Source organism: Papio anubis, chromosome 10 (assembly GCF_008728515.1).
Source record: "Papio anubis isolate 15944 chromosome 10, Panubis1.0, whole genome shotgun sequence".
In the NCBI taxonomy this organism is placed as follows: domain Eukaryota; kingdom Metazoa; phylum Chordata; class Mammalia; order Primates; family Cercopithecidae; genus Papio; species Papio anubis.
The window spans coordinates 21,112,372-22,053,108 of NC_044985.1; the positions used below are offsets into that span (position 1 = coordinate 21,112,372).

At 38.1% G+C, this 940,737-nt stretch overlaps 1 protein-coding gene across 4 annotated transcripts; it reads left to right on the top strand.

The window, feature by feature from the left end:
* Nucleotides 1-150,377: 150,377 nt before the first annotated feature.
* Nucleotides 150,378-931,009, top strand: THSD7B (thrombospondin type 1 domain containing 7B). 4 transcript variants are annotated; one of them, XM_031651193.1, is made up of 17 exons: nucleotides 150,378-150,520; nucleotides 259,377-259,550; nucleotides 429,566-430,376; nucleotides 469,898-470,146; nucleotides 490,026-490,195; nucleotides 537,299-537,454; nucleotides 547,045-547,242; nucleotides 604,110-604,301; nucleotides 605,998-606,232; nucleotides 615,275-615,390; nucleotides 646,205-646,334; nucleotides 649,574-649,677; nucleotides 773,015-773,209; nucleotides 779,037-779,300; nucleotides 811,602-811,780; nucleotides 915,380-915,513; nucleotides 930,707-931,009. In XM_031651193.1, exons 2-17 carry the CDS (start codon nucleotides 259,412-259,414, stop codon nucleotides 930,885-930,887), a joined length of 3,453 nt encoding a protein of 1,150 aa, XP_031507053.1. In that variant the 5' UTR covers nucleotides 150,378-150,520; nucleotides 259,377-259,411; the 3' UTR covers nucleotides 930,888-931,009. The 4 variants fall into 4 exon arrangements, with proteins under 4 accessions (XP_031507053.1, XP_031507055.1, XP_031507056.1 ...); XM_031651194.1 differs by lacking the exon at nucleotides 150,378-150,520 and adding an exon at nucleotides 208,450-210,046; XM_031651195.1 differs by lacking the exons at nucleotides 915,380-915,513; nucleotides 930,707-931,009 and adding an exon at nucleotides 817,182-820,093.
* Nucleotides 931,010-940,737: the final 9,728 nt, after the last annotated feature.

Genomic DNA, 940,737 nt, shown 5'->3' on the forward strand with positions numbered 1-940,737 from the left:
TTGTGTCCTCTTTTATTTCACTGAGCAGTGGTTTGTAGTTCTCCTTGAAGAGGTCCTTTACGTCCCTTGTAAGTTGGATTCCTAGGTATTTTATTCTCTTTGAAGCAACTGTGAATGGAAGTTCATTCATGATTTGGCTCTCTTTCTGTTTGTTACTGGTGTATAAGAATGCTTGTGATTTTTGCACATTAATTTTGTATCCTGAGACTTTGCTGAAGTTGCTTATCAGCTTAAGGAGATTTTGGGCTGAGACAATGGGGTTTTTTAAATATACAATCATGTCATCTGAAAAGAGGGACAATTTGACTTCTTCTTTTCCTAACAGAATACCTTGATTTCTTTCTCTTGCCTGATTGCCCTAGCCAGAACTTCCAACACTATGTTGAATAGGAGTGGTGAGAGAGGGCATCCCTGTCTTGTGCCAGTTTTCAAAGGGAATTTTTCCAGTTTTTGCCCATTCAGTATGATATTGGCTGTGAGTTTGTCATAAATAGCTCTTATTATTTTGAGATACGTTCCATCAATACCGAATTCATTGAGGGTTTTTAGCATGAAGGGCTGTTGAATTTTGTCAGAGGCCTCTTCGGCATCTATTGAGATAATCATGTGGTTTTTGTCTTTGGTTCTGTTTATATGCTGGATTACATTTATTGATTTGCATATGTTGAACTAGCCTTGCATCCCAGGGATGAAGCCCACTTGATCATGGTGGATAAGCTTTTTGATGTGCTGCTGGATCCGGTTTGCCAGTATTTTATTGAGGATTTTTGCATCGATGTTCATCAGGGATATTGGTCTAAAATTCTCTTTTTTTGTTGTGTCTCTGCCAGGCTTTGGTATCAGGATGATGTTGACCTCATAAAATGAGTTAGGGAGGATTCCCTCTTTTTCTATTGATTGGAATAGTTTCAGAAGGAATGGTACCAGCTCCTCCTTGTACCTCTGGTAGAATTCAGCTGTGAATCCATCTGGTCCTGGACTTGTTTTGGTTGGTAGGCTATTAATTATTGCCTCAATTTCAGAGCCTGCTCTTGGTCTATTCAGGGATTCAGCTTCTTCCTGGTTTAGTCTTGGGAGAGTGTAAGTGTCCAGGAAATTATCCATTTCTTCTAGGTTTTCTAGTTTATTTGCGTAGAGATGTTTATAGTATTCTCTGATGGTAATTTGTATTTCTGTGGGGTCGGTGGTGATATTCCCTTTATCATTTTTTTATTGCATCTGATTCTTCTCTCTTTTCTTATTAGTCTTGCTAGCGGTCTATCAATTTTGTTGATCTTTTCAAAAAACCAACTCCTGGATTCATTGATTTTTTGGAGGGTTTTTTGTGTCTCTATCTCCTTCATTTCTGCTCTGATCTTAGTTATTTCTTGCCTTCTGCTAGCTTTGGAATGTGTTTGCTCTTGCTTCTCTAGTTCTTTCAATTATGATGTTAGAGTGTCAATTTTAGATCTTTCCAGCTTTCTCTTGTGGGCATTTAGTGCTGTAAGTTTCCCTCTACACCCTGCTTTAAATGTGTCCCAGAGATTCTGGTATGTTGTGCCTTTGTTCTCATTGGTTTCAAAGAACATCTTTGTTTCTACCTTCAGTTCATTATGTACCAACTATTCATTCAGGAGCAGGTTGTTCAGCTTCCATGTAGTTGAGTGGTTTTGATTGAGTTTCTTAGTCCTGAGTTCTAGTTTGATTGCACTGTGGTCTGAGAGACAGTTTGTTATAATTTCTGTTCTTGTACATTTGCTGAGGAGTGCTTTATTTCGAATTATGTGGTCTATTTTGGAGTAAGTGTGATGTGGTGCTGAGAAGAATGTATATTCTGTTGATTTGGGGTGGAGAGTTCTGTAGATGTCTATTAGGTCTGCTTGCTGCAGAGATGAGTTCAATTCCTGGATATCCTTGTTAACCTTCTGTCTCGTTGATCTGTCTAATGTTGACAGTGGGGTGTTGAAGTCTCCCTTTATTATTGTATGGGAGTCTAAGTCTCTTTGTAAGTCTCTAAGGACTTGCTTTATGAATCTGGGTGCTCCTGTATTGGGTGCATATATATTTAGGATAGTTAGCTCTTCCTGTTGAATTGATCCCTTTACCATTATGTAATGGCCTTCTTTGTCTCTTTTGATCTTTGATGGTTTAAAGTCTGTTTTATCAGAGACTAGGATTGCAACCCCTGCTTTTTTTGGTTCTCCATTTGCTTGGTAGATCTTCCTCCATCCCTTTATTTTGAGCCTATGTATGTCTCTGTATGTGAGATGGGTCTCCTGAATACAGCAGACTGATGGGTCTTGACTCTTTATCCAGTTTGCCAGTCTGTGTCTTTTAATTGGAGCATTTAGTCCGTTTACATTTAAGGTTAATATTGTTATGTGTGAACTTGATCCTGCCATTATGATATTAACTGGTTATTTTGCTCGTTAGTTGATGCAGTTTCTTCCTAGCCTCGATGGTCTTTACATTTTGGTATGTTTTTGCAATGGCTGGTACCAGTTGTTCCTTTCCATGTTTAGTGCTTCCTTCAGGGCCTCTTGTAAGGCAGGCCTGGTGGTGACAAAATCTCTAAGCATTTGCTTATCTGTAAAGGATTTTATTTCTCCTTCACTTATGAAACTTAGTTTGGCTGGATATGAAATTCTGGGTTTAAAATTCTTTTCTTTAAGAATGTTGAATATTGGCCCCCACTCTCTTCTGGCTTGGAGAGTTTCTGCCGAGAGATCTGCTGTGAGTCTGATGGGCTTCCCTTTGTGGGTAACCCGACCTTTCTCTCTGGCTGCCCTTAAGATTTTTTCCTTCATTTCAACTTTGGTGAATCTGGCAATTATGTGTCTTGGAGTTGCTCTTCTCGAGGAGTATCTTTGTGGCGTTCTCTGTATTTCCTGGATTTGAATGTTGGCCTGCCCTACTAGGTTGGGGAAGTTCTCCTGGATGATATCCTGAAGAGTGTTTTCCAACTTGGTTCCATTTTCCCCCTCACTTTCAGGCACCCCAATCAGACGTAGATTTGGTCTTTTTACATAATCCCATACTTCTTGCAGGCTTTGTTCATTTCTTTTTCTTCTTTTTTCTTTTGGTTTCTCTTCTCGCTTCATTTCATTCATTTGATCCTCAATCGCTGATACTCTTTCTTCCAGTTGATCGAGTCAGTTACTGAAGCTTGTGCATTTGTCACGTATTTCTCGTGTCATGGTTTTCATCTCTTTCATTTCATTTATGACCTTCTCTGCATTAATTACTCTAGCCGTCAATTCTTCCACTTTTTTTTCAAGATTTTTAGTTTCTTTGCGCTGGGTACGTAATTCCTCCTTTAGCTCTGAGAAATTTGATGGACTGAAGCCTTCTTCTCTCATCTCGTTAAAGTCATTCTCCGTCCAGCTTTGATCCGTTGCGCTCCTTTGCTGGGGGAGATGTGCTCTTATTTTTTGAATTTCCAGCTTTTCTGCCCTGCTTTTTCCCCATCTTTGTGGTTTTATCTGCCTCTGGTCTTTGATGATGGTGATGTACTGATGGGGTTTTGGTGTAGGTGTCCTTCCTGTTTGATAGTTTTCCTTCTAACAGTCAGAACCCTCAGCTGTAGGTCTGTTGGAGATTGCTTGAGGTCCACTCCAGACCCTGTTTACCTGGGTATCAGCAGCAGAGGCTGCAGAAGATAGAATATTTCTGAACAGCGAGTGTACCTGTCTGATTCTTGCTTTGGAAGCTTCCTCTCAGGGGTGTACTCCACCCTGTGAGGTGTGGGGTGTCAGACTGCCCCTAGTGGGGGATGTCTCCCAGTTAGGCTACTCAGGGGTCAGGGACCCACTTGAGCAGGCAGTCTGTCCCTTCTCAGATCTCAACCTCCGTGTTGGGAGATCCACTGCTCTCTTCAAAGCTGTCAGACAGAGTCGTTTGCGTCTGCAGAGGTTTCTGCTGCTTTTTTTGTTGTTGTTGTTGTTGTTGTTGTTGTGTAGCTGTGCCCTGTCCCCAGAGGTGGAGTCTACAGAGACAGGCAGGTTTCCTTGAGCTGCTGTGAGCTCCACTCAGTTGGAGCTTCCCAGCAGCTTTGTTTACCTACTTAAGCCTCAGCAATGGCGGGCGCCCCTCCCCCAGCCTTGCTGCTGCCTTGCCGGTAGATCACAGACTGCTGTGCTAGCAATGAGGGAGGCTCCGTGGGCGTGGGACCCTCCCGGCCAGGTGTGGGATATGATCTCCTGGTGTGCCTGTTTGCTTAAAGCGCAATATTGGGGTGGGAGTTACCCGATTTTCCAGTTGTTGTGTGTCTCAGTTCCCCTGGCTAGGAAAAGGGATTCCCTTCCCCCTTGCGCTTCCCAGGTGAGGCGATGCCTCGCCCTGCTTCAGCTCTCGCTGGTCGGGCTGCAGCAGCTGACCAGCACCGATCGTCCGGCACTCCCCAGTGAGATGAACCCAGTACCTCAGTTGAAAATGCAGAAATCACCGGTCTTCTGTGTCGCTGGCGCTGGGAGTTGGAGACTGGAGCTGTTCCTATTCGGCCATCTTGCTCCGCCCCCTGATTGTATAGTTGCTTTATAGAGTCAGTGGTCTAGGTACTTAAGTGTGTTTTTGTGGTGGCTGATTACAGTCTTTCCTTTCCATATTAAGCATTCCCTTAAGGACTTCTTCGAAGGCAAATCTGATAGTAACAAATTTCCTTAGTATTTGCTTGTCTGAAAGGAATCTTATTTCTCCTTCGCTTGTGAAGCTTAGTTTGGCTGGATATGAAATTCTGCATTGGAATTTCTTTTCTTTAAGAATGCTGAATATAGGCCTCCAATCTCTTCTGGCTTATAGGGTTTCTGCTGAAAGTTCCACTGTTAGCCTTATAGGGTTCCCTTTGCAGGTGACTTGCTTCTTCTCTCTAGCTGCCTTTAACATTTTTTTCTTTCATTTGACCTTGAAGAATCTGATGATTTTGTGTCTTGTGGACTACTATCTTGTGTAATGTCTCATAAGGGTTCTCTGCATTTCCTGAATTTAAATGTTGGACTCTCTAGCAAGGTTGAGGAAATATTAGTGGATGATATCCTCAAATATGTTTTCCAAGTTGCTTGCTTTTTCTCCCTCTCTTTTAGGAATGCCAATGAGTCATAGACTTGGTCTCTTTACATAATCCCGTAGTTCTCAGAGGTTTTGTTTATTCATCTCTATTGTTTTTTCTTTATTTTTGCCTGACTATTTTGGAGAACTGGTCTTTGAGCTCTGAGTTTATTTCCTCAGCTTGGTTGATTCTTCTGTTGATACTTGTGATTGTATTATGAAAGTCCTGAAGTGAGTTTTTCAGCTCTGTTAGACAAATTTGGTTCTTTCTTAAATTTACCATTTCATCTTTTATCTCCTGTGTCATTTTGTTGTATTCTTTAGATTCTGTGGATTGGTTTTTGGCTTTTTCCTGAATGTCAATGATCTTTGTTTTTATACATATTCTGAATTCTATTTCTCCATTTCAGACATTTCAGCCTGGTTAGGAACCATTGCCAGGGAACTAGTGTGGTCACTGTGAGGTAAGAAGACACTCTGGGTTTTGCATTGCCAGAGTTCTTGTGCTGGTTCTTTTCTCATCTGTTTAGGTTGATGTTCCTTCAGTCTTTTATGTTGCTATCCTTTGGATGGATTTTTTGCTTTTATCTTCTTTGATGTCCTTGGGGCTTGGGGTATAAGGTGGGTTCCGTCGATGGGGCTCTTTTCTAGGAGGCTGTAGCTCAGCTCAGCACTTCTGATCTACATGCTGTAACTTGTGGGGGCTGGTACTGGACCCCAGACTTTGTTCTCTGACCCCTCAAGGTAAGGGATCCGCTGAGCTAGAGGGGCCAAGGTGTTTCTGGTCTGTTGATCACAACACTCTAACAGGTGGTGCCAGCCAAAGCACTTTGTCCAGGCTGTGGCAGTGGGATTCAAGTTTGCTTATATGTTCTAGCAGCTGTGGCAGCATGGCAGGGTACACATGCATTGGCTAGAACTGGGTGCTGGTGAAAGAGGGGTACTGACAAGAGCCGGGCTGCAGTGTTCCTGTATGCACTTGTGCTGGGGCATGGCACAAGTGGGGTTGGGGTTGCTGTGGTGTTCGTGTTTGCACTCATGCTGGCAGTGATGGGGGCAGAGAGCTGGCGCATACAAGACTGCTGGCCTCCATGCATAGGTTTGCACCAGCGGCTGTAGTGGAGTGGCAGTGGATGGTGTTGCCAGTGGTTGTGTATGCATTTATGCCAGAAGTACCCACCATTGTTTTATCCAATTGTCCATCTAAGCTCTTCAAAAACACTTACCATTATCTGAAATGATAAATATAAATTTCTATTCATTTATTTATTTGTTCATTGTACATACATGGCTGTCTTCCCCACTAGAGGGTAAGTTCTATCAGGGTGTAAATCTTGCCTGTCTTGTTTGTCACCATATTCCCAGCTCTTGGAAAACTACCAGGCATGTAGAAGACACTCAACAAACACCTATTTTAAATTGAAAATTAAATTTTAGAAGGCTCCACAAAGATTTAGAATGACAGCATAAGTTCCCAATATGATATTACTTTTTTATCTGAAGGAAAGATTTGCTTCTATAGTCTTGTCTTACAAATAAGGAGGGAGTAGAAAGGCCAGTTCTAGGAAAAGAAGTGGAAATTCTATGACTTTAAGGCATTGAATATCTGGCTTCTTACCATTAGACCTTTACGTGGCAGCCAAAAAGTATTTATGCTGAGTCCCACCTTTCCTCTTTTGAGTACATTTTCACTACTGAGCCATACAGTTATGATGTCAGGCACCTGGTTCAACACAATGCAGATGAATAGAAGGAAGAAAGGAGAAAATGAAGAAATAGAAACCATTGGGGAAAAAGGTCTCTAACTCCAACTCAATCTCTATGTCTAGCCCAGTAGAAGGTAATCTCCTTGCTTTTCCTGAACCATAGCAATAGGCTCCAAATGTTACACTGGTCCCATTCCCTGACTTTTTTCCTATTCAAACAGCCAGGAAAATGTTTCCAAAGCCCAAATCTGGTTAGAACATTTCAGTGACTTCTTATTGTTCAAGGCCTTATGTGGTCCACTCAGGTCTACCTCTTTAATTTATTTCTGCTATACTTCCACATCTAGCCACCTCTCTTGGTGGGACTCACTAGAATCCATGAGGTCAGGGACTGTGTTCATTTTTACTCACTATTCTGTCTTTAGTGCCAAGCACAGTACCAACAAATAATTATGTTCAATAAGTATCTGTTTGATAAATGGTTGAGTAATAGAATAAATGATGTTCAGGTCATGTCTCAACTGATAGTAAGGGAAAGGCTAAGGCTCTTAGAGACATGAAAGTCAGAACAAGTAAATGGATTCTATTGCACAAGTGAAATAGAAATTTCAGTCATCACGTTAGCTGAGATCAGTGAGTAGGGGTGGGAGGCAGTAACCTAGATATTCAGGTCCCTGCTGTGAAGGTATTCAACCTCTTGCTTGCAAACTGCTTGTAGTCATTAAAGCCCATAGGTAGTGTAATTGTCTCGGGGCCAGGGATACTTACTCACAGGAGATTCCTGGAAACCTTAATGACCAAACCGAATCACCTGCATTACAGCCTCTGGCCGCCATGGTACAGGCCAACCGGGTGATCATCAACACTGACTGATTTTTTAATCTACATCTTTTGTACCAGTTTTTCAAGCCACCGCTTCCTGCTTGTCACATTCACATAATAACATTTATGTTCTGTAGGGGGAAAAACAGTAGAAGAGGTTCTTATACTGGGAGTATTGTTTTGTAACAGACATCAATTGACAAACATGAAAGATAACAGGTTGAAGATAATAATGTATAAGGAGACCATACACATTGATATGTAAAACAATATGTCCAATACAAAAGTGGAAAACCCATTCATTAAAGAGGAAATCAAACTAATACATATAAAAACATGTTCAACCTCTTTAAGAATCAAAGACAACAGAAAATTAAGAAAAGAAACTATTGACAATAATGTTTAAAGAATTAAAAATATGTTGTCAGCAAGACTGCATGTAAGACACACTTTGATAGAGTGCTTATGAAGGGGTGAATTGCTTAAACTCTTTTTTAATGGCAAAGCATCTTGGTAATATATAACAGGGCACAGATAATATTTTATACCCTTTGTAAATCATCATCTGAAAATCAATCCAAAAGATGTTTGACATAGTGTTATTTACATTAAAAACTAAAACCCCGTGAAAATATACCTTAAATATCTAATAACAGAGGAGAAGTTTTACAAATATGGTGCAGTCATAAAATACTTATGAAGGATTTTAATACAGAAAATGCTCATAAGAATATTTAGTAAACCAAACATAGTTCAAAGCTGTATGAAAGTTAGATGTCAAGTATAAAAGAATATTTGCATACAATAAAAAACTATATAAAATGTCTTTATGTCTAGATATAAAGAAGAAAATAAAAACCAGCCTCTCACAATTATGGGTACACATATAAGACAGCACAGTATGGTTCTTTATATTGATTATGTATTTCCAAGGTATCTACACAAATCATACATGTTTGGAATATTATGAAAAAAAGTTATTGAAAACACAGTGGTTTTGAGGTCAGCTGGAGCTGGATTCTGATCGTGATTCTTCCACTTCTTACCGTGATATTGACTAAAATGATCAGAATCTGTGGGTTTCAGTTTTCACATTGGCACAGTGGATAGAATAATGTACATTACAGAAGAAGCCTTGTAAGATTAAATGACTTGAAAGTCATAAAGTGCTTAGTATAGTACATGATAGAGTAGGCTTTAATGAATTTTAGTTTCTTATCTTAGAATCACAGAATTTGAGGACTCCGAAATGCTTGAGCACATTTTATCCCACGTTTATGTGAGTCAGATAGGAGAGCTGTTAATGGTGAGAGAGGCTTATCTCAACTGCATAGCTCCTGAGCAGCAAACCTGTACTTGAACCCAAACCTCTTGATTGTGCATCCCTGTTCTGTGTTCTTTTTGCTAAGCCTCCTTGCTTCCCAGAGGAACAGAGTTCAGCTTTGAATTACTCCCATTTTTTGTTTGTTTTGTTTTGATGTTTTTTATGCCATTTATCTTTGCAAAGTGGAGCAAATTTTCTAGAGTGATTGTTGATGGTGAAGCCAAGGAAATTACATTCTGAGAGAAGAATTTAAATGACAAATACTGCTGGATATCAGTTGAGGGTCACTGAGTGCAGGAAAAGTGACAGGACGAATCAAAGGAAGTTGGGTTAACCTATCTGGAAAGTTAAGCTTTACCTTGTAGCAAAACAAAAAGGGCTATGCTTGGGAAAGAGGGTGTTAACATAGTCACCACTACGCAGCCTTCTAACTGGCATCTTCTTCTTGCATCCCTTCTGGCGGGTCCAGATTTCACACCCTAAGCAGAATAAGCTTTATAAAATCTGTCTCTGCTGGGCGCGGTGGCTCAAGCCTGTAATCCCAGCACTTTGGGAGGCCGAGACGGGCGGATCACGAGGTCAGGAGATCAAGACCATCCTGGCTAACACGGTGAAACCCCATCTCTACTAAAAAATACAAAAAACTAGTCAGGCGAGGTGGCGGGAGCCTGTAATCCCATCTACTCGGGAGGCTGAGGCAGGAGAATGGCGTGAACCCGGGAGGCAGAGCTTGCAGTGAGCTGAGATCTGGCCACTGCACTCCAGCCTGGGCGACAGAGCGAGACTCCGTCTCACACACACACACAAAAATCTGTCTCTGCTTAAAGCCCCTCTAGACCTCTTGAGATTGCACCTAATTAAATGGGCTCTGTAAAATCCCTTGACCTTCTGTAAAGTCCTTCAATACTCTGTCCTATGTGTCTCCACAGTCTATGATTTAAGTTTCTGTTATTATATCATAATTACCCATCGACTTGTCTGTCTCCTATATGGAAGTGCAAACTTCTTGAGGACAAGAGCCATCTTTATTTTTAGTTTTTAATTATGTATTTATTTTTGAGACAGGATCTTTCTCTGTTGCCCAGGCAGGAATGCAGTGGCATGATCATAGCTCACTGTAACCTCAAACTTCTGGGCTCAAGCAATGCTCTCAAGGTAGCCTCTTGAGACTACAGGCATGTGCCACCACACCCAGCTAATTTTTTATTTTTGTAGATACAGGAATCTTGCAATGTTGTCCAGGCCAGTATTGAACTCTTGACCTCAAGACCTACCACCTCAGCCTCCCAAAGTGCTGCCATTATAGGTGTGGCCCACTATGCGTAACAGTAGTCATCTTTTTTTGTTTTGAGACAGAGTCTCGCTCTGTCGCCCAGACTGTAGTGCAGTGGTGTGATCTCGGCTCACTACAAGCTCCGCCTCCCGGGTGCATGCCGTTCTGCTGCCTCAGCCTCCCAAGTAGCTGGGACTAGAGGCACCCACCACCATGCCTGGCTAATTTTATTTTATTTTATTTTGAATTTTTAGTAGAGACAGGGTTTCACTATGTTAGCCAGGATGGTCTTGATCTCCTGACCTTGTGATCTGCCTGCCTCGGCCTCCCAAAGTGCTGGGATTACAGGCATGAGCTACCGTGCCTGGCCTCAGGAGCCATCTTTTATATAGGTTGGAAGGTCCAACATTCAGGGTACATAGCTTCTCAGTACATGTTTGTTGATTGATTATCTGTACAAATATTGTCAAATCTAATCTTTTTCTTTTATTTTCTCTTTCTTTCTCTACTCCCAACCTCTCTTTTAATGTCCTGTCTTCATTAAGGCCATTAGTAATGTTGTTAGTGCTTGAATTTCCATGTGTTTGAATTTCACACGTCTCAGGTCACACTTTGAAATGCAGTTCTGGTATCTGTAAGGAAGCCTGGACCCCTGCTAAAAATGACAATAGTTATATAAGTAGATTTTGATTGAAATTTTTATTAATATATTTTTTCTTTGGGAGATAAAAGCATGCATTTGGACTTTATCAAAGACAATATAAATGAAAATTGAAAAGTTCAAGTCTTTTGCATGAAAAATAGGCTTCATGCAACCAAAACCTAAACAAATAAAAAAGTTAATCCAGCTTTTTTGAAAATGACAGCCTCAGTCAAGCTGATTTATAGAGCTTCCAAAGGGTTTTTGTGGCTCTTTCTCTCTCCTTCCCTCTCCTCCATACTATTCATTTATGAGAGAAAATATATGCTGAGAAAATATAACTGTCTACAGTGGAATGAATGAGGGGCTGTCATTCTCTAACTGATCATGTCTCAGAACCTGTGAAAGAAAGTCCATGACATAGTTTGTGCAGTATGCATCTGTGCATGTGAGTGAGAAAAATTGCTGTAAATTAATGTGGCATTAATAAATATCTCACATTTTTTTCTTCTTCTGAAAAACTTTTCCTGACCTTCCCATCTAGGTTAGGAAATCTTCCTCTTAGTTCCTTTAACATCTTCCTTACTCTGTAATTATCTAACTGAGCACAGCGAACATGCCAAGAAATGTTGCTGAATAAATGAGATTGTACAGTGGAGATTTCTGTGTGTATATATATGTTTATGTGTGTGTTCTGTATCTACGCAATTGTTTATTTAGCAAACATGTATAAAGCACTTACTGTATGCAAGACATGTTTCTAAATGCTTTACATATCTGTGCATTCAAAACTTTACAATTTACCAAAGCACCTTTGACACACTGGATCATTGCTTCCTTATTTTAACTTTAGTGAGCAGATGGATAGAAACGATCTCCATATCACAGCTAAGAGAACACATGCAGAGAGGTTCATCTATTTACCCACAATTACACAGGGGGGGTGTCCAAATAAGGTTTCTAAATTTAGCAAATAAATAAAAATACAGGGTACCAAATTAAATTTGAATTTCAGATAAACATCAGATGTGTGTTAGTATATGTATACCCCAAATATGGCATGAAACATACTATAAAATATTTATTGGTTCTCTGAGATTCAATTTAACTGGGTGTCCTGTAGTTTATCTGGCAATCCTAGTTTTAGATGAATCACTTGCTCTTCACAAGGTTAGATTAATTGTAAGACTATATAATTGACCAGATTGTGCAAAAAACATGCCCACATTGATTTCTCCAATAACCACAGTCTGCCAGTATTGGTCTTGCTCTCGAGAAGAGGCATTAGTTTTCCCTGAAAATATCACTAATTATTTTAAGGGGCAAGACAAATGAAGCCCTCAAGGCTAGTTAGCCACTGGCCTTCTTGCTAAACTGTCAATGAAGGAGGCGGCAGAAGATGCTAGAGATTTTGTAATTTTAAATGATGTCAGGGAGCAAATCTGAGCAGGCTGTCTCTGAAATCACTCCCTGCAGTAGAATTCCAGGCTTGTAACTGTATAATCTGAGAGTAAATAGAAGTGTTTGTCTTTATCATGGTTTTTGCCTCTTCCACGCTCAGTAGGCTGAAAAAATATTGGTGTCCTTAGCACCAGGTGAAGAATGGGATGTCCACTCACTGGCCACCAAGGCCAAAGCAGATTCATTTTCATTTGGTGGCCACTGGTGTTGAAGTGGTATGAAATCTTTATTTGGAATGACTCCTCCCTTTATCTCTCTTTCCTCATTCACCCTCAAATAATTATTTATGGCCTACATACCTCTGCCACTGCTATTAAAATGGAAGGACAGAGGACACACCTGTGAATTGCTCCAGCAAGCCATTTGAAAGGGATGCACTGGAGCAAATTACTTTGTTCAGTGTTTGATTGCTGTGGTGCCAGTTGTTTTTTGAACCAGTACAAAGGGTCTTAAATTGCCGTGTGTATCTGTTTTTAAAGGCTGAGGAGGAGGTGCAGAGATAAATAGCATGTGAGAAGTTTGGGATTCTTTTCTTCATGCCTTGCTTTTCGTCCAGAAATATTAATATTCAAATGTGAGGCCTGGTTTTCGTAGATGAATGCCAACATCATAAACTCGGGATGTTAATTTTCATTTCTGCAGGGATTGGAAATGATTCATAGTTTGCAGGAGTTAGAGACACCAAAGCATTTTCTATTAACACCTGGAGCTGACTGCCGAGGTGAAAGGCAGGTCTCGTAGAAAGAAAGATGTTCTCCAGGGAAAAGAAAATGTCACTTTTGTAGGTTTTTTTCTTTCTTTTGTTTGTTTGTGAAGATAAGAATTTTTTTTTCCTTGAGAAATAATTCTTACCTTATTGAAAAATGTCACTGCAAAAATCTGTTTGAAGAAAATAGTGAATCATCCTTGTTTCTTTTTTTTTCTGTGTTCATGAAAAATATCACTTAAACATGTGATGAAAATTAAGGGAAAATGAGCCATTTCACCTGCTTTTGTAAATGATAGGATTCTTTATACTCCTCAATTCGGTGAGAGTAACAAAGGAAAATTTCCCTTGACTAGCTGATTAAATAAATGTCTATTTATTTTCAAAGAGAAGTCAAGAGACAAATAGGAGAGGGGTGGGAAATGTGGCAAAATAAACAGGCGCTTAAAGTCTAATCATTTCTCTGGGTAGCAATTGTGTCTTGGTAGCTGGGAGGCTCAAGAGGATCAAGAGGGCAAAATTTCTTCTTTGAGTGGCGCAGGTCTTGGTTTTCTAGCTTTTGTCTCCTTTGACTGGTAACTCGAAACACTTTCAGAGAGCTCTGATAATTATTAACTGCCTAATAATAATGTTGAATATATTGGAAAAGTAATAATACTAGTAATAATAGCTATCTTTAATTAATCACTAACTATGGTGAAGACACTATACTAAGTGCTTTTTATACTTTGTCTCATTTTTAATTCTCTAAAATCCTATCATGGGGATGATATTATGGTCACATTTCACAGTTGAGGAAGTGAGGTGTAAAGAAGTTAAGTAACTCATGTGGCATTCCACAGTTATGTAGCACAGCTATCATTTGAACCCAGACACTCTGACTTCAAAATACATCCCCCGCCCAAATTTTTTGGAGATGGGAGCTCACTGTATTATCCAGGCTGGAACGCAGTGGCTATTCACAGGTGCACACTACATATATCATAGTGCCCTACAGTCTCAAACTCCTGGGCTCGAGCAATCCTCCTGCCTCAGCCTCCTGAGCAGCTGGGACCACAGGCACTCACCACTGCACTTGGCTAAGGCTGAAATTTTTAATGTCTAAATTCGGTAACAGGTGTTTGTATTGGTGTAACGTGAGAGACATTCTAGGATCTAACTCTGCCTTGCCTATTAGATTCTTCCTCTGTTTGATGTTCCACTTTTTCAAGATTATATTTGGAGCCCTGGTTTTAGATCTTGGCAAGTCAAGAGAGATGTTAATTAAGGAACGAATGCTGGGAACATTTTCCAGACCCAGGAAGTGAGAAGTAAGCTGGTCCCACAGAGCTACCAAAGGCTGGTGGAAGAAGAGCCTAGCACACCATCAAGTGTCAAGGGCCAAAAGTGTGGCAATGTGAGACATAATGAGAAAAGGGAGAAGGAAGATCCTTAGTGTTTGCCAAGTACAGCTCCATTCTCCTTTCTAGGGAGGGTATCGGGTGCCCTGGGTTCCCTGGGTGCTGGGATTAGCCCTGCTAAGAAGCAGGTTAAGACAAAGGTCAACAAAGTTTACATGATCCTCTTAGATGCTGGTTTTGATTTTTCCAAGCTCCATGATCATTACTCTTTGTGCATGTGTGTGTATGACAGGAGGTGAAGGTGGCTATAAAAATGGGAGGCTTTGCTGATGGGGATTCATTACTTTTAGTTCAAAACTTTCTTTCCCTTTGGAGAAGTATATTGAGTTAGGAGTTTGCATTTCAGTAATATTTAAGTAAACTCTAGATCTCATGGGATAATGTATTTACCCATTTTCACATTAGCATGTATTACTCAGACACATAGATAAATTTTGATGATGGAAAAGGTCAAGACAGAAAAACAGGTACAATAATCTTTTGAGTGCATCCAGACCAGGCCCTGCAGAGGTGAGATCCAGGTTTATAAGAGAGCATTTCTTGGGTACTAAGTGAGGTCTGGAAGACAAACTTTCCACTTCACAATCTCCCACAGCCCATCTCTGCCAGAAGCTATGCTGCCTTGGCCTGTCAGCTTTATGGGTAGGTCAGTAGAAGGCTGAGGGCATCTACGGCACCCCTACTGGAAAATCACCCCAACCTTCCTTTCAAAGCTCAGGCACTAACAGCATGGGGGCAGGAGATAGAGAACTTTCCGTCCCTACGTGCTACCTGTGACATGTCTTCCCATGTGTGTCTTTTCAGGCATGTTGCATGCATGCAGAAGATCTAGCCCTTAATTGAGATTTCCATACGGAGGGCAGTGTGGTCAGTGAGTTGGTGACATTCCTGCAGGAGCACTTGGTGGCTGGCTGTGGCTCTTGAGTACGGCTGGACTTGCTTCCTTTTTCATAGTGCCCAGTTTTTATCGCACCAACCAGCACGGGAGAGGGCAGCATTCTGTTGCTGAGAGCTGTGGTGCCTACCTTACCCAGGGGCATGTGCTCTGAAACCAGTGCTGGCAGAGGCCCAGAAATCCTGGCTCTAGGGATCATGCTGCTATCCAGACGGGCCTGGACTCCTAGTTGGATAGAAAGCTACAGGAAGAAAAATTCCTGGCTATCTGTTTAATGGACACAGCCTTAGAGAATTCAAGACATGACATCTCCCTGCCACCATAACCTTATCTTTCTTGGCATCAGGCTATAATACACTTGAATAACAATATTGTCCAAGCAAACCTTTTGTGATGATAGAAATGTTCTATATCTGTGCCATCTGGTGATGCAGTAGCTGCTAGCTTCATGTGGCTATTGAGCACATGAGATGTGGTTAGTGTGATTAAGGAATTGAAATTTTAATTCTATTTAATTTTATTTCATAAAAATGTACATAGCCGTTTGTGGCTAGTGGTTACTATATTGTATAAACCTACTTTGGAATAATTTTCTTATGGCTTGGAGATGACTTGTTAGAAAGAATGCACACACACACACACACAAAACATTTGTGTAGTTTCTATTTACCAACTCTACACATATCCATCACTTTATTACCATGTCCATTATCTCTCAATGTCCTGAGAGGATGATGCTCCTGTTTTTCACATTTTATAGATGAGAAAACTGAATCACAGAGAAATTAATATGTTTTGTCTAAGGTTACTTAGTAGGCAAGCAGTGGAACCAGGGCTCCAACCCAGGCCTCTTCCTAAATTCTGCAGGCTGTAGGTGGTGATTATGAATCTCTCTGGAAAGATTCCACCACAGCCTGTCGTTAATCCACTGACATTGTGACTAAGATGGTCTTAACCCCAGGGTGTCAGCTTATACCTGTGTGCAGCTGTGCTGGGTGCTACAGCAACAGCAGGAGCTAAAACAGTGTGCTGAGAGGATGTGGGATAAGGCATAAAAGATGTTCACAGAAGGAAAGGAGCTAAATAGTCGAGCTGCGTTAACCCCAGGTCTTAACAGAGCCTGAGGCGAGGGCTTGGTTCCTATCATTTGTTTTGGGAAGAGACTCTAAGGAACAGAATTGAAGGTCTGGGAAGTGAAATAGGAAAGGAGACAAAGCCAACCCAAGGGTATGTTATTGAGGGCATCGCTGCAGGCAACCAGAGCTCAATTGGCCAGTTCTAGTAGAACCAGGTACCAGGCTCCTAAGAGGTGTCCACCAGACGCACTGAAGAGGGGAGTGTTTGTCTACCAGCCACGGCCCCCCATTGGTCTAAGAACACTAACGGGGTGTTAGGTCCCTCACAGTTCCAGGTTTGGACATATGCCAGTGTAGCTGATGGGGCTTCCACATGCCACCTCCATGGTGACGCATAGCAGCCCTGGGCAGAAATCAAGAGCCATGGGGTGTAACTGAGGCAGGGTGTCAGCTTATTCCTGTGTGCAGCTGTGCTGGGTGCTACAGCAACAGCAGGAGCTAAAACAGTGGGCTGAGAGGATGTGGGATAAGGCATAAAAGATGTTCACAGAAGGAAAGGAACTAAATAGTCGAGCTGGGGTAAAGTCAGAAATGAGAATTAGAAGATCCTCTGAGCCTCTGCAAATGGATTCTTCTATTAAAATTGAAAACAAATGGGCCTAACCTTTGACACTGTCAGTGGTTGCTAGCACAATGATATTGCTTTTACGCATCACGCATGGTCCTGTTTTAATGAAAGGCTTGATTCCTCACATTGCCCCATCTCTTCCTGGTTGACTTCGTTATTCCTCCTAGATGGAGAGAGCTCAGGTAAAGCAAATGCATTTAAAATCAGATAGGGCAGAATAAAATTTTGAACTCAAACAATAATTCAGTGTGTTCCAAAGCCACATACAAAGTTTTAAAATAATTACAAGTATCTCATTCACTCATTTGGGAGCAGCACGGCATACAGGTTAAGAGCATTGGCTCTGAAGCCAGATCATTGGGTCTATATCCTTGCTCTACTGCATTCTAGCAATGAACCTCTCTGGGCCTCAGTTCGTTCATCTGGAAATAGGAATTACAGTTCCTGCCTTATAGAGTTATGGTGAGGATTAACTGAGCTAATTTATGTAAACAACTTGTAACAGTGTCTGGCACATAGAAAACACAACATGGATGTTTGCTGTTTTTTGTCATCCATTAATTGGTAAGAATTAGTGTTTGATACATAAAAACACTGTCCTTGATCAGTGTGCATGCTCAGGTCTAATGATATCTCCACTGATTGCTCTACACTTTTGAAATTCTGTATGGTCTAAATTCTCATGCCACCACCCTCTCCTTTTATCCTTTCTACTTTCACTTGATGAAGCCTTTTTACTTTCCTTTTGTGGTTCCTCTCCTTTCTACAACCTTTGTAGAATGTAAAATGTTGGAGCATTTCACAGTTTTCTCAGTCTGTAGTGCAGTGGCACAATATCAGCTCACTGCAACCTCCACCTCCAGGGCTCAAGCATTTCTCCTGCCTCAGCCTCCCAAGCAGCTGAGACTACAGGTACATGCCACCACTTTGTACTTTTAGTAGAGATGGGGTTTCAGAATGTTGGCTAGGCTGGCCTCGAACTCCTGACCTCTAGTGATCCACCCGCCTCAGCCTCCTCCCAAAGTGCTGGGATTACAGCCAATGTGCCTGACCAGATTTGTATTTTTGTAATACAAAAATTCCAGCAGATGGTCTAAATGTTTTCTCTTCTGAAAAATCCAGAATATCATAATAGTCTTCTAACATATATTAAAATGCCTCGAAGACTAGGTGCCTCCTTCTAATTTTCACAGTTGTGCTGTAAGAATTAGTAGTGACCCTAACCATTACAAACCAATAATCTGTGCCACCATAATCTCTTGCTCAGATTCTGACAATAGCTTCCTTATCAGAATTCAGTCTCCCCTGTAGTCTATTTTCCACACAGCAGCCAGAAAGACCCTAAGGTATAAATAGCATGAAATCACACTTGTTCTGAAATTATCTGTATTCGTTATCTAGTGTTGTGTAATAAATTTTTCACAAAATTGCTTAAAACAACAGGAATTTATCATCTAACAATTGGTGGGGGTCAGGCATTCAGGAGAGGCTCAGCTGGGAGGTGCTGGCTCAGGGTATCTCATGGGATTACAGTCAAGATGTTGGCTGGGGTTGCAGTCATCTGAAGGCTTGACTGGGGCTGAAGGATCTGCTTCCAAGGTGGTTCACTCCCATGGTTGTTAATAAGAGGCTTCAGTTCTTTGCCACGTGGGCCTCTCAATGAGGCTACTTCAGTGTTGTCCCAACATGGTATCTGGCTTCCCCCAGCCTGAGTGATTGGAGAGAAAACAAGGCAGTAGCCACCATGACTTTCATGATCTAACGCAACAATTCCCAACCAGGGGGCATTTTCCTCCATACCCTGTGGCAGCATATGACCTGGCTTAAGGATATATTTTTGGTTATCACAACTGCTGGGAGGAGTACATACTCCCCTCTAACTGGTAGAGGCCAAAGATACTGCTAAATATGCTATAATGTGGAAGACAGTGCAGTGCTGAGGCTCAGAAAATAGTACCCCAAAGTGAAGGCTGCCAAAGCAGTCTCAGAGGCAAAAGGTTTTCTCTGAGCTTCTCTTACCCCTCTGTTGCTGGCCTCTCATTCTCTGCCAAGGCGAGCCATAGAAATTAGAATCTTTCTTTCCCAAGGCAGGTCATAGAAACCAGAAGCCCTTTTCCTCAAAGCCATCCATAGAAGCTAAAAATATACTCCACCTTTCCTCCCACATTTCTGTGTAAAATCTGGCCACAAAGAAATGATCTGACCTACCTTGTTTGACTGTAGGTCATAGACCCCCATTCCAGAGACAGTCCTGCCCCATACCCAGAAGAAAGGAATGTTTCACAGTCAGGCCAAGAGTCTAGACAGACTGACCTTGCTGCGTTTCCCCACTCAGTCTATTAGCATTATCTTGTACTCTTTTTGTCCAATTATATTTCTATATGACTGTCCATAATTTGTTGAAACTAAGCATAAAAATGAACAATTTCCTGTGTATTTGGGTCTTTATTCTGAAGGATTCCATGTCATTTAAAACTATGATTAAATAAATTTGCATACCTTTTCTCCCATTAATCTACCTCTTCAGTGATTTTCAATGAACCTTCATTGAGTGTGAAGGGGACATTTTTCCTTGGCCCCTACAACAGCCTCCCATAACAAAGAATTATCTGGTCCAAAATGTCAATGGTGTTGTGGTTGAGAAATTGTGATCTAGATATCACATATGATCACTTCTTCCATATGCTGTTGTTCCTGCAGACAAATTCTGATCTGATGTGTAAAGGGCTAGTACAAGGGTGTGAATACCAGGAGGCAGGATCATTGGCAGTCATCACTGGCTACCACCACTCTCCAGTGGTTTCACCTTGCAATTGGAATAGAAGGCAGACTCCTTGCCATGGTATTAAGGTCCTACCTGATTTAGCCTCAGCCTTCTTCTCCTACCTTATGTCCCACCATGTTCCTCTTCTTCCACTAGGCTCCAGCCATGCTGGCTTTATGTCTCCTGAACACACGAACTTGACCCTGTTTCAGGTCTTTGTCTCTACTTTGAATTATGTGCCATGAGCTTTGGGGGATACTTGCTTCTCGTGGTCTAGGTCTAGCTAACATTCCCTCCTCAGAGCTCTGCCCTCACCCCCAAAGCTAAAGTTGAGACACTTTCCTTAACTGACACCAGTTACTCTCTATCCCGTAGTCTTATTTTATTGTTTGTACTTTTCACTATGTGAAGTTATTTATGGATGTGTTTACACATATCTTCCCAGTAGAATGAAAGCTTCCTGAGGGCATCTCTGAATTTCATGTTCATCTCTGTGTTTCCAGAGCCTAGGGTAGTGCTTAGAACATAGCAGATGATCAATAAATATTTGTTGAATGAATGAATGAGTGTGTTCTCACTTTTAAAGTGTTCCATATAAGCTTCTGGTGGATTGTGTACATGAATTTCTTAAATATATGGGAAAAGAGAGAGACAAGGTGTAAAGAAGTAACATCCTTTTGAAGTAAGCCTCTTTACAGCAATGTCAGAGGAGACTTCTGCATATGCTTTGAGTTGTTTATCCTGTTATCTCTCATAAGCTTACTGCTTCAAATCCCCTTCTTTTTCCTTCCTGTATCCATCCTCCCTTGTGGCCTTGGCGTGTACTTGCAGGAAAGTTAAAAGGCATCATCGTTGAACATGGAATAGGACAAGGGAATTGATCACCTGACCTGGCCTCATTAATCTAGTACTACAGCCTCTGTCACTAACTCACCAAGGAGTCCCTGAAATCAAGTCCAGCTACATAAACCATGTTAGGATTTTTTGACTAAAGAGCTATTTTTACACAGTAGCAGAATGTACTGCAAACAAAGAATCAATCTTTTATTGGAATAATTAAAAGCCAGGCTCACTGCATCATACTGCAATGTTAGTAGAGTCAGGTCTGCAGAGTTCTGCCCGTCCCTTGGGTGTTTTGAATTTATAGACACTCTTTATCCTGAGTTTACTTTGGGACTTGGCTGTCTCTGGAGCAGTGATTCATGTAACTCCAGTATAAGAATCACCTTCAGACAGATCCTAGCTGAATTCCTAAGCCCCCAAATCTTTACTCAATCTGACAGTCCCTGACACCTCCAAGAAGAGGAAGATGTCTGCTCAGAATAAGTTGTCTCTTATGACAGGAGTTGCTAAGCACAGTGAAGAAAGAAACAATCCCCTCAGTAAAGGGGGGCGGGGTGCTTTCTGAGCAGAGACTATTGGTCAACCCTGTCTCACATTATTCCAGGTAGGCCCAAATCATTCCCCTGGCTGTTTCACACTTTAAGATTTCAATTAGAAGGTAGAGCAAATGCTGGTGGAATTTCCAGTTATTGGATGAAAACTAGAACTGGACTACTCTGTGAGCAGACTTGAGAGAGATCATTACTAGCATTTGGAACCAAAGTCTAAAAATTCTTAGTTGCTGGGCATCAGTGTGTCACTGAGATGACCCCTCCATGGTGTGCTGGGAAGCAAACTAGCTGTGCTTGAAATAACATAATTATAGCAATTGGCAAAAAGTAGAGGACAACAGGAGTGAGATTCAAGAATTCAAGCACATCAGCCAGACAGAAAGGCACAAAATCTCAATGTAGACATCCTGGGGGAATATGAGGTGATGAGGTCTGAGGTGCACACAAGCAGTTGTGCTATAAATGGCAGCTGCCTCAAGCAGAAACTTTTATTACAGGACTAAAAGAGAGATTCAGTGGCACATTCTTGTAGGTGAATGAGTCAGTGCAAGTTTCCTTCCAGATTCCCGGGTCATAGGCTCCAGAGAGGCTTTGAAAATGGGAAGACGTGAAATCAGAATATAAATTCCTTCAGTTTGAGAGGAAGGTGATATGAAAGTAGGAATCTGGCTTAGGTGTTCTTATCTCTGCTACTAACTAGGAGCTGTCTCTACTACTAACTAGCGGTGTTGACAAATCATTTAACCTTTCATGATCTGTTGAGAACTTCAAGTATCTTTGATAGAAAAGTCTCATGGCCTGGAATTCTGAGGGTCTTTCCTGGCAGAACTGTAAATACTCTCTTTGTTTTGCTGTCCTATGGGCATTACCTGTTAGGAACTACTGGTGGCAAACGAGAAACAACAACATACGTTGATAAAAGACTACACACTGGGTACATTGTGTACATTGTACGTTGTTCAGGCGATGGGTGCACCAAAATCTTCGAAATCACCACTGAATAACTTTTCCATGCAACAAAACACTACCTGTTACCCCAAAATTATTGAAATAAAAATAAAAATAAGTTTGATGTGATGCACCAGTAAAACAGCCACCACTAACATACTAAAAAACCACCAAATTCAGTTTACACAATCATCCCTGTAGCCTTCCATTTTCTCCTCTGTGAATTGAGAGGCTAGAAAGAGAACTTTTATGGACTCTTACAGATACAACTTATGAAGATGTCCCAAATTAAGTGAAAAATAAAATCATTGAAGTGAGAATTTTTGTCTGTGTCATTTAGTCAAAAACGTTTATTGAGCTCCAACTCTGAGCCAGGAGCTATATTGAGATCTAGGAATTTAGAGTTAAACATACATGGCATCTTCTCTCACTTAAAAAGATATTCAGGCCAACAACCCCTTATATACAGTATGGTGACTGCTGTAGAAAAGACAGCATAGTGGAATGCGCTTCGTCCTAAAACAGAGGTTTGAATGAGGGATCTTGTTTATTTCGTTGCTGAGTTTGCTACCAGACTCAACCTCTGATATTAAAAATCATCATAATAATAAAACTGTTAAATGCTAACATCATAGCACACCTATCCTGTTCCAGGGAGGGGGAAGGGAAGGGATGAGTTGAGTAGAAGTCACAAGGTGAGAAGCGTTCCTAAGCAAAGGTGAGTGTTTTTCTTTTTCTTTTATTTGAGACTGAGTTTCGCTCTTGTTGCCCAGGCTGGAGTGCAATAGGCTATCTGGGTTCACTGCAACCTCCGCCTCCCAGGTACAAGCGATTCTCCTCTCTCAGCTTCCCAAGTAGCTCAGATTACAGGCATGCGCCACCACGCCCGGGTAATTTTTTTTTTTTTTTTTTTTTTTGAGACGGAATTTTGCTCTGTGCCCAAGCTGAAGTGCTGTGTCGCAAGCTCGGCTCACTGCAAGCTCCGCCTCCCACGTTCACGCCTCAGCCTCCCGAGTAGCTGGGACTAGAGGCACCTGCCACCACACCCGGCTAATTTTTTGTATTTTTAGTAGAGACAGGGTTTCACCATGTTAGTCAGGCTGGTCGCGAACTCCTGACCTAAGGTGATCCACCCGCCTCGGCTTCCCAAAGTGCTGGGATTACAGGCGTGCGCCACCGCGCCTGGCCAGGTGAGTGCTTTTCATCGGCCTGAGAAAGAAGGCCCTGTCCTTAGCATGCCATGCAGTGGAGAGGTGCGGAACAGGAAGCTGCCAATGTTCCAGCTTCTTAATTAGGCTCCGTAATTATTTGTGAACTCCTAGATGCCAATGCAAATTTGTGGGTCCAGATCTTTCCCAAAGCCAAACAAAAGTGATTCTTCATTTACCACTATTTTGGTGCCAACATATCTGCCCCTCCCCTCTGTCTGGGCATGCAAACTAGAATTGAGCATTCTGAAATACCTAGTAAATACCTGTAAAGCCCCAAAGGTAGATTGAATGGACAGGTCAGCTTCTTCCTTAATCTAGTATTTCTTATTTATTCTGTCTGTATTTCAGCCATTATAATAGTCCATAATTTTTTTTTTTTTTTCCGAGAGGGAATCTCACTCTGTCACCCAGGCTGGAGTGCAGTGGTGCAACCTCGGCTCGCTGCAACCTCCGCCTCTGGGGTTCAAGCAATTCTTCTGCCTCAGCCTCCCTAGCAGCTGGGATTACAGGCATGCACTACCAGGCCCAGCTAATTTTTGGATTTTTAGTAGAGACGGGGTTTCACCATGTTGGTCAGGCTGATCTCGAACTCCATACCTCAGGTGATCCACCCGCCTGAAGTGCTGGGATTACAGACGTGAGCCACCACACCTGGCCATAATATTCCAGGACTTTTGCGTCTCAATAAAACACTTTTGTTTTTCTCTGCTTATCGGGAGCTCAGCAAGCCTGATTTGCTTTGCTCTGTTGCTGGTGTCACCACAATGAATTATGGCACTGCTATGAATTTTTTGCCAAAGAGTTACTCCTATCCTTTCAGATTCATTTGTGTATTTCCTCTCATCTGACAATAATGACAGGAGTCAGTCACATAGGCCTGAGCCAGTGAAGGAAGCTGATGAACACCACTGCTGCAACCTGCAAGCTAATACTGATTTAAAATGCCATTAACAATACTTCTGGCAAAGAAAATTTTAATAACAGGAATTCAGTTAACTTTCTCTCTGTGCTAATGGAGGGGACAGTGGTGCAAATAATCCAAATGTCAGTTGTATTTAATTTTTCTCTGCTTGCCCTGGGCTCAAGGCACATGGGGTGGTACAGGATCCCACACGTGGCTTAGAAGCCTGAGGATTTACCCAGCAGAGGCCATTGTGACGTCCCTGAATGAGGTCGAGAATTCTCTTCTTTTGAAGGTGGAGCTGTTTCCATTCTCTGTGTGTTTATAGTATAGTTCAGCATACATTCAACAAGAAGTGCCTGTATGCCAAGCACTGCATTAGGTACTGAGGATTCAGGAATGATTATGGGACTATGAGCGTAATGTGTGTGTGACAGTGACTGCATGGAGTTGGGGACAGCCATGCACCATCAAAGTACCAGTGTAGTTCATTCCTGGGGTTAAACAATAGGGTCAATAGCTGTCAAATGCCCCCTATGCTCAGCTGAGCAGTCCCTCAGGAGGTGGGAAGGCTTCTTAGAACTTTTTCCCTGTAGTTTTTGAGTTTCTGAATTTTTCTCCTACCTCAGTAGTTACTCTTTTTTAATTCTTTTCCCAAGAATATTCTTCTCTACCTTGCCATTAAATGTAGAATTCCTTAGTCCTGGGCTTTCTCTGTTTTTGTTTGTTTGTTTGTTTTGTTTTTTTGTTTCATTTCCTCTGGTTTCAGAGTAAAAAAAAACATTTTACTCTATTAACATTTTCTTGATGGTAACTCATACATGTCATATATGTGCATCTTTAGCCAAGACTTATCCTCTACTTGCAGCTTATTAGACAGCACATTGTGGATGTTGCTGAGGTCGCTCATACTCGGCATGTCCAAAATCTAATTCATAATCTTCCTCCCCAGGAGTGATCCCAACCAGGACTTTTTTTCTCATTGAGTGACATCATCATTTATCTATCTAGAAACATGCTGTCAACCTAGACACCTCCCATACCCCAACTCTCAGATCTAATCTATCACCAAGTCCTGTTGGTTTTTCCTTATAAATGTTTCTGGGACTCACCCAGTTATCTCCATCACTGGTATCACTATCAATGTCCAAGTTAACCTCTCCTCTAGCCTAAATGAACAAATTTACCCACATCTACTTTGGATCCTGTCCCATCCTTTCTTCGGAGTTGTATTAGTCTGTTTTCATGTTGCTGGTAAAGACATACCTAAGACTGGACAATTTACAAAATAAAGAGGTTTTTTGGACTTACAGTTCCATGTGGCTGGGGAGGCCTCACAATTTGGCAGAAGGTGAAAGGTACGTCTCACATGGCAGCAGCAAGAGAGAGAATGAGAGCCACGTGAAACAGGTTTCCCCTTATCAAACCATCAGATCTCTAGAGACTTATTCACTGCCACGAGAACAGTGTGGGGGAACCACCCCCATGATTTGGTTATCTCCCACAACATGTGTGAATTATGGGAATACAATTCAAGATGAGATTTGAGTGGGGACACAGAGCCAAACCATATAAAGAGTGTAGCCAGGGTGATTATCTCAAAATACAAATCTGAAAGAAAATGTCTTTATCAGTTGGATATGCATACTGAAACATTTCTAGATGAAATATTGTGATGTTTTGGATTGACTTTAACATATTCCAGATAATGGACAGAAGAAAGATCAAACAAGATGGGCAAATACTGATTACCATTGAAGCTGGGTGATGAGTACAAAGGGGGTTCACATCACTATTCTTTCTCCTTTGTATGTTTAAAATTTTCAACTGTCCGATTAAAAATTAAGACTGGATAATTGAAATGCACCATTCAAATGTAATGCTCATGTTGAAAGTTTAATTTATTTACGAATAAAAAGGAAAAGTTAGCTATAAAAAATTCTATAACAAAAAGTCAACACATGCACACACATAAATGTAGACATGCTACCTCTTTGCTGAAAACACTCACTGGCTTCCTATTGCTTATACTATGATGATAAAATTTCTCAATGAGAACTCAAGTTTCTGTGCAGTCTGATCTCTGCTGATCTTTCCAGACCTCTCTTGCACCACATTCTCTCTCTTTCTCAGTCCTCTAGTTCCACCTCCCAGGTGTTATACCCTTATGCATGCTACATTCTCCCAGCTGCAAGCTGAGCACCATCTCCCCTTACCTGACTACGTCAGATCCTTCTAATACAGACACTCAAAATACTGAATACCTCCCTTTCATAGTACATGACACCACTGCAGTTTTTGTGTGATTGTGTAAGCCATTCAATCAGTGTCTGTTTATTCCACTAGACCATAAAACCATTTTATCCCCAAGCATAGTGCATAGCACATGTTATCACGATCAATACTTATTTATTGGATGAATGAATGAATGAGAAGGAATGGAGAGTACTTAGACGTGGCAATCACTTTGTCCTTTGACTATAGAAGCTCCAAAATCTATTGGAAGTGAATTAAGGTGGGCCCACTGGGAGCACTGATTTGTTCATCTGCAATGCCTATGGGGCTATGAGGTGCTGTCTCCTGGCTCTGCCTCATATTCCTTGAGATGGTACATAGCAGAGCAGACTCATGCCCATGATCAGAATATTCTCCTTTCCAGCCTCAGGACTCAGGGGCTCTTTGACTATTGTAACTAAGTCTCCTTTTTGCCAGTTGGTCCTGAGACTCAGTGCTCCTAGGAATGACCTTTTTCCCATCATCTGATGGGCTAGGCCTGGGCTTTATCCTTGGTCTTTTTCATGATCCGAATCTCTGAGTTCTGATCAGTTATTCTGTCTAATTCTCCTTGTTTCTCTAGGATAAGCCTGACCCAAACTCCCTCCTGGTGGAGCTTGCTCTACCCATTTCAGCCCTCCTATCTAGGTGCCTCACCTGCCACCCCAGCTTAGTGGCAGAGACCTCTGTGAGTAGACAGATTGGCTGACAATCACCTGCCAGCCAGTCTGCTGAGTATTGCCTGCTACCTGGATTCATCACTACTGTCCCCTGTCCACCTTCTTGGGTCTTTAGGGACAATTTATGAAGGTATGTCTGAGGCTATGTTGTTTCTTCTAGCCCTCTGTCTCAGGCAATACTCCCAAGCCTCTAAGCTGCCATCATTCTGCCTAGAGAACTCCTCTGCTAGAGTCAGCTTCATAGCCTGGCAGGTCCCCTAGGCCATGGCCTTCGGTGATGAGAAGGCCCTGAATCAGCTTAATGTCACCTCTTGTCTGTTGTATAAGTCACTAGTTAACATCATTAGGATAAGATTGAAAGAACTCAGGATCAGCAGTCAGGAGATAGCTCCAGGAAGGAAGGAAGGGAGAAAGGGAGGGGATGTAGGGAGGGAGTGAAGAAGGGAGGGAGAGAGTGTAGAAGGGAGGGAGGGATGGATTATCTGGTCTAAAATGTCAGGAAGCCAACAACTATTTTGTAGTGTCTTCTACAAACCCAGAACTATGCAAGGAAGGGAGGAAGGGAGAGGGCTTTCTGCTTTACTCATGTTTCCCAAACATTTATACCAATAAAAATGGTGGACAATTCTATTTGGAGAATACTTAGACTAAACAGACTTCAACAGCTTTCATTTTAGCAGAACTTCTTAGAGCCTTTAATGTGCTAATATGCACTGTGACTCTCCATGAAAGATATATAGAATAAAGAGTTAGCCACACTTACATGAATGCTTATGGAAGTCAGTCAGGGAAATACCGGACAACATTATTTCTCATTCTAAAAGTCTAGTCTCATAATTTAAAATGTTGGCTGTCTTATCCATATGTTGAAGTGTGATATCTAAGTATAATATGGTCTGAGTCTTTGAAAGGAGGCTGTTAAACTGGTTTAGGTCAGGACTTCTGAGTACACAACACAGTCTCAGAAGGAGACCGTCCACTTTCCATCTGGTACTTTCCCAATCAAAAAGTGCCAGTATGCACCATGGAAGATCATTAACCTGAGAAGACCAAGTCACTCATTTCAGAAGGGGAGAGGCATGAAGTCTTAGTTGCCCAGATCAGGATCTGTTTTAGAGGATGGCATCCTAACCCAAAGCCAGCCCGTCAGTAGGTCTTCTCCAACCTGTGCATGTTGGGTTCTTCACAACATGGTAAGTAGTTCTACCCCATATTACTCTCTTATGCCAGATCATAAGCTTGATCTTTCAAGCCAAAGTCAAGACCTTTCAGTAGAAAAACCTAGTGTTTCAGTAAAGCTGAGGGTCTATCCTGGTGACTCTGGTGTCAAAAGACGAGTTTTATAAACATGGGCTATTTCACCTGCTACAACTTTGCAAGGTCTGCTCCTTGGTCAAGGTCCACAAAAGGGGAGCATTTCACCTGCTTCCCAGAGCTCACAACCTCTCCCTGAGTTCTCTCCTATGAGGTTGGTGCAAAAGTAATTGTGGTTTTTGCCATTGAAAGTCATGACAAAATCTGCAATTACTTTTGTACCAACCTAATGCCAGGTTTCTTTAGCTCTTCGTCTCTGCTTTCATGTAGACTTACTTCTGTTATCCAGTTTAGCAACTCACATCTCTCAACTCTTCACCCTATCCTCAGAGCTCCCTGATTTCTATTTTCCTCTTGTCTAGCATGCTTGCTGCTAAATCCTTTTTTAAAACTCCCCTACTTGGTAGCCCTCTTAACCCACTCCCTTCTGTGGAAGGCAGTCCTTCCCTCCCCACTGTGGGTTTTTCCCAGTCTTTTTCTACACTCTCCAAATCCCCAAATTGGACACAGAGTTCCATCTGGGTAAAACTCTTGGAAGCTATATCTGGCAATTTTTTTTATTCCTAAATAAAATAAAAAGATGGGGAGAAATAACAACACATATTAATGGACCGTGACAAACACAGGCTACTTCCTAACAACCCTTGGTATTTGTCTTTATTTTTAGAATGGCCTCCTGCTGCTTTTACTATCACTCTCTATTTGTTCTTGACAAGGTTCATAGAACAGGAGCGAAAGGAAAGAGGCAGGAGGGAGTGTAGAGAAACAGTTCATTAAAAAAAAAAAAAAAAGAATAATGAAGAAAAAAAAGACAAGCTGCTACTACCACAGCTTCAGCTGATAGGAGCCTAGTGATGCTCTGGTTTCTCTGGTTAATGTTACGCAGCACCTGTTGTGACCTTGATTCTTTGTCTCTTTGTCTGCTGGTCTGCTGAGTCCTAAATGGGATACACCATTGTCCTTTTATCATCAGTGACTTCTTGAACTGAGGAGTGACACACAAATCCTGGTATGGTTGGAACAAAGGGAAAAGAAGGCAGGATTACTCAATGTTGAGGTGTTATAAAGAAGGATTTTTGTTTTCTTTTCTCTTCCTCTCAATAATGAAAATGATGGAGGCTCTTTGGATGTCTTTGGGAAGATCAAAGTGTCAGAAATGGGATTGCCCTTCTGAACACAGGAGACTTGTTGCTTTTCTGGAAGTGTTTTCCTAATTAATTCATCACTAGCACCCTGGGTTTCCAGCTCTTCAACAGGAAGCTAACAACTATTTTGTAGTGTCTTCTACAAACCCAGAACTATGCTAGGAACTACTATCAATCAGCAGTTCTAGTAGTCATCTGGTTATAAATACAAAACATATATAAAAGAAAATATTAGAGAACAATGTCACATGGTATGAATTGCAAAACTTTGTCCTCTTATGTAGAATCATGTTAGAATACAAGGTTAAAGGGTTGAATAAATTTCCCCTTCTCTCTTACCTCTTCCCTCAACATGACTCTTAAACCACATCCCGCTCCCTGCAGGCAACAACCACTGACACTCACACATTTGCCACCCAGTGATGTAAACACCAACTTACCACTCCATTCAAGTCAACTCTCCGATACCTCTGGATTCCAGTCCCTTAGAATTGACGACTTACACCTCTGTGCCCTGCTCTACTTGGTGCAAGTAGTTTTGTTAAGAGACCTATGGCCCTTTATTGTACATATTTATATAGGGGTGTGTTTTCCTGCAGTAGATTGCCAGGATCTGGACAGAGCTCGTTCTTACCCACCATGAATCCTGGAGCTGATCTAGTTGACCTTAGGCAAGCAATATAACCTCTCTGGGTTCCAGACTCCGCATATATTAATTGAGAGTTAATACCATCCTCACTGCATTAAGTTGTTGCTGAGGTTTCAATTAGATAATAAAAATAATGCATGTAACCTAGTGCCTCACATACGGTAGTGCTCAAGAAGGGATATATGAAACCCAAAAGAGAACATCTGTATTCTCAATGCTGGTGCAACCTGGGCTTATTCACAAAGCTTCTTATTAATATCAAGTGAATGACTGAAGCAAGTGCTTTATCCAAGGGAGTTTTCCTGAAGATGAACAGTTTCTAAATTGTTCTCAAGCTGGAGATAAATCATGATATCTATTTTTAAAAATTAAATAAAAATCATATCTTTTTCTGATTCCTTCTTGCCTTTTTGTAATTCCTTGTAAGAAAGAAATGTAAACTTTGTTAAAGAGGGAGTACAGACCCACTGAATAAAACTTCAGAAGGAATTGCTGAGCTGGCAAAGAAAAGCACTGGTGTGGGTTGATCTGAAATTTTGGGGAATGCACCACTGGGCAGAGGTTTAAAGGTGGTCTCGCTCTGAGCTATCCCTGCCTGCATGGTGCCTTGTTCCAGCCCCTTGGGCTGTGTGAGATAGTCACAAAAGACCACTGGACCTTATTATTTGCTAGATTTCTGACAGCACTATCAGCCTCACATAAAAGGAGGCGAGTTGGGGTCCAGCATCTACACTATACCAACAATAAATGGGCAGCAAACAGCTTTTATGGCCCATGACCAATAAACTCTGACTGAATAGGAAATTAGAAGGCAAGTAAAGTATGAAGGTGGGAGAGGTCAGTGGGAAAATGAAAAAGTAGGTGGAATGTGTTGGGCGCTACCTTTCTGTGTCTGCCTCTTCCCTCTTGGTACTCTCCTTTCTGCTAATTCCCAAGTCTCTGTGCCTTGTAAACTCTTGGTCTGGTTCTGCCATTTCCAGCTTTCTCAGCTGAGGTCAGGGAGGTGTGGTATCTAGAGGAGTATCCCTAGTAATTTGTGGCTGTACCTCAACCAAGACAGGAAAAGAAGCTGTATTGGTCGGGACCCTAGACTTGCAGGGACCCTGACATTCTGCTTCATCCTTGTCCTCTGGTGACATGTGCTATATGCAGTAGGCTGGCATTCTCTTCCAAGCTGTGTGGACAACTACTGCTTTTTTCTGACTCCGCATGACCTACCACAGGAAGATTCCCATTGTTGTGCCTCACCTCATAGATCAGATCCTTGTTGGTGTGGGCACACGCCTTGTTCAAGTCCAGTTTATTATTCCTCTTGGACAATGAGATCTGAACTGCTATCTTCTCCCTACTTCCAGGACAGAGACCCACAGTTGGGTAGCCTCCTTTATTTCATATTCTGCAGATTTTTGAATTCCTTCATTTCCCACTACTTGAAACAAAATACACCTTTAGTTAACCACCCATTTCCCCTTGATTTTGTGTAACCTGCTCTCCACAGAAGGGGAGTTAGAGAAAGATAGATAAACTAGAGAGAGAGCGAGAGAGAGAAAGAGAAAGAGAAGGAAAGAGAGAGAGGCTTCATCCAAAATAATGGTGGAATTTTATGTACTAATGACTGGTTACTTACTGGGAGGATTAGCAAGAGGGAATACAGACCCTCCTGTCCTCTTTCAAGTCACCTCATATAAATGGCTGGCTACTCTATTGCCAACCCAAACTGACCTGATAAAAACCTATTTAGTAAATTCACATTTATAAATGCCTTGCTCTAGGTTTCCTCCCATATCACAGGGTTTTTGCTAATTTTAAATGACATTGACTTTCACTGGAGATTAACAAGATATGAAGCAATTCCAATATTTTAATCAGGGAGGGGATGATTCCTGCTGAATAGCAGAAAAGGGGGTTCTTCTGGAAATCCATTTTTCATTTGTTTTCTCATTTGCACCCCTAGTTTAAAGAAAATTGACTTTTTAGAAGAGAGTGATAATTAATCTTTGAAAATACTACAATTGGTTGGCTTTACTGCTGTTTTGGAATACCAAGCACATACCCCAGCCAAGCGGAGCTCTGCCAGGGGAGGGGTTGGCATGACGGGGAGGAGCAGCAGTGTCATGCAGACACATTGGCATTAGAGTGCCAGCCCAGTTGGTGGGGAGGGGCCGAGAGGCATGAGACCAGCTCTCTACAGCTCTTTTAAGTACTCTGGGAAAAGGTTGTACTCCTTTGAGACACTTCACAGTCTTTCTGCAAATGGAGAAATGGCCTGCTCAATTCAAATGAACTGCAAGGGCAGACTGATGGATGGTACGGAAATGCGTTATAAAACTTAGATTATAAAGAAATGGATTTCATCTCTAGCAATATGATACTAGATGGGCAGATAAACCCCTCTAGGTATAGAACAGATAAAAATGGTGGATAAAATACTTCAATATATATTTGTAAAGCATAGTTGAGCTCACAGTGAAGTAAGGGAAACAATTAAAGTCTAAATGACAAGAACACATTATTCTACAAGGGTAAGTAAGCATTACAGCTGATGATTGTCCTGAGGGCATGTGCTTCAAGGAAAACATCACATCTTCAAAGGCACCTACATGCAGACTACACTTCACCATGCATATTAAGTAAAAGCTCCAAGCTCTAGTATCCAAGATCCTGGGTTTTCAGACACTGTGAGGATGCACAGTGTGCAGGTGATAAAGCTTGGAGCCTTAACAGGCTGGGAAGTTGGATTAGAAACTCTTGCATGAAGCTATAGTCCTCAAAGGACAACATGTTTGGTAGGTGAACTAGAACATAATCTGCCTTACAGAAGGAGAATTACCTGTCTCTGCCTTGTTTCAGCATGGAGTAAAAAGAAAAAGAAAGCAAGCTCCACTAAGAATTCCTATCTCATGTGCCTGCCTTTCAGCTTTGAGGGCAGAATTCATACCAACTGTGGTATTAAAATGAAAAGCAAGATACAAAGCACACAAACTCATCAGACATAATGAGCCTCTGGCTTGACAGTGGCCACATAAGCTTGGCAGAAGCAAAGGCAAACCTCTATGAAAAAACACACAATTCAGGTTCCAAAATTTCTGTAAATAAAGTTTAAAGGAATTAGAACTTTTAGTTAAACATCACCAAATATACAAGAAAAAAAATCCATCATGAGTAAGAGTCAATAGAAACACCAAGCTATAGAGTCAGACCCACAAAGAATGCAAATATTGTAATAATCTGATACCAACATATGTTCTATGTATTTAAAGAAAGCTGAGAAGGATGAAAAAGTGTCAAAACATATGACCAGGAAGATTGGGGAAAAAGTAAACAAACAGAATACTTAGAAATTTAAAGAATAAAAATGAAATTAAAAAACTATATGTGCAGACTAAATAGCAGATTGGACACAAATGAAGAGAAAATTAATCTCCCAGAAAATAGATCTGAAGCAATTAGCCTGAATGAAGTTTAGAGAGGCAAAGGGATAGAAAATATGAAAGGGGTTAAGAGACATAGAAGACAATATTTAAAGATTCTGCATCTGTCTAACTGAAGTTCCAAAATGAGAGACTAGAAAGAATGGTGGAGGGGCAATATTCAAAGTAATAGCAGATGAAAAAATTTCCAGAATTGGTAGAAAAACTGTACACCTTGAATCGAACACCAAACTAGGACAGTACAAATAAGAAAATTGCAAGCTAATCTCATTCATGAACATATATATGAAATTCTTCACCAAAAAGTTCCAAAATAAATCCATCAATGTGCAAAGAAGATCATACGTTATGACTGACGCTGCGCCATTTTTTTCTCTCCTAGCTCATTTTATCAGCTGGTGTGCATTTAAGTACCATATTTATGCTGATGATTTCAGCATAATGCTGCTTTGAGTTTGCACTCAAGTTCCAGAAAAAGAGAGTAGAAGGAATGGTGGAGAGGCTGTATTAAAGTCCCAATTACCTAAGTATCACAGACATCCCAACCAAAATAAGTCCAAAGCAAAGCCCTTCATTTTTCCTCCCAAGACTGTTTCATTAGCCCTGGTTTTCTTCTGCTTTCACCCCTAGGTCTTTTTCTTGGTTGTTTCAAGTTCTTTTCCATTCCTTTTATCTAAACCATTCACATATGTTCTTCTCATCTTGAGTTCCTGCACCAAGAAATTTTTCCTAACTTACCTCTTCCCCCCTCACAAAATCTGGGCTAGTTGGCCCTCCTATTCCTTCCATAGCTTTCTGAAGTTTTCAGCATAGGACTTATCAAGGGGTGTTGCAATGGTTGTGTACTTGCCTGTCTCTCTCACTAGAAGCATCTTGAGACAGGGATTCTTGTTCATTGAGAGAACTTGTGCCTTGAGTACAGAGTCTAGCCCTTAGTTGTCACTTGCTCAGTAAATGTTAGTTGACTAACTGAATAAACAGAGTAGCATAAATGTTTTAGTCAAAGTATGCACAAGGCAATAAGGAACTAAGGAGAGAGATACAGGAATGTCTCCTATCCAGTCTGAAAGATGCAGCCCAGGAAATGTTTGAACTGAGTTTGCTAAGATATGTATAAGCTTTGACCATCTTGAGAGGAAGGACACAAGGGAAAAAGAACATTTTAGTTAAAGAAAACACCATGAGCAAAAACTAGTGGAAAAATGTAAGCAAATTACTTGGAGCTAAGAGTATTTGGAAAGCACAGAAAATGTCTCTGGAGAGGTGAGATTCTGAGATTCTCTGGAGCTTTGGAGGTCAAATCCCAAAGTTTGGCAATCCTCCTTGAAACAGGGGAGCCTCTGAAGGAAGTATAATGGGAAACTTACATGGCCAGACTTTCGCTTCAGAAAGATAATTCTAGACGTAGCTAGGAGAATGACCCAGAGGTGTGGAATCGGACACAGGAAAACACGTTTTGTAGGACTTGAAGCCATCTAGTTGATAAATGGCAAGGGCTGAGTAATAACAGTGATGGTTATTAGCAAGGAGGGAGCCAATTGTTCTCAGAGTGCTGGGGGAAGGTGCTAGTATCGAACCAAAATATTCTGTAAGAACTGTCGTTTGGGGGATTATCCAGCTGTCAGCATGGTCACAGGCCTGGCTGGGGCTAAGCTGACCCTGTTTGTGTCTCTCTGGAGCCACTGCTGGAGTCAGCGGAGACATCTCCCCCTACTTCAGGAACCACTGGAGAAGGTCAGTCTGACTGGTGGGATTCATATTCATTAAAAAGTTTACAAAAGCACAAGTCCTTGCTCAGAAAGGGAGAGATTACATCAACCTTCATCCTTTCTGTCGCTCATTGTTTTCTGCTGTTTGTATTACTGTTTTGGCATCAACCTTGGCTTTGAAGCTGAAAACAGACAGTGGCTACGTGTCAATATTCATTAAATATGAGAAGATAGATTAATCCTCAGGAATCTAATTTTGATGTTAAAACTGAAACTCATGCAGGCTTTTCTTGCCTTTTTGTGGAAACTGGTGACTATTAAAGATAGGTTATGCCTGATAGGTTGATTAAACAGCATTCCCTTTCATAATCTTCCTTTTTCATAATGTTTTAGAAAATACTAATTTATTAAGCAAACATAGTAATCTTCACAGACTGTTATCTAAATATTTAGTTTGCATATCAAATCATACATCTGATAGGGCAGGATAAATGTGATTAAATTCATTAATATAGATATTCCAAGGTGAGTGTTTTCCTTGCTGTGATGTTTTTTGATTCAGATTTGAATTAGAGCACATTGGCTTTTCATGTCACACATTACAATTTCTTCTGTCCTTTATGGCAATGTTATCAATATAGCTAAACAGTCACACACTGGCCACGGAGTGGTGTGTACCTTCCAGTTCTCAGGAGGAGGCCAAGTGAGTGTTGGGGATTTAGACAAATGGATTCCAGGGGCTTCACCACAGGAGTAGTTTTGCATAGCACAGTTTTGTGCGCTTTCCTGTACCTAGCTTTCCCGCACCTAGCTTTCCCAACAGGATGGGTCAGCCCTGGAGGCCTGTTAGGAGACCAGGCCACCAGATGGACTCCAGAGGAAAATAATCCTTTGACTAAATGAGTGTTCAGGAGTCCAGAAGAAGACTAAGACTACTATATTACATCATGTCACCAGCTATAGAAAAAGGTTGACTACAAGAGAAAAATGTATGGGTGGACATTTGCTAAAGGAGTGTACTTTACAAATGAAGTGGTTTTTACTGAGAACAGCAAGCCATAGAGGTTAAAGGGATGGACTTTGGATGCAGACTTCCTAGTTCCAAATCTATGCCTCAATTTTCTCCTTTGTAAATGGAAATCTTAATATTATCTCTTGTGTAGGCTTGCCATGAGGGTAAAATGAGTGAATGTATATAGAGTGCGTAGAAATTGACTGTCACAACATAACCAGGTTTTCTCCTTTACCCATTGGTGTCTTGTCCTCTAGCACAGGGTCCAGCCAATTGTAAGCACTCAATGTGCCTAAATTCAACTCACTGTACACACTCCCTGGACATTTATTAAGTGCCAGACCTGGGCCAGGCACTATGATAATGATGAATAAGACATATGGTCTGCCTCAAGAAAGGCAAAGTCTAGTAGAGAAGACAGACACATAAATGATAGATTCTATTCTGTGTGATGAAAGCAATAACGGGGGCAGATACGGTGACAAATTCCAGAGGTGGTTAGTGGGGAGACGCAGTTCTGATTTAGGAGGTTTATAAAGGAAATGGTTTACATGGTTTCTAACTACTATGTTGGGTTTCGAGGTGTGATTAGGAGTTGGATTATCAGGAGTGTAAGTGATAAGGGAGAGTAAAAGGGTTAAAGATCTCGGGTATAACACAAACAGAAAACCAAACACCGCACGTTCTCACTCATAAATGGGAGTTAAACAATGAGAACACATGGACACAGGGAGGGGAATAACACATACCGGGGCCTGTCAGTGTGTGGTGGGGCCACACTGGGGTGATGAGGGGAGGGAGAGCATCAGAAAAAATAGTTAATGCATGTGGGGCTTAAAACCTAGGTGAGGGTTGATAGAGGCAGCAAACCACCATGGCACATGTATACCTATGCAACAAACCTGCACATGTATCCTGGAACTTAAAGTAAAAAAATTTAATAAATCATTTCGCATTCCAAAAAAACAAAACAAAACAAAACAAAAAAACCCAACTCAGGTGTAGAATAATGAATATGGGATGAAAATATGCCAATTCTTTCATCCCTTTTGTTGTTTCTTTGCTTTGGCCATGAAATTTATGGTTTGGAGTCTCCCCAGTTCCTAATCTAAGTTTGGAAAGAATCACATGCCTAGTGAAAGCATCAAACTGGAGAATCCCCTCCTATTCTGGGAACTGGCGAGCTGGTGTTCAGCTGCGTGCACTGCTGTTTATAGACCACTGGCTTGTCTCCAACAGTCGAGTCTAGACTTGGTCCATTACTTTGCTTCTGAGACAACTTTCTGGCCAAACCTAATCAAGAAATTGCATATCAATTCCAAACCCTGAACTATTCAGAGCTTTGTTCTTCTGGAAGAAATGGGATGGAAAATATTTGAGAATTTATGGATTTCCAAATATAACCACTTCCTTTGCTGGAGGGGGCTAGAGAATGGGAGTAACAATTTTCACAATCACCTTCTTCATTTCTTCTGCCCTTTAGTCACTTGCCTGTCTCATAACATACTATCATACTGAGAAATGGATTAAAAATACACTTCGATTCCCAATTCATTAAAATTAAATGTGTCACATCTTACAAGTGAAAGTACAATTTTCCGATGGAAAATGAAAACATTTTTCCCTCATATTTTGCTATTACTGTCCCCACAGTCTCACAGTTGACAGTCTTTATTTTAAAAGGCTGCTTCACACAGATATGCACAGAATTCATATTGGAAGCACCAGGAACAGAGAGGAAATGCACGGGGGTACTTTCAGAGGAGCGAGGTTGTGTAAAGGACCACTGAGCTGACCATAAGAACCACATTTCTTTTCTGATGGTCTTGCCTGGCTGAAGGATGGATCACTTCCTTAAGCTGAATCGGCATAACCAAAGCATGCTCTTAAATTTTAAATGATGTGTATTGTTTCTAGGCTGGTCGTATTTTATGTCCTTGCTTCTATCTACTGGCCAAAGGAGAACACAGAACTATCCATTTTCTTCCTTAGATCTCTTCCTGCTCTTAGATCCTCAGTCTTAATGATACCATCATCTTCCCTAGTGAGAAATCTGGGAGCTAGCACACATTTATAGTTGTCTTTAATCTCTTGACCTAATTTTCACTGTTATTTCCACCTCCTTAACTTTTTTTTTGTTTGATATCTCTCTCTTTCATGTTCCTCTTAGTGAACTGTGTATATAGATGAAGACCCTTAATTGAGAAAAAAAAACCCAATTTCTACAGCATATTTCAAAACATTCCTCATCTGAACTTTTGTAGGACCCTGTAGGATTTCCTGCTTTTGTTCTCATACTTCCATCCCAGATTTGTAACACTGATCGTGCTTTGCACTTTAGTGGCTATAGGACCAAGTTAAAATTTTTTAGCATGAAATAGAAGGCCATTAGTCATCTGGCTCCACCCTTCTTTCTAATGCCTCCTAGTTTCTCTTCATGCCTTTGCTTATGTTCTTCCTGCAACTTGATGTCCCTTTCTCCTCTAATATCTTTGTTAAACCCCTTCAACTCATCTATGAATTTTCTTAAATTACATGTCGAGCTATGTCAAAGGCAGGACATAGCTTACTCAAAGTGGGTAACTTGAGAGTTTAATAAAGAGATTATCTATAAAGACGTAGACAGGATGTGGGGAAATCACAAACGGTAGGGTAGTAAGTACCTGAGGCTCAAACAAGGGGCTGCCATCTGCCCCCTCCCTGGGCAAGGGAGCTGTTACCTGAACCCAGAGACACTAACAACACACCTTTCTGCTCACTGCTGCCTTCGCCCCCATGTTCTTCGTTCCTGTCTTCACTTCCTCCCCCTAGTTTGTCAGTCACTTCCTCAAAGGACACTGATGTCCAGAATCCCAAAGTTTCAAACCATTATCCAGCTCCCTTGAAGTATTAAAAAAGACACAAGAGAAACCACTTTGTATGAATAACTCATTTCTCTCTGGTTTCTACACCAGGTCCTAGCTACACCTCTGCTCTGGTTAGGTGAACAGAACCATTTGTGAACTTTGAGTTTCTTCCCCTGTGATCCTTCACACCTAAAACCTAGAGCAGAATCATCCCTTCAGTGGCCTCCTAGCTGTTTCCTTTGTGGGTTCTACCACAGTTTCCTACTTGGCCCTCATAGGCTGAAGGCATTCCAAGAAGAGTTCTCCCTCGCCTAAAATGGATCATCTGCAAACAAATGAAGAGAGGATTCCCTCCTCATTTCAATCATCCAAGGTCCATGTCCAATGTGTCCTATATGGGGACTTGAGTTGGTCTCCCCGGTGTGCTAGATGCACATCTGAACTCTACCAAGTTTAGGTTGTAAAGGGGGAGGCTGAGGGCTTGGAACAAAATTTTGATGAATGGAGAAAAGAGGGTCTTGATAAGAAAAAGTAAAACAAACTTCCTTGCATAGTTTAATTTGTGGGTGGAGCACCTTAGCATGACTCTGGATGTGAGTTTCCCAGTTTTGGTGAGAACTAAAGCTCCCTGAGAATGTCACTGAATTTTCATATACTTTAGATTCTTTTTTAATTTTTATTATTTATTTATTTATTTTATGACTTCCATCATTAAAGTCAACAATATTAATTAGGCCCTTATTTTCAAAAATCCTTTTCCTATGGGCTGTCTTCAGCACACAAAAGGCATATGTCAGCAGTGTCTACAGTGATGAAACTCAAGTCTTTTTTCCACGAAATAGGATACTGGTATGGAGGTGGAAGAGTCAGTGTGGTTGACCACAGAGAGAGAAAAGGTGCAATAAACCCCTGGTGCAGGTATTCTAATCCTGGGATGTGGGCTGTGAACTTCCAGTTCCTTCCCTATAATAGCTCTTAATATACTTTATTGTAATTGCCTTTTTAATGTCTGTCTCTCTTACTAGATTATATGCCCATGAGGGCAGGGAATTTGTCCTATTCATCATTGGCACCCTAGTATTTAGCACAGTGCCTAATGAAGAGCAGATACCTGACAATTATTTGTGGGAAAAAATGGCTTCCTGTTGTTTGAAGAACATCTCTGTGCAAACAGGAGGCCCTCACTCTATTCAGTAAATGGGACCAAGTCTAGAGTGTCCCAGGTGTGGCCATGGGAAGGAAGATTCTTTGATTTCTTCTGACTGTCATGGAGTGGGTAAGGCATGTAAGTTATTTTCATATACCCATGTAATAAGACCTAGGCAGATGCCACCTATTTATTTTGATTTGAAGACTCTTGCAGTCTTAAAATACCACCTCTTACCACTTGTGTTTGTTAGTAATTATCAGCCTCTGTCAGAATAAAACTGTGTTATGCAGTAGAAACACAATGATTCAGCCTAAGGTATGGACTTCCCTGGACTTGTTAACTCTTAACAGTTTGTTAGATCAGCTGGAATCAGATATGGACCTGGAACACAGAGTGGCTAAGTTTTGATAAAAGTGAGGGAAAATGGAGAACTCTTATATTACTCCTCAGTGGAGAGTGAGCGTAAAGGAAGGCAGTTCTGTGGGGACTGGAACCCTTTATTGAGCTGGTCCTCTGACCAAGCTGGAGTGTGCTGTCACAGCATAACTGATCTGGAAAAAAACACCTCAGGTGGGGGTAACTTGAGAGTCAGGAGGAAGAAGGATGAGGGGAGGAGTCTGCAAATATTTCAAATCTTCCCAGGCATTATTCTGGGAAATGTATAAGATGAGGCAAGTTAGAATATGTGGCTGTGCTTCAGACATTAATGGCCCTCAAAACACACATCGAGCACTTCATAAGCCCAGGAGGGAAACTGATGGCTGAAATGGGTCCAGTACAGATCAAAGTGAGTGTGAAGACCTCCTCAATATCTTCAAGACACTGGTTTGGATGATTGCAGGATATGCATGGGCATGTAAGACACCATCCTTCCCCCGCAGGAATCTTACAGTATAGTTTTGAAGACTTCATAACAAAATATCAAACCAACCACTTCTTTGCCTTGTACATAAAACGTATCAATCTTTGCTCAACCAATAACATAGACCATCTGCCTTCCAGACACTTGTCAGAGAGAATAACCTCAAATCGTCAACTCTCTAACCCCTATCAGAATTCAATCTGAGAGAAGAGATACTTAGGGAAGATGGTCTCTAAGGAATGGTTTTCAAATTATTATTATTTTTTGCAACAGGTTTTTTCTTCTAATGATATCTTACCTGGAAAGGCAGAACAGGAAATAGAGAAAAGTGGAGGTGTGCTAATTGAAGGGGGCAAAAGACCCCTAAAGTCCCTCAGCCCCTCGTTGGTCCCTGAAGCACCTGTATGTGACTCCACTGTCCCTGAAGGGTGCACTTTGGAAACCACAAGTCTAAAGGAAATACAAGATCATTACTCCTCCACATGTTCTGTCTTTGTAAGCATTCAGTGGAAAGCTACAACCAGGACTCATTTAGCTTGGAATGTGCAAATTTGCCTTCTTGAGTTATGCTCTTAGCTTACCCTGAGGGTGAGAGTAAGATCAGTCTTACGGAATTTTTTTGTCTTTATATATTTTTGAATTGACAGAAAATATTATGAAAAGTATGTGACTTTTATAGTTCAAAAAAAGTAGAAATGGATGATGTAATAAAGGTAGAAATGGATGATGTAATTAAAGCAGGATTTTAGAAAAAATGGGCATAATCTAAGGTAGAAATATTAGAGACTGAAAGCAGAGAGAAGTTTGGAAGTTGGTGTTGTCAGCCCAGAGTGACACTATAGACACCTAGACCAGAGTGGTGACAGGTACAAGATGGAAATCATTTAGCATGAGGATAAATGAACAGGGAAATATCAGAGGCAGCAGAAAGACAGAAGAACAGAGGGGCCATGGTAAAATGGCAGAGGGTATCTATGGGGAAATCCTGAGGGATTTGATCAGTGGGGTTTGTATAAAAAGAAGATAATCACCGTCCTTTAGAAGTCAGAATCAGAGGGAGCCGTAGCTGGTAAGAAGAGCTTGCTTCCTTGTGTCAGGAGGGACATGGAGGTCAAGGGGATGAGAATGCTTGTACACTTGGAAGTGGTAACCACACATGCTCACTGGGGATTCTGGTCCTACACATAAGATGCTTCCCTCCAAAACTCCTCCCAAATGAGAGAGCTGCCCATATCCCCAGACCCTCCCTGAATAATGCATTCTGACCTGATTCTAATGATTCAGTAAAAACAGTAATCATTTACATCTGTATACAGAGTGGATGATACGTTTCTCCAAAGGGTTTTCACATCTATTCTCTTGTTTCACTCTTCCAATCATGCTGTGAGGGAAGAATTGCTGGTTGTGCCTTGATTTCCTGAAAAAAGATACAGACAAAAAGTTACATAACACACTTCCTAGGTAGTGGTTGACTTGTGTCTGGGACCTGGGTCTTTTTTTTTTTTAGATGGAGTCTTGCTTTGTTGCCCAGGCTGGAGTGTAGTGGCGTGATTTTTGCTCACTGCAACCTCCACCTCCCGGGTTCAAGCAGTTCTCCTGCCTCAGCCTCCCAAGTAGCTGAGATTACAGGCACCCACCACCATGCCTGGCCAATTGTTTTGTGTTTTTAGTAGAGACAGGGTCTTGCCATGTTGGTCAGGCTGGTTTCAAACTCCTGACCTCAAGTGATCTGCCCACCTTGGCCTCCCAAAGTGCTGGGATTACAGACGTGAGGCACCGCGCCCAGCTGGGACTTGGGTCTTTTGCCTGCAGCCTCGCACTCAGTCTACCCTTCCCACTGGCAGGCTCTCCAGCAGGGCTCTGCATCCTTGTCTGTCTACAGGTGCACAGGAAGTATGACTCTTGAAATCATTCAGAGTTTCTGCTCTGTTTGGTAGTCTGTACATCACCTTTCCAGACTTGTCTGAATTGGATATTGATGTTGGCCACTTGGCTCGAAGGGCTGTGTTTCATTTTTCCAATGTCTCAATTTTATTCATTTAGCTGGTATCTTGTCTCTTCTTATCCATATTTTATCCACATTAGCACCACCTTGTGTGTCTGAGCTCTCACTTGTTATGCACCGGCAGGTGTGGTCTGCATGCTGATGCCTTTGAGGATGTCTTCTTTGAAGTTTCCTGTCCTCCCATTCTGGATATTTTTTGCTTGTTCTGTGGCCTGACTTTGGTTCTTGTCAATGGACTTATGGTGATGTCCTATATATTTTGTGTAAATGTGACCTTTGTAATGTTTTAAAATTGGCCTCTTTTACTAATGAGTGATTCCTCTTGTTTGTGAAGTAGTATGTGATTAGGTAGTTAAAAATACACACACACATATAGTGTATATATAGAATATTTAGTATCTATTATATAGTATATGTAATATGTGTGTTCATATTTATAAGTGTATCTATGTGACTATCCAAGTATCCAAACTATTTATCTGTCTGTACACATACACACACGTACATATATTATATTCAGGATTAGGTCCTGAAACCTAGATCTAAAAGGTCGCTAAAAGTAACCTTAACCTTAACTATGAAGTGTCTGGGAGACAGGGGTCCATTTGGCCTATCCAGGCTGCTGAGGGGGTTAGTTTTGCAAAGGAGAATTGTTTACTTAGAAGCACTGTTTTAGACATAATAGTGATCTTAGAGATCATTGAATCTAAACTCTCATTTTGTAGCTAAGAATGCAAAAGTTATGGGTTTTGCTTGAAGACACCCAGCTCACTATGAATTATAACTCAGCTGGGATTAGAGCCTGGGAGCCTCCTAATTCCCACTCTGGTTCCCTTCCTTATATCCCTTTGTCTCTTCCTTGCATATATCTTTGTTTTCAGGAAATATAATAGTTCACAAGAGAAATTAAAGTTGGAGCTTGGCGTCATCATCCCATAGCATTTTATTGTGGGAATTGTTATAAATGATCATGTTTGACCCTGAATTCTCCTGAGACCACAAAGTGTCCAGGGACATAAAAAAGAGAGGCAGAAAATTAAAAGCCTTGTAGGTAAAAAGGCACGTTTTCAACATTGTAGCAGAAAACAGGGGCTTGGGGTCTACATCTAGTCTGAGGCATCCCTTCCCTAACCTTCCGTTTATGAAGGACCCAGCACCACCTTCTCCTTTCACCTTTCTATTTCCCCACCAACCCCTGGGTATTGGGGCCAACCAGGAGTTGTGCAAGTATAAGTCACTTTGCTTCACAAAAGGGATACAATTACCAAACCGTCTTCTGTTTCCACTGTCCTGGGGATGTCTTTTTGCAGTCATCCTGGGCCAAGAGGAGATTATGGCATTGGATAGTTAGATTTGCTCTATGTTGAGACAACACTTGATTTATGTAATTGGGCCAGACACCTGGTAAAATCACTGAATAGAAACCAAGTTGTTTGAACTGATTGGTGTGTAGAGCAACTGGTCATTTGAATCAGAACTCTCAGCCTAGCAGTTCGGTGCTATTATAATACTGCAAATGTAATACTACAGAACAGCAAACTGAGCCTTGCCTTCATACAATTTTAAAGAAATAGTAAAGCATATGCCCATAAACTTGCATAGAAAGTTTGCAAGGGAATTCTTTCTAAATGAGCTTGTTGGTGGGGATTTTTTACTCTGGAGAGAGAAAGTCAAGATGGGAAACCTGTGACTGACACAGTGCTAACTATGTGCCTGAACAGGGATGAAGTGGGTAAAAGGCAGGCAGCTGGTGCTTTCCCATAGCCATGAGGATTCTGACCATTTAGACCATTTCTTTATTTATTTATTGCTTGGAGACAGGGTCTTGCTCTGTCACCCAGGCTGTAGTGCAGTGGTGAAATCATAGCTCACTGCAGCCTTGAACTCCTGGGCTCAAGAGAGCTTCCTGCCTCAGCCTCCTGAAGTGGCTGGGACTACAGGCACATGCCATCATGCCGGGCTAGTTTTTTTAAAAAAAATTTTATAGAGATGGGACTCTCTTTGTGCCCAGGCTGGTCTCTAACTCCTGGGTTCAAGCTGTCTTCTTGCCTTGGCCTCTGAAAGTGCTGGGATTATAGGCATGAGCTACCATGCCTTTCGACTGGATGTCCTGGTCACCAACCAACTTGTAACTGTGAAGTGACCCTTTGGTCCAGCTAAATGAGATGGACTGGTGATACACACAAGCATTGTCAAGGCCTCCTATTTTTGAAGTTTTGTGGATAGAGCGGGTCTGAACTTTGTTCCTGCCTTGTGGTCTTAGAACAAAAACACCTAAGCAGTCTCTGTGTGAATTACCTAAACGCAGTCGAGTTGTCTCCATGACCAACTAGCCATAAGACCATTACTCTCTGTACTTGTTAAGAACATTTGTCTTTAATTTATTAATTCACCTACTAAACTCTAAACTTTGAAATAATTTTAAACTTACAGAAGAGTTACATATTCTCTCTCCCTCCCTCCTTCAAATACTCTGGTATGTATTTCCTAAAAAGAGCATTCTCTAATATAACCACTGTACACTGTGTAAATATCCCGTTTCTCACTAAAGTTTCACCCACTAGATTTGCATCTATTGATGATTCATCTACTGATGCCTTATTTATCTTTGGACGATCAATTTAGTAAATACTATGTTTCTATTATTGGATTAGACACATATGTGAATACAACTCACTCTCTAACCTCAGTCTATTAGAAAAAACAGACACGTAAACAGATACATTACAGAGTAACAAGTGCAACCGAGACAACCAAAATATAGTTCAGAAGAGGTCGGGATGAAACCTCTCTGGGCAGAGAGGTCAGGGAGAACCTCACAGATGAGGTGATTTCTGGAACAAATATCTCCAATTAGAGCTGGGGACATGTTCTGGGTCCTATACATTATTATGGTGATAAGAAGTTCTAGCTATTCTAAATTTAAGACATCTATACTTCCTGCATTTTTAGTCTCTACATTTCTAAGTGTTTTTAAACTTTTTGACCTCTATCCACAGGAAGAAATACATTCCACATTACACAGTCTCCAGTAAGCAACTACAAATTCTCTTGAAACAAAGGGACAAACTAGAAAATCTCAGCAAAGAAATGTAACTTATAAAAAGGAATTAAATGGAAATCATAGAATTGAAAAAGTACAATAACTGAAATAAAAGCCTTGCTGAACGAACTGCATAGTAGAGTGGAGATGACAGAGGAGAAACTCCACAAACTTGAGGAAAGATAAATAGAATTTACCAAATATAAACAATAGAGAGAAAATAGCCTGAAAATAAAGATGAACAGTCTCAGGGACACATGGGACAAAACCAAAAGAGTAACATTTGTCTCATCAGCATTCCAGAAAAAAAGGAGAGAGACAATGGAACTGAAAAGGCATTCAAAGAAATGATGGCTGAAAACTCTAAAATATGGCAAAAAGATATAAACCTATATATTCAACAAGCTGAATGAATCCCAAGTAGGATAAACACAAAAAAATCCCTGTTAAGGCAGTGTAATTATACTTCTGAAAACTAACACATCTTGAGGGCAGCCAGTGAGAAATGATACACTGCTTATACCACCTATTTCAGTAGATAGTGTGTTTCTACTCTAAAAGCATGAAGGCCGAGAAGGAAGCGGTATAACATTTTTCAGGTATGAAAAGGAAAGAATTGTCAGCTCTGAATTCTCTATCTGGTGAAAATGTCCTCCTCAAATAAAGGGAAAATAAAGACATTTGCAAAAGAAGCAAAACTAAGAGAACTTCTTGCTAGCACACCTAACCTAAGGTGTAACTAAAGAAAACCAATAATATAATCCATAAAAGGAAAACTGATAAATCAGACCTTATCAAAATTTAAAACTTTTGCTCTATGAAAGACCTTTTTAAGAGGATGAAAAGGTAGTCTACAAACGGAGAGAAAAAAATTATAAACCATGTATATGACAAAGGCCTAGCCTCTGGAATATATATATAATGTTTATATATTTTATGAATAGATACATACATATACGTATGTATAAAATACCCTCTAAGTCAACATTAAGAAACGATATGATCCAAATAGAAAATGGGTAAAGCACTGAAGAGGATGTGCAGATGGCAAATAAGCACAGGAAAATATGTCCGACATCATTAGCCATCAGGTAAATGCAAATTTAAACTACAATGAGAAATACAGAATATCTAAAACAAAATCAGTGACAGCAACAAATGCTGAGAAGGATGCAGAGAAACTGGATCATTCCTACATTGCTAATGGGAATGTAAAATGGTATGGCCATTCTGAGAAACAATTTTGCAGTTTCTTATTAAATATGCAACTATCTTATGACTGGGCAAATGTACACTTGGGAATTTATCTCAAAGAAATCACACTGATTTTCACACACAAACCTATGCACAAATGTTCACAGTCATTTTATTAAAATAGCCTAAAATAGGAAACAACACATCCTTTAACAAGTGGACAGTTAAACTCTGGAACACTACTCAGCCATAAAAAGGAACAAAATATTGATAAACACAACCATACGGTTGGATCTCAGGGGTATTAGGCTGAGTGAAGAAAAAAAGCTAATCCCTAAGATCACATACTGTATGGTTCGATTTATATCCTGTTCTCAAAGTGACAAAATTGTAAAAATGGAGAAGAGGTTAGTGTTTACCAGGGGTTACTAAGGAGGTGGCAGTGGAAAGCAGGTGCGTGTGGTTAAGAGTAACATGAGGGACTGTTGTGATCAGACTGCTCGGTATTTTATGGTATCAATGTTGGTATTCTGTTGTGATATTGTACTATCCTTTTGCAAGATGTTCCCATCAGGAGAAATCATGCAAAGCGTACGCAGGATCTCTCTGTATCATTTTGCGCAGATGCATGTGAATCTGTATCTCAAAATAAAAATTTAATTAAAAAGTGTACAAGAACCTTTAAAAATCCCGGATGCCTGGATCCCCTAACATATCCTTCCTTTCAGACTGATACAGTTGACCAGGGGTAGGGGTTTGTATAACCCGATTTTTAAAAGTAGTGAGGATAGAGAACCACTGGCCTGAATTATGAATTGGCTCAGGTCACATGTCTGGGAGACAGCCACATCTAGTCACGAGTTAATGTTCTTTCTTCCTCCAGCTGTGTCTCTGGACTGCGGTAAGCTTCCCAAGTGCATGGCCCGCGCCTGTGATCACCAGTACAGCGCCTCGCTCTGTGCAGAGGCTGCAGATCTTTTCAAAGTGCTGCTGCTGCTGAAGATGACGGGACGCTGCTGGTGGTGGGTATGGTGGGAACGTAGCATCTTCGATCCAATTCCATTCCTATTTCACTCTTCGGGTTCATCTGAAGAATGAAATAATGAAATTTCCATGACTATTTTCATATTGGCTCTGCAGGGAATCTGAGAACGGAATAGGATAGACATGCATGCTGCCTTCTCTTCTTGCATAAATCACAGCTTCTGGCTTATCCATTCTGAGCATATGTTTGGTAACAGTTATGAGTTGAACATATGTTGTTTTAGGAGATTATTTAAATCTTACTCTAAATCCAAAAGAATCTTGTCTGAATATAAAGAGGCCTACAAAGCACTCTGAGTAACCAGAAGTGGTGTCATGAATTCTATCCCAATTGTATGGAACCATGTTCAGGCCTTCTGAATGTAATGCTTGTCAGTTTCGTTGGTCCAGGGCCTTTAGGAGAAAGTATTTTACTGATGTGGTTGGCTATTACTTTTAATTGTTAGTAATTAGAATTAATTAGAATATTTGTTTCATTATAATCCAAATGTATAGCTGTTAGGAACAGATAAAGATGTTCTAGAGGTGTTGACTGGGCCCAGGAATCATACAGCAGCTTTTTTCTTTTAGTGCCTGTCATGGATCAGGCACTCTCCTGGGCACAGGGTTGTAAAGATAGATACCTAACAGCTTACTGGGATGCAATAGAGTTCTCCTATTTTGGGAACAAATATATCTTTATAAAAATGAAAATTATCCTCAGGCAAAATGAGTTTTCTGGCATGTTGTATTGATTGGTTTTTAGCTTCTCTTTAAATACTATAGCTTTTTCTTTTTCGTTTTCCTCTTCTCATTTAAACCCAAGGAGCAAATTCCATGCTGGCTTGTGCAGTCCTCCATCTCCAAAACCCCTCACAGTGCTTGCCACACACGCACCCTGCCGCTCCCGCTTTCCAGTCCTCCGTCCCACGTCCAGACAAAATCTCCGTCGTGCACTCCCTCCCCACACGAGCAGGGGAAGAGGCCTTTCATCTCCTGTCCACAGCTCATTCTATCACCCTGAATGTACCACATCCTGTCCTGTCTCCTCTGTGGCTTTGCTTCATCAGTTTTCTCCTCTCTCTCTTATAACTTCAACCTTTCCTGCTCCTTCTTCAAAAAAAAAAAAAAAAAAAATTGACTCTCTCTTTTTCTGAATGGAATTTTTGGATCTCTTTAATGCTCCCTCTAGCTACTGACCTATTTCTTTTCTTTGTCCTTTCTCCTCAAAATTTCACAAAACAGTTGTCTTAAACTCACTGCCCTTGCTTCCTAATCTTCCATTCACTCCTCAACCCATTGCAGTTTGGCTTCTAACTCCCTGAATTTGCTGCAACTGACTTCTGTCCATGGGGATGCTTCTACTTAGAGTGCAGTTTCTCTTAAGGCCTCCACCACAAAACTTTCTCTCAACCTCCCAGTTGGGTTGGGTGCGCCTCTGTGGCCTCCATGGGCATATCTTTTTCAGGGTGATTACTACTCCAGTCCTTTCATGAAACTCTAAGACTTTTAAAAGCATCTTTGTTTGTCTAACCCCTAGGCAAGTGTCTAATGAGGTAAACATTCAGTACATGTTTGTTTATTGAATGAATCAATAAATGAAATGAATAGAAGACTCCCAAATCTACATCTATAGCCCAGTTCTTTTGCACATGCTCTTGAAACATACAGACAACCATGTATCAAATATGTTTTATCAAAATGTCAAACTCAAGATAGACAGCACTGAAAGCATCATCTTCTCCTGAAAACTGATTTGACTACTGATGTTAATAGCACCATCATCAATTTCATCAGCCAAGAAAAAAAATCAGAGTCTTAGACTCTTCTCTTTCTCCCACCCACTTACTTAAATCGTTCACTAACTCACACCAGTTTATCCTTCTAAATCGATTTCAAAACCATCCTCTCTTCTATTCTTACTGCCATTGCCTTAACTTAAAGATACATCATCTCACACCTGAACAATTTTAATAGCTTCCTAACAGGTCACTCGGCAGCCATTATCTTCTCTTCTAATTCATTATCCCCACTTCCTTGTCAATTCTGATTTAAAACTCAGATTTGACTCTTTTATTCAAAAACTATTTACTCAATACCTACATAACTCTGGATACTTTTTAAGGCACTAAGGATACAGAAGTAACCCAAACCAACCAAGCCTTTGTCCTCAAGGAGTTTATCCCTACTAAGATATAATCATATTTCTGCCCTCTAAATTAGCTTTCACCAGACAATTGACTGCATAAGAAAATAAAGAAATCTCAAAATGATACACAAGGTCCGTCACCATCCAGCTAGGTAGTTCTCAACTTACAGTGTGCATTTGAATCACTTAGGTTCTTGTTAAAAATGTATCTTTATGATTTCCTTCTTAAGAGGGTCTGTCAGCCAGGGGTGGAGTCTCTGAATTTTTAATTAGACTCCCAAATGATTCTGATACAGGCAGCTCATGAGTCACACCTTGAGAAACACTTCTCTATTTTGTCTACCTTTTCAACCTCTCCTCCTGCCACTTCTCTCTGTTCATCGTATGTTTCAATAGTATCAAACTATTTTAGCTTCCTCACCATAGTGTGATATTTTTTACCTCTCTGCACCCACCTATGCTGGTTGTATTAGGCTAATTCACACCAGCTGCTGTAACAACAACAACAACAACAACAAAATCACAGGGACTTAAGTTGATGGAGATTATTTCTCATTATCCAGTGTGGGTATTCCTGAATATATTTTCTAGGTGGCCTTCCTTGAAGTGGTTACTCTGGGATCTAGGCTCTTTCTATCTTGTTCTGTTGTATTAGTCCATTTTCACACTGCTATAAAAAATACCTGAGACTGGGTAATTTGTAAAGGAAAGAGGTTTAATTGACTTCCAGTTCCACATGGCTGAGAGGCCTCAGAAAACTTACAATCATGGTGGAAGGTGAAGGGGAAGCAAGCTTGGACCTTCTCACATGGTGGCAGGAGAGAGAAGAGTGAAGAACAACTTTCAAACTCTTATAAAACCATCATATCTTGTGAGAACTCACTATCATGAGAACAGCATGGGGGAACTGCCCCCATAATCCAATCACTTCCCACCAGGTTTCTCCCTCGACACCTGGAAATTACAATTCAAGATGAAATCTGGGTGGGAACACAAAGCTTAATGGTATCACTTGCCAATTCCTGGACTCCAAGGTGCCCATATGATGGGAAAAGAATATGAGGAAGGAAGGTCCACGGGGTACTTAACGATCACAAACTGGAAGGGACACACATTACCTCTGTTCACATGTCATTGGCCAGAACAAGTCACATGGTCTCACTCAACTGCAAGGAGGCTGGGAAATGTGGTCCTGGCTGGGAAGCTTCTTCCCAACAAAACTCCACCCACAAACGTGTAGTGATCAGAAAGATATCCCTGCTACCATCTGCCCCTCTGGTCACTAAACATCCATATGCTCCCTTATTCCCACACACAATACAATTCATTCCCCTCCCAACAAAGATCTGACCCAAAGTATCCAGTCAGTGTATCTAGCTCAAAGTCCACAATTTCTGAGTGATGTGTAGTCTCTCCATGAGTTGTGAATATTCCCTCTCTTGGCTTAGCAACTTGTATACTAAAAGGACAAGTTCTCCTTCCCACCCCACATCCAATATTTAGTGATAGAGCACAGATGGGATAACTTCAGGACAGGATCCTGAAAAGGAAGGATGCCAGACACAACTCAGTTACTGGTCCTTAGCAGTTATGGAATGACAAGCATTTTGAAGGCCCCCTACCTTGACAATGAGTGAATTTTCTTATTTGGGTCCTGATAGTGCTCTCTGGGGTAGCTCCCTAGTTGTTATTCTTCTTTGCCCCTGGCTCTGTCCTTGGAGAGATTTTTCTTCCTTTTGCATGTCTTCCTTGGCCACCTCTGAAGAGGCTGCTGGAGAGCATGCCCTCCCTGGGGAATGCATAACATTTTCATCCTTCTTCCTGCTTACAAACTAGAGGATCCAAAGGGTATTGTACCATTGAAATAGTCAAAGCTTTTGTTTAGCAATGAAATTTCTTTGAAACTTGGTAGTCTTCTGATTGATTTTCTTCTAGTCAATTCCAGATGCATGTGAGTACACTAGAGGATTAGACTAACACTCAACACTGATTTATTTCATTGCATTTTCTCCTCCATGCCTCTTTCTATTTCAACCTAATGACGAAACTTAGCCACGTTAAGACTGTTTGAAACTATGGATGGAATAGGTAGTATCTTAATATAATCTTTGCATTGAGTCACTTTAATCAACTGAAAGGTTTTACATGTCACTCAGAACTCTTTTAATTTTTAAAATTCTAATTTCTTAGCTTTGGCGTCTTGAAATAGTCAAATTTTCAAACATGTGAAGTCTCATATATTTGCTGTCTCTCTATCATTTCATTTTTGCTTGCAGGTCAGACAATTCCAAATCAACCAACACAACTCACTAATGCTGTTTTTCAACCTCTTCTCTTAGAGCTGTAGACTAAGTAGTAATACCTGCCTCCTAGTTCACCATATGAAAAAGTTTAACCAGATGTTTCGTTTCTATATTACATGAACTACCATTTTTCCAATCTCTGATATCAATTTTCTTGCTACCCAAGAGCCAAGCTCATGTCACGTTGCTCAATTTTATTCTTTAATAAATATAAAACTCCAATCACCCTAGTCTTCACTAGCCTGAAGATCCCAGTCAGAGCCATTGATGATGTCTCTAATACCACTGGATCATGTTCACAATCATTCATGAAGAATCTGTAGAGCCCTAGAAGGCCTTAATCATACCTTGAAGTTACAGTGAATTGCCAAGCAGGTTTACTTTGCACCATACTGCTTCTGCTCTTCTGTCAGTATCCTCTGGGCACTACATGTTGGCCTAGCTTCCACTGTTTCCTGCTAGGCATCTGCTGGGTATTTCCATGTCTACTGGGAATCTGCCATCTCCTGCTGAACATCTCAGTCTCTACGAGTGCTCTTCTAGCTGCCCTTTTCATAATGAACTAAGTTTCTCGATGCCAAAGGGGTGCCGTGTTTTGCAGAGATTTTTTTCCTCTGTTCGGTGTCACTATTTGATGTCATTCATAGTGCTTATGCACCATGCTTCAAAACTCATATACTTGGTCCCGCAACCTACTTCTGTAGCACTCTCTCTTCACGAAGCTTAGACCATACAATCAGGCCAAGTCTTAGCCCAGATGCCACTTCCTATGTGTGCTGACTTTCTCTAGGTACAGTCACAAAACTTTCTCTTGCTTATCCTCTTCTCCTGGCTAAATCAGCTTATTCAGCTGACCTCTTAGGATCCCTTGGCTCTCACCCTTAGGCATTTTTCCAATCTAAGTGTACATTTTCCTATGATCGCTCCTACAAATACATTGTGTCATTTGAGTAAATAAATGTTGTTTTCCTAGATTATCCCTTCCATCTTGTTTAACCAAAAACTCCCCTTCAGTCTTCCAAACTCTACTTTAAGGATGTCCTTCTTGGTGAATCATCTAAACCATCTCTACCCCTTACCTGAGAATCTCATTTTCTGTTGTTTGTGTGCAAACTCAGCATATAGCTTATGAGACTGAATAGTGAATATTAGCTTGCGTTAGTAAGATCCTTACGTGTATTCTGTGTCTGCCATGTAGAAGGTATTTGGTCAATGTTAATTGAGTTTAATTTCACCAAATTCCCTTTCTTAGAACACATTTTGTCTTCACATGTTGTGCAGCCTTTTCCACTTGGTCCCCACACCCCCCCCCCACCGTGTCATATCCATGTGGATTAACTGTCTGCCTCAGCCAGCTCATGAAGGGCTGTGAAGTGGATGGAACACCCATGAAGCACTATGTGATTCTGAGCGTCATTTAGCACATAAAGATGTGCCTCCCCCATCGCCATTGCTTGTTATCTGAGTAGCTGACTATCCTTGATGTATTAACGTTTTATCTGCTTCCAGTATTTCAAAAGTTTAAGAAGATCAGCTTACAGAGCTGCATGTGGCAGGGAATGACATCTTGTCTTACAACATTATTTGAGTTGTGACACAAGGCTCCTTGACCTAATTCATGAGAAAACATGATACCATTTTGATCTGAAACTGCTCTGGAAAGTAATTGTCCTCTGAAACACATCTCAGACAATGTGGGTACCAACGTAATTTTTCTCCTTCACTACTGTTATTTATGAGGTAGAGGCAAGGAGAAGAGAGATGTTTTTAGATGAAAGGTGAAATATTCTATTGTAGAGTTTGTTTTATGAGGAAGAAAAAGAGATATATAATTTCTGACTCTGGGTTTACATGGGCTCTAGATATCTTTTAAGTTACCATCTCAACACATTATTTAAGGCTCTGTTCTCTGGGATTTTGAAATCCTAGTTTATTTTTTGATATAAAGTCATACCATTCACAGGGTAAATTCTCCCCTAACAAGCGCCAAGCGAAGGGCATTGTTTTTCCACATGTCTTCAAGGTTAAAAGGTTTCATTTACTCAGAATGTATGTAATAAATATAGCATCGTAAAATATACTCTCAGTGACACGTGGCTCATCATGTGTTATTTTCCACTAATTTATTTAACAATACTATCCTTCTCTGCTATTGTTTGGATCCTGAAGTTAGGACCGTGAGTGAAATGAGAGATTTAAAAACAACTCTGATGCCTTACATGAAGGAAGTGTTTTTAGGAAGTTCTCCAAATAGAACTGGTTCCTGCAATTAATTCTCATGGGCCCTGGTTCCAATCCGTGTCCCAAACCCAACATTGCACAGATCAAATGATTGCTGTGGGGACAGTGGCATGAGAATGTGTCATTCAGGCATTTGAGAGGTTCTGTGACTGAAGAAGGTCCTTTTCTCACTGCCTCTCTTCCTAAGTATGGTAAGTCCTAAAGTGACCATGAAGGGAGCAGAGGGTGTGATCTGGCACATGCTGGAAAGGAAGTGTGATGGAAGACAAAGGCAGAAGCATGGGCCAGAGAGTTTTGAACAGTCTGTTGAGCACAGAATGAAGGGAAGTCGTGGGACATGGAGAAGGGAGGGGGAAGTTGGGAGTAGCAGAAATGACAGAAGAGGGCTTTAGATTCTAAGGTCACATGTTCTGTAGAACCCCAATGGGAAACATCAGATGTCAGGCATGATCTTGAAATCCCAGGAATGGCCCTATAAGAGACACTGCCCTACCCCAATCCTCAAGGCTGCACAGGTGCCAGGGAAGGCCTGGATGCCTCCCCTTCACTTGAATGCTCAGACCCTGAAACACTTGTTGAGGGAGGAACCCAGTGGGAAGTGGTTGAATCATGGAGGCAGGTATTTCCCATGCTGTTCTCGTGATAGTGAATGAGTCTCATGAGATCTAATGGTTTTACAAATGGGAATTGCCCTGCACAAGCTCTCTGCCTGCCACCATGGACATAAGATGTGACTTGCTCCTCCTCCTTGCCTTCTGCCATGATTTTGAGACCTCCCCAGCCATGTGGAACTGTAAGTCCATTACACCTCTTTCTTTTGTAAATTCCCCAGTCTCTGATATGTCTTTATCAACAGCATGAAAACAGACTAATACACCATCCAATGAAGGAAGAAGGCCATGGCCCTTTCAATGTCCAGAGTTCCAACCACAGGGGTGGTAGGGGCTGCCTCCAAGCAGGAGTGTTAAAACTTCCTTCCCTTTAAAAGGCCAGGGTTTCTCAACTTGGCACTACTGAGGATTTGAGCTGAATAATCCTTTGTTGGAAAGGGGGTTGTCCTGTGCTTTGCTTTATAGGATGTTTAGCAGCATCCCTGGCTTCTACCTACTGCATGCCCCTAGAAATAGCCCTTTCCTCAGCGTGACAACAAAAATGTCCCCAGACATTTCCAAGTGTCACCAAGGGGCAAAAGTGTCCCCAGTTGAGAACTACTGCTCCTGGCCAATGTGGAGGCAAAATTTACACATCCCTAAGCTGTAGCTTCACTCAGAATATTCTAGAATTTTCACTAGTTTCTTGACCTGTTTTTCTAGATCTCAATCTCTCAGCCTCTCCAAACAACAAACCTCATCTGAATGATAATTCTTGTACAGCATGAGGCTTTTGCTGCTGGCTGAGTCCACCACTTGGAATCCCATTGACAGGACTTTTCTTTTTTTTTTTTTTTGTAAATTGGAAACTCTTTGAGTGTTGTGCATAGAGCAGGAAGGTATAGGGTATTTGAGAAGACTTGGTGTAAGGAGTTCTACCGGAAAGCATACAGGTTTTGAGTCCCAGCAATCTGATTTTGAATTATCTTTCTGCCATATAATATCTGTGTGACCATCAACAACTTATTTAATCTCTGTGGACCTGTGTTAGTGTTGGTAAATTGTGAATTAAAAAGATAATTCTCTCTCCATCTCAATGAGATGTTACGAGGAGAGTATTATTGTATGTACAGGGATTTACACATAGCAGATACTCAATGGACAAATAGCAGTGATGAGTAGAGTCATACTACTGAGCGAGAAGATATATTGGGAGCAGTATTTGAGATTGATAAAAGCCCAGACAGACTGCAGACAGGAGCCAAGGAGGAAAAGATTATAGCTATGTATCTGCTCCAGGTTATCATAAAAATATTGTAAGTCCAACTGCTTATTAACATCTTGTGTTCCTATGTGCAAGAGGCAACATATGAAGAAACATAAGACCTGGCCATGCTGTCCAGAAGCAGCAGAAAACTGAGTGGATATGTGCAGTGAGTGGGGCAGGTATTATGTATGTGGGGTTTTTGAGAATGAGATTTGAGTTCTGCCTTTGACTCATTTAAAATAAACACAGAAGGGTCTGGAAAGACACACTTCTCTACCCTTTCTGTTTCCCCTGAGGGAGGACAAAAGCTGAGAAGCACTTGTGAAGATCACAACCCAGGGGCACAGACTGACTAACAGATTGTGAGCTAATCATAGGTTTACAGAATGCTTCGCCTCTCCCACGCCCAACCACCACATCAGCAGGGCTGCTGTGTTATGATGGATTACAACAGAAAGACCTCTAAGGCCCAGATTCTATTTCAGAAGGATTCTCTAGGGAATCCCAAATGAAAGGTGGGTAGACAAAAATAAGCAAACTGCAGAAAATTCTATCCTCTGGCACTTACACCTACGGAAACAGTAAATATGTCCTAACTCCATGCAAGAATAAATATAAGCACAACATAAAAACCTCACACTAAAGGCCTATTTGCCTCAGATCCTTTTACCCAATATATTCCATCTGGCTTTAAACAAAATATTACAGGGTGTAATAAAAGGCAATGGAGCTCCAGTAGATGGAGTGCCCCTGGAGGGCATCTCTAAGGAGCGGACCCTGAGCTGAGGCTGAGTGATGAGTGACCCAGTCACAGTCAGAGGAAGAGTGAACAGTAAACGTAAGGCCCTGGAGTGGGGATGAGCATGGTTCAATCCAGAGACAGAAAATATGGCTGGTGAAGGTGAGGAAAGTAGAAACTGGCATGAAATGAAATTAAAGAGAGTCATATAGGATCTTTTAGACCATTGTTAGAAGTTGTGATTTTATTTGACTTTAATACAAGTGTCTCCAAACCTTCCTTTGCCATTAAGGCATCAACCTGAATGCTCAGTGATGACATGACCATTGCCTTGGCAGGACCAGACTCTGTTGTACTTCCCTTTCCCATTCCACAGGAGACCAGTCTCCTTTAGGATGAACACAGACTTCCCTTGAGAAGCTCTGCCAAGCGAAACCCTGACCAGCCCCATAATAGGCAGCCTTTGGCAGCAAACTTCCATTGGCCTAACTTCCCTGGCAGCCTGTTGCATCTTTAGCCCCCCATGTCCCTTTCTGTAACTTGATGAGCAAGCACTTGCCTTTCCTGCCCTTAGCATAAGCTTGGCTCCTAGTGTAGGAGTCCCTGGCCATAGTCTTGCTCCTGCCAACCTAATAGAGCCCCAGTCTGGCCCCTCATTCCTGATGATTTTGTTTTGACTCATTTCTTAATAAGGAAGGTCTAGATCTACCATGGAGGGATTGGTTCTGTTCTGGGTTTTGTCCCTTGCCCCAAACTAGCTGCTATGGCCATGTGAGGCAGAAAGGAAGAAGAAGCATGAATCTAACCCTGCATCATTCAGAGTGACCTGCAGTCATCTGTATGTGCTGCTCCATAGTGCCTGAGGCTGGCCTGGTTCTTCCACCCATAAGCCCTGACTGTCCTGCAGCTGAGTAAAGGCCCTGGAGCCTACCCTCAGGTTTAGCTCTGACAGATGGCATAGAGATGAATAGATAAACAGATCAAATAAAGCAATCATCAGGCTGCTGTCATTTCTGGATTCTTTGTTTTATTGATTGATTTCCATAGAATAGTCCTGCTTTCTAATACAGTTTGTTTATCTGAATATCCCGGCTGACAGGGATAATCATGGACCTCATAAACCAAGAGGAGGCACATTTATGCTTTTAACTATAACAGATATTCAGCTATTTGTTCTGGTTTGCATTTATTCTTTATGAGCTTATCTTTCCCCTTCCCTTCATGGTAAGTTAAAGACAACTCTCAAGTTTTTATCATCCTCCATGGCCATTATTAATAATAACCAGCATCATAACAACGACCATTTGTTGAGCTCCTTTTATATGCTAGCATAGTAGCAAGACACATTCCTCTCACCCCCACCCCAACTACTACACACATGTAGTAGTTTTATTCCCATTGTTCAGATTGAAGAACTGAGGTTCCTAGACATCAGGCAATTTGCCCACCAAGAAAGTAGCTGAATTCGAATTCAAACTTTGGCTTTTCTGATTACAAATTGAGGCCCTCTTAAGTGTTCTCGGATTTAGGCTCCTGAAACCATCTGCAGAGCTTCAGGCCACTGTGGGTGTTATCAGTGTTTTTTTCTTGCCAACCAGTGAAATATTTTGGCAAAAAACAAACAAACAAACAAAAAATCTTTACCTGCAGCATAGAAATAGGAATTTATTTTGCAGCAAATAAACATAGTGGTGGGTTTAGCTACTCAAATGAGAGCACATAACCCTACATTCATGCCTGTTATGCCACCCATCATGTTGCATTTTATTTTCTACATTTGAGCCTCTCAATCCTCTACTTGTCTGTGAACTTTTCTAGGACATTCATCATGCCTCACTCATTGCTGGCGAGTAAGGTGCTTCTGCTATTTCTCATATATCTCATGTTTCCATGTTTCTCATGTGTCCTTACAGAGATAGTCTATGCATATATAAGGAAATGTGTGCAGGGATGTATATGTATATGTTTATATAGATGCAGTTTAAATTATCCATTCTGAGAATTATGTGTGCAATGTACTATCATATGTTAAACATGTATACATATACTTTAGATCATTTCTTATGCCAAAGTATCTAATACAGTTACTAAAAATTACGTTGTATTATTTGATACAATGTCATAAAACTAACCATATAATCTCTACTTTGGCTGGACTGGATATAAAGTCATATACAGTGGGATTACTGAATGCCTTCCTGGAGACCCAAAATGACTGTTGCAGCTGATAAATGTGCCTTCACAGGATAAGTCCAAATATGACTCTTCCACGATGCTGCTGATACAGACAGAGAAATTTAGGTGGCCTTAGGCAGCCTCTGATCTCTGGTTAATAAGTCTTTTCTAATGCCTTTGCTACTGAAAGAACTACTGAACCAATTAGGAAGACACAGAAAAGCTATGGCAGAATGTTTACCTCCTTAGCAAGTGTCAGCCTTGCTGAAAGGTTTAACTTTCATGAATGGAAACATAATAAAGAAAAATATGGAGAAAAGTTTTATTTACAGAGTCCATTTTAAGGCTTTTGTAAAAAAGAAACATATTTCTCATGTTTTATCTTGGCTTACAACAGTGCCCTAAAGTATGAAGATGTTTCTAAAGTAGTTTGTTCTAAAACGTTTTTCTATTGGAATCCTGAGGGCCAGGTTCACAAAGAGAATAAAATAAAAGGAAACTCAGCCAAGAAAAATAGGAAAAGAGTGATTTTATTTTTCTTTTTGTCAGGCTCCCTAACTGCATAAGGGATCTCACTAAACACTCTCTCCAGATTGTCCGTAACTATGAGTCTGTTTTTGGTGAAAAGTCAATGTCATGCCCTGCCTCTGCTCCGGATTCTGGAAGAACCTGCTGTTCATCAGTTCCCTTGGGAGAGTCCAAGGATCTGTCTCCATGGGGTGGTGAAGGTCTGCATCTTGGCCATATTATAGCAGAATTGCCCATATTATCTACTTGATTTTTTTCCCTCTTTATACTGCAGTTGAGCCATTTTTTATTTGTAGTCTCTCCTTCTATAGTAGGAGGACTGATCTTTCAGTGTTATGGGAAAGAAAATGGCTCTAGCTCACCTTTGTCTCTAGAGCAGTATGGTAACCTGGGGCAACGGCAGAGCACAGCACTCTGCCTAGCTATTTCAATCAGTGTTTCCTCCCTCAGAGGCAGGAGAGATTTCCACAAAAACCATCCCGATGAGCCCCTTTTCTTTTTTTCCACATAAGGGAATTTGGTAGCTTGGTGCTAGGTGAAGCCTGAAGAAAGCAATTACGTTTGGTCAGAGGGAAAGGAAGGTATTAACCAACATAATGGAGCCAGATGAACCTTAAACCAGATTGGACTAATGGCTGATGAATTTCTGGCAGGCCCTCTAAGGATTGCGTACAGCAGGATTATTTGTTGGTTGATTTGACTACATTCGAAGTTTCTAGGTACTATCTGAGGAGGGAGGACTAGGAGAGAGGAGGCACTTGATACATACTAGTTGTTTTCTTCCTTGCCCTTTCCCTATGCATCAACTTTCTTCTTGCTACTTACATTTCTCTTGAATAGCTTCACTTAAGTCTCCTGTATATAGATATTTCCCCCTAAGCCAGACACCAGTTTTATTCCATGAGAGAAACTGAGTCTATGGAGCTCAATCTAAAGCAGCTCTCTCCAGGGGATTGAATTGCCCTCTGAAGAAGAGGATGCAGAAGGATGCAGCTGTGTAAGTAGGTGGAAGAAAGAACCAGAGAAATGAGGCAGTTTGTTTTTAATGTGACTTTATTTGCATGTCCTGTGGGGTGAGTTGTGGTAAAGTCAGGACAAGCAATCCATAGCAAATTCTGCAGCGTTTTGTTCCCTATCCAAGTGCTCTTGAATAAAGACATAAAATTAAACATCTGGGCCGGGCGCGGTGGCTCAAGCCTGTAATCCCAGCACTCTGGGAAGCCGAGACGGGCGGATCACGAGGTCAGGAGATCGAGACCATCCTGGCTAACACTGTGAAACCCCGTCTCTACTAAAAAATACAAAAAACTAGTCAGGCGAGGTGGCGGGAGCCTGTAATCCCATCTACTCGGGAGGCTGAGGCAGGAGAATGGCGTAAACCTGGGAGGCGGAGCTTGCAGTGAACTGAGATCCGGCCACTGCACTACAGCCCGAGCGACAGAGCGAGACTCCGTCTCAAAAAAATAAAAATAAAATAAAATTAAAAAAATAAAATAATAAAATAAAATTAAACATCTGTGGAATATGATGTTATACCGAGAGCATGCCCATTGAAAAGCAGTAGGAAATAAACATATAAACTCTACTCTGATATGTAACATTAATTGCATGTGCAAAATATACTCCCTATTCCAAGCATTCCACATAACTTAGCTCCTCAATCCTCCCAACAACCCAGTAAGGTAGTACTGTTATGCTTTACTTTACGTATGAGGAAATGGAGGTTTAGAGATACGAAGTGACTTTTCCAAAGCAACATAATCAGTAATGTGTAGATCTGGCATGTGAACACAACTGGGTCTGCTCCAAAGACTCTGATTTTTTAATGTTTAATTTTTATTTTTAAAAGTTTATTTTTAATTGACTACAAATAGAATTGCCATGTAGATATAGCAATCCCACTTCTATATATATATAATATATAAAAAGAATATATATAGAAAAATATATAATTTATATATAATCTATATTATATAATATATATAATAAAGAAATATATATATATATAAATAAATTGACATCAGTATCCTGAAAAGACATATGCCCTGTCATGTTCATTGCAGTATCATTCACAATATCCAACATATGGAATCAACCTAAGTGTCCATCAGTTGATGAATGTATTTTAAAATGTGGTATATATACATAGTAGAATACTATTCAGCCTTAAAAAAAGAAAATTATTCTGTTATTTGCAACAACCTGAATAAACCTAGAGGGTATTATACTAAGTAAAATAAGCCAGGCACACAAAGACTATGTTTTTAGCCACTAGGCTAAGTTGCCTCCCCTGTTATTTACATAAATTGCATAATTCCCTAAACTGAATTGGAAAGCATACACTAATTGCACATTCTCCAGGCAGTACCTCTGTTGGAGAATATTCAACATTCTTCACTCTCTCATTGCACTTGATAGGCGTATGCTATGCAGTGAAAATAACCGTAGATCCTATAATTTTTGCTTCTATATCTAAGAGAAGTGCAGAGATTGACAGATGTTTTCTCTCTTTTTTTTCTTTTTTATTATACTTTAAGTTCTAGGGTACATGTACACAATGTGCAGGTTTGTTACATATGTATACATGAGCCATGTTGGTGTGCTGCTCCCATTAACTTGTCATTTACATTAGGTATATCTCCTAATGCTATCCCTCCCCCCTTCCCCCACCCCACAACAGGCCCCAGTGTGTGATGTTCCCCTTCCTGTGTCCAAGTGTTCTCATAGTTCAATTCCCACCTATGAGTGAGAACATGTGGTGTTTGGTTTTCTGTTCTTGTGAAAATTTGCTGAGAATGATGGTTTCCAGCTGCGTCCATGTCCCTACAAAGGACACGAACTCATCCTTTTTTATGGCTGCATAGTATTCCATGGTGTATATGTGCCACATTTTCTTAATCCAGTCTGTCATTGATGGACATTTGGATTGGTTCCAAGTCTTTGCTATTGTGAATAGTGCCGCAATAAACATACGTGTGCATGTGTCTCTTTATAGCAGCTGCACTTATAATCCTTTTGGGTATACTCAGAAAATGATGGCTGGGTCAAAACGCTAGCTGTAAACATACGTGTGCATGTGTCTTTATAGCAGCGTGAATTTATAATCCTTTGGGTATATACTCAGAAATGGGATGGCTAATAAAATGGTATTTAGTTCTAGATTCTTGACTTAATTGCCACACTGTCTTCCACAATGGTTGAACTAGTTTACAGTCCCACCAACAGTGTAAGTGTTCCCTATTTCTCCACATCCTTCCAGCACCCAAGGTTTCCTGACTTTTTAATGATTGCCATTCTAACTGGTGTGAGATGGTATCTCATTGTGGTTTTGATTTGCATTTCTCTGATGGCTAGTGATGATAAGCATTTTTTCATGTGTCTGTTGTCTACATAAATGTCTTCTTTTGAGAAGTATCTGTTCATATCCTTTGCCCACTTTTTGATGGGGTTGTTTGTTTGTTTTTTCTTGTAAATTTGATTGAGTTCTTTGTAGGTTCTGGATATTAGCCCTTTGTCAGATGAGTAGATTGCAAAAATTTTCTCCCATTCTGTAGGTTGCTGGTTCACTCTGACGGTAGTTTCTTTTGCTGTGCAGAAGCTCTGTAGTTTAATTAGATCCCGTTTGTCAATTTTGACTTTTGTTGCCATTGCTTTTGGTGTTTTAGACATGAAGTCCTTGCCCATGCCTATGTCCTGAATGGTATTGCCTAGGTTTTCCTCTAGGGTTTTTATGGTTTTAGGTCTAACATTTAAGTTTCTAAACCATCTTGAATCAATTTTTGTATAAGATGTAAGGAAGGGATCCAGTTTCAGCTTTCTACTTGTGGCTAGGGAATCCTTTCCCCATTTCTTGTTTTTGTCAGGTTTATCAAAGATCAGATGGTTGTAGATGTGTGGTATTCTTTCTGAGGGCTCTGTTCTGTTTCATTGGTCTATATCTCTGTTTTGGTACCCATACCATACTGTTTTGGTTACTGTAGCCTTGTAGTATAGTTTGAAGTCAGGTAGCATGATGCCTCCAGCTTTGTTCTTTTGGTTTAGGACTGTCTTGGCAATGCGGGCTCTTTTTTGGTTCCATATGAACTTTAAAGCAGTTTTTTCCAATACTGTGAAGAAAGTAATTGGTAGCTTAATGGGGATGGCATTGAATCTATAAATTACCTTGGACAGTATGGCCGTTTTCACAATATTGATTCTTCCTATCCATGAGCATGGAATGTTCTTCCATTTGTTTGTGTCCTCTTTTATTTCATTGAGCAGTGGTTTGTAGTTCTCCTTGAAGAGGTCCTTCACATCCCTTGTAAGTTGAATTCCTAGGTATTTTATTCTTTTTGAAGTAATTGTGAATGGGAGTTTACTCATGATTTGGCTCTCTGTCTGTTATTGGTGTATAAGAATGCTAGTGACTTTTGCACATTGATTTTGTATCCTGAGACTTTGCTGAAGTTGCTTATCAGCTTAAGGAGATTTTGGGCTGAGATGATGGGGTTTTCTAAATATACAATCATGTCATCTGCAAACAGGGACAATTTGACTTCCTCTTTTCCTAATTGCATACCCTTTATTTCTTTCTCTTGCCTAATTGCCCTAGCCAGAACTTCCAACACTATGTTGAATAGGAGTGGTGAGAGAGGGCATCCCTGTCTTGTGCCAGTTTTCAAGGGGAATGCTTCCAGTTTTTGCCCATTCAGTATGATATTGGCTGTGGGTTTGTCATAAATAACTCTTATTATTTTGAGATATGTTTCATCAGTACCAAATTTATTGAGAGTTTTTGTCATGAAGGGCTGTTGAATTTTGTCAAAGGCCTTTTCTGCATCTATTGAGATAATCATGTGGTTTTTGTCTTTTGTTCTGTTTATATGCTGGGTTATGTTTATTGATTTGCGTATGTTGATCCAGCCTTGCATCCCAGGGATGAAGCCCACTTGATCATGGTGGATAAGCTTTTTGATATGCTGCTGGATTCAGTTTGCCAGTATTTTATTGAGGATTTTTGCATCGATGTTCATCAGGGATATTGGTCTAAAATTCTCTTTTTTTGTTGTGTCTCTGCCAGGCTTTGGTATCAGGATGATGTTGGCCTCATAAAATGAGTTAGGGAGGATTCCCTTTTTGTCTATTGATTGGAATAATTTCTTTTTTTTTTTTTTTTTTTTTTTTGAGACGGAGTCTCGCTTTGTCACCCAGGCTGGACTGCAGTGGCCGGATCTCAGCTCACTGCAAGCTCCGCCTCCCGGGTTTACGCCATTCTCCTGCCTCAGCCTCCCGAGTAGCTGGGACTACAGGCGCCCGCCACCTCGCCCGGCTAGTTTTTTGTATTTCTTAATAGAGACGGGGTTTCACCGTGTTAGCCAGGATGGTCTCGATCTCCTGACCTCGTGATCTGCCCGTCTCGGCCTCCCAAAGTGCTGGGATTACAGGCTTGAGCCACCGCGCCCGGCCTGGAATAATTTCAGAAGGAATGGTACCAGCTCCTCCTTGTACCTCTGGTAGAATTCGGCTGTGAATCCATCTGGTCCTGGATTTTTTTGGTTGGTAGGCTATTAATTATTGCCTCAATTTCAGAGCCTGCTATTGGTCTATTCAGGGATTCAAATTCTTCCTGGTTTAGTCTTGGGAGAGTGTATGTGACCAGGAATTTATCCATTTCTTCTAGGTTTTCTAGTTTATTTGTGTAGACGTGTTTAGAGTATTATCTGATGGTAGTTTGTATTTCTGTGGAGTTGGTGGTGATATCCCCTTTATCATTTTTTATTGTGTCTATTTGATTCTTCTCTCTTTTCTTCTTTATTAGTCTTGCTAGCGATCTATCAATTTTGTTGATCTTTTCAAAAAACCAGCTCCTGGATTCATTGATTTTTTGGAGGGTTTTTTGTGTCTCTATCTCCTTCAGTTCTGCTCTGATCTTAGTTATTTCTTGCCTTCTGCTAGCTTTTGAATGTGTGTGCTCTTGCTTCTCTAGTTCTTTTAATTGTGATGTTAGGGTGTCAATTTTAGATCTTTCCTTCTTTCTCTTGTGGGCATTTAGTGCTGTAAGTTTCCCTCTACACCCTGCTTTAAATGTGTCCCAGAGATTCTGGTATGTTGTGTCTTTGTTCTCATTGGTTTCAAAGAACATCTTTATTTCTACCTTCAGTTCGTTATGTACCAACTATTCATTCAGGAGCAGGTTGTTCAGCTTCCATGTAGTTGAGTGGTTTTGAGTGAGTTTCTTAATCCTGAGTTCTAGTTTGATTGCACTGTGGTCTGATAAGTGCGATGTGGTGCTGAGAAGAATGTATATTCTGTTGATTTGGGGTGGAGAGTTCTGTAGATGTCTATTAGGTCTGCTTGGTGCAGAGTTGAGTTCAACTCCTGGATATCCTTTATAACTTTCTGTCTCGTTGATCTGTCTAATGTTGACAGTGGGGTATTGAAGTCTCCCATTATTACTGTGTGGGAGTCTAAGTCTCTTTGTAAGTCTCTAAGGACTTGCTTTATGAATCTAGGTGCTCCTGTATTGAGTGCATATCTATTTAGGATAGTTAGCTCTTCTTGTTGAATTGATCCCTTTACCATTATGTAATGGCCTTCTTTGTCTCTTTAGATTTTTGTTGGTTTAAAGTCTGTTTTATCAGAGACTAGGATTGCAACCACTGCCTTTTTTTGTTTTCCATTTGCTTGGTAGATCTTCCTCCATCCCTTTATTTTGAGCCTATGTTTGTCTCTGCACGTGAGATGGGTCTCCTGGATGCAGCAAATTGATGGTTCTTGACTCTTTATCCAATTTTCCAGCCTGTGTCTTTTAATTGGAGCATTTAGCCCATTTACATTTAAGGTTATTATTTTTATGTGTGAACTTGATCCTGTTATTATGGTGTTAGCTGGTTATTTTACTCATTAGTTGAGGCAGTTTCTTCCTAGCATTGATTGTCTTTACATTTTGGCATGTTTTTGCAGTGACTGGTACCAGTTGTTCCTTTCCATGTTTAGCGCTTCCTTCAGGAGCTCTTGTAGGGCAGGCCTGGTGGTGACAAAATCTCTCAGCATTTGCTTGTCTGTAAAGGATTTTATTTCTCCATCACTTATGAAGCTTAGTTTGGCTGGATATGAAATTCTGGGTTGAAAATTATTTTCTTTAAGAATGTTGAATATTGGCCCCCACTCTCTTCTGGCTTGTAGAGTTTCTGCTGAAAGACCTGCTGTTAGTCTGGTGGGTTTCCCTTTGTGAATAACCCGACCTTTCTCGTGGCTCTTCTCGAGGAGTATCTTTATGGCATTCTCTGTATTTCCTGAATTTGAATGTTGGCCTGCCTTGCTAGGTTGGGGAAGTTCTCCTGGATAATATCCTGCAGAGTGTTTTCCAACTTTGTTCCATTCTCCCCATCGCTTTCAAGCACACCAATCAGACGTAGATTTGGTCTTTTCACATAGTCCCATATTTCTTGGAGGCTTTGTTCATTTCTTTTTACTCTTTTTTTCTAAACTTCTCTTCTTGCTTCATTTCATTCATTTGATCCTCAATCACTGATATCTTTTCTTCCAGTTGATCAAGTCAGTTACTGAAGCTTGGGCATTTGTCACGTAGTTCTCATGTCATGGTTCTCATCTCTATCAGTTCGTTTATGGACTTCTCTGCATTGGTTATTCTAGTTAGCCATTTATCAAATCGTTTTCTCAAGGTTTTTAGTTTCCTTGTGCTGGATTCGTAATTCCTCCTTTAGCTCAGAGAAGTTTGATTGTCTGAAGTCTTCTTCTCTCAGCTCATCAAAGTCATTCTCCATCCAGCTTTCTTCCGTTGCTGACGAGGAGCTGCATTCCTTTGGAGGGGGAGAGGTACTCTGAGTTTTAGAATTTCCAGCTTTTCTGTACTGCTTTTTCCCCATCTTTGTGGTTTTATCTACTTTTGGTCTTTGATGATGGTGATGTACAGATGGGTTTTGGTGTGGATGTCCTTTCTGTTTGTCGTTTTTCCTTCTAACAGTCAGGACCCTCAGCTGTAGGTCTGTTGGAGTTTGCTCAAGGTCCACTCCGGACCCTATTTGCCTGGGTATCAGCAGCAGAGGCTGCAGAAGAGTCAATATTGCTGAACAGCAAATATTGCTGTCTGATCGTTCCTCTGGAAGCTTCATCTCAGAGGTGTACCCAGCCATGTGAGGTGTCAGTCTGCCCCTATTGGGGATGTCTCCCAGTTAGGCTACTAGGGGGTCAGGGACTCACTTGAGCAGACAATCTGTCAGTTCTCAGATCTCAACCTCCGTGCTGGGAAAACCACTACTCTCTTCAAAGCTGTCAGATGGGGACATTTACATCTGCAAAGGTTTCTGCTGCCTTTTATTTGGCTGTGCCCTGTCCCCTGAGGTGGAGTCTACAGAGGCAGGCAGGCAGGCCTCCTTGAGCTTCAGTGGGCTCCACCCAGTTCAAGCTTCCTGGCTGCTTTGTTTACCTACTTAAGCCTCAGCAATGGCGGGCGCCCCTCCCTCAGCCTCACTGCCACCTTGCAGTTAGACCTCAGACTGCTGTGCTAGGAATGAGGGAGGCTCTGTGGGCATGGGAACCCTCCGAGCCAGACGAGGGACATAATTTCCTGGTGTGCCGTTTGCTAACACCCTTGGTAAAGCGCAGTATTTGTGGGAGTGACCCGATTTTCCAGGTGTTGTGTGTCACAGTTTCCCTTGGTTAGGAAAGGGAATTCCCTTCCCCCTTGTGCTTCCCAGGTGAGGCAATGCCTCGCCCTGCTTTGTTTTCGCTTGTTGGGCTGCACCCACTGTCCTACCCCCACTGTCTGACATGCCCCAGTGAGATGAACCCAGTACCTCAGTTGGAAATGTAGAAATCACCTGTCCTCTGTGTCACTCACTCTGGGAGCTAGAGGCTGGAGCTGTTCCTATTCAGCCATCTTGGCATGGCGATGTTTTCTCCCTTAAGAAAGGAAATGGATGGGGAACTATTATTGGCTGAATAGGTACTATGGAGAGGCACTATGTTAGACACTGCTTATATTGAATGACTTCTGTCTTTCAGGTAAATAAGTGTAACAAGTGAGTCTACTTCTATATTTCTTTTGGCTCTCCAGGTTTCCCACCAATGAATATAAGGGAATGTAAGTGCTAGATTCTGGGCTCTTGGAGTGTTTAGAGGTGTGCTGGGATATCAACTTATACTTCTATAGATTATATAATTATAATAATAGATATCATTTACTACCTACATGTATATAGGTTTATTATATTACATATTATAGTAACATAATTCTACATATATAATATGATTCAGTATAATTCTGTTAATAGACTAGTGAGGCAAATTTAAAAAGAATGGAACTGTATACTAAAATACATGAAGAATAACTAAAAATGCCATTAATGTTCATAGAGTGAAACTCTGTTTACTTTAGGGACCAGAGTAAACAGAGAAGACTTTTGGAGTAGATAAGACTTGAGCTTGACTTTTTGTGTGTAGAAATGAGTTGTTTCAGCTCTGCCAGGCTACCTGGCATCAGAACAACTCTCCCACCAACAATGCTAGAAAAGTGGATTTAAGAACCATTGTTTAAAGGCATTGGAGAGCTCCTAAGCAACAAGGACTTTAGGGTTCTGTATGAAAGGAAAGCTCAGAGATGCAAGTGTAACATTTGACACTGCCTCATCAACCAAGATATTAGCCACTTCTCAATAAATAGCCTACCAATCAACAACAACAACAACAAACCCCGGGCCCAGACTGATTTACAGCTGAATTCTACCAGAGGTATGAAGAGGAGCTGGTACCATTCCTTCTGAAACTATTCCAAACAATTGAAAAGGAGGGACTCCTCCCTATCTCGTATTATGAGGCCAGAATCATCTGGATACCAAAACCTGGCAGTGATACAACAAAAAAAGAAAACTTCAGGGCAATATTCCTTATGAACATTGATCCAAAAATCCTCAATAAAATACTGGCAAACGGAATTCAGCAGCACATCAAAAAGTTTATCCATCACAATCAAGTTGGCTTCATCCCCAGGATGTAAGGTTGGTTCAACATACGCAAATCGACTAATGTAATTCATCACATAAACAGAACGAAAGACAAAAACCACGTGATAAACTGATAGATGGAGAAAAGGGCCTTCAATATAATTCAACATCCCTTCATGTTAAAAACTCTTAATGAACTAGGTATTGAAGGAACATACCTCAAAATAATAAGAGCCATTTATGACAAACCCACAGCAAATATCATACTGAATGGGCAAAAGCTGGAAGCATATCTCTTGAAAACCGGCACAAGACAAGGATGCATTCTCCATCACTCCTATTCAACATAGTATTAGAAGTTCTGGCCAGGGCAATCAGGCAAGTGAAAGAAATAAAGGGTACTCAAATAAGAAGAGAAGAAGTCAAATCATCTTTATTTGCAGATGACATGATCTTCTTATATCTAGAAAACCCCATCATCTCAGCCCAAAAGCTTCATAAGCTGATAAATAACTTATCATCTCAGGATACAAAACCAATGTGCAAAAATCACAAGCACTCCTATACACAACAGACAAGCAGAGAGCCAAATCACAAATGTACTCTTATTTGTAATTGCTACAAAAAGAATAAAATACCTAGAAATACAGCTAACAAGGGAAGTGAAGGACCTACTCAAGGAGAACTACAGACCACTACTCCAGGAACTCAAAGAGAACACAAACAAATGGAAAAATATTCCATGCTCATGGATAGGACGAATGAATATTGTGAAAATGGCCATACTGCCCAAGTAATTTATAGATTCAATGCTATTCCCATTAAACTACCATTGACATTCTTCACAGAATTAGAAAAAAAAAACTTTTAAAAAATTCATATGGAACCAAAAAAGAGCCCGTATAGACAAGACAATACTAAGCAAAAAGAACAAAGCTGTAGGCATCATGCTACACGAATTCAAACTATACTATAAGACTACAGTAACCGAAACAGCATGAACTGGTACAAAAACAGACACACAGATGAATAGAACAAAATAGAGAACTCAGAAATAAGGCTGCACATCAACAACCATCTGATCTTTGACAAACCTGACAAAAACAAGCAATGGGGAAAGGATTCCCTATGCAATAAATAGTGCTGGGAGAACTGCCTATCCATATGCAAAAAATTGAAACTGGACCCCTTTCTTACACGTTATACAAAAATTAACTCAAGATGGATTAAAGACTTACATATAATACTCAAAACTATAAAAATCCTGTAAGAAAATCTGGGCAATACTATTCAGAACATAGGCACGGGCAAAGATTTCATGATGAAGATGCCAAAAGCAATTACAACAAAAGTAAAAATTGACAAATGGGATCTAATTAAACTAAAGAGCTTCTGCACAGCAAAAGAAACTACTATCAGAGTGAACAGACAACCTACAGGATGGGAGAAAATGTTTGCAATCTATCCATCTGACAAAGGTCTAATATCCAGAGTCTGCAAGGAACTTAAACAAATTTACGAGAAAGAAAAAAAAATCTTATTAAAAAGCGGGTAAAGAACATGAACAGACACTTCTCAGAAGAAAACATTTATGCAGCCAACAAATGTATGAAAATAAGCTCCACATCACTGATCATTAGAGAAATGCAAATCAAAACCACAATGAGATACCATCCCATAACAATCAGAATGGCGATTATTAAAAAGTCAAGAAACAACAGATGCAGATAAGGTTGCAGAAAATTAGGAATGCTTTTACACTCTTGATGGGAAGGTAAATCAGTTCAACCATTGTGGGAAAGCAGTGTGGCTACTCCTCAAATATCTAGAACCAGAAATACTATTTGACCCAGCAATCTCATTACTGGGTGTATACACAAAGGAATATAAATCCTTCTGTTATAAAGATACACCCATGTGTATGTTCATTGCAGCACTATTCACAATAGCAAAGACATGGAATCAACTGAAATGCCCATCAATGATAGGCTGGATAAAGAAAATGTGGTAGTGGTACATATACACCATAGAATACTATGCAGCCCTTAAAAGGAATGAGATCATGTTCTCTGCAGAGACTTGAATGGAACTGGAATCTGTTATCTTCAGCAAACTAATGCAGGAACAGAAAAACAAACTCCACATGTTCTTACCTAAAAGTGGGAGCTGAACAATGAGAACACATGGACACAGGGAGGGGAACAACACACACTGCAGCCTATTGGGCAGAAAGAGGGACAGCATAAGGAAAAATAGCTAATGCATGCTGGGCTGAATATCTAGGTGATGGGTTGATAGGTGCGGCAAACCACCATGACACACATTTACCTCTTTAACAAACCTGCACATCCTACACGTGTACCCTGGAACTTAAAATTAAAAAAAAACAACAACAAATAAACATTTTTAAATGCAAAATATCTGATGTTTCTCCAATTTCATTCACAAGATAACCAATTTTAGTACCTTTAAGTTTTTTTTTCTGATAATTCTCACCATAATGAATTGTGTGCTTACTTTAGTTTTAACTCTATAAATGTCATTGAGATATAATTTTTATACAGCAAAATGCATAAATGTTAAGAGTTCAGCTTGATGAATCTTTGACAGATCTGTACCTCCATGTAGCCTCTATCTTAATCAAGATACATCTCCCAGAGGCAAGACTTAGGACTAGCTTGCAGCTTCTGCTCAGACAGAGAAATGTGTGAAAACCACATCTTGAACTTTTGCTCCAAGAACTACCACAGGAATGTATCAGGAAAGCCGAGAGAACCTTCAGACCCTTTGAAGGAACTGGATCATGACTGCAGGCTCTCTGAGATGCTGAAAAACCATGTCTGCTTACTTTCTCAGTGGGGAGGCTTGTGGTCTGGGGCAAGTTCTCAGCCCTGGTCACCAGCTGCTTGGAAATAGAATTGGTGCTATTGGAGGGGCACAGTGAGAGTAAGACCAGCCTTTAGGACTGTAGGCTGCATGGGATCAGGGGTGAGGCCTGCGATGGCCAGCTTTCCCCCACTTCCCTAGTGACCTGTATGACTCAACAGAGGCAGCCATAATCCCCCTGGGAATATAACTCCATTGTACTGGGAACCACACCTCCATTCCCCACAGCAGCCGTAGCAAGCCCAGCTCAAGGAAAGGCTGAGCTTGGACACTCCTATCCTTGCCCTGACCTGGTGGTCTTTCTCTACCCACCCTGGAAGCCAAAGACAAAGATTATAATGTCTTGGGAGCTCTATGGCCCTGCCTGCTGCTGAGAAACCTGAATACTGAATCAGATGTCCCTAGGGCAAGTTTGCATCCTCCCTATAGAATCACTATTGAAAGCACCACCTCCTGGCTGGAGGCCAACCAACACAAAACCAGCATACTAAACAAAAACACAACCAAGGACCCTCAGAGAGTCCACTTCACTCCAATGCTACCTCCACCAAAGCAGATGCTGGTATCCACAGCTGCAAGACCTGAAGACAGATCACATCACAAGACTCTTTGCAGAGACTCCCCAGTACCAGCCCAGAGCCTGGTAGCTTCATTAGGTGGCTAGACCCAGAAGAGCAAAAACAATTGCTACAGTTTGGCTCTCAGGAAGCCCCATTCCTAGGGGAAAGGGGAGAACACCACATCAAAGTAGCACTCCGTGGGACAAAAGACTGAACAGCAGCAGCCCTTGAGTCCCAAATCTTCCTTCTGATATAGTCTACCCAAATGAGAAGGAACTAGAAAAACGATTTTCATAATATTACAAACCAAGGTTCTTTAACACCCCCAAAATATCATAGCAGCTCACCAGCAATGAATCCAAACCAAGACGAAATCTCTGAATTGCCAGAAAGAGTTCAAAAGTTTGATTTTGAAAAGGTTGATTATTAAGCTAATCAAGGAGGCACCAGAGAAAGGTGAAGTCCAACTTAAAGAAATAAGAAACATGATACAGGATATGAAAGGAAGATTCTTCAGTGAAATAGCATAAATAAAAAACAATCACAACTTCTGGAAATCAAGGACATACTTAGAGAAATGCAAAATGCACTGGAAAGTCTGAGCAATAGAATCAAAGAAGCCGAAGAAAGAACTTCAGAGCTGAAGACAAGGCTTTTGACTTACCCAATCTGTCAAAGACAAAGAAAAAAGAATTTTAACAAATGAACAAAGCCTCCATGAAGTTTGGAACTATGTTAAATGTTCAAACCTAAGATTAATTGGTGTTTGTGAGAAAGAAGAGAATCTAAAAGTTTGTAAAAATATATTTGAGAAAATAATCAAGGAAAACTTCCTGAGCTTGCTAGAGATCTAGACATCCAAACACAAGAAACTCAAAGAACACCTGGGAAATTCATTGCAAAAAGATCATTGCCTAGGCATATAATCATCAGGTTATGTAAAGTCAAGATGAAGGAAAGAATCTTAAGAGTTATGAGGCGAAAGCGTCAGGTAACCTATAAATGAAAACTTATCAGATTAACAGCAGGTTTCTCAGAAGAATCCCTACAAGTTAGAAGGGATTGGGATCTTATTTTTAGCCTCCTTTAACAAAACAATTATCAGCCAGGAATTTCATATCCAGCAAAACTAAGCTTCATAAATAAAGGAAAGATACAGTTTTTTTCCAGACAAATGTGGAGAGAATTCACCACCAGGACTACAAGAACTGCTAAAAGAAGCTCTAAATCTTGAAATATATTCTTGAAATACATCAAAATAGAATATCCTTAAAGCATAAATCTCACAGGACCTATATAGTGATAACACAATGCAAAACAAAACAAACAAACAAACAAAAACAAACAAACAAACAAACAAAATCCCACACAAGATACTCAGGCAACAGATAGCATGATGAATAGAATAGTGTCTTATGTCTCCATAGTAACATTGAGTGTAAGTAGTCTAAATGCTCTGCTTAAAAGATACAGAATGGACCAGGTGCAGTGGCTCGCGTCTGTAATCCCAGCACTTTGGGAGGCCGGAGTGGATGGATCACCTGAGATCAGGAGTTCAAGGCCAGCCTCACCAACATGGTGAAACCCCATCTGTACTAAAATACAAAAATTAGCTGGGCATGGTGGCGGGTGCCTGTAATCTCAGCTCCTTGGGAGGCTGAGGCAGGAGAATCACTTGAACCCAGGAGATGGAGGTTGCAGTAAACAGAGATCGTGGCATTGCACTCCAGCCTTGGCAACAAGAGTGAAACTCTGTCTCAATTAAAAAAAAAAAAAAAGATACAGAATGGCAGAATGGATAAGAAATTCACCAACCAAATTTCTGCTATCCTCAGGAGATTCACCTAACGCATAAGGACTGGGTTGGAAAAAGATATTCCATGCAAATGGACACCAAAAGTCAACAGGAGTAGCTATTCTTACATCAGACAAAGAAACTTTAAAGCAACAGCATTAAAAAGACTAACAGGGACAGTATATAGTGATAAAAGGACTAGTCCAACAGGAAAATATCACAGTTCTAAATATATAGGCACCAAACACTGGAACTCTCAAACTTATAAAACAATTACTACCAGACCTAAGAAATGAGATAGCAACACAATAATAGAGGGGGACTTTGATACTTCACTGATAGTGCTAGACAGGTCATCAAGACAGAACGTCAACAAAGAAATAATGGACTTAAGCTATATATTACACCAAATGGACTTAACAGATAAGTATAGAACATTCTACCCAACAACTGCAGAATATACATTTTATTCATCAGCACATGGAACATTCTTCAAGATAGATCGTATGATAGGCCACAACACAAATCTCAGTAAAATTAAGAAAATCAAAATTATATCAAGTACTTTTCAGACTACAGTGGAATAAAATTGGAAATCAACTCCACAAGGAACCCTCAAAACCATGCAAATACATGGAAATTAAATAACTTGCTCCTGAGTGATCACTGGCTCAACAATGAAATCAAGATGGAAATTAAAAATTTCTTTGAACTGAACAATAATAGTGACATAACCTATCAAAACCTCTGGGATACAGCAAAAGCAATGCTAAGAGGAAAGTTCATAGCATTAAATGCCTACATCAAAAAGTCTGAAAGAGCACAAATAGACAATCTGAAGTCACACATTACAGAACTGGAGAAACAAGAACAATTTAAACCTGAACCCAGCAGAAAAATAAATAAATAACAAAGATCAGAGCGGAACTAAATGAAATTGAAACAAACAACGCAAAAGATAAATAAACCCAAAAGCTCGTTCTTTGAAAAGCTAAATACAATTGATAGACTATTAGAGAGATTAACCAAGAAAAGAAGAGAGAAGATCCAAATAAGCTCAATTAGAAACAAAATGGGAGATATTACAACTGATACCACAGAAATACAAAAGATTATTCAGGTCTACTGTGAACACCTTTACACGCATAAACTAGAAAGCCTAGAGGAGATGGACAAATTCTTGGAAATATATAAGCCTCCTAGATTAAACCAGACAGATATATAATCTCTGAACAGGCAAATAACAAGGATTGAGATTGAAATGATAATTTTAAAAAATTGCCAAAGAAAAAAAATCCAGGACCAGATGGATTCACAGCTGAATTCTATCAGACATTCAAAGAATAATTGGTACCAATTCTACTGACAATATTTCAAAAGATAGAGAAAGAGGGAATCCTCCCTAAATCATTCTGTGAAGCCAGTATCACCCTAATACCAAAACCAGGGAAGGACATAACAAAAAAAGAAAACTACAGACCATATCCCTGATGAGCATAGATGCAAAAATGCTTAAAAAAATACTAGTGAACTGAATCCAAAAGTATATCAAAAAGATAATCCACCATGATCAAGTGGGTTTCATACCAGGGATGCAGGGATGGTTTAACATCCATTAGTCAATAAATGTGAGATACCACGTAAACAGAATTAAAAACAAAAATCACATGATCATCTCAATAGATGCAGAAAAAGCATTTGACAAAATCCAGCATTGCTTTATGATTAAAACCCTCAGCAAAATCGGCATAGAAGGGACATACCTTAAGATAATAAAAGGCATCTACAACAAGCCCACAGCCAACTTATATTGAATGGGGAAAAGTCGAAAGCATTCCCCCTGAGAACAGGAGTGAGACAAGGATGCCCACTTTTGAAACTTCTACTCAACACAGTACTGGAATTCCTAGCCAGAGCAATCAGACAAGAGAAAGAAATAAAGGGCATCCAAATTGGTAAAGAGGAAGTCAAACTGTCACTGTTTGCTGATAATATGATTGTATGGCTAGAGAACCCTAAAGACTCATCCAGAAAGCCCCTGGAACTGGTAAATGAATTCAGCAAAGTTTTAGGATACAAAATTAATGTAAACAAATCAGTAGCTCTGCTAAACACCAACAGCAACCAAGCTGAGAATTAAATCAAGAACTCAACCCCTTTCACAAGAGCTGCAAAAATAAAGTAAAACGCTTAGTAATATACCTAACCAAGGATGTGAAAGATCTCTACAATAAAAACTACAAAACACTGCTGAAAGAAATATAGATGACACAAACTAATGGAAACACATCCCATGCTCATGGATGGATAGAATCAATATTGTGAAAATGACCATACTGGCCAGAAGCAATCTACATATTCAAAGGAATTCCCATGAAAATACCACCACCATTCTTCACAGAACTAGAAAAAAAAAATCCTAAAATTCACATAGAATCAAAAAAGAGCCTGCATAGCCAAAGTAAGACTAAGCAAAAAGAACAAATCTGGAGGCATCACATTGCCCAACTTCAAACTATACTATAAAGCCATAGTCCCCAAAACAGCATGGTACTGGTATAAGAATAGGCACATAAATCAATGGACAGAATAGAGAACCCAGAAATAAAACCAAATACAGCCAACTTGTCTTTGACAAAGCAAACAAAAACATAAAGTGGAGAAAGGACACCCTATTCAACAAATGTTTCTGGGATAATTGGCAAGCCACATGTAGAAGAATGAAACTGGCTCCTCATCTCTCACCTTATACAAAAATCAACTCAGGCTGGAACAAAGACTTAAATTTAAGACCTGAAACCATAAAGATTCTAGAAGATAACATCAGAAAAATTCTTCTAGACATTGGCTTAAACAAAGACTTCAAGACCAAGAACCCAAAAGCAAATGCAACAGAAACAAAGATAAATAGATAGGACTTAACCAAACTAAAAAGCTTCTGCACAGCAAAAGAAATAATCAGCAGAGTTAACACACAACCCATAGAGTGGGAGAAAATCTTCACAATCTATATATCTGACAAAGGACTAATATCTGGAATCTACAATGAACATAAATAAATCATCAAGGACAAAATAATTTATCAAAAAGTGGGCTAAGGACATACATAGGCAATTCTCAAAAGAAGATATACAAATGGCAGACAAGCATATGGAAAAATGCTCTACATCGCTAATTATCAGGGAAATGCAAATCAAAACTACAATGCAATACCACCTCACTCCTGCAAGAATGGCCATAATAAAAAAATCAAAAAATAATAGATGTTGCTATGGATGCAGTGAAAAGGGAAGAACGCTTTTACACTGTTGGTGGGAATGTAAGCTAGTACAACCATTATGGAAAACAGTGTGGAGATTCCTCAAAGAACTCAAAGTAGATCGACTGTTTGATCCAGCAATCCCACTACTAGGTACGTGCACAGAGGGAAATAAGTCATTATTACAAAAAAGATGCTTGCACACACATGTTTACAGGAACACAATTTGCAATTGCAAAAATATGGAACCAGCCCAAATGCCCATCAATCAAAGAGTGGATAAAGAAATACCATGGAATACTACTCAGTCATAAGAAGGAATGAATTAATGGCATTCACAGCAACCTGGGTGGGACTGAAGACTATTACTCTAGGTGAAGTAACTCGGGAATGGAAAGCCAAACATTGTACGTTCTCACTCATATGTGAGAGCTAAGCTATGAAGATGCAAAGGTATAACAATGATACATTGGACTCTGGGGACTTCGTGGAAAGAGTGGGGATGGCAAGGGATAAAAAACTACACATTGGGTACAGGGTACACTGCTTGGGTGATGGGTGCACCAAAATCTCAGAAATCACCACTAAGGAACTTACTCATGTAACCAAACACCACCGGTTCCCCAAAAACCTAGTGAAATAAAAAAAAAATTAAAACTTATGAGTAAAAAATAAAAAATAAAAATAAAAAATAAAGAGGATAGAACAGAAAAAAAAGATACATCTCCCAAAAAGTTTTCTCATGCCATTCCCAGTGAAAACCCTGCCTGCCAAGCAGCTACTGATATAGTTTCTATCACCATAGTTTAGTTTTTCTGTTCTAGAACTTTAGATAAATGGAATCATTCAGGATTTATTCTTTTGTGTCAGGTTTCTTTGGTATACATGGTATTTATGGGATTTCTCGAAGTTGTTGTGTGTATTGGTAGTTCTTCCATGTTTATTGTGGACTTGTATTTCATTGTATGAATATACCACATTCTCTTGTTGATAAACTTTGAATTGTTTCTACATTGTGGCTGTCATGAATACAGATGTTATGAGCATTCTTTAAAAAAAAAAAAAAGATATTAGCCAATTGTAATGTAGCAGCTGAGAGGGGTTTTGGTGATCATGGGGCTGAGGGAACAATGAAGTCCAGCATCTGCCAAGGGAGGAAGTCCCTCATAAGTACTTGAGGCTTTTAGCTGAGACCCTTGAAAGCTACATTCAAGGAGTGAGAACACACTAGAAATAGACCAACTCTCACAGAGATTAAAACTCCATTTAAATCATCTCAATTTCAGGTTAGAGAAAGATCTGTTCCTACTCTAATTGTCTGCCACAAGCAAAAGGGAATTCACTCTGGAGGAATATAAAATTGTTCACAGCCTTAAGGTGATGGTTGGTATTTAATTTAAATAAACAGAACAAAAACAAAACTAGGCAAACAAAATATACAGAAACTAACCAAGAGGACAAGAGTTTATAGAAATTCACACATAAAAACACCTCATATTCTAGCTATCAAACACAAGTTACTGTGATTACTGTATTTAAGAAATTAATAAAATGGAGAATTTTAGCACAGTGTGAAAATGATGAAAGTGTCACGTGGAAATTTCAAAACTGAAAAATATTGTACCTAATTTTAAGAAATTAGCAGATGGGTTTATCAGCAGATTAGGCACAATTTAAATGTTTAGAAAGAGTAGACTGGGTCGGGTGTGATGCTTCACACCTGTAATTCCAGCTATTTAGAAGGCTGAGGTGAGAGGATTGTTTCAGCCTGTGATTGCACCACTGCACTCCAGAACCTGGGAAACAGAGCAAGAAAAAAAAAAACTAGACTGAAACATAGAAATAAAATATAGAAAAGAGCATAAAAGATTTATGGGGTATTTTGTAAAGGCCTAATATTTATGTCATTGAAGTTCGTAAGGCTAGGAGAGAGAGAATGGGTGAAAAGCAATATTTGATGAGCCATTGCTAAGATTTTTCCAATACTTGTAAGACATCAAGCTACAAGATCTAAGAACTGCTTCAAGCCCAAAGCAGGATAAATACAAGACTCCCAAGCCTAAGCGCATTTACAACAGTAAAACTGTTGAAAGCGAACACGAGATCTTAAAAGCAATAGAAAAAAATGAGCTTCAGAAGAAGTAAGAATATCATACCGAAACAAAGGAAGCCAGAAGACTATAATTGACAGCTTTAACATGCTGGGGGGGAAAAAAATCACTGCCAACTTAGAGTTCTATACCCAGTGCAAATATTCTCAAAAAGCAACTAAAGTCAACATAATTTCAGACAAACCAAAACAGAGAATTTTTTTACCAGTAGACTTACACTGAGATAGATAAAGAATGACAAATATTTTTCAAATAAAAGGAACACGATCCCAGATAAGAGCATGGAAATGCAGGAAGAAGTAAAGAACAATGGAAAGAGTAAATATGTGGGCAAATATAAGTGAATATGTCCTGTATGAAACAGGTGAAACAATATTTTGTTGGGCTTAAATTATATTTAAAGTATGTCAATAAAAGTGCAAAAGGAGGAATGGGTAGATGGAACCAAAATGTCTTCAAGTTGTCTGAGATATTGTACATCTATTAATTTATGTTGAACTTTAATAAGTTAAATATGTCATAATCTGTAGGGTAAACATTTAAAGAGCACTGAATAGAGGAGAAAATTGTTGTTTTTGCTTTGGGTTTGCCCAGAAGCAGGCCCTGAGACAAGGGTTTAAATGCAAGTAGTTTATCTGAGAGATGACCCCAGTAAGTATCAGTAGAGGGATGGGGTAGCAAGACGTGGGTAGGAGGGAAGACAATGAAGAGCATCTTATCAGGAAACATACCTATGGGAGCAACAAGAGCTTTCCAATAGGGAACATTGGAAGCACATTAGACTCCTCTCATCCAAGGGGCAATCCTATCATTAATTATTCCGGAGTTGAAAATTTCCTGGCACTTCTGTCCTGCTTAGTGTATAAGCACAGAGGACTTCAGTGGTGAAAGATCCTACAAGTATAGAATCATAAATGTGGGTAGTTGGAAGTTGGGCTACAGTACAAGGAAACTACAAACTCCAAGAGGATATGGATGGAACAGACTCCAAGAGGATATGAATATAACAGATTCTGCAATACCCAGCAAATGTGTACATGTATGTGTCAAAGACGTATGGAAGAATACACATGAGTACAATGGCCCCAAACTAGAAACAGTCCAGATTTCCCAATAGTAGAACGAATAAGTGTTAATGCATTCATACAGTGGCATATTATATAGCAATGAAAGCAACCTATAGCTATAAACAAGAATATGCATGTATTTCACAAACGTAATGGTGAATGAAAGAAGCCATATGTTACAGAATGAATACTGAAGAGTCCATATATAAATAAACTCCAGAAATCTACAGGATATGTGGGGAATCGGGAAGAAGCTGGTCTATGGGAACTGGAAGACCCATGCTAGATATTATTGGGAATATCAAGCTCAATTAGTGGATTGAAACTAGCCTCATGGAAAGCTGAGGAATTTGTCCTTGACATTACAGGTAACAAAAATTCATGTTTATATGTGAAACTCCAGGCTCTGTTCCAATTGCCATCTCTCGCTCTTCACATATAACCCTATACTTTAGACAGTAGAGATCACATATACTTTACTAACTTGATAAAATATGTGTATTAGGGTTCTTTAGCGGGACAGAACTAATAGGATAAATGTATATATGTAGGGGCATTTATTAAGGAGTATTGACTGACAGGATCACAAGGTGAAGTCCCACAATAGGCTGTCTGCAAGCGGAGGAGCAAGGAAGCCAGTCCGAGTCCCAAAACCTCAAAAGTAGGGAAGCTGACAGTGCAACCTTCAGTCTGTAGCCAAAGGCCCAAGAGACCCTGGCAAACCACTGGTGTAAGTCCAAGAGTCCAAAAACTGAGGAACTTGGAGTCTGATGTTCAAGGGCAGGAAGCATCCAGCACGAGAGACAGATGAAGAGTAGAAGACAGCAAGTCTGCTCATTCAACTTTCTTTTGCCTGCTTTATTCTAGCTGCGCTGGCAGCTGACGGAGGGTCTGCCTCTTCCAGTCCACTGACTCAAATGTTAATCTCCTTTGGCAACACCCTCACAGACATGCCCAGGAAAAATACTTTGCATCCTTCAATCCAATCAAGTTGACACTCAGTATTAACCATCACAATGTATAACACAGGAAGAAACTAATTGGGTTGTGATGAAATTAAAGCCAACAATGATGGGGAACTTTACTTAAAATGTGGACAATATCACATACATACATATGGCCATTGTGAAAATCATGTATTTGGAAATTTCCAACTTCTGTATTAAAGGTACTAAACTGTGCACCAGGAACACAATGATGACTTAAGCTATGTGAGCATGTCTGACCCAAAGTAGAAACTCAGTATCTGTGGTTGATTATAAGAGGCAGTGAGCAGAGAGGCAGGTTTAAAGTAACTTAGTCTAATTTTTGGAGGCAAATGTTTTGAATACAAATATGAACAAATTTTAATAACATTGTATGTTTGGGGGGCAAGGCAACAGATATTTAAGGAGGTGCCATTGTGGCAGACAGCAGCTTTTCATGAAGAGAGTGTTACTCTGATCCGTCTGTCACTTCATCTTTTTTTTTCTGTCTAACACAAAAGGCAAGTGAAAATTAAAATGGAAACCTCTGGAGGGGGCAAGTAATGAGTATTCTAATTATTAAAGATGCTTTTCAAGACTTCAGATAACACATAGGGTTGAAACTGTCTCTCTTCAAATCCCATTAACAACAAAACAGCTATGCCTGAGAATGTTATGAGTGTGTTTCATGCCCAGCCTTCTCTGTCAGCCACAACCCAAAGAAAAGAGAAAGTGAAGTGTCTCTTTGGTTAGATTGTGACTTGTTTTTGGAAATTAAGTTTCTTACTGTTAAGGTGAGACAATAGATATCCTCTTAGCAATGGAAATTTTCCTGTGAGGCACTGTCTAGCCAATGATTACCTGAAGGCAAACTTCTTCCTTTATACATGGAAGGCAGGACAGATGGTGTGACTGATGCAACCAGATATAAGCTGGAGTTGGGCAAGTGAAAGATTTCTCCAATTTCCAAAGGGTCATGCAGTGGAGATGTGATTGTTTTTTCATAATAATAGAAATCCGTATAAATTTAATGGTGATTACTTGTTTATTGACTGTTCTTGTTGCAAGAACAGTTTACCTCCTCATGAACAAAATACTGCTTTCAAATTCCAATCACTTCAGCTAACAGTGTCAGCAGAAAGGACTAGACTCAATGGACTGTGACAGCTAGCTCCATGTTTTAGAACGTTGCTTTAAAACCTAACGCCGGGTCTGCCTAGCATTTGATTTTGCAAAAGCCAGTGCCCACAGGTGGTGGCAGTCAGCAGCTAGCGGCGGGAGGGCTACCAATCCCTACTGCCTGGTTTCCTGAGCTGCCCAACCCTTGCCTTCCTGGCTGGATACCACATTCACCCCTTGGGGCTTCTGATAATGTCTGTGCTGACATGCAGACAAGCTCTGTTAGGGAACACAAGACAAACACATGGGCAGTGCTAGAAAGCTGCCTGTTAGGTGTAACAAAGGAGCCCTCAGCACAGTACCAGCATATGGAAAGCAAGCATGAAATTATTCCATGCTCGGGCTTAAGAACTGTGCAGACGGCTGGGCGCGGTGGCTCAAGCCTGTAATCCCAGCACTTTGGGAGGCCGAGACGGGCGGATCACGAGGTCAAGAGATGGAGACCATCCTGGCTAACACGGTGAAACCCCGTCTCTACTGAAAAATACAAAAAAACCAGCCGGGCGAGGTGGCGGGCGCCTGTAGTCCCAGCTACTCGGGAGACTGAGGCAGGAGAATGGCGGGAACCCGGGAGGCGGAGCTTGCCGTGAGCCCAGATCGCGCCACTGCACTCCAGCCTGGGCGACAGAGCGAGACTCTGTCTCAAAAAAAAAAAAAAAAAAAAAAAAAGAACTGTGCAGACTTTTTATATGGAGCTGCAAGTGCTGGATGGTGACAAGCTCCTCTTTTCCTCTTTGCTCCAGCGGTGAAAATACTAGCTAGCTTATCTTCCTTGGACAAAACATGACTAATGTTGAACAAAATTTTTTTATTTTCCTTCTTACTCTTCTATTTTGCTTTGGCCCTTAAGTGGTAGCCTACTGTCTGGGTTCCCAAGCAACATGACTTTGCAGTATGTGAGTGTATACAAAAAATAAATGGATAAATTTTAAAAGCTCCTTCTTGAACTTCTCTGCATTGATTAATTGATTTTCTTTCTTTAAGAAAGTTGTATTCTCCATTATGGCCCTACCATGCAATGCCATTGCTCCAGGAAAAAACAACTCTAATTTGAGGAGTTACACTTGTGTCATTAGGAACCTCTGAGGATCTTCCCTGGATGCTGGTACCTTGGTAGCACTCAGAGCAGTGGAGAGTTGCTGGAGGATCCTCTCTTGTGGCTTCACTTGTTTTCTCTGGAAGCAGACAAGGCGTGATGGAGAGAGGAACTCTTCTTTCTCAGTCCCGTTGGAGCATTGATTGTATGGTAATTATAGAACTTAAAGGGAGCCTGTGAAAGCTGGATCAGCACTTCCAAGTTTTCTGTTTCCAGATTTTTATAACTCAACCATAAATACTCACTAGCAGGAAGAAATGAAACACATAATATCTAAAAGGAAATGATTTTATTTTTTTTGAATTTTCTTTCTGTAGGAAAGGAGAGTTGTGTTGGTTGTTGCTCTTTTACGAGCCTTTCCAGTAATAATGACAATGATGATCATGATAAATTCTTCTCTTCCTAAGAGTTTTAAGTTGAATATTTTTGCTTTCTTGAATCCATAACATTAATATAAATAATCTCAAATTTAATTATTTGAATATTCTTTTGTTCCTTTAATTCAGTTTGTGGCTTAGCTGAGATGAAAATCCAGTAAACATTCTACATAATTGAAATTTTAAAATTCTGTTTCGATTCTCCTATCTAATCATTTCTCTATCCAGTTGCCAAACACTTATACAGTGGTTTCTTCCCATTTGCCAATCACTTTGCTAGACAGTAAGGACCAGCATGGATAGGCAGCATCTTGTCCCTTGAGAGTCACAGATAATCATAATACACCGTGGTTCAAACAATGATAGAGGTGGTGACTTAGCAACATGGCATTATGGAGAACAGAGGCTTAGACTAGAGTGGAAAGTAGACTGGTCTCAGGGAAGACCTGCTATAGGAAGTGACCCCTTAGCTAAGTTTTAAAGACTAGAACTGAGCAATGTAGAATGGTGTCAGGCATTCCAGATGGAGAGGATTCAAGGCATGGAATAATTGTAAACAGGTTAGTTAGTAGTGCTGAGAGGCAGAGGTAGGTGAAAGGTAAGAGTGAAGTGGCTGTTGGAAGATAGATCCTGGAGGATCTTTTAAACTAGACTAGAGATTGGGCTACTGTTGGGAAGCTATTACTGACATCCATGTTAAGGTTAACAAAGGACTGAGCTAGGGCAGTGTTAATTATATTGACAAGCAAGGAAGATGAGAATTTGAAACACTGAAGAGTTGGGAAAAGTTTAGGATGCCTCTGAGGTTTCTATCCTGGACTTTGGCACGGATGCTGGTGTACACAGTTTGGGCCTGGCTGGTTTGAGGTGCCTGTGGATATCCAGGTCAGCGTATCCCACAGAGAGGTGGATTTGTGTCTGAGGCTTATGAGAGAAGGTTTGACCTGAAGATAAGAAGTTGGAAGTCATGAATATCTAGGTGGTGGTTAAACCCACAAATGCGGGCATATTAGATTATCCAGGGGAGAGAGACAAGAGGAGGACAGCAGTATACTGCACATAGAACCATGAGGAAGACCATCTTTCAAAGGGAGGATGGAGAAAAAGAATGAGTAAAGAAGACAGAGTAGGAATCATCAAGGAATTATGAAGAGAAACAGGTAAGAACATTGTCATGGAAGCCAAAAGAGCAGATTACATATAATGAGGGAGCAATCAATAAATGCTGCAGAGAGGCCTGAGATAATAAAACCTGAAATGTGTCCAATAGAATTGACCCATCTTAGCATTCTAAGCCCCAACCTACCCTTCTCCTAAAGCCAGTTGATCTTTATTGAAAATGTTATTAAAAGAGAGAAAACAGTGGGAACCAGATGCATGCACATGGTGTGTTAACTGTTATCTGCTGCACTCTCAGTGGCTGAGATTAAGCTCTCCACAAGGTTGCAGCACTAGCTGGTGTGTGTGCCTGTTTCTCTACATGGTTCCCCATTAGATTAGTGTTGACAGTGCTCTATGCAGGTGGTATAATAATTCAAGGTATCACAATTAAAAACATACCATTCCATCAGCCATGTAGCATCTCCCTTATCCTACACCAAGATGATCCAGAATTAGAGGTTCTCAGTATTTTATGAACACTTAAAGATTACTCTTATCAAGCTTTCATGATTTAGGGTCATCTTTACTATCCATGCAGAGTTTCTGTGTTAGGTGGGGATGTCTAACCCTACCCCAGGTTGCTCCAAACTGCGGTCTCATTTTAAAATAGCTAAACTGGCCTTCTTTTTTAAAACTGTAGTTTTATGGTTTCCCATCACTAGTTTGGTGGGGGCTGCCCAAGGTCTGCCGCAGCTTCCAATCTGCTCCTGACTTCAAGGCTCCACATATATGATGGGCATAAAAGGCATGGCAGAAATATCCCTTTTAAGTGGCCATTTTCTCATTTTAAAAATGACTTAACAAGACAGAGATAATCTGAAAAAAGCAGGTAGTTCCCTAAGAGATGAGTTACTCATATATGCAATGTTTGGGGTTTCATATTTATTAATTTTGAGAATATACTGTTAAGATGGCTCATTTGTGTTGCCAAATGCCCACTGAATTGCTGCCTCTCCACATTGTTTGCATGCAGATATTGATAATGCATCACAGATTGATGACTATGCCCCAATCCAGTCTCAGAGTCTGTTTACAGAGCAGTTCTGTCATCACTGTGAATTAACCAGACATCATGTGAGATAAAAGCTATTTGCTGATTAGAAACTATAGATATTATATAAAGGCAAAGACATTTATTTTCTAGGCTGTTTGTAATTAAACTGAAGAAACAAAATATATCTGAGTAATTGAAAGGCATTATTCAAATGTGTCCTCTCTGCAGGAGAAGGAGAATCAGTCATTGCACTTCTTTCTTTAACCTGATAGTCAAGTATTGTCTGAAGCATTGGGGTTTGCATTATTCAAGGTTGTCTAGAGAAATAAAACCAAACCAATCGGTTATCTGGAGAAAAAGAACACACACACGCATACACACATTTATTCTGAGAAATTGGTTTATTGGCTTACACAATTATGGAGGCTGCGAGGTTACACAATCTGTTATCAGCAAGCCGGAGACCCTGGGAAGCCGGTGGGGTAGTGAGGTTCACATCGAAAAGGCTGAGAATTCAAAAAGGTGATAATGTGAATCATTAAAGAGGTGATAATGTGAATAGGATCAAGGAAGTTGAAATGAGATATTCCAGCTCAAGCAGCAAGGCAGGATAAAAGAGACAAATCCCTACTTCCTCTGCCTTTTGTTCTGTTTAGGCCCTCAACAGATTAGATGATGCCCAACCAAACTGGAGAGGACAATCTACTTCACTGAGTTTACCAAATTCAAATGCTAGCCTCCTCCAGGAATATGCTCATAGAGGCAACCAAAAACAATGTTTAATCAGGGCACCAAATGAACCATCCATATTGACACATGCAATTAATTACCTCCCGTAGTTAATTGAAGAGCTCTTGAAGAGCTCTCGTAACCTTGGGAGATTTGTTGTATCAGGGACCGAGCAGCCTCTAAAGCAGTGGCTATCAATGTTGAAATGTATAAGGATTACCTGAAGAACTTATTAAAAATGCATGCTCCTTGGGCCTTATACCAAGATTCCCATTAAATATGGATTTGAGCTCAGGAATACAGGTTTTTATAATAAACCTGTTGATTCTGGTATAGATGATCTGAGGACCCTACTTCAAAAAAATACCCCGGTGAGTGGTCTTCGAAGTAGGGCATGTATCCTTTTGGAACAATCCTTTATAGTATGGGAAAATTTTAGAACTTTTATTTTATTTTAACAAATGAAAGTTCTTAAGCTTTGTTGTTGATTGGAACTGGTGCACACACTGAAGCTGTATGGTAATGTTCTGGACAAATCCTGCAGAATCCCAAGGAGTTGAGTGGGAGTGGGAGCTGACTTGAGTTTAACTTACTGTGAAGTGGTGAGGTGTGTGTTGCCTGGGTAAATAGATTTAAGGGCCAGTGATCTTGTTTAACTGAACTACCTCTCACAAAATGGGTAAGAATCTTAAATTATTCCCAAGAAGATGTGATAATGCCATGATAATGCCAAAAGAACATCCACAAAAGAGCGAAAGAAAATGGCCATGCTGGCAATTGTCCTACTCATTCAAAGCTCCTGATAACCTTCATTAAGTGGTAGGAAACAATGACAGTCTAATCAGATATGATTAGTAAGAAGACTATTTGAAATATGGATTTACCAGCCACTATCATTAATGATTAACCTCTCCCAAAGTGTACATCATGCTTTGAAAAATTAGCAATTATAGAGGCAGAAGACTGTACTGCAGAGTTAGGACTTAGGTGCTACAGCCAGACTACTGGGTTTGAATCCAAGCTCTGGTGCTACCAGCTGTGTGACCTTGCGTGAGTTACTTATTTGTACTGTCTTCGTCTGTTCCTGCTGCCATTTCACAGTTACCATAAGACTGGGTAATCTATAACAACAGAAATTTATTAAGTTACAGTTCTAGAGGCTTGAAAGTCCAGGACCAAGCAGAACCCTCATGACCTAATCACCTCCTAAAGGCCACACCTCTTAATACTATTACATTGGGGTTTAAGTTTCAAATGAATTTTGGAGGGACACAAACATGAAAGTCATAAAATTCTTCTCCTGTATCCCTAACATTGATGTCCTTACCAGTTACAAAATATAATCATTCTATCCCAATAACCCCCCAAAGTCCTAATTCATTCCAGCATCAACTTTAATGTGTAAGTCCAGAGTCTCATCTAAATCAGATATGAATGGGACTCAAAGCACAGTTCATTCTAAGGCAAATTGTTACTCCATCTGTGAGCCTTTGAAAGGAAACAAATTATGTGCTTTCAAAACTTAGCAAACCAACATGGCATATGTATACCTATGTAACAAACCTGCACGTTGTGCCCCAGGTTGTGCACATGTACTCTAGAACTTAAAGTATATAAAAAAAAGAACTTAAATTTACAAAAAAAAAACAACCCCATCAAAAATGGGCAAAGGAGATGAACAGACAATTCTCAAAAGAAGACATTTATGCAGCCAACAGACATATGAAAAAATGCTCATCATCACTGGTTATTAGAGAAATGCAAATCAAAACCACAATGAGATACCATCTCACGCCAGTTAGAATGGCAATCATTAAAAAGTCAGGAAACAACAGATGCTGGAGAGGTTGTGGAGAAATAGGAACACTTTTACACTGTTGGTGGGAGTGTAAATTAGTTCAACCATTGTGGAAGACAGTGTGGCGATTCCTCAAGGATCTTGAACTGGAAATACCATTTGACCCAGCAATCCCATTACTGGGCATATACACAAAGGATTATAAATCATTCTATGATAAAGACACATGCACACGTATGTTTATTGCGGCACTATTCACAATAGCAAAGACTTGGAATCAACCCAAATGTCCATCAATGATAGACTGGATTAAGAAAATGTGGCATGTATACGCCATGGAATATTATGCAGCCATAAAAAGGATGACTTCATGTCCTTTGCAGGGACATGGAAAATGAAGCTAGAAACCATCATTCTCAGCAAACTATCACAAGATCAGAAAACCAAACACCACATGTTCTCACTCATAAGTGGAAGTTGAACAATGAGAACACATAGACAAAGGGAGGGGAACATCACACTCGGGGGCCTGTTGGGGGATGGGGGGCTAAGGGAGGGATAACATTAGGAGAAATACCTAATGTAGGTGATGGGTTGATGGGTGCAGCAAACCACTAGGGCACGTGTATACCTATGCAACAAAACTGCACATTCTGCACATGTAACCCATAACTTAAAGTATAATTTAAAAAAATACAATAGTGAAATAGGCATAAGATAGACCTTTCCATTCCAAAAAGAAGAAAGAATATAGGAAGAAAGAAAGGGATAAGTTGTCCCAAGTAACTCCAAAATCCAAATGGGAAAACATTACATCTTAAGGCTCCAGAATAAGCTCCTTTGACTCTCTATTCCACCTGCCAGAGACACAGGGCTAAAGGTTGGGCCCCCAAAGTCTTGGGAAGCCCTGCCCTTATGACTTTTCTGGGCACAGCCCACACAGCAGCTCTCACAAGTTGGAGTCTCCTGCTTGCAGCTCTCTCAGATGAAGTTGCACATTGGTAGCTCTACAGCTCTGAAGTCTTTGGAGTGGCTCTGCTTCCATGACTTACTGGGCATTGCTCTAGTCGGGGCTCTCTATGGTTGCCCTGAACCTGTTGTGCTAAAGCTCTTTGGAACATTCTTTGAAATCTAGATGGAAGCAGCCATGCCCCCACAACTCATGCAGTCTGCTCCTTGGCGGAGATGGCGCCATATGAACATCACTAAGGTTTACCACCTATGCTTACTGGAGGGCTGGCCACTGTAGCCTGCACCATACCTGAGCCCACTGGAGTCAACTTGGGATGGCTGAGAAGAGCTGCACCAGAATTTGTGAAGCAGAGACTTGAGGCAGCCCATGCCAATGAGTACTGAGGTCATATGGGTACCTAAATCCCCTCTTTTGACAACATTCTGCTCTCAAAGCCCTGGCACTCTGAGTCTGAGATGGAATTGGCAGTACCTGACAAGTTTTGAAATGGCTTTGGAGTCATTCTTTCATTGTCCTGATGAATAGCACCTAGCTTCCTTCTGTCCATATTAATCTTTTCAAACAGTCTCTTGGGCACATTCTTGATATTCTGTCCTGAATACACTTTCTCATTTTTTTTTTAATGACTCAGAATTTTCCAACTGTTTAAGTTCTGCTTTCCTTTTGAGTATAAATTCAGTCTTTAACTTGTTTCTCTCTTCTTGCATTTTACTGTAAGCAGTCAAGGAAGCCATGCTGCACCCTCAACACCTGACTTAGAGATTTCTTCTGCCAAATATCCTAATTCATTGCTCTTCAGCTCTGCCTTCCACAAAACACTAGGACACAAACACAATTCAGGCAAGCTCTTTTCCTCTTTGTAGCAAGAATGTCCTTTCCTCCAATTTCCAATAACATGTCTCTTATTTTCATCTAAGACCACATCAGAATGGTCTTTCCCTGTCCACATTTCTACCCACATTCTGATCACAACCATTTAAGTAATTACTAAGAAGATTGAGGCCCTCCCTACATCTCTCCTCTTCTTCTGAGCCCTTTAAAGTCCAGTCTCTACCTATTGCCCAGTTGCAAAGACACTTCCATATTTTTAGGTATTTGCTATAGAAACACCACTTCTTGCTACCAATTTCTGCCTTAGTCCATTCATGCATCTGTAACAAAATACCTTAAAGTGGATAATTTACAAATAATGGACATTTGTTTCTCACAATCCTGGAGGATGAGTAGTCCAAGATCAAGGTGTTAGCAGATTTGGTGTCTGGTAAAGGCATGCTCTCTGCTTTTCAGATGGCCTCTTGCCACTTCCTCATAAGGCAGAAGGGATGTAAAAGGGATAAACACTGTGTCCTCATATGGCAGGAGGAGCAGAAGGGTCAGACAGCTCTCTGAAGCCCATTCAAAAGGGCAGAACTATCATGAGTTAATCACCTCCCCATAGGCCCTACTCTTTTTTTTTTTTTTTTGAGACGGAGTCTTGCTCTGTCGCCCAGACTGGAGTGCGGTGGCGCAATCTCTGCTCTCTGCATGCTCCGCCTCCCAGGTTCATGCAATTCTCCTGCCTCAGCCTGCCGAGTAGCTGGGACTACAGGCGCCCGCCACCACGCCGGGTAATTTTTTGTATTTTTAGTAGAGACGGGGTTTCACCGTCTTAACCAGGATGGTCTCGATCTGCTGACCTCGTGATCTGCCCACCTCGGCCTCCCAAAGTGCTGGGATTACAGGCGTGAGCCACCGCACCCTGCCCCTCTTTATTCCACCACAATTGAGATTAAATTTCAACATGAATTTTGGAGAAACACAAACATCAAAACTATAGCATATACTATGCCTCAGTTTCCTCGTCTGTAAAATGGGTCCTTAATAATAGTACCACCTTTGAGGGCTGACATGAGCATTATGTGGTTAATACGTGTAATGCGTTTAGACCAAGGCACGTACACTGTACACAATAGAAATGTTAGTTTGGAAGTATAATTTATCCTATTATATGATATACTTTAAAGATTTCTATGTTTTATAATTTATATTGGTATGTTTTATTATAACTTGTAAATATATGTTCAAACATTGATATATATTTTTATACCAATATAAACATGGGGCATATGTTCAACATGGTTGCTCATAGTAATGAGCAAATAAAATATCTATAGCCCGCCTTCCAGCAGATGCTGGTACTCCTGGAAGAGTCCCAGGTCCCTGGAAGCATAATAGTTACTGACATTACTCTCGAATGGGACTGTGGTCAGAACCAATGATGGGGACTGGGTATAAAAGCTGAAACATGTTATCTTTTGACAATCCTCCTTTCTACACAGCTCTTCTCTATATTAAACATTCTGATCTGATTGTCACTTTATTCTGTTTCCTTTCATAGCTTTTTATCCTATTTCTCAGTACTGTCATACCAAGATATTACCTGAAAAAGTGTTTGGAAATATAATAGTTTGAAAATGAGTCTCTGGGGAACTCCTTTTCTTATTTTATCCCATCCACCTGGCCCCTCATCCTCTGCCCCAGGGCCTCTGTTCATGGGCATGAATGTTCACCTGGACCAGCACGCCCAGGCCATGTGTATAAAAATGTGTATGCAAACACAATTAGTCTCTTTTTCCACTCAGTCTAGGTAGGTGACACGATTTTTTTCAAAGCAACATTTCTGAGCAGAACATAAAAGGAAATAAGCAAAAGAAATGACAAACCATTGAAGTAAATGGCCATGTCCAATATTTTTTCTAGTCATCATTTGCTGAACACACAGTGCTCTCTCTTCTCAATCTGCTTTAGCAAACTCCTGCCCAAGGTGGCTTCAGGTTATATCCTCTGTTCCCATCCAGTGCCTGTTTTCCAGTTGTCATTGCCTGCAGATCAGAGTCCAGACTCCACAAACTTTCATTTAGTTTCCTGACTATTCTGACTCTAACTGTCTGTGTCTGTCCCTGCTGCCATTTCACAATTACCGTAAGACTGGGTAATCTTTAACAACAGAAATTTGTTAAGTTACAGTTCTAGAGGCTTGAAAGTCCAGGATCAAGCAGAACCCTCATGACCTAATCACCTCCTAAAGGCCACACCTTTAGGTGTGGATTCATGCACAGGGTTAACCTGGAAGACCTTCACCGTCCCCTCCGAAGTTCTCTGCTTATTTCTCCAGACTCTTCCTCCAAGGTTGTTTTACCATTTCTAAGCTTATCATGCTAATTTGCCCATGGCCTTTTCTTTGAGTCTTCCCCTCCTACTCTCAGCTGAGACAAATCCTCTCTGGCTTCCTAGGATGCCTCAAACCCCTACTTTCCTGAGGGATCACACCCCAGAACTGTTCACTTTGTATATAGAACTGTACATTATGTCTCCATGCAGGTCTACTTGATCTGGAGCAGAGCCTCCAAGTGACATTTCTAGGGTGTCTTTCCTTCTAGTGCAGGTCAACCATATCTAGAACCATTTTAACCATTACAAACTTATACATGATTAAATCTCATATCTCAGGTTTGGAAAATAAGCTACCTTCTCCTTCCACTCAATGTGTGACTCCCCTCTTAGCACCCTAGTACACAATTATCCATATGCCAAAACAACTCACATGATGGTAATTTCATTATATCTCTAGACATCGCATTTCTCAAAGCAGAGTGTCTTCCATTTATCATAAAACACAGCCTCCATTTCAAGACAACAAAGCAAAATTTTTTAATTGGAAAATGTGGCACATATACACCATGGAATACTATGCAGCCATAAAAAAGGATGAGTTCATGTCCTTTGCAGGGACATGGAAAATGAAGCTGGAAACCATCATTCTCAGCAAACTAACCCAGGAACAGAAAACGAAACACCGCATGTTCTCACTCATAAGTGGGAGTTGATCAATGAGGGCACATGGACACAGGGAGGGGAACATCACACACTAGGGCCTGTCGGGGGGTGGGGACCTAGGCGAGGGATAGCGGTAGGAGAAATACCTAATGTAGATGATGGGTTGATGGGTGCAGCAAACCACTATGGCATATGTATACCTATGTAACAAACCTGCAGATTCTGCATGTGTATCCCAGAACTTAAAGTATTAAAAACAAAATTAAGGTTGAACTAATGATGAATTTCAAATATGATCAGACTCATTGAGTGCTTTGGAATCATATATTGAATATAGTCAGGTTATCAAGGCTTAACATTTGATTAATATATGTGCTAGGCTACTTTCTCCAAAAAATGAATGTTGAAAAGGCAATGTCCTGTGAAGCAGGTGAACTTGTATTGGAAAATATGGAGCATTCTAAAACAATAAAAGGCCAGAGAGGACAGAGGACTCTGGGTCTTTGTATGAAATCTAAACTTCTTTCCAGGTACTGGAAGACTTACTAATCTTAAACTATTACAATGTATTGGTTTGGTATAGACAATAGGCTAGTTGCTTTGTAAAATACAAACATGCATTAACTTTGCATCTGCTCATGACCTTTCTAAAATGCTCACTGGACAGCACTCCTCATCTTAAACTCCTTCAGTTGCTCTACTTTTCCTTCAATAAAATCCAAGCTGCTTGGCATGCTCTACAAGACCCTTCAAGAAATAGCCTCCGCCTACTTTTTCAACTTTCCTTTTCACCACTTCTTAGGCTCTAGACATATCGTTGTTTGCCATTCTCTGAAAGCATCACACTCTTTCTGACCTTCAGGCTGCGCAAGCCTCCTTCTTCCCTTGGCTTGCTGTTTGTTCATGACTCAACTCAGAGAGTATTTTCTGCATGGAGACTTTCTTGTTGCTCTCCAACCCCTCATACCCTTCGATCTTTTGTATTACCTTATAACACTCACCTTAACCTCCATATGAGCACTTATAATTCTGTATTATGATGCATTACTTGCCTATATTTTATGTGCTCCTTATAAATCATAAGAACACCTTTCATTTCTAAATTTGATGACTACTACGCACCTGGTATCTGGGAGGTACTCATTATCCAGATGTGCACAATTTAACCACGCAAGTGTTTAAAAGTGGAGAACCTTTCCCGGCTGTGGTCAGAGAGGGATGTTACTATGGAATACGGGTAGGAGAAGGGCTCCACTTGCTGAATGAAAGAGTGCATCATATACTCATTGTCTTTGAAAACTCTGCAGCCTCAATTAGGAATCAAGAGTTAGGTTCAGGTATTTAGAAGTTACAGGTTTTGGGTTTTTTTAAATTTTTTTTTTTTTTTTTTTTTTTTTTTTTTTTTTGTCATTTTAAAGGTTGCCCAAGAGTTCCTGATTCCTTTTTTTTTTTTTTTTTTTTTTGCAAAATCATGAGATATTTATCCTACCCTGACCAATGCAGGACACACAGGGAAAAGAAGCAAATTTTGGAGCAAGAAGTTTTAACCTGGAGCCCAAGTATTCCCTAGGAATTCCATGAATGGGCTTCGTGGGATTCTGTGGACCACCTGAAATGTATACATTACTTGTCTACATGTCTGTTTCTGGGAGAGACTCAGGAGGTTGCATCATATTACCACACAAATGTGGTCCAGAAATGCTGTTCTAATAAAGGATAGTAGAATGGTGGAGAAATACACTCAAAGAAACCTTTCCTTGACTTTAGGTAGCTCCAGTTGAATTTCAAGCTTCACTCTTTTGGGAGATTCTTGTCACCACACCACACACAAAGGAAGAAATTATTTCTTTTCTTGCTTAATAGGCAGTTTGAGGAGGTAACCTCTCTGGGATGGCGGTGCAGTGGAGGGTGACATTGTGGCACACTTGTGATAAACAAATAAGGATATCAGGATCAGGGTGGCCTAAGCACATTCATTTACATGAGTTTTATATTTTCTTAGGACTGACAGGAAACTTCAGAGTGTCACCTGGCTTCATCGCCTGCTTTGAAAAAATATTTTCAGATAAACCATATAAATTGGACTAAACCACATCCCATTTGTAAGCATACTTTTCCCATCCCCGAGAAGGTGGTTGCCGAACCTTAACCGTGGCATTCCACACTTAAAAGGCCACTTGACAAACAAAAAGCCAGAGGCCAGTTGCTTGGAAAATATCCTGTGCTTTCTCTTTTCCATCAAGTGTAATGAAGTGGAGAGAGATAAACATATGACCACGGATTTAAATCCTTTGGTTAAACGGTGTGCGGTCTTCCGAAGCAGGGCTCATGGCGTGTTCTCTGGACAGGCAGTATGCCTGCATGCAGAAGCTCTTCTGCAAATAAACCATGAAGTTGCAAACTTGGGCACAGCATTTGAATAACAGCAAGTAGAAAAAGATATCCCTTCCTTAAGGTCAACATCTATTTCTTTGTGAACTCATTTGGGGGACCTGAAGAGACTTTCTTGATAATTGGGAAATTTTTCCTTGGAGAAGAACAATTTTCTGACTGTGACATCCTAAATACATCCACGATTATCAAAACTGTGAGGCCAGGGCAGAGAGAAGCTGGCCACTCTGCCTCAATTAATATCTAACTGCGCTTAATGCTGCATTAGTGATTTGGGGGTTTATGAGAATCAGGATGAAAGAATCAATCCTGCCATTTGAATCCACTGCATTCATTTGTTCATTGAAATGTCAGTTATTTAGAGAATCTACTGTGAAGCAAGCATTGTACTAAGTTCTGAGATTCTCCTGGATAGTTTTGTTGCAGGGGGCCAGTTATTTAGTTTTTTTAGCAGAAAATGCCAGTGATTGCATCTTAGCTTTGTTTATTCTGCTGAATATTAATTAATCCATCTGTATTCGTTAAATGTGTATTACTCCTACTTCTACCATGGGCAGAGCTATGAGTAAGGTGTGTCAGAGAAATAGAGAAGACAGAGCACCAGTACCTTACAGATTTTACTATCTACTTTTAAATTACCCCTCAGCTCCCTTTTTAGAAACAAGGAAGATATACACTATGAATGGAAGTGTTTTACTGTCCCCTACTACCTCTTTCCGGAAACTCTGGAGGAAGAGCTTTAGTATTAGAGTTCTGTTTCTAGAGTCTGCTTAAGAGTCCAGGAAGGGCTGGGTGTGGTGACTCATGCCTGTAATCCCAGCACTTTGGGAGGCTGAGGCAGGCGGATCATGAGGTCAGGAGGTTGAGACCATCCTGGCCAACATGGTAAAACCCTGTCTCTACTAAAATACAAAAAATTAACCAGGTGTGGTGCCATGTGCCTATAGTCCCAGCTACTCAGGAGGCTGAGACAGGGGAATCACTTGAATCCGGGAGGCAGAGGTTGCAGTGAGCTGATATCATGCCATTGCACTCCAGTCTGGTGACAGAGAGAGACTCCGTTTAAAAAAAAAAAAAAAATCCAGGAAAACTTTAGGCTGTAAGAGGTTGGCACTACTCTTTTGCATCAATTAGGGGTGGCTTTGCTTAAATTCACATTCACCAAAAGTCTTCAGTCTTCATAAAATCATGTAAATTAGCAAAAAGAAAATGACCTTAGGCCAGGTGCAATGGCTCATGTCTGTAATTCCCGTTCTTTGGGAGGTCAAGGCAGGAAAATTGCCAGGAGTTTGAGACCAGCCTGGGTAACATAGCAAGATCCTCTCTCACTCTAAAAAAGGTAGCCAAACATGAGGGCACACACCTGTAGTTCTAGCTACTTAGGAGGCTGGTGTGAGAGGATTGCTTGAGCCCAGGAGTTTGAGGCTACAGCGAGGTATGACTGTGCCACTGAACTCCAGCTTGGGCAGCAGAGAGAGATTCTATCTCTCAAAAGATTTTTTTGTAATTAAAACAAAGAAACAAATCTTAGGAAGTTGTTTTCTTTCTTCTTTTCTCTTCATAGCAGCATATTTCATCTAGTCTATGGAATAGAACTCAATTTATTCTGTGGTTTTTGCTCAAATTGTACAGTCTGAATTACCCATGTATTTCTGAAATTCACCCTCTTTCTACCTGCTAGCATCCTTTACTGCTTGTGACAAATGAGCTCCACCAATTGTCTTGTATTTTCTTGGAGCTGGGACTTTTACCTTTCTTTGAATTATGTTGATGCCTATATAATCTTGCTATTCCTTCTCTTCGAAAATCCTATAAAATTTGCCTTTTTTTTTTCTGCCATTGGCTAATATTGGCCCTGACTTGGAGTCAACCTAACTTTATCAGGACATTACTGTGGTTAACATAACACATACATGATAAACTATATACGAAAGTTGTCTCCTTTCAAGTTCTTCTTTCCTCCTTTTGCACCACCCCGTCCTTAAGTAAACCCTCATGACTTAAAACAAATCCTAACAATTTTTAGTGAATATTTCTGACTTCAGAAGATCTCTAAAGCTAAGAACATCGTTGAATTGGGCATTTTCTATTTAACTAGAGAATAAAGAATCTTGGGAGGTATAAATAGTGCTTTTTGATGTTGAGTTTGAAGAAGTTTCTTTAGCCAAGAACAGTCTTACTTAAAATTCCTTGTAATTGTAACTTCATTAATAAATCAGGAAAATCAAGGAAGATATGTATAAATCTTTTTGGTGGTTTCTGTATACATTCGTTATGTTTATTTGCTATGTATTTAGAAGATAGGCTACACTGATTGATTCAAACCTTTATTTCTATCTATAATAGAGGAAAAAGATTAGAGAAGATAAATCCCTACTGATAGATTTCAGTGGTGGAAGTTTGCATCATAACTCTAGGTAAGGAATAAGGTGGTGCTTTTCTGTACTAGGCTAGTGTGTTGTGCCTGCATTTAGTACGGAATTTATCACTCTCCATTATTATTATGACTATTATTGTTTGACTAACTATAAGCTTCTTAATGACAGTGTATATTTTTTATTCTGTATTATTGTTTTACTGGTTAGAATAATTTTTGACTCTACAAAAAAAAAAAAAAGAACCCTGCTCAGACCTCTTTAATCATAAAAGGAAATTTATTGGTTTGAATATCAAAAAAGTCCAGGCTCCAGGGAATCAAATGCTTTGGAGGAACACTTTCTCTTTTGCTCACTGCCTCTCATGTAGATTGCAAATTAACTGCATTTTCTCTCTCAAACAAGAGTCCCTACATATAGCCAGAGATGATGACCACATGCAGGTGCAACATACTTGTGACACTGTATTTAATATGTTTTGGATAGAATACTTCCAGAGGTAAATCATTTTGCTTTCCTCCACCTCAAACTACTGAATCTTATCTCCCTCCAGAATCCAGCTTGAATTCCTTTCCTAGATACCCTCTCAGTTCATTGCAACCATAATCTAGTTTTCCATTGGATTTGTAGTTGCTTTCTATCTTTCTTTTTTCTTTTGGACATTTATTTGAGAATGGGGCATTGCCTTGAAGTTTGTTGTCTTGCTTTGACATTTGATATCTGGCTCTGGAATTGCCATTTAACTTTTAATGCACTTGGAAGACCATCTCTAAATACTTGTTGATTTGATTTTCTAGAAATAGCTATATGGCATGACAAGTTTGCATAATGTCTCCCTTTGATCTCAACATTTAAGATTTGGGGGTGAATGTACTCTGTGTGTGTTGGCTTTCTTTTCCATAGGGGTAAAAGCCCTGTGGATTGGTGATGTGAATTAAGCTAATGAAACTTCGTACTTGGTAGTAAGAAAATGATTTATCTTATTTGCCCTCCATTTCTCCGTGTATAAAATATGGGTAAGAGAACTTTCTACTTCAGGTTTTTGTGATAATAAATTAAATCACATTTATTTGATTGCCATCATTATTTTCACAGCTGTATTTTGTCGATACTGAAAAGTGGCTGCTGTCCAGTGTGCTGCACAAAGCCCCGTTATTGTAGGAACAAGGTGTGCAGGTCTGAAGTGGGGCTAGGGCATATTAATTTCTAACACGCACGGCAGGCAGGTCTGATACAAAACTACATGGATCATAAGACATAAAATAGAAAACATATAAGGCATAAAAGTAACCTTTGATACTTATTTGCCTTATATTTCAAATAATTTCTATTATTTAATGATTCACTCATTCGTTTACTCAACAAATGTTTCTTTGTTGCTGAAAACAAGTAAGACAGTTGCCTTGTTTTCCTCTCTCCAACAGTGGTTTGAGGATTGCAGGCAATACTTCTGAAATTTAAGTATGTATAAAATTCACATAGAGAATTTGTTAAAATTCAAAGTTTATGATCCCATTCCCAGACAGTCTGGCTCAGTAGGTCTGTTGTGAGATCTCCTAAACCTCCATTTTCTCATACTGTGGGTGGCCTTTTGCTCAATCTTTAAAAACCAGTGACCTATTCTATGTGAAAATTATCTGAAGTGTAATCATTATTCTGAAGAGCTAATGGGAATAGTCTATTTGATTTCACTAAAGGCATGGATTAGTCGACTTAGGGAAGACAAATGCCACCCAACAATACCTAAGCCACTCCATCATGGGTAAGAAAAATGCCCAAATATGCCTTGGAGGAATCCAATGCCCTAGAATAAAGGTGCACAGACCAAAATTATGAGACTGGGCTGACATCAGCAGTTTTATTGTAAAATAGAAGTAATAGTGAGGGAAACTCTGAATCATTTCTACTGAGTTTCCTAATGTAGAATTCAGCCTTGTGAAACTTTCAGGTGAATTGAACCTTGTGTCCTTCCAGTTGCTGGGAGATCAAAGGTCTAACCGGAGATTTTTCTGACTCTCAATATTGATTCTGCCAAAGCCCTTAATGTTTACAGCTGCAGTTTGAGAGGCCTTTAATTACCGTGTTGCTCTCCAGTATATCTACAGGTTCTAGCAGTTTTACAAGCTATATTTTGAAAGAAATGGCTAATAAACATTCTACATTTTAATGGTTATTTCAAATGCGTATGTCATTGCCCAAGTATAGATCATCCCAACCATTTCCTAGGTCACTAAGCCTGTCTCTGCAGCCTTCTTTTTTGAGAGCATCCCTGTTGATGGCTGCTTGACTTCTAAGCCCTAAGTAATTGCAGCATATTCTTCTTTCTGTCCATCAGGAAATAAAACTGAAAATGGCCATACTGCTCAAAGAAATCTATAGATTTGACACTATTCCTATCAAACTACCAACATTACTTTTCACAGAATTGGAAAATCTATTCTAAAATTTATATGAAAACAAAAAAGAGCCCGAATTGCCAAAGTCATCCTAAGCAAAAAGAGCGAAGCTAGAGGCATCACATTACCCAAGTTCAAATTATACTTTAAGGCTACAGTAACCAAAATAGCATGGTCCTGGTACAAAAACAGACACGTAGACAAATGGAACACAAAAAAGAGCCAGAAATAAATTTACACACCTGTAACTATCTGATCTTTGACAAAGATGACAAAAACAAGTAATGGGGAAAAGACCCCCTATTCAATAAATAGTGTTGGGATAGCTGGTTAGCCATATGCAGAAGAATAAAACTGGACCCCCTACCTTTTACCATATACAGAATTAACTCAAATTAATCCAAGACAGATTAAATATTTAAATGTAAGACCTCCAATTATAGGAATCCTAGAAGGAAACCTAGGAATCATGATTCTGGACATGGGCCTTGGGAAAAAATTTATGACAAAGTACTCAAAAGCAATAGTAACAAAGACAAAAATTGACAAGTGGGACCTAATTAAACTAAAGAACTTGCGCTCAGCAGAAAAAAAAACTCAAAAAACAAAAAAACAAAAACTATCGACAGGGTAAACAGACAATCTACAGAATGGGAGAAAATATTTGCAGATTATGCATCCAATAAAGGTCTAATATCCGAATCTATAAGGAACTTAAACAATTTACCAAGAAAAAAACAAATAACCTCGTTAAAAAAATGGGCAAAATACATGAATAGACTCTTCTCAAAAGAAGACGTACAAGCAGCCAACAAATATGTAAAGAAATGCTCAACATCACTAATCATCAGAGAAATGCAAATCAAAACCACAATGAGACACCATCTCACACCAGTGAAAATGGAAATTATTAAAAAGTCAAAAAACCACGCATGTAGGTGAGGCTGCAAAGAAAAGGGAATGCTTACACACTGTTGGTGAGAAGGTGAAATATTTCAACCACTGTGGAAAGCAGTTTGAAGTTTTCTCAAAAAACTTACAACAGAACTACCATTCAACCTAGCAATCCAATTATTGGATATATATGTAAAAGAAAACAAATCATTCTGCCAAAAAGACACATGCACACGTATGTTCATTGCAACAGTATTCATAATAGCAAAGACATGGAATCAACCTAGCTGTCCATCAACAGCGGATTGGATAAAGACTATGGTACATGTACATCATGGAATACTACATGGCCATAAAAATGAATGAAATCATGTTGTTTGCAGCAACATAGATGCAGCCAGAGGCCATTATCCTAAGCAAATTAACGCAAGAACAGAAAACCAAATACCTCATGTTCTCACCTATAAGTGGGAGCTAAACATCTGGTACTCATGGACATAAAAGTGGCAGCAACAGACACTGGTGACTACTAGAGGAGGAGGACGAGGAGGGAGGATTAAAACACTGTTAGGTATTATGTCCAATACCTGGGCGATGGGATCATTTGTACCCCAGACCTCAGCATCACGTAACATACCTAGGTAACAAACCTGCACATGTGCTCCTGAATCTAAAAATAAACGTTGAAAAAGGAAAATAAAAAAGAGATACAACTCCTCATCAGAAATATTCTAAGGGTTCCTACATTGAAAATACACTTCCTAAAACAGAAACATTAAAATTAGTACTGCGTTTTTCCTTTTGTAAGACAAAGAGCATCAAGTTACACTTCAGTTGTAGAAATAACCTAGTAACAGTATTTTCTAAACATGTCCAAAACACTATAGAAACACATCTCCCAGCAACAGCACTCTTTCTTTTAAAACCTGCATATTTACTGCTTATACCCCCCAAGCTCAGTAGTTTAGTAGATTCCACAAGACGAATATTTAAATGTTTAGCAATTTGTATGGTTTACCTCCTTGTCTGCATTATCCTCCTCTTAATATGCCAAGTAGTAATATAAAAGCATATAAGCTATAAATTAGACTCTAGTCACAAATGAAATCTGATTTATCACCTTTCTAGGCCCTAAAAACCTAATTTTCATGTAATCCCAGGCTCTAATGTCATAATAGCTACCAATTAAACAAATCAACATTTTCATGGGGGCATTGCTTACAGAGATACTATTTATTAACTTGTGTATTGCTGAAGACAACTGGATTATGGACTTTTAAAAAAAAATTAAAACGTACAATATTATGGAGTAGGGATTTTTAAAAGAATCTTAACACAGATATCTTGGAAAGTATAAAATTTGTTTTGAGGGATCCTAGATTCCGGGAAAAAGCTTTATAATATCCATGATTTCTAATAACCCTCTGAATCAGATCATGACTCCTTTAGTGAGGGTTTAGCCAGGTCTTCCCTCTCCTCTCTTCATTGTGGTTAAATAAGAAAATATCCACCCAGATAAGGACAAAGAGAGGCTATTTACCCAGTGCTTGCTATAGCAAGGGAGTCAGCCACCATCATGCATTCTTGGCAGAGACTCAAAGGCAAGAAGAAGGATGGAAGAGCCTCATGGTGGGAAAGAGCGATGATCTCAATATGCTTTGATTAGAAGTTGTTGGCATAGGGAAGCTAGAGATGAGCAAGAGAGAAGTGGGGAGTCTTTTGTAATAGGTTTGGGGAACATATGTGACTCTCTGGTTGGTTTTATATTGGAAGAAGGAGCAAGAAGTAAAGAAACCAGCAGTCAATGACCAAGTCCTGACCAGTATGGGCTGATTGCTGCACAGGTGTGGTTTGACTTTCTAAACTGATTGCTACAAAAGTTGTGGGTCAGAAGTATACCGTCATATATAGTCTGGCCATCATCTGTTGGAATATTCAGTCTATTCATTGCCTCTGTGCTTGTTTTCTCTCTTGTGAAAGGTTGAACAATTCATGGAAAACTAAAGATTCAGATTTTCAGCTCTTGAGGATTGTTTAAATGTTTCCATGGTCAATAGTATCATGAGGTTTTTTTGCCTTTTTGTTGTTATTGTACCATGGCAGTTATCTTATGAGAGGGCAGCTGTGCAAAAGCATTTAAGATTCTGGATAGAATGCAATGGCACAGCATCATAATCACTCTGACAAAAACAAGAAAATCAATAATCTCTTTAAGATGTTTTGGAATCAGGAAGTCCACCTGCCCAACCCAGGCCAAGAGAACAAATCCAATAGGCTATAAAGTGTGGTCTGTTTTACCTAGTCTGTTTCATCAATCCAAATACAGCAAGAGACACTGTCTAGATAAGAAATCTAGAGCAATGCAATTGCCCATCACTGATTCTGCCAATGAGTTTAGACTAATCTCTATACATCTAAGGCAGAGGTGGTATTATTAGTGCTTTCTGCCAGTAATATGTTGGCATATTGGATATGTGTTTCCACCCAAATCTCGTATTGAATTGTGATCCCCAAGGTTTGAGGTAGGGACTGGAGGAAGGTGATTGGATCACAGGGGCAGTTTCTCATGGTTTAACACCATCTTCCTTGGTGCTGTCATTGCAATAGTGAGTTATTATGAAATCTGGTTGTTTAAAAGTGTGTACCACTTCCTCAATCTCTCTCTTGCTCCTGCTCCAGCCATGTAGGACATGCCTGCTTTCCCTTCACTTTTTCACCATGACTCTAAGTTTCCTGAGACTTCCCCAGAAGCAGAAGCTGCTATGCTTCCTGCACAGCCTGCAGAACCATGAGTCAATTAAACATCTTTTCTTTATAAATCACACGATCTTAGGCATTTCTTTATAGCAGTGCAAGAATGGACTAATGCAGTCGGAGTTAATGATATGTTTATTGTAGCCTGTGTTATTTGCATAGGGACCACTAATGGAGACATTGCTGTGATTGTTTGCCAGAAGAATAATACAGTAGAGAACCCAGAAATAAAGACAAATACTTACAACCAAATGATCTTTGACAAAGCATACAAAAACATAAATGGGGGAAAGGAAACCCTATTAAATAAATGGTGCTGGAAAAACCAGCTAGCAACATGTGGAAGGATAAAACTGGATCTCCATCTCTTACCTTCTACAAAAATCAACTCAAGATGGATCAAAGACTTTAAGACCTGAAACCATAACAATTCTAGAGGATAACCTTGGAAAATCTCTTGTGGACATTGGCCTAGGCAAAGAATTCATGACTAAAACTCCCAAAACAAACACAACAAAAACAAAAATAAATGGAGCCTAAGTAAACTAAAAGTCTTTTGTGCAACAAAAGAAATTATTATGAGAGTAAACAGACAACCCGCAGAATAGGAGAAAATATCAGCAAACTACACATCTGACAAAGGACTAATATCCAGAATCTACAAGGGACTCACATCAGTAAGAAAAAAACAAATAATCCAATCAAAAAGTGGGTCAATGACATGAATAGATGTTCTCAATGCTGAATGTCAACAAACGTATGAAAAATGAAAAATGCTCAACATCATTAATCATCAGGGACATGCAAATTAAAACCACAAGGAGATACCACATTATTCCTGCAAGAATGGTCATTATTAAAACACCAAAAAAAAAAAAAAAAAAGAAAAAGAAAGAAAGAAAGAAAAAACAAACAAAAAAAATAGATGTTGGTGTGGATGCAAGGAAAAGGAAACATTTATACACTGCTAGTAGGAATGTAAATTAGTACAACCTCTATGGAAAATAGTACGGAGATTCATTAAAGAATTAAAAGTAGATCTACCATTCAATCCAGCAATCCCACTACTGCTATCTACCAGTAGATAAAGGAAAAGAAGTCATTAGGTGAAAAAGACACACACACACATATGTTTATTGCAGTACAATTGACAATTGCAAAGATATGGAACTAATCTAAGTGCCCATTGACCAATGAGTGGACAAATAAAATGTGGTAGATATACACCATGAAATACTATTCAGCCATAAAAAAGAATGAAATAATGTCTTTTGCAACAACTTGGGTGGAGCTGGAGGCCATTATTTTAAGTGAGATAACTCAGAAATAGAAAACCAGATACCATTATGTTCTCACGTATAAGTGGAAGCTAAGTTATGAGGATGCAAAGACATACAGAGTAATAAAATGGGGTTTAGCCACTCAGAAGGTGGAAGATCAGAGGTGAGTGTGGGATAAATAAAACTACATATCGGGTACAATGTATACTACTCAGGTGATGAGTGTACTAAAATGTCATAATTCAGCACTTTATAATTCATCCATGTAAGCAAAAACCATTTGTGGCCCCAAAGCTATTGATTTTTTTTTTTTTTTTTGAGACGGAGTCTTACTCTTGGCCCAGGCTGGAGTGCAGTGGCGCGATCTCTGCTCACTACAAGCTCCGCCTCCCGGGTTTATGCCATTCTCCTGCCTCAGCCTCCAGAGTATCTGGGACTACAGGTGCCGCCACTGTGCCTGGCTAATTTTTTTGTATTTTCGTTAGAAACGGGGTTTCACTGTGCTAGCCAGGATGGTCTCGATCTCCTGACCTTGTGATCTGCCCGCCTCGGCCTCCCAAAGTGCTGGGATTACAGGCGTGAGCCACCGCGCCCGGCCTGAAAATTTTTAAAAAATGAGATAGTAATTTTCGTAGATAGAGTGCCTAAATAATCAAGGATGTACCTCATTTTGAAGCTCTGATCTATGTTGGAATTTCCAGCCATGCAGATTTATAGAATTGGGATCTCTATGTTCAGATAAGTGTCAGAATACTCTTCCTAAAGTACATGAGTTGTTAGTCTGAGGTACACAAGACAAAGCAATCTGGCCCCAAAGGAAGTAGTATCCTGTAGGGCCACCAGGAATAAACGAGTTGTTCATGAAACAAAGATAGAACCAACTTACATTAGTTGGGTTATGCAATTAGATCTCTACTGGGCTCTTACGAGTGGCAATTATTTGGCCCATCACCCTAGAAAGGTTGCTGAATTCAAATTTAGAATTACCTGGAGTCTGATCAGTAGATTGTAGTAATTGGTTATGCTTTTCTGGAAGAGGGGACACTAGTGAAGCCACAGGTTGATTTGTTTAAGGTCATTTATCCATGTCGGTGCAAGTGGAAATGTCATGAGCTGTAATTCCCTATGGTCTCCTTTGGTGAGACTGGAATTTCCCAGAGGTTTCTATCATGGGGATCTGGTGATCATTGACACATCCAGCAGCCAGTAAGATGGAAGGCAGAGGCTACAATCTGGGATAAGTGAAGAATGGCTTAGAATCAGACAGTGGCAAAACACTTTGGGATTCCTAGGTGAGAGGATTGCTTGAGGCCATGAGTTTGAGATCAGCCTGGGCAACACATAGGGAGACCCCATCTCTACAAAAAAAATTTTAGAAAGTAAAAATTTCAAAATGCATGAACCTTCCAGCTAGCCAGTTCATAAGGTGACAATTGATTCATCCTCGGGGAGTGGATTGTATGGCCATAAGGGCTAGTGGGAGTATCTTGGGTCAAGGAAGCTCTAATATTTCTGAAAGTTTTATGAATTTTAATTTAAGGATGTTATTGGTTCTTCCAAACATTTCATAAGATTTTGGGTGGTAAGAACAGTGTAATTTTTGATTAAGAGGTAGTGCATTACAGAATTCTTTCATAATTACCATGAAGTGTAATCCTCAGCCACGTGGTAGCAAAGTTGATCGGCTCCAGGTTGGAATCACAAAATTGAGCTGCTTTTTAGTGACTGTAAACTGTAGTTTTTTGGCAAGGAAATATCTGAAAGTAAACATACATCCTGAAAGTAAACATACAATAGCTAAAATATATTCAAATCTCCTAGAGGGTAATCCATCTATGAGGGTTCAAAAGGCCTTTGAAGCTTTGGTTTCTGGCCATGCCCCATTTTTATACTTTTTCCAGGTTTCTATAGTTGACAAGTAATACATGACCTGAAAATAACCTTTTTAAAGTTTCCCTAGCAATACTTATTTGAGATGCTAAGCATTTTTTTCTGTACCATGATGAGTAGCTTCGTGGAGAAATTTAGTTAGTTACTATTGGAAATCATCCAGTGCCACCAAGCAGCCGTCTTGCAAGAGATTATTTGAGTGAAGGGTACAACCAGATTACCAGCTTCTTTTCCATTCTTTTATTTTTATTTTATTTTAAATTGTATTTATTTATTTATTTATTTTGAGACGTAATCTCACTCTGTCACCCAGGCTGGGGTGCAGTGGCGTGATCTTGGCTCCTGCAAGCTCTGCCCCCCAGGTTCAAGCGATTCTCCTGCCTCAGACTCCTTAGTAGCTGGGATTACAGGCACCTGCCACCATGCCCAGCTACCATTCTTTTTAAAATCAAAGGGTAAACACTGATATTTATAAGAACTTCTTTGAATCATTTCAGAGACTTATCCTTTGATGGCTTGGAAATACAATCACCTAGGTTAAGGCTGCTTGTTTGTCATAATAATCTACTAGAATATTTTCATTTTGTTTTGTTTTTTTAAAAATTTCAACCTTTAGTATAGATTAAAGGATACATGTGCAGATTTGTTACATGAGTACATTGCGTGATGCTGAGGTTTGTTGTACAAATGTTCCCACCACCAAGACAGTCAGCATAGAACCCAAGGAGTGGTTTTTCAGCCCATGCCTCTTTCCTTCCTTTTATTCCTATTAGTCCCTACTAGCCATTTTTCCTATTTTTATTTCTATGTGTATTCAATATTTAGCTCCCACTTATAAGTTAGAATATGAGTGTTTGGTTTTCTGTTCCTGTGTTAATTCTCTTAGGATGATGGCCTCCAGCTCTATCCAAGTTGCTGTAAATGACATCATTTCATTCCTTATGATAGCTGCATAGTATTCCATGGTGTACATGTACCATGTTTTCTTTATTCAGTCCACTATTGATGGACACCTAGATTGATTCTGTGTCTTTGCTATTGTGAGTAGTGCTGTGACAAACATGTGAATGCCTATGTCGTTTTTGGTAGAATTATTTGTTTCCTTTGGATATATACCTAGTAATTGGATTGCTGGGTCAAATAGTAGTTCTGTTTTAAGTTCTTTGAGAAAACTCCAAACTGCTTTCTACAGTGACTGAACTAGTTTTCATTTCTACCAATAGTGTATAAGCATTTCCTTTTCTCTGCAGTGGTGCCAGCATTTGTTATTTTTTGACTTTTTAATAATCACCATTCTGACTGGTGTGAGATGATATCTCATTGTGGTTTTGATTTGCATTTCTCTGATAATTAGTGAGGTTGAGCATTTTTTTTCTCATGACATTTTGGGAAGTGTCTGTTCATGTCCTTTGCCCATTTTTAAAATTGCATTATTTCTTTTTTGCTTGTCAATTTAAGTTCTTTGTTGGTTCTGGATATTAGATTTCTGTCAGATGCATAATTTGCAAATATTTATCCCATTCTCTAGGCTGTTTATTCTGTTGGTAGTTTCTTTTACTGTGAAGAAGCTCTTTAGTTTAATTAAATTCACTTGTCAATTTTTGTTTTTGCTGCTATTGCTTTTGGGACTTAGCCATAAATCCTTTAACAAAGTCAATAATGAGAAGGGTATTTCCTAGGATTTCTTCTAGAATTTTGTAAACGTTGAGGTCTTATGCTTAAATTTTTAATCTACCTTGAGATAATTTTTGTATATTATGATAGGTAAAGGTCAAGTTTCATTTTTCTGCATCTGGCTAACCAGCGATCTCAACATCATTTATTGAATTTCCCCCACTGCTTATTTTTTGTCAGTTTTGCTAAAGATCACATGGTTGTAGGTGTGCAGTTTTATTTCTAGGTTCTCCATTCCGTTCCTTTGGTCTATGTGTCTGTTTTGAACCAGGACCATGCTATTTTGGTTACTATTCCCTTATAGTATAGTTTGAAGACAGTCAATATGATACCTCTGGCTTTGTTCTTTTTGGGTAGGATTGCTTTGACTATTTGGGCTTTTTGGTTCCAAATGAATTTTAGAATAGATTTTTCTATTCTGTTAAAAATGATGTTGGTATTTTAATAGGGATAGCATTGATTCTGTAAATTGTGCAGTATAGTCATTTCAACAATATTGATTCTTCCAATCTATGAGCATGGAATATATTCCCATGACTTTGTGTCATCTCTGATTTTTTGGCAGTGTTTTGTAATTCCCCTTGCAGAAATCTCTCACCTCCTTACTTAGATGAATTCCTAGGTATTATTTTATGGCTATTGAAAATGTGATTGTGTTCTTGATTTGGTTTTCAGCTGAATGGTATTGGGATATAACAATGCTATTGATTTTTGTACATTGATGTTGTATCCTGAAACATTTCTAAATTTTATCAGTTCCAGGAGTCTTTCAGTGGAGTCTTTAGGGTTATGCATAGAATCATATCATCAACAAAGAGAGATAGTTTGACTTCTTTTCCTATTTGGATGCCTTTTATTTCCTTCTCTTGCCTGATTGCTTTGGTCAGGAGTTCCAGTGCAATTTTGAAGGAGTAGTGAAAAGTGGGCATCCCTGTCTTGTTCCAGTTCTCAAGGGGAATGGTTCCAGATTTTGCCCATTCAGTATAACATTGACTGTGGGTTTGTCATTGATGGCTGTTGCTATTTTGAGGTGTTTAACTTCAATGCCTAATTTCTTGAGGGTTTTTATCATAAATGGATGTTGGATTTTATCAAAGGCTTTTTCTGTGTCTGTTGAGATGATCATATACTCTCTGATTTTTATTCTGTTTATCTGGTAAATCACATGTATTGATTTGTGTATGTTGAATCAACCTTACACTCTAGAAATAAAGCCTACTTGACCATGGTGAATTAACTTTTTGTGAATCAACTTTTGTGCTGCTGGATTTGGTTTGCTAGTATTTTGTTGAGGATTTTTACATCTATGTTCACTAGGAATATTGGCCTGAAGTTTGTGTGTGGGGAGAGGGGTGAGTGCACATGCACACCAGATTTTGGTATCAGGATGATATTGGCTTCATATAATTAGTTAGGAAGAAGCCACTCCTCCTCAATTTTTTAAAGCAGTTTCACTGGGATTGGTATCAGTTCTTCTTTGTGCATCTGGTAGAACTCAGCTGTGACTCCATCTGATCTGGGCCTTTTATGTTGGTAGGTTTTTTAAATTACTGATTCAACTTTTGAACTTGTTATTGGTCTGCTCAGCTTTTCACTTTTCCTGGTTCAATCTTGGGAGGTTTTGTTTCCAAAATAGTATCCGTTTTCTCTAGATTTTAAAATTTGTGTGCGTAGAGGTGTTCATAATAGTCTCTCAGGAGCTTTGGTATTTCTGTGGGACCAGTTGTAATGTCATCTTTGTCATTTCTGATTACACTTATTTGGATTTTTTCTTTTTTTCTTTAATTAATCTAGCTAGAAGTGTAAGTGTATCACTCTTGTTTATTATTTCAAAGAAAAAGCTCTTGGTTTCATTGATCTTTCATAAGGACTTTTGGGTCTCAATTTTGTTCAGTTCTTCTCTGATTTTAGTTATTTCTTTTCTTCTACTAGCCTTGAGGCTGGATTGTTCTTTTTTTCTAGTTCCACTTGTGTGATGTTACATCATTAATTTGAGATGTTTCTAACCCCTTGATGAAAATATTTAATACTATAAACTTTCCTCTTAACACTGCTTTACCTGTATCCCAAAGATTTAGGTAAGTTGTGTCTCTATTTCACTTATTTCAAAGATGTTTTTGATTTCTGCCTTAATTTTATTGTTCACCCAAGACTTATTCAGAAGCAAGTTGTTTAACTTCCATATTTTATGTAATTTTGAGAGATTATCTTCATATTGACTTTTATTTTTATTACATTGTGGTTGTATAATTTAGATTTTTAAAAAAATTTATTGAGACTTGTGTCATGGCTGAGCATGTAGTTGATCTTAGAATGTGTTCTGTCTGCAGATGAGAAGAACATGTATTTTGTGGTTATTGGTGGAATATTCTGTAGATGTCTATTAGGTCCAGTTGGTTAAGTGTTGAGTTTAAGTCCAGAATTTCTTTGTTAGTTTTCTGCCTCAATGATCTTCCTAACCTGTCATGGGGGTGTTGAAGCCCCCACTACAATTGTATGGCTGTCTAAATCTTTTTGTAGGTCAATAACTTGTTTTATGGATCTAGGGGCTCCAGTATTGGATGCATATATATTTGTGTATATATATATATGCTGTTAAATCATCTTTTTGAATTGAACCTTTATTATTATGTAATGCCCTTTTTTGTCCTTCCTTATTGTTATTTGCTTAATGTTTGTTTTATTTTATATAAGAATAGTGACTCCTGGGTTGGGCTGGGCGGGGTGGCTCACGCCTGTGATCCCAACACTTTGGGAGGCTGAGGCAGTTGTATCACCTGAGGTCAGGAGTTCAAGACCAGCCTGTCCAACGGGGTGAAACCTGTCTTGGGGTGTTTAGACCAGTTACATCTGAGGTTAGTATTAATATGTGGGATTTTGATTCTGTCATCAAACTGTTGGCTATTTGTTTTGTAGATGTGATTGCGTAATTGCTTTATATTTTCTATGGGCAATGTGCTTGAGTGTATTTTTATGGTAGCAGGTTTCGATCTTTTGTTTCCATCTTTAGCACTCCCTTAAGGACCTCTTATAAGACTGATCTGGTGGTAACAAATTTCTTTACTGCTTGCTTCTCTGAGAAGGATTTTATTTCACCCCTGCTTATAAAGTTTAGTTTGGCAGGACATGAGATTCTTGGTCAGAATTTCTTTTTTGTAAAGAATGCTGACAAAAACCTTACAATCCCCCCATCTCTCTGACTTGTAAGGTTTCTACTGAGAGGTCTGCTTCTAGTTTCCCTTTTTAGGTGACCTGACCTTTCTAGCTATCTTTGTGATTTTTTTTTTTTTAATTTTCATTCACCTTAGTGAATTTGACTATGTGCCTTGGGGATGGTCACCTTTTGTAGTATCTAACAGGGGTTCTCTGTAATTCTTGAATTTGTATGTTCTCCTCTCTAGCAAGATTGGGGAAATTTTCATGGACTAGGTCCTCAAATATGTTTTCCAGGTTGCTTACTCTCTCTTTCTCTTTTAGGAATGCCAATGAATTGTAGATTTGGTCTCTACATAATCCCATATTTCTTGGAGGTTTTATTTATTTATTTTTTATTTTTGTCTGACTGTGTTGATTCAAATAACCAGAGTTCAGGCTCTGAGATTCTTTTCTCAGCCTGATCTATTCTGCTGTTAATGCTTTTGAGTGGATTATAAAATTCTTGAAGTGAATTCTACAGTTCCAGAAATTCAGTTTGGTTCTTTCTTAAAATGGCTATTTCATATTTCAGCTTCCGGGTCATTTGACTGGATTCCTTGGATTGGGTTTCAACTTTGTCTTGGATCTCAATGAGCTTCATGGTCATACAGACTCAGTCATCTCAATCCAGTTAAGAACCATTTCTGGGGGACTGATGTGCTCATTTGGAGGTAAGGGGACACACTGGCTTTTTGAGTTGCCAGAGTTCTTGTGCTGATTCTTTCTCATGCGTGAGGGCTGGTATTTCTTTAACTGTGATATAAGTTGAGTATAGTAAGTTGGCTTTGTTTTCAGAGGGCCAAGACTCTGTACAGAATCTTTATTTGTGGCTGAATTTTTGTGTTAGGTTTCATAGGCACTATATATTGGAAAAAATTTTTGGTGTTATATTTTTGGGGTACAATTCAGTAGTTGGTGCTGAAGAGTGGTGGCGGGCAAATAGGCTATTACTCAGTCACACAGCTCTTTTGTATTTTGGCACAGTTGGCAGTTGTGTTCTGTGGTGGGGGAAGAAAGATGACCTCCTCTCCTGTCTGCTCCTGGGCCTTAGAGGAGACCTCTCTGATCATTGGCTCCATACCCGCATTTCCTCTGTTAGGTGTGCTGGTCCACAGTGCTCCCTCAGGCAGAGTTCATGGATGACAGACAAGCTGTACCCTTCTCAGGTCTGCTCTGTGGAGGAATGCATGTTCTGCTCTCATGCAGGCCTGTGAACCCAAGGGTCTCAACCTTTTCAGTGTTCTGAGAGTGAGGACTCCCCTTTGTTTGGGTGCTGCCCAAGCTGGTGAGTCTCAACTGGCTAGGAGTAGTAGGGATGTGCAAAGTCACCAGTGTGCCTCTCAGTGCTTCCCAGGGGTCCATGGAACTGTGTTTGCCCCCAGATTTCAGGCAGAAGTGGATCTGCTGTGCTGGAAGCCCCAGCAGATGTGTCTCATACAGCCAGGAGCATTTGGGGTGGGTTGAGTTGCCTGCTCTGCTGTTCAGGAACTTCCTGGGGGAACATGGAGTAGTGCCTGTGCCACAGAGTTCCAGCTGAAGCAGTGGACCAATATGACTGTTCCCCAGCACTATGACTGCAGCCTATCAGGGCACAGCAGTTGGTGCTGGGCTGCTCCAAGGTTCAAAGCCTGTGGAATTCTCTATGGACTTGCGTGTTGCTTCTGCAAAAAATCTAGGCAGCTCTCTGTATCATTCTGGAAGCCTGGGGGATCAGGAGGTTCTCTCATTCCCAGAATTGCGCAGTTCCCTGTAGGAAATGTGGATTCCCTAGGGGATCTCCCTCACTCACCCTTTCCCTGTGTTGGGGAGCTTTCCCTGGCTCCATGCCTGTCCCAGGTGGGTACCTGTCCAGCTTCACTCTGTTCTTTGTCTGCTCTCACTCCTTTAATGGATCTTGACATGATTTCTTAGATGACTGTCTTGCAGGGTCAGTGTTTACTCACCAGTTTGTTTCCCCTCCCTGAGAGTGTTGCACACGAGCTGCTTCTATTCCACCATCTTCACCCCTATGCTGCTTTTAAAAACAATGTTGTATAAATACAAGTATAGGTAAAAGATTGGGAAAAGGTACATCATGCTAACACCAATCAAAAGAAAGCTGGAATGACCTAGAGCATCTTCTTTAGCTTCTGCGTGATCTCTTTTTGCATAAGTTGCAATCATTATGATAGTCACTTCTTCAGAAAGTGGAGTGCATCTAAAAATGCTTAAATTGCTCATTTTTAATGGAAGTTCCAATGGAGGTGAGAAACAACCTTTATTTCCAAAGTGTCCTAAAGCCATGTACTACTCCAAAAGCATACCTGCTGTTTATATACATGCTGACTCTCTGGTCTTAGGCTAATTGATTAGCTCTTAGTAAGTGTAAAAAGTTCTGTCACCTGGGATTATTATTATCTTAGGTAGAGGACCATATTCTAAAGGAGAGCTTAAGTTAATAATGCCATATCTCGCTTGATAAACTCCACTTCAGTTTTCTGTCAGCAAATAATATTTGCTTAAGATTCTCAATGGAATTCTGTAATAAATCTGAGGACAGAAAACTTCTCTGTGACGTAAGATCGTCATAAGATTCAGGGTGTGACTGAAGTGAATAATAATGTGAGAAGGAAAGAATAATGGCATCTAAGAAGTTAATTGGCTGGCTGAAAAATGTTGTGTGTTCTCCATCAGTTGAAATGTCTGTACTGTATGAGGAGCCATAATCTTCCATTGCCCTAAGACAAGGGTGGTGAACCTTGGCAACAGGGTCAAGGATGAGTTTATAGTAATCGGTGGGTTTTTAATGGTTCCTATGATGTTAGGTTTCAAACCCAAGGGTTTGTTCCAGAGCACTTATGTTCAAAGAGAAAGGAGCTTTCTGTGGTTAGGGTTGCTGAGGGAAGGAGGCTGTTGAAGAACATGTTCTGGGTTCCTGAAGGTGTATATATCCTTGGGCTTCCAGAGAAGGGAGTCTCTTTCTGAGGACTGGGTCAATTCATATAGAGATGCCACAATCTCAGAAAATTTTCGCACTCATTATCTGCAATATCCACTTAAACCGAGAAATTTGATTGTCATTTTGTAAGGGGTCTGGGATAAGTTAAGATACTTTTTAGTCTATTAGAAGAGGATGTTTTTCCCTCCTAGGACAGGTCATACCCTAAATAATGGACTGTGATTTGGAAAAAACGTTATGGCCCTTTTTTTTTCTAAGGCTGGGAGCAAGAAAATTGAATGTGAAGTCTTCCTTGTTTACTCGGCAAAGATGAACAAAGATCATTCACATATTGTTTCATAACTGAATGACAAGGGAAACAGATCTTTAAGTCTTCACTGAAAAGTTTGGGAGAATAAGAGGGGGCTTCAGAGAACCTCTGAGCATGCCTGTGCAGATGTATTGTTGTCTTCTCAAGGTGAAGGCAAAAAGATTATTAAGTGTTCTGGTTTAGAAGCACACGAGAAAAGCAGTGAGTCACTACATTGAAGCTAGGCTCTTTCTATTAAATTTGGAAGGGTGAGTATCATAGAGCAGAAAGGATTTGTTTCAGATAAGAATCCAAGGGTTACTATTAAGGACTACAATATAGGAAAATCCATGGGCTATTTGAAATTCTAACCAACTATGTGATATATTTACTCTTAGGAAGAAGCTGAGAAAAAGTGACAAGGTTTAATGTAGAAAGAGTAACCATCATATCTACCAGCAATTCATGAGGCTGACCATCTATATTTATAGTTAATTTATCTTGAGTGTTTAAGGGTAAGGCAAGACATTGGGCACTTTTGTCTTCCTCAGAGTACCCGAAACATCAGAACATTCACTGATATGACTTTTCTGACTTTTCATCATCTTGGTTTTTATTTTGCAGATGGGACCTTCTTTTTTATGATTGTCCCCTCTGTTTACAATATATACAAATGTCTTTGTCAATAGGTGATCAGTTTGAAGTTCGATCTATTATTTGATCTGAAGGGCCATAAATTTATTTGGAATTCATCTGGTTTTTGTTCTAAAACTTTCTAAATGTACTGCCTGGAGCTGTAATTCTGGTAAAAGGGCCATTTCCTATTCTACTTTCTATTTTTTAATTAGGTCTCCAATATCAGGTGTAACACCAATGACAAAGTGAGATAAAAAGGCTGCTGTTACATCATAACCCTTTTTAATTTCCAAGTGTTGTTGGAGAGTATTTTCTAGTGTATCTTAAAATATTCTATAGTTTCATCTTTTCTTTCTTTGCATGACTGAATTATGGTCCAATCAATTTTTGTTGGAAGCATTTTAGGTGTGGCATTTAGTTAGGACACTTCAATCCATTTTTGTGGCCCTTTCTTTTTTTTACCCTAAAGTTTTTTTTATTATTATTATACTTTAAGTTCTAGGGTACATGTGCACAGCGTGCAGGTTTGTTACATATGTATACATGTGCCATGTTGTTGTGCTTCACCCATTAACTCGTCATTTACATTAGGTATATCTCCTAATGCTGTCCCTCCCCTCTCCCCTCACCCCACGATAGGCCCTGGTGTGTGATGTTCTCCTTCCTGTATCCAAGTGTTCTTATTGTTCAATTCCCTCCTATGAGTGAGAACATACAGCATTTGGTTTTCTGTCCTCACAATAGTTTGCTGAGAATGATGGTTTCCAGCTTCATCCGTGTCCCTACAAAGGACATGAACTCATCTTTTTTTATGGCTGCATAGTATTCCATGGTGTATATGTGCCACATTTTCTTAATACTGTGAAAAGAGAGATCCTATAGGCCCCTTTCTGTGTCAATGCAACTAGCTTTTGCATTCATGATTTAGTCTCTGAGGTTCCAACCAATGTGTGTATAATTTGAAATAGATTAGATGACCTTGAGTCATATGCATTCCAAATAATTCTAAATTATTATATGAATAGTTTCTGATCTTCTGTGGGTTTAGAGACATCCTTAGTTATTGCCCTTAATTCAGATTGGGTCAGTTTAAGTTCATTGCCTGCATATTTGGCTCATGGAAAGATGGAACTTTGGAGGCAAAATGGCATTTTGGGTCTTAGGAGAGTCACTGGGAAAAAGCTGCATGTCTGGACAAGGAGAAAAGACAGTAGAAGTGTTGATGGAAGTGTGGAAGGAAAAAGAATAAAAGGGCCAGGAAGAGAAATAGCTGGACATAGGGAGGAAACTGAAGAATGAGGAGGAGATATTACTAGGAAAATGAGTCTAATTTGTTGCTACCTAAGTTGGTCAAATTGCTCATTAGTTCTAACCAAAGCATCTTTTAGTGAAGCAATTTTTGAATCAGAATTTCATTTGGCGGCCTCTCCATCCTGCACAAAAAATATTGCTGCCAATTGGGACTAAATAATCTCATTCAATTTTTTTCTAAATAATTCCCAAATAAACAATTTTGTCCAACTCAAATGTTTCCCAGAGTGGCAGATCATCCATAGTCAAGTCACGCCATTTAGAAAGGTAGGTGCAAGAATTAGAAATATAATGAGAGTGCATTTACGAAGGAGGACTTTCTTTCCTCAACCCCATGAGAGCTGGCAGCAGTTGGAAGGAAAGTAGTGCTGTGTGCTCAATGTCTCAGGCACCTAATGTGATGGTTGCCTTCATTCTGATGTGGATCAAACAATCCATGCCCTAGCAAGCAGAGAATTAAAAATAACACTCCTTCTTGATTAAAGCTGGCATCTCAAGACCAAAATACAATCTGAAGAAAGGAAAATCTCACCTGGTTTTATTGGTGACACACAGCAAAATTTGTCCGTATTGACACCACTCACTAGTCTGTGAGGCCAGCTCAAACAACAGACTTATGAAACCTATGTCTGCATTTTATACGGTAATTCTTCTCTTTATAAAAAGTGATGCTTATAGACAGTACAAGAAAATATGGAAGCACAAAGGAGATTAAAAGAGTGGAAAGGGAATATATTGAGTCCATCAATGATACCAAACAAATAGAAACCAGTAACAAAACTTTAGTACCAAAGTGAGAATGAATGGCTGCAGAATATTGTTTAAAGCACAATGTTAGGTCATCTGCCCTGTTTACATAAAGGGCTAAACACAGTACATTCTTTAGCTAGTGGATAGTATGGAAACTTTATTCTGGATCATCCATTTTTTCTGCTGTACTGGATCGTTCCAACCAGAACATTAAAGTGATAATATTTTCCATATTTAAAAAATCCTCCTTGACTGCATATTATGCAACATACACACACACACACACACACACACAGAGACAGAATAATTCTATTTTTCTGTTATTCGCAAAAAAAGTTTACTAAAACATACTAATTTCCCAACCTTTTCTTCTGCTTGTCTTCAATCCTGCTCCTCCCTTTATCTCTTGAATCCATTTTAACCAGGCTTCTTTCCTCAGAACTCCAGGAAATTTACCTTTGTCAAGGTCACCAATGACCTCCATGTTGCTAGATCCAATGATAAATTCTCTTCTTGCCCCATCTATCAGCAGGATATGACCCAGCTGATCACTTTTTCCCTCTTTAAACACTTTATTTGATAAGCTTTCAATAAAGCCATTTTCCTTAGCTTTTCTCCCTCCCTTCCTAGTCTCCCTTGTTTTTTTTTCTAATCTCTCTCTGACATTTAGATAAATTTGCCCCAAAGCTCAGTCTTTTCTCATCTCTTGTCTAGCTACACTTACTCCCTAAATGATCTCATCCAGTCTTCAAGACTTAAAATAGCATTGTATACTACTGTCTCTTATGTTTGTATTTATTGCCTGGACCTCTGTATTGAATAACAGTTGGATACCTAATAACTCTTATGTTTAATTGACCTGGAAAATGAAACATGAACAAAATTTCAGTAGTGGTTTCCTTCCATGAACCTAACTCCTTCCACAATTTTCCCCAGATTAGCAAAAGGCAATTCTAACCTTTTAGTCACTCAAACCTAAAACTCAGCATCTCCCTTGACTCCTTGTTTGTCTCCTCCACTCCATGTTTGATTCATAAGCAAATCCAGCTTCAAAATGTGTCCAGAATCCAGACACCTCTCACCATCTTCACTGTTACTACCTACACAATGGCAGTAACCTCCAAACTGGTCTTTCTACTAGTAATCTTGCCTCCCTACAATCTAATCTTGATATTCTTTGGATGTGCTAACCATCACCTAGACTCCAGGCCTTTGCATTTGGTCTCTCAAGCCAGAATACTCTTCTAGCAGATATCTGCATGCTTTACATCTCTGCTTCCTTCAGGTCTCTACAACTATCATCTTGTCAACAAGGCCTTTCCTGTCCAATCTGCTTAAAATAGTGACTATTCCCAATCCCACTGCTCTGAATCAGTTTTTAATTATATATATAATTTATATATGTTATAAATTATATGTAATTTATTACATATAACATAAATATATATACTATATAAATATTGTATATACTATATAATATATTATATAATATAAATAATATATAATACAGTAAATATATAATATAAATAATATATTATATAACAAATTATATATTAAATTATATATAATATATAAATAATTTATAATAAATTATATTATAAATTATATAGTATATAAATAAAATAAATAAAACATATAAATATATATATGGCTATATACGTCTCTGCTTAATTTCCCCTGTAACACTTCTCACCATTTGTCATACTAGCCTTATTTGTTGATGACTGTCTCCCACCACTAGAATGTAAGCTCCATGAAGGCAAATGACTTTATATTGTTTCCTGCTGTATCTCTATACTCATAACAGGCTCTGGCACAGATTCAGTGTTTGACAATATTTATTGAATGAACTAGTAAAACCATTATCTATAAAAATATTTGACAAGTGCCCATTATGTGACTCTGCTTCTATGCCAAATACTCTGACTGATCCAAACGAAATAGAAAATTGTCTACAACAGTCCCTAAAGTCTCATTGTCTTGACCGAGATGAGAATATAAAAAAAAATTTTTTTTCAAAGGGTTGGGGAATGATTGAGTGCTAACTGAATTACAAATAAGTAAAAATTCAGAGGAAGGAAAGATCATAAAGTTCAGGCAAGAAGGGCTTTATAAAGTGGGAGAATGGCCTAACAGGTATTTTGAGGTTGAGGGAGAGGAGCCCAACAGAGATAAAAGATGTCAGCCGTGATCAGCCATTCCTAATTCATATTATGAAACTGATCAAGGCCCGAAATTGGATAGGCAGGGATGCAGCCTCAATGTGGAGACACATTTCTTAACTTTCCAAAGCCCTAGATTTAGTGTTCTCAGGGTAAATTGTAAAAACTTCTTCTCTAATGAGTCACTCTCTGTTCATTCATTCATTCGTTCATTATCTCAAGTAATTCATTGAACATTTATTGTTTATTCAGTATTGTGCATATATCATTTATATGGCATGACTTTTTGAAGCTTTTACAAGCTAATTGGAGAGAGAAAAAAAATTAGACACATACAAAGCAGCCAAGTAAAAGCACAAGGAGGCTTATAATTACCTGCCTAATGAATAGCTCAGCCATTGTCTATTTGTTTTTGGTTAAAGTGTCATACAGTTTAGTGTTCAACAGAGATAACATTGCCTGCATCACAGGACTCCTGTGCCTTTAGTGAGCTATCATACAACAAAGTACTTCGTATACCGTAAAATGCTACTCAGACATTCATTATTGCTATCTACAAGTATGGGGGCGGATAAATGACTCTGCAGAATTTATCTGTGCTTCCAAAAAGAACTTGAGAAGAATTAATATGAAGATCTTTAGAGTTAACCAATTTAAAACTGTGGAGAAAAGTGGTGGAAAATATAGAATTCATACGTCTCAGAGAAGGCAACGAATTAAACTTGCCCAAACTTCTAACACAAATAGAACATTTCAAACCCAGAAGTCAATAAGAATCTACCCTTTTCTTGAATTATTTTGGAGCACAAATGTCATTATTGTACCTTAAGTACTCTTCCATGAAATCAGAAGTCCAATCAGGTTGCACATTTTAAAAAAAGCCTGTTAAGCAAAATTCCTGTTAGTGCAGCACTTCTTAGTTATTTTCTCTCTTCTATGCTAGAAAGAAGTTTAGTTGCTAATGTGATCCTCCTGGCTGAACTTGGACTTCCCCTAAGCTGCTCCCTTGCAGATGGTACCTTCCTGCAAAACGCATATATTTGCAAGAATTACCCCTTGGGATATTGTCATTACCCAAGAGAACCAGCTATGAGAACCCATTTTTTCTCTCCTTTATCAACAAAGTTAGATTGAATTTTTTTTTTTTTTTCATTTTCAAGAACCGATGAGATAGGAAAAAAGAAGCACTTAAATTTTAGAAACAAGAAATCTGTTAATATAAACTTTTATTAACAAGCTTGAGAAAGTTTCATACAGTGGAAACGAGGTAGGGGCTTATCTCTTGACACATACTCTTTTATGGTTAAAATGTGCTGGAGAGCTGGACAATTTATCTAAGCATGTGGGTGACTAAGGTACATGACACTTTTAATAATTAGGCTCCGTCTATCTCTATTTTCACTGATGGAAAAATGTTGCACTTAATTTTCTTATTTTCATAGCTGTATCAGAGTTCAGCGAAAACAAATCAAACATAGTAATATGATAATAGAGCTGAATTATAGAGAATCTTCACTGTAAGTGGATTTTTACTGCATTCTGTGTACACCGTGTTTTTGAAACAATTACTAAGACACGAGGAATAAATTAAGTTGTTCTTTGCTATTTTTCAGAATACTAAATTTTATTTAAGGCGCATCTGCATGTTTGTAAATGTTTGCTCCCTTGCCACTTTGTCTATTTTTTAAAGAATCAATTGCATACCTACCATGTACTGGATACTGTGTAAAGAACTTCCACTTTATTCTTCTACTTAGCTGGATTTACTGGTGGTGCAGGGATGCTAGTGGAGGTGAGTGTGTGTGTGTGTGTGTGTGTGTGTGTGTGTGTGTGTGTGCTGCCCTCTACTGGACTTGGTTTCTAAATAATGTAAGTACTTAGGAATTTTTTTTAATTTTTGTCTTTTTTTTTTTTTTTTTTAAGAGAAAAGAGGAAGGTGAAGGAAAATCTAGGGAGGGTTATATCACTTTATGTTGCCTATAAATTCTTTGGGCATTTTATATAGCTCAGGAGTTCCAGAGTCTAGTCTACTTCCTAGGTGCTCAATACTTATTTGTTAACTAAATAAAAGAGCTTACCAGAATTTCTCTTTTCACTGACAGAATCTGCATGTATTTAACCCAAGGAACATTGCCTCAATCTTAGAGTCTATAATTGACTTAGGGGAAAAAGCCACAAAGCTTATTAGAGACAGGATAGGTTTATATATAAAACCCCACATTTGCATAACCAACTTTATTTGTCAAATGCCAATATTAATAATTTGGTATATTATAGATAGGGATCCAGAAGCAGGAAAATGAGTAGCCATTTAGATACCTACTAAAGATGTTACACAAGTAGATAAGAACTTGAGATGTAAATTTGGCTAAGAATAAAGTAAGTTTATAAAGGGGAGCAATTAGTCTTTCATCAAATATCTTGCACTTCAGCCATATAGCAAATTTCACCTACGAAACCCCAGCCAACAGACAAGTAGAAGGAAAGGCTTTTTAAGGGTGTGCTCTACAAGGAAAAGGAACAATGTAGGAGAGTTGTCTAACTGCTTACTGAAATCCATTTGCAGCATCCACATTGTGGAATTTTAGCTGGAAAATGGGTCCAGTAAAGGACTGAATTTCCCAATCCTCCTTGCATCTAAGTCTGGCCCTCTGGCTGTGCCAGTCACAACCTGGAATGAGAATGAAAGTGACGAATACCACTTCTGACTCAGGGCTTTATGAAGCTGAACTGCTGCATCTCTTCTCCCTTCTCTTTCCCTTTCCTAGGGGAGCTGACAGCAGCACGGCACAAGACAGAAGTCTAGCAACTTACCTGTACTGGAGCAGTAGATGAGACATCAGTGACAAAGAAACCTTTTGTAGTAAGTCTCTGGGATTTGTTTGTTATAGCAGCTAGTATTGCTTACCTAACTAACACACATATATATATTCCATATATTCTTCCAGATTAACAAGGCAGAAACACATATCTTTTAGGAAGAGGATCAAATAAAATATGTAAAACAATAACTTTGCTTAGTTATCGTGAAGACACATACCCTAGGGGTTTCCGATAGCCAGGACAGCCCTGCAGCCTGTTCCTACCTGTACTGGGAATTAATTTGGTCTGTCGTTCAAGTAGGAATGGCTGCAAACAGAAAGGGCAGAGACTATGGACACAAAAAATATATGGCATGGACACACTGGTACTGTGGTCTTAGCAACAGGGAGGCGGCCTTGGGAGTGCCAGTGGGACACAGGCATAAGGGACAAGGAGGAAATTAATGCTCTATGTTTATGCTAATTCATTGTCAAAAAGCTAATTTCTACTACCATTAGATAGCTGGCTCTCCACAAAAGTCAGCTTCTTCATCTTCAAAGGACAATACAGCAGTTGTTTTGAGGATAGCTTTAATTAATTCATTATTTAGCTAATTAATAGTGTTCTTTTGTTGTTTTCATTCATTTGTAGTAAATGAAGATATTTGACTACTGTTGTAATAAACCTGATACTGTGAGAAAACATGATACTGTGCTTTGCTGAATATAGTTGAGATGTCTCAGAGGAGATGCCTTGACCTATGCTGTATGCAAAAAAACATCTAATAATGAGCTAGATTATAATTGAGTTCGGATGCATGCTCTTTAGGACCTGCTGTTATCATTTTATTTTCATAAATGATCTTCGCATTTTTAATGGAAAAAAGTGTGCATAAAAACCCACTTGTTGGGTTGGAAGGTGCTCAGAGATATTTTCCTTCTCTTCCTCTTCTTGTTCACGTTTTATTATACATTTGCCCAAGGGCTATTGAACAAGATCATGTTTATTAATCCAATAAAGAAGTGCGTGTAATGATGATCGTTTACTCCTGACCTATATGAAATAGGTACTTACTTTATTAGTGTAATGAAGTTTTATACTTTCCGAATGTCTTTGCTCTCTAGTTCCTCTTAGGGTTCTGGGTTTTCAGTTTCAAAAAATAGAAAGAGCACATTGATGCAAATCCACTCTCCAAGCCTTTGGCCTTTACATAGCTTTTTGAAATTCTCTTCTTGTTTGAGTTTGCATTTTCTGGCCCACTGAAATGTTTCTTGTTGGAATTTTGCCTTATCAAACATTGCTTGAAATAAACTGGCCAGTTGCTGGATCAGAGGGATCGTTTTATCATTTGGAGATCCGAATTGTCATGGGTTATAATAAGATTTGACCTGTAGATGCAGGCAGAAATGTGTTCATGATAGCTTTGTTGTAGTTCTGCCTGGAGGCAAAGTTATAAAGCAGATAACCTCCCGAGGTTCCCTACACCTCCATAATTCCACAATACTAATCTCCTTGAGTGAATGCGGCATTTTTATTCCTCCTTTGAAGATACTACTATCCTTGCTTTGAAAATATGTTTCTCTTTGTTCTTTTGAGGCTTTAGAATATGTTACCAAAGAACAAAGTGGAAATTTTCAGGAAATTTGTGAGTATGAAGCCTCCTTCAATTTTTTTTTTTTTTCCTGAAAGGAAGGAGGAAGATGGAGCAGATCCATGGTTTCCAAAATTTATTTCAATTTAATTTAATTCAGTAAACAAATACTGAGCTGTTCATTTGGCAGACACTGTGGTAGGATGAGTTACATCACCCACAAAACTGGGGAAATAGGGTCTGGCTTATCGCACAGGTTTGTTGAAAAGATGAAATGAGATCACACATACAGCCAGAACCTGGCACATAAGAAGCCTTTAATAAATAGTAGCTATTCTTGTCAGTATTAAGAAGTAACCTAGACAACCTGAAAGCACTTTGAAATGGAATGCCTTGTTGATGTCAAGTTTGCGATGCCTACAGTTCTGAACACTACTGCATGGAAGGCAATGCTGATGTTTCGAGTAGATCTGGGTTCGAATCCTAGTTACATCATTAGCACATCACTCAGTGTTGATTTTCTTATTTAGGAAGGTCTGTTTTCTGAATAAAGTAACTAGCCTATGGCAGGCTTACATCCAGAGGTAACCATGGTTATGATTATTATATTCTAAATGTCTTGGGCCAGGTCCTTGTCAAAGTGGAGCTGGAGTCGGAATGCAGAGTTCCGGGTGATTTGAGAAATGACCTCAGAGAGTAGGAGTAGGGGCTGAGAAAATGGAAGAGGGAAGCAGGGTAAACAAAGTTTACTGAGTTGGCCACGGCTACAGGTGACGTGTTCACTCCTGTCAGAGACTTCTGGAGACTCATATGAAATATGTCTCAAAATTGTCTTAAAAGAGAAGTACTTATTCAGTGACTCCCAGGCAGTGATGGGCAAGAAGAAAGAGGCACGTGGCTGGGACTTGGGCTTGAGTTTGGGGCATGGCATTGGCGTTGTTAGGTTGCAACCAAATGAAGCAAATTGATCACAGGACTAGTTGTCACAGTGGCTCAAGCAAGGGGTGGGGTCAAGAGAATATGCAGTGTTGCACAGAGGTGTCAAATAGGCTGGAGGACATCGAAGAGAAAAAAAAACTGAGGCAGTCACATTGCTCACTAACTTGAGAAGATGACAAACACACTTAAAATATCAAATGCATTGATAACTAAATTTCAAGTGAGAATTCAAGGATCTGCTGGTGATAGTAGGCCTGTTTCAATTGTTTCTGCTGCACATTCTTTGAACTCTGTTCTCATATCACATCAGCTGTTGGGGTTTGGGGAAATAAAAAGAACACAGAAACTTCCCAACCTTGAAATGTAATAAAAATCATAGGAGTAGATCATTTTTGCTGTCTCTTCCTACTCTCTAATATTGTGTAAACCATTCTCCTAAAGCAGAACTCCAAGAACAGAATGTTTTGGATTTAGATTGGTCAGCAGATCTTTAACTAGAGAAGGACAATGAAATATAGATGTCTTGAATTGCAGTTGTCTTCAGAATAGAGCACTCCTTACACATTTTTTGAACCAAAAGATTGTTTAAGTGTTATGAACTGGTGGAAAATGATTTTAGAGAGAGAGAGAGACACCTTCCATTCTCTTACCCCCGTAGCTATTAGAATTCACATTTATAACAACTTTTTGTCCTCTCCAGAAGAAAACCCTTATTCACCTGTAAGAATAGCCAGTGTAATATTAGCTTTTACAGGTTTACTGGTAAGCTGCTATAAAGAACATCTATATTTCTATAAATACTGTGAGTGTGCTGGCAGAAGCTTTGGGCATTGAAAGCAACATTCACAATGAGGAAAAATTTGAACTCACTCAACTGTCATTCAGCTCTGTTTTAAACATCTTCTAAAACGAGTAAGAGTCACTTGAATAAGTATGCTCAACATTAAAAAAAATATTCAAACGTGTAATTATAGACCATCCCTGACTCATATGATGGCTCACTTAATGATTTTTTGATTTTACCATGGTGCAAAAGTGAGACACAGTTGGTACAAACTGTCTACTTTCGAATCTTGGTCTTTTTCTGGGCTAGTTATACGTGGTACAATATTCTCCTGCGATGCTGGGCACTGTTAGTGAGACATTCTGCTTTTCACTTTCAGTACAGTATTCAATAAATTACATGAGATATTTAACACTTGATTGTAAAATAGGCCTTGCGTTAGATGATTTTGCCCAACTGTAGGCTAATGTAAATGTTCTGAGCATGTATGCTAGGCTAAGCTATGTTTGTCAGATTAGGAGTATTAAATGTACTTGACTTGCAATGTTTTCAACTTAAAATATTTTCAGCTTCTGATGGGTTCATTGGGATGTAACCTCATCCTAAGTAGAGGAACATATGTACACACCACTGAGCAGGCAGTATATGTAATCTAAATAATGAAAAATTTATGGTCCTTTATTACTTAGTGAAGTATTTTAAAGGGACAGGCTTTTATTATTTAGTGAGAATTTAAGAGCTCATTGACTGAAAATAGTGAGTGAAAATTTTCATCTCTTTTTCCAAGGTCATGTCATAATTTAAGGTGTTTTTTTTTAAATGATATAAACTGTACAAAACAAAAGGGAACTGGGATTTCAGATATTCAGATATCTAATTCTTGAATTATTTCATATTTTATATATCATTAATTAAGGAATTAACTAATTAATTAATTTTTATTAGTACAGCTTTATGGAGTACATGTGAAATTTTGTTACATGTATATAGCATATAGTGATCATGCTAGGATATTTAAAGTGTCCATCATCTGAGTACAATATATTTTTGTTAACTATAGCTATCCTACTGTGCTGTCCAACACTGAATGTATTCCTCCTGTTTATATCCTTTAACCCACTTCTCTTTATCCTCCCTTTCCCTGACTCACCTTTTCCATTGTTTTAGTCTTAATGTCTTAATCAAAATATGTGTATGTGGGTGTTAAATATAACATGTCTCACTTTTAATGGCATTTGTTTATGCCTAATTTAAAAATAAAATTTTATATGTTCATTTTAATCAAAATGTCTATCAGTATTTTTTCAGTATATTAATTATTAAGTTGCTTTTCTTTTCTAAACTGATTATAGGTTCAGGATTCTAATTTTCCCTAAATGTCTATAGTTTTTAAAATCTTCCATGATAAAATTACTTGATATTTTGGAGATTCTTTTCCAAAAATATATAAAATTCATCAATCATATCATGGTATAGGTTTTCGTTGACTAATATGAGGGATTGAGCTATCAAAAAAGATGGGTTTAAATTAACTCTTAATTAGGAAGAGAAAAAATTTGAATTCTATGATTGTGTTAATGGCAAACTGGTAGAACATGTTTAACTTTAGCAATTAGGCTTTGTCTATTCTCAGACATCTTTTGTCTTCCTCCTAATTACTAGAATGCCAGTGCAGAACTCAGAAATTAAAGCAGGAGATGAAATACTGAAATAAGTCTTTTGTTGTTGTTCTATTGGCTTGAGAATGAGAAACAGTTTCTGATTCTCACAATAATGAGTCAGAGTCCTTGTTTGAAGATGATAAACTGGAATATTTTGGATAAAATGCTGAGTGAATTAATGCCATTTCCGGAGTTAATCAGCAGTGCCTGTGTCTGCACAGAATTATGAGTTCAATTCTTTCAACTGAAATAATTGGTCACTTCCAACAATAGATTTGAGAGATTTTTAAGGTCAAAATGAAAAAAGACAGACTGTTTACATGCATTACATAATCATTGGGACTGAATTTTCCACTGTATTGACTAAATGACCTAATTAGCAGCTAGGTTTAGCATTCTGTCTACATGGGTGACCTTCCAAGCATAGCTCACACAAGGAGAGTGCAAGACCAATGTGCAGAGATATTTTGTTTGTGTGAGAACATGGCCCTATTTTGGTGGAAAGCCAGCTTCTTCTTGCCTTTAATATTGCTAATTGTGTCTAAGCTCATGTTCTCCTTTATTTCAGAAGCATTGCTGCTTGTTATGTATCTATAAACACCTGGGAAATGACATTTCTAAGAATAAGAATTACACTCCCTTGGGAGATAAAGATTGGTCAAAAAACCTTTAATCTCCTATAATTTTGGAGTCCAGCCTGAGCAAACTGTTGGCCTCATTTCAAGGGCTGTGTCTCTACCAGTCCATCACGTGGGAATGGCAAATAAAATATTTAAGTAGTGTTTTTGGAAACTTCCACGTATTTTAATATTTTTTTAATCTCCTCTTTCAGACAAAACATCTGAACAAATGAATGTAGATGCTGTTTTAAATTGGGCAAATTTTAAAGCTGAGCTACGTACTTTCAAAGTGAACTTGTAGATGAAAAGAAGTACAGTATTATGCTTTCCTCTGACACTACTTTTAGAGGCTTCATCTCCCTTCAGATCCATGTGTACGTGTCAGGAATTGGCTACTGGTTCACTGTTATCAACTCTCTTAGAAAGATTCATTAATTTTATAACACAACATCTCTTAACAATGAATAGTTCTGCAAACAGGAGCTTCGTTATTTTATTCATCTCAAGCCTGCTTGGCATGCTGCAGGATTCTTTGGGAATAGAGTTTTGCAGGATGAGACTCTTCCCATTTTCAATAACTCACACATCTGTTCATGCAGTGTCATCAGTAAAGCAAATAATAAACCACCCTCAAGAAAGCCTATAAAAAGGCTCTCCTCCCTATTCTGAGCTAGAGCATAATCCTCCCAAAGACCACTCTTATCAGGCTAAATGAAACAGTGTAAGCAAATTCTTGTGGCTACTAACCAGTCAAATCATGGAAGGAGAATGAAAAAAGATGTCTGTGCTGTCACAATGGGGAGACCTTGCTTTAAGTACTAAATCTTGGATATGTTACTCGATCTCTCTGAACTATAGTTTCTACATCAGTAAAATGGGGACAACAGTGGCTTCCTCATAGAAGTGACATAATAATTGCATGAGATGATAAATGTAAATGTGAATACACACCATCAATTATTGGCTGATATTTCAGCCAACAGTTTTATTAGTTAATAGACTTCCTGCTTTAAGTGTTGAAAATCCAACTCACATCGCTTAATACGATGATTTATATGCCATATAGCAAGAAGTCTGGAGGTAAAGCAGGCCCAAGTTGGGCAATTTCAATGGTGCAGTCATGCCCAAAGAGGTCCAGGTCTTTCCAACTTTCCACTAGAAAGTTCTGAATATGCTTCCTGGGCTAACTTCCTTCACAAGTCACAAGATGGTTTGTTTAGTTTTAGGGGTTGTATCTTCATCACTAAATGTCCATAGTCAGAAAATGGGGTTTTGTAGCCCAATATCTCTTGTAATTGTTCAGAAGCCCTTCCCAGGAGTCACCTGTCTCCCTCATTGGTAACTTGGTTGGACTTGTGTCCATGCTTATATCCGTGCTCCTCAGTCACACTGGGAAGACAAGTGGCATCACCATGATTAGCACTGATCAGTCCTGACTTGTCCCCTGGGTTAGATGGGGCTGGAGATGGGGTAGGCACCTGGACATACCTACTTGATTCAAACCTATGCAGTGACTATTAACAAGATATAAAGAGAAATAGTTGGGGGACAGGTAACCAACAGTTTCTTACACAATTACCCTCTTAAACTCCACTCTAGACTTCCCATAATACCAAATGCTGAGAGAACACAAAAGTTGCTCCTTGTAAGGTGTAAGAATTGAATTGGAGGAGACAAAAGGTTTGAAGCCAACTCTAATGAATGTTATATGGTATACAGCAGTGCTTCTCAGGCTTTAATGTGCATATAAATCCCTTGGGAATCTTACTACAATGTAAATTCTAACACAGTAGTCTGGAGTGGTGCTGAGACTCTGCATTTCTAAAAGCTTCCAGGTGATGCTGCTGCTTCTAGTATGAGGACCGCACTTTAAGGAGCTGAGACACAGACCACATGTGATGCTAGATGTGTAGGAAGAGTGGAGTCTGGATCATTCTGAAGTGTTTCTCAGAGGTGGCAGGATACTGTGTGAGCCCTGAAGCTGATATGAGTTTGATAGATAGAGAAGACAAAATATAATATGATTTGGGATCTTTTAGGGAAACACATTTGCTAACTCGATAATACCAAGGACAGTAATGTGGTTATTAAGACATCAAAACAGAGTATATATTTCCTGGATTAAACAGCAGGCACAGCATGCCAGAAAGCCATGGCTGTTAGGATTGCCTGCTCTTATATATTTATTTTTTGTCCTAATGCCTAAAAAGAAATAGACAAGGTAACAGTACATTTGTACCTCAGAGCAGAACAGCAAGTTAAAATAACTCAGCCAGGATTTGGATATATTTTCATGAATGGGAATGGGCCTTTGCCTAAAGATAAATTAATCTCTCTGAGATTTTTTGGTATCTTTTATCTCTCAAAACAAGTCAAACCAAACTTTACCACTGTCTTAATGGTTACATTTTTTTCTTTCTTAATGCTATGTGTTTTCTGAATAAATTAGTCACATGAGTTCTTAGAAAATCAAGAAAAAGGGAAACCGAAGCAAAGAGTAGATACGTTCTTAAAATCAACTTCCTTTTAAAAAGTATGAACATATGTGGGTAAAAAGGTCATTACACCAGTTGACATTGGTTGACCAGCCAATAGCACTGCTGAGGCAGCACATCCGTGTCTCTGATTTATAATGATGTCATTTTTCTTTTGGGGATGTAACTGGAGACTACTTGAGAGGTCAAGAACAACAAAGCTATAAAAGATTAAAAGGAAAAAAATATAATTATGGAATGTCATTGCTGACATGTTGCTTGAGAAGCTTTCCTGTCCTCCCCTGTGAAAGCCAGGAGACTGGTGGTTAGGAACATCAGGGAGACGATTGCATTTTTACGTGGGATAGAATGAACAGCAATGGGGAGTGGAGAAAATAAAAGAGATACTAGTCCTGAATTTTGGATTATTATGCATTTGGTGGCTTGTACTCTGGAATACTATATTCTACTATTACACATTATATGGTATTGTTGATCAAATGAAAAAATGATAAGATTGAGTAATCAAAATAAATTAAGCGTGGAGGTCAGGATGCTAGCTTTGGCAGTCCTATGAATTACCTATCTGGTTCTCAGGTTCCTCACCTGTAAAATGAGAAAGTTGAACTTGACAGTATTCCCCAAACCTGCCAAACATCAGGATAATCCAAGGGGTTTATTAAAAGCACAGATTGGCCGGGCACGGTGGCTCACGCCTGTAATCCCAGCACTTTGGGAGGCCGAGACGGGCGGATCACGAGGTCAGGAGATCGAGACCATCCTGGCTAACACGGTGAAACCCCATCTCTACTAAAAGTGCAAAAATTAGCCAGGCATGGTGGTGGGCACCTGTAGTCCCAGCTACATGGGAGGCTGAGGCAGGAGAATGGCGGGAACCCGGGAGGCAGAGCTTGCAGTGAGTGGAGATCGCGCCACTGCACTCCAGCCTGGGCGACAGAGCGAGACTCCGCTTCAAAAAAAAAAAAAAAAAAAAAAAGGCACAGATTCCTTGGACTCACCAAACACCTGCTGAATTAAGACTCCTGGAGTGGGATGGGCTCAGGATAGGGCCCAAGCAACCTGCACTTTTAAAGGGCTCCTTGGCTGATTCTCTTGTACCTCCTCTTCCCATGTTGTAGGACTCTAAGATCCAATTCAGCTCCCAAATCCTATAATATTAATGTGACAGTTTGGGTGGTAATTTAGAAATAGAGAATAAAGGAAAATTATCTGGATAGCCACAACAATGGTATTCTTAAATTATTAGTTTACTGTGAAATGGTTTTCACAGGGGTTGGGCTCCAGGATTTGCCTCAATCTTGCCACATGTCACCTTTGCCTTTGGGAATGGCCACCTATCAGTGCAAAACTGATTTGGAGGCAGAGAGGAGAGACAAACCACTTTATTTGTACCCAGAGATCCTGGTCTGCATTTATTCAAGCACAATTAAAAACAGTAGGGTTTCCCAGTTAACATTTGGTAAAGCTCACAAAAGATTGCTATTTCGCTTGTTGTTTTGAAAGCCTGTCGGGGAGGAGGCATGTTTTGATGAAAGTATTGTCTTAAATCTGCAAACGCAAAATTGTGTGATGGCTTATGCATCAGAGGGTTGGTTCTAAAGCACTTTGTGGTCAACTCCAAGGGCCAGTTGAGAGTAGGAACTGTTTTTCTATCCCTTTTTCATAAGCTGCTGAATGTGTGTTTCTTAAAAAGGACGGGCTGCTTTTTCTTAAAAGCTATTGTTGGAGTTTTGTAATTTTGGGGGTGCTTCTACTGCCTTATTGACTGTTAAAATGGCATCCTAGAAGTTTCATTTCGGGGAAATACACGCACATATCATAGGGTGGGTGGACTTTCTCTGTATCTGTGCCTTTAAACCAGGCCAGTGGCTACTGCACACTGCTGGCACTCAGATCCAAGGAGCTTTGCTGTTCTGACTAATTTCTATGTTTGTGACAATTACCGTCCCTCACCACCTCCAGCCCTGCTCTCACAGCCCAGCTGTGTTCGTTCCTTTCCCCTTTATTCCATGTCTGTACTTACCTGGCCTCTGGCCTTCTGCCCATGTCTTCTACTCTTAGTTCTGAGGACAGAGTTAGAATTTGAGTGTTGTTTTTGTCCCTGTTTCTTAGACCAGGTAGTGACTGCCTTCTGACTGTATCTGCTACTTCAGGTGACTGTCCGCTGAAGAAAATTCCAGTCCCTATTTTTACATCATGGATGGATCTTTCCCCCTCCCTCCCTAATTCGTACCCCACTAAAACATCTTCCTGACATTCCCTCTCTGTGCCTGTGCATGGTTACTAGACTGATGTATGAGATTTGTCTTATTGGAGACCTATCACAAGATGGTAGAATTAATAGTCTAACTCACTGCCTATCCAAACTTAATGGGCGGATGAATCATCTAGGGATCTTATTAAAATGCAGAGTCTAATTCAGTAGGTCTGGGTGGACCTTTCTGAGAAGCTCCTAGGTGATGCAATGCTGCTGGTATACATACCACATTTTTTGTGGCTAGGGTATAACTGATCCCAGAGGCAGTACAACATAGAGCAGAGGTTTTGAACCTCTGCACTGGAATTCTTTCATGTATGGGGCGGTTCTATGTATTATAGTGTGTTTAGAAATACCCCAGCTTCTACCTGCTAGGTGCCAGTAGTATTCTCCTCTCCAAGTTATGACAATCAGAACTGTGTTCAGACATTACCAAATGTCTTTTGGGGAGTAAAACCACTCTTGGTTGAGAACCACTGGCATGGAGGTTATTACTAAGGGCTCTGGATTGGAACGCCTGGATTCAAATTGTAGCTCACCAACTTACTAGGTGCGTAGCCTTGAGCAATTTACTTTTCTGTGCCTCAATTTCCTTCTATATAAAATGGGAATAATAATATCTACATTGGATATTCATAGGGTTACTGGGAGGATTAAATGATTAAATGTCCATGAAGTGCTTACAACTATATGCATGTGAGCACCTGGAAATCAATAAATGTTAGCAAATATTATCAACATTTCACTCTGTACTAGCCTTTTCATTAAAGGATACTAACTTACTGTCTGCAAACATACTTTGATCAATCAAAAGAGAATAAATATTACATATTCTTGGATTAATACAATGTAGTTTGTTTACTTATCCGCATTAAGAAGAGAAAAACAGCTCATTAAAAATACATTTTGGCATTTTGTATTGATTTGATTTAGTTAATTACTATCCAGTATCCGACACCTAATTAATTCCACTTGAACCTCATATGACAGTAGGGGGATGTGGGGGAGGAAGATAAAGCATGCCTATGTATGCAATTCCTAACAAAACAACAACTCATCTAATCTTTATCAAATCTAAGTTCTGAGACTTGGATAATAGTCCTGCAGTCCCCAAACCTTCTTCTAAGATTGGGCATTAGTAATTTCTATGACGTGCCAGGGTTTAATGTTTTGTTATGTACTTAATTAATTTTTGCTTTTTCAATGGAAGAAATAGGTGTAAAGATATACCGTGAATTCCTGCTACATTGAGACTGAAGTCACTCAGTGAAGGCCCAGGGAGACTCAGACTAGTGACTAGAAGATAAGGGTGAAACTAACTTGATAGATGTGGAGTTTCAAACTTGGGCGTCTGGCCTGTAGGTTGATCTGGTATACAAAGACCTCATGGAGGAAGCATGGCAGTGTTAATAGAAACATGCCTTCAAGTTGGCTGGATTTTAGTCTCAGATATGCCTCTAACAAATTTGTGACCTCTACACCAGTCTGTGACAAGTCACCAAATCTCTCTGGGCCAGCTCATGCCTGCTTTGGTAGTGATTAGCCCTTCCAGTAACCCAGAACCTGGCAGGCTCAAATACTCCCTTCCCAAGACATAACTGAATAAATCCTGCTGAGTGCTAACTCACCACTTGGCACTTCTCTCAAAGCACAATGCCGATGTCCATTCTGGTTGCAATAAATAGAATCATATTTTCTAGGCTCATAGGGATATGACTTGATTTAGTTAATCATGATCCTATCTTTAGTTATCCCATATTCAATGATCCTAATTAATGCCACCTATCTGCTTAGTGAAATTTTTAGGAAGAATCTTTCCTTTCATTGTCAACACTTTTGCGAGGATAGCAAAGAGTTTACTTTGAAGAACCCTATCATTATAATACTTGAATTATTTTTCCATAATCATATACTGCCACTGACCTTGCATGGAACTTTAGGAATAAGGGCTCTTTAGAGTTTACAGGTGTCTGTGAGACAGCTTAGCTTATGGAAAAAGAAAGCAAAGTGTTGTTACTGTATTTGCGCTTAGAGCATTTTTACATGGTGATAGAATAGCTGGTCATTCAGTGGAGAAAAGTCCACTGGTATTTGGTTTTATGTAAATCAAAAACAAAGGATGAATAAATAAAATGTGAGCTGTTGATTGAATTTTTCATCAGATGTCCAAGCAAAAATGAAATGAGAGCCACAGCAGTCTTGCTTGTTGTCTAACCATATTCATGTGCAGCCAATAGTTGTTGAGTGCTTACTGTGTGCTGGGCACGATGTTAGACACGTGTTGTACATTATGGTTCACTTGATCCTCATTCCAAAACAATATGTTCATATTTACCACCCCACCCTGCCTCATTTTATGGTTGAGTAAATGGAAGTCCAGAAAGATTTAGTATCTTGTTCAAGGTCACAAGGCTAGTAAGTGAGAAAGCAGACATTAGGTCTAAGGATTTAGACTTCAGAGCTCTTACCCATGATGCCAGCTCCATCAAACTTTATGCAGTAATTTTATTTTAAAATGTTTTCAATATTCACACTCTCAGTGACACTAATAACATTCTAAATGTGTTAAATGGAAATTCCCTGGTACTTCAGGTTGAAAAATTATGCAATTCGCATAAGAAACAAATAAACATGGTCTTCTTGGATATCATTGGCACATTACCCAATCTCATTACCTATTGACATTTTGGAGATATCTCCAGCAACAATATCTAGAGTTCTTTGAGCACTTATTTTTGTTTAATAGAATACTATGTTTGCTCTCTGTTTTCATTGTCGCAGCAAGGGAAGACCAATCTGCTATTCTACTACTTTTTTTTCCCACTTATTATAATCACTGTAAATTCAGAGCTGGTAAAAATGTCAGATTGATAGCACTGCTCTAGGAAGCCACAGAAAGGAAGTGTAAATCATTTCCTCACTTCCTGCCAATAATCTCAAACCAAAACGTGAAAGGTGCATTTTTAGAAAAGAGAGACTAATTCATGGTCTGAGGCAGTTACTATAAAATTTCCTTGAAAGCCCCAATTAGGAAGTGAAAGGATACACTAAAGTAAAAAGGAGTTGACTCCTTTAGAATTGTAATGACTAAAAGAGGAAACAACTTCAGAAAAAAAGGACTTTGTATTTACTAATCACCATTAAACTGTTAGGAAGGAGAAGTACATTTTTTATCTTCAAGTCTTGTGGTAAAGTCATAATTAGTTTCTTAAGGGTCCAGAGGAGGTAACCAGGATGGAGAGCCATTCTCAAATCAATATGATTTTCATTGTAAGAAGTAGGGTGGGCTGGGCGCCGTGGCTCAAGCTTTGCAATCACAGCACTTTGAGAGACTGAGGCAGGTGGATTACTTGAGCTCAAAAGTTCAAGACCAGCGTGAGCATGATGGTGAAATCCTGTCTCTACAAAAAAGTACAAAAATTGGCCAAGTGTGGTGGCGAACGCCTCTGGTCCCAGTTACTTGGGAGGCTGAGGTGGGAGGATCACTTGAGCCCAGGAGGCAGAGGTTGCAGTGAGCCAAGATTGCACCACTACACTGCAGACTCCAGCCTGGGTGACAGAGCGAGACCCAGACCCTATCTAAAAAAAAAAAAAAAATACTGAAGAAGAGAGTAATAGGGACCTATCATAATTATTCTAAAATATTCTAAAGAACTGTCACATTAACAATAATGATATTAATAAAAATAATATCTACTCTTTGTTGGTACTTCTAGATGTTAGGCTTACTGTACACCATCTCATGTAATTCCTACCACATCCTGAAGCTTTATGTACTGTTTTCACCCCCATTTTACAGATAAGAAAATAAGTGTCCTAGAGGTTGAGAACCTTGTTGCAGGTTCAGGATAGTAGTTTGTGGTGGAGTTAGGACCTAAACAAGCTCTGTCTGCTTTTGGAACCCTTTTTCTCCACCACAATACACACTCCTCTTTGTGAACGAAGGCTTAGGTTGATTCTTATTCCGTTCAGATCTTCGCAGCAGACCCATGACTAATGGGTAAAAGTTACAGGATGGCATATTTAGGCTCACTGTATCTAACTGTAAAGTAAGTACATTTAAAGTCATCTATTTTCCACGTTAAATAATTTTGAATTTATTCTTTAGGCAGTAATAAGCTACAGATGGGCTTTTAAGCAAGAGTATATTGGATTTGGAGAAGGTAAGGAAAACAAGATGAAATTATTGCCTTAGAACATTGTTGTAATAGTCTTGGCAAGAGGTGATGGAATCTGGACTTTGGGCAGACGATGGTGGGATACTGTATAGAAAACATATTCCAGAGGCAGCTAAGAGATAGGCAGGAGGGACTATTGATCAGCTGAGTCTGGTGAATGAGGTAGAAAGAGGAGTCAGCGATGCTTCTGAGACTTCAGCTTAGACAACGGAGTGAGTGCCTGATGACCCTATTAACCTCGATATGTTATAGAGACTGATTTGGGGTTGGAGAATGGGTCATGAATTTAGTTACAGGCTTGCTGAGTTTGAAGTGCCTGTGCCACATCAACACAGAGATATACCTTGGGCAGTTAGAAATGTGTCTCAAGTTTGGGTCCTTCACATTGGAGGATGGACACACCCAAGGAGCATACAGAGTGGGAAGACTGGAAGGCCAAGAGCCATTCACAGAGTGGTCATGTCTGTTCTGGCCATTGAGCAGGTGGTTGCTGGTAAAGGAAAGCTACAAAGAGAAAATTTGATCATCGATCCTCAAATCACAAGAGAACATGTGTGCAGCTTTTCATTTCCAGTTTTGTCTTACAAAAGGCTCCCAATAGACTAGAGTCAGTAGAAACTGGTTCCAGGGTCTATGATTCAGGTTGATATTCTTAAGACCTTGCCTCCTCTCCTCCTACTGCCCCCTTCACCCCAGTCATCTGAGAATTATACCCTCTTTTCAAAATTGTGGTTTGCCAACATTCTTATGTTCTGATGAATTTTTCTGCATTAACAACATATCTATACTTGAAGTGTGATAAAATACATTGAAAAGGCATCAGGTTTTGGTTTTTTTTTTTTTTAATAAGAGCCTGAAATCATTTCTATTCCTTTTTAATCTTTTTAAACATTTTTCTTCAACTACAGATGGAATGATAAGAAGGCCATCTCACATGTTTTCTTCTCTTCATTTCTTGACAGTTTGTGTGACCTTGTACAAGACACCTCAGCTAGCTGGTGCTGAACTTTCCTTATCTTTTAAATACAGGAATTGGACTATATTTTTTGAAGTCCCTTTCAGGACAAAAGTTTTGTGATTCCATAATTCAAGTTTTGCACATAAATGCCATTTAAATGTCATTGGTTAGATCACCAAAAGGCTAATAATTGTATAATCAGGAATAGATCAAATGCCATTGCAGTAAGGTTCCTCAGAGATTGAAAAAGTCCTCTTTACAGGATTGAAATCAAAAGAATTTTTTTTTCATGAGGTCAAAATCTCCATTTTGGTGTGAGCTCTAATTAAATTAAAGCCTGAGAAATTTAAACAGGAACTATAGAAGAGCCCCTCCTGCCCCTGACTGACTCTAAAGGTTACAAGATAATAGAACATGTTCTTTGGGAAATGTACAGACTTTTAAGAAAGGTGAATAACTAACTTGTTGAGGAAGCTGTAGCTCTAAGCTACAACTCAAAGTGGGTGAACTTACCAAGAAAGCCTGCTTTGACAAAAAGGGACACAGAGATCAGTCTAGATTGGGTATGGTGTTGTCCTCAAAGAGCTGACAGCAGTATCCCCTGAGAGATGGACCAAATCATGGCTGACATGGAAAGCCAATTGTCTAAGTAGGGGAAGCATGCTGAGTGCCACTCCTGGTAGGAAAGATAAAAGAAGTCCATAAATAGGAAGCCGAATGAAAGAGTCAATGACAGAGAGCATCAGGAGTAAGTTGAGAAGCAAGGTGTGAGAACATTTGCAGGGAGAGCAGTGCTGGATAAAGGTCATTGCACCATGAAAGTCTTCCTTTATATGTCTCCAGCTACCTGTCCTGAGAGTTTTGAGAAGCCATGTGGAACCAGACACTGGGAGGTAAACTGCCTTTTGTGCTCTGAGCATCCTCGATCTAGGCAGAGCAGACTGCTAAGGAATGGAAGTCTTTCTTTTCTTGAGAACTCTAGAAATTGGGCCAATGGTGCATACAAGTGATCTAATGTTGTGGTATCAAGATGTGACTGTGTATCATGGTACCTGCACTTTCTATTTATTTCAGTGGACTTGGAGATGAACCCTTAGGTCAGTCCCGTCTCCCATCCTGTCACTGCTTCCCCTCCACCTTGGGTGAATCACTCCTTCCAGAGCAGTGACAGCCATCACCAAAACTGAGAACTCTCCGTGACAAAAGGGCCGTTTTCACAGTTCTCTGGCAACATAATATAAAAGTTCACCACATCAGGCACATCATCTTAATCACCAGGGTCAAAAGAACCTTTAGATGTGACAAGTTGCTGCCTTCTTAGTTAACTTTTTCCCTCTGACTGGCAAGGAGAAGACTGCAAATCACCAGCACCAGGATGATCATTTCTCTGTTTCATTTCTTTAGATTTGTCTCCATCAGTTGCAAATATGGATTTCAGCAAGAGTCTTTTGTATTGAAAGGATATGTGAAAGGAACCCAAAACTCACACTTAAAGGTGAGAATGAACAAGGGCACCAGAATTCGTAAGGAAACCAGTGAATGCATTTCTTCAGTCCGTGTTTTTTAAAGACCTGCTCTGTGCTTGGCACTGTTTCTTTAGGCACTGGTGGCTGCAAGAGTAAACAGGCTGACAAAGTTCAGCTCTAATTGAGCTTACATTCTAGTGGATAAACAAACACACAATAGCAAAATGTTACACAATGACAAGTACTCTGCAAAGAAACAAGTAGGGGGATGTGATACAGAATGACAGTGGCTACTTTATTTAGGTGTTTGGAAAGGCCTCTCTAAGGTACTGACATCAACACTGAGGTCTGAATGATAAGAGAGAGGCAGCTGCATGCAGATCTTGGGGTGAGTGTTCAAAGCACAGCACAGAGTTGATACAAAGTCCCTGAGGCAGAACTGAAATTGGCATAGAAGACTACAGTCAACAGTGACAGAGTAGAGAAGTAGAAGATGAATTCTTAGAGAAAAATAGGGGTCAGATTGAATAAAGAATTTGGAGTTTATTCTAAGTGTACTGGGAAATCATTGGGGGGTTTTAAGCAGAAAAATGATTTTATCCAGTATACGCTTTGAAAAGATCACTGTGGCTGCTATATGGAAAATGGATTGTATGAAGACAGGCATGTAAGAACAGGAATCCATTAGGAAGTTACTGCTATTACCCACTAGGAAAGATCATGGTGGCTTTGACCAGAGTGGTGGGAGGAGAAAAGAAGAGAAGTGGATGCCTGTGGGATTTATTTTGGGAGTAGATATAACAGAACTGGTTATTTCCATGTAGGTGGGATGACAGAAAGCATGAAGGATAATTCCTGGAGTTTGCAGGTGAACAGAATCAATGTTCAATTTGAAGTACATGTGTGATGTCAAAAAAGATGTCAAGGAAGTACTTGGATATGGAATTGGAGCATGGAGGAATGCACAATGCTAGTGTGGAAGAGACAGGTACTGCGCACTGCATATTCCTGTGCTTTCCTATAGTTTTTGATCCTCTCTGCATTTTGGTAGGGTCACATGACTGGTTCTGGACAATGGGCTATGTCACCTTGGGCTGAAACATAGAAGAGGGAATTTGAATTCTGCAGTGATCCCTCCTGCTGCTGCCACAGAGAACAGCAATGTCCCAGATGGCAGAGCCCTTTTCGACCTCGGTCCCTGAGTGGGTTATGTGAAGCAGAGTCACCCTTTCCTCTCATAACCTGTATTAGTCATACAGGATGAGACACACATAAATCTGCATTAAGCCAGTGAGGTTTGGAGGCGAATTATTATTATTATTATTACTTTATTTTTGTTTTTTTTTTTTTTACTGTAGCACAACTAAGGCTGTACTGACTACTACAGCCAGAGAAATGGATTAAGGCATTACCAGTAAAAGGATACTTTCTAAAATGATGGGAATGGGCATATTCATTTAAGGAGAAAGTCTAGACGGAGAGAAAAGGGGAGACCAGTCTAGAGCCCTAATATGCTCCAGCATGCAGGAGTTGAACAGAAGAGGAAAGCAAGTGTTGTGTGAAACGTAGAAAGTTAAGAGAAGAGTCCTAAGAACAGGATTGTTGGTGTTGAAGTGCTGAGTATTGATGCAAAAGGGATTTTGCAGCATGCATAGACACTGCAATGGCAATTGAGTTTTCCTTAGACACACGGATGTGAGAGAGAGCCTGTGCTGTGATTTCGTAGAATTAAGTCATGACTGGAGCTAAAGTCCATGACTGGACACTAAAAATGTCACACTGATAAAGAAACTATTTCAAGCCAGCAGATCACGAAAACTGAGGATTTTTTAAAGCTGGTTCACAGTTGGGCAGAGGCATATGTATTCAACACATCAAGCTTTTCTGACCTCACCCCAGACTAGGTTAGATGCTCCTCCTCAGGGTTTCCACTGCATCTGCTGGATGCCTCTAAGGGCTGGTATATGGCAATTTCAGTGTCTGTTTCCTCAGATAATATCTTCTCCAAGACACTCTCCAGTGCTTACAGTGGTGCTGCCACAAAGTGAATTCTCAGTCAGTGTTTGTTCAATGAATAAACAGTCTTCCTTGGCACCTGCAAGAGCACCTCCCACAAATATAAGGTGATAAGGGTTCTGGTTGTTAGAAACATAAGGTGATAATAATTCTATTAACATCACGTGACTAAGAGAAGTCTAACCCTCTGGTTCAGATTCCTCACACATCATAGTCCATCAACAAGTATTTAACTGAGTGCCTGCTGTGTACCAAAAGTTGTGCCATTGGGAAAAAAAGAAAATATCTATCTTAGCCTCTATCCTCAAGGAACTAGCAATGCAGTTGAAAGGACTAGCTAATGACTATGAAACCATTAGAGAACAGTAGGAAATAGTACACAGTTAATTGAAAAACTGAATGGCAGAGACAATGAGCATTACAGGAGTATGATAATGGGAAGACACAGATAAATGTAGAATGAAATAAGATCCAGGAAAATTTCATAGAAGAAGTGGGACTTTGAGGGAAGGTAAGATTTGCAAGACTGAGGAGGGAGAGATGGAGAGGACCTGAATCAGAATGGGTGGGAAGGTAAGGTGGGGCCAGATTAGGAAGGATCCCAAAAGTCAGTGAGGTGCTAACTTATGTCATTCATTCAACATTTAGTGAGGCCCTGCCATTTGCCAGGCACTGTTGTAAGTATGATATGTGTGTGTGTGTAGTTCCTGACCTCATGGGGCTTACATTCTTAATAAGAGGATAGATAATAATCATTGAAAAAAACTATGTAGCAAAATTTCAGATTGTGATAAAGGCTGCAAAGGAAATGAAGACCAGATAAGAGATACAGAGAGATGGAGGAAGATATTTTCTGTAGGGGAAGGTAAGGGAAAGCTTTTCTGTGGAGCTGATGTTTTTAAAGGGACTCACATAAAGTGACAAGATGAAGATAATAGTGGGTTCCTGGGAATCAAAGTGATATGACAGAGTATATCAGGAAGATGGTGCATAATTTAGAGACGTGGAGAGTCAATGAGATAGCAGCAATGAAAATGGCATAATTCGGAATCAAAGAAGAATATACTAGAAAGCTTTAGTTACGGGATTTCTTTTATATGCTTTCTTTTAAACATCAGCAGTATTGGGGGTTTTCCCTATAGATATTTAGGTCCTAAAGTTTAAATGACTAAGACATGAAAAAATGATGCTCTTTTATCTGTTTCACCCCTTATACCTCACTCATGAGCACTGTAGCTTGCAATCTGTTGACAACAGTCATTTTCCAATATTATCTATTCTTCCTATCCTATAAAGGGACCTACTGTCCATCAGACAGGTTGGTGTCCTTAGAAGACAGAGAAATAGAAGACACGGGCCCCCTTGCCCATCTCATCAAAGTTAGGCTTATGAGTATCGTGTGGCTTTCTGCCCAGCAGAAGAGGATTAAGGTTGCCAAATCTTTGGATAATAACAAGCTCCAATCTACATAATACCTGGTCTTTACAAACCAAGTCATTATGAATGTGATCCAAGTTGTCACTCCAGGGGTTTTATTATTTCCACATTAGTCACTGTTGTGTCTTAGATATATGGAGGTTGCCAGCTTCTTTAGTGAGGATTGAATGACTGCCTCTCCTTTCTTTGCTCTAGTTTGGTAATGTTAGAGAGCAATGGGGAAGAAGGGATCATTGTACTATAGATCTCTTGGTCAGCAAATATTATTAGAGGATGAGCACCAAAACACTGAACCCAGATAATGCTGGGCATTAGGGTGGGTACTAGGGGCTTCTAGGGCAGAGATCAGAAGCAAGGGTCCCAGAACTGACTGGATGGGGCTGATCACTATCCGGCGTCTCCACAATACTGCTATATGACAAGAATACAGAGCCAAGATCCTTCCAAATATTAATCAAACCATCTGGTTCTCTCTCTTTCCATTAAGCCACTGCCATCTCTTGCCTGGACACTGGCATCCCTGTTACACTCTTGCCATTTTCTTGGTTTCTGCGCAGCATCAAGGTGATCTTTTTAAAGTCTAAATTAGATCATATTGTTCAAAGAGATAAAACCACCCATTGGTCACAAGCACCTGCTCCTCTGCCCCTGCCTGCCTTTCCTATCCCACCGCACTGCAGTTTTTCCAGGCTCACTCTTCTCTGGCTACCTTGGCCCCCGATGGGTTCTTCATGTGCCAGCCTCTTCCAGCCACAGGCTCTTTGGCCATGTATCCTTCTTCTTCCCCTTTCTTGGCTGCTGCCTACTTATATGAGATGCAGTGTATCTCGGTGATTAAAAATGCACACACTAGTGCCAGACTGCCTGGCCAAATCCTAGCTTTTCTTCTCATCAGCTGTGTGACTTTGAATAAGTTGCTTAAACTCTCTATACCTCCACTGTAAAATGGAGTTGAATATAGTGTCCATATCTTGGGGTAGTTATGAGGATTAAATTTGATATATATATATATAAATAAAGGATTTAGCCTGATGCCTGATATCTAGAAAAATCGTCATAAATGTTACCTCTTTCACGATTGGTTCTCAGCCTAAATATCATTTCCTCTGAGAGCTCTTGCATGGTTCTGACCTTCCTTTCTACCCCCACTAACTGCATTCCTTTTTTATTGCAGTACTCTTTTCTTTTTCTGTCATATTATGTATTTAGGATCATTTGCATACCTGTTTATTGTCACTGCATTAGACTATGAATGCCATGAGGGCAGGAACTCTGTATCACTGAATAACCAATACCTAGTGCAGTGCCAGGCACATAGTAGACACTAACTAAATATGTTGCTGAGTGAATGACTGGGGCTGATGGTTCAGGACTTAGTTTGTGAGTGTTGAGCATCTGCTGGGAAAGCATTGGCACCTCAGAGGGACTGAACTGGGCCAGAAGCCAGTGGAGTTCCACTACACTACTTTTCAAGACATTATCTTTACCTTGTATTTTAAGATGTTGACACATCAAAATCAAATTACTGGACCAAGCTCAAAACTTACATTTATATGCCAGGATTAAATGCTCTTTTTTGGCAGAAAAAATGTTCAGATTTGCCACAGAATCTCATCCAACGTGGAACTGGCCTGAATGAATTGTGTAAATGAGACAATCATGGTTCTTTTTCTCTTTCCCCTTTCCTCCTATTTTGTTCCCCAGAGTGACTGAATATTTGACTCAATTCACTACTTCAGTGGATGGGCCATTGTAGACCTGGGCAGCAACTCCCTGGGGGGCAAGTCCAAGATACTGGCTCATGTTTGCATTTATCACTTGTGTTTTAGATTGGGCTTCTTTATCTATGTGCCTTCTTTAGCTCTTCCTTGTTTAATGCCACTGCTTGTTTATTTCATTTCCATAGCACTTTCCCATCCAAGCTTGTTAGACTATATGGAGAACATCATGTTCAGAAAAAGCAGTGGCAAACACACACGACAACTACAAAAATGTAAATTACACTCTGCCTGTACTTGGCTAGCACAGGGTTACTTTTCTCCATGATTCCTCTTTGGTTCCCAATGGAGACCTAATCTCAACAGGCTTTCTCCTCCCACCCCCTCTCTTCCGCCATTGTACTTTTGTTTTGTTCATTCTCATTGGAAGCCTGGTGGTGACTGGGGTCTTTTGCATCTGTGTGTGCAGGGTTATGGGAATTTCTAATCTCAAGCTTATTTTCTAACCCTGGCACATTCAACTATTTCTTACGCATAATGATGCCACCTTTTGTTTTTTTTAAATTAAGCCTACCTTATTCCAAATCCTTTCTTTGTTCACTTATGTTTAAAAATTTCTGTTCCCACTCTTACAGTCTTCATTACTGACATCCCTTTCCCTGCCTGGGTTATTCTTTTAATGTTTCTAACCTAATCTAGATTTTGAGAGTAGTGTTTTTATTAAGAACCAAAGCTGACTATGTTGGCAAGTAACTCACATTATGAGTAAAATATGCATTTAAAATATAAATTGGGAATTTGAGCTAGAAATGGAAAGAAAAAGAGTCTTGTGCTTGCATTCTCCTTCTACAAAGTTTGTATGTAATCACACAGTTAGATAAAGTTCAGACATCTTATACTCTTTGACTATATTGAAATATATGTTGTCGGCAGTGCCTTAATGAAAAGTGATTGTCCTCTCAAAGAATCAAATGTAACAATGTTTAACATTCATGGTTCTTTATTTTTCAAAAATAATTTAGATGTCATTCTCCTTTTTTATTTTAAGAAGCCCAACAGAATGACCATATAACTATTATCTCATATCCTAGATTATAAAACCAGGAGACCAAACACAAACAATGCCTCAGAGGAGAAAAGTTGTGTCTTAAGAATCAAAGTATTCTTGGGTATCGTAAGTGATTGCTGACGTAGAGCAAAGGGTTAATGAGAATGGGCTGGCATATTAAATCAGAATGCACGTTGAAAGCAAATTGCCAACCTAAAGGAAAATATACATATCATTGTCTCTGGTGAGGGAGGGGCATAAATAACTACTAAGATGTCCATACATGACATACTCAGAAGTCATCCTTGATATCTTTTTTCCCAGACAGATTGCAAACACAAGTCTTTCTCCCATATGGATGTGTGTGCAGGGGGTGTGGCCTGAAAATGCAGCATTGATTCTGGGAAAACTGAAACCTGGGAAGCCTGGGTGTAATAGTTCAAGAAAACAGAAATGTTTTTCTTTGGCTGTTGTTCCTGAAGTTACTTAAATGAGACTCATTGGCTATTGATCTGTATATATTGAGATTACAATAAAACGTAATGGACCAGTTTCTCTCTCTCCTGGCTCACAGGATTGGCCTTTTATCTCTTGAGGGTAATAAATCATGGTCTTGGATTTAAGAAAATATTCTGGGATCTGGATGGCAGCTGATTTATTTTTAAGACAGTGATGTCAGAAAAAAAAAAAAAAAAAAAAAAAAAGCATAACCCAGGATGTGACGGTAGTGCTTACTGGGAGAATAGCGATTGCTGTTCAAAATATTAAGTAAGGCTTCCCTACTTTCAGAACCTATCATCCCACAGCAAGCTGAGTTGAAGCCCCACATCTTTCTTTACAGTGGCACTTATATTTTTTTGATTTCCTTTTTTTTTTGGTGACAGATCCTAGCTGCTCTATTTATCTCTTGAATCTAATTTGCTCTATGACATCAAGCTTTAATGTTATCATTATTATTTTGCTTCTTTTTAAACACCCATGGTGTGCCAGGCATTGGATAAAATAGAAAAGATAAAATCCCTGCTGTCGCTGGGCTCACACATTTAAAGAGATTTGACGGGCAAAATATCCTGTAATTGGCAATAGGTAGTCCTCATGCTTTCCCCCGCCCCTTCTCCCTTTTGAAGCAACTTCATCTCTCTGAACAAGCTTAAGAAGTTCCCTAGATCAAAGGTGTCAAAACCCAGAAGGGTTTGGAACAAGTGTCAGAGAGTAAGCAAACGACTTTCTAAGCTGTGACTCTGCTCCTCGCCTGCCCACGTGCTCTCCGCTGTCTGCACTCCTGTCTCACCTGGGCTGACTCGGACTCTCCACCTCCTTCGCTGCCTCTGGCATCAGCTACCCAGGAGCCTAAGGCGCTCCTTCCCGCAACTCCGGTCCCCGCGCCCCAGGACTGCAAACCCTTTAAACAGAGGCCCCAGAGCTAGGGGTTTTCCCAGGCTCTGGTAGGCGTGGGCTGACAGCCGCTGGGAGCCCCGCAACAGGGGGATGTCCAGGCAGGTATGCACCCAGCTCCTGGCGTTTCCCGGAGTCACCAAAATGTTTCCCTTTCTCTCTCCCCCAAGTATGCTGCTAGGGGTACTCCCCAGCTAGGATTTTCTTTGTCTTTTCTCCTAGTAACACCGAAGCCCTCTCGTGCCCGGGGACTGCAAAGGAACGCCAGACCATCCGGACCGTGCGGGATGGCTCGGTGTGTGTGTTTTACGGTGTGTCTGAGTGTCGCGCATGTGTGCGTGTTGGGGCGCGTTATCAACAGGGGCCTAGGGCACCCCCACTCTCTCTTGCTCTTTTCCCCCATCACTTCATGGATCTCCGAGGCTGCAAAGCGCTCGACCCTCTCCTGGGCTCAGTGGCTTGGGTACTCCGGCTCAGCTCAGCTGGGGAGTCCCCTTACCCAGCCCGCACAGGCACCCCGAAGCTAAAGTTGCGGCAAACAGTTGCGGGAAGCAGAGGAGCTGAGGTCGAGGCCAGCGCGCCCGCGGCCGCTAGCCCTGGGGAGCCGGCTGAGCCGAGGGTCGTGCGGGTGCGCGGCAGAGGCGGGAGAAGGCGGAGGAGAGGGGGAGAAGGAGGGGCCGGAGGGGAGCAGCTGCCGGGGGAGGCGAGGCGCAAGGTGGCTCCCCGCGGCCCCGCGCCCCGCGGCTCCCGGACGCACCAGGCAGCCAATGGCTGTGCAGAGGTGTACAGCAGATGGCGTCCGACTGCGCCGTTCCTTCCTCCTCCTCCTCCTCCTCCTCTTTTTCTTCCTCCTCCTCCTCCTCCTTCAGTGCTGAGGAGCCAGAGTCGCCGCCGGGTTGCCAGACGCTGGAATGGGTGGTCTCCCGAAACACACCACCATCTTTCTTGCGCTCGGGAAGCTTGGGGCTCGGCGCCTCCCAGAGGCTACGGCGGCGGCTCTGGCGAGACGGGTGAGTGCGAGCGCGCGGAGCCCCGAGCCGGGTATTCCGGGCCCCCTGGCCGGCCGGCTGGGGCGCGGGGTGGCAGCGCCGGGGATGGGGGCGCGCCGCCGGCGCATACTTTGCTCTTTCCTCCCTGGGCAACCTTCGTCGCCCCTTCTCCCAGCCAGATGCGTGAACTTGGAAGAGGATCTTCTCGGACGCCTCTGGCTTGGGGCTGCGGGAAGCATGGGCTGCCCGGGGCGCAGTGTGCGGAGACCCTCTAGGCGGGCGGGGACGCCCCACGCGGCGACCTGAGCACCGACCTCATGCAACGGGACGGAGCCGTGGGACCGGGGCAGCAGGAGCTCTGTTCCATTCACCTCCAGCTTGCTTTGGGGGATACTGGTGAGGGAAACCGGTGGTCTCCCATCCTGCGCGGAGAGCCTCGGGGCCCAAGATCGAAGGGCCGGGAGTTGCCCTGCAGGCTTTGCAAACAGGTTGACTGAGGGTTCCCTTTCCCGTAGCGCTGACTGCGAAATCTGCGCGTGGGCGTTCAGTGCCAGTGGAGGATAGCTGAGCAAGCCAAGAAGTTTCGCAGCTTCCTCTGATTTATCAGTGGAGTGTCAGGAGGCTGCAGCAACAGTTTACATTTCCTCTGTCCCTGCGGGGGCTAGGGGCAAGCTGGGGTCGGACGTGATATCCTGCAGTTTGTGGAGAGGAAACTGGGAAGGGGGCGTGAGAGTGAGGGGCAGGGAGGAGGACACGCATATTTTCTACTGCATCGCCCATCTGCACCTGTCCCATTTACTCTCTTACACATCCCTCAGTATTAAAGTTATTTGCATATGCAAATGAACCCTGCTCTTTGTTGACCGCGTATTTTGAATTTGAAGTTGGAAAGCTTGACTGGGGACGAGGGAATGTTGAGGAGGGGGCGTTAAGCTCTCTCACTCTCTTTTTAAAGACAAGAAAAAAACTTTCGTTGGCTAAGGTGGTACTTTTTTCTTTTGGAATGTCTGAGCTCTGAGCTTCCCTTAAGAGGTACTGTGATATTTTCAATACTGTATAGTCAAGATGAAGTTCGACTAAGATTATGGGACCGTGGCATATTCTACGGAAGATACCAGGGTTCCTTGGTGCTCTGTTCATTGCCAGGGTGGTCTGCTGGAAGCCGGCAGTTTCCCACCCTCAGACTCCTTGGTGCTCTTTAAATGACAGTCTGCCTGGTGTTTCTCAGCGGTACACCTGTGGGTGCTCTGTTATCGTGGAAATGGTAACCCATGCAGGTAGGGCTCATGCCAACCAGACTGTGGTGGTGGTGGTGGTGTGTGTGTGTGTGTGTGTAAATATATATATGCGCGTGCGTGTGGACGTGTGTGTTTGAAGTTTCCTTTTGACAGGTAATCTTTGGATGTCAAAGGGATACAGTTATTTGTCTGGCAGTGTCAGGGCAATCTGAGTTTGTCGAGTAACTAAGAGGAGATAATCTCCAGGGAAGCCTTTTTGTGCTCTTGACTCTACTCAGCAGTTGGTAAAGGCTTCCTGAAAGCCTCTTAGGGTGTTACTAACCAAATCAAGAAGTCTTACTCAGTGCTGAGTGAAAGCTTCTGTCTTTGTGGGTTAAAAGCTATTTATAAAGTTTCTGTCTTGAGGCTTCACTTTGATACACTGCTGTTTTTAAACCTTAGTGCCATTAATAATAGGAGCCTTCTTTTGAAACGTAATGTGGCCAGTTCTCTGTTTTCTGAGGGTAGTTGATCTAATCTGGTCGATTCCCTGGAATTGTTTTATTTTCTGTCACTGGTGTGTGTGTGTGTGTGTGTATGTATGTATGTATTTGTGTGTGTGTGTTTTCTTCATCTACCTGCTGAGAGCTGAGGGTTAGAAACTCTTTTTCATGCAAATTTAAGTGAAAAAAAATTATGAAGAAAATTCTCCTGACCCTGTAACAATATACACAGATACTTATGAAAAAATTGTGGGTGTCATTGTTGACTTTATAAAGGTGGAATAGTCTTGTATGTATCAGCACAGACAGATCCAGCAGCCTGGAACACCTACAAACCATTCAGGGTTTTTGAGATTCTAGATTAATCTGTGATAAGGGCTTGGACATATGTGCTCCAGGAAAGGGCTGCCTACTGCTGGTGGACTTTGATTGTCTGTTTGGAGGGTTCATAATACGATGAGCTCACTTTATGTCAACCTTAATTTTTAAATCAATACTTGAAAAATGATCTTACAATATTTCTTAATCTCCCAGCCCATTGTTTTCCATCAAAGTTGTTGATTGTTAGAGAGTTGAAAGACTAAGAAACAGGAACACTGTTAGACAGGTAGAAAATAATTACCGATCATATAAACAATGTAAACACAGACTCTACTGTTTGAAGACTGACATTAACAAATTGGTAAGGAGAGGTACCTTTCTGTTCTCTACTGAGTGTGCCTTATGAGAGAAAGTAGGGAAGGAATTAAAGGAAAATGCTACTAAATTGTACTTCGTCAGAAAGGCTGTGAAGGACCTTGTCTGCTTGCTACAGATCCTATTTCTGAAGGAATAACTCTTTTATTAATATCAGTCAAAAGAATTTTATCCTTAAACAATAGACCGAAAAAGCAGAATAAAAAGATAGGCACTAAGTTAAAGGAGGGGGAATGTCCAAACAAGAAAAATTCTAAAGCATGTCAACTCACTTTAATTATACTTCACAAATTGAAACTGGAGTCATATGATTCCTTTAAAGAAAAAAAGTCTTGCCAAAACTTCAATTCTGCTGTTCTGCACACTTTACAAAGATTAGGCATTAAAGTAAAAACATCATGTCAAAAGTTTGAATAGAATGATGACGAATATTTGACTGGTCCTATTTAGTTAACTGTGAAAATGACAAATGATACAATATATTAAATACACGATTAAGATAAACAGATTAAAGAATTCTAAGTAGTGACAACTATACTACTTGATGGGAAAAAAGAATACCACTATTAAGGCTTCAGAGATGCTCTACAGACAAAGCATAAAGGCTGGGTCTTTGAATAACTATTGGGTATTGTAGTATCAAAAACGACATGAGTTACTTAGATATGCTGTTGGATTTTTGAATACGGATTGCACATAAGTGCTTTATATTTTCAAAAGAAGACATTTCCCAGTATATACCTATAAAAGAAGCTGCTGCATTCACTGTAATACCAGGTAGCTTCCTAAATATAACACAGGTCCTTAATTTAGAGCTGTTAACAGGATTAATATCTAAGTGATAATTAGCACGTTAAACCTGTGAAAGTAGTGGGATTTTTAACTCCACTTCTAGTCTAGAAATGTACTATTGTGAATTTTAGTGGGGTCTGTAGTTTAACAGATCTAAAATCACAGGCACCTTTGCTCCAAGATGATCAACATTCTATTCCCACCGTTTAAAACTTCTCCATCTACTGAGATTATTTTGTTAATGTTTTTAGTAGGATGTTCATGGGTGGTTATTCTTAATAGCTAACAGTGGCTATTTCTGAAATGAAGCCAAGGAGGATTAGGTAGTTTTTTGGTCATCTTGTAAGTATCTCTTGACAGAAGGAAATAGGAATCCCAGTCACTGAATTCCTACAATTATGCTTTCATTCTAAGCCATGAATCCTGGTATGGGCTAGTTATACAAAATAGAGAGACGTAGTTATTTTGCCAGGTTATAGTCCACCGGTGACTTAGTATGATCGTTTTGTTGCTACCACATCAAGCATTTCATTTGAAAGGGAAAATCAAATATTAGTGGAACCCAATTACTCTGTACGTTTTGGTAAAACTTTTAAACTAACTCTAGAGATGCTGTAGAATAATTTCACTGCTGGTAGGGACTCATGCTTTTGGTAATGGGAGTTCAATCTAAGCGTGGTTTCTAAGCTGAACAATGAAATCATCTGGCAGCTAGAGAACTACTTTATTTTAAGTGTGTATATACTGTTGTGATGACTAAAACACAGTATGTATAAAAGCTTCGCTAATTTTATATTAATTTTTGGTTACTAGGTATTTTTGCAATTTATGGATTCTAAAACTACAACTCTTTGCTGTGATGTGGAAATCAGTAGAATTTTTTGGATGTTAAAAAGAAGAGGTCCATATACTAGAAAAGGTTAGACATTGACCTAGACGCGATCTGTGAAAGTGTGAAAATGTTTCCTGCATGAATAAAAAAGGCTATCGTTGTTGAACTTAGGTGTTTTGCAGCAAGAGACATGACGCTCGCTTTTGATTTTGCCTCTCTAGGCGTATTTTAATTATGAGCCTCTTGTAATTAAATATGCCGTAGCTAAAAACAGAATCCTAAGTAACTAATGCACAAACGATTTTTCAATGCCTTGACTTGGAAGAAACTCATGGCCGTGTTCCACTTGCCTGCATGAGGGCTGGCTGCTGATTTGTGTCCTAGTGTTATGTTAGCGAACAGCTCATTACTTCTGGAAGAATCACAATGTTGAGTAAAGCTCTGAACTTCGTGGCAGTTAGGCACGATTGCCTTAGTCTTAGACTGCAGCTTTGTAGCAATGCATATTTTAATTTTGGGTGCTTTCAGATGGTTATTTTTAAAAGCATACCATGTAGTATGCATACATGAAAGATTTTAATTATAATAAGACTAAGGCTTGCAGTAATCTCTTCTTGCAGAGTTTGCTTCTGGGCTCTCCTCTATTGATTTCTGCCTTTTGTGCTTACGTTAAACATATTCAGGGCAAGTTAGACAGTGCACATTGATACATTCTTACTGGCAAAAATATTGAACTACTTGTAAAATAGTGAAATACTTGTAAAAATATTGAAAGACTTGTGCACCAGTAGGTCAATGAGTATTGCTCTGAGCCCTCTAAAATTCCTACTATCATCCTGGTCCTACAGACCACTCCCCTTAGATCACTTCTTGAGAGAGCCACTGGGTGTCACCCACCTGGTATGGCAAGGGGACCTTGGGACACACTCCAGTGATATTTCCTAAAGCTGTTCTGATTGGCTTATGTCCCAGACCTACCAATTGGTAAATATTTTAAATATTATCCCTTGATATTTGTACTCGTAACAAGAATAAATGCAACCATTGGCATGATCAAGTAGTTGATCATCAATCTGTTTACATTTACATTTTAATTTTCTCTGTGTCTAACATTTCTAGCTGTTAAAACACTTGAATATTGTTATATTTATATGATCTAAGAGCCCAAAGGTATCAAAACCCCTTTCATCTGAGTTATCAATTCATATAAAGCCACTCTACCTTCAAATTAATTTGTTTTCTTAGGAAATATAAAATAAGAATATTAAGTTCTTTTCTTCCTGTTAAGAGGAAGAGCCAAATTTCTCACCGAGGTCATCTGCCAGAACTGTAAATTCTTCTACCCCACAGCTGTCTCAGACCACTTAATTAAAATGTATGTAAGTGGGAGTAGTTCAACAAGGCTTTTTTCTTTTGGGGAAAAAGTAATTATTTTTTTCAATCTCTGTTTCTAGTCTTCAGAATTAACTCAATTTATTTCATATTGACTTCCATTCATTTTCGTGATTAAATATTGTTAGTAGGCCTTTCATTTCATCTGACTTGACCCATTCTATGAACTGTAATATCTTCTGGCCAGTCACAGAGAGGCAAGGGATGTTAGTGACTTTGAGGAAAATTTTTTGGTGCTTTCTTCTGGATCACTTCTAGCTAAAACCAAACTCCAGCACTGCTAGATGGTCCCTGAAAAGCATAACCTAAATTATGCTGCTTTCTTGAACAGAAAACATAGGATTCCAGATACTACATCAATTTAACACTTGCCTGTCGTTAATTTCCTATTATCCACTTTCTTCTTCTTTGAGACCTATCTCTTTAAAGTCACCCACAAACTCACACTTATTTAAAGTGGCCGAAAATATTGCTTTCCCTGTCCCTGTAGTCCCAGTTATCCAAATTGTATCTATTAGTCAAAATTCACTTCCAATTATACTTCCACTGAGCTTTCACTGATGATGCCAATTCACAAAGCCCTCTCTCGGTCCGAACAACTCAGGTGGTAAATTCTAATTTTCATGTTTGATTAAATCTATTTTCTTATTAGCATCTATGTGTGGAGTTCTGATGGTAAAGGATTTAAATGGAGAAGGGCACCACTCTCTACTGAGAATTCTGGAAAATTTTGAAGAGGAGAATGTGATGGAGAATAGGGGCCTGGGTAATAACAGCCATTTGAGGATCTGTAAGGTAAGGCTTACCAATATCCATGTAGGCAACAAGTATGACTAGTAATTATTACTATTAATTAATTACCTATGAATTGCTGCATACCTAGCTAGGTACATTAGAATTTGTTTGTCTAATCCGCATAATAATGTTGCAAAGTAGGTACTGTTATTTAGTCCCATTTTTTTTTGTAGTAGGAAACAGAATCCGAGGGACCTCTAGCACCTTGTCTAAGGTGAATGCAACTGGTAAACCACAGAGCCTAGATGTGCATCTAGATTGTTGGATTGCAAGGCCCATTCTGCTTCTGATAAACCAGACTACCCTAAGCCTGAGGTTTTACTCAGCGGGTTCAGTCTTTTCTGCTGCTGAAATTTATCCAAAATGCAAGAACACACATACTTACCTACTGCCAAGGCCTCTATAGTCAATGGAGATGACTGACAGGAAGAATATTGCTGAATTACTTCTGCTTGGGGGTAGAAGCATCATTTGGAAATACGGAAAAAGGCTGCATTTTGATTTTGCACAGACCTTGTGCATGAAGATTATATCATCTTAAAATTGTAAAGAACTAGATATATTCACTTATAAAAGTGTTGGCTTCCTGAGGAACCATTGGGAAATTCAGAAAAGACAGACATATTTAGGAAATCCACACCATATTCCTTTGTATTAATGGCTTATCATTAGGACAGAACTGTCCTGCCAACTATGCAAAGCATTAGCTTTTGAAATTAGCATAAAGAATATAAAAAAGGGAAAATGAGTTGTTTGATGTAAGGGGTGGTTGCTGGTGGGTGCCTGGGTCACTCCTGTGATCTGGTCAGGTGAGTGCCCTTGTCTGTCCTCTTTGCTCTAAGTATATCCCAACTGGAAACTGTTCTCGGTCAAAGAGGACGGCTTACTGAGAAGAGGAGACCAGTTCTTTAGTTGAGCATGTGTAAGAAGTCACAGTTCTGAAGATCTGTTTCTTGGAAGTATTTTGATGGCTCAGTATGAGTTTTCTTGACATGAACTTTCATGAAAGTGTATAATAAACTCATTTCCAATACTAATTATTTCTAAACAAATATACTGTTGGAATCTGACCAGTTTCTCTCTTTGCCTCTGGCAGAATCATATAGGAAGAAGCTCAGAAAAGTCGAAGTTGTAAAGAGATTTTTACTCATTCCAGGAATGAGCTTTTTCACATTCAGGGCTGTCTAGAAGTGTGATAGGCTGTCTCATGGAAATGTGAGTTACCCATCTTTGGGAGTATTCAAGCAGAGTATGAGCAACTACACGTCAGGGTGCTTTGCAAAGAGGATGTGCACACTGAATATTAGTAGTTGAGATTTATTGAACATATACTGTGTGCCAGACGCTACTCTACATGGATTAACTTATGAAATCCTCTCAAAAAAATTATGAGGTTGATTGTATTATTATTATTTTTATTTTACAAATATAGAAATAGTGAGTGATTTGCGTCAAGTCGGGAGTTGCACACAGGCAGTCTCCTTCTAGAGCAGTACAGGTCCTTAGAAATTGAACATGAACCACAAATACAATTCATGTATGCAATCTTATATTTTTTAGTAGCCACATTAAAGAAGAAAACATTGAAATTAATTTTAATAATATGTCTTATTAACCCAATATATCTAAAGTATTGTCATTTCAGTATGTATTGATTATGAAAGTTATTAATGTGATGCTTTAGATCTTTGCTGTATTACATCTTTAAAACTCAGCCTGTATTTTACACTTACAAGCACATCGATTTTAGTTCAGACCAGCCATGTTTCAAGTGCTCAATAGCCACATGTGGCTGGTGGCCACCATGTTGAACATGCCTAGAATCTGTGCTATTAACAGTTCTACCCTACCACCTGCCTATTGACAGAAGAGGGTTTCCTTTTCACGGTAGACACCAGACTACATAGTAGAGGGTTTCCTTTTAACTCTACACACAGAGACTACGTGGTAGTCTTTGTAGTCATAGTGGTTTGACAGCTATATTTTAATTCACAGGTGTAAATTAAATTAATATAGTAGTCATAGTAGTCTACTGTGTAGCCTTTGTGTGTGAGAGACCATTCATTTGTTTATTAATGTTTTCTTTAGATACCAGCATGGATAATCTATTTAAAAAAGAGAAAAAAAAAACACTTCCATGACTGCTTTCAAGAGTACAAATTCAAAACCCATCAGATAGGAAGACTTCTCTCTATCTCATTACTCTCATCTACTAAAAACTGAATCCCACATACCTTTCATTTTGGAAGAGGGGACATGTCTAGCTTGCTTCCACTTTTCTTCATACACATTATGAAATCATCTCACCCTTCTTGTTTCCAGCCTAATAATCCCAGTTTCTTTTTTTTATTTTGAGTAGTTTGCTAGTGTGTATGTGTAGCCTAATCCATATGAAATGGGCATAGCCTAAAAATAACCTTTAACTAAGATTTTAAGTAACCAGGTTTTCTGATTTACATTTAATGCACATTTCTCAGCCCTCTTTTACTGTATCTTTATTATAATGACTGCAGTTGGAGATGACATGCAGCCCACCAAAGTGATATTTCTGATCAAATGGTAGTAATTTTTTGGTAGATTTGATTCATTTCCTGGCAGGTAGCATTCTTCTCAGTGATCTGAAGGGCTTTTCTCAAGTTGAATTTCTGACAGTAACAGACCCTCTGGGCTGTGACTTGCTTCAATTGAAAAAACAGAATGTGACATGCCTTTCATTGTGTGCAACATGTAAAAAAAGTCCTGTGTTTCCTTTGTGAGTGCAACCTCTATTCAGCTGTACATGACAATGTGAAACATTTTAATAATTCCAAGTCTCTTTTGGTGGGGGGATGCATATTTCACAGGTAGCTTAAATCTGACTTTAGTTACTTTTTAAAAGAATATTAAGAACAAGACATCTGTTAGAAAAATTCTAAACTTCATAAAGAAGAACTACCTTGTGGAGATGGACTCTAAGACTATGTCATGTAATAGTATGTGCATGATTATTAGATATTTCATTTGGATTACGGAGTTGGTGGAGGAAAAACATAATGCTTGTGGACATAATATATTTCCAGTGAAGCACTTCTTTTATTTTTATTTTTTATAACTAAGCAGTTTTCACATAGCAAGACAAACGAATGTAAAGTCCAAGATGCATTTGTTTGTAAGCTATATGAATAAATTCAAAGAGTATTTATCAGGCACCTGCTGTATCCGTGACATAGAGTGGATCCACGCAAGAGTAAGATGCCAGTTCCAGTTTCTAGGAATTTACAGTCTACCTACGGAGATGTGACATGAACATTCTCTGTCCTTGGCAAAGCCAAATCACTTTATTTATATATGTCTATCTCTCTTAGTAAATATGAGCTCCACAAAAGCACAGAATGCATCTTACTCATATTTGGATCGTTGCCACCTTGCAGGGTATGTACACAACAGGTGTGTATTGAATTAAATGAAAGGGGTACATTAATTTAATTTACACCTGTGAATTAAAATATAGCTGTCAGGCCATATTTACAGTGGGACCATCTATATAAGATTTGCAATTCAAATAATGTAGACAAAGTCTGGTCTCAGTCCTTTTCTACTCCTGTGACTGGATCAGCTCTGCTCACTCCATTGGTGACTTGTAACAAGTCAGGACACTAGAAAAAGATTTTCATCTGAAAGGAGTAAAGGAATATGGACCTCTTTGTTCAACACTCCAGGATTCTATTCAGATGTATGCTTAATCATACAGTCATTCAATATAAAAGATTATTTTGTTCGGGGGATAAAGAACCTTATCATTCAGTCACACTAAGTGATCTTTGGAAGTATGCATATGGGAGGTGGGAAGTGGAGCAGGATAAAAGTGTATTCACGTATGCCTGCATAGGGCTCCCAATGTCTCTTGAAGAATATAGTGCTGAGCAATACCAGGAGGACCATTTAATATTTGTGAGCAAAAGGAATCAGTTAAAAAGTAGAAATGCCATATAAGCTGCAGAGGTGAAGCCCTTTAAGTATCCCATTAAGTGCATAGAATATGCTGCATTGCTAGTTTAACTATTTGAGCCAGTTACAGAACAGTGGCGGTTACCCGTGGGGGCATCAGATCATCAAGAAGACATTTCTTTAGCAATTTCCAGGCAAGGAGTTTATTATACTTTGATAGATTAACATAATTCTTCTCAGCCTACTGGGTTCCTCAAGGCAAATTCAGCCGATCTTTATGTACTGGTTGCCTGTAGTGTGAAATATATGTACTATGGTTGGCCCAGTCAGGGTGCACAGTGATACCCAAGAATTGGCCATGCTCTTAAGGAATTTTCACAGAGTTTTTATGGAGTTAGGAGAACAAAGAAGGATGCTTCAAGGGTAATTATTGAATCTGTGGGGTTTTATAGGTGAGTAGATTCAGCATGGGAAGAAAGGAATTGGGCTCCCTCTTTACCTATTTGTTTTTGTCACAATTTTCCCAGCGTTGTTTGGATTCTGGGTTATATATGCTAGTCTTAAACATGAAGTATTTATACTTTCTTTAATCTTTAATATAACATCTTATTTCATGGTGTTTTGAAGTCTAGGGGTTAAGAAACCTCTTCAAGATTCAACAAAAACAAAAAACAGCAATAACAGCGCTCTCCTATGGCCTCACAATGTAGGCAGAAGGTTTATCTCTGGTTTACTGGTCCACCTAGAACTTGATAACATTCTTAAACTCTGTGTTTTGAAAACCTGTGATGCTCACAGCATAGTCTAAATAAAGAGAGACCCAAATCCTTATAATCTAAGATAAACAGTTTTGTCCTGGCATATGTCAGTGTGTGGCAGAAAAATGTACATAGGGACAGAATTATCCATTGATTTGGAAACAAGGTTGGCAAGCATTGATGTTCAGCAAATGCCTACAAGATAAAGGCACCTGAAATAGCAAAGCAGTTATTCAGCCCCAACAACTGAAAGCCAAGAGAGGCTCAAAATAGTATGAAATAATTTGTGCTCTGAAGGCTAAGGAAGGGGACCTAGGCAGATGGAAATATGGTAGAGCATTCATGTGTGCATGCAAACCCATGCACACACTTGTGCGCTCACACACATATGCACCAGATTAATTTGCTTTCTTCACCTTGCTTTCCTGCTTAAATTCTGTCATTAGATCCACATGGTCTAGACTGGCATTCAAAAGCGTACACTCTGAGGTCTCATACTTAGTTTTCCACCATTTGCTTCTATAGTCTCCTTCAATAGATCAGTGGCAGCTACACTTGTCCCTAAAATAAATCCTGTACATGTCTCCCTCCCGTGACTCAGTTCAAGCTTTGGTGTCTCTTCTGCCCCTCTCTGTATCATATTCATCCAGTCATAGCTGAATGAAGTGGATGTCTACCCTCACACTCTCCACCCCATGGTAGAACCTGCCTTCCACAGCGTTTAACCATGAGTCCATCAATGTCCTACCCAGGAATTCACACAAAAGACAACCCAGGGGCTACGAAGTTCTATGAGAAATACTTTGATGCATCTTTTAAAAACTCCTCTGTTACTTATCTAATAATTGCTCCTGAGATTTCTCAATTAAATTCTTAGATATCTCTTTACACACTGTAGGTTTATTCCATATTTACTTTTTCCTCATTAAAAAAATCTGGTCAGAAACTGTCACCTTAAGGAAATTCAAGAGATAGAAGAGAATGAAATGAAGAAATGCTAGGTCAGTCTTTTTAAAGAGAAGAAATGCACTGCTACCTCTATAAGCATTAGGAAGAGACATTTACTAAGTTCCTTCCCTGGGCCTATAAGTCAACTCTAAGGTAAGGGAGGAATTTGGACACTGCAGAGAGATTTATCTGTAGAAAAAGAATGTATCAGCTCATTTTTAAAAGAGACTCAGGCCATCAAAATCATCCCAAAAGTACACTTGAAAATCCAACAAGTCAAGCAAAACTATGGTTAATGATATACTTGTGTTTATCACAGCTGGCATTAAGTTTATAATATATTACAGTTTACATTAGAGTTTTATGAAGTGTATAAACTTGAGTACATTGGATCTTGTTGTATGATTTCTCCATAATTATCCCTTTTTGGGGACACATGTGAAAAGGCTATATATATATGTGTATGTGTGTGTGTGTGTGTGTATTCTTTTTTAATGCCAAGTCCTTGATCAGGAAAACAACTTCTAATCATAATTTATAATGTTTTTCCTTTGGGAAATATGTCCAATTTATGACCCAGTTTTTCAGGACAGATTAGAGTAGAAAGAAAAGTGTCTTTTTTGGTGTGTGGCATTAGTCTAAATATTGTTATATTGTAGCTTAATTTATGTTGTAGCCTTTCTTTTGAGTATTGTCACTGCTTTAAGATCCCACATCTTGTATTATATTTGGAATTGTCTCCATTATGCTGAGCACATTGCTGCATATACATTAGGAGCTAATTTAAGTGTTTCTTAAATGAATCATATTAGAATAAGAAAAAAAATATTGGAAATTTCATTGAACATAGGTTAATCTTGCTTTGATGATTTAAAGTTCCTTAGGGAACTTGGAGTATTCCCCAAAACACTAAGAAAATCAATTACCATTGAATGGCACTATAAATTCTGTTTATTTAAATTTTCTGGGGTTTTTGACATGTAATATATGGGATTTTGCTCTAAATAGGAATAGATATGCATGTGCACAGACCCATTTGGTCTACAATAAGCCTATGAAAAAATGCAAACAAACTGGTTATTGATGCAGATAGGGTTAGTCCTATGGAGGAGTTGAGGTCCACCCTGCTGAGAAAGGTCGTGTATTCAGAATACCATGGACAGAACTTGTGGAAGAGAAAGAGTCTGGTCTGAGTCAGTAAAATTTAAAGGCCAGAGTTGAAGGGATGTATTAACTAAGGCTGTAGACTGGCTGTCCAACACAGATGAGGTGATTTTTTGAGGGGTGTGTATATGCGTCTATGTGTATTTGTATCTGTCCATCTTAGTCTGTTTTGTGCTGCTGTAACAGAATAATTTATAATTTATGAATTATGGGTAATTCATAAATAATTCACTCTCTCAAAGTTCTGATGACTGGGAAGTGCAAGATCAAGGCATTGGCAAGTTCCTTTGGTTCTAAGATGGTGCCTCATTGCTGTGTCCTCTAGGGAGGAGGAACATTGTGTCCTCATATGGCAGAAGAGCAGAAGAGAGAATCCACTCTTACAGCTGTTTTATAGCAGCATCCATCCATTCATGAGTGCATGTGCCCTCATAGCCTAAGCACCTCCAAAAAGTCCTAACTCCAAATACTGTTACCTTGGAGGTTAGGAGTTCAACATATGAATGTTGGTGAGACACAGACATTCAGATAACTCTCTGTGTGTGTGTGTGCATGTATTTGTATTTTCTCTTTCTATCTCTGTCCCCCCAACTCATTGAATTTGATTTCCTTTATGCAAGGAGAGCAGATTCAAGTTTTCCCTAATGATCACCTCTCTTTAGTATCTAATGTTCACTTGTTTTTCATTTTCACTGTATGTACGGAACTTCCCCCTCCCTAAATTATTCTATAGAGTAGTGAGAATCACCTGACGAAGTCTTTCATATATAGGGCTCTCTTTCAAAAACTTCATTTTTTGAACAGTGTTTAAACAGAACTTTTAGTTTCTTTATCCAAAATCTGATCTCTTTATATGTGCATTTAAATCTAAAGGCATTTATTGTTTTTTATGCTCGTCACTGAAAAATCCAGGCAGCAGTTTGTTACTGCTCCTCAACGTTCCAGAGAGGTGTAAAACAGGCCCACACTTCCACCCATAATTAAAGAGTAAAATAATTAGAAGAGGGTGGATAGCCATAGTGAAGGCCAACATTGATGCCTCCAATGCCTGTGAAGAATGTGAAGAAGCATATAAAGACTTGTGTAAAATGCTTCATGCAATGTGTGAAAGCAGTTTCAAAATCACAATATGATTTCTTATAATGTGATTTTCAATATGCATGTATAACAGGGTTAATAACAAATTTTAATATGCAGATGTTTTTAATTTAATAAACATTATCAAAAATTAAGTATGTGTGGGGAGTAGGGTGGGGGGTCGTTTTGCAAGCTGGCCCGACACGAATTAATTTGTATTTTATAATTGGGAAAATGGCGCCTTGTATTTTGACTATTTACCAGTTCTATTTTTTTTTCTTTTTTTGAGATGGAGTCTTGCTCTGTCACACAGGCTGGAATGCAGTGTCATGATCTTGGCTCACTGTAACCTCCACCTCCTGAGCTCAAGCAATTCTCCTGCCTCAGCCTTCTGAGTAGCTGGGACTATAGGTGTGCACCACCATGCTTGGCTAATTTTTTTTTTTTTTTTTTTTTTTTTTGTATTTTTGTACTTTTTATAGAGACATGGTTTTACCATGTGGCCAGGCTGGTCTTGAACTCCTGACCTCAGGTAATCTGTCCTTCTTGGCCTCCCAAAGTGCTGGGATTACAGGTGTGAGCCACCGTATCCGGCCACCTACTTACCAGCTCTATTGGATACTTGTCTATGTGTCCATCTCCCTCCTGCTACTCTAATATGGCCCCTCCCCTCTTCCTGTGCCTGGCAGGCCCTCCATGCAGCCCCTGTGTACCACTTCAGCTCGCTGGGCTTTTCCCCCACCACACTCCTGTCTCTCCCTCTGTCCTCCTGCTGCTTCACCCTGGTTTCCTCTGATTCCTTCTGCCTATGCCCTGCTTCCTGTCTCCGTGGCCATGGCTTTTGCTACTCCTTGCTATTCTGCTCTTCTAGAATGTGGTGAAATAGCACCATTGCCCTTTCCTTCAAAGTATAGTCTGTTTGATTAACATGTGACATATACATATTTGAAAGTCATCATGCTATGCAAAAATCACAGAATGAAAATCCACAGGGCTTATGGGAAAAGGAGGTAGGGCACAACATTAAAAAACTCCCATAGTGACACGTAAAATAAAAGATAGGAAACTAATACAAAATACTGGTATGTTTTTGCATGTGTAAAGGGGTTAAGAAATGCCTAAATACTTCAGTAAATGTATTTTACCTTGGAAAAGATCTGAAATGTACTTGTGGAAGTAGGCTTTGGAAAATCTGCGTGTGAGTTGCAACATGGTAGAAGGGGTTTACCTGCGATGTGTGTGGAAGTTGTAACGCCAGAAGAGGTGTGTGCTTCTGCTGAATTTGTGTGTTACTACCTCGCTGTGACTCCTTCAGGGTTCCAGGTCTCTCTTGGTGGCTCCACTTTTGGGTTCTGCTAATTCCACCTCCTTCATTGGTCTCTCCTTCCTCCTTCTTAGCTGTAACTAAGCTCTGAATTGTTTCACCATCTCCTGTTTGTATTTCAATTGTCAAAAACACTCTTTGAATGAGTACCCATCTTAAATTCCCTTCATTGAACCACTTGGCTGTGTTCAGCTAGGTGCAGATTTTTGCTTGTTTACCTGGTGTTTCTGCCAGATGAAATTGCTGCGTAGCAAACATGAAATTATGTTATTCTGTAGAAGTAGAGAATATAATGGTGGTTACCTGAGGCTGGGGTAATTGGGGGGATGGGGAGATGTTGGTCAAAGGATACATAATTAAAGTTAGATAGGAATAATTTTCAAGTGATCTATTATGCAGCAAGGTGACTATAGTTAGTGTCGATATATTGTATTCTTGAAAAACTTAGAGTGTGCATGTTACATGCTCTTACTACAAAAATGATAACTATGTGAGGTAATGCATGTGTTGATTCGCCAGATATAACCATTCCACAGTGCGTATATATACTTCAAAGCATCATGTACATGATAAAAACATGCAATATTATCTGTCAATTAAAAAAAAGAAAAACAAAATAGAGGAATGACAGCATTCAACAGAGGAAGATCACATTATGCTCCAATTGTTCCCTAATATATGAATTTCACATTTCAGAGCAAACATCCAGGCAGAACTGACTGTACACTGTTGCAAACTTACCCTGAGTAGTGTGATTTTCCCTGCACGCTCATCTTCATTATGTTAGACACTGTGAAGACGGTGTTTGCTTTTGCTCGTGTTTGTAACCTCATCATCCAGCGCATTGCCTGGCATTTGAAATATGAATGAATGAGTCTTTTTGTCCATTCTTTCCTTGTCTTGTTTTCTCAGGACCCTTGTACCTGCCATATACCTTGTGAGTGAAAGGGTTAAAGGCTGATTATGGCTTAGTGTGTTGTTCTACCTAGCTAAGAAAATTTTGGGATGGTTGCTTCATGAATTATCTATGTGGTTCTCATATCAGGCAGAATTGAGCTGGGAAAACAGAGTACATGCCAAGTGGTTCTCATTGAACCAAAGGGAATTTAAGATAGGTACTCATTCAAAAGGTCTTTCTGACAATTGAAATACAAACAGAAGATGGTGAAACAATTCAGAGCTTAGCTACAGCAGGAAGGAGAGACCAATGAAGGTGGTGGAATTAACAGAGCCCAGAAATGGAGACACCAAGAGACACCTGGAACCCTGAATGAGTCACAGCACTGCTGAAAATGCTGCCCTAAGGGAGGTGGAGAGGCTGTAAAAGCTAAGAGCTTCTCCTGGCCTCCCAATCTCAGTCTCCTGCCAGGACCTCCAATTGGAAGACCATCATCAGAAGTTAGTAGGAAGGGGAGTGTGGGAATTGTAATTTGCAGGATTCAGCCCCCCTCCTCACAGAGGAGAGCAAGAGTAAGGTAGAGAGCCCTGAGGCAAATGACTGGTGGGGACCCACTGTTCCATCACCTCCTTTTCAACAAGTTAGTTAATCAATGGTGTCAGTGCTGCCTGTGAATCAGTTTGTGAGAGTCTTCTTCATCAATTTCGTAAGAGAAATGCATGGCAGTTAGGACTTTAATTAGAGTTTCCTTGAGAGAACTTCCTGGTGAATAGATTATTTATGTTAAAAGTGTGAAGCGTAGGCCACATAGATCCAGTGAACCTGAGGGTTTGTTCTAAGAATGTGTGTTGTAAGGAAACTTCTGTTTCTCATTATGACTCATTAGTCATCATGTGAAATACTTTTTTAAAAAGTGGTCTCTCTTTAGTTTCAAGTCACACTGGCAATATGGTACGACTCACCTTTACCCTGTCTTAGTTTTCTTGCAGTTTGTAGGCAATATTGTCATCCATAAATTATATTTCTAGCTGAATATTAAAGTATTCTTTAGGGCAAAGCAAAAGGAATCAAAATGGAGCTTTTACAAATAACAATTTTGAGCACAGACTCTGCAAGACGGAAAACATTCTTTCTACTTGGGCTGCCTTTTATTTGGTTCATTCCTTCTACCATTGAAAACAACAGTGCTTTCTGCTAGAGAAATGGCTAGGCACAGATTCTTTTTTTGTAAGACATTAAAGGGCTTAGGTTATTGCTTAGGTTATTTATTTTGTGGGCTCCATTCTTTGTTTTGTTTTTTGTAAAATATGTTAAAGAAAATTTAAAATGCACAAATAGAAGGCTGTTAAATTATTGATGAATTTATTTCTTCAAGAAGGAAGTATTATAAAATAAAGCACAATTCAATTTTAATAAATGTGTCTTAAATTTCCAAAACCCTGAATTTTTTTCTATCTGATAATACTTAGTTCTGAGCTTCAAAGGTGTTATATGCAAGATACTTTTTATCCTTAGTCTATAAAATTGTCATCATGATGAAATATTTGTTAACTTTTCCTCTGTTAGTAGCACTGTGAAGTACAATTTTCAAGGCAAGTTAGTGACATCCACTGGCTCTGTAAACAGGGATAAATTATTATACTAGCTACGACCAATATTTTTAAGCCATGTACTTATGCATGCAAATAAGGAAATTTCTTAGTTGTTTTTCCTCTGGCATAACAATCTCTATTTTCATAATGCCATTCAGCCTAATGGCAGAAAATGTAATCTGAGCTAATTGTAGGTTAACTTCACCGTGTCTATTATTTTTTATCATTCAATTCTGGACATTACTCCCACCTTTCTCCCCTGGTGGCACTTGTGGGAGGGGCTTCTGGCCTGCAGGAGTCTGCCCTGATCTGAGCTGGCATCCTCTGAGGTGTTAAACCATTGCTGCTCCTGGATGTTGTCAAGCCTTCCTCACACTGGCCTCTGCAGCATATCCTAGTGCCCACGTGCTCTTGTTCTCCAGTCCACACCGCCCTCCACACTGCATCCTTCAGCACTGGGGATCCATCAGGTCTGCTGCTTGCTCTGTCAAAACCTTGCCCTTCTTGTCACCAGGGTGATGTTTGGCTGTTGCCCCTGCCCCCTCAGGTGAGAGCTGGTGAGGCAATGTAGCCGCTCTGCCTGGCCCCTGGCTGCTGTCACTACCCTGCACCTGGGCCACAGCAGTGTGGGGACAGTGAGATGTGGGGGCAGGGGCCACTTTCCCTTTCGGAAGGCCCCAGGAGGAAAGCAGGATAGGGCTCCCGGGTTCTGAGTGCTCTCCACCACTCCCTTTCATAGAAACCCAAACTGCATCCAACTCTTGTTTTCCATTAAACGTGTCTGCTCTGTTTCAAACACACAAACAAGACCAATCTGTAAACCCCAAAATAAAGATTTTGAGATTTATGTTTTCTGATTCTCTTATAGACTTCGCCTTGAGGCAACGAGCACCTTATTAGGTGGAAGTCCTTGGGATTGCCGGGAAAGCCTTAGAGCCCCAGTTCAGAAATTCAGTAAAGCTGGATGAGAATGCCTCGCTTGATACCCAATACATGGTCTTAAACCACGTTGTGTAACTCCTGGGAGCCTGTTTTATAACATGTAAAACGAGATGATAATATCCAGTTTGTATGGCTGTTATGAAGATTAAATGTAGTAGATTAAGTCAAGGACCAAGCCCAGTGACCAAACAAATGAGTTCTTTCCCCTGCACGTCTCCCCTCGCTGCTATAGTTTAGAGACAGAAAAAAGTTTAACTGACACATAAGGATCAAATAAAATCAGAAAACAAACTCAAGTCCGTAATTCAAAGTATTGCCCATATATTCATGTTGAGGCTAACCCCTTAAAACACAGTCTTGTGTTATTACAGAAGCAGTGCACATGCAGTGTAGAAAATTAGACAATACAAGCAACAATAAGGAAAAAAGTCATCATGTTTCATCATGTAGAGAGAACTATTTTAACACTTTGGTGTATATTCACTTTGATCTGTCTTTCTGTCTGTATACATATATGTATGTATGAATTTATAAATACATTTTCATCTCCTGTAGTACCAAAGAATATTCACATTTTTCCAGTTGTCACCAAAGTGTCTTTCACTGCGGCTTTTCCTGTCCAGCATCCTAAAGAGGACCACGTATTGCTTCTGCTTGTTATGGTTCTTAACGTTTCTTTTACCTAACAGCTGCCTATTTTTTAATGATGTTGGCTTGTTGAAGAGACCCGTTCAGTTTTCCTGTGAAATATATCACCTCCTGGATTTGTCTGATTGCTTCTTCAATGTGTTGCTTGGCTTGTTTCTCTTGTATTTATTTAGTTAATCGGACGTTTCATTTAAAATGTTCATCAGCAAACATTTTGGGCTTCACTGGCCTTCTGTATAATTCAGATTGCACCGTATCAGAATGCACACGGTCTCTGTGATGCTAAATATAATGGCTGGATTAAAACAATGACACTGATATTTCCATTGTGCAATTACGTGTTTCCCCTTCTGTCAAGAAATTACTTCCTTGTGTGTGTAGGCTTGTTTTGGCATTTCATAAATGTCGATGATTTCTTATCAGTCATTCACCTAATAATTTTAACACCATTTAAAACGCATAAAGATATTTTGAATCAAAAGAAATGTTTAAGTATGTTGTAGGGATGGAGATTGGCATAGTATATTTAAAAACCGGGGTACCTCAGCTTTCTCTGTTCAGGTTAATGGGGTGGCAGATTTTAGCAGTCTTTGAGTGAGGTGTGTCTTGGTGGCCAAGACATACAGGGTTGCCAGAAATATCAAGAACTGGACCTAAAATTAAGAAGAAAGCATAGGGTAATTTTAACAAGAGACTTTGAGTTTGTAGCCAGAATGAGTGTAAGGAGGAGAGTCAAAATTTAGAAAATGATAGAATTCAGAATCCAATGTTATTCAGAAAATTTAGAGCACCTTAAAAATGAAATCTAAGAAGCTTCAAAAATTGAAGTTGGATGATTGTTTTTTTCAGGGAAAGTTTTGAGTTGGAATTTTTTTTCTTTATATCTATATAGTATACTGTTGATTAAGTACCTGAATTTTATGAGCTCTGACAATTTTTTCATAAGCCCTCTCTTTTTAGCTCTCTAGGTGTAAATTATTCTTTTCTGTTTGCCAAGAGTAAGTTACCCTGTGCTCTGGCACAGTGAGTATTTCTCAGGCTGCTGAAAGGATTAGATGGTACTGGATTCCTATAGAATTTCAAGGACTGAGTTTTAGGAATAGGTTGCCTTATAAAATGTGCCTACAATGTAAGTTTACAAAAGTAACCAACATTTCCATTAAACGTGTCTGCTCTGTGTCACTGGACTTGGTCCTTGACTTAATCTACTACATTTAATCTTCATAATAGCCCTACAAACTGGATATTATCATCTCGTTTTACATGTTATAAAACAGGCTCCCAGGAGTTACTTCCCTGGTCTTTTGTCCCTTTGGATGTTAAGATTCAAAATCTCTTGGAGATTTGGAGCGGAATCTGAAGTTTTTCTTGGCGAATATAAATATTTATGGTTGTACTGGGTATGGTAGATTGTATTAACCTTATTATTCACTATGTTATTAGAAATATACTGCTATCCAATGTTCCAGGAGCCTCCTGTACGTAGCTTGGCCATGTGATTTGCTTTATCCAATGAAATATGAGAGGATATTATGAGTGATTTTTCCAAGCAGAACTTTTAAGAGCCGTTGTGTAGTTGCCCTAATGCTATTTTCTCCTTCTGTTCTAAGGCTGCCAGATAGAGGCTTTTTCAACCTGGCTCTCAGATCTGTGATTAGTGTAGTCTGTGTGAGACACAAACCTATGGTTGAAAGTCTGTAAGATTTTCCTTTGTTTCTTAATGCAGCACAGCTTAACCGAAACTGACTGATGCAGAGGAGAAATGAGATATGTGAGTATAAGGCAGGATTGTGCTGAAGCCAACTGGAGGGTAAGGTTAAGAAATTTGAAGCCTGTGTTCAGCTACACATAGTTGACTTGAAGGCATCCGGATTTTCCTTTCAGTTTTGTGATTCAATGAAGTAAACTACTAAACCAGAATGGGGTTAAGGTGCCTGTTGGGAGAGACCTTAAGCTACTAGAGTTATGCATACACTACAAATCACAATTGATTGAAGGAATGAGAAAGGACTTCTTCCAATTGGAGTATGGTTCTGCTCTGAGGTTAATACTAGTGGTCTGTTGGAACAATTAACTGAAAGTGTGCTGGGACTTTTAAGTTATTATTTTTTCCAGATATGCTATTTGAGGTAGTTATTCGAATTGCAGTGCCCCATTGTGAAAGAACACAATCTGTTTGTTTTATAGTCATGCAAATTAATTTTCAACTGAAGTATAAATGTCAGATGATGTATGTCTTACTCAGCTTAGGAAAAAAATATTCTTTTATATTTGATTTTTTTTTTTTCCCTTGGGAGAATACATGCTTAGAATAAACTGTGAGCACTCTGAATTGAGAGGAGAAACCATTCTCTCTTCAATTCAAATTAATTTCTTAGAACTAAGGCAGGATAAATACTCCTGCTGAAGTGTGTGCCTTAATTACAAACCTTAAGTTTTATGGCTCATTTTAAGCATCTAAAACCTGTGCAACATGCCTTAAGTAAGCCAAGTTATCAACTAGGTGGTCATAAATCATTGTTTTGCATAAGGAGTGTTATATAAAAATTAAGAATTAGAGGCATGTCTCTTTTCTCCTTACCTGGTTGGATGAAGTTGATCTACAAAAAGATGTTATTTTCAGCAGATCATGTTGTTATGTGTTGGAAATTTCCAGATATAGGTTCTTCGGGCAATCAAGGAACAGAGATGAGGGTCTATAATTCATAACTGAAATTTAGCCTTTAGATTAATTTCATTAGTATGCAGTTGATTAGGAGGTATGTGTTTATTAAATGAAATGACCTCTAGATTTCCATATTCAGTACAAAATTAGGTTCTTGGAGAGGTAAGGATGTTTAAAATCACTAATTAAAGGGATACTATTGCCAAGATTGAATAATTAAAATTATAACAGTTTGGTTTTTTAAGTTTTTATAGTTTTTGAAACTGCTTCCAGGCCATTTCTTTCTATGCTTCTGCCCTCAGCAAAAAGTAATCTTTTTAATATAAAAAAGGTGAATGTGAGTTTCCCAATCCTAAAGCACTGAAGCACTACTTAGTTTTATTTTTTTATTTTTAATTTTTTAGCTTTTATTGATATATAATAAATGTCCATGTTTTCAGGGTACCTGTGATAATATGATACATTCACATAATATGTAAAGATCAAATCAGGGTAATTGGCATATCTACCACCTTAAATATTTATCTGTTGTGCATGCTAGGAATATTCGAATTACTCTTTTCTAGCTATTTTGAAATGTACAGTAAGTAATTTCAGTCTAGTTCACTAAGGAACTCCTGTGTGTCAGATACTATACCAAGTCGATGATACTAAGATAGAAAGATTTGCTCTGTGCTCTCAAGATGCTTACAACCTGATCAAGGAAATAGATACTTTAAGAATAAGTAATGTACAACTTGGTATGTGACGTTTATGGGAGTATTACAGAGGAGAGAGTAATGAATTTTCTTGTGGGGAATTAGGGACAGATGAATAAATGTCACAAAAACTGCTTTTGTTTCCAAGATTGGTTTTTGTATCTAAACAACATCATAGTTAAAATGGATACTACAAACACTTTCTTAGTTTAGAAACTGAAGAATATGTTACTTTATACCACGCTCATTGCATGAGCAAAGAACCTTTCAATTTTAATTGATAGAAAGGATGGAGCCCTCTGTAGAGAGATTTTATCTTTTTTTCTTTCTTAAACCTATTAGGGATCTTTAATGGCCTGGGAAGGGAAGGAGCTTTGTTCTCAGGGCCTTACCAAATTGTAAGCTCACCCTCTCTGTCTAACTCTCTGGTCTCCTAGTGCTTGGGAATCTTTCCTGGTTTGGGGTGTGTGTGTGTGTGTGTGTGTGTTTATTATACATTCTACTTGCCCTGGGTTTCCTTAGATAATAGATTTCAAAACTCAATCAGCCTTCACCAGTCCTCACTTTTGATGAATTATGTTTCACCACAGGTAACAAACCCCAATGAGTTAATGGGGAAAAGAGTGGAAAATAGAAGAAAAAAGCCACCTTAGTTAGTATCTCAAAATATTCAAATAGTGCCCTGCTACTTTTATTGAACTAGATATTATTACAAATCTAGATTTCAATTCTATAAAAAAGCACATTTGTTCATCAAAGTTGAAGTAAAATCCTGCCTTCTTTATGAATGTTTTATCAATAGTTTAGGTCACAGTGATCTCTACTTTTATTGCAAATTTCTGTAACATTTACAATTTCTGTAGGTAATATAGCTTTCAATTATATACTGCCTTGTATCTTGTTTTCTGTTGTCTGTGTTAAAATATTTTCTCCATAAAAAAGATGAAAGTTTTTGGAGATTCAAAGACTGTAATTTATACTTATCTCTGCCATGATAGTTAGCATATTGGGGGTAGTAAAAATGCTACTTAGGATGTCTAATCCAAACGTATCCAGGTTTTCCAGAGAAAAAAATACAGATCAACAAAAAGAGCAAATAAAACCACAACATAACCTAGAGACCAAGGACACTACAAACTGCGGATTACCTCTGAATAGAGAAACACCCAAGTCTAGCAGAGGAAACTCAGAAAAGAGGAGAGGGGAAGCAGTGGGAGTTGATGGAAACAGAAAATATTCACTCAACAGAGGGAAAGTACCACCGAAATTGGAGGCCTTAGGAGGAGGTCTAAGACTTTGTAGACCAGTGTGCCAGCTACTGGGGCACTGGAAGGAAATAACTGGAATGTTTGTGGGACCTGACATGGCTATCTCAAGAAGACATTGCATCTGATGGAGAAGGGTGACTTGACATGGGGAGCATCCATTGGAGAGTTGGTGATAATGGGAAAGAAAGAAGAAAGGGGGAATAATTGAGGATCCCACAGAAATAAATGAATAGCATAAAATCAGAAGATATAGCAACTTCTAGGTTCTCTCCCCTCCAAAAATACAAAACTACACTTTTTGATGCCAGTAGACAGTGCTTTCCTTGGGCAAGGAAACCTGGCAAGGAAAAGTTATGCAACCATCTCCACAACCCAGTAATTTTATTTTAATGACATTAAAAAAACCAGGGTTTTAAAAAGATATTACAACTTTATTGAGATGTAATTCACATACCAAAGAGTTTACCTATTTAAAACGTACAATACAATGGTGTTTAGTATATATATGAAGTGGTGCAACCATCACTACAATAAATTTTAAACTATTTTCATCATCCAAAAGGAAACCCCATGCCCATGCACAATCACTCTCCGTTCCTCTCAACCCCACTCCCTCCCCCACCCCCCTCCCATCCGAGGCAACCCTAATCTACTTTCTGTTCCTATAGATCCTATAGGACATTTAATATAAATAGAATTATACAGTGCGTGATCTTTTGTGACTGACTCATTTCACTTAGCATGTTTTCAGTGTACACCTATGTTCATGAATATGTACCAGTACTTTATTTCTTTTTATTGTCTACTAATTTTCCATTTTTTGGATACACCACATTTTATTTGTCAGTTGGTGAACATTTATATGTTTCTGCTCTTATGGCTGTTACAAATAATGCTGCTACGAATATTTATGTAGTCTTTGTGTGTACATGTTTTCCTTTCCCTTGGGTATATACTTAGGATTGGAATTCTGGATCATATAGTAATCTATGTTTAACCTTTTGATGAATTATCAGAACTGTTTTCCAAAGCATCATTTTACATTCCGACCAGCAGTGTATGAGGGTTTCAATTTCTCCACCTCCTTGCTAACCTTTGTTATTATCTGTCTGTTTTATCCTACTGGGTATGAAATGGCATCTCATTGTGCTTTTAATTGTACTTTCCTGATAGCTAATGATGCTGAGCATTTTTGCATGTCACAATCTAGGATTGAAATTCCTGGATTCAATCCAAGGGTTAGAACACTTCCATCACCCCCTAAAATTTCCTCTGTGAGGAAACTTAAATGCAAATTGTAAGTGAAAGGGGCCAATCTGAAAAGGCAACATAATGAATGATTCCAACTATATAACACCCTAGAAAACTCAGGGGTTCTGGGGGAGGGAGAGAGAGATCAATAGATAGGGCACAGAATATTCTTAGGGCAGTGAGACTATTGTGTATGAAACAATAATGGTGGATACCTGCCATCGTACATTTGTCAAAACTCGTAAAATGTACAACTCCGAGAGTGAACCCTGGTGTGAACGATGGACTTCTGGGTGATGGTGACGTGACAGTGCAAGTTTATATATTATAACAAATGTACCATTGTGGCTGGAATGTTGGGTAGGCTGTGCTAATGGGGAGATGGGGAGGTGTGAGCACTCTGTAGTTTCCTCTCAATTCTACTGTGAACCTAAAACTGCTCTAAAAAATAAAGTCCATTAAACCAAAGTTCCTCTGGGATTATTTTCCCCATTAATCAGCCTCTGTGATTATAAATCCCCATTTCAAACCCAACCATTGATCTTTTTCCTGTCTCCTATATTCCTATCTCCTACTGCCTATCCTGAAAGTTTTATAGAAATGGAGTCATACAAACACAATGTTTTCTGTCAGAGTTCTTTCTCTTACCAGGATGTTTTCAAAATTCATCCACGTCATTGCATTTATCAGTAGTTAATTCCTTTGTATTGCTGAGTAGTACTGCTGTATCTCAATAGGTCATGTTTTTGATTTTTTCACCATTTGAAAGTGATTTGAATTGTTCCCAGTTTTTGGTTGCTATGAATAGTACTGCTATAAACATTTGGCTACAGGTCTTTCTGTGTGGGCATATATTTTCTTTTTTTTGAGTCAACAATATATGAGTGGAATTGCTGTGTTTTAATATATGTTTAACTTTTAAGAAACTGCTGAATTCTTTACCAAAATAGCAGTAGCATTTTGCATTCTTACCAGTAATGAATGGGGTTTTCTGTTTCCTTACAAACTTGCCAATACTTGGTAATGTCCCTCATTTTGATTGTAGCCATTCCTGTGTGTATGTAAGGTATCTCATTTTGGTTTTAATTTGCATTGCCTACACGACTAATGAAGTTGAGCATATTTTCATGGCGTATTTTGCATCAGTGTATCTCCCATTGTAAAGTGTTTATTCACAACTTTTGCCCATTCTAAAAATTGGGTTGGAAGTCTTTTATCATATACGTAGTTCACAAATATTTTTCCTGTGTGTGGGTTTATCTTTTGCTTTAACGGTATCTTTGAAGAGTAAGTTACTTAATTTTGATACACCAAAACTCACAGATACTGTCTTATTCATGCCATATTGATTGACTTTTTTGGGTGTTAAACCTATCTTGCATTGCTGGAATAAAAACCTCTTGATCATGTTGTGTCATCTCTTTATATATTGCTGCATTTGATTTACTAATATTTTGGTTAGAATTTTTGTATCTTTGTTTATGAGGGATAATGATGTGTAATTTCTTTTCTTGTAATATCCTTCTTAGGTTTCAGTATCAGGATTATCCTAGCCTCATAACATAAATTGGAAAGTATTTTCCCTTTTTTTTGTATTCCATAAGGGAATATGTTTAAGCCTGGTATTGTTTCTTCCTTAAATGTTGGAAGGCATTCATTTGTAAAGCCTTCTGGGCTTCTGTGGAAAGGTTTTAAATTATGGATTCAAATTTTCATTGTTTTTCATACATTTTCATAATTTGTATTTTTTTGTGAATGTATCCCTTTCATCTAGTTTGACAGAGTTATTGCCATAAATTTTTTCATAATATTCTCTCATTATCTTTTCCTGTGTGGTGATGCCCCTCATTAATTCCTGATATGTGTGCTTTGTGTTTTCTTTTTTTCTTGTTCAGCTTTGCTATGTGAGAGTAGAAAAAATTTTTGCAAATCTTTTCAAAGAAAGTCTGACTCTATTGAATTCTGTATATCTGCTTTCTGTGTCATTAATTTTTATCTTACCTTTCTTATTTCCTTTCTATGCTTTCTTAAATTTCAAATTTCTTTTATTTTTCCTTTAGGCAGAAGCTTAGATAATTGATCTTCTACCTTTATACTTTTCTAATATATACATGTAAAGCCAAAATTTCCATTAAGCATTGCCTTGGTTGTATTCCATAAGTTTTAATATATTATACTTTTTATCTTCATTCACTTCAAACATTTTGTAATTTCATTTTTTTCGTATTTTCCTGTTTAGAGGTATATTACTCAATTTTCACAAAGTTGGTGGATTTTTCTGGTTATCTTTCTGCTTTTTATTTCTAAATCAATTCCGCTGGGGGCAGAGCACATAATCTGTATGATTCAGTACCTTGAGATTCGTTGTTTTGCTTTATGACCAAATGCATGCTTTATTTTGAATTTTTTTTTTTTTTTGCCCTTGAGAGGAATGTGGATTCTGCAGTTATTGAGTATTGTTTTATATATATTTGATTAGGACAGTTTAGCTAATTGTGTTCTTCACAACTTCTACATCCTTAGATATTTTTTGTCTGCCATTCTTTCAGTTCTTGAGAGAAGACTGTTAAGACCTCCAATGACGATAGTGGATTTGTCTAGGTCTCTATTTTTTTCCCTCAGATTAAAAAAGAATTAGAACGTCCATGTCTTTCAGTTAAGTTGATACTGGTATACTTATAAAATATTCCTATTTATGTGTAGTAAAACTTCTGGTCCAAGAGTCTGTTTTGTGTAGCATTACTATAACCATACCTGCTTTCTTGTGGTTAATATCTGCTTGATATACCTTTACCATCCTTTACCCTTAATTTATCTATATACTTATATTTAAGATATTTCTCTTACAGCCAACTGTATTAATTTCCTATTGCTGATGTGACAAACTATCACACCTTGTTGACTTACAATAGCATAAATGAATTTTCTTACAGTTCTGGAGGTTAGGAGTCCAAAATGGTCCTCACTGGGCTAAAACAAAGGTGTCAGCAGGGCTGTATTCCTTTTGGAGTCTCAAGAGGAGAATGCATGTTCTTGCTTTTCATCTTCTAGAGGCTCTCCACATTCCTTGGCTCATGGCTGCTTCCATCTTAAAAGGGGCTGTTCGAGGTTTCCTTACGTTGCATCCACCTGATGCTGACTCTCTTGCATTCCTGTTTCACTCATAAGGACTCCTGTGATTACATTGGACCCATCTGGATAATCCAGAATAATCTTTCTGTCTCCAGCTGCATCTATGTCCCTACAAAGGACACAAACTTATCCTTTTTTATGGCTGCATAGTATTCCATGGTATATAAAGCACATTTTTCTAATCTAGTATGTCACTGATGGACATTTGCTGATTCCCAAGTTCGTTATTGTGAATAGTGCCGCGAATAAACACATACAATGCATGTGTGTCTTAGCAGCATGATTTATAATCCTTGGATATATAAATTGCAATCGGATGGCTGGGTCACATGGTACTGAATTTGTGATCCTTGAGGAATCGCCATACTGCTTTTCCATAATGGTTGAATCCATTTACAATCCCACCAACAGTGTAAAAGTGTTCCTATTTCTCCACATCCTCTCCAGCACCTGTTGTTTCGGACTTTTAATGATCGCCATTCTAACTGGTGTGATGATGGCATTCATTGTGGTTTTGATTTGCATTTGATGGCCAGTGGATGATGAGCATTTTTCATGTGTCTGTTGGCTGTATGCATGTCTTCTTTTTGGAGAAATGTCTGTTCATATTCTTTCACCACTTTTTGATGGGGTTATTTATTTTTCGTAAATTTGTTTGAGTTCTAGATGCAGATAGAAACCATCATTCTAGCAAACTATCACAAGAACAGAAAACTGGTGAGACACCTGTGAGAGATGTTCTCACTATAGGTGGGAACTGAACAATGAGACATCACTTGACTCCAGGAAGGGGACATCACACACCGGGGCCTATCATGGGGAGGGAGGGGGAGGGATTGCATTGGGAGTTATACCGATGTAAATGAACAGCTGGATAGGTGCTGACGAAGAAGGGTGCAGTAATAACAACATGGCACAAGTATAATATGTAACAACCTGCACGTTATGTACATGTACCAGAACTTAAAGCATAATAATAATAAAAACTAAATAAAAAAAAAATCTTTCCGTCTTAAGATCTTTAGCTTAATCACATCTGCAAAGTACCTTTTGCCATGTGAGGTATCATATCCACAGGTCTTGAGAATGACGACATAGACATCTTTGTGAGGGCCATTATCCTGCCTGTCACACCAGCAAATATGTATTGTCATTTTATTATTCTGACACTTTTTGTCTTTTAATTTAACTGTTTGTCCATTTGTATGTAATACAATTAATGGCACAGATGAGTTCAGGTCTACCATCTTGCCTTTATTTTCTATTTGTTGCATTTTTACCTCTCACCCCTAACTCCTCTCTCTTGCCTTTTTGAGAATTAAATGAGTATTTTATTATTCTATTTTTTATTTTCTAATCTTATTAGTTATGCATTATTTTATGATTTTAGTGGTTACTGGAGAGATTTCAGCATGCATACTTATTATAGTTTATCTTTAATTAGTTTTATCATATACATTTTTTAAGTCCTTGGATGTTAACTCTAATACATGGATCATATGTGAGCCTGCTTTTGTTTTTTTCCCCTTTGGTTATCAGCCTCATTTGCACATTACATACACACATAATCATATCTTACTCTCATTTACCCTCATCTCACCTAAAAAGTGTTCTCTCCTGTCTGAAATGTTAGTTCATGTAGACTTTATTGCTCTTACCGCTTTTTGATGTTTTTTTAGGTATGAATTTTGAAATGTATGCCTTTTTAAAAGTAGTTTCTGTAGGACCTCTACAGGTTGCCATGACCTCAACAGCTATCCTAAGAGCACAAGACAGGAAATATTATTTATGAGGGTTAGAAAAGTTAAAGAAACTGGCATAGAGGATGGCAGGCTGATTGTCAGGGACACTGGCCTGAGCAGGGAGATGGCATCCACTGGTCTTTGAGGACACTTTCACTCATTTTCCTATGATCTGGTAATTTCTTCGTGGGACAGTTTGTAAATTTTGACCTCACGTGGAAACCTGCTGGCGACCGTGGAACTTTAACAGTAGCCTCTGCAGTCATCTAATTCACACAGGTCTGAGGAGTTTTCTTTCAAAACTAGCCTGACTCTACGAAGGCTCCACTTAAAATCTTTTCAGAGGGGATTATGAGTGTTGGGTGCTACCTGTAGGTGGCAGTAGAGAGTCATTCAGTTGTGATAAAATCTAATTCAAGATTTTCAGAGATTAATTTCTAAATTATAAAACTGAAGTATTCCCCAGTGTTTTAACCTTTGTGCTTCTTATCAATTCTGGGAGTTCTGAGTTCCTCTAAAGTCAGTATTTGTTTAGGTTTGGAAAAAAATCCATTATGAAGTTATAAGCATGTTATAGTATGATTTCTATGAAGACTGAAGTCATGAATTTATCTTTCTCCTTAAAAAGCTTCCATTTTAAAGACTTGAGTTTTTTTAGTAGTAATTTAAAATTATAAACATAACTTTCTCTGCTTCTATATCTGGGACATTTATGAAGAAACCATAAATAAGGTTTGGAAGAGCTTAGGAGTGTATAACTATCAATTTTACTGGCCAAGATAGTGATATCATATTTGATCACACACACACACACACACACACACCCTAAAAAAAACTGAAGACTCATTTGTTTTTGTCATGAAAAGAAACAATAATTAGGAATAAGTGAAATGTCTGGGACTTTTTTTTAATAGAAACCAAATTTTGTTCATTTGGGGTCCTTTCAAGGACAATAGAGAGACACTCCTGTAAACCACAGACCTTCAAATGTTGGAACAAGGTATTGAGAGTGGGTGAGAAATTATTGAAATTATTCAAGTTTCTGCTGGTTGGTTTAGATAACCGTCATCCCCTTCTTCCCTCAAGTCAAGGGAAAGATGTTAATAAACACTTTCTGTCACTCTCTGAAGGCCATGAGTCACTAAACCACACAAATTAAATAACCTTTCCACGTTTTGAATGAATGGACTTAAAAACAATTGGAGAAGGCATAAGTCCTTCCATAGGCAACTCCATCTGAGTGAATAAACTCAGAGAAGATATCTGCCTAGTGAAGTCTTACTAGTGCAGATGGAACTTCACAGAAAGACCATAGAGTAGAGCTTAGTTAAAACGAGCTTGTTCATGTGTTGCAGATGGATAGGCCATTGATTAGACATAATGTTGTTCATGATCTTTTTGAGATTGGTGAAATGGAAAGCAATACAATTTCATTCTCATTTCAATCATTTTTATTGAGTGTTGGCACTTGCATTTTTCTGAACCATTGGGGGACATGTCATGGTTTTCTTTTTATGCTTCTTTTTCCTTCAGTCTTATGATTCAAACAAGGCATGTAAGCATGATGCCAAGTGATGCTCGTTTCAGAGCATTAGCACCTTATAAGGAAAATGACATTGCCAAGTACTCTCTGCCATATGCAAATACTTACAGTTATTTAAAATCAAAACTTTTATATGAGAATTGTTGCAAACCTGTACTAAGTGGCCTGGTGAATTTTCTGTCCTGCTGTTTGTTATGTCTGACTTTTATTTGGAGGTGATTTATATATGAGACAAGTCACTTTCTCACTACTATAATTCTAGACAAGTATCTAGCAAAATTATGCATTCCAATAGACTTATTCTTTCTCTCCCATGCTCTCTCTTATGACCATTTCCTACTTGGATGATCATTTCTTGGACCCTTACAATCAAGGATGCCTGTTGGTTTCCATACTATGCTGAGCTCTAAAATTATACCCTTTATTCAAACCTGATTCTTTCAGTTTGACTATTTTTCCACTCTCATTAGAATAACAGGGTTCAGAGTCTGAATACCTCAAATCTTGCATGTTAGCAACCCCTATTTTATACTTTAGAATATGCCTGACTTTACTTTAATGATAGACTTGGGTTGACTGGTTCGTAGCCACTTCAGAACAGTTCCTTGAAAACTTTGTTTTCAGTTCTTTGGTTTCTTTGCAGGATCACAGAGTTACAGGATTGCTTTAGACGTCATAGATTGGATTTTGAAGGGGGCGATTATGATGGGTAGGGAAAGATCTCAGTGTTCCTTAAAGGAGTCACTAAAGCAAGTTGAGTGGGACAGTTCTTCACCTGTCAGACTATTCTGCATATTCCAGAATGGTTAGTACCCCTGTCTGCTTCCCTGTCTTCTAAATGGTAGTTTCTACTTTTAGTTAACGACTTCCTCCAGCGGTGGTACTCTCTCAGATTGGGGATCACTGACCTGATCTCAACACTGCACTAAACAAAACAAAGCAACCGTCTCCAAACTGGCCAGTAAACATTTTTACTCTCTTGCAAAATCAGCACTGGCCAAAGCCACACTGATTGTGACCTTTCTCTGTGCAACTTAGTTAAAACAAAGTAACCATTTGACTGCAGTTTACCCAGCCAGTTTCCTTTGAAAATTCCCTTAAACTCAAATTCCCATAAACATTGACCAAAGGACAATAGAAGTAGTTAGCAATGCTTTCTTTTTGGTTTTGTAGTCTACACACATTTCCTAACTTCCTTTAGGCCTTGCCCAGAGATTCCCTTGCCAATTTTTGACATCTTGCCCTACTAGCCTTTCATATAGCTGCTTTCAAAGTGAATCCATAGATTTTCTAGGGTCATCAAAAGTCTCCCTTTGCAGGATTAATGCTGTCTTTCCTGATGAAAGAACTTCTTTTTCTATTCTCCTTTACTAACCAGCAACAGTATCTTTCAACTAGATTTGCTGTGTAACACTTCTTTGTTAGTTGAATAAGAAAAATGATTTATTTCATATAGCAAAAAAGATGTTGGCTGGCCATGGGATTTTACTGCAATGTCATTATTGCCCTCCACTATAATAATCCAATTTCTTAGATGCTTACAAAATGTATTTTGTAAATGTTTTGGGAGATTGGAAAAAAATGATTTTAACATTTAAGTTTCACAAATTAACAAAATTTTTTTGAACAGCTAGAACCATTAATTAGAGCCTATATATTTTATTTTGGTGACAAAAAATGCTGACGTATTCATCAGTAGTTTTCACAGATTCCATTTTTTGTAATCCAACTTTACCATCAAATCCATCCTAAGCATGTCTATACTTTAATTCAGGTCAGTTCAGGTCAGCTATATTGCAAATCATTGCTTCCTTTCTAGCTAATTAACTTTTGATTTTTTGAAGTTAATTTATAATTGCAAAGAATGTTTGACTACACACACACACACACACACACCCAAAAACATAGTTATGTATATTTTACACTTTTTTTTTTTTAAATCACTGTGAAGTGCTTCTCCTGGACCTGAGTTAATTTGAAAGATATAGAACTTTCAGAGATTTGAATATCACTTTTTCAATGGGATCAACATGAATTCTATAACCTCATATAAATTATTCTTAAATGCCATTCTTATTTAATATAGCTTATATATTCAAGGGCATCTCTATTGTTCTAGATCCCAAGATGGGTCACTTTGGTTTTACTTCTGCCCTCAGTAACATGACATGATTTAATCATTGTGCCTGTGAAATAACTATGTCAATATCCCTGTACCAAAGTAATTGAAAGAAGAAAACCTTTAAAAATATATAGAGCTCCCTTTGAGCTATGTGTTCACTCTGGGGAAATAAGAAATATTCTTATATGTGGTGCTTTATAGAAAATTAATTTCATTAAAAAACAATTGTATATATTATAATTTAAGGACACCCTAATTGGTTAGTATCTGAACTCTCAATTTTTCACGTTAATTAGAGTCTATAATCATTTACATAGTATGTACTTCAAATAGTTTTCAACTCCCAGACTACCAAATGTTGTACAGTCATTACATTTGCATCAGTTTCTGCTATTTTTTTCAATAATTATTTTTTGCAATTACCTCCTCCGTTAGGGAGGTGATTAAGCATCATATGAAGTAGCATGGTTTCTTGGCTTTGGCTATCTGAATTTGAAACTGTATCTCCATCATCTCATGGCTTATTTCACCTCTCTGTGGCTTACAATAAGTATCCATCAATAGGCGAATATTTCATAGTATCTTCCCCACAAAGAGAGTTGTAGCATAGTCCAACTTGTGGCTTCCAAATGTCAATAGAAAACTTAAAACTGGTAACCAATAGAGAATGGGTGTTTTTATCTGGTAATCACACAGTTAGTTGACACTGTTTAACGTATTGTTCAACTTGTATCAAACCTACTAAAATTGTTGTATTTAGATATAAAATGTTTGCAAGATGAGCCGTTTTCCAGGTAACTGCAGATTTGTATAGGCTTCCATAATTTTTCTTGTTTTCCACGTTAACATTTGGAATGATGGATAAAGCCTCTATAGAAATTGTGAGATAAAGTGGTAAGACAGACAGACAGAGAGAAAGAGAGAGAGAGAGAGATTAACTTCTCAAATTGTTTTCTCCTAAATTTTCTTGCATCTTAGATAACACAGCACTTTTGTAGATCTTAGAGACTTTCTCTCTTTTTTTATTGCCTATGCAGTTCCCTGGAATGAGCTCATCAAGTAAACTCTTAACTCTTAACTTCTTTTGCAACACACCCAGAGTCACCTTATTCATGAAGACTTTCGTGACTTTGCCAGATAGACCTGAAGTTGTTTTTTTCTCCTTTGTCCCTCTTTACCCATCGTGTGTATGTCCATTGTAGGAATAGTCCTAAGTCTTGATGGTTTGCATATCTCTGCCTTCACAAATAATTGATCACCTGGAAGACAGAGATATTTGCTCTGACAAATGATGTAACTTGCAGCACAATTGGCCGTGAACACTGGGGAATGAGGGACAAAAATAATTTTAGACTAAAATAAATCTTGAAATTTTTTTTTGTTAAAATTTCTCACTTTACAGATGAGGAAAACAGAGGACCACCAAAGTTCAATTTCCGTTTTGTAGACTTTACTATATCCAGAATCATTTGAGGTAGCTTTGGGTAGGTACGTTCTGGAATAGACCTCCAAAGTTCAACTTCCATTTTGTAGACTTGGTTGTATCTAGAATCATTTGAGATAGCATTGGGTAGGGTTCCAGAATACAACCTTATGTCAAGAAAGCAAAATGGTAGAGCTAGGCTGCTTTATCCCAAAGCTTCTCAGAAAGGCTGATTTTGGCCTCAGTCTGATGTAGTCATGACTGCCTTTTTCAATAAGGTTCAAACAGTTCGTTCTTCCTCTTCTGCTGTTTCAGTATTCTCTGGTTAGCATCTGTATTAGAAGAAAAGTGGCGGTAGAGCAAAGAGGCTGTAACAAGTATAAGACGACATTTTGAAAGCGAGGAGGATGGTTTGAATACTATTGTAATGCAATTGGCAAGCCAGTGGAATTGTGTCTGAGGCCAGGGTGTAATTGTGCAGCTGTGAATGGCTAAAACGAAGGCAGTAATTTTCAGCACATGCTGTGATCTGGAGTGCTAGAACTAAGAGGAGACTTCAGGGAAGGAAATGATAGCATCTTAAACCAGAGCATTATTTCATTCTGATTGCATAATATAGACGTGGTGGTTAAACTGTTATTGTGGAGAAATGGCTTATGCATATTTAGTGAGCTGCTTGTATCGAAATGAGTGGCTGTTACAATAACACAAATGCATGTGTGGTTTCCGAACAGTTAATAATTGTTTAATAAGCAATTCCTTGTAAACCTCCCTGAATCATTGTAACTTGGATAGAGATGGATTATTCTTCCCCATTATTAGGGACAGAATAAGAAATAGCTGGTAATGAGGAAAACACTTTAAATATAAGGGGAACGTTAATGGAGTAAACTGCCAATTACCATCAGGAGAAATTTTCAAGCTGGCAGAAATGTACCATGAGGGAAAGAAAGTGAGAATAGCAGAGGCTATATAATCCCGTGGATCCTTGGAGAGAATTCACTTCCTTTTATTTCCAAATAGATTTTTGCAATATGTGTACAGTGAAGGTAAAGAGGAAAGCTACACTGTAGAGAGGGAGCCAGCATATTTTGGCCAAAGAACTGAATTCCTTTGTAACATGAACAAGGAAGATAGCTTCCTTTGATTTCAGAAATGTACAGAGCAGGAATAGAAAGTGTGTGCTTCTCCCCAGGTTGGCCTTCCTGAGAGCTTAACAAAATGTTCAGCAATTTAAATGCTGTGCAGCTTTGTGATAACCTGGTGTTACAGTCCTTCAGGTAACCCTACACGCGTACTATTGATTATAATGCCTTTAAAAATAATTTATGAATTAAGTTTGTATGTATGTAGTATTTGATCACTGCTTTTGCACCCATGAGTGGGCAAAGCTTACTATGATTTATCTACAATGAAATATTAAGCAACCCACTGAATATTTAATTCACCTGCTGAACTGCAACAGAATGGTTTAGAAATGTGAGACCTCCCTCTTCACTTACAGAGACACTTACTATATAACCAAATGAATTATTAACACCATTATTTAGATCTGTATTATCACCTCATGATGGGTATGCTAGGAAACATTTTGCCTACATCAGAGCTAATATCTAACAACAGAGTCAACATTATTATTTTTCAAAGAGTGAATCTAAGCTCATAAAAATTATAAGCCATGGTGCAGATCAAGCAAAAGATGTTTGCTCATAAAATCATTTCATAAACTACCTAGTAACATCCTTGATGTTACAGATTCCTATTTCATGAATTTAGATGTATTATGGATCAAGTCATATTTCCTGGAATATAAATACACACACATCCACACACACATATGCACATATATATAAAATATATATATATATAAAAAACTGTTTATTTGTTCTATCCTAATGTTCAATAAGAAAACAGAAAATTAATGTAATGAACACTAAACATCATGAAAAGATGAAAGAAGTGAATGCACTACCAGAACCCCAATATAGCTATTGTGATTGAATCTTAAATTTGATACTGACTTTCCTGGCAGTCAAGTCCAGGAGGCATATTATGATTGGTGCAAAATTCTTATTATCAGGAAAGAGGGAACGTGTCAATTTTTAAAGGTAAATGTCTGTCTGCACTAAAATAAATTTTTATGTTGAACTATGTGTAGAGGACTTTAGGGATTATGAAAGTTAAATGTCTACTGTGGCTGTTTTGTAGAATATGCAGAGAAAGTTTTTACCTGGCAGTTTAATAGAGAATTTTAAAATTAGATTATTTATTTGTATTAATCAAGGTTCTTCAGAAAAACAGAACCAATAGGTTATATATAGAGCAAGATAGATATGTAAGAAGAGATTTACTATAGGAATTGACTCACGTGATTATGGAGCTGAGAAGTCTGACAATTTGCTGCCTTCACGCTGAGGAACATAGAAAGCCAATGGTGAAATGCACTTCAAGTCCAAAGGTCTGAGCATCAGTAGACAATGATTGTGTAAGGCCCAGTCTGAGCTCAAACACCCAAGAACCAGGAGTGCCAGTGTGGGAGGACAAGAGAAGATGGATGTCTCAGCTCAAGGTGTGAGGAAATTCGCCCTTCCTCTGCCTTTTTGTTCTATCGAGGCCCTCAGTGGACTGGATGGGGCCCACTGACAATGGTGAAGCCCATCTACTTTACTTAGTTCATCAATTCAAATGGTAATGTCTTTGGGAATCACCATCACAGATACCACCCAGAAATAATGTCTTACCAGGTATCTGGCATCTCTTAGTCCAGTCACGTTGACATGTAAAATTCACATGAAAATACTTCTGTACAAAGCTGGATATGATATGGCCTCTGAAGGTAATGAGGTGCATTGGAAAGTGCATGCTCTGTGAATATTGCTTTGGTCATATATAGATGTGTGATCTTCAGCAATGTAATTACCTTTCTATGTTCAGCTTCCTCATTTGCAAAGATCTTCCATATAGAATTATTGTGAAGGTATAATGAATTAATGTGTATATGTATAGGTTGAAACTTAATGTTGGTTCGTGGCTTCATTCGTTAGCACCAATGCATTAAATGAATGTACTGTATCTCACATACACACACACAACACACACATACCCTCACCCTTGTGTGTTTTACATTTGAGGTTTATTCTTAAAGATGTTAATGCTGGAGAAAATAGAGTGATTTCTTTATTCAATTTAAGGCCCTAAAGACAAATATGAATATCAAAGTTTAGCTTGGGTGTTTCCGTAATATTATGGTGTTTTGTAAGGGAGTCAGCTGGAGTGTTTGGATCCTGTGAATTGTTTGAGAGCTTTAGGTTGTATTGAAGAGGAGAGTATGGATCCTCCTTCTTAGAGATCACCTGGACCTCCTCAGATATTTGCATTTCTTTTCTTGGAGTCACTTTTTCCATTTGGGTACTTCAAAAATCTCCTTAAGTGAAAAAGCTTGTTTAATTATTAAGAATGAGGTGTCATGCTGCTGCCAGAGAGTGATAAATGCAACTTTCTTCAGGCCTTGGGGTCAGGGCCAGCAGGTCAGCTCATTCTCTATTCAGTTTTTGTTCTAGGGAAATGGTGTCCCCTACAGTCATTCAGTGGAAATGATCTTGGAGTTGGGCAACATAGGTCCCTTTCTGGGGCGATTGCGAAACAAATTTAAGTTAGAATTGAATGATGTTCACATAGCAGACTGTTATACTGAGCTAAAAACCTTCAAAGACCCAGGACATAGCTACTGTTTCTTTCTTCACCCTAGAAAAAATGCTGAAAGTTTAAGTGATTCCATACAGTTCTTATTTTTATTGCAGAACCATACAGACTACATCTTAAGGCTCCTTTACATATTTGCTTCTGATTGGGTTTGATCAGGAACTGAACAATTAACAGGCATTGTCTCTTTTCAGCCCCCTTCAACTGATAAAACCTCTGTTGGAGTAGCCTCCTGTATTTGTGGCAGTTAGATAAATTAGTGTCCAGAGTTCAGTCTGTCTGTGTTCATGTGAATTAGAATTAGAGGGAAATGTATAGCACATTTAAACAGCATTTTTGCATACCCACCAATGAGAGGGGAGAGGTGATCTGTTTCATGAGTCTAAATGGATACAGCCTAAAATTCCAAAGTGGTGGCCATGAGAATGGACCTTCTAAGCCCAGCACAGTGAGAGTCAGTGTTAGCTATGTGTAGGTGGGACAGCTAGCTATTTTCTCTTGTGTGTTGAAGAGCTGTTGTTTGCCCATCCGGTTTGGTTCCCTCTATCCTGCTGTGAGCTCCAGGAAGCAGAACCATATTGGCTGCATCTTCAGGCTCCTTTGCCCATTGGCTGCTGATTGGGTTTGGCTGGTAGGGAAGGAGCTGGGAGAAAAGTAAAAGTTGGAGCCTTTAATTCCCATGGTTTTGTCCTTGCAGAGTCTGTAGCTTCCAGCCAACACCTTTGTAAATAAATTCTTTACTGAACTGTCTTCATATTACCCAGTTAGAGTATGCCCTGTGTTTCTGCAGTGACCTTACACTGCTGTTGTCGCTCAGTGCTGGTACCCACTTAGAGGTGGGAGTCCTTCAGGGAGATTCAGGCTACTAATAAATGTGTCTAAATATAACTTGGCCACAGCTTTGTCAAAGTTGACTCTTGTTCTCTTGGAGATCACAGTGCTAAGGCTACTACTTTTTCAGGATTGTGGATAAAAAATTTTGGTCTTTTTCAGCCCATGGCATTTTAGACATTTTAGGAATTATATCCTGGGAGTCAGAAAGGTGTATTGGACAACGTGGGCTCTGGAGTCGGCAAACACAGGTTTGAATTCCACCTCCCCAACTCCTAGCTGCATGGCCCCAGGCCCTTTATATAATCTATATTTCTCCGTCTGTAAAATGTGAGAAAACACTCAGCTCCTCAGGCTGTTCTGACACTAAGTACGATAATCCATGAACACTACCAAGGAGAGTATGTGTATGTTTAGGAGACTTAATAAATGATAATGGGATGTGGCACAACTTAGCAAGAAGAGTGAAAAACATGTTATATTCAGCCATGTTTTCTTTTTTTAAATAAACTTTTAATTTTAGAATAGTTTTACAGTCACAGGAAAGATGCGAAGATAGTACAAAGAGTTCTCATATACCCTGTGCCCTGTTTCCCCTATTGTAACATCTTACATCAACTCTGGTGCATTTGGCAGAAGATGAGTCTGCTAACTATTGAACAAATAGTGACCTATTATTATTAACTACCTTCTGCACTTTATTTTTATTTCATTATTTGTTTTCTAATGTCCTTTCTCTGTTCCAGGGTCCCACCCTGGATGCCACATTACATTTAGTCTTCATGGCTCCTTAGGCTTCTCTGGATGGTGGTAGTTTCTCAGATTGTTTTTGAGGACCTTGGCAGTTTTGAAGAGTTCCTAGTCAGGGATTTTGTAGAATGCTCTTTATCTTGAGCTTGCCTCCATTTTTTCTCATGATTAGACTGGGGTTTTTGGGAGCAGGACCACGGAGGTGAAGTGCTTTTCCCAACACAACATATCAAGGGCATTTACTGTCAGTTTGAGTCATCACTGTTGATGTTAACCGTTTACACTTGACAGCTGGCTAGGGTAGCACTGGAAGGCTTCTCCATTGCACAGTTACTTTTTTATTTCCCCTTCTTCTATATGGTGCCTTTTGGACAAGTCACTAAGTAGAGCCCAAACTTAAGAGGTGAAAAGTTACACTCCATCTCCTTAAGGAGAGGAATGTTTACATAACTCATTCAGAATTTTTTCTGTGCCGGAGACATTTTCTTCCCTTTATTTATTTATTTATTCAAGTATTTATTCATATCAGCATTGACTCATGAATATCTTATACTTTGGGTTATTATCCAATAGTATGTTATTTATTTTTTGCACACATTATTTCATCTTTAGCCATTGGGTGTTCTTTCAGTTGGCTTCTGTGTTCCTTTGACATACCCCCATCATTTTGTTTTTGAGCATTTCCTTACTTCCTAGCACTACAAAATATTTCTAGCTCATTTTGTATATCTCCTATCCTAGAACCAGCCATTTCTCCAAGAAACTCTGGTTCCTTTTGTTGAGCAGTAGTAAAAAACTGCAGTATGGGAACTGGATATGCTCTCTGTTACTGTGGTTTCATCACTTCTGGACCGTCTCAGTGGACAGAGCTAGGATATACATGTGTGTGTACACTGTCTATATTAAGCTAACTTGGACTTCCTACTGATAGCTCCAAATCTGATCTGTCACCTCGTGTTCTATTCTTCTCCTTTTGCCTTGCAGCCATCTCCAACTCCAATAGTGAGAAGCCTTCCATTTACTTACTTGTTCAATCCAGATGCTCAAGCATAACACTTTCTGGAAATTGTCAGTGTGCACCCCCATGAGGAACAACTTCACTAATGTGATATAGTGCTTATGTGCAAATCTTTTTGTTTTTAAGTCTTCCCGTTTCCAGTCATTTCCAAAGTTACTTAGGTTAACATCTCTTTTTCCTTACTCCCTCCAGTGAAGTTATGTCATACATTTGTAATAGAGTTAGATTCCTTTGCCTATTCCATCCTGGTTTATATGCCTTCCTGTTGCACTGATTAATAGCTTGTTCCTTTTCATGGTTCTCTGGCATCATCTGTTGAATAGATGCATTACAGTGTGTTTATTGAAGGTTTATGTCCGTCACATATTGAAGGACATCTTGGTTGCTTCTAGGTTTTGGTGATTATTTATAAAGGCACTATAAATTTGATGTGCAGATTTTTGTGGGACATATGTTTTCAATCAGTTGGCTAAATGCTTAGATGTGTGACTTTCAAAGTGACTATACCATTTTGCATTCCCACTGGCAATGAGAGTTCTTGTTATTCCACATCCTCATTAGCGCTTGCTATTGCTGATTCCTTTCATCCTTAGGAATGCCTAGATTTAAACACATGTAATTTTTAGGTTTAAACTATTCTATATCTTCTGGCCAAAGTTAAAGCTACCTAGGGTCGTCTGGTCTTTTACCGATCTGTCCGCTTATGCTGGAGTTTTGCCAGGTTACTTGCCAACTATGACTAATTTTCTTTTAGGAGTCAGAAGTGCCTAAGTTATCTTTTCAAGGTCTGTAAAAACAAGTTTGGATACTTGCTTAAGCCACTGTTTATTAGAAGCACTAGTTTCAAATACTCACTTGTTCATCAAATATTTATTGAATACCTTCTATGTGCTGGGCCTTGGGGATAGAGCAGTGAAATAAATAAATGACAAAGTCCTTGCAGTTATAGAACTTCTATTTGTAAGGGAGAGGAATTTTTCATATAAACATATAATATAATGTAATGAACTTCATAAAGTAATGATAAATGTCATGATCAAATCAAAGCAGGGTCTAGGAATCTGGAGAACACGAGTTGGCAGGGGAGAGTGGGGATCGTCAGGGCTCCCTTAGAAGACAGTGGGCAGGAATCTGGAAGTGGTGAAGGGATGAGCCAGTCAGATGTCCTAAGAGATGAACATTGGAGGCAAACAGAAGAGTCAGAGCAGATGCTTGACAGCACAATGCTTGCCACATTTGAGGAGGAGCGAGGAGCCCAGAGGCTAGAGCTAAGTGAAGATGGTAGGACATGGGGCTGTAGACAGGATAGGAGCTTGGTCTTGTTGAAGTTGGTAGACTTCAACCAAATCTAATGTGCTATGCCATCATCTTGGAATCTTGTTACAATGTAGACTCTGATTCACTAGGTCTGGTCAGGACCTGAGATCCTGCCTTTCTAATAAGCTCCTGGGTGATAGTGCCACTGCTGGTCCATGGATCACAAGACGAACAGCAAAGTTAGAAACTCTGGCCGATTTTTATTCTGAATGAGACAAAAAGTCTTACGAGGATTCTTAGCATGGGAATGGCATGATTTGTCTCAAAATTTTTAAGGCTCTTGCATAGAGAATTCTCTGTGGAAGCAAGGGGGAGAGCACACAGACCAGCTTGGTGCCTACTGCTGCAATCTGGGTGAAAGATTCTGGAGCTTGGACTTGGGTGGTGGAGACAATAATGAAAAAAGTGCCATCCAACACCATTGCATAGTTTGTGCACTGCCGAAGGTACTCACAGTGTAGGCATGATGGGCTGGCAATCTAGCCACCTACCACTTGCTAAGCCATTCATTTTGTGATTCATCAGCCCAGAGCAGGCAGCACCCTTTTTGCAATTCCTACTCTCAAAAGGTAAGGGGTGCCTTTTTATAATTCATGCAAAGGTAGGGGGTATGCTGGCTGTGCTCTGGGTGAGAAGTGGTAGGAGACTCCGGGTCTTTAACGCGTAGAGAGGGCAAGCGTGACAAAAGCCTTTCCCTTTCAGTTTTCACTTGTGCTGTCATGTGCTGCTGCCTGAGTTCATGGCCCATGAAAGCTTTTCCTGGAAAGTAGTGCAGCCACAGAGGAGCTAAGCTGAACTTTGCATTTTCCAGAGAGTAGTCTTTCAAAGAAATTGCTCTTGCCAGAGGAGATGGAAAACAGACCTAGGTCATTTGTTTTAGGCTCCTCTCCATGAGCAGATAGAAGTGAAACGTCCTTTAAAATGTCTCTATACGACAATAAAAGTGGTCACTAAGTGTAAAAAGAGAGTCATAGCTCCCTGTGCCAGTCCCCAAACTGCATGTGGTAGTTCATCTCCCTCTCCCCACTGCAAAAGTGGTCTGAAGATAATGTCTTGCCAAAAAGTGAAACTATAAAAGATATATCATACATTCTGTAGCTGCTGAAATGGTGTGCTTTCTCTGAGAATGCCTTAATCAAGCTGCTTGTTGGTTGGTGCCAACGACGGGTTTCTTTACTAAACGTTGCTTCACTCTCATGGATTTTCTGCTCGTGCAATGGGCTCTGCACATGAATGTTCAGGTGTTACATCCTTCGTAATTATATAGTACAATTCGTTTGTATGCCTTTTTACTTCATGTCAACATAGTCTGCTCCCTGAAGCATGCTCCTTGTGGACCTGGCATTGGCACAGTACCCAACTTGTTTGAAAGGTAAAGAAATAAAATATGATAATATTGTTGTAACCCTTGGGCCAGTGCTGCTGTGGCATGGATTCTTTGAGTTCCTTCATGGGGGTATCATGCTTGACCTGTTCCCTTGCACTGAATGTGGGGTGGTAGATCCTCCTGAGAGCTGCGCCACATTGACCAGCTCTCAAAACATGGTTTTAAATACAAGTTGCGTGAATGGAACCCAGTTTGACAGAGGTTGGCAACACAGGGAGCCCTTGATGGTGGAGAGTCCTGGAAAGTCTCATTCACAACTCAGGTCCCCTGGGAAGGATTAGTCCAGGCTCTACGCAGGAACGGGGGCTCTAGTGTCCTCTTCTACTGCGTTCCCCACTGCTGAATCTCCCAGATCTGGCCTGGACACTTGGATTTCCCCCTGCTGGACTAGATGTCTGTCTTGTTTGTAGTCAAGAGTTTGGATTTTATTTTATTTTTTACAAACTCACTAGATAGATGTAGGGAGTAGCACTTTTCTCATATTTCAACCCTCATGCCTTAGAATAAATATTCACAGCACATGGGAGGTAAGTAATTGTCACGTGAAATAGTAGAGAAATGAGGGTGAGGACTCATGCCCTTCTTGCTTTGGCGCTCTGCCCTCCACCTTCTTGGAATGGTTTATTATCAAGATCACAGACCATTGGGTTACTTCTTTAGATTATATAAATTAATTCCATAGTCTATAAGAATTGTTTATTTATCATGAAAATTTCTTTTCCTCAGCTCTCTTTTGGCTCATTAGCTTATCATTATGATTAACACATTTTATTTTGGAAAAAACATGATGGTCATACACTAGGATTGGACTTGGGGAAAACATTTCAGTAGTTGAACCTAAACTTTAGATATAATTTGCTTGATCTGAATCTTTTTGAATTATTTTCCATTATTTCACCATCAGGAAATTTTACACAAGACTTATGATTTCTGTTCTGCTGAAATGTTTCTACATGGCAGCACAGGGGCCTCTTTTGCACATGGTAACTATCGGCATGTGCTCAGTTGTGGTTGTCCTCTTTGGAAGGGTGTCGGCTCTTCAAATTCCCACCATCCTCCGTACTCACTGATGTTACTTGCCTGATCTCAGTAGGTATTGGATTTTGGGTTCTCTGATCTGAAGAACAAATTCCTCTGAGACTGTGCTTTGCAGTCAAGAGTTTAATTCCAGCTCCAATCTAAGCTAACGTAAAATGAATTATTAAGTGCAATAGACAGCAAATTACTTGATTAGAGCAATATTTCTCAAACTTCTTAGGATCTTGTGAATTATGCTTAAGTGATTAATTCATTCTAAATAATGTACAGCTTTGTTTTTAAAATATCAATAATTTGAAAGCTCATTCTGGTTGCTCGAGCACACTCTGAACACACTTAGTGATTTCTGCCTAGAAATGGTGATTGTATTCTTCTTGTTTAATTGGCCACACCTTACCATGTTGTTTGCACAGTAATTGTCATGAAAAATTTTAATGGCATAGCCACTGAATTATCTAGCAGGAATATAAAAAATTCACAGTACTTTAGTTGACCCGAAGCTTGCTAATTGACAATAAGATATTGTGTTTGGTTCTTTGTAATATAAAAACACATTTTTATTCTCTAGCTTACATGATTCTGATAAGACTATGTTGAGGTAGTTGTAAGCTAAAATTCAGAAGCTGAGCAAAATAGTTATAAAATAGTAATAATAAGAACTACTATTTATTGAGAAGTCTGTATGTGCCATCACAATGCTAAATACTTTATATACAATATCCTATTTACTCATTAAAGCAATTCACAGAAGTAGGCATCACAGTATGTTCATTTCCTAGATGAAGAGACTGAAGTTGAGAAACTTTAAGCAATTTGCAGTAGGTCACACACAAGTAGACAGCAGAGCGGAATTTGGCCTCAGGCTTGCCTCACTTTGTTGTTACCACTATGAACATTCTAGGCTGCTAGAAATAACAATTTATTACTACTAATAAATAACGGTATTAGGATTCACATGCAAATCTAATTCAGGATATCATTGTTTTTCAGATTAGGTAGTAATCTTTGCTCTGAAAATGCATTATTTTTGCAAGTTTATATAAGTAGTCATTACTGGGAAAATACAAATCTGTTTACATATATCTGGTGATACAAATGAGCAATACCAGTTGACATTTGGCTGGCAATTAAATGAAATTCTTCCAACTATTACTGAATCAGTTGATTCAGAAGATAAAATAAGGATTGGATAAAAGTAAGCATGTCTTATTTACCACCTTTTTCTTCTGTTTAATTACTTTTCTTCTGTTTAATTAATATCCTTTCTGAGTCCTCATACTTTTTGCTTCTTTTTGATGAATATGCAATGATTTTTTCCCAGTATGGTTACATCGGTTTGAAGGAAAATTATTGACCTATGTGTCAAACAGTCTTTCTTTTTTCTTATTATTCTTAATTAAAGCCATTTAACCTGACCTCAGCCCTGCTGTGACTTACCAGACACTGCTGTGCATTTAAACCCTTTGGATTAGCCCCACAGTGTGACTACAAAGCTCCTGTTGGCTGGAAAGTTAATGATAGATACTTCCCATTTCCCAAGAGAAGGAAAAATGGAGCGCCTGCTCTTTGAGATGACTTAAACATTTACACACAGAATTGACAAATGGCTCGCCTGTATTTACACTGATGTTAGTTTGGAGACAGCTGAAGGTTTTTAACTCCTAATTTCAAGTTTGAACTCATACAACTTTGAACTTCAACTACAGAATTACAAATAATATTTATGAAAATGCCATGATTCAATTCACGTGCTATTCTATCATTTTTTTTCCAGTGAACTCTACGAGTCAATACAATTTCTAAGAGTGATTTTTTTGTTGCTTCCAGAAGCACAGCGTGAAATGATAACTATGTTCTTCAAAGTGAGGTTGCTTGTTATATTACTTAATGGAGATGATCAAGTTATTTCTCTGCTTGTGACGCTACAAAATTTCTCTTTTAGAGTACATTAATTTTTGTGTTATTTTCCTGTTTACAGAGGGCTTTTCTACTTTTATTCTCATAAGAGTTTTGTGAGTTAAGTGATGCCTATTTTATATGAAGAACTGTGCCTCAGCAAAGTAGCACAGTGGCTTGCTCTTTTGGCTTCTTAGTGGCTATGCAGGGACTGATGACCTCAGGTTTTCTGACTCAGGCTTTCCTGATTTCCAGTATCCCGCTGTGTTCTGTTGCATGCGCTTTCCAGAACCACCAGTTGGGAACTTCGACTTCTATTTTGCCTTGATCTTTGAACTCAGCTGGAATTCCTTTAGAGTAATTATTGAATAATCATTACATGAACTGCATAAATTGCTTTGTTCCTAGATGAAGATATCTAAATTCCCATGTAAAATGAAAATAGGTTTTAATAGGAAGAAGTGGAAAAGTAAAAGCTCTGTTATTAATGTACACTCACTTATATTAGCCTCGGAATAGACTTGCTGGTAATTATGTATATGTAATTAAATGACACCAATTACGATTCTTTTTAAAACCCTTTAAAAACATTGTTTTGGGGTAAGATTTGGTTTTATTGCCTTAGTATTTTTTTTTGTATATGCAAAGAAATATTTAGGGAAGAATATTATTGTCTTCGAACAGCTTATATGGCAGCTCTAAAATTGCCAACCCTAGTGGTCTAAAACAGGGTTTGGCAAACTATAACCAGTTATGGCTCACTGCCTGTTTTTGTATGGCTCTCAAGATGAGAATATTTTTTATACTTCTAGATAGTTGGATATAAATTAAAAGAATAATATTTCTTGACATGCGAAATAACATCATATTCAAATTTTAGTGTTCATGATCAAGTTTTATTGGAATGCAGCCATGCTCATTAATTTATCCATTCATTCGTTTATCTATCTATGGCTACTATTGAGCTATAATGACAGAGCTGAGTGGTTGTGACAGATAGTATGCTCCATGAACTCGAAAATATTTACTATCTGGCTCTTTACGATAAGTTTACCGCCTCTTGTTCTAAAGGAAACTTAAAAGGGAAGTGTATCTGTGTTGTTTTAAATGCACATTTTATTATCTAAATAAATAGCTGTTGCTAGCTGTATTTTGGAGAGAAGAAGCACAGAAGTCCCTGATCTAGAAAGAGAATTGACTTGAGTAGGTCAGTCAGGCAAAAGGATGGTCAATTTTGGGTCAGTTCCAAAAGATCCCTCTCATCCAGCCTTCCATGGTTGTTGGTGCTATAGAATATTCAGATTAAGATGTTGTTTCTCCTGATAGACTCTGTTAAACTGTACCCAGATCACCTATCAGCATCCATTAAGCTGGCATTCCCATGTGTTTCCTATTGGAATCAATAACAATGGTGGAATTGCAGGAGATAGCTTATTAGATGGTTTTCCCCCTTGATAGGTATTCATTTTAACATATATTAGAAAAAATAATTAGAACATTACACTCATGATTTCATGAATGAGACTAAAATATTTAAATAAAAGCATAAGCTCGTATAAGAAATAAATAGAGTAACAGACAACATGAATGTTGGTAAATGTCATGAACTTAGTAAGCAAATGGCCAAAGTTTGGAAAACAAATTAAGTTATAAGTTGAGTTGGAAGATCCAAGATATGTCGGAAACACACAGAGAGGTTAAATTTTGACCAAAGTAATGAGATGAGGCCCAGCTGAAAGTGAGGTTCTTCTTCCACTCAGGAGAAAGCATCAGGCGAGGGATGTTAGAATTTTTTATTTTTTCTGAGACAGAATCTCGCTCTGTTGCCCAGGCTGGAGCGCAGTGGTGTGATCTCAGCTCACTGCAATCTCTGCCTCCTGGGCTCAAGTGATCCTCCTGCCTCAGCCTCCTAAGTAAATGGGATCACAGGTGTGAATCATCAAGCCTGGCTAATTTTTGTATTTTTTTGTAGAGATGAGGTTTTACCATGTTGCCCAGGCTAGTCTCGAACTCCTGAGCTCAGACAATCTGCACACCTTGGCCTCCAAGGCTGGGATTACAGGTATGAGCCACTGCGTTTAGCAGACATCAGAATTTGGTTTGGTATTATTGGAACGTGAAGAAAGTGTTCATTTGCCCCATTCTTCTTAGAGTTTATTCAGTCAGGTATTACATAAAGGAGTCCTTACATTCTGGGGATTTGAGAGGCCTGGAAGGTATCCTTTGATATTGTTAAATGTCCACTACATGCACACATTTTATGAAGTGGAGAATATTCTGCTTCTTCAATTTGGTATCCTGCTTTAGGAGTATATTGTTTAATGCTATTTTAAGGATTTTTTATATTTTTGAAAACTATGATTTTAATAGCTGCATAGGGTTCAATTACATGATGAGACAGGTTGTTTACCCAAATTCTCTATTCTTGAAGTTTTTGAGTTTTTGTTTTATTTGCTATTATGAATAACACTGAGACAAACAAACTTTATTCTTGGTTACATTTCTGGTAATTTCTTTAGGATAGATTTTTACACAGGATTTCTTGAGTTAAAGAGTATACATATTTATAAGAAAATATGTAATGCCAATGGTCCTCCATAAAGGCTGCACACAACACTGGGAATGCACTTGAATGCCCTGTTTATTTGTTTGTTTTTATATCTATATCCTTATGGCTGAAAAAGGTTTTATAATCTTTTGAATATTATACACGAAGATTTAATTATCTGTTTGCATGGTGAATAAGAATCTTTATCCCATTATTTTCTATGGGGTATTGCTGATGTGTTAAGAAAACAGTCATTTTTGGTAAATTTTATATACGGATATATTACTGAATTTTCTTATTGATTCTAAAAGTATTGCACTTGATTCTCTTCATTTGCATTTAGGCAACAGAGAGGTTAGAGTAGATTCTAGGAGTGAAGATCTTCAACTTGCCTCAATGTAGAGAAGCCTCTATTGTTGGCCCATTCTTACCTGAGCCGAAAAACAATGCTAGCAGTAACATGCTGACAGGATGTAATTTACATGAATAAAACTGCATTAATCTACCAGTTTGACTGCTTCCCTTTAAGAGTAGAACTTACAGAAATATTACAGTTTTGTTCGCTGTCACTTGTCAAATTTGTTTAAAAAATAAGAGAATATGATTTTTCTTAGAAAAGAATGCTGAATTATGTTCAGCATTATGAAGAACCTGGAATGGGTTAGGAATTGACTATAGTCCCTTGCTTCTTTTAGCTTAAAACAGAATTTATGTTTTAATTTAGTTCTTCAGCCTCTATGTGAAATTGTTTAACATGAGTGTTAAGGCCAATGGTATAATAAAATGCCACTGATTCCTCATTTCTAATTTTTTTTTCATTTAGCAATGTCCATTGGCTTTCAAGTAAGTTGATTTTTAGGGGACTGGATTTGGCGGCTTATAGCTCCAATAAAATTATGCTGTTATAAAGGAGAATTGTCATTTTAGGTGCTATCAGACTTTTATGTTCTCAATATCCTGACATCTCAGTGGAGAATTAGGTGTTTATGCTCGGGTGAAAGCAGATTTAATGAACATGAAAACCACTGCCTTTACTCTTTCAAAGTGTTCTCCATATTTGTCATGTAAAACCCACTGAGCAACTCTGTGCTTAGTACTTTGTTTTGATTATTTCATCTCGATCCTCCATGTCAACAGTGGGAACAGAAGGATCCAAGCTAGCGTCCTTGAAAAAATATATAATAGGCAAAAAAAAAAAAAAAAAAAAAAAGCCCTCAGTCAAATGGTCATTTATCAGGGTCTTTAAAAGTCAAGATCATTATTATTTCTTTATGGAGACAAAGTATAATTATGTAAACGCACTAATAGTGCACATCTGTTGTTTTTTCCTGCTCATTACATCTTCCTTTCTTTAGAATTGGGACCTTTGGAGAATTGCCCCCATCCCTGACTCTATTAGTGTGTCCTGGGGTGGGACTGGGTTTGTCCAGGTGGATTTGTGACCTAGACTTTATCAATCCAAACACCCTCCTCCTTCTTTTTCCCTCAGTCCTTATCCCTTAGGGATTTATTCAGGAATACGACTGGAGCCAGGTAATGTCCAGAACCTTGTTCTCTGGACTTGTCCTCAATGTACTGGGGAAAAGGCACTCACTCTCCCTGGGAAGACTAAGTGAGTACCATGAAACATGGAACTTGAGATGGCCATCTGAGCCACCACCTGGAGGAAGGAATTGGGGGCAAGAGCTAGAGAGGCTCCTGAGGACCTTACTTATGCCCCCCTAGTCCAGCTGAGGCTGAAATGAGCTCTGCTATTGATGTCAAAATTATATTGGCCAATGCATTTCCTCTACCTCCCTTCTTTCTTCATTTTAGAAGTATAGGGAATTTTCTTCTAAGGAAAGAATCCCAAGAAGCCTGCTACTCTCCTCTTTGCTTAGATCACTCTGCTTTTCAGCTAAGTTGGCTCTTTGGTATTTCTTAAACATAATGGGCACCTCAGGCCATTTGCATTTGCTAGGCCTTCTGTCTGGAAAGCTCTCCCCTTCCCCACTGTTCTGGTCCTCACCCCTTCAAGTCTTTGCTCTATTTCCTCCTCAAGCAGGCCTTCCCTGACCACTCTACTTAAAATAGAAGCACACACATTCCTCCATAAACTCTCTTCAGCTGTCTTCTGGCATACTAAATACCTTATTATTTGTTTACGGCCAGTATTTCTCCACCTTTTCTGGATCCTAGAAGGAAGACATTTTTGTTTCTTATTTTCTGTGATATCCTTAGCACCTCAAATGGTGCTGGATAGGGTGGATGCTCAATTAGTGTTGGTCGAGCTACAAATAAAAATGGTAGCTAATTCCTCCAGAGATTACTTGCTAATTCTAAGTGGAAAATAATAACTTACACAGTGGAATAACCTGGAGGATACCCTGAACCTAGTGATCGTATTCAGCATCCCCAAGAGTGAAACAAAGCCACATCACCTGCCTCCTGATGCAAGGCACTGAGGACATAGCATCACTTCTGTGTTATTTTGTCACAAATGCAAGGAAACATAAGAAAACATCAGATAAATTCAACATGAGGTTTAGTCAACAAAATAACTGGCTTGTATCCTTCAAGAACACTGATACTACAAATGAAAAAGAAAGGCTGAGGAAGTTTCTGGAGTAAAGGAAACAAAAGAGTGAGTAAACAAATGAAATGTATGGTTCTAGATTAGAAAACAATGCTATGAAGATCATTAGTGGGATAACTGGAAGACTTAGAATATGGACTGTATATTAGATAACAGTAGCATATCAATGTCACATTCCTGAGTTTAATAATTATACTATGATTACATAAGGTAATTTCCTTATTCTTACAAATACACATGAAGTATTTGAAAGTAAAACATTATAATGTTGCAACTTTCAAAATTTTCAGCACTAAATATACCAATATTTGTATCTATTTGAGAGACAGACAGAGAGAGAAAGAACCAAAAAGCAAATGCTACAAAATTTTACCAATTAGAGAATTTAGGTGAAGGATAAATGAGAATCCATTGTTTTAAAAAACAAACTTACAGATAATTGCAAGAATAATATTAGGTAGAACCATATAAAATGACTAATATTTGGACTTTTTGATGTATAAAAATGACAATCGCATTGAATTTTCTTGCAACCTTTCTGTGAGTTTGATGTTTTTAATGAAAATTAGAAAAAAAGAAAGCAAGTGTGGTAGGTATGACTGGCCAGTCTTTACAGAGTTATGTATTTACATGGACTATTTTTTTTTCCCAGTAATTTATATCAGCTCGACTTGTTAAGCTTCCATATCCAATGTACTTGCTGAGGGAAAGAAGGAAAGAAAATGTAAAGTTGCCAATTAGTGGCTTCTCAGTCCCTCCTGATAATTTTGTCATACTTGATATTCATTTATAATTAGTTTGAAACTGGAAACTCCATCCTGTGTGATAGTTCAGAACTCCCTGGGCCTGACTCCTCTGGAGTGTGTCTGCAGGGACTGGCTAGCATGAACTGCTTTCTCCCCCTTCCGTCTGTCTCCTCCCTGCTCCAGTTTCCTAAACAACTGTTGGCTGGGTTGGAATAGAGCATGGTAGTAGCTGATGGGGTGAAGAAAAAGTCCTTTTTTGTGATTGACAAGCACAGCAGCTGGACTTGGTGGAGCAGGTCCCTTTCTTGGATATTACTTGCTTATCTGGCTGGTGCTGGAGTCAGATGACCATGAGCTCTGCAAGGTCTCCTTCCTCGGTTTGGCTGGTGTTCACTGTGAGCTTCTCCTGCCTTGGAATTCTTAGTATAGGCAATGCGTGTGCTCTGTTCCAGCTCCAAACTCAGTGGCTTCTATGGGAACTTTCACATCATTTTAAAACCTTCTACCAGTGATGCGTGCTGCAGCTCAACTTTCACTGTGGATCTCCTTGCGCTGTTGCAAACTTTAGAAAGGCAGCCCTTGCAGTATGCATAGGAGCTAGTAAGACTTCAATAAATGTATGCTGTCTACAGAGAACACAACAAATTACATCAGGACGTGAATAACTAGGAACATAATAAGATAGCGGGGCTCCTGGATCATGGCTCAAGGATCACCACCCTTATTTCAAGCGCCCCTGAAGAGGGAGAGTGAACCATATTCACACTAGAAAGGACAAAGTAACTAGGGCATAATTGGAGAACAACTTGGGAGTTATAAAGAGGAAGTTCAGTCTTCTTGCCTTTTACGTTCTCTGAATGATGTAGAGACTAGTGCTTTTGGTCTCTTGGTGAATTGATTGCCCAGAGTTACAAGGACTATGGCTCTGAGACCCCACCCAGACCGGCCTCCACCATACCCACTGTAGATGATTTAATTTCCGCAAAGAATCCTTTCGGCTGTTTGTGTATTGACATACAAAAGCCAAGGGGCATCTTTTCCTTCTAGATGTTATTGTGGTTCTGTTTTGAGACTGACTCCTGCTGCTGCTGGTGGTGTGATCACCTTGGCAACAACTAATTGTCCTCTGAAGGAGAAATCACTGTCAAGCACCTTAAACACTTAGGGTCATTTAGTCCTTAGATTAACAGAGCAGACTTCTGAAACAGGCATTATTTCCCCCATTTTACAGATGAAGAAAGGAGACTTAGAGAGGTCATTCAGTTATTACATTATACAGCAGGGTTTTGACTCTTTCTATAATTCATTCCAAAATTTTGCTTTTATACCCTGTTTAACATATGCACAAGTTAATCTAATAAAATGAGGAAGGGAGTGTCCCATGGAAGGAGCTAGTGGAAGATGGCCCAGGGCACACGCTTTCCTTTGCCTGGCATCACCACGGAGCGTGTTTGAAAGGGAGAGTCCTACCTGCAGTCATCTTGACTCTGTGGATGGAGCAGAGAATCTAGTATTTTTAAAAACTCCCCAGGATAATTCTGATATCCCAACTTCCCTAGAAAGTAGACTAGATTTAGCCGTATACATTAATGGAATTGTTTATTCTAAGTAAATGTGTGATTCTAATTTATTTTGTGGCGTACTGATGGGGAGCTTTCCTTGAAGAAGTTTGGGGGTTAATTACAAGACAATATTATCAATAAGCACCTGTTTTATACTTCTTTCATGACTCAAGTAATATCTAGAACAATGATAGGCATAGCACAGGCTTTTTAGTTAGTTGGTTGGTTATTTAATGTGGAAGAGATGTGTGTCATTGGAGGATGAGCGTTATCTTGTAGGATATCCTTGTATAAGGTGATTTCTCAAAGATAAAGGCAAAGAGATAATGAATAACCAAGGAGAATGGAGCTCTTAGTACTAACGTCCAGAAATTCCTCAACTATTCTACAATGTGGGCCATTAAAGTTCTGATTTGAAGACATCCAGCTGCTAAAGAACAATTTAGTATTTCATCTCTCAATGTCAGTTTCATTTTGTTTTCTCTTGTGACAGACGGTACTTGCTTTGGTTAGCAGAAAGCAGATGATACTTGTTTTTATAGACATTTTGACGACGCAAGACGGCCTCCTTAACATGATCGGTTAACCTTTTCTCCCCATGTCTCTCTTTTTGCTTCATCAGGTATTTCTGTGTCTTTTGCTAGTAACACCCTTTAACTTCGTTTTTCGTTGTTTAAACTTCTATCGCTATACATTTACTTCTTTATATTTAAAACTTTTACTTTTCATGATATTCCCATTTGCTCTGAATTCTGCAGAAATATCTCATTTTAGCCAATTTATTACTTGGGCAGCACTTTCTTTTCTAAAGTTCATTTTTATTATCTTCCTGATTTTTCTTCTCATTTTCTTGGGATTTAGATTGTATTATCGTGTAGTTGCTTGTAACAGTATATACCAAAGAAATTTCTCTGTCATTCTTAACTACATTAACAAAGAAGGTCTGGATAAGTGTCTTCCTTTGAATTGTCCCTGTTGGTATTAGGAAATTGATCAGGATGTAGCAAAGATAGATATGATGAGCTGTGGTCCATGGACTGGATTCCTACCCTGAGCATTTGATCATAATTGATGGAAATAATTACTAATATGTGTTGAGTATCTGCTGTGGCTCAGAATTGTACTAAACATTTTGCATCCATTATCTCCTTATTAATCCTCACAACAATGTACTAAGCTTAATATTCATTTATCACCATTTTACACCAGGAAACTGAAGTACAAAAAAGAAACTTTTCCAAAGGTATAAAGGCAGTACATGGTGTGGCCAAGATTTGAATGTAGATAGTTGCTTTAGACCTATGCTTTGTCACTTCTCTGCTTTTAAAAACATTTTCTAAATATTATTTTTGAAATTTGTACTCATTCATTACATATATAAAAATATATTATTATATAAAGAACTGTTTAGTACTTTGTACTAAGTACTTATATGTGCTTTTTATAAGTACATATATATGTACTTTGTACTGTGTGTGTGTGTGTGTATGTATATGTGTGTGTGTGTATATATATACACACACACACACACACATGCTCCCTTTGATTATTTAATATTATCTGAGGTTACAGTCTTTTTTTCTAATATGTTAGCTAGGAAGCTCAGTTTTGGACCCATCTAATATATAAACCCCAAAGTTATCTTTTTAAAGGGCTGTTCCTGGAATGTTGACAAATCATTTTGTGTGGCTGAGCTTCAGTATTTTGAGTGTACCAAATATAATCAGTGTTTGACTGATTAAATATGTTACTTGCAAAATATTTTATTAGGTTTGCAAACTCTAATACATGGCCTGCTGTCCTGTTTCTGATAGCTAAGGGTGGATGTGGAAACTTTTAATACATGGAGTGTCTTCTCTTTGCTGATAGATGTTTCTGTAAAAAATGGATAAGGTGATGAGATCAGAATCAACTGTGTTTCTTATGCAGAACTAGTGCTCGAGATGCATGCTAACTCCCTAGCTATGCATCTCATTAACTTGCCTAGCAGTTGGAGATCTGCATACTGACTTTGAGAATATTTCATTAGTGTTTTTTTCCAAGGGAGGCTTTACATTTGCCAAAGAACTGACAAGATATGTGTCTCTATAACTCAACTAGTTTTGTATTATGATCAATATGAAAGATTGCCTCTGATTACCTGGGGATGCCATGAAACTGTTAAGATATATTAGGTTTCTGGTTTATTTTCTAATTGACTGACTCTTGTCAAATTTAGTAAAAGGAGGTGCATTGAAGAAAATTTTAAAATGTGATTTCTTTTTACTATTTTCCTTTAAGAATCTTTAATATTTGTCTTTTAATGTTTGCAACAATTTAAGAGAAAAATGAAAAGAAAATTATCCTTATTTTACAGTTGACAAAATAGAAAGGGAAACAAGATAGTCTTTTATTGCTGCTATAACAAATTACCACAAATTTAATGGCTTACAACAAATTTATTATCTTATAGGTCTGCAGATTAAAAGTCCAGCATGGTCTCACTCACTGGATTAAAGTCAAGGTATTGGCAGGACACCTGTGTTCCTTTCTGGAGCTTTTAAGGAGCTCTGAATGCTGTACTGATTACCCTTTTGATATTCTAGGGACAGCTTGAATTCCTTGGCTCATGATCTCTTCCACACCTTCAAAGCCTGCAGCAACAGTGTAGTCCCTCCTATGCTTCCAATTTTTCTTTTCCTCTCATCTTTTAACCTAGCCAGGAGAGATTCCTCTCTTTCTATTTTTTTTTTTTTAAACAGAGTCTCGCTCTGTCGCCCAGGCTGGAGTGCAGTGGTGCAATATCAGCTCACTGCAAACCACTCCTCCGGGTTCACGCATTCTCCTGCCTCAAGCCTCCGGCACCTGGGACTACAGGTGCCCACCATCATGCCTGGCTATGTTTTTTTTTTTTTTTGTAGACCCGGGGTTTCACCATGTTGGCCAGACTGGTCTCGAACTCCTGACCTCAAATGATCGACACACCTTGGCCTCCCAAAGTGCTGTGATTACAGGTGTGAGCCATCACGTCTGGCTAGATTCTTCTAAGTACTCATATGACTAGATTGGGCCCACCTTAATAATTATTGAATCAAAATCATCTCTCCATCTCCAAGTCCTTTTCCTTTGCAGCACCTGCAGTGTCCTTTTTGCAATGTAAGATAACATATTCACAGGCTCTGGGGATTTGGTTGTATTTCCTTATGGGGTGCAAAATTACGTTTCATCGTGTTTATCCCCACCAAGGACAGATTGAAAAAGGACTCATTATGCATAAGTTAGTTTCATCCTTTTAGCTATGAAATTACATACTCTGAAGTGGACCTTCCAAAGTATAAAATAGCTTATAATGATTGAATTGGACTCTAATGACATAAATTTCAGGAAATGGCAGATATGAAATAAGGAGTCTCTGTTTAATAAGAAACCAGGTTCCCAGAATTAGCATTGAGAGGATTTATTATCATCTGCAGTTTTTATCTGTTTTGTACATTTGTACAAAATAAACTGTAAGCACCTTGAAGGAGGTAAATCGGATTCATCCTCTTTTCCCTGAAGGATGCTGCTCCGTGCTGAGCCTCTGATTTCTTGTTCATTTGTTGATTGTTGTTACAGAGCTCTTTGATTACTAAGTAACTGCAACAGGACTGGCCCAAGGAACACTGGGAAAAGGATCAGACTGGGTTTTCTGGCTTCAGGCTCTTTTTTCTCTCTCCTTCTCCAAGTCACATTGTCCCATCTCTCCTCCTCTGGAAGGCATGGGGAGCCTCTTGTCCTAGCAAGAGCTAATGTTAAATTCTTCATTCACGATGCTTGGCAAAATGTGCTTTTTTGCATTCTAATAATCATTAAAACCGCCAAAAAGAGAGGCAATGGAATTTCAGATGCAGTAAGAAAATAAAAGGAATTTCTTCACAATAAGAGCTTCCCTGTTGTCCCCAAATCACAATCAGCTACTCTTCCCAACACTAGAAGATGTCTCCATCTCTGTGTGATCAGTGATGGAGAAGGAGTGATCTGACATGGTTTAGCAATAGCATTGAGCATAATAATCTCTATGTCTGGGTAGACTTAGGGATTAGCTGGTTAATTTATATACTTATATCTCCATCTCTTTGAGACAGAGTTTCTGACTTCCCTTACCTAAGAGCGCAGTGCTGATAAATAGAAACCTAGGATTAGAAAACCAGAACAAACACCGGAAAAGAAAACATGCTACAGATTAACATAGTTACTATAGTTTCTGTGATTAGTGGTCAGATTTGACCTGATGGTAACCATAGCAAAAAGACACTCATGAAAATCATTGGTTTCTCTGGCAGTGTTAGGTCAGCTCCAGACCCTTGCAGGATTTCTGACCCAGTTTTTCTGGGGATCTTTCTTTGACTTGGAGTACGCAGCGTAATATAGAGTAGTACATGCAATATCCACAATACTTAGAAAACTCACATTTATGGTATTCTCCTGTCCAGACCTATTGGGATCAGTATCTGAAAGGATGAATAGCTGGTCCTGAGCTATTAGGACATACAGAAAACAAGAAGTTTGTATGGCCTTAAGCATCAAGGAGAAAGAAATTTAAGTTTAGTTCTCTAGGCCAGGGCAACAATTCATCTATACACCAGAGGATGAAAGCAGTGTCTTATTTGAGGAAAGAATAACCCAGTGTCTCTCAGATGGCCTGCCTCTGCTGCCACAGTGTTGCTGCAGTTTAGTGGAGGTTGAAAATGGGGTGATGAGGGCCAGAAAGAACCTCCCAGCTTCAGACACTGGATTGAAAACCAAGGCAGAAGCTCTTCAGTGGTTTGGGTGTGTCCTCGTGGTCAACTTTCTTTAGAGGAAGATACAGGTAAATTTCTTGAGTTGATGCTTACAAAGATGTAGCCATTGGTTATCAGTAGAAAGGTATGAGATATTTAGAGAGTTACACTGAAATGAGAGAGAGTGAGAGAGAGAGAGAGAGATTGAGAGAGACCGAGAGAGAGAAATATTAAGGAGGATAAAATAAGCAACATATTTTGTGCTTTGAACCATTTCAGACTATAAAAATTGAATTCAGCCTATTTCTTACCTATTTGATCATTTAGGGACAATTTCTAATAAGTGATTTGAGGGGTGTGTGTGTGTGTGTGTGTGTGTGTGTGTATCTTGTTTGTGTCTTTATATCAGCATGGGATATAAACTATGGGCTCTTGTGTTGATAACATAGGAGCCATGAAGATGCTGACAGGTGAGTGAAGACTGGGGTACACTTTATTCTTAATTTTTGATCTCCAGCCCTTCATTCCTCTCTTATCTGTCACCTGACCCCACATGCCACCTGAAATTACTGTCTTGAATAATCTTCATGTTTCTAAACTCAAAAGCACCATCTTAACCTCTCCAGAGCATTTCATCATCCTCTCTTTCTCTGAGTAGCCTTTTCTATGTTTCTTTCTCAGTTAATGGCACTATCATTCCTTCTGTTATGCAAATCAGAAGCCCAGGAACTATCATTGACAACTATCTCTTTTCTACACCCATATCCATTACATCCGCAAATTTGGTCATCTTGACCCCCTCCCCACAACCACCATCCTAGTCCAACATGTCATCATTTCTTATCTGGTCTGTGAAGTAGTTTCTTAAATATCTCCCCATATCTGCTCCTGTCTTGCTCTATTCCCTTCCCCAAACAGTTACAAGACATGTACATCTGGCAATAATGTTTCAAAATGAAATTTGCTACCATGGCCTACAAGGCCTGGTATGCTTAGTCTTGCTTTCCTCTTAAGCATCATCTTGTGCTCCTTGCTTTTTGCATTCTTGCCACATGTGCTTCTTCCAGTTCCTCAGACCTGCCAAGCACGTAATTGGCACAGGGCCTTTGCACATGCTACAGACTCAGAATGCAATATTCTTGCCTCGTTTGTTTCACGTGGCTGGTGCTGTTTTGTTTTTAGATTTTAGTATGAGAGTTACTTCCTCAGAGAAGCTCCCTCTGAGCTTTCTTACTAGGGTTTCTCCTTTTATCTCTCACATAGCAGCATGGTCTTCTGTCAACGCCTATCTTCTGCTAAGCTGTAAGCTTCATGAGAGCGAGAATTATGTTTGTTTTTGCACCTGACACAGAGCATGCACTCAGTAACTAGTTGCTGAATTAGCAAAATCCTGTTTCTTCCATGAACTCTTTGTTAGTTATTTACATCTGCACAAAACTGTCCCTTTCCAAGGCCACTCTATTACGTATGAGTCTTCCTTTCTTCTCTTTCTTACTGTATTTCTGAGGTTTCTTCTAACTACATGGTAAGTTCTATAAGGAAATATTGTAATTTCTATGAGGAGAAGGAACATATCTCATTCTTTTAAAAAAGAAAGTCCTCCAGAGTGCCGAGAATGCTCTTGAGCACATAGTAGGTTTTGAACCACGACTTGAAGATCAGTATACCTTTGTTCCTATATATGTGGAAGTTCAGCCACAATATTTTGCATATAGCACCTCTTTTCTTGGCTTTCTCCTCCAGCCACCTCAGATACGGGACAGGTTGGGGGTAGATGAGAGGTGGGAGTAGAAACATTGGTTTGCATCCTCTTCTCTGTGGGAGCTTTCTGGAACCTTGCAGAGGACAGGCTTAAACTCTTCACCTTTCAGATCAGGAAGCTGAGACCCAGATGGGAGAAACTCTTGCGTTGCATGGGGCAGGTGTGCAGTAAATTGTACCAGGTTGTGTAACTAATTAGAAGAAAATCTGTGGCCATAACTTGGGTCCCCTGACTCCAGGCCCATTGTTCTTTGCTAGGTTGTCTCATTTAAATTGGGAGAAGAAAGATTAAGCACTCATTAATAAGAGGAGGAGCACATACTGGGAATCAAAATTAATAGGGACAGGGAAAGCCATGAAGATCCTGAGGGAAAATATGGGTCTGTGGGTGAAGCCAGGTAGAGCAGGCATGGGTTATATATTTGGCTAAAATCATTGTCTAGAATTTATTTTTCTTTGAAGCATATGCATTCCATCTATTTTTCTTATGCCTTACTATTTTAATCTTTATTTATAGAATAATTATACATTAAAACATGCCTTTAAAAATATCCTTTTCCCTCTTGCCTCTTTTTGTCTTTTTAATATTTTTATTATACAAGCTCTAAGTTGTGGCCCCACTGGATATTATAGTCTGTAACTGTGAATGCAGTGTGTGTGGCTTAGTTTATGATCAGACACAAATCTGGTTGTGTTGTTTTCCCAGCCCATCTATGCCTTTCCTTTTCCTGGGTACCAGATGTCATTTTCTTTGTGTGCCTGTGCGCACACACACACACATACCTGAGTGTGCATAAACAAAGATTAAATTGAAGTGAAATACGGTGACATATGGTACCTGAAAAACCAGAGTCTCAATAGCAGATCCGTAATCAAGGGTGCAGATGTTTGGCATTTGACAAATGAAATTTTTTATGTAAAACTGTTTTAGTACATTAAGTCAAAAGATGGAAAATTAGCTGCATACCATAATGAACATTTTCTTCCATTGAAAAGGAATAAAATGAGAAAATTAACCAAACAAATAAGTTAGGCCCCCAGTGATCCTCTGAATATGTTTTTCCAAGTACTCGGATTTCATTTTTATTGCCTCTTGGGGGTTCTGTTCTTCTGCCTTCATTATTCAGCTTACTACACAGGTAGTGTGTTAAGATATTCTAAGTTTTGTTAACCTTAAAGTATTTGGAAATAGATTTTCATGAGGATACTGTAATGTTTTCTTTCTCCAATGTTGAATTTTATTGTAAATGTATTTTTTTCTTCTCTCTATCCTTTCAGACTTTTGTTTCCCATTTTATCTTAGTTTCTAAAACCTCTTGTCTCTTCTAAACACCTTTACTTAGCTATTTCAAATGGATACCAGCCTATTTTTCAAATGTTTCATTGTCTGTATCATTGTCATTAAATTCACTTCCGTATACAATTTGGCATTTAGTTATGCCCTGTCCAGAATTGCTTTTGGCTTAATGCATGCTATTATTTTACTCTACCTTGATTGTAAATTCCTTAAAATTAGGAGTTTGATCTTGGGATAAGTGATCCATAAATCCCCCTTGATTCCTTTTGGATTGTTTTTAGAAAAGGAAGCAGTCACACTACTTAGCAGAAAATGACATATGTGGATCAATTATAAATACATAAAATGATAATCAACTGGTAATTGCTGTCAATAAAATGATTTGGCGTTTCTTCTCAATCTTTTGGAACTGCGCCACCTGTTTCCTAGTTTGCCTTATTTGTTTGGTGGTCTGGAGGTCTCGGCCTGTAGAATCTTTTTTTTTTTTTTTTTTTAAAGCCATATTCAATTTTTCAATGGGATTTTCATCCTCTTTTCATCAGAAACAACTCAAAATGATATTTCCTAACAGTATTTTTACATTAAAGAGAAATACGGATCTCAGTTAAAGATTAAAAATAACATACATATTTGTACTTAATATTTGTATAATATTCTCCTTCATCTCTTTATTTGACCCTTATAACATAATCCTATAAGTAGGCAGGCATTTATAGTCTCAGTTTATGAGTGAGGAAACAGATACATGATCAGGCAAAGTCCGTATAGCTGTTGAATAGCAGAGCTTGAGTTCCAACCTAATCATCTGGCTTCAGATTTTTTGGGCCTCCCAGAGGCATTGTGTCTTTGGTAGAATAGCTAACCTTTAAGTACACACTATTGTGTTTGATGCACTGTGTAAAGAGATATTCTCCAAAATACACGACAAAGCCATTTCTCTATGGCAAAGACATAGCTGTTATAATATTTTGCCTAGTGACATAGACTTGTGCAGAAAGACATGGACATCAGCTGTTGGTGGATTTACCAAAGGCTGGTGTCCCAAAATAAAAATGCCCAGTGTTAGAGATGAATGGTTTTAGGTGCTTTAGAAAGAAACGCAAGGCCCTACCAAATATCATCCTTTGAGGATATACTCCTTGGTCTTGGCAAATGAACCTAGGTAGACAATCTTCCTTTTCTTTCATAGCCTACTTATGTAAGGCTTATCCTTCCTTTAAGCCCAGCACAGTTCTTCAGTATGGGCTTTTCTATGTTGCTCAGGACACTGAAATATCTTGCTTTTAGGAAACTCTGTAATAATTGTCTGTCCTGCTCATTTAGCACCTAGCAAATGTGTTAACTTAATTTCATTATAAATGTTCTGCTTCCTCAACTGGATTTAAAGGCTATGCTTATGCATTTTGTATTACCAATTTGACCATAGTACCTTAGACACAGTAGGCTGTAATACGTACTGGTTGAGATGTTTATTAGGGCTTTCCAGCAATAAGAGAACCAATAGGATATATACACATATACAATTGGGTGATATATATATCACACACAATTATGGAGGATGAGAAGTCCCATGATATGCCATCTGTAAGCTGGAGAGCGGGGAAAGCTGGTGGTGTAGTTCCAACTGAGTTTGAAGGCCTGAGAACCAGGGGAGTGGATGGTGTAAGTCTCAGTCTGAGGACAGGAGAAGACTGATGTCCAAGCTCATGCATTCAGTCAGAAGGGTCAAATTCCTTCTTCTGCCTTTTGTTCTATTCAAGACCTCAGTGGTTAGGTTGATGCCCACCCACATTGCAGAAGCCTATCTACTTTACTAAATTCACTGATGTAAATGCTAATCTTATCCAGACACACTCAGAAATCATGTCTACACTGGGCACCCCATCTCCCAGTGAAATTGACACATAAAATTAATCATCACAACATGGACCTGTCCCCAATGGTCCTCATCACTTTGCCACTGGCTATCCCAGTCTCCAGGCATTCATACAACTTAAAAGAATACAGAGATCATTTGTTTTGCATATAGCCTGTAATAAGAACTGTGCTGATGCAGATGGTGTCAATATCCCCATTTTATAGTTAAGACACTGAATCTCAGAAAGTAAAGTAACTTGCCTGAAGTTACCAAGTAGGTAGCCGACTTGGGATGCATTCTTTCTTCTACCACTCTTGAAGGTTGGCCAGTATTTATCCTCTAGATATACTTTATCTCACTCTTATGTTTGCTTTTCACCTGAGAATATTGGTAGCTAGACAACAATTTGTGGATTTTCCAGATAAAACCATCACTCTTCTACTGATCTCTTAATAATAGACTTTGTTTGTGTTGGGTGATTATCATACTGGTAGAAATTCATACTCTAGTAAGTTTGAAAGGAGAGGGCAATTGGCCGGGCGCAGTGGCTCGCGTCTGTAACCCCAGCACTTTGGATCATGAGGTCAGGAGATCGAGACCATCCTGGCTAACATGGTGAAACCGCATCTCTACTAAAAAATACAAAAAATGAGCCGGGTGTGGTGGTGGGCACCTGTAGTCCCAGCTACTTGGGAGGTTGAGGCAGGAGAATGGTGTGAACCTAGGAGGTGGAGCTTGCAGTGAGTCAGAATTGTGCCACTGCACTACAGCCTGGGCAACCCAGCCTGGGCAATAGAGCGAGACTCTTTCTCAAAAAAACACAAAAAAACAAAAACAAAACTAAAAACAAAAAAAAGGAGAGGGCAATTATAGGCATAGATCTTGATTATTTTCTAGGAATTTTTTTTTTTTTTTTTTTTTTTTTTTTTTTTACAATTAACTGTTTGGTACTTTTAATGACGTATCTCTTTCCTTTTTAGATTTAAGGCAATAATTAGAGCTAATCTCAGCTGGGTGAACTACGAAGGGTCAATTGTGGGTCATATGATTCAAAGAAGTTTGTAATGCATATAGTTAGAAATATCCTACTTCGTGATTTTACTTTTGTGTATTCAAAGTCACATTTCTGAAAACTGCTGATTTAGAGCCTAGTTTATAGAAGGGGGTGTTTTTCACTCAGGCAAAGTGCAAAAGGTCAAGTAGAATAATTTAGACCATCATTAAGCGTCTTTCTTTCTCATATGCCATAGGTCCTTGCTCAACCTTTGATGAGGGGCAGAAGATGAAAAAGGTTTGATCAGATGGGGGAAGTTTTTTGAGATGTAGATAATCACTTCATAAAAATTGTAAAATTCACTAATATTAATAAAAATATTCACTAAAAGTTTCACTCCTCTAAAATGCATGGCATGGCCTCCAAATCCCCATAGAGTTTTTTGATATTCATTCCTGGAATTTTAGAGTTTAATAGTTTAGCTAGAACTCTTATCAGAACCTTTTCCTGCTAGAGAAGTTGTTTCTGTGACTAATATGTAGCTAGTACCCGGCAGTATGATGATACATCATGTCAAAATATTGAAATATTTCCATGTTGTTAGGTAAATGACACTGCCTTACTTGCTGAAACTTCTCACAGTCAAAGAGCTAAAAGGTTAATGTCTAGTACACTAGAGGCCAGAGAGGACCCAGCCCCTGGTCAGCATCCATCCTATTGGTGGTGAAGTGTTTTAAATCCACCCTTGGTTGTTCTTGCACAGTCTTTCTGCATTGAACACGCTCACAGCCACAGTGGCTGTGGTCCTTTGCTGCTCTTTGTCAACCTGAGAGTTGACTTTTGAACGCTGACACACGTTGCTCTAATATAAAATTAGTGGTAGAGTCTTCTTAGTTGTAAATACAGTACTTTAAAAATGTGCCATATATCTAGGTAAAAGTGAATGGACAAATCTAAGTTTTGCTTCCTTATTTTGTTACTACTGTTGTTTTTCAAGGAAATGCATGTAGGTTGACTGTGACCCTGTGACATATTTGAGGAGTTCTTAGCATCTCGGTGTCAGAGTTTTATTCTGGAAATGCCTAACTAGGGGTATAGTTTTAGTATCTGTGATTGTAGATGGAAATACATTCTATAAATTGTGAAATGCTTTGACTCCAGGGTTTTTTAAAAGAAGATGATTTTATGAGGTTTATGATACAACTCCAATAGTAGTAACTGCAGTAGAACACAATGGTCAGCACTGCTTGGACAGCTGCTACTTACCACTCAGTTTTATATGGACAATTGACCTCTAGAAAATGCCAAATTGATACTAATAAATCTACTAATAAATCTGTTATCTTCTATATTTTAGGTAACAATAAAATGTTTTAAATAATTAGTGAAATAAGGTTGGATATAAATGTTCCAGTGTACCCATTGTCTAATTTTTCCCTCATAAAACAATGAGAGAGGTCCTACTGTGTATTTTACAAAGACTAATTGACTTGATAGCAGCCATATTATTTTGAATGGTGGAGCCAAAGCTGAGACTTACATTTGCCTCCAGAGCCAACATGCAACTCTCATCACACCTACTCTGATACTGGGGCATCTCCTGATTATCAGAACTCTATTTCTATACAAAGCTTAATATTTTAAGTAAGGGACTTTTAAAGTTATAGAAAACTAATAGGTCATGAAACAAAACTTAACAAGAAGACCTCTTTAAATTGAAAAAAGAAGACTAAATTTGTTGTGTTTTCATATCATTCATAAAGTGAGCAAAAAGTAGGATGATATTTGAGCTCTTTAATTGACTCCAGATGTAACTCTCTGGTGACTGCTAAGCCATTTTTTCTTAGTTATCGAAATAAAGTTATTAACATTAGCTTGCCTCATAGGAGATGTTATGGAGTGTTGAGAAACTTTTAAATTAGCAATATTGATGATGTAAAGTATTATGATATAGAATGTGAATTCATTAAATTTTTCAGTTGTGAGGAGGCTCTGATTGTAAAATCTTTTGCCTCATGCGTGTCAGGAGTAGATTAGGCTCTTCAGCAAGCTGACTTTTATACCCATTCTCCCTCTACACTCTGTGGGAAACCTTCTGAAGTATATATTTGGTCTTTGTGGGGAGTAACCCTTTGTTTTAGCATCTTCATTCTATATTGTAAAAAATATCTACAATAACTCTTATACTTCAGTTTCCTCACAAAGTGGAGAAATAAAAGATTAATATATATTAGTCCTTTCTGAAAATATGCCATACTTCCTAAATTCCATGGTCCAAGAAGAGAAACTGGTACTCATTTGAGTTGTTAGATAAAGTACTGAATCTATCCCTGATAAGGATGAAGGAACACAGGGGTTTGAGTTGCATAAAGACAGAGAAAATGACTGAGAATTAATGCCTGTTTATTTTTGCTCTCGGGGAAGAAATTAAACTAATCTCATCAAAGTTATTTAGGAAGTTTGCGACTACTCTTTAATCTTTGTTTCCGAAAACAGCAGACTGCATTATTAGAAAGGAGATCATTGCGTGTGGGAAGAACATGCAGCTGTTGTCTGTTTTCAAATATGAAATTAAAGAATTTGAAGTTAATTTCAGAGCTAAAGAAAACTGCTAGTCAAAACAGTGTAGGCCATTTTGGAAATGTTGTTGTATTATTTAACACATATTTATTCAAAAAGTATGTATGTGAACTGCAATGCAAACATCTTATGGATGTAATCACACATGAAAATGTCACTAATGCTGAGCTCCAACTACAAATTGAACAACTGGACCTGAGGGTATTAATTTGGTCTCTGTGTTTCAGTTGGTTCATACTCTACTGTTTCCATACTCGAGAAGAGAGAGCCTGTTTTCATCTTCACTGTCAGGAGGTCCATATACATGCAGTATTTTAATTTCATATTGTCTAGTCCTGTTGCTAGCAGGGATGAGATTTATTAGTGTGTGTGCATTCACTTTCTGTATATATTGTATTAATTGGTAAAACCACCTTGCGACCTAACATCCTCCCAGGGAGCTTAGCACCTCACTGGCTGTCCTTTCTCCATCACCGCTCTAGATCCCCATGCTATGTTGACCTTTGACTTTTAGAGTGCTCCGGGGCTCAATTCTTGGACTACTCCACTTATCTAACTATATTCACCCCTTAGGTGATTGCATCTAGTTCTGTGGCTTTAAATGCCATCTACATGCTAAAGATGTTTATATTTTTCTTTCTAGTCTCAATAACTCCTGAGCTGCAGGTTTTTGTGTCTGCCATCTAGTGTATATCTCTCCTTGGATGTCTAAACTCATCTCAAAACTAACACACCTAAAATGATGGGTATTAATTTCTGTTGCTCACACCCCTCCATGATCTAGCTCCTCTCTTGTCTTCTCCATCTTCCCCATGGTCCTACCATTTACCCAGTTGCCAGGCCAAAAACCTGAGAATTATTCTTGAACTTTCTCTTTCTCATTCATTTCACATTTAGCCCATTAGCAAATCCTTTCAGCTATACTTTCAAAATATATTCCACATATATCTCCAAATTAATCCCAGCAGGTCACAGCTATCTTCCTAGGTTGGATTGGCTTCATCTTTCCCAGAGATCTCTCTGTGTCCACTCTTAACCTGGTGGGTCTGTATTTGATCCTCCATATTCGTCATGAATCATCAAAAATATAAAGCTGTTCTTGTCATCCCCTGTCTTCCAAGGGCTTTTCTTCCTACTTGGAATTAAATCTCAAGACCTTACTATGACCTGTAAGATCTGCCAGGGTCTGGCCATTGCCTGTGGCTGTTTATTTATTTTCTACCACTCTACTTCTGCACTTACCTCATTTACTCTGCTCTAGCCATAGCCTCCCTTCTAGCCAAGTAACTTTCCATCTCAGGGCCTCTGTTCCCTCTGTATAATTCTCCTCACCCAGATATATGCATGACGTATTCCCTCCCGTCGTTCACAAATCTGTGCTCTTCCTTCGGATAGCTGCAAGGCTTCCTTCCTCATGTCATTCAGAGTGACTGCTCTATCTAAAATAGCAACTCTGCCACTCTCTATTCCTGCTTAATATTTTATAGCACTTCTCATTACCTGAAGTAATATTGGTTATTTCACTTGTTTATTCATTGTCTGTCTCCTTGGCAAGTGTGGAAGCTCCATTTGGATGTGGCATTGTGTGTGTTATTCATCACTGTCTCTAGAAATGGCATCTAGAATATGGTGATGAATGAATGAATCAATGATGGAATTACATTCTCTTTTTTTTGCTTGATATCCTTACCCATCCTCTAATTTTCATCTTTGATGGTTTAAGTCATTTCTTTATATATCCTCCTACCTTGCAATTAATATTCAACAATATCCTGCTCCTTTTAGAATAGAGGAGCATCTCATTTAAGAGGCAGTCAAAGAGCATAATGGGTTCAGGCATAGGACCTGGAAAGAGACAGACCTGAGTTACATCCTGGCTGTCTAGTTACCAACTTTGTGATTTTTGGACAGTTTGCTTCATTTCTCTTGACTTTATTTTCCTATGCTATTATCACACCCGTATGCTTTTTATAAAGAATAAGTAAAATCATACATGTGAGCTCTTGGTTTAGAGTTAATGCTCAAGTATGGTACCTGTTATTATTGCCTTTGGTCCTAAAGAGTTGTGTAAACTAATTTTTTTGTGATTAAATCATCAATTAACAAGTAACCACATTTGTTTGTCTTTTTTGTTTGATGCTCTGGATGTGATCCCTGTTTTTCTTAAGATCTGCTTCCTTGGGTTGGAATTGTAAGTTGGGTATAGAGGGAAGGAGGAGGGGACAGTTTGCTTGGCTATTCTTAAATGAGATGAGTCATGTTTTGGGCTTAGGGATACTAAGGGCAGAGTTCCCCTTTTATCATTTAAATGTGTAGTAAGGTCAGTATTTAAACCACGCCAAATGAAGCTGTACAATAAATGTAGCTTCTGTACTTTCTATAACTGATTTTGTCTTAATTGAAAGCCTCACTCTACTGGGTACTAGAGCTTGGGGGAACATAACCCTTCAAATTAAGGGTATGCCAGTCTTTCTTGGTTAAACAAGTCATATTTTGGTCATCTAATTTTTTGCGTATACATATTCAGCTTTGCTGTGTTCCTCTGCCTTGCCCATACTCCTTCTCAAGATTAGGTTATTGAGTCAAGAGGAACCTATGGGGCTGATACACTGACTTCTGGGTCTTTCTTGGCATCTGACTGAGGGTGGCCATTTTGGTCCGACCCTGAGTGTCTGGCACTGTACCCGCAGAGGTGTTCAGACCTGATTTGCATGTGTTTTGGGCACCATACTAGCACTCAGTGATAAAATCTGCTTTTTACCCGATTATAAAATCTTCATTTCCTGCCTGAAGTCTCTGCTTGTGCAGCTGCCTTGCTCTGTAAGTATGGGGTTTCCTTAGTTTTCTTCATTCTCTCAGCTCCTGGAAAGCCGTGGATGGTGAAGGAGGATATTAGGACCTCTCAGGTGCTTTAGCTTCACCATGCTGGACATTTATAGCTCAAGTGAGAGAATGCTTTAGTCCACTAACCTAGAAATGTTTGTAATTTATGTATAAACTACCCTTGAGACACTGTCATGTTGTTCTCATGCCATATAGGACAAAGGAATTGACAAGGGAGCTTGCAGATTTTCCTAGACTATGCTTTGAGGACAAAGATCAAGCACGCCTCACACTAGAGTTTCTTCATACATTTGAGGGTATGCGCCACACCTACCTCCTTTCTACTGCCTGAGGATCAACCCTGGCTGGGAGTATACTCCTTCCACCTAGTGTTTCTCCCGTTCTCTCTCTAGTCTCTGCTAATGAGAAATGGAAGAACTGTCTTTCCTGGCTGGTAGGAGCTTCTTATCCTCCATCCTCAATACACTATGTCTTATAGTAAAACTCTGTGATCAGAGTTCAACAGGGTTAGTTTTGATATAGAAATAGGGAATTTATAGTAATAATAATAAAATCTCAGAACCTTTTTCTTTAGTTAAAAACTCTGACCTTTAGTATTATTGTTTCACTATGTACTCATTAATTTTAGTCTTTGAGACTCAGAGTCTGGCATTGACCTTCTTCCTTTAGGCAGAGCCCCTCCTCCCCATCCTAGAAGACACTTGACATGCGCAATGGAGGGTGTAAAGGGAAACATTTTCAAAAAAAAAAAAATTGCCTGTCTTTAACCTATTGATCATATTATTGTCTTGACATATTTTATTTTTTCTTCTTCCTCTTTTTCTGCTGGTTTGGTGCTGCCTGATGGTCATTTCAATCTTGTTGTTTATGTTGGTCTTGCTAATTCATGATTTTTTAATCAAAGAAATTAGTCGTAGACAAAGGCATGTACTTAAGTTGAGTCAATGAGCTTCAAAATGGTATCTTTTACATATAATTTCAAGTTTATGCATTCAGTAAGCATTTATTGAGTACCAACTATGTGCCTGACATTGTGTCATTGTCTGGGGGTATTAAGTTGGAATGACATGGATTTTTGCCTTAAAACCCAGTTTAGTAAGGAAATAGACAGAAAAATAAGTACAAGGCAGATTGATAGCATATAACTGAGTATGCAAAAGAATATCAAGAAAGAGGCTGAGCGTGGTGGCTCATACCTGTAATCCCAGCACTTTGGGAGGCTGAGACGGGCAGATCACCTGAGGTCAGGAGTTCAAGACTAGCCTGGCCAACATGGTGAAATCCCCTCTCTATTAAAAATACAAAAATTAGCCAGGAGTGGTGATACATGCCTGTAGTCCCAGCTACTCAGGAGGCTGAGGCAGGAGAATCATTTGAACCCTGGAGGTGGAGGTTGCAGTGAGCTGAGATTGTGCCATTGCACTCCAGCCTGGGTGACAAGAGCAAAACTCTGTCTCAAAAATAAATAAATAAAAAGGAATATTGAGAAAGAAATCACCAGTTCTCTTGGGTAGTTGCAGAGCGTGTCAGGGTTCCCACTGAGTTGGAAGTTGGAAAACAGCTTGCTAGGCAGGCAGAAGAGGAGCAGCACAAGCAAAGGCACTGAAGCAAACCTGGTGTGTTATCTAAAATCACCTCTGTGTTTGCGGCATTGGAAGTTCGAAGGATTGGCAGAATATAAGACTCTCAAAGTAAACAGGTCCAGATCAACAAAGGCTTTGAATGTCTTGATAAAGAGCTTGAACTTTATCCTAAAGATGGGGGTCACTGGAGAATTTGAAACACAGGAGGGGTATGATTCAAGTTATATTCCAGGGAACTTGCTCTGGATGGTATATGGAGAAGTGATTGGAAGGGAATAAGCCTGCTGGAAACCAGATGGCAAAAGATGATAAGGGAGAAAGAAAAAAATAAGTCAAGGGGCATGCAGTAAGTAGAGTGACAGAACAATAAATTAGGGCTGTGGGCAATGAGAGGGAAAATATGGAACGATTCCAGATTTTTTGGTGTGATTGGATAGTTGGTGGTGCTACCAAAGAAGAGGGAATATATTTAATATCAAGAAGAACTTCCCATACTATCATCAGTGAGGTTAGCATTTATTGTTCCCTTGCTATGTGCTAAGCCCTTTGTATTCATTACTCCTAGGCAATTCTTCTAACAGCCCGATAAGGTAAGGATTTTAAACCCCATTTTACATACCAGGAACTGGAGCTCCAAGGGGATATAGATACCTTGGCCAAAGTTTTACAATGGGAAATACTGGAAGTAAGACTTGAACCCATCTGTCTGACTCCATAGTCTGCTTAAAAGTATATTTTACATTTTTACATTTAATGTTTAATATATTCAATTTTAAAGGTAACACACATTTGTTATGGAAATGAAAAAAGGCCCGGCACGGTGGCTGCCTCACGCCGGTAATCCCAACACTTCGGGAGGCTGAGGCGGGCAGATCACAAGGTCAAGAAATAGAGACCATCCTGGCCAACATGGTGAAACCTCATCTCTACTAAAAATACAAAAAAATTAGCTGGGCTTGGTGGAGTGCGCCTGTAGTCCCAGCTACTCGGGAGGCTGAGGCAGGAGAGTCACTTGAACCTGGGGGGCGGAGGTTGCAGTGAGCCAAGATTGTGCCACTGCACTCCAGCCTGGCAACAGAGTGAGACTCCATCTCAGAAACAAAACAAAACAAAACAAAACCTAAAATTTTTTAGGAATAGGAGAAATTATTGTTCAGGGTATTACAACACGAAAAGCTGGTATTTGGCTTTATTTTGCTGGGTGAACTTCCTCGTGGGGATGCAGGAGTTTGAGACACCTACAAAGATACACAGCTGGGTATATCTTCTTGATGGTTGCTTATGAATCTGGATCTCAGACTAGCAGTCAGAGCTAGAGAAACATATTTGGGAAAAGTCAGTAGATAGGTGGTAGGTAAACTGTAAAATTAAAGAAAAGAAAAACCAAACTTTTCTTAATTATTGCAGCTGTATGTGTCCTGATTTTCTGCAAAGAAAATAAAAATACACATTTTTTTTCTGAAGAAATGAAGGAATGGAATGTCATACCTACTGTCATGATAGCAAACTTCGTCTCCATGACACCCTGAGGCAGCTACGTCTGTGGAAGCATGAATTTGTCAAATGAAAGGATTTAAGGACAATTATGTTTAAAAACATCTTGCACTCTTTCATTATCATTTCCTTTTTCATCTGAATGATTTCTGTGTTTTTGGGAAAATACTAGCATTTATCATTGTTAACTTGGAAAAAAAGAACTGCGCTGGATTACTTTATAGGTGTCAAAAGCTACACAGGAAGTAGAGAGCACCACGAAGTACTAACAGCATGAAACAGTTTGTGTTCTTTGTTCCTTGTCCAAAAATAATTGACTCATTAATCTCAACCATATCAATCTGGCCCCATTATGAGGGTCAAAGACAGGTTAATTCTAATAAGTTGATGAGTATCAGTTCACAGATAAGGCATGCATTTAACAGATAATATCTTGGCAAGAAAGCAATAATTAGAAAAATTATTTAGTGAGATGATTTCAGGGAAAATGGGATAATAAAACCCCTAGTTTCAATCTCAGGGTTATTAGGAGAATAAAAACTCAGTTATGTTCCTCAAATTGACATTTGGAAGTAAAGCACAAGGTAAACTTCTCTCCTCTTTGGGAGGAACCGTTTTTTGAAAATAATAAAACACTTTCACTAAGGGAGCAATAATTTCACCCAAATCACAGAACAGTTGGGGTGAAGAATTATGGGAATTTGACATTAGATTGCTTTGGCCCTGATTCCTGAACCCATTACTTCATTATCTGACTTTGAGCAAATAATTTAATCTTTATAGATCCCTGTTTCTTTCTCTATTAAGTGGGATGAAAATCTATTTCTCAGATTTGTTTTAGGAATTGAACAAGAAAACGCATGTGAAAACATCAAGCACAATCTTTCACGTACTTTAATTCAATAAATATTCTTTCCTCTCCCCTTCTGAGTAATGTACTCTAATCAGGTACTGACTGGCATGGTGTCCCTTTCCAGAAGAATGTTATTGTAATTTTGAATTTGAACAAAATAACCAAAATAACTGTTCACTCATATCGAGCGGTTTCCTTTTATTTTTGATTTTTTTGCTTCCTTCCTTTGCTTCCAACTAAGGTATTGCTTTCTTTTCTTTCATGTAACTTAACAGATTTAAGAGCACTGTTTATACTTCTATTGTCAAGGGTAATCATTCATTGGAAGTAAGGCAATGTCCCATTGTTACAGTTATTGGTGTCTATTGGGGGAAAAGTTAGAATTTTATTAACTCTGTTCAAACATTACATTTCTTACATTTCCCAAGAGGCATCCTGGCTTATGTAAATTTCTCTCTGATGATACTTATATTAACATGCTTATCCCTCATGATGAAATCGTATTCATGAATGCCCATTGTTCTTTTCTCCTGCATCATAACCATACCACATGCATAAGGAAGCCATTAAAATGGAGAAAAAAAATTAAATAAAGCTTTTTTTTTGCCATTCAAGAGAAAAGTACAGGAATGAGAATCTAGTTTATATCTTGTACTTTCTTGGGGTGGAATCTGATAAATAACACAGAGATACTGCCACACTCCGGTGGAAGACACAGGCATGTGAAGAACCAACAGTGAGCTCAGGGTGGTACTGGAGGCTTGCGTCTACTTTTACTGACATCTACAGCTGATCAGTGTGCAGTCACTTGTTACCTGATTTGCAGATAAAAGGTGCTTATTTTAGTTAGGATGTTTCTCTGTACTGAGTAGGCGAGGAAGGGTCCTAAATATAGTGCCCTGACAGTTTTGGGGTGGCTTCTTCTCTGATGCGTTGTCATATGGTGGGGTTCTAGGGGTGCTCCTTGTTGTTCTCCTAGGGATGCAGAACCCTTTGAACACTAGGGATTTATTCCAGTTTACATAATTCCTTGATCCAACAGCTATCCACTGTGCCCAGCTGTGGGGGCAGTGTATACCATCACACTTAAGGATCATCCACAGGGATTTCAAACTGTACTCTGAGGGACCAGAGGCCTGAGACTGAAAGCAATGTTCTTCCAACCCCCGTTAGGCAGAGCTTTGTGATTTTGATCTTTTTTAGATGTTGGGCTTGTGCATGTGGTTTTGATTCTGAGAAAGTTTTATTGGTCAGGGTCCAGTCAGGTAAACCAAAATTATTCTAGAGATCTCAAATAGAATATAACACAGGGATTAATATAGGTGTTGGAAGAGGGGAGAAGCCAATCAGTGGACAATGTGGTAACTATGAGGCAACAGCTGAAAGCTACCAGCATTCCTAAATCTAGAGGAACAAGACAGGGAGAAGTGCTGCAAAAGCTTAGAAACTGGGGTCACTTGGTGGAAGCTGGAATTACAGTTGTCCTGCATATTGGATGCTGTATCTGTATCTACCTAGGGCAGGATTTTTCAGCAAAAGCTGGCACCAGAGAGGAGAGGCCACCCAAAACAGAGAGAGAGAGAGAGAGAGAGAGAGCGCGCGATTGGTTTTCTCATTTCTCCTTTTCTTTTGTTGTCCAGCCTCCTTTCAGTGTCTCCTGATGGCCAAGCCTAGCAAGGGAATTGGAAACTCATGAAAGGTAATTTGGAGAAGGGCTAAGATTGGATTTGAGAACACATAGGTGATGACTATTGAGGCACACGTGGAGATGGAGATGAGCTCTCCTTCAGGGAGGAAGCAGCAGGAAAGTGTTGTTAGACAGCCTCCAACTGTCAGCTCTTCCAATCTGTCTTAGCTACAGAGAGCTCGCTTGCCTGAGGTCATGCCCAGTTCAGGGTAGCCCCCAGCTGGAGAGGTAGGAGAACATGTAAAGGCGTAGCCATCAGAGTGCAAGGTGGTATAGCTCTTAATAAGCAATATTCTCTCCAAAGCTCTAAGCTAGGTTTGCCAACACTTTGACAAGCCTGAACTGCAGTTCACTTTGTTTTTCTGCTCACTTCACCCTTCTTCCTTTCATGTGTGTTGTTACCTAGTAAACGTCTTGCACTCCAAACTCCATTTGCATCTGCTTCTGGATAACTGGAAGTTGGAGAGAGACATACTTACTGACTCAAACCTTGGACATGATCCAGGGCAGAGGGAGGAAAGAACATGCTTTGGATCTGGGAGGGCCAACAGGATTGTAATTCTCTACAGATTTGTGAAGCCTCAGAAAAGGGAGAGACTGTTGTGCATTGGAGCATCTGGGCACATTCCTATGGAGGAGGTGAAAGGATTGGAAGATGTCAATAGGGTAGCAGGAAAGGGAGGCTTTTGGAAGAGATGAAGAGCTCAATCAAAGGGTAACGGTGGGCATTATTATGCTTAGTGCAAAAGGCAGTGCAAGAATGTAGGACCTGGCCTTGATACTAAATTCTGCTTCAGAGAAGGATGAGAAGCTGTGATAAGCAAAAGAAGTTTTTCTTTTTAACTTTGCAGCATCTGGGGAAACATATTTCACAGTGTAGCAGAAAGAGGTGTGCAGATTTTAAATAAGCTTTCTAACAAGATTTTGTACCCTGGTTTATTTATTTATTTATTTTTGCCCCATAAAACATTTAGTCATGAGAGCATAACTGAGCCAGGTACAAGTCATTGTTAAGATATAAATTCTTTTCATTTTGGGGGTTTCATATGAGAAACTAAGAATAGCAGAAAGGCACCAGAAAGGCACTGTTATGTAAGCAATTACAGGCTGGAATATTGTGCTAACCTATTATGAACTTTGGTTTAGGAGAGGAGTGGCGGCAATGCACTAAGGCAAGATGTGCTTGTTTGTTTCTTCTAGATTAGATTTAAATAGTCTGTGAGCATGAGCTTAAAGAGAGAGGTTATTCCTCATTCCTCAACACAAGTTATTCTTGAACATTTGGAAACTTAAATTAGAAGCTTCCACTGATTTCTTGAGATATGATATAGCTCCCACAGTATGTTATTTATACAAAAGGGGTATCGGGACCATTCCTGTGTCTGGCCATGGTGTGGATGGCTTGATGAGGGGCTCTGGTGAGCACAGGGGGTAGTCAAGTCATCTTTCTGTCACTGTCCCTTATCTTGACTGAGGGATGACTCCTTAGACTTCCTGAGACCAGCAAGGGATTTTCTATTTGTATTAATGATGGATGCTTAACACCAGGGGTTGAATCAAGAGTGGGGTGGGGAGTCTTCCAGATAAAATGAGGCCTTCGCTGCATTTTCCGTGGCAACATCCACAGCAATTTGGCTTGAGAGACTGGGGTTCTGGAGTCATTGTCTCTTCTGTCTCCTTAGTTATCACACTCATACCCTGGATTATCATACCCTGGGTTGGGTAACTAAGGAGACACTAGGTTCTGAGAAGATGTCTTGAAGCCACTCTTAAGATTACCTTTCATGCTTAGTGTCATGTGGGAAAGGAGTCATAACTAGGGAATGTGATCATTTTGTTCATTAAAGAAATGAAAACACTTTCTGCTAAAGTAATTTGATAATAAAATTTATATATTATGAGAAGCAGGAGCAACACCCCAGTACCTGCCTGATTTTCTTTAGGTATGAAGCTCATGCTAAATAATTAACATGAGAATCGTTTATGGATGCCCTAATTTTATTGAAAAGCATTCTGTGATTCCATTTCAACCTTACTTAGTAATTCATAGAGTGCAGGCAACATGGGCATTATCATAATTATACATTGAAAATTACCCTACTAGGATGTAAGTTTTTTCTTGTATAATGTAGAATTCAGCAGGAATATGACCAGAGCTTGGTAGGTGCAGAAGAAATTCACCCACTCAAACACTTTTTAGTGTGTGTAATCATATGGGTTATTTAGAGTTTATGTAAAGCTTAGCTCTGGCCATGGGAGACACATTTGAAAAATCTTTCGTTGAATATAATTTTTCTATTTTTTTCCAATCTAAGACTTTTACAGCTGAATTAAAGGTGGGAATGAAGATGCCTTGTGAACACATCTTCATTTGGATGGAAATAATAAATGGAATTGCTTTGATCTGGAATAAACGTCTGTCAAGGAAGCCTTCTGTACCATTTAGAGAAGACTCTGTTACTGGCCAGGGTGCCAGTATTGCTTATAAAGTCAGGGAGATGTGGGAATAAATGCAGAATGAGAAAATCAAATTTGGTCAATAGGATCTCAGAGTGGTGGACCTTCCATGATGGAGGTGAATATGCATTAAGGACTACTTGATTTTAGTTTTATCTAGAACCCCCCGGAAAACAGTTCTTAGAATTCAGGAATCCTCTTTCTATTCGGAAAGGATTACAGGCTCAGAGGGGAAAGGATATTTTGAGAAGTTTGGGGTGATTTCTATCTCATGGAGCAAAGATTATGGGTATTCCTCGGAGGAGCACCATGACTTTCTGATAAAGTCCATAGTGCCCAGTTTAGAAAAAGGTGACTATATATCTGGATTTAGTGTGAATGTAAAATTGGTAAAATATATATTTCAATGTTTTTGCATACACAGAATCTATTTCTTTTAGATATTTCTTTGTAGTAACCTTGAATAAGAGATATATGACTGTATATAATAGCTGGCTGATTCTCTGTGGGGACACAGAATCCCTGTGCTTGAGAGGGTCTTTCTGTCAGTGCCCACTAAGGCAGTCTACCTATGTCCCGCCCTTCAAAAGCAGGTCAAAAAGCATGTAAGTGAAAGTTTGGCTTTTGAGATTCTTGCATATGCCTTTAATGTTTACCTATTTACCTTACACATTGGCAGGATACTTTCTCTACTTCAGGCTTCTATTTAGTTTGAATGAATGTATCAGAAGCACAAGGTGTGGAATTCTAAAATCATGCAGCCCAGCTTAGCCTTATTTCTCCCTTCTTAGGAGAAAACATTTGCTAAGATTCCAGTGTGCGTTTAAAGGTTCCCCTCACACCATACCGGGTTGTCTCTCGCGTTGGGGGTGGAAGGGACTTAAAAGATCATCATGTGGAATCTCCTATGTGTTTTGAAGCACTTTCTGCAAATACAGAGACCGTTATTTGCAGCATCAAAGAGTAAGAGATCTTAGAGGTCTTCTAATCCAGGTTTCCTGTACAGTGTACAATTCCTGACAATTCATTTACAGTGCTTCTCTGTCAGATGTGGTGAGAGCACTACAGATAACACTGCGCTAGTCTCCTCAAGATTTGGAAGCTGTGAATTTACTATTAGGCGGCCCAGTGCTTCTTTTTTTTTTTTTTTTTTTTTTTTGAGACGGAGTCTCGCTCTGTCGCCCAGGCTGGAGTGCAGTGGCCGGATCTCGGCTCACTGCAAGCTCCGCCTCCCGGGTTCACGCCATTCTCCTGCCTCAGCCTCCCGAGTAGCTGGGACTACAGGCGCCCGCCACCACGCCCGGCTAGTTTTTTTTTTTTTGTATCTTTTAGTAGAGACGGGGTTTCATCGCGTTAGCCAGGATGGTCTCGATCTCCTGACCTCGTGATCCGCCCGTCTCGGCCTCCCAAAGTGCTGGGATTACAGGCTTGAGCCACCGCGCCCGGCCGGCCCAGTGCTTCTTAAAACCCCAGCATGCGTCGGAATCACCTGGAAGGCTTGTGAAACATTGCTGGGCTTCATTCTTGGGGTTTGGTAATTAGTAGGGCTGGGATCTGGCCCTATAATTTGCATTTCTAACAAGTTTCCAGGTGCTGTTGATGCTGCAGGTCCAGAAACCACATTTTGACAGTCAGTGATATAACATATAGTTTTGGAGATTTGAAAACTAGTAAAAGAACATAGGATAAAAAGACAGATGCTAAATTAAGTGTATAATATAAATTCTAATAACTTTTTCAAGAAATGGCTCTAATTTGAAAATCATAATTTTAGATTGTATTATGATTTCCCGAATATATTTTTGAGGGACAATGAAGACTTAAAACCTAAGTATTTATTGTGTCTTTTAATCCAATTTTTGCCTAGAAATAAATCTGTCAATCATTTTGAGAAAGCTGTAGGGGTTTTTAGTTATGCAAAGTTTTATTGAGAATGAAATGTTCTTATTCTCTTGAAAGTTTGTTTAGAGACATGTTAGATTGAACAAGACTTTTGGTGTTTTAAAAATTCATAATTAATTTCTCACTCTGTGATCACAAATTCCCAATTTCTTTTCCTCTTTTACTCTCTTCTGTCTGTTTTTAGAGGATACTAATTTTGACAGTAACAATAGCAGCGACTGCTTATTGAATGTCTTTTTAACCCTAGCACTTTAATCTATGGCATCTCTGAGTATTCTAATAACCCTGCAAGTTAAATTTTTTAATTCCCATTTCCAAGATGAGGAGATGGATACTGAGAAATGTCACCTAACTTATTCAAAGACATATGCAATCTGATATCGTACATTGTAAAATCAGTGACAAAGGATCTAACCACAGGGAAAGATGAAGAATTGAGGCCAACAATTCAATACACAGCTATGTATATATATTTATATATTTATAGTAACAGAATAAGGACCCTGAAAAGACACCGATATCTTACTCCCTGTTGATAAGTTATATGGCAAAAGAGACTTTGAAGATTTAATTAAGGTTATGTATGGTCCTTAAAATCGATGATCCTGGATTGTCTAAATGGGCCCAATCTAATCAGATGAGCCCTTAAAGGCAGAGAACTGTTCTCTGGCTCAGAGTAGAGAGATGTGACAGAAGAGTAATGCAGAAGAGATACAACAAAGTGAGGAAGTCAGAGAGATTCTGAATAGGAAAAGGATTCTGAGTTATAAGGGTACATGTGGAAGAAATAGAGTTGTTTCTAGAAGCTAAGGCGGTCCTGGGCTGACAGCTGGCAGGAAAACAAAACAAAACAAAACAAAACAAAACAAAACAAAACAAAACGGCGGGGGAGGATTTCAGTCCTTCTACAAGGAACTGAATTCTGTCAACAACCTGAATGAGCTTGGAAGTAGATTCTTCTGCAGAGCCCTCAGAGAGGAACACAGCCTTGCTAACACCATGCCTTAGGGTCTGGTGAGGCTCAGAGAAGAGGCACTGGTTGAGCCACACCAAACTGAGACTTGACCTACAAAAATTGTTAGACGATGAGTGTTGTTTTAAGCTGCTAAGTTTGTGATTGTTTGTTATGGTAGCAATATAAAACTAATACAATTGCTGTGGTTTTGATTTTGTTCTTTAATATATTTTCTTTTAATATAATTTATGCCTGTCTTTGCTTTATGATTTATCTTTTTATTTAAAACTATTTTCATTTTATAACTAAAAGAGCACCCTAAATATTTTGATTTTTACAGTGTCACACAAAATTAATTTTATTTTTCATGATTTCAAGTTCTGTTTGTCTAGAAGAGAACTTGCTGTCTTTCATACCATTAAATTTCTTCATGTGTTTTGGCATTTTGATTTAAAAAATTGTATATGGTTTTAAAAATGTTGAAACTGCTTCAAATCTACAGAAAGGTTGAAAGTACTTCTGCCTTCCTATCACTCAGTTTCCCTAATTGTTAACATTTTATATGTTTCCCCACCCCCCTTCTTTGCATGTGTGTGTGTGCATGTGTGTGTGTGCGTGTGCATGTGCATGTGTGTGTATGTGCACATGTACATGTGTGTGTGAATACTCTACTGTTTCCCTCCCAGAAACAAAGACACTCTCTTATATTCCACTGTACAGCCCTCTGTTCAGGAAATCAACCCTGGTATACTGTTTTCCATTCTGCTGACCTCACTCAAATTTCCCCATCTGTCCCATCCATGTCTTTTATTCCTTTGTGGTCCATAGGGAATCCAGGATCATGAGTTTCATTTAGTCGTCAGGTCTCAATAGTCTCTCTCAAATTGGAACAGTTCCTCCATATTTCTCTTATCTCTCATGTCCTAAAGAGTTCTAGAGTACAGGCCTTTATTTTGTAGGATAAACCTTAATATGGGTCTGTCTGGTGTCTCCCCATGACCAGACTCCAGCCATCCATTCTTGGCAGGATACCATAGAAATGATTCTATGCTATTCTTGTTGCTTAATATTAGGAGGCACACAATGCTGACCCATCCAGTGCTGGTGATGCTCCCCTTGATAACCTGGTCAAGATGGTGCCTCTACATACTTTACCTTTAAAATGACCTCTTTACCTTTGTGTTTGAGTAACATTTTGTGGGGAGATACTGCCGTATTATGCCAAACCTTTACTTATCAGACTTGGCATTCATTGATGACTCTTTCTTGTATTAACTACCACTATTCTAATTGCCAAATGGTGATTACCTAGTTCTATCATTCTTTTTACATTTGCAGATTAGCATTCTATTGTGAAAAATAATTTTCCCTTCCATCTAATCATTAATTTAATTATATGGACTCATGGATCCCTATTTATTCAACAGGGTGTAATTATGTACTCTCATTAGTTTTGTGTTTGTGTGTATGTGTGTGATGCCCAAATTGTCCTAGATTTGGCCAGAGGCACCTCCTCAAGCTGACTTGTGTTCTTTTAACATATCTCCATCCCACCCAATCTTTGAGTATTTTCTTACTTTCTGGCACAACAGGATGCTCTAGGCTCATCTTATCATTTTGTATATTTATTAACTCAGCATAGAATTAGCTATTTTTTTCCTGGAGGGTGGCATTTCAATACCAGATCAGGTTACTCAGTTTGCACATTGGTACTGAAATGTCATTGCTTCTAGGCCCTCCTAGGAAACAGCTTTGGGTGGGGGGGATAAAATACCCCCACCCACACACACATACTTACACACATACACTCTCACACACTTACATATGTGCATACATCTGTATCTGTTTCTATATGCATGTATTTTTTATGTTCTATGAATTTATACCAGCATTCTCAATTCCAGTTGAAAATTTTGAGATTCATTTTCATCTTCCTTTTATTCATGTTTATAAATTTTTTCTTAGATAGTGAGAAATGGCTCTTACTATCTTTCATAGATTTACTTCTTTGCTTCGTAAGTGGGCACTTTTCCTTAACCACACAACTCTCTAACCACACTGCCTCCTTCCCCATCAGGCCTGTCTCTATTGATGTCCTCCCATGGCCCCCAGCTCTGCTCCATCCCTTTCTCAAGTGCACAGCACCATGGCCTCGGCACAGCACTAACTGTCCTCCATTGCCCTGCTTCTATGCACATGCTTTTTGCTAAGGATGGAAAGAGATAAGAAGGAAAGATAAGCTGGGAAGGGAAAGTGTGAAAGGAAAGGCAACTAGATCACTTTTAATGAGAAGTAGTTCAACAGTGTTTTTCCTCTCTCTTTACTTAGCTCTCTCTCTGTAGGGTTTTATGATGACGTTTTATGCTCCCAGTTCATGGTGATACTTGGGATGTGGAAGATCCAACCAAGGAATCATTAGGCACCATGTTTCAGGTCTTGATTGCTACTATCTGTAGCGTCTCTCTCCCCCATGTTTTTCTATAAGCCATTGCCCCAGGTGATGGCATCAAGGGGTTTTATTCTTTTTAAATTTCTCTTTAAAATATGAGAAGCCCTTTCCTGGGCACTGGCTTCAAATAATTAGTCTCAATGTGGTCTGCTGTGTTATATAAGTATGGTTAGTTTTCTTTCTGCTTCTGATGGATTTGTGGTTCCTTCTGCCTGTTTCCAGTCATGGAACGGAGAATGCTTATGGCTTTAGCCTTATTTGTGTCTCCTTTATAGAGATATGTCTCTTTGGTTTTCTGTATATTTATGTATGCATTTTTTTGACTTGAATTTTATTTACATGTATGAAGTGAAGAGTGGGTTCATCTTGACTAAAATTTGAGTGTATATATGTGTATTTTCCGGTATACATCAGATCATATCACCTTTCCACCCTACCCACACACCACCCTACTTTCACCACTTAAAATCTTAAAATCTCTTTCTTTACCTTAGAATATCCAAACTACTTAACATGACTTTACAGGACCTCTATTACCTGGCACCTGCCTGTTTCCCTTGTTCTTCTCTCTCTTTTTTTTTTGAGACAGAGTCTCACTCTGTGGCCCAGGTTATAGTACAGTGGCACAGTCTTGGCTCACTGCAACCTCCACCTCCCAGGTTCAAGTGATTCTCCAGCCTTAGCCTCCTGAGTAGCTGGGATTACAGGTATGTGCCACCGCATCCAGCTCCTTTCTCTTCTCTTCTTTTCTCTTTTTTCTTTCCTTTCCCCTTTCTTTCTTTCTCTCTCTCCTCTTTCTTTCTTTCTTTCTTTCTTTCTTTCTTTCTTTCTTTCTTTCTTTCTTTCAACTCTCTCTCTCTCTCTCTTTCTTTTCTTTCTTTCTTTCTTTCTCTCTTTCTTTCTCTGTGTCTCTGTCCTCTCTCTTTTTCTCCCTCCTCCCTCCTCTCCCTCCTCCACTCCTCCTTCCTCCATCCAGCCTTCCTTTCTTTTTTGTATTTTTAGTAGAGATGGAGTTTTGCCATGTTGGCCAGGCTGGTCTCGAACTCCTGACCTCAGGTGATCCGCCCACCTAGGCCTCCCAAAGTGCTGGGATTACAGGCGTGAGCCACCATGCCCAGGCTTCCCTTGTTCTTCTCTTATCACTCTCTCCCTCACTGATTATGATCCAACCCCAAGGATCACCATTTTGCTCTCAAAGACACCAAGTGCATCCTCTCCTGTGGCCTTTGCAAACTCTTTCCTCTGCCTGGTTACCCCCCTCCCCTTCCTTAGATCTTCACATGGCTGGCTCCTTCTTATCATTTAAGTCTCAACTTAAATGTCAGCTTCTCAAGGAAGTTTTTCCTATACACCACCTACGTTCATACTCCCATAAGCACTTTCTATTACACCACACTCTTTCATTTCCTTAGTGGTATTTATCACTTTCAGGAAGAATTTTGTGTAATTATTTGTTTAGTTCTTAATTTCCTGTATGTTAGTGAAGAGCAGGGAACTTCTGTTCTTGGACAGTCACTGGCATGTGGTAGACTCTGGCTTGTTGAATCAGTTGATGAATGGATGATTCCCACATTAGCAAGAGGGAATCAGATAAACTTGGACATTTAGAGAGTTGGGAGGACTGGAATGTAAGGAAAGGTCGAGGGGTCTTCCAAAACACATCTCAGCCACCTTTTTAACAGTCTGAGGCCAGTGCTTGTTTGTTATGTTTCATCAAAAGGCTCTTAGTATTGCATTCAGTGTCATGCTTCTTTCCAAATTTTCTTTAAAATGACTTTTAATGTCAGTACTAAATCCTCTCTTAACTTAGGTCGATTTACTTAGCTCTTGAAGAGACAGATCACTCCATTATAATGGGCTGGATTTTTTTTTTTTTTTTTGAGACAGAGTCACTCTGTCACCCAGGCTGGAGTGTAGTAGTGAGATCTCAGCTCACTGCAACCTCTGCCTCCTGGGTTCAAACAATTCTCCGTGTCTCAGCCTCCTGAGTAGTTGAGATTACAGGATTCCACCACCATCCTGGCTAATTTTTGTATATTTTAGTAGAGACGGGGTTTCACCATGTTGGCCAGGCTGGTCTTGAACTCCTGACCTCAGGTGATCTGCCCACCTTAGCCTCACAAAGTGCTGGGATTACAGATGTGAACCACCACACCCAGCCATGACCTGGATATTTGACTGGTGTTCAGACTTCCTGTTAATCGTTTTCCTTGAATCTTCAGTTTTCTCCCAGTCAAAGAGAGAGAGAAAGAGAATGAGAGAGAAAGTGATCTAAGATTTCATAAACAACTTTTCTGAAGTTTGCTGAATTTTACTTTTCTTATTTTTTATTCTTTTAGAATAGAGACCTAGATTGGTTTCTTGATGTGATGTAATTCTGTTTTGAAAGTTTCATTTTAATTCATTGGTTTTCATTTTGGCTGTTTTCATTTCCACAATCTCAGGAACGTGACTTACGTTTGATAAATATGATTTGATGTATAAGCATTAGATTAAAACTTAAATTGGCTATATTGATTTGAAATTGCCACCAATTTGGAAATATGAATTCATGAAGTTATATGATCAAGTTTACATGTTTAACAACAAACAAAATGATCTGTCCTTGGGTCGCCAGGGTCAGGGTCTCCATGTGACACTGGGCATGGCCACCCCGGGCTGAGGCTCGAGCTGGAATCACTCTGATCCCACTGGGGCTGTGCACTCATGGCGACCGTGTGCCTGTGTTCCCACCAGATGCAGCAGTAAATGGCTGAAAGTGGCAGCAACTTGTGCTTCTTTGTTCCCTAACCCCAAAAGTGTTAAAGCAGATGTTCTTTTACCAAGTCCTAGGTATCCCGTATTTTCTCTCCCTTGTTTAATTTTACATTTGGATCTATCCTATTCAATGTTTATAATGTGTTTCTATAGTTATGTAAAATTTGCTAATTTATATAATTCATTATATATAACACAGCACATGCACACACACACATACACACACACACATGAATGAATTTAAGTTTATTTAAATCCAGGTCTGTCAAATAGAGACAGAATTATGTATATCTGAAGTAGTGATTTGAAGGTTCAGATCTGGGTTGCTAAATTCACACATGACTATTGCAACAAAATCTCACACAATAATTGCATTTTAAAATAATTTGATGAACAAAGAGTGTTCATGTCACTATTGAACATCGATTTTTCATTTTTCCTCTGTTTAAACTAAATTCTGGTTCTTACATCAGCAGTTTAACCCCATTCCTTGCTGTTCTAGCATCTGCAGAGAATAGTTGTTTTTCTCCTCTGTCTACTACTCATTGTAGTGCTGGAAGGTGATTATATTTCTTTTTTTATTCGAAATATTTGTAGAGTCTGTAGCCTTTCTTCCTATTATTTTGGATGGTAATAGCATTACAAACAGATGTCTGAAAAACATAATTGAGCACAGCATTCGAGAAAAATAATTAACAATGCAAGTGAACAGAGATTAGTTATTTAGATATGTTAATTAAAAACAAATTTAAAGTGATGATTATTAAATAAATAGCATTCTAGTCTTGGGAAGCATATTTTCACTGTTTTTGGAGTCTTTTCTTTTGGGGATTGAAAATGCCTACTTTGAAAAAAATCAACAAACAAGGCCCATTGCAAAAATAATCTGTAGTTCTATGCAATGTGGGAATCGCAGACATGCTGACATGTGGTTTATTCTCGGCTCTCTTAAGTTGTTATTGCCATTGTCTATTCATGCCACACATTATAAGGCTAATGGGCCTTCGCATTTTTGTTCATTTCCAGATCATCCTTGGGTATCCTGTGAAATGCTTAGGTAATACATCAGAAATGTCTTCTTTTACACAGTATACACTATTTAGATAGTGATACTTTACTTGACAGTAGCTTCTGCCAATACCGTATTTTATTTATATGATCTAAAATAGTGATGCCACTGTGAACATGTAGCTTCATAAGTCCAAGCCATTTGTTATTATTTTTATATTCCTTCCAAATATGTGTCGGAATGCTACGCTGGGAAATTGACCTAATATTTCCAGGTGATCAGCTACTCTTTTCCCTCCCATTATCTGAATTGCTTTTACCACCCAGGGTGAAAATGGAAAAAAACTTAGCCTGACGTCCCATAATATCTTCCCATGGTGCGCCCTTATTGAATTATTTCCAGGTGGATGCGACAGATGTTCATCAAGTCGCTCCTGGCTTCCACTGTTAATTGAACCATAATGGGAGTGACAGCAGGGAAGGACAAATTACGGGAATAGAGAGACAGTTTGAACTCTGGGTTCTTATGACCTTCCTGGAAATGCTGGTTGGGCTGACAGTTCCTGTTTCTTTCCCATGTGTGAGAAGGAATATGAGATTGTTTCAGCTGCAAAGATCAATGAACTAATGTCCTCTAGAATTAGTAGTGTCTTACCGTTGGCACCTGCTACCAATCAACTTATTATTTCTTCACTTGTGAGATAAACCAGGAGTCATAAGTCTTCACTATGAACATCTTCATTTAGGACAAATCACTTAATTTCAGTGAACCATCATTTTATCATTTTAAAAAGGTGAACCATCAGTTTACCACTTTTAAAGTGTCTGAAATGAGGCCTTTACACATCTGTGAATATTTTTATAAAGGAGGTAAATGTTATGCATGTATCTGTTTTAAAAGCCTCTTAACTAGAATTAAACATTCTCTACTCAAATAATTGAATCTGGTGGAGAGAAGATAGACTCACAGTTGACCAAATTTAACAAGCACTGTGCTGATGTGCTAATAGATCATAACTATAGTAATCAGGAGTTAAGGAACAGACTACTTAGAGAATAGAAGAATTTATGAAGTTCCTGGAGATGAGTTCCAAGGAAGAGTGAGTGGCAGTCATCAAATAAGATGAGATATGAAGGGAGTGACTAGAAGGTTGGTGTGGCTGATGTGTGGAAGGTATGCCCCTTCTCTGTGTGTCCAAGAAAGAAGTTTGAATGGTCAAGCCTACTTGGCCACAGTGCATATTTATGTTCATCAGAAACAGCATTACTGTAAGTTCTTTGACATTTTTTTTTAAAGAGAAGTAGTATAGCCCCAAAAGAGAAGCCCAGCACCGAAAGTGTCAGGAATGAAGGGAAGGAAGACCTGAGACACATTAGTTGAACTACAATGGAGTGAGCGCAGGACTGACCATCCCTTCTCCTTTTGTGTATCAGTGGATGATGAAAGAGCAGTAAGAGAAACGAAATCATTCCAGAAACTGGTGTTGGAGGAATTAAGTGTGGATCCCAATTTTACATTGCAGTGGATTGGAGAAAACAATTCATGATTTTTTTTTTTTTCTTTTTTTTGAAACGGAGTCTCGCTCTGTCACCCAGGCTGGAGTGCAGTGTTGCAATCTCGGCTCACTGCAAGCTCTGCCTCCCGGGTTCACGCCATTCTCCTGCCTCAGCCTCCCGAGTAGCTGAATTCATGATTTTTTTTGAGGAGGTGAGGATGGTATCTTAGGAGGCCAGGGCAGTAGAATGAGAGAGAACTCAAAGGAGACAGCGATGCGAGTAGAGGGAATGCATTGACAGTGGTGCAGCCCTTGGTCTTCTCTATCCATTCTCACACTAACTTGTCCTCATCCAATATCAGACTATTTGTAGCTAATGTCTCCCAAATTTATATCACCATCTCAAGGCTCTCCTCCAAACTCCAGGCTTGTGTACACAATTTCGTATGTGCTGTTTCTACTTGGATAAATAATAAGCATTTCTGTCTCAGTATCCAGAACTGAACTCCTGATATTCTTCCTATTCTAAATCTGTTCCTCTTACCACGCAGCCTTCCCCTATCTGTTAGTAGCAATTTTATTCTTTCAATTGCTTTTGTCTAAAATGCTGGAGTCATCCTTGATTCTTCTTTCTTACTGACATTGAATCCATCAACAAATCTTGCTGTCACTACCTTCAAAATATTTCTAGAGCTTGAATAGTGATTTCCACTGCCACTCATAATTGCATCACATCTAGTCTCCTGGTTTTCCAAGTCTGTTCTTAACACAGCAGCTCAAGAGATCCCGCTAAAATGTAAGTCACGTGTCGTCACTCTTCGGTTCAAAATACTCCAGAGGCTCCCCAAATTACTCATAGTAAAAGCCAAAGTTATTACAGTGGACTGTAAGGGCCCTGGGCCTACTCTGATGCTTTCCTGGAATCATTTTATTTCTCCTCTTTTTCTCTCCACTACAACCTTACTGGCTTCAGTGCCTCAGGACCTCAGCACTTACTGTTCTTTTTGCCTGGGATACTGTTTCACAGAAAACTGCGTAGCTCACTTCTAATTGTTTCATTTTGTTTACTGCTGCATTCTTAGCACAAGGACAGTACTTGGTATGTAGTAGGAACTCACTGAAGTGTATTGGAAAAATTAATTTACCTTGAATGAGGATATGGGCCAGAAGGCTGGCAATTTGGGTAGCATGAGTGAGATTTGCTGAATAAGTGATATGAACCTATTTTGTTACATATAGAAATATTAAGTGTGAGACATAGAAATATTAAGTGTGAGGCAAAAGTCTCATTTTAGGGTCTCATTATTTTGTGGTTTGCCTTCTATAATGATTTCTCCCACTTATTTCTTAGCCTTTTAAAATCTGGTTTCTCTTTGAAAAGCCTTTAGATTCTTATTCCATTCATATTTATTGAGCACCTACTAGGTGTGAGATTCTGTGTTGGGTGCTTAAGACATTTTGTCTCATTTAAGACAATTCCACAATAAACATGTAATTAGGTATTATATTCTCACCCTATATCGGAGGTAATAGTGTTTCACAAGAATGCAAGGACTTGCCCTGAGTCACAGAGTATGCCAGGACTGGGTGAAGACTTGAGTTTTGTTCTCCCAGTTTTGAATCTGGTTTGCTCTACTTTGCAGTCTTTAATCCACCAGCAGAATAATCAAATGTCTACTCTGTAAGAGTTGCTATTACTGACTCTCCCTTTTTATCTTCTTCCTTTTGGGGAGGAGGTCTAGAGAAATTGAAAGAACCTAAATGTATTGGTCATTTATTGTTGTATAACAAATTACTTCAAAATTTAGTAGCTTAAAACGATACACATTTAACATCTCACACAGTCACTGTAGGTCAGGAACCTGAGAGCTGCTTAGCTGAGTGGTTCGGGCTCAGGGTCTTTCTTGAGGTTGCAGCTTGGGCTTCAGCTGGGACTGCAGTCATCTGATGGCTTGACTGAGTCTGGAGGATCTGCTTCCAAGGGGACTCACCCACAAGCCTGGAATGTTAATGCTGGTTATTGGTAGAAGACCTCAGTTCCTTGCCATGTGGGCTCTTAATAGAGTTGCTGGAATATCCTCATGACATGGAAGCTGGTGTTCCCCATGGAGAGTGATCGAGACAGTGTGAGTCAGAAGCTGCAATATATTTTATGTAGTAGTCTAGGACGTCACACACCATCACTTTCACAATTTCCTATCCCATTGTGGGTGGGACTGTACAAGGTGTGGATACCAGGAGGTGAGGATCAGTAGAGTTCATCTTGGAGCTGGCTGCCACAGTCTGCCCTGTGGCCTCCCAGGACCCCATCTTTCCCACTTGCAAAGTATAGTAATTTCTCCTCCAGGCCCCGAGAGTTGCTGCTCATAATAGCATCAGCTCTGTGTCCAGGATCCTATCATCTAAATCAGTTCCAGGTATTATTAACTTTTACTTCACAAAATCTTGCCGTTTTAGGTCCCCTTCTACCTGCCAGGTTACTTTTTCTCTTCTTTGCTAAACATTGAACACCTGATTAGCATTGATTAAGTGTGCTTCTGTGTCAGGCACTAAGGTAGGAATATGAAAAAAATAATAAGGCAGGATGTTGACCACTGGGGAGCTCACAGTCGAGTGGGTGAAAGAAATGTATAAATGATTATTGTACAACATAATTTAGGATCATCAACTGGGGAGTGAATAACTGTCCAGATGAGCTAGAGAAGACCTCCCGATGAAGCATCCTTTATGCTAGGCCTTGAGTGTTGTGAAGAAGTTCATAAAGCAGTTAAGTAGAAAAAAGCATTTTATTCAGAAGAGATGGAATGAGCAATGTCTGCTTCTTCCCCGGAATATGAGCAGACTACAAAACTTAGCCCTTAGCTTCCTCCTCTCTCTGTATCACATTCTCTCACTTGGAGAGCTTCCCTGTTTTCTACTTTCAGGGACTTAACTGCTAACTGAATGGGTCTGATTTTCCAAATCCATTGCTTACAGAGAGAAATCGGAAGTTTTCACATTTCAGATCCTTTACCATGGGGACTCAATCTATCTCTTATGCTTTCTCTCCAATCTCAGTACTTGAGTTCACAACATTCCCTTGTTTGATATTCTGTGTGTTTCCTCATGCTCCAACCTTGCCTAAAATCACCTCACATTTCAAAGTCTTCTTGAAGTCATTCTAGTAGTGCCTAGAATACCTGTGGTCTGTCATGGGAAATTGGCACTTACAAAGGTTACTTTGTTAATTAAATACTCATTGTATGTCCAGCCTTTGGCGATTAGCTGGTAAGCATCCTGAAAGATGGTCCTGTGCGCAAGTCCTCCTTGTTTTCACCTGAACCCAGCACTCCACTTGGTCTCTGCATTCTGCATTTGTCACTATTTGATGTTGGCAAGTTTTGATATGAAATGAAGTGCTAGAGGAGGAGCAGAACCATGAGATTCTGTTCACCGTGATGCTGAGATATAATATCATGAAGTTAGGTGTGTGTCAGCTTTTCACAGCACCCAAGAGGCCATCCAGATCCTTTTGCACTGGAGTCTACGGCTATACCACCCGGAAGGCACCTGATCTCATTAGTTCCTTTTGCACTAGAAATCAATCCACTACTGAATGAAATCAGCCAAAAGATGGCTGTGGCAGTGACTATCATTGTGATGAAATTTGGTCTCAGTTCTCTGAATAGAAAGCCAATTGGAGCTGAGAATATTGAGAGAAGGAGATATTGCAATGGATTTTGGTTGGCTTAGGGTCTTAGGAAGAGGGTTCCCGGCCACAACTATTAGAGGTGGAAAAGCTGTGCAGAGAGGAGTAGACCGATCTGTGTTTGACTTTAAGCTTTCATTATTGAGCTTCAACAAAAACAAACCGATACTAAGCTCTTATAAGGGGCAAATCATTTAGGTTTATTTTAATTTTCGTGATAAAAAATGTAAAAGTTATCCAGCAATGAGCTTTGGTGATTTACAGGACCGTGAAACCCAAGGGTCTGCTTCCTGCTTGGCTCCAGGCATTTCCATTAAAAGTTGATGGTGACTCTGTGTTTACATGAGCTTTGTGCCGCATGAAGGAGGGAGAGGCCTGTCCTGTCTTTGCTACTTAGAGAGGAATGGCTACATAGGGAAACAACACTATTTTTAAAGTAGTCATTACAGTTTATTTTGCAGCAGATTATTTTCCTTCCTGGGAAAAACATCGTTTCGCTGACAAATTGCCAAAATCCACACAGTGCAGTGAAGTGGCCTTGCTGAGTTGGCTTCCTCGAGCAGGCAGCAGATGCTTATTAAGCCCTCAATATATGCTCCAAATTGTGCCACATTTGGTGTTGGGTACACACAGTGTGTTCCCTCGATTTTCTTTTTTTAAAAAAAATCTGCAAAATTCAGGTAGTCTGAATTACACATCTTGAATAAATGTTCTTGTTGAAGCTTGGAAAAGTAAGAGGACAAAGAAGAATAAAATCTCTCATATTTCTACCATGCAAATAAAATGAACATTTTTAGTATATTTCCTCCAAAAATTTAATGTGCATACTTTTGCTCATAATTTTCATCAGCTATAATATTGAGTTACTTTTTAAACATATTTCTTTTTTATCATTTTCTATATTTTTATACTCTTGATAGCTGAGTAATATGGCTACATAATACTCCATGGAGAAGACATGACAAAATTATTTCACTATAATAGACAGTTAGGTTGCTGCCTTTCTAATCAATATTACCATGTGTCTAATTAAAATTAATAAGTTCTGATAGGAATCCTTTTGTACACAGTTTGGATTATTTCTGTACTGGATTATTACAGTACTGGATTATTTCTGGAGCAGTTGTTGCCCTGTCCAAATCCCCTTTACCTGGCCAGGTACTGTGAATGCTGGTTGCTAATGGATCACAGCCCTCTCCTTCCTAGAGAACTGCTCTTTGCCTCTTGGAGGCATGTCTGGAGAAAGGGGCCATTTTGGCTAAGGCTGTGGGAAATCATGCTTCATGGAGGATAGTAGAGAGAGCTGGACACGTTTGGCTGAGAAGAGACAAGCCTTGGAGCTTCATTGCAGGGGGAAAGATAAGACGTACTTTAGCAACAACTACCAACAGAGGAGTTAAGATCAAAGGCTTTAGATTAAAAAAGGAGAGCACCTATTTCAATTTGAGATCCATGTCCTAATATTTGGACTGGGCTGCTTGATGGGGCATTGGATTAATTTTCTGTCATTGGAAATATTCAATTACTGCACAGGGTATTAGAGAAACTTTGAGTTGTGGAGATCTCTTCCAACATTCTTCTGATTCCTTGATCCTTCAAATGTTTGTCTCGGTACTGTGAATATGCTCGTCTATGTTTTAACATTAACTTCAACATTCATTTCTTCTTGTCCATGTGAGTTAGAAGATGCAGGAAAAGCTTCTCTGGAGAAAGAGAAAGGTTTAGAAAAACAATAGCATGTGTTGAAAATTGTTGAGGGTAGATAGCACCATCAGTTAGGAAGATGTCATCCCTGGAAGCTGGCTTTACCAGTTAAAAGCTGTATTCTTCTCATAAGTTCATTGATCATCTATGAGAATCTCTCTGTTATATGTTTTTAAATAGTGGCAACGATGTGTTGGAGTGCATCATCCCACCTAAGTTTATTCAGGACTTCCACCCTGCAACCAATGACAAGCATTTTTAAAACAGGTAGAGGGTTAAGGTGCAGCTGTGGCCACAGAACGGAGTGAGAAATGACCTGTAAGGTGACATATTGTGTTACCTATTGTCTCATACATATACAATTCCATGAGAGGAGGATTTGATCAGCTTGGATGGTGAGCGTTGCCTCTGGTTCCCCAAAAGTATTGTCAACACCTATGGAGTGGGTGTGACTGTCACTTTTTCAGTGATGTTCCTGACACAGGAAGAAGTGAGATTTCTTTTTTTAACCACTTGTGAGAGTGCCTGTTTCATTCTTCTTATTTACCTAGTTCTTCATAAGCTCACTTTGTGTTTGTCCTAATGCATTTAGATTGTCATTTTTGTTTTAATGCTTTTAAAAAGTTTGTGATTTTTTTCTCTCCCTCAGGCCTCGTTCCCACAGACATCTTCTCCTGTTCTTTGAATTTCTGCATATTACTTCTCTTTCCCTAGCTGACAGAGGTCATGTCTGTATTACTGTTAATGAAATATCAGGTCTGTAGGAAGCTATATTTTGAACTTTAATAAAAAATCACTATATTAAACTATGTTATTTTTAATGGCTAAGGTCCTTTAAAAACTTCCTGAAATTCACTCTTAACTCTGAAAAAAGGTGGGGGGCAGATTATTTGAAGAAACTATAGGGCATCTGACATTCCAAGACTATTAGTTTAGGAAATATGACTCATTTATTTTCTTTAAGAATTGTACCTAATTATTCAGTAAGGCTTACTTATGAATACGATTGTTTGGCATTTTATTTTTAATGTATGGTTTCATGCAGAAAAGCATTCCTACCTAAAGCCTTAGGGATTTTCCAACACTCTACCTGTTGGTCCTCACTTCAGTTTTGGAATTGGCAACAGTCTATTTGTTATAAAAGGTGTAATGTTGATGGGATGAATAGAAGAAAGCTAGGTTTCTAGCAGAGTCTGTGAGAAATGGAACTTTGCAACGTTTTGGAAGGAGCCTAATTGGTAATCAGTTTTCCATATGTGTTTGAGGTTGCTGGCTTTTCTAGCCCAGTTCTCTTTTGTTCATTAATTGTATTATATCATAATCTACTAGTATAATAGAATGAACCTTGCTTTACCTATTCACTTCATTCATTCAACAACTACTGTCACCCAGTGGGTCTAGACTACAAACTAGGAATACAAGAGGAAGAAAATCATGTCCCCTAACATTCAGGAACAAACTTTTGTTTGGATACTGCAGAGTCCACAGGAGTATTGTTGAGGCTTTTGAAAATACATGTCTTTAACATGCTAGTGTCTCAAGTAAATAATTTAATGTATGCCAAGAATAAAATCACTGACAGGGTATAACCTTGGCTGTCCCTAACGGACCACTGTTAATTCAGTGGACATTTTGATGGACATTTTTGGGCTCATTTGCCTTCTTTTGAAGCCCGTGGGTTTCCATGCAGTGCAGAGGTACCTCAGGTGCAGTTCACCAAGGACAAGCATGCAAACAAGAAATGCTTTTCCATTCCCACATGTCTTTAATGGACCTTCCCCTTTTTCTTACTCACACATTTCTGCCCTTATAACTAAGAATGAAAGGTTTAAACATACTTTCCATAATGAAATAGTTTCAAAGAATATGTTATATAGTAAATAGAGTTAATGAACTGAGGGCAACAGTAATATCATTTCACAGAAGAGATCTATCCTATTGCTGTTTAATTAAAATCTTTCTGCTGATGGAAAGTTCCCTCTCTGGTGTTTTCTTTAATGCATTCATGATGCATCTGTCTGGGCTCCCTTGCTAGAGATATCTTTCATTATAATCCACTTATCTAAGTTTATAATTAAACTTCTAAATGTAAAATTTCCAGTGGTAAATTGCTAGGATACCCAGTGAACTTTACTTCTTTCTCTGTGAGAAATTGCTCCTTGAAAATTTTGATTTTGTGTTTTGGCCACTTTATTGTTTAAAAAGTATTTGTGTGTACACACACACATATGTGTGATATAGCAATAAAGATGAAGAGTGGCTTTTTATTTAGTATCACTAATTTCTTTCTATTTCTGTGAAATTGGAGATAGATAATATTGATTGAATGAATGAATGGCTGTTTTTAAGATAGGAAAATGGTAAATGAAATATACTTCAAGACAATTGCCTTCAGACTCTATTGGTCTGTTTAAAACATCTAGAAACACACCACACACACACACACACACACACACACACACATCCTTGAAGATGCAAGTTGAAATAATATAATTTGTTTTCCATTGGTCAAGCATGTTCTTGCAAATTTTCTTGGAATTTATACAATGAAAAAAGAATTTTAAAATGCCTTTTGCGTTTCAACTTAATTTAGGATGTTTTCTTTCAGATAACACTCCATTCTTGTGCAAGGAGGGATGACACAGGATGAAAGTAAATTCTATCAAATCTCCGAATCGAATGGCAAATTACTAATGGTCAATGCCTAGACATAATAAATGAAAACTTATAAAGATAATGGAAGAGACTGCTCAAAATTTTTATAGGCTTATAAACTTATTATTTTCATGTCAACTGTAGATACATTTTTCAATAAATTCCTTTGCAACAGTAGATGCATAATTAATCAAGAGAATGCAAAGCTATATTTACAGTTTAACTGGATAATTCTTTTGACATTAAATATTTAGAATCTTACATTGAAGGAAATGTTAATGGGTAATTAAGTAGTTTTTTAATCTCAAAGTTCAGCAGCATTTGAGAAGAGGATGTTTTCTTGTTCACACATTCCAGTTGTCTTGAATTTTTATAAAGCTCCTTAGAGTAACTGGTAAATGTCATCCAACATAAAATCTCTCTTTCTCGACATCATCCACATATATATGTGTATGTGTGTGTGTAAATTTGGTGGAAAGAGACTATCAAATTCTTTTGTGTACCTTCAAGCAGAATGGACTATAGACTGACTCCCTCAGGTATCTATTTTATGTCTTAAAATATCGACAGAAGGTAATCGTATCAATTTTATTACACTTTCTAGAAGGCAAGGTTTTCGAATGGAACACATTTTCTTTTTATAATTAACCTAAACTCCTCCAAACAACAGATTATATAGATTTTATTTTTTCTCTAGTGACTAGGTTATGTGTTTTGATATTATTTCTATTAAATGATTTAACTTCCTTTTTTTTTTTCTAATTTGTAAAAAAGGTTCTCCACTTGAGGATTTAAAGTATAGGCCATTTAGAACTTCTTCTGTTCTGATCTTCTAGGGGTGGTGGAGTGGGATATTCGTAATGTATTTATAAAGTAGGAGGAATTTTAAAGCTATTTACCATAGGGTTGTGTAACTGCTGAATTAACTTTACTAATCACAAAACGATAATTCAGAGACTCAAACCGAGACATTCCTAAAGTTATATAATTTACCTTTCACCTGTGCAAAACTTAATTTAAATGCTATTTAAGAGATAACCTACTGCTGTTCTCAAGTTATTTCCATTTGTCTGTAAACTAAATAAATTTTAGTAGCCATTAAAGTAAAAATGCCAAATACACATTTTAATCAATGATTTTCCATCTTAAATACAAGGATTTGGAATCTGACAACATCTTTTATTGAAGCACAGCAGTATTAATTAGCAATAACAGTTGTTGTTGAATAATAATGTAAAGACAGTCCTACCATAAGAAGTAAAAAAAATCATACCCTCTAGAAACCATTCTCTTTAAGCGAAGTTTGTTTTCTTTTATTCCATAATTTCATTCCTTTCCCACAAGAGTCATAATGCTTTGTGTTTGGGAGCCATTTTGTGCTTCAAAAATGTAAACAATAATTTGTTCATAGAAGATACTTGGAAATGTGATTCTTTTAAAAATGAGTGTCAGCAGCTGGGCGCAGTGGCTCACACCTGTAATCCCAGCACTTTGGGAGGCCAAGGTGGGCGGATCACGAGGTCAGGAGTTTAAGCGTGGCATGGCCAATATGGTGAAACCACATCTCTACTAAAAATACAAAAATTAGCTGGGCATGGTGGCACGCGCCTGTAATCCCAGCTACTCAGGAGGCTGAGGCAGGAGAACCACTTGAAACTGGAAGGCAGAGGTTGTAGTGAGCTGAGATTGTGCCATTGCACTCCGGGCTGGATGAAAGAGCGAAACTCCATCTCAAAAATAAAAAAATAAAAATAAAAATAAATAAAAAAAGAAAAATAAAAAAAGTGTCAGCATTTGTGCTTATATCTTAGGTGGCAGCAGATAGTTCTGTGTGTTGGGTAAGATCGCATTACCTGCGTGTTTGTATGTATGCATACCTTCCAAATGTTGGCATTTTATGAATAATTACTTAAAGTCTTTTAAAATAGCCTAATTTTTCAGTAGGTGAATTTTTCTAACCATATTTCTCCCATCGTATGCTAAAGTTTCTTCACTGAAGTTATGGTCCAAGATTAAGACAACTTACCTCGAAAAAATTATTTAAAAGTTGACTCAATAGTCCATGGATCCATTGAGCAAATCTTTGTTGAACATCTGTTTCCCAGGCAATATACTAGGAACTGGACGTACAACACTGAACCAGATACAGTACTTAGATACCACTAGAGGACATGAACATAAACCAATATGCCAATCTTAAGTACACTAAATTATCAGTTATTGAGCTGTTGTAAGTGTTACAAGCAAACAACAAACAAACTAAACATCTAGGGGCAGAGTCATTTCAGTTGTGCTGAGGAGACAGTGGTCTGGGAAGGCCTTTGCTGCACAGTGAAGTGAGGAAGCAGGTCACGTGAATAGGAAGAAATGGCAGCGCAAGGACCTTAAGAAGGTGCATGCTTGAGGAACAAGAAAGAGCCCAGTGTGTCTGGGGCACAGGAGTGAATGGAAACTGGTGAGAAAGGAGGAAGGAAAAGAGGTAAAGTTCAACTGGCAGAGTCTTTAGATTTTATCCTGTGATTGAAAGCCACTAGAGGATTTTGCAGAGGAAAGTATATTTTTTCCTTCCTAAAGCTTACTCTGGATTTTCTGTGAGGAATGCATAGAAGGAAACCAAGAGTGGAAGCAGAAAAGCCAGGTAGGAAGCTGTTAGTAGCTCTGGGGAGAATTGGTGTCTTGCACTAGGAGGGGAGTTGCTTGATACTGGATAGATTGTGAAGGTGCTGTCAACCAGATTTGCCAATGGATTGATTTTTCGATGCGACAAAGAAAGATTTCAGGATGACTCCTGGGCTTCTGGTCTGGTGAAGTGTGATGCTGTCGGGGAGATCTGGGCTGTGGGCTCTGTAGGGGAATCAAGCTCCATCTGTTTTGTATGTTACATGTGTGTGCCCCTCCAAATGCAGATGTTCAGCGGTAAGATGTGTGAGTTCAGGGGCGAAGTCAGGTTGAAGATAGGGGAGTGGATAGAGACAAATAGAAATAATGAAGTATGGAATTTAAAACCATGGGACTAAGTGAGGTCACCTGGAGAGTGAGCAAAGCTAGAGAAGAGGAGTCTGAGGACAGAGTCACAGCCACACCAATCTAGAGGTTAAAATGAGAAAGACATACCAGAAATGGAGGTTGAAAATAAATAGCCCGGGAGAAATAAGACAAATTGAGGAGAGTTTGATGTCTCTGTCCCAAGGGTAGAAAGTGATGAAGAAAGAGGGAGTAGGGGAAAATTTGGGCAACAACCAGAAGTGTTAGGGGGTGAGAAAGAGATGATCCCATGAGGTAATCAGAGATGATTTTCCATGAAATGATGACGAGGTGGTTGTGAAATTATAAGAATGTATCCATGATACCTTCAGAATCAGGTAGGGCTTGGCAACTGCATAGAAAGAAGCCACATAAATAAGTTCTTACTTTGGACTCTGTATGAACAGATTCATTCTCATTGGTGAATCTGAGGCAGCTTACCAGAGTAATTGCTATTTTTCTTGGTATAAGCTGCGTCAGAGCCCCCAGTGAGAACAAAACCACTTGCAGAACTTCCTTCTATGCAATTGCCAACATAAATGAAGCACCCCTTTCTTCACTGGGATGACACATGAAAAATGACAACAGATGCAGTTACTCTACTTCTCATATATTAATCCTGTTTCTATAAAGGTGAGTTTGGTTTATTCCCCATATTGGCTTCTTATAGGTTCACGTTCAGCAGGATGTTAGAGGCACATTCATACAACATACATCAACATACATAGATGTTTATAAATAGACCTACTGTATTTAGTGACATGGATACACCGGGACTTACAGCTCATGTAGCAGAAGGCACACAAAAACATGGCTTAAAAACAAAGTGGTTTATTTGCTCACAAAACAGAAAGTTCAGAAGTTGACAATTCAGACAGTGGCTGCAGCTTCGTGATGGTTTCTGAGTCTCAGGTTTCCTCTGTTCCCCACTCTGTCTTCCTTAGCAGGTGGCATTTATCCCCATGACTTCGAGCAGGCTCTGGCACCTCTGGGTGTTGCATCTGTGTTCTGTGGGAAAGAGATAAATGGCGAAAGACCATACTTTTTTCGGGGGGACTTTATATTTTTATTGGATACGGGAAATCTCCACACACTTGATACTTCTGCCTCCTAATCATTGTCCAGAACTGAGTCACATGGTTGCCCTAGCTACATGGGAATCTGGGAATGTGATCTTTTCTTTTCTTCTTTTCTCTTCTCTTCTTTTCTTCCTTTTCTTTTTCTTTTTTTTTCTCTCTCTCTTCTTTCTTTCTTTTCTGTCTCTCTCTCCTCTCTCTTCTCTCTCCCTTTCTTCCTTGACAAGTGGACATCTTAGAGGAATAGTAGTTCTAGAAGAAAGGGAGATTGGGGAGGCCAAGGCAGATGGATCATGAGGTAGGGGTTCAAGACCAGCCTGGCCAAGATGATGAAACCCTGTCTCTACTAAAAATACAAAAAAAAAAAAAAAAAAAAAAAAAGCCAGGCATGGTGGTCAGCACCTGTAATCCCAGCTACTCAGATTTATAAAGTAAGAGGAATTTTTTAAGCTATTTACCATAGGGTTGCATAATTGCTAAATTACTTGAACCTGGGAGGCAGAGGTTGCAGTGAGCTGAGATCGCGCCACTGCACTCCTGCCTGGGTGACAGAGCAAGACTCCGTCTCAAAAAAAGAGAAGAAGAAGAAGAAGAAAGGGAGAATGTAGCAATGTCTGTCACAGATACCAAGTTCTGTTTTTGAAGGTTTTAGAAAACTTATTTCCACCCCTGTTTTTATCTGTTATATCCTGTGGCAAAAGTTTGTTAAGAAGTAGGAAAAATATTTGTGAGGACTTTTTGCAAAATTTTCTGTGGCTTCATTACATGACACCAAGCTATTGCAATTACTAATATAGCAAACCAAAATACATGTGATTGTATACTTTTATGGTATGCATTCCCATGTCACATTCTTACATTTCACACCATTTAGGATTCTTCAGTTACCCGCAGAGTGTCATGCTGAGGTCTGCAGAGTGAGGTGCAGAGAGGAAGAGGCTGGTGGTTCAAAGGCCTGAACAAGTTACTAAACATTGTGTCATTGCAAGGCTGGAGGTTATTCTCTCATAAAATAGAGATGATAATACCTGTTTTCTCCTTCACAGGGTCAGTGTGAATCTTTGATGGAGTTCTTGGTACAGAGTGCTTTTAGCTCTTCAGAAATATGACACGAAGTCACAAGATTGGAAGGTTGAAAAAGCATCTTCCACTATTTTGCTGCAGGGCAGGACTGCATTCAAACTGTTCCTTAAATATTGCTGGAGTGGAGTTTTTCTGACTTTTGAGAAAACAATGGCAATAGTAATAATGACAACCCTTTAGTGAGCTCTCAGTGTACACTGTCAGGCACTCATCAATACACTTTCCATCCCTGCTTCTGAAACATCCTTCACTCCTAAGGGTTATCATGGATGACTGTCCTCCTCATTTTGTGAATGAGGAACCTCAGGCTCCAAGGTCGTGCGCTGCCAGGGTTCACATGGCATGATATAAACAGAATGGGTTGCGGTAAACAGAACGAGTTGTAGCATCAGGACTGTTTTGTGACCCAGTTTTGACACTTGTTTGCTGAGATGGCCTTGGAATATTGATGTAACATCCTTAGGGATCAATCTCTTTTGCATCTAAAATTAGGAATAATTGCTCATTGTGATGATTAAGTGAAATTATTTGATATAGATGGCCTTGTATAAGATGCTGAGAGAACCTACATAGGGCTATAAAGGATCTATATTATCGGGGACATGAAAAAATGCTTGTGTTGATATTGAGTTACAATGCTAGTCTCTCTTGCTTCAGTGGGAGATCATTGAGGTCACTTGGAAACAACTGACTCTCTGTGATTTCAGGTTGTTGCTTGATGCACCATGCCTCAGTTTCCTTATCTCTAAAGTGGGGCATAATATGAATAACTACTTTGCAGGGCTGTGGTGAGCATTAAATGAAGTGTTTAGGTCATTGTCTTGTATACAGCAACGTATGGTAAAGCCATTATGGAAGGTAAAGTGGGATGCAGAATATTGCGATCAGACAATAGCCCCATTGATGGGCCATCTTTATTGAGCCATCCTCCCTGCGCAGTTACCATGAGATGGCGCTATGGAGACGTACATAATCACAGTTTCCTTTTCTCCCACTCATTGCTGTTTCTTCAGGCCGAAAGCAAATTGGAACTATTTTTACTTTATTTTATTTTTTAAATTTTGTGCCTTTTAAATATTTAAGGACTTCAGCAATAAGAATACATTTAAGGGAAAATGAAATGCGTATGAAGTGTGAGGTACATTTTTTATAGTTTCAATGGCCTTTCAATGATCAGAAAACTGAGGCTAAAAGGAGAAACTGTGTTTTTTATTTCTCTTAATATTCATCAGGTTAGAGCTAGCCTTGCAAATACATTTTGGATGCTAAGATATATAGTAAATAAGAAGATTTGGAAACTCAACGACCTTCATGATATAAATTATTCAAGCCATCGTGAGTAGCACATGCCTCCCGCATAATATGTTTTTGTAATCATAGTCGTAGCATTTTTTTTTCATTTGTGTTTTACAAACGGAGGAGTAGAATCTCTAATTGTTTCTTGTCCTCTCATTTTGTTTGTGATGAACTCTTGTGTCACTTTCCAAGTTACAGATGCAAAAATGACTTCCAATATTTTCCAAGGAATAATTTAATGGGAATTCCAGGCATTTTGGGAAGAGAGACAACATGGTTCAGTGGAGTAGGACACACCTGTATTCAAATTCCATTCTGGGCCGGGCCCAGTGGCTCATGTCTGTAATCCCAGCACATTGGGAGGCCATGGCTGGCTGATCACCTGAGGCCAGGAGTTTGAGACCAGTCTGGCCAAAATGGTGAAACCCTGTCTCTACTAAAAATACAAAAATTAGCGGGGCATGGTGGCGGGCGCCTGTAGACCCAGCTACTCGGGAGGCCGAGACACAAGAAATGCTTGAACCTGGAAGGAGGAAGCCCTAGTGAGCCGAGATCGCGCCAGTGCACTCCAGCCTGAGTGACAGAGTAAGACTGTCAAAAAAAAAAAAATCCATCCTGCGCTTTCCATCAGCGCAGTAGAAAGCATGCAGCACACATTTTTAGGAGTAAAAGTCCAAAATTGAGATTCTTTTAATCATTCTGTAAGATCTGTATTCCATATTGTTTTGGTCAAGATAAGTTTTTGGTTTCCTATTGGCACTATGCCTTGTTAGTGATAACCAGGAGAGTATGGGGACTACAGGAGCCTGGTAGGTTCTCCAAGCCACTTGTCTGGATCTTCTCCTGATGGGTCCTGGCTTGGGTAATCACAGAAGGAACCTTAAAGGAATTAGGTCACTTTGCAGAGTCAATACAGGGTTCTAGACTGGTGAGGAAGCCTAAGAGAAAACCAAGGCTCATAGCAAACTGTGCTAAGACAATATTAATGTGGCCTTCTTTGCAATTAAAATTCAAAGATTGATGCAAAATTCAACATATTTCCATATGACTCCTTGGCCAATCATTCTGGCTCATGTGCTGTCTCATTGTAACTCATAATCCTTTCATTCTCTTTTTAGGTTCCCACCTACAGCCATTTGGAGTAGAGAAGATGTGTTTTTGGCCCTCCTTCTCTTTAGTTTACATTGTAGTGATCTGAATATGTTTTTAGATATGCTGAATGGCCATTAGTGAGAACAGACAAAGTCATCTTGTATACCCTAGTGACTTTGTGTCATGAAAAAAAGTAACCTCTGCATAGAACTGGTCCTGCTAGCTATTACTTTATTAACGTTGGAAATAATAGCTTAGGAACAACTACCACCAAACACAGTCATCATCTTTATCAAAAGCTCTCTGACATGGCATTGACTTTGATCTATCATTATATATAGAAGGCCACTCATTTGTTTTCCCAGGGTTGTATTTTTAAACTAATTTGTTTTGTAGGATTCACCAGGAAATTGTATTTTCTTATGAGGGCAATATTTAGGTTTTTATCAACTGCCTCAATGGCATATATAACTGGCAATGTTGTCTTCTGAAAAATGTCTGGATTAAAATGTTTGTATCAAATCTGTATTATGCAGAATTAACCACCCATTTGTGTAGTGTGGTGTGTACGTGTCTGGAGAATATAATAGCCTGGCTTCAGTCCACCATTCCATAGAAGTGGAGTGAACGTCTATTGAGACAAAAGACTTAGGCAGACTTTAAATATCATGATATAATTTCCAGTCCATTCTTAGTTGTGTTGCTTCTTAAAGCATGTGAACTTATCATTATAAGTGTGAAATATCCATGATCTAGTGTATGTGTGTATGTGTATAAAAATGTCTCATCTATTGGACCACAATTCTTACCATAGACAGATGCCAGCTTACCTGGGAGCATCAGGGCAGGAGCTGAGATTTCAGGGCTTCTAGCTGGAATGGGGAGCTCCTTCCTGCATGAACCCACACCTGAAACTTGTACACTAAGGAGAGCAGGTACTGAGGGGTAAACACATGTATCTGTGGCTGCAGTCTGTCGCCTAACATGCTCTGGGGTCTCTGAGGCTCTTCTCCAGCTCTGCTGTAGCTGCAGTTCTGACTGTGGCACTATCTCCTCTTCTGGAGAGGGGGAGGGAGGGAGGGTGCAGAGTATGCTCCCCAGTGGTGATGTGTGTGTCTATGAATCTTCACATGTGCACAGAGCCTGGGCTGCTGTCCGTTTGGATTCCAGAAAAGGACTCTTGGCCAGAACAATTCAGGTTTTGTAATAGGATACTAACTTAAAAATATTTTTACTTGAGGAGAGGGACTACCTTTTTCAGCTTCACACAAAAATACCATATAATCTAGTAATTGCCTTAGAATAAACTATAATTTCGTAGCCATGTTGCCTAATTTTTAGCAAAAGCTCAGTTGTGACAAATCATATTCTCGGATGTTTGCTCTAAGGAAATGTGGCCAATTCAGTTCTCTAGGCCAGAAGTTTTAGAATTGTGCCTAGTAGTGCCACAGAAGTTTCATGAAATCATCTAACAGGCCACTCTTGGAGAAAAAAACCACTCAAACCACTGAGCTTTACCATCTTTCAGCTGGAGCACTCCACTTTGCTCTTCTCAATATTGGTATGCAGTGTAGACATTTGAAGAAAAGTTTTGGTTGCTTTTTACTCTTCATCCCTGGATTGAGGCAGGCTGTCAGAGAGCTGTGTACTGGAACTTCATTGCTTGACTCCTTGTAGAATAATTTTTACTGATTTGTACTTTGCCACTGTACCCTTGGAGTGTTCCAGGAGTGCCACGAGACTCCACCACAGACAACTTGCTGTTTTATTTGATGAAGTAATGTGTTCAGCACATGGTCCAGCACACCACCTGTATTTATGAGGACTCCTGGTATAAATCCCAACAGTGCTTGGGAACAGGCAGTGTCTTTCCCTGCGAGGGGAAAAAAGAAGGCAAAAACTGTGGGCAGGGTGGTATAATTTAATCCTATGCATATGAGGACCATAGACTGCAATAGCTGTTTCTTTGGCCACTAGGAAGCTCATAGTCAGCTTTGCCACCCACCTATAGTAATTGTGTGGCTATATATTTAGGGGCAATAACTTCTACCCTTCAGATCCTTTTTACTGTTCATTCCTTTTACCCTCCTGTACCTATATCTTTTTATTTTTCATAATACATGTATTATGGCAAGTTATTTTAGATCTCCTTCACTCCAGTACCATTTTCTTATTATGTTTTGGAAAACTGTACCTGGATGTCTGGTAGCCTCATCAGACTTAATCTATTCTATTCTAAAGTAAAGCACGTTCTCAGATATGCCCCCTTCCTGTTTCCTGTTTTTGTTAAAGGGATCCCATTGGTTCAGGCTTTTAAGTTTGCCCTTCTATCCCTTTTCATATCTTCCTCTTATATAGCACATCCAGTTGTTAACCAGATCCTTTAAATCCAGAAGCAATTTGTATGACTTCTCAAGTCTCTCCTGATCCTTGATCTTTTCGTTTACCAATACCTGCCTGGACTACTGTTTCACTAATTTTCTAACTGCCCTCAATTTCTCTACCATCGTCTACTAGTAATCCGTTATGCACACTGATCCTAGTTATTTAAAAATAATTTACTCTTCTATGATTCTTGCTACTGTTTACAGCATGAAGCCCAAATACCTCATATGCCACTCACAACTCTTTACAATTTGGCTCCCAACCTATGTTTTAAATCTCATCTTAGTCCATTCCTCCCTCTTTGTGTCCTTCACAGCAGCCAGCAGCCTAATCACCAGTCCCCAAACACAAAACGCATTTCAACGCCTTGTTGTTTTCTCTGCCTGAGATGCCCGTCCTGACTCCTTCAAGTCCTTATGTTTCCCTAGACTCTTCTCAAGTATTATCTTGTGTGAGGCTCTCCTCTCTTTTTCGCATAGCACAGAGGAACTAATTGCCTTGTCCTCAATCTTTCCATCCCACTTTCTTAATACTACTGTTAGCACATCCCTTGCCCTGCTTTGGACTTGTTGTGTATGTGTATCCCTTTCTCCGAATCATGAGCTCCTCATGGAATTTGTCTGAGCAGAAGGGAGGGAATAAACAACATATCTGCCAACCTGCTTTTAAGAATAAAATACACTGACACAGGGACTGTAGAGTCCATAGAATTGATGATGCCTTCAATGGGTGAGGATTGAAAACCTGGCTAATTAACTGCTGACCTTCAAATGTTAATACTATAAGGACTATCTTCATGGCAATAGAAAATTTGTAATACCATCATAATAAACGTTCTAGCAGTCAAAGTAAGTTTTTATCATTTCTGTACGGAAGAAACTTACCTGATTTTTCTGTACAGAAGAAACTTACCTGATTTTATTTCAGAGAAATAAAAGGTGTACATTTAACATTTAACATAGCTTATATTTACTACTTTCTTTTAATAATATGCACTGTTAAAGCTTATTTTCTTACCAAAAGTATAAATATGAATTAACCACCTCAGGCTTTTGTTTCTTTTCTTTTTAGAGTTTCTAAGGGAATAAAGTAACTACTTTGGATCCTGTAGAGAATCCATGATAATATTATCACGTTACATTGATCTTTTTTTTTAACCAAAAGAATAAAATAAAAAGCAATTGGGGAAATAAGCAGTTTTATCATCCAGTGGTAGATTTCATACATGAATACACTTCACTACAAAAAATAATACAAAACATGGTAAAAACAGAATATGGATTTGCTTTTTGTAGCTTTTCCCACAGGGTTATTATATGTACTATCTTCATGGTAATGAAAAATTTGCAATACCGTCATAATAAAGGTTCTAGCAGTCAAAATGAGTTTTTATCATTTCTTTACAGAAGAAACTTACCTGATTTTTCTTTTTCTCTTTTAGGAATAGGCAAGTCAAGAGGCTGAAAAATCTGAAGCATGTTTCCAAAGAGCAACCTGACAGTCACTTGCTGGGTATGGAGCGGCATGAGGAATCTCTTTCTATTGCTTTCTCTCTTGCTGTCCCATGCAGCTCATTTGGAAGGCAAAAAGGATAACCAGTTCATCTGGAAACCAGGTAGGAATGTCCTGGCTGTTCCTTTGTCCTGTTTCCATCAACAAGAAGTATATTCTTTCCACCCTTCTTCTTCTTCTTTCTAAAGTAGTGAGAAATATCCAGAGAGGAAAAATAGACTTTTTTAAAATTCTGCAGCTTATGTTTGATTTTCACTCCTGCATAATTGTCTTCTCCATCCATGATGCTTGTTATCCTTCTGAATTTTCATGTTGTTGTCAATTAAAGTTATGATTTCCATAGTTACATCTACTTCTCCTTTGTCAAATATTTCACCAGTATGGAGCATATTTGTAGCAAAAATGACGTCTGAATTTAGCTGATGTTCTCAGCTAAGAACGCTTGGCCCAGTTCTGCATGTCTCTTTCAGGGTTTAAACTAGTTAGCTATCTATTATTAAATACTTTCCAGCGTAGATCTTCTATGTCTAGGTTTGAGAGCATGAAAAATTATCCTAACAACTTTGCTCATTAGTTGTGACTGTAAAGTCATCTTAATATATTTTGAGATTCTTAGCTACCTCATGCATGATCCTTTATGTATATGAATAATTTTAGTTGAAGTTTGGAGGCTGGAATATAACTTATGTTCATCTCTAAATATTTCCTTAATTTGGCTGTGAAAAAGATCTGTTAAATTTAATTTTAAAGCCTAATAATTTATTAACTTAAATTATGAACCCTAAACATCTTAGCTCTTCATATTACTGGTGCTTTTCCTTGCTCTGGATTTTAATTTTCTTTAAGTTTCACAATCAGATCATTTAAAATATTTATTGCTTTCTGAAGACTCTATTCTGTCAAATACAGATAACTTATATACTTAATATCTTGGAACTGGAAAATGTGATGTTTTAAAAGATCTATGGTCCTCAAAGAGTTTTCATTTTGACCTCATCATCTGTAAATTAAATAGACTTCAAATGTATTGTGTCACCATGGAAATATGTATAAAAGTGATATTTGTAATATTTAAATAATTTTGCAAAAATGGAAGTGAATTATGCTTTAAAGTCAATGAAGTAAACAAACAAACAAACAAACAAAAAAACACCACCATTAGAGATACAGTCTGGATGAAATGTAATTGCATTAAAGCCCCTATAAATTAATTTAATTGTGGGCTCCAATACTTCCTTACTGATTTGCATTTTTTTCCCTCAGTAGTTTTAGGAAGCTTTAGAAATAGTCCTGAAAGTCAGTATTTCCTTTCTGGGCATGGGGTTATTTTGTTTTAATCACAAAAGACAAACATTTGATCAAATCAAAATATGCACATTTTTATGATGACTGTCAAAAGTTTTTTAAAAAAATATGATTAAAATGGAAAGTGACAAATTTGAAACACGAATGAGATGTGTTAAGAAAATGGGGTTATTTTGAAGCAAGTTTTAAAATAAGGATGCTTTTCTAAAAGTAGGTCATTGGAACAAGATGGTAAAAACAAACTCTATAGTGGATGGATTTTTTTGGTAACTGTCAAACTTAAGTTTCAGAAGTGAGGATCCTTTTCATCATACATAACACATTGTTTAAAATGAACATATGAGTCACTACTGTCACTTCTTCTGGTATTCATTACTTCTTTCCCTTCTTACAGTGCCATCAAAAAGGTAGCAATATAATTTTTTCCTATTTGGTTTTGCTTTCAAAGCAAATTACTTGTATATGACTGACATAGTAAAAGTGAAAGAAATCTAAAAGGTGCAAAATTAAGAACAAAAGCTCAAATGTATCCCTTTCCAATCTCTTTTGTATCCTTCAGAAAATTTCGTTGTATATGTAAGTACACATTTATGCATATTTAAGTGTATGAATCACACACAAGATACGCATATAATTATACTTATAGTTATTAATTAGGTTCTGTTAAGAAAGAAACAGCACATGCAAAGTTGGCAGTTGAGAAGAGTTTCATAGAAGGACATTTACAAAAGTAGGCAAGTGTGAGCAGTGTGTAAGGACAGCAACAAGGGATTGTGCAGTGACCCTGAACTCTATCAGTTGGGAGCCTCTACAACTTCTGGGTCTGTAGGGGCCACGAGAAAGAGTGGTTCCCAGAATCTGGAGAGGAATGTTTATAGAGCAGGTGTTTGACAAATGCTGTGGGTTTTAAAGGGATACAACCAACCTGCAGCAAATAGGAAGGAGGCCGGGGGAATGAAGGGCCCCACCTCACTTTCCTCCAGCTTTCAGATCTGCCAGGCCTCCTATTGGATGAATTCAACCAAAAACCACAAGGCAGGGGAGCCCATGGTTGTATCCATTCGGGTAAATCTCTTTAGCAGGAAGCAGGATGGAGAATGGTGCACCTGAAAATATTTAATTCATCCATATATGCGTATATGTATACACACACATTTCATATAAGTGGAATCATACTCTGCACTGCTTCTTGCAGCTATCTTTGATCATACAATGATATATTGATGAATATTACATATTACTGCACATAGGCCAACCTCATCTTTTAATGATTGCATAGTATTCTTTAGCATTTTTATTTAATAAATTTATCTAGTTTTCCTGCTGCTTTATCTTCTCTTCCTCTATTGCTTAGCATTTCGGTGGCTTCTAGTTTTTTGCTATTATAAATAATGCTGACATGAATGCAGTATTATTTTAAAGGTAAGCAATAATAAATTGATTTGAGGAGTTATATCCCTGGAAAAATTCTAGTTTATAACCTTCAAAGACAACATCAACATCTTAGAATCTGTTACCTATTTACGGATGTGTTTAGTATATTTCATTTTGATTTTTAACACTGTATTGCAGCTGAAATTAGCTGTATTTTTAGGGTATGTTATCAAATCCAAGAACTCAGGTCCAATGTAATTTGGAATTTGAGCAGATTTCCATGGAGACCCAGATAACTATACTTTATTTTAGAAACCTAGAAACCATTCTCTGGGTTTTGATTGCCATGTCAACCACTTTACTCTTTTGCTGGTGTCTATTGCTCCCCACCCCCACACTCCAAATCAGTAGGTCAGATGTTAGTCAACCTCATCCAAATTACAGGCATTTCTAAGTGAGTCCTGGCTTTGGAGAAACAATGGGTTGATGAATAATAAGTGAGTGCTTTATGTTTTTTAGGATTTCCATACTGAGGGAGAGTCTGGTGAGCTGTAGGCTGCAAGGTCATTGATCTGGCAAGGCTGTTGAATGCCTGTCATTATTGTGATGAGATCCTATAATCTATATTAGTGTCAGGCACTCTGTTAGCTGTGTCAAGAAAGAAGGATCACATCAGCAACAGTATCAGATAAGGGACAATGTTGCTGGCTGTTTTAAGTTTCAATATAAAACTATTCATGCCTGCCTGCTTTGTATAGATGAACAGATTATGGTCTCTGATCCCACAGTACAATCTTGCTCTTTTAAAAAATTCCTCAGTTTTGGTTCTAAGAGGTTCACTTATTTCTAGTAATACTTATTGAGTCCTTACTGTGTGTCAGACGTTGTTACAAGTACATGAGATAGATTGATTGAGAATAAAATAGACAAATCCCCGGTCCTCATAAAGAGGGTAATAAACATGATCAGTAGTTAAATAGAATATGTTAGATGAGGGCGAGTGCTAAGAAGGAAAGATGAGGCCAGGAGGAAGGATATGCAGTGGGAGAGAGGAGACTAAAAGCTTAAGGAGGTTGTCCATGAGCCTGAGGAAGTGAATCTGAGTAAAGACCTGAGGGAAGTGAGGGAGCCAGCCATGGATATATCAAGGTGAAGAAGAATATTCCAGATGGTGGGAACAAGAAGGACAAAGGACCTGAGGCAGGAGTGTGGGGAGCATGCTTGAGGACATGTGGGGAGGGAGGCCAGCGTGCAGGAGCAGAGTGAACATGGGGAGGGTGATGGGAGCTCAGGTCAGATGGGTGACGGGGTCCACATGGGGTATGTCCTCATAGGTCAGAATAAGATTTTGTTTTTTACTCTATGTGAGATAGAAAGACACGGGAGGGTTCTGAGAGGGTGATGACATAAGCTGACTTTCTTATTGACGTTCTTTTCAATAAGATTTGAAGAGGATCCTTGTGGGTGGCTGACTGAGAAGAGCAGGGCAAGGAGACGAGGTAGGAGGCTACTGCGGAATTAAAGGGAAGAGCCATGGTGATAGCTTGAACCAAGGCCATGGCAGTGGAGGTGCGGACAAGGAGTTGAATCTTGGCTATATTATATTTAAGGCCACAATTATCAACCAAGGGCGATTTTGCCCTGCTGGAGACATTTGGCAATGCCTGGAGACATTTCTGATTATTACAACTGGGGGTGCTACTGACGTGTTGACTAGAAGCCAGGGATGCTGATAAACATTCTGAAATGTACAGAGCAGTCTCCTACAACAAAGAATTATCAGGTTTCAAAATCTCAACAGTGCCCAGGTTGAGAAACCCTGATTTAAGATAAAGCCATCAGGATTTATTGATGTGGGATGGGTGATACTGACTTTGACCTGAGCAACTGGAAGAGTGGAGTTGCTGTCATTTAACATGGACTAAGAAGGAGCTGGTATACAGGGAATAGTAAGCACTCAGTATTGGGCATGCTAAACTTTTGATTCTGTTAGAAATTCATGTGGAGGTGTTCACTAGGAAGTTATGGGGTCTGAATTCAGGAGAGAGGTTTCTGCTGGAGATACGAATTTGAGAGCTACTACCAAAGAGGTAGGATTTAAATATGTAGTCCTAGAAATGAAGGGATGGGCTTGAAATTTGTAATCTGGCATAGGTAGAGGATAAAATTCGAATGTATTTCCTTTTAGGACTGACATGACATTAAAGCAAATTGTTGTGGCAAAATACACACAATATAAACTTTACCATTTTAACCACTTCAAAGTATACAATTCAGTGATATAAGTACGTCACAGTGTGGTGGAATCATCACCTCTATCTAATTTCAGAACATTTTCATCACCTCAAATTATATTTTGCAAGTGACCTTATACAAAGTCTGGAAAACAAATTATGTTTTGAATAATAAGTTCTGAAATAGAAGAAAACTCCATATTTGTTATGTGTGTGTGTGTGACAGGCTTTTAAAATAGCCTTCAGTCATCCTAAGAGATTACTCTTGATATAGTTTGGAAGTTTGTCCCATCTAAGTCTTACATTACAATGTAATCCCCAATGATGGAGGTGGGGCCAGGTGGCAGGTGTTTGGATCATAGTGGGGATCCCTCAAGAATGGCTTGGTGTCATCCTGGCAGTAGTGAGTGAGTTCTTGCTCTATTAGTTCATGAGAGATCTGGTTGTTTAAAAGAGCATGGCTCCTACCCCCGATCTTGCTCCATCTCACCGTGTGACACACTGGCTCTCCCTTTACCTTCCTCCCTGATTGTAAGCTTCCTGAGGCCTCACCAGAAGCAGAACCTAGCACTGTGCTTCCTGTACAATCTGTAGAACGATGAGCCAAATTAAACATTTTCTTTATAAATTACCTAGTCTCTAGTACTCCTTTAGAGAAATGAAAACAGACTAATACAGGTATAATACTAACACTAATATAGACTAATACTAATACAGGTAAACCAATGTTCAAATCCTGGTTGTCTAAGGGAAAAAAGTTGTTTAACCTCTCTGAGTCATATTTATCCTTCTGAAAATGGATATTGATAATAAATACTTCACAGGACTCTTTGAGAATTAAGTAAGACACGATTTGAAATACCTAATATATAGCAGCTATTCAATAACTGTTAGCTACTATTTCTATCATTATTATATAATAATTTCAGGTTTAAAATATTTAATTGTGCTTTTATGTTATACAGTTTCTGTATACTTCTATTTCTTAGACATACAAAAAAGAGGGGATTATTTGACAGGTATGTGCACTTTATTAATTAATGGTCAAAATTGTTTCACTTTTTTAGTTCTAAAACTTTCTTTATATATGCCAAATTCTAGGAAAGTTTTAATTTCAGTAGCTCATGCTCAATGAATAAAATCTGTGAAGATAATGACCTATTTCTAAGAACTAAGTGTATAAATTGGAATTAATATTTTGGGAAAAAAGAGACTATGAAAATTACATTGCTTAAGGAATAAAGTATCTTACATATATTAATATTTAATTATAGCTTAAATAGTAGTGTTTTCAGTATTGAATGTACTTTAAGGAAAAAATTGCATTATGTTTATTACCTATTTATATATTAAAGGTTAGGAATTTTAGAGAAAATAAAATGTTCTTAGGAGAGAGCTATTTTTTAAAATATGTGCTAGAAGTTCATGAAATTTATTTTCTGGAAATTTTACTTATGTTGACATCATTTTAATTACTTCCATGGATATTGGTTTATCTAAGAGGCATGAGTGTTAAATCAGCAGTATCCAAAAGTGTAGACATATGGCCTGGGGTTCACCACTAAACATTCTAATTTTTTTGTAGACTACAATCCCTAATTTTCCAATGTTTCCAGTAGATCAGAAAAACATCCATCTTACCCAAATTGCATAAAGTAAATTACTCTGCTATATTTTTTCTAAGTAGTATTAAAATGTAGGCTCCCGGAGGACAGGGCGTTTTGCTGATTTTATTCAACAATATACTCCAGGTATCAAGAATATAAATAACTTATATAATAAGAATATAATATAGAAAATAGCCCTAGCACATTAAGCCAAATAAGGGGCACTGTTTTTTGGGGTGTGTGTGTGTGTGCTTGTGTGTGTGCCTGTATTTAGGGGAGTTGAGAAGAGATGAAAGTATGACCCATGTTATTCTAGAGCTTGTAGTATATATTGAGGAGAGGATATAAAACGTCTGTAAATTAAAGTCAAACTTATAAATATAAATCAGTAAATGTGAAAATATATTTCCATGTCACTTTATTCCAGTACCATTTCTGATTGTCTCTGGAAAAGACGTTGAACTCAATCTTTAAAAAACAGGCTCACATAGTTAAAGATGTAAATATTATTCTAAATCTTATAATGAGATGTAGTTATATCTTACCTTCCAGTTCAATTCCATAAAGAGACAGTTTCAACTCTTTTTGCTGTTTATTCTGATATTCACCTTTATATTTCTAGGTAATATGCTCATGAGTGATATTTCTTAGTTGATAGGTATTAGATAGTTCCTATTGACTCTCTCTTATGTTAGTTAAGCATTTATCTCTCCTAGATCTACTCCTCTCCTCCTTAGTACAGTTATTCAAAATAGTTATATCAAAATACTTAAATCAACGAACAGTGCTCATACTCTATGTAGTGTCCCCTGCTGAGCCAAGCAGTGTGCTGTGCACCTGCATCCTTTCTTGTTCAGCTTTTTCTTTTACATAGAAATGAAAAATTTCCTCCTTTTTTGTTTTGCTTGGTTTTCTTTGAAGCTACTGCTGCTTTTCCCCAAAGCTCCATTTGCTGTGTCACATGCCCATCATTAATTTGTTCAAAGATTCAAGCGCAGTTCTAAGTGCTCGATTACATTTTTTCTTTGGGAGATTTTCCCACAGTCCTGTCTCCCTGCACAGCCTGCACAGTCATCATCTGTGGAACATCCTTTTGCTCTCGCTCATCTTGAATCCCTTGTTTCCTGTTCTGTTTCTCTTCTTTGCCTTTATTGCTGTGTTTTCCAGACGCATCCTCTAGTACTGCTGAAGTAGGGTGTACTGGAAGTAATTTTTCAAATCCTTTGATGTCTGAAAGGGTCTTTATGCTTGTCATATACTTGATTGATAGCTTGGGTGTGACATTCAAGGTTAAAAAGCATTTTTTTCCTTCAGAATTTTGAGAGTCTTGCCTTATTGTATTATAGTCCCCAATGCCATTACTGAGAAGTTTGATGCCATTCTGATCTCGCCTTTTTGCACCTTGGTACCTGTTTTCTTGTTATTCTTTCTCTGGAATCTTTTTTATCCATAAAGTTCTGAAATTTCATGATTATATGCTTTGAGGTTAGCCTTTTTTCCTTATTGTGCTAGATGTTTGTAGGATATTTCCATTGGTGTACTCATTACTCATTCATGTCCATGTCATCTTCTTCTCCTTCTTCAAGACGGAGTCTTTCTCCGTCACCCAGGCTGGAGTGCAATAGTGTGGTCTCAGCTCACTGCAGCCTCCACCTCCTGGGTTCAAGCAATTCTTCTGCCTCAGCCTCCTGAGTAGCTGGGACTACAGGTGCCCACCAACATGCCCGGCTAGGTTTTTCTATTTTTAGTAGAGACGGGGTTTCATCATGTTGGCCAGGCTGGTCTCGAACTCCTGACCTCAGGTGATCCACTCGCCTCGGCCTCCCAAAGTGTTGGGATTATAGGTGTGAGCTACCATGACTGGCCATATTCTATACTTCTGAGACTTTTTTTTATGCAATTTCTTCTCTGTTGTATCAGTTCCTTCTGAAACTCTTTAGACAAAGGTTTGACCTCTCTGACTGATCTTCAATTTTTAGATAGTTTCCTTATTTGCCTTTTGTTTGTGGATTTATTTTAATTTCTAAAGTTTTTTCTACTTCATCTTTTAACTATTATTTTGAACATATTTTTATTTCTACAATCCTGTCTTTAATTTGTAAGGTCTTTTGCTTGTTCTGTGATTTTTTTTAATTGCATCTTGTTTCATAGATGTAGTGGCTTTTCATTCAGAGGATATTAAGGGTAGTTTAATCTTTTTCCTTTCATTCTCTGCACCATTTATGCTTCCTCTGAGTCATTTTTTCCTGTTTCCTTCATTTATGTGTTTGACCGTGGCCTCTGACATAGTGAGCTTTCTTCTAATGTCTATTTATTATTGGCTATCTCTTTAGTGTTTCACAGTATTAAAAGAAAGACAGTAAAACAGATTCAACATTCTGTGTATGTGACTCAGCTGTTGGGCTTCATTGTCAAAATAGTTTTGTGTGGAGAGCTGGCTTTTTAGTTGGAGCATGGGTCCCTCAAAAAATCTGTATTTATCAATACCCAAAGGTTTTTCTCTGGAGCTGTATTCTTGAAGGTGGAGGCTACGCAGCTATAACAAAGCTCCAAAATACAGTGGCTTAAAAAAATAGAAGCTCAGATCTCTTATGTGAAATCGTGTAGTTAGTGGTCCAGACTGGAGGCTCTGCTCCATGTGTCCATTCAGCCAGGCACTTTTCCTTCATATTCGGGGAAGACATCATTCTCTACCCATTCAAGCTGGGTCACAGGCATTTCCATGTTCTAGCTGATGAAAAGAGGGAAGAGCTGAAGTCCAGAACAACAGATTTCAAACAAGTGACACAGCAGTTCCGTCCTTGTTCCAATTCTCTATTGCTGTGTAATAGCTCACCCCAAAATAGTGATTTAAAACAATAACAGTCACCAATTTTGTTCACACATCAGTGGGTCATTAGGCCCTGCTAAGTGTTCTTACCTGGGCTCGTTCTCGTGTGCCATTGTGATCAGGTGGTTCAGGGGCTGGGGTCAGCTGGAGGGCTTCACCACTCACATAGCTGGCACCTGGACTTAACTAGCTGGGGTTGGAACAGCTGAAATTCTTCAGGTATCCCTTTCTCTCTGTGTGGTCTTGCCATATGGAAGCTTCAGGGCAGCCAGGATCCTTACACAGGTGACTGAAGACTCTTAGAGTAAGCTTCCACAGACAAACAAGGAGGAGTTGCTTGGCTGCTTCTTAACTAGCCTGAGGGCCATACATGGTCACTTTTTCTGCATTCTGTTGGTTACAATTAAGTCTCCAAAGAGAGAGCTTCCAGATCATCCCTTGATGGGAGGAGTGGCAAATAATTTACAGATGTGTTTTAAAACCACCATGACCCATCACTTCTGTTCACAAATTTCACTGGTGAGAAGATAGTTACCTGGCCTCTCCTAGCCACAAGGGAAGGTAAGGCTGTAAATGGGCTGTTATGTAAGAAGGGAAAATGGATTTAGTCATGATAAATGCATAATTTTTAGTACAGGAGCTATTCAACATCTCCTCAAATAGGAACATTTTTTCTACTGCCTACGCTGTATTAATGAGAAAAGGGCAAGAGAGTGGGTCTTGGTGCAGGTGGCTCAACATCCAGTCCCCAGTATTTCACTTATATCCTCTGTTTTGAATGATATACCTCAAATTGCCTTCCATGTTGGCTACTCTTCTCAACAATGTCCTCTTGAGAAGTTGAATTTTGCTGTCTGTTTTCCTGCAGAGATTAAGGAAGAGACAGAGGAGCTCATTAGTTCCCTTTATGGATTTTTAAGTATTCTTCCTTTCAAGCCACAAGCCTTGCCCCTTCTTAGAGTGCCTAGGTCCCAAGCCTTCCCAGAGTTTTGCAAGTATAAATTGCCTCTTTGTTGTTGGTTCATACTCTTCTGTAGGCCCCTAATATTCAGCTTCTTTTACATTGCAAAGCTGCTCAGAGCTCCTACATTTATCTGCCTCTTCATGTTGCAGAAATCGTTGCTATATCTTCTTGACCTTTCTCTCTTTTTGACCTTTACTGAGTTATATCTTTTAATGCTTTTACTGTCATTTCAGTGGAGTATTAGCAAGGAGTGAAAATTATACCTATGTCATGTCTCCCACATTAACGGGAAGTCTTCTCATTTACTTTTTACCACTTCTACCACAGTCTGTTTGTTCTGGAATATAATAGCATGTTGAACTGGGTTAATTTGACAGTAATTGACCCAGGTATTCTCTTTGCACATGCGCTAGAAAATCTGTCTATAATAAACTTAACTGGCCACCAAAGTTTTTTCAGATTAAAACTTTAAAAAACCTAATTCAAATGTTAATTGGTTTTAGATGATCGGAGATTGAATTGAAATACTGGATTGACAATTGATATGGGAAATATTCTGCCTGGTGGTGAAATTATTGGTGGAGAAATTTCTTTTTGACACCTAGATATATCTCCCTGCACCTTCTTCTGCCATGGCAGAGTTCTGATATTTTACTTAAGTTTGAATTATTATTAACTGGGAAATACAGGTCACCATATAAATACAAACAAAGGTCAGAGTTCAAAACAAGTCAGACATATCAGAGTGGAATTGAAGCATAAACTAAAGACTGAACAACAGTGCTTTGGAGTCATAAAGGAACCTTAAAAGCTTACCTTGTAAACACCTTTATGGTCATGACCTTAGATGCTATAAACCACAGTCAATTTTTATTGGAATCAAAGTTTTTTAAAAGGCCACCTTCTTTTGTGTACTTTATGGATTTACCCTATTTGTGCAGTTATTTTGATATTTCACCAAAGTTCCCAACACTATAGCCATAGATGACATATATGCTAAAGACATTAGTGCCACAGATGTTATCTGAGACTCAGAGAAATAAGTCAAAAGATGTACATTTAACGTCACTTATTACCTTATTCTAATATGTACTATTAAAGCTTATTTTCTTAGCAAAAGTAGAAATACGAATTAACCATCTCAGGTTTTTGTTTCTTTTTAGAGTTACTATGGGAAGCAAGTAACTATTACAGATCATGTGGAGAATCCATGATATTATTACTCTCTTACATTGATCATCTTCTCCCAAAAGTGTAAAATAAAAAGCTATTGTGGAAATAAGTAGTTCTATCATCCAGTGGTGGATTTCATTCATGAATACACTTCACTACAAAAAGAATAAAATGTGGATTTGCCCTTTGTAGCTTTTCCCTCAGGGTTAATAATTTTCTAATTGAATGCAGCTGCTCAAAGATTTCTATTGCTAAATATATGTACTATGTTGAAAAAGAGTGCTGCCCTTTTAATCTTTTTAGAAAACTGTTTTCAGCTTAATTACTTGGCTTTATTTGTACAACTTTATACCATTTTCAAATACTGATGACTGTACATGATAAAGGAGCTGACACTACATACAAGGCAGGTTGGTGGAGTGGTTCAGAGCCCGGAGCATGGATACTGGAATCAGGCTGTCTAGGTTCTAAGCCAAGCTGTGTGTGACCTTGAGCAAGTTCCTTAACCTTATGCCTCTACTGTCTCATCAGTAAACTGGGAATAAATGAGAAGCATAATGTAAAACCTAGTTGACATTCTATATTACATACTGAAACTAAATTTTCTATACTCAAAAAGTACATATTACATGCTTAAGTCATATAAAGCATGTAATTAATGCTACTTTTTAAAATTGTTTCTTTGTCCCTCCACCTTCTGACATTATTATTATTAATATATTATTATTTTTTATTCTTTGGTCCTCCACCTTCTGACATGTAGAACGTAATCTAGTTTGGATATATACACATGCATCTAATGATAAATATTATTTTTCTAAAGTGGCCATTAGGTATTCCTTTTCTGCACTTTAAAGTTTATTTTCTAAAATAAATATTTAATTTTTTTATGTTATTGCACATCCCTAGTGACATTCTTAATGTACTTTAGCTGTTTCAAATATTGGACCTCCAATATTTTCCTCTGACATTTCCATTCATAAAACTCTATTGTTTTCAAAGCAAGAGCTCTGGGATTCTATCCAAAGCAATTACCACGCAGAATGTAGTCTCAAAGCTTTCTTAGAACTGACAATGTGTGGCATGTTTGAACAAACCTGGGTTTAAGCTTAGATGGGTCCATATGATTGACTTCTTCCATTTTCAGACTTAACATGAGGAAAAGCAAGAGTGTAGGTGGGAATAAGTGACACCTTTATATTTGTAATGAGTTCAAAAAATACTATGGCACTTTCTCTTTTATTTCTCTTATATAGGCCTCACAATAGCCCTGGGACGCTGTAGGCAGGACAAGAATCCCAATTTATTTTACAATGGAAGAAACTGAGTTTGAATAGTGTAGATATGTGATAGAACTGACACTTGCCAGTGCCCTTTTACTACTTGAATTTTCTTTATGAAAAGGTCTTAGGTTTTCCTCTTTTGAAACTTTAACTTAGTACTGCTTATGATGTTGCCATTTTCCATAGAGAATCTCATTAATAAAAAAAATACAACTTTTTAATACCATGTAAATTGGTTTCCATGTTGGGTGGTTGATGATCCAATGAACAAATGTTTTATGCCAAGTGGAGACTTTTTTTTTTTTAAAAAAAACAGAATTCAATGCTGTTAAAATACTAGTAATTGTTAGCCTGAAAGATTGGCTATTTATTTAAGCAACTTTATTGAAGCATAATTTATATTACATAAAATTTACCAATTTAAAATGTATAATTCAAACTTTTTAGCACATTTATTAAGTTGACAAACATCACCACAATCTAATTTTAGATTATTTTATCACCCTAATAAAATTCTTCATGCCCATTTACAGTTAGCCTCTGTCCTGCCTCTAGCCCAGGCAACCACTAATCTACTTTCTGTCTCCATAATTGACTTCTCTGGATATTTCATATGAGTAGAATGATACAATATTGGGCTTTTTAAACCAGCTTCTTTCATATCACCTAATGTTTTTGTGGTTCCTCTATACTATAGCATATATCAGTATTACATTCTTTTGTATTGCTGAATAGTATTCCATTGTATGGATAGAGCACATTTAAAAATATTCACATTTATGTTGTTTCTACTTTTTGGCTGCTATGGATAATGCCATTATGAGCATAACATGCAAATTTTGGCACAGACACATGCTTTCATTTCTCTTGGGAACAGAGTTGTTGTGTTGTATGGAATATACATGCTTAACTTTTTAAGAAAAATAAACTATTTTCCAACCTGACTATACCATTTCACATTGCTACCAGCGATATATGAGAGTCCCTGTTTCCCCACATTCTTGCTAATATTTCATATTGTCATTTTGATTGTAGTTATTTTAGTGGGTGTGAAATAGTTCTTCATTGTGGTTTTAGTTTGCATTTCACTGTATCTTTGAAAGTATTTGTTAGCCACTTGTATATTTTCTTTGGTGAAATATTTGTGTACATATTTTTTGCATTTTTTAAACTGTTTTCCTATTAGTTTCAAGAGTTCTTTGTACGTTCTGGATGCAAATCCTTTATTGGCTGTGAGTTTTGCAAATATCATCTCCCAGTTTGTGGCTTGTCTTTCCAGTTTTTAATGGTGTATTTTGAAGTGCAAAAGTTTTGTATTCTTATAAAGTCCAGTTTTCCCATTTTTAAAAACGTATGGATTATACTTTGGTCTTATATCTAAGACATCTTTGCCCTGTTCAGAGTCCCAAGATTTTCTCCTATGTTTTCTTCTAAAATTTTTATCATTTTAACTTTTACATTTAAGTTTGTGACTCATTTCAAATTAATTTATTTGGTATGAATAAAAGTCTAAGTTCATTTTTTTACATGTGGCTATTCAATTGTGCTAGCCTAATTTGTTGTAAAAACTATGGAAATTCCTCCTTGAATTGCCTTGGCATCTTTGTTGAAAATCAGTTAAATGTAAATATTGGAGTTTATTTCTGGAATGTCTGTTCTGTTCCATTGATCTATAGTCTATACATAATCCTTATACCAGTACTATATATATGTGTGTGTGTATGTATATGTGTGTGTGTATATATATATATTTTCTTTTACAACAGAGTCTCACTATGTCACCTACTCTAGAGTGCCAGTGCAATTACTGGTCACTGCAACCTCAACCTCCTATGCTCAAGCAATCCTTCTACCTCAGGCTCCCAAGTAGCTAGAACTACAGGCATGCACCACCCTGCCTGGCTAATTATTTTTAATTAAAAAAAAATATGTAGAGACGAGGTCTCACTGTGTTGCCTAGACTGATCTCAATCTCTTGGACTCAAGCAATCCTTCTGCCTCAGCCTCCCAAAGTGCTGGGATTCTGGGATTATAGGTGTGAGCCACCATACCTGGCCTATGCTGTCTTGATAACTGTAGCTTTATAATGAGTTTGAAATTGGAAAGTGAAAGTCCTCCAACTTTGTCCTTTTTTTCAATATTGTTTTTGCTATTCTGTCTTTTTCATTTCCATTTCCATTGTAGGATCAGTTTAACAATTTCTGTTCTAAAGACCTGATAAAATTTTGATAAGGATTGTGTTGAATCTATAATATAGAAAGAATCATTCTCTTAATGTGTCTGGAATTTGTTCCTTCCACTGGGTTCTTGGTCTCGCTGACTTCAAGAATGAAGCCGCAGACCCTCGTGGTGAGTGTTACAGTTCTTAAAGATGTGTCCGGAGTTTGTTCCTTTGGATGTTCAGATGTGTCCGGAATTTCTTCCTTCCAGTGGGTTTGTGGTCTCACTGACTTCAGGAGTGAAGCTGCAGACCTTCACAGTGAGTGTTACAGCTCTTAAAGGTGGCATGTCCGGAGTTGTTTGTTCTTTCTAGTGGTTTCATGGTCTTGCTGACTTCAGGAGTGAAGCTGCAGACCCTTGTGGTGAGTGTTACAGCTCATAAAGGTAGTGCAGACCCAAAGAGTGAGCAGCAGCAAGATTTATTGTGAAGAGCGAAAGAACAAAGCTTTCACGGCATAGAAGGGGACCCAAGCAGGTTGCCGCTGCTGGCTCTGGTGGCCAGCTTTTATTCCCTTTTTTGGCCCTGCTGGTTGGTCTATTTTACAGAGCACTGATTAGTCCACTTTACAGAGTGCTGATTGGTGCATTTTTACAGAGTGCTGATTGGTGTGTTTACAAACCTTTAGCTAGATACAGAGTGCTGATTGGTGTGTTTTTAGAGTGCTGATTGGTGTGTTTCTTTAGCTAGACACAGAGCGCTGATTGGTGCGTTTTTACAGAGTGCTGATTGGTGCATTTACAATGCTTTAGACACAGAGCACTGATTGGTGTGTTTTTACAGAGTGCTGATTCGTGCTTTTACAATCCTTTAGCTAGACATAGAGCGCTGATTGGTGCATTTTTAGAGTGCTGATTGGTGTGTTTACAATCCTTTAGCTAGACACAGAGCGCTGATTGGTGTGTTTACAATCCTCTAGCTAGACAGAAAACTTATCCAAGTCCCCACTTGACCCAGGAAGTCCAGCTGGCTTCACCTCTCATTAACAGTATTGAATTTCCAATCCATGAACATAGAATGTCTCTTTTATTTCCTTCAGTGATGTTTTATAAATTTTAGTGTATAAGCCTTGCCCTCCTTTTGTTAAGTTTATTCATAAATATTTTTTATTTAGTTTGAATAGAGATTTTCTTTAAATTCTGCTTTTAGAGTTTTGACTTCTAAGACAAAGGAATGCAATCGATTGTTTAAAAATATAGAGAACTCCTGACCTCAGGTTATCTGCTTGCCTTGGCCTTCCAAAGTGCTGGGATTACAGGCATGAGCCACAGTGCCCAGCCCCATACTGTGAGCTTCTACTAGGCAGAGAGTACAGCAAGTAAGTTTTACTCTCACATTTACTATCCAGAAAGTCTAGAAAATTCTGTTTAGCTCTTCCTGCCCCCTTCCCCGCCCCAAAAAAGCTCACAGTATGTTAAAACTCACTTGGGATATAACAGTGCGGAACTGAGACTTTTTTTTGTTTGTTTTTTAAACTCCTTCTGTCACCAGGCTGGAGTGCAGTACTGCAATCTCGGCTCATTGCAACCTCCACCTCCTGGGTTCAAGCAATTCTCCTGCCTCAGCCTCTGGAGTAGCTGAGACCACAGGAGTGCGCCACCATGCCCAGCTAGTTTTTGTATTTTTAGTAGAGACGGGGTTGCACTATGTTGGCCGGGTTGTTCTTGATCTCCTGACCTCGTGATCCGCCTGCTTCAGCCTCCCAAAGTGCTAGGATTACAGGTGTGAGTCACCGCACCTGACCGGAAACAGACTTTTAATTATCATTGTTACCACTTATGTCCAGAGGCCACTCCTAGATTTTTACCATGGAAAAAGCCATTTTTGCAGCAAAAAGAAAAATAAATATAGCAAATACCCTTTAAAGTACCAAGGAATCTTAAAAAATACCCTCAGTTAAATGAATAGACTATTAAGTGATATCAGGAACTGGCCAGTGTCTTTTAGCTTATATTGTTGAGAGGACCTGGTTCAAATCGTAAAGAGTTACTACTTTTCTGTTTCTTAAAAACTCTGTTTTAAATTCAACCCTGTAGGCTATGTCGAGTGCTCTAAAATCCTAACCCCCTGGGGGTTAAATATCGTGTTTTCATTTTCATATTTATTTGTATTGTATATTATTATATACCTTAAGTAACTACCATTTATTCAGCTATAAGGTGCATGATAAATATTTATTGCATTCTTAAATGTGATTTTAAAATTGTGTTTTCACACTGTAACTTTTCTTCTGGGAACATACGTCCAATTTTATAAGGCAAGCCAATTGGACAGTATGTTTCAGTTAACACACAAATCGGTTTTGTACTTCAGTTTCCAGTGAAGCACAGCTATATTTAGCTCCCGCAATGGTGTGAGGTTTCATAAAGTTCACAAGAAAGTTACAAGTAGGTAAAAATCTTGTTCATTACAATTTAATGGGTTTATGTTACAATTGTTGTAAGTGGCGTTCCTAAAATCACTGGTGGAAGAATTTCAGAATTATACATAACTAGGCATTCATGTGTTGGATGCTTGAGTTCAGAGAATCAAATAGATTCTCATACTGCGACCCAGAATACTTATGTAGAGTATTGAGTATTATAAGCTGATTTTAAAAATCAATCATTGCATAATTTAAACAAAGTATAAGTTCTAAAGTTCTTAACATGTTGCTAATATGCCAGCGGATGCTTAGCTGGCAGGTTTGATAGTGCAGCCTCTTGCTCATAGCATGTCTTGTTTAGCTGGTCATGAAAAATCACTTTTCAAATTAGAACTTAATAAAAACTTTCCTGCTCTGAACACTAAGCTCTACTCCCTGTGCGATTAGTGGGTTCATTTCTTTCTCAGCAGTTGGGTAATGATTATGGCTCCAGATGCAGTGAGAGTGATAAAGAGATTGATTAATTTCACTTGAAAGAGCGTATGTTCAAAGAGAATACGATCTGAACACCATGAATGATCTGACGTGTTTGCAGCTGAGAATTGTGTATACCCTTATTTGGTGTCCCACTAATGCTGAGACCAGGATCTCTAAACCAATGTTACTAACCCACTTGGTCCGTAAAATATTGGGCCTTGCCGATACCTGTTGTGCACGTGTGTGCATATGTGTTTGTTCTTACTGCCTTTCTCTGTAGTAAGTTACTTGTGATAGCTAAAACGGTTCCTTTGGCTCCTTTACCCTTGAGATGGCTTTTAGTTATGTATTGTTATCAATTAATAGAGCCAAAGTAATCTCTGAACCGTGGCTTAATTTAGATCACACTGCACACACATACACACACACGCACAGCATACATACACACACCACACAACAAAATCTCTTTGTATTTTTGTTTGAAAAAATCAGTTTCAACATTGCAGCCATGTGGCCATAGAGAAGGGCCTTTTATTACATTTTATAAAAGACCAAAAAGGGATCTGCTTCCTATACCTAATGCTTTTTCAGCTTATGTTTATTTGGTGATTTTTATTTCCAGGGAGCACTATTTTGTACAAATGTCTTTACATACCACTGACTTTCATTTTCATACATTATGTAACCTTTACAATAAATATTTCGTGACAATTTTAAAGTGATTCAAAACTCACATTTCAAGAGAAAAATGTTAATATCTGTAAAAATCATGGGCTCAAATTTTGACGAAAGAAAGATAAGCGTGCACAGCTGATTTTAGCACGGAGCTTGAACTCCATGAGTTTTGCTAATGAGTGTGCAAATGAGTAGGTGAGTATATGTTTTTGGATAAATGAAATATATGTACCCCCCATGCAGAAAGTGTCTCTTATATACAAATCTCTATTGTAGAAGATTAGAAAAAAGTGTGATACTTAGAAAACTATCTTCATAATCTTTTACTTAGTGCTTCTGTAAAACAGAAAAGGTTTCTTATTCCTTGGATTTTTTTTTTATTGTTTTAATAGAAAAACAAAAGTTTTGATCTGAAATGTCTTAGGTTATTTTTCCTGCCTTTATCCTTGAATCTTAAGATTCTAATCATGCAGTAAGTAGTGCTTGGGCACTTCTTGTGTGTCAGATGCTGTGCTGTGAGAGTTATAAAGCAGAGCAAGACACAGCTACTGTCTCCAAGTCGGAGGGCTGCCATTTAATGATCCGAATATGGAACCAGTAGACCATGGCCTATGAAGGCCCACGCTGAAGGAGCACCAAGAAGAATTGCCCTCTCCATTATATTGATGTAAAACTTTTCACCTTTTACAAATATATTATTTCCTCACTACTTCCAATTTTTTTAAAAGCTCTAGAGAATTATCTGAGAAAGCCCTTGTGCTTCCTAATTGTTAAATTCTGAAGTAGACAATAAGGCCACTAGAGGATCCTAATGAGATGAATGGAAATGGGAAATTTGAGAAGAATTTTATACCTATTTAAACACTCCTCACTGCTTAGGTTAAATTTTAAAAAATTATTGGAGAAGTGACTTTAGCTCTTTAAGTTCTTTTGATATTATGAAGACATTTCCATTAGAATGAACTTTGACAAGCAGAAGTTCCCCCCAGGGAGTTTTATTTATAGCACGTGAGAAAGAAACTCTGTGTTCTCACCAGGGTTTTTACAAATCAAGGATACTTTTTAAAAACTTTTCTTTGAAAAGCATCTTGTATTCAGCATAAAAGCCAGTGATGCATTAAAAGGTAGGTTTCACCATCTCTTACTTATCTTTGTTAGACTCAGAGTTGTTTGCCCTTGATTGATTTTGAAATAGACAAGCCAGCTTTCAGACCAGAGAATGATTTAATTATTACAGAACCCAAGGCCCAAAATCAGATTTGAAGGTATGTTGAAGCAGTGTTCAGAATGAATTAGTGGACAGATGTAGAGTATATGTCACTGATATTCGATACCCTGGGCTGGCCCAGAAATAGTGCATTTCCCTGAAGGTCTTCACCTCTAAACGTCAGATGCTTGAATTTAATGCTGCCACTTAATCTAGGATGAGTACACTTAAGTCACATAATGGAAATTCTAGAATCATTAAAGGGTTTAAAGCTGAGAAAACAGAGGGAAGGACGCATGAAGTATATACTGAATTTATTGGATGTATAGGCGCCTTGTTTAGGATGATTTAATTAGCAGTCTGAACTTTGATGTTGGAACTGACACCAGAGGTTAGCTAAAAGTAAAATTTGTTTTTTAATAGTTTCAGAGGTCATTGTCATTGTTTGGATTGTTATGAAACATAACATAGGCCAGTGTTTTTATAGTTTTCAAGCTGGAAGAGATCTTCAGCTCAGCGAACCTGGTCTTTTCATTAACAAGTGAGAAAAATGTCGACCAGGAGGACAGGCTGGAGCAGCAGATATAGAACTGGGCCATGTACCCTCTGAGTCCATCCTCCCCTTAGTATTCTAAGCATGGTTCACTTTCTTCTTCCACATGCACTGAGGATGGGGGTCCAGAGCCTGCCATAAGGGAGTGGAGGGTGGACCTTCACGTATACAGTCCACATTTTACAATCTAAATAGTAGAAGGTCATTAAAAAAATAGGAGGTAAAGTCAGAAATTCAGAAGAGGGCCCTCAGTCACAGGAGAAAGGACAGATGAAAAAAATACTGTGGCAATGTCCGCAGTGATGTATTGGAAGGCCAGGATTCCTGAACCGTCATTGGATACAGAAGAAGCACCTGGGAGACTGGCCCAGCATCAGCGGCTCTGGAACCTGCGAAAAGAAGCAGCCACTGCATTATATGCACATGGGAGAAAACTTTATTTTAAAATCAGTGCTAAGAATGACCAGTGTTACAAGCTGGTCCAGCATAGAGGCATTTTGAGATTGGATAAAATTGGCTTGTGTCCAGCTCTGTTCTTACTAGTGTGTGACTGTAGCTCAGTTGTGCCTCCCTGCTGTGCCTCAGTGTTCTACTGAGTTCTCTATTCCATCATTTACTTGGTGAACATTAATGTAGCTTTTACAATGGCCCTTGCCAGATTATGTAAAATAAGGTTATTGACAGCTACCCCAAAAAGATTTTTTTTTAAAAAAAGTATGAAATTAGATAATGTATTAAAACACTTTACACAGTTACCTGGCATATAAATGCTCCACAGGAGATAGAATCATCGCTAGTGTTGAACTGCTAGCATAGGAAGACCAAGTTTCTATCTGGGGAAAAGGAGTAAGGTGATCAAGGATCTGATGTAAATGGGCAAAAAAGAGGTTATAAAGAAATAACATGGTTTTGAAGGCAATCTTTCCCTGACACTGACAGGTAATTTTGAGGATTCTGTTTTGTTGTTGCTATTGTTTGCTTGCTTGCTTGCTTTCAGAATATTTTTTTAATTAAGGAAGAGAATAAAGCATTGTTACATGTGTTTTTCTCATGTCCACCTCAAAGGTGATGCTGCCACAGAGCAGGGGTATGGACAAGATGGAGGTCTTTCACCCTACTTCACCCCAGCCCTTTATCCTGGGTGACAGAGGCACATGGTGGGCCAGCACCACAGCTCACCCCTTGACCCAAAGGATCAGTGATTCTAAGTTGCACAGATGGAAGGATGCCAGCCTCTGGCTCATATCACAGGGCCAGAGAGCTAGGCTAGTGCCTCCAGGGAGGTTGGGTATACTTGTTAAGAAAACCCTTTGCCAAGTAGAAATAAATAAGACATGAGGTTTTCCCTGGAGTCCCAGCACAGTGGCCATGGCCACCACCTTACATGAGGCTCTCAGGATAGGTGGTAGAAAGAATAGAACTTTCAAAGGAGTTCTCAGTACCTAGAAGAATCTTCCTGTGAGGTAGGGGTGTGTGTGTGTGTGTGTGTGTGTGTGTCTGAGCTGGGCCAGCAGCATGATTTTTGGAAACCTTAAAGCCAGTGACAAAACCCATAGTCCCAGTTGTGTCCCCAAATGTTCCTCAAGGAGGAGGGAAGAATAAGAGGAGGCCTTTTATGGGCAAGAAAATATGTTTCTCCTTCCTCTAATTCAATACTATTCAGTGTGTAGGGAGAATATCAGGCAACTCCAGCAAATGTGGAGATGGGGGAGGTGGTGACATTGACTGGTGGTACATGCCTGAGTCATCCTGGTGGTGGCAGAGGTAACCCACCCTGGGACAAGCCTGGGCAGTGTGGGAAGGTGTCTGAGTGAAAGAGTCATCCTGATCCTAGAGATGGAGGCAGATGCAGAGAAGGAGAGGCAGTGGCTGAGCTCAATGGGTTAGGGTAATGTGCAGTGATAGGGGTCACTTACCACCCCAACCACTGGAAGGGTTTCTACTCAGAAATCCTTCTAGGGCTGGTGCTGCAGGAGACAGGGACATGTTCTGGTATGGCTGCTGAAAAGTTCCCTCTTCTGTTATGGGCTAAGGATCAATGAAAATAACTCCATGTTCACCAGGATTGGAAACAAGGTGCTTGGAGCCAGGCTGAGGTTCCCTGCCCTGTGGCGGGGGTCATCATCTTCCATGTTGGGACACTCAGGGGTGGGACAGCTGGTGCTGAGCTAATGACAGTCCATCCCAGGTGAGGAGAAGCAATGAGCGATCTGGAGATCCCAAGGAACATTTAGTGATTGGCCCTGGGGTCTTACTGGGAGATAATTCTGAAGGACATGAAATAAGTTGGATAAAGAAGACAGAGAAAGCTGAGAATCAAAAAAGAGAGAGGAAAAAAATTATTTGCTTCTAGCAAATGCATGTTCCATTTGATGTGATTCTTTTGTTTTTATTCTTCTGAGAACTTTAGTGTCCTTTGGCATAGAGATTCCACAGACTCATACAATGTTGGAGCTGGTACAGCCTCTTGTTTTTCAACTGGCAACTGTGGGAGGGGAAGTGACTCCTTCATTCGCTGCTTCCTTGGCCTTCACCTTCACACTTACTGTGTAATGCAATCCTCATGAGAACTCTATGAACTATGTAGGTGTATTTTACTTTCCTTCTGCATGGGTTTGCTAAGACAATGCGGGAAATCACTGGTAGAGGTGAAATCAGAATCCAGTTTTCCAAATAATATATTGAACACTCTTATGATCATTCTACTTAGTTCAGTAGTGAAATCTTACACAACTCTACCTCTGCTCCTTTAGTTGGCTGTCAGGCATTTATGAGGCATCTTCCGTGGTATTTATTGTGTTTAGGCCTTGAGGATACAGTGATGATTCCCTCTCTCCACTCTTGAGTTTACCATCTAGTTGGTGAGGCAGCACAGAAATAGACAATTATTGAAAGAAAAGCTAATAGACATATATCAAAAGCATTATGAGAAGACGAAGACAAAGATTATATGAGAAATATTGTTTTGAACAATGGCAAAGAGCTATAATAGCTGTGTATACTAAATACTATGGTAAGTGCTTTGCATGAATTATTCCATTAATGTATTAGCAAGAACATGTCATTGATCCTAAATTAATAGCCAGGTTTATAGTCATCCTGCCTAATTATGATGGCGCTGTTCTCTTCACTAAGCTTCGTAGACTGTTCTGGTATCTAATACAATATTGTCTATCAGGAATAGTGTATCACTTTTGGTTGCAGGCAAACATGCCAATGATAACCAGCCATTTGAGACAAGTACATCATTAGGCATTGAGACAAATGATCATTATGGATAATGTAAAACTGAGGGAGCATGTGGTCTCCTGCGAAAACAGAACTCCAGGGACAGTCAGATCGAAAAAGACAGTTGGGGCTAACATTGTAGCCTCTTATTTTGGGGAGGGGAGGGAGGCATGCATGTGCCTCTGAATCTTGAACACCAGGTGGGGAGAACTCACAGCTAAAGGCAGAATCAAGCTGTGACATTTTGTTTGCCTAGGCACCTCTGTGAGTGCAGACAGGTTCCCCTCAATGGTAAGAAACACAGTCTCAACATTCCAATGCGTTAAACCTGGCCTTCTCTGCCTTTCACAGCTTCTGCCATGCTCACTATGATCCCTTTTCTCATTTTCTTCCATTTCTTAATAGGGGCCTTTAAAAATATTTTTTTATTCATTCTTTTATTCAATTTCCCTTGTGTGGAGTGAAGTTTTAAGAGAATCTGATGCTTCCAGATAACTCTCAGTGTTCAGCAGCAGGCAGATACACTTTATGAGAACTTCCTAACTTTAAATACCCAAAGCAAGTTCTGAATATTGGCTAAAAAGAAAAAGCATATGCATGTGTGTTTGTGTATAATATATACATGTGTGTTTATAGATCATCTATACATCTATATCCATTTATTGAGAAAGAATGAGAACAGGGTAAGGTGCAGTGCACAGCTGAGTTTATTATTTTTGTACTTGCAGGACTTGCCAATGAGAAGAAAGCACTTATTGGAGAGGGGGAGTAGAGTCAAGCAAATAAATCTGAGATTTTTAGGATCATTTTTATATGTCTTGAATTCATCGATGATGTTAACAAAAAAGTCAGAGTATGGATTCATCAAAATAGTAATTTAGTATATTGATATATTTGACTAGGAAGTTGTACTGTAACTTTTCCAGAATCCTTCACTGTTTTCTGTTTAGGAAATAAAGAATTGACAGGTGACTCTGCATGAAGAATAGAAGAGAAGAAGTATGACAAATAATAATGATCTTTCTTTTTAGTGGTTCTTTGAGTTTTTCTATCAAATTTTCACTCAAGTAATTATGGCAATATTAGTTTGTTTTAAAATGAAAATAAAAGAAATAAAAATAATGTGAAAATTATTCTTAAACTTCATAGAAAGTATCAAGCTATGCAAACTTTCATTTAAAATAGTCATATATTCATAGATTCCTTAAATTTCAAGGTTTTTTTTTTTCTTTTTTCTTTTTTTTAAGAGAGGGTCTCCCTTTGTCACCCAAGCTGGAGTGCAGTGGTGTGATCTTGGCTCACTGCAACCTCCATGTCCTGGGTTCAGGCATTTCTCCTACCTCAGTCTCCTGAGCAGCTGAGATTACAGGCACCCACCACCATGCCGGGCTAATTTTTGTATATGTAGTAGAAACAGGGTTTTGCATTGTTTGCCAGGCTGGCCTCGAACCCCTGACCACAGGTGATCCACCTACGTTGGCCTCCCAAAGTGCTGGGGTTACAGGTATGAGCTACCATGCCCGGGTTCAAGGTATCATTTTCATACAAGTTTTCTCAATAAGAACTGTCAAAAATATTTGAATATATTTTTTATTAAAATGGGCAAAAAGAGAAACATAATTTAATTCTGTACAGAAGTAGCCGCCAATATTTATTTTCTAAATCAGTTACAAAGGTAGAAATACTGTTTTAAAAATTGAAGTGAAAGTTTAAATTTTTTACTTATTTTATCAGATCCTGTGAAAGTGGATATACTTCATTCTACCTATATTGGATCACAGGAATTGATAGCCAAGAGACAAAATACAAAGTAAATTAATAAAATGATAAATAAGAACCATGAAGGAAGTAATTTATTTAATACCTAAGCAATTAAACTGTTATTATCTTAATATTATTTATGCCTAGAAGTGAACATCCATTCAGTTCCATTAACTATTTTAGTAAATTACTAAAAATCTACAAAATCTACAAAGTCTGAGAATTTTTATTTTGTGTTAAGAGAAGCTGAATAATTATGGTTTCAGATACTGACAAATTGGCTTTTTCTCCTTTTGCAAAGGTAACTGCTGTATGTTGCTGACCTACAAAGATTTCAATTTAGAGGTTTGTGTTTTTTCTTCTGAAGCTGGAAAATAAATGCCACCAACATTAAGCAGTAGGATGTTTCTTTCAGTGCAGTATTTTAGGTGATAGTGATGACACTAATAGAGGAAATTTGGCATAGGCGGCTATAATAGATGAAAAAACATTTATCTGAAGTTTTTTTATTTGCCTACAAATTTCGTATCTTACAGTTCTCAAAATTGAGTGATTTACTTTTCATTTAATCTTTTCACAGAATTTGACAGCCTTGCTTTAAAACACTTCATGTTTTTTTTAATAGTTTTAATATTTTTTGTAGACAAATGTTGCATATGGTTGCCAAAATTTACTTCCTGGAGCTCATTTTAAATCTCTAGAACTATATTAAGTTATTGTGCCATGTACAAAATTAATAATAGATAAGTCAAATTATATTAAAAATTTTCACATAATGTGGTAGAAATAACAACAGCAATAATAATATTTATGTTGATTGGCCCGTTAGATTTCTGATTGCTTTTACATGCTTTATTTCATTGACTCTTCATGCACAAGAAAATTACGAGATTATTATCCTTATATTACATCTGAGGAAACTAAGTCACATAGTGAAATGAGTAGCAAAGCTGGAATTCAAACTGGAATATAATTGATAATAGTCTTGTGCTTCTAAGCAACTGCTTTAAAAATTGGGACTGAGTTTCCACGTGGGATTTGATATGACTGAAATCCATCAGGTAATCTGGAGTCTAATTTGGAGATGATCTTCCCTGGGAAGCCGTATGTCTATACATCAGCCATCTAGGATTGAGTTTGCACACATTTGCCAATAATACATACTTACTGAATGAACACAGAAAAGTGGGCGTGATTTTGAATGAATGACATAATACCTTAGGTAATTGGATTGAGTCATAGCAACCCAGCTAGCTTCAGAGGCCGAGTGAATTCCCGTTTTCTTTATAGGGAGGAAGTAAGACATTTTGAGGCATGGCTACTGAGGATTATATTTTCTGCATAAATAAGAGTAGAACATCATTTAAAAAGTAAACTTACGGGAACAACAGGAAAGATTAATTAAAAGTGGACCTATCCTAGGCTGGATGTGGTGGCTCACACCTGTAATCCCAGCATTTTGGGAGACCAAGGTGGGAGAATCACTTTAGGTCAGGAGTTCAAGACCAGCCTGACCAACATCGCAAGACCCCATCTCTGCTAAAAATACAAAAAAGTTAGGCATGATGGTACATGCCTGTAGTCCCAGCTACTAGGGAGGCTAAGGTACGAGAATTACTTGGACCTGGGAGGTGGAGGTTGCAGTGAGTCAAGATTGCCCCACTGCACTCCAGCCCGGGTAACAGAGCAAGACCTTGTCTCAAAAAAAAAAAAAAAAAAAAAAAGTGGGTCTGCCCTAGAAAATGCACCAGAATCATCACTTCAAGCTTGTGACACCCAAGGCAAGGACTGAAATGAGATGTTCAGTTCTAAATGCTTGAAAATGGCAAGATGGCACAGGAAGATGTTGAAAAAATGAGGGTTGGAGGTTGGGTAATGAGACAAAAACAAGGAGGAATAGCAAGATAACTTTCCTTTATCCAAAAATGAAATACTGATACTCTACTGTTGGTGCTCCTGGAACAGAACCCCTTTGAAGGCAAGGCCATTTCTTACACATCTTTGTGAAATAGTTTCTTCCAGCAAAGTTGTGATTCCAGAGTCTTACTGAGTTCTGAGCTCAATAAATGCGTAGTGAGCAGGGAGGAATGAATGCATGATGAAATACACAAATGAGTTTGGAAAATCCATTTGAGCTTATGTTTATCTAAGAAACCCAGAATGTTCATCAGGCAGTATCTAAAATGTAGTCCAAAACCATATTGGAAATAAGGGGAAAAGTGGATGAAGTTGTTAATCGAGGGCTTGTGAGCATGTCCTAAACAGTGTTTGAAATTACTAAATCAGTAGAATCCACATGATGCTTCCGTATTTGTAATATGGCCAGGCTACTTACATTCTTTCCTGTTGTTGTTATTGATTGTTTTGTTCTGGTTTTGTTATTGTTACTGTTTGGTTTTCTTTACTATTTCCTTGGGGGTGAGCACAGATTACTGGCATAATGGGAAGGCATGCTGAGAACCCCGAGAGTGTAATAGCCTAGGAATGTGGTTGGCAAACAGAACAGGATCAGGTCTTTAGATATATATTGACTTTGAGGCCCCTCTGTAGCCTGTGGGGAAATAGCTCTGCTGGCTTGAGCACCTTTCAAGAATAGCAATCTGGGAGCAGTTTCATGGAGAAAGAGGAGTCCAATAGTGTGTCCTCAGTCTATGGAGTAACTCTGCCAGCGGGGAGGAAGCAAGGTGAACTACAGACAGCTAGAATGGAGTATAGACAGAACATGCTCTTGAGCAAAAGGTGCCAAGCAGGAGCAGAGCCAAGAGGGAATGAAGAGAGTTCAGAGAGGAAGGGCTAAGAACCATCACTGGATGTATGGTTCCAGAATGAGTCTTGGCCATGGTAGTGGCATTCTGGGTAGTGGAGCTTTTAGGAATGGAGGCTTGTGTTCACTCGTATTTGGGATTAGTCACTCACATGTGGGATTTAATGATATCCATATATAGTCAAGATTATAAGTAAGTTGAACCTCAAGAATGTTTTTATATTTTAAAAAATCTTGTTTTCTAACAGGCACATGGGTTTTGAGATTATCGACTTTGTACAGATATAACTTAATTAGCTGAAAAATTTATGGTCCTGAGGTGTTAGTGAATGTTATGAAAATATGTCTTTATTCAAAGGCTTTTCAGTACATGGAGAAGAATCAAACTGCTTTGCATACATGAACAGTTCAGGAGTTATGAATGTGGATTCTGGAAACACATAAACATGAGTTTGAATGCTGGTTTTGCTATATTGTAAAATCACCCTAAATTATACCATTTTGTAAATGATATTTTTATAAATGATATCATTTTGTAAATGGTATTTTGATATTCTGTATCAATTCTCTAAGCCTTTATGTATAAAATCAGACTTTAAGGTGCCTTAATTATAGAATTATGAAGATCAAATGAGATTGATAAAGATATTATGAAGATCATGCTTTGTTCAGTAGCTAATACATACTAAAGGATGATTCTGAAATAACTTGGCAAATATTAATTTTGGTCAGCAAAGTCAACTTTAAGGTTGGCTTTTGGCCAAGGCACATGCTACTGTTTTCTGTAAGGGCAGGAAAATTCATGTTTTGCTCTTAGAAATCTTTAATGTTTGTAACCACTGAGAACGTTTGGAGTGATGATTATGTTGATATGACCCATATTCATGTTGAAATTGCTCTTTAAATGCCATTCATTAATAATTCTTTGATCATCTGTGTGTTTAACAAAATTGATAAAATTGCTTTCGCAGTTTCTTTCTAACAAAAACCTTTTGGCGTTCCTCTGGAGATTTTATTGATAAACTCTCCCTTAAGCATACATCCAAATTAAATGTGAGAACCTGCAGCTAAAAGAAATTGCTTCAAGGCAATGATTCACTAGCATGAAAAATCAATAGCAGTTTCATTAAGGAAGGAAAGATACTTTAGACATACTCCTACCTAGCTTTCTTCATACTAAAAAATGGAAACAATTGTTGATAATGTCTTTCCTTATAGATGTAATGTTCATATCTTGGTGACATGACTGCTGTATAGCAAGATTGTATGTGTACCTTCTACTCTGCTGGGACTCTTGAATAGAGCTAGTCTCTGCATTTTGAAAAATTGACACTCATTCAAATCAGTTTCTTTAATAATGCATGCCATGCTGCGACTACTACAAGAGAGCACTTTACAGCCACCAAATCCTACGGATATATTTGAATTAGTTAAATTCCAAATTTCTAAACATATGCTTTAATTCCTTCTTCCTTTCCATCCACTTCTTGGTTCATAGCTAGATGAAGGGAGGGACAGATGGATAAATGTATGGATGGATGGATGGATAGCAGGTCCATGCGTCACTGATGGATTGATGGACTGTTGGATAGTGGAATGCAGGAAGAGAGAGAGGGAGGAAGAAAGGAGGGACCAGGTGCAGTGGCTCATGTAATCCCAGCACTTTGGGAGGCCGAGGTGGGCAGATCACCTGAGGTCAGGAGTTCAAGACCAGCCTGGGCAACGTGGCACACGTGGCAAAACCCTGTCTCTACTAACAATACAAAAATTAGCCAGGCGTACTGGTGGATGCCCATAATCCCAGCTACTCATGAGGTTGAGGCAGGGAAAATTGCTTGAACCTGGGAGGCGGAGGTTGCAGTGAGTTGAGATAGCACCACTGCACTCCAGCCTGGGCAACAGAATGAGACTCCATCTCAAAAAAAAAAAAAAAAAAAAAAAAGGAGGAACTAAAGGGGAGGAACTAAAGGGTTTAACACAGTGGTATGTGTGCTTTCCAGCTGTATTACTCTGGGCAGTCAATTCAAGCTCTATTTGCTTTGGTTTTATCACCTGTAAATAGGTCATAATAATATTATTAACCGATATAGTTTGGCTGTGCCCTCAGCCAAATCTCAACTTGAATTGTGTCTCCCAAAATTCCCACGTGTTGTAGGAGGGACCCAGTGGGAGGTAATTGAATCATGGGGACTGGTTTTCCCCCTGCTATTCTTGTGATAATGAATAAGTCTCACAAGGTCAGATGGGTTTATCAGGGGTTTCTGCTTTTGCTTCTTCCTCATTTTCTCTTGGTGCTGCCATGTAAGAAATACCTTTCACTTTCTGCCATGATTCTGAGGCCTCCTCAGTCATGTGGAACTGTAAGTCCAATTAAACCTCTTTTTCTTCCCAGTCTCGGGTATGTCTTTATCAGCAGCATGAAAATGAACTAATACAGTAAATTGGTACCAGTAGAGTGGTGCATTGCTGAAAAGATACCCAAAAATGTGGAAGCGACTTTGGAACTGAGTAACAGAGATTGGAAGAGTTTGAAGGGCTCAGAAGAAGACAGGAAAATGTGGGAAAGTTTGGAGTTTCCTAGAGACTTGTTGAATGGCTTTGCCCCAAATGCTGATAGCAATATGGACAATAAAAATGATGGCTGAGGTGATCTTAGATGGAAATGAGGAACTTTTTGGGAATTGGAGCAAAGGTGACTCTTATTATGTTTTAGCAAAGAGACTGTCGGCATTTTACCCCTGCCCTAGAGATTTTTGGAACTTTGAACTTGAGAGAGACGATTTAGGGCCTCTGGTGGAAGAAATTTCTAAGCAGCAAAGCATTCAAGAAGTGACTTGGGTACTGTTAAAGACATTCGGTTTTAAAAGGGAAATATAGCATAAAAGTTCAGAAAATTTGCAACCTGACTATGCAATAGAAAAGAAAAACCCATTTTCTGGGGAGAAATTCAAGTCAGCTGCAGAAATTTACATAAGTAGCAAGGAGCCTAATGCTAATCCCCAAGACCATGGGGAAAATGTCTCCAGGCCATGTCAGAGGCCTTCATGGCAGCCCCTCCCATCGCAGGCCTGGAGGCCCAGGAGGAAAAAGTGGTTTCATGGGCCAGGCCTATGATCCCCATGCTGTGTGCAGCCTGGGGACTTGGTGCCCTGTTTCCCAGCCTCTCGAGCCATGGCTAAACGGGGCCAATGTATAGCTCAGGCTGGGGCTTCAGAGGGTGGAAGCCCTAAGCTTTGGCAGCTTCCATGTGGTATTGAGCCTGTGGGTACACAGAAGTCAAGAATTAAGGTTTGGGAACCTCTGCCTAGATTTCAGGAGATGTGTGGAAATGCCTGGATGCCCAGGCAACAGTTTACTGCAAGGGTGGGGCCCTCATGGAGAACCTCTGCTAGGGCAGTACAGAAGGGAAATGTGGGGGTTGGAGCCCCCACACAGAGTCCCTAGTGGAGTGCTGCCTAGGGAACCTGTGAGAAGAGAGCCACCATCCTCCAGACCCTCGAATGATAGATCTACTGACAGCTCGAACCATGCATCTGGAAAAGCCACAGACACTCAACACCAACCCATGAAAGCAGTCGGGAGGGAGGCTGTACCCTTTAAAGCCACTGGGGTGGAGCTGCCCAAGACCATGGGAACCCACCTTTTGCATCAGTGTAACCTGGATGTGAGACTTGGAGTCAAAGCAGATCATTTTGGAGCCTTAAAATTTGACTGCCCCACTGGATTTTGGACTTACATAGGCCCTGTAATCCCTTTGTTTTGGCCAATTTCTCCCATTTGGAATAGCTGTATTTACCCAATACCTGTACCCCCATTGTATCTAGGATGTAACTAGCTTTTGATTTTACAGGCTCATAGGCAGAAGTGACTTGTCTCAGATGAGATGTTAGACTATGGACTTTTGAGTTAATGCTGAAATGAGTTTATACTTTAGGAGACTGTTGGGAAGGCATGATTGGTTTTAAAATATGAGGACATGAGATTTGGGAGGGACCAGGGGTGGAATGACATGATTTGACTGTGCCCCCCCCAACAAATTGCAACTTGAATTTTATCTCCCAGAATTCCCACATTTTGTGGGAGAGACCTATTGGGAGGTAATTGAATCATGGGAGCCCATCTTTCCCCTGCTATTTTCGTGATAGTGAGTAAGTCTCATGAGATCTGATGGGTTTATCAGGGGTTTCTGCTTTTGCTTCTTCCTCATTGTCTCCTGCCACCACAATGTGAAAAGTGCCTTTCACCCCCCCCCCACCATAATTCTGAGGCCTTCCCAGCCATGTGGAACTGTAAATCCAATTAAACCTATTTTTTTTTTTTTTTTTTTGCCGGTCTTGGGTATATCTTTATCAGCAGCATGAAAACAGACTAATATACTGCATCGTAAGACAGAATTAAAATGAATTATGTGAAATGTTGTGATCAGTGTCTATTACATGATAGGCACCATACAACTGTTTAATGTTGAGCTATGTTACCAGAAACATGATTGAAAACAATAAAGAGATAGGCAAGATAAATACAATGAAATTTTGAAGATGGCATTTTAGACTAGAAAAATTCAAGATAAAAATAATTGCATTTTAGCCTGAAAAAACACAAACATGGCTTCTGGGTGATCTTTGATGGGAGTTGGACTGTTAGGGGGATGAAACATCACAAACAGAAGACGGTTTTATCTCTAGGGGAGAATCTTAAGTGGAGTGGAACCACATCCATGCAATGAAGTGAGATACTAGCCTTTTTCAAGACATTTTAGTATTCACATTTGCTCTGAAACGAGTTAAGGGACTTACAAAAAATCCTTTCCAAAGCAGAGGGAAACAGTTAGTTTTTCACAGCGTAGAAATAATCAGAGTATTCAGTCCGAGATGGAGACAGGACTTTATCATAAATTGCTGCACCTCCTTTATCAGGTGTAAATATGTTTATATGATGCTTTTCCTGTGATAGTGGCAGGCAAGTAAGTATCACAGAGTTTTTAGGAACTTTATTAAAAAATGCTATTTCAAATTCTACAGTTTACTCTGAACAGCTTATTACATTTCTTTCTAGACCTGTGAGATTCACTCAGTAATACTAAGCATAATTGCTAACACTTGCTACTTTTTCTTAATGGTCAGGTAGTATTGCAAATACTTCTTATCAATTGTTTTATATTATTTTGCCTCACATGGATTGTTAAGAGATTGGTGCTGTTAGCATTTCCATTTTCTAGGCTGAAGCAGAGGTAAAGTACCTGGCCCATGGTTACACAGCAAGTGAGTGGCAGAACCAAGGTGCCAAGGTTCAAACCCACTCTGATTCCAGAGCCTGAGTCCTAAATTAGTTCCTTGTACAGTAAGTGCTTAATAGTTTTTGGATGGTTATAATAAGATCTGGTATTAAATACAACAACAACAACAAAAGGAGATTTCTTCTAACCTGACAGTACATTTTCAGGTCTGTGAGTGTATGTTAAGTGCCTATACTTGAAGTGCATTTTAAAACAATTGTAAAGATAATCAGTCATCACTTTCCACTCACCTTCTGGCATAAAAGGAGATAAAGAACTATACTAGCTTTCCCTAACAATTGCTTTCTTTCCCTAGTAATTGGTCTAAATTTTGCTAGAGGGAAGAAGTACAGGTACAGGTGATGATGGATGTTTTTTGTTTTTGTTTCTTGTTTTTATTTTTTTTAATCCAGTACCAGCTACCACACACACACAAATGCTGAAAGTTTTCCAGTGCATTTATTAGTCATGAGAATGTGCTGGTTATCTGTGGTCTGTGGGGAATCGGGTTGTAAGAGCACATACTAACCTCTGCCATGTTGGGCAGTGAGAATATTCCAGTCTACGGGTTCAGGTTGCTCCTTGTGGACTCGAAAGGACTTGGTGGCTTCATGCAGCAGACCTGGTAAAAATAATGCCATTCCTGGAGTGCCTACCAGGCCAGGCAGACGGTTAGTATGCATCCACTCATTTCCTTCCACCAGCAATGCAAAGGAGGCTTAGTTGGGCTTGTATCACAAGTGCAAGAGCCAAGCATTAAGTTTAGAAATTCACTCAAAGTCACAAAGCTTGTGAGCAGTAGAACTCAGTTTTGAAGTTGTTTAGGATCTCCAGGACTTGTACCCATTCCATAGAGCGTTTTATTGTGGTCCAAGTGCATGATATAGAAAATGTATTTTCCCCATGCTTCTCCCTGTGTCTGAAGTTCAGCTTCCAGATCGTTTAGTTTTCTGGAGTCTCTTACCTTCCCTTGCCTCCTTTTTGATCCAGATAGTTCATCAGTGTGAAGACTAAGTTGCCATAGCACCTGTCTTTACCTCCACACTCATAGGTAGCGATGGAGGAGGCAGATAATGCTTGGTAGTTTACAGTGGAGAAGGACTCACATCCTGATACTGTTTGCCACGAATCAATGGCTTCATTCTTTAGTCTTGGCATTGAGCTTCTTTGAATAGACCTCTGGATCCCATTTCTAAAATACGCAATTAGAGCCACTGAGCCTATGTTAAAGACAGCATTATTATGAGGCTGTAAAAAGAAGGTTTATCGGCCGGGCGCGGTGGCTCAAGCCTGTAATCCCAGCACTTTGGGAGGCCGAGACGGGCGGATCACTAGGTCAGGAGATCGAGACCATCCTGGCTAACACGGTGAAACCCCGTCTCTACTAAAAAATACAAAAAACTAGCCGGGCGAGGTGGCGGGCGCCTGTAGTCCCAGCTACTCGGGAGGCTGAGGCAGGAGAATGGCGTAAATCCGGGAGGCGGAGCTTGCAGTGAGCTGAGATCCGGCCACTGCACTCCAGCCTGGGCGACAGAGCGAGACTCCGTCTCAACAAAAAAAAAAAAAAAAAAAAAAAAAAAAAAAAAAAAAGAAGGTTTATCGAAATACCTAGAAAAATAGCATTCAAATTCATATTGGTTTATCAGTCTCCTATAGGAGCCTGTTTGGATAAATCATCAATAGCTTTCATCAGAAACATTTTTGACTATGATATGATGGTTACAAATTATGAAGTTTTCCAATCTCAAACTTTTCAGTTTGAGTTATCCTCCCCCCGCCTCACCCCAGCTTATTAAATTAGCATGAAATCTTCAGTTTAAGATAGTGGTATTACTATTTCTCACTTGGTTCCTAGTCCCCTAGTTCCTGTTAGTAGATGGAAATATATTCACACTGTAACAGTATCTGTAGATATATTATTTAGCTTACAAAATAGCATATTTTATTGGTTTGTTTCAGCAGGAATGGATGGGGCTGATCAGTGCATGGTTTAGTCTGTGGACTCACAAAGCCAGCTCTTGCCTAATTGAGACAGTGAGTCAGCTTATGTGTATTGAGCTCTCAGCTGGGGGTGGGGTGGAACTTTTAACCAGAATTGAGCATCTGCTCAGTGCTTAAGTAGCATGAGCCTCCAGACTCTGGCTGGCCTAATGGACTCTCCACCGCATCTCTGTTATTGAGTAGTGATTAGTATACAGATTGGGACATATTTGGTTTCATTTCAGTCTGTTCCCACAGATGAGGCCTGTGTATGATCACATCATATAAATTATTTAAGGTGCAGAGTCTATGTAACCTGAGCCATAAGTAAAAGTTGGCCTACCGTCTGTTCTGTCACCCTGGAGGACTCTTTATTTTCCAAAGGAAATAGTCCATCTTGTGAACTGACATCATTAGAGTCATAAAAATTCAAATGCGCCTTGAGCGATTTTTTACTTTGGCACAAAGTCTCAAATACAGTATCCAAAAGCTTAACATCCTTTAGCTGAAATATACTGGCTTAGGGTTAGGGGAAGACAATTCTAGAACATTAATTGCAGTTCTGGAACAGTGGTAACTAGTTGTAATCTGAAGAAAATTTGAATTTGTAAATTGCATTAATTTTCACTGACTCTGAAAAGTTTGTTCTATTTATTTTTTTCATTTGTAAATTTAGTTTGATTGTAAATACAGTTGGTTGTGGATTTTGGGGTGGGGGGGGCATGGCATGAAATGGACTACAGAGATTATTCTTGTACAGACATTTTAGTTTGTACCTGAAAAGCACTGGTTCTGGAAACAAAATTGACATGTTGAAGGCTACAGTGTTAGAACTAGAACTTAGGTTATCTGACTTCTGATGGAGGAACCTTTCATTATATTATCTCCTATCACATAATCCTATTTTAGTAAGGAATGAAAGCCAGGTCTCTTTCATTTTTATTTCTGGTTTCAGTGAGCTGGAAATGGAAAACTAGTGGAGAACTCAATCCGTCTCCCTTTCCTCTTGTTGAATCACCATGCCAAATACAGTTGCTACATTATATCTATTCTTACCTTTGTCTGGATAAGACCTGCTCCCTGAGCCTGTCCTTCTTATTTTTCCTGTTGCATGTAATGAAGATGTTGGTGTAGGCTGTGGCAAGTGACAGATTCCTGAAGGTAAAGGTCTGATAGTTATAGGCTCACTACTAAAAGGGTTTGTAACTCTTACTCCTTGGAGGTAAGGATGACAACAGAAGGGACCCAGAACTTTGTTATTCTTCTCTGTGACAGAAGATCTAAATTGGAGTTGCCAGGACCAGACTGACTTTTCCTATGTCAGGAAGCAATCTGACCTTTTCAGTGATTTTCCAGAAGTACAACTTTAAGCTGGCAACTTCATCTAAGAAAAATACCTAGACTCAATTAATGGAGTTAAAAGGGGTGTTCGTTTCTTCAATTTGACATGTTTCCTTTCTCTATATATATCGTACCATTCTCCTGACCCGAGTTAATAAAACAAACAGCTTCTCTGCACTGGGAAGCCCTGGGCATGTGTGAATAATGGGTCTGGGATGACTTTGCATTCTCTTCATGAAGATGTTTGTACCTCAGATCCTCCTTGTCTTGCACTCAATTTAGAACTCCTTTAACAAGTAGTCTTGGTTCTAGTTCCTTAAATTGGTGTTTCCCAAACCTCAGAGTGAAACAATTTCCCAAATGACGAATTCCTTAAAAATGCATGCAGTTTAAGAGAGCAGTAGTAAATAATTGGCAACTCAATAGCTTTAGACCGTTTTACTCTCTCAAAGCTCTTGACTACAGCTGGCAATCTCATAAAACAACCACAGAATAAATAGTTGCCTAAAACAGTAGGACTAGCCTCAGGCAATACACAAGCAGGCAATATTTTTGTAGTGTTTCCCTCACTTTCTTATCTATACCTCACCTTCCAGCAGTCTTCTTTTTGGGAGACCAGCTTGCTTCATTCTGATGACCAAGATCAGACCATGGTAATGGCTGTTTATAATGCCAGTTGCTTCTTACAAGAATGTTTATCTTCTAACAGGTTTATTCTAAATGTGCAGCATCTTTTCCCAAAGTACTTACATCTAGGATTGTGGCAGGCAGGATTATTCAAATTGAAGTTCAGGGGACTTTTCTCTCTGTCACAGGATGTTTAGAATGTCACTTCCAGCCAGAAACCTCTGTGGCCAGTGGCACCTTTTTCCAAGTTTTGCTCAGGCCTGCTGGGCTTGCTCCACCCGCTTGGCCCAGCAGGCTGCATATGGCTCACACTACTGGTCTGGATCCTACACCTGCCAAGGGTGAGCCAGGAGCAGAGGGGCAAGGCGTGTGCAAGCAAGTGAGTGTGGGGTCCAGCCACTGTGCACAGCTGGGCATGCCATCTGTGGCAGGGCGGGCACCTCTAGGCACTGGCATAGGCACCGGCTCTGCAAGGCTGCAACTGGACCACACATATCATAAGCTACGTTCACTGTGGGCAGCAGGGAACATGGTGGTGCCTGGAAGCTTGGAGATGTCAGGAATTGCAGAACCCCAAAGAGGATGTCACAACCCTGGCTCAGGGAACCCCTAGGTCTGGGCTTCCTAAAGGGCTGCAGCTCTTTTCTCCTTCTTGTCACCCACCACGTGGGAAGTCAGTGGGGGTGTGTTTCAGCCCTGTTTGTGTTACAGCTCTTTCGCTCCTGCCATTCAGCAGGTTCCAAGTTCTTGTCCCATGTTCAGGAAGAATGAGGTGTGTGGACAACTGGAGGGTAAGTAAGGTGGAGAGGAACTTTGAGTGGCAGAACAGCTCTCAGGAGACCCAACGTGGCTAGTTCCCTTCCACAGGCAGGTCATCCTGATGAGTGTCCAGCTCTCGGCAGAGAGGAGACCTGTAGTCAGTAATTCCTTTACACAGGTAAGTCATCCCAGTGAGTGTCCGGCTCTTGGCAGAGAAGAGACCTGTAGTGGGTAGCTCCTTTCTGCAGGCAGGTCATCTCAATGAGTGAATGTGGTTGAGTCTGGGGTTTTTATTGTTCAGAATGAAGGAAGTGGGTGCTGATTGGTCCATGGGTGGCCATGGGCAGACCTGGAAAAAGCACTGTCCAATTGGCCAAAAGGCTTCAGTGAAGTTCTGTCTCCAGGCCATGGACTTCACCTGGAACTGGCAGCCTGGCCCCCAAACCTCAAGCTGCTTCTGGCTTGAAGGAGGGGTTTCACCAGTAAGCTTCCCCTTCCACCCTGTCTGCCTTTAACTTGCCATCCACAGTGCCCAGGCTGTCTGCACCCAGAGGCACCTGCATGCCTGCACCAAGTTGCCCTCAGCTCCCCCAGCCTCCCTCCTGCACTTGTGGGCACCCAAAGTCCAGAGGGAGCCAAAGTGACAGGGGGCTCATGCGTCAGTGCTGCCCTGGCTGGGTTATGACAGTACCTGGGCTCAGCCACAACTTTGCTCTGCCCCAGAGTGGTTGCCAGGAGGAGGGAGAGGCTAGGGAGTGGGAGCAGGCCCTTTGAAGCCTGCAGGGGTGGGGGGCTTCCTGGGCCCCTGAGAGCCCAGGGATGCGAGGGTCTGGAGCTGAACTGGGCATCTGCTGCTGCAGCACCTGGGAGTGCGGCCTTCTGCACTGCCAACTTGGTAAAGGATGGGGCTCTTGCCTGCTCCTGGCTCCCACACCAGCTCTGCGTAGTGTGTGGGCCTGGCGGCGCCTCCCCTGCTGCAGCTGGTGTCCTTAGAGCAGCCGCTTCAGATGGGCCATCACCACCATCATCTGGACACTCAAAAACAAACAAACAAACCACTTAGGCGGGCCCCTTACTCTGCTTATATGCAAGCCTACTTCTGCTTATTTATATCTATATATCTCTAGATATAAATGGCCTTCTGCTGTGTTGCCCATACTGTCCCTAACTCCTGTGCTCAAGCCATCCTCCTGCCTCACAATCCTGAGTAGCTGGGACTACAGGCACGCCCCATTGCAACCCACCATACTAGCCTACGTCTATAAATATCATATGCTGTTTTTTTTTTTTTTTCTAAAATAAGATGAAGGCATAGGCTGTGTAAGATGTGCTAAACTAAGGAAGGTGGAAGATGCAGTTTGATGATGAAGAAGGTAGAATGTTTCGGATTCATTTCACGTGTCACTAACTATTGACAGTACTGCCTTAAGGATGGGTGGCAACTTTAATTTTGCATTTTCTTGATTTTCAAGGTGTTTTAGATTGTTAACATTTTCTTTAATTATATAATCAATTAGCATGTTAATGGAAAAATCATTAAGTGGTAGAATTCATAAAGGCCTGTTTTTCACAACTATTTGTGAAACAGAGTACTGTTGTTTTCATTACAGTCAAAAGAACAATTAGGCCAACTTCACTCTTTCTCTAGATTGTGGGAGCTCAAATGAACCCTATCTTTCTAACTGGTTATCATTTTGCACAAAGGTGGCTGATTTCCTTAGAAACTTTCTAGGCTGTAAAGAAAGTTTGGAGAAGATAGAGCCTGGGATGCCTTCAGTGCTTTTAGTATTTATTTCTCCTTAGTTTTTACTATCTTAATCTCAGGTATGCTTTTGTAAACATTTTCAAAGGAATAAAAACCCCTAATGGTCTCTGCATTGTTATCTTATTTCCCCTTTACTGTCTGGCCTCTTAGTTCTCTGCTACCTGCCCTTCTCTGGTGGATATGAGCAAACAAGTTCAGAGTGACTGTGCCTAGCATCAGCTTTAACTGAATTCCCAGTTGGCTGCCTGGGCCACATGGGAACTCAGTATGGATGGCCACTGTTACTACATTCTCCAGCCAGAGGGCATTTATGCCACACGGTCATATGATTATATATTATATATTATATATTATAATGTCACACCATATGATTATATATTATAATTTAGGACCCTTCTTTCTGCACCTGATTCTAATGAGAACATGTCTTGCATATCCTTCCCTTGATCAGTTTCTCTTGGCTTGAAAGCTTGCCATTTCCATTTTTCTGAAGGTGGTGGAGAGAGAAAAGGAGGTGTGTTTAATAAAACCACATTATTTTGGAGGTAGCATGTAATTAGTTGGCCATGATGTAATTTTCAGTTGGTAATCTTTTCAGTCTATCAACCAGAAATTGTACTTAGAAAATACAATAAGCTTCTCTGTCTCTGTATGTTTCCATTTTCAGTTTCTCCAAGGAGCTGGGAATATAGATATGAGACATACATTTCTATTTGTTGTACTTGATTGATGAACTCTTGTTTGCTACATTTAACTTTTAAAGTATATAACCTAGACAGAATAATATATTTCTCTAAAATAAAACCCCATAAAATAAAAACCTCTTTTCCATGACTAATCTCTATTGCAGTCAAGCTAACTATACCACTTTTCTATCAAAACAGGAAAGCGAAACATTTTAACCCTCCTATTCTCGTGTCAGAGACCACTGATGTCTTTTAACTCTTTCTTGATCCCCAAGAGCCATTTCTCTATTTGTTCATGGAGTTTATGTGAATTTGGATATGTAGTTACGTGAATTGTAATTTTTTACTGGTGTCTTTTTTTATTGTGGCAAAAGGTATCATTAATTTACTATCTTAACTATTTTTAAGTGTACAGTTCAGTAGTGTTAAGTACATACACATTGTGCAACAGATCTCCAGAACAGTTTCATCTTGTAACTCTGAAATATTATACCCGTTAAATACTAGGTTCCCCTCCTACCTTGCCACCTCGCCCTTGGTAACCAACTATCTGCTTTCTGTTTCTGTGATTTTGACCACTGTAGCTACTTCATATGAGTGAAATCATACAAGATATGCCCTTTTAGGACTGCTTTATTTCTCTGTAAGGTTCATCTATGTAGTAGGAGGTAACAGAATTTCCTTCTTTTTAAAGGCTGCATAATATTCCATTTTATGTATATATTACTTTTTTAAAATCCATTCATCTATTGATAGACATCTGGGTTGCGTCCAGCTCTTGACTATTGTGAATAATGCTGTAATGTGCACGAGTGTGCAGATATCTTTTCAAGATCCGTTTTCTTCAATTCTTGTGGATATATTTCCAGAATATATCTGGGGTTGATGGACCATATGGTAATTCTGTTTTTAATTTTTTGAGGGTCCTGCATACTGTTTTCCTTAATGCCTGCCCTATTTTACATCTCAATCAAAAGCACACAAGGGTTCCAATTTCTCTCCATCTTTATTAATACTTGTTATTTCTCTTTGTTTTTTAGAAGTCATTCTAATGGGGGTGAGGTGTTATCTCTTTGGTTTTGGTTTATGTGACTCTTATGATTAGTGACCTTGAGTATGTTTTCCTGTGTTTGTTGGCCATTCGTATGTCTCCTTTGGAGAATAGTAAAATCAGGTTCTTTACCTATTTCTGCAATTGAGTTTTTTGTTACTGTTGTTGTGTTGTAGAAGTTCCTTATATGTTCTGGATACTAACTCCTTATCAGATATATGATTGGCACATATTTTCTCTCACTCTGCAGGTTACTTTTTCACTTTGTTGATTGCGTCCTTTGAAACATGGAAGTCTTTAAGTTTAATGTAATCCCATTTGTCTGTTCTTGCTTTTGTTGCCTGTGCTTTAGGTGTTATATCCAAGAAATCATTGCCAAATCCAATGTGATGAAGCTTTCCCCTATGTTTTCTTCTAGGAGTTTTATAGTTTTAACTCTTCTGTTTAGGTGTTTTTTTTTTTTTTTTTTTAGATGGAGTCCCGCTCTGTCACCCAGGGTGCAACCTCCACCTCATGGGTTCAGGTGATTCTCCTGCCTCAGACTTCCGAGTAGCTGGGATTATAGGTGCCTGCCACTGTGCCCAGCTAATTTTTGTATTTTAGTAGAGATGGTGTTTCATCATGTTGGCCAGGATGGTCTTGAACTCCTGACCTCAAGTGATCCACCTGCCTTGCTGTTTAGGTTTTAAATCTACTTATTCTTACTTTTTGGTATATGGTGTAATGTAAGAATCCAACTTCGTTCTTTTGCATGTGGATATCCAGTTTTCCCAGACCTGTTTGTTGAAGGGACTATCCTTTCTTCATTAGGTAGTCTTGGCAACTTTGTAAAAATCATTTGGCCATTATTTCTTGGTTCTCTGTTCCATTGGGCTATATATGTATGTGTGTGTGTGTGTGTGTGTGTGTGTGTCTTTATGCTAATGCTATGCTATTTTAATTACTGTACCTTTGTAGTATGTTTTGGAATCAGGAAGTTTGAGGCCTTGTCCTTCTTTTTTTTTCAAGATTATTTTGGCTTATCATGGTCTCATGAAATTCTATATGAATTTTAGGATTTGTTTTCTATTTCTACACAAAGTGTCATTGAAGTTTTCATAAGGATTACATTGAACAGATAAATCACTTTGGAAAGCGTGATCATTTTAACAATCTTAACTATTTCAATCTGTGAGCATGGCATGCCTTTCCATTTATGTCTCTTCTTGATTTCTTTTAGCAATGGTTTGTAGTTTTTGGTGTACAAGTCTTTCACTTCCTTCATTGTTTATTCCTAACTCTTTTTTCCTTTTTGATGCCATAGTATTTGGGATTATTTTCTTAATTTCATTTTTGAATTGACCATTATTACTAAATAGAAATGCAACTGAGTTTTGCACGTTGATTTTGTATCCTGCAACTTTGTTAAAATTGTTTATTAGCTGTAAGAGGTATTTTTTTTGTGCGTGTGGAATCTTTAGGGTTTTCCACACATGCAATGAGGTCATCCACAAACAGAAATAATTTTACTTCCTCTTTTACAATTTACATGTCTTCTGTTCATTTTTCTTGTCCTTGCCCTGGCTAGGACTTCCAGTACTATGTTGGATAGTAGTGGTGAGAGTGGACATTCTGGTCTTGTTCCTTACCTTAGAAGAAAAGCTTTTAGTTTTTGACCATTGAGTATGTTACAGGGATGGACTTTTTGTATGTGACTTTTATTATGTTGAGACATTTACACTCTATTCCTAGTTTGTTGAATGTTTTAATCATGAAAAGGTGTTAAATTTTTTCAAATGCTGTTTCTGCATGAATTGACATCATAATTTTTTTGTCCTTCATTTTGTTAACATGGTCTATTACATTGATTGATTTTCATACACTGAGCTATCCTTGAATTCTTAGTATAAATCCTACTTTGTCATGGTGTATAATTCTTTTAATGTGCTGTTGAATTTGGTTTACTAATATTATGTACCAAAATTTTACATCAATATTCATTAAGGATATTGGTCTGTAGTTTTCTTTTCTTGCTGTGCCTTTGTGTGATTTTGAGATCAGAGTAATACTGGCTTCATAGGATGAGTTTGGAAGTATTTCCTCCTCTTCAATCTTTGGAAGAGTTTGAAGGGGATTGGTGTTAATTTTCTTTAAGTGTTTGGGAGAATTCTCTAGGGAAGCCATTTAATTCTGGGCTTTTCTTTTTTGAACTGTTTTTGATTGCTATTTTAGTCTCCTTACTAGTTAGGTGATTTTTAAAATTAATTTAATGACATAATTTCTATGTTTCTCTTTCCTCCTAAACATATTTTACTGATATTGTTGGTAAAGGAAATTATATGATGATATTCCTCTAAAAGTACACAACTGTATAATAATATAGAAATGTTGGGCAGAATATTGAATGTTTCTTCCAGTACTCTCACTCTCATTCCTCTCTGCAAAAAGCTTCTTGATCAACTTCACCAAGAAAACAAACAACAATAATTTAGCCCCAAATCCCACCACCTTCATGGACTCCTACATACATTTGTCTATATATGCTTTCGTCCCTACTTTCTCCCTTGCCTGGGGCAGATGGATTCCTCCTACGATTGTGGTCTCATCCTTTCCCCTGGATTCTCCATCCTGTGCTATCCCTTCTTGATTAACTGAAGTTGTTCTACTTTTTTCTTACATTGACTCTGTCTCCCTGCCTTTTCTGCCCTTGCTCTTATCTAAACCCCCTTGACGCAAGTTTGCCTATGTAACGAACCTGCAGTTGTATCCCTGAACTTAAAAAATAATTGGCTGGTACAGTAGCTTCTGCCTGTAATCCCAGCACTTTGGGAGGGTGAGGCAGGCAGATTGCTTGAGTCCAGGATTTTGACAGTCTGGGCAATGTGGCAAAACCCTGTCTCTACAAAAATTACAAAAAATTATCCAGGCATGGTGGTGCTTGCATATGGTCCCAGCTGCTCAGGAGGCTAAAGTGGGGGGATGGCCTGGGCCTGAGAGGTCAAGGCTTCAGTGAGCCATGATCATGCCACTGCACTCTAGCCTGGATGACAGAGCGAGACCTTGTCTGAAAAAGGAAAAGAAAAAAAAAAAAAAACCCACAAAAAACAGTGCTCATGACAAGTTCTGAGAACCTCTTTTGTCTACTTTACTCAATATTTCTGTGAATTGCTGTGGAATCTCCTCAGCCAAGCTGGCTGTATTAATGGACAGTTCATCATCCCAGCCCATCACTCACTAAGTCCTTTTCCCTTAAGTGTTTCTATAATTTCTCCTTTTTCAAATGCATTTCTATTCTATTGTTCTTAAATGGGCTCATCTCCAATTTTTGAATTGGTTCAGTTATCTTATAAAATACAAACTTGTTTCTAACACTTCTGTGCTTAACATCCTTTAGTAATTCTCTACCAGTTTTAGGATAAAATATGAATTTTTTTGTACACCAAAAAGACTTTATGATTTCTCTTATGCCTCAGCTGTATATTCTGTCTTCTATCACGTACAATTTTGAGCAATATGGAACTATTTATCCTTTTAGGAAAGTGCATTTCTCTTCTTGCCAGTTTTCTTTTTCTTTTTTTTTTTTGCTTCTCCCTGCCATCCTTTTCTGCTTCTGTATCTCTCCCTCCCCCTTTTCCCTTATCTCTACATAATTAACTTGTTTTAGTCTTTTAAAAACAGTTAAAACATTAGCTGCTGAGTGAGCTGGGCCTGCCTCAGGTGGGCACCAGTTATGCTGACTTCCAGGGCAGTTGTCTTTTCATTATTATGCAAGAATATTAAGAAATGGTTTGAGTTCCAGACAAATTGACTTCTGGAATACTAACGAGGATTTTCCTCTGCTGCCACTCCAGTAGAACCTGCATCTTTTGACATTTAGATAATGTTGTGGAATCCTTATGAAATAATTGGCTTCAGGGATGAGCCGTTGTTCAATGTTGAACAGATAAGGTCACCTATGTACCTAGCAAAAGGCTTAATTTTGTCAAACTGCAGGGCATTGAGTTAGCATTTCTGAGGAACAGGTGTTTCCTTCTGAGAACAGTTGGCTTGAACCAAAGTGAATGTTGCCTCTGGGGAATGAAGTCTACTTTGGTTCAAACATGTAGACTGTAGATAGTGAGGACTGACTGATGACAGATATTGATAGGGCACAACTAGTGCTTAGGAGTGCAGGAAGTTTGCAAGGAGTGAACTTTTTGTCCACAGCTCAATTTTTGACATTAGTTACTTCACAACAGTTGTTTCTGCTTCCTAACAGAGGATCAGCAAGTTAAAGCCCTTTGATTGCCTTATAAAGACACTTTCCATTCTCATCATGAATGTCATCTCCAGGTTTGGAAGTCAGGAGGGAGAGAAGTGGGAGAGGGAGATAGGAGTTTCTACCTCTGAGAGTCAGCCTCAATCTGATATTTTTACAACTTAACTTACAGTTGTGAAGTTTTTAATACAGAGGCTCCTTGACTTACAATGGAGTTACATTCTGAAAAACCCATCTTGAAAATATCTTAAGTAGAAAATGCATATAACACACCTAACCTACCAAACGTCATAGCTTAGCCTAGCCTTGCATATGTTTAGAATGTTTACATTAGCCTACTTTTGGGCAAAATCATCTAACACAAAGTGTATCTTATAACAAAGTGTTGAATATCTCATATAATTCATTGAATGCTGTACTCAAAAGGAAAAACAGAATGGTTGTATGGTTACTTGAAGTGTGGTTTCTACTGATTACATATGGCTTTTGTGCCATCGTAAAGGTGAAAAATTGTAAGTCAAACCATTCTAAGTTGGGAACCATCTGTATTTTGAAAGCATTTGTATAGCATTTGTTTTTAGCCTAACCCACTGCATCCTGTGTTTGACATTATTGTAATCCAATGTATAATTTTATGTTAATAAGATGATATGACTGTATCCTGGTATACCTGAAAGGATACATATCTAATGATCTAGGTTGGAAGGTGAATTCCTGGCATAAAAGGCAATTGTTGCTTTTGGTTAATGATTCATATAAAAAGTAACTTATTTTATGTATAAATTTAAATACCCATAATTCATAATTGAATGATATGCTTCTTATTTTAATTTGAGGAAGTCTAACATTAAAAGATTTATACAGAAAAAATGCAACAAATATTTGACAGAAGAAAATGATAATTACAGAGTTTTAGGAGCTCATCTTAAATATATCTGCAGAGTGGGTTGATAGAAGAGTCATAAAACATAATACATGCAAAAAGGAAAAAAGCTATTGAAAAATCACTTCCCTTTTTCCCCTTTATTTTAATCATAAAAATCATGAAAATAGTTCTATAAACATGAGTGAGCTAAAAAATATTACCAGAGTATTAGTTACTAGAGAAACAGATATGAAATTTGAAGATGAGATTTATCATCTTCTCACTTTAATTTATACTCCTTCTGTACTGTAAATGTAATAGCCATCAACATGAAAAATGTAACAGATTGATAATACCATTGAGTTTTAATTAAACTACTGAAATGAAAAGGACCCAGATGGATAACTGGAAAATGTAGTTATCCTTTATGAAATGTGCGGGATTGCCCGTTTGTTCTGTTTCTTGTAAATTAATACTCTGCCAAAAATAGTGCACCATCAGAAGATTTACTAACAATTAATCATTTAAGTTTGTAAAACAGATGGTTGCTTTAGTTTATTCAATTTAGTTTTGAGACGCTTATCACTCTAAATCAGAGATTGTTTCCTTCCTGTCCCCACCTGCTACGACTTCCCATTTCTGCAGCTTTCTACATAAATCAATCAATAGCACTGAAGTACGTACATCTTGTTTTTCTATATAGTCATTGGTCTGATGTATTTACTTCAAAATGTCAGGTTTTTTATGTCATTTTAGTAGGTTTTAGGTTCTGTGCATTCATAAGTTATAACAAAAATGCAATAACACCTTTTAGAAGCTACTCAGGAAATTTTCATCACTCCTCAAAGTAACCACTGATGTCAGCTCAGTTAAGGCATGAGGAAGTGGTATTTTTTCTTACCGGCTTGATGTAAGGCTAAACTAGCTACTTAAGATTTAGGAGTAAGGTTTTTGGATGTTTTAGGAGGTAGGAGCTGGTGTCCACAACTGCAGACTGCTGACCTATTTGTGACTCAGAGCACCAGGTGTTCCCTGTGGGATAGTTGCTTGCAATGAAGCTGTTGAAAACGTGCGAGTTTCCAGTTTCTGACTCCTGTGTCACATAACTAGATGAAGATGACCTTTATGCAGTAGCAGAACTGGACATAAATGTTGAATTAGAAACATAACATTTTCATGACAGCTACAGAGAAATGAGACAGATGAGCCTAATCACAGAGAAATTCTATTTGTTTTTATTGTAAGATTAACTCTTTAGGGTATGGAAGAAGGTGGTTGTTGGCCTGCAAAGGGCATGAAAATCAAGTTTGTGGTTATGTGTGTTTTATGCCCTGCACTGTGAGGAAGACACAAAAGCACGTCTCTGCTCTCCAGTTCTTATAACCAAAATGGAGAAATGGCAGAACATAGGAAATAATCAATTATTATGTAATTCATTCCACATGAATGCTGTAAGAATTCAAGGAAGGAAGAGATCAGTATGAGTCGCATATAAAAATAGGACAAAATTGGAGCATTAGGCTATAATGAATTATTGGGATTTGGAACAGAGAGAGTAGAACATTTTAGGCAGTAAAATTAGCACAATCAGAGGCCTAGAGGAGAATGACTGTGGCATGATGAGAGACTATTAAGTATCCCAGAATAATGGTTCATGAGAAGGAATAGTAGCAGATAAAGTTGGCTGGGTAAGGGAGGGCCAGCCACTGAAGAAGCTTTAAGACTAAATGGCAGAGGTTTGATCTCTACGACAGGCCATACAACACCATGATTGGTTCTTGAGTCTAGAAGTAAGGTGAAAGGATAGTGGTGGGAAGATGAATCTGAAAGTGGTACCCAGCTAGAAAATGACTACCGGCATCTAGGCTGATGCATGTAGCTGAAGAATGAATAACGATTTGTGACTTTAGAGAGATGTTAGCGTATGTCAGCTCCAAAGAGTAAAGAGTCCAAGATGGTGACATGGTCTTTGTGTAAGCCAGGCTTTGTGTTTGCTTAGAGAGAAAAAATACCACAAATATTTTAAAGGATCAGTCTGAGCCAGGACTGAAGGGGTACAGGTCTCAGCTTAAGAGGACAGATAGGAAATGATCAATTATTATATAATTGATTATATATTTATAGTCAATATAACACAGGCCTAAGAGACCTGTGCCCCTTTAGTCCTAACTCAGGCTGGTTCAATATAGTATTACATTCCCCAGAGCAGGGTAATTTGTCTAATAATGACTATTTATCTCAGTCTGGGCCAATAATAGTGCTTTCCCAGAACTTTTTTTCCTGATTGTTCTGGTTAGAAAAAGCCATTTTTCTTCTAGTCATGAGGTCATAAATATATAAGACTGGGTATGCCTGCCACAATTGTTACAACCTCATGGGACTGCAAGCCTGAGAGAATGAAGCCCCAAAGTAGAAGGTTGTAAAGATCAGATCAATGACAAGTAAGTCAGAGGGAAATATGTGTATACATGTGTGTATGTGCATCTACATATACATGCACACATACTTGCATGTGTTAGTATAGCCCTAGAATGCAAACCTCACTAGCTGAATTTTACAGATGAGGAAATTATTGCTCAGGGAATATAGTAATCAGGTCAAGGTTAAATCGCTACTTACATGGTGGATTAAGAATCAAAGTTTAAGTTTGTTTGGTTCCAAACCAGTGCTCTTTGCTCTTCATGAGACTGCCTCTTGTCACGGTGATGGTGGGAGGGTCATGCTCCATGTGTGGGCTAATGCTAATTGTATTAATTGTGTTTTCCTGATCTTTCCCTCATGCTGGGAGGGTATATTCTCAGCAAACACAGCTGCTGTTGGTCTGCTTGGTGCTGTGAGAAGTTGACTTTTTGCTCCCCATGTCCCTGTGATTCTCAGTTGTATGAAATATGCAGAGCTTTACCTCCTAATAGATGTTATGAAAAGTGTTTAGTCAAACACTAGCCAATAAAGATCCATATAATCCATATTAATAGTCCATCATATATTCCACATTAACAATGAAAATAGTAGACTGTATTGTGCAAACCAAGAGGCAGTAGAAGTAAACCAGGACTAGCTTTTAATGTATAACACTTACAGTATATCGACACATTTAGTTTAAAGGTTTTAATAGATGGGGGAAACAATTTTAGATATTTCAAATAACATTTTAGGTATTTTGCAAATCATTTAATGTAGAAAGTAATAGTTCTGATATTATTTAAATTACCTTTAATGCAGATTTACCGGACCTAACATTTAAAAAATTATATTCAATATAGATAGGACTGGTTCTGATATTTACTTCAATTACATTGGTGGCTTTCCTTTTTCTTGATGTTATTGTATCTTTCTTTAAGTCTCTTTGGTATAATTTTCCAAAGTCTTGTTTCTCAAGGTAACACACTAATTGTGTAATTTACCTGAAATTGAACTCTAAACTCAACAGTCAATTTTTAGCTCATTGCAGAAATCGAAGAGAGAGAGAAAGAGGAAAGGTAAGAAGTAGAAAATTATTTTCGTAAAGAAATTTACTAAACATTGAAAGAGATATAAAAGAATGAAAAAAGGATAGATGTGCAAACTAATCTGAAAATTAATCCCTGAGTTGAAATTATTTGAGTCACGGCAGGAAGGTGTGGAAACAGTGAAAATACAGTTAACCCTTGAACACTGCGGGGGTTTGGGGCACTGGCCCCTGCGAAGTCGAAAATCTGCTTACACCTTTTGACTCTTTTGAGACTTAACTAATAGCCTACGGTTGACAGGAAGCTCTACCGATAATGTAAACAGTTGATTAACCTATGTTGTATATTATATGTATTATATACCATATTCTTACAATTAAGTAAGCTAGAGAAAAGAAAACATTGTTGAGAAAATCACAAGGAAGAGAAAATATATTTGCTATACATTAAGTGGAAGTGGATCATCTTAAAGGTCTTCATCCTCATCCTCTTCACATTAAGTAGGCTGAGGAGGAGGAAGAGGAGGGGCCGGCCTTGCTGTCTCAGGGGTGGCAGACAAAGAAGAAAATCCACATATAAGCAGACCTGTGCAGTTAAACCTGTGGTGTTCAAGGGTCAGCTGTTCAGTGTGAATTTGTAGAGTTGGGGGAGAAATCAGGTGGTAAGGAAGGATGAAAGGGTCTCAGTAGCTTCCCTTTCAGGCCACCAGGAGGAGGTAATGTTCCAGAAAAGCTTGGAAGGCACCAGAGGCAGTAGGGTCCACTTGGTGCCAGATAAAAGCATGAGTGGCTTTCACAGTGGTTAAAAGAAAGGCGATATTTGTAAATCCAGCTTCTGCTACTGGAGGAATGTCTTAATATCAGACTTGATTCAGGGAGTGATTTCTGCATTTATAGATTATCTATTTTGCCCTCCCTCCCTCCTTTGCTTCCTTCCCCCCTTCCTTCCCCTCTTCCTTTCCTCCTTCCTTCATCCCTTCCTTCCTTCCCCCTCCCCTCTCCTCCCCTCCCCTCCCCTCCCTTTCCCTTCCCTCCCAGTTCAACATTCACCATTTCATTCTTCTGTAATACATTTTCAAGTTATTTGGACTTGTAAAATAAAAGTTAGCTTCAGCTCTGTTATGATTACTATCTAGTGACTGTCAGAAAATTCTTAGTTTGGCCAGGCGCGGTGGCTCACGCCTGTAATCCTAACACTTTGGGAGGCCGAGGTGGGCAGATCACCTGACATCAGGAGTTCAAGAGCAACCTGGCCACATGGTGAAACCCTGCCTCTACTAAAAGAGAATACAAAAATTAGCTGGGTGTGGTATCTGGCATCTGTAGTCCCAGCTACTCAGGAGCCTGAGGCAGGAGAATGGCTTGAACCCAGGAGGTGGAGGTTGCAGTGAGCTGAAATCACACCACTGAACTCCAACCTGGGTGACAGAGCGAGACTCTGTCTCAAAAACAAAAAAACAACAACAAGAAAAGAAAATTCTTAGTTTGTGAAGAGACTCCAACTGGATATTTTATTATTGATAGATTTTAATTGCATCACTATCTTTTTAATAATCAGTCTCTTTCTCCTTTTCTTTCCCTTTCTCTCTGCTCCCTGTCCCGCTGTCCTTCAGCATTATTGCAGATATTAAGTCTACTATATTCTCTTTTCGTAATCTAATGCTTAATTGTATTAATCTAATTGCTACTGAATCTAACTGAAAATTTTATTCAGTTCCTAATGTATTCTACTGACCCAGAGTGGCAGATTACTAAGAAATAAGTGTAAAACCACATAGGTCCTCCAAATTCATAGCTATTTAGGTTGTGCTATTAACTGAGGTTCCCAAGCTAAAAGTGTTTTATCTCTCTTTGGAGATATATCAATTGAGAAATTCAGACAGTTTGTCAGGCAGCCTTTCTCTACAAGCCTCATTCACACAAAAAGGCATTAGTCTAATTTTATTAGGGGCTATTAAATCCACAAATTAGCATACAAAGTTAGAAAAATCAATATCTTATTAGTTTCAAAACCTTTTATCTAACTCCTCTTGAGTTTTTTTTTCAGAAACTTTTTATAGTAAATGACATGAAAATTGATTTAAAGCTTTCCAAAAATCGGTAATCAATAATTGTTTTCTAGTCACAGAAATTCATTAACTTCTATACTTATTGCATTGCCACATATTTTTATTGAACTATTTTCTAATCACATTATTTTTGGCTGAAAACACGTTAGCTATAAAAAGTCATGAAATGAGAAACATAACAATATAAAGACTTTGTTTAGGTGTGGTAGTTAATGGATTGTGCAGAACAGTGGAACACTCATTTCCAGTAAAAATAAATTTATGTCTTTCATTGTTTTACACTTAAACATGGATAACTTCACTGCTTTATCATTATGTAAACAAAGTATTGGCAAATGAATTCGTAAAACTGCAGAAGTTATATATGTTTTGTTTAGCAAGATATAAGAAGCTCAGTATCTTCCGTAGATGAAGATAGACAACAGTCATGTATGCACTAGAGAAAAATTATTATGAAGATAGACAAAAATAATATATGCATTAGGGAAACTTCATTACAAATAAAAAGAAATTATTGGCCATTATCAACTTTAGAAAGTAAGTGTAGTGTAGCAACAATAGATTAGGCATACTCAAGTCATTTTAGAATTTTAGCATATAATTCACCTTTTCTTTTGAGTGCATTTAAAACTTTAATTATTTTGACCTATCTTAAAATTTCTACCAGTTTATTTTATAAAAGTGCTAAATCACTTGTATTAAGATTTTTATCTCATAAATCATTTAAGAATTTCAGTGAATAGATTAATAGTAATTTATAATTCATTATTTGTGGAGAATTTAAGAAACTTTTGAAATTAAGGTGAATGTAAAAGATACTTACGTTCTTCCGAGGCAAAACTGTGATATTTATGAGGAATATGATTATGAGAATAGGATCATGGATTGAAAGGCAATTAGAGGTTCATATTCAGACTTAATAGCATCCAAACACTTTCAAGAAATGATTCAGATATAAAACTACATTTTTTTCTGTGTTCTAACTTCATTTAATATTTGTATTTATGCAGAATTCTACATTTTCTCTCTTTTGAGCCTTTGTTATTGGCATTTGAGTCAGATAGACCCTTTTGAACATTAATTTTACTACCTCCCAGTGGTGGTGAAAATTACTACACTTTTCTGAGCCTCAGTTTTTTCATCTACATGATGGGGTCATTAAACCTTCATCATGGTATTGTGGTGAGGATTCAATGAGGAGACTACAGAAAGTGTTTAGCACTTGCCAATAACAGTAGTTATTATTATTTGTCATTTTTATTCTCCATAATGTAGGGAATAAAACTGGATGGAAAATTTGAATATGTTTTGAGATTCACCAATCACTAGCTACTTTAAGCCATTGATGTACCAACACAATGGATGAGTTTAGGGGCAAATATTTTTAACTTGATGAAACAAATCCATGGATTAAAAAGACATTAGTATATTGAGATTCAGATGGTGAACCCAGTGTCATTTCTCCATGAAGATATTGTATGTGACTAGAATAATTTACTGTTCACAAAGCCATGAGGACTGCTGACAAAGTCTGTCATGCTCTGGGGGTTGGTGAGAACCTGGGGAAAGAGAAGAAAAGAGTGTGCTCTGTGAAGTGGGGACAGTCAGGACAATTATGGCCAGGTATGCTTGGGCATATACCAAGTTGTTTATTACATTCTATAATAATTATATATTCTATTATATAATTACATATAATATAATTATAACATGTAATATATAATCTTATGTAATTATAATATTGTAAAATTTTCTAAATAGAGAATATTCTAAATATATTATCTATATATTCTAAATTTAGAAATATATTTCTATATTATATATAGAAATATACATAGTTGAGGCCCTCCTGTTTTTTTAACAGCTTTATTGATATAAAATTCATATAAAATTTACCCATTTAATACAAATCAAAATCACAGTGCAATACCACCTTACTCCCACAAAAGTGGCCATAAACAAAAAATCAAAAAATAATAGATGTTGGTGTGGATGTGGTGAAAAGTGAACATTTCTACATTACCAGTGGGAATATAAACTAGCACAACCACTATGGAAAACGGTGTGGAGATTCCTTAAATAACTAAAAGTAGAACTACCATTTGATCTAGCAGTCTCACTACTGGGTACCCATCCAGAGGAAAATAAGTCATTATACGGAAAAGATAATTGCACACACATGTTTATAGCAGCACAATTCACAATTGCAAAAATGTGGAACCAACCCAAATGCCCATCAATCAATGATTGGATAAAGAAACTGTGGTATAGATGTATGATGGAATCCTACTCAGCCATAAAAAGGAATGAATTACTGGCATTTGCCGCAACCTGGATAGGATTGGAGACTATTATTCTAAGAGAATTAACTCAGAAATGGAAAACCAAACATTGTATGTTCTCACTCATAAGTGGGAACTAAGCTATGAGGATGCAAAGGAAAAAAAATGAAACAATGGACTTTGGGGACTCAGGAGAAAGGGTGGGAAGAGGGTGAGGGATAAAAGACTACAAATAGGGTACAGTGTGTACTGCATGGATGATGGATGCACCAAAAATCTTACAGATCACCACTAAAGAGCTTACTCATGTTACCAAATACCACCTGTTCCTTAAAAGCCTATGAAAATAATATTTTTTTAAAAAAGAAATGATAATATTTCTCCTTTCCCTCCACTACATCTTCCAAAATGCCAATAGACATACCTTCCTAAAACTGAAATCTCACCAAACCGTCATGTCTCTTCCCCTTTTTAATAACTGAATGTAAAAATAAAAAAGATATAGTGATAAAAAATTTTACTCATTTAAAATGTTCAGTACAATGGTTTTTGTAAAATTGACAAAGTTGTGCAACCATATTCCGAACTGAGGATTTTCAGCCCCCTAGTAAGAAACCTCATTTATTAACACTCTCCCCATTCTCCTGCACCCCCAGCCATAGGCAACCCACATATCGACTTTCGATATCCTCCTTCAGTTGTGAGCCTTACTCTTGCATTTACTCAGATTGGAATTCCTATTCTAGCCACTCTGGTTTACTCAAGATCTCTGGTACTTTGGTTTCTGCTTGGTCATCTCTGCGTTTTTTGCCATATCACCACCTTCCCTCACCTCTTACTTGCTAACTATGCCCCACCCCTCGTTCTACCTAGACAGTTCTCATCAATCTGATATTAAACCCCATCTTTTATGTAAAACCTTTGCTGACATCTCGAGGTGAATTGGTGTGTCTTCTCTGAACTTGGATTGTCCGAGTTGACAGGCATACTTTATGCTGCCCTGAGTCAAGCCTTCTACTGTTTTAAATGGAAATGTTATTAATTATTCATGCATTGATATTATTCTCCAGATTAATTTCAGGATGCTTGACCAACACGTATCCTGCAGAGTATTTAGTGGTGCCTTGTATAGAGTTACTATTTAATAAAATATTACTTGTTGATTTTTATCACAAAGCATTAATATTAACTGTTATTCCTCTTCACTTATCTGCTTCATACAATTGCCTGAATTTGGCTGGAAGTCATCTTCACTTTCTTGTAATGGAAGAGATCTGCTTCTTAGATGTAGTGTGGGTACTTTGTGTTCAGAAAAAGCTACATCTTCCTTTGCAGTTGAAGAGATCTTGAATGGAATTGTTGAAGAAATAGTTGAGTAGAGCAGTTGCTTGATTTTGTCATTGAGTAAATAAAATGCTTGTCATTATCAAGCATATAGTCTTAGGTAGGTTCGTCCTACATGAGTAGGGCTTGTATTGAGACACGCTCTGCTTCAATCCTATTTTTGTATAGGTTCACTTAGGATAAAGGAAAAATAAGCATACTTTAAGAGGTGAAAGAAGTCCAACAAAGAGTGAGGTGCAGGAAGTGGGTGAGAAGTCCAACTCACTTGACTTGGACTGTGCTTTGGAATTTGCATCTTTACTGACACTGAGATGGGTACTGATGTGGTTTGTAGCACCTGGACAAACAGTGCTTAGAGAAAACAAAGTACCCATCCTTTCTAAACAGCTGATTGTGAGATTTTAAGGGGAGTCAGGTATGAAAGGGCGGAAAATGAGCCTTGGTCACTGAACAGCTGAGAATGCTAAGGCAGTAGGGGAAAAGGAATGGAAAGAGGTAGAACCCAGAGACTGAGGAGCTGAAGATAAACAATGAAATTTAGTTTATCTTGCAGTGGGGAAGGGTGATCAAGCATATTTTTTTTCGTGCTTTGAAAACACTAAAATCTTAACAGTGAGTCATTTCTGTTTCCCATTTCTCCCCAAATATAACATTTTTATTTATTTCCCTATAGACTGTGTATATTTTTTCATTTGCTTGGCTTTTATTCAGATGCTTGTAGTACATAGTATCTGAAAGAAACCAAAAACATTCTTTTCCTTTAGTTTGGAGCCAAAGATAATGTAATGTTCTCTGCTTTTGCTGCAGCACAGATTAGACTTTGTATTGAGGCACATTTTCCGTTTTTGTACCACAGTACATCACTGGGAAGGTTGCGTTTGATGCTGTAATGTGTGGACAGAGCTTTTGAAAGGAAAAATAAGATGAGGACCCAATGGATGATGCCCCCATTGTGTCCAAGTCTGTAATAGAGTAATTTGATGAATAAACCAATCTGACTTAGTGTGGTGTCACAGAGGCGACTGCCAAAATAGGATATTTATTCTCCAGTAGGCGCTAATCACTGCAGAATTAATGGGAAAAAAGGAAAATAATGCAAACCCACACTGCTATAGAAATTAAGACATATCTGTGTGACTTGAAATCAGTAATGGGAAGGATCTTACATGACTCCTTTGCTGTTCGTTCAGTCTCTATTGTCCATTAGCCTACCTGGCCATGCAAAACAAGATTTCATGGCATCTTTCCTAAAAATCTTTTTTTCAAGCAGATTTTATTAGGAATGACTTTGCCATCCATTTGGTTGGCTGCAGCACTTGCCTGTTTTCTGCATTCCTCTAGCTGGCCTTGACTTGCTTCACTGACTCATTCCTCGAGTGTAGCCAATCATCATGTGAATTTCTTCAAAGCACCATTGTACTCCTATTGCTGCCACCCACCACCCTAGCAACAACCTCCTAATTATTCTCTGCTCTCTTGATGTATCCTTCTCCAGTCAATGGGAGATACTGGATTAACCATCCCCAAAACACACGTGCTAACATGTTTCATGCTACTGGAATTTAACTTTTTTTCTCCATTACCAGTAGTAAATAGTTCCTTTCACTTTTACGTAACATACAGGCATGTACAAGTTTATCACCTTATGCCCCATGATTTTATAGTAGAATTCCTGTCAGGTTGGATCTTTCCTTTCACCAGGCATATGCTGTGTGGACTTCCAATCAGGAACTATCCCCTGAGCCTCAGCTCTTTCCTGTCTCCTCCAAGAAGCCTTCTTTTCTCTCTGACCAATGGCAGTAGATTTTGCTCTTTTCTGAACCATGGTATGCACATTTTTCCTCTATTATAACCCTTAATAAGTGCTGTTGTATATGCATCTTACCTGTAAACACGTTGTTCTCTTCTCTGTTTCACAGGCACAAATTATACCCTTAACTCTGTCATCTGTCTTGCCAGTGTGCACCGTCTATCACTGGAAATCTCTAGGCAAGAAAGGTTTGATTATTTAGCACATCCTCAACCTCCCTACTACCACTCCCGCAAACACCACCACCAGGACCATCGTTTCATTCTCAAGTACCCAGTGGTGACACAGAGCTTTCATTCTGTGTACAGAGTGCAGCACTTTTTAACATGTGTAATCACTATCCTTGCCAGTAAGTCCTTCCTTCTGTATGATAAATAGGGTCTGTGAAACTAACTCCCAACTAAGTTTGGTTTTTTATCTTTTTAAAAATTTGTATAATGGTGAAGACTGAGCTTTTAGTGTAACCATCACCCGAACAGTACACATTGTACCCATTAAATAATTTCTCATCCCTCACCCCTCAACCTACCCTCCAACCCTTCCTAATCTCCAGTGTCTATTATTCCTCACCCCAAGCCCGTGTGTACGCATTATTTAGCTCCTACTTATAAGTGAGAACATGTGGTATTTGACTTTCTAATTCTGAGTTGTTTCACTTAAGATAATGGCCTCCACTTCCAACCATGTTGCTACAAAAGACACAATTTCATTCTTTTTTTATGGCTGAATAGTATTCCAAGGTATATGTATACCACATTTTAAAAATCCCATCATCTGTTGATGGACGCTAAGCTCTATTTTTGACAAAGTCTTAATATTTTATCAAACATTAAGTCTTAAGTTTGATAAATTTTTTTTCCCAATCCTCCCACCTCAGCCTCCTGAGTTGCTGGGACTACAGATGTGCACAACCACACCCGGCTAATTTTTGTATTTTCAGTAGAGACAGGGTTTCACAATGTTGCCCAGGCTAGGTTTGAACTCTTGAGCTCAAGTGATCCACCCGCCTTGGCCTCCCGAAGTGCTGCGATTCCAGGAGTGAGCCACCGTGTCTGGCCGAGATATACATACATACATATATGTATGTACGTATATACATATATGTATATATAATTTTTCTTATTCCCATTCTTAGGAGGAAAATATTATTTCACTATTAACTATTTTGTTAAGGGTCATTTTTTTGTAGGTGTTCTTTACCAAATTGAGAAAATTTCCTTCTATTCCTAGTTTTTTTTTTTTTATCCTTTAAGTTCTAGGGTACATGTGCACACTGTGCAGGCTCGTTACATAGGTATATATGTGCCATGTTGGTTTGTTGCACTCATTAACTCGTCATTTACATTGGGTATTTCTCCTAATGCTATCTTTCCCCCAGGCCCCCGCCCCACGACGGGCCCCATGACAGGTGTGTGATGTTCCCTTTCCTGTGTTCAAGTGCGCTCATTGTTCAATTCCCACCTATGAGTGAGAACATGTGGTGTTTGGTTTTCTGTCCTTGAGATAGTTTGCTCAGAATGATAGTTTCCAGCTTCATCCATGTCCCTGCAAAGGACATGAACTCATCCTTTTTTATGGCTGCGTGGTATTCCATGGTGTCTATGTGCCACATTTTCTTAATCCAGTCTATCACTGATGGACATTTGGGTTGGTTCCAAGTCTTTGCTATTGTGAATGGTGCCATAATAAACATATGTGTGCATGTTTCTTTGTAGTAGCATGATTTATAATCCTTTGGGTATATACCCAGTAATGGTATCACTGGGTCAAATGGTATTTCTAGTTCTAGATCCTTGAGGAATTGCCACACTGTCTTCCACAGTGGTTGAACTAATTTACGCTCCCACCAACAGTGTAAAAGCATTCCTGTTTCTGCACATTCTCTCCAGCATCTGTTGTTTCCTGACTTTTTAATGATCACTATTCTAACTGGTGTGAGATGGTATCTCATTGTGATTTTGATTTGCATTTCTCTGATGACCAGTGATGATGAGCATTTTTTCATGTGTCTGTTGGCTGCATAAATGTCTTCTTTCGAGAATTATCTGTCCATATCCTTTGTCCACTTTTTGATATTTTTTCTTGAAAATTTGTTTAAGTTCTTTGTAGATTCTAGATATTAGCCCTTTGTCAAATGGGTAGATTGCAAAAATTTTCTCCCATTCTGTAGGTTGCCTGTTCACTCTAATGGTAGTTTCTTTTGCTGTGCAGAAACTCGTTGATTTAATTAGATCCCATTTGTCTATTTTAGCTTCTGTTGCCATTGCTTTTGGTGTTTTAGTCATGAGGTCCTTGCCCATGCCTATGGCCTGAGTGGTATTGCCTAGGTTTTCTTCTAGGGTTTTTATGGTTTTAAGTCTAACATTTAAGTCTTTAATCCATTTTGAATTAATTTTTGTATAAAGTGTAAGGAATGAATTCAGTTTCAGCTTTCTACATATAGTTAGCCAGTTTTCCCAGCACCATTTATTAAATAGGGAATCCTTTTCCCATTTCTTGTTTGTGTCAGGTTTGTCAAAGATCAGATGGCTGTAGATGTGTGGTGTTATTTCTGAGGTCTCTGTTCTGTTCCATTGATCTATATCTCTGTTCTGGTACCAGTACCATGCTGTTTTGGTTACTGTAGCCTTGTAGTGTAGTTTGAAGTCAGGTAGCATGATGCCTCCAGCTTTGTTCTTTTTGCTTAGGATTGTCTTGGCAATGAGGGCTCATTTTTGCTTCCATATGAACTTTAAAGTAGTTTTTCCAATTCTGTGAAGAAAGTCATTGGTAGCTTGATGGGGATGGCATTGAATCTATAAATTACCTTGGGCAGTATGGCCATTTTCATTATATTGATTCTTCCTATCCATGAGCATGGAACGTTCTTCCATTTGTTTGTGTCCTCTTTTATTTCGTTGAGCAGTGGTTTGTAGTTCTCCTTGAAGAGGTCCTTCACATCCCTTGTAAGTTGAATTCCTAGGTATTTTATTCTGTTTGTAGCAATTGTGAATGGGAGTTCCTCATGATTTGGCTCTCGGTTTGTCTGTTAATGGTGTATAGGAATGCTTGTGATTTTTGCACATTGATTTTGTATCCTGAGACTTTGCTGAAGTTGCTTATCAGCTTAAGGAGATTTGGGGCTGTGATGATGGGGTTTTGTAAATACACAATCATGTCATCTGTAAACAGGGACAGTTAGTTTTCCTCTTTTCCTAATTGAATACCCTTTATTTCTTTCTTCTGCCTGATTGCCCTGGCCAGAACTTCCAACACTATGTTGAATAGGAGTGGTGAGAGAGGGCATCCCTGTCTTGTGCCAGATTTCAAAGGGAATGATGCTTCCAGTTTTTGCCCATTCAGTATGATATTGGCTGTGGGTTTGTCATAAACAGCTTTTATTATTTTGAGATATGTCTCATCTATATCTAGTTTATTAAGAGTTTTTAGCATGAAGGGCTGTTGAATTTTGTTGAAGGCCTTTTCTACATCTACTGAGATAATCATGTGGTTTTTGTCATTGGTTCTGTTTATGTGATGGATTACGTTTATTGATTTCTGTATGTTGAACCAGCCTTGCATCCCAGGGATGAAGCTGACCTGATTGTGGTGGATAAGGTTTTTGATGTGCTGCTGGGTTCAGTTTGCCAGTATTTTATTGAGGATTTTCACATCGCTGTTCATCGGCGATACTGGTCTAAAATTATCTTGTTTTGTTTTGTCTCTGCCAGGTTTTTGTATCAGGATGATGGCTGACCTCAAAAATGAGTTAGGGAGGATTCCCTCCTTTTCTATTGATTAGAATAGTTTCAGAAGGAATGATACCAGCTCCTCTTTGTACCTCTGGTAGAATTTGGCTGTGAATCCATCTGTTCCTGGACTTTTTTTGGTTGGTAGGCTATTAATTATTGCTTTAATTTCAGAACCTGTTATTGGCTATTCAGAGATTCCACTTCTTCCTGGTTTAGTCTTGGGAGGGTGTATGTGTCCAGGAATTTATGCATTTCTTCTAGATTTTCTAGTTTATTTGCTTAGAGGTGTTTACAGTATTCTCTGATCATAGTTTGTATTTCTGTGGGATAGGTGGTGATATCCCCTTTATCATTCTTTATTGCTTCTCTTTGATTCTTCTCTCTTTTCTTCTTTATTAGTCTTGCACTTGGTCTATCAATTTTGCTGATCTTTTCAAAAAACCAGCTCCTGAATTCATTGATTTTTTGAAGGGTTTTTGTGTTTCTATCTCCTTCAGTTCTGCTCTGATCTTAGTTATTTCTTGCCTTCTGCTAGCTTTATTTCATTAATTTGATCTTCAATCACTGATACCCTTTCTTCCACTTGATTGAATTGGCTACTGAAGCTTGTGCATGTATCTTGTAGTTCTCGTGCCATGGTTTTCAGCTCCATCAGGTCATTTAAGGTCTTCTCTACACTGGTTATTCTAGTTAGCCATTTGTCTAATCTTTTTTCAAGGTTTTTAGCTTCCTTGCAGTGGATTCAAACATCCTCCTTTAGTTCAGAGAAGTTTATTACTGATCTTCTAAAGTCTACATCTGTCAACTAGTCAAGGTTATTCTCCATCCAGCTTTGTTCCGTTGCTGGTGAGGGGCTGCATTCCTTTGGAGGAGAAGGGGCGCTCTGTTTTTTAGTATTTTCATCTTTTCTGCTCTGGTTTCTTCCCTTCTTTGTGGTTTTATCTACCTTTGGTCTTTGATGTTGGTGACCTACAGATGGGGTTTTGGTGTGAATGTCCTTTTTGTTGATGTTGATACTATTCCTTTCTCTTTGTTAGTTTTCCTTCTAACAGGTCCCTCAGCTGCAGGTCTGTTGGAGTTTGCTGGAGGTCCACTCCAGACCCCATTTGCCTGGGTATCACCAGCGGAGGCTGCCAAACTACAAATATTGCAGAATAGCAAATATTGCTGCCTGATCCTTCCTCTGGAAGCTTCATCCCAGAGGGGCTCCTGTCTGTATGAGGTGTCAGTCGGCCCCTACTGAGAGGTGTCTTCCAGTTAGGCTACACAGGGGTCAGGGACCCACTTGAGGAGGCAGTCTGTCCATTCTCCGAGCTCACACACTGTCCTGGGAGAACCACTGCTCTCTTCAGAGCTGTCAGACAGGGGCATTTAAGTCTGCAGAAGTTTCTGCTGCCTTTTGTTCAGCTATGCCCTGCCCCCACAGGTGGAGTCTATAGAGGGAGCAAGCCTTGTTGTACTGTGGTGGGCTCTGCCCAGTTTGAGCTTCCTGGCCACTTTGTTTATCTACTCAAGCCTCAGCAGTGGTGGACACCCCTCCCCATGCTGGGCTGCTGCCTCGCAGGTTAATCTCAGTCTACTGCGCTAGCAATGAGCAAGGCTCCGTGAGCGTGGGACCCTCCGAGCCTTGCATGGGATATAATCTCCTGATGTGCTATTTGCTAAGATGCTTAGAAAAGTGCAGTATTTGAGCAGGAGTGTCCCGTTTTTTCAGGTACTATCTGTCATGGCTTCTCTTGGCTAGGACAGGGAAATCCCCTGACCCCTTGTACTTCCCAGGTGAGATGATGCCCTGTCGTGCTTTGGCTCACCCTCCATTGGCTGTACCCACTGTCCAACAGGTCCCAATGAGATGAATTAGGTACCTCAGTTGGAAATGCAGAAATCACCCATCTTCTGTGTCAGTCACGCTGGTAGCTGCAGACTGGAGCTGTTCCTATTTGGCCATCTTGGAATGGTGACCCTTGATAAAATCTTAATGTGATTGTATGTCACTAAGAGAAGGTCTTTCTTCTACCAGGGAAGGTATTTGAAGCTTTGTTGCTCCCCGTTTATTCTTGTGTTTTCGCTATTCCACATTGAAAAGCAAAAAGGAAGAGATGAGAGGTGGAATGGTAATGATAGGCAGTTTGAAGTATTTGGTTAATTGAGATATTTTAATAATTATTCAGATTATTTTTCTACTTAAGCATATAGTTTAAGGAATTACATTTCAAGTAATTGTCCTAAGTTGTCAGAGTGCTTTCATGAATTATGTTACCTTTAATAACAACATAAAAATCTGTCAAATGCCAGTCAGGGGTTGAGTTACCATTTAAATTACTGTGTTATCCATATGATTCCCTGGAGGAAAGATAGCTTAAATCTGAACATTTCTGGTGATAGATGACCCTGACCAGAGATTATTCTATTTGAAGATTATTTTGGTTTATCTCTCTCTTCCTCTGTCTTGCCCCTGGTCACTTCCCTGCAAAAAAGTTCTACGATCTGCCACAGGTGACGGCACATGGGAGGATAAATCCTACATTGGTTTTTGATTCTAAGGTGCGTATAAAGTAGGTATCAGATTAATTCCTTTAGATTATGTAGGATTTCCATAGATTATGTTTACATGTTTTTTGCCTCTGCATTTAATGATCGATGCATTTTTCTCTGGTCTCTATAGATCTGGAAACTTAACACTTCAATGTGGATCATTCCAAGTATGTCTCTCCCTGCCAGGTCCAACTTGCAGGGAAGTGTCTGCTGGTCAACTGCCTGGAGGTGTCCTGCAGACACTAAACATTGACAAGTCTACCATGGTTGTCACCTTTACTCACGCCTGATGACCCATCAGTGATGGCACCATCAGCTCTCTGAGTTTACATGACTATTTTCATCTTCCTTGTAAACTAAGCCTTATCACTTAACAGGTTTTGTCCTTTCTCTCTCCATAACTGTATGCATGTTTTTTAAAATGACTAAACCTAGCCTGGAGTGGGTGACAGATTATTGACTGAATGCATGAAAACCATCATTACTGCCTACTTGTCACACATTGACTTTGTTGAAAATTTAAGTTGCACATGCCATGCCCCTGCTCACAAACCTTCAGTGACTCCTGTTGTCTATGGAAAAATTGAGATTCTTTGACCTGTCAGGCAAGGCCCTTATAATTTAGAACCGACTTAATGCAGTATTCTTATGTCCTTTTACTCTCCTAGTATACAAACTTGACTCTCATGGTTGACTGAATGGCACCCCGTCCCCCATACCTTTCTCTTTTTTCATGCCTCATATATATCATATAAAAGAATACACACACAAACACACATACACACACACGCACACACACCCCTCTTTAAAAATTGGGAGAAATTCAGGTGTGGGAAAGATTATTTCCTGCTGGCTGGCATCTGGGAAGTTTACTAATGATATTCGCGTATGATATGTATAAAGAATGTATATTTATATACATATGTAAGATATGTGTATATATACTTACACGCATATGTGTATAATAAAAGCATTTGAAAAATAGCTAAAATTAATTGAGCACTTACTCTATGTCATGCACAGTGCTAAAAACTTTACAGACATTTTTCTCATTTAATTCTCACCACAATTCTAAAATATAAGCAACATGTAGGTCACATCTTATGTGAGAGATATATTCCTGATCTATGGAGAAAAGATGCAGAATTTAAAACTATTTCTATAAAACATTGGCATTGTTGTTCTTACGTGGTAATAATAATAATGGAGATATATCTTAGAATTCACTGAGTCTGTTGATTTTGACATTATTGGTTTTTAAAAAAATTGTTGGTTTTTGGAGTTGGGGGTCTCTGTTTCCCAGGTTGCTTGGGAGGGGATTTGGCCTGTGTACATTTCTAAGGGGCTTCCTAAACCTTACCTTGTCTCAGTTTGAATGGCCTTTTGGAAAGCTGGGGGCCATTGTGGTTATCATTGGTACTGATTACCAAAGATTTTGGCCTTTGACTACTCTGCCTTTTATTGTGTGGTGTAATCGTGCTTCCTTGTTTCTTTGGAAACAAATGGGGCTCTGAGCCTTACTTTCACCACAAAATGTTAAGTCTCAGCTTGGGAAAGCTTTAAGAGCGACTGTGTGATTCTCTACATTAACTTTTTTTTCTGCTTCAGCCTTTGTGTGAGAAAGGACTTGGAAGCCCTCTCAGCTTGGTTCCCTCACTCAGAATGATGTAAAAGAAAACCCCAGATGAAATGCATTTGAAGCCAGCTAGACTTGTTTGAAGTCACTGAGATTCTGGAGGGTTGTTTATTGCCCCTGCATATTCTAGCTGATTCTGACTGATAAGACTAGGGTCTGCAGTTCACTGTTTCCCAGCGTGGTTGCTGCGGTGCTCTGTGTAATGCACACCCGCTTCTGTTGAAATCTCAACATAGTGAGGAAAGCCAAGGAGGTACATGCAGTAACTACAGACCAGGAGTTCTCAATGTTGGCTCATGTTAGAATCGCCAGTGAGATTTAAAAATACCATACAAGGGGCAGCAGCCCCCAGAGTTTCTGATTAAATTGGTCTGTGATGAGGCCTGAGAATATGCATATTTAAAAGTGCCAGGTGTGGTGATTCTTTAAGGATTTAGAACCAGAAATACCATTTGACCTAGCAATTCCATTACTAGATATATACCCAAAGGAATATAAATCATTGTACTGTAAAAACACATGCACATACATGTTTATTGCAGCACTATTTGTAATAGCAAAGACTTGGAACCAACCCAAATGCCCATCAATGATAGACTGGATAAAGAAAATGTGGCGGCCAGGCATGGTGGCTCACGCCTGTAATCCCAGCACTTTGGGAGGCCGAGGTGGGTGGATCACAAGGTCAGGAGTTGGAGACCAGACTGGCCAATATGGTGAAACCCAACCTCTACTAAAAATACAAAAATTAGCTGGACGTGGTGGCACATGGCTGTAGTCCCAGCTACTTGGGAGACTGAGGCAGGAGAATTGCTTGAACCTGGAAGGCAGAGGTTGTAGTGAGCCGAGATCGTGCCATTGCACTCTAGCCTGGGCGACAGAGCAAGACTCCATCTCAGAAAATAAATAAATACATAAAACATGAAAAACCTAGATGACAGGTTGATAGGTGCAGCAAACCACCATGGCACATGTATATATATATGTAGCAAACCTGCATGTTCTGCATATGTATCCCAAAACTGAAAGTAAAATAAAATTTAAAAAAAGGTGCCCCAACATGGTGGTAATAATCTGCCAAAGTTGAGATTCACTGGTCCAGAAGTAGGCTGTTAGCTCTCAGACTTTCTTTTTTACTGCCTGTCCTTGTCATAAAAGTGACTTTAGGTCTGATTCTTAATATTATGATTAAGCTCAGATGGGGTAAATTTACGCTTAATAATGTTTGAATTATTCAATTAATTGGTAAAAATTACTCATGGAATATCTCATCCCCTTCTGCAATATCGCCATTAAAAAAAGATTATTGAGTTGCTAGGATAAAGTAGATGGAGAAGATGAAATTTTCTAAGCACCGATGTGGTGTTCACTACTATTTTGCATGATCCCATCAATAATTTTTACATTTCCTTTCAGGGATACTGAAGAAAGACTGTTGACCCATGGTTGTGCATGGCATTCTCTCAATGTGGAAGAAAGGACTAAACCAAAGAAAGGACCTCCTTTGCTTCAACTCAGATTCTTTTGTGTTTTAGGCAGGTGGTGCGGAGAGATACACATAGGTTATAATTGTGATAAAGGCTCCCACGTTTGGTGGCTAGATACTGAAAGTACTTTTAAACAACTGCCTGTTTAGGTGATTGAAAGGCTTCTACCATTGACTTGGTTCTCTGTGGTAGCATCCCCAGAACTTGGGTGGGCTAGGAGAGGATGAAGGGCAGGAGGGAGGCCTCACAGCATCACTAATTGTAGCAGGTGCCATGGGACCCTACTGAGAATCAGTTTACTTTGGGATGAAGCATGCATTTGAGAGCCAGCCTTTGAGAGAGAGCTTTATTGAGTAATTTAAGGCTTAGACACATCACAAAATATTCTTTTCCTGTCTCGCCCTTCCTCATTTTCTTAATATCTTCCCTACTCTCTTTCTCTCTCTGCATTTAACTAGTTAAATGATTAATATGTCCTGTAAATTTGTTTAGGTAAAAATATAACTATAATTCGAATGTAGCAAACTCTATTGAATCATCTAATTTTTTAAATCAGGAAATGCTATTAGAATTCATTTATGTACCTAAACTCTATTCCTGGCCCATAGGTCTGGGGGAAAATAGCAAATGTCTAGCTTATTCTGTAGTGAATAAACTAGAGAGAAAATATGGCATGTCTCCAAAAGGAGAGGAGAATAGTGATTTAAAAATTTTCTCACTCCAGCTTTCTCTCTGACTTCTGTCCTTTATCTTTTGCCATTCTACCAGACGTAAAGGATAGTGTTCTGTGAGGGAAGATGGTTTAATGGTTTTGATGGGCTTTTTAATTCAAATATTTCAGATAGATTATCTATCAACATTATAATCGCTAGTTGGTGGTTGGGAAAAAAGAACTGTCAAAATATAAAACCTAAATCATAATTCAACCTTTCTTTGCCATATACAATGCAGATAATGCATCAAGTTTTTTTTTAAATTTATTTTTGTTTGTTGGTTTTTGTTTGTTTGAGATGGAGTCTCGCTTTGTCGCCCAGGCTCGAGTGCAGTGGTGCGATCTCAGCTCACTGCAACCTCCGCCTCCTGGGCTCAAGCAATTCTTCTGCCTCATCCTCCCAAGTAGCTGGACTATAGGCATGCACCACCACACCTAATTTTTGTATTTTTAGTAGAGATGGGGTTTTACCATATTGGCCAGGCTGGTCTTGAACTGCTGTCCTCGTGATCCGCCCGCCTTGGCCTCCCAAAGTGCTGGAATTACAGGCATGAGCCACCACGCCCAGCCAGTATTTTGTATTAAATGTGTTTTAAATGAAGCCAACCTCCACCCACTACCCCCCAACCCCCCAAAAAAGCACATATATTGAACTCACTGAAATTACATTAACAAAACATATTTTACTGGGTCATGATACAGAAATAACTTAAATTGTTATTTGTCAAAGTAATTGTTTCAATGGGATTCTTCTTGCCCTTGAATATGAGTAATGTACTATAGATTGCATTTCTCAGTTTCCATCAAAAATATAAATTCAGTGAGAGACATAGTTTGGACTGAAAACTTTTTTTTTTTTTAGTGTAGGTTACTGAATCTCTTTTCCTGGAAATATCTGAGATGATTTAATCTCAAGTTTGCTCAGTGGCAGAGGACTTATCTTTGGATGATTCTTTTTTATCTGAGTTATTACAGTAAATCATCTAAGAGACCCAAACCTACTTTAATAGTTTTACTCTTTGAGAATTGGTATGTAACTTGCATGCTATACCAACACTTCTAAAGAGGTTCTCAAAGAACCTACAATTTCTATTGTGTTTTATGTTGAGTATGTTAGCAAAGAGGTATTGTTTTATTTTTTTGATTGTGTTTTCTAGAGTCAAGTACATAGGCCTTGAGCTTATTTCACCTTTGACCTTGTACGACCTTTGAAGTTTGGCTCTCTAGAGATACTCTGGAAGAATATTGAGATAGTGGTTTACCTTCTCCCTTGTGGATATCTGATATTTGCCATTAATGGGAATAAAAAATTCATAAACCAGTTAGAATTACAGTTTCGTATGGATTATTCCAGAGCAAATTTTTATGGTTATTTATAACTTCACTCAAGTGACATGTAATCTGTGTGATAATTTCTCAGGAAAAAAATGAAGGTTAGGGTAGAAAATATGTGAAATTATGTTGGTAACAGGGCAAGATACTTCATTTGTTATTGATCCAAAAAAAGTAACAGAATATTTAAAAATAATAGAAAAGTATGGAGAGAAAAAAACTAAAACAAACATAGTCACAACCTTCACTTATTTTTAACTTGTATTTTGAGAACAAAGGGATAGACAGCAGAGGGCCTCTCTGGAAGGAAAAAAATCACTCTTAGACAAATTTTGTAGGAAAGACAAACTTGTTTATTGGATTTCAAGGCTAGCTAATTCCTTCAAAGACACTGCTGCTTAATCTGATTATTGGCTTTAAAGAACACATTAAGCTATTTTAAAGAACAACTATTTTCAGCCTGAGGAGTTCTTCTCATATGAGGCTATAATATTTACTACCCAAGTAATATGGGACTCAAGCAGAGAAATGGTAAGGAAGAATTGTATATCCTTATACTTAAGCTTTTCTTGTACATGTAGAGATTATTTCTAGGTTTATTTCCTGATTATGCCACTTATGTACAAATGTATGAAAATCATTAATAAGGGTTAACATGAGTCAGACTTAAATGAAGCATCACAAAGAGAAGAGAAATGACCCCTAGGACCACTCCACCATCTTCATGCATTAACGGAATCTTATCTCCCTCATAAAATAATCTCATCAATCTTAAAACCCATGTAAACCCAAAGCCTGCAAATAAACATCTATTGGTAAAACACCTATAATTCCTAATCCTTAAATAGCTTTTCAGTTGTCCACTTAGGGTCTCATGGACACTCTCTAGTTTACTGTGCTCTTTCCTCTCAACGTACTGAGAGTCATTAAAATCACCCACATTTCTGGGGTTCAAATTAAAGAGATGTAAGGGATTTGCTTAATTACAAATGTGTCAGAAATACAGCCTAACCCAGTCATGTGAAGGGTAATTTGCCCCAAGATTTTATTTGAGAGTCACATTCTAGGTCATGAGAGCTAGATGGTTCATTCAGTTATTCACTCAAAAATTACTTACTGGATTATTTGTTGACATTGCTAGGAGCTGAGAACATGGGCAGGATCCCTGTAGTCACTGAGATTGCAGTAATCAGTTGTTTTAAAAAATCATTAAACAATTCATGATGGAGTCTTAATTGTGAAATGTGCACTGAAAGAGAAAAATGAGCTGCTGTGGAGTTTAATGGGTTTGGGGGCTAATCTGGTTTGAGAGTCAGGAAGGCTCCCTAAGGAGGTGATATTTAAACTGAGAGTTGAAGAAACCCATCAAAGAGTAGCCAGGTGAGAAAAGGTAAAAGTGTTTTGCAAATCTTCCTTGGCCAACTCATCTCATAGTGATTTTCCTCCTCGTTGGATGTATTGACCAGTTAGTGCCTCTGCCTTGTTTTTAAGAAATTACGTAAGAGCTTTTATACTATTTATCATATTGTTTCTTTTGACTTTTATGCTAGACTGTAAAAAAGTGCATTTCTAGATCCTCAGGATTCAGTCTTCATCGTCTCATATAAGTATTTTATTTTTCCATAAAATATATATAGATACATTTGTTTCTATTTTTTTTTTTTTTTTTTTACTGAGCATTTGCTTATGGTTGCATGTAGTAATTCTTTGAATACTTCAACAGGCTCTTGAATTAAACTATTTTACTTTTTATCAATAGATAGTAATCTTTCTTTCTTGTTTTTATGCCTAAAGTGGACATGTTTGGGTTGACTTTATCAGAGGGATCCCGGAAGACTAGAATGGAGGATGAGGAAAAGACCAGTTACGCTAGCAATACAGAAACGAGTATCATGGTTGACCCTAACCGAGTTACAGTTTGGGGAACTCTGCTTTTGTTTGAACCCAAAGACAGCAATATAGTTGTGTGCAATTTGAGGTGATTTTTAGATAGCTGGAATATATTTGGTCACCTTGGTGGAGCTAATGTATATATGGAAATTTAGAGAACTATTGTTTGCCCAGATTTTTAGCTGAGCAAGTTTCAGCCCGTAACATCAAATTGTAACTTAATTTACAAAATCACCTAGCTAAATTAGCCTCACTCCAGAAGGGAATTGGATTTGATATGACTAACATAATCTACTCTGTATAGATTATTTCTATGTGTTAATAATAGCTTCTCATGCTCTTTAAAAAAGAAGCTCTGAGAGTAACAGATATGCCACCTCAGGAAAATTAGTCACAGAACCAGCCCTCAGAGTTCTTTTAAATTTGTAGTTTCCTTTAGAAAAATGTTAATATCAATTAAGTTTAGGATATGAGTGTTCTTATATTTTAGTCTGATTTCTCAGATTCTAAATCGGTGTAGCAATTTCTTAGAACGTTGCATCTGAAGGATGTGAATGTTAAAGCAGGGCAATCATGAGGACATTTCATTCATAGGAAGCAGCAGAAGAGAGAAATGTAGAAACTATGTTTTCTCCTGCCTCAGCCTCCCGAGTAGCTGGGACTGTAGGCACCCGCCCACCAGGCCTGGCTAAGTTTTTGTATTTTTAGTGGAGACGGTGTTTCACCATGTTAGCCGGATGGTCTCGATCTCCTGACCTCGTGATCCGCCCACCTCAGCCTCCCAAAGTTCTGGGATTACAGATATGAGCCATGGCGGAGCTTGCAGTGAGCCGAGATCGTGCCACTGCACTCCAGCCTGGGTGACAGAGCTAGGCCCCATCTCAAAAGAACAAAAAAAAAAAAGAAGAAACGGGCTTGACCATGTTGACCAGGCTAGTCTCGAACTCCTGACCTCATGATCTGCCTGCCTCAGCCTCCCAAAGGGCTGGTATTACAGACGTGAGCCACCATGTCCAGCCCCTGTAAGAATTTTATTAGGCTTCTTTAGTGGCCATTTGAGATCTGGCCTACCCAGCATTCATTGACCCTTCTACTGGTGACAGTGGCTCAAATTCCCACTGCCTTTTTCAGATTGTGTTCCAGAAGAGCTCATCTCCTGGTCTCAGAGGGGAGCATATGACTTGGCCTGGCCAATCGGTGTCATTTAGTTCCTTTGTTAGTTCATTTACTTACTCTGAGGCCTTGGGCTGGTGTAACCAGAAAGAGATTCATTTCTTCCACCAAGGATTGATTCTGAGAGAAGGTAGGACTGTAGCTGGTGGCAGCCGTCTTGCTACCATGTGCATGCTGAGAATGAGCCAACATGGAGGACAGCGGAGCTGACACAGGGGAGGGAGGGCAGGTCCTGAGGGATTGTATGAGCCCAGAGTCCTGCTGCAACTATTTTAGCCTTTTCAGTTACATGGGTCAATACAACTTTTTTTGTTCTTGCTTTGATCAATTCAATTATTATTATTAATATTTTTTTTCCTGAAACTAGTAGCAGAAAGAGCCCTGACAAATTTAGTTTCATTTGTGTGACTAAAGCATTTCCTTTTTTGTTGTTATTGCAATAAAACCTCCTGAGTTTGTGTATTGTATCTGGATTAAAGCACTCTACACAATGTGGTAGAAATAATCTGATTATGTACGTTTAATATTTCATATTTCATCACTTTGTGGATAAATGTGTGAAAAGTTTGAGGCAAATGAAAACAGAGAAACTCTTGGCTAATTAAAAGATTATGCTCAAATTGTGTGGATTAAATTTACGACATTAACCTGATAATAGTTGCAAACAGTGTTTTAGCCTAAATATGGTCCATATTTTTCTTAGCATCTTTAAGTTAGCACAAATGGATACAAAGCTGAAAGTGATGATTAATAGTGATGATTAATAGTGATGATTAATATGTTGCCTATCTAAATCAGGATATATAAAGATCTACAATAACCAGAATAGTTATTTGTATGTAGCAAGATTAATTTAACAGAGTTCTCCATTTTTATAATGGTATACACTGGTAAGATTTGTCAAACCTATTTTTTTAAAATTACATCATGTTTAATTCATTTACCAAAACAAATTAATATCCTCATCTTAATTAACTTGTTTTATGGAGATAAGTTCAAATGTAGAAGTAACAAATGAGGATATAAGGAGAGATAGGAAGGACTTTTTGAAGCTTATCAAAATGCAACTATTGGAAACACATTTATTTAAAAAAGCAAAAGTGACACTAAAGATTTCTATGAGCGAGGAGTCATAGTTGTGTCCTGCAAATAATCTTCAGCCTGCATGAGCACAGGATGACTGTCCTGTGTGGTTTATCAGCAACACTGGGAAAATAACTTGGTAGTTTTAGTTGATCGCAAGCAAATATGATTTAACAACCTGCTTTACTAACCTAAATGGTTAATTTGAACTCATTGCTTCAGATGTAGACTAGTTTAATCCAGATATAAAACCTCCAACTTGGGAGGCAATAGTTACCTTTTATTCTGGGATGATGGAGTCACATCTGAAGACTCAGATTGCTTTCGGCATTTCACTTAAGTGATATTGACCAAAGGGTAGAGTTCAGAGGAAAGGGAGAACATTCATTGTTGGTGAGCAAACCCAGCCTGATTTACAGGAGAGAGGTTTCAGTTGATTAGATCAAGCTTATTAGATCTCTCCCACCATTGGACAGCTCATCAGAACTGCCCCCAAAGTGAGCTGAATTTCATCTAGAGCGGGTACTTCCAGACCTTTAAGTTCCCTGTTCACTCTTATGTGGGAAACCACTTCTTGGACATAGAAGGGAGGGGATTCAGACAGACACACCTCAGAGGGTGTGGTCATGGTGATGGAGGTGCTGGTGGGGCTAGGGAGGGAGAGTGTACCTAACTATTCAGATTCTCTCCAAGCAGAGATTCTGGGAAATTCTTACTCTCCGAGTAGGGATTCTGGAAAATTCTTTCAGCAGTGTAATTGATTACAAGTGTATCACAAAGTCCCAAGGAAACTTTAGAGGTTAGACACTACCTAGGGATCATGAACACATCCTAGGGCCAGCAGCTATTTTGATATAACAGTTTTAGCTAATTGACTTCAGTCATTATAACTTGCTTAATAATTTTCTGCTTCTTTGATGGTGCAGCATTGTGTCAAGGCTTCCTTGAATTGTGTTGGCTAAAAGCAGTGGAGATGGAAACAGGTAAGCTGTCCCTCTCGCCTCTCGATCAGTAGCTTAGCAGTCAGTCATTCACTCCCATTTATAGCATATGTCAAAGTCAATTATGAAACTACACTCATGTCCTTCCTACTACTACTTGTCATAGAACTTCCCATTCTCTGAATTTACTATTTCACTTTTGCCCCTAAAAACAGGTTCTGGTGAAACTTACTACCTTCTATATCCTCTTAAGATTACTTGGCTGTCAGAGCACTCATTTCATAAACTTTTTCAAATAAAACATTTGGTTTGAAATAAATCATCTTGAATTTCCTTGTTGATGTTTTTTAGAAGGTTGGCTGAACTTGAAACTAATTAAAGCCATTATTCCTTCTTGGCCAAATGTTTTTCAGCCTAAATTCCAGGTGACTAGAGATAGAATAGATTGCAAAGGGACCGATATTCATGCCTCACTACTTATCTCCATAAATTTATCATAAACATAGGAGTGTTTCTGTGCTTATTTGGTTAAAATAATTGTGATATTTATCCTTGACAAGATTTGAGAACTCTCAGGAAAATCTCTGGAGGGGGATTTCAGAGACAGAAATTAGAGATTAAGTTGAGGAAAAGGACCAGGATACTCGACTGGAGGAAGACATGCTTAAATCAGACTCAGAATCCACACCTGGATTCAGAATTAAGAGCTGAATTGCTAACCATTTGGAGTTCATGAGTTCTGGGTTGTTTGTGTTTGAAGTCATTTTTCAGCAAGCAAATGACTCATTTGTGTATTCATTCAGGAAGGTTCTTGTAATGGACTCAGCTGGACTGAAATGGTCTCTATATTTTTATTTTTTCTTTTTATTAGGATTGTTTGAAACAAGGTCTCTGTCACTCAAGCTGGAGTGCAATGGCATGATCATGGCTCACTGTGGGCTCCACCTCCCAGGCTCAAGTGATCCCCCAACCTCAACCTCCTGAGTAGCTGGGACTATAGGCGTGCACCACCATGTCCAGCCAGTAGTTATTATTGTTTGGTATTTTTTACAGAGATGGGGTTTTGCCATGTTGTCTAGGCTGGTCTCAAATTTCTGGGCTTAAGCAATCTTCCTGCCTTGGCTGCTTGAAGTGCTGGGATTACAGGCATGAGCCACTGTGCTTGCCCTGGAATAGTCTCTAAAGTCTTCCCCATGTAAAGTTTCCATGGTTTTGTCTATCATTGGTAGTAAATACGGGGTAACTGTGGGAGGGAAATGCATTGAACTTTCCCGTGGGCTTCTTTAGCTTCACTTCATTTTTTGATATGGATCACTTCAAAACTGTTTCTGAGAAGTGCCTTTCAAACAACAGCTTTAACATGTGACCTCTAGTGTCAGGCCTTCCCTATCCAACAAGATTTCCTTCTCGAATCTCCTTCCATAGACTCATTCTGGAGCTGCCACAGTTGCTTATATCCTTACAAAAAGAACAGAGGATGGAATGTGGGCTCATAGGGAAGAAAAACAATGACATGTTTGAAAATGTGAGAATGGGCAGATTTTAGAAAGTTGTAGGTAAAGATGAAGATTTCTGTTTCTGATGCAAAGCTGTTAACTTATAGATATTATTGACACATATTTTTCTTTTCCTATTTTTTTTTTTTTTTTTTTTTGAGACAGAGTATCACACTGTCACCTGGGCTGGAGTGCAGTGGCGCGATCTTGGCTCACTGCAAGCTCCGCCTCCCGGGTTCACGCCATTCTCCTGCCTCAGTCTCCCAAGTAGCTGGGACTACAGGTGCCTGCCACCATGCCTGGCTAATTTTTTGTATTTCTTAGTAGAGATGGGGTTTCACCGTGTTAGCTAGGATGGTCTTGATCTCCTAACCTAGTGATCTGCCCGCCTCAGCCTCCCAGAGTGCTGGGATTACAGGTGTGAGCCACCGCCCTTGGCCTGTATTTTTCAATATAAATAGTAAACCTATAAGGAGATGCCCAAAATGGATCATTCCTGGCTGAGCTCAGTACCCCTTACGATGGAGGTCTTCATACATATGCATGTCCAACTGGAAACAAGGACTTATTATAGATTTATTGCTTCTTTAGCTTTATGTTTGAAGAAGATGAACTATCATGGAGAAGGGGAGTCACGTGGCCTTTGCATGAATGGAGGCATGTGGTGGTCTCTGGAATGTGGAAGCAAGTAGAAGCCTTATACAACCTTCAGTTACTAATCACATCAGCAAGGGAATGGGAAACTAAAGACAGTAACTTTAAGAATATAAAATGATTTCTTAGATTTTGTAACATTTCATTGGTGGTAGGAAGACTAGTGCCCTCTGTCATCACCAAAGATGCCCATGTCCTAATGCCCAGGATGGATGAGTATGCTAGTTTCCATGGCCAAGTGAATTAAGGTTGCTAATCAGCTGACCCTGAGATGGGGAGATTATCCTACATTTTCTGGATGGACCCAGTGTTATAATCAATGTCCTTATGAGTGCAAGAGGGAGGCAGAACAAGAATGAGTGTCATATTTGCATCTGGAGAAAGACTGTATAAGCCATTGCTGGCTTTGAATATGAGAAGGAGTCTTAAGCCAAGGAAGGCAAGAGACTTCTAGAAACTGGAAAAAACAAGGACACAGACTTTCCCCTCAAGCTTTCAGAAGGAACCAGCCCTGCTGACAGCTTGGTTTTCAGCCCAGTGAGATTTATTTCAGACTTCTGACCTTCAAAACTGTAAGATAATAAATTTGTGTGAAGTTGCTACATTCGTGGTAATTGGTTTACAGAGGCAATAGGAAATTAATACACTATACATAAATCTGTTATCTTTTTTTATAATATATAGCAATAAATATTCTAAAAATGGGAGAAGATGTTGCATGGGAATGGACAGAGTCGTGCAGAGTTGGGATGGCGATGTCCTACTCCACAGTCTATTGCAGGTGGAAAGGAGGAGCAGAGTGTCTTCAAAGTAGCCGGTGTCACGCCCTCCCCTGTAAGAGAAGAAAATAGTCTCTGAGGGCAGGTGGATGAGAAGAAAGGAATGATGTCAGAGTTGGCCTGGCCTTGAGAAACTACTCCTGGGCTTTAGTTTAGAAAGAGGCACACAAAAGACATCTGAGGAAAACATGTCACAAAAATGATTGAAAGCACTCCAGAAAATAATAAACGTTTTTCTGCGAAATACAACTTCATCAAGATAAGTGATCTGTTTTCTTATAGGAATTAGAAGTTTGTGGGGTCTTTAAAATTCCTTTTGCCAGTTATAAAACAGACACAGTTTGAAAGAAGAAAAATGAAAACTAATATTTCACTTCTGATTTTACAATACTTGTGTTTTGAAATCAGAGATTTTGTGGTTTGTGTAGACAAGAGGATCAAAGGAGAAGTCTAAATGAAATGGCGAATGGAGATTACATTACTGCTTCTATATATCATATCTCAGAGATGGGTGAAATAAGTCAAAATAATTGTTTTTTGTGTGGTAAAAATTACAAAATTAAAACAATGTAACGAGGTCAGATGTATGTGTATTCATCTCTTTCCTAGCCCAACTATGGAAAATTTGGGTTGGCCTGTTTGACACTGCATGCTGTCTCCCTCCCCACCCCCCGTCCTTCCATCTTATTTCGCAGATGAGAGCAATTAGTATGAAAGACTAGGAGGATAAATGATGGGTAATTGGCCTTGGAAAGGCTCACTTTTTACTCATGAGAAGTGAAAAAGAATATAGGCAGCAGAAAAGGGAAATTAAAAGGAAAGAACAGGACTGAATACCCTGGGTGCCAGGGCTTGGGGACGCTGAGGGTGGGGAATTCCTTGAGGCCAGCAGTTCAAGAGTAACCTGGGCAACATAGAGAGACTCCATCTCTAAAATAAAAAAAAAAAAAATTATTCTGGCATGATGGCACATGCCTGAAGTCTTAGCTACTCAGGAGGCTGAGTCAGGAGGATTGCCTGAGCCCAGAAGTTCAAGGTTGTCCAGCCTGGACAACACAGTGAGGCCCTGTCTCTAAAAAATAAGTAAATGAAAGCAGAGCTTATGCCAACCCTGTGTCACAAACGAGTTTTGATTGGGAGAGTTTTGAGTAAACGGTGTTGAGGAGTTTCAAGGGTGTCTCCGGGTTGAGAGAGTTACTGAGAAGAAAGAGAATGTGGTATTTGTGTGTTATGAACTGGATCTTCTTGAATATTTTTGAGCAGTAAATTATTCCTTTTGATAATTAGACTGTGTTTGTTAATGTGCTAAAATGGTGAGATTAGGCCACATGAAACTCATCTATTTGGGTTACAACTATATGCCACAGTGTGCTATCATAGATAGAAAATATTGCTAGCTAGTCATGTTGGTTAAGCCCAGCTCTTCATCTGTCCTCTAGTTGCACCCTTGCAACTGAACGTAGCTGGAGAAGAGTACATGATTTTGTTGCTGAATATTTTCTCTTTGAATTTGATACCACAGAATTCCCATAGGAACTCAGTAGTAAAGATTTTACCACGCCTGCTTAGTAAATTCTGTTTTTCATGCCCAAGACAATTGTTTAACTTTTAATTTTTTCTTAAATCTTCAGCAGACTCACTTCTCCTTTCACTAAGGGAGGACTCAGAAGAGAATTTTTCCTAATCCTTTTAGGATTAGGAAATAGGCCTGGGGATTGACTCAGGCATGGTGAAGTCTTAGCTACTCGAGGCTGAGGCAGGAGGATTGCCTGAGTCCAGAAGTTCAAGGTTACAGTGAGCCATGATTGCACCATTGCACTCCAGCCTGGACAACATAGTGAGACCCTGTCTCTAAATGATAAATAAAAAAAAAAGGAAAGAGCGGAGCTTAACTTAACTCTTAACTTTTGTCTAGGGGCAACTCTCAACCTTCTGCTTCAGAATTTGTCCCCCTTGACTAATCAAGGTAATCACTTTCTTAACCACCCTCTTCTTTTGCATTATCAACACATTTTCTCTCTACTTAAACATTCTCATCGCTATGAAAATATTCTGTAATATCTTCCATTTCAAAACAAAACAATAACAAAAGCATCTCTTCAGCTGTCATCTCATTTCTCTTCTTCTGTATATAGCAAACCTGCTTAGCCAAGCGCAGTGGCTCACGTCTGTAATCCTAGCACTTTGGGAGGCTGAGGCAGGCGGATTACAAGGTCACGAGTTCGAGACCAACCTGGCCAATATGGTGCCACCCTGTCTCTACTAAAAATACAAAACTTAACTGGGCATGGTGGCGCATGCCGGTAGTCCCAGCTACTCAGGAAGCTGAGGCAGAAGACTCGCCCCAACCCGGGAGTCGGAGGTTGCAGTGAGCCGAGTTCATGCCACTGCACTCCATCCTGCTGCACTCCATCCTGGGTGACAGAGTGAGACCCTGTCTCAAAAAAAAAAAAAAAAAAAAAAAAAGGTTTTTTATATTAGCTATCTATACTCTCTAATTACCCATTAATACTTTTAGCTGCTCCGGTTTTTTTTCCTACAGTGCTTATTGGAAATTGCTGTTGCTAAGGTCTCTTCCAAAATCTGATCATCCGTTCTTTGTCTTCATATTACCTGCCTCTCATGTGGCATAGTTAACATGGCTTCCTCACTTGGTTTTCAGAACATTCTCTGAATAGGCCCTATTCTAGTCACTGGAGCTCAGAACAAAGAGAACTAATTTGCCTCTCTTGTGCAGTTTACTTTTACACAGATAGTAAACATAAATAACACATATGGTGAAGAGTGCTGGGGTGAAAAATAGAATATGGGGATGGGAAGAATGTACTGGCATCACAGTTCTAAATAGAGGATCAGAGAAGTCCTCACATAGAAAATGGCATTTGAGCAAAGACCTGGAGGAGAGGAAGGAGCAAGCTACAAGGAAAGTGCTGTGGGTAGTGGGGACAAGTAGTACATAACTCCTGCCTCCTAACATGACTTCTGCACACTTTGCTTAATGAAACCGCTTTCCTGAACGTCACCAATGACTTTTTATTTGTCAATGGCATTTCTAAGGCCCCTTTCTTTGTTCATTTCTCCTTGACATCTCTTCCCTATTTGACTCTGATAGTCTCTCTTCTACCATTTATCTTATTGTCCAGTTGAGATAATGGTTTTCCTTTATTTTCTAATTTTTATTTCTTTATTTTTAATAGTTTCTTTTCTCCCACCTCTAAACTTGTAAACTTTCCCTTTATGTTTTTATTTTATTTTATTTTCAGTTTCCTTAAGTTGAAGTGCCTGTTATGGTATTTCCCATGTGGTAGGTGCTTAATATATGATTTTTTTACAAAAAAATTCATTAGAAATCTTTTCCACTTTCCTAGATTGAGCTCTCACTTCTCTGCACATACATCCTAGTTCTTCTGCTGACCTAATATTTTTCTTGAGTAAATGCTCTAATTTTTCAAGACCATCTTGGGCTTTTTTGCTTGATTAATCAACTTCTGTCTCATTATGCTCCCAGTGCTTAAAATTGAACTGATGCCCTTCCCCCAAATCTTCCCCTCCTGGCAGCCTTCTTTCTCACAGTGGTCTCAAGGATCTTGCTTCTAGACCTCAAACCTCAGAGCTGGTTTTAGCTTTTCCCCCTCCCTCAAATTTATTTCATATTAATTCTTCCTAAACATTGTTTTTTTTTTTTTTTTTTTTTGGAGACAGGGTTTCACTCTGTTGCCCAGGCTGGAGTACAGTGGCATGATTTTGGCTCATTGCAGCCTCGGCCCACTGGCCTTAAGTGATCCTCCCACCTCAGCCTCCAGAATAGCTAGGACTACACGTGCACACCACCACATCAGGCTAGTTTTTGTGTTTTTGTAGAGACGGAGTTTTACTGTGTCGCCCAGGGTGGTCTCAAACTCCTGGGTTCAAGCGATATGTCCAGTTCAGCCTCCAAAAGTGCTGGAATTATAGGTGTGAGCTGCTGTGCCCAGCCAACAACATGTCTTGAATCAGTTTTTTTATTTTTATTTGAAAAAACATTTAGAATAGGTCACATTTTAGATCAGGTCTTTATCTTTTTGTTTTAAGTTTTGGCGCTATAGTTGTCTGGTCTCTGCATTGTGTTCTTTATCTTTTGTTTATTTTCTTAGCGCCTATTCAGCTGATTACAAAAATCTGGCTCCATCCTATGTTTTCTGTGTCATCTTTGCTGTTTGTCTTATTCTGCCCAGAGTACCCTCTTTACTGTCCCCTGAATATACTATGAAGCACCTTCCCTGCCTAGAAAAACATTTTTTTCCTTCTTTCTAAGTCCTATACATGTTCCAAGATATAGATAGAAAGACTAACAGGAAATGACTTTCTTTCATGTAGAAAGCCTATTCTATTCTCTTTCTTTCTTTCTTCCTTCCCCTTCCCTACTAAACCCTGTATCATTTATCATCTCTGCAGTTGACCTAGCCTTGTCTTTTGTTTAACTGCCATTCCATTTTGATATGCCCTCTATCTTCAGCTGAATTGTAAACTTCCTGGGGAAGAGAATGCTGTTTATATTTTACTGTGTACTCTACAGTACTCAGCATGGTACCCTGCAGTTGGGAGGTACTGAGAAAAGCATTTCTTAGTTGGCTATTGGAAATAAATAATTGCCACAAAATTAAATACTGAAGATGTTGTTTCAGGCCCATGGGATATCCTTACATGGATGCCACACAAAGGTGTTAAACTCAAAGTGTGTTGTCTTCCTCACCTTTCTCCCTGGGAACTTGCTCATATTCCTGGGTTGCCCCACTCTTTTCAATGGTGTATTTATCCTACCAATCACCTGAATAAAATCTTGAAGACATTCATTTCTCCTAGTTCTATTTGTTATTATATTCAGTCATTTGCCAAATTCTATTCTGTCTCATTTCTGATAACTCTGTCTCATTCTCTCCCTGTCCTCTGCCATTTTTCCAGACTTCATGTCCTTTCTCCTCACTTGTTGCAATGGCTTTTCCTTCTGTTCTTGAGATATTTTCTTTCTCCCAATCTTTTGCCTTATTCATATTTCAAAATATGTATTTATTTGATACTGTTAAATATACCTTGAAAAAATACAAGTAAATGCAAGTTTGAAGAATAATTGTAAAATGAGCCCTGATCCAACAACTCAGGTTTAGAAGTAGAATATTGCCTGTATTCCCAATGTGTCTCTTCCTTATCACAATCAGCTCCCTCTTACCCAGAGGAAAGCACTTTCCTTGATGTTTGTAATAATGTTTTCATTTCTTTTCTTTGGAATTACTGCTGATGGATGCTTCCCTAAAGAAAATAGCTTAGTTTTGAACTTTATGTAAATGAAATTATACTGTATATGGATCTTCCATGATTTGCTTCTTTCACTCCACATTGTGCTTCTGAGATTCATCCATATAGTATCATGTCGCTGTATGTTTTTATTGCTGTATAGCCCTTTATTGAATGAATATTTCACAATTTACTTATCCATTCTATTATTAATGGACATTTGGATTGTTTTCATTTTTATTATTACAAACAATGCTGCTCTGAATTTTTTTTGACTGTATCATGATATGGATATGCATGAGACTGTGTGGGATTTGGATTTTAGAGTGCACTGACTGGGCATGTTTATCTTCAATCTGCTATGAAAGGCCCGTTTCCAATGTGATGAAACCAATTTACTTTCCTATTAGCATTATTGGGATGTCTACAGCATTCCATATGTTAGCAATTTGTGCTGTCTTCTGGCTTTTTAAATTTTTTAATTTTGATTTTGTTTATTTATGTGTGTGTGGATTTAAAGGTATCTTTGGAATTTTAATCTGTTTTTGTAAATAGTGGTGAAGATGAGAATCTTTTCATATGTTTGTTGGCCTTTTGGATTTCCTTTGTTGAATGTCTATTTAAGTCTTTGTACCCATTTGTGTATTTAGCTTTTTCTTTATTTCTTATAGGTTTATAGTGATCATTGTATATTCTTGGGATGACTGCTGCACTGGTTATGTATGATGCAAATGTATTTTTCTGCTATGTCTGTATTTTCGCTTTCCTTGTGATATCTTTTAAAGGGAGAAGTTCTCAATTTTAATGTAGACATGCTTATCAATAATTTATGAGTAGTACTCTTAGAATCTTGCTTAAGAAATCCTTTCCTACCCTGAAGTTATGCAGATATTTCCTATATTATTTTCTAAAAGATTTTAATATTTAAGTCTTCAGTCCATTTTTGATATTTGTTTACGCTGCTAGGTAGAAAGCAACAGCCTTTAAGCTTTTTTGGTTTTCCCTCTAGTTTTTCTCTTCTCCCATCTGTCTAATACTTTGCAACCAGACTCACATCCCTAAAACACAACTTGAATAGTTTGCATATACTAATTATGCAGCATGTTTCCCAGTACACAGTAAAAATTATATAACTAAATAAACAATATTAATATAATTCAGTTGCCCAGAGAAAACATCCGAACATCTTTATCCTAAACTTTGAGATGTTTGTTCAGTGACCCCAGTCTACATTTGCAAATTTTTACTCACCTCTTGAGTTCATAAAATATGTCAGCTATAGGTCTGCTTGCCATTGTAGTAAAGACTCTTGCTTTGATTCTCTTATCTCTGTGTCTTAGACATCTTGAACTTTTCTTTCAAGCTCTTTTTGACCTCTTTGTCTATCCAGTTTTGAATGTTTAATGCCTTCACATCTTATAAAATCTAGCTTATCTTCAAGTCCTTCCCAAGTCCTTTTAGTGAGAAATGTCCGCCCTACTCTAATAGTACTTCATTTTGTCTCTCAGCACATGGCTATGGCAGACTTGTATGTCTAGACCTGACTCTCTGTAATACCACAAAATATTTTACATTAAAGTTAGTTGCTCCAATGTCTTTCTTTCCAGTAGTTTGTGAACTGCCTTGGAGCGAATGTTTAATCTTAATAATTTTTGAATTTCACAAAGCATCAAACATGTTGTAGAATCTCGAAAATATTTTTTGAATCACTTAATTCATCAATTCGTCCTATGTATTTTCCTTTTCAAAGATTGGTTTAAGGCTATTTAATTATGAAGTTTTCTTGTGAAAATAGTGAAACTATAAATAAAGGCATGAATGGAGACTCTGAGCCCTCATTTGCTGCCCTGTTCCCAGAGCACATTAGGCAGGAGATAGAAGATTTTCTTTATAGAAACAGTAATCTCAGAAGAAAGACCAAGGAATACTAGTATTTGGGGATGCCAAGTCTCCCTAAAGTGTTACCACTTAATCATTCTAAGTGAAGCCCACTTGTTAACAAGCTTCCAATGAGCTTTTCAGTATTCAATGTGTAATATAATTGGACAGATGAGAATCTTTCCAATTGAGGGAAGCTTCCAATATGAAAGTCATAAACCAGCAAAAACATAAACAAACCCAACCACATACCTACAAAAAGAACCTGAAGGAAGCAGAGGCAATGTGGGGAAAAAAGAAAATATTGTTTAAAAATCTTGAGAGAAATAGGAGAAAATATTTTATCCAGAAGGTAAGATCAGGATGCTTTAAAAATATAAACTCTCAGAGGATATTAAAGTGTTCTAGAGAATTAAAAATAACATAGAATGAACAAAAAATATTGAATAAAATTTTGGAAGGTAAAGTAGAGGAATGGCCAGGCACAGTGGCTCATACCTGTAATCACAGCACTTTGAGAGGCTAAAGCAGGTAGATCAGTTAATCTCAGAAGTTCAGGACCAGCCTGGGCAACATGGAGAAACCCTGTCTCTACAAAAAATACAAAAATTTGCCAGGAATGGTGGCACGAGCCTGTGGTCTTCCTGCTCCTTGGGAGGTTGAGGCATGAGAATCACTTGAACCTGGAAGGCAGAGGTTGTGGTGAGCTGAGATTGTACCACTGTACTCAGCCAGGGAGACAGAGTGAGACTTTGTCTCAAAAATAAACTAAACTAAAACAAATAAATAGAAAAGGAAAAAGAAGACTATAAGAAAGTATACAAATAAAAGGAAACATAAGAACATTGAACTATCAATCTGAGAAGTCCAAAATTTGATAGGTAATAATTTCAGAACCACAGAACTGAGAAACTAAAGGAGAGAAATAAATAATACAAAATATTCTCAGAATTGCCACACATCAGTAACTAGATTGAAAAATCCTGCCAAGGTCCAGTTCAGTAAATGAAAAGAAACAAATTTACTCTGAAGTGTAAATCTTGATTTACAGAATACCAGACATGAGGAGAACATCTTCAAATCTTTCAAAAAGAAAGAGAGAGAGAGAAAAATGCACATTATTTACAAAGCAATGGGAATAAAGATGGCATTGGATTTCTGGATAGCAAGTTTGGAAGCTATATAGTATTATATCAAAGCTTTACAATTTTAGCCAGATGGTTAATTAATCTTAAACATACAATAAAGCCACTATTACATGTCAATATTTCAAGGATTAACTTTTTCTGGGAAACTACTAAATGATGTGTTGCAACTAAACAGTGGAATAAACTAAGAAAACAAAAACTACCTGAAAGTGTTTTGCACCTAAATAAAGAGAAAGACATGAAATCCAGACACAAAATATCTCAAATAGGTAGGAATAAGACAAAGTTTCCAGGAAGTCTGTGATGGGCGGTTATAAAACTGTAAATGTGCAACGGGCCCCCAAAAGCTACTAGTTCCAAAAAAGAGTACCCATGAAAGGTACTGTTAATTTAAAAATGCATTGATAGGTCATTAGATGTATTTATGGAGATGGTATGTAATGGCATTCTGAGTACAGCCCTGATTTATACATATGGTTCTGGCATAATCATTGATAACACATACTTTTACTCTCAGAAGCGACACGGTAGAATATTAAATTACACAGTCACTCAAGACATGTTGTACTATGTGAAAAATTGCATTGAAATGTTGCATTGAAAGTTTCCTGTGGTGTAGGAAGAAATAACTATAGGCAAAAAGCAATCTAAGCAAATAAAAAAGCATATTTTTAATGCCAAGGAGCACTAAATATTGTATAGAAAAGAAAATGTAATTATTGCTTATCACTGAAAAAAAACTTGCATAGATGCAGAACACAAATACCAAGTCACTGGTTTAACAACAACAAATACACACACACAATATGTATATACATACATATGTATATTATACATATAATAAAATTATATTGGACAATGGAAAAAAGGAACTGAAGGCTATTAAAGATACATTCAACTATAACAGAAAATGCCGACTCAGCTTAAATTTAAATTTTATATCTCTCATAATATAAGTTTTGAGATAGGGAAGCTACTGCCGTGGTACTGGCAGGGATTGGGCTCCACTTCCCTATGAATGTTAATTCTTATCGCTGCTCTTTTGGCTTTATGCTCAGGCAGATAGCAAGATAGCTGCAGAAGTTCCAATGATTGCATCCAATTATGATACAGTCCAGACACAGAAAGCCAAATCTACTCTTCTGATACCTCTTATAATCTAGGAAACCTTTCCCAGTAGCTCCCCAGCTACCTTCCCTGAAGTCTCTATGACAATGTTTAGTTGCATGTCTACACCTACAACCAATCACTGTCAAGGAGAATGGACTACCACGATGACAGAGTCTTCGACCCAGGGTAGACGTTGGGTAGGCATCCAACATTATCTGCTGAATTTGGGATAGGGAGTGCTGAGGGGTAGTGACAGCTATGTTCTCATCAAGTTAGTAGATAATTTCCTAATATGAATTAAGATATTAAAATATAAATATATTATTTAGAAAAGTGGTGGTCAATAACAGCAGAAATAAAAGCAAAAGCAGTTGCTCTAGCGAATAGGCAGTAAGTAAAGAAACAAGGATTCTGTTTTTTTTTTTTAAACTTTTATATGGTCTTTTAATGTTATTTGATGTTTTAAACAATATGCATGTATATATTTGATAAAAATGTTATGTACAAAATAAAATCACAAATATTAAGCCTGTTTTAAGTAACAGCATTACATTCCATTACAATTTTTCATTACCTTTAGTCAACTTTTTGTTGAAATGTATTTAGGTTGTTGAAAATTTTTACTATTGCACATCAGGAAGGGTTCATTTAATATACTTTAGACACGCTTATAAACATTAAACAAACTAGGGTTTAAGACAAGTTATTAGGAAGACAGTACTAAAGGATTAAAATGGTGCTTCTCAATGTTTCTTCACATATGAATCACATGGAGAGATTTTATAAAATCTCAGTGCTTGGACTGTACCCCAAACCAACAAAATAAAAATGTTTTTGGGGGTGTAGGGGCAACTACACAGACATGGGTTGTTTTATGTAGAAATCTCTTCTGGTGATCTAGTGAATACCAAAGTTTGAGATTCGGATAAATTCTTTTCTCTTCCTCCTCACTCCCCCCAAATTAAATAATGATTTTAAAAATTTGGTATGTCTGTGGTGTAAGCTGAATCAAGATGAGAATTGTATCATTTCTCATACTCATTACCGTCTTCTTTGTATCTTCTCTTATCTCCAGTCCACTCCCACACTCCTACCACTGTCCCTTAAGGCAAGGAATCTTAGGAAGCACAAAGATTATAGTTGGAGAATATTGTTCTTTCTTCATTCCTTACTTTATATGATAACCAGTCTTCTCTTTCCTCTAGAGGAACGAAAGATGTCCCATCTGTACTGTCCATTCTGAATGTTATGCTTCCTTAGCTGACCTTGCTTTCCTTTCAAGTATATAATTAATATCTTGTCCATTCTTGTATTGCTCACATTTGGGGTTCTTTTTGCACTTTTTCGCATGGAAAATTTTCTTTCTACTTTTATATTCTATTTTGGCAAATAAGTTAAATGTAGAGACCAAATATCTGTATTTTTCTTTTTTCTGCACTTTTTTCCTTATAATGGGGTTGTATTTTGTATCAGTGTTTGTCATTATAGGAGAAGCAAAATTTATCATTCTCAAAAATTATTTGTGAAAAATGGATTTCTGAGTCTTTAATATTTCTGTTATTTTACCAATAGAAAAGTGCATTCAATTTACTTTTTTGATCAAAACCAAACTTGACAAATACATTGTACTGTTATGCCATCTGTAGCAAGCTGTTGTAATTACCCATCTGTTTCAAATTGCTGTTTTGCTAGTACATTCTTGCATTTGGTGTTTTGCATAATTAAGTTCATTAAAGCAGCACCCTTGAGTTTTAATATTTAGGATAATATTTTTGAACTCTGCTGTTCGGGAGAGTATAAGTCAGTATGTGGAGTTTTGATGAATAGATATTTCATTCCTCACTGATTTGTGTTAATTTGAGATACAGTCTTTTAAAACTAAACTATCATGAGATAATGCATTGTGTAACCTCTTATCTTGAAAGATTTTATACTGAAATGAAAGTTAGGCTAAGTGGAATTGACAAGTAATGATTTCGATTATGCTCTTTTCCTCATTGTGCTTTATATAAGCATTTAATGAATGTTCATCTGAACTTGATATTTATTTTCATCTTGCCATTGATAATTGTTTTCTCCTTGCATCGTATATTGTTACCTCTATAATACTGTAGTATTCTTATGATTCAAAAATGCTTTATATATAGTTTGTATCAAAATATACTCTTTTACTTAAAAGAAAAAAAAGAAAAACTTTAAGTTCCAGGTTACATGTGCAGCAGGTTTGTTACACATGTTAATGTGTGCCAGGGTGGTTTGCTGCAGCTATCAATCCATCACCTAGGTATTAAGCCCAGCATGTATTAGCTACTTTTCCTAATGCTCTCCCTCCCCTGACCTGACCCCCTCTCACAGGCCCCAGATTGTGGTGTTCTCCTCCCTGTGTCCATGTGTTCTCATTGTTCAGCTCCCATTTATAAGTGAGAAAATGTGGGATTTGGTTTTCTGTTCCTGCATTAGTTTGCTGAGGATGATGGCTTCCAACTCCATCCATGTCCCTACAAAGGACATGATCTCGTTCCTTTTTATGGCTGCATAGTATTCCGTGGTGTATATGTACCACATTTTCATTATCCAGTCTATCATTGGTGGGCATTTGGGGTGATTCCATGTCTTTGCTATTGTGAATAGTGTTGTAGTGAACATACATGTGCATGTAACTTTATAGGAGAATGATTTGTATTCCTTCGGTTATATATCCAGTAATGAGATTGCTGGGTCAAATGGATTTGTGATTCTAGGTCTTTGAGGAATCGCCATGCTGTCCTCCACAATGTTTAAACTAATTTACATTCCCACCAACAGTGTAAAAGCGTTCCTATCTCTCTGCAGCTTTATCAGTATCTGTTGTTTCTTCACTTTTTAATAATTACCATTCTGACTGGCATGACATGATATTTTATTGTGATTTTGATTTACACTTCTCTAAGGTCAGCGATGTTGAGCTTTTTTCATATGTTTGTTGGCCACATAAATGTCTTATTTTGAGAAGTGTCTTTTCATGTCCTTTGCCCACTTTTTAATGGGGTGGTTGTTTTTATCTTGTAAATTCATTTAAGTTCCAGGTAGACTCTGGATATTAGACATTTGTCAGATGGATAACTTGCAAAATTTTTCTCCCATCCTGTAGGTTGTCTTTTCACTCTGATCATAGTTTCTTTTGCTGTGCAGCAGCTCTTTAGTTTAATTAGATCCCATTTGTCAATTTTTGCTTTTATTGCAATTGCTTTTGATGTTTTCATCATAAAATCTTTGCCCGTGCCTATGTCCTGGATGGTATTGCCTAGACTTTCTCCTAGGGTTTTATAGTTTTGGGTTTTACATTTGAGTCTTTAGTTAATTTTTGTATAAGGTGTAAGGAAGGGGTCTGGTTTCAATCTTCTGCATATGGTTAGCCAGTTCTCCCAGTACTATGTATTGAATAGGGAATGCTTTTCCCATTGCTTGTTTTTGTCTGGTTTGTCAAAGATTAGATGGTTGTAGATGCGTGGTCTTATTTTTGAGGTCTCTATTCTGTTCCATTGGTCTATGGGTCTGTTTTGGTATCAGTACCACGCTGTTTTGGTTACTATAGCCTTGGAATATAGTTGAAGTCAGGTAGTTTGATGCCTCTGGCTTTGTTCTCTTTTCTTAAGATTGTCTTGGATGTACAGGCTCTTTTTGGTACTACATGAATTTTAAAATACTTTCTTCTATTTCCATGAAGAATGTCAATGGTAGTTTGATGGATATAGCATTGAATCTGTAAATTGCTTTGGGCAGTATGGCCATTTTTATGATATTGATTCTTCCTATCCATGGGCATAAAATGCTTTTTCATTTGTTTGTGTCCTCTCTGATTTCCTGGAGCAGTGGTTTCCAGTTCTCCTTGAAGAGGTCCTTCATTTCCCTTGTTAGCTGTATTCCTACATATTTTATTCTCCTTCTAGCAATTGTGAGTGGGAGTTCATTCATGATTTCGCTCTCTCCTTGTCTGTTGTTGATGTATAGGAATGCTTGTGATTTTAGCACATTGATTTTGTATCCTAAGACTTTGCTGAAGTTCTCATCAGCTTAAGGAACTGAGATGATGGGGTTTTCTAGATATAAGATCATGTCATCTGCAAACAAAGACAATTTGACTTTCTCTCATCCTATTTTATTTCTTTCTCTTGCCTGATTTCCCTGTCCAGAACTTACATTCCTATGTTGAATAGGAGTGGTGAGAGAGGGCAGCCTTGCTTTGTGTCAGTTTTCAAGGTGAATGCTTTCAGCTTTTGCCCATTCAGATGATACTGTCTGTGGGTTTGTCATAGATGGTTCTTATTATGTAGAGGTATGTTTCTTCAATACTTAGTTTATTAAGAGTTTTTAACATGAAGGGATGTTGAATTCTATTGAAGTCCTTTTCTGGATCTATTGAGATAATCCAGTGTTTTGTTATCTTTGTTTCTGTTTATGTGATGAGTTACGTTTATTGCTTTGCATACGTTGAACCAGCCTTGCATCCTGGGTATGAAGCCGACTTTACTGTGGTGGATAAGCTTTTTGATATGCTGCTGGATTCCGTTTGCCAGTATTTTATTGAAGATTTTAGTATCAGTGTTCATCAGGGATACTGGCCTGAAGTTTTCTTTTTTCTTTTCTTTTCTTTTCTTTTCTTTTTTTTTTTTTTTTGGTGTCTCTGCTAGGCTTTGGTATCAGGATGATGCTGGTCTCATAAAATGATTTAGGGAGGAGTCCCTCCTTTTAAATTGTTTGAAATAGTTTCAGAAGAAATAGTACCAGCTCCTCTTTGTACCTCTTGTAGAATTTAGCTATAAATCTGTCTAGTCCTGAGCTTTTTTTTGGTTAGTAGGCTATTACTGCCTCAATTTCAGGACGTGTTATTTGTCTATTCAACTTATTCCTGGTTCAATCTTGGGAATGTGTGTGTGTCCAGGAATTTATTCACTTCTTCTAGATTTTCTAGTTTATTTGCATAGAGGTGTTCGTAGTATTCTCTGATGGTTATTTATATTTCTGTGGGGTCAGTGGTGATACATCGCTTATCATTTTTTATTGTGTCTGTTTGATTCTTCTCTTTCTTGTTCTTAGTCTAGCTAGCATTCTGTTCTTTATTAGCTTAGCTAGCAGTCTATTAATTTTTTCAAAAATCCAGCTTCTGGGTTTGTTGATTTGTTTGAAGACTTTTCTGTGTGTCTGTCTCCTTCACCTCTACTCTGATCTTGGTTGTTTGTCTTCTGCTAGCTTTAGAATTTGTTTGCTCTTGGTTCTCTAGTTCTTTTAGTTGTGATGTTGGAAGGTTGATTTGAGATCTTTCTAGCTTTTTGATGTGGGCATTTTAGTGCTGTAAATTTCCCTCTTAACACTGCTTTGGCTGTGTCTCAGAGAGTCGAGTTTGTTGTCTCTTTGTTCCCATTAGTTTCAAGGAACTTCTTGATTTCTGCCTTAATTTCGTTATTTACCCAGGAGTTATTCAGGAGCAGGTTTTTCAGTTTCCATGAATTGTGTGGTTTTGAATGAGTTTCTTTTTTGTTTGTTTGTTTGTTTTTGAGATGGAGTCTTGCTCTGTCACCCAGGCTGGAGTGCAATGGCGTGATCTCAGCTCACTGTAACCTCTGCCTCCCAGGTTCAAGCAATTCTCCTGCCTCACCCTCCTGAGTGGCTGGGATTACAGGTGCATGCCACCATGCCCAGCTAATTTTTGTATTTTTAGTAGAGGTACGGTTTCACTATGTTTGCCAGGCTGGTCTTGAACTCCTTACCTCAGGTGATCCACCTGCCTTGGCCTCCCAAGGTGCTGGGATTACAGGGGTGAGCCACCTTGCCCAGCCTTGTATGAGTTTCTTAACCTTGATTTCTAATTTAATTGTGCTATGGTCTAACAAACTGTTTGTTATGATTTCAGTTCCTTTGCATTTGCTGAGGAGTGTTTTACTTCTGATTATGTGATCAATTTTAGAGTAAGTGCCATGTCGTGCCAAGAAGAATGTACATTCTGTTGTTTTGGGGTAGAGAATTTTGTAGATATCTATCAGTTCCATGTAATCCAGAGCTGAGTTCAAGTCCTGAATATCTTTGTTAATTTTCTGTGTCAATGATCTGTCTAATATTGACAGTGGGGTGTTTAAATCTCCCACTATTATTTTGTGAGAGTCTCAGTCTCTTTGTAGGTCTCCAAGAACTTGTTTTATGAATCTGGGTCCTCCTGTATTGGGTGCATATAGATTTAGGATATTTAGCTCTCCTTGTTGAATTGACCCCTTTACCATTATGCAGTGCCCTTCTTTGTCTTTTTTTTTTTTTAATCTTTGTTGATTTAAAGTCTGTTTTTTTCAGAAACTAGGATTGCAACTCCTGCTTGTTTCTGCTTTCCATTTGCTTGGTATATTTTCCTCCATCCCTTTATTTTGAGTCTGGATTTGTCTTTGCATGTGAGATGGGTTTCTTGAATGTAGCACACCAATGGGTCTTGACCCTTTATCCAGCTTGCCATTCTTTGTCTTTTGATTGGGGCATTTACCTCACTTACTTTTAAGGCTAATATTGTTATATGTGAATTTGATCCTGTCACCCATGATGCTGGCTGGTTATTTTGCAGACTTGTTAATGTAGTTGCTTTATAGTGTCACTGGTCTGTGTCCTTCGGTGGTTTTTTTGTTTTTTTGTTTTTGTTTTTGTTTTTGTAGTGGCTGGCAATGGTTTTTCCTTTCCATATTCAGTGCTTTCTTCAGGAGCTCTTGCAATGCAGGCCTGGTGGTGATGAATTCCCTCAGCATTTGGTGTCTGAAAAGGATTTTTATTTCTCCTTCAATTATGAAACTTAGTTTGGCCAGATATGACATTCTGGGTTGGAAATACTTTTCTTTAAGAATATTGACTATTGGCCCCCAGTCTCTTCTGGCTTGTAGGGTTTCCACTCAGAGGTCTGCTGTTAGTCTGATGGTCTTCTCTTTGTAAGTGACCTGACCTTTCTTTCTTGCTGCCCTTAAAATTTTTTTTTTTTTTTTAATTTCAACCTTGGAAAATATGATGATTATGTGTCTTGGGGTTGATCTTCTCATGGAATATCTTACTGTGGTTCTCTGAATTTCCTGAATGTGAATGTTGGCCTGTCTTGCTAGGTTTGGGAAGTGGTCCTGGATGAGATCCTGAAGTACATTTTTCAATTTGGTTTTGTTCTCCCTGTCTCTTTCAGGTACCTCAGTCAGTCATAGGTTCTATCTTTTTACTTCATCTCATAGTTGTTGGAGTTTTGTTCATTTCTTTTTATTATTTTTCTCGAATTTTTTCTGCCTGTCTTATTTCAGCAAGATAGTTTTCAAGCTCTGAGATTTTCCCCTCCACTTGGTCTATTTGGCTACTGATACTTGTGGTCACATTGTGAAGTTCTTGTGTTGTATTTTTCAGTTCCATCAGATCATTTATGTTTCTCTCTAGACTACTTATTCTGGTTAACACTTCCTGTAATGTTTTATCATGATTCTTGGTTTCTTTGCACTGGGTTAAAACATACTCCTTTATTTAGCTCAGTGAAGTTTGTTACTACCCTTCTCTTTCAATTCATCTATCTGAGCCTCAGTCCAGTTCTGTGCCTTCCTGGAGAGGTGTTGTGATCATTTGGAGAAGAGACACTCTGGCTTTTTAATTTTTCAGCATGTTTGCGTTGATTTTTTTTCTCATCTTCATGGGTTTGTCTGCTTTCAATCTTTGAGGCTACTGACGTTTGGCTGGCATTTTTGTGGGGTTTTTGTTCATGTTGTTTTTGCTGTCTGTCATTTTTAAATTTTTTTAAACAGTCAGGTTCCTTTTCCTCAGGGTCGTTGTGTTTTGCGGGGGGTTCACTCCATACCCTATTCACCGGGGTCCCTCCTGCACCTGGAGGTATCACCAGTGGAGGCTGCAGACAGCAAGGATGGCTGACTACTCCCTTCTCTGGAAACTCTGTCCCTGAGGGGCACTGGCCTGATGGTGACTGGAAGGCCAGAACTCTCCCATTCAACTTAGTTCAACTTAGTGAACCCCAGTTGAGTGCCTTCTGTTTATTTCTTCAAGTTTCCTCTCTATCATCAACTTCTCTGGAAAACCTTGTCTGACCCCTCCAGGCTGAGTAGGAACCCTTTGCCCACTGAAGATTGCACACCACACCTACGATTAGCACTTGCTGCAGCATCTCATAGTCTTTGGCTCACCCACCCCTTTCTTATCTGCCTGTGAGCTCTATGTCAGGGAGAACGTTGTGTTGCTCATTTGTTGTCCAGCGCATGCCCAGTGTCAGTTGCACTGCTGGCTCTGAGAGAGCACTTGGGAACCACTATGCAGGAGGCTCTGGGTGAATTTCTAGGGAGACCGACATAAATGTGATACCATTGTACTCTCAAGGAACTTACAACCTAGTTAGGGAGATAGACACACAAGCCACTAACTGTAACATGGTATGATGTGTTTGTTTAAAAGCCATGGCAGACAGACTGATTTTGAACTCCTGAATTCAAATGATCCACCTGCCTCAGCCTTCCAAAGGGCTGGGATTACAGGTGTGAGACACCACACCTGGCCCCAAATTTTAGATATTCTTAAACCTTCTGATCCTTAGTTTCTCTCTCCAAAATACTCTTTCTAGGTAAAATAAAATAAAGTAAGGCTCTTATATTTGGTGCTATGTAAGTAAAAATGTAATTTTTTTTTTTTAAGTTTTCTTAACAATGGAGACAGAGTCTCCTTATGTTGCCCAGGCTGGTCTTGAACCCTGGACTCAAGGGATCCTCCTGTCTCAGCCTCCAGAAGTGCTAGTTTCAGGATTATAGGCATGAACCATCACACCAGCTGTAAAAATGTACTTCTTATTCTCCAGCCTCTTTTGTATAAACTGTAGTAAGGGATGGGAGTAATGATGTTATCAGTGAAACTGGCCACCATTTACCCATAAGACAAAACGTTTCAAACCTTCATGAGTAAAATGTGGAATTGTCTTGGGAGTCTAACCTAGTATATCAGGCCCTTTTTCACACACACACACACACAAATCCTTTTCAGGATTTAGTGGAATCTGTTGTTTCCCCTAAGTTGAAAAATAACTCTAAGACACTTTAAAGTACCTTCTTGGGCTGGGTTACATGGTTTCAGACTTTTGCTTACGGCCAGTTTTGGAAAACTATGAATTCAGGAAGGTTGATTTAGAAATTTGATAAACAGAATTGTTCATTTAAAAACAAACTGGAAAGATTGTAAGTTCTTTCTGAATAATCAAAAAATTATGCATTATTTTCCTTCAAGAATGATAGGATCAGAATATGGACTTCCAAGATACCTCTTGACTCCTTCTCAAGCTCCATGTTTGGTCAGTAGAGGCCCATGCGAGCTCAACATGTGTACTAAGTGTTAGTTTCTTTGTGGGCCCGTCTACCCTGGATCAGTTTAAAATTTTAAAAATCATTTCTAATGTAAAAACTGTCTCTCAAACTGGGTAGATTAACTTCTTGATTTATACTTAAATATGAATCTTAAGCAAAATAGTGAAAATAGCCATCTTGATTTAGTGTTTTTCTCCCATATGTGAATTGTATATACTTAGATGAGAACAGTAAAATCAACTGTAACTGTAAGCTTAAAATAGGTCCCAGGGATAATTTTGCATAGCAGCTTTACTAATGGTACATTGTTACATTGTTGCTTCAACACACACACTCACTCTCTCTCTCTCTCTCTCTCTCTCTGACTTAGGAAGCAAATGGCCAAAGGGGTTAGTACTTTCCCTTTGGAGGTCCTCAAAGCATTATTTGGAGTCGATAATAATTCAGCTAGAACCAAATAGAATCTGTTTTATTTCTGAGGAGTATCTGTAGCATAAATGTGATTATAAACAAAGTACACTTAAGATACATGTATGCAATGACTGCTATTTATACACAATTTAAATCTGTAAATGTAATCAACATGTTTATGGGTCATTAAAATTGTCTAAATTCTTAGCTTCTGTAGAGTACACGTGTATTGATTTACAAATAAATGATTTATTAAGTGATTTAAAAAAAAGCTGTGGCAGAGAAATGTGCCACATTGGAGTGAATAGGCAGCATGGTATATACATGATGTGCAGGGTGGAATTTGGTAAATCCCTCCTTTCAGGAATCCTCAGTTTGCTAACCTGGAGTTCATGAGAGTGTTTAGTATATATCATAGCCATGTGGAATGGGAATTTTCTGGACAATCCAAATACTTCAATCAATGACATCAGTAAAGATTCACTGAGCACCAGTGTATAGGTTAAAACGTTTTACAAGAAGCAAAGTGTAAGCATAGCTTTTGCTTTTAAGATAGTAACCCTCAAGTGAGAAAATATGCCATGAAGGCCTAGAAAGTAATATTTTAAAAAAAAAGAGAGCAAGAAAGAAAATATTGGATAAGCACCAACAAGGAAGTCTGTGATGAATTGTCAACCCAAGGTCATATCTATTGAAATGGAAGAGCATGGACCTCATAGCACTTTTCTTTCCCTCCCATCCTACAGAATGGTGAAGCTGTACAAGATGTGGAATGGACAGGCTTGTTGATACGGTTTGGCTGTTTGTCCTCTCCAAATCTCATGTTGAAATGTGATTCCAAAGGTCAGAGGTGGGGCCTGGTGGGAGGTAATTGGATCATGGGGGCAGATTCCTCATGAATGGTTTAGCACCATCCTCTTGATAATAAGGAGTTCTTGCTCAGTTATTTCGTGTGAGATCTGATTGTTTAAAAGTCTGGGATCTCCTTGCTCCTTCTCTTGCTCCTGCTCTTGCTCCTGCTCTCACCATGTGGTTTCCTGGCTTTGCCGTTTATTTCTACCATGATTGTAAGCCTCCTGGGTCCTCACTAGAAGTCCAGCAGATGTTGGTGCCATGCATGTACAGCCTGTAGAACCATGATCTAATTAAACTTATTTTTTAAATAAATTGCCTAGCATCAGATATTTCATTGTAGTGACACGAAGAATGGCCTAATACAGAAAATTAGTACCAAGAATGGGGTGTTATGTGGAAGCAGCTTTGGAACTGGGTAATGGGCAGAGGTTGGAAGAGTTTGGAGGACTTAGAAGACAAGTAGAAGATAAGGGAAAGTTTGGAGTTTCTTAAGGACTGTTAAATAGTTGTGACCAAAATGCTGATAGAAAAATGGACAGTGAAGGCCAGGCTGAAGAGGCCTCAGATGAAAATGAGGAAGTTATTGGGAACTGGAGTGAAGATCGCCCATGTATACCTTAGCAGAGAACTTGGCTGCCTTGTGTTTGTGCCCTAGGGATCTGTGGAAGTTTGAACTTAAGAGTGATGACTTAGGGTATGTGATTGAGGAAGCTTCTAAGCAGCAAAGCATTCAAGAGGTGACATGCCTGCATCTAACAACCTACCATCAGATGTGGGAGCAAAATAAAGACTTAAAGTTGAACTTAAAAGGGAAGCAGAGTGTAAAAGTTTGGAAATTTTGCAGCCTGGGCCTGTGGTAGGGAAGGAATCCAAGCAGCCAGTGGAGCAACTACTTAGCTAGTGAGATTAGCAGGACTGGAAGCGAGCCAGGTGTTAATAGCCAAGACAATGAGGAAAAGGCCTGGAAGGCATTTGAGAAATCTTTAAGTCAGCCCCTCTCATCACAGCCCCAGAGGCCTCGGAGGAAAGAATAATTTCACGATCCAGGCCCAGGGCTCTTGCTGCCTTGTACAGCCTTGGGATACGGCTCCCTTCATCTGGCTGCTCTGGCTCCTGCCACAGCTGAAAGGGCCCCAGATACTACCTAGGCCACTGCTTTGGAGAGTCAAAGCCACTGTAAGCCTTGGTGGCTTCCACATGGTGTTAATTCTGGCATGCAGAATGCAGGAGAGAAGCGGGGCTTGGCAGCTTCCCCCTAGATTTCAGAGAATGTATGAGAAAGCCTGGTGCCCAGGCAGAAACCTGCCACGGGGGTGGAACCCTCATAGAGAACTTGCACTAGGGCAGTACAGAAGGAAAATGTGAGTTTGGAGCCCCTACACAGAGTCCCCAACAGGGTATTGCCTAGTGCAGCTGTGGGAAAGAGGCCATCGCTCTCCGTACCTGAGAACTGTGTAGTCACCAGCAGCCTACATCCTGTGCCTGGAAAAGCCACAGAGTTGGAAAACTGTAGCCTGTGAGAGCAGCCACAGGGACTGCACCTTGCGAAGCCACAGGGCAGAACTGCCCCAGGCTTTGGGAGCTCACTCCTTCCACCAGTGTGCCCTGAATGTGGTACGTCGAGTCAAAGGAGATTATTTTGGAGCTTTAAGATTTAATGGCTGCCCTGCTGTGTTTCGTATTTGTGTGGGTCTTGTAGCCCCTTTCTTTTGACCAATTTCTCCTTTTTGAAATGGAAATGGATACCTAATGCATGTACCACAATTGTATTTTGGGAATAAATAACTTGTTTTTGATCTCACAGGCTCATAGGTGGTAGGAACCCATTTCCAGATGAGACTTTGGACTTGGAACTTGGGACTTTTGAGTTAATACTGGAACAAATTAAGATGTGGGGGGACTATTATGAAGGCATGATTGTATTTTGAAATGTGAGAAGGACATGAGATTTGGGCAGCCAGGGATGGAATGATATGATTTGGACGTTTATACCCTCCAAATCTCATGTTGAAGTTTCCTTTGATGATGAGTGAGTTATTTCATGCGAAATCTAATTTAAAAGCCTAGGACCACCCCCTCCTCACTCTCTTGCTTCTGCTCTCGCCATATGACTGCCCATTCTCCCTTTGCCTTCCACCATGATTTTAAGTATCATGAGGCCCTCAACAGAAGCAGATGCTGGAGCCATGCTTGTACAACCTGCAGAACCATGAACCAATTAAACCTCTTTTCTTTATAAATGACGCAGCCTCAGGTATTCCTTTATAGTAATGCACATGGAGTAACACATATAAGGAAGCAAATAACAAGCTTCTAAAGGTAGAGATAGTTGTAATGTTTCTCCTGCATTTCTTAAGAAAATGTCAAACAGCACTGGTGTTCCCATGATTTTTTTTTTTTTTTGAAAGTCAGATTAGTGTTCATTATCTGAGAACATGAATTGACAGATAACCATTCCTGCCAACAGTATCAAGTGTACCTTGGTAAACTGCCATCATAAAAAGTTTATTTCTGTCACTCTGTCAGCTCCCACTGGTAAGAAACTATGACTGTAAGCACAGCTTATAATTTTGCAAACAGGATCAATGCTGTTTTGATGCCTTAACCATTTGTCTAGTGAGTTTTGGGAATAACTTGGTGCTGTCCCAGAGTCCAGAGATGTTAGTGACAGCCAAAGTGTTGATTGAGAGTTATTTAGCCACCTGAAATTAGACACCTACTTTGTGACAGAACATGCATGGTGTTATTTCATTATCTTTCAGCATTACTGAAAGGTAGTTATCAGTACCTCCATTTCACAGATGAGAACTCTTAGACTCACAGTGGTTCAAGCAACATTTCAATATGTGACATATCTCGATCTGTCTCAGCTGTCACATATAAACTAGAGAGCAAATAAAAGAGTTTCCTTCTTTTGATTTTGTAAGGCTGTTTAGCCAGGGTAGAGGACTGACTCCTACTCAGTGAAATACTGATATGCCTTATATGGGAAAGTATGCCACATCTGTAGCAATTCCGTGGTGGAGAGGCACTGGGGCCATTCATATTTTTACTGCCTTGATGAATGGAATACTTTAAAAAATATAGAGAAGAGAGTGAAAATTGACTAAAAAGTTATCTGTAAATGGAAAGAAAAACCACATAGAGAAGTCAGACATGTGAGGATAGGTTAAAGGTGAGAAATAATGGGCATGTTTTTATTACAAGAAGAGAGGGATGAGGCAGCCGTGAAAGTGGAAAACATGGAGTTAGGAAGGGAGAGACAGAGAAGGGCCAGAATACTGTACTCATGGAAGCTCATTCTTCTCCCCAGCCTTCCCGCCACTCAACTCAGGCTTCTGACTTTTGCTCCAAGACTGGTGTCATAGCGTGGCTTGGATTATTCCCTTGATATTTCATGTCATCTGATAATTGTATCCTTTTGCCTTTGGTCAGGTGCCAAAGATTGTGCCGAATATTTTATATCTAGTCACTTTCCATTTGACGAAAAGGATGAAAGAAGTAATAACAGATTTTTGGAATGGAAATGATCTCTTCTGGGAACCTCCGGCAATGTTATTAAGCTAAGACTTCCCCACATCTTTAGATTAATATGAACAAAGAAAAGAAGAAATGTATTTGTATAGAAAATTTCCCCTTGAAACTGAAGGTCAGGGAAAATCAGCTGATGAAGTCCAAATGTTTATTTAAAAAAAAGAAACCTTTATTGAGATATAATATGCATTCCATAAAGAAATAATACCTAATTTGAATTTGCTTCCAAATCTGCCAGAGAGAGTTGATAAACGTGTTTAGAAAGTAGTTTGAGATTTCCGAACCTTTTCTCTGCCCAGCATGTGATCTTGGGTGATGTTCCTGGGAAGACTGGCCTCCACTGAGGTGTGAGTAAACTGGCTCTGTGTGTGGAGCCTGGAGCTTCCAGCAGAGACTATCCCTGTGGCTGTAAGCTGGGGAACTTTGTCTTCACCCTCTGAAAATTTATATTTTTCACAGAAACTTGTTTATCACTTGAGAAGCCTCTCATGGATTTCCAATTTGGGGCATGTAAATTTTTCCTACCAATGATACTTTATATTTCTGTTTTCCATTCAAAATCCGCTCCATTCCTGCTTAACCGAAAAATCAAGTCTCTCATTTAAAATGTCCAAGAAGTCTTCACTGCCCAAGTAACTTCTGTCATTCCTCCATTTACCAAGCATTTGTCATTTTGAGCACCATCCTAGGTGATAAGGATACAGGAGTGAATCAGAAAAACAATGTCCCTGTTCCCCAAAAGTTTACATTTTACCAGGGCTAGAGAAAAAATGAGTAGATAAATAGGGTAAATTCAGACAGCGGTCAATGATACAAAGAAATGAAAGCAGGGTATTGGTGTAAGGATGGTTGGTGGGGTTAATATAAATGGATGGTCAGGAGAAAATCTCTAGGAGCAGATGGTCATTCTCATTGAGACTGGAGTCCCACAGGGGAGTCAATCTTGTGAGAATTTGTTAGATGGGTATTCCAAGTAGAAGGCACAGCAAATGCCAAGCCAGAAGGAGAGACGTAGGAGCTTGGTGTACAATATGGTTTGGATATTTTGTTCCCTTCAAATCTCATGTTGAAATGTGATCCCCAGTGTTGACAGAGGACCTAGTGGGAAGCATTTGGGTCATGGGAGCAGATCCCTCATGAATGGCTTGGTGCTGTCCTTGCAGTAATGAGTGAATTCTCACTCTGAGTTCACGTGAGATCTGGTTGTTTAAAAGAGCCTGGTGCCTTCTCCTCTCTCGCTTGTTTTCTCTCTCTTACTATGTGATACACTGGCTCCCCCTTTGCCTTTTACCCTGACTGTAAGCTTCCTGAGGCCTCGGCAGAAGTTGAGCAGATGCTGGCACCAGGCTTGTATAGCCTGCAGAAGCATGAGCCAAAGAAAGAAACCTAATTTCTTTATAAATTATCCAGCCTCAGGTATTCCTTCATAGCAACACAAAACTAACAGTATGTTCCAAAAACTAAAGCCCTGTTGGTGGGGCTGTACTTCAGGAAGAGAGAGAGTGACCCGAGATGAGGTCAGAGAGGCTGGAACCCGTGGAAGGGAATTTGAATTTATTCCACGTGCAGTGGGCAGCCAGCTGGGAGAGAGGTAGGGATATGATGTATTTATATTTAATTCATTTTATTCTAAGTGCTGGGTTTAAAATCTAGGTCTCATGGGAGGAAGCTAGGAGATCATTTGGAGGTGATAATGATAGTGGCTAGTACTGGGATCATACAGCATTCTAATGGTTTCACACATATTAATTCTTAACTTGATGCTTTCTTTATTCTGTGTATCTGTCCTGTCTTCTGCTTTTTCTTTTTTTAAAAGTAGTCCTCATTGAATTGGCTAACCTAAAGTGATGATGGCTTTAAATCATTGAGTTAGAAATGTTCTTAGAGAAAATATAATGCAGTCTTCTCATTTAAGAACTGAGGCAACCAAGGTCAAGAGGGAAATCAGCAACATTTCTGAGTTTATACATGTAGTTAATGGCAGAGCCCAGAGCAGAACTTAGAACTCTCATTGATTGCATTTTCCACTAATGTACTGCCTGGTTTGTATTCTCATACATTATACTCATTTTTGTGTTCAGTAATGTGAGGGGCAGATATCCTTCAGATAGATTGGTCTTTGGGCAGAGATGCCTGAGCTAATAGAACAAGCTGGTGGAGTAGATCATTGTGTCAGTCCAAGGTGATCAAATTGCCTGAGCAAGAGTGGCCGAGAGTCAGGAAATCAACAGGACTTTAAAAGGTCAGAGTGATGAAGACAGCAGATGGACAGAACTGTAGGGGGTGGGGGGCATGCCAGGCAGGGAGCAGATGAACCTGAGACTGTCTGAGGGCATTGCAGGACATGCAGCAGATGGGCTGCGCTGGAATGTGGGGCGAGAAACACCGTCATTGACACTAATTACTCGTGATGGAGGTGCTTTGCAAAACATGGGGGAAAATGGCCTTATTTCATAGGACATTTACTGTAATGGCAGACAAGTTCACAACAGCTTTCTACATTAAATACACTAGATTGAGGGACCAGGGAAATATTTGCAGTTTGCTCTTCCCCTTTTCTAATACCTTGTTTGAGATGGAGATACTGATTAGGACACGCCACAGTGCCCGGCCAATGGTATTTCTTCTGAGTACTGAGCATTTTCACAAATTAAAATTCCCTTTAAGAAGTAAAATATTCAGAGGTGAAACGATGTATAACAAAGCAGATGAGGTGGTTTTGTATCACAGATTAGCAGGTAAATCAGAAGAATGAGATGCGGGAAAGACATCAAAACTGTCACATCATCTCTGCTGGCACAGGTGAATACCTGTCCTTCCCAGAACAGAAGAAAGAAAGATGGTTATGTGTTAAATAAAAAGGACCTGGACAAATGAGTTTCAATAGAAAGGCTGTACATTTTGCCTCATCATAAAGTGCTAGGCATATAATTTAGCATTTTAAAACTCAAGAGATTTTTCAGCAGTAATTATGTGTCATACACAGTGCTGGGTTTTGGTGACACAAAACAGAGGAAGTCAGGATCCCAAAGCTCAAAGAGCTCACCATTTAGTCAGACCACATGCAAGATGATTCTAACATAACTGCTATTGTGGAGGGAGGTAAAATGTGTTTTGGTCCCATGACGGATACACTTCTATGATAGTAGAGTAAGAAATTAAATAAAAATATTAAAGTCAACCATGTTCTACAGAAAGGTATACTGGCTAAGTGATATATTTGGAATAAAAGAGAGCGAGAAAGAGAGTTTCTCTTTTGATTACCTTTTTTTTTTTTTTTTGGTCATGAATATACCTGGGTATGCAGTGGAGAGGGGGACATCTTCTCTCCTGGTTTCTGAAGCTGTATCACTTGGGTTCCAGAGTAGCAGAATACTAAATGCCAGCTGAGTGGTTTCCAGTGCATCTGAGTAGCTGGAGAGTTGGGTAAATTGAGTGTAGCGCATCATTTGTTTGTACACTTTTTCATATGCTGTATATTTATAAGGCAGCAGGAATTACGGATTCTTGTTAGCCTTATTGTTTGCATTCTGTCCTCATAGCCAGTTCTTTCATCCCATTAATTTTTCTTCTGCTTCACTTCTTTTCTTCAAATTCTGCTATTTCCTTGCCACTGCCCCAAGGCCAAATTAAATTTGTCAAGAGTATTTTGTCATTCAGGTTCATAAACTTTGAATGCCAAACTGCAACTGTTTGGTTTTCACAATTTTCAGAAGCTTGTCTGGCTCTAAATTGGGATTTCTTATTTGGCTTCTGCCTTCTCCATTAGTCACTTTACCGTAATAAAAATTACAGAGTCCCCTTCAGCAGTCACATAAGCTACAATGTCACGTTCGTGAAAACAAATTAAAATTTTATCCTCATTGTCTCTCTTGCCCAACACACCAATATATAATTTTATTCCAGACTTGGAAAAAATAATTTAGTTGATTGATACAGCAATAAAGAGGCATTTCAGATCGACCAAGATAAAAAGCCTGACTAAACTGTCTTTGTTTCACGATAATCTTTCTTCTGAAGTTACCAAGACCTTAATTAAATGACTCAAGTATGGTACATAAAATTTGTTCTCTTAGCAGAACTTGTACTGATTGAAGGCTGTAACTGATTTGATAGAGCTTCTGTCTTAAAGTGTCATTTTGGTTTTGTGGAAACCGTGGGAACCAATTTAGATGATTGTTTCTTGGTAGCTCTTGCTATTCCAGAGCTATATATGTCTTCTTGTGGATTCTCCCGGCAGCTGACCTGAGGACCACACTTGAGTTCAAGGAGTCTACTTGGAAAGCTCAGGGAAAGCCTATAGGAAATGGAGAAGTGACATAGGAAAAAAAAAACAGCCAATAAACGGAGAACTATTAAGGCAGCACTACAGTGAGTGCCTAGAGCTGGGTTCTGAGGGCAGACACGGGGAAGCAAGGCAACACTCACACTTGAGGCATGAAGGAGGTAGGACAATTGCACACCTAGTCATAAGACATTGGTTGAAAACTGCCCTATCCCTGGGGATGTTAATACCTTGGAACTTCTGGCTTGCCACACAGTAGCACATCTTGGCAACTCACCTATTTATCATTCTAGGAAAAAATGACAGCTACCAGCAATTGTAAGTCAGCCTGATACCAGCACACAGAATGGACCCAACACTATGCATGGGTCATCTGCAATGTGTGTTGAAACGTTTGCCCAACTTTAGATTAATCTTAAGAACTGAAGAATAGAGAAAACAAAGTTAAACACTAAAAGCTTTACTCTCTTTTATAGTTCCACCTGTTCCTCTCATCAGTAGTCTAATCAAGAGATGTTAGTTCCTTCATCTTTCTACTCATGCTCTCTTGCACTGGAGCAAATCCTCAGTCAAGTGGTGAGCAAAACGAAGGAAACAAAGCTACCTGAATGATTCATAAACTGGAGAAACAGACCATGAAAAACCAAGGATTGTCAGTACTGGCCTTTGCAACCAAGAAGGTGCTTTAGATGTTTCCGATGTATATGAGAACAAATCATTGAGTGCTTGTATCATGGTCATCGTTAATGTCACGCATTTCTTAGGCATCTCCATTTGGATATGACACTTTCAGACAGTATATAAAGCAAGGCAAACCAGTGTGCTCCTTTCCTCCTGGAATCTAAAATCAGAAACAGGTACCGAAATGGATAGCGTAGTCCACAGTGCACAAAGTGAAATACCCATAAGGCCTATGAAGGTAAAGTGAATGAGGAAGGAAGCCAGGTGTAATAAGACAAATAGTAAGTGGCATTTAGCCTTGTAGTCAAGAATCTGATAGCAAGTGGTAGAGCCTTCAGTATAACGGAGAGCTTGAGCTTTGTCTAAAGTGAAAACATAACCATATAGGGATGCGCACCCAGTACACAGTACACACATAGATGTTCACGTGACATTGCCAAAAGCTTTAAATGAGAAGATAATTTGTACACATTTAAAATACTCTGTGGCCCAGATCTGTTCAGGTGAAAAACAACAACAAAAACACATTTGCCAACCAGCTACAACATATAGGTCAATTTGGCTGGAGGCCTCTGAGACAGGGAAATGTATGAATACCAGATGACCCATGGCCAAAGGTGGGGTCATGTATGTCTGTGTCTGTGTGCATGTGTGTGCATGAAAGACAGAAGGGGAGACAAAGAATCACCTGATGTGCTCACGATGAACATAAATATATACGTGCATTTATATTTGTGTCTATATGTTTATACAGACATGTTATGGAAAACAATGAGCTAAGTATAGTTTCTGAGGTTATGGTTGGGAAGAACAGCAGAGATAACTCTTTGATACACTTTTGCTATTTTAATCATATTCTCACTTCAAGGTCACTCAGCCATTGCCACATCACAGATGACTTGCCTTTGTAAGACGAGATTGTTGCAGGAGGGATTTGCTTGGTGGATGGGTGAATTTGGAAAGAAATACATAATTGACTAGGGCTGGCATAAAATATATTTAAACTGCTCAGTTTGTAAGACAGAGAAAAGCATGAAGAGGTTTGTAAGGTCTTTGAATTGTAGCTTGAAAATGTAAGAAAGCCTGTATTGAGAATTCCTGGGTGCTGAGTCCTGAGATAGGTAGTGTATGTTATCTTATTTGATCCTTATAACAATCTTTTATGGTGTTAAGAAACCATTTTAGAGAAGGGAAAACACACTCCTTTACACATATTTGTACAGGTTTAAACAACTTGTTCCACATTATATGAATATGAAGAATCAATACTAACATTCAGATACAGATTACCCTCCTAAAAGTATGTATACAATCTAGACATAAACTTTTCTAAACAGTGAAAATGATCTACGTTTTTCTAAAAGTAGGAAAATCGGCATTAATTTGCATTGCTATGTGGTAATCCTGTTTGAAATGCAGGTTGAAAGAGTTGCTGGATGCTGGGATCTTCACCTGGAGCATGTGCTTTCATGATGCCTGAGCTAGCCTGAGTCTGCAGTAGTCCTATCCCATGTGTCTTATGTAGTCTTTCTAAAAGTGGAGCTCAATTTCAGAGTAAGATGTTAATCCATCAACAAACATCTCTTGTGATTCGAAGCTGGCATCCGGAGTAGAGTAGAGTAGAAGGATCAATCCTACCCAACCCAGGACTCTATGATTAAGAATGACTGTCTCAGAGCAAACTCTGGTGGGGGCTGTGACCAGAAGGTGGGAGTTGATGTATGCCAGTGGATGGTAAATATGATCTACACCCAAAGCAGGGAAAGCTGGGATGGTGTGGAGGGAGCTGGGATAAGGAGATGGGAAGATTGGCAGAAGGGAAGCCTACAATCACAGAGACTCATAGTCCGGCAAACCTGCATCTCTGGAATACAGAGGCAGTAACAACACTCCTCACTTCTTGCTTCTCCAAGATCAAGCTCTTCTTCCTGCTTATATTTCTATTCTGTTGTCGTAATTTTCCTAATAAATGCCTAGTTTTAACTTGAACTAGTCTGAGTAGTAAAAAGAACTAAATTGTTCTTTTCCTTGAAATAGAATGACCCCATCTAAGGGGACATTTTTTGGGGAAGTGTGATGTGAATCGATATCAAAGGCATAATGATTCCCTTACTTGGACAAAGAAGAATAAGATGGGTCAATAATTACTTCTCATGACTTCATCAACTTCAGGAGACAAAAATCTCACCGAGACCTCAACCTAACAAGGAGGTGGTTGTTACCTGCCTTTGTTCTTGTCATTTTAGAATTAAATGAGAAAAGCTTGTTGAAGGTAGAATTTTAATGCTATATGGAAGCGTATTTCTCTGGGTTATTCATTTTTAATGCTAGGCCTTATTTATAGATGGGTGTAATGAGGACAGGGTATATGTCATTACTGAGGTCAGAGTTAATAACAGTGTATTCTGCAGTAGATTCTGTCAGCTCTCACTTCTTGATCCACTTGATTTTTCTTCCAAAGATTTTAAAGAATCATCTTTACTTTTTGCTTCATGTCACATAACATTTTGTGTCTTTGAAGAGCAACATATAATTTAAAGATGTAATAGTGTTATTTGCAGTTATGCTGATTTTTATGTCTTAATCCTGTGTGTGTTAACACCTCTGCAGAGATGCTGCTGTAGCAGTGATTTCTATTTTCCTTCATCTGTCTGTGTGCACTAAGCTAGTAGATTGGATGAAGGTACTCCACGACTTAATAACTAATTGGAAAAGACATGGAAACCTATTTTAATTTACCAACAAATAAGTCAGACTGTTTTTTCCTCTCTCTGTCCATTCTTCCCTCTTTCCTTCCTTCCTTCTTCGTTTTTTCTTTTTTCTTTTTTTTTTTTTTTTCAGACAAGGTGCTGCTCTGTCACCTTGGCTGGAGTGCCATGATGCAATTACAGCTCACGATGCCTGAAACCCCTAGGCTCAGGCAATCCTACCTTCTCAGCCTCTGGAGTAGATGGCACTACAGGCATGCACCACTGTGCCTGGCTAATTAAAAGAAAATTATTTGTAGAGATGCTGTCTTTCTTATGTTGTCCAGGCTAGTCTTGAACTCCTGGGCTCAAGCAATCCACCTGCCTAGGCCTCCCAAAGTGCTGGGATTACAGGCTTGAGTCAGTACATCCAGCCAGACTTTGTTTTTAACGTATGATTTAGAAACACACTAGAAACAGAAATTGGTGCTTTTAATAAAATAATTTAATTATTATTCAATCAATATTCATTGGGTACCCTTGGAAACAGCATGTTGGATGCCAAAACAAATATTTCTAGCAAATGCATAGAAGTATAAATAAATGATTGAGAGAGCTGCCATTTAATTTTACTGATGAAATATTGCACTCTCTCTGATGTTGGACTAAATGGAAAACACTTAAAAACTGCTGTGGAGTACAGTGATTGGAGAGTGGATTATCTTTATTGAATGCATTTTCGAAGCAGTAATGGATATTTTTTTCTTAAATACATATTGCCAAAAATCTAGAACACTATTTTGTCTACCCTTTATCCTTGGATAAAGTGTAGATAATGTAATTGATACCTCTTTGCATCCTGGATTTTCTTACATTACCACCAAATTAGTCCCAATAACATGAAGGATTATTATAAAGCTGAGGAATAAAATACATTGTGCTGACTCTGTATCAAGCTGAAAATATTCCCTGGTGTAGGAAACCACTCCTCTTTTCTTTGCCCCCTTTCTTTCCTTTAATCTACTCCTTGCCCTCCTTTTTCTTTCCTTTCATCTTTAGTTGAAATCCTACTTAAAATGAACTTGTTTCACTGACATTTACTTTATTCTTCTAAAATTAGGGTGCAAATATAAGACAACATCTATGTGCTGCGGAGATTAGTTTCATTGGGGATTAAAGAATAAAATATTTTAAACAGGTTTTGTGCTTGATTTTGTATGGATACTGTCATATCCTAGAAAGGATGGAGATAGTATTTTTAAACTAGTACACCAAATGGGTGTGTTTCTTTTTAGATTATCTTCCTCTATTGATGTTCAACTTCATTCATATTGGAAAGTTGAAAGCAGGAGCGTAAGTGCCGCCAGAAGTGGGAAGAGGATGTGGATAAAGCCCTTAGGCTTCTGATAGCAGAAGCAGAGAGGTGGAGGAAACTCAGGTGGTAAAAGCAAGCTGTCTGATTCTTGTGTCCTAGTTTCCTCCCTCCAGTTATTGCAAAGTGAAAACAAATGCCTAGTCATAGAGAGGGAATGAGTTAATGACTCCTTGCCTAGTCTGGTTGATTTATGTCATGGAAGTGATTCAGAGGGCATCTTGTGACCTTCTGGAGGTACAGAAGGAAACTGAGCTCAAAGCTTGGGACCCTACACACCGGCCTTAGGGAGCTCAGCTTAAGCCAGTCAAGTGGGAGGACATGGCTAAGACACAAAGGGTTCCTCATGCTACCAAGGGCAAAGGCAAGGCAGAGTGAGCAAGGGAAGATAACCTGGCCTAGACTAAGAGAAAAAGCCCAGAATTCAGTAGTCACACTGTAGCAGACAACTGAGCAAGGTGCTTGGGACAGGATTAGACCAGCTGGAGACACTGACCACAGACCCACTGAAAAAATCTGAGACCTCACTCAACGCTATGACCCCATCCAAGCTTTTTGCTACTCTTAGGATGCCATTCCGGGGAGAGGAAGCACTGGGGACCTTGAAAGCCTATAATTTATCCTTAAAAGGAAGAGGTTACCTCTTAAAGTATTCCTATGAATGGAAAGAGACTAAATTAAGGCCAAAGAAAAAAGAAAAGACTCCTTTATTAGCAAATTAAAATTTTTTTTCCCCTTGGTTTTCACTAGGTAGAAATATGCTTTTCTGGCCATTTTAGTGCAACATGTACAAATTTCAACCCACTACTCACACTTAAATGGGTAAGGATGGCTGCTGTTTTGCTCCTTATCTCATCTGTGGGAGGAAGGGGGAGGGCACTCCTAATGGCAGAGGCTGGACGATCTTTATAAAGTTTTACTGAGGAATTAGACTTTTAGTATGAAGCTTCACAGTATCAAGTTATGTGGCATATTGGACTTCACAAGCACCCTTTTGAAAATGACAGACAGTATTTGCTAGCTGTAGAATGGAGAATGTCCTCTTAGATGTGCATAGTTGTTTTCTTTCATATCATACTTAGATCACACAAGAATGCTGCTGCTGGTGGTTTCTTTCTGGATAATAGTAACTTCAGATATCAGGTTCTCAAGTTTGGAGTCTAAAGTTGTTTCAAGAGGCAGAAACATAAGCTTGAGAAGTTTAAAAACATACTTGGTGATTGGGGAGATAAATAATTAGTGGCATGCTTTTTATCATCTGCTGTTTTATGCTCCTTGAATACCCAACACACACACACACACACACCCCAGCTTTCTTTTTATCCAAGTCTTAAGCATGAGCGAAGATCTTGTTCAAGTTTCACCTCCTTGTTGAAGTCTTAGCCGTTCAGTCCCATCTCTTCCTTCCTTTCAACATCTATTTTATGTATTCCTTATTTAAGGACCTAATTGTATTTTGCCTACAGAGTTCTCAACAGTTTTATGCGAGAGTAATGTTTCCTCAGAAAAGATTATAAACCCCAAGTAGATAGTAACCATGGTTTTTGATCTTACCCTACTTTTCTGGCACAAAAGAGATAAGTAATACTTGCTAACTGCAATGAAAGCCATACAGCTACCCCTAATAAACAGCAAATACTTTTAGAAATTCCTGGTGAATCCTTTTATCTACCTTTGCTAGGTCATGGATTCTTTCATGTTTAGTAAAAGGCAGAATGTGATGAACCTGTGTGTTGACTGAAAAAGAAGGAAAGCTAGGAAGGTTTTAGGTAAAAGTAATGTAGGGTGATAGATTTAAATTAGAGATCTTGTTATTTTTTTTCAAGCATGATATTGATTTTAACTTATCCCTTTTGTGTATCAATATGAACTTGGCTGAACTGACCCTCGAAATTTTTAAAAATTATGGCAGCAGGTAAGGGATTAATAATTTACCGCTTCTAAAAGTCTGTTTGCCTATCCTCCTAGCATATGATTTTGGCATCTGTCTCACCAGCAAACTGCTATGAATCTGCAGCATTGTGAGGAGAAACTCACAATATTTAAGAAATATGAACATACTGTTTAGATTACATTTTTCAAATATTGTACCTCCCCGTTAATGTCTGACTAAAGCCCAGCTGGAAAGTAATTTTGGTATAGTAGAAGTTGTAAGCCAATTTATATTTTTCAAGTTTTTGCTTCAAGGCTCAGTTAAGAGAATCCCTGCTGTGCTAACGTGTTCAATTTGGCGCGTTTTGGAAATGGATGGAGAGCAGTTAGGGTTCCAAATTTAATTGTTTGAAATATTCCAGGCATTTTAGGGTAGATTCCAATTCCAATGGAAGAATTTCATTAGACAGTTCTACCTTAAGACAAATTACACTTCCTATCTTTTCACAAATTCCAGCAGGAATGTATAATGGAAGAGACTGGCTATCAGTTTGTCTCTGGCATGGGGAGGAGGGTTCATCATTTCATGAGGCTGAACAAACAAACACAGAGTTAGGATATAATTGACAAGAGAAGTTCAGTTGCTCTTATGCTCTGAAACTTACAGAGCAGCAATGTTTACTGAGTCCCTCCTCCTTCACTATTTTTCCCCTAGGTTGAGGAAACCCTGCTTAACTTTTCAGAATTTAAGGGGACTGAATTTTATGTAATCTAGAAATTGTAGATTTCCTATCACTCAGAATTTAACTGGGAAGCTGTGTTGACATCATAGAACCTACAGTGTCTTAAAGTCTTTTAATGCTTAATCTCATTAAAAGGTGACATAATTTAATATGCATCATAATTGTGATTGCATAAATATCTTTAGCATTAAGAAGGAAGACGGATACTATGGGGTTGATTATCAACACTGTTATTACGTTCTTAGTGTAGTCTTGAAACCATTTGGTAATGCACCCATAATTTATTTTTATTATATATTTTGGAAGCATTGTTATAGGTTAATTGGCTCTATATTTTACAAGTTTGCATCACTAATACTAATAAAAATCTGTTTATATTGTTCTTTTGGGAATCTGATTGCATTAAGGAATGATTAGTCTTAATTAAGTTCTGTAGTCTATACTAATTACAATCAAATAAGACTTCACATGAAAGTGTGAAATTAAGCCAAAGTAAATGCATTTTTGATCATTAATTAGACAGCTACCAGGCATACCTTTGCAGATGTTTTTATTATATTTTTTATTTTTAGTAACTAGAAGGAAACCTCACCTATAAGCCATTGCATTTCAAAAGGATGCCTCTCATAGTTGTAACAGAAGCCATTTGGTTAATTATAAATTTGGGTAATGTTTGCTTGTTTTACTCTCATGAGAACTAAAGTGTCCTTAGCTGTTACTTATCCACCCTCCAGGTAGCAATATTATGTTTACATTGCAGAATAAACATAGGAGGCTGAAGGTTTTAAGAGCATGTGTTCTTTTATATTGCCTCATTTAACTTTTATGCATTGCAGTTTTTTTCATGTTTTACACTTCCCTGATTTCTTTTTAATGCTATAGATTCATTGGGACCATCCTGCGTGAGACGATAATGATACTTCTATCTGTACTTCCCCGGTGTGGTGGTGACTGATGAGGAGTTTTCTTTGCCCTTAACATCTGAGTTTTAATACTCTTGCATACAAGAAGCACTGAATTCTGTGTATAATGAAGAAACTATAAACAGAATAAAATCACAATTTCTGGCCACGCACATCTTTTTGTGTCCTCTCATAGGAAGCACTAAATGATATTGTGCCTTCACAATATAACACAGCCTGGTTCTTGATGTAAGGAAGGGTTCAATAAGTGTTTGCTGAGATGATAATTATTATTAGGATTGCCTTGCATTTGGTACTTCTGGAAGTCCAATTTTAGACCAATTAATTGGTTTTGAGCTTAGGAGGAAAAAAGTTTTACATCAGAATTCTCCAACAGTTTTATTTCCTGTTCTGCATTTATCCTGCTTGGAGATGCTTCAAGTGTGGCAACTAAAACACTTACAGAAGCCAAACTTTCTGGTCTGATGCAATGACCATGAAATGCCCATTTTGATGCAGTGCTAAAAGCTCCAATTCAGAAATATGTTCAAATCTTTGACCATTTATCTATGTTTAGCTTCAACCCACTTTTTCTAAACCACCTACTCATTCATTTTCTCACAACCGGTCACTTTTCTCCTCTATTTATCAACCCAAGAGCTGTTTTACTACTTTTCTGACTTTTAATTGCATTTTACTTTCTTTGTTCTTTTTTGTTCAAAATTTTTTCTTTTTTCTTGTAAAAATACTTTTGCTTACTCTTCAGAAAGTGTATTCATCATTTTATTCCTGTGTATTTTCCTTTTTTCAGCTGAGCTATTGATCTCCAAGACCCTATTCTCTTTTCTATCTCATTACTCTTATTTCTCTCTGAGTCCATATTCCAGCAAGAAGGTGTGACTTTTACCTTCCACGTATGACTGTTTTCTTTCTAGCTCTGGGGTTTGTACGTGATTTTTGCATTGCCTAATATTCCTCTTTGACAGTTTGTCAATAATCTATTCATCTCCCCTCCTTGAAGTTCCACCTCAGAATTATTTTCTTTCAAGAATCTTTTACATCTAGAGTATGGGGTATATCTCCTCATCGGTGCTCCTCTAAAATCATAGACTACTCTAAGTACCACTGGGATCATATAGTAAACCTCCTCATGTTACAGATGAGAAAATAGATCCAGACTGGGTCACCTGAGCTGCCCAAGATTACGGGATCCTTCAGGAGCAGAATAGGGGACTGGGAACTGGGTGATTCCAAACCCCATGCTGTTTCCCTTGTACCTGCTGTATCCTAGCATTCCAAAGTGGATTTCCCCTTTGGTATCTTATAAGGTTTTAAAAACTTCCTTCATGTAAGAGGCTCTTTTCCCCCCCCAGTTATTTTATGAAATCTTAGAAGACAGAGGTCACAGCTCTTTGCTTTTATTCTCTGTTTTCTATCATCCTCCATAACATCTAACACAAATTGGATTCTTAACAGGGGCTCACTAACTTGTTAAATATCCTTGTCTATATTCCTCTAGCATTTGAATTTTCTGTGTCTTGTCTTAACCTGTAAGTATATCACTGTTTCCCTTTTTCCCCTTTTTTTGGCCTTATCTTTCCCTACTTCTCATTACTTTAAAAATTATATTTCCCCATATCATATTAATTCTCCATTTGATGCAGATTTTTTTCTTATACTTCTCATACCAACTAGATTTCGGTTAAAGATAGATGATAAAATGAGATAAATTGGTGGGAAGCTAAAACCAATACCAGGAGGGTCAGTGATTGTCGGAGTCACTGAGCATTTTATGGTGTCTGAATAAATTAACCCTGCATACACTAATTCAAGTCTTTTATCCAGTTGACTGCAGTTACATCATGAATTTTTCAAATGTTTGACACGTCTCTGGGGAGTCTCTTTATTTGGTTTGTAAGTCAGGTAATAAGAGTATGATGACCTACCTCATGAGAAGAGTTGAACGAGAGGCTGTGTTCTTGTGCTGATGGAATGGGAAGGCCACACATGGCTTTTAAAAAATGTGTGGCATACAAAAACTCAGAGGCATATTTTGATTGTTTCAGAGACCTGCTCCTTTACAACAGTCTTGAAAGGAGGTTGAAAGCTTTGCTAAGAAAAATAGAAAGAGCATTCTAAGAACGAAAAAAGGTGTGATTAACTGCTCAGAGGGAGAGAGGAAGCAGGTTACTGTATTTTTTCTGCCTTCAACAGAAAGTAGAGATAGGATTATAGAGATAAGAGGAGTGTAGGAGTGTAACAATAGAAGAGTTGCTCAAATATTTGAAGTCAGTGACCAGAAATCTCTCATTTGAAATAAAGAGGAAATACATGGCATGGCAGTATTGTGAAATATAATGTAAGATTATTACATTTCATGTAATGATCCCGAGATGCAAAATCATTGCATGAGATGCAAAATCATTCAGAGAAGTGGTCTCTTCTGTTGTAGCACTGGAAAGATTCTGACTTCATTTGGATCTCTTTACAGCAGCTTCTCCAGAAGTCATTCTCCTAGCCAAGACTTCTTATAAGCATCTATTTACTGTGTACCTATCTGTGTTAGGCCTCTCCATGCATTTGCCAGCTCTTCAGTCATCACAGCTAATCCTTAGGTGAAAGGTATCAGTTCCAACTTACAGGTAAAGGAAAAAGAGTCATAAAGCATTGAAGTAAGTAATGAGCCCATAATTAAGCAATAAATGTGGTATATCCAGGATTCAAACCTGACATTTATCAGACTTTACAGCCTTTTGTTTTTTCTGTACTATGTTACTCTTTGGTGCTAAAAATATTATATAGATTTTGTGGATTTTAATCACAAAACCCAAACCTATCTTTTCTCTTCCATGGGTACCTAAGAAGTGCCCTCCACCCTCCCGTTGCTTCCTAAAGGAAATGAGCCTTAAGCTGCAATTCTAATGTTGCCTTAGTGTCTTATTGTGAAAAGATAGAAAAAGTATCTGGGAAAATCAACATTAATTGATACTTGTCTATGAAATTATTTTCTTCGTCAGTCAAAAGAAAAAGTGGCATTATATAAGGGTATAAATATGGCATTCTGTAAAATGAGAAGTCTATGCATTTATACATTATAGATAGGGCTACTGACCTTCATCCACCTTCATCCTCCTTCCCATGACCCAGTATGTGTGCACATGTACACACACACACAAACACAAACTTATTCCAGGGGACCTGTTATAAGGTTACATGACTACAGCTATTCTTTTTACAAAATCACATTAGTTCTTCTTATGGAAACAAATTTTTATTACTTATGGGTTCATGGTTACCAATGTCTTTCAATGTGCCTCCTATGATGGATTTTTTAAAAGGCAGTGAAATACAAAAATACAAATATATCTCACTGGGAAAACTGCTTATCGGACTCAGGTAATTTGTCTTTCAAGAAAATTATGGTCCGATACCGGACCTTCAAGAGATCTAGTTTTAAACTCCCAGTGACAGTCTGTGTGTGTTTGGATAAATGTTATGATGTTGATGCCATCTCAAATTCTGGTAAAATAATCAGATAGCTATTGGACATTTTATTGGACCCAAATATTTGACTAAAATATCTTGTTTCCTTGTGAATATTTACTCTTAACACTCTGTGGTCTTCATTTTGTTAGATTTGTAGTGATTTGAAATATACTCATTAATTCACTGCGTTTTTATTATAAAATATATTTTACTTTCCTTAGATCGCTTCTGTTCTAAATAGCTGTGAAGAGGCAAACTATTGTATTGCACTACTATTTATTTTGAAGTTGAATATCATATAAAAGTAACATTTACTCATGCATGAGTACATTTTGTAACTTTTCTTACATTTTGAAAAATAATTTTATAAAATAAACATAGTCTTATTAAATAAATGCTACTGCTCTGAAAATCCTAATGAAATATGTATATGCACTATGTAGCAGAAGAGAGTCTATTCTGCCAGTCCTTTAAAGCATTATTCGATATAAACCAGAAGAACTAAAATGTTGTCAGACTTTTTCAATGAAAATATGATTTCAGTGCTCAGCCAACTTTTTTTACCCATAATTTTCTTCTTGAGCCACCAAATGTTTACGAACAAGTCAGCTGGAGGAGTTGAAAGGTTCTGAAATGTGCCAAAGCATGTCAGTTGTTTTATGTTTAAATTCCCTAAAGAAAAGAAATGTAGGGTATAATACAGAAAATATCATCTGCTACCTTTTCTCCCCAGGGCAATAGCTCTGCTTTGCCGTCAGTGAAACGGCCCATCCTTTACTTTGTTTGACTGGCACCTTGTGACTTTCACGTCAGTGGAGTTGTGAGATCTTTAATGTGTATAGCTCAGACTGTGTATGTTGGCATTACTGCAGGAAGAAATTGAGATATCTTAACAGAAGTGATTGTATACCTGTATTGTTAGCTACTCTGTCATAATTACTTCTGCAGTTGCCAAGTTTCGTGAATTTAAAGTTAGCCTATTAATTTGGCTTCTATTGTAGAGAAAAATCTAGGCTTTTCAATTATGCAAAGAAAAGGAAGAAAAGCTTATTTTTTCTAAATTCTTTTGTGTGTATTACAAATAGCAGAATCGTGTTGTACTGTTAGCTGAAATTTCACCTTCTAAAGATTTCATTTCTGTCTCTGCCTTAAAATGAAATGAAAAATAATAAGTCATTGACTTAAATTACATAGTTTTGGGTGTTACTGGATTGGAGGGAAAACTCATTTAACATTTTAGGTGTATGTGTGCATATACGTATGTGTCTGTGTATCCCATATTTATATAAATTATGCTTATTATATCTTTTCAAATTATTAAGAGGAATACCCTCAACTAATGACAAGGCTGAATGGAAAACCATTTTCTCACCTTTAAATACTAAAGCAATAAGAACTACCTCAAAAAATTTGTGACCGGAAATTCCATCTGAGCTGCTTTAATAAATACATATAGGTTGTATATGAAAAGCATATACATTTGACTGTGACATGGCCTGGAATTTATGTACAGGAGGTTAAAGGACTTATCTGATAATCCTCATTCTACTGGTTTGCTTGACAAGTCTGTTCTATACTGCCTGTTCACACTCCATTATCAATGCAGAAAATAAATGCCACCAACTCTCCCAGTTTCTTTTAGAAATAAGCAAGATATAGCTAAATAACTAAATATTTAGCTCAGCCCAAGTTAACACTGCAACACATTTGAATTAATTGAATATCGTATATCTCATTTCCTATTTGTTAAACGTTTTACACTTGATGAAGTACTTTCATATGAAAATGCTCTCCATGCTAAGGGGCACATTTTACATTTTCTTGATATTTTCTATAGCCATACAGTTTTGAAAGTCTTCTCATTATTTCATGGATTTGAATATTTTTGAACCAGGACTCATGTTGGACACTACGAAACTGTGAGGTCAAAAACTGACATATAAAAAATTTAAAGAGAATTTTTAATGATAACAATGTGCGTTTTACTGAAATCAGTATTGCTCAACACATTTCTTCCTAGCTGTGTAGAAGACAAGCAAATTAATATTAGAGTCATCTTAGTTTTGAAGGTATTGCATTTAAATATACTAGGGTCATTAAAAACTTTTCCATGTGACATCATTGCGTATGACTAATAGAGGGGTTTGAATGCAAACAGACATTCCTGAGTGTAAATGTGTAGGCTGTCTCAGACCTAAGATAGGAAATATTCGTGTTGTAAAAGTGGACACTAGTGAATAGAACTAGAGTTAAACCAGACATTTGTCACTTTAAAGGAGAGGTTTTGTGGGCAGCTTAAATTATGCCTGTGAATATTTAGATGGCTAAATGTACACTAATTATCCACAGGGATGTTTAAATTACACCCTGAAGCATTTTAGCAATTAAAAGTTTCCTGCAGATTTGAATCACATTAACGCTAATAGAGATAGATGACCATCTAATGGACAAATAAAGGCAGAAGCTATATGGAAAAGACTAGAGGTGCCCAGTTTAATGTATTTTCATATCAGAAAGTAAACAACTCGTGGAAAAAGTACAAGCTGATGGAAGATGGCTTGTAAAATTTGAATTGGTGAGTGACAAATGAAGTTTCTGGCCTTGTCAGATCTTGAATTCTGTAGTTGGACCATTGACTGTTGCAAAGGCACAACACAACGAGCTAAGAATTGCAGAGAGACACTTGTATCATTTTGATAGCATAAAAAAGAGATTAAGGCATACACAGAAATTAAGGTATGCAACAGTAATGTTTCTATAGAGACTATATTGCCAATGGAAAACTCAGAGAAGTCTGTATGATGAATTCACTAGACCAGCAGTCTTTTTATTTAACCATGAGTCACCTAAATACCACTTTAATTCCAGGTCAATTGATGTTGTCATTAGTTCTTTTAATATCTATAAAGCAAATATCCATTATAAAACATGGAAAAATATGTGGACCACCTTTATGAACATGATTGATACTAGTTGGCTTGGTTTCAGCAGTGGTTAGTTGAGGGAGTCAGCTATCCAGATAAATTTGATATGATGTCAAAGCTATAAGATTTCACAGTTTCATATCTAATCTATTATCTACTAGCAAAGGCATGAAAAGTGTTGTATAATCAAACAAAGACTATATCCTAGGTTGGACTGGATCAGAAAAATACCCTCTGGCCAAAATTTCCATTTGCAACAGAAAGTGAAAAGCCCTTCTACATTCTACACTCTTTGCAGTGCATTGTTAAATGGTATAATGATAGAGGAGTGGGTGGAAATGCATCTTAATGAGCATGTCCTCTGGCAGACAGTCAGTTGAACATGTGGAAACAAATTGAAAAAGCCCCTTTTGAAAAAATTAAATAAAAATAAGAAGGAAATCACTTTTAACTAAAGGGGAACTATAAAACAAGTCATTCAACCCTAAGGGTACATTGTGTCTTTAGATGTCATCCAGGAAAGTGTCTTCATTACCTGTTAGGAAAATTGAATTTATGACCTATTGGGCAACCTGAAGTGGTTGGTATAGTACTTTAGTTAACCAGTTAGAAGTAAGCTCTCTTATCATAAGATTAATTTTGACTATACTGTTTTGTTTTATGTGGCTGATTTCTCTGGGATTTGTGTGTGTGTGTTTCAATGTAAGCAGATAAAACTCCTATTTTCTATAAGAGCTTATCTTATAGATACCCTTATATTTGCATGGGCATCGCAATTTGTGGAACATTTTTATTTTACATAAATGTGGAGAGTATAATAAAAAAAATCACTTGCTTATGAAGGAGATACTGCCAGTTCATAAATTGTGCCTGTTGTAATCCACTAGAGATTAAGTGACCTTAAAGTGTTTTCTTTTTATTTTTTCATTTTTGAATGAAGTCCCCACATACATATATAAACTACATGTAATTTCTATTATTTGAAACATTAGCTTGGTCGGTTCTGTAAAGGTTGACATACGAATGCTTTGACAGTCTCTAAACCTAACCTGCCACGTGGGGCTCTTTTGCTCTTCTGCAGACAGAACAGAACAGAATAAATTAAAAATCACTGGGAGTAAATTCACTAACTCTTTGAGGCTTTGTGATATCTGGCAGCAACACTTAAAATATAGATTAATTTTGACATAAGATTGATATTGAGTGTCAGAGAGTGAGGGTGGGAAAGCATAGTTTGCCTCTGGTGACTCTCAGGAGTTGCTTCCCGTGTGTTACTAAGATATCTTAGACACTGTCCACAGTAGGGCTTATCATATACTACTGTCATTATTTGCCAGGCTTGAGTCATTGAAGGCAGGAATTCTTTCTTTGTGGTTTTAGGTCTACAGCAGTGTTTCTCAATCTTGGGATCATTGATTCTTTGAACCAGATAATTCTTTGTGGTGGAAAGCTGTTTCATGCTTATAGTATGTTTAACAGCATATCTGGTCTCTACCCAATAGAAGCCAGAAAAACCTCCTCCCGCATTCATGTTGTATTAGTCTGTTTTCATGCTGCTAATAAAGACATACCCAACACTGGGTAATTTATAAAGAAGTAGACATTTAATGGACTCACAGTTCCACATGGCTGGGGAGGCCTCACAATCATGGTGGAAGGGGAAAGGCACGTCTTACATCGTGGCAGACAAGAGAGAATGAAAACCAAGCAAAAAGGGAAACCCTTGTAAAACTATCAGGTCTCGTGAGACTTACAAGTTACCATGAGAATGGTATGGGGGAAACCACTCCCATAATTCAATTATATTCCACTGGGTCCCTCCCACAACATGTAGGAATTATGGGGGGCTACAATTCAAGATGAGATTTGGGTGGGGACACAGCCAAACCATATCACATGTCAATCAAAAATGTCTCCAGACACTGCCAAATGTTCCCTGAGGGAAGAGCTGTATGTCTGCCACACAATTGACAATTCATAAACATTTCCTTAAGATACACATGCAGCTATTGCTGCAGCATAAAACAATAACACCTTTATCAGAGAATCTAGAAGGTTGTTCTTACCTAATTCTGAATTAAATGCGGGTGATTTTTCCTTCTTCTTCCACCCTCACCCTCTCCCATCCTTCCCAGACCTAAGCTTGAGGTCTTGTAACTATGCAATTCTGGCCTAGCACTGACAAAAGGTCATCTTGCTGTGTAGACATCTTCAATTCGTTTTGATTTGAGGACATGTGTTGTCCATTATGATGAGATACAGAATCATGCACAGAAACCCTCACAATCAGCAACAGTGGAAGAAACTAGATGTTGGCACAGTGAAGATAAGGCTGCTACTTCAGTTATGTGTGTCTTTCTAAAATAATAACACTATATTCTTCATATCTAAGCAGTCAGTATGGTTGTAAAAGAATCTCACCTCTACCTCTCAACTAGATGACTTGGAACAATTCTGTTAAGTTCCATGACTTGCTCTTTTCTTACTAATAAAATAACAGTAATATCTACCTCCCCTGACACTGTTATGGGTCTCTGCTATGTTCCACCATCTTTTCTATATTGGAAGACTTATCACACTTGGTTGTAATTATTGTTTCCATTGCCTGCCACTCGGGCTGGCCTGTAAGGTGTGTAAGGGGCAGGCTCATATTGTCTGTTACCATAGTCTCTGCTGTAGTGGCCACACACGTTATTTCTCAGAGAAATGCAAGTGTTTTCTACTAGTGTACACTATACAAATGTGATCATCATCTATTTGTTCTGTAAATATTACTGAATGCCTACTTTTCAAAGCCCAGCTGAGGAGCTCTCTAGATCCAGGAATACAGTAGGTAATAGATGAGACAAAGTTCCTGCCCTCATGGAGCTTGTATTCTAGTGGGCCAGGCCTTCAATAAGAATTAAAATATCAATCAGTCTCTCTCACTATCTAATTTCAGGTAGTGGTAAGTGACTAAGTGCTATGAAAAAATATATAGCACAGTGGGATGAGAGTGATGAAGAGTGGCAGGGAGAGGCCCCTGAGGAGGTAATTAACATAATTTTTATCATTATCATGATTAACATTATCAAGGTGATGTTATTAGCCTTTCATTAGTAGAACTTGTTATTTGATTTATCTTCCTAATAGTGATTCTGAACTATTTACATTATCTGACCTACTTCCCCTTCATACCAACAGGAGTAAGTATATGACTTTCCAGAGCTGAGGGTAGATCATTTTGCTTTGTAATAGAGATTTTGACAATGCAGTGGATCAAACCTGTGGGCTTAATTCAGCCATTCTGCACTTGAGGCCATCTGTAAGGAGGTTTTACCCCTGAAACTTTATATTCCATTTGTTTCCTAAACAGCTCCCTCTTTCCTTTTTATGTTTTTCAGGTAGTATAAAGAAAGCCAATTTGGTGAGTTATTTCAAATCCTGTTTTAAGCTCTTCTTATAGGAGGGTTTCTGAAACTTAGCTGTTTTGACATTTTGACCTTGATAATTCTAAGTTTTGGGGACTGTTCTGTGCATTGTAAGATGTTTAGTGGCATCTCTGACCTGCACCCACTAGATGCTCATTTCCAGTTGTAACAATAAAAAATGTCCCCCGACATTGCCAAATGTCTCTTGGGGGCAAAATAGGCCCTGGCTGAAAAGCACTGCCTCACGGGAAGCTTCTCCATCTTTCCAACTCTGGTGCACTGTGTCTCCGGCAGGTGCTTCTTCTGGACTCACTGGTGTTTGCTTGTGCAGCATCACAAGCTCCTTTTCCCTGTCCAATGATCTGAATCCCATCCATCCTTCATGACCCAGCTAGGGCCACATCTACTGCATACAGTCTCCTCTAAGCACTAGAGTCTGTTCCATCTCTTCTATTTCTGAATTCTTATTGTGTTTCTTTTGTTTGGTCACTACCATCTTCATCTATTAGCTGAACCCATCACTATTTGTTAAAATGATTGCATTTTATTATCTCTACTAGATTATAAATTCTTTGAAAGGAGAAACCATGCTTTAGCCACCTCTGCATCTTCATAGACCACATAAAAAGTACTTGGAATAAGGACACTCATTAAGTAATGGGTTGAATTTAGCATCAGCAATCCTATTCACAAAAAATCCACCAACAACCCCATCCTCAATCAGGTGAAGTGGTAACACAAACAGTATAATCTTCATAACAATCATTTTGGAAAATTATATTTTTATAAACATCTTCTACAATTGAATTGTAACTAATACCATAGAGGTTCAGTACTGATGGAACTGATTATTGGTGGACCTGAGTTTATAGAACTAATTTTTCTGAAAGAAATTTTCAATCTAGGGCGATCCAGAGTTTGGGGAGTCTGACCACTTTAAAAATATGGTCTTCTACTTCATCAACAATACTCCACCTGATTGCTAGCTCCTTATGCGAAAGATGGTACATAACCACTTAAAATCCTGAGCTTCATCTTTTTTGGTAGCAAGCTCTTTTGAGGACAATGCATGGAAAGATGCATCCAATCACATAAATCTAAAGTGTTTCATTCCAGAAGTGAATGGTTTGGTTTAACTCTTGCAGGGAAGTTTAAAAGCTTCATGGAGAAGAGTACACATTCAATTCTTTTTTTGTCCAAATACAACTTATTATTCAGATTGTATCTAGTTGTTCAGCAAGTTCAGTGCTCATGTGACATTCAGGCAATTATTGAATGTCTGAGAACCAAACTCGAGGTCCTTTTAATGACATTTGAGAAATGTAGGACAATTCAAACTCGAGGTCCTTTTAATGACATTTGAGAAATGTAGGACAATCACAGCTTTCACATCACATGTGGGCAGCTCCGGTTTTCCAGTGTGTTCACTCCACTTCGCATGGAGAGTCATCCTACTTTTATTTGTGCTTTTAACAGAGTGCTTAAGAATTTTTGAAACATGAACTTATACTCTGTCAAAAATAAACTTTCTAAATTAGTAAAGCTAATTTTATTTTTTCCGAATATGTCTCTGGACAACTGGACGGAAACTACCTGGGGTATAGACTTACCTGAGAAATGCCCGTATGTTAAGAAATTCATGCATCAAACTCCATACCTACTGAAATACTTTCATCTTAGCCACTCAAGACAACTCAATGAAATGAATGTTTATTTTTTTTCAGGTTAACGAAACTATGGATTTATTTGAAAAATACGTAAATCAATTACTTTTAATTCTGTAAAATGTATGAATAACTTTTAGAATAAATACATGTGTTAAAGTTTAAATACAGACTTCCACTTCTGGCCTAGATTGAGTAACAGGGACTGGCTTACTCTCTTAGCTGAAACAATCAAACAAATTGACAAAATATATGAAACAATAGGTTTGAAAGACACTGGATATCAGGCAAAGAAGGATGGTGATCCCTGAGAGATGTAATGAGGTGAGTGCTACAGCTGCCCCAGTTTGGAGAGTTTCCAACTCACAGCACAAAGAAAGGGGAACCCAGGCAGACCCAGGCCAACTTCACGAGTTCAGAATAAAGAGCCGAGAGTCTGGGGAGATCAAGGTTGCTAGAGTTCATAGGATAGGATACGAGAAAGGAGAGAACTGCACAGAGAGAGGAAGTTCCAGAGGTGGGCAGAGCGTTCCCAGTTGAGTGAAATAAACACTTATTAAATTATTTGTGAGGGTCTGAAGGCTATAACATGTTGAGTATTTTCTGTACTAGCTATTCTACATGTAGCAAATGAATCCTGAACACCACCTTTAGTGAGATTTCACTGCACAGAATTCCCTTTTGGGGTGCCTACCAATCTCCTGATCCTTCTTTAAAACCCATTCTCCACTCCCTACACTCTTCCCTGCCTCAAGGAGGGTTCTCAGAGCCAGGACGGTGTGTGTGACCTGCCTCCTCTGGGGCAGAACTGGGCCCACCAGGTGACTTCCTAGGAATTAGAAATTAAGATTTATAGAGTAAGTGCTGAAATATAAGCCTGGGGTTTAAGGGGAGCCACAGCAGTCCATTACATTCATGTTGGGGAAGCAGAGGATGTGGAGGCAGATATAAAACAGGTGGAGAGATGCAGCCAGTGGGAGAGCAGTTGCTTCCCACAGCTTTCTAGTTTCTGCTTCCATTCCCTTTGGAGACTCGACTGCATGCCCTGCCATCGAGTGGTGTGTCATCATGCTCATCCTTAATGTCATTCTCTTTTGCTTGTGCTCGTTGACTGGATTTCTGCCATCAGTACAGCTTTGACAAACTGATTTCCTGTTTTCCTAGTGAGAAAAGTGAAGTTCAAAGATGCCAGCAACTCCTTCAGGGTGGGGAAGCTAGGACATGGTCGAGGAAGGCTTCAGGCCCCAGGCTCAACATTCACATGTCTCTGCAACTACTCACATGGTTGTGGTTTTCATCAGCCCAGTGTAATGGGGCCAAAAATAATGTTGCAGAAGTTGCAGAATAAAGGTATTGCGAATGGTCTAGTGCTCAGGCACCTGCATGATGGTGGCCATTTCCTAGGTGCTGCTGAGTGTGGTCAGAGTGAGGCTCGTCGCTTAAGACACACTTTTTTCACCTGTAGGCCAAGATCAGCTGTCCTTTGCTGCTTTTGCACAACTCAGAGCCATGTCTGTTTTCTTAAAGGCATTCCTGTGTCTTGGAGTTTTCAATATTGTCAGCCTGGGACTTCTTTCATTTGATCTATTAAAGTTCAAATACATGTCTTAGTCAGGAGCCCCAATTCAGGCTGCCCAGTGTTGGCCTGTTGGGGTTGGTCTGTTCTTTATGGCCATGGCAGCCAGCTTCCCTGACTCAAACAGGAGCTGCTCTCTCAGTTTTCCTGGATCATTCAGATTTTCCCTCCACAATCAGACCTCCGCTTTCCTCACACCTCATCTCGGTCATTTCCCCTCTTGCTTTCTGTGCTCTCATCCAACTAGACATCTTCAGTTTCCTTCACTGCATCAGCCAGCTGTCTCTTCTGGTCTCCGGAGCTCTGAGCACACTGCTCACCCAGCCTGGAACCCCTCCCCTGTGTCCTTCCCTGCCTGCCTCTGTCTCCGTCTCCGTCTCATACCTCTGGTCTCAGCTTTCTCCTCACTCCCTCTGAGAGGTCTTCTCTCGCCCCTTGGCTTGGTTCTGTTTCTTTAAATTAATTTTTGTCTCATATCCCCTGCATCATAATACTTATCACCACTTACTTATATGGCTTTTCAAGTGTCTGTTTTCTTTATTAAACTATAGACTCCCGGGGGCAATGGCCATATCTCTTGCTCACTGTTTTATATGCAGAGTCTAGCACAAATGCTAGTACAAATAGTAATAATGATAACTAGAGGACACGTGTCTCATTCTAAATGCCAATTATCCAAGAAATATGGCCTTTATTTATTTCTGTGTGTCAACATTATTTTTGACTCTGAATTACTCTGATGGACTGCTAGGAAATTCAGTATTCTTAGCCTTGAGGGCTCCCCTCTCACTGCAATCATGCCACAATACTGGGGCCTTTTTAGTAATCTCTTACGTGTCCTCAGGAGTTATTGCTGAGGGGGCATATTGCACTAGTACCTCCGTTGTCCCAGCAGCCCAGAGCCACACATGGAATTGAGCATCGTCGGTATGGCTAGGTACCTCCAGGCTTCTGGGCTGATTTCCCTGGACACATCATATTTCATATGAAATTCCGTTTGAATTTCATTCTCCCTCGACATACCTATTGCATTCCTTGAAGGTAATTTCTGCCTCCCTGGTGCAACTGGTGTTAAAAGAGCAGAGTCCTCACTATTTCAGAACCAAAACCCTCTCCTGCACCATTACCCTCTACTTTAAAGAGTCTCTTTCTAATCTTGGGAAACCCCTCTCTACTGCCTGCTTTTCTAGCTACTTATCTGTTTTGTAAACATCAACCACTCTATTTCTGTCTCAGAAGTGGACTTTGATGTCTTATAAATTTCAGAACCTGAACCGGTGGCACACAGAGCTCCATTCCCCTTTCCTCGAGAGGAGGGAGGGCTTAATGAGCAAAACCTTCTAGGAGATGAAATGAAATGGAAATACTTGTGCTCTTCTAGGACAGCAGTGAATGGTAAAACAGACTAATTCAATCTGCATAATAAGAGTCTGCATGTTCATCTTTTGCTACACTAACATTTGTTCGGTGCTTACTGTATGTCAGCCACTGTGCTAAATGCTTTACAGGGGGAAATTGCATTTCATCCTCACAAGAACCTTGTAAGGTAGGTAACGTGTTCCTCGTCTATGAGGGAATTGAGGCTCAGGGGATGAGATGGCATTGTAAAGTGACATATGAGGATTCTAGCCTGGCCAGCCTGATGTCAGAGTCTGCAATCTCACCTCCTTTGCTGTTTCTCTCCCAAAAACTGATGGAGGTTTTTGGATGAATAATTGCATAAAAGAGACTCTTGAGAGCTTTCCTAACCTGATGAATAATAAGAGTTAATTTGGGGAGATATTTTTGACAAAGTCAACTGTCACCATTTCTCTCAAGCTCCATCTTTTAGAGGACTGTAATTTTGATTGGTGGTGTATATATTCTTACTTCCTTAGTAAGTTGGACAAACGCCGCCATCTTACTGTGAAACCTACTTGCCACCGCACGCATCTTTCTAGGAAAACTGCTCTGCAGAGCCCCTAGCAGGGAAAGAGGCACATTGTAGGTATTTTCTCATTATATGTGTTATTTAATTTTCATGGGTATTACCATGGTTTATTTCCTTAACACTACTTTCCACACTTGGGCCAGGATATATTCTCAGAGAATATTAAATAGTATGTGAAGAGTGTCTAGACATGTTAATGCACCTTAATGTTGTACTGTAGCATGAATTAGACCACAGTTCTTTAGATGAACTTAAGTAGGAAACCACTGGTGTTTCATATCAACCTCTGTATTAATCAAACATTTAATGTAAATCCTTTTGCAAGTGTTCCTATCAAGATTGGTGTGAAAGATAGTGCAAGTTTACAATTCCTTACCCCAGATCCTTGGGGCCAGATGCTTTTCAAAATACAGATACTTTACAGTTTTCCAAATATAATACAGTACATATATACTTTATGTTACATAGCACCCCCATTATGTTGTAAATAGGAATTACCCTGAAGAATAAACACTATTCAGTCCAAGTGTGAGTTTCCATGAGGTTTGGCTACCAGATGAGCAGATCAGGTTTTGCCCCCAAATGAGTTGCAAACTTTTTGTGTTTTTATTTTTAGAGCTTCTTGCATTTTAGCACTGTGGATGGGGGATTGTGGACCTATGGTATGTATCTGCTATTCTTAACAAAAAAGGAAACAACAAACATGGAATAGTTAGTTGAGGCGAAATTGGAGTTGAACGAAGGGGCTTCCATGTTTTTTTCTCTCTCTCTCTCTTTTTTATAAGAGAAAGTTAATTTTGGTGGTTAGGGGATGGAACCAATTTGGGGAAGACATTGAAAAAGAGACATGTACCATTTGTGAGAAAAGGAGACAAAGGAATGCCAATATTAATCACAACAGGCAGAGGAGAAGATGGCTTAAGTGAGGTTAAAAGAGGGCAGAGCTTGGGAGTTTGGGTCTGATGACCTGGTTGATAAGGTATCATAGAAGCCAATATCATCTGCTCTGTGTTGCAGGGATGATATTTGGCTTGGAAATGGCAAATACAGATGTAGACACCGACTGTCAAGCCAAACTGAGAATGTTACTGAAGCATAGATTCCTGACTCACGCTTTCCAGTGTCAGGACATCCCTTATGGTCTGTCACTCATACAGGCTTCATTCCCTCAGGAATCTCCCGTCGGTGCCATGTGATGCCTTATTCTGTGTAAGATGCTTTTGTGGCTTTTTCAGTTCTAATTTAAAGAGTTGCAGAAAACCATTTTTAACTTTTAAAGATCACATTAAAAAAAAAAGAATATCCAGTCTGTTGTTCTTTAAATTCCAAGCAACTGGATTCAAAATTAATGCTGTGCTTCAGCTTGCACTGTTGTAATATTGCCAAAGGTTCTGTTATATAAAATGTGGTAAGAGCATCTGTGAGGCCGAGGGAAAGACACCTTTGTCTTGCCTTTTTTTTTTTTTTTTTAAGCTTCTTTGGAGTTGGTCCTTCTCTTTTATGAGTCAAAAACTCTGATCTTTTTTTAGCATCTTTAGATGTATATTGCTATTGCTGTGTGTTGAAAATGTACGTCTTCAGTTTTCTCTTTTTAAAGTCAACAATCCTTAAATATAAGAAAAATATCATGCAAATGCATTTGATTTTATTTTAGAATAAAATATTATTAAATCCGAAAATGACTTCAAGATAAAATTTTAAACTTCAGAAAATGTTCTCATTTAAAAATTTGCAAAATAAGAAAAAGTGTACTTATTTCTTATTGTGGTTTTTTTTTTGTTTTTTTGTATTTTTGTTTTTTTGTTGAGATGGAGTCTCGCTCTGTCGTCCAGGCTGGAGTGCAGTGGCCGGATTGCAGCAGTGCAGTGGCCGGATCTCAGCTTACTGCAAGCTCCGCCTCCCGAGTTTGCGCCATTCTCCTGCCTCAGCCTCCCGAGTAGCTGGGACTACAGGAGCCTGCCACCTCGCCCGGCTAGTTTTTTTTTTTGTATCTTTTTAGTAGAGATGGGGTTTCACCGTGTTAGCCAGGATGGTCTCGATCTCCTGACCTCGTGATCCGCCCGTTTCAGCCTCCCAAAGTGCTGGGATTACAGGCTTGAGCCACCGTGCCCGGCCCTTCTTATTGTGTTTTCACATAGGCATAAGGACATGTTTAAGGTTTCACAAGCATGATTTATTTGTTGTTAATAAGATAACAAAGATGTTAGCAGGTGCAACCAAAGAAACCTAGTAGGAATACAGAAGTACTGAGAATAAACTGAGATAATCTCTGGAAAGGTACACATCTATACCCTAAACATTGGAAAATTTTGGAAAAGCACAAGGATTCACCAGCACATATTTCATTCATTCTTACAGTGATGCTGCCAACAAATAAAATACAGCTTCTGGAAAATTCCATCGTATATTTACAAATACAGAGTATAAACCTGTAGGGCATTCAGTTTGCACAGTATAAGACATCTGAGGAAGAAAAAGCAAATAAAATAGTATTTATTATTGTAGTAAGCTCAAACATGTATTATTTTGGTAAGTGAGATGGCATGGTATTGACCATTATTAGCCAAGTAATCTAATCATTAATATTTTAAAACTAATAAAAGTATGATGTTATCGTGATTGGTCAGATGTTACCCCATTTCCAGTTTTCTTTTGATTCAATTGTCTTTTTGTTTGGGAATTATTGGCAGTTTCTTCTTGTTGTTTATAAAACTCTACACAGACTCTTTCCTCTGCAAATTTACTATTTTGTTTGTTTGTTTTTACTCTTTCTAATATCTTGGCATTGTCATAAACTCAGTTGGCCAAAGATTTTAATCTCAGCCTCAAGTCCTCTCTCTACTTCTTTCTTGTCCCTGCCCCCATCCCAATAAGTCACTAAATATTTTAATCATTTCTAAGGAATGATTCTCAAATATATTTGCATCGCAGTTGCCATGTCCTCACCCCTTCCATTGCATCCTTCAGGCACCTCCATGTGACATCTCCACAAGGGACACTCCAATCCCCTCCATTCCAATCCATGCCTCATCCTTCTTGCTTCTTAACACCCTGCTAAGGAGTTACTATATTTTTCAGTAATTATTGGTTTATTTGAATGTCTCTACCATTCTACTGAAAACTTGTATTTATGTCTCCAGTTTCAACACAATGCTTGGTACTCAATATTTATGTGAATAAATAAAAGAAGTGACCACATGGAGTGATCATCTGCCTAAAAATCCTTTTGTGGCTGTCAGTTACCATGGAATAACTTCCAACTCCTGTGTGTAACGAAGCAAACCCTTATAACCTGTCTTTTACTGTGTTTCTAGCATGCTGCTGAACTATTTTGAACACTCTGTGGACTTTTATAATTCTTTGCCTTTGTCTGTCTAGAATATATCATCTCACATTTCCATATCGCCAGCCTATCCTTTGCCAGGCTCTTTGCACCTGATACCTTTCAAACATCTTGCAAACCCACTACAAATGTAACATCTTTGTGAAGCCTTATGATTATTTGTATATATTTTTACCTAATGCACTTATATAATTGTGAGCACCTATAATTTATTATTTAGTCTCCTTAGAGACTAGCTCAGTGCCTGGCACCTATTAGATTCTCTATAAATGTGATTTGATTAAATGACCATGCAGTTAATAGTGTAGTGCAGGGATAAAAGCACAGGTTGTAGAGACAGAAATACATATTTAATTTGACTGCTTGCTCTGATAGTTACCCGCGGTGTAATTTTAGTCTAGCTACTCAGTAGCTCTGATCCTCTGTTTACTTGTCTGTAAATAGGGATAATAATTCTTACCCAAGGTTTGTGAGGATTAAATTAGGGATCAGGAAAATGCCAGGCACAGCACTGGAAACATACACTTGCCCAGTCACTTGCAGGTGTTATTACTATTACTAGCTGTGGAAGTCCCGCGGAAGGCAAGGTCATTAACAGCTGGGTTGGATTTCCAGGCCGTGTGGTTCTAACTGCACGTTAAAGTGCTATCAAGATCCTACTAAAAGTAGATGAAACAAGTGTCATTCCAGGCAGCAGGAATAGCTTGAACAAAAACAGAGGGGGTAAGCCAAGCTGTGTTCTGAGGAAAGCAAGTGGACCTGTGTGAATGGAGCATGGTGGCACATAAAGCCTGGAGGCACAAAGGCCCAGATGGTCAAGAGCGCTGAATGCTAGACTGAGAGACTGTTGACTTCTTTCCAGACCTGCTAAATGCCTGCAGTCGCTTTAGAAAATTGTTTGTGCTTATTTTCTCCTAACCTGATCTGATTGCGGTTCGTTTAAAAGGAACATCCCTCGCTCGAGCCCCACCAGTGGGAACACGCAGGTAGATAACACAGCAAGTTCCTCTGTGCCAGGACCCCCCCGTTATTTCATTGAGGAGCTAATCATAGCAGGTATGGCAGAGAGGAGAAATCCCGGTACCCTGCGCATCCCTCCCCAGAGCTCCACTGACAGAAAGCATCTCCATCAGCCTCCAGTAACCCTTTCGCATTGGCAGGCAGCCGGATTGTGGCGAAGCCGCAAGCACTCCTTTGCTTTGCCCTGGGATTGTCTGCTTGTTTTCCAGTTTCGTCTGTTAACTTGTCAAAGGGAAGGACCTTTTCAGCAGGGCATCAACTTTTTGTATTGTGAATGGGGGCCACCCCACTGCTCATTGTCATAGTAAACTCCATTGTTCACATGGACATAAAGGTTGGTGGGAAAAGCTGCAATCTAAAATAAATCACACTTACTATTTTATTTTAAAAGTTGGGAGTTTAAGGAGGAAATGTACATCTTATCCAGGAGACAGCATCAGGTTAATTGGCTGAGGAGCTATCTAGAGAACAATGCTTCTCTATAAGCAGTTTGTCACAACTGGTTAGTTCTTACTACCATGGAGGGTTCATTACCACTTTCGGAACTGCAGAGTTTTTCGAGTAGAAATGTGTATTTCTTTGTAGGAAGCATGCTTTCTGGGAGTAGTTTTGTGTGTCAATTTTCCTGTCTAATGGCTCAAATTTGGCTACATTTTTAGCCATTCTGGCCCCAAAAGAGGGTCTGGAGCCACTCTGTCCATTGTTTTCGCCACTAGCTACATGCGCCTACTGAGCATTTGGAATGTTACGAATATGAGAAAGGATTGGATGTTTCTTTATTTTTATCTTTTTATTTGTATAAATGTAAGGAGTACAAGTGCAGTTTTGTTACACAGATATATTGCATAGTATTGATGCCTGGGCTTTTCATGTAACCATTACCTGAACAGTGTGCATTGAGTTTTTAATTTTATTTATGTTTATTTAATTTATACTTAAAAACTGATATTTGATTTGGTTACTGAAAAACTTCCAGTTATTGGAGAAAGTTGGTTATATGAATCTACTTAAAAAAATAAACTATTTATTTTGTAGGTTCACATACATTTGTAAGAAATAGCACAGATTTCCCATGTGTGTTTTACTCAGTTTCTCCAGTGTTTACATCCTGTAACACGATAGTACAATTGCACAAACATGATATTGACATTGATGTAGTCAGATCCAGAGCATTTGCATCACTACGTGATCCCTCATGTGCCCGTTTATAGTCACACCCGTACTTACCATCCCTGACTCCTGGCAACCACTAATCTGTTCTCTATTTCTGTAATTTTGTCATTTCAAGAATGCTATGTAAGTGGAATCATTCAGTGAGCATCACTGTGAGTCTAGTGTGTTTCACTGAATGGACACTTTCTTGGACGGTACTGGTCTTGATTGTAATTATCAGAGATCAGCAGGGCCCAGGATGGAGGGCCTTGTTTTATTTAGTGCATGAGTCATTTGAATTGCATTAAAATTGTTCAGATTTCTCCATGCTGTTACATGTATCAATAGTTTGTCCTTTTTTATTGCTGAGCAATTAGCCATGGTAGAGCTGCACCATTGTTTAACCGTTTACCTGTTGAAAGACATCTGTGTTTTTTTCCAGTTTGGGGCTATGATGAATAAAACTATAGCGAACATGTGTACACATTTTTGCATGAAATAAGTATTTAACCGGGATAAATGCCCAAGGGTACAATTAGTGCATCATATGATAGCTGCATGTTTAGTTTTGTAAGAAACTACCTGTTTTTAAACTGGTTGTACCATTTTGCATTCCCACTAGTAATGTACGAATGAGTCAGTTTCTCTGCATCTTTGCAAGCATTTAGTATTGTCATTACTTTTTTGTTTCATCATTCAGATAGACAAATAATGTGCATCTCCTTTTTCAAATGTGAATTTTATGATTTTATGAAAGCCACACAGAAGTCAAGTATTTGTAATGAAAATTAAGCATCCAAAATGAGATATGCCATAAGTGTAAATATACACTGGGTTTTGAAGACGTACCACAAAAAATCTTAGTTTTTTTTTTATATGAATAATGCATTGGAAGGATTATAAGATACACGGGGTTAAATAAAATATATCATAGCAATTAATTTTACCTGTTCCTTTTAACTTTTTTTGATATGACTACTGGAAAATGTAAGATTGCCTGGTAGCTCACACTATTTCTGTTGGACAGTACTGGTCTAGGTTGTAATTATCACAGAGATCAGCAGGGCTCAGGATAGAGGGCCTTGTTTTATTTAGTGCATGGGTCAGCAAACATATGCTGTGGAAGGCCAGCACCTAGTAAATATTTTAGATTTGGGGGCCATAAAGTTTCTGTTGCAACTCCTTAATTCTGCTGTTGTAGCACCAAACCAACTATAGATAATGCAATATTTAAATGAATAAGCATGGCTGTGTTCCAAGAAAAGTATTTACAAAAATAGACAGTGGGCCCAAGGTTCATAGTTTGCCAATCCCTGATAATGAATACAAACAAACACACAAGAAGACAATTAGCTTTATAAGAATGGCTCTATCAAATATGCTCCAGTTAATAAACAAGAAAACAGCATAGGTACTTTAACAAAAGAAATGTAATAGGGAATTGTTTATATAGAAGATGGAAAAGCTGAGAAGCTGGGCAGAGGGTGGCAAACGATCTCTCAAGTTAGCAACCACTGGAAGCTGCTACCAATTCCTGGACTTGGAGGGACAATGAGAAGGAGCAGAGGTGTTTTTCGAGTTCATCTGGAGAGTCATGTTGGAGACTGTCAGTCAGGGTCTAGGACTGCAGAATGAATGGCTGTCCAGTGGCACCAGACACTGGGGGAGGTCTAGTAGCTTCCAGGGTTCCTCTTTGCTTCCACCAGTCAGTCTTCTGTCAGTGCCCTGTAACAGATAACCTGTACTAGGAAGGGACTCTGGGAAATGTAGTTCCCTGCAATTCAAAGCAGAGCCTGGGAAGCATGGGGAAAGGATCTGAGAGCGATGCCATTTTAGTCAACAGATTAAAGCTAAAATTAAAGGTAAGTAAGGAGCTTTGAACTAGGCTGGTGGCCAAGAACAGAAGCATTTTGTGCAGGTATCTCTTTCCTTTGTGCGGACTCTTTTTCAGTAGTTTTACTATTAAATCCCTCAGGGAAAATGGTTAGTTAAGAAAGAATAAGATAAAAGGCCTGAGGACAAGAGTCCTCAGATAGAGTTATCAGTCCTGTCAGTAAATCCTCAGGAGCATGGGAGATGTGATGGCAGTAATGGAATGCTAGCTGGCAGTTTGTAGCTGGAGGAACTGTGACATTTTTTCCCTCTGAGTATAAGCCACCTACATCATAAGAGATTGGAAATAGGAAAACAGGATTTCACTTCAAATCCAGCAAACAAACAAGACATTTCTTTTCTTCCTTCTAGTTTTTTTCCCTTCTTCTTTTACTATCTGAAATAAGGTAAAATTTCAATTTTTCTTCCATCCATTCCTGAGTTCCAAAAGCTGGGTTGGAAGATGTTACAGAAAAGGCCATTGATTACACATTCTTATCTTTGAAATGACATCCATTTGTTGAGAAGTCCCTCCTTAGGTCCTCACTTTTACAGATGTTGTTAACACTCACTTATTTGCATTTGTTTTATGGGAGAAACTATTTTGCCTTTTCTATTTCTCTGGACATGATCTGTCACCTCATTCTCTCTTCAGGAGAATGGGGGAGACCAAACTGATTGGTGGTGGATTTGGGAGAAGAATCTTTGCATATGTGGCTTTCCGGGCTCTTTCTCAGAAAGTGTGCACTGGAATTTGCTCTCCTTTGTGGGTTAGAGACCTCACTGCAGTGTAGCCATGCTTTTGTTCACCCTGAGGCTGGGTGGGAGGTGGGGTTTAGTATCATTAGCAAGGTTGCTTCGCTGAGGATAGTACGTTTCTATCATAATCAGCATTACCAATTATAAGTCATATTTAAATCTCTCTGCAACTGATTTCTGGATTTTTTTCTGTTGATTTCAAATTGAAGAGGAGAAGCAGAGTGTGATATATTTCTTAGGTTCCTCAAAAACCTCCAAAATTAGCACCTTATTTCATTATAATAAGGCCTAGCCACATATATTAGCACACCTGTATTAAAAATTGATATTTAATACATAGATCATGCCAGTTACCCTGATAAAAGTGTGTGCGTGCATGCACACACACACACACACACACTTCCTGTTCTTCCCACACATAGTCAACTTAATATTCTCGCAGTTTTCTTCATCTCATCAAATAATACCTCTCTCTACTCTCTACTGAAATGCTTTCAGGCCAAATATATAATTATCATTGGCTTCTCATTTTTGCCTTGCTGACAATGTCTTATCCATATGCAAACCCTTTCAGCTCTAACTCCAAGATATATTCCATCTAACCACATATCAACATCAGCACCACTATCTTTCTAGGCCAGAAGGGCCCACCACTATCTCATTCCCGGAGTCCTGTCTGAACTCATTCTTCCATTTTGCTTATCCTAAATCATTGTCCATGTGGCAGCCACAAGGATGAAGTAGCCCAGCCGTGCCAGTCTTCTGCTCAGAAACTCTTCTTCTGAGAGTTCCCCGTTAAAGTCTACCCAGTCTTTTCATGAAGCTGGGAAGATCCAAATACCAGATGGCCCTGCCTCTCTCTTTTTTCTCACTATGTCTCCCTTCACACTGCCTTTTTGCTATTCCTTAAAAGCATAAAATTGGTCTATATCTAAAGAGTTTTGTGTGTGCCATGATTTTTGCCCCAAATGCTTGTTCCACGGATTTTGCCAGATGTTTTTCTCAACTGAAACATAACCTCTTCAGAGAAGCCTTCTCTCATCTTCCTGTTGCAGTGCATTGTCCCAGCTCGTGGGACATGGCTCTGTCCATTACTCTGTTTTATTTTCTTCCTATTCACTGTTTGGAATCTTATGTATGGATGTGGATTATTTCAGGTAGGCTGAGTCTTGGTAACAAACAGATCTCCAAATAGTATACTAATACTACTTCTGTGGAGTTTTTCTTATTTGCACTCACTCAAAGTTGGTTGGCAGACAGCTCTATTCTGTGTGAGGATTCAGGCTCCCAGATGCTGTTCATCTTGTGGCTCTGCTATTCCCTAGAGTCTGAAGTCAACAGAAGGAGAAAATGAGCGTGTGGGAAGCATTCTCACTTCTTAAAATATTTAGCCCAGAACTGATTCATATCACTTCTGTTCATATTCTTTTGGTGATAACTCATCACATGGCTTCATCTACTTGCAAGGAGGTTGGGGGTAATAGGGAATAGAGTTCCTGACTGTCAGGTTGCACACTACCAATTATAATATATTATTAAAGGAGAAAAATAGATGTAGTTAGGTATCAGCTGTCTCTGCCACATCTACTCCTCTGGACACAAATTTCTGTGCATAACATTTTTGTCACATAAAGAATACACTCAACCTCTCCCCAGGTGAGACAGATATGGCTTCCATCTCAAAGTCTTGCATCAGGTCCACATGTTTGTTCTTGTGTTCTGATCATTCAATTAAAAGATGAACTCTCCTTCTTCTAGCACTAATATAAAATGATAGAACAGGGATGGCAGATGTACATGACAATTCCTATTCAGAGAAGGGAAGATTGAGAATCACACACTCAGCAGTCCAGGACAGCGGTGGAGCCTTTGGGACAGGGAATATGAAGATTCTCTGCTTTTCCAGTGGAGGAAGTTCTTATTTAGAACCTAGATCCCATTTTGGAGGAGTTCTCTTCTACATTGTTCCCTATAGTTCCTTGCTTTGCCCTCTGAGAAGCTCTGTCTTGTCCACTTTCTTCCATAGCTGCATCTGAAGTGAGTTTGGGAAGGATCTCTGCTTTAGCTGTGCAGTTTCTGCACATGGCTTCTTGCTCATAAAACTTTGGGAAAAGGATTACCTTAAAAATTTGAGAGCCCACTTTTTTTTTTTTTTTTTTTTAATAGTAGTAGGCTTATGGATTCTTTGGCAATAAATTTCTCTCCAAATGTACTAGCCTTTTGATCTGCTTGCTTCCATTCAGTGTTGTGTGTCTATCCCCCCTAACCCCAAGTATTTCTTATGTACTCTTCTTGAGTCTGCTTTGCTTCTTTGCTTCCTCAAACCCACTCTTCTCACCCTTAGCCTTATTAAGGCCACCTCATGGCCATCTGAAACAATATATTTGCATTGATAAGCAACACTCATACTCTTATTTTTGTTTCAGCCAAGTCTACTTGTTTAAATTATAATTTTCTGATAAGGATTTGTCCTCCTTTTTCATTCTCATCTCTTGATATTTTGGTTCATTGATCATTTGTCCTTTTCCTCTTGGCAATTTACTTAGTGTTTGTCAATTTTCCCCTGAGGTTTTCAGTTTTTCATAATGCATTGGAAAAGGCAGCAACCATAATCCAACATATTCCAATCTGCAAAGTCAAGCTTCTTGAGCTATGGATTCAGTTTGGTGTTTTGTCAGCCTTTCCCATTATTGCAGGCAGCAGTGTTCACAGCTATTTTGTAACTGTATAATATGGATTTTTATATTCCTAGCCTGTGATATCTGTTCCATGCCATTCACTGCATGGTTATTAGATTAATTCCACATATTTTGGTTACATTAATGGTAGAACCAAAATCAAGCACTCATTTCTGTATTTTTAAGTATAGTGCTAGCTGCTGTAACAAACAGACCTCATAATATAATGGCTAAGCCCACAGATGGCTCTTTCTCACTTAGAGAGCAGTCCAGGGAAGGTCTTTCTGGTTGGCATGTGTCTTTCCTCCAAGCAGTGATTTTGAGACTCAATAATCTTCCATGTGGCAGCTCCTCTATTCCTTAGGACTTTATCATTGTCTGCATCTAGCTCAAAGAAGGAGAAAAAGGAGAAAAAGAAGAGCGAATTACACCCCACACCTGACTTCTTGAAGCCTTTGCCCAAAAGGAATGCAGATTTTTTTACTCACATTCTGTTGGCAAAAGGTTGTCACATAGTCATATCTATATGCATGAGGAGTTGAAAAGAAATGTAATCCTCACTGAAGAACTACTTCCCAGTAACTAACCTATGCTATGAAAGAGGAAATACAGGTTTTGTTGGACATTCAGCCACCTTTGCCGCAGTATGTGTGCATGCATGTGCTGCAGTTTCTGTCTATCTTGATTAAAATGTATGCTCTAGGAGGGACTTTTATATCAGTGATTGTTCACTGGTGTATTCTCAGGGCACAGAACAGTGTGTTGCTGAGGGTAGGCACTTAATACATATTTGTAGAATGAATGACGATAAGATTATTAAGGGAGATGCTGGGGTTTATAGCCCTGACTCTGGCACTCATTGATCTTGTAAACTCAAGATACTTGCTTCAATTTCCTCATCATCAGAGAGGAAAGTCATATTATCCACCTCATGAAGTAAGGACTAAATTAGTTAATGTACATATATTGCGTATCATAGTTCCCTGCACATAATAAGCATTCAATAAATGTTAGCTAATCTTGTTATTATTATTCCTACATGTATATATCTGCACATATGCTTCATATCATGAATTTTAGGGTAATTAAATAGAGCTTCATCTCTAGAATCCAAATAGATTTCATTATTAAAATGGTTGTTTTCAGACCTAGTTAGGAGTTTGGTGTCAAAGCAATGCTGTGGTCTGGATTCATAAGCTTAGAGAATTGTCTTCCAACCTGAAGCAAACAGAAAGACTCAAGTATGAGCATATGGAACTTTATACACTGCATTGGTTAGACAGTCATGCTGATAAAATTATATAACAAATGGCAGGAATCCCTGTTACAGTTAAAACTGGGTGTGAAGAAAATTGCTTGTAGATAAAATTTCATAGGAAATATAAATTATTGACAGGCTTACCAACAATATCAACTGTCTTAATAAGATATGTCACTTAAAGGGAAATCTCATTGTTGCTCCAGAATGTAGATATTACATTATCTTTGCCATACTATGCACAACACATTTAGGAAATGAGAAAACATCCAAACTTTCAGTTATTTAGTAAATGTTTATTTAATACCAACCATGTTCCAGTTATTGTGCGAGGCACTGGGATTACAGGAATAAACTGGACAGAGATAGGTAATAGTCTAGAAGGTATACAAGCAAGTAAATGAGGCAGTGCAATGCCAGGAAATAAGTCCATCGTAAGAAAGAGCCCAGCATGCTGTGGATGCTCAAGATGGGCAACCTACTGCAGTGATGGGATGCTTGGAGGTTTCCCAGAGGCAATCGTTTCTAAGCTCAACCTAAAAAATAGGTAAGAACTAGCCAGGTAAATGATGCTTTGATTCTTTCTGATGACTTAGAATTGATATTTTGTTTGTTTTGTATTCAGTTATTTTAGAAGATATGGAAAAATATATAGATGTGCCTATAAATGTTTCATATCCCTCCAAGCAAAGAAAACCCCTGTTAATATTCTAGTTTATTTGATCTCTGTAAATTTTATATAATTAAAATATATAAAATATGCATATACAATATTCACCTATTTTGTTACTTAGATGTTACAAGCATTTTCTGATGTCTTTGTAAGCATTTTTTTTTTTTTTTTTTTTTTTGAGAACGAGTCTTGCTCTGTTGCCCAGGCTAGAGTTCAGTGGCATGATCTCGGCTCACTGCAACCTCTGCCTCCTGGGTTCAAGCAGTTCTCTTGCCTCAGCCTCCCGAGTAGCTGGAACTACAGGCACCTGCCACCATGCCAGGCTAATTTTTGTATTTTTAGTAGAGACCGGGTTTCAGCATGTTGGCCATGCTGGTCTTGAACTGCTGACCTCAAGTGATTTGGCCACCTCAGTCTCCCAAAGTGCCGAGATTACAGGCACTGTGCCCAGCCTGTAAGCATTGTTCTAATGGGTAAAAAAATATTGCATTTTAAACATAGATCCCACCTTTACCCTATTGTTTTATATTTAGATTATTTCCATTTTTTCACATTTTAAAAATCCGTGGGAATTAATATTCTATCTTAAAACATTCAAAGATATGCAAACATACTTGTCATAATATAGCAAAGTCTGCATCTCTGGAGGATAACTTGAAAAATAAAATTAAGGAAGAATTAATTCTCTTTTCCCACTGTAACTGCAGAAGTAGAATATCCCATTATGTATTACCTCTCTAGATCCAAGGAGTCCTTCAAGTTGCTGGTCAGTATTGACATAGTTCATTGTGGGATTTCTCAGAGCTGCCAGTGCGTTAGGGTGCATTGTTTATCTACAAGAGAGGAGGTATATCATTTGCCATGATTTCCTAAGTTAGTTGATAATGGTACCCTGTTTTTATAGTGCATCTGATAGCACTAGTGTTCCACGGAGCATAGCCTTGGAAGTAATTAATTTATTATAACTTTGAGGAGCTGGTTGCCTGTTGAATGATTATAGGAGCTAATAAGGAAGAGGTATGTCTTCATTCAACTTATATTGGTCATATATTTGTGATCTGTATAAGAGTTGCTACACTCCATGGGGCACATGCTATTATATGAGAAGCAGCTCCTGCCCACAAGGATTTTCTAGTGCATCAAATATATCAAGATAATGTATGTGTGGGTTTTGCGTGTATGGGTGCATGCATGAGTGTATGTAGAGAAGGTTGGGTAGTATAAACACAAATACAAACATGGTTTACATTGTATACAGACAACAAGAGATACTCCAGGAAGGTGAAGTGCATGATGCTTAGAGAAAGGAAATCTCACAGCTCACTGAAAGGCTTAGGAAAACATATTTGAATATACACATAGATTTAAAGATGGTTTCTTTGATGCTTTTCATTTTTAAGGATATGGAGTATGAGATTAAGTTTATCCAGAATATAGTCAGACATATTGGTAAGAAGTAAGAAGAGTGTGGCCCAGTAGGCAAGAGTTTAGGCTGTGCATCAGAAAGTTTTGAGTGTGAATCTGAGCTCTGAATTTCGGAAGCTGTGAGATCCTGAACAGACACTTTAACGTTGCGAGGTACCAGCTGCCCACAAGGAGAGGGTCAATATGTTGGGAGGATTTAGTGATAATGTATTTTAAGCACTAATACTCAATAAAAACTAGGCTGTAGTTCTTACAAAATGGTCTCTTATAGCAACTTGGATGGAACTGGAGGCCATTACTCCAAAGTTACTCAAGGATCAAAAACCAAGTGAGAGCTGTATGTTCTCACTTGGAAGTGGGAGCTATGCTATGGGTACTCAAAGGTATACAGAGTGGTGTAATGGACATTGGAGACTCAGAAATGGGGAGGATGGAAGGGAATGAGGGATGAAAAACTACCTATTTGGGTATAGTGTACACTGTTTGGGTGATGGGTGTAGTAAAATCCTAGACTTCAATTCACCACTATACAGTTATCCATGTAATCAAAAATTACTTGTATCCCTAAAGCTATTGAAATAAAATAATTCAAAATAAATAAGTAAATTTTTAAAACCACTAGGTTGTAGTTCTTGTCACTATTGTTATTGTATTAATTATATTTATTCACCCACCACCTTCATAACATGAAAAACTACAGCGCAATTAGCAGAGGCCAGGCACGGTGGCTCATGCCTATAATCCCAGAACTTTGGGAGGCCAAGGTGGGTGGATCACTTGAGATCAGGAGCTTGAGATCAGCCTGGTCAACATGGTGAAACCCCGTCTCTACTAAAAATACAAAAATTAGCTGGGCATGGTGGCGGGTGCCTGTAATCCCAGCTACTCAGGAGGCTGAGGCAGGAGAATCACTTGAACCTGGGAGGTGGGCATTGCAATAAGCTGAGATTATGCCACTGCACTCTAGCCTGGGCAACAGAGTGAGACTGTGTCTCTAAATAAATAAAGTAGCAGAAAATATAGACATATTGTCTTCTGAGAGTAGTCTCTCATTTTTTGCTAGAGCCAGTGGATTTTGTCACACTTTGCCTCAGAGACAGTGTGACAGGGATGGAACCAGACTGTAATCTCCATGTGGACAAGCATATGAAAGTTAGGTACCAGCACAGTACCTAGCTCATAATAGGAGTTCATGTAATATATTCAAAAAGAAGCGTAACAAAATGTATTTATTTGTTAAATATATTTGCTTTTAAATTATCCATGTTGCCTCATCACATTCCCTTACCCATGTCTTAAATCATTGGCCAACCATGACATGCTTTTCTTTCCTTTGTTTTTTTTTTTTTCAGCCGGGGTAGGGGGTAAGGATTTGCTCTGTCACCCAGCCTGGCATGCAGTGACATGCTCACTGCTCACTACAACCTTAACCTCCTGGGTTTAAGCAATCCTCTTACCTCAACTTCGACTAGCTGGGACCACAGGCATGCTCCAACACGCCCAGCTAATTTTTGTATTTTTTTGTGGAGACGAGATTTTGCCATGTTACCCAGACTGGTCTCAAACTCCTAGGCTCAAGAGATCCGCCTACCTCGGGCTCCCAAAATGCTGAGATTACAGGCGTGAGCCACCACACCCAACCCATGGCATGCTTTTCAATGAACTGGGATAGAATCTGAGGTCTCAACACAGCCCTCCAAGAGTGAAGTTGGGACATGAAGTTAAAAACAAATGTGCCATTTAGTGTTGATATTTGACCTCAGGTCTTTTGTCTGACACATAGATGCTTCACTTCAACTTGCCTGTCTCCCTACTTAAATGGCATCTCCTAAAAAACAGGGACCCTACCCTGTCTTAGTTATCTCTGTATATACTTGCAACCAGTACTGTACCAGACACATAACTGGTTCACATCTGGTGACTTAACCCATAACATTTTGGGTCTATCCCAGGTCTTCCCAAAAAAGGAACAGGCATCTCCAGCAGATGTTCACCAACAAACCAGGGATAGCTTATTCTCTCCCTGCTCTCTCTTACAATAGCCTCTTGACTGCCTTAGAATGTGTTAGGACACTTAGTAAACTTGACTTTTTCACACAATTTAGTATAAAAGTTCTTGTAGGCAGGCCCTAGTTGGCTTCAAATCCTGATAATGATAAACCTGAGGTGCTCTTCTATCACATAACTGATATTTCTGAAAAATTCCTTGGAAGGTAGATTTTAGAAAGCAGATTATAGTTTAAATGTATATTGGAGTCATTTAATAGATTATTTACAGTCCATCAAAGTATCATGTAATATGTCTAGTATCTTTTAATTTATCATTGTTAGAATTCTGATTTTCATGTCTAGTAAAATTAAGATTATGTGCCATCCTTGGGAATGAACCATACTGGATAACTGGACTTTTCAAGGTTTTCAGATTATTTTCTTTATGTATTTTTAATGGCCACTTCAGATGGAAATATCTCTAAAACATCTTTATGTTTATCTGCCTTATTAAACAGAGGATACTGGGCAGAATTTAATTTTTCCAGTGATTCAAGTTCATTGTTATGTGGAACAGCTAATATTTGCTGAAATTAAATTACATCAGTTATTACTTGATGACAAGTACTCTAAAACTCAGTGGCCTAAAACAGTAAAATATTATTGTGTATGTGTCTACATGCCAGCCAGTGGTTCTGCTGATACTGGCTAGACCTAGCTGATCTAGGCCGAACTTGCTCTGGCATCTCCAGTCAGTTAGAGAGTCTTCTAGCAGCTGGCTAATCTAAGATGGTTGTAAGTGGTGTGACTCCTCTCTGCTCCAAGTGGTCCCCCATCTTCCAGCAGGCTAGCTCAGGCCTGTTCAGGTGGCAGTGGCAAGGTTCTAACACAGTGAGCAGAAGTGCATAAGTGTCTTGAATCCTCTCTTAGAACTGACAGTCACCTCCACCACTTCCTTTGGCCAAGGTAAGTAAAGAGATTGTCAGCCCAGTTTCAGGGAATGGAAAAGTAGACTCCACTTCTTGATGGAATTGTTGCAGTCATATTGCAAAGGGAGTAGATACAGGGAGGATTGACTATTTGGAGTTTTTTTCTTAGATATTATTTTTATTTATTTATTTTTTGAGTCGGAGTCTCACTCTGTCCCCAGAGCTGGAGCGCGGTGGCACAATCTTGGCTCACTGTAACCTCTGCCTCCTGGGTTCAAGCGATTCTCCTGCCTCAGCCTCCCAAGCAGCTGGGATTACAGGTGCACACCACCACACCCAGCTAATTTTTTTTTTAACACATTGTTTTGTATTATTATACATTGAGTTCTAGGGTACATGTGCATAACGTGCAGACTCCTTACATAGGTATACGTGTGCCATGCAGGGCTGCTGCACCCATCAACCGGTCATTGACATTAGGTATTTCTCCCAATGCTATCCTTCCCCCACCCCACCCATGACAGGCCCCAGTTTATGATGTTCCCTGCCCTGTGTCCAAGTGTTATCATTGTTCAATTCCCACCTATGAGTGAGAACATGAGGTGTTTGGTTTTCTGTACTTGTGATAGTTTGCTGAGAATGATGGTTTCCAACTTCATCCATATCCCTGCAAAGGACATGAACTCATCCTTTTTTATAGCTACATAGTATTCCATGGTGTATATGTACCACATTTTCTTAATCCAGTCTATCATTAATGGTACTGGGAAAACTGACTAGTTACAGGTAGAAAGCTGAAACTGGATCCCTTCCTTACACCTTATGCTAATTTTTTTATTTTTAGTAGAGACAGGATTTCACCATGTTGGCCAGGATGGTCTCGATCTCTTGACCTCGTGATCTGCCCACCTCAGCCTCCCAAATTGCTGGGATTATAAGCGTGAGCCACCGCACCCGGCCAAATATTCTTTTTATTTATTTTTAAATTTTTACTTTAGGTTTTGGGATACATGTGCTGAACCCACAGGTTTTTTTACGTAGGTATACATGGGCCATAGTGGTTTGCTGCACCTATTAACTCGTCATCTAGGTTTTAAGCCCCGCATGCATTAGGTGTTTGTCTTAATGCTCTCCCTTCCCTTGCCCCCCACCCTGCCGACAGGCCCCTATGTGTGATGTTCACCTCCCTGCGTGTCCATGTGTTCTCATTTTTCAACTCCCACTTATGAGTGAGAACATGCAGTGTTTGGTTTTCTGTTCCTGTGTTCGTTTGCTGAGGATAATGGTTTCCAGCTTCAACCATGTCCCTGCAAAGGACATGAACTCTTTTTTATGGCTGTATAGTATTCCATGGTGTATATGTGCCACATTTTCTTTATCCAGTCTATAATTGATGGGCGTTTGGGTTGGTTCCAAGTCTTTGCTATTGTAAATAGTGCTGCAATGAACATCATGTGCATGTGTCTTTATAGTAGAATGATTTCTAACCTTTGGGTACATACTCAGTAATGGGATTACTGGGTCAAATGGTATTTCTGGTTCTAGATCCTTGAGGAATCACCACACTGTCTTCCACAATGGTTCTTTCTTAAAAGAGCTCTACAGTGTGCTACAATGTTGTGTAGGAAGAATGAGCTCCAGAACTCACAGTCCCTGATGCTAGTTGGTCTCAGAAGTCTGTGAACTTTGAGCTCTATCATTTGCCTTTTTTGGAAGTTTGTGTGTCTCTTATTGTTAAGCTATCTTTGTTATCTTTGCTGTTGATGTACCTACTTCTAACAGCCATTTAACTGTATCCATCTCTTTTCTCATTTTACTTGACTAGAAACCAGTTGACCTACATCTGTTAGGGATGTATGTAAAGTAATTCTCAGTAATTTCTATGGCATGGGGAGCTCTTTTTGCCATGCATTTTTGTTGCCTAGAATCTTAATTTTTTTTTTGCTAGTAGAAGATATTGTAGAGAGGCATGTTTCTAGATGTCCAGGGTGAGGTTCTAGCTAAGATATATGTCATAATTTTTTTTATTCCTCATAAATGAAAACATCTTACACATTACACTTCAAGTTTCAAGGGAGTGGAAAGAGATAGTGCTTCTGTTTTTCTAAAACCATTCTATCCTCAGGTCCTACCAACTTGTCTAGGGCTCATCATAGGTGGTAGAATGAAGGAATAAATGCACCGATGATTTGTACCAGCTCTAAACCCAGCTAGGCTGGTGAAAATCCCCAGTGCTTTCTGTGTTCTTAAAAAGTATCCGAGGCAATACTTCCTTGCCTCTGAGGGGTATTAGAAGGATTAACTAATGTCAGGAGAGGGCTTTGATATGCATCAATGAAGGGCATCCCATAACTATAATGTTTTATTGTTACAACACTATAAAATGCTTTTTGGGACATATAGCTTACATATTTTCCATAAAATTAATCCATAAATCATGTACAAAATGTATCAAATCCAAAAGCAATAGCTTTGACCTTAGAATTGCTGCAGCAGTAGTTTGATGATATACTACCTACCACATCAGCAGTACTCTAAAGTACATAAAATGTGCTTTCATATATTCAAAATGTGCAAACACTTAAATGACTAGGTGCTTTAAAAAAATTAAGTGATTCAGAGTTTTTCATATGTAATGCCGGTATTTTAAATACATTATCATGAATGCTGCAATTCTTAGTTATTTTCACTAATGCACATGAAATACTCACTATTTATATGAAAACATTCCATAGAACTACCTTACAATTTCGTTCTTTGAAAGGTAATCTTCATTTCCTTATGCTTCCTGCTTAATAGCCATATACAAATGTCCACAGAGCTTTTAATGAAATGTCAACATGTAAAATCTTTCTGGTACGTCTTTGTTTTATGTCACCAACATGGCAAATAGAATATTGCAAATTTTTTAATGGAAATATTCATTTCTCCTTCTCAGTTACACTATCAAATTTATGAGTAACTATATGAGAATGAAGGAAATATATTGTCATTACTAATGTTGTCAAATACTGGTTTTTCATTTCAGTATACTTGAAGGAACTATTATGGCTTATAGATATAATTTCCAGAAATGTAAAAAGACACACCTGTTTCAAGTAGACTCTTGCTTAAATAAGGCTGTTTTCCAATACCTCTATTACTGTACAGTGCCTGTAAAAGAACATTATTCTGCAAATTTAAATCAAAATGGTGTGCACATTCTTTTCCCAGAGGGACTTAGCCAAATAGGGGAATATTACTGAAAGGGTATCTGTGGCAGATGCAAGGTAATGTTTAAATATTTGCATAGTGTAATACCAGACAGCAGGTTTGGAAGTACAATTACTCATTTCTACTGGATTTCTTGTCTGTCCTCACAGTGGCTGGGCTGAACCTTTCTCTGTCCACTTTTGTCTCATTTTGAGAATGTCGAGAGCATTTGGTATAAATTACTTTCACTACTTTCTTCTGACACCTTGCTCACATCACCCCCTTTCTCTCTTCCTTCTCTGAGAAGAAGGTATAGTTACAAAACTCTGCTGTTCGTGAAACATTGTTTTCTGATTCAGTAATTTTCTGACTCAGTGTTCCTAAAGCTTTTGTACGTTGGTTAGCATAGCTACTCTAAAATATTTTGCGTTAACATTATTTTTGACTAAGTCTTTTTTTCCTAAGGGATTCCAAGCAATCCGAGGGCAGAGATGATATGTTAAATATCTATTTCTGGCATTTCTGATATAATTCTGACATCTACATTTTGTACATAGCAGTTACATAACCCTGAATTGAATTAAGTTTACATATGTGAGTACTGCAAATAGTACTGTTCCAACTCTGAATATTTTTTGTTTACGTATTAAGAGGATCTAAATATAAATGGACAGTAGATTCTTAGCTTAGACTCATGAAGAGCTGTATGAAAATGAAGGTCATGTTTTTGAACTGATTTTATATATGTATGTATACATATATATACACACACACAGATATAGAGAAAGCATGTTGCGAATACTGTACTTTTGTTCAAAAAGGACAGGGCTTTATGAATCTAGTTTAGTTTTCCATGTAAATACAGTCTGCTGTTATCGTTTTTTACACTTCTGTGTCTGAAAAGAGGTCTTATTTTTATTTCCCAACAGGTCTTGATCTGACAGGTGGGGGAATTGCAGGGGTGGAAATCACAGTTCTGCTTTTTTGCCTCTTTTTCTTTGTCTTTTAAGAAGATAAATATGGATTTATTTGGCTAAAGTACTTTCTGCATGAACAAACTGTATCTTAAGATTGTTTTTTTCTCACATTTTCAACTGTGTGATAAAGTGACATCAACAGTGTAGTTTATATTAGCTGGATGTCCTATAGAGAGTATGGAAAAAGGATATTAAGAAGACATTAAAAATACCTTTTATGGACATTAAGGAGGATGTTTTAAGTCATGGATGATGGATTAATGGAATCCGTGTTAGTCATGTCACTTATGAGAAGGATAATCCCAAACATTTTATGTGTGAAGATTTTCATCTAATGTTTAGCAAAATTAAAAAAAAAATGTTCTGTTGATTGCTTCCTTTGGAGAATCAGACAATTGTTATTACTATTTACCTTGTAAAATGTTAACATAAGATAGAACTCTAGTCCATAATATTTCCTTACTATGCATTTTGGGCCCAAATTGGGCCTATAGTGGTAGTTATCACTTGGGAATTTAAGGGGTCATATGTCCCTGAAAATGTCCTTTTACAAGAATGTTTCATGTTTTTTGACATTCTAGGAGTGGAAAGAGATTGAAATATTTGACATTTTCTTGAAGAGATTTTTTAAAGCATCTTATTAAAACTTCTTCATTCAGAATCACCACAGAGATGGGGTTGAAAGCTACATGGTCACGTTTAAACCTATCTGATGAAGAAGAGCCATTTCTCTGTGATGGGCAGCAGGTCTTCACTGGCCTTTCATGGAAAATCCACACTGCTGATGAGCCTGGCACCGTTTTGGAAAAGAGCTGCCACTGCCCTTGGCCACTCACAGTCATCAATGCCGGGACCTTTTCCAAAGTCCCTTAGTCTTAGACTAGACGGAACAGCTGGATTATGTTTAACTTGTATTAATTGGGGGAAGTTGGATCATTTTTAAGTTGTGTTTCTGTCAGGAAGATAAGACTAATCATTTTTTAAGGATGTGGATAGGCAAGGCAGATAAAGTGGGGGAGGAAAGAATCCTACTACTTCTAGAGAGGGCCCTGCAGAAAAGGGTCAAGGAGGCAGGGTCGCACTCTACAGCTACAATCTGTACCATTCACCTTGGCTCTGCATAGCAGGCTATAGTGGAGAGCTGGCTGTCAACACCACTATGAAGTTGGCACATTCCAGTTTGCTTTTCTGTAGGATATAAAGTAAGTTATATGCTGAGAGTCACCCAGCTAGAAAGTGGAGCAGCCACCGTTCAAATGCAGGCTGATTCCAAAGTCTAGAGATTATTTCTAGAAAAGGGAATGAGGAAGGTAAAGTGGAATTTTATGAATTAGCACTGAAATTTATGGAGAGGGATAGTTCTGAAAATTTCTTTATTTGAAGATGAATAAAAACAGAGGATGGGTAAAGCACACAATTATGTAAACCTTACTCTGTGCAACCAGAAGTTGAACTTGGCCTGCTGAATATACATCAGTGACACTTCTTTCATTCTTCTTTAAAATACACATTTTAAAGATGTGGGGAATAGGGATGGGTTTCAAGCTCTTGGCTCACTGTTCTGGATCTTCCCTTTATTACTGCTGAGATCCTGGATAGGTATTGTGGCTTCTCTGTAGGATGAAAAAGTTACCCATTTCCAGGGATTTTTGATAGAATTAAATGATATATTAATAGTCTATATCAGTGGTTCTCAGCTATGGTGATTTTGCTCCCCAACAGGAATTTGGCAATGTCTGAAGACATTTCTGATTGCCATAAGTAGAGAGGGGGTTGGTGATACTGCCATTTTAAGGGTTGAGGCCAAGGTTGTTGCTAAACATCCTGCAATGCATAGGACAACGCTTTACAATAATTATCTGGCCCCAAATGTTTAAAGTGCCAAACTGAGAACTTTTGTACAGCAAAAACCTGGTAAGAGACAGTTCCTCCCACATGGACTTGTTATTCATTCAGGTCTCTCCATGTGTTAGGAGCTTCCATACTTGTTTCTGTCTTTAGATGCCTACAAGATGAGATCATTGAAGATGAAAGCACACAGTGTCCTGCTGAAGGTCTCACAGTGCTGAATGGCAAAATCAAGATTTGGACTAAAGCCTGTACAGCTCCAAAGTACTTTCTACAAACTTGCTTCCCCATGTTTAAACTGTTTACTGCCATTGACTCTTTGCTTTGGATATTTGGAAGAACAAATGAATGTAAGCTTTTAAGGCTGATTTATCAGACACTCTGAGCAGAGCCTGCCTACTCTATTGTGTTTCTGTCCACATACTGTGCCCAGCTAGTCAGAGGGTGTTGGTTTTCTGGCTGTAGCTGATTGCTGCTATGGAACCTTTGCTCCTTCCCCACTGCCTGCTCAGGCCAGGCTTTCAGATCACTGACAAATGTTCACTTCTGTAATAATCATCCCCATAGTACAGCAAAAGGTTTGGCAACACTGTGAGCAACGCCCTGCATGGTTTATTGAAATTGCCTCAAGAAAGAAGCAGGGTCATAGAGGAATAATGGAGTGTTTGATTCTCAAAGGAACTCTTTGATGAGAGCTACAAGGGCTGGACAATGCTTACAAATGTGTTCCAGTAGAAAGGTAGATAGGAGCTGTGGGATGGCCATGTCTCCTAGACTAAATATGAAAGCTTATTTTGATTCTTCTCTTCCTCTAGGTGGAAGCTAGAGGAAGCTAGCCCAAGAGGTAGCTATATTTATTTTTCTTCTCTTCTCCTTCTTTTTCTTTTTTTTCTTCTTCTTCTTTTATTTTTATTTTTATTTTTGAGATGGAGTCTCACTCTGTTGGCCAGGCTGGAGTGCAATGGCACAATCTTGGCTCACTGCAGCCTCTGTCTCCCAGTTTCAAGTGATTCTCCTGCCTCAGCCTCCCAAGTAGCTGGGATTACAGGCTCACACCACCACGCCTGGCTAATTTTTGAATTTTTCGCAGAGATGGAGTTTCCCCACGTTGGCCAAACTGGTCTCGAACTCTTGATCTCATGATCTGCCTGCCTCGGCCTTCCAAAATGCTGAGATTACAGGCATGAGCCACTGTGCCAGGCCGAGGTAGCTATATTTCTTTCTGAGACCTGTAGATCTCACACTTAGTGTACCCCATGGCTTATGTGGTCGGCTAGAAAAAAGTAAAAGGGAACTTACGAGCCTACATCTGTCTTGAACAGAAAAAAAGAAAAGCTCAAGTAAATCTTCATGTAGATTATGAAGTGTAGACTTCAATTACCCCAAAGTGGTATAAGCTTTGATAATGTGTTTCATGGGGACAGGAATTATGAGGTACTCAGACTAATTCTGCGAAATCACAAGGGGAATAAAGAGTTCTAATGGCATGTTACAGTAAGTTGGTGCCAAGGGAATAGAATGTTATGGTCAGCATTAAATTTCCATATCTAGTCCATGATTTAAGTATTGATTTATGGAGAACAAGGATATACCAGGGTACAACTCACTCTAAAATGAATGTAAATTCATATTTTGTGGATGATTCAGAAATATTGTGTGTTGGGCGGGCGCAGTGGCTCACGCCTGTAATCCCAGCACTTTGGGAGGCCGAGATGGGCAGATCACGAGGTCAGGAGATCGAGACCATCCTGGCTAACACGGTGAAACCCCGTCTCTACTAAAAAACACAAAAAACTAGCCGGGCGAGGTGGCGGGCGCCTGTAGTCCCAGCTACTGGGGAGGCTGAGACAGGAGAATGGCGTGAACCCGGGAGGCGGAGCTTGCAGTGAGCCGAGATCCGGCCACTGCACTCCAGCCCGGGTGACAGAGCGAGACTCCGTCTCAAAAAATAAAAAAATTCAATTAAAAAAAAAAAGAAATATTGTGTGTTTAATCCATTTTTATGTCATCTCTGTATGGAGAAAAAACTAAAATTCTTTGACTGTTGGATATCAGTACTTTCTTGTTTGTATTCAGGGGGATAGTCACACATTTGTTTGTATAGAAGGAAAAGAAGCAGAAGTCTCCTTAAGGTTGTTGATGATGGGATGAGCATAAGGGGTGCAGATAAGCAGTAATTTTGGTCATTGAAGTAATACATATTCGATGTGGCTATTAAAGTATACTAACAAAATATACTAAGAAAATAGCATCAATTGGCAACATACATATATTAATATGAATATATGTGCACACGCAGAAATGTATACATGCATTTATATTATATCTAACATAGTTTATAATAGAATATCATATTGTCATATCACACATATATTTATATATAAAATACATAATAGATATATAATAAAAACATACATAAGAAACAGAATTGGCTTAAATATATGTAACATTATGTAATATCATAATATATATTTAATATAACAATATGTTATGATTATATATTAATATATAAGCCAATTCTGTTTCTTCTGTATTGTTATATTAATATAATACTGGATTCATGCAATGTTCTTGGCATAGCACTCAGAGTCAATAATGCTGTGTTCTAAAATTGGAAGCAATGATTATATTGCTATAATTCGCTAATGTGTGGCCAATAAAGTACATCATGTCATATCCTGAAGTAAAACCCCAGCACAGCACAAGGTATGTTTGAAAGGATGTAGGAAATGTGAACTTAGAGAGCATGTCCTTTAGGTAGGGCCTCTTCATGGTCTGCAAATTAGGCACATGTTCAATGATTGTTCTGAATTAGTTTGTGCCTTTACAACATTAAGCCTTGTCACTCTTCTGTGGGATCTGATCTCACGTCTCAGGGCTTTGACAATTGCTCTGCTAACACCCTGAAACATGCTGATCTCTGCCCTGCATTTTACCTCCACGCTTACTCCTTGTGAACATGTGGCAGATCTCAGACTTTTACTGATGTGTTCGTTGTTTTGTGGTTTTGTGTGTTCACATCCTGTAAAGGATGTAAGTGCTAGGCTTTGGATGGGAAATTGGATTTTAACCTGAACTTATGAGATGTGAATCCTAAAACTGAATTATAAAAATGTTTCCATGTTATCTATAATCATTGAGGTTAAAAAAAAAAAAAAGATCAACTACCTCATCTAACCCAACAATAAGAAAGTATCATGCATGCAAAATATTTCTGTCTCTCTCTTTTTTTTTCCTCCAGGAAACAGTTACACGGGGAAAGAAGTTTGTGACCCTTTGCACACTAGGGATAAATTCTTGAGGATTCACATTACATATTAAAAGCTTGGAGGAGTCCTTTAAAAATGAAAACTTTTAATTTTGTTTAACCCTGCATCATTCCCAAATTTATTTAATAACAGGGATCCTCCTTTCTTCCTAAACTCAGAGGGTACAGTGGTTCCACTTAAAGCATTTTGGAAAATCCTAAGTAATAATATGTTATCTTCAGTTAGAATCAGATGAGATGATTAATCCAGGAAAGGCAGGGGACAGCATAGTACTCCCTTGTCCCCAGGAACTTTTAAAACTCAGCATTTTCTTTTCAATAGCCTGAGCTAACATTGATTCTAACAAGTGATTAATGAGTCCTTATAATTATTATTTTCATTATGTGATTGTAAAGTACCTCCATAATTCAAACGACATTTCTTCAATTCACTTTCTTTGTAAGCTGAATTCTCACAAAGCACTCTGGGAAATTCCAATAATGCAGGGGCTAAAAAGAGTTGACACAGGCTGCAGGCCATTGCTGTGTGCTCGCCCAGCTCGGAAAGGGTAATGAGGATAGATTTTCTCAGTGCACTATTGAGCGAAGGTTTGCATGTCCCATGGGGCTGTCAGTCTCTGGGCTGGTTGGGGATGCATTTATTATTGCAGTACATCTCTGATTTTCTTTAATTATTATATGTGGTGGTGACTATTATAGTGGATATCCCTCTCAGCCAAATAAATTAGATGTGCAAGGAATATAATTTTCTTTAACTTACTTTGGTTATTTACTTTGAGTCCTTCCTACCACCAGGATCCCTAATTATTTCCTTTGAGATGTTCGCCATTCTTCAGCTGTCAATCAGTTGAAACTGGTCACTGTTTAGAGGGCTCTTCTTCCTGATAGGCTGGCTGGAGACTCTCTCTAGAACTTCTGCACCATGCTTGGTTCTTATCAGTTTTGTTCTGAGGAGGAGAAGAGCAGAGAGGAAGCTTTTATTTTAATCATATGTACTTTTTGAGACAGGAGGTGTGTGGCAGGGGAAGAGACTCCTTACCTCAGAAATACCCAATGTAACTTACCTAGAAGGTTCCTACCTAGGAAACTGCACACAAATCCCAGAGGCTTGTTGGACTGGGTTGACGTTTTGCTCTATTACATCTCTTCTCTGAGAACAGGAGCATGGGCCACTGATGACCTGTTTAAAAGGAGAAAGGGGGAAAAGAGAAATATTAGGTGGAAGGAAACAATTATATAGGTTGATATTTCAAAAATGTCTTCCACCATCTTCTCCTAATACATCTTTCTGTTTCTATAAACAAAACCTACTTCTTACACACATCTCTCCCATCCTTTAACCCCACACTGAAGGTGAGCACTAGGTTTCTGACCCAGACTGTACTCTTCAGAACAATGACCTCAATCCAAGCTCCTCTAGGGTGTGAGCATGAAGACATTATCTGGAGAATCTTCCAGGTTTTAGTTGGGAACCTGCATCCTGACAGCTTTCTCACTGCTTCTGAGGTTTCTCTCAGCTTCTCCTGCTTCCTCTTCAGGCAGAGGAGTGGTCCACATTAACAGCCTTGAAGCACACCTGTTTCCGGCTCACTCCTTCTTAGACATTTTCCTGGATATCTGAGAATGTAGTCATATCAACAATCTCCAAAAAGATTACATTCTCCCCCTTTTCATTTATTCTGTCAATTTTTCTGAAAATATCCAGGGAATTTAAGGCATTCAGGAATTCTTTTTAAAATTAGTCTGCTTTGTAAGGCTGCTTTGAGGACTGCATGACATGTTGGCTGTAAGTGTCCAGGATAATACTGGGTGTACTGATGCTGCTGCTACTATGATGAACCTGTGACCACTATGATAATTTCATCTCCCAGCACTTTTTAGTTTTTCTTGTACAAAAGTCCGCCTTTGTTCCTGGGGGATATGTTCCAGGACCTCCAGTAGACTCTTGAAACTGTGACTAGTACAGAGCCCTGTACATATTATGTTTTTTCCTATATACATACCTATGATAAAGTTTAATTTCTAAATTAGGCACAATAAGATTAATAACCATAATACAACAGAATAATTATAGTTATAATATTATAGTAAAATCTGTGTGAAAGTGGTCTCTCTTTTTCTCTCTCTCAGAATATCTCATACTGTACTCATCTTTCTTCTTGTGATATGGATCCTAAAATTAACAAGGATAAAATGACTGTGTGACGATATGAAGGGAGGTGAATGACGTAGGCATTGTGACATAGTGTTAGGCTACCACTGATTTCTGAATTCCTGAATCCATGTCACTATCCTGTACTTGCAGCAAGTGGCTTGATGTCACTTGTTTCAAGGGATCCTTTGCTGAAGTCTTCCTTATGGGCTTAATGCTTTCTGGTGCAACTCATTGCCATCAATTGCAACATGTTTCTCTTCCTGTCTTCCACCTAAAAATGTAACACCTTTTCCAACTCAGTACTTATCATGCACTGTGGCTGTAACTTTTGTAGTTTGAGGTGCAACAGCAAAACCAGCATGAATTTCTTTTTCCTTCTTCATAATTTCACAGGTAGAAGATTCATTCTGATGGTAGATCTTAATAGACTTTTTTTTTTTTTTTTTTTTTTTTTTAAGTCTAGAACTTTCACCTTTTCGCTTAAAGCTAACACTTTATGACTCCTCTTTGGTGTATCTGAATTGCCAGCATCACTACTCTTGCACTTTGAGGCCATTATGAGTAAAATAAGGATTACTTGTACACAAGCACTGCCATACTTCAACGTTCAATCTTAGAACCCAGATGGCTACTAAGTGACTGGTGAGGAGGCAGCATCTGCAGTGTGGATACACCTGACAAAGGAAGGATTCACATCCCCAAGCAGAAACAGAAGCAGGACAAAGTGAGACCTCATCATATTATTCAAACTTATGAATTATCTCTGGAATTTTCCATTTTGTATTTGGGAACTGCAGTTGACCACAGGTAACTAAAACCACAAAAAGTGAAGCCGCAGATAAGTAGGAACTACTGTAGTAAGCCGGTATAATAGAATCTGAAATGCAATTCTCATTTATTTACATTCTTCAAGAAAAATGATAATAGTATTTTACTTGTTGAGTGAGATTCCTGCATCATTCTCATTAGGTCTATACTTAAGATCAAAGGTATTTCTGTAGTCTTGGGCACTTTAGTACATTACCGTGCTAGCCTTGAGAAGACTGGGCACCCCATCACTGAATTCCATGGGCTTTATGGAGACTGGAAAGAAGGGGTATATAGAGTTGTAATAAAGAATAACAGGCATTGCAAAAGGACTTGTGAAAAAACAGTATTTAAAAATTCTATTGGGCATCATTATTAGGTGCCCAATAGAATATAGGTTTCTACCTATAATCATAAACTAAGGAAACACAGAGAAGAGGCTTTTTCTCTTCAACTCTTTTTTTTTCATTTTGGAAAAATCATCAACCCATTGTGTTGTGTGTTGTGAGTTTCCAGTGTTGACATTACACCTAACTACACTTGACATGATTCTGCTTCCTGCTTCCTATGATGCTATTAGTTCTAGCTTCAGTAATGTGCAATATTAATTAGACCCTAACTGTATGCCTAGTGCTGGGCTAGTACAGGTTATAGAGTAGTTAATAGGATGAAAATGTTTCTACCTTCATGGAGTCTAGAGTCAAGTGAGAGAGACAAGTATTAAACAGTGAATTCTACAATTAAATTTGTAATTTCAAGAGTGAATGCTTTGTAGGAGAATAGAGTACTATCAGAGCAGAGGGAAGAGTTCTCTACAGGTATGCCTTGAGATCTAAAGGGTGAGTGGGAATGAACGTTACTGGGCTGTAGCAGGCAGTGCATGTAATTTGGTTTAAGAGACCCAGCCAGGTATGGTGGCTCACGACTATAATCCCAGCATTTTGGGAAGGCAAGGCAGGCAGATCACCTGAGGTCGAGAGTTTGAGACCAGCCTGGCCAACATGGCGAAACCCCATCTCTAATAAAAATACAAAAATTAGCTGGGCATGGTGGGGGGGCACTTGTAATTTCAACTACACGGGAAGCTGAGGCAGGAGAATCATTTGAACCTGGGAGGCAGAGGTTTCAGTTAGCCAAAATTATGCCACTGTACTGCAGCCTGGGTGACAAGAGTGAAACTCCATCTCAAAAAATAAAATAAAAAAAAATAAAAAAAGACAGTCCATATGACTGCCCAGGTATTGGAAGGAGCTTGGCTTATTGGGGGAACCAAATGGTGGCCAATGTGATGAGAGAGAAGTGAGTGGAGGTGGCTGGGCCAGGAAATCAGGACACTAAGGAGTATGATGGCCCTGATCAAGCAGGCACTTTTATGTTATGTTAATAATATTGTTTTTCTTTATTTTGAAAGGAACAGGAAGCTGTTGATGAGTTTTCACATGAAAATGACATACAGAATGACATGCTACACCCAAAGGAGTACAAATTTGAATTATTAAAAGATATAGGACCACAATAGGGAAAAGGAATTGATAGCAGGGATGGAGTAGGGTGGAGTAGTGGATTCTTGAAGGCAGAATGGGAGGACGCTCCTTTCATCCATGCAAGAGAAAGCAATGGTCTGCACCAAGGTTGCAGCTGGCGGTGGAATGGGATGAAGAAACTGGAGCAGATTGAAATAATGTTTAGGAGACAGAGCTGGTGGGTGATTGAATCTGGTCTTTGTAAATCTTCCTGAAAGTCTTCAGGCATACCCATTTGACTCTACTGGGTATATAGGTGTTTTAGTTGATTCTCAATAGAAAACAATATTGTGATTATGCCATGTTGTAACCGAGCACAGGCTCAGGTGTTCACTGTTTGAAAAGCCAATAACGAAGATGCAGCACAGTGAAGGGAAAGTGACTTTATTTCTAAAGCTAGCTGTGGAGAAGTGACTGGCTTATGCCTCCAGAAACTGCTTCTAATTTTAAACTAGGAAGAGGAGCTAAAAAAGAGAATTTGGAATGGGAGCCATGCGGGAGGGGTGCTGAATACAAGGTCCATGTGTCTTGTTCCAGTGGCCATCTCAAGCCGTGGTCCACCAGGAGCATGGCTGGCATCATCTCAACAATGCCAGCTTGTTGCTTTGAGGTAATCTCTGGAATTTTGCAGCTAAGTCTCCAGGCTTGGTCTGTCTCAAGATTAGTCCCTGGAACTTCTAAGTAAACACATAATTGGATAACAAGCATACAGCTAGATAAATGTACATGGGGCAAAGGAGTACATGGTGGGAAAGGGAAGGGAGTGGAGTTTTGGAGTGTCTCAAGACTGTATTTTAAGACTAAGGAAGAAGGTCTCTACAGTTATTTATTTATTTTTTATTATACTTTAAGTTCTGGGATACATGTGCAGAATGTGCATGTTTATTACATAGGCATACACATGACATGGTAGTTTGCTGCACTCATGAACCCGTCATCTACATTAGGTATTTCTCCTAATGCTATCCCTCCCTTTGCCCCCAACCCCGCAACAGGCCCTGGTGTGTGATGTTCCCCTCTCTGTATCCATGTGTTCTCGTTGTTCAGTTCGCACTTATGAGTGAGAATAGTTTGTTTCAAGGTTATATGTTCACTGGGAAGAAAGGAGAAAAGAAAAGTTTTATAATGCATTTTGAAGGTAAACTACTCAGTTACAATGTTACTGCTATTCTCAGACTTTTTAAAAAAAATATGCTACCTTGAAAATTATTTTACAGACAAGAGTAGAGTCTCACATAGTCTTAAAATTGCTGTTTCAAAACAAAAAATTATTCTTTTGAAAAAGAAGCACTAAATGTTCTGTCCACCAAATGCAGCCAGTACTTTGTTTGCTCTCACTTGTATATCGTATGAATATCTGCTACTAGAAAGAGATATGGGTTCAGGTACAGATTCACTCCATGTATCTCTTACAGTGGTTGGTTCTTGAAGTTAGGGAAAATATTATCTTGGGTATGCTCTTGTGCAATTTTTATCTCAGGCAATATTAATTCTTGAGTTGCTTAATGGTAAATGAAATATTTGCATGCTCTCTGCCCTTTTGTTTTATGTATTTTTAAACTCGTGTGCATAGTCCCAACGTTACTACCTTGCCTTGACCTCTAGTAGACAACATAAAAGAAAGCCTCCTTTATCAAGCTCAACATGTATTGATCATTCACTGGGTAAACAGAACTTTATTCTCATTTTTTTGATTAGGGACACAGCTTAAAGTTTTCAGCCTCCTGAGCACATCTTCTAGTTTGCTTTCTGTGTAGTATAAAGCAAACAGATATCTGGTCCTCTTGAGTGAAGTCAATGCCTGGGCTGTCTCTAAGCTCAAGGAGAAAGTCCTTCAGGAGAACGTTGTGTGGGATTCAGCTGGTCTGTGTTTCTGACTTACTCTTTATTGCCATTTCCACTTAACGGATGCAAAACAGCCAAGTAAATTGTTTTCTTCCACCTCTCCAGGGAATCCAAAGGGCTTAGTTGAAGCATTTATTGTAAGTAAAGTCAAAGTTGAGTGAAGCCATATTTATGGGATGAAAACACCTCATAAATATCTTTTGACAGGTAGCAGAGCCCCAAGAGTTTCGAGGCCATCGCTCAAACCAGGCCATTGAACTGGACAGAGACGGAGGCAGGGGCTTTTGGCAGAAGACGGGTGGTAGGGCCTTCGGCCCCTCATACCGGCTGCACTCAAAACAGACTCCCTTCTAAATACGTTTTACCCAATGGCTTTGCAAGCCCCATTTGCTCAAGGGATATCATTGCTAAAAATAATTAAATTGCAATTGTTGTGAAAAAGATTTAGAATAAGATAGAACTGGAGAGGGCACCTGAGCTGTTTACCTTGTGCAGATTCTTTGATCTCATGCATTGGTGTCCTCAATTGCAGAGCAGAACAATGTCAATAAGGTACATATAGTATTGGGAAGATGATAGTACGTGTTCAAAAAAACAAAAACAAAAATAATAAACATTGCCTGTTACTATTATTGTAATTGTTATTCTAGGGACACATCATTTCTGATTGGTGTCTAAGGGTTTGTTCCTGTGCTAAACCCCTGAATCTTGCTAGATGTACTTGAGCAGTAGGTTGGCTGGTGTTTAAATTATTATTATACTCTTTAAGTTCTAGGGTACATGTGCATAACATGCAGGTTTGTTACATATGTATAATTTGTGCCATGTTGCGTGCTGCAGCCATCAACTTGTCAGCACCCATCAACTCGTCATTTATATCAGGTATAACTCCCAGCAATCCTCCCCTCCCCGTTCCCCCTCCTACGATAGTCCTGCGTGTGGATGTTCCCCTTCCCGAAGTCCAAGGATCTCATTGTTCAGTTCCCACCCAGTGAGAATACGCGGTGTTTGGTTTTCTGTTCTTGGCGATAGTTTGCTGAGAATGGTTTTGTTGCATCCATGTCCCTACAAAGGACTCAACCATCCTTTTTATGGCTGCATAGTATTCCATGGTGTATATGTGCCACGTTTTCTTAATCCAGTCTGTCACTGATGGACATTTGGGTTGATTCCAAGTCTTCTTTGTTATTGTTAACAGTGCCGCAATAAACATACGTGGTGCATGTGTGTCTTTATAGCAGCACATTTATAACTTTGGGTATATACCCAGTAATGGGATGGTTGGGTCATATGGTACTTCTAGTTCTGATCCTTGAGGAATTGCCACTGTTTTCCATAATGGTTGAACTAGTTTGATAATCCCACCAACAGTGTAAAAGTGTTCCTATTTCTCCACATCCTCTACAGCACCTGTTGCCCTGACTTTTTAATGATTGCCATTCTAACTGGTGTGAGATGGTATCTCATTGTGGTTTCGATTTGCATTTCTCTGATGGCCAGTGATGATGAGGCTGGTGTTCTTAAGCAAACAAAGGCAGGAAGGATCTCATTTCACGTAACAAATAGTGAAGGGACCCTGGGAGCAGCTGTCTGCTCCAGGTGACAGTCTAGGAGGGGGAAAAATCTCAGCATTAACAAGCAATTTGTTGTTTGTGTTATACAGGTTTATAATGTAATTTCCACTTGTTTATTCTGGTTTTTGGCCTCTCTTTCCTCACCTACCCCTTAGATTGCAACGTTTATGGAGCCCTTATTCTTCCCTTGCAGTCTTAGAACTGTTCTGATAGAAACCAGCGTGATACAGTGTTACAAATCACTGGATGGTGTGTGTGTAAATAAAATTGCCAGCCCCATTTTTGCTCCAAATGATTGTGTGACCTTGGGCAAGTCACTGAATTTGTCTAGGCTTTACTTTTTCCTGCAAAACTCTGGGCTGTGAGATTCCCTTGCCACTCCTACATTCTAGGAGGTTAGAAGGAGGTAGGTTTTAGTGATCCTAAAAGACCTACTTGTGTCAGATTGCTGTGAAATATATAAAGTTTGAGAGTCTTTTTTAGGCTTTAGAATTTTTAGAAAGTAGAATTCAAACCAGAAATATTGATAAACAATTTTTAAAAGGTGGTTTTCTGTCTCCGTGATGTTTGCATTAGCTGATGAGTGGTTCAAATACATGTCTAATCTGCTTTGCTGTCGAGCTACTTCTAATGGATGTTCTAGACACTGGCGACTAATAATTTGTAATCAAAAGTAAGTAACAGAGGCATTTTGCTTTTCAGTCAGAGGCATCTGTCCACAAAGATGAAATGTGCTATTAGTGCCAAACAAAAACAGAATCATACGGAAAGAGCTGGGAACATTAGCAACAAAGCTTATGCTTACTTGAGATATAAATAGTCCATCCAAATGCTCTGAGGTAGTCTGCTATGGAATCATGAACTGCCTTTGCAAGTAAATATTTGTGTGGAAATGAAGTTGTATATGTTAGCTTTCAACTTTTGCTGTTGAATTTTTCTAATGAGATTTATGGGAATACTTCAGCACACATATTCAGGCCATGAATGTACCATGAATTTTTTTTTTTTTTTTATGATTTTGGTATAACTGAATTTTTTTTTGTTGTTGCAAAAAGTGCAATGGAATTTTTTTTAATGAAATGCAATAGAGCTTAAGTTTCCTCTCATTTAAATTCTCATATGTTTGTGTGTGTGTGTGTGTGTGTATATATATATATATATTTTAGTATTATCTGATGCGTGACTCAGTAATGGATATATCTGATGAGCAGGTTTTCGTTGCTAGTCTAGAAAGTATTGAGTGGCTTTGTGCATCCTCTGCTAGTGGAAGTTATTGATGATCATGATTGATTTAGAAATATAGACTTGGAAACTCTCATCCCTTCCTGTTTCCATCAGTGAGCCTGCCTCCAGGGCTGACTCTCAACTTCAGGCTTGCTGCTATAGATCTAGTGAGATCTGGAAACAAAAGCATGAGATTGTTAATACTGTGTATAAAGTAAGTGTAAATAGGCCTAAAGGAAGGACCAAACATCCGCTTCAGGAGTAAATTGGCATTACACTTAGTGTACAGCATTAACAGATATCTAATGCCTTATTTATTTTTGTATTCCCAGAATCTAATACACTACTTGTCAAGTAGTAGAGAATGAATAATTGCTGTTATAATGAATGAATGTTCAGTTGCCACTTTTTCCCATTGCTTGAGTTCTTAGATGTATTTTAGAAAGTGAACTTTCTTAGATAAATGTCCGCTATATAAGATAGGTATTATTTTAATTATTCCGTAGTTGATGCGGTAGCTTTTTGAGAAGTAAAAGTCACTACATTGACCTATTGGAAGTGAAGCATCTTATAGGTAAGTCAATGTTGTTTTAAATCCGATTTTGTAATTCTGAGGTTTATGAGTGCTTTGATTTAGTAATTATTCACAAATAGTTTGCTTAAGTTGCTAAAACTCTGCATCATTATTCATGTCATCTCCCCACACCCCTTGCCCAAGTTAAAAATAAAGCAACATCAGGATAATAAAAGCTTTGACAGGGAAAAATGAAAAATAAAACAAACATCTCTTCCTATTGCATGCATAGTATTAAATTAGGGTTGCCATTTCAAATCGTGGCCAGTACTGTGCAAGAGCTATGGAGAGTGTTTATTTTCTCTGTCCTCTAGAACCTCCTTTCTCGTTTGTTTCAGGCATTTTATTGAACACCACACCTAAAATTCAGGTATCCAACATGCTTTCTTAAATGTGATGATTTAGGTTGAGTGAAGCATGCTTCTAAACTAATCCAGTTAAGGGTAACTTATTTAAGATGATAAAATTTGCCAACGCTTTTCTGATTCTAGAGGAATATTACATTACAGCATTCACATATTTGCATTTCCTGCAAAAGCACAGGCAGAAAAAAAGAGAAATCACAGAGCCTTAAATTTGAAAGTGATCTGAGAGTTCATCAATGCTACCCTTCCAAGTCCAAAGAATTCACTTCTAGGCCAAAATGTTAATGTGTTAATGTGGGATGTGGCTTAAAATACTTAGATTATTCAACAGCAACTATATTCCTCTCACAAAAAGAGTGGTAAGTTGCAGATACATGACTCTTTACATAATGTTTGTCTAGGTAAACAGATACAGAACTACTGTCCCATTACATCATTGAAATATTTTCTGATAAAGTAACCAGCATGAGTTTTATTAATAGTTTAGAGCTACATCAGTAGTCAAACTTTTAATATTCAAATTGTTCTAAATTTTGTTTTATTTTTATTACTTGGTGTCTGTTTTTGTTCACTAGGCATATAAAATTCTTTTTTTTTTTTTTTTGAGATGGAGTCTCGCTTGTCACCCAGGCTGGAGTGCAGTGGCCGGATCTCAGCTCACTGCAAGCTCCACCTCCCGGTTCACTTTATCTTCCTGCCTCAGCCTCCCGAGTAGCTGGGAGACAGGCGCTCACACCTCACTCGCTAGTTTTTATTTTTTAGTAGAGACGGGTTTCACCGTATAGCTGGTGGGATGGTCTCATCTCCTGACCTCGTGATCCGCCCGTCTCGGCCTCCCAAAGTGCTGGGATTACAGGCGTGAGCCACCACGTCTGGCCAGCATATAAAATTCTTGATATTTAAAAACATGGTATCTTATATATTTCTTTAGATTATTTGTGAATACTGTTAATATGTAATACGTAAATGTTTTGTAATAAAAGCAGGGTTATTTTGTATGTGGTAAATTTAAAGGTAATATTCTTCTTCATGCAACTGCTTACATTTTTAATTACTTCTTCTATTTGTGAACTTGGACAGGGGATGTAAGATTTCTCAAACTGCCAGTCACATTTTACTTCAATATGCATGTTTTTGAAATGGCAAAACCACTCAGGGCTGTGTGATTTTCACTTATGTATGTATTGAAAGTTCATAGCCAAATACAACGGAATAAAATCATAGAGCACATTTCCTCTCCATGCCTGAGGAATGCAAATGGCTATAGGTCAATTGCGGAAAGGTCTTGTCTTCATCTCATGTATCTTGTTCATAATTTGATTTTCATTTATTCCATGTGTACACAATTCAGTTTGCACTTGCTTGTTATTTAGATGTATTTTTGGCTGTCCTCAAAGTTTGTTTTAATATACGGAGGAACTATTCTAGCTTGACCTTTCTTTCTTTGCTTGCTTTTTGAGACGGAGTTCGCTTCTGTCGCCCCAGGCTGGAGTGCAGGGTCGGATCTCAGCTCACTGCAAGCTCCACTGGTTCACGCCATCTTCGCCTTCAGCCTCCGAAAGAAGTTAAATTACAGGTATTTCGCCACCTCGCCTCGCTAGTTTTGTATTTTTAGTAGGAGACGGGTTTCACCCTGTTAGCCAGGATGGTCTCGGATCTCCTGACCTCGCGGATCCACCTCAGTCTCCTCCCAAAGTGTTGATTACAGGCTTGAGCCATCATACCGCCTTTTTTGAGACGGTGTCTCGCTTCTGCTCAGGCTGGAGTGCAGTGGCTGGATTCAGCTCACTGGGCAAGCTCAGCCCCAGGCCTATTCGGGCCTCAGCCTCCCCGCAGTAGCTGGGACTACAGGCTTCGCCACCTCGGCCAAGGCTTTTTTGTATTTTTTAGTAGAGACGGGTTTCACCGTGTTAGCCAGGATGGTCTCATCACTCCCCGGTTCACGCTTCATTCTCCCGCCTCAGCCTCCCCGAGTAGCTGGGGACTACAGGCGCCTGCCACCTTGACCGGGCTAGGTTTTTGTATTTTTTAGTAGAGATGGGGTTTCACCGTAGTTAGCCAGGATGGTCTCAATCTCCTGACCTCGGATCCAATCTGCCTCGCCTCCCAAAGTGCTGAGATTACAGGCTTGAGCTGATCACACCGCCTTGACTCTGCCTTCTAAATGTCCTCCTGGGCTGCTTATTAACATGCATGTGTCTCACCTTACAAGAGCCACTATCCTAAATTTCCAGGCCAAGGAGTGGGGAGTAATTGTTTACATACTGCCTTTATTAACTGTTCTACTCATACTCAAAGGAATATTGACATATATAACATAATATTGAATTAACTCATATCCAAAATTAATATAGCTTAATATTCCTTTGGTTAACTTTTAGAGTTAATATTGGATATGAGTTAATTCAATGAGTTAATCCAATATTAACTCATATCCAAATAGGAGATCCTGGCTAAGCTAAGAAACATCTTCAATGATAGCAATTTTAATTACTTAATAGTTATACGTTGTTCTCCAATGATGTAGAAAAAATTTTGCTGTTTGATAAAATTCTGCATTTGATCTTAGCCAAAAGGCTAAGCAATTATTTGGTAAAATTCTGTAAAGAAAGAGGAGATGAAATCTAAGGGGGGAAGAATAATTTCTAAAGTTTAAAATAGTAATAATTGCAAATAACCAAAAAAGTGTTAGCTTATTTTAAAAGTGGAAAATTTACAATAAAAAAATAATAAGAGAATGTCATAGTCAAATGCTTTGAAAGTAAAGACGAGTCATTTGGCAAGATATTCTAAATGAATTAAGTGTAATATTAACTTTTGAAGATTGATCAGAAATAGCTCAAGTTTTCTGATCTTACTTTCATTAATCCATGCAAAAAAAAATCCTGAGTGGAAAATTGTGTGTGCTTAACACCTAAACAAACAGAGATGAACTGACAGTCATTATTTAAAAATCCACAGTGCTGTACAAAAACAAAAACAAAAACAAATTCCTTTAACTTTATCCAATAACTGTTTTATATCATTGAAGACTAACTTTAGATTTTAAAGTTTGCCGTGTTTGTATATATTTTGAAATATTCCCTTATTGAGTAACTGTGGGAATTTGGGGGCAACAATAAAAATTTTTATGAATAGTCTGACATGATAGACAATGAATAGAATACTTAAACTGAAACGTCTCTAGAACGTTAGGACAGAGAAAGCCTCCCAGTCACTTTCAAGTAACACGAAACATCTCAATTTGCAAAGTAAAAAATTGTGAGTAATCTAAGAACACATCACCAGAATTGCCAGTGGCTGATTAAGTCAGCCTGTGCTAAGATCACCATTTTCAATGCATGTTCTCTATACTGTGAGCAGTCTGTGCTGGGACAACAGGCTGGAGGAAGGTAGTGGGCAAACTCAGGGGCATTTTGGTAATGAAAGCTGACCTGCTCCAGTGAAACCTGTCCTGTTTCAGCAAGAGAAGTCTCTAGTATGTTTTCTATGTTTTCTCTCATGAAGTGGCGGAAGACATTGACACTGTAACCTAACACACTATTGCCAAGAATGCCAGGTGTATATGGCTAGAACAGGGATGTGAGGGAGAACTAAGATGACCAGGTGCATTAGAAGCACACCCTTTTGTCCTACTACAGTGACAGATCCTCATTTTAGTGTGTGGCCCCAAATGCAGATAACTTGCTTCTCTGGGGATGTATATGTTTCTTCCTAAATGCATGTGACTACGTACATGTCTACTATTTGTACAAATGTAGTGGATGCTAATGAAAATATTTTTCATGGAGTAATTAAACATCATTTGGGGCAGCTGGTCAGATTCAGGGAAAGAGAGAGAGCTTGTGTATATTAATATGCCTCTTAGGGTCTGAAATGCCTTATGATCATCACAATCCTGATACAGGGACGAACTTACCTAGTTAAGCTGATAAAACTTTTTTTAAAAAAAATTTTAAGTTATGGGATACATGTGCTGAACATGCAAGTTTGTTACATAGGTATACATGTGCCATGGTGGTTTGCTGCACCTATCAACCTGTCATCTAGGTTTTAAGCCCTGCATGCATTAGGCATTTGTCTTAATGCTCTCCCCACCCTTGCCCCCCACAACCCAACAGGCCCTGGTGTGTGATATTCCCCTCCCTGTGTCCATGTGTTCTCGTTGTTCAACTCCCACTTATGAGTGAGAACATGTGATGTGTGATTTTATATTCCTGTGTTTGTTTGCTGAAGGATGATGGTTTCCAGCTTCATCCATGTCCCTGCGAAGGACATGAACTCATTCTTTTTTATGGCTGCATAATATTCCATGGTGTGTATGTGCCACATTTTCTTTATCCAGCCTATAATTGATGGGCATTTGGGGGGGTTCTAAGTCTTTGCTATTGTAAATAGTGCTGCAATAAACATACGTGTGCATGTGTCTTTATAGTAGAATGATTTATAATCCTTTGGGTATATACCCAGTAATGGGATTGCTGGGTTGAATGGTATTTCTGGTTCTAGATCCTTGAGGAATCACCACACTGTCTTTCACAATGGTTTGAACTAATTTACACTCCCACCAACAGGTTCAGATTACATATTTAAACAAATGAAAGGGAGGAAACTATTTTTTCATTGCTGTTGACACAAAATGTGATTACTTACTGTCCTTGTGAAAAGAGATATGATCAACTTTCTGGATAAGGCCTGCTGGTATGTCTGTAGATCAGATGCAAAAAATATAATAAACATGAATGGGCAGCTCCCTCATATGTCCATTTCTTGGACTCTTTCCTACACAAATGAATTAGTTAATTACAAGATCTGGCATGTTACAAGCTAATGTTGGAAACTTTACCTGGAGTCAGTACCTATCAGAAATCAAAATGGGTACACTTCAAGGATTCTAGGGGCAGAATTTCATCAGACAATTCAGTGCTGCTGCCTCTCTTACTACCTCATCTTTCCCCTGCACCCCATTGTTATTTTCATGCAATTCACTCTGCAAGTACTAACCAAAACTGAGGGCGATTATTTTGAAAATGAAAATAGGATACTTTGGCAACTTACAATGTTAAACATATCTCTTTTCTGAGCTTCTTAGAGTATGAGCTGAAGGACTGGAAATATGAAAAATTCTACTTTATTAAAATCCTGGCTTTAGGGCTTTTCTTTTAGCTGAAACACCACCTCAGTGGAAAGTATTAATATTGAGTTAGATGTATAGGCTTTGGAACATAGTAGTTATAATGGTACAAATCATTTGTTAAATTTGTATTGTCTGCTTGACACATTATATCATTTATCTTCAGAACATTTCTACAAGTCAGTGCTTTTATTATCTTCTACCTTATATAGGTGAGGAACTTTCTAAGGCTTAGAAAGTTGAAATAATTCATCCAAGTTTACGTTACTGATGGAATGCTTATTTCAACAAGAGTGTCCACATTCTTCACCACTAAATTATATTGTCTCTGTTCCACCAAAATTCATAATTTTATACTAGTTGTGTTGGAAAGTGTGTTAACTGACTTCTACTTCTCTGTGAATTGCTGAATGTAATCTCTGAGTAATTAACATCCTTGGTTTTCTGCCTGTAGGTCCCTGGGGAAGGTGTACAGGAGACTGTGGTCCCGGAGGAGTCCAGAGTCGGGCAGTGTGGTGTTTTCATGTTGAAGGGTGGACAAGTCACCTGTCTAACTGTGGTGAGAGCAACAGGCCTCCAAAGGAAAGAAGTTGTTTCCGAGTCTGTGACTGGCACAGTGACCTCTTTCAGTGGGAGGTTTCTGACTGGCACCACTGTGTCCTCGTTCCTTACGCTCACGGCGAAGTCAAGCCTCGGACTGCAGAGTGTGTGACAGCTCAGCATGGACTGCAGCACCGGACGGTGCGCTGCATTCAGAAGTTGAACCGAACTATGGTTGCAAATGAAATATGCGAACACTTTGCCCCTCAGCCTCCTACAGAACAAGCTTGCCTCATTCCTTGTCCCCGGGATTGTGTGGTATCTGAGTTCCTACCATGGTCCAACTGTAGCGAGGGATGTGGGAAGAAATTGCAGCATAGAACTCGCGCGGTCATAGCTCCTCCTCTCTTTGGCGGTTTGCAGTGTCCAAATTTGACTGAGTCAAGAGCCTGTGAAGCTCCCACTTCCTGTCCTCTTGGGGAAGAGGAATATACATTTAGCCTTAAGGTTGGACCATGGAGTAAATGCAGACTGCCTCATCTTAAAGAAATTAATCCAAGTGGAAGAACTGTTCTGGATTTTAACTCTGATTCAAATGAGCGAGCCACCTTTAAACATCAAAGTTACAAAGCACATCATCATTCGAAGTCTTGGGCAATAGAGATAGGTTATCAAACCCGGCAGGTTTGGTGTACAAGAAGTGATGGACAAAATGCTATGTTAAGGTAGGAGACCTTTGATGCTTGTATTTGCTTCACCTAAAATATTTTATTTTATACAATTTTATAAAGCTTCTTAGGGAAAATGGCAATCAGCTTTATAATTTGGGTTTTTAGAAGTTTCGTGTAAGAAATTTTTAATTTCACTGGGAAGTTTTCGAAATTGTATAGTTTAGACCAAGCTGTATTCTAGCATTCTTGTGTGATTAGTAGTGCAATTATATGTATAGGGTAAGTCACATATTTCTACATTTTATCCAGACAGTAACCGGTATGAAAATAGATCTGCCATTATTACAGTAATAGAAGACTGAGGGGCTTCTCATAATGATAAAAAATCAAGTTCAGTTTCAAATTTGGGAAATGAATTATGTACATATTTTTGTTTTTCAAAAAATTTGTGCTTTAAAATTTTATTTTTGTTTTTGTTTACTTTTGTTTTCACTATTATCAACATTCTTTGACATCTGTGTTGTACATTTTTTATACTAGCAATAATACCAAAAAGTTATTCCAAGAGTGCTTTCTTTGACATTATTTTGATAAACATGTTAACTTGTGCAAGCCGTAATTAGAATGACCTACTGTGGAAGACATAAACTATTAAAAGCAATAGCTTAGTTGCAAATTTATGCTTGTTTTATTTTAAATTGTAGTCTAAAACATCATGACATAAACTCACAGAAATATATTGAAAGTAATATTTGCTTAATTTCCCCCCAGAGACTCTTAAATGAAGCACTGGTGTATTACTAAGTTTCTTTCAAATTAAGATACCTTTCAATAGTACTTAAATTACCAAACAACATAATGCTTGTCTTTAGAATTAATCATTCTCATCAGTTGCTGCCTTCTTGGGATCTACAGCCAGCCCGGAGATACCCCGAAGACTACCACTGTTGTTTATGAACAAAGTAATGTGATTTTTTTTTTTGTCTATTTGACTTCCCAAATGAGTGTATTTTATCCTTAATGCTTCATTCTGATTTATGCCATATGAAATTGGCAAGTCCATTGAAGAATGATTTGCAGCTTTTTATTGCCTACTTCTTTGAAGCCCAGATTAAGCAAATGATTCGTGCAATTTGTTTGAATGTGTGTGGGATTGTGTAAATACATTGTTTTCTTAATACTCCATACTGTATTGCTGAAGTGAGCATTACATAGAATCTTTTCATTTTGTTTGCACATCTTTGCAATGTTTTTCTTTTTTAATAGACTATTTTCAGATCAATTTTTACATTTTCAAAAAAAATGAAAGTATTGAGAGTTCCTGTATACTCCCTCACGGTCTCCAATATATAGTTTTTACCTGTTATTAACATCTTGCATTTGTGTGATAGTTTTGTAAACAAGCATTTTATAGTTACATACACAAACATTGAGTGCATAACACAGTTCAAATTGTGTTCCCCTCCCCACATTTATGTATTGAAATTCTAACCTTGAGTGTAATGTTTTTAGGAGGCATGGGGCCTTTGGGAGTTAATTATGTCGTGATGATGCAGTTCTCATAGAAGGGATTAGTGTGCCATGAGAGCTTCCTCTCACTCTCTTTCTGCTATTTGAGGGTACCATGTGAAGTCAGCAGTCTGCAAGCCAGAAGAGAGACCCCACCAGAATGTGACTATGCTGGTGCCCTGGTCTCAGACTTCCAGCCTCTAGAACTATGAGAAATAGATTTCGGTTGTTTTTTAAGTCATCCAGCCTCTGGTACTTTGTTATAGCAGCTGAATTGACTAAGACTAACTGTTATAAAAATAAATACCATAATTTGGGAATTTAAATGAGAAATTTATTTCCACAGTTCTGGAGGCTGGAAAGTCCAAATTCAAGGTGTGTCTTCATTTAGTTCTTGATGAAGGTTGTCTTCTTGGCTTAAAGATGGCCATCTTCTTGCTGTGTCCTCACATGGTCGGAGAGAGAGAAAAAGGAGAGCACTCTGTGTCTCTTATTATAAGGGCACTAATCCCATCACAAGGGTTCCACTCTAATGACGTGATTACATTAGAAAGTTCCCATGTTCAAAATGCAGGTTAGAGTTTCAACATTTGAATTTTGGAGGAACACAATTCAGTGTGCAGCAGGTACATTTGTTACAATTGATGATCTAATATTGATACATTACTATTAAAAACTATAGTTTACATTGGGATTCACCCTTTGTATTGTACATTCTATAGGTTTGACAAATGAATAATGACATGGATCCACCATTACAGTACTATACAGAATAGTTTTACTCCCCTAAATATCCCTTGTGCTCTATTTACTGATCCTTCCCTCTCTCCCTGAGAACCCCTGGCAACTACTGATCATTTTACTGACTGTCTCCTTAGTTTTGCCTTTTTAAAAAATGTTGTACAGTTAGAATTATATATGTAGCTTTTTCTGGTTGACTTATTTCACTTTGCAATATGCGTTTAAGTTTGCTCCATGTCCGTTTGTGACTTGGTAGCTTATTTCTTTTTATCACTGAATAATATTCCATTTTGTGGTACTATAGTTTGTTCATTCACCTATTGAAGTACATCTTGGTTGCTATCAAGTTTTGGCAATTTTGAGTAAAGCTTCTGTAAAAGTTTATGTGTGTATTTTTTTTTGTGTGTGAACACAGGTTTTCAAATCACTTGGGTTAATATAAAGTAGTGCAATTACTGTATGGTATAGCAAGAGTATGTTTAGTTTTGTAAGAAACTACCTAGCTGTCTTCCAGAATGGTTGTGCCACTTTTCATTGCCACCAGCAATTAGTGGAAGTTTTGTTGTGTCACATCACCAGCATTTATTGTCAGCATTTTGGAGTTTTGCCATTCGAATAGGTGTGTAATGGTATCTCGTTGTTTTAAATTGCAATTCCTTAATGACATGTGATGCTGAACATCTTTTCATACACTTGCTTGCCATCTGTATGTATTCTTTGATAAGGTGTCTATTCAGATGTTTTGTGTATTTTTTAATTTAGGGTTTTTTTTTTTTTTAGCAAACGTTCTCTTATTGTTGAATTTTAAAAGTTATTTGCATATTTTGGATACCAGTCCTTTATCAGACATGTGTTTTGAAAATATTGTTGACAGTCTATGATTTGTGTTTTCATTTTCTTGACAGTATTGTTCACAGAGAAAATATTTTTAATTTTAATGAAGTCCAACTTCTCAATATTTTTTCAAGGATCATTTTTTTGGTGTTGTGTTTAAAAATATCACTAAACCCAAAGTCAACTAAGTTTTTCTCTTATACTTTCTTCTATGAGTTGCATAATTTTATTTATTATATTTAGGTCTGTGATTCATTTTGAGGTTTTTTGCTGAAAAGTATAGGGCCTATGTCTGCATTCTTTTTTAAAAAGGTTATTATATGTTCAGTTGTTCCAGCACCATTTATTGTAAAGAATATCTTTTCTCTATTGAGTTTCCTATGCTTTTTTGACAAAGATCAGTTGACTATGTTGGTATGAGTCTGTGCCTTCAATTTTTATTCTATTTTACTATCTATTATTTGTTAGTAACACAGTGTTATGAGTAATGTAGTTTTATAGTAAATCGTAAAGCAGAGAGGTGTCAGTCTTCCTAATTTTTTCTTCTTATATGTTGGCTTCTCTGAATCTTTTGCTTTTTCATATAAACTTTGGAACTACTTTTTGATATCCACAAAATAACTTTCCAAGATTTTGACTGGGATTGCATATAATGTAAGATCAATTTGGGAAGAACTAATATCTTGATAATACTGAGTCATCCTATTCTGGTACATAGGTTATCTCTCCATTTATTTAAATCTTGTTTATTTTGTCAGGGTCTTGGAGGGTTTTAAAAAAAATATAACTTGTACATACTGTGTCAGATTTATATTAATTTAACTTTTTTGATGCTAACATAAAGGGTATTGTGTTTTTAATTTCATATTCCAATTGCGTATTGCTGGTATAACAAGAAAGCAGTTAACTTTTTATATTAACCTTGTATCCTACAACTTTGTTATACTCACTTATTATTCAGAAATTTTCATTGCTGTAGTTGTTGACTTTTTGGGATTACCTACATGAATAAGCATGTCATCTGCAAAAAAAAAAAAAAAATTTATATATATATATATATATAGCTTTCTTTCCAATTTGAGTATGTTTTGTTTATTTTACTTTCTTATCTTCATTAGCCAAGACTTCCACTGCAATGTTGTACAGGAGTGATGAGAAAGGATACTCTTTTTTTGTACTGTGAAAGAAATCTATGCTCTGTTAAGTGTTTTGTTAACTATAGGTTTGTTTGTAGGTGTTTTTGATCAAGTCAAGGAAGCTCCCCTTCATTCTTAGTTTTCTGAGAATTTTCCTTATAAATAAGCATTAGATTTTGTTAAATACTTTTTCTGCATCTACTGATATGATTATATGATTTTGTTCATTAGCCTATTTATGTTATGGATTACATTAACTGATTTTCAAATGTTTAACCAGCTTTGTATATGTGGGATAAATCCCACTTAGTTGCAATGTAAATTCCTTTTATATAGTGTTGGATTTGACTTGCTAGTATTTTATTGAGAATTATTTCATGTATGTTTATGAGAAATGTTGATCTTTATTGTCCTTACTTGTAATGTCTTTGTTGTGGTGTTAGGGTAATGCTGCCCTCATCGAATGAATTGGAAAGTATTTTTGAAAATGTTTTCATTTTCTGAAAGAAATTGTTGAGATTTGGTATAATTTTTTCTTGAATGTTTGGTAGTGAACCCTCTGGAACTCTGGCTTTCTGATTTGGAAAGTTACTAAATACGGGTTTAATTTCTTTAACAGCATGATTTATAATCCTTTGGGTATATACCCAGTAATGGGATGGCTGGGTCATATGGTACATCTAGTTCTAGATCCTTGAGGAATCGCCATACTGTTTTCCATAACGGTTGAACTAGTTTACAATCCCACCAACAGTGTAAAAGTGTTCCTATTTCTCCACATCCTCTCCAGCACCTGTTGTTTCCTGACTTTTTAATGATTGCCATTCTAACTGGTGTGAGATGGTATCTCATTGTGGTTTTGATTTGCATTTCTCTGATGGCCAGCGATGATGAGCATTTTTTCATGTGTCTGTTGGCTGTATGAATGTCTTCTTTTCAACCCATATGTCCATCAGTGGCAGACTGGATTAAGAAAATGTGGCACATATACACCATGGAATACTATGCAGCCATAAAAAAGGATGAGTTTGTGTCCTTTGTAGGGACACGGATGCAGCTGGAAACCAGCATTCTTAGCAGACTATCACAAGAACAGAAAACCAAACACCGCATGTTCTCACTCATAGGTGGGAACTGAACAATGAGATCACTTGGACTCGGGAAGGGGAATGTCACACACCGGGGCCTATCATGGGGAGGGGGGAGGGGGGAAGGATTGCACTGGGAGTTATACCTGATGTAAATGACGAGTTGTTGAGTGCTGACGAGTTGATGGGTGCAGCACACCAACATGGCACAAGTATACATATGTAACAAATCTGCACGTTATGCACATGTACCCTAGAACTTAAAGTATAATTAAAAAAAAAATTTCTTTAACAGATTTAGGACTATTCATATCATTGATTTCTCTTTGTGGGTTTTGCTAGATTTTGTCTTTCAAGGAATTGGCTCATTTCATCTAGGTTATCAAATTTAGGGACAGAGAGTTGTTCATAATATCCATTTTTCCTTTTAATAACTATGGGATTGTTAATATTACCCTTCTTATGTTTCCAGTATTAATAATTTGTGTCCTCTCTGTTTTTTTCCTAACCTGGCTAGAGGTTTATTAATTTTATCAGTGCTTTCAAAAAACCAACTTTTGGTTTTGTTGATTTTTTTCTATTGATTTTTTTTCTAATTTTGTTGATTTTGATTCTGATTTTATTATTTCTTCTTCTGCTTACTTTAGATTTAATTGCTCTTCTTTTTCTAGTTTCCTAAGGTGGAAACTTAGGTTACTCATTTGAGATTTCTCTTCTTTACTATTAGATGCATTCAGTTTCCTCAAGCCCTTTCTCTTTGTTCCACAAATTTTGATAATTTGCATTATTTTCATGTAGTTCTAAATATTTTTACATTTCTCTTGAGATTTTCTTGATCCATGTGTTATTTAAGAGTGTCTTGTTTAATCTCCATATATTTTGGGGTTCTCTATTTTGTTATTAATTTTAGTTTAATTCCATTGTGTCCTGGGAGCATATGTTTTATGATTTCTAATCTTTTAGATTTGTTAAGGTGTGTTTCATGGCCCAGAAATATGGCCTATCTTGAATATTTTATGTGAACTCAAGAAAAATGTGTGTACTCTGCTGTAGTTGGATAAAATATTCTATAAATGTCAATTATATCCAGTTGATTGATGGTGCTGTTCAGTTCAACTATGTTCTTACTGATGTTATTCCTGATGGATCTGTCGATTACTAGAGAGGAGTGTTGAAGTCTCCAAAAACAATACAAAATTTGTCTATTTGCAGTTATAGCAGACTTTGCCTTATAGATTTTGACACTCTATTGTTAGATAATACATATTAATGATTGCTATACCTTATTGGAGGAATAATCTCTTTATTATTATGTAATGCCCACACCCCCTTAATCCCTGACAATTTTCTTTGATGTAAATTCTCCATTGTCCAGAATTATGATACATACTCCAACTTTTTTTGATTAATGCTAGCACGGTATATCTATGCTTACTGACAAAAAATGTATTCATCTGTCTTGTAGATGACATATAATTGGATGCTGTTTATTATCCAGTCTGAGAGTCTTTTAATTAGTGTATTTAGATCATTTATGCTTAAGTAAGCATTAATACAATTGTATTAATATTTACTGAGGTCATTATTTTTCATTTATTGTCCTTGTTCTTTGCTCCTTTTTAATTTTAATTTATTATTTTTATTTAATTTTTAGCTTTTGTAGGTGCATAGTAGGTATATATATATTTATGGGTTACATGAGATTTTGATACTAGCATGCAGTGCATTGTAATCATATCAGGGTAAATGGAGTATTTATCACTGCAAGCATTTATCCTTTGTGTTATAAACAGTTCAATTATACTCTTTTAGCTATTTTAAAATGTACAATTAAATTATTTTTTACTATATCACTCTGTTTTGCTAGCAAATACTAGGTTGTATTCATTCTTTCTAACTGTTACTGTGTACCCATTAATCATCTTCATTTCCCGCAGTCACCACTACTCTTCCCAGCCTCTGGAAACCAGCCTCTACTCTCTAGCTCCATGAGTTCAATTGTTTTAATTTTTAGTTGTCACAGATAAGTGAGAACATGCAGAGCTTGTCTTTCTGTGCCTGGCCATTTAACTTAACGACTTCCAGTTCCATCCATGTTGGTGCAAATGACAGGATCTCATTGTTTTTTATAACTGACTAGTATTCCATTGTGTATATGTACTACATTTTCTTTATTCATTCATTTGTTGATGGACACTTGGGTTGCTTCTAAATCTTGACTTTTGTGGACAGTGCTACAGTAAATATGGGAGTGCAGCTATCTCTTTTATGTACTGATTTCCTTTCTTTTCTGTCTGTACATAGCAGTGGGATTGCTAGATAGTATGGTAGCTCTATTTTTAGTTTTTCGAGGAGCCTCTAAACTGTTCTCCATAGTGGTTGTACTATGTTCCAACCAACAGTGTACAGTGATTCCCTTTTCTCCACATCCTCGCCAGCATTTGTTATTGCTTGTCATTTGTATAAAACTCATTTTAACTGGGATGAGATGATATCTTATTTTAATTTTGATTTACTTTTCTCTGATGATCAGCGATGCTGAGTACCTTTTCATATGCCTGTTTGTCATTTCTGTGTATTCTTTTGAGAAATGTCTATTAAGATCTTTTGCTTATTTTTAAATCGTATTATTATATTTTTTTCCTGTTGAGTTGTTTGAGCTTCTTATGTAATCTGGTTATTAATCCCTTGTTAGACGGGTAGTTTGCAAAAATTTTCTCTTATCCTGTGGATTTTCTCATCAGTTTGTTGATTGTTTCCTTTGCTATACAGAGGCTGTTTAACTTGATGTGATATAATTTGTCCATTTTCTCTTTGATTACCTGTGTTTGTAGGGCATTACTCAAGAATCTTTGCCCATTTCAATGTGTTGAAGAGTTTCCTCAGTGATTTTTTGCAATCATTTCATAGTTTGAGGTCTTGGGTTTAATTCTTTAATCCATTTTTATTTGTTTTTTTGTATGGTGAGACATAGGGGTCTAGTTTCATTCTTCTGCCTAGGGATATCCAGTTTTCCCAGCACAATTTATTGAAGAGACCGTCCTTTCCTCAGTGTATGTTCTTGATACCTTTGTCAAAAATGAAATCATTGTAGATGTTTGGGTTTATTTCTGGGTTTTCTATTCTGTTCTAATGGCGTATATGTCTGCTTTTATGGCAGTATCATACTGTTTTGTTTACTATAGTTATGTAGTGTAATTTGAAGTCAGGTAATGTGATTCCTCCAGTTTTTGTTGTTGTTGTTGTTGTTTTTTCAGGATAGCTTTGCCTATTCTGGGTCTTTTATCGTTCGATATGAGTTTTAGGATTGTTTTTGCTATTTCTGTGAAAAATGTCATTGGTATTTTCATAGGGATTGCACTAAATCTATAGATTACTTTGGGTAATAGAGACATTTTAACAATATTGACTCTTCCAATCCATGAACAAGGATTATTTTTCCATTTTTTGTGCCCTCTTCAATTTTCTGCTTTGGTGTTTTATAATTTTCGTTGTGGAGATCTTTCACTTATTTCGTTAAGTTTATTCCTATGTATTTTATTTTATTTGTAGCAATTGTAAGTGGGATTACTTTTGTATTTCTTTTTAAGATTGTTAGCTATTGTCATATAAAATGCTACTGATTTTTTTTTTTTTTTTTTTTTTTTTGAGACGGAGTCTCGCTCTGTCACCCAGGCTGGAGTGCAGTGGCCGGATCTCAGCTCACTGCAAGCTCCGCCTCCCGGGTTCACACCATTCTCCTGGCTCAGCCTCCCGAGTAGCTGGGACTACAGGCGCCCGCCACCTTGCCCGGCTAGTTTTTTGTATTTTTTAGTAGAGACGGGGTTTCACCGTGTTAGCCAGGATGGTCTCGATCTCCTGACCTCGTGATCCGCCCGTCTTGGCCTCCCAAAAAAATGCTACTGATTTTTATATGTTGATTTTGTATCCTGTAACTTTACTGAATTTTTTTTATCAGTTTTAATAATTTTTGTGGACTGTTTTGGTTTTTCCAAATATAAGATTATGTTATCTGCAAACACGGATAATTTGACTTCTTCCTTTCCAATTCGGTTGTCCTTTATTTTTTCTCTTGTCTGATTGCTCTAGGACTTTCAGTACTATGTGAAATAGCAGTTGTGGCAGTGGGCATCCTTGTTGTTTTCAAGATCTTAGAGGAAAGGCTTCCAGTTTTCGTTGTGTTTATTTCCTCTCTTCCTCTGTCCTCTCTGATTTTAATGGAACATTTTATGTTGTTTGATTTTTTTTCTTCTTTCTTAGCATATCAGTTATACATATCTTAAACATTTTTTAGTGATTTTCTTAGAATTTTGCAATATACATTTACAACTAACCAAAGCCCACTTTTAAATAACACTATATACACTTTACGGGCAGCATAAGTATCCTATAACAGAGTATTCTGAATTGCTGTCTCCCGTCCCTTACATCATAGCTGTAATTTATTTCACACATTTATAAACTATAATCACCAAATACATTGTTGCTATTATTTGAACAGATTATTATATTTGTTAGATCAATTTGCATATGAAAAATAAATGACATTTTATTCCTTAATTCCTTTTCCAATTGTCAGTTTTTGTTTTTCTAGATCTGAGTTTCTAACCTATATAATTTTCCTTCTCTCTGAAGCTTTTTTTAAAACTTTTTTTTTCAAGCAAGTCTATTCCTCAATTTTTATATGAGAAAATCTTTATTTCTCCTTCATTTTTGAAGTATAATTTCATTGGATATAGATTTAGGTTGGTGAGTTTTTACTTTTTTTTTTTTTTTAGATGGAGTTTGGCTCTGTCTCCCAGGCTGGAGTGCAGTGGCATGATCTCGGCTCACTGCAACTTCTGTCTCCCAGGTTCAAGGAATTCTCCTGCCTCAGCCTTCTGAGTAACTGGGACTATAGGAATGGGCCACCACGCCTGGCTAATTTTTTTGTATTTTTAATAGAGACGGGGTTTCACCATGTTGGTCAGGCTGGCCTCAAGCTCCTGACCTCAAATAATCTGCCTGCCTCGGCCTCCCAAAGTGCTGGGATTACAGGCGTGAGCCACTGCACCTGGCCCGGTTTTTACTTTCGATAGTACATAATCTTCTTGCTTGCATAGTTTGTGAGCAGAAGTCTAATGTAATTCTGTCCTTCCTTCTCTATAGGTAAGGTGTGTCTTTCCCCCTCTGACTTCTTGAAAGAATTTTTTCCTTTGTCTTTGATGTTCTTCAGTTCAAATATTGTATGCTTGGATGTAGATATTTTTGGCATTTACCTTGCTTAATTTTCCCTCAGCTACTGGGTTCTATGATTTGGTGTCTGCCATAAATTTTGGAAAATTCTTAGCCATTATTACTTTAAACATCTCTTCTGTTATTTTCTCCCTTTATTTTCCTACTGATATTTCTATTATGTGTAGTTACATCATTTGTAGTCCTACCATAGTTTTTGGATACTCTTTTCAATCTCTTTTAATCCTCTTTGAATTTCAGTTTTAGAAGTTGCTATTGACATTTCTTCAAGCTCACTGATTTCCTAGACTCCATCCAGTCTGTCGATGAGCCTATCAAAGGTACTTTTTAGTACTTTACAATGTTTTTGATTTATGTCATTTTCTTTTGACTCTTTCTTAGGGTTTCCATCTCACTGCTTACAATACCCATCTGTTCTTGCATATTGTCTACTTTTTCCCTAGAACCTTTAGTATGTTATTCATAGTTGTGTTACATTTCCAGTCTGATAATGCTAAAATCTCTGCCATATCTGAATCTCATTTGGATGCTTACTTTAGCTTTTCAAACCACTCCTTTTGTCTTTTAGTGTGCTGTGTAATATTTTCTTGAAAGCTGGACATGATGTACCGGGGAAATAGAACAGAGGTAATTAGACCTTTAGTGTGAGGTTGTTATGTTTACCTGACTTGGAGTTACACTGTGTTTGCTATAGTTGCAGGTGTCAGGGGCTAAAAATCTCCTTTGGTATCCTTGTTTTTGTTCATTTTCTGTTGTATTTTTTTCTTTTCTGTTGTTTTTGGGTTTTCTTAGAGACTTGTTTCTAAATAAGGTCTGAAACAGGCAATTCTTTTTTCCATTGTAACCCCCTAATATTATTCAGGAGCCCTATTCATGATTGTTAAGTTTCAGGAGTCAGGGAAAGAGTCTTTTGTCCCATGATTAGGTTCTAATATTTTATTAAGCCTGTTTCTAGACTGACCTTCACAAATTCTTCTCAGTCTCTTCCCATTTTTCACTCCCAACTTAGGTAAGACAAGAAGACTAGAAGGGTATATGCCTTCTTTTATATCAGAGTCTGGTAAAACCCTAGTTTGTTAGGCTTTTCGTAAGATAGTTTCCTGTGAGGGCAGAATTAAGAAAAACAGAATTCTCTTGGTGTCTTTCAAAATGCCTACTTTTACTTTTCCCCTGCTGAAACATGAAGAAAATTATTTCTTATCTTCACCGTGAGAACCTGGCAGGGCTGCTGAAGGTATATTCACAGAAGTATAGGGTTCCCACTAGAACTGGGCTCCCTTAAAGTTTTTAACTGTAAAGATTATAGACACTGAGCCTCCAGTAAGTCGTCAATGATAGTTTAAGTTTTCTACTCTGGTCCTGGTTCTAGTAGTGGTTTCTTCTCCTGGTTTTTCTCTACTATGTTGTGATTCTTTGTATATGCTTCTCCTATTTTGTAGGCAGCCATTTTCTCTATGACTTTGATTCTCTGATGGATCTAAGAAGAGTTATTGATTTTCAGATTGTTTAGCTTTTTCCTTATTGTGAGGAAAAGAGTGACAACTTTGAAGTTCCTTACATGCCAGAATGGAAACCAGAAGTCACCATTATCTCTTTTGAGTTCTAGACAGCGTATTGAACCAAACCATTTTTCTTTAAATTATCATGTCATGAAATCTGTAACTCTCATTTAGTCTTCAAAGGACTATGAAATGACTCATATACTATCATAAAATAATTAGGTTTTAGAAAAATATCATGTTAGATGAGGACATTTCTACGTCTGTAACTTTCATTGCCTAAAACAAAAATGTTAACTCTTGACAGTTATGTGATCACATAGTTGACATTGCTGTCTCATTTCTGTCCAACTTGAGGAACTACGTTGGCATACTCTACCAGGATTTTTTGCTAAAAGGCTCAAATTTATTTCTGAAAAGTGACTTTTTTGTGTATTTGATGCTTTCAGAAAATCATTAATACCTGTGTACACTTACTGACTTCTAGGATGAACTATAGGTTTCCCTAAAATTATTATAATTTGTTCTAAAGTACAGATTCCTTTTACTCTGTTCATATGTCTAACTTTGGATCTGTTTCCTTTTGGTAGTATCTGTGAAACTGTAGGGACAAGTGGCATTCTATATCCTCTGTTTTGATTATGGCTCCTGTTGGTTATTATGTCATTTGGAATAGGAAGAGCTTGTCTTTACTTCTATAATGTAAACTCCTGTTTGTGACTTTCTGAAAGTCGCTTTATCAAGCTAGAACATGACAGAGCTTTAATTAATGCCCTTTACTAGCTATCTCATTGATTGCTCTGACTTTTGATAATCGCCTCAAGCGATTTTCTTTTCACAGTTATATTTGCAATGTGGTAGGCAGTTGTATTATTCTTGCTGCTACTCTGCTCTCTCATCATTGATTTGCTTCTTGTGCTTAAAGATCTTTTGCTTTTACTTGTCTCAGTGCACGTCCTAATTTTTCTCTTTTATTTTGACAGGAGTTTCTCTGAGGTTCCATTATTACATTTAAAAATAGCTGTCATATAGTCTGTTCATCATTCTTTCTCATATATCAGTGATGCTATTATTGACTTTTTATAATACCTTAACTTGTGAAATGAAATAGTCTTCTCTCTTCAGTTTTTGTTTTCGTTTCACCTTGTTTCCTTTTTATTTTTTTGGAGTAAAAGTACATCTGAATTAAAATATCTGAGCTATAGACTAGGAAGACTGTTTATATAAATCGGAAAGTGATTCATACTTATTGTTTGGGTGAATAAAAATCAGATCAATGGGTTTTACTTTTACTTTGATAGAGAGGAACATTTGGTTTGGGCATCCTTTTAAGAGCTATGATTATTTGGTACATGTTAACCATCTTTCAATTCTCAGACCGCTTTTGTTAAATGAATGCACTGTGACTTCCTCATTAAGGAGTGACTGAAGGATAATACATTTTAAGACGATTTTTTTAAAAGCCGTCATCTCTAAAGCTCACTCCTTATTGTTCCCTTGTTTTTTGTATCTACTGTTAAAGGAGATTTACATTTTACATTCCTATTCCTCCTTAAACATAACTAAAAAAAAGTCCCCAAACAACACAAATATTTTTCATAATTTGTTCTTTGAAAATAGTAGAAATGTATATATTTATATGATTTCTACTGTAAATGTATATTACATATAAAATATATAACTATACATATAAAACATACATATAACTATATATAACATATATATCTGTGGAAATATATATATAGTTGTTTTGTTGTTGTTGTGTTGGTGGGAATGGAGGATTATTTTCCAGTTATAGATTTTTATTTCCCCTTCCACATCCATATTGATTTAATTTTATTTTTGTACATATTGAACATTAACATGTTTCTAAAAATAAAATGTATGCATAGTTAGAGGAGTGTCACTCATCCCATGTCCTCTACTCCTTGCAGATAACCAGCTTCCTTATTTTCCATTTTATACTTTGTGCTTGTCTGTATCTTTCTATTTCCTCTTGTTTCTTACACAAAAGGTAGCAAGTTATATAATCTCTTTTTAATTTTTTTTCACTTAACATTTCCTAGGAATTAGTTCATATTAGCTAATCAGGGTCTTTTTCATTCTTTTGTTACAGTTGCATAGTACTTCATTGTGTGTGTGCAGCCATAGTTTATTTGAACAAATTCCTATACTTGGGCATTTAGGTAGTTTTAAATAATTTATAATTATAAACAATTTTTTCAATATACAGTCTCCTGCATGTATAGTTTGGTATTGTTGGAGGTATGTTTTCAGGGTAAATTCCTAGAAATGTGATTGATGGATAACAGGATAAATGCATACAAGTTGTGTTAAATATTGCCAAATTCTCTTTTATAGTGGTGGTACCATCCTCACATTCTCACTGAAACTTTACAGATACAGTATATGGTTAAGCTTTTGAATTTTTGCCATATGTGAGAAGTTGATATCATAGTAGAGTTTTTGCTTGACATTTCTTTTAATATGCACAAATTTCAATGTTTGCTTATATATTTTGGGGCCATATTTTTTTTTATATATATATTTTTTAATTTATTTATTATTATTATACTGTAAGTTGTAGGGTACATGTGCATAACGTGCAGGTTTGTTACATATGTATACTTGTGCCTTGTTGGTGTGCTGCACCCATCAACTCGTCATTTACATCAGGTATAACTCCCAATGCAGTCCCTCCCCCCTCCCCCCTCCCCATGATAGGCCCCGGTGTGTGATGTTCCCCTTCCTGAGTCCAAGTGATCTCATTGTTCAGTTCCCACCTATGAGTGAGAACATGCGGTGTTTGGTTTTCAGTTCTTGTGATAGTTTGCTAAGAATGATGGATTCCAGCTGCATCCATGTCCCTACAAAGGACACAAACTCATCCTTTTTTATGGCTGCATAGTATTCCATGGTGTATACGTGCCACATTTTCTTAATCCAATCTGTCACTGATGGACATTTGGGTTGATTCCAACTCTTTGCTATTGTGAATAGTGCCGCAATAAACATACGTGTGCATGTGTCTTTATAGCAGCATAATTTATAATCCTTTGGGTATATACCCAGTAATGGGATGGCTGGGTCATATGGTACATCTAGTTCTAGATCTTTGAGGAATCGCCATACTGTTTTCCATAATGGCTGAATTAGTTTACAATCCCACCAACAGTGTAAAAGTGTTCCTGTTTCTCCACATCCTCTCCAGCACCTGTTGTTTCCTGACTTTTTAATGATCGCCATTCTAACTGGTGTGAGATGGTATCTCATTGTGGTTTTGATTTGCATTTCTCTGATGGCCAGCGATGATGAGCATTTTTAAATGTGTTTGTTGGCTGTATGAATGTCTTCTTTTGAGAAATGTCTGTTCATATCCTTTGCCCACTTTTTGATGGGGTTGTTTGTTTTTTTCTTGTAAATTTGTTTGAGTTCTTTGTAGGTTCTGGATATTAGCCCTTTGTCAGATGAGTAGATTGCAAAAATTTTCTCCCATTCTGTAGGTTGCCTGTTCACTCTGATGGTAGTTTCTTTTGCTGTGCAGAAGCTCTTTAGTTTAATTAGATCCCATTTGTCAATTTTGGCTTTTGCTGCCGTTGCTTTTGGTGTTTTAGACATGAAGTCCTTGCCCATGCCTGTGTCCTGAATGGTACTACCTACGTTTTCCTCTAGGATTTTTATGGTGTTAGGTCTAACATTTAAGTCTCTAATCCATCTTGAATTAATTTTCGTATAAGGAGTAAGGAAAGGATCCAGTTTCAGCTTTCTACTGATGGCTAGCCAATTTTCCCAGCACCATTTATTAAATAGGGAATCCTTTCCCCATTTCTTGTTTTTCTCAGGTTTGTCAAAGATCAGATGGCTGTAGATGTGTGGTATTATTTCTGAGGACTCTGTTCTGTTCCATTGGTCTATATCTCTGTTTTGGTACCAGTACCATGCTGTTTTGGTTACTGTAGCCTTGTAGTATAGTTTGAAGTCAGGTAGCGTGATGCCTCCAGCTTTGTTCTTTTGACTTAGGATTGTCTTGGAGATGCGGGCTCTTTTTTGGTTCCATATGAACTTTAAAGCAGTTTTTTCCAATTCTGTGAAGAAACTCATTGGTAGCTTGATGGGGATGGCATTGAATCTATAAATTACCTTGGGCAGTATGGCCATTTTCACGATATTGATTCTTCCTATCCATGAGCATGGTATGTTCTTCCATTTGTTTGTGTCCTCTTTTATTTCACTGAGCAGTGGTTTGTAGTTCTCCTTGAAGAGGTCCTTTACATCCCTTGTAAGTTGGATTCCTAGGTATTTTATTCTCTTTGAAGCAATTGTGAATGGAAGTTCATTCCTGATTTGGCTCTCTGTTTGTCTGTTACTGGTGTATAAGAATGCTTGTGATTTTTGCACATTAATTTTGTATCCTGAGACTTTGCTGAAGTTGCTTATCAGCTTAAGGAGATTTTGGGCCGAGACAATGGGGTTTTCTAAATATACAATCATGTCATCTGCAAACAGGGACAATTTGACTTCTTCTTTTCCTAACTGAATACCCTTGATTTCTTTCTCTTGCCTGATTGCCCTAGCCAGAACTTCCAACACTATGTTGAATAGGAGTGGTGAGAGAGGGCATCCCTGTCTTGTGCCAGTTTTCAAAGGGAATTTTTCCAGTTTTTGTCCATTCAGTATGATATTGGCTGTGGGTTTGTCATAAATAGCTCTTATTATTTTGAGGTACGTTCCATCAATACCGAATTTATTGAGCGTTTTTAGCATGAAGGGCTGTTGAATTTTCTCAAAAGCCTTTTCTGCATCTATTGAGATAATCATGTGGTTCTTGTCTTTGGTTCTGTTTATATGGTGGATTATGTTTATTGATTTGCGAATGTTGAACCAGCCTTGCATCCCAGGGATGAAGCCCACTTGATCTTGGTGGATAAGCTTTTTGATGTGTTGCTGAATCCGGTTTGCCAGTATTTTATTGAGGATTTTTGCATCGATGTTCATCAGGGATATTGGTCTAAAATTCTCTTTTTTTGTTGTGTCTCTGCCAGGCTTTGGTATCAGGATGATGTTGGCCTCATAAAATGAGTTAGGGAGGATTCCCTCTTTTTCTATTGATTGGAATAGTTTCAGAAGGAATGGTACCAACTCCTCCTTGTACCTCTAGTAGAACTCAGCTGTGAATCCATCTGGTCCTGGACTTTTTTTGGTTGGTAGGCTATTAATTGTTGCCTCAATTTCAGAGCCTGCTATTGGTCTATTCAGGGATTCAACTTCTTCCTGGTTTAGTCTTGGAAGAGTGTAAGTGTCCAGGAAATTATCCATTTCTTCTAGGTTTTCCAGTTTATTTGCGTAGAGGTGTTTATAGTATTATCTGATGGTAGTTTGTATTTCTGTGGGGTCGGTGGTGATATCCCCTTTATCATTTTTTATTGCGTCGATTTGATTCTTCTCTCTTTTCTTCTTTATTAGTCTTGCTAGTGGTCTGTCAATTTTGTTGATCTTTTCAAAAAACCAACTCCTGGATTCATTGATTTTTTGGAGGTTTTTTTGTGTCTCTATCTCCTTCAGTTCTGCTCTGATCTTAGTTATTTCTTGCCTTCTGCTAGCTTTGGAATGTGTTTGCTCTTGCTTCTCTAGTTCTTTTAATTGCGATGTTAGAGTGTCAATTTTTGATCTTTCCTGCTTTCTCTTGTGGGCATTTAGTGCTATAAATTTCCCTCTGCACACTGCTTTAAATGTGTCCCAGAGATTCTGGTATGTTGTATCTTTGTTCTCATTGGTTTCAAAGAACATCTTTATTTCTGCCTTCATTTGGTTATGTACTCAGTAGTCATTCAGGAGCAGGTTGTTCAGTTTCCATGTAGTTGAGCGGTTTTGATTGAGTTTCTTAGTCCTGAGTTCTAGTTTGATTGCACTGTGGTCTGAGAGACAGTTTGTTATAATTTCTGTTCTTGTACATTTGCTGAGGAGTGCTTTACTTCCAATTACGTGGACAATTTTGGAGTAAGTACGATGTGGTGCTGAGAAGAACGTATATTCTGTTGATTTGGGGTGGAGAGTTCTATAGATGTCTATTAGGTGTGCTTGCTGCAGAGCTGAGTTCAATTCCTGGATATCCTTGTTAACTTTCTGTCTTGTTGATCTGTCTAATGTTAACAGTGGAGTGTTGAAGTCTCCCATTATTATTGTATGGGAGTCTAAGTCTCTTTGTAAGTCTCTAAGGACTTGCTTTATGAATCTGGGTGCTCCTGTATTGGGTGCATATATATTTAGGATAGTTAGCTCTTCCTGTTGAATTGATCCCTTGACCATTATGTAATGGCCTTCTTTGTCTCTTTTGATCTTTGATGGTTTAAAGTCTGTTTTATCAGAGACTAGTATTGCAACCCCCGCTTTTTTTTGTTCTCCATTTGCTTGGTAAATCTTCCTCCATCCCTTTATTTTGAGCCTATGTATGTCTCTGCGTGTGAGATGGGTCTCCTGAATACAGCAGACTGATGGGTCTTGACTCTTTATCCAGTTTGCCAGTCTGTGTCTTTTAATTGGAGCATTTAGTCCATTTACATTTAAGGTTAATATTGTTATGTGTGAACTTGATCCTGCCATTATGATATTAACTGGTTATTTTGCTCATTAGTTGATGCAGTTTCTTCCTAGCCTCGATGGTCTTTACATTTTGGCATGTTTTTGAGATGGCTGGTACCGGTTGTTCCTTTCCATGTTTAGTGCTTCCTTCAGGGTCTCTTGTAAGGCAGGCCTAGTGGTGACAAAATCTCTAAGCATTTGCTTATCTGTAAAGGATTTTATTTCTCCTTCACTTATGAAACTTAGTTTGGCTGGATATGAAATTCTGGGTTGAAAATTCTTTTCTTTAAGAATGTTGAATATTGGCCCCCACTCTCTTCTGGCTTGGAGAGTTTCTGCCGAGAGATCTGCTGTTAGTCTGATGGGCTTCCCTTTGTGGGTAACCTGACCTTTCTCTCTGGCTGCCCTTAAGATTTTTTCCTTCATTTCAACTTTGGTGAATCTGGCAATTATGTGTCTTGGAGTTGCTCTTCTCGAGGAGTATCTTTGTGGCGTTCTCTGTATTTCCTGGATTTGAATGTTGGCCTGCCCTACTAGGTTGGGGAAGTTCTCCTGGATGATATCCTGAAGAATGTTTTCCAACTTGGTTCCATTTTCCCCCTCACTTTCAGGCACCCCAATCAGACGTAGATTTGGTCTTTTTACATAATCCCATACTTCTTGCAGGCTTTGTTCATTTCTTTTTCTTCTTTTTTCTTTTGGTTTCTCTTCTCGCTTCATTTCATTCATTTGATCCTCAATCGCTGATACTCTTTCTTCCAGTTGATGGAGTCGGTTACTGAAGCTTGTGCATTTGTCACGTATTTCTCGTGGCATGGTTTTCATCTCTTTCATTTCGTTTATGACCTTCTCTGCATTAATTACTCTAGCCGTCAATTCTTCCACTTTTTTTTCAAGATTTTTAGTTTCTTTGCGCTGGGTACGTAATTCCTCCTTTAGCTCTGAGAAATTTGATGGACTGAAGCCTTCTTCTCTCATCTCGTCAAAGTCATTCTCCGTCCAGCTTTGATCCGTTGCTGGCGATGAGCTGCGCTCCTCAGTTGAAAATGCCGAAATCACCGGTCTTCTGTGTCACTGGCGCTGGGAGTTGGAAACTGGAGCTGCTCCTATTCGGCCATCTTGCTCCGCTTGGGGCCATATTTATAGCTCTTTTGTGAGTTTTCTGTTTTTGTAGTTTGCTTGTCTTTCTATAGGAAATGTTTTTGCCTTCATTTTCAAATCTTTGTATTTAGAGACATTACTCATATATCTCTGATATACGTTGCAAACATTTTCTCTCATTTGGACATTTGTGTTTTGACGTGGCTTGTAGTGATTCTTGCCATGCAAAAAATTTAAAGAAAATGTTTACATAGTCAAATGTATCACTAATTTCTTTTTTTTCCTCTGGAATTTCAGTCATGGTTATAAAGCATTTTCCCACAACACACTTAAGTTTACCCATGATTTTTCCAAGGGTATGCATAATTTTATTTTTTTACATTGGAGTCTTTGATCAGTCCGGACTGTGTGTGGTGTGTGGAGTAGATATAATTTTATATTTTTCTGAAAGTCTTTCCAATGTGTTCGTACCATCATGAAAAAACTCTGTCTTTGTCCTTGTGATTAAGATGACATATTTTCACATATTAGATACCTATATATATTTGGATTTCTTACTACACTTGTATTTCATTTGTCTGCCCAGTTGTAAACTGATTCCACACCATTTAAATTAGACAGGCATCACCAATATGTTTTAGTATCTGTTAGTGCAACTCCCTCCTCATAGCTATTCTTTTTGTGTGTGTTTTCGAGCTATCCTCATAAGATAATTTTTTCATATAAAGTTTAGGATTAACTTTTCTAGCTCCACGAAACAAGCTCATTGGAATTTTTTTTGTGATTACATTAAATTTATAAATAAACTTGGAAAGAACTAAAATCTTGGTGATTTTGAAATGACCTGACTAAAAACAAGGGATATATTTTTGTGTCAAGTCTATTTTCAGATCTAATAGAAATTTTTGAAATAGTTTTCTTTATAGAAACCTTGAATACTTCTTGTTATTTTCTTTTTTTTTTTTTTTTTTTTTTTTGTTTGTTGCTCTTGTGGATGGAGTTTTATCCATTTTATTCTCCAACTGGTTAATAGAAAATATTGAAATACGCTTGCTAATTTTATAACATGCTAGCTTGTTCAATTTTTTATTTGAATTATTTTTTATCATTCTATAGTAGTTTTCAAATATAATGTTATATTAGACAATAGAGAGGTTTTATTTCTAATTTGTATGCCTCTATATGTGTTCTCTAGTTTAATACATTGAGTCCAGAGAAATGTTGAATAGTAGTTAAAGATAGTGAGCATTCTTCCCTTTCCCTAATCTCACTGGGAATGTCTCCAGGATTTCCCCACTAAGTAAGTACTTATAAGTTTCATATCACTGCTGTAACAGATTATTACAAACTTAGTGACTTATGAAAACACACTTATTATCATATAGTTTTGGGAGTCAGAAGTAAGAAAAATGAATCTTACTAGGATAAATCAAGTTGTTGGCAGGGCTGCATTTATTCTGGAGGTTCTAGTATATAATCAGATTTTTTTTTTTTTTTTTTTTTTTTGCCTTTTCTAGTTTCTGTAGGCCGCTTATGTTCTTTGTCCAGCAGTGTAGTTTCTTCAGATCTCTCTGACTCTGATCCTTCCTACCAACATCCCTCCTTCACTTAAAAATAACCCTGTGATTACACTGGGCTCACCTGGATAATCCAGAACAATCTTTCCATTTTAAAATCCCTTGGGAAAACTGGCTAGCCATATGCAGAAAACTGAAACTGGACACCTTCCTTATACAAAATTTAACTCAAGATGGATTAAAGACTTAAATGTAAGACCTAAAACCATAAAAACCCTAGAAGAAAACCTAGGCAATACCACTCAGGACATAGGCATGGACAAAAAGACTTCATGACTAAAACACCAAAAGCAATGGCAACAAAAGCCAAAATTGACAAATGAGATCTAATTAAACTAAAGAGCTTTTGCACAGCAAAAGAAACTATCATCAGAGTGAACAGGCACCTACAGATTGGGAGAAAATTTTTGCAATCTATCCATCTGATGAAGAGCTACTATTCAGAATCTACAAGGAACTTAAACAAATTTACTAGGAAAAGAACAACTCCATCAAAAAGTGGGTGAAGGAATGAACGGACACTTCTCAAAAGAAGACGTTTATGCAGCCAACAAACATATGAAAAAAAAGCTTATCATCATTGGTCATTAAAGCAATGCAAATGAAAACCACAATGATATACCATCTCATGCCAGTAGAATGGCGATCATTAAAAAGCAGGAAACAACAGATGCTGGAGAGGATGTGGAGAAATAGGAACACTTTTACACTGTTGGGAGTGTAAATTAGTTCGACCATTGGGGAAGACAGTGTGGTGATTCCTTGAGGATCTAGAACCAGAAATACCATTTGACCCAGCAATCCCATTACTGTGTATGTACCCAAAGGATTATAAATCACTCTACTATAAAGACACATGCACACATACGTTTATTGCAGCACTATTCACAATAGCAAAAACTTGGAACCAACCCAAATGCCCATCAGTGATAGATTGGAAAAACAAAATGTGGCACATATACAACATGGAAGACTATGCAGCCATAAAAAAAGGATGCATTTATGTCCTTTGCAGGGACATGGATGAAGCTGGAAACCATCATTCTCAGCGAACTAACACAGGAACAGAAAACCAAATACTGCATGTTCTCATTCATAAGTGGGAGTTGAACAATGAGAACACATGGACACAGGGAGGGGAACATCACGCACCGGGGCCCATTGTGGGGTGAAGGGGCTAACAGAGGGACAGCATTAGGACAAATACCTAATGTAGATGATGGGTTGATGGGAGCAAACCACCATGGCACGTGTATCCCTATGTAACAAACCTGCACGTTCTGCACATGTATCCCAGAACTTAAAGTATAATAAAAATTTTTTTTTTAAATCCTTATTTTAATCACATCTGGAAAATACACATAACACAGGTTGTGAAGATTAGGGCATAGCTCTGTTGCTGGAGGATTGGCAGGGGTGTATTGTACCTGTTACAAGGTGTGTGTGCCTGTGTGTTTGAATGTATGTGTGTTTGATCATATTAATGAAATATCCATCCCTTCCTGTTTTGTTTTTATTTTTCTTGCCAGAGTTTGCATTAAGAATGGATGTTGGATTTTGTCAAGGGAGGTAATCACGTGATTTTTATCTTTGGACCTATTAATATGGTGAATTATATCAATACATTTTCTAATGATGAACCATTTCTGCATTTGTAATATAGTCCCCACTTTGTCATTTTCTTGATTCTCTCTTTATCGGGTTGAAATATTATTATGACATTTACTTCATAAAAATAATGTGGATGTTTTTCTTAATTTCCTATGTTCTAAACAATTTATATAGCATTAGGACTGTGTGGTCACTAAATGATAGAAATTCTTTATGAAACTATGTAGAACTAACCTTTTTTGTGAGGTATTTCTTTTAAAGTTCTCTATTATGCTGAGGCTAATTTTGTTCTTTTCATGCTGGGGTAAGTTTTGGTTGGCTATATTCTTAAAAGGAATGACCTAGTTCCTCTAAGTTTTCAAATTCATTTGCATAGATGTATATCCTTTATTAAGCGTTGTAACCCACACCATTTTTTCTTTTTATATCTTTCTGTTTCTCTCTTCAGCTATTATTTAAAATAGTAGTTTGCCCGTTTGGTTAAATTTTTTAACAGGATTATGGTTTGTTAATTTTGTCTCCTGTTTTTATGTTTTCTACCTCATTAATTTCTGCATTTATCTTTATTATTTAGTTCTTCATGCTTCCTTTATATATGTATTTTTTTTCATTTTCCAACTTTACGAATAAGAAATTTAATTCATTTATTTTCATGTGCACTGAGATATGTGTTTAGGACTATTAATTTTCTCCTGATTACTATTTTAAATGGATCCCATAGATTCTGACATAGAGCGTTTTATTATCATACTTTTTTTCCCCAAAATTCTATAGTTTTCTTGTTTGTATTGCTCCTTTTACTCAAGGTTTGTTAAATGTAAGCTATTTTAATTTCCAGATAGAATATTTTGTTTGTTTTCATTTTTAAATTCTAGTTTTATTGCATTGTAAGCAGAGTGTTGTTTGTGATATTCCTATTTTTTAAGAATCTACTGCCATTTTCTTTGTGTTAGACTCTATAATTAATATTTGTGAATGTTCAGCTGGGTGCAGTGGGGCACACCTCTGATCCCAGGATGACTGAGATAGGAAGATGACTTGAACTCAAGAGTTTGAGACCAGCCTGGGCAACATAGTGAGAATCCATTCAAAAAAATAAATCTGTAATTGCAAATGTTCTATGTACATTTGGAAGAAGAGATATTCTCTATTATTGATGTTATTTATTAAATATATATGTACCTCATTGATTATGCTTTTTAGGTTTTCTAATAATCTTTACTATTTTTCTTCAGTTGGGCTATTTGTACTAAAAATAGTTAAGTTATACTATTAGTATGTTCCTATCTATTTTTCCAGCATCTTCTGTATTTTTTCTACATATAGTTGCTGTTTTACGGTGCATAGATATTCAAAGCTTCTATTTCTTCATAGTGAAATGTTAACTTTAACATTCTAAAGTGTGTTTATTTGTCTCTTCTGATGCTTTTTGTCTTGAATTTTAATTTGTCAGATATTAGGATTGTACAACAAACATTCTTCTTGTTTTAATTTGCCTAAGTCTTTGTCCATCCCTTTATTTTTAGCCTTTTGAAACCACCACGTTACGTGTGTCTTTTATATTCCGCATGAACATAGAGTTGGGTTTAGTTTTATGTGTCAGTGTAAACACTGAATTTCTCTTAATAAATGAATTAACCTTGTTTACTTTTATGGATATGATAATTATGTTTGGCCTCTTCATAGTAGCTTACATTGTATTTATGGTGTGTTTAATTTTACATGTATTACTTGCTTTCTTTATTTAGTGTATACATTTGGCTGTTTTGTTTTTTTGTTAGTTTGTGTTCTGAGATGGAGTCTCACTCTGTCACCCTGGGTGGAGTGCAGTGGCGTGATCTCGTGATCTTGGCTCACTGCAACCTCCGCCTCCCGGATTCAAGCGATTCTCCTACCTCAGCCCCCTGGATAGCTGGAATTACAGGCATGCACCACCACGCTCAGCTATTTTTTTTTTTTTTTTTTTTTTTGTATTTTTAGTATAGAAGATGTTTCATCATATTGGCCAGGCTGGTCTCAAACTCCTGACCTCAGGTGATCCACCCACCCTGCTTCAGCCTCCCCAAATGCTGGGATTACAGGCATGAGTCACTGTGCCCAGCCTTGGCTTTTTAAATACATATATATGTGTGTGTGTGTGTGTGTATGTATGTATATATAATTGTATTATATTATATTGTATTTTGAGACAGAGTCTCACTTCATCACCCAGGCTGGAGTGCAGTGGTGCAATCTTAGCTCACTGCAACCTCTGCCCCCTGGATTCAAACAATCCTTGTGCCTCAAGCCTCCCAAGTAGCTGGGATTATAGGCGTGTACCACCATGCCCAGCTAATTTTTTTTTTTTTTTAAATAGAGATAGGGTTTCACTATGTTGGCAAGGCTGGTCTCAAACTCCTGATCTCGAGTCATTTGTCTGCCTTGGCCTCCCAAAATGCTGGGATTACAGGCGTGAGCCACTGCATCTGACCGATATGTTTTGGTAGTTAGAAATACTTGCATTTTTATTGTAGAAGTTACCTTCGTATTTACCTTTATATGGTGTCCTTAATCTCCTCTCTGGCCTAATGTAGTGCTGTTTGTTATGTCAGTTTTCAATTATTTCCACCTAGTATAATTTTATTATCCTTTTTTACATTTTCTCTCTCCGTCTTTTTTTAGGTCTGTTCTATAAATCGAATCTATTCTACTTTTTCATAGCATGAAATATTTACATGTTATTCTTCTAGTACTGACCCCATTCTCATTGTAATATTTGCCTTACAGTTATATATTTGACAAGTTTCAGTCATCATGCCAAAGATTTCCAAGTTATTTTTGGTTGAATGAAGCTTAGTTTCCAGCAGATTCTTGAGGAAAATCACAATATACAGTGTTTTCTGAGTTTGGGAGATTCAAATCTGTTTGAAGAACAGTTTAGTCAGGTATAATATTCTATTTACTATTCTTGAAAATGTTACTCTGTTGCAGTCTTTATTTGTATACTGTTTTTGGGAAGTTTGTTGCCATTTGTTTTTTCATTTTTAATTATCTATTTTGCTGAGAACTTGAGAATGTCTTTATTTTAAAGTTTAATAGTTTTACTAGTACATGTCCCAGGGTTGATTGATCTGGATTAGATTTTCAGGGGATATAGTAGTTCCTTTCAATGTATAGATTGAAGCTTTCTTTATTTTGGGGGAATTTGAGGGGTTACTATAATTTTAAACATTATTTTTTAATTTTCTTTATATAAAATATAGGTATGTTGGACTATTTTCCATTTCATTTACTTTGTCTAATCTACTTCCATATTTATCTTATCTTATTTATCTATTTATTTTGCTACTTTAATGTTTTCACTGAATGTTGTATGTTGTCATTTGAGTCTTTTCTTTATGGACATCTTGTTATTCATAATTCAGTTTTGAAAATTTTTTTGCTTCTATTGTCTTTCTGAGTTCAGTCAATTCATTTTATTTCTTTCTCTTTTTGTCCATTGTGGTCTTAATATTCTGTTTCTGATTCAAGACATTTTTAAATCATATCTTCAAAGATTTTGAGGGTATTTACTGCTGTGTGATGTTTTATGTTATAGGGATTTTCTTTTCAGCTTTGTTCTTGATTATTTGGAGGAGACTTTGTTAGTAGAAACATTTTCACATTTTCTGGCTTTTATTGCAGTTTTACATGAAGGTAGTGTGTTTTATTTCAATGTCTATTTATTTCATGAATAAGGTTTCTATTTCCAAAGCATCCTGTTTTGTTATTTCTGCCCTCTTTTGTGACATTTGATTTATGGATGTTGTTGCGGGTAGTGGTGATAGGAAAAAGGTGGTATCTTGTTGTGTCTTTGTTTCTGCAGGATTCCTAATTTCCCTCCTCTAATTTCTTCTCCGCCTTTACTGCATTATCTCTAAGGACTACCAGCTATTCCCTCTATATATGATTATCCATGACTGCCACTTCCAATCCCTTGCAAATGTAAGTCTGTATCTGGGTCTGGATTCTGAACTGCCAAGTTCTGAACTGTATTCTGTATTTTGAAGGCATTGTTGAACTTTCTTTTTCTGAAAATGATTTTGTCTGTGTTTCACGTAAGTCTTTTACTCCTCTACAATTTTTTTCATGGAATCTCTTAGGACTCTCTTCCTCCATGTTCCACATCAACTGGGTGACATTCATACTGGGTAATCTGTCAGATATTTTTCTACTTACATCTAATTTGAAAGTGTATGTGTGTGTGTGTTCATGCTCTGTCTCTAGTAATGGAGAATGCAAGCGTAATGTGTGGTTTGGTTTCTCTGCTTGTTGATTATCTTTTATAGTAGTGGTGGTAGGGGAATATCAAACTCAGGCTGCTACTGTTGTTTTGCACACCTGGAAGTCACGATAGATTTTTCTTTTCAATGCAACTTGATTGGTTTTAAAAATTTGAATCTATAACAACAAGAGCTCTCAAATATTCTAACTTTAATCATAGTTTTGGTCTAAAAGGCAGGGGAAATTGATTTTAGTTCTGGCCATTCTACAATTTTGCCATGCAGCCATTAGGAAATTACTTATCTTTTTGGGTTTCCATTTTCGTCTCTGTAAAATGAAGGTAATGACCAAGACCTTCAGATGATTGCTGATATTGCTTCTATCTCTAACTAGTTGTACACACATCCACAAATATCTACCCACATATCGTTCTTAGTACTCTGTCTAAGAAATTTGGAGAAGATAAAGTCTGTTTTATTCTGAGACTGGTACTGCATTTTAAATCTCTGTTGAATAATGTTTTCCAGTGACAGAAATTGATCATAATACTAAAAACATTTCATTTTGATATAACATCACACTCAAGGATACTCCTCAGGAATTTAATATCTCAGTATGTCTGTGTGCTTATCTCTATATCTAGAACAATCTCTCTCTTCCACAGAAGCAACTGAACAGCATATTTAAAACATAATTTCATCCTGCTATTTTAGCTTAACTGCATGATATTAGGTTTATTACCTTTTGAAAAGTTTAAAATCATGTAAATCAAGATAAGAAATTAAGAGGCATTTTAACAGTGCAGTTTTATTTTATTGAGAATTTTAAAGAGAAAGGCTATGTAACTCAAGCAGCGTCCCCCATTAGTTGTAAACACCGACGTTAGGTAAACATCATTTTTATCAAATAACACATAAGTTATCTCAGGTTAATTTGGCTAAGAAATGAGTTATGGAGAAAAGGAAACTCATATGCTCTTCCAGCTAAATTTATCAGCGATCTTTAATATTTATTTTTTGGTAGTTTAAAAATCACTTTTAATATTTTCAAAATTGCCTTCTCCATCATATTTGTAAAACTCTTATTCAAATGCCTTTGTTAAATTTCACACTGCAGAAGGTGGCAATGCTCACTTTTTGGTCTAGTTCCTATAGCAGTCAGGGGTGTAACATAAACCTTGGTATATGCATGTTTTTTTCCTTCAAGTTATTCTAAATTTTTATATGTTTCTATTAGTTTGCCTAGTGGCAGAAAAATGCTGCCAGTTTGGAGTCAAAATCATTAAAAGTAATAGCATACATTCTGATTTCCCAGATAGATTCTCTTTTAAACCTGTCTCGGTTCTGGTTCATTTCTCTTCATTTTTCCATTCACATTTTATTCCTTGGTGTTATTTTCGTGATGCGAAGTTGCAAACATTCCCTGAGTTAGAATCTGTAAGCTATAGAAGCAACTGTTCCCTTGTAATTATGCTATAATTTGGGTAGGCTGCTGCCATATGGATAGCACTGTTTTTGTTAAATAATTGGAATAAGCATGATTTTGAATAGCCCACTGTTTTATTAAGAGTTTCTAAAGTACTCAGTTGCAATTTCAGTTTTATAAAATTACTTTTAACTGTAAAGTGTATTTTAGAAGTATTATGTTTTGTAAACAAATATTACATAATTTAGAACAAAATTAGTAGAAATTCAAGTACCTTCACAATTAGGGTCTTTACTCTTTTGTTATTAGTTACTTCTAATCAGTACTTTTTCCATATGTAGGGTAGATTTAGCTCTCTAGGAATATGTTTATTTACAAATTGGATTATTATATGGTTGTAGCAAAGCTTTGTGTCACATAACTTTTTAGGTTTCTGGTTGAACATGATAAAATGAACACAGCTATGTCTGCTGTATTGGGGAAATCTACTTACATGACAGTAAAATAATTAAAGAGGCATAAATTCCCAAGAAAAAATATAATAAAGCAAGTGACAATTGGGAAGAAAGTTCAACAAATTTTGGGAGCTGAAAAGTAAAGATATGAGTGGTAATTCACCTACCTGAGTGGGGAAAGTAGAAAGCTCCTCTTCAGTTGGAAAATCTTCAAGAAGCAAATCAATTTACAGGGCATAGCTGCACTGATATTTCACTGTCTTCTTTGCTGCATATTTGAGTCATTTGATTGAGATCTGACCAATGACTTGTAGGCAGGAGCAACCTAAGCCACTTCTAAGCCAAAGTCATAAATCACTTTGGGTGACCCTCCTGCTCCCTCTTTCCTTTTTAAGGGTGAACTTGAAAGCCACATATTCTAGATGGTGAATCTATAAGGTGAACACAACCTGAATCCTAAGTCGTTACTTAGAACATTGCCCTCTGGAAGAGTTGAACAACCTTCATCAAACTTTTTATGTGAAAAGAAAATAAACACTTATTTTGACAGATATTCAGATTTCCAAGGTTGTTACCAAAGTATAGCCTATTTTATTCTGACAAATACAAGATTATTGGAAGCCTTAGGAAGTATAGTGTTGTAAGAAACTAAAGACAAATGTGTTCAGTGGTCCTAAAAGTTACCCCCTTACCTAGAGAAGATAGTGTTAGTGTAAAAGATCATACTGTGAACATGCAGAGTAAAAGTGAAAGTCTACATAGTTTGTGAGAGAGCCCTGACAGCGCTCCCTTTCTCTAGTCAGCTGTCATAAAAGCACCATCCAAGTTTATACACATGAAGCAAGAGATAGGGGATTCCTATCCTGAGAAAAAGGCAAGCTAAAAAGTAAGGACTTATGGATACTGGCATTTGAGAAACACAAATAAAATGCCCTGGTCCTTGCATAATCAGCCAATAGTAATGATTGATATTGGATAAGACTCACCTATAATAAAAGAGCTTCCAATTTGTGTTTTTGGTACCACATTCTAATCCCTAATAGCAAAGGTTCACCAAAAATTTAAGCTAAGTCCAATGTGAAACAGTGAGGACAAAATAAATAGAAATCAGGAATGACGAATAAAATGGGATAATGTACAGAAAAAAATAAAATAAAAATATTTTAATATTGTCAGTTACATAAGATGAAATATTGCAGTTATGATAAAACAAGATAATATTTAAAAGGAATAATTAAGAAATGAACATTAAAAATCTAATTGCAAAATAAGTTAAAAATTAATAAAATGTTGGAGGCTAATTTAGGGTAAATTACTTGGAAAGAAAAAAAAAACACAGAAAATAGAACAAAAATAAAAGAAAAAGAATTATGTAGGTTAAATATCTGATGGATGATGATGCCATAAAAGGAGGACCTATTAAACACCATACCTGAAAATGAATTGATGACCTAAATAGGAAGTTGTAAAGAATAAAATTTTCTAAACGAAAAAATATGAGAGCATGGATTTATAGCATTGGGACTGAGGAAAAAATCTCAAGTGTAGCATAAAAAAAAACTATGAGAGGAAGTATAAATCAAGAAATTTAAAAACTGTGTATTACAAAAAAAACACTGTAACAAAATTAAAAATCAAATATAGGAAACTATGTTTGTATTATATAAAACCACCAAGAAACTACTCTTCAGAATCTATGCATATATTTCTATATGTCTATTGTCAACATCTATCTATGTATAAGTCTGTATGCGTGTGTGTGTGTGCGTGTCTGTGTACTTAAACTCAGTAGGAAAAAAATACATGTTAGAAGTCTAAAAGTTGGCTGGGTGTGGTGGCTAATGCCTGTAATCCCAGCACTTTGAGAGGCCAAGGTGAGTGGATCACCTGAGGTCAGGAGTTCAAGACCAGCCTGGCAAACCCCTTCCCTACTGAAAATACAAAAATTAGCTGGGCATGATGGTGCACGCCTGTTGTTCCAGCTGTTTGGGACGCTGAGGCAGAAGAATCACTTGAACCCTGGAGACAGAAGTTGGAGTGAGCCAAGATCGCGCCATTGCACTCCAGCCTGGGCAATAGAGCAAGACTCCACCACCCCTGCCACTAAAAATGTCTAAAAGTTAAAAAAAACTCTGGTAGCTATAGGCACAAAATCATTTTCTATCTTCCCACAATCCTTGATTTCTAACTCGTATCTCTCCAACTCCTGCTTCTGTCTCCTTCTCTGATTTTGACTTTTCTGCCTCCCTCTTACAAAGATGCTGTGATTCATTGGGTCCACTGGGTACTCCAGGATCATTTCCCCTTCACAAGATTCTTAACTTAATCACCTCTACAAAGTTTATTTTGCCATGTATGGTGGCACATTCATTGATTCCAATTATTAGGTGTGGACCACAGTGGTCAAACAGTATGGACCAATTTGCAGAATAGGAAGTATGAAGAGTCATTAATGATGTGAGAGGAACATAAAGCTCATGGTAATCTGGAAAACAAATGAATTTTCTCAACATTTTAGAAAAATAAGCCTGATGATACCAAGAATTGGGAGCATGTTGAAAAGAAAAAAATTTGACAATACTTTATGTATCTGCTTATATAAATATTCATGACCTAACTCTAGGCAATACTACTAGGAGAAATCTCTTTTACGTGTGTAACACATAGAGATATGTCCAAGGAGGTTCAATACATCATCCTGTGGATTTGCAAGAAATTGAGCACAACCAAAGGTCCCACTAATTGGGAAATGAATTGCCAGGTATTCATATACTGGAATATTACTCAATAATGAAAATGAATGAACTCTATCTGCATGGTCAACACGGATATATCTAGAAATCACAATACTACATGAGGAAAATCTTTTTCAGAGCAATATGTATAACAAAAACAAGTAAAAATTTAAAAAATATATATATGGCAATACTACGTGCTATCTGTAAATACAGGTACATACGTCTTAGTTAAAGCATAAAACATTTATTCTTATTAATTACACTCTCACCACTCCTCTTCACATAGTACTGAAAGTCCTAGCCAGAGCAATCAGACAAAAGAACTAAAGGCATACGAGTCGGAAAAGAGGAAGCCAAACTGTCGCTGTTTGCTGATGACATGATCGTTTATCTAAAGCCTCCTGCAGAAAGCTCCCAGTATTGATAAAAGAATTAAGCAAAGTTTCTGGATACAAAATTAATGTACACATATCAGTAGCTCTTCTGTATACCAGCTGCTACCAAGCTGAGAATCAAATCAGAACTGGACTTCTTTTACAATAGCTGCAAAAAACAAAAAAACTAACCAATGAAGTGAAAGACCTCTACAAGGAAAACTACAAAACACTGCTGAAAGAAATCACAGATGACACAAACAAATGGAAACACATCCCATGCTCACGGATGGGTAGAGTCTGTATTGTGAAAATGACCATACTGCCAAAAGCAATCTACAAATTCAATACAATTCCTATAAAATACACTACCATCATTCTTCACTGAGTTAGAAAAAACAATTCTAAAATTCATATGGAACCAAAAAAGAGCCTGCATAGCCAAAGCAAACCTAAGCAAAAAGAACAAATCTGGAGGCATCACATTACCTGATTTCAAACTGTATTATAAGGCCATAGTCACCAAAACAGCATGGTACTGGTGTAAAATAGGTACATAGGCCAGGCACAGTGGCTCATGTCTGTAATTGTAGCACTTTGGGAGGCCGAGGCAGATGGATTGCCTGAGTTCAGGAGTTTGAGACTAGCCTGGGCAACACAGTGAAACCCTGTCTCTACTGAAATACAAAAAAGTAGCCAGGCATGGTGGTGTGTGCCTGTAGTCCTAACTACTTGGGAGGCTGAGGCAGGAGAATTGCTTGAACCTGGGAGGTAGAGGTTGCAGTGAGCCAAGATCGTGCCACTGCACTCCAGCTTGGGCGACAGAGCGAGACTCTGCCTCAAACAAACAAACAAACAAACAAAAAAACAAAACAAAACAAAACAAAAAAACAAAGAAAGGCACATAGACCAATGGAACAGAATAGAGAACCCAGATTATCTTCAACAAAGCAAACAAAACAAAAACATAAAGTGAGGAAAGGACACCCTTTTCAACAAATGGTGCTAGGATAACTGTCTAGCCCCACTTAGGAGAATGAAACTGGATCCCCATCTCTCACCTTATACAAAAACCAACTAAGATGGATTAAGGACTTAAATCTAAGTCATGAAACTTTAAAAATCCTAGAAGATAACATTGGAAAAACCCGTCCATTGGCTTAGGCAACGGTTTCATGACCAAGAACCCAAAAGCAAATGCAATCAAAACAAAGATAAATAGCTGGGACTTAATTAAACCAAAGAGCTTTTGCATGGCAATAGGAACCATCAGCAAAATAAACAGAAAACCCACAGAGTAGGAAAAAATCTTCACAATCTATACATGTGACAAAGTACTAATATCCAGATTCTACAATGAACTCAAACCAACAAGAAAAAACCAATCCCATCAAAAAGTGGGCCAAGGACCTAAATAGACAATTCTCAAAAGAAGATATACAAATGGCCAACAAACATATGAAAAAAATGTTGAACATCACTAATGGTCAGCATTATGCAAATCAAAACCACAATGCGATATCACCTTACTCCTGCAAGAATGGCTGTAATAAAAAAAATCGAAAAATATTAGATGTTGGTGTGGATACAGTGGACAAGGAACACTTCTGCACTGCTGGTGGAAAATATAAACTAGTGTAACCACTATGAAAAACAATGTGGAGATTCCTTAAAGAACTAAAAGTGGAACTATCATTTGATCCAGCAATCCTACTACCCAGAGGAAAATAAGTCATTATACGAAAAATATACTTGCACATGCATGTTTACAGCAGCACAATTCGCAATTGCAAAAATGTGGAACCAACCAAAATTCCCATCCATTAATGAGTGGATAAACAAACTGGTGTGTATATGTATATATACATATACACACAAAACATATATATGTATACGTGTGTATATATGTGTGTGTGTGTATATGTAAAGATATGATGAAATATGACTCAGCCATAAAAAGGAATGAATTAATGGCATTCACAGTGACCTGGATGAGACTGGAAACTCTTACTCTAAGTCAAGTAACTCAGGAATGGAAAACCAAACATCCTATGTCCTCACTCATAAGCGGGAGCTAAGCTATGAGGATGCAAAGGCATAAGAATGACACAATGGACTTTGAGGACTCATGGGGAAAGGGTGGGAAAGAGTCAGGAATAAACTACAAATAGGGTGCAGTGTAGACTGCTTGGGTGATGGGCGCACCAAAATCTCACAAATCACCACTAAAGAGGCCAAAGAGGGCAGATTACCTGAGGTTGGGAATTTGAGTCCAGTTTGGTCAACAGGGTGAAGCCCATCTCTACTAAAAATACAAAAAATTAGCCGAGTATGATGGTGTGCCTGTAGTCCCAGCTACGTGGAGGCTGAGACACAAGAATTCCTTGAACCTGAGAGGCAGAGGTTACAGTGAGCCAAGACTGTGCCACTGCACTCCAGCCTGGGTGACAGAGTGAGACTTGGTCTCAAAAAAATGAAAAAAAGGAAAAAGAACTTACTGATGTAACCAAACACCATTGTTCTCCAATAACTTACAGAAATAAAAAAATTTAAAAAATAAAAATTTAAAAAATATAAATGGCAATACTACATGCGATCTATAAATACAGGTCTATACATCTGAAAGTATAAAACATTTATACTTATTAATTATTGCATTTTTATATCTGAAATAATACAATCAGTTTAAGGATAGTAGCTATGTCTGAGGAGACAGAAATAAAACTAGAATTGCAAAGAACACTAGGGATTTCACCAGAATTTGTAATTTTTTTATTAATTAAGGAAATTTGAACCAAATGTTAGTTTTGCTAGAAAGGTATGGAAGTATTTGTTATATTACTCTATTTTTCTATATGTTTGATGTATGATGTAAAAGTAGTGGTAAGTGGAGTGCTAATGAATTGGAGGTACTTTGCTACTGATTTTTATTTTATGAGAGCTTCTGCCCATATTTGTAAATAGAGAGATTTTCTTACATTTCCAGGGGAAGTAAGAATTACTAGCATAATTTTGGTTTCCAATATTTTCTTTATATTTAAATATTTGGGGAGTAATTTACAAAAGACAACATGTTCTATGTATGTGACGGGTCAAATTATCACATCATCTTTTTTAAAAAGGCAAATCAGCAGAATAGATCTATTCCATTAAGAAGAGATAGCATTCTCTACAAAAGGATCAGTTTTCATTTCTGTGTGTGGACAAAAATTGTTATTGTGGATTTTAGTTTGTAAGGTCATTCCAATTACACTAAAGGTTACTACAAATCTAAGGGGTGAGTAAATCACATTTTATTATTGTTTCCCTGCTGATAATGAAACTTAGCAGTCAAGAGATTAAGGTCATAATAATATATCGTGATGCAAAGTACAGGACCCAGATATTTCTGTTTCACCATCTAATGTTCCTTTTACTGTTCCAGAAAAGGGAATCTTACTGATCAAATTAGACCAGAGCTCAACATGTTACCTTTTATTATTATTGTTTTGACCAAGGAGTGGGACAGTGACAATAACATTAAAAGTATGTAAATATGTAATCAATAGGACATATGCTATTTCTTGGAAAGAAAACAAGAATTAGGAGCCCTTTTCAAAAATATAAAAGCCTTAATTAATTCCTGTAACTCCCTGAACATGCTCTTACTGTTGGAGACTTATTATCTGTTCTGCTGGTCCAGGAGGAAAAGTCAATGTGGGAAGGATGACCAACAGAGAGTGAAAGCTGGTAAGTGGGAAGAAAGGAACCACTACTTTAGCTGTATACAGGGAATGAAATAGCATGGGGCTTTCTTTATGAAGGGAAAAATGAAATCAATCTTGGAAATTGAAACTCATTTTCTAAAAACATACACAAGTTATAAAACTCTTTTACATTCCTGCATTGGTTTGTTCAGGCTGCCGTTAAGAAGTTCCACAAACTTGCTGGGTCAAACAACAGATTTTTATTTTTATTTTATTTTATTTTATTCACTCACTCACTCACTCACTTTCTGGAAGTCCAAGATTAAGGTGGGGGCAGCATTACTTTTTTTCTGAAGGCTCTCTCCTTGGCTTGTAGATGGCTGCCCTCCCGCTGTGTGGTCACATGGTCTTTCCTGTGTATGTGCCTGTGTGCTATTCTCTTATAAGGCAGTCATATTGGATTAAGGCCTAACCTATGCTTTATTTTAATTACCTTCTTAATCACTCTATCTCCAAATAAGTTTGCCATCTGAGGTCCCAGTTATGACTTCAACATATTAATTTTAGAGCAATGAAACTCAGCCTGTAACAATTTCTGAAAAGTCAAAACATGGAAACTTCTTGTTGACCTACAGCTTTCTGTTGCATCACGCAATAGAAAAAGGTGGTCCCCTCCCCCAACCTCTGCTTTACTTGGCAACAGTGACATTGCTTTCTGTATTAGGTGAGATATTTTCAGGAGAGGGTCTTTTTTTTTTTTTTTTTTTTTTTTTGAGACGGAGTCTCACTCTGTTACTCAGACTGGAGTGCAGTGGCGCAATCTCGGCTCACTGCAAGCTTCACACCATTCTCCCGCCTCAACCTCCTTAATAGCTGGGACTACAGGCGCCTGCCACCACGCCCGGCTAATTTTTCGTATTTTTCGTAGAGACGGGGTTTCACTGTGTTAGCCAGGATGGTCTCCATCTCCTGACCTTGTGATCCGCCTGCCTCGGCCTCCCAAAGTGCTGGGATTACAGGCGTGAACCACGGTGCCCAGCCAGGGGAGGTTCTTTCTAATCAATTTTGATCCCAGGTCCAGATTGTCACATTGAATTGAACAGTAACAATGATACACTGCCCTTTTCATTTTGAAAGGACTAATATTATCTGAATAGATTTTTTAAAAATAAAATATTGAGGCTGGGCTTGGTGGCTCACACCTACAATCGTGGCACTTTGGGCGAACAAGTCAGATGGATTGCTTGAACCCAGGAGCTCAAGACCAGCCTGGGCAACATGACAAAACCCTGTCTCTACAAAATATAACAAAATTAGACTGTTGTGGTGTTGTGCATCTGTAGTCCCAGCTACTCAGGAGACTGAGGTGGGAGGATTACCTGCGCCTGGGGAGGTCAAGGCTGCAATGAGCCCTAATTGCACTATTGCACCCAGCCTGAGTAACAGAGTGAGACCCTGTCTCGAAAAATAAATAAAAAATAAAATACTGGACCAGAGGAAGATTTAGCTTTTCCTCTGTGAATACCACATTAACTCTTAATAGCTTAATGGGGGTATAAATACAGAAATTTACTATCAATATGGCCAAACATGAGCATGTTTTACTCTGTCTTCTATAAGTGATCGCTCCCCCATTTATGTATTTTCACAAGTTAGAAATGAAACAATTTAAGACTTCTTCCTTTTTTTTTTTTTTTTTTTTGAGACTCTCCCAGGCTGGAGTACAGTGGTGCGATCTCGTTTCACTCTAGCCCCCTCCTCTCAGGTTCAAGCAATTCTCCTGCCTCGGCCTCCCAAGTAGCTAGGACTCCAGGCACACACCACTGTGACTGACTAATTTTTGTATTTTTAGTAGAGGCAAGGTTTCATCGTGTTGGCCAGGCTGGTCTCTAACTCCTGAACTCAGGTGATCTGCCTGCCTTGACCTCCCAAAGTGTTGGGATTATAGGCATGAGCCACTATGCCTGCCCCCCCACCACCTTTTTTAAACCACATTCAGAGGAACTGTTACCAAAAGCTGTCTGTCAGTATTTGAACATTGACCCCTTCTTTAGTTTACATTCTTAGAATATTATCCTTTTCCTCCCAAAGTATTGGTTGCCTTTGACTGAATAAAAGAACTAATAACAAGGGACAAAAGGAACAGATTGCCAATTAATATTTGAAATACTATCTCCCAATATGAATCTGATTTCCCTCCACTTGAAGTCATTTAATGCCTAATTAAACCAATTTCTTAGCCTGTGACAGGAAGCCCTTTCAGAGCAGCTTTTGAAGAACCCTTATACCTCGTTTCTATCCACGTTCCTCCTGGCACTTTACGCTTCAGCAGAACAAATGGGCTCCTACGTGTACCCGGTGGTGTGCTTATGAATGGTTAGCAACCAGTTCTCAGGAGTCTGAGAGAGGGGGCTTGATTTGTAGCATTTGCCAATTTCTGTATTGTAAATACTCTGACTTTGGCCAATGTTAAGCTTACAGGAGGTCAAGTGGTTTGCAAATTCCTGAAAATTTAACAGTTGGCTCCTGTGAGCAGCTAGAGCTAGCTCCAGTATACCACTGGTTCCCATCCCCAAAAGGTATAATTTCAAACCTTTGAATATGCTGTTGTTTTGCCTTAGAATAGTGTTTTCTGTGTGCCTGAGAAACTCCCATTAATCTTTTAAAAATGTAGCTCAGGTGGCCTCTCTGAGCACCCTTCTGCCTTACTGGGGGTTCATCACTGCCTCATCAGTGTTTCTCCTCATCATTACAAATACTTTTATGTCGGGTTGGCCACATTATCGCATTATCTTATCTTTTTATTTATTTACCTATTTCCTAATTAGACTGTTGGTACTTGATCACACACACATTTTGCAGATCAGTAAATTGGTGCTCAGAGCCTAACAACATGAGGAAATATAACAGCACATTTAAAAAATTGCCCAGTATGTACAAGAATGGATAGATGAATATTCTAAAGTTTATATTTACCTTTTTTGATACTGTACAATTACTTAGCCTTTCTGAGCCTAAATGTATCTACAAAGTAGACATAATAAAATGTAAGCTCGTGAGATTGTTGTGAGAAAGTTATCTGTGAAATGCAGCACAGTTTGGACACCTGAAAACCAGTCAATCCATGGTAATAGTAGGCTAACGTAGGTGAAAGCCTCCTAGAAGGACTGGGTGCGGTGGCTGGTTCACGCCCGTAACCCCAGCACTTTGGGAGGCCAAGGTGGGACCTCACTTGAGGTCAGGAGTCCGAGACCAGCGTGTCCAACATGATAAAACCCTCTCTCTACTAAAAATACAAAAATTACCTGGGCGTGGTGGCGTGTTCCTGTAGTCTCAGCTACTTGGGAGGCTGAGACAGGAGAATCGCTTGAACCTGGGAGGTGGAGGTTGCACCACAGCACTCCGGCCTGGGCGACAGAGCAAGACTCCGTCTCAGTAAAAAAAAAAAAAAGCAGCCTAGAAGGACCCTCATTATTTTCTAATAATACTGATATAGGTGGACCTATCTGACATGTATATCTTGCTAGAGTGAAGCAGCTTCACTATTTCAGAAGAAATAAACACTCTTCAAATGCTATGCTCTTCAATATTTTTTCATGAGGTCTCTAAAATTGTTTTAAAAATCTTCCTATTAAATGCTGAAATTTCAGAGTTTTTTTTTTTTTTTTCCCATAGTAGGCAGTTTATAATGTTACTCACCTCCATTAATCTATGGCCTCCTGTTTTCTACTTCTGTTTTTTTCAGCCTTTGCATGCAAGACTCCTTCCCATTGACTGTTCAGTCCTGCATCATGCCCAAAGACTGTGAAACCTCCGAGTGGTCCTCCTGGAGCCCCTGCTCCAAGACATGCCATTCAGGGAGTCTCTTGCCAGGGTTTAGGAGCAGGAGCCGGAACGTGAAGCACATTGCTATTGGAGGTGGAAAGGAGTGCCCTGAACTTCTTGAGAAAGAAGCCTGCATTGTTGAAGGAGAGCTTCTGCAGCAATGTCCCAGGTATTATGCCTTTATGCCTTCTTTAGTGTGTTTTAATATCTAACCTCATTTAATGTTATAGGAATGTAATGAATTACATTCATTCAGGAATGAAAGTAGCTGTGTCTCATATTTATTGAGTCTTCACTCAGTATACAAGTTCCATAATCGGCAGCACAGGAGAACAGGTTAATAACATGGGCTTTGGTGTTGACTCCCTTGGTTTAAGTCCTGTTTCTGTGACTTTCTAATTATGTGAATTTCTTCAAGTAACTTAATTAGAGTGCCTTAGTTTACCAGCAGTGCTTAATTCATCCTGTGTTTGACAGATAGTAAATGCTCAGTAACCATTAGCTATTATTACCCGACACAACACACCTAATTCTCATAGTAACCTAAGAGGCCATTCATGGCATCTCCATTTTACAAATGAAGCTACTAATGTTCAGAGAGATTAAATAGTTTCTGAAGTTATGTAGGTAATGAGTGGCAGTATCCTGATTCGAACTCAGTTCTGTTTTCAAATCTTACTGCCGCTATGTGGCATTCTTCAATTCCAGAATCCCTAAGGAGCCAGAGAATATTCAAGAAAGGATTTAACATATATTAATGGCTACATTTTAACTTCATTTTTTTTTTTTTTGAGACAAAAACTCAGTTGCCCAGAGTGGAGTGCAATGGTGTAATTATGGCTCACTGTAGCCTCCACCTCCTGGGCTCAAGAAATTCTCCCACCTCAGCCTCTTGAGTAGCTGGGACTACAGGTATGTGCTACTATATATATTTTTTATTTTATATAGAGATGGGGTCTCACTATGTTGCTCAGGCTGGTCTCAAACTCCTGGGCTTAAGCAGTACTCCCACCTCAGCTTCCCAAAGTGCTGGGATTGCAGGCGTGAGCCACCACGCTGTGCCTGGCCTACATTTTAACATTGGTTATATATTGTGTGGCTCCATAGACCTGGGTAAAGGTCTGCAGTGTGTTTTCCTTTAGGTCGTTGGCTCGCAGTGGGCCCGGTTTGATAACAGACAGAAATCTGTTAGGGATGGTTTTGTGGTGTTTCCTGCTGAACAGCTGCTCTGAACTGTATCTGTTAAATCTGTAGCTATTCATGATAGGCATTTTTCTTATAGTTTCTTGTAACTTCCATGACTATAGAATCATTTCCCCAGCAAAAAATAAAAGAAGGAAAAAATAGTTTTCTGTATGAATTAGTGATTTGGTGATGTGTGAAGGGTATGGGTAACCGACCCAATAGTTACTGGTGGTGGGGTGAAGCCTGGCTCTTCCTCAAACCTGATATCAAGTGTGCATTAGAAAGGCAGGTTTCCGTCGTCAGAACTCTTAGCCTCTCACATCCCCACTTCCCAGTTGGAACCAGTGTTGATTGAACACAGTTCCTTATGTTCTTATTGTTCTTTTTTTGCTAAAATGACCCCTTAGATTTGTATCATTCCTTCCCTCAAATGCAGAAGGTATAGATGCAGTGCATGTCTCTTTACCGCAAACTCTCAGCTTCACAGAACCCTTTCTTGTTGTGTTGTGTTGAGTCTTTCAAAACACTAATTTTGAAGTAAAACAGAAGCTTGAAAATGGCATAACTCTGAGACCTCTATCCCTTTTAACATTGAAATACCTGGATTAAAATTGTATCTTCATCACTTACTAGCGGTGTGATCTTGAACAAGCTATACAACTTTTCCAAGGCATTTACTCTTTCAGTAGAATGCATCTGATAATACTGCCTGTGTGGCAGGCTTGAAAGGTTGAAGACCAGGCATGTGAAATGCCAGGCCCAGGGCTTAGCACATAGGAGGCACTGCAAGAAGGGTGACCACTATTGTTGCTATTTGCAGGTGTGTTTGTTTCTTCCAGAAAGAGAGTATCTCTTTTCCTTAGCATACAATAATAGTTTCATGGGGTAGAAACATATTTCTTCTATATAATTTAGAAATCTTATTTCTCTTTGGATGTTTACTTTAGAAGGCTTCTCGATGGTATACAGGCAGGAATAAAATCTGGGTTTCATGATGACCTTGACATTGATGCCTCTATCCTTCAGTTTTTTTTTTTTCATGGGATAGCTAATACTCTCTTCCTGATACTTTCAAAGGTTTGCTGATGTATAGGCAACCTTCCATTTTCTTTGTTAATAACTATTGCAGTTATCTTGGAAGTCAGAATGGTACCTTCCTGGCAATGCTGAGAAAGCTGAACTACATGTATGTTTGTTAAACAATGCCTACCTTTTATCAAGTACCTACTGTTGGCCAATAATTGTAACAGAGTTATAAATTAAGTAAATATAAATAATACTTAGTGTGACAGAGAGTTTACCACCCAAATGAACATTTTTGAGAGTGAAAGGGGATGTGAATTTGCTTTAAGATCCAAGCACAAATTCACTCAACTCTGAAGCCAGTGTTCTTTCCATTATGTCACACAGACTCTCATGATAGGCACAGTGAAGATATGCACTAAGATAAGGTTATACCTACTAATATGCATGCATTTGTGTGCATCGTATTTTTTTTCAACAAGATAATGTGGAAAGTAATAATTCAGGATGTACACAAGATGAGTTTCTATATTGATCTTCATTTGGTAGAACCTTAGTGTCTGAAAACAGAGGCTGACAGGCTTCACTGGTGATGAACCTGGCCCCCTAGTTCTACTGTTTGAAAATGTTGCTGAGTTTGACACACACACACACACACACACACACAAATAAATATATAAAAATAAATAAATAAACTTTTAAAATGGTAAAGCTGTAGGACATAGGAGTATTGGAGAATTAACTGAAATACCAACCAACCGGTGTTCCATAGGGAGAATGATGTAACTAATGATTCTACTTGGTTGTGGGAAGGAGAATACATAAGTAACGGCAACTAAACATCAGCTGACATTCTAATTTGTCTGAAATCTGGGCTGTGGCCTCTACCACGGGAAAGCATAGAGGCTATGTACTAACTTTTGTTTCTGGTTTTATATCAGTGATTAAAATTAATTGTTAACAAGGGAAAGGAAAATGAAAATCTATTAGGGAACAAAAATTCTCATGTTTCTTTTCCCAGAACTCATGAGCAAGTCACATGCATCAAGTTAATTCACCTTATTTCTCCCCAGGAGGTAAATACATCCTTTTTTGATTCCTCATAGTGTTTTAAAAAGTCTTTCAGAATTCTGTTTGACTTTTATCCTTCCACTGTCTTTGCTATTGGAGATGTGTTTATTCATTCAACAAATACCCATTAAGCCTTTGCTATATGCCAAACACTATATTAAGCATTTGAGATACCTTAGAGAACACAAAAGACAAACTTCCCTCCCCCACTGGAACCTAAATTTTAGTGAAAATACACCAAATAAATAATATAAAGTAAACTTGGAAAAGCTATGCAAAAAAATAAAACATCAAAGTAGGGTAAAGCTAGAGGTTCTGGAATGCTGTGATGAGGGCTCAGCACAGGTGATGAAATTAAAGTGTCCCTAGAGAAGCATCATTTGAACAAGCAGGATTTGAGAAGGTAGGGAAATCAAAGGAAGTAAATAAATTAGTCACTCAGGAAATTAGGGGAAAATATTTTAAGAACAAGGTATAGGTAGAAAAGTGCTCCAGTCCCTGGATATTAATAATCTTCAGTAGCATCGCTTTTGGGGATACTCTTCTCACGAGCTGGGCTCAACTGTCCAGCATTTTCACACTAAACACTATGAATGACCATCCCTAAGGCATGACTCCATGAAGGGAATTGTAACTAACAGGAGATCATTTGAGAAGCGTTCCCTGGGGCCACCACACCACCAAGTAGTTGCTGTGAGCAACTAATTTAAGTTGAAAGGAGACAGAGACCAGTTCATGTTATGCTATTGTGGGAAATTTTAGAACTACATGAAGATTAGCATTGTATAGCCATAAGTTTGTTTCAAAGTTGTACTTTTTGACTAAGACATATATAGAGCACAGGAAACCTCTTCCTCCAGTCTATTTGTAATTTTGTGGACCTCCCCAACCTCCAACATATCATTAAACACTCACAGTGTATACCATGGGTGGGAAACAGATATGAGAGAGAGAATAAATTTGCTTGCCAGTTGCCACCCTGGCTCTTTGTGTGGTTGTCCCCTGTCATTGGGCATCATTATCTTGGGTGTCATGTTATTCTATGTCCCCAAACATGATGAGATAGGAGTCATTTAAGACACCTTGGCACTCGGGCACTTTCCTGTGTCCTGACTAACATCTAAAATATTGTATCCTAGATCTCAACTGAGGGGAAGGCAAAAAGCATTCTAACACTGCAGGGTGAGGCAGTGCTGTTTAGTAGATGGGGTAAAGAAAGACAAAGGACATAGTAACAGTGTAATGCTTCATGTCAGAGAGCTGAGACACAACCTGATTCTAGAACAGCTGTGATTCCAGATCTCTTGTGCTTTCATAGAGGCCCATTCTGGTGAAAGACACTGTAACACACACGAATATTGGGAAAACATCAGCTGCAAACATCTTTCTTAGAAGCGACAGCTCAGATGACCTACCAGGAATTCCTACCACCCCACTGGGAGGCAACAGTTTTCATCCGAAAATGGCTGTTCTATCTCCTAAATGCTCACTTAGAGTATGAAATCAAATGTAAGACAGCAGTATTAAATAGTGACAGTGACCAATACCAAGTAAAACTCTTAAGAAAATCTCAAGGCAGAAGCTGCACAGCTGAGAGTATTACATAGTCTGTGTGATATTACTACACAGAGAAGCCAATCTGTAAAATATCGTTCCAATACTGTGGTCTGGCACTGAATAGATGGGCTCTTTTATTTCATCCTGCCTTGTTTCTGGTATGTATTCATTTATCCTTATTTTGCATGGACTAGAGATCCCTTAAAATAAGTCTATTTGTGCCAATTTATGCTGAGAGATCTATCTGGGCACCCTGCACCCCCACTTTGATTTGCTTCTGAAACAAACCCCTGAGACCAGCCTGGTTTTCCCTAACATATTTTTGAGGCATTGTACCTAATTTTAGATTTTCTAGACATCCTTTTTTCCTTGAGAAAACCCTGGGTATTAGTTCATGAATTTTTAGATGAATATTGAAGCCTGGGATAGTGCCAAGAAAAAAGGACAGTAGATGAAAGCTTGGCGTGGTCATTTGCCTCCTTTGCCTATTGAAACAGAGTGCTGTGTTGTGAAGGGTTGTTTGTTCAGAATCTGCTTTGGCCTGTCACTGTGTTAACCACTGGAGAATTCATAAAACAGAAAACTTCCAGTCTGTGTTCACTTAGGTTATTTGTCTTAAGAATCTTGTTTGACGTACTCTTTCAAAACTATTAGGTTGCTGCAAAAGCAATTGCACCAACCTTATAGATAGCCCAGAACACGATAATCATGTCCTTTAAGAGTGCTTAATAATAATGTCCCAACACATCATCTCACATATATGGATAGGACTATCTTGTTTGTTTGCATTTCCTTAGAAAGAGTAGCACCTAGAAAAGTGCCTAGCTCATAGTAAATGCTCACCAAACATTGAAGGAATAAATGAAGGTTAAAATGTGGGGTAGTTCCAGAACAGTATTATACACTCAGCACTTTATTTCATGTTTATCTTTATTGTATAGTAAATATGGCAGACTCAAAGGTGTTTTAAAATAAAGAACAGCTGAAATTGGCATCATCAAGATCAAAAAAGGACATCCACCCAGCACAAGGATGGACCCAGGGAGCTTACCACAGTTCCACAATCCTGCTGATACTGTGTACAGCTTTCCAGATAAAAAATCTCTGTTGTCATTAGTTATGAGGGTTACTTCAAACTAGGTGAGGAATGAGATCATAGTCTGAATTTGTCAAAGTTTTTGAACACTCTTCACATAGTAGATATTTAATAAATGGTTGTCAGATAAATTAACAGATTCTCTAAGGAAGCTTTTCAAAAACTGTTTAAATTAAGCAGCTTTTCTCCAGCTATTTTGAAGTAGAGCTAGCAGGGTTTATTTTCATCTCCTAGTGGTGCCTGGAATGCCAGTGAGACAGAACCATTCACAATCCTGGAAAGGGGGCTGAAGCCAGGGAGCCAAGTGGTCTAGCTCAATGGATCCCACCCCCACAGAGCCCAGCAAGCTAAGATCCACTGGCTTGAAATTCTCGCTGCCAGCACAGCACTCTGAAGTCGACATGGGATGCTCGAGCTTGGTGGTGGGAGGGGTGTCCGCCATTACTGAGGCTTGAGTAGGTGGTTTTCCCCTCACAGTGTAAACAAAGCCGCTGGGAAGTTCACACTGGGTGGAGCCCACTGCAGCGCCACAAAGCTGTAGCCAGGCTGCCTGTCTAGATTTCTTCTCTCTGGGCAGGGCATCTCTGAAAGAAAAACAGCACCCCCAGTCAGGGGCTTATAGATAAAACTCCCATCTCCTTGGGACAGAGTACCTGGGGGAAGGCGTGGCTGTTGGCACAGTTTCAGTAGACTTAAACATTCCTGCCTGCAGGCTCTAAAGAGAGCAGCTGGCCTCCCAGCATAGCACTCAAGTTCTGCTAAGGGACAGACTGCCTCCTCAATTGGGTCCCTGACCCCCATGCTTCCTCACTTGGAGACACCTCCATGCAGGGGTTGACAGATACCTCATATAGGAGAGCTACAACTGGCATCTGGTGGGTGCCCCTCTGGGATGATGCTTCCAGAGGAAGGAACAGGCAGCAATCTTTGCTGTTCTGCAGTCTCCGCTGGTGATACCCAGGCAAACAGAGCCTGAAGTGGACCTCCAGCAAACTCCAGCAGACCTTCAGCAGAGGGGCCTGACTGTTAGAAGAAAAACTAACAAAAAGGAATGGCATCAACGTTGACAAAAAGGACGTCCACACAAAAAGCCCATCAGAAGGTCACCAACGTGAAAGACCAAAGTTAGATAAACCCATGAAGATGAGGAAAAACCAGTGCAAAAAGGCTGAAAATTCCAAAAACCAGAATGCCTCTTCTCCTTCAATGGATCACAACTCCTTGCCAGCAGGGGAACAAAACTGGATGGAGAATGAGTTTGATGAATTGACAGAAGTAGGCTTCAGAAGGTGACTAATAACAAACTCCTCCCAACTAAAGGAGCATGTTCTAACCCAATGCAAGGAAGCTAAGAACCTAAAAGGTTAAAGGAGTTGTTAACTAGAATAACCAGTTTAGAGAAGAATATAATGACCTGATGGATCTGAAAAACACAAAAACACAAAGCGTGAGAACTTTGTGAACATAAACAAGTATCAATAGTTGAATCGATCAAGTGGAAGAAAGGAGATCAGAGATTGAAGATCAACTTAATGAAATAAACTTGGAGACAAGATTAGAGAAAAAAGAATGAAAATGAATGAACAAAGCCTCCAAAAAATATGGAACTATGTGAAAAGACCAAACCTACATTTGATTGCTGTGCCTGAAAATGACAGGGAGAGTGGAACCAAGTTGGAAAACACTCTTCAAGATATTATCCAGGAGAACTTCCCCAACCTAACAAGACAGACCAACATTCAAATTCAGGAAATACAGAGAAAACCACAAAAATAGTCCTTGAGAAGAGCAACCCCAAGACACAAAATTGTCAGATTCAACAAGGTTGAAATGAAGGAAAAAATGTTGAGGGCAGCCGGAGAGAAAGGTCTGGTTACCCACAAAGGGAAGCCGATCACATGAACAGTGGATCTCTCTTCAGAAACCCTGCAAGCCAGAAGAGAGTGGGAGCCAATATTCACTATTCTTAAAGAAAAGAATTTTCAACCCAGAATTTCATATCCAGCTAAACTAAGCTTCATAAGTGAGGGGGAAATAAAATCCTTTACAAACAAGCAAATGCTGAGAGACAAATGATGGTGGTGACAAAATCACTAGGCTTGCCTTACAAGAGCTCCTGAAGGAAGCACTATATATGGAAAGGAAAATCTGGTACAACCAAAAACATACCAAATTATAAAGACCATTGACACTATGAAGAAACTGCATCAACGAATGGGCAAAATAACCAGCTAGCATCATAATGACAGGATCAAATTCATACATAACCATATTAACCTTATATGTAAGTGGGCTAAATGCCCCAATTAAAAGACACAGACTGGCAAATTAGATAAAGAGTCAATACCCATCAGTGTGTTGTATTCAGGAGACCCATTTCACATGCAAAGGCACACATAGGCTCAAAAATAAAGGGATGGAGGAATATTTACCAAGCAAATGGAAATTTAAAAAAAGAAAAAAAGCAGGGGTTGCAATCCTAGTCTCTGATAAAACAGACTTTACATCAGCAAAGATTAAAAAAAAGTCAAAGAAGGGCATTACATAATGGTAAAGGGATAAACACAACAAGATGGGCTAACTATTCTAAATATATATGCACCTAACACAGGAGCACCCAGATTCATAAACCAAGTCCTTAGAGACCTATAAAGAAACTTAGACTCCCACACAATAATAGTGGGAGACTTTAACACCCCACTGTTAATATTAGATCAACGAGACAGAAAATTAACAAGGATATTTAGTACTTGAACTCAGCTGTGGACCAAGTGGACCTAAAAGACAGCTACAGAACTCTCCACTCCAATTCAACAGAATATACATTCTTCTCAGCAGCACATCACACTTATTCTAAAATTGACCACGCCATTGGAAGTAAAACACTCCTCAGCAAATGTGAAAGAACAGAAATCGGCTGGGTGCGGTGGCTCACGCCTGTAATCCCAGCACTTTGGGAGGCCGAGGCATGGATCATGAGGTCAGGAGATCGAGACCATCCTGGCTAACATGGTGAAACCCTGTCTCTACTAAAAATACAAAAAAATTAGCCAGACGTGGTGGCGGGCGCCTGTAGTTCCAGCTACAGCTACTCGGGAGGCTGAGGCAGGAGAATGGTATGAACCCAGGAGGTGGAGCTTGCAGTGAGCTGAGATCACGCCACTGCACTCCAGCCTGGGCGACAGAACAAGACTCCATCTCAAAAAAAAAAAAAAAAAGAAAGAAATCATAACAAACAGTCTCTTAGACCACAGTGCAATCAAATTAGAACTCAGGATTAAGAAATTCATTCAAAACTACCCGAGTACATGGAAACTGAACAGCCTGCTCCTGAATGACTACTGGGTAAATAATGAAATTAAGGCTGAAATAAATAAGTTCTCTGAAACCAATGAGAACAAAGACACAACATAGCAGAATCTCTGGAACACAGCTAAAGCACTATTTAGAGGGAAATGTATAGCACTAAATGCAGACAGGAGAAAGCAGGAAAGATCTAAAATCGACACCCTAACATCACAATTAAAAGAACTAGAGAAGCACGAGGAAACAAATTCAAAAGCTAACAGAAGACAAGAAATAACTAAGATCAGAGCAGAACTGAAGGAGATAGAGACACAAAAACCCTTCAGAAAAAAATCAATGAATCCAGGAGCTGGTTTTTTGAAAAGATTAACGAAATAGACGGCTAGCCAGACTAATAAAGAAGAAAAGAGTTCTTCTCTGTTTTGAATCAAATGACACAATAAAAAGTGATAAAGGGGAGATCACCACTGATCCCATAGAAATATAAACTACCGTCAGAGAATACTATAAACACCTTTATGCAAGTAAACTAGAAAATCTAGAAGAAATGGATAAATTGTGGACACATACACCCTCTCAAGACTAAACCAGGAAGAAGTCAAATCCCTGAATAGACTAATGACAAGTTCTGAAATTGAGTCAATAATTAATAGCCTACCAACCAAAATAATTGCAGGACCAGACGGATTCACAGCCAAATTCTACCAGAGGTTCAAAGAGGAGCTGGCACCATTCCTTCTGAAACTATTCCAAACAACAGAAAAAGAGGGAATCCTCCCTAACACATTTTATGAGGCCAGTATCATCCTGATACTAAAACCTGGCCGAGACACAAGAAAAAAAGAAAATTTCAGGTAAATATACCTGATGCATTGATGCAAAAATCTTCAATAAAATACTGGCAAACCGAATTCAGCAGCACATCAAAAAGCTTATTCAGCACAATCAAGTCGGCTTCATCCCCGAGATGCAAGGCAGGTTCAACATATGCAAATCAATAAACATAATCCATCACATAAACAGAACCAATGACAAAAACCACATTATTATCTGGATAGATGCAGAAAAGCCCTTCGATAAAATTCAACACCACTTCATGCTGAAAACTCTCAATAAACTAGGTATTGATGGAAGGTATCTCAAAATGATAAGAGCTATTTATTACAAACCCACAGCCAATGTCATACTGAACAAGCAAAAACTGGAAGCATTCTCTTTGAAAACCTGCACAAGACAAGAATCTCCTCTCTTACCACTCCTATTCAACATAATATTGGAAGTTCTGGCCAGGGCAATCAGGCAAGAGAAAGAAATAAAGGATATTCAAATAGGAAGAGAGGAAGTCAAATTGTCTCTGTTTGCAGATGACATGATTGTATATTTAAAAAAACCCCGTTGTCTCAGCCCAATATCTGCTTAAGCTGATAAGCAACTTCAGCAAAATCTCAGGATACAAAATCAATGTGCAAAAATCACAAGGATTCCTATACATCAGTAATAAACAGAGAGCCAAATCATGAGTGAACTCCCATTCACAGTTGCTACAAAGAGACTAACATACGTAAGAATACAACTTACAATGGATGTGAAGGACCTCTTTAAGGAGAACTACAAAACCCTGCTCAAAGAAATAAGAGAGGACACAAACAAATGGAAAAACATTCCATGCTCCTGAATAGGAAGAATCAATATCATGAAAATGGCCATACTGCCCAAAGTAATTTATAGATTCAGTGCTATCCCCATCAAGCTACCATTGACTTTCTTCACAGAATTAGAAAAAACTACTTTAAATTTCATGTGGAACCAAAAAGACCTCATATAGCCAAGACATATCCTAAGCAAAAAGAGCAAAGCTGCAGGCATCATGCTACTTGATTTCAAACTATACTACAAGGCTACAGTAACCAAAATAGCATGTTACTGGTACCAGAACAGATATAGCGACCAATGGAACAGAACACAGGCCTCAGAAATAATGCCACACATCTACAATCATCTGATCATTGACAAACCTGACACAAACAAGCAGTGGAGAAAGGATTCCCTATTTAATAAATGGTGTTGGGAAAACTGGCTAGCCATATGCCGAAAACTGAAACTGGACCCCTTCCTTACACCATATACAAAAATTAACTCAAGATGGATTAAAGCCTTAAATGTAAGACCTAAAACCGTAAAATCCCTAGAAGAAAACTTAGGCTATATTAATACCATTCAGGACATAGGCATGGGGAAGGACTTCATGACTAAAACACCGAAAGCAATGGTAACAAAAGCCAAAATTGACAAATGGGATCTAATTAAGCTAAAGAACTTCTGTACAGCAAAAGAAGCTATCATTAGAGTGAACAGGCAACCTACATGATGGGAGAAAAATTTTCTCTCCATTTTACAAAGGACTGATATATAGAATCTACAAGGAACTTAAACAAATTTACAAGAAAAGAACCCCATTAAAAGGTGGGCAAAGGATATCAACAGACACTTCTCAAAAGAAGACTTTTATGTGGCCAACACACATATGAGCAAAACCTCATCATCCCTGGTCATTAGAGAAATGCAAATCAAAACCACAATGAGATACCATCTCACACCAGTTAGAATGGCAATCAATAAAAAGTCAGGAAACAACAGATGCTGGAGAGGATGTGGAGAAATAGGAATGCTTTTACACTGTTGGTGGCAGTGTAAATTAGCTCAACCACTGGGATCTAGAAACAGAAATACCATTGGACCCAGCAATCTCATTACTGGGTATATACCCTAAGAATTATAAATCATTCTACCACAAAGACACATACACACATATATTTATTGCAAAGACTTGGAACCGACACAAATGCCCATAAATACTCTGAATAAACAAAGTGTGGCACATATACAACATGGAATATTATGCAGCCATAAAAAAGGATGAGTTCATGTCCTTTGCAGGGACTTGGATGAAACTAGAAACCATCGTTTTCAGCAAACTAACACAGGAACAGAAAACCAAACACCGCATGTTCTCACTCAAAGTGGGAGTTAAACATTGAGAACACATGGACACAGGGAGGGAAACATCATGCACTGGGGTCTGTTGGGGGGTGGAGGGCTAAGGGGGGGATAGCATTAGGAGAAATATGTAACATAGATGACTGGTTGATAGGAGCAGCAAGCCACCACAACACGTGTATCCCTATGTAACAAACCTGCATGTTCTGCACATGTATCCCAGAATTTAAAGTATAATAATAATAATAAAATTAGAGGAGTCATGACCTAGAGCCTCCAGATAATCTGTTTTAGAAAAGAAACAATAGTTTTCAAAGAATCTGGAATTGTTTCAATAGGAGACTCTTGCCTTTTTATTGGATTTGTCTATTACTGAGGTATTATTTCATGAGTCCCCAATGTGCCACTTTAAGACCTCCTGGATGGAAGATTTGCTCCCCAGTTAATGTAAGAAAGTTAACACACTGCTAAGTGCTGTATATGGTGATAGAAGTCTATTAATAATACATGTGTGGAGTTTGTCTGGCAAAGTCATTTGCTGAAGACCAAAGAGCTTTGCACTTCACAGTAGCTTTCCGTAATCAATAGTCCCACTTTATCCAATAAAAAATTACTAGAGCATAAAATGTATAAAGCTTGATCAGTTCCTTTTATTGTAGTCATCTGTTCAGCAAAAAATGACAAGTTAATTCTTTTCTAAATGCATTTACAGCTTTAAAAGGACAACAGACATTATCATAAATTAGTCATGCTTCAGCACACTGATTTTTAATATACACGTGCATTTAATTTGAATACCTTGCACTAGGGTTTCAATTCCAAGAATGTTTGCAAATCTATATGTGCTCAGTCAAAACATGACCATTAACTAATGCAATTATTCTTTCAATCTGTTATCACTAAATCACTTAAAATTCTATTTTGTGTTGTTCTGCTTTAAATCTAAGCCATTAGAAGAAGGAGAAAAGAAATTCACACTTTTAAGCCATCCCAAGCTTTTATGAAAGTGATAAAGCTTAGATTTCAAAGGACAGAGGTTGCTGTCAAGCTGTGACGGTCCTGGTTCTATTTAAAGAAGAGTTACTTAAATGTGCCTACTTTTCTAATTCTGGCTTTGCTAATTTGGGATGCCTCTACTTATTGCTTCACAGCTATAAATTCCTTCCTCCTTTCCTCCCTCAATTTAGGGAATATTTTAATTATGAGATTCCTTAGGTGGGATAACATCACTCTCAGGAGGTCAAGCCAGCCACTTGAGTTGTTTAATTCTAAGGTCTAGACTCAGCTTCCCTAATCAAAAGTTTGTGTCCTGTATCTCTTCATGAGGACTTGTATTTCCACAGTTACAGAAGATTCCTTTCTTTGAATAATTTTGATTTGCCATTGTAAGCTACATCTACCTTTTGACTATGATAACATATTAAATCTTAACTGTTTCTACTCATGCAGATACACTCATGAACCATTTCCTGAGTAAACTGAAATTATACACTAAACATAGAGAAATTGGGCAAAGAGTATCAGGCATGGGGAAAAAAGTTCAGAAGACAGATGCTAGGAGGTGAATGAAGAAAAATGAAATTTCACAATTATAATACATGGTGTCCTTAATATTTGGGATTTTCTTCCCTTTCCTGTGCTGTCTTACCTAAGAATTCAGTGCCAGGAAATTTTGCTGCTAATACGTGGGTCAAAAACAAATTTGGAGTCATCCATCACTCCTCTCTCTCTCATTGCAGGTCTAATCCATTAGAAGGTTGTCTCCACCTTCAAAATATATACTGGATCTGATCTCTTTGCACTACATTCACTATGACTGCTGCAGTGGAAGCCATCATCCTTTCTCTTAGACTAGCAAAGACCTCCAAATGTATAATTTCTTCCACCTCCCTGGCTCCCACAGCTTATTACTTCCCTCAGTAGCCAGGTGATCCCTAAAAAATTAAAATCGCATCATCATCTTACCATTCTTCCCAAAATTGTCCAACAGTTGTCAGCATATTTGGAATAACACTCACAAGCTATCGTCTGGCCCAGTGATCAAGCTTTTTGGTACCAGGGACTAGTTTTGTGGAAGATAATTTTTCCACGGACTGGGACAGGGGGATGGGTTCAGGATGATTCAAGTGCATTACTTTTATTTTGCATGTTATTTCTATCATTATCACATTATAATATATAAAGACATAATTACACAACTCACCATGATGTAAAATCAATAGGAGCCCTGAGCTTGTTTTCCTGCAACTAGAGAGTCCCATCTGGGGGTGGCGATGGGAGACAGTGATGGATCATCAGGCATCAGATTCTCATAAGAAGCACACAACCTAGATCCCTCTCTTGTGCAGTTCACAATAGGGTTTGCACTTCTATGAGAATCTAATGCTGCTGCTGATCTAACAGGAGGTGGGGCTCAGGTGGCAATGTGAGTGATGCGGAGCGGCTGTAAATACAGATGAAGCTTCACTTGCTCACCTGCTGCTCACCTCCTGCTGTGAGGCCTGGTTCCTAACAGGCGGCTGACCAGTACTGCTCCATGGTTCGGGTATTAGGGACCCCTGCTCTGGCCTACGAAGTTCCACATAATGAGGCTTTTGACTACTCTTTATGTCCTGTCTCTATTATTCTCCCCTTGACCCACCTGTCTTAACCACACTGGCTTCTTTGCTGTTTCTAGATAGCGCTGGGCACTCTGCCTCCCTGGGGCCTTTGGACAGGCTGCCCTTTTCTCTGCCCAGAACACCACTTGTCCACCATCCTTATGCTCACTCTCTCATTTTATTTAGGACTCTGAGGATTTCCCTCTTCATGGCATCGAAATCTCTCTCCTCGTCCATCTCTCTCTCCCCACCCGGTAACTGGTGCCATGGCCTATATTGATGCATTTATGTCTGTCTGTCCCACCAGAAGGTAAAATTTTCCCAAGGTCAGGGGCTTTCTGTCTCTCACTGATGTGTCTCTGTTGTCCTCGGTGCTTAGCTGTGGCTTAACAATTACTTGTTGAAAGAAAGGATAAGTGAATACATGGATGAGTAAGTGATTCACTTACTGTTTGGACAGACCTATTTCTTTTTCTAGTCAAGCCTGCTCTTTAGCACTTTTCAGGCTTTAGTCTTCCTTACATATCTTTATCTTAACTAAAACGTTCTTGTAGGAGTTATTCTTTCTGTGCATCCCATATTTGAGTTATTAGCATTCCCTTTCTCAGAGGTTTGGGGTTCAAAGTGGCTGACAATGTGCTGTCTCACTAAAAGTAGGGACATCAGAGCTGTTTTTACATAAATGGAGGGCAGGTTTACCTAACAGTTAGAATGACCAGGGAGCAACGTGGGGAATTTGATTTTCGGGCCTTGAAAAGACATTCTTCTTCAGAAAGTTATCTTCTGCATCTTTTAGTGGGAATTTGAATTTACACAATTAGATATTCCTTTACTTCTGTTTTGTTTCTCTTTTAACTTGCAATTACATCCATGCACTCCATAGCATTTCTGTCAATGCTAGGCCACGGACTACATATACAATGGTCCCATAAGATTATAATACTTATTTTTACTGTACCTTGTTTATGTTTAGACATGTTTAGATACACAAATACTTGCCATTGTGTTATAGTTGCCCACAGTATTTAGTAAATTGACATGCTGTACAGGTTCATAGCCTAAGGACAATAGGCTACACCATATAGCCTAGGTATATAGTAGGCTATACCATCTAGGTTTGTGTAAATGCACTCTATGGTGTTTACAAAAGAATGAAATTGCCCAATGACACATTTCTCATAACATATCTCTGTCATGAAGTGAGACAGGACTATCTCCTGAAAGTGCTGAAATTCATCCCTAGGTGACCACAGGGCTCTAATTATAAAATGATTCATTATTACCTATTCTCCAACTGTACTTCTATTTGAGACTAGAAGAAAAGTTATTTTGGCAGTGTGAAATATCATTAGTCAGCAGATTATATTTTTGTTTACACGCAGAACACACTTCCTCAGACCAAGATCAACACTGACTTGTCCTTGTAATGGCTAGACAGGTAACTACCCATTGTCTACTGAAACTGCATTCCGTACTACTTCATTGAGCTTTCTGGACGATCTGATTGAGTAAATGGGTTTGCCATTTACCATTTTAATCTGCCAGAGTGTCATTTTATCATGAAGGTATGCTTTAGAATCAAACCGTGCTTTGAACCCTGCTTTCACTCATGTGACCTTGGAAGAGTTACTTACTCTTTATGCCAATTCTCCCATCTGTAAAAGGAGAAATAAGATTTTCTTCATAGGATTGTTGGGAGGATTAAATGAAGTAATGCCCCTAAATTCATTAGTGCAGTGCCTGGTGTAGAGTAAGCAGGCAGAAAATACTGACTGTTACTTGTACTACTTGGAGGATCTGCCCTAATACCCTAGTAGTCCAAACAAATTAATGCCTTGTTTATTCTGTTTAGCCAGACACTTTGAAAAAAGCACACTAATTCACACTGTCACGTTGGTAAGGGGCCATGGAAATTGACATTTCTTTCATTCCATGGCCATTTACTCTACTTGAGGCATTTCCATAGCCAATTTCGAAGCACTGACTCAGAGGAGGTAGCATGCTGGCCTTTGCAACTCCCCACATTCCCTTTTAACCAGGAGGGCCAAATGAGGCTGCTTTGAAAGGCATGAGAGTTGGGAGATGGAGGGTTGAAAAGGTCTGGTGTTTGACATGGGCTTAGCCATTAAAGAGAGTGTTCCAGGCATCAGAAAGCTGAGTTTTCTGGAGGCTGGAGGACTATCGCTGTAACAACTTCTAAAGGAGAAAGGGAGTAACATTTAGCTGAGTGGGCTCCTTTGATTTGTTATTCTGTCAGATCCTAGCGACACTTTCTCTGGTTGGGGCAGCTCAGGATGTTCAGTTTTCATGGCTGCCGGGGTGATTTGTGACTAAACGTAGACAGGGCTTTTGAAAAAAATAAAGAAAAAAGGTTGAGCAAAGACTATGAAAAGACCCATATTTTTTAAAAAAAGGAATACGGAAGTCGTTTATTGGTGTGGTTTTTCCTCTCCCTCTTGCTAGGCTGATGTTTTCTCTGAGGTGGTAAAAAAAAACAGCAATAGTGATAAATGTCTTCTCTAAAGGATTTATCATTTGCCAGTGAATGGAAGTTGGGTGGTTTTGGTTAACGAGCTACCAACAAGTTTTTTTGTTACTTTATATGCAAATATAGTCATTACACTCTTGTTTTCATTTTTCTTCCTAATAACTTCCCAAGTTTCTCCATTGCTAAATCGTGTAGGGTCATGTTAAATTAATTGCAAAAGCAATTTATTCAGAGGCCCATTTCCTTTCAAACAAGCAAAAAAATTACTATAAACTTTGTTTCTTTTTTGCTCTTTGTTGAACTGTGGTTACTGGAACTTAGACCATGGCCACTGCGGATCTCTAATATTAAGACTTTGGATGAAATCAATGAAATCCTCATAAATAAAATGTTAATGGGCGCATGTGTGTGTGTGTGTTTTCCACATCAGCAATGGGCAAAAGGCCCATATAGATGGATAGAAAAAGAAAGGGAATGGACACTTATTGAACATTTATTATATGTCAGGCTCAATGATTGATATTATCTCCATTGTACAGGTAGGAAAACAACATTGGGCCCAAGTCACTAACTAGAAAGTGGTGAAATTCTGATTCAAACCAAGTTGGTTGGACTCCAGAGCATACTTGTCATCTGCATCACACTACCCTCTTTTTGCCTGTCTTCTTTGTTAACTATATCACAGAAGTCTCTGAGTCAGTGGCTGTATCTGACCCCCTTGTTCAGGCCAGAAAGTTCTTCTTTGAGGGAACCCTTGGAAGAAGAGGGTTTGAAATGAGATCTTGGTAGTCATCCACCCCAGCATTCTCATGCCCCATTTTATTTTGCCCTGGTTGAAAGATCTGTGCCCTGAAACTAGAAATCTGAGAAACAAGCCTTCTGCGGAGGTGGCCCTTAAGAATAGGGTAAGGACTGACTCTGTGAGGAGAAAGGGTTTCAGAGCCCTGGCTCTGGAAAAGAACTGTCCCTGTGAAGAAATGAACTTCTCTTTATTTCTCATATGTAGGAATTAGAAATATATTGTTTTGTGGGTTTTTTTTTTTTCTTTCGGAGTTTTGCTCTAACAGCCATTGCCCGGACTAGAGTGCAATAGTGCAATCTTGGCTCACCACAGCCTCCGCCTCCTGGGTTCAAGTGATTCTCCTGCCTCAGCTTCCCGAGTAGCTGAGATTACAGGCATGTGCCACCACGCCCAGCTAATTTGAGATTTTTAGTAGAGACAGGATTTCTCCATGTTGGCCAGGCTGGTCTCGAACTCCTGGCCTCAGGTGATCCGCCCGCCTCGGCCTCCCGAAGTGCTGGGATTACAGGCATGAGCCACTGTGCCCAGCCAGAAATATATTGTTGTTTATATTCACCTGGCATAGGAAGGATCTGAACTCTGCACTCCAAACTCTTGTCTGCCTGAGTGACTAATTCATAAGCCTAGGGAGAAAAAAAAAGGGAAAATTAAGTAGTGAGGCTGAGGGAGAAAAACTCGTGTTACAACAAATCCCAGAGGACTGTCCAAATCCTTTTTCTTGATGGGCTTTTCACAAGACTAATGATTCTCAGCTGATTCTTAGCTTTCAGGCTTTTTAGAATGATGACATTCATTGTGAGGGATTTGTCACTATGAGGTTTCTTGGAGATTTGCTTTCTTATTTTGACATCTGTTACTTGATTTCAATTTTACTCTAGTTTTTGTAAAGCCAGGATCTTGGTGACATATGATTACTTTTATGGCTGGTTTTTCCCTTTTTTTTCTTTTAAACAATCACAAAGCTGATAAATTTTTCTTTAAATATGAAATGGGACAGCAGATACGTGAATGTTACTTAGGCTTTGTTTATCGTTCCAAATTTAATGAGTCTCTCAGTGTTTTTACAAGTGCCTCAAGGTTATATTAATGCTGTGGGCTTAAAGAATGCTATAGTAATCCACAAAAGGAAATTCTGCCTAAAATAATTCTCCAGGTATGAATGTAGTAGTGTGATAGTTGTTTTGTTTTCTGTACATTGTATACAAACTCCATTGTGTTTTCCCCTTTATTTGTGGGTGTGTCTGTGTGTATTTGAGTATTAACCAGTTATAAACTAGGGAGACATATTGCTATATCAGTTTATATAACAGTATGGCTGCATATGTAAAAAAGTATTAACCAGTTAAATATAGTGGCACGATATTAACTCATTTTTAATACATATACTTTTATGTGAATGACAAGTCAAATGGGTAAAGAGTTTCTTATATCGAGAAGATTGGAAAGTTGGAGATAGCTCTATGTAAAACAATGTATTTATGACTTCACACATTCACACACTGTCCTATTAAGAAAGAAAAGCCAAGTTTCACACAAAGTCATCTGAAAGTCTGTGAAGTCAAACCCCATGACAAGTTCAGCTATCAAGAATTAGGCTCATTTGGTTTCCAACTCCTCTCTCTATCCCCTCACTCTCTTCCAGCTTCAAGGCTGAGACACATTCACTGTTTATCCGTATCACGTTCCTTTAGCCTGGTCATCCTGTGCTACTGTCATGCTGGGCTGCTGGATTTTTTTTTTTTTTTTCCCCTAGGAAATAAAAGGGATTTAGTAATACAAAGTTAGTATACTTCTTTATCCACAGGCAAAGATTTGGTCCTAGAAAGAGAGATTATGCCTCTTGATTTCATGACTTAAGTTTCCCTTAGAGTTGTATATTTTTCTTACTTCTTCTTCTTCTTTTAAATAAACCAAACCAAACAGGTATTCCTGGAGAACCTCTGAATGGAAAGAATGCCAAGTCTCTCTCCTCCTCGAGCAGCAGGATCCCCACTGGCATGTGACGGGACCCGTGTGTGGCGGTGGGATCCAGACCCGGGAGGTGTACTGTACCCAGAGCGTACCAGCAGCTGCCGCACTGAGGGCCAAGGAAGGTAGGCAGCCAGTTCCGGGACAGACGGTGCGCTGCTGGTTGGAAGGAAAATCTCTCCAACTCTTCCGGTGTTCTTCTTGAAATAACTGACACTTAGCATTCACGAATTTAATATTTATTTTGTCAACCATTTGTATGCTATCCCTAACGCTTGGGATAGTTAGAAATAGTAGCAAAAGTAATATGTCTCCCAAAAGTCACTGTGAAAGTTAAAGGAGAAAATGTAGTTAGGGTGAGTAGCATAGATAAATGCTACAAGCTAAGGGTGTGGTATGCCAGGAATGAGTCAGTAATGAATGAATAGCATTCTTCTTCTTTTTTTAAAATTTTTTGCTCAAAGGAATTTTTATGTGTGTGAATTTTTTAATGTGGAAATTTCTACAAACATATTCCTTTTAAATATCAAGGATCCAGTGTTTTGGTGCCAAATTTTAAGTTTTCTGAAGAAATGGAAGAGGAGAAGAGAAAACAGTAGCTTCTTCCATGATAAGCTCTCTAATTGGTGGGTGTCACCCAGCAATAGTGCATTTATTTCAGAGTGCAGATAGTGATAACATTTAGAAACTGGGAAACTTACTCGGATTTATGTAAGTCAATTGGTTGAGAAGTCATGAGAAGACAAAGATGCTTCCACTCTAGAAGAATTTGTGGCCTCTTCTAATTGGAGAACACAAGCAGTACTCCCTGCAGAAGTGGTAAAGATGGGAATGTTTCCTTGGGCTTGCCAGGTGTGAGGACATATTTACACTGTGGGCTTTGGTTAGGAAGGCAAGATGCAAATTTTCTTGCTATAGTAATGCATCCTTTTAATTCTGTAAAGCTTGTCATGCTAGATGTCTTTTTGTGTGTGTCACAGCTTTGCAGAATTCATAGGCATCTGTGACCATAGCCTCAGTTAAGGTACCTGATGGGATGGTTCTTGCAGACTGCTTAGCATTTTGCTTCAACAATTGGTGCTAAAAGGCCACATTGACAGGGCTACAGTTGTTTTTGAAAATAATGATTGAATTTTCTTCCTTCTCTGATTTCACTTTGGAAAATTGCAGCCTAAACACTTTTTATTTCAGGACAAAACATGACTATAGTTACTCCTCTGAATTTGTAGGAACAGAATTTAGATTAAAATGCTCCAGGTTAGTTTTTCAAACCTTGGTGATCTTTCCATTCCAGCTCCTCTCTTCTTTTCTTCGACTACCGTCTACTGTTGGAAGGTCTTCAGGGATCAACATATAAATAAAACTTGTATAGAATTGATGCATTATGACCTACCTATTTTTCAGCTTCAACTTTTAATCTGCTATTGACATTTTCATCTTTCTAAAGTTTCTTTTGTAAAAATAGCTTTTCTTATGGATCACCTATTTCTAAAGTTTCTTCAGGCTTCATCTTTCTAGTTTTTTCAATGGAAACTTACTGGGCAGGAAGATTATAAGTAGGAGGCAAGTGGAAGTCTGGTGTTCTAGAATTGGGAATTATATGCTTACATAGTGTGGGGGGCGGGTGGAATAGAGAAGGGGTGTTATTTGCAGAGTGAACAGTCTATCAAGCCCTAGTACAATCTACTCCAAGCATCTAAAGAGGAGGAAAATGTCTTAGGCCAAAGCACACTTGGAAATTAATATCTGTGTTCACAGGAAAACAGAAAGTACTTAGAAAGCTGTAAGTCTGATAGTCCAGTTCTCAGGGGAGAGGCTAGATATGGGACCTGGATGTAAATACATAGATGTGTAACACGATCGTATACTCCTGTACAGAGCTGAATATAGCAAGTAAGACTATACTGGATAACACAGCATAGCTGCCATAAAGGCACTGTATAGCTTACTGCTTACCTTAGTAGTTGTTATCAAAGGTTTTATTTTGCTCTTGTGTAGAAGCGAACCAACTGGATTGTTCGCCCATTACTTTCCTTTCTTATAACAAACCTGCACATTATGCACATGTACCCTACAACTTACAGTATAATAATAATAAGTAAATTTAAAAAAAATATAAATAAATAAATAAATAAATAAATAAATAAATAAATAAATTAAAAAAAAATAAATGCTTTCACTTCTTACTGTTATCATTTATAGATGTACCTTGACAAATCTGGAATGAGAATTTCTTCTTGGCCCCCATTAAACACAAAGGAACAACTGAATTTTTATTGTTAGGAACCTGTGAGTATTTGCCCAGTGAAGAAAGAAGAATATAAATAAATCCGTCTGTTAATGCAATAATAAAGGTTAAAATTGGAAACATTTCACATTCAGTTTCTGTGAACGTCAAATTATTAATATTGTTGTTATGTTAGATATTCATACTTTGGAGGGAGCAAGCATTTTAGTAGCACTGACTTTGGAAATTCCTTTGTGAGTCAGTATTGACATCCCCACAAGGTTAATTTTCCCTTAGACTCAAGGATACGCTTTGTTCACTCTGGAGTGTGATTGCTTGACTTTTCTTCTGTACAAAACCCCATCATCCACTGGTGATTTAGCAGCTCTGATTCCAAGAACCAGATTTTAGAGGAATTCACAATCTTGGGGGAAAAGCAAACTTCATTTCCATGGATCCTTCCTGTGATAGAATGCATGTAACTCCTAGATGCCATAATAATAATACTTTTTAAAAATGCTAATCCCCTCCCAAGGGTCTCCAAATTTCTTGGCCTAGGCTGCATGCTGAAGCTAAATTCTGACATTGATATGGTCCTGTTGATGACTTATTTTTGGTGACATCTCATTCCTCATTGAACCTCAATTCATGATGTTTTCTGCAACAGTATAATAACACCTATGGCATATTTAGTTGATACCGTTGTTCAGTGTTCATGTGGTGTTTTAAATGCAGCCAAAATAGTGTTGTAACCATCAGTGTAAATATTACCAGTAATATTAGCCAAGCCAGTAGAATTGGGAATGAAAATGTAGAGGACTATTTATGATTTTGCTTAACACTTGTTGTTTTAAAGAGAATTGTGTTTTTCTTTTATAAATCAAGTAGCATCACAAGTGATGCTTACCTGTAAAATAAAAGCTTGAATTTGGTAAGACCACTTTCTTCTTGCCTTTTCTCAAATAAAATTAAAGCCACTCAGTTTGCATTCAGCAGTCATTTCTCAGAAAGTAAAACATGAACCAAGGAATGCACTTTCAAAATCTAATAAAGACATTCCATGTATGGCAATGTGACCTAGAGACTAGGATATCAACAAATATGAATTTAAGTGGCATAGAAGTAGATATGCCATATATTCATATGGTGAAGCAAAATTTTTTAAAACAATAAACTATATTTAAAAATCAGGAAAAATTTTTGGTGTGGTTATAGTGGAGCAAAATATTGCTTGAATTTTCTAAAATATATATATTTCAGATTCACTATTGATATTGTATTAAAAATGGAACACAATTTAGCTATGAATTGTTAAATGCATTAGTTGCCCCCTCTGCACTAATAATATTGTCTTCATTCTGGCCTCAGAGTTGGCATTAAGATTACATGACCACATAAGGGCACACGTTCTGGAATGCTAAGTTGTATTAGTCCATTTCCATGCTGCTGATAAAGACATATCTGAGACTGGGTAATTAATAAAGAAAAAGAGGTTTAATGAACTAGCAGTTCCACATGACTAGCGAGGCCTCACAATCTTGGCAGAAGGGGAAAGGCACGTCTTACGTGGCAGCAGACGAGAAAGAATGAGAGCCAAGCAAAAGGAGTGTCCCTTTATAAAACCATCAGATCTCATGAGGCTTATTTACTACCACGAGAATAGTATGGGGCAAACCACCCCCATGATTCAATTATCTCCTACCCGGTCCCTCTTACATCATGTGGAAATTATGGGAGCTACAATTCAAGATGAGATTTGGGTGGGTACACAGCCAAACCATATCATGAGTAGTATATGGAAACAATATATTTGGGGTTCTGGGTTTTAATTCTGACTTTGAAGGAAATGTAAACCACATAAATGTTGTACCAGTCTTCTAGTTCATTAATTTGATTTTGAATATGTTGATTTGGTGAGTAAAATTACATAACAATCAAACATTTATTTGTTTAAAAAAATTATGTGCCTCTTATGAGTTAGTCTATGCACTAAAGTGTATCTGTCATAAGGGTGTCCCCCAGTAATTTATAGGCTTTTAGTTGTAATAATAATTGAACTATTGAATACGTATGTTACAGTGACTTAAGTGTTTTGATGATTACATATCTAACATGGTTTAATCCATTTATTGATGCCCAAGAGTAATCTTCATCGAGGTGATATTTAAAAGGAGCTTGGAGAGTCCATAAGCACGTTCTAAGGTGTGGAAGAACACATGAGAAGAAATGGAGAGGTTTGTGTTCAGTAGCAGCCTGTGCACTGGTGTGAAGAGAGCTCAGGGTTAAAGAAAGTTACAATGACAGTGGAAAGGTAGGCCTTTTATGCTATTTTGGATTAAGACTTTGTTTTTGAGAATATGGGTATGTGCCGCAGCCTTTTTCCCCCCTACTGTAGGTTTGTAAACAGAAAGGAAATCTCATATTGACTGTATTTAAGCTTGTAAAAACATTAGCATGCTAAGAAAATTACCATGAGTTATCATATCCTATGTGCAAATGTGTCTGATTATCCAGGAAGTTTTTGAGTTATGAAATAAAGTAATTTACATTCTGAGCTGATATCTTAAGGGGCAGTTGGAAGAGATATTCCACCATCATTTGAAATACTGGAAATATCTTTCATCTGTCTTTAGAAATTGGTTTTAAAGTCAATAAAGTCATTTGGGTGTGAGAATAAGGTGTCAGGAAAGTAGTACACTAAGAACTTCCCTTGATGTCGACCTTTAGAGGAGCAATGAGACTGTTTTAGTGGGCTTATAGCATTTTCTCTTGCTTTATGCTAAGAGAGAAGCAGAGATAACAGGATAAAACAACCTTTGCTAATTAACAGCAGGATATTTGATGACAGTTCACATGAGGCCAAGAGAGATAAGGTTCTTGGCTTGTAATCTTTCTATCTTGGAAACCTCTTCAATTATTGAAATCATAGGTGTAGAAGAAAGTCAGCAAAGGGTAGCATAAGAGAATTATTAACATGCAGATCTCTGGATTCCTCACAATGACACAGGTGGTAATGAAAAGATGTGGGGAGGGGAGAGAATGAGAAGATGAGTGAAGGCAAGCAGTTACTCCTGTGTTTTTAGCAAGAAGGAGGAGGAACAGAAGTGGAGGAAGAAAAAGAAGGGGGGAGGAGGATGAAAGATGAAGGAGGAGGAGGAAGAGGAAGAAAGGAAGAGGGAGAATGCAGCAGAGAGAAGGGAGAGGGAATGGGGAAGGAGAGAGCAGGGAGGAAGGAGGAAGAAACTTATTAAGTCAAACTCTTAGGGATCTTTTCTTTCCATTAGGCTGCATTATCTCTCCGCTTATATCTTGAACCTACACACTAAGATAGAGTTTAGGACTTGAAAGCCATTTCTCCCTGGGTTATTGATGCAGGATCCTAGACTCACAGATGCTCCAGATCTCTAGTGTTAACTCCATCTTCTTCTTGAGTGAGAATACTTAGCGTGTCATGCTGCCTAGGCTAAGTGTAAACAAGTTTCTTTTCCAAATTGTTATCTGTAAATGGAAGGAAGTAGAAGAGTTGGTGAAAGTAATGATGTATGTTCCCTCTTTAAATTCCCACTTTTTTGCAGAGGCAGACATAGATTTTATAAGCCATATATCTACATATATAGTTCAAATATTCTCTTTAAAAGTATAATGCTCGGAAGAGTTAAGGAACAAAAGAAACACGAAGTCAGAAAGAGTCCAAAGCGAGATTGGTTTCTACTGGTTCTGTTTGATTGCATTTGTACCTAAGTTTAGTTAATTTTTAAAATCAAGTGTAACAAACTTACCTTAGTGTGATATAGCAAATGTTTATTGAATTAATGGGCTTAGCAAAAATATTGGCATTCCTATTTTAAGTGTTTATTAAATTATCAGACTGTTCTTGATATTAAAAATTTCCTAATTTATTTAGCTCAAGGTAAAATGCACCTCATTAAACAAGAGCAGGAGAGAGCTACCCTGGACGAATGAGAGAGGCTGGATATTTAAGGAGAAAGCCTAGCACTGAGCTGAGGTTGCTCTGGGGAAAACAAATGGCTTATGGAAAAATTTGCTTTTTAAATTATGTGTGAGTCCTGTTTAATTTGATCTCCTGAAGAGGAAGAACACGTGCAATGTGTTATATATTTCTTCAAAGTTAACATAACTAAACTGAAAATTCACTACTGTGTGTTGCTGAAACTAAAGCATGTGGCATCATGGAGGAGGGAGATTGTGAATGACCTAGACCTAGATATGAATTTGGATTTTGCCAATGGTTTTACCAGAAACAGTTCAGCTTTCCTAATCCTATAGCCCTAAGTTCATACTCTTGTAGTACATCACTTTTTTGATTTCTAACTATTATCATAATCGTCTTTGTCACTGGTTTGGCTGTAAAGGCCCTTAAAGACCATGTTTGATGTTCTTCTTTGTATTTCCAAGTGTCAATACTCTTCATGTAAAAGGCAAATAGCAAATGTTTCTGGAATTCAAATTGGAAACTCTTAAACATGAGAAAATGACACGTTGAGTTTGATTGAATTCTCTGTTTTTTAGATAGCACAGAGAAAGGAATTGTTTGTTGACTAGACCAAAACTTTCTGCAACCTGGATATCAGAATTCCATGCCAAAGCTAGGTGGCTCTGAGAGCCCAGAATGCAACCAGACAAAATAAAAGGGATAAGGATCCTGAGTGAGGGAAATGGCCCATGGGGAGAGATTGGGAAGGAAAACAAAGGAGAAAGAAACAAGGAGCATTACTGGGCCAGAGAGATCGGCCTGGACTGAAATGGGGGCTTTGCCCGGTAGTTTTGGACTAAGGCGATGCTAGTTGATTTCTAAATGATTTCCATAGTTAAATATATCCTTCTGTTGTTTTAAAGACAAAAAAGTTTATAGAAGCCATGAAAATTGTTTATTTTTATCAGTGTTACTTTTCACCTCTTTAATGGTCTAGGAGGGGAGGTGAGCCAGTTAAATAAATAATTATCGAAATGAAATAATAACCTTAAGAGAAAATAGGGATTTCAGGTAAGAAGAGATTAAACCAGTGAGACGTGGGGGCATAGGGTAGAGGTGGGGATAAGAAAGCTTCTACCTGGGCCTTAAAGCAAGTGCATGGTTTAAACAGGTGTTCATGTGAACGAGACAGAGTCTCAGAGGAAGCAGGCCTTGTGTAAAGACACGGAGATGGAAAGGCAGAGAATGTACTTTCAGTAAAACTGATAATCAAGCTGGCCATGAATATGGGGGAGATGAAGGTAAGGACTATGGGTTTAGGGTAGAGAGGTAGAACTGTAGGCTATGATCTTAGGCCTCGTGTGATCAGACCATGATATGGTAATACCTGAACTGTTAAGTCTCCATTTCTGTTCAACCCTTGGAGCTCCAACAATGCTGAACATCCTTCACTGTCTAGGGCTTTGGAACTCACCTCTGTCTGCCTGTTGCCCACTATCATATAGTCTCCCTTAGTTTCCTCCCTCACACATTTACTCCCTGACTCAGACCTGTACCTGGATAACCCATGCCTAGAAAGTATCTCTTCTGGGAGTTCTTTGAGATGATACAGGTACCTCTGCTCCTCAGCCACTACAGCACTTTGTCTCACTGCATGATACTTGCTTGTTTATGCGTACTGGTCACCTTGCTGCTGTGCAAGTCTGAGATCAGGTAAATAACCAGATCTGTGTTATTTACTCTCATCTTCCCAGCACTGGGCACAGTATCTGGCATGTAAAAATTGCTTGTACTGAATTCAAGCTTTGTGTCCCTTCTCACCCTCCTTTTACCACCTTCTTTCTTGTCCTTGGCTTGTGCTCTGTGGTTTAACTGTCTCATCTCCCTTCCTAGACGGTTAAAGCTGTTGCCAGTCCATTTTCAAACTTGGATGAAACACTATGTCGTGGTGTCTGGGATCTGGCTTCCTCGAGTAGCAGCTGAGAGGCTGGATGCTGCAATCTGGAGGATACAACCTGCAAGTGTAGGGAGCTTAGCTCCTTGTGGAGTGAACCTTGACCAGTGAGAAACAGATTCAGGAGGAGGCCAGGCCACTCACAGTGCCCCTGGAGATTTTTATCATGTACAATTTCTTTTTGCAATCCTACCAAAAACACATATCTCCTGAGTGATCACTATGTACCTTTGTGGTTTGATGATAAATGGTGGTCAGCAGGATAACATACCACACAGCATTGCCTCATATTTCCTTTGCTTTACTCCTGTTGTTTCCTTGCTGTCGTTGCCTCCTGGCCTGGAACCTCCTGAGTAAAGTATTAGCACCCAAATTCTCATTGTAGGTTTTGCCTTCTGGAGAACTTCAGAGATAATGTTCAATGAATGTGTGTTGAAAGGAAGAATGAGAGACACTGTTTTAAGGATTTATTGCAATAGGTAGGATATAATATGGGCCTGAAGTATGTCGAAGCTGTAAACGTCAACTTTTCTTTCTGTTCCTCCTTCAATTTCCTTCTCTTTTTTCTCCCTCAGTCTCCTTTCTCTTCCTCTTCTTTTATGTATCTCTCTTTCTCATGACCCAATATTTCTATTTTCTCTCCTCCCTCCTCCTTTCATCTTGCATAAGCCTTGAGAAGAGAACAGTTTTAGTAATTGTGATAGACTTCGCAGCAGTTAGCACATTGCCTGGCAAAAGGTAGATAAGAACTCTAGATTTTCCTGAACAAATGAATGTAGCCCCCTGCATATAGTCTTACCATTCGGTTTCAGGCATTGCTTTTCACTTTGGGACAACTTTTCTCTTCATTCCAGTTGTTCGCATACACCTGCACTTCATTAATGAACAGTTAAGTTCTTTTTCTGGGAGTAGAGGATTACATTTGGAAAACCACGCTGAGACTAGTGCATTTACAATCTTTAGTTGAGTGTCTCGCTCGTCTTCATTTTGTCAGCTGAACTGGATTTTTCTCAAACACCAAGCCAGGAGGTAATGAGGTTCCTCTTGGCAGTGCAATTTCTGAAACAAAGTTATTACTTCCAATCTATTTCTCCAGCTTTGTTAAGTTTGCCAATTCAACTGGCAAGTAGGATACAGAAGAAATATCCACTTACTGCCCAACTCTTCCTGCAAGAAAGTTTCAGAACATTTTCACAAACCTTGTTCTAGTATTTTACATTTTTTTCATGCTCTGGTTTAAACTTTACATCAGGTTCTCTTCATAAGAGGACATAGTCACTTAGTAAGATCTCACTGTGCTTAAGAATAATTAAATGACTCCTGGAGTCTTCTGTCTGCTTCCTCAGGCACACAGGGGAAAGGGGGAAGGGATTTATTCCTATGTCAAGAGAAAATCTGGAAAGCCAGTGAACTAGGATGCTAGTTCTAACTCCAAGATCCTGTGTGCCTCCATGTGGAATATATAATTGTAGCTCATTTTATTTTTTTAGATCTGCTTTTCTTTTTTACCTTTTTATTTTTTTAATTGAGAAGTAAAAATTATATGTACTTATGTCATACAGCATGATGTTTTGGTATAGGCATATATGTGAAATGAGTAAAAGCTATTTAACATATGCATTACCTCACACACTTATCTTTTTTGTGGTGAGAACACTTAAAGTCTACTCTGTTAGCAACTTTCAAATATGCAACATATGATTAACTATAGTCACCATGAGGTACAGAAAAATACCTCTTGAACTTGTTTCTCCTAAGATCTACTTCTCTAAGACTTTAATTATATTTGTGACTTTTGATGGAGTTTATTCAAGTTGTCCCGATTCTTTTGAAACTCAGTTCTGGACACAGCCATTTCTATTTGAATAATCTATGGACATTTACAACTTAGTTTTTCTTATATTTGACCCTTCATCATCCTCCCCATACCCGTATCAGAGTCTTCTCCACTGCTCCAAAATTCAGAAAATTATCTGTTTCATTGGACTCTTCCTTTTATGACAGATTCCTCTGTAGCGTGAGAGGTTGTTGGATAGCATTTTACCTATAGTAGAACTTCTTTCAAAATTGGAGTCAATCCTCTCAAACCCTGTTGCTGCTTTCTCAACTAAGTTTTGTAATATTTTAAATGCTTTGTTGCCATTTCAACAATGTTGACAGCATCTTCACCAGGAGTAGCTTCCATCTCAAGAAACCATCTTCTTTGCTCATCTGTAAGAAGCAATTCATCATCCATTCAAGTTCTATCATAAAGCTGCAGCAATTCGGTCACATCTTTGGGCTCCACTTCGAATTCTAGTTCTCTTGCTATTTCTACCACATGTGCAGTTACTTACTCCACTGAAGTCTTGAATACCTCAAAGTCATTCGTGATGTTTGGAATCCACTTCTTTTAAACTTCTGTTAATGTTGATATTTTGACCTCCTCCCATGGATCACGAATGTTCTTAATGACATCTAGAATGATGAACACATTTTCAATTTACTTTTCATTTATTTCATTTTCAATGTACTTTTCCCAGATCCATCAGATGAATTACTGTTTATGGCAGGTGTAGCCTTACACAAAGTATTTCTTAAATAATAAAACTTGAAAGTTAAAATTCCTCCTTGGTCCATGGGCTACAGAATGGATGTTGTGCTATGAGTCATGAAAACATTAATCTCTTTGTACATCTCCATCAGGGTTCTTGGGGAACCAGGTGCATTGTCAATGAGAAGTAATATTCTGAAGGGAATCTCTTTTGTTTTCTGAGCAATAGGCCTCAACAGTGGGCTTAAAATATGTAGTAATATGTAGTAAATCATGCTGTAAATAGATATGTTGGGGTTTGTTATTCCATTTATAGAGCACAAGAAGAATATAGCTAGCATAATTCTTAAGGACCCTAGGATTTTTTGGAATGGTAAATGGGCACTGACTTCAACTTAAAGTCACCAGCTGCATCAGCCCCTAACAAAAGAGTCAACCTGTCTTTTAAAGCTTTAGAGCCAGGCATTGACTTCTCTTTAGCTATGGAAGTCCTAGATGGCATCTTCTTCCAGTATAAGGCTGTTTCCTTTACATTAAAAATTGGTTTTCCAGTGTAGCCACCTTCATCAATGATCTTAGCTAGATCTTCTGGATAACTTGCTTCTGCTTCTACATTAGCACTTGCTGTTTCACCTTGCACCTTTTTGCTATTGAGATAGCTCCTTTTTAAACCTTAGGAACCAACCTTTGCTAGCTTCAAAGGTTTCCTCCATCCCCCGACCCACAGCTTCCTCAGCTCTCTCAGCCTTCATAGAATCGACGACAGTTAGGACCTTGCTCTGGATTAGGCTTTTGCTTAAGGAAATGTTGTGACTACTTTCATCTATCCAGAGAATTCAAACTTTCTTTATATCGACAATCAGACTGTTCTGCTTTCTCATCATTCATGTGTTTACTGCAGTAACACTTTTAATTTCCCTCAAGAACTTTTTCTTTGCATTCACAGCTTGGTTAATTGTTTGACACAGAGGCCTAGCTTTCAGCTAGTCTTGGTTTTCAACAAGCCTTCCTTTCTAAGCTTAATCATTTCTAGCTTTTGATTTAAAGTGAGAGATGTATGAGACTCTTCCTTTTACTTGAACATGTAAAAGTCATGGTAGGGTTATTAATTGGCCTAATTTCAATTTTGTGTCTCCAAGAATAGGGAGGCCTGAGGAGAGAGAGAGAGAGATGGGGGAATAGTGGGTAAGTGGAGCAGTCAGAACACACACAACATTTATTGATTAAGTTCACTGCCATGGATGGGTGTGGTTCCTGGAGCCCCCAAACAATGACAATAATAACGTCAAAGATCACTGATCACTGATGACTGTAATATATATAATAATAATGAAAAGTGTGAGATAATGCAAGAATTAGCAAAATGTGACACAGAGACACAAAGCAGGCACATGCTGTTTGAAAAGTGGTGCTTACAGTCTTGCTGGACACAGGGTTGCCACAGACCTTCAATTTGTAACAAATGCCATAGCTGAAAAGTGAAATAAAATGAAGTATGCCCGTATTTAATATCTGCTAGCTGTGCTGAAGAGATTAGTATTTATACTGAGCTGCGTACCGCAACGTGATTCCAATCCTTTAAGGAAGAGGAAAAGGTGCCTTAACTTACAGTGGCACACCATCAATATTGTTGCTGATAACACACTGCATACCTAATGATACTTAAAAAGAAACCTTTCATTTTGGAAATTGTCAATGGTACATAAGTATAGATAATAGTTATTACTTTTTAGTAAAATGAAATTAAGTAGGAAGAAACACTGAATTGAGAGTTAGATGAGTGGAATTCTAATTCTGACCTTCTGCTGGTGGGCTACCTGATTTGGGTGTCAATTTGTTACTTTTAATAGTGTGAATAATAGAATTTATTTATTCTCATAAGTATATTAAACACTAGTTTATGGCTCAGGCCTGTAATCTCAGCACTTTGAGAAGCTGAGGTGGGTGGATCTCTTGAGGTCAAGAGTTCAAGACTAGCCCGGCTAACATGGTGAAACCGCATCTCTACCAAAAATGCAAAAAAATTAGCCAGGCGTGGTGGGGCACACCTGTAATCCCAGCTATTCAGGAGGCTGAGGCAGGAGAATTGCTTGAATCCGGGAGGCGGAGGTTGCAGTGAGCTAAGATTGTGCCACTGCACTCCAGCCTGGGCGACAGAGTGAGAACCTGCCACAAAACAAAACAAATCAAAACAAAAAAAACAAAAAAACCCCACTAGTTTAATATAGTATATATTAATATAAAAAATATAGGGAAACATAGATGTAAAGGCAGTTGCATTCTGAAGAAAATCTATATAAATGTAATACTTCATTTGCTTATTACTGGTAATATTTTCTTCCATTGAACTAAAATGGACTGGGAACACTACAGATACTTTATTTCCCCAAAATTCTATACCTGTAATTTTCTTTCCTGCTAGTTAGGATATACAAATTTATTTATTATTATTATACTGTAAGTTGTAGGGTACATGTGCATAACGTGCAGGTTTTTTACATATGTATACTTGTGCCTTGTTGGTGTGCTGCACCCATCAACTCGTCATTTACATCATATACCTGTAATTTTCTTTCCTGCTAGTTAGGATATACTATCAAAATGATGACTCTTTTAGTGTATCGTAGATTAAATAAAGCTTACAACAGCATCTGTCATTTTTAACACATAACTTTAATAAAATAAATTATTTGTGATTATTAATCTATTTCTACATTAATCTGTTTAGGTTAAGAGTATTATTTCAACTAAGATTTAAAGAAATTGGATTTTGAGATTGAGAAGAATCAAAGTATCATTTAAGCAGTAATTATCAACAACCATTGTGACACAAATCCCCCATAGTACTTGATAAACATACTATTTTCTGCGTTCCTCTCCTGAAGATTCTGATTCAATGAATCTAGTCTGGGCCTGAAATTTTGAAAATGTTTGTGATGTAACAGATGATTCTTACCAATAGGGAAAACTAGGAAAGATTGATATAACCCAATATTTTTATAGTAAAATGTGCAAATTGAGACCTGCGGTAGTTGAAACTTGCCTGAGTTCCCAGTGTTTGTCAGTTGCAGGCCTAAGGCCCATGCCTTAAACTTCTAGCACTTTAGTCAGGTCTCCATCCACTTCCCTAAGCTGAAAGTTAATGTGCTTATAAAACATGTACCTTCTCTACTAACTTACACTGACTTTTTACCGACACTAATTTACTCACTAGTCTAATTTCTTCTTAGCTAAATTATTCAAGTTTCAGGGGTTGAAAAGCAGCCTCAGGAATCACAGAGTTCTTATAAGAACCTTTTTCCAATGAAAATAACTTTAAGTGTCCAGGATCAATGTGGGGTTTGAAGCTTTAGCATCAAAGCTTGTAATGACTTGCTAACTCTAATTGTTTTTTAGCTAGGACTTCCTCGATTTTTGTTTCCTGGTTGGTTCTTACATCTTATATAAGCCGCATGGCTTTTTTTCATGACCCTGAAAAAATCTCCTATTGTGATAATTCTTTGTCAAAGAATTATCTGTAAATCTGTAACCTTTTAAAAAGAAGAAGATAATTATTTTCTACTCATTTTCAAGTTGCTTGGGGTGGAATTAAAGCTTAAAAGACATAGTGGTGATATACCAGGCATCAATCAGTTTACTCTCTTCTTGTAGCACTGGAGCTCAACTTATTAAGACTTTTCTCTAGATTTCTTTTTTCTTATTAGTAGAGGGGTAAACTCTGTACAGGATAATTTAGACCCTGTTGCTGCAGTCAATGTTATTTGTTCTTTTTATGTCAGATATAAGACTTCTTAAAGGAGTTTTGTTCTCTTTAATTCAAATCCCCTTTGAACATTCTATAATGCCTTTTTTTTTTTCTTTTTCTTTTTTTTTTTTTTTTTAAGACAGGGTCTCACTGTGTCACCCAGGCTGGAGTGTGGTGGCGCCATCCCAGCTTACTGTAGCCTCAACCTCCTGGGCTCAGGTGGTCCTCCTGCCTCAGCCTCCCAAGTAGCTGGGACTATAGGCCCGTGCCACCACACCTAGCTAATTAAAAAAATAGCTTTAGAGATGGGATCTCCTTATGTTGTCCATAGTGGTCTCTAACTTTTGACTCAAGCGATCTTCCTGCCTCAACCTCCCAAAGTGCTGAGATTACAGGCGTGAGATACTGCACCTGACCTTATAATACCTTTTAACTCAGCATTACACAGTGGTTTCTTAATACCATTTATGATTATAAGTATTTGTTACCTACATTTTGACCATTTGCATTGTTGGGTGGTGGGATCCTAACTTATGAAATAGTCCCAATTCTAAATATCTCATCACTGTTTTCTAATGAGAATAGGATGAGCATTAGTGGGAAAATGTAGGAGGTAAAAGAAATTTTTATTTCAGTATGCTTGACATTTGGTGTTGAAGGATAGTTCTAACAATATGTCTGACAGTTTTGATGTTTTTTCAGTAAATTGTCAATGCTGGGAAAAACTGGAGGTCCTTTAGAACTCAAGGAGCCACATTGAGAGGGGATTGCATCGGGAAGCGAGGGAAGGAGAGAGCAAGGGGCTGGGGCATAGCACTGACAGGTGGGTGCTGTTTTGTAATACCCAGATGAAGTGGATTTATAGCCAGATGAGGTGGATTTAAAAGTCCTAAGATGGGGCAGTCACTGAAAAAACACATAATGCCTGTCTAGTTTGTTAATATGTTTTAGTAGTATATGGAGCCCTACCCCATTTGCTCAAAGGACTGTAGTACATTATCATTTCAATCTCCATAATTACTAAAATCTTTACCTTTCCCGAGCCTCACCTTTTTTTTTTTTTTTTTTAAAGAAGCTATGTACAGATTTGATTTCGGGAATGTTTATTTTCAATAGGGGAGTAATAGACTAGACCTTTCGTATTGATAAGGCAAGGATACTTTCTTATGTGAGTTCACATTACATATTATCAATGTATTAACTGTGCCCAATATTAAGTGACTATCTTTTAGCTCTCAACTAATCCTTATTTTATTATTTTTTAAATTTTTTATTATTATTATTATACTTTTAGACAAAGGCTAGACATCAAGATATAACCCTAGCACTGTTACTGTATTCATCCCTGTTATCTTTACTAACTAAGATAGTGGAATCGTAAGGTCTACAATTGGAAAGGAATTGGATTGATTGTCTGGTGCAAACCTCTCTCAGACAGTGATTTCCTCTTGAAGAGTTCTAGAGAGTGGTTTCAGGTTGTATGCTAGCGATAAGTAATTCATTACTACTCAAAGCTGCAATTATTACATAGACTTTTCCCTTGTATTCAACTGCCTCTTGTTAATGTCTATCCATTTCTCCCAGTTCTGTGCTTACAGGCTTCATGACATTTATCTGTTTTTTTCTGTAAAATCTCTCCAAAAATGTAAAGACAGCCACACTGTGCTTTTCGCAGTTTCTGTCTTTACCAAACGCTGACAGTCTGACATTTTTCTCATGGGTCATATTTTCAAACTCTTTTATCGTAAAGAGTGATTAAAGAACTCTAATCATCTTATAATGAAGTATGGTTTCCTTTCTGTGTGGTTACTGTCTATTTAAAAATACCCCATTGACTTTTGCCTTGGATTACTATCACACTGAATACCTAGGAAATCACTCTCTTTTCCTGTCTTGAGCCAACAGTGCAAAACTGATTTATTTTCTGTCTCCACTGTCTCACCTAAAATTCCTCATGTAGTAAAACCGCAAATAATCTATTTTAAAGCAACCTGAAGGGTTCATTTGATGAGGGTGGAGAGTGGGAATGTTAATGGGAATTCTAGTTATGCATATTTTGAAAAAGGAGGAGGTTAGGCAAATGGAACATAAACTTCTTTATTCAATAAAGTAAAAGGGACTCCCACCTCTGCCATGCAGACAATGTAGGAGGTGAATTGGTTTTTCCTATGGAATAGTGGTTCTCATATTTCAATGAGCATGTAAATTAACCAGGGATTTTTTTTTTTTTAAATGCTGATTCTGAGTAAATAAAGTTGGGATGGGAGGGGGATCTTGCATTTCTAATAAGTTCCCTGGAGATGCCTATGCTGTTGCTCCATGGACCACATTTTGAGCAGCACCGTCCAGCACAAATTCATTGTGAGTTACAAATGTGAATGACATATGCAATTTTAAGTTTTCAAGGAGCCACATGAAAAATGCATAAAGAAAAAAGATAAGTAGGTGATATTAATTTTAATAGTGTGTTTTGTTTAACCGAATATGTCCAAAGCACTATCATTTCAACATAAATCAGCATAAAAAGAAATAATGAGATAGTTTAAAGTATTTCACTTTGGTACCAAGAGTTCAATGTTGGTATATATTTTACATTTGCAGTGCATCTCATATTGGATCAGCCACATTTCAAGTGCTCCATAGCCATATGCAGCTCTTTGGCTACTGGCCACTGTTTTGGACAGTACTACTCTAGATCTCAAGATTTTGATCTCTCAGAACCTGGAAATAACACAAATAACTAGTATTTGTTGAGTATTTACTTTGTGCATGGCATGGATATGAGATGTAAGTGCTATATAAATGCTTCATCTGAGTCATCTCCTAAGACCTTTACAACATCCCAGTCAAGTAAGCAACATTATTATTTCCATCATACACAGGAAGAAAGTGAGGCTTTGGACTGGTGGTAACTTGTGTGAAGTCACAATGGTAGAGCTGGATTTTTCAAGCCCATGCTGTTACCCACTGTTTCAGAGCAGAGGGCCCTCTGAAGGAAGCAAGTCAGCATTCCTAACACTGAGTTTTAATTTTTTTTCGTGTGATCTTGTTTTCTTGTGGTATCCTTAAGCCTTTAGCACATTTGATTCCCTTCTAAATAATCTAGCGGCAATGGTCTCCTGTTGACAGTGCCTTCAAGAATTAAGATTGTTAGGGATGCAAGGGGTACTCTGCACAAGCATATGGTGGGATGGCCCAAGTGTCAGCTGGAGCAGCAGTCCAGAGGATGAGGAAGATGGGAAGTGGTTGAGGTCATGCACTAGCACTCTAGTGGGGGCAGGGGGAGGGGGCATTGTCAAGCCCATTCCCAGGGGCTGGCCTTCCATAGTCACATGGGGCAAGGGCTTACATGATTTTGTTTGTATACCAAAGGGAAACAGCAAACCCGTGGCCCTCCTCTGCCATCTCAACTGTAGGTGAGGCATTAGTTATATAAATTCCCTCTTTATTCTGGGCTGCAATTTTTCTGGAACAAGAGGCTCAATTTTCTTTTGAAAAGCAACACAATCCCTTTACCTGCTTTCGATTTTGGTTCCCTCTTAACCAAGTTCTTTCTACCCTTTTCAGATGTAGAACAGGAATTCATTAACAGCAGTAACAATGAGGGTTTGAGAGGTAAATTACTGTGTGGTGCCTAAGACAGCAGACGCTAGGCTCAGACTGCTGCCCTCAGAGTCTAGCCATATCTCTTGCTAGCTGTGTGACCTCGCCTAAGGCACTTACCTCCTGTGAACCTCAGTTTCTTCTGAGGCTAACAAAAGGCTGATATTAATACTGGCCTTGCAAGTCTGTTGTAAGCATTATATAAAATAGTAAGCATATAATGCTTAGCTTAGCCCCTTCTATTTAAAAACTAGTCAGTAATGTTAACTCTTAAATTATTATTGCCATTCTAACCCTTATGTCTCATTATTCTATTTGCCCAAGCTGAAAGGTCATCCAGTTCTTTTACTTATGTTTTTTACCATAAAGTTTTCAAATGCCCCTTCCATTCTCTTACTTTTCTTTAGCATTTATACAGGCCCAGTTTCTTCACAGCTTTAGCCCTTATAACATTATTATAATGCTTGTCTGAAGTCACTAGTATTTGGTTGTGGTGCTGTTTCCTTCTTTCTAAATATCTGCAAGTCCTTAAAACATGTACTCATTGGAGAGCTCTCTGTGCAGCTCAGGAGCCCTTCTTTGGGGTTTTCTTCTTTCAGATCTGCGTTGAGATTCCTGCAAATTGATTATCAGAATTATTTTTTGAGGGGAGCCTACACCTTAAAATTCTAACAGATTTATCCCATGGTTCTTCTGTGACCCTTTTGAAACCTGCATTTCTAGTCTAGGTTGCAAGTCTAGCTCAGCTCTCCATGTTTGTCACAAAATCTTAGAATACCTGAAGGAAACCCTGGGAGGAGTAGAACCACCTATGGTTGGTCCCTACTTTTAACCCATCTCCATCTTGCAACAAGACTCAGTCTCTAAACACAGTCTCCAAATACAGCTTCACTCACACAATGATTTAATGAGAAATGCATGTTTGCCTAAAGATTTGAGGAAAGGAAGAAATAAAGAGTTATATACTACACTAAAAAAAAAAAAAAAACACCTTAGCAACATTTCTCATTAGACAATTAGACACACTGTTCTTCTTCAATACTGTGAACTACTGGATAATGAAAATGTGGCACATATACGCCATGGAATACTATGCAGCTATAAAAAAGGATGAGTTCATGTCCTTTGCAGGGACATGGATGAAGCTGGAAACAGTCATTCTCAGCAAACTTAGCACAAGAACAGAAAACCATACACCACGTGTTCTCACTCATAAGTGGAAGTTGAACAATGAGAACACATGGACACAGGGAGGGGAACATCACACACTAGAGCCTGTTGGGAGTGTTGGGGGCTAGGGGAGGGATAACATTAGGAGAAATACTTAATGTGGATATGGATTGATGGGTGCAGCAAACCACCATGGCACATGTATACCTATGTAATAAACCTGCACATTCTGCACATGTGTCCCAGAACTTAAAGAATAATAAAATTCCATGAAAATGAATTTGGAGGAATGAAACTTTATTCCAGTAAACAGTTCACAATCAAGGAGAAATATCCTTCTGTGTGAAATGAAGGTGTTCCAGAGAACAGCAGAATGGTTTGGCTTTTATAAAAGTTTTCAATCAGGCCCTCTTATGCTAAGGAAGGATTCAAACTTGCTTTGTTCTGATTGATTGATGCAGCTGAGTTCTGATTGGTTGATGCAGGCCATAGCTTATTGGTTGATTCAAGAGACATGAATGGGCACAGTCAGCTATGAAGGGCTCAAAGTTAAGCAGATTTGTGGGTTTTCTGGAAACTTTGAGTATGTGTGTGACCTCTTGTCAACAGACGGCTGTTTGGCTCATTTTAAATTTTAGGCTCAATTAGCCACTTGGCATTCATCTTCAGGAATTAACTCTTTCAAGTTCGCATTATCATCCCCCGAACTCATTTTCTGATTGCCTTTTTATATCATTTTCTTCTTTAAATGCGAAAGTTTCATCTTAATTTTTTTTCTGAAAGGCAATTCATTTTTCATTTTGAAAATACTACATTTAGCAAATCAAAAGAAGAATATTAGAAAATTATTGACTCTGTATTGGCATTAAATAGGACCGTAGGAAACAGAATCACAGTTAATTCCACTCAAATTGCTTTTACCAATGTTCTCACCTTCCCACTTGTTAGAGTTTGTCCTGAGATGGCAGTTCCTTTTCCTACTTTCTTCACAATTTCAGGTATCAATGTGCTATCAGTAGAAGTTTCCAAATGTTCTGATTTTTAGTTAAATGAAATTTTGGTAAAATATTTGCACCACTGAAATCCTCATTAATACTTTATACCTCTGTGATTATTGAGGCATCATTTACAAACAGCAAAATGTTCAGATGATATGTATATTTTGCTGGGTGCCTTTCAAGACACATATTTCTATCATCCCCAGAAAGTGTCCTTCTGCCCCTTCCCAGTTAACTCATTCCGCTTCCACTCCTAACCCCCACCAGAAGCAACAATTCATCTGTTTTCTATCACCACAGGTTAGTGTATTCTGTTCTAGGATTTTGTATAAATGCATCATATAGTATGTACAGTCATGTACTGCATAACCATGTTTCAGTCAATGACAAACCGCAAATGGGATGGTCGTTCTTTAAGATTATAATTTTTACTGTACTTTCAGCTAAACTTATGCTTAGATATGCTTAGATACACGAATACTTACCATTGTTTTAAAATTGCTTTTCTAGTCTAGGGTGCAAGTCTAGCTCAGCTCTCTATGTCTGTCACAAAATCTTAGAATACCTGAAGGAAACCCTGGGAGAAGTAGAACCACCTATAGTTGGTCCCTACTTTTAACTCATCTCCATCTTGCAACAGGACTCAGTCTCTGAGCACAGTCTCCAAATACAGCTTCACTCACACAATGGTTTAATGAGAAATGCATGTTTGCCTAAAGATTTGAGGAAAGGAAGAAATGAAGAGTTATATCCTACACTAAAAAAAAAAAAAAAAAAACACCTTAGCAACATTTCTCATTAGACAATTGGACACACTGTTCTTCTTCAATACTGTGAACTACTGGATAATGAAAATGTGGCACATATACGCCATGGAATACTATGCAGCTATAAAAAAGGATGAGTTCATGTCCTTTACAGGGACATAGATGAAGCTGAAAACCGCCATTCTTAGCAAACTAACACAAGAACAGAAAACCACACACTGCATGTTCTCACTCGTAAGTGGGAGTTGAACAATGAGAACACATGGACACAGGGAGGGAGCATCACACACTAGAGCCTGTTGGGAGTGCTGGGGGCTAGGGGAGAGATAACATTAGGATAAATACCTACAGTGTTCAGTACAGTAACATGCTGTATAGGTTTACATCCTAGAAGCAATGGGGTATGCCATATAGCCACTAACTCATCTAAGTTTGCGGAAGTAACACTTACATGATGTTTGCACTACAAAATTGCCTGATGACACATTTCTCAAAATGCATTCCTATGGTTCAGTGACACATAACTTTTTGTGAGTTTTTTGTGGATTTTTACTCTGGATACTATTTCTGATTTTCATCCATGTTATTCTTTCATTGCTGAGTAAAATTCCATTGTAGGAATATGGCAGTTTATTTACCCATTTCCTTCTTGAAGGGCATCAGGATTTTGTTAGTTTTTTTTTTAGTACTATTTATAATGCAATAGTGAATATTCATTTTTTGAAATAGGGTCTCACTCTGTTGCTCAGGCTGGAATGCAGTGGTGCGATCCCAGTTCACTGCAGCCTCGACCTCCCAGGCTCAAGTAATCCTCCCTCCTCAGCCTCCCAAGTAGCTGAGAACCACCATGCCTCATTAATTTTTTAAAAATACTTCTTTTGTACAGATGGGGTCCTATTATGTTGCCCAGACTGGTCTCAAACTTCTGGCCTCAAGTGACTTTTCTGTCTCAACTTCTCAAAGTCCTAAGGCAAGATGAGTATTTTTTTGGAATATTTTTGGAATATGAAGGATTTTTGTGAAAAATTCTTTCATTTATTTTGAGTAAATAATTGAGAGTGAAATCACTGGATACTAGTTTGATAGAATTTCTGGAATACATTTTTATTAAAAATATCCAAATAGATTGTAGCACTTTATGCACCTGCCAGCTGTGTGTACATATGAGGTTCTGATTGTTTTAAATTCCTAACAGCTTTTGGTGTTTTCGGTCTTTTTACTCTTGGTTATTTGGGTGGATATATGGTGGTTTCTCCTTGTGGTTTAAATTTGCATTTCTTTGGTGACTAATGATGTTGAGATCTTCTGTGTGCACATTGTATATCTTCTTCTGTAAAGCTGGAGTATTTAAATCATTATAGAGCGTTGTGATGGCTTTTCCATCCAGAATAATAACGTGTTGTCCATGTCCTCCAGAAAATTGAGTGGGTTTATCATTCTCCCCAAAGATTACTTCTCTTCATCTACCTCTTGTTTTGTTTCTCTCCTGAGCTACCCACCACATGTTTAGTTTCATTGATATCCAAGAAGGTGAGCATAGCTATGACATTTAATAAAAAAATGTACGGGAAAACGCTGTATTCTGAAAGTTTTGCAAATTTAAAGTATGTTTCCATTCCTTTTTAATATCAAATTTGTTTCTTTTGAAGATAATTTTATGTATGTTCTACTTGAACTCTCCAGCTCAGCAAGTCTTGGTGTCATTTGCAATATCTTATTTACCTCCTTCTGTTATATTTCTAGTTTCATTCTGTAAGGTGCTATGATTATGTTATTTTCCATACTGTCCCCAAGTATTTATTCCTGTGTATTACTGAGCACATCTTCCATTAATGAATTCTTTTCTGTTCTATCATTTAACATTCTATTCTCCAGTTATTCCATTTTTCAATTTTATGTTGGTTTTTCTCTTTCCTTTCATTGTCAGCTTGAAGTAAATTCTATAATTATTTGATGGGTGTTAACTGCTGTGTTAATATGCAGCCTTTACTGTATGGTCATGTTGCTGTTGACTGAGGGTCAGTAGAGAATGTGCCTGGAATTATTTTCAAGGAATGTTAACTAGATTGCACTTAGTCATCTCCATTCTTTTAGATGAACATCTGAGAAATTCCTCAGCTAATAAATTATATCTCTGAAAAAAAAAACTAGTAGTGAAAAGATCTTCTACTCTGTATCTAAAAGAACACATTTCTGAGGCATTTTGGATGTGGTAGAGAGCCAGTGTGATACAGATGCAAATCCACTCACTGACCAGTGCTTCGGTGGAACCCCAAGGTAATATGCTGCAATGTGGCCAAGGAGGCTGCCCAAAGTAGGCACTGGTGATACTAAGAAGATTACAGACAAGGAGAAAGTAGAGGATTTTTTTCTATCTATATTTAGGCATTTGATTTCTAGCTATGAAATCTTAAACTCTCCACACCAGGCCCTTAAGTAGTTTGCCAGCCACTGGGCTAGGATTTTTGGATGGCAGGAGACTTAGAGATTCCTCCAGACTGCCTTTTGATTGATGTAGATCTTATATTTGCCTTCCTGATTCACTGTGAGATGCTCCAGGATCCCTTCATAGAAGAAATACTCTTGCTGAGATTCTGCTGTTGGCAATTTATTCCTTTGGCTTAAGAAAAAACGGTATTTAAATACAAGTGCCTCTAGTGAAAAGATAACACATTATGTCAAATACTTTATGATATTTTATATCAATGACACATTAATCTGAATTAGTTTAATGAGACTGTCTTCCATTTAATTTTTAATTATTCTAATTGGTTTTTATTCATAAAAGAAATGTGTTATAAAAATTCATAGAGAGAATCTATAGTGCAAAAAGTTTTAAAATTTTTCATTCAACATTTGGTTGAATGTTGGATGTTGCCTTTCCTAAGAATATCAGGGGTAGTTATTATAAATGAATTGGCATAAATACTTTTTGGTCTAATTTAGTGCGTGCACCACACACTCACACCATATAGTGATATCTAGATGTACATCCAGAATATTTTTTCAAAACTTGCCTTTGTCACTTAATTTTTCCAAAATAGTACTTATGTATATCCTTCTTTATAACAATTTCTTAATATCCGTGATATAAATTACTTCAGAAAGTTTAATTATGTCTCTTTAGAAAGACATGTAGCATTTTTTTTCTTATAACAACGTATACAACATCCAGTTATCCTCAAATGATGTTGAGGGGAACGTCTTTCTATACCTGTGTTCAAATGTCAGTATTTTACTATGATTCCTTGAAATGGAATTGTTGGATTTGTACATTCCAACTTTTGACAGATACCACCAAAATTTCTTCCAAAAATTCTGTGTCATTCAAATTTCATTAACAGTGTCCAAGCCGGCCAGTTTCTTCATTTTCCTGCCAGTATTAAATATTTTCATTAGTTTTAATTTCTTGCCAACTGGATAAGAGAGAATTGAAGTCTTGCTTTTTAGAGTTTATTTTTATGATAACTAAGGATAATTTATTCATCGAACAAATATTTATTGAGTACCCATTTTATGTGAAGAACTGTTTTCAGTTCTTGGAATATAGCAATAAACAAAGCAGTAAGTCTTTTTAGTAGTATTTATGTTCTGATGGGAAGCGAGGAAAAATGGATTATTTAACAAAAAATGAACATCTAAGTGTGATACATGCAATATAGAAAAATTAATCAGGCTTAGAGACTAAATAATGACAAAGGAATGAGTAAGAGTGTATACTGCTTCAAATAGGGAAGTCAGTAAAAGTTCTATCTCAAGAGATGATATTTAAGTAGAGACTTAAGTAAAGTAAGGAATTGAGACTCTCTCTCTCTGGGAAAGGAGTGTTCCAGGCAGAAGAGTTAAAAAGTGCAAAGCTATAGGGCAAGAGGGTGCCTGGAATGTTCCCCAAAGAGAGGTTCTCACATGGAGGAGTGTGAGGCCGGGGAGAGTGGCAGAAGGGGAGTCTGAGAGCTGGTCTCTTACTAGGGCCAGGTGATTCTGAGATGTATTGGCCAAGGCAAGGGTTTGAGATTTAGTTGAGTGACAGGAGATGCCAAATTTCTCTAAGCATTACCACAGCTCTGTGGTAAACCAAGGGTATGTAAGTGCCAGCTACAAGCCTGAGGGCAGGGGTAAGGGTACATCTTCTGTAGAGAATTTGTAAACAAAACTGAGACAACAGATTAGCAGTTACCAGAGGTTAGTGATGGGAGGGAGCAGATGTTGCTATAAAGAGGTAGCAGAAACGAGTCTTGTAGTGATAGAGCAGCTCTGTAGCTTGATTGAGATGCTGGTTACATGAATCTGCACAGATGATAAAATTGCATAGAAACACACATGCATACACACAGTCACACTCTCACACACGTACACTCACACTCTCACACACACACATACACGAATGCATGCAAAACTGGTGAAATCTGGGTAAGCTCTGTAGATTGTATCAATGTCAAATTCCTGGTTTTGATATTGTACTCTGGTTGTGCAAGATGTTACCATGGGGGAAACTTAGTGAAAAGTACATGGGACCTCCATGCCCCTGTGTGTGTGTGTGTGTGTGTGTGTGTGTGTGTGTGTGTGTGTGTGTGTGTATGACCATCTGCTGGCAATTCTTAATAACAGTGATAAAACACTCGTCCCCAGGGCAGCCTGTTCCCCGTGCCCCACTCCTGGTACTCGCTGTTACAGTCTAGAAGTTATATTTAATGCTTTTTTGCTATCACCCTTGTCTCCTAAACATTCATATAGTTGATAGGCTGAATTCAAGTTTTAATAGAGATCAAGCCATCGGTTTATTTTAACTATTACTAAAAACTTCCCACATATAGTTGTTTTTACATATGACACTCGATACTGTGATAAACAATATTTCAACAACATTCTTTAACCAAAGAAATAATTACCTCAGGGCCGGGCGCGGTGGCTCACGCCTGTAATCCCAGCACTTTGGGAGGCCGAGGCGGGCGGATCACAAGGTCAGGAGATCGAGACCATGGTGAAACTCCGTCTCTACTAAAAATAGAAAAAAATTAGCCGGGCGCAGCGGCGGGCGCCTGTAGTCCCAGCTACTCGGGAGGCTGAGGCAGGAGAATGACGTGAACCCGGGAGGCGGAGCTTGCAGTGAGCCGAGATTGCGCCACCAAGCTCCGCCTCCCGGGTTCACGCCATTCTCCTGCCTCAGCCTCCTGAGTAGCTGGGACTACAGGCGCCCACCACCACACCCGGCTAATTATTTGTATTTTTAGTAGAGACGGGGTTTCACTGTGGTCTCGATCTCCTGACCTTGTGATCCGCCCACCTCGGCCTCCCAAAGTGCTGGGATTACAGGCGTGAGCCACCGCGCCCGGCCTCAACAACATTTTTTAACCAAAGAAAAAATTACCACTAATTGTATAAAAAATGTAGCAGATGACTAAAAAAAAAAAAAAAAAACGTAAAAGAAGTGCCTTAGTCTCTTTCGTGCAGCTATAACAGAATACCACATACTGTGTAATTTATAATAGACAGAAATTTTTTGACTCACATTTCTGGAGGCTGCTCAAGGTAAAGGAATCTAGTGAGAGCCTTCTTGCTGTGTTATAACATGACAGAAAAGATCACATGACAGAAGGACAGAGAGAGAATGAGCCCAGGAGAGGCCAAACCTATTCACTAGATAAGGAATCCATTCACTCCTGTGATAATGACATTAGTTCATTCATGAGGGAGGAGCCCTCCTGACCAAAACACCTCTTAGAGGTGACGTTTCTTAATATCATTACAATGGCAAGCAAATTTCAACGTTCCTTGTCGTTGTTGTGGTTGTTTTTTGGAGGGGTTGGGCATTCAAACCACAGCAAGAAGACTTTGAGAAATTAAAGATGGTACCTAAAACCTTGTTTATTATACTATCTTGAGCATTCTTATAGGTTTTATTTGATATTATCAAATTTTTTGGACAACAGTCATATATAAGTCATAATATTTACCTTTTCTCACTTATTATTTATAACTTATATGTCTTTTTTGTTATCACACTAGGGAGGAAATATAGCACAACATTAGATCATAGTATGTTCACTGTTATCTTTGCCTTGCTTCTAACTATTTAGAGTTTTGCAATTCTAAATATGACTTGATTGTTATTTATGTTATATGACATTTATTAAGTAAGGGCGATTGTTTTCTTATTTGTTTTGAAGATTTGTGTATTTGATTGTTAATGGCTGTGGAATATGCCTACACAGGCATACACACACTTACTGAGATGAGTTCTTTTTCCTCCCTCAATCTATTCATGCAGTAAGTTACATTAATAGATATTTTAATGTTGAACTATCCTTGAATCGTTTTGGGAAAATAAAAAATCTAGCATCCTACCAAGGTACATGTAATTGTCCAAAAGGCTATAAGACTATCCTACATACCAGGGACTTTAAAAATACATCACCAGAAAAAAAAAAAAAAAAAAAAACAGAGAAGGCATTGCATAATTCACAATTATGCCCTGGCTATGCCAGGCTTTTTCAGAATTTCTCAACATGTGCCTGATCTTTTTCTTTTGTGAATACCTACCTCGTGTACAATTGGTACTATACACATGAATGCTGAATTACATACCTGTTTTATTATAGTCCCCAGTTTTTTGTGTGTATTATAGTCCCCAGTTTTTTCTAATTCCTCCAGTCAAATTATAAGCCCACCAAAATGTGGAACCATACAGTCTCTTCTCTGGGACCTTTTAACAGTGCCTAGAAGAAGACTGTTTAGTAATAACTGCTTTGCCTTGAGGAAGCAGGCAGCAGGGTGGAAAGGAGAGATTTAGGAGTTCAACACTTTTATTCCAATTACAGTTCAGCTGGCGTGTCTTATTTGACAGTGATCTGTGTTAAGGAGGTACTTTCTGCTTCCAGAATATTTCCTTTTATGAAGAATGTGTTCTTTCCTTTTAACATTACACTGCTTATTGCTAAGAGGTTACAAAAGGCAAGTGGCCTAATGTGGGCACTTTCACACTGTGTCTATTTCAGGTTTTGGACTTTGGTATCATTAGCAAGTAAATTTAACATGCTGACCTTTCATGCATGCCTCTATTAACCTTGCTCTTATTTCCTCTAGTCTTTTTTCATTCTGTATCATAGTATCTTATTTCTAAGAAACTGTACTGGTTAATCTCAGACCACAAGAATCTCTTACTTATATATAGTTCTTCCATATACTGTATTTTTATTGGTTTGGGATCTTTTTTTAACCAATCGTCTGAATTTTTTTTTTATTTGTACATATTTCTGATGTACTGCCTGGTGTGTTTTTTTTTTTTTTCCAGTTTTTAATTAACTTTAAAACAATTCATAAGAGTTTATGGCTATAGGAGTGCCTTCTAATTTCAAGATGAAACATTTAAACCAACTTGACTCTACAGGTATTTATGTTTTAATATCGCACATGGGCAGGGCAACAGACGGCATTAACAGAGTCATCATTTGAATTAAAATGTCATTCCTCTGGGTGGAAGTAGTAGAAAGTAGTGCCTTTTGAGGCGTAAAGTAGAGGGAACAGCTTAGAAAGAAGAGAATCGGCTGGATTTCAGCCCCTACCTGCCCCCTTGGTAAGGTGAACTTTTCTAGACTTGACCTGTACAACCCTATTGAGACCTAGTATATTAGGATTTTAAGGCCATTTCATACTCTCAAATATACATCAAATTGTTGCTACCAACTTTCTCCCTCTTTTATTTAGTATTTCAGTTAGAATTGAATTCATATAACCACACTAATTTATTTATGTATTTATTCAACATTTGTTGAGTGCTGACTGTCTGCTTGCCAGTATCAGAGAGGCTCAAATTTAAATGGTCAGCTGGACAGATACAGGTCTGCTTTTGCAGACTCAGTATCATAGGGGAATTTAACTTAATATATGTGTTCTTATTTAAATATCTACATAGTCTACAGAGGTCTTTCATTGTAGGTAGAGTGATTATTTCAAACTGTGTATTGACAAAAAGACCTGTTTTGTTTTTCTTGGTGGGTAAAAACATACTAATCATGACTATCTGGTGGAGATAGATGATCTAGTCCTAACTACAGGGTATTTGCCACCTAATTGGGAAGGAGAAAAAATATCCATTTCATGGAGAAAAACATCATCATTGCGGAATAAAATGAGTAGATGTGAAGTATTGGAGATACTGGGATATGAATTAATCAAGGATTTTATCTTTTATTATTATTTTCAACTAGAGGCAATACAAATGAATGAACTAAGCATCAGGACAGGGAATTTGAGGTTGATTTTTACACTAACTGTTGATCTTGGAAAAGTCATATGATCACTCTAGACCTTGATTTTCTCGTTTGTAAAAGTAGGATATTATTATAAGATATAATTAAGATTTCATTCATTCTAAGATTCAAGGAGAGAGCACAGCTCTGAGGAGAAAAGTAGGTTATTTTCTTTAGGGTCTGGCTGGCTATTGTTTGAGACATAAAGCCTCCTTAGATCATGCAAGTGACAACTCAGAAAAGGAGAAGCCTCTTTTTTCCAAAAATATAACAGTATATGTCAGCTTTTTATTATTGTAGATATAAAATAAAATAACTGTAGATGAAAGGAGTCTGATATAATTAGTTGGCAATGAATGTTAAGAAGAGGCCACAGTTGGTTATGGCCTGGTGGCCTGCAAGATGGGTCTTGTCTTTGTTCCCAGGATAAGAAATATTAATATATCAGAAAGAAGGAATGGTTATAATAGGAGTCTTGTCCTATTTGGATTTTACTGGGCCTGATTGGAGGCAGGCTGGTTCTGGATAGGTAATGCTGATGGTTCTCAGATAAGGTACCTTACCATTATCTGTATTTTCTCTTAGGGAGCCCCTAAAGGCTTTCTGACTTTTGTGCCAAATTGAGTTCATTACTGTAAAGATCTTGAGCTGCCAGAGGTAGGAATATTATCTGAAAAGCCATGACTACTATCCATTGAGATCCCCCCATGCTGCCAAATATTAGCCATAATAAGTGTGTCTTATCTGTGGGCTTCATTGATTTGAACAAAACAATATTTGTTAGAGCACGTCAATTAAGGCATAAATGCTAAAAAAAAATTGCTGCACCTGTTTTCTTATGTTATTAAAAAACTGTATTACTTTGAAAAATTCATTTTACCTGTCCTTTTAGAAATATGTAATAACACTTTCAGAATCAGTGTTTATTTGCATTTAAGAACCTCCAGATATATCCACATTGTTTTTAGTGTAAAATCTTCTAATTTCATTTTTAAATGAAATAATTATCTTATTATCTTTGATGCCTTCTCTCTCAAAACTTCACAGAAGACAATTGTAGTATTTGAAAATGTAAATAATTGTCTGCTTCATTTTATTGCCTGTTTTCTCTGATGATATATGTATATGTGAAAAATTTAGGCATATACAAATTAAGACAATTTTTTATAACATGTCTGCTATTTAAACAAAAGAAAAAAATTCATAAAACTCTACAGCATATCAGTTGTTTTTAAGTTTCCATATTCTCCTCATGTACTAGAATGCTACCAGAAAATAGTGTATCTTATTGACTAAAGCATTATCTCCCACTCAGTATAATAAAAATATCAGCATATAAATTTTAACTGTAGGCAATACACAGGTGCTGAGATGCACTGTAGTCAAAAAGATAGATTTCAGTCTCTAGCCATGGAAATGCGCAACAAATCCAAGAGTTTCAAATCCTTAACCCAGAAGGGTCTGACATTATGATAAAGAGGGAAAACTAGTATCACACTCTCTGAGTTCAAGTCTTACCTCAGCCGTTTAGGGATCATAAAATCTTGGAGAGATTTAAAAAAAAAAAAAACTTCAGTTGTCTCATTGAAAACTGGAGATACTAGTAGTACTAATCTCATAGAATTTTCTTATTAATTAAATTAGACTATAATTGTATGTTGTTTAGTACATCAAGTGTTCAATATGTGATCTAGTCCAGGCATTCTCAGTAGGGGTGATATCACCCACAAGGGGACAAAAATTAGTTCTTAGGGTTAAATAAAATATTGCACTTAATATATATAAAGCACAAATACATATACAGCACATATGCAGATATACAGCATACTTTTATTATGAAAATATAAGGGAGGAAGAGACAATTAGGAAAAAAATGTTTAAAAAATTAGGGAGGAGATCATGTAACATAGGTGAGAAACACTATATAGTCTAATATGTTTATTTTGTTGAAGCTCAGTTGCTAAGAGATTTGCCCGGTTCACAGTAGTAGTAGCAGACTCTCAGTTTAATGGTTTTTAAATGAGAGTATTTTGTCAATTGGCTTGTCAGAATTATACTTCATAAATTATTCACAAGAATGACTCCCCAACCTGGTAATCATAAAGATTTTTATAAAGTATAAATCCTTGTTGTACTCTCTGCTACCCTGTTCCCAATTTTGACCCAGGGCCTCTGACTTGGGTCTGTGTTAGACTCCATTTGTTTAGACAGGTTAGAAGCTACTAATTTAGAATACTGGCTGTGACATAGTGAAAAGCTATACAAATAGGACTTTTAATACATGAATGCACCTGGGAAGAAGGTGCTTTTGTTCAGTTTTGCAGTAAAGGGGTTATGCGTTTCTTCACACAGAAGAATGAACTAGTCTGTATTTTAAAAATTCTGTGGACTCTTGTTCCTGTCACTACTTGGGACCTAGTGAATCCCATGAGCCTTCCTGTGAAGTTGAATTAACTTGTTTAGTCTAAAATGATTTGCAAATTTAAAGAAGCATATGCTAACAAGGACATCAGTTACAATGAGACCTTCATTATTCCTTCCTTTTTTAAAAAAGGCACATATTTATTTTAGAGACACAGAGTTCTTTTTTTTATTTATTATACTTTAAGTTCTAGGGTACATGTGCATAACGTGCAGGTTTGTTACATATGTATACTTGTGCCATGTTGGTGTGCTGCACCCATCAACTCGTCAGCACCCATCAACTCGTCATTTACATCAGGTATAACTCCCAGTGCAATCCCTCCCACCTCCCCCCTCCCCGTGATAGGCCCCGGTGTGTGATGTTCCCCTTCCCGAGTCCAGGTGATCTCATTGGTCAGTTCCCACCTATGAGTGAGAACATGCGGTGTTTGGTTTTCTGTTCTTGCGATAGTTTGCTGAGAATGATGGTTTCCAGCTGCATCCATGTCCCTACAAAGGACACAAACTCATCCTTTTTTATGGCTACATAGTACTCCATGGTGTATATGTGCCACATTTTCTTAATCCAGTCTGTCACTGATGGACATTTGGGTTGATTCCAAGTCTTTGCTATTGTGAATAGTGCCGCAATAAACATACGTGTGCATGTGTCTTTATAGCAGCATGATTTATAATCCTTTGGGTATATACCCAGTAATGGGATGGCTGGGTCATATAGTACTTCTAGTTCTAGATCCTTGAGGAATTGCCATACTGTTTTCCACAATGGTTGAACTAGTTTACAATCCCACCAACAGTGTAAAAGTGTTCCTATTTCTCCACATCCTCTCCAGCACCTGTGGTTTCCTGACTTTTTAATGATTGCCATTCTAACTGGTGTGAGATGGTATCTCATTGTGGTTTTGATTTGCATTTCTCTGATGGCCAGTGATGATGAGCATTTTTTTATGTGTCTGTTGGCTGTATGAATGTCCTCTTTTGAGAAATGTCTGTTCATATCCTTTGCCCACTTTTTGATGGGGTTGTTTGTTTTTTTCTTGTAAATTTGTTTGAGTTCTTTGTAGGTTCTGGATATTAGCCCTTTGTCAGACGAGTAGATTGCAAAAATTTTCTCCCATTTTGTAGGTTGCCTGTTCACTCTGATGGTAGTTTCTTTTGCTGTGCAGAAGCTCTTTAGTTTAATGAGATCCCATTTGTCAGTTTTGGCTTTTGCTGCCGTTGCTTTTGGTGTTTTAGACATGAAGTCCTTGCCCATGCCTATGTCCTGACTGGTATATTACCTAGGTTTTCTTCTAGGGTTTTTATGGTATTAGGTCTAATATTTAAGTCTCTAATCCATCTTGAATTAATTTTTGTATAAGGAGTAAGGAAAGGATCCAGTTTCAGCTTTCTACTTATGGCTAGCCAATTTTCCCAGCACCATTTATTAAATAGGGAATCCTTTCCCCATTTCTTGTTTCTCTCAGGTTTGTCAAAGATCAGATGGCTGTAGATGTGTGGTATTATTTCTGAGGACTCTGTTCTGTTCCATTGGTCTATATCTCTGTTTTGGTACCAGTACCATGCTGTTTTGGTTACTGTAGCCTTGTAGTATAGTTTGAAGTCAGGTAGCGTGATGCCTCCAGCTTTGTTCTTTTGACTTAGGATTGTCTTGGAGATGTGGGCTCTTTTTTGGTTCCATATGAACTTTAAAGCAGTTTTTTCCAATTCTGTGAAGAAACTCATTGGTAGCTTGATGGGGATGGCATTGAATCTATAAATTACCTTGGACAGTATGGCCATTTTCACGATATTGATTCTTCCTATCCATGAGCATGGTATGTTCTTCCATTTGATTGTGTCCTCTTTTATTTCACTGAGCAGTGGTTTGTAGTTCTCCTTGAAGAGGTCCTTTACATCCCTTGTAAGTTGGATTCCTAGGTATTTGATTCTCTTTGAAGCAATTGTGAATGGAATTTCATTCATGATTTGTCTCTCTGTCTGTTACTGGTGTATAAGAATGCTTGTGATTTTTGCACATTAATTTTGTATCCTGAGACTTTGCTGAAGTTTCTTATCAGCTTAAGGAGATTTTGGGCTGAGACAATGGGGTTTTCTAAATATACAATCATGTCATCTGCAAACAGGGACAATTTGACTTCTTCTTTTCCTAACTGAATACCCTTGATTTCTTTCTCTTGCCTGATTGCCCTAGCCAGAACTTCCAACACTATGTTGAATAGGAGTGGTGAGAGAGGGCATCCCTGTCTTGTGCCAGTTTTCAAAGGGAATGCTTCAGTTTTTGCCCATTCAGTATGATACTGGCTGTGGGTTTGTCATAAATAGCTCTTATTATTTTGAGATACGTTCCATCAATACCGAATTTCTTGAGAGTTTTTAGCATGAAGGGCTGTTGAATTTTGTCAGAGGCCTTTTCTGCATCTATTGAGATAATCATGTGGTTTTTGTCTTTGGTTCTGTTTATATGCTGGATTATGTTTATTGATTTGCGTATGTTGAACCAGCCTTGCATCCCAGGGATGAAGCCCACGTGATCATGGTGGATAAGCTTTTTGATGTGCTGCTGGATCTGGTTTGCCAGTATTTTATTGAGGATTTTTGCATCGATGTTCATCAGGGATATTGGTCTAAAATTCTCTTTTTTTGTTGTGTCTCTGCCAGGCTTTGGTATCAGGATGATGTTGGCCTCATAAAATGAGTTAGGGAGGATTCCCTCTTTTTCTGTTGATTGGAATAGTTTCAGAAGGAATGGTACCAGCTCCTCCTTGTGCCTCTGGTAGAATTCAGCTGTGAATCCATCTGGTCCTGGACTTTTTTTGGTTGGTAGGCTATTAATTATTGCCTCAGAGACACAGAGTTCTTACTTGGACCTTGTCTGCTTTTTTTTTTTGTCCCTTATAAAGAGGTTTAAGCTTTAGAGTTTGTGACAATGTTTTTGGAAAAGAGTGTTATTTTAGAGAATATGGATTTCTCCTTCTTGCTATCATTATTACAGATTTCCATTCAGATACTTTAGGTCAGGGTACCTACCTTCTGAAGGGACACAGATGAAGGTTTATCTTGCTTGATTCACACCGTGGGCTAAAAGGGCACTTTGTGACCAGGACTGAAGTCTGCGAGACTGCGAGACCTAGCTCTGATTTTTCTCACCTCTTTCTTACCAGATCTTCCTCTTCCTTTTCTCTCCTCTCAGACATTCTTATCTTAACCATGATTTTGTATTTTTTTAAACATCCTTCTCCCTTCAAATTCTTGATCATTTGCCTTAGGGACATTTTACTCTCGCCTCTGGCCTTTCTTAATTGATAAGAAGAATTTATGCTACTTACGTTATAGTGACATTAGGTGCTTGATATGGTTTGGTTGTGTCCCCACCCAAATTTTATCTTGAATTGTAGTTCCCATAATCTCCAAATGTCATGGGAGGGAGCTGGTGGGAGGTAATTGAACCATGGGGGTGGTTATCTCCATGCTGTTCTCATGATAGTTAGTGAGTTATCATGAGATCTCATGGTTTTATAAGGGGCTTTTCCCCCTCTTTGCTCTTCATTTCTCATTGCTGCTGCCACTTGAAGGATGTGTTTGCTTCCCTTTCCACCATGATTATAAGTTTCTTGAGGCCTCTCCAGCCCTGCAAATCTGTGAGTCAATTAAACCTCTTTCTTTTATAAAGTAATTAGCACTACTTGGGACCTAGTGAATCCCATGAGCCTTCCTGTACTCTGTACCTGGAAAAGCTGCGGACACTCAGGTATTTCTTCATAGCAGTATGAGAATGGACTAATACAAAAAACTGGTACTGCAGAGAGTGGCGCACTGCTGTAAAGATGCCTGAAAATGTGGAAGTGACTTTAGAAGAGGTTGGAACAGGTTTGGAGGGCTCAGAATAAGATAGGAATATGTGGGAAAGTTTGGAACTTCCTAGAGGCTTGGAGGGCTCATAAGACAGGAAAATGTAGGAAAGTTTGGAACTTTCTAGAGACTTGTTGAATGGCTTTGACCAAAATGCTAATAGTGATATGGACAATAAAGTCCAGGCTGAGGTGGCATCAGATGGAGATGAAGAGCTTGTTGGGAACTGGAGTAAAGTTCACTCGTGCTATGCAAAGGGACTGGTGGGATTTTGCCCCTGCCCTAGAGATTTGTGGAAGTTTGAACTTGAGAGAGATGATTTAGGCTATCTAGCAGAAGAAATTTGCAGCAAAGTGCTCAAGAGAAAGCAGAGCATAACAGTTTGAAAAACTTGCAGCATGATGATGCTATTGAAAAGAAAACCCCATTTTGGGGTAAGAAATTCAAGCTAGCTGCAGAAATTTGTATAAGTAAAAATGAGCCAAATGTTAGTCACCAAGACAATAGGGAAAATGTCTTCAGGGCATGTCAGAGACATTTGTGGCCGCCCCTCCCATCACAGGCCTGGAGACCTGGGAAGGAAAAATGATTTTATAGGCTGGGTCCAGGGCACCCCTGCTCTATGCAGTCTCAAATGTGGTGCCCTGCATCCCAGCTGCTTCAGCTCCAGCCATGGCTAAAAGGGGCCAATGTACAACTCAGGCTGTTGTTTCAGAGGGTGGAAACTCCAAGCGTCGGTGGCTTATATGTGATATTGGGCCTTTTGGTGCACAGAAGTCAAGAATAAAGGTTTGGGAACCTCCACCTAGATTTCAGAGGATATATGAAAATACCTGGATGTCCAGGCAGAAGTTTTCTGCAGGGGTAAAACCCTCATGGAGAACTTCTGCTAAGGCAATGTGGAAGGGAAATATGGGGTTGGAGCTCCCATACAGAGTCCACACCAGGGCACTGCCTAGTAGAGCTGTGAGCAGAGGGCCACCATTCTCCAGATCCTAGAATGATAGATCCACCAACAGCTTGCACTATTTGGGACCTAGTGAATCCCATGAGCCTTCCTGTACTCTGTACCTGGAAAAGCTGCGGACACTCAATGCCACCCTGTGAAGGCAGCCAGGAGGCAGGCTATACTCTGCAAAGTCACAGGGGTGGAGTTGCCCAAGGCCATGGGAGCCCACCTCTTGCATCAGCATGACCTGGACATGAGACGTGGAGTCAAAGGAGATCATTCTGGAGCTTTAAGATTTGACTGTCTCTGTGGATTTCAGACTTGCATGGGGCCTGTAGCCCCTTCATTTTGGCCAATTTTTCCCATTTGGAATGGGTGTATTTATCCAATGCCTATATCCCCATGGTATCTAGGAAGTAACTAACTTGCTTTTGGTTTTACAGGCTTATAGGTGGAAGAGACATGACTTGTCTCAAATGAGACTTTGGATTTTGACTTTTGGGTTAATGCTGGAACGAGTTAAGACTCTGAGGAACTTTTGGGAAGGCATGATTGCATTTTGAAATGTGAAGACATGGCTGGGTGCAGTGGCTCACACCTGTAATCCCAGCACTTTGGGAGGCCGAGGTGGGCAGATCACCTGAGGTCAGGAGTTCGAGACCAACCTGACTAACATGGAGAAAACACTTTCTCTACTAAAAATACAAAATTAACCAGGTGTGGTGGTGCATGCCTGTAATCCCAGCTACTCTGGAGGCTGAGGCAGGAGAATCATTTGAACCCAGGAGGCGGAGGTTGTGGTGAACTGAGATGGCATCACTGCACTGCAGCCTGGGCAACAAGAGTGAAACTCCATCTCAAAAAAAAATAAATAAATAAAAGAAAGAAAAGAAAAAAAAGAAAGAAATGTGAAGACATGAGATTTGGGAGGGGCCGGGGCAGAATGATATGGTTTGGCTATGTTCCCACCCAAATCTTATCTTGAATTTTATTTCCCATATTTTCTACATGTGGGAGGGACTCGGTGGGAGGTAATTGAGATCATGAGGGTGGTTACCTCCATGCTGTTCTCATGACAGTGAGTGAGTTCTCATGAGATCTGATGTTTTTATAAGGGGCTTCCCCCCTACACTCTGCGCTTCTCCTTGTTGCTGCCATGTGAAGAAGGACATGTTTTCTTCCCCTTCTTCTATGATTGTAAGTTTCCTGAGACCTCCCCAGCCCTGAAGAACTGTGAGTTAATTATAACTCTTTTCTTTATAAATTACCCAGTCTTGGGTATTTCTGCACAGCAGCATGGGAATGGATTAATACAGGGCTTAATGAGGGGGTTCCTTCTAAGAGATGCTTTGTTAGATGATTTTGTCTTTGTACATCATAGAGTGTACTTACACAAATCTAGTTGGGATAGTCCACTCACAACTAGGCTATATGGTATGGCCTAATGCTCACAGGCTGCAAACATGTACTGCATGTTACTGTGCTGAATACTGTAGGCAATTATAACACGGTGGTAAAGTATTTGTATATCTAAACATATCTAAACATAGAAAAGATACCATAAAAATACAGTGTAAAAGATTAAAACCTGGCACATCTGTGTAGGGCGCTTACATGAATTGGGCTCATAGGAGTCAAAGTTGCTCTGGGGGAATCAGTGAGTGAGTCCAGAGTGAGTGTGAAAGGCTAGGATGTTACTATGCACTACTGTAGACTTTGTAAACACTGTACACTTATCCTACACTGAATTTATTTTTAAAACTCCTTTTTTCAATAATAAATTAGTCTTAGCTTAACTTTTGTACTTCATAAACTTCTCAATTTTTTAAAACTTTTAACTATTTTGTTATTACACTTAGCTTCAACGAAAAACACAATTGTTCAACTGCACAACAATATTTTCTTTCATCTTATCCTTTCTGTAAGCTTTTTTCCATTTTTAACTTTTTTATTTTATACTTTTACACTTTTTAGTTAAAAACTAAGACACAAACACACACAATTAGCCTAGGCCTACATAGGGTAAGGATCATCAGTATCACTGTCTTCCACCTCTGCATCTTGTCCAACTGGAAGATCTTTAGGGGCAGTAACATACATGGATCTGCTATCTCCTTTGTTAACAATGCATATGTACCCTAGAACTTAAAGTATAAAGTATAAAAAACCAACAACAAAAACAAAAACAAAAAATGCCTTCTTCTGGAATACCTCCTGAAGGACCTGCCTGAGGCTGTTTTACAGTTAATTATTTCGATTAGTAGAAGGAGTACACTCTAACAGTATAAAGTGTAGTATAATAAATGTACAAACCAGTAATACTATTATTTATTATCAAGTATTATATATTGTACATAATTGTATGTGCTGTACTTTTATATGACTAGCAGCACCACAGGTTTGTTTATACAGCATCACCACAAATGTAAATAATGCATTGCACTATGACATTAGGATGACTATGATGTCCTTAGGCAACAGGTATTTTTCAGGTCCCTTATAATCTTATGGGACCACAGTTGTCTGTGCAGTCTGACCTTGAGGTGAAGTGTCATTATGTGGCACATGACTGTATTTGTAGCTAGTGGTGGGTGACCTTTGCACCCAGTTGTCACCCCTTCCCCAGTTTCAAAGCTACCTTAATGGTTTTTTTTTTTTTTTTTGGTCATTCTTTGCCCTTCAAGCAAAACTTGAAGAGGAGGGGTGCTTATAGTGAACTCTTTAAATGTTTTTAGGAATGGTCCTACAACTAAATGTTAAAATGAAAATAGTCAATATAAATACATTTCATCCCCTCTCTCAAGCCTTTGGAAATAATCTTAAGTACCTTTTAGAATTACCACAAAAATACTCACCTAGCTTCTTTTACTTTAACAACACTTACCTTTCCTAAGGTTTAGCTTGTACTGGTGACATTTTTAAACCTATTTTTTTCTAGTTTATCTCACTTCAAATATTTTTTGGAAGCAGACAAAATGGTCACTTATTTTTTTCCTAGTTAATTATTACTACAACAGCCTGCTTTTCTATTATAATTTTTCTTGCAAATACAAAATCATTGTATAGTGTAGTATTAAAGGATATGGACATTTAAGAAGCCTGGAGTTTGTCACTTGTTAGCCTTGTAATTTGAGGCAAATAACTTACCTTCAGTTATCTCATCTGTAAAATGGAAATGATAATTGCACCCACCTGAGTGGTTATGGTGAGTAAATGAGAAATCACATTAAAGCCATTAGCATAGCACCAAGAGCCAAGTGGGTTGTCAATGCCTATTAGCTATTAATACCAACATTAGTCAGTTAAATAGGCATTTGTGATCATTCCTGGGAAGACTGGCTTTCATTTAACTGTTGTCATAGTTTCTTTGGAAAAGAAAATGAATTATAAGTTACAAAGCACTGGGTCTAAAGAGGACTCTTGGACCTTTTGAAAGCTGCCCTTCCCTCACACTGCATATTTCTGCCCTTGAAATCTCTGGAGATAACTCTTTCATTTTACCTGCCTCTCGGCCTTTTTACTTGTTCTCTTTTTCTGACCACTCCCCCATCTCTCACTTACTTCCTTTCTCTTCTGTGTCATCAATAATGGTATTCTCACTTCATGAACTGTATAAGATGTCCTTTAGATCAGCTCTTGTTCTATCTTCTCCATGCCCTTCTTTTATCTGTGAGCCAAAAGTCTGAGAAATAATCAGAAAATAAGTTTCAAAAGGGGGACAGAGGAGAGAACATATGATAATAGAAACAGATGAATATATGGCTACTTTATTTTTTCCTTAATTATGTAATTGGTGGCTATTGACTTTGATTTCTTTCTAAAATTATATGTGTACCTCACTTGTTTTGCCTTTATTTTTCTCCTGAAGAGTGTTTTTCTATCTTTGCGTACGGTGCTGTTACTCTTTATCATTAGGAAAATCACTGGTTGATATTCATTTTCTAATTGGCTATATGAAATGAATGAAATTCAGAAAACTTTTTGACATGTGGCCAAATTTTACATAATTGTTTCTAATTGCAGGTATTATTTTTAGATATTAAATCTGCTGTACATATACACACATCTTCCTGCCAAATTGTATTGCATGGTACTTTGCCAAGAGAGTCACAATATGGCTAAAATTAAGCTTTATTAGGTATAATAGGATAAGATGTGATTTAATTCTTTAAGCTGCCTATAAGTGCTAGGAGACAATTTTATTCTGTTTACTAAGTTAAAAGGCTGATTCATTACTTTGCAAATCCCCGTGGCAACAGTCAACTGAAACAATGCATGATGCTTCTTGAAGGAAAATAGCTTTATGGTTAAAATTGTAAAATTATTTATCTTTCACCTTCCACCATTTGACTCCTTCAGTCTGTAGAAGAGGCCTATTTATTTTAGCAGTAGGTGGATGGAGTTTCTGCCAAGTCAGCGTACTCCCTAAATGAATATATCAGGGGCAATATTGTTTCTCAAAAATCATTTAGAAAGTAGCATTTTTACATAAATGGGCTCTTTCATCAGTTTCAAATTAAATTTGAGCAATTGCTGATGCTTTTCTGGTTGTTTCTGGAAAAGCCCATGGAATTAGGGAGTTCTGAGTCTTTGAGTGAGAATTTCCTTTGAGGTTTACGGTGCCTTCATTTGATTTAGAAAACGGAAATTACTATAACTTCTTTGACTTCTTTGAGGAGGTTGTTGTTATATTCTGGAAATCAAGATCATATTTAAAATTAACTGAAGATAGAATGTTTTATTTTTAAAGTTACTTAGGTACCCCTAAAATAGAAAGCAAGCAAAATAATTTAGGTTTTGGGGGTTCTTAGACAATAACAGTACCTTTATTTTCTTTTCACCTCTACTTTCTTAAAAATGCTGGGGAAAAAATTAGTACCTTGTGACGAATTCCTGTACCATCTGTAAGATACTTCTTTTTGTCCTAAAGGAAGGATGAACTCCGGTATGCCTTGGCAGAATTACCTCCAACACTTTCTGAATTTTGAAAGACTGACTTGATTTTTCATTCAGTAATAGATATATTTAAAAACAAGAAAGCACCAATGACTCTTTATAGTACTTCTTTTTACTTTAAGCAAATATAACTTCTTGGATTTAAACTAAAGGGGGATACATGCCTATTACTTATAATTAATTAAATACTATTATGCAATTCTATTTTAATTTCTTTTTGAGGAGTTTAAATGCACTGAAATTTAAATCTTACAAAATGGCTATCAATAGGGGTGGGAAAATGTGTACTCATTGATTCTTTAGCATCTTATTTCTGGGTTAATTCAAATTAGTTTGGAGTAGAGTTTGATTTAATTTCAAAGAATGATACTCATTTATCTTTACAATGGCAGTTACATACTAATGATCACAACAGGCATTTTCCTCTTAATTACAATTCATTTTGAATGAATTTGTATGCTCATCTGAATTCACCATGTCATTAACGAAAATCGTGAACTTTGTTCATTTCTAGAATTAAGAACAGTTTTTTTTCTTAACATTAAACATATCCCCTACCCAGCATATTTTTCCTTCTGTTAATTAACATTCTGTTCATGGAGGAATTCATTATTTAAGGTGACTTTGCAATCATTAGTAGCAGACTTTAACATTTCTTGTGAGGCAGGTCAATTTAATAATTTCATATTGCAAATGAAAAATTCCAGGTTAGACACCAAAATATTCAAAATATTAATGACTACTGCATATGTGCAATCACTTACAATACTATAATATTTTCCTTAGCATTTAGAAAGATGCTGCTAGGCAGTGATCCAGATTTGTCTGAGTTACATGTTATTTTGACTCTCTAACATTTTGTGACCATGAAGAGTCTCTGTGGGGATTAACATTGCTGCCTACCAGGCCTAAATAGCCTACAAGACCTTGGATAATTGCTTATCTAGTCTGGCAGTTGGTCAACTCAGGAATGGCGGAAGGCTCCAAGGTGACATGGTCTAAGAGGCAGCTGGAGGAAGTGGGAGAGCACAGACCTGCTCGTAGGGGCTTATTGCATTAAGAGAAGACAGAGCTAATTAATAGAAATACATTTGTTTCAGGTAGTAGTTTCAGAGAAAGGAGTGCAGGTGAATAGAAAAGCAGCAGTTCTTACTACAGATGTCATGGATGGAGTTTGGCCAAAGAGAACCGAAGACTCAGAGTAAATTGCATAGATCGCCCAACTTTAGGTGACCCAGGAAATGCCTTCACCCCACCCACTTCCTGAGATAAATTCATTTCAACATGGACAGCCACAAATTTCTAAAAAGTATGATAGTCATTTGAACTGGAGCAAATTTTGTTCTCACTGCCTCCTTGATGGGGACCATTTGGGAAAAGACTGGAGTTTTGCAGTAGCAATGAAGGAGGGGGAGGATTTGGATTTTATTTAACGGTATAAAGGGTTTAAAGTGTTAAATTTATTTAAAGAGTCTTGGATCTGTTGTGTCACTTGTTGCCTCCAGTTCTGGTCACTGTGATTCATAAACAAAATATCCTTAGTAGAAATGATCACATCCGCACTGTCTGAGGTTTTCATTCTATGGAAGGAAAACCAAGAAGGATAGACAGAGATGAGCTGGCCACTTGGGTAGAGGCTTAGCTCTTGCCTTGCTCTGTGCTTGCTGAATGAACTTGGAGAAACCACCCAGTCTTCGGAGCTTAGTTTTCAGTAAAACTGATGAATTGAATTAAATCAGCTCTAAAGCTCCCTCTAGCTCCAAAAGTCCTATTGACTGTTGGAGCATAGAAATATCCTGTTTACTCTTCTCTGGAAGATGTGACTTGCTAAGTGGTCTGAAGCTGGTGAGTTCTTTGTGACTTACTCATGATTTATTTCTAGAACAAATTTAGCCTGGAGTGGGCACAGTGGGTCTGTGATAGAGACAGGCTGACCCAAGCACATTGATTCAGTGTCTAAATGAAGCATCTTAGACTTGTCACCAGACACTGGAATAATTTATTGATGTGGATTAAGATTCACTGTCCATCAAAACAGCAGGTACTGAAGAGACGTGACTGCTTTGACAAATGGTCTCTCTCCTACCCCTGGTCCTCCAATATGTCACTTAGTAGTCCCCAGAGGAATCCCTCGCTGTTCTTTTCCAGCAAACCATGTCCTTCTCTAATTTCAAATCTGAGAGTACCATTAGTTCTAATGTTCAATAGTCAACTAATTGACAGTTAAGTATTTATCAAAGGGGACTCTGGGGACTTAACCTCACAACCCCCATAATCCTCAACAGGCCTCCAAAAATAAGCCACATAAGCATAATATCTGTGTAGACACCATGTCCTTGACAAACGCAGCTTCAGAACATATTTCCCAGGCTTTTTTCAGCTGCACTGCCAACCATAAGCCCTTCCTGCACAGACATGCTGGGAGCTTCAGATACACTGTAGTGCTTGCCTACTGTGTGCCTGAGAGTTGCTCCGGTTGATTGAGTACTTTCAACTGCAGGGCCCTACATCAAGTATAGAGGTTGTGGCAGCAGCTGTCAGCTGGATCTTGGGGCTGAGGGGCTTCAAGTATCTTCTTAATAATGAGAGAGACAGCCATGGCAAGGAAAAGAGGGCAGTAATACAGCTTTCCAGTCTTACTAGGATTCGTGGACCCATATACAATCACTATCAGTTCTTGCTGTAATATGGACTCCATGAAGACAGAAACCTGGTATGTTTTACTCACCATTATGGCTTCAGCACTTAACACAGTGTTAACAAATGGTGTGATGTAGGTCCACTGTGCACTGGTTACCAACTTGTCTGAGTCCAGTGGGAGAGAATACACTCATATGCAACAAGTTATATGAAGCAGATTTATTACTCACAGATATGCAGCAAGGGACAACAGATGCCTACGATTCATTGTGAGCTGGTGCCCCACGGTACAGAAAGCTGCCCAGGGTGGATGGGGTCTCCACTGTGCATACCCCACTTGTACTGCAGATGAGGGACCCTGAAAAGTGGCCCATCTTGAGTTTTATCTTGGGGGAAGCCTGCCATGCTGGGCTAAAAATGTTGAAGGACATCTTGTTCTTATGGGGGACTGGAGCATAGCCGGGGCTGTTTTGGCTAGCTTCCCCCTTATCTCTGGATGTTGCGTTTTCAGCTCATTCTACAGTTATATTTAGAAGCTACACACAACAAAGAGGGAAAACTGCATCAGTCCAAGGCCACTCGAGAAGTGTCCTATACGTGGCAGGTGCTTAATATAGGTTGAATGACAAATGCCAAGGTCATATGGAGCTGTGATTAAGAAGATAAACTCAGACCCAGATGCCTGGATCCCAATCCCAGGTCCACTGCTCACTAGCTGGAAATGTGAATAAGTGAACATTTCTGTGCCTCAGTTTCCTTATTTTAAAACTAGAGATAATAACAACATGTATCTCAAAGGGAAGTTATGCAGACTAAATGAATTAATGTTGATAAGCAGGTTATAACTAGTGCCTGGCATGCATTATAAATGCTTATTAAACATCAGCTTACACGGCCCACTTTCTTTTCCATCATTACTAAGGTTTTGTTTTAGGAACTAAAGTTTGAGTTTATGAGAACACATGCTAACATGTATGAGACCAGATTTAAATACACGTCTGCCTTAAGCCATCCAGCCATGCGGCTTTCTACTTATACAATGCTCTGGCACATCTCTTTCATCAACTCTGTTAATATACTGCTTGATTTACCCTTTTAGACTGAGAGCTCCTTGTAACCAGACACCACTCAAGAGTGCCTGATTTAGATGAATGCTCAGTGTTTTGAAATGAATGCATGATTTACTCAATGAATGACTGTCTTGTGTGTGTCTTGATTTCCTCAACCCTGGGGCGGAATCACAAACCCCTTCCCCATCTCTTGGGTTCCCCTTTACCCATGGTTCATCAGTCTCATCTGTGCATCCCCGGTTCCGGTCACTCCATCTTCTCATCCTATTGTTCCCATTTTAAGCACAACCTTTGTTTGATTGCCACGTCTCCTCAGTCTCCCTGGACAATCCCTTTACATTCCCCTAATACCTGTTCTCTCTTCCTTTCTCTGTCCCCTCCACATGGCTTGCAAACTGTAACATTTACATTGGCAATCTTGCTTTGCACTTGCCCTTTATTTTAAGTCATATCAAATCCTTTTGGTAAACTGGAAAAGAATTAATTGCAAATAAAACATTATTATTATTTTCTTTCACAGCTTCTCTTTTCCTTTCACCCTCATAAGCAGCTCAGGCTGCCTCATTGTTCATTAGAAATACTTTTTCCCCATGGGTTGCAACTATGTCATGACAGTATTTTTTTATTTTGCTGCTATTTTGGTGTTCGAAGTTCTGCTGGTCAGTGCTGCAACTTATTTTCACTCTGACCAGATTTGACTCTTACACATGTGTTAAGGGTAAGACAGAAAATAGATGGTGTGATTTACAACTCACTCCTCTCACCTCAGTGTCCACCTTGGAGGCATTTCTGGTCTTCTCAACTGAATGGAAATGACATATCAGAAATATTTAGACAATAGTACAAACTAGTGTAAAGTAACATTTTTGGAACTTTAACCATTTGCTAAAAGAAACTCTAGATTGCTTCAAAGCCTTCCTAGTTTAGGGTCTCTCTATGCAAGAATACTTACTTAATGCATCTGTCTGTTCCTTTAGAGTGTCATCTCCAAGTATTACCATCCTAGCTCCTATAAAATTACAATCTTCACAAGGGTTAGGATCTTGTTTTCTCCTTCTTCTGTGTATTCTCATGGTGCCTAGAAAGAGTCTCCTGGCCAGGCATAGTGGCTTATGTGTGTAATCTCAGCACTTTGGGAGGCTGACGGAGGCAGATTGCTTGAGCCCAGGAGTTTCAGAACAGCCTAGGGAACATAGGGAGACCTTCTCTCCACAAAAAGCAATAGAAAAAATTAGCCGAGCGTGGTGGCATGCACCAGTGGTCCCAGCTACTCAGGAGGCTGAGGTGGGAAGATCGATTAAGTTGATGCTACAGTGAGCTATGATGGTACCACTGCACTCCAGCCTGGGTGACGGGGTGATACCCTGTCTCAAAAAATAAATTAATTAATTAAATTAAAAAGAGCAAAAATATAAAAGAAAAAAAAATAAAGTATCTGCATACAGAGGAAACATAGTGAACACTTGATGGAGAGATGGTTGCTGCAACCTGAAGTGACCTCCATGTAGCCCCACTCTGGGTGCTGGGTGCAGGTGCACACCCGGAAGAGTTGGAAGCTACTAGTCATTTTCCAAGGGGACACTTGGGCCTCTGTGTAGCCTCACAAATGAAACTGATTTCCAAGGGCTAGTTCTGCAGTCACAGATTCTGAATTTTCTTCTTATCCTAAGAACTATTTTTCTTGTGTGTCTTTGCCAGCTCCCCCACTCAGGGGAGTCACAGCAGTAGATTGGTTATGCTAAACACTCTACCTCAGGGCTTCGATTTGGATTTTTTTCACAGTGACCCAGTCATTTATATAGTTGAGATAGACTCGTCTTGAAACTTCACAAAGCCATTTAATTTTTTAAAAAGTCATAACTCTAGATAATTTGTATCTATGATATTTCCAGTTCTCTCTTTGATTCCCAGGGAATACCCTGCAAAGCAGGAATTTCAAGTGCATGCACTTTGCCACTGTCTTCTTTGCCTTTTCTCAACCAAAATACTAATCATGTAAGCTAAACAACACATATCAGAAAGTGTTGATGTTTTCTTTGCATATGTTCTTTTTAGCTATAAAGTTTTATTTGCAAGGCAGGCATGCAAATAAAGGCAGAAACAATGCTAAGGATGTCCAGAAAATGTGACATGGTCCGTTATCTTTTTGTCCCTCAGTCTCTAGACCTGTGGAAAAGACATTATGTGTGGGACCCGCCCCGTTGCCCTCTCAGCTCTGCAATAACCCTTGCTCTACGGACTGCATAGTATCTTCCTGGTCAGCCTGGGGCTTGTGCATCCATGAAAACTGCCATGATCCTCAGGGGAAAAAAGGTGAGTCCCTTGTTTACATGCGCTTCATTTACTGCCAGTGTACAAACATTTATTCCGGTAGCTAAGTCACTGATTAAGCCTGCTTAAGACAATATTTGTTTGCAAAATTTAGATAACCAGCTCAAGCCTGACGGTATTCAGTTTTAGGGAGGCACTGAGACATTTCTGTGGAGTACAAATTCTGACCTTGATTGACCTTCAGTTAGACTCACAGTTGACTACTACTCTATTTGGTATAACTTCATCTTTTGTTTTGTTTTGTTTTGTTTTCCAAGATGAAGTCTTGCTCTGTCACCCAGGCTGGGGTGCAATGGCATGATCTTGGCTCACTGCAACCTCTGTCTCCTGGGTTCAAACAATTCTCCTGCCTCAGCCTACTGAGTAGTTGGGATATTACAGGTGCCTGTCACCACACCCTGCTAATTTTTGTATTTTTAGTAGAGATGGGATTTCACCATGTTTGCCAGGCTGGTCTTGAACTCCTGACCTCGTGATCTGCCCACCTCAGTCTCCCAAAGTGCTGGGATTACAGGCATAAGACACCATGCCTGGCCACTTCATGTTTTGTTTATATGTAATGGTTATATGGGGGAAATTGGACATGATTTCCACACTCACATTTTCTAATCTATGCATTTCTTTTTAGATTTCCACATTTAACATTCGATGTTATATTTTAGATTTTTGCAAGGGTCATCATGTATATTGTTTAGTTTCTGATACTGATCTTGAGCTTGAGGAAAAATCTTCAACTTTTATATTCCTGTTTAATTTTGTAGGCCTCTGTGGTCTAGTTTTCTTCAGTTTCTAACCAAAATACACATCTTCATCTTCAAAAGTTCATTCCTAGTGATATCCTGTTTTCTCTTTCATTGACCCTTTAGTTTCTCTTGATACTGTGTTCCCTTAAATGACAGTACTAAAAAGAAATATTTCCTTTATCAAGAGAAATGAGATCCAAGGATATTTCAGAAATTAGGTTCTAGTTATTACATGCAAAGCAAGAATCCGTGGCCAAACACTTGATGGTAGCATGCTTGTGTTCCTAGAACCCTGCTCACTGCTTACTGTTCCATTCACATGAAAACCCACATTTCAGTAATTCCTAGAGTGCTCATATACACACATGTGCACGCCCAGACTCACTTACCCCTGTTCCTGGGCTTTTCCTTTCATTCTGACTCTTGTTCTAAGGTAGCAATGAAGATGTGCATTGGCTTTCAGGCAGGAAGAAGCTAACTTTCATTCTTTTGTCAAACCATAGAAATCTGGATCTCAATGAAGCCTGGAGAGGGCCTTGGGCAATTCTCTTATTTGACATGTAACCAGAATGTCCCCCATGCCTCTGCAGCTTGTGTACACAAATAAATTTCCTTTTATACTAATACCTATAGCTTGCAGTCTTATGATCTACATATATATAGTCAGTTGCATGTAGTCGTATGAGATTCCTCAGGGTGATTTACATATTTTTAGAACAGTCATCTTATGTTTAGCCTGTGCTGCTCCTGTTTAGGTCGCTGTCCAGAAAATCATGTGAGGTTGGACCAAGGCTCCCCCAGTCACTGTGGCTGTGGCATCACTTTGCTACATGAAGTGCTGCCTTCATCTGCTTTCAAAGCTGTAGAACCACATCAGACCAAGTAGATCTGGGAGACTCTTGGTTGTATTACTTGGGAGACTAATGGTTATAGGTGACAGAAACCCAACTGATACCAACTTAAGTCAAAAGAAGAGACTGTTTGAGCTCATGTAGCTGAAATGAGAAGAGAGGATAGGGCTGCATCCAAGAGTATAAACAGGCCAATGGGTCTCCGTCTTGTTTTCTGATTCTTCCTTTACCTTTACAATTCTCTCTCTCTCCATCTCTTGTGTCTGCTTTTCTCTATACTAGGTTCAATTTAAGGTAGTACATACAGCAGAAATAAATGTCTTCTCCATTGGTCCCAGGAATTGAATCTCTGTAGCTGTTTTATGTCATGTCCTCATTCCTGAACCAACTACTCTGACTCAAGGATTTGGGGTTTATATGTTCAAATCCTGGACATGTGGCCACTACTGGGATCAGGAGAGGAACAGTTTCCTTCAAACTTCACAGATGGAGAATGGAGAGATGTGACTCCCTCAGAAAAAAGTGAGGTACTGCAGGCAGGTAGAAGCAGTTCTGAGGGCCAGATTTTATAGGTGTTTATTAAATAGATGTTTACTAAATGCTTTCTCCCCTTCGTTCTGGGCCATGGATTCTCTATGGCAATTCAGAGAATGGCCCTCCCTCCCTCCCTCCTTCTTTTCTTTTCTTTTCTTTCCTTTTTTTTCCTTTTCTTTCCTTTCCTTTCCTTTCCTTTTCTTTCCTTTCCTTTCCTTTCTTTCTCACGCTTGTTGCCCAGGCTGGAGTGCAGTGGCACGATCTTGGCTCACTGCAACATCTGCCTCCTGGGTTCAAGCAGTTCTCCTGCCTCAGCCTCCCAAGTAGCTGGGATTGCAGGCATGCGCCACCATGTCTGGCTAATTTTTGTGTTTTTAGCAGAGATGGGGTTTCTCCGTGTTGATCAGGCTGGTTGCCCTAATTGTGTGTTGCATTTTTTTTTTGTCACTTGAGCTCAAATTTTCACAAAACTCCTGTTAAAAACTGGCTCCTTGAACTTTCAGTTTTATTTTTCCAGATAATTCAGAACTGGCCCATGGAACTTCAGACCCCCTGCCTTGGCCCCATTCCACAAAGTAACATTTTTGCCACATTTTTATCCCCATTGGCCCCTATTCCTCTGTAGTAAAAGCCAACCTGTGCAGATATACCCTGGTCCATCTTTCATAAGACACCACTTGCTATAGGTTGAATTGTGTTCCCCCAAAAAGACGTGTTCAAATCCCAACCCCTGGTACATATGAATAGGATGTTATTTGGAAATAGGATTATTTCAGAAGTAATGAAGTTAAGATTAACTCATACTAGATTAAGGTAGGCTCTATTCCAGTGACTGGTGTTCTTGCAAGAAGAGGAAAATTTGGGCACAGCGACATACCCAGAGAGGAGAGTGCCATGTGAGGACATTGAGACATAGAAGACAAAAGGAGAGGCCACATGAAAATGGAGGCAGACATTGGGAGTAATGTGTTCCAAGCCAAGGAGCACCACGGAGAGCCACAACCCCCAGAAGCTAGGAGATAGGCATGGCACGGATTCTTCTGTAAAGCCTCTAGAGGGAGCATGTGAAGCATGGCCCTGCTGACACCTTGATTTCAGGCTTCCAGCCTGCAGGACTGTGAGATGATACATTTCTGTTGATTTAAGTTGCCCAATTTCCAGTACTTAGTTATGGCAGCTCTAGAAACTAATACACTGCCCAACTTTGGATCAGCATTTAGGCTCAACGAGGATACAGCACTGCACAAAATGACTACACCAAAGTGTCAAGAAGTAAGGTAATTTGTCTAAAGTCCTGCGGTGATTTAGTGATGGCCATGCTGGCTCTAAAGATCTGGTTTCCTGTCTCTTGAGTCCAATGTCCCTCCAAACCCTAAGATTCCTTAGTTGTTTTTCTCCGTAGGCCTAAAGAAGTTTGGATCAAAGTACAAGCTCAGTTCTGAAAAGAGAAGCCATCTGCCCATCATGCACCACGTTAGTCAGTCTGAGCCATTACTCCTCAGAGCAAATCATTGAGTGGATGCAGGAGACGAGGTGTGGGGCGTGGGATGTATCTAGTGTCAGTACGTCATCATTGGAAGAAGTGGGAAAAGAGTTGTGGGAGGGAGGGAGGCTGTGCTGAGAGTAGCTTAAGAGCACCAGATAACTAGAGGTGGGGAGTGTTTTGCCCCAATCAATATTTTTTTTCAAAGGGAGACTCAGTCTTTGCAAAGGGCTGAAGGAGAGGATGGAGGCAGTAGAACCTCTCACCTGAAGGTGGTACTGTCCCCACAGCCTCCTGCAGAGTTTAGGGACATGTTGGGATTGGTGAGAATTAGCCATTTGTTAATAGAATCCATACTGTGGCTGAATGGCTGTCCCCTGAACTGTAGTCACTGACGGGAGGGACGGTAAGCCCTGATGATTGTTATTCAGGTCTAGGAGTTTGCTGTTTTATAAATGCTTCCCTAGAGCAGAGAGAATTTTGGTTTGTAAGGTCTTGCTGAAACCTGCCAGGACCACCTGCCTATATTCCCTCTTGGGAAGAATAAAGAATTGAGTTTTCCCTCTAGGGAAATGATTCTGTTCCTTCAAGGTATCCAAGCTTGTTATGATGACAGCAAGTAGTCTTGTTATTTCTACTGACTTGTATGTATTAGGTCTGAGATCCCCCTCAGTCTTGGTTTCTGTCCCATGATTCTACTGTGAGTTCTGCCAGGATCACTGACTGGTACAAACTAAAGATACTTTAGAATTCTACAGAAGCTGGGGTACACGGGCTAATGCATTAAACATTGCAAAACTCTGGGATATAAGCGGGAGTGTTTAGCTTCACATTTGAATTCCCTACTCTAAAATGCAGTGATTCCACTAGCAGAAATCTAGGACATTTATACCTTCCTAGATATTTCATACTCTTAAAAAATACACACACACCCCCAGAAAGATGGACTATTTAAGAGAAAAGCAAGCAAACGACAGCCAAAAAAAAAAAAAAGAAAAAGAAAAGAAAGAAAGAAAGAATGTGGAAAGTAGGAGAGAATACCATTTTTCTCCTCTCTAGGCTTTCCCAGTCATTGTGTTATTGCTCTGGTACATTTCCTTCATTCACATTAAGAAAAAAAGAAGAAAGGAATGGGAAAGTAGAAAATGTTTTATTACCAAATAGAAGAAATTAGTTGCTATAGAAATTATCTTTACATGACTTTTATTCTTAATCAGAAATCCTTCCATTAGGAATCGAAGACTTGTGGCTGTCGGCTATTCAGAGTACATTAGAAAATCAGCTGATGTTCACAGCCTTCACACCCTTCCATGGTGTCATGACAGGCAGACAAGGGAACCTTGATCAGCAGGTTGGTGCTTGTCAAGTGAAGCTAGGATGCCTTTCAGAGGAATTTAAATTAGGTCAGGTTTTATCATTTATTGCTTTCTCTTTGATACACTCCCAGAGTGTTATAATTAGAGATACAGGGAAGAGAATTAGCCTGAAAAAATAAACACTCATAGACAAACTCTACACATAGATATGAAGCAGTTTTAAAATTTTTTCTTGACATATAGACACACATTTATATGACATCCTTGTCCCTTTCAGACATATACTAGAAAGGCAGAATCGCCCACTGAAGTTGTTCTACAGAGGAATTTGCTGGAGGCTCCCTATAGGGTGTCACAACAGCCAGCTGCTTACGTGGCAGGACTTCAGGGATTCCTTCCCTCAATGAGAGCATCCAAGTCCCTAAAAATTCCCGAAGGACAAGATATTTTGAAACTGAGAAGCCATGACTATTTTTTGAAGACAGTCTTTTATGCTCTTAAACAAATTCGATAACATACTAAAGTTGGAAAATGCTGACATGTTTTAGATCTTACATAACAAAAATGGGGGACATTTCCATTTTCCATCTTTGCCTGCTAGATAGGCTTTCCATTGAATGCGAAGTCTATGAAATCATTTTGCTTTCTCATAGATAGTATATGCTAAGAGACAGTTTTTTTTGTTTGTTTTGTTTTGTTTTGTTTTTTTCTGTGTCTATGTGTTTGGGGTAGGTCGGGGGGTTCTGTTAACTTCTCATTCTAAGCTTTGGGAGTTCTCATGCTGACATCACCCTATCAAGATGTCTTCTTAGTTTCTGTATTTACACCAGGCTGTAGACTAATAATGATGCTATAAAATACTACCCCTGCAGGAGAGTGGTTGATTTCTAAAGGGTTAGGATTGAAGCTTCAATCTGCTCAGATTCTTTCACTCAGAGTTGTTACCCAAAGTTCAGGGCTACCAGAGAGGAAGAGCAAATGGAGTACTTAAGACAGAATAAGCTTTTGTCCTGTTTGTTTAATCTGCTGGACTTTCTTTTTTATTATTTTTATTTTATTATTTACTTATTTATTTTCTGAGACAGAGTCTCACTCTGTCACCCAGACTGGAGTGCAGTGGCGCGATCTCGACTGACTGCAACCTCCACCTCCCAGGATCAAGCAATTCTGCCTCAGCCTCCCGAGTAGCTGGGACTACAGGCATGTGCCACCCTGCCTAGCTAATTTTTTTGTATTTTTAGTAGAGATGGGGTTTCACCATATTGGCCAGGCTGAAACCTGCTGGACTTTCTTCACACCTGTCCCAGTGGAGTCAGTGTTGAGACATAGCATTGCCCATAGATAGCTCATGTGTACACTTCTGGTCTACTAACTCACGCAGAAATACAGCCCTCAGACCTGGATATACCCTCCTGAGCCTCCTTTAATTCTTCCATGGCTTCAATTAAAAAACACTGACCCCTTTTCTGCCATCTGCTCATCTTCCCTTTTCTTTCCCCAACCCAGTATCAGTTCTTTTCTAATTGTCTCTTGTAGAATTATATACTAAATCATAATTCTTGGGGTCACAGAAAAAAATAAACCCTGCAGATACTAGTTTCACTAAAGGTGCATTGAATCTGTAGTCAGGAAGTGATAATTATGACTCTCCCCTGCTACCCAGTATCTAAAATTCCACCGTCCAATCTACTCGCCTTTAGTACCTTCAAATAAACCATAGTGCCTTTCAGGTTCACTTTATAAAGTGTAGCGAAAACACTATATCCACAGGAGCTGACTTTAATCCTTTCTTGTGAGGAGGCAATGACTCTGAAAGACTTCTGGTGATTTTCACACCCATCCATTTAATCAGTAATAATGCACCTTTGGAGAAGTAATAAAGTGGCATCTTAGTTTTCACACATGCAAAATGGGAATAGTAACATAACAGAGTTTTGAGGCTTTATTCATTTAGAGTAATAAAATAAAGTTACTGTCCCAGTCTTGGTAAAGGGTGAATATTAGTTTATGCATGTGCTTTTTTCCCTTGTTGAGTTTTACGCTTTGAGAAGAAAACACGTCTCCAGTTCCTCCTGTGGCTTCCCATAGTACAGGAAAGTGATGTGCAAATGTCAGTTAATATTTATGGAATAATATCGTCTAATTAATATGAAACTCAGTAAATGAAGGTGACTGGTGGGCTGGCCCCAGCCACTCTGGACTTGGCAATTGTATATCTTTCAGAACAGAAGCACCTGGGAGAAGCCTGATGACTATTGCAGGTATGAACAGCGATGTGTGATTAAAGTTAAGTGCTACCAAGAGAATCCAAGGTTTTTGTTTTATGCTGAGCTTGTGCTGTGATTTGATCCTAGTTAGAGTCAGGACAAGGGCAGCACAAATGAAAGACTGAGGGAATTTATTGACTGAGGAGATGTAATCTATAGATTTATGGCAAGATGGATGCAACTTGATTTATGGAGGAAAACTGAACATGCCCCTCAATGGCATTAGGTTCCAAATAATAGGACACCCAGAATCCTTCGTAAAGACTGCTAAGTTTCTCTGCTCAAGTCTGGGCTGGCTGTCAAACCGTGTAAATCATGGTGACTCGTGCCATGTCTTGCTCAAAGATAAAATCAAAACAAGCAAAAATATAAGACAATAAATAAGCAGCATACAGATGTTACATATAACAATAGAGGTAATTCGAGTTTTGTGGAAGCGAGAGCTTGTAGGTCATTGTAGTTTGATGCTCATCAAGTGAAGTTTAGAGCCCTGTATGCATCTCTTTTCAAGGTGGCCCAGGAAGGAAACTGAGCCCTTCTGTCAATTTTATTTGGCTAGTTAATGATATAGACTTGGAGGTATAGAGGTATAAAGCACAGGAGAAGCCTTTTTTTTTTTTTTTTTTTTAACTGCCCTGATCTTAACAGTGTTAATGCCATGAGAATATAGCCTCTGACTGGCTGAATGATTTCTTCCTAAGGTCTAATCCTTAAAGAGTCTAGGAGTATCTTTTAAAGGGAGGTTCTGGGTTATCTTAGACCAAAAAAAACAAACAAACAAATCAAACTCAAATAAAGCACTTAAAAATCCTTACCTAAAATTCTTGCCCAGCCCTGTACTTTGCCAAAATACTTAGTATTTTTAAGGATTTTTAAGTGCTTTATTTGAGGGTTTTTTTGTTTGTTTGTTTGTTTGTTTTTTTGGTCTAAGGTAACCCAGAACCTCCCTGCCACTTTTTCTTATGTCTCAAAACCACGTGTTCATTGTGTTCTAGGCTCCTTGGCTGTGCTATTTAAGACAGGTGGTCTTTCTCCAACTATACCTTGAGGTGTGTAACTTTTTCATGAGAGAGATGTTACCTCTCATGCTCCCTAACTTATACTTCTCCCCTCCCCTTGTGGAAAGGGTGGTGGGGTATGCAACCCTCACTCTGGGAATTGAATGTTCTCTGCGCTGTCAAACTCTCTCATTTTCTTTACTTACTCCGAGGAATAAATGAACAACAATTTCTTTAAATGTTATTCATGCAAAACTGTTGGTTATGTTGAAAGAAAAAGGAATTAAAAGAATTAAATCTGTTGATTAAATTTGGAATAGAAACGGTGGAAGATATGAGATCCACAGAAGGTAGACATAGCCTTTAGAAGTAATATTATATCATGGGGTCCAGAGATTGAAAATTTGGACTAAAGGATTTAATCTGGTTCTCAGTCCTTCTTTATTAGGTCACTTTGCTTTTTAAAAATTGTGCATTCATTTTTATCACTTAAAAACAGAGGGTTTTCTGGTTTCTTAGACAAAATGGAAGGATCTGCTAACAGAGGGTTCATGATCTAATGCCGAGAGTCAATAGAAGCTGAATAGTAGTCAGGCACTTTAGAGCAGGCCCATTGACCCAAACACTCGCTGCAGTCTCACGGTTGACCCATTTGCCTCGATGTGTGTACCTACTTGACTCCTGTTGATTTGCATTTGTGACTCTGGGCCCATAGCATGTAAAACACATCTATGTTCTTATTACAGTCTCTGGCTGGGACTTTGGGGCCCTAGTCCCATAGTACATTTTTTTTAAACAGAATAACAATCATGGACCCATGTCTAGCCTGGGTGGAAAGTTAACTCCAAAGAGATATTGTCTTTACGAGGCAGACTGATGTGTAAATCTCAGTGACATGATGCAGATAAATCTCAGAGCAGGAAGTTGTGAATGGTCGGGCACCAAGGAGATGCCAAAGAGGTGATGTATTTCAACTGAATGCAGCATAACAAGAATGTCAAAATCAACAGCAAAAAGAAAATGTGGATTAATCTATATTTAGATCATTTCTGAGTCTCCATTTATTTTTACTGGTTTATTGATACCATAGGACTTATGCTACTTATTATTCCATTGAATTATGTCTGACTTCTCCAACTCCTAAGTTGTAAACTCTTGGAAAACAGATTTCCTGCTTTTATTCTTTCCCATTCTCTCTTTTTTTTTTTTTTTTTTTCCCACATCTCATCCTCTCACTTCACACAGAATAAAACACATCAAGATAATACATGCTTAGACCGATGAGTACTTGAATAAAAGTTTTCATCTCTCACCCAGCTGCTTCTTTTCCTTTACTAGAAAAGAGTGGAATTCTGTGAAACGTTTTCTGTCTCGTTTTAGGATTTAGAACGAGGCAGCGCCATGTCCTCATGGAATCTACAGGACCTGCAGGGCATTGCCCTCATTTGGTGGAGTCTGTTCCTTGTGAGGATCCAACATGCTACCGATGGCTGGCATCAGAAGGGATCTGTTTCCCTGATCATGGAAAATGTGGCCTGGGACATCGCATTCTGAAGGCCGTCTGCCAGAATGACCACGGTATGACCCAGTGACCCATTAGAGGTGTTAGGATGTTAAGTATCAGCCAAATAACACATGGCCACCCTTCAATAGATCATCCTTATGAGGAAGAGAAGCACAGCCTTTTTTATCCTTGAATATTTATGTTTACATCAAGTGACACATTGCTGCAAAGTAAGATTCCATGACTTAATATGGGGCCACATACTCCACGACAGAACACTATTTGATTGTACCTAAATGCAGTACAGCAAACCTAGAGATTTCTCAAGAGTTTTTAATTTGTCAAAAAAGAAAAAAATTAGAAAACAAATCTCTTGGATAGTGTTCAACTTATCAATGCAAAACATGTAAAGGCCAATGTATAACATGCCTTTATATATTATAAACAAGCACCACCTTGTTAAGAATCCAGGACTGAAACATCCTTCAAATTTAAAAAACAACCAAACAAGACTAACTAAGTGGATTTGTATTTATATAACGTTAGAGTTGAGTCAGCTATAGGCACAATACTAACATTTCCAAAGAACTGTTTTTAAATACAAGTTGTCATGATTTACAAAACTATTAACAATGATGTCTTTCCTCGATCAGCCAGCACCTGGTAGGTTGTTTGAAATGAAAGGTGATTCAGAAAACATGTAAGTCATGTGGAAATAAGAAAAGTGATATGTTAAACCTTGATCCAAAACTTTAAAAAAATTCAGTGTCTTGGAAGAATATCATGTATATTTATTAATCAGCTCTGCCATGAGAGGCCCCATTTATAATGCTCATGATATGTGAGATGAAGTGTTTTGAACTTATGCAGCTAAGTAATTCATAGAACAGAAGGAAATCACAAAATAGATTCAGAATGGATAATAGCATCCACACAGGGTTGATACAAAGCTTTTCCTTCCTTTTTTCTTTCTCTCTCTCCCTCCCTCTCTTCATCCTTTCTTCATTCCTTCCTTCCTTCTTTCTTTTCAATCATTAGCATAATTACACAGGTATAGATTTTGTCAGGTGATATAATTGGTTACCTGTGGAAACCAGGTGATTGTTTAATTAGAGGGCAACAACAGATTGTATTAGCTACAGCAGAGTGTTAAAACTAATAGCAACTCCTATGGATATTAACATATAATTTTTGAATCGTGGTAACATATGTGCAGTTTAGTAACAGATCACTTTTGTATTCCTTTTGTTTGTGTGATGTTGTATTTTATAATAAGACATATTTTTTTGCTCTTTATCCCTGGCTCCTTATCACAGAGCTACTAAAACCCTAGTAATTTCCTGAGATACAGGGGTGCTAGGAGAATCTTTTGTTTTAATAGTCGGTCTTTGATCGTGGTTCCTGACACAGCTCTTAAATCCCTTGGAATTTCCTGAGTGTGAGGCCTGCCTTATTCTAATGAAGTGATGCTTGGTGAGCTTCTGGATGGGGGATGATCACCAGAAAGACCAAACCATGATTAGAAGCTTAGGGATTTCAGCTCACCCACTGGAAAGAAGAGAGGGTCTGGAGATTGGGTTAATAATTGATCCTACTTACATAAACACCTCTGAACTATGAGGTACAGAGAGCTTCTGGGCTGCTGGAAACGTGGCAGTGCTGAGAGGGTAGCAGATCCCAGCAAGGGCATGGAAGCCCCGCACTCTGTCCTCCATACCTTGTCCTGTGCATCTTTTCCTCATGAATCTCTTATGACTTTTCATGTATATTCTTTGTAATATCCTTTATGATAAACCAATAACTGTAACATATTTCCTTGAGTTCTGTAATATATCCTAGGAAATTATAGGACCTGAGGAAGGAGTTGTGGGAACCCCGATGTATAACCATGGGTCAGAAGCACTGGCGACAATCTGGGACTTGTGACGGGCATCTGAAGTGAGGGGCAGTCTTGCGGGACTGAACCCATAACCTGTGGGATCTAATGCTAACTCCAAATAGATAGTGTTATAGTTGAGGGAAATTGTAGGATGTCCAAGTGGTGCTGGAGACTTGTGTGGTTACAGAAGTGTTCTGTGTTGAGTTTGGAGTAAGAAGTGAAGTATGGAAGTTTAAAACGTGAGTTCTAGAGCTAGACAGGTTGCAGTTTCAACTCTGCTACTCACCTGCTAGGTGATCTCAGGAAATTTATTTAACTTGGAAGCATCCTTTCTTTCAGCTGACTAGTGGGGTAATAAAACCCCCCTCTCACTCTTAAGACTGTGAGAGTTAAATTAGTTATATAACAATGATTAATGAAGTGGCAATGATTTTTTGAATGGCATGTAACCATTCAAAAAAGCCATAAACTTATTTTATGTATATTTTAAAGTGCAATTATTATTCTACCCTGTCCTGAAGAATTGGTCAAAGAGCATTCTTTTAAAAAACGGAAATAATAAGGAGGATTAGAATAACCAAAACTACTTCTTCCCCCCCAACTCCAGCTAAGGAAACAGGAAGATCATTGGTTTGGTTGGAACCCAGTGATAAATGACTCTCTTGCCTTGTTATCTCACAGCAGATATTAGAGGGTTGTCATGTTATCTCTGTCCACTTGGCTAGGAACTTTTTTCATAATTTATACTGAACCATCTACAATCATCACCTTTACTATTTTACAGCAGTTTTAGAGCTTTCTTGCTTATTCCTGTGAAATGACTAATTTTCAGCTTTTGACCTACACTCCGAACTTACGTGTGCAGAAGAGGGAATTAATATTTGTTCATATCAGCTCCATGAAGTCTTTGTGGTTTTTAAATACCTGAATGACTCCCTCATCGTTTGTGGGGCAATGACCATGGTCATGGTTATGGGAACATGCTTGGCCTCCCGGTGGCTGACGCTGTCTTTTGTTCCGTGTGAAACTGAAAATGTGGTCTGGTTACACTTTTTGTGATTCAGCTTCAGTGTGAATCTGGGTGATTGATGATAGAAGTTTGGCAGAGAAGTGCTCCTGTTTGACTCCTACATATTAAAAGGGTCTTTCCATAAAACTACAGGAGTTGACAGAACAGTTGACATTAATTTAAATGAATGGAGAAAGACAGGTTTGAGATACACAGTGTCCTTTGATCTCCTTTTTTTTTTTTCTTTGTGACATTTGATATTTTTCCCCCATTACTCTTGGTTTATTAATTGCTTCATAGACACTTTCTTTCAGAATTTATTTTGAATTTAACAGATGAGACCAAAAGAAATTATTTTTGATTTTTTAAAAAACCACTTACATTAGATCTACTCAGACTTGAGGCCTACTGTAATTTCTAAGGGTAACTTGGCTTATTTACCATTTTTAGGCTTTTACGTATGATCTCCTTCCAGATATCCTGCATATAGGTGTTTAGAAAGGAACATTCAGCATCCCTATGTCCCATTCAAATTGTGGAACCATGAGATTGCTACCTAAGCATGACCAAGATTCTGTAGGACTCTTGATAGTGTCTTGTTGGGTGTCCTTGTTAGCAGCTAGGAAGACATACTGCTCTTCCCCAGAAGTTTGTTTAGACCATTAGCTTACAAACTTCAAAAATATATAATCTATATCACATTGAAACCAGGGAGTATTTGGAAATAGCAATTTTTGGTGTGCCTAGACTTTGTGGATTAGTTTAAGAATGTGGTCTACTTTGGATTATCTTAGATTCGAGTAGTCATCTCTAAATTCTACAGCTATCTCTGCTTTCCATTCTCTACTTTGATTTATTGGCAATACTATCAGTGCCACTGAAGCTCCTATTTCTCCCTCAAGCCCGGAATTATAGCAAACAATATGTTAGTCAGTGATATTTATTTTCAGGAGGAAAATTGCATAATAGATTGTATAAATGAGTGTTCTTATTTGGAATCTGATTTCTGAGTCTCTGATTGGTGGAATAGCTTTGATTTCTGTCCTCTGCACAACATCTTATTGTGTGGGTCAATAGACATTTACAGAGAGTAGAATATGCATAGGTTATTCTTGTCTCATTGACAAGGATGTTTTCTCACTTCAAAGTAGGCACTTGAAATGTAAATGGAGTGAGATTCAAAAATGCAAGCCCAACATAATTCTCCCTTAGAATATCAGATTTACTCACTGCATTTTAAATATCGATTCTCAAACATATAAGTGGTTCATTATTGCCAGATTTCACTGGCGATTGATGAAAGTTTACCACCAAGTGACATCTTCAAAAGCAAGTTGGAAAAACCCCCATCATGCCAGGGGAGTGGACAGTGTTCCCAGTGGCTGGCAAGTGACTACTGTGTATCATCTTTCATGTGTCCACAACGCAAAGTGGGCAGAAGACTCCACGGGGTCGTTGGATAAACACCTGTCTGCCTGCTGGAGCAGTCAGACCTGGAACACTCACCACCTGCTTTGCCCCATAATTTGCCAAATAGGCTATCTTGAAAAAAAAAAAAAAAAGTGTATATATGTTTCCACAAACATCTTGATTCAGGGATAATGCAACATACAATCTGCACTTCTGGAAGGTAAATGCCCACACTGGTGAAGAGTATAATAGATCACAAAAAACGAAGTTCACATGTTGATAGGTGCATGGAGTTACAGTTCTGCAGTGTTGCCAAAAACACTCCCTTGCATACAAGGTTTTTTATTTTCACAGTTGTACTATGCCTTTTCCATGCAAATATTTTTCTTAAGCAGTGTATATATTTGCACAGCACTATGAATGATTTTGCATCATTAAAGTGGCTTTGCTTTTTATTTCAAGGGTATTTTTCTAGGAGTCCTTGCCTTAAATCATTGGCCTTGAACACTCCAGGAATGTTACCTTTAATCTTGGCTAAAATGGCATGTACTTGTAAGCTCTAACACTGTAAGTACCTTTTCAAGGAGGATTTCAACTAGTGGAAAGTGTTAGAATAATCATTTACCTAAGTTGGAGCAAACATTTTAAAAATGGTTTTAAATCTATGATTGGAGTTGAAAGTTTTGTTTTGTTTGTTTGTGTCATTTTTAGATCCCAAAAATATTCTTTGGCTTACCTGTGAGAATAATGTCAGACTCCATTCAAATAAAAATCATTTTTTGGAATATTTTGCGATTCACCAGAATTCTAAAGAGAAGTCCTTTTGTGTTGACTTTATTTTTAAACCCTTTGATTATGCTGTATCTCATGTTGTTAACAGATGCTGCTTTACTTCTGCTCTGTGTGTTTTTGCTTTTGCTTATAAGATGTTCTAAATGCTATTTCAGTACAATATTTATTTTCTTGTATTTTAGGATGAAAGAAGAATAGATTATTCATCAGATATTTCTTTTTCACATAGGTATATTCCTGCAGTGAATCAACCTATTAAAGAGATGCTACAAAATTAGACGCACCCCTGAGGATATGTAGGCTCTAAAATAAAGTTAGTAGGCTCTAAAATAAAGTTAAAATGTGGGTTTTCTAAAAGTTTTGAGAAATGGCAACTTGGTTGAAATAAGTATACAGTTTATTAAGGTGTGCATTTTGGAAGGGATAATAGTAATTGGATATCTCTTTTCTTTTTTAAGAAAGTAACTATCATTTTCTCTTATACTATCAATTTTTTATTTGTGTAGGAAAAACTCCCACTTACCTTTATATAAGGATGGGAATCTTATCTTGCCAACATCTTGCCACCTGTTTGGAAGAATTGAAGAATGGGAGAATAAACATGGACATGCATTTGTATTAGCAATGCAAATTCAGAGAAATGGCCTTTTGGAATAGTCAGAAGTAGTGGGTTGTAGCACACACTGTTGTTTCCTGCCCAGATCCCCTTGGCCATTTCCCATTTCTGTGGGTGTCAGCCTGAAATTCCAGCTGATATCACCTACATCTCTTTGTCTAAGAAATGTCTCTGTCCACTGCAGCCTTGCTAGGGAATTGGCAACCCCAGGGAGCAGTCTTCAACTATTGATTGAGAGTTGTTGATACACACCCAGTTTCTTTCTTCTTGGTTGGAATAGCCCGGAGATGTATGTTTGAAGCTGTTTCCTTATTGATTAACGACTCTTTACCAGGCTCCTCCCTTTCCTGCCTCACTTCCTCACTCTTTGACTGGCTGCCTGGCGTGGCTTCCCAATAAGTACTTGTCTGGGAATCTTTGTCACAGAGTTTCATTATGACACAGCTCAAACTAAAACAAAGATGCTTGGAAAGATATTTAGTCAGTCCATTCCTATAGGAGATACAAAATCCAATTCAAATCATACCATGTTGATGATAGTTTTTTAAAGAATTACCTTTCAAAGCAGAAATGATACAGTATCTCATGAGAGATCATTCAATATTTTGAACAACCCTCAGTCTTTATTCATTATTTGCCATTATTCAAAGGGCTTCAATATACTGTTTCTGTTCTCCCTACGAAAACATAAAAAATATTGAATTCCATTTATTTTCCAGTTAGGCAATCTGGGTAACATACATCATCATCTTGAGTCTTGTTTTTCAACTATTGAGTCATGTATGACTCTGGAGGGGGACTAGGTTATTCTTATTTTCATTATGTAGTTGATTCCAGATTGTATTGGAATAGTTCTGAAAAAGAAAAAGATAAACAGACCTCTACTGGGTGTTAAGGTAATTACTTGTATAGGAAAATTGGGTCTGAAATGTTGGGGAAACATGGTGCTCTATCTTGTTTCTTCTAGATCAGTGGTTCTAAAACTAGTGGGCATCAGAATCACCTGGTGGGCTTGTAAAACCACATGTGTCCAGCCCCTACCCCAGAGTTTCTGATTCAGTAGGGCTGGAATAGGGCTCAGGAACTTGTATTTCTTGCAGTTTCCCAGGTGATGCTGGTGTTGATCCAGGGACCAGACTTTGAAAAACACAGTTGTATGCCAATGAAGGACAGTGGGCAGCTTCATAATGTTAGCATATAACAGAGAAGTAGGCTAGAGCATGTCTTACAAGGCATGTGTTACACTTAGTTAGAATCAAGAGTAGTATTGGGTGGGGCGCGGTGGCTCACACCTGTAATTCCAGCACTTTGGGAGGCCGAGGTGGGCAGATCACTTGAGGTCAGGAGATCGAGACCATCCTGGACAACATGGTGAAACCCTATCTCTAATAAAGATATAAAAATTAGCTGAGCATGGCGGCATGTGCCTGTAATCCCAGCTACTCGGGAGACTGAGGCCGGAGAATTGGTTGAACCTGGGAGGCGGAGGTTGCAGTGAGCCGAGATCGCACCACTGCACTCCAGCCTGGCGACAAAGCTAGACTCCGTCTCAAAAAAAAAAAAAAAAAAAAAAAAAGTAGTAGTTTTGGTCCTAATCTTTTTTCGTGTTTCCTGCCGAAGAAGTTATTCTTGAAATTCTTGGAATATTCCAGAAGCAAGCAGTGAGTAATTTTTTTTTTTTTTTTTTACTTCTTTATTGTTTCCTATGAATTACTAAATGATCAAATAGTGGAAAGCAATAGTGTTCTCTTGCAGGAACAGAAGACACGTAATATGTGAGATGAGTTATTTAGGTTTAGAGGAGAGAATTTTCATTTCAGCAAGCTGTCTTTTGCAGACCACCAACTGGTAGCAGTTTGGTGTCAGTGTCTTTACCTAAGGAAATGTGGTGATGACAAATACGTTGTATTAAATTTTGAAATGAACCTGACATTGCAGTTGAAAGTGCCAATAAGATCAGGCTGTGCTGTTCACGCTACAGGAATCAGACTGCAAGGGAGATTAAATTAGAAAGTTTCTGTAGCCAAGTTCCTCATTCCCTTTTATTTAGTTGTCTTGCAGTGAAATTAAAGATGAAACTAATAATGTTTTGCAATGAGGAAATCCAAAAGAGAAAAATAGAGACTCATTCTAATCAGAGTTTCCCCATCCACGTTTGACGTGAAGGTAGGAGTAGATGTAAACTGGTGAATCAATTTAAATGCTAAAGAGAGAGGAACTGCAATGCGGGTTTAAATATATTTACTGTATGTTGTCTTGATAAACAGGTATTGTATTTTGAATTACTTCCACTTTCTACCCTGCTGCATACGTAGACATTGCAAGATAGCTTTTGTCTTTTTTCTCCTTTAAAAAGGGGCCTAAATAAATGACTGTTCCCATCAGTACTCCACCAATATTTCACAATCAGACTAAATGTAATCTGTTTTTTCCAAACTTTAATATTTAGAAATAGCTTAGAGTACATTGCTTCCTGAGTTGTGCCTGTGTCTCTCATAGGAGTGCTGTCTCCTTTTTCTATCTCTTTGGAAATTCTTACTAGGCAATCGACTTTCTGTTCCCATTCTATATGATTCAAGAAGCAAAATGAGTCCTAGATTGTACTGATATTTTGAAATATAGCTCATGTGATTAAATGGTCAACCCAACCTTTCAGTGAGAATTAATGTGAGATTGTCACCTTTGCTATCCTTTTCATCTTCCCTTCAGACAGGTCCTAAGTTTTTCTATTCCCTATTGTATTCCGCTGTAATGCCAATAACAGGGATTCGTTGTAGCATTAGTCACAGGGACACAGTTTTGTTTCACTTTCTGAAATGTATTTTAAAGTGGTATTTTGCTGTTTCATAGGACCCTTGGCTCATTACTCTTGACACATTTACTGGTTTTCCCTCTATGTAGACACAAAAAATGTAACGAACATGGATAAAACACTTCTCCATTATGATTGAGAAATTTACACTGATGGTATGACCAATATGACTAGATAAGGAAAAGTAGTCAGAGGTTTACACATTCTGTACCTATTCAAATGCTTTCAGGAAATATAGTGATCAAAAAGCCCTCATAGAAAGCCCCTTCCACCCCATGCAAAATCAATATTTTTGTTTTACTTAATCTTATAATCAAATACTTTTTGAATTACTAAATTAATATATACATATATTTTAACTGATTCATGAATCAAGAATTCATAGTGTGTAACCTTTTGTGCTCTGAAATGCCATAGCTCATAATCAGTGCTGCTTTACCTCTGTTACCTCTATGGTAATTTGCTTCCACAGTCACAGTCATGTTGTTCCCCTGCCTGAGATGCTTATCCTCCTCTTCTTCCTTTGGCTAATTCTTATTTATCCTTTACGAACTTGAATTGGTGTCCTTCAAGAAACATTTTCTTCGCTCCCACTCCAACTATTTTATGCTAGTCTAGAATCTCAAGTGAATATTATGTTTGTCACCTGCCCAAGATTATTTGTCACAGCCATTCATGGTAATTTCCATTCCTTTATAGGTTATTGGTTCAGAAATGGGTAATGTTAAATTTGTTTAGGTCAACAAGATATGAGAAGAGGGACTTGAACAAGGAAGGGTGTTGTTTTAATTGCTGCTGTGATCCATCTTATTATAACAGGATATGTAGCTTCAGGATAAAGGCATTACTGTGTATAGTAGGTCAGAGATGGAAAGATACTCTGGGTCTTGGAAGATATTGTTGAGCCACTGAATCCACAGTGTGAGCACTGGCTGTTATGTGAGACAATCTATTTCCTTACTGTTAAAGCCAGTTTCTGTCAGAGTAGGTACCAGTTGCTGCAGAAATCGTTATAATTGATGGACTGCTTATCGTTTGTGTTTTCATAACAGTTTGTGATTCAGTTATCAATACCTTTACTGTATTATGTTAAAATTATCTATTTATTTCTCTGTTTCTGCCATTTGACTCAGCTTCTCAAGGGCACATACCTTGACTCATTTATCACTTTATTCTAGGCATGATACCAGAGTGTCTGATATATTAAGGTACACTTAATGTTTATAGAACTTGAAAGAGTTATTTCAATTGATTCACACAATAGCCCAATTGGAAATTATTGTTATTTTTTATTCCAAATTTACTGATGAGGAAATTGTAGGCAGAGATGTTGATGGTTTAAAGTCACTTAACTAGTAATTTCTGATACCAGAAGTTTGAACTCCAGTTATAGAACTCCAAACCAGTGCTTGTTCTACTTTATGAATGTTGGTGAATGCATGTCACCTGTACCAGCTACATCGATGCTGCCCTGTACCAGACTATGCAATAACTTTCAATAGTTAAGATGTTATTTTTTGGTAAAGTCCAACTTGGCCTGAGATTTATTCTCAATGCAGCACTAGAGGCACTTGTGCCAACTCACTGGGCTAGGCTCATGAAACCTATTCCTAACCATACACTAAGCATATTGCCTTTTGTTTCCCTAGTGTGAGCTAAGAGCAAGAGAGATCACCAGTACAATGAAAACATAAAGCCCACACACATTTCCCTTTGGCACAAAGTGAATTTAAGTTAGATATATAGTACATACTTGTCTGGTTTTCCCTGCAACTGTAATTCTAATCTTGATCATATTCAGACAGCTAAGCAGCGTAGAATTTATTCATCAGAATGGACTGGGAGGAGAGAGAAGCAGAGTCTCTGAAAAAGGAGATATGTGAAATCACAAAGAAGATAGGAGACAGCTCTTTAGGGATAAACAGCTTTTCACTCCTTCGTCGTAGAGATATTCCTGCAGGAGGGTGATAGCGGAGCTGCTAATACACCGTATTGAGAAGTTTGAGAAAGTTTAGTAAAAAGCAAGCAAAATTCGAGACACCAAAGTGGTCTTTAATATTACATCAGAGTTCATTAAATATACTTAAAAAAGGAGTCATTGAGAAGGAAAGGTAGTTATTTCTGTGTTGTTCCAGAGGGCAAACAGGTACAAATAAAAAGATGACAGATGTTGGCCTAACATGAGAATACATGTTCCATTTTAGCTGCCTAGCAATGGTGAGTAATGAGCTCAGTATCACCAGAGGCATACTCACAGAGGCTGGGTCCAGCGCTTAGGGCTTCTGCAGGGGAATCTCCTCACTATTCTGCAATGAGGTTAGCTCTGTGGACCATCTGCTGCCATTCTGGACAGGAAAATTTTGTATTTTTCCTTGTTGTCCTGCAATTAATGATATTTAGCATCTCTGGCACTCCCCCATGGATTGGCAGTCATATCCCCTCATCATCATGGCAAACAAAATGGCCCACATATTTTTTATTGTCTCCATAAGGAGTGGTGGTATTGCTCCTGGTAGAAAACCACCGGCAAGGAGAAGTCTAGTTTTTCCCAGTTGTCAAGATTATGTTTCATTAATTAATTGATTTTAATTAATCAATTTTAATATTAAAATTTAAGTTAGAATGGATTAAGGAAAGTAGCAGTATATTTTGAGTGCATTGTAATTAAAAGCTAAAATAAGATCAGGCTGCAAGTTTAAATTGGAAACTTCAGGTAAATAGAAAATTCACTTATCCAGAAGGGCCAGTCAGCATCATTATTGATAAATAGGGTTTCTTTGTTTATAAGGCGTCCCAGCAGGTATAAGAGGATAATATGAAAGGGAAAGTGTGACTTCCTCTTTAGAGAAATACTAAGGCATATGGGTATTTGTTTATTGAGACAAGTAGGACCCTGTGCTTTAGGAACTTGGCAGAGCACAATCACAAAATTATTTCCATGCAATATTTATCACAGGCACAGCTGAGAGAAACAGTGTATGTCCAGATATTCTGAAAGCCTTCCCTGGATTAATTCTGACTGGGGAGAACTGTGTGCCTGGAGAACATAATACTGACAACTTACAGAATTGTTTTTACAGAAATGTTCATGACTGTGATGTTAGCTGCCTATAGTGTATGAAGTTCTAAGACTCTTCAGCATGAAACTCACCGTCATTTCCTCAAAAGGTATGAGATTTAGGGTCTTTACCTTGTGTGTTTCAGCATCCTATATGAGAATCCATAGGAGTAACACTGGTCAGTTCTAAATCAAACGTATTCGCCCATCTCTTTGTGATAATGTAGCCGCCAGCATGGGTTGAGTGCACCCTGAAAATTATACTGATGACCGGATTCCCAGATTGTCTCCCTCCTGGACTCATTTCACTTCCTTCTTTTCTTTCATATCATTTGAGTGTCATCTTGTATACTGTGTGTCACTCCTAATTTCTCCACTTGCTAGGTGTGTGACTTTGAGAAAGTTACTGCTGTCTTTGACATCTCAGTTTTGCTGTGAGAAATGGAAGTTAGAATAGGACCTACATCATAAATTTGATATAGATGCTGATTTCACCTATGTCAAGTTCTTAAAACAGTTCCTGGCATGTGATTACTGCTGCAGAAATGTCAGCTCTTATCATTGTTATAATTATCTTTCATTTTGTATAAACAAACTTACTTAAATACTTTATAGAATGAATTGGTGGTATCAATTAGTGGAAATGGCAACTGACTTTAGGCAATTGACTATCTCTCAGAGGCCTAGTTTCCAGACTTATGGTTGTAAGGATGCTATTTTGTAAAATTTTTGTTTTATTAACTCTTTTAAATTTTAAAATCTTTACAGAAATATTGAAGAATTGAGGAGACAGTACAAAGAGTTCCCTTGTATTCCTTGACCACTGCCCCAATGTAAACATCTCACATAACCATAGTTCAATGATCAAAAATTAGAAATTTAACACTGGTATAATATAGCTTGTTCTGAGGGTTAAAAAGATAACATGAAGGCTTAATGGAAGATCTGGCAGCTATCTTGATTTTTCTGGAAGTTGTTCTTATCTGCAAGAGTGGAGTGTCTGGTAATCTTCAGTCAATTCAGATGTTTGAAAGCATTATTTACAAATGATGATTGTAAAAAGTTAGAATGTTTGAACTGGAAGGTGTAGGCATAGCCTACATTATAGTCTGAGATCACGTTCTTAAAAAGAATGACTTGTATTTTTTTAATTAATTAAAGAAAATGCCTTAGTAATAGCACAATTTACTATAAATCCTGGCATATCCCTCTGGTAATAGGGAGGAAATTTTGTGGCCTCAGGTTCTGATAGTAGCTTGAGCCAAGCAGCTATGTGAGGGAACGTAATTATACTCAGTGTCAAAACAAGGGACCTAGGTATTGATGGATATAGGCCTTTATATGCAATAGGAAAGAACGTCTATGGAAAATCAATTTATTTGTTGTGAAAAATGACTCATTGTCATTTCTAACATTTTACTTTGGGCTGATTTCATTTTTAGTGTTCAAATTTGTTTATGTTGTACAATAAGGATGAAAAATGCCTGTGTTCTGTAGTGGTTGTGATTAAAGATAATGGAACCTTCTGTTTATATACTACTTTCCACTTTCAAAATGCTTACTTTCACTTACATTATTTCATTTTACTCCTCACAACAGACCTGCAATGGTGGTCAGGCATTGGTGGTTCTCACAGTTCTGCAAGCTGGAAATCCACGATCAAGGAGATAGCCAGGTTCAGTGTCTGGTGAGGAGTCCATCTCTGCTTCCAATATGGTGCCTTTTTTTTCCTGCATCTTCAGGAGAGCAGGGACACTGTGTCCTCACAGTGTGAGGTGAAAAGCAGAGGAGGAAAAAAGGGCTGAGCACTGTGAGAAGCCTCTTTTACAAGGGCCTTAGTCCCATGCAGGAGAGAGGAGCCCTCATAACAAAATCTCCCCTTCATGGCCCCTCTTCTTAACATTATCACATTGGCCATGAAGTTTTAACTTATGAAGTTTGGAGGGGACACATTCAAGCCACAGCAGTGACTTACCCCATTTTACAACAGAGGAGATTGATAAAAGGGGAGGGTTAAGACTTGCCTGTGGTCACAAGGCAAATATATTTACAAGGTCTGAGCTACTGAATCCTAGGATTCTATATGAGAACAGTTGAGACAGCTACTATAAAATAGTGAAATTTATGTACCTAAAAATGTCTATCACTTATGTAATCTAGGGGAATTTTAAAAATCCACATGTACATATCCATCCATATTCATATCAACTGTCTATATCTGTCTATATTGTCTATACATCATATGTCTAAGTCTACATCTGTATCTAGCTCCTTCTAACATTCTCATTTCTTAGACCAACATTTTGGACAAGAGAAGAAAAGAAAGTCAGAGATCCAGAGGAAAGGCAAAATAACAGAAAGCCCACTGTACTAGAAAACTATTCTTAAGACATAGATGGGCCAAAACTAATTTGAAATTTGTTTGGAGGTGATAATAGGCATTTGGGGATATGAGGCTTCATTCTACTCTTCCCAAATGAAATTACTGGAAAAAGTTATTTATTCTCTTTTGAATTTTATATAGTTAGTTATAGTCGCAGATGAATGACTTTTAGCTTTTTGTTTTGTTTTGTCATTCCCTTATTGACTTGGGTATTACAACAAATAGCGCGCAGCTACGTTAAGGAGAATAAAAATGGCATGCCCAATCAAAAGCTTTGGGTGGCCCCAAAAAGGAGCCACAGAACTGGCAAACCGTTATCCAGAAGAGAATATACTTCCTACAATAAAAGCAACCTATTTATATAACTTATTAAAGAAAAAAATTGTGGGGAGTCTCTAGCCACAGGGCTGGCTACAAAGTTATATCTCTAGTGCTTTTTTTTTCAACTTTTATTTTAGATGCTGGGGGTCCATGTGCAGGTTTGTTACAAAGGTCTATTGTGTGATGCTGATGTTGGGGTTTGTTTGAATCCATCACCCAAGAAATGAGCATAGTCCCCAATAGGTAGTTTTTCATCCATCCCTTGCCCCTTTTTGTATCCTCCTGTATCTATTGTTCTCATATTTATGTTCATGTGTACTTATGTTTTAACTCCCACTTATAAGTGAGGATATGCAGTATTTGTTTTTCTGTTCCTGCTTTAGTTCACTTAGGATAATGGTCTCCAGAGCATCCATATTGCTGCAAAGGACATGATTTCGTCCTTTTTGTGGCTGCATAGTATTCCACGATGTATACATACCGCATTTTTTAATGCAGTCCACCTTTGATGGGCATCTAGGTTGATTCCATGTCTTTGCTATTGTGATTAGCTCTGCGGTGAACATGTGAGTGCATGTGATTTTTGGTAGAACAGTTTATTTCCCTTTGGTTATATACTCAGTAATGAGATTGCAGGGTTGAATTATGTTTCTGTTTTAAATTATTTGAGGAATCTCCAAACTGCTTTCCACAGGGATTGAACTCATTTACATTCCCAACAACAGTGTATAAGCGTTCCCTTTTCTCTACAGCCTTGCCAGCATCTGTTGTTTTTTTGACTTTTTAACAAAAGCCATTCTAAGATAGTACCTCATTGTGGTTTTGATTTGCATTTCTCTGATGATTAGTGATATTGAGCATTTTTTCATATGTTTGTTGTCCACTGTATATCTTCTTTGGAGAATTATCTGTTCATATCCTTTGCCCACTTTTTAGTGTGGTTATTTTGTTTTTGCTTATTGATTTAAGTTCCTTATGATTTTGGATATTAGGCCTTTGTTGGATGCAGAGTTTGAAAATATTTTCTCCCATTCTGTCGGATGTCTGTTTACTCCATCAATAGTTTTTCTTGCTATACAGAAGCTCTTTAGTTTAATTAGGTTTCACTTGTCAAATTTTGTTTTTGTTGCAGTTGCTTTTAAGAACCTAGCCATAAATTATTTGCCAAGGCCAATGTCGTGAGGGGTATTTCCTAGGTTTTCTTCTAAGAATTTTATAGTTTGAGGTCTCCTATTTCAGTCTTTATATTGAGTTAATTTTTGTATATGGTGAAAGGTAAGGGTTCAGTTTTATTCTTCTGCATATGGTTAGACAGTTATCCTGGCACCATTTATGGAATAGAGAGTCCTTTTGCTTATCTTTATGGACTTTGGATGACTGTAGATGTGTGGCTTTATTTTTGGGTTCTCTATTTTGTTCCATTGGTCTTTGTGTCTGTGTTTGAACCCATACTATGTTGGTTTGATTACTGTTGTCTTGTAGTATAATTTGAAGTCAGGTAACATGATTCCTCTGACTTTATTCTTTTTGCTTAGGATACTCTAGGACTCTTTTTTGGTTCCATATGAATTTTAGAATTATTTCTTCTACTTCTATAAAAAATAACATTTGTAGTTTGATAGAAATAGTGTCGAATCTATAAATTGTTTTGAAGAGTATGACCACTTTAATGATATTTATTCTTCCAATCCATGAGCATGGAATGTTTTTCCATTTGTTTCTGTCGTCTCTGATTTTGTTCAGCAGTGTTTTTAGCTCTTTTTGTAAAGATCTTTCACCTCCTTGGTTAAGAAGTTTTCCTGGGTATTTTATTCTTTTCGTGACTACCGTAAATGCAATTCCACTTACAATAGCCACAAAAAGGGTAAAATATCTAGTGCCTTTAAAAAATTCTGCTCAGAAAATCCAAGTGGCTTATGTGATTGGGTAAAGAAAGTATAGATATGCTTCCCTAGGTTATCTTTCCATTCTTTCACTAGGAGATGTCATTTGAAGTCGTTTTAGTGTCTGTGAAAATGTAGCCATTGCCAACCCTTTGATGTTGGATAGTTATTGTCTTAGGAACTGCTCTGGGAGGACAGAAGCAACACTGAGAATGACAGCATGGCTTCTCCAGGGCTAAGGTGAACAGGGGGCCTGTGAACCAACCAGAGTGTGGCTGTGTTTCACAAACAAATGACCTGCCTGTTCCTCAGGAGATCTGTGAGCTCTACACAGTGACTCGCCACATAGACCATAGTGTGCAAGTTTTATACAAAACTCAAGAGCAGCACTTCCTTTTAAGGGATTAGAGGGCCAGAAGTGTTTTGAATTCTCAGTTACTTCCTTTTGCCTGAAGATCTGTCCTGAAACCCTGTTTGTAATCTTGAATAAATGCGTTAGACCAATGCACAGTGAGTTGCACAATTGAGACAGATACCTTCCTGATCTCTGTGTTTTAAGAGGCTAGAAATCCAAGATTAGAAGTTGATTTGGGAAGCCTGAAATGAATGCCAGAGTAACTACCACTACCCCAGAAAGCCATGACAATCCTGAGAAAGGGAGTTATAGCTCTGGTGAAAGAAATGTTTTTTATTTTGCATTATCTTTGGTGGTTAGATAATATCTTGTGTTGATAGACTATCATATTCAACCCATATTTCCTTTGCTGTATATAGTATATAATGTATAGTTCATTTTTCTCAATCTGGCTAATTTATTTTACTTAGTTTTAATTTTCTTTCCAATGTTCTTTTCATCCACACACCCTCCTACCAGTGTATTTACTCCTGATCTGAGATTTTAATACCAAATTTGAAAAATAATAATTTCTTTATTTGCTTTCCATGGGAAATCCCCCAATGTTTAGAGCTACCAGCTCTAGACATTGTAAGATAAGTCTTGTTGTTCATCTGGTATCTCCAACACTTAGCATGGCGCCTGGCTTATGGTAGGTACTCAATATTTAATGAATTAAATAAATGCTGGATTTACCCAATGACAATATAGGAATCAAGATGTAAGAGCTAAAGGAATCTTAGGCATTGAATTCAACCCTTTCATTACATTGAGAATCAAAGGGGTTTACTTTTTCAAAGGAGGTAGTTCTGAGACCAGAATCCAATCACCTTTCAGTCTGCCAAGAGCTCTTTCTCCCACTCTATTTACCAGCAAATGGATATTTCATGTCTCAGACCAATGCCACCTTCTTCTTGTTCTTATGAATTGGAGTGCTGAAGGTAGATACTCTATCTGGAAATCTTCTAACCCATTCATTTAACAGACAATTTTCCAAATTATGTTCCATGGGATATTAGTTCCAAGGCCTCCTAATGAATAACCTGGAAAAATAGATCTTCCAGTTAAATAAAAGTGAACAAGACTACGTACTTTATCTCTCTTATGGAAACTCGTGATACACATTACCCTAGAAAGGGCTGCAGGGAGAATACCTCTGGAGAAAACCTGCTTAATTGTGTTTCCTTGGGAGTGTCCTAAATTGTTGGAGCATTGAATATTTTATTTGTAAAATGCATACTGACACTTTGTAGAATAGTTTTCCTGGAGATAGCATTTTGGGGATGGCCCTCATCTGACTTCCAGGTTTGACAATGTGTTACCCAGAGTTCTGCAGTCCTTAGGAGCAGCATCTTTTTTCTATGCTGTAATAAATTTGAAAATGGACCTGGGCACTTTAAAATATGTATATATGGATATTAGCCAAACCTGGCATGTGTCAGAAACATATATTGTACTGAAGTTTTCACAGGAAAGATGGAGGAAGAATTTTACATAGAGTAGTCATTTACCGTGGTTTGCTCAGTGAAACCCAGTTTATCCCCATTATCCTGCTGTCATTATGAATGCCACTACGTTTCAACCTCAGAAATGTCCTGGTTTTGACACACTCATTCTTCCAAGCCTAGAGCCACCGTATTAGCTATCATTTTTCTCTTGGACCTGTTCTCTTCTCTGGCAGCCAATTCCCATTTCATCTTCCTTCCTTCAGTTTCCTCCATACCACACTCACTTCCCACTTCCCTGGCTGCTGCTTTCTTAGGCGGAGTTGTCCTGTAGCTATATAAACCCAGGGGCAGCTTCTTTTCACCAGAAGTGAGGGTGCATAAATTCTTGTCAGAAAACTGGTTTCTCCCTATCAAAGGGTTTCAACACTGGTCAAGAACCTATGAGGGGAAAAAACAGAAAGTTAACCACAACAACAAAAATCCCCCTGTATACGTAGCCCTGTAGCATAGTCCCCAGCACTGATCCTTTGCTTGTCCACATCCATCATGGTGTTCACTGTAGGCCTTGCTCTTTCTCAGGGCCTCTAGTGTCACCACTTAGGAAGGCATAAGGTCAATGTCAGCCATGGCCTGTGCCCTCCAGATCTTCGTTCCAGTCTGCTCCATCTACAGGGTCCTCCCCATGGCCTATGCCCTCCAGAGCTTGGTTCAAATCTGCTCCATCCACAGGGTCCTGTCCTCAGGATTCTTCACACTGACCTTCTGGTCACTTCGTGCCCCTCTCTACTTGCCATGGTACCATGCTGTGCATTGCATGTTTTTTGTTGTGATTGCTTTTAAGAACTTAGCTATAAATTCTTTGCCAAGGGTATTTCTGACTTGACTATGCTGACCTCACAGACGGCTCTCTTCTCTCGTCTGCTATTTCACACATCCTTCTTACTGCATGGCTTCACGTTTATTCAACTCTGTATTCTACGTTGAGCTTCCTTCTTATATATGCTCCTCGAAAATAGAAACTGTCTTAATAAGTCTAAATTGCCTTCCATTGCCTAGTACATTGTTAGACTCAAATCAATCAGGGATTTTCAATCATAGAAGATATTTTAGATTTCATCTAGTTCAGTCCTTAAACATGTTCAGAGACTTGCATGAGGTCACCCATTTGTGGAAGGCCAATCCAGGTTGCCAGGAAGAACTGTGGGTTAATAAGGGGGACTAGCCCACAATTAAGGCTTGGAAGGTCCAGATCACTCTGTAGGCTTCTGCTGAATGTGACTGACTAGAGAATTTCTGCTGCTTATTGTCTCCTCGGTATTTCTCATAGGCAATAGCATGGAGATGATTTTTTGAACCCTGTGGGTTTGAAATGAAGATCACATAAGACAATGTATATGCCATGTGCTATTCCAAATCCAGGGCGTACCAGGCACTTAGTACATGATAGTTCATACCAATTTTTTTTTTTTCTGATTTTTCATTCTTTTGTGTGCAAATGGCTTGAAGCACGGAAGCAAGTTGCCTGACTTTGGGCAGCTTATGATGTAGAATCGGCATCATAACATCTGCTCCGAGGTGTCTCCGAGGAGGGTTGGGAGGAGGGTTGGGAGCGTGGGATCGCCATGGTGACAAGGATTCTGCCAGACTCGCCTGCAGCAAGGGAGCTTGCTCTTTTACTGAACCCATTGACTTTGATGACACTTGGCAAAAGTATCCTCGGGTGTTTGCAGCATTGGTTTCTGTACTGCACGGTCCTTCTGGTCATCCTTTCCTGGGCTTTCATGAGTCACAGTAGCAGCTTCAGTGCTGAATATGGAACCAGAATCCCCTGGGGCTGGTTAAAGCACATATGCATATCTAACACTATAAATCAGAGAGGAAATGATTTACCGTTCACAATGTCAGGTAAGCACATTTCTGACAAGCATAGGATTTTTCACAGCTTTTAAGGGGTTTGTACCTTTTCCCTTGTGTGGAGAGTTGATTGGGTGTGCTCGCCATCAGCTGTCACTGCTGCTCTAGGAGAAGGCTGCCCACTGACAGTGTGGCGGCTGTTTGCTGGCAGCGGACTGCTGCGTGTCTCCTCGGGGCAGACCATTTATCACAGGTCTAAACCGGGACTGAGAGACGCTGCAATCTCACAGCCACACTCCTGCTGACAGGCGATCACCCAAGCTGCCTACTGCAGTATGCCTTTGCCCTTACAAAAGGTCCTGGGGCCCGAGCAGGGTTTCTCTCCTGAAGGGCCTCTGGCAGAGTCTGCTGTCTGCAGAGGTGCTGACGATAACCCCTGCAGGTGACACCACTCTTCCTGAGAATGGCAAGCAGATGTGTTGCTGCCTTTATTCCCTTCATCAAGTATGAATTCCACAAAATGCTAATTGTCCATTGGTGGCAGGATTTGTGATTCCCGTCTCGACTTTATTCTCTCCATGTTAGTTTGCTACCAGATGCCATTGTGTTTCTTTTATAATTCATATATAGTTTTATTTTCAAAATTGTATGTAAATCTCCTAATTCTTACTTGCATTTTTATTGTTCTCTTGCTGCATCCTCAAGGCTCAGACAGGAACAAAGTCTGGGGCTTAGGCTGGGATGAGGGGTTGCCTTTCTGTTTTCAGACAGCCTGGCGGGAGGGCAGGGAACCTGGTGCTTGCCTGGTTCTGCCACTTTTCTTATACGATGTCTGCCTGTAATGTTTAGTAAGCTACATGGGATTCCTCAAACCTATGCTTCCTCTTGCCTCTCAGCCTTTATTTAACACTATTCTGTCAACCTGGAGCATACTCTAGACCATACCCCATGGCTGCCTACCCACCTGTACTCCGTCAGTCATCTCGGCTTAGGGATCATCTCCAGGAAGCTCTCTCTCACCCCTCATTTGTTTGAGTATCCTCAAATGCTCCCCAACTGCAGCCTGTGCACAGGCTTACACAGCCCTACTTCAGCAGCTATGGATCATATTATATATACTGAATGATGACCTGTCACTTTGGTATGAGCATTTTACTGATTATTTGCATATTTTTTTCTGCATTGTCTTTTTATGGCTTCATTGCATCACAAAGGACAAAGGCACCTCAATTTCTTTAAGGAATTACCTATTGTTGGATATTTGGGATGTTCTAGTTTTTTGGGCTATTACAGATAGTGCTAAGATGAATATACCAATAACTGAATCTTTATGCTTTCCTTAGGATGAATTGTTGGAAGAGAAATTGCTGGTGTTACCATTTGTGTTTTGTGGGTTTACACCTCCCTACAGTGTTATTGGGATTGGAGATTTAATTAGAAGTGAAAGAAAAAAATCGAAGTGGGAAAAGCCCCTGTGATCATCTAAGTTTATCCCAGCTTAATCGTGGGTATACATAAATAATATGCTAATAAACAGCATGTTTATTCAACACAACAACACATGTATATGTGTTCTAGGAGATATGGATGATACATAAAGTGTCCTCCAAGAGTTTGTAGTATAGGAAGTGAACAAGGTGCACATAGAAAGGGTATGAGCAAGGAAAATCTCACAGGGAGAAGAGTGAAGTGATATTCATGATCAATCATGAATGTCGTTTCTAGCCAGAGTGATTGGGGCTGGGGGAATTCTCTTGATAAGGTGTTATTTGGAACAAAGCTGAAAGACTTGGAATACTTGTATACTTGAAAAGAAAGATGGAAATTGAGGGAAAATTCTAAATAGAAAGAATTGTGAAAGCAAAACTTGGAAGCAGGAAAGCAATGGGCATTTTTCCAGAATAGTGAGTGTTTCCAATTTTCATATGAATAAGGAATAGCAGTGTTTTTTTAAAAAATAAACTCCTGCCATTTACACACTGCCTTTTTTTGCATTTTGCTTTAACTGCCTACTCTTATTCCTGAAATCTGGATATATTTTGAATTTAACAAATCTTGATAATAAATTAAATATATACAGAAAAAACCCATTTCACTTTAAATGGAAAATCAGTATTTCCTCATTTGCCTTTACCATTGGAAAACCTGGAACAAAGGATGAGGAGCCATAGGAAATGCTGAGTAGGGTTTTTAAATTGAACTAAATTATTTGATGCGGTATCTGTCTATTATTGAAGTATTCTTCCATAGCTTAGAAAGGAAAGCGTTTGTGTGTGTGTGTGTATTTGCATAGCTGATATTCAGAGGGTATGCACTGACTGTGGAAATGCTGAAATAGTGCAGCATGTATTGATAAATGTTCACTCACCCCTCCACCCCTGGAGCCCTTCAGAGTCCAGCCATTTTCCCAGCACTTTCCAGACCTTTCTATGGTCCAATAACTTGATGAGTTACCCTGAAATATTTGGAATATCATACATGTGTGTATGTATGCGTGTATGTTTGCCTATACATCCCTGGACGTTCATGTGTATGTGTAACTTGTATGTGACGGTGTGTTTGTCCATTTTTATGATAAATTGATAATTTATAATTGCATAAATTTATGAGGTGCAAATTGATGTTAAATTTATAAACACAGTGTGGAATAATTAAGTCAAACTAGTTAACATATTCATCACCTCAAATACTTAACATTACTTGTAGTGAGAACATCTGAAATGTACTCTCTTAGTAATTTTGAAATGGACATTATTATTAATCATATTCACCACACGTGAGAGAACTGTGAAGATGGAAACAGCAGTGACAGGACACATCTGATTGACAAGAAAGCTTCTTGAGATAGTAGGCTCAGGTTCTGAAGGAAAAGAATGGCGGCAGATGCTCTCGGCAGGTCCTTTGTCCCGCCTTGCCGACACCCTCAGTGATGAGCATGTCATTGGACTTTCTGTATAGGAACAGTTCCCTGTAAAATCAAGAATTTGTTGTTTCAAGGAATGTTATAAACTGGAATATAAAAGCCAGAACTCATAAGGTTACGGGATGCATACAAAACTTCTGACCTGCATGTCTTGAAGCATTCATCCTCTCTTAGACCTAGATGGCAAATCATAGACATAAACTTGTGCATTCTAGATAATTCTCCTGACTCTGGGTTTTCTCACTCCTGATCTCCTTAGCTATTTGACATTTTATGAGAGTCTGAATTTGCAACCTTGGTTTTCTCATTTGGAAATTGAGCTAATGGACTCACCCAACAGGGTTCTTGTAATGATTAATGGGATAATAGCCAAGGCCATACAGGCCTTCTAAAATTGGTTTCGCAACTTGCCTCCAAACACAATAAGGAAATATGAGAGTAACAAGTAAGACCACACAAAACCCATAATCCCAGCATAACTGGAACATGGAGAAAACCCCACTTCCAATAACATTAAGTAGGAAAATAAACACCAAGTCCACTGAGCTGTCTCCTGTATTCCCTCCCTGTGGGGAGTGCAAGAGTAGCTGAGGGTGGGGAAAAGGGGCCATGCTGTAGGAAAGAAAGGGCGGGGAAACTTAGTAGCAGCCCTAAAATTGACTTAAAGCTGCCGCAAGGGAAAAAGAGACTACCCTGTGTGTGATACTGAGAGTTTCCTCCAGTTTAGAGCAGGCCCTCCTGGGAAGTGACTTAAAAGCGCACACAGGATCTGAGTAAGCAGTCTTGGAAAAATAAAGCTCCAGAAATAGAAAGAAGTGTGTTAGTATTTTTATTTCAATCGAATTAGTTTATAAATGAACTTAGGGAGAACTTCTATCTTTACAAGGTTGATTTTTCCTTCAAAGAACAAGAGTATCTTTACATATGATAACATCAACCTTTGTGTCTTTCAGGGTTGTTTCAGTATTTTCCTCATGCAGGTTTTATGCATTTCTTGTTAAGATTATTCTTATTCTGTCTTTCGTTACTGTTGTAAAGAATGTTTTCTCTCTTTGTATCCTCTAATTATTATACATCTACATGAACACTGCTGATTTCTTCTGTTAATTTTATAGCTTGCTACTTTATTGAATTATTGAGTTAATTTTATCATTGACTAGGGTTTTCCAGGTACACACTCATATATATATATATATATATATATATATGTGTGTGTGTGTGCGCGCGCGCGTGTGTGTGTGTGTATATATGTATATATGTGTGTGTGTGTGTATACACACATGTTTCTGTATATGTGTCTATATATCTATATACACACGTTTCTGTATATGTGTATAGACAGGTATCAATTTTTCAGCTTCTTTATTGAGAGAACCGAGAAACTGCCACTTCAGTAGCAACAAGCCACTCCCAGAGCTCAGATCTTGGTTTCTAAATGCCATTCACTACTAAAATAACCCTGGGCTCCTTGCAAAAATAGCTGATTCCTGGTGCGAATCAGAAAAAACAAGATGAGCTTGGGAGATCTTCATGTGCCAAAAACTAAGAAAATATTTAAAGAATGGTCGGGATATTGCAAAAGAATGCAGGTCCCCTTTGAAGGGGTTTCTACTGGCTAAGTCTATGACAGTTTGAGCTCCAAATAAATAATGTTTAACTGTTATAACTATTAAATAAAGTGTAAGTCTGCTTGATATTAATAAATGCATGAATAAATAAATAGATAAATGGGAGAAAGGAAAACTCTTACTTGCATTAGAAAGCCAACCAATATCAAATGAATAATGGAATTAAAAAGTCACTATTCGTAACCATCAGAGTAATAATTAAGTCAGGCAAGAATCATCAACGAATGTTGACACTAGTGGATGAAAGTTTGACGAAGAACAGGATATTCACATCATCTGAAAGTATATACCCACAAGATATGTTTTTATTGCAAGAGGTGAAATGATAACTTTACAGAGGGAAAAAAATAGCAGACATTACTTTAACTTTTACAGATTGACCATCCCTAATCTAAAAATCTGAATTCCAAAATGCTTCTAAATTTCAAAATTTTTGAGCACTGACATGACCATAGAGATGACATCGTTGGCACTGCACAAAAAGTGCCTATAGACGACAGGGTGAAAAAGTGTGAAGGGCTTATTGTACTGGAGCAGTGCCTTCATCACAGAACAAGAAATAGTGTTCATTTATAAAATCAAAGAGAGACTTCTAACCCAAAAACCATTGTTAATGAGGTTTTAAACATTTTAAAACCTGGAGAAAACATTTTAAAAAGCCCTCCCGCAGAATGCCTCCTCTTCCCTAGAGGACCCACTTCCTGGTCCTTCAGCGCTGCTTCTGATGTTTCTTCTGACCTAAAAAATAAGATACACAATAACCTTTTAATCAAAACACAGCCTTTTAGCTGGAGATGGAAAACCTGCTGTTGTTTTTTTTGTGGCTGCCATTTTGCAACTGATCCAGGTATTCTGGTGATGCTACTGTACTACTTAGTTACCCTAAACTTTAACCATTATTTTTTTCACTGTATTAATGGCATGCCATATTTTGACCCCTAAATACTTGTGGGTGAATGAGTGTAAGAAAATGATTGCTTGTCTGTAGCATAAATTCAGAGTCAGGAATGATGGTGATGCCAAACAACCACAGATTGTCCATGTGGGTGGCTAAGACAGTGACATCTTTGCCTTCTGATAGTTCACTGTACAAGAACTTTGTTTCATGTACAAAATTATTAAAAATATTGTATGCAATTATCTTCAGCTGCGTGTATATGGTGTAAAAGAAACATAAATGAATGTCATGTTTAGACTTGGATTCCATCACCAAGATACCTCATTATCCATATGCAAATATTCCAAAATTTGCAAAAATCTGAAATAGAAAGCTCTTCTGGTCTCAAGCATTTTAGATAAGGGCTATTCAAACTGTAATCAAAGATCAGCGGTAATAGGGCTAATGCACAGCGGGGTCCTCCTGTTACGATGCCCTAAGAGCTCAGCATCAGTTCTGTGCTATTCCTGCCAAAGGTGCAGACCCTGAATCTAATCATACAATCATGAGGAAATATCTAATGTAATCACGAAGAAACTTCGGACCAATGTAAATTAGAGACATTGTCCAAAATAACTTCAAAAATGTCAGTCATGAAATACAGTGACTGTGGGACTTTTTCAGATAGAAAGGGATTTTGGATGTGCTACTGAGGGCATGAGTAAGATAACTGACAAAATCTCAAAAGGTCTGGAAATAAGGCAATAGCGTTATTTCCAATGTGAAGTTCCACTGCTTATGTGCACAGGAGAGAGAGATGGAGGAAGGAAGAAGTTGGAGGAGAGAGATGTGTGAATAATCTAGTTGAGTGTGTGCTAAAAGCTAAACTTCAGGCAATCTTGTTGAATGGTATCCAGTAATATTTTGTTTTTTTCTTGTGACTTTTGTGTAAGTCTGAAATCATGTAGAAAATAAAAATAAATACATTGAAATAAATATTAAATGGAGTAATCTGACTAAATCACCACCAAAGGATGTGTTGATTAAAATTTGTTTAAAAAAGAAAGATACCAGACTTAATTTAGAGAGAGAAATTAGGACCCTGTGGAATGGGGTACTGTTAGAGGTTTGAGCTGATGTCAGAGTAAGTCTTCAACTTTATGAAGATGAATGAGGGAGGCATGTGCTACCATTGGCACTTCAGAAATGCTGTTGTCAGAAGGGACAGAAAGAATCCATTCTTGGGTTCTGTGTGTTTAGGAACATCACAGAAGCAGTGTCAGCATCCTCTTAACATTTTAGGGCATTGGCACTTTGTTCAGAGAGTGTCGTCCATGTTTGTGAAAGCTGAAGCATGATTCCCTGAAGTGTTACGAAATGCCCATTGTACTAAATGTGCTGAATGAGAATAAGACCGTGTCTTCAGGTCTTTGATGGCCACTTGAATCCTATCTCCATCAAATAACCTGGACAATTTGCTATGCAGCACACACTCATGCACGTGTGTATGCATGTGCATGATATGTGTTGTGGGGAGGTTTGGTGAGTTCATTTTTTATTTTCAAGGAGTAGCAAGTACATCTTTCATGCCTTTGTGTCTACTTCATCTTTCTGCCTGCTTGCTTTTCATTATTTAGCTTCAAATTTTCATAACGTCTTTACCAAAGGATAAAAAGAGAAACGGAAATACTAATGAGTCTATATAGTCATTTATCAGAAATTCTTCAGAGATGTTTTGGGTCCAGAAATCAATGAGACTGGCATTTCTCTTGTACTCATTTATTTTCTTCCTTCTGGGATTCCTCTTTTCACTGCCTGCCCTTCTCCAGTTTTGAAAGGAGAACACGAGAGTGGTATTTTCTCTTTATCTTTCAGTGGTGTAACCTGCAACTTTATCCCTAAACCTCTTAGAGGTAGATCCTGACACTAGGAGAGGAATGACTTATGTTTATAAAAATCTGCTTCAGGAGAATAAATGGAAAACTGCTTCACTACAGGTCACATTTCCCTGATAGTTCCTCCCCAACTTGGAAGCTGCACTTGGAAGACAATTCCTCTACTACTGCCAACCTCTTGACCTTCTGAGGAAAAGAGACTCAGGGTTTCAGCTGCTAGCTTTCAACCACCTGAATAATGACCAGAAAATGTCCTTCTTCCCCTCCACTGCATATATGCACTCTAAGCGGTAAAATGTGGGTATATAAAGGCTGGGGGTGGGAGCTTTAGGTGTATAAATGGGAATGTATATTCTGATTACCTTACCATTTCTGTGGATTCTCATCTGTAGATTCTCATTAACTTACTATATCTCTGAATACTAACCTTTATTCCAAGATAGATTGGTAAATGATGAGTTATAAAAGAAAAACTTTTTGGAAGACTTTTTGGTGGTTTTCTTTTTTTTCAGACTGAGAATTTAAACCACCTTACTGCTGCTGTTTTACCCTTATTATTTGAGTATTATGATGCCTTCGGGACAAAATTATCATTATTTTGCCTAAGATATTTGAGTCAGGAGATTTGTATGTCCAGGACTTGCACTATTTATAGGAAATTAACAATCAGAGTAGATGCTGTTAAGGCTTCTTGCCATAACCATAGGGGGGCAGAGCTGAACTGCACGGCACTCCTAGTGTAGTCTTTGTGTGTGATCTGCAGTATAAATTGGGTAAATGATGGTGCTGCCCTCCCATTCTACAAGTGAGTCCTATTAAGTTACTTTCCATGTCTAGCTCTTCACTGACAGTGGTGAACAACTTAAGAAAACGTGTTTTAAAAACAAATGCTTTTCCCAGGCTTTTGTTTTCATTTTTCTTTCTTTTCTAAAAAAATATATTGAAAGATAATGTATCTAGTCTTTTCTTACTGTAAAAATATGAAGCATAGTAATGTATGCATATTGTAAATACTTTAAAAATGTTTATATAAAATATAAAGGAAGTCCCCTTCTCAAAGCCTCCTTCCGTTTACCTCCTCCCTCTAGTCCCAGTAATTACAAGGTTTGCGGTATTAACTGCATATTTTTAAAGTATTTCGTATGTGCATATAAAGATGCACTTAGTTGTTTACACTAGTCGTGTATAGAAATGCAGACACATTAGCTAATTCCTTTGAGCTGATCTTTAAGGATCTGATATACTTGGTTTTGTGATGCTCTTCCTGAAATGACTGTGAAAGCTAATTCCAATGCTCATTTTATGAAGTGGAGAAGAAGAATTACGTGGTGATGAATATCACTAAAACACTTTTGATAAAAAAATACCATATTGCATTTTTGCTTTTGATAAGTAAGCATAATTTATTTCCCCATATCAGATTATTAAAAGTTATTGTGTATCCTTAACTAAGAGAAATATGCAAATATGAGAATTTTGCATTATACTTTTGAACTATACTTGATAATAGATTTTAATAGAGAAAATGAAAAAGCTCATGATAGGGTAAAATAGTTTCCAAAGGCCAGGTGACTAGAATGATTAATGAGAAAACAATGCTGGTGGCCAAATATTTCTAGAGATGCAACTGAGATTTTGGAAGAAATAACCTCAGCATCTGACAAGACTGTTGCAGAATCTTCACATAATTACATCCTTAAAAGGATGTAATTCCTCCTCAAGGAACGTTGAAAATGTGAATATTTTTCAATTCTTAATAATTTTTCTATTATTCAGATTTTTATATCTGTACCACTGCATTCTTCCTTAGATATTTCAGAAATGTATGTTTCTTTCTCTCTGAAGGCTATAAATTATTCAAGGGCATAGGCGTACCTTTTTATTCTTTTATATTCCTATATGCCTTACTCATTCCCACTTCAATTTGAGTATGATATGAATGCGTGTAAGTGCTTGTGGAATTAATGAAAGAAATCAGCTTAGATTTAAATCTCCATTTGAACCCACTTTATTGTGGCATTATATACATACAATTTTTGTAACTACTTGACTGTTCAACTTTGTTTTAGGCCAACCTTCACATTTTTGTTTCTTCTTGGTTTGTCAAGTATTTTTTTAAATGAGTTTACATTGTTTATTTTTAAATAACATTTTTAGTAAAGTGTAACATACGTATAGAAGTCAGCATAAATCACAGTAGTCCCTGAATGAATTTTTAAAATGCAAACACACACGTGCCTAGTACTCACATAAATAAGTAGACATTCCTGACTTCCGACCTCTCCTGCCCCATCGCAGTCACGCATATTATCCATGCTGTAACCATTTTTTCTCTTAATTTTAGAAACAGGATCTTACTCTATCGCCCAGACTAGAGTGCAGTGGCACAATCATAGCTTACTGCAGCCTCCAACTCCCAAGCTCCAGTGACCCTGGGTTCCAGTGGTCCTCCTGCCTCAGCCTCCCAAGTAGCTGGGGCTACAGGCACATGCTGCTTGCCTGGCTAATTTATATATATATTGAAGAGATGGGGCCTCCTATGTTGCTCAGACTGGTCTCCAACTCCTGGCCTCAAGCGATCCTACTGCCTTGACCTCCCAAAGCACTGGAATTACAGATATAGAGCCACTGCACCCAGCCAAACCAATATTTTGATTTGTAATATCACAGACAACCTTTTCCTTGTCAGGTAAGGGTACACAGACCACCTGGTGATAAATATGAGTATGTGAAAGAAATATATCCATAGACAATCTCAAGGAAAAAGGAATAGTTTACAGCTGCTCAGAAGTCAACATCAAATAATTTTCAGATTGGTGATGTGATGATAATTGGAATAGAATGATAGGCAAGACTGTTCAATCCTCTGGGGTTTCTATGTAAAGATCATCACCGATATGTTAGTTTAGAGTTTAGAGTGATACTTTTATTTAAAGGAAAGTAAAGATTGCTTTAACATTTCTCTAAATTAAGAAATATCTACATCAAATTCTTAATAAAGGGACAAAAGAGCAAAGTTGGGATTTTCCCTTGTCTTTCAGTTGAGAATGCTTAGTTATGGTGAAGAGGACTATGCTATATATTAATTTCTCCTGGTGGTATTGTCTTCAGATTTCCAGATATTCTGTGTTGTGGTGTAAGCTGTGAATTTTTCTTAGAGCTCTTTTGCATGTCACTTTATCTGCTGTTCAGTTGTGTTTAGTGTGATTGAGATCTGAGATTACAAGTGAAGACTTTTTGAGAAATTCTAGTTGACATTCTGTATTTGATTAGGACACCATTTCAGAAATAAGACGACATTTAGAAGGACATCATTTCATAAATGAGACATTTTCATTCACAAATACATAATTATTTTAATCTATAGGTGGCTTTGTGCTGGCTTATTGCCTACATGAAATGCATCAGTAAATCAGGAATCACCTATCTTAAGAAGTTATATTGAAAAGTATGATTTGTGGTATGTGTCATTTTTCTTAGATTATGATGTAGTCATTTCATCTAGAAATCAGCAGATTTGTTGAAAGGAAAAAAAAGTCACTGAAACACACTGGCATTGTTATAAATAAGTAATAGTTAACCAGATTTGGAGTCGATGAGCATTAGTACTGCATGGACAAAATCTTTGTCATCAGGGAATACTGCATCTGAATATAACACCCATTTACTGTGTGAGAGGCTAGGTTAGGATGCACCCACACAGATGACCCAAAGGTTTTCTTCTGTCTCCCACACTCATCCTTTTCTTTGTTGACTCCAGGTAAGCCTGGGCCAGATCCTGCCATAACCAAAATCCTGAAGGAAGGAAGATAGCAGAATGCTTCTGAATACCATTTTGTAATGCCAGTTTTGTTGCCGGATAGAGTGCCAGTGAAGGTGAAAAAACTGTAGGATTTTTAGAAAAGATTCTTGGAGATTATAAAAGCTGTCTTTAGGTATTTAAAAGACTGTCATGTAGAACATGTGTTAACTTGTACTCTGTGGTCCCAGAGGAACTCCAGAGAATCCCAAAGATTCTCCTACCACAGATGAAGGGAATTTATAAGAGATTCTTCCAGTCAACATAATTAAGATCTAACTTTATCACCGCTGAAAAATGTTCAAATAAAGACACACCATTTGCTGGGGATGTTGCCAGGAAATTAATGAAATGCATGGTTAGACTCCTTTAATTTAATTATGTAGTTTTTATTTCTTTTTTGTTTTTGGTGTAACAAAGGCAAGAGCAATTTTCTGTTTTTTATAGCTGTTATTTCTGTTAAGTAGATGTGAGGCCTCTGCAGTGTTATGATTTTAGACATTGAACATCACTTTCCATTTTGGAAACCATTTTTTTGCAAGTTCGTTTATTTCTACAAAAATTGAGGCGATGGAAACAGATCCGTATTTAAAGGTTCTCAACTCCTCAGGAGCTCTACTTTTGAATTTAAATATCTGTTACTTTTAACATCATGTGAGTCTTAAATCCCATAGAAGTGATTCTACAACAGCTGTACATTTATTTTACAGTAGTTTGCATTAATTCAGACCCTACTTGCTCTTCTAATACATTATTTATCATTGTGTTAAGAATAAGAATAATGTCGGTGGTAGATTGTTGCAGCATATTTCTACATATTAATACTATCTACTAACTTATTTTCTTCCATTACTAAAGCATATCGACATACAAGCTCTGCCTTTTCTGACAAAAAAAAAAAAAATAGTTTATATTTCCAACAGTGATTATCCTTTTTTAAAAAATCTAAATGTCTTTCATATTTCTTTTTTTAAAAAAAGGAGTAGGAATTGTGGAGGGTGGTTTTGGAGGCAAAGTATTTGATTTTTAGTGGGTGATTCTTAAGCAGCTGTGACTGCTCCATGTAGTCATCTTACAACTGTGTCATTTAATTCTTGACACCTCCCTCAGAGATAGGAGGACTCCTTAAATCCTGAGGAGCAAGACATTGTGGTTATGAGAGGTGAAATTAGTGGCCTAAAGGCATGCATCTAGTAACCAGTACAAACTAAACAGGGGAGTGGAAATGATCTTGACTTTCAACAATATAATTAATGAGGAAGAAAGAATAAGCATAAGTGAGAGTGTTTAAAATCCCAAATACACAATCACATGTAGCTAGTTGCCACTCAGAGGTTTTCAGCCCTGACTGCATATTAGTTACCTGTCACATTAGAGTTGCATTATCAGGGGGTCCCATACTCAAGCACTGACTTAATTGGATTTGGATTGAATCCTTGTATCAGCATTTTAAAAGAGATCCCCAGGTGATTCTAATATGCAAACAAGGCTGCCAGGCACCACTCCCTGTATAAGAATTAAACAGGTCCAGGTGGGAATAGAGACAGACCATAAAGGATTTTGCTCAGAAAAGCATTAGAGACAGGTAGAAGAGGCATGTTTTGTGGTAATGTATCTGAGTAAGGTCAAGGATACATTTTGTTTAACTGTATTAGACAGTCACTCTTCATAGACACATCGTTTGCTGAAGCCCAGTACTTCAGCTTAAATGAATGAAAGCAGAATAATAGATTTGTTTTCATGGTTGGAGCTGTGACTACAAATTAATACATTGAAAGAAATAAAAGCAGTTAGATAAGGAAGGATTTCATCTAATTAAAGCAGGAATGTGTATCTTTGTGGGATTTCGAAGAAAGGATGTAACTGATCAGGTGAGGCTTGTGGAAGGTTTTCACTGTTTTTCCAAAAACGAAAGTTCAGAGGGGAGAGAGGATGTTAATGTCAGAAAGAAAAGACATTTTCATAGGTAATTTAGGACTGTGTCTAAGGGAATGAAGAGAAGCTACAAGATGTAAAAGTGGAGAGAGGAGGAGGAAGAAAATGCATGTACTTTTCAGGGCTACCTATTGTGTTGTTAATGCTTTTTTTGGTATGTTAACAACTTGACCAGGTAGAGTTTACTGTGGGCATTGTATTACAAATGAGGAAACTGAGCTCAGCAAATTTAAAATATTTGCTCAAGGTCAGATTAGAAATGGGTACATCATTGCTCAGATCTAGGTCTCTCTGGTCCAAAGCTTGACTCATTCACTACATTCCTTTTCTGTCAAACACTGCTGCCGTGTAAAGGGCGCGTATTATAAAGAATTAGCAGTTAATCAAGAAATACTGAATTAATGGATATGAGGCAACAGGTGGCAACAAATGTCTAGCTGTTCCTTTGCTGTTAATCTTTTAACTACCAGAGTGTAATGCAAATTGTTTGCAGGAAGAAGACCCTGTCAATCAATCATGGAGTTTAAAAGCAGGTAGAAAGAGAAATAAGAGAAATAAAGTGACCTGTAAGGATAGGCAGCCAGCATGGCTTTCATAATATGGCTAAGAGATGGCACTGGATTGAGGTATTGGTGGACATTTGGAGAGCGGGTTCACTTAAGAAGTGAATATTGGGCAAGAACATAAAGACAGCGCCCTTGACTGTACTTCTTTCCCGAGTTTGGTGAGCTCCTACTCATTCAAACCTCGGTCTGTTTGTCACCTCTTCCATGAAGTATGTACTGATCTCTGCTTATATTATTGATCACCGTCTCATTTGTGCCATCGTTGTGTGATCACCTGATTGGTTTTTCCTGCTCGCTGCACAGACAAAACCAATTAACTGAGACCCTGGTTTTGCAGTAAAGAATTTAATTAATGCAAAGCCGCCAAGTGGAAGTGTTCCCGGACCAAACTGAGGGTCGGGCTGCTATTTCTCACGGCCCAATAACGAGATGCAGATGAACTCGGGAGGAAGCGAGTTTTTAGTTCTGTAACCAGCTGTAGTGAGAAGTCCCGGAAATTATCGCCAGACCAACTCAAAGTTACAAAGTTTTCCAGAACGTATATACCTTCTACTGTATGTGTCTGTGTGTAAGTGTGCATTCATCTAAAGACATAAGTGATTAACTTCTTTTTACCTATAACTAAGGTCTGAGTCCTGAAGACCTTCCTCTGGAGCCTCAGTAAATTTACTTAATCTAAATGGGTCGAGGTGCTGGGGTGATTACCCTTATCTGTCTGCTGCTAAATTACCAAGGTGTGAAGAGTTCCTTCAGACCCCCAGTAAACTTGTTTGTGGAGGCCTGGGGAGTTTCTTCAGACCCACAATAAAATTTGTTTAATCCTGAATGGGTCCTGTTAAGAATTCCTTTGTTATTTGGTTGTGCTTTAAGGCCCAGGAAAGGCCTAGGCAAAACCCTGGGTGGGCTTTTGTTACAATCCAGCCTTTGTATAAGGGCACTGGCTTTTAATATTTAACTTAACCACTCAGTACTGAAACAGTTGTTATGGAGGTCTGCCACAGAAGGATTGGAGATATCCCTCAAATCAGTGTTCTCAAAGGCTCAGAGGTTAGGGTTTTTCAAGGATGGTTTGGTGGGCAGAGTACTAAAGATTGAGGAATGTTGATTGCTTGTGGATGAAATCAGAGGGGTATGGAAAATTGTCCTCATGCACTGAGTCAGCCTCTGGGTAGAGGCCACAGAAGTAGTTGAATCATGAGCCATGGGTCTGGGTAGAGTCAACTGGTCATTAGCAATTCAAAAGTCTGAAAAACTTCTCAAAAGGCCAATCTTAGGATCTACAATAGTGATGCTATGTATAGGAGTAATTGGTGAAGTTACAGATCTTATGACCTCCAGAATAGTGGCTGGTTATTGTATAACTATGCCTGCATCTTAGCAAAATTAAAGCCTCTCTCATAATCCTAACCTTGTAGATATCATTAGTTTTACAAAGGCAGTTTAGTTTTGGGAAGGGCTATTATTTTCCCTGCTTTAAGGTTAAACTGTAAACTAAATTTTTTCTCAAAGTTAGCTTGGCTTATTTCCAGGAATTACCAAGGACAGCTTGGATGTTAGAAGCAAAATGGAGTCAACTATGTCAGATTCATCTTACTGTCATAATCTTTGCAAAGGTGGTTTCAGTTGGTCCTTTCCAATGCCTATAACACTGATCAGATAGAATATTTGCTTGCGTAGCTGACTTTACTAGATTCTGACCCTCTTGAAGATGGGAATCATGCTTTGATTCTCCTTGAATCCATAGCTCTTAGCACAGGATATGTCTCCCCATTAAAAAATGAATGAATTTAGAAGATCAATAAATATGTTAATAAATGGATTGACTTCATTCTTTTTATTAGTGACTATTACAAGGTCCCACAGTGTGCCAGATTTGTGGACAGACACACATCACAATTGCATTATTTACTGAAAATAATGTAATTACTGTTATAGCTATGATTTGTTTTTTAAAGTCTGATCATATTTGTAAACTGATTTGTTTAGCGTTCAAATTTAAGAACCTGAACTAAATACTATTGGATTTGGCAAGTGATTAAATCATTCTAATGATGCCTAATAATAGTCACTATAAGAATTTATTTATTTACTTGCAATTCTAACTACTTGAAAGTTAGACAACAAGTTACCATGTATTATCTAAATTTAAGAAATGCTAATGCATTTAACACGTTTAAATTATAATAACTTGGCATATGTTATGGGCTGAATTGTGCTCTCTCAAAATTCATATGGTGAAGTCCTAGAACCCAGTACCTCAGAATATAACCATGTGGAGATGGGGCCTTTAAAGAACGATTAAGTTAAACTTAGGCTGTTAAGGTGAACCCTGTTTGAATCTGACTGGTATCCTTATAAAAAGAGAAAGTTGAGCATACAGAGGGGCACCTGGAAGGCATGTACACAGAATAAAGACCAGTGAGGACACAGCAAAAAGGCTGCCATCTGCAAGCCATAGAGAGAGACCTTAGGAGAGACCAACCCTGTGAAGACTGACACCTTCATCTTGAACTTCCAGCCCTCAGAACTGTGAGAAAATGAATTTCTATTGTTCAAGCTACTCAGTCTATGGTATTTTGTTATGATAGCCCAAGAAAATTAGCACAGCATAATACTCATTTTCCTTCTCAATGATGCCTATCATCTAGGTTCTTTATCATCTATCAAGCTTTCACTTTTTGGCATTTAAGTAGCTATTACCGTGAAGTAATCAATAAACAAAAGTAGATCATGCCTAAGCACATAGACATACAATATTAAAAATTCTGTCATGTAGAGTTGGAAAAAATTGTATAATTGGTTCAGAGATATATAGGGAAAAGAAGTACTCTATAAATTATGTTAAAATAGATACATTCATTTAAAATTATCCATTGAGGCTGATTAGAAGTGTTTGTTCTTACGGTCATGTAGGAGCCTCTTTTTTCTTTTCTTTTCAAGTTTAAACATTCAAAACATTCAAGGATAAATCTCTTTGTAAACTACCTATAAGTCATTGCCAAATCTTTATAAACTTTGAGTGAGAGAATTTTGTAGGAAATTACAACTTGGTTTGATGTATAGTAATACATTTAAACTGCATTTAAGTAGAGATGAGAGGAGTATCAAAGACTGCACCAATAAACATTAATTTCTTCTGAGAGTGTTTAACATTTCTCTTGTACAACTTTTATGTTCACTTTTGTATTATGTCATTTAATGAGATTATGTTTTAGTTAAAGTTAAAAAAAAGTTATTTCAGAAGATAGAATTTTTAGCCCTCTAGGTGTATCAGGCTTTTGAATGTCATATGGCTTTTGAACTCCTTATCTATCTTTCATTTATTCTGAATAATTTTTAGAATAATTCATTTGGGGGAAAAAGGAGAATGTCTTCATAATAGAGCTGTTTCTTCCAAACTTTGATTCTGTTGATTGCAGCAACATTAACTATTCTTTCTTAATTACATTTTTTACTTCTCCCCTGCCTGTTAAAGTGAACAGTCATTGAGACCCTATTATTGCAAGTTACTTCCTTGATGTTTAGTGTTTCAAAGGTATCGGTGTGACCTCAAATATCTTTCACTTTGGCTTTGGAAATGAAATTTGTATAAACAAATAGATACTGGCCATGAGAAAGAGTAATTTATGGTTTAACTGTTTAATTATTTTGTTCACAAAATTTGACATTGAACAGTACAGCATAATCCATTTAAAACTACTAACCTAAATTGCCTATTACTTCAATAGACTCTGTCCTTCCTACACACACACACACACACACACACATGCACATACACAGAATATATTATAGATGTTATAGTTGCGCCCTCTCACTGTCTCACACTCAAGATTTTCTCAATGAAGCCAGTGTTTTATGTGAAAAAATTAAACCATCACATTATTAGTGTAATATATGTGTTGTATAATTTTCATTTTCAATCAATTCATTTTAATACTGTAATGATGTATCTTAATTTTTTAGCTGAATTTTAATATAGAATTTATAAATGATCTTAGTTAGGATGACCTGTGGTTAATGGGCTTGCTTACTTGGAACAACCCAATTAATCTTGCTTTGCCTCAGTTTCCTTGTCAATTTAAGAGTGCTAATACCTTGGTGAACACTGTTTGATTCATGGTTTGTGAAATTGCTTGGTAAACAGCTAAGTGTTCTACAAGTATTTTTTTGTTATTTTTGTCACTGCAATTATGATTGTTATTTCAAAGTGTCTTTCATGGCATTTGCATACGCACCTGCCTATTACCAGATTATGGAAAGAAAAGATAAGAATGCAAATTAGCCTTTGTTGTTAGTCTTTCATTCATTCATTCAATAGATATTTATCAAGTGAATCTGTACCAGATTCAGTGTTCGAAGTAAGGATATATATCATGGTAAGAAAAAGAGGAACAGAATCCACCATGCTGGAGCTAAACAAACAATAAACAAAGGGGGACTCCTAATATGAATCAAAACAATCGCATACATATAAAATTACACTAGTATTTTTGGTGATGTTTTCTAATATAACCTCACAAAGTCAAAAATTTTATTAGATATTTATTATATCAAATATTTTTAAATGCTACATTTTATGTAAACCTATGTTACTTTTGAATTCACTACCTTTGGCTTCACTTATGTTTGATTCTGGTCAGTTTTTACCTTTTGTTTATTTTTGGCAGATATCATAGTTTCATAGGTGGTTTCTCCTAAATTCATTTTGTAATGAGTGAGCTTTTTCATAATTTTATTCTCAAATTCCATGTCTCCACAATCATTTCAGAACTTATCTCAATGGTACACAGTAAGTTATTCTATCAGAATTATGAAAAGCCTTCATCAGAAAACTCTTTAGAATATTGACAAGATTTGGAAATGCTTGAAAATTATTCAAAGCCTAATTTGATATGTCAAGATTTTTATCAAACTGGGTAATTGAAAATGTGTCCAAGAGAAATAGCATGTAGAATAATTTTAAAGCTAATTAAAACATTGTCTGAATTGGGACTAATTGGCTTTCTAAATGGAATGTATTGAGAGCTGTGATGGTAATACTAAATGCTTGAAGGTAGGCCTCATCTCTAAAGCATTTTCTTTTAGTGCACACAAAAAATATCATTTTTGTCCCATGACTTATAGTTCAGAAATTCACTGCTTAAGGCAATCCATAGTCAGCCATGAAAATACAAGATTTTTAAGATGAGACTGAGGCTGTTTAATATGTGAAAACATGCACTGAGTCTTGAGGATGGCTCCAGGACAAAACCAAGATGCTATACAGAGAAGGGTAAGGAAAGAACCACAAATGGTGTGAAATTATGGATCAGAAATCAAAGTAGAACTAGAATACTTCCCTCGATAGTTGATACTGGATAAAAGAAAGTTCAAGGACAGGAATGTCATTCAATTCAGGCCCAGATTTATGGCATCTGCCACATCAAAAATTGTTCTAAATTGCATAAGCTGATGTCTGTATGCTAAGAAAAAAAAAAAAGTAAAGGTTATACAGAGACATTATCAAATATGTAATATTTTTGTAAGCCTAAATTTGAAGGAAGCTGTAAAATCATTTGAAATACACTAAAGAATATTCATATATTGGGAGCACACAACCATGTACCCTTTGGTGTCAACATTTTCTGTGGCTTTTAAAATTTATATTTCATTGTTAGGTAGCTAGCTGGCTAGATATCAGATAAGTATCTGACACTTATGCTGTATATCTGCTGTTATGTGTCACCAACTTTCTCCCATTTACACATTTTATTAGTAGCAAATAATTATATCTAATATGTTATCTGATATATGATATAGTAGTATATATAATGTTATAATATATGCTATATTCAATATTAGTATTAACTAACCTATATAATATATATTATATATTGTATATGTTAATATACATAATATATAATATATTGTTATATGAAGTTTATATTAGGTCATATGTTATATGTATTCTATGTTATATATACTATATAGTTTATTTAATAGTATACGGTATGTATAATTTATATATAAGTGAATAATCATATATAATGATACATGATATATAAGATTATTAATTCACAGTAAAATAAAATTAAGTGGCAAGGCAGAGAATTGATCCCCTTATCCCTAGTATTCTCCCTGTCAGACTGGGCTGCCAAAACAGATATCAATAAACCTGTTTTGAAATCTCAATCATGGTGCTTGAAATCTCAGCCAGTTTTAGCACCAGAATTATTCCCATCCTTGTTTAAATCAAAGTAGATAATGGCTACTGGGTGGTGACAAATGGCAGGTAGAGTTGGCTCACAGAGCCAGATCCTGGAACACTGAGCTGACTATCAGGATCACCCCAGCTGTTTCATTAGCCCCATGATGATATGACTCTCTATCTTATAAGCTTGAAATTTTTAGAATCTACTTACTGTGTTAGGATACAGTTCTAATGTTCAGAAGCCATGAAGCCATAGAGTATATATTTTAATGTTTCCTTTTTTGGTAAAATTCAGCATGTCATTTAATAATAATAGTAATAAATTTTGTTCTGAAGTTGATTTTGCATGCCAGTGTGTTTCAGGCAGGAGGAAAAGAAATAAACTAATAAGTTGAAGGCTTTGATTTTAGATAATAACTCTGTTCCATTTTTGTGTTAATGGCAATATATATCTTTTTCTCATATATGTTGTTTTACTTTCTGGGAAATAAAAGGCATGTAACATTATCACCATGCCTATTTATGTAGTTTTACTTAGATTTTCCTTCTGTCTACTCTCTTCCTTATGTTTATGACATCAAGTTGCTGATGTCAGATACCTTTGAACAAGTGGAAATTGAACTATTAAAATAACATTAACTCTAGTAGGCATCTCTAGCATGGTATGTAATAAATACACAAATCATAAAAGTCATACCTTCGGTAGAAAGTAGAGGAAAATGCAAGCATTTTTCTTTATTATACTTTAAGTTCTGGGATACATGTGCAGAACATGCAGGTTTGTTACATAGGTATACACATGCCGTGGTGGTTTGCTGCACCCATCACCCTGTCATCTATATTAGGTATTTGTCCTAATGCTGTCCCTCCCCTAGCCCCCTACCTACCAACAGGCCCTGGTGTGTGATGTTCCCCTCTCTATGTCCATGTTTTCTCATTGTTCAACTCCCACTTATGAGTGAGAACATGTGGTGTTTGGTTTTCTGTTCCTGTGTTAGTTTGCTGAGAATGATGGTTTCCAGCTTCATCCATGTCCCTGCAAAGGACGTGAATGCATCCTTTTTTTATGGTTGCATAGTATTCCATGGTGTATATGTGCCACATTTTCTTTATCCAGTCTATCGCTGATGGGCATTTGGGTTGGTTCCAAGTCTTTGTTATTGCGAATAGTTTTGCAGTAAACATACATGTGCATGTGTCTTTACAGTAGAATGATTTATAATCCTTTGGATATATACCCAGTAATGGGATTGCTGGGTTAAATAGTATTTCTGGTTCTAGATCCTTGAGGAATCCCTACACTGTCTTCCATAATGGTTGAACTAATTTACACTCCCACCAACAATGTAAAAGCGTTCCTATTTCTCCACATCCTCTCCAGCATCTGTTGTTTCCTGACTTTTTAATGATTGCCATTCTAAATGGCATGAGATGGTATCTCATTGTGGTTTTGATTTGCATTTCTCTAATGACCAGTGATAATGAGCTTTTTTTCATGTTTGTTGACCGCACAAATGTTTTCTTTGAGAAATGTCTGTATTAGGGCTAATATCCAGAGTACAAGCATTTTAACAGAAACTTTTCTCTGCCTATTCTACAAAAGCTGAAGATTCCTGAACAGGTTATATGAGTTCTAAAACTGTGATAATCAATTCTCCCTAGGGGAAGAGTCATTTGAAATAAGTCATTCTGAAATGCAGAAAGGAGCCTGCTGGCCTGGAAAGCTCTGTATGCCCTCAGTCATGGGAAGAAACCTGTTGATCAGGAAGTTAAGACACTATAGTACATTTTAAAATGATGACTGAGCAAAGATGACCACCTAGTAATAGTCTTTATTTTCTTGGAAGACCACTTGAACTCACCTTTAAAGCTTGCAAGAGGGCCAGAGACACATCTTGCAATGATTATGTCAAGACATTGGCCAAGTTTGTTATATTCTTTATTCTCTTAATCTGTGTGAATTAGCTCTTTGACTACTTTGAACAAGTGGAAATGGTTTTTCCAAGTTTTGAATATTTCTTCTCTAACATACTGAAAGCAATTCATCAAAATAGAAATTATGCATTTCTTAAATAGGTTTTTAGATTAAGTTATGTGATAGGCCCAGAAGTACATAAAGATAGTGAAATTCTATTTGCAGTGTCAGTGTTTCAATATTTTATGAAATTAGCAAAGCTTTATTGTATTTTCTTCCTGGGTACTCAATTGAATAAAAGGCATAATGAATAAGAATTCAAAGGCAGAATTTTGTTGAGGGGAAAAATAAATTAGAAACAGTATTGCAGTCATGCTCATATATATTTTATGAATTTCATGCATTCTGTATTTGAAAGTTTGTCAAGATGTGCTTGTGTTTTAAAATATAGATTAACACTGAAAGTTTTAATATTTTTCTGTTTACATACTTACTCCTTTGCACACATAAGTATAAAAATTCTGCCGAAAGCAGTTGTCAGGGTATCCCCCCACACCACATTATAATAACTGAATAGTGAAGAAAATTGAAGAATATTTTCTAAGTTAGAGAAACAATATTGCATTCTGTAACTCTGGGGCTTTTCTTATTTTCAGGCAAATTTTTCACACATGCTCTTCTTCCATCTCTACATCTACATTTGGAAGAGTGGATTGAAATTAGTTTTGGCAGGCTTGAGATTTTAGGTACACTGATGAATAAGGGAAATGAAACAGAACCCCTTTTCCATGTTGTTGAAATTATAGGTATCCTGTCACTGCCTGGCAGTAAGCACTGTATGATTACTTCTGAATCTGAAATGGGTGCCCCATGGTGCCCAGATGTCCAAGGATGGATTTGGCATGCTCGGCAAAGATCCATAAGTCAGCTCAGCATTGGCTGGATGTACAAATCCAGGGTTGGTGATTAAACTTTCCCAGTTTGTGAAATTTCACAGCGAAAGAAAATGTGGTTTCCTGAATCTCCACAAACTTGAATAAGAAGTCGCATAAGGCCAGATCTGTAAGCACAGTGATACATCATAGGCTCCAGCTGCTAATGCTAGTGCTCATAGTTTTAAGGATGCTCGAATATCACTGTCTAGGTTAGCTGCCTAGTTGTCTATGGGCAAGTTTGCTCCCGTATCTTCCGAGAGATACGTGTAATGTGGATTTAACTCTTTTGTGATTATTCAACTCTCTTCTCTCTTGGCACTTTCAGTCATTTTTTCTTACATAAATGAGACTCCCTTTTGCACAGTTTTCCTTTGGACATGGTCATCCTTCCATCCAGAGTTGTTTCTCGACATCTGCCCCTGAGGAATTGTATACTGATGGACAGTACCCCAAGCAAAAGCAAAATCAGGGTACTGGACAGGTAAACCCACTGCCAAAGCAAGCATACTGACTATCAGATGGTGCCTTGCTAAGCTTTGCATAAATGCCATTTCATATACCCATTATTTTTTTACACTCTTCCCTACTTTCTTCCTATGTTGGCATAGTTTTTACAGACTTGACTGTGTCTGCGAGGAATGTATGGAAAATCTAAAGCCATTAACAGAAATTGGTAGACATATGTCATTATTATTACCAACACATAATGAACACTTACTGTGTACCTGCTACTTTAATCTTACCTCATTTAATTATGACATAATTCCTGTGAAGTATTGACAGGAATCATTATTTACATATTTAGGTGAGGAAGCCAATGCAAACTTAGAGATGAAATAACTCACCTAGAGACAACCAACTTAGAATGGCAGGCTAGAATTTAAACTCAGGTCTATCTGCTTGTAAATCCGTGCCTTTACCAGTATTCATAGCAGTAGAACCTTGATATATTGATGTTGATACATTTCTAGTCATTTAAAAATTTCCTCAGTTTGTGCTAGCTCTATGGAAACCAAAAACATCTCAGATGCTAAAACATCTGTTCAGCTCAATTATGCTCGTTTCAGTTCAATTAGCATTTATTGACTACTTACTATGAGCCAAGTACTATTCTAGGCACTGGGGATTCAGAAATACATAAGATACATCATTTTCTCTGGCCAACAAGGTGATATAATGGGTTAAAGGCTTAAGACATTATGCAACCCTGAATTTATTGAGCAACTGTTTCCCTCCATTTGTTATATCTCAGGAAGAAATGCCTATGTGCAAATAACCTAATAAGTGCAGTTTAATTGCCTAGAAAAATTAGAAAATTATTCTTTCAATCAATAGGCCAGTTAGAATAAGATAAATGATCAGAAATATCTAATATTCTTAAATTGCTTCCAAATAAACTATGCCTTGCAGGCAATAATTATCAATATAATTATTAATGATATAATTACAATTTGACCTCTTAAGTAAACATCCACTAAAATCATACTTATTTCATGGGCGGCATGTATCTTTTTTATTTTAATGCAGAGGAGAAAAGAGTACCTGTATTTCAAATGTCTGTATTCTTCATCTTTTTTTAGTCTGAGCATACAAGTTGACTTAAATGTCACTATCACTCTGAAGTGTTAAGGATAATTTGACAATGATATGAAGTGATGTTTGGATTTTTGAAACATTTGCTTAAGTTCACTCCTTGTGTTTTGAAATATCTCAGCACGTATTTTATTTATATTTAAATATATCTTAAGTGAAAGTGCTGGTTTCCTTCTGAATTATTAGAGATTGGCTAGAAGCATGGCAGTGCCAAATTGATTGTTGTAATAACTGGTAGGTGACTTTAGGGAAGATAGACAAAGTAAGGGTTTATTCTTCTTTAGAATTCATTCAATTGCATAAAAGCATAAATATCAGTCTTAAGACAATACTAGAAGATTGTGCTACATAAAAAATGATTACAGTAGAAATCTATATATTCATGATATATGCATATCATTAATTTGGTGTTATTATTTACATAAATTTCCAACTGATATCAGCTTGCCTTGAGTAAGAACTTTGGGATTATCCCTTCAGAATTTATTCTTTCCCCATTCTGTTTTTCTGATTATTATCTTTCTAATATTCATGTGAACATCTTAGTTTTTACAGCTGGCTGGTTTTACTAAAGACTGAACTAAACTTTTAATGGCTGTTTTCTCTTTGGAGCACAAAAAATTCTGATGGGTGCGAAACCTATTCTAAGTCTTAGCTTCTATGCTGCTTTGTCTGCAGTATTGTAATACTGTATCTCAACTGAATTCATGAAAAAAAATAGAAAAATGGGACACATTCATTATTTTAAGGTCTTAATTAGTTTGCAAGATTTTCATGAGAAAAATATACAGCATGATTCTCCCCTAGTTCACCACTGCAAACTTTCAATGTAGTTATGTGGTTTGTTGTTTTATTATACTTCTTCAATATAGTACAAAACTAGTCATTAGACCCCTGCCATGTTCTGCAAAATTGAATAGGAACAGTTTAATAGCCAGGGAATCAGGCATGGGAAAAGACATCAAGAATGCCTTTTAAAGGGAAACACTATGGTTATCCTCTGAGAATTACATAGTCAGTGAGATTTGCCTGCCTTAAACTGTTCTGTTTCTGTAGATTTGTTTTCCCCAGTACAAAAATCCTTAGATGTTTGATGAGCTCTACAAATTTTTCATAAATTCCAAAATGTACAGGATCCAAAGACAAGAACTGGCAATATCATGGTTGCTATAATAACAGGCATATGATTCAGACAAAAACAGAAGAGGTTACCAACCAACTCAAGAAAAAGGCAAGCTCATCTTGCTTTTTGCGTACTTTATTCAAAGTCAAGCTTCCTAGAGGCCTGAGCTGAAAAATGTGTTAAGAGTGAAAATAGTTTGCCATGGTCTGTAACTTTCAATATGTTATGATCACAATTATATCATAAACACTATTAGGAGCAAATACTGTAAAAGCAAAAGATTGCTTATACATTAAGTAGACTAACCATCTTTCCCTTTACTTCTCATTTACTTCTTCATCCAAAATTTATTGAGACCTACTATGTGGCTGACATTGTGCCAGATGTTTTCGCAGTGTTATAAAAGACAAATCTCACCTTCATCATGGTGCATTATACTCAATGGCTACCAAATAATTTTTAGCCACAAGGTAATTTTCATGGCATCATACAGGTTATCAGGATGTTATAGTGCTAGACTCTCAGTTGTTACTTCAGTAAACATTCACTATGGGAAAATTGTGCTATAGAACTGTAGGTGCAAACTAGTGTTGGTGTTGTATACTAGGACACACTGGTTGGAGAATTCACTCTATCCAAAATTATAAAATTATAGGTCCTAATATAGAAGTTTCAACTCTCTTTTTTGTGTGTATGCATAGAGCAATGTATTTTCTGTTCCTTCCTGAAAATTTGTATTTTTAAATGCAAACTGAATACAGCACCAAAGCACAATCTATATAGGAAAAAGTTAATAAGATGACTTCAGCAAAATTAAAACTTTTTCTCTGCAGAAGACAGTGTTAAGAAAATGAAAAAAAAAAAGATTGTAAAAAGAAATTTTCAAATCACATGTGTGACAAATAATTTCTTTCTAGAATATATAAGGAACTTACAAAACTCAACAATAAAAAAAAACTCAATTAAAAAAATAAGCCAAAGATTTGGAAAGACTCTTCACCAAAGATATACAGATGACAAATAAGCACATGAAAAGATGCATCATTAGTCAATAGGAAAATGCAAATTAAAAATACAGTTTAATAACACTACACACCTATAAGAATGACAACAATTCAATAAAGAACAGAAAGAAACTGGTTATACCAAAGTGCTATTAAGGGTGTAGAACAGTTAGAGCAATGTAGAACTCTCATACATTTCACCCTTGATTATTTTACTCAAGAGAAATGAAAACTTGTAGTCACACAAAATCTTACATAGCAGCTTTATTCACAATCGCCAAAACCTGGAAACAACCCAAAAGTCTTTAAGCAGGAGAATGGATAAACAAAACCTGCTACATCCATACATGCAATGCTATTCAGCAACCCAAAAAGAATGACTGATTCATAGAGACAGTAACATGGATGAACCTAAAATGCACTTTGCTATGTGAAAGCAGTAAGACCTCAAAGGATACATACTGTATCATTTTTTATATATATGACATTCTGGGGGAGGAGGGAAGCAAAACTATAGGGACAATGCCTTATCAGTTGTTCCCAAAAGTTAGAACTGATGGGAAAGTATTGACTGCAGGGGGACCCCATAAGGGAACTTTTTAGTGGTGATAGAACTGTCCTGCCTCGTGATTTTGGTGATGGATACAAGACTGTGCATTTGCCAGAACTATACAACTACAAAGAGTGAATTTTATTGAATGTACATTAAAAAGCTATGTGTGATGATAAATAATGGAAATAATGGAAAAAAAGCAAATGTGCAACTTTTTCTACTAAGAACTTTAATGAAGTTTATGTTTTTTGACTTTGTTTTTCCATTTCAAGAAATCTATTCTTAGGAAAGTAATCAACGTGTTATGGTCAAGAATATTTTTGGGGTGTTATTTATCACAGAAAAATTGAAAACATCTTAATTGTGCAATTATAGTGAGGTAGTTAAATAAATTACCATACATTTCCCATGTACAGACATTAAAGTTATGTTTCTGAAGGTTAATTACAGAGATAAATGATTATTGTTTAGTGATGTGTTACCAATTTACTCTATTGACTTACCCAGTCTAACTTAAAAGTTTTTATTATTTAACTATTTAAGAAACTTCTAGATAACTTGAAGTACTTTGTAAAGGTATACCTCATATTGAAGCTGGTCCAGATTCTTTTCTGCAGAGCTAGCTAGACAGCTAAATGAAATGAGTAATGTTATTTCTGACTTTATAATTCTTTCAGTTCCTCTTATACTTTTCTAGCTAAGACAAAATTAGGATGGAGAAGAGACATAGTATCTTTAACTCAAATCATTTTTCTATTTGGAATGTTCTTTATCCCCCCACTTTTTTTTTTTTTTTTTTTTTGAGACGGAGTCTCGCTCTGTTGCCCAGGCTGGAGAGCAGTGGCCGGATCTCTGCTCACTGCAAGCTCTGCCTCCCGGGTTTACGCCATTCTCCTGCCTCAGCCTCCCGAGTAGCTGGGACTACAGGCGCCCGCCACCTCACCCGGCTATTTTTTTGTATTTTTTAGTAGAGATGGGGTTTCACCGGGTTAGCCAGGATGGTCTCGATCTCCTGACCTCGTGATCCGCCCATCTCGGCCTCCCAAAGTGCTGGGATTACAGGCTTGAGCCACCGCGCCCGGCCTTTTATCCCCATTTTTACCAATAATAAGAAAACCACATTATGTATAAATAGTGTTTACAATTTTCTAAATGTTATTTTCTATTGCCCTCTTTGATCCATCATCAAACCCAATAATATAATCAGAAATGTTAGTACTGCCCTTCCCTCCACTTATGGCAGGTATCTTAGGCCTAATAAGCTTAATAATTTTCCAACGTTATATTTTGATAAGTGTCAAAAGCAGAACTGAAATCTAGACGTCCCAACTACTCCTCAACTATTCTGTCCATTATAATGCACTGTTTACTTGCTGCAATATTTTCCTTTTGAAGAAGCATTTTCTACATTACGGAGCTCACTTATTCATTTTATTCTTTTATTCTGGATTCATCTTCTGAAAATTATACAGAATTTTTCTGTAGAACTCTCATGAGAAATAAGCTTTCCACATTAAGTAGATGTCATCAGATCATATTTTGAGATGTTGCAGTCTGCTTTTTTCTTGTACACCTTCATGGGCAAGAAACCCTCCCCCTGTTGATTTCTGAGGCATGCACTGGAAAAATTGGGATAATTATACCTCAAATACAAACATACAGACAAGAGTTAGTGCACAAAATGGAGCTCACATCAGAGACAATAAGTCCGGAAGTCAGTAATTCATATGCAAGAGCCAGGCGTATAGAACAGTGCTTGGTAAATCCCACATAGCTCCCTTCAAATATCATAAAGGAAGGCCAAAGGACTAGAGTGTAGAGTGTTAGCATAAGCCTGGATCCCACATTGCTGGCTTCCTGGGTCAGAAATGAGGAGCCTGGGGAGGATGTGGAGAAGACAGTAGATGGTGAGAGTCCCTGGCCCCTCTCATTCTGTGGATGAAATGCTGGGCTGAGGAAATGACAACTATGGAAATTTCAGATAGGTTAAAAGGAAACTGAAAGCAGAGAAAATGGTTCCCTGTGTTTAGGCACAGAGTGGGCCTGAGCTACGTGCTACCCACCCTCCAAACCAGGTCCCCGAGGCCTGTTTATCATGTGGGGATGGTCCTGAAATTCCCGAATGCCCCTGTGTGGACTGTGGAAATGTTGGCTACTCCAGGAAACTAGGACTTGCTTGGAGTCAGGTGTAGGTGGCTGTGAAATATGTGGACCAGAAGAAAGGAAAACCGTGTCATGGACCCTAGAAATTCACAGTGGCTGCAGGTGCACTGTCAAGACTAGGTAATAATACACAAAGACCAATTTGATGGCAGTAACTCAGTTGGAGAACCAACAAAATTCACACAATAGTGTTCAACATTGTTACATACATGTTTCTCTGACCCTTGACTGCTGCCCGGAGAAAATGAGATAAGAGACAGAAGAGAAACATTGAAAACCTGAGATTGAGTTAACTCTGAAACATCGAGTTTTACCATCCAGTGCTAAGTTACTTTAAATGGATACCTTCTTACCCTGTTCTCATCCACCCTGACTACCAAGCTGAACGGTTTATCAACAAGTTGGCGTTATTTTTAGGAACAACAACAACAACAACAACAAAGTTTTTTCCTGCATTTTAGTTATAGTAATTTTCAAACTCTTTACACAAATATAAAATAGTGATTGCTTGCTCCTGGAATGTGTGACTGGACCGCCTCAATGTAACATTTCAGCACTGATGTGATTTGGATTTGTGACTCTACCCAACTCTACCAAATTCTCATGTTGAACTGTAATCTCGAATATTGGAAAGAGGGGTCTGATGTGAGGTGACTGGACCATGGAGGCGGATATCCCCCTTGCTATTCTCTTGACAGGGAGTTCTCATGTGATCTGTTTGTTTAAAAGTGTGCAGTATCCCCCAACCCCTACTTCCTCCTAACTCGGCCCTGTAAGGTGTGACTGCTCCCCCTTCTGCCATGATGTAAGTTTCCTGAGGCCTCTCCAGCCATGCTTCCTGTACAGCCTGTAGAACCATGAGCCAATTTAACCTCTTTCCTTTATAAATTACCCAGGCAGTTCTTTATAACAGTGTGAGAATGAACTAACACAACCACTAAGATGTTTTGTTAGATTTTTGCTTGATTTGTTGTTTTTGAGCAACTGCAGTTTGCTCCTAAATCATAGAGTCTGTTTCTGCTCTTTGGCATCTCCTCTCACCTTGAGTAACACATAGTACGCTATTCATGTACTAAAGGTGTGATCATACTTACACTTCACTGACTTTCCACTGGATTGATCCTTCTGTAGCCAGGTACATACAATGTCCTGAGAGAGAATAGAACACTTGAGTATCAGTAGAGCATCATGATTAAGAAACATACTCTGACTGGGTTGTCCATGTCCAAATTCAAGCTCCACCATTTACTTGTGTTTGTTTCTACACAGAATATTTAACTTACCCAAGACATAGTGCCTTTATTAATAAAGATAGTTCCCACAAAGGACTATTGTGAAATTTAAATGAATTAATATAGATGATTTACTTGGAGCAGAAACTGACATCTATTAAGTACTATGCATGTGTTTACTGATATTAATGCTTTGAGGGTTAAATAAACTAATACTTGTAGAACATAACAGTATGTTTCTGGGTACATCCTAGGTGATCAAATTGTTAGCTACTATTGTTGTATTATTGTATGTTGAAGAACTTTGTATACCTACCCAGTTAGGCTTCTGAAACAAACAGCTCACCTGCCACACGGATGCCATTTTAGCTAACTCCTGGCCTTTGTAATCATGTTTATTTGGAAATACTGTTTCTTATTGTTTATTATTGCTATTATTTCTTATCTCAAGTATTTTCTTTTTAATGTCTCTTTTGGGTTTTCCTCCCATGTTCATTTTAGCCTTTGCTCTATGTTCTCTTTCTTTACTTCTATCAGCTCTTAGAACTTCGTTGTTTTTCACTTTGTGAGCATCTTTACATCTTTATTATATTTTTTGTCTGTGTTTGTGTAATTTAGCTCACCATACATTGTACAGTCTTTGCTGAATCTCCCTACTTGAGTCTTTACTTATGTGGCCTTGTATTCTATCACTTCCTCCATCTCTTCATTCTGAACTCTCTTTCATCTACTTATCTTTTCTATGTTTGAAAAGCATTGTATAATTCCACCCCATGCCATGATGCAGTTCCAAAATAATCAAGGTGCCCACTCTTCTGGGCTTGCTCCCCCCATGGTAGATTTACTGATGAGCTGATAATGAATTGTGTAGAGTCCCTTATTCATGGTTTGGTATTATCTAAAAGCAATGTAAAGAGAAAGATACATGTGAGATATGAACCAGAAAGCAACACAACCCCTAATGGATAAGAACTGAGCTTATTACATATTGCAGATCTGCTTTCCAAACCCAGCTCAGACACTGGCTGTGTAAGGAAAAAACTTTGAGCAAGTTTTTTAACTTCTTCATGCCTCAGGTGTAACAATAGTGCCAAGCTAATGATATTAATATGAATATTCAGTGAAATACTGCATGTGATGTGGTTAGCTAGAGTTTAATCCACTCTCAGCTTTCCCAAATATCAGATGCTGTTGTTATTTTATTGCAGTTGTTGATGTTGTTTTTGTTACTATAATATTTGACATCAAGTTTCTTTATGTATCTTCTTATATGTGTGAGCTAAATAGACAAATATGCTTCCAATTCTGAAACTAGCAAGAGGAGACATTAACTGTGTTGTTGGCAATATTAGGATATTGTAAATAGCTTCTGTTTTGCCCTTAGCTTTTGTTCCATATTTTATTGGTTCTGAGTATAAACATTTCCTTAGCTGGTTAGGGTCTCAATCCAGAAGTGGCCAAGGGCTACTTGCTTTTGAGGACATAATATTTAGATTTTAAAAATGGAATTAAATGCATGTGAGTTCCACTAAATTTGCTACGTACTGTCTGTTGATATCTTACTGAGCTGTGGGCAAGCATTTAATCAAGGTTTATTGGCATTCTTTTCTTAGATTTAAATAGGACATAAAATTTTATGACATGTAGAGTATTTTCGATAACTGTTTCGTTATTTTCCATAGTGTAATAGCATACAAGAGGAAATATCAATAAAGTACCCAGTATGCATTATTTTTGGACGAGTAAGGTAGTTTGAAGTTTGTATCATAACAAAGTGTTGGTCTACTTTTCAAATTACACTGTGGATTCATGGTTTTCTAGGTTTTTTTATTTTCTTTGTCTTTCTATTTTGTTCATATCTTTATTTTTTCTTTCTCTCTTTGGACACCTGTACTCTTGGGTCAGAAACTAAGAATTATAGACTATGCTGTTTGTTTATTTTTATAAAATATACATGCTATTTATATTTTATTTTTAATTGATACATACATTTGAACTGAAAAAAGAAACATTCTTAAGTGATCTTGAGTATATTTATGTGTTAGGAATCTTTGTCGTGTCCAAGTGCTTTTGATTCTGCTGAGAATGGACAGGTATTAGAAGAGTAGTGTGAACTGTCGCCAGGGCCTATTCCTGTGGATATCTATGCCACAGCCCCCAGAATCACCAGCCAGCAAATTTGAGTGATAAATGTGACTCCAGAATTCCACTCCTAGATGTATATCCCAAATAAGTAGAAACAGGTATTCAAACAAGTATATGCACATGCATATTCATAGCAGTAGTATTCATAGTAACCAAAATATGGTAACAGCCCAAATGTCCATCAACAGATGAATAAACACATTTCAGTATATACATACAATGAAATATTGTTCATTCATAAAATGGAATGAAGTTCTGAAACATGCTGTAAGGTGAATGTGCCACCAAAATATTATGCTTAAAGAAGCCAGATGCAAAACATCACAAGCATATATAAAATATTCAGAATAAATAAATCCATAGAGACAAAAAGAATGTAAATTGGCAGTTTCCAGAGGCTGCGGGGAAGAGGTAACAGAAACTGCTCAATGCATATGGGGCTTTGCTTTTGAGTGATTAAAATATTTTGTAACTATTGTGAATGTGCTAAATGCCACTGCAATGTTTACTTTAAAACAGTTAATTTTATGTTATGTGAATTTCATCACATTAAATTATTTTTCAAAATCCCAAGTGATACGGTCAAAGCAGCACCATGTTCCTTTTTCCCAGAATCATAACTGGTTTAAATAAGTCTATTCCACGAGGAGAGAACAGGGAGTTTACTGTTATTGATCCCTGGGAGCCTGGTGAGTGCTGGGAATAATTGTATAGAGTCTTTTTGAAAGATGAATTCAATTTCCCTCTTAAATACATTCCATTTTATTATGACATTAGATTATCTGAGCTTGTGAAATTCACTTTTAATGGCTAAGCTTTTGAACTATGTGGGGCTTTATTTTCCATGCTTGCCTGAGATTTCCGTGGTCTCATTGATCAATCCAAGAAAATAAAAACAGGAAAGCATAAATGTTCCTCTTCTGAGATGGGTTCTCTCTGCACAATGGGAAGATAATTATACCAATGTATGTGGGCAGATGAGGTTATTTAGGCTCAAGTGCTTTATTTTTGGCTCCTAGATGGTTTAGATTAGCCAACCATGTCAATAAAAGGATCCGTATAATTATAAGGTTTTAAATATTTTATGTAAACCAATCTGTGAAACTGTTGATTGTCATTTGTACACAAATATGAATAGTAAAGCAAGTGCTTTCCATGACTGTGACATAAATATCTAGATTTCAGATGAAGACCATTTGTTTTTTTGTGTGGTATATGTCTTTGCAAAGACATTTTTTAAGGTTCTCGTATATTGAGAGCTCACCATGTGTTAGATACCTTGATATGTATGTTGAATAAATGAATCCTAATCCTTAGAATAGCTCTAAAAGGTAAATGTTATTATTTTATTCCTACAAGTGAAATAATTGATGTTCAAAAATGTTAAGTGATGTCCTTAAGTGAGTAAATGTTGGTAGCTACAATTCACCTTAATACACTTCATTGAGTCTGGCTAGGCACATTGCAGCTTAGACACCATTGTGCAGTTTTTTTTGTTTGTTTGTTTTTTCAAGATTTCTTTTAAAATAACTCCCACAGGAATTACAGGATGCTTATGACTATTAGTTTGGCTTCCCTGAAGTTCTGATCTATTTGTTCACTTTTCTGAATTAGCCTGTATAGCCAAACTATCAAAAGGTTGGTGTTGGTGGGAGTATTGACATTAAAGTTCACTGAGGAAATAGGTGTATCAGCTTATAAAAAGTCTGAGATTTTAAAAAGTATTCGAGCACCTGAAGTGAATACTGAGAACACTAAACGTAATAACAGGGAGGATGGTAAATTTTGGGTCACGGGAAACCTGAGTAACTGGGAACTTAAGGAAGGCAGAAATATAATAAAACTTACGTTTCTGTCTAGATCAGTTGGAATTTGATGTCAAATAACTCCTCCAAGATAGGCTTTCTCTTTTCATGACACACCTTCAGTATTAACTATCTTCCAGATACCTCATATTTTCCTGCGTAACCTTTGCCGATCCTTCCAACGCCTGAAATACCGTCCATCCTTGCCACAAGTTCTCAGCCTTTTTGTTTCCCTTATTGGAGGGAACCATGCCAATCCCCTGAATCACTAAAATATTTTACGTTTGAATCACACAGTTGCAACTTGACATTTACTTTTGGGCTTGGTTTTACTTTTATGTGTTAATAGCTCATCTTCATCATTAATCATGAGCTCTAGAAAGATAAGTAACAGTCAACCCATCTATTTTTATCCCATCATATGTCTTGGACATAGTATTTACTCATCAAATAGTAGTTGACAGTTTTATAGTTCTTTAATGTAGAGTTTTCTCAAAGCATACTCATAAAAGTACCATTTCTGAAAGAAAGAGACAGATGCTCTTCAAAAAGTATGGCCCCTGATCAAATACAGATGAAAAGCACTACATCTCATTTCCCTTCTAGGAAACTTACAATATATATTGGCATTTTCAACACTGAGAAGTTTTTCAGCAATGAAACCAATGTTACTATTTTTAACCCAACATTCCCCACCTTTCCCCTTACTTTTATTCATAAAACCCATAAACAAATATCTTGTTCCTCAAAATGTTTATTGCAAGACATAGCTTTAAAATATTTTGTGTATAGATTATGTTAATAATATTCACAAGTATGGAAATTAAATTTTGATTAGATGTAGGTTGGGCCTTTTGTTTGGACTGTGTGCTTCTATACTTGGGAAAGTGCTGTATTGGGGGTGTGTGTGTGTGTTTGTGTGTGTGTGTGTGTGTTACACACAGTGTGGACTCAACCTGGAAATAGATTGAGACTGAAGAGAGAATTATTGGAACTGGTCTTTCAGCTTGATTATCTGCTAGAACCTCTATTACTTCTCATGATATGCTTGAAAAGCTTTATTTGTACCTCAAGGGCAATGATCCTGGTCTCATTTACAAATATGAATACAGATATTAGCTGTGCACTATCTTCTCCTTCAGGCAGTCTTGCTGACTGTCAGCTTGTTTTATTTACTTCCTCAGAAAAAGAATATCCATCTCCTTGGAATTAGACACAGCATGGTTAATGGGAGATGCAGAAGTTTTAGAGTCAGAGAGTTCGGATTTGCTCCCCAGCTCAGGCCCGTGTAAGCATGAGCAAAGTTTCATCTCTGAGCCTCTGCTCTGAGCCCTCATCTATGAGATGAGATGGATCACACTTGCCATTCAGAGTTTCTTGTGAGGACTCAATAACATATGCAAAGCCTGAGTGATATATGCAAAACACAGTGCCTGGCACAAGGAGATGTTTCAATAAATACTAGTCCCCTTCGCATTTATTTTTTTGTTTTAGCCAGATCATGACAAGAGAATTTCAAAGCCATAAAGTCATACAAACAAAACTGCCTCTCTCGTATAGTTGCCATTTCACATTTTATGTTGTTATTTCAAACAATAAATGATGTCACTATTCTTTGTGTCCTCTGTTTTTATGAGGAGACTGTGAATGAGGGGAATAGTAAGAGTTGAGTTATTATCTATAAAAGAGGAATATTTGAATTCTAATAATATCAAATAAATAACCTGAGAGTTTTAAGAAGCCATTGTAGTCATTGAGATATTTTTCCGTTACTTAGAAATTATCCCTTTAGTCCTAACATCTGTTAATTATAAAACTCCATTATTTTATAGTTTCTGGAAAATCATGTTCTATGGTATGGTATCAAAGGATTGTAAATAGTATTTATAGAAAGGCACTGAGGCAATAGCAAAATTGAGGATCCTTGACAACTGGTGTGTTTGTGCAGTATTTTTGAGTATAGTTATTTTTGGTTTAGCAATGCATTAGATTATTCAAGGGGGAATAGTAAATGTATTAGGGAGAACTTCAGACTGGCTGTCAACTCTATGTCAACTTGTTAACATAACTTTAGCCACAGGTCCAGTTTCATGTTAGTTTTGGATAATTTACCACCATGAAAAAGGAGAACAAAAGAGACATTATGTGATAATCTTGCATAAGGTTGCATATTTGGAGGTGAATGTACCCAAAAGAAAGCTAGAATTATAAAATTCCTTTTAATTTAGTAGATTAGAAGGCTCAACATAAATTGTGGTTTTCAGGTGAACGGACGGCTCTGACTTCCGTTTTGAAGAAAAGCATATACTTGTTATATATGGTTGTCCGTAACACATCTACCACATGAGTCTTCAGCCATCCATGGCTCAATTGTTTCTGAAAGAAGTCAACTTTGTCTCTATGAAGGATTACAAATGGGAGTTTTGCTGCAGTCTCTACCTTTCTAAATGCCAAATTATCTCCTGGCAGTTTTTTCTGATGTAAAGATTGTGAATGGCTGAAGAAACTGTCTTCAGCCATTTGGAAATAATGAAATTGGATTGTCTGACTCATCCAAGAGTCTATGGATGCGTGTGTGTCTGGTCTTCCTGCCAGGGGATAGCACATTGTCAGGTATTATTTCAGAGTTTAAGGAGGGGCTCTCTTCTCCAAACTTTAACAGATATTTCTGGATTCATTTTTTTTTTTTTTTTTTTGGTAGTTTAAACTGAAGTAATAGATAAAGCAGTGAGCCTAACTGTTCCTTGGACTGGCCTTGATTGTGCATTAATCACCAACTGTCTTGATCTTGTTGATTGTAGGGGAAGAGGTATCAGGGAGTCTTTGCCCAGTACCACCTCCTCCTGAGAGGAAGGCTTGTGAAATTCCCTGCCGAATGGACTGTGTGGTGAGCGAGTGGACGGAGTGGTCATCCTGTTCCCAGTCCTGTTCAAATAAAAACTCAGATGGGAAACAGACCAGGTCAAGAACTATCCTGGCACTGGCTGGGGAAGGTGAGTAACAGAAAATGTTTTCACTCTGGATGCATTAGCTCAATTATTATCATTTTTCCTCATTGGTGATAGAGAAGTTTATATGGAGGAAATAGTCACACATAGATGATATCTCTATTCCCTGAATCCAAGTGAACCATTTCATTTCCCTCTATGCTTTTTGCTTTGATCCTCTAGTTTAGCTATGCTGGGTTCACCCATTTACATGAATTGCTTTACCACATACCTGGGTATGGACCATGGCAATCAGATGGATGTTATTTTTCAATACCCTTCTTAGACAAGAAGGCAGAGTTTGGTTGACACACATCCAAACTGAAGATAGCTTGTGCAGTTGGGGACATAATTAGACTATGCTTAGTAAAAAGAGCTTCAAATTAATAATCAGGAGACATGGCTTCTCAACTGGGAACTGCCACTAACATCTGCAAACTACCTGATCCGTGCATGCTGGTATCCTGTTCTGTCATGCCAGCATTCTGCAGGAGGGGGGCACAGCATGAAGACTGTGAAAATGGCTTTGATGAAGCTAAAAAGTGCTATGAGAATATAAGCAGGTGACATCAGAACAAATTACAGGAGCAGCTGTTCCAGTAATTTACGGTGATGGTCTCTATCTCCAGCACACGTCATTTCTTTCATGCCCTCCCTTGGCTTTTTCTGCCCATGGCTCAGTTAGAACAGCAGGACAGCATGGCCACTGGCTGTGAGAAACTACTTTTTAAGTAAGTTTCTGTTCTTTGATCCTGAGAAATGGGGCCAGGGTCAAGATAAATGAAGATTTTCATATTCTTAAAGTGAAGTTGGTTTCTGCTCTTTTCTTTTATATTTCTGGAAGGGGTGAATGGGAAAAAAAATCAAGAATAACAAAACCAAGGTCACAAATCTTGGGCATTTGGCCCACTGAATAAACCATTAAAGTGTGGAAGAGTAGGAAAAGATCAATGCTTTAGATAAATACCACTTTTTATATGGAAATAAAAATGTTGTGAAAAGGGCAATAATGAAATTGGATTGTCTGACTCATCCAAGAGTCTATGGATGCATGTATGTCTGGTCTTCCTGCCAGGGGATAGCACATTGTCAGGTATTATTTCAGAGTTTAAGGAGGGCTCTCTTCTCCAAACTGTAACAGATATTTCTGGATTTCTCAAATTGCAGTGAAATGCACTGCTTGATAGAGGATAGGTGTCTTAAAATGGTTCTCTTAGAAAAATAACGCCTTTCCTAGGAAAGGAAGACCATGCTGCATAAGGGGTATGTGTGTGTGTGTGTGTGTGTGTGTGTGTGTGTGTGTGTTTTGTGTGTGTGTTCAAGACACTTCGAAGTCATAGACTATTCTAACTAATACATGAAGCATAAAAAATATTTTTTGAAAAGTAGATTTCTTTGGAGTTTTATCTCAGAGATACATGCTGCAATGGTGGGCAATAGAGTCAATTAATTTTAAAATCTAATTGATGTGGACTGCCGCTTGTTATTTAGTGAAAAGGAACGCACAATATTATCCTCAGTTGTTGCTCAGGACAAAAATCCCTGTTCTTAGATTGGAAAGAACAGCACAATGGCTCACGTCTTTGGAAGGCTATGTCAGCAAAGCTATTTCTCTAGACCATAAAAACAGCAGAAATAACAAAAACAAGAACAGCAACAACAGCAACAACTATGTCTTATCTTTTGTTCTTATTTTTGGCAGGTGGAAAGCCATGTCCCCCTAGTCAGGCTCTCCAGGAGCATCGTTTGTGTAACGACCATTCCTGTATGCAACTTTACTGGGAGACATCACCTTGGGGCCCTTGTTCTGAGGACACATTGGTAACTGCCCTTAATGCAACCATTGGCTGGAATGGAGAAGCCACGTGTGGTGTAGGCATTCAGACTCGGAGGGTCTTCTGTGTCAAGAGTCATGTGGGACAAGTGATGACCAAAAGGTATTATTAGCCTGTTACTGAAAATGCATTTGATTATTTCATGTTGAGTATTTTTAGTTGAAAGCGTTTATCAAGATATAGATATTTCTGGGTCTCTGATAGAGTAAGAGTGTTTGTTGTTGCTGTTTGACTGTTAAAGATTAAAACATGTGCCTCAAACAAGGATAAACACAGCTATGGTATGTATCGTCGGTACATTTATAATATGTATTAATATATCAGTACATGGATAAAAATGAATAGTGTCTGCAAACATTGAATGTGTTTGAATAATCAAACAAATTTTCTAGAGCTGACCTCAGTATTTTTTACTCTTCTCAAATCACATAAAGATGAGGTCAACATAAAGCTAGGTTCTGTGCTTTGCATTAAAGGGTTGTGTCTTACTCTTCTTTAGACTCCAGAGATCTTTCCTGCATTAAATAGATACATCCATACTACAGCCATTCTAATTAGACTAAACGAATCCATGCCCTCGGATGGCTTACAATCTCATGCATGTTATACTCTCTGTACATGGAGATATAAAATGTTTTAAAGACAGTAGGAAAATATGGGCTTGGAAACTAGGATATAGATGTCAAAAAAGATCAAGAACAACTGCAAATGATGGGAGGAAAAAAAGTAATTGACTGAAGAACTGGCTGTGGGAGTTTTATCACTAGATCAAATGAGGAGATGTATATTTTCCTAAAGTTCCTGTGGGAAGGCTGATAAAGAAGAAAACAGAAGGGCCCTATGCATTATAGAGAGACTTGTGACTAGTCTATCTGGAGAGATTCCTAGTGGCCATATTTGGAGACCCTACTCCAGGCATAGGGTGTGGGACACTAGGATGAGCTGCTGCCAGCTTTGGTCTAGCGTCATAAGCTAGGCAACACAGAGTGCCTCCCCAGGGATTTTCAAGCTGGTAGAAGGAAACTTATTTTTTTCTGTTCATGATGCTCTAAGCATATGAGCTGAGAGTTGCCATAGACAAGGTCAGGTCTTGTGGAAAAAGTAAAAGGAGAGGTTCATTCTGATGCTCAGGAAGAAACAGATACGCAGTTGGAACAAATCCTGGCAGCACTGAACCGTGGTCCTGTCCCTACTGACTACACCCTGCCCTCCATGGCAAAATATGAAAATACATTCAGTGTTCTGCCTAGTTCAATTTAATTTGTGTTTCTCTTATGAGCAATGGAAACACTGAATAATTTTGTCCGGGGAACCACGGTGAAGGGCTCTGGGCTTGATCCACACTGTCATGGAAGCCACTTTGGCCATGTGTAAGGAAAGTCATGCAAGCTCTGTTATGGGAAATGAACTGCTTACGGTGGATAGAGTGCAGACTGGCCAGACACTGCCCAGAGCTTGTGTTAGAGCATCTGATGAGCGGATGGTTTTGCAAATACACATGGAGTCATGTATTTGCAACTCACACTCTGACATGAAGGGAAGCATAGACTGGAACGTCTCACCTTTCTCTTCTCCTAAATGTGGCTCCCAGAGTTCTAGGATTGGATGTGCTTTCTTGTGCCAACCCCAGTCTAGCACAGCATCTGGCAGGTAGTTAGTATAAACATTTCTGGAATTTATGAATGAACTAAACCTATGTGTAGAGGAGTGATAGGTTTGCCAAGGATTGGATATGAAGATCAAGGGAAGCTGATGTTTATCTTTTGCTTCAAGAAAAACATTTAATCTCCCATGATAAATTTTGTTAAAGAGGACTGTCATGAAAAGTAGTGAACATGTCGTACATATGACCTGCTCTTTTTAGCTCATAAATACTGTTTTTGCTCTAGAACCTAACTCTACATTGCTAGCAGTGTTTTTGGAAATGTCAACTTGTATCAGTTGTATTTTTCAACTTGTCTAGTAGCCATAGCACCACATGGATTGATTGGACCAATGAATCAATGGAAGTTATAGACAAATATGGACAATAACATTCAGTATCACCTGCTTCAGGTGACAACCTAAGTCATGAGGTTATGGTAAAGTTCTGTAAGCTTTATAAAGGTGTTATGCAGACATGAGAACTCCTTTTATCTGAGAAGAATTGAAGCCTAGAAAATGTTTATTTTTATGACCTAAATTTTCAACTGCTTAAGAAAAGACGCACGAAAGATTAGAATGAATGTAAAAATAAAAATAAGTATGGCTTAGATGTAGGAGTAACCCTACATAAAATGCAGCAAACTATTATTCTTTATAGTGATGAAAAATTTTAGCATGTCTGAAGCCCAATCTCCCTTCCACAAAGCTTTTCATCTTTGAACCACCATGACAGGAAAATTCACTGGACATGAATGTAACTTGTTTGTTTTTTAGCAAAGAGGTGTTAGAATTGAGACTAATACCTATTCCATGAATTATCATCATATTTTAAAGGGCTATTTGGACAGAAAAAGTTGAGTTATATGTTCAAATCAGCGTCTATTTCTTCTTGCATCATCATTATTACTTTAAATAACAGTTTTATGAAGGTTTCTGAGCATGTCAGCTTACTCAAATGTTAAAGATGATTAAGAAAAAAAATCACAGGAACAGAAGTGTGTAGTTTAAAACATAATTCCTAAGCTAATATGCATTTGTTTTAAAATGTACATAAGTGAGACTGAAATATTATTATTATAGTAAATCATCTCCAGTTTTGCTGTGGTTTACCAGCACAGAAAAATCAATTGTACAGATGTTTTCCCTAACATACACATACAAATATAAAGACATTGCTAATTACTGTCTGTACTGTTAATGAGGCTGGAGACTTAACAACCTAGTTTTAATTCTTACTGTATGTCTCCAAATAATCCTGTTAAACATGAGCATCCTGAATTGACTTTAGTGAAATTAATTAAAATTCTTGAGGTTAATGAGATTAATTGAGCTAAGAAAATAATACCTAGTGTCCGGTGAAGCACCAGGGAGATTATCAGCAATTTAAAGTATCCTTTGCTATGCCTCCAGAAATCTACTTTTGCTCTTTTTCACATGAAAGTCATTGCAGTGGGAAAAGATCCCCTGTCATATGTGAAATCTTTGGGATGGGGATAGAGAAATGGAAAGGAAGAAGAAAATACCCTGGACAAAAGTAGCCTTCAGAAAAGAGAAGGAAGCATGACTCCATGGAACATGTGGATCAAAATAATGTTATATCTAAACCCACTGCACTGAGAGGCATAGAGTTTCTCGCAAGTTCTTGTGTCCCTGGGTTAGTGTTTTGGTTTCCATGTAATTGTACAGGTGAGACTGGTACCATTGTACGAGTAATAGAACTGATCGTATCAGAAAATGAGAGCTACCTGGGCACAACTGAATCAGAGTGAGAGCTTGTTGGGATCTTCCTGAAGTTGTGTTTGGTTTTGTTTTACTATTCAATGCTTTTCTTTCCCCAGTGGCAGTGTACAAAAAAGAATGATAATAAAGATTGAAAACACATGACTCAAAGCCTTTCAAAGTTCCTGATAAGGTGCTTTCTGCCTTTAATGTGAAAACAACTGGCATTTTGTGAGATATAGCAATAAATAGCTCCATTTAAACATTTAATGTTTAAAAGCTTGGCAGGTTTCCCCATCTAGCTGAGTGAGATGAATACATGAGTTCCTGGGTCAGATGACTAATCCTGGAGGCATAGCTAAAAAACAGCAGGTCTTTGTAGCTCAATGTGATGTATTTCAGCACAGTGCTTATAAGAAGCTGAAGCTGGCCAGATGCGGTGGCTCACACTTGTAATCTCAGCACTTTGGGAGGCCGAGGCAGGTGGATCACCTGAGGTCAGGAGCCTGAGACCAGCCTGGCCAACATGGTGAAACCCCATCTCTGCTAAAAATACAAAAATTAGCTGGGTGTGGTGGCACATGCCTGTAATCCCAGCTACCTGGGAGGCTGAGGCAGGAGAATCACTTGAACCTGGGAGGTGGAGCTTGCAGTGAGCTGATATGGCACGCCATTGCACTCCAGCCTGGGCAACAAGAGAGAAACTCTGTCTTAAAAATAAATAAATAAATAAAACTGAAGCCTACAATGAGGCCAAGAGACAAGAGTTATAGAACATTCCAGTGCAAGTGCAGGAAAATATATTCATCGAAATGGAATTCATTCCCTTTTATGGAGAGCATTGCTAATCCAAAATCAGAGTATTACATGAAAACGGGAAGTTAAATTTTGACAAAAGGCAAGGGGCCATATATGCTTACTAACTAAAAAGTGAATCCGTCTGTTTCTCTGGGTTTCAAGGCTTCAGTTTTGTTGAGGAAATAGCTGGAGAAATAAGCCTAATATTCCCCAGGGATTTATTTGTCTTCAGGCTTCAATAGCACAGAATACTATTCAATCATTCACTTACTGTTACTAAACATTTACACTGAGCTAAATATGGGATAATATGGGATTTTTAAGACATGATATAAAATGTAATTCTACCATCAAGGCACTCGAAATTAGTGTATGTACAGCATGTGCATGTATGTACACACACAGCATCAGCAGCCCAAAAGTTATCAAAAGTCTTTTCTCTGTCAGTGACAATACAGTGATACAGAAAACCAACTTTACTGTTTTAAGAAATTGGGGTGCACCTAGGTTGCTAATAGCCAAAGACTATTTTTGAGTACTATGAGAAAATTTATGGAAATTGGAAATGTGACGATGCATGAAAGGATAGACAACGTATAGATATATAGGAAGAGAAAGTTGAATCCCTGAGGAAAAGGTAAACCTCATTGTCAGGGGAAGTGACAAAAAGACAATTTCAGTTGCAAGAAAATATTTGGCCCTTATCAAACTAAAAATAACTTTCATTTCCAAAGCCCACAGTTCATGTCTTCTGTAGTAGCACTGTAACCTAAGCTTGACCTTTGCTCTTGAGGGAATGATACTCTTTCTTTTGGACTTGAGAGAGAAAGGGCCATATCACGGAGAGTTCAAGTATTACTCAGTGAGTGTTTATGGTGAATGATGCCAATAAAGGATCAATAAAATGGACAATATCAGTTCCCTAAAAGAGATTAACTCCTACTCCTAATTGAAGCGGGTAAAGTTCCTGAGATAATTAGCAAGTCTCTATAGAAAGTTTGAAGTGTTGCACCACAAAAATTTCCAGGCTGTTTTATGAATGTTTGAGAGTTGGGTGGGTCCATGTGGGAACCCTTGTGACTCCTGGGCACAGGAAGTCGGCATTGCTCAAGTTGTGTTTTCATTCCCAGCTATCTACCAGGAGAGGTTGAAGAGGAGTTAGAATAAATGGCAGTTCAATTCATTTTTAGAAGACCTTAAAAAATTAATAAGAGACTTAGGAATGATTTTAGTGTTTTCTTATCTTGACTAAAGTATGATATAAATTTTCCTTACCAGAGTAGCTTGTTTAAATAACACTATATCCTGATAATGACAGTCATCTTTCTTTCTCTTGTTATGCTCATTGAATCAATCTATTTGATGGATGACTTGTGTGTGTATGTATGTCTTACAGATAGTTAATAATAATGCCACTAATAAGAATGAATTTATGAGCCTTCTTTTTCTGAGTATATATCTTTTAATTTTAGTTAATTTTTATCAAAGCATTACATGTTTTATTGTATAAGTAAAATAATAGAGGGACTGATGGTGGAAAGCAGTAGGTTCTTAACCACCTCCTCCTCTACTTCATATCCTACTTCCTTAACACAATCACTTTTTAAAAAAATAATTATAGATCCACAGCGACTTGCAAAAATTGTACAGAGAGATCCTATGTACCCTTCACTTAGCTTCCCCCAGCTATAACATCTTACATAACCATAGTACATTATCAAAGCCAGAAAATGTATTTATATAGCACCACCACTTTTTAACAGTTGCTGAATTTTTTTCTGTCTCTCTCTGAATTTTGATTGGGAAAACAGACACATAGTTCACCAATTGTAACTATAAAAAGGTGAACAGTTGGAAGCCTTATGCCATCCCAGCTCTCATTCACCCACTTCCCTCCTCCTTCCCTGTCACCAACAACCACTTTATTCATTCCTCATCTACCTCCCCTATATCTTTATGTGGATACAAGCAAATTCAAGTGTATATCTCTGGCCCTTTTCCCTTTCTGGTGTTTACCTCCTAACTCTAAATTATATATTTTTCAGCTCTGCATTTATCAATTTAAAATTGTCATTCCGTGGTTTGCTCCCATGAAAGTAATCAACCTCAGCTCATTTTCACTAGTTCCTCTCCTGACTCCTCCCAGAATGTTGGCATTCTGTTGTTTGATTACAGTAGTACTTTTGATCGAGTTCCTTAGAACCTTTGTCAATGTCAGTTTGGGCTGCTATAAAAAAAATACCATAGACTGGGTGGCGGAAACAAAAACACGTTTATTTCTGACAGTTTTGGAGGCTTAAAGTCCGAGACCAGTGTCACTTCATAGTTGAATTCCAGGGATAGCCCTCTTCCTGGTTTGCAGGCGGCCACTTTCTTGTACCTTCACATGGTGGAGAACACAGAGAGGAAGCCAGCTTGGTGTCTCTTTTTATAAGGGGCACTAATGCCATTCATGAGAGCTCTAACCTCATGATCTAATTATCTCCCAAAGGCTCCACCACCTGATGTTTTTACTTTGGGGGTTAGGTTTCAACATACAGATTTTGGGAGGGACACAAACATTTTGTTCATAATGATTTTGTTTCTTATTTCATTTCTGTTTAGATCAACTCTCTGAACACCTGCTTTGTTGGAGGAAGACATCCAGTGTTCATCCTCTCTCCTCTTTCTAGCTCTCATCCTGTACTCTCTGTGACCAGAATGATGTTTTGGAACATGTTATCCCAAAACAAAATTTATTCTGTGTTTTACCTATGCATTGTTTCTAAAATGTTAACACTATGAAAATGCTTTCAGATTTATAATTATGTAAGTTGATGAGGTCTGATGTCAGTCAGATTCCTATCCCTTCTTAGATGACCCATTTTTCTTCCTTTTTGCCCTTATGACCCATTTTTCTTCCTTTTTGCCCTAACAGTTATTAGTTTCTGTTCTGCCTTCCCTCCTTACCTCCCTCCCTGCTTTTTCTATTACTCTCTCTCTCTCTTTCTTTTATAGAGATAGGGTCTTTATTGGCCAGGCTCTGGAGTGCAGGGGTGTGATCATAGTTCACTGCAGCCTTGAACTCTCCTGGGCTTCAGTGATCCGCTGGTCTCAGTCTCCAAAGTAGCTAGGACTACAGGCATGTATCCCCATGCCCAGCTAATATTTTTTATATATTTTGTAGACACAGGGTCTGGCTGTGTTGCCCAGGCTAGTGTTTAACTTCTGGCCTCAAGCAATACTCCTGCCTCAGCCTCCCAAAGCATTGGGATTACTAGTTTCTCCTCTTAACGCTTTCTTTGTGTTTGAAATTTGGACAGTCCCTGTATTTGCATGTTGGTCATTTTGTGTACACTTCCTGGGTTTTTCACTCTGAATTATCCCTTTTTCAATTCTGTAGTAGTTTAGTCCATTATTTTCTCATCAATTTTCTCTTTTCCATTTTCCTGTGTTCTCTCTTACTGGAAGTCTATTAATTATCTGTTTAAACTTGCCAGACTGGTGTTTATTCAATCATAATTTTTTCAGGTGCTTTGTCTCCATGAAGCTTTGGGTACATTACTTATCATTTCAACACCTCAGCTTATGATATGAAAATGAAGATTATAATGCTTGTCCTTGCTGTTAAGAGTAACTGAAAGAATGTAGGCAGACTACTTAACTCGGCACTGGCTATCTGATACAGAGCTCACACTATTAAACTTTATACACACTGCATCTCTGTTCTTTATATGAAACTTATGGGAAACAGAATTTAAAAACCAAATGTATAGTGTAAAGTGCTTTCCTGTTTTTCTTCTTGGTGTAACACTGTTGTAGAATATAATACATGTGATTTTTAGCCGTCTCTACTCTAAAAACAAGCAAGCAAACAAACAAAAACTTGCTTGCTATTTGCTGAGACTTTAGTTTTCCAAATAATTATGAATCCATTAACTATTTATATTACTTTCTTCCCAAGTCTGAGAATTAAATTAATTATCAGCAAAATAATAAAATCAAGATCTTTTTTCTTGTTAATGCTGGCTAGTGTATTTGTTATTAACAGGTTGTCATATTTTGCTTCTTCCAACTTTTCAGTCTATGTGTTCTGTGGAAATACCTGTTAATTGGCTGAGTGTGGTGGCTCACACCTGTAATCCCAGCACTTTGGGAGGCTGAGGAGGGCAGATCACAAGGTTGAGAGATCGAGATCATCCTGGTTAACATGGTGAAACCCTGTCTCTACTAAAAATACAAAAATTAGCCAAGCATGGTGGCACGCCTGTAATCCCAACTACTTGGGAGGCTGAGGCACGAGAGTCACTTGAACTTGGAAGGTGGAGGTTGCAGTGAGCCGAGATTGTGCCACTGTACTCTAGCCTGAGGGACAGAGTGAGACTCCATCTCAAAAGAAAGAGAGAGAGAGAGAGAGAGAGAAGAAAAGAAAGGAAAGAAAGGGAAAGAAATACCTGTTAATCATTTAAGTAGTCTAGAATTCTGTTAATGATCAAAGATTCCTAGTATTTTTTAGTGACCATCAAAGATTTTTGTTTCCCGATATATTTTTATATTTCTTTTATAATCCTTTTTTTGTAGAATATTGCTAATTTGATATATCACCCTGAATAAAACGTATAAAACAGTATTTCAATTTTTTCCATCTGAAAAAGATAAAATTAGTTGATGCTGATGGTGAGACACTTTCTCAGCACTCATCTTTCATTGGTTTCAGAGGTTATTTTTAAACTCCTGTAGTGAAGAGTTATTTTGGTCTCTAGGTCAAGAGAGCTGAGGTCTGCTTCAGGCTCTGCCTCCAGCTTTGGCAAGTAGCTCCACCTTGCCAAAGCGCTCTTTGGCAAGAGCGCTTGGGCAAGTAGCTCCACCTTCAGGCATCTTTCTTCCCTCATCTGTTAAAGGAACATGAGGGCCTTAATATTTTCAATTCTAAAATTCTGTAGTTCTATGTTCAATCACTTAGTCTCTCAAAGAGGCATTGACATGGTCTCTTCACATTGACAGATGTCCAGATTCTACTCGACCTGAAACTGTGCGCCCCTGTTTTCTCCCATGCAAAAAAGACTGTATTGTGACTGCTTTCAGTGAGTGGACACCCTGTCCAAGGATGTGCCAAGCAGGTAGGTGGATGCTGCGTTCTTAGTCCTTTCTTCCCTAACCTGATTATTTCTCCACAGCTAAGTAAGTGAGAGGTTGTGGAATGCAAGCACACCTTTTTTTTTTTTTTTTTTTTTCCCTGTCATTTGCCTGTTATCCTGGAAACAAGTTTGGTAAAGTTTGTAAATGAAATCTTGTATTTCCAGATCTATCAGAGCCTGGAAGAGAAAACATATTCTGTTATTTTATATCGTAATTCCACCTGTATGTATTGCAGAAGTATTCATCTTCTGCTAACCCCATTGTGGCATTTTGAACAGTCATTCCCATGTGATTCCTTATAAAGCATCATCACTATCACAGTTTCTATGTGGCTCTTGTGTGTCTGGACCCCAGTTCCAGGTATCCTCATTAGAATATAGGGCTTGAATACAATGCTCACATCACTGATGAATATGAGTACATGGAGTACAAGAGCAGATACATTATGAAGTGTTCAACAAGTACAGAAATTGGCAATATATGATTTATATTTCTTTATTCTTAATGGTGATACTTTATACATCTGGGTATATTTGAAGGGATTTAATCCAGGATACTTAGTAGTGAAGTCCTAGATGAACACATAGGAGTATATGCTAAAGTGACTCCCTCTCTTAGAACAGATCTTTTCCCCAAAGCTTACTGCAGCTCCCTAATGGGCTAGTTCATGTGAAGATATAATTAATCCTCATCTCAAAACTCCATTTTGGCCTAAGATCTAAAGTTAATAACTTGGTCCCTCTCTCCTAGTCTCAGACACTAGCCTTGGTCCTTTGGATCTTACCATTGCATGGTTACAAAAGGCAAATCCAAGAAAAGGAAAGACAGAAAGAATATTACCTCTAATGCCCGGAGTTCAGTGAGTCTCATCCACTGATCCCTGGACTTCTCTGGGCAGCCATGTCCTCTCAAGCAGGGCATGGCTCTCTTGCTGCACCAGCTTCCTGGAAGAAGAAAAAAGAAAGTATGCAGTTCTGCAGAGAGAGAACCTGTCAAAGGTTTACTTTCCTTGGATAATTCCAGCTGTGTGCATCTAAGATCCTTCACATGCTCTTTGACTCACATATCTATGGCAGCACTTCATGAGAGTGACATGAAAATAAGGCCAATATTGACATAGATCTGATGGTCTTTCAAACACCTCTCAGTGATTGAAAACGGAGCTGTGGCACCTGTTGAAAATTATCATCTTTGTATTGCAATGGTGGAGCACCAGCATGAAGTTTTATAACTATGGCATTTCATCTTCTTGATGATCATTTGTCACAGAATTAATATAGTAGCATACAATGAGATTTGCTTATGGATAGAATTGGAAATAAAAACATTGAATAAGAAAGTGCTTTGAAAATACAGTGCTTTATTTAATCTTTTGACAGGTGGAAACAACAATCTCTTCTAGAAACTCTCCAAAACTTGTTTTTTTCTGAGTGAAGATCCAAAGTAAATGAACTGGATGAACAGGGTTTGTTAAATAGCCAGGGTAATGTCATTTCAAAGCAGGCAAGGATAGAAAAGCTTCTGTCTCTATTCTGAACCATTTGAAAGACAGCATCTAGGAGGCTGACTTTGGGAATTTTAATGATAATGTACCTAAAGACATTTCAGGCTCTTAAAGATAAATACTGAAAAGATGCAAGGGAATAATATAATCTATGATGATGCAGTTTTGTTGATGTTTAGCTATTTATTTTAACTTCTTATTCATGAGAGTTTAGTACAATTCCTGTTAAATTGTTATAAAAAGAGGCAGGATTTAAGAGAATACGTCGTCTTAAATGTATTTAAGCAGCCAGAAACTGGTGTTGGAGTTTCTGAAGTCTCTTGATACATAGGGAAGCAGATTGACTTTGTTGAGTCAGTGTGCCCTGGTGACCAGAGATTACTTTAGCCACTGCTAGTCCACCTATTCTACATTCAAGAAAATTCTCTCTGCTACTAGAGAGTCTTTTCCTAGCATTGGGTAAAGGCAGCAGAATCACAGGCATGTGAAATAATTTGTTCCTCAAGCAACTTTACATTTTACTCCAATTTCCAGAGATTCAATTAGTTGTTTAAATCATTGGCATTGTAATGAAAATAGTTCTAAGTCTCTGTGGTCCCTCCTTGCAGCCAACTTTTCAAGCCCAGATAATTCTTTTCACAGCTTGGCAGTCAGGGACCAACAGAGGCAAAGATTCAATTTTCAGATTTCTTCCAGCTTTCCATTTCAATCCTATTTACCCTAATTTTTAGGTTATAGCTTGGGACTAAGATATTATTAAGTAACCATGGGTTAATTAAAGGACACTATAAGAGGGGGAAAATTTTGGAGGAAATTGTATCTGTAAACCTATGGTTCTCAAACTTTATTGCATTTGAATCACCTGGAAGCGTTACTAATATGCAGATTTCTGGATCCATGACTAGAAATTCTGATTCAATAACTATGGGGTAGGTCCCAAAAATTTTCAGTTGTAAGAAGCTAGGGCCCCCTGAAGAGTGACCCTCCTCCTCCTCCTCTCCCTCATTCTGATGAACGCCATAGATCCATGAACAAAACTTGCTTTAACTCTAGACATATGGCCCTTCTTTCAGCTTCTTGAATGTATCATGTTTTTCTCCCAGTTCAAGAGTCTGTACATTGGTGCATATGAGCATGGATGCTGGAGCCAGATAACTGTGGTTGCATTTTCATGTTTGCTCTGTGACAGATATATTACTTAATGTCTCTTTGCCTCAGTTGTCTAATTTGTAAAATGGAGGTTAATAATAACACCTGCCTATAAAGAAAGCACTTAGACCACCTCCTGACACCGAGTAGGTACTGGGCAAGTGTTTGTATAGTTGTAGAGTTTGTACCCACCGTGCATGAGGCTGGCACTCCACTCTCTTCACTGCTCTTCCTTCCTAGGTCCTCAGCCTGTGTATCCACAGAGACCCGCCTTTTCCCTGGAATGCTGCTCTCATCTACCAGACTACCGTAGATCCCCCCACATCCTCCTCCATTAAGTAGATTATCCCACGTCGTCCTATTCATCCCCTTAACTTATCTTTTCTTGTTAGAGTTGCCCCTACTAGATTTTAAGTCCATGAATACGAGGACCACTTCTGCCATCTTCACAGCTGGATATTCTAAACCCAGCCTAGTATGGGGCATATAGTTGCCACTTAATGCATATATTTTGAATGTACAGATGTTCTGTAAAGAGATAGAAGAGTGTGGATTAAAATCTAGGCAGTGGATTTTGTGTCCTTGAGAGTGTCCTACAACAGACTTTTTGGGAAATGGTGTCCTAAAACAGTACTTCTCAAACTTGAATGTACATACAAGTCCCCTGGGGATCTTACTGATTGCAGATTCTAATTCAATAGACCCAAATGGGGCCTGAAATTGTACATTTCTATAAGTTCCCAGGTGATACGTATATGCTGGGTATAAAGCTCTGAGTAGGGTTGGGTTCATTAGAAATTTCTGGGCAAGGCAATGTCCAATCGAAGTTGTAAAGTGAGAAGCATGGACTGGGGACAGACCAGCAAGTGGGGACAAGATGGGAGGTGAAGGGGAGTGATTAAAAGTGGTTTAACTTAAACTGAGAGATCAGGAAAAGATCCAGGAGGATGGACCTGAGCAAGTGGAAACCTCGACTAATGAAGACAGAAGAACTCCTTTTTTTTTTGTCTTGCAGCTGTGACTTCAGGTTGGGTCATCAAAGTTGAGAAGTGGTTATGTTTGTGGTCCTCAAAGTTAACTGCACAATGGAATCACCTGAAAATGTCTAAAATATACTGATGCCTGGAATCTACTCTAATACATTCTGATTTAATAGGTTTGTAGTAGCAGCCAGGGAATCACTGGATTATGCATATCCCAAACCACATTCATTCTAAACCTCTCAGAAGGCCAAGGTTGTTTAGGGGACTGAGTGCACCAGCAGTGATTTGTGACATAGCAATGGATGAATTGCATCAGGTTTTGTTTTGTCCTGGCTTGATTCAAGAGCTAAAACCTTAAAACATAAAGGTATTTTCAAGTCATGGACAATCTCAAGCCATGCTTATGATCTTCTTGCTCCTCCTCTTCTAAGTCTTTCCTTAAAGGATCAATGATAGTCTCATATTTTTCTAAGCAAACCAAAGATCTATCAAGCTTTGGCCTGTTGTGGCCTGTCTAATTGTTGAGTCCTTGTAATAAATTAACCAAATGATCAAGCACCGTTTCCTTTGTACTTTTTTTTTTTTTTCTGTTTTCTTCTATTCTTTTTTCAGCCTACAAAACAAATGCCTGCCTAAAGTATCCAATGTGGTCTAATTAAGAATAGCAACAGCTCCCTTACTGCAACATTTCTCAGCCCTTAGTTTTGTCAATGGACTGATGTCTGAGCCTCACCCCAGCCCACCCTAGTCAGAATGTCTTTAGGTTGAAAGGATATCTGCGATACTAAAATTCTTCATAGGTAACTTATAAGTGGTGAAGGGTGAGAAATGCTCATTTAATGCCTAATATTTTACAATATGTTTTTACGTACATTTTGGCCTGTTATAGGAGATCACTGATAATTGTTTGCCGAGGTAGTGTTGGAATTAATTATGTTGGCCACTGCTGTCATCACTGTCATTCCTCATTTTTTCACTTTAAGATCACAAATCAATATTATCCTTTGTATGATTTATATCAGAGAATCTTTAAAGAGCCTCACTGCATATTTTCAACATTTAATTATATGAAGTTTCGAACATATGCATAAATGAATGCAATGTGAATACAAAGTATTAATGGTTAATACAATGTATTCCTGTCGTGATGGCTACACAAAGCAATTGTCATCTCATGGACATTCTTATTTTGTCTATACATTAATCCCCACTTCCACTCCCAAAAGGACTAGTTGAAATAATTGCCAGATATGTTTACCACTTTATGGAAAGGGAGAATATGAAAGAGGTAAAGTTATTAGACTGAAGATAAATTATGGTATATTAAAAATAGAATATTCAACAGAATATTTCTAGAAACCATGGAGCTAATGATTAATTATTTGTCAGTCTCAAATAATTGGAGGCTGAAGGAACTCCTTTAACTTTCATCTCTAAGGAGTGAGCTAGAGAGCAGTGTCATGGTAACGGGAAAGCCAACAGCAGAGACTGCTGCTGGGAGTTGGTAGGAAACCTCATTTGGTGGAATTCATTTCCTCCTGTGTCAACCCTCCTGGAGTTACCTCTTGAGTTTTCAGTATCAAAAACAGACAGTGAGTTTTTTTTAAAAAAACACGTAGGCATGTAGCATGGATTCTTGAGTTAGATTTCCTTGGTTCAAATCTCATCTCTGCCATACAAATTACTTTAAACTTGCTGTGTTTCAATTTCTTCCTTTCCAAAATAAGGTAATATTACCAGCTACTTCAAAGAGCTGTTATAAGGAGGACACATGGAACAGTGCCAGGTATATAGAAATTTATTACGATTTATTTTTATTTAATCTCAACCCCATTGAGTTTTTTTCAATCCAGAGATGTCTGAGACTCACCCCAGCTCACCCCAGTCAGAATGTCTTCAGGTTTAAAGGAAATTTTCAGTATTAAAACTCTCCATAGGTGACTCTTACTAGTGGTGGAGGATGAGAAATACTCAGTGCTTAACATTTATTTATTATTATTATTATTATTATTAGATGATAATGATGATGATAAAAGTTCCTTAAGGTCAGAGAGCTTGTATTATGTTGAGTTCCTGCAGTTATTAAGTCCTCTACCTGCTGGTATTATGGCACCTGTTTCTCTGCCTGTATTGCTCTGGACAGACTATAAACTCACAGGGTAGGAGTCTTTCATTTCATTAATGAACTTCCAGTGCTTAGTACAGTGTCTGGCACATGGTGGGCATTTAGTAATTGTTGTTGAGTGAATGAATAAATAAACACATCTATTCCCCTGTCAGTTCTTTTATTTATTTATTTATTTATTATTTATATATATATTTTTGAGACGGAGTCTTGCTCTGTCGCCCAGGCTGGAGTGTGGAGTTCAGTGGCTCAATCTCAGCTCACTGCAAGCTCCGCCTCCCGGGTTCACGCCATTCTCCTGCCTCTGCCTCCTGACAGTTGAGACTATAGGCGCCTGCCACCTCGCCCAGCTAAATTTTTGTATTTTGTAGTAGAGACGGGGTTTCACTGTGTTAGCCAGGATGGTCTCAATCTCCTGACCTTGTGATCCACCCGCCTGGCCTCCCAAAGTGCTGGGATTGCAGGTGTGAGCCACCACGCCTAGCCCCCCAGTCAGTTCTAATGCTTAAAGATTTTGCTTTCTTTTAAAGGAAACTATGGCATTAACGGATTGTTCCACAGATACAGGCCAGTTACGGAATTGGTCAATCTGAATGTCAAAAATAACCTATTCTGGATTCCAGAATTTTGCCCACTCAAATACATACGAGCACTACCTTCCTCTTTACTTTCCCCTGTCAAGCAGATGTGGCCCCTCCTCTTCACAGAACCATCCACACCTTTGTTCACCCATTTGTTCCCAAATAATGGAGGATCTGCTGTGTTTGACTAATCAAAGCTTTGAGCCTGGAACACTGGCCCAAAAAATAATGTTCAAGGCCCTTTAACACCTTGCTCTTCCTTGAGATTGACATTACCTCAATCTTCTTTGCTTCTTCTGTAAATTTTAGATAATGTTATCTTTTCCAAATTGTTTTTTGAGAAATTAAACACAGTAAGATGTATAGCTCACAAATGTCTCCGGACCCAGGCCTCATACATGAGTGCAGGTATCTTTGTCTTCACAGGTGCTGCTGGGTGTAACTTGCTTCCTTTAGTCTGTAACTTAAAGTCCATAGATCACTACATGGTCCCAGTGCTCAATAAATATTCCTGATAATTTAGTAGGAGGAATGACAAACACTTGGGCTTGTAGAGATTACAGTTTTCAATCACACTCCTGCCAAACTGAGGAGTTCTGCTGATAACATTCATAAAAAACACCTTTTCCTATATCACAAGGAGAAAAAGTTCATGGATAAAATTCTCTCAATTAAATATTATTTTTTTTCCTTTTTTTTAATTATGGGATTTTCTGCCTGTTTTATTAAAACACAGCATAAGAAGTTATCAAATTTGGTTTAAAAAAAAAAACAACATTGCATTAGAGTCCGATGACCATATTGAGACAAGGAGGAACACTTACATTAGAATGAGAGCTGCTGCTCAGAGCTCAGCACTCTTAGTCTGGTGTAAACTCCTTCAGAGAAATGTTAATCCAGGTAATATCTGGGAGGGAAAGCATTGTCAGTCCAACCTCTTTCCTCTCAACCCATTATTCCATCTTCCCTCTGGACTAGAGATTGATGTATGCTTAGAAGGACCTGAAATCTACAGTATAATCTACTGGATTTTCCCTTACCTCCTACAGTGGCCCCAGGAGGTAAGTCTAATCATACATGACTAACAGGTGAGAATCTCCAGGCTCAGAAAGATCAAGTAACTGCTCCGAGGTTACCCGGTACGTTAGAATCAGAGCATGGTGGAAATCCAGGCTTCTCTGGCTCTAGGGCTTGTCTGTTTTTATCCCATGACAATGAGCTACTTGCTACATCCATAGGTACAGATAATCTTGCTTGTCTATTAGCAAATCAAGAATTTGAAGCCTAGTACCTCTAGTGCAGGCTTTGCACTAAAGATGTTATAGATCACACATTAATTTGACATGTGCTATCTCATAAATTGTCAGGACAGTTTAATGGTAAGGGAAGAGCTGTTTTATTAGTCCAGCTTCACAGATGAGGCAACACACACCTCAAGGGAAGTTGCCACATGGCCTCAAAGGAGCAAAGACCAAGTTTAAAAACCCAGTGTTTAAACTTGCTATATTGTCTGTCCTGGTGCCCCTGTTCAGCTATAGAAAGGCGAACTAGACAAGTTTAATTCTAGCCACCAAAAGGCTATAACTTCAGCATAGTTGTGCCTCATTTCACTGCATCTTCCTATTAAATTTATAATAGCTATAATTTATATACATTACTCTATTTGATTATTTATATTTTAAAATTTTATTTCAATTTGACAAATAATAACTATATATAAGTATGGGGTACAATGTGTTGTTTTGATACAGGTATACACGATGGAATGATCAAATCAAGCTAATTAATATATCCATCACCTCACCTGCCCAGAGTTAATAATAAAGTATATTTCAAAATTGCCACCAGAGTGGGTTTTAAATGTTCTCACTATTCCATTTAATTCTTACCTCAACCTTATATTGAAAGAATTATTACTCCATTTTATGCACTCGATCTTAGTCAAAAGGGCCGAGAAGCGATATTACTCCATTTTATGTAAAAGAAAACAGGGCTTAAAGATAGAGCCCAAGGTTGCAAAACTAACATTAATAAATACCAAAACCACATGGAATCCTAAGCTCTTAACCATTAGCAACAAATATTTGCTGAATGATCACTGCATTTCAGGCTCTGTGCTAGGCGCTGGTGTATATGGATAAAGTAATGAATTAAACATACAGAAATCTTTCCGTCATAGAGAATACCATCCAATGAGGGAAGATAGAGGAGTTGAACACAAAACTACCTAAATAAAGATGCAGTCACAAAATGTGCTATGAAGGTCAGGGCACTATGGAAGAAGGCAAGAAAAATCAGATTTCCCCTCTGCCTAGAATGTCTCCCTTCATCTCTACTGCTTGCCCAAATCTTACTATAGCCTAAATCCTAGCCTCCTCCACAGAATTTGTTCTGACCTTTCTGCTGGAAATAAACTCGTCCCCCTCTTAAGTCCCATACTCTGTCTGAAATATTTGCAGTCTGACTATTGGTAAAGGTGTTTTGTGTCCCTCTGAAGGATTGTGAACTCCTTGAGGGCTGAAACCTTGCCCTTTTCAGTTTTCAGTCCCCAAGGTACCAAGAAATAACTTAAGACAGAACAGAACTTAGTAAATGGGTGTCAAATAAATAGATGCTAGCAAGAACCAATTTGCTTAAGCAAACCTAGCAAACTGCTGAACGAGAAGTTAGTCTACCTTCACAGCTCAATTTTCCTCATAAAAATTTGCATAGCTTAATGCAAGAACATATGTGATGACGCTGGCCACAGAATGTGTGAGACTTAGAGAATCAGATATCTCTGTTTTCCTGGCAAATGTGGTTAAAAAGGAAAAACATTCTATCATTTTAATTTATTTTTTGTGTACTTATTTGTTCATTTGTCTGTCAGTCTGTCTATTATCTGTAATGAAGTTGTATGAATATATCTCAGGGAAGCAAAGCCTATTGAATTGCTAATTTCTTTTCTTTCTTTCTTTTTTTTTTTTTTTTTTTTGAGACAGAGTCTCACTCTGTCGCCCAGGCTGGAGTGCGGTGGTGCAATCTCAGCTCACTGCAAGCTCCGCCTCCTGGTTTCATGCCATTCTCCTGCTTCAGCCTCCGGAGTAGCTGGGACTACAAGCGCCTGACACCACGCCCTGCTAATTTTTTTGTATTTTTAGTAGAGACGGGGTGAATTGCTAATTTCTTAAAGTCATTTCCCACTGGTGCTTCAAAGTCAGTTAGTAGTTCAAAAACAGTAGTAGTTACTGTTTTCAACCATATGGTTATAGGAAATGCAATGCACTGTCTAATAGGGTTTCTTTCTTGATAAAAACCCAAGGCCATATATAAGGTGAAATGCAAAATTGTGGTCATGTGCAATCTTTTAGTGGCCTAAGTTTACCCATGGGTAAAACTTAAAATAATTGAACAGGTTTCTGAAAATGTGGTCCACAAACCTTCAGCTCAGATCTGTGTGGTACGCTTGCTAGAACCCTAAGAGATTCTGATTTTGAAGTTGGAACTGGGGCCTAAAAATCTGCATTTTAAAATTAACTTAGTGATTCTAAGACTCACTGAAGTTTGAAAACCACTGTATTCGAGAAGCATTCGACGTAACCATAGACCAACAGAATGTTTAAGAAATGTATGACTGGCACCTACTGTGTTGTTTTAATTGACTCTATTTTAGTTTTTAAGGAACAAAGGCCTTTAAGCTACATTAGGTAAAAGGGGGTTTGGCTGGGTGCGGTGGCTCACACCTGTAATCCAGCACTTTGGGAGGCCGAGGCGGGTGGATCACGAGGTCAAGAGTTCGAAACCATCCTGGCTAACACAGAGAAACCGCGTCTCTACTAAAAATACAAAAAATTATCCAGACGGGGTAGCACGCACCTGTAGTCCCAGCTACTCATGAGGCTGAGTCAGGAGAATTGCTTGAACCCAGGAGGCAGAGGTTGCAGTGAGCTGAAATCATGCCACTGCACTCCAGCCTGGGCGACAGAGCAAGACTCCATCTCACAAAAAAAAAAAAAAAAAAAAAAAGAAGTGGGGGGCTTGATGGGAATTTATAACAGATCTGGCAGATGTCCAGATGTAAGAAAAAAACCCTATGGGTGTGATGGAAACTATAAATGCTGGAATTACAGCTTAGATTGCAGCTGGAAGTAATGCTGGAACTGTTGGAATTACAGGCATGAGCCACCATGCCTGGCCCTTTATTTATTTATTTATTTGTAGAGATGGGATCTCGCCAAGTTGCCCAGGCTTGTCTGGAACTCCTTTTGCTGTCCTTCCGCCTCAGCCTTCTGAAATGCTGGGATTACAGGTGTGAGCCACTGTGCCTGACCCCGGTTTGCATAATATTTTTGTGCCAGGTTCCCTCGGTGACTCAGAAGCCTGTTGGAGCAGCCCCTGAGGCCAGAGACTCATGTGGAAGGGGAGGGGACAGTGACGCCCAAAGGCGGCAGGGACTGAGGGCTTGTGGTGTTCCGCAGGGAGACTGGCCTCTCCAACTGGCTCAAGCTCTGCTTTTCAGAAGGAATTCAGAACCTGGCTCATCCCTGTCTTGTGCCTTCTACCAGTTACACTCTGGGTGCTAAAGTATTGCAAGAGGCTAGCATGTTTCCAATTGAAAAGGCTTGCTTTTTTTTTTTTTTTTTACTTCACAGCTTTGCTTTGGGAAAAGCGCTGTTGTGAATTAGGTAGAAATATAGAAAAGGAAAATGAAGCTCCGGAGAATAGAAATGCAGTAGAATAACACCTTCATGTGGAATAGAAACTGGCAGAATGAGGTACTCACTCGGAGTATGATCTGAGTCTGATATTACTCACTCTGAGTATGATCTGAGCGATGTTTTACTTCAAACAAGCAAAATATGCAGTCTGGTGTACTTGCATTCTCACCGAAATGCCTTGGCTACGATTCCTATCAGTGGTCTATGATAAACAGTGCTGTCTTGGTTGTCTTATAAAATAAACCAAAGTACCAAGGAAAACAAAATAAATGTAAAAAGCAGAAAAATAAGCGAATGTAGGTTTGGTGTGTGGAGTTCTGTTCTTTACACCTGAAATACAATACTATGCTGTCTTAGTTTATGTCTAATAGTGACTATAAAGCGCTATTAATTTCCTTCATGGAACAGCCAAGTTATGTTACCATAAATAAATCCTATGGCACATGGATATTTAAAATGATTTATTGTTAGCATTGGTGGCAAAAATCTGTGTTTCCTTCAATGTGAGTGTTCTTTCTTTGCAAAATGCTTTTTCTTCTGGCTGGTTTCATTCTCATATCTGTAGAATTCTCCACAGACGATATAATATGATTCTTGTTTGTCTATAGAGGTAAATGAGTTGTTTTATGGAAACCAAGGTACCTATTCTAATTAGAAGTATATTTTTAGTCTTTTGATGTACTTCCTATGAAGAAATTGAATAAATTAGCTTTGATTTACCTGGGGTGTTTCCTTCAGTTTATTAAATAATCTTCTACAATTAAAAAGAATAAATTAGTTATTTTTTGCTTCCTTGGCTTTGGTCCCATTTCAATATGATTTCTAAATTAGAGTGTTGTTTCCGGAGGTATTTGACTCACTGGGTTAGCTAATATGATGGTAGATTTATAAAGTGTTTAATTTATGTTACTGTAGCAAAGCCTAGAATTAGAGGTGGAGTTAAACATTAGGATCTTAATATGTCAATTTGAAACTTCAGGTTTTATGAAAACATCAAATAATTTATGTATGATTAAAAATCAAGAAACTGTTAAATTTTGTGCTTAAATGAAATAGATTGCTCATGGTTTAGACAAACAACTTTTAAGTGTCCCCTAGTAGAAAAATCAGCCCTGGATAGTCTGTGAATCTCTTGAAATTGTTTTGAAATTAAGTTGCTACATATAGATGGTTCAGATAGAATATCTCTTGAAGGTTATGTTTTCAATGATAAGAAATAAAATATCCAAAAATAAGCAAGCTAGGAATGATAGGCTGTCTGCCTTTTGAAATCTTTCCAAGTTAAATTTAATTTGCTGATATCTAAAATATGTTTGTCATATTGTATTTTCAGACCTTATGGATAACCGGAGTAGGAATACAGGTCACATGAATGTGGTGACAAGTTCTGTGGCAAGTGTGTTAATTTCTGACTTGAGCCAGCAATATCCTCTCTCATTGCTGAATGACCGCAATGGTTTTGAGTGGATGTTTGATCATATTTAGTTTTGCAGTGAATTATATTCTGTCTTAAGCTTCTGTCTTATTTGTTCGTGGGTACTGGGAAGAGCTTGACCTTTTTTGGAATCTAACAGACTTCTGGTGGACTCTTGCTGTTGTCAATTTTTTGCGGTGTTTTGAATTTTAGTTAACATCTCTGAAACTATATGCTGATATGTAACATAGATATAACATGTAATATCTGTAAGACAGCTTAACTTCATAGGGTTTTCTTATCCCATGCAAAGAGATTAGCTCAGCAACAATTGCTCAGCATGTGATAATTTTCTCCATTATGTATTTTTTTCTGCCCCAAGTAAGTTGTAGGATTCATGACTATTTAAGCTCAAGCCATAAACATTATGAATTTTATAAGCAGAAGATACTTAGTGGTGTGTATGTTTATGTGAGTGTGTATGTGTGTGCTTGTGTATGTTGTGACAGAGAAAGAGTGGGGGGGCTCTCATAGTGGAACAATAATAATGTTTAGTATTTAAACATTATGACCTGTTTATCATGTATAATGTTATCTTACATTTTTGCAATGTAAACATGCAATGTAACATTGCAGGAATGTAAACATTGCAAGAATATAAAATAACATTATATATGACCAACAAGGTCATACATGGTCTTGAACCTTGAAGAATTACATCTTTTCCCATCTTTCCTTCTACCCCAAATCAGAAACAACTGAGAGTTAATCAAAGCAGAGAGAGATAAAAATATCAGCTGCTTCTCAACCCCAGACTGAGACAGGCTTTCCTACCTGGCCACAGCCTATGTTGAATAGCAAAACATTCTCCTTGGCTGAGCACAGCTGAGAAGACAGATGAATATGTGCATTTTCTGAGCAGATGTATCCCAAGAAAGAAAAGGAGAGAGGATATCATAACAAGAAACATGTCAGTTTCTTGTTGCCAAAGTCATGATTTACATCTCCACAGGAGATGTAGGTGAGGGAGGTATAGAGGGTTGAGGCACAAGAACTACTATGGAAGTGGATCTCCCTTCACAGGCAAGGCCTCATTAAGAGGACTCCACTCTTGCTGTCTGGTGCTGTGCGACTTGGCGAACTCTCACCCTAATACCTTCTACTGCCTCCTTTACTTCCCTCTAGCTGTGTTGGCCTCCTTTCTGGCCAAGCTTTTTTCCATCTCATTCAGACTTGCACTTGCTGCTCCCTCTTTCTGGGAATCTCTTCTCCTAGCATTTTGCCTGGGTGCCTTTTAAAAACTTTTCATTTTTTAAGAAACAGGGTCTGGCTTTGTCACCTAATGGAGTACAGTGATGCAGTCATAGCTCACTGCAGTCTTTAACTCTTGGGCTTAAGCCTCCTGAGTAGCTGGGACTACAGGTACTTGCCACCATGCCTGATTAATTGTTTTTATGTTTTTAGACGTACAGTCTCTCTATGTTGCCCAGGATGGTCTCAAACTCCTGGCCTCTAGTGGTGCCTGACCCTTGGGTGCTTTTATTCAACACTTTGTTTTCAGTTCAAATGCCATTGCCTCAGAGAGTCCGTCTCTGACTACCCTATTTAAAAATCGCCCTTCTCCCTGTTTTTGTTTTTTCTTCTTCATTACTCTATATTATTTTCTCACAGCCATTATCATTATCCCAACTAGAATGGAAGTTCCATGTCTTGTTCTCTGCTGAAACATGTTGAATGGTGGCTACCACAAAGTAAATGCCTAAATATTTGTTCAATGAATGATAATGGATGAGTCAGTAAACCTTTTTCTAGGGCTTACTATATACCAAGATTTATGCCGACTACTAGTTACATTAAGATGAATAAAATGAGGTTACTTTTATCACGGAGCACTCAAATAGAAATTCAGGCATGCAAACACTGTTTTTGCATAACAGGAATGGGTATAGGAAGTTATGGAGCCAGAGAGAAGGGAGTCCTGTGATTGGGGAGGATGTGACTGAGAAGGTGAAATTGAGTAGATCAGGAGTTACCAGGTCAACATGGGATAGATGTTTACAAGTAGTAAGTAGCAGAGGAGATAGGTGTGCAGAAGCTTGGCTGTGTGAGGGTACTTTGTAATTGAATGAATTACAGGTGGCTAATGATGCTTGAGATACACAACCCATATGGGAGAATGATAAGAAATAAAGAGATATGCAGGTACCCGCTCGTGAAGACCTTCTACAGAGTTTGTATCTTATCTGGAATTCTGGTGGAATTTAAATTTTAACCATAGGTGTGATAAAAATCACATTTATGTTTTAGGAAAAGAAAATAGGATAGGAAATAATGAGGTGAGATGACATTGGAAACCAGTGCAAAAATTAGGGGACCATTCAATTATCTGGGCAAGAAATGAGGAAAATATGTTCTTGAATAGAAAAGGGGAATTGAAGTTATCTTCATCTGTTTTCTGTTACTTATAACAAAATACTTGAAACCGGGTAACTTATAAAGAAACAAAATTTATTTCTTACAGTTCTGGAGGCTGGGAAGTTTAAGGTTAAGGGTGTGCATTTGGTGAGAGCCTTCTTGCTCGTGGAGAGTCTGCAGAGTCCCAAGGTGACACAGGGCCTCACACGATGAAGGGCTGATCTTGTGAGCTTAGGTCTTGCTTTGTCAGCTTATAAAGCCACCGGTCCCATTCCCATGATCCATAATCCCATTAATCCATAAATAAAATCCAGTCACCTCTTAAAGGAGCCACCTCTCACTTCTGCCACATAGGAGATTCACGTTTGCCATGAGTTTTGGAGGGGGCAAATATTGAAACCATAGCAGTAGATAAGCATACGAATTATCATAACTCAATATTGTTTAATAGTATGTCTTCATGACCTGGAGTGCACTCAATTTTTCTTCCATTCATCCTGTGTAATTCACATAACTGGATGATTATGCAAACACTCTTCCCTGCTCAGGGGATTTAATAGAAACAATAGTAAGCAATTGGATGGATTTCATCAAGGCACACATCCTTTTTAGCCACCTCTCCTGTGTGTAAGCTTTCAAGGAGTAAAATGGTTCCAAAGATCCAGGGTATCTCACAAAGTCCCCACGTTCCCATCTCTTCTTATCAGGATCAGTGACAAAATATGAGGGTCCTGTGCAAAATTGGAAAATGTGGAGTTCAGTGTTCAAAAAATTATTGAGAATTTCAGGACTGTTGTCACAGAGCTCTAAACCACCCCTGAGCCTGCACAGATCACCTGCCCATCCATGATGCTGGCCCCAGTCTTTATTGCCTTTCTCTACAGGCCAAGATCCTAACTGGCTTTGAGTTTTAATTTCTGGGAAGAGTTGCCATTAACCCAGATTATTTTACTGGATTGCATTTCTTCAGCTGAGAACATCTAAGAACTGGAGGGAATAGGACCAGGGAGAGGTTCATTTTTGTGACAGCCAGCAAAGCAGAATGCACACTGTGGACCCAGATTGCTTGGGTTCCAAACCCTCTCAACCACTTACTGGGACCTTGCATGAGGAACAGAAGCTCTCTGTGTCTCCAGTTTCTTACCTGCAGAATGGGAATGACAAGAGTAATTATTACAGATTCTTATGAGGACTGAGTGAGTTGATTCACGTAAAGCACTTGGTAAGTGACTCACATGGTTGAATTGTTTTTCTTATTGTTTTGAAGATTATATTCTCCATATTAAACTTTTGTGGTTACATGTAGTAAAATTATCCCCATTCGGAATGAAGCTTGTCATTTGGGGAAGAGAAATGCTTAATTTTAATGTAGTTGAATTTATCCAACTACGTTATGGCTTTTATTTTTTTATGTTTTATCCTTTTTTATCCTAAAAATACAAAAATATTAGCCTATATTTTTCTTCTGAAATTTTTACATCAAAGTCTTTACTAATTTATTTTTAATATGGTTCCAGGTAGAAATCCAATTGTGTGGGGGGGGGGGGGGCGGGCGGAAGTGGACCGCTTTTCCTCTCATTTTCTCTCAATGATCCAGCCACACCTGTGCTGTTGCTCTGTCTGGAATTTGACTCTGGGCCTTGGCGCATAATATCTATCAGCTCTGCCTTGACTTGTCCTTCCCAAGATACTACATTAGATGACCCCCTACCTCCTTCAAGTTCTTACTCAAATATTCCCTTCTCATTGAAGATTTTGAAATTTAAAATTACAAAACCTTCTCTCCTGCCACCACTCCCCTGCCCCCTACCCATCACAGGCACACATGGAAAGATACACACAGGCACGCATACCATGCTCCTTTTAAAAATTTTTTTTCTGCACAGTATTTCTTTTTTTATTTTAAGTTCCAGGATACATGTGCAGAATGTGCAGGTTTGTTACGTAGGTATACATGTGCCATGGTGGTTTGCTGAACCTATCAACCCATCATCTAGGTTTTAAGCCCCACATTCATTAGGTATTTGTCCTAATGCCCTCCTTCCCATGTCCCCCCCACCCCCCGACAGGCCCCGGTGCATGTTGTTCCCCTCCCTGTGTCCATGGGTTCTCTTTGTTCAACTCCCACTTATGAGTGAGAACATGTGGTGTTGGTCTTCTGTTCTTTGTTAGTTTGCTAAGAGTGATGACTTCTGGCTTCATCCATGTCCCTGCAAAGGACATGATCTCATTCCTTTTTATGACTGCATAGTATTCCGTGGTGTATATGTGCCACATTTTCTTTCACCAGTCTATCATTGATGGGCATTTGGGTTGTTTCCAAGTCTTTGCTAGTGTAAATAGTGCTGTGATAAACATACATGTGCATGTGTCTTTATAGTAGAATGATGTATAATCCTTTGGGTATATACCCAGTAATGGGATTGCTGGGTCAAATGGTATTTCTGGTTCTAGATCCTTAAGGAATCACCACACTGTTTTACACAATGGTTGAACTAGTTTACACTCCCACCAACAGTGTAAAAGCATTCCTATCTCTCCACAGCCTAGGCAGTATCTATTGTTTCTTGACTTTAATAATTGCCATTCTGACTGGCATGAGGTGATATCTGATTATGGTTTTGATTTGCATTTCTCTAATGATCAGTGATGATGAGCTTTTTTTATATGTTTGTTGGCCATATAAATGTCCTTTTGACAAGGGTCTGTTTATATCCTTTGCCCACTTTTTGATGGGGTTGTTTTTTTTCTTCTAAATTTGTTTACATTCCTTGTAGATTCTGGATATTAGACTTTTGTCAGTTGGGTAGATTGCAAAAATTTTCTCCCATTCTGTATGTTGCCTGTTCACTCTGATGCTAGTTTCTTTTGCTGCTTGGCACAGTATTTTTTTGCACAGTATTTAATTACTATATGAAACACTAAATGTTTAGCTTATTTATTTTCAAATTGCCTTTCTCCCTCTACTAGAATGAAAAGTCCTTGAAGTCAGGAATATTTATTTTGTTTGGTCATAGCTTCAATTTCTAGAATGGTATCCTCTCCTTAGAATATTTCAATATTCTTCTTCTAGAACTCAAAACACCTATAAATAGTTCTCATCTTGGGCTTTCTTTATTTGTGTGTGCATGTGTTTTTGTGTGTATGTGTGTGTTGGAGATTGTAGGTTTTGACTCCTCTTTCCTGATTTCTCTTATCAAGTAAATCCCAGGCTCTCACCATCAGTGATGAAGAAATTTTCCCAAGGGCCAGTGCTCCAAACTGTCTCCTGACTTTAATGCTTTTTTAGGCATGGATTTATAAAACACTTTAAAAACATTTCAAAGTGAATTGAAAGGGAAACAAAAATAAAAGGAGAAGAAACTTATAGGACATATCAACAAATTATAGCACAAGTAATGGTTGGGTATTCATTAATATTTTAAGAGAATTTGTATAAGTATGTATATTACTCTGATATTAAAAAGTTTTTAAAAGTTATTGTCTTTTAACTATATTCTGAAATATTTGCATGTAAATACTGTGCTTTCTGAATTTTTTTAAAGTAATCTGCGTCATGTGTGTCATGGGTATAGATGAAACAAGGTAGGTCATATACTGATAGTTATGGAAGCTGGCATATGTGAACTCTGGGTTCATTTGATTTGTTTAAACATTTCTTAAAAAGGTAAAAATTGACCAGGCATGGTAGTTCATGCCTGTAATTCCAGCACTTTGGGAGGCCAAGGTGGGAGGATTCCTTGAGCCCTGGAGTTGGAGATGAGCCTGGACAACAAAGGGCAACCTTGTCCTACAAAAAACAAATAATAATTAGGCAGGTACAGTGCCACACTTCTGTAGTCCCAGCTACTCTGGAGGCCGAGGTGGGAGGATTGCTTGAGCCTAGAAAGTTGAGGTGTAGTGAGTTATGATCTTGCCACTGCACTCCAGCCTAGGTGACAGAGTGAGACCCTGTCTCAATAAATAAATAAATAAACAAACCTTTCAGGAGAGGTTCTCTAGACATGCAGTTTCCTATATTGGAAGCTAATGTCTCCATCTTCTCATTCAGAAGAAAGATGTGTTTTAAATGACTATATGGTAATTCAGTCATTTTTTTTCACTCATTCATTCTTTTATTTGTTCAACAATTATTTATTAATGCCTACCAGGTTTATTTTGTTTTATTTTTATGTACTTGTGTTTTGTAGCTATGGGGGTCTTGCTGTGTTGCCTAGGCTAGTCTCAAACTCGTGGGCTTCAGCAATCCTGCCACCTCAGCTTTGCAAAGTGCTGAGATTATAGGTGTAAGCCACCTCGCCTGGCCCTTACTAGGCTTTAAGCACTACAGTAAGACCTAGATAGGCTCACTGTTCAAAGACAGGTAGTCAAAAAGACAACGGGATGCAACAGAGTTCTTTGTGGAGGTTTAGGAACATGAGAAGAGGGCTGCTTAGGTGAGGGTGGAAAAAACTTCTTGAAAGTGGTGACCCTCTGCTCAGTCTCAAAGGAAGTACAGGGGTCATCTAGAAGAAGAAAGAAGAAATAAGTTTAACCTCTCCTGCATGCTAACCTGTCTCCCAACTAACATTTTTACATGCTGACTAGATGCCAAACCCTGAACTAGCTACTAGATATTTCATTACCTGATTATTCTTCTTCAAAGCCCTCAAATAAAGTGTTCTTATTATTGCTCTTTGAGGTACTGAGAGAGAAGTAATTTTTCTAGGTTTACAGACCTTGGGCTCCAGGTTTACTGATTCTAAAAAGTCACATTATTTCATCAATACAAAGCCAAAAGAGAAATTTTGAACGCTAGTGACCATGTTGACACTGCAAAAGTAATGACAGCAATACAAGCATTAACATGTACCTTACGCATAAAAGAGGTAATTAAGAGTGTTTGTCTACCTTGTGCTAAAATTTATGGTTAAAAATGAAAAGCCTAATTTTAATTAGTTTGTATTCACAGAGTTATTTTCCCTTAGTCATGTTTTACAAACACCTCCAAAACAAAAATTTTAATATCACAACTGATATTTAATGTCTGAGTAATTTCCCTCACCTTAACATTTAGGAAAACCAATGTTTCTATCATGAGCATCCATATGAAGAGACCACCAAGCAGGCTTTGTGTGAGCAATAAAGCTTTTTAATCACCTGGGTGCAGGTGGGCTGAGTCCAAAAATAGAGTCAGCGAAGGGAGATAAGGGTCGGGCGGTTTTATAGGATTTGTGTAGGTAAAGGAAAATTATAGTCAAAGGGGGGTTATTCTCTGGCAGGCAGGAGTAGGGGTCACAAGGTGCTCAGTGGGGGAGCTTTTTGAGCCAGGATGAGGCAGGAAAAAGATTTTCACAAGGTAATGTCATCGCTTAAGGCAAGGACCGGCCATTTTCACTTCTTTTGTGGTGGAATGTCATCACTTAAGGTGGGGGCAGGGCATTTTCACTTCTATTGTGATTCTTCAGTTATTTCAGGCCATCTGGGCGTATACATGCAAGTCACAGGGGATGCGATGGCTTGGCTTGGGCTCAGAGACCTGACAGTTTCCATATAGACCCATCATGGAAGGGACATTGAGAAAAGTTTGTCAGAAAGAAAAAAAAAAAAAAGCCCAGGAGTTTTGTGTTTGGGAAATAGTGAGTGATGGGCAGAACATGGCCAACTCCCTAACAGCAAGTGGTCCAGTGATACATTTCACCGTCCTGTAAGAGCTGAGGATGCAGGGACCTAGTGGTGCTATCTGTGCCCTTTCTGAGTCCTGTCCTCACTCTGCTAGCTTCTCTCTCAAGCTATCAGCACAATGGTCGGCCTGAATAGCATTCGTAAGGACATAAAGCATTTATAGAGTAGGGCAACATGAATTGTTTTAAAGCAGTTTTCAGATATATAGTTCATGCCTAACAATGATGACAGCATCTTCAGCTTCAACAGCAGTATTTTTTCAGCTTATATCTTCGATGACATTTGTACCCGTCCAAACCTGTCTGTATCCCACGTAGTATGATGTTTCAGTGTATTTCAGTCTTAATGCTGATGGAATGCAACACATTAGGGGACCCTGTTGTAGCAAGCAGCTGCAGTCACTTCCTCTGCTAAAATGAAAGGGGTCAGGATTTGGGAAATAAATAAATAAATAAATCCCTGTCATTTCATAACACATTGACAGGAAGAAAAGACAAGTGCAACTTATCAGTATAGATGTTGTTATTAACCTTCCTTGTTTATACTGCACATTTCCAATTATACCCATTATGATGGACTTTAGCTAGAGGGCAGGTCGCGTTTTTTAAATGGGTTGAGAGCAGTAGTGGTTTAGCTAGTGTTCATTTGTTTTCTATTGCTTGGTTAAGCATGCTGTATGGTCTTTTTCCCGTTTTACATATTGGATGCATAAGAAACTCTGCTTTAATTGTGCTAAATTGGTGGTTCTCCTCCCTGGGAATTTTTTAAAACATGCTAATACTTGAGCTGCACCCATCAGGGATGGTCATTTAATTGGTTTGGCTTTCTGAGAGGAGGGTGGGGCACTAGGAATTTGAGAAAGCATCCCTGAGATTCTGATATGCAGCTGGAATTAAACACAAGGAGATCAGCTATGGATGACTTCAGTTGTGATCTGTAGAGACTAAGGAAGGGCAGACTCAAAGTGGATCACTGTTCGATAAGATTAGTTCTCTCTAAATTGGAGGTGTTTTAAGAACAGCAGTGGTTGGGGATAGAAAGCCGAGGATATTGGAAGGAGTCCCTGGAAATTTAGAACTATGGCCTGGGCTTCTGAGTGTGTTGTGTCTACTACAGGAAGTTTGTATTTGCCTTGACTCTTATCCTGGATAGTTTATGCAGATATAAACATGAATTGCTCTTTCTTAAGTCTATACAAAGGGCTTTCATATAAAAAATTTCAAGTTCACTCTCTCTCTCTATATATATACACACACACACACACATACACATATATATAGCATTTGAAAAAAACGTTAAATCCCGCTTAATTAAGCATTCCTAGCAGCTGTCCTGTGAATTGTCTCAGCAGTATTACCCACATAGGACAAGTAAGAAAATTGAAGTTCTGAAAGGTTAAGTGCCTTGCCCAAGGTCATATAGCAATTCAGTAATGAGCTGGGATTAGAAATCAGAGCCCTGAAGGTCTCATCTGTTGTCAGATCCATTGAATTTGGCTTCTGTTGCAAAATGAATGATGATTATAAAAATTTAAGAATATAGAGTACATTTTTTTCAGGCAGTATTTCAAAATGAAAGAAGTATATGGATATTCTGAAGCTTATTTTTAACATTCCTGGAAAGTTTAGCAGAAAAGCTTTGCAATTTTGCCTAATTTCATTTATATATAGATAGATACAGTCTTTAGCTCAGTGTTCATTTTGAAATACTTCAAGATTTAAGCTGGGAGGGAATTTTAGGGGAACATGCTGCTGTTGATGTATCTGCTCTATATATGGAACACCAAGATGAATAGGAAGGAAGTATATAAAACCTTCCTACTCATAGTTCTACTAGGGCATTGCATTTTTTTTAACCACTTAAGCCTGCATTTCTCCTTGAACAAAGAGAGAACATTGATGGATTTGGATAATAAATACAAAGTTCATATTATCATTTCTGAACTCCTATAAAACTAAAGAGATCTTTTACGTTATTATCTATCTGTCAAGTTTTACTTCTGCTGCACTGGGTAGATTTAACAATGCATGTATGTACATGTCAGCATAACACCAGCACCTAGTTGAGTTGCCTACATATAGCAGGTACCTCACAAATATTTATTAATGATGACAACACTGTATATGGTAAATGCTTCACTCTGATAACTCAGAGTCACAGATTTAAAGGTGAATAAACAGGCTGCCCAATATTGTACTGCCATCTTTGTCTGTCACTAGTATTGACTTAGAAACAGCCTTCTTTTTTTTTTTTTTTAAGATGGAATCTCTCCCTGTTGCCCAGGCTGGAGTGCAATGGCACAATCTCGGCTCACTGCAAGCTCCGCCTCCCAGGTTCATGCCATTCTCCTGCCTCAGCCTCCTGAGTAGCTGGGACTACAGGTGCCCGCCACCATGTCTGACTAACTTTGTGTATTTTTAGTAGAGACAGGGTTTCACCTTGTCAACCAGGATGGTCTCAATCTCCTGACCTCGTGATCCACCCACCTCAGCCTCCCAAAGTGCTGGGATTACAGGCATGAGCCACTGCGCCCAGCCAGAAACAACCTTCTCAATGACAGTTTGGAATTTTTTCCAAGTCCAAGTTGTTTTCCCCTCATATTAATGCTCATTTTTGAATAAATGCTAAGTCTTTTCAGTTTTATAGCATCCATTTGTGATGTTTCTGTTATAGTAACACATATAGAGTAGCTATGGTTATTTTGAGGTAAGCCTTATACTCTCTTCCCATTAAATTTTAATTCAGTGTTTCACAAACAAGTTTGTTGAGGGACACAAAACAGCCTTCTTCGAATGTTTGAACGATGCCAGCAGAATTCTGTATCAAGAAATAAAAAGGTCCAGTGATCCTGTTGAGTAGATAATAGTGCAGTCAGTCTACTTTTTCCACACATTTGAAATGCAATCCTATGCTGGAATTAGAAATAAAATGTACATGTTTCTTATTATACATGCACATGGGGGTGATAGTCTTTGAATGATCATATAATGTTTCATACAAACCAAGACATTTATGAGAGTGAATGGAGGAGTTATTATTATTTAAGCTAGGATAATAGGTATTAGCTAAAATTGCCCTGAGAGAGCAGGATGTTTGACCATCCTAGCCATTCCTCTCCAATAATATGAGAACATAGTTGTAGGTACTAATTGCCTTGCAATTGTAGTTTAATTTACCAGGAACATGGAATGGTTTTAAGCCATTCATTGTCTGCTCCTAGATGTACAAAGCAGGAATGAGACTCAGTTCCGAATGGAAAGCTGGATTGTCACTTTTTTTTTTCTCTGTCTAAATTACAGAAAATTTAACTATTGAAACTTTTCTTCTATTTTTTAAAATCTTTCTTTTCTTTCATGAACTCCCATTATGCTAGAGAAAATTCCTTGTACGTGGCAATGTGTACACGCTTCACGTGCAGTATCTCATGTAATCCTCCTAGCAGTTATAAGAACTAGAAACTTAGCTGGCCTGTTTTACAACTTAGGAAGTTGAGGCTTAGCAAGGTCAAAGAAATAACCTGAAGTCTAACAGGTGTTAGGGTTGCAACTCAACCCTAGGAAGTATTTAATGTGAGACTGTTAATGTGATATTAATCTTCAAAAGCATTGGTGTCATCCTTTTGCTTCAATCTTTGTGAGAGAGGAATCACCAGGATAGGTTCAGTTTTGTTTTTGAGTGGTGAGTTGTATATATAAGTGAAGAGAAGGACAGAGAACTTCAGGGTGAGAACCAGGAGTTATAAAGTGGTAGGCCTGGAACAATAGTGGTGCTGTGAAGCGTAATAGACCACTGATGTTTAATGAGTAATAGGAATATTTGAGAAACAAGGGAAACCCCTGAAGGTTAATTTTTAAAATCTATTAGAATTCTGCAGGTTGCTGCTGGATTAACTACCACGCGCTGCTGGTACATGACTATCCTTCATCTACTCTACACCTATGGTTGCCTCTAGCAGTGCCCCCAATTTCCTGGCCACACGTTCATCTCCAACCCTGCCTCTCCTATCAGCCAGTGCCTATGTCCACTCCTGTTCTACTACCTACTTGCTGTCCCCCTACTCTTACATTTTAGATTAGTTGCAAACTTAGTGAGTCAGTCTTTATTTTAACTCATTAATCGAATAACCCTGACATCAGGGCTCAGCATTCATGACATGAATTCAGTGTGATGTGCCCCAGCCTACCTAGCTGCAAATCACCCAAAGGGTCTCTTTACATACTCATTTCTTCTCTCTTTGCTATCATCTTTCTGGAAAAGATGAGTGTAGACCTTCACAAAGAATCTATAAACATCTCTCAATGTTTGTAGCCCATTCATGTGCTTTTTATGGTAAATATGTTTCTTAATCTTTAAGTCACCATCTTCTCTAAATGTTACTTCTTTTGACTATAATTAATAGCAAGTTTAATTATACCTGATGACTTAGTGATGATAAAATATGCATAAATCAAAACTGAATTTAAACTAGTTATTAGTCATAATCATGCTTGAGCAATTGTTCATGTTGGCAAACAGGCACTTTAATTTATTGTTATTTTTCATAGGCCTAATGAGGTTGGAAACATGACTCACAAAAGCTTACAAACATGGCACTTTTTTAACACTGAAATCTTCTGTAAGCAAGTGCTATTGAAAAATTGCTTAGAAGGGAATAAGTATTCCTTTAGAATAACAGAAGGACAGTGACGTAAACTATTTCCCCTCACACCCCCACCCCCGAATGCTCCCTCTTTTCCTTCATCATACTATAAAGTCTATTTTAGTGGAAATATCATGGGCCTAAATGTCTGCCTAGTACAGTTTTAACTCTAGCTAGGTGATTTTTGGGAAATTATTTACTTCTTCCACCCTCCATTTTCTTACCTGTAAAAAGGGAATAATTATAAGAAGTGATAATAATAAAATAAGGTAGCATATGCATACGTAAAATGCCCAGACGTGGATCTGACATAGATTAAGATGGTAATTCCTAGAAACATTTAATATGTTTTACACACGTAGGTGATCTAAATGTAGTCCAGTGGCAAAGCCACTATCCTCCCCTCTCTATAGCTACTTCCCCAAATCACTTTTTCTTCAGTATTCAATGGAAAAGGAGGTGTTGTTTCACATCACTCTTAGAGCTACTACTTGGCCTTTCCCCATCTTCTCTTACCTGGCTTCAAATCATGATACTGGGGGCTGCCTCAGACTCTACTTCTTTTGTTGCTGGTTACCTTTTGGATTTCTGGAATTATTGTTCTCCCTTGATACAGCCCTCATGCGGGCTTCAAAATGAAGTGAAATTTTTACAGGAAAGGGATATGGATCCAGACCGTAAGAGATGATTCTTTATTTTATTTTATTTTATTTTATTTTATTTATTTACTTTAAACTCTAGGGTACATGTGCACAACGTGCAGGTCTGTTACATAGGTATACATGTGCCATGTTGGTTTGCTGCACCCATCAACTCGTAGTTTACATTAGGTATTTCTCCTCATGCTATCCCTCCCCCAGCCCCCCACCCCTCCACAGGCCCTGGTGTGTGATGTTCCCCGCCCCATGTCCAAGTGTTCTCATTGTTCAGTTCTCACCTATGAGTGAGAACATGTGGTATTTAGTTTTCTGTCCTTGTGTTAGTTTGCTGAGAATGATGGTTTCCAGCTTCATCCATGTCCCTGCAAAGGACATGAACTGATCCTTTTTTATGGCTGCATAGTATTCCATGGTGTATATGTGCCATATTTTCATAATGCAGTCTATCGTTGAAATCTCGTGCAAGAAAGAATTCAGGACAAGTCCATAGAGTAAAGTGAAAGCAAGTTTATTAAGAAAGTAAAGGAATAAAAGAATGACTACTTCATAGACAGAGCAGCCCTGAGGGCTGATGGTTGCCCATTTTTATGGTTATTTCCTGATGATATGCTCAACAAGGTGGGGATTATTCATGCCTCCCCTTTTTAGACGATGTAGGGTAACTTCCTGATGTTGCCATGGCATCTGTAAACTGTCATGGAGCTGGTTGGAGGGTAGCAGTGAGGATGACCAGAGGTCTCTCTTCTGGCCATCTTGGTTTTGATGGGATTTAGCTGGCTTCTTTACTGTAGCCATTTTATCAGCAAGGTCTTTATGACCTACATCTTATGCTGACCTCCAATCTCATCCTGTGACTTAGAATACCTTAACCATCTGGGAATGCAGCCCAGTAGGCCTCAGTCTTATTTTACCCAGCCCCTATTCAAGTTGGAGTTGCTGTGGTTTAAATGCCTCGCACAAAAATGGGAAAATCATTGACTGTTCTATCCCAAGTGTACACTGCCTGCCCTTGAGCTTCCCACAACACCACTTGCGTCTGTTGTGTGTAAAGGATTCTGCTATAGGTTTGACCATAATTTGAGGCATTTACATCATAAGGAGAGGAAAATTCTTTAAAATTGATTGCTAAATATGTCCATTGCAAAGTTCAAGGAAACACACAGAGAGAGAGAGAGAGAGAGAGAGAGAGAGAGAGAGAGAGAGAGATGGAGAGAGAGAGAGAGAGAAAGAGCAAAAGAAAAAGAAAAAGAGAAAGAAAGACTCTTAACAGGTAGTTCACACATCTCTGGTGTTGTTTCCCCAGCTCAAGATCATCCCTTAACTCTCTCTCTCTCCAAAAGCATACATTTTTCTTCACTTATACACAGTGGGGATCAGTTTCTCCTCTGGAAAATCTTACTTCGATACTAAATGTTGATTTTCACTGGAGGATCCATCCTTTTCAACCTCCACCCGAATATCTGTAGGGCATGAAAGTCAATGCAACTGTTTTTCTCAAACTTTAGATTATTTTACCTGGAGTCACACCATAAAGGCAGACTACCTCAGTGTGTGAGTGTGTATCATGGGTGTATGGTGTGTGCATGTGCATGTTTAGTGTAAAGGGAGAAGTATGGATCCATGCTGTATATGTAGTCTCCCTTAGGGTTTCTCTCTCCATGTGAGGTGAAGGCATTCCTTTCGTTTTTTTCTATTGTTTTCAATCTTTATTTACAAACTCCTAAGATAATATTTGGACAAAACACACATACACACAAACCCACACTCAAGTAAACATTCTAAAGCTAAACAGTACAGTATAGGCTAAACAGAGATAGTACAGTATAATTGGCATTAATTAGGAGTAGGTAAAGAGACTTTTTCCTAAAGGCATAATTATTTACAAAAGATTGTTCCCACCCAAATAAAGATAGCTTTTTATATTATTATGAGGCAGACCTGTGTTGGCAACCCTCTTTTTCTTTTTAAGCGTCTATTTCTAAACTCCTCACAGAACCTTAACTACATTTAAAAAGGGGCCAATTACAGCATCTATTCTTTCAAATAGCAGCGTCTCTCCTTTGACTTTATTGGCGTGTTCTGCCAGGAAAGAGGTAGCCCACTCAAATGGGGCACCGGAGGAAGATTTAACGAAGGGACCATTTACAAAGGAATAGGAAGTGTTAAGGTAGACTTACAGGGTGTGATGGTTTAGTACCTGGGCTAGTGAAAGTTAAGAGCCATACAGTTGATGGAGGGAGAAACATTTAGTGGAATGAAAGAAAAGTATTTAATAGCTATAAGCAAATGCCACTCCATAGGAACTGTGGCTTTCGTTAGAGGTAGGGAGACAAGTTGAGGCAATACAGAGGATGGAATCTGGTGGAATAAATACCTTCATCTCTCTATTTCTTCACTTGCCCTTTTTTTCTTTTCTTTTGTGTGTCCCATCCCCTCATTGGCAAAGGCCAAACAGAAGCCAATAAGGCCGGGGGCCACCAATGCAGCCCACCTATGGGTATAAAGCAGGTTAAAGCAGGACAAAGGGGATCTTGGGGAACAGATGGAAAAGATCCTGTACATATCCTTAACTTCTAGTTCAGAGTCATGAGATGTGCGAAGTTGTTGGTCTCTCCTCCTTCTGAGAATCTCATTTAAAATGATAGGAAAGGAATTTTCTTTTTTTTTTTTTTTTTTTTTTTTTTTTTTTTGAGGCGGAGTCTCACTCTGTGGCCCAGGCTGGAGTGCAATGGCCGGATCTCAGCTCACTGCAAGCTCCGCCTCCCGGGTTCACGCCATTCTCCTGCCTCAGCCTCCCGAGTAGCTGGGACTACAGGCGCCCGCCACCTCGCCCGGCTAGTTTTTTGTATTTTTTAGTAGAGACGGGGTTTCACCGGGTTAGCCAGGATGGTCTCGATCTCCTGACCTCGTGATCCGCCCGTCTCGGCCTCCCAAAGTGCTGGGATTACAGGCTTGAGCCACCGCGCCCGGCCCCCAGGAAAGGAATTTTCAAAGCCCTAATTCCTTCTCAAAAACAAAAGGAGAGGACCATTAGTGGAGGGGAGATCTTTATGGATGATAGAACATTAATGGGTAAGACCAAAAAGTAGAGAAATTGATGACATGACATTGGGAGCCATGACCTAATGTAGCAGGAAGGTGGGTGGTGGCAGGGAGAAAGCTCCTCTACCCAAGAGGACTATGCCAAGCTGTGGTGACTGGTCTGATGGAGGACAGGAGTGAGGGGTAGGACTTAAAAAAATATGGGTTATTAAGTAACCAGTAGAGGAATAAAAATAGCAACGTCATTATCAAAGATTGAAAGATGGTACAAAGTAAATTGTCAATTACTGCAGAAAGTCAATACGTAATGTCTGAAGTTCATAAATCAAGAAGTAATGACATAAGCATAGTATTTATAGATTTGGAGGTAACCATAGAAAAATTAAATGCAGAAGCAGTTGAAAGTGTTCCTTCTGAAAAGGAAGACAGAGAGTAAGGAAGCTTTCATAGTGGGTGAGTTGCTTCTCACTGTGAGTCTTCTAGTATTCATGATTTTTTTTAAAATGCATATATAATTTTAATAAATTCTTATTTCATTGTGCTGGCTTTCTGTAAGTTAACATCTTGATATGGGTAGGTCCATTATTTGTACCAAACCTACCAGTTGATTCCATCTTTGCCTACACTGTCTTTTCTCTCCATTCTTTAAAACCCTCACTGTGTTCCTCCCTCTCTCCCACTTCCCCATGTGCTCACACCCAGAGCCATACTCACATACCTTCCTTCTGAGTGTAGTTAATTACATGTCTGTCTTTGTAAATAAATGCCTTGCATTCTTACATCTCAGTGCCTTTCTTCAAAGTGTTTCCCTGGCCTGAATGGTTTCATTCATATATATATATGCATATATATGATTTCATTCATATATATATGCATATATATGATTTCATTCATATATATATATATATATATATATATGATTTTGTTCTTTTTAACCATCAGGACCCTCAAAGCAGATAAAAATCTGTCTCCTTCATGAGCCCTCTTTGGTTGCCAAATTCTAAAATGATTTGTGTTTCTTCTATACCCACCTAACCCTGTGTCACTCTCTGACACTGCTCACACTGCAATGTCTTCTAACTAATTGTGTATATGTCTGCCCCTTTTCTTCTTGCTTAATTGTAAGTTCTGTAGGTCAGAGATTTGTGTCTGTATTTATAGTGCCAATAGTCTATCTTCCACATAGTAATTGAAATAGTTGCTAAGCACTTTAATGATAATTAATTTTTGTTGTTGATGTTGATTCAGAAGGCATCTAAAGATTGTGAAATGAGTGCCTCAACACATTAAGTGAACATCAGTTTTTTTTTTTGTTGATGTTCCTATTAATACTTCTACTTCTCAGCAAAACCCTGAAGTAAACAATATTTTGTTCTTTCCCAATTTTAGTGCCTCTTCCCTAAATTCCAATTATATACATATGGTTATAAGGTTATGAGGTTATAAAGAATAAGAAATCTAATAAACTAATATCCATAAATTGGTTACTAATATATTAATTATTATAGGTGTGTTTTGTTTGCACTATAAAAAGTGGCCTGGATGGAGAAATCCCTTACTCAAGAGACTGAGTTGCTAATAATAAAACACCAGCGATTTCAGCTGTTGTTTGGAGATCAAAGAGGGCTTCTGGGGCCCCTCTGATCATGTCAAAAAACTTTTATGCCATTGGTAAGGTAGATTCTAATTAAACATATTAAGACAGTGAGAAATAATTATATTTGAAATCACCATTGTTAAGTATTGTGTGTTTATTTCATAAAAGTAAGATGGAGTGTTAACTCCTGGTCTTTGCTTGTTATTTTCGTTCCCAGGTTGACTTTCCACATGTGCTTACTTTATCTGTCTCTCAGTTGCTACCTGGATTTTGATCTGCATCAACATAAAAGGGCACTATTTAATTTTCTTTTTCCCTTACTTCAGGAAATGCCACAATAAAACAGTCTCGATACAGAATCATCATCCAAGAAGCAGCCAATGGAGGCCAGGAATGCCCAGATACCTTATATGAGGAGAGAGAGTGTGAAGATGTCTCCTTGTGTCCTATATATCGGTAAGTAGTTATCTTTTAAAATTATCATTAGACCTACTACAAATTATAACCTATTTTCTTTCATATAATATATGGTCGTTTGGTGAAAAATAAGAAGTAAGAGGGGATCTGGGATTTACATATCTTCAAATACTTTAATATTCTTACCCTCTTATCTGGAACATATTTGGGAGGAGTAGAGAATATGAAAGTCTAATTAACAGGGGGGAAAGGAAGCATGTTTGACCGTAAGTGAGCTGCTTGACTTATGCCACCAAGCAATCCATTTTCAGGATCATGTTTGAAAGAGATTCAGGATGAGGTTGTTACGGTTGTTATCTGGGGGCTGGGAGAAGGAATACACACACCACACACACACACACACACACACGCGCGCGCGCGCGCGCAGGAGGCAACTTACCTTCATTCTATTATTCTCATCCTAACATCTTTAGTCAAGAATTAAGAGCAAATTTGTACTCCCTTGTTTATTTTAATTAAAAATGTTTTTGGTTCTCAATTTTTGTGATACACAATTTCAGAAACCATTCAATTAGAAAAAAAAAGTTTAACTTACGGATAAAATTTTTTATTACAAAAAGAAGATGAATAACTTTTAAACTATGTATGTTCCCTGTATATTCCCTCTTGGCAAATTAGTGATTACTATTTATAAAAATAATACTTGAGGTTTATTTGCTTACTCACAAACTTCCCCCCTTTTAACACCTGACAGTTTTAAATCTGATTGAAATGCTACTTTAAAGTGTATTGGGATTAAATTCAATCTCTGTGGGGTTTTACTGATTTGTGAAAATAATCCATGGTCTTAAAAATAATATGGGTTTTATCAGCACACTTAAAAATACCTTCAGCAAAAATGTCCCATGTTTCTGCTAATTATTTGAGAAACTAAACTTAAAGCTGTGAAATTCGAGGGCTAATTATTTGAGAGAATACAAGTTATTTCCTTTTGTTTTTTTTTAAAGAAGAAAGATATTGTTGAAGAAGTCTAAATTACTGTTGATTTTATCATCCTGTACTTTCATTGTTTTTATCCGATGACCAGTTTTGGGAGGATGTAAATAAACACTGGGAACATGCCCAGACTCCTATTTTTTTCTCATTAACCACAGGGCCATTGTGGAAACACTGTCAATATTCATCCTTTTGTACAATGTCTAAATATTGAAACTTCTGAGCCCAGCAAGAGCTCTCAAGGAAAGTATCCAAATGAAAAAAAATAGCCAAATCAAATATTATTAGACGTTTTTATGAACCCAGGGTTGTTATAATCAGACAAAATCAAAAAACTATTAGTGGGATCTTCTATTTCTTTGTCCACTCATTTTACTCTCTCATTGCATTTCAATTTAGCTACTTGTGTTTGAGCTAGTTGCTATCAATGACCTCCTGCCTTGTTCCCCAAAAATCAGTTCTACTGTGTATGAATTGGATCATTGTGCCATTTTTCCTGATGCGTAGTTCAAAATGTATCCAAGTTATCAGCATGAATCTCTGCTCCTTCATGAAACATCCTTGAATTTTGAGCAATGTAGTTCCAATTTAGATTTTGCTTTCCCCTTTATTGGTATGTTAGGGAGGAAGTTGTCTTAGGAAGCGAGTTAAGATAGGATTTTATCATTCTCTTCTGATTCTTCTTTCTGACTCCATTAAGGTGCTATATTCACATGTTTACCAAATTAAAACAGAATCAAAATGCCTATTTAATCTGTCATGTGTATTTGAACTTCTCTCAGTACATTCAGTAGATAAGACAGCATGGGCACTTTTATCCCTATGTAGAATTGGCAATAAGATGTTGCCAAGAGGATGTGGCTGAATATCCAGAGACAGGACTGGCAACTGGCCTGTCCTGACTTGCGCAGCCTGGGACAAATCATTTAACTTCTCTGAGCCTGGGTTTATTATCCTAAAATTGAAAGTTTAATAAAGGAAATCCAAAAATTTCTTTCCTCCATTTCAGTCTATTCACCAAGGTAAAAGACATTGAACTCCTCAATCTCACTTTGGTCAAGAAAGCCTATGTAAACTCAATTTAAGGAAATTTAATGAATGAACGACATATTTTAGTTCAAAAGTTGGACTAAAATCCCTTACCTTTTGGCTTCTATATCTTGGATTCATGTGGAATGTGTCTGTTCATGTATAAAGTAAATTTATAACAATTTAAAATTAATAGATGATTTCTTTAAATGTAACAGGTTTCCTGTTTAGCTGTTTCCTGATTTTTTTTCCCCAACTCTTCAGCTATTCCCATTATGAAGGCCACTTGAATGAGGTCAATGATGTTTTGCTTCATGTTTCTCTTTCCTTTTTTTGAAGTAGTTCTTTTATCAGAGGTATTGGCTCATATGAAAAGGGTTAAAATGTACTAAGTGAAAGAGCAGGATCTGTAGTTATACTTAGGGTTTGGATTTTCTGGAATGTTGTGAAGAGACAGATTTAAGGACACAAGTCATCATCTGCCCTGTGAGTCATAAAAAGAGAGTTTTATTGACCTGAGAAAGAAAAGCCAGTAGAAAGTGAGAAGATTGCCTTCAAGATTGTATCCTCTGAGGACTAGAAATCATGGTATTTTATCAACGGCAGGTCCATTCCTCTTTCCTAAGATGAACTATCGGATAAGATAGGTCCATGGTGCCTGTTCTTTTACTCTATAACCTATTGAGATGTTTGATTTACTTCAGAAGACCTTGGGAACACCTTATAAATGGAAGCAGCGGATTAAGTGTGAAGGTTTGTACCTCAAGCTTATAAAAATTTTGAAGCAGAAGATTAATGTGAAGTTTGTACCTCAAGCTTACGGATGTTCAAACCTTGATTCTCTAATGCACCAATGGGACATAGGGATTTTCTCGCTCTCTTTTTTTTCTTGAAACAATTTTAAGTGCATAAAGAACTAGACCCTCTAGACTGATCTGTGCCTCTAATGTTTATTATTGCCACTTTTCTATATTAACCAAAGTTTATGTGCAAAATATCCAAATTCAGTTTTTTCTCATTAGCCACAGGACCAATTCAAAAACATTGAATTAGTGCCTAAATCATGAATCTGGGGTAGAATGGACTATTGTCATTCTAGTGCTTGCCAAGGCTTGGTTTTATGACATTGGTTTCACATCCAGTTTTATTGAATTTCTGTCTTTATGTTTTTTTAAACTTGAAACATATCTAAGTATTTCTTCTGCATGTTGATCACAGTGAAGTTTCTAGTCCATTGTTTTTGGTAATCACAGGTGGAAGCTACAGAAATGGAGCCCTTGCATCTTAGTGCCAGAGTCTGTCCGGCAGGGAATAATGGGCAGCAGTGAAGCCTGTGGAAAGGGGTTACAAACAAGAGGTAAGATGATTTTTACATAGTTTTTTATTAATATATAAGTTAATATTATGTAACTCATATGTGTTGCTTATTTGTATACTTGAATTAATTGTGATATTATTGGCTTGAATTATTTATATTTATTGATGTTGAATATAAATAGAATTTGGCATAATTAACATTTTATATTAGATTAACTATAACCAGTTAGTGTACCTAAGGACTAAAGAAACATAAGCAAATTCTGTTCTCAGTCATAGCATACACCAATGCTCATATTCCAAATACGTATTAGATATTACCTGGTATTTGTGAATGAAGGTTATATCAAGATTAAATTCAACTGTCTGTATACTTTAGATTTTTTGGTGCTAATTAAATATTTGTTGATGAATGAAAGAATAACTGAATGAATTGACTAATCTTAATGATCATAGGATATTGCTTAAATATAATTGTCATATACATACTCATATCTTATATGTCAAATGCATACAAAGGAAGTATTAAAATTTCTGGAAGACATATGAATAAGCTTCTGGACCTGAGTAGAACTTCCTTTTATCATCAATGTCTAGAAGGTATGGGAAATCTCTGAAAAGTACTCAGAGAATCATCAGACTGCTCACTTTTCTATTTCATTCATAATCTAGGTGCCAATTATATGAAGCTTGATATGAAGCGCATTTTTCTCCAAATCTGACCACTTTGTCACTAAAGGGATGTATGTGGCAAAATTAGACCTTGTAGAATCAATCAAAGTATACTGGTTTCATAATTAATGTTCTTTTACAAGGCATATTTAGAATTAAGTTTCTCGTTTTGTTACATAGGTCATCCTTTGGAAATAATACCACTGTCAAAAAATTGGTAGATGAAATTGATTGGTCCGGTAGTTTGATTTAAGACTTCTGTGGGGATCTACAGTGACTTTGTGTAAATTATAAGAATGAATCACTTTCTTAAGACATTTTACTTTTATATATCACTAAATTATTGTAATAATATGATATTGTTATTTTAAGATTTTTGCCTACTTTCTGCTGAGAAATTGTTACAGAATATCCAAATCACCAATATCTACTCCATGGATGGAGCCCTATTAAAAAGTGGCAACTTTATGTAGTGTACAGTTTAAATAGCACCTTGAATTTGTTACTCTATGATACTACAATACTAAACAAAATCATTTAGTAAATTCTGCAAGGATATTGTTTGTAAATGATGTAGAATTATCACATAAAAAGCAAGATATTTCATATTTTCTAGAATATGAAATCTCTTTGGATTTCAATTTAAATGAACATTTCTAGCTGGATGCCTGATAGTCCTTTAGATTAGGCAATGAACTTTTTCTAAATTTTATACCAACATTAGAGCAATCCTGGTGTTTAGTTGATGGGCAAGTTGCACTTTTAGCATAGTAGGATGGGTCTTCAATTTTAGGATTATGGAGGAAAGACATTTCTACCTCCATCTTTTCTTTAAATTAAGAACCATAAAGGAAAATACAAAACAATAAGACTAAATACATCTCCAGTGAGATCAGTCTCCTTTAAAAATCACTCCAAAGAACAAGGAATACAGTAAGCTTACTTTCAGGTAAATTAGGAGCCATCAGTAACCTACATCATAATATATAAATTTGGAAAGTAAATGGAGATATGGTAAAGTACTTTGCAGAACAAGATTACAACAAAGTGTTGGCAAGGGTGAAGGTGTGGGAGCTGGAGGGAAATAAAATGATATATCCTGGACAACTCCAGGAAGAAACCACATTCTCCACATTCTGCAGAAGGAAGTGTGCAAGTGTGTGTGTGTGTGTGTGTGTATTGGGAGTTGAGGATAAAAACTGGAGCTCTGAAAGTCTGAAAGAGCAGCAAAGTTCTTCCTTGTTTAAGTTCCTCACTTTTCACTCTCCTGAGTCAGATTTCTACCTTTTCTTTTTCTTGTGGGGGCATGGAGATGTATTCTCTGGGAAACAGAGAGGTTTTAGACTCTGGACAATAAGCAGAGGTGGGTGGAGATGCAGGGCTAGACTGAAATCAGGTGGATCAAAGGAATGTCTGAATAAGGAATTATGAGACTATGATTTCCTCTGAACATTAAACTGCTAAGAGTTGAAGATAGAGAAATGAGAATATAAAGGGGAGAAAAGTACCAAAGAAATAATACTAGAAAAAATACTCATTAAGGAGCCGAAATGATTAAACAAGACCCATATCAAGGCTTGTCATTGTGATATTTCAGACCACATGGGGTAAAGTCATTACCCTAAAGGCTTCCAGAGTAAACAGCATGATCTCTCACCCAGAGTTCTTGAATAAGATTATAGGACTTTTCACATCAACTGGAAAGTGGAAGGAAATAGAGCAATAGCCTCTAAATGTGAAATGAGAATATTTTCAACCAAGAAGTCCATATTAAATTATCATTCAGTTATTAGGATAACATGAAAATGTTTGCAGAAAACAAAATCTCCAAAAGCTTACCTTCAAAGCATCCTGTGTCGAGAAGTAAATAGGGTATATGCCTCATCAAAGATGAATAAATCAGGATGCACACTGGATATCCTCCCCAGAAGAGAGGACATTGGCATTCCTAGGAAGAAAGAGAAGGGAAATTCATGGACCACTGCTGTTCACAGGCCTCGAGTTGTTCACTAGGCTCATGTGGTGAGAGCAGGAGACCTATAAAGTGTCAGGAGGGGTGTCTTAACATAAACAATAGAAAGAATAGAGGATTTGTCAGGTTTGACCTGGACAATTGCACTGAGAAGCATTTCATAGGTATAAAAGCACTTATCCAGATTCATAGAAATGTCTGCAAATAAAAGTGAAAGAATTTCAGGAAATACAAAATGTTGTAGATAGAAGGTATAGTTACAATATACTTTTTCAGCTTACCTATAAAGAATATATTATCATAAAAGCAAAAACATTAAATTATGGATTTAAGCAAAGAATGTGATTCAACAGTATTGAGAGTTTAGTGAAGGGACCTGGGGGGTGTTGTCCTCAAAAAGACAACAGTAGAAAACACCTATCATTAAGGAATTGGCTAATGGAGGTATATGGATATATTTTTAGAAACATTAAGTACCCATTAGAAGAAACTGTAGAACAGTAAAAAATAATTGACTCAAAGTGAGGAGTCGGGTAATTATTTGTTTTATCATTATTCAAGTTTCAATGCTATGAATATGTACTACTTTGGTAAAAATTTATTTTTTAACATAATCTGGCCAGGTGTGATGGTTCACGCCTGTAATCTCAGCACTTTGGAAGTCTGAGGTGAGAGGATTCCGTGAGCTCAAGAGTTCAAGACCAGCCTGGATAATATGGCAAGACCCTGTGTCTATGAAAATAGAAATTTTTAAAAAATGAGCCAGACATGGTAATGTATGCCTGTAGTCCCAGCTACTCAGAAGGCTGAGGTGGGAGGATCGTTCGAACCTGGGCAGCTGAGGCTACAGTGAGCTGTGACACGCCACTGCATTTCAGCCTGGGTGACAGAATAAGACCCTGGCTCAAACAATAATAATGCAATGAAGTGATCTATTCAATGTTCTAAGGGATTATTTAAGTAAATGCATTGTAAAATGCTGAAAAAGCTAGGTCCAGGAAGGCAATTTAGGTGGGGGAAGGGAGGAGGAGGGACCTGCCTGTTTTATACCATATGAAGAAGCTTCTGCTGTCAGCATTTTTTGCTGGTTTAAACAGTTACGGTCTTGTTTCTTCACGCATATTAATAGGATGGATTGTGGTTCCTAAAAATACATGTCGCCATGCTAATCATCATAACCTGTACATATGACTTTATTTGCAAAAAGGATCTTTGTAGATGTAATTAATTTAAGGATTTAAAACCTTTATCAATTTGGAAAAGTTTATTTTGTCTTTGAGTTCTTTGTATCCCAGAGGGAGTTTGAACTCAGACCATAAAGTCGTGGGAAGGCCAGCTTGAGGTTATACATTCTCATGAAGGATTCTCCTCTCTTGCTATCCAATGCTATGCTTTAGAATTGCAAGTTGTCTTGCCAAAACCTTGTGCCTAGCAAGTTTATTTCTATCTAGTTCATCCCTAAACACTAAGGGTGAGTGTTAGTTGCCATTGCTTCTAGTGTGGGAATTTTATAAGATTCTCCATAGCCAACCTTATATATTTTTTTCCTTCTGTGCATTATGAATCCATAAAAGTAAAAACTGGGATCTTCAAGATTTAATAGAAACCCTTGGGATGAAATTTGTCTTTCTTGTTTACCTTGCAGGGTCTCATACTTTCACTTTGTTTTGGGTGTTATGGATTCCTTACTTTCAGACCAGCCCAGCAATACATTCAGAAAATATATATATTATCGTATGCTTGAGTCTTTTTCATTTGAAAGGATATTTCAGGATTTGTGTGCCATTAGACTGCCAGAAACAGAAGTACCACTTGTTTTGTTTCATTGTGCGTTGGTTGCTGACCTGTTTAATTGGTTCACGTTAAGATTTCATTCGTATAATAATTTTTTCAGTTAAAAAATAAGAAAAACAAGGTAGAACAGCACATAGAGTTATAACTGTAGCTAAACGTCTACACCATCTCCAGGAAGATGGGCATTTTGAGTTTCATTGTCCTAGTTGTCTCCTACTTCAAGGAGACCCAAGTATTCTTTCTGCCCAGAGTCTTGTGCTTTATCAGAATAATTTTTTTAATGGTGACTTATATTTTATGGCAAATAAAAGTATAAGAGGAAGAAATTTAAACATAATAATACGCTTTGTAGAAACTGCTCTTAAAATGCTAAAACTTTAGTACTAAAAAAAGAGAGAGAGAAAAGTCAAGATGCTGTCATTTCTATAAGTGGAGTGTATTTCGCTAGGGACTGATTTTTTGTTTTGCTATCCACAGTAACTATTTTAAAGCTGACTTAATGGACTTTCCAGTATTTTTCTTTTGTACAGAACTTTCTGGTCATTTATCAGCCCGTGAGTATACTCTGTCAGCAACAGACTTGACATTATGGCACTGTAATGGATACAGAGTAGGTACTGGAGATCGAAATCATCTTGTCTATGATATCGTTGACTCTTTTGAACTATCTGTAGTCTTTTTTGGTTTATTTTCACTGAACAGTGTTTAGGTGGACCAAAAGAGGCAGATCTCTAAACTCTGTCAAATCTTTTTGTTCTTTTTAAATTAGTTTTTGTCACAGTTTTCTTACACAATAGTTTTGATGGAGATTCTGTATGCTTTTCTTTGCATTCAAGGAACCCCTTTAAAGTAAAGATGTTTTTCTGGGGAAAAAAAAATGAGCAAAATAATTCGCTTTCAAAATTAGTTGTGGATTACCTTTAGTTTTTGCTTGTTTGTTTGTTTGTTGTGAATGGAATTAGAAATCAGAAGAAGTTAAATAATGGAGATGTAAAGTCTTAATTATACAGCAATAATACCTGGTATTTAAAAATGAAAATCCATAAGAAACATATATTTGTGTGTGTTTACCATTTTTGCCTGATATGCTTTATTTAACATAACATTTCATAATCTACTCTTTCACTAAGGCTTGCAATATGTGATTGAATCATTAAGAATTGATTTATGGCCAGGCGCAGTGGCTCACGCCTGTAATCCCAGCACTCTGAGAGGCTGAGGCAGGTGGATTGCCTGAAGTCAGGAGTTCGAGACCAGTCTGACCAACATGGTGAAACCCCATCTATACTAAAAATACAGAAATTAGCTGGGTGTGGTGGTCAGTGCCTGTAATCCCAACTACTCGGAAGGCTAAGGCAGAAGAATCTCTAGAACCTGGGAGGCAGAAGTTGCAGTGAGCTAAGATCTCAAAAAAAAAAAAAAAAAAAAAAAAAAGATTAATTTGTATGATTTTCCAACATTATGTATAACATAAAGTATATATTTATATAAAACAAAGGCAAGTAAGTTGATTGCATTAGTTGGATTCAGAGAAAACTATTTGTGTTGTGTATCTGAGTAGTCTTATTTTCTGATTAAAAGTGTTCTCCTCAGCTATGGTTCTTCATGGAGAGAAGGTTAAACATATTACCCACCATCAGCTCATCATCCAACTTTTGTCTGGAAAATACATAGAAATATAGCAAAACACACACTCTAAAATCAAGATGTCATTATAGTCTACCAAATGTCAAGACAGCCAATCAGCTTGTTGTGTTCTTCTTTCTGATGCCAGGTATCCTTGTATTTTAGGAGACAAAGGATACCTCTGGAACAATGGACTTTCATTCTCCAAATGGAAGAATCATAGTCACTTAACCTTCGAGCTGCAGTTTTATTTTCTGCCATAGTCATCTACCTACATCACAAGGAAAAAGTCATTTCAGTTCATTCAGAAAGCAAAGCACATATATAGGTTTGAACTATGACTGAACAATAGCAAGAAAATAGAGATAGTCACAGCCATTTTTATTTTTAGTATGGGAGGAGGAGGAGGAGAAAGGTTTTCTGGGAAAGAAAGTAGTTTCTTCCATTTACTTCAAGGCTTGGACAAAAATGAGCTACCTTATCCACGAGCTGTGGGCATTTCCAGTAGGGGATACTGAGCAACAGTAACCTAGCCCAGGTGCCCCTTCCACAAATGTAACTGTATTCTAAGAGGGCAAAGCCAATTGGCAGTGTTTTCTCGTGGACTTGAAGAAGAGAGGATTTGAACTCTGTCCAAATCAACATATCAAAGTTGCCGATATAGGCAACAAGAAAATACTTATCTAACCACACTATTTTTAATAACTTTTGTGAGATAGTTTTTAATAACTGTGTTCATAGCATAGAAAAAAATGATTATACCCCAATATTTTTGTATTAAGGATTATTCTTGGGGAGAACTCTGCCATGAACACCAGAGTAAAATATTGGAGGACATAATATTCTTTATTGATTTATCTGATTAATTACCACCTGATATGAAATGACAGGTTATAAATATTTTAAGGAACCTAAAAAATCTCTCCTAAATATTATGATTTTTAGGTGGTAAAAAGAGAGGAAGATCAGGTTAAAATGTAGAAATTAGACAGTGTAGGGCAACTTTCTAAATCAAAATATCTTCAGGTTATAACAAAAGGATGTGTTTGATAACACCAGAGGCATTGGTTTTGAGAGTAAAGTGTTGGATTCACAGCAAAGATTGCATTTTAATTTAAGTGAATAATGATTCTGTGAGGTATTTTTCATTTTCTTTGCATGTTTTAGGGTAGGATTATATTTGTGACTTTTATGGTTGCTGCAGGTAGAATGTGCACACTTTTTAAAATTGGTGATAAATTAAAAATAAATATTAAAGGAGATGACCAACCTAAGACAATGATGCTTTAGTAACACAGGATGAACTAACTGCAGATTCAGAGATGCTGTCTTGGGCCAGCCTCCCATTTTTAACGTAATAAGCTATGATACAAAGAACAGAGTAGCCCCTTCTTCCACCTCCACCCACCCACATCCCAGCAGATATTTCATTGATAAAATGGTTGTTGGATGTGAAGATGGGTGGGTGGAGGGTAATTTTCTTTTTTTTAATTAGTGAATGCAGTCATTTGTAAGACTGGTAGTAAGAAATTTCTCTTCTAGCTACATGGTTCTCAGTCACAGGACTATCTTCCCTTCAGGAATGCTAATGTGAATTTCAAAGTCTACTGCAAACTGTGTAAATGTAATAGGATTATATGTCTCTTGTTCATGACTAAAATTCTATCTCTTCAAATAGACGTGAATTCCCTGGCTTCCCTTAACACTTGGATTACTAAGGTCAGGGTATTCATGTCTGTTTATCTCAGGTGCCATCTCAGGATTGCATCAGAAACATGTAATGTTTGTACCTTTTTTGTTTTCATTTCTAAAGAGAACAGAAGCACTAACACTCTTTCCAGGTAGCAATGAAAGAACAAGGAGACTGCCTTTGCTCTAGAGGCTCTAAAAACTAACAGAGGAGAGTCAAAACTCAGCCTCACCACTACTCGGAATGCAAACAAATACAAAAGTTGTGAACAATGCCTCTTTATGCCAACTATGTTATGAAAAATTTACATTGTGAGAAAAACAAAATAAAAAACAAATCACTCTTTTAGCTGAGGTGTATGGGGAATGAGAATTTAAAACCTACTAGAGTCTATTAAACTTAGCAAGCTCATAAAGTAATCTGCCTCATAGCAGGATATGAGAAGTAGGAACTGAAAATGGGAAAGCTGGGGGTTTTTGAAGACTTTGTAATTATGCCAGGAAGGGTTTTGAAAGCCTATACCAGAAGAATGACTTTAGGAATGGATTAGAAGGAGTATACATAAAAGGCATTTTAGGAAATAAAACAACGGGACTTAACAGCTAACTTTATGTACAGAGCACAGGATAGTGATGAGTTAAAATTTCGGACTCAGTGTGGTTTTAGGCCAATGAGAATAGGATAATATTGACATTAAAAAGTTGACATCAATAATTGACATAAAAATGCACACATGCAGAGCGCACATATACAGTGAGAGAGGACTGAAATATGCAAGAATAATTATTTCTAGAAACATTTTATATATATATATATGAATCATTTGTATAAAGGTTGAAGTTGATACCAGTTTCTACTGAAAGCACAGAGGGCAGGTACAGGCCTAAGACCTAGAGGCAAACCGGTGTGATGACAAGGATGCTCCTTCACTTGGAAATGCGAGGGACGTGACTCAAATCGTAGTTGTTCCACTCATGACTTGAGTGTACTTGGTTGAACCACTTAACCTCTCAATATTCTTATCTATGAAGTGGATAATAATTCCAATTTTTTGATGCTTTTACCAGTGCTTATCGTTGCTTAGGAAATATTGATCTCTTTTTCTTTTTCAAATCTCGGAAGACAGCAATCCTTAGAAGGCAGGGAAAATGGAAGTATTACAAGACATGTTTTTTTTTAAAGTAAGTGAGTGGAAATTAGTGGAGAGATTCATTGTTATATGAATACAAGGGTGAAGGGGGAAGTTTTTGTGACCAAATGATCTTCCTCTTAGAAATCCTCAATAAAAAAAGAAAGAAAGAAAAAAGAAATCCTCAGTAGAGTTAGCATATTGAAGGCTCTTAGATTGTGGCAATAAAGAAGTGTGTTACTTTTTTTTTCTTTTAAGTAACAGAGTTTTCTCTAACTCATTTACCTATGACTGTTTATCATGAAATAGCACCTAAGATCTTTATGCTATTTAAAAATGTGGGTATGGTATCATAAAAATCACATGGGGCAATTTAAAAAAAATATGTGTGTGGTATTGTCAAATGTTTGTAAAATAATTGTGTAAATAAAGACAGTAAAATGATTTGGCAATTGAGTGGATGCAGCTGAATATACAGACTCTAGTCTCAACAAAGTCATTGTATATTTTTTTAAATAATAATTTTGGGACCAAGGGCTAACAGCAAACAAATATTGAGTAGATGGCTTTACAAAATATTTGCCAAAGAAAACCAAGAAATAAGTAGCTTTAAAACTCGGGGTTCAAAGAGTGATGATAGGACCACCCTGTACAAATATGAAGAAAAAAGAGAAAAAAATAGTGGGGTAAATATATTGAAGGTGTTCGAGAAGGAGGAAATACTTGAGTAAGTATGATTTTTGGGTGAGGGGATATGATTGAATGAATGCATAAGGGAGTTCAGGATTTGGACAGAAAATCCTTTTTTCTTTCTTCTAAACTCCAAGGGAAACTATCAGAACCGAGGTATAAGGGCAATGTGGAAGAAAGATAAAAGACCTCTTTATAAAATGGCTCAATGTACGTAGAAACCTCTCTCCCGGTAGTTATGCGTGATCTTATCATTTTAAATCCATTAATTACTTTTCAGCCCCAAAGAGTTTTCTTTTTTTCTTTTTCTTTTTTTTTTTTTTTTTTTTAGATGGAGTCTCACCCTGTTGTCCAGGCTGTAGAGCCTACAACCTACGCCTCCCGGTTCAAGGGATTCTCCTGCCTCAGCCTCCCCAGTAACAGGGACTACAAGGTGTGTGCCACCACACCCGGCTAATTTTTTTGTATTTTTAGTAGAGAAAGGGTTTCACCTTATTAGCCAGGATGGTCTTGATCTCCTGACCTCGTGATCCACCCGCCTGGGCCTCCCAAAGTGCTGGGATTACAGGCGTGAGCCACCGCGCCCGGCCCAAAGAGTTTTTTTTTTTTTTTTTTTTTCTGAGACTCCGTAACTCTATTCCTGTTTTGCAGTTTTCTCCTGGCACTTACTCTGTCTCTCTACTGCTCAGATCCCCAAGTCGCTGAGCTCCCCTTCTCTTTCTCCACTGAAACCTTACATGGCATCATTCTTCAAGCTTCTCCTTTTGTGGTTTCCATCTTTAATGTCTCCCCAGATCATTCCAGCTCTGCCCAGGATTTAAGCTCTTTAGATAATCCCCAGGTCTTTATTTCAAGGGAAGTCTCCCTCTCAGTACCAGGCTTAGAATTTTCCCCTGCTGAACACCAGTCACCTTACAGACAATATAATGATCATTCAAATTCATTGTTTCTAAAAGTGAACCTATTTTCTCTTCCTGAGTTTTCAATCTTAAGGAGTTGCATCTCCATTGATCCATTAACAGAATCAGGCATAGAATCCCGTCAGTTCCACCCTCATGAGGACTCTCCAGCCTATTCCCTTTTTCTAGACCACTGTTGATATCCACCTGAGAATTGTAGTAACATCCCACGGCTCTAGGTACATTTCTTACAAATCCATCACAATTATGAAGCAAAGATCATCTGTGTAGAGTAACTCGTATGATTACCTCAGTTACCTGCCCAATAATTTTCAGTGACTGTCCTTTTCTATTCAAAGTCATTATTACCATGCACACTTTTATGTCTCTCATATTCCTCATCCACTAGCCATTAATCAGGCATTACCCATAATCTACAAACACCCATCAACTCTTGGCTTCTCCTTTAACCTGGAAATCTTCTCACCTTTCTTCACTTGTTGCGATCCTATATTCTATCCTACTCCCATCTCATGTATCTCTTTCTCCAAATAATTCCATTCTCCTAGTTGTAATTAAGCAATTCTCAGTATTCATTCCCTTCTTACTTATACTTTATGTTTAGGAATTATACCTTAAAGGTTTTCTTGTTGGATTTTTCAGCTCCCAAAATGCAGAAAGTGTACCTTATTCATCTTTATATCCCCAGTGCCCCCAAATAGTGATATATTACACATTTAAAAGTTACTCCATAAATGTTTGCTCAATAAATATTAATCCATGTGCCATTATTGGAGGTTCAGAGGTTTGGGAAACTATGATGAACAAAAATACATGTAATGAATGTATGATTTTATTCTGGAAAGTCAAATGCAGAAATTATAACACATTAAAATTACTGTAACAAAACACTTTTTCTGAGCTTAAATCAAGTAATGGAAAGGGGAACTGTGCTTATGAGAGTTTAATCTCCTAGAGAGTAGAGGCTCTATCAGCTTTACTGTGTGTGTGCATATTTTACAGATTCCTTCAAAAGTGTATTTCTAGTGAAATAAAAATGAGATGATGAGAAAATGCCATACAACCCAGTTCTCTGATGCCAGGATTATGAATCAAATTTATATAATTTCTCAGGTGCCACTCTATGAATTTACATGAGACTGAGAGAATTTTGTCCCTTACCTATAACAGAGTGGGCCAAAAATGTGGCTTCTCTTTCTCTTTCTTTAGAATAGTGCTTTTCAATCAGGGGTGAATTTTTTCCTCAAGGGACATTTGCAACATCTGAAGACATTTTCAGTGATCACAACTAGGGGAGCAGAGGCTGTTACTGCAATAGTTCTGGCATAGCAATAGTGCTGAGGTTCAGAAATGCTGCATCTGGAACCAGAAGGGGAGTGTTGGCTTCACTTCTCATGATTAAACAGATCTAATTTGAAAATATTTGTTCATTTTCAGGACTGTTCAAAATGCTTCCCATACAAACAATATTTCTTACAACTTGTGCTTATTGTTAATAACATAAGCTAACTGGTTTAACTGTGTGTATAGATAGAAATTAATTACAAATGCATTTTAATTGGAAGTAGTCCTAAATACTTTTTTACAGAATCATTTGTTTCTACATATGGGTCCAAGGCACTTCAGAATTTACAATTGGCTGGTGGATGGTTATGTGACAGTTGCAAAACTGCAAACTCACAATTCAATTCTGAAACACTTGTGTAGACTGAAAATTTGAGTACTGTGTCATCTTATTAGCAACTCCCCTTGGAAGCCTAGGTTTTGGAATGACATGTATGGCATAATTATACTTCAAAAAAAGAGCTGTTTATTATGTTTTAGAACCTGTTAAGTGTAGTTTGTATTGGTATTATTACAACAATCCAATCTACTGTTAACGTAGGTGGTCTCTAATAAGTACTTTTTCTTCCTTACATTACCAGGAAAATAATTTTGTCTACATGGTTGTTGTTATCTACCATATTAGATTATTTATTCACTGATGCTAACTACCCATATTTGCTGGGCTTAAAAGATCCTCACCCTTTCTTTAACTCCCAACTGCAATTTTAGCATGCCAGTTATCTTCAATCACTCTAGACCACTTCTTCCTCATAACCCTGCTCTGCACTGGTCATGCCATGTATATCATAACTTCCTCATTAGTTATTTCATCTTATGGGTTAAATTTATACATTAATACTCCCTATCTTTACCAGTTACCTAGTCTGAACAGTGCATTTCCTTCTTTAGTTTGTGGAACTATGAATCAAACTGCATACCCTCTCCTTGCCATAGGATAGGTGGCATGATTTCCCAGCCATTGCCTATGGCACTCGTTTCCTGGATTTTGAATATTAAATTGAGTGGGCCCAGGTGGTACTTTTCATCAAAACTTCTTGCTATTAAGAACCGCTTTAGGGCGTGCCCAAGATGGCCGAATAGGAAGAGCTCCAGCCTCCAGCTCCCAGCATGAGCAACACAGAAGACGGGTGATTTCTGCATTTTCAACTGAGGTACCGGGTTCATCTCACTGGGGTGTGTCGGACAGTTGGCGCTGGTCGGCGGGTGCAGCCCGACCAGCGAGAGCTGAAGCAGGGCGAGGCATCACCTCACCTGGGAAGCGCAAGGGGGAAGGGAATTCCTTTTCCTAGCCAAAGGAAATTGAGACACACAACACCTGGAAAATCGGGTAACTCCCACCCTAATACTGCGCTTTACCACGTGTCTTAGCAAATGAAACACCAGGACATTATATCCCACACCTGGTCCAGAGGGTCCAGCACCCATGGAGCCTCCCTCATTGCTAGCAAAGCAGTCTGAGATCTAACTGCAAGGTGGCAGCAAGGCTGGGGGAGGGATGCCCGCCATTGCTGAGGCTTAAGTAGGTAAACAAAGCTGCCCGGCAAGCTTGAATTGGGTGGAACCCACCACAGCTCAAGGAGGCCAGCCTGCCTCTGTAGACCTCTCCTCTGGGGACAGAGCATAGCTAAACAAAAAGCAGCAGAAACCTCGGCAGAGGTAAATGCCCCTGTCTGACAGCTTTGAAGAGAGCAGTGGATCTCCCAGCATGGACATTGACATCTGAGAATAGACAGACTGCCTGCTCAAGTGGCTCCCTGACCCCTGAGTAGCCTAACTGGGAGACATCCCCCAGTAGGTGTAGACCAACACCTCACACCTCACACGGTGGGGTACACCCCTGAGACAAAGCTTCCAGAGCAAGAATCAGACAGCAACACTCACTGTTCAGCAATATTCTATCTTCTGCAGCCTCCGCTGCTGATACACAGGAAGAAAGGTCTGGAGTGGACCTCAAGCAAACTCCAGCAGACCTACAGCTGAGGGTCCTGACTGTTAGAAGGAAAACTAACAATCAGAAAGGACTCCCACACCAAAACCCCATCAGTACATCACCATCATCAAAGACCAAAGGCACATAAAACCACAAAGATGGGGAAGAAACAGTGCAGAAAAGCTGGAAATTCAAAAAATCAGAGCACATCTCCACCTCCAAAGGACTGCAGCTCATCACCAGCAATGGAACAAAGCTGGACAGAGAATGACTTTGACGAGTTGAGAGAAGAAGACTTCAGTCAATCAAACTTCTCAGAGCTAAAGGAGGAATTACATAACCAGTGCAAAGAAACTAAAAACCTTGAAAAAGAATGAATGAATGGATAACTAGAATAATCAATGCAGAGAAAACCTTAAAAGAACTAATAGAGATGAAAACCATAACACGAGAACTATATGACAAATGCACAAGCTTCAGTAACTGACTCGATCAACTGGAAGAAAGAGTATCAGCGATTGAAGATCAAATGAATGAAATGAAGTGAGAAGTGTAGAGAAAAAAGAGTAAAAAGAAATGAACAAAGCCTCCAAGAAATATGGGATTATGTGAAAAGACCAAATCTACGTCTGATTGGTGTGCCTGAAAGTGACAGGGAAAATGGAACCAAGTTGGAAAACACTCTGCAGGATATCATACAGGAGAACTACCCCAACCTAGTAAGGCAGGCCAACATTCAACTTCAGGAAATACAGAGAATGCCACAAAGATACTCCTCGAGAAGACTAACTCCAAGACACATAATTGTCAGATTCACCAAAGTTGAAAGGAAGGAAAAAATGTTAAGGGCAGCCAGAGAGAAAGGTCGGGTTACACACAAAGGGAGGCCCATTAGACTAACAGCAGATCTCTCGGCAGAAACTCTCCAAGCCAGAAGAGAGTGGGGGCCGATATTCAACATTCTTAAAGAAAAGAATTTTCAACCCAGAATTTCCTATCCAGCCAAACTAAGTTTCATAAGTGAAGGAGAAATAAAATCCTTTACAGACAATAAATGCTTAGAGATTTTGTCACCACCAGGCCTGCCCTACAAGACATCCAGAAGGAAGCACTAAACATGGAAAGGAACAACAGGTACCAGCCATTGCAAAAACATGTCACAATGTAAAGTCCATCAATGCTAGGAAGAAACTGCATCAACTAGCGAGCAAAATAACCAGCTAATATCATAATGACAGGATCAAGTTCACACATAACAATATTAATGTTAAATGTAAATGGACTAAATGGTCCAATTAAAAGACACAGACTGGCAAATTGGACAAAGAGTCAAGACCCATCAGTTTACTGTATTCACGAGACCCATCTCACATGCAGAGACACACATAGGCTCAAAATAAAGGGATAGAGGAAGATCTACCAAGCAAATGGAAAACAGAAAAAAGCAGGGGTTGCAGTCCTAGTCTCTGATAAAACAGACTTTAAACCATCAAACATCAAAAGAGACAAAGAAGGCCATTACATAATGGTAAAGGGATCAATTCATCAGGAAGAGCTAACTATCCTAAATATATATGCATGCAATACAGGAGCACCCAGATTCAGAAAGCAAGTCCTTAGAGACTTACAAAGAGACTTAGACTCCCATACAATAATAATGGGAAACTTTAACACCCCACTGTCAACATTAGACAGATCAACGAGACAGAAAGTTAACAAGGATATCCAGGAATTGAACTCAACTCTGCACCAAGTGGACCTAATAGACATCTACAGAACTCTGCAACCCAAATCAACAGAATATACATTCTTCTCAGCACCACATCACACTTATTCCAAAATTGACCACATAGTTGGAAGTAAAGCACTCCTCAGCAAATGTGAAAGAACAGAAATTATAACAAACTGTCTCTCAGACCACAGTGCAATCAAACTAGAACTCAGGACTAAGAAACTGAATCAAAACCACTCAACTACATGGAAACTGAATGACCTGCTCCTGAAAGACTACTGGGTACTTAATAAAATGAAGGCAGAAATAAAGATGTTCTTTGAAACCAATGAGAACAAAGATACAACATACCAGAATCTCTGGGACACATTTAAAGCAGTGTGTAGAGGGAAATTTGTAGCACTAAATGCCCACAGGAGAAAGCAGGAAAGATCTAAAATTGAGACCCTAACATCACAATTAAAAGAACTAGAGAAGCAAGAGCAAACACATTCAAAAGCTAGCAGAAGGCAAGAAATAACTAAGATCAGAGCAGAACTGAAGGAGATAGAGACACAAAAAACCCTCCAAAAACTCAATGAATCCAGGAGCTGGTTTTTTGAAAAGATCAACAAAATTGATAGACTGCTAGCAAGACTAATAAAGAAGAAAAGAGAGAAGAATCAAATAGACGAAATAAAAAATGATAAAGGGGATATTACCACCGACCCCACAGAAATACAAACTACCATCAGAGAATACTATAAACACCTCTATGCAAATAAACTAGAAAACCTAGAAGAAATGGATACTTTCCTGGACACTTACACTCTCCCAAGACTAAACCAGGAAGAAGTTGAATCTCTGAATAGAACAATAGCAAGCTCTGAAATTGAGGCAATAATTAATAGCCTACCAACCAAAAAAGGTCCAGGACCAGAGAGATTCACAGCCGAATTCTACCAGTGGTACAAGGAGGAGTTGGTACCATTCCTTCTGAAACTATTCCAATCAATAGAAAAAGAGGGAATCCTCCCTAACTCATTTTACGAGGCCAACATCATTCTGATAGCAAAGCCTGACAGAGACACAACAAAAAAAAGAGAATTTTAGACCAATATCCCTGATGAACATCGATGCAAAAATCCTCAATAAAATACTGGCAAACCAAATCCAGCAGTACATCAAAAACCTTATCCACCACAATCAGGTCAGCTTCATCCCCAGGATGCAAGGCTGGTTCAATATATGCAAGTCAATAAACGTAATCCAGCATATAAACAGAACCAAAGACAAAAACCACATGATTATCTCCATAGATGCAGAAACGGCCTTTGACAAAATTCAACAGCCCTTCATGCTAAAAACTCTGAATAAATTCGATATGAATGGAACATATCTCAAAATAATAAGAGCTATTTATGACAAACCCACAGCCAATATCATACTGAATGGGCAAAAACTGGAAGCATTCCCTTTGAAAACTGGCACAAGACAGGGATGACTTCTCTCACCACTCCTATTCAGCGTAGTGTTTGATGTTCTGTCTAGGGCAATCAGGCAAGAGAAAGAAATCAAGGGTATTCAGTTAGGAAAAGAAGTCAAATTGTCCCTGTTTGCAGATGACATGATTGTGCATTTAGAAAAACCGTCATCTCAGCCCAAAATCTCCTTAAGCTGATAAGCAACTTCAGCAAAGTCTCAGGATACAAAATCAACGTGCAAAAATCACAAGCATTCTTATACACCAGTAACAGACAAACACAGAGCCAAATCATGACTGAACTCCCATTCACAATAGCTTCAAAGAGAATAAAATACCTAGGAATCCAGCTTACAAGGGATGTAAAGGACCTCTTCAAGGAGAACTACAAACCACTGCTCAGTGAAATAAAAGAGGACACAAACAAATGGAAAAACATACCATGCTCATGGATAGGAAGAATCAATATTGTGAAAATGGCCATACTGCCCAAGGTAATTTATAGATTCAATGCCATCCCTATTAAGCCACCAATGACTTTCTTCACAGAATTAGAAAAAACTGCTTTAAAGTTCATATGGAACCAAAAAAGAGCCCGCATCTCCAAGACAATCCTAAGCCAAAAGAACAAAGCTGGAGGCATCATGCTACCTGAGTTCAAACTATATTACAAGGCTACAGTAACCAAAACAGCATGGCACTGGTACCAAAACAGAGATATAGACCAATGGAACAAAACAGAGCCCTCAGAAATAATACCACACATCTACAGCCATCTGATCTTTGACAAACCTGACAAAAACAAGAAATGGGGAAAGGATTCCCTATTTAATAAATGTGCTTGGAAAATTGGCTAGCCACCAGTAGAAAGCTGAAACTGGATCCTTTCCTTACTCCTTATACAAAAATTAATTCAAGATGGATTAGAGACTTAAATGTTAGACCTAAAACCATAAAAACCCTAGAAGAAAACCTAGGTAATACCATTCAGGACATAGGCATGGACAAGGACTTCATGTTTAAAACACCAAAAGCAACGGCAACAAAAGCCAAAATTGACAAATGGGATCTAATTAAACTAAAGAGCTTCTGCACAGCAAAAGAAACTACCATCAGAGTGAACAGGCAACCTACAGAATGGGAGAACATTTTTGCAATCTACTTATCTGATGAAGGGCTAATATCCAGAACCTATAAAGGACTCAATCAAATTTACAAGAAAAAACAACCCCATCAAAAAGTGAGCAAAGGATATGAACAGACACTTCTCAAAAAAGACATTCAAACAGCCAACAGACACATGAAAAATTGCTCATCATCACTGGTCATCAGAGAAATGCAAATCAAAACCACAATGAGATACCATCTCAAACCAGTTAGAATGGCAATCATTAAAAAATCAGGAAACAACAGGTGCTGGAGAGGATGTGGAGAAACAGGAACACTTTTACACTGTTGGTGGGACTGTAAACTAATCCAACCATTGTGGAAGACAGTGTGGCAATTCCTCAAGGATCTAGAACTAGAAATACCATTTGACCCTGCCATTCCATTACTGGGTATATACCGAAAGGATTATAAGTCATGCTGCTATGAAGACATATGCACACATATGTTTATTGTGGCACTAGTCACAATAGCAAAACCTGGGAATCAACCCAAATGTCCATCAGTGACAGACTGGATTAAGAAAATGTGGCACATATACACCATGGAATACTATGCAGCCATAAAATAGGATGAGTTCGTGTCCTTTGTGGGGACATGGATGTAGCTGGAAACCATCATTCTCAACAAACTATTGCAAGAACAGAAGACCAAATACCGCACGTTTTCACTCATAGGTGGGAATTGAACAATGAGATCACTTGGACACAGGAAGGGGAACATCATACACCCAGTCCTATTGTGGGGAGGGGGGCAGGGAGGGATAACATTAGGAGATATACCTAATGTAAATGATGAGTTAATGGGTGCAGCACACCAACATGGCACATGTGTACATACGTAACAAACCTGCACATTATGCACATGTACCCTAGAACTTAAAGTATAATTTAAAAAATGAACAACAACAACAAAAAAGAACCGCCTTAGTGTTTTGTTTTGCTTTGTTTTGTTTTTGAGGCGGAGTCTCGCTCTGTCGCCCAGGCTGGAGTGCAGTGGCCAGATCTCAGCTCACTGCAAGCTCCGCCTCCCGGGTTCACACATTCTCCTGCCTCAGACTCCCAAGTGGCTGGGACTACAAGCACCTGCCACCACGCCCAGCTAATTTTTTGTATTTTTGGTAGAGATGGGGTGTCACCATGTTAGCTAGGATGGTCTCAATCTCCTAACCTTGTGATCCGCCTGCCTCGGCCTCCCAAAGTGCTGGGATTACAGGCATGAGCCACCGTGCCCGGCCTAGTTTTGGCTTTTTACAGATAGTCCTTTTTTTTTTTTTTCCTCTCTTTTTCTTTTGAGACATGATCTGTATCATCCAGGCTGGAGTGCAGAGGCACAATCCTGGCTCACTGCAGCCTCAACCTCCCAGGCTCAAGGGATTCTTTCACCTCAGCCTCCCAAGTAGCTGGGATGACAGGTGTGTGCCACCACTACCAATTAATTTTTGTATTTTGGGTAGAGATAGCTTTTGCCATGTTGCCCAGGATGGTCTCAAACTCCTGAGCTCAAGCAATTTACCTACCTTGGCCTCCCAAAGTGCTGGCATTCCATGGGCAACCTACCATGCTGAGCCATAGATAATTTATTCTCCTGTTCTGTGAAATACCTCATACCTTTTCTTTTTTCCTTTCTCTCTCTCTATTCCTATCTCTATCTTTCTGTATCTTTTCTGTTAAGTTAACCAGAATTGGTTCTCTTAATTGTAATTTTAGAACTTTAACTGAGGTATCTCAATATTCCCAACCTGTTATTCCTGTATTCTATATTGAAAAGAATGGCATCATTGAAAAATTACTCTGGAATTTTCTCAATGTTTAAGCAATCATCTTTTATTAAACACAAGATCTTACAGGTTTTACCATAAATCTATTCTCCTCTCTCCCTTGTTACTGCTGCCAATTTAGTTTAATACTTCATCATGGCCAGGTGCGGTGGCTCACGCCTGTAATCCCAGCACTTTGGGAGGCCAAGGTGGGCAGATCATGAGGTCAGGAGATCGAGACCATCCTGGCCAACATGGTGAAACCCTGTCTCTACTAAAATAAAATACAAAAAAAAAAAAAAAAATTAGCCGGGCATGGCGGTGGGCACCTGAAGTCCCAGCTACCCAGGAGGCTGAGGCAGGAGAATGGTGTGAATCCAGGAGGTGGAGCTTGCAGTGAGCCAAGATTGTACCACTGCACTCCAGCCTGGGCAACAGAGTGAGACTCTGTCTCAAAAAAAAAAATTTAAAAAAAATACTTCATCATGTCACGTGGACTATTAATCTCCAAATCCCTGCCAATATTTCTAAATGATTTTTCAAACATTACTATCTCATTATGTAACTATGTCTTTAATATTTTTATACTGCCTTGAATACTTCTAAAACATGAAATATAGGGCTATTTATGATCTGGCCCCTGTATTTTATTTTGTAACTCACTTGGCCCTGCCCCTCCAATACCTAATTCACCTTTACACTTAATTTTCTCTGAAAGGTCTGTCTTCCCTCTGCTATGGCTAAAGTCTTCACAGGGCTTTCAATAAACAGTTCTCTGCTCCCATGGCATCCTTCTTTCATTCTTTTTTGGTGTTAACTTGTAATCATTGGTTAACTCGTTTTTCTCTTTCCTATTAAATACCTGTGAGCAGCAATTGTCTTTCATTCATCTTTGTACACTCTATAGGGTAGTCCTGCCTTAGCTGAGGTTTTGCTTTCCATGGTTTCAGTTTCCTATGGTATGGTACAATAAGATATTTTGCAAGAGAAGGGGCTGGGTGCGGTGGCTCATGCCTGTAATCCTAGCACTTTCGGAGGCCAAGGCAGGTGGATCACCTGAGGTCAGGAGTTCGAGACCAGCCTGGCCAACATGGTGAAACCCTGTCTCTAATAAAAATACAAAAATTAGCGGGACGTGGTGGTGAGTGCCTGTAATCCCAGCTACTTGGGAGGCTGAGGCAGAAGAATCACTTGAACCCAGGAGGCAGAGGTTGCAGGAAGCTGAGATTATGCCACTGCACTCCAGCCTGGGTGACAAGAGTGAAACTCCATCTCCAAAAAAAAAAAAAAAGAAGGAGAGAGACTACATTCATGTAATTTTATTATAGTATATTATTAACATTGTCCTATTTTATTGTTGTTAATTTCTTACTATGCTTAATCTATAAATTAGACTTTATCATAGGTATGTATTTATAGGAAAAAACAGTGTTTATAGGAGTGGGTACTTTCCACAATTTCAGGCATCCACTGGAGGTCTTGGAATGTATACCCCAAGGTAAGAGGAGACTGCTATGCATAGTGTCTGGCACATTTTTGGCACTCAGAAAATATTAGGAAAATCAGTGCTTTGATGCTTATCTTTTCTTGTATTCACAGAATTTTAACTAATATTTACTTTAAAATTTTTTTTCATTATGAAAGCTTTCCAATATACAACTCATACATGTACCTATCCATGTACCAGTATTTAATACTAATATACTACTTTCACGTTTCATTTCTTCTCCCTCCTCTCCCCCTGTATCTCTGCTGACATTTGTTTACTTGTCTCAAATATAGTTTCCTAGTTGAGTATATAATTGGCTCAATTTTCTTCACATTTTCTTGCTGGAGTTATTATAGAACAAGAACAAGGCCTTTTCCAATTAAAACACTAGCACAACCAGCAACATCACAACAAATGCTAAAGAGAAAACTTGTCGATTGAATGAGTATTTAGTTTTCCACTTTACCTAGTAATAGAGTGATATATGCTTGGTCTCTTGCTCTAAAATATATTACACAAATGCATATATGTTTCTTTGCTTCTGTTCTCTTTGAATTTTGATTTCTATGGCAATTTTGAACTTTGCTACATATCGTGCCTTCATCCATCAAACAGACAAAATATTATAGAATATTTTGAATTACATAGAATATTTTGCCCTACTGAAATTAAAAATCTTTTTTTTTTTTTTTTTTTTTTTTGCTTTTGTTTTGTTTTTGAGATGGAATCTCGCTCTGTCTCCAGGCTGGAGGGCAGTGGTGCGATCTCAGCTCACTGCAACCTCCTACTCCCTGGTTCAAGCAATTCTCCTGCCTCAGTTTCCTGAGTAGCTAGGATTACAGGTACGCACCACTTTGGCCAGCTAACTTTTGTATTTTAGTAGAGACAGGGTTTCACCATGTTGGCCAAGATGGTCTTGATCTCCTGACCTCGTGATCTTCCTGCCTCATGCTCCCAAAGTGCTGGGATTACAGGCGTGAGCCACTGCACCCAGCCAAAATATCTTTTTAGGTAGTAGAATTTCCCTGCTTATATGTTTTAAAATGCTGAGGTTCCATGGTGGCTAATTTGTTTTTATTCCTATCTGAGACCTCAAAACATTTTATCTTCTGTCGGATCAGATAGATTAGACTTTGCAAATCCATGTCCTGTGTGATCTGACCTCCTTTACTCACAGAGGATTGAGCTCATCTGAATTTGTTTTATGGTAGATATTTTATGGTCATCATTGAATAATGGTGCCATATGTTAACCCAGAAGGTTAAAGGTCAAATTTCCATTTTTCTCTTGTTGTAAATGGTTTGAGATTCTTTGGGGAAAACAAATCCATTCGGGTTGAAAATGAGTTTTATTCTTCACATATTCCATATCACAAATTTCTTTTACATGTTTTCTATTGACCCAAAAGCTTCAGACTTAGGATAATTCATGTTATATGTTGTTTACAAATTTACTAAGTCCTTCATTTTATGCTGAACTAGAATTTTTTCATAGTTTTCTTCTGCTTAATTCTTATTGCACTTAGGGATTATTTTTCTTGCTTTCATTAGTTTCTTAAAAATTTTATATGCTTACCTTTTCAGTTATAGTGACTCAATTTGCTACCCAAACACAGAACTTGCAACAAAATAGAGGAATCCTACCTCTAAGGGGCTAACAAACAAGTTGGTAAGGATCTATTAGCAAGGCTGTTGAAGCTAGGTAATTATCTATCATGAACGCTGTCACTGTCTTTCTGTCACTGTCTTTTGGATTCTGGTAATGAGAGCAATGTAGTTACCATGGACTATAAACTCATAATGCAGATAGGACCTTAAATCATTTTGTGCATCTGATTTTTACTAATGATTAATTAATCACCAATACTACCATTGAATGCTAAATGACAGTTTTTACAAGCAAATACTCCACACATGTAGGTTGAGATAAATTTCAGATATTTCTAAAAATGTCCCCAACTCCCTTATAATTATCATTGAAAACAACAACTACACAGAGGAGGGAATAGTAGAGTACAGCTCCTCCCACCTGGGCTCTGTCTGGCTTGGGTGGATAGTCCCTAGGTGTAAGCTCCACTAGCTAGAAACTCAGGGCTGTTGTGGCTTCCTTGCTCATTGATTAGTCCATTGTGATACACTCAGTCTCTCCTCAACTGAAAAGACATCTTCAAACTGAGTTCTTTCTAATTGGCATAAGAGATTCAAATATGTGGTTTATATTTATTGCTTTGCCTTTTCTGTTTTTGTCTCCAGTGAACTGTTTTTTTAATTCTTATTATTTTTTAATACTTGGCTTTATACATTCTTGTTTATATTTGTTGCCTTTTTCAAACAATTACTGATGTGAATATTGGAGGGGGTCCCAGAAAGTATCTAGTAGGCCTGGAGCAGTGGCTTGCACCTGTAGTCCCATCCATTCTAGGGAGCTGAGGCAGGAGAAGTGCTTGAGCTGAAGAGTTTGAGGCTTCACTGAGGTGTGATCACACCACTATTCTCCAGCTGGGGTGACAGAGCAAGACTCTGTTTCTAAAAGAAGAAAGAAAAAGAAAAAAGGAAAAGAAAACAGCCAGTAGGATGTCCCCACTGCCTTTCTAATTTTTTTTTGAAGTTTTTTCTTTTTTCTTTTTTTTTTTTTTTTTAAATTTATTTATTATTATAATTGTAAGTTGTAGGGTACATGTGCATAACGCAGGTTTGTTACATATAGTATTTGTGCCTTGTTGGTGTGCTGCACCCATCAACTCGTCATTTACATCAGGTATAACCCCACTGCAATCCCTCCCCGCCTCCCTCCCCATGCCAGGCCCCGTGTGTGATGTTCCCTTCCTGAGTCCAAGTGATCTCATTGTTCAGTTCCCACCCAAGAGTGAGAAATACGCGTGTTTGGTTTTCTGTCTGGTGGAGGTCACAAGAATGATGGATTCCAGCTGCATCCATGTCCCTGCTGTGCTGACACAAACTCATCCTTTTTATGGCTGCATAGTATTCCATGGTGTGTATATGTGCCACATTTTCTTAATCCAATCTGTCACTGATGGACATTTGGGTTGATTCCAAGTCTTTGCTATTAGGAATAGTGCTGCAATAAACATACGTGTGCATGTGGTCTTTATAGCAGCATAATTTATAATCCTTTAAGTACATACCAGTAATGGGATGCATAATATATGGTACATCTAGTTCTAGATCCTGAGGAATCGCCATACTGTTTTCCATAATGGTTGAACTAGCTTACAATCCCACCAACAGTGTAAAGTGTTCCTATTTCTCCACATCCTCTGCAGCACCCGCTGTTTCCTTGACTTTTAATGATCGCTTCATTCTAACTGGTGAGATGGTATCTCATTGTGGTTTTGATTTTATTTCTCTCGATGGCCACAGTGATGAATGAGCATTTTTTCATGTGTCTGTTGGCTGTAAGGAATGTCTTTTGAGAAATGTCTGTTCATATCTCGCCCACTTTTGATGGGGTTGTTTGTTTTTTTCTTGTAAATTTGTTTGAGTTCTTTAGAATTGGATATTAGCCCTTTGTCAGATGAGTAGATTGCAAAAAATGTTCTCTCCCATTCTGTAGGCTGCCTGTTCACTTGATGGGCAGTTTTTGCTGTGCAGAAGCTCTTTAGTTTAATGAGATCCCATTTGTCAATTTTGGCTTTTGCTGCTGTTGTTTTTTGGTGTTTTAGACATGAAGTCTTTTGTCCATGCCTATGTCCTGAATGATACTACCTAGGTTTTCCTTCTAGATTTTTATGGTATTAGGGTCTAACATTTAAGTCTCTAATCCATCTTGGAATTAATTTCTTTTCGTATAAGGAGTAAGGAAAGGATCCAGTTTCAGCTTTCTACTTATGGCTAGCCAATTTTCCCAGCACCATTTATTAAATAGGGAATCCTTTCCCATTTCTTTGTTTCCTAGGTTTGTCACAAAGACTGATGGCTAGATGTGTGGTATTATTTCTGGAGGACTCTGTTCTGTTCCATTGGTCTATATCTCTGTTTTGCAAATTGGTACCATGCTGTTTTGTTACTGTAGCCTTTGTAGTATAGTTTGAAGTCAGGTAGCGTGATGCCTCCAGCTTTGTTCTCCTTTTGACTTAGGATTGTCTTTGGAGATGCGGGCTCTTTTTGGTTCCATATGAACTTTTAAAGCAGTTTTTTCCAATTCTGTGAAGAAACTCATTGGTAGCTTGATGGGGATGGCATTGAATCTATAAATACCTTTGGGCAGTATGGCCATTTTCACGATATTGATTCTTCCTATCCATGAGCATGGTATGTTCTTCCCATTTGTTTGTGTCCTCTTTTATTTCACTGAGCAGGTTTGTAGTTCTCCTTGAAGAGGTCCTTTACATCCCTTCTAAGTTGGATCTCAGGTATTTTATTCTCTTTGAAGCAATTCAGGAATGGAAGTTCATTCCTGATTTGGCTCTCTCTGTTTGTCTGTTACTGGTGTATAAGAATGTTTGTGATTTTGCACATTAATTTTGTATCCTGAGACTTTGCTGAAGTTGGTTATCAGCTTAAGGAGATTTTGGGCCGAGACAATGGGATTTTCTAAATATACAATCATGTCATCTGCAAACAGGGACAATTTTGACTTCTTTCTTTCCTAACTGAATACCCTTTATTTCTTTCTTTGGCCTGATTGCCCTAGCCAGGACTTCCAACACTATAAGCAGCAGGAGTGGCAGAGTAATCCTCGCCCGTGCCGCTTTCAAAGGAATTTTTCTAGTTTTTGCCCATTCAGTATGATATTGGCTGTGGGTTTGTCATAAATAGCTTTATTATTTTGAGGTAATGCTCCATCAATACCGAATTTATTGAGTGCTTTTAGCATGAAGGGCTGGTTGAATCTTTGTCAAAAGCCTTTTCTGCATCTATTAGATGAATCATGGTTCTTGTCTTGGTTCTGTTTATATGCTTTGATTATGCCATTATCGCGCATCAGTTGAACCAGCCTTGCATCCCAGGGATGAAGCCCACTGATCATGGTGGATAAGCTTTTTGATGTGTTGAATCCCGCTTGCCAGTATTTTATTGGAGGATTTTTGCATCGAGAAACCATCAGGGATATTATTCAAAATTTTTTGTTGTGGTTCTGCCAGGCTTTTGGTATCAGGGATGATGTTGGCCTCCATAAAATGAGTTAGGAGGATTCTCTTTTCTATTGATTGGAATAGTTTCACAAATGGTACCAACTCCTCCTTGTACCCTCTGGGTAGAATTCAGCTGTGAATCCATCTGGTCCTGGACTCCTCCTCCACACCTCACCATTCCAGGACCTGTCACCTGAGGTAAGTGTCCAGGAAATTATCCATTTCTCTAGATTTTCCAGTTTACTGGTAGAGGTGTTTATAGCATTCTCTGATGGTAGTTTGTATTTCTGTAATGGTGGTGATATCCCTATCATTTTTAATTGCTGATTTGATTCTTTCTCTTTCTTTATTAGTCTTGCTAGTGGTCTGTCAATTTTGTTGATCTTTTTCAAAACCAACTCGTGATTCATTGATTTTTTGGAGGGTTTTTGTGTCTCTCATTCCTTCAGTTCTGGTTCTCGATCTTAGCTATTTCTTGCCTCTCGCTAGCTTTCAATGTGTTTGCTCTTGCTTCTCTAGTTCTTTGTAATTGCATGTTGGGGAGTGTCAATTTTTGATCTTCCTGGGCTTTGTGGGCATTTAGTGCTATAAATTTCCTCTAATAATTCCTGCTTTTAAATGTCCCAGATTCTGGTATGTTGTATCTTTGTTCTCATTGGTTTCAAAGAACATCTTTTATTTCTGCCTTCATTTCGTTGGTACCCAGTAGTCATTCATTAGGAGCAGGTCATTCAGTTTCCATGTAGTTGAGCGGTTTTGATTGAGTTTCTTAGTCCTGAGTTCTAGCTTGATTGCACTGTGGTCTGAGAGACAGTTATAATTTGTCTTTTGCATTATTTGCTGAGGAGTGCTTTACCTAACATGTGGTCAATTTTGGAGTAAGTAATGATGTGGTGCTGAGAAGAATGTATATTCTGTTGATTTGGGGTGGAGAGTTCTATAGATGTTCATTAGGTCTGCTGCTGCAGAGATGAGTTCACCCTGACATCCTTTGTTCACTTTCAGTCTTGTTGATCTGGTTCAATGCTGACAGTGGAGTGTTGAAGTTCTAATATTATTGCATGGAGTTCCAAGTCTCTTTGTAAGTCTCTAAGGACTTGCTTTATGAATCTGGGTGCTCCTGTATTGGGTGCATATATTTAGGATAGTTAGCTCTTCCTGTTGAATTGATCCCTTTACCATTATGTAATGGCTTTCTTTGTCTCTTTTGATCTTTGATGGTTTAGTAAAGTCTGTTTTATCAGAGACTAGTATTGCAACCCCGCTTTTTTTGTTCTCCATTTGCTTGGTAAATCTTCCTCCATCCCTTTATTTTGAGCCTATGTATGTCTCATGTGTGAGATGAGTCTCCTGAATACAGCAGACTGATGGGTCTTGACTCTTTATCCAGCTCTTCTTGCCAGTCTGTACTTTTCATTGGAGCATTTAATCCATTTACATTTAAGGTTAAGATTGTTATAGGAACTTGATCCTGCCATTATGATATTAATCCGGTTATTTTGCCTGCTAGTTGATGCAGTTTCTTCCTAGCCTCTGATGGTCTCACATTTTGGCATGTTTTTGAGATGGCTTTGCACCTGCTGTTCCCTTTCTCCATGTTGAGTGCTTCCCCTTCAGGGTCTCTTGTAAGGCAGGCCTAGTGGTGACAAAATCTCTAAGCATTTGCCATTCTGTAGTAAAGGATTTTATTTCTCCTTTCACTTATGAAACTTAGGTTTATTATGAAATTTGGTTGAAAATTCTTTTCTTTTTAAGAATGCTGAATATTGGCCCCCACTCTCTCTGGCTTGTAGAGTTTCTGCCGAGATCTGTTGTTAGTCTGATGGGCTTTCTTGTGGATAACCTGGACCTTTCTCTCTGGTTTCCAAGATTTTCCTTTCATTTCAACTCTTTGAGAATCTGGCAATTATGTGTCTTGGAGTTGCTCTTTCCTCGGGGAGTATCTTTGTGGCGTTCTCTGTATTCTTCTGATTTGAATGTTGGCCTGCCCTACTTAGTTGTAGTTCCTGATGATATCCTGAAGAGTGCTTTCCAACTCTGGTTCCATTTCTCCCCTCACTGTGCACCCTAATCAGGGACGGAGATTTGGTCTTTTTACATAATCCCATACTCTGCAGGCTTTGTCTATTTTTCTTTCTTTTTTCTTTTTGGTTTCTCTTCTCGCTTCATTTTATCTCATTTGATCCTCACCTGATACCTTTTCTTCCAGGCCAGATCGGTGTCGGTTACTGAAGTTTGTGACGGTTGTGTATTGTATCATGCATTTTCTATCTTTTCTATTTCTGTTTATGACCTTTCTGCATTAATTAGTCTAGCTTCATCAATTCTTCCACTTTTTTCTCAAGATTTTAGTTTCTTTGCGCTGGTAATAATTCCTCCTTTAGCTCTGAGAATTGATGGACTGGAAGCCTTTCTTTCTCTCATCTCGCCAAAGTCATTCCCGTCCAGCTTTGATCCGGTTGTTGGCGATGAGCCAAGCCTCGTCAGAGATGCACTTATTTTTGAATTTCCAGCTTTCTGCCCTGCGTTTTCCCCATCTTTGTGGTTTTATCTGCCTCTGGTCTTTGGATGATGGTGATGTACTGATGGGTTTTAGTAGGTGTCCTCCTGCTCTGATAGTTTTCCCTTCTAAACAGACCCCTCAGCTGTAGGTCTGTTGGAGATTGCTTGAGGTCCACCCAGACCCTGTTTGCCTGGGCATCAGCAGCAGAGGCTGCAGACGATAGAATATTTCTGGAACAGGAGTGCACTCGTCTGATTCTTGCTTTGAAGGTTCCTCTCAGGGGTGTAATTTCCACCTGTGAGGTGTGGGGTGTCAGACTGCCCCTAGTGGGGATGTCTCCCAAGTTAGGCTACCTAGGGGTCAGGGACCTGCTTGGAGCAAGGAGTCTGTCCTTCTCAGATCTCAACCTCGTGTTGGGAGACCCACTGCTCTCTTCTTCAAAGCGGTCAACAGAGTCGCTGGCGCTTGCAGAGGTGTCTGCTGCTTTGTTATTGCTTACTGTGCCCTGCCCCCAGAGGTGGAGTCTACAGAGACAGGCAGGTTTCCTTGAGCTGCTGTGAGCTCCACCCAGTTCGAGCTTCCCAGCAGCTTTGTTTACCTACTTAAGCCTCAGCAATGGCGGGCGCCCCTCCCCCAGCCTCGCTGCTGCCTTGCCGGTAGAGCTGCTGCCTTGCTGGTAGATCACAGACTGCTGTGATAGCAATGAGGGAGGCTCCGTGGGTGTGGGACCCTCCCGGCCAGGTGTGGGATATGATCTCCTGGTGTGCCTGTTTGCTCAAAGCGCAGTATTGGGGTGGGAGTTACCCGATTCTCCAGGTGTTGTGTGTCTCAGTTCCCCTGGCTAGGAAAAGGGATTCCCTTCCCCCTTGCGCTTCCCAGGTGAGGCAAAGCCTCGCCCTGCTTCAGCTCTTGCTGGTCGGGCTGCAGCAGCTGACCAGTACCGATCGTCCGGCACTCCCCAGTGAGATGAACCCAGTACCTCAGTTGAAAATGCCGAAATCACCTGTCTTCTGTGTCGCTGGCGCTGGGAGTTGGAGACTGGAGCTGCTCCTATTCGGCCATCTTGCTCCGCCCCCTCTTTTTTTCTTTTGGAGATGGAGTCTTGCTCTGTCGCCCAGTCTGGAATGCAGTGGCACAATCTCGGCTCACTGCAAGCTCCGCTTCCCATGTTCATGCCATTCTCCTGCCTCAGCCTCCCAAGTAGCTGGGACTACAGGTGCCCGACACCACATCGTGCTAATTTTTTGTATTTTTAGTAGGGACGGGGTTTCACCGTGTTAGCCAGGATGGTCTCGATCTCCTGACCTCATGATCCACCTTCCTCGGCCTCCCAAAGTGCTGGGATTACAGGCATGAGCCATCGCGCCCGACCTTTTTTTCTTTTTTTAAGCTGAAAATTCCAGGTAAGAAATACTCAGATATCTAAAAAGGAGTAAATTGATCACCAAAAGGTAATTCCATAAATATGACAATTTCTGAATTTAAAACAAATTTCCATCATGACTCACCGAATGTCCTTGCAGTTAGTGTTTGATACGGTTTAGCTATGCCCCCACCCAAATCTCAGCTTGAATTTTATCTCCCAGAATTCCCATGTGTTGTAGGAGGGACCTAGTGGGAGGTAATTGAATCATGGGGGAGAGTCTTTCCCATGCTATTCTCGTGGTGGTAAATAAGTCTCATGATACTTGATGGGTTTACCAGGGGTTTCTGCTCTTGCTTCTTCCTCATTCTCTCTTGCCGCTGCCATGTAAGAAGTGTTTTTAGCCTTCCACCATAATTGCAAGACCTCCTCCAGCCACGTGGAACTGTAAGTCCAATTAAACCTCTTTCTTTTGTAAATTGCCCAGTCTTGGGTATGTCTTTATCAGCAGTGTGAAAATGTACTAATACAGTTAATTGGTACCAGTAGAGTGGGGCATTGCTGAAAGAATACCCGAAAATGTGGAAGCGACTTTGGAACTGGGTAACAGGCAGAAGTTGGAACAATTTGGAGGACTCAGAAGAAGACAGGAAAATGTGGGAAAGTTTGGAACCTCCTAGCGACTTGCAGAATGGTTTTGACAAAAGTGCTGATAGTGATATGAACAATAAGGTCCAGGCTGAGGTGGTCTCAGATGCAGATGAGGAACTTGTTTGGGAACTGGAACAAAGGTGACCCTTGTTATGTTTTAGCAAAGAGATTGGTGGCATTTTGCCCCTGCCTTAGAGATTTGTGGAACTTTGAACTTGAAAGAGGTGATTTAGGGTACCTGGTGAAAGAAATTTCTAAGCAGCAAAGCATTCAAGAGGTGACTTGGGTACTATTAAAAGCATTCTGTTTTAAAAGAGAAACCCAGCATAAAAGTTCAGAAAATTTGCAGCCTGACGATGCAGTAGAAAAGCAAAACCCGGCCGGGCGCGGTGGCTCAAGCCTGTAATCCCAGCACTTTGGGAGGCCGAGACGGGCGGATCACGAGGTCAGGAGATCGAGACCATCCTGGCTAACATGATGAAACCCTGTCTCTACTAAAAAAAAAAAATACAAAAAACTAGCCGGGCGAGGTGGCGGGCGCCTGTAGTCCCAGCTACTCGGGAGGCTGAGGCAGGAGAATGGCGTAAACCCGAGAGGTGGAGCTTGCAGTGAGCTGAGATCTGGCCACTGCACTCCAGCCTGGGCGACAGAGTGAGACTCCGTCTCAAAAAAAAGAAAAAAAAAAAAAAAAAAAACAAAAACCCTTTTTTAAGGAGAAACTCAAGCCCGCTGCAAAAATTTGCATAAGTAGCAAGAAGTCTAATGTTAATCCCCAAGACCATAGGGAAAATATCTCCAGGCCATGTCAGAGACTTTCACGGCAGCCCCTCCCATCACAGGCCCAGAAACCCAGGAGAAAAAAGTGGTTTTGTGGAGTGGGCCCAGGATCCCTGTGTTGTGTGCAGCCTAGGGACTTGGTGCCCTGTGTCCCAGCTGCTCCAGCCATGGCTGAAAGGAGCCAACGTACAACTCAGGCTGTGGCTTCAGAGGGTGGAAGCCACAAACCTTGGCAGCTTCCACCTGGTGTTGAGCCTGTGGGTGCACAGAAGTCAAGAATTGAGGTTTGGGAACCTCTGCCTAGATTTCAGAAGATGTATGGAAACGACTGGATGCCTTGGCAAAAGTTTGCTGCAGGGGTGGGGCCCTCATGGAGAACCTCTGCTAGGGCAGTGTGGAAGGGAAATGTGGGGTTGGAGCCCCCACCCAGAGTCCCTAGTGGGGCACTGCCTAGTGGAGCTGTGAGAAGAAGGCCACTATCCTCCAGACCCCAGAATGGTACATCCACCCACAGCTTGCACTATGTGCCTGGAAAAGCTGCAGACACTCAATGCCAGCCCATGAAAGCTGCCAGAAGGGAGGCTGTACCCTACAAAGCCACAGGGATGGAACTGCCCAAGACCATGGAAACCCACCTTTTGCATCAGCATGACCTGAAAGTGAGATCTGGAGTCAAAGGAAATCATTTTGGAGCTTTGAAATTTTACTTCCCCGCTGAATTTCAGACTTGCATGGGCCCTGTAACCCCTTTGTTTTGGCCAATTTCTCCCATTTGGTATGGCTGTATTTACCCAATACCTGTACCCCCATTGTATCTAGGAAGTAACTGGCTTACTTTTGATTTTACAGGCTCATAGGCAGAAGGGACTTGCCTTATCTCAGATGAGACTTTGGACTATGGACTTTTGGGTTAATGTTAAAATGAGTTAAGACTTTGGGGGACTATTGGGAAGGCATGATTGGTTTTGAAATGTGAGGACATGAGATTTGGGAGGGGCCGGGGGTGGAGTGATATGATTTGGCTGTGCCCCCACCCAAATTTCAACATGAATTTTATTTCCCAGAATTCTGAGATTTCCTAAGAAATCTCAGAGGGTGAGGCTACAAAATAACAACATTTTAGTGCAGTTACCAGCTTATTTATTAAGATAAAGAAAGATCTGGGGAATATTTCTATTTTATTGAAAAAGAACACTACACTGTTTTCACACTTTTAAAAATATTGAACTTGTGGCCTTAACTGGCTGTTAAATGTAAACATTATACATAGTTTTAACTATGAATAGTTGCTATTGTACCATGGATTTTTCTCTATTCAGTATAGGAAATTGATTTTGTACCACTGAATGATAGATATGATTTTTAAACTTTCTCTCTGTATAGATTTGTTATATTTTTGAGAAATTGCTTTTAAACCATAAAACGTATTATATGCAATCTTTTACATCTGTTCTCTCAATTGGGCAATAAAGTATTGAACAATATTTCTTATAGAAGCAGTGCAGTCTCACTGTTATGGGCTTGATGAAAATATTTTGTCTACCTTGTGGAATGAGTAGAAGCAGGTAAAGGTTGATTATGCTTTCTTAAAAATCTGTTTCTTAAATGGAATTGTTCCTCTACATTTCATGTGCTAAGGGAAATCAAATAGGAATTTTATTATACTTAGCATTTATAAACTTAATGCTATTTTAATTGCTTCTTATTCCTACTTACCCTTGCCCTCTGCAAGTTTCTTAACCAGAAAAAGTTAATTTATTCCAACTAAAATATCCATACTTATTACAGCAATATCTTTTAATCAGCTATAATGAAGAACTGAGCCTGGGCAAGTTATTTTATAATTTACAAAAGGTTATGAAAATTTAGAAGCTTTCCTTCCTTCTTGTCTTCCTTCCTTTGAATGATAATTGTATGATATGCCATCTCTGTTTTAGTTACTATTTAAGTGATGCAACTTAGCCGAGTGATTGATATGTGTGTGTGTGTGTATGTGTGTGTGTTTTCTATGCAACTATTGTGCATTAATACGTATCCACATGGCAAATTACATTTTCAAAATTTATTACAAAATCTATGTGGAATAGAGGGAATAAGTTGTCCCCAACATTTATAATTTATACATGCCTGAAAATGTAGAGATGGATGATTTATAAGAATTCATGAGAGGATGGCATTGCTGTAGAGGAAGGCACATGCTGGAAAAAGGAAAAAGTGAAATCAGCCAGAGAAATACATTTATACTTGTGCTCATGAATAGATGAGTAGTTGATTTGATACTGGAATATAGGACAAGTAAGATAATGGTTGAGCAAGTTTATACGCACAAAAGGATTGAAAGAACTCATGCAGTGACTGAGGAGAGTAGAGGACAAGACAGGTCAGCGAGGACAGAGACATCAGGGGTCATGTGGGGAAAAATGGAAGCTCAAGAAACCACTTTGGTGCTGGCATGATGAGGGCCGGTAAAGTATATGTGCCTGTGCTAAGTATGAAGTTCTTTATTGCAATTCTCATCACTATCACAAGGAATTAAAATCCTTTTACAATTGGAATGCATAACTTTTATTGTAATTCATAAAGCAATATAAAAACCTGCCTCCCACTGGCTCTTTAAAACAAAATCATTCTACCCAGTGCTGAATCACAGCTGGCCCGTTAATGTTCACTACAGACATTAACCCAGCTGCCCCCAGCTTCCTTTTGAACCGCTGCTCTTGCGTTTCCCTTTATGGTTCCCAGGCAACTGGCTGTGGACCTCATCGGCTTGCTGCTTTTGACTCTTTCTGGCATGATTGTTTAATTATTCCATCACTGGTGTGTTAATTAATTTAACAAATGTTTAATGATCACCTACTTTATCATAAACACCACTTCTAGATACTGAACTATAGTAATAAACAAAATTAAACTCTTTATTTTAATTTATATCATGGTGAAAGAAAATAGATTATCAACAGAAATGGATAGTATATGATGTCAGCATGGTGACAAATGCTATGGAGAAAAATGAATCAGGAGAGGAGGACAGAGAATGCAGGAGTGAGGTGAAGAGAATGGCTCAATTTAAATATATTTAAAATTTAATATATTTTATTTAATATATTAATTTAATATATTATGTTGATAAAGGAAGCTCTTGCTCAGAAAGTAACATTTGAGCAAATACTAGAAGCAGGGAAGGGAGTAAATGATGCTTATGTCTGAGAAAATGCAAAAGTCCCAGGTTAGTATAGACCTTGATGCATTTAAGGAATAGCAAAAGACAGTGAAGTTTGAGCAGAAAAAATCAGGAGGAGAAAAGTGAGACAGGAGGCCAAAAGGTGGGGGAGAGGTATAAAGCCTTGTGACAACGTTTGATTTTTACTCAGTGAAATGGATGGCTTTTGAAAGCTTTATACAGAAGACTGATAGGATCTGGTTTACATGGTGGTATTACATGGGTAATAGACTATACTTGAAAAGACCCAATCAAGGACACCAATTAGGAGGCTGCTAGAACCATCCAGGGGAATGATGATGTGACTTGGACCAGAGTGCTGTCATTAGAGGTAAGAAATGGCCAGATATTGAATACGGTTTGAGGGTAGAATGGATAGGCCCTATAAATGTTATGAGGGAAAGGTTATTCTGGTACGATGAGAGATAGAATTTGGGTGGTCAACATCACATAGTTGGTATTTAAACAATGGGACTGAATGAGATCATGGAGGGATTGCATGTGGCTAGGGAAGACTCCAAGGACTGAACCAAGGCTAAGAGATTGGGGAAATGAGAAACAAAACAAAACAAAACAAACAGACAAAAAAACAGCCGAGGCTGAGGAGAAGATGCTAGTGGTGCATGGAGAAGACCAAGAGAGGATGGAGTCTTGGACATCAAGAGAAGGAAATGTTTCTAGGAGGGAAAGGGAATGGCTGTCTGTGCTAAATGTTGCTGAAAGGACAAGTAAGGTGGGTTGGAGAATTCTCCATAAGATGTAACAACTTGTAGGTCATTGTTGGCCTTGACAAGAACAGTTATATGAAAGTGGGGAAGGATTACAAGAGCATGACGTCGTGGGTTCAAGAGAAAATCGGAGATAGTAATTGGGGGTAATGAAAAGTAAAGATCTTGTAACAAGTTTTGATGTGAAGGGAGTAGAGAAGTGGGGTAGTAGCTGGTGGAGGCGAAGTGCAGTTAAAGAAGTGTTCTTTTATTTGCTCTTTTGTTTTGTTTCTAATATTGAAAAATAATATCTGAAGAGAATTATTTCACTGAGAGAGACACTCATGAGGGAGAAAAAGGAGAAAATTGCTAGAAGGATGTTCTTAAAAGCAAGAATGGATGGATTTTGTTTTTAGAAAACTTTCCTGTATTAAAAACGAACCTATGACCATTGTAAAAAATTGAAAGGAAAAATAGTACAGTCTAAATTCACTCTTCCCCTTCATTCTCCTACCACAATCTTTACTTCCCAAGTCAACTCAAAAATAACTCAGTATGTAGTTCTCAAATGCAGGTGCAAATATCCATAGACACAGAGAGGCACTTCTTTATTTTAGTTTTTTGAAACGAGGGTCTTCTCACTCTCACCCAGGTTGGAGCGCAATGGCACAATCATAGCTCACTATAACCTCAAACTCCTGGGCTCAAGCAATGCTTCCACCTGAGCCTGCCAAGTAGCCAGAACAACAGGCACATACCACAGCACAAGTGCCCACTGCTGTACATGGCTAACTTATTTTTATGTTTTGTAGAGACAGAATCTCACTTTGTTGCCCAGGCTGATGTCAAACTCCTGGCTTCAAACCACCTCCCTGCTTTAGCCTCCCAAAGTTTTGAGATGACAGGCATGAGCCACTGCCTCCAGCCACTAAAATATAGGTTCATTTTGTACTACAACCTTTGCAATTTTATTTAATATTAATAATACAACTGTATTTTCACAATAATATGTAGAATTCATTCTTTTTTAAAACTTGTATTTAATCTTTTTCTCTGATTATAAAAATTGATATATAATATGTTGGTAAAAATATTTGGAAAATTAAAAAAATTCTGTAACATAAAAGGAAAGTATATTTTTCCTCAACTCACTTCTCAGATACAACTATAAACATTTTTATCTTAAAATGTTATCCTTTACTTACATGAATTTAACAGAATAAAAAGAAACAGAAACAGAAGCACATGAGAAAGTTGCTGAATTTCAAATGCTTTATTTTATTTTAATAAACAGAATTAATGTGATCCTCAAAGATTAATCTCAGGTTCAAAGAAAAGTTGAGAGATACATTAAGAAGTTGGGGTAGTCATTTATAACTTTAATTGCATGATTCTTTTTTTAATAGAAGAAGTTTAATTGTTCCACTCTTTACAGACATATATAAACATACATTTTAATGTTTATATATATATATGTAGTTTCAAATCCTGTATATAAATAGGATTTGTAACTTCTCTGAGTGTTCTTTTTATTATTATTATACTTTAAGTTTGGGGATCCATGTGCAGAACTTGCAGGTTTGTTACGTAGGTATACACGTGCCATGGTAGTTTGCTGCAACCATCAACCCATCATCTACATTAGGTATTTCTCCTAATGCTATCCCTCCCCTAGCCCACCACCCCCTGACAGGCCCCAGTGTGTGATGTTCCCCTCCCCGTGTCCATGTGTTCTCACTGTGCACCTCCCACTTATGAGTGAGAACATGTGTTGTTTGGTTTTCTGTTCCTGTGTTAGTTTGCTGAGAATGATGTTTTCCAGCTTGATTCATGTCCCTGCAGAGGACATGATCTCATCCTTTTTTACAGCTGCATAGTATTCCATGGTGTATATGTGATTCTTCACTGTCATTAGTTTATTTTCATTAAAAATACTTGGACAAATGTCCCCTAAAAGTCAGATTGCACCACTAATGTCTAAACACCAAGCTAAACCTTCCTGGTTTCTTTAAATTAACTAATGCAAAAAATATCTATCAAGCAAGGACTGTGTGGTAGGCATACTTTTGAGAAACAGAGATGCAGTTGTTGCCAGTGTTGATAAAGCCTTTGCCTCATGCAACTTACATTCATTTTAAAAATAAGAATAAATTTTCATATATAAATATAGATTTAGAAATAATAATAGGGAAAGCTTGATTTCAAAGCCAAATTTCTATTAGTGACAAAAGATTTTTAAAGGAACTACCTCATGGTATAATTATTATACTTAATACATTATAAATTTTTTAAAAATTATAAATTATGCTTTACTTCATATTCTCAGTAGGCCCCCTCATTCTTCTGTAATTTCTTCACTGGTATATGTATGCTATTGTTTTTCTAGAAAACTCTGTTATATTCTATTAATTGCTTCATGTCAGATGATGCCTAGCTTGTTTCATCTAGGAACCATAGCTCTCTTTAGGAATTTTTTCTTTTCTTTCTTTCCATTTTTGTTTATTTGTTTAACAAAACATGATATGTAGTTTTCTTAGCAACTGTGCCTCAAAATAATAATTCATAGTATAATATTCATATTTCTAAGCTATGCATATATATTCATAATATACATGAGTAGCTTAGTTTAATGGTGAATGTTGTCTATTTAATGGTGAATGTTGTCTTCTTGAGGATATACCCATGGGGGCTTTCTAGACCTACTGCGTGATTATAAAATAGGACCTGAACTTAGATTTAGTTCTACTTTTTCTTTCTTGGATTTATATTTAATTTTGCTCGGGTTATTTTTCAGGATCCCTGAGGTGGTAAGTTTTCTGAGATCTTGTGTGTTCAAAGATGATTTTATTTTGCCCCGAAACTGAAATGACAGTTTGATAGAGTGTACAATGCTGGCTTTAAAATCATTTTCCCCCATGCTGCAGGTCAGAAATCTTATGCCAATCAGGCACTTATTGTACCAGTTGGGATCAAAAGCAGAACCAGTATGAGATATGAGTTTATTACAGGGACTTGGTTTATACAGTTGTTGAAACTGGTTAATCAGTCTCTGTAAGGCTGTCATCTCTGCATTTGATGATGAACCTTGGAGTCTACAGGACAAGCAGTCAGAAAGAGAATGTCACAAGCAGGCTGGAACTCATAGCACTACTTGGAACCCAGGAGGATGAATTGAAACTCATGTCCATTCTTGCTATCTTTAACCTTGCTTAGGAGGGTATCTTGAATAAGCTGGGGCTTCTTTGAGAGTTAAACATGACTCAGAGTCCCAGAAGCCAAAGGAGGGAAAGGTAGAAAAATTGTAGGCTTAGCTGCTGCTTCACATCACTGGAGGCAAGTCAGTACATCAGCAACAATGCAGATGAACTACCAAAGTCCTGCTATCTTCCTTACCCCTTTCAGATCTCTTAGACTCTCCCTTGTGACCCTCTCTAAGCTGAAATGCAGTTGTGTGTCAGTTAATGACAGGGATACTTTCTGGGAAATGTGTTTTTAGGTGATTCTGTTGTTGTGTGAACATCACAGAGTGTACTTGCATTACACAAACCTAGACAGGATAGCCTACGATACACCTAAGGCTATATGGTATGATCTATTGCTCCTAGGCTACAAACCTGTACTGCATGTTACTCTACTGAATACTGTAGGCAATGATAACACAATGGCATTTGCTTAACTAAACATGGAAAAGGTACAATAAAAGATAGTACAAAAGATAAAATGTGTACACCTGTGTGGGGCACTTATCATGAATGGAATTTGCAGGACTGGAAGTTGCTCTGATTGAATCAGTGAATGAGTGGCAGTGAACATGAAGCCTCAGGACATTTCTAGACACTTTTATATGACTGGCAGCTCAGTAGGTTTGTTTACACAACATCACCACAAGCATATGCGTAATGCATTGTGCTGTGATGTTAGGATGTTGCTAGGTGATAGGAATTTTTCTGCTCCATTATAATGTTATGGGACCACCATTGTCTTTGTGGCTAGTCATTAACGGATCAAAAAGTCATTATGTGGCACATGACTGTATACAAGTAATGGAATTCTAGGAACTGTAATTTATTTATTTTTTATTATACTTTAAGTTTTAGGGTACATGTGCACAACATGCAGGTTTGTTACATATGTATACATGTGCCATGTTGGTGTGCTGCACCCATTAACTCATCATTTACATTAGGTGTATCTCCTAATGCTATCCCTCCTCCCTCCCCTCTCCCCACAATAGGCCCCGGTGTGTGATGTTCCTCTTCCTGTGTCCAAGTGATCTCATTGTTCAATTCCCACCTATAAGTGAGAACATACGGTGTTTGGTTTTCTGTTCTTACAACAGTTTGCTGAGAATGACTTGGAATCAACCCAAATGTCCATCAGTGACAGACTGGATTTAGAAAATGTGCCACATATACACCATGGAATACTATGCAGCCATAAAAAAAGACGAGTTCGTGTCCTTTGTAGGGACATGGATGAAGCTGGAAACCATCATTCTTGGAATTGTAATTTAAACTAGCCAAGTTGACACATTATAAAACCATCACACTTAAATATTTTTAGGTAGCCTGTTTTTGTGCCTTTTTCATTCCTTTTTCTTCAAACTTTAAAGATTCTTTTTACCCTGAATTTATAAAATTTTAGAAGGATTTGTCAATGTGTTTATCATCACCATCATCATTATTCTCGTCATCATTTATTATAATAAGATATTTTGTTCTTATTTTTTGCTCTATACCTAATGGGCATAATTTAAAAACTTATATGTCTCTTCTAGTGAAAAAGAATTATATTTTATTATTTTCATGTTGTCCTGTCTTTTTTCTGTGATATATTTAGACTGATACATGTCTTCTATATCTACCCTTTTATATCTTGATTTTTCTCTATCTCTTTCTTTTGCCCTTTTAAAAGTGTTTTCATTTTATTTCCCAGATATGATTTTTAGCCATGTCTATTCTATTTTGTAACATGTTTTTAAAATTCCATAATTGCTTTCTTATTTTCTGATTGTTCCTTTTAGAAAAAATATGAGGATACTGATAGATAAATAGAATATAACAATATTTCAGGCAAGAACCTTTTTTAAAAAATTTCTCTTTGAGAACAGAATTACTTTAAATTCTCTTCTGTAATCTGCATTGTCTTTGTTCATCTTGACCTTTGTCTAATAAGCTGTCGGTTTTCCACATTTATCTGGGGATTTGGGGTTGTTCATTTGTATCTGCAGCTGAAAAACTAGTTTGAAACAGGAGCTTCTGCAGCAGCTTTATAAAATAAGTGTAACACCTGAAATGGAAGAATTATTTTGGGGTCAGCAGCTCTTTCAGTTTTAAGGACATACACAGACCCTATTAGGTCTATTAGATGAGAAGTTCAAGTTGACTTTAGGCCTTATTCTAACACCTCTGATGTTGGTGCTACCTGTGGGTCTGTGAGAGGCTCGTTTCCGTCCCTCCCACCACAGACCACCATCAGTCAGGGTAACTCCCAGCCCACCCAGAATGAGAGGGGACATTCTGTGGTGACACACAGGAAAAGAACAAAAGAGACCCCAAACTCTCTAGGAACATGTCTCGACAACCCAGGAATAAAAGGAAGCTGTGAATCAATATGAATTTCCGCTTCATCCCTAATCCAAAGGTGAAATCCGTTTACCTTCTGAAGACACACACATTAGAAAAGCTATAGAATTCTTTGGATAAATTGCAGCTTTGTTTATTGAATGTGGAAATGGGAATGTCAAATGCCAAATGTGAAATGTATCCCTAAAAATGCTTTCAGGCTTCCATTCCTGAGAAACCAAACATATATTTTCATGAAAGATGAAAAACAACGGTCATGTACTACTGATAATAATTGTCTGTCCTTTGTGCAATTTGGACACAGGCATAAATTGGATTTATTTTGCACAAGCATAAATTACATTCTTCTCAGAGTAGATAGCATGTATTTCAGGATTTATCATACTGTACTTTAATGCCTTTGATAGTCAGGCAAGTCCAGAAGCTGACCAGGAGGGGTGACCCTCTCTGGAGACTGTCTCTTACGATACAAGGAGTCTTATAGTTTCCTCACAGGAGCTTCTACCACCGGACAGGAAGTAAGAATGCCTCTGGGAGGGAGGCAGGGGTGCAAATAGGGCAACCATTTTCTACCATACGAGTCGTTTATCAGTCTATCCCAATGCTCTTATCTCATTACATCTGTGTGTGATACGCTATGGAAGAGAGAATGGAGGCTTCCCCATGATTATTTCCTCCAGGTGTTAAAGTAACCCCGTCTTGATGCTCCTGCCCACCCCTAGAACATTGTATGCATGTGCGCTCACACTCATAAACTCATACTTCAGTCCTAGCAATGATGGGTTTGGCTCTGCCCTATTTGAGCTCCAAGCAGAAAAGATCACCAGGAATAAGGGAGCAGGCCTGTTCAGTGTGTGATGATTTTATCGGCTGTGAGCTTCCTGATCAGGTTCCAGGCCAGCTTATTGTCTGATTAGTCTTATATCATCTATTAGGAGGAGATCTGGTTGAAGCATTTCTATGCTTTGAAGTCGTGTAGGGGCTTTATAAGTGACGGAGTACCATGATATGTAACATATCATATGTAAAAAGGCTTATTTTAGACTTCATTCAGAGTCATTACCCATTGTAGACATATCATATTCCTAAATTGTTCATTAGTACAAGTTAACTCATACTTGTCAAGTTAGAGGTATTGAGCAAGCAACAATTTTTTGTTTTATGGGTTTATATAATTTTTTGTGTGTTTTCAAAATACAATTTGCTTTATGATTATGAGAATATTCTGTATGTTTGAAAAGAATCCTGTTGTTTCACAGAATTCATTGAGAAAAAGATATAATAAAAATTACCTGAAATCTCACCAACCTAAAGAAATCACTATTTATTTTGATATTTTAATGTACAACCTTCCAAACATTTTTCTATACATATATGTACTGAAACACATCTGCTTTTTTCCTTCCTAACAGTTTGCAGACATATCTTAAAGTCCTTATTCATTGGTACAAAGCTGATCATATGAATGTTTCATTTTGTGGTAACCAGTTTATTACTGAATGATAGGAGCTTGTTTTTGTATTAGAAACAGCTCTGAACTACAACTTTATACATTTTGAACTTTAAGACCTACTTCTATAAGTGGAATTTGTGAGTCAGCACGAATCTTTAAAGTTTTTCGTAAATATTTCCAAACGGGCTTCTAGAAACATCATATCATTTTATTTTTCAACAATAGCATAGGACAGTGCCTCATTCTTCGTTCCTTTAGCTAATGCCAGATCTAATCAATGTTGTAATAGTTGTCAATCAAAATGGATGGGCATACTCATTTTTGTACTTGAATTTCTTTGATTGCTATTATTAATATTTCTTAGTCATTTATATTCCTTTTCAGACATTACCTCTCAGAGTTTCTTTACTGTTTTTATACTGGCTGTTTGCTTTTTTGTCTTTCCCTAAAGTGTGAAAGACTTAGTTGGCATACTGTGGATAGTAAGCCTTTTTGTCACATATTTTGCAAATATGCTCCCCATTTGATATTTATTTTTAACCTTGCTTATGGACTTACTTGTTTTTAAAAAATTATTGGACAGAGTTCAGAGTTACAGATATATAATTTTAAAACATTTTTCAGTAGCATCTCTATCAACTTTTTTTTTTTTTTTTGGTTTCTAGATTTGGTGTTATAATAGAAAAGCCCCTCTATCTCTAGATTATAAAAATATCTAACTTGATCTTCTTCTTCTGTTACCTTTTTTAATTTAATTATTATATTTAGTTGGAATATATTTAGGAGGGAAATTGCGGTAGAGATGGAGCGTTTTGTTTCTCAAATAGCCAGTTATCCCTAGTTACCCCATGATTTCAAAAGCTGCCTGTTGTAATTTCTCATGTTAGAATCTCTGCCTGTTCCGTTTTCTTTCACTGATTCATCGCTTCACACATTAGTAATTCCACTGCTGTAATATTGTTAGTTTTATGATGTTTTAACATCTAGTATACTTTTTTCATTGTACAGTTATTTTCAAAATTTTATATATTTATTCTTCCATGTGAATTTGTGAGTCCTTTTAAAATTTTTATTTTAACTTTTAAATTCTTGGTATTATGTGTGTTTCTTAGTCTTTGGTATCATCCCAGAATTATTACTTGGGTAAAACAATTACTTCAGCAGGATACAACTGGTGGAAATATATTGACAATTATAGCGAAGTCGTATATATTTTCACAGATCTGTTAGAAGTTATGGCCTTTGCCTAAGCCTGCATGTGTGGGTGAAAAAATTACCACAAACGATACCTTCAAAATGAATCTTTCAAACTAAGAAGTTATAGAACTTGGTGAAGGTTAAATGACTGATCTTAACAGAATGCCACAGTACTCATTTTGTGCTAAAAATAACCTCTGAAACTTAACCAAAAAGTTACTAAGAATTTACTCCAGGTTTCCCTGATGAGTTCCCCTCCCTCATTTTTGTATGTATTTCTCAAAGATTTTGGAAAAAAGTGATAGGTTCATACAAGTGAATCATCTAAATAAGAACTAACTGCTGTTAAGAAAAGGCTACCAGGTTCTTATGATATGATAATTTGGGTGGGCAGAGGATGGGGAGGAGAGAGTGAACCAGTAGAATTGGGATTTATAATCATTGACTGTTGTTAACGTTGCATAATTGTATTACTCCCAGCAGATAATTAAGGTGTTTACTCCTCTGACTTGGTAGTTCTGACATAATCTGTATTTCAAGAGTAAAAGTAAAACCATAGGGGAAAAAGTGTAGAATTTAGAGTATAAATTGAAGTCTTTTGTAAACATAAGTCTTATTCACAGCATTAAACTGATCCACGAAATACAGTTGACTGTTTTTCCCAGGTGATGGAGATATAATTTTTTTGTATATCTTGATTTTATTTCCTGTTCTTTTATCTTTGTTCAGGTATTATTTTCATTAGTGAAATGAGACTATCCTACATACAAATTATCTGATCTATTTTTATTTTCCCAAGTGTTCAGTGGACAGTCAAGTCCTTTATGATACAAACATCAAGTATTATTTATTAATGCTACGTGCTCAAATAGTGTTTATTGATATTATATAATGAGCCTATTTCTCATAAACCTCTATAATGATATGGCGTGACTACATGTTTTACAATTACCTAACATGCAGAGGCACCTTTCGAAATATGGTAACTGGACTATTTTTAGAGGATCAAGTGAGGTCAAGCAAAACAAATCATAAGTACTCTAGAACATTCTAATCAAATTATCTTATAGTATATCCATAAATATGTCCAGAGGAAAAAAATTCTCAGATTGCTTCAAGATAAGCCAGTTTTACTAACTCACAAAATGTGGGCTTTAAAAAGTATTGATGCTGGGGCTGGGTAGGGTGGCTCCTGGCAATATAATTATGCCTATAATCCCAGAGCTTTGGAAGGTTGAGGTGGGAGGATCTCTTCAGGTCAGGAGTTTGAGACCAGCCTGAGCAACATAACCAGACCTCGTCTCTACAAAAAATTAAAAGAAATTAGCTGGGCATGGTGGCGCACACCTGTAGACCTAGCTACTCAGAAGACTGAGACTGAGGCAGGAGGATTGCTTGAGCCCAGGAGTTCAAGGTTGTAATGAGCTATTAAACACCACTGCACTACCACTGCCTTGGTGACAGAGCAAGACCCTGTCTCTACAGAAAAAAAGAAAAAGGATCCATGCTGGTTGAGTTGCAGCTATTCCCTGTTTGAGTTCTAGATTACTCCATATTAGTTATATCGTACATCTTTTACAGTTACATCTGTAAACCCACTCTATTGGGCAAGATTGTTTGCATTATATTAACAGAAAATCTAACTCAAATTAGGTTAATTACAAAAAGAGGGACCTACTCTCGCACATAATTGAAAAATATAAGGTTTTGATTTTGCTTCAAGCATGATTAAATCTGGAGACTCAAATGATATCATCAGGGCTTGGGTTTTCTTCCTGACTCTACTTCTCTATGTTCTCGCTTTATTTTCTAGCCATCTCTGTGCATAAAGAAGTACCTCCTAGTCCAGGTTGAACAACCACAGGATAATGGGAACTTTCCTTGTCCAGTGTTGCAGAAAAAGCCCAGGAAGAACCAATCACCATTACTCTCATTGGTCAAGTCTAAGTCTAGTACTCACCCCAGGAGGTACAATATAGGGCCAATCTTATCCCAAATATGTCTACTGAAAGTGAAAACAGAGGTAATACCCTCACTCCCCTGCCCCCACCCAAAAAAAGCAGGGTACTGATACAGAGGACAAAGGAGTACAAACTGGGCAACAATAATATTGGAAAACTATGATTCAACATTATTGAAATTTGTCTACTCCTTCCTAGCAGAAACAGCATAGAATTTAGAACCTAATTATCTGTGTTTAACTTTTGTCTCTATACTTAAGAGCTTTGTAACCTTGGTTTTAACCTTTTAACCCCTTTGTCCTTCAGTTTTTCCAACTCTAAAATAGGAATGCTTATCTTGGTTTTTGTCTTTTTTTTTTTTTTTTTTTTTTTTTTTTTTGAGATGGAGTCTCGCTCTTGTTGCCCAGGCTGGAGTGCGGTGGCGCTATCTCGGCTCACTGCAAGCTCCGCCTCCTAGGTTCAAGTGTTTCTCCTGCCTCAGCCTCCCAAGTAGTCACAGGCACCTGCTTATCTTAAAGGAAGTTCTGAAGATTGAATTGTCTCACAGTGGAAAGGTGTAATGTATAACATATCTAGAAACAAGACTCATTAAACAGAATTTTGTAATGGAAGTTATTTACTTGTCTTAGGGTTTCTGACTCTAAAATCTTTACTCAGGGTGTAAAACCTCCTATAAAATATCTTTCTGTGCTCTCTGCAACTCCGTGAAGAAACTCGTGTTCTTATACCTTGTGGTTTTTTGAAGACTGAAAAAAAATGGAGTTAAGATGATTATACCGTATGTGTATATTTCTGTGAAGGACATGCAATGGGACCTAGGGTTAGCTCCTTCTCACCAAGATACTGGTAATAACACACCATCCATGTGGCTTTAGAAATGTTCTGTTCTGTTTCCTACTCTTCTTCCATGTTTCGAGTGCTTATGTGTCTCCTGTGTCTTATTCCATGTGATCTGTACCATGATGTCCACCTCCAGCTTCAAGACTCTTTTTACTATCTACAGAGCAATGTTAGTCTTGCTTTTTTCTCTTATTAACAATGTTTCAGTGAATATCGATGTGACATTTTCTGTGTCACACTATTTATGTTCCCAAGTCCCTTTAATCCAGACCATTGCTGTTTAATCATTTCATGTTCAATATTGTGTGGACTACAAAAGCACTTTATGAAGTGCAAAGCACTGAAAAGATGCTATCATGGCTGTTGCTACTGTTTTCTCATAGGATGTACTCAACTTATCAGTTCAGATTTTTCATATCAGACACTGTGGTGGAGGTTTCTTGTTGCCTCCACAATTCTGATTTTCTTCTTATTCCCTAGTAACACAAACTTGACATTTTTTAGAGGTGCCTAGCTTAAAAAATCATTGTTTTCTAGATTTTCTTAAGGCTTAGGTGTGTGAAATGAGTTTTAAGCATAAAATATTGTGTAGAGCTTCTGGGAAATACCTTTAAAGGTTGCTGATTCGGCTTGCCCTTCTCTTGCTCTTGCTTGGCTCATGGATGAGACTCTTGGAGCTCCACCTACGTTCTTGTGGCCTGGAAGATGGAGACATTCACTGAGGATTATAGAGTAGAAATACAGAAAAGTCCTAAGGGAGTTGCTCTGTCAACTTTGGAGCATTTATCATTATATTTCTTTTATAAGAGACAATAAAACTGCCAGACAATTTTATTGTGTTTATCAATGTGTTTAGGCCACTATAATTGGATTTCTGTTATTAGCAACTGAATATAGTTAGCTGATTAGACTCTTTTTTTTCTTTTCATGGTAACCATATTTGGCATATGACCTCACACATGTGCAAAGATAGTATGATTATATCACATTGTACTCCAGTTCTTATATTCTAATATTATATGTATATTTACTATATATATAGATATATTTTATTACACAACACAGTATTGTTGATCATTTTTGCATACTGTGTCATACTTATCCACAAAAACAGGTTGCCCTGTTTCTCTAAAATGAATCATACAAATAGATTGGAAAGTTTAACTATGTTGAAATCATATACCTTCAGTAAGATTTATCAGTCTTTGGTTAAGGAAATGACATTAAATGTACAATTTGTCCTTTATAAAGCCTTATTAACTTTGAGTTAATCTCTGTTGATTTGGGCCATGTAGAGAATGACTGTGATATGTGGACTAGTGTCAGGGTTGTAATTATGCCCAAAGCCCAAGGTCATGCTTTTCATATTAAATGGAATAATAAGTTTTATTATATTTCTTGTCCACAGGCTTTACTGTGAATCCACCAACCATCTAAAAAGTGCTTACAAAGATGGATTGGAAAGAGATGTGTTCAAATTAGAGAAAATGTATTAATTCTTTCATACCCCTGGCTTTGGGCCTGCTATTTCTTTACCTTGAATGTCCTTCTTCTTCTTCGACAGATAAAATCTGACTTATCCTCAAAGCCCGGATCAGATGGCATTTTTTTCTCTGAAGCCTTCCCCAATTCAAAGAATTATTCCTTTCCCTCTAGCTTCCCAGATCAATGCAGCAAATGCACGTGGGATCCCACAGAGGCTTTCTGGCTTTGAGCGTGTGTGTGCCTTAGACAAGTTACTTGATTTCATTAAGCCACAAGTTTCTCATCTTTAAAATAATGGTAACACCTATGCCATAAAGTAGCTGTAAGATAAGTGAGATTAGTTATATAAGGTCTTCACAAAGAAGTCGGCCCATATTTATCCCTCAAATTATAACATTTTTCATCATCTTTATCTTAATTAGCCTTATGAAAATTACTCTTTCCATTTTAGGTGGAAACTGAACATATGCTGTAGTTTAGAGTATTATGTCTCTTACAGGCTAAATTATGTATGGCATCGAATAGGAAATTTTCTAACTCGTCTTTGAATACCCTAGACCTAAAAAGTGAATAATTCATTTATTGAACTGGAAGAATCTAAAATAAGTATCTTTTGAATTAATTAATAATTGTTCAGCCTTGTGCTTTGTATATGAAAGTCATGCACATGAATCCTTAGCTATTATAATAGGAATGTTGTGTTTGTGCTAATGAGTTGACATATTCTTATCTGGTCACCTTTTCCAGAAGGGATAAGAATGTCTTACCGTGATATTAAATAAAATTAACTGCCCCAGATGGGGAAGGTACGCATAATCCTGGCTTCATTAGTCTGGCACATCAACAGCTGAACCAACCAATCAGAGGCACTTTAGGAATGAGGCAATGTGGTAATCTCAATGTGTAAAGTGGGTTCTTCTGGACTGATATATATGCAAAGTGGTCTGTAATAGGAAAGTAAGACTCTCAAGGGCCTTCAAGTGAACATTCTGGGATGGTGAGCAGTGCATCCCTTTCAACAACCACCCAAGAAATACAAATATACCAACCATATTGTGTTGTTTTAGTCCATGCTGAATTTCACGGAGTATAAATTCTTGTCCAATCTAAGCACATCTGTTCATAATAATTAACTTCTGTGCCTTGTGAGCAGAAAAGCGGCATCAGCTATATAGTGAGATGCATTGGCTTTATTTCTGTTTGTCATGATGATTCATTGAGACATTATGGGGAAGCAGATGCTTTTTATGCACTCCAAGACTCTGCATTGTGGCTGCCTTTGCACTGCCATTACTTCTCATATGTTGAATTAAGCAGGGTTTTAAGGTTGTAGAGCATTAAGGTTGTCAAGTGTTAATACCACTGTGGGAATATAATTTTGAAACCTTAAAAAGTCATTTGCTCATTCTAAAACTCAGTTCCCCTTTCCTCCCTGGTGTAAGATCATAATTTAAGCTCTAATCTCAAATTGGAGTGGAAGCTTTTACAAAGTTGCAAATCATGGGACTGGAAGTTCCTGTGAAAACTTTAATTCCACTCCCAGGTCTGCCACCTTCTCTGTCAAAGACAGGCAATAACACTTTCTCGGTAGAGACATTATGATGATTAAAATGAAATTAAAGAAGTAGGGCACGTAGCATGGAGCCTGACATATAGCAAAGATAACAGCCAGGAACAGTTACTTTTCAGGGCCTGTTCTAAATCTTTCCATGGGTTGTATTTAGTTTTCAAGAAATCCTATGAGGTGGGTACTATTATCACTGCCATTTTATATCTAACGAGAATGAATCTTGGAGAAATTAACTCCACCAAGCTCATCTATCAAGACAGTATGGAACCAGGATTCAGGCCCATTCAGAGTCCAGAGCTAGCATCCTTAACTGTACCCTTCTTCACTTCATAAATGTCAGTTGACAGATCTTTAAAGCTAACACAAAAGCAGATTTGACCTTCAGCTGAGATTTGATTAGACATTTGTTAACCATGCATTAGCTATGTTATCCTAATTTAGGTAGGAATCAATACATGCCCTAGAATACTCTCTAATCCATTCTGATTTCTAGACTTGGAACATCTCTCTTTGTCATAGAGTCTCACCTTATTTCCTGGTAAGTAAAGAAACCTAGTTTTAATTGGTATAGAGGGACGTGGAGGAGAGGATATTTCCTTATCTCTATCATAAACACAACAAGAATATTATCTGGCATTTCCACAGCTTTTGTTAAGGAAAGTCATTCCCAAGCTCTATGGACAGGACAACTTCATGCCATGGCTCTTGTCTCTATGTGGCTCCATATTCCTGACTCTTGGGCAAGCTCACTGGTCCCCACCAGTCAACACATAGTGTAGTAGAAACTCAAGGAATGTGATAATAGAGAATTAAAGGAGGATGTGATGGATCAGGTTCAATCACAATTCTGAAAGAAAAACTGAGCAGAAATGATGGAGTTAAAAATATTCTACAAAATAGAGGAGTGTAAAGACAGTATAGTTAACAGACAGAGTAGACTGGAATGAATATGAAGTCAGAGGCGGAGGCAGCATGACCGAGACACCATTCCACCCATAAGCAAGGAGACTGGTAGGCTGACCTTCTGGCTGCCCTGCCTCCCAGTTCCTGCCCCCCATGAGAAGCTTGATATTTGTAATCTCCTCTTGTATTACTATGAAATCATTCTCCCTTATTGACCAACATCATAACCTTACCACATCCTTCTACTCTTCATTCCAGTCAAAAGAATAAGTTATGCATCTACTCTTCACTAACTATGCTGAGAGGTAGTATATGGCATGAAGGCGAGAATTGTGGCTACACACAGCTCTAGGCTTGAATCTCTTCTTTGACACTTATTAGCTATTGAGGGAGTGGGGAGTCTGTTTTGATTAAGTAGTAGCGACTAGGTGAGTGTTTAGTCTCTTGCTTATGTGAATGAATTTGACTGGAAGCCTGATGACAAATTTGTCTATAAGCCAAACTGGCAACAAAAAACTAGGGCGAACTGCTAATTTTGAAAGATATTAATTCCATAAATTTTACAGATGAATATTCATCATTTATATGAGAAAATCTGAGAAGATGAATGAGATACTGTTTGACAAAAATAAATGCTCTGGCTCTAGCAAAGCAGAATGCCACATTATTGTCAGCAGTAATACCTTTCATTTATTCCTATGTTTTCCCTAAGTCATAATCATTTTGAAAGTGAATTTTAAATAGGAAAATACATCACTCTCTGAGGCTCATAGCAATGAGTGGCCAAAAAGGAGACTTTATCACTGGAGACTTGGATTATCTTTTCCCTCATTGTCAAAATTCCTAAGGATTTAATATGTTTCAGAGGTAAAAAGTCACTATAGGTTAACTTGGGAAATAAGCACGTAGTATAATTTTCATTTCACTTACCACATCATTTTTCAATTTTTGATTACTTCTCTGTGTCCTAAATATGCTGAAGCAGAGACCAAGTTCTTTATCATATGCAGCCCTGGAACCTAGTGTAGTTGGACACACAGTTGACACTTAACAAGTGTTTCTTTAATTAACGGATGAAAAAAATGACATAAGACACTATATCTCTTCCCTGAGTTATATAATTGTGGTTGAATTTATAATATTTGAAATAGTAATCCTCACAAGAAAAATGTAGTCAGCCAATAATTAATGACATTCATGTTTATTTCATTCAATCAAAAATTTCTGTATGTTTTATAATTCTTTCATTCATTGCTTTGAATTTTACTAGGCATCTTGTGAGATAACAAAAAAACCTCTATAGTTCCTAACCTCAAAATGCTTATAGTTAAAGGGGTATAAATTACATGGTTACCAACAGACATACCATTTTGAGTGCTTGCTGCTTTCTCATATTGATTCTTACAGCAAAGCTTTTCAACTTTTGGAGACAATGGATAATTCAAGGGAAAGTGTATATTTCTGGAGAAATAAAAGTTTAAAAATAATTTTGTATAAGTCAAGGGGACTGCTAATCAAATCAAGGGTATAGAAACAGGAAAGAACTGTTTCAAAGATAGGACCAAGAAGACAGATTAAAATTAGGAAGGAGGACAAAATCAAACTCCATATTACTGACCCTTTTCTGAGGAACTTTCTCCCAGGAGGAAGAATGCCTCAAGCCATGACTCAACTTGATCAATGCATGCCTCTTCCTTGTGAATAGAGGTCAGCAAACTCCATTTCATACTTAACTGCATTCAACTGGTTGTTCAGTTTCCGTGATATGATATGACAGATTTCCTTGTGGTTTTGCCATAGGCATTGGCGTTAAGTAGTGTGTCTATTCGAGATGTTGTTACTATAGAAAGAAGTCACTGGACAGGCAGCCACAGGTTAATAACTCATCTCTCTGAATTCCAGCTCCCTTCTCCACCTACACTGTTTTTTTAAAGCTTCTGGTCACAGACAGAAACTCCACATCTGGGGCATCTCTGAATGGAAGTGAAAAGAAAGCTCTGAAATGAAGTGAAAGCAAGCAGTTAACCTCATTTTGACTTGCTTTTCAGCCATGGATTTTTAAATTTTCCATTTTGTGCTTGCCTTGAAAAAGAGCAAGGACAGCAATGAAAGCAGGGTGAAAATCTTAGTACCCAACAAAATGGGACTGCACAGGAAACCTGGTGGTGGGCTTCCCTGGACCTGCACCCTTTCATGTATTGGCTGCCTGACCATGGTGGAATTATTTATCCTTCATCAGCTTCATGACCTGTAAAATAAACTAATAACACAACATCAGAGAGCTGTTTTGTGAGCTAAAGGAGATAACTCACAGACACACACACAGACATGCAACACACAAATAAATACAGTTAGCACGGTGCCTGATACTCCACACATGTTAACTGAGTTTAATAAATGTAAAATAGGAATGAGATATATATATATTTCTTATATTTGGTAGAATGTAATGAAGTGACATAAATGTATTTGGAAGGATGTTTTTTTCTGCAAGTAATTTAAAATCTTGCTCAAATTATTCTACTGTGCAGAACTCAAGACTTACTATCTGCTTCACAGGGTTTCTGATTCTCTTGGCTTTGTCCTCTGCCATCTTCATTTGCAGGTTTTCCCTTAGCTTCACAATCCCAAACTTCTCATTCATGTGTTGCCATAACATCTAAAGGAAGAGAGACATATCTTCCCAGTGCCTTCTCTTAAATGTGAGGGAGCATTTTTCTTAGAAGCCCTCTGAAATCTTTACTCATATACCGTTGACTTGGATCGGGTCACAATCTCATTCCAGAACGAGTCGCGTTAACAGGGGATTGTCAGGAATTGATTGGCTTCAGTTTGGATTCTTGACCTAATGGATATTTTAAGGGGTATTATGTTAGATCCATCCAGACTTCCTTTGACACTAGTGAGGGGCATAGCTTCTATCGAGACCCATGATCATAGCAAGGAGAGGTAGATACCCAAAGGAAAATCAGTGTGCCCTTCAGAAGGGTAAGAGTTAATAAATAATGCATAAAAATAAATAGCATTATAACAACACATGAACATGCCTGGATCTTTGTCTGGCATGTAGTTGATACTCAATGTAGATTAATTTCTTCGCCATTCATCCTTTCTTATCTTGGCTGTTACCACAAAAGGTCTTAAGCACCCCTCATTCTTAACAAAGCATAAACATGCAAGAAATGAAAATGACCTAAAAACAACTAAATGTAAAAAAAAACTTCAAAGAAAGTTATACAAAGCCAGTGAGATTCCTAAAAGTGGTAGGCTGAATGATTGACAGAGAAAACGGTGGCTCTATTTTTTAAAAAATTGTGAAATCTACCTATACTCATACCTTGCAGTTCCCCTTTACTGTCTTTCGTAGTAACAAAGGCTATCAGTTATTCCAAGGTATTGATTTCATGCCTATCAAATGCTGAGCCATTTTGGAGATATTAAAATAAATAGAAGATGCTGGAGTGAACAGTTTTGGGGGACTTAAAATACAGTTGACAAAACTGGATGTACGCAAGTGAATATAATGTGAGTCCTTACAAAGCAGCAAGCATACTAGCACAGATCAATATAAGAATGCCAGAAAAATGGACCCCTCCCTTGATAAATGCAGTTGCAGTTTCAAACACACAGCAGCCAAGATTAAGTGTGTTTTATGATAAATGTTTAAGTGTGAAAATAATAAATGAGTAAAATCTCTGTGGGTCAATGCTAGAATACTTAAGCTTGTTGATTCTTTCCCAGAAAACACATTTATCCGCACATTTAATGGCTTTATTTCTATTTGACTAAGTCATCTTTCCTTCCCTTGATGGTGCGTAGTTATTTGTCATCTCCAATGAAAGCTTAGTGTACTTTTTGCACTATATGCATATTGTTCTACTGAAGTCCCTGATTTACAGAGCAAGCCTGTGTTAGAACTGAGACAGCTGTACTAGGTGAGCATCTGGTAAGCCCAGGCCACTGCCAAGCCTGAGATATTCTGTGACATCTACTGAGCATTGTAGACCTCCTTGTTAGTATTTTTGGTACTGAATTGAAGATTTGATTGGTTAGCTTTGAGTTTTTACTGTAAGTATTAAAAATATCTGATTATAATAATTTTGCTTATAATATGATATCAAGGAGTAGAAATTTGGCATTGTTTTGTATGATTAGTTATTCCAACCTCTGACATCTTTCTCCTTTTCCTTCCATTCTCTCTTCTCTGTTTTCCTTTCCTTTTCTCCTCTGCTCTTTTCTCTTCTTACATTTCCTTACTCCTTTTGTACTCCCCCATGTTGCTTTCTCTTCTACCTTTATCCATCATTAAATATTTATTGCAAGCTTATCATAGATAAATCAATACAAGGAAGTGAGACAGTTATTTATGGTACATAGTTTTAGGTAGCTCTGACTTTAAAATGTAGAAGGCTAGATGTAATAAAAAACATTTGCAAGCAATAGTTTTAGAACTGTTAGATAATAAAATTAGTTATGCATTCTTTTTAGCACAAAAGCTAAACCATATTTATTAATTATTGTAAAAAAAAGCTGTTAACGTCTACAGATGTGGCCTTTGGAGTTTCTAGATTATTCTTTGGGAGCCTCTTTGTGAAAGGTATGCTGACATTTCAAAAGGCAGATAGTCCAAGTTGACATTTTTTTCGCAGCTGGATGAATTTTCAAAACACCACTGAGGCAAAGAATTACAAAGCTGTTGCAGTGTTTCTCCCTTATTGATATGGGGATTTTAGCTTCTTATCAGATTTTTACAAGTAATTGGCATTTTTCACTGCTTCTCCTTTACAAGGGGGACATAGCTGCATGAAATTTGACATATTATACTTAGATAAATGTGTATGAGTCTAAAATATTAGATAAAGACAGCATATTATTTTTTAAATGTAATTGAAAATATGGCTAATATTTTCATTGAATTTTCTTAATCCTGTAAGAGTTTCTTTACTAAAAATTTGGCAGAAACAGCATCAACAACAACAACGAACACATTTATGCACAAATACAGTGACTAGTTTCTAGTAGCAACAGATTTTTGAATGTCCTCTTACTCCAACACTTAATTGTATTGAATTTCATAGAGGACACTTTTGAAATTTAATTTAAAACATTTAAATGTTAGCTAGGATACTGATAATTATCCTTTTATTTTTTACTGTGACAAATCTACAAAAACATTTATTTTTCTCGACTGAAAACACGAATCAAGGAAGCATAGCAGAATGTATAGTAATAGCAGTTATGCTTCTTCCTTTGAAAATGGACATCAGCAGACTGATGTTTTGTCTAGTGACATCTGACTGGTTTTACAAAAGTGAACCATTCCTTCCCAAATTCTCTGATATGGTTTGGCTGTGTCTCCACCAAAATCTCATCTTGAATTGTAGTTCTCATAATCCCCACATGTGGTGAGAGGGACCTGGTGGGAGATAATTGAATCATAGTGGTAGTTTCCCCCATGCTATTCTCATGATAGTAAGTTCTCATGAGATCTGATGGTTTTATAAGGACCCCCTCCCCAGCTTTGTTTGTCTCTTTCATTCTCTCTCCTGCTTCCCTGTGAAGAGGTGCCTTCATCTATGATTGTAAGTTTCCTGAGGCCTCCCCAGGCATGCTGAACTGTGAATCAACTAAACCTCCTTCCTTTATAAATTACCCAGTCTCAGGCAGTTTGTTTATAGCAGTGTGAGAATGGACTAATGCAGTAAATTCGCACCACAAAGACTGGGGTGCTGCTATAAAGATACTCAAAAATGTGGAGGTAACTTTGGAACTGGGTAGCAGGCAGAGATTGCTCAGAAGGAGGGCTCAGAAGAAGACAGGAAGATGTGGGAAAGTTTAAAATTTCCTAGATACTTGTTGAATGGCTTTGACCAAAATGATGATAGTGATATGAACAATAAAGTCCAGGCTGAGGTGGTCTCAGATGGAGATAAGGAACTTGTTGGGAACTGGAGTAAAGGTCACTCTTGTTATGTAAGGAGACTGACAGCATATTGCCCCTGCCCTACAGATCTGTGGAGCTTTGAACTTGAGAAAGATAATTTAGGGTATCTGGTAGAAGAAATTTATTTGTTTGTTTTTTGAGATGGAGTCTAGCACTGTTGTCTGGGCTGGAGTGTGCTGGTATGATCTCAGCTCACTGCAACCCCCACCTCCAGGGTTCAAGCAATTCTCCTGCCTCTGCCTCCCATGTAGCTGGGATTACAGGTGCCCGCCACTATGCCCAACTAATTTTTTGTATTTTTAGTAGAGACAGGGTTTCACCATGTTGGCCAGGCTGGTCTCGAACTCCTGACCTTGTCATCCGCCTGCCTCGGCCTCCCAAAGTGCTGGGATTATAGGCGTGAGCTACTGCACCCAGCCTGGCAGAATAAATTTCTAAGCAGTAAAGAGTTCAAGAGAAAGCAGAGGATAAAAGTTTGGAAAATTTGCCTGATGATGCAGTAGGAAAAAAAAAAACTCATTTTCTGGGGAGAAACTCAAGCCTGTTGCAGAAATTTGCCTAAGTAATGAGGAGCCGAATGTTGATCACCAAGACAATGGGGAAAGTGTCTCTAGGGCATGTCAGAGACCTTTGTGGCAGCCCCTGTCATCACAGGCCTGAAGGCCTAGGAGGAAAAAATCGTTTACTGTTCTGGACCTTCCTGCTGTATGTAGTCTTGGAACTTGGTGCCCTGCATCTCAGCTGCTCCAGGCATGGCTGAAAGGGGTCAATGTACAGCTTAGGCTGTTGCTTCAGAGGATGCAAGCTTTAAGCCTTGGCAGATTCCACATAGTGTTGGGCATGAAGGTATGCAGAAGTCAAGAATTGAGGTTTGGGAACCTCCGCCTAGATTTCAGAGGCTGTGTGGAAATGCCTAGATGTCTAGACAGAATTTTTCTGCAGCGGTAGAGGCCTCATGGAGAACTTTGGCTAGAGCAGTGTGGAAGGGAAATAAGGGGTCAGAACTCCCACATGGAGTGCCCACCGGGGCACTGCCAATTGGAGCTGTGAGAAGAGGGCCACCATCCTCCAGATCCTAGAATGGTAGACCTGACAACTTGCACTATGCACCTGGAAAAGCCACAGACACTAAAGTCAGTCTGTGAAAGCAGCCAGGAGGAGGTTTGTACCCTGCAGAAGGTACAGCAAAAGACTGTACCCTGCAAAATCACAGGGGCAGAGCTGCTGAAGGCCATGGGAGCCCACCTCTTACTTCAGCATGACCTGGATGTGAGACATGAAGTCAAAGGAGATTATTTTGGAACTTTAAGGTTTAGTGACTATCCTCTTGGATTTCAGACCTGTACAGGCCCTGAGTCCCTTTGTTTTGTCCAATTTCTCCCATTCAGAATGGGCGTATTTACTGAAAGCCTGTACCTGCATTGTGTCTAGGAAGTAACCAACTTGCTTTTGATTTTGCAGGCTCAGAGGTGGAAAGGATTTGGTTTGTGCCAGATGAGAGTTTGGACTTGGACTTTTGATTTAATGCTGAAATGAGCTAAGATTTTGGGGGACTGTTGGAAAGGTATGATTGTGTTTTGAAATGTGAGGACATGAGATTTGTGAGGAGCCAGGAGTGAAATGATATGGTTTGGCTGTGTTTCCACTTGAATCTCATCTCAAATTGTAATTCCCATAATTCCAACATGTGCTGAGAGGGACCTGGTGAGAGGTAATTGAATCATGGGGGCAGTTTCCCTCATACTATTCTTGTGATATTAAGTTCTCACAAGGTCTCATGCTTTTATAAGGGGCTTCTCCCTTCACTCAGCTCTGTCATTCTTTCTCCTGCTGCCCTGTGAAGAGGTGCCTTCTGCCATGATTATAAGTTTCCTGAGGCCTCCCTAGCTATGTTGAACTGTGAGTCAGTTCAACCTATTTCCTTTATAAATTACCCAGTTTGGGGCAGTTCTTTATAGCAGCATGAGAATGGACTCATACATTCCTCTAACACAGACTTTCAGAGAGCAACAGAATGAGTTAGGTGGCCCTGTAGTATCAATTGTGTGGATCCAAGAATAAAGGAAACCATATTCATTGACTCATTGAAAGTTGCCCAGAGAAATTTTGGGAGGGTCTGTCTGGTAGAGGAAATAGTTGTGCAAGTGGAGAGGTAGATTGATGGATGCTAGGAGTTTAGAACTCATCCTGGACATCTAACCCCCTTCATCCCCTGCCCAACAACAGTTTCTGATACATCTACCTCCTGGGAGGACTCAAATTGTCTTCATCTACACCACCAGTACTGTTGTTCATACTATCATTTTAATCTATTCTCTACTCTGCAGCCAAAATGATCTCTTATGTTTGGAAATCAAATGATACCATTTGCTTGCCTAAAATCTTTCAGTAATTTTTCCTTTACTCTTAGGACAAAGGCACAATCCTCTACACGATGTTAAAGTCCTGTGTGTCTGTACGTTTTTGCAGGTCAGGAAAGCCCTTTCCTCCCTCAATCCAGCTACAGCTGCACTGATCTGTTTTCAGTTCCTAGAACACTTTTAAAAGTTTGCTGTCTTTAACCTCTGGCCCTTGGCACATCCTGCACTTCATCCTTCTCTGCTCAATAGGGAAATTTTCTGTCTTCCAGCCTGCTAAGGTCTCCCTATAACATCCTATCTCTTCATTGCACTGGTTACAAGTTTCACTTATGAATTTGTGTGATTAGTGGATTAATATCTACTGTTTAATTAATAATGTGATAAAACCAGATTATAAATTCCATAACCAAATTATAAACTCATGCCTGTTACTCTACTCCTGATTTCCCAGAACTCTGGTTTACACATATACAAATAAGTAACTGTTCATTCAGTATGGAAGGAAATAAAGGATTGTAGATATGAAATCTGGTTTGGGTATAGGCCAACTGGAATTTCTGTCTTGGTTTCCTTGCTAGCTAGCTATATAATCTTGGTCAAGGTACATAATCTTCAATAGACTTGGTTCATAATGTCAGACAAGGTTCATAATGTCAGATATACATAGTGATTGTAAAGATAAGTTATATAATGTTTCTTTATATAATTATTGCCATTAATATTGTGCCACTATTATTATATGTAGCTCTGTGTTAATATCGTATTAATCAATAATCTAATTTTCCTTAAGAACAATTTGTGGCACGTAGCAAAATGCACAGTCTGATGCCAAAAAAGAAATCTCTTATTAGTATTTGTTTGAATCTGTTGAGAGCCATCAGAGATCAGAAATTAAACATTATTTCCTTCTGGAGTGCCTCCACAGTGTCTTCACTTCAGTATGTTACCACTCAGATCATCATGAATGATGGCATAACACACGTGTCATGAAAAGCCAATATTAAAACACAAAAAGGCTGCTAAAATTTCAGCCTTCTCCAAACACAACTTCCTAAAATTGCTAAGAAGTAAACTTTAAAAAAATTATTTATTTTGCAATTGTAACATTTTAAAATTTAGGAAAATTTGGAGGGAAAAAATGCAAATTATAATGGTTTCTTATTCAGTAAATTCTCAGAATTATCAGGGATGCTCACCTGACTAAATTAAGTCTTGTATTTGCTTGTCTCTGAGTGCCTCTACATGTGCAATTAGCTTCTGCACTTTACGTTGCTCAACCTGTACCTAGACTGTACTATACACCATGGAAGACATAAAAGGAATATTGCATTTGAAGAAATTATTACCTTGTTGAGAAAGTAAGGTTCCCACCTGGACTAAAAAGCAAGCCAGAGGGCAGATGAAATATACAATTTTACAGCATAGACAAGTAGAGAATAGAAAGCCAACAAGAGAGTCCCATGGAGTCTTTATTTGACCTTTTATAAGAAAGGTAACTCTCTTGGAACAGCCAGGGGTAATTCTCTTCTGATACCCAATACTTCTTAGGGTATTTCTGAATGCATTTTCCCCATATAGGAGTGGTTACAGAACACAGTTAAATGTGAATAGAAATAGATTAACTAGATTTCTGTAACCAATATGATTTGGCTCTATGCCCCCACTCAAATCTCACCTTGGATTGTAATAATCCCTATGTGTCAAGGGTGGGACCAGGTGGAAGTGAAAGTAATTGTTTTATGGGGGCAGTTCCCCCATGCTGTTTTCATGGTAATTAGTGAATCTAATGAGATCTGATGGTTTTATAAGCATCCGGCATTTCCCCTGCTGGCACTCATTCTGTCTCCTGCTGACCTGTCAAGAGGTGACTTCTGCCATGATTGTAAGTTTCCTGAGGCCTCCCAGCAGTGTGGAACTATAAGTCAAGTAAAGCTCCTTTCTTTATAAATTACCTAGTCTCAGGTATTTCTTCATAGTAGTGTGGGAATGGACTCATCCAGTAACCTACCCCAGAAACTTTATATTTCAGTGGGAAAATATAGTAGCTATTTGGAGATTCAAGTTAACGATTACATATGAGCTTTTGCAATACAACCATTTATAAGTTAAAAAACTACCTCATGATTTTATTTAAGCCAAGAAGTGCTTAGTGTTGGAATCTTACGAGTGCACAAAAATAAGGTAATGAGGGCACTGACTGTTAGTTATAAAAGTGGCCAAGGAAGGAGGATGTCTCCAGGGGCTTTATAAACTGATCTTGCTCCTCCTTCTCCTTCCAGGAAGGGTTGGTAAAACAACACAGAACAGATTATCAACCGATGCGTTAATTCCTACTTCTTTTATTTTAACCTTTCTTTTATTTTCCCCACTTGGAAGTAGTTTTTTCTTATCCACAGTGAATTTTCCTCCCAAAGTTAATAGCCTGTGCTCACAACCTCTAAATAAATCAGCAACAGTTGGTGATAATATTGGTTTTGGGAGAGAAATAATGTTTGGCATGCATTGCAGTAGTTAGACAGATTGGAACCAGCTTAAGGACAGAGGGGGTAATAAGGTGATTTTGAGTTGTAGTTATTGCCCTTCAGCGCACTTTGAGTAAATAGATCAAATGCTGGTTTCAAAGATAGCAACAGCCTAAGAAAGGCCAGGATATTGATTTTAAGTGATTTTACCTGCACAGAGAATGGTGATTAGAATTCTAGCTGCCACACATTCAGGAGGAAAGTTTCTTAGGTTGTAATTGAAGAATATTGCCCTATCAAGTTTGAAATGCTTGCTTTTCTTTTTTTTTTTTTCTTTTTTAGTTTATAGTAGCTTATTTTTTCTACTGATTTATTTGTTTATATATTTTCTTAATTTTCTTGGGTATTCTTTCTAATAGCAAGCTATTCCATTAGTAAACCATCAATGAATATTATTTAATAACCTTAATTTTCAAAGAAAGCAGATGCTTACTAATTAGAGAAATATAAGAGCTCGTTGATTTAAGTTGTTTTCTTGAGACAGTAGAAGAGGGAAGTCCACAATTAACACTACTAAAGTGTCAGAGAAACAGTTTGTCATGAGGATTAGATCATCAAAAATATTCAAGAAGATTTTACATATTTTGAGACTATTTACAATTTTGTATTTATGTCTGTTAAATAATTAACTGCCTTCCAAAGCTGCAATAAAAAGTGCTGATGCAGGAAAAACCAGTAAGTTACCTGCTTCCTCCCCAACCTATTGTCTTCTGAAGCTGTCCTGAAACTGAATGATGGCATCTGTCTTTACTCTACCTTAACTCACATAAGTTGAGTTTTCATCCCTTCAACTCCTCGTCCAATATATCGCGAACAGTGGGTGAGATTTTGCAGTATCAGTGTGTCAGCCAAAGATCCCCTTTGCATCAGAAGATAATTTACAGAGATGGTGTTAAAGAACTTAAATAACCTTCTCTTCCATCCTCCACCTCCAGGATGGGTTGCATATCAAACCAAAATCAAGACATGTGCAAAACTCAGTAGATCAGTCGCAGTAACAGCAGTTCTTTTCATGGTCTTGCTCCCTGTGCTAAGACCATGAGGAGCTGCAATGAGCTAGAGCACAGGACGGGCAATTAAATTATGAAGTTGTGTTCTGTAAGAGAATACCACAAAACAGTGTTTGTCAAACTGGAGTTATGTAGCAATGTTTTCTTATTTATTTGAACATTTTATCAGAGCATTATGTACATAAAAGGTTTCCATTACTTTTTAAAAGTATTCAAAAATAAGCATTTAAATGTCTGTTCTTCAAGAATATAATGAAGCAACTTTGAAGTCATGCTTAATCCTCCATTCTTCCTTCATATCAATTTTTTAATGTATCAACTTTATATTTACTTTCTATTTAAAATACTTTAAAAACTACAAAATAGTTGCAAAATTATAGGCTGATTCCTTGTATACCACCTTTCCCTGTTGTTAACATCTTATATGAGAATAATAATAATAATGGAGTCACCTAAATGAGGACATCAGCATTGGTATAATACTATTAATATTCAGAACTTATTCAAATTTCCCCAATTATCCCACTACTTTTGTTTTGTCTTGATTTTCCAGTCTAAGATTCACTGCAGGATCCTACATTGCGTTTAGTTGTCATGCATTCTTAGTTTTCCCTGGTCTAAGACAGTTCTTCACTCTTTATCTCTTGTGACCCTGACAGTTGTGAAGATCACCTCTCATTTATTTCATAGCATGTTTCTCAGTTGGAGTTTGTCTGATATCTTTCTCATGATTAGATTGAGGTTATACTTTCTTGGCAATGATAGCATCAAATCAAAAGTTACATGATATCAACATGTCTTATTACAGATTAATTTTGATCACTTTGTTTATGTTGTGTCTGAAGGATTTTTCCACTGTTAAGTGACAAATTTTCTCTTGTAATTAATACATATTGTGTGTGAGGTTACTTTGAGAGTATAAAAGCATCCTGTGTCTTATCATTCTTTTAATTCTTAATTTTAGCAACTATCAGTGATTCTTACCCACAAAATTTATAAATGTGATTTTCAAATAGCAATTATCTACTTTTCATCAGTCTTACTATTTATTAATTTGAATATTACTGAAACTAAGAATTGTCTCTTCTTTCCTATGTATTTATTTTTCCCACTATTTATATTGGCCCAGACTCATGGGCAGTTCTTTTGCTATATGAGTTTTAATCCATTACTATCATTATTTTATTGCTGAAGTTGTGCCAAATTTGGCCATTGGAAGTTTCTTCAGGATGGCTCCCAATGTTAATTTTTTTTTAAGAGGAAAACCATTATATTCTTATGGACACTAATCTGGTTATTTAGTGCTATATACAAATAACCCCAAAACTTAGGGGTTAAAACAACACTGGATTTTCATTCTTATGCTTCTAAAGATTAGCTGGCTTGGTGATTCTCACTTATCCTTCAATTCGTTGCAGTCAGACAGCAACTGAGACTGTGCTGAAGGTTTCTTTAGTTTGAAGCCTGGCTAAGAATGGTTGTAGCAGCTGAGGTTATTCAGGTATTTTTTTCTCCACATGGTCCCTTCAAATGGCCAGGTAAGCTTACTCATATTACAGCAGGCTCAAAATAGTTGAGCATTTTGCATGTTGAATAGCTTCTCCCAGATCAGGAACTCTAAGGGACCTAGGTAAAAGCTACAAGGCTTCTGACATCCAAGCCTGAGATGTCATGCCATGGTCTATTGATCACAGCAGTTATGGGTCAGGGAATTCAAGGTTGGGAGGTGGGAGGACTGGCCTCTGACTTTCAGTGAGGAATTGCTTGCACGAAAAAGAGAGAAGAAATTTATGATGGCATCTTAGAGACAAACTACTACATATACCTAGTGTTGGTTTACATCCATTTAATTTTAATGCCACTGGTAAGTCAACATACATAAAACTAAGGAAATATTCTTTACTTTATAATGTTAATGAATTATAAAGTAATAAAAATAAAATGCAACAGAAAGTTTTTAAAACCAAAAAAATTCAAATTAGCAATATTAATTAAATATGACAGTTGATGTTGCTTCATTGAAACCAAAATTCTGCTTAGGATGTGGTACTGAATGTTGTAGGGAAGACATTATCCTTTAATCAATTACAAAGCCTCTGTGTGTACCACACATCATGAAATCTTTTGTTGATGGAGAAAGACAAAGAACAGGAAATATGGTAAAGTTCATGGCTCTGGAGGTTAATTGCTCTTTAGAGATTTTATGAAGGTTCCTTGGCATCTGACAATTGTCTTTTGCATGGTTCTATAACGAATTGGCTACTTGTATGTACTCATAAGTTTGCGTATATAATAGATACATGATCCCCACTCTGAAGGAATCTGTAATCTCTGTTTTGATAACATAAAGAAGTAGGAGCCTAAATGTTCTCTTAGAAATCAATGAAGAATAAATATATTTGTTTCCTGAATAAATATCTTTTGAAGATAAATGAAAGACTGATCCCTGATAATGAGATCCAAGAATAGTGTCATCAGTTGGAGTCCCGTGCCATTAGAATGCGGCCCTTCTGCTCAAATAAGCACAACTGTTTCTGTCAGATGGCGAGCATCCAGCGCGTCCAGAAATCACTGGAGCAGGTGTGTTTGTGGTAGATGCAAAAATAACTAGAGAGGAGCAAATGAGCACAAGCTCCTTCATGCTCTACTGAGTGCTAGGGGAGAAGAAAATATAAAAATTTCAAGAGACTGTCTTCCTGGCCGTTCTTGGGGACGTGAGAATGGATGAAGCAGAGTAGAAAGTACAGTATTGTGAAGGGATGAATTGGGAGCTGGGGTTCAACTGAATGCCCAAACATCTAAACTGAATAATAATAATTCAAAATATAATGCACATCATTTGTGGTTTGGAGATTTGGGACATCTATAAGGCAGCTGTTGTTCATAAATTGATCTCTCAGTGACAGTAATAAAGAAAAATGCTTTGATGTAAGTAGTCATCATCACGTGACTCTAGAAGAAAGATCAATCCTGTGGGAATCAACCCTAAGACTCAGGTGGCTTTGGTGAGGAAGGGGACAGATAGGGAAAGGGTTGCTGTGTTTTCTCACTTCCATACAGACATGTCTCTCCCATTTTTGCCTGAACCTCTTTCCTCAGCTTTTTCTTGCTACCTAATTTAACTATGTAGAGAAGAAGTAGTGAGTTAAGGAAAGAGGGAAAAGAATGGGCTTTTTTTTTTTTTCATTAGACCAACCTGTATTTAATCCCAGCTTCTCTACTTACATATGTTTGCAGGCTGCCTCATCTGCTGATACCCCAGTTTTCTTTTGTCTAGTGTGAAGGTCTAATAATTCTGTCATAGGATTGTTTTGATATGGAAACTTACTAGTTCAGTGTTTGGTACATTGGAGATAAACATCATATAAAATATATCATTGTGATTTATAGTCATTAAAAGTTGAAATCACTCTCCTTTTTATAGACATTTTATCTTGAACTGAGATTCTACTTCCTACACTTTCCTTTAATCAAATAGATACAAATCTAAAATATATTCTTCATATGTATAATTTCAGGAAAATTCAGACTTCTCTTAAAAAACTAAGTTTTAGATGATATATATCTTAAAACTCAGGTATATGGGATGTAAAGGTTTTAGGAGGAATTCAGAGGACAATTGTTTTTTGTAAATTGATAATTTATAATTATATAAATGGGTACAAAGTGTTGTTATGATTTATGAATACAATGTGGAAGAATTAAATCAAGCCAGTTGAAATATTCAGTACCTCAAATACTTAAAAAGTTTTTGTAGTAAGGACATAGTATTTGAAATGTACAATACTCTATTATTAACTATATTACTACACTGAGTAAAAGATATGAAAAAGGTCAAAAGATCATATTCCTTCTGTTTGAGATTTTGTACCCATTGACCATTATTTTTCCACACCCTAAACCCCTGCTTCCATAATTACCATTCTCTCTGTTTCTATGGGTTCAATTGTTTTAGATTCCATGTGTAAGTAAGAATATGCAGTATTTTTGTCTTTCTGTGCCTCACTTATTTCACTTAGCTTGATGTTCTCCAGTTCCGTTCATATGATTGCAAATGGCAGAATTTCTTTTTGAAAGATGAATAATATTGCATTGTGTATATATCCCACATTTTCTTTATCCATTCGTCTTCTGGTGAACCCTTAGGTTTACTTCCTAAATTGGCTATTGTGAACAGTACTGCGATGAACATGGGAGTGTGGACATCTCTTCAACAAATTGATCTTAAGTCTTTTGGATAAATGCTCAGAAATGGGATTGTTGGATCATACACTAATTCTCCTTTTGTTTTTTTTGAGGAACGTCCTTACAGTTTCCATAATGGCTGTAATACTGTATTTTACCTTCTGTACTGTATTTTACACTGACAGTTACAAGGGTTCTCTTTTCTCGATGTCCTTGCCAACACCTGTTATTTTTCATCTTATTGAGAATAGCCATTCTAACATGTGAGATGATACCTCATCGTGGTTTTAATTTGCATTTCCCTAATGATTAGTGATGTTGAGCATTTTTTCATTTATATGTTGGCTATTTGTGTATCCTCTTTTGAAAAATGTCTATTCAGATCCCTTGCCCATTTTTAAATTTTTGTTTTTCTTGCTATTGAGTTGTTTGAGCTCCTTATATATATTGAATATTAACCCCTTCTCAGATATATGGTTTGCAAATATTTTTTCTTCATAGGTTGTCTCTGCACACTCTTAATTGTTTCCATGCTATGCAGAAGCTTTTCAGTTTTATATCATCCCATCTGTCTACTTTTGTTCTTGATGACTGCACTTTTGGGGTCGAATAAAAAAACAAACAAAAAATCATTGCCTAGATCAATGTCATGTAGTTTTTTTGTTGTTGTTTTTATTTTTCCTCTACATTTTCTTCAAGTAGTTTCACATTTTATGGTCTTATGTTTAAGTGTTTAATCTATTTAGAGTTGATTTTTGTATGTGTTGTGGGATTAAGGTCCACTTTCATTCTTCTTTATATAGACACCCAGTATTCCCAACACCACTTAAGAGATTGTCCTTTTTACTATTGCGTATTCTTAGGCATTTTTATAAAAAATCAATTGACCATACATATACGGGTTCATTTATGGACTCTTATTTTGTTCCATTGGTTAATGTGTCTTTCTTTTTTCTGCCAGAAGTGTTCTAATTACTATAGCTCCATAGTATAATTTGATACCAGCTAGTGTTATACCTCCAGCTGTTTTTTCTTTGTGTTTGTTGTTGTTGTTGTTGTTGTTTTTATCATGATTGTATTGGCTATTGAGGATTTTTGTTGTTGCTCCATGTGAATTTTAGGGTTTTTTCTATGTCTATATGAAATGACATTGAAATTTTAATAGAGATAAAATTAGTATTGACTTGGCATTGAATTGGTAAATTACTTTGGGTAGTGTGGACATTTTCACAATATTCTTTCAATCCATGAGCATGGGATATATTTTTATTTGTATAGTCTTGAATGTCTTTCATCAATGTTTTATAGCTTTTTAGTGTACAGTTCTTTCACCTCCTTGGTTAAACTTATTCCCAAATTTATTTATTTTTTTGTAACTATTGTAAATGAGGTTGTCCTCTTGATTTTTTTTTCCCAGGTAGTTTATTGTTAGTAAATAGAATCACTACTGACTTTTTGTGTTGATTTTGTATCCTGAAACTTTACTGTATTTGTTAATTAGTTATAACAGGTTGTTTCTTGGTATATTCTGTAGGATTTTTCATATATAAGAAAGATTCTGTCATTAGCAAACAGTGACAGTTTTACTTCTTTCTTTCCTATGTAGATGCCTTTTTTTTTTTTTTTTTTTTTTTTTTTTTTTTTTTTTTTTTTTTTTTTTTTTTTTCAGTTCTTTGTTACATAGAAGTTGCCAGTATGGGCACCCTTGCCTTGTTGTAAATCTTGAGAAAAGGTTTAAATTTTTCACCACTGAATATAATATTAGCTGTGGGCTTCTCGTATATGGCCTTTATTGTGTGTAGATGCATTCCTTCTATACCTCGTTTAGTGAGAGGATTTTGTTTTGTTTTGTTTTATCATGAAATGATGCTGAATTTGTGAATTTTTTTTTATATCTAAGGAAATGATCATATGGTTTTTGTTGCTCATTCTGTTTAATGTAATGTGTCATGTTTATTGATTTGCATACAGTAAACGATCCTTGTATCCCAGGGCTAAATCCCAGGTAGTAATGGTGGATGGACTTTTTCATGGTTGTTGAATTCAGTTTGCAAGTTTTTTTCTTGGGGATTTTACCCCTTTGTTCATTAAGGATACTGACCTGTAATTTTACTTTCTTCTAAAGCCTTGTCTAACTTTGATATCAGGAGAATGCGCCCTCATGAAACGAGTTTGGAAGTGATCCCTTCCGTTTGTTTTGTTTTGTTTTGTTTGTTTGTTTCAAGAGTTTGATTTGTTTGCAAGAGTTTTTTTTATTTTTTATTTTTGCAAGGTTTTTTTTTTTATTGATTGTTTTGCACGGATTGGTATTAGTTTTTTAAATGTTTGGTAGGATTCAGCTGTGAAGACATCAGGTCCTTGGGTTTTCTGTGATGGGAGATTTTTTATTACTCACTGAATCTCCTTAGTCCTTATTGGTCTGTTCAGATTTTCTGTTTCTTCATGATTCAGTCTTAGTAAGTTATATGTGGCTGAGAATCTATTCTTTTTTTCTAGGTTATAGTTTTTTGACATATAATTGTTTATAGTAATTGCTTATTGTCCTTTGTGTTTCTGTTGTATCATTTGTAATGTCTGAGAGGAGAATTGTTTCAGTAATTGAAATGTTGCCCTGAACAGGGTTTTCCAACATAGGCATTATTGGTGTTTGGGGCAGGATGACTCTTGCTGTGCATGACCATTCTGTGCCAATGCAGGATGTTTAGACTTTGTCCTGGATACTGCCACTCAGTCATTTTAACAAACGTGACCCTGCTTCTTGTTTTAAAATCCTGCTTAGAGGAGTACAATTACTTTCAGTTGAGAATGTCTGCACTAAAATAAGTGTTTATTTATTTTAGAAGAGAGCACATTTCCATATGTAGGCTGAGCACGTGCTATAGTGTAAAAATACCACACATGTATTCTTAAAAACAATAGAAAATAGAATTTAACTAATGCATAACTTCATTCTTTTACAATACACTGAAGCCCTTGGTGGACCAGAAATTGCTGACAAGAAGCATTAGAGGTGTGATAGAAGCACTAATCTCAAATACACATGTTGAGTTCTTTGAAGTGACCTAAAAATAACATTCCTTTGTTATTTCTGAGTTCTGAATCAATGGAGAAAAAAAGGACAATGGTCTAAGACAGGGCTTCCAACACCTGAGCCACGGACCAGTATTGGCCACATTAGATTCTCACAGGAGAGCAAATCCTATTGTCAACTGCACATGAGAGGGATCCAGGTTGCAGGCTTCTTATGAGCATGTAACTAATGCCTGACAATCTGCGGTGGAACAGTTTCATCCCAAAGCCACTCCCCCACATCTGTGGAAAAATTGTCTTCCACAAAACTGGTCTCTGGTGCCAAAAAGGTTGGGGACTGCTGGTCTAAGACACAGAGAGTTAAATATTTCACATATGAGGCTCATGTTGAATAATGTGGCTTCTATGTGGGAACAAATGAGTTTTCTAATATGAGAATAAGACAAACTTACCACCCAATCAAGGAAGCATCAGACTGTACAGGCCTTTCCACATTTACAGATGTGTTTGCTGCCTGTATAACATTCATGGTAGAGATGAAAAAAGGAGAACTTATAATTTCTGCAGAGTGGCCCACTTTTGAGTGACAAAAAAGATGCTGCTTTATGTGTGACTACATTCTTCCAAATACCCCCAATCGATTTTCTCCTATCCATGGGAGGAATAAGTGGACACAAACCAGAAATGTTACAGCTAGTGCAGCTTCCTTCATTTGGAGAAGATATCACCAGTTTGAAAGAACCATTTTCTCTAATTATTACATAGAAATGAACTCCTAAAACAAGGGTGCACCATGCCTACAAGGGGTGGATATAAAGAATAGAAAGAGCATGATGATGGTCTAAGGGCAAATAAAAGTGTGGGTAGTCAACTTTAACAGAACAGATACAAATAGACTGGCCCTTGCGTATCCTCTGCACTCCCACCTAGGTCAAGTGGCAGTGATGGGGGGATAGATATGTTATCAAAGGGAGTCTGATACCTGGTAACTTATAAGAATAAGACAAGTTGGTGATGTTTAAGTAGAATATGGAGTTCCCTGTCCATAGAGTGACTCTAGAATCTTCTTTATATGTTCAGCTACCCAACACCCTCCCTTCTTCTGAAAATAGGCTTGAATGCAATCAGAGGAAGCTACTTCTTGCCCTATACTGAGGCATATCATATGGATTGATATATCAAATAATTTAACAGCAAATCTTAACTATAAACAGATGCAAATATTGTTAACCATCAAACATTTAAGAAAATGCAGTATCACTAAGCAAGGAAGACAACTGAATAAATGGAAGAAACTATTCCCAAAAATGAGGTCAATTGAGGAAGTACATTCAGAATAAAACAGATTTTGACATTAACTTTCTTTATTAAGCATTTTGGTTACATGAAAATAATTGCATAGTACCTTCAGAGAGATAAGAAAAAAAATAATTTATAAGCTAGAATTTTATGGCAAACCCACACTATGCATTTGTGAGGAGAAAAAAATTAGACATACAAAAACATATAATGCTTTCTAGACATAGACCTCTCTGAAAGAATTGAAAAATGTGCTTCAGAATGAAGAAACATAATTTGATTTAAAAAAAAATGGGGTGTGAGAGACTATGCTACTTGGTCACATGCTCAATCAAACTAAGAGAGAGAAAGAGAGAGAGAGAGAATATGAATTAATATGGTATTAAAGAATTAATGACTGTGACCAAGAAGAGCAATTGAAGAAAGAAATAAAGAAAAATAGCTTAGCATTTTTCTTTTTTAGACTCTAACCCAGATAAAAGCTGAAGAAAAGAGCACGTATGTAGATTCCATGGACTAGATAGTATGTGAGATTAGAAAACAACTTTAGGATGTGAGCAATTCAGCTGTTAAAAACAAAAGGAAATGAAAGGATAAGACATTTTTTAAAAACCTCAGCACACACACACATATATGAGCAGACATAAATGCACACACACACACACACACATATAGACATACAGGCATATATTTATTTAGAAAACATTTGCGCCCACTTTGATGACATGTCAAGGTTGCTTGGTGTGGTGGGGGCATGAGATAGAAAGCTTACCCTTTTATTTTTGTGAGAGGCTAGGGTGCTATTGGCTGCTTCAGGGCCTCCTGTGTCTTCCCTTATCCTCTTTACCTTTGTTTTGAGAGCATTTTTCTAGTGGTAAAAGACACTTAATATAAACTTTACCATCCTAACCATTTTTAAGTGTACAGTGCAAAGTGTGAACTTTATGTTCATTGTTGTGCAACAGATCTCTAGAACAGTTTGCAAACTCTCTAGCCACTGAAACACTATACTCCTTTTCCCTATTCCCTAGTCCATCACTGTGCTTTATATTTCTGAGATTTTGACTACTTTAGATAGTTCATATAAGTGAAATAATGCAATATGTGTTTTATTGCCATGGGTTTATTTCCCTTAGCATGATGTCTGCCAGGTTCATTCGTGTTGTAACATATGACAGGATTTTCTTCTTTAATATGGCTGTATCATATTCAATTTAATAAGGCTCTGCATAATAATACTAATATTCCATTCTCTCTCATTCACTCAGTCTCTCTCTCTCTCTCTTCCCCTCCCCCCAACCCCACATGCCCTTGATTGAGCATATCCCTAAGTAGCATTGATTCTTATACCAATTATTTTCTCAAATTATTTTTCTTCTTTCTGAAGCACAACTTTCAATTCTTCCAGAATGGTCTGTGTCTAGAAAGTGTTATACATTTTTGTATGTGTAATTGTTTTGAAGTTTTATTTTCTCCTCACACATGGATAGGATAGTGTGGGTTTGCTGTAAAATTCTAGCCTATAAATTATTTTTCTTTATCTCTCTGAAGGCACTACGCAATTATTTTATGTTTGTGTGTATACACTACATTTTCTTTAACCATTCATTCATTGGTGGACATTTAGGTTGCTTCCACTTCTTGGCTATTGTAAATAATGCTGTGCAATGAAGATAGGTGCACAAATATCTCTTTGAGAACCTGTTTTCATTTTTTAAAATAAACACGTAGAAGCGGAATTGCTGGATCATATAGTTCTATGTTTAACTTTCTGAGGAGCCTCCATACTATTTTCCATAGCTTCTGCACCTTTGCAACCCCATCAACAGTGCACAAGGATTCCAGTATCTCCACATCCTCACCAACACTTACTATTTTCCACAAAGCCTAACATAATTAACATCTGTCCTTTTACAGAAAAAAGTCCCCAACCCTTGCTTGATGAGAAAGCACAAAAAAATTATGGAATTTAAATATTAATCAACCTTGACAATGTAAAACTACCAGGGCAGAAGTTGAGACAGAAGGAAAAAAGAGAGATGAAGGTTGATATAGACAAGCTAATGCTGTTATGCTACCATGTGGTTTAAGAAACAGAACATTCCTGTGAGTGGGTACGAGTTACATGTTACCACAGTCAGAAGTCAGTAGTGTTCTACTGATTAATAAGTCAATGAGAGAATTAGTATAGAATTTATAGTTATGGAAGATATGACTTTAACAACAGAAGCAGTAGAAAGTGTGGACTCTGGAGAGCTGGAGTGACGGTACCATGTACTGGGAACGGAGAGAACACCTTTTCACTAGGCTTCTTTGGAATGACTTACATTCATTGATACTGCTTTTTTTTTTTTTTTTTTTTTTTTTTTTTTTTAAATAACAAGAGGAGAAGCAGTAGAGCATAAGGAAGAGACACTGGGCTTACTTTACCTTCTTGGCTCAGCTGCTATCTAATTGTATGAATTTGGGCAGATCTCGATGTCATATCCCCTTTGTTTCCTTAATTAACCTTGGATTCTACAATTGAGTTTGGATGTGTTATATGCTCGAATTTTTTCAACTTCTGTGCTTAGGATATAAACTTATACAGTGACTTAAGAGTTATTTACATGATAAATAGTTCTTAATGTTATAGTTCCACTAGAATTATTGTGCTTAGATGTTCATCTCTAAAGCATTAAAATTAGAATTGTTATAATCAAATCACAGGAAGAAGTTATAGAACTCTATTGTATTATGCTCTAAATTTAATTTGGGCCTCACTTTCAAAAAAAAAAAAATAGAAAGCATTACTAGAGGAAATGTAGGCCAGAGTTTCACAGTAGCTGCACTTAAATTGGATTATTAATCTTTTTGTTTGTGTAAATTCAACAACGTGGAAAATTCTATATGGAGGCATTTGAACCATCTTAAAGGCTGTAATGTGAAGAAAGATATTATGAAAGAACCAAATGCAAAATTTTATGAATATCCAGTTGATGTACACACTCAACAGAAGATATGATTGAAATGTCTCCAGTATACTCTCTAAATGCAGATTACACAAGGTGGTGTCAAAAGCCAAGTATGATTTAATAAGTAAAAAGCAATCGTTTGCAACTGAATTCCTACTGAGAGTATCCATAACTGCAAGACCAGATGTTCATATTCATGCTTTTTTTGTGTTTTCTCTGGTTTTTGATTTTCTGAGGACTGTTAATCATATGCCCTTGATATGCAGTGTTCAATCCATTTTGTTAGCCTTTTATCATTTTAAACAGTTACAGATTATGTCTCCATGGAGTATGCTAGAAATGTCCTTATGTTGCACCAGCCCATGCTTTATGAGATAAACAAATGAGTAATTCAAGCTTCGTAGCGGGTTCGTGTGTCACATAAGAGCTCAGTCATAATTTTTGAATTGTCTGCCAATGCACGTTAAATCAAAGTGTCTATCTGAAACAGTAGTAGTATTTCATGAGCTGTGTAGAACAGTTCTTTATCCTATCTCTATGAACTCCTTTTTTTTTTTTTTTTTTCCTTTTTGGTTTTACTAGGGGCATGGGAGTGGAGGGCACAAAAGTTTAACTTAATGTTAAAGCCAAGGTCAAGACACAGGAATCTAAATGCTACATTTTTCATTCCTATTATCTTGAAAGTTCGATCATTTATGCATATAGACAGCATATCCCTGGATAACAGGTGGAGGTTTGCTTTTTCTGGAGGTTTCAAAAAGTGATACTAACTCTAAAAGTTTTGAAAAATTAAATGGACCATATTATAAAATAGTTATGAAATAGTATTTTTCTGACCATCTCAAATGTTGATTTTCTGAATGTCAATGTGTGTAGATGCATGTGTGTGAGTGTGTATACATGTAACTGTTTCCATAAACTGGGATAAAGTTAGATAAAGTTAGTGATTTTTGCCACATTTTGTCCTGTGGCAAAACTCTTTATTTGACTCTACAATCAAAGTGGAAATGGCTTCAGAAGCATCCGTTCAAGTCTGTTGCTTTGGGAAATCATATATAAGCAATCATGGGCATCTTCAAATCAAACTAATGTTCCCTTTGGAAACATTATTTTGTGATTTTTAACAGCATTTTTACCCATTTGTCATTTCTTTATGGAATAAAATGATCATGAAAAGGAGTATTATTAATTTGTGATGCTGATTGCATTCCATTCCAGCTGATTAAAGCCAGCTGGGAGACAGTACCCCAATGCTGTTTATAAGAATCATGTCTGGCATGTGCAAAGTTCATAAAAATCCTTAGCAATTTGTTAAATAATGTGCCAGATGATAGCTATAGATTTGTAATATTTTAGAAAGGTCTATCTTTAATTCATGAACCTTTCAATTACCTTAAAACCTTATGCCAGGAGGGCAAAGCTGTCTGACCCACTTATAATTATTGCAAACCCTGTTTTCAGTTACAGTTTAAAAGTAGGCTATTGCTATTGCTTGCTGTGTTCAACATTTTATTGAGACCATTTTTTCTTTGACTCTTGAATACCTAGGTAGTTACTTGTGATAGTTATTTCAAATTCTATTCTCTCTCTCTCTCATTTTATAAATGAGCCCATAATTTTTCAAAATTTTGCTCAATGATCAGTCCGTGACAATGATAATATGCTAAAGTCATAACAACATGAGAACTAACAGAGATTAAGAGGGGAAAAATGTCCTTTAAAGGTATCTATCTTGTCTTCTAAATCCCAGATAAAACATCAGATGTGACAATTGTTAATCGTAATTTGCTAGACTAAGTTTTTCATATCTCTATTATGGAACACACAGTTTGAGGCTAGAGACAGTGATATTGCTATCAAGTATCCCTTTAAAAAGTCTCTTATGTATTAGATATTTCTCATTAACTTATTTTATAAAAGTACGATTTGATAACCTGTTATGTACAGTGTATTAGGGATGGAATACAGAAGAAGATACATGCTTCCTTATGGATCTTTTAACCTAATAGTGAAGTTATGTGTTAAATATTCATAAAAATAATCAAGTCTTGTTCTGATAAGCATTACAAAGGAAAAGTTCAGGGTATAATAAGCGAGTTTAATAAAGCTAAGGAATCCTTGAAGTTTTTTTTTTTTTTGGAGGAAATATATTAATAATTGAGCCTAGACTGGATGAAGGGAATTAGATTGGTGATGAAGAGGAGAAAGAGTATTTCCAGTAAAAGTAATACTATGTATAAATCTGTGTGTAAGGAAGATGTTCAGTGCAATGGAGTAATTGAAACAGGACCGTTGTGGTTAAACTAAAGCTAGCAGTGAAGAAAGTCAGAAAGTGGCACCGGGTCATATCAGTGAGGAGAGAAGGGGGATCATGGAGGAGTTTATAAGCCACATTCATGTGTCTAGACTTTATAATAAAAACAATAGAACCATTGCAGAGCATAAAGTTGGAGAGTGGCATGAGTAGATTTATGTCTGAAAGAGATCACTCTGGAAGCAATGTGGAGAATGAGGTGGGGAGGGTTAGGGAGAAGACTGGATTAAGAGAGACCACCAGGCAGAAGGCAATTTTCATAAACCAGAGGAGACAGGATCGTAGCTTTGATTATCAGTATGCTAGTGGAGATGGGAAGAAGAGGATGTGCTGAAGAGATGTTGGAAAAGTAGAATGCCAAAGACTAATTGGATATAGGAGTAAAAGGAAAGACAAAACCGGGACAACACCCAGGTTTCTGGTTGAGCAACAGCATTGATGGTGATGCCACTGACTGAGTTAGTTGTGAGAGTAGAGCAGGACACCGGAAAGATCATCAGTTGAACTCTGGATATGTCAAGTTTGAAGAACCTGAAAAAATAGCCTAGTGGAGATCTCTGGTAGATAACTGGAGCTAAGTGGATCAGGCTTCACATCAAGCCTGGCAATCATTCACATCAGCATTGATAATTGAATCCTTGGGATTGGACGAGATCTGCCAGTCTCATAGAGAGGGACAATGTCTAGTGAGAAGAAGGCGTAAGATCATTCCCTGAGGAACTTCAACATTTAAATGACAAGTGTCAGAACATGGTATGAGTCTTAGGTACTATTTAATAATATAAGCTTAATATAGAATATTAAGATAAGCTTAACATAGAAGATATGCAAGATAAGCTTAACATAGAGTATTAAAAGTCATACATTTGTTATATTTTTGTCATCACCAAGGATGTCCTATATGTTCAGCAGGACACAATATTTCACAAATGCAATTTTTCTGACTTTAGGCAAGTCATGGTGTCTAAGGCATCAGTTTATTTGCTGTTAAAATCAGTTTACCCAATGGTCCATGCATGAACAGGCAGAGTAGGTTATCACTAGAGCAGACATTTCTACTAGGGATCATTTCCAACTAAATAGAAAATAGAGTTCTGATAGAATGAAGCAATGGATGAGTGAGCTTTGATAGAGTTTAGGAAGTAGATAAAATGTAGAACAGTACCAGCAAATTTTCATGTAATTATAAAGGAAGGATGAAGCCTGGGTGGCTTTCAACCTGAGGCACTGAGCACGTAAGAGGTAGAGGGAAAGCTTAGATGTAGCTAAGACAACCAGGGGATGAAAAGCTTGGAGATCAATTTTGCCAACTACGTGTTTTATTTAAGGATGGTCTTTTGATAATATTAGTAGTTTTCTTTTAGTCCTCCCTAAGCCCACAACGCACTAAATCAAGCTTGTTCAATCCATAGCTTGGGCCACATGCAGCCCAGGACAGCTTTGAATGTGGCCTAACACAAATTCATAGATTTTCTTGAAACATCATGAGTTTTTTTTGCAAATTTTTTTTAAGTTATTAGCTATCATTAGTGTTAGTGTATTTTATGTGCAGCTGAAGATAATTCTTCTTCTTCCAATGTGGCCCGGGGAAGCCCAAAGATTAGACACCTCTGCACTAAATAGTTGCATTATTTATTGTACTCCCAAAGCAACTCTTTACCTAAAAATAAAAAAGAGGAAGGGGCGGGGGCGAGGGGTGACGGAGGAGGAGGGAAAAGAGAGGAGATAAAAAAAAATTCATGTCATTATAAAGGAAGGATGAAGTCTTTTCAGAGCAAGAAAAATCAAGATCCTATTCTCCCTCACTTTTGACATCTGCCTGCAAGATCCTGATGGAGGTTAATGGGCAAATGGTTGAGATGGGATGAGCCATGATTTTGCTTCTGAAAGTCCACATGCCGAGTTGTGTCTCCTTTCAAGGAAGGATAAAAACTTGTTTATTTCCCCGCTCAAAAACAGCTTGGTCATTTCAGTCTCTGTTGGGCCTTCAGAGAAGTTGGCTCGTGGGTTAACCCACTTAATCCTCCCGGCCTTATGGACTGTTTAATCAGTTTTGTTTTTAAAGTTATCACCCCATGGTTTATGGGGTTTACCTGGAGTGGGTGGCTACAGGATTAAAATTTTCTGCCATGACTTTGGCCCTCTTCTTAGGCAAATGTCCAACGGTGGTTCCTGACATATAAATTGTGGAGTACCATATTGTATGTCCCTGACACTGCCCTCTAATTATGGACCACATATGAGTGCTCCAGTTAAAGGTAACTGATGTAGGGCCTCTCGGATTGTAGTTAATGTTAAACTCTTTGTGAAAATGTTTAAGAAGGGTTAAAGGGAGAAAAATGTATTGAGAAAAAATAAACTTCTACCTTTAAAATGAATTCCTCTTTTTAAAGCAGATCTCATTTTTATTTTTCCATTTTAGATCCACATATATATGCATATGCATATATATGTATGAAATATATATACACCCATATATATGTATGAAATATATATATATAAAATATATATATACACACACATATATATATAATGCGTTTCTAACAGACAGATTTGCTACATATTTTATCTGGCTTTTTTAATGGTAGAATGATCCTTGCTTAACATCTCCTAGAATTGGAGTTTCCTGGAAGATAGTAGAAATGTTGAGTTAGCTATAAAGGAGACTAGGAGACTAGGCAACTCTTAATTGGCCAAGTTCTAGAATTCTGACAATTGAGATGTTTTGTATTAGGCAGTAACTAATTGATTCAATCAGATTTTCATTTTTTAAAAGACAGGGAGGCACTGTTAGAAAAAATGTCAGCAGTAAGTGGAGATGCTGATAGTAAAAGCAGAGTCACAAAGAAATTGAGTAATGAGTATGGTGGAATTGCCAACTTAGGGAGAAATAGATATCTGAAATTTAGCAAGATGTGTCAGTTACCAGTTATTAGCTCATTCCAGGTGCAACTGGATTCTGAATGATAGTTAACCCTTGAGCCAGCTATCCATGAGGCCAAGTTGTAGACCTATGGGCAGTGGTCTGTGTATCTCAGCTTCCCTGTGTTTTCTTCACTGACCTAACCAATCCTGTTTCTTTTTCCTTGCAACCTAATGTGTCTCTAAAGCAGGAGTGGACTCTGTATGATATCCTGGACATGGCGTGGATTTCCCTAAAATAACAAAGAATGAGAAAAGAATGAGAGATCATTTTTCCAGATCTTCTAAAGTTCACTGTAGAATTACATTGTTTGTGTTCATGCTTGGCATTCTTTTAAGTGTTTTGCAGTGAGAATTCACTTGAATTTATTCTTTTCAATTTTCTAGACAAGACCTATGGATAAGTACATACAAATAAAAGAATCTTATACCTATTCTGCCAAGTATAATAGAAGCTTCAACCACACAAAAGCTTTCTTTCTTACCTTTCAGAATGTTATGCCATCCTTATTTTACATACTTCAGGAGATTCCACATGTGATTGAAAATGAGGTAGAGTAGGCTTTGGAAGAATTGGGAAGCTATAGTTACAGAAAGAAAAGAACACATTTAAGTCAATCTCTGTGCCAGTTTTTATTAGAAAAGGCAATCTTAAAACCATCTGGCCCACTTTTCTAGTCTCCCAGCTGAGTCTGATGTCTGATCCTTCTCTGTCTCAGACTAATTCTGTTTGTAACTACATGGCTGGCTCTGCAGACAGAGCTGGTATTTCCCTCCCCTCACCTTGAATTGATAACTATGTAGATAACTCCACTAAAATACTTTATCACATTGTTATTGTAGTTATGTGTTTATATATTTGTCTTTCCCATGAACTTATTAGTTTCTTAAGGGCTACAGTAGTATCTTATTTGCCTTTGTATCCCCACAGCCTCCTAGATCTCGGATGTTGAATGCAGGAATATGATTAATGCAGTCAGAAAAAAACCTCTTTACTTTAGAAATCTTAATTCTGGCAAAAGTAATGCACATTGTTTTACCTTTTAAAACTCTTATTTAAGAGGAAAGAAAACTTATGAAATTTCCTATAGGTATACTGTCAGAGTAATAATTTATAATCATATTCATAGTTTGACCAATTGAATGTATGTTTAATCATCATCTGTTAAAATCATTCCCTAAGCAATATAAAAATAGCATAATATTGTATTTAGTGTCTTTTATAGATGTCCAAGTATTTTATTTTATAATTTTTAGTATAATGTACATCTAGCAAGTAAGAAATAGCCTTAAGTTAACAGTTTTGAATATAAGTTCTATGGTCATTTTTGACTGAGTCATTGAGCAGTTGCATTTATGGTTATGTATTATGAAATCTATAGTAATCTTGCATTTTTTGTATCATGAAATTTAGAATCAAGGTACTACTTTTGTCCAAAAAACAGCCAATAAACTCAGTCCTATTTCCATTGAAGTTTGCATTTCAGTTCCCTCTGGGTATCTGAGCAGCTGTTTTTTTTCTAAGTCTTGATCATCCAATCAAAAGGGAAAATGCATTTTCATTTTATCTGAAATTAACAGTGAAGCTTCAAGCAGATGTTATGAAAGATTGGAAGTAACTGTTAAATAAAAAGAATAGCAAGGGACTCCTGCAGTCTAGCATAGAAATGGCAAAGTAAACAACCAAATAAAAACAAAATTTAGTAAGCATCCACCGTGAGTATCTTTAATAGCTTTATTTGAAAAGATTTGAGGTTTTGATAGTTTAAGAAAGAAGTAATCATGAATGAATATCAGATCTCAAATATTTATTCTTTTTTAAGAACAGCCAGAAACTTTGAGGCTTTTTGAGAGCTTCATAGTCTTGGGTTGAGTTTTATTTTTGCTGGAGCAAGAATAATGAAAATAAACCAGTTGTCACCAACTCTAAGATTGAAATGTGAGTGGCCATTTAAATATTGCAAAGCCAGAAAAGTAGAATGGCCCGCTGAAACTTGTGTTACAAAACAAGTGATATCATATGGCAGACATTTATTTTTGCAGGAAATAAATGAGATAGTCATAAACAGGAATGTTTCATAAACATAAAGAATTTTTTTTGTAAAGATACATTGTAATCCCTATCTATTCTTCTAAAGGTATCTCAATACAAGATAAAAAGTATATAAAGAAATATAAATTCACTGTGTAGAAAAATAAACATATATTTGTTCAGACCTGGGAGGGGACCAGAGTATCGTTAAGATTAAAACACAGGAGTATGCAATTCCCAATTCAAGAGTGCTTTTAAAATCAGCATGAACTTCCCAAAGAGTTGCAAATATGGTCACACCATTTACTTTTCTAATGAATCAATCTCCAAGGAAGGCAAACTGCTTAGCTTTGAGTCCTAGCTCTGCTGTATAACAGCTGTTTGGAATTGGAAAGTTAATTAACTTTTCTTTGCCCCTTTTTCCTTCTCCATAAAATGGGAGTGGTCACAGAAGCCAACTGTAGAGTGTGTAGAATGGTACTGACACCTAGTGAGCACTCTGTAAAGCTAGGCTAACGCTATGCTTCTTTGCCCATCTGCCTTAAGGGATATGCTTCTTTGCCCTTCTGAGAGTGTTAGGCACGGTAGTGTGTCATGGACATCCAGTCATGGAGAGAGTAGGCATCTGTGAGATCCACTACAGCTGTGGCTTCTCACTGACACAGGTAGCTACTGTTGAAGGCTGCTCTGCTGTGGTAGTCCTGTATCATTCACTGGCACTGAGTATCACTGAGACACGAAGGCTGTTTGTGTGAACCACAATTGCTAATGTGGATTTTGGTCAAGGGTGCATCACGGTGGGCTAACAAATTTGCATATCTTTATGCGTACTACTTTTATTTCTTACACATATCCACATACCAGGGCTATACCTATGCCCACTCAGGGCTAATTTCATGATCCACCAACTCACGGACCAGAACTTCTGTCCCCTCCCCTTCTTTCTTTAGGAATCCACCTTAAAAATTAGATCTCTTTTCCTCTTAAATTCTCAAACACCGAGCATCAGATAACATCCTTTTTGGAGCCTAATTGACAAAGTTGCTCTACCATGCTTCTAAAGGAAAGCTGTCTTTAAGTCCAAAAGATGTCTGTGTTAGATTATTGTTTTAATCTATTATTTTAATAGATTGTTATTTTAATATTTAATTATTATTTTAATGAGTCTCATATCATGGTGTTTATGTCTTTGGTATAGTCCCCTCCAACGTTGATTCTGTACTTGCCGTGACTTGCTTTGGCTCACAGAACATTGGTAATCATGACACAAGCCTAGATGTGGTGAGAGCTTGCCCACTGGAGCTTGCCTTCTTGGGAGGCTGATCCCACCGTATGAGGGGCTGTCTGGACTCCTCCAGTGTGCAAGACCACATGGAAGAGATGCCAGTTTCTCCAATATGACAGCTCAGCTCAGCTTTCAGCTGACTCTTGAAAGCCCAGGCAAAACCCAAGGAATTGCCAAGTTAATCTACACTTACTTTAAGCCTTTATTTTGGGGTAGTTTGTATGTAGCAGCATATCAGTAATACAGGGTCAATGCCTATTTTTTCAAGCTGCTACTTTCAACTGTATCTTTTCCAAGTGAGGACACACACACACACTTTACCTCCTTGGTAGCAGACATTGTTATGCTTGACTTGGAAATGTATTATGTGATCACAGGAAGTATATTTTCTATTTATATTTGTTGAAATATGTTAATGACATTATATGTGCATGATTCACTACATCAAAGATTTAGTAAATACCCAGGAAAAGATTTTGCTAGGTACCAAGAAAAGTCACTCTTAAGGAAAATAAATTTTAAACAAATAATTAAATTAATACTTACAAGTAAACATCTTCAAATGTATCTATGCTTCAAAGATATATTTCCCTATTTGGAAACAGTTAGGCATACTCCAGTGACTACATGGTGTGAAATTTGGTGGTCTTAGGTTTATATCTTAACATCTCCATTTATTGTTTCTTTAATTTGGAGAAAAATAATAGGTTTTTCTGAGCTTTAGAGTTTTTTTGTTTGTTTTATTTTTTTTACAAACTGAGATTATATATCTTATTTATAGGATTGTTATAAATATTAGAAAATTATTCCATAAGGTATGCAGCAAAATGTTGGACCTCCAATGCCTTAGTAATTGTTCCATATGTTTAGTGTTCTGTCTTCTTGCCATTACCAATTTTCCAGTTTTGAGGCAATCTGGACATACGTTAAGTAAAAGCACTGGAAAGGATTGGTGTTTGAAAAATAAATTTGGAGAAAATGGATAGCCTAACTTGTCTCTCCCTTTTGAGAACAATGCTTGACCAGTTCTCCTACTGTCTACTCTTGTACTCCCAAATGTTGAGACATATGATTAACAGTGTTAGAGGAGGAGACAGTAGTAATGATGAAATTGCAATAGCCCATGTGATTATACCATGGGGAAGGGCAGCAATGATCATTTGTTCTGCAGCTCACTCTCTTTCATACATTTTAGATCATTTTAAGTGAAGAGTAAGGCTTTGCTCTGTATTTCCAGTAATCCCCTTCTGTGTTTGCATTTTAATATCACCACTTGTTCACATTTCAGAGCAAAACATTTCTCCATTTATTGTCTCCTACCTTGCCAGACACTTTCTCTTTTTTATGGTGATTTTCTTTTCTTTTTTCTTTCCTTTTCTTGCTTAAGTGAACAGCTATGCCCTCAGGCACCAACCTTGACATGCTGCCTCTTTCAAATATTAGAAAACAAATAACATGAGCTTCTTTTGCAGGGTGGAAAACTAGTCAGTTTTATTTGCTTGTTTGGTTTTGCCTACAAACCATTCTAAAAGTCCCACTTAAATTTCCTCCCTGAAAAGACACATTTTTTAAATTATTAGCCAAGGTTATAATGAGAATCTTATTTCCTCTTTCTCTTGTTTTATAAATTGATTCAAAATAGAACTGACCTTACAATCTCATGTAATAGCATCTGCAAGAGCATTTTTGGTCATGATTATGCACTGATTTAATTTGCAGACTGTAGATGATTTAGATGTGGTAGATTATTGAGATGTGAACTTCATACACGTACTCAGAGGACTGAAAAAAATTTTTTAAACTGGACATGTACATGCCAAATAAATGTAACAAAATACCTTAAGCATGCTACCCCTGTTATTGTTTTATGAAGGATAGCATCAAAGAAAGTGAAGGGAATTTATTCTGGATAAATTCTCAGATAAACAATCCTACTGGCAATTTCCATGACTTCCTGCAGTCTACTTTTAGAGGTTCTGGAGAAGCCGGTTGCAGAATGATCAGGAGCCACTTGCAGTCTCTTGAGGTCAGATGCTGTATCTTATACTTCAGATCCCCTTTAGTGCCAAACACAGTATCTCACATGTAGAAGGCGCTTAGTGAATTATTATTCAATGGCTATTTCACCATGGCTTTAGTAGCTCTACTTTTCCAATTATCACAACCTGGTTTCTGATGTTCACAAATAGTGTATATTAGCGCCTTTACTTGTGAATGTTTGTGTTTGTAGGCTCCCTGAGTGCCTGCAGCTTTGTTAAAATAAGGCTTTTACTTATGGACATTCTTCAGAGATCAAAAACGCATATTCCTCATCTGAAAATAAAATAAATTCCACAGATACTCTTTATCTGTATAGGCCAAATCTCTTAATATAGCCCACAAGGCCTTCTACAATTTCATGTGTGCTTACTTTTATAGACTTCTTTCCCACATGAAGCTTTGTCTTTTAGTCCAAGGAAGGCTAATTGGCTGTGCCATATCTTCTCCATAGAATATTTTCCTTTCCCTTATTGTCAAGTATATTGTCAAGTAAAATTGTATCTATCCTTCAGGGTCCCAGAAAGCAGCTACTTCTAGGAGCATCTCAGTCCAGGAGCGAGGGCAAGCCACACGTGGAGAGTGGACTAGGACTTTGATGAATTGCATTTGAAAAATAGACCTGGTGGGGCTTAGAGTCAAGACACAGAAAGATCAGCTTTATCTTAAAATAGTGTGAGAGTTAAACTAGGCACAAAAGAGTCAAAATGTCAAGACATCAGAGTAGAGGAAGAGGAGATGAAACCTAGAGGGGTGCTAGTGAAATCCAACTGTGGTGCTACCAAGGAAAACGGTTACCAACGGGGGTGTGGGGTGGTTTCAGGGTAGGTGCTCACTGAAGAAGGGTGGTAGAATAGAGATGATGGGATGCTACAGACAGGTCCCTGGCTTTTTATCTGGTCTGGATTTAACCCTGACCCACATTTTAAAAGAGAATGATAGGCTACTGTAACCTTGGACACTTGCTAGAACATTTGGTCACCTCCTGGGTACCGTGAACTTCTAAGATAACACATCACCCACCAGATGCTCTGTTTAGATGTATGTATGTAAAACCTCTTTTGCTGTCTTTTAAGATTCTGTCTATATCACGGGATTTATGCTATACTTGTCTTGCTGTTCTTCCCACAGTCCGCCAACCCCACATTCACAAACACATACAGGCTCACAAGACAGTTGGTATTCAAAATATTTTTATTGAATTAATGAGTGAATCAATTAATAAGTGCACCACTTGTAATACAGAAATCTTAATGTGAAATCCAATCACAGGAATAAAAGTCAACCTAAAATAAATCTAGCAGGGCCACATAAAATGGGCAACTGATATTTGTTTAAAGCTTACGTAATCAATACTAAAAATTAACTTGTCAAACAGGTTATGTAGAAGTTTATGAACTTTTTAAATGAATGTAACAGGGTCCTTGGAAACCGTGGCTCATGACTTGTGAAATATAGATCAAATGGCTACAGAGGACTCAAGTTATTAGCCAAGACACAATTGAGGAAGAGGTTTAGAATTTTAAGCCTTGAGGTCCATTCCAAGATGGCTGAATAGGAACAGCTCTGGTCTGTAGCTCCCAGTGTGATTGATGCAGAAGACAGGTGATTTTTGCATTTCCAAATGAGTACCTGGTTCATCTCATTGGGACTGGTCGGACAGTGGGTGCAGCCCACGGAGGGTGAGCTGAAGCAGGGCTGGGTGTCACCTCACACGGGAAGCACAAGGGGTCAGGGGATTTCCCTTTCCTAGCCAAAGGAAGCCATGACAGACTGTACTGGGAAAATTGGGACACTCTCACCTAAATACTGCACTTTTTCAATGGTCTTAGCAAACAGTACACCAGGAGATTATGTCCCGTGCCTGGCTCAGTGGGTACCATGCCCATGGAGCCTTGCTCACTACTAGTCCGAGATCGAACTGTGAGGTGGCAAATATGGCTGGGAGAGGGGCATCCACCATTGCTGAGGTTTGAGTAGGTAAACAAAGAGGCCAGGAAGCTTGAACTGGGTGGAGCCCAATGCAGGTCAATGAGGCCCACATGCCTCTGTAGACCCCTCCTCTGGGGGCAGGGCATAGTTGAACAAAAGGCAGCAGAAACTTCTGCAGACTTAAATGTCCCTGTCTGACAGCTCTGAAGAGAGCAGTGGGTCTCCCAGCATGATATTTGAGCTCTGAGACTAGACAGACTGCCTCTTCAAGTGGGTCCCTGCCCCTGTGTAGCCTAACTTGGGGACACCTCCCAGTAGGGGCCAACTGACACCTCATACAGCCGGGTGCTTCTGAGACGAAGCTTCCAGAGGAAGGATCAGGCAACAATATTTTCTATTCTGCAATATTTGCTGTTCTGCAGCCTCTGCTGGTGATACCTAGGCACATAGGGTCTGGAGTGGACCTCCAGCAAACTCCAGTAGACCTGAAGCTGAGGGACCTGACTGTTAGAAGGAAAACCAACAAACAGAAAGGAATAGCATCAACATCAACAAAAAGGACATCCACACCAAAACCCCATCTGTAGGTCACCATCATCAAAGACCAAAGGTAGATAAAACTACAAAGATGGAAAGAAACCAGAGTAGAAAACCTGAAAATTCTAAAAACCAGAGCACGCCTTCTCCTCCAAAGGATTTCAGCTCATTACCAGGAACGGAACAAAGCTGGACGGAGAATGACTTTGACAAGTTGATAGAAGTACGCTTCAGAAAGTCAGTAATGACAAACTTCTCTGAGCTAAAGAGGATGTTTGAACCCATCTCAAGGAAGCTAAAAACCTTGAAAAAAGATTAGATGAATGGCTAACTAGAATAACCAGTGTAGAGAAGACCTTAAATGACCTGATGGAGCTGAAAACCATGGCACAAGAACAACGTGATGCATGCACAACCTTCAGTAGCCGATTTGATCAAGTGGAAGAAAGGGTATCAGTGATTGAAGATCAAATTAATGAAATGAAGTGAGAAGAGAAGTTTAGAGAAAAAAGAGTAAAAAGAAACGAACAAAGCCTCCAAGAAATATTGGACTATGTGAAAAGACCAAATCTACATTTGATTGGTGTACCTGAAAGTGACAGGAAGAATGGAACCAAGCTGGAAAACACTCTTCAGGGTATTATCCAGGAGAACTTCCCCAACCTAGCAAGGCAGGCCAACATTCAAATTCAGGAAATACAGAGAATGTCACAAAGATACTCCTCGAGAATAGCAACCCCAAGACACATAATTATCAGATTCACCAAGTTTGAAATGAAGGAAAAAATGTTAAGGGCAGCCAGAGAGAAAGGTCTGGTAACCCACAAAGGGAAGCCCATCAGGCTAACAGCGGCTCTCTTGGCAGAAACTCTACAAGCCAAAAGAGAGTGGGGGCCAATATTCAACATTCTTAAAGAAAAGAAATTTCAACCTAGAATTTCATATCCAGCCAAACCAAGCTTCATAAGTGAGAGAGACATAAAATCCTGTGCAGTCAAGCAAATGCTGAGAGATCTTGTCACCACCAGGCCTGCCTTACAACAGCTCCTGAAAAAAGCACTAAACATGGAAAGGAACAACCAGTACCAGCCACTGCAAAAATGTGACAAATTGTAAAGACCATTGGTGCTAGGAAGAAACTGCATCAACTAACAGGGAAAATAACCAGCTAACATCATAATGACAGGATCAAATTCACACATAACAATATTATTTATTTCTCTTGCCTGATTGCCCTGGCCAGAACTTCCAACACTATGTTGAATAGGAGTGGTGAGAGAGGGCATCCCTGTCTTGTGCCAGTTTTCAACTGGAAAGCTTCCAGTTTTGCCCATTTAATATGATATTGGCTGTGGGTTTGTCATAAATAGCTCTTATTATTTGGAGATTTGTTCCATCAATACTTAGTTTATTGAGAGGTTTTAGCATGAAGGGTTGCTGAAATGTATTGAAGGACTTTTCTGCATCTGTTGAGATAATCATGTGGTTTTTGTCATTGGTTCTGTTTATGTGATAGATTACATTTATTAATTCTGTATGTTGAACCAGCCTTGCATTCCAGGGATGAAGCCAACTTGCTCTTGGTGTATAAGCTTTCTGACATGCTGCTGGATTTGGTTTGCCAGTATTTTATTGAGGATTTTTGCATCAATGTTCATCAGGGATATTGGTCTAAAATTCTCTTTTTTTGTTGTGTCTCTGCCAGGCTTTAGTATCAGGATGATGCTGGCCTCATAAAATGAGTTAGGAAGGATTCCCTCTTTTTCTATTGTTTGGAATATTTTCAGAAGGAATAGTATCAGCTCCTCTTTGTACCTCTGGTAGAATTCAGCTGTGACTTTGTCTGGTCCTGGACTTTTTTTTGGTTGGTAGGCTATTAATTATTGCCTCAATTTCAGAGCCTGTTATTGATCTATTCAGCAATTCAAACTCTTCCTGGATTAGTCCTGGAAGGGTGTATGTGTGTAGGAATTTATCAATTTCTTTTTGATCTTCTAGTTTATTTGCGTAGAAGTGTTTAAGTATTCTCTAATGGTAGTTTGTATTTCTGTGGTATCGGTGGTAATGTCCCCTTAATTATTTTTTATTGCATCTATTTGATTCTTCTCTTCTTATTTATTAGTCTTGCTAGCAGTCTATCAATTTTGTTGATCTTTTCAAAAAACCAGCTCCTGGAATCATTGATTTTTTGAAGGGTTTTTTGTGTCTCTAACTCCTTCAGTTCTGCTCTTAGTTATTTCTTGCCTTCTGCTAGCTTTTGAATGTGTTTACTCTCGCTTCTCTAGTTCTTTAAATTGTGGTGTTAGGGTGTCAATTTTAGATCTTTCCTGCTTTCTCTTGTGGGCATTTAGTGCTATAAATTTCCCTCTACACACTGCTGTAAATGTGTCCCAGAGCTTCTGGTACATTGTGTCTTTGTTCTCGTTGGTTTCAAAGATCATGTTTATTTCTGCCTTCATTTCGTTATATACCCAGTAGCCATTCTGGAGCAGGTTGTTTCGTTTCCATGTAGTTGTGTGGTTTTGAGTGAGTTTCTTAATCCTGAGTTCTAATTTTATTGCACTGTGGTCTGAGAGACTGTTGTGATTTCTGTTCTTTCACATTTGCTGAGGAGTGCTTTACTTCCAACTATGTGGTCAATTTTTGAGTAAGTGTGATGTGGTGCTGAGAAGAAGGTATATTCTGTTGATTTGTGGTGGAGAGTTCTGTAGATGTCTATTAGGTCTGCTTGGTGCAGAGCTGAGTTCAAGTCCTGGATATCCTTGTTAACCTTCTGTCTTGTTGATCTGTCTAATATTGACAATGGGGTGTTAAAGTCTCCCAATATTATTGTGTGGTAGTCTAGGTCTCTTTGTTGTTGGTCTCTAAGAAATAAAGGGTATTCAGTTAGGAAAAGAGGAAGTCAAATTGTTCCTGTTTGCAGATGATATGATTGTATATTTAGAAAACTCCATCATCTCAGCCCAAAATCTCCTTAAGCTGATAAGCAACTTCAGCAAACTCTCAGGATACAAAATCAGTGTGCCAAATTCACAAGCATTCTTATACAGCAATAACAGACAAACACAGAACCAAATTATGAGTGAACTCCCATTCACAAATGCTACAAAGAGAATGAAATACCTAGGAATCCAACTTACAAGAAATGTGAAGGACCTCTTCAAGAAGAACTGCAAACCACTGCTCAACGAAATAAAAGAGGACACAAACAAATGGAAGAATATTCCATGCTCATGGATAGGAAGAATCAATATTGTGAAAATGGCCATACTGCCCAAGGTAATTTATAGATTTAATGCCATCCCCATCAAACTACCAATGACTTTCTTCACAGAATTAGAAAAAACTACTTTAAAGTTCATATGAAACCAAAAAAGGAACCGCATTGCCAAGACAATCCTAAGCAAAAGGAATAAAGCTGGAGGCACCACGCTACCTGACTTCAAAGTATACTGCAAGGCTACAGTAACCAAAACAGCATGATACTAGTACCAGAACAGGGATATAGACCAATGGAACAGAATAGAGGCCTCAGAAATAATACCACACATCTACAACCATCTGATCTTTGACAACCCTGACAAAAAACAAGAAACGGGGAAAGGATTCCCTATTTAATAAATGGTGCAGGGAAAATTGGCTAGCCATATGTAGAAAGCTGAAGCTGGATCCCTTCCTTACACCTTATACAAAAATTAATTCAAGATGGATTGAAGAATTAAATGTTAGACTTAAAACCATAAAATCCCGGGAAGATGTAATCCCAGCACTTTGGGAGGCTGAGGCAGGTGGATCACAAGGTCAGGAGATCGAGATCTTCCTAGCTAACAGGGTGAAACCCCATCTCTACTAAAAATACAAAAAAATTAGCCAGGCATGGTGGCGGGCACCTGTAGTCCCAGCTACTCGGGCGGCTGAGGCAGGAGAATGGCGTGAACCAGGGAGGCAGAGCTTGCAGGGAGCCGAGATCACACCACTGCACTCCAGCCTGGGCGACAGAGCGAGACTGTCTCAAAAACAAACAAACAAACAAAAAACAACCCTAGAAGAAAACCTAGGCAGTACCATTCAGGGTGTAGGCATGGGCAAGGACTTCATGACTAAAACACCAAAAGCAATGGCAACAAAAGCCAAAATAGAGTAATGGAATCTAATTAAACTAAAGAGCTTCTGCACAGCAAAAGAAATTACCATCAGAGTGAACAGGCAACCTACAGAATGGGAGAAAATTTTTGCAATCTTCCCATCTGACAAAGGGTTAATATCCAGAATCTACAAATAACTTAAACAAATTTACATGAAAAAATCAAACAACCCCATCATACACTGTGCAAAGGATATGAACAGACACTTTTCAAAAGAAGACATATATGCAGCCAACACAGGAAAAAAATGCTCATCATCACTGGTCATCAGAGAAATGCAAATCAAAACCACAATGAGGTACCATCTCACACCAGTTAGAATGGCAATCATTAAAAAGTTAGGAAACAGGTGCTGGAGAGGATGTGGAGAAATAGTAACACTTTTACACTGTTGGTGGGAGTGTAAACTAGTTCAGTCGTTGTGGAAGACAGTGTGGTAATTCCTCAAAGATCTAGAACTAGAAATACCATTTGACCCAGCCATCTCATTACTGGGCATGTACCCAAAGGATTATAAATCATGCTACTATAAAGACACATGCACATGTATGTTTATTGTGTCACTATTCACAATAGCAAAGACTTGAAACCAACCCAAATGTTCAACAATGATAGACTGGATTAAGAAAATGTGGCACATATGCCACATGGAATACTACGCAGCCATAAAAAAAGGATGAGTTCATGTCCTTTGTAGTGACATGGATGAAACTGGAAACCATCATTCTGAGCAAACTATCACAAAGACAGAAAACCAAGCACCACATGTTCTCATTCATAGGTGGGAATTGAACAGTGAGAACACTCGGACACAGGGCAGGGAACATCAGATATTGGGGCCTGTCGTGGGGTGAGGGGATGGGGGAGGGATAGCATTAGGAGAAATACCTAATGTAAATAATGAGCTAATGGATGCAACAAACCAACACAGCTCATGTATACATATGTAACAAACCTGTACGTTGTGTGCATGTACCCTAGAACTTAAAGTCTAATAATAAAAAATAAGAAGAATTTTAAGCCTCAATTTTCTCTCCTCGGAAATGGAGGTAATGCCTTGCTTTACATATGTAGACAGACTTTTGGGAAGGGTCAAATAAGAGAATATCTGTGGACAAAATATTTTTTATTACAGTTGTTATTACAAAAGGTTTCTCTTTCCATTCCCTTATATATGTTACATCTACTTCTGCTATTATTTTCTCTTCAAAATATGCTACTGACATACAATCAGCAAAATAAAAATAGAAGAAAAACTAGGCCATTGATGTTCCTTCCTTGCAAATCTTGCAAAGATCTAAAAAAGGCAAATAAAACATACATGTTTTTGATATCAATTGGTATAAAAAATATTTTGGGGGGACTTATGTAATTAAAGTAAAATACAGACATTTTAGTAGATTCACTCTTCTAATATACTACAAAAATATAGCATTTCTATGACTATGTTTTCTCTTTCTGTTATTTCCTTTGCTATAATCTTTATTATACTATTTCCCTTACTAAAACCTCTTAAATTATTTCTTAAGTCAGCATTAACAGAAATACTTTTAAGGAATATAGTACAAGGATGTGTTTTCCCTGTTTACTTCCAAAGTGATGATATTACATCTTCAAAGTTACTATGTACTCATTATCACCTGGGCAGATAAATAAAATTTAAAAAGGAATGGTTGCTTTTTCTGTTTGTTTGTTTCTTTGTTTTTTAGCTTGAAATCTTTCTGTGGCATCCATGCATCAAGTAGCTAAAATATGTGCTACTGTTTTATACCAATGCAGTAGCTAACTACCATATTCCTTAGGCAGGCCGTGCAGTAGAAAACCATACAGATTAGCAAGATCCCAGACACATTTCTCATTTCAATTATTTGCCTTAGCGTGGGCAAGTCACCTTAAATGTCTGAACCGTAGTTTCTTTGTATATAAAAGGAGAGAGACGGCAGAAATAGGAGTCACAGGCATGAAGCAGGTTACACAGATAAGTTTTTAGGGTAGGAGTAATGCAATGGGCAATGATGGCACTTGTGTGAAGTTACAGCTGTCACCCCTATGTAATATATGTTTTGAAAGTATTTTTAATTTTATGCACACAAAACAAAGCAAGTGTGCAGGCTAATTCAAAAGGTCACCAGTTTTTAACCTTTGGAATGAGTCATCTCTGAGTTCCCTTCCAGCTTTAAAGTTCTGTAATGTTTCTAACCTATATTAGTCTGCTTCAGAAGGCATAACAAAACACCACAGACTGAGTGGCAAAAACAACAGAAATTTATTTTCCAAAGTTCTGAAGGCTGGAAGTCTGAGATCAGTGTGCCAGCATGGTCAGGTTCTGGTGGAACCCGACCACCATCTTCCTGGCTTGCAGATGGACACCTTCTTGATATGTGGCCTTTCCTCAGTGTGCACATTCAGAAAGAGTGAGCATGAGAGAATAAGAGGTCTTCATCTTTTTATAAGGCTACCAATTCCATCATGATGTTCCCACCCTCACGACCTAATCTAACCTTATTTATCACCCACAGGTCCCTTCTCCAAATACCACCACTTGGGGTTTAGGGATACAGCTAATGGATTTGAGGAGACACAGATATTTGGTCCATTACATAACCTACTCAGTCTGTCTTTCTGAAAATGTCAGACAGCATGAGTTTTGTAGTTCAAGACTCTAAAGGACTCAGGGCCACTTTTCTTGATGGAGTTTGTTGAGAAAGAATAAAAGCCTTCCTGTATCTGAAGATTATGCAAAGAATGTGGGCCCACTTTGTTTTCTGTCCCTGTAATTGAAAGAAAAAGGAACTACCTTCAGAAATTAAAGAGGGAAGGACTTCGGGTATATGAAAGAAAAATCATTGTAAATTAACCCAAATCTCTAGATTTATAAAAAAAGAAAAATTTATAGAATTTTACTCTGAAATTTCCTATCAGAATTCATTTTTCCTTTTCTGTCTCTTTTTTTGCTTAAAAATTAAAAAAAAAAAAGAGTGTGAATCATTAGGCATTTTTTCAAGTCTTTTGGTTTATCCTTGCCCTGTGAAAATTGTGTTATGAGTAAGGAGGGTATTAGTTAAATCAATTCTGGCTTTTTCAGCTAGCTTACATTTAGTTGTTTGTTTGTAAAGATCATGTATCAATGCAGTTTACTTCAACAGAAGCTCATCTTTTCAGTGATACCATATTCCAGCATCTGGGTAATTTTAGACATATTTTTATTATGCTAATTTAGAAAATCAGAATTGAAGATTATAGAACCAAGAGAATTTTACTTGTTAAAAAACAGATACGATCTAATTTCCACAATTTGGAAAATAACTTGAAAAGGAAACTAATTTTTGTCTCAACCCATGAGGTAAAAGACTATGTTGAATTTTAGCCTTATCCTGATTCTTTAATTCCCAGTTGCCCACTACTTAGAAAATGTGTTCATTATGTAACTTGCATTTGCAATCATGACCACAAAGATTACCGTCATGTAATTTTCAGAATTTTCGATCATATTTAAGGGAGACGGTTATAGAACTCTGCTTGGAATTTCTTGGACTCGGCCTCATTTACTTGGTTCAACTTTTCCAAGTAGACAGAGTACTAGGAGCATTGAATGTTAGTAGTACCTAAAATATGTTAAAGCAAAAAATAATTGTATCATTTTCACACCCAAGCCACTTACTTTTTTGAAGTTGTTTTGATTTGAATTTGCCACTACCCCTTCCTCATTTGCTGTTATTGTTGCTGTTTGTGGGGCGGGCTGGGGGGGGGGGGTGCACTTTTTTTTTTTTTTTTTTTTAAACAACCTTAGACACTCTTTGGCATTGCATCCCTTTTCCTCACAAGGTTACAGTTTTGGAAGGAAGCAGATGCCTCACAGTCGCTAATGAGTTTATCTTGGCTGAGAATAAAATGAGATTATTTTGGCTTGAGTTTGTTAATTGCTGTCAGCAGTCTTTCAAATTGATTTCTGGCATTATTTGCGTTAGCAGGCAGCAGCTCTGAGGAGTAGAGATGCCCTCAATACCAGAATTCATGTCTACTGCTTTGAATTTGCACTGGACTGTTTCTTTGTGACTTGTGAAATCAAAGGGATACAGAAATTAATGCTACTTTCCTAGAAATGGAGAAAGAAGAACATGGAAATTAAATCTGAGATTATATTTGGGGGTTGAGTGTGCTGAAAGAGGCTAAATAGTTCCAGCTAAGGGAAGTGAACTAAGAGCTGCAAAGCAACCCATTACCTTTGGCTTTCTACGCAGCTCAGTAAAAATTGCTCTCTTTTGTAGGCCCTGGTGTTTCCAGCTAGCTCATCTCTCATTATGAGCAAATAGCCATTGTATTTCATCCTCATCATTTTGACCTCTGCTTTCAACAGAGTTTTCTCTGTGTCCTGTTCTAATTTCTCCTTCTGGAGGTTAAAAATAAATTACATTGCCCATCCTTCCCAACCAATGACCCACTTAAGGTGTCAAAAGCCAAGGACTGAGTATCTTTTGTGTATTTTTACTTTGCAATGCTTAATAGAGCATCTGGCACATAGTAAGCCATTAAAACAAGAAAGAAATGAATTTGAATAGCTGTCTCTGTTATTTTCACAATATTGGAAGAAAAAAAATCTGCCACTTTTTGTTGTATAATTTTTCTTGAGAAAGATAAATAATAGGTGGAATATCTGGAGGAAAGAAATACAAACTTATGCTCCTTTATATTTTATTGACAAAAGTAGGAAAATTGGAAAGGCTTTGCCTATAAAAAATGCATATATGATATAGAATCCTGTATATCATGTATTGGATCTGATATGCTATTTCGTATACTTGTGAAAGTATTTTAAAGATGTTAGATTTAATCTGTTTTGTTCATTCATTCAATTTTGTTTTTTATCAAATGTATACATGCCCATAATTTGAAGGATATTTCTATGATATGTGACTCCATTTGTTCTCCCCAGCATCAACTACTATCAATTATTTCAGCTGATTGTGTTGTTTTTTTAAATTGTACCTCTAAAGAGTGTTTGTTTTGTGATATTTATATTGCAGGTTTAACCATTATCTTTTGCTTTCCCACTCTGAATGATAAGGATTTTGTTTTGTTTAGTTTCATTTTGTTTTAGACAGAATCTCACTCTGTTGCCCAGTCTGGAATGCAGTGGCACAATCTCAGCTCACTGCAACCTCTACCTCCTCAATTCAGGTGATCCTCATGTCTCAGCCTCCCGAGTAGCTGGGATTACAGGCATACACCACTGTGCTTGGCTAATTTTTGTATTTTTAGTAGAAAGGGGATTTCACTATGTTGGCCAGGCTGGTCTCGAACTCCTGACCTCAAGCAATCCACCTGCCTCAGCCTCCCAAAGTGCTGGAATTACGTGTGTGAACCACCATGTCTGGCCCTTAATAATAAGGATTTAAAACTGTTGTCTCATCCTCCCCTCGCTATGCATGTACACTTCCCATCTTCTCCAAAAGTTGTATAATTTTATTAATATATTCAGTGTTTATATTAGTATAGCTATCTACAAGTTTTTGAAAAGCTTACATGGGTAAATAAACTATAATAATCTTTTTTTTCATGCAGCATTTTATTTTTCCTGGAATCATTTTCTATATATATTTTTGCTTTTACAAAATCTTATTAAAAACAAAAAAATTTCTACTAATTGAGTAAATTTCTTCTCAAGATTATCAGATCCCTCAGTTTCATATTTCTGTAAAACTGTCATGGATGTTTCTGACCTATTTAATCTGGACTCAACCTCGATATTTAGTGCAGATCTGCCATCCTGGGATTTCCCTTAAACATTATTCTGTCTTCTTACTCTCTCCCCTACTCTTCCTTGGTGGGTTGTCTTAGAGAAGTGCATCTTGCTCTTCTGCAGGTTTCTGAGAAAGGGTGTGGAGGTAACATTTTCCTAACCACAAATATCTGAAAAGATCTTCATTCTGTTCTCACACTTGAATAATATGGTGAGGTATAAAATTCTAAGTTGGACACAGTTTTCTTTCAGCATCTTGCAGATATTTTCCTTCTAAATTTCAGTAGAGACAATGAATCAAAAGCTGTGAGATATTTGTCCTCATTGTTTTGAAATTTTATGAAGATGTATCCTTATATGGATCTATTTTAATCAAATTGATTGGGCATTTATTTATCTCTTTTAATTTAGAAAAATATATTCTTGAAATTAGTTTGAATAATTTTTTAAAGATTTCCTCCCCTTCATATTTTTGTTCTCTAGCTCTAGAACTCCTATAATCTAAATGTTAAACCTCCTAGATATATGTTTCTGCTTTTTTTCCTCCTAGATTTCATCTATTTGTTCTTTTACTCTACTTCTGAAAGATTTCTTTGACTTAATCTTACATTCTATTGAATTGTTTTTTTAATTCTTATTTTTCTTTGATTTCTAAAAGATCTTTACTTGCTAGATATTCTTTTTTCATAGTAAGCACTACTGGTTTCATGGTAGAAATCTCTCTGTTTTTCTTCAATATAATAGTTTTAGAAATAGTCTTTTCATTCTCAAAGTTTTCTTCCCCTTACCATGTTTTGATTTGTTCCAACTTGTATTTGTGACAGACATTGTCCTCAGGTATCTGGTAATCCTTCAGTTTCTGTTTCTCTTTAAGATTGAAGTAAAAAAGTTGAATTGTTTGAGTTTTTCTGCTCAAACTAGCTTAAGAGTAAAGCGATCTGGCTGGGCTGTTCAGTTGAAAAGCTACTCATGTCAACACAGGTGACCCTTTCCTCTTGTACTGAATGGATTTCTAAGAGAAGAATTTTTCAGTGGTGGCCTAGAGGGGGAAGACCTGATTGTCAGTCTTCTGGAAGCTAAGTTAGGGAAGATGGCAAGGAGTTTCAGCTTTAGCATGAATGTGGTCAGGTAATCCCCTCAGCTATGCCTTGGCCCCCAGGTCAGAGAGAGTCTGATAATACCCTTTAAAATCTAGTCTTTTGCAAAGATAAAGGGAAGGTCATACATAGCTCTGTGGCATGAGGGGAGGGAGGAAGGGAGGGACGGAGAGAGAAAGAGAGAGCTGGGAATCTGGCTGCTTTGTAAACACAGGATGGGATATTTCTGATCTTTTAAAGCACATCCTTACTTTCCATTTAACTCCTCTTTTATTCTGTGATGTAAATCAGATTACTTCTTGACTTTTTCTATTCTGCCTTAAAATTTACTATTTTCTTTGGTCTTTTTATTCCTTTACCTCTTGTTCGTTGATTTATAGCTTCCAAAATCATGACACTATTTTGTTCTTTCCCATTTTCTTTGTCCTTAATGTGTTTAGCACTCATAAAGTTTTAGTGCAGTTATAGAAGGACATGAAAGTATATTTGAGTTTCCACTGTGACATCTTTGTCGGGAAGTCCAATTAATTTATATTTGTTGTGTAAAATGCCTTTCTAAGTGAGTTACGAATTTTTTTAACCAAGATTGTAGAATGTTTTCTGTTATGTATTAGCATGCTGTGTGTACTTAACATGTCACTAAGTGAAATAAAAACAATATAATTATGCATAAGTACCAGCTGGCTATGCTAATCTTGCAAGTTCTCAATAGAACCACAGATTACAACAATACATGTAAGAATGCACTCTACATGCTTGTGCCCATAATGTATTCATGGAGTATTAGGGCTGGAAGGGACCCAGATCATCCAGGTCCAGCTCCTTCATTTTGCATATCAATACACTTGAATTTCCATGAGCCTAGCCAGTGGGTCATGCAGCAATCACAGGTAAAGCCAGAGCCAGATTGACCATCCTGACCAGCTGTGTTGCCTCCTCAGGTTGTGCTTGGGTCCTGGACATTGTCATGGAACTCCTTGGTGGAGACACAAGTTCCACTTGGGTGCTATGAAGACTTGAAGCAAGTGTGTAGCATAACATTTTATCAGACCTGGTTACAGGTCCAATTAGCCTTGGTAATTTGAATCATCTGGGTGGCCAGTACTACCTCAAAGTAGTCAAATGTACAAATTTAATATTGTTAGTCACGTTAAGGTTAATTATTTTGCAGAGTTTCAAGGTAAAAATAAGTCAAGTTCCTGACTTAAAGAAGTTATAACTCATGAGACGTTGGAAGGCAGTTTTACACTTAACTCAGCTAATTTTAACAGGTTAAAAAAAAAAGCACTGTACACAAAAAAGCAGAGGTCATTTGGTATTGAAATATATATCACTTTAAGCAAATTCAATTTCACATAAGCACAACATCTGTTGTTTACATTGAAAAATGAATCTTTGAGGTTAAATACCATTATTCTGAATGGAAAGCATTTCAATAGCAGGCTTCCCTACTACACTAAAATAAATTCATTTCCTTCATGTTTCTTGCATACAACTTTTCAGGAATCCATCTGCATATTATATGAAGTGAGTTGTTCTCATTAAAAAAGTCTCGTGTGAGACACGAAGGTATATGACTAATGAATATATATAGTATATAAGGACTACAAAATGATCCTCTGAATCCACCATTACTCAGACTTTTATAATAGAATTTTATCAAGTTTGAGGTTCTAGAACAGAATTAAAGTGTAACAAATTTGTTTTTTATAAAGAATGTAGCAAATGCATGGTCTCCAGAGAAACCAAAGAAGATATCGGGATGAATAAACATAATTTCAGCAGCACCTTGGGAGAGTCTATGGAGGAGGAGAGCAGACAAAATGAAAACAAATGCCTTCTTGACATGGCATCAGCTTTGTACATAACAGACGATGTATTAAAATAATGGTGATTATGATCCCATGCAAAGCATGACTACTCATAGTGATCTACAAAAAGGAAATCTGTTTTAGAGAAAGGAAAGTTCCTCAGAAGATGTTTTAAGTAGCCAGATCCACAAGAAAATGTAGAATATACTTTGGCAAGTGGGGAAGATAAATGTGGATATTGTGCTAATTTACTGTTTCTCTATAGTAATGAGATAATTAATATCTTGGATCTTTGCAGTTGTTTTTCATGGGAGAACAGCAAATTATTTCTAAATTCGGGTTTCACATTCCATTTGTTACTTAGTTACTGTTTCTAGAATGATTATATGACACAAAGTTTAGCTTCCTAATAAATGATGCTGCATTCGTTATCCTGATAGCCTGTTTCATGGTAGATGTAGTTAGAACCTCAGTTGTACACAGGCTTTTTAAGAATATTACTTCTCATACTTCAAGAATAAGTACAGTTTTAAAATCTATAATTACCTGCTACAGTGATTTGGCCCAACTCTTCCCTGTGCCTTTATGTGAAGTGCAGCAGGTGACTAAAGCACCATCCATCTGTCAAACCCAGAGCAACTGTTAAAAATTACGCAGCCCATTTTTTTCTTCTGATTTGGAAGTTAGTTGCACAACAGCTGTTTGCAGAGATACAGGTGAAACCTATGTAAATACTGCCATATTCCTTCAAAAGTGGAATAAATCATACACATGCAGTGTGTGAATTAGCATATTTATTCTTTCTACCTGCCAAATATGCATTTCTCTTGTACATGTACATAAAATAGGGGTTTAAGGAGCATAAAGCTTCTAGCATATTGCATAGTTGTAGGCAATAGTCTGTAGAATGAAGTATGTCTAAATTTTTTTTCCCAAATATATAAAAGAAATGCCAAAAACTTTCATACAATTTGAATTGAAGACTTCGTTCAGCATAAGACAGAATTCTGATGCAGGAGATATTTCTGAAGGATTCTAGTCTGATGCCTTTTTAGTGGCAGTGAAAAAAATGACTTGGAAATATCAGAAAGCATCTCATCATTAGTTTACACCTCTAATGAAGCCATGTAGAAAGAAGGAAGGAAAAAGAACACTCATTTAAAAGGGGATTACATGATTTCTTACCGAACAGATTTTTATAACATGGTAAGAAATTAACTTTAATCACCATTCAATGCTTCCATATTCTGTATATACTAAAATGCAATTGATTCATAGATATTTATATATTTAGTGCATTTTTTCCATATGTGGTGGAAATTGGGTATTCCATGCAGATTATGAGCCCTCTTAGGGAAAAATTTCTGTTTATATTACTGTTCTGTTTCATCAACTGACTGTATCCTCCAGATAGTGTTCTACAGAATTCTAATTTGGTAAATATGACATCGCAGAAAGTCTAGGTGAATGTCTATTTTGTCCTTAATGGAGGATAAAATTTAAAAACAAAATTTTGAAGGTCATAAGCATGTGAGAAGAATTGCATTAATGACAAAATATTAATTCCTTATTTGTGCATGTACTTTTATTTATAAAAGTTAATATAAATGGTCTAGAGCATAACTTTTGGGAAAATCATTTTTTTTCCTAACTGCTGAATACTTATGATTCCTAAGATTTCTGGAAAGCTGCATCTAATTGACATTGTTTTGTGATACAATGTCTGAGCTCAGCTTAAAAAATTACATTTATTTAAGATTCAGAATATTTAAATTATGAAATTTTGCAGCAGCTTTGTTGAGATAAAAATCACTTTTTTTTTTTTTTTTTTTTTTTTTTTTTGCCAGAGTCTCCTTCTGTCACCCAGGCTGGAGTGTAGTGGTACGATCTTGACTTACTGCATCCTCTGCCTCCCAGGTTCAAGCAGTTCTCCTATCTCAGCCTCCTGAGTAGCTGGGATTACAGGCACGCACCACTATGCCTGGCTAATTTTTGTGTTTTTAGTAGAGATAGGCTTTCACCCTGTTAGCCAGGCTGGTCTCAAACTCCTGACCTCATGATCTGCCCGCCTCGGCCTCCTGAAGTGGTAAAATTGCGTGAGCCACCATGCCCGGCCAAAATTCACCCTTTAAAGTGTACTATTTAACTTTTAGTATATTCACAGAGTTGTACGACCATCACACTAATTTCACAACATTTTCATCACTTCCAAAAGAAACACCATATTCCTTAGCAGTCATTCCCCATTGAATTATTTTTAATGGAAGAAAGTCAACTGAAATAAAAGGAGCTACTCTAAGGTGTTGTAAAACCTGGGAGAGGATCACTGATCTATTTTAAAAAAAGACAAAAAAACAAAAAAAAAGCCTGGTTGCAATGAAAGCTCCTTCATATTCACTGTCAGGTCTTAATTTAGAATGATTGCAGCCAGCCAGTGTCTTGATGAATATAATTTATATACATTTATGATGAATTTCTTCAATATTAGTTTAAATATTTCTTTGTAGAAGGAAAGACTTAAAGAGGCAATCTAAAAGGAAGGAGTGGCTAAGGAGCTTCTTTTGCAACTTTGCCCAGCATATCCACTGTTTCTATTCAGAGTGTGTACTTATTTGGTCCAGTTTACAGGAGGGAGTAGCTGAGAATTAAGAAATTTGTCTTGCAGCCTCCTTAACAAGCAAGCTACTTTTTGTACTTGTATATTTATTTTGGGTGGTTTCATGATGGCTGATGGAGATTATTGGGGTTAAACACCACTTCTTGTCACATAGACATCATCCGTGGGTTACATTTTGTCCTATTTAATACTTTTATTTCTTCCTTGGACTTAAGATTCCCAACAATTAGTCTTTCACCACTCATTCTTGAAAGTTTTCACTCTACTTATCTGGAAGTGCCTGATTTCCTGACTTGGCTAGGAAGTCAATTTGGAGCACCTGTGATTCCTACCGCCACCAACCTACTCCCCAAGCCCAGAGCTGGTCCTGATGATTTTGCTTCCAACCATGGCTGAGTAACTTGACCGCAATTCCTAGCGTTCCCTTCTGGACTTGGCCACAACAGATCGTCAGCCACAGTTTAAGATGTTTCTCCTCCCTCCTCTGTGACCCACATTTATATTAGCTATTCTTTATATCTAATTTATGAATTGTTTGTGATTTTCTCTTATCCATTTTTTTCTGAAATGCTTATTCTTGTCAGTCTTTATAAGTGATACCTTGAAGCCAAAAGCCCTATGTGTGTAACTTCTTGGTTTAGCTGGGAACACACAGGGCTACAAGGCTCAACAAACACCTTGGAATAAAGTGAAGGAGTATTTTTCAACTCGGCATTTTCTGGTCTTGTATTAGAACCTAAATAAAATGTTTCCAGGTTACCTAGGAACTAAGTATATATTACTAGCTTACTAAGCATTTATTTATTTACAAATTCACTTTTTTGAGGCAACAGTAATTGGAGAATATGTTTCCAACGTGCAAAATAAGTTGTATCTTTCCATAAGCAAGCTTATAATTGGGCTCCTGCAGCCACGCAGCTTCGCATATGGTACTTATGAGTCAATTAAAGCACCCTAACAAGCAATTACAGGTTTATTGTTTAATTCAATTTCCACAACTCATGCTGTTCCCACTCAAAAGTTGCATATATGTCAGTCAGCGTGTAATCATAAGTACACACTTTCCTCAAACATTGGTTTTGAAGAATGGGGCCTCCAGATATTGTGCTCCCACAAACTGAGTGCAGCACAGGGAGAGATTAAATGCAAGGGGAGAAGGAAAGCACTTGGAGTATGACAAGAACTGGCTTTAACTTCCAAATAGATTTCTTTGTATAATAGCAAGTAAAAGATCTCTTCTACTCACAGTGTCACAGTAATGAGATTGCTAGAACATCCTCTGAGAGGATATGAATATGTAGAGTGGTTGGTTTGTGAAGCTCTAGTGATTAAAGTCCAGGGGGAAGGGCTGGAGTTTGATCCTCCAATGAGGAATTTAGCCAGGGTTACCTGTCTCTTTGCCTGGAAAATGCTAATGCTAGCTGTCCACCTTCCCTGTTCCTCCTATGCTACTAGGGCTCTTGCCCTGCCCCACACCAGCTCTTTACCTGGTGAGAAGATGAAAGCAATTCGTCCTCCTCCCTGCGTCCCAAGTAATAGTTGCACAGGTAAGTTGGGAAGACTCTGTTGCAAACAACATCCCATTGACAATACCAATGCATGTCCTAACTCGGGTAGTTCTTGGCTCTTAAGCTTCAGGTGGAATATGGGAGCAACCCAGGGCTGCCATTGCTTCTGGTAGACAGTTTAGAGCACATGTGTCCATTGTAGAGTCAACAAGACACATTTGGGCCAGGCACAGTGGCTCACACCTGTAAAGCCAGCACTTTTGGAGGCCAAGGTGAGAGGATCACTTGAGACCAGAAATTTGAGACCAGCCTGAGCAAAAAAGTGATAACTCATCTCTACGACAAATAGAAAAGAAAAAAAAAAATAGCCACGCATGGTGGTGCACAACTCTAGTTCCAGCTACTCACTGGGAGAATTGCTTGAACCTGGGAGGTCAAGACTGCATTTGGTTAAAAGAGAGCATAGAGTTAGTCTTCTTTTCAGGACATAGGACTGTCTCTTCCTTCTAGCTGTTCCTACTCCCTTCTCAATACTAGTATTCCTCTGAAAATGTTTTTATCTTCATTTATTCATAAGCAAACAATTGAACCACAATAGTTGGATGAATGGAAAGGACTTGACAGAAGCAGAGGGACAGATGGAAAGGGAAGTGAAGACACTCCCCTGCTGGCTTTGAAGAGGGAGGAAGGGGCTCTGTGTGAGGGGTGTAGGCAGCCTCTGGAAGCTGAGTAGGGTGAGATAACAGATTCTCTCCTAGAGCATCCAGAAGGAACCCGACCTACTGCCATCTTGTCATTAGCCTGGTATAAGGAAAAATGCATGTGCTGCGGTCAAGAACAAGCCCAGGCAGACATCTAGTCCAGTGTGACTCAGTGAGTTGGAACACAGGCATACAACTCCACACATTATGTAACCACACCACGTGAGGTGCATTAGGTGATCACCCACATGAGCTCGTGCTTGGCTTGGAGCCACTATTGTCTGTAAAAGGTATAATTACCCTGCTAATGCTGTACATATGGCTGGTGCCCATGGCTCGTGCCCCAGCGGGTATCCAGGCTCACTCACACCCAGAGAGAGAGTAAAACCATGTCAAAACTGTGTACGATTCCTCAAGTGTTTTTCCAACTACCTGACACTCACCCTTTGACTCTCCTCAGACCTCAGTTAGAACCTGACAATTGGTGTCACAAACATGATTTCAGAGTGAATGAGCCTTCAGTCCCCACTGATTCTGGGTCAACCACATGGCTGCAACATGGATTGTGGTACCTAGTGGCAGATGTAATGCTCAGATGGGCCCTGGTGGAAACCTGGGTGGCAGTAGATGGGTCCCCTGCAAGCGTGGAAAAGGTGCTGAAGCAGCTGGAAGCACAGAGCACCAAGGAGGAATGAGCCTTTGCCAGCAGAGTTGGGTGGGCATTTTTGACGACACTGTGAGAAGTACACACCCAGTCCCTGAGGGATACAGCAGAGGTAAGGACCCTCCAGATGCAGGCAGGTCACCTGGATGCCTGGCTACATAGCTCAAAAAAAGAGTTAGAAGCTTCTGTGAATGGGGTCCTCTAGGTGCAGGTGTGGTGCCTGGAGGCCTGGCTATAGAGCTTGGAAAAAGAATTAGAGGCTACTGTGAATGCAGGCCTGGAGACCATCAGCAGTACCAAGAGATCCCTGCTGTAAAGAAGGTGAAGATGCCTCACCTGCAGGGGCCTCCCCAATGGGAGAAAATGGGGCCTCAGTGAGTGACACACTCACAGATGTGGATAGGTTTGATTTTGGCTGGGACTGACTGAGAGAAAATCGGTAAGCAGCCCAATGAAATACTCTTAACTTTGTGGAGACAGTTGTCTTTGGAACAGCAATTCCAGAAAATGCCCAAGTGGGTAAAGGACATTGCTGTGTGACCCAGTCCCATCCAGGCACTTCAACTCAAAGACTATGTGCTGCAGCCAGGCGGGGGTGTAAAGCCTTTTCTGTTTGATGAGGGAATCGGCCGAGGCGCTCGTGCCACTGGACGACTGGAGGCCACATGTGAAATGAGCAATCCACTGGTCCCCCACCAACGTACAACAAGTGCTGGCACTGGTAGACATCCATGCAGGTATCTTCTGGGGGTGGATGTTTTACACAGCTTGACAGCTGTGCTGTCTATCATGAACTTGATGGACAGCTTATGATGGATTTGGGACAGTACCACTATGTGGTGGACTTGGCTGATGCATTTTTTTTTTTCTAGAGAGCCAGGAACAGTTTGTCTTCACGGGGGGCAACAATGGACTTTCACAGTGTTGCCACAGGGCTATATGCCTAGCCCCACCATATGTCATGGTCTTATTGAAAATGTTATGTTAACCTCTGATTCTCTTGCAGATTTAGAAGTGGCAACATTCCTCTTTCCTGAGATTGGGATGGTGTAGCTGAGACTGCCTTCCTGGCAGCCAAGTGGGCTATTCAGTAGGCACAAGCCCTGTGGGTAGTTGACCAGGAGTGCCCATTTGAGCAGGGCGTGCGTATGACCACAGGCGGTTTTGGTTGGGGCCTGTGGCAACACACGGAGCACTTGAGAATGCCAGTAGGCTTTTGGTCCCAACTATGGAAGGGAGCTGAGCTCCAGTATTCCTTGATAGAGAAACAGCTAGAAGCTATATATGCCACCCTTCAGACTTGTGAGAGTATGGCAGGATGGGCTGCAGTCATCATGCAGACGACTTACTCGATAGTGGGATGGGTGCGTTCATGCATAACGATCCCCTGGACTGGGATGGTGCAGACATCCACTTTAGCAAAGTGGGTCACTTACTTAGAACAGCAGAGTACACTGAGTACAAACCCCTTAGGAGCAATGTTGCAAGAGGTCTAGGGATCTGTAGTCCTAATGCACAATAAAGCCATGGGGCCTGAGGCACCCCTAGACCCTGAACCTTCACTATTTAAAGAAGGACATCCCCCCATTCCCGATGGGGCATGGTATATGGATGGGTCTAGCCAGAGTGCTGCTGCCACTGCCTGGACTTCTGTTGAAGTCTAGCCTAGTACTGACACTATATGGTTTGATAGCGGGTGTGGATAGAGTAGCCAATGGGCTGAACTTAGAGCAGCATAGATGGTGATCACCAAGGAAGCGACACCTGTGGTAATCTGTACCAACAGCTGGATGTTCTAACAAGGCTTGACCTTGTGGTGAACTACCTGGAAAATACAGAAGTGGCCCCAATCCATGTGGGGCCAAGCCATGTAGCAAGACCTGTAGGTGGAAGGATGACCTCCTCCAACCAGGTATGGGACAAATGGTAACCTGTTGTTGCCTGTCCCAACACCCCTAAAGGTAGGGAAATAAAATCCTGGATTAATGTATAAAGCAACATTGGGGTAATGTCACCATGGGGTGGTTGCATGCCATAACCTGGAGTTATTGCTCCCTGTATTACTGCTGTGGCCTCTGGGTCCAGGGTTCCACCCTGTGGGTGCATCTCCCCAGCAGAAAAACCCTCAGCCTAGGGGGTGGAATATAAGGCCTATGCATCAGACCTGTGTGTCCAAGGCCTATGTCTCCCTTGGCCTTGAGGATGGAATGTAAGGAAAATGGATATGCTGCAGTCAAGAAGAGGCCGAAGTAGACATCTGGTCCAGCATGACTCAGCGAGGTTGGAGTGCAGGTGCACAACTCCGCACATTACGTAACCACGCCATTTAAGATGCATTAGGCAATCACCCACATGAGCTCGTGCTTGACTCAGAGCCACTATTGTCTGCAAAATGTGTAATTACCCTGCTAACACTGCACATACGGCTTTCATCCATGGGTCGTACCCAGGGACATGCCCAAGCTTGCTTGTGCCCAGAGAGAGAGTAAAACCATGTCAAAACTGTCTATGATTTCTCAAGTGTTTTTCCAGCTCTCTGCCACTTGCCCACCAACACCTCTCGGACCTCAGTTAGAATCTGACACCTGGCAAAACTGATTTTGAATTTCTGGCCCCCAGAATCGTAAACAAATACATTTATGTTCTTTTAAACCACTCAACTTGTGTATTATTACAGCAGCAACAGGAAACTAATATACCCTTGAAACAAATAAGCATTTAAAAAAAAAAATCTCGTGGGACTTTATACAAAAGGACTAAGGGCGTTGAGCTTTCCAGCAGAGCATCCAAGTCCTTCGGCACCTGATACCTAGCTTTGCTCTGCGGGCATGTGGTGAACAGACACCCTCTGCCACCTGCTCCAAGGTGGGCTTCAAAGACTCCAACTACTCTATTTAGCAGAATCCTAATGTGTCTCAGGAACTTATGAGGAGATACCTCAGGACACAAGCCAGTCACAGGCTTAGCTCTCCTGGGACTCAGCTCATGGTAAAGCATATGGATCTCAGGCTTCATGTTTTTTTAAATGTTTCTTAATTGATATTCTTAATTCAATCAGATTTCTTTCTCTGCAACCTGTCTGTCATTATAACCTCATAGAAAGGGACAAGGTAAATGCCACTTCAGGAGGGAGAGAGATGTAATTCCAGGGAAGTCCCTGTCAGACAGAAGGGATTAAAATTCTCCTCTTTCTGCCAGCATAGGTAAAGGAAGGGATCAGGAAAGAGACTGGGGTAGGGAAAGGAAGTGGCATAGAGGGAATATGAACCAAGGCTTCCCCTGACTCAGACCTATGTTCTAGAGGTGGAGGAAGGGTCTGCTCAATCTCCTGTTTAGAATCTTGAGAAGAGATACTCTACAGGGGCCCCACTCCCGACATGGCATGGGCTGTGTCATCTTACGGTTGTGCCCTGGAGTGACTTGGCAGAAAGAGGGACTTAATGCCTTTTCAGGTGCTCCCTGAGTTCTCCCTCTGGAGAGAGAGTCTCCAGAAGTTTCCCCATGCCCTGCCCTAGGAGGATGTGGTAGCTGATGGTGCTGGCTGGCTGGCTTAGCAAAAGATCCTGCCCTGGAACTGCTGGGCCACTCATCACACGATCTTTGCAAGCTGTTTCTCCCCAGCAGGTGCCGAGGTGGGGTGAGACCTCCTCAGCTGCAGGATGAGGCACCTGTTGAGAAATGGATCTGGAGTTCGTCAGCCTGAGACTTCAGCAATGTATATCACCAGGGCAAGCAGTCACCAGGTGGACTCCAGCCACTCTTATTTCAGAGGATAGTAAAGACCCAGGGAGCTTCAAAGAGTTTTCCTGCAGAGCCAAGGCCCCTGCTGGCTGCAGCAGACGCCCAGGTGCCATCTTGGGAGAAGAAGGGAAGTCACTAAAAGAGAGAGATTGCACATTTACCTGAAAAGAAATATTTTAAACAAGAAAGAAACTAATTAAAATGGCCGGAACTGAGCTAGTGTTAATTGCCATTTTTACCTTTCGTAATTACCTAGTTGGGAGCTCTTAAGGAAGATTGTATCAACCCATGATGAAATAATTGCAATAGAGTGTAGTTCTGACCTTAGATTCAGCAAGAGGGCACCTGCCCTGGCCTCCATGACCCTGCTCTGGCCTTCTTGCTGTGCTTCATTTTTGGGCAAGAAATCTATGAGGCAGATGAAAGCCTCACCAGAGCCCATGCTCCTCCACTCAGCCACCTGTCTAAACTCTCCTCAGTACTCGGCACCTTGGAACTTCTGCCCAGTCTTGATCCAGCTTCTAGGGTTTGCAGGGGCCTCTACTCTGAGTCTTAACCTCTAAGGAAAGCTTGCACTGTGTATGTGTATATCTTAAGCCATGGAGCGGACAAAAGGTGGCCAATTTGTGACTTGAGCATCGGAGGATTGACTTCAGTGTCCACACACATATGCAACAAAGTCTATTCTGGAACAGGGTCAAGCTGGGAGTGAGAAGAGAAGGAGTAAGGCCAGAGACCTCCTGCCACCATATTCCAGCCTGAAACTCCAAGTCATCCCAGAATTCGTTAATGAAATCTTGGTTTCAAGTCATTATGAAGGTGTATTTGTGAAGGTGCAGAAATAGAACTAATGTATTACACCTTTTAAAATTTCGATTATAACCTTTAACTCTTTGGACTTGTGGTTCTTACCTCCACTTATATTTTAACTGTGATTTCCACACATGTGGGCAGCCTGATGTAGTGTCATTAAATTAGACACTGAACATGCAGTTATACATATGATAAGTCTTATCAAAGGGGAATTTAGAAGTTCCTACTGAAGTGAGTAGCATGAGCAGGAAACAAGTCTGTCACATTGCTTGTTTCTCTGCACAGCTTTCACGGTGTTCCAAGTCCCTGGCCAAACTCATGCTGTTTTCAAGGGACATGTCCTGTGCAGCATTTATGCCTCATTCCTTCCGGAAAGCTTCCACTGACTGGCTGGTGCTCGAGGTCCCAGTGCTGTGCTCTTGCAGCCCCCCTGAGTGTAGTGAAATTTTATTTCCGTTTCTTTCATCTGTGTATCTTAGGCCACTAGTGCAGGGCCTGACATATAGAACACATTGTAGGAATACTGGTTTAGCTGAGCGATTGCTTCCCACTCTCTCAGCTCTTTGATATGCATGTAAATTGAGCCATGCAGCTGAACTGAGATCCTCTGCTATCGCAGGACAGAAAGCTTCATAGGTAGAGGTCCTCAATTTTTCAAGAATGTCACCCCCCATTTCCTGGAAATTATGACCTCTTGAAATAAATTCTTTCTGTCCTTTTTCTTTAACTATTAGAGTTGAACTCTGGTCAGAATCAACTTCAGGAAAGTAATTTCAGTGTCCTTGGTGAAGGTGATGATCTGAAGTAGCAAGCTCCAGCCTTTTATGATTTTTCCAGGGAGAACATTATAATTTCTTACCATAAGGCCAGTAACCCCTGCCCTCTTCATATCATAATTGAAAAGAAGCAAAACTTATCACTGCATGTCTGACTATCAAAGTTTAGAGGTGATACAGGGCAAAAAGACCAGTCATTTGGTAATAGTTAATAATCTGCTGATTTGAGACATCAGTTAAGCTTAAGAGGGCTGCCTGACTAGCCTACCGTTAACAGCAATTCTTTTTAAAAAATTAACTATGAGACACACTGAGAATTCATACAGATCCTTGCTTTGTTTCTTTTGCTAAGTTTTTAGATAATTTTACATTTGTGCCAGGGTATTCTTTTTCATGCTGCTAGAATTGAAAAGAATCAGGTAACAGGGGAAAGCAATCAATGACTATTCTCTCCACTCTGACCTCCCCTTTTGGGCACCTTTCTCCCAAGGCTCATCCTGTGTAGCAATTAAGAAAAAGATGAAGTAGCTGAACTCGGTTCTCTGTGTTATGTAGCTTGTTAGATACTTTGCATAGCAACGTGTGGCCTCAGTCATCAAGGAGATTTTTGGAGGGTCCCAGGTCACCCTGACACACCCACTTGCCAGGTGACTGCTCTCATTTGAATGCTGTTGTCTGAGTGGCTTACCTCAAACACCTACTTCTCCATCTTTTCCTAACAAGGATACTCAGCTGCCCCAGGCAGTTTCTCAGAGGGCTTTCTGCCCAGAGCTTAAGATAGCTAAATTTCAAACAACACCCCATAATGAGATCCTTGTAGAGCTATTTGGAATAATTTTACCTAGGAGTACAATTTTCCTCCAGTAAAGACAACAATATTCCAAGTTAAATAAATGAAATATAATTAAGCATTAAATTGCCCCTCCCTTTAACTCATTACAGGTAAAAATATACAACAAGAAAGGTCAGAAGTATATAAATGTCTTCCCCATCCTAATGGAAAGACCTTTCCCAATAGTATAGTGTAGTACTTAAAATAACAGAAAGAACCAAAAAAGAAATCTTTTTTCTAAGATTGTGTCCTGAGAATGATTTGCTATGATCTGAAGGACCCAGGACTTGTTCAACTAAATAGCAGATGTCTGACAGATAAATTCTTTGTAATGGCATATTTTTTTCTACCTATCCATTACACATCCCTTTCATTCAAGATGGAAGTGTGTACTCTTCCCTTCTGTGCCAGGTTTCCCATTGCTTATCACCATTATGAAAACTGTAATATTGTACTACTGTTATCTCTCTACCTGCCTGTCACTGACACTACTGTGACCTCCCAGAAGCCAGATTACTGATATGTATATGTGTGTATACACACACACACACATACACAATACATTTGTAATTGTTCACAGCAGACTGCTAACCTCAACATTATCATATAAGAGAGGCTCTAGTAATACATTTAGGGCCCAAGAGGCTTTGATGGAATTTGGAAATTCTTTCTGAGCCAAGAACCAAGACAGATGATAGTAAATGCTTTGTTCCTACCATTTCTTACATTTCATTTTCAATAGACTTTTTCATAATAGTATATACTTCCCAGGGCTCATGTACTAATGTACTAAGTGCTCAGTTTTTTGCAAAGCAATTTATCTGTATCAGTTTATCCTGCAAGGTAGGTATTATTATTCCCATTTCATGGATGAGTTCATTGAGTCTTAATTTATATAACTTAACCAAAGTAACAGTTAAAAAAAAAAAGGAGAGTCACCCTTAATTCTTTTTGAGTTTTTTTATTGATATATAATTTATGTACATTTTTTTGTGGGATACATATGATACTTTGCTTTATATAGAGAGAATGTGTAATGATTGAGTCGGGCTATATATCACTTCAAGTATTTATCATTTCTATGTATCAGGAACATTTCAAGTCCTGTCTTCCAGCTATTTTGAAATATAGAAAACATTGTTATTAACTATAGTTGCCCTAGTCTCTTATCAAACATTAGAACTCCCTTCTATCTAGCTATATGTTTGTACCCATTAACCAACCTCTCTCTATCCTCCTCACCCCCACACATATCCTTCCCATCCTCTGGTAACTCTCATTCTACTCCGTAGCTCCATAAGATCAGCTTAGTTAGCGCCTACATCAGTAGGAAAATGCATTATTTGTCTTTCCGCGCCTGGCTTATTTCACTTAACATAATGACCTTCAGTTCCAACCCTGTTGCTGCAAATGAGAAGATTTAATTATATTTTTATGAGTGAGCAGTATTCTATTGTGTGTATATACCACATTTTCTTTATCCATTATTCATTGATGTACTTATGTTGATTCCGTATCTTTGCAATTGTGAATATCGCCGCAATAAACATCGCCTCAATAAACATAGAGGTGATATACTGATTTTCTATCCTTTGGATAAACACCCAATAATGGAATTTCTAGGTCATACAGTATTTTTAGCTTTTTGGGAAATTGCCATACTGTTTTCCTTAGTGGCTCTGCTAATTTACATTACCACTAACAGTGTATAAGAGTTCCCTCTTCTCTGTACCCTCAACCAGGATCTCACCACATATCTGTCATATACACACACACACACACACACACACACACACACATTATTTTTTTCTAACTAGCCTAAGATGATATCTCATTGTGGTTTTAAATTTCCCTAATGACAAATGATGTTAACTATTTTTTAATATACCTCTTGGACAATTGTTTGTCTTCATTTGAGAAATGTCCTTTCAGATAGTTTGCCCATTTCTTAATGTGATTTTTTTTTTTTTTTTTTTCTGTTCAGTTGTTTTGAGTTCCTTTTATATTCTGGATATTAGTCTCTTGTCAGATGGATAGTTTGCAAATATTTGCTTCCATTCAACAGGCTGTCTCTTCACTCTTGATTGTTTTCTTTGCTGTGCAGAAACTTTTTATCTTAATATAGTCCCATTTATTTTCATTTTTCCTGTTCATGCTTTTGAGGTCTTATCCATCAAATCTTTGCCTAGACCAATGTCCAGAAAAGATTTCCCTAGGTTTTCATCTAGAATTTTTATACTTTTGCATCTTATGCTTAGGTTTTAAACAATTTTGAGTTGCTTTTTGTACATGGTGAGAGACACAATGTCTATTTTTATTCATCTATATGTGAATATTCAGTTGTCCAGCACCATTTGTTAAAACGGGTTTCTTTTCACCAATGTATGTTATTAGTACCTTTGTCAAAAATCTATTGGCTGTAAATACATGAACTTATTTCTAGGTTCTCTATTATGTTTCATTACTATGTGTTTCTGTTTTTAAACCAATGAGATGATGTTTGGGATTTTGAAGTCTAGTAGTGTGATGCCTCCAGCTTTGTTCTTTTTGCTCAGGATTGCTTTGGCTAAACCAGCTCTTTGAGTTCCACACAAATTTTAGGATTACCCTTTCTATTTCTGTGAAAAAAATGACATTGGTATTTTGATAGGGATTGCACTGAATCAGCAGATTGCTTTGGGTAGTATGGTCATTCTTACAATATTAATTCTTTTGATCATGAGCATAGAATGTCTTTCCATTTGTGTTCTCTTCAGTTTCTGTCATCATTGTTTTGTAGTTTTTCTTATAGCGGTAGTTCACCTCTTTGGTTAAATTTATTTTTAGATTTTTTTTGTAGGAATTATAAATAGGATTGCCTTCTTGATTATGTTTCAGCTAGTTCATTATTGGTATATAGAAATGCTACTGATTTCTGTATATTGATTTTATACTCTACAACTTCACTAAATTTATATATCAGATCTAAGATTTTTAATGGAATCTTTATGTTTTTCTAAATAAAAAATCATGTCATCTGCAAAGAGAAACAATTTGACATCTTTTTCAATTTGGATGCCTTTCATTTTTTTCTCTTGCCTGATTTCTCTGTCTAGGATTCCAGTACTATGTTGAATAAAAGTAATAAAAGTGGATATCCTTGTCTTGTTCTAGTTCTCAGAGGAAATGCTTTTAACTTTTCCCCATTTAGTATGATGTTAGCTGTCAGTTTGTCATACATGGTCTTTGTTATTTTGAGATTATGTTCCTTCTGTGCCTAATGTGTTGAGAGTTTTTATTATAAAGGGATGCTGGATTTATCAAATGTTATTTCTGTCTATTGAGATGATCAAATGGTTTTTGTCTTAAATTCTGTTTATGTGCTGTATTATATTTGTTGATTTGCATATGAACCATTGTTGCATCTCTAGCAAGAAACCCACTTGATCGTGGTGCATTTTTTGATGTGATATTGGATTTCTTTGCTTGCATTTTGATGAGGATTTTTGCATCTATGTTCACCAGGGATATTTGTAGTGTGGTGTTGGGTGTGTGTTGTTGTTGTTGTATTCAGGAGGATTAATATCAGTTCTTCATATGTTTGGTGAAACTCATCTGTGAATCCATCTGATCCTAGGCTTTTTGTTGTTGTTGGGAGACTTTATATTGCTGCTTCAAACTCACTATTTCTTATTGGTCTGTTCAGGATTTCTGTTTGTTCTTGGTTTCATTTTGGGAGTTTGTATGTTTGAGGAATTAATCCATTTTCTGTCAGTTTTCTCATTTGTGAGCATATAGTTTTTCTTAATAGTCTCTGTTGATCTTTTGTATTTCTGTGGTATCATTGTTATGTCCCTTTTTCATTTCTGATTATATTTATTTGAATCTTCTTTCTTCTTGGTTTGTTCAGCTAGTGGTTTATCAATTTTTTAAAATCTTTTTAAAGAACAGGCCAGACACAGTGGCTCATGCCTGTAATCTCAGCACTTTGGGAGGCCAAGGCGGGCAGATCACAAGGTTAGGGGTTTGAGACTAGTCTGGCCAACATAGTGAAACCCCGTCTCTACTAAAAACACAAAAATTAGCCGGGTATGGTAGAACGTGCCTGTATTCCCATCTATTGGGAGGCCTAGGCAGGAGAATCACTTGAACCTGGGAAGCAGAGGTTGTAGTGAGCTGAGATCATGCCACTGCACTCCAGACTGGACAACAGAGTGAGACTCGGTCTCAAAAAAAAAAAAAAAAGAAAAAAACTTCTTTTTTTGTTAGTCTTTTGCATGCTACCTTTGACTCTATTTCATTTAATTCTACTCTGATCTTTTTATTTCTTTTCTTCTGTTAACATTAGGTGTGGTTTGTTCTTGCTTTTCGAGTTCCTTGAGATGGAATATTAGTTTTTAAATTTGTCATCTTTATACTTTCTTGATGTGGGCATTTAATGCTATAAACTTCTCTCTTAGCACTACTTTTGCTGTACCCAACAAGTTTTGGTATGTTGTGTTTCCATTTTTATTTGTTTTAAAAATGGCTTAAGTTCCCATCTTAATTTCTTCCTTGACCTAGTGATCATTTAGGAATATGTTGTTTAATTGCCACGTATTTGTTTAGTTTCCAAAGTTCCTATTGTTACCAATATCTAGGTTTATTCTGCTATGGCTTGAGAAGATACCTGATATGATTTCTATTTCTAAAAATTTGGTGAGGTTTGTTTTCAGCCTAAAATGTAGTCTGTCCTAGAGAATGCTCCACGTGCTGGTAAGAAGAATGCGTATTCTGCATTTGGTGCATTTGGGTAGAATGTTCTGTAAATTTCTGCTAGGTTCATTTAGTCTAAAGTCCAATTCACATCCATTGGTTTTTGTTGCTTTTCTGTTTTAATGATCTGTCTAATGCTGTGAGTAGGATGTTTAAATCCCCACTATTATTGTATTGCTGTCTCTTTCTTTCTTGAGTTCTAGTAATATTTATTTTATGAATCTGGGTGTTCCAGTGTTGGGTACATATATATTTAGAATTGTTATATTCTCTTACTGAATTAATCCTCTATCATTGTATAGTGATCATTTTTGTCTTTTCATAAGCCGTTTTTTATTTAAAGTCTATTTTATCTGATATAGCTACTCTGCTAGCTTTTGGTTTCTGTTTGCATGGAATATCTTTTTCCACCTCTTTACTTTCTGTCTATATATGTCTTTAGAGAGAAAGTTAGTTTTTTATAAGGAATATATGGTTGGATCATCTTTTCTTTTTCTCATTCTGCTTATCTATATCTTTTAGGGGGAGCATAAATTTAATCTATCTATGTCTTTAAAAAGGAATGTAAATTTAATCTATTTACATTCAAGTTAATACTTACATGTGAGGTTTTGTTCCTGTCATATTTGTCTTTAGGTGAAATTGTGGTTTGGTGAAATTCTGTTGTGTTGCCATTAGATTCCTTTCTCTTCCTTCTTTGTGTGATTATTTTATAAGACCTGTGAGTTTTATACTTTTTTTATGTTTTCATGGTGATAAATATCAACCTTTCATTGCCATGTTTAGGACTCCTAAAGATTTTTTGTAGGACCAGTCTGACAGTAACGAGTTTCCTCAATATTTGCTTATTTGGAAAAGGCTTTATTTTTTCTCTATTTGTGAAGCTTGATCTTGCTAGGTATAAAATTCTTGGCTGCAGGTTTTTCCTTTCAGCCTTCCCCCCAACCCCCGCACACCTCCCACCCCACAAAGTCTTGCTCTGTTGCCCAGGTTTGAGTGCAGTGGTGCGACCTTGGTTCACTACAGCACCTGCCTCTTGGGTTCAAGCAATTTTTCCACCTCAGCCCCCCTGAATAGCTGGGATTACAGGCACGCGCCACCACACCTGGCTAATATTTGTATTTTTAGTAGAGATGGGGTTTCTCCATGTTGGCCAAGCTGATCTCGAACTCCCGGCCTCAAATGATCTGCCAGCCTTGGCCTCCGAAAGTGCTGGGATTACAGGCATGAGACACTACACTCAGCCTCTTTCAGCACTTTTTATATGCCTTCCCATTCTCTTGTGGCCTGTGAGTATTTTGCTGAGAAATCTGCTGTTAGTCTGATGGAGTTTCCTTTAAAGATGACTAGGCACTTTTATCTTGCTGCTTTAAAAATTATTTTCTTCTTTCTGACTTTAAACAGTCTGACGATGATATATCAGGGTGTTTTTTTTGTTTTTGTTTTTTGGGTTTTTTTTTTTTTTGCAGTGTATTTGAGGATTGCTGGGCCTTCTGATCTGGATATCTAAATCCCTAGCTAGAATAAGGATGTTTTAATCAATTATTTCCTTAAATGAGTTTTCTTAACTTCTTTATTTTTCTTCTCCCTCATAAATACTGATAATTCTTAAGTTCATTCAGTTTACATAGTTCCAAACATCTTCAATGCTTTGTTCATTATTTATATTCTTTTCTCTTTATTTTTGTCTGACTAGATTATTTCAAAAGATGTGTCTTCAAGTCCTGAGATCTTTTACTGGATCTAATCTACTATTAACATTTTAAATGTATTTTGAAATTTCTTCACTGAACTTTTCAGATCTATTGTTTCTATATATCTATCGCATTGGTAATTTTTTCATTCATATCCTAAATTGATTTTCTAATTTTTTTTGTCTTGGTTTTTGTCATTCATATCCTAAATTTGTTTTCTGATTTCTTTTGCATCTCTTGCATTGGGCTTCTCTAAAACATGTACTTTTAATTCTTTACCTGGCGTTTTGAGAATTTCATTTTAGTTAGCATCTATTGCTGGAGGAGGATTACTGTGTTTCTTTGAGGGTGTCATAATACCTTGCTTTTTTTTCCATGCTTTTTGTACCTTTGCATTGATTTCTGCACGTCTACAGCAGCAGTAGCTTCTTATTTTTGAATTCACTTTTATTGGGAGGAGCACTTTTTTTCTTTAAGATATGGCTATGATGATTGGGTAAGGTCATTTGGTTTGCTTCTGGATACATGTAGTGGCAAAGACTGTATGATTTCCCTGGCTATAAATAGCTTGAGTGTGGTAGCTTCCTTGAATGCAGCTGTAGTAGTGGTACACTGGGTGGATAAGCAGGCTCATGACCTGTTGGGCAGCTAGGGTGGCATAAACAATGAGGGATGGCAGGGGTCATGAGAAGCTTTTCTTCTTCCTTATCACTGTGATTTTTGTGTTAGGAATTGTTGTAGTGGGCTGTGTGGTCTGGCCTCCAGACCAGTAGGTGGCATTTGCAGGTTAGAGCCAGCTGCAGTGATAGTGGTAGGATTTATGCCCAACCTCTCTTTCTTGGGAGAAGTGCTGGGTTGTCTCACATGTTGGATTGGGCTATGGAACACCAGGGGCCTGGATCCTGTACTGTGTCCTGGAGCGAGGGAAGAAGGTGGGTGGAGCTAGATAGTGCCAGCCTCTACTCAGGCCCACTAGTGGCAGGTGCATTTGCCAGCCCTGATGGAAGTGGTGGGGCAATCTTCAGGCCCCCTGTTGAATGCCTGGCTTAGGAGGCAACTGCTGACATGCCAAAGAGTTAGCACAGTGAGGTAGAAGTAGTCCCAGTGCTTCAGCCTTGGCCAACAGGAGTGGGACCTTAAAGCCTATAGTTTTATCCATAGATTTCTACTTCTGATTTAATCCTCGGAAATGTTCTCTGATTTAAGGACACTATATATCTTTAATATTGACCCCAGAATTATATTGTAGGTTATGTATAACTAATAAGTTTTTAAAATTTCTTTTCCCAAGAGTTGTGCAATGGAAGGGGCCTCTGAATTGGGTTGTACTTTGGTTACTTATTATCCCCATTTTTGCTAAATGTCTTTTCTAATTTCCTTTGTGTATTTGTTTTGTGTGCTTTGCTGATTTTCCAGTCCTGCAGCCTTCCTACTTGCTATTTCTTTAGTATTTTCATACCCTCTAGTATAATTCAATACACAGTAATTCAATTAATGTTTATGAATAAAATGATTGCTTTTATACTAGAACATTCCCAAGAAGGAAATGTTTCATTTAACTTTTTAGTTTTCATTTCCAGTGATCTTTCACACTTGAAAATAAATTAGAATTCTAAACTAGAAGAAACCTGAAAACTAATTCCTGGTCTGAACTGATGATTGCATGATCTGTAGTTGTTGAGTTTTTTCTTTTCTTTTTTCTTTCCTTCAACTCTGTAGTTCTTCAATGGCCTTCATCCTTGGGTTACCATTAGGAGAGCTGTGGTCTTCAGGCTAATGTGGGTGCTGTCAAACATCATGTCCTAACTTTGCATGCATTTGGTGACATTTAGAAAACCCAAATGCCTCCATTAAAATACTTTACAATATCAATTTATAAAGGTAAACAGACGGATTTGCTCTGCACAGCCCTGTTAATTCAGTGAATGTGTCTTCACCATATCTGAGCTATTGGTTCATTACTGATGCTTACAAATCTAGCACCAAATCCAGCAAAGATGCAAAAATATTTTCTCCTTACCTTTATTCTTCACATACTAAGGATGACCAAGAAACAAATGAGGCATGGTGAGGAGAACGTGTGTACATATACTTGCTTGGAGAATCATCAGACTGCTTTATTTAAAAACAAATATAAAGGATAGTAATAATCAATAGCATGTATCAAGCTCCTTAGTGTGAGACATTGTTTTAAGAATTCTCACTAGTCTTTGTTATAGATACTCTTATGATACTCATTTTAAAAATGAAAATACTAGGGCATGAAGAATTAAATAACTATCTTAGTTTACATAGCTCCTTGTTTAGACTTGAAATTTCAATCATTGCCATTTCACTGCAATATGTGTGAATTCCACCCTATTCTGTAACTCTTCTTTTGTAATTTCTAATGCTTTCCTTTATTAATTTGAAAAGTTCAATATAGATCTCTATGAATGCAGTGTATTCTAAGTTAGATACTTTCTAGAACTTGAAAACATCATTCAGTTTGGTTTATCATAGCTTTTAAATTATAAACATATTCAAAATAAATCATGTAATAAAATATTCTAAAATAATTTATTATAATTGAAAAAAATGTTTTTTATATATGTCAAGAGGTTTAAATTTCAGCCACGTGTGGTGGCTCACACCTGTAATCCCAGCACTTTGGGAGGTCGAGCTGGGCAGATAACTTGAGGTCATGAATTTGAGACCAGCCTGGCCAACATGATGAAACCCCATCTCTACTAAAAATACACAAAAATTAGCCAGGCATGGTGGACACTTGTAATCCCAGCTACTCTGGAGGCTGAGGCATGAGAATTGCATGAACCCAGGAGGCGGAGGTTGCAGTGAACTGAGATCACACCACTGTACTCCAGCCTGTGCAATGAAGCGAAACTCCATCTCAAAAAAAAAAAAAAAAAAAAAAAAAAAGGTTTAAATTTCATAGCAATGCTTTTGAAAGTATTTAAAATGTGTCTTCATGTTATTCAGTGCATTGTCAGTTTGGAAAAAAATTAACTTGGCAAGATAAAAGTTCTCTAAATTAACTCTAAATTGGTTATCTAAACAAGCAATTCAAAGAACATTTGCTTGTACCCTACTTAAGATAAAATGTCTTGCTGCATTCATCATTAATGGCTGCAATATTCCCAACAAAGAAAATGCAGGTGATGTTGGCTTGATGTGTGATGGATTTAGTTCCTGCGACGTGTATAAAAACAAAAACAAAAAATATTCCGAATGAATGAATAGCTCCACCTGCCACAGAGCAGATGTACAAACTGGGAAGTATTGTGTATGCATCCATTGTCATCTTAGCTAATTCCTTGGTTCTAAAGCATTAGATGGGTTTGTCTTTCACCAGTTCTAAATACATATATATATATATAGATAGATTGATGGTATTCAGACAGACGTATTATTTGATGTGCTCAGAATAAAGAAATAAATTCAGAATACAAGAAGAATGGGCATCTGAAAGGAGCCCCTATGTACACTTACCCTGCATAAGAGAAGTTTATATAAAAAGTTTTTTAACAACGTGACCCTAAGCTGTGGTCTTTTTGTTCCTTTCACATAGCAGATTTTTAAAAACTGTAAAAAAAGTGATCCTAAACTGTGATTTCTTTAGAATGATGAATTCAGCAAATATCCATTAACACACAGCATGTCTAAGGCATCACGCCAAATATGGGTAGTTGGTAGACAGGGTAGACCAGAATTACGTGGGCCATTTAAACACAAAGATATTCCCTGCTTTCTCACCCAGAGATGTTGATACGGCAGATCTGAAATGGTACCATGGAATCTGTGTATCCTCATATACATCCATGGTTAAGAATTAGAAGAGTTGTTTTCAACTGGGGCAATTTTGACCCCAAGGGAACATTTGGCAATGCCTGGAGAGAGTGTTGATTGTCACCAGTTAAGAGGGGTGTATGCTACTGGCATCTAATGGGTAGAGGCCAGAGATGCTGCTACATATCTCACCACGCACAACACCCATTTACACACTCACAAAAAACTGTCTAATCTAAATTTTCAATAGTTCCAAGGTTGAGAAATGTTGATCTAGAGAATATAAATGTATATTCTTTGAGAGTCTATAATTAACCAGAGTGAAAAAGATGCACCAAAATATTGTGCAGTCATTCATAAAATAAAACAAAATAAATGGCATTAGTCCAAAGAATTCAGTAAAAATTTAAACAAAATTTTAGAAATGTGTTACCTCAAGATTATTATTTTAAGGAATGACTAGAGAGTTCCTAGTTGAAAAAGTGTGTGTGAGAAACTTTGAAAAGCTATAAAGGACTAAAAAAGCTATAAAGAACTAAAAGTAGAATTACCATTTGGTCCAGCAATCCCACTGCTCGGTATCTACCCAGAGGAAAAGAAGTCATTATTCGAAAAAGATACTGGCACACGCATGTTTATAGCAGCACAAGTCACAATAGCAAAATCATGGAACCAACCCAAATGCCCATCAATGAATGAGTGGATAAAGAAACTCTGAGAATGAATATATATATATACACGGACACCCACACATATGTATATATACACATATGTGTATATATACACATATATATTAGATCATATGTACATATATATGATCATAGTGTGTGTGTGTGTGTGTATATATATATATGATGGAATATTACTCAGCCATAAAAAGGAATGAATTAACAGCATTTGCAATGACCTGGATGAGATTAGAGGCCATTATTCTAAGTGATGTAACTCAAAAATGGAAAACCAAACATCGTATGTTCTCACTGATATGTGGGAGCTAAGCTATGAGGATGCAAAGGCATAAGAATGATACAATGGGCTTTGAGGACTTGGTGGGAACAATGGGAGGGGGCGAGGGATAAAAGACAACAAATAGGGTGTAGTGTGTACTGCTTGGGTGATGGGTGTACCAGGTTCTCACAAATCTCCACTAAAGAATTTATGTAACTGAATACCACCTGTACCCCAATAACTTATGGAAAAATAAAAATTAAAACATAAAAGATATTTGCAGTGGAAATGATCTGAATAGATCATGCTTGTGCTTGGAAAAAATGATAAAAGGAGTCTATATGATTTTTTAAAAGTGGTTTTGTCCTTTTTGTGTCCTCATCTTACTCTTATAGATTCCCTGTCTTAGTTTTGTATCATCTCTAGAGATTAGATGCTGAGGAGCAGGAAGTACAATAAATTACTGGAAGTTATTTTGATTGCTGTCAATGCAGAGTTTGGATTAATAATGAAACCAATTAAATCCTCAGATATCTCCAATGGCAACAATAAAAATTTAATTTCCAGGGAGAAATAAGGTTAGCTATGTTGAACACAATTTGCACCATTCGTGAAACTCAAGTTTTTAAACCTTGGGGGATTCTGCTGTCTTGTCAAAGAACCAGCAGCTGAGTGATTTAATCAAAATAATAACAAAAGAATCCATGCTTTTTTCCAGCTGTCTCATGTGTCTCTGATGACAACCAGTCGGCAGAAATGATGGAGTGCCTCAAACAGACAAATGGCATGCCTCCCCTTGTGCAAGAATGCACGGTCCCATGTCGAGAAGACTGCACCTTCACTGCTTGGTCCAAGTTTACAGCCTGCTCCACGAACTGTGAAGCCACAAAGAGTAGGCGGCGACAGCTCACAGGTATAGTGTGCGTTTCACACTTTAGCATCAGGGAAGCTGAACGTCTCTGGATCTTTGTGTAGAATGTGAGGTCCAAAGGACAGGAATTTGCATCAGGTCTCTACCTCTCTCTCCATTCCTCAATACATGTCCTCAAACTCAGAACAATGCCTGGTATGTAACATGTACTCAATTAATGTTTGCAAAATGAATGAAAGATGTGAACTATTTTATAGCTATCAAGTTCCTCTCTATATAGTTTTATAATCTTTGCAGTTATAAAAGGCATTTTATTCACTAACTTCTTTTGAGTAGGTAATGGCAAAGTTTGTCCTGTGCTATCATGCCCGGATCTCAGTGAGCTTGAAGGCAATCACCGATTTGGAAAGATGATCCAAAACAGATCTAACTGACATCATTGTCTTTTGCCATTATCTTATAAGCAATTTAACATTTTAAAATTTTACTAGTGTAAGGCAAAAATCAAATTACATAGACTGATTCTGCTTTTGTGATATTAATTATGAGTTCTGTTTTCAGCTGCAAAATTTAATGGAAATTAAAGCAACTAATTGTTTAATTGAATTCTGGGGGCATTTTTTGCCTGCAGTATGCAAATAATTGATGCAATAGTGTATTTTAATACTTGCCTAGATAAATATCCCACAACTTTTCTTAACTTCTTATGCATTTGTATGTGCAGAAAACAAAGAACAAAAGGAAAATGCCAGAATAATCATTGAGATAATGAAATTGGTGTTGACATTGGAGAATTAAGCACAGATGACCATTTGTTCTCATGAGCAGTTGAAGTGCTGATTCTGTTGGTTTCAACACTCTTTTGTCTGAATGCATTGCTTACCTGATCACATTTCAAATTTAAATCACCATTATGGATTTAAGTAATCCACTAGAGCCTTTAATGGGATTTCTGCACACAAACTGGAAGTCCATTTGTAAGTGTAGGTGAAATGCATTACCATAAACAGAAACACCAAACAAGAAATTCTGTGCTTTGTGCCCTATCTTCCACAAAAATTTGTGCCACATAATTTTATGCAACATTGCTTGTTTCTAAGATACAACAAATTTCTCACAGAAAAATAACATAATGAAATAGAATGTATGTGACAGGAATATTTGAAGTTCAGGGGCCAATTAATGAAACTTTGTTTGCCTGTACAAACATAATGCATCAGAAGCCACTACTGTGGCAACTCTTTATATACTTGAGATGAGAGAGAATTTCCTGTAGAGGGAAACGAAGTTTTTAATTAGTGGCCAGTTTTTTTCTTTTTTCTTGAAAGTTTATTGATGATAGTTTACACCTACATAATGAAAATGGAAAATATTGAGAAGCCTAGGATATTTATTCATTTTACAACCAGCACCATTTATGTTATAAATTGTTAAAACTCCAGTGAATTTGACTTTTATTGAAAATGTTCCTTTTATATAAATATTGAAGAATAGCTGTACATTTTTTTCTGCAAACTCTAATCTAAAAATTACTCATACTAAAAGATTGTTTGAAATTTCTTTTCTAAATTATTAACGGCTGTACTTTCAGGTGGCTAACTGACCTTTGTGTATCTTTATGTCTATGTGGCACCAAAACAAGTTAGCAATTTCATGAAATACATGAGTTTAAAAAAAAAAAAAAAACAGTAAAATGAATCATTTAATATCACTGTTGAAAAAATAATCCCACTAGTGAATTGAAATATTTTCACTTTTCAAGACTTATTTTTATTGTCGTGAAACTAATGCTTGTATTTTGTTATCCCTAAGTAATTTGGTAGTAAATGCAGTAAACAATCTCTAACATGAATGCTGCTGAAAGCCTTGGACTCAAACTCCAAAGCCATGTGATTCTTTCTCTCTTTAACACAAACACACACACTGAAACATATAAACATAAATACAAGCCACTTCATTGAATATGGGGCCATACGGGATATTTAACTTTCTTTTGTCCATTTGTAACAAGAGGCTTTAATTCACTGAGCATTCTGTATGTTGTACCCAAACTATGTCATCGCAGGTTTTAGACTCAATAGTATTTAAAGCAATTGTTTATAGAATGCCAAGAATATTCCATTTATTAGATAGAAAACCTGTCCAGGTTTTATATATATTATATGAGCTATAATATACAGATATTTATTTATAATAGCTAGATAACTAGTACATATTCTGACTTAAGGAAGCAAAAGTCTTTAGAAGTGTACTAGGGATTGATTTTTAATATTAACTTGTTCTGAATCCAAAGGTTAATGCTGATTTTGATTAGTATATAATCAAAGTAAAGGACCGCTGATGATTTGTTTCTTATTGTGACAACCGTATCTGCATTAACTTGCTTAAATCCTTCATCAAACAGTGATGCTATGTAATTAATAAGGATATCATAAACATAGAGGCAGCACATATTTGTACAGAATATTTGTTCTGCTGGTAATTTCTGGTCACCTTGTAGATGAACATTTTTTTCTTTAGTTTTTTCTCCTCACTCTCATTCTCTTTTTTTCTCCTTCCTCCTTCTCCTTTATCTTTTTCTTTTTCTTTTGTTTTACAACTTCCTTTTCTCAATTATTCAACGAATTTCTTTTTGTTTACCACTTATGTGTGCTAGTCCTTGGTATTACCACAAGGGAATCAATAGACATGATCCTAACTTAACAGATGCTTGCAGTCTAATTGGAGATATGGTGAGATTTTTACTGGATATAGTTACAGTATAGTTTCTGCTATAGTAGCTGTTGTATTGGGTGAGGTATTGAAACAAATCCTATTGTTGTAACAAATTATCACAACATTGCTGGCTTAAAGCAGCACAGATTTATTATTTTACAGGTCTGTAGTGTTTCACAGATCTAAATAAAGACAAGATGTTGATAAGGCTGCATTTCTCTCTGGAGGCTTCAGGGGACAATGGTTTTCTTTCATTTTCAAGCTTGTAGAGCCTGTGCATGTCCTTGGCTCACGTTCCCCTCCATCTTCAAAGCCAGCAACATTGCATCTCGCTAACCATTCTTCCATGTTCAAGGGTGGTTTTCTGGAGGGAGTAACCCGTGAGTTTTGATCTGAAGAAGAAGTAGGTGTTAGCTAGCCTACGGAAGGATGGTAGAAATTGTGGAAATTTCTGGAGTAAACATACAAAGGCCAGAAGCAAAATGAGTAATTTCTAGGAACTGAAAGAGGCTCACTATGACTGTATCGTAACGTGCTAGAAGCAGAGTGGTACAATGTAGGCCAGAGGCAGATACAAATGGGCACAAATCATGTAGGTCCTTACTGACGCTAGGGAAAGAGCCTGGACTTCATTCTGTACTATGGTAAGCCACGGCAGAGTTTTCAGTGGACAAGTGATTTGATGAGATTTGTACTTTGAAAGCTGGCTCTGACTGCAATGTGGTGGACAGATTGAAGGTATAGAGGTATGATGGCAACAAGATCTTGGAGGAATCTACTGTAATTTCAGCTGGAGATTTGCAGGTGGGGCTAAATATGGGTGACACCCATTGGAATGGAAACAAATGGACTGATGCAATGAATCTTTAAGCATTTGAAGTGCTATGCCTTTGTCATTAATCAGATGTAGGGGGTTCAACAGAATAATTCAGAACATTCCAACTTTTAACTTGGTGATATTGGTAGAATTGAGAAACACAGGAGAAAGAAAGGTGATGTAAAGAGGATGGGTGTGATTGGTTCTTTAGGTATAGATTTTTCAGTCTATGGATTAGAAGCTTGAGCAATAAATCTTGAATGAAGACATTAATTTAAAATTGAAGAAATATGGATGATAATTTAAACTCTTCAAATGGGTGAAGTTGTAGAATCAGAAGAGAGATGAACCTAAGATGGTGCCTTGGGGAACCCCATCAGTTTAAGAGAGGTAGAGAAGAAAAATAGTTCACCAAGTAAAAATAAATAATATATGGCAAGAGAGAGGTGGGGGCACGGGGTGAGGATGAGGAACAAAAAGATATGTTACGGTGGAGCTTGGAAAGAATATTTCAAGAATGAAAGTATAGTCAACACTCTGAACTATCACTGAGTGATTAGACCTGAAAGATAAGGAATCAAAGATATTCCAGGGCTTTGGCTTTGTTTCTTGTTTTTGTTGTTGTTTGTTTCTCGCTTGATAACAGTGGTTTCCAGAAATAAGTAGACAGAATCCAGGGTTAAGTGGATTTAGAAGAGAAATGAAACTGAAGAGATGGAGACTGAGAGACTCAACAATACTTTATGGAAGTTTGAAAAAAGGGAGGTCTTGAACTTGCAAAATGCTAATAGAAAGGAGCCACTCACTAACTATTGATATATCTCTCAGCCAGTAAATTTTCATGGCTGTGATGGAGGCTGTGCTTTTCAAACTTATTCTCGTGTCCTAATGGTAGAGGCAAGTGAATACCTTCTATCAGAAGTATAGCTGAATCTGCTACCAGATCAACTTCAGGTCCTGCAGAAAATCTTTTTTTTTTTTTTTTTTTTCTTTTTTGAGACACAGTCTCGCTCTGTCACCCAGGCTGGAGTGCAGTGATGCGATCTCGGCTCACTGCAACCTCTGCCTCCTGTGTTCAAGTGATTCTCCTGCCTCTTCCTCCTGAGTAGCTGGGATTACAGGCGCATACTGCCACACCTGACTAATTTTTGTGTTTTTAGTAGAGATGGGGTTTCCCTATGTTGGCCAGGCTGGTCTTGAACTCCTGATCTCAAGTAATCCTCCTGCAGCGGCCTCCCAAAGTGCTGGGATTACAGGTGTTGTGAGCCACCATGCCCAGCCTAGGAATTCTTATTTATTGCAAACATAAGCATCATGGCAGACCATAGAGCCAATCACCCTGTCAACAACTCTAGAATTATATGTAATGCAAACCATGTAGCAGTGAGAAAGTAGCCCATGCATCAATCAGCTTGTATCAGGCATTTTCAGAACAGCCATAAACATAGAAAATAGACCAATAAAACTGCCTATATATTTTATAATCAGCTATGACTCTAGCTAATGACTAACTAATGAGAAAACAAAAGGTGGAATTATTAGATCTAGGAAAATTTTTAGTAATCTAGAGGAATCGTGTTGACAGCAAAGTTGAATCAAGTTACAGGCTGATTCAGAATCCACTAAACGTGATTACCAAGTGTTTACGGCTGTGAAAAATGACACTGCATTGTCTTACTCAGAGTTGGCACCACAGCTAACAGGTTCATCAAAGTGAATTGGTACGGTAAAGTCATATTCCAGAATACTTAAGTTAGAAGAATCTCTCAAAATGAAAGAGCTTTTTCTCTGATTAAATTATCCAGTATGACTTGATCATTTATTTCAATTTATTGTTTGTATAGATGTTTGGGAGCTGCCTGATGGCAGAGACCAAAATGAGTTTAACTTCGTCCATCTCTCTCATTGCAAGAGACCTCTACTAAAAAGAGAGGGAGTTAACCACTTAGATGCTTTCATTGGTTCCCTGGCAATCATTAGTCAAGGAGAATGAGGACAGGGTTATCAATATGTTTTTCCAGCAAACTATAGAGAAAATAATATTAAATAAATTAACTGGAATTCTCTAGCTATAGCAAACATCTTCCAAATATTTTATGCCACTCTCAAACATTAAACCATTTTCTACTTTTTTCAAATTAACTTGAATTTCACAGTTGTTCTGGGAGTTGTTTTCATTGTCTCAGGATTACTTTCATGGCAAAAGAGTGAAGAAAACAAAGGCTTTATTTTATTTAAGGTTTAATATTCTAAAAGTTTACAAATACAAAAGTGTGAGTGACTTTTAACAAAACAGCAGATAGACATTTAATATCTCAATGTCTCTTGTTGGAACAGGGAAAAGCAGAAAGAAGGAGAAATGCCAGGATGCTGACCTTTACCCTCTAGTGGAGACAGAACTATGTCCTTGTGATGAATTTATATCCCAACCTTATGGAAACTGGTCAGATTGCATTCTTCCAGAAGGCAGAAGGGAGCCTCAGCGAGGACTGCGGGTACAAGGAGACAGGAAAGAATGTGGAGAAGGCATGCGCTTTCAAGCAGTAGCCTGCTCTGATAAAAATGGAAGACCTGTTGACCCCTCCTTCTGCAGCAGCTCTGGTAAGGAGATGGATGAAGAGTAACAGATGAGAACACTCACACACAGTTTGGGAGGTTTTTCTCAGGTCTAGAATTAATAGCTCTGCTCTATAATAATTGTTTTAGTTCTCCCTTGTCAATAACACATTGTCTCTCATAAAATATGGACAGATGAAATGCATACATCTGCATCTCAATGATTATCTGGAATGTGATGGTGCTGGATCCCTGACTCACTTCATTCTCTACTTCACCTTTGTTTATTAGCCGCCTGTTTGCTGTTGGTCAACACTGCTGCTCCACTTCACTGAGAAAGCCAACGCCAAGTACAAACAAATATGCTCCGTGCTGTTTTTTGGTGCTCTGACCATATACATAGAGGGCATCAGAACTTGAGTGTCTTCAAATGTAGTTGAGAAAAAAATCAATGAAAAAGTTAATTTTAAAAGTTTCACTATATAAAGTAGAAGTATACCCAAGTTAATAGAATAAAACTATAGGAAAAAGACAGAGACAATCTCAGAGAGTTCTGTGAGATGTTAATCCAGGAAAATACTGTTTTTGAACCTTAATTGGGAGAATTTGAAAGATCTGGGTGTATGGAAAAAGGACTGGAGGTTAAATACAGCTGGTGTGGAAGTTGGTGAAACAGGCTGAAAGCAATCATTACAGTGGAGCTTCTGAATTTCCTGCTCTGTTTTTCTTTTTTTTACTAGTTTTTTTAAAAAGAATAAACAAGTCTAGAAATAAATGGGTAGATGTTGGTCTTAGTCATCAAGGTTTTGTGTACTAATAAATGTTCTCAGTAATACCAGAAACTCAAATTCAATTATAGTGTACAAACTAAGTAAATGATAGATCTTCTTTATTGCCAGCATACTAGCTATCTTTATTTAAGATATGCCCATATCATTATACAATGAGATTTAATGACTTTTAAATTAATACTCTCATTGCTTTATATAGGTTTCCTAGATTAGTCTACATTAATTTCTTAAGTGATTTGACTTTCAGAAACATTAAATACATCACAAAAAAGTAATGGACCCATTTTAGGGTGACTAATCTTTCTTTTCAGCTTGTATGTGTGCATTGGTTTATTCATTCATTTGAACAAAACGTTTTTATTGACCATCTGCTATGTACCTGGACATCTATGACTTGAGTGTACAGTTAAGGGGAAGTCAGAAACTTGTGGAGTTTACTGTCCGGTGGGGGATATAAATAAACAAATACATAAAAAGAATTTCAAGTTTTGATTAGCTCTGAGGATGCTGAATAGAAAATTTTTTGATAGACTTTAGGGAAGCCTTCACTGAGGTGACATAAATCTAAGATGTGAAGGATAAGAAGGAGACAGATGCACAAAGCACATAACAAGGTTGTTTTAGTTAGTGGGGTGTCCAGAAGATAAAAGCTAGGAAAGATGTTTTAGACATAAAAGAAAACCCTGTGGTTTGAGCGTAGAGAGTGAGGAGAGAGCTGTGTAAAGTGAAGTTGAAGAAGTATGTGGAATCTTGTGAGACAAGCCAAGGAATATGGATATAATTTAACTTCAGTCATCAGCTTGGAAGTAGAGTGGGTAATGTTATCCAATTTAGAGATTTTAAAGATCACTTTTGACTACTGTCTACAGACTGACTTAAAAGGGATAAGGAAGCTGCTGGGAAACTCCTGTAGTTAATCAAGGACAGACATGACTAGGGTGGTGGCAATAAAGAAATACAGAAGTAATTTTAAGATGTAATTTAGAGATAGAATTGGCAAGATTATTCCAAACACGAGGCATCTTTTCTATATGTTATCTATCATTCATCCCTAATTTTGCATGAATTTATGGAGAGTTTTTTAAATTTAGAAAATAATCATTTCAGATTAGAAATGAAAACATCTTGAAACAAGAGGAGACATTTGTAATTCAGCCAATTTGCAATGCTATAGCAAAAGCTATTAGGGAATCTAAGAGACTTTCACCAAATGAAAATCGTGCTTTAATCAAAGTTTACTGTAGCCTTATAACTTTTATGATACTTGTGTTAATCTACTTTCACAGTATATATTTTCAAAAACAGGTTTTTTTTTAAATAGCAAGTGAAAATACCTCATTGTGTCACCTCTAGGGATATGACATATACTTGTCTATCAAAGGAAAAAAATCTTTTAATGGTTACTAATAAAGACGTAGTTTTAAAAAGTATATATATATACACACATATACATATACACACACACACACACACACACACATATATATATATCTCCATGAATTGGAGTAGGACACTGTGGCTCATGCCTGTAATCCCAGCACTTTGGGAGGCATAGGCAGGAGGATTGCTTGAGCCTAAGAGTTTGAGACAAGCCTGGTCAACATAGGGAGGCCTTGCCTCTAGAAAAAATAAAAAATTAGCCAGGCCTGGTGGCATGCATCTGTGGTTCCAACTATTTGGGAGACTAAGGTGGCAAGATCACTTGAGTTTGTGGAAGGTCAAGGCTTCAGTGAGCCATGATTGTGCCACTGCAGTCCAGCCTTTGTGAAAGAATGAGACCTTGCCTCTAACTATACATATATATGTATATGAATTAGCTCACTATTAAGAATTACATCATAGGTTAGGTGCAGTGGCTCACACCTGTAATTGCAGCACTTTGAGAGGCCAAGGCAGGTGGATCACTTGAGGCCAGGAGTTCAAGACCAGCCTGGCCAACATGGCAAAACCCCATCTCTACTAAAAATACAAAAATTAGCCAGGTGTGGTGGCACATGCCTGTAATCCAGCTACATGGGAGGCTGAGGTGGGAGAATCACTTGAACCCTGGAGGCGGAGGTTGCAGTGAGCCGAGATTGTGCCACTGCACTCTAGCCTGGGAAACAGAGAGAGACCTTGTCTCAAAAAAAAAAGAAAAAAATACATTTTTATCATGGGCAAACTGAGGCACAGGGTAATGACCTGAATCTGGATCTCCCAATAAGAATGGTAAGTGCTTCCCCCTTTTAAATCTTTACTTGGACTTTGTCTTCCATTTGCATTTTAGACATGAGCAGGATTCCCCACGATGACATCAGGGAGACTTCTTCATGAGGATAATTATTCCTCATCAAGCATAATATGTTCCATATGGCCCCTACTGGATACACGTAACTGTGGGAACACAACTGCATAAATTCTGAGTTATCCATACTAATGGATTCTATGGATAACTCAAACCATAGATAATCACAGCCGAGTCTGCTTGGCTTTGGGAATATCACGGTGAGGATAAATATTAAATTGCAATTTATTTTTTAAAAAACTTTAAAATGGAGTTTGTCTCTATGTTCTGTCAACCCCTATTGGCTCTTAATGAGTTCCATCACTGCCTGATGCAAAAGTGCATGGTGTCGTCTCCATCTGTATGACAACAGGTCCAGTGATGGGACTACCTAAATTGGGCCACAAAATATCCCATGACAAAATTAAGATTCTTGAGGTGAGCCACTTCCAACCATGTTTCTTATATCAGTGGTTCCCCCCCCCCCCAAAGAACAGGACAAAAAAGTACTTCAGCATGCCAATACACTGAATTTTCTCTCTCCCTGGCCCTGCCTTCATCTCTCCATTCGGGTCTCTGCTGAATATCCCATCATATCAAGTCTTTCCGATTCCTCTAATAATTGATCCACCTCATCACTTCCTATTTCCCTTGCCAGTCTTTATGTTTTTTCATAGCACTTAATCACCAACTGACACATTATATATTTACTTTTTAGAAATGAGTGCTTATTGTCTCTTCCTCCAGTATATTGCAAAGTTCCAGAAGAGTGGAAACATTTTTAAATGTCTTTTATTTATTTTCAACTGCTTATCCACAGCACCTACGTGTCAGAAATTTCATAGACTTTCAAAACATATTTTTGAAAACATGACTTAATCATCGGGTTCTGGTAATTTTGTCTCCAAAGTATGTCTCATCTTTTCCTTTCCTTTTGCTATCCTCTGCACATATTGATGTTATGCTATTCTGTCTTGACTTATCCACCTGCTATCTGTCATGCCAGCAGCCATCAGCCATCACACTGACACGAAAATATGTCCAAGCCATCAGCCTGCTTGCAGTCCTTCCTGGTCTCTTCTTTATATAGCAGCTCCTCAACCGGACCCTCAAGGACTTCCATGAGGATGTACTTCACCTGGCATGGCCTTTTTCTTCCTCTCATGGGACTCTTCATTCTCTGGGTTAAGATCAGGTGCTACCCGTTGCAGGAAGTATTTCCCCTTCTTCCACTCTTGTGTTTCTTTTTAGGACTACATTTAACTTTTAAAAATCCATGTAGATCTCTATTTTTCTTACTAATTTGAGAGTTCATTGAAATTTATGACTGAATCATGTTCACTTCTCCATCCCCCATACCTATCCCAGGCTCTGGTCCTACGCAGGTTCTCAGTATCTGTTGGCCGAATGAATGGAAAGGCTAGTTTAGACAAGAGTCAACACACATATGCCCACATACAAGTTCTGAAGTGCGTGTGCAGTGTATGCACATGTTTTAACAGCCCTTTGGGTAGAACAGCTGTGTATAACAAAAGCAGATCCATAGAGAAGCCACCTGTGTAACACACAAAGAGCACAGAAAACCTTGTTCTATTTTGCCCTCGATGTATAGTTTGGGAATAGAGGTAATGAAATTGCATTGCTACTAGTGGATAAGCAATGTTTTTGAAACAATGGAAGAATGCAGAAGGAACGATTTTTCAAGTGATCCAATGACAAAAATGTGAATAAGCTTTCATTCATCAAATTATGAAATGAAAGTGTAATCTGTTTTCTCTCTGATTCCAGATAAATTATAATTGATTTGATAGGCAATTAATGATTTTCATTAATATATCATCCAGATGTAATTTAGCATTTGCAATTTAACAATTATAATTTCATTAATTTACTCTAATATATAAGTAGGTATAGATAGAAGACAAAGCAAAATAATAATCATCATAAAGAATCTCTTTTTGGATTTAAGGAATAAATATTTACATGTTTGCAATCACTGGAAAAGTGAATTTAATATTAATGCATTTAGAAAGTTTAGATTTTCTGTGTGTTGAATTTTGCATATTGAAATATTTCTCTTACAACTCTATATGAACAAATTTATTTTGGCTGAGCTGGAAGAACATGCTTGGGACTGAAAATTATATCTTTATTAATCAAGGTGATTAAGATAGCTTTTTTCCTGATTCCAGGTCTAGGTTCAAAATTAACTATTTTATTTTGTTTTATTTTATTTTGTTTTTATTTTTATTTTGTTTTATTTTATTTTAGACAAAGTTTCCTCTGTAGCCCAAGCTAGATTACAGTAGCATGATTATATAATGCTCACTGTAACTTCGGAGTCCTGGGCTCAAGTGATCCTCCTTCCTCAGCCTCCTGAGTATCTAGGACTACTGGCTAATTTTCTGTTTATTTATTTATTTTTATGTAGAGGTGAGATCTCCCTATGTTGCCCACCAAGGCCTCTGAAACTGCTGGAATTACAGGCATGAGCCACTGCAACTGGCCTAAGGAGCATTTTATATATGAAGTGTCCTGGCAAAGATGTGTGGATATCAAAGACAGGACACACATATTAATCTATTATGAGCAGTCTTCATAAGTCGAGTTCATGGAAGGGACTGAATAATTATATTATACCCTCTCTCCCAGAAATAAATAGAAACTTTCTAGTCATCTGAAATTCTTGCCAAATGACTCATTGCTTAGATCCTTTACACCTTTATGTTTATTTACTAAGACCTTGAAAGGCTCTTCAATTCACCACTTGGGGAAGAATAATAGTGTTTCGGCCAAGGACATTTGCATTGACAAGATAAAGAATATGTTTCTATGTTTTCATGTTGTGATTTTGCCTCTTTTGCTATTTTTGTTTTAACATGACCATAGATAAAAACTTCATATAATATTGCTGCATTAGAGCTGTTTCTTTCTTCTGTCCATTTTTCTCCAGCCCCATTGCTCTGCCTTAGTTCAGGCTGCCTTACGTTTCTTGTAGACTCACTGCAGTGGTGACCCATCCACTGTCCTCACTCAATCCTTCTTCCTGCCAGCCTTTCTCCCTTTACAAGGAGAAGGATCTTTCCTAAAGGCAAATCTGATTATCACTCCCATAGATTTTAAACCCTCAAATGGCAACCCATTGCCCAGACCACTTAGAATGGGATACACGCCCTTCATGATTTTACCCTCCTTTTTTTTAAATCAGTATACAAGATTTACATATTTTCTGCATACTGTTGATAATTTGAAACATTCATATAATCATATCAGGTTAAGTAGAATATTCATCACCTTAAGTATCTTTTCTTTATGCTAGAAACATTCAAATTCCTCTTCTAGATATTTTGAAATGTACAGTAGATTAATGTTAACTAGAGTTACTCTACTGATCTATTGAAAACCAGATCTTATTTTTTCCTAAGTATATATGTGGACCAGTTAATCAACCTCTCTTCATCCCTCCTATTTTTTCCAGCCTCTGTTAATCACCAATCTACTCTCTATTTTTATGACATCTCCTTTTATAACTCCCACATATAAGTGAGGACATGTGATATTTGTCCTTCTATGCTTGGCTAATTTCACTCAACATAATGATCTCCAGTTCAATCAATGTTGCTGCAAATGACAGGACTTCATTCTGTGTAATGGCTGAATAATATTCCATTGTGTATATATTTCACTTTTTTTTTTAAGGTGGAGTCTAGCTCTGTCACCCAGGCTGGAGTGCAGTAGTGCAATCTGGGCTCACTGCAACCACTGTCTCCTGGGTTCAAGTGATTCTCATGCCTCAGCCTTCCGAGTAGCTGGGAGTAGAAGCACCTGCCACCACACCCAGCTAATTTTTGTATTTTTACTAGAGATGGGGTTTCACCATGTTGCCCAGGCTGGTATTGAACTCCTGACCTCAGGTGATCCACCTGTGTTGGCCTCGCAAAGTGCTGGGATTATAGACATGAACCACCGTGCCCAGCTACACCACATTTTTGACACAGGATTTTCCTTGGCCCCTTTGCTAACTTTGCTGCAGGAGACACACCATCTACTCAGCCTGCCAGGCTATGCCTGCCTTGTAGTCTGGTGCTTATCCCGCAGCCACTGCAACTGAGCTCTCAGCCCCACTTTCGGTAGGTCCTGAGTTCTTGTCCTACACATCAAAGAAGAATGAGGATACACTGACAATCGAAGAGTGAAAAGGACAGAGAATAATGTTACTGAGTGATGAAATAGCTTTCTGCAGAGATGGGATGCAAAGGTGCCCCCCACCTGAAGTCAGGTCATCTCTCCCTCAGTGTGACTGGGTCCAGGGCTTTTATGTGCTCAGAATGGGGAGTGTGTACTGATTGGTTTGAGTATGCAAAAAGAGGCTAAAACAAAGGCATCACTCAAAGGTGGGCACAAAAGTGTAGAAAACCAATTAGGAAAGGGTAGGTATATGTAAAATAGGTGAAGGGTGGGGATCAATCAGACGAAAGCACAGCAAATAGGCAGAGAGGTTCTCAATCTGGTCCAAGGATTTACCCAGGACTGTCTTCAGCTTCAAGGTCAGATTTCACCGGGGACCTGTCCCTGTCTGCTTAGGATTTGTCTGCCTCCTGTCATTATCATTTGCTTTATACATTCATCCACTGATGAACACTTAGGTTGATTCCATATTTTGGCTATTGAAAATAGTGGGAGTACAGACACCCCTTTGCTATATTGACTTTATGTCTCTTGGATGTATACTCAGTACTGGAATTGCTGGATAATATGGTAGTTCTATTTTTAGTGTTTTAAGGGACCTCCATACTGTTATTCATAATGATTATACTAATTTACATTCCCACTAACAGTGTACGAGGGTTCCCCTTTCTCCGTATCCTCAGCAGCATCTGTTATTCCCTCTTTGGTAAAAAGCCATTTTTACTGGAGTGAGATGATATCTACTGTGGTTTTGATTTTAACCATGTTTAATCCCTGAAGCCTCATCTTTCATCCACCCCACTCTGAACTCCAGCAGTCCTGGGTTCTAGAATATCTCAATATACACAATTTATTGACAGGGTTCTTTTGCCTTCTGTACCTATCTGCCTTCCTCCGGCTGTGACTTTAATTTAATTTAATTTGCAACTTAATTCTCTAGTTGACTCGTAATAACCTTTCTGAACTTGTATTAGAAATGTCACCCTTTTTGAAAAACCACAGGCAGTCTTGCCCGGCAGCCCTTTCCCCACTCCCCAAACCCTAGAACCCACTAGGAGCAGAGCTTGCCTGCTTAATGTTTGTTAGCAAGATAGATGTCCTCGGTCCTATACTTCTCCTATTTTACCTATCTTACTGCTAATCCATGCTGCCACAGAGGGCTGTGTGCCCCCTGAGAGAGGGACCATGAACACTTCATCACTCTATCATCACAAACAGCTGGCGAAGTGTCAGCACATCACACATACTCAATAATGGCTCACAAAACACAGATTGTAAATTATGCTTATGAATAACTAATTTTAATTTACATATGTGAATTCGTTCCCTATGACTACTTTATCAAACTACAAACTTAGTGGCATAAAACAATGCAGTTATTCTCTCATAGTTCTGAAGGTAAGTAAGAAGTTCAAAATCTGTTTCACTAGGTCAAAATCAAGGTGTAGTCAGGGCCATGCTCACTCCAAAGGCTTTGGAAGAAAGCTTTTCCTGGCCTTTTCCGGTTTCTCGAGTTGCATTCCTTACATTCCTTGGCTCATGGCCTCTTCCTGTGTCTTTAAATCCGGTGGCATAGCATCTGGCTTCAATATCACATTGGGTCCTTCTTCTGCAGCAAACATTTTGATGCCTTCTTTTAAAAACGCTTAAACTACCTGACCTATGAGGACAATTTAGGATAACCTTTCGATGTAGGGAAAAACACCCTGACTATGTTTTTTCTCTGCCCACAGACCACCACAACACCAATCATCAACACAGAAAAATACTTCTGTGACAAAATCTATGGGAGTTTTTCCCCCACACATCCAGCAGCAGATACAGTTGGTTGCCCTCCAATTCAATTCTAATACTGTCTATCTGGAGATAATATCAGATCTCACAGGTTGGCAGCTCAGACCCCAAAACTGCCTCCCATACCTCCAGGCACCAGTTGCAGCTCTGGGCCTCTGAAAATTCTGACCAACTGCCTTCGAGTTGGGGTTCCCATGACTCCCTCTTTGAGTTTGATTAATTTGCTGGAGTAGTTCACAGAACTAAGGGAAATACTTAACATTTACTCGCTTATTCTAAAGGATACAGAGGAAGAGACAAGAGGAGCATGGGGGTAGGGACAGAATTTCCATGAGCTCCCTAGGCACGCCACCCTCCCGGAATTTCCATGTGTTCAGCTATCTGGAAGCTCCCTGAACGTGGTCCTCTTGAGTTTTTATGGAAGTTTCATGAAGTCGGCATTCTTTCCACAGGATATAGGGCAGGACCCTCTCTGGGGAGGGTCTTAACACCCACAATCAGAAATGTTGGAGAAGATTAGAGTCCTGCTTTGGGGCAGGTGAAAGGGAGGATAGGAGAAGTTGGAGAGATTCTGTTTCCTGAGGCCTAACACACCCAACATTGTGACAAAAGATTGTATCAAGGACTATGGGAGTTATAAGCCAGGAACCCTGGATGAACACCAATATAAATTGTAACACCACACTTACCATCTCAATATCACATCTGCAAAATCTCTTTTACCTTATTAGGTAGCATTTGCACATTCCAAGGAATAAAACCTGGAAATCTTTGGGGATGTTTTTCAGCCTACCAGAATATGCTAAGGCGGCTATCATGTTTTTGAAACTAAAATCCTGAAATGTACAAATGATAAATAATTTGAAACTTTGCTCAAGGGTTTGAAGCATTCGCATAGTGTTACTTTCTTGTTTTCCTCGTGCATGATATCTACACAGGGGACTTTATGTGAATTATATTGAATTGAATTATAATCTAGAAAACTATTAGACAAAATACTGTCAGCAAAAATGTTACAATGAAGAAAGTAAATATGGGATTTGAGTATTTCTTTGAACAACCTTATATAGAATTAGTATTTCCTTTTACTTTTGTTTTGTTTCTTTTTTACAGGGTATTGGGCATCCCCTTGTCTGTCTCCAGGTCACATATTTGCTTTACCTTGCTTATTTAGTATGTTGTATTTTCTAATTCCAACCTATTTAGCAGTTGCTGGAGACAAGGGCTTACTGATGAGATCTCATTTGAAGAGAAAATTCAGCTACTGAAAATGTTTGAGGAGCTCATGTTGTCCAGGAAGTCACCTGGAAGGATCCATTGGGAATAGTGGTTCATTTGCTCATGGATTCATTTATACTTTTAACAAATATCAATGGAACATCTAGTTTTCATCAGGCACTTTCCTATATATCAGTTTATAAAGATTAACAAGTCATACTCTGTAAACATATTCATAGTCTAATAAAAGGCTGTGTTAGGGGCTTGCAAATTTAAGAATATCTCCTCCCTCTGAGGCAGACCATACTTTAATTTTTTTTTTAATTACACTGAAACAAAAATTTCAGGATCTCAACCAGTCAAATGGTTTAATATACTCTATATATCTAAATCCAGAATTATGCCCAAGTATGGAATCAAGATTTCTTTACTGGTGATTGAAAATGGAAAATGAGAGAAGACATGTCTAGGGCCTTATAGCCTGATCTGTATGAATTTGATAGGAAAACCTTTCTAGAGAAGGCAGTGTGCGTTTTGACCCTTCTCAGGGAATAAATTATGGACCCATGATGAAATCCATGTACAACTTTCTTTGTACCTATTTGAAATAAAATGAAATACATTTTACCCTAAATAAGAAAGTAAACAGAACTTCTAAACATGTTTTTTAATTAATAAATTAATATTTATTACTCATTTTTTCTTCATAAAAAAAGCAAGTAGGTATCTTATGAAGGGCTGCAAAGTAACTCTTTCTCTACCTTGATTAAAGAAAAAATAGTTCAATCTTCCTGAGATCGGGGAAAAACCAAGAATGTCTATTCTCAACTTCTATTCAGCACCATGCTGGAGGTTTTAGCCATGGCAATTAGGCAATAAAAGTAAATAAAAGGTATCTATATTGAAAATCCAGGAGTTAAACTATATCTATTGGCAGATAAGCTAAACTTATAAATAGAAAATACTAAGAACCACCCTCAGAAAGAAGCTATTAGAGCTAAAGAATTTAGCAGGTTTGCAGAGTATAAGATCAATGGTCACAAAGCAGTTGTAGGTCTATACGCTAACAATGAACAATCATAAAATGAAATTAAGAAAATAATTTCATTTATAATAGCATCAAACAGGCTAAAAGACTTAAGAATTTATTTAACTAAAGAAATTTATTATAGTCTGAAACCTTCATGTATTATACTCTATAAAACATTGTTGGGGAAGATTAAAGAAGACCTAAATAAATGGAAAGATGTGCTCTGTTAATGGATGATAATTGTTAATATTGTTAATAGTTGTTATCTTAAAATACCAATGGTCCTCAAATTAATCTACTATTTAGTTCAGATTATATCAAAAGCTTAGGTAGCTTTTTTGAATAAATTGACAAACTGATCCTGAAATTCATACAGAAATGCGAGAGACCAAGAATAGTCAAACAGTCTTGAAAAGGAGGAACAAAAATGAAAGAGATACACTCTCTGATTTCAAAACTTACTACAAAGTTGCAGTTATCAAGATACTGTGGTACTGGCATAAGGAGAAACATATAGATTAATGAAACAGAATTGACATTTCATAAATAAACCCTTACATTTATGCTCAATTGATTTGATTTTCAACAAGGGTACTAAGACTATTCAATGAAGAAAGAATAATCTCTTTAACAAATGGTGCTGGAACAACTGAATATCTTGCCAATGAATGTAGCTTGACTCTTTCCTTATACCATAACAAAAATTAACAAAATGAATCATAGACCTAAATGTAATAGCTAAAACTATAAAACTATTATAAGAAAACATAAAAGTGTATCTTCTAGATTTGGACTAGGGAGAGTCTTTTTAGGTACTACACCACCCAAAGCACTAGAAACAAAGGAAAAAATTAATCGTACTTCATCAAAATTAAAAATGTATGTGCTGTAAAAGATACCATTAAGAATATATAAATAAAGGGGCCAGCATGATCCTTATACCAAAGCCAGAAAAGGACACTATGAGAAAAGAAAATTATAGGCCAGTAGCTCTAATAAATGTAGATGCAATAATCCTCAACAAAATTTTAACAAACCAAATTCAATAGCACATTAAAAGGATCATATACAATGATCAAGTGAGATGTATCCCTGGGATGCAAAGGTGCTTCAAAATGCAAAAGTCAACAAATGTAATACATCACATTAACAGAATGAAGGACCCAAGTCATATGATCATCTCAATAGATAAAGAAAAAATATTTGATAAAATTCAACATCCTTCATAATAAAAACTCTCAATAAATTGAATACAGTTGACTCTCCATATTGAAAGGTTCTGCATTAGTGGACTTAACCCACCACAGATAAAAAATATTTTAAAAAATAACCATGCAGCAATAAAAATTGTGCAAATAAAAACCATATTCTATAACTGTTTACCTAGAATTTACATTATAGTAGATATTAAAAGTAATCTAGAGATGATTTATTTATTTTTATTTTTTATTTTTTCTTTGAGATGGCATCTCACTGTATTGCTGGGGCTGGAGTGCAGTGGTGCAGTCTCCGCTCACTCCAGCCTCTGCCTCGCAGGTTCAAATGATTCTCCTGCCTCAGCCACCTGAGTAGCTGGGACCTGAGTACATTGGTTTGATCTAGAAAGGTGAGACAACTCAAAGTACAGGCTATAGGTGAATTTAAACATTTTCTGGTTGACAATTCATTCAGTTTGTCTGAAGACCTGGGATTGACAGAAAGGGAATGTTCAGGTTAAGATAAAAGATTGTAGAGACCATGGTTCTTTGGAAGTCTTACAGTGGCTGCCCTTAAAGACAATAGATGACAAATGTTTCCTATTCAGATCTTAGTTAATCTCTTTAGGATTGGGAGGGTCTGGAAGAAAAAGATCTAGCTATGTTAATAGAGATTCTTTATAGATGAAAATTTTCCCCACAAAAGATGGCTTTGCAGGGCCATTTCAAGATATGGCAGAGAAACATGTTTTGGAATAAAATATTTTGATTTTCTTCCTTGACTTGTAATGTTATACCAGAGTAAGACTGGAAAGTAAGTCGCAATTTATAAGGTTAAATAAAACATATCTGATGAGAATTTGTGGTTTGTAGGTCATGACACCTGAGACCCCATAGATAGGAATTTGGGCAAGATAGAAAAATTAGAGCTTAGTCTTCATTCGAGTGGTAAGAAGAAAACACAACTGAAATATTTTATTTAAGTCAGGAGAAAGAAATTTCTGTAATTTTAGATTTGGAATAGCTTTTGGAATAGCTTATAGGTGATAAGAATGATGTTGACAATGGGAAGTGATAACTTCAGAAAACCTGTAAGAAATATTTTTATTTGAGATGGTTATGGAAGAATCTGCTTAAACCTCCTCCCTGACTAAGAGCTTATTACCACTGCAAAATTCAGCTGAACTACTCGTAAAATTGGAAAGATCTTTATGTTTAAAGCCTAAAAGTAGCTCCTTCCATTCATTCGTTCAAATTAACTTCATTTAATTAAAAAAAAAAAATTAAAAACTGTCAGCGGCCGGGTGCAGTGGCTCATGCCTATAATCCCAGCACTTTGGGAGGCCAAGGCGGGTGGATCACAAGGTCAGGAGACCAAGACCATCCTGGCCAACATGGTGAAACCCCATTTCAACTAAAATCCAAGAAATTAGCTGGGCGTGGCAGCGTGCGCCTGTAGTACCAGCTACTCCCAAGGCTGAGGCAGGGAGAATGCTTGATTCTCCTCCTCAAGAGGCGGAGGTTGCAGTGAGCCGAGATCCCGCCACTGCACTCCAGCCTGGCGACAGAGCTAGACTCCATCTCAAAATAAAATAAATCAAATAATTAATATAAATAAATAAGTAAATAAAATAAAATAAAAATTGTCTGCATAAGATGATTTCATAAATTTGAAAAAATATATAATGCTTCCTCCGCTTATAAATGTTTTACTCTTCAGGCTAAATATCCAGGGTTTTTGTTTTCTGACTCATATGAGTGTCTCTAGCCCCTTTTGTTTCTGTGCTCCTGTTTTCCTAGGATGTTTTCATTTGGCCACTAACCACTTAAATGACAGTAAAGGGAACATAGTGTCCCAATGTCATTTTCAACCACACATTTTGTGTATCATATAGACTTCCTCTTACTGTTTCCCACGCGCCTTCTGTCCTTCCATGACTCCATTTCTTTGCCTGTGTTCCTTCCTCAGTTTGATGTCTTTTTCTTTTTAAGGTGAACTTCTACTCAATTTTAAGCCCTAACTCAAGTCAGTTTCTTCAAGAAGCCTTTTCCTCAACTTCACCAGTGTGTTTCTGTACTCTTACAGAAATTTAGTCAGACACTAAAGTATTATTTACATTAGACTTTATCTCTTTGCTTGTCTTTCTCCCTTTCTAGATTGTTAGCCTCTAGTTCTTGGCTCATTTACTCATTAACATAGGATATATTTAATAACTTCTAGATTCCAAAACCTCTGCTATGCCTTGACTATATACTATTAAACAAGACAGATGTGATCTCTATACAGTCTAGTAGTTGAGGAAGATATTAAGAAAGTATATACATAGAATATGTAATTTCAAATAGCCCTAAGTGCAAAAAGGAGCAGGGCGCTATAAGATAATAACAAGATGGAGGACTTTATTTAACTTGGGGAATCAGGGAGGACCACTCTAGGGAAGAAAATGTGATCTAAAAAAGTGAAGGATGAGTAGATGTATGATAGGCAAAGAACACTCTTTTGGACAGCAAAGATGCTCAAAATTGTCTCTTGAACCAATAGGAATACAAGATTTGCAATATTGTAATGTATTTTTCTTTCTTTCTTTCTTTTTTTTTTTTTTTTGAGATGGAGTCTTGCTCTGTCACTCAGGCTGGAGTGTAGTGGTGTGATCTCGGCTCACTACAATCTCCACCTCCTGGGTGCAAGCAATTCTCCTACCTCAGCTTCCCAAGTAGCTGGGATTACAGGTGTGTGCCATCCCTGGCTAATTTTTGTATTTTTTGTAGAGTCAGGTTTCTTCATGTTGGCCAGACTGGTCTCTAACTCCTGACCTCAAGTGATCCACTCACCTCGGCCTGTGAAAGTGCTGGGATTACAGGCATAAGCCTCCGCACCCCACCTAATTTTTCTGCTTTCTTTAGGCCATTTCAACATTGCTTTTGTGCATGTTTTATAAATCACTTCAAATACTGCTCAGTAGATGACATTTACATTAAAATAAATAAAATGTATACTTTAATATCTATAAGTATTGATATAGAAATTATCAATTTCTATATAACAATTGATATATAAGTATTATATATCATCAATCATCAATCACTATTGATGCATTTTCAGTATGCAGTTTAAAAAGCTGTTGAAGTCTGTTTTTTAAGAACTCATATAAAGTTTTGTAACCCTCATTCTGAGTATACATGTTCCGTTGCCCTTTGGGTACCGTAATGCAGAACTGTGCTTTTACCTGTATTCCTTTTTATATTCTTAGTTGCAACTCATTATTCCAGCTTGTTAAGGGCTCTAAATCTTGACTCTGACATCTCATATATTAGCCATAACTCTCAGCTTTATATCATCCAAAAATTTGATAAGCATGCCATCTGTGTCTTTATCCAAGTTGTTAATCAAAATGTTGGACAAAATAAGACCAAGCATTCCCCCTCAGCATTTGTTGCAGGAAGACATCTCTCAGGATGGCACTGATACATTAATCAACATTGTTTGGGTAGCTACAAAAATCCCTCTAGCTCTTTACATTTGTTTATGAGGGTATCAGGAGACTTTTTGTCAAATTTCTTTCTGCATATACCGTCTCCTTTCTTCTCTACAAGTCTAGTAAACCCATCACAAAAGAGGTTAGATGCCTGTCTTTGAGTTGATCTAAAGGAGCCCATTTGGACACCTGATGCCCATTTCTTCTTTCTTGAAATATTCAGAAGCTCTTTAGCAGTATGTTCATGTATTTTTGTCAGAATCAGGCACTAACATAGGTTTGTGTTAATGCTGTATAGCACTGTGTGCTCTGGTTAGGCCCAGACCTCCTGGGCAAAGATAATATTTCAATGGCTTGAAACTGATGCCAAGTTACACAACTTCCAAAAAGAATGGGTCTTTCATGAGCTCATAGCTCCTTTCAGGTAGTGATGCTATTCAGCACTCAGGCATGACAATGTGGGGATGTAACTGCAGAACAGATTTCCCACAGTGGGTCTTTGCTTTACTGTGTCTGTTTTCCATATTTTGTGTGTTGATTTACAGATACTTTCGGGTACACTGATAGTTCCTCAATTTCTACAGTTATTTTCTCGTTATGATAACATACGTCTCCTCTACTCCTGATTCAAGTCTTGTTCTCAGTTTTGTACTTTTACCTGTTCATTTGTTCTCCCTTTCCCTCAAGGTTGCCTTAAAGCCTATAATTATGTCAGCTGCAAACATTTTCTTCTTCCATTAAGATGTACTTAATTGTTTGCCAAGAGGCTCATTATAGTTCATCACCTAAAAATCTTACTGTAATCTTCAGTAGTATGTACATTGAAAACACTTTACTTTTTATGTCCATCCTTCTTTTTCTTTTTTAAAGCCCTCTTCTAGGAAAATAATATATTAATACCACCTGTATTCACTCTAGCCCCTTCCCCTCATATCTAAGACTATAATGTCCCAGCAGCTACATCCTAGATTTCTCATTCATTATATTCCTTTACACTAATATCATTCCATTTAAGTCGCAGTTAATTAACTTGGTAAGTTTTGGCATCCTTTTTTGGTTATTGGAGCCATGCCTGAGGAAGGTTTGGGGAAAGATACAAACTTTTTAAGGGTATGCCATGTGTTAGGCACTCTGCCCGGGACTTTGCTTATGTTGTTTCATAACATCTGTTCACCAGAGTAAAACCTCAGACTCACACAACCCACTCTTGATATAGTTTCATATTGGAAGCAATTAAAATATTTTAAATCTTTTCAGATTCTTGATGTAATACCAAGTAATACAATGATGAATCACTACGCACAGAGATCTTAAAGATACTATTTTCTCCATTCCAGCCCCACCCGATGTCCACTGCAGGGCTTTGAGCAGGACAAAATGAACAAAGTTATCTTGAAGGTCATTATCATAGATTTTGTGTCCTTATATTTGTACACCTCAAATTGAACTAAAGAACATTTTCACATCCACAGGCAATGTTCTCTGCTGAGTGCCTAATCAAACTGATACACTATTAGTCTATTTTTAATTTCAAACAATGAGAAAACCCTGAAGTAGTCTCAGGTATTGGGGCCCAGGGATGGATACACAGGGAGCTAAGGAAGCAAAGAGGAACTCCTCTGTCTCAGGAGGAAATGCACAGTGGCTCCTGGTTCTGCCTTCTGCATGGCTCCTCACTGTAGGATTCGGTTGTTCAGTTGACTCTATGTCTTTGGGTCTCCTGATTCAGCCTAACTTTCCAGTTCCTTCCATGCTTCTACCACTTTCTCTGCATCTCACATTTAAAATTCCCTAAGAGAATCTGAGTTACTGCATGTTCTCATCTCCAGTCCATGCACACCCTCTTGTTATTTTTAATTCAATTTCATAATTTCCCCTTTCAGTCTGTATCCCCAATCCTATTAGCTTCCCTCATATGTAATTTATAACCTTCCACTTCACTCTGCATCTGTTTATATTAATGTATATGTATTCCTGATATATACATATAAATATTATTTAGCTTGTGTTTTAATTTACATTTATGATATACATATTCATCTTATTTCTGATACATAATGGTAACTAACATTTATTGAGCACTTAAAATATGCTATATCTTTGTGTTCTCTTTATTCACTAATTTATTCTTATGTCAATAGTATCAGTTAAATATTATTTTTATTCTTTTGTTACAGATAAGGAAATCAAGGAACAGATAGGTTAAATAATTTGCACAAGAATGCACAGCTAAGAATGTCAGAGGCTGTTTTGTCATACACACAATTTGGTTTGAGCTTGTCCCCTATTCTGTGTATTAACTGCCTCTGTTCCTGCTGCTGTTTGTAGATTAGTTTTTATTTGGGGAGCAGTGCATGGTATTCCATCTTTTGCATCTATTTAGCATTTTACATTTATTTCCCGTTAGTGATAAATTAACAAGCCTTCATTCAATTCTTGGCCATTCAACTGATACTGTTATGAACAGTCTTATAATAGCCTCTTGTGCCACAGTATGATTACTAGATGGCTAGTAAAATAGTATGAATATAATTTACGAACAAACCATAAAACAAGAACAATAACACAAAAAAAGGTACCAAAATGTTAGTAGTTGGTAGTTGTTGAATGGTGAGAATGTTTTCTTTCTCCAATTCTTTTCTCTTTTTGCTTCCCATTTCTCATATCTCTATTTAGAATTGTACTGTTGACAAGCCCCCAGATTTTGAGTGTCAGCTGTGAAATCAAAGCCAGAGCCAAATTTCTACCTGTGTGGCTTGTGTATTGTGTCACTTAATTTTGCACACACCTAGGTATAGGTTAGTTTTACTTAATTATTTCCAATAGCAGCAAAACAAATATTTGTGCCCTGAAATTCCATAGTTGTTTCTACAGTATCTCAGTTTTCTTGAATAACACTTGAAGATTTTATCTCGTCTTTTTTCCCAAATCATCTTTTGAGGTACTAGAAAGATGAATGCAAAGTACATTCTAATCCCAGATGAAATAATCCAGCACTTTCCTGGATCAGAGCTATACTTCAAATATACACAGCTGTAGCCTTGGCAGCCCAAGCTCTGATTTGACAGCTCATGAAATCTTATCAAATGAAAATCCTTACTAATCACGTTGTCTCCCACTCCCCCCATGCATTACCGTTATTGTCTAAACAGTCGGCGTAAGGAGGTGGTCTTGCCCATGCCCTCGCTGCTCCAAGTTCATTTCTAAGGGGATGATGGTTGTAGACAAATTCCTATAAAGCTAAGTTGATTGTGAAGAACAGGAGGCAAAACAAAGGAAGCTGTCTTCAACATGTCCTGAATTATATCTCCACTTTACAAAATTATTACCAGCTGTTGAGCCTTGTGAAGTTACAGGATTTCATGCACCTTTAAAGCAAGAAGAGACATGAAAGCAACAGATTAGAGAAGTCCCTATGACTCATTTCAAAGAGCTTGGACCTTAATATAGGAGCAAGGGAGGGAACACAGGAAGAGGAACCTGATTGGTGAGGGTGGGAGGATGATAAAGATTTCAATGTAACTGTTTTTATTTAAGGTCTTACGATTTCATCCCCATCGATGCCAGCCTTCAGGCTCTGTGTTCAATAGTTTAAATAATTCTGCTTTAATTAGCAGGGAACTATTGATTGCTGTATACCAAAGTTAATCTTTACCTACTCTGTTTATTTGGCCAAGAAATAGATAAAAATTCACATGAGCACCCTACCCTTTTCTGCATGCCATAGAGGTTTTGGCCTTGAGGAGAAAACATCATTTTGGGGAAGACTTGAGACATTTGATCCTCTTAAATATGGAATTTCTCAAAATGAAACTGTATTCCCAACTCCCACTCCCATCTCATACACTGAAGATGTTATATTTTCTTTGTTAGAGGATAATACTAGTAGCAGAAATGGCTAACCTCTTGCTCCAGACCATCTGATGTACAGAACAATTTGAAGTAGATGTAATAATTACCTCCACTTTACAGAAAATCTTGAAGATTGGGGAGGTTCAATGACAGGCACAAAGTAACACCACAAGTAGTAAGTGTCCTGGTTGATTTTGAACTTAGGTCTTTAAATTTCTAAGCCCATGCTGTTATCTACCATGACACTATGCCTTTCTAATAGAAACGGTGAATTTTCACCTACTGAGTGCTCACTGTGTGGTCAATACTGTTTAATGCTCTCATTTGATTCTCGTAATAATCTTATGCAATGGGTAGTGTTATTAACCCCATTTGATAGCATTTTCTATAAAGGTCTAGATAGTATATATATTCAACTTTGTCAGCCGTACTGTCTCTGTCACTAGTCACCTCTGCTTGTTGCAGTTTGAAAGCAACCATAGGCAATGCAGAAACAAATGGGTGTGGCTCTGTCCCAACAAAACTGTATTTACAAAAACAGGTGGAGGCTGGAGTTGACCTGCAGTAGTCCTTGCGATGGTTGATAACGTTGAAGCTTAGTGGATTTAGGCAACTCATGTTTAGGTGGGATATAAGCCTAGGACAGGCTGGTGTGTATCTAAGGCTGCACTCTTGTCCATGTGTTACATTCTCTTCTTTATTATAATCTTCACTCCTCTCTCTAGTAGGTTGAATTTTGCCCCCGCAAAAGATATGTTGAAGTTCTATCCCCCAGTACCTGTGCCTGTGAACTTATTTGCAAATAGTCTTTGCAGATGTAATTAAGGAACTTGAGATGAGATCATCCTAGGTTTGGGGTAGGCTGCAAAACCAATTATTAGCGTCCTTATAAGAGAAAAGAGAAAGATTTGAGACAGAGAAACAAAGGGGAAACAACCATGAGAAGATGAAGGCAGAAATTAGAAGTATGCTGCCACAGCAAGGGGCCACCAGGAGCCACCAGAAACTGGAAAAGGAAAGAATTTTCTCCTATAAACTTTAGAGGGAGCACAGCCCTGCTGACACCTTAATGTCAGGCTTCTAGAATGTACCAAAATGAATTAAGCATATATTATGAGAGAGCAATGAGAATAATTTTTTCTTGTTTTAAGCTACCAAGTTTCTGCTAACTTGGTACAACAGTTCTGGAAAACTAACAAACGCTCTTTTTCTGTTGCTTTTTGCTTTTTCTTCAGAGGAATATTTTGGTTGCTTTTGATGCTTTTTTCTGGTTTCAAAAGCCCTCTCTGTGTGAATTAGGATTATCCACAGTCTCTTGATACTTCTGTTAGTGTAATTAGAAGATTTCTGGCTATGTAATTTTTTTAAGAAAATAAAATTAAATAAATAAATTGAAATGTCTTGACTTCTTTTCTTTATTTCTTCTTTTATTCCTTCATCCAAGGTATATCATTAAATATATAAGATATCTGTCAATTGTAGACAACAGAAGTCTAAATCTCTGGATTAGATAATGCACAATCCGTTACGAAACAAAATTATTGGCAATGGAACAAATTCTCCATTACCAGAGAGCTGTATAAATCAAAACTGTAAGTTGTATTTAATTTTACACCTTGGTGATAGTTCAAAGGTTTTTATAGTAACTTGCAAGGAGTTAATGTACTGTGAATTCATTCTTGTACATTGATTTCTGCATTAGCTCCGTGAAAGGTACAGTTCTTTGGCAAATGAAAACTTTTGGAGGTAAATTTTTTTTGTCATGTAATCCATATTCTGATTATAAATCAGAATTTATAATAACTTGTTTCATTGTTCATGATTACAAATCATTGTCTGGATGACCCTGCAGTCCAGCAAATAGAAAAATGGATTCTCATCTCTGAAGCTTGCTGTGCAGACATTGTATTACATTATGAACTTTCTTCCAGTCCACAGAGTTCTTTGGAGGAGCTAGGCTCTGAATAAAGAGTGCTTCCATGTATCTATGTCTAGATATTTGTGTTCTAGGTATTCACGATGTCTCGTGAATGCTGGTGTAGTGATATGTAGAATACTGATAGCAATAGAAGTTAATCCACCTAATGAACCTTAAACTTCAGAAACTTTATTATCATGATCCTCTTCTAAATCATTGCACCTAAATTTGCATTTATAATTTTGTCTTCTGTTTTTAAATTTTAAAGAATGCCTTTTTCGTTATATAATTTCCAGAGCCCACTTGCCTGCTCCCACCCTGGCTGGTAGTGTAGAGTCCGGCTCCTTCTGAAGATTTCAGACTAAAAAAGTTTTGACTCAACTCTTCCTAGATCCCTTCATGTGATGAGTAGGGTGAGCCTGGACAGGTAGATCTCTGTATCATCCACCCTCCTCTCCAATAACCATAGTCTCACCTTACCTTTTTAAAAAATTGGACATATGAGTAAGTTTCGGCCTTGTTTCCATTGGTAAAGCAGTCCTTAGTTTAGGGACTGTAGAGTACTGTGATGGCACATTTCATCTGAAGAGGTCCTGCTATTCAATTCCAGCCAATTGTTGCTATGCTGAAATGAGATCCCAGATGTTCCCAGATCATCCACATTTTCAAGGGAAGTCAGAAATGTTTATTTTATGTGAAATCTCCCAATTTTGCACTCTTATCCTCATAATAAATATACAAATATATAAATAAATAAGCAAATAAGTATGCAGGTAAGCAGTAGGTAAATCTGTTCTAGTCCAATATAGTGGCTGGATTCAGGTCAGAGTTTCTTTAGGGACCCTAGGAGATAAAACAAAAAGAAGAGACATACTTTTCTTCTAAGCTTATATGTTTCTGAATCCCATGAGACACATAGAGCCATGTATCTATTCATAAACTGGTGATTGCTGATGCTTAGGATTCATTGTATCAAACCTGTCTTCACAGTTGCGAAATGAAGCTGCTATTTAAAGAGCAGATTCACTGGTCATTTTGAAGGCAGTCATTTCCATTTAGATAGTATATTAGCCATGTGTACATGTCACAACTAGTTAATTATAAGTAATATCCTATCATGTTTCATTATATTGTTCTCTAACAACATGCATACCATTTTTAATTATATTTAGTGGTCTTTTAGCCTAAGGGCAAAGCATTTGCCACTTTAGAATTTTCAAATTCTCTCTTAATCAGGTGGTCTGATCTCATGCTGTCTCTTCTTCAGTCCAGTGCCACAATCAAATTTATATCAGAATTCTTAATCAATTTTCTAAGCCTCCCCAGCAAACCTCCTGCTGTGGTCTTACACCACCCTAGCCAAATTTATACTTCTCCTCAAACAAAAATTATTGTAGAGAATATTTGACTTATAAACATTTGGGGTTCATTCTCATCTTCTTAATTTAATTTGTGGTCTCTCCCCTGCCAAGATTGCCTTCCACATGCCTATTTATCAAAATTCTGCTACACTGTGAAGGTTATTTATTTTAGGTTAGGCCATGACATATGTAGAGTTGTACTTTAGGGATATTAATATTGCAGTTGATCAGACATGGAATGGATTAGAAGAAAGAAATTGGAAACCTGTAGCCCAGTTAAGGGACTATTAAAATAGTTCAAGTGAGAGATATTGAGTATCTGGCCTTGGTTGGTAGCAGCAGACTTGGAAAGACAGACATGGAATGAAACAATTGATTTACTGATCCAAAGCAGAATCTCTCATTTTGTCAATGTTATCCTAGTCTTTAATTTACATGGAAATGAGCTGGAATGAGGAAAGGCACCCAAATTTGAAAATTATTACCCTGCAATTTTTCTGCTAAAGTATCTTTACAGAATTATTTTTTTTTATCAATTACCTCCCCCAAAAACATAATAATGAAAGAACATTTTTACTCTGCTATATAGCTTTTAGTAGCAGTAAAATGTTAGTATGTCACTTTCATCATATATTAATTATTTTCCACAGAATTCTACTTCTTATATTTTTTGACCCTCATAGCATTATAAGAAATTAGAAAGGAGAAGCATAGTTACATTTTTATTTTCACACAAGGAAATTGAACTATGGAGATTTAATATTTTATCCCAGATGACATAAGGTTAGACTTTGATTTATAATCCATATTGTGAGTCCTTTTTTAAATAATAAATTATACATTTTCCTGAAATATATATATAAGCTCAACTTTTTGCAAAGTCACATCCTCGTTTGATTTGATTTGCCATTCACACTGTGCTAACTGCTGATATAGCTTAATCGTATTCTCTCAGGACACTATATTCTCAAAATATTCTAAATATTTGTTTCATTGTGCTCTTTACTTCACCTTCTGAAGATGCTTTGTTGTGCCAAGCTTGATCCATCAGGATGGGATCGGTAATGTTGCAGAAACAGACAGAACAGACTACTTCAAAGTCTCGGTGGTTGAAAGCCACAAGGTCTCTCACTATTCATGTCCATCTTGGGTTGGCTGGAGACTGCGCCAAGTCCTCATCACTCAAGGACCAGGGCTGATTGAGCAGCCAGCACCTGGAATATTGCTGGTCCTTGTGGCATAGGGAAAGAAAGAGTATGGCAAATTATGCTGCAGCTCTTAAAGCTTCTACCTAGAGGTGACACACTTCATTTCTGCTCACATTTTATTGGCTAAAACAAATGATAAGGTCACACCAAACTTCAAAGTGTGGTAAAGTGTCCAGGAACAGAACCTGAAATATTTGGGGAATAGCCTGATGAATACAAGATATGCTCAGAAATCAGCTTTCATAAATGAGAAAATGTAAAGTACAGACAGTATGGTGTAGTTTAAGGGGAAATTCTCTCAAGGCAAGAAGATGTAATGAGAAGACTTCATATAGGCCCTTGGAGCCACAGTTCTAAGAATTACTCGGTAATATTGGGTTATTTAAATCTATGTGTCTTTGTTGTATTGCAAATGCCAAGTTTATTATGTGATTAAAGCATTCAGTCACTTTAATTTTAACAGCACTTATTTGCAGTAATGGGAAAAATAGCTAGTGTATGCGCAGTCCTAATTGAAGAGTTCAGATTGTTCTGTGTCTAGTCTTCCATTTGTCTCTAATATCCTCAATATCATCTAAGAAAAAAAATATCTTTTCTCTGCCTGGAGGAACCTGGCACAAGGAAGTTAATGTTGGAAGCTCTGCCTGTAGGAACAACTAGAGATACCATTGTGATTAAATTGCCTGGACTGTTCATTTTCAAAGATCAGTTCTTTATAGGATTTGGCTGCTTGATTAGGTTAACACCGATACATTTAGTTATGGCAAGTGAAGCAAGTCAAGCCATTAGCCAAAAACCTGTGTACCGTGATAAATACTTTTCACAAGAATCTCTTAGAAAATTAAAACCATAATATATTCATATTATCTCACTTTGTCATAGAATTTGTATACATTGTTTGTATCATACAACATATGTACTTGATCATATACCACATTTTTTTCCCTCATTTATAAGAATTATCTCTTCCCAAATATGAATTAATTAGATCAAGAGCAGGGTTGATTCTCTATCTTGTCAGTCCTTTACTAAAGAGAACATTTTGGGCCATAGTAATTATTTGTTTCTACTTGATAGTGAACTATCTCAACCAAGTCTGAGTTTGAGTTCCCTTTCTACTTCTGACTATAAAATGAAGCCTTTTTCTAGATGACCTTGAATAGCTCATCTACATCCAAAATACAGTACACCAGTGAATTAGTGAATTGTAATTTAATTAAGGAAACTGGCTGACACTGAAATGGTTTTCCTGGTGGATGTAATATAATTTAATAAGTTATTGTATTACAAAAAAATTGGGTTTCAAGGAATCTAGTAAAACTTTTTTTGTCAGTTAATTGTTTGAACATTGTATGACTTGTAAATCAGCCACATTTCAGTTACCTTATCATATTGTGGGTCTAAATGAGATATTTTGTTTGCAGTACATTAGCATCATTTATAATATTTAACCTTATTTTTCTATGCTGATGGGGTTCTCTAAAAAGCAGTAAAATACTTTCTACTAGTAGACAGTACTTTCAAAACCATCTCTTAATAATTTAGAATTCTAAAAAGAAGAGATAATAACCTAGGCACTTTTTAACTATCATCTCTTAGGCCTCATAGAGACCTAAAAAAGGTTGGAAGCATCTTTTTGAGAGTATGCAACTTCTTTTCGTGAGTGGTATTTCCAAGAAAATGTATACATTCACCAATGCAAACTGGTAACTCTATTGCTTTGATTTACATTTTCGCATGCTGATGGATTGAGATTTTAAGTAAGTGTTTAACATTGTCAGTTCCTCTCTGCGTAACAATGGTAAAGTATTGATCTAACTTCTCAAATTGTCTTTCTTGACTAAGGTTAAAATAACTTTTGCAATTTTTTCCCCACCTTTCCCAAACAAATATGCCCTTTAAACCAATCTGATTTAAGTCATTGAGTACTTTTTAGTATAGTGTATTTTTACTAGATAAATAGAAAAACAATTATATTCTCGTAGTACTAAAATACATAAATAGAAAACTGGGTATCCATATGCAGAAGAATGAAATTAGACCTCTATCCCTCACCATTTACAAAAATCAAATCAAAATGGATTAAAGACTTAAATATAAGACCTGAAACTATAAAACTACTAAAAGAAAACTTTGGGAAAATGCTCCAGGACATTGGTCTGTTCACAGATTTCTTGAATGAGACCTCAAAAGCATAGGCCACCGAGGCAAAAAACGGACAAATGGGATCACATCCAGCTAAAAAGTTTCTGCACAGTAAAGGAAACCCTCAACAAAATGAAGAGACAGCCTACAGAACGAGAGAAAATATTTGCAAACTATTCATTCAATAAGGGATTAATAACCAGAATATATAAGGAACTCCAATAGCAAAAAACAAAATAATCCAATTGAAAAATAGTCAAAACATCTGAATAGACATTTTTTAAAAGAAGACATACAAATGGCCAACAGGTATATAAAAAAAAGCTCAACACCACTAATCATCAGGGAAAATGCAAATCAAAACCACGAGATAGATCACCCCAGTTAAAATGGCTACTATCAAAAAGGTAGAAACTAACAAACTCTAGTGAGGATATGGAAAAAGAAGAATGCTCAAACACAACTGGTAGGAATGCAAATTAGCACAGTCACTATAAAAAACAGTATGGAGATTTCTCAAAAGACTAAAAATAGAACTACCCTATGATTCAGCAATTTCACTGCTGGGTATGTAACCAAAAGAAAGGGAATATATCAAAGTATCAGTACTCCAATGTTTACTGCAGCAATAATCACAATAGCCAAGATGTGGAATCAACCTGAGTGCCCATCAACAGATGACTGGATAAAGAAAATATGTATATACACAATGGAATATTATTTGTCCATAAAAAGAATGAAATTGACATCCTATCATTTGCAGCAATATGGATGGAAATAGAGGAGATTATGTTACATGAAATAAACCAGACACAGAAAAACAAGTATTGGGTGTTCTTACTCATATGTGGGAGATTTGAAAAAGTATGGATCTCATGGAAGTAGTGAAGAGAATGGTGGTTCCAGAGGCTGGAAAGGGTAGTAGGGAGGGAAGGAGAAAGATAGGTTGGTTAATGAGTACAAAAAATACAGTTAGATAGAAAGAATAAGATCTAGCATTCAATAGCACAGTAGGGCAACTATAGATAACAATAATTGTTGTATATTTTAAAAAAGTAGAAGAGAACAGTTGTAATGTTGACAACACAAATAAAAGATATATGTTTGAAGTGATGAATATCCCAGTTACCCCAATTTGATCATTACACATTGCATGCTTGTATCAAAATATCACATGTACCCCATAAATATATTCAACTATTATGTATCCATAAAAGTTAAAAAGGAAAAAACATCAAATAAATTTTAAACAGCAGATTTTTAAATATTGAGAAAATCACAACATGATATTTTAACTTACAAGATTCTCCAGGATCTTAGCTTGTTCAGCATTGGAAAAAAAAAAAAAAATCTGTTTCCTTTTTGGTACTGTGTTTCATTATTTGAGCACAGTGTCAGTAGATAGAACATAAGCTGTTCAGTGAGATGTTGGCTATTACTTTATATAGCAGGAAGATATAAGTAAATTAATCTAGGTTATTTTCTCAGGATTAATATAATCAATATTTCCTACTTTTAGATCTTTCAAAACTAGATCTTAATGGGAGAAAAATGTGTTCGTACTTGACTGATGAAGGGAAAATATGCACATAAGGTAATATTCTGGGAGAGGTTGTATTAATGAGACCACCTTATTCAGAGAACTGCGCTTACACATACTTCTGTTATGCTAACTCAAAGGCTTCAGTCTTTGGGGATTAGACATATAGACTGAAAAGTCCTTTCATTCCAAGTCTCTGGGCTTCAACTCTATTTAGTAGATCATTAAATAAATAACACTAGTTGTAACATCGATAGAGATAGTATTAATGAATCCTATTCAGTGCATCTTTATCTGTAATAGGATATTTTTTGAGCATATACTATGTATAATGAATATGGTTTACAAAAGTACAAAGTTTGGTGTATTCTCCACTGATAATTCTGTAGTGACTACTTCACTCCTAATTCTATGTGCACACTGTAACTAAAATAAAACATTGAAGTATCCCTAAGCCAAGTAATAAGATGGTCCAAACAGTGTATTCTGCATATAAACTGTAGTGTAAAACACTTTTTGGTAGAAAAAACTGCTTTTTTTGGTAGCAATTAGGTTTAGATGTATGAGTGTTGCCATGAAATATTATGTAGATGGGAACAGAGATTCTGTGGTATATTTTGTGGAAATGAGTTTTTTAAACATTAGTTGGACTTCTGTAGTTAGAAATTAGAGTTTTTATGTGGCAGGTCAACCTTGTACATAGTCACATTTGATTATATTCTGTTGCCAAAAACTGTAAGTGTTAAGTATGTGGGTAAAACTAATCCTTTTGAATATGAGATAGGTATAAGAATATGCAAGTATTAATATTCCTCACTATGAATTTTCCTTTGGGGTATACTCTGGCATGAAAATAATTTTCCTGAAAAATAAATGTCACTGTTGCTTAGTCCTGTTGAATTTCAAAATTATTTTTTACTCATTGAATTTATAACCTTGACTTTCATAGAGATCCTCTGGGTTTACTTCTTATCATAGGGAAAGAAAAAAAGAAGTATTGCTACAGGCTTGCTAATTAAAATCCTTCAATATGCAAGTGTAGAAGAAAATGATTTAAAATCTCAATTAAAGGGCATCTACTTCAAAATCTGCTTTAACATAGGGTCTACATAGACTTTCAAACATTTAAAGTTTATCTGAAACCTCCTTGAATTTCAGATTTGCATTTGTGAAGTATGCATGCCATGAGAGTTAATCCCACCTAATTTCTAGTTTTCCTCTTTTTATTTGGTAGCAAATGAAAGCATTTTGTGACTCAGTTTCTCTCTAAAATTAAGTAATGTTGTGGCTTCTTTTTAATCCTTTATTTAGCTTTTACTATGTATCTAATAGTGAATTAGTAATCAAAACTCCTTAGAAATGACTGTAAAATTAACATTATGTTAGAGGATTAGTCTTTTAGGAGTGTCTATTGGAGCATTTTTTTTTCAACTCCAGAAGGATCTTTTCTGATCACTCTTAGATTTTAGTGTATTCTCTCTTGTCAATGACTATTATTGGGGAAATTTAAAGTCATTCTAATATTAATCTGAAAGAAATATAAATATTTTATATATATACATATATATTATATATATGTGTGTGTGTGTGTGTATATATATATATATATATATATAGAGAGAGAGAGAGAGAGAGAGGAAGAATCAAGGAAACAAGGTTCTGAAAGAGTCTGTAGACCAGGGGAGAAATCAGGTGGAAATGAAGAATGTTCCTTATATAGGAAAATGGACACCTTTTTCATGTTAATATGAAGAGAGAAGAAAAGAATATGAGAATGCATACAGACACATTCATAGGAAACTGAAGGAGTCCGTCCGTTTCTTGCTTTTTTTTTTGTGAAGGAAGATGTGAGGAAGATGTGAGGTCTTAGAAGTTTGAAAATAGGTGGAGGTTTGAAAGAGCTGTCTATGGAATCAGAGTGAGAAGAAAACTCAGAAGAATGGCTAAGCGGTGTGAGAAATTGGTTGAAGGTAGAGTACATATTAAAGTGTCTCCAGTGTGGTATCAGCATTTTCTTCATCTCTGTTTGGCAGCACTGTTTTAAGAACAGAGAAGGAAGACAGTTGGAGGAAACTAAGTCTGAAGTTTTTCCAGCCTGGGATGGCAGAACACTGGGATGAGGCCATCAACCAAATTGGCAAGAGAGTGGTTAAAGTAATGAACCAGGGAGGCTAAGCTGGTTAGGAAAATAACTAATTTTTGCACAAGCAAAGGCTTGTGCAGAAGATGGAGTAGTCTGTGTAGGTGTAATTTAAGATAGAAGAGATGGGAGGGTGGGAGGAGCAATAAGTTTGGTAGGCAGGCCTCAGAATCACCTGAATGTGTTTAAAAATGACCCTTTCCTGCATCCCATCCTCTGAGATTCAGGCAGAATTGGTCTATGGTTGGTCCTGGGGAATGGACATAGATTTTACAGACGAGGTTGTAAACCATTGTTTAGAGTCTTTTATAAAGAATGCTTTTTTTTTTTTTTGGTTTTGTTTGTTTGTTTGTTTTGTTTTTGTAAAGTGTGTTGACATTTTATTATAAAGGCAATGGGGATTTGGCAAAGGTTTCAAAAAAGGAGTAATAAAAGTTATTTTGTATTTTAGAAAATGATCTTTTTTCCCCCCCTCAGAGTAATTGACAGATACCAAAACAGAACAATTAAGAAAAAGAAAGGCAGACTTGTGGAGAGAATATGTCATTATTCTGGGGCAGAAATGGTGCGATCTTGAATTAGGGCCTGACAAAGGAGTTGTAGAATGTACAACTTGTTTGTTTTAATATAAGGATTTGTGATACATTTTAATGTTTGTGTAGAATGATGGAGGAGTGTCTAAGCTAACTGGAGATATTTATTTTGGATAACTTCTTAGCTTTTCCATTGTTGCATAAAATAATAACACCGACTTCACATCTCAAAACAATCTTTATTATCTCACAGTTTGCATGGGGCTGAAGTTCAGACACAGCTTCTCTGGATTCTCTGCTTAAGGGCTTCACTTGGTTAAAATCAAGGTGTGGGCTGGGGTTGAGATCTCAGCAGAGGCTTGGCTGGGGAAAGCTCCTCTTCTGAACTCCCTCATGTTTTTGGCAGAATTTATCTCCATGCAGCTGTGGGCCTGAAGGCCCTGTGTTCCTGCTAGCTGACAGCAAGGGGCTACCCTCAGGTCCTAGAGGCTGTTTGCAGTTTCCTGTCATGTGACCATGCCATCAGCATTTCATAGCATGGCTATTTTCTTTTTCAAGGCCAGCAGGAGAATCTCTCTCTCTCTACACAAAAGGACCCAGGCCCTCTTTTAAGGTTCTTCACCCGATTAAGCCAGGCCCACCTAGTATATCGCAATCTGATTAACTGATATGGTATATTAATCATATCTGTAAATTCCCTTCACCTTTGCCATATACCATAACCTAATAATGGGAGGGACATTCTGTCACATTCACAGTTCCTTCCCACAGTCAAGCAGAAGAGATTATACAGGCATGTACAACAGGATACAGGAATCAGATGATGCTGCAGTTAATTGGGAAAGGAACACAAGAGAAGTATAAATTTTTAGGAAATTGGTGGCCTCAGTTTTAGACATGTTGAATTTTCAGTAAATTGGGCATCAAATTAGAGTGGTTCAGTAGATGGTACAGAATTTAGTGGAGAGATCTGCATTGGAAGTATATATTTGATAGTGATTATTAGAGGTGATAGTTAAAACAGTGAGATTACCAGAGAAAGACTGTAGCAAGAAGTGGGCTGAAGACACAAGCAAGGCCAAGTAAAGCTAGAACTTCTAAAGCTGTACTTCAACCCACATCTCTTGATTTCAGTGCAATATCCCATTATACAACTTTTTGCTATTGTTCTACTGTCTTCTTTCAATAATATCCCACTCTTCCTAATCTGTGGTCCCCTGTCTGTCCTCTTCCCATCCCCAAGTCACATTACAGAATCAACATCTTTTTCAGTGAAAGCCTTGCAGATCATAGACCCTTAAGAAAGATGGACTCTTTTATGAACCCTCTTCCAGACAGTGAATTGTAGGAATCATAGGATGGAAAACACAAAGCCCAGTGAGGGGAGATAGCACCATCTTTAGCTCTGAGCTACCTCATTCCTTCTTATCAGAAACCAGAACTGTGTACTTTTTCCTGTTCCTTTCATCCAAAAATTGCCTACAAAGTAAACAGAATGGCACAAATTTGAATGCAGATGTCATATTTATTTATTTCTTAAAACTTTGGTCTGTTTATTTGAGTACAAAATTATTGAACCTACTACAGCAATATTGTTGAAAAATCCAAACTGTGATCATGGAAATAGAAAGTGAATTTGATCAGTACATTTTAATCAGACTTTCCTCTCTTCTCTTAAATCTTTTTCTGTTAGGTTACATTCAAGAAAAATGTGTCATACCCTGCCCATTTGATTGCAAGTTAAGCGATTGGTCTAGTTGGGGGTCTTGCAGTTCATCTTGTGGAATTGGAGTGAGAATTCGATCCAAATGGCTAAAAGAAAAACCTTACAATGGAGGACGACCATGTCCCAAACTGGATCTCAAGAATCAGGTAAAGTACATGAAGCAACAAATAAAAAGCTAAAAAAGTTATCCTCATCATTATTTCCCATTGAAATTGAAGGTCATTCTCTTATTACAAGGAGCTCATGAAAAGTTATCACAATATCAGAAGAAGGATTAAGGGGGCCAAAATTAAAATAATAGTATTAGTAATCGAAGCTTGGCCCCCTCCAGATAATGCTGAGACAAACTTGATATCCTTAGCAGTAATAATATTTACAAAATCAAATCAAATTGATATTTAAATGATCTTAAGCTATAATTTTGATATTTTAAAAGTTGGATGTATATATGTATATGTGTGTGTGTATATATACACATATATATTTCAACATAAGTAATAATGTTGGGAGAGTATCACTTACATCATTCATGGCAATATGATTAGTGGCCTTATCCATCAACTCCAAAAATGGTGTTCTATTTTTCTTTCACCTAACACTTTATCCTAATGTTTTTCATTCTCAATCTTGCCAAATCTTCCACAAGTCTATAAATCTCTTTTGAACTAGTTCTCTACCTGCTTTCTCAAAAATCATAGATATTTTCATAAATAAAACCCTGATAGATCCCTTTCCATATACATGTCTAATGAAATTGCCATCCTAAGCAATCAAAGTTGATTAGAGTATTTCAGTTGGCTTTGTACATATAATAGAGTCTAAGATTTTGTTAAGAATTATAATAAAGGACTCAAATTTCTCCCATGATTGCATACTGATTATTAGATTAGGACTGATATTACATTAATCAATTGACTAAGTTGAGTACAAGATGATTTTGGTTAAAAGTTTTTAAAAATTTTTAGACAGGTGAAGTGTGTCTAATATGAGTTGGTGGATCCTCTGTAATTGGGAAACTTAAGAGAATAGCTACACATGCTTCTATTACTAATTGTAGAATATGAATTTCTACCCTCTCAATTCCATTCACTCTATGCATGCTGCTTAATGTAAGGAAAATCTCATATGTCTTTTCTTAATTAATTTTAATAGCATGTTTATTACTGTTCAGGCTTGAATAATATGTGTCAATTCAAGACCAATCTCTTTAGCTATTTTTCCCTAAGTTTTTATAAAAGACATATAACTCACTGAAATTTAAAAAAAAATTTCAACAAGATATGTTTAAGTTCTAAAACAGAGCATAGTTATTATGCTAGTCTTGATTTTTAAGGTTATATGATAAAATAATGACCGTAGTTTATTCTCTTAAAGAAGATATGAACCTTTTAGGGAAAACAAAGCAGAGGATTATAAAATCAATGTAAAGGTTGAAAAAAAAAAACCTTGCAAGATTTTGGTGACTGGAGAGTAAAATATGATTAGTGAAAACAGGAGAGAAATAATTAACGCAGAGATAGTCTGAAGAGATAAGCCTTACAAAGAAAGAAATAATGCAGGTTTATGTTCAGGAGGGAGACTTTGAGGGAAATACTCTGTATAAAGACTATTTGCCCATCCCTGGGGGAATTTTCTGGGCATTTAAAATGAAAAGAATTAAGCACTTATAAATAATGTATGATAATTTTTTTGTATCTTCCTCAAAACCATCAATGAAAGCTAAGCCTTGATAATACTAGTGTTAAACACTCATTTTAATATGCTAATTTCATGAACTAGGAAATTATCAAGAGAATAAAACGATTTTATTTGAACTCTGACTTTCAGACTTTATTCTCAGTATGTGAAGGCAAATGTATAGACATATCTATAATATTTGAGAGTAAGAATAAGATAAAAATAACTCATTTTATGAAGGGATGACACAACAGTATTTGGGTGCCTGTTGTGTCTTAAAATAAACTTGTTCTAAACAATTTATTAACATGTAGCACTTATACCCTTGGGAAGTTGTACAAACTAGAAATTAAATCAAAGTTCAAGAATAATCACATCAATTCAATAAGTGAAGGTAAGTCTGTCTGTAGAGGGTATTTCTAACTTTTGAGTTCCAGAAGGCAATTGCAGCCTTCCAAAGATATTTTCTTTTTGTTTTTTCTTGATGCTCAAAAAAGAATCCTGAGTTTTAATGATCAGAAATAGAATTTAGTTTGACTTTTATTTTGTTATAAAGAGATTTCAGATATCAAGTATGTATGTGGCTAAATTAAGAACCTCACCCCAATCCGTATATCTTAAAACAATTTTGTTTATTGTAAATTGACAATATGGGGGGTACAAAATGATGTGTAATTTATGAGTACAGTGTGGAAAAATTAAATCAGGCTAGTTAACATATCTGTTACCTCAAATACTTTTTCTTCTCTGCTAAGAACATTTGAAATTTACTTCTTTTCTTTTTTTTTTGAGACAGAGTCTTGCTCTGTCGCCCCGGCTGGAGTGCAGTGGCACGATCTCTGCTCACTGCAAGCTCTGCCTCCCAGGTTCACGCCATTCTCTTGCCTCAGCCTCCTGAGTAGCTGGGACTACAGGCACCCACCACCATGCCCGGCTAATTTTTTGTATTTTTAGTAGAGACGGGGTTTCAGGATGGTTTCAATCTCCTGACCTCGTGATCTGCCCGCATTAGCCTCCCAAAGTGCTGGGGTTACAGGTGTGAGCCACCACGCTGACTTAAAATTTATTTTCATAGCAATTTTGAAATGTATAATACACTATTATTAACTACATTTACCATGGTATGCAATATATCTCAATTGAAAGTAAAATGTATTTCTCCTGAGATTTTGTGCCCTTTAAGCATCATCTCCCCTTCCCTCGACTTCCAGCCTTTGATTACCACCATTCTACTCAGTGTTTCTATGAACTTGATAGTTTTGGATTCTACATGTAAGTGAAAGCATGCAGTATTTTTCTTTCTGTGTCTGGATTATTTCACTTATAAGGTTTTCCAGTTGCATCCATGCAGTCTCAAAGGGCAAGGTTTCTTTCTTTTTAAGGTTGAATAGTATCCCATTGTGTATCTATATCACATTTTCTTTATCCACTCATCTGTTGATGTACACTTAGGTTGATTCCATAATTGACTGTTGTAAATAGTGCTGTAATGAGTATGGGAGTGCAGACATCTCTTCAACATACTGATTTCAAATTTTTGGAGTAAGTACCCAGAATTGGGATTGCTGGATCATATAATGCTACTTTTAATTTTTTGAGGAATTGCCATATAATTTTCCATAATGGCTTTACTAGTTTACATTTGCACCAAATGTGTATAAGGAATCACTTTTCTCCACACATACTTTATATCTTATCATGAGTTAATTGATCAGGACAATAAGTAATAAGTCCTCTCTCTCACTCATAAGTTTTTGAAATAATGTAGTGAAAAATCCTAAATTTAAAAGAAATTATCTTCAGAGCCATTCTATCTATCTATCTATCTATCTATCTATCTATCTATCTGTGTGTATGTGTCTGTGTGTGTGTATAAGTATGTTTTTGGAAAGATCTCTGTGGTGACTTCATTATATATTTGTTCTTATGTATAGTAGAATCCCATGTGTATGTTATACTTTATATAGAGCTTTGTTTGACGTTATTCATATTTTCGTAATTCATATGACGATAAATTGGGTTGTCAGCAATTTTCATTTTAAAAAAATATTCCCCAGCTTCTATTATTTATGGCAATTCTTTAGAGGAGGCCACTATTTGTTTCTCTAGGCTAGGCATATGGTATATTTAGAGTTATACCCACTGAGACTTTTTTATAAAGTTCAATTTTACTGCTAGCTTTAGGTTATTCGTCTCCTGTCCAATTTGTTTTAGTTTTCGATTTACTTTCCTATTTTTGGAACCAGATTAATACCCTATTGCATTTTTACCCATAAGTAAGAGCTTTGAAAAAAAGGTAACCAAATTATAACATTAAGAGAGGAACACATCTTTACTATTTGGGCATGAGGAGGATACATTATGTGTTAGATTGAGCCTAACATACTGTTCATAAAAATCTTGAATTTTGATGTGTGTGTGTGTTTATGTAAATGTCAGTATACCTGCATATACTTATTCATTCTCCTCCACTGTTTCTCTTTAGAATATGAGGTCTTTTTGAGGGCAAGGGCTGTCTTTCTACTTTTGCAACTCATTCCAGCCCCTGTACATTATCTTGTGGGTTGTCAAATTGTATTCACTGGAAACCTTATTTAAAAGGTAGCTTTCTGTCTGGATGAGTGGTGCCTAGTTCCACAGAAATTAAAAAATATATTAGAACTCTGGTCTCTTATGCTGTGATTTGTCATTAGAATTCTCATAAATGCGAGATCTTTTAGAGGAAAGAGATCAGAATCTCCAAATTATTATTGCCCAAAGAGTCTTTCAAAATTTTCCTGGAGCATTTTGGGTGTTTCATTCCCCATTGCAATCTAACATAACAATATAAATGGGAAGGTTGCTATTACGTACACATGCTTCTCATAAATTGGTCTGAATCTGTTAGTGAAATCAGCATTTATCATCTTTCATAAATGCCTCCTTTTTAAACCAAAACCTATCACCATGATAGCTCTTTCTCTAGAAGTGCCTAAATGACAGCAATACTCGTGTAGCTTTCCGCTAAGTGTATTTGTGATGCTAAATACTTTGAACATGCAGCTTGTCCAAAGCTCTTATCAAGGCATAAAAGGTCTTCTAAATAGTTTATTGTATTATCAGGTCAGTTGGCTAATGTCCTTGACTCAGCTTTGCATATTAAAATACCTAATATATTTTAATTTTTCAGTCTCTAATGTGTTGAGTCGATTTAAGTGCACTTGCACTGTACATTTTTTGCTACATATTTTTTTAATGTTGCCTAATAGAAAATTAAATATGAGGACATTACATTTACATTTCCCTTTGTGAGTTCTTCACACGGTTGAAACCAAGGGAGTTCCAGAAATCTTTATATTTTGTTTATTAATTGCAAAGCACTATGTTCAGTTTGTTTGAATAAAAATTTTGTATCAAGATTACCTGTACTTTTTATAAGTACATGCTATTTAAATGCATTTTGAAAATATTTTTATTATGTTTGCAACTGAATGAGAGAATATAAATTAAATATGTGTGTTCTCTAGAAACAATTGCTATTTTAAAGGCGTGTCTTCTCCCCAAAGACAGGTGCTCTAAATTTGGAAATGAGTAATGTAATAAATTTTATTTTTCGTAGCAGGGTAATGATATTTTTAAGAATTTCTTCTTTCCAAAGATACACAAATATATTTTAGAATGAAGATAACTTTGGAGTGAGAACAGTTTCTATGGAGAAGTAGCTTATGCTCATTCTGATCCTGCTTCATTAACTATATTAGCAGCATGTTGGGATGTGAAAATAAGATAACTGTCATTCTATTACAACGTTTGTTTACCCAGAAATATATGACTATGCTTCAGATTTAATTTGGTTTAATCAGTGTTGGCCTCTTGCATCTTTTCGACCAGCCCAACTCTCTGATCCTGACCTAGGCCTGATCATTCCTGGCAGACTGCTGCTCACTTTGGACTTAGAACTTTGGCAGGAGCCCCAGACTTTATTGGAGCAAGAAGTCATCTTCCTGGGTATCCATATGGAAGGCAGCCCAAACCGATCCACGATTGAGCACATTCAGGTGCACCATTCTTACATGCAGAGGGGAGGTTGGTGGTTTTACCTTGGATAAGAACTTGTTTTAAATATGAACCATCACGTGCCATATAATTAAGGGCTGCAGTGATTTATTACTCAGGGCTGTTTGGGAGGATTTAATTTAGAAGACGAAACCTCTAAAACATTTTACCTCTCTCTGACATAGTAATAATCCCAAAGCCCAGGCATGTACCCTATCTTGGAGGTGGCATAAAATGCCTTATATAAGCTGGTGTTCTTCCATTTGTATCCTTTATGCCGGTCAGCTAGCCCTGACTCTGTGCTCTCAAGTTGTGGCATTGCGCTAATTGAGCTGAATGGAGCTCAGAGGAGAGGCAATTTTTCTTTTTTGTTCTTGCCCTTTCGCCATTTCCAATAAAAATTGTTTTCTTCTCCTCAAGAGATTCCTCTCCCCCAACATTTGTATCCACACACACTCTATTGTAGATCATTGCAAAGTACTACCCCCTCAGGCTTGTTAAATCTTTTGAATCTTTGATTGTTATTCTTGCGAGCTGTCAGAATCAATCATGAGAAGCAATTTTCCTATATCTGTTGTCTACTTAGTCTTACATTTTACTATATTTTTTCATACTGGGTATTGCTACTCTGCATGCATCCAAACTCCCTTTTAGCTGTTTTTCGAGGTATTTGCTATGTACCTCTAGAATGTTCTCTTCTAGGCTGGCTTGTCAAATGTCCCTAAGGCTGCCCTTGGGCAGGGTTGTCAGGATTGGCTGGAGACAGCTATAAAATTGTGAAGCTGGCAAATTTTGTCTAATTTTGCCATTGGAAGTCTTTTACTGTCCTACCATATCTCATATTATCCCTAGTCCCTTAACTCCTAAAGCCCTGAAATATTAGATAACATTAGCTTCAACAGGAAAATCAAGTCATCCTGTTTGTAATTTTGCAAAACTGTCTTCTTAACCAAATGCTTCAAGTAGAAATTCCCAAGTAGTTTTCTAGAAAAACGTTACAACCTGCTTTTCAAATTTTCTCTGAATCGGTCTGCCATTTAAGCTTTAAATAGAGAATGAAAAGCTCTCCCCTCCTTTTAGGCACTGAAATAATAAGGATCTGATTTTAACTATGTGTGTAAAGTTTTTATACTAAATGTACTAGAGGACTTTAAAAAGTTTGTGGAAAAATAGAATTAACAGATAAAAATAAAAAAAGATAAACTTTTTCAACATAAGCTCCATCCAGGTCAAGACCCTTCTGTAAGTGATGATACTAGCCATTTAGTTCATCCCTAAATAACTGAGGGTTCTGGACATTTAACCATGTCAATGCAATCAATCATTTTTTACATTATTAACTAAAGAAAAATGGGTACATTTCAAGTTCTTTTTAAGATTAGAAAACAAAAAACAAGTTAGAAGAACCAAATCAGGACTGTAAGTGGATGCCTAATGATTCCTATGAAAACTCTCACAAAATTGCTCTTGTTTGAAGAAAGGAATAAGCAGGAGCATTGTTGTGATAAAGAGGGAATCTCTAGTGAAGGTTTCCCAGGGGTCTTTCTGCTAAAGTTTGTATTATTTTTTTCTCAAAACGCTCTCACAATAAGTGGATGTGATCATTCTCTGAACCTCCAGAAAGTCAACAAGCAAAATGCCTTGAGCATTCCAAAAAACTGTTGTTATGGCCTCTGCTTTTGACTGGTCTGCTTTTCCTTTGACTGGACCACTTCTCCTCTTGGTAGCCATTGCTTTGATAGTGCTTTGTCTTTAGGATAGTACTGATAAAGCCATGTTTCATTTCCTGTTACAACTCTTTGAAAAAATGCATCAGAATCTGGATCCCACTTTTAAAAACTTCCATTTATAGCTCTGCTTTTGTGTGCAGCTAATCTGGATGCAACAGTTTTGGCACCCATCAAGTGGAAAGTTTGCTCAAGTTTAATTTTTTTTAGTCAGCATTGTGTAAGCTGCAGCAGTTGAGACATCTATAGTGTTGGCTATTGTTTGTACTGTTAGTCATCAGTTACCTTCAATTCAGGCACTACCAAGATAAAATTTTTCCTCAAAAATTGATGTGGATGGTCTGCCCGTTTGGGCTTCATCTTCAACATTGTCTAATCCCTTCTTAAAATGAGTTATCTTTTTGTAAACTGATACTTTATTTGGGGCACTGTCTCCATAAACTTTTCATAAAGATCAATGATTACACCATTCTTGTACCCAAGATTCCCCATAAATTTGATTTTTGTTCTTGCTCTAGTTTTAGAAGAATTCATGTTGCTCTGATGGGATTCTTTTCAAACTGATATCTTTCTTAATGCATCAAACTAGATCCTGTCCAGACATGTTGTAAGAAGTTAATATGAGTTTATTTTGGTGCAAAAAATTTTGAAATCTCTGTGTAATTTTTTCACCATACACATTTTCCATGAACTTTTTAAGGACCCCTTATAATAGTTTGAAAATTAAATCCAAACAGATGGGAGTACAGTATCTTTTAAAAAAAAATTAAAAAAGAAATTTCCTAATACCATTTGAGAGTAAGATTCTAAATTGCATGCTAAGTCTCCCATTCTTTAGATTTTTTCAAACTTTATTCCAATATTAAGATAAAGTAACAGAAAGCAAGTGACCTATACATTGTCACAGGTTCCTGCAGAAAAACATTTCTTAAAACATGATTTTATTTTTATCTACATGACTTAAGATTCAAGATAAAAAGACTGGATATGGTGGCTCAAGCCTGTAATCTCAGCACTTCGAGAGGCCGAGACAGGCAGATCACTTGAGATCAGGAGTTCAAGACCAGCCTGGCCAACATGGCAAAACCCCATCTCTACTAAAAATACAAAAATTAGCCAGGGGTGGTGATGGGTGCCTGTAATCCCAGCTACTTGGGAGGGTGAGGCAGGAGAATCGCTTGAACCTAGGAAGTGGAGGTTGCAGTGAGCCGAGATTGTGCCACTGCACTCCAGCCTGGGTGACAGAGTGAGACTCTGTCTTTAAAAAAAAAAAAAAAAATTCAAGATAAAATTAATCTCTCTGAGGAGCCTATCTAAGTCTTTTGAAATCCAGAGTTTATTGATCGTAACCATTATTGGTCATAAGAATGGAAAAATCACTGGGATTGGGAGGAGATTGTTATAAAAACAGCTTCCCAGGCACCTGCTCTGGAATCTGTAGTTTAGTACACTCAGAGCAGATCAAGGAAGGTGTATTTGCTAAAACAAAAATGGTTTATTTTTGCTGGTTCTTCTGATCAGGCAGGTTTGTGAATACTATCAGGGTTAAGATTCTTGCCCAGTAAAGTCATCATTTCTTCTGAAGTCAGCCATGGAAAAACTTTTCTCTGCAGTTGACTTAGCCTATCCTTTCTAATTCAAACAATGGAAGAAATCACTCCTTATTTGCATAATACCATACTCAAAGCAAATCTGTGAGGACCCTTCCATTTACGGAAGAGGAGACTAAGGTTTAGAGGATGTAATAGCTTGTCCAGTGTCACCCACTGGTATATTAAGTGGTTAAGACTCAATCAGTTCTCTTTTCAAATTGAACTTTTCTGAGTCTCCATTTCATAATCTGGTCAATGGGTATAACTGTGACAACTATCTCCTAAGCTTATTATGATTATTAAATAAGCTAAAATGAATATAAACTTCATATCTCATTGCTTGATACACAGTAAGTACTTGATACATATTAAGTATGAAAACTTTTTCTTGGTCTCTAACATATAATATCTATTTCCACATCAGTTTACTTTTATTTATATTATATTGCCTTTTAGAAATAAGTTATGCAGATTGCTCCTCTTTTTTCAATTATCTCCTGGAGCATTTAGACTCAAATGTTTTCATTGTAATGATTCAGCTTAGATGCATAGGAAAAGCTGTTGTCACTGCATCCTGTATGGAAGCAGTCTGTTTTATTTTATTCCTAAACACCTTATTTGGCATAGCATTTTTTCCCTAATGACAAAAAGTAATATAACTTTTAAATAACTTCCCATGAATGTGTAATTCTTTAGCCCTTTTTGTATATTTATAAGAAGGAGTGCATACAGAAAGGCACACAAATCATTAGGTACACAACTCCATGCATTTTCACAAAGTAAACATTCTCACTCACTTACTACCCAGATCAAGAAATAACGTATCATCAATATATCAGATGACCCCTCTGTTTCCTAAATCCTTCGCTGCCACCTTCCTCTCACTAAATATAACTACTATGCAGATTTTAAACATAATAGATTAGTTTTATCACTGAGGAAAACAACTTTACGTAAGTGGAATTTTGCATTATGTACTCTTTCGTGTCTACCTTTTTCTACTTAATATTATTATTCATGTTGTTACATGTAGCAATATTTTGTTGATTTTTAGTGCCTTATTTCATTGTATATACTTCATTATTTTATTGTATATACCACATTTTGTCATTTTACTGTTGATGGGCATTTGGATTATTTCCAGTCTGGGGCTATTACAAATAACACTCTGACCATTCTTGTATAAGTCTTTTAATAGTAGACACATGTGTATGCATTTCTGTTCAGTACATGCCTAAGAGTAGAATTGCTAGATCATAGGATATGTGTATATTCCATTTCAGTAAGCAATTGGCATTTCATCTTAACTGGTAAACTATCACAGGTCTTCCTAAATACAGATAGTAGATAATTTTAGGTAATGACTTAACGTATGACCTGAAACCATGAAAAGAGGTGTAAAAGCCATATGGTACAATAAATGTTTATTTCAACACTTCTCATCACAGCATATCAGTAACTGCTGCCTACTCCTGAGTCATATATATTGCCCCAAATGGCAAAAGTACATGAGCACTACCTTCCCTCTGGACTCTGCTCACTGCACTCCAAAATAACCATCATAACCATTATGTTTCCTCTGTCTCTCATCTCCTTCCCTCCTCTTCAATCTATTCTTCATACAGAAACCTTAATGAATTTTCTATATCATTAGTCTAATATGCCTTAAAAATTTTCAAAACTTCTTGTTGCCTTTGAGATAACATACAAACGACATGGTATAGTTTTAAAAATGTTTTATGACCCTCCCCAATAACACTTTTCTGAGCCAGAGACATGCTTAAATAACCATGCTCAGGTAAACTGCTGAGGATTCAGACGGAAGGGGCCACTTTTGTCTTTCTATCTCCTCATCAGTCCTCATCCAGGCTGTCTCATAAAGAGTGTGAAAGTTTCATGTCCTCAGGTTGATCATCTAAATCAGCTGATTGATATCAAATATGGTGTCTCTTAATAAAACTTGTCTTTCAACTTACTTTGCAAGTCACCAGAGATTCTTTAATGAAATTGTATATAGTAATCTGCCTTTGTCTGCAGTTTTGCTTTCCATGGATTCAGTTACCTGCCGTCAATATTAAAATAAAAATTCCAGACATAAACAATCCATAAGTTTTAAATTGTGCTGCATCCTGAATAGAGTGATGAAATTTCATGCCACATATCTGTATCCTGCTTGGGACATGAAACATCCCTTTGTCCAGTGTCTCCACGCTGTATACTCTATTTACCAGTTAGTCACTTAGTAGCCCTCTTGGTTAGCAGATTGAGAAAGAAAAATGAACAACTCTATATCTGAGAAATGTGACCTTCTTTAAGTTATAAAAGCTCACAGGGGCATTTAAAATGTAACAGCATTCGCTCACTCCCTCTTGAGCTAAGTAATTATCTTTTGAAGCCACTTGCTATGTGGCCTCTAGACTAACTGAGGCCAAGTAGCCATGAAATGCTGTGCATGCTGTAGCTCACCAACGCATAGCCAATCACTAACCAATGCTATTTCTATAAGCCAATACGAATGCCTGACAACCAACTTTTGTAATTGCTCCCTCTCCTGATTCGTCCTTTTAAAACAAAACAAAACAAACAAACAAACAAAACTTGAGGCTCTCCTTTGTTCTCCAAAGCACTCTGCAAGGTAACCTGGAAGTGTGTTCCAGGCTGCGACCCTCAACATTGGCCCAAATAAACTCTCAATATTAATTTAGCCTCAGCTTCTTCCTTTTAGGTTGACAAGATTGGCTGTTGTGGTATTGCAGTGCCTGTGTTCAAGTAACCATTATTTTCCTTAAAAATGGCTCAAAAGCACAAGGGTAGTGTAACTCAAAATTCACATATGCCAAAGAGAAGCCATGAAGTGCTTCCTTTCAGTGAATAGGTACAAATTCTCAACTTAATAAGGAAAGAAAAAAAATTGTATGCTGAAGTTGCTGAGATCTATGGTAAGAGTACATTTTCTATCTGTGAAATTGTGAAGAAGGAAAACAAGTCCATACATAGTAATACAGGGTTTGGCATTATCTGCAGTTTCAGGCATCCACTGGGAGAGTCTTGGAATGTATCCCCCATGGGGAAGGGGGCACAGTACAGTATTTGAGCTTGCTCTATTGCCCTTTTCTGGGAACTACTCATCAGATTCCTTCTACATTGGATTTAAAATCATGTTCAATTGTCATGTAAATAAAGACAGTTCGCAAATCTAGAGACAGCAAGGATCATGTAGCGTAAGACAGGGGGCAACTACAACACCAAGACAGAAGTTGTGGTTGCTTTTCTCTGTATTCAGAGCAAGGAGACACAACTGCATTAAACTTATAATTGGTCCGAAATTTTATATTTTGCTCATTTAAAGGGACATTTCACACTTCCATGCATGTATTTTTATACCATATTTTAAAATCTTGTTCAAACTCAACTGCTTTTTTTTTTCTTCTCTTTTTCTGGGAGTCTGAAACAAACTCAACTTTTTACTCTTTCCTACCTGACAACCTATTTAATATAACATGCTGCCCCTACCCCCCATCACTCCCCCATTTACCCTTCTGTGGTTTTTCTTCTTCTACTGTCATCCCAAAGGCCAACAGGATGGCTAAATAATAGCTACAAGAGCTTTGTTGGCAATATTGGTTATCAGGCTTGGAAGGAAAAGTCTCCAGTGTGTACAAAAGATGTTCACTCTTTGAAGAGGAGAAGGATGTATTGGGTTTTTTGCCTCACAGAGTCAGTATCATCCATATTTGGCAGGTTTGGGGGAAAAGCTATACATATTTATGAGGCAAGGTGAGTGCATGAACAATGAATAGACATATATGTAATGAATATCTCATCTTCACTTTGGGAGGGCTTTAGCATTACAATGAGGTGGAATTTTGCACTTTATGTAAAAAAGTGATCTGTGAGACACAAAGACAGCTTGTGTACAACCTCTATAAGCTGATTAAAACTGGCTTAAAGTCTGCAATAGCTTATCAGAAAAGGATGTTTGTAAGGCTGGTCCCATGTCTACTCAGAGTTGTAGGTCTGGGTTGTAAATCAGAGCTGATGGCTCCTATGGTTAGGAGGTTTAGCCCATAGGCGTATAGATATTTGTCATGCTAGCCAGACCCTGAATCCCTAACTTGTAGATAACTGTTTTTTAACATTTGGGTCCATCATAATTGATAGAGGGGCATCTGTTTGGGTCTCTCATATTACACTACAATATGATTTCCTCATTTACTTTTTGGTTTTAATGTTTGTCTCTCCCCAACACTCCCAAAACATATACTACTTAGTTCCCACGAATGCCTTAAAAACTGCTAACAGTGTTATCTTAGGTTGGGTTCTCCCAGAAACAGTGTAGGATTTAAGAGCAAGAATTTTATTTTTAAGTGCAGACAACGCCATTAGGAAAGTGAGTAAGAAGTGTTACAAAAAAAAGAAGAAGTCAAGAGAGATACATTGTTAAGCCAGGTACCATAGTGGCCACTGAAGTTTAAGCTTGTGGGTAACTGGGGGAGGCTGTGCAGCACACATGCCTCAGATTTATCTCACCTGAAGGGCCAGGGAGCTGGGATATTCATAAGGAAATTTCTGAGAGTCCCTAATGGAGGGAATGTTAAGTCTTTGCACCTTGTACTAAGCATAAGCCGTCTTCTGTTCTGGAAGAAACCCTTAGGCATAGAAATACAGATGCCAGCAGTTGGAATTTGGCCAGAGCACAGTGAAAAGTTGCTACTATTATTATCTCCATATTGAAAAGCTGCTCAATTGGCTTAATTGGCTTTTTAAAAAATTATTTTATTTATTTATTTATTTACTTTTACTGAGGATAGTGTGTGGTATGTGCTATCCATGTCGAAACCAGAAGTACATTTTATTTCCAATAAAAATATATTTTATGATAGCCCAGTGGTCGATTAGATGTGTATCTTTAGTCGCTTGTGTTTGGAGTAAAATAAGTGTATAATCATCTCGCTCTGCAATCTTATGTGGTCTCTCCTGAGACTGATTCCTTATTCTTTGTGGATGTTGAATCAAGGTTATTGTAAAGAGCAAATCTGGGTGTAGAGCCCAAAGCATGTCCCAATTTAGGAGAGAGAAATAAGGACATGCAAAGGCTTCAGAACAACCCTACAAGGATCCTTTTTTTCTTCTTTATGTGCTCTGCTGTACATTAATCCTCCTTTCTACCACTGCTAGCAAGTATGGTTTTGTTTGTCTGAAATTTGTCTGAAACTAGGAGTAAGCAGGAGGCAGAGTAGGGTGGGACTGGGATGTGAGCCCCTTCGATGGCATTCCCCATGCATAAAAAACAACAACAACAACAACAAAGAGAACCTGGCTGAACATAACTAAGACATTCCAGGACAATTGGATACTAGAGTAATAGATAGTTCAAGTTGGGTAGAAACCTAAAAATATCTAATCTACTAGTTGCCAAACATGACTGCACGTTAGATTTACATGAGAAGATTTATGACCCCTACTCCTCTTCCTAGACCAATTAAATCAGAATCTCTAGTGATGTGATCCAACTGTCCATATGTTTATAAATCTCCAGGTGATTGTAATGGGCAGATAGGACTGAGAATTGCTGTCTGAGGCAACCCCTTCCTTCTGCAAATGAGGTAACTGGGGCTCAGAGAGGTGATGTGACACCTAATTACTGACTAGAACAGGGGTCCGGACACTTGGTCCATTGTTGTTCTTTCCTACTTTGAATACATCTTCCACCCAAAGGAATGCAAGTGCAATAAGACACATCAGTAACCTGGGTGTGCACTACATGTTCATTGTTCTTAGACACAAACAAGCCAGTGGCACTCCGACTTCATCCTCTAATATTCCCTTCTGACAATGACTCTCCAAACCACTAATGTCAAGTGGCCTTTACCATGAGCAAGTAATCTCTTTTGGAAGATGGTTTAACTGAACCTGTAACTTCCAACAACTTTCTGTTCCTTAGGCGGGGAAAGACCTTACCTGATGGCTGTGTGTATTCCTCTATGTGGAAAAATAAAACATAAGGTATTTCATGGCCCCATGGTTTGGAGTGGCACGATATGGTGGTAAATGTATTTTCCTTTGCATTATTTGTTAAATATTACATGTGTATCCTCGAGCTATATAATTAAAAACATTTCAAGTGTTATGCAGGTGGATAAAATGATATGAGTTTATTATATGGATGAGAATTTTGTAGCCAACAGTATTTTGTTAATAAGCCCCAGTAGCTTTCAAAAAGATAAGTGGTAACAATAAAATGGAATTCAAGGTAATTGTAAATATTTTGGAAGGCTTTAACTTAGTGTAGTTGTGCTATTATTCATTCATTCTTTCATTTATTCATCACACATTTATTTTACTCTACTGCTCAGTGAGTTTCCATTGAGAACTGGCATTCCAGGAGTTTTGAATGGGAGGTCGTAAAGTGTGAAGTATCAATAATAATGCTCTGGATAAAGCTTGTCCAACCTGTGTCCTGCATGTGGCCCAGGACGGCTTTGAATGTGGCCCAACACAAATTTGTAAACTTTCTTAAAACATTATGAGATGTTTTTTTGTGTGTGATTTTTTTTTTCTTAGCTCATCAGCTATCATTAGTGTTACTGTGTGTTATGTATAGCCCAAGACAATTCTTCTTCCAATGTGGTTCAGGGAAGCCAAAAGATTGGACACGGCTACTCTAGATGCTTATGGCATCCGAGCTGCTATATCTTTTTCAAATATACATGAAACCAGTTTGCACTCAGTCAGTAAAATTGCCCCTTCTCCTGTTTATTAGGATGATTTGCAACTAAAAGAAACCTTAAGCCAAATGAGCTTGAAGAGTAAGGAAATGCATTACCTCATATAGCAAGAAGTCCAGAGGTTATGGAGGCTCCAGGGCAGGTTGGCTCTGTGGCTCAGCAATGTCATAAAGACAGAGCTTCTTTTCGTTTCTCTCTGCTTTGTCATCTTCAGTGTTGGCTTCATTCTCTGGTTGTTAGCAAGACGGCCCAGCAGTTTGCAGAGTAGCCTCCTGAAGCAGCAGTGACCAAAGAATAAGAGGGTGTTGCTGTTCTGGGAATCTTAGGTACAACAAGATTCTCCCAGTGTCTCCCCAGCTCCCACAGAAGCCTTTCCCTCATGCCGCACTGACTGAAGCTGCATTCGTGAACTACTCATTGGAAGAAGTCCTGGGAAGAGCTTGATTTGCTCAGACAAGTGGTTTCCAACCTTTTATTTCTTAAACTTCTTGGCACATATAGAAATCTGTAATATTTGACGAACTGGGATACATGTTCAGAACTGCTGAAGGCAACAGTGAACGATCTGAGACCCTGGGCTCTGCGGGGTGGTGACAGCAATGTCTCAGTCACACCTGGAATGCATTTGTTATATGGTGTGGGAGGCCAGGACTTCTCAGACTTTAATATGTACATGAATCATCTGACAGATGTTGCTTCCGTGCACACTGTGATTGAGTAGGTCTGGGGAAAAGGAGATAGCCTGCACTTCGAACAGCTGCCAGATGAGGGCAGAGCTGCTGGTCTGCAGATTACACTTTGAGATGCTACTGTATCTTAACTAGTTGGGAGGTTTTTTCTGTAGGCAGATCACCTAGGGTGGAATGCTTGTTGAGGAGTAAATAAGAATGTCCACTATATACACTTAATGTTACTCTCTTTTTGATACCTAATTTGATAAGCATATAGTTTTAAATAAAATATTGAGATGGGAAAATTAAGTAATATTTTATGTCACATATCAGAAAGTCTCATTTGTGTTGGGAAAAATGGCCGAATACTTTCTCTGGGAGTATATGAGTTGCATTGACCTGGGCTCTTCCTTGACGCTTATGTTTTTGGCAAAGGGATGATTCTATCTTGCAAGCTATTTTCTGTAAACAACTTTCCAGTGCTTCACTCAAATGATAAATAAGCAAACCCCAAATCAGATAAGCAATACATGCATACAACACATGTTTCTCCTTCTGTTTTCTCTGACCTCTGTAACCATGTAAGCCTTTTTGGGTTATTTATGAATGATTTAAAGGCATAGTAAAATTATGCACATATCAATGAGGGCTCATAAGAATACTAATGAAGAAAACTAAGCCTAATATTTTCTATAGATTTCTCAAGAATGTTTTGATCCAAGTTAAACCTTCTGTAAACTATTCAAAGTTGCAACACCATTTGGTAATGCATGTAACAATAGCAGCTGGCAGGGAGAAGTAGAGCTGCGTATTATTCTGCATGAAAGTGAAATAAGAGCCTGTATTTATGAAAAGAAATCCCAGTGAAAACTATCATTTAAGGAGATTTATATATTTAGATTTAGATATACAGTTGCTATAAAAAGTTTAAAAAGTCCCAGAGGGATGACACATTCAGTATAGGTGTGGGTAGAATCTTAGAAAGTGCAAGGCAATGAGACATCAAACACTTAAAGCTTGGTTTAATATTTACATACCCATCTAGTTATTTTCTAATGTTCTACCATTTTGCATGTGCCTCTCCTGGTTTGTCCTCTAAACTTGAAGATGCTAGAAGGCATGTGTCTTATCTTCCATTGTCATCATGAGTCTCCAAGGGCTGAGCACTTGGAACCATGTGAGTGAAAGTCTGTGTGCCTCCAAACAAAAAAGAAAAGAAAAAATAAAAGCTTTAGAGGCAAACAGATTTGTGTGTGTAAGGGAGCTGGGGAGTGGGGAGGTGGGTAGAACTTTTGACATAGTGAAAGTATTACATTATTTTCTGTGAGTAAATTGAGTCACTGGAGAATAGTTAGCATGTATATTTAGATACTTTACTTTCGGATTCCATTTTTGGCCTTCTATGAACTTCCCTGTGGATTATTTATGGTGTTTACCTTCTACATCAGTCAGAACTAGAAACCAGACAGGTAGCATAAAGCCCTGTGAAAGAGAGTAAAAGGGAAATAGTTTGATTCAGTCCTTTTAATGTGTTGGTGTAGTCAAAAGAGATTGGGGCTTTTTGTTGACTACTGAATTGCTAATTCTGTGCATTTGTCCACTTTTTAAAAATGTTGGTTTTTATGTAATTGAGTAGGCCATGTCTATATGAAACTGAAACAAATGCAAGTTCAATAAAGTCCAGGGAAAAGAATTTATGAAAATGGAACATGTAGTGGTTTGAATGTAGACCTATCTGGATCTGTCTAGATTCTGGCTCCCCACCCTTGGGATTACAGGGACTAACATTTAAGTCTCCCACGTCTGAGAGACCAAACCAGAAAGATAACTGAGTAGAATACTGAATAATTCTGGGGAGAAAAATTAATCAAGTTAGCTGCATAATGCTAAATAGAGATAGAGAAGTACTAAGAGAAAGAAAACTGAATAGAAATAGCTTTGTAATGTAAAACTGAAATGTGAACATTCTGAATTCAATATGTGATCCTCTTTGCATGAATTATTATCAGTCATTTGTAATGCATGTTATTCAGAACATTGGAAAAATCTTTCCTGACTTATTTCTTAATTAAAAGTAATGAGCATTTTTAGTTTTTATATAATTTATATCATTTACATGTCACAAAATTCCCATAATTCTGTTGGCCTTAATCATCAAATAAGTTTTGCTGTGCTTAAATACAATCACTTTGCATCCCTTCTTTCCAGCAGATGTTATAAAAGAAACTATCACAGCTGGGGGAAATTGATATGCAAAAATATAAAACTTGGCAGCGAAAAGATTAATTTTCTGTACTTAATGCCCTTGATTCTTGAAAACTTTAAACTTTTTTCACAATAAGGACAGTGGTTTCATTGTCTGGTGGGCAGTGGACAGATGATAACGTTCTGCTCTATTTTACTTTATGATGAACCAAAGAGGACTGGTTGTTTCTCTAATGAGTTTGTAAGAGATGCTTCGATGCTGAAACATTAGCTGCATCCTTTGGACTACTGTGATGGGGAAGTGAGAAGTAGTTTTAACAACTTGCTAAAATTATCACCATTAGAGTGAATGAAGCACTAAAATATCCATACCAGATGTTTCAAATGGTTAGATTTGGGGGAAAACACACAATTAATTTACATTTTAGTACTAAGTAAAAATTTTAATTTACTCTGATTAACTACTTTATAGCCCATCTAGAAGACCATTTGAAGGAGTTATGGAAAAGCTATGAAATAAGTTGTAATCAAGAGATGACACTTTATTGGCACAGGAGCAGAAGAGTTTTATACCCAATGCCCATATTGCTCAGGAGGTTCAAGTTTCACTTGCCCAGAACCTATTATTGAATTACAGACTTAGAATCAATATGGGAAGCAGATTAACTAAATTACAACAATTGGCACCAAGGCTTAATCTCTTCACAGACCAGGTAAATCTTCTCATCCATGACCATATATTTTATTCTTACGTATTTGCTGAGCAAAAGGATAAACAGATTGCTTGTTACAAATTATTATAAAAGAGACTGGACAAGTGAAAAGGGATGATTGAGCTCCTAAGCTTTCCCGTGGATGAAAACAAACAAACAAAAAACATTGGGAAGTATGAATGCTGTCGAAATAGCATGTTCAAAAATCTTAATGTAACACCTGGCATGTAATGATAGGTAGCCATTATCATTAATCACGATGCTGGTAAGGGTGCTGAAAGAAGAGCATTGGAAACTCCATAATGTTATAAATTTTCTTCAAGCCCAAACCATTATAAGCTAGTGGGGCTCTGGCCAGGTCTCAGTTACAGAATACATTATTTGAACTAGTCAGTGTTTGCTAATAGCTGTTAATTTTAAAAATTAGTTGTGGAGATTTTGAAATTAGAATTTTCTGCATTGAAATTTGGATTCCTAATATTCCTTTAAAAATCAGAATGTCTGCCACACTTCAGCTGAATCTGAGAATGTCTATGGTCTTTAGACAGAATATACCAATATAATGGCCATCTTCCCTCCGTCTTCCCCCAGTCCTTCTCCTTCCTTCCCTCTTTCCTTCCTTCCTTTCCTTCCTTTCCTTCCCTCCTTCCCTTCCTTCCCTTCCTTCCCTTCCTCTTCCTTCCTTCCTTCCTTCCTTCCTTCCTTCTTTTGACAGAGTCTCACTTCATCACTGAGGCTGGAATGCAATGGCACAATCTCAACTCACTGCAAACTCCACCTCCCAGGTTCAAGTGATTCTCCTGTCTCAGCCTCCCAAGTAGCTGGGATTACAGGTGCCTACCACCATGCCTGGCTAATATTTTATATTTTTAATAGAGATGGGGTTTGCTGTGTTGTCCAGGCTGGCCTTGAACTCCCGACCTCAGGTGACCCACCAGCCTTGGCCCCCCCAAAGTGCTGCAATTATAAGTGTAAGCCACTGCACCTGGTCAGCTGTTCCTATTTCTAAGCCAAACATCAAAAGCCAGGCTCATCCCTTAATATTTGTGATTTGGAGAGGGAATTCAAATACACATCCACATTTCATATGTTTAAATAATTAAGTTATAAACCAAGCCAACAAACTGTTATGTAAAATATATTTTATCCTTCTACCTGGACAAATATATGTTCATAACTACTCAGAAGCCTAAGTTCAAATTTATGATTCTCAAAGTTCTGGGGTGGCACGTGGTGCCATAGGAAGAGCCCGTCTTCACACTGTGTTTTGCATTCCTGCTTGTTCATCCCTAATCTGTCCCAGAAACCCCAGTCTACTTGGATAAGTTCTGTCCACTGCCATCTCCTCAGGTCTAGGGGTCATCACATGGGAAGAGGGTGCAGTCCTCAGCCTCAGGAGGATAAATCTAGAAAAGAGGCTCATGCAAGTCCTCGAAGCAATTCAAACCCATTTTGGGGAGAACTTTGGGGTCCAGAGCTTGTGACACAGGATTTAGGTGCAGGCTCCCAATGGCATGTCCCCTAGACTCTGCAGCTTCTTCACTGTGGGGAGAGACGTGGCTGGACAAGGGCCAGAAAATGTTCTGTGCTGAGGGCAAAAATCAAAAGGCAGTACTGCGGGTGACCATTTATAATGAAACTTGTTCTATTGTTTTTTTATGGTTGCTTCAAGAAACTTTTCTTAATTTCTTTTCTATTTAAATTGAAATAATTTAATGAACTTTCCACAAATCTCATATTCTGGCATGAAGACAAACAGTTAATATTCATGAGCAGCTACCATGTAACAAATGCAGCACTGCAATATGAACAAGAGGAAGATGACTAACCAAAGGTCTTAAACTCCAACACCTGCAGATCGTAGGCATGTGACATAAATGAGTGAAATAATTTCCATCTGTGATCTAAGCCCTTTCCACTTTCTTAAAACCCACCACATTATTTTTCATGGTATCATTTTTGATAGAGACTTGAATTCCAAGGATAATATTTTCATTCTACCGAAGTGTATGTTCAATGTATTTGTACATATGTTTACCATACCATTCATAATTCCTCTATATAAACACAGCTTTCAAATTGCTCCTCAATTTTCTAATGTTTGGTTACTATAGTTTTTCCAGAAATTTACTTTGTGTGCCATTAATCAGCCATTTCCCTGGATTCTTTTCTGCTTATTCCTATTCCCATTTAAGTCATTAGACCTGGAGGAAACAGATTGAATGGTTTCAGCTTTTACTGGTCAAAGTCCACTCCCTTTGGTTTCCCTTTTCTCTAGTTTTTTTCTAGCTTTACCAGTGGCACTTTCTATCCCCAGTCTCCCAATATAGAGACCACATAGTCAACTGAACTTGACTGAGAAGTATGGGAATGCTAGATGTCTCACAAGAAGTATTTCTTTATTTTCTTGTTAGCTCTCTTTTAGTTTAAACATCTGAATCATAACACAGACACATCAGGTGGCAGTCAAGATTTTAAAAGAGCAAATTATGCTTTCTTGGTCTATATTTTTATTTGCCCCAGTCAGTGAGTTTCTCAATTATGGTGTTAGAGCACAGTTACAAGGGCCTAGGCATGGAATCCTAGGACTTGGTAAAACCCCGTCTCTACTAAAAATACAAAAATTAGTCAGGCGTGCTGGCACTCACCTGTAATTCCAGCTACTCAGGAGGCTGAGGCAGGAGAATCCCTTGAACCCAGGAGGTGGAGGTTGCAGAGAGCTGAGATGTATTTATAGACAACTGATTTTCAATTAAAACATCAATAACATACATTGGGGAAAGGACACCGTTTTCATTAAATATCACTGGGAAAACTGGATATTCATATGCAGAAAAAATTAATCCAGACCCCTATCTCTCACGATATATGAAAATCAATCAGAGATGGATTAAAGACTTAAACAGAAAACCAAAAACTGAAACCACTATGAGAAAGCATAGGGAAAACACTTCAGGACATTGGTCTAGGCAAAGATTTTATGAGTAACACCTCAAAAGCACAGGCAAAAAGAAAAAAAAAATAACTCTATTTTTATACTAAAAAGTTTCTGCACAGATAACAATCAGCAGAGTGAAGAGACAACCTGCAGAATGGAGAAAAAAATTGCAAACTATTTATTCAACAGGATGCTATAATGATATCCAGTATATACAAGGAACTCAAACAGCTGAACAGGATAAAAACAAAAACAAAAACAACTAGTCACATTAAAAAGCATGCAAGAAACAGGAGTAAACATGTATTAAAAGAAGTCGTATAAATGACTTACCAACTATATGAAAAAATACTCAACATTAATAATCATTGAGAAAATGCAAAAGTACAGTATCATCCTCCTCTAATTAGAATGGATATTATTAAAAAGAGAAAAAACAATAGATGCTTGTAAAAACACAAAGAAAAGGGATCTCTTCTAGACTGTTGGTGGAAATGTAATTTAGTAAAGCAACTATGGAAAATGATATGGAGATTTCTAAAAAAACTAAAAATATAAACACAATATAACCCAGCACTCTCACTACTGGGTATTTATCCAAAGGAAAGAAATCAGTATATAAAAATGATCTCAGCACCCCCATGTTTATTGCAGCACATTCACAATAGCAAAGATATGGAATCGACCTAGATGTTTATTAACAGATGATCAATAAAGAAAATGTAGTATATACACACAATACATATATGTTATTCAGCCATAAAAAATAATAACATCATGTCATTTGAAGCACTATCTATGTCACTGGAGGTCCTTATGTGAAGTGAAATAAGCTAAGCACAAAAACACAAATACTGCATGTTCTTACTCATATGTGGGATCTAAAATAGCGTATCTCATGGAAGTAGAGTTGACTGGTCATCACCAGAGGCTGAGAAGGGTCTGGGGATGTGGAGGATAAAGACAGGTTGGTTAGTGGATACAAAAAGCAGTTTAAGAGAATAAATAAGTTCTAATGTTTAATAAGAGAGTAGAATGACTATAGTTAACATTGTATTGTATAGTTCAAAAAAAGCTAGAAGAGAGAATTTGAAAGTTTCCAAACACATAGAAATGTGTTTGGAAATGGATACCCTAAATACCCTGACTTGATTATTATACATTCTATGCATGTAACAAAATGTGTTATATGTATCCCATAAATAAATACAAACATTATGTATCAATTTTCAAAGGGCCTTAAGAAGTACCTTAAAAGTGAAAAGTCAGAAGACTCCCCAAATTGAATGTATATCTAAGTACATATGAACAAAGACTCCAATATGACTGTTAGCAATATACATGGAAAGTGAGTTACATCAGTCAAGCACATTGAGGTCACTGGCGTGTCTGAAAAGAGTTTCTTTCTTTCTGAAGTTTAAGTAGAAGAATACCCAGTTCTAGAGAAACTTACACTTGGACAGATTTACAAAGAGCTAAGAGAAGAAGTGAATAGAAATGGGATATAAATCCATTTAAATGATTTATTAACATTGCAATAATGGCTATCATTGATCAAGGATTAGTATATGCCATAGATTGTGGTATGTAGCTTTTGCGTATTATTTTCTCATATAAGATAGAAACTATTTTCATAATTTGTGATAAGGATGTTGGGATTCTGAGAGTTTAATCTTGCTGAGGATTCAAACAAATAAATGACTAAGAATTTTAAGGCTGGCATGCAATGGCACAATCTCAGCTCACTGCAACCTCTACCTCCTGGGGTCAAGGGATTCTCCTGCCTCAGCCTCCCAAGTAGCTGGGATTACAGGCGAATGCCACCACAACGAGCTAATTTTTGTATTTTTAGTAGAGACGGGGTTTTACCATGTTGACCAGGCTGGTTTTGAACTGCTGACCTCAGGTGATCCACCCATCTCGACCTCCCAAAGTGCTGGGATTACAGGCATGAGCCACCGTGCCCAGCCATGATTATTACTTTTATTCCACTATGGTATGGGAAGATACTGGATATGATCTTGATTTGTTGATATTTGTTTAGTGTTCTAACATATGGTCTATCCTGGAGAACATTCCATGTGGTGATGAGAAGAATGTGTATTCTATAGGTGTTGGATGAAATGTTCTGTAGGTCTATTTGTTTCTAAAGTCCAGTTTATATGCAATGTTTGTTTGTTTGTTTTCTGTCTAGATGATCTCTCTAATACTGAGAGTGGGTGTTGACATATCCAGCTATTATTGTATTGCAGTCTGTCTCTGCCTGTAGATCTAATGTTTACTTTATAAATCTTCGTCCTCTGGTGTTGAGTGTATACATGCTTACAATTATTGTATCTTCTTGCTGAATTTATCCTTTACCATTGTATATGACTGTTTTTCTTTCTTCTTACTGTTTTTAATTTAAAATCTGTGTTATCTTATGTAAAGATAGCTACTCATTTTTGGCTTCTGTTTGCATATAATATCTTTTTCCATTCCTTTACTTTAAGTGTATATTTATCTTTACAGGTAACATGAATTTCTTGTCAGCAGCATATAATTGAGTCATATCCTTTTTATCCATTCAGCCAGCTTATGTCTTTTAAGTGTAAATTTTAATTTATTTACACTCAAGATTATTATTTTTATTGATTATTATTTATATTATTTATATATTTATTCTTTTCATTTTATTAACTGATTTCTGGTAGTTTTGTTTAGTCTTTGTTTCTTTCTCTCTTACTGTTTATCATTGCAGTTTGGTGGGTTTTTATAGGGATAACATTTGAGTTCTTTATCTTTCTCATTTGTGTATTTGCTTTACCAGTGGATTTAGTACTTTTGTGTGTCTGCATGATGGTAGATACCATTTTTTCACTTCTAGGTGTAGGACTCTCTTAAGCATTTCTGGTATGGCTGATCTAATAGCAATGAATTTCCTCAGTTTGGCTTGTCTAGGAAAGACTTATTTTTAATCCTTCATTTATGAAAGTTAACTTTGCTGGGTATAGAATTCTTGACTAATAGTTTTTTTTTTCTTTCAGCATTTTGAATATCGTCCTATTCTTTCTTGCCCAGTAAGGTTTCTATTGAGGAATATGCTGTCAGTCTAATGGAGATTCCCTTATAAGTAGCTATATGCTGTTCTCTTGCTTTTTGTAGAATTCTCTTTTTTTTCTTTGACATTTGAGACTGTGCCTATAATGAGCCATGGTGAAGATCTTTTTAAATTGTATCTATTTGGGCATCTCTAAGCTTCCTCTATCTGGATATCTAAATCTCTTCTTAGACTCGGGAAGTTTTCATCTATTATTTTGTTACATAGGTTTTCTATCCCTTTTGTTTACTTTTCATTTGCTAAAACAGCAAAAATTCAATCTGTGGTGTCCCGTATATCATGTAGACTTTATTCATTCTTCTTTATTTTCATCTGTTATTTCGAAAGACCTATCTTAACATTCTGAAATTCTTTTGTCTGATTGAGTTTGTTGTTGAAGATTTCAGATGTATTTTGCATTTCATTGACTGAATTCTTCAGTTCAAAAATTTCTTTTTGTTTGCTTTTTCTTGTTATCCACCTCTGGTAAATTTCTCGTTGAATTGTTTTTTTTTTTGGTTTTCTTGTATTGTTTATCTTGGTTGTCTTATAGCTCACTGAGTTTCTTTAATGTGATTATTTTGGATTCTTTTTCAAAAATTTCATAATTTTTTTTTCATTGGAATCTCTTGCAGAAGAATTATTGCATTTTTTGAGGTGTCATGTTCTCTTACTTTTTCATGTTTCTTGTTTCCTTACATTGATATCTGTGCCTGTGGTGTAAGAGTCACTTCTTCTAATTTTTTGAATTCTCTTTGATAGGGTAGGACATTTTCCTGAAGTTGTATCTATGGTGTCAATTGTGTTGGGCACTTTGGCTTTGATCCTGTGTGCACAGTATAGTTTTCATATGATTTATTTCACTGTAAACAGTGTCAGTAGTGTCTGTGATTTGCTCAGTGGCTTATGTTGGTTGTTAGTGGAGTCTGTGGTGAAAATTTGCTGGTGACAGGGATGTCAGGTAGGCCAACCCTTGGACCCTAATGGTGGCAATGGTGCCTGTCCTTTGCCCCAGGGAAGCATATACATATGCTGGCACTGATGTTGGAAAGTCCAGACAGGCTTATCTTTGGGCCTCCAGGCAACTCGCTCAAATGCTAGGAATGGCAGCAGTGGGCCTGGGTAGGTGGACAGGTTTTTGGGCTCCTGGGACGTGGGCATGGCACAGACAATGGCAGTGCAGTGGCAGGACAACACTATCTCCCAAGTGGTCTACACCAGTGTTAGTGGGGGCTACAATGGGCTAGGAAGGCCAGTCTGCAGGCCCACACATGGTGTGCACAGGTAGGTGCCTGCTCCGGTGGTAGTGGAATGTGAGATAGGCCTGCTGTTAAGCCACCAGGAGGAGTGCTCAGGTGTCAGTCGTGGTGGGTTGTGCCAGGTAATTCCCAGGCTCCCAGATAGTATGCTTGGGTCCTGTGGAGCTGGGCTTGGTGGGCCTGTCCTCTGGCTTCCCAGTGATGCATGCAGGTACTGGCTGTGATAGACAGGGGTGGAGTAATCTTCAGGTCCCTGTCAGAATGCTCAAGTTGGAGCAGCAGCAGTTGCTGGAGAAAGTGGGGTTCCTTTCTCTGGGAGCAGTTTTAGGCAGAGAGCTGGGGACCACATGCTTTGGCCCCAGTTGGTCGCTGCAAGCAGGTGGCCTTTCCTCAGTACGCTTGTAAAAAGCACAGAAGCTCAGCTTCTCGGGATAGTGGGGATTGCTGCCAATGGTTCACGTTTTTGCCCTGGCAGCAGCATCTAGAAATGGTGCCTGGCTATAGGCAGGGGATATCAGTAGGACTTCAGAGATATAAAGTTGCAGGGGCTGTTGAGATGCTGGCAGTATGTAGTAGTATGATGAAGGTTAAGGCTTCAAACTGGTGCTGTGCTGTAGCTGCTTAGGACTCAGAGTTTTGTGGGACTCAGCATGAGCTCTCTCTGTAACAATGCTGGTGCACAATCTCCAGGCAGATATTTATATTAGTCTCAGGGTCCATGAAGGTCAGGGGGTCTCCCACGGCTAGGACTGCAGGAGTTCACAGTGGGAATGTGGACTGCTTGGGTCTTTCATTTACCCTTTTCCTGCAATGGGAAGCTCTCCAGGCACTCAACAAACTCTGGTTGAGCAGGCTGCCTCACTTCTCTCTCATTCCTTGCCTTAGGTGTTTTCTGTCACTTCTCTCTTGAATCCCTGTCTTCTCTCCTAGGCAATCTATTCAAAGTGTGATTATCTACTCACTGTTTTGACTCTTCTTTGTAGAGAGGTGAATACTAGATGCCTCTAGGCAGCCGTCTTGAAGCCCCGCTTATAGAAAATCTCCTTTATCATTTGGGATAAGAACATGGTATTAGACTACCATTAAAGATTATAGAAATAATATATTCAATATTTTGAAATAATATATTTCAATATTTACAAAACATTTGTGGTCAAGTTATCTTATAAAGTTTTGAAAAACTCATTTCGATTTATAGTACATTATGATAATTTGAAATGCCAACATAAGACATCTATCAAAGTACCCATATAGGCCTCACCAAATTATATAATTTAATAAAAAACTAGCTATAAGTATTAGATTGTTTTATTAAATTTGCATGTAGAATGTTCCATATTTTTTGCAATTACATTGAATTTCCATCTTTATTGAGAAAAGATGAGATTTTTCACTTTTGATTAAACTAAATTGCATGTTTCAAGAACCATCCAATTAATTATAACTCAAATAGAGATTTTTTCATTAGTGTTTGGAAGAGGCTAAATTTAAGTGCATTAATAAATTAACAGGATTAAAATTTTACCCATCTGATGGGCTACTGGAATTCTCTAGACTTTTTAAAAAAGACAACCTTGTAAATCTTTGAAATCAAATCAGAATTTTAAAATAATTTCTCCCAGAAGCACGATGTACTATGTACTTCTGCCATGTTTGTGTCTCCTCCAAATTTCTTGTTGAAACCTAATCCTCAATGCAACAATATTAAGAGACAAGGCCTCTTACAAGGTCATTAAGTCTTTATAAAAGGTGATGGGGTGGGAGTGAGTTCACCCTTTTGTCTTTTCTGCCATGTGAGGATACAACATTTGTCCCTCTGGAGAAAATAACTTCTAAGCTGCCATTTTGGAAGCAGAGAACAACCTTTATCAGACACCAGACCTACCAGTACCATGATCTTGGACTTCCCTGCCTCCAGAAAAGTGAGAAATAAATTTCTATTTTTTAAATTGCCCAGTCTCAGGTATTTTGTTATAATAGTACAAACATACTAAGACTTATGCATACAACTCTTAGTTAAGACATATGCATGCAAATCTTAGTTACATGTCAAAACACTGAAACTTTCTTTATACCATGACTTTTGCAGCTCATACAGAAATATCGGGTTTTGATGTTTTAGTTTTATATCTATGACAGTTGTAAAATTCTGTCTGGGCATTAGATAAGGTTATTAGCTAGACACTTTCCAGGTTGAATTATTATGGATAACATCTTCTCTAAGATTACTTTTAGAAAGTTGTCATCTGATGTTAAATAAAAAGTAACCCTGGAAATCAGGGTGAGCAAAGTACCAAAGTACCAAGTACTGCTTCTACAAAGTACCAAATAGAAAATATTTTAGGCTTTGCAGGCCCCATGATCTTTGTAATGATTACTTAGCTCTGTTGTGGTATTGCAAAAGCAGCCATGAACAATAAAGAAATGAATAAACATGGCTGTGTTCTAATAAAATGTTATTTATAAAAACAGACATTAGGCTGGATTTTACCTTTGGGATATAGTTTGCCAACCCACATCCCATTCCCCAGTAAGATATTAAAGATTGGAGAATACATAAATATAATAGCAGACCCTACTAGCATTTTCATATATCCAAGGAGTCTCAGGAATGATGCTTATAATATTAAATGGTGTTCTCTCTTTGGGCTATTGGAAATAACATTCTATAAGAGTTTAGCCCACTGGCCGTGGTGGCTCATGCCTGTAATCCCAGTACTTTAGGAGGCTGAGGCGGGTGGATCATGAGGTCAGGAGATCGAGACCATCCTGGCTAACACGGTGAAACCCCGTCTCTACTAAAAATACAAAAAAATTAGCCAGGCGTGGTGGCGGGCGCCTATGGTCCCAGCTACTCAGGAGGCTGAGGCAGGAGAATGGCATGAACCTGGGAGGTAGAGATTACAGTGAGCCTAGAGAGCAGCACTGCACTCCAGCCTCGGTGACAGAGCGAGACTCTTGTCTCAAAAAAAAGAGTTTAGCTATAGGTTAATTTCAAGTGCATAAAAACTGTTGACTACTCTAATTATTAGTAGAGGCCAACTTTTCAACTGTATTTTGCATGTTCACCAAGAAACTAATTTGCATTCTAAGAATAAATGTAATTGCGTAAATTCTCATGTTCAAATAATTTCTAGAAACATAGGATTAAACAAAATTAAATTTGTTTTTTTACTGTAGAACTTTATAAAACTTCTAATATACTTATGTGCCCTGTGGGTCTCCAATGGGTGGTGCAGGGTGAATATGGTAGAGCATATTTTGTTTCCTAAACTTATTTAATCATAAAACCCCTACTGAGTAATCACAGAAAGTATAGTATGTGAAACATAGTTTGAAAAATGCTTGCATAGTTATTCCTGGGCTTGGGTATGTCTGACAGTATTCTTAAATATGACTGGCCATCTGGCAGTAGCTTTCCCAGCTTGAAAGGCTCAGTAGTCACCTAAAGAAAACTGTTTTTTTGTTTGTTTGTTTTTCTTTTCTTTTCTTTTTCTTTGAGCTACCATTTAGGATTTATAATAATAAATCCTAAATGGTATATATTATTATAAATCCTAAATGGTAAAAAAGGAAAAAGTATTGCTTTTCCTTTTTTAGTATGTACTCATCAGAACCATCGTTTCTGCACTGATTGTGTTCCGACTTCTCACCTTGTTCCAGAGCAAAGAAAAGGACAGACAAGGGTGAGAGGAAAGGCAGGAAGTGGGTGGGAGATCCAGATGCCCAATACAGCACAGGACCTCTGAAATGCAGATGAATTGCTCTTCAACCCCTGGGACATAAAAACATTGCAAGGTGCTCTGACTTTTAGGAAAAAACTTAATAAGAGGGAAAGAGTGAGACATCACTAAGTGATAGAAGTCATGATCAAAAGTCATGAGGGTATGTTCTGTCTCACTTGGGACTGAGATGTGTTCTCAATAGGATGCCTTGGGACCTACAGCTCGTCATTCCTTGGTTCTCTGCTTCCTTTAACTGCCATTTATTCCGGTGTTTTGGTGGCTCTCCCACTCGAGGGAATTATAGTATTAAGAGTTCGAACTAATGAGCAGAATGTTCTACCTGCGTTATCTGTTTTAATTCTTGTTTACCCTATGAGGACCGTACTACTATCATGCCTTTTTTATAAATGAAGAAGGTAATTTCTCAGGGAGATTTAAGTAATTACTGAAAGTTACATAACTAATAAGTCATGCATCTAGGACTAAAACCCACGGGAGCTTGTCTTCAGAGTCTTAGGTAAAACCTCTTCATAACCATCCAGTGCATGAAGGAGCATAAGCTACTAATTCCACATGGAATGTTTATTAATTGAAGATGCTGGGCCCTGTGCCAGGAGCAATGGTTTCAGAAGTTAAAATGGCCTAACTCTTACTCTAAAGGCACTTCCATACCACCTACTTCATTGAACTCTATTATTGCCTATTTATTTTATTTTATTTTATTTTATTTCTTTGTAGATGGATTTTAGAAGCACTGAGGTGGGGACAATTAATTTTAGTCAATGAAGCTAGGGAAGGTTTTATAAAAGTAACAGTGGAGCTGAGCCTGTAGGATGATTCTAACAAGTAGAAAATGGGAGAGAGGCTTTCTGGGCAGGAGAAAGCACAAAGACCCAGAAGCCCCTGCTGGTGGCAGGAAGCAGTGTGTTGTCAGGTACGACTGGTTATAACCTTAGGAATCATTTTGGAGACAGAATTTACAGGCTGTGTTCATGGATAGAAACTTGAAGCAGCGAGAGCTAAAGAAGAATCATTTTTCAAGCTTGGATGGCTGGTAGGATGCTAACACCATTAGTGGACAGAGAACACCTTGAGGGCTGGACATGATGCGATTAGTTCCAGACGTGCTTGGTTTGAGGTTTCTTAAGGTGTTTAGCTGCAGATTTCCAATCAATACTTGGATATTTAAATTTGAAACCTAGTAAAATGCTCAATACCAGCCAGACTGCATTGGAACTAAAAAGGTGAACTATTTCAACTGATATTAGCTTTTATAATATGTGAGAAGTAACTTATTTCTAATACTTAAAGTATACTGTAAAATAAATATTATTTAATTAACTACTAAGGTATTCATATGTATATGCACACATGTATACCAATATATACATTACATTTATACACCTATATATTTAAAACCAATGTATACATGATATATGTAATATATATTACATGTATTGTATTTTGAAGAATATATGTGTCTTTTATGAAAAAAGGCACTTTGAGTTTCAACTCATTGATATGGAAGCAGGTTTTCTTAATCTTTAAGATTGGTCCTACCTATAATTTTATCAACTGCTTACAATAAAAAACAGAATTATCAATGACTTATGATGAAATTAGAAGTAGAGGTTCTAGTGACCCAAAAGATGGTGTTTTCACAATTTTCTTCCCTCACTGTCTTTCTCTCCCTTCCACATGTGTGTATGCATACAGCACAGTGTACTCAAAATCACCTATCTTCTAAGATGAAGAAGCTAAGGCATCCTCTATCAATTTTTGGGGAATGAAACATTCACTTGTATCTTGCCTGAAAGAAGAATTACAAGTCAGTCTAAGATTGAATCTGAAATTACCAAATGTTAGAGGAGAAAGAACTGTGTTCATTGGGTAGTCCTGCCTATCCTGTAGGATGAGCCACGGAAAGAGTATATGACTTTCCCAGTTTGATGGGGGGCAAAGCTATAACTAGCATGAAGTCTCCAGGATCCCTATTGCTGTATGCATTCTGGCCACCTCAGTTCTCAGATTTTAGGGATAAAGTTGAAATTTCATCCATGCCAACATAATTTTCCACCCTTGTTAATTTTCTATACTTGTTGACTAAAAGAATAACAATATTTTTTTCTAGGTTGTCTGTTATGCTAACAAATAGATATGACATAGCAATGGACAATTTGGTCTATTGTCTCCCCTTCTTAAGAAAATGTTGGGCTGGGTGTGGTGGCTTACGCCTGTAATACTAGCACTTTGGGAGGCTGAGGCTGGCACATCACGAGGTCAGGAGTTCGAGACCATCTTGGCCAACATGGTGAAACCTCATCCCACTAAAACATAAAAAATTTGCCAGGTGTGGTGGTGCATGCCTGTAGTCCCTGCTACTCGGGAGGCTGAGGCAGAGGATTGCTTGAACTTGGGAGGCAGAGGCGGAGATTGCAGTGAGCCAGGTTCGCACCACTGCACTCCAGCCTGGTGACAGAGTGAGACTCCATCTCAAAAAAAACAAAAACAAAAACAAAAACAACAGCAACAACTATATATGTATATATCAGCCTACCCAATCTCATAGCAAGTAGAACTGAGTTAAGTTTTTTTCTTCGATGTTTGCCAATTTAGTCTTATTGACATAAATTGTTTTGGTTTGGATTTTAGTTTTAAGAATTGCATTCATTGAATTAAAATCAAATCCATAGTTGCAAGTTTCTTATAGTAGCCTTTAAAATCACTGTTGAGTCACTCTGTAGATGATGTGACCCAGATTAATTATAATTTGAATGATTAAAAAGAAAATCCTGGATCAGGACCCAGCATCATTCCTAATGTGCACACACACAAATACACATTCTAAATATATCCTCAATATGGAATATTTTTATATTTTGTTGGCCTGAAATCACTGACCATATTTCAAACCACTGGTAGTTTAAAGAAAAAGCCTCTCCTTCCTTTACTGTCTTTTTTCCCCCATTTCTGCATGAACATCACTGATTGTGAAGTCTGTGGAACAATATTCTGTTTTTTGTGCGTGTGTGGTGTTACGTAGAAAAAACACTTGAGCAACTCAAGAACAATAGATATTCATTAGAAAAATCCATCAGAGAAATCAATGGTAATGTGAGTTTCACTGAGGACAAATGCAAATACTTTGAACATACCATATGATCAGAGTGATCACCAAGTTAGCAGGGATGATGACATAAACTGTGTTAAAGTGAGTATAGCTAAGACATGGGCATTTCCTAACCATTAGTAATTGGCCACTGGAATTCATTCAGCATACAAAAGATACCCATTAAGTCTCAAGTAAGAGCAAGCAGCTTTTGGTCGTGCTAGACAAGATGGTGACTTTTCAGAACTTCTTTTTGATGGTATAGAATCCAATGTGAAAATGTTAATTATGTTTTTACATTGATGACACTTCCCTGTTTAAATACACAAAGACCATATTTAAAAAAAAATCTATTCCTAATGATGTTAGAAAGTGAGATAAGTTAAATATTTTCATAGGGTGCAACTGGAGCTTTAAAAATTACTTTTTTCTTTTTTTAATTAGATACTATTTTTAAAGGCAGTTTTAGGTTCACAGCAAAATTGAGCAGAAGGTACAGAGATTTCCCATATAGCCTCAGCCCCTACACATACATCATGGCCTATGCTACTGTCAACATACCCCATCAGAGTGCTACAATTTTTACAGTTGGTGAAACTACAATGACACACATTATCAGACAAAATCTGTAGTTTACATTAGGGTTCACTCTTGGTGTTATTTTTGTCACTTAGCAATGCCAGCTGAAGCATTGTTGTAGAGAAAGTGATAACTGCTAATTCTGTATATGAAAGTTTATCGTACTAGGGTCTGAGGGTCCCAGGGATAATGGACATAGTCTAGAAAGTCCGTAAGTTGTCTTAAAAAATCTTTGCATGTATGCATTAATTAGTATATTTTAATTACAAAGACAATTGTTAGAAAACTAAATTTAAGCATATTCTGGATTATCCAAATAACCGGTTTTTATCCCAACATGGTTTTTCAAAACCTTCATTTACATTTGTGTTTTTGGTCACAATAGTAACAAACAATCACTTGAAAAGTTTATTTTAAAATCTGAATCTGAGTTCCATAGACCAATGAAGGTTTATAGAGTTATTTATGTGACCCTGTATTTTTAGATTAGAGACACATTGACCCAAGGTGGAGTAATTTCCATGTGCATAATGACACTGTGCAATGAAACTGTAACCTCTTAACCAAACGAAGATTGGCTTTTTCACTTAACTCTTGAAGAAAACACTTCTCCCTAACACACACACAGCTGTGTATATACAAAAGAAATAGTGGCTTTTTCCCCCTTACCTAGATTTGAAATGAGGGAAAGGTGAAGAGGGATAAAAAGAAAGTAAATTGACCTTTCTGAATTGATCATGGAAAAGACTATCAGGAATTATAGGTGTGGCCAACGTTTTTGATAGTACTATTACTATGTTTTTGATAGTACTATTTCTGAGTTTGCCCATTAATCTGGTTTTATGTAACACAAACTAGAAAAAATATATTAAATCAAGTCAAATGCTTAGTTGTATTTATATGATACCAAGCCACATAGTTAACTTTTACTCCCTTCATCTTAATATTTTTAGCTAAATGGACTAGTATTCTGTCATCATGCGGAGACAGGTTTAGATTGGGGTTGGCCCAAAGGCTGAGTGTTTGACAAATATCTTCATACCAGGATGCGAGAAGCCAGTTTTCTATGTTCGTCACAACTTTGAGCCAAGACCTGTTTCATGCTACACAGGTTGAAATCATTCCAGTTCCTTTTAAAAAGATTTATGCCTTCTCCACTATTAGTGTCAACTGAAAGAAAGTTAAACCATTTAAGAGGACAAATTGGGGAAAAAATTTCTGGAAAGAAATGAATTAAATTGTTCCTAGTTTAGTGTATAACTCCAACAGTTTCTAGATTGTTTCTAGTATTTGATATGTCATGATTTTCTGATTTTATTAAACCATCAGTGATGTGTTGGTCTTTGAAAAATGTAGAGCAATTCTTTTTCTTATTTTTTTTCTTGAAGAATACTACTTCTAATCTGGTTTTGGTTTGAGCTAGTCTTTGCATCTCAATAAGGAAGACAAGAGCAATTTCTTGATTAGCTCTATTTTCAACTAAATTCATTCTTTACAGTTTTACATTTAACCCTAAACTCCTTTTCTGCTTCTTTAGGCTACAGTACTGCAAAGCAAGGGAAATGAAACTCCATTTGCCTACTTTCAGAAAAGTTCCAAATGCAGTTAGGGAAAGCTGGCTTACTACCATTTTATAACTACAAAATGACAAATTTAAGTTTTGAAACTCCTTTTTCTTTCCATCTTAAACCTATTTTCCAGATTCAACATCCCTGCCCACTTATTATCAATTATATACATGTGCCTGCTAGGAGTCTCTTACCATGCCTCTCCTATTTAGGTATTAACCTCCACACCTCTACTTTTGCATCAACTATGCCAACTCCAGAGAAGAAATCATCTCAATTGAAACAAGTTGTACTGTGGTATAAGTGGGTAATAACTGGTAGATGTAGTATTCTCATCTGCCCACAATAATTTTCCTTGCCAAAGAAACATCTGTAATTCAAGGTTAGTAAAGAGGAGATAGATGGGTTTAATGAAAAGAGCTTGAGCTTTGGAATCAAGAAGACTTGTGTAGACATTCTGGGCCTCATTTATTCCTACTCTATAAAAAGGTATAAAACAGTGGTTACTTTCTAGGAATTCTGCCATGATTGAATTAGATGATTTATCTGAAGCACCACACATAGTATTTGGCATAAATTAGTAGTTAATAAATAACACAAGAACTTAGCACTTAAAACATGATACAATTTCAAGTACTATGGCAATAAACCAAGAAAAGTATCTTTGGACTGGGCATGGTGGCTCACGCCTATAATCCCAGCACTTTGGGAGGCTGACATGGGAATTACCTGAGGTCAGGGATTCAAGATCAACCTGGCCAACATGGTGAAACCCTGTCTCTACTAAAAATACAAAAAAATTAGCTGGGCGTGGTGGTGGGTGCCTATAATCCCAGCTACTTGGGAGGCTGAGGTGGGAGAATTGCTTGAACCTAGGAGGAGGAGGTTGCAGTGAACCAAAATTGCACATTGCACCATTGCACTCCAGCCTGGGTGACAGAGTGACATTCTCTCTCTCTCTCAAAAAAAAAAAAAAAAAAAAAAAAAGAAAGAAAAAAGAAAAGAAAAGTATTTTTGAACAGCAGTTCTTTGTTATTGTTTTAACATGTTCTCCATAGTATTCCTTGAATCTTTTCCAGAAAGAGATTTATAGGAAGTTAGATACTGCATTTAGTAAAGACTTTTCTTTATAGTTTTAACAATTGCTTTCTCTAACCCTTTGTAGAGTGGGTTTTATTATTTTGGCCACAAAGAGGCAGGTTAAATGTCAGCAAGAGATTAACTTTATTATATGTAATCCAAGAACTTTCTGAGGCTAATGACCTGCAATGCAGCTCTGTCTTCTGTTGTCCTAAGAGCCAAGTCCTCCTACTCCCTGCCTGCACTCCTCACTTTACACACTAGTACAGTGACACAAGAGAGGACATTTATGGCACACAACTTCCACCACAAGGAAAGTCTATTATCATCTTCAAGTAAAAGAATGCCTGGTGGTAAAGGTCAGCTCATGAGTCCAATTGTACCTTTGGTTTACGGACTGGAGAGAAACAAAGCTGCACAGATATAAGCCAAGTTGCTGACAACGTTTAAGTCTGCAGTGTTCTAAAATGTAGACGAGAGAAAAGCAACATAATGTAAATGTGTTATCTCCTGCTCCTGTTTTCTTTATTTAATTTTTTATTCTTTCATTTTGATCAGATGTAGTTTAAGAAGAGTGATGCCATTCCTCAGGGGAAATGTACCTAGCAGTGGATATGATACCCTTTGTGTCATTTGGAAAATGATGCTGTCTATACCTCAGTTTAAATCTTCACATCTCATAGTACATTACCTATTTTTATATGAAATCAGCTGCTTCATAATTAAATTTCGTGCATGACATTTTTGAATGTAAAATTTTACTAGTAAATAAATTGAACAATAGCATATCATTTTCCTAGGAAATCAGTCTTCCTGCCTCTTGATTAATCAAACTGCATGAAAGGAGGGCATTCATTATTAAATTTTAAAGCTGCAGTTAAGAGAAAGTTACTAATTTAGTCTTTCATGTTGAAAATAGCTTGAAATTTATTAGTCTGCTTCACAGCCTTATTAATAGAGCATAGTATGCTGAATGAAATAAATGGACTCTTCTCTGCTGATGAGACCCCCTCTATTTCTTTAACATCTTCATTTTTGTAAATGAGTACAGTAGATCAAGATTCATAAGATTCAGGAGAACAGACTGTATCAACTAAAAAAAAATTCCTTGGAATTTACTCCTTTTAAAAAAAGTTGGTATTTATTGCCAGATTTTCTTCTTATATATTTCTTTCTGAGAGTCGAGGACAGAAAAAAAGAAAATAAAGATGGTAGTTAGCTGAGATCCTGTACCCTAGTCATGAGCCTGTGATCATGTGATGCACGGACATTTCTGTGTTCTGTTTTCTTGCCCTTTGTAAGGATCTATTCTAGCAAGCAGAACCAACATGGCAATCTCATATTTCTTAGGAAGCATTTATTAAACTCACCAGACCATCTCTGCCTACCACACTCTTACTCTTACTGAATGTTTTCATTACCTTACATGTACTTCTAACTTATTCAGCTTCATTTTGCTTCCATAATCATTTTCCCGCTACCATTTTTTATATCAAGAGAAAGTTTAACTTCCCTGACTTTGTAACGATGGCCCTTTGTGATCTGGTGCTATGCCTCTATGGATACCCCTCTCCCAGTCATCTAGAATTACATGCAAACGTCTTTTCTTTCCCACAAACAGTACACTTTCATTCTCATTCTGTCAGCTCAATCCATGTATCCATTCTCTACCTCTGTAACTCCTATGCATGCTTTAATACCCATATTTTGTATCACCTTCTCTAAGAATGCTGCCTTGATCACCATCTCCACCCCACACCACACAGAGTGTGCATTTCGTGGCATGCTGGGATTCCTTTTCTCACTTATTACTTACCACAGTCGAATTGTTTGTTGCTTGTCTGTTTCTCTCTATAGTAGGTAGAATCCTTTGCACAGTGCTAAGTATTGTGTATTCAAAATGTTATTTCAACCAATTTGGATTTTTTTTTTCTAGTTAGTGGTTCCAGATGAAATATGAATATACTATTTCAAATTAAATAATACCCAGGAAAAACTGGTAGGTTTAATATTTCCTATAGCCTGGCAATAAGGCAATAGGCCCTTTGCCTTTTCTTCTTTCTGTTCCTTAAAAGCAGCTATCTTCTGATCTCTAGCTGTTATAGCCACTTTACCCATATAGCCACTTTGCCCACCTGAACCCTTTTCTCTTGTTGGTATTGGAAGAAAATTAGATCTTAACTCCCTCAATCCATCACACATAGTAATTCCAAAATCCAGGGAAGTCTTTACTGGAGTTTACACCCTCAGTCTTTATGGAAGTGTCCTTCTCTACACAAATAGCCACTTCCAAGGGTAAAATTTCATCACCCCAAGGATTATCTTGGGAGGGACTCTAGAATGAGTAAGTTAGTAATTTAAAAGACCCAACACTCATCTCTCATTAACCATCCAAGAGCCTGCTGACAGGTCCCAAGTATCCAACTGCCTCTCAACTTCTCCAAATGCCCCCTTATCACATACATTTCTGAGCAGTGAGTGGTTACACAACAAAAAGGGACTGTTCATATGATTCTTTTCCAGAGAAGTTCTGCTCCAATAGAGCTTTGATATTTGTACTGGGACAAAATATATGCCTCTTAACTTTTCAATGGCATATTCTGCCAAAACTAACAATCAAAACTCCAGTTCTACCCCCTGGCAAGTTCACTAAATTTATTGGCCAATTTTACTTTCTACAAATAATACAGAATTTTTATTTTTCATATTACAAAAATAAAAGTCAAAAATTTTATTTCTAGTGAATCACATCTCAATTTAGACTCAATTATTGGAGTCTTTATCTGTTTTACTGAGTTTTTAAAATAGTATGTGCTCCGAATCACAGTCACAAAAATTTAAGAGAGAAAAATTTAAAATTGGTGAGCGTACTTTGAGCCATCCTTTGAAATTCTGCAAGTACAGATATATCAAAGATAGTCACATTTTTAAATCTACCAAAGACTTACAAGCTCAGTTAATGAGCCCTCTCATTTTGCAAGCGATGAGTAGATTCCAGGCCCAGTGCTCTTAGCTGACTTTCCTAAGGTCTCCTATGGCCAAAGACTGATAGATTTGGACTACAGCTGGCCTTCTGATGACCAGATTAATGTACTTTTCCCTCCAGCCAATCCAGCACTTTCCACATTTTAAAGATAAATGTAAAATCTGGGCATGTTAATATGTGCTCTTATCTCAAATTTTGTCCACTCCCAATAATAGGCCTATTTTCTACCTCTTTTGAGTCCTTTTTGTTTTGTGTGGGTTTTTTAGACTCCCAAATATATAGCCAGCTTTTATTATGTGCAGATTTCTCTCATACAGCGAGCTCTTTTAAGTTATTACGAGTATAATTACCATTGCATCAATAATTTCTCTCCTTCAAGTGCACTGTTTAAAAACCATGGGCGATATTTGTTCTCTTTTGGCAGCATAAATCTCTGATCAATTTATTTATAAGATAAACTCTTATAACTGGAAGGATTCTAAAGTGATCATTATGTTGTAAATACGTCATGAGTAGAGGCAGTTTACAAAATGGATTTAATTTCTTCCCATAGAGTTGTGACTTCTCATTAACTTTTTTCATAAAGATAATTTTTAATTCAGTCACGTTTTTTTGAGTGCCTATCATGTGCCTGGTCTTAGGGATATGGAAATTCACATACACAGAGGTTACCCTTGAAGAGTTCCAATCATCTCGTTCCTGTAGTCTGCTAGGGTCAGCAATTGTGAAGTGGTAGGCAAATGTGATTATTTGTATGTCCATTCTTTCTATTGTGCAGAGAATAGTCATAATTTTTATTTGGTCCTCTAAGGGATTGTAATTCAAAACAGGGTAGATAAATACTACTAATTCAGCCTAACCTTTTCCTAAATTGTTATATGCAGGCAAAGACTTCCAGAAAGATTGGTAGTTACTTTTTTAGGCTTCTAATGAGTGAAACGCTACATAATCACACATACAACACACACACAACACACACACACACGCACACACGCACATTAGATCTCACTTTAATCCTCTTATTAAAGAAGATAACATTTTGTTGATTAACATTGATGGTAAGATAACTTTTAATATAATTATTTTTTCTTCAACTACAGTCTGGCAAAATAATTGTAGACCTTAAAAACATTTCACATGACCCTAATTTTTTCAACTGGTTAGTAAACTGTGTAGGTCTTCTCTGAAATCTATATTATCTATGATGAATTTAGCCTAATTCCCCCTCTGCCTTTTTTGAGGCTAGACCCACTTCCAAATGTACCAATTGCATACAAACTTTCCAAGATAGAATATAGCCAAATTAAGAATACATATATATGTATCAAACATATAATTATACATATGTGTGTGTGTGTATGTGTGTGTGTGTATTTCCTCAATGAAGAATTTCCTCTGGCATATGGATAAAAATACTTCATTTCTTTAAAAACATCTCTGATAGCAGTATAACTTAATTTCAACTGGCAGACTGTTAACTAAAATTACCCTCATGAAATAAAAGCATTATTAAATGACAGGAAGCTTTCTTAACTTGTTCATTGACTCTCATTTTTAAAGTCACACATATGCAACTTTAAGAGAGTAATACTGGTTTTCATGGAGTCCTTGTTTCTTTTAAGGCTCAAAAACCTCAAGGAAATATTTTTCTATTAAAATGAAGCAAAATGTAACCTTCCTGCTGAGAACTTACATTAGATGATCATTTACTTTCCTCGCAATGCTGGACACTAAACACCATACAAGGACTTGTGGCACCTCAGCATGCTGGCTCTACCACCATTGCATTTTAAATAATCCAAGGCATATGGAACTTTCTCGTATATAAAATGGTAGTACAACAGCGAATAAATTAGGTGATTTCTAGTGATCTGTTAAATATGTTCAGATAAGTGTGAAATTAAATTAATTTATGGATTGTTGTATCTTCTATTTTTCTTCAATAAGGATGTATTTATTGAACCCCCCACCATGTGCCAAGATACCGTGTTAGGCACAAGAAATAAAAGACGAATTAAGACTGCTTAGGTCAGTATATCACATCTCTGTAGAAGTGACAGTAAAGTCTTTTTTTTTTTTTTCATGTGGAAAGTATATTATCATGATTTAGACAATTGAATTGATTTCATAATCAAGTAGTTCTGAAACATTGGCCGTGCATCTTACTTCTTAATTCCCTATCCTTAAATGAAAGCATCTGACCTAGTGACTTTATATATCTTCTTAATGATCTAGAACAACTTCACCCACCAATCCTAACCTAAGCTTCAGAGTACTGACCAGTGAACCATCTTTGGATCTATTCGGTGGGGGTATTTTATTATTGTTGAAGAGAGAATGGAATCCGGGGGTAGGGGAGCTCTTAATTGTTTGTTGGTTGTGTTGTAATCACCCATGGCAATCCTTCATTCAGTAAGAAACAAAAGAGAAAGGGAGAAGGGGTAGGAATTGGCCTTTTGGACTAATTATAAGGGGGAGAGAGATATTATATCCTGACAACATTATCTTCATGGTAGCCCTTGCAAAACCCTAAGAGAGCAGAGGCCTAAATGAGGGTGAGCTGCCTCATGCTGAAGAAAAGAATACCTCCCCACTTTTTTCAGGAATCCCATGGAGACCTTTGAAAGATCAAAGGTAGGTTGCTCCCTTGCCATGAATACGGGCATTGTCAACAGGACTACTAGCAGGGGCAATGCTGAGGCTCCCTCAGGAAGTGGGCAAGGAAGTACTGGATCTCCCATATATAATCGTGATGGAGAGCCTGGCTTCCAAGCATCTGTGGGCCCCTGTTCAGAACCACCAGGAAACGAAGGGTACGCTGTGTGCCCCTTGCAGGAGAAGGGTAAGTGTGGTAGTCTCTTGTGAGTAGATGAGGCAAGATCAGAAAAATCTCAATTATTGGTGAAATATGACCAATTATATTTAGTGAAGTGCAGAGGACATTTGCTTCTTCGATCTATTCTATTACAGGGTCCAGTTCCTCTTTTAGTCTCAATGGTTCATTATAAACATAAAATAGTATACAGATTGCGGGGACTTGTCTAACCTGCAGAATTCTGAGAAATTTTAAATATATCTTGGCACTTACAGAAAAAATGTGTATGGATATTTTCAGCCTGGCTAAAGCCCTAATACCATCATATCAATGCTTGCATAAGAAACAATAACAAAATAATTTCCCCATTGCAACATTTCATTATGTTCCCATTCCTCGAATTTTGTACCTACTCCCAATTTTGCTTTGGGTGATCTATCTCATCTACTACTTTTGATCTCTTGACATCTATGGCAAAGAGTACTAGCCTTTCAACACTGAAAGGTTTTCATAAGATTCATCTGAATCTTTATCTCTAAAAAGCATTGAATTGCTTAAGTTCTCACCAATGCCTATCAATGGATAGGAGCCATGACAATACTGAAGCTTCTTCAGTTGGCTTCGTGAACAGAGCTATCAACAATGGGGAACATGAGCTGGAGCAGAAGAGGACAGACTGAGAAATAACATATGGTGACTGTAGCTGAAAGCCAAATGCATGAGTGCACACACATACGCACCGGAGGACTATCAGGAATTCTCGGAGGAGAAACACATCTCGTGAGGGCAGGCAATAAAGTGTAATCTGGAATCAATGAGGAGCATATTGAAACTATATAAATCCTGGAGGAAAACATAAAGATAAAATAGTCTACATTAAAAGGAATGCAGCTTAGAAGAAATATAGGATGATAAAGGACTATAGCAGTATGTAATCCCTGACAATACGGGAAAAAACAAAACCGTATGTTTCAAGACACCCCACTGTTTATGCATGGAGTTCAGACAAAAACCCCCCAATTCCAATCAAAGGCTCCTCTTTCCTTGAAAAACCATCACTATTGAAATCCCGACCTAATTAAAATACCCACTTTGATATCTCAGAATAAAGAACTGAATATTGAATAATGAAACCTGAGTGCATAAGATTAAATGATATTGGAACAACTCAAGTGAAGTATAAAAGTTGAATCTAAGGTTCAATCTACCATAGGGAAAAGAAAATTAAATCAATTATTTGGATAATTCAGAAACATGTTTTTTTGACTCAGTAGCAAAGATTTAGACATTTTAGACATGCATAGTCAGGCTAATGGCCCTGCTGTCATTGCAATTTAACATGTGCCACAGTTTGTTCTAAAATTTAGCCTTTCCAGTGCCTAGAGAGTTGACACACCAAAAAAGAAAATGAGGCAAATTAGGAAGGTCTAAATTATAAGTCAGGCACACTTATGTTTTACTTTCCAGCCCTATCACTTACCACCAGTACAATCCTGACAGTCATTTAACGCTCTGTGAAGCTATCTTTTAAATCTGGAAAATGAACATACTAATATGTATTTCAAGTGTTTCTGTGAGAATCAAATGAACTGATATGTGTGCAGCTCCTAATATGGAATCTGACATTCAGTAAGCACTCATGAGTATATTTCATTTTGTTTATATACATGTTATTAAAACATGTTAGGGGCATTTCTATGCACATGAGGAGTGCATATTAGGTATCAACTCAGGTCAGTCAATGCCTCCTTACAGCCTTGCCCAGAGCTTAGAACTTGGTAATTGCACAAGAAAGGATTGTTGCAAATGTGAATTGTGACTTTATACTTAGTACCTTTTATGTTTCATGGTTTTTTTTTTTTTTATATTAGAAAAGTTTAAATCGGGAACAAAGATTTATAGTTGTAATCTTCTCAGTACTTCACACAAGGGTAAAAGCTAGTGCATGGCAGGGGCAGTTAACTTTTAGGATCACCCTGAATTGTAACTTTTACTTTAAGGGTGATTCTCTCAGGGGGTATATTGCTTCACCTAGCATCCGTTCATGAAATCATAAAACTAAACATTCACTGCATCTGCCCCTTTTGGAATAAGATACTATTGACATATGCAAATGTATTTTATTAATCAACATTGAAGATTATTCATACAGTGAAAAGAAGAGGATCGTATGATCTAGCAAAATTAACTCTTTTAATAGAATATGGTATATCTCTTTTTATGAAGTATCTGAATACAAGCCCAATAAGTATGGAATGTTGAATGAATTAATCCCTAATATTAGAGTCATTTCAATATTACCTTGAGGGGTTCTGCATCCACTTTTTGGAAAAAAATAATTTTGGTAAAGGCATTTTATTAAGAGATCAAAATATACAATCTCAATCAAATTTTTGATTAGGTTTTATACTATGACATATTATGAAAATGAATTCATTCTTCCATTTATTTTGCTATTATTCATCTTAGTTGATACCTCTATAGGTTTCTTCAGCAATAGGAACCTTACCTTAAAGTAGAATGAAAGTTAGAATCTCAACTCCCTCCCCGAAAAGAATCACTGATGCATTACCAATATGATTGTACTTATAAAAACCACTCGAGTAATTGGCATTTAATTCAAGATTTCCTCAAGAAAATTGCCTATAATTTACTAATCTAATTGTGGGTTAGCAAGGAAATTAGCATCTCTGAAGCCACAGAATAGCAGAGGTAAGTTAAATTTAGTGGTTAATTGTGAGGGTAGTTACAGAAATCTAAGCAGGGCTTTCCCTAGTGAAGGATGTTGAGTTTCCCCTGAATGCAACTGGAAGTGCTTTGTTCGCTGTGGTCTGGCTAATGAATTAAGTAATTTAAACAGGAAAGGATTAAATGGGTTGTGATGATCAATGCACAAGCTAAAGTGTTGATTTGTCTGCTTTCAGTGTTTATCCTAATCCTAAATACAAGAAACTCATAAGCCAATAAATGATGTGTAGTGAAACATTTTAGTATAATCTGAAAATATATTAGATAATAAAATCACTGATGATGAAGTCAGGTTCTATGCATTGAGGATAACGTCCCTTGATTTATTATTCTTCCAAAGTTAATGTTCTTTCATTATAATAATTTTGAACTTCAGTGGTTATCTTACTAAATGAGATACTAAGTCAGGTTTGTAGTTAACTATGCAACATAAATCCTTACAGATACATAGACAGATAGATAGATAGATAGATAGATAGATAGATAGATAGATAAACACACACATATATGTATGTGTGTATATATGTATGTTTGTATACATATAAAGAGAAAGAGAGACAGATACAGAGATAGGAACAGATGGATAGAAAAAGAGAAAGAAAAAGAGAGAGGGAAAGGTCAGAGACAAATCTTACATTTGAAATGGAGTGCATTGATTCCATTAATAAAATCTCAAGGGTGAAATGAATACAACCTAACTTCTTGCTAACCTTGACTTGGTACTAAGTAAATGCTTCAGAATCAAGCTACCTTTATTGTGAATTAGGATGAAAATGCAGTGAAATCAGCTAACTTTGGGAAGCTGTGATTCTCATCATAACTACAATCAATAATTTAGATAAATATAAATAAACTTGGATGTTTAATCCTTGAGACAGTCCCCACTTTGATTAATCCAGTGCTAGATATATTTTGTCATCAAATTACTCTTACTTTGAATACTACTTCTATTCAGTCTCAGCCCCGTACAACAATATCTCTGACTCCATGGGTTATGGTTTATAATGTTTATTTTCAGGTTGATGAATGTATAATATTCTTAGAGGCCTGTAGAAAATCATGCAAAGTGTGTATGTATATCCATGTATGGGATATAATGTAAACAGAAAAAGTCCATTCCCTCTGTAACTTTTAGAAGATGCTAGTCATTACTGCATATTACATATATTACATAATAACAGGCTGTCAACAGTCACAAACCTTTCCAAAGAAACAGTAGGGAAAGATACATTTTTTAAACACAATATTCATTCTATCATTGTTATGTACAGAGTATCATGCATCCAAATGGGCCATATATGAGGTATAATCTGTAAGCAAGCATACCATTTTTATAACTCTGGGACATATATATATATACACACACACACACACACACGTATATATATATACATATAAAATATATATTTACTTCTTTTTTTTTTTTTTTTTTTTTTGAGACGGAGTCTCGCTTCTGTTGCCCAGGCTGGAGTGCAGTGGCGCCGATCTCGCTCACTGCAAGCTCCACCTCCCCGGGTTCACGCCATTCTCCGCCAGCCTCCGAGTAGCTGGGACTACAGGCGCTCACCACCACGCCTCGCTAGTTTTTTTGTATTTTTAGTAGAGACTCAGTTTCACTCATGTTAGCCAGGATGTGGGTTCCCTGACCTCCTGACTCCTCGTGATCCACCCCGCCGGCCTCCAAAGTGCTGGGATTACAGGCTTGAGCCACCGCGCCCGGCCAAAATATATATTTACTTCTTAAAATGAACTTTGTTGAGGTTTAATTTATATATAATAAAATGAAATCCTAAATATACAATAGAGAGTTCAATGAGTTGTATACACTTGTATAAGTAGCACCCCAGTCATAACACAGAATATTTCTCCCACCCCAATCAGTATAAAAAATTTCCTCACAAAAAAGCCTCCTCATTCCCTTTTCTAGTTGCCACTGCTGTTGCCCTAGACCCTGGTCTTGGTTCAAAATCACAGCTATGCCCCATTTTAAGCTTGTCCTACACCCTGTATGAATAAATATGTTATGTGTTGAGGGACAGAGACATGAGAAAGAATTTTGAAAATTCTACATTGCTATACCTGTAGATATTATAGTTATGTAATGTTATATTTTTGCCTTTATCATGAGAAGAATATCAAGTGATGCAGCTGAAGAGTAATAAAAACAGCATAGGCATTGGTGCAAAACAGATCTGCTTTTAAATTCCAGATCATCTACTTTCTCAATGCACGGTGTTCAGTACAAGTTACATAATGTTTGTGAACCCGGGTTCCCTCCTCTGTTAAGTGGAGACAACACCCACTTACGGAATATAGAAAAGAGAAAGTGGGCCGGGCGCGGTGGCTCACGCCTGTAATCCCAGCACTTTGGGAGACCGAAGCAGGTGAATCACGAGGTCATGAGATCGAGACCATCCTGGCCAACATGGTGAAACCCCGTCTCTACTAAAAATACAAAAATTAGCTGGGCATGGTGGCGCACACCTATAGTCCCAGCTACTTGGGGGAGACTGAGGCAGGAGAATCGCTTGAACCTAGGAGGCAGAGGTTGCAGTGAGCCAAGATCGTGCCACTACACTCCAGCCTGGCGACAGAGTGAGACTCCATCTCAAAAAAAAAAGAGAGAAAGTGAGCTTCGGTGCAATGATTGTCATGTTTATGTTCCTGAACATAACTTCCCCTCTAATTACCTTTACTTGAAAGGCCACTTCTGGTTCATCTCAGTTCTTTACAATACCTCTGACTCCATGGGTGATGGTTTACAATATTTATTTTCAGGATGAGGAATTGAATTTATAACATTTATAGGTTACTGAAGAAATTAATGAAAAGTATGTGTATAGTTTATATGTAGAATAAAAGGTAATTGCAAAAAAAAAATCCTTCATCTGTATTTTTGAGAAGATGGTAGTCATTATTGCATCTGTCTAATCTAAGACCTGCTCATTCTCCCTCAACTCTTGCCATGCTGCTGAAAATGTTGGTGTTGGATTATTCCACTCCCATCTAATCCATGTAGTTGACTGTTTTTCTTTATGAGGATGTCCAAAATAGCAGCAACAAGTCTAACTATGTCCTTTCAACAAGGAAAGGTATTATCATCTTTACCTAAAATGATTATTGGTATAATACAAATATGATTGAGCCACACAAACATTAGATCCCCATTGAAGATTTGGTAGACTGTTCATTGTTTGTCTTTTCTGTGGAGCCATCTTGGGTACAACACATACCTGAATTTAGTCTTGGATTATAACGTCAGGAAAGGATATGCGAGAGTGCTACTTTGCTGGTGAAGTTATATCCATATCTGTTGGGTCAGTTTTATAGTTTCTGCAGATCAGCAATGCTGCCATGTAAAATGGTATAGAGATGTGTGTTAATCCAGGCTGTCCAATAGGCAGACTCCAAGACAAGATTAAAGGCAATGTATTTAGAGGAAACGCCTGTGAGAGAAAATACACAGATGTGTATCATGGCCAGTTTGCCATGATGCAGGTCTGCCCTGGACTGAGGGAGACAAGGAAGGGAGGAAGTGAGGAAGGCAGGAAGGGAGGAAGGGAGAGAGGGAGGGAGGGAGGGAGGAGCAAATATTTTAGAATACAGTCCAAAGAGGAATTCAGCAAGGCCATTGGAGGATCCTTGAGCCAAATTTGCCTGTCCCACATTTCCCAAGAAGGGGCCTGCTTTGTATCTCTGCTGCAGTCAGTCACAGGCTGGGAGCAACCCACAAGCAGCATGGACCAAGTGGTCATTTTCAGACTTTAATACGAGAAGATGATATGCTTTAATATGCATAGAAATCACTCGGGGTTTTTGCTCAAATGCACATTCTGATTCAGTGGTTCTGGGGAAGGACATGAGCTTCTGTGGCTCCAAGTTCCAGGAGCTGCTTATGGCACTGGCCCCTGGACCACAGGTTGGGTCACAATGGTAGGAGCACTTAGCTATGGGTCAGTCCATCCACATTTGTGGATTCATTGCTGTTCCATTCACTGGCAACCTGGGAAGCCAAATTCCACAGAACTTTTGTACCAGCCCAACTCATAGGCCACTGTCCGGTCTATAGATGACTGTTCTGTGCCACATGATCACCGCTGGACCAACGATCTGTGATAAAGTCCTGGGATAAAGTTGTACAGAGTGGCAACTTTGCATAATAAATAGTCAGTGTTTTCAAATAAAGTATATTAATGGAAAACTAGAGGTATAGCAAGGCCATCAGATGAGATGACTGCCATGGAAAAGACAGTTGGTATATCACAGTTCCCAAGAAGAGGGACGCTCCATGTAATGGGGCCCACATTGGATAGCACCAGGGCTGTCAGGAAGCAGAGGGAGTGCAGGGACTGTGATAACAGCTTTTATCGTGGTTTTCCAGGGAAGAAATGGATAAGGCAAGGTAAGCAGGCTTAAGATTGGCTAGTTATAATAACGGGCATAGTGGCCAGCTTTAATTATCTGGTACCTGGCTTAGGAGCGATTAGGACAGATGGATAGTGACCTTGTGCGTAGGAGCTTGTAAAGGAGGTAGTTGAGGTGTGGACTCTGGATTGGTCTGTTTGTGTTTGAAAAGCACATCCCTGGGGAAGGGGATTCCTCCTGAGGAGGAGGGCAGTTGAGTGGGAGACGACAGGAGGCCAAGGCAAGGTGACCCAGGCCTATCATTAGGTTGTTCAAAGCAAAGCATACCCTTCATATCCATGCAAGGCAGAGGTTACAGCATCACATTACAGAAGCTACAATGAGGCTAACACAGCCATTGGCTTTGTTTCAGAACTGAGTCGAGGCCACAAAAGCCCTTAGATACCTCTTCTTCATAAACATCACCATTTACACACAAGGGGGATTTTCTTTAGAGGATGGATATGTCCGTGGGTAAACCATTTTCTGGTCAGATTAGGCATCCTCTTCCCTTCTTTTGGATTCTTTAGTGTTCCTGAATAAAAACTTATTCCAATCCTTGATTCTATGCTAATGGCAACCAATTAAAACTACCCCTGTATTTCTCCAAGTGGACTGAACCTACCTGCCTATGACTCTCTGTGATTCTGACTCTCAAATGCTGCTTTGTGGAAAGCACAGGGAGATGTGGAGACATTTAGATAAATACTCAGGAGGGAGGTTCGAAAAAGCCCACAAACAGACTTCTCCGTTAGCATTTACCACACGAAATGCTTCAGAGCGCGGACATCCTTCTCTTCAGCATTCACTCTTTTACAGGGCTCTTTCAGGTTTTGGGACAACCTCCTGATGAAAACCTGATTCAGTGCTAATGGACTGTAAGCTCTTGTAGTCTGGGAATGTTCTGGAAGCTACTGCAAGATGACCCAGCTTCTGGGCTCAGTAGGCAGCTGATAGTAAAAATATCGGAATTAGAAAGGAGTCTTGCACAGTAAATTTCAAGAAGGGTGAATTAGCAAGCTTAAACTCAGCAGACCCACTCATCTCCAGAAGCTTGAAAGAACTAACAATCAAATAATTGGTGTTTTCTGAAGAAAGTAATGTTTACTTCAGTTTAACAATACAAGCTCAGCTGGTGGACTCCAGGTGCCTGAAGATATTTGAGAGGGCAGCACAGTACATAATTATATCCTTGAAAGGAAAATAGATAACCCCTCCAGGAACTGAGTATTCTCTTTCATACAAAATCTGGCCTGTTTGTCAACCCCCATCTTACAATGACAGCTAGCAATGGGAGAGAAATTACAAATGGCTCTCACTCCAGTGCCAGAAAGTAACCTTCAGGCTTCTCTTCAAACCACAGAAAATAGAGCCACCTTAATACAAAGTCAAAGAATTGCCAGCCCTGGGGAGGTCAAACTCCAGTCATGTATTATAGTTCAGGGATTTTCAGAACATAAATCATACCAGAAATTCCACTGTCTTTCTCCCTTGGCAACAAATTCCCATAACTTTGGGGTTCGGTGATTTGAACATTTTAGAGTGAAGTTTAATGGAATAAGCTTAGTCAGGGTCAGATTCAGAGCTGTTCTGTGAGCAGCTAGCTTGCCCACTTCAGGCAGGTGGTTTAAACTGCATGAAGTCATAAATCCCCACTTCCTCCTTTGTGATTTTAATAAGGGCCTGAATTAGGTAATAAATGGGTATAAAGTTCCTTGTAAAGTTATAATTACCCTTCAAATAGGAGATTAATTTCCAAACTTGAATTTTTCTTACTGTGTTTAAATCCATTTTTTTTCTGTTTCCTTTTTCTTCCTCCTTTTCTTCCTCCTTTTTTTTTTTTTGAGACGGAGTCTCGCTGTGTCACCCAGGCTGAGTGCAGTGCACCATCTCGGCTCTACTGCAAGCTCCACCTCCCGGGTTTACGCCATTCTCCTCTGCCTCAGCCTCCGGAAAGTAGGGGCCAGACTACAGGCGCCCTCGGGCCACTCTACCAGTTTTTGTATTACTTTAGTAGAGACGGGTTTCACCATGTTAGCCAGGATGGTCTCTGACCTCCTGACCCTGGATCCACTCCGGGCCTCTGCCTCCCAAAGTGCTGGGATTATGGGTTGAGCCACCAAGGCCTGGCTCCTCTTCCTCCTTTTTTTTCTGTCTCTTTCCTCTCTCTTTCCTTCCCTCCTCCCTCCTTTCATTCATCTTTTGCTTTTTGTCCTTCTGTCCTTTTCCTTTCATTCTTTTCTGTTTTGGTTTATGTTTGGTGAAATTGATTACTTTTTGAATGATGATTTGGGCCAGCCAATTATCCCAGTCAACAAATTCGAGCCAGTAATTGTAGAACCAGGCTTTGAGGATCACCCTGTCTCCTCTAAGAGGCTGTGTAAACATGAGCAAGTTTTAATGTATCTGTATAATAGTTTCTTCTATCTTTTTTTTTTTTTTTGAGACGGAGTCTCGCCTGCCGCTTCAGGCTGGAGTGCAGTGGCCGGATCTCAGCTCACTGCAAGCCCGGCCTCCTGGTTCACGCCGACTGCCTCAGCCTCCCAAGCAGCTGGGATCTACAGGCTCTCGCCACCTCACTCTCGCTAGTTTTTTTTGTATTTCTTAATAGAGACGGGGTTTCACCCTGTTAGCCAGGATGGTCTCATTCTGACCTGATCCACTGGCCTCGCCTCCCAAAGTGCTGGGATTACAGGTTTGAGCCATCGCTGGGCCTGCCTAGTTTCTTCATCTAAAAAGTAAGAAAGATAATATTATCTACTTCGCAGGGTTCTTGTAATAAAAAGTTAGTATTTGCAAAACAATTAAAGTAGCGACTGGTTTCAGTTAGTGCTGTAAGTATTCAAGTAACAAAGTACCTTAAAAATGTTATTTGAAAATGATGTTGAGATCAACTGAGTTTAGATTTCAGTTGTCTGAAAGAAATCCCTGTCCAATTGTATTTATTTTTAAATCCTTTTTCTCTTTTTAAATTTCTGGTTTTGTTGTTGTTGTATTTAGAAATAGGCTCTGTTGCCCAGGCTGGAGCGAGGGCACACTCCATAGCCTCACTGCATTCTCAAACTCCTGGGCCCAAGGATCCTCCTGCCAGACTTCTTGCTAAATAAAACAATTTCAAACTAAATGGAAGTTAAGCTGGAGCTCTTGTGTATAAATCCGAGTCTCAGGGCATTCTCAATTTATGCCTGAACAAGTGCTATTCCCATCCCTTCTCAAGGCAATTATGAGTTGGAACACCTCCTTTATAGAAAATACCCTGTGCCTAGAATTGTCCAGGGCCAGCAGTGGTTAGAGGAGACCTGAGCTGACTTGGACCTGAGCTAGATGGGGTTGGGACCTGTTTTCAAGGCCTCAGGACACTCCTCCAACCCAAGTATTCTACCATGCAGGTTAACCAGCTCCAAGAAGTTCCCAAGACTTACCATTGTCTGACTGATGATCTTGGCAGGACCTGGATCCATTCTGGCTGATCCTGACGACTTCGATCTGATTGATGGTCCGAGATCCGATGGTCTGATTTATTCTTCCTCGAAATGCGCGGCGTGCGCGCGCGGCGTGCGCGCGGCAAAGCGCGCGCGTCGCCGCCGTATGTGGCACCTTTATTTATTCACAATAAAATTTGGCCATTTTAAGTATACAGCAAGATATCTGTTTATTTATCTTAAACATTTTTTTCTCTCTCTTCTTTGGATTGGGTATTGATCTATATTGAATTTTATTTGTTTTATCATTATCTGTATATTTTTAATTATTTGAGCATATTTTTCTCTAATTCTTTGAACATATTTTCCTTAAATTTGAGAATATTTAGATTGGCTACTTGAAAGTTTTTGTCTGCTAAGTCCACTCCTAGTCAATTTCTACAGATTGTTTTATTCCCTTCTGTGCATTGGTAACTGAATTTTGGCTACTACCGAAAGCAAATTTTAGAACATTTCTATAATCCCCCAATTTTTCCGTGTGCCTCTTTGCAATCACCACTGTGAAATAAAGGTGAAATAAAGACTGTGGTTAGATGCTTAATCATCTATAATTGTTACAGGTTTACGATTGGTTATTCCCCTTTATCATTAAATATGAAATCTCTTTCTTTAATAACATTTTATTTCTTGATGGCTATTTGATCTGGAATTTGTGTAGTCATTCTAGTTCTCTTCTGTTTATTGTTCGTTTTGTTTTAACATTTTTTTCTCCCTTTATTTTCAACCTGTTTATGTCTTTGCATTGGAATTATGTCTCTTGTTAATATTAAATAATTGGAGATTATTTTTTACATAGTCAGAAAATCTCTACTGTTGGATGTGTTTAGCAAATTCATATTTAATATAATAATTGGTATGATTGGATTTAGATAAGGAATTTGGTTACTTATTGTCTATTTCCATCATTTATTTTTTATTCCTCTATTCTTTCTATCTTCTGTGAATTTTAATAGCCATTTTACCTCCTCTAGTTAAGTTTTAGCTATATTTATTTTTAAAAACTGATTGCTGTAGGGATTATAATATGCATCTTGAATTTATTATAATCTAATGGTAATTAACCCTGACTTCTGATAAAATGTGGGAATTTTTCACAAGTATGGGTCCATTTCCCCCATTATTTTTGCATTGTTGTCATACATATTACATCTGTGCATTATAATATGCATTATAAGCCCCCAAATATAGTATAACCTTGCTTCACACAATTGTAAATCTTAAAGAAGAAAGGAAACACATACCCCATATTTACCATTTCTGATGTGCTTCATGTCTTCCAATGTAGATAAGTTAGCATTTGTGTTATTTTTCTTCCACCAAAGGACTTCTTTTAGTATGCTTTATAGTGAGATTCTCCTAGCAACAATTTTTTTTTAATTGTTAGCAATTTCAGTGCCTTCTTTGGCTTCCATTGTTTCTGAAGACAGTTCTGCCACTAATCATATAGTTTTCCTTTGTACATGATTTGTCATTTTTCTTTGGTTACTTTTAAGATTTTCTCTTTATTTTTGGCTATGAGGAATTAGACCGTCATGTGTCCAGGTGCAGTCTCCTTTGTGTTTATGCTATTTAGGGTTTGTTGAACTTCTTGATGCATTAGTTAATATTTTTCACTGATTTAGAAGGGAGCTATGCTACCTACTATGCCACATATACCCATACCTCAGTATTTGTTGCCAACTGGGGAAGATTTTGTCCATTTTAGTTAAAATATGATTTCTCTCCTTTCTCTCTGTCATCTTGTTCTGTGACTCCATTTGTATGATAGTTGGAATGCTTAACAGTGTATCACAGATCTCTGTTTATTTATCTTAAACATTTTTTTCCTCTCTCTTCTTTCGACTGGATATTGATCTGTTCTGAAGTTTATTTGGTCATTATCTGTATTTTTTTTATTATTTGAACATATTTTTCTTTAATTCTTTGAATATATTTTTCTTAAATTTGCAAATATTTAGAATACCTACTTGAAAGTCTCTGTCTGCTAAGTCCACTCGTAGTCAATTTCTTTTTTTTTTTTTTTTTTTTTTTGAGACAGAGTCTCGCTCTGTGCCCCAGGCTGGAGTGCAGTGGCGCAATCTCGGCTCACTGCAAGCTCCGACTCCCGGGTTCACGCCATTCTCCTGCCTCAGCCTCCCGAGTAGCTGGGACTACAGGCGCCCGCCACCACGCCCGGCTAATTTTTTGTATTTTTAATAGAGACGGGGTTTCACCGTGGTCTCGATCTCCTGACCTTGTGATCCGCCCGCCTCGGCCTCCCAAAGTGCTGGGATTACAGGCGTGAGCCACCGCGCCCGGCCTGAGCTTTCTACAGATTGTTTTATTCCCCTCTGTGCATGGATAACTTTTCTGTTTCTCTGCATGACTAGTAATTGTGTGAGAAACTAGACAGTGGAGATGATATGATGCAGATGTTATGTTGCAGTTCCTTTCATGTCAGTTTCAGGTCCTCCCTGCAACCAAAGGGTTGTTGTGTTTTTTGTTTTAATAGTCAGTTAAGTTCCCTGGACTTAAGCTGAGAAATCTGTCTGCTCTGAAGGGGGCAGTCCTTGATATGTCCATTTAGTGTTCGATAGCCTGGTTCCCTTGTAGAGTTGCAGGGTCAGCCAATGACATACACAGAGGTTACGCTAATACTGGCCCCATGCAGTAAGGCTTACATCCTCTGCCGCCCAAGCTGTTTGTTGGTTGGTAAATAGACTCAGAGACAGCAAATCCTTAATTCTCCTAGGCTTTCAGTCTTTGCCTGGATCATTACTGTGTCTCACCTGCAGGGGAGTTTAGAAGTAAACTGGGGATGTATGGAGAGTTTATTATTTCAACCTTTTTACATTTCCCTAACTTCCAAAATTTTACACTCAAATTTCTTGTTCCTTTGCCACCTGCCCTGAACTGGGTCTGCAAATATCAACTGTAAAGCTATTCGATTTTGCCACCCTGGATGAAACAGTAGGAATGTCCCAGCCAGTGGCCACAAAATTACTATTTTTACCTGATGAATTAGCAGTGCTTCATGAAAAAACAATGTTCAAATTGTTATCTACCTTTTATCTTCTTTCGATGTCCGGAAATAATTATTTTTAATAATTTTGACTAATTTTAAACTTGTTTTCTCCCATCCAAGTACTAACTAGGCCCAACCCTACTTAGCTTCCAAGATCAGATGAGATGAGTGTATTCAGGGTGGTATGGCCATAGAGCAATTTTAAACTTGCTTTCTAAACAGTGTAATCACCCACACTTTCTATCAAGCATTATTAAAAGTACATTTTTTCATTTTATTTTAGGTGATTTTTATAAATTATTTTACATCATTCATACTATCAGAATGCATATAAGTTTTGTTTCTTTTCAAATGATTATTAGAAACATTAGTTACATTATTTCCTTTTTTTTTTTTTTTTTTTTAAGACAAGGTCTTACTCTCTTGCCCAGGCTGGAGAGCAATGGCATAATCACAGCTCACTGCAGCCTTGACCTCCCAGGCTTAAGGGATCCTCCCACCTCAGCCTCCCGAGCAACCGACCACAGGCACTCACCACCACTCCCAGCTAATTTTTTGTATTATGTGTAGAGACAGGCTTTCATCATGTTGCCCAGGACATATCTCGAACTCTTGAGCTCAAGTGATCTGTCTGCCTCAGCCTCCCAAAGTGCTGGGATTACAAGCGTAAGCCACCACACTTGGCCTTATTCACTACTTTTAAAGAACCTTGAAAAGTCTATGGAAAAAGATATCATGGATATAAAGATTAATTTATGTGGGTACAATTATAAATCCTTTACATGCACTAATTCTTTTTATCCTCACAGCTAATACTTACCCCCATGAGGTAGTAATAATATTTTTCTCACTTTCCAGAAGAGTAAACTAAGCAGAAACAAGATGAATGACTTGCCCAAGGTCACCTAGCCAGGATTCAAGTTCAAGCAGAGTGGGATAATCACTTTGTATCATTAGAGAGGCAAACCTAAGAGAATATCAAAAGTTGTCAAGGACTGTTAAAAGCAACACCACTGAAAACCTCTAAAGGGTATACAATAAGGATCCCTGATATTTCCTGTTGTCTTCCTCAAACTTTATCACATTAAATAACTCAGGTTCTCTAAGCCATTGGGGCTTGTTTGTCACTTTTTAAAACAATGCTGTTTATTTCTCTAATTAATCCCTCAGATTTATCATAGTGAACCAGTGAAGAATAAAAAGCAGTAGGTTACATTGAGATTATGCATTAATTTGTCGAGGCTGAGAATTGGGGGAGAATAGTAAGTTTTACTACAAAACATATCAGAAAGGGCATAATAAAGTGAGTTGTTAAAAATTAATTACATTGCTATAGGATTGATATTTTAATTGCAAGTAGAGGATTTGGAGAGAGTAGAATTCAGCATCATATGCAAATAAATCTAGGCTTGATCAATGAGACATAAAAGGAAAGATAAAATCTTCTAATAATTTATGCTAGGAAAACTATGCTCCAAATGCTGCAAAGTAGGCATAAATATATGCTTTTTATAATTTGAAGTTTTTGATGATATACAGACACATATTAAATATAACAAAAATCTTCTAGTATACATTTGACCAAAAATAATGTAACTAAAATATGCAAACGTTTCATTAAAAATGTTATTTATTTTTTTTTCTTTCTGTCTTATTTAGAGTATCTTAGAAAACAGATCTTGAGGTAGAGCTAGAGCTAGCACCATGAGGGTATTCTGGAACCTGATTCTTATTCAAAAGATGTCCAGACAACCAGGAGAGTTTGTGGATGAGGCAGCGGTGGAAGCTGGGAATCTCTATGAACAAAACCTGAGTACAAGGAGACTGGTATCCAGAGGGTCTGAGAGGAAATGTAAATTGTGCCAGACACACATACTTTGTGTCACTTCATTTATTTTTACAAGTTATAATTTTATATGTCTCAAGGTAGCAACACAGTTGCTTTCTATCTCTATGCCTCACTGCATTTCTCTTTTCTTGACCCTATCCATATTGATCTCTTTTCATTATTGACAGTATTTTCCCACTAGACATCAGTTGAAAATTGATAAATGCCTTGAAATTGACCTTGTATCCTCTCTTATTGTCCATATATATGACAGTATATGTGATGTGGTTGTGATGGTTAATACTGAGTGTCAACTTGATTGGATTGAAAGATGCAAACTATTGTTCCTGAGTGTGTCTATGCAGGTGTTGCCAAAAGAGATTAACATTTGGGTCAGTAGACTGGGAGAAGCAGACCCACCCTCAACCCAGGTGGGTGCCATCTAATTAGCAGCCAGTGTGGCCAGAATAAAAGGCAGGCAGAAGAATGTGGAGAGAATAAACTGGCTTAGCCTTCTAGCCTCATCTTTCTCCTGTGCTGGATGCTTTCTGCCCTTGAACATTGGACTCGAAGTTCTTCAGCTTTGGGACTCGGACTGACTTCCTTGCTCCTCAGCTTACAGATGGCCTATTGTGGGACCTTGTGATACTGTGAGTTAATACTCCTTAACAAACTCTCCTTTATATATATCTATCCTATTAGTTCTGTCCCTCTAGAGAACCCTAATACAGAGTTTGGTATCAGGAGTGGTTCCAGAGGAACATAATATTAAGGACAAAGTTCTTTTGTTGATTTTGGAGTTTCTGGAGTTGGCTGCTTAATATGATAGACCCCAAAATGCTAAGGACTCTACTTCTAATAGTATGGAGAACACTAATAGTTCTTTGTGTGAACTGTTTAGAGAGTTATGCAAAATAAATGCATTTGACACTCCTGATTCACCACTCGTGAGAGGCAAGGAGTTTGGTGACTCTAAACATAATACCTTTGACTATATGTGGAGAACCAAGGAACGTAATGAAGTTGGTTGTTTGCTCCTAAGTTCACTGGACAAAGTGATGAAAGAAAATGAAGAACACAGGGATTCTAACTCTGGGCTTCAGAAGCAAATACTTCAAATCTGCTAAGATTGCCCCGAGTGGCAGTCTTATCTCCTGTAGAGAAAGAGCTGAAATTTTGGAACACCAGACACAAGCTCTTATCATGCCAGTGGCTGACCTGCAATGAAAGGTGCATGTACAGTCTCGCCAAGTGTCTACTGTTAAAGTTAGGGTATCAACTGGAAAAGATGGAACCCTACCACTTGGAATGGAGACATGTGGGAGGACCCTGATGAAGCTGGGGACACTGAGTTTGTAAACTCTGATGAACTTTTTTGGCCAGAAGAAACAGCTTCCCCATTCCCATTAGCGGCAACATCCCCTCCCAGTCCCATGCTGCCATCAGCCTTTCCACCTTTGTCTGAAGTGATAAAACCTGTGCTGCCTGAGGCAATAGTGATGGCCTCCCCTGAGGCAGTTGCCAGACAAAACAATATTGATTCTCCTCAGGACCCTCCGCTAACACTCCTGTTTGCTTCTAGACCTATAATTAAACTAAAGTCCCGCTGGACTCCTACAGGTGAGGTTCCCACAAGGAGGTGCATGACACTTGAAAAGAACTGCTTGAGTTTTCTAATTAATATAAGCAGAAATCTGGAGAACAGGCATGGGAGTGGATATTAAGGGTGTGGAATGATGGTGGAAGGAACATAGAGTTGAATCAGGCTGAATTTATTTATTTGGGCCCACTAAGTAGGGATTCTGCATTTTATGTTGCAGCTCAGGGAGTTAAAAAAGGTTCTAATAATTTATTTGCTTGGTTAGCTGAAATATGGATTAAAAGATGACCCACTTATGTACCCAAAGGATTATAAATCATGCTGCTGTAAAGACACATGCACACGTATGTTTATTGCAGCACTATTCACAATAGCAAAGACTTGGAATCAACCCAAATGTCCATCAGTGACAGACTGGATTAAGAAAATGTAGCACATATACACCATGGAATCCTATGCAGCCATAAAAAAGGATGAGTTTGTGTCCTTTGTAGGGACATGGATGCAGCTGGAGACCATCATTCTCAGCAAACTATCGCAAGAACAGAAAACCAAACACTGCATGTTCTCACTCATAGGTGGGAATTGAACAATGAGATCACCTGGACACAGGAAGGGGAACATCACACACTGGGGCCTGTTGTGGGGTTGGGGGAGGGATAGCATTAGGAGATATACCTAATGTAAATGACGAGTTAATGGGTGCAGCACACCAACACGACACATGTATACTTATGTAACAAACCTGCACATTGTGCACATGTACCCTAGAACCTAAAGTCTAATAAAAAAATAAAAAATGAAATTAAAAAAAGATGACCCACTGTGAGTCAGCTGGAAATACCTGATCTCCCTTGGTTTAATGTAGAGGAAGGGATCCAAAGGCTTAAGGAGATTGAGATGGTAGAGTGGATTACTGACTTCATACCTTACTCATCCCAGCTGTGAGGGTCCAGAAGATATATCCTTCACCAATACTTGTGAAATAGATTTGTGAGGGCAGCACCTGCATCTTTAAGGAGCCCTGTAATTGCTCTTCTCTGCGTGTCAGATCTAACAATGGGAACTACAGTCACTTAACTACAACATTTAAATGCAATGGGAATAATTGGATCCCAAGATGGCTAGGGCCAAGTGGCAGCACTCAGCCAACAAAGGCAAAGTGGGTGTAGCTACCATAATGGACAGCAGAGGCAAAGCAGCAATTAGAATAGTCTGACTCATGTAGAGCTCTGACATGGGCTAATTAATCGCAGTGTTCCTAGAAGTGAAATTGATAGGAAGCCTCCTGCATTCCTACTTAATTGATATAAGCAGGAAACTTCCAGGTCAAGTGGACAAAAGACTAATTTGAATTCTAAAAACAGAGAATCACTGACCCTCAATCAATTTCCAGACTTGAACCAGTTTACAGATCCAGAACCACTTGAATGAAAGAAAGACCAGGTCCCCTTGAGGAAGGACCCCACTACATTACCAACAATTTACACTATTAATCTTTCTCTCAACCTTCCCCAAGGAGACCTCTAGTCTTTTACCAGGGTAATTGTGCACTGGGGAAAGGAAAATGATAAGACATGATGGGGACTACTGGACACTGGCTCTAAGCTGACCTTGATTCCAGGGGACCCAAAATGTCATTGTGATCCTCCAGTTAAAGTAGGGCCTCATGAAGGTCAGGTAACTAATGGAGTTTTAGCTCAGGTCCGACTTACAGTGGGTCCAGTGGGTCCACGTACTCATTCTGTGGTAATTTCCCCAGTGCCAGAATGCATAATTGCCATAGATATATTTAGCAGCTGACAGAATCCCCATACTGGCACCGTGATTGGTAGGGTGAGGGCAATTATGATGGGAAAGGCCAAATGAAAGCCATTAGAGCTGCCTCTACCTAGAAAAATAGTAAATTAAAACAATATTGCTTCTCCAAGAGATTGCAGAGATTATTGCCACCATCAAGGACTTGAAAGATGCAAGGTGGTGATTCCCACCACATCCCTGTTCAACTCTCCTATTTGACCTATGCAGAAGCCAGATGGATCTTTGAGAATGACAGTGGATTACTGTAAGCTTAACCAAGTGGTGACTCCAATTGCAGCTGCTGTACCAGATGTGGTTTCATTGCTTGAGCAAATTAACACATCTCCTGGTACCCAGTATGCAGCCACTGACTTGGCAAATGCCTTTTTCTCTATTCCTGTCCATAAGGCCTACCAGAAGCAATTTGCCTTCAGCCGGCGAGGCCAGCAATACACCTTTACTGTGCTAGCTCAGGGATATTTCAACTCTCCAGCTTTGTGTCATAGTCTTGCTCGAAGAGACCTTGATCACTTTTCACTTTCACCAGTATCACACTGGTTCATCACATTGATGACATTATGCTGATTGGATCCAGTGAGCAAGAAGTAGCAAACACACTGGACTTATTGGTAAGATATTTGCATGCCAGAGGATGGGAACTACATCTGATTAAAATTCAGGGGTCTTCTAACTCAGTAAAATTTCTAGGGGTCCATTGTTGTGAGTCCTGTTGAGATATTCCTTCTAAGGTGAAGCATAACTTACTGCATTTGGTCCCTCCTACACCTAAGAAAGAGGCATAATGTCTAGTGGGCCTATTTGAATTTTGGAGGCAACACATTCCTCTCATTTTAATGTGTTACTCCAGCCCATTTATCAAGTGATCCAAAAGACTGCCAGTTTTGAGTGGGGTCTAGAAGAGAAGAAGGCTCTGAAACAGGTCCAGGCTGCTCTGCAAGCTTCTGTGCCACTTGGGCCATATGACTCAGCATATCCAATGGTGCTTGAGGTGTCAAAGGCAGATAAGGATGCTGTTTGGAGCTCTGGCAGGCAGGCCCCCATAGGTGAATCACAGTGGAGGCCTCTAGGATATCGGAGCAAGGCCCTGCCATCTTCTGCAGATAACTGTTCTTCTTTTGAAAGACAACTTGTGGCCTGTTACTGGGCTTTGGTGGAAACTGAATGTTTGACTATAGGTCATCAAGTCACCATGCAACCCGAACTGCCTATCATGAACTGGGTGCTTTCTGACTCATCTAGCCATAAAGTGGGTCATGCACAGCAGCATTATCATCAAATGGAAGTGGTATATATGTGATTGGGCTCAAGCAGCCCTGAAGGCACAAGTAAGTTACATGAGGAAGTAGCTGAAATGCTTATGGTCTCCACTCCTGCCACCCTGCCTTCTCTCCCCTAGCCTGCACCAATGGCCTCATGGGGAGTTCCCTATAATCAGTTGATAGAGAAAGAGAAGACTAGGGCCTGGTTCACAGATGATTCTGCACCACCCGAAAGTGGAGAGTTGCAGCACTACAGCCCCTTACCAGGACATCTCTGAAGGATAGCAGTGAAGAGAAATCTTCCCAGTGTACAGAATTTCGAGCACTGTACCTGGTTGTGCACTTCGCATGGAAGGAGAAATGGCCAGATGTGTGATTACATACTGATTCATGGGCTGTAGCCAATGGTTTGGCCGGTTGGTCAGGGATGTGGAAGAAGCATGACTGGAAAATTGGTGACCAAAAATTTTGTCGAAGAGATATGTGGATGGACCTCACTGAATAGTCAAAAACTGTGAAGATATTTGTATCCCATGTGAGTGCTCACCAATGGGTGACCTCAGCAAAGGAGGATTTAAATAATCAAGTGGATAGGATGACCTGTTCTGTGGACACCACTCATCCTCTTTCCCCAGCCACCCCTGTCATCACCCAATGGGCCCATGACCAAAGTGGCCATGGTGGCAGGGATGGAGGTTATGCATGGGCTCAGCAACATGGACTTCCACTCACTAAGACTGATCTGGCTATGGCCACTCCTGAGTGCCCAATTTGCCAGCAGCAGAAACCAACACTGAGTCTTCAATATGGCACCATTCCTCAGGGTGATAAGCCAGCTACTTGGTAGCAGGTTGATTATATTGGACCTCTTCCATCATGGAAAGGGCAGAGGTTTGTCCTCACTGGAATAGACACTTACTTCAGATATGGGTTTGCCAATCCTGCTTGCAATGCTTCTGCCAAGACTGCCATCCATGGACTCACAGAATGTGTTATCCACCATCATGGTATTCTACACAGCATTGCCTCTGACCAAGGCACCCACTTTATGGCTAAAGATGTGTGGCAGTGGGCTCATGCTCATGGAATTCACTGGTCTTACATGTTCCCGATCATTCTGAAACAGCTGGATTGATAGAATGGCAGAATGGCCTTTTGAAGTCACAATTACAATGCTAAGTAGATGACAATACTTTGCAGGCCTGGGGCAAAGTTTTCCAGAAGGCTGTGCATGCTCTGAATCAGCATCCAATGTATGCTACTGTTTCTCCCATACCCAGGATTTGCAGGGCCAGGAATCAAGGGGTGGAAGTGCAAGTGGCACCAACCATCATCACCCATAATGATCCACTAGCAAAATATTTGCTTCCTGTTCCTGTTACATTATGTTCTGCTGGCCTAGAGGTCTTAGTTCCAGAGGGAAGAATGCTGTCACCAGGAGACACAACAACAATTCCATTAAATTGGAAGTTAAGATTGTCACCTGGACACTTTGGGCTTTCCCTCCCTTTAAGTCAACAGGCTAAGAAGTGAGTTACAGTGTTGGCTGGGGTGATTGACCCAGACTATCAAGATGAAATCAGTCTACTATTCCACAACGGAGGTAAAGAAGATTATGTGTGGAATACAGGAAATGATCCATTAGGGTGTCTCTTAGTGTTACCATGCCCTGTGATTAAGGTCAATGGGAGACTACAACAGCCTAATCCAGGAAGGACTAAAAATTGTCCATACCTTTCAGGAATGAAGGTTTGTGTCACTCCACCAGGAGAAAGAACAAAACAATGTTAGTAGAAGGTAGTCATCAATACCAGCTACAACCATGTGACCAGTTGCAGAAATGAGGACGGTAATTGTCATGAGTATTTCCTCCTTCTTTTGTTAAAAACATGTTTATGCATGTATACACCTGCACTAAGAGCATATCTTAATTTTATTTTTTTCTTTATCATGTTATATAAGATTTATTGACTTCATATCAACATTTAAGTGTTTTTAACTTTACGTAATAGCATTTGGGTTGGGGATTGGTGCGTTTCCAGTTGTACGAAGGATAGTTGTGTTATGTTAGGCATAATTATGACCTTATTATTGTCTTTATTCAAAGATTATATAATCTTTATATATAATCTATAACCTATAATCATTACAAGTCCACCCCTTGTCAACTTGAACCCATGCACAGGAGATGTGTATGGGTTCAAGTTGACAAGGGGTGGACTTGTAATGATTAATACTGAGTGTCAACTTTATTGAATTGAGGGATGCAAAGTGTTGTTCCTGGGCATGTGTGTGAGGGTGTTGCCAAAGGAGATTAACATTTGAGTCAGTGGACTGGGAGAGGCAGACCCACCCTCAATCCAGGTGGGCAGCATCTAATCAGCTGCCAGTACAGCCAGAATAAAAAGCAGGCAGAAGAAGTGGAGAGATTAGACTGGCTTAGCCTCCCTGCCTTATCTTTCTTCTGTACTTGATGCTTCCTGCCCTTGAACATTGGACTCCAAGTTCTTCAGCTTTGGGACTCGGACTGGCTTCTTTACTCTTCAGCTTGCAGACAGACTATTGTACCTTGTGATACTGTGAGTTAATACTCCTCAATAAACTCTGATATATATATACACACACATACATATATATATATACACACACACACACATATATATATATATATCTTATTAGTTCTATCCCTCTAGAGAACCCTGAGTAACACAGTGGTATATACTGTATTGTAGATCACATCACCTAAAAGCTATGGGGATGAGAAAGTTGATGAATTCATTTGGAGGCTTAAAAGACATTTATTTCTTGCATTTTATTTCAAATTTTATAAAATGCCATGTATGATTTCAAAATTACAATAGAATACACTTAACATTTTATAACATGTTTAGATAGTTAGTTCTTAACATTGAATAATAAGGGTTTCTGTGCCCAGGAGAACTATAGTTCCAATTCTAGCTCTTCTATTTATATCACCTTGGTCAAGTCACTTAACTTTCCTAAGAATTATTTTCCTCATCTGTAAAGCAGAGATAACAATACCTCCTTAAAGATGCTTTAAGTGTGTATCTGTCAGTCATTGTCCAATCAGGAAATCAACACCAATGTATGTTTTTCAGCCAGAAACAGATTTGTTATAGAAAAGTTTGCAAAAGTATTAGATAAGCTGGAAAAGAAAAGGGGAAAGGGGCTGGGCAAGGTGGCTCACGCCTGTAATCCCAGCACTTTGGGTGGATCATGAGGTCAGGAGTTCAAGACCAGCCTGGCCAATATGGTGAAACCCCATCTCTACTAAAAAATTCAAAAATTAGTCAGGCATAGTGGCATGCTTGTAGTCCCAGCTACTCAAGAGGGTGAGGCAGGAGAATCACTTGAACCCAGGAGGTGGAGGTTGCAATGAGCCAAGATCGCACCACTACACTCCAGCCGGGTGACAAAGTGAGACTCCGTCTGAAAAAAAAAAAAAAAAAGAAAAGGGACATTATCCAGATATGAGCAAGATGTAACCATCTCTGGACTGGTGTCCCTAAAAGTTTTCTTGCCACTAGTATTATTAGAACAGTTATCTTCAATACAGCTGAAACCATGGCAGGTGGTATAAGCAAGAACTGTTGTTCCTTCACCTGGTGGAACTGCTAACTCCTGATTCTAAAATGCTTCATTAGCAGAACTTGGGCTCCCACTGCTGCTATCACTACAGGAGGGTTCATCAGAAACAGAATGTCTCACTTCTTACTGATTTTCATTTTGGCATAACTACTTCTGATTGGCAGAATATGATCAGCAACTCGCTAGCCAGGAAAGCTGCAAATAATAGTTTGCAAGTTTCTAGCCCTAGCAGTTTGAAGATGGAGATGAATATAGAATGACAAGTTTGGGGCTGAGGCTTAATAAGTAAATGTCTAACACATTAAGAAAAAACAAAAACGAAAGCATCTGTCATCAGGTAGGGATCTTAGTGGTCCTATTTTTATACATGTAAGCCTTCTTATAGTTGCTTTCACATTCTTCTTAGAATTCAGTAATAAATACTTAAAATATAAGAACAACAACTTTATTTGATCACTGGGGCTTTAAAAGGAAATGTATCTCAGAGAATGAGTGAATCCCAGCAAGAGAATATAAAGTTTTCAGTACCTGTTACTATTTCCTTTCTGATGTGGAAAGAAAGCTAAACACATGAAGACAGAGAGCCCTGAGGTGAGGAGAATATTGTCACAGGCACATTGTGAGAGGGAGGCTAAAAGGTAAAGACTTCCCATTTTATTGTCCAATGTCCTTAATAATGTGAAAATACTTTATATTATTTAATAGTTGTGTGAAAAAACTCTAGACTTGGAATTAGGATGCGTTTCTGTTTTTGTTTTTTTTCACTAATTTGTTGGGTGGCAGTAGGAATAAATTAGTTTACAGAGTGTGGGCTTCCCTTCTACAGAGGAAGAAAAAAAGCTTGGATTCATTAATTCTTTTTAGGTTTTGTCCAGCTTTATTGTTCTGTTTCATGAAAATGGATGATGATAATGATAATGATGATGACAATTTGTGTAACAAATAGAATTGAATTTTTATTGAATGCTAACCATATGCCAGAAACTAGGATAAGCACTCTGTATATATAATGACAACCATTGTTAATGTATTTAAAGCACCTGCATTTAACAGAGGAGAAAATTAGGCATAAGTGAACTAGTTACTCTCCTTATGTGTGTATAGCTGAATGCAGACCTAAAACTAATTCTCAGTGCTTCATTAAAAGCACTAAATTTATAAAAGAAAGATGCCCCAAAATGCTGGATGTATTTTATGTCCAAAGATTCTTGGGTACACACTGCTACAGTAGGAGTGCTCATAAGAGTGGCAAGCTCTTTGATTGCTTTATTTTTTTTTATCAGTCCATTCACTTGCTGCCCTTTGGCATAAGGTACTTTTATCTTCAGCATCCCTGGAGCACAGTATATGACTAGGAAACCAATAAACATGGCAACATTCAATATTAAATTGCAATTACATATTACTTCTTTCATAATGCTGAAGCATGATGAAATTTCTACAAATTACATTTCATAATTTAATATGCTGGATGAATCACGATTCATGCTTAAAAATTATTAGCACTTGAATTTTTAACACACTCTTCAAGTTGTTTGAAAGTTGTGTTTAGTGAACCATTGTGGGTGAACTCTTTGGTCAGACAACAGGAAAATAGAAGGCTTCCTAATTTCTCTGACCTGAGGTGGGGTTGGGGATTGGGTTAGAGTTGTTTTTGCCGGCTGGTAGTATCACCGGAGCAGGTGTAAAATTGCTATGGAGACGAAGAGTCATTTGGGCATTGCCAGGGAGATTAACATGTTATTTGAGTCAATTTCTGGGTGAGAAAGAGCTGATCCAGGGATTTCAGCACTCTGCCCCCACCCCAGATTAATGGATTCTATAGTCCTTATTTAATAGGTGTTTTATCTCAATTCATTTTCACAGCACTTTTTTAAAAAATAAAACAAAATAGGTATTTGTTGAGCTGTCCTTCTGGGTTAGCCTTTGTAGTAGGGAGGGGCTGTGACTACAGACATCAGTGAGACCATCACTGTCATTAAGAAGCTTGTACACTCATGGGTAGAGAGATCTGTAAATAAATTGTAATAAGTCATGTGGAGTGCAGCACACCTTCATCTAAGGAAAAAAAAAGCCCACAGGAAGGAAAAAATCTCCCCCATCCCTCTTTTTCTTCTCTTTGGACTCTCATTGGACTCTTTCTCTTGCCCATTAGTTCATCTGTCACTGGTGGGCTTCACTGGTACAGGGGAATAAAGTTGTTAGTGTCTCAGCCCTGTTTGTTTTCTGTGATCAGAGCATGGTTGGGAGAAGTGGAGATGCCAGCTGGCAAAGCCACTTCTGGTAGATCAGGGACAGTAGAGGGGACACTGGCATCTGGCTGGCTTTTGAGACTTCTCTGACAATCTGTCTCCCTATAGAGCAGGAGTGCTTCTTAGCATATGGTCACCATGTCACATGACAGAGCATCAGAGGGCCTGTCAGTGAGAGAATGTCCACACAACAGGGCAGACTCTGCTGGCATGCATCCCTCAGCTGCTGAGTAACCTTACTCCATGTTCTGCATGATTTTTTAGCACAAGATACCCAGGGTTCTAATCCATCCTTGTGGGGGTATCACAAAGGAAAATCCCACAAGACCTCCTTAGCTCTGCGTTTTGTAAATGTGGACAGCTTCCCAGATGGAGATAAACCACCCTTTCTTGTGAACTCAGCCTGAGAACTGCATGGGCTGGGCTGCTTTTTTCTCAAGTTTGAATCAGCTCAGATAAACTCTTCTTGGTGTGCTAGCCAAGACTCCTCGTGAGTGCTCTGTAGTGAACCCCTCAGATGCTTCTCTCTGTGTGTAGTCTTGAGTGTCCTTCCAGAGTCCCCTGTAGACTGCATGTGTTTTCCAGAAGGATAGTGCAGAAACCGCATCAAACTATAAAAGACAAGTTTAATTCCCAGCTTTGTGCTTGTTTCTTTTGTAACATGAGCAAGTCACTTAATGTCTCAATGTATTTCTTAAAATTAGAATGATAATCCAGAAATTCCACAGAGTTGTGACTGCCTTGCATGCATGTCTTTCTTCCCTTTTAGCATATTTCTTGACACAAAGGAAGTGCTTGATGAATGTTTGTTGAATGAATTGCTGGTGAGGGAAAGAAAGCAATTCAGAGTCACTTTTTTTTTTCTTTTCCTTTTTCTTGGAATGGAGAGGGAAGGATTAGGATGAGGCAACTGTGGAATTTCTTCTCAGTTAGCAACCTTAGTTGCAGCTCCTCTTGCTGTGAACTTTGCATTATTTTATTGACATTGTTATAAATCCAGCTCCATGCCAGCAAAGTTTTGTAGCAAATCTACCTGCTACTTAAATGAGAACAAAGCAGATTTTGATTAGAAATCTCTCAGCAGAGCAGAACAGAGCACTTAGGAATTAATGTGACACAGTATACGTTTGTACCAGATATATCATTTCTGCATTGAAGACTCCGCCAGTTACCACCATTTGTGCTGGGTGATTGCATTCAAGCTAGTTGTTTATCTGCCTGATGTCAAGGATTTCATCTCATTCATCTTTAAATATCTCTAATGGATGGTGGAGGACTTTCTATATAGTGGCTACTAAACAGACATGTATGTTTTGAATGAATACACTTGAAGATTACTATTGACTCTGTAAAGGCCACAACCTAAAAATGTTGCAAGGAGTCATATACTTTTCTTAGACCATTGGGATGGTATAAATATTATTTCATATTCACAGATGTAGAAATGGACTGGGCATATAATCAGCGTTCTGATTATAGGTTGCAGTTGTTATTTTGTTAATAGCTTCTTCTGTCATTAATTGAAAATTCAGTTTTTGTCACATCAATTTTATTTGCTCATATAGTCTTCAGATGTTTTTCCTGTACTTATGCTATTTCTCCATGCAATTTTCACATTTCCAAGCCCAGAAACCTCTGTTTCTTCTCACATTTGGAGTTTACCACAGTGTCTGGAATCATGGATTTGTTTTAGAGGTTGGGAGAAGCTTATATATTACTGAATCCAATCCCACATTTTCTTGGGACATTCTGTTACCTTGTTTATTCATATAGAAAAGGAAGGAAACTGGAAGAATTGATACGAGAAATATCATTTTCAAACTATGCTTTGGTAAGTTTCCCACGTCACTGAAAATTTTTAAGAGCAATTTGAGATACTTGGAATACACGACAGACACAGTTGGTTACATACCCAATAATTGTCTGCCCAATAGCCATTCTTCTTTCCATTCCCTTTTTCATGCTCATAGAACCAAAATGTGTTCAGTCAGGTATGTGCCCACTTCCACTGATTTAGTCAAGATGGGTCTGAGCTGGTCATGGTTACTCCACTGTGCTGTTTCAATGGACCTAGTTCTTGCCATTCCCTCTTACAGATCTCTAGGGCACACTCTTTTATAAGCTCCGGGATGGATGTCAGACACCATCTATTTTTTTCCTAAGATCATTATATGATTCTAAATGTGAAGCCATGGTTGAAAACCACTGCTGCAGCATATTCTGAACAAATAGGTCCTCAACACATTACTTTTAATTCAAAATACAGTGAGGGGATTTAATTTTATATGAAAGTAGTTTAATGGATTTTTTTCCATTAAAATATGAATCAATTTCTGGATTTCAACCAACTCTTTTTATAGTCTCCTAAGTGAAACTGCATATGTGTTTACTGCATTGAAACCCAAACAACGGCAAGAACAGAAAGTCCTGCTGCTTTGAGTTTTGTAGCCTGTCAAAATGTCAAAAGGGTTGGCATCAAGACCTCATTTTAAATGAATGCCTTGCGGTATAAATAGGATATTCAGTAAGCCACTGGAAAAATCTCAAGTTTGCTTGGGGAGGTTTTGCCGTTAGCCTCCCCAAGCAAAGAGCTGTTTCCCAACTCATGAAGAAATTCCTCATGTAGAACTGCCTCCTCACCTTCTCTGCCATGGGCCACTGGAAATCACTGCTTGGCTGGCAGAGCACAGGGCCCTCTGCAGGTTAGAGCTTACTGTTCATTTTTCTTCCTTTCCTGTTCAACATTATTTTTGAGTCTAAGCTATTTTGGAGTACAAGGTGCTTCTTCCCCTCTTGACATAGTCTGGGACAGAAATATCTGCATTTTTTTTATAGGTGATGGCTGCATCCTTGTTTATGTTTGCCAAACTAATGTTATAGAGTCAACTGCCATGAATAAATGTTGGAGAAGAAAGAGTCCCAACTCTGAAGGAGCTTAGGTTTTGCTTCGTTTTGTAAATATCAATTATGCAGAAAAAAGATGTGTGTTCATAAGGTCAGGAAATTGATGTGCACTGGTCTGAGTCTTCTAAACTGAGGTTATTCTTACATGGAACAGCCTTAAGACTGTTCTTAGGATGAACATTCCTTGGATGTGTACCTTTCCGGCTCACCTGCTGTTCTCCCTGTGATTGTAAGTGACTTTTGTCAGTGGTGGATATCAGTCATTTAGGTGGCTGAATATTTTGAATGCCATCACTGCTGTAGAATTTGTATCTACTTGCATTGTGGCTAGCATTGCTTGGCATTTTGCTATTCATTCTTTTTTTTTTTTTTTTTTTCATGTATGTGGGCAGCTAGATGGGAGACGATAAGGAGAGGCTGTGCTTCGTGTTTTATGTGGTCGTTGTTGGTGTGCTTTTTTTGTTGGTTGGTTGGTGTTTGATTTACTTTTCTCACAATTGTGGCACCATCTTTGGCATTTAGTTCAAAATAAATATTTGCTGTTTGGCTAAGAGGTTCAAAGCACCAAGGGTAGTGGAACCACACATGAATATTGTGTTCACACAAACAGAATGTTCAAAACAGATGGAGTCTGAACATGGACTGCTGCAGAAAAAATAGAAACCAAACACAATGCACAGTTTCTAGCTGTCTCTTTCTGACCCCAGAGATCACAGTTTATTCTAACTCTTAGAATGCTAAGGGAGAATCACTGCCCCAGATCATAACTGAGGTCGGAGCTGCTAGCTCCTATGTAGCTGCAAACCTCTCTTTATTTTAACAGGCAGTTTATGAGCATCTCTTCAGCATACATTTGATGAGGCAAACCCTTTTCCAAAACTAGTTACTTATACTTATTTATCCATTTCCCAGCCACTATAATTCTCTCTTCTCTTGAAATTCCTAACTGCTACTCCGGGAGACATTTTAAAATATGCTGTCATTATGGAGCTTAAGTAGTGTTTTGCATCTGTAATTTGTTGTTTTGATAGATGTGAGCCACATTTTGAACATAATAGTGCAATTTCATTTGTTTAAATATCATTAATAACAGTATTTCACAATGTACCATGCTTACAAATGGAAATATTATAGTCAGAAAGTGTAGCAATGAATGAGAAGAAAGCTGGAGATCAAAGAGCTGCTGGTGAGTTCACACATTTATAAGTGTTTAACAAGTCAGAGGGGGCTGAATAAGTAAGTGGCTGTGTAACCAAATTACTCCCTCTGTTCCTAGCTCTTAATGTAGTCATACATCCCCATTTAGGAGTCAGACAAAAGCTAGCTTCACCCAGCCCTTGTCACAGGTATGCCAGCCAGCCCCTTTCCTCCTTAGCCTGTAAGTGTCTCTTCTCTTGTCCCTGGGTCTTTGTTTCATTGCCATGACCCTTCAGCTGCAGATATCTTACCTAGCCAGCCCCTCCCAGGCTAGCAGCCACTTGGCTCGTTATCTCTGCTGCTCTTCTCCCTCCTTCCCCTGGTTTCACTACTCTTACTGCTAGGAGAGAGGCAGAGAGAGAGCCATGTCCCCTACCACTTCACCACTTCTGCCTGGTAGATTTCAATAGGATACCGGGCTACTGGATACATTCCCTTCCTTTTCATCTAAAAGGATTGAGCAAAATCAATTTTTGAAAATAAAATATTAACCTACCACATGACTTATTATATTAAGTCCATTTATTAGTATTTGTAAGATGTGGTGCTAGGGGCTGAGAATGCAGAGCTGTGCCCTCAGTAAGTTTTCAGTTTATGGAGAATTAAACTAAATTTCCTTTAAGTTTAAGGTTTTGTTGTTGTTGTTGTTTGTTTTTGAGAGATAGTCTCACTCTGTCACCCAGACTGGAGTGCAGTGGTGCAATCACAGCTCACTGCAACCTCTGCCTCCTGGGTTCAAGCAATTCTCCTGTCTCAGCCTCCTGAGTAGCTGGGGCCACAGGCACATACCACTGTACCCCAGTAACTTTTTTGTATTTTTAGTAGAGATGGAGTTTTGCCATGTTGGCCAGGCTCATCTCAAAATCCTGACCTCAGGTGATCCGTCCGCCTCAGCCTCCCAAAGTGCTAGGATTACAGGCACGAGCCACCACACCCAGCCAGTTTAATTAGTTTTTGTGTAATTAATGTTATTATTATGGTATTAATAATAAATGTGCACAGTGATAAATGTTTTGAATAAGGGGGTATTGGCACATAGAGGAGAGGTGTCTTGGAGGTTTGAACTGTGCCTTGAAGAATGAGCAGGTTGAAAATTAACACATGTACTCAAGAGAACATAAAATATCACCAAAGAGGAAAATCCTCAAAAATTTTGTACTGCTTATCCAATCCGTAACAAACCACTGAGGAGGTAAGTCAGCAAAACTTTCTACCTTCCTTAGAGAAATGAATAATTTTGGAAAGGGAATGAAAAGATATGAATTGCTGGAAGGAAGCATTGATTAAAGGATTAAAAGAACCAATGTACTTTAGTTGAAGAAGGATTGTGGCTATATGTGCACACAAATTAAAGTTTAAAAAAAGTATTTTAATTTGAACAGTGGATTATTTTGAAAAGAAAATAAAAGAATTCAGTTAGTTGCTTACAGAATACTCTTATTTGAATAGATTTAATCCATATCAAGAAAACTACCTTGTAGAAATTGGGGTGTGTGTGTGTGTGTACATATGTGTGTGTGCATGTGTATAAAAACCATCTAAAAACAGATTTCCTGCTAGAGTAAATTTTCATTTGTCCAGAGATGTGCCCTAAGGAAATACAGAAATCTGGAAAGGTATCACCTAATTCATCAGTGAGCGTAATTGATTCTGTCATAATAATAAAAAGCCAAGGTCAGTTACCTGACTCCATTTTTTAGCTGAACATTGTGGTTATGGTTATTTGCTAGCATTGCTCCCTCCAGTTTGAAACTCCTTTTTCTGTACCATTAATGAAATTTTATTTTGAAGAATCATGTTCAACCCTCATTTGAAGTCTGTGACATTTGGGTCGTGTTGACTTGGTGCTTGATCAAGAGGTAAACATTAGGCTCCCACATAGACAATCAGAGCATTGAGTTGCCCTGGCTACAAGGTGAACTTAGGGATAGATCTGTGACCCAATAAGGACTGCAATCGGTCATTGAAAGAGATTAGGAAAAAGAAAAATGCTGTCTTCCATTGAACTTGAATTTTGGAGGATATGAGGACATCACTCTGGAGTGAGCCATTTTGTCAGGACCAGTGAAACTGAACATGGAGATGACAAAGAGAAAGCAACCAAGAGATAAGGAAGGAAAAACTGGATTCTAGAGTCATTTTTTTTTTCCCTGAATCAATTAATTCTTGGAGCCTACTATGGACTTTTCAGCCATAAGAATCAATAAATTTCCCTTTTGTTTCAATCAGCTGGGCTTGAGTTTTTATCATTGACAATAGAAATAATGTTGATACACACTTGATTGGATTCCTGTATTTCTTAACTTCAATTGCATCAAATTCATGTTGAACTTTGCTGAACCTAAAATTGTGCCCAATCTTGTTGGCCCAAAATTGATTGTTGTATTTCGTTGTGCCCAAAATTGGGGTTTGTTGTATTTCATTGGATAGTTTGGAAATTACATCGCAGATATTTGGAAAGGAAGCATGATGAAGGAGGAGGAGTCAGACAGCCGTAGACTTTAATTCCTACTCCTATTATGCATGCATTGGGTAACACCTGGCATGTCATTTCAACTATCTGAGCCCTTGTTTCCTCATCTGTTAAGTAGAGATAGTAATGACTACCTCACTGAATTTTGTTGTGAGGCGTATGGGGGACAATATGTTTAGCAACAGAAGAATAATAGCTGCTGGAATATTGTAAATCAAACACATGATATTTCAGTGCCTTTACTTATAGATCACTCAGGTACAATCTTGATTTATGCAAGCATAGTAGGAACTAACTAAATTAATCTGTTTGTAATCATTATCATTAAAACTGACATTTCTTGCCTGATCTAGTGCCAAAACCTCCTAGAAGTGGGCTCGCCATCCCCCATACTGCCTTTTCAGTAACTCCCTTAGATTTCCTGTTTGCATACAGATGGCATTTCTCACAGTTTCACCTGAGGACAACTTGTATCAGAATCACTAGAGATGTTGAAAATACAAATTCCCAGACTCCACTGTATATCAACTGCATTAGCCTCCATAGGAGCTTCTGACCTGCCAGAATCCTTGACCTGCTTTTACGTAGGATAGAGAACACACTGATTGGCATGGTATGCAAAGCTCTTCTCAGTCTGGTACTTTGCAGACTCATCTTTCTATCAACTGCATTCCAGCCACACCAAAAATTCTTGGCATTCCTTGAGCATACAATCCTCTTTAATCATTAAATTTTCTTACATGTAATTATTTTCACTAGAAAAATCTTTCTCTTTACCTTTCGGCAAACTCCTACTTATGGCCAGTGATAGATATTAAATCTTCCAGGATCTCCCACTTCCATGGAGACAGTCCTTTCCCTTTCTAAGGCACATTTCATTTTATGAATTATTTGCTTTACATGACTGTTAACTGCCTCTCCTCTCCCACTTTTTCCTCTGGACTATGGGCAATCTAGATATGATCATTATTATTTAATGAGGTACTCTGTAGATATTTGTAGATACTCTGTAGATAAATGAATGAAAGAATGAATGATTCATTGTGACAAGCATTGGGAATACAAGGATAAAAAGGCAAGGTAGAGATTTTCAAGACAGTCGGGGAACTATCTCTTTCACCTAAAATTTATTTTAAGTGAAATATAGAAGGCCTATATGTGCTAAGGGACTGATGACTGTCCCAAAGATACAGGCTTTAGTGCACAGGGAGGCCTCATAAAGAAGGTAAGGGAAGAGTTGAACCTTGAAAGAGAAGAATAAGCAAACATTAGAGTTAGGCGAATATCGTGTAGAATGTTCATGGAATCTGGATAGTTTAAGGGATTTAGAATCCTCCTAAGAATCTTTTCTTTTTTTTTTTTTTAAAGGATATCCAGAGTGTACCTGTGTTCAGAGAGACCACAGAAAACTTCAGAAAAAGGAAATTCAAATGGAAAGTTTAAGCTTTTTGATAAGATTATGGTTAAAAAAAATCATCAGAAGAATTAAACTGTCCTTTAGATATTATACCTATTTTCCCTGCCGTGGCTGAGATGAGTAACGAGAGTAGAGACATCTGGGTTTGTAGTGTGACCTCTAACTACATGTCAGCACTTAGAGAAGTGTCCTCCCATGCATTTGAAATTTAAGTGGCAAGCGGATAATGATTCAATTAACATTAAAAGGGAAAGAAAATGCCTTTTAAGTAGTATGTGGGAAAAATTAAGTGCAAAGGAGTCTTTTAATTTTTTTTTTCCTCCACATATTGACTGTTAATTGAAAAACATTTATTGTTAGTACCACAACATGGTCTTGAGTACATTTGGGAGAATTAGAACTTGAAAGCTGTGCAGGCCTAATGAAAAAAAATCAGCATTCTACTATTGCTCTAGCAATCAGCTATTGAGATGTGTGTGCCTCATTAAGGCTTTGCAATAGTTAATTGTTGACTAAGCAATAGGTAGAGAAGCTCTAGGGATCCGACATAAGTGAAGAAAGTTTCATGGATTTACATGAAACATATGTTTCTTTTACCATGAGGATGCCTCATGCCTCTATTAAATCATTTATGAGATTTTCATGGGGTATTGCATGACATGGCTAAATAGCCTACCAGGCCCACCATGTTTCTCAATGACAAGGTACATAGTCTATACTGTACCCCTGCAAATGGTGTCACTGGAAAACAACTGAAATGGGACTAAACCACAATATAAATGATACTTCCTGGATTTGTAAAATGACCCTTGAAATGACAACAAAATAGAGCTTCAAGTCAGCTTGGCCATCGGCCTTACTTGGGTAATTGTGCTGTTTAAGCACAGGCTGTCTCATTTACAGAGACAGGAAGTTGAACTGTGAAGGGCAGGCAAAATTGAAAGCGCCAAAGGGGCAGCATTATGGGGTGTTCTGGGGATAGCTGTCACAGACTTGGTCTCAGGGGCTTGAACACAGAAGCAGAAGTCTAGGAGACCTAGAAAGAGCAAACAGGGTTCTGTGAATCACAAAGTGGACTAAAGCATATGCAAACAAGTGTAGTACCTACTACTAGAATTGTGATAAGTGACATGGCTTGATTTCACAAGGATTATAGCATAAGCTGAGTTGCTGGAATTAGGATACAGAGGAGTGTAGGCATCATTGATCCTTGAATTCCAATATATAATCATCTAGATTAAAGAGAACTTAACATTGATCAGTTCTTGACTAACTAAACACACAGTCTTTGGGATGCATTTTCTGTCACTACAAAGCATTTTTCTAGCCTACATCTTTCTGTTGTTAAATGGTGTGTTTAAAAATTACAAACCCATTGTTATGTGGACAGAAAATAAAATAAAATAAAATGATAGTAAACAGACTCTCTAGATAATATCCCTATTATCTAGTGGGGATAATATAAGCATTGTATCCCAAAGCAGTAAAAGTTGGCCTTATAAGGCACACACCCTGCTTCCTCTGAAACATAGCACGCAATTAGTAATAGTTGCATTGCTTGGTCTTCAAGATCAGTAAAACAGTCTTATCAGAGTGTGATGTTTTCTACAATTAATCATGGCAATTAGGCTTAATAGTGAATTAAAGAAAATATTCTGACACTGATGCCCTTGACACATTGCTTTGTTGAACAAAGTAAAGATATGATTCCAGTCCACAATGATTAAGTATAGAGGTAGCACTCAGGGTAAAAACTGTTAGTTTGAAATTCAATTCTCAAGCACCTGAAACCCAGCAGCACTCTCAATGAAATTTTTGTGAAAGCTTACTTTCATATCTTATTTTCTGCACTAGAGTTTTTTAAGCAGTAAAGTTGCATGGAAATTTATATAATTATACCTTTAATTACCTAATAATTGGGATAATTAACCAAGGGCTCCCTTAGTAGGATGCAACTGACCAGTTACACCTTCAGTTAGCTAATTTCAGGTGCAATGATTTCTGCATACGAATTTTTACATCTGCAGATAATTGCAAGGGCTAAACGTAAACTTAGGGCAAAGGCATCCGTGTGACCCTTTCCCCTTAATGCTCATGTGCTTTGTACCACTACCTAGTATCTAATGCTTAATTCAGCAGTGTTTTAAGGTCTTAGTACGTAAAGTGTCTTCTTGGAGTGACATGGAAAATTTGGGTGAGTTGTGGTATTTTGCTCACAGAATATCAAGTAGTATTCCTCAGAGGAGGAATAAGCACAAATCTGGGGCTTATAGCCAAATAGAGATAATTAGCCTTCTACAAAATAAACAAAGAGAGTGTATTTGACTGAGTAAGGTGTATTTGGAAGGGAGACTTACACATTGTAACTGTGTTTTTGGAGTTGAATGTTAAAGAAGTGAATTCTGATTTACCAAGTTAATTGCTTAACATAACAATATTGAGAACACAGTAGGAGTTCAATAAATGTTTGGGGAATGAAAGAACATGACTTGCAATTACTTTAGGACCATTCTGAATCTGAATCTTGGGAATTCAATAGAGCCATCTTGATCAAATGTATTATGGTAGTTCTTCTGTATATCAAATGCCAATAAAGGATGTTTTTCTAAATACATAAAGCTATTACTGATTTGATTCCTAAAAGAGAAATTCTTTGATCTTTGGTATTACTAATCATTGAGGAAACTGGAAAAAATCTAATTATGGAAAAGGCAAAACTTTTAGATTGAGAAAAAAAAAATTATTCTAGATTATTCTGTTTCTCTGTGTTTTGTAACTCATTAAATTCCTACAAAGCACATTTAATTTAGATTTAATTTGATGGGATCATAGCCCTTAGGGAAAAATTAACATCTTTGAGATAAGATTTCCTTATTAGAGAGTGCAAGAAATTAAATGATTTGCTATAAACGATTAAACTACTTGGTTATGGAATAGAGATAAAACATGTTATTCATGTCCCTCGGAGTTTGTTTCAAGATACAGAGTATTGTTGGCTGTCTCATTGCATCTTTGTTTCTCTTTCTAATTCTTTCTCTGTTATAATCTGCAGGGTTTTATGATTCCACTTTTAAGATTTTAATAATGAATAATTTAGAAATTCTGTAATAATGTAAAACAAACCTGTAAACTAGCCAGTGAGTGACCATATAGGTAAACATCACAATTGTTAGGACAAATATATATATTTTATATGAGCAAATAATGTGTGGATATATGCATATATATGGATAGATATATGCATATATATGGATACATATATGCATAGATATGCACATACCATATATTTATGTATCTATATATACATTCTATCTATATCTATGTATCTATGTAATATACCTTATATGATATATAATAGGTAATATTTACATATAAATAAATAATGGTATACATATGCATAATGAAATAGTATATTTTCTTAACAATGTAGCTTAGAAATATTAGAGAAGCCAAAATATATTTATTTTAATTTAAATCACCAAACTGCATTTGAGTATAAATAATTCCCTATTGCTAAATTAATTTTTTCAGATTAAATCATTTCTGACTCATTCCTCTCGTATCAGAAATGTTCCAGTTCTCTATAATGTGCCTCTCCAGGATTGTTTCCCATAGGAAATAAGTCAAATACAGAGTAAATCCTGTTATTTCTACTCTGGTTAAATCTCTCCTCTCTATAATTACATGAGAGACAACTTCTTTATCATATTATTTTATTAGGTTTCAGGCTCATCTAAACTAATAACTCCATTATTCCTCCTTCAACTCAATACCCTACTTATTTAAAAAAAAAAATTCAACTATTCTGACATTTACCAAGAAGGTAGCAAAATAGTTGGAGCATTTGTTGTTGTTATTATTGTTTTGTTGTTTTGCCTTGTTTGTTTTAGATCTTCCATTCTTACACAGGCTTTGTTTAGTGACCTAGTCCAATGATATGCAAAGCATTGCATTGCAAATGTTTTGTAAATAGCTCTTCAAAACAAGAAAATGATTATTCCCTAAATAGATTATTATATTTGTTTTAATGTAGTCATAGCATGTGAGCCCTTAGCCTGGGCTGCCACTGACTGGGCTTTCTGGGTTATTGAGATTTCAGCAAGTTGCATATGATTAAAAGGACTCTCAGATCCAGCAATTTGTCTCTGAAAATGTTTGCTTGGTTGCTTGATTGATACCCTCTCTTATTACATGATAAGCACAATAAAAACTTTGACTAAACACTTAATTTGGCAACTACAATCTTAGGGGCTTCCTCTCTGTAATACTGGTTGTTTATTCCAATATCCTTTTTAAAAAGTATATATTAAATAACTGCCCCCTCTCACACACACACACACAGACTTCATTTAACTGATGGGAAAAGAGCTTGTTTTCTTCCAACTTTGATCTTCTGTAGTGTTTGAAACACTGTTTTGTCCCTAATCTTTACATTTCCCCTTTGGCCTTTGATCTAGGTTTATTCTTTTAGTTTCAGTACCATAAAATAGAAATAGTAATCTCTTTTATTTTGCCTTCTTTCCTATTTATGAAGGGGTAAAGAGGATTAATGAGAATAAGGGTTCTAATAGTAGTACATCTATTTTTCAGATTGTTGGTGGCTATTTAATAGTGGATAGCAGTCCCTTTTATGTCATTATGAATATACAGGATAGTATTTTATGACCAAGTGTAAGTTGCACTCAGAAAAGGATCATTGATAAAGCTCCAGGGCAGTGAATATGTGTGTGTGTGTGTGTGTGTGTGTGTGTATTTTCCATTTGTTCTCGAGGAGACAGCAAAATACAGGTTCTATGAGGAAAGAGGAAGTGCACTTAAGTTTTTCTTTGTATCATTCAACTTTTCTATATGTTTTTAATTATAAAATGTATATAATACTCAATTCATTTTTACTTCCATGAACTAAACACAAAATAATGCTTAACTTACAGGAAAGTTTTATGTACCTGATACTAAAATATATACTATCAATATACGTTTTTTTACCCCAAATTCTAAGATATGTCAAAACAGACGTATAAATCTATGAGTAATAAATGTATCTTAACATCTCTGAGTTTCTCAAAGAAGCTGAAAAGCATATTTCTTATAATCACATTAGATATCTCTCATATAAAAGCTATATAATAACATATTCTTTCAAGTGATTCCATATTAAACTAGTTAGAATGTCTATGCACATCATGCTCTTGTTTAATTATGAAATTTCACAAGAAAAATATAGACATATTCAATTCATATATCCTCTTACAATTGAAGCTTGATTTTATCTGTTGGCATCTACCTTAATTATGCATAAAAATCCCTATTTTTCATTTTTCTCTAAGATAAATTTCAAGTATTCTTTAGCATTTTATTTAACTTGATGGTTGTATGGTGCTACAAAAAGTTGTGAATACAAGTAATACTGTGGAAATGTTTTAATATGTAAAACTTGATGGCCTGTTCATTTTTACTCCTGGTTAGTGTTTTGGATTCACATTTCCCTAGATGAGCATTCATTATTTGTGTAAGTCTATACCATTTCTATCCATTCACATTGACACACTTGGCTGAAAATTCATTATTTGTGGAAGTGTAGAGGAGGTATATGCTGGAACACATACGAAAAAAAAGCACAGATATTCATACCTCCTAGTGACCTGCCTTAATTACCATTTATATTAACTGTCAGTGATATTTAATTTCAGGTAATGAATAAATTGGATTACGTGGAAATGGAATTCGAACACCTATACCTATTTATTTAAGTGCAATGACCACATAGGCTCCATATAATATAATATGGCTTCAGAGTATCTTTTTACCACATTTTCTTATTCTGTAGTTATCAATCCTCACAGTCTTTGCTTAAGACTTTATGCCAGGTGCCTAACTTACTAAGAGGTAATTATTCATGGAACAAACATTTATTTAATATATCCTGTGTGCTCCTTGCTAGGATACAGCCAGGAATGTGACAGTCAAAAACTCTGCTTTAATGAAGTATATATTCAAGTGAAGGAAATAGATTGCAAAGAAGTAAAAATACAAAGAAACAGTTGCAGATAATGATAGGTTATGATGGTTTGGAGGACAGAATGATCAGAGAAGACTTCTCTGAGATGATAATGTCAGACATAGCCAAGAATGATGTGAGGGGGATGCTCGGGAGGCCTGAAGAAAGAATATTATCAATGAGGGGAACAGACTTGGAAACAGACATTCACTTGTCATGGAGGAACAGTAAGAAAGGTGGTGTGGCTGGAGTGGATAAGGTACAGGGAGAGTATTGAAAACAATTTCAGATAAATAGGCAAGGTTTGGGTTATTTAGGGACCTAACCGGCCATGAGTATGGAAACCACGGGTATGTGAATCACTCTCCTACACAAAACACGGCAGGGCCCTCTAACAGGCTATGAGTACAGAAACCACTCATGATACCAGTGGTTTCCATACTCATGGCCTGTTAGGGGACCCTGCTGTGTTTTGAGTAGGAGACTGAATTGGTCTGAGCTTGTCTGAAGTGTGTGCTACAGATCCCGGTCTCAAAACAGACTCAGACTCCATTTGGAAAATAGGACATATATATAAAAAGTCAAATCTATGGTACTGTCTGCTGAGTCTCAAAAATTCATGGGACTGTGGAAACACAGATTTGGGGAAGTTTAGGGTTAAAGAGAGTGAGATCTGAACTGAACTCTAAAGAAAGAATAGTACTTAGATATGTGAAAATGGTGTTGGCCCAGGGTGAAAATTAAGCAGTTTCTGTTTAGGCCATTAAAGTTGACATAATAGCAGTATTTTAATATACAAATAGCCAGAAGCAGTTTTACTAAAGCCAAGAAGAAAGATTAAGATTGCATACAGAAGTAAAAGTGGTTGAAATATTTGAAAATATTTTAAGCAAGAACAGTAAAGGACTAATCTTACCCAGAAATTATATATTTATCTAACAAGAGACTAAGTAATTATAATAACAAGATTTAAAAAAAAAGAAAGAAAAATGATATATGTAATTACAGGAAAACAACTTAGTACATCATAATACATTCAAATTTCCATATCTAATGTGATTGATGCTTCTTCAGTATGTACCCTGAGGAATGACAAAGAGGTGCTTTTGATTGCTTTTATTTATTGCCGCATAGAAATTTAACCATCCATATCCAAGAAATTACGCATTATAATTCAGTGAGAGGATTTTGGTCTTTAATATTAATAATGCATTTGTTATTTACCCAGCACATATTTTCTGTAGCAGTGCAATAAATTAAAATGAAATAATTCTAGCAACTCTTCAGCTATACAGCTGCATTCCTAGAACCCTACTAACTCTCTGTTCCGGACAAACCAAAATGCAAGCGTTGTCTATACACCAAAAAAGAGCGAAGCAAGTGATACACCCAAGTTTTGATGATCTTTGATCTAAATTCCAATGCATGGGCAGTCATCATCAAGTTTTGGTAGTACTACTAAGATAGCACAGAAATAATTATATAGATATAATACTAATGTGAAATAAAATTATCATGTGAACATTGTTCATTAATCACTGAATTCTGATTTAATTATGTCTACTACATATGAAGCCGACTTTTCCCTGATGTCAGGAATTTTGTTGGGTTTCTTATGACTAAGGATTTTTAATGTTTTTATGCTCCTATCTAAAGTCAAAGGTATTCTTCTTTTGATTAGGCTATATAATAATATATAAATGTCAATTTACTCATTTTGGTAATATTTTTGAAATAATTAATCTGGCTTTCTGCTAAGTTTGAGAATGCCTGTAGGCTCAATGACTTCTGGTTGCAAACAACCATCATTTATAGATTGAGACAATTATGGGCTGTATAACTCTAATGTGCTTAGAGTTTACAAGATGCCAGGTATATGGATATTTAATTGACCTTCTCAACTTAGTTTCTTTGGAACTATTATTCTGTTCATTAAGATTTGCGGTCTATTACATAAAAGAGTAAAACTTGATTTCAAATTGCAAATGGATTTTGGATTTGGGTCACAATTTTTCAGATATATATACATATTTATAATTTACATTGCCTTTAGACTACATTCATTTATTTATCTCTCTAAAAATATTTTGGAAATATCTATTTTATACCAGGCACTGGGTTTAGTATTGAGACTACAATCTTTTTTTAAAAAAATGATCCTAGCCCTGCTCTCAGGGAGCACACAGTCTAGTTTTAAAGATGGCAGTAATTAAACCGTCACTCACATAAGTTCAAAATTGAAGTTGTGGTAAAGTTAAGGAGGAAAGAAAGATACATGGTTGAGGAAGAGGGGACCAGTAGGGATAAGTGTCATGGAATCCACGTTCCAGGAGTTAGTCTGGTCTATACGTCCTGTGTCCTTGAAAAATAGCAATTCTCATGTCTTTTCCTGTGATAAACTGTGATTAAGATACGTCTTAGGGAATTTGAGTTAAGCTTCAGAGATTTATTTCATTTCGTTAAGCCCTTGATCTTAGGAATCAGTTCTCATAGCCAGAGGACAGCTAGGACAACATCTGCTTAACCTTCTCAGATCCATGTGTTCTCTATATCCACACAATCATGTGTTTAATATCAATCAGGGGGAAGTATTTTGCTCAAGAACTGGGAGGGTAGCATTCAAATTCTAGCTGAAAAATAGCCATTAATTTTGAGTGATCAGGGAAAAGGATTTCTACTTTTTTCAATTTTGCATTATAATAGCAGTTCAACTAATGCATATATAATTTTCTTTCCCTTTTGCTTATCATGTACTGCTAACATGGACTTCTACAAAGGCTCAGGTTGGTGTTGCAATCTGTTTTGATCTTTATTGTTTTTATTTAGTGAAAAGAAGCTTTGATGTTTTCCTTCACAAATCAGCTTTTTTTCTCTTGTAAATTCTGATCAAAACATTGTTCACATATGACAGAAAAAAATTCCTCCCATAGAGAGTCACTTTCTCATACATTGCTGTTGAATGAATTCCTTTACTTCAGTAAATGGACTATTTCAGACACCTAGGAAATTGATTTATATCTGCTTAAATTTGCCATGCCTGGCTTATTTTATGGTAGGAAGAAAACAATGCTCTGAGATTTCAGAATCAACATAATATAATAGGCTCTGAAAAGATTTCTGATACGGAATCTGCCCTGTACTTTCAGAATGTATTAAATGTCATTGCCATGGTTAATATAGCTCCAAACAGCTGAGAATTTTATACATAGCTTCCTAGCCAGATCTGATTCTAGGATCACCAGATTCTTAGTAAATAGCTTTCAGAAAATTAATGGTGTTTCTCTTTTTCTCTCTCTGTTTCTTAAAGGCATTAGTCTACTTTCTAGATTACATCAATATCTCATATAAATCACAAGTTCTTTACTTTTATAGTTTTAATAAATCCACATGCTATTTCTGTCCATCCCAATTCTTACTTGAAATATTGTTGGTCATATAATAAATAAAAACGTCCGTAATGTTTGCAGAGACTACATGTGTAGTAGACTGGAGTGATGTTTATAATGCCTCAGGGGCCAAGTGCTAAGTGTAGCTAAGTGTCACTCACGGGATAATTCAATTTTTTTTTTTCACGTGCAGGGTTTTGCAAGGACTAAGAAAGGAAAATCAAATGGCTAGGTGGTTTGGATCTCATACAGTGGGAAGGGGGTAAGATGTACAATTCCAGACCTGTTCTGCCTTATGCTGTTTGGCTGTTAGGAGGCAGACTTTAACATCCAAGAATGTTATAATGTCATACCTTCTGTTATGTCTAAGCTTCATCAAATTGTTCAAGTTGACTTTTTCTAGTCATATGGTGTATAAGTAAAATCATGGCATGACATTCTTGGGGTTGGCTCCCATTTCACATTCTGGTCATGTGCAAACAGCTTGTGTAGAGGATGAATTTGCTAAAATTAAGTATTCACATCATAATCTCATATTTAACTTCCAAGATTGTTATAATGATTTGTCGAGATGAATACTTAGAGTCCTATAGAAACTTTTTTTCTCTGAGTAAAAATAATGACTTATTGCTAGTAAGACTGTATACCATGCTGCATGACACATGCAATTTGGTGGACTGTTTTAGCTTACTGACCCAAAATGTTATATTGTGTTGACTTAAAGTCATTTTCTTTTTTTCAGTTGAAGATAGTGAATGCTGTCTTCCCAATTCATGATGTGTTTCTTGCTGAATAATCAATACTTCATCTTATTGATTAGTATATATTATTTTAATTTAAATTAACCCTAAAAAGGATCACATTTGAATTTTTCTTCCAAAACTTAGTCACACAATATAAAAACTAAAAAACTAAAAGTCTGATATACATATAATGTCTTATCTAAAATGAACTGTGAGTTGTAGAAAAAGGGTCAGCAAATATGACTTTGCAGATAATAAGATCTTGTTGCCACTACTCAACTCTGCTAGAGTAGCACAAAAGCAGCTATAGACAATAAATACATGAATGAGCATGGCTGTGACTCAGTAAAACTTGATTTAGAGAAGTAGGCAATGTCAGCAAAAATAGTGGAGAAAAGATCTCCCCAAACCTCTTCCTGCATAAAAGCAGCAGGAACCACTTGGCAAAACTTGTCAAAATGAAGTTTCTTAGAATTCTGGAAATAAATCAAGGGTTTGCAGCAATCTGGAGAGCATTTACTCAGAAAAATGACTGATTCTTGGTGAGAACTGAGAGACTGAGAGATTTCTTGCATTTTAACTTGCCCTGTTTCCAACCCCAGCTGCAGGGTAGCCTTGAAAGAAGCTGCCCACAATTGTGGTAAAACAACCAACTCCAACACCTAGCATTTTGGAAACCAGTGGAGAGGGCTGAACAGGATTGGAACTCCTTCAAAGCCCTATTTTTGAAGAATTGTTATTGTTTGAACGGTCCAGTGTTTCCCTGGAAGACCCCACTCACATGGCTATCTTTGTTTGACCTAACTCAAAGCTGGTCTGGTACAAACAGCTTTTTCTCTGATACGCTTTTTCTCTAGAGAAAAAAACTGTTTAGTCTAAAACACTTAGAGGCAATTGTTTAACTTGTAGCTACCTGAGATAGTATATAACAGTTAGGGTAAACAATAAGGTAACAAAAAACTTTAAAGGAAAAGCTAGAGAATGAGATGTTCATAGGGGTTCTGACAAACTGTAAGATATTCCTAGGAATTAAAAGAGCATGCAAGTATATAGGGCTGTGCACATACTTAGGAAAGCACTGACAAGACCCTAAGATCTCACCTCAGGCTAACTATGAGACTTGTTGGAAGCAAAAAAAAAAAAAAAAAAAAAAAGATGAAAACAAAGGCAGTTTTAAATTGCCTAGCTAAATGTTGAACGTGTGCCCCAACACATACATACAGCCACTCAGCAAAGGCTGGTAAACTTACTAATTCCAGATATCGAAAGGAATCCTTGTCAGATCATAACACAGAGACATTATTATACATGACAAACAGTATACACATCATAGAGTTATTTCAGAAAAGTAACTAAACAACAACAAACATTGGGGAGAGTGAAGAACCTGGTTTCCTGGGTTGCCATATTATATTATTTTAAATGTCTCCTCTTTAACAAAAAACTGTGATACACACGAGAAACAAAATATGGTCCCAAAACACGAAGCAGTCACTAGAAGCTGTCTCTGAGGAAGCTGGAATGTTGGACTTAAGGAGACAATCTTCTTCAAATATTTTATTTAATTTTATTTTTTAATTGACAAATAATAATGGTAAATATTCATGGGGTACATAGTGATGTTTTGATACATATAATATATGGTGATCAAATCAGGTTAATTCACATATCCATTATCTCACACACTTATCATTTCTTTGTGTTGGAAACCCTCAATATCTTCCCTCTGGCTATTTGAAACTATATATTATTGTTAACTATAGTCATACTACAGTATAGAACACTGCATGTCCAGCTGTAATATTAGACAAGGGTTTTGAACCTATTTTAAATATGTTCAAAGCACTAAAGAAAACCATATCTAAAGAACTAAAGTATGAGAATAATGTGAAACAAAATAAAGAATATCAATTAGCCAGACAGAAATTGTAAGAATCACATAGATATTCTGGAGGTAAAAAGTTGAAATGAAAAATTTGCTAGAGGGCTTAACCAACAGTTTTGGGCAGACAAAAAAAAAATTCAATGAATTGAAATATATGCCAATTGAGATGATCTAGTCTGAGGAACAAGAAACATTAAAAAGTGAAGAACAATGAGAGCCTCAGAAATCTATGGGACGTTATCAAGTATGTAAACATTCACGTAACGGTAGTCCCAGAAAAAAGAGGAGAGATGGAAAGGGGCAAAAAAGATTATTTGAAGAAATAAAACCTAAAATCTTCCTGAGTTTGATGGAAAAGTATAAATTCAAAAGCTCAACAAACTTTGTGAAACATAAAATCAGAGCTATTTTCACCTAGGTACATCATAATAAAAACTCTCAAAGCCAAACATAAAGAATCTTGACAGCAGCAAAACAGAAGTGACTTATTATAAACAAATGAATGTCAATATAGGATTAACAGCTGAGTGCTCATCAGAAACCATGGAGACAAGAAGGCATGAGGAAGACAAATTAAATATGCTGAAAAACAGTCAATCAATAATTCTATATCCAGCAAAGTATTCTTTGAAAATTAAGGAGAAATTAAGAAATTCTTAAATAAACTAAAACTGAGTACATTAATTACTAGCTGACCAGACCTACATTAGATACTAAAGGAAGTCTTTCAGGCTGAAATGAAAGGACACTGGAAAGTAATTCAAAGCTGCATAGAGAAAACAAATAATACCAGTAAAGGTAGAGCTAAAGGTAATAACTACCTAAGTGTTGAACACTCTGCCTAGCAATAACACAATATACATTATTCTTCACTGCACATTCTCCAGGGTTCGCCATATGTTCAGATTCATAGCAGTCTTAATAAACTTAGAAGTCTTGATATCACACAAAGTATTCAAGGGAAACAGAATAGCCAAAACAGCCTTGAAAGACAACAAATTTGGAGAACTTACACTTTTTTGTCTCACTGCATAGCTCAATAGTCACAACCGTGTTGTACCAACATAAGGATAATCCTGTAACTCAATGGAATAGAAGTGAGAGTCTGAAAATACACCCAAACATTTATGACAATTTTGGCAATGGTGCCGTATTAGTTTTCCATTGCTGCTATAGCAAATTATCACAACCTTAGTGGCTTAAAACAACACAACTTTATTATCTTATAGTTCTAGAGGTGAAAAGATCAAAACAGATCTCACAGAGCTAAGGTCAAGGTGTTGGCAGGACTATTTCCTTTCAGAGGCTCCAGGGGACAATCTATTTCTTGCCTTTTCTAACTTAGAGGCTGCCAGAGTCTGTGGCCAGATTACTCTAATCTTTGCATCATTTTCACATCCACTTCTCCTGTATCTGACCTTTCTATGATCCTCTTATAAAGACTTTTCATTATTACTGTCGGACTAAAATAATATAGGACAATCTCTCTAACACAAGATCCTTAACCATATATGCAAAGTCTTTTTTCTTTGCTACACAGCAAACATGTAGATCATTCAGATTCTAAGGACACGGTGGGAATATCTCTGCAGTTCTGTTGTTCAGCGTAACACAGGTGCCAAGGCAATGCAATGAAGAAAAACTGTCTTTTCAACAAACAGGGCTTGGACAACTGGATATCCACATGTAAAGAATGAATTTAGATCACTCCCTCATATCATATGAAGATAGTAATTTAGGTGGATTAAATACCAAGATATAAGCACCAAAGCTATAAAGCTGTTAGAAGAAAACATTGATATACATCTTTATGATCATGGATTAAGCAATTGACAATGAAAGCTCATGTAACCAAAGAGAAAAGAGATAAATTGGACCTTATCAGAATGAAAACATTTTCAATTTAAAGACACTATCAAGAAAGTGTGAGGGCAATCCACAGAATGGGATAAAATATTTGCAAATTATACATCTGATAAGGGTGTAGTGTTGAGGATAAAGAAAGAACTCTTACAACTCAACATCAGGAAGACAAATAACCTGATTAATAAATGGGTTCAGGACTTAGACACTTCTCCAAAATATGTCTTGAAGAAGATAATCAAGCAGCCAGAAGGACCCGAAAAAATGCTGAGATGCTAAAGATTAGTCATTAGGGAAATATAAATGAAAATAAAAATGATACGTCACTTCACACCCACAAAGATGTCTACAGCACAGTTAAGTGTTGGTAAAGATGTAGAGTAATTGTAATCATCATGTATTGTTGGTGAGTACCTAAAATGTTGCAGCCACTTTGGAACACTGTGTGGCAGTTTCTCAAAAAGGTAAACATAGCATTTCCACATGACCCAGCAGTTCTACTCCTAGGTATATAACCAAGAAAATTGATAACATAGGTTCATGCAAAAAGTTGCCTATAAATGTTTATAGCAGCATTAGTCATAGGTGAATAACCAAAAGATGTAAACAGCCAAAATGTCCATCAAATAAAGAATGCAAAAACAAAATGTAATACATTCATACAAATGAGTACTAGTCAGCTTCAAAAAATAATGAAATACATGTTCATGGATGAACTTCGACAATATTATGCTAAATGAAAGTAGCCAAAAACAAAAAATCACAGATTATATGATTCTATTTATATGAAATTTCCAGAATAGGCAAATTCATAGAAGCAGAAAGTAGACTAGTGGTTGGGTTGACCGAGAAGGGGGAAGAATATAATGGGCAGTGACTGCTAATGGGTATGATTTTTCTTCTAGTGATGAGGAAATATTCTGGAATTACAGATAGTGGTTGTGGTTGGACAACTTTGTGAATATTTATGTAAGTAAAAGAGTAAGTACAAGAGATCTAGTTCCCATTGTTGAAGATGTATATAATCCATGACTATTATAATCAGATGACATTTATTTTTAATGAAGAGTGATTTTTATAATATTCATATTCTCTTTTATTTTTATTCTTCATCAATACCTTATAATCTACCTTGTATATAGTGATTTATAAATAGTTAATGGCTTGATTTTAATTCTTTCAATGTAGGGCACTTTATATGTCTCAATTATAAAATTAAAGACTTCTTTTTTTTTGGAGGAATCACTTCATACTCAAGAGAAATTTCAAACACTGACATTACTGTAGAATTGTACATGTCTCCTCATACTATCATGAGAAATAGCGTGATATTTTTTGAATGACTGAGGTTGTTTTGCTGGCTTAGCTGTTAGTGATTGGGCATCTCTTGTTCTCAATAATGTATCAGGGCTATGGAGGATGAGAAAGCATACAGTTTCAAGGCTCGTGTCTGTCTCAGTCACTACTTTTGAGGGTGCAATGTTAGTAAGTATTCAAAGATTAATTTATGTGGGAGTGCAAGTGTATTTTTGATGAAGAAAATGAGACAGTTGGAATTGATGATCCGTTTACTCTGAGCTCCAAAATTTCATCAACTTCGCGTTTTAATCCTAATCTTACTAAAAAAAAAAGTTACTTATTACAGCAAATTCGCTTAAAGTTTCTAAAGCTCATATACCATTGCTGTACATCTCTTGAAAATGATAAGTATTAATATCAGGTTATGAAGAGAAAAACTAGACCCCAAGAGTCCCGTAAGTGAGCTGCCAGAAAATCAATGGCGGAACCTGAAATAAAACCTCTTTCTCACAGCTTCCTTAATACTGCCCTGCTCACCAGACCACAGATAATCTTTCACACAGTATAAAGGATCACCTCACCCATCACTGAAATGAAGCCACCCCCGAAGAGGACCACATTATCAATTTAATAGAACCCAACCAAGGAATCCAATAATGAAGGACAGGTATCCAAGACAAGTAAAGTACTTGATGCTGCCCATCTCCTAAATTGCTCTACAGATGCCATTTCATTAAACAGAAGCAGTGTGTTTCCTGCTAAGGAGTCATGTTTTAACAAACCCCTCCAACAAGTGAGAAGCTGGCTCAGATCTAGAACCCTAAGCTCTATACTTTAAAGTTCAGTCAACATGCATTTATTATGAGCCCATCATGAGTCCAGCACAAAAGAGATGCTATGTGGAACATAAAAGGTGTGCACGACATGGTCCCCACTTTCTGGGAGATCAAGCTGTCTCTGTGATCCTCGCTCCCTCATGCCGTCAGGGTCTGCCTGTAGTTATACACGGTGAGGGCTGACTACCTTGAATATTACCTGCCTTTAAGGGGAAAAAAGTCAATTCTTTCAGAAGTTTATTTTTTAAATTAATTCAAGACATCCTTAATTGGGACAGGAAAGTGAGGTGATATTGTCTTATTACTGTCATCTCTACTGAGAAAAACACAAATGGATTCAGAAATGAGAAGATTTTGAATTCATATCAATCTAAGAAATATAAGACACTAAATTCATTTATATTTTTACTCTCCAGAACCATTCAAATCTAAACACTGTAGATTATAGTTATAAGCTGTTAGAACTGATATTAGTGCATAATGCTGATCTTGTAAAAATAATAACAATGGGCAAAAGTTTTAGCTTCAGGTGATATTAGCATCATGGTTTGGTATAGGCATGCTTTTCAGAAAGCATATTCATATTCATGTCTGTGTTCATGCATTCAGTATTGAAGTCAATATACATACCTATTGAGCACAGAACATAAACCAGGGACAATGGTTTACAAATATTTTTCTTTCTCTCTTTCTTTCTCTTTTTCTCTCTCTCTCTTTCTTTATTTCCTTCTTTCTTTTTCTTTTGTGGAGACTGTGTTTTTGTGTTTTTTTGGGGTTTTCTTGCTTTTTTGTTACAGAAAATATGATTTTCTGGAATTCTTAGTTCTCAGTAAATATCAGAGGAAGGCTGTTGTTATTTGTACACATATGTATATTTATGTTTTAACCCATTATCAAGGCCAAGTTTGTGGAAATATGCCCACCTTATATAAATGGGTTAGTTGACCATTCAGTAACAACATTTTGTGGTCTTAATTATTTATTGCATGTAGGAATATCTCCTCTTGTTAAAAGTGGCTTCTACCTTACCAACAGCAGCCTTTCCTTTGGCCAAACAGATGAAGTTTAATCAAATGGAGGCCAGATACAGGTTAGCCTTAAATGAACACTTTTCTTCAGCAATCATCTGTTTTTATTTTGTGAAGAGCCAGAAAGGTCTGTATCAGTCTTTGTCTGTTCCTCACTGTCTGCCTCAGAAGAAAAATGTTTGCAACAAAATACCGTTTATTCCATACAGCAACAGCTTTCAATTAGTCCATAATAAAAGTCTCCAGCTGTTGAAATTAGTGTGGAACTCAGAGCCAAGATCCCAATTTATCACCATGTAAGTGAATGGCAGGAATTCCATTATCCAATCAATTTTGCTTCTCACTTTTGCAAAGGTCAGACTGTACCATCCTTGGTTATAAAACACCACTTCTGGCTCTATGTTCCACTTTAGCTTTCTCTCGGATGTATCAGGTCTGTTATAGAAGGACTCCCATTAAGTGTTCATACCTTCAAAAGCCATTTTGTACTGGGCCTAGCCTTATATTTTGACTCGTAATAGCACAAGGCTGCCTCAGAACTGCTTCTTTGTACATTTATACTTTTCTACAGGGGAAGAAAAAATTCACTGTGTGTGTGTGTGTATGTGTGTATGTGTTTGTAACACTTCTGTGCAAAAGTCTCTTTAGGGCTATATTATAATCATTATTTTCATTTTTGTCTTTTCCCTAAACGACGATGAAGTAATAATCTATTTTATCTCTTGGATAAAAAGATGCAGCAATTTCCTCCTTTCTCCTATTGTAACAAACTCATTTAGAAATTAGCCACATCAGGAATGGAGTTTGCAGACTGCAATTCGTATGTTTTTCCTTTTTTTAAAAATCAGACTTTCTAGACAGAATAAAGGCCATTTTTGATAGTTACCCTTTTGTTCTGTCCTCTTTCACTTCCTGATAAACTGTGGCATAAGTGATATGTAAGAACTCTGATGCGTTTCAGAGTAGGGAAGGTTTGTTTGCAGTGCTGATTAAGAGACTGTAGCATCGTGGGCCTGTAGCTCTCACTGCATGATAAGAAAGTCTTAAAAAGGCATTTCTTACCAGTTATGGGCTTTCCTTTTGGATGTGATCCTAGAATTCAGGCCAGATCCAGTTTTGTGCTCGCCTACTGTGAATATTGGTAAGTTCTGAGCAAAACTTCCAAAGACCAGATTGCTTTTAAGGTCACGCATGACATCAGATTTATCCCAAGGAAGCCAACATGAGATGAAATAAGATGGCAAATGTATTATGAAGAAATTTTCTTTGCAAATACCCAAGAGTTTCTGCTGCTCTTCTCATTAGCAATACTCCCTGGAATCCAGGGCACTTGGGAGGCTGCTGCCTTGTCTTTTTCCTCACAATGCTGTTGGTGAAAAACAGGAAACTTGAATGCGTTCCTAAGCATTAGAATATACTAATTTTAAATGATCCCAAAAAGTAGCAGTGATGTTTCAACTGTCTCTTTCATTTTCACTCCTAAATCTTGGTGTTTCTTTTTCCTTGTTATATACTGGAAGCTTTGTGAAAATAGTAATAGTGATGATCATTATTCCATAGCTATCACCTCATACTGAGACCATAGCAATTTCCTCCTTTCTTAGCTCTTTCCCACACTCTCATCTCCCTCACATTCAAGATGACTTATTCTTTCCCAAACTTTATTTGGAATATCTCACAATATAAATCTCAGAAGTATTAGTAACTCTCATTGTCCAGAAATACAATTTTACATCATTACATTTTCCCGTTTACATACCCCAGCTAGCTGCAGTCTCCAGATTTTATTCTGTACACGTCATGGCCCTGTGTACCTTTTATGAGAATTAAATTTTGGTTAGTTTGCTTGATTGATTAACAAATCTCCCTTTCAACGTATAGTAGTTCATATTAGGTTAATCCTAACTAGGGCTACTCATCCTTGTCCATTTGTACTTAATAGTCCAGCCACACAAATGTTGGATTTCTCTGCCTAAGGAGTGTGTGCCTTAAATTATATTGCTTCTTTATACAAACACCTTTTTGTAATCCAAATTATATTGATTTCCTGGGCATACTCTATAAGCTTCTTGCCTTCTTACATATATTGAGTAAGTTGCATGCAGCCTAGAGAAAAGGAATAGCATGAAGTTCTTAACCACTGAGAATAACAGGGAGTTGTATCAAGCCTTCTTCCAACAAAAGTCCATAAGGAAAGTAAAGGTTTTCCCCAAGCCTTTATTTCTAGGTAACAAAAAGTTGCAAGCCTGGGGCTTAAACTCATTCTCCTCTTTTTCTCGGTAAATCCTAAACAGCACCACATACCTTTCTCATTCACTTCATCTTAGGACATATATTTCTAAGGACTGAGATCTGTTAACTGATCTCTGCTTTTAACCCCACCTTATGCCTGTAACTTGTAGAACCCTAGCTGCCTTCCAGAAGGCAGACATGTCTTTTTTTCAGATGCTCTTTTTTTTTTTTTTTTGCAACAGAGATAGAAAGTTTTCCGTTTTCAGCTGATTTCTGGTCGTCATATTCTGTGGCCCAGACTCACTCACTCAATTTATCTATATACCCATTCTTGCACTAGACTCTAAACAGTATCTCCTAGATACTCCTATATTTCTGCACAATCAGAAATATAAATCCTAGATGGTAAAAGCATTGCATGGTGCAATCCAACCCTTTCTGAGACACATAACTTAAAAAAAAATTATTCTGATAAGAACACTTAGCATGAAACCCTCTTAACAGATTATCAAGTGTACAATACAGCATTGTTATCTACAGGCATGGCTTCATACAGTAGGCCTCTAGAACTTAGTAATCTTGCATAACTGAAGTTTTATACCCACTGATTAAGAACTCCCTATTTCCCTGACCCACCAACCCCTGGCAACCACCTTTCTATTCTTTGTATCTATGAGTTTGACTATTTTAGATACCTCACCTAAGTCTATCATGCAGTATTTGTCCTTTTGTGATTGGCATATTTCACATAGCATAGTGTCCTCAAGGTTCATCCATAACCTCTTTTCTGAAGACCTGTAAATTCAGCTCTTCCAATATTTTCTGAGAGTATCAATCATAGCTAGCATTGTATTGCTTTTTTCACTTGAACTTGACTGATGACTACAATCTGTTCTACGAAAATTGGAAGGACCACCATGGCTGGATTCCCTGGCATGCTGTGAACAATCTCCAAAATCCTATCTGATTTCTTGCCATAATACAGCATGGCAGTGGGAAGCATCTCCCAGGGTACTGGAGAAGGCGTTTTAGACTCTGGAGTTAGCTTCCCTCTCTCATTCTATTTGCTGTGACTGTTTGCATAGTGCTGTGGAACAGAATGTGGGCTTTACAGTTCAACTTGCCCCAAGTGCCTATGTCAATATGCTCCCTCAGTTCTGTTAAAAAAAAAAAAATACAGCGGGAGTCTGATCAACGCTCAAATGTGTGTCTGTATATGTGTGTTAGTACTTGCCTTGTAGGATATTGTGCACTTTATAGGATCTGTAAAACAATAATACGTGTTGCTGATTGAGTGCCCGTTACTATGCGTTCACTTAAAAATCGTAGTTTATTTTCATTGTCACTTAAACCACGCACAATCAGAAATATAAATCTGCCATAGGGGGAAATATAATATTCTGCATTTAAAAACTAAGGAATTTCTACTTATCTGTCATTACAAATAATCTAAACTACATCAGCGCAGATAGCTTAGCTTTAACTATGGTCTTTGAGACGAGTAGTCAGCCAGAGGCTGCCCTGTGTTAAATATGTTGTGTAGTGGGAAGCAGCACTGTGTGCAACATCCTTGAAGGGAGTCAGGAAGCACAGGAGCGGGGATGAAGTACATACATGGCTTAAGACTGCATTTATTAAGTCTCAGTGCTTCCACCATGGCAAGGAAAATAAGACTATGTGGATGACATGGATGGTTTAGCTGGGCGTAGGTGTTGGCTTGATTTTGAGGATCTCATGTTTATAAGATCATCCGTGATACTCAGGCCAGAGGGAAAGGGTTAAGTGCTTTAGATCATTAGAAAATGAAAGGTAAAGAGTCCAGAGCTCAGTTCTATGCTTAGTACCTGGGTAACAAAATCGTCTATATACCAAACCCCCGAGTTATGAGTTTACCTACATAACAAACCTTCACATATACCCCTGAACCTAAAATGAAAGTTGAAGTAATTAAAAAAGTATGTAAAGATATAAGCTGAAAAAAATCCAGAGTTCAGAACTTCTGAAAAAAAATTATTCTTCAAAATTTTCTTCAAAATTGTTCTTCAAAAAATTACTCTTTTGAAAGTGATTTCTGAAGGTCTATTATATGCATATATAAGCAGCAGTATGTTTTTAGGGCATATCCTTTTTGTTAGTCAATTTCTTCTCTTCTTTATATGTAAAGGCAGCTGTTCCCTGCATTTTTGATATGAAGACCTTATACTCTTAGTCAGCCTGAATTGGGAAAATGCCTAAGGGGAGAAAAGCTCATTCAAATTCAGCAGTGCCTTCAAATGAAATTAAAATTTCATTTATCACAACCTTGCCTACATTCATTTGACAAGAGATGACACCAACATGCCTTAGATTATGTTATTCATTGAGACTATAGACAAGGTTTAGGATGTGAAATGTTCGTGGGCCACTTGCAATAATGCTGCTGTCCTGAAGAGCCACACATCCAGATTGCAAACCACTGTTCTTAGGCGAAGGGGAACACAGCTACCAAAGTTATTCTAATAAACGTCCCTTGGCTTTAAAGTTCAACAATTTATTTATCAATACATTTTGTTAAATAAAGCTTGTTTAGTATTGTTAGTTTCATTTTTAAGTTCTTAATATCAAAATTGAGAACACATAATGCATATTTAAAAACCAAGATGATTCCTAACAAACCAGGCATGATGGGAAGCTCAGAGTATTCTGAGTCCATCTGTTCACTTTCTGTGTAGGTAAAAAATCTAGTGTGTGAAAATGCCTGCAAACAGGAGGATAGCCTGGGCCTGAGGCTTGAGCATCTGGCTTAAAATGAACAGTTATCAAGATGGGTAACTGACCCAGGACCACTGGACCTAGGATCTCCAGAGATACCTGACTCCCAGTGCTGCCCTTTTGAGTGACCAGTAGTACACGTGACAGGACCTAGGATCTCCAGAGATACCTGACTCCCAGTACTGCCCTTTTGAGTGACCAGCAGTACACATGACAGGCATAATAATTTTCCTGCATATACCAATTCAAAAATGTCTCTGGAAATTTCCTAACCCACCATCTTCCCACAAATAATTGCAACCTTACAAAAGACATAGGCCTGCTCTTGCTTTAAACATGAAAGGTAGTTTACTGAAAGACTTAACTTTTTAAAATTGTCAAATACCTCTCCTTACCCGAAGACTAAGAATAAACTGCTATTGCAGCTTTATTTTTTATTTTTTTGTCTATATAAAGTAACAGGTATCATCTAATTTATAGGCAACTTTGAAAAGTCTGTTTCTGGCTTTCCTTTTGCAGGAATTTAGAACTATTAGAATTATGTTCATTGAAAAGGTATTCAGTGTCTCTTGGAGGATAGTGATGTGCCTGAACAAACTAAACAGGCAGAGCTCGTGCACCACTGGCCCCTACAGACTTGGCATCTCACCATCTCAGGGTGAGTGTGGGCATTAGCTTCCCTCAAATTTCAGTTATTTTTTTTCCTGTAAGTAAGGATCATACCAACCTTGTCTAACTCCAATGAGTGTGATGACCAAGATTTAAGACACAGAATACCTTACATAAGCTATAAAGTTCTACACAGTATTATTGTGGTATCATTGCTGACCAGATACTATTAATGGACATATTTGTACAGCTTGTGGGAATGGTTGTGTTAGGACTAAAACTTAGCATTGCATGCATTATATTGTACACAAACAGATATAAATGCATGATTGATAAAAATGGAAGAACAACTTTGTGTAAATGTGATCTTTTCCAGTCAGTCAGACCAATCAGCATGGAGGAAAGCATAATTTAGTTGCTGATTGAATAAGAAAAGGGTCAGAATGTGGTAAATTGGGGGAGAGTATAGCCCAGGGAACCCATCTGGGGGGAAAGTGTGAGCCATGAATGAGAAAAGAGAGAAAGCATGAACACCTATTGAATGGCTAGGATTAAGTTCATTGAATTAGGGGATGGGATCCTAGGCCTGATGAAAGGCAAAATTGGACATCTTATGGAAAGAGCTCACAACATTTGGAGAAGAAGCAATCTCATAGTGCTTTATTGATCTCAGTGTTCCTTGAGACCATTTCCCCTAACATTCCAATGAAATTGACATTGAATATGACTTGCCAGGATCTCTGGTCCCAGATGGGCCTTTGAACTGATTTCCAAGTTCTACTGAGCAGCCACAGTGCCCAGCATGGAGGTCTCAAGCCTGAAGGCCTCTACCTGGGTCTTGACTTGCAGCTTCACTAGAGCAAAGGTTTATTGCTACAGAAACGCAGAAGCTGTAAATTTTCTATTTTTTATGTGGTTGTTGTTAAAGGATTATTTGTTTTATTTGAGTCTTTGAACCCTACAGCTCTGACATACAAGAATGACTTCCACCAAGCCCCAGTAAGACCCGGCTTTTATGGCAAGGAAGTCAGTCTGTAGCTAGAGAAGCAGTATCAGAAAGCAGTACTTAGTTAAATTGATCAATTACAATGAATGGAGGCTTATTTAATAAATATTTAAAAACTGACTCAATGAATGAGTTTATGATATGACTCTGGAACTGGCAAAATTATAAAAACAGAATTCCCCAATGAAGAAATAACAAATAGGACTCATTACTAGGAGAATGAAATGTTGCCTCTCTCAGAGGATTTGGTCTTTTCAGTGGCATTTTTTAGCATCTATGGCCCTATTAAACCTTGTTATTTTTTCCCTAATTTGTGCCATTCAGAAATGGATTTCATTTAACTTTCCCATGGCTCATTTCTCTCCCTAGAACATTTTCATATGATTCCCTGATAAAGTCCATGCAGCAACACATTTCCATTATAAAACTATAATAAGCACCAACTAAACAGCAATGTAAAATAGGCAGAGCATAAAAGACTGACAGGAGAAGGAATTGGGCATCTGGGTAGTTAATTTTTATTTTTGAATGCCCTGCTGCCTTTTTGTCTTTTGTGGGTGTTTTTGGTCCTCTAGATAAGATTCCTTGCCTGTTGGACAAAGGCTTTAAGGAGACATTTTTCACAGTTCTTAAAAGATATATATTTTTTTTCAACAAGAAAATCATCAACTGATACCTTTCAATGACATAGTGAGATTGCTGTTCTTCACCCAAGTTCCACAATGGAAAGAAAAGATTTTTATTTTTGTTCCTTCTTATCATCCTTTGTGCTTTGTAAAATATCCCTTACTCATTTCATGGAGTGGGACTGTTTTCTCTAGAGAATTAAGTGAGAGGCATTTAGCAACCTGGGTCCCTTCAATAATTAGTTTCAATTCAACCAATACTTATTAATAGCCTCCCCTTCACCTTATGTCTTGCGAAAAATATGCATCATGAAAACACAGCCTCTCCCTACAGAAGACACACATTTTTTTTCCCTGGTAGACACTTAAACAAATGCTGACAGTTCAAGTATAACTTTGGTTACGATCAGAAGCATATGTATGCATGGAGAGTTCAAATTGTGTCTCTCTGAGCATATTCACTCAGTATGAAATAGACATACAGTTTTTGGGACTAAGGTGAGATAAAGAGCTAAAATAATGAAAGGCTAAAAGATACATAAAGGAGTCCAGGTGCCTGCTTTTTTGAGTGTTTGCTCCCCTAGCAGCCTAACATGTGTCCCTAACAATACCACTGCCCAGCCCCAAACACGTACACCCTGACTTTATTATCTGGCTTAAAACTGGGACTGTCACTACATGCCAAAGAAACACTAACTGGGGTCAGAGAAAAAGCCTTGTGTTGTGATGGGGTTAACTTGGGCTTTAAAGGAAGAGGGTAAGGATTTGTTGGCTAGAATGAACAGCATGAACAATTCTTAAGTGATAGATACATATGGGGAAAATTTTCAAGTAATTCCATGAGAATGGAGAATCTTGTTTAAGAGGTGCTGTTTTAATGCTATTACTCAAGAAGGTATCCCCACATCTTCTTACACAGACCTTCTCCCTGTCTTCCAATAGCTTGGCATTGCAGATAGCTATCCTGCTGCAGGTGCAGACAACTGGAGCATAAAGAATATAAGCAAGAAACCAATATACAATCAGGTGGTCAAATGTTTATACCAAAGGTACATGCAACTAAACAAACAGTTTTTCATTTTCAATTTGGCTTTATATGGAAGGGAAGGTGAAAATCTAAGTTCTACTTAGTATTGATAGCTTTAGAAAAAATATTTTCATTTCAGAGAGGTTATCTCAACCGTTTGCTCTTGAATTCATGCATAAAATATAGGAGAAATTAATTTTCGAATTAAGTTTTTCATCCACCCCCTGTTTGTACAAAGTACTTTGACAGAGGTGCTGTCTTCTATCTCAGGGGAAATCCAAAAAGCTTTGTTTAAATTAATAGATATTAAAGGGTTCAGAGAATGAAACCATAAATTCAGTGAAAGCATCGTTGTCATGATACAGTCAGATCAGCTAAACCCTCAGCTGTCATCAGCTCAGTTTTAGTATCTGGTTGGTTGGGATCCTATCTCTTCATTTTTATAGATTATTCTCTTACATCTACTATCCTATGACTGTTATGGGAAATAATTCTTGGACATAAGATATCACCCCCTTATTCTAATGTAGGAAATACTTCTGACCCTTTCATTCCATTCTTGGTAGCATTCACAGCATGAAATGTGATTCTTTTATTACTTAATTCCTTTCTTTCCACACACCCATTTCTACTTCTATTTTCCCATCTCCTTTCATTTTGCCCTCACATATTTGTGACTTTGTAGTTTATCTTCTTGTGAGTTCTAAGTGAGAGAGCCAAGAAGGACCAGATGGTTAAAAATAGTTTCTGACATTATTTTATGATTCCTCAGAGGCAGTCTTGCAAATCACCTTTTCTCATTTGATTTTTGCCTAACATGCTGACAGTGCTCCAATCTTGTCTTTTGATTATCCCATTACATAGTGCCTTCCTTTGCATTTAGTAAAACCATACAAGCAATGGTTCTGTTTGGATAATGCAACCTAGTTATCATTTATAATTTTATGGAATTAGAAAGGCAAGAGGAGGAAAGGATTGAGAATTAAGTTATTACTTAAAAGGAAAAGCATGAATTAACTACACTGGTGATAGGTGGACCCATTCTTTGTAAGCATGCCTACAATTGAGCCATCTTTGTGATCATGCAATGGAACAGTGTTCTTTTTCTTACCTAGAAAGAGCACTGTTCCCCATATTAAGGAGCAATGCAATTGAAATGCAGCCACAAAGAGGCAGACAAACTCAATTGGCTGCCCACTGGGATACAATTTCAACTAAAAAAAAATCACCACAAACAAATGTATAGGAAATAACCTAAGAATTCATTTACTGTACTCATTGTTTTCACCATAAAAGTGTAAATATTCATAGTCAGTAATCATGCAGAACCACTAACAGTTTAGCAGCATTTCTCTTGGGTGTGTGTGTGTGTGTGTGTGTGTGTATCTGTTTTAGCTACCCTCTGAAAACAACCTACATATAGCTAAATTTATATGAAGCCACAATACACAGGAGGCTAAATGATTGCCTGTTAGCATTGATCATTTGAGGGCATAAAAAGAAATTTCTGGTGCAAATAATATCACTTTTCTTATACATTATAAGAACCTCTTATATTCAAGAATAATTTTCCTTATATATGTTTGTTTCGACTGACATGTTAAAGTACATCTGAGAATACAATATACCATATAATTGAGAGCTGGACCATCTAATAGATGCTGTGTGAGCTCTCTGAGGAAATGAAATGATAATGGAATTCCTATTCTTGGCACTAGAAAATGACTGTCCTTTGTTCTCTTCTGTGAAAGCATACCATCATATTTTAGTTGATTTCCCCTGTATGCTTCTTTAGGCAAGTCAGTAAATTCAGAGAAGCCAAATCTATCTTGCTTTTTGGGAAAGTAATTTGGCTGTTTGGGCCAGAGTGCAGCTTCTTGGGTTATGTTCAGCAAGCATTACTAAAAGATAGGCTATTTTTCTATAAGTTGGATAGTTCCACATAATTGTTTTTCTTTCCTGTTCTTGACAGGTACATGAGGCAGTCCCATGTTACAGTGAGTGCAATCAGTATTCCTGGGTTGTAGAACACTGGTCTTCATGCAAAATCAACAATGAGCTGAGGTCCCTGCGCTGTGGAGGAGGAACACAGTCTAGGAAAATCAGGTGTGTGAAAATGGAGAGATTTGGGAAATAGGGGGAAGTGGAACTTACACATTTTTTATAAAAACAACAGTGATGTTTATCCAAGTACACTCGATTTTCATGACATATACTCTGGTTTTTGCTCATCTTTGAAATATTCATTGAAATGTGTGCATCCTGACCTGCCACATGTGTATAGTAGGGTTCCTCTGCAGTGCAGCCATAATCCTTTAGCATATCCTGCAAATGACATCAGTGTGAGAACCACCTGCATGGAGCAGGCTGGTGTCACTCCACTGATTCATGGCCGTCATTCTTAACAAATTAGGAGATTCTGACTGTGTTGCCATTTCTCTCTTTTGCATTATGGTTAGTATAGTTGATGAACGTTTTTTCTTAACTGTGGATGTTGATAATTAAAAAGGTTACTTTAAACCCCATGATTAGCCTTGGAAACTAAAGTCTGAGAACGCCTATGAATAGTAGCAATACATGTTAATATAAGAGGAACACATCTCTGAGAGAATTTAGTGAATGCTAGATTATTTACTGTGGAAACTAGTTTAAAGTTTTTGGTTTATAAATATAGCAATGTTAACCAAAGGAAATACATGGCCTGAGTTTGTCAAGATGGTCTATTTTGAAATGATTTTGAAAGAAAGAAGAACAGTGTCCTTACCAACTGAGGATAATGGCAATGAACATTAGACAATTCAAACAGCAAAAGTTACAATATTTATACATAATGATTAGTATGTAAAATAGATGAGAAGCATAACTTAGTTAACTCCTGCACATGCATAGTGTATTATTTTGTCAGATTTAGGAAACTGTGTTTCAAATGGACAGTCAGCGTCCAAATCAGGTAGCTGCCTATTGAGTTAACTGTTGGAAGTCAGTTGCAAGGCAGAGCCTGGTTATGTCATTGATGGTTATTCAACATCTGTGAAATATACTTTATTCAGTAATTGAGTATATACCCACTATTTATGACAGTCTCAATGTTGCAAAATCACTGGTAGTCATGTTGAAAGGAAGAGCTGCTGGCGAAATTATAAAGTTGCTTCTCCCCACCAGCTCAAGCAAATGGCTAATAGACAAATTATCTTTCTTCCCTTTGTTCATTGCCCTTTCTTCTGGAAACTCAGATGCTCAGGCCGTTGCAAATTTGAGGCTTTTACCTTTTTCTTTTTAAAATCTCTGTCTCCTGTGTCTTATTTTCTCATGGTTTTGAAAAACGATGGACCAACCTAGCTTGTAAAGTAATATGTAAATGAACTGTGGCATCTCTTACTTGTATCCTATTCAGGCCTCTTAGAAATATTCAAGGAAAATCTCAGGAGAAAAAGAAAAGCTTTAAGAGAATAAATTGCTATAGACAGAATTATGGAAGGTTTATTGAGGAAAACACACTTGAACAAGAAGGCCTTTCAGTCATTTGCCTCAGCTTAAACCTACAAAGCCTGATATAATACAAGCAGTATAACTACCAAGCATTACTCTACAATAGGGTGAATTGTATATCTTCCAACCCCTTCCCCACAAAAAAAATCTGTATGTCTAAGTTCTAACCCTCAGTAGCTCAGAATGTGATGATTTGGAAATAAATAGGATCTTTAAAGAAGTAATTAAGGTAAAATGAGGTTATTGGTATGGGTCCTAATCTATTCTAACTGGTGGCCTTATAAGAAGAGAAGACTAGGACACAGACATACATAAAGGAAAGACCATGTGAAGACAGGGAGAATATGCCCATCTATAAACCAAGGAGAGAGGCCTCAGGAGAAAAAAAAAAATCCAGATTACACCTTGATCTCAGACTTCTAGTCTCCAGAATTATGAGAAAATAAATTTCTGTCATTTAAGTGATCCAGTCTGTGGTATTTTATTATGATAGCTGTTTCAGCTCTTTTTATTTTGCTATGACAGAATACTACAGATTTAGCAATTTATAAAGAAAAGAAATTTATTTGGCTCATGGCTCTGGAGGCTGGGAATTCCAAGGACAGAGCAGCAGCTTCTGGCAAGGGTTTTAGTACTGTTTCATAACATGGCAGGAAAGTAGAAGGGCAAGCAAGCATGTGAGAATGAGACTACAAGAATGAGCCAAGCTTGCTTTTACAACAGTCCACTCCCATGAGAACAAACTCACTTACATAAGAACTCAATACTAGAATAATGACATTCATAAGGCTTCCACCTTCAGGACTCAATTACATCTTAAAGACCTCACATCTTAGTACTATTATACTGGCAATTACATTTTCAACACATGAATTTTAGAGTGACATATTCAAACCATATCATTCTGCCCCAGTCCCCTAAAATTTATGTCCTTTTCACTTGGTGGAAGCTTCTGGCAAGGGCTTTTTGTACTGTATCAAAATGAAGTGGAGGGCATCACATGGAGAGAGGGCAACAGCTTGCATGTTAGCTCAGGTCTTTCTCTTTCTCTTCTTATAAAGCCACCAGTCTCGTCATGGTGGCTCCACTCTGATGACTTAATCTAATCCTGATTATGTCCCAATGGCTCCATCTCCAATCAACATACACATTTGGGAGATTAAGTTTTCAATACATGAAATTGGGGGAACACATTCAACCCACTGAGGTAGCCCTAGAAAACATACATACTCACAATGCACCATGCTGTATGTACATAATTACTTTTAAATATGTGAAGCAGATCTTCCAGTTACCTTGCATTCTGAGCTATTATTGACCTTAAAGTCTTATAATGAATGGAGTAGCTCATCTGTTCTCTTTCTTAAAATCTTCCAACTGTAGGGCATCTTCATAGTTCATCCATGACTAGAATCAATTATTAAATCAAAAAATATTTATGAATATTTGCCTTCTATGTATCAAATATTGTTCTAAGCACATCATATAAAAGAGTGAATAACATTTTTGTCCTCCAAGAATTGACAATATAATGTCACTGGGTCGAATTTGTTCCATTTGCCCACATGCAGTGGAAAGCCAAACACTGAAGCACCAGGTTTTTGCAGCAAGAAGAGTTCACTGTAAGTTCGTTGATAAGGAGATAGGAGGAAATGTTTAAATCTGCCTCCCTGAGTTGGGGATTAGGTCATGTTTTATAAACATAAATAACAAGGTATGATCTGATTGGATCTTGCAATAAGGTGATGCTGAGAGACATGATTTGAGTGGATCCTCCTATAGGGTGATGCCGGGGACTTGACCTGATTGATCCTACATCCTACTGTGCAGTATCCACCTCTTAATTCAGTCTCTCTTCTGCGTACTTACATTCCCCTGGTGGTTAGTTCATCTGGGCATGCCCATTGGGTTTCATAACCTTTAGTGTAAGAGACCCATGGCAACTGAAAAACAACTCAGAAGGTGGTGCCAAGATGTCCGAATAAGAACAGCTCCAACCTCCAGCTCTCAGTGTAAGTGACACAGAAGTTGGGTGATTTCTGCATTTCCAACTGAGGTCTGGATTCATCTCACTGGGGCATGTCAGACAGTGGGTGCAGGACAGTGGGTGCAGCCCAACAAGTGAGAGCTAAAGCAGGGCGAGGCATCACCTCACCCGGGAAGCACAAGGGGGAAGGGAATTCCCTTTCCTAGCCAAGGGAAACGGTGACACACAACACCTGGAAAATTGGGTCACTCCCACCCTAATACTGTGCTTTACCAAGGGTCTTAGCAAACAACACATGAGGAGATTATAATCCCCCGCCTGGCTCAGAGGGTCACACGCCCACGGAGCCTCCCTTATTGCTAGCACAGCAGTCTAAGATCTAACTTCAAGGCGGCAGTGAGGCTGGGGGAGGGGTGCCCGCCCAGCTGCGGAAGTGCCTGCGCAGCTGGGAAGCTCGAATAGGGTGTAGCCCACCACAGCTCAAGGAGGCCTGCCTGCCTGCCTCTGTAGATTCCACCTCTGGGGACAGGGCATAGCCAAACAAAAGGCAGCAGAAACCTCTGCAGATGTAAATATTCCTGTCTGACAGCTTTGAAGAGATCAGTGGTTCTCCCAGCACAGAGTTTGAGATCTGAGAACAGACAGACTGCCTGCTCAAGTGGGTCCCTGACCCGCGAGTAGCCTAACTGGGAGACATCCACCACTAGGGACAGACTGACACCTCACACCTCACACAGCCGGGTACATCTCTGAGATGGAGCTTCCAGAGGAATGATCAGACAGCAAGATTTGCTGTTCAGTAATATTCAGTCTTCTGCAGCTTCCACTGCTGATACCCAGGCAAACAGGGTCTGGAGTGGGGCTCAAGCAATCTCCAACAGACCTACAGCTGAGGGTCCTGACTGTTAGAAGGAAAAATAACAAACAGAAAGGGCATCCACACGAAAACCCCATCTATATGTCACCATCATCAAAGACCAAAGGTAGATAAAACCACAAAGATGGGGAAAAAGCAGTGCAGAAAAGCTGAAAATTCTAAAAATCAGAATGCCTCTCCCCCTCCAAAAGAACGCAGCTCCTCACCAGCAACAGAACAAAGCGGGATGGAGAATGACTTTGACGAGTTGAGAGAAGAAGGCTTCAGACGATCAAACGTCTCCGAGCTAAAGGAGTAAGTACAAACCCAGTGCAAAGAAACTAAAAACCTGGAAAAAAGATTTGACGAATGGCTAACTAAATAACCAATGTAGAGAAGTCCTTAAATGATCTGATAGAGATGAAAACCATGACATGGGAACTACATTACAAATGCACAGGCTTCAGTAACCAACTCTATCAACTGGAAGAAAGGGTATTAGTGATTGAAGATCTAATGAATGAAATGAAGTGAGAAGAGAAGTTTAGAGAAAAAAAGAGTAAAAAGAAATGAACAAAGCCTCCAAGAAATATGGGACTATGTGAAAAGACCAAATCTACGTCTGATTGGTGTACTTGAAAGTGATGGGGAGAATGGAACCAAGTTGGAAAACACTCTGCATGATATTATCCAGGAGAACTTCCACAACCTAGAAAGGCAGGCCAATATTCAAACTCAGGAAATACAGAGATCGCCACAAAGATAATCCTTGAGAAGAGCAACTCTAAGACACATAATTGTCAGATTCACCAAAGTTGAAATGAAAGAAAAAATGTTAAGGGCAGCCAGGGAGAAAGGTCGGGTTACTCACAAAGGGAAGCCCATCAGACTAACAGCGGATCTCTCAGCAAAAACTCTACAAGCCAGAAGAGAGTGGGGGCTGATATTCAACATTCTTAAAGAAAAGAATTTTCAACCCAGAATTTCATATCCAGCCAAACTAAGTTTCATAAGTGAAGGAGAAATAAAATCCTTTACAGACAAGAAAGTGCTGAGAGATTTTATCACCACCGGGCCGGCCCTACAAGAGCACCAGAAGGAAGCACTAAACATGGAAAGGAACAGCCAGTACCAGCCACTGCAAAAACATGCCAAAATGTAAAGACCATTGATGCTAGGAAGAAACCACATCAACTAACGAGCAAAATAACCAGCTAACATCATAATGACAGGATCAAGTTCACACATAAGAATATTAAGCTTAAATGTAAACAGGCTAAATTGTCCAATTAAAAGACACAGACTGGAAAATTGGATAAAGAGTCAAGACCGCATCAGTTTGCTGTATTCAGTAGACCCATCTCATGTGCAGAGACACACATAGGCTCAAAATAAAGGAATGGAGGAAGATCTACCAAGCAAATGGAAAACAAAAAAAGGCAGGCATTGCAATCCTAGTCTCTGATAAAACAGACTTTAAACCAACAAAGATCAAAAGAGAAAAGAAGGCCATTACGTAATGGTAAAGGAATCAATTCAATAAGAAGAGCTAACTATCCTAAATATATATGCACCCAATACAGGAGCACCCAGATTCATAAAGCAAGTCCTTAGAGACTTACAAAGAGACTTAGACTCCCACACAATAATAATGGGAGACAGACCAACATTAGACAGACCAACGAGACAGAAAGTTAACAAGGATATCCAGGAATTGAACTCAACTCTGCACCAAGCGGACCTAATAGACATCAACAGAACTCTCCACCCCAAATCAACAGAATATACATTCTTCTCACCACCACATCACACTTTTCCAAAATTGACCACATAGTTGGAAGTAAAGCACTCCTCAGCAAATGTAAAATAATAAAAATTATAACAAACTGTCTCTCAGACCACAGTGCAATCAAACTAGAACTCAGGATTAAGAAACTCAATCAAAACCGCTCAACTACATGGAAACTGAATAATCTGCTCCTGAATGACTACTGGGTACATAATGAAATGAAGGCAGAAATAAAGATGTTCTTTGAAACCAATGAGAACAAAGATACAACATGCCAGAATCTCTGGGACACATTTAAAGCAGTGTGTAGAGGGAAATTTATAGCACTAAATGCCCATGAGAGAAAACAGGAAAGATCTAAAATTGACACCCTAAAATCACAATTAAAAGAACTAGAGAAGCAAGAGCAAACATATTCAAAAGCTAGCAGAAAGCAAGAAATAACTAAGAACAGAGCAGAACTGAAGGAGATAGAGACACAAAATCCCTTCAAAAAATCAAAGAATCCGGGAGCTGGTTTTTTGAAAAGATCAACAAAATTGATAGACCACTAGCAAGACTAATAAAGAAGAAAAGAGAGAAGAATCAAATAGACGCAATAAAAAATGATAAAGGGGATATCACCACCAACCCCAAAGAAATACAAACTACCATCAGAGAATACTATAAACACCTCTATGCAAATAAACTAGAAAACCTAGAAGAAATACATAAATTCCTGGACACATACACTCTCCCAAGACTAAACCAGGAAGAAGTGGAATCTCTGAATAGACCAATAGCAGGCTCTGAAATTGAGGCAATAATTAATAACCTACCAACCAAAAAAAGTCCAGGACCAGATGGATTCACAGCCGAATTTTACCAGAGGTACAAGGAGGAGCTGGTACCATTCCTTTTGAAACTATTCCAATCAATAGAAAAAGAGGCAACCCTCCCTAACTCACTTTATGAGGCCAACATCATCCTGATACCAAAGACTGGCAGAGACACAACAAAAAAAAAGAGAATTTTAGACCAATATCCCTGATGAACATCGATGCAAAAATCCTCAATAAAATACTGGCAAACCGAATCCAGCAGCACATCAAAAAGCTTATCCAACGTGATCAAGTGGGCTTCATCCCTGGGATGGAAGGCTGGTTCAACATATGCAAATCAATAAACGTAATCCATCATATAAACAGAACCAAAGACAAAAACCACATGATTATCTCAATAGATGCAGAAAAGGCCTTTGACAAAATTCAGCATCCCTTCATGCAAAAAACTCTCAATAAATTCGGTATTGATGGAATGTATCTCAAAATAATAAGAGCTATTTATGACAAACCCACAGCCAATATCATACTGAATGGGAAAAAACTGGAAGGATTCCCTTTGAAAACTGGCACAAGACAGGGATGCCCTCTCTCACCACTCCTATTCAATATAGTGTTGGAAGTTCTGGCCAGGGCAATCAGGCAGGAGAAAGAAATAAAGGGTATTCAATTAGGAAAAGAGGAAGTCAAATTGTCCCTGTTTGCAGATGACATGATTGTATATTTAGAAAAGGCCATCATCTCAGCCCAAAATCTCCTTAAGCTGATAAGCAACTTCAGCAAAGTCTCAGAATGCAAAATCAGTGTGCAAAAATCACAAGCATTCTTATACACCAATAACAGACAAACAGAGAGCCAAATCATGAATGAACTCCCATTCACAATTGCTTCAAAGAGAATAAAATACCTAGGAATCCAACTTACAAGAGATGTGAAGGAACTCTTCAAGGAGAACTACAAACCACTGCTCAATGACATAAAAGAGGACGCAAACAAATGGAAGAACATTCCATGCTCATGAATAAGAAGAATCAATATCATGAAAATGGCCATACTGTCCAAGATAATTTATAGATTCAATGCCATCCCTTTTAAGCTACCAATGACTTTCTTCACAGAATTGGAAAAAAGTATTTTAAAGTTCATATGTAACCAAAAAAGAGCCCACATTTCCAAGACAATCCTAAGCCAAAAGAACAAAGCTGGAGGCATCACGCTACCTGACTTCAAACTATACTACAAGGCTACAGTAACCAAAACAGCATGGTACTGGTACCAAAACAGAGATATAGACCAATGGAACAGAACAGAGTCCTCAGAAATAATACCACACATCTACAGCCATCTGATCTTTGACAAACCTGAGAGAAACAAGAAATGGGGAAAGGATTCCCTATTTAATAAATGGTGCTGGGAAAACTGGCTAGTCTTAAGTAGAAAGCTGAAACTGGATCCCTTCCTTATTACACCTTATACAAAAATTAATTCAAGATGGATTAGAGACTTAAATGTTGCACCTAAAACCATAAAAACCCTATAAGAAAACCTGGACAATACCATTCAGGACATCAACATGGGCAAGGACTTCTTGTCTAAAACACCAAAAGCAATGACAACAAAAGCCAAAATTGACAAATGGGATCTAATTAAACTAAAGAGCTTCTGCACAGCAAAAGAGACCACCATTAGAGTGAACAGGCAACCTACAGAATGGGAGAAAATTTTTGCAATCTACTCATCTGACAAAGGGCTAATATCCAGAACCTGCAAAGAACTCAAACAAATTTACAAGAAAAAAACAAACAACCCCATAAAAAGTGGGAAAAGGCTACGAACAGACACTTCTCAAAAGAAGACATTTATGCAGACAACAGACACATGAAAAAATGCTCGTCATCACTAGCCATCAGAGAAATGCAAATCAAAACCACCATGAGATACCATCTCACACCAGTTAGAATGGCGATCATTAAAAAGTCAGGAAAAAAAAGGTGCTGGAGAGAATGTGGAGAAACAGGAACACTTTTACACTGTTGGTGGGACTGTAAAGTAGTTCAACCATTGTGGAAGACAGTGTGGCAATTACTCAAGGATCTAGAACTAGAAATATCATTTGACCCAGCCATCTCATTACTGGTGATTTACCCAAAGGATTATAAGTCATGCTGCTATAAAGACACATGCACACGTATGTTTATTGTGGCACTATTCACAATAGCAAAGACTTGGAATCAACCCAAATGTCCATCAGTGACAGACTGGATTAAGAAAATATGGCACATATACACCATAGAATACTATGCAGCCATAAAAAGGATGAGTTCGTGTCCTTTGTGGGGACATGGATGCAGCTGGAAACCATCATTCTCAGCAAACTATCACATGGACAGAAAACCAAACACCAGATGTTCTCACTCATAGGTGGGAACTGAACAATGAGATCACTTGGACACAGGAAGCGGAACATCATACACCGGGGCCTGTTTTGGGGTGGGGGAGAGGGGAGGGATAGCATTAGGAAATATACCTAATGTAAATGACGAGTTAATAGGTGCAGCAAACCAACATGGCACATGTATACATGTGTAACAAAGCTGCACGTTGTGCACATGTACCCTGGAACATAAAGTATAATTAAAAAACAAAGAAATTTTAAAAAAGAGAAGCAACTCACAACTTTGTTACATAAAAATTCAGTCTGATTGGTCTGATGTGGTTATAATAGCAATAGAGAAAAAAATGAAGAATTAATATACAATGAAATGTCTTTGCTATAAAATGCCAAAAAGAAAAACAAAACTGGATTGGAGTTATCAGGAGTATTATTTTGGCAAGATGGTCAGCAAAATATTTGAGCACAAACCTAAATGTAGTGAGAGACCTGAATGAGCATGAAGATCTCTAGAAAGAGATTTCCAGTGACAAGGAGCGTAAAAAGCAGGAACCTTCTTGGCTTATTAACAGAGTAACAAGCTGTCCCATATGTCTAGCATCAGTACTCAAACAAGATAAAGACTGGATATTATTCCAAATGCAACATGAAGCTATGGAAGTTTTGACGTGGGGGAATGTCATGCTCATATTTACTTTTATTTTATTTTATTTTATTTTATTTTATTTTTGTGACTGAGTCTTGCACCGTCGCTCAGGTTGGAGTGCAGTGGTGCAATCCCAGCTCACTGCAGCCTCTGCCTCCCAGGTTGAGGCAGTTTTCTTCATGCCTCAGCCTCCCAAATAGCTGGGACTACAAGTGCCCACCACTGTGCCCAGCTAATCTTCGTATTTTTAGTAGAGACAGGGTTTCACCATGTTGGCCATGCTTGTTTCAAACTCTTGACCTCAAGTGATCTGCCCCTTGGCCTCTCAAAGTGCTGGGATTACAGGCATGAGCCACCCTGCCCAGCATCTTATTTACATTTGAAAAGAGCCTTATTGGATGTGGTATAGGGAAGGTGTTTTAGAGTGCAGTGTAGAACAGCGAGTGATACAGTTTTGAGGCCGTTGCGGAATTCCAGGTGAAAGAAGTTAATGGTTGGACTCGATTTAGTAAAAGTGAAGGTGATGCGAAAGTCAAATTTGAAATATATTCTGAAGGTGCAGAACACAGGGTTTGCTGATAAAATGATTGCAGAGTGGGGAAAAAAAGAAGCCTCAGAAATGACTGTTAGATGGTGTGGCCTGAGCAACATTAGGAATAATGGCATAACTTGTTGAGTTGGGGAACATTAGAAGCAGGTTTGAGATACAAATCTAAAGTTAGCTTTTGAACACATTAAATTTGAGGTGATAGTAGCTTTCCAACTGAACTATTACAGTCCAGTTCAGAGGAAACATTTAGAATATAAATTTAGGCACCAATAGTTTACAAATTTAGTATTGAGAAGAAATTGAGTCCTGGGGAACTCCAACATTCATAGATTAGAGCGAATAGGAAGATTCTACAAGTGAGACTAAGAAAAAAAACTGGAATAGAAGGAAAACAAAGAAAATGAGAAGATTGACAAGTGAGTTACTCAAGAAGATATAGTAATCAACTGTTTCAAATGCTTTTTGGTTTACTGAGATAAGAATTGACCATTGAGTTTGGCAATGGGGAGTCTGTTGATGATCTCACTAAAAGGTTTCTCTGGAATGGTAATGAAAGTGTGATTTAAGTGAGTTCAAGAGGTAATAATCGGGGAGGCGGGAGAAGAGGAGGGGAGGAAGTAGAGATAGCAAATACAGACAATGCCTTAAAGCAATTTTGCAATGAATTTGAGTAAAAGTGAGGTGATGACTGAAGGGAGATGGTCAAGGAAATTGATGATGCAGGATATGTAGTGGATAACTGCATTTTCATTCAGGAACACCCTTAATTTAAATATTTTGAATTCTTCACTCTCGGGCTTGTCAGAATACCCAGTAAAGTCTCTTATTAAATCATACGTGAAATAGATAATCCTAACAGCCACTGTATTAGTCTATTTTCACACTGCTATAAAGAAATACCCAAGACTGGTTAATTTATAAAAGAAAGAGATTTAGTTGACTCACAGTTCCACATGACTGGGGAGGCTTCAGGAAACTTACAATCATGGTGGAAGGCGAAGGGGAAGCAAGCTTGGACCTTCTCACATGGTGGAAGGAAAGAGTGAGCGTCAGCGCAGGAAAAACTACCATTTATAATACCATCAGACCTCGTGAAAATTCACTCACTATCACAAGAACAACATGGGGGAAATCGCCCCCATAATCCAATCACTTCCCATGAGGTATCTTCCTAAACACCTGGGGATTACAATTCAAGATGAGATTTGGGTGGGGACACCAAGCCTAACCATATCAACCAGTATTCTGGAAACCTAGTGAAACAGGAATGCTGGGGTTATAGACAGAATAATGGCCCACCAAAGATGTCCACATCCTAATTTCTGGACTTTATGGATATGCTACCTTTGGCAAAAGGGACTTGGCAGATGTTATTAAGGTGAGGACTTTGTGATGGGAAGATTTTCTTAGATTGTCCAACGGGAACAATATATTGACAGGATTTTTAAGAGTGGAAGGGGAGACAAGAAAGAGGAAGATGTGACCATAGAAGCCAGGCACCAAGAAATGCAGTGTTGCTGCTTCCAGAGATGGACGAAGGGTGTCACCCAAAGAATACAAGTGGCCCCTGAACCTGGAAAAGGCAAGGAAAGAGATGCCTCTCTAGGAGTGCAGCTCTGCTGATGCCTGACTCTCTGATGTTAGCCCATGAGGCCCAAGTTGTATTTCCATCCTACAAAATTGTAAGATAATACAGTTCCATGGTTTAAGCCACCAACTTTGTGGTAATTTTTGTGGTATGTAAACTTTTACGTAAGCCTCTGTTTACAGGATGGTGTCTCCATCAAGTGCACCAGGTGTTCTCTAGTCCAAAGACCCTTGTGTGACCCTCTCCAGATAGTAAACCATCAATCACCGGCAGGGGGAGGGGATGGACAATCACTTACCTGTGTGGACCAGGGGAGAGGATCTAAAGGTTTGGGCACTTCTTAAACATACTTTCAATAAATCCTTCAGTTTTTTAAGCCTGATTTTCATCCTTATTTCCAAAGGTACTTGGTGCCAGAAATTCCAGAAGTTTTTCTTTGTTCTGTGTTGTAAATGGAGTTATTTTTGGTGTTTCCCTTTGAAGGTTTAGTATCAGCTTTTTCAGATGTGCTAAGGAGTTACCAGGAGCCCATCTATTTTCCATTTCTTGTACTTGTCCTCCCCCACGTTCTGTGTCCTTGTGGAGTAATGCCTTTCTCTCCCCATAATAATAATTTTTATTATTATTGTTTTGGTAACAAATTCCTTTACTGTTGCTTTTGTGGCATGTTGGGAGTGAATGGAGGCTAATACATACATTCGCTGGATTTCATTAACCAGAAGTCTTCCCTCTTCTTTCTCAGTGAAATAATAAATGAACATCAGCAGATAGTGTGCAGGCAGGAAGGGAAGCAATTTCCAGTTTTTATTTTTTTTTAACTTTGTCCAGGAAAGGACATTTAAGCTATCCCATGGATTTTCCTTCTACTATTGACTTTTGCCACAGGAGAAATTAAAGTCCATCGTTATTAAAGTCCATAGAATTAAAGTCCCTGTATTAGAAGGCATTACTTACAACTTTTTTGTATGCCATTCTCTGCTAACCTCTTTCATACAATATCTAACTTTTCATGAGTTAGCAGCTCAGAAAGCTTGTTTTATTTTTCAGTATGTGATTGACTACTTTGAAATGTTTCTGGAGTTTTCTTTTTTTTTTTGAGACAGAGTCTCGCTCTGTCGCCCAGGCTGGAGTGCAGTGGTGTGTTCTTGGCTCACTGCAAGCTCCGCCTCCCAGGTTCATGCGACTCTCCTGCCTCAGCCTCCCGAGTAACTGGGACTACAGGCGCCCACTACCACTCCCGGCTAATTTTTTGTATTTTTAGTAGAGACAGGTTTCACCGTGTTAGCCAGGCTGGTCTCGATCTCTTTCTACTTTTAATGTGTGTGTAAAGGAAACTCTTAAAGTGTAGGATAATTCATTAGCATAGCATGATCTAGGGAGCACCAAAAGCTCTTTAGCGTACTGTTACTAAAGTGCTAACTTCTTGACCTTGACATTGTATCTGAATTGCTAGATCAGCAAATGGCATGATTTATTTCATCATCATTGCCAGTTTCGTCTTCATCTTTATCATTTTCACTAGAACAAAATACTTATAACACTAGGGATCATGTCTGTCTCTATTTCAGTTCTGTACCCCAACACCCAGGTGAGGACTTAGTATGTAGCAAGCTATCAAAAATATTGACTAAATGAATCACTAACAAATAACAACTTTGTATCCCAACAGCTAGCAAAAGATATTTGCAATAGAAAGTCTTTATTAAATAATTTTGAAAAATAATTATAAAATTAATTTCTATTTGAGATGTGATATAAATAGAGAGAAATGCCCCCATTATAGGGGTACAGCTGGATTAATTTTAACAATGTGAACACAACTGTGTAACCAGCCTAGAGGTCAAGAAACAAAATATTATCAAAACTACCTAAGTCCCTATCAGTCATTAAGCATTTCCTCAAAGGTAGCCACTATTCTGACTTCTGACACCCTAGATTAGTATTACCTGTTCATTAACTTCATTGGAATGGGATCATATGTACTCTTTTCTGTCTAGCTTCTTTTGTTCAACATTGTGTTTTTGACTGTCACTCATATTCTTTCATTCATTCTCATCATTTTATGGCATTTAACTTGATTAGTTTACTATAATATATTTTTAGGTTATAGTCTTGCTGAACATTTGTACTGTTTCTAGTTTGGTTCATTATGAATAGTGCTGCTGTGAACATTTTCAGTTGGCTTTGGTTTTTGGTTTGGTACACATTTATATGCATTTCTATGGAAGTATAAGTGAATTGTTGGGTTACATAGTATGTATAAGTTTAGCTTTAGTAGATATTGCCAACCAGTTTTCAAAACAGATTATGCTCCCACCAGCAGAATAAGAAGAATTAATTACAGTTGCTCTGCATTCTTGCCAGCTTTTGATATTTTCCATGTTTTTACAATTTAATCCATTTTAGCAAGCATATAGTGGTATAACATTTTGGTTTTAATTTGATTGAATCTTCATCATCTTTAACAATAGTGTGATTATCTCATTATTGCCAGTACCTATCTCAAAACCTGACACAGAGTAGGCCAAGCACCCATGATGCATACATCTGTGCTGTGTGATTAATTGCTTTGTGAAAATACTTGCTCATTGCCCTTCATTTTTTGATTTGAAACATTCTTTACTAAAATGCAGAAGTTACCTGAAAAAATATGTCTTCAGTTATTTTTCATATTACTTTGCCATGACTTTAAAAATGGGTAAGACAAAGTTTAGGAAATTTTACATGGTATCAGATAGAAGTTTGGGAAAGGTTTAAGAATGCCACAGGAAGTAGGAAGGTTCTAGCTATTACAAAGTGATGGATTTATTCAGAGAAGGATAGCCTTCAAGATTCATTACAATAAAAAGAATAGTCACTCAGTGCTGGACCGAGTAAATGTATTGTAGGTCTCTTGAAATATAAAGTTCTTCAAGGTCAACCACTGCCTTTAGTCCAAGGTCAACCATTGCCTCTAGTCTTTCCATTGTTCTCCCTTGCCCTGATGAATAATGGGTTCTGTACTGAGTTAATGCTCACAAAGCCTGACTGACTAAAGGAAGAAAGTTTTGTTCTCTTTGGTTTCTGTGCTGGTCTTATGTTATATTTAACTATCGTCAGTTACTGTGATACATCATAACTGTTTTAAATATACTCTCCACTGTTTTAAATAATCAAGCTATCTTGTGACCTGGCTTTACAGGTGTGTGAATACTGCAGATAGTGAAGGTGGAGCAGTGGATAGCAACCTGTGCAACCAGGATGAAATTCCTCCGGAAACCCAGTCCTGTTCTCTTATGTGTCCCAATGAGTGTGTCATGTCTGAATGGGGACTTTGGAGCAAATGCCCACAGGTAATTTCTCTTTCTTTGTCAATGCTCTGATAATCTATTGTTGCCTTCACTGTTATTCTCTGTGCATTCACAGTGCTGGTCTCCAAAGCATTCTTCTAGTAACATGGGAAAATAATTTTTTTCTTTTTGGGAAATCCAAAGAAAGAAAAAAAGAAAAAAAAAAGTCTGCAAGCAAGACTGAGCAATTTAAAATGCCAGTGCTTCTTCCAGGGTCTTTATCGCAGGAACATGAACAAGGAAAATGAGCCTATAATGATCACACTAGGATTAAACTGTGCACCCATTGTGAAAGGGGTCTTCTTTAGTAACAAAATGATTCTCATTACAATATCTTAGTCCTACTCCATTTTTATCCCAGCAGAATCAATTATATCTTAGGAGCTCAACTCCACTGTGCAATTTAGCTTCTGTTAGTGATGATCTGTTTTTGCCTTTTGCTGTTTTCCTGAAGATGAGACATTCTTTTGCGATGTTCCTACTTCTTCCAAAGCTAACAAAAATACCTTAAAAAAAAAAAAAAACTAAAGCATTTACCTTTATTTTTTTCTTTTAGAGTTTTAAAATATTAGAAGCACAACAGGAGTATGACAAAATAAAAATTATTCAAGGAGCATATTTCAACTTACTATTCCCAGAAGATAAATTCTGATATTTTATACTCATATTTCAAAGTAAACACTGAAAAAAATGAAAGTGGGGATTAGGAACAAATTATATGAGTTCAAACATTAGAAAGGAAAATTAGGATACTTTGAACTCAATTGTCATACTGACAATTTGTGGAAAGACTGTGGAAATCTCTATATAGAAATGGAAAACATCTTTAAAAGCAGTTAATATCATATGTTTAGAGCTTCAAATTATTGATTCCTTATTAAATATTGAGCCCTTATCTTTGATATTTGTATAATTCTCTTCCTGAAAGAGATTTCACTCTGTTGTCATTTTTGTCAAGTTGTTTTTAGAGCAATACAATATTGACATGAAGAAAAACTAATAAGAATAACTTGTAGAAATGGGATACTTGTACTACTAAGTCATGTATTTTGTGTGTAACCTGAATATAATGAAAGTTAAAATTTATTGACCACTTATTTTGTGCAAGGCACATGTAGGAACTATTCCCTTTAGTATTTGCACTCATCCTATTCGGTTGGTAGTATTACTAGTTCATTGTACAGCTTAGAAACTGATGTGTAGAAATGTTAAGTGGTTCACACAAAGTTTTGTACTTAATAAGTGATGAGCTCAGAATGAACATTATTCTGTTGATGAAGCCAGAGATTTTGCTCTTACATTCTTGGCCCAGTTATCTTGGAAAAGTTAAGGTAGATTTAGACTCAATACTTTTCTTTGTTTAAAATGCAATATTTATTTTAAGAAGAAGGGAAGCTGTTTTAGCTGTCTGTATGATTATGCCATGATTGAGTACTATGTTTATATTTTAGAAAGTGTGCTAGTACCACTCTTTATTAATCAACCTATAGACGAATTAGCAGCCTGAAGAAGTTTAATTAAATGTAAGGTCATGATCTTCCTCACTTTTGTTTTCCTAATTTACTCACAGAAGACTCCATTAAGCTCTAATCACTTTGCAATGAAAACATTGCCCTCTTAAGGTATCTGGCCACTGGGCTAAAATTTTTATTGTAAGAACATTTTATACAAAGTTGTGAAGGTTTAGCATTCTGTGTTTATTTCTTTTGGGTTTTTGTTTTTTCAAGGCTTCTTTTTCAAAACATAATTATTTAATTTTTGGAGTGTTTAGAAATTGGAGGTAGAGAAAATATTTTAACCTCCTTTCATGTGTCAAAAAGACAACAGAGTTACCCACTTGTCAGCATGAAATGAAAAGGTTGTTCCTTTACCTGCTTATGTACCTTCTAAATTACATAATGATAGAAGCTATGACAATGACAATAGACTTTTATTGAGCATATCTTATATAACCAACAGTATACTGAAGGCTACATGTAACTCTTAAGTTTTATAACAACATTGCACTATGATGATGTAACACTTGTCCATGGCCATTCAGGTCTGTCTAACCACAATGGCCTTGTTCTTTCTCAGATGGTATGCTATGCTATCCCATGTAAATGTAAACTTCAAAGTGAAAAAAATGTAATTACGGCTCATATCTGATTATTTTCCCTAGATCTAGATATATTGCATAACTTTAGTTAAGTTGCAAGATATTAGCATACTGTCCCAACATCATAGGACAATCCCAATCAGTATTGACAATGAGAATGAGAATGATTATAGCAAAGGCAGCAAACGAAATCATTGTGCCCATAATTTAATTAGCACTTCAATGTGCATTTCATCAGAAAAAGGAAACAATTACTTTATAAGTGTTCTGTAGACCATGAGCTGATTTAAGGATCTTTAATATTTGCCATTATTTTACCAAATTCTCCTTTGATAGTCTACCATGTGACATATGATATTGGGACAAATTCACTATTTGTTGGGTATTTTCCCCTGCAAAGGTACTTCTTTAGAGACAAACACATAAAGAAGCTGAACATGTTTTTAAGTATGGTTGCAGCAAGTTACTTAAATCTGAGTTATAGGTTTCTTACTGGGAAGTGAGGATAATAATAGCTATTTTTTTTTTCAGATTGCTTAAAAAATTAGATATAATATGTATAAAATAAATGTCATGAGGTATTACCTAACACAGAATTGTGATGAAGAAGAACCATCACAAAGCCCCTTCCCACTTACCTTGTTTGCCATGTGGTTGGGAAATCCCAGACAGGGAGCAGTACATTTTTTAAGCTATACAGGAAAGATCCCTTCCCCTGCACAAAATAAGTTATTACTCGATCTTTTAGAAATAAAATGTCACCTCCATTACTGAAACATAACTTATATCTAATTTAATAGTGGTCCTTAAAAATAACGCATCACAAAGATAACTTTGAATGAATGGGTTACTGACCTGACAGTAACTGCAAATTGCAAACCATACAGAAGGACAAATAAGACAAAGGCATTAAAAATTGTATTGGGACCTTTTTTTAAAAACTGTATTGGGAAAACCATAAATGAATCAAGCAGAAACAAATACAATTCAAGGAGGAATTTGAAGAAAATGAAAAACTATTTGTTTCCTTTGTTTTATGTTCGTGTTTTTTCTTATTCCCATAATACACACACATATATATATATTTACTTTAACATGCTTACTTTTCTAGAATGCTTTACTATGAAAGGAAGATTATGTAATTGTGCATACAATAACCTTCCTAATGGTGTTTCTGCTTTAAAGGTATGTGTGTGTGTATACATGTTCATACATGTATATAAGTACATGCACACACATACAAATATATAGACATTTTGTAGTTTATTACTTACCACCAGGTGTTCTCTTTTATCTAAGTTTTTCCAGTTTTTGTCCTGATCCTACACACTTCAGAATTATGCTGAGGATTATTCATAGAATCATGTATTCTTCAAGAAAAGTTCATAAATTTCTGGATGCAAATGTCTTGGAACATTTGAAACTGATGAGCCACTTATGTATCTGAAACAATATTGGGTTGCCTTCATTTATGCTACCAATCCTTACAGAAATTTAACATTGAATAACACAGATTTTCTATTTATATCTCTCCTTGGAATCTTGGCAAAGGAATTTCCTCAACACTGATATTGATAGGACAAGGGTATTGGAAGTGAATTTCGAAACTGTTGTATATTTTGCAGAAGCAAGACTTTGCAAACCCACTCCAGAAAGGTGACTTAGATTTAGCAAACCTATTTGAACTTTGGTTCACCTCTAGCTGAATGTATCAGGGGTTGGCCAGAACTGTAGCCAAGCATCCCTTCAGATAGTGGGAATTAGAGGCTTATTAAACAGTGGTCCCAAGGAAACTTCATGATCAAAAAGTGACCCAAATCTTTGAATTATCACCAGAACAATCTATGAAAAAGGATCACAAGGGAAGACTTTGCAAAGAAACTACATAGGGCTTAAGTGCAATGGAATCTGGATTCTATCACAGTCTGAATATTGTGTTTTTAAAGTTCACCTTATTTCTGTGCTTTATTCTTTTCTCTAATTCTTTATGTGTGCAGGAGATACTAGTGAAAGCCAGTGCAGAAACTGAAATTATTTCTTCAGGCAAATGCCCTGCTTTAAAAGAGAAAGAGAAATGCATGTGTTTTTCTGATAAGTGATCTATAATTAAGCATTTGAGGTTAAGGAAAACACCACCTCCCTTTTTTTAATTGTGCTCCAGTGTTATTTTGGGGAAATGCTGTGAGCAATGACATTTTATTCCTGATGACTCAGTATTTTCAGCACCTTAGCATCACCTGTGCAAATTATGTTTCAGGGAAGCAATTTATCCCAATGTTTAGTACTAGAGCTCAGCTCTAAGCACTTCCTCAACCTCACCTAACAGTTTTTATCATGCAGATGGCAACCTGTATTTGTCTCTGGAGGAGGTGCCTAATGGTCATGACCCTCATGCTACCTAGTTCTTTTGTTGGACTCACAGCTGAAAGCCAGAGGATGAGAATGATGATAATTTTCTATAATCTGGACAGTAAATTCTGGTTGCGTGTGCTAAATTGATATTGGCTCTTGTCAGATGACAGTAATTCATTACTCAGGGGCTTGCAGAGTATTTTACCCCTGTGTGCAGTGAGATGTAATATCACTTAGAGCCACTTTTATTTCCAGAACCATATGAGGCACTGCAAGAAGGGCGCCTCATTTCATGCGTTGGAGCAGTGAATGACAATCTAATAGAAGCAGTCTTTAGGTGCCTCAAGGTTTTGATATTTAATATGCTTGTTATCATTCTTTCTTATACAGCCTGACTTCTTTGATTCTCAATATCATCAATTTGGAGTACAAAATAAGGCTTCCATTGCTGTCAGTTTCCCTCTGTCTCTCCCTTTGCCCTGACACCTTCCATTCTCCCTCTCTATCTCCATTTCTATCTCTGTCTCTATTTCATGAAATTCTCAGTTATAAAAAATAGTATGATGGGCCCTATACATTGATCATCCTGCTTCAACAATTATCTACATATGACAAACCTTATTTCATTTATCTCTTCTTCCCCCACTTCTCTTTCACTTTCTTGCTAGCAGACTAAGGCATATCCCACATTTTATATTATTTCAGCCATAAATACTTCTGCATACCTTCCTAAGAGAAAATGATTAATGAAAACAACTACACCTAACAACACTTTTCTATACCTTGTAAAAGTATAATTCTATACTTTGTAAAAGTATAATTTTCAAAAAATTAAAAATGTGACTCATACAAAGTGTCAAAAGTTAATTAACTGATTAGTCATTAAACTAGCATGATTGTAAGGCGATTCAAAGAGAACTGGAGAGAAAAGAGAATTTTCACGTCTAACAGTGATGGAATATCATTGGATTTCTTTGGGCTGGATTTATGCTCCATAGTAAACAGTGTTATAAAGGGCAAAATGTATAAACCAACGGTTTTGATACATTGGATGAGTAGCATGGGACTATGGTGACCGAGGGAAGAAAACCAAATGAAGTGAGCCTTCCAATCACCATGGCTTTCTGGCTAGAGGCAATTTCTGAATGGTGATGAAAGGAATGAGATTCCAAGGAGACCATGGTGAGGATCCAGCAACCAGAGTCGGAGAGGTACAGGAAGTTGAAATTTGAGACACAAAGTACTGAAAAGAAAGGAGCTAGGCAAACAAAATAATCTAGACATCTATAAGGGGCCTCCTGGTGTTCTTAGCTAACTACTAATTTGGACATTCATGCAGTGGAACTCCCCAAGTTCAGACAAAGAATGACTTCTGAGAATCTGCAAGGTATACATATTCTAAAGCTCACACAGGTCTAGGAGACATTTCAATTTCATGTAGTGTAAACAGAGATACCTCTTTAAGCTCTGAGACCATTTATTAATGACCTAACAAGGGTTTTGCCTTAGCAGGAGGGTTAAATTAACCTTAAAGTCTACTCCGGAATTTCCCTAATGAAATTTAAAGACAAACCACAGAAAGACCAAGCTGATCCACAGGTAACATTACTGCCTGCCAAAACATACTTCAGCACATTTGAAAGGAAGACAATCCCGGCCCCCACAAGCATTCAGCAGTGTTACATTCACAACATCTAGGAGTGGTTATTGGCTAGATGTGGGGCATGATAGGGACCTAGGTGGTTTTGGTAATATTTGTTTCTTTTTTACAAGGTAACATTTTATTTCATGAGCTCTGTTCTGGCTATACAGGTGTTTTCACTTGAAGACATAGCTTCAAAGCACAGAAAGAAAAAAAAGAATGGAAAAGAAATGAGTAGAGACTAAGTGATCTGTAGAACAATTGCAAGTCATTTAACACATGCATAATTAGAGCCCTGAAAGAAAAGTAGGGAGTGGACAGAAAAATATTTGAAGAAGTAATAGCTCAAATTATTTCAAATTTTGGAGTGGTTGCAGTTTTCAGAGAATGTTATCTGGATCATATGATCCTGGCTGACAATATTCTGAGGATAAAATAGAAAAAATATTCTAGAAGGTCACAGTACCAGTACATTAACAGTGTTTCCCTTAATCACTTTATTTTCAAAATGGTAGCACCATGGTCAATTGTGCCCAGTGTAGAGATTTTCTGCTTTACTTTTCCCAAATAATGAAGTTCCATCCAATCAGTTAAAAGTCCCAAGTAGAAAAAAATAAAAGGCTGACATTCCCATGAGTAAGAGGAAACTCCTGCCTGATTGCCTTGCACTGAGACATTAGTTTTTTCCTGCCATTGTACTAAAACCAAAACATTGGCTCTTCTTGGGTATAAAGCCAGCAGGCCCTTTGGACTGGAACCACACCATTGGCTCTCTTGGGTCTCCAGCTTGCAGACTGCAGATCTTGGGACTTGTCAAGCTCCATAATCATGTGAGCCAATTCCTAAATAAATTAATATGCATGTGAGTACACACACACACACGCGCACACACACACACGCGCACACACACAGTATTGATTCTGTATCTTTGGAGAACCCTAATATAGACGGGTTAATTATTGACAGATGTACTTTCGATTAGTTCTCCAGTTTTGAACACTACTTTTAACTCCTTTTTCAGATTTACTTGATGGTCAAATTCCTAGTCTTTTGAGGCTATAGAGTCCAAATCAAGTTCCAATTTATCCATTGCTGATTTGGAATTCAGTACTTTCAAGTCAGCTCTCAGTTATCAGATAAGTTTTCTAACTTCTTAAATTTTATTACTATTAGGTCCTTATATTACTATTGTTGTTTGTACACCTTTATAAACAAATGTCTTCACTCTCATTTTGATCCTTTTAATATCATTTTAGTGGTATTCCTGGAAAGAATTTTGTATAGTCTTCCATCTTTAACCAAAATTTCCTATCAATTAAATTTTAACACAATTTGTGATACCTTCTGTCATATAAAAGTGTTTACTTTTTATGATACTCTTTCTTGCTTTAAAAAAATCCCAGATATGTTTCTAATATTTTAATTGCTTAAAAATGCATAAACATGTTTTACTTAGTTTTGTGTATGGTGACACAAGTTCTATTACATTTCAAATGAATATTCCTGTACCAACTAGTTTCTGGATTCCATTTTCTAGACATTTTAAAAAAGTTTTCACAAGAGTTTTATTTATATTTTTGCTGTACCCAGTTACATTTAATATCATGTGAACTGACATTTTTTTAATCACTATTATTAGTGGAGTGTTTTCTTCCATGTGTGTATCTAATTGGTTAGTGCTAATGTATAAAGAAACAAATGGGTGCTTTGGTATTGCAGGAATATCTTGCATCCAGCTGTGTTATCTTAATTTTATTATTAATTCTACTAGTAGTTTTTACAAAATTAGTTCATAGTCTTAGGTTTTCCTAACATATACCCGTATAATATACAAATAATGATTTACCTATCCTTTCTTGATATTCATATTATCTTTCCTAGACATACATACTTTATTAGGAAGAACTTTCTAAATAGTGCTAAAAATCAAAAATCATTTTTATCTTTTCCTAGTATATTAGACTGTTCTCATGTTGCTGTAAAGAAATACCTGAGGTTGAGTAATTTATTAAGGAAAAAAAAAAGAGGTTTAATTGTCTCACAGTCCTGCAGGCTGTACAGGAAGCATGGTTTCTGGAGAGGCCTCAGGAAGCTTTTACTTGGGTGAAGTGAGATCAGGCACATCACATGGCAAGAGCAGGAGCAAGAGAGAAGGGGAATATTGGAGAAAGTGCCACACACTTTTAAATGTCCAGATCTTGTATGAAGTCAGAGCAAGAGGTCATTTATCACCAAGGGGATGGCCCAAGCCATTCATGAGTAATCCACTCCCATCATCCAAATATCTCCCACTAGGCCCCACCTTCAACATTGGGGATTACAATTCAACATGAGATCTGGGCGGGGATAAATATCGAAACTATATCACCTGGCTTTAATCAGGTGATGTAATATGTTTGAGCTATTGTTAAACAAATAGTCATTGTATATTATGTTTAATTTTTTTCTGTGAATTTCTTTTTAAATATATATATACACAATATATCACCATATGTATGTGTTCAAAAATGATTAGTCAGTTTTATTAAATGCTTTTCATTTTTGCTGATATTATTTTTAGAATTTGTCTTTTATAAATATGATAAAGCAGAATGTCTAGTTTTGAAATACCCATGAATTCTTAAATTAAACTTTAAATTAGAGGCCGGGCTCATGGCTCACGCCTGTAATCCCAGCACTTTGTAAGGCCTAGGCGGGCAGATCACCTGAGGTCAGGAGCTTGAGACCAGCCTGCCCAACATGGCAAAACCCCATCTCTACTAAAAATACAACATTTAGCCGTGCATGGTGGTGCATGCCTGTAATCCTAGCTTCTCGGGAGGCTTAGGCAGGAGAATCACTTGAACACAGGATGCAGCGGCTGCAGTGAACTGAGATCGCATCACTGCACTCCACACTCCAGCCTGGGCGACAGAAAGAGACTCTGTCTCAAAAAATAATAATTATAAAAATAAAAAAATAAATTATAATAAATAAAATTTGCTGGGCATGGTGGCTCATACCTGTAATTCCAGCATTTTGGGAGGCCAAGGCGGGTGGATCACTTGAGGTCAGGTGTTGAGACCAGCCTGGCCAACACAGTAAAAACTCCATCTCTTCTAAAAATACAAAAATTAGCTGGACATGTTGGTGGGTGCCTATAATCCCAGCTACTCGGGAGGCTGAGGCATGAGGATTGCTTGAGCCTGGGAGGCAGAGGTTGCAGGAGGTTGCAGTGAGCCAAGATGGCGCCACTGCACTCCAGCCTGGGTGACAGAGGGAGACTCCCTCTCAAAAAAATAAAAAATAAAAATAAATAAATTAATTACATTCTCTTTAGTTTATCATTTTTTTTTAACTGGTTCAGGATGTTCTGGTTCAAGATGTTTCTCTCTCATCTCTGTCTCTCTTATTCTTCCCATCTTAGCATATTTGGCATTACTGGTATGCTAATTTTAAAATAATTTGTCAAGTTTCAGCATTTTATATTCTTTGAACTAGTTTTGTTAAGTGTAGGAAATAGTTATTTGACATTTTAAAATACATCTGGAGCTGGAATATTTTTCAGTGGTTTTTTTTATATACAATTTCTCCATTTTCTCTTGTTATAGTCTTTTGAATGCTTCTGCTTCAATTTTAGCATTTATATTTCACACAGTTATGGCATATTTCTGTTAAATTTAAAAACGTCCATTGAAATCCAGCACACATAGTTTTTTAAAAAACTAATCTAGTCTCATATATCTGTGATCGCCAACTTTTTACTACTTTTTAATCACATACTAATGTGTATGTGTGTCTCTGGCATTTTG

Coding starts and splice junctions, on each gene's coding strand:
- THSD7B (XM_031651193.1), top strand. CDS start 259,412: ATGTTTCCAAAGAGCAACCTGACAGTCACTTGCTGGGTATGGAGCGGC. Junction 537,455..547,044: donor TGATCCTCAGGGGAAAAAAG/GTGAGTCCCTTG, acceptor GTCTCGTTTTAG/GATTTAGAACGAGGCAGCGC. Junction 606,233..615,274: donor GGACAAGTGATGACCAAAAG/GTATTATTAGCC, acceptor TCACATTGACAG/ATGTCCAGATTCTACTCGAC.